The following is a 1,122,406-nucleotide window of genomic DNA, read 5'->3' as shown; positions in this document are numbered from 1 at the left end:
ATTAGATGAGTGGTAGTCTTTCAACCTCTTTAGAATCAGTGTAGTGACACGGCGTCCTCTCCTTGCCGCGTTTTGGGAAAACAGCCGAAGAAGACATATGGGAGCAATTAACTAAGCTGAAGTTTTGGTGGATGCCTGATGGTGAATTTTGTGGCTTTCTTGAATTTTCTCTCCTTCAACATACGCATACACACTCGACCACTCACTTTCTGGGGCAAGAATGAGGTAAGGGAGATGGAAGGTGTAAGAGGCATCTCCCTGCTGTCTTTTTTCTTCCCAAAAGCGAAATAGGGACGTTCAGGAACTGGTGATTGCCCGGGGGCGGGGAGGGGGGGTCGGCGGGGATTCCCCAGGGCCCAGTTCTGCAGCCTCATCCTACCGCTCGGTGCTGATCGTGTGTTGTCTATGCTACACCCACGGAGGGCGTGTGTCTGTCGGTGGGAGGAGGGAGGTATGGGGAGGGGGGAGAGACAAAGATGTTGTTATTGTTGCAGTTGGTAGCAGTAAATTAAATTCCTGAGTTCCCAAAATGTTTTTTTATTTCCCAGCAGAGCGAAAGCCAGGATAGGGCCTACGGATTCTGGAGTCCTGCGTTCCCCAGCGCCCCGCAGGAATCCCAGGCAGTCGATTCAAGCCAGGGGAGAGCTCAGCCCACTCCACACCGGAAGCCTTTTGGACCAGCCGTGGTCACAGAAAGAGCAACTAGGACTGCTGCTGCCTTGTGTGGCCTGCGGAAATTGTGCACGGGTCACCCCAATGGTGTGTCTGGAGCTGGGAATACAGAAGTTGCTATAAATGGATTTATTGGCAACCCCTAACCTTGCTGTGGCAAACCCTCCTTTAACTGTTTTAAACATGTTCCCCATAAAAATTTCAACCTCATGCAGAGCTTCCCAATATAAAGGTAGCCCCAGAGAGGGGTGTCCATATTTAGAGTTCTTATGAAAAGGGACAGGAAGCAAAATGCCACACAATCTTCCTACATAAATGAGAAACGACTGAAATTCGCTGGATTTTTCACCTATAGTTTCAAAGGCCTGATTATTATTGTGCTGATATTTGAGCAGTAAACATATCAGCAGCCAGAAGTCTTCCTCAAACAAAGCAGGATATGAATATTTACAATAAAACATAAACTTATTAAACTGAAAAGTATTGACCTATTTCTTCACTCTGAAATGTCTCATTGCTGAAAAATATGATATGTTTTATTTAATTTCTCTCAAAATGAAATGCACCAATCTTTCAACAACAGATGAAAAGGCAGACAGCAACCTTAAAAATAAAAGAATGACAGAAACAAAGGGAAAAAAAACTCCACAGTAGTCTAATCTGAAATATTAAGATATAAAAGAAACAATCCTAGGGAAACACTGGTACAATTCCCTGTCTCAGACCTCTTTATAATGGGTGAAATGTATAATGGATGAAATTTATAATTTGTATCACATTCTTCTGTCTTTGGCTCCTTTAAGCTATATTCTCCAAGCTTTTGATGAAATTGCTTAATTAAACTGGACTCTGAAGACAATGAAATTCATTTTTCCCCTTTCACCCTCAAAGCTTCCAAAGTAGCAAGTAGAAAATCACATAAAGTAAATATGTTCGTTATCGGCATTATCTTTAAATTATTTTTAGTTGAAAAATTTTTGTCTTTATCATTCCAGAAGTCACAGTCACCAAAGAAGTAACTTCATCACTGCCTAGTTAGGAGTGTTTAACATTCTAAACAGACATACAGCTAGCAATCTGAAATTTGTACACAGAAGGGGCCTGTCTCCCCTTCTTCTGTAGTGTTTACATAATCCAAACTACAAATGTTATTATGCACAATCTGATCTCCAGCTTGAAACAGCTAACATTACATATAGTATGTCATACTAAGAACATCAAAGCTGTCTTAAGCTGTGAGTGAAAATGGTACATTTTATAGAAGACAAGGCCAAAAACACAGAGTGATCAGAATTCATGGGTGAGGGGGGAAAAAGTGGCGGGGGGGGGGAATCCATTAAGATTAAGTCTGTAAGAGAAAACTTTGAACATTTTCTAAGAATCTAAAAATATGAAGTATTAGCTGAGCACAAGTTCAAAAAACAAATTTCAATGCTGCTTAAATATCTGCTTTTCCCTTTTAAAAAAAAAAGATATTTTTAGTTAGTTGTTAGGTGATTGTTCTTACTTTTAGGGGGACAGGAGAGCAAGAATCACCTCTTGCATTCCTTAGAGCATTTCTGATCATCCCATTGAATTTAAAAAACTCACTCATTTGATTCCAGCTGAAAAAAATAATTGAAAGACAAATATAGATCACATTAATGTTATATGCTGAACACATTTACCAAACATGTATGCAATACATTGTATTCCATTTTAAAATTTTCTGTTGGTTTGCCTGCATGGTAGCTTTTCTCAGCAGAGCGAAAGAAAACAGCAAATAATAAACTGGTTATTTTACTATACAATTTACTGCCCAGGGCAATAGGCTGAAGAAGGCGTGAGAAAAGAATGTGTCTCATGAGTGTTAGTATGCTTTTTTCCCCTTGCTCAGATTCTTAAGTACTTCTATTTTAAATCAAGCCTAAGTTAGGATCAGAGCCAGTGTTTATTATGGTATGTGTAGTATAGAATACATAGTGAGAAGTGAAATGTTTAAAACAGTGTAGGAATTAAATACAAAAACTGAGATGGGACTAAAAAAAAAAAAAATTAAGGCAAGGTAGGAAATCCAGACTCAAAATAATTCAGCCCACAAACACTTTTTGCCTATTTTGGAGTGTCTTTTTAAAGTTTACATAATGCATTCTCCTTTGGTCCATTCATTCTTCCTTTCCCTTTTAACACTTTGGGGAGGAAAAGCATTTTTAAAGACATGGGGAATACTGAAATAAATTGGGCAATAGTTAGAAATCTGTTGGGAAAAGCAATGAAATTGCATATCCTACACAGTTCCTGGGTATAGAACAATTCATGGTCACACACGTGTATCAACACCATGGAGAGGTGGGCTAACGGCAGACATTTGTCTTGGGATATCAAAAGCCATATTTGTAGACAGCCAGGCAGTCAAATTAAGAGTCATCTAATGGGACATATAAACCCCTCTGCAGGTCTAGCACATGGCCTCCCAATATTGTAGAAACTTATCCAAAAGGGGCTAGGCAGTGAATTATTTAAACCTATCAGGAATCCACTGAGGGAAGAAAATAGGGAAATAGATGCAGGGGTTCACATTTCCTTTTAAGAATATAGGAGTAACTAAAATCCCAGGAGAATTTTGTTTAAGATGGCATGCCATTGATTAACATTTTAAACGTAGATTTAGTTCAATCTTCTGACGGTGAAATGGTCTATAGGGAGAAATAGAAATTTCCCATGTTTAGGAAGGGCGAGGTAATGCAATCAGGTAGTAATCCTTCCAATAAATGTCTGGTTAAGAGCGCTTACAAAGAAATGTGCTGTTAACTTTGAGTATAAGAAATGCATTTTAATATTCACCACCTTGGGAGTGGTGCTTTCGCTCTTCTCAACAAGTTGTATAAAAGACACTGACACTAGAGTTATAAAATCTAGATCCCGGTTCTGACTTTGGCAGTTACTGTTTGTGATTCCTGGCAATTCGTTTAGTCTTTTCAAGTCTCTGGCCTCTCATCTATGAAATAAGAAGGAGAGCATAGAATCTCTGCCTCACGGGTTTGTTGGGAAGATTAAACGATATAAGGTGAATAGTGCTTCAGAAATTAGAAAGTGCTCTACAAAAGCTAACTTTTATTTAGTCGACAATAAGCTGTGCTTTTCCCTCCCCATTACCCAGGGCCGCTTTGGTTGGAATAACAACCTAAAGTCTTGATCAGAGGAGTCCAGAATGCCCACATTTGCCAAATGTGAAAGGAAGAGTGCCTTAAAGATGATTTAGTAGTAGATAATAACTCCAATTAAGCTCTCAGAGGCTCATCTGGGGGTAAATTGACAGTTCTCTCAAACAGAAGCAGTCAGGAGCCATTTACAGAGTTACATATTTCTCCTGTGTTAAAGAGGAAAAATCGCAGTATATATAAAATATAAGTGTACCTCATGTTATGCAAATCAATATATGGAAATTCTTAATTACACAATGTATTGATTTAAAGGAAAGGTCTCCTTTAAAAAATTCTTGCTCAGATTCTTTGCTAGTGCCACTACAATTTTACTTACATTACTAATAACTAACCATCCTTTCAATTCTGTGAAATAGTGCTGACCAACACTAATGAGATTGGGAGCTTGAACCCATATAAATATTTTCTGTAAGACCAAGCACTAGTCAAACCTCCATTGCAGTTGCGTATTTATTTGAAGAAATATAAATCAGGGAGTAACACCTACCAAAAGATGCGGTTTAAGCCAGGTGGTGGGGGTGGGGAGCATAAATATGGACAGCCTAGCCAAAATGGAAACTTTGGTTTTATTTCAAAATCAGTTTGCTGTTTTCCCTTTGATGATCAGACAACATAATCCAGAAACAGATGAGGAATATTGATGGTGATGATGATGATGATGATAATCAATTTCCTAGAACTGAGAGAGGTTTCTCCCCTAAGAGGCGATGCAGAATAGACAGACATAGTTTCCAAGACAAAATGTACATAAAGCAGGATTCCTGCATTTAGAAAACTAATTTCTAAACTAGTCTTGGAATTTTAATGCAATAATTAGAAGCTCTATCTAAAACAGTCTATTAAGGATCTGAACATTTTCAATTTAGGGCAGAAATGTTTAAATATAAACTTTTGCTCTATCTTCTGTGTGTGTCATGTCTCAATGTTTCAGTAGCTTTAACAGGAGTCATGTCTGCCTGAGAGAAAATAGGGCACAATGTAATTATCACGAGAAATTAAACCACTGGGCTTCATTAGAGAAGTCACCTCTTACCTAGAGCATTTGCTCTAAAAACCGGCTACTTAGTAAAGATTGATTTGACTACCTAGTGAGCTGCAGCTAAAGCCCTGCTACCTTTCAGTGGATTCAAAGCTCTTCCTAAGCCTTTTTTTGCTTTTACAGCTCCTCTTTGCCTCTCTTCAAGGTTTTCAGTGCCTTTGAAAAGACCTCCTGAAGGGAAAGAGATTACTGATACAATTACAATAGAAACAGGTTAAAACAAGACATCAGGAACCCAAAATAAGACAGCAGTCACTGGGGGTTAAAATTAGATGGTGTCCTCATCGGTCTTCATCTTCTTTCTAATTCTTCACTCCCTCATCCTACCCCTAAGAGCCAATCAGAATGTTAGAGGCCTAAAGCTTGTTGACAAAGAATTGCTACCTGCAAAGGGGGAAAAAAATGTCCTAATATTTATCTGGGAAACTATATTTAACTTACCATTCAAAATCTGGTGGCATGTGGAGAAACTGAATCACTCATACATTGCCGATGGAAATATAAAATGAAACAGCACCCTTGAAAACTGTTGGGCAATTTCTTTTTAAAAAAACATGCAACCACCATATGACCCAACAATCGCACTCCTGGACATTTACCCCAAATAAATGAAGACTTGTGTTTATGCAAAAACCTATACACAAGTGTTCATAGCAGCTTCTTTTGTAATAGCCAAAAGTAGAAATAATCCAGACATCCTTCCACCAAGGGATGGTCAGACACTGTGGAACATCCATGGAATACTAGTCAGCAATAAAAAGGAATGGACATTGGAGTGCCTGGGTGGCTCAGTCGTTAAGTGTCTGCCTTTGGCTCAGATCGTGATCCCACGGTCCTGGGATCGAGCCCCACATTGGGCTCCCTCTCCACAGGAAGGCTGCTTCTCCCTCTCCCACTCCCCCTGCTTGTGTTCCCTCTCTAGCTGTCTCTTTCTCTGTCAAATAAATAAATAAATAAAATCTTAAAAAAAAAAAAAAAGGAATGGACATTGATGCACACAACCTGGATGAATTTCCAGGGAATTATACTGAATGAGAGAAGCCAATTCTAAAAGGTTACATAATGAAAGATCCATTTACATAACATTCTTGAAATGACAAAACTATAAAAATGGAGGACAGGTTAGTGGTTGCCAGGAGTCAGGGATGATGTGAAGGGGAGGGAGCTATAAAAGGACATCAGAAGAGATCCTTGTAGTGATGGGAATGTTCTGTTTCTTGACTGTCAACATCAATACCCCGATGGCAGTACACTATAGCTTTGCAAGATACTACTGTTTGGAATAAACTAGGTAAAGGGTTCAGGAGAGCTTTGTTTTTTGTTTGTTTGTTTGTTTTTACAAGAGAGCTTTGAATTATTTCTTACAACTGCATGTGTTATTAACAATGACTTCAAAACAAAAAAGTTTAATTTTTTAAAAAATCAGATGGGGAAAAATACTCAGGAAGTTGAAAACCAAAATAATACTTTTTTAAAAAAGCCATTAAAAAAGGGTCCTGGGTATCATCATTTAGAATGACGAATGTACCAAAAACAAAGACGGGCTCCAGATGTTGATTGAAACATAACTTCCAGAGGCCCTTGACGAGAGCAATCTGTACAATAAATAATGCCCATAGCTAAATGGCAGAGTGGCTTAAAAGTTGACAGCTTTTTCTGCTAGAATGTGAACTCTATAAGGACAAGGAACATGTTGCATGATTGAGTGAATATAAATTCTGCATTTTTTCCAAGTCATCTATTGCTGTGTGAAGAACCACTGCAAACTTAATGTCTTTGTACAATAATGATCCACAGTCTGGGCTCAGCCAGGGAGTTCTCACTCAGGATGCCTCATGAGCTACATTCAGAATATAGCTTAGTGCAGTCTGGTACCTAGAAGAGCTAGGGCCTCTTAGGCATCTCTCCATCTGGCTATATGGTTTCTCCATGTGGTGGCCTCAGCATAGCCAAACGTCTTACATGGCAGCTAAAGGCTTACAGAGTGAGTTCCCAAGAGCCACAGCAGAAGCTGTATGCCCTTGTCTAACCTAGACTCAGAAGTCACACCTTTAACGTTCTCATTGAGAGTTGCCACGGCTTAATAAAAAGGCCTTAGGCTTTCGAGACAGGCAGACCTGCAGTCACATCCCAGTTCTGCCCCTTTTAGCTATGAGCTGTTGGCAAAGTGATTTAACCTCATTGCACCCCAAGGTGAAACTGTTATCTTAATAACTGGCATCAGAATTCCCCTGTAGCAGATCTTTACTGGGAAAACATTTATTGGGTCAGGAAGTGAGACCTTTGGTCCCGAGTATGAGTTAACTAGCAAGATATCACAGATAAGGGCCAGACTGCTCTGAGTGTGACAAGGAGAGGAATTTGTGTTTGCTTCTAAGGAGAAGAGGTAAAAGGAAACTGTAAGATAGCAAAAGGATGAAGCAATGTGTATAAAGGATTCCCCCCCCCACCCCCCACCAAGAAGTTTCCTGCAATGAGTGCACTAAGGAACATTTTTATTTTATTTTATTTTTTTAGGGGCACCTGGGTGGCTCAGCTGGTTAAGCATGTGCCTTCGGCTCAGGTCATGATCCCAGGGTCCTGGGATTGAGCCCTGCATCAGGGTCCCTACTCATCAGGGAGCCTGCTTCTCCTTCTCCTCACCCCCCACCCCTGCCAACCCCCACCCCTGCTTCTCTCTCTCTTGCTCTGCTCTCTCTCTCTCTCTCAAATAAATTTTTTATTTTTTTTATGTAATCTCTAACCCCAGTGAGGGGCTTGAACTCATGATCTCAAGATCAAGAGCCAGCCAGGCACCCCTCAAAAAACATTTTAAGAATGAGAGAGTGCCTATTATTAAATTTAAAGTTGGGGCGCCTGGGTGGCTCAGTTGGTTGATCGTCTAACTCTTGATTTCGGCTCAGATCATGATCTCAGGGTCCTGGGATTGAGCCCTGTTTTGGGCTCTGCTCTCAGCATGGAGCCTGCCTGAGGATTCTCTCTCCCTCTGCACCACCACCCCCGCAACGGGCACATGCGCTCTCTCTCTCAAATAAATAAATAAATCTTAAAAAATAAAATAAGGGGCACCTGGGTGGCTCAGATGGTTAAGCGTCTGCCTTCAGCTCAGGTCATGATCCCAGGGTCCTGGGATCAAGCCCCGCATCGGGCTCCCTGCTCGGCGGGGAGTCTGCTTCTCCCCCTCCCTCTGCTTTTCCCCCTGCCCTTGCGCTCTCTCTCTCTCTCTGTACCTCTGTGTCTCGAATGAATACATAAAAATATATTTAAAAAAATAAAATAAAATAAAGGATTGCTTCTGTGTGTCCTTTTGTGCCCTTCTACTCCTCTCTGCAGCTCACATAAGAGTTATATTTTTAATGACTGTGATTGTAAGTACTTTTCTTTTTGTTGTTGTCTTTATTTTAATTCCAGTTAGTTAACATACCATGTAATATTAGTTGCAGGTGTACAATATAGTGATTCAACATTTCCATACATTACCCAGTGCTCATCACAACAAGTGCACTTCTTAATCCCCATCCCCTATTTCACCCATCTCCCCTAGCCACCTCCCCTCTGGTAACCATCAGTGTGTTCTCTACAGTTAAGAGTCTGTGTCTTGGTTTGCCTGTCTCTTTTCTTCCCCTTTTTGCCTATTTGTTTTGTTTCTTTTTTTTTTTTTTAAGATTTTTATTTATTTATTTTACAGAAATAGATAAAGAGAGAGCCAGAGAGCACAAGTGGGGGGGGGGGCTGGGGAGAGAGAGAGGGAGAAGAAGGCTCCCTGTTGAGCAGGGAGTCTGATGCTGGGCTCCATTCTAGCCCTAGGATCATGATCTGAGCTGAAGGCAGACACTTAATGACTGAGCCACCCAGGTGCCCCCATTTGTTTTGTTTCTTAAATTCCACATATGAGTGAAATCATATGGTATTTTTCTTTCTCTGACTGACTTATTTCACTTAGCATTATACTCTCTAGCTCTATCCACGTTGTTGCAAATGGCAAGATTTCATTCTTTTTTATGGCTAAATAATAGTACCTCCTTTTCAATGTAATGACACATAGCAGATAAATGGTAACAGGTGTTACAATTATGGATCAAAGACTCAAATTTACATGTCTTAATAAAAATAATTATATCTTGATATACCAGTTAAGGCTAGAATCAGAAAAAACTCAGCTTAAAAGGACTTAACCAATAACAGTGTTACTGGCTCACTTAAGTGCCAAGGCCACAGGTAAAGCAAACTTCAAAATTAGATGATCCAGAAACTCACCAAGGTAATCAAAGATCCATTTTCTTTTCCTCCTCTGCTCAGCTATGTACAAGTAAGCTTCATCCCTCATCTTAACATCAATTCCCCTTAGTAAGGTAACTACCAACCTCGGCTGGGCTGTATGCTTCCTTGTTTATATCCAGTAGGAGAGAATGCACATTCCTGTCCCAACATTCCAAGCAAGAGCCCTGAAATTGACCTTGATTGGACCATGTGGTCCAATGCCCTCTTCTATCTAAATCAATGTCAGTGGACAGAGCTGGAATGTGCTGATTACCTAAGTCAATCATGGCCTAGCTCTGGTGTTAGAGGAGATGGTTAGTTTGCCTTGAAGCATGTGGGCTACACCAAGAAAGGGTAAGTTCCCAAATGAATATCTGATTAGGGAGAAGCAAACCAACAAATATCCACCACCTGTGGCAAATATAGGTTAAAGACAGAAATCCTCCAAATTATGAACTATATGGGGGGAAATAATCAAGGGGCTCTTTGGTGATTAAAAAATAAGCATGTGTGCTTTACCACAATTTTTTAAAAGATTTTATTTGTTTTAGAGAGAGAGAGAGCACAAGCAGGGGGAAGAGCAGAGGGAGAGGGACAAGCAGACTCTGCACTGAGTGCTGAGCACGAAGACCCACGTGGGGCTCAAGTCCATGACCCTGGAATCATGACCTGAGCCGAAAGCAAGAGTCAGAGGCTTAGCCAAGTGAGCCACCCAGGAGCTCCTTACCATTAAAAAAAAACAAAAACAAAAACAAAAAAACAGGTTGGGAATCATATGTCTAAGAAGAAGCAAAAGAAAGGGAAAAGAACAGGAAAATAGATTATTGAAAATGAAAAAAAACGATTGAAAGGAAAAACCATACATCTGGTGCCTGTCTTATGGTTCGTTTACGATTTCTCGACTTTACGATGGCAGAAAAGTGATACACATCCCATAGACACTGTACTTCAAATTTTGAATTTTGATCTTTTCCCAGGTGAGTACTATGTGGCATGATCCTCTCTGATGGCGCTGGGCAGTGGTGGTGGGCCACAGCTCCCCGGTCAGCCACGGGATCTCAGGGGTGAACAACTACCTCAGGGGTACAATTACCACCATCCTGTACCCACACAACCATTCTGTGTTTCACTTTCAGTACCATATTCAATACGTTACATGAGATTTTCCACACTCTTTAAAAAGTGGCGGGGGGGGCGGGGGGGGCGGGGGGGGCTTTGTGTTTGATGATTTTGCCCAACCGTAGGCTAATGGAAGTGCTCTGAGCATGTTTAAGGCAGGCTAGGCTAAGTTACGCTGTTTGGTAGGTTAAGGGTATTAAATGCATTTTTGAGTCATGGTATTTTCAATTGATAATGGGTTTTTGAGATGTGGCTCCCTGTAAGTCAAGGAGCATCTGATAGACAAAGACAAATTATTTGTAATAGTCTTGGCTCAATGAAAAGCTATTAGGTTTTTTTTTTTTCCCTTGAACATGAATGACACAGAGGCCTAATTATCGGGTTTATTTGAGTCATCAGCAAAATGGAACAGAAAAGAACAGAACAACCTGTAATAAATCTCACCTAAAAAAGGTGGGAACAAATACTAAATAAGAGATGGATACAAGTAAAGAAGCATCTGAAACCCAATTATCTAATGGCAATATTTATGTGCTCTTTTTCCCTTTTAACGTGTAAATACTTTGAATACTACAAATGGAATAAAGAAAAAATAGTTTTCAACACTAGATATTGAAATTATATAATATTTGTATGAGTTTCCTATAGTTGCTGTGGCAAATCACAAACTCTCAGTGGCTTAAAGCAACAAGGGATTTCCTTTCTCATAATTCTGGAAGCTGGAAGTCTAAACTAAGAGTGTCGGCAGTGTCTCCACTCCCTCCAGAGGCTGTGGGGGAGAATCCTTCCTTACTCTTCCAGCTTCTGAGGCTTCCAGCATTTCTTGGTTGTAGCCACATAACGCCAGTTTCTGCCTCCAACTACACACAGCCTTCTCCTTCTGTGTGTCTGTGCTTTCTTCTCCTATTCTGTCTGGCTCAAATCTCTCTCTGCCCTTTTTTCAAAATATATTTTATTTATTTATTTGCAAGAAAGAGAGAGAGAGAACACGAGCGGGAGTGAGGGGTAAGGGGCAGAGGGAGAGGGAGAAGCAGACTCCCCGCCGAGCAGTCCCCCAAAATCATGACCTGAGCTGAAGGCAAACACTTAACTGACTGAGCCACCAGGCACCCCTCTCTGCCTTTCTTCTATAAGGACACTTGTAATTGGATTTTGGGGACCTACCCAGATAATCCAGGATGATCTAATACCCAAATCCTTAATTTAATTACATCAACAGACCCTTTTTCCAATAAGTTAGCATTCACATGTTCCAGGTATTTGGACATAGACATATCTTTTGGGGGCCACCACTCAATCCACTACAGCATTTGTTAAAACAGAAAAATAAGCTAACAAAAGTGAATAAAGATTCTAAGACTAGATTTAAATCTACAATTTAATTTGCTAATGAAATGTGTACAGTTTTATTTTTATTTTTTCAGTTAAATGCAAGTGATTTACTGTTTTAAATAATGCACATATATGTAGCCATCTAGAGATTTTTATCGTTGTAGAGACTTGTAGAACAATTAGGTTGATGACAAATGGGTCAAATGTTTACAGGTTTAAGAAAATCCATTTCCACTCGTAATTTTTACAAATGAAAAATAAGACTTTGGGTAGCCATCAAACACATACTGCCTTAATAAAATATATGTTAGAATTATAAGATCCAGTTTATATATCAGGGTCCAGTCAGGAAAATAGAAACCAAACTAGATATTTCAAAGAGACAGCATTTAATATAGGAAATTATATTGTTGGGAGAGCTGAAAGGTCAAAAATGGAAACGTCAGTAACCCTGAGATTAGTAAAGACAGAAAGACAGCAGTTGAGGGAACAAAAAGGAGGAGGTTATACTATAATAAAATAGGATTGCACTTTATACTTTGTCACTGGAAGTGCTAAACAGGATGCTGGGAACACCAGGGAGAGGGCATCCAGAAATGAAGTCACTTCTAGAGATACTGCCAGAAACAGAAGGAGAGAGAACTCTGACTTCTCCCCTCTTTCTCTCGAATGCCTCCTAATTTTCTGCTGGAAACTTCTATTGGCAGAACCTAACAGAAAGCCAGCTAGAAACGAAGCCTGGGAAATGAGGTTTGCAGGCTCCTCTCCCTAGCATTCTGAAGCAGATTGTGTGGAAGGGCAGATGCGGAATCAAGGGACAACACGCAAATAAATAGCACATCTGGTGATGTGGAAAAGCAGGTGGGTTTCTACATTGCTGATGACACTGTTAAGTCAGAGCACTGAGACAAGTAACTCTTCATACCTATTGACTAAATAATACCATATTGGGGAACATAACCAAAAGGAATAAAGAAATAACCTCAAGGAAAAAAAGGAAATAAAGAATTTGTACAAAGATGTTGGAAGTGGCATCATTTATAACAGCAAAACCATGAAAACAGCCTATATGCTCAACAATAGGGAGATGATTAAGCAAACCATGGCAGATCTATGTAATAAAATACTCAAGCTTAAAAAAAGAAATATATATTTCAAATAAGTATGAAAATGTTCATATAAAATAAATTTAAGTGGAAAAATACAACCCAGAATTGTATTTCTACCCTAACAATTATAATTGTATAAAACTCTGTGAAAGTATCTGAACAAAGATCAGGAGAGAACTGGAATGATATAAACAGTTTAGAGTTAATGTTTCTTAGGCTTCTTTTCTCCTATAAAGTTGCTTAAGTCCTTAATTAAAAAAGAAAAATAACGAGCCTTTTTATTTTTAGATTTCAAACCAGCTAAAAATTATTTTTCATGTTAAGCTGCTTTAAAGAAAAAAACCAACCAACACACACACACACACACACACACACACACACTACAGCCTGGCTAACCATTCCCACCATAGCACTTTGTACAACTCTGGCATTAATCACCGCCATGGCCCGAGGCCAGTGTCCGATTGGTCTAGAGATTTTATTTTACAACCTGAGAACACTGGCTGGCTCCCAGTGCCTCTGCTCTCCTGCCCTGAGCTGAGCCTTTTTTCTTGTTGCTATACTTCATGTATTTTACTACAGGCCAGGAGCTGTTAAAGTTAACTAAAACAGTGAATAAAGATAACAGGGCAGTACAAACAGCTCCCCCTCCCCACCGCCGGCATTTTAATGACGATTTAAATTTTTGTCAATATTTGTTCCTTCAAAATGATTTGTTCTCTCCCTGAGCCCAAAGTGCCTATACCCTTCCTAAAACAAAGCTCCCTAAACCCAGAGGGCAGAAGACCACACCTTCGAAGTCACCCCTCCCCCAACCCATGTTGCTTCCCAGAATCATGATGTGCCAAGAAGTTTTTTGCACTCATGAACTCTGCCTCATTAGCAGGCTCATACTGATGCTTGTCACAGCTGCCTCAAGACTATTTGGAGTCTGAGAGTATGTGGTTACATCAAGGAAAGTATGACGGCATAACTGCCTCCCATAGGGACCTGCTGGCAAATGGCCCAAGAGACCTTGGCCATGCCCCCAGCTGGCTCTCTGTGATTGATTAAGCAGTGAGAGGACTCACAGGAGAACCAAGCTCCAAACTCGATCAGCTTGCCATTTTTGCCTTTTGTGAGTACTTGAGAATCATCTTCCATAGGGTGCCTAGCCTCGTCCTGTGTTGCCACCTACCATCTGTGTAACCTTTGGTAGGTGATTTCAGCCCTCTGTGCCTCGATTTCCTAATGTATGAAATGGGGAAATAATGGTAGCTTCTTCATAGGTTTGTTGAAAGCTCTGGGATAATGCCCTTGAGGCTTAATGGACAATATTGCTAGTTGTTTATCCAAGATCCATTCTACCTTTCTTTTTTTTATTATCAGAAACACGATTTCATTTGGGGTAGCAATATGCCCAGCTAAAATACTCCCTCCACAGACTCCCTTACAGCTATGGTGACCATATGTTTCTCTTCTATAGGGAAGGGTTTCCAGAAAAGCAATAGTTTGATATAAAAAAAGGGGGCAGGGAGGAAAGAGCCAGCCAGGATGTGTATTTTGCTGTTTGCTCTTCCTTTTTCACTCCATATAACATGAGAACACCTAGAAGAAAAGCAGCCATCTTGTAACCAAGAGAACAAAAGCTAAGGATGATAGATCAGGAAGCTAGGAGGAATCTGGGTCCTTGAGGATTTTCTCAAGCAGCTGTGCCAGAAATGAACTACCTACTTCTGAACTTCTTGTACATGGAAAAACGAACTCCACTTGGCTAAGCCACTGTGGTTGGAGTTCTGTTATATGAAGCTGAATGCAATCCTGCTCAGAACACTCAGCATACTGCCTGCCAACAGTAATACCTTACTATAAAGTTTACCTTTTATTTTTCTATAAAGTATCATGATTATGAATCAGCTGTCATTACAACGAGCACTAAGAGAGGTTCACCATTATTATTCTGGAATTCAGTTAACAGTAAATAATGCATAAAATCCCCCATTATCAACTTGGGCTGGTAAACATTCTCATTATTCAGAGACACTGGATGTAATAACGTTTGTTAAAATAAAATTTGCCATCCTATTGCATTTTTTTTTATTGCTACTAGGCCATATTCAACTAGCCCTCTGAGAAGATGATTTTATTGATAAATCTAGTAATTCAATGAAGGGGAAGGGACTAGGGCATTTAAATATTCTGACTAACATTTATTTTTTTCAAAATTAAATTTTATTCAGTGAAAAGAAATGTTCCTTTCCAAGAGATACTGTCTTTATTTTTATTTATAAATATAATAGATTTGTTTCTTTGGAACTCAACAATGCTTTCTAAGTAAAACTGCCAGTAGGGGATAGGGAGAGGACAATATTGTTGATTCACCCAAGAGTAAATCTGAAATACATGAAAGCCCTAGGGGATTTCCCCAAGTGTCCGTTATGACACCGTAAATAGCTTGCCCTCATATCTCTGCGTCCCCAAGCTCTTCTACTTGGGCTGAAACATAGATCCATCTCTACCACCAGAAAAGCTGTTTCTAGATTCAGTCTGGAAATACAACTTTACCGTAAGACTAGGGAGAAATCAGAATATCTGTCAGATGTCTCCATAATCCACTAATTAAACTGTGTTCCTCTTCTCTCTCTCTTTTTTTTTTCTTCTCTCCGTTTTTATACTTTGTTGTCCAAATAAAGGAAAGCAACAGGATAGGTTGGATTATGCTGTAATAGTAATACCAAAATCTCAGTGTCTGAAAATGCCAAAATGTATTTCTTGTTTATTCTACTCACCCTAGGTGGGTCCGCAGGAACATTCTCCTCAGTAGCCACTGAGCCCAAGCTGAGAGAACAGCCACCACCTTGAATGTCGCCTATCACCATGTCAAAAGGAAAGGGCCTTACACAGGCAGTTTCAAACAGACATCACTTTTGCTCACAATTCATTAGCTAGAACCAGTTTCAGGGCCCCATTCAACCAAAAGTGGGCCATGAAGTTCAACCCTACCATGTGCTGGAAGGGGAGCACTAGTAACAGTAGGGAGTTAGCATTACTGAGAGGACCACCTCCCTACAGCTGTGTGTCATACCACTCATGTTACCTAATTCTCATAACAAACCTTGATATTGTTTAACTTTAATTTTCAGATGAGAAATCTGAGGCTTAGACAGGTCAAGTAATTTATCCAAGAATCCCATCTAACGAGTACACCTGATTTCAGTTTCATCTGATTCCAAAATCAGTGCTTTTTCCATTATTTCCCTAAGCCTCCCGTATGGGCTCACAATCTCCTAGCCTTGGGGGGTTGGGCGAGATAGGGAAACAGAAAGTGAAGGAAAGGTTTACTGTTAAGAGAGAATTCTCTCCACAAAGCCAAAGTACATACTTCTGTGGCCTCATTAGTACAATGAGGTGACCAACTGAACTAACCTAACCTAGGATCTGAAACTAAATCCCGTAAGACCAGAGGCAAAAACAACTAAAATGAGATTGTGGAGAAAGAGATATTAGGGATGCCAAGGTGATCATACAGACATTGCCATAAAATTGAGAGGCAGCATTATGCTATTTCTGTTCCTCAAAAACCTTCAAGTGATCACTTCAGAATGCTTCCTATTACCCAGCGTGATACCCAATTGCTTTCAAGAGCTCCATTTGCTACTACATAAATCTCACCTTTAATCCCTAGAGAGTGCGGGTCATTTCGTTAAGTTCATTAAAAGCATTATACACACATTTTTGTTACTGCTCCGAATATACTAATTTGGGGAGGGATTCACATTTTGAAGGGAAGTATGCACTCAAGCATGCCAGGGAGGCTGATCTAACCTAGACGTCTCAAGTAGAACATGGTTGCATTCCATTGAACTGCTTTTTCGAGGGATGTAATTTTTCAGCAAAGGGGGTGATGATCCTTTAAGGTTTTAAAATAGTTTTTACATTGTGTCTCATTTCTACTATACAGCTAACTGTAAGACCTTAAGTATTCAACCCTAGTTGAAGCTGTTGATATAATATAGCTAGATTTTGACTTTTCTAAGTACACTCTAAAAAAATGACAAACCTGAAGGAACAGAATTCCTTCTCTTATGAAGACTCTACTCGAAAATGCTTGTGATAAAATGTTATATGTAAAAGGCAGTCTGTACACTTGTACAGCCCCTTGGTTCTAGGGCTTTTAAGAGTTGGTGGGGCGCCTGCGTGGCTCAGTCGGTTAAGCGACCGCCTTCGGCTCAGGTCATGATCCTGGAGTCTCTGGATCGAGTCCCGCATCGGGCTCCCTGCTCAGCAGGGAGTCTGCTTCTCCCTCTGGCCCTCCCCCTCTCATGCTCTCTCTATCTCATTCTCTCTCTCAAATAAATAAATAAAATCTTTAAAAAAAAAAAAAAGAGTTGGTATGTACCAGTTTCAATATACCAACCTGGATGTGCTTGGCTGGGTCAATGTCCCACCTCACCTCTGTGTAGGTCTATTTTAGCAGCACTTGTATTTGAGTCATAGTTTACAGGTGATTTTCCCCTCTGCTTTCCAATTTTTCTTTAGTGTTACTTTTCTGATAAAAAAATTTTTTCAACTTGAAGAGCATTTACAATATGAGTTCAAATACTTCAGATTAGGCACTTTTATATTCCTAATAGTTTTTTTTTTTTTTAAGATTTTATTTATTTGACAGAGAGAGACACAGCAAGAGAGGGAACACAAGCAGGGGAGTGGGAGAAGGAGAAGCAGGCGTCCCGCGGAGCAGGGAGTCTGATGGCGGGGCTCGATCCCAGGACTCTGGGATCATGACCTGAGCTGAAGGCAGATGCTTAACGACTGAGCCACCCAGGCGCCCCTAGATTTTTTTTTTAATGGGAAACACGGTGAAGATAGAGTATCAAAGACTCAGATAGTACTCTTAAAATAATCAGTAAGGCATGAAAGTTAAAACTCAATTTTAAAAAGAATGTCCTAGAGTTGAGGGTCAACTCCTCCTTATAACAGCCAAAATTTAAGTCACCTGAATAAATAGACGAGAAGGAAAGGGCACTCTGAACTCTACAACCTCTCATATTTAAAAGAGGAAACAGAAGAGGTAATTCCAATTGACACTTTGTGCTTTATGGGTTTTGCATCTCTGGGAAGGTTAAGATGACAGTCCATTCTAAACACATGTCCATTTACATTAGCAGCCTTTTCTATGGGTGACTTAAGTGCATATTTGAAACATTCCAACAGAGAAACAAAAAAGACATCAAAGGACCAAATAAATCCATACAAGTATGGGGATTTAAGAGCCAGTTTATTTGGACTTTATTTCACTCTTATTTACCCACCACAATCCAAATGAGACCATAACACACTCAGTATCCAAAAAGACCTGCTTTCCATAGTCAAAACAGTATAGATCTCCACTGTCTTTCGGGAATATTATAGTGGATGCTTTGACTATGTTAGCAAAGGGGACTACTGGAGGATATTGGGACGATTATTTTACTAACATATTTTAAGTGCGCCAAATAGGTGTCAAGTTCCTGTCTGAATGCTAATTAAGCCTGGATACTAAAAATGAATAAGAACAGGTTGAGAGCAGTTTTTATACTACTTGGGTGGTTAGCTGGAACAGCCATGACTGGAATGCCCTGAGCACCCCAACTTGGGTGATGATGTAATTCAAGTTGAACAATTACTTTAACTTTTCAGACAGTCAGGCTAGGTCTAGATTTCTTTGAAATAGCCAGCCTAACATTCTCTTTTTAATGACTTTTCCCCTTCTTCTCTTACACGCCTTTCTCCCTTGATGGTATCATTACATATGGAAAATTGCAGATGTTTAGTTTATACAACAGGAAAGATTAATATTTACTTTTTAAAAAAATCTGGTACATGAATAAAAATCCCTATAACAGTATATGCAATACTCACATAAAGAACTCTGGGGCCCTTAACTTTAGTAAGAGCTAAAGAATGTTTTTAAGTGGAGAGGAAGAAATGATGGGAATATTTGCTAGAGTATGCAGACATCAGTCCCCTGGTGCCATTAGCTCAACAGGAATTAAATGTAACTATGAAGAGGGGAAGTCATTAAGTCAATGTTTTTTTTTAGGAAGGCCTTGCGTTGCAACCTGGCTGGACTGATTTGCTGGGTTTGCCCAAGGAGTACAGAGATACAATAATTGGGTAGAAGAGAAGAAATAATGTGAACAAAAGACAAATACTGAAGTTCAAATGGGTACAACCCAGAGGAAGGCTATGGAGTGATGAGAAAGAAGCAGATGTTAAATACTTACTTACCTTCTTCAGCTGGTGTCTTAACTAGGGCATTACCATTAATCAAAACTGTAAGTTTAAGTACTGGTTCTGGAAGGAAAAAAATCAGAAAGGGGCTCTTTGTCCTTTGTTAACACAAACACAAACATTTGTACAACAGAGAGAAATGCCCTTCTGTGGTTTTCTCCTTTGCAAGGTCGGGGATGACTGGGTAATATACAGGCAGAAAAACATAATAAAGATCGATGACTGACAAAATCTTATGTTTTATATCACTAGCAGCAGATGTTTTATATATTCTTGGCCTGTTTCTCTATATATGCAGTCACTTCTGCTAGTCATTGGAAGAGTTTCTTACATGTTTTTTGAAATATGTATGATTCTTTCTAGGTCCAGCAAATGATGAGCCTTAAAGGTTGCCCTCTTTAACTTAAAGTTTTTTTATTTAAAAATTACAAATGTTAATTATAAAAATAGTAAACAATGAAGAGGAATATAAAAAAAATTTAAAGTAGTGCTCTCCCCTACCCTTCTCTTCATACTCATTTTAATTATCTATTATTGCATAACAAATTACCCCCAAAACTTAAAAGCCTAAAGCAATAAACATCTATTATCGTACTGGCTTCTGTGGATCAGAAATCCAGAATGGCTCGGCTGGGTGGTTCTCGGCTCAGAGTTTCTCACAAATTGCTGCAGGGATGCCAGCAGGGATGATAGTCATCTGAAGGCCTGACTGGGGCCGAAGGGTCCACTACCAAGGTAGGATCTACTCACACACCCAGCAAGTTAGAGTGCTGCTTGGTGGCAGGCTTCAGTTCTTTAACACATGGACCTCACCTTACAGCTGCTAGGTGTTCTCTCAAGGTAAGAGCTAGCTGTGCCAAGGTTGAATGATCCAAAAGACAGAGTAAAGAGGCATCCAAATGTCTTTTATAACCTCATCTCTGGAATCACACACACACATTAAATCCAGCCACACTCAAGGGGATAGAAATTGGGCCTCACCTTTGCAAAGAGGAATACAGAAGTACTTGTGGACATAGTTTAAAACTATCACAGTGCTCCTAATCTTCAAAGATAATCACTACTAATATATTGGTATATAACTTTCTAGACCATTTTCTATGTACATATAAATATGTATAATGTACATATGAATTTTACATATTAGATATATATTAGATTATATATTTATATATATAGTTGTTTTACAAAACCCAGAAAATGTTATGAATATTATTTGCAGATTTTTATTCATTAATTTATAAATGACATCATTTATCCTCATGCCACAGAGCTGCTTCTTTTAAATAACTGCATAGCATTTCATTGGATACTTATAATTTATTTAAGCATTTCCCTAAAGAGGTACCTTTGGTTTATCTTCAGTTTTTTGTTACTGTGAATAATGTTGCAGTGGACATCCTGGTACATAAAACCTTACCTGCTTATTTAAGTATTTCTGTATAGTATATTCTCTTTTTTTTTTTTTTACTTTTTTTAAATTTTATTTTATTATGTTATGTTAATCACCATACATTACATCATTAGTTTCTGATGTAGTATTCCATGATTCATTGTTTGCATATAACACCCAGTGCTCCATTCTATACGTACCCTCTTTAATACCCATCACCAAGCTAACTCATCCCCCCACCCTCCTCCCCTCTAGAACCCTCAGTTTGTTTCTCAGAGTCCATAGTCTCTCATGGTTCGTCTCCCCCTCAGATTTCCCCCCCATTTTTCCCTTCACTGTAATCATCAAGACAGTATGGTTATCTACATGGTTCTTCCGGGGTCCAGGATTATAGTGTCCCTGTCATTTTTTATGATATTCTAAGGTGACTCTGGTTGTCACCATCATCATTCTAAGAACTGAGGGAGGGGAGAGCACAAAGGGATAAGCCTAGAAATTTTTACTGGCCAGGCCTAGAAGTGACATTCATTGCTTCGGCGGGCATTTCATTGAAGAGAACTGCAGAGGATACTGTGAAGTATAGTAAGGTTGGGCAGCTATATGCCCAGCTACCATTCTCTGCCACAGGGATTTTAAAATATTTAAAATTGGTATGTCATAGAGTCACAGATGTCAAGTAATCAAAATGGCTGCTAATTAGAAACAACTAGAAGAACCAAGCAGTACATACCAGCTAAATATTAACCCTACTATACTTTATAATTTAGAATAAAAATCCCAATAATATTTTTCATGGACTCAAAAGTGTATATTGTTTTGCAATTTAAATGTTTAGCTTATCCAAAAGAGCAACTTTTGAAAAGGAAAAATAATGAGGACGTTCTTGTGTTACTAGATATCAAAGCATAATATGAATATAGTAATTAAAATAATAAAGTACAAAGGAATAGATCAATGAGAATTTATAAAGCTATAAATTCTGTCAAAGTCTCAAGTATATTAATAATCATTTTCCTGGAGACCACCCTCTCCAAATCTGCCATCATCCTGCTTCACTGTGAAGTGATTGCTCTCTAGGTGTCCTGCATGCTTGTGGCTTCCCTTTGTGGCTTTTTTCTTTTTTTTAAGATTTTATTTATTTATTTGGGAGAGAGAGAGAGAGAGCATGAAGGGGGGGCGTGGTAAGGGAGAAGCAGACTCCCTGCTTAGCAGAGAGCCTGACAACACGGGGCTCCATCCCCAGCACCCTGGGATCATGACCTGAGCCCAACTCAGAGGCTCAACTGACTGAGCCACCCAGGTGCCCCTGTGGCTTTTGTTTCCTTTGTTCCATGCTATCTTTCTTCTTCGTTTACAGACTCATTTTGCTGGAGTCCAACCATTAATGGCTTCCTGAGACAGGGAACCTGGAAGGTGAATCTTCCAAGGCCTTGAATGACTAAAGATACTTTTATTCTTCCTTCAAACTTGACTGACAGTTTAGCTGGGTATTAACTGGTAAGTATTCCACCCCCCGCCCCCCCTACCCCCGCTCAGAATTGTCTTCTGGCGTCCAATGTTGCTATTAAGATGTCTAGTGTCATCTCCTACCTATTCCTGTGTGTCACCTGTTTTTTTCTTTCTAGACTCTTCTCTTTTTCCTTGGTGTTCTTGGCCTATGTGCAGATACGCCCTGGCTTTTTGTTTGCTTATTTGTCTCATTTGTTTCACTGAGCACTCAATGGGACCTTAGCCTCTGAAGATTCACATCATCTAGTTGGGGGGATGTTTCTTCCATTATTTCTTTGATAATTTCCTCCACTCCATTTTTTTCTGTTCACTTTTTAAAAAATCCCTCTTTCCTGTTAATCAGATGATAGATTCCTAGATTAATTCTCTAACTTTCTTATTTTCTATCTCTTACTTTTCCATTGGTACTTTGGAAAAAAGGCTTTACTCTTGTCATCCAATAAGATATAATATTAATTGCCTCTAGGCTCAGGCTTCCTTGATCATTGTTCTCATAGCTTGGTTATCTGCCTTAAACTTTTTTTTTTTTTCAGGGTTTTGTTTATTTGAGTAGTTTGTAGCCATCACTGAGAGGCAAGTGAGGGAGAGAAAATTCTTGGGTCCATTTTAGAGTCTGAGACGTTGAGGCCAAAGTGGGCTCGTGGCAGGGTAAAAGTCCCAGCTAGTAGAGAAGACAGCTCTGGAGCTGCCGGAGGCTGTGTCCCAGGCAACAGCAGGCCCCAAACCTGCCCTAATAGCCATGCACAGAGAAGTGTGTCCTAGCTTGGGAGGGGACAAGATAGACTCCTCCCACCCAACCTGGCCCGCACTTTCTTAGCTGCACCATTCCTAGGCCACCCGCCAACAGCCGAGATGGTGGCCCCCTGTGCACACTCACAGAGACACACCCACCCTCCATGCACACAGCTCCAGGACAGGCAGCCTGGGCCAAGGCACACAGCTGTCTCCCAGGGCGCACAGCACACCCACACTCAAGCCCCATGTAGAGCTCAGGTCCAAGCAGAAACACCTGTGTCCTTACCCATTATGGGCACAGTGGCATGGCAGGGGAAGTGGAAGGGGGTGGTGCCTGGGTAGGCCAGGCAGGTGGCCATGGCCACTGTGGCAGCCTCACCAGCTGGCCTTCGCTGCCTTGATGTCACTCACAAGGCTCTGGGCCACACAGATACCAACGATCTGGAGGAGGGCGATGGCCACAAAGACCCCAGCCACAGGAATCAGGTTGTCCTGCAGCCACTTGTCAAACTGGCCCACGCAGCAGCCTTCGGTGCAGATGGAGCCCTGCTGCTGCAGCTCCAGTTTGAGCCGGACGACCTAGCCACACCGGGTGTTGGGGACACCTTCCGCAGGGTCCCTGAGGCAGCTGGAGAAGGGCACCCTGCAGCGCTCCCAGCTGGGGTTCAAGTCAGTGTAGTTGAAATAAATACTGAGGTTCCAGTCTTTAGGCCCTCGGGCTCCGCAGCAAGACGGATATTCCTGAGCAAAGTCAATGAGCTTCTGGAGGTCAATGTTGTCCCGAAAGGCCTTGATGTTGTCGTTGAGGAAGAAACTGAGCCAGTCTCAAATCCAGTCCATGAATACGAAGGCCGAGATCCCTGTTGCCAGCTCCAGGAAGCCGATGAGACCGAAGACGGCTGAGAAAAACCTGAGCAGGAAGGTATCTCCCGGAGGGCCCGGATGCAGCCGGCAAAGCCCAGCACCAACATGATGCCTCTGATCACTACGAACTGCCTGGCGGGGTGGAAGCCTCCGGGATCTGTCAGCCCCGAGCTGCCGCAGAGAACGCCCTTCTCACCCCAGGCCCAGAAGCCGATGGCCAGAAACAGGGCTCCCGGCACCCAGAAGACAATGTTGCAGCCAAACGGGAACTCTTCCCCACAGCAGCCCACCCCGGGTTGCTGGGAGGGCTCGTGCTTGCCGCGCACGGTGAGCGGCCTCCTGCGGCCCGGGGCAACGGAGCAGGGGAGAGCAGGAGCTGCGCCCGGCCCTCCACCGCCTGCCCGGGTCAGAGCCCCCGGGAGCCGAGCCTCGCGGCCGTGGCTTCCCCGCCACCACCAGACAGAGCGCTGGTGGGCCGCCCTTCCTGCAGGGACCACGGCCTCCCGCGCCCCTGCTCACACTTTTCAAAAACAACACAAACGAACAGTCGAGAGGGAACCGAACAACAGAAGCCAACAGAGATGGGACTGAGCCCACTCAGCAATAGGGGTGCTGCTCCCCCATCATTATGGGAACTTGGTCCCCTGAAATCTTTGCTTCCAGGGCTCCCGCCAGCGTCATTTAAATAACTCACCTCCTGTTGGTATCAGCAGATACATGCTCTCTGTTCACAGTCAACCTTACTCTTACTCATACTCCCTGGTTATTGATGATTTCTACCTCCTTATGTACCTGTGCACAACTTCTTCATCTCTGGGGTCTTTTATAAAGCTTTTCCTATTGTAACAACAGCTTCCCTGTATTTTGCACAAACGTTTCCAAGATGATTGAATTCTCTCCCCAGTCACCATCATTCCTGTGTGGGCAGATCTTTCCTGCGGCCACTCCATCTATCTCTGTCTTATAGCTTGGCTGCCCTTGAGTCAGGTCACCTCTTCTGGCCACATCAACTGTGGATGGGGAGTGGGGGTGGGTCCGGCGGTAACACCAAACAAAACCCTGCCTGAGAAACCACGCAGGGTTACTTTTCTGCAGAGAGGTTTTGGGTATGGTAGGTATTCAGAGGTATGGCTAGCCCTTTACAGTGACTTTAGGTAAGATACTCAAACCTTAGGAGCCTCAATGGCCTCTTTGAAAAGGGGAAATAATTAGATATCGCCCATCTATTTCATAGAATTGTTATGAAGATGAAATAAACTGTTGTAAATTATAAAGCATTGCACCATGTAAACAGCTAGTGAAATGCCTGGCATATAATAGATGTTCCGGGGCGCCTGGGTGGTTCAGTCGTTAAGCGTCTGCCTTCGGCTCAGGTCATGATCCCAGGGTCCTGGGATCGAGCCCCGCATCGGGCTCCCTGCTCAGCGGGAAGCCTGCTTCTCCCTCTCCCGCTCCCCCTGCTTGTGTTCCTTCTCTCGCTGTGTCTTTCTCTGTCAAATAAATAAATAAATAAAATCTTAAAAAAAAAAAAATAGATGTTCCATCAACAGCATACCAGGATGCCGTAAAGTGCCTGGTCCCAAAATGGGCTCTTCGGGCCCACTGCTGAGAACTGCAAGCTAAGTGCCACACGGCTCTTAGTCCAGGGCACTCCCAGGCCCTGGGGCTGCCTGCGGGGCCTGCTGACAATGCCTGTCAGCAGGTCTGCCCTCATTCCTGCCCAGAAGGCCTGGGATGGGGAAGTGGGGAGGTTTGGGGGGGCGGTCTTTGGGAAACTGCAGAGTTGGTGAGGAGAGGCTATTCCCTCTCCTCGCCAACCTGGGAAGAGGCGCAAAGGTGCCCTCTTGAAGCACCGGGAGGGAAGCCTCGTGCGTGTGTGCGCACACAACCATTCTTCCACTCCTGTCCCACTGAATCAGGGATGTGTGCGAGTCTCTCGTGTGAGGCTGCCGGCGCTGAGACTAACAGAGATCCTACTGACACCCCGTGCGGAGAAAGGGGTGGGAGAGGGATAATGGAGCCGAGAAAGAACAGATGGTCTTTTTTTAAAAAAGTTTCCCCTAAAGCTAAAATTTTCAATTAAAAAGACTAATTTTTTCCCTTTTAAAACCCCCTTTTTATGGTAAAATATAGCATACAGACAGAAAAAAACATAAAATGTGCAGCTGAATGAGTTAGCAAGGCAATATCTGTGTAACCATCACTGAGGTCAAGAAACATTGCCAGCATCTCAACAGTCTACCTGTGTCTCTCCCAAATCAGAAAACCCTCCCTCCCCACAAATGTAACCATAGTTTTATCCTTTTTTTTTAAAGATTTTATTTATTTATTTGACAGAGAAAGAGAGAGCACAAGCAGGGGAGCAGCAGAGGGAGAGGGAGAAGCAGATTCCCCGCTGAGCAAGGAGCCCCATGCAGGACTCGATCCCAGGACGCTGGGAGCATGACCTGAGCCAAAGGCACACACTTAACCAACTGAGCCACCCAGGTGCCCCTTGATCTTTATCACAATCACACTCTAATTCTATTTTTTTCTTTCACTTTTTTCATATAAGTATGCACCCTAAAGCACTGTACTTTAGTATTGCTTGTTGGGGGACTTAATGTAAGTGGAAGCATACAGTACGAATATACATCAGTTTGTCTTTCTAGCCACTGTTGATGGCATTTGGTTTATTTCCAGTGCGGGGCTATTGTTAACATACCGGCACGAACACTTTTATGCATGGTTCCTGGTGTGTGCATGTATACATTTCACTGGGGCGTACAGCTGGGAGCAGAACTGTGGGATGATAGAGCATGTGACTTCTCCACTTGACCACAGAATGTTTCCGAAGTGGATTCTCACTGTACATTTGTGGAGCAGTTCTCCTTGCTCCACATCAAAACTGATAATTCTTCACTCTGAGATAATGTACTTCTATAAAAAAAAAAAAGGCCTTTTAAAAAAATGAAAAAATAATGATGGTAGAATTATCAGGTTACTCTTTTTGAGTGACTTTACATGGCAAAATAAAGATCTAGTAGTTCTACTTAGGCCTACTTTCCCCCCTGAAATTCTCCTGGACCATGCCATCTCAAATGCTGGAAACCATTGTTCCACACAGCATGCTATAGATTGTTCCTACTTATCTTTTTTAACATCAAAAACCACTTGATACGTGTAGCCTCCAGCTTCCAAGGTGACCAACCCCCAGTGAACCTCCACTCTTGGCATTTATGCCTTTGTGTAGACTTCCCACCCTGAATAAGGACTGATTTTGTGACCAGTTGAAGTGTCAGCATGTGAATTCACAAGCTAGGTAATAAAAGACATTGCTGTTTCAACATTGGTCTTTTGGATCAATCACTGTGGGGGAAGTCCACTACCATGTTGTGAGGATGCTCAAGCAGCCCTATGGACAGGCCCACATAGAAAAAGACCCCTTTTACTAACTGCAACTTGCTAACCAAGTGAGTGAACCAGCTTGAACAAGGCATCTTCAGCCTCAGTCAAGCCTTCGGTGATTTCAGTCCAGCCTCTGAGTTTTTCAGCTTGGCCCCAGAAATCATAAGGCAGACAAGCCATCCCCCTGTGCCCTGTCTGAATCCCTGATGCACAGAAGCCATGAGATAATACATGATGACAGTTGTTTTAAGCCACCAAGTTGGGGGATGATTTGTTACACAGCAAGAGATAACTAATGACACACCTGACCACCTAGAAGTATCCTTGCCAAAAATTTGAACCTGAGTCTAAATATGCATATATGTTTAATGATAGATTTAGAAGAAATAGAAGAACAAAGGAATGTGTTAAACAAGTACACCACAGGGATGCAATTAGCAAAATCCAGAATACAGGAAATTCTACAGCACAAATTACCCAATTTCTTCAACTAGTAAGTTGGGGGGAAAAAGGATGAGGAGAGAAATCTACCATTAAAAGAGACTTAGAAGGTATGACAGATTGCATTATTCCCAATATATGTGGCCCTCCTTTTTGGGAGAATTATGCTTCCTTTTTCCACACCAACATCAGCTTTGGCCATGTGATTTTCTTTGATCAATGAAATGTGAGCAGACGTGTTATTTGCTACTTCTGAGCAGAAATTTTAAAAGTCATTGTGTTTTAACCATTTCTCATTCCATCTGCCAGGAAGTGGGTGTATCCCGAACGGGGACTGTTTCTTCAGCCCATGGCCAGGAGTGAAGAGTATGTGAAGCTGATTCACAATGGAAATTCATGTGAGCAGGAAATAAACCTGAGTTGTTATTAACTGCTATGATTTGGGGGCTGTCTGCTACCACAGCATAACCTCATGTAATCTGCCTCTTGTAAGAAATGTTTCAGGGGCGCCTGGGTGGCTCAGTTGGTTAAGCGACTGCCTTCGGCTCAGGTCATGGTCCTGGAGTCCCTGGATCGAGTCCCTGGATCAAGTCCCGCATCGGGCTCCCTGCTCAGCAGGGAGTCTGCTTCTCCCTCTGACCCTCCCCCCTCTCATGTGCTTGCTCTCTCTCATTCTCTCTCTCTCAAATAAATAAATAAAATCTTAAAAAAAAAAAAAAGAAATGTTTCAATCAAATAAAACAGATAAACCTTATTAGGATCTCAATTTATGAAACCATTGTAGAAATTTGATTACTACGATTTAGAAATTTCGCATAATAAAAAGTTTAAAAAAAAAATAGTCTAGGGGGCGCCTGGGTGGCTCAGATGGTTGAGCGTCTGCCTGTGGCTCAGATGGTTGAGCATCTGCCTTTGGCTCAGGTCATGATCCCAGGGTCCTGGGATCCAGCCCCACATCAGGGAGTCCGCTTCTCCCTCTCCCTTTGCCTCTGCCTGCCACTCCCCCGGCTTGTGCTCTCTCTCTCTCTCTCAGTCAAATAAAAAAAAAAAGTCTAGGTGTGCCTGGGTGGCTCAGTTGGTTAAGCATCTGCTTTCGGCTCAGGTCATGATCCCAGGGTCCTGGGTCAGTCTCCCTGCTCAGCGGGAATCTGCTTCTCCCTCTCCCTCTGCTGTTCCCCCTGCTTATATACACACGTGCTTTCTCTCTCTCTCTCTTTCTCTCTCAAATAAATAAATAAAGTCTTTTTAAAAATATCTATTCACTTGAGCCCCAGAGTTGTCCCTGGACACCCAAAGAGGTACAGAAAATATGGGAGCTGGGGTGATGGAGCGGAACAATTAAGTTTAGCGAGTTGGTACACAAAGGAGGGGTTTGAATCAGGCCTCAGGAAGAAGACATCAAAACCTAATCATTTCCAGGGTGCCTGAGTGGCTCAGTTGGTTAAGCGTCTGCCTTCGGCTCAGGTCATGACCCTGGGGTCCTGGGATCGAGTCCCACATCGGGCTCCCTGCTCAGCGGGGGGTCTGCTTCTCCCTCTGCCCCTCCCCCCACCCGCCACCCCGCGCGCTCATGCTCTCTCTCTCAAATAAATAAAATCTTTAAGAAAACCTAATTATTTCCAGTAAGAAAGATTTTTCTTCAGGAGCATTTTAACAGTTCAAAGCAATATCAGGGCAAGATTCAGAGCACTGAAGAGGTGTGGGGAGCTCTGGAGGCGCTAGCTTCCACCTCAAATGTGAAAGGGAAAGGTGTGGCTTAAGTAGAACCATTATCTCTTCTCTGCCTGTTAGCTAAAATCAAATGCAGTATCTGCTTTCACCGATTAAAGCATCTGGTGTGTTCTCTGTCCGTGTGCTGGGCATTAAGTTACTGCTTGGAATTAGGAGATGGGTTGAGAGTTTGCTCTATCCACTCCCTGCCCCAGCCTGGAATTGCATTCCTTCTAGGAATGATGCATTCCTTTGAGTTAATGAAAGATGGTTTTCTATTGTTCTCCTTGTCTCTTACAAAGTGCTCTAATTCCCTCTTCCTGAGGCTCCAGACTGCGTTTCCACCCTTTGCACTGCAAGGATAGAATTTCATCTAAGCAGAGTAGACAAGCAACAGAGGCTGAGCCACCCGGCCAGTGCCACCTCCAAAGGAATGTTGTGTAAGAGGGCCGCGTGGGTAGGGGGAGGCCTGAGCCGAGAGAAAGAAAAAGAGGCTGATCCTGAGCCAGACCTCATATCAAGAGACTATGTGGCAGGACATGTGCCCCCACAGAGGGCGAAGATGGGCAGCTAGAGTGGGGAAGAAAATCAACATATTTTTTAACAAGAGTGAGAGAGGCAACAGCAAGCTAGGTCGTGGCACCTCCTGCCCTCCTGCCCTCCTGCCCAAAGGAGTCAAGTGAGGAGATCCCGCCTCTCATTCCCTCCCCGCAAACCTCAGGTGGTCCTCTCTAGGAAAGAAGAAGAAGATGGGTGTGTGAAGGCAGACACATCTCCCACCCCCACTCCCGCTAGATTGACATTGAAGTTTTGTGTTGTTTTGTTCTTGAGATTGAAGTTGAGAGATGAGGAGGACTGAGTGTTAGAAATAGGACCGGGAAGTTACGGAATTGGGTGGGACTATCAGTCAGGTATAAAGGGAGCCCACTGCCCAGGGATTCCACCGGAGGGCAGTGGGAGCAGTTGAACAGCTTCATGCTTACACCCCAGTGAATTGCTTTGCCTCCATAATTGTAGGGTTCCTTCATTTCCCCTAACAACACAATAACGAGAAACAAAAACAAAAAACTTTGGTTTGAGTTTTTAGTGATACACCATCCACTTCAGATTTTATTTATTTATTTATTTTTAAGTAATCTCTACACCCAACATGGGGCTTGAACTCACAACCCCAAGATCAAGAGTTGTATGCTCTAGGGACTGAGCCAGCCAGGCGTCCCTATACCACCCACTTCACACTAGACAAACCCTGTCCTTGGCAAATGCCCTTCTTAATTTTTCCTGCCTTCTGCCTTCTCTCTCTTATCCTGCAGAAAAGCTATGCCCCCTGCTGCCCTCTGTGCAATTAACTAGAGCCAAACTTATGTACCATCCAGGACACTAAAAATAAATATCTATATTTTCTTTTAATATTTTGCCTACTGTGACCTACTTTTAGCTCAGTTTCATAAGCAAGGGGGTGAGGTGTGTCCTAAATAAACACGGCATTGAATTCTGTTCTACTGTTTTGGCTGCATGGCTTTTTACCATAAACCAAAGTTGTTTCCTATAGACAGTAAGAATTTAAAAGATCTTCTGTGTCAATATATTGATATTTAAGCTTCATCAGGAATCTATTTCTTTGGGGACTGTTTCCCACTGATAATTCTGGTATTAAAGAGCTCTAGTTAGTGTCACCTCTAAAGTGCCTGAGTCACATGTAGAATCACTTACAACCCACCCACGTGTCTGAAAACACATTTTTCAGCGATTATAAAATCAAGAGCTGTGAAGATTTCTTGCAAAGAGAGTATTTCATCAGCTGATGTTATTTTAAGTATTCGCCTTTAATGAGGAATCTACGAATGTCTTCAAAAAATCAGACTTAATAGGTAGAGTGTCACCTAAAAAAAGAAAATCAAGTTACAGTCTGAGGGTTTCATAGGCATTGGGTGATTATTGTTATAATTTAAATACTTCAGTTTAGACAGCAAGATATATGTGAGTGCTTTAAAAATTTGTCTTAATATTCACCCTAGGAGTTGTTAATGAATACTTTAAAGTTCTAATGGGGAATACAAACTCCGGGGGGTGGTTTGTGAGCACTGAAGGGCTCTAATCAGAACTTGGCCTTGGGAGGGGCGCCTGGGTGGCTCAGTCGTTATTAAGCATCTGCCTGCGGCTCAGGTCAGGATCCCAGATCCTGGGATGGAGCCCCACATCGGGCTCCCTGCTCGGCGGGAAGGCTGCTTCTCCCTCTCCCACTCCCCCTGCTTGTGTTCCCTCTCTCGCTGTCTCTCTCTCTGTCAAATAAATAAAATCTTAAAAAAAAAAAAAAAGAACTTGGCTTTGGGATCTGTGGCTACTACAGCTCCTTGAACAATTCATTTCTGAATCTACACTAGAGGATTTATTCTTTAGCATAAGAGATGCTAGAAAGAACTTTGTATTAGTGAAATGCATGATTTTTGAGGTACGTGTACTAAACAGGAATCTCACCGTTAAAGGAATGGGGCATAAGTTTTGGATGAGTCCAGAACGGGGCTCTCGACTTGGGTGATCGTTTAGTCCTATGCTTGCCACTTAATGCAGGATTCTGTCACCTGAGTCAATAAGAAGTGTGGCTGGACCCTGCTTTAGGACAACATGGTATCTGGTACAAGCAAACATTTCTTGCAAGGTTCTGGTCGGGAGCCTTGAGCTCAGGGAGCATACAAGGACTCTCATGCTTGATCGCTAATCAGTGTTTGCAGATGGAATTTGGTCAGACACTGACTTTCATGGACCTCACCACCCAGTAGTCCTATGGAGGGCCAGAAGCCCCAAGCTCTATGGATGTAAATTGGCAGAGACCCCACCAAGATACTGACAATGATGTACCACCAAACTGGCTTAAGCCAGTGAACCAACATTTGGTCCATGAGATGTACTTAATGAAAAAGAAAAAAAAAAAAAAAAAAAAAGAGGACCGAAAAGAAAAAAGAAAATGTACTTACAATGACAAAGATTCAGGAAGACTCATAGAGAAAAATGGGGGTTTTGTCTGCATAACACTAATAATGTAAATGAATTATATAAGGCTTACTACATGTCCTAAATTCTCTCTAAACATAAACATATACATGTATTCATTTAATACTTGCCCTAGATCTTTGAAGAAATACTACTATCATATTCTTTTTTTTTTTTTTTAAAGTTGTTTATTTATTTTACAGAGAGGGAGAGAGTAAGCGGGGGAGGAGCAGAAGGAGAGGGAGAATCCTGAAGCAGACTCCCTGCTAAGCGTGGAGGCTGATGGCGGGTCTCTATCCCAAGACCCTGGGATCATGACCTGAGCCAAAACTAAGAGTCGGTGGCTCAACCGAATGCGCCACCCAGGTGCCCCCTATTATCATATGCTTAACTGAGGTTTACTCTCCAGGAAAAGGGCACAAAGTATGACTTGTCCTACATCATACAGAGTAAGTGGACAAGCAGTGATTTCAACACAGGCAGTCTGACTCTAGAATCCAGGCTCTCATTGTTTTAGAAATGAGTCTCCTTTCTGAAACATAGCCATCACTATGTGATCAGGAGCCACAGGAGTTTATAGAGTTAAAGAAAACTGGACTTGCTATAAGAGTCCAAGGGGAAAACTAAGGAATTCTGAGGTTTTCCTTGGCTTGAGAAAAGGCCCTTGCCAACAAGAGATCTTTCTGTCAGGCATCATTTGGGCAGCAGGGCTTCTGTGATGAATTAAAAATAAAGACCTGTCACTTGGTCCATGATGTGTATAACAGTTCTCCTAGACGCAACAAAGCTGCCGAGTGTTAGAAGACTTTGAAGAAAAAGGCAGGCAGCAGACAAGCTGTTTTTCTCTCTTCCACATTTTACTTCCTTCCTTTTCTATCTCCCTATATCATCCCATACTAGATCAACTGTTCACACATGTGAGGTTACCAATGTAAGTCACAGCAAAATATCCCTGGATGAAGCCATATTTTTATCTGTTCCTTTTGATCCTTTCAATCCCTCAGCCAGGGCAAGAGTTGGATAATCTTTTTTTTTTTTTTAAGATTTTATTTATTTACTTGAAAAAGAGAGCGAGAGTGAGAGAGAGAGATCACAAGCAGGGGGAAGGGTAGAGGGAGAAGTAGACTCCCCACTGAGCAGGGAGCCCAATGCAGGATGCGATCCCAGGACCCTGGTTTCATGACCTGAACCGAAGGCAGATGCTTAACTGACTGAGCCACTCAGGTGCCCAAGAGTTGGATAATCTGATCACTGGCACAGTTATTTGGTGAACTCTTTACCTGCAGCTATAAATCTGATCTTGTGCCTTGCTTTTTGCAAGTTCCTCCCTGGGCAGAGTTCTTCAAGGGGACAGAAACCACTGGCCCACAGCCGGCATTTTATGGATGTCCTTTACCATTTACTTGCTTTAATTCCTGCAACATAATTTTACCCACATCTCACAGAAGTGAGTGTTTGGAGGTCCACTCAGGGCCTTTTTCCATTTCCCTGTCATGGAGGGAATATGGTGTGTATCTCCTCTTATTCCCCTTTTCAGCCTAGTTCTGTGTACACTCAGGATCCTGGCAAACCACTCACTCAGCCACATCACAGAACTACAGGAAACTAACCATGAGCTCAGCAGACTAACATCATGGCTCTGGGGGCTGCCAGATCCACAAGCATTTCAAGGTTCTAGGACTTTTAGGGTTCTTACAACTGTTACTTGGTAAGTTGCAAATTCTTTTTAAAACATCCCCAATATTTGCATATATCAGGTTGATTTTATATAAAAATATAATAATTAATTTATTTATTCATCAAATTTGAATTGAGACCAGGAATTGAACCCAATGCTGGAAACGCAAGAGAAATAAGATATGGATCCTGCTGGTTTGTTGGGAATCATTTTGCTTGTAGGGAGTAGGAATCCAACTTAAAGTAGCTTAACCAAAAAATGAGATGTATTGATTCATATAACTCAAAAGTCTGAGCATAAATTTCAGGCATGGATGGATCAAGGGAGCTCAAATTATTCCATCAGGACTCCCTTCTCTCTTTTCAACTCTGCTCATCTTTGTCTCTCTTTGTGTGCTGGCCTCATTTTCCCTTACTAAAGATAGCCTTCTCCAGTATAACCTGAACCAATGGCTATAAGAAGCTTCAGCTTAAGTCATTCTTAGGGATCAAAATAGTAGAGGAATAGAGACCCCCTCTCCCTCAGAATCCATCTAGCAAAAATCAAGGAAGATTCTGATTGGCTGCAGTTGATGGCACACCCATTTGATTGACCACTCTGACCAGGAGAATAGAATATTCAGAATGGCCACACATAGGTTACCTGCTTCCCCCTCAGATGAGGAAGGTTCAACTCCAGTTGTACAACATGAAATGCATTTCCTACACCGAGAAAGGGGTGATGGATAGAGAAAAAGAATAGATATTCACTGTGGTAGTCAGCCTCAAAGAAGACTCCAAATGAATTTCACCTCCTGGTGTTTATCCTTGCATAATCTTCCATACTGTATCATGGCTAGCCTGTGTGACTAACAGAATCCTGCAGACATGATGGTGTGTGACCTTCAAGGCTAAGTCATAAAAGATATCACAGGCTTTACCTTGCTCTCTCTTGGATTACCTGCTCTGAAGGAAGCCAGCCATCATGTTGTGAGGATGCACATGCCACCCCTGAGGAGATCCCTGGGGAGGGGAACTGAGGCCTTCTGCCAACAGCTAGTTCCAACTTGGTATCCACTTGAGTGTGCCATCTGGAAAGTAGATTTTCCAGCCCCAGTTAAGCCTTCAGATGACTGCAGCTGTGGCCTACACCTTGACCGAAACTTTGGGAGAGACTACCCAGCTAAGTTGCTTCTGAATTCTTGAACTGCAGATGCTGTGAGATCTGTGAGATCTGTGAGATCATAAATGTTTATTATCCTTTCAAGCCATTAAGTCTTGGAGTAATTTGTTCCTCAGAAATGGGAACTCATACATCCAGGCAGCTCATTGCCCAGCCTAAAGACGCAGACATCAAATGACTAACTTTAATTTGCGAGTGGGAAAGGAAGGTGGAGGAGATGTGCATTTTTATAGGAGAGACCACCTTTGAACTAGGCTCAAGGAAGAATGTGACGAAGAATTGAATTCAGGCCAAGTGAAGAGCTAAAGGCTCTGAGACTTGAAAGTGAGCTCTATGTTCAGGGAAATGCAAATAGAATAGTGTGGTTGTAGTTAAGGCAGGGGTTCATCAGAATCACAAGAAGGATGTAAAAAATATACAGATACTCAAATCCTAGCCCTAGAGAATCTGATGATTAGGAAACAGTGGTTTGGGTTCGCAAGGTTGTTTTGGGGTTTGGGGTTGCTTGGTTAGCTGTTTGCTGTGAAGATGTGAGTCCAATGCAGTGTTTTTCGGTATGGTCTTTGGACCACATGCTACAGAAAGCGAAAAACATAGACTCTTGGAGCCAAAGCAATCCTAATAAAATAGGATATGAATGAGCAGGTAGAGTGAAGTCCAGGGATCTTCATTTTAACAAACACTTTGGAAAATTTTACGCATACTAGTGCATTAGTGTGTAAGCTTGAGAGATGGGCGACTTGTGGAAAACCCAGGAAAGAATTGTTTTGTGGAAATAAGGACAGTTTCAAGGAGGTGGCAGATTCAAAATTGGATAGACATTTATGCCATAGTGGTGTAAAAATATGCTTAAGTAAAAAGACTAGCAGGAAATACACCAAAATGGCCATGGTTGTATTATGGTGGTGGCTATTGTAGATCCCGGGTTTTGGTTTTTGTTTTTATTTTCTGTAGTATAGGTACATTACCACTATAACTTAATGATTTTTCAGAAAGTTTAAGGAGCTGTGTTAGTGATGTGGAGAAGTCAAGTTGGACAAGGGTTGAAAAGAGGTCATTGGCCTTGGCAAGTGGGAGGCCATTGGAGACCTTTGGATGAGGGGTGGAAGCCAGATTACAATGGTTGGATTCAGTGAACGGGGAGGAAGTAGAGGGAGCCAGTATAGACCACTAGCTCAAGAAGTTTGGCAGCAAAGGCAAAATTTAAAATAAAATTCTTCTTTTTTTTACAGACTATAAAAGTAATACTTGTTCATTATATAAAATTGGGTGATTCAGAATATTAAGAACAGAATAATAGTCACCCATAATCCCACCACCAATGCCAAACCATGTTAACAATTTGGTATATTTGTTGAACGTTTCCCCTTCACAACAGTGCTCTGAGGTAGAGAACTGCTCAAAATCATCCCCATTACTTTCAGTTGAGGAAACCAAGGCTCAGAAAGAGATTTTTTTTCCGGAGGCACTAGAACAGTCCATAATAAAAAGTGTTGCGTTTCCGTAGTGCTTTCACTTGCATTTCCTGGTTGCTCTGCCCCCCCCGCCCCCCCCCCCCAGCGGAATTGGCCAGTCTAGCCCTTTCCTTGTGCCCTCCGGCATCCTGAACAGATGTTTCAGCCGCAGTGCCTCTAACATTCCACGGCACCTATGGATTTACGTTCTTCAATCACCCATAAGGCCTGTTCTTTCTGAGAATAGGACCTGGGTCTCATTCATCTTGGTATTCCCAGATCCTCGCATAGCATTTAACACAGAATCATTGCACAATACTTTTCTGGAATGACAGGTAATGGGCGATGTTTGGTACAGTCACTGATGCAGTTTTCATTCTCAGTATTACCTGTTTCTTTGTAAAGCTCCCCATTCTGGCAGCAGCTAGGGTGTTCTGCCCACAGACTGCCTGGGGGTAAAAATAACACAGTAGAACCAGAGTCAAATGATTGGCTTTTGACCTTCAAAAGCTCAGGTGGGGTATACACAACACATTTAGAAGAGTGGCTGAAGGGCTGTATTACCCTTGACTACATATGGTCGAATTGGGAAGAGGGAGGAAAGTTGACGAAAAAGGAAACAAGTGAGATAGTGGTGTCATTCCCCTCTCAGGAAAGAGGCCTGGTGAATCCTTGGTGAATCCCACCCTGCTGAATCCCATTCCAGAATAGAGCTTGCCCAGTTAATAAAACATCCGAACTCTTCCTGCTTCGGTGTGGCATTAGAAGAATAGGGAAGGAATGGCCATGTGGAGAGTCTAGACCAACACACTGTCCAACAGAAATATAATTTGAGCCACATATGGAATTTTCAGTGTTTCTGGTAAGTAGCCACTTTAAAGAAAGTAAAAAGAAACTGGTGAAATGAGTTTTAATAAAATATTTTATCTAACCCGATATATTCAAATATTATTATTTCCACATGTAATCAATACAGAAATCGTGAATGAGCTATTTTGTATTCTTGGCACGAAGTCTTTGAAATCTAGGACGTATTTACAGTCCTAGCACATCCCAATCTGGAGGAGCTATATTTCAGTTTCGTGTTCGGCAGCCACCTGTAGCTGGAGGCCATATTACAGAGCACAAGTCTGGACAGTTAGACGTAAGATGGCCCCATGGAATGCCTAATCTCCCCGCTGAAAATTGGAGCTATCGAATATTTATTATGTGCTCAAGAATACATTGACAAGGCCCCAAGAGCCAGGTGACCTAAGGACAGCATGTTCCAGGTTGAGGGGAGCCTGATCTAGCACCGATCGCCATGCGCTGAATGGACAGAGGGCCATCTGCATGTCTCAGTGGGTGCTGTGGAGATGGTAATCCAGAGACCCAAGACCCTCCTCCCACACGTGTTTACACTCTATAAACCCCCAGGAGCTTGGACACCACCCTGGGGAAAGGTGAAAGCCCATCCTAATCATGATTAAGTATCCACCATGTAGTAGAATTGGGCAGGGTGCAAAGGAAGTTCTATATAGAAAAAGAAAGGTACACTTATTTTGTGGACTGAACTTCAAACTCACTACAAAAACAATGAATGAACATAACTAGAATTGAGGCTATTGGAAGCCCTATCTGCTATTTTCTTATAGGCTGCCAGATGGTGATTTATTTTTTTTTAAAGATTTATTTATTTATTTATTTGAGAGAGGGCATGGAGGGAGGGGCAGAGGGAGAGGGAGAATCCTGAAGCTGACTCCCCAGTGAGCACCAAGCCTGACTCTGGGCTTGATCCCATGGGCTCAATCCCAGGACCCTGAGATCATGACCTGAGCTGAAATCAACAGTCAGATGCTTGACTGAGCCACCCAGGCGCCCCAACCAGAGGGTGATTTAAAGGAGGTTGTGGCTGTTCATCAAGCCTATGTCAGGAAAAAAGGCAGGTGGGATGGCACTCTTCTATTAAAAGATACTCAAGAGACATAACAACCATATGTTAATATATTGAAGTGTTGTATTGACTGGATCCTGATTTGAACAAGTAAACTTAAAAGATTTTGAGGAAATCGAAGAAACTTGTATTTTAATTGGGTTATTAGATGATTGCTAATTTGGATGCTATTGTGTAGTTATGTAGAGAAATGTCCTTATCCCTTTGAGATGAATATAAAAAAATTAGGGGTAAGATGTCATGTTGCTTGTAGACTACTGTTCATAGCAGCCTTATTCATAGTAGTCCCAAAGTAGAAAAAAACCCAAATATCCATCAGCTGATGAATAAATAAAATGTGGTATATCTAAACAATGGGATATTATTCAGCCATAAAGTATTGACTCATGCTACAACATGGGTAAAGCTTGAAAATATTATGTTAAATGAAAGTAAGTAGCCAGTAACAAAAGACCATATGTTATGATTTCACTTATATGAAATGTCTAGGGCAGGCAAAATGTATAATAGAGACGGAAAGTAGATTAGTAGTTGACTAGGACTAGGGAAGTGGTGGGAAGTGGGGTTAACAACTAGAGGATTTAAAGTTTCCTTTTGGGGTGATGACAATGTTTTCAAATTGATATTGGTAATGGTTGGACACATCTGTAAATACACTAAGAACATTAAACTGTGCTCTTTAAATGGGTGAATGGTATGTTATGTGAAGTATACCTCAATAAAGCTATTTTTAAAAAAGCAAAGAAGGGAGTCATGCTCTGTAATTTTGTTTAAAACAAGGAGCAAATAGGGACGCCTGGGTGGTTCAGTTGGTTAAGCATCTGCCTTCACCTCAGGTCATGATCCCGGGGTCCTGGGATAGAGCCCCACGTCCGGCTCTCTGCTCAGTGGGGAGCCTGCTTCTCCCTCTCCCTCTGTCCCTCCCCCGCTCCCCCCCCACTTGCTCTCTCGCTCTCAAATAAATAAGTAAAATATTTAAAAAGATACCTAAAAAAATAAACAAGTAAAACAAGGAGCAAATATAGCAAAGTTAACATTGTTAAATCTAGCTGTTGGATATATGGGGGCTCATTATGCTATTCTCTCTAACTCTTTGTATATTTGAACAATTTTTTTAATGAAGAAAGGAGGGTAGTGGTTCCATTTAACATCCATGCCCTTGGGCATACATTTGAGAAGGCATTCCCTTGCCTTTACTAATTGCACAATAAAGTGGAGGAAGACATTCCTCTCTTTTGCAGGTGACTGCAATGCAGGGGATTGCCTGAGGGACAGTAAATAGTATTTCATTTCCTTTACTACTGATAAACTCTCTGGGGAGCAGTCAGGTGCTATCTGGAGAACCAGGCTCTGGGGGCTAACTGATAGAAATGACCCCTCACGCTTCCCGACCACCCCAGATCTAAAGCAGAGCAGCATCATGGAAGAGAAATGCAAAGAAGGGAGACGGAGGGAGGAAGGAGCATTAGAGTTGGGTCTAACTGTAAGAAAATGTTATTTATAAAAAGAAAATGCCAACTGAGAGATTATAAGACAATTATTTGCTTTACAGAAATATTTCTAATGCTCTATAAAAACATAACATTATTTTCAGTAATATGTGCAAATACATGTAATGATAAAAGCCAATAGTTGTATGTAGTACTATGTTCATTGTTCCACTTTCCGTAGAGTTCACTCGTTTAATCCTCATTATAATCCCCATTTCACAGCTGAGACCACTGCAGGCTGAAAACCCGCACAATGAAAGGACAGACCGCAGCTTCCAGGGTCATGCTCTTAACTGCTACACTTGACCGCCCCCTTCAATAAGACACAAAAGGGCTGTTCCCCTCCCCAGAAGCCACTACTGCTCCCAGCTTCCTGGGGATCCTTCCAGAAGACAGATGATTCTTTTGCAGGCTCATTCAGGCCCATTTTTCAATCTGCAGTTTGGAAAATGGATTCAAATGCTCCTTTCCATCCACACGGTTAGTTCTGACCCATAAACATTAAGTCCCACAGGAGAGGCGCGGCCTGTTAGGTTGCCACCTGTAGGCCCACAGACCACGAACAAGGGGCCTCTGATTTACTAGGCTTCTCCCTGCTGGTCCACAGAGCCGTTAATCTTCTGCCCGGGGGCAGCATTTGACAGCTCCCAAAGGTCCCGTGAAGTACTCTTTTCAAAGTGAAATTCTCAATCAAATAAACTTGAAACAGACTTGGTCTGGATCCAGGTACAGACCTGGCCCCCCCTATCCCCCCAGGCAGCCGTTGGCTACACTTCACTTCCTGGGTTTTTTGAATCCTCTGGTGCAGACTCCGTTTTTTTCCTTCAATAAAACAGTGATTTAAAACCTTCATTCTTCCTGTTTTAAAATTGTGCCAAGGCATAATCATTCTGTCTTCACCAAGGAGAACACGAAAATCAGCCAGGGCCCTGCAGCCGCTCCCGTGGTGGATTGTCAGGTACTTTCTTAAACCCACCCCGCTGTTTTCTGAAAAATCTCTTACTTTTATCCAATCAGGACTATTTTTTCATTCCTCCTTTTTTCCCCCTCACTTGAAATTTTATTTTGATTCTTTCTAAGCGTTCAGTTTCCCTTTAGACATTCAGATTATTCCCACTTTTTGGTAAGTGCCTACAGGTTCTCCTCACCTTTACCAGGGACTTCAGTGGTTTTGATAGTGACCATAAAAATAAAAGTTTTCCTTTTTTTTCTGTGAACTCTAACTAAAAAGAAAACAATGCAAAAGATGATTTCTTGTGGCATAGTGGTGGGGGAAAGGATTTGTGAGGGGCAAAGGTGTACAGTAAATTTCTAATATCTCCACAGTTTAGATTCATAATATTTCAGATAACGTTCAGAACAACCATAAATAAGTAATGAAGAGCATTGCAGATCTTGGCCTCAGCCCATGAGTACAAAAGTTAAGGGCTGTCTTTCCACCTGATAAAGGGACCTCACATGAAATACCAATTCTATTGATTCACTCAGCAAATATTTATTAAGGACCTCCTCTGTTCAAATACTAATAAGGGTAACAAAAAACTTTATTTGGTTAGCAGGACAATTTATTTCTAAGACACTAAAATTCCAGATAATTAAGACTAGCCAAAAGGACTTAGTATATAAGATGCTGTGCAGAGTGACTTTATTACAATTTCACATTGTCTTTCAGCATTTTCCAGCTATAAAATTGTTAAAGGATAGATTTCTGAAAATGGTAAAATCATGACTCTCGAGCAGATATAAAATGAACCCATGTTAAAGATTTTACTTAATTCATTATTTAGTGAAGAAACTGGAAATACAGTGTAACTGGTTCAAAGGAAAAATCAAAAGAACCACCATTTTATATGGAGTAAAGAAATGTTGAAATGAATTTACATAGGGACACAAAACTGGCATTTTTCACTTGGGTGGGGGTTCAGGGGTGTGGGGGAAGTCAATTTAAACTACCACACCACAATTCTACCACAGAATTTATTTGCATGACACCAGATAATTACTTTGCATTGCTATCACATATCTACAAGTTGAGTTACAAAATAGCTCAGTGAAAAGGTTGAATCAGATAAAGCAAAGGCTGTGCTCTAAGAAATACAATTTTTCATGAGAAAGATCCAGTTATCTCCTCTGCTTATTCTAAATTTCCTTACAGAATGAATTCCCAAAATAAAAAGTAAATAAAAATAAGTAATGCTATTCAATCAGTGCTTTCCCAGTGCTAGGTAACATGCTAAGGCCTTTACATACATTATCATTAGATGGATATTCATATTACCATTTTACAGATAAGATAACTGAGACTAACGTGCCCAGTAACCCGATATTTACTTATTTATTTATTGAAGTATAATTGACATACAGTATCCATTAGTTTCAGGTGTACATCATAGTGATTTGATATTTTCATGTATTATGAAATGATCCCCATGATAAGATACCATCTGTCACCATACAAAGTTATTACAATATTATTGACTATATTCCCTATGTTGTACATTATATCCTGGTGACTTATTTATTTTATAACTAGAAGTTTGTACCTCTTAATCCCCTTCACCCCCAACCCCTCCCCCTTCTGGTAACCAACAGATTGTTTCCTGAATCTACTATGAGTCTGTTTTTTTTTTTTTTTTTAGATTCCTCATATAAGTGAGATCAATATCCAATATTGAAGTGAAAGTGACTGATTCCAAAGCTTTCAACAGTTTTCAAAAAATATTTAAGATGATGACAAAATTTTTAAAAATTAACATACAGTAAAATTGACATTTTGTTGGTATACAATTCTATGAATTTTAACACATGTATAGACTCATGTAACCACAACCACCATCAGGATACAGGACTGTTCCATCACCCCCCAAATCTCTCAGTGCTACTCCTTTGTAGTCTTATCCTTTTCCTACTCCTGGCAACCACCCTCTCTTCTCTGTTGCCATACTTCTGTCTTTCTGAGAATATTTAAAAAATGGAATCACACAGTATGTAACCTTTAAAAGAATTTTTAAATTTTTGAAATAATCATAGATTCACAGAAAGTTGTAAAAAATAGTATACAGAGATCCTGATACTCTTCACCCAGTTATCCCAATGCTGCAATCTTTTTTTTTTTTTTTTAAAGATTTTATTTATTTATTTGAGAGAGAGAGAATGAGAGAAAGCACATGAGAGGGGGGAGGGTCAGAGGGAGAAGCAGACTCCCCACCAAGCAGGGAGCCCGATGCGGGACTCGATCCCGGGACTCCAGGATCATGACCCGAGCCGAAGGCAGTCGCTTAACCAACTGAGCCACCCAGGCGCCCCCCGATGCTGCAATCTTAACCTAACTAAAGTGCAGTATCAAAACCAGGACATTGAACTTGGTGCAATCCAGAGCCCTCATTCCGTGTTCATGTTTTGTGTGCACTCATTTGTGGGTTTGTATACAGGTCTTGTACAATTTTATCCCATGTGGGTTTGTGTCACCACCACCACAATCGAGACACAGAATTGTTCCATCACTGCAAAGACCCTTGTGTTACCCCCTTGTAGTCACAATTTTTGGAAGCCTTTCTTTGTATGTTTCTGCTTCTTTTAAAAAAGACCTACTATAATGTAATTAAACAATCCAATCCTTTTTTTGCTATAGTGTTTGTTTTTTTAATGACATGATTATTTTTAGAAATAAATCATATGAGGGGCACCTGGGTGGCTCAGTCGGTTAAGTGTCTACCTTCGGCTCAGGTCATGATCCTGGGGTCCTGGGATCGAGCCCCACGTCAGGCTCCCCGCTGAGCAGGGAGCCTGCTTCTCCCTCTCCCTCTGCCTGCCGCTCCCCCTGCTCATGCTCTCTCTCACTGACTCTCTCTCAAATAAATAAATAAAACCTTTAAAAGTTATTTTTTTTACATAGAGAGGGTGTGTTAAAAAGTGATCCGTCCCAGGTAGATCACTAGGCTATGTGGGTCATTATTTGGAAACCAGAATCTTGGACTTGCCCAGGCCTCAAGGTATGCAGTAGTTCATCACTAAAAATGAGTTCAAACTCTCTTACAGCTGTTGGGCCAAATGGCAGAATCTTAAAATAATTTTTCCTCCTCAGTACTTTTTCAAAAAACAAATTTTATAATAAAAAGTATAACATGTTAAACCTATAAAAAATGTCATATTTTGGCAGTAAATAGATGAACTATGGCAATGGAATAAATAGACTCTGTCCTTAAAAAAGACTTAAGGGGAAAAATAGTTTCCAAACCTATAAAATCTTAGTGCTTCCTTGGGGCTCTTTTTCTCCCCCCGATCTAATCAGATCTATTATTATTATTATTTTTAAAGATTTATATATTTACTTTTAGAGAGAAAGAGAGAGAGCATGCAATGGGGAGGGGTAGGGGGAAAGGGAGAGAGTCCTAAGCAGACTCTGCGATGAGCAAGATGCCCAAAGTGGGGCTCGATCCACGACCTTGCGATCAGGACCTGAGCTGAAACCAAGAGTCACACACCCAACCAACTGCGCTACCCAGGTGCCCCTCAGATTTATTATTTTAAGGTAAGAATGACTGCAGACACTCCGTCTCTATTTTTTTTTCTATTTGCTTATAAATTAAAATCAGTTTTTTAAAAAGATTTTATTTATTTATTTGACAGAGAGAGAGACAGCGAGAGAGGGAACACAAGCAGGGGGAGTGGGAGAGGGAGAAGCAGGCTTCCCGCCGAGCAGGGATCCCAATGCGGGGCTTCATCTCAGGACCCCGAGATCATGACCTGAGCCAAAGGCAGTCGCTTAACCAACTGAGCCACCCAGGCACCCCATTAAAATCAATTTTATTCATAAAGAATAAAATTGCTGCTTAGGAATTACCAGACTACTATTCAATCATACTGATTTGTGAGAGACTCTGCTTTCCTATTGGCCCCATCCATATTCTTCTTTGTTGTTTCTGTCACAAATTGATGTTTATTATAAATGTAAGGTTGGTTCCCACGCTTTGCTCAAGTTATCCCTCTTGCATCCTCTGGTCTGTTTAGCCTCTCTTCGTGATGGCATTTTTCTCCTAACGCCTGGACAGAGACATTCCATTCAGCTACTGATGCCATATCTTATTTGCAGATCCATGGGCTGGAATAATAAAGAAACCAAATACTAATGAGAGGGGACAACAAGGGGATGTTTTCACTTTTTCATTTTTATTGACTCTTTTTATATGTAGTCTCTTTTCTATATAATTGGAATTATAAGCCAAGATGTGGGCAACTTTCAGAGCTGACTTAATGAACTCATTATCATGACTGGATAAATACATTGTCTGTGGTTCTTGGCATCTGTCTGGCTTTGCCCCAAGGTCCACAGACACGGCTACAAAATGAGCACAGTACAACACTGCTCAGGTAAGAGGAGGATTCTCTATCTGCCCCTCCAGATTGACTCTTCACTCTTCCCCCCCTGGGGTTGCCAGATTGAGCAGAACTACAGGATGAAGAGTGAGGTCAGATGTTCCCCCCAGCTCCTCCTCCTCTGGCTGCTGAAGGTCGGGTGGGTCCCTCCACGAAGCCATAGCTCCTGCAGGGGCCCGTCTTACAGCCAGACTTATTGTCTGCGCCCAGTAACTTGTCTCTTGACCCTCGGGCACGGGAGTGGCAAAGGCTCTCTCTGTTGTAGCCCCAAAGTGCTTCACCGTCCCATTCTGGTTTCCTTGAACCCTGAAACACCACTGAAAATAGTCCCTTCCTTAAATTCTCCTCAGTTCCCCATTGGAAAATGCCATCTGTTTCCTGTCAGGACTCTGACTGACATAAAATCTGATTAGTGGAGAATACATTACCTGTTCTGTAAAAATATAAATAGTAAATTGTATCCTGGTTTGTCATTTACATAAATCTACATCTATGGGCTTACAGAGTTTCAAGGACGGTTGGCGCTTAATTTATGATGTATCTTCAGCTGAAGGGGAATTCTAACATCTCTGATTTTGGAGGCAGTGGAGATGGTTCTAGTCATTCACTAGTAGACATAAGTCAATAGTGAAGATGTCTATGTATATGATATTGGATATTCTTTAGACCCCTTCCTTGCATAAATATGATTATTTGATATTAATGCAATTTTAGTCACTTAATTTACTTACCTTCTAAGACAATATGAATGCATGCATGTATAGATATGTGTTTATGTGCGTGCATAAAATGTAAAAAGAGTGGGGAAATGGTTAAATAAATCGTGATAAATTCATACCATTGAATACTATGCAGTCATTAAAAAGAATGAGATAGGCCTGTAAGTACTAATATGGAAGTAGCTCCGAGACATTTTGTTAAGTAACAAAACCAAGATCTGGACACAAAATATAGAATCAAATGTTTTGTGTATATGTAATCGTGAAGAGGAGGCTGGGGAGGCTGAACGTGCCAGCCCACAGTCAGCGCCTTCACAGAACGGAGAACGGTGCTCAGCTCTCTCTGCTTACAGATGGCAAAGGACTCTTGTGTATCTTTTGGAATGTGTGTTTTGTGTTCATTTATGCTTTATCCTAAAACCTCCCCAAAATGACAGTGAAGATGTAAAGATGCAATACAGGGCCAGTAGAACAGAGACCTTGATAGAGACAACAACATTTTAGAAGGTTAAAAGTGAAGGCTAGGTAGTAACTGAAGTGTTAGAACAGGGAGAACTGAAGCTTACGTTTCTGCAGAGCGGATTGCTGGTGAAGAGCACACTGATTCATGGCCTGGAGCCCCTGAAAGACTCAGAAGCTACACACCTTCAAAGGAGGAGCAAGATGTGAGATAAACCTAGGAAAATTAGTTGAGAGTTTGCATAAGGAGCAGTTAGACCCCTTGAACTTCTACTCTACCCCCTGAAGTCCAGTGATTACATCCCCAACCCAAGAAGGAAATGGGAGGTTTGTTGATGAAGAGATTATGCCAAAGAGACTCTGGACTCAGGGATGATGCCAGGCACAGCTGAATGTGGGGATGAGGCACGGGACAGAAGACCGTGGGATTGAGTGAAAGGCTGCATACCACAGGGTGATGCCCAGTCCTGCTCCCCTCCTCAGTCCCCAGAATGCTGGCAGGGAAGCCTATAGCTCTCACTCAGCAGACTGGATAACACTTCTTTGGAGAAGACCCAAGAAAAAGACCCAATGGCTTTTAGGGTTGCCCAGTAAAACATCCAAGCTCCACCTGATTACCCTACAGTGAAACTCACCATTGGACAAGCCCTGTTTGCATCATCAAAGCTTCCAGTCAGGCTTTGAGCACCTCAGTTTTAATATGAACTGGAAGACTTTTGAGGAAAACTTCTTACATAAAGAAAAGTAATGAAGCAACAGAAAAAAAGCAAACTCAGGAGAATCAAAGGCCGTGCAAGGAGCAGAAGAAAACTGGGGGGCGTCCAGGTCCGGTGGAGGCCGGTGGCACGGACCATGAAGAATTCACCAGAGGCAGAACAACGGACATCGAAGTTTATCGAACACACAGCAAGGGAGTAAAAGTGGGCAGCACAGCAAAGCAGAGACTGATGGGGCGGTGGTGAGGGGCTCTAGTTAGAGGGCAGAGTGAGGGAGTATGGGGGCTGTATGGGATTTCTCCCCTTTTCTGGTCACCTTGGGAACTGTGCCAGGTTCTAAGTAGCCGATTGGTCAGTTAGGGTTTATGGCTATTTCAAGGTGGGTTGTTTAATGAGCCTGTTTGCCTTCAGACCACCATTCGGCGGTCGGTGGTCGCTGTGGGCCCTGTTACCTTGAGCAAGTTTCCATTGCTCAAGCCTGTTGTTGCCTGAAAGCAGCCTCTACGAAAACTTCAAACAAACTATTACTACCCTCTGAAAGATAAGTGATGCTATTGCATTCTTGGGATAAAAATAGTGTGCTAACGGGGCGCCTGGGTGGCTCAGTCGTTGGGCGTCTGCCTTCAGCTCAGGTCGTGATCCCAGGTTCCTGGGATCGAGCCCCGCATCGGGCTCCCTGCTCCGTGGGAAGCCTGCTTCTCCCTCTCCCACTCCCCCCGCTTGTGTTTCCTCTCTCACTGTCTCTCTCTGTCAAATGAATAAATAAAATCTTAAAAATAAATAAATAAATAAAAATAGTGTGCTAAGACAAGGGAATGATTAAAGAACAAGAAAGAGCTTTAGAAATTAAAAATATGTTGATTTAAATAAAAAATGGAATAGAGCAGTTGAAAGATAAAGTTGAAGAATCTTTCAAAAGTAGGACAAAAAAGGAAAGGGAAGAAAAGAAGGGCAATTCAAGAGGTTCAGTATCTGCTTAATAGGGATTTCAAGAAGAGGACAAAGAGAGAGGCAGAAATTGTCAGATACTGTATGAGTTTGGGTTCTCCAGAAAAACAGAACCGATAGTATAGATACATACAAATGTAATATATTTATTATAAAGAATCAGCCTACTTGAATATGGAGACCAGTTAGTCCCAAGATCCGCAATCCACGAGCTAGAAAACCAGGAGAGCCAACGGTAGAGCTCCAGTTCGAGTCTGAGTCCAAAGACAGGAGAACACCAACAGCCCAGGTGGTAGGCAGTCAGGCAGAGAAAATGAATTCTTCTAATATAACATTTTCTTCTGTCCCTAGAGTTCCAGTGGAATTGAACAAGGCCTACCGACACTGCTGAGGGCAATCTGCTTTACTCAGTCCACTGATTCAAATGTTAATCTCACCCCGAAACACTCACAGACACACCCAGAATAATGTTTAACCACGTATGTGGGCACCTGTGGCCCAGCCAAGCTGACACATAGAATGAAGCATCAATAGATAGAGGAAAAAAAAAAAAAAATTAGATAGAGGAACACAGCCCAGAATAAAGGATGGGAAGGGTCCCATTAAGATGGAGAAATGAAAATGACCCATACCCAGGCACAGCATGGTAAAATCCCCAGTAAGGATAAAAAAAATTTTAAAGCTTCCAGAAAGAAAAAGAAAGGTCATGAGGAAATAGAGTAGCACTGAACTCTCAAGACGGGAAGCTGAAAGCTAATGAAGCAATGCCTTCAAAATTCTGAAGGAATATCTTTCCAATCCAATTCTCTGCTCAGCTAAACGATCAAATATGAAGATAGGAAAAAAGATGTTTTCAAACAGGCAAATCTCAAAAACTTTGCTTTCTTTTTTTTTTTTTTTTAAAGATTTTTATTTATTTGACAGAGAAAGACACAGTGAGAGAGGGAACACAAACGGGGAGTGGGAGAGGGAGAAGCAGACTCCCTGCCGAGCAGGGAGCCCGATGCGGGACTCAATCCAGGGACTCCAGGATCATGACCTGAGCCGAAGGCAGTCGCTTAACCAACTGAGCCACCCAGGCGCCCAAAAACTTCGCTTTCTTTACATCTTTTTTTTCCCCCCAGAAATCTTTTGGAACATGTATTCTACCACAGGACAAGAATAAGCCAAGAAAGAGAAAGATGTGAGTAAGGAAACAAGAATCCCAACACAGGAAAGAGGCAAATTGAATTTCTAGAGTCATGATGAAGAAAATATGAGGCTGACAAAATTTAGCAGTTCTAGAGATCAACCAGTCCTGATAGAAACAGAAGGATGGAAGGATCTAAGAGAGATGTCTCCATTAAAAGCAAAAAACCCCAAAAACAAAACCTACAAGAAAACTTGAGGTGTTTGACAATGTTGCTGGGAAGAGAATTGGAGAAATATAAAAAAAATTATACACACACGCACACACAATCTCCATTCACACATACAAAAACAAAACAAAATGATTAAATAAGCAATATTAGCTCCTGGAAAAATAAAAAATATATATAAAAAAGAAATGTATACAAAGCATTGCTTACTTGTAATCAATATTTGCATTATTCTGTTATAAAAACTGAATATTCATTTAAGACAAAATTATGATTAAAATACACGGGGGTGAGGGGAGAAGAGCATGCGTGTGTGTGTGGGTATGTGTGTGTGTAGGAGTGGTAAAAGGATATTGTCCTTATCTTCCGTAGTGTGAAGTGAGTACATAATGTCTAAAATTGTTTAATAGTATATAGCAGCATAAGGTTATTATTAAAACTAAGGAGTAAAGTATAAGAGGAGAAACAGGTATTGAATTAAATGTTGCCTCTGCCTTTGGGGGAATCTAATTCTGGGGACAACTACGTTTTTTTGTTGTTGCTGTTTGTTATTATAAATTTGGTGGTATTAGTTGATCTTCCAAAACACATCTGGGTATCTTTTGTTGCCCGAAATATTTTTATAACCAAAAGAAATTGTGTACAAGGTGATACAAAGCATATTTGTGTTAAAGCTTTTCTTAAGCTTTCTGGAATAGGTCGAGTCTAGACAAACAAGACAACTTGATACTAATTATCTACTAGTTATTAATCACTATTTTCCTAATTCAAATAGCTAAATACATTAGGATATATACTTTATTGTATTATTTAGAAAACATTTCTATCAAAGTAAAAATTTTCTATTGTAGGGTAGGAAAAAAAATCCTTTTCTTCAACCCTAAAACACAGATTAGCAAGAGAAAAGCATACACATTTATTTAATCTTAATATTATGTAATGCAGGAGCCTTCATAAGGAAATGAGGATCCCAAGAAATCACTAAACCTGAGTGGTTTTATTCTGAGTTTGAGGAAGAGTGGAAAGTCTGGGAAAATGTGGGAGGGTGAAAGTGTACAAGCTGAGTGTACTAAACTGGGGGAAACTTAGCAATACCTGTTTGGATTCCTCTCAGAGTCCCTTTGTCTTTTTTTTTTAGACTGGAGTGGGGGCAGGAGGAGCAGAGGGAGAGAGAGAATCTTAAGCAGGCTCCACACCCAGCGCAGAGCCCAATGCTGGCTTTAATCTCACAGCCCTGAGATCATGACTGAGCTGAAATCAAGAGTCAGACATTTGACTGAGCCACCCAGGTGCCTCTTCCTCTGTCTTTGAAGGAAAGGATGCTCCTTTTCTGTGGGTATAGGGCTTCTCATATGAGGGTCTTTCGTTTTTGTTTTTTTTAAAGATTATTTATTTGAGAGAGCAAGAGCGTGAACACGAGCAGGGGGGAGGGGCAGAGGGAGAGGGAGACATAGACTCCGCACTGAGCAGGGAGCCTGACATGGGGCTCCATCCCAGGACCCTGGGATCATGACCTGAGCTGAAGGCAGACGCTTACCCGACTAACCCACCTAGGTGCCCTCATATGAGGGTTTTATGACCTAATGCAGGGCAGAGGGAAGATCATAGCACCTGCCATTTCCCAAATTCCTTTAGCTTAAAATATATGCCAAGGTGCCATATTTGGGAGTAGTGTATTCTGAACCCTGTCACCATCATGAGTTAAATGTATTAACTCTCTTTAAATTATTGTTGCTAAGAAGCTTTATATAGAATCAGATAATTCTGTAATTTTATTTTACTCTTTTACATGAATTTTCTATCATGTTCTCTTAATAACCATCAAAGGAAACAACCCTAGATTAATACTTTAAAAGTTAATGAATTATTTAGACATATCCTTTAGAGATATTTAGATATATCCTCTCATTTAATTTCCTTCCTCTAATCAGTGTAGAAGTATTAATATCCAGTATCAAAGTCTTGGCTTGAATGTCTTTAAATTATCTTTGTATAAGTAATACTCTTAAAATAAATGTAGTTGTGCAGAAAACAATCCGGAGGAATATATAACAAAAAGCTAACAGTGAATATCTGGTAAGTGACATTGGGGGAGGTTTTCTAAAATGTTTGATAGCCTTTGTGTGTTATCTTTACAATCAGAATATATCTGTGTATAAGTCTGTGTATAAGTATATATATATATATACACACATACATATGTAAAATAAAACAAGAGGTGGTACATAGTAGGTTTGGGCTCTATTATTGCTGTTCTTTATGGTCTTCACCTTTATCACAAAAGTGTTTCATGAGCACAAACCTGGAAGGATTTCCTGTTGAACTTCACATGGCATTCTAAGATATGATTTAGCTATTTTGACCAAATGACTCTGAACTGAGGTGACCAAAGGCAACTTCCCTGCTCTGAATTGTTAGATCCAAATTGGGGTCAGCATGTTAATGGTGTGGCGAGGAACGTCCAAGCGAGGCTAATGGGCAGTCACTTGTCAGTCCACAGCCACAGCAAATACCTGTGCAAGCCCAGGAAATGAACTTTACACACTAAAAAAAACAAAACAAAACAAAACAAAACACACACACACACACAAATAAATTATTATTAAGAAACAAAATCTATTTCAGCCAATTATTTTTCTCTTCTTTTCTTGTCAGGCCATTTTATGTTGACCAGAAAATAGAAGTGACAGAGTTTCATCTTTTTGTTTTCGCCCTCCTGGAGGGGGAGCATGTTCTTCCACAGTCACCCTTTTTTTTTTTTTAAACTTTACTTATTTTTTTTTTTTTTAAGATTTATTTATTTATTTTTATTTGAGAGAGAGAGAATGAGAGAGAGCGAGTACATGAGAAGTGGGAGGGTCAGAGGGAGAAGCAGACTCCCTGCCGAGCAGGGAGCCTGATGCGGGACTCGATCCCGGGACTCCAGGATCATGACCTGAGCCGAAGGCAGTCGCTTAACCAACTGAGCCACCCAGGCGCCCCTAAACTTTACTTATTTTTTTTAAGTCATCTCTATACCCAATGTGGGCTCAAACCCATGACCCTGAGATCAAGAGTCCAAGTTCTTCCCATTGAGCCAGCCAGGCACCCCCATAGTAGCCCTTCTTAGCTGAGAAGACCTGGACTTGGTTCTTTTCTCTGTCATTTCTAGGACAAACAACTAAAGGATTCTCGGTCTCATGTTCTCAGTTTTCATATTATTATTCCAGTCCTTAGCATACATTTTAGAGACTCTACCAGAGGTTCTGCAAGTAATTCATGGTGGCATTGGGACTAGAACTGTGTGATAATCTTTGCTCTAAGCCCGTCTCATGGGGCATAGTGCTACAGACTGAATGTGTGTATGTTCTCTACTTCATATGTTGAAACCTAACCCCAGTGTGGTGGTATTTGGAAGTGGGGCCTTTGGGAGATCATTAGGTTGTGAGAGTGGAGCCTTCACAAATGGGATTAGTGCCCTTATAAAAGAGAACCCAGGGAGCTCCCTGGCCCCTTCTGCCATGTGAAGACACAGTTGGGAGATGGCCAGCTATGTCCTCACCAGACATCAAATCTTCCAGCGCCTTGATTTTGGACTTTCCAGCCTCCAGAAATGTGAGAAATAAATATTTGTTGCTTCAGCCATCCGGTTGTTGGTATTTTTGTTAAAGCAGCCCGAATGGACGAAGACACACGGGAAATAAAAGAATCTTTGGAGTCCCCTTTGACAACTCTAGGTCTCTCCTGACCCACAGCTGGTCCATTAGCAAATCTTCCCAACGCTTCTAACGGGCCTGCCTCTGTGCAGTCTCACCACCATCTTGGTCCTGGCTCTCAGGGGAGTCGTCCCACAGAACTGTTGTAACATGTGCAATTTTATTCCTGCTTACTCCGGGGTTTTTACCACATAGCAACCAGAGTGACCTTTCCAAGGCACAAGTCTGATTATGTCTCCCTCGTATTTACCATTAAAAATGTTTAAAGTCAGGTTTGTTGAGGTATACTTTACATAACAGTAAAATTCATCCCTTTAAGGTATACAATTTCATGAAGTTTAACAAATGTACACCACATCCACAATATAGAAAAATTCCACTGCCCCCCCGCCCCAAATTCCCTTGAGCCTCTCTGTATCAAACCTTCCTCAACCTACAGCCCCTGGCCACTGATCTGTTTTCTGTCTTTAGACTAGTACCTTTTCCACAACTTACAGAAATGGAATCACACTATATGTAGCCTTTTGAGTCTGGTTTCTTTCACTTAGCAGAAAGCATTTGAAATTCATTCATTAGCTGCATGTGTCAGGTCTTTTTTTTTTATTGCTAACTGGTATTCCAGCAATATAACTGGTTATCCATCATCAGTTGGTAGACATTTGGGTTATTGCCAGGTTTGGGGGACTATAATGAAAGCTACTACAAACGTTTGTGTTCAACTATGTTGGATTTTTTGGGTGGAGAAACTTAATGGATCCATTTCTCTTGGTTAAATACATAGGAGTAGGATTTCTGGGCAGTATGGTAAATGCATGTTAAATGTTATGAAACTGATACTCTGCTTTCCAAAGTGGCCATACCATTTTGCATTCCCACCAGCAGTGTATGAATTCCAGTGTCTCCCCATCCTCCCGAGCACTTGGAATTGTCAGGTTTGTTCATTTGAGCCATTCTGGTTTTAATCTGCATTTCCTTAATGACTAATGATGTTGAGCATCTTTTCATGTGCTTAGTTGCTCCCCACGTATTTTCTTTGGTGAAGTGTCCAAATTTGCCGCTTATCTAAAAAAGAAAATTGGGTTGTTTTGTTATTTAGTTGTATTATTATTATTTTAAATAAAAAATCCCAAATAGATAATACATTCACAGAGTCAAAAAACCCAAAAATGTTCAAAAAAGTCATTCATGGGGAAGTGCCCAACTCTGTCCCCTTTTAACCTCTGACTATGCAGCTTTAGAAAACATTCTCATTAATTTGTTTCCTTCCAGAGTTTCTTTATGTAAATACAAATATGTATTCCTATCTCCTCTCCAGTCTTACACCGGAAATAACATACTGTGTAGACCATTCAGCATCAGTATACTCTGGAAAACATTCTCAGAAAGTGTGTTTTTATAATTACATGTGATTTCTACTGTGGGGAGAAGGCTTATTTAGCTAGGCCTCAATTGATGGATGTTTGTTTCCAATTACTTCTTTACAAATAGCACTACATACAGTGAATAACCTTCTACACAGGTTCTTTGGTATGCACGCAGTTATATCCGTAGGCTATATTCCAAAAGTAATTTTCAGACTCCTGTTTCTTCAAGCATGGCTATCTTCACGTCTACGTAAGTTTCCTCTGTTCATTTCAACTCAGCTCAAGGGTCTTGTGTAAACTCTATTTATAAAAAAGAAAACTGGTGTGTGTGTGGGAATGGGGTGGCCATAAGGAGGTTATAGACTGTCAGCTCCTCATAATTCAGACTCTACTTGCCAAGAAATGTGTAGGAAGAGGAAGTGCCCGGCCCCACAAAGTTCTTCTGTGATAGAGTGATATTCTTAAACCCTGCTCCAGACCTGTGTCTGTGTTCTATTTATTCTATAGCAGATATCTCATGCTTCTATCTGTGTCTTTTGCTTCTGATCTCTTGACTAAAGAAAGATTTTTTTCTGATGCGTATTTCAGTCTCACTAGCGATTTACGGAGTTTGCTCTTCATAAGTTTTTCTTTTGATCATCGTTCACCCTCAGTTAATTTGCTCAAGTGAAGAGCAAAATCTCGGGAGGCGATTAGCAAGAAGGATAGCATTTAGGTTTATCAAATGAGTGTTTCTGAATTTGATCATTCACTTCTCACTCAAGGGGAAATTTAAGCTGTAGTAGTAACCTCTTTGATACCTAACAATCTCATTGATGGTCTCAGTTATTTATGTCTTAAAGGACCACACCAACTTTAAATGCCCATTATTCTTTTAAACCTTATTCACATGCTAAAAACAGAAGCTGAAGGCAAAACACAATCACTAACCACACTGCCTTCTCGTTAGCCCTAAATCTAACTTGAATCTTACCGTGAGTATTAAAGAGAACTTTTAATTCTGTCTTTCCTCTGTACGCTGGGTATTGTGGTAACTGGGTGCTGGTTGTTCATGAGGAGGAGACGACTGTGCAGTGAAGCCAGAAAGCTTTGCCTGAGCACATGCCACTGATTCACCTCTCCTGTCCAAGTTATTTTCAGAACAAAATGCTGCAAATAGAGACCATAATATTTTTCTTCCTACATTGTTTATTTCAAGAGACATGGGAACCATCACGAAGAAGATTCATAGGCTTAAAATGTAAACCCTGCAAGTCTGCTTTGTGAGTTTATGAAGATGTGATTGTGGGGTCTCTCCTTCCCTGGGTCTCACCTCTGCCCTGAGAAAATGGCAGGCCTTGAAATTTATGGGAATTCTGACCTCAGAGGCCAGGAAGTGCCTGAGACTGGAGAAGGTGGGAAGCGTGGAGACTGGCCCCGGATGGGGTGCATCTCCCAGAAGAGAAAATAGTATTACCTGAAGCTCTAATTTCCACAGCACTGTTTTTAAACACTCTGGAGATTTGCTATTCTTGAAATAGCCCCAGGCATATGGAAGACACTAGATTTAAGTAACTTCCCTTCCTTTCCAAGTCCGAAGGCTGGAAGCTTGTCATTTTATCGGGGGTAGGGGGGTAGGGGGTGGGGTGGAGGTGTGAACAATCCTTGAAGCAATTAGAAAATCCCTCATCTTAAAATTGTAGACACAAACTGCCCATGCATTGTCCAAACAAAGTTTTAGGGAAAAATGATTGCTTTTAGGTTGAAATTTACTGGGAACAATTTTATTTCAAAAGATCAATTTTTGCCATTTCTATTAAGCAGACAAGGACAGGGCTGAAAGAAGCCTTAGAGAAGTCATGAAAGCTCCAGATTAAAAAATACTTTTTAAATGGTCTCATTGAGAAATTTTTCAAATGAGAGTCACACTTAAATGAATGAATGCTGTATCAAATTATCCCGAGACAAAGAAGAGAAGCCATTCTACCAGAACAAATGCAGCCTGCTTTGTTTAGAGGACAAATCATTCTTGCAGCCGGTTTGGAAATGTCACTTTTAAGTCAATGAGAGTTGTGTTCAAATAAGAGGGGGAAGCAAGACCCCATTATATTCACTAGGATGTGATGTTTTGCCTCTGAATGGTTTCTACAGTGCATGAAAATTCCTTTTTTTTGGAAGGGGGTGCGTCTTTTTAATGTCTTAAACTGTTTTCAGGTTTTACAAAGTGCTTCAGTTTTTCCATTGAAAGGGCAGACGTGATCACACTGGAACACCAGTTGTCCAACCATAGAAGCTCTGGACTTTTTGGATAAGACTTTTGAACTCTTGGTAAAAACAGATTCATTGGCTCCCATGGGGAAGCTCTCTTCTGGAAATGATCCACGGCTTATGGTGGTCCGACCCAGCCATTTTCTCCATCTTTCCGTGATACCACCACTGGAGCTCTGGCCATACTGGGGTTGATCCGAGCAACAATGGTGTCCAGTAGAATAGGAAGTTTGGAGGTGAGACTGAGCAGAGCTGACAGGGAAGTCAATCCGTTGCTGAGTGTTGACCAGACTGGCTAGCAGCTATGGGGTTTATAAGCAATTGGCCCTCTTGGTTCATTTTGGCAAATTCTAAATCCCCCAACACTATCGGTCAGGTCATGAAAGCAATTCATTTTTGTTGCCAGCATTAAAAATAATTTTTTTATTACTAAAAGAGACTACAATGCTAAGCAACAGTCCAAAACCGTCAAATTATTATATCTTCTGGCAGTTATAATAAAACACTCAGAATGACTGATGATGTTTTTATATCATTTTGAAGTCTGATTTTTTTTTTTTTTTTAAAGGAAAGCTTCTCCATGGAGATAGGAGGATGTAAGCTGGGCTGCAAAAGCCACCATCCTTGCTCCATGACAAGGAAGGCTGAGCTGACACGTGCTGAGGGAGAAAGCAGGCACTCACTGGGATCTGTAAAGGTCTATCGAGAAAGAAACAAGGGATGACACCTGGTGCAAGTCTTACAGCAGAAACTCAAAAGTTTTTGAATGATCCAAATAAAAGATCTCCTTCCAAAAAGAAAGCAAGTTTTAAAGGGGCACAAATTCCACACATTGTCTGTGGACAAAAATAAAATTCTCCACTTAATGGCATGACTTTCCATTTGGTTTTCCGGTACAGAGAAAGCTATAGAATAGCGGGGAGCTGTCTGCGGACAGGGGACTGTCTAGCTTTGGGAAGAATCAGAAAATGTACTTCGGGCTGCTATTTCTCAAATGTGCCTTAAGGCAAACAATAAATGGCACAAATACCTGTGGCAAGTTTTTCATTCCAAGTATAATAATAATATCATTAGTAATTATAAAAGGATATTAAAAATAATGCCAATGATAAGCATATATTACATTTTACTATGTTCTAGGCTCTGTGTTAGGTGCTGATGTACATTTAATCTTTAAGCAGTCATCATCGGGTTGGCATTAGTAGCCCCATTTTACAGACGAGAACAGCAAGGTTAAGAAAAGTATGTCCATAGTTACTAAGCTATTTATTTAGCTTAGTCGAACCAGTATTTGAAGCTAGGCAGTGTAACTGCAGAGCCTCAGTTCTTGAAGCTTTATTGAGAGCTACACTTACGGAGCATGTGTGTACTGTTATTACACTTTTCAGGTAAGGAAACAGGTAGAAAAACTTTCCCAAGGTCACACTGCTATTAAGGGTGGAGGTGAGATATAAACCCAGTCATTGTGACCCTAGACTCTGAACACTACACGTCTAAGGTTGTCGAACCAGTTAAAATATTCATATTTCTCATGAGAGTTAGTAAAGGTATTTTCATTCTGTGTTAAGGAAAAATGGGACCTGCATGGTTTTGCCTAAGTTGGCCATTCTGATGAAGCGGCTGTTTACCACCACTCGGTCGTTCTCAGGACTAGGCGGCTGCTGACAGGATGGCTGGGCTTTTTGCTGGTGTATACTGCCCTCTAGTGGTTGGCAGGAAATTCTGATGCTACGCCTATTTGATGACAAAGGAATGTTCGTTAAGAAGACTCCTTTAACCATAAAGTTATGAACCTGTATTGATAGTATTTGTGCTTTTAGTATCTTTTGACTGAGAAAAATATATAAAGTCAAGGAGCTACTATGAATTTAGTATCTCTTTTATGAGAATGCATTTTTATTCATCTCAATAGTATGCATATAGATTGAAAACAAGATGACATGTATGTATTATCTTGTTCTCAATGTATATGTAAATGTACACATACATACACACATACATGTATATCTATATAGATGCACAAATACATAGGTAGGTGTGTGTTTGTGTGTGTGTATGATTTATTTATAAGTCTTAGCTCTAAACTATGCTGGGGTGCATTGATGGATTTGAAAGCCCTCACAAAAGACTTTCCTTCAAGGCTCTTTGGCTGGAACTTCAACAAATACCCATACCAAAACCAATCACAGACAAGGGGAATTGAATGAACACATCTTAGAATAATCAGTATGTTCTCCTGAATTGAGCATAGGGTCCCCTTCCCTGAGAGGCAGAGACCTAAAGAAAATTGATTTTCTGTTTACCAGGAAGAAGTCCTACTACAGGATACATAGCACTCTTTCTTAAGTCTCTCTTGCCCCCTAGTCTGCATCCCTGGCTGACTTGAGGAGTTGGAGGCCTGGAGCTGAGAGGGTGGTAGGAACAATCCTCAGGCAGGCAGTGTGGAGTGCATTGTCTAAAGGGAATTTAAAAACAACAATAAAACCAACTAAAAGTGGCCTGCTTTTTATTATCACCATCAGCATGCAATTCTAAAAAAAAAAATGACAGTGACAAAATAATTCTCCCTGAAATTTTTTTTTCTGGTTTAAATTCTAAACAAGTACTGTGGTTTCTATTTAGTTTTTATAAATATATATATGTTTCCAATTAACACATTTTTATTATTCATCCTTTCATAAACATTGTGTTCTTTGTCATGAAATTCACTGGGAGAATGTCTAGTTATCAGTTGGCCTAGGACATGTGCAGACTCAGCTACAAGCATTTGTTTTAGGAACAAGTTCATGATCAGTTGGAATCATTTAGACCTCAATTTGGGCACAGTTGATCATATACTCCTCAGTCTAAACTGTAGATCTGAACTAATCAATGATAACCCAGTGATTGTAAAGACCAAGAAACAGAACTGGAGCAACTTTAATTCTGCCCATATGTGACCATGCAAACATATTGGCAAACCATCAGAATCAACCTAGAACGATGTACAGGGAAATGATAAGCTTTATTTATTTTTAAAAAATATTTTATGTATTTATTTGAGAGAGAGAAAACACAAGTGGGGGAGAGGCAGAGGGAGAAGCAGACTCCCCACGGAGCAAAGAGCCCAACACTGGGCTAGATCTCAGGACTCCTGGATCATGACCTGAGCTGAAGGCAGATGTCCAACCAACTGAGCCACCCAGGTGCCCCAAAATGACAAGCTTTAAATTGTTCATTTAAGACTGGCACAGAGAAACTGTGGTGAACACCACCAGCTCTGCAAAAACAAAGCATAAGGAAATGGATATTTCAAAGAAGAATGACAAGAATGTCTTGTCAACAAAAGATACTGGTCTTGCACATTGACAGAAGAAATCAAAAGGACAATATTTGCATGCTTCAATCATTTTCACCATGAACTAGCCCTCCCTCTAAAGTAAAGGATCAAATACAATCAATGTTTACTATCAACCACTTTCTGACTTATGTAAAAGAAAAATTGGGGAAATTTTAACAAAATACATTAGAAATTTATGATAAATTTTTTTGTGAAGATGTTTTTGGGGATTTTTTTGACTGCAAAGACTTTTGAAAACTGCTATAATTCATCTAGAAGAAACAAAGACATGGACAGTATTACAATCTCTGGGATTTATTAAATGGGATTATTATGAACCTGCCAATCTCATCCTATGGTTAAGTTTTTTTTCTTAACTATTTGTATATTTATTGCTTCATTTGAAATATTTTAAAAATTAAAATAATTCAAAGTGCCCTTTGTTTAATATGAGTGGAGAGAGCTATGCTGTCTATTAAACATGTGGAGGTTGGTTTTGACAATCATTGGCAAATTTGAAAAAGTAAAAGCTTGAAAATAGAAACTGTGGTACTAACTCATTACTGCAATAGACCAAATGTAGGTATAAGTTTTTGCCCCCCTTAAAAAAATTACATATTTTAGGGGTGCCTGGCTGGCTCAGTTAGCAGAGCATGCAACTCTAGATCTTGGGGTTGTGAGTTCAAGCCCCACGTTGGGCCTAAACAAGTTATTTATTTTAATTTTAAAAATTAAGAAAATTATTTTTATTTTAAAAAGTAAAAAAAGTGTTTTGAAAAACTAACGTATTTTTATATTTTTTTATTATTTTTTTTAAGATTTATTTATTTATTTTAGAGAGAGCATGTGTACACGGTGGGAAGTGGCAGAGAGAGAAACCTAAGTAGACTCTCTGCTGAGTGTGGAGCCCAACACAGGGTTCGACCTCACGACTGTGAGATCATGACCTAAGCCAAAACCAAAAGTCGGATGCTTAACTGACTGTACCACCAGGCGCCCCCAAAGTAATGTGTTTTTAAAGCATTGCACATTCCCATTTGCGTCCTGTAGTATTTATTTTGATTTGTTGTATTAAAATGTTTTTACTGATGATTATACTGATGACTGCCGATGCCCTGTGGGGGTAACTACTTTGACCAAGTCTTAGTAGTGTCTCTGAAGAGGGAGATCAAAGGAGGGATTACTTGCGAGGTTTCTGGGGTCTGATTTAAGGTGGGTCTTTCCATGTCAGGCCTGATGGGGACTGGACAAAGTTGATGATATAATGGTTAAGAATTGGTTAAGACAGTTAAGTTAGGATTTTGAAGTGAGCCTTTAAAAAGTAAGTAATCATTTGTTAAGGACAGTTGAACTAACTATGGCTTTGAGAAGGAGAAATTTACCCAAAGTTTTGGATTGAATGTTTGTGTTTCCCCCAAATTCACGTTCGAGTCCTAATCCCCAGTGTGATGGTATTTGGAGGTGGGGTTTTGGGAGGTAATTCTGTTTAAGTGAGGTCATGAGAGTAGGGCCCCCCAAATGGGATTAGTGTCTTTATGAGAAGAGGATGAGACACCAGAGTTCCCTTTGTCCACACATGTGTACTGAGGGCAAGGTCCTGTGAGAAGCAGCTGTCTACACACCAGGAAGAGGACCCTCACCAAGGACCTGGTGTCACCTGTATCTTGAACTGAGAAGTCAATGTCTGTGGTTCAAACCACACAGTATAGAGTATTTTGTTATAGCAGCCTGAACTAAGACACTCCACTAAGGGCAGCTTGGTAGACTATTGTTTGGATTAATCGATTTCTCAGGAAATTCAACTTTATCTTCCTCATCAAGAATTTTCTGGAAAAGGAAAATCATACTCCTGCAGACAGTAAGTTGTGTGATTGCAGACTGTCAGTTCTCAATGTGTGCAATAAATGCAATAAAGAAGTTCAATAAAATAAATTTCATACTGTTTGCATTTCTTTTTTTTTTTAAGATTTTATTTATTTGACAGAGAGAGACACAGCGAGAGAGGGAACACAAGCAGGGGGAGTGGGAGAGGGAGAAGCAGGCTTCCCGCAGAGCAGGGAGCCGGATGCGGGGCTCGATCCCAGGACCCTGAGACCATGACCTGAGCTGAAGGTAGACGCCCAACGACTGAGCCACCCAGGCACCCCTGTTTGCATTTCTTTTCTGGCTATCATTATTGCTCCTTTCATTTCATGATTATATCTGAAATTTGGTTGTTTAGGGGAGGGGTATTAAAAATGATCTATTCTGGTTGCCAGTTATGCAAGGGAGGTCTGCTAGAGGGGATTATGTAAAAAGAGCCTATAGCAATGTGGCATGGGAGCAGTAGGGTCCTGGCCTAATACCCATGAACGGAAATAGTTTATACAAGTAATCCCCGAGGTACTCCAAAAGGCCCAAAGGAGTTACTCATGCAACTTTTTTTGGTGTGTTTAAAACATTAAATTGGACATGGAGAAAGGGGAACCCTCTTACACTGCTGGTGGGAATGCAAGCTGGTGCAGTTACTCTGGAAAACAGTATGGAGGGTCCTCAAAAAGTTGAAAATAGAGCTACCCTACAACCCAGCAATTGCACTACTAGGTATTTACCCAAAAGATAGAAATGTAGTGACCCAAAGGGGCACCTGCACCCCAATGTTTATAGCAGCAATGTCCACAATAGCCAAACTGTGGAAAGAGCCAAGATGTCCATCGACTGATGAATGGATAAAGAAGATGTGGTATATGTATATATATATATATACACACACATGCACACACACACAATGGAGTATTACTCAGTCATTAAAAACAATAAAATCTTGCCATTTACAATGACGTGAATGGAACTAAAAGGTATTATGCTAAGCGAAATAAGTCAGAGAATGCCAATTATCATATGATCTCACTGATATGTGGAATTTAAGAAGCAAAATGGGATCATAGGGGAAGGAAGGGAAAGACAAAATCAAAGAGGGAGACAAACCATAAGAGACTCTTAATCATAGGAAACAAACTGAGGGTTGCTGGAGGGGAGGGGTGTGGGAGGATGGGGTAACTGGATGATGGGCATTAAGGAGGGCATGTGATGTGATGAGCACTGGGTGTTATATGCAACTGATAAATCACTGAACTCTACCTCTGAAACTAATAATACACTATATGTTAATTAATTGAATTTAAATAAAATGAAATTAAAAAAAAAATAAAACATTAATTCATACATCATGTTCATACCAGTATTATTCACACTAGCCAAAAAGTAAAAACAACCCAGTCTGTGAACAGACGAAAGTTAAACAAAATGTGGTACACAATACAATGGAATATGATTCAGCCTTAAAAAGGAAGAAGTTCTGTCACATGCTGCAACGTGGATGAACCCTGAGGACATGACAGTAAGTGAAATAAGTCACAGAAAGACAAATACTATATGATTCCAGTTATATGAGGTAACTAGAGTAGCCTGATTCGTAGGGACAGGAAGTAGAAGGGTGATTGCCAGAGGCTCGGGGAGGGAGACGTGAGGATTTTTGATGGGTATCGAATTTCAGTTTTGCAAGAAGAAAAGAGTTCTGGAGATTGCTTGCACAACAATGTGAATGTATTTGACATTATTGACTTACACACTTCAAAACGGTAAAGATGGTAAATTTTACGTTCTATATATTTTATTGCAATTAAAACAGTATTAATTTGTTACATGGAAACATGGATGAGCCACCAAGATTTGAATAACCTTATTTTAGCAAAGCTTTTTTTTTTTTTAAAGGGGGAGGGCACCACAGCAGCCAACCCTCGGAGTTCCTCTGTACGAGTCAGAAAAGAAAGCTTTTCCTTTCAACTTGCTGCCATCTGCCAGGAGATTATTCTAATGCATGTACAATTCTATGGTGATCTCAGTGTGAAGGGTGCCCCCTAGAGTTGTGCAATGTGCTGCCTGCACCAGTTAGAGTCCCTGACAGACAGCTTCTCAAAATGCAGGGGCCCAGAACTCTCCACCTCTGAGAATGGTCCAGGGTGTGAGTGGTGGCTTTTGTCACCTTCAGGAGATGAGAAACAAATGTTTGGTAGGAAGAGTTTGGACTATTCAAGTTGTAGCAGTTGAAAACTCTGTTGCGTCAAAGTAAATAAGCCAAACATGAAGTTTCCCCAAGTGTCCAGCTGGCAACGCGGGAGGCAGCTCTGAGAAGTGGCGGGAGGTGATGAGCCACGAAAGGAAGAAGCAGTCACAAGGGTTGGCCTCACTCGCAGACAAAGTGACATTACCTGGAAACACGGAAAGGCCCTCCGCACAGAAATAATTTTGCTATTATTTGGGAATGCATAAAATTCCAGTTACTTGCTTTAGGACTTACAGGTTGTTAGAACAACAAATAACCTTACACATCACCTGGTTCAAATCTCTCATTTCACAGATGCAGTCTTGAATGTTAGAGGACTCACCCAGGCTTGCACACGAATTGTGCTATTTGGCTTTGCTCTCCCTCTGGGCATCTGGAGGAGGAGAGGGCTCTCAAAGGGGGAAGAGGGCATCAGAGAAGAGCAGGTAGAATATTCCAGAGACAGGGTTGCCCCACTTCACAGTCATAATAATTTCCCTTTTCCTATAACCCTAAGCCCCAGGAAGACTAAATGGGGAGGGAAGGGGGGGGCACAAGAATATCCATACTATTGGAAGCATATTACAGCTCAAGAAGAAACGATAAGCAATGTGTATTAGACTTTTCATTAACTTATTCACTAAATATATTAAACATCAGCTTATGAGAGAGATTATGTACTTGAGGATCTTATAGCCCAGTGGGGGAGATATGCAAATAGATGAATTATAATAAACCTGGAACACGCGGTGTTAGATGTATGAGTCCAGTGCTAAGGGGATCTTGAGGAGGGAGCCACTGTCTTCCCAGAGGCTTTGGAAAGTTTTCCAGAGGAAGGGATATTGGAGAAGGGTCTTGAAGGGTGAACAGGAGTTTGGCAGGTGGGAAGGTCCTAGGAATTCTGGTGGGAAGGAATAACCTGGGTCCCCAGGCAGTCTGGAGAGCGTGGTGACATGGATAATCACTTTGGGAACAACTGAAGGGTCATGTGACAGGAGCATTTTGTGATTAGCAGAACATGGGAGGTGACCCAAGCCAAGCTAAGGAGCTGGCATTTTATTTTACTTAAAGATTTTATTTATTCATTTGAGACAGAGAGATACAGAGAGAGAGCATGAACAGGGGGGAGAGGCAGAGGGAGAGGGAGAAGTAGACTCCCCGCTGAGCCAGGAGCCCGATGCGGGGCTCGATCCTGGACCTCTGGGATCATGACCTGAGCTGAAGCTTAACCATCTGAGCTACCCAGGCGCCCCAGGCGTTTTATCCTGTAGCCCACGAAGTCAACAAAGGCTGTTGAGCAGAATGTGACCAGATTCCTTGTTGAAGAAGAGAACACTGCCTTCAGTGGAGGACGAATGGCAGTGGGAGACCGCAGAGCTGGGGAGGCTAGGGAGGTGGTTCTTGCAATACCCAGGCTGTGCTATGTCCGTGAACTTGCCAGACAGGGCGGGCGGGGCAGTGGAGAGCGGCTCGGCCTCCACACCCCTGCAGCCATCTCTTCCCTCACATGCAAACTGTGCCCCCTCCCACTCTTGAGCCCATAGAACTTCCGCCATTGACATTCAGAACAGTGGGGAAGGCTCAGGAAAAGGGAGGTGTGTGGTGAGTACCGCCCCCACCCCAACTCCCACCCTGAGGGAGGGTCTGGATGTGCGGGATGATGTTTATGGCTTCACATGCAATGCACACCTCTAGCATAAGTAGACAGAGAAGGAACGTCTCCTTATCCCTTCTGGGGAAACAAGCTGCCTTGGATTCCAAGAAATTCAGGAGAAACCGGGCATCCGGGTTCAAAGCCGGGGAAGGGAAAAGCTTTAATTTGACAGCAGCTGGATACGGGGAGAACCCATGTTAGAGTCAGCCCTGAGGTTGCTGCCAGTTTCTGCAGGAATAGGCAGGGGCCTGTGGCCTCGGATTCGGCTGAGCTCCAGAGGATGAGAGGACCTGCTGGACCCTCAGCTGTTGGGCTCCCATAGCCTCCCCAGCCGAGGACACCTTTTAGCTGAGGATTTGAGAAGAGTTCCTTGTTTGGTGACCCCCAGCTCAGCATAATGCCGTTTTCAGTTAAATGATTCTTAAATGGAATCAAACTCAAGTGATTAACCTACTGAGATTCTTATAACTGTGTATACCTGAATATAGCCCCAGGGCAGCTTGTAGCAACTTTGTTCTTTTTTCTTTTTTTAAAAATTTCGTTTATTTTTTAACAGAGAGAGACAGCGAGAGAACACAGGCAGGGGGAGTGCGAGAGGGAGAAGCAGGCTTCCGGCTGAGCAGGGAGCCCGATGCGGGGCTCGATCCCAGGACCCTGGGATCACGACCTGAGCCGAAGGCAGCTGCTTAACCGACGAGCCACCCAGGCGCCCCTTAATTATTTCTTAAAAATGATTTATTTTAGAGAGAGTGAGTGTGCACGTGCAAAGAGGGGCAGAGGGAGAGGGAAAGAGAGAATCTCAAGCAGATTCCCTGCTGAGCGCGGAGCCCAACGCCTGGCTCGATCCCACGACCCTGAGATTGTAACCTGAGCCAAAATCAAGAGTGGGACGGTTAACCGACTCAGCCACCCAAGCGCCCTGGAAATTCTCAATATTTTTAATAGCTGTGGCCATCCAGGTGCCCCTGGTTACAGAGGGGGTGTGGTAAGCAGGCAGAAGACTTGGGACAGGTGCTATAGATATGCTCATGGCATAACAGATTGCTGCAGAATCCAAGCTGGAGAAGAGGAAACAATACTAAAAATCGTTTTCAAGTTCTTCACATGTATGTAACCCATTTAAACCTCACAACAATTCCACGAAGTAGACACGTTCGTTCTCCCTATTTTGTAAATGAGGAAATGGAGGAGTGCCTTGGATCATACACTTAATAAGATGAAAACAACGGATGCAATATGAGAAGTATCTGACTGTCTCAGAAGGATTTAAGAAACAACAGCCACCCTATGACAGCCTGCTCTGGTTGCCCAAGGTCTCCAGCAGCTGTAACGGTGTTTTGTGATTAATGGATGGGAAGGCAGGAGATTAGAGTAGAATACGCGAGGAATTGCCTTTGTATTGAATGGAGCACTGGGTGTTATACGCAAACAATGAATCATGGAACACTACATCAAAAACTAATGATGTGATGTATGGTGATAAACATAACATAATAAAACAAAATTTAAAAAAATTATAAGTAAATTGATGAGAACTGAAAAACAGAATTCTCTGTTCTTGTGTTAACCGATGCTGGGGTAAAGCAAAAATAAGTTAGCTGCCTGCTCCAGGACGTTCCTACGCCTGGAAGATAAAAGGAGGAGCCACTGAACAGCTTCCCGATCAAGAATAACAGCTTGTGCATCCAGAATGCTCCTCAAGACCCTTGCCTCACTGAGCCCATGTATGCAAAGCCATTGAGTCATAAACTCTGCTGAATTCCAACCGGCTCCTCACCTTGCAAGTCCTGCCTAAAAAAATCATTCCACCCAGGTCCCGAAAACCTGAAAATATTTTGCCCTACAAGGTAATGAATATCCATAGGCTTTTCTGGGATTAACAGATTTATTTAACTATATATTTAACTATATTTATTTAACTATATCGATGTGGTAACATTGTGACCTTACCAGGAAGATGACCCCAGCTTAGAGCAGTCTTGTGGGTGTAAAACACAGGCCTGCAGAGCCTCCAGCTGCCATGATCTGTGCTCCCAAACTACAGCCTTAGTCCTATGACCTGGGGAGCCCAGGGGGACTGCTTCCCTGTGGTAGAACACGGTCATTCCAACTTCTGGCTCAGGGACCTCCAAGTGCTCAACCATCCACAGCCCCTTGAGTTCCTGCCTTGCTCCCAGGTTACCTCGAAGTATGTCATGAGACCTATCAACCCGGCCATTCAGACTGAACCAGAAATAGGGTTCTGACCAAGGCAACTCTATATGTCCCAAGTCAGGAGAGCAGAGGTTTCTGAAGTAGCTGAAGATGAGCAATTAGACCAGAAAAAATGCCCAAATAGAATGCTAACTCACCCAGTCTTATTCCTTCTGGGGGCGAGAGAGGAAATTACAGTAGAAACCAAGAGAAGTAAAGAGAGCCGCAGTAGGAATGACGGGGTTGTTGAGAGAGACTCTTGAGTCACGAGAGTGCAGAGGTCCGAGGGACCCCCAGCTGCTCCGTGCTGATGGGACCGCCAGAGTCACAGAGTTGCTGGTGTATCCTGGATAGCTGCAAATCATGTGCCCGTTCTCCACCAGGCCTGTGGTGTGGCTGCCGAGATGTTCTGTTGTAACAACATCATAATAGTAATATTCTTTTATTCTATTTTCTGCTGATACACAATTGAACACGATAATGTGCACAGATCTTAAACGTTTAGTTCTACGAACCTTGGAAATTGTATATACGCATGTCACCACCAACCAAAACATGATAGAACATTTTCATCACCCCAGAAAGTTCTCTTGTGCTCTTGTCCAGTCAATCCATTTTATACCAGAAGTTCAATAGATTGATGTTCCTATTCTTGTGCTTCACATACAACGTCCTTTCTATGTCTCACTTCTTTTGCTTAACGTAAGAGCATGAAGAGTATTCCATGTTGCTGCAAATATCAAGAGTTGGTTTTTTTAATGACTAAGTAGTATTCCATCAGAGGGATATGCTATAATTTATCTTTTCTCCTGTTGATGGGCATTTGGCTTATTTCCAGTTTGAGGCCATTAAGTTTAAGGCTGCTGCAAACATTCATGTTCAAGTCTTTTTGGGGATATATGTTTTAATTTTATTGGATAAGTACCAAGAAGTGTAATTTTGGGGTCATAGGGTTGATGCATGCTTACATTTATGAAAAACTGCCAGACTGTTTTCCAAAATGATTGTACAATTTTGCGCCCCTACTAGCCACCTACAAGAGTGCCGATTTCTCCGCATCATTGCCAACATTTCGTGTCGTCAGTCTTTTTGATTTTAGCTCCTCTATTGGATGTAAAATGGCATCTCATTGTGGCTTTAGTATGCATTTCTCGGGGCACCTGGCTGGCTCAGTTGGTAGAGCATGTGACTCTTGATCTTGGGGTCATGAGTTTGAGCCCCATGTTGGGTGTAGGCATTACTTAAATAAATAAAACTTAAGAAAATATGCATTTCTCTGAGGATCAATGAGGTTGAGCACATTTTCATGTGCTGATATCCATCTTCTTTCGTGAAGTATCTGTCCAAGTTTTTTGCCCATTTTAAAAAATATGGGTTGCTCATCTATTCCTTGTTGATTTATAGTTCTTTATATATTCTGGATATGAACACTTTTTCAGATAAATTATTCTGTACATATTTTTTCCAGTCTGTGGCTTACCTATTAATTGTCTTGCATTTTTTGATGAAAGGACTAACATTGAGTACCAGCCACTGTCTTAAATGCTTTACTAGCATTGTTTTACTAAGTCTCAAAATTTTTCTAAGTTAGATAATAATCTTCCCATTTTACAGATGAAAAAAAAAATGAAGACTGAATGAGGGTAATTTCCACCCAATTTAGGGATGGGAGAGTCAATATTTGAATCAGCCCAATTCCAGAGCCTGAGGTTTTAGCTTCATACCAGCCTTTGGGTTTTTACCCTTTTGTGTTCATCATAAGCTCCCATCATTGAAGGCAGCGCACCTGAGCCCTTTTTTTCCTGACAAGCTGAAAGAGCCTCCCCCAGGCAGCGTGAACCCCATCCCCACTCAGTGCAAACTCAAAATTGCTGCTTTCTCCACTTAGATGGTAAGCAGTCTCTGAGGATGAGTTCTTACCATGATCACAGAGTGCTTTACTCCATCAGTTATTCAACAGACAAGAAGTTCATTGTGGCCATACTGATCATAATTATTGGCACCATAAAACTGAAGTGAGGTTACAGAGTGTATAGAAGAGAGGTTTCTTTCTGGGGAGTCACTCAGGTTTGAGGTTTGCCTTGTCCCTTTCTTAATTCTCCTTCATTATTTACACATGTTATTTACATCTAGCAACCACCTCTTAGATTGGTCCCTCAAACCTTGCTGGTCAGTCTCTCTCACTTTGGGTGGTATTGTGTGGATAGCCCCATCACCACTGTTAAGTATTTACGTTCTTTGTTATCTGAAGAATCACCTGCATCCAGTAAAACATCATTATCTGAACTTGCATGACACAGCTCTTTGCTACAACGCAACGACTTCAAGAGGCTGGGTCACAGTAATCCTTGAGTGTAATAACGACAACAAGGAATCCCGAGCGCTGCGCTGCAAGTGGTGGGAGAGGGAGAGGAATTGACAAGAGCCGTAAGTCCTCAGGGGACAAGGGGCTTGGGAAGGCCTGTGTCCTCCGGGCAGCAAAAACCTGCAACAAAGGGAACAGACGGGGCTTTCCTACAATGACAGGTAAAGAGTAAAATCAAGGGTGGAGGCTCTGCGTGGTGGGAGGCCTGCAAGGAAGGGGCCCCCTGCGCTCAAGAAGCTGTTCAAGGTGCAGTTGACAAAGGACAAAGGAGGTCCTGGACATGTTGTGGGAGGGCTCCAGAGTTTAACCCTCCACCACCAGTCTCCTAGGTGTTGTGCTCTGGGATCCTCAGGAGTGATGTACAGATGGGATTGGGTTGCTCTCCCCTAAAATGATTCGGTGTTCATCTTGGCTTGATTTGTCTCAAAGTAATGGCTTTACAAAGATGTGCAATGCCTGGTCTTGCTATTTCCTCAAATTTATGTTCCTTTTTGCTCACTCTTACATGCCCAAATTGGGAACCATAAAAGGCTACTCTTTTTGGCTATCTGACTTTCTGCTGGCCTTAAAGTCCAATCACATAAACCAGACAAAAACACCCCTAAACCTTTTTTCCTAGTATCCATTGAATGTCAAAGCATTTTCTGGGTAACTGAACAAGTTCGAGTTCAAGAGAGGAGACTAAATGTACGGTACAGCAAAAAGGCATCCTTCTTGGCTGTGTGACTTCGGGTAAATTACTTAATCTTCCTGAGCCTCAGTCTCTTGGGATGATAATAATACCTGTCTTCTATATTTATTATGGACATTAAATGAAGTGACGAATATATAAAAAGCCACCCAGCATATAATAGCACTTATTAAATGTTAGTTCTCCTTCCTTTCTGTCTGGGCTTCACTTACTTCACCTATAAAATAGGACTTGCCTCATAAGGATCAAAGGAGAAAATCTATGTGCAGATGCTTTGTAAGCTGTGAAGGGCCACACGTGGTAGTTATTGTGAAACAGGTCATTATGTTTTCATCGTATTTGAGTCAATCACTCCTCTGGCTTCAAGATAGTCCTTAAAGTCAAAGCAGAACATGCATGAGAAGTTATCTGTAGGTCCCCAAACCTCCATTTTGAAGGGACTAAAATAGAAACTATCAGTGTTAAGAGCTTTAAGAGTTAAGAGCTTTAAGAGTTAGTAGAAAAAAGAAGAACAGCATTTTAATGGGAGGGGGAAAAATGCCCAAACATCCTTCCAGACAAAAGGACATTTCGAGTACTATCTTCAAAATACAGCTTGACAAGGTATTGGGTTATGAAAATAAATTGTATGTACTTAACCATGTTGTAGAATCTCAGCCTCAAGAGGTTCTCAGGCATTGAGGAATTGGCTCTAAGTCATTTGTTTTTAAATTATCCTCTTAATTCCTGATCACAATAAAATGTTGAAATGGAAATTTCAACTAGATACTAAAATGCCATAGATGTGACACTCCAGGGGAGGCCCTTTAACCATAAATAGAATGAAGAAGCAGTTTGAAGACTCTTGCCCTGTTACCCCAGAAGGAGGTGAGCCCCAGGGTCTCTTACCAGGGCAGGGATGGGGGGGTGGCCTTGAGAATGGAATGCATTCCATACTTCCTGAGAGTTGTTCAAGCGATTCCTGGATGGGAATCTTTGAAAAACCCACAAAAGCCCCCCAAAAGGAAAAGTCAGTTGTGATTAAGCCTTCATCAAGAAACCTGGAAACTTTCCCACTCACGTCAGCAAGCTGGGGCCCGGAGTGCAATACGGGGGAAGTTGACCACAATCCCTTCCCCTACTGGAGATTTTCCCTGTTAGCAGCCCTAAGTCCATCAGAGTTTTGGTTTTTACATTGATCAGGCATCCTAATCACTGAATAGAAACTGTATATGTGACCTAAAGGGACCACAAAAAAATTAGTCCCTGAAGACCCGAGAGTGAATCAGTAAGCCACCGGCCTGCCTGAGTTTTGGGCAGGCCCACCTCCTAAAGGATCACTAGGATGCGCGTGGGAGTGTGTTTGGATTGTCACAATAATTAGGGAAGAGAGTGCTACTGGCAGTTAGAGGGCTAGAGCCTGGGATGCTAAAAATCCTGAAAATTGTCCTCCTTGTAATGCTGACAGTGTCCCCACTGAGACACTCACAGAAGCTAGGACAGGAGCACCCCTTCCCTGAGCAAATTTTTAAAAAGACAGTGGAAGACAAAAATTAAAGCATATTTTGATTATATCATAAGTCATAATTCATGCTCCTTCGCCATATCCATTTCACTTGGGTTGAAATGATTTTATGGGCTCTTTGCAGTGACCCGAGAGCTCTTCTCCATGGCTGCTCAGCTCTGTGCTGGCTGCTTGGCTGCAGATCATGGAGTAGGTGAAGGATCCCCAGCCCAGATCAAACCTGCTGTGGTAACTGAAGACTAGGGTTAGTCCTGGGTTTGAGGACGTGCGGCCAGCCCTGGTGTGGTAGGCGGAACAAAGTCCACGACCTAATCCCCGAGACCTGTGAATATGCTACCCGGCAAGGCAAAGGGGACGTTGCTGAGGCAATTATTGTGAGATCTTGAGACGTGGAGGTTAACCCAGATTATTGGGTGGGGACAGCGTATTCACAAAGGTTCTTATAAAAGGGAGGCAAGGAGATCAGCATCAGAGAAAGGCGATGTGACAACAGAAGGAAAAGATGGAGGGTTGCAGGTGGCCTCTCAAAACTGGAAGAGGCAAGGAGATGAATTTTAATCTGGAGCCTCCAGAAAGGAGCACAGCCATGACAACACCTTGATTTTGACCCATGAGACCCATTTTGAACTGATCTCCAGGACTGTAAGATAGTTGACCTGTGGGGTTTTGGTTGTTGTTGTTTTTTTAAAGATTTATTTATTTATTTGAGAGAGAGAGAGCATGAGCAGGAAGGGCAGAGGGGGAGGGAGAGAGAATCCCAAGCAGACTCTCTGCTGAGTGCAGAGCCCAACGTGAGGCTCAGTCCCAGAACCCCAAGACCACAACCCAAGCCGAAACCAAGAGTGGGACGCTCAACCAACTGGGCCTCCCAGGTGCCCTATGTTGTTGTTTTTAAAGCCACTAAATTTGTGGTAATTTGTTACAGCTGTGGTAGGAAAACCATGCAGCTGGTTTAAAGTGTAGTAGAAATCTTCCTACTCAGGAGACCTGTAGATCTGAGTTTTTCCTGAAGAGTCTCCACCCCACGACATACCTCTCCCTACGATTTTCGAAGATCCCAAGGAGATACAAAAGCCGGTCGGTATCTCCCGCCGGACCCTGTGGACATTTGCAGTCATGTCACATTGCCAATGTGATAGAAATGTGTGTGCATTGGGACAAGTGTCCAAAGTAAATAAAAAGGATTTCCATATATTTTTTTAAGATTTTATTTATTTGACAGAGACACAGCGAGAGAGGGAACACAAGCAGGGGGAGTGGGAGAGGGAGAAGCAGGCTTCCTGCCGAGCAGGGAGCCCGATGCGGGGCTCGATCCCAGGACCCTGGGATCATGACCTGAGCCGAAGGCAGACGCCTAACGACTGAGCCACCCAGGCACGCCAGGATTTCCATATTATCTGCAGTTTTCGTCACTAAAATTTCTCACTCTCTATATGGATAGTTGAAAATGTAGCCCATTGCATCGGGGATATCACACTGCGTTGATTTTCACAAGGACTTCCCTCACCGATTCCTGGACTAGATCCAGTGCAGCCTCAGGTCTTGTGGAAATCTCAATTAGCAAGGTGAAATAAAAGAGAAAATAAAGGTCACCTGGATGGTGCAGTCAGTTAAGTGTCGGACTCTTGATTTCGGCTCAGGTCATGATCTCAGGGTCATGAGATTGAGCCCCGCATGGGGCTCTGCATTCAGAGCCGAGTCTGCTTAAGACTGTCTCTCCCTCTCCCTCTGCCCCTTCCCCCATGTGCATGCTCTCTCTCTCTCTCAAATAAATAGATCTTTAAAAAAATTAGAGAAAATTAGGAGGACATTGTTGCAAAAACAAAAAGAACCTCCTTTACTCAGCAGAGCGGAGCACATTATGACTATACTTTCAGGGATCATTTCTGTAGTTTGTTACTAAAATGGCAGTCATTACATCACCATTTCCAACATTCTACTACAACCAACTTGAATTTTCCTTCTTTCTTTAGACCATAGGCAAATCTTTAGCTGTAAACTTGAAGATAGAATACAGCCAGACTTTTAGCTTATTTGACAAGGAAAGCTTAGCATCAGATATTTGAATCATTAAGGAGAAAAGACCAGGCTAATGTGTCGTAAAACTAAAGATTAACCAGGAGTCAACACAGATTTGCCTTATGGTCTGCGTTTCACTCATTTCGGTAGGAAAAATATTAATTCACTCAGAACTGGATATCATGCACTGAGTATGGATTCCCTGAGTAGGTCTGTTTTCTCTCAGGAATACTTAGTCTGGCACAGGGAAAATGAAAAGTCTTAAAGAAATCTTTCCTGGGTAGTAATTTTCTCTGGAGACTTAAAAAAGAAAAGAGGCATTAATGCGAACTAAAAACTGTCTCTGCAACTTCACTGTGGATGTCAAAGGAAAATGCACAGACCGGCGCCCCGGAGAGCTCAGGTCCACCTTTAACTGCCTAAAAACAAAACTTTCAAATGATAATATGTTTCCTTTTGTCAACTGAAATCTTGGAAAGGACAAGTTTATATGTGTGTTTAATAAAAAAAAAAAGGAAGCACAGTAGAGTTAATATTGCACATATGGATCCTAATTTTGCTAAAGTCTGACAAACATGAGAAAAATAATCAATGTTATTAATCAGTGTGTAATTATGTTAGTATCCCATGTAAACTTACTACTCGGTATAACACGCCTATGGGCTACATCAGATGAAGGTCCAATTATGGAAACCGGGGGCATCTGGCATCTGTTTAGCGTTAGGAGATTCTCTGGCTTTCACTGAAGTCCGGCACCTGACTCCTCCATCCCACCACCTCTTTATCCTGGGGACCTTGTCAGCAACCTGGCCCCTTCTCTAGCTCCATTTAGTCACCCACCTTCATGGCCACAGCCCAAGGCCTGCATGCAGGGGCTCTGACCACACCCTTACAGCCTCTCCCCTACCTCACCAGCTCTCTGACCTTAGGGAGACCTCTTTAACCTAAGACCTCCTTGTTCTTCTCGTTGTGAGCACCTTCCGTAGTTAGCTCATCCAGATAAGATCGCTCAGGTACTCCCCTGAAAATCAGAGCCACGTTAGTGCCCTAGGCACTGAAAAAGTTATGGTGCCCTTGTCCTAGATGTAATTCAAAAGCAGAAGGAAGTCCAATTTCTGATTTGTTTCTCATAGTGACTGCTTTAGTGTTTGTTTGTTTTGAAGAGGTAGAAAGGGAGGGGAGTATTTTTTTTTTGAAGATTTTATGTATGTATGTATGTATGTATTTGAGAGAGAGAGAGAGAGTCCGTGCATGAGTGGGGGGGGAGGCAGGGGGCAGAGGGAGAGGGAGAGAGAATTTCAAGCAGACTCTGCAATGAGCATGGAGCCTGACATAGGGCTCAAGCTTACGACCCTGAGATCATGACCTGAGCTGAAACCAAGAGTTGGATGCTTAACTGAATGAGCCACCGAGGTGCCCCAAGAGGAGAATATTCTTAGAAAAAAAAATTTTTTTTTTCATTTCTGGGTGTCCCTGCATTGTCACTACTTCAAGAATGATTTTAGTCTGCTCACTGGGTAATTAGAATCATTTCCCAAGTATTCTCATCCATTCTGCACACTGCCCCCCCACTACCCAGCCAGGCAACAGCCAAGGCTAGCTCCCTGTGCTCTCACTTGAGCATGCCTTAGAATCTCCTGAGATGCATACTCTTACTGCTTGCTGCCCACCTCAGCTCCCACTGGCCGTGCCGACCTCCCGGAGGTCTGTTCTGACCAGGACAGCTCACCCCGAAGCCCTTAGCTACAGGGTCGGCTCATCCCTCACCTCGGTGACTCCGTGGCTTGCAGGCAGCCCTCTCTGCTCATTTCTCCATCTCCTCTGAGGCCTGAGGGAAATTCTGGTACCATCCCAGCCTCTTAGAGTCAGGGGGGCTTGTCAAAGGAGAGACTAACTTGGTCCCTCTGTCTGTCTCAACTTGTCCTACTAAAGTTGCTACCCGAATACAGCTGCCCAATGCTGGCTTGGAAGACACCTCCTCCCAGGGGTTCCAGAGGGAAGCGGGACATGAGTGACTGCTGCCCACACCCCCACTTCAGACCTATCTGGGCATTTAGGACTCATTCTCCGATCTGATACTCTTTCTCTCCTCCCTGCTCCTGCCAACCAAATGATCAAACTCTTTCCTTGAGGGAAACAGCTCCTGTGTCTCATAATTCTTTCTCCTATGGGCTCTGTGAAAGCCAGGCTCCCGCTCTAGATACCTAAGAGGGAGTTTTTAAAATACAGAAACACTTCTCTCTCTCAAAAGGGTATCAGCTCTTGGCTCTGAAAGCTTGAATTTCAAAACTATTGTTTCTGCTGGGTTCTTTTAAAAGGCATGTACTGAACATCTCAACTGAGCAATGATTTCGTTGTTATTCTGAACTGGATCTCACCTCCCACTGAAACTAGCTTCAGCGAGTTAAATGGTGTTGGGCTGTAAAGAAATAGGGGGAAAAAAAATACTTCGGGTAATATTAGGACAAAATAAATGCACACATACACCCCCCACAGCCATGGGCTGTTACATTTTGTTTTGGCCTGGACAGCGTTTGAAACATTTAACTACTTGTCAGTATTTTCAGTTGGATGATTTCATCTAAAAAGCTGTATTTTGGGGCACCCGGGTGGCTCAGTCGGTTAAGCATCTGCCTTCGGCTCAGGTCATGATCCCAGGGTTCTGGGATTGAGTCCCGCATGGGGCTCCCTGCTCAGTGGGGAGCCTGCTTCTTCCTCTGCCTGCTGCTCCCTGCTGCTTATGCTCTGTCAAATAGATAAATACCTTAAAAATAAATAAATAAATAAAAAAGCTCTATTTCTGCCTTCTCTTGGAGTCATGGCAACACTGGGCTGTAGCAGTCACCAGGACTGGGCTGCCCCAGGGGATAACCCTGCCTGCCCCAGTTTGCTGAAGACCCCATCACCCCCCAGGGCTTGACGAGTTTCAGGGTTTGCTGAGCCCAGGGCCCCAGCTCTAGAGGGCATTTGTAACCTCTGCCCTCAGCAGCGCTTTTCAGTTAGCCTCAAACCTTCTTGTCGTACCTCTTACGTTATTCCAGACCTTTGTACCTTCCTCAAACTCCTTACTCTCTCCCAAACCCATTCCCCTGCACTCTCACCGGATGACATATTCTATTGAGAAAATTGAGGCCAAAATTACTGACTTTTCTATCTACTGTCCAACCTGCAAATTTTTCTACATTCGTCCTGGTCTTGCCTCCACCCTCAGGATGGACAGTCCTTCTCTTGGTCAAAGCAACCTCTCCAGTGACGCTATTTATTTATTTATTATTTTTTTTTTTTTAAGATTTTTTATTCATTTATTTGACACAGAGAGCCAGAGGGAGAGAGACAGAGAGCAAGCACAAGCAGGGGGAATGGCAGGCAGAGGGAGAGGCAGGCTCCCCGCTGAGCAAGGAGCCCGATGCGGGGCTCGATCCCAGGACCCTGGGATCGTGACCTGAGCTGAAGGCAGCCGCTTAACGACTGAGCCACCCAGGCGCCCCCAGTGACGCTATTTAAAAACCATAATGTTGAGGGGTCCTAGGTGGCTCAGTTGGTTGAGTGTCTGGCTCTTGACTTCCACTTAGGTCATGATCTCAGGGTCATGAGATTGAGCCCCGAGTCAGGCTCCGCACTCTGCATGGAGTTTGCTTGAGATGCTCTCTCTCTCCCTCTACCCCTCTCCCTGCTCGCATGCTCTTTCTCTCAAAATAAATAAATAAAATCTTTCAAAACCATAATGTTGGGGTGCCTGGCTGACTCATTTGGTAGAACATGCAACTCTTAATCTTGGGGTTGTGAGTTCAAGCCCCATGTTGGAAGTGGAGACTGCTTAAAATAAAAAAAAGTCCCCCCTGCAAAAAAAGCTGGAGGGGTGCTTGGGTGGCACAGTGGGTTAAGTGTCCAACTCTTGGTTTCTGCACAGGTCCTGATCTCAGGGTATTGGGATTGTGCCCAGCATTAGGCTCCACACTCAACATGGAGTCTGCTTGAGATTCTCTCTCCTTCTCCCTCTGCCCCTCCTGCTCATGTTCTCTTTCGCTCAAATAAATAAATAAATCTTTAAAAAAAAAAAAAACAGGCAAAAAAACCCCAAATAAAAACCATAATGTTTCTTATAATTATAGAAATGACATACCCTAGTAACTATTCAACCAAAGTTAAAAATAAAAGTAATCCCCTCCACAAACCCACGATACTATGCCCCCAAAGTAAATATTGTTAAATTAGTTTTAAATATATGGCAGGTATCCTTCCGATATGCACATACTCATACACACACACAGATACAACCACATATAAAGCTAAACATACATGTACACACATAATTCTATTGCGTTTTTCCAACCCTGTGATTGTGTATTGTCATACAATTTGTTTTTTTCTACTTAACAGTGATTGTGAATGGCTTTATGTGTTAGTGCATGTAACACAAACTCTAGGGCTGCATAATGTTCCATTGTTTGAGCATGCCATATTTATTAAAACCTTTTCAAAAATTACAGAAGCAGTGCATGCTTACTAAAAATGATCCAAATTATACAGACATGTAAAAAGTGCAAGATTCTTCCCGTCCCATACTCCTCCATACCCATTCTCCCAGAGGTAATTATTATTAGCAGTTTACTGGGAATCTTTACAGACTTTTTTTTTTTTAAAGTCAGCTGTATTGAAGTGTAATTCATATGCAGTAAAGTTTACCCTCTGTAGTGTATAAATGCGCGTGGTTGTAGAACCAATACCACAACTGAGTTATGGAACGTTTCCATCACAACAAATATTTCTCTTCTGTCCCTTTACAGTGACCTCCTTCCCCACCTCCAGCCCTGGCAACCACTGGTCTGTTTTCTCTTCCTACAGTTTTGTTTTTTCAAGAGGGCCATATAAATGGAATTACGCTGCATGCAGCCTTTTGAGTGTGGCTTCTTTCGCTTAGCATAATGCATCTGAGATTCACCCATGTTGATGTGTTCTCGAACCCTTATTTTGTCTAGTACGTAGAAACAGTTTTTGTTTCCAAAAATGGATCATGCTATACCTAGAACTTAGATATATACATATACATATATAAACATAAATGTATATATATATATTTTGTTTGTTTTACTTAAATGTTATAACCCAACCTCACATAATTTATTAAACCTAGAACTAACTCTTCCTTTCTCATAGCTTCCCAGTACTCCATCATATATTTGCTACGTAATGTATTTCCCTGTTCTTCTCTCAACGGACAATCAGGTCACGTCCAGATTTTCACCATTTCAGGCAAGTATAAAAATATGTACCAGTAAAATGCATACTTACTCATAATTTCTTGTGTATGTATAGAGGTATTTCTGTAAGATAGATTTTTAGAAGTGGAACTGTTAAGTCAAAAGTCAGGTACATTTAAAATTTTAATAGATACTTCCAAATTGCTCTCTCAAACTATTGTATATATTTAAATTCCATCAGCCCTGTTTGGGAGTATCTTTTTCCCCATAACCTCATCAACAACAGATATTAACCCTTCTAATTTTTGTTGCTCATATTGGCAAAATGATGGTATTACTGCCTATCTCTCATCCTTAAGATGAGATAGATCATTAAATATACATTTATTAACTATTTGACTTTGTCTTCTATGAAATGCCAGTTTATCACTTTTGTCCATTTTTCTATTAGGTTGTCATTTTTATTTTATTTATTTATTAAAAAGATTTATTTATTTTTTTAGAGACAGAGCCAGTGGGGGAGGGACAGAGGGGGACAGAGAGAGGGAGAGAGAGAGAATCTCAAGCAGACTCCCTGCTGAGTGTGGAGCCCAACCCAAGGCTCCATCTCACAATCCTGAGATCATGACCTGAGTCAAAACCAAGAGTCCGATGCCTAACTGAAATGGGGTGCCTGGGTGGCTCAATCAGTTAAGTGTCTGACTCTTGATTTCAGCTCATGTCATGATTTCAGGATTGTGAGATCAAGCCCTGTGTAGGGCTCTGCACTGGGCATGGAGCCTATGTAAGATTCTCTGTCTCCCTCTCTCTCTGCCCTCCCTACCCCCTCCTCGCTCACTCGCTCTGTCTCTCTAAAAAAAAAAAAAAGAGAGAGAGAGAGAATTTGAAGGAATTCTTTATATATTAGGCAGACTAGAAATGTTTTTTCTAATCTACTTGTTTATGGGGTTTATAGAAGCTGTTTATTTTGTTATCAATTATGTAACACCTTTCTTTATGATGTCTGGATCATATTATATATAGGGAAATCTTTCCACCCCAGGATTTTAAAGCTATTCTCAACTCCAGAGCTTACTAATTCTTTCCTGATAGACATGTAAATTGTTTCAAATTCCCTATTATAAGCAACACTGTCTTGAACACCGTTGTACATATATCTTTGCCTTTGAAGAATCTTGTGATCTTGTATATTTTTTCCTCCTATGTGAGCATGTTTATAAATTTTTTGGTAAGATTTCTTTTTGTAAGATAAATTTCTAGAAGCTGGATCAAAGGTTAGGTTTATTTCAAATTATATTTACCTGTGCTCTTGGAATCCACATCCATCAGACTATTTTGGGACCTTGTTCCATCCCAGGTATTCTGTGTTTTACATAAATCTTTAGCGTCCCTCAATCTATGGGCTCCTTCCTTTCAACCTACAAGTATGCTCTGGACTCACACTTTCCTAGAAACAAAGCAAAATAAAATAACTTCTTTTGAGTTTGTGGAGTTTTTTTTTTCTAGTGGCCATCATATCTCTTTTCTTCTTTTTCTAAAATATTTTATTTTATTTGACAGAAAGACACAGGGAAAGGGGGAACACAAGCAAGGGGAGTGGGAGAGGGAGAAGCAGGCTTCCCGCCGAGCAGGGAGCCCGATGTGGGACCCTGGGATCATGACCTGAGCCGAAGGACCAGGATCCCAGGACCCTGGGATCATGACCTGAGCCGAAGGCAGACGCTTAACGACTGAGCCACCCAGGCGCCCTATATCTCTTTTCTTCTAAGCCAACTTGTTGACAGGGTGGTCCACCTTTCCTCATCGTCCGTTCGTACTGCCCACTGCCATCTGTTTTCCACCCCTTGTACTCCACTGACACTGCCGTAGAAAAGAGACCCAGGGACCTCCAGGTGGTTTTCCCAATTTCACTCCCTCCTCCCTGTTACTCGCCAATTTCTGTCTCCATGACACCAGCTCTTTCCTGCTACTCACCCTCTTGGTCAGACTTCTTTCTCCATCTCCTTTGAGTTCCTTCTACCAAGGCTCACTCTCTTAACTTTGGTGTTCCCACTGTTCTGTTCTTGATCCAATGCTCTTCTTTCCATACACAGGTCTACCCCATGGATTGTATGTATGTACTCTCATTAACTTAATGCCAACCACACACGTAGGCTGAATAATGTCCCCTGACTATATCCAGGTCCTGATCTTTGGAGACTGTGAATGTTACCTTATTTGACAAAAGGGGTTTTGTAGATGTGAGTAAGTTAAGGCTCTTAAGATGGGGAGACTGTAATCACAAGTGTCCTTATAAAAGGGACACAGAGGGAGACTTGACTATAGAAGAAGCAAGCAAGATTCTACAATGCTGGCTTTGAGGATGAAAGAAGGGCCACAAGCTAAGGAATGTAGTTGGCTTCTATAAGCAGGAAAAGGTAGGGAAAATTCTCTCCTAGAGCCTCCAGAAGGAACTAGCCTTGCTGACACCTTTCGAGTGGTGGAACTAGCCCAGTGAGATGGATTTTAGACCTTCCACATTTAGAACGGTAAGAGAATAAATCCATATTGTTTTAAGACACTAAGTTTTTGGTAATTTGTTACAGCAACCTCAGGAAAAGAACACAACGCTCCAATCTATATCTCTACTACCTGAACTCTCTTCTGATCATAGAGACGTAGCTGCATCTGCCTGCTATCCTCAAATTTAACCAGACCTAACCAGAACTTATCATCGCCTCCCTCCTCCACCTAGCTTTCCCTGTTTCATTTAATGGAACCACTGCTCCCGGAGTCACACAAGCCAGAACCAAAGGGTCTTCCTGGCCTCCTTCAGTCATCAAGCCCTGTAGGGTTTTTTCAAATATGCCCCCTCTTCTCCATCCCTATAAATTGGATTGATCCCCTCCTCAAACCCATTCTCCATGCCAAAGCCAAGACAAGCCTTCTAAAGGCAAACCTGCCCAAGCTCCATCCTTTAACAACTGCCCAGAGTCAAGCCCCAGCTCCCGGGCAGACCGTACAAGACCCTCCCCTTTCTAGCCACATCTGTTAAGACCTTGAACTCCAGTGACACTGAGCCGTTTGCCATTTCCCCATTGGTACTGGGTACTCTGGTGTCTTCATGAAGCTTTATGACCTGCCCCTCTGCTGTCCCAGCCTTCTCTCTCTGGTCAGCGTTTACTTGTCTTTATAACTGAGCTCATTTTCCCCAAATGAGGCAGGGCTGAGTGTCCTTCCCTTGTTCTCCTGTAGCATTTTGTGTGTGCCTGCCACAGCACAGCAGTTTCCACGTGAAAGGGACGTTCTTTGTATGCATCTTGAAGCCAGGACCAATGTCTTATCCATCTTTTAAATAAAGCTCAGTAGTTTGTACGAGGCCTAGTAAATGTCTGTTGAACTGAGTTGAACTGACTACAGGCAGGGGAAAAAAAGTATCTCATTTGCTCATAATATTTCAAAAATTTAGAAAGTTTTATTTTATAAACTTAATCTCTTCTGACAGTTCTGGGCTACAGCCACGTAGAGCAAAAAGCAAAAACACAAAACAAACATTGTCTGAAAATTCCCAGAGTGAGGCATTTAAAAAAGGAACAATGAAAATGTAAGTGCACTCTGTGATCAGCCCATCTTTTCAGTGTTCTTTCAAGAAACATATTTGAAATTTTATTGTTCCTTGATGTTCAAAACTGGTCAGAACACTTAAGAAAATGTCTAGGTATTTTGGATTTGACCTTTGACAAGCCTAGAAGTTGACTTTTCTAGTCACCTGTGAAATGTAAATGCAAAGCACATATAATTTAACCCACAGGCATGTATTAGGGGTGGGCACACATTCTGTGTAAATAAAGGAAGCAGCTATTACAGCTCTTTCTTTATAAACAAAGAGAATGTCCTAAAGTGATAGAATGGAGAGATCTACATGATCTACTGCTAGGGGATGAAAGCAAAGCACGGAATGGTGTGTACAGCACAGCCCATTTTCTGTAAGGAAGGGGGAATAACATATTCTACCATAAATAATCACTGGAAAGATAAATCAGAAACTAATAAATGTAGTTATCTGCAGATGTGAGGTAGCTAAGTGGATGGGGATGGGGCGGGAGTGACATTTCGCAGGATCTACCTTTTCATAGTGTTCAGATTTTTTAAAAAAGATCTTATTTATTTGAGAGAGAGCACGAGTGTGGGGAGAGGGGCAGAGAGAAGCAGGCTTCTCACTGGGCAGGGAGCTGATGTGGGGCTCAATCCCAGGACCCCAAGACCATGACCTGAGCCAAAGGCAGACACCCAATCAACTGAGCTACCTGGGCACCCCAGTGTGCAGATTTTTCAATCATATAAATGTAAAATCTGTTTAAAATAATTGTAAAAAAAATACAGTAATATTAGACATAGGCCAGTAACATTCCCAGTATGATATGTTACCATTTGAGAAGCAATAGTGTATTCTTAGTTTCTAGCCTAGAGTCTTCTTTTATTTTTAACACTTGATTTAGACATAATTTCAAATTTTTAAAAAAATTATAAAATAAAAATAGCACAAAGAAGATCTGTGTGTCCTTTACCAGATTAACCTATCATTAGCATTTAATCCCATATGAGTGCACTCTATTATCTACTTCTAATTTTGTGTCCGAACCATCTGAAGTTCATGATCCTCTACCTCTAAATATTTCAGCATGTATTTCTATAGAGTATAACCACCGTACAGTTATCAGCTTCATGAATTGGCAGTGATATGATGTGAACCAGAGAGTCTTCTTGTGGAAACAGATGTCTCCTAAACATAAGACCCATCTTAACTTTATATTGTACAAAATGGACTTTGGGCAATCTACTGTTGTAGGTGAGGAGCTCATCAAATACTTCAAATAGTGTCCCAGTCAGTCTCAGATCTGCCTTTCCTTCTCTTGTTTGTGTGAATCAAGCCATTCATTTCCCTGCAGCTTCCCCAGTGTCCCAATATAAAAATTCTGCATTCTCCCATTATAGCTCAGTAATGGGCTTGGAATAGGATTCCTCAATTTTACATTGTTTAAAAGGAATTTTAGAAGTATAAATATCACCTGTTTAAAATCCAATTGTTTGCTTCTATCTCCAACAGTGGTAAATGTGGTCAGGTTCTGGACTTGCCTTTTTTGTCTCTGACTTTGTTGCTGAGCTTGCCCCTGTTGGAAAAAGGAGAAATTTGGATGAGCAGGTAAGCCCAAGAGGTCCACAGATGGAAGGGAGGCTGGCCTTGCCCCCTAGGACTAAGTTGAAGACCTAGAGTCCCATACAGCTATTTAAGTCTACATAGGAATAATATTTTGCAACCCAAGATCTAGGTTTTATTTGTTTGTTTTTTTAATTTCAGAAGCATTCCATAAACATCTTAATGTTAGATGTCATGTTTCAGGTAAATGATATTGAAGAATTATTCTGTCATTAATACAATCCTTGTGAAGACATGGAAAGTGGTAAGGAGGTGACCTTCCTGGGTGGGACACATGTCAGCCTAGGCTGGGGTTTGTGACTTGGTTTTGGAGAGGCTTCTTCCCTCCTACTCCCCTATTGCTTCACCACCTCTGTGCTCCCCGGTTGCTATCCACAGAACCCCACCTTCCTGGGCCACTGGGGCAGAGGGACATGTTATGCTATAATGTAATCAATCTTTTGTAGATGGAAACATGGATTTTTTCTTAAAAAAATTTTTTTTTGGCCTATTACTATGTTTACAACAACTTGAAAATCCTTCTGTTAGTATATAGCTTTGTTCACTTGTTTGATAGTTTCTGTAGAATAAATTTCTGAAAGTGCGGTTGCTGGATCAAAAAGTGTGCTTCTATTTTTGACTTTTTTTTTTTTTTTTTTAAGATTTTACTTATTTATTTGACAGAGAGAGACACAGCGAGAGAGGGAACACAAGCAGGGGGAGTGGGAGAGGGAGAAGCAGGCTTCCCGCGGAGCAGGGAGCCCGATGCGGGGCTCGATCCCAGGACCCTGGGATCATGACCTGAGCCGAAGGCAGACGCCCAACGACTGAGCCACCCAGGCGCCCCTATTTTTGACTTTTGATACCTCCTGCCAAATTGTTCCCCAGAAATTGTGCCACAATTTACAGTCCTACTAACAGTGTATGAAAATGTGGTGTCTTACTCTTAGGATCCACCTGGTCTCTGGAAGCTTGCAGTTAAAAGTCTCTGCTGAGACATCATCAGACTGTCTGGGTTCACACCCTACTTCTGCAACATACTAGCTTTGCTCTTTCATAAATGATACAATCTTGCTAAATATTTGCTTTTCCCTTCAAGGGGGAATGATAATAATACCCTTCTCACAGGGCTGTCCTGGAAATAAGTGAGATACTGGCCCTGGTTACTTCTAGCTCCAGTCCAAGCCCCAAGAACAGCCTTTCAGCTGCCTTGTCTGGTCTGAGGCCGGGGGCAGAGCCAGGCACCAATACGGAGCCTGAGGATGGGCCGCGGGAGGGAGCTAGAATACTAAAACAGGGCCACCCTTTATTACCTTATGTGTGTGATGACACATGACTGCAGTTTCAAAACCAGGTTTTCTGTTATTTATTTGTTTTTTGGTAATAGTTGTTTTTTTTTTTTTTTAAGATTTATTTATTTATTTTAGAGAGAGAGAGCGCAAGTGGGAGGGGCAGAGGGAGAGAGAATCTTAAGCAGACTCCATGCTGAGTGAGGAGCCCCACATGGGGCTTGATCTCATGACCTGGAGATCCTGACCTGAGCTGAAACCAAGAGGCAGGTGCTTAACTGGCGCCGCCACCCAGGCGCCCCAATAACAGTTTTTTTGAGGTAATGTATATATCCTATAATTCACCTACTTTAAGTGTATAATTCAGTGGTGTTTAGTATTTCCAGAGGTGTACAGCATTAAGTGCAATCAATTTTAGAATATCTTCATTACTCCAAAAAGAAACCCCATAACCTTTAGCTGCCACCACCAAACTTCTGCATCCCCCCCTTCCCCCAGCCCGAGGCAACCCCTAATCTACTTTTTGTGTCTATAGATTTGCCTGTTCTGGACATTTCATATAAATGGAATTCTACAATATGTGGTCCTCTGTGACTGGCTTCTTTCACTTAGCACAACGTTTTCGGGATTCATCCACGCTACAGCAGGTACCTATACTTCATTTGACAAATACTATCCCGGGGTATGGATATACTACAGCTTGTGTACTCAGCCATCTGTTGATGGACATTTGGGTTCTTTTCAGTTTTTTGCAATTACAAATAATGCTGCTCTGAACATTTGTATGCAACTTTTTGTGTGGACGTGTTTATTTCTTGGGTATATACCTAGAAGTGGAATTACTTGGACATTTGTTGTTTTTTAATATGAATAATGTTGTAATGCATATTTTGGAAAAAGACTAGGGAGAAATGTCCACGTCAAAGGAAAAGAATATAGATCCAGGGGTGTTTGGGGCTTAACCTCTCTGAACAACGCATTTGGCATCTGTAAAATGGGTTGTTGTAAAAATTAGAGGTTGGGGGGCGCCTGGGTGGCTCAGTCGGTTAAGCGACTGCCTTCGGCTCAGGTCATGATCCTGGAGTCCCGGGATCGAGTCCCGCATCGGGCTCCCTGCTCAGCAGGGAGTCTGCTTCTCCCGCTGACCCTCCCCACTCTCATGCTCTCTCTATCTCATTCTCTCTCTCAAATAAATAAATAAAATCTTTAAAAAATAAAAATAAAAAAAATAAAAATAAAAAAAATAAAAATTAGAGGTTGGGTGTAACAGAAGGTCCTTGGGACACAGTAAATCCTCAAAACATGATAGCTACTATTCCACATCCGCCAAACCTGGAGGTAAAAATCCTCATGGGCCTAGCCTCTTCATCAGTCCATCCTGTCAATAGTATCAGATTTCCTTGGTTTTTCATTTTTATGACCTCGTATTTTATTTTGTCAGTCCCAGCATAAGCCTTTGGTAACTGCCAGACTGATACTGCCTGCAGAAGGAAGCCGGGCTCTGCCCAGAGTAAGCTGTTCCTTTTCATCCTCGCATCGAGCTCCAGCTGACTTCTCCTGCTTGCTGACTCCTGTCTGCACCCCCACTGCAGGCCCTGTTCTCACATCCCTCGCATCTGGGAGGCACAGCAAAGACCACCATCTGCCAGTGTCTTCTGTGACCCCGGCACCATCTCTTCTCTCCCGCTTCTTCCCCATTGTCATTTATCCCCTCTAAGCCCCCTGGCATGTTTTGTGATTTCACACCAGTCTAGGCTTTCTTTTTCCACTTTGTTGAGCATCCTGTTATGGGGTGGAAAATTTCCTACCAAAGTCTCCTGCTCCGCGCTTCGAAAGATAGTGGCATCTTGTCCTCAACGTCTACCCTCTTTCCTCTGTAAAGTACCACGAGCTCCTTGTCTCCCTGGTGGATTCACTTCCCCTTCCCCTTAAGTGTCTGCCATTGAAACCAGCAGTTTGCTCAGTTTTTAAAAGCCTGGCGGAGCTGGACCACATGTCTGCCCGAGCTGGGAGGGCTTTCTTGCTTCCAGATCTGGCTCACTTAGAACCACTTGACCCATCATGCCCACTGTTGGGCCACTCATTTCTTCGGCAGCCATGGCCAAGTGTGTGGATCAGTCTTTCCTTGCACTTGATCCATCTGGTTGAACCCTTCCATTATTTCCAGGCTCTCTTTGGGTACCATATTCTGGCCATTTTCATCTTGCAACAATCCTCTCTCTTCTCATAGACCTTTGATTTTTGAAGGGAGTGTTTTTGTTCTTGTATGACCTGCTTCTGCTCTTAATACCCCCATTCTGCTTCATCTGTTCTTTGATTTCACTGTTTCGGCCCTGGTGTCTTCACCTTGGTTTTATCTGTCTGTGTTCTTCCTTAAATGCTTCTGTGGCAAGATCTATTTTATTCTTGGAGGCCTTTGGCTATATTCCTTTAGAAAGCCCTCTCTGTGTTAGTGAAAAAAAAGTTCCATCATTCTGAAATCTTTAAAGGAGAGCATGACTTTGGTTCCTCACCCCTTTACCTAATTCTCTGCATTTTAAGAAATTAATTTCAATCTCTGCCATCGCATGAATAGAAATAATAAAATCTTTCACTCTGCATTTTATGATCTCTGACATTTTTCTTACGATACTCTCAATCCTACTATATTCAAATGGCTAGCATTGGCAGCAAATATCCTTCTCTCCAATGTAATGACATTTAAATTTGAGTAATTGATGGACCTTTAAAAAAAAGAAAAAAGTCTTCTGGACCCATACCAGTGACCTAATAATTTTATTTATAATAAATTGTTATTTTATTTTATTTTATTTTATTTTATTTTATTTGCCAGAAAGACACAGCCAGAGAGGGAACACAAGCAGCGGGAGTAGGAGAGGGAGAAGCAGGCTTCCCACAGAGCAGGGAGCCCGATGCAGGGCTCGATCCCAGGAACCTGGGATCATGACCTGAGCCGAAGGCGGATGCTTAACGACTGAGCCACCCAGGCGCCCATAATTGTTGTTTTAATACAGATATGGTTCTGGCTAATTTGGACAGTGTATTGATTTTAGCAAGCCTATGGTGACTCAATTCTCTTGCACTTTTTCTCCAAACTACCCTGAAACTTTTGTTCATGAGGAACATTTATGTGCCATCTTCCTCTTTTCTTTTCTCACAGGTCTTTGATAATTATAGCAGTGGTATGACTGACACCAGTGGGGTTGAAAACTACCAGAGCAAACATGGGCCCGAAGCCTGTGGTATGCCTGCTCATGAGGTGGGCCTACAGGTCGTTCAAAACATGCTTTTGTTTTTCTTTCTTCTTTCTTTTTCTTTCTTCTTCCTTCCTTCCTTCCCCCTTCTTTCTCTTTCTCTTTCTTCTTTCTTTCTTTCTTTCTTTCTTTCTTTCTTTCTTTCTTTCTTTCTTTCTTTCTTTCTTTCCTTTCTTTCCTTTCTTTCTTTCTTTCTTTCTCTCCCTTTCTTTCTTTCTCCTTTTCTTCTTTCCCTCTGAACTTTTTATTGGCTTCCTGCTCCCCAAAGCGTACCCTGCTTCTGCTGCCTCAAGGCCTCAGAACTATGGTGTCATTGGTCTCAGACACCACGCTGCCATCCTCAATCCTGCAGGTGGTGGTCTTCTGGATGGTTTGCAAGGAGTTGCTGCTATCCAGAGCGTCACCAAGGCAGAAGTGTTCCCTGTTTGCCAGCAGGCAATGGTAGGGGCGATCTCAGCCTGACCTTGAGCAAGGCCTGGTGCTCCTGGATCTGGCACTGCACCTCTTTCCGGGTCTGGGACAGCTCCGACTCCACGTGCAGCAGGACCCGTTGAGCTGCTCCATCTGCTTCGTGTAGCAGGCCTCCACCTCCCTCAGGCTGTTCTCCAAGTTGGCCTTCAGGTTTCTCATCAAGTCCCGGTTGATCTCCAAGGATTGGGCCGCATGTCTCAGCTCTGTGAGAGTTAACTCAGCTGCTCCTATCTCAGCGGTCTGCAAGGTGACCACTCTGGTGCTCTCCTCAATCTGCTGGGACCAGTACTTGTCCAGCTTTTCTTGGTTCTTCTGAGCCAGCTCGTCATACTGGGCCAGGATGTCTGCCATGATCTTGAGGTCCTGAGGTTTTGGGGCATCCAACTCCATGGTCAACCCAGAGGTGGCACTTTGGTTTTGTAGACCCTTTACTTCCTCCTTGTGGTTCTTCATGAAAAGTGGCTCCTCCTTGAGAGCCTCGATCTCTGTCTCCACCTGCAGCCAAGTGACATTGCTATCATCAATGACCTTGCAGAGCTGATGGATGTCATTCACAGACTGGCACATGGCCAGTTCTGTCTCATACTTGACTCTGAAGTCATCGTTGTCGGCAGCAAGCTGGGTATTGGCCACAGAATTTGTGAAGATCTGAGCCCTTAGCTCTTGATTGTCTTGAAGTAATGCCCCAGTCTCTGACCTTCTCTAAGTGTTCTTGGATTTTGATCTCCTGTCTCTGGTTATCAGTCTCCAGGCTCCTCACTCTCTCCAAATAGGAGGCCAGAGAGTCATTCAGGTCTTGCATGGTCTCATTCTCACCCTGGATGCCCCCTATACCTGCCAGACTCCCAACTATCCTGGTGGCCAGGCCCCCAGAAGCTGGTGGAGCGGGATATGGAGACATCTGGGAGCTTGAGCCTTTGGCGCCTGCCTAGATGCTGACCAGCCAGACCCAGTGGCTGGGCGACTGCATGGAGCCCAGGGACCGATAGTTGGAGGAGAAGGGGGAGTGGGTGGTGAAGCTCATGCTGTTCGGGGAGTAAGATGAGAGGCCAGGACTCAGGCTCAGGCCACTGCTTTCACAATTATTTAGTTTGATTTGGAAAGCCCTTGTAGAAAACATTCACATCTCTGTTACTGTGTCTCACAGGCTAATAATAAATACTTCATACAGAGGTCACCTTTTGTTTGTCCACTGCCCTAGCACCTTTCCCAAGTTGCATGTGGCATTTCCCCTAGCCTCATGCCTTTGCTGTGCCCTGGGGAGGTGTCCTGTGCACATTTTCCTTTTTTGGCTTTCTTTTTTCTTTTGGGGGTTCATATCTGTAAATTATTTATTTTCTCCCAACCAGTTCACTTCCATGATCTTTCAAATTTCCATATTGTGTCTTTTAAACAAAAACCTGAAAATCTGAACTCAAATGGCTCTTCCCCTGTTGAGGGATTTGATTGGTCCTAAATCAGTCCTTTCACACAGATTTCTCTCTTCAAATGCAGCTCTATTTTTTAAGTCAAAATTACATCCAGATCCTCTCTGTTTGGAGACTTCTAGGCTTCAGCTCCAGCCTGTGTTCTCATGGGGTCACGGAGACAGCTCTAGATTTGGGATTAAGAGATTCCCAGAGAAATTCCTCCACTTAAACTACAAAAACTTGGAATCTCTTAACTTCCCTGAGGCTCATGTTTGTCATCTGCAAAGTGGGATAATGATAGCTACCATGTCATGATTCTTGTGATTTCATGAAATACCGTATGTAAAAGCAGGTTCAAAATTCTATCTGTATTCTATATTTTTAGTTGAAGCTCTGCTCACCCTAATTTCATGTGTTTTTCTTTCTGTCCTTCAACATCTCCTTTGGAAGTTCTCCACTTTTTCCTTTGGCTCATTTTTCTTGGCTCAACTTCTCAGTCACTTCAGTCTTCCTGATTAATTAATTAATCAATTGATTACTCATCCATTCTTTCGTATTTGGATGAAAATGTTGACATCCTGACAGTTGATGTCAGATTTGCTGGGAGCAGGGAGATTATTTGGGGGTAAGGTGACTCCCAGAGGACATGTTTTCCAGGAGTCAAGACAACACGAAAAACACTAATTGCCGATGTGGAACTGAACAGAAATCAGGAGGAAGGGAAGAGTAGGAAAGTGAGGAAAGGGGGGGCAGGTGGGAGAGGGGAAGCCATCAGCAAGATGGTGGGAGGAATAGGAGCCTGCCAGGGCTACACTGAGCAGTGAACAAAATCGTGGGTTGGAGGGAGTGGGAGGTAGTAGAAGGTCATACACATAAAATCTGGGGTATCTAATAATCTATTGCAGCTTGTCTGGTTGCTGTGATATAGACTCTGCTAAATCTTTGGTAAGCTAATCACCCGCCGGAGTAGGCTTTCGGGGGAAATCGTGGAAAAGGGCTGAGTGCCAAGATGAGATCAAGATGGTGGGATTCAGGGACAGCAAATCCATTGGAAGTCAGAGGTGACCACAATAACCCCCCGGAGATTCACAGTGTGGAAGGACTTTGAACACCCACTAGGGAAGGATGGGGGTTTGAGCTCGTCTGATCTCTGTGAAGGGGATGGCGACTCCAGTGACATGCAGACATTCACTCGAAAACATAATATGTACCCAAAGCCAGCTATATCCTCCTCAGACTTCGGTTCCATCTAAAGAAAGCCTATCACCCCATTATTCCTCTGAGTAATCTCAGAACTAGCTATTTTTAAGTGTTTTCTATATTCTTTTACTCATGAGAACTAATTTTGCCTCGTGGTTTCTTCCCATACCTCTTGTTTACTCATTTACTCCCACCGACTTTATGTTTACCTGTTTCTTTTCTTCAACCTGAAAACCATCTTCATTTTCGACCTCCCTTTCTCAAGTTCCTCCTCTCTCCGACTTCCCAGATTTCTGTGGACGCTACCTGCTCAGCTGTGTGTGCATATTTGTGTGTGTGCGTGTGTGTGAATACTTGCCTCCTGCTCTTGTGGTTCGCATAGCAATGTCAGCCTTGCTTTTGTTGTGAAAGATTCTTGGATTGTTTATTTAATACTCCCTTTTGCTTCACGATATTTGCAAAATCTAGTTTACAGAGAGAGAGAGAAGGTGTGTGTACACATGAGTGTTTATCTATTGGCAATAACATACTGAAGTATTTCTAGATGAAATTATGCTTGGGATTTGCTCTAAAGGAATCCAGAAGGAGAGAGGCAAAGGGAGAAGTTGAGGGCTGGATGCTATAGGCTCAACAAGATTGACCATATTGTTGAAGCTCTGTGATGAGTACCTGAGAGTTCAGTATAATATTCACTCAACTTTTGCATATATTTGGCAATCTCCATAATAAAAACCTTAACTAAAGACTGTTTTTTTTTAAAGAGGTTTTTTTTTTTTTTAAGATTTTATTTATTTATTTGTGTGAGAGAGAATGAGAGAGAGCACATGAGAGGGGGAGGGTCAGAGGGAGAAGCAGACTCCCTGATGAGCAGGGAGCCCGATGTGGGACTCGATCCAGGGACTCCAGGATCATGACCTGAGCCGAAGGCAGTCGCTCAACCAACTGAGCCACCCAGGCGCCCAACTGAAGACTGTTTATTAAAGATCTGCATGTGGGTTAGTGAGCTCCATAGCCAACACATTTTTTGTTTCACTGTACATGACCTCCTCCCCAGCATGCCCCCCATTCTCAGCAAGCCATTTCTAAGCTCTCTTTTCATGTGGATTTGCTAGCAGGCTTATTTCCCTTCAGTTTAGGATCTTGTGGAAGGCAGGGGTAACTTCTTACTCATCTCTGTGTCCCCGGGCCTAACAAAGAGTGTGCTGAACTGAACTGAACTGAGCTGAAGAAAAGTGTCCGCCCGCGAATCCCCAGCCTTGCACATCCTGACACAGCCCCTCATCACTGTCACGGTTTTTGCTGGGCCTGTGAATGTATCACAGGGGCTTCCAACTGAGTGGAACCACAGCACATCCATGCAGGGCTTACTCCTCGGCAGATGATGGAACAGCCCTTTTGGCTTTCTACATAAGCAGCCATATCACCACCAAGCGCTTTTACTGGCCGGTCGTTTTTCTCTTACACATTCCCTGGGATAATTCCAATTCCTTTCGGATCTGAAGTTCACATGAAACTTCTTACTTTGAGTGACTGCAATTGTGAGCCTAAATTCACGCTGGGCTCCTGGCTACAGGGTCCCACTTTGAGCAGCTTCTCTTCCCTTGCAATACATCTTCCAACCTAGAGAAGAGAATGGCGTCCTTCTCTTCTTCCATCCTTTGGGTTATTGGCCCTCCTATTACCCCCACAAGAGGTAAATCTAGCAGTGCCACCATCCTAGCTTCCCAATTCCCTTATCACCCTCCCCCGTTTACTCTCCGCTGCCATCTGGCCCCAATCTTCAGCTTTCCTCTTAATTCCTATTCTAGGCTCATTTTATACCATCTCTTATAGTTTTCCTGCTACTATAGTTCTGGCAGCTTCTAGAACAGTCATCCTGGTACTACCAGTGCTCTCACTACTCTTGAAATGGCTTAGTACAAATCTCAGTGTCTCTTTTGCCTTCTTCCTAGTGTGCCACTGGGAAGGTTAAACTGGGGGTGGGTGGGTCAGGTGTTATTATGCCCATTTGACAAGAATCAGAAGGCTGAGTGGCTTGTTTAAGGTTTAAGAACTAGTAAAAGTCAGGGGCGCCTGAGTGGCTCAGTCAGTTAAGCGTCTGCCTTTGGTTTTAGGTCATGATCCCAGGTCCTGGGATCCAGCTCTGTGTCGGGCTCCCTGCTCAGCAGGCAGTCTGTTTCTCCTTCTCCCTCTGCCACTATCCCCACTCTTGCTCTCTCTCAGGTAAATAAATAAAATCTTTAAAAAAAGAACTAGTAAAGGTCAGAAGTAGAAACTTAGTCTCCTAATCTCAGTCCAGTGTCCCAGCTAGTATCCACCATCCTCTTTGTATTTTGCTATTGTTCCCTGGGGAGTCGTGGCTGACATTGAACTTCTGTGCATTGACAAGAACAAGTGTGCCTTGCAACACTTACCTTTCTGGAATATTTCTGACAATGGTCCAGAGGACTGGAACTGAGCTAAGCCAAAGTGGTGTGGTTAGGACTCACTGTCTTATTGATTCATGCTGGCACTGACTGAAGTCTCAATATTGTCTCCAACAATTTTCTTATTTCTGAAAAAGAGCCAAACAGTGCAGGGGAGGAGGCAAGATGCATCAGCATGACCACTGGACTTTAGCCAAGCACTTTTGGAGTTCCAGGAACCAGAGACAGGCATGGCACCAGGTCACACTCCAAGGGTTATCAACCTGTAACTTGATGGCCTAGAGGACTGACCACTTTTTTTGGGTCAAGACAAGTGCTGATTGTTGGATAACATTATTAATGAGAGGTGCAGATGGTGGAGCTATAAGTGACAGCTAAGCTTTGTAGAAAAATGATGTGGTTGTCCCCTACTATCACCTGAAGATCCCCTTGGCTATTCACGTGTGAGTATACGGAGAGAGAGAGAGAGAGAGAGAGAGAGTGTGTGTGTGTGTGTGTGTGTATGGTGGAGGGTAGGAGAGCTAAAGCAGGTTCAGCTTGGCAACACTTTCCCTCCTATCCCCACCTCCAATTAAAATCAACATCTAGGGACGCCTGGGTGGCTCAGTCGTTGAGCGTCTGCCTTCAGCTCAGGTCATGATCCCAGGGTCCTGGGATCGAGCCCTGCATCGGGCTCCCTGCTCTGCGGGAAGCCTGCTTCTCCCTCTGTCAGCCACTCCCCCTGCTTCTGCTCTCTCTCTCTGACAAATAAATAAAAATTTTTATTAAAAAAATAAAATCAACATCTATACCCTAACCACAATGCCCTACAGCATCATGACCTCCCTAGGTTCTTGAGCACGAACTTTGTGGGAGGCCCTGAGCCAATCTCCTGCTGCAACTATAATTCTACCTTTCATCCTCGATTGCTTTAAAGAAGAGAATATGTATGTAACAAATACAAGTTTTTCATTTTCCCTCACCAAACTTTCAAAACAAACTTATGTATTTATGTGGGGAGCCAGAAATGACCTTTCACCTCAAGTGAAAGCTGGAGCATCTGAGGACAAACATACCAAGAAGAATCACTCCTCACGTTTGCATAGAGTATTGACCCTTGCACAGCTCAGAGTATTCCTCTCCCAACTCTGTCCTTCTGAAAGAACTCACTGTGGGTGGAACAGCTCAGGGTCAGCATCAAGGAGAGGGCTTATCCTGGGAGGTGGAGTGGAATACTCAAGTATTCTGGATTCTTCCACACCATCCACTTCTTCCACAGGATTACCTATGTAAATATCAGTGGGATCCTGACCTGGACCAAAATAAGGCCCAAGAAGGCACTGGATTTATAAATTTGGATGCTTTATTATCTAAAGTCAAAAGAGAAGATACAAAAGCTGTTTTATTTACCAAGCAAGTGCACTGGGCCTATGGAAAATTTGGGTCCTTTTTGCTAAGCTGTCCGATGTTTGTGGCAGTTGGCCAGATGGCTGTGTTTTACATTCCAGCTTAACATTTTCGAGGCTGCTGAATAATGTAGATCCTTTTCAGCGGAGTGACCTTCTCCAGGGCAGGTCTGGGTTTTTGATGTGCCATGTGCATTACTGCTGGAAATTTATGGCTGAGCTAAAGGTGAGAAAGAAAGAAAAAATAAGCGTATTGGAACTTTTTGGTCATGCAGTATTACAGCAGCAGAAAGCAACACAGCTGGTCGGGAGAACTTCACAGTTCCGGTTACTTCTTTCATATGTCTTTTTCCCATACCATCTCCAACTCTGGACTCACATGTGTATGCATTCATCCAGGTTTCTCTCATTAGCTTGCTTCCGATTTTGAAAACCATAAACTATATTATACACAAGATAATATGCAGAATATACATATGCATTTATATGTACGATTTGAAGGGACATTTTTAAAGATAGAAATGCTTAATTATATCTCATCAGTCTTCCAAGATTAACAAGTATTCTGGTGCATATATGCATATGGTGCATATATTCTAAGGAGGCTGTAGGGGACACCAGAGAAGATCCCACAGGGGAGGAACACCTCCATTGTCAAAAGATCAGAAATAAAGAACCTCTGAAAGATGTTGGGGAGAGTTAGGGTCAGTTAGTATGTTGAAGCGTGTGAAATGGTTGTTTTTGTAGGTAAACAATGGTCCAGTATTGGCGATTTCATATGGTTCAGTCTCAACAGCCCGGTAAAAAGAAAGCTGAGGAGTGATTCGTAGCTTCAGGTAACAAGAGATCTTATTAGTCATCCCATGGAAGATATCTGTGAGGAAAACAGCTCAAGTGGCTTTCAATGAACACAGACTGAGATTTTGACAATAAGAGGAATTTCATAAGGAATCGAGAGATCTTATGGAATTTACACTAAGGATAGCTTCAGATGGAAAAGATGCTCAATGCTGTAAGCAATTCAGATGTAGTATTCCTAGGAGAAGAATTTGGACCCAGTGACCTTTTGGGTCCATTCCAGTTCTTGGTTTCTAAGCCGATCGATACAAATACCTAAGGACACCTATCTTAGCCAGCAAGGAAGGGATGCCTCAGCTCACGAGGAATTTAACTTATCACTGTAGAACTTAGATGCCCTTGCCCTGACACTCAAGTTAAATAAAGGGGGAGATAAACTGCTCATGACCCCAAGCATCACATTGTTCATGATTTGTTTGGGCTCTTCTAAGCCAGGGAAAACATATGTGCCTTATATCTCTTCTCAAATGCCCCTGAGCTCTGGGCACACAGCGTTCCCTTTCATGTGAAACTTGACTCCAGAAAGCCTTTCTTCTTGGTCTTAAACAATTAAACACACTAGAAGAGTATACACTGAAGTTTTAACAGTGGTTATCTCTGAGGGATTATGGCAATTCCCCATCTTCTTCTTTACTTTGCCTGTCAGTATTTTTCTAAAAATTTTTCTTTTACAATGAGCAGGCAGAAGTCATATCACAATGAAACCCAAGGATGGTCTCTGCTGGTGTTCTAGGAGGAAGGGAGAAACACAATTGAGGTATTGGTCATAAATGTTGCTTTAGAATCTAAAAAAAGAGCCAGTGACTTTTTTTTTTGTCAAATCAATTATCATTGGGCCACAGGACATTTTAGAGTGTGGTAAGGGCAGAGTGTTATGTTTTTCTTTTAACATTAGAACTAAAAGGAAACTTAAGAGGCCACTAACTTCAGTAGTTTTCTTCCAGACTGCTGTCTTTACTGTCAACTAGAACAGATGGATTCTTTCAGGTTGGCTCTAAACCACATACAAGAGATTACAGGTGGGAGGGATGCCTGCCAGTTTACTTCAAGTCAAGCACAAGGTGAAGGGAGTGAGAAAGGAAACAAGTAATTTGGACATAACAGAATGTGGGCAAGTAGCCGAGGTGAGACGGGGCAAGATGACAAGTCGTCACTGAGGAGACAAAGCCACAGAGTGGCTGTGAGAGTGACCACGGTGGGGGTGGGAGGGGAGGGGCGGAGGCACTGACTCATGACCTGACCATCTCTAGGCTTATCTCCGCACTTCAGAGGCTACGATTTTTTTTTTTTTTGATCTCTTAAAAAATTGTGATAAAATCCACAGGACAAAATTTACCATTTCAACCATTTTTAAGTGTACAGTTTGGTGGCATTAAATGCATTTACACTGTTTTGCCACCATCTCTACCATTCATCTCCAGAACTTCTTCATCACGTCAAACTGAAGCTCTGTACCCTTTAAACAATAACTCCTCACTCCCCTCTCCCACCTTCCAGCCTCTGGCAACCACATTCTACCTTCTATCTCTATGAATGCTGACTACTCCAGGTATTGCATATAAACTCCAGTGGGATTTGTCCTTATGTGTCTGGCTTCTTTCGTTTAGCATCATGTCTTCAAGGCTTACCCATGTTGTAGTATGTGTGAGAATTCCCTTCCTTTTTAAGGCTGAATAATATCCCCCTGACTGTGTATATACTGCATTTTGTTATCCATTCATATGGATGATATGATGATGGACATTTGGGTTGCTTCCACCTTTTGACTATTGTGAATAATGCTGCTATAAACACTGGTGTATAAACATCTGTTCAAATCCCTGCTTTCAGTTCTTTTGGGTATACATCCAAAAGTAGAATTGCTGGATCATAGAATTCTATGTTTAATTTTTTGAGGAACTGCTATATTTTTTTTAATTTTATTTATTTATTTGACAGAGAGAGACACAGCGAGAGAGGGAACACAAGCAGGGGGAGTGGGAGAGGGAGAAGCAGGCTTCCCGCGGAGCAAGGAGCCCGATGCGGGGCTCGATCCCAGGACCCTGGGACCCTTTGGACCTGAGCCAAAGGCAGACGCTTAACGACTGAACCACCCAGGCGCCCCGCTATGTTGTTTTTTATAGTGGCTGTACCATTTTACATTCCCACCAGTAATGCACAAGGGTTAGGCGCTACATTTTTACACATTTAACAGAGGCATTTAACAGAGGTCCTAAAAGTTCTGCTCAACTGCTTTTCAGGAGGGGACTGTTGGAGATCAGAAGGAATGGGAGGCTGTCTGTAGGGCCTGTTGGCCATCTGTGAACTGAACTGGGAAAGTTTAAGGGGGAAAAAAATCAACACAAGTGAGAAGGAAGTAGAAATAATTCTGGCAAAGATAACAGCCTTAGGGAAACAGCCCATAATTATTAAATTACAAATGTACAGGTTTTAGGGAGCCCATAGCAGGGCTGTCCAGCAACTCTTGAATATACAAAAGAATCAAGTCCTCGTTCTCATATGCTCCAATCCCTCAATGGGGAACACCTGAATGTAGAACTTGGGGGTTGTGGGTGGAGAGTCTATAAAGAGTCTTCCATCAGAATTGAAACTGTCAGTAGGGGCTCCTGAGTGGCTCAGTCGTTAAGCATCTGCCTTCGGCTCAGGTCATGATCTCAGGGTCCTGGGATTGAGCCCCACATCAGGTTCCCTGCTTGGCGGGAAGCCTGCTTCTCCCTCTCCCTCTCCCCCTGCTTGTGTTCCCTCTCTCACTGTGTTTCTCTCTGTCAAATAAATAAATAAAATCTTAAAAAAAAAGAAACTATCAGTAAAATGGTCAACCTCGAAATGCCCTAATTCTTTGCTGTAGACTTTGTATCAATGGTGACAGGAAGATTGTATTTTCAAGCTGGAACCAGAAATAAGTAGGAATTGCTTTCCAGAGTACAACCTCCAACCAGGCTTCAGGCCGGCATCTGAGCTTTGGTGAAGCTTTGGATTTTTCATCATTAGTCTTTATAAAATGACCAGGTTTGTAAAAAAGAAAGGTGTTTCTTGTCTGATTCATTAGGATAAGAGAATCTCAGGTAACCCCATAAGAGAAAGAATTCAAGGCCAGTGTGTGTATAAGGATTTCTGTCTTGCTGTGACTCCATCACATAAGGGGCCACATATTGAACTTGAAAAGCAGATCAACAGAAACTCCCACGTGGAGAATCTACCTTCATCTTGGGTAGCTGTGACCGCAGAACCTATAGTTTTCGTTTCAGAGAAAAAAGCAAAAGAAGTATAATAAAACTCGTTATGATTGGAGCTGGGAAAGAAATTCTAGATGCAAGAAAATCAGTGGCAGGTTTTGGTTTAGAGCCCGAAGTGAGGTAGTATTCGCAGACTGGGAGCTCTTCCATTCATCTTTCCAGGGTGTTAACTTCCAACTTGAATGTTGGCACTTAGGTTTCCACACCCCGTTAAACAAAATGCTTAAAACAAAACATTCAGCTTGAGTCCATGAAATTCAAGGATACTCCTACAGTGATGTTCTTCAACAGAACAAGAGAAACCTTTTTAGATGTGCAGATGCCTTTGAGAGTTTCCGCTCCCTCAGGATCCCATTTCCCATACATCTCACTAACTCTGCAGTGGTGACACATTTGGCAACTTGAAAAGTGCCCCAACTTTAACTAGGCTTCAACGGTCCACCCCCCTCCACACCATAACCCAACCTTGTTACTAATGCTTCAATTGGATACTTTCATGTTCAGAGTGGCTTCACAATTATTGCCAAATTTAACTTCCATAACTGTCTAAAGAATTATATTTGGCAGTATTATCCTCTCTCACTCCCTGCCTTTAAAAAAAAAAAAAAGATTAAATGAATGACCGTAAATCTCAGAGGAGCTACGTGACTTCTAAAAGGTCAAACAGCCTTGAAGGAGTTGGTGGAACTTGGTCTGAGACCGGTTCTCCCAGATTTTCAGCCGAGGGAATTTTGGGGTTACATAAGCCTTTTTCTGCAGGAATACCAGGTTTTATGGCCTGTCACCAGGCAACATGACTTCTCTCATTAAGCAGGGCTGGGAGAGGCAGGAAGGGCTGACTGGAGAGGTAAGGAGGGAAGGAGAAAGGTAGTGGGAGAGAGTTCTTTGTGCAGGGAGGAGTTGGGGGAAATAGTGGGAAGGGAAAATTTCAGGCTGCTTCCCACTTAGACTCATACAATTACAAGCTTTGGGAGGTTGTTTTTCAATCTCCCAAATCTCAAACCCTAGGTTGATTTTAAAGTAGGGTATCCAGGGGTGCCTGTGTGGCTCAGTCAGTTAAGCGGCTGCCTTAGGCTCAGGTCATGATCCCAGGGTTCTAGGATCAAGCCCCGCATCGGGCTCCCTGCTCAGCGGGGAGCGTGCTTCTCCCTCTGCCTGCCACTCCCCCTGCTTGTGCTCTCTCTCTCTGACAAATAAATAAAATCTTTTACAAAAAAATAAAGTAAGGTATCCAGAGAGGAGTAACATATGGATAGAAATGTCTTGCCATGTTTAAGTGGTTGATGAGATCCTATGAATAGGACTGTCCTCTTACTGCCTTAGACTTTTTTTTTTTTTTAGAGAGAGAGACAGAGAGTGCACACATATGCGTGGAGTGGGGGGCAGAGGGAGAAGGAGAGAGAGAATCCCAAGCAGGCTCCATGCTCAGCGCAGAGGTGATACAGGTTTCGATCTCACAACCCTGAGATCATGACCTGAGCTGAAATCAAGAGTTGGACGCTTAACTCACTGAGCCACCCAGGCACCCCACTGCCTTAGACTCTTAAGTTCTTGCATTGGTATGAGAATTAACATGGGTTCTTGGAACCAGACATAATTCTAGCTGAGGGCATCAATGAATGTTACTAAATGCAGAGGATATAAACCTCATTTCTGCTACTGTATTTCTTCTGGCCAATTGTATATTGTTAGGTCTTCATGACAATATATATTGTGGGGGCAATGGTTATGCTGGTGAAAATCCATCAGCAGATATCTATATTTACATTTCTCTATCTTTTATATATCTTAATTTTTTTGTATGAGGCAGTATAGTTTATGTATTTTTTCACTTAAAAAATTATGGTATAATTTATCTAGAGCAAAACATACCCTTTTTAGTGTACAGTTCCATGAGTTTTCACAAATACATACAGTTTGTGACCAAAATCAAAAGACAGAACCCTCAACCCCCCAAATTCCCTCCTGTCCCTTTGTGGTTAACCCCTCCTCTCACCCCCAGCTCCTGACAACCACTGATCTCAACAGATCTATTTTTTTAAAGGCATTGGTCTTTCCACCCCAAGTTGACCTTTACTATAAAATCTTAGAGGCTCCTGGGTGGCTCAGTGGGTTAAGCGTCCGACTCTTGATTTCAGGGTTGAGAGATCAAGCCCTAGTTTAGCACGGAATCTGCTTAAGATTCTTTCTCCTTCTGTACCTCCCTCCTTCCCTCCCACACTGTGCGCTCTCTCTCTCTCTCTCTCTCTTAAAAAAAAATCTTATTATGCTTCAGGTTGAACTATGAATTCAGGGACGATTTTTCTTAGTGGTAAGAAAACACATGGATTCCCACTAATTACCATATTCAAGAGAGTCATACATGGTGATCTTGGGACTTGATTTTGTTGCTGGCCTCTTATCCTTTGCCTGGGATTCTGAGTGTTGTCCTATAGGATACCCACCTGGGAATAGAAGCTAACACTCATGAGGGCTAATTGTACCTGGCTCAGCTAAGTACTTTGTGTATATTATATAACTTTGTTTTATTCTCACATTTTTGTGAAGTGAATACTGTTAACCACATTCCCATTTACAGATGAGGAAACAGAGGCAGAGAAAAGGGAAGAGATCTCAGTGGCAGAGCCAGCAGGAGGCACAACTGATGTCTGATACCAGCCCTGTTCTACCCAGTAAACTGCGCACTCTTAGCCACAGTCCTACTGCAGTACGCTCTGAGCTAAGTGTTAAAGTTGTTTGTTTTTTTAAATAGGTACAGCTGCTGTTAAAAATATTTGTAACAACACACCATCTCAATGTTGTCTTACGGTTTACGAATACAATTTGTTGTTATTGTTGTTGGTTTTTCTTTTAATCTGTGAAATAAGGAAGTGATATTTTTAACTGAACGGAAAAGAACTCTATGTCAAGACATAAGCATAAATGTCTATAAAAAACAATGTAGACTCTGGCACGGTAACTAATGGATAGCATAATTGACCTCTACTGACCACTTTCTTTAAACATCTTATTTGGGGCCAGCATATATCCTAGAGGAATGTGTCTAATCCCTCCAGTTCCATTTACAACTGTGCACAGTCTGTGGCCCCCGCAGAAGTGGCGTTTTGTGGGCAGGTGTGAGAGGACGTGGGCTGCAGAAGCCGGCAGGCTGTGTTGCTCTGGCACATTCATCCCAGCCCTTCTTCTAAAGCCAGGAAGGCAAAGAGTTGTTTATGACCTCAGCTCAAATCCATTTGTGGGAGAACCAAGCCCCCCCCATTAGAAGGCTTTGTAGCTGTAGCCTATAATCAAGATCTTGCCTTGTACTGGGGCACCTGGCTGGCTCAGTCAACAAGGCATGCGACTCTTGATCTCGAGGTGGCAAGTTTCAGCTGCATGTTGCACAGGGAGATGACTTAAAAAAAAAAAAAAAAAGATCTGCCTAGTACCATCTGCCTGGTTACATCCCATGGACTTTGGACACGCCTGCTTATTTCACTGCTACCAACCAGAGTGCAAACAGGTTACTCTGTGCCAGGCACTGTTCTACGAGCTTCATATGTACAAACTCACTCATCCCACACAACAACCCTAAAAGTATATACTCTTCCTTAGCTCCTTTTTTTTTTTTTTTTAAAGTAGGCTCCATGGGGGCGCCTGGGTGGCTCAGTCATTAAGCGTCTGCCTTCGGCTCCAGTCATGATCCCAGGGTCCTGGGATTGAGCTCCACATCGGGCTCCCTGCTCCGCGGAAAGCCTGCTTCTCCCTCTCCCACTCCCCCTGCTTGTGTTCCCTCTCTTGCTGTATCTCTCTGTGTCAAATAAATAATAAAATTTAAAAAAATAAAATAAAGTAGGCTCTATGCTGGACATGCAGCCCAACACAGGGCTTGAACTCATGACCCTGAGATCAAGACCTGAGCTTAGATCAAAAGTCAGACACTTAACCGACTAAGCCACCCAGGCGCCCTTCCTTACCTCCATTTTACAAATAACTTATCTAAGGCACAATAGAAGTAATTTGCTCAGGGTCATACCAATAGTAAGTGGAGAAGCCACTACCACATGAAGGCCCCTAGAGGTCTAGCTGCTCAGTTTCTGCTCCCATCTTTTCCAGACCCCTGATTTTGGCAGTGACAGCTAGTCTTCCTTCCATAAATTATGCACAGTCCTGTCCCTTCAATTAACGTGAGAGCAGCAGAAAGAGTGGTTATTCGTTGCTTTCAATGCAAATTATCTGCCCCCTAGAAATAGAATAAGGACCCTCACTTAGTTTACCTACAAAATTTGACAACAAACTAGTAAATCCAAAACCGAACCACTGTCGATCTGGTAAGAGTTTTCTGAGTTTCTGGAGCTACTCAGAAGAAATACAAGATATAGAAATAAAAATAGCAACGGCCAGCCACCCTCATAAACAGATTTTCCTGGATAAACTCAGCCAGTGCCTAGAGCTCCTCCAGCCCTAACCTGTGCAACCCTCCACCCCCCACCTTCACCTCAAATCAAATATTGCCTTGTGGGTACGCAGTGGTGGCGAGAGAGGCCCCACACTGCCGAATTCCCAATACACAGGCTGCTTTTTTTTTTTATAAAAAACATGCCAGTGTTTCTGAGGAATATTTGGGATGGCAAAGTACAACTCTGCCAGTTTGGTGTCAGGATTCTTGCCTTGTTTTCTATCTTATTTTTGAAATGACTTATTAAATAGACACTAGGAATTTGGGAGAAACAGCTCTTCTCACCAAAATCTCTTTGTGTCCTTGGACTGAGAGCAGAGCCTTTCACAGGATGGCAAATCTCTGAGTTGGGTAAAAGCTCAGTGCTCAGTGCTCCTTCACCCATGCAGCCTGACTCGTTGGATAAATGCTGACTGGGAGCGTCCCGTGAGGGGCCTCACCCACACCCCCGCTCACCTTCTCCAGTGTGTCATTCAGAGCATCCATAGCCTGGAGTTTGGCGACACCTGCAATTGAACTGTAAAGATGAAACAAAATTTCAAAGGAGGCTAAATGATTGATACAACGGACTATCTACTTGGCCTTTAAGCTTTTACTCTGCTTGGCAGTATCCAGAAGAAAAAAACATTCTGCTTCTGTGTGCCCATGTGCTACAAAAATCTTTGTAGGCCAAATTATTATTACTGGTGTATTTTCTTTTTTTTTCTTTTTTTTTTTTTTTTTAAAGATTTTATTTATTTATTTGACAGAGAGAGACACAGCGAGAGAGGGAACACAAGCAGGGGGGGTGGGAGAGGGAGAAGCAGGCTCCCCACAGAGCAGGGAGCCCGATGCGGGACTCGATCCCAGGACCCTGGGATCATGACCTGAGCTGAAGGCAGTCGCTTAACCAACTGAGCCACCCAGGCGCCCTACTGGTGTATTTTCATTTCATCTTTTCATTGGAGTATATAGCTTGGTGACTCTTCATAACTAGTCAAATCAGCCGCCCCCAAGGATAACCACTACCCTGACTTAGAGCCCCGCAGATTAGTTTTGATTGTTTCTGTACTTCATAAAATGAATCACGAAGCATGGACTTTTTTGTGTCTGGCTTCTTTTTCTCAGGTCAATGTATTTTGTAGGAGAGCATCAATCAGGGCTGAGCCTGCTTGTACAATTTCTTGATGGAAACTTTGCTCTTGGCATTTTTTTTTTTTTCTGGATGGTTGGCGTTGGCGAGTAGAAGTTATTAGGAAATGAACATAGACTGATGATACTTAGAAATTTATTTTCTCTGATACATTTTGCAAAAGCCATTCTCCAAGAAGATGTCAGGAGGGATGTTTGTCCATGAAAATGAGGCCCTCATATCTGCATATCTGCATTCCTCAAGCAGAGGAGTGTCAACAGCTGAGGTGAATTGAGGGTGGAGCGAATGAAGTTTCAGCTTCAGGGCCCTCCCCCTGCACCAGCTCCTTCCCAGTCAGGCCAGTGCCCAGACCTTTCATATCTGTAATGTTTTACTATTTTTCTTTAAAGTGGCCCCCATGGGGCACCTGGGTGGCTCAGTTGTTAAGCGTCTGCCTTCGGCTCAGGTCATGATCCCAGGGTGCTGGGATCGAGCCCCGCATCGGGCTCCCTGCTCAGTGGGAAGCCTGCTTCTCCCTCTCCCACTCCCCCTGCTTGTGTTCCTGCTCTTGCGCGCGCTCTCTCTATCAAGTAAATAAAATCTTAAAAAAAAAAAAAGTGGCCCCCAAATCCTACACACATCAGGCCCCCAAAACCTATAACTGTTGCTGGTGAATAGGGCAAGAGAGAGAGGGAGTTATTTCTTGCTGTTTATGTTCCTCAGTGGTCCCATTCTCATTTAAGATTTTATCTATTTATTTGAGAGAGAGAGAGCATGAGAGGGGAGAGGGTCAGAGGGAGAAGCAGACTCCCCGCTGAGCAGGGAGCCCGATGCGGGACTCAAATCCTGGGACTCAAGTATCATGACCTGAGCCGAAGACAGTAGCTTAACCAACTGAGCCACCCAGGGACCCCCTTCTCATTTTCTAATAACTATTAGAAAACAATTGAGTTTTTAAAGAGGGTTCCAATCTCCACTTTATTACTCTCTGGTCAACTCTTCCTACAGGGTTCGGCTGACATCAGAATTCATAGTTAAGTCCCCGTTTCCTGAGGTGCAGAGCAATGAATGCCGTGTCCACTGGCTGCCAACTGGATGTCATTTCCAAGCCAAGACTTTTTAGTTCCTAAGCCCCTATTAACCAGGGTCACCATAAACAGGGCTTAGGCTTGGTCAGGTTTTAGTAACAGCATAAAACCAGCCTGCAATTCAACAACAGTCTGGTGTCATTTCAAATGCTTTCTCTATTCTAAGAACTGTCCTAGAGGCTGGGTCAGAAGATAAATGATATGTGACCCCTGCCGTTGAGGATTTAAAGACTTAGCTTTCATTATGTGACAGTTATTTTCTGATATCAGAAGAAACAAAAACGTACTGGTAATGGGGCAAATGAGCATTTCATTTTAAAGTGGAAGAAACTGGGAAGAAAACTTTAAAAGAGATTTTGATATAATTTCATGTGAAAGGAGCCAGAGAAATTCCGTAGTCTATTTCCCTCTGCATTCCATTTCTGAGACTACTCTTTTTTTAAAAATTTTTTTATTGTTATGTTAATCACCATACATTACATCATTAGTTTTTGATGTAGTGTTCTGTGATTCATTGTTTGTGCATAACACCCAGTGCTCCATGCAGAATGTGCCCTCTTTAATACCCAACCCCAGGCTAACCCATCCTCCCACCCCCCTCCCCTCTAGAACCCTCAGTTTGATTATCAGAGTCCATCGTCTCTCATGGTTCGTCTCCCCCCTCCGATTTCCCCCCCTTCATTCTTCCCCTCCTGCTATCTTCTTCTTCTTCTTCTTTTTTCTTAACATATATTGCATTATTTGTTTCAGAGGTACAGATCTATGGTTCAACAGTCTTGCACAATTCACAGCACTTACCAGAGCACATATCCTCCCCAGGGTCTATCACCCAGTCACCCCATCCCTCCCACCCACCCCCCACTCCAGCAACCCTCAGTTTGTTTCCTGAGATTAAGAATTCCTCATATCAGTGAGGTCATATGATACATGTCTTTCTCTGTTTGACTTATTTCGCTCAGCATAATACCCTCCAGTTCCATCCACGTCATTGCAAATGGCAAGATCTCATTCCTTTTGATGGCTGCATAATATTCCATTGTGTGTGTGTGTGTGTGTGTGTGTGTGTGTGTGTGTGTACCACATCTTCTTTATCCATTCATCTGTCGGTGGACATCTTGGCTCTTTCCACAGTTTGGCTATTGTGGACATTGCTGCTATAAACATCGGGGTGCACGTACCCCTTCGGATCCCTACTTTTGTATCTTTGGGGTAAATACCCAGTAGTGCAATTACTGGGTCATACGGTAGCTCTATTTTCAACTTTTTGAGGAAGCTCCATACTGTTTTCCAGAGTGGCTGCACCAGCTTGCATTCCCACCAACAGGGTAGGAGGGTTCCCCTTTCTCCGCATCCCCGCCAACATCTGTTCTGAGACTGCTCTTATACCTCTTAAGGATGCATCCCTGAACGTCCTCTAATTGACTCCGTTTGAATCTCTCTTCATCTGTGGAAACCATGTTGAAAATGGTCTCTGAAGCGCCCCCATTACCTCCTTGGAGGAGCCAGTTTTGCATGTTTCTTTCTTTTTGAACACAGTCGTTTTCCTTAACCACAGTCCAGTGGTTGGGCCATTTGTGCACCTGCCCAGCCCACAGTTCTCTGCTGAGCTTGGGGAATGGTGCGTTTTGTCAAGGTTATAGTGGAAGGAGCAGGGAGAAACGAACTTCAGTATCTCTATGCCTTCTGGCTATGCCAAATATAGTGGCCATTATTTTCTAAATAATTGAGTGATGGATTTAAAATAACCCCCCCCAAAAAAAACATTTATTTTTAATAAGAGGATTTGTGATAGCAGAAAGCATATTATGAAAACAGGGCCAGCCTAGGGACATTATTTTAAAGGCTAATGTGAAAATAGGATCAAGGAACATGAGTCAGGTTTGAATGCACTCAGGATTGTGCTTTTTAAGTACAAGGCAGCTGGGCTGGCTGCAGAGAAGAGGAGGATGTGGGCAGTGAGGGGGCCCAGAGAGAGTCTTCTAGAAGGTAGCCACCTTTCACCTGAATGTGTCTTTCATCTTTAGCCCCTGTCACCACTCCTCAGCTGGCTGCCTCTAACCCTGCTCAGCAAAGGCCTAGGGAGCCTTGGTTTGTCCTAAAATGCAGGGAGGCCTCTGACTTCCGGGAGCAGAGTCACTCAAAACTCCTTGAGGTGATGAAGGAGAAGAAATTAAGTATTTCTTACCTTGTTTTCTCTAATCCTGTTTTTTTGGTATGTCTCTCCAGGACACCAATTTCTTGTTTTTTGGAAATCCGCATTCCTCCAGCCTTTACTATAAACAAATAAGCATCAACACAGGAGTAGTGGTTAGAATAAAAAGAGTAGGTTTGCTTTTGTTATTCAAGGTATGAATTTAGATTTGATAAGAATTTTAGAACTTACTTTTTGAAGACCTAAACTTTTATCTAAAACAACACAATAAAACGTTACCTTGAACTGAATAGAAGAAAAAAAATACTGTCTCATGCAGACAAGGTGGGAAAGGGGAGAAGGGCTGAGGTCTGCTTGTTTATGTTCAGAGAGCAGGAACTGAGGCTAAAAAAAGCAGCAGAGGTTTATACCTTTGGTTTGGGAGGAGAATAGCAACATACTCCCTTAGACATTTCACTGAAAAACATTTTTTCTTGTTATCAAACCAATTATGCTCTTTATGATAGCAACAGACAATCACAATGTGACCCTCTTGTTTTCCCACAAGATTAAAGTTTGTGCAAGGCTTGCATTTTTTTTTTTCTTTTCAACTAAAGCATTCAAAAGCAGATTCCAAGAGATGAGCCAAAAGTCAGGGCATGCAGTGGTAACAAGCATTTAATTCAAGAGCGATGCCTCTGATCCCACCAGAACCCCACCTTCCATCCCAGACCCCAAACCTCCGGACGTTGGCCAAGCTCAGATGTTCTAATGAGTAATTAAACTACATTAATAATCCTGCCATTCAGGAGATCAATTAGTGTTAATTAGGCTACAGATGACCTAACAGCAATTCAAGTGTTTAACAGTGTCAGATGAAATCAACTTTTGAAAAGGAACAACCCATTTCAGATTGCAAGTCAAAGCAAATACTTCTTTCTGTTCCCAGGAAATCTGCACATCTAAAATCTGACAAGGTCAAATGAGAAAAAGCTAAATGGACATTGATTTGTTTGAACCTGTTAATTCTTTTTATGGAAATGTCAAATTGGCAAATTCTAAAACTAGCTCCAATAAAATGAAAAGTAAGGAAAACCTATTTCTTGATGCGCTTAGGAATTTGACTTTATCATTGTTCTTTAAAAATTATTATGTAGTTTGTTGATTTTGTGAAACATGCATAAGGCACATAATTCAAAAAAGCATGAAAGGGTCTGCAGCCATTATTTCCTCCCACCATTATTTCCAGTCCCTAGTTCACCTCCCTAGATACTGCTAATGTTAGATGTGTCCTATGTGTTCGTCCACAGATACTCTACATATTACTCTTGTTTAAATGGCAGCATAAGATACACATTGTTCTACATCTTGCTTGTTTATATTTTTCATTCAATCATAAATTTTGGAGTAAATTCCTTATCTATCTATAAACAGAGAAATGTGTTGTTCTTTTTCACATCTGCTTTAAAATTTCATTATGTTAACGTTCTGTATTTACTTAACCAATTCCCAAATGTTGGACATTTCAGATGTTTCTAATTCATTGATGTCACAAACAATGCTGCAACAAATATCCTTTTATATGCATAATTTTGCACAAGTGCAAGTATACCCGTGGGATAAATTCCTACAAGTGATCTTGTTAGTTCTTAAGGGTATGCGCATTTGGAATTTTGTTACATCTTGCCAAATTGCCTTTCCCAGAGGCTGTACCAGTTACAACCTCACAAATAATGATGACAGTGATTGTTTCCCCCTACTTTTGGCAACAGTGGGAGCTGGAAAATGTTTGGTTTTCTCGACCAGTAAGTTAAAAAAGAAATATAACTTGTTTTAATTTGCACATCTTCTATTTTACTAAAGGTTGAGCTTGTTTGTGTTTTAGAAGCCATTTCTATTTTCTTTTTATGAACTGCTCAGTTTTTTTGTCCATTTTTTTTTCTATTTGACTTCTACTCTGTTCTATTAATCTCTCTGTCCATTTACATGCTCTAGCAACTCTATTTTAATGAATGTAGCAGTATGTACATATATATGTATATATATTTATTAAAGAATAGTTAACACACAATGTAGCATTACATTTCAATGTTTGATAGAGTTAGTCCTTTTTTGCTATGTTTCCTTTGCAGAATTTTACTAGCTATTCTAATTTATTTTTCCATATGAACTTTAAAATCGGTTTGTCAATTCTTTCACAAAAAGTCCTGCTAGTATTTTTTGAATGGCCTTGCTTTAAATTTATAGATTTTTATTTAAAGGGAAAATTCATGTTTATATTCCTGGTTACTCTCTATTCAAGAACATGGTATGTTTTCCATTGCTTACATCTTCTTTTGGGTCCCTCAGTAACTAGTTCGCATAAATCTTACACATTTATTGTTAGGTTTATTCCTGAAGCATTTTATCTTGCTTGTTGCTGTTGCTATTGTAAATGGGGTCAATTCTTCAATTATAACTCTGACAGATTGTTGTTCTTATATCACTGATTTTATAACCAGACCTTATTGAGTTCTTATTGTTTGTAGTAGTTTTTGGTTGATTCGTTTAGGTTTTTCAGGTAAAAAAATTATATAACCTTTAAAAAATAATAGTACTACTTCCTGTAGAATAATGTTAAGTAGTTGTGATGGTTGACATCTTCATTATACTAATTTTTAAGAGATTGCTTTTAGTATTTTCCCATTAAGCATGATGTGTACTTAGATGGATACACACATACAAATATATATGCAAATATTATATATATTTATATATTTTTTCATATTAAGGAAATGTTCTTCTATTACTATTTCATTGGTCTTCAAAATTACAAATGCCTTTTTAGCATTCATGGATATGATCCATGCTTTTTGTCCTTCATGTGGTTACTTGTATTAACAGATATTAATCTATAAAGATAGATTAATGGATATCTTTTTTTTTTTTTAAAGATTTTATTTATTTGTTTGAGAGAGAGAATGAGAGAGAGAGAGCATGAGAGGGGGGAGGGTCAGAGGCAGAAGCAGACTCCCTGCCGAGCAGGGAGCCCGATGCAGGACTCGATCCTGGGACTCCAGGATCATGACCTGAGCCGAAGGCAGTCGCTTAACCAACTGAGCCACCCAGGCGCCCTGATTAATGGATATCTTACTATCAAACCATTCTTGCATTCATGGCATAAACTCCACTTGGTCATTTTGAATCACCAAGTTGTTTTTTCATTGACTATAAAAGCTTCTCATTAGAATTTTGTATTATTAGATGCAGTCTAGGAAAAAAATGCTATTTTTACACATGGTCTGCTTTAAATTCATGCACACACAGAGAGAGACACACATTATACGAGAAAAAGGCATACAAAGTAATCAGCAACAGAAATCAAATGATGAGAAAACATCTTCTGAACAGCCATGGAATATAGATGTGAAATAAACCAAGGGACGGCTTTCCCAGGAAGACTGAGGAGGGTGTGCCTCTGTGTGAGGGGATTGGTGTTCACAGCACTGCTATCTCTCTAGTGCTGAGAGGAGCCAAACAGGAGGTCTAGAGCTTGGGCCTTCAGTACTCCTCCCAACTGTGTTTTTCTTTCTCCTTGTGACAAGTGCTTTTGAAATACGGAGTTCTGTGATTATTTTCTTATTAATATTCCTTGTGTTATCCCTGATGCTATTGTTTCTACATATTTTCTTCTACCTGGACTGATTATTATCACCAACTATAGAAGCAAACTTGTTAATAGTTAAAGTAAGCAATAGTTAAAAATGAGATGCCTTTGGGATGTTGAGTTCTATGCTGCTGGTTTGCAAAGATCTTGACGACCTAGAGAAGTCAAGAGGAGAGGGACCAGTGTGAGGAAGGAAGCCATGTCACAGGAGGAACGAGGGAGTCTGGAAAGATCACTTCTGAAGAAGATGACTCAAGAGAATATCGGTGCCATCTTCAAAGATCTGAGGGGCTATCATGTGGAGGAGGAATGATTTTCTAGTGAGGAAATTTTTTTTTTTAAGTAGGCTCCAGGTGTGGGGCCCAATGTGGGGCTCAAACTCCCCACCCTGAGATCAAGACCCTGAGATCAAGACCTGAGCTGAGATCAAGCATCAAATGCTTAACTGACTGAGTCCCCCAGGTGCCCCTCCTGGTGAGGAAATTTTATGTGGGGTCAGATAGCTCTACCCCCACTGAGCTCTGGGACCTGGAGCGGGTTACTTAAACCCCTCTAAGACTCAGTTTCTGCATCCTTCAATAATGCTAAATGTTCAGGTTGCTCTAGACAATAGAGGTGACACAGCACCTGGTTCACAGTAATTGTTGTTACTCATATTTATTTGATGTTGTTCCAGAGGAGAGACTGCAAAGGATGAATGTTCCAGAAAGGCAGAGCCTGGCTACTAGCCTGGCTAGATTGTATTATTCAAAGGGAAGTAGGTTGCCTAACACAATAGTAAGTCCCTTGGCTCTCAGTGTGTTAAAGAAAAGGAGTCCACCTGCCATGAACATCTCAGAAGGATTTGGGGGAATTTGCCGGAAGTTGAACTAGGTGATTTTTATCGTTAAGTCTTTGCCTCCAAAATGAAATCACTTTCCTCCCTTTGGAAAGAATATAAGGCACTAAAAGAGAAGTAAATGCCAAAAGAAATTTAAGAACGCATTCTTAGGAATGTTCTTAAGAACAATAAAACAGAGACACTTGAAGGGAAATTAAAAATCCTCCTAGAAGATTCCGACTTCCATCCAGGAGTCTTTGAATCCTCTCTGTGATGGGGCTCTGTGCTCTAACTCAGTGATTTAGGAAGCATAAGTAAACCACACACACCTTGGATTTCCAGAGCACAGTTCTTGTATCAAACTTCTGTTCTGGTGGGTAATGTGCTTGGTCAGCCATGTACAGTAGAAAGACACAGAAGAGAATATCCCCATACTCTACATGGATATACTAAGATATAGATTAAGGCTCTCATTACTTGGAGTGACTGAACTAGATGGAACCAGTTTGTGGAGGGTCATCTTCAAAGCTCTGCTGGGAACACTAGTCACACTTGTCTCCCAGAATCGAGATAAACCATTGTAAATAAATACTTACAATCCAACACAATCAGATACTTGCCCATGTTCGATAGATCAGAGAGGTCCAACTCATGAGAACTCTTCGAAGTTTCACTGTATCTAACTTAGCTTACTTAAAGTTGTAATAATTTACACAATTCCATGTTTGGGACTATATTGCCTTTTGAACTTCTGTAGAAGGACCAATTGGAATTGGGCAAGGTAAAATATGAACTGACTTAACATTTTAACAGTTCTTTGAGTACAAATACATAAGGATAAGACTTTAAGCAAAATGAACTAGAGATAAAAAATGTAAAAGAGAGAGATGCCCTTCTGGATAGTTTCATTAGAAAATCTAAATTTATGTGGGGAAAATGAACCTTTGCTTTCCTATCTCTGAGTAATCATTACACTCTTGTGGCTGCTTTTGTAGTTTATAACTTTGCAAAAATAGGCCCTTGAGTTAAGGATGCTATATGATAATTTTCCAGTTAAGATTTTCCAGACAACAGTTTTTGGTAGAGGATAGTCAAGATAAAGAAAGACACATCTCCCCGCAAAATTAGCTTTTTTCCTTCACTAATCAGTTGAAAATGGAGGGAAAAAGCTGAATAATACAAAGGTTTTCTGCCTTGTGACTGAGCTGTTATATTTGAAGATTTTAGCTAAAAGGTTAGATGTTTGCAAAACATTCACTTTGCACTTATAGTCAGTTTGTCAGCCCATTTTAAGATGTCAGTCAAGACCCAAAAGGGAAGTCAGGAAAAGGTGGTGAAGTAAAGAGAGAGGGCTCTAGAGCAGGAGAGCTTTGGCATGGGGCCCACTTTATTTTCAGATCTCAGCCCCACGGCCCCCACTAGCTGTGTGGCTTTGGGCAAGTCCCTCAACCTTGCTGACTTTTAGTTTGCTCTTCTGTGAAACAAGGATGATGGCGCATTGCTGTCTATAGGGCTGCTATTGTGTCTAGGAAAGCAGCTGGTCTTGCAGTCATCCAAACCCCTGTCCCCGTGATATGTGGGGGAGTGGGTCTCACAACCTCTTCTCGAGCCTCACAGATCAACCCCCATACGTTGACTTGAGCAGAGTGGAGTTGAGAGACGGAAGCCTTCGGTATTTGTTCTATTTTAAATGATCCTGGCCCTTAGGTAGCTATGGTTTCCCTCTCATTTTCTGTATTAGATTCACACTAGGGCATGTCTCCAAACTTCCCTCTCTCATTAGTGAGGCAGAAAACTGATTCTCTCTGGGGGTTCCATGGTGACCCCTCTGATGGCTCTGATTCATTTGACTTAAACCCAATTACAACCTGCAAGAAATACAGAAAAACAAAAACAAAAACAAACAAAAAAGAAATACAGAAAAACTCAGGAACTCCTGCCCTTTCTAGTTCCTCATGTACTTGGCTTCCTCCTATCACCTTCTGCTCACACATTTTTGGCCGTTCATATAGTGGGGTTCTTCTAAAACTGAGAGCGAGGCAAATCAAAAAAGCAGAAAATCCAAAGCTAAGCTGACTAGTGCCTTGACCACCTCATGTTTAATATAGTCTTTTTTCCCAGCACAAATTATAACCAGGGCTAACCAAATTGAGATGTATACTGTATTAACATACATGAAAGAAACATGGCTAAGCACTCCACACGTAGGTGGGACAGAGTTACAGCTGGTTGGTTTCTGAGAGGTTTCATTTTTAACCATGATGAGGCAGGCACATGTATCTTCTCCATTTCCTTCCGTTCCCTTCTGTTCTGACTGCCTAGGTCGGGCCTCATGCAGCCCTCGAACATCAGGACGTCCTGCGATCGATCGGGGAGGATCATTCCTTCTGCCAGCCGTGTGTTTCACTAGACCTGCATTTTAAGGGGACTAACATTCATGCGCCAGGTGCTTTACATGGGTTTTCTCCTTTGTCATAACAACCATATAATATCGATGCTATTTATTAGCCGCTGCTTTAAAGATGAGGATTCTGAGGCCAGAGGTGTGGAATGAAGGCAGAGGTTAAGCAGAGGCTCTGCCCGATTCCAAAGGCAGTGTCAGACCCTTCCCGCCATATCACACCTGCTGCCCACTTTCAGGGATCTCTATATTGCTTATAAAAATCAGGTGAAGGATTTAGTGGTGTTTTGGCAATGAATTATTTTTGTTCCATAAATAAAATTTTGCACCATAGCAAACTGGTTCAGGCTTAAAATATGTAGCAAGACAAGCTGAAGGATGAGGTTTCTTTGTTCCTTTGCTCTCAGTGGGGAGGCAAAAGTCTGCCTTCATCTCCATTCTAATTATCCCAAACCTCTTATCTGTAGTGTCACAGTTCATAACAATTAATTGTCATGCCAGGGGCATTGTGACATGCTTGATGGAGTCATGGTGTGCTACGTACACAGAGTAATTAGCAATCATTAGTGGTGGGACAGAAAGTTCCTGGTGGTTTCATTCAAACTTTCATTTGGTTAAGCTTATCTCTGTGTTCTTTGTGCATAAATGTAATTTAGCAAATCAGGTTTTAGCTTACCCGTTTCATGAAGGATTGGGGTGGAAGTGGCGGGAAGACAATGTGTTCTTTTTTCTTTTTTTCTCTCTTTTATGAACGTCTCTTCTGATAATTTGCATGTATATTTCCTGACCATTAGTTAGCATCATTAACTTTTTAAAATTTATTTTATTTTATTTATTAATTTTTTAGAGAGGTGGGTAGGGGCAGAGGGAGAGAGAATCCCAAGCACACTCCACACCCAGTGCAGAGCCTGATGTGGGGCTGGATCTCACAACCCTGAGATCATGACCTGAGCCGAAATCAAGAATGTGACGCTCAAGTGACAGAGCCACCCAGGTGCCCCCAGCATCATTAACCTTAGATACACATAATGTTAACCATTGCTAAATCCAATTATAAGTATAAAATGTCAGGAGTCTGCCGCAAGAAACCAGGGCATGGTGCCTAGAACTTGGAGCTCAGAATTAGTAGCAAAATTCGGATTCTTTTCGGGTGGGCAGTCCACCAGAAAGCCATCGAAACTCTGTGTCAGTTTTTGAAGCTTTCTGAAGGTTATAGCTACCAGCATCTTCTGCAGCAAAGATGAGTGAAATAACCTCGGCTTAGAGGTGCCAAAGCATTATGCCAATAAGTAAATTTTGTCGGGGCACCTGGGGGGCTCAGTTGGTTAAGCGACTGCCTTCGGCTCAGGTCATGATCCTGGAGTCCCGGGATCGAGTCCCTCATCGGGCTCCCGGCTCAGCGGGGAGTCTGCTTCTCCCTCTGATCCTCCCCCTCTCATGCTCTCTGTCTCCCATTCTCTCTCTCAGATAAATAAATAAAAAAATCTTTTAAATAAATAAATAAATAAATTTTGTCAATGGAGAAAGGAAAGGACAAAGTGGTCGAGATTTTGAGATGTTTCTTAAGGAAAAAAAGAAGGAAGGCAGTTGCAAGAACATAAAACTGACTAAAAATAGTCCTGCACGCCTCAGCCAATATATATGAACATATGCTTAAATACAATAAAGCTAATTTCCATATTTCAGAGAGCATAAGTTAAAAAAAAAGAGTGAGAGAAAACTGTGGATACTTTGCAAAACACCTTGATTGCTACCTTTCCCAGTCAGCCCCCTCCAGGGCTTGGGTCCGTATTAGAAAGTGCCCCTTCGCTTGATGACAAGGCAAACTACATTCTGGATTAACCCCGCCCAACCCCAAAGCCCGAGAAGAAAGAGAAAAATAAAATTGCTGTCCTCTGTGCGGAAGCGGGTTTGCCTGGGTCCAAAGTCAGAGGATGCACAGTCAACTTGGGGTGACTGGGTCTTCGAGCTGGCACCTCTTGGGGAGAAGGTTGCCATGGCAGTAAATCTTCTTCCTGTGGGGGTGTCGCTGCTCACCTACAGCCCGGGAGGGAAGGTCCAACCTTAGCTATCCCTTTTCACAAGCTCTGAATCCCTTATACCTTCCTCTGTAATGAGGCTTTAATTCAAATGGGGCTTGACAAATCCTCAGGGGGTTTATTCACAAGCCCAGAGAGTTCTAAGATGTAGGAGACCATCAGGCGGTGGGAAGTTAAAGCAACAGGGGACGTTGAGAACCCCGGCTCTGCTGGGGCGCCCCCGTTGCAGGCATTGATGGAAAGAGGAGCAGTGGCTGCAGGGAGACCAGGGCGCTCTGCAGGATGGCAGAGGGCAGGTGGGTAGCCTACCTGCAGGAGGATGCCCCCCTTTCAGCGGGGAGAGCAGGACTTGCACTTCATTTGCCATAGCGCATGCCAGCGCCGGTGCCAAGGCCAGGACGATGCTCTGGAGGCTGAGTACCAGCCCCTGCTGCCCCCGTGCAGCCTGGCTTTATATGCGCAGGGGGCGGGGCCCCCTAAGGGCATTGCTGAGCAGCAACAGGGCTTGTCACCGAGGTTTCTGGGAACCCACCTCTCCTTGGCAAGCTTTCTCTTAGGAGAAAACTTTCTTCTTGATCCCTTTATCTCAGAAAGCAAGATAGACAGCTGAGGGACACTCCTATTTTCTTTTGCCAGAGGAAGGGGAGAGGATGAAGTTCAGTGGAATCCTTTTTCTTCTTAACTATTCATCCATCAAGTACATATGGGGCACCTACAATGCGACAGGCACCACAAGGAGGTCAAGATTTTTGTTTCAAGACATCTGTAGTCTTGCTGAAGAGACAACTAGAAAACAAAGCACGATGTCTTTGCCCCAGCCTTTGGAACTGTAAGCATTCATACTAAGAAAAGAATCGGGGACATGCACAGAGACTTCTGTTCAAGGATGGCAATCATGCATTTCTCTCTTTTCTTTATTTTTTAGGATTGATTGGTATCAATATCAACATCCCATAATAGACTGGATAGTTAAGATATAGCCATGGGAATACTATGCACACATTACTATTATATTCTCAGATAATATTTAATGATGTGGAACCTTTCATGATCAGATAGTGAAAAAGTAGGCTAGAAGCCAATGGATGCCAATTTTGTTAAAAAGAAAAGTCCAGATTTAAGCTTTATCATATCTCCAGTGCTGATCAAAGTTGAGCATATGGCAGTTACTAAGAAATATTTCTTTGTTCTTCAATACAATGAAAAACTTCTGCTCTTCAAAAAAACAACAACAAACCCCGCGCCCAAAACAAAACCTTCTGCTCTTCAGAAGGTATTGTTAAGGAAATGAAGACCAGCCACAAACTGAGGGGAAAATAAAAAAATGTCTAGAACACATTTCTGGTAAGTACTGGCATCTAGAATACTTAAAGAAACAACTCAGTAATGAGAAAACAACCCAATTTAAAAAAAATGGGCAAAAGATTAAAATAAAAACTTCACAAAGTAGAGATATTGACAATAAATAAGCACATAAAAAGATGTTCAATATCATTATCATTAGGAAAATGCAAATTAAAACCATAATGAAATATACTACATATGTATCAGAATGGCTCAACCAGAAAGAAAAAAAAAAGGATAATACAGCATCCTGATGAAGAGTGGGGCAACTGAAACCCTCATCCATGGCTGGTGGGAATGCAAATTGGTAACTTTGGAAGTTGGTATGACAGTTTTTTGTAAAATTTCTTATAACGTTAATCACACGCTTACTGTATGACTAACAATCCAATTTCTAGGAATTTTCCCAAGAGAAATGAAAACACATGTATGCACAAAAATCTATGTATGAATGTTTTAACAGCTCTATTCATAATGGACAAAAATTAGAAACAATCCAAGAGTCCATAAGATGTAGAATAGATAGACAGATTGCGGCATATCCATACAATAGAACATTACTCAGCAAGGGGTGCCTGGGTGGCTCAGTGGGTTAAGCGTCTGACTCCTGATTTCAGCTCAGGTCATGATCTCAGGGTCATGAGATCGAGCCCCATGTTGGGCTCCACACTGAGCATGGAGCCTACTTAAGATTCTCTCTCTCCCTCTCTCTCTCTGCCCCACCCCACACCCCGTGCTCTCTCTCTCAAAAAAAAAAAAATTACTCAGCAATAATAAAAAATAGATATTTACATCCAACAACATGGATGACTGTCAAAATCATGCTAAATGAAAGAAGCAAGACTTAAAAAGCCACTTACTGTACAACTCCATTTGTATGACGTTTGTGAAAAGTCAAAACTACAGGACAAGAAATCAGATTTGATTGCCAGAGGAGGGGGTGGAGAGAGTGTTTAACCACAAAGGGACAGGAGGGGATTTTGAGGCTGTTAGAAATGTGGTGGTGGTTACATTCATCATACATCATACACATATCATATAAAAGTGGTGAATTTTACTGTATGCAAATTATACCTCAGTAAACAACAAAAATATCTACTTGTTAAATAAATGAATGAAAATATCCCAAAATGTTAAGAGTTGTTGTCTATAGGTGGGACTATTATGTGTTGATTTTTTACTATCTTCTGTATTACATTTATTTATTTATTTCTTAGGATTTTATTTTATTTTATTTAAAGATTTTATTTATTTATTTGACAGAGAGGGCAAGAGTGCACAAGCAGGGGGAGCAAGAGAAGGAGAGGGAGAAGCAGGTGCCCTGCTGAGCAGGGAGCCCGATGCAGGGCTCGATCCCAGGACCCTGGGATCACGACCTGAGCCGAAGGCAAACGCTTTATGACTGAGCCACCCAGGCGCCCCAGGATTTTATTTTATTTTTAAGTAGGCTCCACACCCAGTGTGGAGCTCAGCGCAGGGATTGAACTCACGACCCTGAGATCAAGACCTGAACTGAGATCAAGAGTCAGATGCTTAGCTGACTGAGCCACTCAGGTGCCCCGTTTCTGTATTACTTATAAAATTAGTAAAAATCAATAAAAACTTTTTTGGTTGAAAAGGGTGTTAAAGTGTTGTGACCAAGGTAGGTGCATGTCGTGGGAGCCAAGAGAAGAGATTATCCAGATCATCTAGCAAACATTTTTTGAGTGCCTTCCCTGCAGAGCCCTGGACTAGGAGCCAGGGTTTAGAGGTGACAAAACCCCACCCCGGCTTTCAGAGACTCTCACAGTCTCATGGGGGATGGTGATGGGTATAAAGGAGGGCACGTATTGAATGGAGCACTGGGTGTTATACACAAACAATGAATCATGGAACACTACATCAAAAAGCAGTGATGTAATGTATGGTGATTAACATAACATAATAAAATACAATTAAAAAAAAAGAAGATGAGATGAGAAGAAGGTTAAGAGGATTCCTTCTGTGGCTGACAACAGAAATGTCTGCGATGATGGAAATGTTCTGGATCTGCTCTGACCAATATGGGAGCCACAAGCCACATTTGATTTGGGCACTTGAAATGTGGCTGGTGCAATGGAGAAATCAAATTTTCAATTTGATGAAAATTAAATAATTACATGATTTTAATAAAAATTTAAATATTAATATAAATAGCTACATGTGGCTTATGGCTATTGTATTGAATAACACGGGTCTGGAGCATAAAACCTAGATGTGTGATTGTTGCCCAGAACTCATTGATTGGCCTCGATTTCTGCAAGGTCCAGAAGATCAGGAAGGCATCCAAGGGCAGCCACCCCTCAGGAGAGGCCGCACGGAGGGCAGCCTGACTGGACCAGAATATAACGCGTGTCCAGGCAAGGAAGGCTTCTTCTGAACAAATGCTTATTTTACCATGAAGTTATGTTAGGCAGAATTCCTTTCACCTCATTCACGAGCAAGGCTTTCGACAGTGGATGTGTGCCGTGACCTTCTGGAGGGTGAGTTTGTAGGCAATATTTTCATTATGCAAACCACTGTTCTCACAGCCCTGAATAAAAACTCTTAGACTCTGTGCTCTTGAAATCCAAGGAGGACCACTGTGATCTGAGATGACAGGAGTGATGGTGTCCAGGAGCTGGTGGCAAAGGAGGGAGAACCAAGGAGATATGAAGGGTGTAAGTCATCTGGTTCCACAGGGCCTCCCCTCTCTCTTCTATCCTTCCCAACCTGACATATGTCACATACGCCTCACAGGCAAATATGTAGTGTGTTAACTTTTGTTTTGTTTCCTTCTACCCCAAGTGGAAAATATCCACAAGTTATTAACAGGACTGTAAATGGGGTTTTGTAAAGGAGTGGCATAACCTACAAAGAGACAACCGAACTGTTTTACTGTGGAAACAGAAGAAGAGGGGAAAAGCGAAAATGAGGCCCATGTGTTTTTCCCTCCGGGCCTCTTCCAGCATGTTCCTCCCCACTCTGCCACCATCTCTGCTTCCACAGGAACAGGAGGTCTGGAGTCCCAAATCTGACTCCCTCGGTGCAGGCGCACCCCTGTGGGGCAGCCCCCTCGGGGTGGTGGGGTCCTTCCTTGCTTGATCTTATGGAAGTCATTAAAAGCCCACGCCTATTTTGCAGGCTGTGAGGTGAGGATAGCCTGGATTCTTTACTTTGAGGATGGACTAGAGCCTCCAGCAGGATGAAAGTCTCATCCAAAAAAAGGCAGCATGTTATTACCCATTAAATAGGCTTACAAACCTCATTTTAAGAGGGATATTGGTCTAGTTAACCGTAATGGGAGAGAAGTTCTGCTAGCACCAAAGTATTTGAAACTGTGCTTAGTAACGCTAACCGCCTAGTAAAATGGCTTCTCATGATGGTGAAGTTGCCAGACAGCTTTTTGTCTTTTAAGTGAAAGGACAATATAACATTAAAGACATTAATGATGTTTTAAAATCATACCACACTTTCATCGCAGTACTTTCTTCTTTTAATCTGTGTGTGTGGAGCCATTATTAACTTCTTCATATGATCACAGGCTTGCGGTGTGCATTTCATTTTTATATTTTGCTTTCTCTCTCTCTCTCTCTTTTTTTTTAGAGATTTTATTTGTTTATTTGAGAGAGAGTGAGTGAGAGAGAGCATGAGCAGGAGCAGGAGCAGGGGGAGTGGGAGAGGGAGAAGCAGGCTTCCCGCCGAGCAGGGAGCCCGATGCGGGGCTCGATCCCAGGACCCTGGGATCACGACCTGAGCCAAAGGCAGATGCTTAACGACTGAGCCACCCAGGCGCCCCTTGCTTTTTTTTCTCTTAACATTAGTTATATACAGTATTTAATGCCCAGTTTTGAAAGTATGAGAAATATATGTCACGCTGTCATCGGCAAGAAAGCTAACCAGGCTCACTCTCGTGTGGGGGTGGTTTTGAGGGAAGCCCCCTTCAAGGGGCCCTGTCCCCTGTTTTCTCCAAAACACTAGATTTTCCTTTCTTCCAGGACTTTTTTTTTTTTTTTTGAGAGAAAATGTGAGAGAGAGAATGTGCCGGAGGCAGGGGGAGGGGCAGAGAGAGAGAGAATCTTAAGCAGACTCCATGCTAAGCATGGAGCCCCATTCGGGGCTCGAACTCGTGACTCTCAGCAGAAATCAAGAGTTGGATGCTGACTGAACCACCCAGGTGCCCCTAAATTCCTAGTATTCTTTAGCAGCAAACTTTGTGCTGTCTTCTCTATTTGCCAGACCTGAAACAAAGAATCCATTACTAATTCAGAGGTGTATGTAGGGATCTTTCCTCTGGGTTATCATGCGGGCAGACACCTTTGCAGATAGGGGACTACCCCAGCAACAAAACAAGTATGGAGTCTTTGTGTAGGATGGCATATAAGCATAGCTTTGATATTAGTTGATCTTTTTTTTTTTTTTTTTAAAGACTTTATTTGTCAGAGAGAGACAGAGCACAAGCAGGGAGAGAGGCAGGCAGAGGGAGAAGCAGGCTCCCCGCCGAGCAAGGAGCCCGATGCGGGACTCGATCCCAGCACTCTGGGATCATGACCTGAGCCGAAGGCAGATGCCCAACCAACTGAGCCACCCAGGCGTCCCGATATTAGTTGATCTTGATAACAAGGTAAACCCTGAAGAGTATACTTTCTCTTGCCTTGGGCCTTGGAGGCTTAGTGGTGGGTTTTAGGGCGAAGAGACAGAATCTTCATTAGAAGACAGTAATAGTCACTTGTTTATAGAAGTACTTGAGAAGATTAGTGAAAACACTAATTTCTGCAAACCCCTATCTTCCCCACCTCCTACAAAGTGAAAATGTATTGACCCCATTTTACAGGTGGGAAAAGGCCATAAAAGGGGATAAAGAGAGGCAAATGAGTTGTTACACATTGTAAAATGGCAGAGAGATGATTGGAAGTGGCTACTGAGCAACTTTGGCCCAATCTTTATTCAATCATCCAGGAGCTTGACTCATGAGGTGTCTGAGAAGTCACACTGGGGATCTGTATCACTTGCTAACAAGAAAACAGCCCAAGAGCAGCCCACTGTGGGCAGCAGATGCTCATCCTAGTTCATATGTCACAGGCAGGGACGTCTTTTCTGTGTGCTAGGAAGGTTCAAGTACCAAAGGTTCCGAAAGGAGTTCCAGCTGTAGCCAGACTGGCCATGGGAAAGAGAGGCCTTGCCAGGTTACCAGCCACCAGCCTTTTGTGGGTCAGTGTTTGACCGGATCCGCTCTGCTGATGGTTTCCCACCCCTCCCGCCCAAGGCCCTCCCTTGCCTTTCCTGTCAGAGGAGAAACTAGAGCTGGAAATTCATAGCAGGCATTTTTGCTGTAATTTTTTCTTTAGTCTATATCAGTTTATTTTAGTGCTTTGTTTTTCCCTTTGATTTCATTATTTTCTCTCCTGTTTCCCTATTATATGTGCTCTAGGTGGGTGTGGGGCATGGGGTACGTTTACAAAGAAAATGATCATTTGGCCTTTAAAGGGCGAAGACATATTTGCCTGTCAGGGGGCCTCCTTGCAGTGCCATGCGGTGTAGGGGAGTGGATTTTTTTGAGCCTGAGAATCTTTTTGTGTGGATCCTGAGCCCTGTAGTCATGTGATGGCCCCTTTTCCTCTGTAAGTTCCATCCTTCTATTGGGAAAACCCTCTCATTTAAGGACTTACTGTGTATTTCTGTACCGACAACACCCTGTCCTAAGTCTCCTACAAATTAGTCAATTTAACATCTCCGAAGATTGTTACATTTTTAATTTATTCAACAGTTAATATATTCATGTAATTCAAAACTCAAAAGATACGAAAGGGTATATAGTGAATCTATGTGCCCTTCTTCCTCTGATTGCTTCCCCAGCAACTTCTAGGTTCCCTTTCCAGGGCAACTGAAGTAATCAGTTTCCTAAGGCATTTTAGATATTAAGAAGAAATTCATACATATATGTTTTTTCCTATTTATAACACATACGGTAATACGTACATACATTATTATGTACCTAATGTTTTCCAGTTACAGTATATCTTGAAGATAGTTTCCTAATCAGACATAACAACTTTACTATTATTTAGTGATTTCTCTTTTATGGATGGATCAGAATTTATTTTACCATTACCTCTCTATAAAGATTTAAGTTGTTTCTAACCATTTACTATTTCAAAAAATGTTGCAGTGAATAATCTTGTACAAAGGCAACTTTGCCTGTGTGTGCCAGTTTATCTATAAGATAAATTCCTTGAAGTACATTGGTGTGTCAACACGTAGGTGCATTTGTAAGGCTGACTCTGCCAAGTTGCCTTCCATAAATTTGGAGGGCAATTCCCACCAGAAATATATGAATGCCTTTTCCCCCATTGTCTTGCTGATATGCCAACTTTTGATCTTTGTCAAGCTGATCGGTGAAAAAATAGTATTTATTTTTACTTTACATTTCTCTTAGTATGAAGAGGAGTTGAAAAATTTTTAATGTTTAAGACACATATTTTTTTTGTTGTGAATTGTTCATAAATTATGTTGATTCTTCTATGGATTTGTTGGTGTTTTGTTTACTTTATTATTGCTTTTTTGAAACTCTTTACATACTGTTAGCATAACAAGCAATGCTTTGATAATTTTTTTGTGTAAATTAGAAAATATGTATAAATTATTGATGTATATATCAAAAGTCTCCTCTAGAGGAAATATTGTTATTTTTAATGCTATTACATATTCATTAAACAAAAACCTTTCTTTTTAAAAAAATTAAAAAAAATTTTTTAAGATTTTATTTACTAGAGAGAGAGCAAGAGCATGGCAGGGAGGGGAGGGGCAGAGGGAGAGGGAGAAGCAGACTCCACGCTGAGCACAGAGCCCGATGTGGGGCTTGATTCCAGGACCCCAAGATCATGACCTGAGCTAAAGGCAGGGGCTTAACTGACTGAGCCACCCAGGCGTCCCAAACTAAAACCTTTCATTATTGATATTTTCAAACATACACAGAAGTAGAGAGAACAGCATAACAAATTTCCACGCACCTAGTACCCAGCTCCAGCAATCATCAGCACGTGGCCAGTCTTATTTCATCCATAACCTCCTCCTGCTACCCCCACCCTCCCACAAAACTTGCCCTGTCTCTTGAACTGTTCAGATACAAAATCCCTGCCATTCTATAATTTTGCCATAATGATTGCTATCATTTTAAAATATCACTTTTACGTCTTCTAAGCGAAATTCACTGTCATTCTTTAGTATCATCAAATATTTAGTCAGTATTCAAATTTGCCTGATTGTCTCCTAAGTTTTTTGTTGTAGATGGTTTGTTCACACCAGAATCTGAACCAATGTACACTTTACATTGGGTTGATGCATCTGTTAAATATTTTATTTATTTAATTAAAATTAACATATAATGTATTATTTGTTTCAGGGGTACAGATCTGTGATTCAACAGTCTTACACAACACCCAGCACTCACCACAACACATACCCTCCCCAGTGTCCATCACCCAGCCACCCCATCCCCCACACGCCTCCCCTCCAGCAACCCTCAGTTTGTTTCCTGAGATTAAGAGTCTCTTACAGTTTGTCTCCCTCTCTGGTTTTGTCTTGTTTCATTTTTTCCTCTCTTCCCCTATGATCCTCTGCCTTGTTTCTCAAATTCCTCATATCAGTGAGATTATATGATAATTGTCTTTCTCTGATTGACTTATTTTGCTTAGCATAATACCCTCTAGTTCCATCCCTGTCTTTGCAAATGGCAAGATTTCATTTTTTTTTTGATGGCTGCATAATGTTAAATCTTTTAAATCTATAAGTTCCCCTCCCTTATTTTTTTTTCTTGCAATTGTTTAAGGTGGGTCTGTAGTCCTGTAGAACTTGCCACATTCTAGATTTTGTTAGATTTGTCATATTGCTTTTTAACATGTTTTCCTGTTCTCTTGTATTTTCTGCAAATTGGTGTTTAGAACTAGAGGCTTGATCTGATTCAAGTTTGATTTTTTTTTTTTTTTGGCAAGTATACTTCAGGGGTGTTAGTGTGCACTTCCTGTTGAATTATGTCAAGAGACACATCAAATCTGGTTGTCTCTCTGGGTATTCTGTTGAGTTTGATTGGGGAGTTTAGCTGACATTCCGTTTTTGAAGTACACTATGAGATACAGAAAACAAAACTTGTCTCTACAGAAAATGAAGTGCCAGAGAAGAGACCCCCCCCAACTTCATTTTGGGAGAAGAGAATATGCAATGTGGGGAGCTGGCTTTCATATTTAACACAGTAAAAGGCTCAGAATAACACTGTGTTCTTTTGGTTCAGGTTCCTGTTAGTCTTCTTCTTCTTCTTCTTTTTTTTTTTTAAGATTTTATTTATTTATATGACAGAGACACAGCGAGAGAGGGAACACAAGCAGGGGGAGTGGGAAAGGAAGAGGGAGAAGCAGGCTTCCTGCCGAGCAGGGAGCCCGATGTGGGGCTCGATCCCAGGACCTTGGGATCATGACCTGAGCCTAAGGCAGATGCTTAACTGACTGAGCGCCCCAGGCAGACCCAGGTTCCTTTTCGTCTTAACAGTCAGGTATTTGTGGGACATATATGCTGGCTTATTGTATCGAAATGTATTTGTATTTCAGACATTTTTCTACCTTGTCCCTTTCATTTGTCCTTTTCATTGACTTCTTCATCTTGCTTATTACATCTCGCTTTTTAAAATGCTTCTCCCAGCTGCCTCTAAAATGTCAGTGGAAGTCTCAGAGCTCGGAACATGGCTTTCCAGGAGCTCCTGCTACCTGCCGTCTCGACTGTGACCGTGCTGGCTCTCAGTTTCTATGTGTCTTTGGGTCTCCGAGCTTTCCCTTCCCTCTCTCTCTGCGCCATCTGCTCTGGCTGAAACCCAGCCTTTCGTGACCCCACCATCTATGAGATGCTCCTGCTATCACCCCCATCTCCCCAGTTATAATGCTTTGTACATCAATAAATGAAGTTTCATGGTATCCCGGATTTGGACCAACCCATGGATCCTCAAGAAGTACGTGTGGAAAGGGAATCAAGTGTCTTTGCTTTGTACTACATTAAAACTGTATTTCTTCAAAGACAAGTAGCCCACATGGTTTCTCAATGGAAAATGACTTTCTCTAAAGGCTTTCTGCACTGTCTGCAATGTTTCTAGTGCTTACACATTTAAATGAAGTGACTTCATGGTCATCTTGGGTAAGAGATCATTCCCTATTATTCACATAAATAGAAATACAACTGTGAAGAACCTTATTTTCTGAATGGTTTTAAAATTCTCTCAATCCTATTAGTTAATCCTACTTTAACCATAAAGAATGACTTTCCTAAACATAACTCATGATAATCCTGTTATGAAACATGAAGTGATAAACTGGTGCAATTGCAAGCAAAGTCTCTTCTTTGAAAGGTTTCCACCAAAGCCCCTACTCTGGGCCTTCTCTTCCCTGTGGGTCTGAAAGAAACGACAATAACCTGTCTTCAAGTTGAAGATGTGTATTGTGGGTTGGGGAGTGGACGCACTTGGAAAGGAGGCACATGTGTTCTGTTCTCTTGGAGACTGTGCTGTGGGTGTGTGTGGTGATTAAGGCACTTTAGAAATTGAGAAATTAATGACAATCTGAAGACACTGATAGGTCTTGTAGAATCTGATTTCAACTGTGGTTGAAGAGAAGTAGTGAGAAAATGCCCACTGTCCAAAAATAATATGCTCTTTAATAGCATTGGTTGGTGATTAAAACAATAAGATACACATACATATGTTAACATTTTATATTATGTCATTAATAAATTTTGGGGATTACGTCACTCAATAGTCTGATTTCTGAATGAAAAACCTTTTCAAGGTAGATAATGATAAAACAATTCCTTCTTTCCTATAAGACCACAACTAAATATGGATTTTAAAAAATAGTCCTGGGGAGGGGTGGGGATTGGAGGGAAAGATGAACCATGAGAGACTATGGACTCTGAGAAACAAACAGGGTTTTAGAGGGGAGGGGGGCGGGGGGATTGGTTAGGCCGGTGACGGGTATTAAGGAGGGCACGTACTGCATGGAGCACTGGGTGTTATACGAAAACAATGGATCGTGGATCACCACATCAAAAACCAATGATGTATTGTATGGTGACTAACATAACATAATAAAATTTAAAAAATAAAATAAAATAAATAAAAAATAGTCCCTTCATTCTATTTGCTTTGCTTGAATTACATGCTATTTGAAATCCTGCGTCTGCGTGCGGGTGTGGAGAAAGTCACAGATTTTAAGATGTAGGAAGTCAGGACAAGAACCTTGACTCTGGATTCTGGGTCTCTTTGGCTCTTGGATGGATATTAACACAGGCTAATTTGCAACATCTGCCTTTTTATCTTTGCGTGTGCTTATGGGGGATGGGGATTAGGAGAGTGGAATTTGCTTGTTATTCAGATCCCATGGCATGTGGTTGGCACAAAATAAATGCATGTTATTGGTGCTGAGAATACTAGGAAGGACAGTGGTGAGAGGTGTTTTGATCTCAATTGTGTGTTATCAGGAACAGTCACCCAGCAAGTTGGCTTTTCCAACTTCCAGAATTCCACCTCAGAAAGGGAGGGCCTTTCTAATCCAGGTCACTTACACATCTTACTGATGCACTCGGAAGACAAAATGCCAATCCCTTGGGATAAACAGTAATTTTAACGTTTCTCCTCTGTGGTCAGTGTGTATCCCATGAAAACAGAAGTGACAAGACCGATGAATCACAGACCTGTACCTCTGAAACAAATAATATATTATATGTTAAAAAAAAAAAAAAAGAAGATAGTAGGAAGGGAAAAATGGGGGGGGGAGGAATCAGAGGGGGAGACGAACCATGAGAGACTCTGGACTCTGAGAAACAAACTGAGGGTTCTAGAGGGGAGGGGGGTGGGAGGATGGGTTAGCCTGGTGATGGGTATTAAGGAGGGCACGTACTGCATGGAGCACTGGGTGTTATACACAAACAATGAATCATGGAACACTATATCAAAAACTAATGATGTAATGTATGGTGATTAACATAACATAATAAAATTAAATTAAAAAGAAAGAAAAGCATCTTAAGCCTGTGAACTACGGAAAAGGTCAGAAAATAGCCATGGTAGCAGGCGATGAAAAGAAATGTTAAAAATTGGGCAGAAGAGGGAGAAGAAAGTAAGAAAGAAGATGCAAAGAATACCTTGCATAGGATGAAAGTTGGGTGGAGTGGAGGAGTCAGAGGGGGAGGGGAGCTGATGTCATGAGCTATCTGGGTAATGGGCCCTACTGAAATGCCAGTGGGTCTTTTTGAAGCAAAAAGCAGCAATATCTTTTGCTGAAGCCCATTCAGTTTCCAAGTAGAAATGTCAATAAGGCTGGTGTGCCTGTCCTTCCCAAGCCAGGCGCATCTTCATGCTTTATGGTGGGGAGTAGAACATGGAACCCTCAGAAGAGTATTTCTTCTAAAATAAGCTTACTGAAAATCAACTTTCATTAAATTTTCTTGCAAATGCACTCTGGTTCTTTTCCTAGCGTGCCAGATCCCAATTCATTTGGAGAGAAAAACAGCTCTATTCTAAACACCCCTTTCATTGTTTTCTATCCCATGGACTCCATGTTCTGAAAGATTTTTGTCAGTCAAATGGCATTTGATAAGCAAGTCATAGTTCTTCTGTTCTTCATCAAAGCTTTGGTTGGGCATTTCTTCAGTGCTGCTAAAGTCTCAGCAAACTGGCTGAGCTAGCCTGGGAGGCAAGGGGGGCCGTTTGGCCCCCTGACTGTCCGGATTAGCTCCGAGTCTATTTAGACAGTTTTGTTTAAATTGAATTTGAATATTTTTAGGTGGGGATGAGTGCTCTCTAGTTTGCCGAAATTTACACCATCCCCTACAGTATTTCTTCTGCTTCATGCACTGGATGGATGGTCTGGCTCTTGGAGGCTCCTGCTGGGAGAGTGGATAATTTTGCCACACTGAAAATAGTTCTGGGTCATGAGTGCTCACATCTTTATAGTCCCTGAGCAGCCTGGCAATCCAAGAATGGGGACTGTAATTGTTTTTACAAGGGAATCCATGTGGTTGGGGGTGATGCAATCATGTCCTGAGGGTCTCTTAATTGCCACCTACCTCTTTGAAGGATGGGTTATTTTTTATCAACTTGTTCATATTTTGCTTAACTTTTGTGCCCCCATGTGGTCACAATGTCCTTATAGCAAATGATCACTAAGGCAATAGAGAAACTCTCTTATCACCGGTCCTTTGTTCTCTGTTTGCTTATTTGGTTCTTCTTTTCATCTTTTCATTGTTCTTTGATCTTTAAAGAGCAATAGAGAGAAAAACCAGCTCTATGCAGAAAGGAATTCAAAATAACCTTTTAAAACATACAGTAATATCCTCCCCTGCCAGAGCCTTGGGTTAAACAAAAAGAAAAAGGAAACTTGATCTCAATATTAGAGAAAAAATATGCTTTAAACTTTGCCTAAAAAGTCAGACCTATTTGATGCTGTGGTTACCATTGTACAATTAAGTAAGATTTGTCAAAAAAAAAAAAAAGAAAGAAAGAAGGAAAAAGAAAAAAAAAGGTGAGGGGCATCTGGCTGGCTCAGTCCATAGAGCATAGAGTTTGTGAGTTCAAGCCCCACGCTGGGTGTAGAGTTTACTTAAAAAAAGAAAAAGTGAGGGGCGCCTGGGTGGCTCAGTCGGTTAAGCGGCTGCCTTCGGCTCAGGTCATGATCCTGGAGTCCCGGGATCGAGTCCCGCATCGGGCTCCCTGCTCAGCTGGGAGTCTGCTTCTCCCTCTGACCCTCCCCCCTCTCATGTGCTCTCTGTCTCTCTCATTCTCTCTCTCAAATAAATAAAAAAAAATAAAATCTTAAAAAAAAAAAAGAAAAAGTGAGTTTCTTTGCTATAATCTTAGTTTTCTTTTTATAATGTAATTTGTTTTTAAATTACACTGGTATCAAAATACATACCCCAGCTTTGCTGCTGAAATTCTGCCTGGATTCAAAATGAGGCAGAAGAATATAACTTTGTGGAAGACATTTATCAAAACAAGAGGAAAAGAAATAGCAGGTGGTAATAATGTGGATGGAGAATGCCAGGTTCTCAGGGCAGAAAGAGCCCTTAGAAATCAGCTTAACAGACTCCTTGTACTTTATTTTGGATTACAGTATCATTTCTGCAATACGTCCAAATTTCTATTCCATAAGTTCATTCAAGATGGAAAATACCATATGTTTTTTTTTAATATGACTAAAAATTCAAAGCTTCAGCTAAAAGAAAAGCTCACCCTCTTTTGACCTTAACTCTGTAAATCTGAGAAGAATGATTTAAGAGACAGGATAGCACAGGGATTTCAACATCTGAAGAATCTGGATTTGAATACTATTCTCACCACTTATCAGCTATGAAAGTTGGGAGATAGCTCTCTCTGAGTCTCTCACATTTCTGCACTTGCGATAGCTTTTGTATCAGATAATCTTTTCAAGGGTGTTTGTATAGTGAACAGCCTTAGAAGATAAAGTGTCTCCCTCCAGGGCACTGGGCACATTTGTTGTTACCCAAGATAATATAAATATTGTCTCTTTTGGGGGCAAAACACAGGCAAGTTTACTAACAGCTATCTTACAAGATTGGGGGTTCCTGAGCTTGGGGTTCCTCAGTTGCAAGTGTGCGAGTATCACACCTGGGCTGCTTCCCATTGTCTTTGTAGGATTTGGGAGGCAGGGGGAACTGGAATGATCTTCTGTCCTGGTTTGCCTGGGTCTTTTTTTTTTAAGATTTTAATCTTTTTATTTTATTTTATTTTATTTTAAGATTTTATTTATTTATTTGAGAGAGAGAGAGAGAGAGAAACAGCATGAGAGGGGATAGGGTCAGAGGGAGAAGCAGGCTCCCCGCTGAGCCGGGAGCCCGATGTGGGACTCGATCCCAGGACTCCAGGATCATGACCTGAGCCGAAGGCAGTCGCTTAACCAACTGAGCCACCGAGGCACCCAAGATTTTAATTTTTTTAAAAAAATTATTTATTTGAGAGAGAGAGTGAGAGAGCAAGCCCAAGGAGGGTAGGGGCAAAGGGAGAAGGAGAAGCAGCCTCCCCCAGCAAGGAGCCCAACATGGGGCTCGATCCCAGGACCCTGAGATCATGACCTCAGCCAAAGGCAGACACTTAACTGACTGAGCCACCCAGGCGCCCTGCCTGGGACTTTCAGTGCAGAAACTGAAACAGTCCCGGGGAAACTGGAATCGATGGTCACTCTAAGTAGGAAACTGATGTGTACATAAAGCTCAGGGTGTCTGCTGTGCCACGAAAATAATTTTTTAAAAAGATTAATTTATTTAATTATTTAATTCAGGGGGGAGGGGCAGAGGGAAGAGAGAATCTCAAGCAGACTCCCCGTTGAGTGTGGAGCTCAATACGGGGTTCAATCTCATGACCCTGAGATCATGACATGAGCTGGAATCAAGAGTTGGATGTTTAACCAACTGAGTCACCCAGGCACCCTAGGAAAATAATTTTTTGGGGTCTCTGACCCAGGAATTTTATGTCTTCTGCCAGTATGCATGAAATTGGCAGACTAGCTCATTAATTTACAAGGAGGGTAAAATCTCAGACCCTTCAGTTCTTGACAGTGAGATGTTTGGCAAGTACCTCCCTAAACCTTAGTTTTCTTAACTGTAAAATGGAGATAATAATATCTGCCTCAAAGAGTTGGGAGGATAAAGGAAATGGTGCGCCTAAAGCCTGAGCACCACACCCAGGATATAACAGGTCCTCAACAGACAGTTGCCACTTTATTACTGTAATTCTTGTTGGGTAGAAGTGTCCTAATCTAATCCCTTCTTTCATTGGGTTGTGTGTATCTTCCTCTCCGGGTCTTCACACAATAGAACACAGCAGATTGAAAAATGCTCAATTAAATATTTTGGATCATTTCTGTTACCAAGATTAAACTGATTCATGGTGGAATCTAGTTACTAATTAAAATGTCCCCCAACTGGATGATTCTGTGGCCCTATTTAGTTATTGCACGTTTTGTAAAGGTCTTTTTAACCCTGCCAAACAGTGTCTACTAGTATTTAACAAATCAACTTTGACCTCTTCCCTTAAGGATCTCTAGGAGATAATAAGATTAAAGTTCCAGGTAACAATCTTCAGAGATTATTTACTTGGCACCATGTGGAAGCAATTTGCTTCTATCACACAAGGTAAATGTCACAGATACACCTGTTAATCTCAGTGGCTATGGTAAACAAAGCTAAAAAAAAAAAAAAAAAAGGCATTTCCATCATTATTTGTATTTCCAAAGATTTTATAGATATTTTTTGTTGTGAATATATATTTATGGTACTTCCTTGTAAGAGTCAGAGCCAGTTTTCTTTACAAGAAAAAAGATTCCTGTTTTGTTGTGTGTGTGTGTGTGTGTTATTGTTGTTGTTGTTTTTTCTTTTTTCTGGAGGATTCAGAATAACAAACATCTGGGCAGTCTTGTGCTTGTTTGGAAATGTGGATACTGTTCATATTTTGTGTGGCAGAGGAATGTAACATTCCTTTCACGGGTTACAAGGAAAGCATATTGCAACTGAATGTGGTTATGGGATTTGAAACTGTCTAGGAAAATGGATCCATTTGGGGCACTATGATTATACATCAGTTAGCTAGCTCATTTTTGTGTGGGTAAGACAAGAATGACAAACAGAAATGAAAACCCAGTGCCTCCGCCTCTGCTCAGATGTGATCAAGAGCGGATAGAGTTCATGCATTATTCTGTTTTTGTTCTGAAACACTGATTTCCATTTCACTTGCAGGCTCAGTTCTGTTCTGGTTGTTTTGCAAATGTAACATGAGACTCAGTAAATTCACTCCTAGGCCATCAGACTTTATCTTTTCTGAACTGACAACTGCCTTGGTATTTCCCTTGGATCAAAAATGCGATTTATGGCTTGATGTTTATCTGCAGGAAATAGAAAACATTCGGACATCTTGCCAAAAGGAGCCAATTAAATTCTTAGTGTGATGTAATCATGCAGACGTGGGGTATCCCTCTCTGGCCAGAGTTGAAAATCCTCCAACAGCTTCAAATGTTCTGTTGGTTTCTGTACATAGTAAAGAAACTAGAACCACCAGTAATGAGCACTAATATACATTTTTGGGGTTTTTTACATTTTTGTTTTTTACCTTGTTTATTTTTATGAGGGTAAAACGGACATATTGTGAACACAATCTTATTTTTGAAGAACTGTTTCTTCCTGTTTGCCTCCAGCTCAGTTACTTTGATTTGAGTCAGGAACACCTTTCTCTGTCTTTGAATGGGTCAAGGCTCTTGGCTCTGCATGTGCTTTCCTTAACCCCAACGCCTCGCCTTTAGACCTTGTCCCCTTTGTTCTGCAGGACCAAGGCCCTACACTTTGTCTTACACTTGTGCTGTTGGCAAGGTCTGCTGACAGCTCTCTCCCCAGGCCGAGAGACGGTAGCCCCATGAAGTCTGATCAGGCCTCTGCATACCTTCTGCCTTCTTCCAGAGCTCGCCTCCATCCCTCCCCCACAGGTTTGCAGCTTTCAATCCTTCCCTGGGCATCACTTTTTGCTTCTGTTATGTGGTTTCTATAGCACTGAGAGAGAAGTTTGGGTGAGTTGTGGCTTCTGTGGAATCGTGACCTCCTGGTCCTGGTCTTGCTCCCAGGCTTTGCCTTCTGGTACAACCCTACTGTTTTTCCTTGTATTAGTTTGCTAGTGCTGCCATAATAAAGTACCAAATATATAGGTTAAACAACAGAAATGTATCGTCTCACAATTCTGCTGGCCAGAAATTCAAAGTCAATGTCGGTAGGACCATGCTCTCTCTGAAGGTGAGAATGATCTGCTCCAGGCCTCCCTCCTAGCTTCTGGTGGCCTCAGACATTCTTGGCTTGCAGATGACCATCTTTTCCGTGTCTTCACATTGGCTTCTCTCTCTGTGTGTCTGTCTCCATGTCCAAATTCTGCCTTTTTGTGAGGATGGTCATATTGGATTAGGGCTCACTCTCATGACCTCATATTAACTTGATTTTTGGCAAAGACCCCCCCTTTTTTTTTCCAAATAAGGTCACATTCACAGGTACTGGGGGTACTTCTTCATCTTTTGGGGGGACATAATTCAATTCATTTAGTCCCATTGCCTTTATATCTCCACTCTCTGCTTTTAGTGCAGGCCATGGGATGAACCCAGCAGCCAGCTCAGGGGTGGTGAGCACTAAAGTCCAACCAGGACCCTCACCCTGGGTCATGCTTTTTTGTTTTGCCACAATGCACAGCCCTGTTCCCCAAGGGTTCAGCCACCCAAAACGGCCTGGCTTTTTCTAACCTGTACAAGTTTCCCTATAAGCCAGCTAAAGTCTCCTGAGGTCAGTTTCTGATTTATTCATGGACATTAGCTATACTAAACAGATTTTCCCACAATTCATTTTGCACTTGCATTCATATATAAACTAGGTAGTCTGTTCTGCTCTTTAAAATGGACTTAGGGACACCTGGGTGGCTCAGTCGTTAAGCGTCTGCCTTCGGCTCAGGTCATGATCTCAGGGTCCTGGGATCGAGCCCCGCGTCCGGGCTCCCTGCTTAGTGGGGAGCCTGCTTCTCCCTCTGCCTGCCGCTCCCCCTGCTTGTGCAATTTCTCTCTCTGACAAATACATAAATAAATAAATAAATAAATAAATAAATAAATAAATAAATAAATAAATAAATAAAATGGGCTTTTAGCAGAAACAGCCTCACTGTCATCATTTTTATAATCAATGCAAAATATATTTTCTGTAAAATTTCAAGGTTCAGAGGCAGGAAGCCCAACAAACCTATACTACGTATCAGATGAAATAAAATCCAGATCGGAGACTTTGCCTGGCTTCCTGCTTCCCCTTCCATTCTGGTTTCACAAGCGTCTCACAGGCTCAACATACGAAAATCTGGAAGGAACAATTATTACCACTTTTTTTTTTTTCACAGCATCCACTTGTGGAATGAAAATTGAGATCTGGACTTGCTTATTATTTGCAAAACTTCAAATATAGTTCACTAGTGATTCGTAAGGAACAGAGAAAATTCCATCTACCACAGTGAGAACCTTCTCTCCCAAGAACATGATCGAGTGCTGAGCACATTTGAATCACCTTCAAATCTTGTCATTGTCCATTAAATTCATTGGACAACAGTAGCCCAGGCTTAGCTTTCTAATTCGGGAGTTTGGCAAGCACTGATGGTATCTTGGTTGCTCACTGGGGATGGGAATGCCAGCTTTGGGGAGACCAGCCTGAGTAGCATCTGCCTACCATTTAATGCTGACTCTGTGCTGGGTCCTGTCATGGATTCATCTGCCCGGGCATCTCTGCCAAACCAGTAGGGTAAATCTGAATGGGTCCAGAGACTGTTTCCCCTGCCCATGACTTCTCCAGAGATCTCTAAGGCACAGGACTCAGATAACCACCCACTGATTAGCAAGGTCAGTGGCTCGTGTGTAAATTCCTGGTTGTGCATTATTCTGAGGAGCTGGGCAAGGTCTATAAAAAATTGCTCAATATAAGGCATAAAAAAGCCAAGGTATATCAGAGTCCACTGTGGAGGATATATTTAGGAGTAGATTAATGATTTTTTGTCAGCATGTGCTGCTTTTTTTTTTTCTTTAAGATTTTATTTATTTATTTGAGAGAGAATGAGAGAGAGCACATGAGAGGGGGGAGGGTCAGAGGGAGAAGCAGACTCCCTGCCGAGCAGGGAGCCCGACGCGGGACTCGATCCAGGGACTCCAGGATCATGACCTGAGCCGAAGGCAGTCGCTTAACCAACTGAGCCACCCAGGCGCCCGCATGTGCTGCTTTTTAAAATAAAGTCTGAACACATCCTTCTAATGTTTTTAGATTAAACAGGATTTTTACATTGCCTTTTTCTTCTTTATCTGTAGTGATGGTTTCGAGCCTCACCAAAGAGCCTGTTTTGTGCTCATTAACTTGTATGTTTATACAAATACTGGAATAGAGTATTGCTGGGTGGTGAAATCAGGGACCCAGGAGCTCCCATGTGGATGGTAGAAGAGGCTTCCAAGAAGCACTGTAAGAGTGAAAAATGTTAAGAGATGTGAGAAAATGCCCTGGCGAAAGGGTCAGCCCAGAGCTCTACTTTGTAGCTTTCCTGCAATGGAAAGAAGCAGGGGCCACGGAGAGCGCGCTGGGGCCAGCACTGGCTGCAGCAGGGTCCGGTCCTAGGCCTGCAGGGTTGCTGTGCAGGGGCTGGGCGGGGGGAGGCACCGTAGCCCTCAAGGGCACAGCGGTCGCTTCCATCAGCAGACCACTTCTGCAATGTGATTTTTGGATAGTGCCCCGAAATGTCTCACCTCCGAGCACGGTTCTCCAGCCTTCCTGGCAATTTCTGGAGGAGCCACGCCCCTCCTTTTCATAAATTCCTTTTCTGCTTAAATCAGCCAGAGGCAGTTTCTGTCACTTGTAGCTGAGGACCCGAACTGATTTGGGCACTCTGGAGGGGAAACCAGAATTTGAATCCAGACAGGTGGACCAGAGAGCCCGTATTCTTGGGCCCTACCCGCATCGCCTCTACCTACAGTCCAGTCGTGTTAGAGCCAGACCTCGAAGGCCTCACCCCGGTGACCATACACAGTATTGCCCAAAATGGGACATTTCTGAGAATGGAAAGAACTTTTTTTTTTTTTTAAAGATTTTATTTATTTGTCAGAGAGAGAGAGAGCGAGAGAGAGCGAGCACATAAGCAGGGGGAGAGGCAGGTAGAGGGAGAAGTAGGTTCCCCGCTGAGCAAGGAGCCCGATGTGGGGCTCGATCCCAGAACCCTGGGATCATGACCCGAGCCGAAGGCAGACGCTTAACTGACTGAGCCACCCAGGCATCCTGAGAATGGAAAGAATTTCTATTTATAATTATGCTAGAACTGTCCTGGGCAAAGAAATGGTCTTCCAACCTACATGCCCTACTAAAAAAAAGATTATGTCTTTTTCCTTATGCTATAGAGGATAATGGGATCGGCTGGAAATGATAGGTATAATTTAAGGCCAGGAGCTAAGGAGTCAGACTCACTTGATTCTATTTTCAATTTCCCAAGATAAAGTCTGTAATGTCCATTCTGCTAAATGTCCCTTTAGTTTCTTTACCAGCAAATATTAAAACCCAAGAGGAAGTACTTCCCTAGAGGGACAATGCCAACCTGTCCTTAGGTATAAATGCAGAAACATTCTAGATCAGGCTCATCACAAACACTAATTTTAAGAAAACAAAAAAGCAAAAGGATAAGCACATTTTTTTCCTATGAACCCATGAAATTAACAAGCCAGGAAATGAACAGGTAATTGAAAATATACTTGAGAGAAGGTTAGTGGTTACAGGGAAATCCATAAGGCAGAAGCAAACAGACATTTTATTCTCTTAGCTGCTGGTAGATTTCTTCTTGAGAAGGGAATTGTTTTTGTCTGGAAGTAATACGTATGATAAACTGGGAGGGAAGGGTGAGGCCCCAAGGGGCAAAGTCAGGCAACAAGAGAGAATGGATACACTGGCTTCCAAACAAGGTTTCTGTCAATTGCTAGGCCTTTGGTTGAGCACCCTGGAGAATTTGAATCTGCAGAGATGGGCTATGTAAAAATGGGCTCAAAGCTGAGCAAAGCTTAAATGATCTGCATAGAAAAAGGCGTAGGAAGTAGGGAGGGAGAATGAAGGAGGGGAGGCAGAAGGGCTGGGAGCCATCTGAGGACCTCTTGAAAAGAAAACTGCCCTGATAATGTTACAGGGGGCAAGGCCAGAGAGGGCCTCTGGAAGAACAGGAGTATCTAATGTGCGGCTTCATTTGACCTCTCTGTGTGAACCACAGAGCGTCAGGAAAGACCAGAGAAACAAAGTCAAAGTGCTTGGAGTAATGGGGTTCCTGTGATAATCAGTGAAGGATCTGCATTCTGCCTCTCAGTTGACCTGGGATCAAGATGAAGTTAATACACTTGAAGAGATGACTGACCAGTGGGTGTTCCCCTGATAAAATGTGCTTATTTTGCATCTTCAAGAGAGCCAGGATTGATGGGAGAAAGGAGACCTTCACTTGGGGAGAGCTGAAATTGGTGAAATGAGGACAAACAGAAGGGAAGACAAAAAAGGACCAATATTCTAGAGAGAACCTGGGCAGAGAGCGCTGTCAAGGTTTTAGCTCATGTGCAGACATAGAGTGACAAAGGATGGTGAGGAAAGGGACATGTAAAACATATAACCCTGCATCACTGAAGACTTGAATAGCTCACACCATGAGTCCTAGAGAAACGTTGTTAAGAGGCCCAGCTAAGCAAACAGCTTGGGACACCTGCAGACAGATCTCAGCAATGTTGTTGATGCTGAGCTTTGGTGGAGCCTTAGGCTATTTTCCTACATCTGCTTTTAGTATTCTTTCTCCCATCATGCCAAGAGATAAACCAGGTGGATATGTGAAGTGGAAAAAGGCAAGCTTGTGACTTATTTTTACTCCTTTCTTTCTTTCTTTTTTTTTTTTTTAAAGATTTATTTATTTGAGAGAGCGAGAATGAGAGAGAGAGAGAGTACATGAGAGGGGGGAGGGTCAGAGGGAGAAGCAGGCTCCTCGCTGAGCAGGGAGCCTGACGCGGGACTCCATCCCAGGACTCTGGGATCATGACCTGAGCCGAAGGCAGTCGCTTAACCAACTGAGCCACCCAGGCGCCCTACTCTTGCTTTCTACTTTCCTCCATTCACTTCAACTTCTGCCCAACTCCCAGAGTGTCCCAATATTTTTAGAATAAAGATTTACTTATTTTTTATTTATTTTTAAAGATTTTATTTACTTATTTGACAGAGAGAGAGAGCACAAGCAGGGGGAGCTGCAGAGGGAGAGGGAGAAGCAGGCTCCCCACAGACCAGAGAGCCCCATGTGGGGGCTCCATGCCAGGACCCCGGATCATGACCTGAGCTGAAGGCAGATGCTTAACCAACCGAGCCACCCAGGCTCCCCTTGAATAAAGATTTTTTTTTTTAAGATTTTTTTTAAATAAAAAATCTCCAGAAAAGTTGCAATAGCAGTTGTTTCAACTGAATAAAAAATATTGTCAAAGTATTGCTAATGTAATAACCTTTCAATTGGACATTTATCTTGTTAATTTTAGTGCCATCTAAATACAATTGAAAAAACAGCAACATTGTATTTGTTAGGATTAGATGTAACTGTAACTGAGATCTGAAAAACAGGCACTTAAACAATAGAGATATTTTTCTATAACATAAAAGTCTAGTGTGGGGGCTCCTCAGTCATTGACAACCCAGGGTACCTTTAGCTTTCAACTTCACAGTCACTAGGGTGTGGCTCTTGACGTCATGGCCCAACACAGGATTCTATAGGGGGAAAAGCAAAGGGCACATGTCTTTGTTGTCTTTTTTTTTTTTTTTTTTTTTTTTAAGATTTTATTTAATGGGACTCCTGGGTGGCTCAGTCGGTTAAGCGTCTGCCTTCAGCTCAGGTCATGACCCCAGGGTCTTGGGATGGAGTCCCAGATCAGGCTCCCTGCTCAGCAGGGAGCCCGCTTCTCCTTCTCCTCCCTGGGACTGGATCCCAGCATGAGATCATGACCTGAGCTGAAGGCAGACGCTTAACCGACTGAGCCACCCAGGCGTACCTCTGTTGTCTTGTAAGGAAATTTCCGGAAACTTCCGTGGAGTCTTGCCTCATATGCCATTGGCCAGAACTTAGTCACAGGGTTACATCTAGCTGCAAAGAAGGCTGGGAAATGCAGTCTTTATTCCTGGCTGTCACGTGCTCAGATACATTGCCATTGCCAATTATATGCAATAACAAATGTATATTGGGGTAATTAGTACTTTTTGCCCCAACAGATGTGTGTGATTTGCCCACAGCCATCCAGCAAGGGACTGCAGAGTCAGGACTACATAAAACCCAGTTCTCCCAGATTTCCTGTTGCTTGTTGACTGGTATCATTTTTATTCTAGCTCTTTATCTTGTCCACTGAACAGCACACATAGCTCTACCGTGGGCAGATGCCTCTCTGGTGACTTACCAGGTTTCCTTTGTTTGCCATTTTCCTTTGTGTGTGTGACATCCTGGTAATGTATGTGATGTTGTGTGTGAGTCCTCTTGCCACACTTAATACCACATGGTAGAATATTCTCAAGTTACAACAGATGAGGGATTTGAGGCTTCGGATTGTCTCTTGGGCCCCTAAGAAAGTGCAGAGAAAGCAAGGAGGCAGACAAGAGTGGCTAGCACTTCATGGAGGAATTCACGAGATAATCAGGAGAAGCTGCATTTGGCAGAGGCGGAGATGAGACCCTTGGGGGCATGTAAAAGGGTGAAATATGTGAATAATAAAGGAAGTCTTAGTGTTTGGGAGATCTCTTGTGTAATATACTTTCAGAAGGTGGAAAAATATTTATGATGACTGTGTTGTTGCTGTGCACAGCTCAAGACGAAAGATGGGACTCTTACCATTTAAACAGAGCATAATCACCATGGCTTCCAGTTTCCTTTTTCTTTGTGCACTGCTGAGAACTAGCAGGTAAAATTGGGGCATCAGCATTTGCCGGAAACTGATACCCATTCTATTTAACTATCTTTGAAATCCAAAAGGACAATTAAAGACTAATAACTTCTGGGGGCACCTGGGGGACTCCGTCAGTTAAGTGGCTGCCTTTGGCTCAGGTCATGATCCTGGGGTCCTGGGACTGAGTCCCTCATGGAGCCTGGCATTGGGCTCCCTGCTCAGTAGGGAGTCTGCTTCTCTTTCTGCCCCTCCCCCCACTCGTGCTCTTGCTGGTGCGCGCGCTCTCTCTAATAAATAAATAAATAAATAAATAAATAAATAAATAAATAAATAAATAAATAAATAAATAAATAAATAAAAATCTTTTAAAAACCAATAACTTCTTAGCCCTTTTACAAAGCCAGGCTCTCGTTTTAGAGCTCAAGAAAGGTTTACATAGAATATTGCCTCATATGGTTCATCTTTATATCTAGTGAATAGATATATTGAGTTTAGCATTGTACATCCTTCTGCAGGAAAGAGGAGCATGGAGCCAACTCTTCACTCTGGTGTGAAATCGCTTTGGTTGGTTGACTGCTTCCAACATGGTGAGGCAAGGGACTTGGTGTGGGTTTAATCAGGGAGGCAGAATAATGTAGGAAGGGATTCAGTGTACCATGGTGGGAGACACTGGTGAAGTAAGATCCTGAAAGGAGGGGTTGGAGGATCAGAGAAGTCACTTATCTGCGCCCTTGAAGGGCTGGCGTGATCGGCAAATTGCAGGGGCATCTATGTGGGAAACTGGATACATTCAGTTGCTAGAGTAGGACCATGAAAGAGGTAATTTCTGTGCAACCATGGCTTCTGAAGGTCTGCAGCCAAGCTCCTAGTGGGGACCCTGGGGCAAGGGTGGTCAGTAGTGTTAGTGGTGGGAAGAGCAGGACACAGAGCAGGAGAGAGTGAGGATAGGCTGGAACTTGTCTATACCGCTGTGTCTGTCTTTTACCTTCAGAGAATAATGGATACTGCTTTACTCCTGCCTTCCAGACCTCACCCAAATGCCTCTTTTGGCCAACTCCATCTCAGAACCATAAGGGGGTTCTGGGAAACACAGTTCCAGCTAAACCCCACTGAGACAGTATATATCCCCATAATAAAATAGCCAGAAAAGGGGAAAATCATAGTTTGTACATTTCAAGAAACATTCAAACGAGTCCCAGTCCACCCGTTTCTTATATTTACAAGTATAAAAATGAGAAAATCATAAAAAAATTAAACAGCTACAAAATGTCACATTTTACATTTTATAAGTTTGGAACAGCTATAGAATTTTGCCCTTAAAACTCCCATTATAGTTATGGTTTTGATTTCCAGTAGTTACAGGGGGAAAATGTCCAGGAGAGTTGAAATGCTAAATGCTCTCCTGGGTTTGATAGAGTATCAAGAACAGAGGGCTGTACTCTGTGGACCACAAAGTATCTCACACCATTTAAAACAGCGATTTATCCCAATAACAATCCCACTAATAGTTTCACACTTAGTGCTTATTAATGCTCATTACAGATTATTTCCCTTAGCTCCATTAAGCTTTAATCTCCACTGTTTTCTGGCACATTAACAATATGGCAGACCACCAGAGGAAGGCTGGTCACAGACCTAATGTTATGCACAAAATAATTTGGCCAGTGGATTGGATGGATTGGAAAACTAGAGCAGGATCCCATTCTACTCAGAAGATTCCAAGGGGCTATGACTCTCAAATGTGACAGCCTTGTCCTCTTTACAGAATAAAGGCCTAAGAGGAACATTAGGCTGAAAGCCTCCAAAGAAGAGGCCCGCAGTCGTTTTGGGAATTCACACAGAATGGAGAGCATGCTAGCATTTCAGTGTTGGCACTCTGTTCTCTTCCAGGCTAAGGCTAGGTTGGGAGGCACCAAGAGGCGGTCTCCCTTTTTCCAAAGGCTTCCATTAGCTATGCTCGGGGCTGGCTCAGGGCCAAACCATGGAGACTGCCGCTCCCTGTCTGGTACCTCTCCTTCTACTCTCTTTTTCCTTTTATATACCTCCTCCCCTGAGGATCTCCATTAAACCTTTGGTTGCCCAAGGTCACTGAAAATTGTTTGCTCCTTAGGCCAGCTCTCGTTGGTCAATGCTTTATGCTTTGGACTTCCCATTTTCTCTGCCCCATGTACCCTTCGGGTGTCCCTCTGAGACCTTCCCTCAGCTAGTATCACAATACTGTTAATGGGTCCAGAAATACTGAGTCAACAAGAGTCTTTTTATTGGTAGCAACTGGGTGTGTCTGGCTTTCAGATTTCCCTGCAAGTTCCAAACTGGGCAGTCTGACAGAAAGATAACTTGAGTGAGCCTTTGGCAGTTTCCACTGGCCACCTACTCCACTTACAATAGGGTAAATCACAGACACAAATGTCTGTTTAGTTGGTTCTTAATGTGACTGATGGTTACTGATTGCTCAAACTCAAGGTCATGAGTGTTTTGCACCTACTAAGTGCTTAATAAATTCTTATTGGATAACATAGTCTTTGAATTATCTTTGTCCAAGGATTTTACTCCCCGAAATATCAGGGACAGGTGGGGCACTATTATTCCAGGAAAGAGGGAGCAATAGCTCCAGAGGAAGAGGAGCAATCAAGGATGGCAGGCTGGGCACGTGGCCCAGTGGGTAGAATCCATAGCAAGGATGTCTGTGGCTCTCGGCCAGGTTTGTAAGCCCACCTGAGCTTGTGGCAAGATGTGGAAAAGGAGGTGAGTCACTGTTGGGGTCTATCACAGAAAAGGGTAGAGAAGGCCCAAGTGCAGCTGTACCGGACAAAACAGACTGAGACCAATTCAGTCAGTGCCTAGAAGTAAGAAGGAGTTCAGACCACTCCTAGGAGCTCATCTTTTCTAGAGGGTTTGGTCTTTCAAACTCTTTTCACCGGTCTTGCCAGGGTGTTAGTCCTACACCGTGTAGGTCCTGCCTGCTTCCGTGCCAGGAGTTGTAGGATACTTTGCAGCATTTATTGCCTATAGGAGTATTTGGTGATTGGTATTAGCCACTTCCTATTAAAAAATTCTTCTTTTCTCACTGAACCATCTGTTGAGGGCAGGGACTAAGTTTTGGTACTCTAGGGTCAGCTCCAGATCTCGCACACAGTAGAAAGCCAGAAATGGTGGTTACTGGTGGTGTTTGGCTAAGTGCTTTGATCCACACAATGTAGTAGAGCAAGAAATAGACTTGAAGGTGTTTTGGAGTAAATCTTTTCTTGATTGATCACTTATAATTTTGGGCCACACACAACCTCTCTGGGCCTCAATTTTCTCATTTATTACATGGTGCCTTGATGAGCCTACCTACCTCCCAAGGTTCTTGGCAAGATCAAATCTGATCATGCTCATAAAAGTGCATGGTCAACCGTAAAAACTAAAATGTAGGAGGCATATATACATATGTATAGCTAGATCAAAATTCCTTTATTTGCCAAAATATATTTAGAGTGAGTACTTGTTTGAAAAGAACTTTTTTTTTTTTAAGATTTTATTTATTTATTTGACAGAGAAAGACACAGTGAGAGAGGGAACACAAGCAGGGGGAGTGGGAGAGGGAGAAGCAGGCTTCCTGCTGAGCAGGGAGCCCAATGCGGGGCTCGATCCCAGAACCCTGGGATCATGACCTGAGCCGAAGGCAGACGCTTAACGACTGAGCCACCCAGGTGCCCCATGAAAAGAACTTTCTGATAAGCTTTCTTGAAGAAGCAGTTGAAATTCCAAAGATTCTAATGTTTCAGAGAAAGGAGTGAAAAAACTCCACCTGAGTTGTGTTTTGTTTGTTTTGTTTTGTTTGTGTGTGTGTGTGTGTCTGTATGTGTGTGTGTTTAGAGGAAGAGAAGAAATAGAGTGAAGAGAGAGAGTAGAGATACAATGACAAGAAATTATCATCTCTAGGCTATATGGGCCAGATTCCCTTCATTAAGATTTTTTTTTTTTTTTGAGAGAGAGACCAAGCAAGTGAGCGGTGGGAGCGGCAGAGAGAGAGGGAGAGAGAGAATCCCAAGCAGGCTCCATGCTCAGACATGGAGCTCAATCCCACGACCCTGAGATCACAACCTGAGCCAAAATCAAGAGTTGGACACCCAACCGACTGAGCCACCCAGGCACCCCTTCCACTGAGAATTTTTAAAAGCACAACTTGGGGAATAAATTCTGCCCCCTTAAGCTCATTGCCATCCTTAGAATACTATCTGCCAGGACACAGGAAATGTGCCTTTCATTTGTTCTGTACAGAGCATGTAGGTACACTGAAAGGGTTTTAGATGATGATAGTGGTGGGTGTTGGTAGAACCAGAATTCGGGATCGACCTGTAGGGTTAAAACTGTAGGGACAGGGTCAGCCAAAAATGGCTGTGCTTGGGCTAATTAAGCAGAAGCTGCCATAGGTGCTGGTTGTGGCTGAGGGAGACCAGGGAGGTACCAGCTGCTGAGAGGAGAGTGTAATGCTCAGGATGGAAAACTGTGAGCCAGATGATGCCATCAGGTTGATGATACCAACAACATTTGAAATCATAACCAGAAAGATCAACCAACTTCCAGAAGTAGAAAAGGATCCACTTGAACATGGATCAACATATACCGGACTTAATGCAACTCTCTGTGGTCTAGGGTCAGCCTTTAAAAAATTATTGTGGTAAAATATACATAACATAAAATTTATGTTAGCCATTTTTGAATGTACATTAAGTGGCATTAAGTGCTTTCTAACTATATGAATGTCACCACCATCCATCTCCAGCACTTGTTCATCTTCTCAAATGAAAACGCTATACCCATTTAACACTAACTCCCCCTCCCCTCCTCCCCTAGGCCCTGGTAACCACAATTCTTCGTTCTGCCTATGTGACTTTGACTACCTTAGGTAGCTAAGCGGAATCATACAATATCTGACCTTTCGTGACTGACTTGTTTCACTTAGCATGTCTTCAGGGCTCATCCATATCATAGCATGGCTCAGAATTCTCTTCCTTTTTAAAGGCTGGATAATATTCCATTGTGTGTGTGTGTGTGTGTGTTGTATTACATTTTGTTTACTCATTCAACCACTGATGGACAACTTAGGTCGTTTCCACCTTTTGGCTATTACAAATCACGCTGCTATGAACTTGGGTGTACAAATATCTGAATCCCCAAGTGACATGAGTTAGTATAGCCAGCCGCTGGCTTACCAAGGGCAGTGATCTTATTTTTGATGACACACCTATCTTACAAAGGTTTTGTAAATTTATCTCAGTCCAGGTGATTTGAATTGTGATATCTGTACTGTGACACGGGGTGGATTGGTTGGTCTTATTTTTGGTAGTTTTTCCGTCTTTTCTTGGCAATAGCCTGTGACTAGTGGCCTCGACTCAGGCCTGTTCTCTGAATCAAGATGCACTGGATTAGAATTTCTAAGCTCTCTTCAGGAAAATGTTATTTTTCACTTTGCTCCGGACTGTGTTTGCAGCAGACCTAGGGTCTAGACAACATAAACTATTTATAAAGCCCTTCTGTTACCTAAACCTGGCCTAGGAATTTACTGATTTTAAGCAAATATGAACACAAAAATGAGATGGTTCCCAAAAAGTGAGGATGAAGACCCTGTAGGGTGTCAGGGGGAGCGGTCAGACTTGTCCTTTGTTGGGGGTGGTGGAGGGCGGAGGTGATGGGGTTGTGGGTGGGCAGACGGGAAGCTCTGCAGGCTTCCTCCCTACCAGTCTCCTCTTACCGAGGGCAGGTGGGGTGCCTGCAGAGGACTTGTTGGCAATGTCACAGGATGTTAAGAAACCACCTTTCCTGTTTGGGCTGCTGATCATTAATGTTGGCGTTTTCAATTTCCTGATATTTAAACAGTGTCAAAAATGTAATCGAGGGTCTATCGTTTTCCAAGTTGATCTTTATCTTTAACTTCTTAATTAAATTCCCCAGATGGGAATTCTTCATCTCTGCCCTCATGAAATGTTTTCTGAGCCAGTTAATCCTAATTCTTCATGGTTTCTTCTAATTATTCTGAGGAGGTTCTTATGATTTATGCTCCTTATGGCCTTTCCCTAGGGTGGCAGGGAAGAAGGGAACCTCAACCAGTCCTCAATCCAGCTCTTGCTGAGGGAAAGAAGTCAGCTCAGAACATGCTTCCACCTGCCTTCAACCCAGGGACAAGCCAGCTTTAGACTTGACCATTGACCTCATATGAATTTCATGTTACCTTAGATTGAGGATGATAAACTTGGGTTAGTCTGGGCAAAGAGTCTCAAGTTCCCCATGAATTTGTAGTATGTGATCCAGTGCCTGGTCTTGTTTCACGGTGTCTTTGTAGAGAGTGACTCCCCTGTTTACCATCATGGTAACTCCCTTCTCCTACACACAGTCTCCAGACAAGTTCTTACCTGACCTGGGAGGGATGCAAGGGAGGAGCGGGGGATTTTAGAGACAGGAGGCCACCTTCTTGTTCAGGCAGTCGTCAGAGACTTGTACTGACTTGGTTAAGAACATCTGCTCGAAACCACGATGTTCAGTGATGCGTGTTCCTGCACAGACCTGGGAAATCTATTACATTTTGGTTGTCCTTCTGTGATTGATTAAAATGTTCACTGATTTTTGAAAAAAGTTTTATTTGAAAATTAATAAGGTGTTGTGTTTGTTTTTAAGCAAATTATACAGAAGGGTAAAAAGTAAGAGCTCCCCATTCCCCCTTCCTCATCCTAGCTTCCCAGTGTTGGGTGTGATCCTCTTGGGTATATTCTAAACACACACACACACACACACACACGCATGTGCTTTAAAAAAACACTCAAGGGCGCCTGGGTGGCTCAGTTGGTTAAGCGACTGCCTTCGGCTCAGGTCATGATCCTGGAGTCCCAGGATCGAGTCCCGCGTCGGGCTCCCTGCTCAGCGGGGAGTCTGCTTCTCCCTCTGACCCTCCTCCCTCTCATGCTCTCTGTCTCTCATTGTCTCTCTCTCAAATAAATAAATAAAATCTTTAAAAAAAAAAACCACTCAAAAGGTCATACTATAATACTGCTATGTGATGTGCTTTTTAGAGCAGAAATATTTATGTTAATTTGCATTTCTTTCGTTTTTAAAGAAAAAAGTGTAATAAGAGAAGTAATCAGCTTTCTGATAGGTTCAGAAACGTTAGCTAAACCAGAGCACTTAGCTGAGAATTGCAGTACAACAGGCCCCGGGCTGTTGGCTCCCCGGCCACGATCGCCTGTCCCCATCACTCATGTGGGTGCCCACAAGGACCCTGGCATCTTGTTAGGTGCCTATGGAGGTGCAGGCAGGGACTCCTGGCGAGGGAGAGTGAGCACAGGGCCAGTCTGGCAGGAAAATGAAAAGACTGGGAGGACTCCTGGTTCCATGGTTTTCCTGGGGTTGGCGAAGTGCTTTAAACATTGTCTGGTTCAGTGGATGCTGATGCCATTTCTCCTTACGAATTGTCCAACATCAGCTGCCAGCCAGAATCTCCAGAAGCTTATGGACGGTTAATGGTCCAGACACGCCAAGGGAGTCAAATTGCGAGAGTCCTGGTTGTTTTATCCCTACTTGTACTGAGGAGGAATTTGGGAGTGTGGGGGTGTGGGGGAGCTTTGTCGTTGCATGCGACAATTATGAAAGAACTTGAGTATGACACATTCCTTTGGAGAGTCATAATTTACGTGATTTCTGGTATTTCAGAGGTTAATATCTCAACAACACCCTCTCTTCTGAACCGCATCTCTGTGATGATGACTTCCAGGCCCTTCTGTCCTTTGTTCTGACCTCTTCCTTGAGCTCCTAGTTTGTTAGGCCATCTTCCTTCCAGAAAGTTCACTCTGGATTCCCAGGCCACTCACATCTAATATGCTCAAATTGAGGTTATTATCTTTACCTGGAAACCTATCCCTATTTCTTATTTCTACCCATCTGGTCACCCAAGAGAGAAACTGCTAAATCATTTTTAATTCGTTCCTAAGTGTTTGATAAGTCCTATAGATTCTAGCTCAACATCTCTCAACATTGCTCCCCTTTTCCTAGTCCCACTGTTACTGCATCCACTGAGACCATCATTGTCTCCCAGTTCAATAAGTACTATTAAATATTACCACGTACCATGATGTTTCTGCCAGCCAGGGGTTCCTAGTTGAATGATCCCATTTAACCTCCAGAGAGATCTTTCTAAATTACAAATCTGCTCATAACTCTTCTCTGTTCAAAACCCCACATTTGCTCCTTGCTGCCTACAGATTAAACCCAACTCCTCGGCTGGACAAGGTCTTCCGCAACATAGATCCCGTAGCCTCACCCGTTACCTTACCCCCCTCAACCACACCCTCTGTGGGCTCATCTCAGCACCCACCCACCCCACATCATATGTTCCACAGATCCTTGTTTCTGCACATGCCAATTCCTCAGCTTGGAACATCATTCACCATACCAAACTCCTGGGAAATTTCCACTTTACGATTCTGCTCAAATGTTAACTCCTTTGTCAAGCCATTGCCTGTTCCCTGTCCTCTCAAGATTCTCCCTCCCTCCTCTATCTTCCCATGAGACTTTGCTCATAGCTCTGTGACAGCACTTATCTTTACTGCAAGCTTTGCCCCATTGTTGACACTCCACTAGCCCCAGGTCCCAGCCTGTCAGCAACTTGAAGGCAGGGGCTACAGCTTCTTCATGTTGGTATCCCTGGCACTCGGCTTGATGCCTGGCACGTAATACTAAAATTTGTGGGTACCAGGTTGGTTAACCTCTGGACTGAATATTGCTTTCTAGCAAACAAGATTTGTGAGAAGTGTACTAATACCTAAATACATTGGTTGTATGTGACAGAAATCCGTCTCTATGTAAGCATAAATTGGCTTATAGAACTGGTTAAGCCAAGGGTCTGGCTGGATTTGGGGAGCCCACACCATGCTGTCAGGGCTCTCTCTCACCAACTCTCATCTCTGGTTTTCTTTGCAGGTTGGTTTTATTTTTTTTCCTGCTGAAGCCTATGCCCTTACATAGTTTATGATCCAAAAGAAAGACACCTTCTCTCTCGCAGTATCCACACACCAAATCTCAAGGAAATCTGCTTGGACCTATTTGGTTATATCCCTGTGGGAACTACATGGGATAGACAAATTCTCCAACAGGAAGAGGAGTGCTAGGCAGACAAAGGCATCAGATGTCCACTCCAGTTGCATGTTTTTGTCATTAAAAAAAAAAAAGGTTTCTGGGCGCCTGGGTGGCTCAGTCGTTAAGCGCCTGCCTTCGGCTCAGGTCATGATCCCAGGGTCCTGGGATCGAGTCCCACATCGGGCTCCCTGCTCGGCGGGAGGCCTGCTTCTCCCTCTCCCACTCCCCCTGCTTGTGTTCCTGCTCTCGCTGTCTCTCTCTCTGTCAAATAAATAAATAAAATCTTTTAAAAAAAAAAAAAGTTTCATCTAATTTATTTGTCTGTTCGCTCTCAGTACAGCTGAGGTTCCCGAATGGCCCATTATATCAAAAGCAGAAGAGAGCTTTAAGACAGTAGGTGTTCTAAGACAGTGCGGCTCAAACTGCAACAATGTGAGCAGGAACGAACCTTTTCAAAACCCAGGTTCTCATTAGTCAGTCTGGGGTGGGACCTGGGATTCTGCATTTCTTACAAGCATGTATTAGTCTGCTTGGGCTGCCGTAAAATACCATAGACTGAGTGACATAAACAACGGAAATTTATTTTCTTATGGTTCTGGAGCCTAGGAATCCAAGAGGACTTCTTTCCTGGCTTGTAGACGGGGGCCTTCTCCCTGTGTTCTCCCATGGCCTTTCTTCTGTGCGTACATGGAAGAAGCAAGAGCTCTGGTGTCTCTTCCCCCCCCCCCTTTTTTTTTAAATAAGGCTACCAGTCCTATTGGATTAGGACTCCACCCTTATAACCTCACTTAACCTTAATTACCTCTTTAAAGGCTTTATCTCCAAATATAGTTGGGGGGAGGATGGGAAGGTGGATTAGGACTTCAACATTTGAGTTTTTTTGTTGGGGGACATGATTCAGTCCAAACAAAATGTACAGTTGAGGGGCGCCTAGGTGGCTCAGTCAGTTGGGCGTCTGCATTCGGCTCAGGTCATGATCCCAGGGTCCTGGGTTCCCTGCTCAGCAGGGGGCCTGCTTCTCCCTCTCCTCCCTGCTCATGCTCTCTCCCCCTATCTCTGTCTCTCTCTTTCAAATAAATAAATAAAATCTTTAAAACAACAACAACAACGACAAAAACCCAAATGCGGAGTTGACTCTGTCCTGCAGCTTGAACAGCATCTGCCTGACCAGTGGCACTGAGGAAGTCAGCCGGAGGGGACCAGGAGCTGCAAGACAGCTCAGAGCACAGAAGCCACATTCTGGGGACCTGCAAGGACCAAACCCTGTGGTTGATTCTCTAAGATTCTTTGGGCATTGCTCTCTGAGGAGGTCTCCAGGAAATGCTAAGACAAAAGTGTCTCTAATTTCGTGATCGTTAGTTGTTCTGTTATTTTGAAATTGATGCAAAAGTTTTATAAGAGCCTTTCTTCAATTTTGAGAAAGTGTGACTACGGAATGTTTTCTAAGTACCTCTTTAGCTCCAGCCCTGCTTGGGAGAAGTTTGCTAAGGAAGCTGCTACTCTAGAAAAAGGGCCTGTGCCCATGTGTGCTCAGTCTCAATTCGCCAGGCTTTATATTCATTATGATATTTAAATGGCAGCATAGGAAGAAGAGGCAGCAGAGGGGGTGCAAACCCATTCATTGCCTCAGGGCACCATCCACCCTGCTTCCAGACGGCTAATTGGCTGAATTGTGTCTCCCCTCAGAATGTGACTGTATTTGGAGGAAAGATCTTTAGAATGTGATTAAGTAAAATGAGGCTGTTAGCGTGAGGCCCTAACCCATTAGGACTGGTGTCTTTATAAGAAGAGGAAGGAGGGCACCTGGGTGGCTCAGTGGGTAAGTGTCTGACTTTTGATTTTGGCTCAGGTCACGGTCTCAGGGTCATGAGATCGAGCCCTGTGTCGGGCTCCACGCTGGGTGTGGAGCTTAAGATTCTCCCCCCACACCCCCCCGCCCCGCCAAAAAAAAAAAAAGAGGAAGCGATATCAGGGTTAGGCATAGGCCATGTGAGGACCCCGTGGGAGGCCAGGAAGAGAGGCCTCTGGAGAAACCAAACAAGCTGACACCTTGATCTTGGACTTTTTGTCTCCAGAATTGAGAGAAAATAATTTTCTGTTTGTTGAAGTCACAGAGTCTATGACATTTTGTTATAGCGAGCTGAACAGACTGATGTAAGACCTAAAGCTACATTCTACGGTATGTGGTGAGTATTAATTTGACACTCAGATGTTAACTTACTCAACAACTGTGCACTGGCTCTCGCCAGTGCTGAGGCTGCTATAGAAACAAGGCGTGGTCCCCGTCCTCACCTGCTGTTGGAGACAGACCCATAAGTGGCCAGAGTAGTGGAGAAGGGTCTGGAGGTGAGGGGGCCTGGCCCATCAGGGAAACTGAGAAGTGGGTGGCCCAGTTCTGCTGGGTGTCAAGTGAGGGTGGCGGAAATGACTAATGAAGAGGCTGTGGGGGGCGGTCATTGGAGGTAGCTCATGTTGGGCCTTGGGGGCCAAGCTGAAGAGGGGCGGCATTTTGGCACAGAGTGTGGAAGGGTTAGAGGGGAGAACAGAGGACAGGTGGTGTACACACATTTAATGGCCATTCCATCCAGGCACCCCTCATGATCACTACAGGGAATGAGGCTTTTTAAAATAGGGGGTGGGTTTGCATTATGGTTTGCATTATTAAGCATCCTGCACTGAGTTGGGTTTTATCCTTGTTCTATGATGTGTTGGTAAGAGCAATTTCTGGGTTTTTTTTTTTTTTTCTATATATGTCCCATTCCTACACACACAGTTGCTTGAGCAAAAATGTCATTCCTAACACTCTGCTTAGTCGGTGGTTCACAAACCTTATTGAGCAGGACTTGCTTGACCAGTTCTCCAGAGAGAAAACTGCAGATGCCATCACATTCCCAGCCAGCTAAGCGGGTAGGAAACCCAAGTGCCACCTAGATGTCTCCCTCCTTCTGACTGTGCCCTTTACAGTTTCCCTGTCCCCTGGGGCCCCATCACTGCTCTCCTTCAGCTCGTCCCATCTGTGTTCGCCTGCTGTCTCCAGCCCAACTGAGAGGAGACCTCAGCCAATTTGGCCATGCACAGTTTGTCAGTTCTTTTTGTTAAGATACCAGTGACAACCAATCGGTTCGAGGAGTGAGAGTTTTAATTTCTGCCTCCTACCTTCTGGGTTGTCACTTGGGGGTTCGTAAGCTTTATTTTCATTAGCTTCTAACTGAAATTTAGTATTCCCTTCAATCGTGAATAGAAGCAACAACCATAGTGTTAGCATAGTGACTCCTTCAACAGGAGAAATCATGGATATTTTTATATCACATTAGACTTGTTGCAGATATCTCAGAATGCCATTTATGCTCATTATGACAGTGTAATTATCAGAGTCATCAGTAGATTATGTTCTCAGTTTCTGTTAACAAAGAAGCACAGAGGGGTCCATGGCACAATAAAGGTTAAGAGCCTCTGCCCTAGAGGGTAACTAGGGGTCTGAGAAAGCCCCAGCAAAGAGGACTATGGTATGGAGTACACGTCAAGGGTGTTGATCATGCATTTGTTCAAGTGGTGGTTGGAGACAGACCTAGAACTGATAGGTTCTGGGACAAATCTTGGCCTTGGCCTCAGGTGAGGTCTAGTCTGCTCTGTCTGGTGCTGTGATGGCCCCTGGTTGGCCCAGCAACTACCTCAGCTGGTCAGTTGTCTAAGTATTTGGAAATATAACAGGACGTTATGACAGGACACAGAGACTTAATGAAATCTATCTGTGAACTATTTGCTGTCTAATTCTCTGCTCCCTGGTGAAGCCCTCTTCAAGACCAACTCCTCCTGTGTACCTCCATTCAGTGTGGGGAATTACTCCAACAGCTCCAGATACAGTGCTGCTTTGTGCTTTCCTCTTACACACGATGCTCCACGTGACTCTCATGCCCTCCTCCAGGCCATCTGTCAGGATCCCACTGTCCTCCCATTCCCAGTCACCTCTTGGCTCAAGATTTACTTTTTTTTTTTTTTAAGATTTTATTTATTTACTTGAGAGAGAGCGAGAGTGGGAGGGGGAGAGAGAGAGAGAGAGAGCACAAGAGAGAACAGAGGGAGAGGAAGCACAGAAGCAGAGGGAGAAGCAGACTCACTGCTGAGCAGAGTCTGATGCGGGGCTCAATCCCAGGACCCTGAGATCATGACCTGGGCCGAAGGCAGATGCTCAACCGACTGAGCCACCCAGGTGCCCCTCAAGATTTACTTTTTAAAAACAAATTTATTGGGGTACCTGGGTGGCTTAGATGGTTGAGCATCTGCCTTCGGCTCGGGTCATGATCTCCAGGTCCTGGGATGGAGTCCCATGTCAGGCTCCCTGCTCAGCGGGGATTCTTTTTCTCCCTCTCCCTCTGCCCCTCCCCCTGCTTATGCACTCTCTCCCTCCCTCTCTCTCTCAAATGAATAAAATCTTTTAAAAAATTAAAATAAAAATAAAAACAAATTTATTGAGGTGAAATTTAGATAACATACAACAAGCCATTATAAATAATTTCATGGCACCTAGTACACTCATGGTATTATGCAACCACCATCTCTGTCTAGCTCCAAACATTTCTATCATTCCAAAATAAGACATATTCATTAAGCAGTCACTCCCCATTCAAAACTCTCCTCAGCCCTGGACAACGACCCATCTGCATTCTGTCTGTATGGATTAGCATATCCTGGATATTTTGTATAAATGGAATTATATAGTATATTACCTTTTGAGTGTAGCTTTTAGCTTAGCATAATGTTTTCCAGGCACATCTAAATCGTATTAGGTATCAGTACTTCAGTCCTTTTTATGGCTGAATAATATTTCACTGTATGGATATACCACAATTCGTGTATCAATTCATCCACTGACAGATATTTGGGCTATTTCCACCTTTTGGCTATTGTGAACAGTGCAATGAACATGTGTGTACAGGATTTGAATATTTGTTTCAGTTTTTTTGGATACAAACCTAAGAGTAGATTTGCTGGGTCATATGGTAATTCTATGCTAACTTTTTGAGGACCTGCCAGACTGTTTTCTACAACAGCTGAACCATTTTACTTTCAAACCAGATATGCACAAGTGTTCCAACTCCTCCACATCCTCGCTAACACTTGTTATTTCAAGCTTTACTTCTTGTTAGGGGGTATATTTTTTCTATTTATTTTGTGATTATTAAGGGAGATGTACCTTAGTCCTTTCAGCCAAATTTGTCAATCAAGCATAGAAAACATATAAGGTAGAGTCATTTTGGTGAATGGAAATTCTGATTTAATTAATTTAATTAAAAAGAATTTAATACTGTCTTTTCAGTTATTTCACTTACAAACTTTACTTTTTATTTTATTTTTTAAAAAGATTTTATTCATTCACTTGAGAGAGAGAGAGAGAGGCGGGTAGGGAAGGGGAGAGGGAGAAGCAGACTCCCCGATGAGCAGGGAGCCCGATGTGGGACTCGATCCCAGGACCCCGAGATCATGACCTGAGCCAAAGGCAGATGCCCAACCAACTGAGCCACCCAGGCACCCCTACAAACTTTACTTTTTAAACCCTTCAATAAATCCCTCCCTTTTGTGCCCATCCCAGACTCCCCACACGCATACCTAATCCATCCCTGCAGCCTTGCTCTTATCACACTATATCCTAATTCTATTTTGCAATTCTGCCTTTGCTTGTTTCTCTCCATTGCTAGCCTTGGCAGGCTGGGATTGCTTGTGGGTGGAGATCTTCTGGTGCCCACAGCACAGTGCGGGCCACCAAAGTAGGCAAGAGGAGTCTCCTGCAAGAAATGTGTGACTAGGGGGCTCATGGGCGCCCCCTTGTGGTGAGCAGGAATGAGCCTACATACTGTCTCACCTGCCCTGGTCCTACCTAACACCAGCATCACACCCTTTGTTGATTTTCCCAAGGATGAAACGAAGACAAATTGAGACACCAGATGGGCAAGCATGCTGAGCTCTTGGAGAAGAGAGGCTGTGTAAATCCAAGTCTTTCTTTTATTGGGGCAACAAAGCAAATGACTCCAAATTGTCTTCACTTTATCCTGCCTGCACAAGTCAGTCCAGGGGACGGAAATTGCATTTGGAGGCATTTGAATGAATCATTATGCAATTAACATAAGACTTTGGGGAAACTCTGACTCTGACCTGCAGTGCTCTAGACTAATGATGAGGTGAATGTGTGCGCCAGCCTGACTTAACCCTTCCTTTTCATTTGTTGTCTCCTACCGAAGAATTGGAGGAGCATGCTTCTTCTTCCTGCTGCCCACATCGGAGCATTTGTCCACTTTCCATTTACCAAAAGGTGCCCAAAAGGTGCTAGGCCCCGGGAAGCAAAGATGAATAAGATCTCACCCTGCTCTCAATGTGTCCATGTGTAAGATGGTGTATGTTAAGAAGTCACATCCCTCGATTATTTTGGAGGAAAGAAATCTCAGTGGAAAGGAATCTAAAATTTGTTTCCAGTACACATGAAAGATTTGGGGAAGAGCAGTTACATATGCTTTATTTGGGTTTTATGTGGTCAGTTGGGTCCCATCCTCAGACAAAGGGCTAAATATTTCTCACACGTGTTGGCAGTTCTAGGGCTGTTATAACACTGATTTTCTAGCACCAAAAGAAAGCAGTAGATTAGGTCAGAGAGAAGGATTTGACCTATGTGCTTGTCTCAACTGAAGTTATTTCACCATAAAAAAAAAACAATAAAAATGGACTTTCTGTGTGCAAGAGGCAATATAGGATATGAGAAGAACGTAGGATTTGCAATTAAAGACTTGGGTTTGAGTGCTAGATCTGCTACTCATGTGTCATGGTCCAACAAACATGTGCCTGGGGGACCTTGAGTTGCTCATCTGGGTTTGTATTGTCATCCCCCAGCCACCTTGGCAACAAAAAACTAAAGCCAAAGAAATTTCAGCAGCTTATTACGTTAAGATCACAGGCTTTGTTCCTGAACCACACTGTCACATTTGTCATTTCTGAGTTGGCAAGGACCATTATGACGGTGTCTTACTGTTGTTCTTATTATGTACATTTTGGCATTGGGACTGAAGTTGCAGCGAAGTTTGGTGGTTGTCTCTGAAAACCGAAGCCTAAACATCTACTTTCACTAAGTTTATGCCTGTCCAACTTAACCAGGTAGGGTTCCCCTTCTCGCTCAGAGATCTCGTTAAATTTAGATAATTATGGTCCAATCCCTTCCCCTGACACCTGTGAATTCCTGGGGCTTATTTCCTTGTGCTTCTCTAGCCCCCCTTCCCCTCCCTCCCCCCCTCCCGCCCCGCACATCTGCCCCACCTCCTGTGCTCTCTTGCTGTTTTGCCTTTTGCCCCAACTCCGATGCAGCGCTCAGCTGCCCTTTGAGATACCCCCCAAGCCCCCCTCACACATTAGTGGGAGCAGAACCCCATCGCAAAGCTTGGTGGGAGTTGTGGTGGGGCGGGCCCTGGGAGAGCTCACCCCTCGAGGGGCGGGCAGCCTTCCCTCATCTGGGCTTTCTCGCTTTTCCATTTGTCCTTTTCATCTGCCTTTCTTCAGGCTGCAATTAAAAAAAAAAAAAAAGCCAATCCTCCCAGGTCTCCTCAGAACCATTCATTCTGTCCACACAGGTCTCAGCTTCTTAGCAAATATTTCCCACTAGAAACAGCCTTCCCTTCCCAGGAGGAATTCCGGTGAGTGGATTTCTTCCAGCTCAGCAGCCCTGCTTTGGGAAGCCATCCAAGCCCATGGGGGTTCAGTGCTAGGAGGCCAATGCCAGGGCAGCTTCCATAGGACCTGCCAGGACTTGTGCACAGCTTGGATGTCCATTTTAACACCCATGACTTGTACTCGGTATTTTAAGTAAAATTCTAAAGCAAGGGGCTCTCCACCATTGAAGTTGATTATTTAAGTGTTCAGAGGCACTCTTTTTGCCTCGCACACTCCCTGCTGCTTTTCTGCGGAAACGACCATCTGGCGGAGACTTCCTACAGATGACCACTAGAGGGCGCATGGTTTCCGGCTCACGCGGACTCTCCACAGCCAATTCCCGCGGCTTTGCCGCAGAAAGGACAGTTTTTGTTTGTTTGTTTGTATGTTTGTTTTCCCTCAAAAACAGGAGGAAAGCACTTGGAATTCCCTGGATGCAGCTAAGGCATTTTCTACGGCATTCATCTGTGAAATGCTGGCTGCAAGCAGCACACATTCTGGTGGGTGGAGGAAAGAATGCATCCTATGTTCCTGTCACTCATTCCCACCAAGGGGACGAGAAGAGGGCTGCAGAGAGCTGAACGAATGAGTTTTGTTGTTTCTAAGATTCCTAGGAGAATCTACCTGTAGGCTACATGTGTCTACGCAGGCCTCTCGGGCTAGTGAAAATAATGCATTTTGGAATTCCACATATATGGGATCCATTTCCCACACCTGGGCTTCCTGCCAAGATGGCAAACTAGCGTGGGCTGCTGGTGACCCTGGAGAAACTGCAATACTAACTTGATGGGAGGTAGGAGAGGAATTAAGGAGACCACGTGACATGGGAGTGTCCCTTGGAAAGCCCCTTGGACTTGTCTCGCAGAGGAGGGGTGATGCACCCTACTTGCTGGGGGTGAGACAGAGGTAGTGTTGGGCTTGAGAAGTTAGTAGGAGTAAATAACAACACGAGTTTGAGTCAAAAGTTAGGAGTGACCAGGATAAGGTCAAAATTAGAATACTTGTTTTTAAAGATTTATTCATTATTGTTTTTGTGAGAGAGAGATAGAGTGCAAATGGGGGGAAGGGGAGAGGGAGAGGAAGAGAGGAAATCTCAAGACTGCAGGCTGAGTGAGGAGTCCGAGGCGGAGCTTGATCTCAAGACCCCAAGATCATGACCTGAGCTGAAATCAAGAGTTGATGTTTAACTGACTGAGTCGTCACCCAGGCACCCCTGGAATCCTTAACTTGTAAACTAGCAGGCAAAAATTCAATGGAAGTGGAAATGGGAAAAAAAAAAAAAAAGGAATTTAAGAAGTCCTGTATTATAAATGAAAAGTCTCAATTAAGATGCTGAACTAAGTCCTCGGAAAACAGTAATTAATTCCCAGCTCCAGCACTTACTGTGACCTTGGGTAGGACACACGTTTTTTTTCTCAGCTCAGTTTCTTGTCTCCAACATGAGTAAGGCTACTGTGGTTATGGTCTGCTGGGAAGATGAAGTAATGTAGCATATGTAAGAGAGACCTCTCCTGCCTGCTATTGCTGGATGGGCCACTTCCTAGTTGTTTTCTCTCTTCTCCCTCTTTAGCATGTGTAGCTTGTAATCATTTATTCATTCAAGAATACTTACTGAGTACCTGTATCTGTCAGGTTGCTTTCAGCAACAAGTGACAGAAAACCTCACCTAAATGGCAGTAAACAATGAGGAAAAGGTATAATCTCATTTCAGGAAGTCCAGAGATAGAATGGTTTGTGCAGAGTCTTAGCAAAATCACCAAGGACTCAGATGGATTCCATCCACCGTTGGGCTCTGCCATCCTCAGCAGATTCACATTTGTCCTGTTGCCTCTCTTGCCATGGCTGTGGGACGGCTGTCACTCCAGTCACCTAGAGACAGGCATGGGCTCCTTCTTCTCACACAGCTTTTCAGAATCTTCCTGGACCTGTTTCCCAGAAGTCATCCCAGCAGACCTGCCCTCATGTCTCATGGACCAGAAGTAGGTGCCTTTGCCCATCTCTAAATCAGTTCCTGGCAGGACGGATGGGTTTCCCTCACTGGGACAGATCAGTCATGATTCATGCTAAGAGTTCCCTTAGTCTTTTGGAGTCGTTGATATCAGAATAAAATAAGGTTCAGTTAGGTTTAAAAAAAAAAAGGAGGGAGGTAAGAAATGACTACTGGGGGACACTTGGGTGGCTTAGTTGGTTAAACACCTGCCTTTGGCTCGGGTCATGATCCCAGGGTCCTGGGATGGAGCCCGCATCGGGCTCCCTGCTTGGCAGGGAGTCTGCTTCTCCCTCTGCCTGATGCTCCCCCTGCTTGTGCTCTCTCTCTCTCTCTGACAAATAAATAAATAATCTTAAAAAAAAAAAAAAGAAATGACTATTGGTAGGCCATCAAGAGTGTTTTCCAGGCACTGTAGTTAATGTTGAGCGTATAGTAGTAATAAGTCAGATGCCATTCCTGGGGAGCTTGTTAGCTCAGGTAAACTGGCATTGACAATATAATTTGTAAGTGCTGTGCAGGGAGAACTGTGAGGCAGTCCCATAATTGGTGGTCAGGGCAGACTTCCAAGAGAAGGTGCTCTTTGAGAGCTGAGAGATAAAGCAGAAGTTTTCCAGATGATTAGGGGTAGGAGTAGAATGAGAGCTTGCACGAAGTCCTGGGAGCAAGAGTAGTTATGATATGCTCAGGTAACTGAAAGAAGTTCACCATGGGAAGGGAGCCTCGGATGGAGGAAGCTAAGTGGTTAGCAGGGGCCCATCATGAAGGTCTTGGAAGCCATGTATTTGTGTGGGGTGGTGCGGGGGGAGTTGAAATTCTATTCTTTTTTTTTTTTTTTAAGATTTTATTTATTTATTTGAGAGAGAATGAGAGAGAGAGAGAGAGAGCACATGAGAGGGGGGAGGGTCAGAGGGAGAAGCAGACTCCCTGCTGAGCAAGGAGCCCGATGCGGGACTCGATCCTGGGACTCCAGGATCATGACCTGAGCCGAAGGCAGTCGCTTAACCACCTGAGCCACCCAGGCGCCCTGAAATTCTATTCTGACAGCAATGGATCTGATACATTTACAGCAACGATCTTCAAAATGTGGTTATGAAATCAATAGAGTGGTTTATAATGAGTGTATAAAATAAAATAATAATGGTAAATTCTTAAATGGTAATTATGATATTCAAGGCATTGTTCTGAGAGTTTGTGTATTCACTATTAACTGAATGATAGGTTGAGGACGGTACTGCTGTTTTTCCCATTTTGCGGATGCGGAACCTGAAGCACTTGCCTAAGCTCTGTTTTATATTGAATTGTGTTCCTCCAAAAACAAACATGCTGAAGTGCTAACCCTCACTACCTCAGAATGTATCCTTATTTGGAAGTAGGGTAGTCGCAGATGTCATTAGTTAAGATGAAGGTCGTACTGGAGTAGGGTGTTCCCCTCCTCCAATACAGCTGGTATCCTTATAAGAAGATGGCCATGTGAAGACAGAGCCCCAGGAAGAACACCATGGGAAGATGGAGGCAGAGATCGGAGAAAGATATCCACAAGCCCAGGAATGCTGGGGACTGCAGGCTGTCATTGGAAGCTGGGACGGAGGCACAGAACAGAGTCTCCCTCACAACTCTCAGAAGGAAGCCACCCTGGCCACAAATTGATTCTGGACTTCTAGCCTTCAGAACTATAATAGAAGACATTTCAGTTGTTCTAAGCCACCTAGTTGGTGGTGCTTTGTTATGGTAGCCAGAGCAACCTGATACGGTCACATGGCTAGTAAGTACGGAATTGGAATGGAAACCTGGAGTCTGGCTCCACAGTCGTACTCTCATCCACCGTACTTTCCTCAGTAGAAAAGAGAAGGCAGTGTTAAGTAGTGCAGGGGAAGGTTTTAGTTATATGTTTGTGTATATGTGTGTATGTGGGCTGGGTTATAACGTAAGATATATTTCTCTAAAATTTGGAAGTCCCTGCCTTAAAGGGGGTTGAAGGAGGTAATAAGACCAGTTTGCATTTTAGAAAAAACTATGAGACAGGTCAGGATTTCAGGACCGGAAGTCAAGAAGGTAGACTCTTTTGTGGATGAGTTCAAAGGCTTCATTCTTTGGCAGGGTGTGGTGGTGGGATATCTGCATTAGGTAGATGGTGGTTGTGCAAGTCCAGGGGGACCTGTTGTAATCTAAGTGTATAGTGCCCTAGGACATTGTGCAGTGTACAACCTGTACAGCTGTCCTTGGTGGCTCTAGGATTGGCTCAGAGACACTCATTGAGGAAGAAGTATAGGTAGGAGGGAAATAACCATACCAGTCCCTCTTCTTAAGCACATTCTTCAAAAATGGTTCTGTTTCGGGCGCCTGGGTGGCTCAGTTGGTTGAGCGACTGCCTTCGGCTCAGGTCATGATCCTGGAGTCCCGGGATAGAGTCCCGCATCGGGCTCCCTGCTCGGCGGGGAGTCTGCTTCTCCCTCTGACCCTCCTCCCTTTCATGCTCTCTGTCTCTCATTCTCTCTGTCTCAAATAAATAAATAAAATCTTAAAAAAAAAATGGTTCTGTTTCAACAGATCCTTAAAGGTTGATATTCTGCAACATGAAGTCTATGATGAACAGGCACTAAAAGCAGCTAGACTGAGACCCAGGCATTAGAATGTAGGCTCCTCCAGGTTACTTTCCCACCGGAATGTAACTCCATGGGGACACAGACTTTGTCTATGATACTACTGATCCGCAATGCCGAGAGTAAATACTCAGCAAGTGCTTCATGAATATTTGTTGAAGGAATACTGAAGGAAATATAGTAAGGAATGTGAATGAAACTAAGTCACAAGGTGGTCATTTTTAACGTCCACGCCCCGCCCCCCGCCTGCCCCCACCACCCACTGAGCACCACCTCCCTCCCCACAGGCTGCGGGCCACACATCTCTTCCGTGTCCTCCCTTCTACCTCCGAGACTCTACAATTCCACGTCTGCCTCTCCTGACCAGAGGAAAAGGATGCTGGTGGCGAGTCGTGTGGCCTCTCTGACTCACATCCTCTCTGACAATAAGCCGAACACTATCAACAACCCCAAATCAGCGGCACAGGCGCTTGAGCCACTTGTGGGTGCCCTGAGCCCCAGTCCACGGCAGGGATTATAGCAGTTGCACGAATCCTTGTCTGCTAGGGCCCCGCTGCTGCCTCAGAGTGACTGACAGAACTAATCGTGCTCTAGACTGACGGCGAGTCCAAGGGGGGATTTACGGCCCAATATAAAGAGATGTAAATTTTGTTCTCATCCGAACATTTCCTATGCTATCCTCGATATATTTTTTTTCTCTAGCTGTCAGGATTCATTCAGCCTTCTCTAATGGGAAGTTGACTCAATCCCGGGCAGCCCCTTGCCTGGCCAGGCTCTGAGTGCTCCAATCTCTCTGGTTTCTCCGTGTGCTCCCTGCTGGGAGTCTGTGGCTCACAGATAGATCACAATGCCCCAGCTATCACCTGAGCTTTGTTCTGAGGGAGACTGTCCCTGCATGATCTGAATGCAGGGGCCCATTTAGCTTGACCGACTCTCCCAGTGTGCCTGAAACTTTCCCAGTTTTAGCATCAAAATTCCTGTACGTAAAGAAACCTCTTAGCCCTGGGCACCCCGGGACGGGCGGTCACTACAGCATGTCACACTCAGAAGGAAATAGGAACTTGTGCCTACTCATCGGCGCAGCCAAACTGGCTCAAGCCAACTGTTGAGGGGCCTGCCAGCATGAGGACTGTCTTCCCTCTCTGGCAAGACCATATTTTATTAATGAAAGAGAAATGCAAGATATCCAGAGATAGAGAGTAGCCATAATGGTTTTGCTCCCCACCCTTCCCACTGCCCCCAAGTAGGTGGTAAGAAAAATTCAGAGTGCCTACATTTGAATTCTGACCTGGGCACTTATAACTAGAAGTTCCTCAACCTCTATGCCTCGGTTTCCTCATCTATGAGAAGGGGATAATCAAAGTATTGGTCTCAGGGGGTTGCTCTAAGGACTAGGAGAGAAAATATATATATCAGTCTTTCAACTGTAATAGTTGGAGTAGGTGCTCCGGAAACATGAGCAATCATTACATCTCTCTGCGGAAGTAGGGTTCTTCCATTTTCTGGGGCTGGCACTGCTCCCTAAGCAATGGGGGGAGATAATCCCACAGCTATCTACAGAGGAACACGGCTAGGAATAGTTCCAGTGGGAAGGTGTGACCTGTCCTCCCTCCCCCTTTTTAATCTTTTATGTTAAATTTAACACAAATACAGAAAATCACATAAAACAAATGTGTAGCTTCACAGATTACAATGTGGTGAAAACTCATAATGAGCACTTTCACTGGGAAGGGGGATGTTGCCAGCCATCCAGGAGGCCTCCACTGCTCTGTCCAAACCCTACCCCTTCCCTGTCTCCCCTGCTAAAGCATCCTAATATTTATTGGATCAAGAAATGATCCATTTTTTTGTTTTCTTCCAATGATCCATTGGTTGTGTTTACTTCGGGGCAAAAAAAAAAAAAAAAAAAAAGTGGCATTGTGGTGCTAGAAAAAGAAGGGCTAGGTCTCCTCTTTTTTTTTTTATATGGAGGAAATAAAAAAGCAAAGCAGCATGATTTCTAAAGGAAAAGTTTTAAGTAGGAATTTGCAAATGTTACCTTCCTTTTTTGGTGACTATGCATGCTATCTCCTGGAAGGGGCGCATAGATCTCGGTGTATGTTGCTTAAAGAAAATAGACAACCGTCACAGCCCATTAAAATCCCATCTGCTTCCCATAAAGTGGAAAAGTCATTACTGGCTGAGTCAGGGGGTCTCAGCTCATGTTGAGGAAGAGATCACCTACTGGTTCTCTCCTTACAACCTTGCAGCTTGCAAAGGGCAGAGTCACCCCCTTAGTTTTCTACCAGGTCAGTGCTTTTTACACCAAACCCTGCTTCTCCCCAAACAGTTGTTAGTATAAAACATTCCTAATACTATTTTCAGTGGTGCTGAAAAGAATATAAGGCCCAGAAGTGTGATTACAGTATTAATTGCTAGATTTAGAAAGGGAGAGGCTGGGTGGATATGGAAAAGGTCACTGGGACTTGGAACTTGAGTCAGACAGGGAGGGAACATGCTTCTCTGGGGAGTGGGGTGTGGAAGGGAAACGTGGCTTAATGGAGGAAACTGTTCATTGATGGGGCAGGCAGTTAGAAATTAAGACCAGGAAGCCCAATTTGAAATACAGTTTGCTGTATCTGTCAGGATTAGTTTCATCTTCAAAGAACAGAAAACCCAGATAAGAGTGGTTTAAATACAATAGGGGCTAATGTATTTATGCAGCTCATAGTGGGTGTGTTGGTTCCATGATGGGTAGGAACTTCTGCCTTCCTGCCTTTTCATCCTTAGCAAGTGAGTCCATCCTTGGGAACCTCCCGGTCCAAGATGGCTGTCCTGACTCCACCTACCACCGCCATGTTTTAGGCAAGAGGAAGCAGCAAGAGCAGAACAGGGTATGTCTTGCAACAGTGTAGCCTTTTAAGTAGCCTTCCCAGAAGCCACACCATACAACCTCTGCTTACATCTCATCAAACATAACAGGTTGAAAGGAAGGCTAGGACATGTAGTCTTGGACTTCTACAATAAAACAGATTCTTCTGGAAAGGGAGACACGGAGAATGAATAGGAGGGTGGAGCAATGAGCAATCTTATCTACATATGAGGAGGCAGTAAAACTTTATGGTTACGCATGGAGCCTTGAGGTTACCTGGGTTAACATCTGGGCTCTATAACCTATTGGCTGTATGATCAACGAGACACCCAACATTTCTAAAACACAGTTTCCTCATCTGTGAAATAAAGAAAGTAACCAAACCTCTCCCAGAGGATTTTTGTGAGCGCCAGGTAAAAACTTTGATGGAGAATGAAAGCTCAGTGCAGTGTTTGACACATGGAAAGCACCCCAAGTGGCAAATGTTATTATGACTCTGATTTAAGAGACCGGGAAAGCAAAATTTCAACCACCTCTATGTTTATGTGCAATCAAAATTAAACTCCACGCAAATACATGTGTCATCCAAAAAGCATGGTTGAGGGGCTTCCAAGCCTGTGTTGATGGCTCCTTTTGAGTGCAGTCCCCACAGGAGTAAATGTTGTGAGGTGTCCCTGAATTCCCACGTGAAGGGGTTGGACCAGTGTGAGGGACTCCTCATGAACTTGAGGGGATGTGGGCTTTCCCTCATCCCATTGCCGCCAACCTGGTGGGGATGGAAGGGCAGATGCTGCATGGCCACACTCAAATGGGGGGCCAGACTACCATGGGAAGTTCTACAGACATTCTACCTTCACACCTGATCTGTCCTCACTCCAGGAGTAAGCCCCCTCCCATTCTTTTCTCCTTCTCTGGGCTTCAGACCATTCTGCTTAGATCTTCAGCCTCCTTCACCTCTCTGGAAAACACTTTGTTTCTACATTTTGCTGGTCCTAGTCTCACCGTGCGCCCAGGGATCCAACCTCTCTAGTCTGTATTTCCTAAATCGTACCCTAAGGAACATTAGTCTCAAACCATGAAAACTATTCCATTATCAAATTCACGTGAGAAACATTATATACCTTAGCCCTCCTTTGGGAGGTCACATGCACGTAATATAAAGGCTCTGAGAAGTCCTGCAAAGAACTAAATTAGTGTTATTTAACTCAACATTTCCCACTTCTTGACTAAAAAACCTTGACTTAGAGGTCAGCTTTAGGAGCCTGTATCCTACACATCTCAAATTTGCTAAAATTCCTAGTCAAACATGCGTTTTTCTGATGTCCAGTTATCTTATTCCTGAGGGGAATCTCCTACGCAGTCTCTGTTTTCAGCCAAGGAGATATCTTAGGTTTGAAGCTCATTTACAGAGCTGAGATGATCACCATTTTCTTGAAACCAAGACATGAGGCATCCCTTCCTGGTGCCACTTATAAACTCTCCCTACCTTCTTATGTTCTTGAGATGAGGAATGAGCTCATGTCTGTGAAAAGTGCTTTATAAACCATTAAATGTTATATAAATGTTAGTTACCATTATGATGACTCACTCTGGTGCTGCGATCCCCCTCTCCCCGGGAAGTGACATTTTCGGAATCGCAGTTTCATAATAAAAAAATAACTGAAACCTATACATACAGCAATAGCCATTTCTGTAAGAGGGCCCACTCTGTTCGTGCAATAAGAAGGTGAGTGTCAAGCACACAATCAGCGCTCTATCCCCTCTGAATCCTCAGATTATCCCCGGACACACAACCCCGGAAACCACCCCTCACACATGTGTGGACACTCAGGGCTGCCTCTTGCCTGTCAGGCCCAAACCTCCAGGGTCAGATCCTCTGCAGTGGCAGCCCCTCTTGTCGGAGTTCACGGTGACAGCCTGCTCAGGATCCCTTTCAAACCAGGCCAGGAAATGCCAGCCAAGGCCCTATTCGTCTAAGCCCCCAAACAATGGCCCCTTCCTTGTTTGTTTGGAGAACTCTGAACCGTGGCTCCTCCTTTCCTCAATTCCACAGTGATTTGCAGGGGCACACCCAGCCAGAGAGCACAGCCAGGGCTGGTTACGGCTCAAGGGCAAGGTTTAAGTTCATTTTGCTGACTTCTTTCCCATCTCTACTCCAGAGAAAACAGAAAAGCAAGCCAGGCCTCTATAGCCCAAGTCAAAAGGCCACAGCTAAAAATATTTGGCTCAGCCAGACACAAAAGGACAGACATTATATGATTCCATGACCGAGAATAGGCAAATTGTCATAGAGACAGAGTAGGATAGAGGTGACCAGGGGCTGGAGGCAGGAATGGGGAGTTATTGTTTAATGGGGATGGAGTTTTTTGTTGGCAATGACAAAAAAGCTCTGGAAATAAATCGCGGTGATGTGCAGAGCATTGTGCACATACATCATGCACTGTATACTTCAACGTGGTTAAAATGGCAAATCTTGAGTCATGCGTATTTTAACACAAGAAAACAAAACAAACCGCAATGGCACCAGTAAAATATTTGGTATCCCGGTTCCCCTAACATGGTGTCCATCCCTGGGGATACCCACGTGAGGTTGTGCGGTACAGAGGCAGTCATGGGAGGAACCCGACAAGATGGACTGGGTCTTCAGTCCTGGCCATTGCCCGCCCCCCGCCCCGAAGAACCCAGCCAGACCACAGCACCGAGAGAGCTCCCTGTGTGTTTGGAACGTAGGCCAGAAGTCTTCTCTGGTCTCTGTCAAGCATCTTCCTTAAGTCTTAAGACAGCCTGAAAAGTTCTATTCCTTCGACAGAGGCTAGAAAGTATTGGAAAGGATCCTTGGTTGTGTGGGCCTCCCTCAGGCCGAGAGCTCTGTGAGGGGAGGGTTTGGGATCACAGAAAGCCAATTTTGAGGAGGTGGGAGCGGAATGGGGTCTACTCAGCAGAGACAGGGGTTCTGAGGTCTTTGGTTCCATGTGAAAAAATGAGAGAAAAAGGAAAAAGACGCAACAGGTTGGTGGCCGCGTGAGGCTGAATTTAAGACAGTGGCCTCTAGGTGGCGCACACGCCGTAATAACGACCCCGAGAAGGGCTTTCATGTGCAAATGAAGCTTCAAGGCTCAGAGCAGAAGCGGGGGAGTTTTATTTTTTTTTTTTTAAGATTTTATTTATTTATTTTGACAGAGAGAGACACAGCGAGAGAGGGAACACAAGCAGGCGGAGTGGGAGAGGGAGAAGCAGGCTTCCCGCAGAGCAGGGAGCCCGACGCGGGACTCGATCCCAGGACCCGGGGATCATGACCCGAGCCGAAGGCAGACGCTTAACCGATGAGCCACCCAGGCGCCCCTTAATTATTTCTTAAAAATGTATTTATTTTAGAGAGAGTGAGTGTGCACGTGCAAAGAGGGGCAGAGGGAGAGGGAAAGAGAATCTCAAGCAGATTCCCTGCTGAGCGTGGAGCCCAACGCCTGGCTCGATCCCACGACCCTGAGATTGTAACCTGAGCCAAAATCAAGAGTGGGACGGTTAACCGACTCAGCCACCCAAGCGCCCTGGAAGTTCTCAATATTTTTTTTTTTTAAAGATTTTATTTATTTGACAGAGAGAGCACAAGCAGAAGGAGAGAGAGGGAGAAGCAGGCTCCCTGCTGAGCAAGGAGCCCGATGTGGGACTCGATCCCAGGACCCTGGGATCATGACCCGGGCCGAAGGCAGACGCTTAACGACTGAGCCACCCAGGCGCCCCGCGGGGGAGTTTTATAAATAAGCGACCCCACCCCAGCTGAAAGATAACCCCCAAATCTAAACATTCGGGTCCAATTTAAAGGTGGTAGAGCTTTGATCGTCTTGAAGACAATAAGAAGAAAGGCATGGCATCTACTTGAGGCCCACGCAGTCCTCAGCCGCGGCTGTTCCTAGAGGAGAGAGGTAATGTGCACCCATGGAAACGTTCAGATCTGAGGAAAAAGGGCCTCATTCACTGGGGCTATTGTTATTCCCGAGAGAGTGTCAATGGTGGTGTTTCCTGAACACAATGGTAGAGGGGGTGATTCTCTCAGCTGTCAAGCGAGAATGTATTCAGTCTGCTCAGTTCCTCTAGTGGGTTTCTCCCCCCTCCCCTTTTCAAGCCCGCTTGCTCTCAGCAGGTGCCCAAGTGAGCAGGAGACCAGGACAAGAGAGACGCAGAAGGCAGGGCCAGGAGCCGGGAAGATGAGGACGGGCAGCTCCTTCACCCTTCCAGGGCCACTCTTATTTACACAAACAATTAACAGGCACACATGCAAACCCAGGCAGGGACAGACTTGATAATGACCTGGATAATGAAGCAATCCATTGCTGCAGAGAATGGAGCGAGCAGCACTTCACTCTCGGTGCCCAGATTAATTCTATTTTTCTCCATTATACCGCACAGCAGTGAGGGGTCAGTTATGTCACCTTTGCTGAACGGGTCTCTTCATGATTCTGTGCAAACTGGCATCACTCAGTCACTTGGTCAGGCTCATTTATGAAGGGCCTGCCAAGGGCCCCACGCTTGACTCCAGGCTGTGGCAAGATGAGGAGGAAGCAGAAACTTCTGTCTTGGCCTTTATGAAGCTACAGTGCAGGACTACATTATCTATCACGGTAGCCACTAGCCACGTGTGGCCGTTTACGTTAAAATTAGAAGTAACTAAAATGGAAAATTCGACTCTGAAGTGGTACCAGCCACATTTCAAGTGCTCAATAGTCACATGTGACCGGTGGCTACTGTTCTAGACAGCACACAAAAAACCACACTTCTATCACTGCAGAAAGTTCCACTGTGGCATTTGGGGCACCTAGAGGTGCAGTATGAGGCCACTTACAAGGTGGCCATTAACTAAGAGCAAATTAATGGGAGGAAACGGAGGCTCAGACATGTCACATCTCCCAGGCTGTGGGTGGTCTTCTGATTCCTACTCCAGGCTATAGGAACATCCCAAGGGTGCTTCCATTTGAGATGGGGGGGGGGGGTCCTCAGAAATGTTGCCTTCCACTTTTCTCTTTCATCTTCTTCCTCAATAAATGCCAGTTCAGGAGTGTGTTTGCCCCCGAGGGCTAGTCCCCATGGATTCACAGTTAAAGCCACAGGGTTGTATGGACTATGGCTCTGTCCAGTCCAGCACACAGCTCTTTCTTGGAGTTCTGTCCCTAAGTTATGGATTCCTTGCTCAGTTGATCAAGGCCACCTATTTCTATCTCAAGTTCTTCTTGCCCTGGTTCCCAAGAAGTTCCTCTTCTCCTACCTCCATTCTGCAGCACCCCACGGGCCAGGCTGCCCTCTTACCAACTGCCCCGTAACCACTAAGGAAGCAGCAGGCTCCCCAGCCGCTCAGCCTCTGCCCCCATTCTGGACAATCTTTGAACTCTGTCTCCCTGCTCTTCTGCTTCTAGCTATCCTCTGCTCCACCCACAAGCCTTTGCTCTTTTGTTCTAGCAGAACCATTCAGCATCTCCCACTCATCCAGTGGATACAGCAGGAGTGGGGACTCCTAACAATGCATTCAGCTAATTCCCCTCACTAAGGTTGCAGGGGAGGGATCGCACAGGAAGAGAAGGTAGATGGCTTATGAATTACACACAGACAATGCCAGCCACAGCTGTAAGAGGCAGGCTCGGTTTGGTTTCTCCTCTGTGGTTCCAATGCCTGGCTGAGGGGCGGATGGAGGGAGCCATGGATCCTCTAGGACCACAGTAGCTGCCTTGGACAGGCTCTGAAGCAAGTGGACCAAGGCATGCTCTTTGGAGTGTGGTTCTGATTTTTCTCTGCTGATATTGGAACTTGTGTCTGGGGAAAGCAGAAGCTGGGGTTCCCCCAGTCCTTTAGGGGTCCGTGGCTGGGGTCTGGTGCTCCATCTTTGCTTCACCAGCCACACCTGTCTGGAACACTCTGATGGTGTTTTATGTCACCCAATCACTTCTCTGTGACGTTAGTTATAAAAATCTTGATCCTGAGTGCTCAGACTATACCAACTCCAATCACCCTATTGGGCAGATGGTGCCTTTGTGACCACTTCCCTCTGAATCGGATAGGTCCCTGAATGTTGACCTGACAGAACTGCAGACCCACCCGGTACCCATTTTCACACCCAAACAATGGGGAACTCTGAAGTTCAGAACACCTGGGTTCACTTCCTAGCTCCTCCACCCATTTGCCACGTGATGTCAGACAAGTTACTCGACCTGTGCTTCAGTTATCTATAAAGTGGGATGATTTTAGTACCCACCTGACAAAGTGATAATGGGGATTAATAAATTAATAACATAATATATTCAGAACAGTACTTAGAAAGCGCTGTTCTTGTTGATGGTAGACACACATTATGGAAACACACGTCCTAGTACTGCTGCAGACAATGTGTTGCACAAACACAAACCACCTTCTAGAGTGGAGACGGCCACAGCTTGCTTAGAGACCAGCTAAGCCAACAGTGAAATGTGATCTTTGCTATGAATCAACGCATGGCTTGCTTCCTGCTGAACTATGGCCAGCCTATTCCCAAAGACATCCACTCTGCCCCTGTCCCCATCAGGACCAGGAGAAGCAACCCTTTGGGAGAGTTGAGCCCCTCTGGCTTTGGGGTGGCTGCTACTTGTCATGTCTCTGCTGAGGTCCTGGCCTGGGCCTGATGCCTGGCTTCCCAGCCGTGAGTTGTACCCGATGGATAGCAGGCGTTACCTTCGTTCCCCAGATGGCAAGAACCTGACTGTCCCAGAGACAAGTTAGGAGGAATTCAAGTCTAGTGATTCCTGATGTCTAGTGATGTCTCTCCAGTGAAGGAGAGAATAAAGAAGGTGGGAGAGGTGCCAGTCCCTTGCTCCATTTGGCGCTGAGCTTGTGACATCTGCTGATCTTTAGCTAAAACCCGCTCGCTGATGGTCCACTGCCAGGTGAGACTGTCCTCCTTTACGCACTGAGATCACCTCTCAAGTCTCCGTCTATCCTTTCTTTAGGACTCTGAAACTTAAGGCTTTGGGGTGTGGGGGTGGGGAAACGTGTAATGATCCTGTCCTAGACTTCTTGAACCCAAATCTCTGAGGATAGAGCTCGAGCCCTTCCCTGATTCCTGTGCACTTCTCTGCTGGAAAACTAAGGATTTATGGGAATCATCGGACCCTGAGGGGCCTGGAGGCAGATGGTCATTTAGTATAAGCTTAGCAGGTTTTGTCCAAAGGCAGACAAAAACTGGCATTTCTCTGTCCTGATTCTAGTTTTCTGAGAACTGACTCAGGAAGTCAACAGTTGGGTCCAGATGAAAATGGTCTTATTTTTACTAGCTGAATTTGGACTCCATGCTGCATAGTTTCCCAGCCTTCCTTCTGCAGGATCATACACTGAGATGGGTGCCAACACCTAGGTGGGGGTCCCTTGAATATCTGGGTTGAGGTGTGCCCTGGTCTGAGTGGCAGAGCAGGCTGGCCATGGGAAGGAACACGCTGGCCTCAATGGAAGGGAAAGAGGGAGCCATAGTAGGTCATTAACCCCGGCTGAAGAGAGGTTCCTGGCGGGTGATGAACAGGCTGCTATGGATGAATGGAAACATCTCCCATGGGTCCCACCCCTCACTAAGAGCCTGGGGGCTTGGCAGGGGCACCAGGCACCATCTCCAGCACGCACACCTCACTGGACACTGTTTGGCAGCCTTTGGCGTACATGAGAACACACGGCTGAGATATTTCCCGGCAGGCTCCTTCCTAAGGACCGCCATTCTGGCAGTCAGCAGGCAGCTGCGGGACAGACCCGAGGCCTAGGAAGGTAGGTGGGCTCGGGATTCACATAGTGTGAGCCCGGCTCTGAGAAATGAAGCTCTCGCTGGGGCCGGGCCAGCCAGGTGTTGGGGACCGTGAGAACAGCCCAGCAAGGCTCTCCTCAGTGGATTTCATGAGAGGGGAGCCCGCAAGGGCTGAGGGCCACACGTTTGCCCCTCCTTAACATAAAGAGTTTTGTAACCTCATGCGCTGTTGGTGGGGCTGATAGATCATGAGGATTAAACATCTGTGAGGTGCTGTGTTACTTCACCAGACAAACCACAGAGGCCTGTGCTGTCAAAATCCTGTACCCTGTCAGCAGATAAGGGGGGGCACTCATTGGTTTCTAAGCCTGGAGAACCTCGGCTGCCATTGGTTGACTTGTCTCCTCTAGACCTGCTGCAGAAAAGCTTTGTTATAGTTATTTGCAAAAGCAGGCGGAGCGCTTTGAAGAAAAGCCCCGCACAAACAGAACGCGTGCAACAGCAGGATGTTCCACTCTGAGGCTAATCCCACCCTATCCCTGGCTAGGCTCTGTCATGTCAGTCGGGGGTGCCTTCCCTGGAGAAGGGCCCCCTGAGGCAAAGGGGAGAGCACCCAACATGATATCGTGGTCAGCAGATCTGAAGCTGAGCCCTAATCTGACTGTGTGTCTTTGGCTAAGTCACTCAGCTTTTTTCCCGATTTTGTCAGCTACTTTGGTGGTGTGTGAGGATTAACTACACGCTGCCTGAGAAATGTCTTGGCCGATGGCTAGAAAGTCCATAGAAAGTCCTGGTTTCAGGCAGCTTCCTTCAGAGCTCTAAGGCTGCCACCAGCTTTGCCCCTTGGTCTTTCTTCCCCTGGGTAGAGCCCGTTTCCGGATACACCTGGCGGCTCTGGCCGCAGCCTCTCACCATGGCAACACTTAGGGCACCAGAGAAAAATGTGTGCCTCTGGCTTGGCATCCTGGCATCCACTCGGAGATTCAGTCTGCCCAGGCCAGGTTAAGTCACCTGCCCATCCCTGAACCAACCAGTGGGGCGGGGACGCTGAGTGCAAGGAGCAGCTTCACCCGCTCTCTCACCTGGTCACCAGGTGTTGCTAGAGCTGCTCCCACGGGCCAGTGCTATTGTATGTTCTGGAGACACGGCAGGGATGAGACAGATCAGACCCTACCTCGTTGGGACTGTCTTCCCAGTAAGAGAGACAGAAAACAAACAAATACATTGTATAAAAGGCTACAAAATTGGGCAACGATGAGAGCTATTAAACAACAACAACAACCAACCAAAGCAGATTGAGAGGGTAGAGAGTGATGTGGGGTGATGCTGGGGTGCTGCTCTAGATAAGATGGTCAGGGAATGCCTCTCTTAGGAGGCGACATCTGAATAGGGATCTGAATGAAATGAGAAGAGAGGCTGTGGGAAGAAGAGCTGGGTATAGGACATGCTGGGCAGAGGGAGGAGGTGCAAAGGCTCTCAGGCAGAGTAAGCCAGGAGATTAAGGAAGAGCCATAACAGCCAGAGCATTGGACTGAGCAGGGCACAGTGGGAGGGGAGGGGAGACGGGGGCAGAGCCATGCTATACTGGGCTCTGCAGGCTGAGGGAAAGAGACAGGATTTTACTCTGACCAAAGGGAAGAGACCCAGCATGAGTTATATTAGAAAAATACGTCCACCTACAAATGGCCAACAGGTATATGAAAAGATGCGCAACATCACTGAGCATCAGAGAAATGCAAACCAAATCCACACCTGTCGGGATGATGATCATCAAAGAGAGATAATATTGTTGGCGAAGATAAGGAGGAAAGGGAACACTTGGGCATGGTCAGCGGGAATGTAAACGTTGGTCGCAGCCATGGTGGAAAAGAGTTGGGAGGTTCTTCAGAAAGTTAAAAATTGAACTGCCATATGATCCAGCAACCCCACTTCTGGGTGTGTATCCAAAGGAAATAAAAACAGTATCTTTTTTTTTTTAATTTTTTTTTTGAAGATTTTATTTATTTATTTGAGAGAGAGAATGAGAGAGAGCACATGAGAGGGGTTAGGGTCAGAGGGAGAAGCAGACCCCCTGCTGAGCAGGGAGCCCGATGCGGGACTCGATCCCGGGACTCCAGGATCATGACCTGAGCCGAAGGCAGTCGCCCAACCAAATGAGCCACCCAGGCGCCCTAAAAACAGTATCTTGAAGAGATTCGTATACCCCTGTGTTCATTGCAGTATTATTCATGATAGCCAAGACATGGAAACAATCTGAAGGCCTGTCAATGGATGAATGAGTAAAGAAAACATGGTATGTTTTCTTTACACGCACAATATACAACGGAATATTACTCAGCTATGAGAAAGAAGGAAATGCTGCCATTTGCAATAACATGGATGGACCTTGAAGGCATTATGCTAAGTGAGATAAGTCAGACAGAGAAAGACATACTGTATGATCTCATAGGTGAGATTTTTAAAAATCTGCACTTGTAAAAAAGGACCAGAATGGTGATTACAAGGGACTGGGGGATGGGGGAATTAGAGAGATGTTCTCTAAGGGTCCAAATATACAACTAGTAGGTAAATATGTTCCGGAGATCTGATGTACAACCTCGTGATTATGGTCAATGAGACTGATTATTAACTTCAAAGTGACTAAGAGCCTAGATCTGAACTGCTCCCCGCACAAAAATGAAATAATAAATGTGTGACATGACGAAGGTGTTCACTAATGCAACTGTGCTAACGAATCGCAATAGGTAAATGTATCAAACCAGAGTGCTGTAATTCTATCACAACTTTAAAAAGACACACCTATTAAACAGGTAATAACAACAAAAGAGGTCTTTGCTGCTGTGTGGGGAGGGCTGGGGGAAGCAGGGACAGACAAGAGTGGCTGGGACAAGGGGGTGGTGTGGAACCCAAAAGAAGCAGCTAGACTTAAGAGTATTTTAGGTTATGGGTTCCATCCCTGGAAGCGGAACCTGGTGATCTTCCCACATGGAAATTAGGGGCTGTCACCTGAAGTAGTGAGATTAGATGCTGGTGGATGAGAAGCATGAACTCTCTATGGTTTGACCAGTTGTGGTTTCATGCAGTTTTGTCTTTGGAGGTATTTTCTCACTCACCATCATTAGCTTTTTCTGGGTTGAGGACTGTGTCTCCAGTCTTGCTTCCTTCCTCCAAGGCCTAGAATAACTGTGAAGGGTTTTAGAGAAGAAGCGGTCTAGCCCCAAACTCTTTACAGAGGAGAATCCGTGGGATGGTGCAAAGTCCCTCCACTGATTAGAGCTGGACCCGGCATGCGGCTCTCCTGATTCCCAGTGCTGGCTTCATTCACAAACACAGGCTTGATGTGGGGTGCTGCCAAGGACGGTGAGGATGATAGAAGAGGGTTTAACCCTCCTGAAGGCTCCATCAGCACCTCCCAAGTAACCAGTGTGCTCACTAAACAGGGCCCCGTTGACCTCAGGGCCCTAAGGCCCCTCCTACAGAAATCCTCGAGACACCCCGGTGCTCTGTCAGCAGCTGTTCATCAGCAACTCCAATGAGAGTCAAGAGTCGAGGCCATAAAAGGCAGGCACACAGATGGGAAACACCGGGGTAGTGCCTTATTTGCAGCACTATTATTTTTCTGTAGAGGAAACTTCATCTGAGACACAGGCTTTCCATTCCTGCTGGGAGAGCTGACAGCGGACAGTTCATTGCTCTGGAGCCAGAGGGATATACTTCAGCTTCTGAGCAGAGCTGCGGTTCTACGGTCTATAAAGCAAGATGCATGGACAGCTCTGCAGGAGGGAACAGCCGGCGAGGGACTGCCTGGAGTCCTCCCCCAGACGCTCAGCGCTGGCCAGCCTCCTCGGGGACGCCTGGCTTTGGCGCTCAGGACCCAGCACAGCGCCTGGTGCGCAGGAGGAATTGCTACCTGCCTGGTGAGAGCAGGGCCAGAGATAGGCACGCTTCCTGGGTGGTAGCACGTGCCCTCTGGGTGGCGTCCGGGGTGCCTGGGGGTACTGGGTGTCACGAGAGTAGAGATGGACTGGGTAATCTGTGGTTCTCCCCAAGGGCGTTGCAGCCAAGGGCTCTCTCTCTCTCACTTTCTCTCCCCACCACCCGCCCCCTGGCTTTAATTCTCTTCTAAGATAAATAATCCAGCTTCTCTTTAATCAGTAACCACTGTGGTCAGGAGAAGCCATCACAGAGGTCGGGAGGAGTGCGTAGTGGGTTTACTCATGAAAATGGCCGGGCTGTCCTCCCGGGGAGGGAGGGGAAGTGATGCTGTGGGTGGTTGTCTTTCCTCACCGTGCTATGGGGTGGGGGAGGCTGTCTCCCCATGTCTGTGCGGTGCTGAGGGCACAGACAGCATGCATGAGTAGTCAGCAATGAGCTCCCTGAGAGTGCAGGAAGTCTTGATGGAAGACACGGGCAAGAAGAGCAGCATCTCTGGTGGGAAGCAGGGAAGTAGGGAGAGGAGCCCGAGGTACACGAGGGAGGGAGGCCTGACCCCAGGACACGCTGCTGGCCTTGGGCACTGATCAAAGATTCTTATGGGCCATCGGATGGCAGCGAGCCACACAAGGAGTGTGGCTGGAGCAGGGGTGCGGCAGGGGAGAAGGGTGAAGGGAGGCTGGCATCATGTGATTTGGTCCTACAGTCCCGACTCCTTAGTTCTGACTTTAACAAGGAAGGTGGGGGGCAACACACACACACACACACACACACACAGCTTCCTGCTCCTGACCTTAAACAGGGGGTGTGGGGGCTAGCCTGTGCATGGGTGCAGGCAGCGGGCTTCGGGATAACGCTCTCCATGGCTGCCGGCAACCGGGAGAGTGCCCTCGCCAACAGGGAGTCGGAGTCGCTGAAAGTGCCCCCGGGGAGGGGGGCCCTTCAGCCAACGCAGCCTCCAAAGGTGGCCACGGGGAAGGGGCGCAGTCCTGCTCTGAGCTCTTCCTGTCGTTCTGCCCAATAGCCCAGCCCCCTCCCTGCCCAGCAAGCAACAGCCTGGCTCCTGGGCCGCCTCCTCTCAGCCCTCAGGCCACTACTGTGTGGAGGTGAGGACACCCTCCCGGGTGGCTTGTGTGTGTAGGAACACGCACGTTTCCATCTCGAACATTTCCTCGCCGCTTCTCTAGGCGGCACACAACCAGGTGGGGGGCTAGCTCCTGCGTCCTTACTTTCCCTCCAGTCCCCCGTGCCCAGGGAACACTGAAGCAACGCACCTCTCGCTCTTTGAACCCCTGTGTCCTAGAAGAGGCTGCCCATCTGTCCTTCTTACACACAAAATGCACACACATGCAGACAACAGACCTATTTTTCTAGCCATGCTGTATTCAGCTTCCCCTTTACTCAAAATTTCATGTCCCAGTATGTGTGTGCATATGCATGTGTGTGCATGAGTGTGCATGCGCGTGTGTGCATGGGTGTGCACATGCGTGTGTACATACACATGTTGGCCAACCTCTGCCCACCTTAAAAACAAATCATCTCTAATATCTCTGCTTGCCTCACGAAGCCCAGCGGGCCCCGAAGTAAAGTCATCCTATAAGGTAAATTCACCAAAGACCGTTTTTCCAGAAAGCCCACAGAAGTGTCTGGAGGCAATGGCACCCAGACCCGGAACCCGAAGGCACAAAAGGCATCTCTCCTGAAGGAAAGCAGTTGCTATTATTTTGGTCCCACGTGAGCAACAAAGAAACGCCAGTTGTCTTTCTCTGGCAGCTGCTCACATCCGAGGTCCTCCTCACAGATCAATTTAATTACAGGCACGAATGCCCGCTCAGTGCAGGGTACAAACTGGGAGCCTTGGATTTCAATAATGTCCAAACTGCTTAGAAATCCAAATACAGCCAACCCTCAATTATCCACACTGAGGAAAGGGAGCGTGGATAATCCTGAACAGCGATGATTAAAAAATCATTTCTTTTGGCTTTTGGGAGGTACCATATGTTATTTGCAACAGAACAGCAAAATTTCCTCTCTAGTTATGTTTTGCTGAGATTACTATTGCAATGAGCTTGCGTTTCTCCTCATGCACCGGCTGACGGCCGTGGGAGTAAGACCAAGGAGTGTGTGCAGGGGTCAGAAGAGTGGCAGGGGAAGCCAGCATGAAGGGAAGGAGCAACATGGCCTGAAGCACCGATGAAAGAAAAAAGAAATCAAGGCTCTGGGTCTCTTCTCTCTTGAAAAGAGAGAGTAGAATGGGGGAGAAAGAGGAAGAAGAAAAAGAAGAGTAAACCATTTTCAAACCCTAACTGGAGAGACCAGCTTTAAGAGAGCAAGTTCTCCTGGGGCGTGGCCTTACTTCTGTCAAGCTCTCTGAACATGTATGATTCTGTGACATGGTCCATCTCCTTAGAACACCCAGTCTACTCTTTGTGGAGCGTGACTAGCGCCCTCCTGCCTCCTTGCTTTTGCTTATGCTGAACCACCTGCCTGCAATGCCCTCCTCTCCTGTCCTATCCAAAATTCATCCATCTTTCAAGATCCAGCACATTTCCCGCCTTTCCAGAAAGTTCTTTTCTTCTTGTATCCACTGGAAGCAACTTTCTTCCTCCTCTCCCACTCCCCTCCTAAATGCCCAGAGCACAGTGTTCTCTCTGCTAACTTATTTGGAGTGTAGGCTCCGGGAGCACAGGGAGAGATGCTGTGCCAGACCACTCAGTGTTTCTCGTTTTGGTACATGGGAGGTGCCCCCTACCTGGAGACTGAGAGGCTAAATCCTGCAGCAAGGAGTGAACACACTAAACCAATAGTTCTCAAGCTTGAGTGATGTTAGGCTCTCGTGGGGGACTTGGTGACAGAGTTTCGCCAGGATCAGCCCCCCAGAGATGCTGCTTCAGTAGGTTGGGGGGACTCAGAGTTAGGCATTTTTCAACAAGCACCCAGGAGACTGAGCCCTGAGAAGTCAGCTTTAAACACACATATCACCAAGGCTCACACACTGAACTTCTCTCCTGGCATTCCACTTACATAGGTGAAGCCAAAAGGTTAAGAACAGAGACACTGAGAAACACAATGGGGTTATTACTGTTCTCTGTCATACTTCCTAAAGCTGAGGTCAGCATTTTCTTAAGTAAAAAAACAAACAAAACTGCAAAAAACAGCGGTGAAAATAGTACAGAGATTTGCAACAGATTCTCCATATTTCCTTCAGCTGAAGCGGCACGTTTTTGCACTTTTTAGCATCTCTGATATTGGGGTGCCCCTTACCATCCACATTTGGGGCACAGCCCTGGCTATGTGTACTAACTTATTCTTAGCTCCTCACTCTGCCGTCATGTATATCAATGAATTATGTGCATTCCTGGGGCTATTCACTGCCATTAAATAATTTTTAAAAGATTATACTATAAATATATTATACTATAAATAATTTTTAAAAGATTATACTATAATATGGTGTTGAAATGAAGCACTGTGTATACAGAAGGGCATGAAAACAGAGCAGCAGGGCATACATTTGGTATTAGTGAAGTGAGCATCTACTGGAGGAATAACCATACCGCCATCCTTTCTTGCAAAGCTGCAGCCAATTGAACCAATGTCGTGATAGCTCTGTTACTCGAACTGTAGTACCAGCTGGGTGGCCTCACCTGGGGGTGTGTGAGATTAGAGAATTGCAAGCTCTAGCCCACACCTATTTTATATCCACTTTTAAACAGGATCCTCAGATGATTTGTATGAACATGAAAGTTTGAGAAGTATAGCTTTATAGGACTCAAGAAAGGAATATATCCACCAGTAGATAAAGCTGTTATGTTTGTTACCAAGATAAGTACAGAAGGATTGCTTATCACAGGCTAGGCAAAAAAGCTTACAAAAAGAGATGTCAGTGACTCAGAAAAAAAAATACGGGCGATAATAAGGAAACATATCACCAATTCACTTGCAAGCCTGGAGGACATTATTGTAGGAAAAACTGTGGCCGTAGATGACTTAAAAGTGACTGGGAAAAGTTCAACTGAACGTGAACAAATTTTGCAGAACAACAACCAATTTATTTCACTGTCTTCCTTTTTAGATATGTATGAGAGTGATTTGTGGTAACAACAGATGTTTAAATTAATCCAAAAGAGCTCTTTCAATAAGAGAAAAAATCATGAGGAAAGAAATCATGTCATAGTTTAATTAGGAACATTCTTTGTTCTTAATGATACAAAAAGTGACGGGGAATCTTACAACCGAAGGCATCTCAGATTTAAAGAAATGCAAGTAAAAGTCCCACACATTCCACCGCATTGCCTTTTTTTCTTAGAGTTTAAATTTCAATAATCATTGTTTCAACTCTGATAATTCCTAACATCAAGTTATTTTACATAAAAAAATGAAATTTTGAGATTGACTCTGCTTTTTCAATTTTTGCTTTTTTTTTTTTTTTTTAGGTCTACCAACTCTGTGCCATTAATCTCTTACTAAGAAAAAACCAGTTTGTCTTCTCTAGCCACCATATTTTAGAAGCTAGAGAGTTGGAGAACATGACAGATGGAAATGAGGCGGAAAGATGTTGGTCCAGACTGACCTTAAGAGCTATGTGCCCCCTTTTCCTCTTTCAAACAATGGCAATCACAAAACATGTAAAAAACCTATTAGCTGCTTTCATAATGTTATTGTATTTAATCCTGAGAAACTTATCAAACAGGTACCATTATCCCCCTTTCCACCAGTGAAGAGAGCGAGGTCAGAAGCGCGAAGGAACTCACCCGAGAAGACAAGGCCCGGCATCAGGGGGACCAGGATTGGAAGGATGGGATCACAGCAGCCCCTCTGAGCCCACGGCTCCGGAAGTGCAGCCCCACCAAGTGCATTGTCGGCTATCGCTTGGGCTGCACCTGGACCACTGCCAGCCTCCACTGGCGGACTCTTTGAAACTCATTCCTCAGAGTTAGCGAGGAATCCAGACACTGTCTTCTGCAGCCATGAAGGTCTGCAGCTGAGTTGCTGGCCTGACAGTGCTCGTGGCTGAACAGCAACAGCTTAGAACACAAAAGCCCTTGCCTCTGATGCAGAAGCTGTTACCTGTTCTTCACTGCACCGAGGCCTCCAGGACCTCAGATTTTCTTTCCATATAATAGGACCCCATGTCTTGCAGAGTTTCTTGCAACTTTCTTTTAGATGGAGCTCAGCTCACTTCACACCTGGTGGTCGTGTGAGAGCGCACCGTGTGACTGACCCCATGCCTGACCCTGGGGGCGCTGTCTCATTGCTAACCTTTGACCCTGCTTCATGGGTTCACCGCAAGAACCTTCTCCCTGAGATTCTTGCTCCTCTCTAATGAACTCAAAATGCTATTCTGAAAAGTGATCTCTCTTACCTCTCATTAATTATGTTAGTGGGTCTCCCTCTTTGCTGCCGTTAGAATCACCTGAAGAGCATGAAAAAAAATCTCTAGCGCTCAGGCCACACCTCCTGCCAATTAAACCAGACTCTCTGGAGGAATCTCTGGAGGGATCCAGGATCAGTGTTTTTTTCTTTTAAGCTTTGCTGGTGATTGCGATAGGCAACCAAGTTTATGAGGCAGCAAATCACCTGACTTGTCTCCTTCAGCCTGTCCACCAGCTACTGTTGTTACCCCTTCCAATTAAGTTCTTCACTTTAAGAAAAAAATCCCTCTAATAGTCTTCCCTCACCTACATAGCCACTTTTCAAAAATAGCTTTTGTTTTTATTCCGAAAAAGCGCCACATTTATTGTACAACCATTATCCTTGCAAATATAGCCAAGCGGAGGGAAAGAAATACTAATCACCAGTCGTCTCACTAGGAGGCAGTAACTATTACTAGTGTGTTCATGAAGATACACCAGCATCTTTTCCTTGTATCTATTCTGTGCGCGTGTGTTTTATTGTATAGACTGTTTTTGTAGCCTGCTTTTCTCACCTAAACATCCTTTCACTTGAACTTCTCAACCTCTTGCCTTTTCCTCTGTCCTGACCTCCATAGCTTTCGTAAATCCGTCTTTGTTGGGCTTTTCAACCTGGCCTTCTGCTGTGAATTCTGAAGCCTCTTTTTATCCTAATTGGAGATTCAGTTCAGAAGCACTAAACATGCTCCTTCTGGAGCCACTGTCTTTCCAAATGGCTCTACCATCTGGCTGCCCAACTGCTTAGCCAGACGTACCTGAGGTCATCATAGATTCCTTGGCCAGCTCACATTTCATTTCTAACCAATTATCAAAGCACACCCATTGTGCCTCTTCATTTTTCTTTTTTTTTGAATCTGTACACATCTCTGTATCTCACGGCTGCAACTTTCTTCCATCGAGACCACTCTCATCTTTGCCATGGCCTCCTAAATGGTCTCCTTCCCCTGCTTCTCCCTAGTCCACTCCCCACACAATCTGAGTGATTTCAGAAAGTCATTCCCATTACCTTTAAGGTAGAGTCTACACTCCTTACTAAGGCTTTCAAAACCTATGGGATTGCACCTGTTTAACTCCTGTCTCCCCAAACCTCCTCCTACAACCCCACACATTCCTGGGTCAGGAACACGGAGCTGCATCCCTCTTTGTTCTGCCTAAAACATGCTTCCCATTCCTTTTTTCTGATGGATGCCTACTCATCTTGCAGGTCTCAGATGGTTTCTCACTTCCCCGGAGTCTCCTCTGACTCCCTAAATCTGGATTAGAGGCCCTCTTTGTGCCCCCCTAATGTCCCATACCCCTGCTACCAAAGGCCATAATCACACTGAGTTGCAATCATCTCTGTGCTTGTCCATATTCCCCTCCAGACTGGGATGAGGGACCACATCTGTTTTGTACATCACTATGTCCCCAGCATCTAGTAACAAATACTTAAAACATTTGTTGAACGGACAATGAATGATTGCATCCCTTCATGCTATATCCTGTAATCAATCTTTAAGCACAGGAGGGGATCTCTTCCGGATTGTGATCTCAGTTGCTACTTAGAACATAAGCAGAGGCTGGGTGATGCTCTTCTCTGTGCTGCCAGGGGAACCCTGGCAAAGGGGACGGCTTTTTCCTGTCCTCTTGACCGGTCTCCCAGTCTTTCTCTGCCTCATACCCTTTCCGATTTTCTTTTATCTCCTCTTCCTGGCTTCCTCCTGCTTTGCAACCTCAAACAACCTTTGCGATTTCAAGTCAAATTAGCCGAGTTGAATTTTGTATGAGCTTAGTTTTATTTTTCACAGCAGAAGCTCCTTACTTCCTCATTAATAAGAGACACCATTGTGACCCAAAGCTCTGTAGCTTTTCAAGTAAAATCATGAATATCTGATGAGTATCTGATGTTAGCTTGTTGCTGACACCAGCATCTTCAACACTTCAGCCATGGGAAAAACAAAAGGAACTGGCAAAAGTAGAGATAAAATTGTATGATTTCTAGTCTTTCAAGGAGTTTGGGTTCCTTCTTCAAAATGTTGTGCATCTTTAGTGCCTCTGAATTAGCTGTATGACACCATCTGGGGATGAGTGAGGTTTTACAGAATATTAGGCATGTGTAATTTGGGGCCCCTTTAAAAAAAGAATACATTATAAATATACTACTTCTAAGCCTTGAAAAGTGCTTGTGCATGTTGGAGGCCCCTGAAAATCATCCTTCAGTAGGTAAGCCTGCTCTCTGTCTTCTGTGTTAATTTTTATAACTGGAGAAACTGAGGCCCAGAGTAATAGGTTCATCTGTGAGTTGGCTTGAGGACTGACGGCTGACATCCCTGTCCCCACTGGAGGACCTGCTACTCGCTATGGAGCTAGACAGACTTTAAAAATTAGCTAAATCGGGGTGCCTGGGTGGCTCAGTCGTTAAGTGTCTGCCTTCGGCTCAGGTCATGATCCCAGAATCCTGGGATCGAGCCCCTCATCGGGCTCTCTGCTCAGCGGGGAGCCTGCGTCTCCCTCTCCCACTCCGCCTGCTTGTGTTCCCTCTCTCACTGTCTCTCTCTGTCAAATAAATAAATAAAATCTTTAAAAAAAAATTAGCTAAATCTTTAGTTCCTTATTCCATTCACACAGGCCATGCCAGAAAGATGAAAATATGGGCAGGTAAAAAATATTTTTTTTTTTCAGCAAATTCAGGGTCTGCATGAGCAATAGGCTTCTTGGTCTGGTGGGAAGAGCTCTGGGCTGGGAGGTGGGAGAGGTGGTTCTGTGGGATCTTGTTCATACTGGTATCTACCCCAAAAATGGACCTGCTTATGCTGATTCTGAAACTGATTAATCTTGAGTTGGTTAATAAGCTTCTATTCCATGTTAATAGGAAAATCAGCAGATTTGGAACTTGGTAGGGTTGAGCAATGTAGACACCCAGTCAGTTTTATAAGAACAGGGGAAGCAAGAGCCAAGTACCACTTGACCATCCAGGGACTGTGGGGCTGTGCAGGGGTGGGGAGGACTCCTCAGAAACCCCCTCCCAGCCCGGAAGCCATCCCGAGGCTTCCGAGGTCAAGTGCCCGGATTCCTTATGTTTGCCTCAACTTCCCAAAGATACCTTCATCAGTCTGTGTCTGTTAGTAACTTCAGTTTTGCCTCCCGACTCTCTCATGGATCCCTCTTGCCCATTCAGGGCCCCTGAGTCTGCCCTGTAAGCTCCCACTTGTCCAGGACTATGGTTCAGGATCCTCATTTGGGGAGAGTACTGGTGGGACTCCAGTTTCCAACTGTGTCATCCAGGTTGTCATCCTGCCAGCAGAAATACTAATGTATTAGGAGGTAGGGGGGTGGTCACACAATTTAAAACTCCAGTCCCAGCTGTGTGCTTTGGACGGCATCCTTGCTCCAGGTTCCTAGTTTATAAAACTAAGGGCTGAATGTCATACTCTTGAAGGCCCTTTGCAACTCCATAGTCTGCAGATGCTAAGTTAAATTTGTCATAAAAATGAGCCTGGGTGGCTCAGTCAGTTAAGCGTCTGCCTTCAGCTCAGGTCATGATCCCAGGGTCCTGGGATGGAGTCCCGCGTTGGGCTCCCTGCTCAGCGGGAAGCCTGCTTCTCCCTCTGACCCTCCTCCTTCTCGTGCTCTCTTTCTCTCAAATAAATAAATAAAATCTTTAGAAAAAACTGAAGGACATTTGCTCTTCACCTCTTAGGAGTGCTTTTATCTTTTTGGTTAATGAGGGCAGAGATAAGCACAGTCGGTCCATATGCTATACCTGCGGCACTTTTTATTTTGAAGGATGAAATTTGAGACCTGTCAAATTTCACTGAAAAGGGAGAGGGCATGCTGCCACGAGGGCTGGGCCTGAGCCCTGGAACCAGCAGGCACTGGCTGTTTACATTTGGGTGAGACTCATGACAAATAGGGATGTGCTTGGCAACAAACAGGCAAGGTGCTGAGCAAGCTCGGCGGGGAGCGGATTTGTCGCACCGCCTTCTCCGAGGGGCTGGGGTATAGGCCAGTTCTGGGGATTCAGGGCAGGAACTAGAGATACCAAGGAGGAGCAGGTCGGTCTAGAACTGAGGGCAGGAGCTTCATTTGGGAAAAACTCACTGAGGCCTTGGGGCAGAGCCATGGGGCATTTTTAGAGGGCACTGGCCTCTCACCTATGATGGGGAGGCCAGGGGTGGCATACAGTGGTGCTCAATAAAGGGCAGATTCCCTTCTTTCTGAGGGAATCTGCATCCCGCTGCCCACCTACTGCTGGGCCTTAGGTGCCTGGGATCACTCGGGTGGTGCCACAGTGGTCTCCCGGTGGGCGCCCTGGGCTTGGTGACCTCCAGAGGCAATGCTGGTCAGGCTATTGGTGGGCCAGTTGTGTTTGCTAAAGCTCTTTAAAACAATTCATACAATCGCAGGCTTGTCGCACATTGGATTCATGGCTCTGAAAGGGGTTCTTGTGCAGGCAAACCCCCCAGAAGGCCCAGGGCAGGGGTTGGGGTCACTCCCTGCTTTTCCCCATCTGGCTGCCAGCCCTGTGGCTACAGCTGGTACCAGAACGAGGCTAGGCCTGCTGAGCTGAACAACACTGTCCCTGAAGCCCACCGGGGTCCATGTTGGCTTTGGTAGTGGAGAACAAATGGGGAATTGTCTTGAGGCTTCCTTGTGCTCTGCTGAGGGTTAATAAGGGACTCCTTGGGGAGGCAGAAAGGCAGGAACCAGAAGGGCTCAGTTGCTGCAAACCCAGGTGCTCCTCTGTATTGAAACCCTCTTCCTAAGTAGGCCAGCTCAGCCGGCTGCATGCCTGCCACGAGCTCTCCGGCTGGGCAGGGGAGGGAGGAGCCCAGGCTGGGCTCTGCTCTCTGCACCTGGGCACAGCTGGGAATAGCAGTATTGGTTATCTGGGCATTTTTGTGCCAAATGCCATGCCCAGCACCATGCTTATCTTCATAGCAATCGACCCCAGGAGCCAGATGCTTCCTGCAGCAGTGCTCCCAAGGTTAGAGATGAGGGAGCTGGTGCAGACAGGCTGTGTCCAATGCTACATGGCCAATAAGTACAGGACCAGGATGTGAACCCAGGTCTGTCCAACTTAAATTGGAGCTCTTCACCTTGATGGGACTCAGTAGATGGACATGCTGTGTCCCTGTGAGCAAAAACTGCTTCTCTGAGCTGCAAGTGGCTTATCTGTAAAGGGGGGGCTTATATACCCCCCACCTGGGAATTAGATGAGTATGAACAGAACCCAGCTCTGTGCTTGGCACACAGTAGGAGCTAAATTTGATTCTTTGTCCTTCATTTAGACATGGGTTACTCTCATTGGAGTTCGAGATGGGCATAGAGAGGTTGTGGTCACTTCCTGCTTCCCTTTCAGCCCTAGAGCATGTGTCCGTGGGAGTGCTGGGGTGCCCATCAGGTCAGCCACGGAGGATCTGTGAGGTGGCACAGTGATCTTGGCCCCTGGCTGCCTCCTGGCCACTCTTCCCTGACAAGTGGACATCTTCTTCTTCTTTTTTTTAAAGATTTTATTTATTTATTTGAGAGAGAGAATGAGATAGAGAGAGCATGAGAAGGGGGAGGGTCAGAGGGAGAAGCAGACTCCCCGCTGAGCAGGGAGCCCGATGCGGGACTCGATCCCGGGACTCCAGGATCATGACCTGAGCCGAAGGCAGTCATTTAACCAACTGAGCCACCCAGGCGCCCCACAAGTGGACATCTTAAGCCAGCCCTTCCTGCTGGGTTGGAACAGTGCCCCCAACACTGGGAAGCTACAGAGCAGTTCTCCCACCTGCCCAAGATGCCTGTCCTTTCCCTGGACTTGCTCTTCCTCTGGCCAAAATCCTGACTCTTGAGCCCCTTTTTCTTCCCTTCCCCCCACCCTGGCCCCATTCCCTAGAGTCATGACAGATTGTGTAGTAGGCTAAAAAATGGTCCCCCAAAGCTATCCACATACTAATCCTGAAACATGTGAATGTTATCTTGTATGGCAAAAAAAGGACATTACAGATGTGATTCAGGATTTGGAGATGGAGAGATTATCTGGAGTAGGTCTTAAATACAATCACAAGAGTCCTTATAAGAGAGACGCAGAGGGAGATCTCACACACAGAAGGAAGAGAAGGCAGGATGAAGATGGAGGCAGAAATTGAAGCGATGTGGCCACAAGCCAACAATGCTGGCAGCTGGAAGAATCAAGGAACGGATTCTTCCCAGAGACTCTGGGAAGAGTGTGGCCTGGCTGACACCCTGAGTGAGACCCAGTGATACTGATTTTCAAATCCAGCCTCCAGATTTGTGAAAGAATAAATGTCTAGGTCTTATTTTTTTTAGTTTCTTAAAATTCTGTTAAAATATACATAACATGAAATTTATTATTTTAACCACTTCTAAGTGTACAGTCTGGCTTTAAGGACATTCACATATTGTTTATCCATTTATCCATCAATGGCCACTTGGGTTGTCTCTACCTTTTGACAATTGTAAATAATGCTGCAAATTTCTCTTGTTTTAAGCCACCAAGTCTGCAGTAATTTGTTATAGCAGCCATATGAAACTAGTACATTGGTAATTTGATCCCTGGCATTCCCATTTTCCTCTCTATAGGTCAAACAGTAAAGCAGTGTTTCTTAAGGTGCAGACAGCTGATCCCCTGCATCAGAATCACCTGGAGGAAGGGTAGAGATGAGACACTTTTTTTTAAACATACGGATTCCTAGGTTCTACCTCATATCTTCAGAATCAGATTCTGACAGGATAGGACCAGGGAAGCTGTATTTTTAATCTGAGGGAGATTATGCCTCAGATTCTGATGCCCTGCACCAGAAGATTTATTTTTTATTTTTTTTTAGAGAGAGAGAGTGTGTGTGCAAGGGAGGGGTGGGTGGGGAGGGTCAGAGGGAGAGGAAGAGAAAGAGAATCCCAAGCAGGCTCCACGCCTTGCACAGAGTCGGATGCAGGGCTCAATCTTATGACCCTGAGATCATGACCTGAGCCAAAATCAAGAGTGCTTGATTTTGCACTCTTGCTTAACTGACTGAGCCACCCAGGTGCCCCCAAAGTTTTTTATATACACTAATGTTTGAGAACTAGCTTAGTGGGTCACTTCCTCCAAATACAATGTTTGACTATATGTGTCTTCTGGATATAATCCCTTAACCTGAAGGAATGACCTTTCCGGAGGGGGTGTCAGGCATAGAGGTGAGACACACCTCCTTCAAGTGTCAAATCACATGGCAGGTAGAGTGGACAGATGACAGAAAACACCTGTTATGTCAGAAGTTGAATGCAAATTTTCTTTTTTTGGTCTGGGAGGAAGAATTGTTCTTGGTGAGAAGAACCGCGCTTCTGTTGATTCTCGCAGCTACAGGAGCCTCCCTGGCGCCAAGAGATGAGATTGCTGGACCTGAGCTGGATGGGTAAGGATGAAACTAAAGAAGGCTAAAAAGCTCTTGGAAATCAAGAAATGTTGAAGTTTTGTTAGCACCCAGGAGGGGGAAGAGATGAGATGATAGAAGAACAGACTAGCAGGAGATGGCCTAGTGGCCTAGAGGGAGCTCATAGGAAAGCATGGGGCACAGCGTCATGGCACAAAGCTGTGGCACATGAAAGACAGAACCAGAGAGGAAAGCCCTGCTGGTGAGCAGAAGCCACCAAAATTAGGAATAGTGATGTCTATCTGAGAGTGAATTTACTTCCTACCTTGTGCTATAATTACCCTCTTTGGCCACAAAACCTTCAGTAAAATCTGTTGCATGAAGCTGTGTACAAAGAACTTTTCAGGAAAGGAGGACAAGAGGTTTTGAGCCATGCCAGGACATCTTAAGAAAGGAGAGAGTGGGCACAGCAGGAATTGGGGTAACAGTGAGGAAGTAGCTGGTAGCAAGGAATGGCCAGAAGAATGTGAGCCCTGCTCCTGGAAATTCACACACAGTTTAGGGGATGCCAAGCTTTCTGCAGTAGGTGGGACTGAGCCTCTCCTAATACATTTAATTTGGTATTGGTGAGTCTATCTGATAGAAGCTGTGTGTGTGTGTGTAAAACAACAGATTCATCAAATTATTGGAAGGCTGATAAAAGATATTCTGAAGATAGAGATTAATACAAATACAAACTTCTCTTTTGATATTTTTCCTTTGTTCTTCTAGGCCAAATGCTCAAGTATGTGGAATTTAAATAATTGTTTTTAAGTCGAATCAATTTTGGAATGCAGAGAGTTACAGGTTTACAGACTCCCTTGGTCGTCAGTGATTGCTGATTAATGATGCTGGAGTCTGTAATTATACTGCTGTCAGGAGGCTGAGTGTCCTCGATAAATCCAGGCTCATCTGCCTTCCCAAGACACTGGCAGAGGAGTGTCTTGATTTATCCCCCAATTGGCACATATTCTCTTTACTGTACCTTAGAGAATGTTCAACTACTTAATGGTTTGAGAGGTCAATTTTCATCTTCCTTGTATTGAGCAACCTAGAATTTAAGTGTCCTTGCCCACAACCGTGAGGACATAAATTGGACTTTTCTTCTTATTGCCTTTTTGGTTCATTTTTCTCTCCCTAACTAACCCCTTTCATTCAAACACTGGGTGTGGTAAATTGCAAAAATGGTGATAACTTGCCACTCCTCTCTGAATCCATGCCTTTGAAAATGTGACTTTGCCACCCTTCCCCTTAAGAGCTGGAATGATGGAGTCTGTCATGCTTCCCTTTGAGTCTGAGCTGGCTTTGTGACTTGCTTTGGCTGACACAATGTGGTAGAAGGGACACTGTGCCAGTCTCAAGGGTGGACCTCAAGAGGACTTTCGCTCTTCCACTATGAGAACCCTTCCAGCTGCCATGTGAACAGACTCAGGCTCAGCTGCTTGATGAAAGACACATGTCCATCACGCTGTCCCACTGTCCCCTGTCCTTAGGTCAGAGCCTATATGTCCTGCAGCTAGCCCCAGCACATGCCAGAAAAACCACACAACTGAGCCTAGTTTTAAAAGCCTAACAGCTGAATCATGTACTAAATAATGATTGTTTTAAGTTTGGTTTGCTATGCAGCATTATTATGGCAATGAATAGCCAATACACTGGGTACCTGCTGTACTCTAGGAGTCTGGAGTCTGGAGCCACACAGAAGGAGAGATATAGAGATGAGTAAGACAGAGTTCTTACCCTTGAGGGGCTCACAGCCTAGTGGGGCAGATAGGCTGACATATATTTGCAATAGGAAATGACAAGGGGACAAATATATGTATTGAGTACCATCTATATGCTAGGCATTTTACTACATTATCATCTCACTAGTCTTTGCTGCAAGTCTATGAAGGTGACACTATTATTATTTTTTTTAAAGATTTTATTTATTTATTTGACAGAGAAAGATAGCAAGAGCAGGAACACAAGCAGCGGAAGTGGGAGAGGGAGAAGCAGGCTTCCTGCAGAGCAGGGACCCCGATGCAGGGCTCAATCCCAGGACCCTGGGATTATGACCTGAGCCGAAGGCAGATGCTTAACAACTGAGTCACCCAGGCACCCCGAAGCTGACACTATTATTAACCCACTATAGAGATAAGAATACTGGACTTACAGAAGTTAAGTCAGGCCCTGACTCCAAAGCCCATGTTTTTCTTGACAGCTCTGGATACCCCTCTACAACATGGATAAATCTTAAAGAATCAGACAAAGGGGCAGCTGGTGTTGGTGGAAGGAGGCAAAATCTCACTGGGACCTGGCTATTGGAGGAGACTGGGATCCCGAGGTCACAGGCCATTGAATCAGCCTTGGAGTGAGCTGTTGTGATGATGACCTGGAGAAGCCTGATAGCATGCATTTGGGCTAGGGGCCTGCTGGGGAGCCTGGAAATGTCTTCAGCTCATTTCCATAGGCTAAGAAGGCAGGACATAACGTGGGCAAGGCAGGGTGCATGGGGACAGGAGAGATTTTGTTTGCTCTCTTCATTAGAAAGCATTTCTGCATTCCTCCACTGCAGAGTATTCAACGCCAGACAATGCCTGATTGGGAATTTCTGCATGAAATGGATTTTTAAAAAACACATCATTATTGATAGGAAAGTCAGTTTTTCCCTCTGTTGCCTTTTCTGCAATGCTATTTTCAGATGCTTGTTTTTAAATGGATTGTCCAGCTTCCTTTTGAGGACTCCTTTGGCTGAAGGGATTGCACACTTGTCACTGTGTATGATGTGCCAGTCCTGGGAGGCTCCTTATCTACTCTCTGCTCTAACTAACAATTCCTTCTTTCTGTAAAGTATCCATACAGAGGGGCAAGGAACAGACACACAGTGGGTCCTGGGTGGACTCCTCGCAGGTAGCACCCAGGTCTGCTTTATTTATTGTTCCCTTACTATAAGTGGAGGTTGCCACAGTAAAAACAGCTAATATGTATTGAACACTATGTACCAGGCATTGTTGTGTTAATTCATAGGAACAAAAATACTATTCTGGTCCTAGTTATACAGTAGAGGAAAGAAGCAGGGGAAAACAGCTGTGTTCAAGGCCCTGGAGCTGGGAAGGAGCAGGAAATGGATTTGAACCAGGCCATGTTGTTCTTAAGCCTATGGTCTTAAACTCTGCTCCAATTGTGTAGAAATGAAATACCAGGGGCAATGGTCTGGGAAAAGTGGGTCTGGGGAGGTGGGTGGGGACCTTTCATTTTTACTTTATGCACTTCTGTAATTGGTTGAGGTGAATATGTAATAAAAATGCAAATTCAAGGAAAAAAGAAGAAAATAAAAAATACCCCAAAATATTTTTGGAAAATCATGCCATGTTAGAGCTGAAAGTGACCTTGGAGATGATCTAGCCCCAAGAGGGAATTGTCCTTTTTTTTTTTTTTTTAAAGATTTTATTTATTTATTTGAGAGAGAGAGAGAGCACAAGCTCACACACGTGGGTGGGGGGGACAGAGTAAGAGGTGGAAAGAGTCTTAAACAGACTCCCCGCTGAGGACCCTGAGATCATGACCTGAGTCAAAACCAAGAGTCTGACAGTTAACCAACTGTGCCACCCAGGGGCCCCCCAAGAAGAAATTGTCTTGAAGGTGAAGCAATTGCCCAGGCCACACAGTTAGGTGCTGACGACAGAATCTGGAGGAGAACCTGGCTGTCTTACTGTGTTTCTTCCTGTCAGCTCCACCTACAGGACCGTATTTAGGCCAGGGTCCCCTGAGGGTGGAGCTGTGGTGTGAGGTGAACTTGCCCTGCTCTTTCACTTCACCTTCTTCACTTAGCATAATATCCTCAAGGTCCATCCATGTTGTTGCAGATGGCAGGATTTCCTTCTTTCTGGTGGCAGAATGATATTCCATTGTATGCATATGCCACATCTTCATTATTCATGTTGATGAACCCTTAGGTTTCTTCCATGTCTTGGCTACTATGAATAATGCAGCAATGGACATGGGGGTACAGATACCTCTTTGATATTCCGTTTTCATTCCCTTTGGATATATACGCAGAAGTAGGATTGCTGGATCACAGAGTAGTTCTATTTTTAGTTTTTTGAGGACCCTCCATACTGTTTTCCATGGTACCTGAACCAATTTACATTCCCACAACAGTGCACAAGGGTTCCCTTTTCTCCACATTCTTGCCAATGCTTGTTATCTCTTATCTTCTCAATTATAGCCATTCTAACAAGTGTAAGTCAGAGAAAGACAAATACTGTATGATATCACTTATATGTGGCACCTGAAAAAGCCAAACTTGTAAACACAGAGAAGAAAATAGTGGTTATCAAAGTCTGGGAGGTGGCGAATAGGAGAGAAGTTGTTTAAAGGTACAGACTGGCAACTAATAGACAAATACATCCTGGAGATCTAGTGCAGAGTATAGTGAATATAAATTATCATATATTAGAATCATCAAACTCACTAAGGCACTAGGTATTAATTATTCCCACTACAAAAAAGAAGTAATTATGTGATATGATAGAGGTGCTCATCATTACAATGACAATCATATTATATAAATGTAGCAAATCAACATGTTGTACACCCTAAACTTATACAATGTTTTATATTAGACATATTTCAATAAAAAAAATAAATAAAGTATACCCCTCCCTCACTCTTATCATCTCCTCCCAGCCTGCCTTAGTACCTGGGGCTCTCAGGCTAGCTCCAGGCTGACCACAGTGGCTGTTCTGGGCCCTGCTTGGGCCTACTGTTCAGACATGTTCCATATTTTTCTGATGTCCCTCCCAGTCAAATCTGCCTCGTGTCCACATCTGCTTCCCTGAGCCTCTCTGGTCAAGCTGAAGAAACGGATTCAAGTTAAAGAGTTAACGACTGACACAATTCCCCCCCCCCCTTCACATTTTATAGCTGGGTTTTAACAGCAGACATCAATGACTGGAAGCAAAGGACTGTTAGGGCCAATTCAGCTCCAGGCCTGGTGAGTGAAGAATCTATTTAAGAATGTAATGCCCCAGTTAATGTCCCCAGCAGCAAGAAGAATTGCAAAGTAGAAAGGGAGAACTAATTGCGGGCAACAGTAAATTCCATTCTCTGGCAAGGCTAGTCAGAGACAAGCGATGTCAACCCCAAATTCCCTTGTTCTCTCTCATCTCTTCCCCCTCTGAAGAACTGCTCTCCTTTCTGACCATTTGCAGAGAAAAAGGGGGCTGTGACATCACCACAGAGAAAAGCAAGTATCAAGGCCTTCAGACAGGAGCTCTTTTCTGGGACAAATGTTTAGTTTTTATAGCATCATCCAGTGTCTCACTTTATTCGATGATTTTGCCCTTGTGCTGAACCTTCTTCAAAATAAGAGAGTGGTCATTTCCTCCTCCTGATTCCCTGAAGGCAATGTGGCAGACAAATCACTATTGTGTTGTTCTGGGATCACGGGGCATACTGCTTGGATGTTTACTGGGAACATTTCTTCTCTGTAAATGCCTTCTGAAGCCTGGGCCACTTCCTGTCTTGAGTTGCACGGTAGGCTGTGGTGGCCAAAGAGGAAGATAGGGTCAGGGAGCAGTTTTGATCCTCATCCTGTATTTAGGATTCTAGCTTCCCCTCCCCTCCCCAGAGGTTTTGTTCTGGAAAACAGCACTTGTTTTCCATGGAACAAAGGTTTCTGGAAAGCAGGAAGGCCATCCTGGCAGAGCCCTGTGTGGAGCAAGAGCAGGGAGCAAGGTTCTAGATGCTGCATGGGTGTGCTTCTGCTGGGGGGCCTGAGGGAGGCCCAGCTAGGATTCAGGGCATAGGATGCCAAAGGGCAGCCCCAGAAGGTCAGACTGCACCCATGTCTGGCAGGATAGGGCTCAAGTCAGGAATTGCAGGGACTCAGTAATTATGAAGGACCTTTGTAATCCAAAGGCTACAGATCTAGATCTGGTTCTTCTAGGAATACACATTTCTTTGGGTCTCTGTCACCTAAGAAATAGGGATAGTAACACTTTCCCCTCTTACCTTGCAGAGGTAGTATACAGATAAAAATAAATAAATAGGTAAATAGAAGAGAGTAAAACAAGGGTTGCTAGTGTTGGGAAAATGCAGAAGATTACTATGCTCCCTCTACTGTACGTATTCTATCAAGACAGAATGTCCACCCTTCCAGAGACAAGGGAGGACAGCTTGCAAAGTAAGATGCATGTCCCTCCCTTGTAGAGCCTGGGTCCTGAGATAACTCCCTGGATTGTATGTGGGGCTCAGTATTTCCAAAGTGGATGCTATTAGAAGATATTATTAGATATTCTGGGAAAACATGTTTTATGCTCAAATTAATTTGGGAAACACTGGATTTAAAAATTAAGCGTATTTGTTACTGCAGATTTTCTCAGAGCCTTTAGTGTGCTAATTGCATTGAGAGTCCCAAAGGGAGGGACATAAAATGAAGACTTTCCCAGATGTTTTTGATCATAAAGGAATATGATTCTCATGGCACAACTATTAATGGGTCTCAGAACAGAATGGTAAATGCTGATTTTTGTTCATTCTTATGCCTTTGGCTATACAAAATTTCTGTGGTCTTTATTGATTTTGACTAAATAAGATTATGCTGTTCTTGATATCAACTTCATTTACAAATATGTCTAAAATTCATCCTCTCAAACTTCTACTTCTGGGGAGATGGACACATTCTTCCCCGTTCCTTCTGCTAACTACAACTGAAAACATGGATATTACATAAAAACCAAACATTTTATGAAAACTTTGAAAGGTGGAGAAAAGAAGGTAGATAGGCTAGAGAACTTAGGACTCGAGGAAAGACACAATGATGAGTTCTCTGAGTTTTCTTTTTGCCTCAAATATCCAAGATTTGGCGCTGAAGAAATTCAAAACAGCAACAAGCCCAGGCAAAAAAAGTTCCTGCACAAGTCTGTTTTCTCTAGCCAAAGGACCAGGAAAGGGGCCTTCTAAGCCAGAAAATTTTATTTATTATTTATTTTTAAAATATTTATTTATTTATTTGAGAGAGAGAGAAAGAGAGAGCAGAGGGAGGGGCAGAGGAGAGGGAGAGAGAGAATCTTCAAGCAGACTCACACATGATCCAGGACCCTGGGATCATGACCTGAGCCAAAACCAAGAGTTGGACGTTCAATCAACTGAGCCACCCAGGTGCCCCTAAGACAGAAAACTTTTAGACAAGAACAACTCCACTCCAGACAGATACCACAGAAACAGATTGTGTCCCCTCTTCCACCTTTAGTAGTAAAGGCCAAGTGGGGAGCCTAGATTTCCACCCTCATGAGGCTATAATGAGGAGCCCCAACACCCCCACCAAAGTGATATTGGAGAAAGCCAAGTAGGGAGCCAGGACTTTTACCCCTGCTGGTTGGTAATGTTGCATCCTTCTCTCCCACAGTGTTAGTGGAAACCATGCAGGGAGCCTGGAGTTCCAGCCTGACCCAAGAATAATAATGCATCTCCTGCTCCCCCATCCCCGGCTGGGTAGTGTCACAGGAGACCTATTGGAGAGTCAGGATTTTCACCATTGTCCAGTGGCAAAAAGACTATCCCCAACAATGATGTCAATGGCGATCATGTTGGGGGCCAGAACACCCACCTGGTAATAATAAGGAGACCCATCACTCCCGGATATCAAGGGAGGCTGAATGGGAAACCTGGAATTGTACCTCCACATGGCAATAATGATGAACATGAGTCCCCCCTTCCTCTGCTTGTGAAGTGTCAAAGAAAACAAGCTAAAGCAGAAAATAATATAAAAATGTCCAAGTTTCAATTAGAAATCACTCATCATACCAAAAACCAAGAAGCTCTCACACTGAATGCAAAAGATAATTGACAAACGCCAACACTGAAATAACAGAGATGTTGGAATTATCTGATGATGATTTTATTTTATTTTATTTTTAAATAATCTCTACACCCAACGTGGGGTTCAAACTCATGACCCTGATATCAAGAGTCACTGAGCCAGCTAAGTGCCCCGATGATGATTTTAATGCAATCATGATCAAAATGCTTCACTAAGACATTATGAACATGCTTGAAACAAATGAAAGAATAGAAAGTCCCAGCAAAGAAACAAAAAATATCAGCAATGCAATATAAGAATAATATAATTAATTAATAATATAATACAATATAAACAAAAAATCAAATGGAAATTCAGAACTGAAAAAAAAATCACCAAAATAAAAAACCTCAATATATGGGCTCAATAGCAGAACAAAAGCAACAGAAGAAAGAGCAAGAAATATTAAACTACAGATTCCGGAAGCTGAGGGAAATACAAATAAGATAAACTCAAATAAATCCACCTCAAGACACATAATAATCAAATTTCTAAAAACCAAAGACAAATTAAAAAAGTCTTGAAAGCAACAAGAGAAAAACAATACCATACTTATAGGAAAAAATTTATTTGAATTACAGTGGATTTCTCATCAGAAACAATGGAGGCCAGAAGGAATCAGCATGATTATTTTAAAGTTCTGAAAGAAGGGGAGCCTGGGTGGCTCAGTCATTAAGCGTCTGCCTTTGGCTCAGGTCATGATCCTGGAGTCTCAGGATCGAGCCCCACATCGAGCCCCACATCGGGCTCCCTGCTCGGTGGGAAGCCTGCTTCTTCCTCTCCCGCTCCCCCTGCTTGTGTTTCCTTTCTTGCTGTCTCTCTCTCTGTCAAATAAATAAATAAAATCTTAAAAAAAATAAAGTTCTGAAAGAAAAGAATTAGCATTAAGGTTAGTGTTCTATAGCCAGTAAAAATATTCTTCAGAAATGAAGGGGAAATCAAGATATTCTGAGGTGAAGGGAAACCAGCAGAATTTGTTGCGAGCAGACCTACCCTAAAAGAATGGCTAAAGAAAGTTCTCTAAACCAAAAAGAAAGGAAAAAGAAGGAATTTTGGAATATCAGAAAAGGAGAAAGAATATGGTAAGCAAAAATGTAGGTAATTACAATAGTCCTTACATCTCCTCTTGAGTTTTCAAAATTACAATATGCAAAAATTACAATATGCAAAAATTACAATATGGCTAACGTGGTTCTAAATGTATGTAGAGGAAATATTTAAGGCAGTTATTGTAAACAAAGGAAAATAAAGGGATACAAAAAGGAGGTAAAGTTTCTATACTTGCCTCAAGCTGGTAAAATGACACCACCAGTAGACTGTTATAAATTATGTATGTATAACGTAATGCCTAGAGCAACCACTAAAAAGCTATCCAAAAAGACACACTAAAAAATTATAGGTAAATCCAAGTGGAATTCTACATAATGTTTAAGCAAGCCACTGGAAGTCAGAAAAAAGAGAAAGATAAATTAAAAACAGAGAGAATAAACATAAAACAAAAATAAAATGGCAGGCTTTAGCCTTAACATGTCAATAATTTCTTCAACTATATAGAGCCTAAAAACATACATTAAAAGACAAGAGATTGGCAAAGTGGGTCAAAAAACCATGACCCAATTCTATACTGTCTATAAGAAACTCACTTCAAATATGATGATGAAGGCAGGTCAAAAGTAAAAGGATAGGGGCGCCTGGGTGGCTCAGTTGGTTAAGCCACTGCCTTCGGCTCAGGTCATGATCCTGGAGTCCCGGGATCGAGTCCTGCATCGGACTCCCTGCTCAGAGGGGAGCCTGCTTCGCCCTCTGACCCTACCCCCCCTTCATGCTCTCTCTCTCTCTATCTCATTCTCTCTCAAATAAATAAATAAAAAATCTTAAAAAAAAAAGTAAAAGGATAGAATCCCTTCACATCCATTAGTATGGCTTTTAAAACCAGCAAGAAAAGAACAAGTGTTGGCGAGGGTATGCAGGAACTGGAACATTTGTGCGCTGCTGATGAGAATGTAAAGTGCTGCAGCCACTATGGAAAATGGTATGGTGGTTCCTCAAAAAATTTAACAAAGAATTACTATTCAATCCAGCAATTCCACTTCTGGGTATGTACCTAAAGGAAATGAAAGTGGGGATTGGAACAGCTAGTCGGACATCCATGTTTATAGCAGGACTCTTTACAAGAGCCAAAAGGTGGAAGCAACCCAAGGTGTCCATTGAAGGATGAAGGGATAAATAAAATGTGGTATATATACATATAATGGGATGTTATTCAGCCTTGAAAAGGAAGGACATTCTGACACATGCTAACACATGGATGAACCTTGAAAACATTACACTAAGCGAAAGAAGCCAGTCACTAAAGGACATGTAAAGTGTGATTCTACTTATATGAGGTATATAGAGTAGTCAGATTCAAAGAGGCAGAAAGTAGAATGGTGGTTTTTAGGGACTGGTGGGGAGGGGGGAATGGGGAGCTGTGGTTTAATCAGTAGTGAATTTCAGTTTGGGAACATAAAAATGTTCTGGATGTGGTGCTGGCTGCACAACAAACAATGTGAATGCACTTAATGCTACTGAATTGTACTCTTACAAATGGTTAAAATTGTAAAAGAAAAAAAAGTCAAAGCACAGAAAAGGATACAGCTTCGTGTTTCCTACCCCAGTAAAGGTTCCCATAGAAGTTTACTTAACTGTAAGCATTAATCAAAAGAAAGCAGAAGTGGCTATATTAATGTTAGATAAAGTACATGTCAGAACAACAACAACAACAAATGACCAGAGACAGAGAGGGACATTATGTCCTGATAAAAGGAGCAATTCACCAAGAAAAATTTAGCAATACTCAATGTGCACCCACCAAAGAGAGCTGCAAAATATGTGGAGCAAAAATGAACAGAATAGAAAGGAGAAAGACAAATCTATGATTATCGTAGGAGACCTCACAACCCCTCTCTCAACACCTGATACAAACAACATCCCTGGCATATCTGAGTCTGATTCTGGTACTTGCTCTGTCTCTTCAAATTGTATTTTCTGGCTTTTAGTATGCCTTGTAGTTTTTTTTTTGTTGAAAGCCAGACATGGTGCACTGGGTAAAAGGAACGGAGGTAAATAGGCCATTAGTGTTGTAGGGGTGAGGTATGGAGGGAGGGGAGGGGGGTATTTTATAGTCTTATGATTCTAACTCAGTCTTTCAGTGATCCTGTGCCCCTGGGCTGCGACCTTCACAAGTGCTTCTCAGTTTCCCCCCACTTTAGGGGGACAGGAAGTCAAGGGGTGTGGAGTGAAGTATTTGTCCTCTCTCAGGCTGGTTGGGCTCTGTTAGGACCTTGGTACGTAAGGCTCTGGTAAAATAGTTTCCATTGAGGGCAGGCTTGTTAAGAACAGAATATTCTTGTGTGTTTTAAAATGACACCCTTTCCTCTCTTCCTGGAAGCACGAGGGGATCTTCACTGTGAGAACCTGGGAGGGCTCACAGAAATGTGTCCCCCCTCCTCCACTAAGATTGGAGCTCCCTGGAGTTTTCAACTGTTAGAGTTGAAATTGATGAATTATTGAGTCTCCACCAACTCATTGGTTACAGTTTAGGTTTTCCTAGCCCAGTAAAGGTTCCCATAGAAGTTTTGCTCTGAGGGCAGCAGTTTATCCTGTGACCTCCCTTTTCTGGTGGGTCTAAGAAGAGTTGCTGATTTTCAGTTTGTTCAGCTTTGTACTATGGTAAGGATGGAGTGATGACTTCCTTTCATACTGGACCAGAAACTGGAAGTCTAAAGGGTTATTTAAGACAAATTAATATGAAATTGTTTCTTCAATTTCTATTTTACAAGTCACATGTTAAACAAGCTACTTTTCTTTTACTTTTGGACAGACTGATCTCAAGGGATCTGAAGAGAAAACCCCAGGGCCTAGACTTAGAAAACAGGACTCTGTCCTTTGCAAGGTCTCTCACTGTCAAGAAGAATATTTGCTGTGAGCGTAAAAGAAAACATCTACACAAGGGAGCCAAATGAATACTGGTTGCGCTATCTTGGGGAAAAACATGCCCGGGGATGTTCTGATTTGATTAAGTCTTCCTGAGATGCTATGCCCCTTTCAACGGTGCCCTAATTTAGTTTTCTCATAAACACAAACTTCCAGAAAATTTAATTTACCCGAAGAGTGTGTCGGTAACCATTCCAGATACGCTGTGGTTCAAGGCAAGATGGTGTAGAGGCTAGGAGTAAGTGCCATAGACTCAGACTGGACTGGCTCCCAGGCCGGGCCTCTGCTACCTGCGCTGTTTAATTTTTCACCTACTCTATTAGGTGAAGCAGACACAGGCTCACCCAGATTCAAGGGAAGGGGACTGCTATGGACAGAATGTTTGTGTTTGCCCAAAACTCATATGTTGAAACCTCATCCTCAATGTGAGGGTAGTTGGAGGTGGGCCCTTTGGGAGGTGATTAGGTCATGAGGGTGGAGCGTTCACGAAAGCAATGGGGTTAGTGCCCTCATGAAAGAGACCCCAGGGACCTCCCTCAGCTCTTCTGCTATGTTAACATGCAGTGAAAAGAGTGTCTTCTATCAACTACGAGGCAGGCCCTCATCAGTCACCAAATCTGCTGGCGACCTCGTCTTGGACTTCTCAGCCTCCAGAACTGTGAGAAGTAAGTTTCTTTTGTTTATAAGGCACCCAGTCTGTGGTATTTTGTTGTAGCAGCCCAAATGGACTAAGACAGGAACACAAGCTCCACCTTTCAACAGGAGCAGTCCCACAGAATTTGTTACCATGCTTTAAAACTGCCACTGAGGGGCGCCTGGGTGGCTCAGTTGTTAAGCGTCTGCCTTCAGCTCAGATCATGATCCCAGGGTTCTGGGATCGAGCCCCGCATTGGGCTCCCTGCTCAGCAGGAAGCCTGCTTCTCCCTCTCCCACTCCCCGTGCTTGTGTTCCCCCTCTCGCTGTGTCTGTCTCTGTCAAATAAATAAATAAATAAAATCTTTAAATAAATAAATAAATAAAACTGCCACTGAGACCACAGACTCCATGTAGGTCCTGATGTTCCTCTGAAGTTCATTTTTCTATGCCATTATTCTATGGGGGAGGAAAAAAAGGCTTTGAGCAGGAGGAACACACAGAAGGGGATGGACTTACTTTTTTGGCATCTAAAATTGGTAGGGGAGCGCTGGATATTGCCAGATTTACTTGCTTTATTTACTTATATTTATTTTTTATATTTTTTAAAGATTTTATTTATTTATTTGATAGAGAGAGTGAGCACAAGCAGGGGGAGAGGCAGAGGGAGAGGGAGAAGCAGATTCTCCACTGAGCAGGGAACCCAATGTGGGGCTCGATCCCAGGACCCTGAGATCGTGACCTGAGCCAAAGTCAGATGCTATGTCGACTGAGCCACCCAGGCACCCCATTACCTGTTTTATTTTTGCTTCTCTGCAGCCTGGATACTTAAGAAGTAAGGGTAGGCACCTATGGCTTTTTGTTTTTTAAACCAACTTCCACCACTCTTAGCTAAAAGGTCACTCCTTTCTAGGGTATATTGAGTTAAATAGTGTCCCCCCCCCATTCATGTCTAGATAGAACCTCAGAATGTGATCTTATTTGTAAATTCGCTTTTTGTGGATGTAATTATTAAGGATCTGGAGATAAAGCCATCTTAGATTTGGGATCATCTTAAATTCAGTGACTAAGGTCCTTATAAGAAGAGGAGAGAACAAAGAGAGACATCTGGAGAAGGCAGAGACTGAGTTGTGCTGGTAGAAGCCAAGGAACGCTTGGGGCCATGAGACACTGGAAAAGGTGTCTTCTTCTAGAGCCTTTCGAGGGAGCATGACCCTGCTGACACCTTGATTTCGGACTTCTAGCCTCTAAAACAATGAGAGAATAAATTTCTGTTGTTTTAAGCCACCCCATTTGTGGTCCTCTGTGATGGCAGCCCTAGGAAACTAATATATATGGTAAATAAAGAAAACTTTGAACTCAGAAAAATTAAAGCAAGGTTTATAACCTCAGCAGTATTGAAATGTTTGGATAGATAATTCTTCGTTGCTGGTGGTGGGGGCTGACCTATGCATTATGGGATGTTTAGCAGCATCCCTGGCCTCTACCCAGCAGAGGCCAGCAGCACCCCCATTTAAGGTGTCACAACCAAAAATTTGTATAGATTTGCCAAATGTCCCCTGGAGGCAAAACAGCTCCCTGGTTGAGAACCACTGCAGGAGACAGAGAAGCATGTGACCATGGAGATAACTGCCCTGAAGAATCAGGAACAAACACTTAGCTTTTTACCTTTTGGGTTGTCCTATCGGCTGGTAAGAGACAGGTAATAAAACTGATTTGATGATGCTCTTGGTTGTCTCTTCTGATGATTTCTCTCTCTTTCTGCTGTGGAACATTCTATAGCTCATTTCCTCCAAAGCCTGTCTGGTCAGTGAGAGAGAGAGAGAGAGAGAACAGGTGTTTGCAGAATCCAACATGGCCTTACCTGGCCTTGGCTGGAGCCCTCCTAGGAGGCCATATTAGAAATCAGTCCCCCCTGGGGGCCATAGTTTCTGTGGAGGGAAGAGGAGTCACACACCTGGAACTAATTTGGCTTTTGGGGGAATAACAATGAGGGACAGGGGAGAGGAATGCTGAATGTAGGTATAGCTCAATGCTTTGGAGGCCCAATTCCCCTTCAGAAGAAGACATCTGGTTAAAACCAGACTTACACATCCATTGATTTTTTTTTCCCCTTTAATCTTGACATTGTTTGTTTTCATTGCTAAAGAGTCAGCTCAGTAATTGTTGAGGTGTAGCTGCTTTTTTTTGTTTGTAGTGACAGGAGTCCCGCTGTGTAGCTAGTGGGAACCACAGATGATCCCTGCCTTCACTGGAGTCCCTCACCATGGCTTTAACATTTCAGTGGGAGCCAGGGAGAGGAGAAATGCCCAAAGACAAACTACAAGGAGGGGAAGCAAGACACCTGAGTGATTCACAAGAATAACCTGAAAACAGCTATTTGTCTTAGTTTCTTGATTTTTTTTTTCTGCCTTGGTTCTTTTGAGTGGGAAAGCGCATGCATAAAACTGAGTCAGCAGTCAGCATACCACCTGGTTCCTGGCAATATTTGGGGCATCTCTGCCCTTTCTCAGGGTTCTGGTGTCTAGGAGACAATAAGACACTAACTGTCCCATATTTGGTAGGAGAACTCACCAAGGCCCTCTGAGGCTGTGCCCTTACACCTGGGCAAAAAGCGTTTCTGCTCTACGCTCTGTCCATTACACACACATACCCCTCGGTCACTCAGGACCTGGTGCTTTGCTGGGAAGCCTAGACCCCACTAGGTCTCTTTAACAACTGCTATCCACATCAATACTGTTCAGGCCCCACGGAGAAGCTTCTCCACACCTCTTGCACTATGCACTTAAAACCTAACACTGTTACAGAAGGCCAGGAAAGTATAGGTAAACCATGGCCTAGACCAGAGACAGATCTTGTTTCAGAGTGCAGGGAGAACGTCAGTAGTGAAAATCCTCAGGAAAAAGAAAGTGTGTCAAATCTTCATCCTCAGGTAGTGTGAATGCAGTAGATTGTCCTATCACAAAGTATCATATCCCACTTGTGGCAGGCACCCATTTATTGTTTCTCTTCAAGTTCTCCCCCTTCCCCTCTGGGGGCTGCACTTTGTTCTGGAATGATCATTAGAGTCTAGCACAAGTGTGATTCTGAAAAGTAGTAATGAAGGGAAATCGTTTCAGGGGCAGAAGTTCAGTCTGCAAATCTGGTTGTACACATTTTATGGAAGGAGAGATGGCCTGAAATCTAGATCCAGCCCTCCTGTAATCTGTTTGGGTTGCTATAACAAAATACCCTAGACTGGCTGCCTAATAAACAAACTTATTCCTCACAGTTCTGAGGCTGGGAAGTCCAAGATTAAGGTGTTGGCAGATTCAGTGACTGGTGAGGACCCATTTCCTGGTTCTTAGATGGCCATCTTTCTGTATGTTTATACGGCAGAAGGGGTAAGGGAGTTCTCTGGTGTCTCTTTCATAAGGCAGTAATCCCATTCCTGAGGACTCAACACTCATGACCTAACCACCTCCCAAATCCCCCTCCTGAAACCTTCACATTGGGGATTAGGTTCCAAAATTTTTGAGGAAACACAAATATTCAGTCTATGGTACACCCTATGCTCAACTTTCTTCTGAATTATTGTCTAGTCTCTTGAACTATTCATTTATATTTTTCCTCCTTTTTGCTTCTCTGGGCTGCATTTTGGGTAATTTGTTTAGAACTACTGTCCAGTTCAGTAATTCATACCTCAGCTACAGTAAGCTACTTAACCTTTCAATTGACATTGTTTATTTAAATTATATTACTTTTAATTTCTAGGAAATCTACTTGGGTCTTTAAAAAATATAAGCTGTAATTTTTTTTTTTAAAGATTTTATTTATTTATTCAACAGAGAGAGACACAGCGAGAGAGGGAACACAAGCAGGGGGAGTGGCAGAGGGAGAAGCAGGCTTCCCGCTGAGCAGGGAGCCCAATGCGGGGCTCGATCCCAGGACCCTGGGATCATGACCTGAGCCGAAGGCAGACACTTAATGACTGAGCCACCCAGGCGCCCCTAAGCCGTCATTTTTTAAAGCATCTTGCTCTGTGGACATTTCAACATTATTTTATTTCTTTAATGATATTAAATATCTATTTGGCATTTTTTCTCTGATGATTCCAACATTTGATGCAATTTTACACCTGTTTTTCTTATTTGTAGTTTCTGCTGACTCTTATTCAGGGTGGCTTATTTCCTTGTGCATTATATAATCCAGTAATAATACATAATCCATTTTGAGTTAATTCTTGTGAAGAGTGTAAATTCTGTGTCTAGATTCATTTTTTTGCATATGGATGCTCTGACATCCAGCACCATTTGTTGAAAGACTATCCTTTCTCCATTGTATTGCCCTTCCTCCTTTGTCAAAGATCAGTTGACTGCATTTATGTGGGTTTATTTCTGGGAAAGCTCTCTGTTCTGTTCCATGAATCTATTTGTTCGTTTCTTCTTGAATATCACACTGTCTTGATTACTGGAGCTTTACAGTAAGTCTTGAAGTTGGGTAGTGTCAGTCTTCTGACTTTATTCTTCTCTTTCAATATTAAGTTGGCTGGGATGCCTGAGTGGCTCAGTCAGTTGAGTGTCTGACTCTTGATTTCAGCTCAAGTCATGATCTCAGGGTCATGGGATTGAGCCCCTTGTCAGGCTCCACACCTGGCGGGGAGTCTGCTTGGGATTCTCTCTCTCCCTTTCCCTCTGCCCCTACTCTCCTCCCACCACCACTCCTCCCACCCCACCACCCACCACCACCACCCCATGCTCTCTGTCTCAAATAAATAAATAAATACATCTTTTAAAAAATACTAGTTGGCTATTCTGGTTCTTTTGCCTCTCCATAAAAACTTTCGTTTGCTGGTATCCACAAAATGACTGGCTGGGATTTTGAATAGGATTGCACTGAATTTGTAGATCAAGTTGGGAAGAACTGGCATTTGACAATATTGAGTATTCCTAACCATGTACATGGAATTTCCCTCCATTTATTTAGTTCTTCTTTGATGTCTTTCAACAGAGTTTTGTAGTTTTCCTCATAAAGATATTTTACATATTTTGTTCAATTTACACTTAAGTGTTTCATTTTTTTGAGGTCCCAATGTAAATGCCAATGTGTTTTTAATTTCAAATTCCACTTGCTTGTTTCTGGTATAAAGGAAAACAAATGCTTTTCTTTATTAACTTTGTATCTTGCAAAATTGCTATAATCATTTATAAGTTCCAGACTTATAAATGTTGTTGTTCATTCAGATTTTCTACATAGACAAAATGTCATCTTAAAACAGAGTTTTATTTCTTCCTTTCCAGTCTGCCTACATTTTTATTTCCATTTCTTGTCTTATTTCATTAGCTAGCACTTCCAGTATGATGTTAAAAAGCAGTGGTGAAAGGGGACATCCATTGTTCCTGATGTTAGTGGGAAATCTTCAGGTTTCTCACTATTAAGTTAGCTATAGGTTTTTTTGTAGATTTCCTTTATCAGTTTGAGGAAGTTCTCCTCTATTCCTAGTTTGTTGAGATAATTTTATTTTTACAATTCTCAGCATGTCTCTCTTTGGCCAGATAAACAGTGTTTATTCCAAATCTCAAAGGGCTGACTACTCATTGATCATGAATATTTAGATGAAATTATACACACACATACTTTTTTTTTTACTGTGGTAAAAAACCATACCTTGAAATTTACTATCTTAACCATTTTTAAGTGTATCGTTCAATATATTATTAGCATATTATTAATATATATAAACATCATATATGTAGCTAACATATTGTTACAGTGTTAAATATATTCACATTTTTGTGAATCAGAATTCCAGAGTTTTTTCATCTTGTAAATCTGAAACTCTATACTTATTAAATAACAACTTTTCCTTTCTGCCTCCCTTTAGCCCCTGGTAACCACCATTCTACTTTCCATTTCCATATATTTGACTACTTTAGCTACATCATATAAGTGGGTTCACACAGTATTTGCTTTTTTGTGACTGGCTTATTTCACTTAGCATAAAGTCCTTTAGGTTCATCCATTTTGTAGCATATGACAGGATTTCTTTTTTTCAAAGGCTCAATAATATTCCATCATATGTATAGACCACGTTTTGTTTACCAATTCATCCATCAATGGACATTTGGATTGTTTCCATCTCTTGGCTAATGTAAATAGTGCTGTTATGTACATGAGTGTGCAAATATCTCTTCAAGAGCATGCTTTCAATTCTCTTGGATTTATACCCAGAAGTGTGGTTGCTGGGTCATCTGGCAGTTTTATTTTTATTTTTTGAGGATCCTCCATGCTGTTTCCCATAGCAGCTGCACCAATTTACAATCCCACAAATAGTGTACAAGGGTTCCAATTTCTCTACACCCTTGCCAACATTTGTCTTTTTAATTTATTTTTTATTTTTTTAAAGATTTTATTTTTAAGGTATCTCTACACCTAACATGGGGCTTGAATTCACAACCCTGAGATCAAGGGTCACATGCCTTACTGACTGAGCCAGCCAGGCACCCTTTGTTTTTTGATAGTAACCATCCTAATGGGTGTGAGCTGACATCTCATTGTGGTTTTGATTTGCATTTCTCTGATGAGCATCTTTACATATGCTTATTGGCCATTTGTTTTTTGTTGTTTTTTTTTTAAAGATTTTATTTATTTATTTATTAGAGAGCGGGCGAGCGAGAAACAGCATGAGAGAGGAGAGGGTCAGAGGGAGAAGCAGGCTCCCTGCTGAGCCGGGAGCCCGATGTGGGACTCCATCCCAGGACCCTGGGATCATGACCTGAGCCGAAGGCAGTCGCTTAACCAACTGAGCCACCCAGGCGCCCGCTTATTGGCCATTTGTATGTCATCTTTGGAGAAGTGTTTCTTCAAGCCTTTTGCTCATTTTTTAAGTGGGTTATTTGATTTGTTGTTGTTGTCTCTTTAAGTTCTGGTATGTGGTTCTTACAATAGTCAGTAGGGAGCAGTGTATTCACAACAGTTGCCCATGGTAACTGGGGAACTTTTGCAGTATTGATTTATGTTACTTTAAATTTGTACATATGATGGTCTACAGTTAACATGCATAAAGCATGAAAATGATTATTTTGGTAACTAGGTGAACATGCATCTAGAATTGTAAAGTTTCATTTTTATTTAAATAGGTAGTAAGGTTTAATCAAATTTCAAAAGTGAAATTGATGTCCGCTTTATTTAAATTCTTAGATTTAAAATTTTATATTTATTAATTAGAGTTTATATTTTGCCTTTTATAATTTTGAATATATTAGGAGGAAGATATTCTGGAAACATGAAAAGTAATTTATATTTTTGATTTTTACATGCACTTTAGTTTACATTTTGGTAAAAATGTATTCCTACACTTTAAATATACTACACTTTAAAGACAATTACATTTTATTAAACAATTTTTAATATGACTAGAACACACATTATGTAAAAGTACTGATCATAACCACATCATTAATGGTTTTGCCAAAATGAAGGCAAGAAAGTATTATATGAAAAAATATTTACAATAATGAATTATGTTTGTGTTTATTATTCATCCAAATACTGCTGGCCTCCAGATATGTTCAATAATTAAAATCAGTCATATCTGATATTTTATAAACTTGTAGTCATATAAAAACGGTACCTGTAGGCATGGTTTAAAATTTTTGTTGTTATGAAGAATATCTCTCGTTGAGATAAATATACAAAACATTTTATACAACAATATTAGCAGATTTAGATCTTTGAAATGTCTATATATTTAAATGATATGTGGGCCTCCATTTGTATCTCCCAATGCACCGCAAATGCTAGGGGTAGCCCTGCACTTTCGTGCCTCTAGTCATGGTAGAAGGAGAGCAAACTAATAGCAAGTACTTACTGAGTGCTAATTGTAGGCCTGGCACTATGCGAAGTGCTTACATGCACTATCTCAGCAAATCCTACACTAACTCATTCTACAGGTGATGAAACTGACACTCAGTGGGCCATGTGCTTTGCCCAAGGTCACCCTGCTAGTTAGTGGGTGAGTGTGGACTGTGTCCTTTACACCCAACTCCAAAATCAGAACTTCTACTGTGAGCCTCATAAACACAAGCTCTTGCAGAGCAAGCAGGTAGTAGCTATTGCCATGGTACAGAGCAAGATCCTCAGGGTTTCATTTTCTCTCATTTTAGCCCAAGGCAGAAAAGTTGTTAGCTATGCCTGATTGTTCACCTGGGGACTCTACAGAACAAGGACCCACCCGGGTCCTACTCATCTAGACTCATCTCTTGCTCGGTCTTAGGAGATTGGCCCAAGGGAGCATCTCTGGCACAAGGACAGCATGTCACCTTTTTGCTCAGATCTACCAGAGCTGGTGTCTGTCTTTCCCTCTGTTCTCCTTTGTGTCTGGGCTTCAAACCTCCCCAGGGCCAAGATAAAAGACCGTTTCATCCTCCTCCCATGTGTAAAGAAAAATTAAAAAAATAGCTCTTCTTGGCTCATTCATATCATGGACCCACTCAAACCCTGCAGGAGAACAGGACATGGATTATAGATAAAGCTTAAATCCATTTTTGCAGGAATTAGGCGGCTTACAAATGAAGGCAATATCTGTGTTTGCACAATGGCTACCTCGGGGCCCTTACGGCTTTAATGAAATTCTATACATCAAAGCTCTTTATAAATTTCTGAGTCGAGAACATGCAAACTGACCTCTACTCCCCTGGGCTCCAGTAACCACAGTGAGAAGTGATAGGCAGTGGGGAGGAATGGGTATCGGCCAGGCCAGAGGACTAGGGCTCCCTGAGACGTGGATCCTCCTGATCATAGACATGTTACTCCCAGGAGCAGGGAGACCCATCCAGCCCTCCAGCCCTCTCAGGTATATACAGAGTAAGAAGGAACTGGGCTGATTATCTGAAGTAGCAGTTCTCCAAATGTGTTACAGGGACCCTGGGGCCCTAAAGACCTTCTCAGGGGCTCCACAAGGTCAAAGCTGTTATCTTCATAATACTAATGTCATTTTCCTTTTTCACTCTTAATTCTCTCACCAGGGTACAGTGGCACATTTTACGCTGTGATGCACAGTGGTACGTGCCGTGTGATGTCAGAACGGACCGACTCTAGAAGTAGGTATGAGAATATAGCTATATTCTATTAAGCCAGACATTAAAGAGATTTCAAAAATGTAGGGCAATGCCATTCTTTTCTTTTCTTTTTTTTTTTAAAGATTTTATTTATTTATTTGACAGAGAGAGACACAGCGAGAGAGGGAACACAAGCAGGGGGAGTGAGAGAGGGAGAAGCAGGCCTTCCGCCGAGCAGGGAGCCCGATGCGGGGCTCGATCCCAGGACCCTGGGATCATGACCTGAGCCGAAGGCAGACGCTTAACCATCTGAGCCACCCAGGTGCCCCTGCCATTCTTCTTACTGATTTATTTTGTTTTGGAAAATGATTGTTACTTTTCCTAAAATGTGTAATTTATGTTAGCATGCAATGAGTTTGTTTTTAAATAAATTATTAAATATTTAAAAGTTTTCTGAGTTTTTAATTTCTAATATCATAAATATCAATAGATATAACCCACATATACAAGAATACTCTGGGTTTCTCAATATGTTTTAAGAACATAAAGGGGTCCTGAGACCAAAAAGTTTGAGAACTACTGAAGCTATTGAGTATACAGAACACCCCTACATCATTTAGAATCAGTACCTATGGTCATATTATATGCCTATTCCCTACAGCTACAGAATAAATAAATGGGTCTAGATTTTAATTAGGCCATCTTATTTTAAGGGGACCTTAGAGTCTAAGAAGGTATATTTTAATTATAAATGTACAGATATGTAAGTAAAAGAGAAGCCCCACCTGTGAGTGAGGAAAAATAACTTTTACCTACTTTCACATTGCCGAGTTCTGCTGAATACAGTTTCTAAAATAGGTACCCACTCCCCCAAAGAGAAGGTTCTGTGGTCTAGTAAACTTGAGAACTACTGGACTTCTGAATCCAGTGTTTATTACAAAGTTCTTAAAGCCTTCAATACAAGCGTTAAAGATACTGTGAATCTCTAAGACACACTATGCTGCATTTTCCAGACGCATCTGACCATAAAACTCTTCTTAGGGACAATTTGTAGAACTAATCTCCCAAGGAACACGGGAAACTTCTCCATTTGGCAAAAGGATGAAGTGGTCTCCTGAGTGCTGAGAGCTGCTTAGTACGGGGAAATCCACCTGTTTGCTTCAGAAGTTAGGGAAGGCTGCACCCTCACTCCCAGGTGCGCAGGAGTGAGTTTGGCCAGGGGTGGTACAGGCTGGAAAGTGTACACCCAAATCAAAGTGAATAATGAGTCAGGGGGACAGAGAGGTGATTTGGAAGCCCAGGGCAGACCTTGGGGAACAGCAGAAATGGAGGCTTTCTAGAGCTAGTGGAGAACAGCTAGTGGAGGGGAGAGCAGAACTCCCCAGAATGGAAATAGTGACCGAGTGAGAGAAACCTATGGCAGGTCTGACCTGCCCTACCCACCCAGCCACAGGGCAGGAAGCTGGAATGGAATTTCCATCTTGGTCCATGCCCACTCCCCAGAGTGCCATGGCTGCTCAGAGGAGCTCCTGCCCCTTCTTCCCTGCTCTCCCCAGCAGAGGGGCAGTTGTTAATCTGATAGGTGAGAGACTGATACTCATTTAGGGAGGTGGCTCTGGACGCAGACACTCTGCCATTGTCACCTGGGGTGAGTTTCTTAATCTCCCTCTACGGGGCTTAATCCGTAAAATGGAGTCAACAGTGGCATTTGCCTCATAACCGCTGAGTAAAATAATCCATGTTAAGGGCTTTGCTCAGTGCTTGATCCTCAGCATGAGTATTGCGGTGTTCTTTCTTGTGCCCCATTTCACCCTGGGGGGTGCGGGGAACACTGGGCTAAAGATCATCTGCTCAGATGATCTCTCCCTGCCGGGACGCGGGCAATGCAGCCTTTCTCTAGTTTACCTTGCGGCCTCTGACGGGTGGGAAGTTCCGCTCAGATCTGCACTGCGGACTTGACTGTCAATGTGGGGATGCCAAGAGAGAAGAGGGAAATGTGGCTGCCACATCAGGTGCAGCCATGTGCGGCCAAAGGGCTCACCGGAAACTGGTTCCTGGGTTCCAGGTGCTGTCCGGGCTGGTGAGGCGGGACTTCCGCCCGGAAGACACTCTCTTATCTTTTCCCAGGGAGGTGCTTGTCTTACAGCTTGAGAGCCCGTGTGGTGCTGCGTCCTGGGGAGGCAGTCTGCGGGTTCAGGTGTGCCAGATCTAGTCCTCTTCTCTCTGAGGAGTACGCACGGAGTTAAGTGGTTAAAACGCCAGATGAGCGTTTTCATTTGCCAAGTGGGACTGATCTGTAGACACCTGGATGAACTGAACTCACCCCGAACTCCCCAAAGCAGGATTTCAGGCCTCCCCGAGGGCAGAGCGGGCCTGGCGATCCCACCGTGCGGATCCCACCGTGCGGGAGGCTCTGGGCCTCACCTGGAACCGCGGAGTGCCCTGAGCTGACCTTCCTCGTCCTCTCATCACATGGCCCCTCCTCTGCCCTTGAAGAGGAGTGAGGAGTAAAAAGTGAGTGGAGCGCGAAGGGAAACAAAAAGTTTCTTTCAGTGTTTTCCAGAATGTGCATAGAGCTTCCTTTTTAGACTTGCAGGGCTGTGAGTGACCTCTGTTCAGGAAGGGCTTTCTCCACAGAAGCTAGGGCAGGGAGGAGGGTCCTTCTCTCCCTTTGAGCCTCCTAAACTTCTCCCAGGCGGAACTGCCGGCCTGGCCCCCACCTCCAGCCCAGGCCTCAGCTCCTGCTGAGTTGCCTGTTCAGGCTGAGCTGGGGGCAGTGGGCTGGCCCAGGTGGGGAAGAGCTCGGGGTGGGTGGGTCGGTGGGATACTCTCTTTGGGTTCCTTTGATCTGTGAGGTCTTTCTTTTGCTGCGGATCTGCTGAGACTCAGAGCGTAGTTTGTGAACAGGCCACTTGGTAGTTTTCTGTGGTTTTAAAAACATCAACTTTGATTTGAGCAAATAAAGTATTTTCCTAGCTATGTTTGCCAAGGCAAACATTAAAACTAGTTTGCGTTCTTTGAGCCTAATTTGGCCCAGGAGCTAGTAGGAAGGGAAAGGGGGTTCCTGACTGGTAGAGGGCTTGTCACATTGGTTGACTTAGGATAAACATAGAGTATGTGAAGGCTGGAGGCTTCTGGTCTCCTCTGAGACCCAAAGGGTTAATGGGGGCTCCAGAACCCAACAGATCTAAGTTACAATCATCCATTGATGTGAGCTTGGGACACTTACTCTCCGTTTTTTTTTTTTTAAGATTTTATTTATTTATTCATGAGAGACAGAGGCAGAGGTAGAAGCAGGCTTCCCGCTGAGCAGGGAGCCCGATGCGGGACTCGATCCCAGGACCCTGGGATCATGACCTGAGCCGAAGGCAGATGCTTAACTGACTGAGCCACCCAGGCGTCCCTTACTCTCCGTTTTTGAGGACAGTTTTTTCTCTAGTAGGCTGTCTTAGGACTGTCGTGAAGAGTCCCTCTTGCTCTCTGAGGCTTTCCATGACAACTCAACTCAGACTTGATGGGTTCAGTGGGGCTCAAGTTCTTGAGGTGATGGCAGCCTCATAAGCTTCCAGGTTTTCCCAAGATGCCTAGGAGCTCATAGTGAGTTAAAGTGACTCATCTGAACAAGGCTGCTGCTGCTGTGAGTCTACCAGGCTTCAGTCAGGAGCACACAGAGCTCTAGGTCTCCAGCCCGCGGCCTAAGGTCAGTCATGGACCATACAATGGCTGTCACTACTTTGCTTGGGTTTAGCTGTGGAAACTTTGTTAATATAATCTTACATGGACATATGATATAGAAGCTGCTCATGGTGGGCTGCTATTGGTACAGTGGGGAGATGGGTCCAGAGTCCCTCCCATTGACTCCTGAGGTGTTTTGTGGATGCCCACGGCTTTGCGCCTTGGAGACTGGAAGTCATAATGACTGATGGTAACTGGCTTTTGATGGTTAATTTCTAAGCTATGAGATGGAACAGTAAATTGAACCTGAACTTGAGAAATTTCACCCAGTTTTGGTTATCTTTCAAGTCTAGGGAGGGATGGGTACTATGGCTTCTCTCCAAGCATGGAATTAATACAACATGGGGTCTATGGCATGGGGCCTATATTCATAGGAGCCAAAGTAATGGAAGTGTAGGGATCACTTCATAGAATCATCTGCATCCTACACAGAGACTGATTGTGACTTTCCCTTATCTATCTCATTTTCCTTATCAACAGAACCCCTACATGAGTAGGGATGGCAATGGGCCCAGGTAAAAATAAGATGTATGCGTGAGGAAAGGTCTTTTAAGAGAATGATTCATTTGGCAGGTTCTACTTTCCCACTCCTTTCTCCTTGTTGAAGAATGAAATGTGATGGCTGGAGCTTCAGCAGTCAGGCTGGGAAACCATGAAGACGAGGCCCATGCCCAGAGATTATGATGGAGCCTGGGTCCATGAGGACATTATAGAGCCACCATACTAGTATTGATCTGTTTTTCTATATTCATTTCAATATGTGAAGGAGAGAAAATCCAAAACCTTCTAGAACTCATCTTGTTGAAGGCACAGCTTTGGGAAACTTTGTTATTACCAGTCAAGTATAATTCCTTAGTGATGATACATCACTACTATGACTCAGTGATGTGGCCTTGGAGGACAGTATTAGTAAGTTTCAAGTGGTGTTGGACCAGCTTTTTCTCCAATTAAGATGTTCTATAATTACAGGCTTGAAGAGTTTTGATACCACCTCACATTTCCTTTGATAGTTTTTTTTTCATAGAAGAGTTAATTATCAAAGAAACAATTAAAAAGTAGGGCACATGAGAGAAAAATGAAAAAGGAGGCACCTAATTATTTGCAAACTGAATAAACACATCATTATCTTTTGACCACAGTTTACAGGCAAGAATGAGCCTTCTGGTCACTAAGGCCAGACATGATTGCAGTGATGTTGGTGGACGTGTAAATATTTTAATCACGTAGCTATAGAATGTGCTTCCTGGTTTGTCTTCAGAAAATATTTTTGTGAAGGCTTGAAATAAATTCCTCACAGCACAACCATCTCTATAATGGCCAGATCTCCTATGATGGTATTTCCAACCTGGAGCCCATCTGGATTGAATTCTTTCCTCTAGTCCCCAGGAAGCTGGGCATACCTCATTTTACCCATTCTCATAGCTGGGAAGGAAAGAGAGCTCCCTGGGATTGGGCTAGGATAGCCACTGATTCTGAAGAACCCTGAAGAGAGATGCTAGAGGGATGTCATCCTCCCTGAAGTCATTTTATTAAATTAGTATTTAGTGGATGGCAGCTCATCAAGGCCAAAGCTCAACATGTTACATTTTATTGCCAGCAAATGAAGGCAAATTTCAGAGGTGTTTCCTTTGGGGGAGCGAATGAACAATTATAGGGGATTTCTAAAGGAAGAATTGGATATTTTCCCACTGATCTCAGAATTACACCTTTGACCCAGTGCAAGTTGTGTTTAGTTGTATTTTACAAGACAGTGCATTGGTCAGCTCTGGAATCTCTGGGCCGTGAATGGAGGGTGAAATAGTCCATTGTATCATGAAGTCTTTATCAAAATTCCCCCAACCACTGGATGGGCTTTAATAATGAAAGAGTTCATGCAAACGATTATGACAGCACAAAATGCTTTTTAGTGATTTTGAGTTAGAATTAGGCAACAGCAATAGGCACAGCCACTTATGGGACATGCCAGTTGCTTCCAGCGAAGCTGCTGACATAAAAACAGGGAATGGCACTAAAACAGTTACAAGTCAAGTCATAATTTGCTTGCTAATAGTTTCCTTTTTGTGTGTGCAACCTTGAAGGATTGTCCTGAATAAGTGCATTCATAAAGACAGCAAGTCAAGTCAAGCAAACGGCTATCGCAAAAGTGAGTGAGGCTGGAGACAAAAGTCACGGTCTTCTAAAGTGAGGCCGAATTGACAAGTATCAGCTGAGAAGTCTTACTCTGTATGGATGGCGGCTCATGGCCGCACATAGGTCTCTTGAGGCTTGAGTCCATTCCTTGGCACAGGCCAGCAAAGGGCAGTTGTCCATCAGGGTGGAAACTGCCTAGAGAATTCCAAACATGGTTTGCATCCTTTGCTCTCTTCCAGCTTCCTCCCCAGATGCATCCTAATTAAGAGTAAGACTGTTCTCTTCTTCTTAGCAAGGATTTCCTTGACCTACAGCAAAGATCCTCTTTGAGTTCAAAGTCTGATCTGCATTTGTAGAGTTAAATGTCCCATTAGCTGCTCTGATTTCACTGACTTGTTTGTTTTGCTGCTAACACCTCTCTAGTATCTCGCTGAAAGGATTTCCTTTCCACACTTGTTCCCTGTGGCTTGGGTAGCACTGAGGTGGGTGAGGTATTTATTTACACATCTCTGGTTCATTAGGTAAAAGGGGTGACACATCTCTCTCTCAGCAACATGTTTAAATATGAGCCTGTTTTACTTCTCAACTTACTTTCTTGTCAACACACATGCAAATCTGTACAAGCGTAACTCATTCAAAAGACACTCCCATATAGTGCTTTTCAAATATGTATTTTCTAGAATTCTGTTTAAATTTAACTTTGGTAAGCTGTCAGCTTTTAAATAGACTTTATGTATATAACTACAAAGAATTTTGTACTAAAATCTTTTGTTTGAGAAACCACTTGGTCTGCAAATGGGCCCCTGTAGATGGAGGGCCAGGAGAGACAGGAGAAGAGGTGGATAATCGAGATTTGTAGGTGGCAGATTTAATAAGCAAGAGAATTTATGAGGCTTGTCTTGGGTGGCCGCAAGATGAGTAGATCTCTGCACCTGCCCACCAGAATCTTAGAAGTTTATATAGAAGCCTTAACTGAGTTTAGTAACATATGCCATCCAGATGGCCTCAACGCCACATTACCATCTCAAGGCTCTGTCCTTGTGGCAGCTTCTAGGGTCGTGAAGGCAAGCAGAATGCTTATTCTAAGGACGGGGAAGGGGATCGGGAGCCTCTGAGTGCCTAGGTCCAGCTCTCAAGTCAACTGGTGGTCACATCCTCTCCATGACCACCTCTAGCACCACTCTTTTTTTTTTTTTTTTTTAAAGATTTTATTTATTTATTTGACACAGAGAGACACAGCAAGAGAGGGAACACAAGCAGGGGGAGTGGGAGAGGGAGAAGCAGGCTTCCCACTGAGCAGGGAGCCCGATGCGGGGTGCAATCCCAGGACCCTGGGACCATGACCTGAGCCGAAGGCAGATGCTTAACGACTGAGCCACCCAGGTGCCCCTCTGACACCACTCTTTTTTTTTTTTTTTTAAAGATTTTATTTATTTATTTGAGAGAGAGAGAATGAGAGACAGAGAGCATGAGAGGGAAGAGGGTCAGAGGGAGAAGCAGACTCCCTGCCGAGCAGGGAGCCCGATGCGGGACTCGATCCCGGGACTCCAGGATCATGACCTGAGCCGAAGGCAGTCGCTTAACCAACTGAACCACCCAGGCACCCAACACCACTCTTAAATAGATGTTTTGGAAGGTTTAAAATATATAAATCGGATTATGATTCTAAGTCATAAAACTAAGTCTCAGACAATGTCATCACATATTTTAGTGCCTTTTAAAACAAATGTTAATAACTTTTTAAATTGGAATAAACCTCACATGTGATGAAATGCACAGATCTTATGTGAACATTTTGATGACTTTTGATAAATGCACACACCCATGTAAGGGCCACCCCAATCAAGATATAGAACATTTCCATCATCTCCAGAAGTTCCTTAGCTAATACCCACCCTCAGGCAACAATGGTTCTGACTTCTATCACCACAGGGAAGTTTTACCTGGTCTTTTTTTTTTTTTTAAATATTTTATTTATTTTTCAACACAGAGAGAGAGACAGTGAGAGAGGGAACACAAGCAGGGGGAGGGGGAGGGGAAGAAGCAGGCTTCCCGCGGAGCAGGCAGCCCGATGCGGGGCTCGATCCCAGGACCCTGGGATCATGACCTGAGCCGAAGGCAGACGCTTAACGACTGAGCCACCCAGGCGCCCCTAGTGGTGTAGTATTCTATTACATAAATGTATCAGTTTGTTTATCCATTCTCCTGTTGGAGATTTGGGTTGTTTCCAGTTTTTGCCTGTTATGAATAATGCTGTTATAAACAACTTTTAAAAAACCTAATGAAGTGAACAGCAGTGGCCAAGTTTACAAATAGTTTTTCCCTTATAATCTGATTTAATCATAGAAATAACACCACCATCCACTGGCTTTAGATCTGTGTGTTCCTCTAAAGGTATTACTGAGGCCCCCAGACAAGAGGGTTGCCTCATGGCAGATTTTGTTTCAATGGGCCTGTATTCGGAGGCATGACTCAGAACATCCTAAGGGGAGTTCTCAGCCCACCTAAACTGTCATACATACCAGACTGATCAGGACCCAAGTTTTCCAAAACGAGGTGCATATAACACGTGGTGGTGGAGTGCTGAATTCTGGTGGTCCCTGGAAATTTGTATGTTTAGTAGTTAAATGTTTATTTTTATGGTGACTTTTTATTTATGGCAGGTGATGGTTTTTCCTTCAGGGATAGAGTTTCCTTTGGAAAATTAAAGACAAATATGAACATTTTTCATTAAATAATAGCTCAGTTGGAACTCAAATGACTGAATTTTAACACTGGCGTCATAGTTAAGATAGACCATAGTACTAACTGGCCTTGGCCACTTACCAACTGTGTTATCTTCAACAAGCTGCTCCACATTTGCTTTAGGATCTGTAAAGTGGGATATTAGCACAGATTTCATACATTCACTATGAGGGATAAATGATAATATATGTGATACTCATAGCATACAGTGAGTGCTCCAGAAAGTGAATTATTGGTATTTTACTGGAATAATCAGCAGTCATGTGGACAACCAAATATTGGCCAGGGATTAATTATTGGATTAATTAATGGGTCTGTGAGGTCATCATTTCTGACCTCTGACATTCTGACGTTTCATGAAACGTCCTTGGGCTTGAAAAGACATAACTTTAAACAGTGCATAAGCAAAAGATACATACTCTGGCAAGAAGGAAAACCCTACCTCTCACATTTCAATTTTAAAATCTCAGTTATGATACTCCAAATCTCTCACTCTTCCAGGCAAACTCCACACCTCAAACTCCAACCACCAAAATGTCAGGTGACCGGGCAGGAAGGTAGAGGGTAATGGTGTGTGGGCCAAGTGGTTTTTACCTTGAGTGCACATCACAGTCACCCACGGAGCTTTTCAAGAATAGTGGTGCCTGGACCCCATTTCTTGTGCTTTTGACTGGTCAGGATAAGGCCCTCCTAGTTGTGAAAGCTGCGCAGGTGGTTCTAATGTGCAGTCAGGGTACACAACTGGTCTAGCTTACCAACACTGGCTCAGTTCAGCTCTGACCTGTGGTATGCAGTGAAACTCACTGAGCAGAGCCACAGACCTCTTCCTGGGGGCTGAATTTTGCATGCTGTCTTGTGACGTAAGGGCAGCAAAACAAAGTCAACTTTGGCATCTGCCTTCGGCTCGGGTCATGGTCTCAGAGTCTGGGATCAAGCCCCATGTCGGGCTTCCTGCTCAGTGGCGAGTCTGCTTCTCCCTCTCCCTTACCTCCCTTCCCCCCTCCTTGCTCATGCTTATGATCTGTCTCTCTTTGTAAAATAAGGGTGGCTCAGTTCGTTGGGCGTCTGCCTGCGGCTCGGGTTGTGATCCCACGGTCCTGGGATCAAGTCCTGTATCGGGCTCCTTGCTCAGCAGGGAGCCTGCTTCTTTCTCTGCCTGCCACTCCCCCTGCTTGTGCTCTCTCTCTGACAAATAAGTAAAATCTTTAAAATAAATAAAATCTTAAAAAAAAGTCAATTTGGTTATAGTACAGCTTGTTTATTCTTACACTTTGGGAGTGGGATTAGCTTTTTGATCAGTGATACAGTTTTGTATCTTTCAGGCTCTGTGCATAGCTTCTTATCTCTGGTCACAAGGAAGAAGCCTTATAGGGCATCTGATCTTCTGCCCAATCCTCACCCACTGGCCTCTTTCTGACCCCATTAGGAGGTCCGGGTGGATACCCAAGTGAGGAGTTCTTTGTAACCCAAATTTGGATCTGTTTTTGAAATGCTGCCTGTCAGAGTTGGAGACCTGGGGACCTGGGTCCACTAAGTTAAGTCAGTTACTGCACTCAGCTCAGGCCATCTACAGATTCTTTTGTATTCCTGACTCCTCGAGTGAGGGCCTTCAACCCAGACATGGAAATGTCAGGTTCAAGGAAGTCAGTGATTCAAAGCTCAAATGGCTACCAGACATCTCAAAAGTCTTAATGCCAGTTCCTCGGGGAAATCTGGCAGTGTCTGCCACCTAGAGGGCTGTTTGCTGAGATCTCCCAGGGCATGTGAGGCCAGGGGCAGCTGGGCAGTCTTACTGTGGGTCATTTCAGGAAGGCTGCATGTCAGAAAGTCCTCCCATTGACAAACTTTAGTGATATTCCTGTTTGTATTTGGATTTCCATTTCACTTTGGATTCTAATCTTGCCCTGCAGTCCATTCAACAAGAGAAAGCATTTTTCTCCTAGAGCTCTTTCCATATACTCACAAATATAAACTCATGTTCTAATTTATGATTCGTACCTCATTTGCAGGATATACTGAGCTCAGTCAACAACTCTGGGTCTGACTTGCCATATGGGTTGTTTCCCATGTAAGATCCAGGGTGGAAACCATAAGACTTAGGAAGGCCTGTCTTTGGGCCTCCAGGGGCTGGTGCCTCTCATCTCAACAAATGGAGAAAAAGCTTACAAGTTACGCTGCTTGGTATTATTGGAACCCCTATCATGTATATGGGGCTTCCTCCACTCTGTCTCTAATCCAGGGATTATTGTCTCATGGGATCATTCAGCAAAATAATTATTTAGAATTTGTTTTGGTTTCCTGCATTGGTGTCAACCAATAAGTGCCCAACCATTGTTTTTGCCTAGTTCCTGAGTTCTTAAAAAAATTGCCAAAAGGAGTCGTTGTCAACTTAGTTAGGGCTGGTCTTGTGAGATGTAATTTCATTCAGGTGAAAAGCAGTGTTAAATACATACAGCAGTCTGAAGACAAAAAAAAAAAAAAAGACAATGTACATTAGATTCAAACAAATCCCCCCAAATAAAAATACTAAGGTAGATAAAGAGGAGGAAATGTCATAGTTTCATTCTTTGGTACGGTCCATCTCATAAAGTGTATAGAACTAGAAAAGTCCATAATACTTGGATATATTTACAACATGCAGTTAGATTCACATTTATAGCACGTGCTTTTCTGTTATTACACACAGAAAATAAAAAAAGAACAGGGAACACATTTCCAAGGATGAAATTTCCACATTTATTTTTCTTTCATGTGCATAGAAAATGGCAGTGAAGTGTCCTATGAAAGAGGCAGGGAATGGGCATGGCGTTTCTATACCAGACTGGACTTTGTGCTTCAAAGGTACACTATTCATGTTGAAAACAAGGATGTTATCGTTTGTTTTTAATTGCTAACAGTTCCTTGGGTTCCCCATTTGTTTTCTAAGCTGCCAGTTTTCTTCAAATCTCTTTTCAAATGACACACTGCATTACAAATGATGGCACTTAACCAATGTGGCATTTCCATATTTACACCAACAAAAGAAATTTACAAGACATAATAGCATACAATCTTGACATTTAGTAATAGCAATAAAACATGAAGGGCATCCATTTTATTATTTTTTTTCTGTACAAACTATCAGAACATAACTTTATTCACATTAAAAAAATCACCTTTAATTTGATTTGACCTACACATCCCTCAGCTCATTTCACCCGTCTCAAACCTCTCATCACATCGCCCACACCTTCACCAGACTATAGAATCTACAAGTAATTAGATCTAACACCTAAATAGAGCTTAGAAAGTCCTCTCTCCCAAAGGTTTCCTTACTTCCCTGATAATTCCTCAAAAAAGAAAAAAAATATGCTCTTCACTCGGTCCTTTCATTTCACTTTCACATTTCATCAGCAAATCAGCAAGATGGATTTTTCATCTCAACCCAAACAAGGTTAGAAAGAAGAGTTCCTCCACGGAGCATCTTGATGCTACACCCACGAGTCCGGGGACCCTGGGTACTGTTCTGCTCTGTAAGAAGGTCGTTTTGTGGAATAAAAGTCTACATAATTTGTGGTCGATTTCAGTCCATACTGTGTTGAATAATCAGTAGAAGCTGGAAAGTGAACTCGGTCATCAAAATAAGGATCTTCATAGCTATGAGGAGACTGCAAATACAATCTGTATGCATCAAAGTTCTTTCTGTTGGAGTCATCTTGACTATAATACAGCTGTTGATGCTGTTGACAAAATGAAAAAGCAAATAAATCAAAGCAATTTTTGGAAATACGTGTTTAAGGGAAATTAATGTGGGTTTCCTGCTTCGTATTTTTAAAGCAGTATTCAGTATTTGTGAACATATGGTTCAAAGTTCTTTCTGGTACACGCTGTATATTTACTAGTAGATTGTAAGGACTTTAAACTATGTTTATAAGTGGGCTGGCAGAGTTTGCTCAAGTCCTGTTTTAAGGCCTGTAGAAGTTGTTGTCTCCAGAGAGCCCAAGATGGCCTCTGGCTACCTCCTTCCCCCGCTAGAGGTCCGGTTCTGTGCTCTGCTGTGGAGGGGCCTGTTACCTGGGCATGCCCAATGAAAGGATGGCCTTGATTTTTGCTTTGACACAGGGGAACCATGAGTAGTACATCATGAATTTGGTTGGAGGTTGGATTTTCATGCTTCAGATAGTTGTGTATGTACAGAACCATCCTTTAAAACATTTACCTCAGAGATGAAGATTGAGTCCATCCCTCAGTTTTAAAAGAAATGTGAGGTACTGTTAAAGGAGTAAGCAATCCCTGGGCAGCAGAATAATAAAATTGGAAGAGACACGTGAACAAATAGGAAAGATTTCCCCAAGCCAGGACTAATCAGATTGGTAAAGAAGCAAGGTGAAACCCATGTGGGCATCCACCTCAAGGCACCCTGCCCCCATTTCCTTTTGTGTTATCTTATCTCATCTCTGACCTCACATTAATGTCTTCAAATATGTTTGAAGAAAAACTGTCATGGCTCTTATGTCTGTTTCCCCTCTTGACCATGCCCAAATCCCCGCACTTAGTAAGATGTAACAAATTTACCATGTACATATCAATATCATGTTCTGGAACTAAGTTCATTCTAACATTATAAGCATTTCAGAGCTAAATTCTTTTTAAGTTAGAGTTATGATTTTAAGGTTTTTTTCCCTCCTGACTTAAAAACTGTGGCATAAATTATGAATAACTTGCGAAGTTCTTTTTTCTTCCATCAACAGAGAAAAGATGATGAAATGGAGGGCGGTCTTAGAGTATCCTTATCTGAAGTTCAGGATACAGGCTTGTTTGGAAAACCCCAGTTGCTCATGTATTATTGGAAGGTAAGAGGAGAGATCAGATGACCTAATGTGGGCATGGCATCAGGAAGGACCGTTATAAATTTTAGGCCCCCCGTGAAAGCAGATTGGATGCCACCACCATTAGTCCCCACTCTGATGGAGAGTGGGGTCCACCCCGGTAGGGCTGAGTCCACTTTGATTTCTGAAACTAATGGAGACCTGGCCACAGACTCAAGTGTTTTCAAACCACAGATGCTTGGATGTGGAGGGAGCCAAGAAGATGGGACATGAGGTTTACAAAAAAGAACAATGAGATGAGAGAATGGAGTATGCTTACCACCTTTCCCCACCCAGAGGATGGAAGAGAATTTAGAGATTAACAGAAAAAAGGAGTGGGAAACAGAGATTGTTGGGCAAAGAATATGAGTTAAAGACTTCTCAGGTGCTTCCCATCAGTGGCATGGTGGTCTCAGCAGCACCGATTTGAATATTCAAGCACATGAGGCTACTGTGGAAGTGCTTTGCTTAAACCACAGATGAGCTTCTGAGGAGCAGAGATCCCTAGAGAAAGCTCCTCGGCCCCTGCTGTGTTGGCCCAGCTCTGGTAGGTCAACTGGCGTGGACCCCTTACTGTGTCGATCCCTGCTAATCGGCCTTCTGTAAAAATGATATTGCAAATTCACCTGTAGCCGTCTATTTTGTTCTCTTGCTGGTGAGGAATAGGAACTGATGTAAATTGGTGAAGGTTTGCTGGAGCCTGTAAGAAAATATTTTATGAAATTAAAACTAGTGCTCATCACTCCGGTCCATTAGGCTGTGTGGGCTCCCTGCACTAGGGCTGGTACGGTCCCTGATGGGGACTGCCTTTCCCAGTGCCAGCGGGGATCGGGAGAGGCAGTGGTCTGGGATCCCTGGATCTAGCTGTTAGCTGATAATGGGTATGGCAAAGGTAAGTCATGTGTGTGTTTCACCGAAAAGCAATACCAATCCAAAAAGGTTTCCTTCTCAACCTCTGGTCACTGTGGGGAGCTGTGTATACCTGTAAAGGTCTCCCTGGCTGGCTCTGAACAGCAGCCTGGCTCCCTGAGCCGAGGGACATCACTCTTCCAGGGCTCTGAGCTAGAGCACTGGGTCGGATGGGGGAAGGGAAACATTACAAGTTCCATGCCTTCAGAATCAGAGCTCTGATTCAAAGTCCAGGTCCTGGAACAAGCAGGCACGGGCGTGTTCTAAGCAGTCTGGCCACATGGAGGCACCGTCTTGTATCTGCTATCTTTAAGTACATTTTGAAACAAAAAGAATCTGATAATCAGATGGTTGTCTTCAAGAGTCCACAGCAGACTCCGATGATGTCATTGGCTACCCTTCTCTTATTGTTAGGCTAGCAAAGATTTTTTTTTTTTAATGAGGAAAATGAAACATACTTGAGGCAAATTAGTTTATTGAAGCAAGCAAAGAAGATACAGAAGGGCATGCATGCTAAAGAGGCGATCTTTAAAATAAAGCAGGCTGCTGCAAATCTGAAGCAACAATGCACTTCAGTTGGTGCAGTTCCTTTGCAAAGAGCTCGGTGTTTGAAATGTAGCATCTGCAATTTTCTGAGCTATTAATTGCCATAGTAACAATAGACGACTAGTAAACAGTCCTGTGAAATCACATTTTCAAAGACAACAGCACAACTGAGACGGCTCCCCCAGCAGTTGTTAAATTGCCACCAGCTTTTATTTCTTTTTAATAAATAGGTTTTTTTGAGGAAAGAGTACTCTTTTGTGGTAGCTCAGTCACACCCTTATTTGAAACCTCTCGAGCAGTTATAATTTGCCAGAGAGTTGAGAATGGGGACAATATGAGATCTTGGTAACTCTTCGGGCTGGCATCCTTCACGTGAATTAGATGCCCAGGTTTCTGAATGACATAAAAATATGAATAGTATGCAACATCATTTTTGTTCTTAAAATATAATCACTCCGGGAAGAATCACATTATACATTTTGTTATTCATTCAAATTCTTTTCCATGAAAATGTAAATGAAATTGATCTCCATTCTCAGGTTTGAATTTAAGAGATGAGCCAGTCTAGGAGATGTGGCCTTGCAAAGCATCCCAGAACTCAGTTCTGACACAGGGGAAACACAGGGAGACACTGCATGGACGGGAAGGGAGCAGAGCAAAGGGACTGCACTGGGGGAAAGCCAGAAACCACCTCTCTTGGATACCGTGCTCTTTTTATTTGTGGTCACTAGGCCACTACCTTAGCTTGTTTTGCTTAAAACAAGCGGAAAAGGCAACAGCCCCGGAAGCAGGAAATGGACAGACTGGACCGTGGTCGGCTGCTGGGGGACCGTCTCAATACAGGCATGGGCTACTTCCCAGGCCGCTGGCGGGGTGCCTGGAAACGAGTGGCTTTTCGAGATACTCTATCACATACCCAGCTGGCGTCTTACCAGGGTACAGGCCTTTATGTGTGGCATCCCCTTGGCTATTGTAATACTGCATAGGTGGCTGGGTCCTATCGTATTCAGAGCGAGGGTCTCTGATTCCTAACAGTGCTGGTGAGGAGGAGGTGCTGCCGACTGAAGGGAGAGGCAGAGGAGGGAGAGAGAAAGGAGAAGAAAGAGAAAGCAGACTGTCAGTGTCTCTGCAAAATCCTCTCTGGAAAAATAAAGGTCAGCAATTAGAAATGCCACGCAGCTGGTGCTAAAAATCAGCTCTCAGAGATACTGTGAGTTGAAGAGCAGCCAGTGCTGAGGACCAGGAAGGTGACCCTCAGACCCGCTGCTGCGAGAACCCGAGCCAGCGTGGCCCGCCCTCCCAGAGCTTCCCCTGTGGGCCGCCTGGTTAGAGAGGGGCGCAAGGCAGAAACCACGCAGCTTCCTCAGTGGTGGGCCTCCAGGACTCCCAACAGGTCTTTACAATTGAGTGAGAATAACTTATTAGCCACCTAAGAGTTACAGTTGCTATTTTATGATCTCAGTTCTGTTGCGTATAAAACACCCATCTTTTATCCTTTATGTACAGCTCTTTAGTAAATAGGTGTTTTATGGCATATTTTGATTTTTAATTATTTCAAAAATATCTCCATCTCTAAATGTGTTTGAATAACAGTGCCCAGCCCATAAAATTTGTAATTCTTTTTATGGTGATCAGCTGTCAGGGAAATTTTGTAAACCCAGTAAGCCTTGCTTCTCAAGAAGTTCACAATGCTAACAAGCCGAGCCTCACAAAACCCCAATTTTTTTTATCCCAGTTTGAGCCAAATATTTAATAATAACGTCTCTATCCATAGGTCTCCTTTTGAGCATTTCTGCACAGAAGGAAAGCATGACACATCTTTTTTCTCATTAAAAAGTCATCTTGCTTGCACTAAAGTTAATTATAAATAAAAGTGGTCACTTATTCACTTGATCCACTTGAAAGCAGCGGCCCCCAAACCTTGCCACCAGTGGTTCGGCATACCTTGATGCTTTCGGATGCAGACCGACGCTGAAATATTTTTCCCTAAAAGGTCACTTTACTGACATAGGGTTGCAGTGTGTTCCACAAAGGTGAGCGTGCATGGGCAGTGTCTGTGTGCTACTCACCTTGTTTACTTTCTAGAAGGCAGGAGGACAAAGAACGTGCCCACCCACCTCCCACAAGGACATTAGCAAGGCATCAGAAGTGCCAGTAAGCTGATACTACATTAATGCTGAGAGATGGAGGATTAGCCCTTAGGATAACTGGAGCAACAAGTATGAATTCTATCTTACCTCTGAAACAGAATCCGGGAACTTGGATGGGCTCATCAACCTTGTCCAGTGTGTATATATGAGGTCCTCAAAATAAGTTCATTGCTTAGTAACTACGCCCTCATCTGTCTGAAATTATTCTTTTGCCTGTACTACATATGCCTTTTGTTGAGCAGCCAAATCTCTTGTTTCCCCTGACACCCCTATTTCTGAGTCCCTGAAGGATTCTGAGCATTTTTATAAAAGAAGACAGCCTCAGGCTACACCTGGGAGCTCAGCAAGGATGTCAAAAACCAACCACAAGTCTCTTTGAAGAAAACAACTCATAATTTAAAAACTAAGATAAAAATATACACCATACGCAGTAGGCACAGATAATTTTAAAAAATCCTAGTGGAGACATCCAATTATGTGGCAAGAACGGCCAGTCCTATATTTGTCTTTCTGGCCACATTTGTCCACATGAGAAATAAGACTGCCAGCAGTGGGACAGTTGAATACAACAGATAATATTTCTATGTCAGAATGGGGGGGTTTAAAGCCGAATAAAAAAAGATATTACTTTTCCTATTTCATTTAGCTAAGAATTAAATTTATAGGACTAACTTGACTTGGTAGTAATATTCTGCCCTTACATATAAAAAACAGTCTGGGGGCACATGGGTGGTTAAGTGTCTGCCTTCGGCTCAAGTCATGATCTTGGAGTTCCGGGGATGGGAGTCCTAGGATCGCGTCCTGATCAGACTCCTGGCTCAGCGGGGAGTCTGCTTCTCCTTCTGACCCTTCCCCTTCTCGTGCTTTCTCTCTCTTGCACTCTTTCTCTCAAATAAATAAAGTCTTAAGAAAAAACAAAATAATCCCTCCCAGTCTGAGTCTCAGAACATTCTTTCTACCAAATTAGACACTAGTAAGTAGGTAGTGTGGTTGCCAAGATTCCCAACTTACAAATCAAAGGGAATCCCTGCAAACCCACCTGTAGGGCCTGTTCCCATGGGTCATGGATGTGGGGGTGGGGGATGGGGTGGAAGGTTCTGGAATACAGCCCGGGGATGGAGGTTTAACTGGGAAGGAGGAAGGTGCAGAAGATTGTAGCTCCCCCAGAACGCAGGTAATAAGATGATGTCTAAAGGACCCTGCTTCTAAGAGTTCTCACCAAGAAAACTAAAAAATCACTTTGGAGGAGATTCCAAACTTATGGCCAGTAGGCAGGCAGGGCAGCTGTTTTCAAGCGTAACTGGTGGTTCTCAAAGTGTGCGCCTCCACTCCTGCATCCACATTGCCTGGCCAGTCTGTCAAACACAGAGTCCCAAGCCCCTTCTCAAACCTAGTGAAGCAGAATCTTGGGGGAGATGGGATGGAGGGCCCTGGGATACATTTATGTGTAAACTTGCATAAACTTTTAAAATGGAAGGAGGAACGTGGGTCTGTGGTTTACAATGGCATGTAATTCCCAAAGAAGGCTCTTGGCTCGAAGAGCAAATACACCTCCTAAGTGTTTGGAGGTGACAGGCTTAATCGTCTATGTTCAGTCTTTTCTGGCTGGAAAAATAACGTCTGTCACACAAATGTTCTCACGAAGGAGTGCAGTTTGCCCACTGACCTGACTGAATGATGGGTGACATCTGTTGGTTGGTGGTAGACAAGGAAGGATGTGATTTGAATCGGTCTCGCTCTAACGTCGACACAGGTGTAATAAAATGGTTCTGATTCCACCCATCCTGTGGAGTTAAAAGAGAAAAAGAAACCTCTCAAAATGAATAATGACATTTCATTACAATAAATGATTACGAATGTGTGCTCTGATGAATGCTAATTATGCCAGAGCTATTCTTGTAAGTTACCTTTTTATAAATGCTCCGGAGGTCCCGATATTGCCATAATGTATTCAAGACCTGGGCTGCTGCCTTCACCACTTTCAGAGATGATCTAGGGAGACAGCGAAGATGTTAATGAATGTGGGCGGCGCAGCCTCAGGCCCCACTCGCAGAGATTCAGGCTGCAAACCGGCGGCCAAGAGGCCCTCTCTCCAAGGACCAGAGGGCACAGGCGCCGCTGCTGGAAAACACAACTGAGGAAATCAGGTGTACCTGGGAGTTGGCCAAGTTCAGGGCTGGCCAGGGTGGCAAGGACCAAAGTGAGGCTCTCAGGAAGTCAAGTCTGTGGTGAGAGGCTGTGACTGGGACGAGCAGTAACTCTCTGAACTGGGGGCCTCTTTCAGCTGTCAGCCCCTAGCCTCCCCTGCCCCCCCATATCTACCAAGGGGCTGACCTTGCTGGGGCTTTGGGATTAATGCAACTGTGGCCGTGCATCCTGAGTGTCAGAGGACCCTCCCAAGTTAATTTGTTTCCCCCCCATTAGTAGGTCTTCATATAAACACCTGCACTGCCTTCTCATCATTTACGCCTCTCCGTAAACAAATGTACATCTGGGCCCTAACGTTCAATGTGGGAAGTACGGTTGGTTGTCAGTTCTCCTCTCTGAAGACATCTGCTGAATACTGGCGTTCTGTTCAAGCACTGCTGACCATGAGTCACTGCTTTTCACCTCGGGAGCTGCTCCGCTCACTCAGTGGCCTTGGCGTAAGTTAAGAGAGAAGGGTAGCTTCGTGCCTCAGCACAGGCCCCCAGATCACCACATCAGGGGTGCATCAGCGCTTGGGAGTCAGCCGTAGGATAATGGAATACCTCTGCAGCACTGAAAATTTGACTTCAAATGTGTATCACAGGGTCTAAAATCTGATTTCCTCTTCTTATCTCCCCAGTTAAACTCTCATGAAAGGGAGAAGCAGCAAGGCGAGCAGACGGGAAGTGCTCTCTCTTTGCCCCAAACAACAGGATATGGGGTGCAGTGATTCCAAGGGCTTCAGCAAGGACGGAGTACAGGGCAAGTTTGGGGCGGCACAGTCTGTTCCTAGAGGTCGGGCATTTCTGCATCCGTCTGCACCACCACCTCCCACCCAAGACCCCCTCTTAGTGTTCCTCATGAGTCAAGGGTAGAACCGCGTCAGACCAACGCACTCAAAGCGCTTCTAAATTTTATATTTTCAAAATGGACCACAGAGCAAGGAGATACCTCAAAAAAAAAAAAAAAAAAAAAAAAAAAGAACAGAGATGAAATTTCTGACACCCAGGATGGCCTTGCAGGGCCTTCACACCTCACAACCACGCCGTTCTCAGCCGGGTCCCGAGCGCGCTGCTGGTGTTCATATCCCCCGCCTGTCAGTGCCAGGCGGCCAGGAGGCAGGGAAGGACACTGGCTCCAGGGACTACGACACGACACTCGACAAGCAGGACTGTGCCAGCGATACATACACCTTGATACAAACAGCTAGGCTAGGTGTCTGCAGAGACGGATCCTGTCAGTAGGAAGCTAACGCTGAGAAAAGCAAAGATGTTTCTGTGCTCCCCTCTGCAGCACAAGTCCTCAGAAGAGTTACCTATTCTCCTAACTCTGATTCTCATCCTCGATTTCTCATCTTCTCTGCAATGTGTGACATCGGTAGTGTGCAACAGGACAAGTCTCAGTCCTCATCCTGCCTGGCCGAGCAGAAGCATGTGACATGTTCTCACCCTTAACGCTTCCTCCCTTGGCTTCCAATACGTCCTTTTCTGAACGCTCTGGCTACTTTTCTCGCGCTCTTTTGCTGGCTCCTCATTTCCTTGGCCTCTAGCCATAAGCCCTGAAGCTCTTTTCTTCTCCATCTACATTTTCTTCCTTATTCATCTCAGCCTATTTCACTTTTCTAAATATGCCATTTATACATTAATGACTCCCAAATTTATATTTCTAGTTTGGACCTCTATCCTGAACTCAAGTGTATTCTACTGCTGACCATACACTGCACGTGGATGTCTAACAGACGTCTCAAATGTCATAGGTCCAAAATAAACACCTGGTCTTCCCTAAAAAACCTGCTCCCGCAGGCTTCCCCATGTTGGTGAGTGCAATTCATCCTGTGGTCTCTTTTGCCAAAGACCCTGGGGTCATCCTTGACATTTTCCTCTTCTCCTGCTGCTCACCTGATCCCTCAGCAAATTCCACTGCCTCTTTCAGCCATGTCGGAATCGACCACTTCTTCACTGCTACAATTGTTGCCACCTAATTAGTCTCTACCTGGTGGAAGGGAAGGTTTGTCAAGTCACGATGACCCCTTTAAGGGAAGTCAGACCGTGTCCCCCCACTGCTGAACAATCTCCAGTGGCTTTCGGTTCTCCTCTGAGTAAATCAAAGTCCTTACACGGACTCACAGGGTCCTACATGTCTGGTTATGCGCCCCCCCCCCCCCCAGCTCTTCCTGACGTGCTCTACACCTGCTGAGCCCCCACAGTCCACTACACACGGCCCTCCGCTTCCTCCTTACCACCTTTCCCAGTTTTAGTATTTGCTCCGTCTGTGTCTGACGGGCGGCGTTTCTTACTCACTGGTACCTCATCTACCTCACCCGGGAATGTGAGCTACTGGGGGGCAGGGGTTGCCGTGTGGCCCACTTGCCGCTGTAGCACACCGCGGGTGGGCCGGAGACTTGGTGAATGACTCCGAGGGGAAGGCCGGCGTGTGTTCAGAGGCCAACCTGAGTTGATCCAGGACTTTCCGAGTCTCTTGTTTTGAAAAAAGATTACAGTGGATGAGAACTTTTTTTTTTTTTTAAATATACAAAGAGAAGTTCTGGCACTGGTTCAGAATGTCTCTTAGCTTCTTCTTATGCCTTTCACAAATGAAGGCCCTTTAATGAAATTTCAAGAGCACAAGAAGTGATTATGGTTACCTTAGCTTTATCTGTAACATTTCATTTCCTCTGAAATAAAAAGGTGTGTGTGCATTTATTACTAATGAGATTAAAAAGATACAGAAGAAAAAAGGACTGAAAGGAAATATGGTTAATGTTGATAGGTGAGACTTCTGGGGGATGAGAATATGCTTTGCTACATTATTCTTCTATTTTAGAAATTCCTACAAAATGGGGTTTTTAGAATGTCTAATTCCTGTAAAAGATTAGACAAGAAATAATGTGAGTTCTAGCACTGTCACTCAGCCAAGTAATAAATACCATCTGAGCATCTCTTATAGGTCAGGTTTTGTTCTCTATGTAGAGGGTACAGCAGTGAAGAAAAGACAAAGTCTCTGCTACTGGGGGAGCCAGAGACCAGAGAAAACACTAAATAACATGTTAGGGGTTAATCAGTGCTGTGAAGGAGAACAGAGCAGGGAAAGGGGGTGGAGAGTGGGGAGACAGGTGCCATTTTATGGATTAGGTGGCTGCTATCCTGTGTATTGAAAAGGCTCCAAACAGCCCTACTTCCCACTTCCTTGAAGGATCCTTTGATCTGATACTAAGGCAAATTTATAGTCAACTGCTATAGCTCTGTGACAAACAAAACAAAACAAAACAAAAAACCCTTTTATTTTTGCCACCAATTCTCTAATCCCTACTTCTTCTTTTTTTTTTTTTTTAAGATTTTATTTATTTATTTGACAGAGACACAGCGAGAGAGGGAACACAAGCAGGGAGAGGGAGAAGCAGGCTTCCCACGGAGCAGGGAGCCCGATGCGGGGCTTGATCCCAGGATCCTGGGATCATGACCTGAGCCGAAGGCAGACGCCCAATGACTGAGCCACCCAGGCGCCCCTCTAATCCCTACTTCTGCTGCTTCATCACTTAGGTGTCACCCAGAAGCAAAGGAAGATGTATAATCCCAGCCCAGGGCACATCCTGAGGCCACACAGCAGGCCCTGCTCAGAGCAGTGATTTTAATACTTTTTGGGCAACTGGCAGAGGAATCAGTCCCAGAACTGAGGATTCAATAAGATGTTCTTGCAGAACAGGCCCTAGAGTTTGGAGTAGAGTCAAAGGTGAAAGGGAAGGTGCCCGCAGATGTTCCTCATCATAGTATTTCTAATTCTTCCCAGGGTCAGCACAAGCAAACATGGCTTTAGAGACAAAAATGAATGTAGGGATGTTAGAACCAAGTAAATATCCAAAAAGGGGCCACATGACTGCAAATGCCCCTTCTCAATAAAACAGGTTTTAATTGGTGGAGACTCTTTAGCTTATTGGTGTGTAAGAAATGCAGGAATAAATCCTTTCCAGTAGGAAATATCCTTCTCAAAGGCCCTTATCACAGGACAATCCTAATAAGAGCCTCGCGCTCCATCTCCTTGCACTTGCCTGTCTCCTCTGCCCTTGGTTATGTTCACCAGCTTCTCTATCCCCCCTGAGTCGGCCAGAGCTTTGGCGTTCTCCATGTTTTTGCTGGTGACCTCGTGCAGAGCACAGCAGATGGCCGCCATGGTCTCATCAGACAGCACACTGGGGCCGGTGCCGCCGGGAAGCCGGTTGACCAGGTCTCGCATGGCATATTTACCTGCCAAATGCAAAAGATTTCATTCCACTTTCAGTTTTTGTTATTGTTGCTGTTGAAAGATGCTGACAGTGAGTTCTCTCTTAAAAACATAACCTCAGAAGACAATAACGTGGCAAAATAGAAAGTGACAAATATTATAACTGTAGGGGGAAAGTTAATGTTTATTACAATGCCACTTGAAGAAATGATTGGTCTATAAAACAAGCCACTGAAAGAAAATGCAAGTCAGTGTATAAAACTGGGTATACCAATCAAGTTGCTATAGTTGAACTATTTTCATTAACAGTGAGAAATAAAGAAATGGTAACAGTTTTATTCTCAATTGAATTCCTATGTATCAAAAATACCTGAACACCTCTTAAAGCTTTTAAAGACTTATCTTTGAATAAGTTTTAAAGATGGACCAAGTAAAGCTGCTACACAATTCTTTTCATTAAATCTCTCTGGGTCTTAAATTGTGAACTGGGTACCATTACCCATTTTTATCAAGTTAAAGGTAAATACCAGCTGATCCGACATCAATAGTGATAACATGTTAGTTTCTTTTAACCAGACACAAGTGACATTTGGAATTAAAATGATGGCTACGTTATCAGGTAGGAATGATGCAATGATAATAGAGTTCTTGACAGGCCAAGGCTGGGGAGCCCCCTAGCTATTGAAGCATTTCTTTACAGATACTCAGTTTCTCTTACTTCTCTCTAAAACCAAAATATCTCTAGCTTGTTCAATGTTAATTACCAACTGACAAACTAGAATAATTGCACAACACACAGAAGAAATGAACTAAAGCTCAAGTAAATATTTTCTTATTTTTTTTTTTCTATGCTAATAATTGAGTGGATACAAAATGGGGTTTTTATTGAAGTCCTATTTATATACAATGGTAAGCAGTAGAATACAGGCCTTGACTACACGCTGCATAATTTACAGCATTTCAAAGGGAAGGCTTTGGCTTACTCACAGTGAACACTGTTGCGAATAGTAGAAAAACAATGTTGACATTATAAGCCAGAAGATAAATGTGGTTTTTAGAACAGATGGAATTTAGCACTGGTGATTTTGAATACTCACGGAAAACCAAAATGTCCATGACACACAGTTCGTCATTTTGCTAAGGCACAACTTTAAATTGCCCCCTGAGATTGGGATAAGGCAGCTCACTGTGTCTGCGAGTGAACCTGATGGTCCCCTCAGATCCTGCAGCTCTAGACAGCTGGGCTGGTCCAACTCAGCTGAGTATCTGTAGTAACTTTTGTAAAGTGACAAAACTTTGTTTCCTTGTAAAAAATGGCTCTGAAGAGGAAGTCCATTGCTAGTGCTGGTGATGGACATGAGCAGAGTTAAGGGGTCCAAGAAGGGGGATGGTTCTTTGGAACAGAGGTGCTGAGTGAATTAGGGTCGAATACTGAATCTGGGAGGGGCTTAGCCCTCAGGAAAGAAAGGAACTTTATAGAAAAATAAGAAAGTGATTTATGAAACCATTTAAGAGTGCTCCAGCTGGGTACAAATATGCTCACAGGTGGAGAGAGAAAATGCTCGTGAAAGTTTACAAGTGGGTCAGGACCCTCACAGAAAACACAGGGACGCACTGAGAGAAGGCCAGGACTCTCATACACGTTCCTCCTGCCCAGAGGTCTTGGCACTCAGTGCCACCAGCCCCACACCTTTGCACCTGTGTCCCCTCCCCGCTGTGGCATGATAGGCCTTATGTCATCATATGCTGTCAACCCTTTATTTTTTAGCATTAAGAATTCCCAAACTATATGTGCTTCTTACAAGAAATTCAAACACTATGGATGTAACAAAAATAACTTAAAAAATCTCTTTAGGGACCTAAAGGATTTCTCTCAAGGACGTGTGGGAACTAAGAGTTATAAAGCATACTGGCATCAGGCACCAGCTGGACTGTATGAACAGGGTGTGGAAGAAGCTCCTCTTCTCTCCATGGGGGACAATTTGGCTCAAAGGAATGGTGTGTTAAGAGCAGGTTAAGCTGGGTGATAATTTAAAATAGCAATTCTGCCAGGCACTGTGTAGGAGCTTTCATGTAAGATGCCACAGTGAATCCTCACAGCAACTCTTTAAGGTAAATACTATTGCCCTGTTCTTTGTCTCCCCCGCCGACCCTGCCCCAGGGTAGGCATATTTTAAGGAGTTCAATACTTATTCACTAATCCACATAAGATCCTGTCAAATCTCCCCCCTCCCTCTCTCCTGGCCTGTCATCAGCCATGGGGCTGGCGTGGAGCTCGGCGCTGCTTCATCCTCTTATTTGATATGCACGGCAAACCCGTGGTAAGGACAGCAAGGTGGTCGGCTCCCTTTCAGAGATAGGGTTGAGGAAGAGTTTTCAAATTTAGATGAAAGACCCGAAGCTGGGTGGGCTCACCACAGGACACCCCAGGTTACCCAGCCAGTGAGAAGCAGATCCAGGGTTTAACTTGAGGTCAACTGGAGAGTCTCTGATCTTTCCTCTACCCTATACTCTGCTTGAGTGTGGCAACTGCCTTGGGGGCAAGCAAACTAAGCTGCCGAGGGTGTCAAACTTGAAGAGGTGCTCAGTGTCAGGTTCCTGCAAATGCCAACCTTACATTGGGACAGCCCTGTGGGTGGGTGCCTCCTACCATTTTATACCCTATGTGCCTCACTTGCTTTGGTCTAGTTCTGACCCTGCCCTGGGGGGGAAATGGGCCTTGTGACAGTGGTTCTGCCTGAGCATGAACACTAGGGAAAAGTAACAAACCATTTATGTAATTTCTTTTTTTATTTAGATCATGGTAGTGTTGGTAAATTAGCAGATATCAGTCTCAAAAATCAGAAAGTGAGAATTAACTTCTTTTGTTGCTCAGGAAATGAACCTCTCTTGGGAAACAGACACACCAAATCTATCAAGCAGTGTTGTAATGTATAACTGAAATTGCTACCTTTTTTGAAAATTTTCCTTCCCTGATCAATGTTTAATTAATGAGCTTGCCTCTTGCTGAAAAGGAATAGTCACAAAGGACAGACAGCACGAAGGGTACACAAATATGCCAAGAAACCAGAGAGCAGAACTCAGTTGCTGATCATTTTAAATGTCATATTTTTATAAATCAAGAGTTTTTTTTTTTTTTTTTTTAAAGTAGGCTCCACACCCAGTGTGGAGTCCAACACAGGGCTTGAACTCACGACCCTGAGATCAAGACCTGAGCTGAGATCAAGAGTCAGATGCTTAGCTGACTGAGCCACCCAGGCACCCCTAGTTTTATAAATGTAGTTACTTTTTCTTTATAACTTACCTTACCTTGTCACCAGAACATACCTATGAGCTCCTTGTTGCGAACATCTAGCGCCATATTCCTCAAGGCAGTTGCCACCGAAGAAACAACTCTATCATTATCCATTCTCAGAAGTTCTACAAGGATGGGCAGACCTTTTTCTTTGCGGACAGCCGCCCGGATGTATGCTGCAAACTAGTGAGTAAAACAAACCAATAGTAGTTCAACTCTCAGAAGTTACTGCCACCTAAAAAAGATGTGTTTCCAGAAGATAAACTAATAAGATTAAAAATGTTTTCTTTTCAATCAGAAATTAAATCTGTGGTGTCAGTAAAGAAAAAACTATAGTTAGGGATAAAGACAGGCTAGGATGACTGATTTAAAAAGAAATCCTAAAGCCTAAAAATCTCAAACCACCATCTGCCATATATTTTTGTGCAGAAAAGAGAAGGCAGTGATTGCTTTCTATCTCAGATACGTAAACATGATTAAGGAAGGATCTTGGGTCTTCTCTGCAATTGGCCCCATGCCAGGTCCAGAGGCTATAAATAGGATGGCAGAAATGGTAACTGATCAGTGTACATTATAGGAGAACCTGTCTCCATCAGTACATTCTTTTCCTGTATTCTCTGCAACAATATTTAGAGTTCAGTAACCTTTCAAAGAGATTGACTGAAAAAAAGCCTTTGCCTCAGAAGAAAAGGAATTCTCCAGAAACATTGAGCATCTATAATTCATACAGACTGGTGAAAAAGTATATTTGTGTGCAAAATGCTTTCTTATGCAAGATTAGTTTGCTGCTTCTTTTTTAAATTCATAGTCAAGAAATTCTTTTATGGCTATGAGGCAAGTCTGTTCAGCGAGTCAGCGTGTGTACTATTTGAATTGGAAATGAACGCTAGCTAAGTCATCAGGGAAATAACCAAAAAAAAAAAAAAAGGAGCATTTGAAAATTGGGTCTTTAATTATGTTTTGAGTTTTTATTGACATTTTTTACCAATGCAAACTGTTTTTCAAAATTTAGGATAATTGAAAAATGTTGCTCATAAAGTATCTAATACTTTCCTGCTGTGGTCAAGACGTGAGGACAAAGATCAGCCAAGCCTTTTGTATTATTCTGAACATTAAAATATATGATTGACCACTCAGTTTCTTGAATACCAACAGAATAGATTACTTTAATAATGCAAGTAAGAGGAAGAGATGCATTTCAAAGATCCTATTAACATTCTTCATATGAACCAAATACTCCTATTTTCTTTCTTTTTTTTTTTAAAGATTTTATTTATTTATTTGAGAGAGAGAATGAGAGAGAGAGCACATGAGAGGGGGGAGGGTCAGAGGGAGAAGCAGACTCCCTGCCGAGCAGGGAGCCCGATGCAGGACTCCAGGATCATGACCTGAGCCGAAGGCAGTCGCTTAACCAACTGAGCCACCCAGGCGCCCAAATACTCCTATTTTCTAAATCAAATGAAATCTATGGGGGGGGGGTGCAAGGAAATGGAATATATGACTTTCTACAGAGTAAAGCACCCAGGCAGCTTTCTCAACTTCTCTCTGAAATCTGCAAGGACAGAGCCAACACCTGTCTCACCTGGAGACCACCTGGCCTGGCCCAGCCCAGCCCAGCCCAGCCCAGCCCAGAGTGTTTCCCTTCGGGGGCACTATAGTCATCACCACTCCCAAAATAGCTCCTGACTTGACAACATCTGTATCTTGTTTTCTTAATAAGGATCTAATATTTTGATTTATTATTTTAGATACTTTTGAAATGATTTTAATATAGTATTTATATTTTAAATGAGCTTGCCATCTAACTTTCATTCACTAAATGACTCCAGAGGTGAAATTAAACACAACTCAAATCACATCTATTTCAATTACTGTCTTTTTTATTGTCATCAAATGTATCTCTTGGGTCACAAGAAACTGGATGCGAACACTGGGTCACCAACATAAATATTTATGAATAATTATGTGCCACACACTGTCCTAGGTCCTTCATTTTCTTTTTTTTAATTTTTAAAAATTTATTATCTCATTTAGCTCTTACAACCACCTCATGAGATAGGATGGAAAGATCCAAGACCCCTAGCTAATAAGTGGAAGGGCCAGGATTCAAAACCAAGGGGTCTGGCTCCAGAGCCAGCACTTAGATGCTGAGCTATTAGCATGTTAATTAAGAACAACAATAACAAAATAACCGTGCTGGCTTAGCACTAGGCCATAAATATCTGTATACATTCATTATAGCAGTTGACTGCACGAAACAAACCACACCTAGCCTGACCGATGCTTTTCACTCTCATGGATAATACAGTGGCCAGAAGATCCTCCTTTTGGGAGGTGGTGGTGGAGGAAGTAGCCAAAAACAAGCATTATAATAACTCTACTAAAATACCCTTGTCAGAAAACTCAAAGGCAACCTACGGAATGGGAGAAGATATTTGTAAATGATGTATCTGATAAAGGGTCAGTATCTAAAATCTATAAAGAACTTATCGAACTCAACACCCAAAAAACAAATAATCCAGTTAAGAATGGGCAGAGGACATGAAAAGATATTTTTCCAAATAGGACATACAAATGGCCAACAGATGCTCAACCTCACTCATCATCAGGGAAATACAAATCAAAACCACGATGAGATACCACCTCACACCTGTCAGAATGGCTAAAATTAACACCACAGGAAACAACAGATGTTGGGGAGGATGCAGAGAAAGGGGAACCCTCTGTGTACACTGTTGGTGGGAATGCAAACTGGTGCAGCCACTCTGGAAAACATTATGGAGGGTCCTCAAAAAGTTAAAAATAGAACTACCCTATGACCCAGCAACCACCCTACTAGGTATATACCCAAAGGACACAAAAATAGTGATTCAAAGGGGCACAGGCACCCCGATGTTTACAGCAGCTTTATCAACATAGCCAAACTATAGAAAGAGCCCAAATGTCCATCGACTGATGAATGGATAAAAAAGTTGTGGTATATATATATATATATGTATACACACACACATACACACCACAATGGGATATTACTCAGTCATAAGAAGGAATGAAATCTTACCATTTGCAATGACATGGATGGAGCTAGAGTGTATTATGCTAAGTGAAATAAGTCAGTCAGAGAAAGATAAATACCATATGATTTCAGTCATATGTGGAATTTAAGAAACAAAACAGATGAACATAGGGGAAGGATAAAAAAAGGGAGGCAAAACATAAGAGACTCTTAGCTATAGAGAACAAACTGAGGGTTGCTGGAGGGGAGGCGGGGATAGGCTAAATGGGTGATGGGCATTAAGGAGGACACCTGCTGGGATGAGCATTGGGTGTTACATGTCAGTGATGAATCACTACATTCTACTCCTGAAACCAGTATTACACTATGTGTTAAAACTAACTAGAATTTAAATAAAATCTTGAAACAAAAAAAATATACTTGTCAGGAAATATTTAGAGGTTGAAAATATTTCAGAAAATGATTGTCTGGGAAGGTGGCAGATGATGTTTAAGTTTTGAGAACCTCTTACAGTGGTAACAGTAGGAAACCACTTTCAATTTTCATAAAGAAGTCATACACCTTTAAGGAGATGTGGTAACTTTTGCCATAGGTATGTTCTGTAAGCGTCCGAGAGAGGACCAGCGGCCCCTCTCCCCGGCAAGCGCTGCCCTAGCTCAGCACTAACTCAGGCCCCTGGCATGTTCAGCACAGAATCCCAGTCTCTACTCTCCTCTTCTGTGAATTCATCTTCTGCACCGCAGCACAAGTATCCACATCTGTGTCACCTATCTGCTTAACCCCTTTTAGTGGCCCTTCTGGTCTGCAGGTCATATCCCAGCTCCTGATGCTTGGCCGTCAGGCCTATCTACAATGCCTGGTCCAACCCGGGCCATGCTCGCGCTGCCCTTGATGCCCAGCACCCATCCTGTGGTCTCCACCACACTGTCCTTTTCTTACCTCAAGGCATTTCTTCTCTTGTCCCTTTCTCTGGATCACTCCCTCTACACCTCTAACCTCAAACGCTGCTGCCTTACTTCGGCTCATTGAAAGATTCCATTTGGGCAGCACCATCTCTCCAGGAAACCTTCCCTACTTGGCTCCCCTCTTTGCCTTTCTCAAAACTGCCAGGCTGGGTTAGATGTCCTCTTTTAAGATCCCACAGTACACATATCCCGTGTGTACCACATATCCTACACTGTATCTTCTTGATCTGTATATTTTTCTTGCTAGCCTTCAGTTTGTACAGGAAGGGCTGTGTCACATTCATCTCTGAGCCTAGAGCCAACTGCTATCGCCCCCCGCTTTTGTCCTAACAACTGGGTCCCTTTCACCATCATTGCTGGTCTGGCTGCACAGATGGAAAGAAGTGTGGACCCCCGGAGGACATCATACCTTCCAGTTTCCAGCAGAGAGGTTCTGGAGAGATCCGGCAGAGCCTTCCAAGGTGGCTGGGTTGGAACTTTCTGCTAGAAGAGTCAGATATGGTTTTACCACTGACGGATGCCACAGCATCTCAACCCCTTTGGGGGACTTTGACAATCCTGGGATAGGACCAACTCCATCCCACTGAAAGACAAAGAGCACACGTGAAATGGAAGCAAATGAACACAATCTCCAATACTTGAAAACATCCCTCTCTGCTGGATTCAGCTAGAGTTAGGTAGAAAAACTGTATAATGAGAAATTTTCTTTTCTTGCCAAATATGTGATTTCTTACTCCTAGAAAAATGAAACCTTAGAGTTTCATGTCAAATAAAATGCTAACTTGATCCTCTTGTGGTGTTCTCTTTTTCTTTTTCTTTTTCTTCCCCCAGCAGCTTGGCTCTGAGTCCTTGCTGGGAGACTCTTTTCCTAGTAAGTCATCCAGCTCACTCAGCCCCAGCAGCCGGGCCTGTGGGACCTCCAGTTCCAGCCGATAGGACAGGTTCCTCAGGGTGCACACGCAGTTCTCCACAGTCTGCAAACCAACACAGCGTATAATTAAAACCATCGTAGCACATTATTGCAAAATGCTTCTGTACTGAGCAGCAGTGAGCTTAAGTAAATGTAGAATACGAGAGAACTGCTTTTTTACTTATGGGAACCTGAAACAAGCTAGGGAAAGAATTACGATTCTAGAATTTTTGTGGGATACCCAAATGACAGAGTGCAGAGCCATCCAAACTACATCTGCGGATCTGATTTCGTGCTGATTAAAATGTGCAAGACTCTGGCAGAGAAAACGCCCAGTGTTTCTGCTTCAGAGTTGCTGCAGAGGCAGAGAGGCACCCAAGTTGCCAGAACTTCACTCCTTCTTGCCATTAAACGTCTTCACCATGACAAGAGGTACGAGTAACCCCATCTCCGGGGAAGGCCCTCCCCCCAAGTCGCATCTTTGGCCTTTCCAGCCATCTCCAAACTCCCTTCCCTCTGCGGAAAGTCCCATGATCTCTTTGTGACATTTTGCCTTCTGTACATGGTCTTTTGCTTCTTAAAGTCTGTATCACACCTCTGATTGGGAGGCTAACTGTGACTTCATGGAGAGCACCTAAAGCCAAGCTCAGCTCTTTCCCAGGAAGCTCTCCTTCCAACTTGCTTACTCCTCTCAATTTCATCTACAGATCTTTTGGTTCAACGAGGTTCAAATAAAAACTTGTACATCACTTTGAACTTTTCCCCTGCCTTCTCCCTGAGCCTACCACTCATCATCCTTTTCTCTCTCAGACCCATGTTTATGACACAAAGGCTTACTTAAGGCCTCTCCTCATCTAGCCCATCCTGAAAAGCAAATACCTGGCATACCTTGGAACTCCTGGCACTTTTAGTCCCTCCTTCCTATTTCTTGCCACCTTCCTCAGTCCCTGCTCCTGCGGCAGATCCTAGATGGTTGTCACAGCTAAAAAATGATGAGTAGAATGCCCTGTGCTAGGATGGGGAAAACAGGAGGGGAGCAGAAGGGGCTCCTACTGGGAACAGACTAACCAGCAGGACAACAGAGGGAGGGGTGAAAGGGCAAGACTGGGGATGTAGAGAAGTGGGTCTGGGGTGGGGGCTATGGCCTGCAGTGGGGCTAGAAAGGCAGAGGGGTTGGTGGGTTATGGCGCCTCGACCCGGAATGTTTATTCACTAGATACTCAAATACAGATGGACTGGATTCTAGCCACAGGGGACATGGCTGGAGACAACAGTAGCAGGGACAATCACAGTGACAGCCCAAGAGAACCACAAAGTCGGGACCCTGCCACCCTGTGCTTAGTCCTCGGCCACACGGAGTCACTTGGTTTTCATGGTTTTAAGGCTATTTTCTTAAACTGTCATGTCCCTGTTAATTTGTCATTTTTAGAGAGACTCTCCTTAATCTGGAGTGTAGTGTAATGAGTAGGAAAGGCTCAAGAATTCCAGGAAGAATGAGTGGCACGCCAAACGCAGAGTCTGGCAGCTGTTGTCACCTGCCATCATGGCCCTCGTGGCCAGCCAGCACTGACCTTGCTGTCGTAATCGGATGTGTTCACACACGTGTGGATCACATACAGCAGCGAGTCCACCAGCCCCTCACAGGATCGCATTTGCTTCCTGGCTTCCTCCCCTGCGGAGCTGAGGTTCCTGAACGGGCAGAGAGACACACGGGAGCCGCTGAGATGAGCAGCTCGCTCCTTAGCCAGGGAGCCTCACCTTACCATCTGACAGGTCGGACAAGACAGCAGCCATGTAGATCCCGTGTGAGGAGACACTTTAACATCGTGAGAACTCTCCGTAACCAGTTCCCCATTATCCACCCACACAGAAGGGAGCAGGGCCATCTGAACTCTGTCTCCCTCCTATGACACACCACTTTCTAACCTCCTAAAGACTGTTTTGGGGTCTAGCCTCCTCAGTTGCCTCATATGTAAAAAGGGGAGAATAATACTGATCACCTCATAGGGTCCGTGTGTGGAAGCGACGCTCCATATAAAGGCAATTAGAAAAGTGCCTGCAATGTCTGTTAGCCATGGTTGTTATTTCTAGACATGCTCTGCTTCCTGTTGGGCCACCATGGCTGGCAGGCCCCTGCACCTATTACAATGTTTTGCCTATAGTTGGTGGTCATAAATGCTTCCTGAATGAACAGAAGAAATGTCATTTCTTGTATAACCATTCACGTTAAATATGGACATTTGCTTATGCTATAATTTTTCTCATTTTTTCAAATATAAAAAACCCTGAGGTTTAGGTCTCATCCATATTGAAACTTTTTTCTTTTTAAAGATTTTATTTTTAAATAATCTCTACACCCAATGTAGGAATTGAACTCCCAATCCTGAGATCCAGAGTCACGTGCTGTACCGACTGAGCCAGCCAGGTGCCCCCATATCGAAACTTTTGATATCAGTTTACCTTCATGAATTGATACCAAATTTTAAGGATCTATTTTATGTCTTATTAACAAGGGTTCTAGGCTAACTCTGAGATTTTGTAAAAACTTAGGCCAAATAATGGGGATTTGGAAATGATTTTTCTTTTTGTCTTTATTTTTCTGGGGCCAGAGAGACAGTGTCATCCATGGTCCCTCCTCTGCTCTTTATCTTGTGTCACTTCTCAGCAGCACTCAACAACTGCCATCTTCCATTCCTTTACAAGCCTCCAGGACCCTTCACTTCTTTGTTTTCCTCCCATCTTGCTGCCTTTCCTTCTCAGTCTCTTTTGTTGGTGGGTGCCTCTGGAGTGCCAGACTACTTTGGTCCCTTTTTACCTTTATCTTTACATTCTCATAGGTGGTCTCCTTCTCTCCCTTGGCTTTAATACAACCTATGGGCCCATCCACGACTCCCAAGCATCTACCTTTAGGCTGACCCCTCCCTAAAACTCCAGGGTCCTTTATCCAACTGCTTTCTTGGTATTACTCCACGGGTAGCTAATTAGACATCTCAAATGGACATGGTCAAAACTCTCATCTGCTCATCCCTCCACCCTTTCTTCTTCCTGTGCTCCCAACTGATTCAGCCAAAGATTTAGGTATTAGCTCTCCCTCCACAAAAATATCCCCTATCTCCTACCTCGCTCCAGCACCTGGTCTAGGCCACTGTCATGGTCTGCCTGGATTGCTGCAGCAGCCTCAGCCTCCTATCTCTACTGCTGCCCTTGTTCAGTCTTCACACTGAAGCCAGGATCCAGTCCCACTACTCCCGAGATTAAAGCCCTCTGACAGTCTCCCGAGGCACTTGGAATAGACTGTAAACTCCTTCCTCTGACTTCAGCAGTCCTACGTAATCTGGTGCCACTCTGTGCCTCGCCCAGTAAGCTCCAGCCGAGAGCCCACCTTTGCGCCAGAGCCATTAGACTACTTCCCTTTGCTAGGAATCCGCGTCCTCCTGACCCCACCCCGCCCTCAAACGAGCAGCTCCTGGTGGTATTTCAGATCTAGACTTCAATTTCCCCTCCTGCGAGGGGCCACCTGATCATCAAAACCATCTCCTAATAACTCTTGCATCACCATGGCATCTATCGTTATTTTCTTGTTTTCCTCAATAGAATATGGTTCTCTCAGAGCAGGGACCTGTCTTGGTCATCACTGATTGCACACAGAGGGCATGCACCAAAACTGTCTATAGCCCTGAACCACTGGGGGAGCCGGACTGGTGTGTCCTGTCTCTGGGAGGCCTGGCAGGCTGGCTAAGGAGCCCTCACAGCTGCCCTGGATCCAGGAGCAGAGAAAGGATGAGATGCTCCTTCCACAGATCATCAGTAGGTGATATAATCTGCCCTCTGATGCACCCCTCTGAGGTAGGGAGCTGGCCTGTTTCCCAGGATCCTGACTCTTGTCATCCACCCACAGCAAGGTGGCCGACAGTCACTTGTCACAATAGTGCTGCCTCAGAGCAACAGCCCAGGCTCCCTCCCCGTCTTTCAAGCTGTTACAGAAATGCCTGGATGTACGGCTTAAACGTTAGCACCCACTGCGCATCAGATGCTACACTAAGCACTTTCTATGAGCTGATTCTTCACGAGTGTGAGATGGTGCTGTTATCCCTACTCTAAAGATGAGGAGAGGGCACCTGGGTGGCTCAGTCATTAGGCGTCTGCCTTCAGCTCAGGTCATGATCCCAGGGTCCTGGGATCAAGCCCCGCATCAGGCTCCCTGCTCTGTGGGAAGCCTGCTTCTCCCTCTCCCACTCCCCCTGCTTGTGTTCCCTCTCTCGCTGTGTCTCTCTCTGTCAAATATTAAAAAATCTTAAAAAAAAAAAAAAAAAAAAAAAGATGAGGAGACTGAGGCTCAGACTGGGGCAGGAAGCCAGGCTGCCTCTCAGTGTCACCAGGCCACGCGGCCCCAAGGCTTCCGCTTCAAGTTCCCAGAGCACTGTACACTTAGGACACCAGGTAGAAACTGAGCTGATGAGTATTAATGGCAAATAATAAGCACTCCTGTCCACACTTAAAGGAGCCTTTATGAATTTCACATCTAAAGATAATGACTTAAAACAGAATTTGGGCTCATTTTCATTTATTTATAAAACTCAAACCCAATAATTGTTTAATTACACCTTTTTTGCACCTTTTAAAAGCAAGAAGGTTTTAACCATCACATTTTGAATTTAAACCAAAACCAGGCTGCAGACACATTAGCAGTCAGGATGTGATAACCAGAAAAATGCTGTTAAAGTAGAAACCACTGGAATTTTGGCAGTAATTTCAGACTGAAAGGGCCCTTTCTACTAATCCACAGAAGAGTCATTTATCAGATAATGTCTTTCAGGCCACTAGTCTGTGCTCATGATATTTTCCTCACAGGATAACAGTCCAGTGGCCTAAATTTTGAAACAAACTTAGAAATGTAGGTAAATGTTTAAAAAATGAAGTAAATCCTTCTAAATCAACTTACCCATGACACATGTTATTTAATCAAAGAATTAATTGGAAAGAATAAAGAATTTACCTCAGGCAACCTGTTGTATTACGTAGAACGAGTGATGTCTGAAATTTAATTTTATGATCATCATCAAAAGAAGAGTTATTCCATCCAGAATGTGGAACGATCACAGTGTTTGTTAAGGTTGAGAGAGCATCTCGAATGATTGTCATCTTTACAGCATCACATGAAGATAAATTCCAAAGAACTCCTAATAAATGAGATTTAAAAAAATCCAACCATCAGTTAGAGATCCTGCAGGCTTAGGAATAAAACAAACGTATCAGCCCTAAGTGATGTGAACTCGTCTGTTCCAAATCTAATCTACGGCCTGAATTTGCAACCAGGCAGGGGATGGACCTCTAATAAATGTTGAGTGAACATATGTGAGCTTCTGGCAGTGTATTCCAAAGCTCTACCAGTCCTTCTCTTAAGTTTTAGGGCCTATGTATCTATCAGACAAGATGACTGCGGCTTCTGCAAAGCAAATTAGACCTACTCTTCATGGGGGAGGGGCACAATGCAATCAAGGGTCATGAATATAACGGGCCTGTGATTGTTGTAAAGCTGTCATGCATCGCATCATCCCTTAAATTCAATGTTCTGTGTGACAAACCATTTTTAGAATTAATACTTGGAAACAATTTCTCTTTCTCAAAAGGCTGACACGTTTCTCTGTATCATGCTTCCTTTTTCTACTTTTGCTACTGGGAAGCTCAAGCTTAAATATGCTTGCGGTAACATACATAAGAGGGCGGTTACATTTGCTTCGTCTCCCTCATTTGGATAAGGCTTAAACATTTTTATTTCCACATTAAGAGTTTTATTACCACATGCAAGTTACATTGAGTCCCTCATACTGTAATTCATATCAGGAGTACTGGGACAACAGACTTTAAACATAGCTTATTAGAGGGGTATTTAAATTGTATGCATATTAGAGTGTCTTCATTTCTGTGTCAACTATGAGGTGGGTTCAATTATTGTTACAGCACACATATTTTCTAAGAATTATTCTTTTAGAAATTAGAGCAAATTCAAGATTATACCTACTCCATGCCATTTCCCATCAATGCATTTTCCAAAGTCAGAGAAAAGGAGGGTGAGGAGAGGTGGCGCAGCTGGTACTGAGGTTCCCTCCTGATGTGTCCTTGACAAGACGCTCAAAAGCCGGTACAGTGCTTTCAGAATTATCAACACACAAAAATGCTTGAGGCCCTGTGGAGGGGAAGGAGTTGGCAAAATCCCCATTTCCGTGGGAGCACGTATTGCTTGTGAACATGACTAACAGTGTGGGGAGAACTGCGGCTCCGGTGCCCGGTAACAGCAAACTGCTCAGCCTTCTTGGGGCCTGGAGAAACGCAGGGACCTCTACAAAGGAGGGAGGTGTGAGAGAGCTGACAGGATCTCTTCCTTTTGGAGGAAGAAGTACAAGCATCGGGCTAGAACTGCAGATAGTAAACTGAAACTCTGATGGAGCCGAGAGCGTACCGCCCCTTCCCTGCACATCACCCTGACCTATCCATGCTGCACAGGGAGTGGTCGGTGATGGAGGCTGATGCTTGGGCTCTGGCCCTGGCTGGATGGGCTTACCCTTGTTTCCCAAGGACTTTCGCCCTTTCTCTTGCTCCTACCTTTGGGGTGGGTTAGCTCACCATCACACCAAAGGACTTCAGCCTTGGCAGTGATTCATCTAGTTAGGCCCCAAATGGGAGGGAGGTTTAGACAGTTTGGAATCAGGGAAAGTAAAGACCTTGATTTGTCTCTGAAAGCTTGTTCTGTCTACCATTACAGACCTTTGCTTATATAATTATCATGTGGCAAACAAGAGATGGGTTCTAGTCAAGAGGGCAGCATACACTGGGGGTGCTTATGAAATGAATTTCAGTTCCTCAGGTGGAGCTATTTCTCCATCAATTCTGATAGAATTGGCCAGAAGTTTCTATATAAAATGGTTTTAATCCAGGAAGGTTTTGATCTAGGGAGGTTGTGCTACCTGTTTTCTGGAGGTTTTGCTGGACTCTCTCAGGGGCAGCCATGTGAGGTGTGGGGGGAGGAGGATTGGCAGCAGGCTGCCAGATCCCCACCCCAATTCACCCAGAGTGGTTCCGTACTTATCTGTTCTCAGTACTGGGCTACGCTGTATGTTTCTCTTTCAAACAAGGGTTTCATGTCTAAAAGACATTTGAAAAGCACTGTTTCACAGGAGAGGTATCAGAAGACTGATGACCAAGGGAGGAACCTGGGAGCTAAGGATGAAAAACAAGTCCCTGGGGGTTTACCCTCACCCAAAGACCGGGGAAGGGAGAGAAGATGGAAGAAAGAGTGGGTTGAGGCATAGAAGGGTGGGTGATAAAGGCTGCCTTGAATGGGGCTTTAGCATTTATTGCTAATGAGGACAGCCATACCTGACCCAGGGTCCTGCCAGGACCTGCCGGGGCCCGAGCCAGCCACAGGGCAGCACGTAGCCCAGACACTGTTGGTGGGGGGGGGGGTCATCTCCTAACCTCCCCTGACAATTTTATAACATATTTTCAAATTCCTCACTCCACAGAATTCAACACATGGGGGAGGGCTGCATTTTCTAATATGCTACGTCGTACTTCACAGAATACATGTATAAAGGTTAACTGAAGGCAAGGCTTATCTTATGGACAGGAAAGCCTATTACATTATAGGCTATAGGTATAAAATTAGATATACAGCTACAGAAAATGGAACAGTGTTAGTCACAGACTTCAGGGGAAAACATGACTAAGAAGAAGGATCTAGGAGTTGATGCCTAGAAGTTCTCTAATCATTGGCAGAAAATCTTGTTTTTCATGGTCCCTGCCTCCACTCCTGGCTCCTGCTACGACCTACTTCTGGGAAGAGGATATTTCGCAGATTTGTGGATTTCCCTGATGTTCTGTGCAGGTACCAGAATTCTGTCCTGCTCTTTCTTTATCAGGCATTTAGAATGACCAGTGGAATTATACGTCATTCTATAGTTTACTATTAGCCCTTAACTACTTTGGACCGAACAGCATAAATGTCCCTAAATCAATATAAACTACAGTAACGTGACCATTTACTGTGATTTTACTCTGTGCCAGGCCTTATGTGCTTTACATACAGAGTCAAGCTGCGCAAAATGAATTAACTTTCCCATTTCATTATTTTATATGATTGAAATACCACGTTGACTTTTTTTAAAGGATGAGCATTTGTATTTCTAAATTTAATTTTAATTTCATTAGGCAAGTATAATGAGGAACAAAGACTCTACCATGATCCATTCTTTTACATGTCTCGTTACACATATGCGGAGCACATAATAGGTGCTCACAAATATTTGTTGGTGGATCCAAATTAAAGGCATGTATTTATTTTTTGATTTCCCTTTTATTTCCTTTCTGTCAGATTTAGCCAGCATGGTTTTGCTTGCCTTTCATATGAAGATTAAAAGAGATGGTTACTGAAACCACCATCTTAGCTGTGAGGATAGGAGAATCCCATTTCTGTTACATCTCTAAAACCAGAAGTTAAGAGTTACAGCAGCGTGCCAGAATCCTAACCCCTCAAAACTGCAAAATAGAAAAGATCAGTGTTGCCCAATTATAAACTATTAAATGTCTGAAAATATGTAACCCTTCAGTACACAAGGTGACTGTGTTATCTTTTGGTCAGTTGAGATGACTTATTGATCATAAAACCAGTCTACTATATAAAAGTCTACTACAGGCTTTCTGTAACCTCAAAAAATGTTCAAAATTATTCTTGACCAGAAAAAAGGTACAGGTTCTATTTTTGCTAAGTCTGTAGCATTCAGGGGACCCATACAAGGCAGGTTGATCATCTTGCACTGAGTTATATTATCCCTCTAATCCTGCACTTTACATTGTAACACAAAGAACTACAGCACTGGGTGTGGATTTAAACTAGCCACTTCAAATATCAGAGACACTGATTTTTTTCTTCCCCACCTTCTATTTCAAAAACAAGGTTATGGAAAGCCTAAACAATCAGTTCTGATCAACGAATACTGGATGAAGAAGGTTCAATTAAACTTAAAAGCCTTAGTATGGAATGTTTAATTTGGCTTATCTATTCAAAGGAAAAAGCACCATTCTTAAGATCAGCTAATGATACCTGTGGGTACCCCACCTCACTAAAGTAGTAATAAAACAATGTTCTCCCCACTTAGTCTGTCTAGGCCTTCATTTAATGGGTCAGGAAGAATGTTGCTAGAGCAGTGAATAATGAATAGTAAATACACCAACGCCCAGATGTGGCAAGACTGTTGAGAAAATAGAGAGCCACAGAATTAGCATCCTCATCAACATAATAAACCTCCAGCTCCTACATCCTCATGCAAAGTTTGCTTCAAAAATATTTAGCAGCATACTCCATTATCCCCTGGTTTCTAAAGAAAAAGTTAAAAATAAACTATAATTTCATTTAGGAAGCTTGAGGTTTTTATTTAATTTAAGGCAATTAGCTATTTGTTGTGAGAACTAAGAATATACACATACAAACTAATTTAGAAAATATTAGAGAATTTCATGCATATTATTGTAGAAAAAGCTGCTTCTTCTCTACCGCAGGAAAAAGTACACGCAATTATGAGTAACCAATAATCACAAATGAAATACTCCCATGAAAGATGAAAGTTCATTTTCCCCACAAAGAATGAATAAAGTAATTAAAATATTATTTCACATAAATCCTACACTGTAGAACTTTGAAAGACCTCAAATTTAAAAGTAGCTTTATAGCTATTCTAACAACCAACTGATAATTTTATGGTCAAATTAGAAACCGATTTTACTGATTAATTAAAACAATAGCACTATTTGAAAAAATGTATTTCTTAATGGACATTAAAAACCAACCAAACAACATTTGGAAAATATTATTTCTCTGGTAGCAGAAATATGTAACACCTTACACAGTTGTTTCTCTTTCTGATATGAAAGAAGTCTAGAAACATTAATTTTTACATAGCATTCAATTTATGTCCAGTTTCCTTGTTATAAAACCCCCCACAAATGCTTGTGGACATTGCAAAAAGAAAAATAAAATAGCCAAAAGAACTTTAAACAGCACTACCAGACATGTTCCTGCATTTTCTTCCCCAAGTTAGCCTTATTCTGTGTCTGTTGTTGATGTGCTTCTGTCACTCTTGCTCTTTCACAAGATGTCCATGAGGTAAAGAGAATTACCCAAGACTAAGGGGGCGTGGAGGGTATTACGTCAGAGACAGAGGATGAGGCATTCCGGCACAAAGCGAGCGTCATGACAGGTCACTCTCATGCCTCTGCTTCAGCTCTGATATATGCGCTCACTCCCCCACCTTCTCCAGCTGTGTGCTCCTTGGAACATGCTTGTGTTGGGATACCCACCCTGCAAACATTCTTGATAAGTCAGCATACAAATATTAGGCTAATAGTGAAAATATAAAACATCAAGGCTTCAGATTGCATATGAAGGTCCGAGTGTGTGTGCATCTTGCAAACTCGGTCTGTGGACAACAAGGCAGGAATGTGGGCTTCTGAAATTAGGGCCACTGCCTGCTCCTAGCGCATGCCTCCATTATTATCCCCCTAGACAATCTTTGGCTCAAACACTCACGATCTAGCAGATACACCTCTCCGTTTCTTCTCATTGAAGCTGCCCCTGAAGCTCTCCCCTAACCCCTGTAAGGTTTTTATAAACCTAAGGCTTTCTGTTGGGAAGTCAGTAATGTCATGACTCTATGGCTATTACCTCTGGTCCCAATATGGCCTCCTAGGTCCCTGTCCATGCAAGCAGTGCAGCTCAGGCCTTTCAGATACATGTTACTTGTACCCAAGTGTGGTATAGATCTGTGCTGCCCAACAGAGGAGCTATCAGCCAGATGTGGCCAGTCCAAATTGAGACATGCTGGAAATGTAAAATATATAGCGTAGTACGAAGAGTTGGTATGAAAGAAATGAATGTAAAACCTCATATTAATAATCTTTATATTGCTTATAAATTATTTTAGAAGAATTGGGTTAAATAAACTACATTTTAAAAATAAATAATACCTGTTCCCTTTCCTTTTTCATGTGGCTACTAGGAAATTCAGAATTAAATGTGCCCGACATTAAGCGCCTACTGGGAAGTGCCAGGGGAGGTACTTGTTCATGTCATGCCAGCATCTAAGGGAGACATGGAGGTGAGCCCTCTGCTCTCAGAGGCCTTGCCACAAACAGCTACAACAGAAGGCAGCCATCACAAGGCATCCCAGAGTGGGAAGAGCAAGAAGCACAGCTCGCATGTCATTTGTGCTAGGCTTTCCACACCCACCGACACGCCAAGCAACAGGTACTGGGTTTATCACTGGGGAAGCTGGTACTGGGAGGGGTGATTTGCCAGGGGCCACAGAGCTGGAAGGAAACAAGTCAATCTCACCCCAAAGCTCAGTCACTCCCAACAACATGCTGCTTCTCCTTGGATGTTTTTCTGTGCATAGGAACCTGTCCGGTAGGGCTCTGAGCTGGAGCGTGAAGGGCAGAAGCTGGGGAGAAGCACTGGGGTGGGGGAAACCCTTCCAGGTGGGCTACAGCCTTGGGGAAGGGGCAGGACTAGGGGAGCCTTGAGGCTTGGGCTGGCCTAGAAGGGAAGGACAGGGGCTGCAGACGTGAACGGCCAAGTGGGGAAATGTGGAAGGCAGGGACAGGTGTGATGCCAGGAATGACAGGGGTGCTCAGGGATCAGGAGAGGCAGAGCCTATGTCCCAGGAAGCAGTTCAGAGGGAATGTGATGAACATGAGATGGGAAGGCAAAGAGGAAGGGCGAGTGCTTATGCGGACAGTTTGCAGCCGGATGCAAGGTGAGGGAGCCTCCAAGCTGAGCTCCAGCTCGGCATCTATGTGAGGATCTGGAGCTGTAACAGGGAGAAATCAGGGGGCAGCAGGAAGAGAGTACAGTGACAAATGCCTACCGTTTGTGGCTTCAGGCAAATCACTCAAGCTTTCCACCAGGACTGGAATGCTGTGAACAAATTATGAAACGAATGGAACTGAAATAATGGGAAAGCACTTATTACGAGTGGGACAGAAGTACTGTCTTTAATCATAGAAAAGCCTTTCTTCCTCTGGCTAAATGCTGAGGAAACAACACTCATGGTGGTGTGTGAGTGCTCCCAGGGTTCCTCAGATGCCGCCATCTCAGCAGGGGTTGGCTGAACCGTGTGCGGTGACTCCTGGTAGAACGTGCTGCCATGGATTCTCATGGCCTCCTTCTTCCTGCCCTGCTGCCAGGCTAGACCTGCTTGCTGCCCTCCCTGCTGGGTCCCACAGGGAGGCGGCCTGGCCCAGACAGCTGGGGGTGGGGTGGGGGAGCTGGCCTTGCTCACCTGCATGCTCCCTGCGGTTTCCTGCACACAGCTAATGCATACTCCATGTCAGGCAAGGAAAAGTTCCTTCGGGCCCAGCTATGAGTATGGTGGTCACCACCTCTGGTTTCAGCAGCAGGAGTGAGAAGGTGCTTAGGCGATGGAGAAGGAAACTTCCCTGGAGGGGGCAGTGTGGAGCCGATGGTCTGGGCCAGCCGCAGAGGCTGCCCATAGTGGGGCTCCAGCCTACATACTCAATTTGAAGGAGACTGCACCTGCTATTTAAGTCTTCCCTGCCAAAGGACACGAGTGATAGATCTTTAGAGTCTTTAAAAGAACAGAAGGGTTAGCATGCGTTTCTGTGATTTTTTTCAGGTGCAAAGGTGGCTCATAGCATCTTTGAAAAGATCTATCAATTTCTAGAGATCCGTTTACAGACTCACATTTACATTTCAACATACTCTTCTCTATTTCAGGTAATTTTGCAACTTCGTGGGTAGGTCGAGAGGACTGATGACATAATATAGTCATGGAGTCCTCCATACCCTGGAAAGGCATTTCTGCTGAAAGTTAATCAGCAATTCAGAAATGCTGACTGAGAATTGCCGTAAAAGATGGCTCTTGCTGTCAGGGGGGGTTTGTAAAAGTGAACAGGTCACACAAAGGGAAATCCTCCTGAAAGAATCACAGTGATGCCGAAGTGGCAGGGAGGGCAGTGACCCGGCCACCCTGGTTGTTCTTCAGGTTACTTCAGCCTCTGGCAGAGAATTAGGTCATTTATGCTATCCTAGAGATGTGCCTGAGAAAAAGCCACTGAGGTTACGTGTTCCACAGCTGACTATGAAGGGTTCCAGGAATGTGCTTCTTCATGTGCACGAAATCTTCAACCTAGCTGTCTGGCACCAGCAGGGGCCTAGAGACAAAAGTTCCTCTGGTACTAAGCCGCGGGAGGTCCTACAGACTCAGAAACTGTGAAGAACTCGAGGGACCTGGGGGGGCGTCTCTTGGGCATCTTCTTTTTAGATTTTTGTCATATGCCTTCATCTTTCTCAAAAATACTGGCTGTCAAATCTCCTGAGGAAGTGTGTCACTATGGGGCCTCTCTTGTGCTGGGAAATTCCATTTTCTCAACTGACCACCTGAGTTCTGTAGGGACCTGAGACTCCCCACTTGACTGTCTCATTTTGCTTGGTATTTAGAAGCCTACACATAAAATAGAAGGTCACATTCTACTTACAAGGTTGAATCTTTTCATACTTGGGACTATAAATCTTGAAATATTCACAAGATAAAATCACATTTCACGTTTTCTAAGCAACCCGACACTTTGATTATACCCAATCAGTAGTTTGATATGACCGTGCTAGTGGCCACATTCAAACATATTTCTCTATATTCTCAGTGAAATTCAGAGAGTAAAGGAGATACTGTGTCTTCATTTTTCTTTTTCCTTTTCGGTAGTAATTTGGAAGAATTAAAGAAGATGACATTGAAAATGGGCAGGTACACCCCCAGATTTTGCACCTGCTCAGCACTTTTCAGTGGCCCGGGGACTGGCCAGGGAGGAGGCAGAAATAGAGGCAGGGAAGGAAGTGCGCTGGCCTACATGCCTGGAACCCAATCAGGACTCAATCTCTCATCTCAGTTTCTCATCTGCAATATGGGGGCGGGAAGGGAGGCAGAATAGAATAGAAGTTTTGTTTTTTTTTTTTTTAAAGATTTTATTTATTTATTTGACAGAGAGAGACATAGCGAGAGGGAACACAAGCAGGGGGAGAAGGAGGGGAGAAGCAGGCTTCCCCGTGGCAGGGAGCCCGATATGGGGCTCAATCCCAGGACCCTGGGATCACAACCTGAGCCGAAGGCAGACGCTTAACGACTGAGCCACCCAGGCGCCCCTAGAATAGAAGATTTCTTTAAGGCCCTTTCCAGTTCAAAGTTCTGTGACTCTGAATTAGGAGCTGTCCCATTTATAATACACCATTTTGTCTTATTACCAATTAAACCTTTTTGTCATTTTATTTCTTATTACCAATTTTTATGGTTTGAAATGTTCAGTAAATAAGATAGCACACGATTCTGTGTTCCTGTTTTATAAAGTGGGGCAAGTGATAAGGATCCCACTGACGTTGGCTGGGAATTGGGAAGAGATGTTGCAAGATTTCTGAAAATTCCCCATGCAACACCCGATGGCTCCAGTGGTCCACAAAAAGGACAGAAACAGGTCAACTCCTCTCTGGACCAAAGAACAAATGACTTTTTCGAAGGCATAATAATTAAACCAAGGGGACATATTTGGTAAATTATTTCATCCTGTCATGGCACTTAAGAGTCCAAATGGCTGAATGCATGTCCACTAAGCTCCTGCTCTTTATAGAACATCCTACTGTTTGTTAAACTTTAGTCTGGCCCATCTACCCTTCCTTAGTGCAGGACTATCATTTTTCTTATTACCTAATCAGAAACATGGCGCTAATGATCAGTAAGGGAGTAAACCTAATTTCATGTTCTGCATAGTGTCTGAAATCCACTGCTAGCATCCAAAAAATTTTAAATAAACAGTGTGGAAATATTTTACTTAGCCATATGGATGAATAATCACTTGCTAAATTGGAAAGAATGTGAATATAGCAGTCATTTAAACAAAGTCTATTATTATTCAAGAACAAAGGCTACTTTTTGATATTTAACACTAGTGTTAATAGGGATAATAGAAGTGTGCTAGTTTTGGGACATCTGGTACATTAAAAGGTAGGCCTCCGGATTTTGTGAAATATCAATTTCGAAAGCTTTTAAAAAATGATGCTTTCAGGATGCTCAATAACTCGAAACTCATATTTTCTGGCTTAGAAACACTATTTAATTATCTTGAGGAAATGAGTTTTACATATCTTTTCTAGTGACAAGATGTTCCCACTTTCCACCCATAGAGTGTGGCCTAGAAGACATTCATTTTATAACCTAACCGGGAACAACCATACTTCATGCAGCTTTCAAGTTTAAGCACAATAAAGGCAGAAAGTGTCTCTGTGATTATAAAAAACAACCACCACAAAAAACCACACAAAAAACCAACACAACAAAACTCACCCTAAGCACCCATATAGATCAGCAATTACTAAAGGAAAAGCTCATTAGGTTTCAACCCAGAAAATGTTCAACACAATGAACAAAACACAAGAATCCTGTTACATTATTAGAGGACCATTTTTTTTTTTTTTTTAAAGATTTTATTTATTTATTTGAGACAGAGAATGAGAGATAGAGAGCATGAGAGGGAGGAGGGTCAGAGGGAGAAGCAGACTCCCTGCTGAGCAGGGAGCCCGATGCGGGACTCGATCCCGGGACTCCAGGATCATGACCTGAGCTGAAGGCAGTCGCTTAACCAACTGAGCCACCCAGGCGCCCCCTTAGAGGACCATTTTAATTAACAATGACAGCCATACTATCTTGAGAAAATACACCTGACAAAAAGCATTTTTCCTTGCAAATAAAGATGTGGCCCCAAACACAGGTGCTGGGCAATTACTCTATTTCAAGCAAAGGTGAGACACCTTTTAAAAAGAATAGCTAAAATTTCTTCATGTATGTACATGAAAATGCCAAACTGATACAAAGGGGACTAGAAAAAATGTAAGTCTCTGGATTAATAACTAGGGTGAATTACTTACTGTTAATAATAAAATACCTAGTTTCAAAGGGGATAGATAGTATTTTTTTCAGATAATACAATATTCTGAACATAGCAGTTCACTGTGCTTTAACATTTCATGATCCTAAGCTGACTATAATCCCCACTGAGGAACTCTTACACCACACCTGCAAAGGGCAAGCATTGTGCAAGGCTGGCCAGGGCTGGAGTGATTTGTGGAGACACTGGCAGAACAGTGAAGTTGGGAAGAATAACGTTCCGTTTTCAAAGAGGTTTTTACAGCAGATGGGAAGCTCATAGGGCATGCCGAGTGATGTGGTCACATAGCACCCAGCTGCCCATGTTTGGAGCAGACATGCTTTAATGAGAATGGTTCAGACCGGGACACACTTTCCTGGTTAGGAGAGGTCTGGGATGCTGGATTTAGGGCCGACTTGTCTTCTCTAGGGCTATTCCTAGCCCAAATGAGCTCCTGAGGGCCCATCTTTCTTGCCTTCTCAAGCCATACTTAATGTCTTCTTGTTGCTCTCTGGATAACACTGCTGCTCAGTCTTAACCCCACAAAGCAATGGGTTCCCTGTCCCTGTGGGTCCGAGCACATCACGGGCGGCTACTTTACATGGAAGCTGTACAGGGGATACATGCATTGGATAGCTGATGGGACAGAATTTATTTTGAGGTCCCCTCCAACTCTGTGATTCTATGGTTCAAAGACGGCTTATGAGTATTTGACTTGAGGAAAGAGTTAATGAAAGAGTGTAAGGATGTCTTGATACTGTCATGCTTTAAAACACATCAGGGACTAGTTATTTTAAAAAAATTACTGAACAGCATTTAAAGGTGGTACCAATAATTCTGGAACTGAAAAATGTGAACATATAATTTTTCTTGTCTTCATAAATCTTGGTCTATAAATACATGCGTACATGCAACACACACACATAACTACGCTAGATTTATATTATGACTTTGTAGTTTCATATTAGCTGGATAATGTTTATATACAAATCAAACTCAGGCTGACACTTAGCATTTTGGAGCTGGAAATTTACTTCTTAAGTCCCCTGGTCCAACTCCTTTATATAATAGTCAACTGAGTGAAGTGTTCACAAACTGACCACTCCCATTCCAAAGCAAAGACAACTTTTGAAGAGAACGTTTCGTAAGCAATCAGCTCTTCTATCAGTATAAATTATTAGGAGCAAAAGTACAGAGTTATAAAGCAATTCTTAATTTCCCCTTTCCTACAAGTATGGACAAAAAATGCTTCTTACACCTAAAAGCTACTGGCAGTTGCTTAAAAAAAAACAAAAAACAAAAAACAGAGGTTGTTGTTAGTTTTACATTGGAAGCAATACAATCTATTGGAGGAACAGGCCTTTCTGAATTAATAAACACTCATATCCTCCTTTCAAGGCTAGGGCCCATGTCTGAAAACATCTTGTGTTCTCAGCAGCTAATACTGCACCCACACAGAAATAGTGGAATATGGAGGGAAGTCTCTAAATTAGCACTTAGAGCTAGATTATGCACCAGGTGAATTAGTACATAAAAGCTCTTAGTAGTAAAGTCTGGCTTTACTTCAAATAAATCAGATTTATTCTCAAATGAAAAAGAAATCACCAAACTTTCATGTACTTGCTTCTTGTTTATCACTAAATCTTACAAATGCCTTGAGCTGAGCTGAGGACAGGCACTGTAACCATTTCACCCAAGGATAAAGCCTCAGAAACAAAAATCCAGCAAAGACTTATTCCTCCTGTGAGAAATTATGACAGAAGAGAAAAAAACCCCGCACATTTATTGTGACTAGTTAATCAAAAGAGAACCAAATCTGAGTAGAAGCTGTGCTTCTAGTATCAGGATACCCGAGGATCACCACTGATCTCGCAGGGAGCCCAGTCTGCAGGCTCACAGGCTGCCCAGGTGTTACTGGCAGAGGTATCTAGACAATTACACAGGAAGGTCACAGTGGTGGGAAGAAATGCCAGACAAGGACAGAAAGCACTCATGCTGCAAATATGCTGTCTCCTCTAAGCCTCCCTAACAGAGAGCTTAATGCTAATTTTGGGGCATAATTACAGTGATTGTGTTGACTTCTAGAATGGCTATGTCTATATTCTTCCTTCTTCCTTAATTCTGTGTAGCTTCTCCTAATTTTCATTTTATACACATATGCCATACATATGTAAGTGTACGTAATTTATTTTTTGGTATGAGAGGGCTTGATGCCTCCAAAGCATTTGAAAAAGAGAATATACTAATAAATCAGCATGTAATTTAGATGTGTTAAAACATTAATATTCAAACTACGTTAAGGCAGGCAGTCCATTCCAGAGTTTAGGATTATACACAAAGCATATTCTCCTTTTATGATGTAAATTTCATACCAATATTATTTGGAGTACAGGGTACCGTATTTTGAACATATTAATACCTTATAAGAAAGTTGATTACCCTTAAATATTACATTCATGATGGTTTGCTACAGTCCCAAGTGTTACTGAATTATATCTGACAGAACCTACAGCTCTAATTTCATAGTGGAAGCAAGTGGAGAATGGGATTCATTTTTTTAAAAAAGTTAGAAAATTTTAAATTAAATGTCTTGAGCATGAAAAATAGCATAGCAAATATAAAACACCCAGGTAACTACTATCTAGTTTTGTTAAATATTAATATTTTGTCTTATTTGTTTCAGGTTTCTTTTTCTTTTTAAAGAAACAGAGATGGGTGATACCCCCCAATCCCATTCTCTCTACCTGCATCCCCTAGAGGTAACTACTATCCTTAACCTAGCTTCTGTCATTCCAGTGAAAAATTTTAACTTTTTTGCATGTGCATATATCAAAAAAGAATGTATAGACTCAACCTGCATATTAGAAACTTTATACCAATAGTATCATGCTATGCTTATCATTCTACCAGTGTTTCTGGATATTTATCTATGTTACCATAGATAGCTCTAATGCACTTGTTTTAACCCTTGTATGTGGTTTTGCTCCGTGAAGGTACTTTATTTAACCATTTTCCTACCAGTGAATACTCAGTATTTCCCCCCAGTCTCTATTATGAATAATGCCATCATTAATTTGCCCTGCTGCAGAATTGTTCTTCCGTCTGGACTTCAAAAACCCTTGAACCCAGCTGACAGTGCTGCAACGTCCAGTCTCCCAAGACAAAGCATTACTCACTTCCTCCTGTTCTCTCACTCCCCACACTGGACCACTGTGCCCTCGCCGTGAAATGTCTCTCTCACTGTTCCCTCTTTTCAACTGCCCAGCCCTTCTTTCTACCACTGATGCAGCTCAAGCTATTACCTCTAGGTTACAGGCCTCCCAGATGCCAGGTGCATCTACTTCAAATCAATCCCGCACCGTGTGTCTGCTGGAAGAATGCACTGTAGCCCAAACTGGCCACCCCATGCCCTATAGTCACCTCCACTGTGTATGGGACACAAGTTCCTCATAAACGTTCTCCAAACCAGGCCTGCATTTCTCTTTGGCCTTGTCTTCCTTCAGCATGCCTCTCCTGCTGGAAGCTCCGACCCCCTATTCCATGCTGGCTCTGAGCCTCTGCCTCCCCCATCCTGTAGGACTATTTTGGTTTCACACCGACCAGGGAACCTCCCTGGCCATCCTCTGTGCTCCCTGTGCAGGCTCCACTGCGTCCTGGCACTTGCCACATTTCCCTGACATTCCGAGAACCACCTGTGTTCCTCCTGAGTTGGAGTGCTGCTTGCGGGCAGGGACTGAGTTCTATTCACCTGCACACCTCCGGTACCTAGGAAAGCATCTGAGGCACTAACGGGCATTTAGACCCTGGCTGAATTGAAGTGGAAGGTAGTTAATCCATTAAGTATATTTTTCTTTCATAATAAAGGAGAGCCAGTCTGTTGAAAACAGTGGATTTACTACGGAATACATAATAAAAAAAAGATGTATTCAGTCCTCTATGTACAAGACATCTGTTAGCTGATACCTATGCATTTAAGTACAATAACTAATATGAGCCAAGATGAGCCTATAAGACTGCAAGTGCTTTCTGAATCATTAGATTTGATTCAGCCTTTGTCACAGTCGTGAGCCATGGTACCATGATCTCCTGCCTAGAACCTCCAACTTCTTCCCAGTGCCATCATGCAAAGACATCGTCTAGATGGTTTTCAGCATTTCGTCCAGGACAAGATCACATTGTTCACCCACCTGTAACAAGCTCCCGTACTTCTGCATCAACAGATTTTCTCAACAGTCGCAACAAGGCAGGTATCCCACCAACATTCTTCATTGCTATTTTATTTTCATCTGTAGACTTGCCAAAAACAAGGTTTCGGAGGGCACCACAAGCATTCTTCTGAACTTCCAAAACTCTGTGGTCCAAAAGGTCAACCAGATGCTTGATTCCCCCTAATCTACACACCTAGAATGAAAAATATTAGGAACCAGGCCTAAGTGACATATGACTAATCAGTGATCAAACAAAAGTCTGTTATGGAAAGATCACGGGAAATGGACAACTCCAGATCATTTGAAAAGGTTGCTTTTTATTCTAAATAACACATCTTTTATAAACATTAGGGACACTCTCCAAGATTAAGCTCCTCTCCTGGGTTTGGCTTAAAAAAAGGAAGGGAGAACTAGGTGTACTAATGGCCATGTGTAGCTAGCACATCCTACTCCAACCTCCCAAACACACAGACGGATTATGCTTACACTTCTGAGGGCAATGAGCAAATACACAAACACAACAAAGCTGTAAGCAGGATCACAGGTAACATATAGGAACGGATTTTTGACTGAAGTCACTTGGTTTACACAACTGTTTCTCTAGACTACCTTCCCTAATCTTTCATTTGTCAAGTAATTAGTATATTACATAAATATTTCTGGGCTTTATGTCCTTCATCCACCTTTAGCTCAGTAACTGGTATGTTGTTTTGCATAGTAGGTTGATGAAAAACACTTAGGTTCCATATGCCATTGCAGGGGAGACAATGCTAAGATATTAAAAGAATCTGTATGTCATAGGACACTAGTCGATAACCAATGACTCACTGTATTTCTATAAATGCCAAAAAACTTTAAAATGTCAAATAAAATACTCACATAGGTTCAGTATTAGTAACAGTTATAAATTCTCTGTAACTTTACTTAATTGTATGTTGGCACCGATCTTGACCAGAACCTCGTCAAGTACATGAGCTCACTAGTTTCATACATGATTTTTATCTAATAGATTTTTAGAAATCACTTCAAAAATTCAGGTTAAATTGATTTTTGCTTCATGTTTTGTAACTAAGCTAACAGCGGACACATGATTTGAAAATGCCAGCAGCCCTCCAAGAGGTACGCTCATCCTGGTTTCTCCTGAGAAATACTGAAATGCATGGTTAAGAAGTAAAGGGGTAACCCTTTGAAAGGGCCCCTGAATTGCATCTGGTAGTTTCTAAAGCACACACGCGTGTGACTGCTGGACGGAAAGGCACTGACTGCATCCCGGGGGCCTGCCCGGCGCCGGGGGCTGTACCTCCATTTTCACTTTGTTGTCGCCGAAGCACAGGTGCTGCAGGTAGGCGGCCGCGTTCGCCTGGACCGATGGGAACTGGTGCTGCAGCATGTGGATGACTTCAGGCAACTCAGGGTCGCGCCAGGCAAACTCCCTGTGCGAGAAAAACACAGCTTCAAAAAAGAAAGAACCGTGTTTTAACAATGCACTGAATGAAGCACTTGTCAGAAGAAAAGAGGCTTGGCTGAGGCCAGAACCGGCAGTTACAAGACTCCTAGAAGAGATAAATGTAAGTAACCTTCCCCCTCCGCGATCCACATATGCAGAGGCCTGGATGCTTCTGATCTTAAAGAAATCACAATAAAACAGATGCACAAGAAGAGATTCAAGAGAACAAAGGAAGTTCTTAATATGAAAAACTTTTCCATTTTCATTTTCTTCTTCGATTCTAATTTTATGGCTTTCTACCTATGTCAGAAATTTGCAGGTGCGAGGCTCAGGTGAACAAGTGCGCTTTAGTCAGGTGAGAAGTCATGCCTGAGCGGAGAGAAAGAAAGGCTGGTCTGGTGTCAGCCTGGAATGTGCAAATAGCGTGGGCCCGAAGATTTTTAAGAAACTTAATATGTATGGTTGCTCTTGATGATAAGATAGAAACACAGAAAATTATAAAAAAAATATTTAATCAATAAGCCTCTATACCCAGAAAAAAACCACTGTTGACATTTCCTGCTGGTCTTTTTTTTTTTCTATTATGTGTGCAAATGTGCATGTGGGTATACAGAACATTTTTTCAAAGAAGTGAATCATATTAAATAGCACTTAATATTTCATGAGTACTTATTCTGGGTACTTTATGTGTATTAATTCATTTATTCTTATTGCAACCACATAGATATGGAGGTTGAGACAGAGAGGCTAAGCAACTTGCCTAAAGTCACTCAGCTAGTCAACAGCAGAGCAATCTGCTTTCAGAGTTTGTATCATCAACCCCTATGCTATCCCAACTTCTTGTATAAGGAGTATACAATCATATTAAGCTCATACACTTTTATACTCTGCCTTTTCAGGTAACATCACATTGTTAGAATTTTCTGATGTCAATTGATTGGCTCACTTTTTGGGATCCTTGTTAAATGTGAATATATGCTTATATCATATGAAGACCAGCTTCTTAGAAATGATTCACAAAACAACAAATTTGCAGACTTTGACTACAGAATGAACTATTACAAAAAATGAATTAATACTGAATAAACCTTAAAAAACCCTTTACATTAGTAACCTACTGATACTTCTATTGTCCAGTTTATAAAGGCCTAGAGTCTCTCTTAGTCTGGGAAGGCTCCATGTGTTAACTTGCTTATCCAATACAAAGGGGTAATCTACACCTGCACACACATACATACCCATTCAAATGAACAGTGAATCCTTCCTATGCTGCAGGTACCATAGCAAGTGCTAGAGAGATAAAAGCATTGGTTTCATGTACAGAGTCTTGTACGCCCAACTAAAAAGTTTAGTCTCAATAATCAGCAACGGGAGTTACTATTTATTGAGTTTATCTGCTTCAGGCACTATGTCACAAGCTTTATATGCATTACCTCATTTACCTTGACTTGCCCCATTAGGCAGGCACCATTAAATAACATTTAAAAGAGTAAAGGAACTGAGATTAGTAATTAAATGACCAGAGGTGGGTGAAACCCAGGTAGTCTATATGTTGCCCCGACACAGAAGGAACAGATGGCAGAGGTTTTGAGGCAGAAAAGTGAGAGAATGCAACATTTATAAGGTTAGATTTATAAGGAAGATAACTCTGGTGGCCAAGTAGAGAATGTACTAGAGTCAGAAAAGACTGGTGACAAGAAGACTCCACTATTTGCTCAAAACAAAATAGAGCCATCCTTGACTTCTCCCTTTCCTAAATCCTTCTTAGCCTACCTATCAGCAAGCTTTGTTGACTATTTCTAAAATATTTCATATAAACCCAACCCATCCATTCTCTCTATCTTGCCTGGCCAATCTAACAGCCTCCTATAGGCTCTCTCTGCTTCAAATATCACCCCCTCACCCCATCCACTCTGCACAGCAGCCAGATCATTTTCGGAAAACTGAAGCCAAGGGTAAGATGGAGATTTCTGGCTTGGGGGACAGACTGGATGAGATTATCATTAGTAAACATGAAGAATATCACAAATGCCAAGAGAGGCAGGCTAATACAGCAGAAAAGACACAGAATTTGGAGTTGGATTGCCCATGTGGAAATTCTAGGTCCTTTATTTACTATGTGATTTTGAAAACTACTTAATTATTTGGAGTGTTACTTTCCCCAAGTTTTATTGTTAATAGGAACAATAAAACTATCATCTCTACCTCCTTCTTAGGTTGGCTGTGATGATTAAATTGTGATAATGTATATTAGAATATTTTATATACTTTGAAATAATATTGATATGGATGTTTTATTAATATTCGCCAGCCCTAAGAAAGAAACTATTCTAAATAGGGTCACTCTCTATAATAAATAAATCCCCTTCTATGTATTATTAACTATGTTAACTATTTCTGGTCAAAATCTGTCTAAAGCCTGTGCTGTAATTAACAGAATGCAAGGAGTGTGACTTCATCTTTCTTTGATGACTCACAATCATTACAAATACACATTTTCCTCCTCTTTAAATGGAACAGATATGGTCAAGACTTCCTGGTATGAGGGCCAGACAATACAAAGGGTGGGCTCCAGCTAGAGATGGGCGGTTAGGCTTGGTTGGCATCAATTCCAACCCTGATTTTCAGCAGAAATTTACCCTGAAAAGACTGCTATCAATTCATGGGCTGGCTGGATGGCATCAATGCCTGCCAGGATTTGCATCATCCAAACCTAAGCCCAGCACCTGTGGTGATGAGCACTGGGTGTTATACACAACTAATGAACTGTTGAACACTACATCAAAAACTAATGATGTACTGTATATTGGCTAACTGAACATAAAAAAACAAAAACAAAAAACCCCAAACATCTAAGCCCAGAATTCTGTTTTCAGCCATGATAGAGTAACTGGTACTAGACTTTGCCCTTCCACAAAACACAACTCTACAACCAGACTAAATGTAGGAAGGAACTGTTTTTAGGTGCCGGACATTGGGTAAGACAAAAATGTAATCCCTGAGAGATGGGAATCATCACAGGAGCCCCATATACCCTGGCTTTCTGCCTGAGGGCATTTTTTGAATCATGACACAGGAAGCTGAGTCCAGGAAATAGAGCAATGGACTTAGTGAACTGAGGCGGAGAGACTAGGACTTGGGGATGCCAAAGTGGTTTGAATTTGTGGAGAGGAGGGAACTATGAAGAGGAGATTTTATAAGTCTACAGGAGGATTACTCACAAGTCCTTAGTTGAGTGCTGGGCTGTATATGTTCCTGACACATGTACAGGGCGGTGGAGTAGCTGTTGGGAGGACAGAACTGAGCAAATGCTGCGTGATGCTGGACCTCCAGCCCAGAGAACAAACTTCATTGAGCACTCCAGGATTTAGTCTCCACAAAGAACTATGCCAGAGAGTAGAAGAATACACTAGGAGTAAAACAAACCTAAAACAGACCCATCCTAGAAGAACAAAACCAATCTTGACAGGACCAAAAGCATCTGTCAGTAATACTTAATCTGCCGAAACAAAACTCAGAACCCTAATAGGAGACAACATAATCCAGAGTCCCTACAATGAATGTATCATCCACAATAGTTAGCATATGATTTAAAACTGCTACGCATAAAAGGAAATAGGAAAATGTGACCTACAAAGATGTAAAAACAAAACAAACCAAAACCAAAACACCCAAATAATAGAAACAGACCCAGAGAAAACCCAGATGTTGGAATTATCAGAGGAGGACTCTAAAAGGTCATTATAGATGTGCTCAAAAAAATAAAGGAAAAGATGCATGTAGGGAATGAATAGATGAAGAATGTCTTCTGACACATGGAAACTATAAAAAAACCCCCACCAAATTCAAGTACCTGAAATAAAAAAATTCACTGGATGGGCTTACCACAGATTGTGGAGACTATAGAAGAAAAGACAGTAAATTACAAAGACAGAACAATAAAAAATACCAATATGAAGAATATAGAGAAAAAAGATTTTAAAATGTAAACAGAGCCTTAGTAACCTGTAGGATAATGTCAACTTATTCCAGGGGAGAATGACTCTGGGACAGAAAAAAATATTTAAAGCAATAATGGTTAAAAATGTCCCAGTTTTGGTAAAAATCATCAACTAACATTCAAAGAATCTCAGTGAGTCCCAAGCAGGTTAAATGTTAAAAAAACAAAACAAAACAAAACAAAAAACCTAAGCCTGTCACAGTAAAATAGCAAGAGAAAAACCTGAAAGGTAGCCAAGAGAAGGTATATTACATAATGAGAATGATGATTTCTCATCAGAAACAATGGAAGTCTGAAGACAATGAATGACATTTTTTAAAGAACTAAAAGGGAAAACCCATACCTGTCAATCCTGAATTTTGTATCTGGCAAAAATATCCTTTAAAAATCAATTAAATAAAAACATTTTCAGATAAATTAAAGCTGGCAGACATGCAACACAAGAAAGGATAAAGGGTTAGGTTGAAGGGAAATGGGTTGAGATGGAAACCTGAATTTATACTAAGAATATATAGGAAGAGAACTGTATGTGGTAAACATGAAGTGAAGATAAAGATCATTGTTTCTTACTTCTCTTAATTTCTTTAAAAGATAACGAATATTTACAGTAAAAATAATGACTATATTATGAATTTTATTATGGATGTAGACGTAAAATATTTGACAATATAAAGGTCAAAGGGATAGTAAATGGAATTATTTTGCACAGATTAGGCCCTGCTCAAAAGGAACACCATGAATGCTATTATTCTTTATGTCACTGTCACTTTCCATAGGAGGTACTTCTGTCACTCCTTCTAGATGTGTCACTTATACTACTAATACATTTTGCTTCCACACTAGGCAACACAGATTTCCATTTATATAGAAAACATCAGTAACTGCTTCAGTCTTACAAGAAATTTTTCAGGCTAATTATAATGCAGCAGTAATGGTAAAGAACATGGGCTTAGAAGTGAATAAAAATATTACTTCAAGTTTGCTATTTTCAAAACTAAAAATTAAAAGCTGTCATGAGCTTTTTATTTTGGTTTGAATATTTAAACTTCAGATTCACCTGGATTCCAGTTTCGTCTAGAATAAATGCACTTATTATTATAATCACTTATTCACCTTACAAAATGCATTATCAGTAAAGTTTCACATAATCAAAGCTAGCCATAACAGTTTTATTTAGACTACAAAATTATCATACTATGAATAGCTGAAGTATATTATCATACATGAAATCCTTATTTATAGTGAATCAACTCATATCAGAGGTCAAAATTGAAGTCTTTAGGGACACATATTACACTCAAAGCTCTAATCACACTTCACTGTCTTTCTGGATAGCTATTCTTTTCTCTGCAGGTTCAGCCGAGGTATAGTCTAAATTGCCTATAATTTAAAACCCTTTTGGGAATTTCTGCATCTACTAGGGTGCCTTAGTATTTTGTCATTTTGAGATTTTAAAAAATGAAATCATGTAAAAGTATTTTTGACTTAATTATATTGGAGGTACTATAAGACAAATTATTTAAAAACCCTTAAAATGGCAAGAACATGGACTAGCAGAACCACACTAATGTATGAACGAGAAAGAACTTTAAGAGTGACTAGGTGGAATGGCCCTAGTGAAGCAGTGGGCTTCCCATTCAACTCAAAAGTACTTTTATTTTGTTTTAATGAGCAAAATCTCACTCATGTCCTTAATTCACATTCATTAGAATAAGTTGGTAGGTTGCTAAAGATGAATTGATAATTATAACAATTTTCCAGTAAAACAACAATTTGTAGGCAAAGAGTGAATGAAATCTTGCTAATATATGCCTTCATATAATACTCAAGCTGCTTAAAATTTAGCAATAATTTCACTCTTTCAGAAATTAAAATTCTCGTTCAGTTTCTATCTTTTTTATTTCCTGAATATTTTAAATGGCTTTCATTACAGATGAGGCTCTTTTTCAAAATCAATCAAGTACTAAATGACTCATACTTATCTTAATAAAACATGCTTTCTACATGGCCAAATAAAATTAAAAGGAGGAAACATGTATTATTGGCCAAATATTTTTTGCTTATGAAATATGAGAATTTCTTGTCAACTATTTTCTCCTAAATGGCAGAAGTTAATAGTTAATAAAAGCACAACACAGCACTGACCAGTAGGATTCAAAATGTACACGACACCAGTCTTTTCCAGTTTAAAACACCACACATTATTTCTGAAGCCTTCATCTATAGAGTCAGTCAGGATAAAGGAAAAGGGGTAAAATGATCCTTAAAAATCTTTCATATAATTCAGACTAAGAGGCTATCCCAGGGAGTTGTCTTGCTGAAGTATGTCACTGATGAATGCTGCAGATATTCACACAGACCTGCGCATTCTCTAACTTATTATTAAAGCATTGAAAGAAGGAATCTATCTTTAAAACAAAATTAAACTCAATGACCAACAGTGCTAAAATACAAGTGGAAATACTAGAGATAAGGAGTTAACTGATACTATAAGAGACTTGGCAACCTGAAAAAAAGCCAGAATGAAGGAACTGTCGATGCCCGGGATACTGTAGCATTCTGGAGACTCATAACCAGTACTTGCCTGGGGTCTTTCTGAATGCTGTCTATTGACGGGGATCTCGTGGTGCCATCATCAGCTGGCGCTGCGTGCTGAAGCCTGTTATAATTGCACTCTTGCACTCGGTATTGTATTGGCCTGTAGGGCTCCGCGTAGGTAGCTGTTGTGTTCAAAGCATAATTATTTCTTTGGTATGTAAGGGTGCTTCGTTGGCTGGATGTCCTTTGCAGATTTCCAACACCTAGAAAGTCAACATTTTTTAAAATGACAAGGTGATACTTTTCAAAGTAAAACTATTTTTAAGAAGGATTATAGTTTTTAACAATTACATAAATTGCTTTATAGATTTTATCAATATTACCAATTTAGATTTTACCTATCTAGCTCATTAGTGCTAAAAAAGGCACTCAGGTTTTTAATATACACCAACAATACGTCAATTTTATTAGCAGAAAAGAGCAAAAATAAAACTATAAATCTGCTTACATGATTGATCTTACTATGTTTATTAAGATTTAGTATGAAAGTGCAAGGGAAATGTGGGGAAAGAATTTGAGAAATAAATGACACAATGGCATAATTTCATTTTAGCAATAAAAAACAATTATTCAAGTCTGTAAATAATCGAGGTCAAACTTCGAACATGAAGCATACACAAGTTACTTATTTTGATATACGTTTTATTTATAGACCTTTGGATTTTGATAATACTGGAAAATTTACTTCGTAAGAAGGAAGACTGATGTATCAAAATCTTCTATAGCTACTCCCCTAAATTTTTGCATGATGCTATATATAAAGATACTGTACACTGTATGTTCTTTCTTAATTATTGCAGAAGGTATCTCTCCAATGATTGCAGACATATTCTTCCCACAATAATTTTAATAACATTATTTATTTCTTAATCCTATGAAAGAAATTCCTTGGGAGTTCCCTTCTACTTGCTTGATAGGATGCTGAATCACCAATCATTTAATAAAGCCAATTAGATCTTTAAAAAAATTCCTCAATTTACAGAACATAACAAGTGCAATATTTCTTCACTAATATCTATTAAAAATTGGTACATTTTATTAGAAGAAAAATCCTGCAGCAGACCAAATTATCAGTGTTCGGCAAAGAATCAATTCAGATACAGTCTCCTCCCTCCTGGTGTTCTGGGAGGTATGCCTCCTAGAGCTATGCCTTTATGGGGTTATCGTTGTGGGCATGTTAATAAATCTATCCTATCTGTTCTGCTTTTTTTTTTTTTTAAAGATTTTATTTCTTTATTTGAGAGAGAGAGAATGAGAGAGAGCACATGAGAGGGGTTAGGGTCAGAGGGAGAAGCAGACTCCCTGTCAAGCAGGGAGCCCGATGCGGGACTCGATCCAGGGACTCCAGGATCATGACCTGAGCCGAAGGCAGTCGCTTAACCAACTGAGCCACCCAGGCGCCCTCTCTTTTGCTTTTTAACAATTTTATTTATTTATTTTAGAGAACAGAGAGAGAGAGAGAGAGAGAGAGAGAGAGAGATTGTGAACAGGGCAAGGAGCAGAGGGAGATAATCTCCAGCCAATTCTGCGCTGAGTGTGGAGCCTGACGCGGGGCTCGATCCCAAAACCCTGAGATCATGACCTGAGCTGAAACCAAGAGTGGGATGCTCAACCAACTGAGCCACCCAGGCGCCCCTGTACTAGCTCTTTTTAAAAAAGAAAAGAAAAAAAAAAAAAAAAAAGAAAGAAGGGGCTTCTTGGGATTCCATGAGCCAGACCTGCAGCACAGTCTGGCAGTTCACGTGGCCACGGGGTATTGCTTCTGCTCTATCAGCCACTATGGTGTGGCATAAATGTGAGAGTGGTGGTGCAAGCGTGTGATGCACTAGCTCCCTGTTTTTATAAATGCAGTTATTGTATTCTGTTCCAGACTGGGTCCATAATAAGGAATATTTATTTCACATTCTACACTTAGACATTCGGAGGAAATCTAGTTATCTAAAAAGGAGTAATACGAAATACACTTGGGCTGGATACATGCTAAATCAAAGATAGGCAAATAACTCATAAAGGGATCTTCTCTAAATACACGTTTCAGGCAACAAAAATCACAAAGGAATATTCCAAACAAAGGTTTCCCTTTCTAGATCTGATATGTTTTAAACCCAAGGAGAGTCAGATTTATAGCTCTACAAACTTACTTGTGAATTAACAATATAATCACTAGGTTCGTTGATTAGATTAAACTAAGGTTAAAAAAAACATATCGCCTATAAAGAGGTACAACACGAACTTCTGTGTTACTGTTTGTTTATTGATCAGCTGTCACAGCTGCTTATCTGACAACCAAATGGGCAACATGATTTCATACTAACAGGGCACCCAATCTCAATAAAAATCTGCTCTTGGGCCCGTGCATTTGGGAAACGAGCTGACAGTGCTGAGGCCCACCTGAGCCTGTGCGGTACAGTGCCGTCTGTGACCCTTGGAGCTCCACGGTGCCGTGGTTTGGGCTGCGGTACACTGGGCTGTAATAGGTCCTCCCCTCATATATAGGAGTGATGTGCAAGTCAGGAGACACAGCTGAACGAATGTCTTGCCCAAGCTGGCTGTGCTGGCTAGCATAGGAACTCCGTAAGCCTAGAGGCAGGAAAATTACATCATCAAGAAATTGAGAAAACTGTGATGAGGTTAAAAAGCCTTAATTAATCGGACCTTACCAATAGGACCAAATGTTAAGTCTAAACACCAAACCTGTTGAGTTCTACAAAAGGAGGATGCCAGATATGAAAAGGACACCATATACATTTTCAGAGGCAAACCTTCTCTGGCAGCCAGATATAGGTAAATTTTGTAAGAAAAAATAAATTATGAGATGGTTTGGTACTCAGAAATTCGTTCCCCAGCTGTAAGCTGTTTTATTGTGGTGACCAAAGAGAGCATGCCCTCTTCTACTGTTAGACCATTTTCATTGTTAAAATGTAAGAACAATGGTTCATGCCATTCTCTTGGCTGCTCCACAGAACTGGACAAGCAGCTCTCTGGGGGCAGGGCCCACCATGCCCCACACTTCTTAAACCTCAACGTTAGGACAATGTCTATATAATAGTGCTTAGTAAAGGCTGATGTTCAAGAACACTTTTGAAATATGTCTCTCAATTCACCCATGATTTTTACAGGAAAATATGAAATTTTATGTTACAAAATTTAGAATACTATCAGTGAACTAATAGCATTCATTAAGTATTATGAGGTATTATATTACTATTTGTTGTTACTGTATTTTTCCTTTTTTTTTTTTTTAAACAAACATAGTTGTTTTTGCAGGAACCCACATGCCAGCTTCTTGTTTACCTTCTTTCTAGTGCAAAGGAAAAGTACAAAGTTAGTACATTAGTATTAAATCATTTGAAATATTCTTTCATTCAAATTGCTAACTAGAAAGTCAACATTTTTTAGTGGGACTTGTGATAAAAAAGTACATTTCAAACCCAAACATTTTATTTTCTTAAAGAAAGTGAATTAGTACATTTCAATATTATGATGCTCCAAAGTTTGTGATTTGTCATTATTAGTAAGTAAAATCCGTCACTTGTTAAGAATACTAAGGTTACATTCCAAATTTGAACAAGAGAAAGCACAAATGTATCTGAAGTCAGCACTTACTTGCTTTTTAAAAGACTGCAAATAATTAACACAATAACTAATTACAAAAAGATAGGATCACTCACCTCCTATTAGCTCAGTTAGTCATATCAGAACTAAAAGCAAATTGGCCTGAATGTGAGTGATACTGTTGCTTATTGAGGAGTGGCAAGAAAGTTTAATATGTAGAGCTTTCAAGATGAATGATTATTACTCACCCTGGACAGCAATGTGACATGGAAAGAAACTAAATGAACCAATGTGGATTTTAGCCACTGGCTCTCCACTTGCTAAAATGAAGATCGTAGGCTTAAACAATCATACAATTGGGAGATTATCCGGCCAAACCTCATTTCGAAACCAAGGAAACTGAGAGCCCAAAAAGAAATGTGATTCGTCCCCTTCAGAGAACTGCTTCCTGGTAGGGCTGAGAGGAAGCACCCAACACTGGACACAGCTAACCCTCAAGGTTCAAGGAGACATGGTGTGAAAAATCTTGAATTTGGCAGAGCCCTCCATGAATTAAAGGGCCAGGTCAGCCCACCAGGGGGACATGGAAGCCAATATAACTCTAAAGATGATACTATGATCGTTACTGTAAAGTTCTCATTTGGGGATTTCGGCTTTTTATTCACTTGCAGATTTCTCATTCCTCTTAGCAGAGGAAAACTCCATTTCTTTATGGAACTCATGAGTATTTTGAATAAAGGTGCAGGCATTGTATTTATTAATGGTGATATAAAGTGGGCAGGTAAACAGACCTGGTCCTTGGTAATCTCTTCAACAAAGGTGCTATTTTAACACTCAGTAGAGCCACAAATGCTTGTGATTTACCGTGGGATTTTGTAGATCACTTAACACTTGGGCACCGCAAGCTGAGCACTGGATGCTCCTGAAGTCGGCTGAGCCGCCATGCCCCGCGCCCCCCACTCCACGTCATGAAGTAAGACCAAAGCATTCTGCAGCATTCTCAGAATGTTATAGTCTCCCTGTGCAAGGATCCAGCTAGATTCTTCACTGGAAACCATGTGGTATGATATGATTTATAAATATTTGTACATATTTACTATAATTTCATGGGAAAGGTAACAAAATGAGCTTGCTGATAACTCTAAAAAGCATCCAGCAAATACTCACTTGTTATAAGATTATTAGTGAGATTAAATTACTATATGTGACAGACTATAATGGGAAATAAAAGCCTTAGAATGAAATATAGTACTTTTTGATTTTTAGAAATCTTTGTGAATAACATAACAGTGGTGGTTACTATTTTTGTTCACCTACTCATGCACGCAAACAAATAAAACACACAGTCCTATAGATTTACATTTTTAAAAAAATTACATAGCCTCTATAGAATAAGTAAAGTGATTATATATAGGAAGTCCACCAAAACTTAGTATCTTTTAAATTGGAAGACAAGTAATTACCTTCTATAATTGTTATTAGAAATAATTTTTCCAGAAGTATTCACAGAATTAATTTTTAATAGTCTTATCTCCCTCTTCAAATAATGGAAAACACTGATCTTCCACAATATTATTTACCTATACAATAGTTTCTATTTGCAATTCCACAAAGACATACTAGTTTACCTATTACAATGACATATTCCCTGTGATTTAAAATCTTTATATTTAAGACACTTAAATAAATATGAATTTATCTCCCAAATAGTATTCTTTGTATTCTCAAAACTTTTCTTGACATGCTATGATTTTACTGAAATGAGTATTTTAGGGCAGGCATATTTTTCTGTTGTAGGAAGTAATTTATACACATATTGTATCATCACTTAAATTATGATCACCAAATATCTAAGTGTCTGAATCTATTACAAAATATTGCTTCAGGTTTATCAATTAGAAGGTTATTAACCCTTTAAAGTCAAGAACCATAGTAAATATCATGACAAGTACAACACTTTCTGAAGTAAGAATAAAAGAAAGGAATTCACAAAATAGGATCCACATTCAGAATGAGCAGGCAGGTAGATGATGAGAAGCAAAACTTCCCTGGACCCTTTATATAAGGAAACCCTTTGCTTCTCTTGAAGACTGTAGTACACTAGGGGAAAAAAAATCTGTGATAGGCTAGGTCTGCTTTTTTTCCCCTGAAACAAAGTCTAATTTCACCTGCAATGTCAGAAGGCACGCTTTTTAAACCAAAGGAGATCATCCGTCTCAGGGTTAAACATAGACAGTAATTTATGTGCTCACTTTCTTTCCTGGGCTTCTACTTCACTCTATTGCAAACATAGATTTCTGCATAGCTATTCTATACATACACGGGGGCGGGGGGGAATACAGAAATCCTCAGAACTATTTATCTTTGAAGGTTTCCTTAAGAGACAGAATTTCATAAATGATTTCCACCTCACTTTGCTGCAGACTTTCAGAGGCAAGAAAATATCTGAGCCAAGTACTCTCCTCTGATGACTGAATGAAAAAGAGGTAGTTTCTCCACTAGGCCCTTCTCTGAGCTCAAATTCTAGTTCAGTATTAATTCTTCATGCAAAATTATTCAATTAGAAAAATCTCAAAAAGGCTTTACACCTTTCTCAGATGCCATAAGGAAAAGATACTGATTTTACTACAGAAAATACTAAAAATTTGTATAAGTAAGAAATATCAGAAATAAAGTCAAAAAGACAGGTTACAAAATGGAAAAACTAATTGCAAAGTATATTACAAGAAACTAATTTACTTCAAGTATAAAAAAAGTTTTTACAAGTTATACAAATAGACAAAAATCCTAAACTTGTGGTTTGCAGAAAAGAAATAAAATGGCTGATAAACATGTATGATCTTCAATCTCAGTCATAGCTCAATAAAAGGCATTTAAAACAATGAGATGCAGCTTTTAACCTACTCCACTGGCCAAGATGCAGCCCTGACAATATGCAGTGCTTAGTGAAGGTGTAGGAGGACAGATAAGCTCAAAACTATTGGTGGAAATAGAAATCTATGCAACTTTTCTGGCAGGCAGGAGGTATGACAGTATTTCTTTAAGAACAAATAAGCATATATTTTGACTTAGCAATTTTACTTTAAGAAATGGATCCTGTAGTTTCTTAGTATCTATATGTAAAATATACAAGAAAAAAATATATTATTGCATTGTCTCTAATATCTAAAAGTGAAAAAACTACCTAAATGTCCATTAATAAGGAAGAGATTAAATGAATTATAATACATCTTTAAAAATGGGGTCCTCGGCATCCATTGACAGAATGGAGCTTTCAGACATACTAAAAAAAGAAAAAATATATATTACACATATTTATATATGTATAAGGTATATAAACATATAATAAAATTCCCATCAGTATAAAACACAATGTGTGCACATTTGTATGTAATATATATACTTATATATGCAAATACATATATACATACACTGGTGAGTGGGACTGGGTGAGGGTAGAGGAGCTTGAGATTTTCACTTCGTATTTCATATTTTCTTATATAGTTTTAATTTTTTTCCCATTGTGTATATGTTACTTTAAAAATGTAATTTAAAACACTAACTAAAGATAAATTTCAATTTGAGAAAAAGAACAATGTCTATACATTATGTGGGAAACCCTCCATGAAAATACCCAGAAGGAAATGGCTATAATATCAGGCACCTTGCTGGTGTCTTTCTGATTTAATCCGAGTGGCATTTGAAGGTAATCATAAGAGCTTTGTGAATTTCCCACTGGGAAGCTAAAATCAAGGCAGTGGGTTAGAAAAATCCATATTCTACACCATTAAAGCATTTCTTTTTTAAAAAAAGCTATTTAAAGAGATACTCTAATATCATCTTTTAACATAACTTTGGGGTTTGGATATAGGTAAGCTTAGCTGGTGAAAAAATCTTTCATTAAAAAACAAAAACAAAACCCAACAAACAGCCTAGAATTCCAACCAGTGCTTCTAAAATGCAAAAGCATACTTTTCATATCCTAATATTGGGAGGAGGAAGAATGTACTCCTTGTGAAAAATTTCTGATTGATAGAAATGTATATAGTTTCCTACATTAAGAATTATAGCGCCTGAAAGACAAGTCAGCCTGACTTCAGCAATATAAGCTTTGAGATAAAAATATGAGCTTTTCCCACTTTCTCATGCTTTGTTTCAGCACTGATCGCATGGAAGGCTTCCTCCTCGGGCTTTCTGTAGTGCTGTCACCTTGCACTCACCTGTGAGGCTGTCTGGCCGAGGTGGAACCATTCTTTCATAAATTTCATACTGCTGCTGTCCAAATTGTTCCATGTCATGAACAGTCCTTTGCAGTGAAGGTCCCAGATGTTGTGGTACGGCAGTCATCCCTGAGCGTTTGGGGGACGACGACCCCATCTGGCCTTGGGACGGGGAAGCTACTCGAGTCTGTGCATCCATCAGTGTCAGTGGGGACCCTACTCTGGCGGTAGTTTGGTACTGAGGGGTTGGTCCGTTGGGATTGGAGGTCTGCCGGGAGGTGACTGACCCAATCCGTCGTACAGCTGTTGGGGAGGCGGGTCTCTGTGCGGAGTACGGAGAGGCTGCCCGCTGAGCAGGTAATGTGGTGGAGGAATATGCACTGGGGTTCAGTGGTCGGGAGTCGGTCACTGACGGAGAGCCAAATCCACTACCCAGAGAAGTTCTCAGTGACCCCCTTGAAGGAGACACGCCTGTGCTGATAACATAAGAAGGAGACTGTGCTCTAGATGGAACTGAACTAACTCTTCTCATGGCCCGATTGGCTACTGACGGCTGATGAAAGGGGGGGAGAAAAGAGAATGGGTTTATCCAGGGTTTTGCGTCCACTGTCATTACAGAAAAAAAAATGCACATAGCTCACTAAAGAACATGAATTCACTGTTTTTTCCTTTTTATGCTTTAGAGCTGGATATTTGTCCTTATCGTGCTTTACTTGTTCTACCTTTTTTTGGTAGTTTAACCTCTATCTTTTCCCCTTCAGAGTACTAAAATCAACCAGTAAAGAGAGATCTGAAGAATGCTTAATATTCCTTTTTCTTTTGTCTTTATATTTTTTTATCCTCTTGCACAGATAAAATGTTGTATTGCCATTTGCAACAACATGGATGGATCTAGAGGATATAATGCTAAGTGAAATAAGACAGAAAGACAAATACCGTATGATTTCACTCATATGTGGAAATGAAGAAACAAAACAAATGAAGAAACAAAGAAAAAAAGAGACAAAGGAAGAAAAAACAGACTTCTACATAGAGAGAACAAACTGGTGGTTGCCAGAGGGGAGGTGGGTGGGGGATTGGTAAAATAGATAAAGGGAATTAAGAAAAATAAAATAAAATCTTAAAAAAAAGAAAAGAAAACACAGTGATGAGCACGGAGTAATACACAGAACTGTTGAATTGCTATATGGTACATCTAAAACTAATATAACACTGTATGTTAATTATACTACAATAAAAAAGTGCTGTATTGCAAGTGTAAAGGGTCACTGGAACAATCTACTTATTTTGTGCCCTGTGAGTCAAACTTTGGCCAAGTTAATGCATTTATGTAAGACAAAACAAAACAAAACAAAATTTGAATGCATCAATCTAAATGTAGCTAGAGGAGTGTCTATAATTTATTCATCTTTATGGACTGGCCCCATTAACAAAAGGAATGTGTTCTCTCAATGTGGAATAAATGAATGCTTGCATAGGGTCTGGGGTCCAAAGCTCTCCTCTGTGAAGCTACTCTCAAGGGACAGCTTGGCTGCACAGGTGCTCCAGCCGAATTTCTCTTCTTTTAGCTCAAGCGTGGCTCCCTAGTGATTTTGGCCATTTCTTTCTACCTCCTTTGATCTATGAGCTCTTATCTTTAGCTGGTGGATTTAAAGAGATGCAAAAAAGTACCCCAAAGTCTGCTGCAACAGGAGGAATGCTCAAAGGCTCTGGTGGGTTCAGGGCTAGCCAGCTGGAAAAGACCAGAATGGGAAATGAAGAGCATTTCTGCCATGGCTGGTCCTTCTATGACTCTATAGACCCCTGCAAACACTAGGTCTCAGATGCCTTTCTTGATGCAGCCACAATGAGGGACGGTGGCTGGCCCGGGGCACTGGCCTGACAGGAACAGGCATAGGACTGAGAGTAGGGCACTGAGCTACAAGCCCAGGACCAGGCTGCTGGAGTACAGTTCCCACCAACCCCCTTTCACTTTTAGTCGGGGCACGAAGCGGACAAACTGGAATAAGGCAAGGACTTTGTACACTCTTAGGTGTCATTAAGAGGAAGAATGCTTTGTCTCCACGTATCACAAGCAAGTGGACTAGCTGAAACACCTGCCCTGAGACCTACATGTGCTCAAACTCAACAATTCTGGGAAGGCAACAGCCATGGAGAGATCTGGGGTGGGCAAGCGATTGTAAATAAAACAACAAGGCAAGAAAGAGGGAGTTTGCAAATTAGTAGACAGTTGGAAAATTAAAATCTGTGCTCAGGGTTTAGAAATAGTGTTAAAAATAAGTAAAGAAGATCTCACATATGAGTGTTTTACTACCAAAATGGGATACTTGGTCCAAGAACTAGAAATGTGTTGCCCAGACTACATGCAAATCAAGAGATTTTAGAGACCTCCTTGCAACCTAATTCTTCAGCTGTAGGAACAAAATCAACTTACTGTAAGCTGAGAAAAAAAAAAAAAAAAGAGATAACCTATCCACTTTTAAGGGGAAAAAACAATTTTTGTAGTTAAGATAATTATTATTCTAAAGTGTAACTTCAAACCAGCTGACATAAAAATTCACCTAAGCAGATAAACTCCTGTAAGCACTTAGTCCAAAGCTTCTCAAACTTTCCCATCAAAGCATCCCTACCAGCAAAGGAATAAAGTATACTCTAAGGACTGGGGTTACAGCTTGGCTTAAAAATTCATGCACTAGGAACATGATGACTGGACAAGAAAAAAAATTCATGCACTATATGATTTTGTTTCTTTTCATATAGGAATATTTCTCATTACTTAAACATTTCTTCTAAATTGTTGAGCCAAAGCCCTCTTGTGTTCCTCCTTTGGCTCGCAAAACCTGGCCCACTGTGGTGTTGGCCTTCCTCTAGCACATTATGGAAGGATTAGCGTCTGCCTAACTTCTTGGATGATCTTGCCATTTTTCAGCTCCAGAGAACTCACTGGGGTACTTGGACAGATCGTTATCCTCACTGGTTACTGCCACTCAGGATCCTACTGCTTTCATTAACTCGGGCCACGCTAGTGGACTGATGTGAATAAAGTGGCAGTGAGTGAGGAGCTAAGGAGTTTTTGTACATCCATACATAGGCCTTCTTATTTTTTTGACCAACTTATATCTGATAACTTTCTATAGGCAAGAATATCTACATTCTAACAAAAAATTGTGATTTCAGGGAACAATTCCAAAGGTGAATTCCAAAGGCAAAAAACTGGTTAGAACAGGCCAGTCCCATTTTATTCAGGTGTGGGCCTAGTGCTTTGCCCTCTACGCCTCTCTAGAACATATTGTAGCTCTAGTATTTTTAGGAACGCACAACCCCTAGAGGGACTACAACATTCCACCCAGTTTTCTCATACTCCTGCCCTGGACTGTTCCTCTCATGACAAACTTGCTTCTCCTAAAAGAACTACTCTCCTGTATCTGGAATTTATCAGAATTCATTAATGTGAGTTTATAAATAATTCTAAGGTTTTTTTTTTTTTTTTAATATTACAGACCTGAATAATGTTAAAATGATTTTGCTACTTTGTCCATTCTATAAGATCAAAATTGTATGTACTGATTTTACATCTAATAAAGAATACTTATAACAGATATTCAGTTAGGAGGGTATTTCTTTACAAGGATCTTGATGTGCTTGGCTTACCTGAACCAGTGTTTGTCCTTCAGCTCTTGAATTCCTCACCAAATGGTTATTGGTTGATCCTATGAATGAATGCTGCGGTCTGTTTTCTGCTTTAGTCAAATTCTGGCTGTTGTGGAAACTCCCTGCTTCCTGGTATCCACTGTCAGAGTAAGAATTCATTTGTGTTGAACTTCTTGAGTTACCCAATGATCCTGCAGGAATGAAACCAGCAGGAAATATCTTTATTTTACACTTCTGATACTCATTTTCAAATAGCACACATTAAAAGCAAATCTGATACTTAAAAGATAATACAACAGACCCTCACTTTCATGGAGAGATGTCTGTTCTGGTGAATAGAGAGTCCCCTGTTCTGGCTCTGTCCTGATGAGATAGTTGTTGGGGTGGACAGCGTCAGAAACTCTAGGTTTGTTTACACCAGTATTTGGCACATCTGTAAGAAGATAAGTTTAATCAGCTAAATCTAATGACAGTATTACATAAAAACTTGCTACAAAGGTTCAGGTATTTGTGACATCTTATAATCTACATGTAATACAATACCATTCTCATTGTAAACTGCACAATCATTTAGACTCTTTTCTATATGAAAGTGTTCCATATACTCATTTTATTAATATATTTTTCTAAATTTTATGACAATTTTTCATCCTGATTACCACCCTAAGTTAACTTATATATTACATGAAATTAAAATCTGAAAATTGACCTTGTTTCCCCTTGGAAAACTCACCTCTCAGGTGACTTCCTCCAAGAGGAAGACTCTGGGTAAGAGTGGTGGCCAAGTGTTTAATAAAAGATCCTCCAGACCTCCAAACATTTGAAATAAAAAACTTGCATGGTGTTTATATTATTGAGCTTAGTAATGAAACCTCTGAAGGCAGAGCTAGGTTTTTATGTTTTATTTCATGTTATCTAAAATCAACGGAACTCTGTACAGTGTTTTCAGAGTTACAAATGATGGAAATTTTAATTTTTTATCCATTTGCTTACCTTACTCTCTTAGTCCTTTTCTGTATCCATACAGACAAATCTAAACATGATCCTTCCTTCCTCATGCCAAATCCGTCTCTCCCAATTATCTTCTTTTACTTTCAACTGTATCATTTTGCCATCTTGATCTTAGAAACAAAACTATTTATCCCCTTCCCTATCTCCTACGTCTGTTTTGTATGCTGTAAATTGAAGTGGTGTAAATCACACTGCCTTTGCCCATTTCCATTCAAATGTGACCTCTTTTCTCTATTTCTTCAAAATATATTTGCCCATGTTCTGATTATCTTCAGAAGTCTCTTTCCACAAATTTAACCCTCAGGTTGCTAACAAACATTTTTTTCAGGAATGCTGCTTCACTATCTCTTCAAAGATTTACACCGAGTCTGTAACACATTCTGAGTCCAAGATATAATCCTAAGGATTTCAATGTTTTCATTTGTCTTTCCTTTCTGACTTTCTTCCTTTAACTTTTTATTAGAGCCCTAAGAATGCAGCTATGGGAAAAGAGAGGTGTGTGTGTGCGAGACACAGGGAGCGTGTGGTTGGGAAAGGAGCTTAGGAAAAATTTCCTATAGGAAGTAAAGCTTGCCCCTTCTTTACCACACTTAAATTTTCTCACCATTAGAGTGTAAGTTCAGTGAGAGCAGGGACTTTTGTCTGGTCTGTTTACTGTTATTTCCTCAGTGCCTAGATAGGTACATCGTACTCAGTAGGTGACCAGTAAGTATTTGTTGAACAAACAAATTCCCAGTAAGAAGAGCAGCTTCTCTTTATTGAGTGCTGATTCACGCCTGGCACTGTGCTGTGGCTTTATTATGGTCAATAAAGTTTATCTACGTAAAGCAAAGTAAAACTTGTAGGCATTGCTGATCAAGCTAGTTTGAAAAGTGAATACAAGTTTTATAGGAGTGCCGGGAGCCCCCACTGCATTCTAAACCTTTAGCCTGACGCTGAATTCAATCCAAGGTTTTGTTTCCTAGCCTCCAGAAAGATTTGCTGACATTCTTAATATAGGTTTTTAATGACCTGTCTCCTGATTTATTATTTGACAGTACACTTCTAGGTGGTAGAGTTCTGTGACAGTTCTGAATTCTTCAGTTTGGAATTTCAATAAAGATTACAGATTGTATATGGTTTCCCTGGTATACACTGAAACCCGATCTGAGGCTCTGTCAGGCTGATAATCCTGGGGAGTGATCGGCTTCATTTGTAAGTCTTCTGTTAACGAGTTTCTAGGGTTCTACACATTCTTATGCATCACTTCTGGATGGAATTTTATTAAGGACTAAGGAAAATACGTAGTTTGCTAGGCTCGAAGTTTTACACAGAATTGGTGTGCCAGGGAATAGTGACACAAGGGCCGGCCTGACAGCAGGGCTGTGCCCCAGTCCATTGTGGCTTCATCCAAAATGGAGCTCTGACACATCAAATATGAAACGGCAACCATCTGTAGATACGGAAGCACCCCTGTGGGAGCTCCAAGACTTCTCATATGTGGAAAATGTACCATTTTTTAAAAGAAAAAGAGGTTTAGACAGTTCTTAGCTTCAGCTTTAGTACAAGATAAAACGTGGGACACCAATACATCAAAGCTTTTGGCCTGGAAACACTAGGTGGTATGCTGTGTCAGGAGCTGAAAACTTATCACCATGGAAACCAAAACCTATCAGAGTTCCCATGTATGCTTCTTTTTTTTTTTTTTTTTTAACTATTAGGGCCTGGTATTTAAATAGGAAAAGAGAAAGTGGCACCCTAAAAATCTGTACCTCAGCAATTCTGTCTCCTCATTCAGTAGAATATTTTTTTACAAATCATGTGACAAACAATTGTGCTCATTTAAACTCTTTGAAAGAAGCTGTTTAAAATAAATAATCTTAAACAGAGCAAGCACAAATTGTGAGATACAGGATTCCATACTGGTCACCTTAATTAAAAGAATTAGTATCTCAAAAAAATACAAAAACAAACGAAATAAACAAAATTACCCTGAAAGTAATACAACCAAGGACCCTCTCTAAATATTAGCACCTGTTTCTTATACTTTTAAAGATTTATTTATTTGAGAGACAGAGCGAGAGAGAGAGGAGCAGAGGGAGAGAGAGAATCTCAAGCAGACTCCCTGCTGGATGCACAGTCCTATGTGGGGCTCAATCCCACAACTCTGAGATCATGACCTGAGCCACAATCAAGAGTTGGATGCTTAACTGAGACACCCAGGCACCCATTTCTTATACTTTTAAATGCAACACCTCAAAAAAATAGAATGTGGAAGAGTATTTGAAGATTTAAATAATTGAGTTATTTAGAGAACAGGGTCTGAATTTCATTTTTTAAAAAGATTTTTTAATTTTTAAGTAATCTCTACACCCAACATGGGGCTCAAGCCTACCACCTCAAGATCACTCCACTGACCAAGCCACCCAGGTGCCCCTATTTTTTAGCTTTAAATAAATACTGAAAGTTTTAAAAAGTTGATAAATACATGTATTTACCATATTATAACTATTATGATAATATATTATCCTATTAGTGAGCTATAAAGCAATCAATTCTAAACTATCAAGTAGATCTTCATTTTTCTACTTCTATAATGAAGCCCAATGTAATGCATATCTGCAAAGACAGAAAGATATTGATATTTCTTCTCAATCATTAAGACAGTTAAATTATTTTCACACTGTTTTACTACTATTTACTGCTTCCTTGAAAACCTGTAATTCTTAAATTACACACACGTAAATGTATATACATATAGTCACTATTCCTGTAGTAAGAAGACCCAGTTCCCAATCACTATAGAAGGTATTCTTATTGTAGTAGGGTAAGGCTCAAAATTATTAACTACGTATTATCTATGTAGTCTTACTTTAAAATGAATGTCTTTTAAAAACATGTGCTATGAGGAATGAAAGAAGACACTAGTCAAATTTACCAGAGAAACCACAGAGTCTTACAGGATGGGATCGTTTCATGATCACTGCTATAAACTAGAGTTAAATAGTTGACATGTTGTGAGTTAGTGCAATGAGAACATGAAATTGAGAGACGTTTTGATGAGCAAAAATGGCAAACAGAATGTCAATGCTACTTCTTTCATCTGTGTACTGAAGAACATGTGTTATTTTTTCACAAACATGTTTTGTGGAACATCAGAAATATTTTATGGGGCATTTTCAAACATCAAATTAGCATCTTCTATGAAAATGCATGTCTAAGAATATGGAACTTGAACAAGCTTCAAGGTAGAATGAAATAATCTCCATTTGTGTTTATGAATGAGAGATTATTGGAAACATGGTCCATCCTGCCTGTTACATTTCATCTGAGTGCCCCAGTATCACCTAAACAAGGGCAATTAATTAGAAAAAGTAGAAGGCTGCAGCTAAGAAAATACTAGTGGGTAAGGGACAGTAATGCTGTAGGGCTACATAAATCTCATGTATTATCCACCATTAAGCTCACAGTGAAAGATAAAATACAAAGTGTATTATGATTTATCTCCCAAATACACACCAAGTGTGCATAAAAATATGCTCAGGAAAAGGCTAAGGTCTCTCTAAAGAACTTGAAATTACTGAAATTCCTCTGTTTTGTTAATCTATGTGTCTTACTGTTTTTGGTATACGAAACGGAGGTCTGTACAATGTGTAAAATCACCATGGAAACAGGAACCTAGAGATCAGTAAGGAGATTTTTAGTATATACAACTCTGTAACTAGTCTTTCACAGTCCAGCATATTATAACTTTTTGCTAGATTCTCCTTGTTTGTGCCTGTTCTGAGTTGCTATGGTGTTTAAAGGTTTGCCCTTACATAAAAATTAGTGTAATGTGAGTTTTGGCAGGACTCCTGGGATGGTAATAGAATGCAGTGTTAAGGCAGATGATGCGGTCTTTGACAATTAAGGAAATGGAGTAGCTCACTTTTCTTCCAACTTTGGCCTGTGAGGTGAGGTTAGGCTTTCATACTCTTCATGAAAATATGAGTAGAAAATTTTGTCTTACGGGGACTCAACTTCCTGTTTGGCTATGGTACTCTGGCTTCCTATAAGGCGACAGGTTCAGGAAGGAGTCTACATTCCACAGAGCTACAGCAATATTCCAGTGCCTTCTATGGCTAAGAAGTAAAGCTCTAGGCCAAATTCTGGAAGAGGACACGGATGATGGCCTTGAAAGGACTTCTCCTCTTCAGTAACTTCTTTGATGTACACGATTCACTTCTACAGCAGGTAACCTTATTATCAGAGGAAATGAGATCATCGGGAAATATTGTTGCTGAGTGGAAATGTGAATAGGGTGATGGAAACCATGAATCATAAAAACATTCTTTGATGCACAGACACAGATAGACATTGACTGATATCTTAAGATTATAGATACCTGGACTTTGTTGACTCAAATATAAATTACTATACACATATGATATCCTTTAAAAGCTGGGCTTTAATGAAAGCAAAAACTTGCGAGAATGGGCAGATCTTGTTTACTGAAACTATTTCTAGTCTGGTTCTCTTGAATGTATCTAGATTCTTGGGTCTTATGCATACTTATGCTATCTTTTAAATATTAAGATAGTGGCTCTAAAAATTTTACTCATCTAGAAAATGTTGAGTGAAAAGTCTTGGAAAATGGAAACCATTAATGAAGTGTCTTCTAGTTCACTTTAAACTTTGCTCTAAACATCAATTAGCTTGCCTTGAAATCCACTGTAAAAGCTCATCAGCCTGGATTCAATTTTGTGGCTTAAGCAAACTTAGTTTCTGCATAAGCTGGTATAAAGCATTTTATTTACTTTCTATAATGCAAATCTAAAAAGTATTTTACAGTTTTAAATGTCACCAGAGAGATCTCTTCTTCATAAGTATTTTAAAATTCCTGAATTCTGTTCAGGAATACAAAATGATTAAAAAATAATTATTAGGGAAAAAAAAAGGTCTTTCTGCAAATAGTCATATTAAAATGGGTATTTATCAAGTATTTTTAGTCTAGGGATGAATTAAAATACAGGTGTCACACTTACCATAAAGAATTTATATATGTAAGAGGAAAACTAGAAAAATAAGGAATTTAGAATTATAAAGATGAAAAGAAATGGATCACACATGTCAAGTTTCTAACACTGAGTTTACAAGTAGGTGCTCATAAAAGGCCATGGGCCTCTTGCTTCCTACAGAGAAAGCTAAAAAAAGAATAAAGGATTTTCTGTGATGTAAAAAAATCAGTGATCTATGGAACATAAGTGCTCAAAAATCATTCAAATATTTTTTCAAAGACATACTTTATTCCTTTTAGGGAAAAAAATGTTACCAAATATAGAAAAGGGTATATTTGATAGTACGAGATATAAGATAGATTCCCTCTGTTAAAACAAAACAAAAACCCCCAAAACAAAAAACCAAGAAAACTTCCTTTAAAAAAAAAAAAGATTTTATTTATTTATCTGAGAGAGAGCATGGTGGGGGGAGAGGTGTCGGGGGGCAGGGTGGTGCAGAGGGAGAGGGACAAGCATACTCCCAGCTGAGCTGGGAGCCCGACTTGGGCTGGATCCCAGGGGATCCTGACCTGAGCCCAAGGCAGATGCTTAACTGACTGAGCCACCCAGGTGCCCCAAGAAAACTTCTTAAAAAAAAAAACCCATAGAAATCTGTAAGGGTAGGATGATATTCCTATCAAAAAGAAATGAATAGGTCTTCTGAAACTAGGTTTTACTGTAAATTTTCTATTGAGTTATCTTTTTTGGTAAAGATTATCAGGATAGAGCTAAATGCAGACTAACTCTGGCTTACGAATGAAATGTGGGGTTACAGATGGTAGCCTTTCTGACATTTCCCAAAGCAACAACTGTAAACTGAGAAAGTGTGGCTCTGTGCGTTGAGGAGGTGGTAATGGAAAAACGAGCTTTTAAACTTGATACTTTTTTTTTTTTAAGGATTTTATTTATTTATTTGAGAGAGAGAATGAGATAGAGAGAGAGAGCATGAGAGGGGGGAGGGTCAGAGGGAGAAGCAGACTCCCCGATGAGCAGGGAGCCCGATGCGGGACTCGATCCCCGGACTCCAGGATCACGATCTGAGCCGAAGGCAGTCGCTTAACCAACTGAGCCACCCAGGCGGCCCTAAACTTGGTACTTTTCTATTTTATTTTAGGTAGTTAATAGAATATTTGTTCACATATCATTAAGAGCATGAGAACACTTAAATGTTTATTTAACATGTTTATATTAAACATAAAATGTTAGAGGCTAAAACTGGATATGTGATTTTAATACAAAGTCCTACCTTACTGAGCGCTTCAGTGGCTCAGTTGGTTAAGCATTGGACTCTTGATTTTGGCTCAGGTCACAATCTCAGGGTCGTTGAGATTGAGCCCCGTGTTGGGCTCTGCGCTGAGTGTGGGGTGTGCTTAAGATTCTCTCCCTCCCTCTCCCTCTGTCCCTCACCCCGCGCGTGTGCTCTCTCTCTCTAAAAAAAAGTTCTAATTCAGTGTATTTAAGTCTTATGGGGGTGTGTTACATACATCCCCATACAGTATGTGTAAATGGTGTAAGAACATTCGAATATTCGAATGCGAATATTCTTATTTGGTGGTTGCGACTCATCCACAAACCTTGTCCAGTCTTTTCACTATAAGCATCTTTGCTATAGATTACTTTACCATAAGCAATTTCAACACAAACACAATATGCCAAGAACAAACAACAGTGTAGAAGGCTTATCACAGCACAATACAAAATTCAGTTTCAGAGATGAATCCTAGTATTTGAAATCTGATGCCCCTCTTTTTTTTTTTTTAAAGATTTTATTTATTTATTTGACAGAGAGAGACACAGCAAGAGAGGGAACACAAGCAGGGGGAGTGGGAGAGGGAGAAGCAGGCTTCCCGCGGAGCAGAGAGCCCGATGTGGGGCTCGATCCCAGGACCTTGGGATCATGACCTGAGCCGAAGGCAGACGCTTAACGACTGAGCCACCCAGGCGCCCCTGATGCCCCTCTTAATGAAGAAAAAAATGAAAGTGTGATGCCAACAAGGAGACACAGCAACAAGCAAAAGTGTATAATGCTATCAACCAAAGACTTTGAAGATAAATGCGTAGGTACAATCCGCAAAATAAAAGCAGTATTGACATGACTCTACATTACACAATTTGCATGTATTCAAATATTTTGCCTTTTGCCATAGTCCTCTACATTCTGCTATTCATTTTTCTTATTTCATTATTTCCTTTGAATGAATATCTCTATTTTTTTTCATGATTTTATCTTTTATAGCGCAACTGCCTTATGGCTAATTAGTTAGGCTGTGAAAGTGTCTGTAGCTAAGATGTGTACAGTGAAGCTACCTAGAACCTGCACAAAGCAGCGATAAATGCAGAGTTCTAAACTAGCAGAAAGGCTGATGTCCGCACATTATAGGTAATTCAGCTGAAATTAGGATTCATTTAACAAAATCCCACTATGTGGAAATAAACATTAAGTAACGTCTACTGGCTGGAAACTGTCATTCATCTCAGAGTGGATCATTTGTGTCATGGCTCACACTGGCAGCATGGCCAACAGCTGGCTGGCTTTAACATGTGTCACTCTGATGTACTAGTTTCATCCCCAATATGCTGAACCTTTTGTTTAAAGAATTTGTATTTCAGTTTTTTAAAATTAAAAGTTTTCAAACATAAAGGTAGAGAGAGAAGGGGCGCCTGGGTGGCTCATTTGGATAAGCGCTCGACTCATGATTTTGGCTCAGGTCATGATCTCAGAGTCCTGGGATCAAGTCCCACATCAGGCTCCACGCTCAGCGTGGAGTCTGCTTGGGACTCTCTTTCTCTTCCCTCTAAAATAAATAAATAAATCTTAAAAAAAAGAAAACAGAAGTGTAATTAACAACCTTCCCAATTTAATAATTAACAACGCCATACTTTTTATGCTCCATTTATCTTTTTCCTTTCTTCTGTTATAGAATTTTAAAACGGATCCCTCACATCAGATCATTTTGACTCTAAATACTTCCATATGTAGCTCTGTAAAATAAGGACTTCAAAAAACTACATTTATTCCATCATACCATATAATGAGTTCACAGTCAAATTTTCCTGATGTCTCAAAAATTTTTCTTCAGTTGGCTTGTATTAGTCAGGTTGAAATAAGATTTACTGATGGTGTTGGACTATGATTGTTACTTAGTACCTTAAATCTAAAAAGGGGCTCCCATACCCTCATTTTCATTTTCTTGGCTCACTGAGGGAATCACAGCAATAAACTCAGGACACGCCACATTCTGAATTAGCGTGTGGGTTTCTCATGGTGACATTTATATATCTTTTAACCTCTGTGTGTCTTTTAAGCAGAAAGTTAGAGCTAAAAGCTTTCAGGTCAAACTTTTGAGGTTAGAATACTTTATGGTGTTGTGTACTTTACATCGTGTCATATTGTAACTTTTACAGTTGTTACAATGAGTCAGCCAATTCAAGTGATGGCAGTCTGGTCTTTCCATATTTTCAAGTTCACTATCAACCTCTCTCCTAATGCACACTGTAATCGCCTGGGATGGGGGTGGTTGTAGAGCTTAGAAACTATTGCTGACTGAGTCCCACGCCCAGGAATTCCAATTCAATCAGCCTAAGCTGTGGTCTGAATATTAGGAATTTAAAAACTCCCAAGGTGGTTCTAATGTGCAACCAGGATCGAAAATACAGAGGTTTCTGCATACACTGACAATTTTTGCTTGAATCATTTATTTCATTAGAGGATGCAAATTGGTGATTTTTCTAATTTTATTGTTCTTCCTACATTTATCAGCAGAAATTCCTTTGGTATATTTTAGTTATCTTAAAATAGCTATTAATGGCCAGGATTATTTGGTTATCCTAAAATATAATCTGTACAGGACTGGCAGGATAAACTTTTAATTCTTTTCTTTAATTACCACTAATTAAATTAATTTACTTATGAGTAGGTAGTATTCTCAGACTGCAGTGTGGGATCACGTGGAATCTTCAAAGACCGCTGATGCCTGGTTCAGGCCCCAGACTTGAACAGCTCCACAGGTGATTTGAATGTACAGCAAAGATGGGAACCTCTGGAATGAGGTATTGGTACTTGAATTACCTCCAATGGCAAAAAAAAGTTTGTTTTTTGCTTGTTCTGGTAGTGGTTGTTGAATTTTTGTTGACAGAAAAATGTATGTGATCATTTTGATCCAGATATGAAAAGAAAAGAAAGACAGGAATTTTATTAAATTCTAAGATCAGGTTGATCCCCAACTTCCATAAGAACTAATCAAATGAAAGAATCGTCAGTGGTATGCTGGTCCCCGCGTAATGTTCTGATTTAACAAATATTTAAGAAGCCTTCATGGAGTATCCTTTATTTCACCAAAAGCAGAAACTTCTGGGAGTGAGGCTGCCATGGATTTCCCCTGGGGGAGATATATGGCATGAAGGAAAAAATGGGAGGACCACTTGCACCTGCATAAACAAACATTTTCACAAGATTTCTTATACCCATTTGTTCCCCTAGAAACCCATTTCTTTTTCCCCACAGAAGCCTTTTCTGCCCACTTCCTCTACTCCATTAAGTTAGGTAGTAACTCCTAACTTTAGCCATTTAGGTAAACTACTTTTGTGAACTCCTGTGTGTATATGAATACTTTGGGATTACTTTTCTATTAATTTAACTGTTGTCAGTTAAATTCACTGCCCCGCCGCCCCAGTCATTTAACCTAAGAAGGCGGAGGAAAAGTCTCACCCCCTCCTACAAATTATTATGCATTTTTGATGGGCAATTTGACAATATTTGCTCAAAAAGCCCCCATATATACCCTTGCCCAGGCAGTTCCACTTAAAAAAATGTAATCGACAAAGACACTCAGACAGATGTACAGAGAAAACTTTTACCATGGTTTGTCAAAGAAAAAATTGGGGAAAAATCAAATATTTACCAGTTAGGGACTGCTTACATAAATTTTCTAAACCATGGGTACTTAGCCATTTAAAAAGAGGCAGATCTTCATATACTGATACAGAAACACATGCTTGGTTTTTACTATGCTGTTAAGGAAAAAACCCAAGTCATAGGATAATGTATAATATACCCTCATTGAATTAAAAACAAAACAAACCCAAAGGGGTGTGTGTGTGTGGGGGGGGCTTAGTCATGAAACATTAAAAAGTTAAGAGAACCTTTATAGTGGTGATTCAGGAAGCTACCTCACTGTAGCTGTGGTAAGAAGATTATCATGACTGTGTGGCTCAGAAGGCCTAAAATAATAAGGGAGGAAAAACTTGGCCGGTTTTCACAGAAAGTCGTATCCTCCTGTTATTTAGAAGAGAAATAGGAAGGAATGAATGTATGATGAAATTTGTCATTTATACAATTTATAGCCACAATAAATTGTAACATCCAAAATCCTCAATAAAATAATGGTCCTTTATACATGATTGCTAATCTAATATCCTATTTATGAACATGTATAATATAGATTCCTCTTCTATCGCCTTTATAAATCTGGTACATTTCTACTGAGGCATAAAGTGTTCCCATTTAAGTTTGCATCTTATCTCATGATATGCTGATGCTTTTTTGTGTTGTAAATTACTTGCTCCAGATGGAGGAAAAAAGAAAGATAAATTGACTTAGGGCTAGTCTCTCATTTATCTTTTATCTTCTATCTTCAGTATTTATGTTTTTTTTTTTTTTTTTTTTTTAACCCACCATAGTGGAAGAAAGTTGTGTCCATTCATTTTAGGAACAAAATGCAAAACCTAATCCCTATAAAGTCTTAAATTTTGTAGTATACACAAACTACTACTCTCAGTACATACCACACGATAATGATTTAAATGGACAGTAGGTGAAAACTGTGGCACTCCAGTACATATTCCACAGTAAACGGATGTGGGACTGTGAAGTTAAATCATCTTCTCAGTTTAAAATTTCTGTTTTATCATAATCTTTTTCATTCCCTTTCATATTTATTACCAAATATCAACTACCTCAACTGTATGAAGTCATTAATATTTTCTCTCCTACTCATTACTTATTGTAAAAGACTGATTCAAGTCTCTTTACCCTTTAATGCCTTCTAGGTCAACCAGAAATTCCCCTTACTTTCATTCTCCTGTGTCCTTTGCTAAACTTGTTGCTTTCGGAAAGACTAATCTTTTGGCTTCTTTACTTTCTTAGGAGTAGTAATTCCCAATCAGTTATTTAACATACACTAATATCTGCTCTTATGACTATTTCTCAAGTGCAAGTGAACCTGATTCTTTGGCCTGTTGGAACAGACGGTGCACTGGGGTTCAGAAGAAGTCTCCTTCTCTTAATCTGCAGGGAAGGGGGGGTCGGGGAGACGGTGAGGAGGGAAGGATAGGCTTCCCCTGCTGATGCCATGCTGCTCCCCGCTCCTCATTTTACACATAAGTACTAAAACTGGAAGCTGCCTAGACTATAGTAATTTTTTTTCCTGGAACAGAAAAACTGTGAAATTGCGACGTGTGGCACAATTCACTTTGCAGGATGTGGCTGGAGGATTTAAGTAACAACCAATGAACACTTTGACAAAAGGACTCAATTTATGGTTTCAACAGCTTCTGTCTGGTAGGTAACACACACTATGTATGGTGGTGTGTTTTGTTTTGTTTTGTTTTTGTGTGTGAGTAAATTGGTGTGCTTTTTTAAAAACGAGAAGCCAGGGGTTTTTTTTTCTTTTCTTTAAAAGTTACTCTGCATAATATTTTCCATCATGAAGAATTATAATTACATGTGCATATATTTGCATGTCACTTTCTTCAGGCCTTTACCTATTATTCTATTATACAGTTTCATGATTATAGTGTTTATCTTCTATTTTACTGTCTGTGTCCTCAAATGCTACCTCAAATTTTGGCAGAACATAAGAGATTGTACAAATACATAAATTTTTAAGAGGTACAAAGATGTGAATGATGGAAAAATGGAACACTAATAAAAGAGAAAACAGGAAGGAACACTAAGACAACACTCCTTCCTCACTCTTTTTTTAGCAGAACATACATAAAAAAACACAAAAATGCAAGGTTATAAGAGATGAAAGACTAGGGAAGAAACTAAGCCAAAACAGAAAATGATAAACTCTCTTTTCAAAAGACAAAAGGATGTGCATTTTATGTTTTTAGAGATTAGATATGTAATGCTGGTAAGCTAGAAAATACAGAACAATGAAGAGAGGGAGAACAGTAAAGCAAGATAACAATAAAGTATAAATGCTTCTGGGGAAGCTTCTCCTCAAGATTCCTTCTCAACCAGCCTGAGGACACAGAAATGTTTTGTAGAGTGGACGGTTCTTCCTCATGCTTTGGGAAGTCATCTCTTTGAGCACCAAACTTAAAAAGCTTTGGCTTTTTTTACTTTCCAATAGCCTACTAACCCGAATACAAAAACCAACCAAACGACTGAGGGACCTAAACAACCAACCAACCAACTCAAGCAAATGCGCAAACGGATTCTGCTGAACTGAATCATAAAGCAATGGAAATCTTTTCTGCCTAGGGCATCCTGAGCTCTTCCTTAGAAAATGACTCTGCTCTGAGTTAGCTATTTAAAACAAAATTCAGCAGCTGGTCTCTGTTTCTGGCATTTCAACAGAATGTACCATCCTGAAAATACCTGAGTAGGCAAGGATCTCTCCCAGGTAGTGATCAAACCACTGCCCTGCTAACAATTCACATGACTGCTCAAAAACTTTTGAAGTGCCAAGCTTTTCAAGTCAAATTTGTAATATATATATAAAGGTAGAGAAATTGTCTGCAGGAAAACTTCAAAATATTAAAGAAAATGAGGAACAATAAGAGACTTTCAATCCTAAATCTTTTCATGTAATCCTTTATTTAAGAAACCAAGAAAATTGAAAAGATGTTACTTTTGTCAAGATGTAGCTAAACACGGAGGAGACGGAAGACCTTTTAAATATATATATTTTACTTTTAAGCCACCCCTGCCCCTTATTCTGGGCAGGACTGCCAAATTCTAAAAATGAGATGATTTTTATATACTATGTTTAGTATCTCTGCATGCAATGTGGTAAAGAGAAGATAACAGTTAAAACTTTACAGAAAAGTAGGAGCAAAACTGCCATTTTATGCCATTATTTATTTACAATCAAACCTCTAAAGACATCTATAACTACTTAGAAAAAGAAACATGAAACAAATCAGATTTTACTCTTTTATGCAAACAATCAAATTTCAATTTTCTACCTTTATCTTTGTAGCTTATTGTCATAGTTACAACTTAAATGTCCTAAGTATGGCTTGAAAGTAGGCAAATTTAAGAAAGCACACAAGTAACATGAATACAGTTAAAATAATAGAAAGTTGAGTAAACAGTAGTTGTGATTGCAGTGGTTGAAGATTAATGCACTCCTCTTCCCTCAAAAGAAAAATAGGGTAAGTAAATGTAACACCTGCCAGGTTTGAACAGGAGTTTGGGTTAAGAGTGTATTCCAACAAAAGTAAGGGATGAAACAGTTATATTAGGTGTGATTTACAAATGTAGCTGTGGTGAAGACAGATGAATTACTGGAGTTGTATTAAGTTGTATTGTAAATACCTAACACTAAGGTATTTAGGGAGCTACTTGGACAATATACACAGACACACATACATAATATTTTATCTATATTTAACTCATTAGTAAATCATGAAGGTGGTGGTCAAATGACTGAAGCTTATGAGTAAAAGTACCAGAGGGGAGGGAAGGGAAGGGGAGGTAGAAAGGACATCAAGGGCCCAGAGATCTCATTCTCTATTATGTGTCCTTCCTGATCTAAGTTCATTTTCTCTATATGCAAATCAACACAATTATACCCTGTGCCTGGCTGGCTTTAGGTAGTGAGAAACCACCACTTGCCTGTTTCAGCTCAGCTCAGCCAGATGTTCTCCAGCTCGGCTCTAGGCAGCACTTCTGGCTTGGCTTTATCTTCTTCCTGGTTCCAGCTAATGCTGGAAATCTCCCCCTGCCCCACCTCCCATCAGTGCTCCAGTTTAAAAACTAAACCACCTAACCCATTGTCCCCTCAGTCCTAGAAATGGTAGCAGCTGTGGGTATGATCAGTCTCTTGTGTGTTTCAGATGCTGTTAATTCTCCCAAACCTTGCAATCTGCACCTGAACCATAACCTCCCATATCAAATCCCTCATATGGAATTACCTGGCATGGGCTGGGTGTTCCCCACTTGACTGATACAGCTATCAGGCTTGGGCTTAAAGAGTTCTCACCTATCAAACACAACCACTCCAACAGAAAAGGGCAATATATAGGAGATTTTAATATTTTGTAGGTAGAAAGAAATATAAATGATGATGTCAAATGAGGAAATATAAGAGGATCAACATTACATACTTAAAGGGAGGGAGAAATAATATAGTCTTTTCAGGAAAGCAACTTGGTTACACATAACAAGAGTCTTAAAAATGTTCATATACTCTAAATAATACTTTATTTCCTAAAAGTCTAGCCTAAGGTAAGTCTAAAGTACAGATATAATTTTATATATAGGGATATTTACCACAATGTTATTTATAATAGTAAAAAATTAGAAACAACCCGAATGTCCAGAAATAGGGACTATCAGTAAATATGGTATATACCTGTAGTTTTCCTTTATAGGAAATTTTGAGCGTATAGAGTTACATACCTCCACTAGACTTGAAGCACTTAAGAGGACAAGGATATTGTTTTAAACTTTGACAACTATGTGCTAGAGAACCATTTAAGGCTCTCAAGAAATATTTCTGGAATAAATTAATGATGCACTATTAAAGATAAACTTAGAGAATAATTTTATATAAGTGGTAAATTTTTGCCACAACCAAGTACCAAATGCACTACTGTGTGTTTTGCATTTTTCTTTAAATTTTTCAAATCACTTTTTAATTAGTTTATAGTTCTGGTATTTCTCCTGAGGAATATTTCAATCAGGTGACTTTTTGTTCAGAGGATTTTCAGTGGTTCCCCATGACCTGCAGGAGAGTTCAATTTAGAGTTGTATTTACAGATCTCTATAATTTGACCCAATGTGGCTATCTAGACTTGGCGCATTTTACCATCTTTCAAACCAGTTTTAAATGTTCGGATGTGACATTTCTGTCTCTTTTGCTGTGCAGTAACTAAGCGCTCTCCAGAGCCTGGCCGCCCGTCAGTCTCTAGGCTCCAGTACCATTTTCTCTGCAAAGCTATCTCAGAAGGAGGTTGTCCATTTACAACAGAGTTTTCCACATAATATATTTCTGGCATCTAACCGCATATTATTTCATGACATGACTTTCCTTATATTAAACTATTGCTATGAGACTTATTGCTAAGTTGCTCCTCATATGTCTTTGGTCTGAATAAACACTACAATTCTTGGGAACAGCTTCTTTATAAAAGAGCAGAGTGCCTTGTATGCACTACGAATAACACCAAGATCCTGGTAACAGGTTCTGGTAAACTCAGATAACAGGCATTTGGTGATTTTTGAGTTTTAATCAAGTTCAAAGCTCATTTAAAAATTGCCAAAGTATTTAGATTTCAAGGCCCATTCTACCATTTATATATTGATGACATCGTCCTTTACATTATAAGCGCCATGGGAAGCTCAGGATCGTGTATGTTGTGCCCATCACTGTGTGACCAGTGATGTGTACAGGACTGGGTCCATGGTGTAGGTGCTCAACAAACACTAATGAATGAACATCTACTATGAAGACATCAAATATTTGTGAAAGGGGCTTTACACCTTCCTTAATGTAATTCGTCCTTTATATGAAATGAATTTGGGCAAAAAGATAAGGAGATTACATCAGAAGCTTTTGGACTATATTAGAAGCTACCATATACATTTTACATCTGGGTACATAAAGAATATGAACGCTTAAGGCAACTCTTCCCTTGAGTGTGGGAAACACTATGAAAGGAAAGACCTTGATTTATATAAATGATTAGCCAACTTTCCCAGGTGATGCAGTAACTCTTGTGAGGGCATTGCTGTACTTTCTTATGATAGAAAAGAAAATACTTAGATAATATATGCTGATATCAAAAGTGTCCAGTGATTATAACACTGATATGTTGATGTCCAATGCTTTAATTTTCTTTATAGCTGACATACACAAACCTACTTCACAATGTTCAAAACAATCAAGTAAATTAAGAACTACTTCAAAGCAAAGCAGTTCAGTATTGTCACTAGTAAAGGCTCTGCTTGGCTTATTTCACCAAGAGGCAGTAAATCGAGAAAGCAGGCTATGAAACTGTTCTTGTTGTGTGTGTAAGACATAATAAAGATTTTTTTATATGATAAAAACTCATACCTGTTGATCTCCAAGGAAATGACTTCTCAGTTGAGCTAGAGAAAAGGGGGAAAAAAAGAGGAACATTTACTTCCTTTGTCATAAAATTTAACTGTGGGCCCATTTTGCACATAAACATTTAATTTTCACATTTCATTACATAAAATTATAAAAATCTCAGAATTTAAAGCTACTCTTCTAAGTGAATTTTTAGACACTATTTAACCTTCCATATCAATTTGAGACAAAACTGTATTTCTACTAGAAAATTAAGGCAAATTATAAAGTGACATAAGATTCCCTTTGCATAAGACAAAGAAAATAGCATAACTATATATGATATTCATGGTACTTATGATGTATTATGTTGCTTTTTGTGATAATATGAAAACTACATACACATTAAAAAGAACATCTACATTATACACAAAGTACTTATATATGTATACACTGAACACAACACATTAAAAAGGACCCAAAAGGCTGTTAAGAACTTCATTCATTTTAGCTATTTTCAAAAGAAGCCCTGGAAACTATTAATAGACACAAAAGTTAATGGGGTTAGTTTGAACTGAATTTACCTTATAAAACTTAAGTCATATAAACCTTTGAATAAAAAATATAAGGTTTGAAAATTCAGGAGAATATTTTAGCTTTACATGTCTCTAACAGAGTTTAATAAATTTAAATTTTAAGAAATTTGTGCATAAAAACATTATCTGTGCCTCCCTGTCCCCCGCCTCACACTCCCCACCCTCCAACTACAGGAAAGCAGGGTGCTAAGGGGACAGTGTGGTAGAACATAGGAACAAGAGAACAAGAGGCTAGATTATCAAACATTTGCTTAATGAAGTACTTCACATAAGTTATCTCCTTTATATTATCCACAACCTTATGAATAGATACATTATCATCCTTATTTTACAGGGAAAGAAACTGGCCAAAGTCTTTGCTGTTAACCAGAACTGCTGAGATCTAAACCCAGGATGGCCTGATTCCAAAGTCAGGGCTTCTCACTACTATATATGGCAGAATGGCTTATGATCCCATTTTTGCATTAAACACGTACACATACACATATACAGTATGCCTAGAAAGAAGTCTGGAAAAATAAAAACCAAAGTGTTAACAGTTATTTCTGTGGGGTATAACTAAAAGTTTTTTTCTTTTCCTTCTTAAACATTTGTACTTTTTTGAAATCAGAATAAAAGTACATATTGGCAGATTTTTAGAGTGTTTTAAATTTAAGTAAAAGGTGTATGACTTTGGGCTTAAGGAAACACTATAAAATAAAGGACTTGGAACAGAGAAGGGAAAATGTTTTGAGTGCTATAGTTCTATGATTTTAAGTTCTTGTTACCCCCTGATATTTCCCCAGTTCATTAAGTGGTTAATGAAACTCCAGATTCTGTAAGAACTCCCTAAACTTCAGCTTTGTGCCTGAGTGAACTGCCTTTACTTTGTCAGAGGCAAAGCAGTTTACATTCCAGGACCTTGAACTAGCTGCAAGCAGGGGGGCAGGCTCCTGGTGAATGGAGTCAATCAGTTAATGCAAATTTTTGGCACTCTGCTGATGTTCCTTTATCTGAGGCACTCCTGATTTCAGAAGGGACTGATGGGACAGGAAAAGATGCCAACTTGGTCAAATATCAGTAAGGGCACATTTGTCGTCTTGCTCTTGAGGGTGGGTTATCATATTCTGCAACTCCAAAACTGGTTCCCTACACTGAATCAACTTCTCTTGAATCTGTTTTTATTTCATTCTATCATCTAAATTAGTTTTCTAAATACTGAGGTTGATATTACCCAACTGTGATCCTATCAAAATGTTCATCTGGTCTGCCAATATTAAAATATGTGATAAATTAAACTGCCATCTAGAAATGTTTAATATACCTCAAGTTTCGTGGGAATATCATGAAAATTATCTTCTGAGTTTGAAACTTACATAAACTTTAATGAAATACCTTTACAAGATTTTTTGTTCTCATAATTATAGATCACAGGATATAATTCATGTTAATTGCTCAAACTGGGCAAAGGTTGTGGCTATTTTGCTCATCTTTTTATGTCAAGTGCCTGCCATACTGCCTCACACATAGCAGATGCTTAATATATGTTGTGGCAGCAAACTGTAGGAAGTAATAGAGTTGTTTTTTTTTTTACATTTTTAAAAAAGATTTTTTAAACTTATTATTTATTTATTTGAGAGACAGAGAGGAAGAGCAAGAGCGGGATAGAGGGGCAGAGGAAGAGGGACAAGCAGACTCCCTGCTAAGCAGGGCTCCATCCCAGGACCCTGAGATCAAGACCTGAGCTGCAGGCAGACACTTGACTGACTGAGCGACCCAGGCACCATAATAGAGTTTTTGATTGTTCTGAATGGTCAGGTATATATAAAATACCAGTTATTACTTTGCTCAAGCAGGTCAACTTATTCTCCTCCATTCCAGGTAGGAAATTCCAGTAGCCTCAATTAGGTTGCATTTTTATTGCCGATAAGGCCTTTAAGGTCATCAAAATACATGATCTCACTGATATGTGGAATTTAAGAAACGAAACAGAGGATCATAGGGGAAGAGAGGAGAAAACAAAACAAGACAAAATCAGAGAGGGAGACAAACCATAAGAGACTCTTAATCATAGGAAATGAACTGAGGGTTGTGGAGGGGAGGGGGTGAGGGGAAGGGGTAGTTGGGTGATGGACATCAAGGAGGGCACGTGATGTAATGAGCACTGGGCATTATACAAGACTGATGAATCATGACTTCTACCTCTGAAACTAATATTATATGTTAATTATTTGAATTTAAATAAAAAAACAAGCCATTCCTAGATGAAGGCAATGGAAACCTCAGTTAATATTTTTCGCTACTCTATTTTAGGTAAAAGATAAAAAATCATCAGGAAAATAAGCTAATATTAGGATTAAAAATAAGCAAAAAGTTCCACGGTATTTTTTGAAGACTATATATATATTCAGCCCAATTACTTCACACTAATCTTATAAGTTCTGTGTTATAACTGGTCAAGACATGTTATTCAGAACAGTCTATTTTCTTTTGAAGCACTCATTTTAAATGATTCTTAAATTGTTCACTACTCTGGGATTTGGGGGATTAGACAATAAATATGTGCAATTTTGAAATGCTGTTATGTCACTGAATGTAACCTGCTTTTATCAGAACAATTAGAGGCAGCTCCATACTAGAAACAGGCTTATACTCGCCTTCTTCCCTTCCTCTCTCCAACCCTCTAATCCTAGAAACATTTCCCCAACTTTTATTGACTGTCTACAATGTGTCTATAGGCGCTGTGCCCACAAATGATTCCATCCCATTCCCTTTCACTTCTTATCTGAAGATGCCAAGTAGCTTGTGTTCTAGGAGCTTTCGCTGGAATGTAAAACACATTTTAAAATACGAGAACTGAATCACCCACGGTAACTTCGTTTCAGTAGAAAGATGCATTCACAATTTCTAATGACTTAATTATCAACAACCTTCTAGAATGAAATCCATTCATAAGTTTGGGACTGTCGAGTCACACAGTGAACAACAATTAAAAGCAAGTTCATCAGCAAATTAATATATTAATGCGAACAATATTAGTTTTAAAGAAGACACCATACCTTCATCACAATGTTACATAAATATTTGTAGTAAACCACTGTAAAATTCTACACACTTCTGAAATTAAATGTTTTATTTTTCATCTCACACATAAGTGGAGGCAAAAATATGTTTGCTAGACACGTATGGCTGTGCAGTGTCTTCAAAACCCTTATTTTGGGACTGTCCCACAAGGCAGAGAATGCGCCTGCTCATACTGCTCTACGGGGAGGGCGGGCCAGCGAGTGAGGGTCTGTAGGAAGCCACGCGAGGGGGTGGCAGTGGTATAGCGGGGGGCATCTACAGCGGACCCAGCAGTGGCAGTGGGCACTGTTCCTGGACACGCTCACTCAGAATCAGGTTCTCTGGCCTTCCTAGAGATTCCACCAAGATGATACCAAAAAGCTTTTAGTAAGTTCCTGTGGTGCCTACACAAGCCAGAGAGGATTCCATTTGCAACCAAAAGCCCTGACTGATGTTATCATCAAACCAAGTGTTATGACTGAAAACACATACAAACAGGCCCTCTGAAAAGAGCCCAAACCTCAGTCTTTAACTCTAGAGCTGTACTTCCAAGTGCAGACTGGATATAACACACTTTGTATTCAACATAATGAGACTCTTTCCCCCGCAAGCCAACTCCCAGGTAATCATGACCACCTAGTCACTCAAACTGAAGATCATGGAATCATTTTATTGTTTTCCACCCACCAGTGTGGCAAGCTCCATGAGGGCAGCAAAGTCGGCCTCATTCACAGCTGTACCTCCAGAAACTAAGGCAGTACCCGGCCCACGGCAGTCACTTAAAACATACACCGTTTGAATTCATCCCTACTACCACACAGTTCAGGCCTTCATCTTCTCAGTGTCTTTTTGGCTGGATCATCCTTTTAGACTCTCCTAACTTGTTTCCCTGGCTTTGATTTCTCACCCTTTCAGGCTCTTTCCTGCTGCCGCTACCGTGATTTTTCAAACCTCTGGATCTGACATCATTCTCGTGAGGCTAATGCGTAAGAGATCCACAGAGGATACAATTCAAACATCTTAGTATGCCCAGGCAGCCCTCTGCCAGCCGGTTCCTTCTAGTCTGCCCTTTTCCACACAAACCTACACTCTAGGCACTTCTAATTACTTGCAGTTCCCTCACATGCCATGTTGCTTCAGGCTGCCAATGTTATTTGGGGACAGAATCTGTAGAAACGGTCTGGAAACTCTTTCCGAATTACACAAATTCTGGAATGGCATATGCAGGTACCCTGTTACAATATTTATGTTATATACCCATGAAATTGAACACTCCAATATTACGTTCACTCTGTATCACTTGGGAATAATTTTGAAAAATGGTCTGCTTAAGTCTGTCCCCAATTTCCTTCCGATTTACTGTGTCTGATGTGGGCTAGCTTGCGTTAGTGGGCACTACAGGTAAGCGGTAGCGTAGGGGGCAGTGGAGAGTTTGATGAAGCCACGTGGTAATGTTACTCTCTCCTTTCCCTCTTTCTCCTAGACCTAGGTGGGGTTCTTTCTATTAGTAGTAGGTGCAGGCTACTACCATTACTCTCCTACAAGACAAACTGAATTGAACAGAACCCAAGAGTTATTTCTCTGTTGAAAAGAAAACCAGGCCACAGCCTGAGACTAGAACATAGTCAAATTGTAAAACTTAACTGCTTTGTTTTATTGAAAAAAAAAAAAAAATCTCTGTATTAACAGTGAAGGGAACCATCAAAAAAACAAAACGGCAGCCTACTGAAAAGAAGGAGATATCTGCAAGTGATATCTATCTGCTAAGAGGTTAATATGCAAAATATAGAGAGAACATACACAACTCAACTCCAAAAACCTCCCAAATAATCTGATTAAAAATGGGCAGAGAACCTGAATAGACATTTTTCCAAAGAAGACATACAGATGGCCAACAGACATGTGAAAAGATGTTCAACATCACTAGTCATCAGGGAAATGCAAAATAAAACCACAATCAGATATCACCCTCCATCTACCAGAATGGCTAGAATAAAAAAAAAGACAAGAAATGACAAGTGTTGGTGAAGATGTGGAGAAGTAACCCTCATGAACTGTTGGTGGGAATGTAAACTGGTATAGCCATTGTGGAAAACAGGATGGAAGTTCCTCAAAAAATTAATAGAACATACATATGATTCAGTAATTCCACTCCTGGATATTTACCCAAAGAAAATGAAAACACTAATTTGAAAACATATATGTATCCCTATATTTACTGCAGCATTATTTACAATAGTCAAATTATGAAAGTAGCCCAAGTACCCATCGAGAGATGAATGGATAAAGAAAATGTGGTATATATATATATATATATATATATATATATATATATACAAAAAGGAATATTACTCAGCCATAAGAAAAAAAGGAGAGAGAGAGCTTAACATTTGTGACAACATGGATGGGCCTAGAGAGTATTATGCTAAGTGAAATAAGTCTGAGAAAGACAAATACCATATGATTTCACTTATATGTGGAATCTAAAAAAACAAAACAGAAACAAACAAAAAGCAGAAACAGACCCATAAATTTGAAGAACAAACTGATGGTTGCCAGAGGGGATGGTGGTGGCGGATTAGCAAAATGGGAGAAGGGATATAGAGAAAAAAAAAAAATCACTGCATTAAGAAATTTTATATGCACACGTACATATATGTGTATATAGAGAACCCTCATTAACAGTTCAAAAATTAAGCACAGTCACCAAACTATGACCAACTTCTTGAGGGTAAAGATTGTGTCTTAATTCTGTGTTTATCAACTAGCTTTGAGTAGGATGGTAAATAATTGATAGCTGATCTTAATCTTAACTCTTTGTTCTTTTCAAGGTAATTCTTATGTAAATTTTAGAAACTGTTTCATTCTATGGAGTCAGATTCCCCCTCCACCCGCTTGATTTGGCTCTTTCTGTATCTTAAAGAGGTTTATTGTACATATAACATGAATCCAATTAATAAAATATTTGCTGATTATCTACTGAGTGCCAGACATTATTAGAGGCTTGGTTGTAATAGTGAGAAGACACAAAGTCCATGTCTTCCAGTGCTTCCAACTGTTTTATAAATACTCATTACAGTACTTGTGTGACACCCCCATTGGATCACATGCCCAAAGGCAAGAAGGTGTTAGGAGACTTTTGGGAGGCTGTTCTTAAAGCCAGAAACCTTAAGAGAGGACTCTGATGAGCCCAGCAGTGTTTGATGGAAGAAACATTCACATATCTATAACAACCCAAAGTGTGAAACATTTGTCTTAAAACAAAAAAGAAGATCTAGCTCTCCTTCTACTCACCTATCAAGAGGCAGTAAGTTAGTATTGGGACCACTCAGGTAGAAATTTGAACACGAAGGCTCCAGTGGGAGAGATACGCAGCAGTGGGAAATGTATTGCCATATTCTAGAGTTCGCTTCAATTCCCACAGCTCAAAAATTGTGAGGGCTGGGAATCAGCCAGTTTGGGAGACCACCAACATAATATTCGACATATCCAAGTAAAACGAACATCTTTCCCCTCTGTGTTATGACAATGTCTTCAAATGGTTGCTTAAACCATCCCAATTTAGGAGCATTACATGATCTATTTATATCACTATTACAACATATTCTTTCACAATGTTTTTAAAATGATTCTTAGGTGATCTTCCTTTGCTGAAAAGAGGTAATTAACAGATGAACACTCATTAATCATATGTTCATTAACTATTTTTACTATTAGTTTTACTATTTTGAGTTCTGACAGGAAGTTCTGAGTTCCATACAAAAGTTCTGTATTTCTTCTGCACATCTTAACTCCTCAAGAACTACCATATGTTTACAGATAAAATCTCAGTAGCTCAAATAAATTTCAAACTGCATTTCTCTTTTTCTACCAACTCCTTACTGTCTTATTTCCAATTTGTGATTTGCTTAGTTTAAAAAGTACCTTTCAACTCTTTCACTTATTAGGTAGGCTTTATTATTCTATTAATTGGAGTTATTCTATTAGAAAGTGTGTAAGTCTTTTGGATTCTAAATCCATTGTGAAAACTTCTGGTGACTCTCTATTAGTTTGCTACAATTTCCTTTATAATCCATTGCTCTAATATTTATAAGTCTACTTGTTAACTGATTCTAAGGTCCATTTCTCAGTTAAAAAGAAAAATGGTTTATCTGGGTTTTTATTTTTTGGCAATGAATTCATATTGCAATTACTTAGCACCTTGTTATCCTCTAGGCATCATAGATTGCTTTTTAATGAAATGCATCATAATCTTCTTAGATATGGACTCTGGGCTCCAGAATTCCCAGGTCACTCCATATTTCCTATTATGCACTTAAGTTTTTCTACCCCAGGATTTCTACCCCAGGAATCTGGCAAAATAACTACTAATGATTGCTAAGTTTTAGTCTCTACTTGGAAGTGTTACAAGATAAATTTAAAACAAACTCCCTTAAATGAGTAACCATTCTGTTGAACACAAATTTCTATATCTTCATTAATTTTAATTAAATCTTCAATTATGATATGGAGATAATACCATAGCATACTTTTAAAAAAGATTTATTTGAGAGAGAGAGGGAGGGCATGTGTGTGCACATGAGAGTATGTGCGTGGTGGGGGAGGGGCAGAGAGAGGGAGAGAGAATCTCATGCAGACTCCCTGCTGAGTGCAGAGCCCACCACAGGGCTCATCTTAGGATTCTGAGAGCATGACCTGAGCCAAAATCAAGAGTTAGCTACTTAACTGACTGAGCCACCCAGGCACCCTAAATATCATAACATACTTTAAATCTTTTTTGTTTCTATTTAGTATTGCTTTGACAACCCTTTTAATTAGTACATTTAAAATTTTGCTCTGTTTCTCTTAATGCATTTACAAAATATTCTACTAGTGTCTTGTGAGTTCTTAGCTAGGTAGAGCTCATTCTGTGCTTTAGCTGTCTTGAGTGCTCTTGAATGCTTGAGAATGCTACTTCTTGAATATCATGTCTGTGGAAGTTTCAAGTCCTTTTTTTTTTTTAACATTTTATTTGGGGCGACTGGGTGGCTTAGTCGTTAAGCATCTGCCTTTGGCTCAGGTCATGATCCCAGGGTCCTGGGATCGAGCCCCGCATCGGGCTCCCTGCATTGGGCTCCCTGCATCGGTCTCCCTGCTTGGTGGGAAGCCTGCTTCTCCCTCTCCCACTCCCCCTGCCTGTGTTCCCTCTCTCGCTGTGTCTCTGTCAAATAAATAAATACAATCTTTATGTTATTTAGTTATTTGAGAGAAAGAGAGAGAGCAAAAGAGAGAGAGCACGAGCAGGGGGAGTGACAAAGGGAGAGGCAGACTCCCTGCTGAGCAAGGAGCCTGACACAGGACCCTGGGATCATGACCTGAGCTGAAGGCAGATGCTTAACCAACTAAGCCACCCAGGCACCTGGAAGTCCCAAATCTTAAAAACATTCACCATGCAAATGGGTCAAATTTCTCCTCATGCTGACCCTCAACAAGAATGTCCTTGAGTTTATTTTATACTCATAATTAGCAGGGTGAAAAGTGGGGTCTAGAAGACTGAGATGGAATCAAGAACTCTCTAATGCTATAAGCCAGCTTCTGATGTTCCAAGAACTCATACCACCTACTAACAGGTAACTGATAGTTTATAACTAGTTTCATTTTTCCTATGTTTGGAAACAAGGACCTCATGTCTTTCAGTTAGATAATAATTAACTAGGAAATAGGGGCGCCTGGGTGGCTCAGTAGGTTAAATGTCCCACTCCTGATTTTGGTTCAGGTCATGATCTCGGGGCTGGGCATGGAGCCTGCTTAAGATTCTCTCTCTTATCTGTAGTAAGATACACTGGCTGGCATCCAAACCCCTTAAAATTTGTCTAAACAAACAAACAAACAAAAGCAAAGGAAACAGATCCTTTACATTAGAGAGACTTACTCTCTCACCACCAGAAAAACTAGAGCAGTTAGACAAAATTAAACAATATATTGATTATTCTGCCCAAGACAGGTGTGGATAGCTCTTCATTCTTCCACTAGTCTATTTCAGTAAGTCAAAGGTAGGAAGGCCAATATGTAGAACAGATAATGAAGGTGAACTGCTTTGCCTGGCTGAAGCAGAGGTGGGGAGTCAGAAGGAAAACAGCTATTCCCATCTACTACATTATTGTCCTTAAGGTGCTCTGAGGAACCTAGTTTGAGAAATCACTAGCCTATAGACAAGGATATCTGAGCAATAATAGAAAGCAATCCTTCTTGGTATCTAACTACTTTTTAAGAGCCTCTTCCAAATTTATTTATTGTCTGTTCACAATCAATCTCAAGAAAAACAAAAACTCTTCTTTTAAATTTATGATTTTTTCTAGGACCGAGGTTCCTTTCTGTGTTTTTATCATGGTATCAGACCCTGGCCAATTCTCTATTGGATGGAAACCGATTCCTTCTTCCTAAGAGAGGACCACTTGATCTCAGGAGTCAGGAAAAGGGAAACCATGACAACATGCTCGTAATGGTAGTTTATTACTGTTTTTGTGGTTATGGCTCTGAAATGCCCCTGAAATGGTATACACCCATAATTTGGACTAAGCAAGGCATAACAAGTCAAGACAGGCCAAAGGCTCTCTCTTCATAATTGTTTATATGATCTGAGGGTGATACTGAGGTTAGAGAAAAGAAAGGGCACTTGATTGAAAAATGATGTCCTTCATGTAGGATGCAGTTGCTCCTGACCCATCAGTACCAGGACACGAGCCCTGAGTCACCTTTCTTGAGAGTGAATGGATTTGGGCTGACCCATCCACAATCAACACCCAGTCACCTGTATGACCAACAGAAGGTGCAAATAAGATGGCCACAGAAAGGCAGGACTGGTACCTCATGGAATGCGGGAAAGATCTAAGGCTTACGGTCTGACCCATACATTCCCTCTGTGACATTTTACCTGAAAAAAATAGCCATACTCTCAGAATGTGCTTTACGATTTTAGTTTTTAAAATATCATGAGTAATAAGGACAGCAAAGTCTTGGTTTCCATTAGCAGTTAGCAAGTTTATAGTAAAATGTATAAACAGCCACTGTCACGAATATTTTTGGTCTCATTACGGGCTCTATTCATTCTCACCCTTATTTTCTTAATTCTTCATTCCACTTTTCCCCATGCTATTCTATCATATTTTTGGACTCCGATAATGGCTGTATAAATGAATTCCAGGAAAAGGTAAGATATAAATAAATAATACTCCGACCAGTTTCCTAAAGAGAAAATTATGTATTTAATGCAGAGCAAAAACATTAAAGGAACAAGAAATACTAGTCCTTTTCAGAATTCAAGTAACTTTCATAGGGACTGGAGGTAAACGCATTTTAGAAGATGTTAAATATTCTTTGACAAAAGCATTTTGTGTTAGTGCTTTGAATCTATGAATAAAAGATCCAGAAGACCATATGGGAAGGGGAAGTTCAAAAAGGTAGTACTAGAAAAAATGAAACAAACAGTTCCCTCTGGTATCCCCATAAATTATACAGGAAGCATGATTTCTGTTTAAGCCCAGCCCACAACAGGTGTTCTGACCAGTGAAAGTAGAAATCAGAATAGAGGGGTTTTCTAACATTTCAGTTGACATTTGAAAGAGTGAAAGCAAGTGAGATGAAAACAGCGAAATACAAGATCAGGCTCTCTTTCCTAAGTATTTTGCCATAACTTAGGGTGCTAGTTAGTTAGGCAAAGGGTCAGCCTTGGAATAGATGGGCTACTGCAAACTGTTTGCATCCATGGTCTAATAACTGCTATTGTCTCCCTCACTTCTATTCTTCCAAAAGCCCTCTGAAGGTAAAAACAAAACAAAACAAATGAAAAACATTTTCAAAGATTTAAAATAAGAAAAAGAGCACACACAAATATACTCTTTCTAGAAATGTGTAAAACAATTTAAATCATATATATACATATATTTATTTATTTATTTATTTATTTATTTATTTATTTATTTAGAGAGAGAGCATGTACACAGAGTGAGCAAGAACATGAGCTGGGGGGAGAGGCAGAAGGAGAGGGAGAAGCAGGCTCCCTGCTCAGCAGGGAGCCCAATGTGGGGCTTGATCACAGGACCCTGGGATAATGACACGAGCCAAAGGCAGATGCTTAACTGACTGAGCCACCCAGCCACCCATAAATCTTATATATTTTTTAAAAGAGCTGGCACTGGTAGGGGGTAGGGAAAGGGTCCTGTTTTTCTACTTGCTCTGCATGAGATTGAGCAGAGTGAACATGGGACTAAACTGCAGAGATCTGTAGTAAGATACACTGGCTGGCATCCAAACCCCTTAAAATTTGTCATTATAAATAGCTTTGTTTATGATGCATACAATTTCATTTTTTTACTTTAAAAGATTTAATATGTTTTGAAAAGCCTATGTAAAAATTTACTTAAAAGCAATTTTATCATAAACCCCAATTTTTTTATTAAACATATACTCCCTTGATTATTTATCCTATTTAGACATTCAAAAGCAAATGATTTATTCACATACAATTCTTTATACTCATATAAAGACACTATCAAATTTGGCATATGTCTGAAGAATGCTATTCACTTTCTTTCCATTGATCACCCAATGTAAAGATTTATTTAAAAAATTTTTATAAACAGTAAAGTTTCTTTAATTTCTGAAAAAAAATTTGTTTTCATTGTGTGAGAAGAACAAACATGTTTCTTAAGTTTCTGCTTTGCTTTTTGAAAAAAAATGATGTTTCTCACTGTAACAGCATTTTCAGTTCTTAATTCACAGACAAGCACCATAAATAGCTGTTTTAGTGCTGAAGGAGGAATGAATTCACACGTGAGATAGAGTACAGAGCCAGGATCATCAATAACTGTTCTGGAAAAAAAAATGGACACAAGGATACAGTCAACATTTGGCATAACATATGTTATGTGTCTATGTAGTAAAACTTAGGAAAGTGGTTCTAGAACGCTTTAAAATCTTCTGAAAGCTCTCGTGGATCCCTAATTTGTCACACATCCCCTACCCTAACCTTTTTCCTTCTCTTCTCTGTTTATCCCCCACACACAAGTGCGAAGGGTTTCCAAACTACCAAATGGGGGAATGAAAAAAAAAAAAAGCCTATTAGAACAAATGAAAAGGAATGACAATCATGATAATGGACGGTCAGGGTAAAGTCTCTTAAAACAGCATTCTGGATACAGAATGGGTGATCCATAAACACTGTTCAGTGGTTGAACAGGTACCTTCCACGGCAAACAGACAGGGCAAGTATTTGGGCAAGACTGTGTTAATTCTTAGCTTTAATGGCCACCATTTTTCTTTTGAGAGATATGAATGAAAAGAACAAAAATTGGGTTGCAACCCCACGAAGAAGGGGTTGATCAGCTTTATCTCCCTTTTACTTCCTCCTCCCATTCATGGCCATAACGAGCCAACATCATTGATGGAAAAGGCAGCATGAAGTGTGTGGAGCACTCCATATAGATTCACAGTCTATGCAATTTAAATAGTCTTTATTTAAACTATTGAAGAGAACATCCACCACTCAGATTTTAAGAAATAGAACCATCCTAATTTTATAAAAATGAAACAAATTTTAACCATAATTTCAGTCAGAAAATAAAGAGCTGAATCACTTAGCACTTAATAAACATTTTGTTATACAATATTTAAAACACACACGTATATAGTAAAAAAGAAAACCGTATAATAAATCCCTTATGTATTCATTACCCAGCTTCAAAAAAAGGAACATGCAGTCACATTTCATCTATACCTTCACCTACTATTTTCTCCGAATTACTAGATTATTTTGAAGTCTCAGACATCTTATCACTTCAGTAATAAATACCTGAGATGTACCTATAAATAGATACTTTAAAAAGACCACATTCACAATAACATTATCACACCTAAAATATTAAAAGTAAAATTCTTTTTTAAAAAAAAGATTTTATTTATTTATTTGAGAGAGGGAGAGAGAGAGAGAGAGAGAGAGAGAAGCAGGCTTCCTGCTGAGCAGGGAGCCTGACGTGGGCTCGATCCCAGTACCGTGGGATCATGACCTGAGCCAAAGACAGATGCTTAACCGAATGGGACACCCAGGCTCTCCTAAAAGTAAAATTCTTAATATCAACAAATATCTAGTCAGTATTCAAATTCCCTGTTTTGATTTCAAAAACAGTTGGTTTGTTTGAATCTAACCAAATCAAGGTCCACTCGTTATATTTGGTTGCTAGGTCTCTAAACATCTCTTCCTAATGCCTAGTTTCATTCTCCCTCTCTCTTAATTTTTTTTCTCCTGTTTGAAATTATTTCATTTGCCCAACAGATTGGATCTGACTGACGGCATCAGCACACTGTCCTTTAACATGTTCCCTTGGCTTCGTTATTTCCTAAGACTAGGTATTTATATTTAGATGACTAGCAATTCTGGGGCAAGAATACATCACAAGTGACATCATGTACTCCCACTGCGTCACATCAGGATAATATAATTTCTGACTGTCTCCCATTTTGTAATATTAACATAAGATAGATCAATGGGTTCAGATGCTGTTGATGATTACTGATCTAGATATATTAATTATTTCGTTAGCGGGTGCAAAGTTCACCGAAGTTTTAACTTCTAGATTTATGTACTACTTCTGTCAGTCATATAATTTCTACCTTTGTATTTATGTTCATAGAAATACAATACTGTTTCACTCACTATTTTCAAATAAGTTTTTACTGGGAAGTATTTTATTAATGCCACTGAGAAAACAGATCTAGATCTGTCCTTTGTCCTTCCTAAGCACCTAGGTTCTTGTATCATGGTTGATAATTTCACTTGAATTTTCTCTGTGGCTCAAATAGCCCCACTGATACTGTAACTAAAGGTGGGGGTAGGTCAACCGTTAACTGACTTGCTCTGAAGCAGAGACGACACATCACAGGACACTAGAATAACTGGCTGTTATTTGTTCTTTTCCAATAAAAAAAAAAAGCTAAAAGAAACACACACATATACCCTAAAGACATTCCTCCTTGGATTATAAGAGTCTATTAATGCAAACCAAATGTTATATCTAAACTATGTAACAGTGGTTAAAATGTATAATTATTTAATATAAAAATTTTTTAGCTGTGAAAATCTGTAGCCTACAGGCTTTTCTCCTCCTCAGCTTTAGAGTGTTTTTCCCCCTATTTAATAGTGGAGTAACACGACAGGAGAATAGAAAAATCCATGCACCAAACAGATTAGACTGATTTGTTATTAAATAGATTGTGAAGCCTCAGGGAGGACAGCCATAATAACAATTCAGTCACTACAAGTCTGGCAAACTCGTCGGCTGCCTCCCCTCCCCACCCTGGCAGACATGCCATGTTCAGTTTTAGGACAAGCTGATTAACTGCTGAAATGCACTAATGGATGGCACTCACTTTTCTATTTCCTTTTCCATACATCATTGGTTTAGACCTAGATATAGTAGTAGTTCTCCGAAGGGTTAAAGAAACATCTCATTACTTTCATCAGTCTTTCTGCTCCATGGTCCTTAACCTGCCAAATGGTAATGAGAATGTGAACTTAATACTAACCTCCTTTTATTTCATCATGGAGATTAAAATGAAGATGGAGATTAGATGAAGAAATGGTAAACTTTCCCACCTGAAATAATCAACTTCAGAAAGTACATTAGTGGGAATATGTTTTTCAAGATTGTTTTCTAGAATCTTTAGATTAATATCTACATGACTTCTTTTAATGTGTCTGTGATCAACCAAGAATATAAATGGTAACTACAGCAGTTTCCATAAGGAGAGACAAAACAGTAGTAGTAGAGATGGGGCTGGCGGCTAGGGGTTTTATAATTGTCCTTGTATGTTAAGCACAATTTTATATAGGCTGTGTCTATTTGGAGTGGTAGAGTGGATGTGAGTGGGATGCTTAAGTCTTCTCAAACCATTTATTGACACCCCAGTGGAAAAACCAATAGAATAACACTATCTTTAGGGGGCAATATCATCCTAATAATAAATTCAGGTGTACAGTAATAATTAAAACCAAAGCAAACTAAAACACAAAACACCAGAAAGGAAACACTGTGAACAGTAAAGAAGATAATGGGTATAAAACATCTATTAGCACAGGTGTAGCCCAATGCGGGACTCGATCCAGGGACTCCAGGATCATGACCTGAGCCGAAGGCAGTCGCTTAACCAACTGAGCCACCCAGGCACCCTAATATAAAGTATTTTAACCTAAGGAACTGAGAATCAAAGACACCCAGGTAGAGCCTCCTGGGATAGAGCTAGGACAATGTAATCTGATCAACATGGAGCTCTTCACAAAATTAAAAATAATAAAATATAAACATACATTTTATGCTGTTACTAAGCATATTTGTCATATTGTTAGTTATACAAAATGGTCCCTTCTGCTAGACTGGAAATTTCCAGGCTTTTACATCTTTGTATCTCTACAATAAAGTAAAGGTATACATATTTACTGAGTGAGTTTAGAGAAGACATCATAAATATTTGCAAAAAAATATGTGTGTAAATGCAAAGTCATGAAATGGTATCTGGAAATAGAAAGTAATGTTAGTATCATCTGGGCTCTTACCCTCCCTCAACTGCAGATGTGGATAATGAGGTATCTATTATTATATATCATATAGAGGTTGTATCTTCTATGTACTTGTAATGACACTAAAGGACTTGTATTCTAAAAATAGATTAATATAGTGTACTTTCAGTGCTATGATATACTAAGACCTGTACTATTTTTACATATACATCCCAGAGTTATTTCAGTGCAAAAAAAACTAATGATAGAACCAAAGACAATAAGCCAAATCACTCATTAGAAAAGCGGGCTAAGAGGGGGGAGCCTGGGGGTCTCGGCTGGTTAAGTGTCTAACTCTTGATTTCGACCCAGGTCATGATCTCAGAGTTGTGGGATCGAGCCCCCACTGGGCTGCACGCTCAGCGTGGAGTCTGCTTGTCCCTCTCCCTCTGCTCCTCTCCCTGCTCTCGCTCTCAAATAAAGAAATAAAATCTTAAAAAAAAAAAGAAAAGTGGGCAAAGAATATGAATAGGAAACTCAAATGGATCATAAAGACATGAAAATACTCAATCCCATTAGTCATCAAGAAAATGCAAAGTAAAATGAGATAACATCAGATTGATACAATTTAAAGAGCCTACCTAATCTTAAATGTTGTCCAAAAAAAAAAAAGAGTGAGAGAGAGAGAAAGAAAGACAAAGAGGAGAGACAGACACACATACACCCTGGAACTTTAACACATACTGCTTGAGAGTGTACAAGTGTTGAGATACCTCAGAAAGCAATTCAGGAAGATCTAGAAAAATTGAAAATGTACATTTATTATGACCCAAATATTCTACTTATAATGATGTATTTTCCATAATCTTATATGTGTAAACCAAGAGATAGGTTCAAAAATGTTCAGTGTTGCATTATTTATAGTGGAAAAGTGGAAGGAAAATGTTCTTCAATAAGGAAATGGCCATACAGTTGATCATTCCATGAAATATCTATATAACAGCAGTTAAAAACATAAACTAGATCTACACATACCAACATGGATAGATTCTAAATACTGAGTAGAAAAATACTTAGTGCACAATGATACACACACTATACCATATTGTGTAAGTTAAAAAAGAAACACAAAATATTGGTCAAGGATGTATAATGATATAAAAGCACACAAAGTAAACTGGAAGACTATATACTTGTGGTTAGCTATCAGGAAGAGAGAATGGGGGCAAAGAGGGCTTGAATTGTAAAGAAATTTTAAATAAAACGCCAATATGATGAATTATCAACAATTTTCAGTTCTGGGATGTGAGTACTTGAGTTTTTGTTGTACTATTCTCTGTGCTTCTTAGTACTTCTAACATTTCTTAAGATGAAGATTTAAAAGAATGCAGATAAAACCCAAAGGACAGTAAATACAAGATACATGATTAAAGTAATTGTTAATTCCCATGAAGCAGTAAAGGTAAACTTTTTTTCAGAAAGCATCTTGAAATATACTATGTGGCCTATTTAAATTACTTTATAATCTATCAATACATACACATAGTTCAAAAAGCCTAATGACTAAGAGCGGGGGCTGGTAATGTAATTCCTGTACTGACTGAATAATTTATCACAGCTTCATATTTTGAGAATAGTAATTATAGAATGTGAACTATGAAAAATTACAGAAAATGAAATAATGTTATTTTAATTAAAATGGTGCTTTAAAAGACAATTAAATAATAGCACGATACATATATTTTAGAAGCATGGGCCTCTGAATTTTAAAAAGTATTTTCCTCTTCATTAATTAGAAAATTAATATAGTTGGGCTGCCTCCATATTAAACCAAATACATTAAAATAGTCTCAAGATAATGTGAAACTTTGATGCAAACTATAAACTTGATCTCTTTTTGTGGTTCCTTCTAACCTTATCACCCGCTTAACATTTTTAAATATTCAATTTAAAAACAGGTAATTCATTTTGAAATATTTATTTACTATGATTAAAACATTTTGTTGTATAGTGTTCTGGGTCCATAAAAGACTACTGCTTATGAAAACTACTTGGCTTAAAATCCACATTCTAGGGCGCCTGGGTGGCTCAGTTGGTTAAGCGACTGCCTTCAGCTCAGGTCATGATCCCAGGGTCCTGGGATCGAGTCCCGCATCGGGCTCCCTGCTCTGCGGGGAGCCTGCTTCTCCCTCTCCCACTCCCCCTGCTTGTGTTCCCTCTCTCGCTGTGTCTCTCTCTGTCAAATAAATAAATAAAATCTTTAAAAAAAAAAAATCCACATTCTACATCGTAACATTCTTAGGTTAAAATAGGTTAGCTTAATGGAATTTTGGTTGAATTACCTTGGGCTCACATGCCCTGCAGAAGACCTAGCTTATACAAGTTTAATTCAGATCAGCAGAGATAGTTGCCACGTGGATTTGTATATCCCAGATGAAATTGGCTTGTGACTGGAATGGCAATGAGAAGCGGTAATTAAAATGCCTTCTGGAAGAACTGTGCTTAAGTAAACTGTTCGAGATAAATGACTTCTTTAGAGCTGCAGGTCAGCCACAGACTCATTTATGTATCTTTCAGATGCTGTACTCTTTACTGGGTTTACAATAGGAGTTGCATCATAAAAATTCAGTGTTATGAAATTTGCTCATAAGAGCATCCATTTAATAAATATTCACTGCACAGATCCCCAAGAGAGTTTCTGATAGTTAGATTCAAATATCAAATAGTTTATTCTTCATTTGGTCTGAATTAGAAATGAAATCAGAGCACTTTTATTTGTTTGACCATTAAGACAGACACTAGTGACTGAAGACAATACTTAGGAATGGAAATTGGGTGAACTATATTCTGATGAATATTATAGGACTCCCAAATAGCTTTACCTACTACGCACTAAAGTAACTTAACACAGACAACTAGCTCAGCAGTAGACAGGGATTTACCATAACAGAAAGCAGAGGAGAAAGGAAGAAGGCAAGTTCTTGTGAGGGAGTAGGAGGGTAGGTGGAGAGGCTAAGGAAAACTTCTATCACTCCCTGTGCCTCCCTCTGACACCCAAACTAAGAATGCCTAAAGCAAACCCCTTGGGATCTTCCCTTTTAACACCTAGAGACATAGTAGTATTATTTACAATAGTTAAAAAGTAGAAACAACCCTAATGTCTATTAGCTGGCAAATGAATAAACAAAATGTGGTATATCCATACAATGGAATAATTATTTGGAAACAAAAAGGGATTTAGTACTGATACAACATGGGTGTTACAAACATGGGTGAACCTTGAAAATCATCATGCTCAGTGAAAGAAACCAAGTCACAAAAGGCCATATATTGCCTGATATCATATATAGAAAATGTCCAATGGGCAAATCCACAGAGACAGAAAGTAGATGAACAGTTCTCAGGGGTAATGCGGAGGGGAGAATTGGAAAGGGGTGCTAATAGGTAGAAGGCTTCTTTATAGGGTGATAAAAATGCTCTAAAATGGAACAGTAGTAAGGGTTGAACAAACTCTGTGAATACACTAAAAATATGAATTGTACATTTTAAAAGTATGCATTTTATGGTATGTGAAATATATCTCAATAAAACTATTACTTTAAAAACTCAGGTTTTGCTGGTGAGAGCTCTGGAGGCCAAAGGGACAGAACTTTATATCAAGCATCTTCCTAGTGGTACATTAAATAAGCAATAAACTGTCAAGGCATAAACATTCAATCTTTTCAAAGACTCTTCATTTTTAAAGAATGTATCATTTGAGGAGGTTTACTTCACAATGAGTTAAAAATATTCGCTGAAGAAAAGACTTGAACCATGAAAAAGCCTTTTCTGCTACTGTCAGCCTAAAACACTTTTAGAATTTTTAATAATATCAATGGAAGCCTGATGGGCACTAGCAGATGACCCCATAAAGTGTAAAAAAATATCTGAATGGCAGTGGAGAATCAAATCTTTTCATTAAAAAATAACAGTTCTTTTCTTAAGTGTCGATAAGAAGACTATTTGTCAAGATTGTATGACCTTTTTGAAACCATAAAGAATTCTATTTTAGCAGGGCTTTAAACTAACTGAAAGGGAGAGAGAATCTTGGGAAGAGTTTGAAGTTATTTAATTTCAATATTGCCACCCATTCTCCCCCTCATTCAGTTGATATGGACAGGATTTTTCTCAGTCTAGAGTAACTTCCTAACATCAGTAGTAGTCAAAGGACAGACAATGTGAAGGGACCAACTGTTTCCAAATGGGGTCATCAAAGTTTAAGACAATGTATAAAAATCAAAATGAAAACTTAAATCTGTACTTTGATTCCAAAAGTTGCCATTAATGTTTCCTACAATTATTAAAAGGTCCATTTTTTAAGAACCTTTTTTTTTTTTGACTTCAATATAAATGAAAACTTAAGTGTTCCATTTTAATAAGTGGACAAACTATGATTTACAAGATAAAATTCGTGGAACCAACTTATGTACCCTAAAGAAAGAAACTTTTTCTTTCACCGTCTACAACTTGTCGAGAAGTAACTTTGTTTCTGGACAATGAATGGCAAGATTCCAAGTCTGCAATCAGGGATAGTTTTGGAATTCTGTACAGTAAAATCTCAGAAATAGTTTCTTGAAGTCAAAGCTGATCATATTTTCATTTACTGACTTTTCAATTCCAACTCCATTTTCTTCTCCTTGCACAGTTTTATTACCCAACAAGTTGAACCACTTGTGCAATTTCTCTGCTTACATGAAACACGAAGCATAGGCCACACCTTGGATACTTGAAGGCTGAATCTGCCTTAGACTATTTCCTCCCCTGGCCAAGTCTTCCTCCCACGCTGTGCCGCCTGCCACTGGAAGGCTGTAATGATCTCTAACCGCTGCTGAATTAGCAGCCCTAGGTCACTGGTTCAGCCTCAAGGCTTTTTTTTTTTTTTTTAAAGATTTTATTTATTTATTGGAGAGAGAGAGAGAGAAAGCACAGAGGGAGAGTGTGAGGCAGAAGCAGGCTCCCCGCTGAGCACAGAGCCCCATGCAGGGCTCAATCCCAGGACCCTGGGATCATGACCTGAGCTGAAGGCAGACGCTTAACTGAGTCACCCAGGCGCCCCTCAGCCTCAAGTTTTTTGTCCCACTGGGAATTCCTCAGGCAAGTGGGAGCCATTAAAAGTTAGGCCTGACATGTCAAAGTGGGATTTTAGGAACAAGACACAAGGTTAGCCAGGGGGAATGACCTCAAACTTAAAAAAAATAAATTGAAGAGAATGAAATGCAGCAAACACTTAAAAGTGGTTGACTCTTTTTTGGGGTTAGTGGCAATGTTCTTTGTGGTGGTGGTTATACAACCACATATCAAAAATCTCAAAAATCATAAAACTGTATGTTACAAAGGGTGAATTTTACTCTAAGTAAATTACACTTCAATAAGCGTGACTTGAAAATAAAATGGTTGTCTCTGAATGGTAGAATTATGGGTTTTACTCTATACTTTTTTGAATTTTACAAGTTGTCTGAAATGAGCATTATTTAACTCCACAGTCAGTAAAAAAACAAAATAAAACCAAAACCCCAAAACAGAGGAAGAATACTGCTCTGGCCACCCCTGCCCCTTCCTTTGCCCTTGGGAGCGGAGGTGGGCAGGGGAAATCCTGGGGTGAGGAGCTGGGCCCCTCACTGTGGGCTACCGGGACCTTTTACTGTCATCTTATCCAGTGAAATCTAACCTAGACTAATGTCAGAAAGAAACCCCATTGATGATGCTGCGAGGAGAAAAAGAATAAATTCCATGCTCATCAAAATTTGAATTTGAAGGTTGTTGCTTAGCCCATGGGAGGCAAGAGGTTGAAAGAGCAAACTTCCCTCTGAGTTAACTGTGCTGAGATTCTCCTGAGATGAGCTGTACACACCTCAGCATCCCATGAGGGCCATGTCCCTTGTTAGGGCACACACACCAGGTAGCTGCACAGTGACCTGTAACACAGGACACCCGTTGTTACCCGTGACTATAAAAAGCGTGGCAGATAGAAATAGTCATCGTGGCATGCTGCCTGATTGGAGGACCTGAAATTAACCCATCCATCTGATGATATGCTAAATATCATCTTTGAGTCAAACTAGACTGTCAGATTTAGCCTCCTGAAGAATTACTTCCAGGTAAGGTGCTATTCTATCTATTTATAGCGCATTTAGCAGTATAAGAAAGAAACCTATGAGCCTGATTTCATATAGAGAGAGACGACCAAGGATGCTGTTTGCCACATCACAAAGTGGTCTCTCAGTGGCGACTCACAGGAGAAAGCACTCAAGTCTTGGCCCCAGGAATGGCAGATTATCCTGAGCAACCTGGTTTGGTTTTATCCAACAGACATTTTGAATATAATTCATTCGTGTTTCTCTCTTTAGGATGGGTACTAGGTCACTCAGAGCCAAAGTGGCTCCCTACTTTTAGCAAATGCAGGGAATGTTAGCAACATACACGTTTATACTATTTCACCTCGGTTTCATTTTATTTTTCTAATCATTATCTTCCATGTGCTCTCATTTCCTCATTCCATTTTTGAGTTTTGTATTTTTAAAAGATGTTTCAAAAACTTTTGGAATGAGGCAAAATATTAAATATATACATATTAAAAATATTAAATATATAGTATACTCAAAACAAATGAAGAAAAGTGGTGTCTTCTCTATCAACTGATCCCATAGCCCACTTTAAATGAAGTGAATATTAAATATATAAAGAACTATACTGTGGTCATTATAAATGGAGAAAAGTTGTGGTTTCCTTATTAAGTATTTCCATAGCCTACCTTCAATGAGGGGAAATATTAAATACATAGGTAACTACAGTATATTTGGCACAAAGCAGACAGGCTGTAACTTCTCTATTAACTAATCTCATAACTCACTTTCAGGCTTTTTGAAGTCACAATGATTATTTTTGGCTTAACATTATCATCTTAGGATATAAGCACCATCAATTCCAGATTAAGGATCATTATATGTTGATATTGCTTGGGTTATTACTGCTCTTTTGGAGTAAATAAAGCAAATGAGAAATTGTATCAGAAATGGGGTTATTAACCTTGTTTAGAACTAAATTTCCAAGGAGGCATTAATAAAGAAACTAAGCAATTAATCATTAAGATTTTAAAATGATTTTTAATGATTTCTGTTTTTTAAGTTCTCAACAAGGCATACCACAAATAAACTGCCAATGGCAGTTCACTTTTCAGGGCACTGTTCCTAAATAAAAATAAGGAGAGGCTCAGTTTCTCCACCTAGAAAATGAGAACATCTCATGGCATGGGTTAAAAACTCATCATTGGTACTACAAGTGTGAGGGAACCCAACTGCTCAGTTTTAGAGCCACTCCTTTGGGAGAGGGCTCCATGGTATATTATTCAGCACAATAAAAGAATACTAAATAAGACCTCATGCCACTGCCTCCTTCTTCTTACTCACAGGGTAAGGCCAATAACAGCAAATGCTTTGAACAACAGAAAAAGTAAAGAAAAATATACTTTTCATTTCCCTTTGCGTTATTATAACACCATCTTTGGACTAGGAAACCTAAGAAAATCTTACAGGTCCCCTTACCAACTCTGGTGCAGGATCTAAATAAAACAATATGAAAGATAACTAGTTATCAAATCCCCTTTTTTGCTGGTTAAACTCAATTCATGTAAGAACGACCTGAATCCAAAGGAAGCTTCATGGCCATAAACAGTGGTCCCACTTTTAATTTCCTTTGAGCACATCAGCAATGGCTGACAAGAAAGAGGCCTTGGGTCTGATAGCTAATTTCTGTTCTTCTTTATCTTTATATTCTTTTTCTGAGAGTGACAGTTGGTGGAGACTGGAAGACACAGAGGGGTCTCTCAAGTGACAAAAACCTATGCTCCCTTCACTGACATTGCTTTCTAACGGGCTCCTTGCTAGTGTGGAAAGCGGGTGGTCACAAGAGCACAGTAAGTGTGTCAATGGTCTTCTTGCGGCCCACCGAAAAGCACACTGAAAGAGGGTAGATATGAGAAAGGACGGGCAGCAACCCACAGGTGCCAAGTAGATAACCTCATGGTGGAGCACCCTTACTTGATAAGCTTAAAACACATGAGGCTTTGCTGAGGTTCATGATTCGTCCAATGAACATGCATCTGGATGCCTGCCTGCTGAGCACCAGGCACTGTGCCAGGGCTGTGGGGGTGGGGTGGGCCTTACCACCTCATAGAGAGTTGACAAAGGCACAAACAGCTATGAGCTCAGATGAAGAGAGATCACCTTCACAGAGAAACTTGGGGAAGGCTGTAAGGAAGGGTTAGCATTATGTTGGGGGCATCAAGAATACATGAGAATCCAATGTGAGATGTGAGTAGGACAATCAAAATGGATCATTTATGATTCTAATCAGTGTTCACTGAATGTCAAAACCAGCCTTTCTCATAACCCTAAGATTCCAAAATAGATTTCCTGGCCTGCTGCCTGGTCTCTTTTCATTCTGACCTATGCACTACACTACCAGGACAACTACCTCCAAAAACAACTTTCCTTTTTTTTTAAAGATTTTATTTATTTATTTGACAGAGAGAGACACAGCGAGAGAGGGAACACAAGCAGGGGGAGTGGGAGCAGGAGAAGCAGGCTTCCCGCAGAGCAGGGAGCCCGATGTGGGGCTCAATCCCAGGACCCCGGGATCATGACCCAAGCCGAAGGCAGATGCTTAACGACTGAGCCACCCAGGTGCCCCAAAAACAACTTTCAACAGGTCTCCTTTAAGACCTAATGAAGGTTACTTATCATCACCTTGGTTCCCAGTTCTCAATCAGATGCCAGCTTTACCCTTCCAACCTCATAAGTCATTAGGCCCTTTTAGGACACATCCTTGCTGCTCCAATACAAACACAGTGGGGAATCCTATATACCTCTGTGCATGCTTTCCCCCTTTCTCTGGTCAACCCAACTTCTCCTTCTGCAGAATCCATTCATTCACCCAAAAGTCACTGACGGAGCCCAGTGACATGCCACACACCACACTAGGCACTGAGATCAAGAGACAAAACACCAAAATCACTCAGAGTAAATATTATAACATGTATTTTTACTAACATTTTAAACAAACCTATGGAATTAGCTAATTCAACTATGTAACCTTGAAATTATTTAATATTTTAAAACTTACAGTGCAGAAAATAATCTAAGAGCCATGCACATATCAACCACCCTCCTCATTTAGACAAATGTTAATATCGTGTCATGTTTGCTCTAGATGTCAAATTTTAAATAACATAGATTTGGCTAAGGTCTAATTTCTGATAGCTTCCTCCTCCCTTCCTTCCTAGAGGTACCACTATCTTAAACTGGTGTCATTCCAAAATATTTTTTATACTTTTACTACACATACATACATTCATGAACAATATAGAACACTGCTTAAATATTATATAGTGCTGCTGCATATACTTTTAATATGTTCATAGTGATATCCTCCTACATCTATTCTTCTACAATTTGTGGTTTTCACTCAGAAGTCTGTTTTGCAAAGATGTTCATGTTCATATATGTAAAGTAATTACTTCATTTTAACTGTTCTTGAGTCCACTTATCCACAGTTTCTCATTTCCATCCTGATAATTATGTTCTTTCTCATATCTTACTTTTGCAAATAATGCTATAATGAACATCCTCGTACCTGCCATATTGTGCACACCTGTCATACTTTCTCCAAGGACAGCATGTTCTTCAAGTTCTAAATCGTACCCTTCTTCCAGTTGATTCTCACTCATTGTTGAGTGTTTCTGACTCAAGTTTTAAAATATCTGATTGTGAGCTCATCTTTAGTGATGCCAGTTTCTCAGCTGGTGATTCTGAACAACGTGAAGAATTACATTTGGGCTCCAAATCCACATGTGGTACAAGCTTGGGAAGTTACCATGGGTGCAGCCCTTTGAGGGTCATAGCTTAATACAGCAATCTTAAGCACACATGTACCATCTTGAACATATACAAGGCCTCATTCTTGGGTCCCTGTATGGGTATTAATTCTAAGACTCTAGTGCGTTTGGAGGGGATGGGTTGACTGTCCCTAGATCTCCTGCAGAGGCAGCTCAAATGCTTCTGGCTCTGGCTTTCAGTTTCTTTCCTATTTCTACTACCTTGGGATTTTCCTTTCTATTTTGCCATTTTCTCACTGTATTGACTTGCTTTATTGATACATCAAGTATTTCTACAGGTTTATCAAGAGAATTTCTATGTTAGTTTAATTAGCTAAATTGCCAGAATAAAAGTCCTAACTGAATTCGTTAAATGTTGAATTAAATTTTCTATGTATAAAATTATGTATTTTTAAATCTGTGGGTCTATGTCTTTGGAAATATATACAATACCATATTATTGAGTTTGTGAATTGTTCTTTTTGGTGCTAAAGGTACAGATAACTTTTTAAAAATATTGAATAATTCTACTGAATAGAATTAAAATTATTTTTAACAATTTTAACTTCCTTTATAAATTATTTCATTGACTAACTACAAAACCAGAGTTAGAAATATTTGATTTACAATTTTACTCCTTGCGTATAATTTCCCTTCCTAAAAAAAAAAAAACCCAAAACCGCCTGGATAACTAAAAAATGATCACATAATTTAATATTTATGTTTTAAAAGTTTTATTAATCTTATTTGTATACTTTATGCCTTACTAAACATACCAATATGCACAACTCTTAAGGGTCAGAGATGAAAAAATTCACGAGAACACAGCTTATCAGCCTAATATTCTTAAATCCATAGCAACAATTAGCCAGAACGGAGGAACTACAGACAGCACTGTATTCACTAAGAAGGCTTTCTTGGCTAAGAGTAATAGATGATACTGACAAGTGGAACAATAACTATGTTAGAAATAACTAAAGAGACAAGTTACTGTTGGTACATACGTACATAGGAGTAAAGAAACCAAGCTTCAAATTGCAAGCAATAGAAGTTATTTTATGGTAGGCTTTATTAGAATATGTAATTAACAAGAAAGAAATCCACAAATAGGGTAAGTAGTGATTTCACCATTTGGTGCTTATGGCACTAATTTTTTATAATAATGATATTTTTAAATAGCTTAAGAGGCTATTTAAACACAAAACAATAATTCTGATTAAACATGGCTTTTTTTCAGTAATATATTGGTTTTCAACTTATTATGTGAATACACTAAATTATTTCATCTAGTAATTATTTTGTATGGTAGTTTTACAGAGTTCTAGAAAAACTCAAGGTCAACTGAAGACATGTTTAAAAGCTACTTAAATGTTATCATTTAGAAATATTTCTTAGTTAAAAAAAATCAATATCAGGTTTTCAAAGTCAATTAGCTTTGCCAAATAATTAGTAATTAACTGTGAAAAACATCCATTAACTGTGTCTACATATGAGAAATCAAACTTTTAAAGGTAGCGTACAGAAACTTACCAATGCCATATAAAACACTTCAAGCACAGGACTGAAGGATAATCAATATTGCAAGAGGCTTCCCAAATTAGAATAAATTGACAGTTTTGGTGTCCAATTCAGAAAGGCAAGTTAATAATGACAACACTAAGAGAATCATTTGCTGCATCCAGGACAACTTAATAAGGCATGGAACTTGAAGGCATGTAAAAAGAGAGCCGTTGGCCCTGTACCTGGTGCTGGCGATACTTGGGGATTCTGCTCCAAGCCTACATCTCTCTAGCTGACTGGCAACAATCTGCCTTTCCACTTCCAGTTCTCGGGTGAGTCGTTGAAACTGAAGCTCCTGTGATTCAAGGAAATAAAAGGCATATAAGGTGCCAAGACAGATATATATGTGAATGCATGTCACAGGAAACACAGGAACATACCCACAACATAGCACTGTATCTAGTGTGGCTTTGTGAAATTAAAAAGTTTTGGGTGGAATTGTGGGCCTAGAGAACCTACTGATTTGTACTTTTTTCAAACCGAAAGGCACCAGAATATTAGCTTTGTTTGGAATGGGAAACGTAGATATTTATTTGCTTTTCTGTCTGTTCTTCTAATTGAGGTTTGCAAACAGTACTTCTGCTACAGTGCTCTATTAAATATAAGGTCTGCAGAGTCCTTGATGTGTCTACATCAGGTGCCCACCAACCCATGTAAGCTCTACAGCCTTAAGAGCTAATTTTTTTTATCCTTCATACTGTATTGAAAAAATGTAAATTCCCATGATGAGCATCACTTTATCATGTTTGATAGAGCCTTTAATTGTTAAGGAAAAATAAATCATTCCAACTCTACAGAAAAAGTCTTGCTATGTTTATCTACAATATAAGCAATAAAATTTTTTCTATTGTTATGAAATAACATGTTCATTGTTCATGTGTCACTGTGTGAAGGGAAGAAAAAAATAAAAGTCTGAGCCATAACATAGAATTTAAAATTGTATTTAAAAGCTGGGAATATTGTTTAAAGAAATGATCTTATTCATTGTATGTCGCATTATGAAAGCAAGGAAGTTCTATCAAAGGAGAAGATGCTTTAACTTCATTTGTACTTATCTCATTGTTACCTTGACAAGATTCTAATTAATAGGAAGGATGCTATGCTATAAACCATCTATAGATCAAATCAAGTATACTCCAAAGGCTTTAAGCCACAAATAACACCTCAAGCTCCCCTGTGCCATATTATCTCCTTGCAAGTCTACTCAAAGCAAATGCCGAACTGTAAGTAGTTTAACTGGACAATGACCGCTAGCTCAAAATACTAGTCTATGAACCCTAAACCTAGAAACTAATCAGAAATAAAACTACCTTAAAAATTATTTATGACAATACATACATATTTGTTTGCCATGCAAAAACTTAGAACAATTTAATTGAAGTGTATTAGCTCCCTGTGGAATCAGGCAAACATGCTATTACTGACAGCGCAGGCTTTGTAAATTCTCCAAACTATTCTCAGAATAATTTTTAAGATACAGTCCCTGAACTCCTTACTGCTTTCTGATACTGAGAATACTTTTCTAATGAGTCCAGCTTGTGTGGGTATATAGGGCATGGCCTGAATGAATAATACTTGGCTCAAAAATGTTGTACAATAGGATCAAAGTGGGATGCTTCCTACCTCTGCTGAACATTTCCTAGACCTCTGTTCTTAATAAATGTTTAGCAACAAAAGACCAGAGAGATAATAACTGTACAACATTCAGTATCAGGCTAAGATAATTGATTTTAAGGGCAAATAGTCTTATGCTTATCTCACATTTGGTCTTACTTTGCCCTTAAACAACATCCAATTTCTTGTGACACACTTCCATTCTTTCAATTTTACTCAACTGTTTGTTATACACTCTTATCCCAGAAGACTGGCTGCTTGTATCAAGTTGGGCCAGAAAAGGACCATCTGTGAATACAAAAATATTCTCAGAGCCATCACACTACCTTTGTGTTCTGAGTTCAGTGAGTACTAGGGATGGAGCGCTGCTGTGTTTTCTTCACTTGGGATGGCCAAACGTTACCACGGTAGGATTAAAGTATGTTTCAAATTAGAACAGAAAAAAATTTTCATTCATACAAAAAAATTCCATTTCAGTGGATTTTTATCATGTTGGTGGCTGCCTATGACATTTTGAGCATTCTTTCAAGGGAATGGTTGGGAAATTTCCCACTTGAAGGCAGAAGTTGGAACTTACTGTCCCATAATTCCTTCCCTCAGAGGCAGAGATACGGTGACTGGCTCTGCCAAGAAGATGTCAGACTGTGACTCAGGTGCTAAAACTAAGACTCTGACATCAGAAAACACGAAGCTTATTTTCTTTCACCTTCTTGCTGCAATCCCTGCAACAGGCATCAGGGTTAAATTCCTAATACAGAAATGACCTCCACACAAACTGCTATGTTGACGCTTAGTGGCAGCATTGGTGGTTTCTTTATCTACCCAATTTTGTGGTGTTTCTGGAAGTTGAACCTCAAATCTTGTTCTCCAGCCCTTGCTACAAACATGGGAATTCACAAATACTTGCTTAATAATGCCTTTTTCTACATAACTAGCCATGTCAGTCTCTGTTTCTTACAACTAGAAATTTTGACTGAAGCACCTATAGAAACCATTGATAGCAGTCGAGTTGCTAGGAGAATCAATGTACCCATGATGTAGCTACATTTTTCATTTAAAAATTGGGTAATTACTTCAACATTCATACAGACTGATAAAGTCCGCATTATATCACTACTGGCCATGGACCTAAAATACTGAACATCACCAGCTACTTTTATCAAAATAATTCTGCCCATTATTTGCTCACACTTCTCATAAGCAGGATGTCATTAAAGCACTGAAAGCAGAATATCAGGAAGATATAAAGCAGGGAATTTGTAAAGGTTACCTAATACCTGTGAATATTTATAAGGAAAACATATGTATACTTTGTTGCAAAATCATAAATATTATACCTACAAAACATAACTGGAACACCCATATGGGACTAGCACCAAGATGGGTGAGCAGGATATAAATATTTGACAAATCTGTCTCTACCAGCTTCTTAGACTGCCTGATGAGGAAGACAGTATTACATGGTCATATAAAAACACACCTAATCGTTTCTAAAATAACGCTCATTAAGATGATTACACAGAGATACCACCTATAAATTTAAAATTTGTATTTTACCACACACTCTGGTTTAACCTTACATTGTAAAGGCGAATCCTTAAATCAGCATCCAAAACTGGTCATCTAAATTATAAGGGGACCCTATATTTGTTCTCCTTTGCGAAAACATGGAAAATAATGTTAAAAGATTTGCCAATAATTTAGCATATGACAATTTCCTCTTAAATTCTGGCATACAAGACCATAAACAAGCTTAGAGAGAAAGTCAAGGCTACTAATATGCTATAAAATGGAGTCTGTTCACGTGTGTTTGAAAGCTTTTTTTTATGTTTACCTCATCTCTCTCAGGTAAATACACTGATAAATATTCTCTGACAGTGAGCCAAAGGAACAGAAGAAAAAAAACTTCATTTTCATGCTTTGTATGGTGGACAGAGCTGGGCAGGAAGCCCAAGGAAGGACTTGCTGCCCACTTATCAGCCACCTCAGGGGCGCCTCAGCTGCAGAGAACCGCCTGGCTCAAGGGCATGCCCTCTGGGCAGGTTGCAGCCAGCCACTGATTGAGGTAGGTGTACAAAGGCAGGGCCCAGATTTGCTCCAGAGCTCCCTGTGGGCTGGGCCAGCCTGCAGAGTGTTTGAACTTCTCCTCTACTCAATCCTGCTTTTCCTTCCCCTCTCCTCCACAAGTGTCTATCTGTAATAAATACTCTGCACCCAAAATTCCACCTCACCCAACCTAAGTACTGTTTTTTGGCCTCCTTTTATATAAAGAGAGAAATTTTCTCTCTTGATTTTTAAATACCATGAGATACTTCGAATGCACAGAAAAAGTATGGACAATAACACAATGAGCTTTGGAGAAACTGACCCAGATACAGCAAATCTTAATGTTTTGCTACATTTGCTTCAGGTTTTTTGAGAAATAAAGTATTACAGATATATTGAAACACCCTAGTTTCTCTCTCATGGATCCTATTTCTCTCGCTCCCTCTTTAGAAGAAACCATTAACCTGAATTTGGTGTTTAATATTCATGTGAATATTTTATAATTACTACTCCATATTTCCAGATCCATAGATGACTTATAGTATTGTCTTGCATGTTCACATAACCTACATCAGTGGTAATACTGTGCAGACTTGTGCAGATTGCTTTATGATTTTGAGATATATCAATATCAGTAGAACAGAACTCATTTATTTTCCTTTCTCAGCAGTATTCTACTGCACAGCTAGAGCGCAATGTATTTATATGTTCTCAACATGATGAATCCTTGGGTTGTTTCCAATTGTGTGCAATTATAAGCCTGCTGCCACATAAGCATCCTTGTACTTGTGCACGTGTGCCTGACTTTTCCACAGCAGAGACCTAGAAATGGAATTGCTGGGCTGAAGGTAATGCACATCTTTACTGGATAATGACTGTCACAATTATTTTCCCAAGCAGTTGTACCAACTTATATTCCAGTCAGCAGTATATAACAGAGTTCCAGTTTCTCCACGTTCTCATGGACATCAATTTGCATTTGGGGGCTTAAATCCCCACTTCCTTTTTTGGTAATCTGATAAATATGGGAAGCTATCATGCATTTGTTTTAATTTGTATTTCCCTGATAACCGACATCTTTTCATATGTTTACTGGTCATTTAGATTTTTGAAAATCATAGATATCCTAAATTCTCACACGTGTGAGAATGTTTCCCTATTTCCAGCACCCAGGCTTGTCCTCTTCTGTGGGGCAAGTTTCTTATTACCCTTACACTAATGTAGTTTTGTAAAATTTAAGCTTTGGGCAAGGGATCTCCTGTTAGACTCCCCACCTTGGGCAGCCCTCAAATGGCAGGTAGCAGGTCGCTGCCACATGGCATGCTCAAGATCACCTAGGTTTGGCAGGTACCTTCAAGGTGAAAGCCAGGTTTACTTACTGCTTACTTAGTTTAAGATTCCCACTTTCATTTCAGTTTTGGTTTCTGTGAATTCTTTACTTTCCAGCTTAGCCCTGCTTTAAAAAACAAAAAACAAAAAACAATGCAAAACATTTTACTCAGCATATTTAGTTTCCTTCAGGGAAAGGAATGGCTAGGGTATGTCAGAAATTAGAGTCTTAATAGATTTTTCATATTTTCTCTTAGCTACTCTGAAGTACATTCAGGGGGAAGTTTCTCAGTATTATTTTCAACTCACTATTTCTCTATGTGCCCTGAGATTTTACTTGTTTTCCAATGACAATATTTTCCGTTTCTGAGACTTCTAGTTAGTTCTTTATCATACATATCCACCTGTTCCTGCTGCTCACTGACAATGAAATCTCTGTCTTATTCCCTTCTTATTTAGGTTTACCTTTCTTTACCTAAACTTCCAGGCACCTCAGTCCTCAATGAGGCCTTGAATTGGTGATTCAGTGTTCCTTTCAAACACTGTGGATCCTGCACATTTAGTCACGAGGCTATTGTCTACTTCTTCTGGTTTCCAGAAGCCCCAGGAAGCTTTTAGCATTAGGTACTTCCACTCTCATCTTCTTTAATAAGCAGGAAGAGCTCCACCTTAGCTTCAAGGACACGGCTGTTGGCACTGAAAACAGGGCATAGCTTATTCTCCTGTGGCTTCCTAGTCTCTCTCAAACCCTTCTTAAGTCCTCACTGATGGCCAGCAGTGACATTATCTCCTGACCCTTTTCAACTGTGCCCTATGGAAGCCTCACTCCAGTTTGCAAATTCTCTCCTTATAAACTCTTCATTGTTTACTCAGAATATTCTCCACCGCTGGGTTACTAAGAAGACTCAAAAGGTTTTAAGTGAAATGTAGTTTCCTGAAAATATTGCTTTTTCTGCCCCTTTCTCTCTGGTAAAGACTATACATTCTTCACAGCCCATACCTGAAGTACCAAAAAGTCCTGCCTCCTCACTCTCTCTACTTATTCGCTTAAAATTGTTTATAATATTCCTCATTGTCGTCATGCCAGGTAGGATGTGGAATCACATTCCCTCTTACATTCCTGATGTAAGTATGTCGTGTTCTTTTTTCCTTAACTGATAAAAACCATTATTCTTCTAAATATGTGCAAAAGCTCATTGTGCTTTGCGGCCCATGCAGTCCAACTACAGTTGCCCACTTGCATCACTCTTATCTATTTTCTTCTAGTTATTCTGATTTACTGCTTCAGGAGCAGCTACCATAGTTATTACTGCTGTGATGATGACAATTAAGAAAGAGCAGTGGGCATCATAGCAGGCCAACTTCCTTCCTGTCCCCACACTCAACTAATCTTCAGTTCTCTTCCAGACTTAGTGGAGGGAGTGGCCCCTTCCTGTCTACGGCTAGCCTCTCCACACCCTCTGGCCTCCTCCAGGATTTTGCTTCTTTTTCCTGACTCTTCAGTGTTTCCTCTCAGTTTAAGGCTCAAATGTTTCTCATCAGAAAGCATCTTCTTGATCTCAGGACTCCTCAATCTCTGCTTCCTTCCCCTTTGACCTATACTATCTTTTGCCAAATATTTTTCTTTAAATTGACTCGTTTTGAAAACACAGTGTCTTGGATATTAAAATAATTAAAATCCTGGTTTCTAAAGCTTTTTATAATTTTCTTAATATAAATTAAAATACACAAAAATTTTTAAAGAGGTGAATCTGTGTACTAAAAATCATTTTACATCAGCAGAACATGTACAACACACCACGGGTCAACATGCCTTTCCATGCCTATAAATCTCAGCAGGAAGTACTGAGTACTGGTTATACTGAAAGAAGAAAACGGACATGGTCATTATGTGGTGCAATCAGTGGTGAAGCAAGAAAGCATTTTTATTTCAATCATTTTTGCTTAAAAATCTTCCAAAAAATAATTTACTTTTCTGCCTTGGTATGCTGAAAGAAAATTTTATATCACTAAGAGATTAATTATCACCAAATAGCATGTTAGATTTTTAAAGTACATAGGTTTGTGCTGGATAGGTCCTGCTCTCAGGATATACTAGAGCATTTTTTTCCTCTTTCTCATCTTCAAAATATGAGCAAATTATGGTCATGATCAGACCTTTGAGGATCTTGAGCTAGGCCTAGGGAACTATTTTTTTTTTTTTAAAGATTTTATTTATTTATTCATGAGAGAGAGAGAGAGAGAGAGAGGCAGAGGCAGAGGGAGAAGCAGGCTCCCCGTGGAGCAGGGAGCCCAATGCGGGACTCGATCCCAGGACCCTGGGATCATGACCTGAGCCGAAGGTAGCCGCTTAACCGGCTGAGCCACCCAGGCGTCCCCCTAGGGAACTATTTTAAAAATGATTATTTAAGAATAAGAAATCCTCAGAAACATCCTAAATGCTGTACTATAATCTAGGCTGGTACTAAAAGCAAAGGAGCCACATTTTCAAAGGATCCTTGAACTTCTCAGCCTCCAAATAACTAGTCAGGAAGGTAGAGGAGATTAAATGTCCTGACTTTCTTTCACAGTTTAATAACTGACAAATCATTAGAAGGTCTACTTGGCAGTCCCTAATTCGTGCATAATTAATTATTATTAACAAAGGGAATTAGTCAGTACAAGGGAGATGGACATGATATCCCTTGTACTGGCTAATTCCCTTTGTTAAAAGGAAATTAAAATTAAAAAGACTTAAACAACAAACACTGGCTTTCTCAAACTGTGTTATGAGAACATCAGTGTCTCATAAAATATGCCCTGAAAGGAAGGGGTTCCAGGTCAACAAGGTTTGGGAAATGCTGCCCAGAAGATTCCAAATCTTGGAGATTCATGGCAACACTAGCATATTAAAAGTTCTGAGAAGTTTACCAATAGGAAATCAGCTTACCTTTGTATAACATAGTGATTCTTTGATTTACTGAGACTAAGCACACTTTTTCTTTTTCAAGGAACAACTATTAACGTCTCAAGAAAACAATACCATCTTGCAGAACACAACTTAGGCAATACTGAAAAATAAAGCTCTTTTATTGTAATAAATTTTATCTTGAAGTAATGAATTTTATACACTGGAACACAAAATTTTAATTACTTTTGTCCAGACAGAATATTTACAAAAGGCAGGGCACCACAAAGGGTTAACCTTCAAATGGAAACTGCTGACCTCATCCCACTCTGAAGATATGAAGGGTACATCTGATTAGGACACCTCTGCTGGACTATGCCCTCTACTATGCCCATTGCTTCTTACATTATAGATCTTGTTTAAGATAAAAGAAAAATACAAGATATAAATTACCCGTCTGATTTTTTGTTATACTAGCTAACATTCCAACAAGGATGAGCAACAGTAAGATCTTTATTGTTTTATCTTACCAAATCACACAAGATTATACCAGGTTCTAGCTTCGATATCTCATCCTTCAGTTTTAATGAAGCAGAGAGAAAACAGCGAAGTTTACCTCTAAATTTTTATTCTAAAGCTCAGGGTCATATCTGTAACACTGTCACCAAAGCTCCTTTACTAGAAATCAAAATAAAGGAAGGGAAGTTTACATTAAAACACACAAGGAAAGCTTTTTGCCTAGAACCAGGTGCAGATGAGAACATCAAGGTAAACAGGTAAAAGTCCAAGCATTTTTTATAGCACCACTGATGGCTTTTAAAAAAACTGTCGCCTTAATGCTAACTCACTGTCATGGTCTTCAAACTCTCACCTGGCAATCTGACCATCATACAGGTCCATACACACTGGTGATATACAAATTCACTATCTCTAGTCAGATTCAATGTTTGGCTAAGTGGCGGTACCTGAAGATGTGTCCTCCATTCTGCTATACCTCCCCTGCCTCCTGTGTTTTTTTCTCTACTGCAGTGGTTCTCAAAGTGTGTACCCTGAACCAGCAGCATTAGCATCAATACTACCTGGAAACTTCTTTGAATCAGAAGGGGTAGGGCCCAGCCACCTGTGCTTGAACAAGTCCTCCAGGAGATTCTCATGCACGCAGAACTTCAAGGACCAGTGTCCTACACCCTTCTCCTCTCACACAGGCTCAAACCATAAGTGTTTTTACCATTTCCTTCCTTTCTCTTACTCCTCATACTTCTCATGGTAAACACTTTCCTAAATGCTGTCACTCCACCTTTCTAACATGGGTTGTGTCCATTCCCTTCCCCACCATTCCTGCCATTCCCCCTAATTCAGGCTCATATTAACTTTGGACTAATGCAGTAACCCCTCTCTCAGTCTTCCCCCCACCATGGTGGTCAAAGGCCTTGCCTCTGCTTTTCACATTTTTCCTAGCTATATCTGTTGAAAGCACAATTCTAATCATCAATAATCTCTATCTTATACTGAGAGCTGTCTGGACTCCAGGCTCTCTGCTAAGTGCTTTAAATGCACTACTTGGTTAACTCCCCATTCAGCCAGCAAAGTAGTCAGGTTACCCTCATTCCATAGAGGGCTGACTTGCCTCAGGTCATTCAAAACCAGGATCTGAAATCAAATGAGCCTGACTCTTAATTCCATAGTGTTAACCATTGTGCACCATAACCTTCCTACCCCACCCATAATGGAACTTATGAAGTCAACTCAGCTGTATTTTAAGACCCAAGGTAGTGTGCCCTCCTGCTCCCGACCTCAGCCAAATACAAAACAAAAATGTTTTGCTGTCACTCTCTCTCATGCACCTAGACTGAACTATTTATGTTTTTTTTTACACATACCACTCAAAGCTTTTTCTCATGTTCCATAACCCTGAAATATTACCCTGCCATGAATGCCCACAAACCTTTATCTAGCCCTTGGGCAAAGTGCTTGGCCCATTACATGTACTCAATACCAAGCTGGATTCTTCTTGAAGAAGAGTGGAATCTATTTCATTAATCTCAGTATCCCTCTAGCTCCCTGCAAAAGCAAAACAAGAAAACCCTAATTCATTCAGGGTGAATTGTATACAGCACATTTGATTTGTATTTATAACTGATCGCATAAATTTTTAAACTAACTGATTCCTGAGTATTTGTACCAGAGACAGCCATAATATATTATGGTTGATCCTTTTTTAGGCTCTTAAAGCATTTCGGATATGATAATGATCATATCCTTACAATGTAGGTAATCAATGGTACAAAATAATGTTCTACTTTTATTTAAAGTCATAGGGATATGTGAGGGCAGAGCGGGGACTAGAACCCGGGTTTCCCATAATTTTGTTGACTGCTCTTTTAACAAACCAGTTTTTTTTTTTTTAAGATTTTATTTACTTATTTGCGAGAGAGAGAGTGAGAGCGAGCACAAGTAGGTGGGAGCAGCAGGCAGAGAGAGAAGCAGGCTCCCCGATGGGTAAGGAGTCCGATGCGGGACTCGATCCCAGGACCCTGGGGACATGACCTGAGCCAAAGGCAGATGCTTAACTGATTGAGCCACCCAGGTGTCCCAACAAATTAGCTCTATCAGAAATTTCCTATTATTCATGGTGACATGGGCAAATTAAGGTTTTATTTTTTAAAATAACTAATATGCGCATTTCAGTGACACTGTGATTTATTGCCATTAATATGCTTATCTTATGCCATGCTTACTTCTCCCCATCCCACAATTGCTTATATCTACTACCTTCTGAATTCTCTGATCTCTCAGGCTTCATACCCTGGCTTTCAGAAAATGAGGAGTTTCCCAGGGGCGGCACACCATTTTTAAAAACCTGCCCACCAAGTGACAGACATTTTAAGTTGCTGAACTAGGAATGCCTTCTTTTATTTCCATTTATTTTCTCTCCTAAAAAGCAGAATATATATGTGTGTGTGTACTTGTAAATATAAATAATTCTAGTTGTCTTCTATTAGTTGAGGTTTTACTACGGCTTAAAATTATGTATACTTAGAGAAATCCTAGTAGTAAAATGCATATTGAGGAAGGGTGACCACATGGGAAACGGATACCTGGAGCCAGTGTCCGTTGCATGGGACAATAACTGTTGTCATTTTTCCAACAAGGTAAGTTATTTGGTAGAATTAATGTCAAAAACACAAGGAAATTTTTCCTTAAAATGTAATACCTTGAAAATTTTATTAGCCATTACTTTAAAGTTCATTAAGAAATTATGAAAAATAATAATTTAACAATTTATCTGGTTTTCTAGTACATAAATATTTCAAAATTAGTAAGATCAATGATGTGTATCACATAATGTTAGATGCTTATTTGAGAGTTAATTGACTGCACAGTAGATGATAATAACGCAAATAAATCATTTATGGAAATAGAAAACTGAGAAAAATAAATGACCAATCTTCCACTTTCTCCATGTGGACTGGTTATAGCAAGCATAGCAAAACCCATAAAAACGGTAAAAGAAACAAAGGCTAAATTTAATCTTCCTTTCTTCAATAGGTCTAATAAGTAGCACTAGGGAATAAGGTTAATTTAAAAAATGATTAATTTAAGATTTGGTTAGTAACTTAATGAAATGTAATGGGAAAAGGAAACAAATACCAACCAGCACAGGTAGATCTTTTCTTATGATGATATTTTTTTAATTACTAAGCTTATTTTATAGTTGTTCTTTCTGTTTTGCAGATATTTTATGGCTAAAGTGTGTGGGCAATTAGTAGAATTAGAATGTACATTTAATGGCTGGGCCCTAGCCAATTAAATGGTTCCTTGTGAAGGCTTGTTATCCGGCTCAAGAGGTATAAGGCATTCAACTTTTTTTGTCTTCTGAACTTTTTATTTTTACATTTTATCTGTATGGCTCCGCTAACATCATCTTTCCTTTCTAAACCTCCATAACTTGTCCTGGGATTCTTGAGATATAAGGTTAAGAAAATCAATGTATTATTGATAACCATAGGATATATCTAACCTACAAAGAACACTAAAGCCTCAGGTCAGAACTGGGGCATGTCTAGCTATAGGCTGAGTCCCACCTCAATATGGCTGTGTCCAGACTCATGCCCACTGCAGTCTTCAGTGTGCCTCCTTGTCTTTCTACATGCCAGATCTCTCTTTCTCTGCCTCTCCTGCTTTGTCCTCTGACACACTGCTTCTTCCACTGGTTAGTTATATAAAAAGCAATTTTCATTTACTCTTTGTTACCCTTATTTAATAGCTGTATTTCCCCCACTTACCTAAAAAAGCAAAGTTACATGCTGTTGCTTTTTACTTGTGTTAAGTCTATGGCTCTCATTAGAAAAAAAGATAAAAAAGAGACATGTTTTTAGGAAAAAAGTACCAGATTTGAATGTTATTTTTATTGTTCAGATTAATATATTTATCTGAAAGAATCATTAAGTTACCACATTTAGAATTCTTTTTCTCTTGTATATAATATATACTCATGAAGAAATAAACCTGCTTAGGTTTTGAACAGTACAATTTGATATTAAACATCTTACTTCCTTATTTCTTGTTAAATCATAACACTAATAATACTAGGTATTGCTGAATGAACGCCAACTATGGGTCAGGCACTCTACATCTATTTTCTCTAATCCTTATAAAAGTACAGGCCACTACTGAGTTGAGCAATCTTATGGTGGGAGAGGCAAAATAAATGACTTGCTCAAGGTCACATAATTAATAAGTAAAGAACAGGAGTGGAATTCTATATTCTTGCTCCTTCCATTACAGGTAGCTGAAAAAATTGAGGTTGTCTCATTTTCTATTCCCGAAGGTTATATTTAGAACTGTAATAGATTTTCCTGTTTCAAAACTTTCTTCCCAAATCAAATAAAGCCCTGCAATGTAATAAGAATTAAAGAGCCAGATGCTAGTATATATGGCAACTTCCTAATTATGACAAAGGTAGAATTTCATTCAATGAGAAAAGAACTGCTGGTATAATTAGAGAAAACAAAGCTAGATTACTACCTCAAACTGCACGTGTGTGCACACGCAGCCACCCCCCCATCCTATAATCAATGTAGAAAAACCCCCAGTTATGTAAAGATAAACTAGGAGAATATTGTTTATAATCTTAGGATGATAGAGACCTCCATAAGAAGACAAGCAACCCCAAAATCATAAGGAATAAGATAGGAATATTTAACTACATAAAAATAAAACTTCATATGCCAAAATATCATGCAAACAAAGTCAAATGACCAGAAACAAGAGAAATGATATTTCTAATATATAACAGGTATTTAAAATCTCATATAAACAAATTTTACAAAAACATAGTATAATTAGGCAAAGGGTATCAAACAAAACAAGTGGCCGAAGATGAAATGTAAATGTTAATTAAAATATTGGAAAAAAACTGCTCAATTTCATTCACTAGGAGAAAGAAAATCAAGTAACAATGAGATGTCATTTTCATCATATTAGCAAACATTTTAAAAAAAGATTTATATATTTATTTGAGAAAGTGCATGCACAAGTGAGGTGAGGGGGCAGAGGGAGAGAATCTTTAAGCACACTCCACACTGAGCACAGAGCCCTACGGGGGGCTCGATCCCACCACCCATGAGATCATGACCCGAGCCAAAACCAAGAGTTGGAGGCTAACCCACTGAGCCACCCAGGTGCCCCATATAAGTAAACATTTTAAAAGTGGGAACATCCAGAGCTGGGGAGAAGCCAGGTAAAAAGGTACTTGCACCTACTACTCATGTTAGCGTGATTTGCTACAACCCTTTTGGAAAACAACCAGATAACACCTATTAAAATGAAAAATACATGTTCCCCATGACCTTGCAATTCTACTTCTGGATATCTACTCTACAGAAATAAAAACAACCACATATATGAAATATTAAATGCAGCACTGTTAGAAACAATTTGAATGTATATCTACATGGCAATATTTTAACAAACTATGGAATCTCCACATTACATACATGTAATGACTAAAATTAGTTATTAAAAAGAATAAGCTGAAACTTTATCTGCTGCCTCAGAAAAACCACTATACATGATTAAGTGAGAAAATCAGTTGGAGAACTGATGAAAACACACAAAAGTAATACAATAAAAAATACTCCATGAGTTGGTCTGAGCATGGAGAAAATTGTGATAGAAATGTAGCAGGTCAGTAAAATTGGTAACTTCAGGAGGGTAGGACTGAGAAAGGGATGGAGATACTATTTACATTTTTATCTTTATATTTATACTGTTTCACTTTTTACAACTGGCATGGGACTTCTTGAATTAAAATCTAATTCAGAAAATTAAGAAAGAAAAGAAGGCTAAAGAAATGAAGTATTATTGGGGCTACTGGGTGGCTCAGTTGGTTGAGCGTCCTGCTCTTAATTTTGGCTCAGGTCATGATCTCAGGGTTGTGGAATCAAGTCCTGCGTCAGGCTCCTCGCTCGGCATAGAGTGTGCTTAAGATTCACTCTCTCCCTTTCCCCTTGCCCCACCCACTCTCTCTTTCTAAAATAAATAAATAAATCTTAAAAAAAAAAAAAAGCAGCAGCAAGAAAGAAATGAAGTATTGTTTGAATACTACCAGGACAGATCCTGTTTAAGGAATAGTCTAATTCCTGGAAAACAGTATTCTGACTGAGAGGAGAACTGTTATTTTTGCTTTTTTTGAAGATTAAAGTACTCTACGGGGTTCAATAATATTCTAATGACCTATAAAGGTCCATTCTAACGATGAGTAATAGGACTTAGCACACTTAGAGTGTGCAGCACTGGTAAGGGTACAGAGAAAAGGTGCTGTGAGAATGTGAATGGGTGCAAACTCTTGGAGGGTAATTTAACAATATCTAAAAAAATAAAAAATGTAGCTACCCATTGGCCCACCAGTTCAAAGGCTGAAACTCTGGCTATACTTGGAAAAGTACACAAAACCAACCAAATAAAACTGGAAACAATCTAACAGCCATCAATGAGGAATTGATTAAATATGTTACATACATCTATATTAATAGGACTGCATGCAATCCTAGAAAGGATTTAAGTAAATCCACATGCATTAATGTGGGGAATAATCTCCAAGAAAGATTATTCAGGAAAGGAGAGCCAGGCAGTTGTTTTTCTTTTTTCTTTTTTTTTTTTTAAATTATTTATTTATTTATTTGACAGAGAGAGACAGCCAGTGAAGGAACACAAGCAGGGGGAGTGGGAGAGGGAGAAGCAGGCCTCCCGCCAAGCAGGGAGCCTGATGCGGGGCTCAATCCCAGGACCCTGGGATCATGACCTGAGCTGAAGGCAGACGCTTAACGACTGAGCCACCCAGGCGCCCCCAGGCAGTTGTTTTTCTAAAGACTTACTTTTTGCTAGAGTATGCAGAAAATTTTTTTCTTGACATACACTCAAGAAACTTAATTTTGGGGAAAGTGTTAATGGTTGGGAAAGGGAACCCTACATTTGCAGGATGGCTTACTTTCAATTTTATACTTTTCTGAATATTTAATTTCTCTTAGCTTGGGGTTTCACTTGGTATTACTTGTATAAATAAAATAGAATTAGAGTTGTCTATTCATGTAAAACCACACCAAGATGTTAATTTTCACGATTAATTAAATGTTCCCATTTTGACCTATTAAAGAAGGCAATGTTTTAAGAATTAGTTTTCATGAAGGGCGTGAAATACATGACAATAGTATTATCTTATTTGAAAATATATGATGTATAATGAATTGCCTGATCTAATGGATTCCACTATATATATTTCTCTTGAAACTCTGCAGGACTCTTTAATAAAGAATTGGTACCTTTAGAGGGGCGCCTGGGAGAAAGGTGCTTCTCAGCTTGCTCTATGGTTTTAATTAATTTTCTTCCATAAATTGCTAATAAGGAAGAAAAGAGCAACTTATGGTCAGTGTAACCATAAAATTAAATTTATACAATTTTTCTTATAAATTGTATATGTCAACATAAATTTTGGAAATAAAACATGAAAGAGGATGCTACACTTAACTTTACATCTTAAATAATTTTAGGGCCAAATCACTTAGGTACTATATACCAAGTGGTAAATTTTTCATTTGATAAACTAAAAATATTAATAGTTTGAAATAGTCATTTTATGGTATTATATAATTGATAGGTATTCTAAGTAAAATGTTTTTTAAAAACAGTTATTAATTACATATACATTTATAGTCTTTTTTATTGTGATAAAATCTAGATAGTATAAAACTACCATTTCAACAATTTTTAGGTGTGTATTTCAGTGGCAGTAAGTACAGTCACACTGCTGGACAACTATCACCTCCATCCATATCCAGAACTTTTTTGTCTTCCCAAACTGAAACTCTGTGCCTATTAAATAATAATTCCTAATTCTTCCCTCCAACCAGCCCGTCAACCAACATTCATTTTCTGTCTCTATGAATTGGACTACTCTAGGTATCTCACTTAAGTGGAATCACACAATATTTGTCCTTTTGTGACTGGCTTATATCATTTAATATAATGTTTTCAAGTTTCATCTGTTGCAGCATTCATCAGAATTTCCTTTCTATTTAAGGCTGAAAATGTTCTATTGTATGTTTATACCAATACCTTTTGTTTATACATTCATTGTTGATGGATACTTGGATTACTTCCATATATTTTTAAAAACCCAAAATTCTACATCAATTAAAGCCAAATTCTTCAACAAAAAGTATCTTGAAATTCACATTTCTATTTTTTTTTTTACTAGTTTCTTCTGTCCAAGATTCTATTAACTTTCACAAAATTCAGTAGTGAAAGGCTTTATCTACAAGGATAAAACCAGTATTATGGCTTTTTCTTCTGTAATTAGAAGACTGATTTGGTTAAATATTCATTTGTTTAAACTCTGAGTGCCTACTAAGTGACAGGCACTATGGTGGGCAGAAAGGAAGTGAGAGGAAGAAGAGGGAAGAAGAGGCAGAGAGTATGAGTGCCTGAATTTCACAATCGACCCCAGGAGGTCTGTGTGGGAGCCCCAGGAGCAGAGTGGACGAACTCTGACATGAAGTTTCTCTTCATGACAATGAGAAATTAGATTATAACATTCAAGCTGAAATGTCAAAATAACCCCCCACTTTAAGATGCCAAATAAAATTATGTACCTAGAAAGCTAGTGAACATGAAAAGCTGTGTGGTGCTGATGAGACCATGTGGTTTGGCATCCATTTCCTGGTTGCCTGGTACAAGAAGGCGAACACCATCTGCCTCACTAGCTGTTGGGACCATCAAAAGACCTAAGGTGTGTGAAAGCTTTCATGAATTTTCATGTCCCAAAAAAACCTTCTAATCACAGATTTTGGTACTGATATCCTAGAGCAGGAGTTGGCAAATGTTTTCTATAAAGGGCCAGATAGGGGTGCATGGGTGGCTCAGTGGCTTGAGCATCTGACTCTTGGTTTCGGCTCAGGTCATGATCTCACGGTTCTGGGATGGAGCCCTGCGCTGGGCTCTGCACTCAGCGGGGAATGTGTTTCAAGATTCTCTCGCTCTCTCTCTCTGCCCCCCCCCCCGCCCCACTCTCTTGCTCTCTCTCAAATAACTCTTTAATAAAAAAGGGGCCAGAGAGTAATATTCGAGGCTTTGCTGACAGTGAGCGATGTTTCTGTCACAACTAGCCACCACTGTCCTGGTAGTATGACAGCAGCCAGAGAAAGTAACATAAAATGAGTGTGGTTGTTCTTACTTATGGACACTGAAATCTGAATTTCATCTAATTTTCAAATGTCATGAAATATTCTTCTGATTATTTTTAAACTGCTAAAAAATGTAAAAAACCCTCTTTGCTTGTAGGCTATACAAAAAACAAAACAAACAAACGAAAAACCAAAAACAGGTAGAGGGCCAGATTTGGCCATCCCAGACCCTAGAATTTAAAACAAAGAAGCAAGGATTATAGGGTTGGGAGTCCAACCTAGATCTGAATCTAGGCTCTATCACTTACCAGCTGTATAATAGTAGACAAATCACTTTAACATTTATAATCCCCAGTTTAATCATCTGTTAAATGGGGATAACACCCACATCACATAGAAGCTGATGTGAGTATATGAACAAGATGCTAAAGGCTGTGTAAACTGTCAAACTGTTTTTAAAGAATTAGGCGTTGTATAAAGTAAAAATATACATTACAAAAATGTACCATATTCTCCTCTGAGGAATATTTGCCAAAAAATTGGGAATATATTTTCAATTCCTAAGAAGAGGAAAAAATGAAGTAATTTGGACCAAAGACAGATGTCTTGGATTCCATTTTTACTAAGCTGTTGGCATTGTACAATGTTATTACAACACTCAGTTAATAATTTATCTTTCTTTCATCATCTGATCGTATTCTGTTCTCAATAGTTCTGCTTTGTCATTTTTTTGTTCTCTCCTTTTAATCTTCATTTAAGAGGATCCAATATTATATATATAAAATCATAAGAGGAAAGCAGTGGCTGAAGCACCTTTCATAACAAATGACTGAGAGAAGAGAGGTTGCTTCTTGCTACTATCCTATGCTCTACTTTCGATTTCTTAAGTTTCAGAACAAGCAATCTTAGCAAATTTAGGGGCTCTCACAAGTCTCACAAAATTAAAATGCATAATTTCTTTATATAGCCAGCTTAAAGATATCAAAATATCAATGCCAAAAAACAGTATGCAGATGGTGGGTAAACATATTAAGTTGTTCTTTAATATTCAGATAGTGAGTTAAGGCACAGAGCCTTTATTCAGTATCTTCTATCATCTTACCCCATTAAGAAATTCCTTAACTACACTTACTATGGTGATCATTTAACAATATGTACATATACTGAATCATTATGTTGTACACCTGAAACTAATATAATGTTTTATGTCAATTAAATCTCAAACTTTTTAAAAAGGAACTCCTTCCTTATGTCTATTTTAGGAACATTAAAAACAGGACTCTGAGAAACAAACTGAGGGTTCTAGAGGGGAGGGGGGTGGGGGGATGGTTTAGCCCGGTGATGGGTATTAAAGAGGGCATGTATTGAATGCAGCACTGGGTGTCATACACAAACAATGAATCATGGAACACTACATCAAAAACTGATGATGTAATGTATGGTGACTAACATAACGTAATAAAATAAAATTAAGGGGTGCCTGGGTGGCTCAGTTATTAAGCGTCTGTCTTCCGTTTGGGTCATGATACCAGGGTCCTGGGATCAAGCCCCACGAGCCCCACATCCGGCTCCCTGCTCAGCGGGAAGCCTGATTCTCCCTCTCCCACTCCCCCTACTTGTGTTCCCTCTCTCGCTGTCTCTGTCAAATAAATAAAAAAAATCTTTAAAAAAAAGTTCAAACAAACAGTAGTTTTCCTCTTTTCTAAGGATATCTTGGCCAGTAATTTCCTTCCTTCCTTCCTTCCTTCCTTCCTCCCTTCCAAAGATTCATTTATTTATTTATTTATTTTAAAGATTTTATTTATTTATTTGACAGAGAGAGACACAGCGAGAGAGGGAATAGAAGCAGGGGGAGTAGGAGAGGGAGAAGCAGGCTTCCAGTCGAGCAGGGAGCCCGATGCGGGGCTCGATCCCAGGACCCTGGGATCATGACCTGAGCCGAAGGCAGACGCTTAACGACTGAGCCACCCAGGCGCCCCTCATTTATTTATTTTAGAGAGAGAGTGCCGAGCAAGAGCTTGAGCTGGGGGAGGGACAGAGGGAGAGGGAAACAGCCTCCCTACCGAGTGCGGAGCCAGCCCCGGAGCCACCCAGGTGCCCCTCGGCCAGTACTTTTCATGCCAAAAGCTCATACCTCTGATGGACAGACATGAAAATATCACGCTGAATTCTTTAGCTGTCTTCTCTCCTTCTAAAAGCAAGAAGTTGATATGGCAAGAGGATGCTTCCTCTGAACTGAATGCTTAGTGCAAACGGTCAGCAGACTGTTAGGTTCAGTCAATGCTCCTACCCAGGGCCTTAGGCTCAGGTAAGCAGAGGCCAGCAGGCTGGTCTGCACCTGCCTCAGAGGGGCGTGCCATCAACCTCAGGTGCTAGGACCATGCCTACCTGCACATATCTGAGTAAGGATATGGAGACTGGGTCCCACTGGACAGACAGGATAACACAATTTGCTTCAGGAAACCTGAATCTACCAGCAGAGTGAATAAAAGGGCTATGGAGAGGACCACTACAGGCTATGGCTATTCCTCGCTCTCCTTGAATCTAAACCTAAATAATCAACTTAAATCAACATCTGTGACATTTTTTTAAAATAATGTATGTATAATTAAAATGGAACATTATAACAGCACTAGGTAATGAACGTAAAGAATATCAAACAGTAGGTAAAAATACATGATTTGGCAAATCAGCATTTTCTCAGTAGTACACACAAGTTAATTTGAACAGTGTCTCAGAACAGAACATACTTAGCTGGATGGATTTAACTTAAGAACCATGACATTTTCATTGCAAGCTGCAGGGCTGATGACTCCAGACCCAGCAGCCTTGCAACTCTAGGACAGTATACAGATGGGCTTGGATTTTTTCTGGCTCTCTATCCCATCTCATTCATATGACTAAAATTTTTTATGACAGAATTATATCAAATTTTAACCATTCCCTTATATTTTGGCCTATGTTTTTAATAAGACTGTATCTGGCACAGATTCATTTTAAAGAGTTATAATGACACTAGGATAATTGTCTATTATTTATAAGGTATTTACCATGAACTAGACACTATACTAATGCTTTCTCTGCATATTATAAACGGTGAGTACAACCAATACCCAATGAATGGTCTCTATGTGCTGCTAAGCACCTTATTTAATAATTTCTACAAGCACCCCATGAGCCCATGAGGTATGTATTATTATTCTCATTTTTGAATTGCAGGTCATAAGTGTCTAAGGTCACACACCTGGTAGGTGGCAGAGAAGGGATATGAAGTTAAGAGGTGTGACTCTAGAGTTGGTGCTCTTTATCACTGTCTTTCAGCCTCACACCATGACCTACAGAGTGTGGCAATGAAATTGATTTCAAGGTGGAGAGGGGAAGATAATAATCTCTGAAAAACAATACAAGTCTAGGTAATCCATCAAAGGTCTCACTGCCCAGTTTGTTACTTAACTCTGATGTGATCATCTCCTTCAATTTAATAACTGCAACTCATAAGCTCTTCTTTGGCATTATCTAAAGAAGATGGCACTACTAAATAGTCTGAATAGTTTGATGGTCTCAAACAACGAACACAGTTTCTCAAGTTTCAGGGAAGCTGCTGTGGATGGAGAAAATCTAGTTAGCAGTTCTCAGGGATGATCTTCTCCTGGTTTCCATCTGACAAACAGTGCCTTCTATGACATCCAGCTCACTTTACAGTGAGACAGTAAGGCCTTCAGTGGATCTTAAGACTCTTGGGATCATAAATAAAAACTCTTAAGTGCAAGTAGAATAAGAAGGGAGAGCCACCTTGCTTCATTTATCTATCTGGATTTCTCCATTCTGAGTTTTCTATGAGGATTTTTGTTTTTTAGCTCATTATTGTCAATATATCTGATTGAGAAAGAAGCTAAACAAGTCCCAGGTGAGAATGCACCATAGCAACAGGCTTGCTAAGAATTCTTCGGGGAGAATTTCACAGAAGTATTTGATTGCCTATTCACACTTCTTGATTACAACACACCGAGCTGTTAAACTAAATTGTATGTCGTTAGTGTATTGAAGGAACTTTAAAAAATAAACTACCCCGTGTGAAGATATTTTTCACACATACATTCACATTGATATGTGTTTAATTGCACGCAGCCTACTTCCCTTTTATTCGGAAAACAAGAGAGACATCTTTAAACTATTTCAGAACTTGCCAATGTCACAGTGTAGTAATGTGATAAATAAGGCATTACCCTCTATCACAGGTAAATATTGAATTCTTATTCTGGTTCATAAATATTTGTTAAATCTTTCACTGTTATTATGACAGAATATAAATGTACTTTCCTTAGAATTTGATCAGGAGTATTAAAGTACCTTGAGTTAGGTAAACAGTGGCCAAAATAATTATAGAAAAAACAATCTGACATTAAAACAACCTCAGTCTCACAGATTTTACTGAGCCTATGGCTTAGCTGGAATAATATACTGATAACAACAACAACAACAAAAAAAGGCTGCAAAGAAAAAAAGTAGTTTATGCCTGTGTATTATCACAGAATGTCAGCAACCCCACAAATAATGTCATGATCCAAAGCAAGACCAGGTGAAGATACAGATGGCATGGGCAAGACCCATCATAACCATCAGAAAAAGCAAATCCAGATGAGTGTGAATTATTACCATCCATCTTCATGTCTAAATAGAACACATTTACTAACTTTTCCCACAGTTAACTGTAAAAAGGGTCCTAGAGACAGAGTAAAACATTTTACAAACATTCAAATCAAAGGACTGAAGCGCATTCATGATGAGTTATTTTTACAACCAATTCTGTTACTTATGCTATTAGAAACACCCAATGGTGTGGGTCTAATCCAAATTATTTACATTTGGTTTTGCAATGCATGGTATAATGTTTCTGTGACAGACTTGCCTTTCTAATTACATTTTGCTCTATCATTAAAATCAGTTTACATGTCCTTAATATACACCTGCTGTTTGGGAAAGGTGGTGTCCCCGAAGCCTGCTGGGCAGAGGACAGCCAGCTCACAATTACAAATACACCAGACAGGCTCTAGAGAAGAAAGAAGTGGCCAATCTCAAACCTTAATTACTTTATGAGCACTCAAAGTTTACTAAGATTGATATAAGTTACTTGTTTCTTCCATTTTTGCTGATGTTTCATTTGACCTTCTTCTTGGAAGACTGGGAAGTACCTTAAACACCTAGAGCACAACTAGAAATTATCATTTCACTAAATAAACATGTACTGATATTTAAGTGATTAGACATGGTTTTTTTTTAAAGATTTTATTTATTTATTTGAGAGAGAGAATGAGATAGAGAGAGCATGAGAGGGAGGAGGGTCAGAGGGAGAAGCAGACTCCCCGCTGAGCAGGGAGCCCGATGCGGGACTCGATCCAGGGACTCCAGGATCATGACCTGAGCCGAAGGCAGTCGCTTAAACAACTGAGCCACCCAGTCGCCCAAGACATGGTTTTGAAGAGACTATTTCCTTAGAATCTACTCGTTAATTAGAATATTCAGGATTATTTATCTCAAGCAAGATAAAAAATAAACCAAAATACAATGGAAACATGCAATGTTGCAAGTATTACATAGTGGATGCCTATTGATTTGCCACTTAGCGTCTTTTTACCATTCTTATAGATATGGCATTCTGACTTTTCCTACCTTCCCTATGCTTGGACCATGTGAGTTTGGTATGTCAAGAGTAGGGTTGGTTAAGGCAAGACCAATAAATAGGAACTTTTAATGAAGATGAAGAATTATTTCTGGAAGTGAGCTAAAGGACAGTGGTTTTTGGTCTAAGAATACAAAATTTAAAGGAAAAGGCCACTCAAGATGAGGATGCCAAGGGACTGCTCTACCAGAGATTGGATGGGCTGTCTGGGTGGATACTGAAGTCACCTAGAGATGCACGGCAGAGGCGAGCTGGAGAAGTACCTATGAACTGAGAGTTGAGTCTTCACTGAATGAGGCTGAAAACCAGAAGGCTGTTGAATGACAGTAATGAGAAGGAAAGGGTGATACAGCCAGGTGTGGAAGTCTCAAAGGAGCAGGGACTTGTGCAGGGTGCACATATGTAAATGATTGGGGATTGAGGACAAAAATGATCCTATGTCCTGAATTCGAGAAACTCAGAGGTTAACAGAATAATCAGATGTCCCTAGAGTGAATTTTAGGGTATATGGAGTCCCCTTCAGGGGACAGCTAGGCTGCTTATTAAAGGCAAAAAGTGGGAAAGGAAGGATTTGAGGAGGTTGAGAATTTGGGGTTAACGGCTGACCACAGAGCAGAGGTTCCAGAGAATATAGGAGTTTGGGAGGAAGCATGGGGAAGATGGGGGTTAGACTGGGCAAGAGAATAAACAGAAAGATGGGGATGAGAGATTGGCAACTGACAGGATAACCAGACAGCGGTGGACTTCTGGTGATGAATGAAATAAAGACAAAGTGAGGTGTGAGAGATGACGTCCTTAATGCCTCTAGAAGTATAGGGCAGGAACTTGTGGATTGTTGGGAGAAAGGGCTGTAAACAGCTGACTACAGCTGTCCTACTGAGCTTCAGGTACAGGTATGGTAGGTGCTCTAGGTTTTAGAGGGTGATAGGCCCCAGGGGGTGAATTGGCAGTCACCTCTTCCTGGTGTGACAGATCTTATACCCAGTGTGCAGGCAGTCATAGCCTGAGAGTTAAGGAGGCCATGATCCACAGCACGATCAGGCCATGTCTGCAGATTACTGGACTTTGGAGCCAAAAGAAGACCCTACTCTAAATATTCTTACATGGCAGCCCCAGCCAGCAACTCCTTTCTATTTCCAAGTTTTGCTGAAGTACCTAGTCACTATCCTGCAGAGATTACCAAATGTATCACAATTAGAAGTGAAGAAAATCAAGGCAGGCAGAAATGAAAGAACAGTATTCCAAGCAGAGGGAAGGACAAGTGCAAAGGCCATGAAATGCACTTGGCGTGGGTTCACTGAGGAAACCTGTGTATCTGAAGCAGCAAGTGAGAAAGAGGAGAAACCACGGGTCTGATCATGGAGGTCTTTGAAGGACCTTGTAAAGACATTGGCTTCTACGCTGAGAATAGGAAACTGCTGGAAAAAATTTGGGCAGAAGGGTGACAGAATCCCTTTTAATATCATCCATCTGTTGAAACTAGACTATACGGAAAGGGCAGAAACAGGAGGTCGAGTCAGGAGGCTTCCCCAAGTCTAGGCTGCAATTTGACAAGGGTGGTATGTGGACCATGGAGTGGACAGTGGAGATAGAGAATAGCTGGATTCTGAATATATTTTGATGATAGAAGCCCGTGGGTCTTCTTCTAATTAAAGGAACTTTCCTAACTAGCATGGAGGAAGCAGTGGGAAACATGAGGAAAAGAATATTCATTCTTCATGTTTTAGCTTCAACACCACCTCTTTGAAAAAGGCCTTATCTGAACATCCATTTAAAGTAGGTCCCTCAAGATATTCTCCTGTAATATCTGTTCTTTTCATTTACAGCACTTCTCAAAATCAATTCACATATATACTTTTTTTGAGTTTGTTTAATGTGTGACTTCCCTTGTGAGATTATAATCCCAATATGATCAAACACTATGAAAAGAGAAGTGGGAAGGGAACCATTGTTAAATAACAGGATAGATTCTAATGATTAGAATTGCTGAATCTGAGTTACAAGTATATGTAAGCTCCATTAGGTAGGGACCATGCATTTAAAATTTTTCTTCATCACTGTATTCTAACCAGTATTCATTCTACCAAGTATATGTCAAAAGAATAAATGTATAATTATTTGTCAATATATTTTTTTAACTGCGAACTATTGCCTAACACCGCCATTTAACTACAATCATGTTAAGTTTTAATAACTGAAGTCCACCTCTAATTAAAACAGCTAATATAATTTCAATGTCTTTTAGAGCTCTTTTGTCATATATATCTGGAATACTCATAAAATAAATATAAATCAAGGTAGCATTGTTAAAAATTACTTCTACCCAAGATATAAGAAGAGTAACAGGAAGAATTCCTACAAAAAGGAATAAAGATTCTCAGATAAAGCAATACATATATATCAAAATCAAACATCACAATTTTAAAAATCAAGGGTCAAGAAATTACTAAATTCTATTTTGACAAAAAGGAAAAAAATATCTAAAAGTACAATCAAGTATTTCCTCAAGGGGTGTCCAGTGGCTCAGTCGGGTAGGTGGGATTGAGCCCTGAGTCGGGCTCTGTGTTCAGCAAGGAGTCTGCTTGAGATTCTCTCTCTCCCTCTCCCTCTGCCCCTGCCCCACTAAGTAGATAAAATCTTAAAAAAAAAGTATTTACCCAAAATGTTACATGACTCTTAGTAATAACCTGGGATAGATCAAATTGAAATGGAAAATAAAGCAAACATTTACTAAGGGCTAAATGTTTAAGGGTCATTGTATTAGTTTCTTCTGTCTGCTTTAACAAATTGCCATAAACCTGATGCCTTAAAACAACAACACTTTTTATCACAGTTCTAAAGGACAGAATTTAAAGATCAATTTCAGTAGGCCAAAATCAAGGTGCCCACAGGGCCATGCTACCTGTGGAGGTCTCCAGAGGAGAATCTGTTCCTTTCCTCTCATAGCTTCTGGTTGCTGCAACGTTCCTTGGTCTGTGGTCTCATCACTCCACTATCTGCCTTCACCTTCCAACTGCCTTCTCTCTGTGTGTTAACTCTCCCTCTGCCTCTCTAACAAGGACACTTGTGATGGTATTAGGCCTCACCTGGGTAATCTAGGATAATTTCCCCATCTCAAGACCCTTAATCACATCTGTAAAGACATTTTCTGGGACGCATGGGTGGCTCAGTCGGTTAAGCGTCTGCCTTTGGCTCAGGTCATGATTCCAGGGTCCTGGGATTGAGTCCCACATCGGGCTCCCTGCTGAGCAGGGAGCCTGCTTCTCCCTCTCCCTCTGCCTGCCGCTCCCCCCTGTTTGTGTTCTCTATCTCTGTGTGTCACATAAATAAATAAAATTTTTTTTTTAAAAAGACATTTTCCAAATAAAGTAACATTTATAGGTCCAGGAATAGGGACCTGATATCTTCAGAGTTGGGGGCTGGGAGTTGGTGGGAGATAGGACATAGCATTATTATGCCTACCATAGTTCATCCTTGGGCAGTCAAAGATTTGTGTTTGTCCTATGTGCAAAATATGTGGACCCCATCCCAACATAATCCTGAATCGCAACCCATTATAAAGAACATCACCAGAAGAACCAAATCTCACGTAAACCTCATTGGCTCAAAGTCCCAAATCTCATCATCTAAACATCTAAATCAGGTATGGGTGAGATTCTGGGAATGATCCATCCTGGGGCACAATTCCTCTCTATCTGTTGATCTGTGAAACTAGAAGGCAAGTTATCTGCTTCCAAAATAAGATGGTGAGGCAGGCATAGGATAATAGCTATGACATCCCCCACTCTACAAGGCAGAAAACAGAAGTCATGCAGCCCAAGTAATTTCAAAATCCAGTGGGGTAAGGTTTCAAGGCCTGTAAGTGATACTCCATGGCTTGAGACTCTACCCTTGGAGTCATTTTTCCTTTTTCTTTAAAGGGTAGCGCATATTTGCACCTGAGTAGTTTTATAAGGCCGTTTTCTGCCTATAGAATTTTGGGAAGCCCAACAGCCGTCTTACATTCCATCCTGTCTCTGTGCCTTTCAAAAGTCAAGTCAGCATTGCTTCTGCTGATTTAATAGTCTAAAAAACCATGTGGGTCTCCTGTGTATTCATGCCATTAAACAAGAGGGTCCTCCACAGATCTTTCCTGGAAAATCCCATCTCTATTCCTGTTTCCTGTTGAGATGGTTGAGGGGATCCATGAGTCACACACCTAATTCTGTCAGCACTAAAGACTGTCTAGCTTCTCCTTTGGCCTTCTCTCCAGAGCATACTTTCTGAACAATAAATTTCCTAATTTTAGTGTCTTTTGCAATCTGGATAGACTGGAAATTTTCCAAATCATCAAGCTGTAGCTCATTTTTCCCTGAGAGTTTTCCCCTCAATTTCTATCTTTCCTCTCACAATTTACCATGAGCAGCAAGAAGAAACCAGGCTGTACCAGCATTTTGGCTGGAAGTCTTTTCAGCTAAATATCCAAGTTCATTGCTTACATGCTTTCCACACAACTGTGGTAGCCAATTTAGCTAAGTTTTCTCCCACTATATAACAAGGATCACTTTTCCTCTAGTCTCCAACTATATCTTCCTCATTTCCTTCTCCGCTGTCACCAGAAGCAACTTCAAAGTCCCTCTTTCTACCAAGAGTGTGTTTAAGGCAGTCTAGGCCTTTTCTAGGATATGCCTCCAATTTCTTCCAGCCTTTACCCATGTCCAATTCCAAAGCCACTTCCACATTGTTAGGTATTTGTTACATCATCATCCCACCTCCTAGTATCAAAACCTGTATTAGTGTCCTAGGCCTGCTCTAACAAATCATCTCAGATCAGGTAGATTATAACACAGAAATTTATACTGTCACAGTTCCGGAGACTGGAAACTTGAAATTAATTTCATTTGGGGTGCCTGGGTGGCTCAGTTGGTTAGGCGACTGCCTTCGGCTCAGGTCATGATCCTGGAGTCCCTGGATCGAGTCCCGCATCGGGCTCTCTGCTCGGCAGGGAGCCTGCTTCTCCCTCTGACCCTCCCCCCTCTCATGTGCTCTCTCTCATTCTCTCTGTCTCAAATAAATAAATAAAATCTTAAAAAAAAAAAAAAGAAATTAGTTTCATTTGGCTTTGGCTGAAATCAAGGTTGTAAACGAGGATATACTCATTCCAGAAGTTGAAGGGAAGAATATGTTCTTTGCCCCTTACAGCTTCTGGTGGTTGGTGGCATACCAGGCTTGTGGCCACACCATGGCAAATCTGTTTCTGCCTTCACATTGCCTTCTCCTCTGTACGTGTCAAATCACCCTCTGTCTCTCTCTTCCATGGACAGTTTGAAGGCATTTAGAGCTGACCCAGATAATCCAGGATAATCTCCTACCCTCAAGGCCCTTAATTACATCCATAAAGATCTCTTTCCAAATAAAGTAATACTTACCGGCTACAGATTTTAGGACCTCATATCTTTGGAGAGGGGAGTATTATTTTGCCTACCATACTCACAGTATAGAGGCACAGCATATTAATTTACCATAACTCTATCATGTCTATAAAAAAGTGTTAAAATTGAATTTGGCTCTTTCAAAGTGACCATTTGTTACTTAATATTGCAATAAAAAGCTGCAACAATTATTTTTCTAATGCTATTACATTAATGGGAAATACTTATTCTGATTTTTCCATTTACTGATAAGTATAATTAACTTTGCAAACATAATTTTAAAATGAGGTTGATAGTACAGCTAAATACAGTAAGCACTGGCAAATTAGCAAATACAAATAGTTGCAAAGATAAAAAAAAATTCTGCAGAAAGTCAAAAGACTTTAGGAACAGATATGCTTTTATTTCAGGAAATTACTCTTTTCCTTTTTTTTTTTAAGATTTTATTTATTTGACAGACAGACACAAGCAGGGGGAGCAGCAGAGGGAGAGGGACAAGCAGACTCCCTGCTGAGCAGGGAGCCCGATGTAGGGCTCGATCCCAGGACCCTGGGATCATGACCTGAGCCAAAGGCAGACGCTTAATAACTGAGCCATCCAGGCGCCCCTCAGGAAACTACTCTTTAGGAAAATACTTTTTTCCCTTAGGAGTGGCTAAATAAGTGGCTGGCATCTCTCATTTAAAACTTATTCAGGTTATACGCTGACTGGGAGAAGGAGGGCCAAGGGTGACCAAATACCAGATGGGAGAATCCTGGCTGGGATGGTTTTGGTGGAGCAGCTAGTCCTCCGCCAGTTTGATCAGTTATCGTAGGAGTGGCTTCCCAGCCAAGAAACTGGTTCCCCAACTGTATTTGCTGTGATCGGAAAGAAGGGAAGACTCAGAGAAGCACTGGTGGTGCTAAACAAATTAATGCCTTTTCTCTAACCTAGAAGCAAACGGTGATTTTCCATCTAGAGTTATGAACTGCCAAATGAAAACTGTGTCCTTATTAATAGTTTTAATTGCTTTGGTAAAGTTAACCCAAAGGTCACAAGCCTGGTGAAATCTGAACACTAAGAAAGGATATTGTTCTTTTCCATTTAAGCCTAGGAGGCAAACCAGAGTTACGTTAGAGAATGACCATTAATAATTAGTGAAAGGAATTATGTTCACCAAGTAACTACATTTGTAAAATGTTATTCTATAAAACATGTAAAATCACTCTGAGTATAGAGTTGTATTTTTGATGTAAAGAAGCATAAATAAGCAGCATAGCAGCTTAATCTGTTTTCTCGGCTATTCCTGTGTTTAAAAGGCCAGGTTGCTTAGCCCATGAGTTCCCCTGTAGGGCGTGCCATTTGTTACCCAGAAGTTTATACGCTTTCTCTTAAAGTACTTACTTTGCAAACCTAAACTAACAAAACAACAATAAATGTTGAATACTTAAAATATAAATGCCCAGTCCTGCATAAACTTAAAAATCCACAGCTGGAAAACGTTAGTGGTAGGAGCAGTTTCAAAGGCTGTTTTTCACTGGAACAGAGTGCCAGAAATTTTCCACTGGGTCTCCATGAGCCTAACTGCAAAGGTGTTACCGGGAAAGGGTCCCAAGGTGCCCCCCTTGCAGACAGGGTGAAGAGAAGGACCGGAGATCAGCCCATCAGCGTCACAGCAGCAGTGGCAAGTGCTTGTTGGGTCACACTGTGTCTGTCCAAAGACTCCAACCACCTCTTGGAAAACCTTCTACAGAACATCTTCTGGGCTGATGGCCATGTTCTATATTTTGATTGTGGTTCCATGGCTGTTTTATTTGTCAAAACTCATAGAACTACTCACTGAAAGGGTACATTTCATTGCATGTAAATAATACCTCAACAAACTTGCCTTAAAAACATGAACACACACCTCTCTATTTTCTTTCTTTCTTTTTTTTTTTTTTAAAGATTTTATTTATTTATTTGAGACAGAGAGAATGAGATACAGAAAGCATGAGAGGGAGGAGGGTCAGAGGGAGAAGGAGACTCCCTGTCGAGCAGGGAGCCCGATGCGGGACTCGATCCCGGGACTCCAGGATCATGACCTGAGCCGAAGGCAGTCGCTTAACCAACTGAGCCACCCAGGTGCCCTCTCTATTTTCTTTTTATGAAGGTACGACATTTTAACGTACAGGTGCCTTTCTTATGTTTCTGGCAATATTGCTGTATATCCACCTTGATGCACGTTATGTTTTAGGCAACATTTCCCCTCATTAATAGATTGTCCAATTTAACTTCTCCTGGGAAATAGAATAATTTTTTCCTGAGAGATCTATAAATATAACTTTGGAACAGAGCCACAGAAAGGTGCCTCCGGAGAGTGAGATTTTGGTCCTCTATGTGTGCCTGACCCTTCTGGTGTCTCCTCCTCCAACACATTGGGATGATACTAATTACCATTAGCTATGCTGCTCTGAAGTAAAATATCACTTACATTAGGTTGAATCATTTTAGAACCCTTTAAAAACCATAACCGCTTATATTAGGCATACCCATAAGTATTTTTTTTTACAACTTAGGTGTTCTGTTTCTGTAAGTTCATATAATTTTTTAAAGCAATGATTGAAAAAAAAAGTTTTATCAAAATAAACTATTAGATTTTCAATAAAATAGTTGTAAAATTGAGAAAACTTTCTAATTTTAAATTTTGTTAATAAATGCAAATATAGGCATTGTAATATTAACAACTCCTTCCAAACTGGTTAACACGGAAGATTAAAATACTGGGCTATAAAGCGAGTATCATTCTCAATGGGGAAAAACAGAGCTTTTCCCTTAAGGTCAAGAACACAACAGGGATGCCCACTCTCACCACTGTTGTTCAACATAGTGCTAGAAGTCCTAGCCTCAGCAATCAGACAACAAAAAGAAATAAAAGGCATTCAAATTGGCAAAGAAGAAATCAAACTCTCACTCTTTGCAGACATGATACTTTATGTGGAAAACCCAAAAGACTCCACCCCAAAATTGCTAGAACTCATACAGCAATTCAGCAACATGGCAGGATATAAAATCAGTGCACAGAAATCAGTTGCATTTCTATACACTAACAATGAGACTGAAGGAAGAGAAATTAAGGATTTGATCCCATTTACAACTGCACCAAAAACCATAACTAAGAATAAATCTAATCAAAGAGGAAAAGGATCTGTACTCTAAAAACTACAGAACACTTATGAAAGAAATTGAGGAAGACACAAAGAAATGGAAAAACATTCCATGCTCATGGATTGGAAGAATAAATATTGTTAAAATGTCTATGCTACCAGAGCAATCTACACATTCAATGCAATCCCTATCAAAATATCACTGACCTTTCCCACAGAGCTGGAACAAATAATCCTAAAATTTGTACGGAACCAGAAAAGACCCCCGAATAGCCAAAGGAATGTTGAAAAAGAAAACCAAAGCTGGGGGCATCATAGTGCCCGACTTCAAGCTGTATGATGAATCTGTGATCATCAAGACAGCATGGTACTGGCACAAAAACAGACACATAGATCAATGGAACAGAACAGAGAATTCAGAAATGGACCCTCAATTCTATGGTCAACTAATCTTCAACAAAGCAGGAAAGAACATCCAGTGGAAAAAGAACAGTCTCGTCAATAAATGGTGCCAGGAAAATTGGACAGCCACATGCAGAATGAAACTGGACCATTCTCTTACACCATACACAAAGATAAACTCAAAATGAAAGACCTAAATGTGAGATAGGAATGCATCAAAATCCTAGAGAAGAACACAGGCAACAACCTTTTTGACCTCGGCCACAGCAACTTCTTGCTAGACACATCTCCAAATGTGAGAGACAAAAGCAAAAATGAACTTTTGGGATTTCATCAAGATAAAAAGCTTCTGCACAGCAAAGGAAACAGTCAATAAAACTAAAAGGCAACCTACAGAATAGGAGAAGGTATCTGCAAATGACATACCAGATAGAGGGCCAGTATCCAAAATCTATAAAGAACTTAATCAAAGTCATACCCCAAAATAAAATAATCCAGTCAAGAAATGAGCAGACGACACGAACAGACTTTTTTCCAAAGAAGACATACAGATGGCCAACAGTCACATGAAAAAAATGCTCCACATCACCTGACAACAGGGAAATACAAATCAAAACCACAATGAGATACCACCTTACACCAGTTAGAATGGCTAAAATTAACAAGTCAGGAAACAACAAATGTTGGCAAGGATGTGGAGAAAGGGGTTACACTGTTGGTGGGAATGCAAGCTGGTGCAGCCACTCTGGAAAACAGTATGGAGGTTCCTCAAGAAGTTAAAAGTAGGGCTACCCTATGACTCAGCAATTGCACTACTAGTTATTTATCCCAAAGATACAGATGTAGTGAAAAGAAGGGTCACATGCACCCCAATGTTCATAGCAGCAATGTCCACAATAGCCAAACTGTGGAAGGAGCTGAGATGTCCTTCAACAGATGAATGGATAAAGAAGGGTATATATAGGGTGCCTGGGTGGCTCAGTTGTTAAGCGTCTGCCTTCGGCTCAGGTCATCCTGGGATCGAGCCCCACACTGGGCTCCCTGCTCTGTGGGGGGGGCCTGCTTCTCCCTCCCCCACTCCGCCTGCTTGTGTTCCCTCTCTCGCTGTGTCTCTCTCTGTCAAATAAATAAATAGAATCTTTAAAAAAAAAAAAAGAAGGGTGCATGTATACACACACACACACACACACACAATGGAATATTACTCAGCCATCAGAAAGGATGAATACTTACCATTTGCATCGACGTGGATGGAACTGGAGGGTATTATGCTAAGTGAGATAAGTCAATCAGAGAACGACAATTATCATATGGTTTCACTCATATATGGAATATAAAAATCAGTGCAGAGGACCATTAGGGAAGGGAGGGAATACTGAATGGGAAGAAATCAGAGGGAGACAAACCATGAGAGACTCTTAACTATGGGAAACAAACAGGGTTGCTGAAGGTGAGGTGGGTGGGAGGGATGAGTAACTTGGTAATGGGCATTAAGGAGGGCATGTGATGTGATGAGCACTGGGTGTTATAAGCAACTGATGAATTGTTGAACACTACCATCTGAAACTAATGGTGTACTCTGCGTTGGCTAACTGAATTTAAATAAAAACAAAACAAAATAAAATACTGGGCTATGTAGTTCAATCAATCTCTACCTTCTTCCTCTGCTTAGTAATACATTAAAAGGAGGAAAAAAGTTGCTTGTATTCAATTCCCAATTTGTCTGTGTAAAACAAATTTTATAGGAGGATAAAAGATGTTTTCCACCTGTAAAAAGCTAAAAGGTGTTTGAGCTAGTATCTGATGATTCTGTCAAAATCTTATATGCAAGGCCAGAGGGGAGAGGACACTGGCCTCCACCCTTCTACAAACAGAGAGCTAACAAATGGTGACTGCAGAATCTCACACTGAGCACTAGACCAATGAAAGCACTGATGTTAGCAGAGTAAATTCATCAAGGAAATGAATCCAGTGCTGGTGATGAATAATATATCCTGGGAGACATGGAGGTGTTATAGTGATACAGGAATATACTGCCAATGAGCCTTAACAAATCCAATATAGGTCTCTATGGTATCTTTGGACTGTGTTCCTTCCAAGAGCTCCATCTGGGAACCAAAAAGTAATACTGTTCAAAATTTTAGAACAGGTATTTGTACAGAGAGGCAAACAGCTAAGCAAATCACCTAGGTAGATAAGATCAAAGGTATCTGTATGCTTTCAAGCTGCAAAAAACACACCAGAGTGTTGAAATATTATGGCATATAGCATAGTCTGAAGGGTAACCAAAGTTTTTGCTCCATCTTGGAAATCATGGTCCAGAGATACTGGCTAGGACATTTTATACACAGAAAGTATCAGAGGGAAGAAAAGTAGACCTAAATTTTAGCTTATTCAAATTCATCTATGTATGTTAAACTAAGGGGGAGGGGAAAGTAGGATAAGTCACATACTGATTTGTCCCATTAATGTTAGTCTGGACTTAGATCACTTGGTTTAGATGGTCTATGCCAGGTTTTTCCACTATTCAGCTCTTATTTTCCCTTGGTAATTAATAATATTTTGTGGAGAGATAATTTGAGACTATGTAAATAGATCATGTAAATAATACCCTGCTTCTCATACTTACCTCCCAGTTTTAGCAGCCACTGGTGATCCTTGCCTGAAACAACTACTACTGTGGTGACTGCCAATGGTGCACCCCCACCCCCATTCAATCATTTTACGATTAATTTTTCACAAGCAGACATACTGGATGATTCTGAGGAAGACAGTCTATCAACCACACTCCATGAAATCCAGATCTGGTTTTTACTACCTCAAAGTAAGGCTGCCAGCCAGAGGAAGGCTGGACCAACCCCACTAAGAACCTCCACCAGAAGGAAACAGTCCCATCTGTCAAAATACCAGGTCTGGTATGTATTAAGTGCCCAGTGACTGCAAACATGTCATAGGAAAATTATAGGTAAATGAATGGGGTTGGGGTGGGGTTAATTTTCTTCTCTTTCCAAGGACACATCTACGTGCAGTTACAAGAGGTGTGTAAGTAGAACACGATGCATTCCTTGGATTAACCACATTTGTTGATCCAAACAAGCCCACAAAACCAAATATATCAACTCTTCATAATAGGCAAAGATGAGCCAATGAATTATTATGGTAAAAAAAAATATAAAAGGCTAAAATATGGATGACTTCCAACCAAAGCACTCATCCCTGACAAGGATGCAGGTGTGGGGCCACTGAGAATTTTCCCTAAAACTCTGAAAAGTACTGCAATAAAACTTTAAAGGACTAAAAAGCAGAATACACTGCTCAAGTTTACTTTTCCGATGTGAAATAAAACATGATCATCCCCTGTAAAAGTACCTTTCTGGTAATACTGGACATGTAACATTTATGGAGTTGTATAACCTAAAGCAATTTCTTCAGCGTTAACACAGAGAAGCCAAATTCAAATATTAAATTTTTCCGCAGGGTTAGTTTTACTTATCCACCAATTTTGTTTCTTCCTAAGTAAATATGAATATAACTGTTTCAATCTTAAAATACTCCTGAAGCATAAGATGTTATTTCCATAATCTTGGCCCTCAAATAGACGAATCAGGCTTGATTTTATTAAAACTACCAACACAGGCTTCTTTACGTTATTTCAGTAAAATTGTTTCCTATATAAAGTACTCCACAGTTAATCGTCTGAATCTCTGTCTGCCATCCAAAAGACTTTATCTGTAATTCCATCCGTGGCGGATTACATTGCACACATTCCTCTCCAAAAGAAAAATACATGTTAGGATGAAAAAATCTAAAACAAAAACTTTATAACCAACAGCTTCACCCAGCCTCTGCTAGACTTGAATTCTGGCCCTGGAGCCTTGCTGGCTGACCTCTCCAGGGAACTCTGTTCTTCTACTCCTAGCCTATTAGGTCACCTTGCTCCTGTCTTTCACTCAAGCATTTGGTCAAAACTATTTATTGGGTGTCTGGTACCAAGCTGCATGCTGGAGGTTAAAAAAAAAAAAGGTCTACCAAAGGATCTGTGCTTTGCTGAAGTTCAGTGTCTAGTTTAAGCTAAGTCATATGGGATTTTAAAAGAAAGTTAATATTTTTTACCTTTAAAGCCAACTCTGTTGAAATATAACTTACATACAATAAAACACACCCATTTTAAAGGTGTAGTTTGATGGGTTTTACTAAATGTACACAACAATGAACCACAACTCAAATCACATTTAATTCAGTCACACTCTGAACACTGCCTTAACTCCTTTGTAGGGCTGCCCCTCCTCCTGCTCCTTGGCAATCGTGATTTGCTGTCATTATAGATGAATTTCATCTGTTATAAAATTTTATGTAAATGGAATAAATGCACTGTGTACTTTTTTACGCTGACTTCTTTAACTCAAGTTTATTTTTGAGACTTTACCCATGTTATATCAGTGATTTCTTTTTTGTTGTTGTTGAGCAGTATGAACATAAGATACTTTGCTTATTCATTCACCCACTGATAAAATTTTAATTTGGAGGTAGTGTAAATAATGGTGCCATGAACATTCATATATAAGTATTTATGTGGACATATTTCAGTCATTCCCGGGTCACATCAAGGAGAATTGCTGGGTCATACGATAAGCATACAGGTAATTTCATAAGAAACTGTTAAGCTGTTTTCCAACATGGTTGTATCCATTTTACACCCGGTACCAGCAAAAAAAGTGTAATATCTGCTTTAGGCACAGGTCATGCAAAAATAGGTGACAGACCAAATTTGGCTATAGTTTGTTGACTCCCATTCTGGAGTGTGCCTCTGTGTGCCTCTTAATTCTTTTTCTTGCCTTACTACACTGGCTAAAATCTTAAAGTCGTTAGTGTTTCATCATTAAATTTATTAGCTTTAGGTTTTCCATAGATAGCCTTTATCTTAGTTTGTTGAAAGACTTCATTATAATTGGGTGTTGAAACTTACCAAATGTTCTTTCTTTATTGAGATAAAGGGGTTTTCTCCATCCTTCTATTAATGCGGTGAATTACATTGCTTAATTTTCAAATCCCAATCCAACCTTGCATTCTTGGGATAAACCACACTTGGTCATAATGAATGAACTTTTTATATATTGTTGGACAGGACTTATTAATATTTTGTAAAAGAGTTTTGCATTTATATTTATGCAAGATAGTGAGATTTGTAGTTTTCTTGTAATGCTTGCTGATTTTGCTCTAAGAGTAATGTTGCACATGCTATTTAAAAATTAAGATAATTTGGGGTTCTTAACTCTATTAATATGCTTTTCCTCTTTCAAATATGCAAAGAAATACAAATTTGCATTTTACAAGCCGTACTCTGGATCAAATTCTTGAAACATACTTGCTACATAGAAGTTACTACCTTAATTTAATACTTGATATTTTCCAAAGCATATTGTTTGTGCTCAATCACATGTAATATCTAGAATCCATCACATGAAATGAGTTCATAGTTCAAGACTGGCCAGACTCTAAAGGCTATTCTCTGAACTGCCATGCCATAGGTTACCTTGTCAGTAGGGAAGTTGGAATGTCAGGAAGTCACGTGTCTCTTCTAAAATCATTCACTGTACAGTGACAGAATGAGTAAATACATAAGTAAATAAATAAAAGCAGGCCATGGCTTACTCTAGCCTTGGGCTTTGTGATTCCAACTCATTTCTTACCTTTAACTACCAGAATTTTGATTTTTCAGCCATTATTACATTTTTCCATTTCTGCTCAGGCCTATTTTTTATACTGTCTATCCATAAATTATACCCCATTGGTTTTTTTTTTAATATTTTATTTATTTACTTATTTATTTATTTATTTATCTGACACAGAGAGACAGAGAGACAAAGAGACAGAGAGCAAGCGGGGGTAATGGCAGGCAGGGGAGAAGCAGGCTTCTCGCTGAGCAAGGAGCCCGATGTGGGGCTCGATCCCAGAACCATGGGATCATGACCTGAGCTGAACCGACTGAGCCACCCAGGCACCCCTATATCCCACTGCTTTTTATTTATAACTTGTATCCCCCTCAATGTTCCCCATGCCATTTTTCTATGTCTATCTTCTATCCACCAAACTGCATTGCCTGAGAGGAAATCTTTTTTTAAAAGTGAAATTAGGTTAAATTTGATACCTCATTTAGGCTGCCTAATGCTACATTTTTTGGCTCATGCCCTATCTAGGCAGCTATCTGTCCCAACAAAAATTTCACTTTCTTTTCCTGTATACTGAGGTCAACAAAATTCCAAATATTTTGTGACTCTATAATAAAGGAAGATTCCCAAAGTATCAGGTTTAAATATGCAGTGCCTACTGTTTGCATCTAACCAACTTTACCTAAGTATTTCCTATTTGCAGGTTTCTCTGAATACAGTAATAAGAGACAGTTCTTATAATCTTTCAAGGAGAGTAAAGCAAAAATCTGGAGGAAAATGACATTTGAACAAAACTATATCAAAATGTACTCTGGGGCTGGGAGGACGCCTTGGTGGCTCAGTCAGTTGAGTGTCTGAGTCTTGATTTTAGCTCAGGTCATGATCTCAGAGTCCTGAGATCGAGCTCCACATCAGGCTCTGTGCTGGGCATGGATCCTGCTTAAGATTCTCTTTCTCCCCCCACCCCCCGACCCAATCAAAAAACAAAACAAAAACAAAAACTGGGAAAGAACTTCATATAGCAAAGGAATCTAAAAAGACTGATATTTGAAATCTTATTATTCATTTTATTTAAGACCATTTAAAGTATCACAGAATTCTCTACTTAACCAAATTCAGTTCAAATAAATCCCAGAATAGTGGCACAAATTCAGTATACATTTAATAAATAATCTGACAGTTTAGTGCAGAGAGGTTGATGTGTAGTATCCAAATGTCAAAAGGTATTCCCGGTATAAATGACTAGAGATATCAATTTAATCTGAGTTTACAGTTCATTTTTTTCAAGATTAAAACCAGCAAGAATAATCCGGTATCTACCTCAACCAAAAATATGCTTCTAAGTTGAAATACTGTCAAAGGTATCACATATAAACCCTTCTTGATCATGTGAGAAACTATATGCAGGAGAAATTGAGTCCTGGGAATTACATGAAGAAAGCAATCATATTTCTTGGCATCTATGAAGAGATTTTACCTTCAAAGAATTTTTATAAACATTAATTAAATCATATAATGCAGCTATAAAATCTCATCAGCAGTTAAAGACAGGAAAAACTACAGTATCAGGTTTGAATCAAACATGATCCTAGGTAGTAAATTTGTGCATGCCACACACACATACATACACATAAATATATATAAATGAATAGCTATTAATTGTTCATGGATATGATGATGAACTATTGGAGGTGGGTTTAAAGAAATATGAAGACTATAAACTGAATGCAGGTATAATTAGGAAAATCTTCACTTCTGCATATGCTTAGACACCATAATAGTTGTGTTGTTACTATAAAAAGCATTTAAACTCATGAGATTTTATCAGTGCTCTGCAATGTGTAGCAAGGGCACTCGCCCACCATCAGCTTACAGCTTAAAAGAACAGACTCACCCATACCTTAAATTTTAAAAACTTTTCTCCACCTCCCTTTCTTTGAACAAACAATAGGAAACAATGCTGCTGGTAGGGTTGTAGGAAGAGCAAAAAGAACAAAACTAAGGAAGCAGGAAAAGGAAACAGCTGTTAAAGTAAGGGAATATAGAGGGAGAGTGAGGAGGCCCAGGTGTCTGGTGATGAAGCCAAGCCTCCAAAGGGAGAAGCTGATCAGAAGTAATTCTCAACTGTCTTGTACCCTGTGGCTCCCAAATAAATGTGGAAGCTAAGTCTGCTCTCTTTCATGCTCTGAACTGAAGACTACAAATGCTGGAACTCTGGGTGCCCAATAACACTGTGTATTTGTGTGCAGAGGAGAGAACTAGATCCTGGTCCTTTGAATGAAAAGCCTTGAGGGTAGAAGGCGCTGAGTGGGACAGCTGAGTTTCATTCATTAAGCTCCAGCTTCCTTAAATGCCGGAATGACTGTTACCATTCCGTTTCCACTGCAGGTAAAGAGGGCTTTCTCTTGACATGGTTGCTGCTGTCCTGAAGTGCCAACAGATGATGAATGTGAACTTGTCTGACATTTAGTTATATATGGAAAATAGATGTGTATATACTGACTTGGATGGATGACTGCATGTGAATACAGAACCTTTTGGCTTCTGGTGGCACGTTCAATTCAAACCACATTCACTAATCAGAGCAAAAGGAATCGCCAATCAAAACAAATTCTTCATTGCTGTCACTGTTTCCTTTATGCAGCCTACATATCAATGGAATGAAACAAACACAACATAACCAGGACTTTTTAAAATTAAGCTGGGGGTGGGTGGTGAGAGTTGAATAAGAGAATATTTATGGCAGAGAGAACCAAATTAAGATTTCCAACTTGAAAATATTTGAGGCCTAAATTAATCATTATTTCTTAGTCCACAATGCTATATTATACTACTTCCTAAATGGAAATAACTTTGTTATTTTGCTGACTATAACAATATCCTAACAATGTTTTAGAACAATAATTTTTACAACTTAAGACGATTTCTGCATACTTTTATTCTCATGAGTCTCATAAATGCCCTCATGCAGTAGGCAGACGAATTACTCTTACTCCATCATCCAACAGACAGACTGAGGCTTGGAAACACTACATGGCCTGGCTAGAGTCACACAACTACAAAGTGGTTTTGCTTCAACTAAGTGTGGCTCCCCTGAACCCTGGCCAAGAGCATAAGCTCAGAAACTGGTGGTGGAATGGGGGTGGAGGGACAAGGAGGAAGAGTCCTGCTAACTGCTTATGAATTGTGTGACCATGAGCAACAACTCAACCCATTTACACCTCAGTTCCCTCATATTTAAAATGAAATAATCCCTATAATGCGTAAATTATAGGGCCATGGGGAATTAAATCAGGCACTCACTTGCATAGTGCCTGACCCATAGTAAGTGCTTAGTAAGCAATAATTATATTTCTATCAATAAAATCCTACCCTGCCTATTGGTGAGGATAACTAGATGGGTAGAACTAATCTAGTCCCTCAGTGCTGTTTTCCCTAGTTACGGCCTTCTAATGCATTGTTCTGTAAAACTAGTTATTTGGATCCTTTGTACTAGGTAATCATTTTTCATTTCTCTGTCATCTTTGACTAAAAAGCTGTTGACAGGATTAAAACTTCTGGATATCCAAAGCTTATCCTTCAAATGCAATTTGTTTTCTAATTTCAAATATTCCTAAGGTATTATACTTCTTCCTAACTTGTTAAATAGAATACATAGAAGACACAATTTTCTTGATAACTGAGAGCATCGCTATGAACACTCACAACCAGATGAAGACATCATTAATCTCTGGACATACCTGTAAGCTGTTCTGTCTCCTTTCTTGACTTAGGAATGTCAGCCAGGGCTACCACTGTTCCCCTTCTAATTTTGATCTCCACTCTTTCTTGTTCCTGACAGTGGGTCCCTCTCCTCACCACTCCGTTCCCCAACCCTTAGCCAAATCTGCACATCTAAAACATATTCTACAAAAATACAAAGATAACCAAATTATATATTTTAAAATTAGAATGAATGAGGTTGAAGGTGAGGGCCTAAAGAGCAAAGTATAGGATGCATGTAGTTATTCAGAGACATTTTCATTGTAATTTTTAGTATGTTTCAAAGGGCTGAAGTTGCCAATAGCCTGACATCCAAACAAATGCATGGGTGTGTGCATAAGTGGTGGGTGTGTGCATGTGTATGTGTGCACGTGCAGTATGTGGATGTATTGGGTATTTGAGGATAGTTGCTATTCAAAATATTTTAAGTATTTTATTTTACAGTTTTGAGTATATAGATTAAAAATTGGAAATTTTTAATTAAAAAATGAAATATGATCTAGTCAACAAATGTTTGAGTATTGTACTTACCATGTGCTAGGCACTATTCTAGGTACTGGGAATAAAAAGTTGAATAAAATAATTTTCCTTTTCTTATGGATTAAAATGTTTGAATTAGACAACTTGTTTTCTTTTTTTTTAAGATTTTATTTGTCAGAGAGAGCGAGAGAGCACAAGCAGGGGGAGTGGCAGGCAGAGGGAGAAGCACGCTCCTCATTGAGCAAGGAGACCGATGCAGGACTCGATCCCAAGACTTTGGGATCATGACCTGAGCCAAAGGCAGACGCTCAACCGACTGAGCCATCCAGGGGTCCCGACTTCTGTTTTCTTAAAAGCAAATTGCTTTAGTTGAGATTATACTCTGAAATTTACTCATTTCCAATTATAAATTGTAAAGGAAAAAGTTTTCAAATAATGGGGGAATTACCAGAATTCAACATGCTTACAAATATAACTTGAGACTCTGAGTTCTCTGGAGAGAACTTCATAAAAAAATTTAAGGTGTTGGGGTAATACAATGATTTTTCCAAATATAAGGAATGAGAAGTAAAGAAATAGAAACAAAGGGGCGCCTGGGTGGCTCAGCTGGTTAAGCGACTGCCTTCGGCTCAGGTCATGATCCTGGAGTCCCAGGATCGAGTCCCACATCGGGATCCCTGCTCAGCAGGGAGTCTGCTTCTCCCTCTGACCCTCCCCCCTCTCGTGTTCTCTCTCTCATTCTCTCTCAAAAAATAAATAAAATCTTAAAAAAAAAAGAAATAGAAACAAAACATTTAGGATCTCACAGCAACATTAATTATCATACTGGGCATATTCAGCAATTTACATTACTATTATATTCAAGATGGTAATAGCATGTATAGGGGCCCAGGGCAGGCCACCCCAAAATGTGGCACAATGGCATATTGATCATTCTGAATTGAAGCTACTTGGGAAACAGTGTAAGGATACTCAGACTCTTCTCTGCCCCCTGGAAGCAGAAAACAAGTCTTCCATATGAAAAGTACCACCCCTATACTAAGAAGTAAAAGTTGTGAAAGCTGTAGAAATATACGTTGTTACGTTTTTTTACTAATCTACTACATCTCAGCCCAAATTCCACTTAGAATTCCTTACTAATTAAAGCTCCCAAGCATCTGCCTTCTTTATCCTGTCAGTTCCTCACTACTTAATATCTTTTTGTTTAAAATGTATAAAAACTGCCTGCCTTGGTTATTCCTTTGGGTCTCAATTTCATTATTGGGCCTCCATGCACATGTAATAAAACTGGGTTTTTCTCCTATTAATCTGTCTCATGTCAATTTAATTCCTAAGCCAGCTGGAAGAACCTTGATGAAAAAAAGGGAAAACTTTTTCCTCCCCTACATGTGAAAAGCTCAATATGAGAATGTTTTTTAAAAATTTAATTTCCATTATCATTTTACAAGATGGCAATATCCTGAAAAGTTCAGTATGAGGATTTTAAAAAATTTAAGCAGTATTTACAGGAGAGATGAACTTGAAGAAGAATTTTAAAATAAAAACTTACTGAGAACACAAGGGAACCAAATTTTATTCTAGTTTTCATAGCACCTCTTTGTTACAAATGTTAAATAGAAAAACAAAATCATCTTTCAAGAAATACATAAATCAGTGTAATGATTCTGATTCTGGTCCTTTATGGACCTACCATGAAGCATCCAGTATAGCACAGCCCAGTCTAATGCTAACCCAAAGGAGGGTACAGTAAGGCAGGTTGAAAAGAGCTGAGGAGCAACAAGGCCTAGGTACCAGGGCACCCACCCTCTTCCCAAGAAGACTGATGGTTGTTAATCATCATTTTTGACGATCTCATTGTTGCTCAACTGGAGCATGCATTCCCAGCTTTGGGGACTGCTTGCTGAAGAACAAGCCTCGTCTAGACTGTGTTCTCCAAAAGAAATGTGTGTATGTTCCCCTGGTTCTTTACCCCTACCTGTCAGCCAAGTCCTAAATGAGAACTGGCAGCTACCTTAGACCCAGAGAAGGCAACCGTGTGGCACTGTTGCCTTGGCTAACTCTGGACCGTTACTCTCTGGAATGTTTCATGAAAGAGATTCTATTCCATCTTGTTTAGGCCACACTATTATATTGTCTCATTACAGCAGCTAAACCGGAAGCCCAAGGAACACACATTTATGACAGAGCTGACTACCTGCCTCAACTCCGATTCTGAACACCTTTATTGGGTTGTAAGCCTCTTCACTGGATTGTGCATCTGGAGGGCTGGGATCATGTCCCCTATTTCAGTCTAATACAGGGCTCATTGAAGGAGGGGAGGGGCAGAAAAAATGAAGTAAGTTCAAGCTGTAGGCTTTAGGGTCAGTCTCCTGGAATTGAATCTTTTGTCAGTCTCTGGATTCTAACCAGATTGGTGAACGTGAGCAAGTTCAGTCATCAAGCAAGTATCAGTTGAGTACCTATTATGCAGCAGGTCCCATTCTAGGAACAAAGGATTCTGCTATGGATGATGGTGTTAACATTCTGGAGGACTTGTGTTCCACAAGCTCTCTTATGACTCAGCTTCCTCATCTGTAAACCAGGGATAATAATAGCAACAGACTTACCAGAGGACAGTTGTTGAGGATTACATGAGATGATATGTACAAAGTATTTAACATCATGCACATTAGCACTCAATAAATATTAACGATAATTAGGAACCGTCAGTAATTTGTGCTTGGTGTATAGATAACTAAATGCCACAGCATCAGAGCACGATATTTTTTTTTTTTTTTAGGAGAGCACTGTTCTTTAGCCCTCAGTAAGAAACACACTGCTGTGTCCAATCAGAGTTCGGTATTCATTTCATTTGTATTGTTTTACCTTTTCTTATTTCTGCCATCTGGTAGGAACTGCGGATTTATCTTACAAAGATTTATGAATATAATATGTCACAGTGCATGTGTGACTTAATATTAAAAACTGAAAATATTAAACACTTCCAAGAAATAATTCCTCTGGATTCTTTTCAATAGGATAGGTTGGGAGTCTTCTTCAAGGGGTTCAAAACAGAACATTACCCATCTCCCTGTGATGATGTTAATACCTGGGGCACACCAGATTGCTTGAGCACATCATCCTGCACTGTGAATCAGAACCTACTGCTTCTACCCAGTCACAGCTCATATTCTCCAAACAATTAATGGCTTCTCAGATCCAACAGAGAGCTCTTGTGGAATAACCGTATTGCATCATTTTAGATGACAAAATGTTCAAATGCGTATCAGGTAAGGAGGAGTCCTAAGGTAGGTTCTAACAGAGAAAAAATGGGGATTTTCTCAACTCATCAAACAAAACTGGAAGATTGGGAGTTAAAGACTTCTGGTAGATAAAGATGGAAAATAAATTTAATGCTCTATAGGAAATAAAGAGCAACAGAGTAAACAATACTCCACACTGGGTGGGTGGCTTCATTTTGTTATAACAATTTCAAGAGCAATTAGATTTGAATGTCAGCTTTATCACTAAAAGCCCCCCAGAAGAGAAAGCATCATTATTCATGAAACACCTAAACTAGCTCTGCTTCTAAAGAGGGACTTGACCAGCTATTAAGTACCAAGCATTATCAGCATTTTAAATACACATCCAACAAACTATACATTATTATTGTAATTTTACAGAGGAATAAACAGGCTATGAGAGGCTAAGGGGCCTGCCCAATACCATAAAGTTATCTGTGGGAGTCTGGACTTGAAGCCAGGTTGGTCGGACATCAATGCCTCCATTCTTCCCACCATACCAAAAGGAATTTTAAAACTTCTGAACTCTTTAGAAGAGTACAGTGAAATTCTATTAAGAGTTCACTGATGAGTTAGGATTATCAGATTATTACCATAAATAACAATGAAGGTAACCTCATACCATATTCACTATGGTACAGTGATGTCCTCAGGACAAAATGAAGCTCCCAGGGCTCTGTGTGCCTCTTCTAGAGGATCCTAGGAGTGGGCTGGCAGGCTGGCTAGCTGGGAGGATGCCCTGGCTGATGGGCTGATCATGATCAGCCTACCCAGGAGCACCTTCCAAAACATCCAACTGAAGGTAATGGGAGGGACCTGTGCTTTCTTAGCTCAGTTCTCCTTGCTGGTACCCCCTACCCAACTCCCTGGCCCAGGCTCTCAGGTGGCCGTTTGACATTTTTTGGAGTGATCAAGGTGCTTGTAGTAGTGAACGTGGTTTCCTCAAGACATTTAAAAACCTACTTAGGGCGTCAAAATGCTAGCTGAAACAGCCACAAAATAGCAAATGGATCTTGTGCTTTGCAATATTTTGTGGCCAATCTACTCATTTTTTTGTGCACTTCTATCTGCCTGGGATAAAGGACTCTGAAATTGGGTTGTTATTTTTCAGACACAAGAACTATATTGGATATGGCTCCATATTTTTTGCATAGTTCTAGTCATAAGACAGTCCCAATTACTACATTTACCTTTTTGTGTAGGAATATATCAGAAAGGAACATTTAGAGTACACCAATGTGACTTCTGCTAATCAAATAAATCAGTCCAGGTGATTACAAGTGGCTTTGGACTGCATTCAGGTTATGGAAGGTGAGAACAGACTAGGGGTATATACCATCAAGCAGTGACAAATTCTCAACTTCTTTGTAAAAGCACAGTGTTTCTTCAGGTTTAGACATGACTCACTAAAGCTACATTTTCAATGAAATATAGCTGGAAGCATTTAAAAGCTAGAAAATATAATCATGTCAGTACAGATGATCCCCACCCCCCACAAAAATGCATGACATCATTTCAAGATGTAGTCAGTCTGCTGTCACTAGGCTATTGGGTTGGACGGACTGATACCTATCTGTACACACAGAAGAACCCAAAGTGTAATGTGATTCTGGTTCAGATGCAAGGACCACCATTACACTTTAGAAAACAAACATCCATTTCTGAACAATCTCTTTTCACTACTGATTTCCTGCAGAATTTATTTTTCTAATAGCAAGGAAAAAATAATCAGGCACAATCTATCATAAACATGTCATGAAAAAACTATTTACTCTGGATATGCCCTTCCTACACTGTTTTTTGGGGAGGGGTTCTTACTTACTTCCTCACTTTTCCTATATAATTAATGTGAGTCTGATGTGCACTAGTGTATTTGTGTTTTGTTCCCTACTTCTTTTCCATAAACACTCAAACATTTTCAACAATATGTATTCTACAAGCACTGAGAGCTGATTAGTACCAGACACTATTCTAAGCTCTGGAATACAGTGGAAAGCATCCTTGGAATTTATATCCTGGAGGGGGGGAAGTCCAAAAAAATGGGTATTTATCACACTTCTCTACATCTTCCTTCTTTTACTTAATGATACTTGGTAGAATTCCCTCCAAGGCAACTGGTAAAGATTTATCAGAGGGATTTCTTAATGAGATTTCTAAATATACTCTAAAGATGGCTGCAAAGAGTTGAACTTGCAAAATTATTTTAAGATGACACAACCCATATCTCCATAGATCTAGACAGACACCGGCCCCTCCCATTAGCTTCATCAGAATGATGACATAAGGGCCCTTAGGCATGTAAGCTCTGCCTACTCCTTCGCTTGGAATCCTTTTCATGGGCTAAGTCTTAGCGTAGGCCCATCACTCTGAGTATTCCTCATTCTGGATCCAGGTCCCCCTAAGTGGCCCCTGGGTTGGAATATGTTGCTTCCACAACCATTCTATCATCTCAAGGATAACAACTGTAGTGGATGTTTATTGAGTACTTACTATTTTAATAAGATTGGAACCATTATGAGGACATAGGAGCCTTCACCCAAAGTTCAAAGTCACACAGCATAGCCAGGGGTAGAAGTGGGAGCGCCTATCTTAACCATTGCCATGATACCCTTCTGGATCTGAAGAATGATAGTCATACAAAATTTTCCATTTCAACCATGGTTCATCTGACAAGTTCTCTGTATCTTTCAACCTATATAAATGTCTGTTCTTTCCTTCTCTGTCAACCAAAGACTGTAGTAACATTTTATTGTAATTTTTATAAAGGCTTTCTACCTCTTAGGTCATATTATTTTGCAGCTTTAGAATTTTTACTAAGCACTACATGTGTTTTATAAGAAATTTAGAAAATACACAGGGAAAAGCATACCTCCGTAAGAGTATCTCCTGTACTACTAAGTGCACATGTATACATACATAAATATGTATTTCTACAGAAGACTCTACACATATAGTTAGATAACTTATGTTTTCATTTGTATTGTGAACACCCCCATGTCATTAAAAATCCTTTAAAAATGTGATTTTTAATGGCTGTGCAAAACCCATCAAATACATAATTTTTTCTGTAATCTTTCTCCTCATGTTGGGCAGTTAGGTTGTTGCCAAGTTTTAGATATTAGAAACATCACTATGATTAACATCTTTGTGTTAACAGTAAATATTTCTTTAGATTGGATCCCTAGAATTACAATTATTGAACCAAAGATGCAACCATTTTTAAGGCCTTTACTACAGATCATTAAAGTGCTTTCCAAAATGGTTGTGCCAATTTATTCTCACCAATACTACATGAAATTGCCAACATCACAACACTCACACTGTTTTATCTCTGATTTAATAGTTGCCAGTATAATGCAGATATATTACCATTAATTTAATTCATATTTCTGTGATTACTACTGAGTTAAGAATATTATTTCATGTGCATATTGGTCCTTTATATTCCTTCTTTTGCCAATTATCTGTTAATACCAAATACCCCTCTTTTCCTTACTCATTTGTAATTACACAGATTACATTCATTTTATTCATTCATTCAACAGGTATCTGCTAAACTCCTGCTGCTTACCTTGTCCGGTGCTAAGGATACAAATCCTATTCTTTGTAGTCCAGAACACCTTTGGGAATTTCCTTTAAGACCTTTACTAAGTGAGTATATATCCTAACATAAGATCACATTACCAATGTTGATATTTTAAGCACAATTAAAATAATACTCCAAGAAAGACGATAACATGAATAGAAATTTGTTCCCAGCTCAAACTGACTATTTCTCGTTTTGGTTTTTTTTTTGTCTTTACAAATTCAATAAGCCAACAAACCATGACTTAAGTCATTCAATATAAGTTTACAGGTTGCAAAACATCACATGTGCTGAGACAAATGAAAAATGCCACTGAATTCCTAAATCAAACTCTGTACTGACAGGGCATTCTCCCTGTGGAGTGTCTAAAACATGTAAGCAGTTTAGCTACTATTACCAAAAGTGAATCAGAATTTTAACAATGGCAAATTGTGGTGGTCACCAGAGTAACATATCCATCCATCCAAGGAGTATGTATGTAGCTTGTGGACCAGAGGAAGCAGGAGAGCACAGGAGAATTAACTGCAAAATTTAATTGATAACATGTAATAACCCTTGATCCTTAGTTTGGAGTCTTAATTGAGTAAAGAAGATGCACTAGTTATTTTATAACATGAATTTCTTATTCGTGAGTCTTAAATTTGGTTACTTCCTGAAGAAAACACATCTTCAATTATCAAAAAGGATACCAGGGTACAAGGGTGAATATATCTCATGAGATCCTGAATATCTGAGAATATCCTTTTAATTCTTCACACGCCTGCCCGGCTAGCTCAGTCGGTAGAGCATGGGACTCTTAATTCTTCACATATCAGACGATTTAGCTGGATGTAAAACTCTTGGATTACAAGCATTTTTCCTTCAACACTCTAAACACACTGTTCTATGTTCTTATATCTACTGTTTCAGCAAAGCTAGATCTGTCTGATTTTATCTTCTGCAGATAAATCATTTATCTGGATTCTTGTAGTTTTCTTCTCCTGTATCTTTGTAAATATAAAATTTTGTCAAGGTTATTCCTAGACCGGTCTCTTTTCCATAGGTGATGCCTGGAATGTTATGACCCCTTCAAATCTGTACACTCACAGCTTTACTTTCTGCTTAGAAAAAAATGTTTTAAAATTATATTTACATACTGCTTCTGTTCTAGCTACTATAAAATCTTTCTTGAGAACATTCACAATGCTTATGTTAGATTCATTTTCTGTAGCCTCCATGTCTAGTAACATTTATCATATCCCTTTTTTCTTTTCCTTTCCTTCATATTCCAAGATAACTTCTCAACTAATCTTGTGAATGGTTCATTTTTCTTCTGTATCCATTCTTCTCTTTATTGACTCCACTGCAGATATTAATTGTCTAGTAAGTATCTCTGTACCATAACTGCCTAGATATGAATACCAGATTCCCTCCTAATTCACTGGGTAAGTTTAGGCAAGTTAATCAACTTTCCCGAGTTTCAGTTTCCCTGTAAGTAGGGGCAATAATAACAACTATTTGAATAATTCAGGGTTTTAGGTTAAAAGCAACAGAAAATGCCGTGGCTAATTTAAGGATTAAAAACAATTTACTGAAACAATTTACCTGTATCATTTAAAACTATATATTTTCCCATCAAGTCTATTAAGGTGGGAAAATGCATGGAATAAAGAAATTTGGATCAGATGTTCCATGGCCAAAAAAATGGAGATCTTCAAAGCATTAACTCATAAAGTTGTGATAAGGAACACTGGAGATCATCCATGTAAAGCACCTAGCACAATGCCTGGCACATGATAATAATGTTAGCTATTAGTCTCCTAATAGATTTCTACTTCATAGAGTTCACTGATTCTTATATCCTATCCTTATGATAAAATCTTTTCCAAAGTCATCATTTGTTTCCAGTAGTAGTGGTGGTAGCAATGATGATGGTAGGGAGAGAAGAAAACAGCAGTCTGGCTGTACTAAAAAGCAGCAAACCCAGTAAAGCAATGGGGGGTCGGTCTTTGTGATCACAAAGGCAGACCTGGCATAGATAATCCACTGACCATTCTTCTCCATCCTTTCTACTGGCCTTACAATAGAACTCTCCAACTCTGACAATAGGGTGAATGTCTTCATAGTTTTTAATGGGGAATCAAAAGAAGTTTTATCAAGGGTTCATAAATTTAAAAAAATCCAACTAAATAAAATAGTTACACATCTGTAAAATGTTTTGCTTACTCTGTAGTGCAAATCAAATAAGCTACATGTAACAGCATTTGGTTCAGTACGCATAGTTATACAAATCTAAGTTTCCTATTCTTACCTACAGACCAGCAAATCTTCTCATCAGCAGCTTAAAATAATGCCAACAGCAGCAATTACTAAGATACATTTTTCTACAAAATAATTTAATAAGAATCCACTTTTTCATTATACTTTGCTAACTGAAATAAGAGAAAAATTAAGATCCTGCTGTGAAGCACTTACATTATGTAAAGAAAACAATATTCACCTTATTAAGCAACAAATGAGAAAATGGGACAACGGAAAAACTCCAGCAAGCTTCTCCCCTTACAACAGCTTTAAAGCAAGACACATATAAGGCAGCTAAGGTCATGAATGAAAAAAAGGAGGTGCCAATTTACTCTGCACTTGGGCAAAGCAGGTTTACTCTTTATTTTTTAAATAAAACAATTTATGAAAATACTTGCAAAGGGGAGAACTGTTTTTATGAACAGAACAACTTTATGATGGAAAGGAATTTCTAAAGGAAAAACAGAATGCAGAAATGCTAAGTATGAAGGAAATAGTAAGCCTTAATTCCCCTAGAATAGTGTAATAGAAGGCCCTATGCAGTGACTAAGGACCTCTATCCTGATTTAGGGTTTAGGAATGATTTGAGGAGAACTTGCAAATCAGATATATTTCCATCACGGAGGATGATACCACAGGATGAATATTTTCTGATGTCATGCTGCTCTATAGGAATTTTCATACGTAAAAGTCTGCAAATTAAAATACAAATTAAAGAGCCTATACATTGAAAAATGCCTTGAGCTCCAATTTTTAAAGAAAAACTACATTTTTTTTTTAAAGATTTATTTATTTATTTGAGAGAGCGAGAATGAGAGAGAGCACATGAGAGGGGGGAGGGTCAGAGGGAGAAGCAGACTCCCCGCTGAGCAGGGAGCCCGATGCGGGACTCGATCCCGGGACTCCAGGATCATGACCTGAGCCGAAGGCAGTCGCTTAACCAACTGAGCCACCCAGGCGCCCCGAAAAACTACATTTTCTTTCAAGAGCCAAGGATTTCAATTCTAACAAAACTATCTTTCAATTTATGATAGCCACATTCATATCTGAAATAGGATTTATATAGAATTTAACTGTAAAACATGCATTTATCTTCAAGTTTCAATAATGTGCTTGTTCAAAGTGTTTGCAGACTGTTTCTATTACAAGCAACCCCCGCATTAAGGTCTGAGTACATAAAAACTCGTAAGACTCTATAAGCTAAGACAGAGATTTGTCTTCAAACTACTTGAAAAAAAACAAGCCTTAGGAATATCTAAAATGAAATAATCATAACCTAAATTACTTTGCTGACATACAAGCAGATCCAATCACTTTGGAAACAATACATTCATAATATATAAACAGATACAGTAAGACCATATGGACCCATTTCTGCCAAAGTAACAAAAATGACAATTGAGAAATTGAAAGCACTTTCACATGAAGACCGACTGTTTTGCTATAGCTATGGAGTAAGCGCAGGGTTAGACCTTAGGGAAAAAGAATGTTTCTAAAATATTTTTCTCTACAGAAATGATTCTAAAAAGAAAAACGATCACACAGTGTAGGGAATTCAGTGCTGAATGATCCTGTCACCCATTTAATCTCACCAACTCAGCAGTCAGTCATTTCAACTTTAATAGCATAAAGTTTGCATGTACAGGGGAGAAATTATATCCTATATTCATAGTTTAACTCTGAACAGGAATTGTTATTCAACTGACAAGGAAATGATTATTTTAAACATACAAAGTCAGGCTTAACTTTAAGTGTTAATAAAGGAAAAATACTCTATTACTTTCAAATGTAAACAAAAGGTAATGCTAATTCAACGGCAAAAATTGAAGTTAAAAATGCCTAAGTTAGCAAATTTATATAAAACTGATACGATATAATACATATCTATAGCCTGCTTAAATAAAAAAAAGGGGCCAAAGTACACATTCTTGGATTTTGTGGTTCCATTAATGAATATTCATACTGTGCCAATTACTTCACATAAAAGTATACAATATGGTTTGTGCCTCTGCATTCTTCTGAGGGTGGAAACTATACGTAAGAGATCACCTTTGTAGGCCTCCTTACCATTCCTCCCCTCCCTTTCCTGGATACAGTGCTTTGTTCAAAGTAGGCTTTCAATCAGTATTTTTTATTTAGTTAAAAGCAAGCACTAAAGCTAAGTACAGCAGGATCGTAAGCATTTTTACATTCCCAGTTCATTAGCCCAATAAATATTTTTGGGCACCTACTATGTATTTCATATCTGCATATGTGATCTAGCTATGTGTGAAAAGCCAGATGGGAGTCTGTTCAAATTCCTGGAATTGAAGAGCTCTTCAAAACAAAACAAAACACACCAAAACAAAACAAATAAACAAAACCTAGAGTCTTAATAAACCTAAAAAGATGTCTCCAACTGAATCAAACAGAACAAATACGCAGCTATTTGGGATGTACTTCTGGGACCTGTACGACTGGGCAACTTTGCTAACAGGTCCAGCTGATCATTTATCAGGCTATCACAAAACATATATACACTTGTTGCTAGCTAAGTTGGCAGTCTAATTTTTTATGTTGCGAGGACAATTTTTTTGCATACACTCACATACTGAATAAACCTGTTGGTCATACTCTATTGTATTCCTTAACCACAGAGATACCTGAAATGGAGGATACCCTACACCATGAACACAGGGAACATTCTGAGCACAACACACACAACTGAAAAGGACCGATCTGAGAACGAGTGGCAGGATTCAAAATTTTTGAATCCAGGCCAAATAGTGTCACAAGAGCTCTGCCACTTGACCTCATGTTGAACCATGTTCCCATAATATTAAGGAGGTAAAGCTGTAAAATTTGATGATCCCACAGAAATCACTAAGAAAAGATCCAATCTTACCTCGTGTTTGATGATGCAGTTCAGGCATGGAAGACTTCATTATACGTTACATGGTAATTACAATTGCCAGGATAATTCAGTTACCAGTAGGAAAAATGACTAAGTTACTAATAGGAAAAAGTCGAAGTTTTAGGCATTATACTTATAGTGCTTTTAGCTAAGCACAAAACTATGCTTGTTTACGGTTGAAATAAAAATTCCATCTTCTGCATGTGGTTGAGGTGTTGTCAGAGAGAATGATTTCATTGTAAATAAACTTAGGGGCCAAATAAAAGGAAGCTGCAAAGGCAGGTGCACAACAGTTGAGTTGTTTCAGTTTCGGAGGAATAAAGTAAATAATTGCACTGGAATTTGTTCAGTTCTGGGCATTCTGCCATACAGGAAGGGTGTGTAATTACTGAAGCTAACATATCCATGCAAAAATGAAGTAATATCAATAGGGCACAGTTGGCTCCAAAGTTCCTTATTCTATCTTCAAAAATTAAGGATCTTTAATGAATCTCATTTCACTCTTTAATATTTAAGTTTCACTTAAGTTAATACGGCTACACTGAAGGTAGAATTGAAATTTTCACCGAAGTCAGAAAATACTATCTTGAGGCTTCTCTCTGACAGCCTTACAAGTAAAGAACATTGCAATTTTCACTCATCAAAGATAACAAAAGAAGTATATACAGTACCTAATTTAGGACTTCACCAGAGTAAGAAAAGTATATGTAAAATGATTTGGTTTTACCAAATCTATCCTGCGCTTATGATTTCATGCTATCTGAATTGGCCTCAACCTTAAATGTGGTTTCCAAACTTCTTAAATCAGAAGCCAAAAATGAGAGTGCAGTTTGTGAGGGAACAGCAGAATGTAAGTTAAAGTGCCTGCGTATGGCCAAGTTCATATAGAGATTTCAACTATGCAAGCAATTTTATAACAGAAGATAAGAGTATAATAAATATTACATGTGATTCTACAAAACGCAAATCAACTTGCATCCTATATAGACCCATGAAATATGCTTGTTAACCCTATGATTGGCCATATATGGTCTTTTAAAGAATTTCTATAGTCCAGATCACATCCTATCAGTTATAAAAACTACACTATGGGGTGCCTGGGTGGCTCAGTCGTTGAGCATCTGCCTTCGGCTTGGGTCGTGGTCCCGGGGTCCTGGGATCGAGTCCCGCATTGGGCTCCCTGCTCTGCGGGAGGCCTGCTTCTCCCTCTCCCGCTCCCCCTGCTTGTGCTCCCTCTCTTGCTGTCTCTCTCTGTCAAATAAAATCTTTAAAAAAACCCCCAAAAAACTACACTATATTCTCCCAGCTGATAGTAAGGGCCTACACATGGCCTTTGGCTGTTTCCTTTGTGCCTGTGAAGATAGCACACTGACACATCCAAGTTTCAGGGGGTGGCAGCAAAGCTCTGGATGAGCAGCCAGTGTCTTATCAAATTCCAATTCTTCTGCATCCAAATATTTACCAACCACTTCAAGGAGAAATCAATAATTTAAGGCTAAGGTTTTCACAAGAGGAGGCAGGGCCCTTTGAGGGTACCACATGTGGCCATATTTCTTTATCTTACAACATGTAAGATAATAAGTTAGGACCAGACCATTCTTAAATTTGCCAGATACTTGAAAACTATCAGGATACAAAAAAATTCTTTGTTTCCAATATCTGTATTCATCATGGACTCCTGGATCCTTATTAAGGAGTTGAGCTGAACAGTAAAACCTGTCCAATGCTGATCTTGATTACAGCCAACTGGTAGCTTCCATTTAACTGGCACTTCATGAAATTTTGGATTTGAGTTCAAGGATCACATTATTTTGTTCTCCCCATGGGATGACTTTTACTTCTCTTAAAGCATGATCCTTGAAGAGATTTCTTCAGGGGTTACCTCTATCACTTGGTATACATGATGCTGGTAGATATTCTGTGACATTTCCAAGATAAACCACATCCTCTTTCCCCTACATTTAATTTTCAGCTAAGCTGGACAGATGGGAAGTGAAATTCATAACACCTATGTCATTTTTTGACCACTAATAGGAAATAAAATTTTAGTTTGCTCCATGCAGAGGTCAGATTTAATTCCTACTTCAATATGGATACATTCAATTCAAATTGTTTTAAGGGTAAGAATATACCATTGAGTAGCTACATTTCTCAGTGCTGTCTGTGAGATTCTCTTGCTCAGTAATGCTCTATGAATGTGGCTACAGGTCCCATTATCTTCACAAAACAGTTAGTTGGTGACAAAGTAATCTGAGAGCCAGTATTATTCACCCACTCCCTTTCTGAGCAATCATTTATTGCAACTCTAATATCATTAAAGGCGCGGGCGGGGGGAGGGAGCCTGTAACGTGTGTGAAACAATTATAAAACATGGCTCTGTTGTTAGGTAGCTGATTACATAATGCAAGGGAGCATACAGTAAGAGTTAAAGCAGTGGTATAAAGTGCTAAAGAGGAGGAGAGAGATCTGACTTCAGCTGGGGTACAAATGGCGTCACAGAAGAGGCAGCACTTGAACAGAAGCAGCCTCCTTTCTATCTGCCAAAGAGCAAGGACTTTTTCTATAACTACACAGGTATGCACCTAAATGACTGACATCAATGTAAAAGGTTATCACTTTACAAAAGGGAGAGAATATGAATCTCAACATTTTGTCAAGGAATAAAGAACAGCTTCTGCTTTGGGATCCTAGGGAAAGTGTGGCCCAGTAGAGGAAGATTTAATTGTGGTTTTGACACCCAAAATCCAATTTCAGATATTAACAGACCAATGCTTTGTTAACAAGACTGCTTTGGTTGCTTGCGATTTCCTTCTCTACTACTTACTGTGAATTGCCCAGGGGGAGTACATGTGAGGTATTTTAGTGGCTTGGATGTACTCAAGCCACTGGTACTCAAGAAGAACCCAGACTTCTCCTCTCAAAATTCAGGTGTGTGTTAAAAGATATTACTTTCCAATTTTTTAACCAAGTGCCTTGACATTATGTTTGAGTTGCACTAAATCAGCATGTTGGTAAAATTTATTTTTACATGCTCTATTTCTTATAATACATACATAAGGCTGTTGTAATTTGTGAAACCAACATGGTGAAGTTTTGAAAGTTTAATGCCATGTAGAAGTAAAATACAGTCATAGCATAAACATAGCTCAATGTACACAAAGTTGTTCTATCTTCATATCACAATCCAAAGAAGGCTCAGTGAATGCCTATATATATACTTCAAAATAGAACCACCAGTTCCTCCTAAGAGGCGCCTTTTCTTCTTAGGTAGAAATGCTGATTAAAATAGTAATATTAGCCCTTACTACGAGGACTTAGTAAGTGCCAGACACCACTGTAAGCATTTTACAATGGTTAATTTAATGTCCTCAACAGCCATCACTGTCACCAATTTACAGAGGAGAAACTGAGACACAGAGAGGTTAAGAAATCTTCCTAAAATCACACAGAAAGTAGTGGGTGCAGGATAGGAACCCAGGCTATCTACTCAGTTGCACTGAAAGGGTCTCTTCCTTCTGTACCCAATGAAACATCCTTCCTGACACATGGCTGCCACCAAACAAGGTCTTTTCTTTGAGATCGGTGAAGCTCATGTTTTCACTCCATGGCTGTGAGCATTGCGTTGTAGTGAGATTAAAAAGAAAAAAAAATTATACATCCCACCCAAGAATATTATTCGTTTGATATAATACATAATCAAGGCCATTACCTATTCCATTTGGGCCTAACACAATTAAGAATGTCACATTCTGACTAGTTATTCTTCAAATCAAATATATAAGATGAATAGTAACTAGCTTTTTAATTCCTAACTTTTCTGTGCTCTGTCTCATTGGGCAGATGATAGGAAGTGACATTTCAGGAAAGTCCTAAGAAGTTTCTACCCCATCTATAAAAAAAATTAGAAGATCGTGCCTGGAAGCTTGAGTTGGCTATTTAAAATCAGGTGAATATCTTGGAACAAGAGATGGATATGGTCTTGGGTTGAATGAAATGCCGAGTACTAAGCACTGATAAACAATTTTAAAAGAAATTAAGCATGAAAATTGCAAACATGTATCAGTGGATTCAAATTCTTAGAACAGGAATAGAAGAGTAGAGTATGGCCTCCCACTAACTAAATAATCTGGGAGATAAATGGTAATTCTTCTCATAAATAGCAAATACCCGTATTCTTTTGGCTATCTTCAGGAACAGGAACCCTTCATGCTATCTCCCACAAAATATTCATTCAGAACACTATTTATCAATAAAAGAATGTTGAAGTCATCTGAGGCTGTCAAGGAATTCCGTGCCAAAATCATGACAGGTTTCCAATTTTCTTCAACATGCAAAGTATCATCTGGTCTCAAGGTACAAATGCAAAGTTCCTGTAGCTATGTTTTATTGAACACAGTTTCTAGCTTTAAGTCCGTTCTGGGCATTTTGATAAATTTACTGTCATGTTTCACCAAAATGCAGAATACACTAACAGCTCAAAATAAATCAGAGTCTTCTCATTTTACAGCTCCTTGGGTCAAACCTCGACAACTATGAAGTGCAGTAAGAAGAGTCCTTTTTTCCTCCCTAAAGGTGAGAGAAGCTTGGACAATCTATAGTTTAGTGGGAAATGAAAACAGTACTGACTACAATTTTTTTGTATCTTCTCAAATTCTTAGTTTGTGGAATGTTTTGAAAACTTCAAATTTCAGTGGGGGAATGGAAAATATTTTGAAATCTTGCTACTAGAATAAGCTATGAAATCATTTTTCTTGAAAGCACAGCTCTAATGTCAAATATTCTGGGGTATTCTTTCACTCTACACAGCTAGCTCTAAGTTACAGCAAACAGTAAAATAATGAGGTATTAAATATTCCTTTACTCTGTCATCATTAGTTATCTGAACTGCTGATACTGATTTTTGAAAGAATATTCCAGCAAATATACATTTAAGTTTATAACTCTTGAGAAGAAAAGAATCAGTGATTTAATCATAAGGCTTGAAAAAAATGTAATATTAAATTATTTCCAACAGAAAAATCCACACAGAAGGCATATACGTTTCTTTTGTTTTGGAGGGAGGGGGCAAAAAAAAAAAAAACCTATCCCTGGAGCTTTGAATTTACATTCACCTTATTAAGCTTTTAAATCTGAAGAAATTAAATTCAGGAATTCCAATTTCTCTAAGCACAACAGATAAGATCTAATTTAGAAGGCTACTTGTATGTGAAGAATAAATAGCATTAAATACCTTAAAAAAAAAGTCAACATAAACATGACATTGAAGCAAACTGGCACAGTTTGACAAGTTTTAGAACACTAGCTCACAAAATGAATATACTTTGATTCAGACAAACACAACAAATATAGCCTCTATCCAAAAATCACAGAGACAACCCTATATAATACCTATATTAAATTGTTAAAATGTTCAACACATCTAAGGATATTACAGGCCTCAAGTTGCCAGAGTCCTGATAGAAAAGTCAGCAGTGTAAAATATGCTTCACAAGGCTTGGCGTGCATGCACACACTCTGCAATGTGGGGGAGACAGAGACACCAATCACCATCGATATTGTCCTTACTTGCAGACGCACAAGTATCCTGCATGTTCCGATTCTGACTGGCACCTGGAGCGGCTCTACGTGCCAGTCATCCCAATGTACTCAGGGATGTAAACACCTTATAATTAAAAAACGTGAAGGCATCAAGGACGTTAGACAAATTTAAAACACATCCAAAGATTAATTTTTAAAGGCATTGAAGAAATAATTGATTGCAAATTCCAGTAAGAGGATGTACCTGCTCCTTCACAGAAGCTAGAATAGTGGTGGCTGTGGTCTCGGGTTCCATGCCTGGGCCAGTGGAGGCAGCTTCCCAGCGGGTCTGTGGTTGCCCCTCCTCCACCAATGAGGCCTGCTCAGGAGCGGGCATTCCTCCTGCAAACAAGCAGGCAAAGAGTTAACACTTGTTCATGGGCTCCTATGCAGGAACAGGCAGGGACTGAGGATCTGCAGATGGTTCCCAGGAAATACTATAGACTTCAACGCACAAAGATCACAACTCCTTACGGCTATTTGATTTTCAAAAGGCAACATCTAGGTCCAGAAGTACAGCTAGTATGACTAAATACTAAAATAATAACAACAGTAGCAGTAGCACTAATAATAATGCATACTAAGAAAATGTATAAACAACATCATAGCAAAAAAATGACATAAAAGTGTTGGGGAGGAGGGCTCTTAGTTAAAAATGTACTAAGGACAATAAAACTGTTAGAAGCTTGTTGAATTGTTGATTTTTCTAATCAGATAACCAATAAGTAAATATGACTATATCATGAAGCAAATAATAAATCTTCTAGACTGCTATAGGGGCCAGTTTGTAAAGTTCACATACAAGAAGACGTCTACAAATAAGCAAATGCTTTACCAGTTACAGAAAAGGCTTATGCAATAGAAAAAAAAAAAAAAAGGTTTAAAACTTGGGCCTGAAAATAAACAAGTCTCCTGTATTTAAAAGAAATGGAAGGCATTAATAATTAGAACAAGGATATCTTTGGTGTAGTATTATAGCTAACATGGTTTCCTTAGAAGAATCGGATTACCAAAAATGACAAAGGCAATGGAGTTGGTGTTTAAAAAGAGGGTCTATTTCTCGGGTGCGCAGCTTATGAAAGAATGAGTTCTAAAGCAAGAGACGGAGTGCCTCAATGCACCAAGAGGGATGTGTTTGCCAGACCACTGACCCAACAGGGCTTTTTCATAAATTTGGAAGATTGGGAAAAGATTCCCACCTAAAATGTTGTAAATATTTTAGTAACTTGTTTAAACGGCAGTGTGTCTGCTTAAGAGCACAGTCTCTCGTACCATGAGATGAGTCCAGCGCTTGGCGTATGTAACAGGTGTTCAATACATGTCTGCTGAATAAATGAGCATATAAATGAAGGACTGGCCATCTTTCCCATGTCTCTGGCAATCATCAGGCAAACCTCACCAAGGGTTATGATACACACGAGACCTTATTTGTTCAACATGTTACTCTGTAAGCTCATATATGGACATGTCAGACCATAAATACTGTTCTTGACAATCTTCATAGTTTTCTCCTAAGAATTACTCTATTGTTATATTTTGATTGTTTTTTTTTTTTTTTTTTTTAATCAACTTCCACAATGTTCAGTTCCATAGTATGATCTGGGGATTTTCCCATTCCCTCAAATTTCTGTATCAGCTTGCTTTTTCTAAAATCATCATCTGTAAGAGAAGGGAAGATATATGCATACCACCTGACCTCTCTCCATCTCTCATCCTCACTCTTTTGACTTTCACATTAGTGAAGGTGGGTTTGGGTTCCAGGCTTCTAACAGTAGTTGCTTTATTCTTGCCATATTAATAGGCAGAAATGGGCAGTGAATGTGATGAGTTAGTGCATTTTCCCTAATGCCAGCTTCATGAAGAGTCCGTATGCCTGCTCTAGCAGGTGAATTCTCTTTCATTTCTATGGTGTCCAAGTTTAGATGGAGCCTTACCTGCAAGGAGGAGGATCTCCTCGAGTATGAGTAGAGGAGGAACTTCATTTAGTCTTGGAGTAAGTGAATCTAGGATCAAAACCTAAGTGCCCTTGGACAAGTTACCATTGTTGAGCCCCACTTTCCTCCTTAAAAAAGGGCTTACTAATTCTTTCTACAGCATAATATAAGGATTTTATGGGAATCTTTATTTTTTATATATGTGGGCTTGAGATATAAAATACACTTAAAATATCATCAACTGAATAAAATAGCTCATTTCTGTATTTACCGGCTACTCACCATAAACAAGATATGAAGTCTATGAAGAAAAAAATGCCACACATAAAGATCTTAGATTAACATTTAAGCAAGTAAAGATATGAAAGTATTCTATGCCATTGAAAAACTACACACCTTAAAATAAGCAGATGGTTGCAAAGAACAAAAATGTTACTATGCAACAGTGGAGCAAATAATGCCAAGAATCAGAAATTTTAAATGTCAAGAGTATAATATCATGAAATACCAATGTGTAAGGAAAAGAGAAATAAATTCAGTGCACAAAGAAAATCTGAGAAAGGGAGAAAATAGAAACATCACTGGGGAAGTAATTATTAATTCTTTATATAAATAGGAAGAGCCTTACTGAAAGATATATTATTATATTACATCACTGTAAGTATACCACACTTATTTCATAATATTTACTTTGATAATTCTTACTGTCCAGGATCAATATCAGATGAGCATTTTCCGAATACCACTCTGCCCACATGTGTAGGGGGCTAGGGGGTTTGGGCATAAGGCAGGGTCACTGACCATTAGCGCCTCATCACCTAGCTGAGGCAGCAAAATATGAATCAGATCAAGGCCAAGTAGAGCAAGATGCAGTGATGGAATAACAATACCAAAGTTAATAGGTAGAGGCTGTGAAACACTTATGAATTTGTAAAAGAAACCAGTATCAGGCAGGAGAGGAGATTTTCATAGGCAGGGATGATACTTTTTGTTCTCTGATTCCTCAAAGACTGAAAGGTAGTGCCGGCAATAGCTAGTACTGCTGGGCTGAAGAATGACCACGGTGCCCCTGCATACCCGAGGGTGAGACACTTCACTGCCCCTCATTTCTGGAACAGTCCCCAAATAACATAACCTAACACTGGGCAGAGGAGGGATGCCACAGTACTGACAAGTTCTAAACCTAGTAAGGTCTTCTAACCACTTTCTTGTAGTTCTCATAACAATTTAAGGAATCATAGGAACCAAGGTACGACTACAGCCACAGGATAAGATTACTTCTTCCCATTAGCAAAGGAAAAAAAAAAGCCACCAAAAAATAATGAGTGCTTCTATAGCAAAGAGACCGTGAGAAATAAGGCTTCGTGCTTCCTTCAATGACCTCAACTTGCCTGATTTGGACAAGCACATTCTAGGGACCTGAGAATATCAAAGCATTCTGGGGACTCTGGAGAATCACAGGGAATGGTAGAGGTGCCAGAAAACTGGAAGCAGGAAAATGCCATTGCTGTTTTTGAAAAAAGAAAGTAGACTCTCTTCACATCATAAACTAGAGAGCTAGACATAGATCTTAGGTGAGATTCTTAAAAGGATTTTATCCAAGAGATGATCTGTGAGAACCAGAAAGGGGCACACCAAAGACAAGTCATGTTAAGCTGTTCTAATTTCTGTCTTTGGCAGCGTAACCATGGAAATGTAGTGTGTCTAAACTCCAGTGAGGCATGTATATTAGAAGTCCCCCACGATATTATAATCATCAGAGAACTGGCAGAGGGCTGGCAGAGGGCAACTGCTGACTCTCACAGCCTGAAAATGTCTGAAGGAAACATATCCTCCTACAAAGGTTTCTAATGTAATGCCGGAGAACTTTGTTCTTGACCCAATCCTAACCAAAAAGTTTAGCTATAATGTAAGTAATACACAGGCATGCTCAAATTCTTCAATGACTATGAATACTGAATTAATCCATATAGTAAAATTAAAATACAGAAAACATTGCTATACTGCAATAATGAGCTACCTCTATGAGATAAAAACAACGGGAATAAATGCGGGGTCTTATATTGAGGTTAGCTTAGCAGCACCCTGGGGAAAAGATCTAAGGACTTCAGGTCCAAGAGCAGAATGAGTGAACCATGCATGAGACAAAGCTGCTCCAAAGACAAGGTGATTTTATACTGTGTTGATATCAGTATTTAATGTGACAGGAAGAGGGGCACATGTTAGTGTACACCTCTCCTTCAGGCTCCTTGGGACATGTCCAGGTCCAGTTACAGATGGCACATTTGCAGAAAGAGACGCAAATGTATCCATTCAGGAGAGGATGAGTAGGATGGTAAAAGTATTCAGCCATTCTTACCAGGCACAGGAACAGGGACAAAATGAATGACAGCTCCTGCTCCGTAGGAGCTCAGACCTTAGTTGGGGGGGAGGAGGGCAGGCGTGCGGGAATGGCAGCTAATAGAACAAGAAGAGTAAGTCTGATCTCAAGAAGAGAAGGACTATGCAGACAAGCAGACGTCTATAAACCTCTGAAGGACTGCTATTGACAAACAAGGTTAGACATTTTAGGTTATGATCCTAAGAGCTGGATCAAAAACTAATGGGTTTTGTGACAAACTTGTATTTGCCTTTATTATTACTGTCTTTACACTTTTAATCAAATCTGGCTAATGGTTATATTATTTTTAATCAAAATGAAAAGTTGAGCCACGAGAGGAAGCTCAGGATGGGCTTTCCTTTTGGAGCAAATATTCAAGTGTCTGAGGCAGACACTAAGATAAGACAACTTCTACACTCTGAATTGATGTGAGTGTTCCTCAGTTTTCGGAATGTTGTCTATCATTTCACAGCTATCTGTTAAAAGGCACCTGCAGGGCAGGAAGCTGTGCTTTTCCTGAAGGCATGATGGACACTGGAAATCTTAGTGCTGTTTCTCTGTCTGGCTGTACAAACCTGAGATGAGTTTGTGACCAACTCTTACAAGTGTCTTCTCATTTTATCCCAGGCTTTACTTACTAAATTTCCTCTTGCCCAGGTCTATTTTTAACATTCTGTTGAACTGTATTCTTTTGTGCCTTGTAAAAACACTTTTTGGAAGGCAGACTCTGTACTTTCACTATAAACTTTATTGAAGACAAAGAAGCTTTTATGTGCAACTATTAGTATTTGTGTATGTGTGTATCTCAATCTTATAGTGAACTATCATTGAGTAATGGGAAATTTTTCTTCCCAAGGTTGCAGGCTAGATACATTCAAGAGTGAGTATTGAGGGGTGCCTGGGTGGCTCAGTCGTTAAGCGTCTGCCTTCGGCTCAGGTCATGATCCCAGGGTCCTGGGATCAAGCCCCACATCGGGCTCCCTGCTCGGCGGGAAGCCTGCTTCTCCTTCTCCCACTCCCCCTCTGCTTGTGTTCCCTCTCTTGCTGTGTCTCTGTCAAATAAATAAATAAAATCTTAAAAAAAAAAAAGAGTATTGAATCTTGAGAATGTAGATGTAATAAATGCAGGGTATGGATGTAACATACAGCTATGCATGTACTATATATGGGCAAAGCCTATGACTCAATATCTATAATCACTTTTACCACAGATACTAATCCACAAAATTGTCTCTGTGCTAAATCTTTCTGGGATAGATCAACTACATACTGTATTTTCCTCTATTTACTTATTTCTACTCTCCTTACTGACAATTTTTGGCCAAAGTATACTAAGTATACTTTGTTTCATCTTATCCAGTGATACAAACTGGAGTCTATATATTTTTCTCTCCTCTTTTGCATTAGTATTTTGGACTATAACATATCTCATGACTTTTTTCTTTTTTTTAAGATTTTACTTATTTGACAGAGAGAGACACAGCGAGAAAGGGATCACAAGCAGTGGGGAGTGGGAGAGGGAGAAGCAGGCTCCTGGCTGAGCAGGAAGCCCGACGTGGGACTCAATCCCAGGACCCTGGGATAATGACCTGAGCTGAAGGCAGACACTTAATGACTGAGCCACCCAGGTGCCCCTCTCATGACCTCATTTTGAACGCTCAGAAAATGCTACGATGATTGATGACAACCAATTCAAAACTGATAGGACAAATAATGATCCCTAAGAACAAATTAAGAAAAATAATAAAGGACAGAAAATAAGCACGATTATTTAAATTTTATTCAAACCAAGATATTAATAATACAGGATAATAAACATTTTGGAATAAGCATTAGATGAACAAAATACTGTAATAGTAAAAACAGAAAAAAAATCACTGAGTATCCTATGTAGTAAAGACAAGTTTCTTTGCTTTACTTATAATGAAACTGGAACTACAGAAGAATGAGGTACTGGGAAATCAGGAATATGCGTCAGAAGTTAAACACCTTCAGGACCATATGGAATCTATTCTAGAATTCTAAAAGGAGTACTAGATGAACTTTTCACAGTTAGAGTTTTAAAATATCCTAGAAGTAAGAACCATTTCTAAAATCTGCAACTCTTTAGGAAGCTTACAGATAGTTACATACTAAACTTCTAATCAGACAGTTCATCCAAAAAATTGAAACTTCTTGGCAAGAATTTGTTTAGAAGGGAGCTATATGCCAAACAGCACAGTAATTCTAGAGAATAAACTATATACAGCAGTTAAGTGTTTTGGCTTATGGATTTTACAATCAAAAGATCAGTGCAAGATAACCTGATATTTAAAAAAAGGCAAAAGTTACGTAAACAGACCTTTCAAAGAAGAGGAAATCTAGGTGGCCAAAAATAAGGTGCTCAAACTCATTAGTAACTAGAAAAATACAAATTCATACTACAGTGAGAAATCAATAAACAACCCCCAGAATGACAAAACATTTATCAGTACCAAATTCTGGTGAAGAGGTAGAACAATAGTAAGTATCGCAGGCTGCTGATCAGTATATAAAGGAGCCATCACTTGGGAATACATTTTGGCACCTATCTAGTCGGGCTGCTGATACATATATTCCATAGCCCAGTAATTCCATTCCTGATTATATAGAGATATTCTTGCACACAAACACTGGAGAGCCATGTAAGTCAGGTCATGGCAGCACTCTATGGAAGCTCTGAATTGTAAACAACCTGAATGACAATAGTGAAATGGGTAAATACATTGTGGTATAGTCATGCACTGTGTTTCATCTATAACAACAAGTGAACAACAGCACTATACAACAAGAATGACTCTCACAAGTACACTGTTGAATAAAAGAAGTCACAAAAGAATACAAACAGTAGAATTCCATTTAGGTAAAGTTTAAAAAATAGGCAAGATAAAACTGTTTATTAAGGATGCATTTGGGGGCGCCTGGGTGGCTCAGTTGGTTAAGCGACTGCCTTCGGCTCAGGTCATGATCCTGGAGTCCCTGGATCGAGTCCCGCATCGGGCTCCCTGCTCGGCAGGGAGTCTGCTTCTCCCTCTGACCCTCCCCCCTCTCATGTGCTCTCTCTCATTCTCTCTGTCAAATAAAATAAATAAAATCTTTAAAAAAAAAAAAAGGATGCATTTGTAGGAAATGACTATCAAAGTCAAAGGAGTGGTTACTTCTGCAAGGAAGATGCAGATTGTGATTTTAGAGGGGACATTAAGAACTTTTGGAGTGCTGGACTGGCATGGGCAATTACTAACGGACGTTTTAGCTTTTTAATGTTTTTTAGCTGTATATACATTTTATGAGCTTTTCTATAGTTTTTTTCATGAAAAAGGAAAAATACTAATATAGCAAAACAAACTTATACGTAAATTCTTATTAGATGTGATCTGTAAATAGAAAAATTTAGAGTATTTTTTTTTTTTAAAGATTTTATTTATTTACTTGACAGAGAGAGAGATAGTGAGAGCAGGAACACAAGCAGGGGGAGTGGGAGAGGGAGAAGCAGGCTTCCCGCTGAGCAGGGAGCCCGATGTGGGGCTCGATCCCAGGACCCTGGGATCATGACCTGAGCCGAAGGCAGACGCTTAACGACTGAGCCACCCAGGTGCCCAAAATTTAAGAGTATTTATAAATAGGATGCAATAGTGGGTAACAGCTCAAATACTAAAGACTATCCATTTTTAAGAGAACTGATCTACTTCTGGCTATGAAACTACACTAAAAAAAGACACTAAATTTTATAACTCATAAATGTCTTGAAGGTATTTATTTCAATAAAAAAAAGGGGCTTACACTACAAAATAAAATGTCTGCAACCCCATATACCATTCACTAATAATTTTTGAAAATAAAACACGTAGTTAATACATAACATCAGGTTCAACACTGCTCACACCTCCAGGCAGCAGTTCACATTGTGTTCTATATGAATGACGCTCCCTGGAGTGTGCAGAGTGTGGACACGGTTCCTGTAACACAGATAAACATTGAAAAACTGTTAATAAAACCAAGAAGTATCTTATTTGTTATGGACAGCTAAGAAGGAAAAATGGAAATTTCTTTTTGGAAAATCCTACAGGTTCACCTTGTAGGATTTGGGATCTGTTACACAGATGAGGAAAAAGAAGAAGCCTGGAATGTTAAGGGCTGATAAAAAGGCTGATAAAAAGATGGGGGTAATCAAAAGGCTAAGAATGTAATTAAAGCTGAGGGGTGATGACTGGATCAAAAGGCATGATGAGCATACATTTCCACTCTTTTCCAACTCAAAACACCATGAAATGACAGAAAAGGCCTTTTTCTTTTTTAAAATAAGAAAATTAGTCTAGAAATTTTAAAAATGACACCAGTGTGCTAAAAAGTCAGAAAAATAATGACTATAAACCTATGGCAAAATACCAGAGGGAACCATAGCACCAAACAGAGGAGGGACTGCTTTGGAGCAGGTTGGGGTGGGGGTGGTGGGCAGGTTGTACACTTAGGCTACTCAGATACCAGATCCTAGGTTCTTAGGTCAGGGTCAAGATCAGATGATCAAGGGTAGAGCTAGTGCAGCAGGGTGGTCTGCCCTTGTCCTGGACATGCTCAAACAGTTGCCAAGGTCAAAGGAGGAGTTGATCCAGACAGAGCAGGGCCTCAGTCAGCTACTGATGCCCAGAAGGGACCAATTCCCTAAAGAGGAAAAGCAAAGTGAAGTATGTAGAAATAACATTTAATGAAGCTTTACTTACTTACTTACTTACTTATTTATATAGGAGTAGGAGGCAGCAGAAGAGGGAGAGAGAGAGAATCTTAAGCAGGCTCCACACCCGGGCTTAATCTCACAATTCTGAGATCATGACCTGAGCTGAAATCAAGAGCGGGATGCTTACCTGAGCCACCCAGGCACGCCTGAATGAAGCTGTTTTTAAATTGAAAGCTGTGTACATGAAGGAGAAACAGCCAGAGACCTTGAAATAAAGTTATAGGATAAAAATAAAAATCTCAATCAATGGAATAAAGAGAACAATTTTTTTTTTCAAAATTTAGGGGCGCATAGGTGGCTCAGTCAGTTAGGTGTGGGACTCTTGGTTTCAGCTCAGGTTGTGATCTCAGGGTCATGAGATCAAGCCACGAGTGGAGTACGCTTGAGTTTCTCTCACCCTCTCCCCTCCTCCACCAAGCATGTGTAGGTGCGTGTGCACTCTTTCTCTCTCTCTAAAATAATCTCTCTCTCTCTCTTTTTTAAGAGTATTTCATAAGAAGGGCACCTGATTGGCTCAATCTGTAGAGCATGCGACTCTTGATCTTGGGATTGTGAATTGAGTCCCAAAGTGGATGTAAAGATTACTTAAAAACAAAATGTCTTGCATAAGAATGATCTAAATCATTCAGAAACTTAAAAAAAAAAAAAAAAGAGAGAAAGAAAGAAAAAAAGATGAAAAAGATAAAAGAAGTTTGGAGACTAGAGACTAGTTCAGGGTTATGCTTATTTACCAGTAATAGTACTAGGAAGAAAGAAAAAAAGAAGAGAAATACTAAAAGAAATAAAAATTTCTCAGAGCCCATTTAAAATGGGCTAATAAATGAACAAAATGAATGAAATGAACTATATCTAGACACAATCCACTGAAATATCTGGTTCCAAGGAAAAAGAAAAGATTGTACATGTTACCATGGAGGAAAAACAAACTGCTTACAAATGAATGAGAGTCCGTTTGGCATCAGAGCTCTTATCAACTACAGAGGAAGTAGCAATAGCTTCTGGTACTGACCAAAAACTATGATTCAAATATGAACGCAACATAAGAGCATGTTAAGACTCAGGAGAGTTTGGCTTCCACAGTCTTTAAAGGAAGTTCTGCAACCAAATAACATATACGACAGAAGAAGGATTAGGACACAATAAACAGTGCTAAGCAAATAATTCAGACAACTGAAAATTAAAGTCTAAATAAACTGCTCATGATATCAACATGAGAGGGGTGAGAAGCTGAAGAAAATAAAATTGTCCTGATGTTCTAATTTAACCTAGTGGGAAGAAATACATACAGAGTAACTACAGGTGAGCAGTGCCTTTGCTGGTCCCCTCAGGAAGAGGCAGAACCCACTGCTCACCCCTTGAATGTGGGGCTGGCCTCTTGGGACTCCCAAAACGTGGCCAATGTAGATCGTGTGCAACACTTGAGGCTAGGTTTAAGAGGCCTAGAGCTTCTTCTTCTGGAATCTTGAAATCACTATGCTGTGAAAGAGCTCAGGATTAAAAGATGCCATGAAGACAGAGGCTCAGTACTCCCAGCCACTCTGGCCAATACCTCAGATTATGTAAGACAGGCCATCTTAGAAAGTCCTGCCCTGACCAAGTATCCAGCTTACTGGAGCCACCTGAGTGAGCCCAGGCAAGACCAGCAGAAGAACCTCCTTACCAACCAAGATTTGTGTGAAATTTCAAAACCATTGTTTGAGTCACTGAGATTTAAGAGGACTTGCTACATGATAGGCAAGTGAAACTAATACAACCACTAATGAGGATAGGGAAAAAAAATTAACTTGTATTATTTTTAAGAATCATAAGATTAAAAAATTAAATTTTTCATGCTGAATTATAAAGATATAATTTATTTAAAGCATTATTGATCTTCCACTTGTTACATACTACACTATAAACTAGATGTTATCGAGAGTATAATGATGAATAAGACCTTGGCCTCCAAATCCAATTTACAGTCTAAAGGGACTATCTAAAGGGAAGACAAATAAAAAAGCAACTACAATAAAATGCAGCTTGAGATAAACAAGGCAGTAAGAGCTCAAACATGGAAGGCAGATGCTCAAAGAGGGGTTTCAAAAGATATGAATAAATGGGGATGCTATTCCAGGTGCAGCAGAAGGACCCAGGTGGAGGAAAGCCCACCTATAATGTATTAATTAATTTTATTAAGCTTTTACATTTAAAAATTTGCTTTAGGTTCAATAGATTACTCAAAAACCTCCCTAGACTATTGTTTCATATCATTTGCAATTAAGAATATCTAAGCCATATCAAATCTCAAGCTGTTTAAATAAAAGATTTGTTTTTATCATTAGTTTTTCATATCAAATGCTAGTGTTAACAAAGATTAAAAACTAATGAAATCACTAACACAGCACATATGGGGATTTTGAAATATGGTAATTTATAAGTGAATTACTAGAGGCAATAAAAATAATGTAAAATTGTTTAATTAAGGACTTGGGTATTTAATAATATTTATAAGGTCTATTAAAGATAAAAAGTATACAACCTAGTAACAAAGTAACCACCTTCTATCTTATGCAGTGGCTGTCTTTTTAGTTCACTATATTGATTTTTCTTTTTACATGGACTAGCTAAATGATTTTTCAGTGTCTTGGGATTTATACTCAACTGTCTAGCTGATAATAACCTAGATCTGTATTATATTTCTTAGAAGTTCTGCATTAGACTTCTATTTAAATTATACCTTCATTTGTCATTTGAAAAAGTCCATTTAAAATTTAAAATTCTCAAAGTATGCTCCATAAACGACTTCTAGTTCGTCAAAAACAAGGTTCCTGTGATTAGTACATCTGGGAAATACTACAGAGCCTGTTTCCTCTTGAAAATCCCTAAAAACCTTGTTTTCTTTTTTTAATTTTAATTAATTAATAATTTGTTTATTATTTTTTAAATTTTATTTTATTATGTAATGTATGGTTAATCACCATACATTACATCATTAGTTTTTGATGTAGCGTTCCATGATTCATTGTTTGCGTAGAACACCCAGTGCTCCATTCAATATGTGCCCTCTTTAATACCCATCTAATGGGTGTTCTGTGGACCAGTTACACTGGCAGCACTTTAGAACTTGTAAGAAATGCAGAATTTTCAGGCCCCACCCAAGACCTACTGGATCAGAATCTTCATGTGAATAAGATCCATATTGTACACACCTTCAAGTTTAAGAAGTAGCAGTTTAGAGCATTTTAAAAACTTTGCGAAATCTTAAAGTCAATGAACCTGTTTAATCACATCTTACTCAGTTTTGCACACTTATTTGACCCCTACGCTTTTTGAGGGTCACCTGGTACCATTTTGAGGAACGTACTTTGAGAACTTCCACAATATAATAATCATTATTATTAATGAGCAAATGTAGCTAGAAAGAGGAATTGCTCCATCCTTTATAATTAAAATTGGGCTCTCCCCAGCTTTTCCAGTGATGTCAGTTTATTAAAAGAAAAACATTAATTAAGTACTTTTAAGAAAATGGGAAAGAAAAATTTAAGCTTTTTTTAATAAAGATTCCTGCCAACAAAATTAAGCATGAAATTGTGTTTTGGCTGTAAGCTGGGTACCAATTTCTTGGAAAACTTAATTTCTAAATTAAGGAATAAATGATTTTCCAGAAAAAGAACCTGGCCTACTCCAGGCCAGGTGTGAGTTTTAATTATATTTTTCATGCTCGCCTCATGAACACTCATGTGGAAAAAGACTAGGTATATATAGTGCATACTGGTGCTTTGGTTGGAAAGATTAACTCTCCATCTGGGCTATAACAATTTGCTTAAAAGGTGTCTAGTTTGGGACAGATGTTAATCTATAAGATGTCTTACTGAAAGTACAGGTGAAAAAGAAAAGTTGACAGTTTTGAATTAGAGTATCATCAAAAATACTGATTTTATACATGTTTAAAGTCACTTTTAATAATGCTGATTTAGGGGCGCCTGGGTGGCTCAGTCTGTTAAACATCTGCCTTTGACTCAGCAGGGAGTCTGATTCTCCTTCTCTCTCTGCCCCACCCCTCGCTCGTGCCTTCTCTCTCTCACTCTCTCAAATAAAATCTTAAAAAAAAATAATAATGCTGATTTAAACAATGATGCATCTAACGATTTCCAATTTCATTACAGTTCTTTAGTGTAAAAGGGAAAATTTTAGGCACCAAAAATAAAGTACAGGAGATTAATAAATGTATTAAGAATCCTTTCTTTCTGTTCCCGTTTTCAGCAAGTTTAAGTTAGAGAACTGATAGCTGTCTTTCAGTCTCATTTATTCAGTTTAGATTCTGTATGTTTAATGCTATCTTCTGTTTCCAAGAAGACAAACATATTTTCACACTTAACATCTCCAAATAGCTTTTTGAAGAAAGCACAAGAAAAAATACCAACCATTACAAAGTTTCTAGAATTTGTTGATTACAGGTGGCCCATCAGTGTAATTTCCAATTCAGTGTTCTGTATCCCTCAACCATACACTCTAGGTTCAGTGAGAGCAGGGACTATTTTCATCTGTATCACCACTGTATCCTCAGCAGCAATAAAAGTGCCTGAAACATAGTAGATGTTCAACAGAGTTTGTTCAGTCAAATGAAACAAATGGAGGCAAAGAATGGCAGGATACTGTGTTCCCACTGAAGTAACATTTACACGGGAGGTAGTGTCAGGTTTCAGAACCATCAAGATGCTGAAGGAGCTCACAGTCTAGCAGGAAAGAAAGGAATAAAAACAGTGTGATGAATGCAACAGTAAAGACACATAAAACATACCACAGTAGGAGGGTCATCAGGGAAGAAGACAGTTACCGCAAAGACAGAGAAGTAGAAGAGAATGCTAATGGTCTAACCTTGGGGTGGGAGGGAGTAGGTGGAGAAAAAGAGGGAGAAAACTCTGGAGATTAGAAGATGAAGGAACCATGATGGCAGGGAAGAGATGAATTGCCTCACATGATGGTGAAAGTTGAGGAAACAGTTTGACTGAGTCTGAGGCCTCTGCCGCAGTGAAGGTGGGAATGTGACCTGGAGTTCAGTATTACGGATAAGGAGGAGTGGAAGAGAGTAAAAACTAGATGGTGTCAACTTGGGAGAACAGTAAAACATCTGAAAGGTTCAGTGAAGAGCTAGAGAGCAACTCTGGGGAACGGAGTAACTTCACTTAAGAAGAACATGCCAGGGAGAACCTGTAAGAAAAAAACATTCTTCCTTCCTCAAGGTGCCAAGTCCCTGGGGATACAATGATAAATATAATCCTAGGAAACCTTGTCTTTCATTGTCCAGGTGGTCTGTTTAAGGAGACTACAAGGAAGTCCTCAAGTATCGCCATATCCTCTTGGCTTCAATATCCTCATAGGGCACACTCAGATGCAACAGGGAGCTGCTCCTCAAGATCCAGAGAAAAAGAAGATAGGGCTGCTCCCAGGAGAAGAAATTTAGAAAAATCAATAAAATAAGGCTAAGACTGGATATGGGCAGAAATAAACTAAGAATCAGTAAATGTGTTTTTCTCAAGAACTTTATAAAGTAATCAAGGAAAATATCTTAACATCCAGCCCAGAATCAGAATGTGATTATGATCCAGCGTGTGTGATTACCGTCAGAACTGGAGAAGGGAACAGTCGGTATGAATCCCAGGAAAGGAAAACCAAGATTCTGGCTCTGTCTGGGGAAGTAAAAAATATGAGATCTTCTCCGAAAGGGATAGAAACAGTCCTGAAATGAATTCTCTCTGGTAACTCTCTCTTCACCTTTGACAGGACTCTAGGTTCATGACTCCAACAACTACCTTGATGGCCAGAAGGGAGAAAGAAGTCTGTCTGTCAAACATGGACATTTTGGTAATATGAATTAATAGATTAGCACTCTGGTTAATATATTAGTCCTCATTCTTAGAACCAAAACACTGGACAGGCTCAGGACTGCAGTGACTTCAAAGCTCCGTGGTGTGATTTTGGGGAAGCCTCATTTCTACCACTATTTGTCCTCCCCAAACAACAATCCAGTTGAGTGGTCACTCGTTCTGATTCAGAAATTTAAGAAATGTTAGTCACCATGAGTAACATACATCTGTTAGTCACTCTAGAACAGGATGAAAACAGCTACATGCTTAAAGAGCTGCCTAGGAACGTTTTCTGTGCCAACTGTTCCACAAATCTCTACCACTGCTGGGCATTTGCTATGTCTGTGCATTGCACTGCCAACACAGACATGTTAATTAAACTAGACTCTTCCAACATTCATTAGTTTAAATCAACTTTTGCAGAACCATACCTTAATTCTGAGATACCATTTATGTCTAATAATCCATTTTAAAATTTTGCTTTAAAAATAAAGTGCGGGCCGCCCGGTTGGCTTGGTCAGTTGGACGTCTGCCTTGGGCTCATGTCATGATCCCAGGGTCCTCGGATGGAGCCGCACATTGGGAGTCTGCTTCTTCCTCTCCCTCTGCCCCACCCCCTGCTCCTTCTCTCTCTCGCTCGCTCGCTCACTCTCTCTCAAATAAATAAAATCTTGAAAAAAAGTGCATTTCATCATTTGAAGGACAATTTTAAACCAAGAACAAGGATAACATGGTTCAGTACTCCAAACATGATATCCAGAAAGCACCTAGGCAATTACATCTATTCTATACATTTTTAAAATAAAGCCTATCATTAAAATTCACAGTGCTTTGTGTGTTAGAATTCATATCATGCCACTTCTTTTGGCTTTAATCCTACCCATTTTTATGACTAAATATGCTTTATTTAGGATTTTTTAAAACACCCAATGAGACTGATTCAGAGTGGGCATCTATTATACCTAGCTTGTGTTTACATATTCTCCTATTTCATGTGTAAAATTTAAATGGCGTGTCTCAGTCACAGGAAAGGTAAATAAGTGTTTTCTGTTTGAAAACTTTAACAAAAATAAAATTGCACAGTGGAAGTTTCACTTTGAAAATGTCTTCCTAACTGGTTTCAGTGTGTCTGTCTGTCTCCCTCATCTTACTCTCACATTTCCAGAAGGAAATTCAATCGGGTGACACACTTAACTCAGCAAATGTTATTCATCAAATAAATAATATATTAAATTGTTCAAAGTTACAGCAAATTCTCCAACTTGCTAATTTCTTCCAAACATTTGTCTGTTTGGAGGTACCGGTTAGTTTTAGCATTTAAATCAAATTGTGTATCTCAAATTAACTGAAAAGCATACTTTTGTTCAACCTATTACAATATGTATAAAAAAAATAAAGACCTTAAATTTAAAGGATTTGAGGAAAGGTTCTGTGGGTGGGTAACACAGTAGGACTCCAACATGGATTTTAAAGACCTCTGCATGTTCCTTCTCCCCTACATTTCTCTTAGGGCTCTCCTCCCTCAACTCACTGAGGCTCATAGGTCTTCCCTGACCCCGGGGTGCTCCTTAGGGACAACAGGAATTGAGCTGGACCTTGAAGAATAATGGGGCAGAAATATTTGGACAAATCACTACAAAATCAGGCCAAAGTTTGGTGGAAATTTGGAAGGGGCCCATCTGTGTCTGCTTGTCCCCAAACTGTGGGCATCCTTGCTAGCAGCAGCTCCTTCTCAGCACAGCCCCTCTGTGGGGTGCTATTTTCAGGCCTTCAACTCAGCCCTCCAGCCCCCACCCCACCTCCAGCAAAGCTCCAGCCCTGGGCTTCCTGCTGCTTCCAGAGCACAGCCCCTCCACCTCTGTCATTTCTAATTCCACAAGCAAGTGTAAACCACGCTCCCCGACTCCGCTTCACCAAACCATTTCTTCCTTCACACACATACTTTGTTAGTGCCTCACCCTTAAGAAGGCATTCCTCAATGTGTTCTGGAATTGCCTTTTTTTTTTTTTTTGATGACTCATCCCTCTAGTCCAACTAATCTAGTTAGAGTCTTAACAACACACAGTGTTCATTTTCACCCACTTGTATCTGTTCTTAAAATGCTCCCTTCACCTTTATTTAGAGTTAGTGTATTGGAACTAGGATCCTGTCTTATATGTATCTTCTCTGGTAAGTAATACATGTGCTGGGGCATTTCATACTATGCCTGCTGACGGAACTGGTTTTACTATGTGAGGAGCTAAAAAAACAGAAACTGGCGCTACACTGCTGCACTTGCTGGAAAATGTTCAATATATTGGATGGCTCCTATTCAAAGGCAAAGAACCCCTGAACAAAGAACTTGCTTAAAGAAGTTTTTTGTTCGGTAGTTGGCACCAAAAATGTCAAAAAGAATCAGATTTCATTTTCTCTCTTCCTGGTTAGGTAACTTGTTTCTTTTTAGGTGAGGGTTTTGACTTCCTTAAAGGAAGAATTTAGGAAAAACAACCACAACTCAAAGAAGCTACATTCCATTAGCAGGAGATAACCCACCCCAAGCCATGATGTGCTCACTCTGGTATTTCTAAATTCTCAGGGACAGATTTTAGTGTATAACTAAAGTGTATTTTTAATGAGACCCTATAAATCAGAGCTATGATTCCCACAATAATCCAGAAAGCTGTTATCAAAGTCTTGATTGTTTTTCAATATAGTGAAACATTACCTGTTCAGATTAAATGGGCATGAGAATGAAAGGACTGGATTATTCTGTATTGTAAAAACATGTTTTTTTATTGCTCCCGTTAAAAATATAGGTATCTGTGCCCTGATTTAATGAATGGATCCACAGCAGCATTTAGTGATTCTAAAACTGTGATAGAATACCTCAAAGATGAACTACATCTAAATCTCTTAAAATTTTACTTTTTTCTTTTTGCTTAATATTTCATTTATTCAGAATGTAAAGGTAACTTCAGTCTATCAAACTGATCACAAATTCAGAATCTAAATTAATGTGACATAACCAAGGCTCAAAAAGTAAGTATTTTGAGTTTAAAATATTGTGCCCTAGGGCACCTGGGTGGCTCAGTCGGTTAAGCGGCTGCCTTCGGCTCAGGTCATGATCCCAGGGTCCTGGGATTGAGTCCCGCATGGGGCTCCCTGCTCGGCGGAGAGCCTGCTTCTCCCTCTCCCTCTGCCTGCTGCTCATCTTGCTTGTGCTCTCTCTCTTTCACTATCTCTCTCTGTGTCAAATAAATAAATAAAATCTTTAAAAAAAATAAAATAAAATATTGTGCCCTAGATGCACGTTCCTGTCATTTTCATTTTGGGGGTAGGAGGAGACTTGCTTTTATTAATCTGAAGATCATAAACTGTGATTTGAAGTTTACTGACAGGTTGACAGGGATATGCTCATATTTCTTAGATACTGCAGAGAACCTACTTAATGACCTCTGAAAAGTGGAATATTCACCAATAAAGTATGGCATTACAGAGTATAAATAAGTAATGATTGATAAATATTTAGAACCTTGGCAGTGCAAGGAAGAACACGTTAGACGACTTTCCACAGCCACCCAAGAATCGCTCTACAATTAAGGTAACAGTGTGAATATAAAATTTTGATGTCCCATCAGCCTAGCAGGATTATAGTGGCTGTGTCAAAAATACCATCTGTCCAAATGGAAGTACGTACCCTCACAACTTGTAAGAATTACAGCAACATACGTAAGTTTGAACATCAGAGGTACTATGATAAATTAGACATTTAATTTAATGTTTGATGAAGATGGAGCAAGCTGGCACTTTGATGGAGTAGAAAAAGATACTGAAAAGGCAATCTGCTCATTTTATAGCTCAACAACTCTCTTCTTTCTGAGTCACTACTCCTACTATGAGAGCAGCTCGACCTCTCACTATCAATTTTCTACCTATATATCAACTGTAAACTATTACAAAACACATGCAAGAACTGTCAGTGGGAATTAGGAAGTGCCTAGGATTTGAAGTGGTTTCTAACTTTCCCTCACTGGCATCTTTATTTCTGTTTTCAATGTTTTAGATGGAATGTCTAAGGGATAGGTACTTTTTGGGTGGGGAAATGCACGTAGCTATGAAAGGAGAGAGGCGGCGGTCACCTGGTAGTAGAGCTACAGTAAGCAGAGGTGGAGAAAGTCTACTACTGGGGAGGGGTCCAGGAATTTTTCAGTCATGGACAAAAGCTCACCATGGAGAGCACTGGGCTCACATTACCCTGCATTCAATTGGCAATAAAGATGTAGAGCGCTTTGTCTAGGAGTGGTCCAAGAAATTCCATGGCCCTAAACATCACTTCCTTATCGACTGCTTAATACAATATATATTTCCTCTGCTCTTTTGATATCTGTGAAAGAAACAAAAGAAGTTTGAGCAAGACATCAACATTAACTTTAATAATCTGAAGGTCACAAAACAACTGAAAAACGGTAAACTCACCAAGAAGCCCAAAGTCTGTTCTACCAAGACCTGCAATTCATCCCTTGAAGAAAGTGGAGTTTTCCAAATGGAGTAAGGTAGGCAAGAGATGGAGCTGGGAAAGTGTCAGGGTTCTCAGAAACACATCTGAGAATCAGCTGGGACAGTCTCCTGTTGCCATAATTGAGTCCCAGTTTCACAGTACTCTGTTGATCTTCACCACTGTGATATCTGAACCAGCTGGCTTTCAATTTACTTTCGACTAACAGCTGCCATGAGCAGCTACTGAAATTACATCACAACAAAGCCACTACGTTAACAGCATAAAGTCGTCTTCGTACCTTCACAGTGGTCAGTCACACAGAAAGAAACATTGAGAAATATACAGGTCTCTTTCTAGACTTGAATTCATGTATTCTGATTCAGTATGTGACACCAATCATTTATAGATCAATATATCTGCACCACTGCAAAGTATATGTATCATGGTAAGTGTACAAAATATGAAAACATCCAAGTGACAGGCATGTCATCTCGGCCGTCAAAGCAAAAGAAGTACAAAACAGCCTAAGGCTGGACGGAACAGGCTTTGTGTTGACCAGGGGAATCACCTGACCATTTCTCACCCCTGACTTTCTCTAATTCCATATTGTCATTGAAGACAAAGTAGCAGCAACACCTGGCAAGACCATGTCTTCAAAAGTGAGTGCAACCACGAAGAATAACCATTAACTAAATATGGTACTTTTAGAAAATACTTAGCCATTCTTTTACTAACCACTTTTGATTTATCTTCCCTAGTCAAAATAATTTTTACCAGCAGTTGGCCGGCCATCCATCCTAAGACTATGGCGAAACTGTATCTACAGGAACTTCTTGGCAACAGTTCATAAAAGCATTTTAGTCAGAGGGAATAGGGAAAAGTTCCACTCTAATGTTTCTTTCCTATTCTCTTCAGAGAATTATAATATTCTAATTTATAAAATTTTACAAATAGGTGAAAAAATGTAAGTATAAATTTTGAAGAGATAATTGTGTCAATTCTTGTTCAGATTTCAAAAATAATCACAAAACAAATAGCATTAAACATAGTAGAGACTAACACTAAGGAAGCCCTTTAACCAAATACAAGATTAGTCAAGAAGCACTTCTGTCAGAAATGCCTGAGATCACCAACAGATACTAAACATTGTTATGGCTAAATTATGTGGTTGGCAACATACACTTGAGGACTAACAAAAACAGCTTCACAGAACTCTAAAACAGGAAGGACCTTGGAAGATCATCTACTTGGGTGGTTTTCCAAATTCCCTATTTTCTTAACCCCTTTCTCCAAATAAACTCAAGAGTAACACCAATAATAAAAAAATAAAAGCAGTAGCTACTCTTCCTGGGCCTTCTTCATCTCCTCAGCCACAGCTGGTCAGGCAGCTTCCCTGAAGAAGACCATTATCAAGGATGGCACTTCAGAGAGATGACTGGAGGCTCTGAGCCAAGAGACAACCTGCCCGAGGTCTGGCTAATGGATCTGCTGGTTCTCAAGGCAGGGTTCTTTCATTGCAGGGTGCAACCAAAGCAATGCAATCCAAAAAGGAACATGAGTGTGTTACCATCCAACAAACTCAAAAGTACTTTCTTAATGCTGCACAACCTTTTTAGATTTCAAAATTTACAGTACAGCTTTGAGGGGAGAAGCTGGGATTTACTGTTTTCCACATGTTTTACGACTTCAGAATGAGGACTGTTCAAACTCACAGCTGAAGGATGTGCCTCCCGAGTATTTCAGAGGTCTCCCCCGCAAGTTAAGGCTGGCAGCCTCATTTCATGCCCCTCTGCCCTGTACCTGTACTTCTGGGTCAGCAACATTCTACCCTTCAAACTGCTTCTGCCCTCTTGCTGTTCCAGGCCCTGGCACGCTCCCCCTTTCTAGCTCTCTGTCCCTTACTTCATACTGCTGAGTCATTTGCTTCGGCTGAGACCTTCCTGACCTTGACCCATCCCCTCCCAGTCATCCCATGGCCCTCACTTCTTCCCCCCTCACTCACCCTGCTTTTTCTTCGTAACACTTATTACCACCTGATCGGTCTCATCTTCCCTCACAAATATAAGCTACATGTGTATAGTGGAGACTTTGTTCATTAGTTTATCAAAAGCAACAGCTATCAGCAGGCAACATGGTGCAGGAGGAAGAACCAGGCTTTCCGGGAAGCCCTGGTCAAATGACTGTGGTTCAATTTTCTGATTCCTCCCAAGCTCTGACAGTTCCTAAGGGTTTGTCTGGTTTTCTTGGTAGATCTACTTCTGGGAGTGGGGTGGAATCCTAAGGCTCTGATGATCACTTCTAGGCTAATTACTAAAAATATAATTCTGGAGCCCTGAACTCAGTTTCAATTTTCATGTTTCTTGGCCATCAACAGGGTGTGTCCTTCCAGACACTCAAATTCAGCATGTCCACAGCTGAATTCATAGTTTTCCTAAATCTGTGTGGCTTATGGAGTACCTTTCTTACCAATATCTTCAGCCATTCAAAATAGCTATTTAACTCACTCTTGTAATATCCTCATGAACTAAGGAGGAGCAGTACAGAGATGTTTTATGAGGGGCACCTGGGTGGCTCAGTCAGTTAAGCGTCCAACTCTTTATTTCAGCTCAGGTTATGATCTCAGGCTCCTGGGATCAAGGCCCGCATCAGGTTCCATGCTCAGCACTGGGTCAGCTTGAGATTCTCTCTCTCCCTCTGCCCCTCCCAGACCCCTCAACACCTCCCCCCACCAGTCTGCGTGTGCATGTGCTCTCTCTTTCTAAAATAATAAATCAATAAATACATTTTTAAAAAAGGAAATGTTTCATGAACTAAAGTCTATGAAATTATGGCATCAGAGCCAGGACAAGAATGGAGCTTTCTCTTAATTTCCACCTGAAAACACTATTAAGCTCTCCTGCCCATTTTCTCATGTGAAAGAAGCATCTTTGTGAACACTGGTATGAGCAGGTAGTTTAGCAGTCTACAGTGACTCTTAATCTGTTATAATCAACAGAACAGCCATCAAAAAGCAAAGCTAAAACATCACTGTAATTGCACTGAAATTATTAGAAAATGTAACATTAGATATTCAATGCATTCAATATTTTGGGAACTATCATAATAAACTTGATTAGAATACAATAAAGAACTGAAGTTCCTGTGTACATGTAAGAAAGACAAAAATAGTATCTAACTTGCTGTCACTTATATTCCAGATTAGCCAATAAGGTTTTTAAAAATATATGTTTAAAAGAGCCTCAAGGCCAGCTTGAATAATGAAACCAAATCATCCCCAAAGGAATTTTAAGTTAATACCACCATTTCAGCGAATAAGTATTACTAACAAGAGAAAAGTGAGGGCTTAATTTTATGTTTAACTTGTCTCCCACTCTTGCGAGTAGAAAGGCTAAATTATCATTGAGATAATCATCCTTCAGGAATACAAACATAAGAAGCAAAGATGGCAAAAATGGTAAAGTCAATACACCAGATAACTCTCAGATATTCAAAGTTGGATCAGCCAAGTTTTCAAGGAGTAACTCTGTTATGGTGGAAGAAAATGGGCTGCTTGTACATTCGTTGCTCATTCCAACATTTACTGAGCATCCACTGCGTATCAGGTACTGGGCCATGTGCTTTGTAGAAACCTATTTATATTCACTTTCTAATACCGGTGCAAAGTTAACAGCATAAAAGTCACTGCAATGCTGCAACCTCTCAAAGAAAACTAGCAAATGTACATTTGGTGATTTACCAAGGAATAGCAGTCATACTGTCAGCACTATATACATTTAAATCCAAATAAGTGGAATGCAGTATCTTGGGAACAGCAAGAAAGGGAATATGGTTAAAAAGCAACTTAGGGACGCCTGGATGGCTCAGTCAGTCACTTAAGCAACTGACTCTTGATTTCAGCTCAGGTCATGATCTCAGGGTCGTGAGACTGAGTCCTGTGTTGGGCTCCACGCTAGGCGTGGAGCCTGCTTGAGATTTTCTTTCTCCACCACTCCCTGTCCCGCCCCTCAAAAAAAAAAAAAAAAAGCAACTTAAATATAACTTTACAAACCATGAAATCTATGCGACATCTTTCTTATCTTTTCTATATTCTCTTATGTTTCACATGCATTACATTTGAAAATCATAAAGATCACTATTTGCTAGAATTCTTAACCAGTGGATCTAAAAGAATAGTCCAGCAGGATCAGCAATGCCCCAGACCTACTGAATCAGACACTCTGGGAGGAGAGCACAGCACCCTGTTTTTGACAATCATTCCAGGTGATTCTGACACACCTCAAAGGTTGAGAATCACTGTGCCAAAAGAACAAATCAGAGGTAACATAATAAAACAGAGTGTTTTCATAATTCTGTATATAAACGTGAAAATACAGTTTGGGTTTATATTTACAGAAAATTTTACAATAAAAATATTAAGGAACACAATTTCTTAATTATAGGATCAATACTGAACTTTCAGATAGTCAATAATTAACTCAAAAAGTATTTATTGGGCTTGGAATTAAAAACTGTTCTAAGTAAATGAATGGTATAAACTTTGCCCAGCTGCTAAAATTTTCTTTCTTTTTTTAAGAGAGAGAGCATGCTCGTGAGTGGGAGGGGGAGAAGAAGAGGGACAGAAAATCTTAAGCAGGCTCCACTCCCACTACAGGGCACTTAATCTCATGACACTGAGATCATGACCTGAGCCAAAATTAAGGACGCTTTACCAACTGAGCCACCCAGGCACCCTAAGCTGCTAAAATTTTCAATTAAAAAATAGGTGTTTAAAAAAAAGAAGAAGAAGATAGCAGGAGGGGAAGAATGAAGGGGGGAAATCGGAGGGGGAGACAAACCATGAGAGACTATGGACTCTGAAAAACAAACTGAGGGTTCTAGAGGGGAGGGGGGCGGGAGGATGGGTTAGCCTGGTGATGGGTATTAAAGAGGGCACGTTCTGCATGGAGCACTGGGTGTTATATGCAAACAATGAATCATGGAACACTACATCAAAAACTAATGATGTAATGTATGGTGATTAACATAAAAAAAAGAAAAAGAAAATTATAACTAGATAAAAAAAAGATGTTTAGGGGGTGCCTGGGTGACTCAGTCAGTTAAGCATCCTTGATTTTGACTCAGGTGGTGATCCCAGGGTCCTGGAATGGAGCCCCACATCTGGCTCTCTGCTCAGCGGGGAGCCTGCTTCTCCCTCTCCCTCTCCCTGCCACTCCCCCTGCCTGTGTGCTCTCTCTCTCTCCTCTCTGTCAAATAAATAAATAAAATCTAAAAAAAAAAAAAAATAGGTGTTTAAAATGCTTGGTGTCCAAAATTTTAACATAAAATTTCAATAAGGTCTTAAAAGCACAATTTAAAAAACTTACGAGTGCATCCCCACTCAAAATGTTTGATAAAATGCTTATATATGAAAATATAATTTCATTTTACAAAAATACTTTATGAAATTACTTATGGAATTTATTTTTAGTAGCAAATCCTCTTAGTGAATCCACTGAATCATTTGTTTATAAGTTATCACAGTACTTTTGAATCACAGCAGGAGGAATTAGAGGTAAAAGGACAATCAAGAGCATCTGAAGCTGACGTGTTAGAGTTGGCTACCAATAAAACATGAAACAAATTAAAGATACAGCATCAATGAAAGTCCTCTCAACATATCTTCTACATGAGATGACATGCACCTATGAAATATCAGAAGCATAGCAAGTACAGTTAACAATTTGGAGATCGCTTATACCATCTGACAAGTGCCGCTTCCAGGAGCGTTTCCAATTCCTTCACATGTGTTATGGCTCAAAGTTTTAATTAGGCTAAAGAATTCCTATGAGGGGAGGGTCTAACTGGATTTATGCAAAACAGATGTGGATAGCAAAGCTAAGAGAGGTAGAAAATAGGCCTAAAATCTTTAACATTTCTTACCAAGAATTCCCACAGCATTCTTAAATATGTAAATAGCAGACCATGGAGCAGAAAGCCTCAAGGATTTGTGCCCAAAGTTTATTTTAAAACAGGGAGAGCTTACTATTCTTTGCTTTTATGAATGTCTACTTTTATTCTTACAAAAACTATTTCTAACACACCATAGACGCTGTACCACACAAACTTTCTGCATCACCATCAGCGCCTATTAGCATGTGACTTAACACAACATTGGGAACCACGTTATGTCTCCAACTTCACCAAGTGCATTCGAATACTTCTCTAAAGGGTAGTGGTGCCTTGGAAATGCTTTTTGTTTGCCCTGAGACTAGCTGGGCTGAGGGAGCAGAAAAAAGTCTGGTAGAAGCGACTGCAGTGATCCACATGGAAGGTGAGTGGGGAGAAAGGAGAGTGCTGCAGGTGAGGGGTAAACAGAAGGCACCTCAGCTGCAGAACAGATGGCACTTGGGGACAAGTAAGATGGCAGGCAAAACGCAGAAGGAGGAAGGGGAGGCATTCTGTCATAGAATTTTAAAGTTCAAAGGGACTTGAACTTTGACTTCTGAGATGTGTTATTAAAAACGCTAACATTCAAACTAAGGTTTCTAGCCCAGGGCACTAGTTTGGGCTCTAGCTTCTCTGAAAGCTTTCTGGGGAGCTCCCACACTAGGAATAGGAAGATATCAATCTCAGAAAAATAGAACCAGAGTTCGGATGGACCCTAAGCTACAAGGCAGGAATCTGGATTCTAATGGACCTGTGTCCTGTGCCTTATTTCCAGGAACCAACATCAAGATATCCTGTGGTCTTAAAGATACCAAGGACTGAAAAGTATGTGGGAAGATCAAGGTCACACCCTGTTTTAGGGGAGAAAATCTTACATCTGTATGGTGATACTGTGCATGTGCTAAGAAGCCAGTATGAAAATGAATCAAAACCACATATTCTAGGAGAGACTTAAATGATAATCATGCACCTTTCACAGAGCTATGAACTTAGTTCTGCCCTCACTCAGGTATTTAACTCTGCCTCTTTAACAAAACAATATCAGATGGCAAGACAGAGTGGCAAAGTCCTGGAGCACAGCCAGGTCACTAGCACTGAAGCCATGCTCACTCCAATTTAGCTCAGTTGGCTGGACATGAGCTGTGGATGGGTATCAGCAGGGTATGCAAGCAGCTGCTACATGAGAACCTCAAGCAGGGAGGCTGTGTAGGGCAGGGAGGGAGAAATCTGTGAGGATGCACTAAAGCACAGCTTTGAGTAATGTGGCATCTGTGGAATGCTGAGAAACAGAAGCACATAAACCAAACTGGCATGTAGCAATTAGAAATAAAATGGTTCATTTTAAGTGACATCAGTGGATACCGAGAAAGGCCAAAAAGGCAGAGTTTCAAGGCAACCATAAACACTGGGTTTGTTGTTTTGCTTTATTAAGTGAGACATTATCATTGGTAATGTTAGCTTTTTTAATAACACATCTCAGAAGTCAAATAGCCCACTTGAGGCCATACATAGCCCATGAGGCACTGGGGTCTGGTTGCAGCAGAGTAGGGAAGCCTGCCCCAGGGAGTACAATGTTTGCAGACTGCTCCTGAGCCTGGACCCTTCCTTAGGGAGTTTTGAAGGTGCTTGTTGTCTTCGCCAAGTTCAATCTAAAACCCATCTGTGCCCAGGTCTAGCAGCCATGCTACATTTTCCCAGGTTTCTGAGGTCTCAGACAGAGCAACAGTTCTACAAAATGGCTCCTAGTTAGAGGCAGCCTTAAGTAGCCCAGTAAAAGTGAGAAGGCTGGGCACTGCGATTTGGAATCTGTCAGAGCTCTCTGGTATCCATTCTGCCTGGACCAGAGCTGCTGACCAGATAGCTCCTAAAGACACAGTCGTCACCGTAGCTCAGGACAGAAATACCTTTACACTAGTGCATGTCCTCTCCCAGATATCTACATCCCTCTGAATTTCTTTCCCTCTAATATTGGAGAGTCTAAAAGGTTCTCTCTTATAGGAAACCTTTTCTAATTAACAGAAGAATGGAAGTCATTTCCCACAGTAGTCAACCCTTATGACTTCTTCACCAATACGCAAACTCCCATGGCCTATTAGAAATATTAAAAAACGCATTTAACATCTTACCAAATTGACTGATAGATTTTTACTTCAAAATATAAAAAGGTGGAGATGTCTCCATCCTCCTTCTATTATAAGTCTGTCTTTCCCTGCTTATAAATAGAGCATAATAAATGCTACCACAAAATCCTCACAAAATGGTTAAAAAACAAAGGAATGTTACTTTTTCTTATACATGATCAAGGATTAGTTTCCTTAACATTATTTCCTACACAATTTTATAAATATTACCAAATATCAAAGGCAATTTATAAATAACAAAACACAGATTAAGCAGGAATCTTAAAAATCAAGATCTGTGGATCCATTTATTGATGTGTATGGCACCATGCCCGGTACCATGGAGAACAGAACAGTGAATCAGAAACTAATTCTAACCTCAAAGAAATTAAGTTCAGAAGTAAATAATAAGACATATGGCTATAAACACATTGTCAAAAAGTATCTGAGGTAATTAAAAGAGGTATAAATAAAGGGGCAATGGTATGTATGCACACATGTAGGCAGGAGGAAGGAGGGTGCTAGCGATCAGGAACACCTTTGTGGAAGAAATACTTGAGCAGGGCCTTGAAGGGTGCAAAGCCCTTGGACAGTGAGTAAAAAATGGGAAGAAGAAAATTCAAGGGAGAGTGAAGTGCATGGTCAGAAAGAATGGGGGCAACCTACTGTAGGATGTGTACAGATGTGATGAACACTCTGGTTCAGCTGAATGACAGGGTCCCTGGAGGGAGGCAGTGATAAATCCTGGGAAAAACAAGGATGGCTGCTGGTCTTGCAGGTGAGGCTAAGAAGGCTGACTCTATGTGATGGGCAGCAGGGCTCCAATGGAAATATTTAAGCAGGAGAATAATAGCATCACCTTCATGTTTCAGGAAGACTACTTTAGCTACTAAGTTAGGCTGGCTGGGAAGAAGAGGGGACAGGAGGTCCTGCTGGGAGCTTATCCTAACAGTTCAGGTAGGAAGAAAAATAAAAGTGGGAATTGAGCTGAGACTACAGGTTTGAGAAATACTATACAAATAAGTCAATCAAACAAAAATAGCTGACTGGACATGGGGGCAGGGGTAAGAGACAACTAAAGGATGAGCTATGGTTTTGTCTGGTACTGTTACTGAAATTAGAGAAAATGAAAGGAGAAGCCAATGATAAGGGCTCTCAGTTTGGACACATCAGGTTTGTAACCTGGGGTCACTCTGAGGGAGAAGGCCAGCAGAGAAACAGAAGGGACCTAATCTGGAACCACAGCTTCGTCAGCTACAGGATGCTTTTGCTCAGCCAGGCTCAAGGCCCAAACTGGCCAACTCTACAAGAGTAGCTCCATAGCCTGGGGAGGACTCTAGGCCAATAACCTGGGAGAGCAGGCTGAATCTCACGCACACAATCATGGTCTCCACGGTTGAAGTAAGCCATAGATTATGACTTGGAGGTACATCTGTGGGAAAAAAATGGAGGCTATTACCACTTGCAGGCTTATATTTTTCCATGGCATCGCTGCTAAGTTAAATAAGGACTGCATTTTCTGTTGCTCAGGGAAACAAAATATCTATAAACAGGGAAGCCTTTTGTGCCTTTTCTTTATAAACGCAGGTTTAAGTCAGAAAGGGTCATCTTTATTTTTCGCTATTATGCATGTTTATCAAACAACAAAAACATATCTGCAAGGCAAAAATAAAAATTTCTGCATGCTTAATAATAGGCCTTGACTGATATAATCAACAAGGTTGTCATTCCTGGCAATTGTCAGGATGACTGCTTTCTCTACAGAAGCAAACGAGCTTACTAAGGCCTTCATGTTTGCCACTGCGCTATGGGTGTGTGCACCGCACTGTGGATAGGATGTTCCAACTTCTTGCAGTAGAAAGGGAAACGATGGGAGTGCCAGAAATGGAATAATTAGGAAACAAACATGCAAAAGTAGTCTGCCCTGATTATTCATGAATATAAAACATACTATATTACCTTACAACTATCCCTACCAGTGCCAACAACTTACTATGGAAGAGGACCTTCATGACTACTTTCTCTAGCATTAGGGCAATAATTTGTACTAACATTTCTGGAAGATTAGCATCTCACTTTCTGACACGTTACCGTGTATAATAATAGAATCATAAATTGCAAATTCAAGTCTGGAGAGGTGAGACTTTGATCAATTCATGCATCCTGCACTTTAAACTCTGAATCTCTATACTCTTTATGTTCAGATGTCCTTCATTTTATTCAAGAAAACTAGACAAATCTATGGGCAGGGGCATTTTTTAACTTGGCCCAAGTATTACCAAAATTTTTTCCAGAAATAATTGACCTCATTTCTAACTAAGTGGTTGAAGAACAAGTACTAAGACAATGGCATGATTTAGAACACAAAATCATGAAGTCGGGCCCCTGAGCTTTCAGACTATGTCAGTGATGCTCTGCTCTGCCACCTACACAAATAGAAATTTTCCTTTAGGCCAGTGGACACATGACCAATTATCCTTTAGAGTTATCAGAACACCGACCTCTGCTATTCTAACTTAAATGAAGACATGTGTTAAATATTATCCAAGCAGGGGTGCCTGGGTGACACAGTCAATTAAGCATCGGACTCTTGGTTTCAGCTCAGGTCATGATCTCAGCGTTGTCAGACGAGCCCCGCATCAAGCTCCAAGCTCTGTGGGGAGTCTGCTTAAATTTCTCTCTCCCTCTGCCTCTTTCTCTCAAATAAATAAATAAATCTTAAAAAAAAATCATCCAGCCAAAACTCAGTGGTGTTATGATTTCTCTAGAGCTAGCGACACAACTGGATCACAAAGAACTAACTTTTCCTAAGAACAAGGTCAGAAATTGAGCAAGGTGGGTCAACAGCATGTTTCACAGATAGGAGGTACGGGATGGGGCAGGTTGCTCAGCAGGAAGGCTGTTGGGCCTACTCTGTGTTCAGGGTGGCCCCCCACCCCTGGAACAATGCCTACTTGGGTTGGCAGTTATGCATCCTCAGGCAACATACACGTCTACAGTGCTGATGTAAAAGGGGCCCATTTTCTAATTAAAAAAAAAAAAAAAAAGCCCTCTGGGTCATTTGGGTCTTATGCACTTAAAACAAAGTTTCCAACAGCCTCTCTCTTAACCACCATTATTAACTGCTCAAACATGTAGGGAATCTAAAGTAATTATTATTTTGGACCCCTGAAGGCACCCTTACAGAGCATCTTTCATGTCAGGTATTTTACTGTTCTTATTGTCCATGCTTTCATACTTAGTTTGGATTCAGGAGCACTGAACTAATGCACTAGCCCCATGGGCTCAATCCCTGGGCAGGAAGCTCTGCTCTTTTCTGTAGCCACAGGCTATGATGTTACCATCACCAGCTGTGCTGTGGAAAGTCCTGTGGTCAGGAGAGGCAGAACAACTGGATCCCCCCCCTCCAACTCTCCTATCTCTGAAGAAAAATCCATTTACAACCCTCCCACTGCTGCCACAGGGGCAACAGCATTATCTGAACAAAAGCAGCAGGAGTAGATTTAAGAGCAAAGCAGAGCAGAGTAAGTTCTAGAACAGCCAACTTATTTCCATGGTTGAACACTACAGTATCCCCAGTTATTAAAGAAATATCCTGGAGAAGATGGGCTAAATGGTCAACATCAGCATAAGAAACTAGATTTCCAAGGATTTTTACCACTAAATGAATGCTGACAAGAAAAATGCAGCCCAAGAAACAAAATTACTTTTCACAACACAACATTTCTGGAACACTAGGTAAAACTCCTAACATTAACTAGTAAAACTCTGAAACAAAGTACCAAAATACAGAATCCATCATGAGAATGTAGTGAAGACTGTAAAAATGTTTTTTATATCTGAATAGGTTTTTTGATCCATTTCAAATCACCTACACCTTCTAATTTTACATTCACATTCATTTAAAACCGTGTGAAAAGCTGCACAATTTAGAATCTTCTCCCTCTCCCCTTTTTGCCCATCCTCACATTACCTCAAGGCAGTCATCCATTCATCAGCTTTTTTTTCCTCCTTCCCCATGACCCTTTCCTGACACACTCCATATCTAAGTTTATACAATATTTATATGTAAAACATCAGATGAACTTTTGCATTCTACCTCCCACTTTTGATTTGTTTTTTTTGGGTTTTTGACTACACACCGAATAGGTAATGTTTACTGGCATTTTAAACACTGACACTGCATTTGAAATAAGATGTCTGGCCTCCATCTCCGAAAAATTAATGTTATAATAGCAACATCAGCAACAATCTATTGAATACTTCCCATGAGTCAAATAGTACTGAGCACTTTACAAACACCATATCATTTAATCTTCAGGACAAAACTGAGTCACACATTATCCCTGGTTTTGACTGTTGAAAATACAGAAGCCAGAGTAATTAAATAACTTGCCTAAGGTCACACACCTAGCAAATGACAGTCTGGATTCAAGCCCAGGTCTACCTGTCTCCTAAGCTCTTTCTGTAAGTTTCCAGTAAAACTGAAAGACCATTTCTAAAGTCACACTTTAAAGAACTGGAATTTTTTTTTTTTAAGAGAAAGTAACTTCTCAACCAGCATTTATTTTCTCCATGTGATTTATATCTAGCACTGGATAAGCAAAAGCAAAGAAACTAAAGAGGAGCAGAAAAAGCAGGTAAGAGGGAAGGAAACTTGGAACTTTAAACTAGGCAAAGAGCCAAGGGAAAAAGGAAGGGCATTCAAAAATGCATAAATGCAAATGTAGCCCAACACAGAATAGCAAAAGTTGGCCAGCCCTGTAGTCATTTAAAAAATATGTTTAAACTGATATCCATTTACCATAATGAAAGGTTAAAAATACAAACATCTCTTTTTTTTTAAACACATGACTACCTTTAATGGCTACACAGAAGTCTATTATATGATGTATTAATAGATTTATAGTTTTTAATATTCTAAACAACTCAGCAGAAAACAATCTTTGTCCACTTGAGTGATAATTGCCTTTCACTACATTAGAAGTCATGGACCAAATGTACTTTTTGGATTTTTTAAGGCTATTGATGCCTAGTGCCAACTTCCTTTCCAGAAGAGTAGCAGCAACGTGAGCTCAACGCACTGAGCCTCATCTGTATAAGCTTCTATCATTCTTTCCAGTCTTTGTGAGTCTGAAAAAAAATGATACCATATTGTTTTGATAGTTACTACTAAAAGGAGAACTTAAAAAATATACAATAACGACCATTTATTTCATCTCCTTCAGTTAAAAAAAAACCCCACAAAAACCCTAAAGGTAGGAATTATTCTGACTTTATTGATAAAGAAACAAGTTCAAAGCGGTTAAAATATTTGCTCAAATTTAATGGACAAGCAAACAGCAAAACTAAAACTTCTACTGATTTTAAAAAATCGTAACTGTTTACTTAAAATTGAAAGAAATATTAAATGTATTTTATCTATAATGAGAATATTTAGTACCTCAAAAAAGTCTTTGCAGTTGGTTTAGAAAATTTCATATTAAAAAATCTAAATTAAAAAAATGGAGTAATGAAAGTAATCTATGATATTTTAAAGTGTTTTTACTATCTGTGATTGCCTAGTTTAAATATTTTATTCTAAAACAAATCATCCTTAATGTTATTAATCATCACTTCACACTTATCAGGTTCATAATTTCATCTGATTTCAAATAACTAAGGTATATATTTAAAAAAAATTTTTTTAATAAGATTTATTTATTTAGAGAGCAAGAGTGCGAGCGGGTGGAAGGGCAGAGGGAGAGAGAGAGAGAATCAATCCTCAAGCAGACTCCTCGCTGAGCACAGAGCCATACTCGGGGGTGCTTGATCCCAGGACCCTGAGATCATGACCTGAACTGAAATCCAGAGCTGGCCACTTAACCGGCTACCCAGGTGCTCCCTAAGGTATATTTTAAGTTACCTATTCAAACTATTGCAAGGAACTTTCTAGTTCACAGTATATTTTTGGAACAGTTGATATTTCAACTGAACTGTAGGTTAAGATTGTATAAAGGTTACAATTTTTGTTACTCAGAAGTCTTTTTTGTTTTAAACAGAACTCATTTCCCCCTCCACAATTTATAAAAACAATTTTAGCGCTGAGGTGAAATGATTTTCAGGATGCACATAATGAAAATATATAACCTCTTGTCCTAGAGTGCTGAAAACAGAGCAAATGCCTAAAGTAGTATAATAGATGAGCATCTTGAGTTGAAGTATAATGAGAAATATGCTGAGTGCAAACAGCTTTTCCCTCTTCATCAGTAATCATTTGAAGTTCCTAAATTTTAAAAAGAAAATGATCCATTTTTTATAATGGCAATAGTTTGCCTACTTCCTGAAGACTGAAAATGTCAGACTTATTTTAAATAAATCTTGCAACCCTGCATTCCATTCCCTTCTTCCCAAAAGACCAAAAAATGTTAGCAGTGCAGTCAGTAATCACATGGGAGAATAAAAGACTGAGAGAAGGGATCTCAATGGGGCAAAGAAAGGGGAAAGAGAAAGCGGAAATCAATGGTGAGACCCTGACTAGCATTCTTTGAAATATCAAGAAGTGTGCTGACAAATGAGCAGGCACACACAAATCATAAGACCAGGGTGAGCCATTGTTCACTGTCAGCATCAAGTGCTTGACATCTACAGGGACTAGAGACTTTGAGACCTCCTCAAATCACCACATTTGCTAACATCATTGTATTACTGAACTTATCCCCTGACATGCAGGAGTGTCAGGGATCCCTTCACTCTCTTGATGAGGGCTACTCAGGTGCAGTGACATTCAATTGTGAAGCAGGCCTAGACAGCAACCAACCCAGTCTGGAGCAGGAAGACAGGGCTGGCCCCCAGAGGGTGGGTCAAAAGAAAACAATGAGATTCACATAACTGCAAGAATGACTACCATAGGGAAAATGGTACTAAGAGGCTGAAGGAGGGTGTGGAAAGATTCAGCCATAATCAAAACAAAATTAAGGAAACGGAAAATGAGGGAAGCATTTCCACTGGAGGATAAATACTGGTACAGAAAGAAGGATGAAAGACTACATTGCTCATTGGTGAATGATATTTACATAGTGTAAAAAACGCAAACAATGAATAGTGATTTAATTTTTAAAAACTTGTCATTTATCAGTATTAGAAAAATGGAAAGAGGGGAAAGAGGTATAAGGCAGAAATTTTCACTTACATAAAAATAAGTAAATAGGGGCACCTGGGTGGCTCAGTCAGTTAAGTGTCTGCCTTCGGCTTAGGTCATGATCCTGGAATCCTGGGACAGAGCCCCACATCAGATTCCCTGCTCAGCAGGGAGTCTGCTTCTCTCTCTGCCCCTCACCCCGTTTGTACTCTCTCTCTCTCTCTCAAATGGATAAAAATAAAATCTTAAAAAAATAAAGTAAGTAAATAATGTCTAATATTAACGATTCAAGAAATAGTATAACATTATTTAGAAATTAAGAGATAAATATCAGGAAAAGTAGCTAAAATAATTGAAAGTATGCCTCTGGGGAAAAGAATAAGGCAAGAGGACTACTGTAACTTATTATATGCCTTTCAGTATTATTGAAATACATACATATTAATTTAAAAGAATTTTTAAAAGTTCAAACAGTGGGACATATGGGTGGCTCAGAGGGTTCAGCGTCTGCCTTCGGCTCGGGTCATGATCCCAGGGTCCTGGGATCGAGTCCTACATCGGGCTCCCTGCTCAGTGGGGAGCCTGCTTCTCCCTCTGCCTGCTGCTTCCCCTGCTTGTGCTTTCTCTCTCGCTTGCTCTGATAAATAAAATCTTAAAAAAAAAAAAATTCAAACTGTAACCAACATTAAAAACAAACAGGTTGGTAAATATATATTATTGGGTAGGGAGGAAATAAAGGTTATGTATAAAAACTGCATATGCAGCATGATCCCATTTTCATAAAGAATCAAAACCAAAAGGTTATTTTTAAGTGGTTAGATTTTTGATAGTCTATCTTTTAAGAATTTTCCATATTTTTTACTGTAAACATGTGGAACACTTTTTTAAAAAGGAAAAAAGGTAACAAGAAAGAAGTGGGAGGAAAGTGGTCAACAGGAAATGGAACCTAAGAAATAGGAGGGGCACCTGGGTGGTCCAGTTGGTTAAGCAGCAGACTCTTGATTTTGGCTCAGATCATGATCTCAGGCTCCTGGGATAGAGCCCTGAGTCAGGCTCAGCAGGGAGTCTGCTTAGGATTCTCTCTTCCTCTCCCTCTGTCCATCCCCACTCCCCCCTCACTCTCTCTCAAATAAAATAAATAAAATCTGGAAGGAAGGAAGGAAGGAAGGAAGGAAGGAAGGAAGGAAGGAAAGAAGAAAGAAAGAAAGAAAGAAAGAAAGAAAGAAAGAAAGAAAGAAAGAAAGAAAGAAAGAAAGAAAGAAAAGAAAGAAAGAAATAGGAGTTGGAAAGATAAAAGGAGACACAGGAAAAAAAAGGTGTCCTAACAGGCAAGAAAGGTAAGAAATGTCACCAGGGAATGGGAAGTCAATAGAACCAAATGCTGCTGGGGCAAGATGAAGCATAAAAAACTTCAGTTAGGAGATCAACAGAATCTTCTTGAGCAAAGCTGGAGCAAAGCTGGGGCGGAGATGTGGAAGCTGAGCAGAGAAAAGAGATGGAGGAAGAGGAAACAGCATCAGGCACTCGGCTGTGAAAAGTAACAGGAAGCCCAGGCCAGCTCTCAGGAAGTGAAGGCAGGTGTCTGGCTGTTAAAATCTGGGGAGAGATGTTTAAGGGAAGACAGTGGAATGGAAGTGACTGAGGATAAGAGAAAAGATGATATCCCAGGCAAAAAAAAAAAAAAAAGACTAACTTTGAGTAAATTTTTTTTTTGGCTTTTAATTTTTATAAACCTTAGTTCCTACTTAGTGCCTGATTATATTCTGACATTTGGCACAATAAAAACAAAGAACCCAAAAGGACTCTGGCCATCCATTATGGGTGTTGACAAACTGAATTCTAATGTAAAAGGGAAGAACTTCATACTATTACTACTACTGTGTAAGTCAAAAGTTACCATTATTCACAAGAATACTTAACCACTTTAAAATAATTATAATATTATTCAAGTTGATTAACAGGGCTGGCGTACTTGACAACATGTTCAAAATAAATAGTTTTTCATTATGGTTCAAATTTTAAACTGAAGGTAGGGTTTTAAAACTCACTTAGCAAGTTCTTCTGAAAATAAAAAGCAGGATGCTGAACAATATGTTTTGTATGACCCATTTTGGTTTTTTAAAGTGTTGTAAGAAGTGTCTCATGTCTAACACTGGCTACGTATTAGAGTCATCTTGGGATCTATTAAAAATGCCAACACCTGGGTCGCACCCCCAGCAGTTCTGGTTTATTTGGTCTGGAACATGGCCTGGGCATTAGAATTTTTGACATCCGTCCCTGGCCCTCTACCCTCATGACTGTGTATAAAGAGAAGAGTTTGAAAGGGTTGGTGTTCAGAATTTTTCATTTCCTACTCTGCACGATTCTATACTGTTAGACTCCTGAAATAATGAGAATGTACTACTTTTTATAATTTAAAAGTAAGTATTTGTTAAAAAATTAACAAAAGGGGGCACCTGGGAGGCTCAGTCGTTAAGCGTCTGCCTTAGGCTCAGGTCATGATCCCGGTGTCCTGGGATGAAGCCCCATATTGGGTTCCCTGCTCAGCGGGAAGCCTGCTTCTCCCTCTCCCACTCCCCCCTGCTTGTGTTCCCTCTCGCTGTGTCTCTGTCAAATAAATAAATAAAATCTTTAAAAAAAAATTAACAAAAGAAATACCCCCTTCTACAGCTTCAAAATGATTTTTTTAAAAGATTTTATTTGTTTATTTGAGACAGAGAGCGCACGCACGCAAAACTGCGCATGAGTGTGGGGAAGGGCAGGAGAGGGAGAAGCAGGCTCCCCACTGAGCGAGGAGCCCAATGTGGGGCTCCATCACAGGACCCTGAAATCATGACCTGAGCCTAAGGCAGACACTTAATCAACTGAGCCACCCAGGGGCCCCTAAAATGATTTAGAGAAAATACTTTTGAATTATGTCACAGTGCTCACTTTTCTGTTACAGGATATTTTAGGAAACATCAGATTTTGTGTACTTGTAGTACAAGGGTTAATAAGAGGGAGTGTGGGCACATCTGAATGGGAGAAAAGGAAGGAGACAAATGTTGAGGGGCTTCATATGCCCTTCGAGTGTTCTGGTTTTACTATATAGGCAACTTAGATCACTTGAAGGCTTTTAATCAGGGCCATGACATGATATGAACTCCAGATGGAGGAAAGCCAAATTGTGAAATGTAAAACAATAATAGAAGAAAATGCTGGAGAACATCTTCGAAACCTAGGAGTAGGGAAGGACTTAGTACCTACTTGACATAAGGCAAAAAAAGAAAACAAAAATGAGGACCCCTCCCCATTTTGATAGTATATTTTAAGTATTTCTTTTCAAAGGATAAAGTTTACAGGCAGGTGTGAGATTAGAAGATTTTTGCAATGCCCTGATAAGGAACTAATATCCAGAATATGGCAATGTCCCTCAAATCAACGTAAGAAGATAGGAACCCCAACAGAAAAGTGGGCAAAATCTATAAATAAAAAATTTGTAGAAGAGGATACCCAAAAAGACAAGCAGATGAACAGATGATGAAGTTCACAAGTAGTCAGAGAAATTCAAACTAAGAATGAGGTTATTTTATATCTGATAGACTGGCAAAAATTAAAAAGCTGTACCATACTAAGTGTTGTTAGGGTGTGGGGATATCTAGATGGATGCTGCCATCCTGGAGACCGTCAGGCACTGCCAATGCAGATTACAAGTACTTCTAGTCTATGACAGAGTGATCTGCATAGTTCCAAAAGAAACTGTCATACAGGTCCCAGGGGATATGGATCCCACTTTGTGATGATGGGGAGGTGGAAGCAGTCTACATCCCTATCACTGAAGGAGTAGAAAGGTAAAACTAGATGAATGTATATCATGAAATATTCAACTGTAGTCAGAACCAATAAGCTAATATTCACACAGGCCCAAGGACAGCTCTTTAAATTAAATTGCTGAGTGAAAATATTAACTAAATGAGAATAATACCATTTATGTAACAATTTACATAATATAAAATATACATTCTACAAGAGTACATACAAACAAAAAACTGCACACTAAACACATTAGAACAAGTGCCTATGGTAATGGAGTAGGGGGTATATGCAGGAGATAGATAACAGGGAATAAATAAAACATTGGCTTGACCCAGACCAATGATGACAAAGTGTCATCAATTGAAATGTATGAACAACTGAACCCTCACTTCAGTCCAATTTGTACAAAACAAAAATGAGCAATGCAAATGAAGTAGGGAGAACAAACAGAAGTGAGAAGAACAAATGAAGGCAGTTTCACTAGTCTTCTAGGGTGTCCACTACTGAAAACCGAGAAACTCACACCCTCTTCAAGACAGATTAGATAGATGTTGAAAACCATTCCCTGCATGTACTCCTAGGGAACACTGCTATTTGTACTTCTTCCTCCAGGAAAAATGCCTCAGTATTCCAAACTTGTTATTTCCCATTTCCAAATTTCAACCATCTAGGAAAACCAGCTATTATCATCATTTAAAGCCCAACAGCAATTTTTATAAATAGCCATTAAAAGCAGAAATTTGGGGGCACCTGACTGGCTCAGTGGGTAGAGCATGCAACTCTTGATCTCTGGGTCATGAGGTCAAGCTCCACATTGGGTATGGAGCCTACTTAAAAAAAGGCATAAATTTGTTATAGGCTTTTTGAATATCCACAAAAAATACACATACTTTTACTTACGTATGTTTTAACCCCCTCAAAAAATTCTAATAAATGTTTTCCCTTGTTTTTTTTTTTTAAGATTTTATTAATTTATTTGAGAGAGAGAGAGAGCTTGCACGGGAGGGAGGGGTAGAGAGAGAGGGAGAGGCAGACTCCCCGATGAGCAGGGAGCCCAATGCCCTCCATCCCAGGACCCTGGGATCATGACCTGCCCTTAATCAACTAAGCTACCCAGGCGCCCCATGTTTTTCCTTGTATTATCACATTTGCTTTCCCTCCAGAGTTTTTAAAATTTGATTTGGTAACCATGTCTGTTATCACAGAGGTACCAGATGCCTAGCAGGAAAGAAAGGCGAACAACTAATGTCTTAGATCCCCTCAAATATCCTAGGTAGATGCCATCTGGTATTAATGATTTGCATACCCTTAAACTGACTGACAATATTTTAAGAAATCCAACTGTTTGATCTAGTATATATATTTTTTAAGATTTTATTTATTTATTTGACAGAGAGAGACACAGCGAGAGAGGGAACACAAGCAGGGGGAGTGGGGGAGGGAGAAGCAGGCTTCCCGCTGAGCAGGGAGCCTGACCCAGGACCCTGGGATCATGACCTGAGCCAAAGGCAGACGCTTAAGCACTGAGCCACCCAGGCGCTCAGATCTAGTATCTCTTAACGTGTCCATTTAAAAACACAATTTGAGAATAAGATTTCCCCTGTTAATCCTTAATGACCAGCAGCTAAAGAAACAGGATTTATACTCCTAGGTGCTTTCTCAGAGGAGGTGGCGGGGCTGTGAGGAGGATTTTAGAGCTCACCAGCACAAGCTAGACCTGAGAAAGCCAGACTCCACTCACCTCAATGCCCTCCTATATCTTTTTAAAGTTTTGCTGGACACGATTATATTTTTAACATATATACTTCTGTCTGCTTCGATGGACATAGCTTTAAAAATTATTTCCACGGGCGCCTGGGTGGCTCAGTTGGTTAAGCGACTGCCTTCAGCTCAGGTCATGATCCTGGAGTCCCAGGATCGAGTCCCACATCGGGCTCCCCACTCAGTGGGGAGTCTGCTTCTCCCTCTGACCCTCTCCCCTCTCATGCTCTCTCTCACTCTTTCTCAAATAAATAAATAAAATCTTTAAAAAAAATTATTTCCACGTATTCCAACTGGCAAGAAAATTTTGTAAATTACATGAATAACATAGGGCTTAAATGCCATGAGTAGAATTTAAGTTTCTTATACTCTGGAAAGGGTTAATAAACCTTAGACCTGAGCGGAAAGGGACTATGAAAAGAGGGCTCTTGGCAAAAAACCATCTGCCAGCATTCAGCTACAGCAGGAAGCCAAAGGGTTAGGGAACCCCGTATCAGCATTTTGAGTGCTATCATTAGATACCAGAACATTTTAGAGGACAGAAGATGGTTTCAGGCATGCCATACCAACTCCATAAGAGGAATAAAATACATGCAGCATAGACAAAGGGACATATCATTTTCCCCTGGCAAGTAATTTTTAGCTTCAGAAACTTCTTAGGGACACAAACTCAAAAAGATTAAGAGAGTGCGACCTCATTAAAACTGCCTTTATAACTATAAAAGGTATAACTTTAAGTAGTTACAATAAATAGTAACTCAAAAAAGAGAAGCCCAAATATGCTAACATCCCATGAAATATCAGAAGTTTTAACAAATTTCATATGTACAACATAGTTTCTGAAGGAAAAAAATTCACTCTACCTGGATGGGACTTTTTGTTTGTTTTAAATGAAACTTCCTTATCAAAAAGAAGAATGTTAGACTTCTGGATGTACAGAATGTGAACTTAAGAGATTTATCAAAACCCTCAAGTTTAACTCCCTCCCACTGAAGAGAGGAAAAAATAGTGACTCAGAGAGATGTAATGCTTTCTCCCAGACCACTAACGTAGTCAACAGAAATGAAGACAAGCCGACTTGTGAAGGCCTACTGCCTTGTTCACTTGCTCCTATCTATTTCCAGATACCTCTTGGATAGCTCTTTTTAAGCAGTCACAGGCCCTGTACTTTCCCTGACTCAGGAGTGGATTGGAAGTTTTTTCACCAAATGTATGAAGAATCACAATATTGTTAACACTGCAGTTCTAAGATGTGACATTCCATCATGTTAAGGAATATTCTCTTCATAAGAACTGAATAATAAATTCAGGCCATGCTTGAGGGGGATTACACAAAGGCATGCATTCCATATCACTGGAGGCTATCTTAAGAACTGTCTACCATATATTACCATATACTGGATACCCGGATATAAGTGAGATAAGTGAGTACCAGAGTCAAGACAGGGTTGGCGATGACCCCTTTTTCTTTGTGAATGCTTCCTCACATTCTTTGTAAGTGGTAGGACAATATAAGTGATAAAGGAAAAAAAATAAGGAAAGAGCACACGGTATATTAAGTGTATTCAGCAAGGCACCATCTCTGGAAAAGCCTCAGTAGTCGGAGTAAGACCAAATGAAGATTCATCTCTGTGGGGAATGAAGAAAAAGCAAAGGAATTTTAGTAGGGATAGCACGTGCTAGTGAGTGTTAAGGAAGAGGATGCTTCTAGCACACAGCAGGGTCAACAAATATTTGTTAAATTTAGCTTTCATACATTTTTAAAGTTTATACCCTATCTGCATCTTACACCTCTCCCCCCCCCATTTTTATAATTTGGTTTCATTAGAATGTAAAATTTGATTTGGAGTGCATATGTACAGAAATCTGTAGGATCACCCAGACAATGGTTAGAATTAATTTAGTAGGTGGCAGTGATAAAGTTGTGGGTATACAGGGAAGAAACTGAAAAAAGTGGAGGGTCTAACCTAGAATATGGTCTGATCCTATGGAAGAATTCAGAATTGAATCATTCCATAACTGAAGAAACAAATTAACATTTCCTTTTAAGATTTAGGCACCTATTAGGAGTTCTCTAATTTATTTTGCATGTTATATTTCATTACCATATTTATTCCCAAAAGAGCTGCTCCTATAAGACACAAACATCTGCCAAAAAAGACTTCAGAAGATGTTGGAGCTAGGGCTGTGTGTGGCAGTGGTAGAATACAATGTCCTTATTCAGCAATCAAAATGATATAAAGAAAAAAGTGTGTGGGGTGCCAGGTTGGCTCAGTTAAGCGTCAGACTCTTGGTTTTGGCTCAGGTCATGATCTCATGGGTCCTGAGATGAACCCTGCATCAGGCTCAGTGCTTAGCAGGGACTTTGCCTGAAGATTCTCTCCCTCTGCCCCTCCCTCTCCCTCTCCCAATAAATAAATAAATCTTAAAAAATTTTTTTAAAGAAAAAAATTTTTTAAAGAAAAAAGTGTATAATAAAAAGAATAGTTGTAGAAACTATTCTTTTTAAAGATTTATTATTTATTTTACAGAGAGAGAGCATGAGCAACAGTGGGGGGAAGGGCAGAGGGTGAGGGAAAGAGAGAACCTCAAGCAGACTCCCCACTGAGCGCAGAGCCAGACAGAGGGCTCAATCCCAGGACCCTGAGATCATGACCGGAGCTGAAACCAAAAGCTGGTCACTCAACCGACTGAGCCACCCAGGTACCCCCTTAGAAACTATTCTAACATTTAAGTTCTTTCACCACAAGTCTATTAAAACTTAACTTGAACAATGGGTTCTTTCTATGTATGATATAGCCCACATTAACTCACAGCAATAGCATGGTTACAGAGGCTTTTTATTTTTATAACAGAAAACTAAGGTTTGTATTCTGAGTCTATTACTTACTAGTTGCAAGATCCTAGGCAAGTCAGAGATCTTTCTTAGTCTGTTTCCTGGTGTTTAAAACATGCATAATATTATTATTACGTATTTCCAAAGATTATAGTTAAGAAAACTGGTAAATTAGGAAATATACAGAAGCAGTGTATGGTTTATACAAATGCAATTTGTTTTTTTTAAAGATTTATTTATTTGAGAGAGAGAGAGCATGAACAAGCATGCAGGGGGAGGAGCAGAGGGAGAGAGAGAGAGAGAGAGGATCTGAAGCAGACTCCACACTGAATGTGGAGCCTGATGTGGGGCTCAATCCCACGGCCCTGAGATCATGACCTGAGCCAAAACCAAGAGTCAGAAGCTTAACCAACTGAGCCAACTAGGTGTGCCAAAAATGCAATTTTAAAAGGGCTTTGTGCCAGTTGAAAACGTCGTATTTACGTATGCTCTTAAGGCTCCACTATGTCACTTGCAATTGTTTTTAACTATCACACAAAGTTGATAGGCTAGTGCTGAAATCACCAAAGGGTGAATCATTTTGTTATAAACTCCATGCTCTGGCCACTTCTCTATCCCACCCTTGTTTATAGTTACACCTTCTATAAGGTATAATGTTGATTGAACATTCATAAAGAATACATCTCAGCACTGGAAACAAGTACATGAAGATGAAGTTATATATAAATTACAAGGAAAATACTTTTCCTTGTGTTTAAAATGTTAACCTTAATTCTGACAATAACCATCCTTCACATGTACAGCTATGGCTAAAATGACCAGTCCCCAAAGTCTTATTCAACCTACAAAGAATGTCATTGGAGTCACACATTTTACTGTCTATGATCCAGCCTTGAGTTGTTTGTGCTCAAGTTGTTCATGCCCAAGCAAAAAAGACTGACTTTCAATCACTGTTACTCTATACTTCATGACAAAGATGTGTTGCTGGTGATACTCGGGGTCTATCTTTCAAGTGTTTATGTAGACCACTTCCCAAATTCGGTTTGCCATGCAGCAGGTACTAGTTTATTACGCTTTACTTAATCAATTCTCTGCTTTATGGTTTAGCCAAGAAGAGCTGGATTTGGAATATGGGCCATTTAGTTCTAAATCCGACATTTTACTAGATCCTACACAACTCTTAGAAAACTGAAACACTGCTCAGAAAGCTGCAGGAAATCTGCAGGGCTTATGAATCTCACAGTCATTTAAAACTTTGTCCTTTAAGTCTTCCATTTCACCTAAAACTCAGTTCTACACTGCCATGGAAGTATTAGCTTTTCAAAAAACTGTTAGATTTAATACAATGGAAAAGGTTCAGCCATATTTTGCTTAAGTTTCTCAACTTCATCATTTATTACTTTAATAATAACCTCAAAGAAAAAAATTCTACTTTTTATGACACAATATTTTCTCCATACTTCATACAACTTAATAAAATTTTCTTCTTATATTATATCTACATATTCAAATAGGAAGAAACTAATTTAATTATAGCCTATCACAAAAGGAAGAATTGAGAAACTGAGCTGCCAAGGACCTCCAAAATAATTTTACTGTGATTATAAATTAAATGTTACAAAATACAATTTTCTTTATCAAATTCCATTTTTGTAATTCTTTTAGTTTGAACTCCACTATTAGTGATTAGATTCGATTAGAAATAAAAAATTTAATGAGACTCAAGTAAAAATGTGCATTTTTTCTGTAACAAAATATGAATGCTGTTAGGTTTTAAATAAATGAAATAATTTACTATAAACATAACCTTAGATTACATATGCCAATGTATTTTAATTATTGACATTACTGATGGATATAACTGAACATAAGCTAATACCTATTCTTATACTTGTGATCAAAACAAAACTACAGAGGCGCCTGGGTGGCTAAGTCAGTTAAGAAATCAAGAGTAGAAACTGAGTCAGATGCTCAACTGACTGTACATTTTCTTTTCTAGTTACTTAAAATTAAGACAGGAAACATTCAACAGAAATCAGTAAAACCTCTGAGCTGGCACTGACTTCTGAGTAGAAAAGGACAGGTGTACGCCCTTAACCTAGAGATACAGGGTAAGTCTTAATTAAGACTCGCACTGCGAAGCAGCAGCAGGTCTGAGCTAAAGTCTGAGAAGAAAGACTGAGTCCCCCTCTTTCTGACTTCCTCCTCAGCGGATAGAGGAGGGATCTGAGAGGTTAAGATTTAAGCCACATGGGCAAGCCCTGGAGTTCAACATTAAGCCAAGGAAACATAAAATATGGGCTGAAATTTCTCTCCTTGAAGATACAAAGAGAAATTGGGGTAAAGAATAAGGCAAATAAGAATAGAGAAGTACAAAATTTGCACAGATCCAAAAGAAAAAGCACAAATGCTTTAAAAATGCATTTTATTTCATAACTCGGAAGGACTGCTTGCCTGGGTCATATTAAGTCAGAGACTAAATAATAAATCACAGAGTAGTTAATACTTATAAACTCTTATTCAGCTGTCATCCTAAAGAACCAAATTACCACCTGTTATCGTTTAATAAAGTTTTTTCCTGTGAATACGGTTGCTATTAGTTGAATTCTTTTCCAAATTGATGGATATACAAAGATTCTCATTTTAAGTGCAAAAATGTCAAACTGCTTATAGAAGCTTAAAAATGAATATATCAAGAAAAAATTACATTTTAAAAATTATGCTGCATTTAAAAGTTAGCTAACAGTTAACATCTAAATTGCTGGAGAGCTGAAAATGTTGAAAAAAAAAATAATGCTGCTCAAGTAACTCCTACCAACAGAAAAAGAAAAATAACAGAAATCTCCTGGAGAGGGCTGGCTTGGTAGTCCAGCCTAGAAAAGGAATGTGAATACTTCCCTCGAAGTACTTAATAGGTTTAATTTACTAACGCTAATACCAGAGAAAAAGGGACAGGAAATCCTATAACCCCCATAACAAAGATTTTCAGCACCTAAAAAATCTGCCCGTATTTATAAAAATGTACACAGTAAAAATAAAAACATGATGAAAAGGACAAACACCAACTTCAGAAACCTTAAGCAAAATTGGCAGAACAAGATTTGTTAAGTTTGAATGATAGTTTCATGGGTGTTCATTCCATTATTCTCTGTACTTTTCTGTATTTGAAATATTCCATAAAAACCTTTAACAGGGCGCCTGGGTGGCTCAGTTGGTTAAGCGACTGCCTTCAGCTCAGGTCATGATCCTGGAGTCCCGGGATCGAGTCCCGCATAGGGCTCTCTGCTCGGCAGGGAGTCTGCTTCTCCCTCTGACCCTCCTCCCTCTCATGCTCTCTGTCTCTCATTCTCTCTGTCTCAAATAAATAAATAAAATCTTAAAATAACTAATTAATTAATTAATTAAAAAAAAAAAAAAACCTTTAACAAAAGTCTCATTATCATTAGTGATTGCCAGTTTCATTTACCCAAAAGCTCAAATTATGGAGTTTTCTTTTGAGGTACAACTGACATATAACATTATATTAGTTTCAGGTGTACAATGTAATAACCTGATATTTCTATATATTGGGAAATGATCACCACAGTAAGTCTAGTTAACACTCAAGACCACAGTCACAAAATTATTTTTCTTGTGATAAGAATTTTTAAGATCTACTCTCTCAGCAACTTTCAAATATGCAATATAGTATTATTGACTATAGTCAACATCCTGTACACGACATCCCCATGACTTATTTATAAATAACTGGAAAATTTGTACCTGTTGACCCCCTTCACCCATTGCACTTTATATTTTTGGACAACTACCAAAATATTATGTAGATAATTCATATTTTGCATTTCACCATGCTGATTGAGAAATTTAAGCCATTACTAATAGGTGATTCAATAAAAAGTATTACAAAGCTACTTTAAAAAAAAGATGAGATACTGCCAAGGAAGAGCAGTGGACAGCAGGCAAATGACACACGCTTGCTGATGATTCCACTTATCTTGATTAGTATGGTAGTTAGTACAATACTTCTAAAACATGTGACTATCTTTTAGTACAAAGAATTTAAAGATCACATTGTCAGCACGGTCCAAAGTGTTTATTAAACTTTGAAAGTCAAACTCATAGCAAGTTATCAGCTTGTGAGCATGTCATCTTACAATATTCTAACTCACTGAATGGAGAAACAAAGTATACAACATAATGTGATTACTTTTAAGGTACAGAATTGTTTTAATACTTCTCTAATTAAAAAAAACCCCAAAATACTCTAAATAATGATTGTCTTTATAATCTGGGATAAGGTTAAAATTCCTTTTTATTCAACGACCTCATACCTTGTAGCTAACATGAGTTAAATTTCAAACCACACCCTTTCAGAAACAAAACTGCAAATTTAAGATCTCTAACCTTTGCCAGTCTATTTTAGAACACTTGGAAATGTTTTTAGCCTGAACCAGAAATTTCATTCTAGAACACAAGAACTGAGAGAATAAACTTTGTCCCTGGCTTATCCATTACATATATGAAGCATTATTATAGTTATTAGACTATTTGCATACCTCAGAAGCTAGTCCCTATGGCTTAGCTGGCATGGAGTTTCGCCATTTTTTTAAATCAGGAAACTGTTACCAGGAAATTGAATCTCGTCTAATCCCATGTGAGCAATATGACAATAGAATTTTATGGACCCTTGCTATAAAACTTATACTTCACTTTTCTTTACAGTGTCTGTCCCCTGCTGCTTGGCCTCCAAAGAAATCAGGCCATAATTAATATTTCAATGCTGTAAGAGCTGATATTTCTGCTGCACTCAAGTAGTTCGTTCACTTTGGCATGATTTTCTTCCAATTCCTTATTTGTAAAAAGCACACCTCCAGCTGAGTTGGCCTAGATCATTTCCTGTTTTTAAATTTGGGGGGTGGGGTGGGGAGGGAGGAGATTCAAGTCCTGAATTTTCATCTAAATTAGCTAATAGGAAACATGGTACACCTTGCCCAGGATGCTGCTATGCAATCACACTGGACCAGCAGTTTTGAGAAAGTTTCCTGTGGCCTTGAAACAAGTGGGCCCACCATCTATTGCTGCCAACAAGTTCTCTTCCTCTCCTTAGTACACATAATGGAGGCAGACTAGATTAAAAGCTCATGGAGTGCTCTGTATGAGGTACAACGCTATGCATGTAGATGTCTAAAGGTTTGAGACAAGTGCTGGCCAAACCAAGAGATCAGGTTCATACTCTAGACCTAAATATTTGGCCATTGCCAGTGTTCCAAAATAAGAGATACCTAATCAAGCACTTATGATTTCTGTAATTACTGATACTGGTTTTACTGCTTTACTTGGATATGACCAGGAGATACCAAAGGGTCCCTATCCTGAATTTCTTTCTGGTCACTAACAAATGCAGGATAGGAACAAGTCTGGAACTTATGAAGGAAAGGCTTTATGTAATGAACAAGTTACAGCAAAATCTTATAAGTGCCTCACAACTACACTAATTAGGATAATATAAATTCACATATAAAAAATTTATATTATAACTGAATTGGCACTCAAACTCTTAGAATTTTTGCTTGGCTAGCTTCAGAGACAGACTTACTTTGTGACCTCATTAACCTTGTACTGATCCAATTCCACATTTCACAGGACTGAATTTTTTGTATCCCACTAATACTTTATGGCAGGGTTTGACTGTGCCACTTAAGAGATTATTTTTAAATTGGCTTGCTAAAGGGGTGCCTGGATGGCACAGTCGGTTAAGCGTCTGCCTTCGACTCCGGTTGTGATCCCAAGGTCCTGAGATCAAGCCCCACATGGGGCTCCCTGCTCAGTGGGGAGCCTGCTCTCCCTCTCCCTCTGCCTGCAGCTGCCCCTGCTTGTGCTCTCTCCTCTCTCTCAATCAATAAAATCTTAAAAAAATAAAATAAACTGGCTAGCTAGATAGCATGGATAGGCTTCCCTCCCACACTGGGCTTATTCTTAGATTTAAATAAAATGACCATAAGACATGATACTTGAAGCAACAAACTAATTGAACTACATGAATAGAAGACAAATCCTGATGCAAATTTCTTTAGCACTTCATTCACTGACACCTCACCAATTTCTTTTATGTAACTTCTAGGACCTAAGATTTAGTTCAATAGTATCTTATGAGCAAATAATAAATAGTATCATCACAATGTACCACTAGATCAAAGCCTGAAGTACCGCAGCTGGCTATTTAACATGAAGCAGAAAGATGTTCTTGGCTAGGCTACTTCATCAAGATAAGCCCAAGAACAGATAGAGAGGCCACTTGAATGTTTTGGTAACACAGTGAGAATGAGCAATCTAGGGATCAACTACTTGATTCATCTTACACTGAACATCTGAGTTATCCTGGAAACTGTGTACCTTGTATTTACTTTTTAGAAAAAAGCATATTTTGAATATGCATACTAGCTTGATTCCACTTTTTGAAAACATTTCAGTATCAAACCTGGGGCTACGTGTGGATTCCATACCACTTGCATGTATGTTTTTTTTTTCTTCAGTACTTCCTAAAATTTAACAGCATAATATAGTAATCACTATACAAAGCTAAAAGAGGAACTCCTACAAACTAAAACATAAAATTAAAATTAAACCATGAAATCAATCCATGAAATGACAGGAAGAGATGTTAACTCTCGGTAAGGTCAACGTATCTTTTATGACCTGGTTAATAATTTTGGGTTACTAACATGGTATCTGGTTTAAAGGCTTAGGTCTCATTGTTTTTCAACTTTATGATTTAGGACTGTCTGGGAGACTGGAGGACAAATACACTATCAGTAACAAAGATTCCAAAGATGCCGCACACCTGCCACTGTCCCCTGCAACTCAACCTGAAATCTAGTCTCCCAAATAACTCCTCCACAGTAACCTAAGGCAAGGTGACCACTGGAGCAGCAAACTGACTACCTGAAGAAGTAAAAGGGGGATGTGGCATGTGGAGAATAATCTGGCATCCATCACGGGAAGGACTCATCAGGAGCCTGGGAGGCCCAGCCTACAAAGACTATTCCTACAAAGGATGACCAGGCTGCAGATACACATAGACACAACTACTCGAGGACAGCACCTATGCTTCCTGATCCAGGCGCACATATGAACCTGAGTGACCACCTCTCCAGAACTCCAGTCATTTCCCTGGAGAAGAAAGGGACTGCATGTGGTGATTTCTAACTTTCCCTGGTAGGAAAGTCTTTGATTTGTAAGCATTAACCTTGACAACAGTTCTATCTATCCTCCAGTGAGTGTAGATCATGACACCTATGGCTTAACTTTAACATCACCATAAATTTAAAAACGAATTTGATTATTTACAACAAAATGGCAACAGTGGTCACTTCTGGGTGCAAGTAAATATAGGTGGATTTTACTTTCCTCTTTTGTGCTTCTCTGCATATAATGATTTTTCTACAAAAGTATGCATCACATTTATGATCAGAAAAACAGTATAATTTTCCTATATTTAAAATAGAAGTTCTCTATTCCAAGACTAACACTATTTTATTTCAGTTAAAACTTCAGAGGATGAACCCCAATTCAAAAGTGCAGGAAATAAATTGTAGAATGACACCACAGCACATTTCTGCTGTGCCATGTGGATGATAACCAGTAACATAAATGTAAAACTGAAATCATATCTTTATTTTTTTTAAAGATTTTATTTATTTGTCAGAAGAGAGAGGGAGAGCGAGAGCACAAGCAGGGGGAACACCAGGCAGGGGAGAAGCAGGCTCCCCACTGAGCAGGGAGCCCGATGTGGGACTCAATCCCAGGACTCTGGGATCATGACCTAAGCTGAAGGCAGACGCTTGACAGACTGAGCCACCCAGGCATCCCCGAAGTCATATCTTTAAAATCCAGTTACTGAGATCTGATCACACGTGTACCTAAAATGCCCCAACAATTTCCTCATCGCATCTAAACAGAATCAGTGTACTAGTCTTTTAAAAGGGAAAGTGTTACTCTAAATTCTTAAACTAGAGAAAAAAGGGGGATATTTCTTTTCATTTATTGCAATTTATCTTAACTCTTTGGGGAAAGGAGAGAAGCAAAGAACCATCTGAAAATCTGCTGAAAGCTGTAACTGCTCCCCCAAATAAATAAATAAATAAATAAAAGTTTGTATAAACTCAAGTCTCCTTGATTTTGTAGACTGTTCCTAATATATAGAACTACTTCAAGTGTCTAAATATTTATGTAAATTTTAAGTCTCCGCACTGAGTTGAACTTCCCCAGAATGAGACCCCAAGGATTTGAGTATAATTGACTTGGCAGCTGGACAAGTGAGACAGGCCAGGGAAGGACATCAGTACAGCATGCATTAATGAGCAGGTTAGTGCTGTGAGCAAGTAGAGCTCATGCTTTTTGGGGACTTCTGAAGTCTGCAGAGGACAGGCCTCAGAGATACGTCATGTAAGGGGTGAAGAGGCTACTGGTCCAGCTCCTGTTTGTTAATGTTTGAGGGCTGCTAGGGCTCCTACAGGTGACAACCTCCTGGCAGGTCTCACTTGAGCCAATGCTGGAGGCAGAGAAAGCCTTCAGGCTAAAAATCCCAGGGACCTGCAGTAGGAAGCTATTGGGTCAGAAGACAATGAGCTGATGGTGAGTGCCATGGGATTTGGACAGGACACAGAATATGCTGCCATCATTAGATACAATAAGAAAAATGCCCTTACTTAAGTTAAAATGCTACTACAATGTCTAGAAACACAGAGTACCTATTCTGTGCCAGGTACTCTGCTGGGTGCTAAAGATTAAAAAAAAGAATAAAGCCAGTTTCATGACATTTAGTCCACAACTTAGTGGGGACATGGACCATAGGCTATCAAAAAATAAAAAAGCTCCAATAAAAAGATTTAAAGAGTGGGGCCATGGGTTCTCGGCATTTCAAGTAGAAAGATTATCTTCTTCAAACCCGCTATAAAAGTACTTGTAACATTTCTTCCAGGAGAGAGGAAGGAAGAGCAGAGATCTCACCCTGATAGCACCAACAAAACACCACACAATCTGCTAATTCACAATTTTCTTCCAACCCACCAAAAAGCTGAAACCTCAGTATGACCAACTAACCTGGAATTAAAGGATGAGAGGCACCTCCAAGGACAGACTGGCTTACCTGAGCAGATGATGCTGAATGCCAGTAAGAAATGAGTTAGAATTTTTAGCAAATAGGTAAAGTCTGAATGTGGGAAAGCAAGAGAACACAGAATCCGGTAGCGCCACAGACAAGAGGTGACTTCACACTCAGGTTTCCCCTACATGGACCTCCCCAGGGGCCAACAATGAGAGTCCTCAGACAGCCTCCCACTAGGTGCAAGCCTGGTGCACAGACCAGCAGCTGCTGTGGGAAAGGCACAAAATCTTGCCTGGATCCCCCTCTCCTATCTCTACTATGGAACAAAGCCTCAAACTGCTGAGGGTAGGGCAAAAAGCCTGGCTGTCTTAGGACGCTGGTGAAAGCCCATTGCATCTGGGAACTTCTGGCAGTAGAGCTAGGTCACCCTATTTTATGAACAGTCTAACTTAAAAACACCATGCTTGTTATAAACACAGCTTCAAGACCCTGCTCCTACCCTAAGTCCCAGGCTGACAGTCGAAGCCCCTTTCAACAAACACTACTAGAGTCACCCAGGACAGAGGATCTTCCAAGGCCTTAAGGGTCAAGAAGAAATAATCATGGCCCAAGAGAGGGCTTAGTGGAAGAAAAGTTCTAAAGATGGTGTGAGCATGGCTATGGATGGGAGTGAGGAAGTCAAAGAATAGGATTAATAATAATTGGTGAGTAAAGATGGGTTATAAATCACTTAGCATGAATTTTCTTCTGAATGTTACATCAATGTTGTTGCTTAGACATGCAAGTTTAATTTCTGCTTAAAATAAGGGAAAAATCCTACATGAATAGATTCCTGGATTAAATTTAGAATCAGATTTAATTTTTACAGTCAAGAACAATTAAATTGTCTGCTCGTATTTTCTGGATCATGAGAGCTATTCACACTGAAATGTCTAACATTTTGCTTGTTGTCAAAAAAAAGCCTTCAAGTGCTGACACGAAGAACTGTGCTTTATTTCAAATTGTGCACATCACTGCAGTAACAGAAGCTCATCACACATATGAGGGGAGACATACTGGAAGTAAAAGTCATCTCTTCATCTAGTTGATTTGACATAAGCAGTAACATCCAACCTAAATATCAATGAATGCCTGTTTTACTATTTCTCCAATCTCATTCATAGTTACAAAATCAGGATAATTTCCTTCTTCTATTAACTGCCATTTATCGAACTAAGCATTATTTCAAAGAAAAGCAGTACTAGTCATTGAAAAGTAATTCCATTTAAGTTACCACATTAAACCTAACAAAAGCATTTAAACACTTCTGATTATTGAAAAATTAAACATGCTTATTCAGGCTCATTCTACAAGATAGCCAAAACTTAAATATAGCTTATCAAATGGTTTCTAAAAGATACAGAATAAAAATGCATTCTTCCTCAGCAATTTTCTCTGCTCCAAAAAGCTTTAAGAGGCTTAGTACAAAACTGAAAGTTAAAATGAATCCCAAAAAGGTAAATGAAAAACTATCTTCAGACAGACTCTATCAGTTCTCATGTCTTTACAACCAAACTGAGTCAGAGCAGGGGAGTGGCTTGCACACTAGTTAGAGCCTAGTATGCATGTGAGGTGGGTCAATCACCTCATTTCTTAAAAAGCAGTGAAAAATAAAACCATAGCCTATGTCACATAGATCTGTTACGTGTTAAATATTTAAAACGTGAAATGTTAAGATATATCAATTTAAAACAACTCAAATTGTATGTCAGCTTTTTTGCTTTGAAGTTAATTTATGGATGTTTAAAATCAGATGAAATGTCTGGGTCTTGGGGGTTGGGAGAATGGGGTAACTGGGTGATGGACATTATGGAGGGCACGTGATGTAATGAGCATGGAGTATTATATAAAACTGATGAAATCACTGAACTCTACCTCTGAAACTAATAATATACTATATGTTAATTAATTGAATTTAAGTAAAAAATTTTTTTTAAATTAAAAAATTTAAAAAAGAAATATCTGGGTCTTAAATCAGCATTAAAGGGAAAAACAAGAGAAGAGGGAGTACTCTGCTTTAACTTCCCTATGACTATGAAGCAAGGGGACAGTCTATATACTAAATGAATTATATTGTGCATGTGGGTTAACCTACTCCATATACCCAAATTTCTGTGTGTTCCAGGCAGTTTTTAATTTTAAAATTTTCTTTAAAAAAAATTTTTTTTTTAATTTATTTGACAGAGAGAGAGAAAGAGAGCGAGCGAGCGAGAGAGTGCACAAGCAGGGGGAGTGGTAGAGGGAGAGGGAGAAGCAGGCTCCTGCTGAGCAGGGAGTCCAATGCGGGGCTTGATCCCAGCACCCTGGGATCATGACCTGAGCCGAAGGCAGACGCTTGACTGAGCCACCCAGGTGCCCCTAATTTTAAAATTCTCAAAGCAAAATTACAAATGGAAGCTCTTCAGCACAACTGTTTTCCTTCTTTTATCCCCAGAATTATGGAAAAGTTTTAATACAAACTTCCTGAGTTCTTTGCCTTTTATACCTTTGCTGCCCCTATAGGTCTCAGCATGTAGATGGAATGAAGGAGAGTAAAAGGCTCTGGCAGACTTGAAGTTGCTACATACGTGAAGACAATCAAACTTTTCTGTAATCAGTAGTGACATTTCTGGGATCTGTGAGGCTCAACTGCTACTATAACATCACTTTTAAGAGCTAATATCCTTAGTGTAGGACATTAACAAAGCATTAGGCCCTTTTTGCATCACTTCCACATCCCTCCTCACGCCTAGCACAGGGCCTCAGAAAAAAATGGTTACTGACTAGAATTCACAGAGCTCTCTTGAAAATTTCAAAAGGAAACCAATTGAGATTTTTTTTTTAACTTGGTGGGATTTTAAATGAAAGCAAAAATAACATACATTCATGTACATCAAATGCTTTCCATAATTCATTAATCAAATATTTACTACTAAATAACTGTTTTCAGTATGAAGAACTGAACCACAAATTAAACTTACAGTATATTTTGATGCCCTTTAAGAGTTACTCTTTTTATTCCCCACTGTGATGCTCACAATTTCCTTGCATGTGAAATGAAGGCCACAGATCACCTATTTTAAAGTTATTAAAAAGATTAAATGAATATTAATATAAATATTTTGAAGACTATAAAGCTATGCTATTTTGCTTTGTTACTCTAAAAGCATCTACAATTTTATTCTTTATTTATATCTGGTCCCAGCTACTCTCTATACCAGCTGCAACAGAATTTTCTGCAATGACAGAACATCTGCCTATTATAATAGCTACTTGCCATATATAGTTATCCAGCAGTTAACATGTGCTCAGTGAGGATAAGAAACTAAATTTTTAATTAAAAAATTTAAATAGCCCATGTGGTCAGTAGCTACCATAATGGACATCACAGCTCTGTAGCTTCAGAAGCATATAGTCTTTTCATTGTTAAACAAAAATTTCAAAAGGTAAAAGTTTGTTTTCTCAGCCACAGGTTTCACTCTTTTCAATATGTGATGGAACTATATAAAAATAAAAGACAGTAACTTAGAGAAGCAAAATTCCACTTAATACAGCCTATTTCACAGATGGGGTCTTTTAAAGAACAAACTGAGGGCTGCTGGAGGGGAAAAGGGTGGAGGAATGGAGTAACTGGGTGACAGATATTAAGGAGGCCACGTGCTGTAATGAGCACTGGGTATTATATAAGACTGATGAATCATTGACCTCTACCTCTGAAACTAATACATTATATGTTAATTAACTGAATTTAAATAAAAAATTAAAATTAAAAAAAAATGAAAACTTCATTTTGGTGTAGCTTATTTGGCTACCGAGGTCATCAAAATATCTAAGTGACATATACTGAAGACTGCTACATGCTAGGTGCTATGCAAATAACTATTAATGAAAGGACAAATGAGACACTGCCTTTTCATGGACATTTCAGTATGCCTAAACTAGAGGTTAATCCTGCCTGCCAACATCACCAGCAGACACAACCTCTACTTCTTGAATGACTTCGACTTGAAAAGTGTCACTTGGAACAGCGAATGTGCAAGACAAGGACCCTTCCCTCAAGAGACTATAATCTACTTGGGAGAAAGAGACAAGAGAAATTAATAGGTAGAGATTTACAATCCAATACAACAAGAGAAAAACCATCATGGGGAGTTCATCATTAAAAGCCAGAGTACAAGTAAAAACATTTGGAGGAGAGAGGACAGTCAGCCAGGGTGATCTGAGAAAGTCACCCACACAAGGAAATATCTGAACTAGGTTTTGGAGGATTGTGAAAGATTTAAACGTAGGGTGCAGGAAGGCAACGAACAGTGAGTAGAAACTAGTTTTGCTCATGTGGAAGGTTCAGGAAGGAGAGTAACTAGGGTTTCATTGTAAAGGGACTTAAATGGTAGGCAGGGTATGGAGTTTGAAACTATCCTGCAGGGTAAACAACCAGGAGTCACTGAAGGTTAGGGGAGGCAGGGACAACGAATGTTATAAACAAAGTATTTAATTGTTCATTCACCCAAAGCAGGCACCTGGTGTGTAATATACGGTAGGCACATTGCTATGTGAGAGCTATAATGATGGCTGTGACACAGCTCTAACCTGACCAGGGTTTACAACACAGCCAGGAAAAGAGACACAGAAACAACTTGAAAACAATGTGACACATGTTCATAGCACAGTTACACCCAAAGTGTTAAGAAAAGAAGGGCTAAAGGAGGCTTTACTAAGAGAGGGTCACTAGTTAGACCTTGAAGAAGAAAAAAAACATGGGCTCACTAGGCAGCGAGGGCAGGCATACTAGTTACCTTTAGAAAAGCCTTCAGGAAATATACAAATTGTTGGGAAGATCATACTGCTGGGAAATTAAAGGGCACTGAGGTTGTATCATTCAAATATAGAAAGGATCAAATCTTTAAAAGCAGCGTTAAAAAAGAATGTTACTGTATAAGCTGTATTTTAGGGTTGCTCATGGTCATCAATTGTCTGCTCAGCTATGATTTCGGAAAACCATGAATGCTAAAAGCATTGATAAAAATATTAGACTAAAAATATAATACAGAACACGATATAAGACTAATTAAATGATCTGGTGGTATTTTAAACTATGGAGAGAAACATATTTGACATTCCAGGTAGAAAGGACATTAATTCAAAAAATCAAATTATCAATAGCAAAGACTTTATTTAGGTCTGACACAATTTCAACATTTTTCTATGGCAGAAACTGCATATAATCATGCAAAAAGCAGGCGCTGGGGAGAGAAGGGGAAAGAGTGAGAGAACTGTGCTTTAAAAAATACCTTCTTTTCTAGGAAAGAAGAAGAATCCTTGCCTTTAAAAATATCAGGTATGCTTGTTGTCTTCCACTTGACAACTGGATCAATTCCAATCACATACAAGGATACTGTTGTCTTCATTGTACTTCCCCACTTTGCCTGTTAGCATGGTACACAATAAACATCTTTTTTGGAAGACCATTACCTATGATTACTTACATCCTACATAGATGAAATTCAGAACAAAACCCAATGTTAAAAATTGCATTTAAAAATACAGAATTGTTACCAGAAATTGAATATACCTGCTGTCCAAAACAAAACAGAAAAACACAAACACTGAAATTGCTACAAAGCAACTTCATGATTTCCATTTAAAATGAATGATGGAGTTCTGCTAAAAATGAGGTAAACTCATAGTAGTATTTATAAATCAGTAACAAGAATAAGAAACTTTATATATATTTAATAGACAAGCTGTCTATATATTTTATAGACAGGTTTTTATAATTTACCTAACTTTTAAATTACTGATTAATGTGATTCAATGTATAATTACGGAAAGAAAGCTTCAAAAAAAAATTGTAATTCAGGGGAGCTTCACTGGCTCAGTTGGTGGAGCATGTGAGTTTGAGCCCCATGTTGGGTGTAGAGATTACTTAAAAATAAAATCTTTAAATATATATATGTATAATTCAATCCAGCAATTGCAGCTGAAATCTAAAACTTATGATAACACAGAAAGCTATATGCATTTATAGCAGTTATATTTATAAACTGAAAATTATTATAAATTAAAAATAACCCAGATATCCTCCACAGGTGAATGATTAAACAAACTGTGGTACATCCATATCGTGTATTACAAAGCAATAAAACAGAAGAGATACTTTTAATAACCTGAATAAATCTCTAACGAATTATGCTGAGTAAAAACAAAAAATAAGCAAAAAACTCCAAAGTTACATACTGTATAATTCTATTTATATAACATTCTTAAAATAACAAAATTATATGGAGGACAATTAGTTGCTAGACACTGAGGAGTGGGTGAGGGTGAAAGAGAAGTGAGGGCGTGGCTATAAAAGGGCAACATGGGGGATGCTTGTAGTGATGGAAATGTTCTTTATCTTGACTGTATCAAAGTCAATATCCTGCTTGTGACACTGTACTACAGTTCTGCAAAATGTTACTACTGGGGGAAACTAGGTAAAGGGTACCCAGGATCTCTGTACAGTTTCTTAAAACTGCATCTAAGTTCATAAAAATCTCACAAATAAAACTTAATTTTTAAAAAGTATTACTTATTCAAATTTCACCACTGTGATTACTTGAAGTTGGGGGAAGGACCACCAAAATGTATGAGTATTTCTAACTACACTATTAAAACAAAACAAAGGTTTGCTACACCCACTGGGCTAAAACGAGCTATGAAATTTCCTTGTTTTAATACTTCTAATGTTTATACAGTTTTAGAGTATGAATTATACCATTTTAGTAACATTTTTTCCTTTGAAAAACTTCACATTTTTAAAATTACATCTACTTTTGACCTCAATTCATCAGCTGAGTATATAAAAGTTATTACTAATTCACAAAAGACAAGGACACAGAAAGTTTCCTCAAAGTCATACTGCCAAAGCCTGACCAAGCTGGTCTTAGTACTTGATGGCTGCATATGAATAGTTTGAGAAAGAGTACTATGTAAATTCATGTCACCATAGTTATAATCCAGGCAATTAAAATTAATATGAACAGGAATCAATCTGTTTTAAATCTTCTAATTGAGGATTTTTAGTAAAGAATTTGATATAATGAATTACTTATCTGGAAAGTTGTATTATAAAGGTCAATTTCTTTTAAAAGGCAAATGCAGTTTTTCCACTGAAACATGCATGATAAACAGTTTTGAGGGTCTAAAACCAAACAGTTTACAAAAGTAGTTTATAGAAAGAAAGAGGGTTGCGACAGAAGTTCATCCAAGAGTAGTAGAAGGTATTCCAAAAATTGTAATTTACAAGTCATTCATTCATGGGAGAAGATATTTGCAGGAGATATATCTCATAAGGGGTTAATATCCAAAATATATAAACAACCTACACAACTCAACACCAAAAAAAACCATCTGACTAAAAAAAATGGGCAGAGGATCTGAACTGATCTTTTCCAAAGAAGACATCCAAAGAAACTGACTTTTCTGCTTATTCAGTCATTGACAAATTAACAGACATGTGAGAAAATGTTCAACATCACTGATCATCAGGGAAATGCACATGAAAACCACAATGAGTCATCACCTTACACCAGTTAGAATGGCTAACATCAAAATGACAAGAAATAAGAAGTGTTGGCGAGGATGTGGAAAATAAGGAACTCTCATGCATTGCTGGTGGTAATGTAAACTGGTACAGCTACTGTGGAAAACAGTATGGAAGTTCCTTAAAAAATTAAAAATAGGGGCACGTGGGTGGCTCAGTTGGTGAAGTATCTGCCTTTGGCTAGGGTCATGATCCCAGGGTCCTGGGATCGAGCCCCACATCAGGCTCCCTGCACAGCGGGGAACCTGCTTCTCCTTCTCCCTCTGCCTGCAACTCCCCTTGCTTGTTCTCTCTCTCTGTCAAATAAATAGTCTTTTAAAAAAAGTATATAAAAAATTAAAAATAAATTTAAAATAAAAATACCACGTGATCCAGGAATTCCACCACTGGGTATTTACATAAAGGAAATGAAAACACTAATTCACAAAAATACATGCACCTCTATGTTTATTGCAGCATTATTTACAAAAGCCAAGATATGGAAGCAACAAGTGTCTATCAATAGATGAATGGATAAAGCAGATGTGGCATATATACACAATGGAATATTATATAGTCATAAAAAAGGATGAGATCTTGCCGTCTGAGAAAGCATGGATGCATCTAGAGGGTATTACGCTAAGTGAAATAAGTCAGAGAAAGACAAAGACCATGATTGCACTTACATATGGAATCTAAAAAAAAAGTAAACAGAGCAGAATCAGACCTATAAACACAGAGAACAAACTGATGGTTGCCAGAAGGGAGGGGTGATGGGCAAAATGAGTGAAAGGGAGAGATACAAGTTCCCAGTTATGAAATGAATAAGTCATGGGAATAAAAGGCACAGCATAAGGAATACAGTCAGTGATACTGCAATACCGCAGGATGGTGACAGATAATAGCTACGCTTGGGGTGAGCATCACATAACATACAGACAAGTTGAATCACCATGTGGTACACCTGAAACTAATGTAATATTGTGTGTCAACTATACTAAAAAAAAAATGTTTTTTAAAAAACTAATTTATTGGGGTGCCTGAGTGGCTCAGATGGTTAAGCGTCTGCCTTCAGCTCAGGTGATCGGGCCCCACGTCGGGCTCCCTGCTCCGCGGGAAGCCTGCTTCTCCCTCTCCCGCTCCCCCTACTTGTGTTCTCTCTCTGGCTGTCTGTCTCTCTGTCAGATAAATAAAATCTTAAAAAAAAAAACCTAAACTAATTTATTCATACAAGGTATCTAGAAAGACTAAAGGCCAAGAGTAAGTCCCTACTGTTGAGCAGCTGGGAGGAGGAGGAGGAGAAAGATGGGAATCCTAGAACCAATACATTCCAGTTACATCTTAGGATGGTCAATTTCTGAATTTATGTCACTTCCATGGAAAACTGTGTTCAGAGCTCCAATCAAATGACCCACAAACAGTATTTTTGAAGACTGACACCTGCCAATATACTGTCCAAAGATTTCAGACCAACACATATTTTTCATCTGCCAACAGTCTGAATTAGACGTTTAACAGCTGAGCTGTTTGTCACAGGTCTCAAAATAATAACAGTTCTTGTGCAAGTCCAACCGGGTTTTCTGATTCCTTTCTCAATGCTTTAAAAAAACTGACTTTTCTGCTTATTCAGTCATTGACAAATTGACAATAAGTGGAAAATTCCCATCAGTGCATCAGTCTGAGATTCAAGGTAAGATTCAATGAGACTATTTATTCTAGCAGATGTCACAAGAGATTTTCAAAACATTCTTGTGTTTATTCATAACAATGGAAGGGAGTATTTTCAATAATAGATAATAAGTCTGGACTTATAAAGGCAAATTGCATAAAGAATCAAGAAAAGCACAAAACACAAAAACCAAAGTAGTGCTGTATGAAAAGAGAACTTCCTTAAAATGGCAAGTCTTAAAGAATAAATTATGGTTTTTCATAAATATTTCATTTTCACCACGATCAATTATTTCATATAGGCTGTGTGGTATTCTACGAAATATAACCAAAACAATCAAGTTTATGATTAAAACCTTTTCTGAAATCTCTATCTTATTATTGGTAAGGGAGCACTTTTTCGGATACAGGGTTTTTTTTCCAATGAAAGCCACTGACAGTGGTTAATGCAGCAGGTGTCTATCTAGATTCTGGTAATGTATCAAGTAACACATACCTAAAAAGTAGATTTAGCTAAAACCTAGTAAATACAAAATCATTTTACAGCTATTTTTAACAATTACAAAAAAAATTTTACACGTTTATTTATATACTAAAGTTTTCTAGGACATTTTTTTCCAGTTCATGTGTCTTATCTTTCCCAACTACATTGTAAAATTAATCACAGATTCCTTAAAGATGGAGACTCTCAATACTGAATCCAACACAGATGATAGAACTCCTGGGGGAAATCATTATTTGGCCATGAGGCCTACCACAGTCTGATACAGAGCAGGGGACTAATGAATGTTGCTTCGAAGGAGCTAAAATGAATCCTATATATTTTTAAATAAGAGGTATTCAAAAGAGAACACAATACTTCACACACAGTAGGGCTCCAGTAAATATATGAAGCACTAATTGTGTTTAGTCCCCTTGCTTGGATTCCTGTTGGTACTCAGGAATTAGAAGTTACTTCCAACTAGATCAGTCCTTTTTTCCCCATTCAATGCAGGGTACAGGTGTCAGAAAATATGATGCACTTCACTTCAAAGTGGTTATTACTGGTTTCTATTTTACATGAGTGTCTCTAATTCTTGTGACGGTATGGAAACTGGAAAGCCTATTCAAGTGTTTACTTTGATCATGACACTGAAAATTCATTTAATATTGCATACCTTAGTAGTGTAACTGATTCTCTTTCTGAAAGTAATGTACTTAATGCATTAGCAAAGGAAAAGTCAATCTCAGTATTTTTAAACTACTATTTATGGATGTATACATATATTAAGTTCTATAAGGATTTTTTTTCCCTTTTGTAGGGGAGCAGGATCTAGAAGCAGCTCTCTTCAATGGAGTTTTTGTTTAAAAACAAAAAAAAACAACCCCTCCCCCCAAAAAAACCCCAAAACAATACAAACTGAAGAGCACAAATTCAAGTACAATATCATTCTGTTGAAACCCATCAGTTTCTGAACACTGGTATGTTGTCTATATGCAAAGATTAGAACTAAATGAAAGATACCTATATTCCTTAATGAGATATGAATTAGTGAGTTCCTAGGCACATAAAGTATTCATGGAAAAGCAAGATGCTTTCAGAGAACAACTTCGTCTCAGTTAATTTCTTTGAGAACAAATCAAACCAAAGCAAATGGTAAGTGGGTTTTTCTCATTTTAACAAGACTAGTCCCCTCTAACCACTATCTAAATCCCCTTCTGTTTCTATCTAACTTCCAGAAAATTTAGGCTCAATTAGGGGTTAAGCCTCAAAAGTGCACAAGAGACTGACTTAACAAACAAATCCAAGAGGTTAGCTACTAACTCAGCCAGTATGGGGTCAAATATCTGCCTAGCTACAACACATATGTTTATGAGCTGAGCATTTCAGGTATACAACTTCAAGTTTCTCCCCTTACTACAAAGAGTAAATTATAATAATTCTTGAGAAGACAGTGTTCATTTTTGCTGAAGGAAAAATGAAATGAATGAGATGCGTAATGTTCTAAGAATAGTGAAATATAAGTACTAGAGCTCTAGAGAGCATCTAGTCCAACTCCCTCATTTTATACACAAGAAAACTAGAGCCCAGGAGTTAAATGACTCACCCGTGGGACACACACAGCTTAGTAGTACAGCCAGGTCTAGAACTGGACACTCTTCATATCTCTTAAACCACTGTCTGTCTGTTGTTTTTATTATATCAAGTGTCTTCCAAACTTCTCTTCTAGTCCTTCTTGCTTTGGCAGTTTCCTGCCAATTTCAAGTGTGACCAATTCTGGACAGAAAAGGCAGCTTAAAAAGTTAATTTACAAGCTGCAAGCTACATATAAGTCCATAAAACACTAGGACTTTCTTCACGAATTGACTAGCAAGGACATTGCATAAAATGACTACTACTTAGAATTATAAATGCAACAGTTATGTATTTATTTAAAAGGTATGTTTTACATTTTGCAAGGCTTCCACTCTGACCCCTGCAATATAATACAATCAGTCTTTACCTTTTAAACGTAACAGTTTATTAAGGAATGTTTAACCAAATCTCTTACATGTGGTGGTTTAGCAGTGTTTTACATGCCTCTATGTATTGCCTACCTAAAAAAAAAAAAAGTACTAACTTCCCTATTTTAAAAGGCCCTTCTTTGATTTATTTTGCTGGATTCTCTTCCTTATGGGCAATCTCTTACAAACTATCAAGCTCATAATTTCTCTTTAGTAGTTTATTTCTTTCCTGAAATATTGCATTCAGATTCATAATCCTGCTGACTAAGATCATAGAAAGCCAGCCAATAATTTGCCTGCTATATAGTAGAAGCTACAGAAAGTATCATTAAGGGGGTGCCTGGGTGGCTCAGCTGGTTTAGTGTTCAACTCTTCCTTTAGGCTCAGGTCATGATCTTAGGGTCCTGCGATTGAGCCCTGCTTTAGGCTCTGCACATAGTGGGGAGTCTGCTTGAGGTTCTCTCTCTCCCTCACCCCCCCTCGCCACTCTCTAAAAATAAATAAATAAAGCTTTAAAAAAAGAGAAGTATCATTAAGTACCACAATGTAAGAATAATGACTTAAATCTATTAAGAGCTGCCCCGGAGCTGGAAATGCTTTACATGTATTAACTCATTTAATCCTCACAACAACCATTTGAGGTGGATATTTTTACCATTCTGTTTCACAAATGAGTAAAATGAGATCCACAGAGATTATATAATTTACCAAGTCGCACACCTAGCAAATAAACAGCTACTAACCGGATACCTCACTCACTGCCTTAATGACACTTTTTATGGATTTCACTCAGTGTCAAGGTGAAAGCCTGAGGACTTTTTTGGCCTAAATTACCATGGTTAATCCTGGATGAGGGGTGGAGGTAGACAGCCAAGACCCTGAAAACATTATATGCTTTAATCCCTCCCCTCACTTCCCAAAATGACATTGCTAAAAAAGGAAAAACAAAACAGTAACAATTTAAGATGAGCGGAGATTCAAAAGTCTCAAAAGAGAACCCCAACTATCTTGTTGCTATGATTTGCAGTAGGAGGCGAAACAGGACTGATTATATAAGCGACTGCTTAGGAAACCGTTTCTTAAAAAACAAAAACCACTGAGGGACTTTGGAAACCTTGAGCTGAAATGCAATCCAAACTCTGCATTTTCAAAAGAAGGAAGCTATAAACCCAAATGTTTCAAATGGTTTGTCGCCATAGATTTAGATCTAATTTCTGGAGTAGCATGCTTCTCACCCCCTCCGCCCCCCACCCGGCCCATTGCTTGCAATTTAAGAGAGCTTACAATGGACCAGAATTTCAGACACCACTTACCCAGTGTTTTAAGTCTATTTGTAAGTCAGCTGTGGATGTCTATGAAAAACAGGATGCCAAATTCCAGGCCATGCCCCCAAAGCCTTCACAATACTCTGATAACTCCTCTTCAACTACACATTTTACCTAAGTTTCATATATAATGCCATTTTTATGATAAAAACTCACATCCACTCTAAATTCAACTTGGAACACTAAGCACCAACTTCTTTATTAAGTGGCACCTGAAAAGGGGCGTTCTCTGCCTCTCCAAGCAGAGAGATGCATTGGGTGGTGGTGTGTGTGTGTGTTGGGGGGTGGGGGGAGGTAAGGGAGGGGATCCAGATCAGGGAAGAACAGAATAAACTCCCTTGGATATTTACAATTTACTACATTTATATTTAACACAGACAATAATTATAGAAGTCAAACATGCCTTGGCTGTCGAAGAAAGAGGGTTATTGATTCACTTGCCCCCTCCCCTCCTCCCCACCCTTCATTTGGAAGTTCTGGACTTTATGAGGGCTATATGATATAATATCTGCCTACAGGGATTGGCATCTACCTGATAGGCAGGTATTATTCAGTTCAAGAAAAATGTTTCACAATGACATGACTTAAAATAATTCAGACACTTCCGTATTTTAATTTACATATTTTATAGTAGTAAAAATTTACAATCCAATCTCTAATGACATTTTATCATCTGCAGTGAATCATTATGTATTAGTCACAATAAACTATAATATTATCAAGACTGAATAATAAAATGATCAGGACTGTAGCTAACATTTATTAGTGTACCAAATAAAAGTAAATCTAAATTATAAAAAGAAAAAACTTAAACCAATGACAAAGGGAATGTCTGCAGCAAACTGAAGAGCAACATTATGTAACATCCTCAATTTAGTTATGATAACATAGCCCCAAAAGATGAAGATAATTCCACTGAATTATTAAAGTGATAATGTAAACAATATTTGAAAGTCATACAACTTCTCAAATGAAACCAGTAAGCACATGAATCATTGCTCTTTGTGACCTAGGGCCTCATCTCCTTATCCTAAAAGAAACCTGTTATTTCTTACAGATGGGCATGAAATTGACCTGCAGACTGATACCACCACATACTGGCAGTTTATGAAGCCTGACATCCAGTTATGCTTAAAGTTTTGCCTCCTCACACGCTCGTGCTCTCTCTCTCTCTCTGCAGCTATTTGTAGTTACAGTTTGGGCATGAAATAGTTACCTGGTTTCCCACACATAACCAGTCCACTGGTGTTCTGTATCAGATCCTTTTTCCCCCTTCTTGCGGGAAAGGCATACAAAGCCACTGAACACACTGCAGCAGTAATTATCTCCCCGTACACGGAAGGCGTGAAAGCAACTTCCCAAAGTGACATACAATTCCATGAACGTTTATGTCCTGGAATAACCCTAGAATAACCTCTATCTTATCTTCCAGTTAATAATGAAGATATGACTTCATTATTATGATTCCATTTTAGAATTAAGCAAATTAGGGATTCACCTCTCGATTGAAATAGGAAAAAAACATGAGAGCATTCTCAAAATATCTTAATATTTCGAAGCAGTCCGGTGAGACTGGACTTAAATGATTCACATCATCCAGGATACGAAAATTCTCTATTTAAATCAATTCTTGGCCAACAACAAGGAAATAATTCAATTTTAAAATTGGCAATAACTGGATTTTTTAATTAAATGAATGTAAAAGTTTTAAATTTATTTTCCCAATTTGTATAGAGAAGAAAAAAAACCTGCAATTCTGACCTAATATAGACTTAATTCAAATACTCAAGGTCAAACAATTACTAAAGTTTTTATTAAATTGAGTTGGAAAGTAGTTTTTTTAAGTCAAAATATATGAGAATTAGATTTGGCTTATTTAGCTTGTAAACGCAGCACTAACATCCCCCCCATGAATGCCGGCTGCTCCTACTTTCTGCTTGCCTTCTCTTATGTTTACCATCACTACTACTCTGCCCCACTACCTCCCTTCAAAACCAGCATAGGTAAGAATTAAGATAACTGGACACTTAGTTTCACAATTTAGAATCTTCAGTGTTAACATACAATACTCGAAATGCTGCACCTTCTCCTTATATAATAGTGGGGGTTGGTGAGGGGATATACTTTGGTCAAAACACAGTTTATGTTACTGGTTGTGAATGATTACCAGTTTTGAAACTTCTCTTCAAATATCTACAACTAGAATATATTTCTAACTGAAAGCCTACCTTTACTTGAAGCAGGTAAAACTATTTGCACAGACCATCATATATATACCTTATCTATACACTTGAACCAGTTATTTCAATTTCTAATGTAGCAGAGAAACAACGTGCTTTTCACATCAAATCAAATAAGCAGGTGCTAAACTCTGCTGTAATGTGATATTGTTACATAACAAGTTTCCTGTTGGCATCTATAAACACCTCGCAATATCCTATACAGTGTTACTAACTCTACAGTTAAATCTCTAAATTAGAAGATCTACAGATTAAGGATATACCTGAAAAACAATGTAGCAGGCAAAAGACACACAACCTTTCCCAGTGCAAAGTTTTTTGTTTTGTTTTTTTCTTCTATTTTTCCTTTCTGTTGAGTCTTTAACTAAAAGGTATCATCTTATACTTTTCAATGCATTTGATCCACACAAAGTAGGTATTGGAAGATAGCTGAGACAATCAACTTATTATTTTCCTGACTCTGATACAGAAATAACCAAGGGTGGAGAGGTTTATAGTAAACTCAACCTCCAAAACACACCGTGTCAAACAAAGGCACACATAGTATGCTTTTCAACACCCAGAAACCTTATGTTGGACATCAGTTGTTCTCATTTTCATGTTACCATTTCCATAACTGCTTCAGAGGCACCAGAAAATAAGATACTTCTATAACAATATACTACATTCAAAAAGAGAAGCAGTCTTCTACTTCCCCATTCTAGAAAAGCACCGTCTGTCAAAAATTTGCTTTTCTGCATTAAAGAAAATAAATTTGACCAAAAATGTATATGAATCATTACTGAATTTATACATAATTACCATTCTTTAAAAGTTGGAGGGCTGTATTTATTTTTTTTTCAGTCAAACTAAGTAACAAAAAGAACTGCGACCTCAACTAATAAATTGCGTCTTGAAATATACATGATTGTGTTGTCCCCGTGTTACTTCCAATGGTAACTGACACGCCCCGAATTTAACTGTACCAGACAGTTCTATCTGTCCCATCGCTGACCAAACACTGCTTCTCTGTTTCTATTCATTATGTATTATAAGAGGTCTAAACACAACCCAGCATGACGAGAAAAAAAATTACAATTCTTATGACAGCAAAGTGATGCATTCAAGTTCTCTCTTGCAGTACATCCCTATCTGTGAGCATTAACAGGCATTTTTGATAGAGCTAAAATGCGTTGGCTGCAAGCTCATTACTCTAAGAACCTTGGGCACCTTTCCTGCAGGTTTTCAGAAAACACTCGTAAAAACCAGGCACTATTCAAACCTTGCAAACCAAACTTGCCAAGAACCTTGTGCAATGATCAGTAACCTTGGCTACACCACCATCCGCCTCAAATTCACGGTCCTGGAGACCAATGCAGCAAAACCGAGGCTAGAGGCTAGCTAAAGCCCAACAGAACTGCCGCGCTTCTCCTCCGCCGCCCCTTCTGCCGCATGGAGAGAGGCAAGGGGAGAAGAGGAGTAGAGCTAAGCTCACCAGCTCTGAAGATGCTCCGGTGACCTCTGGCTGCGCGGCGAGAGCTGGGCCGGGAAGGCGCTAGTGCAGCCGCGGCGGGCCGTGTGGACTATGCCCCTGGTGCATTCCTCGCATTCCTGCACAATCTGTCGCCAGCCGAGGAGCCCGCGGCGCGCTTCCCCCCGCCCCCGGACACACACACCTGCCTATTTGCTGCGCCCCGAGCGGCCACGGCCGCCGCGGCGCCTCCACGGCTCGCGCTCCCTGTTTGTCGCACTCAGCCAACACGCAGCCAAATCCCGGCCCCGCCGCTCAACCCCTCGCTTCCCGGGTAGGGGGAAACGGGGAGAGAGCGAGGCAGCCCCAGCGGTGGGCAGGGACACCAGAACCGCCTGGGGGGGGGGGGGGTGCCGCAGCTCCGCTTCAACTCCTGGCAGGGTGAGAGGGAAGCCGCGGCTCAGGAGGGCTGCGGGGGAAGCTCCGGGCTGGGGAACCGGGAGGGGTGGAGCGCGAGGATACGCCGCGAAGAGCGAGGGGCGCACTGGCCAGAGGGGGGTGGGCAGGACCCGCAGGAGCGCGGGACTCTGGGGGCAAATGCGAGGCGGTCGCATGCAACAGGGGCGTGGGAGGAAGGAAGGGGGCCAGGATGCAGGAGCTGGAGGGACGGACAGACCGCCCCGAGGGCTGGGGACGGCGGGAGCCCCACGGTGTTGGGGGCGCGGGGCGGCGTGCCAGGCGGACGGGAGCGGGGGAGCCTCGGGGCAGACGTCCGGGAGGGCTCGGCGTGGCGCTGAAGTTCGGGGTTGGGGGCTCTGGATCCGAAAAAGCCAACGTGGGGGAGGGTCCTGCGCGGCGTGCAGGGAAGACCCGGGGAGAGAAATAGCCGGGAAAAGCAAATGGAGGGTGAAACTTGTGCGCCTGCCGGGGGGAGGGGAGCAGGCAGGCGAGTGCGGGCAGGAACACGAGGCGGGGCAGGAAAGCCGAGGCGGCCGCGAGGCGGTGGGGACGGAGTAACGGGAGGGAGGCGCCCGTCCCCCACGCGCCCCTCACGGGCAGGTCCGGGCTCGGGCGCGAGAGGGCGAGGGCCGGAGGTCTCGGGAGCAGGAGTCTTCGCGCCCTCCCGCGAGCTCGCACACTTACTTTCCAGGTTAGGCTGCGCCCGTCGTCGCTCGGGGGACCAGGGACATCTGCGCCGAGGGGTCGCCGCTGCGGCACCCGAAAAAATTAAAAAAGTGCCGCGGCCAAGCGGCTGCCCGCCCCTCCCTCCCCCACCCGCCCCCTCCCCCGAAGCGGCTCTCCCACCACCCCCGGCGGCGGCGGTGGCCAACTTGCCCCTCTACCCGGTGCCCATGGTGCCGCCCCCGCGGCCGGCGTCGACACGGAGTCAGCCCCGGAGCCCCCTCTACTGCCCAGAGGCCGGCGCCGCCGCCCGCCCAGCCGCCTGCCCGCCTGCCCAGCCAGCCCCGGGCTCCCGGGAACGTCAGCACGCCGCCGTCTCCGGACCTGCTCCCCGCCAACCCCATTGGTCGGAAGGAGAAGGCTGGCCCTCGCCATTGGCCCGGCCCTCATATTGAACCGGCCAATGCAAACTGCGGTTTCAGGTCGCCATAGAGACCGATGCTGTTAAGAGCGAGAGGGCCTGAAGAGGGTGGGGAGTGAGGCTGAAGGTGTCTCAGGCTTTGGGAGCGGGAGGGGGTGTAGGGAAGGGATACAGGGGGATTCCTGAGTGCTGGCTCTGAAACCTGAGGCAGCTTGTGCTTTGGCTTCCTGTCAGCCCCAGCTGTGCCTGGTCGGGTTTGTCCCTCACCTCACCTCGAATCCATGAGAGCCTAGGAGGAGGCATTTCGCTTTTCCTGCGTCTGGGAGCCCCTGAGACTTTGACCTTTGACCTTTGACATGTGTGCAGCTTCTGCTACTCCAGGTGAGTTTGCACCCTATCCCTTAATTCGCTGTTTCCTGACGTCACTGATCCACCTGAATTCTACTTGTTTTCGTCCAGCCACTCCCCTTTCCCTGGGGCCGATCTTGCCTCAAAATGTTGGGTCTAAAAACTTATAGCCGTCCGTAAAGGAGACTCAAAGAATATTTCCTTTGAATGATATTTTGGTAAGGAAACAGGCTGACGTATATTATGTGGGATGTCATTGAGTCATCGCATAAGATAATGTGTTCCCTGCTACTCCAAGCAAACCTCTAATCTCCCCATTGAAGGATATTTATTAAAGACCCACCTGTGTGTACATTCTGCACTGTGAGTTTGGCAGGTGCATGCTCTTTCCCCTAAGAGTTTACAGAGTGGGGAAAGACAGGTGACAAAGTCAATTCTTCATGCCTTCTGATGATCTCAGAGAGTAAAAGGAATAGATTACAGTTGACAGATGTTGTTTTTCTGGGTATTTTCCAGTTTACCTCAAATTTGATAAAGAAATGAACTGAGACATGTACACAGAAAAATCTTGAGTTTTAATAACAAGTTCTTTGCTTTCCTTTAGTCACCTTGTGCTAGTTTGTCAATAACAATTGTTTTTTGTAAATAACTTTCATATTTAGATACTGGCTATTCAAGTGGGTCTTCATGAAAATATTAGGCTCTTAAGCATTATATTGCTCTATCATGTAGTCACTGATATTCTTAGGTTTCTTCCTTTGGTGATTTTGCCATGTTAGTAAGATTTAAGAAGACAGTGTTTATGTTACCACCCTTCAAGTTGGAGGGACCATATTTTGTGAAAAAGCTGATAGGATTTTGGAAATTACAAATATTTATTGAGAGAAACAGATGAATGTGTGTGCAAGCTATATGTCTAACTACTGTCCAGAATTTTAAGTTGAATAATATGCTTTGCTATTAGTTTTTATCTTACTATAATTGCAAATTACAAAAATAGATAAGACTTGTTAATATGGTACCTTGATTGGAAAAACATCTCTTACAATTTGTAGTAAAATTTAAACTTAGTTGGTAATCCTATGCAGGGTTGAACTGTGGAACAAAACAGTTGAACATGTGAGTGTTCCCCCTAAATATTTCCAGAATTGGGAAGGAATCAGCAGGGACCATAGTGTGTGCTTGTCTCATGCCTTGCCATCACGGAAGTTTGCTCATCATGTTTTTCATTTCTGGCTTTTGTGTGTGTGTGTTTGTTTTTGGAGAATAGAAAAAGTAAAATGCAAATTTTATGACTCATTTTTAATGTACTAAGAAGATAACAATGATTTGGTTTTAAAAAATATCTAATAATACTGAATGAATAGAAGATGTATCTAATGTAAAGAATTACATTGATATTTCCTTTTTTCTTGCCTTAGGTTAGCATAGAAAGAAAACAAGAATTAATTTTTTTGACTCCAATAATCTTTTCTTTTTGTATTTTTCTCAGATCACGCATGACGAGTATTTTGATATTGTGTATTCCATGTTTGTAATGATTAGTGTCACTAAAATCTGTGAGTAAAGTCCCCTAAAATGTTGCTAATTGACATTATTATTATACTTATTAATTATTTTTTTGTAATTCTTATACACAGTTGAAAGATTTCTTTTGAACTTGGTCCTGTACTACCAAGCACTGCTGGATAAGGCTAAGAAATCACTTTGTTCCAGTGAAAGTCTATGCTATCCAGACTTGGCTGGGTCTTCACTGATTCTCTAAATTCCTTTCCTCATCAGGAGGGTGATTAAACAGGACACTTAACCAGGGACATTATCCAGGGCACTTCTCCCAAACCTGTCCTATTTCTGCTCTCCTCAAGCCCCCACTGTACTTTGTCTTCTTCCAGTTCTGTAAATGATCTTGCCTCATACTTAACTGAGGATCCATCATGAGGTTTCTCTCTTTAACACTCCTACCCCAGTCTCAATTTTTATACGGAATCACTTACTTCAATCCTGACTGAGAAGGGGTGCCACTCTTCTGTTCTAAACTCATACTCCCATTTCTATTCCTAAACATGGGCTATCTTACCTCCCCAGGAGTATCCTTTATTGATTATAATGTCTCTCTTAGATCATATGTTATTTTCTCATCCAAAAAAAATTATTCCTTACACCTTGCATATATATCTGACCCTTTGTGAAACCGCCCTTCTTCCAGCCCACCTCCCTCTCCATCTTATTGCCTTTTCTTCTCACCAAAAAACAGTCTGAAGGGAATTTCTTAAGGCTTTTATTTTTTTTAACCTTCAATATCCTGGCCCTTGAATACAACTGAAAAGATTCTGAAGGTTGTGCACTTTCTCCTCAAAATCCAATTCATTTTGCCAGTAAAGTTCTCTCTTACAAAAGGGCCTTTTACTTGCAAATTGCAATGCCTTAATTCCAGATTTCCAGTGAGGGGTAGAAACCATTGTCTCCCACTCTGAGGTTCCATATAAATGCAAATGAACAACTTGAGAAGAGGGAGCATTTAACCTGCTAGCCAAACCACCTAGGTAGGTGGGGTCTAATTGCTGGGAAGTAGAGGTGGGAAGAGGGAGCTCTACTGAGCCTGACTGTGGGATCCAGGGCAAAGTTCAAAAGACTGAAAATGTTTGGTGAGTACCACCTTCAAGAAAAAAAGTAAATTGCAGAAATCAAAGGGATTTTTTTCAGTTACCATCTCAGAAAGAAGTCAATCAGAACCTTTCATGATTATGAAAACTTTGTGACTTTCCAATGTTTGTTATTTTCATATTAGCTCATAATGATTAGTATTCCTGAAAAATAATAGCAGAGGCAGCAAGGAAAAGGGAGAGAGCATAAACACTGCCTCCTTTCTCATTCTTGGAAGCCTATGGAGAAGGTGGGAGCAATAAATATAAGAATTCCAAAAAACACACTAATTAATAGTTGCTTTTTTGGTTTGCCTTTAAAAGGAATGTTAAAACAGAGGCAGGTGGCAAATGAGGGAAAGAGAACAGTGGAATAAACTGGTCCTGAGAATGGCAGCTAAAGCTTAATAATAGTTCGGCTCAGGCTTTCAGGATTGACTGTGTCCCACCTCCAGACCATTCTCTGAATATGCAAATCCTCCCCTGCCCTTAGAGGCCCAGCCCAATAGTTACCTCTAAAGCCTTTCCTGAAAATTTCCCCACCTTACCCACACCTCTAGAGAGGGTGATTTCTGCCTTAGTATTTTATTGTAGCACTCTTTACCCCATGGTGTAGTTACTCCTGTGTGAGCCTTCTCTCCTAGATGATAGGATACATGTAATAGTCATGGTTGTATCCTCCCTAGTGCCTTGGACTACTAAAGTGTCTCCCACACTAAGAAAAGCCAACATCCATTAATCCTTATTTTAGTCCTTGGAAGAATTTGACTTCCAACAAAGAAAACATAGAATCAGTAATGTTGGGAGTTACTTACAAAAAGATGGGACTAGAGGTTCAGTGTAGAGAAGTGAGATAACATGTGGCAGAGCAGAGGAGAGGTTTCTGCCATGTAGTCTCCCAAGAGAGAAAAGCCTTAGATCTTATCTCTAAGAGGACCTGTCTCTGCCCCTCTGTGAGGGGGGACCAGTGTGAGAAGGACTGGCTGCATGTGTTTTGGGATGAAGTTATCATATTCAGAGCTAAAATTCTGTGTATTGGGAAAAGCAGTTGAAACTCAGCTTTGTCAAGCAGATTAAATAAGGGTTACCTACATTTTTTTCATCCGAAGTATCCAGGTTGCTCTGTTTTTTGGAACACAGTGGAGTCATGAGAATGTAACAACTTTATAAAATCATAAAGGCATCAAACACCTGGTAAGTGTAATAGACACGTTTCCAAGGACCTATATCCACAGCCATTGAAGTATGCAGCCCTGCAAGCTTCATGACCTAGCATCTGTCCATGGTATCAGCCCGGGGAGACCTGATTCAAATGTAACCAGTTCATTGCAGACCATTGGCCATAACCTATAACAGTACCAATCAGATTCATCTCCTGAAAATTTGGAATTTAGAGAACAAGTGAGCCAGAGAGAACTGCTGCCTTGGCCCTGATGTTTTCTGGGCTCCTATTCTCCCCACGAAGCCAGAATACACTTCATTTTTTAGTATTCCATGAGCTGTTTCTTATAGTCACCCCAATACATTCTTTTCTGGCTTTGCCTTTAGTGAGTCTCTGTTTCTTACAATAAAAAGATTTCATGACAATATTATGCAAATATTTGACAACAAAACAGAACCTGTATTATGACCATCTTACCGCACTACGAAGAGTAACAGTCTAAAACTGTCTAACAAACAAACTATAAAAAATGACCTGCCTAGTTCCAAATATTGCCAGTCTCAGTTGGGGAAAAGAGCTTTATTTAGTGTTGTGTCTATTCCCCAACCCCCCCACTCACCAAACTCAAAGCCTTATATTCTTCAACTCAATTCTCCTCCTGTGAAATTGGGAGCAAGAGAAGAACTTTGAGAAGATGAGCAATAGGATTGCTTTTTCAAGGTAGAATTATTTGCCATGCTACTGATGTAGGAAGGAAAAATTAGAATTTATATTTATTTTATACATGTACAGTAATTTTTTAGAAACTGGGCTAAAACATAAAAATGAGATAGGAAAATTACCGGAGATATCAGTGACCAAACAGCTCAGGGGAAACAGACTCTGAAGTCTAATTTCCAGCAATTTAAAGAAAACCTTTCAGGAGGAAAACCGGACTTAATACAATATTGCTATAATATTTAGCCAAAATAATCCAATTTTCAACAAAAAATTTCGAGACATGCAAAACAAAACAAAACAGGAAAGCACAACCCAAATTCAGAAAAATAGGTAACCAATGGACATGCTGAGTGGGCCTACTTGTTGGATTGTACAACTTATCCAAACCAGCTACTATAAGTACATTTAAAAACTTAAAGGTAGGGGAGCCTGGGTGGCTCAGATGGTTAAGTATCTACCTCTGGCTCAGGTCGTGATCCCGTGGTCCTGGGATCGAGCCCCGCATCAGGGCTCCCTGCTCTGCAGGAAGCCTTGCTTCTCCCTCTCCTGCTCTCCCTGCTTGTGTTCTCTCTCTGGCTATCTCTCTACCTGTCAAATAAATAAAATCTTAAAAAAAAACACACACAAAACTTAAAGGTAAAATGACTCAACAAATAGGGACTCTCAATAAAAATATAGAAAATATAAAAAAGAAATGGAAACTACCCACTCTGAGGAACAGAAAGAAAAAGAAGTTTGAAGAAAAGTGAACAGAGCCTCGGAAACTGTGGATAGCTGGGAGTACAAGAAAGAAAGGAGGGATAAAAGGGTATATAAAAAATATTTGAAGAAGCAGCAACCTAAAACTTCTCAAATTATATAAAAAATTTAATATACAGATCAATGAAACCCAGTAAATCCTGAGTAGAATAAACATAAGAATCAAAACTAGATATATCAGATTGCTAAAAGACCAAGACAAGAAAATTTTGAAGCAACAAGAGAGTAACGACTCATTATGTACAAGGAAACCACAGTAAATTAATAGCTACTTCTCATCAGAAACAAAAGAAGCCAGAGAACAATGGAAGAACAGATTTGAAGTGCTGAAAGAAAAAAAATCTATGGATAAAGAATTACATATCAAGCAAAAATGATCTGTCAAAAATTAAGGTGACAGTCCTCATAAATGACCTATGTTAGAAGTATACTAGTTACTGATGGAATCCATATAGTTGCCAGCTTAGAGTGAAGCCTAAAGCAACAGAAGGCCGTCAGACAGATGCAGGTACTTGGCAAGTCAACAGTTTCCATTTGTAAAGTAGCTCTAGACTCAGTGCCAACCCTGGGACATCAAATGATCACCACACCAAACTGTTGAATAAAGTACTAGAATTATTTTCCTTAAATAAATTTTGTGAAAATATGACTTCATTAGTTTCTTAACCCCAGAACTATCTGTCTGCTTCATAAAGGTGGCAATAAGCTGATTAGAACAGTAGGGGAGAGAACATAAATCACGTATAAGAGCTCTCCTTATATCCTATCCTCCATCCATGGCACCTGGCCCTTCCCATTCCTGGACCCCTGTTTCCTTTACACACCTGGTCAGTTAATTCTCATCACAGGGCTTCCACACAGCTGGTTACAACTTCTGTGCATCTCAGGTTGAACTAGGGGGCTAAGTCAACAGCACCTGCTAGTACATTATCTTGTTAGGAACCACAAGTCAAGAAATGCCATATTTTTCTGTCATTTAATAGCTTTTAAAAATAAGGAAAAAATGATGAAAATAGATGAAGAAAAGTCAATTGACAAGATACAGCACCCGTTCATGATACAAATGTCCAAGAAACTAGCAACAGAAGGGCACTTCCTTGATGTGATAGAGTGCATCTATGAAAAACCTGTAGCTGTCATCACATTTGTGGTAAAAGACTGAATATTTTCCCTTAAGATTGAGAATAAAATGATATCTACTCTTACCTCTTTTATTCAACATTGTTCTGAAGGCTTTGACCATTGTATTAAGGAAAGAAAAATAAAGGCATGTAAGTTGGAAAGGGGAGTTTAAAGCTATCTTTATTTACAGATGACATGATCGTATACATAGAAAATTCTAAATATACAACAAAAGTAACACTAGAAGTAATAAATGAATTTAACAAGGTCACAAGATACAAGATCAGTACATAAAAATCAGTTGTATTTTTATATACTAGGAATTAACAATTTGAAAATAAACTTGAGAAAACAATTCCCTGCATAATAACATGAAAAAGAAAAAGAACATGAATTTTATAAATGTATAAGATCTCTGACCTATAGATTCAATGTGATCCCTATCAAAATCCCAGCAAACACTTTATGTAGAAATTGATAAGCCAGTCTTAAAATGCACACACAGGGGTGCCTGGGTGGCTCAGTGGGTTAAGTGTCTGCCTTCTGCTCAGGTCATGATCCTGGGGTCCTGGGATCCAGCTCCACATCGGGCTCCCTGCTTAGTGGGTAGTCTGCTTCTTTCTCTCCCTCTGCTGCTCCCCCTGCTTGTGTTCTCTCTCTGTCAAATAAATAAATAAAATCCTTTAAAAATGCACATACATATAAACAAGAATAACAAACAAAAAAACCTCAACAGAATAGGAAGAATTGCAATATCCAATTTCAAAATTTATTAAAAAGTTACAGTAATAGAATATAGTATTGGCATAATGATAGCCATGTAGATCAATGAAATAGAATAGAGGGTAGAGAAATAATTCATTATATTTATGGTCAATTGATTTCCAACAACGATGCCAAGGTAGTTCAGTGGGGAAAGGGGTGTCTCTTCAAGAAATGCATTGGATATCCATATGCAAAATAATGAACTTATATTCTTACCTTACAACACACAGAAAAATTAACTCAGTTTGCATCATAGACCTAAGAATTAAACATATAAGACTTCTGGGGCACCTGGCTAGCTCAGTTGGAAGGGCTGCAACTCTTGATCTCTGAGTCATGGGTTCAAGCCCCCATGTTGGGTGTAGAGATTATTTAAAAATAAAATCTTAAAAAAAAATTATAAGACTTCTGGAAGAAAACATAGTACAAGATTTCTGTGACTTTGCTTTAGGCAAAGATATCTTGAATATGATACTACGTCATGATCCATAAAAGAAGAAATTGCTAAATTGGACTTAATAAAAATAAAAGTTTTTTTTTTTTAATAAAAATTTTGTCTTTCAAAACACATTAGTAAGAAAATGAGAAGATAACCCATAGACTGGGAAAGAATATTTTCTTTTTTCTTTTTTTTTAAAGTTTATTTATTTATTTTTAGTAATCTCTGTGCCCAGTGTGGGCCTCAAACTCTTGACCTTGAGAACAGGAGTCACATATCTTCCAAATGAGCCAGCCAGGTGCCTGGGGAAAGAATATTTTCTAATCATAATCTGATAAAGGACTTATATCTAGGATATATATTGAATTTCTAAACATCTAAAGTAAGAAGGCAAGCAACTCAATTTAAAAATGTACAAAACATTTCACCAAAATGTTATACAAATGGTTAATCATCACAGGAGAAGATACTCAACATGATTAATCATAAAGGAAATGGACATTAAAACCATAATACAACTATACAACCACTAAAGTGGGTATAAGGCAAAAGATTAATAATACCAAGTGATGAAAAGGTTGTGGAAAACTGGAACTATCATAAATTGCTGATTGGTATACCCACTCTGGAAAACCATTTGACAGTTTCTTTAAAATATAAATATAAATTTACCATATGACTCAGCAATTCTACTTCTAGATGTCTACTCAAGAAATAAAAACACATGTCCACACAAAGATGTTTACATCAATAATATCAGTATTATTCATAGTTGGAAAAAAACTAAATAATCAAAATGGCTATCAACTAATGATTAGATAAAATGTGGCACAATGGAATACTATTCAACAATAAAAATAATGAACTATCGACACTTGCTACAACATTAATAAACCTGCAATATGTTATGCCGAGAGGAAAAAAGTCACAAAAGGCCACTTTTTTTTAAAGGTTTTATTTATTTATTTATTTACTTATTTTAGAGACAGAGCTTGAGTGGAGGGAGGGAGGAGGGAGAGGGAAGAGCTTGAGTTGAGGAGGAGGGAGCGGGAAGAAGCGAAAGAATCTCAAGCAGAGCTCCCATGCTGAGTAGCCAGCTTGATGAGGGGCTCGATCTCACGACCATGAGATCATGACCTGAGCCAAAACCAGGAGTGGGACGCTTAATTAATTGAGCCACCCAGGCACCCCAAGGCCACATGTTATACCATTTGTATGACACTTCCAAAAAAAAAAAAAAAATAGAGAGACAAAAAGCAAATTAGTGATTACCTTGAGCTAGGCTGGGAAGATTGAATGCAAGTGGCTATGACAGAACATTTTCAGGTGATGGAAATATTCCAGAACTAAATGGTGGTGACGATTGCACAATTATACATTCATTAAAAGTAATCACACTGTATGCTTATAATGGATATATTTTCATGGAATATAAATTATGCCTCAATAAAGCTATTACAAACAAAAACTTTTAAAAAATGACATAAGCACATCATGTTAAAATCTCATTTATGAAAACTTAGTAAATTTGGAAACAATTTTCTAACATGATTGAAAATCTTCAAAATAGCATTTCAGTGGATTGAGATGCCATTGTTAAACATTAAAGAAAAAAAACTTGCAGGGAAAACTGATTGATAGGGTTTAAGTGTCATAATTGAGTACATGAAGCCAATTTTGTATTTCTTCCATATCTTTTTGTGGTATCTATTTTAGCTTTTATAGCCCTTATAGCCAAGTTATGGGAGTAAACTGATCTTAAACTTGAATCCTTCTATGACCAGGTATTAAACCATGATTTTCAAGGTGATGCAACATTTTCTATCACAAAACTCTCACTAAAATTTATTTAAATTATCAATACTATAGGGGCACCTGGGTGGCCCAGTCGGTTGAGCATCCGACTCTTGGTTTCAGTAGGGGTCATGATCTCAGAGTCATGAGATCAAGCCCCAAGTTAGGCTCTGTGCTCAGTAAGGAGTCTGCTTGAGATTCCCTCTCTCCTTCTGCCCCTCCCTCAAATAAATAAATCTTTTAAAAAAATTACCAATACTATATATTTCAATACATCTTTTTTCATACTTATGGATTGTCCTATATTTGTGTTTTATAATTTATATAATGTTAGTACGATATTACATTTAAATAATTTGTTTAGTAATAGAATATATGATTGAATGTTTGCAGACCTCATTTTTAATAGAACATCTTTAGATAAAATGTACATTCTTTCCCTCTGGTTTGTTTCTGTGGGTTTTTTAGTTTTTCCTCTTCTGTCTACCCCAGGTGGTAGAAATAAGTCTTTGGAAAACTGCATTCTAATTTTTTGATGTTTTCTTTGTCTTGAAGATCAGTTAGATCATTTACCTCTAACAAGTCACATTTGAATTCCTAACATCATTAGAGTCACTCATCATAACCGTGATCCATCTTGAGAGAGAGAAGTGAAGTCTCAAGTGGTATTGAGAAGATTATTCTTCTTTTGACACAGCCAAATGATGTGAAAGTGAGACATAAATAACAAAAATACAGTAGAAAGAAGGCCAAGGAAATTGCCATAAAGTAGAGAATTTGAGAAAAGAAATAATTCCACCCACACAGAATTAATTCATTTCTATGGGCAATAGAAAACCCGATTTCAAAACTCTAGGCTTTCAATGATTTACTATTTGGCTTTGGAAAACTCATTTATTTTTCCACTGCTGCCCCCACATTAATGAAAATGAGGCATAATATACTTCTCCTTTCTCACAAACACTACTCATTAACTTTTAACTTTAAAAATATGAAATACGTAAACTTCTAAACTTTTAGTGTGAGTATACTACTCTACCTATATCTAAACATAAATACAGGGGTCTTTGGTATCTAAGAGATTATATATGAAAAGGTCTCCTCATTTCTACTTTACTTCAACTTTCGTTTTTGCTTTCTTCCTTCTATTTCTCAACAGGTAAAAAAAAATTTAATCAATTATCATAGTCTAAAATGCCATAGATAACAAACATTAGCATTTTATTAACTTATTAATTTCCCCTTTTTGAAGCCACTGTAAATAATTTTCTCATAGACTTAGGTGGTGTATCATAATCTCATTGGGTCAAATACACCTAAATTATATTTTCATCTAATGTTTATTTCAATTATCGGTTTTCTAAGATTATAGAGTTTTCGAGCTAGAAAGAAAATTAGAGATTACAAACCAGCATTAAAACTGGCCATATAACTCTCACCTAAGATTCCTTTTTCATCCAACCTTTTTAATCTCTCTAGTAAAGAAGAAATTAATGTGATTTAGACATTTCACTCTTTGCCATATATACATGTGTGACTAAATTTTTCAAAGCTAAAATAATTTCAATTTAAAAATTTGTATAGGAATAAAACAGTAGAGGTTAAAAAATATGCATTTATGCCAAGAACTCTCTTCCTTGCATTTATAAGTGACTACTTTATCTACACTGCTCTCCTACAATACTATTTGCCTATTGAGAAGATGATAGGTAAGGTATTTTGTGTTTAATCTTCAACATGTATGCTCTGTAATTATTTTTTATGGTCCTGAAATTGAGTCAAAACCTATTGACTACCACTTCTATGTTTTAAAAGCTGACAAAGTATGTTTGATATAGTTGGTGGAAGAGCACTGAGCTCAAAGTCAGGAGATCTGGTTGGGTTCTAGCCTTGCCTATGCTACCTGCTTCTTCATGTCTTAGACAAGTCGTTTAATCTCTCTGGCCCTGTGTTTACTGATTTGTAAAATATTTCAGTCACACTCAAATCTTTTCTGGGCTTAGGTTAATTTGTGTATAAAATGAAATGCTGCATGATCTCATTCTAAACCTTGGCTTTGTTTTCTTTATTTTCTTGAAGGAAATTTACCACAAATGTTTATCACTTTGCTGTACCCCTTAAGTCTATTTCCACCACCCTCTTTGTTCTCATGTTCTCATAAACTGCCTTTAAATACACTGCTTTCTTTTTCTTGGTTCAGTATCTGTCTCTCCCCTTAACTCCCACTTGTATCTTGCCTTCTTTTCTCTCCTTCTAGGACCTTCCCCTTCCCCCTAGGGAGCAGCTCTCTACTAAAAAAAAGCATGACAGAGGTCCACTTCTCTGCATGTTGAGGAACACTGCCTATGAGTTGTCTCCCTTCGCTGACAGGGAGAATAGAGAGGAGAATAGAGAGCATGGGCTCTCCAGCCTGGGTATGTATCTGGTCTCTACCACCCACTAGTTGTAAGATCTTTACCTCAGTTTCCTATTCTGCAAAATAGGAACAACAGTGTTACCAAAATATCACTGTGAGTCTTAACTCAATCAAAATAGGTAAAGCTTTTAGAATAGCGCCTGTCTTGTAAGAACTTGCTCAATAAATGTTCACGATTATTTTTTTTTAAGATTTTATTTATTTGACAGAGAGAGACACAGCGAGAGAGGGAACACAAGCGGGGGGTAGTGGGAGAGGACGAAGCAGGCTTCCCGCCGAGCAGGGAGCCCGATGCGGGGCTCGATCCCAGAACCCTGGGATCATGACGTGAGCTGAAGGCAGGCGCTTAACGACTAAGCCACCCAGGCGCCCCTAAACGTTCATGATTATTGCATCCACTCTATGGACCCTCATAAAGTGGTAATCACTTTAGCACTTCTTTTCCTAGAAGAGGAAAAGATAAAGCTGAGGCGAGGGAATAGCTCTGGGGGAATTGAATGGTGTGTTCATACAGATGGGGGCCGTTTGTGACAACATTCTGTATTTCCTAGGCCTTGCCCTTTACTTTTCATCCTACTGAGATGTAAATGTTGGGCAAAAGCACAATGAAGAGAAAGACAGGCACAATTTGTAGGTGATGTACCTTTTATTTAATTTGCAGGAATGGCTACCTAATGGCAGCTTTTTCCTCCAAGTAAATTATCTGTTTGAAACGTGTTTTTTTTGTTGTTGTTGTTGTTTTCTGCCAGCATTTTGAACTGGCATGCCATAATTATTATACTCTAAAACATTAAAGAAAAAAGCCCAAGAATTGTTCTTTGGGCAGCTCTATTTATGTAAGGCTCCATTTGAGAAATAGCACTGGAAAAAACTGTTCTTAGCAAAGAATGTTAATTGATGAAAACATTTCTTTGCTAGCAATCTAAGGGAAGCAATCTGTTCTTAGCTCTTTAAACCGCAAAATAGATTTAGCCATTCATGAACAAAAGCCAATTATTTATTTTCAATACTACCTTTAACAAGTCTTTGTTTTTGATAATGGAGCTCTCTTTCTATTCTCTATCAAAACAGGTTTTAAAAATATAACTGCTCTTTTAATAAGAAAAAGGCAGCCGAATCTAATACCAAGATTCTCATTTGGGTACAAAGCATATTTTCCACTTCAATATTCAACTACATGAGCTTTTTAAATGGGGAGAGGCTTATCCATTTTGATTAAGGAGTCCATATACCTAGTATTCTATAAAGCTAGCATAACAAATATGTCATATGAAAAAAATAATTTTTTATTCATATAAAAAAAGATAATTTTGCTGCTGAGAAGCCAAAATTTTATAGTGTTTAGAAAATTATAATACTGTACATACCTGATGAACATGGAAGATATTGAATCTGGATCAACCAATGAGTATTTTACTTTTCCTCATGCTTTTCTAGGAAAGAAGGAAAATGTTAGTACATCTACTTTGTCAGGTCATAAATACTATTTTTGAAGCTCAAAAAGAAATATATCAACAAAAGTAGAAATTAGAATTCCCAAGACATAAGATGTCACTTGACAAAAAATATGCCTTTTAATAGAACATCTTCAGCATATTTTTTTTTCAAATACTAAAATAAGAGAAAAAGTCACATATCACATGATCGTGGAGGAAACTGATATACAACTGATATACAACTCAGTAACAACAAAAAAATGGATTAAAAAATGAGCAGAGGAACTAAATAGACATTTTCCAAAGACAATATACAAATGGCCAGCACATACATAAAAAGGTGTTCAATATCACTAATCATCAGTGAAATATAAATCAAAACCACAATGAGGTATCACCTCACACCTGTCAGAATGGCTATCATCATGAAGACAAGAGATAAGAATTGGCTAGAATGTGAAGAAAAGAGAACCCTTGTGCATTGGGTGGGAATGTAAACTGGTGCAGCCATTATGGAAAACACACACACACAAAGACACACATGCTGAACTATTATTTAGCCGTAAAAAAGAAGAAAATCCTGCCATTTGAGACAATATGGATGGACCTTGAGGGCATTAATGTTGAGTGAAATAAGACAGGCAGTAAAAGATAAATACTGTATGATTCTCATTTATATGTGGAATCTAAAGAGCCAGAATGCACAGATACAGAGAACAGACTGGTGGTTGCCAGAAGCAAGGAAGGAGAGTGAAATGGGTGAAGGGTTCAAAAGGTACAAACTTTCAGTTATAACTAAGTCCAGGATGTAAACAAAATGGTGACAGAAGTTTAAAACACTGTATTACGTATTTGAAAGTTGCTAAGAGAGTAGATCTTGAAAATTGTCATACAAACACAAAATTTCTAACTATGTGAAGTAATAGATGTTAACTAAACTAATAGTGGTAATTATTTCACAATATATACATACATCAAATCATCATGTCATAAACCTAAAACTAATACAATGTCGTATGTCAATTATATTTCAGTAAATGGAAAAATGGTTAAATGGTAAATTTTATATTTTTTATCACAATAAAAAATTTATATTGTTATCACTCCTACTAGTAAAAAGAAGCTACAATTACATAAAAAATAAGGAAATCGGTAGATGGTCCAGGATATATAAGGTAACTAAATTCTGTGCTTATTTTGCAACCTTCTAATCAGATATTTCTGATTTATTTTAGATTTTTTTTGTGTGATACTTAATTTAGAAATGTTATGGTTAATATAATTAGTTCTGTGAATCTCTTCATTTTGCTTCTCATTTATTGTACATTTAGATTTTTCACAGTTCAATTTGGCCAGTTGATAGCTCTAGAAATCAAAATCCCTTTTTTTATTAGGACCCATGTAAGAGATGTTTAACATCTCCTTAATTTGTCCAAACTTGGGGATATATGCTAATCCACTCACCTCAGGATTATAATAGTACTTCAGATTTTGTTCCAAGTTTTCTTTCCATGAAATCTTTGGACAGTCTGCTTATATAGCACCTAGGAGGTGGTTCTCATTGTTGAGCATATTACATTTACTTTTTATTAGACTACTGAACAGCCATCAGATAAAAACCATTCAGGTATGAGCAATGTGAAGTAGATTTGTTAGTCATTTTTATTTGCACCATAATATCTAACATTTACATAGCATTTACTGTATGCCTGACACAGTTCTAAGCACTTCATATATATTTCATTTAGTCTCTATGAGAACTGTATGAGGTAGGTATACTATTATTATCTTCATTTTATAGTAAATTATGGCACAGATAAGTTACTTCATTTGTCCAAAATTACTCACCTTCTAAATGGCATAGGCTGGAATTTGAACCATCTTGAGTTTAGTTCTGGAGTCTGGCCTTCTATGCCCTGTATTACTTGGAAAAGTTAGAGTTGAGTTTCTAATTTCCAAATCATCCAATTTCCTGATACATCTTTATTTTTTTCCTGTTTCATATTTCTCCTATCAATATTGAACATTAGGATCGAGATGAGTCATATTATTTTTAAATCAACTTTATTAAGGTATAATTTACATAAAACAAAATGTACTTATTTTAAGAGCATGGTTTGATGAGTATTGACAAACCATTCATCCACATAAGCACCAATAGAATCATTTCTATCACTGTGAAAATTTTCCTTATGCCCCTTGCCAGGCAACAATTGGTCCGCTTTTTGTCATTATACATTAGATTTATTTCATTTAAATGGAATCATACAACATGTACTCTTTTGTGTCTGACTTCTTTCACTCAGCATAGCAATTTGAGATGCAGCTATATTGTGTGTATCATTAGTTCATTCCTTTTTATTGCTGAGTAGTATTGTATTATATGTATATACTACAATTTGTTTATTCATCTACCAGTTTATGGACATTTGAATTGTTTCAGTGGTTATTATAAATAAGCTGCTATGAACATTTGTGTACAAGTCTTTGTGTAGGCATATATTTATATTTCTCTTGGATTGCTGGGTCTTATGGTAAGTTTATTTTAACTAAGAAACTGCCAACGTTTTCCAAAGTAGCTATACCATTTTATACACCCATCAGCAATGTATGAAGTTCCACTTGCTTTATATTCTTGTCAATACTTGGTACTGTCAATATTTTAAATTTTAGCTATTCTAATGTGTGTAGTGGTATCTTACTGTGATTTAAATTTGCATTTCCCTGATGACTAAAGATGTTGAACATCCTTTCATGTGCTTATTGGGCATGTGTAGATCTTCTATTGTGAAGCATCTGTTCAAATAATTTGCCTTTTTTAATTGGTTTGTCTTACAATTATAAGTTATAAGGTCTTTATATATTCTGGATTCAGGTTCTTTGTCAGATATATATATCACAGATACATATACATATATCATATATAGATATGTATATCAGATACCTCTATCTCCTTGTGTTTTGTTTGCAATTTGAGTTCCTGAACAGTGTCTTTGAAGAGCAAAAGTTTTAATTTTGATTAAGTCCACTGTTTCAATTTTTTCATTTATAGTTTGGGCTTTGCTGTCTTATCCGAGAATTCATTGTCTACTCCAAAATGATGAAGGTTTATGTGTTTTTTTCTAGAAGTTTTATAATTTACCTGTTATGTTAATTTTTAACGTATGGTATAAAGCAAGGTTTGACTTTCATTTTTTTTCAGTAGATATCCAGCACCATTTGTTAAAAAGACCATCCTGTTGTCATTGAATTTATCAGTATGTTTGTCAAAATCAACTGAGCATAAAACTACAGTGAGCTATTACTTTATATCCATTAGGATGGCCATTATTAAAAAAGATAAAAAATAAACCCCCAAGTAACAAGTGTTAGCAATGATATGGAGAAATTGAAGCCCTGTGTACTGCTGGTAGGAAAGTAAAATCGTACAGCTGCTGTGGAAAACAGTATGTCCGTTTCTCAAAAAATTAAATATAGAATTACCATATGGCCCAGCAATTTTACTTCTAGGTATATATCCAGACGAGTTGAAAGCAGGGACTCAAACAGATATTTGAACACCATGTTCACAGCAGCATTATTCACAATAGCCAAAGGTGGAAGCAACCTAAGTGGCCATGGATGGATGAATGGATAAACAAAATGTCTTATGTACATATAATGGAATATTATTATTCATCTTGAAAAGGAAGGAAATTCTGACACACACTACAACATGGATGAATCTTGAAGACATTACATTAAGTGAAATAAACTAGTCACAAAAGGACAAATATTGTATGACCCCGAAGTAGTCAAATTTATAGAGACAGGAAGTAGAATGGTGATTTCTAGGGGCTAGAGAGGAGGACAATGGGGAGTCAATGTTAAATGGATATGGAGTTACAGTTTGGAAGGTGAGAAAATTATGGAGATGGATGATGGTGATAGTTGCACAACAATGGGAAGGTACTAAGTGCCACTGAACTGTACACTCAAAAATAGTAAATTTTATATTATATATATCTTACCACAATTTAAAAAATCAACTGACCATATTTGTTGATTTTATTTCTAGACTTTCTTCTGTTTCATTGTTCTATATGTCTATCCTTATACCATAACCACAATGTCTTGATATTTGTACTTTTTATATAGTCTTAAGATGAGAGAGTGTAAGTTCTTCAACTTTGTTTTTCCTTTCAAAATTATTTTGGCTGTTCTAAGACTGGCTTTTCTGGATAAATTTTAAAATCAGATTATCAAGTTCTATTTTTTAAAGAAGCCAACTGGGCAGTTTATTGGGGTGGCATTACTTTTTATATTACTAGGGGGAGAACTGACAATAACATCAGTTTTTGATCCATGAATATAGTACATTTCTTTTTTTATTTAGATTTTCTTTAATGTCTCTTGGGAATATTTTACAGTTTTTAAGGTAGAGGTCTTTTTTTTTTTTTTTTAGATTTTATTTATTTATTTGACGGAGAGATACACAGCAAGAGAGGGAACACAAGCAGGGGGAGTGGGAGAGGTAGAGACAGGCTTCCTGCTGAGCAGGAAGCCCAATGTGGGGCTCCATCCCAGGACCCCAGGATCATGACCTGAGCCGAAGGCAGAGGCTTAACGACTGAGCCACCCAGGTGCCCCAAGGTAGAGGTCTTGAATATATATTGCTATATATTCCTAAGTAGTTCATAGTTTTGATGCTATTTTAAATGGTATTTTTAATTTCATTTTCCAACTGTTCATCACCAACATGTAGAAATACAATTGAATATTGTATATTGTTATATCCTGTGATGTAGCTAAACTCACATTAGTTTCGGTAGGTGTTTGGTTTTTTGTTGTTGTTTTTTGTTTTTGTATGTTACTTGGTATTTTCTATAGGCACAGTATGCTATCTTTGAATAAAGATGGTGTTAGTTCCTCTTTCCAAAGCCTCGGTATTTTATGTCATTTTTCTTTCTTCATGTGTACTTGTTTAGACCAGAACAATGTTGACTAGGAGTTGTCAAAGTATACATCATTGCCTTGTTTCTGATTGAGAATGAAAAGCACTCTATCTTTACAGTACAGTATTACTGGAATTGTAAATTTCTTACAAATACCCTTATCAAGTTAAAGATGTTTCTTTGTGTCAAAGTTTGTTGAAAGTTTCAGTCATGAGGTAATGTTAAATGTAATCAAATATATCTGCATCTGAAGATGATCAAATGGTTTTTCTGCTTTATTTTGTTAATATCCTTAATTTAATTGACTGATATTCAAATGTTAAGCCAATACTACATTCCTAGGATAAACACCACTGGGTCAAGTGTACTATTCTTTATATATATTTTTGGATTCAATATTCTCCTTTATAAAGGAGTTTTCTGTTTTTTTTCCTGAGGGGTATTGGTCTTTAGTTTTCTTTTCCTGTAATTTCATTTTTGGTTCTGGTATTAGGGTAATGCCAACCTTTTAAAAAATGTAGCCTAAGTTCCCTTCTCCTTTAATGTCTGAAGGAGTTTGGTTATGATTAGCATTATTTATTCCAAAAAAGAAAGATTAATAGAATTTATAAGTAGAATGGTCTGGCCCTGGAATTTAGTCTTTCAAGCCATTTTGGGTTTTTTTAAAAACAATTAATGTAATTAATTTAATAGATGTAAGGCTATTCAGGTTTTTAATTCTCTAGTAACCTTTGATAATGTACTTCCTTCAGGAATTGGTACATTCCATGTTGTTGAATTTCTTGGCATAAAGTTGTTTATAATATATTCCCTTATTATGCTTTCAAGGTATCTATGGTCTGTAGTGATGGCCCTTCTTTCATTTCTGATATTGATAACTTGTATCTTTCTGTTTTTTGATCAGTCTGTCTTATGATCTTCTCATCTGCCCTGCCCCCTGCCCCCAAACCTGACCCATTTCCAATGTTTCATATTTCAGCGCATTATACCTCCACCCTATCCAGTTGTGCTGGTCAGAAACCAGGGAGAGATCTTAGACATCTTCCTTTCCCTTATTCTTCTGCCATCCCCAGCTGTGCCTCTGTAGTCTCTTCATCAACAATCTTATGTTTTACCTCTTAAATTGTTTTGACTCCATCCATTTCTAACCATTGCCACTGAATTAGCACAGCTAAATATTGCCTTTAACCTTAACTACTGTAACAGTCCCTTAACTGGCCTCTGTATATCCCCTCTAACTATTCATCCAATATCTCAGGCTAAAGTGATCTTCCAAAATGCAGATCTACACATGTCACCTTCCACCTTAAATCTCCTCAATGGATTCTCATTGATTTTAGATAAAGACCCAAATCTTAAACAAGGCCTAAAAGGCCCTTGCCTACCTCTCTTTCTCACCATAAGACCCCTCCCTCTGTTTTCCAGCCATATTGGCTTTCTTTCCGTTCTCAGGAGATGTCACATTCCTTGTTGCCATAAGATCTCAACATTTGCAATTATCTTTCACCTTCAAATCATAAACTTCTCCGGGTTAATTCTTATTTATCTATAGATAAATAGAAAGCCTTCCTTTACCTTTAAACATGCACTTTGTGTATAATTGTATAAAACTAATTATGTCACTGCCACTTTGTCCCCAGTGGAAATAAGCTTCATGTCTTTAGCACTAAGCACTACATAAATATTTGTTTGAATGAACAAGTCAATGATTGCCTTTATAGAATTATGAGCATGATAGATCCTAAATGAAAATTTGTTGACCACTTTTATGAATTATTGCCTAATATGCATCATTTCATATATTCTGAATGACAGTTTATTTATAGCCTCTAAAAATTGAGGTTCATATTTCATTGAAAATAATAGCATAGAAGAATTTAATTTCAAGTAAACTTTCATTATGAGGGCAAATTTTTTTTTTTTCTTTTTAAAAGTATGGTTGAAATGTTCACCTCCTGGTTGCTGTTTGCCATTTGTATTTCTGGGGGGAGGGACAAGGCCTACTTTCAAAATACTTCAGTCAGTTTTCAACTGTACATATTATGTATTTTCACAAAGGAGGCAATGGTATCTAGTTTCTAGTGAGGGAAATGGGCTTGAGGAGGTAGTTCTGACATCTCTCCCCTCTCACACACACATACTCTTGAGCACCATGGACTCACGTTAGCAATGCATTTTCATTGTTCAGCTTAGCTACCATTTATTATCTCATATGTTCCTAATCCCATGCTCAGTATCACGAATCTTCAAAACAAGTACTACTAATAATGCAACATGCATTAGTTGTACTGTTTTACAAATTAAAAATTAAGTGAATTACTGAAAGCCGTAATTAGTAAGTGCCAGGACCAGGGTTTACAAAGCTCCAAAACCTGTACTGTTTCTCCCACTTCTTCATGAGCCAATGCTTGATTATATCATGGAAAATTGAGAATTGACTTCAAATTTTTTTGCTCCTTGTACTTTATGATATCAAATTCATTTAAAGGATTATCTTGTAAAAATGTTTTCAAGTTTCTATGACTCATTCTTAATATGACCTATAATTAAATTTTCATAGAGCTATTTCATGACTTTAATATTAGGCATTGTGATTTTCAATTCTTTGGAAATCAGTAAAGTTATTTTTATACTTGCTTGTTTCCAAATATTAGAAGCTAAGTAATTTAAGCCTTTTTGCTCAATTAGAACATGATCTTGATTTTTTTTTTTTTTAAAGATTTTATTTATTTGACAGAGAGAGAGACAGCGAGAGAGGGAACACAAGCAGGGGGAGTGGGAGAGGGAGAAGCAGGCTTCCCGCGGAGCAGGGAGCCCGATGCGGGGCTTGATCCCGGGACCCTGGGATTATAACCTGAGCCGAAGGCAGACGCTTAACGACTGAGCCACCCAGGCGCCCCCATGATCTTGATATTAATCGCATATAATTCTATTGACTTTCCGCAGAAAAACCTAGCTGAAAGCTAACACTAATGCTACTTCTGGCTCACATTTGGAGTATTATCTTCTCTAGTTGTGAAAAACAACATACAGAGCCAAGTTTATATTCTACTTTTATATGACCCTGGAAAAAATGGAATGAGCTATGATTTTTATAACTCCTTTCATTCTCTTAAAAGTTAAAATGTATGTTTTCTCTTAGGGTGCATCTATTCATTGATGTGACATTTATTGAGTGCTTCTTATGTGCCAGGCATCATTCTAGGAGATGTAATGATAAACAAGACAGACAAAATGTTTTCCCCATAGAGGTTCTGTTCTAGTGGAGAGAAATGGACAGTCAAACAACAAGTAACGATAACTGCTGCTAAGAAAATATACAGGCTATTCTGATAATGAGGCTTGGGGAAGGAAGGTATGGGAGGTTTACTTTGGACAGCATGGTCATATAAAGCCTTTTGGGGGGAGGTAACACTTGAACCAAGGCCTGAATTAACTATAAGAAGGAGCCACCCATTTGAAAAGCTGCAAGAACTACTTTCCAAACAGATGCAAGAGACCTAGGAGCAGGAATGACGTTGGGAGGTACCAGGAACAGAAAGGTGTTGCTAGAACACAGTTTATAATGCTGGAAAAAGAGTCAGGAACCAGATCATGGGGATTTCAAATAAACCTGAAGTTACCATAAGTTTCTTCAGAAATAACATTTTTGATATTATTATATTTGCCTTAAAATTAACTGGTGATGGGTATTAAAGAGGGCACGTATTGAATGGAGCACTGGGTGTTATACGCAAACAATGAATCATGGGACACTACATCAAAAACTAATGATGTAATGTATGGTGATATAAAATAAAATTAAAAAAAGATACATACTAAAAAAATTAGCTTTATCTCTCTGGAACAATTCATCAATTAAAACGTACATTATCATAATATTTTAAGTTGACAAGTTCTTTAGGAATTATGTAGTCCAACCTCTTCATTTTAGAGATAAGGCAATGTTAGCCTAGAAAAGTTGACTTACAGGAGAAAACTCAGCAAACCCAGGCAGGCTAGAATTTGAGCTCAGGATTCAGTATTGCAGAGTCCAGTGCGCTTTCCAGAAACCAGTTTTTAAGAAAACATTCAAACAAAACGTCCAAAGTTTTTCAAATTTATGGCATTTCTATGGCTCTTCTGTTTTCCACTAGATTTTTTTTAAAAAAAATAGTTACCATAATTTAACCTGTGTATAGGAACCTATTTGATTTAGGATTGTACATGGCTTTTAAAAATCATTGGCCATATTCTTATTTTTTTTCTGTTTTTTTTTTTTTTTTAAGATTTTATTTATTTATTTGACAGAGAGAGAGAGAGCGAACACAAGCAGGGTGAGTGGCAGAGGGAAAGGGGGAAGCAGGCTCCCCACTGAGCAGAGAGCCCCATTCAGGGCTCCATCGCAGGACCCTGGGATCATGACCTGAGCTGAAGGTAGATGTTTAACTGACTGAGCCACCCAGGCACCCTGGTCACATTCTTACAAGAACAGAATAATTCAGATGTTGAATTAGTAGCTATATTTCATTTGACTTTCATTGTATCATCTGTAGAGGTCTTTAACCTGGTGTTCTTATACTCCAGGGGATGCACAAATGGGCTTCAAGTTTCTATTAACCTTCTGGAAAGTTGCACATCCTACATGCTTGTGAGTATCATTTTGGCTCCTCCAAGAAACAGACATCAGGAAAAGTTTAGACAATTTATAGGAAAATGCCTACGGAGGATAAAGGAGAGGGAGCAGGAATAGGTAGCAATGAGACCACAAGATAGGTCTGACATCTGTGAAGGGAAAAAGGGAAGAAAGAATTGGGTAGAAAGTCTCAAACGTCAGTACAGTTCCAAGAAAGCATCAACCAGGCCGATGGGGAACCCCCATGGAAAAGCTGCTAATTTGAGGTATCTTGTGTCCAGCAGAAAGGCACTGGCACTAGTGTCCTGCCATGCTCAGTTACTGGCTCCAAGCAGCCCCAGGGGAAGTGTGGTTTTGCTGTAAACACTATCGTGGATCCAAGGGGGCAACAGCTGGGGCTGTCTATCAACTCTGCTTCCGGCAGCAGTTCTCGGGAAGAAATTGAGTGGCGAATTTCCAGCACCATCACACTATGCTTATGTGTGTTCCTTTGGGGAAAGCATCTCTGGCTTTTGTCATATTTGCCAAGAGGGTGGGTCCCCCCCACCACCCCTCCAGAACCACTGACTGTTCTGACACCTATCTGATTAAATTGTGGCCCTTAAAGAATGCAAACTGGTGTAGCCACTGTGGAGAACAGTATGGAGGTTTCCCTAAAAATTAAAAATAGAACTACTATATGATCAAGTAATCTTACTACTGGGTATTTACCCAAAGAATATGAAAAAACGGATTCAAAAGAATACATGCACCCCTATACTTATTGCAGCATCATTTACAATAGCCAAATTATGGAAGCAGCCTGTGTCTATCGATAAATGAATGGATAAAGAAGATGTGGTATATAAGCAGCAGAATATTACTCAGCCATAAAAAAGGAATGGAATTTTGCCATTTGCAACAATGTGGATGCACATAGAGAGTATAAAGCTAAATGAAATAAGCCAGTCATAGAAAGACAAATACCATATGATTTCACTCATGTAGAATTTAAAAAGCAAAACAAAAAAACAAAGGGGGAAAAAGAGACAAACCAAAAAAACCAGACTCTTAACTATAGAGAACTGATGGTTACCAGAGGAGAGGTGGGTAGGGAGATGGGTGAAACAGGTAATGGGGATTAAGAGTACAGTTATCTTGATGAGTGCTGAGTAACATATGCAATTATTGAATCATATTGTATACCTAAAACTAATATAACACTATATATTAATTACACTGGAATTAAAAATAAAAAATAGTAACTTGTGGCCCTCAGCAACCAAAGTATGGACTCAAATTTAATACTAAAAGTCAATAAAGAGGAGTTATCAAACCACTGAAAATTGTGGCATTGTTCCCACTATTTCTTCATGAGTGACGGAGACATTCACGCTTTTCATATACATGTTTATCACAATCAAGGCAACTAGTGTCAGAATATGGATGGCAGGGCTATATGATACGGTGTGTACGTACTTATTTTTTTCCTTAGGGGAAGCACTAAAGATTTAGAGCATGGATGTTGGAGGCAAAATTCCAGGGTTCATAATGTGGTTCTGCCACTAATTAGCTACTTGACCATGAGTAAATTACTTCTCTGTGCTTCAGATTGCTCGTTTCTAACATGGACATAATAACAGTGCCTGCCTCCTTGGATTGTGGGGAGGATTCAGTGAGTTGGTCTCCAGAAAGTTCCTCATACGATGCCTGGCACACACTATTGCTCTGGTGGTGGGCTCTTTAGGGCTGAGCACTGTAGTATGCCCACTTGAGCAAATTTAGCAATCTCCAGAATGCGAACTTAGGGAGTAAATGAGTACATGAAGCACTGATTCTTCAAGCTGGATCTTCAAGCTGATTCTTCAGAAGGATCCTTTGAAGAGTGAGCTCTTTTAACACATTTGAAAATTATTCAGTTGAAAAGTAGTATCTCTGGGTTGGTAGTATTTGAGGAGAGACTATATTTCTTGTGTGTGCTTATTCATATTTTGAATTTAGAGAATGAATATGCATTACATTTTTAATTTTATGCCCAATTCTGTAACACATCTGCACTTTAAAGCAAGTTAGAGCTATTAAGGTGATTTTGCATAGAAGTGGATTATTCTATAGTATAATATTATTACTGCCATTATTGCACAGATGTTTTCAAAGTTTTCATACTTGCACTATAGATCTTTACCTTTCTTGATGAATCATTTTCTATTTAGGTGACACTGCCTGTCCTGCTTTAACAACCTCCTTGATTTCTCTAAGCCTATTTTTTCTGTAATTCTTTAATTACCTATCTCCTTGGTATACCTGCTTTTCACTATTCCTGGCATAAGCATTTTTAGTAAAGTGGATATGATAAAAGGTTAAATAGGCATTTGAAAGGTTAAATAAGTATTCACAAATTATTTAGTCTAGTGGTTGACAAACAAAAGCCCAAGGGCCAAATCTGGCCAGCCTCCTGTTTGTGTTCATAAAGTTTTGTTTTTTTTTTTTTTTTTTTAGATTTTATTTATTTATTTGTGAGAGAGAATGAGAGACAGAGAGCACGAGAGGGAGGAGGGTCAGAGGGAGAAGCAGACTCCCTGCTGAGCAGGAAGCCCGATGTAGGACTCGATCCCGGGACTCCAGGATCATGACCTGAGCCGAAGGCAGTCGCTTAACTGACTGAGCCACCCAGGCGCCCTGTGTAAATAAAGTTTTATTGGAATGATGCTTTTTAGATTACATATTGGCTGCTTTCATGCCACTCAATGGAATTGAATAGTTAGATACTGTATGGACCACAAAGCATAAAATATTTATTATCTGACCTCTTACAGAAAAAGTTTGCCAACCTCTGATTTAGTTTACCTAATTTTAAAAATTTTAAAAAGTAGAATAAAAATAAAAAATATATCTAGAACAGGTTAGCTTCTTGAGGGTAGGAATGGTGCCTTATTCATCATTTTATCCTTAGTAGCTAGCCTAGAGCCAGGCTTATAGTTGATACTAAGCAAATATTTGTGAAATTGAATTGATTACATTAATTTTAAAAATTAAATACTTGAAATTAAAAAGAAATTTCCAGGGCACCTGGGTGGCTCAATCGTTAAGCGTCTGCCTTCAGCTCAGGTCATGATCCCGGGGTCCTGGGATCGAGTCCCGCATTTGGCCCCACATCTGGCCCCACATCGGGCCCCGCATGGGGCTCCCTGCTCTGCAGGAAGCCTGCTTCTCCCTCTCCCACTCCCCCTGCTTGTGTTCCCTCTCTCGCTGTCTCTCTCTCTGTCAAATAAATAAATAAAATCTTTAAAAAAAAAAAGAAATTTCCACACAGTATGTTTTTTATTAAAGCTGGCACTGTAGAATAAACTAGCTGGGCTAGCCCATTAGAGTGACCATTATAAATAATCTTCCTAGGGGATTTGTAATACGTTAGAAAAACATTCCTTTTGTGAATAAACTATTAGTTTAATGAAATAATATGTTTGAGAGAGAATACTTGACCCCCTGCTGCTTCTTTTAACTTTTGGTCTTTATACTAAGATTCCTTTCATAATTTCTTAGTACTTTAGGCATGATAATTCATCAAATTCCTAGACTCACATGCATGAAGCTCTCTAAATATTTCAGTAAGTATACTATAGTACCTGGTTTGGAAAAATTGCGTATAAAAGCCTTTGTATCTGGTTACAGATGAATTACAAAATTAATACTTGTTATATTACTATAAAGGTAAAAATGTTTTAAACTATTATAATTTATTAATCATTTGTATTCTAAATTTCACCAAGAAAGTAATCTAAATAGATGATACTTTTTAAAACTAGGGTATAGGCTTGTAGGATTTTATTTTGTCAGTCCATTTGGTGTAATTAAGAAGGATATTAATTAATAGCAGCTTTGGAAAATTTCCATAAAATGCTTCCTGTTGATAAGAATCATCAGAGGCACTTTAAAAAAATTTCCAGGGGAAAGGGATGAATAGGCAGAGCACAGAGGATTTTGGAGAGCAGTGAAACTGTCATATATTTGTGCAAACCCATAGAATGTACAACACCAAGAGTGAACTTAAAACTATGGACTTTGGATGATAATGATGTATCATATCAACGTAGGTTCATCGATTATAAAAATGCACCACTCTGGTTGGGGATATTGATAATGGTGGATATTGATAATGGCTTGTTTGCATGTTTGGGGGCAGGGAGTGTATGGGAAATCTCTGTTCCTTTCTTTTAATTTTGCTGTGAACCTAATACTACTCTTTTTTTTCTTTAATTTTTTTATTCTTATATTATCCCCATACATTACATCATTAGTTTTAGATGTAGTGTTCCATGATTCATTGTTTGTGCATAACACCCAGTGCTCCATGCAGAATGTGCCCTCCTCAATACCCATCCATCACCAGGCTAACCCATCCTCCCACCCCCCTCCCTTCTAGAACCCTCAGTTTGTTTTTCAGAGTCCATCGTCTCTCATGGTTCGTCTACCCCTCCGATTTCCCCCCCTTCATTCTTCCCCTCCTGCTACCTTCTTCTTCTTCTTTTTTTTTTCTTAACATATATTGCATTATTTGTTTCAGAGGTACAGATCTGAGATTCAACAGTCTTGCACAATTCACAGCGCTTACCAGAGCACATACCCTCCCCAGTGTCTATCACCCAGTCACCCCATCCCTCCCACCCCACCCCCCACTCCAGCAACCCTCAGTTTGTTTCCTGTGATTAAGAATTCCTCATATCAGTGAGGTCATATGATACATGTCTTTCTCTGTTTGACTTATTTCGCTCAACAAAATACCCTCCAGTTCCATCCACGTCGTTGCAAATGGCAAGATCTCATTCCTTTTGATGGCTGCATAATACTACTCTTAAAAAAATAAAATCTTAAGAGGAAGTAATAAAAAATTCCTAAGCCTCTCCCCTCTAAATTCTGATTCAGTATTTGTGATGTGGAGCCCAAGACTTCTTTTTTTTTTTTTTTTAAAGATTTTATTTATTTATTCATGAGAGACAGAGAGAGAGAGAGAGGCAGAGGGAGAAGCAGGCTCCCAAAGAGCAGGGAGCCTGATACGGGACTCGATCCCAGGACCCTGGGATCATGACCTGAGCCGAAGGCAGACGCTTAACCATCTGAGCCACCAGGCGCCCGACTTCTTGTTTTTTTAATTATAAGCACCCCAAGTGATTCACATAATCACAGAATTTTGCAGAAATGCTACTTTAAAGAATACCTTCACATTTTCTTGATCATGTATGAAGTAATTTGAATGGGCTTGAAATGCTTACCTGAACCTATAATATACTCCTACCAATGATGAGACCATTTTAATATTTATACATAGAATTTAATATTTGCACTTAAAATAGGCTAAATATTAGTTAATTTCATCAATTACTTTAAATGAGGTTCTTTTGATATTTCAGTCACTGACTCTCCTTCAATATTTTAAGCTTATTTGGGTCACAGATTCCCTCTGAGAAGTTGATGAAATCTGTGTAATCTCTCCCCAGGAAAATTAACACAAAAAAATTTTGCATCTAATTACAAGGTTTTTACTAACCCCGACATATAATAATGGACTCCATCCATGGACCAATTTAAGGTCTGTTCTTTAGTTGGACCCCCTTTATTTTAAATTTTGCCCTACATCCAGAAGTCTTTAACCTTAATTTTTTTTCCTATCAGATGCCATACAGCCAAAACTTTAATAACTGTGTTGGTATCCTGATTGTATATACCCCTCTTTCCAGTTAAATAGGACATATATTGTCATTGTACTTCATTTGCTTACCATGTCCTTTCAAAAAAAATTCATATATTTTGATACAGCTGTGGATTTGGGGGATGCTATTTATGTAAAGCACAAGAAGTCGACAGTTTGATGATGGAATAATAGAGGGATAGATACCTTGAGACTGGGTGACTCCTGATAGATCATGTGATCAAAAAGAAGATGCCTGGGGGAAAAGCTGAGGTAAGCAGAAACCAGCAATGAAAACCATAAGGCAGACTGGAGTCAAAGGGGTGAATTCAGAGGAAGCTGGCAGCATAGGCCCTTGATTCCTCCCTAGTTTTAGAAATGAGAATTCACTGAGGGATGCAAACAGCTTGGGTGGCAGATGGCTTCAGAGAGAAATGTTTCAACCCAAATTTGAGCATTGTATCAAAAACTCAGGCAGAAAGAATCTTGTTTTCTTCAAGGTCTTAGGGATGATGTTTAGGGGGAGAAAGAGAGAGAAATACTGAGGGGGGAAGAGAGAGGAGGGGAAGGGAGAGAGAGAGGGAAGTGGGACAGAGAGAAAAGCAGACAGAAAGAAGTTCATGAAAGAAGCCACACTTATATTAAACTAGACAAAACCAGGCTCAATGATATACTGGAAATATAATCTGCCTACCTGGCTGTAACCTCAAGTGTGTACTTTAAAATGACTTTCTGAAAGTGTACATTGTAGTGTTTTATGCCTCACTGTGAGAGGAAGAGTATCAAAAAATACAAAAGGGCCAATCTCTCACCTTTATGTCAAGTTATGACTTTGGGCTCACACTAGCCCACGGGACACTTTTATGTAAATTAGAAACAGACAGATGCAGCCCCACACCACGGCATGTGGCTTAGTAAGCAAGCACAGTCAAGACTTCAGCCACCATTTCTCTTCATTGCCAGAACCACTTGTGTAGGGAGCTCCCTGCCCAACCCTATGTGTCAGCCCTGTTACAAAGAATTGAATTTCTCCTTAGGCTTCGGGCAGTTGAGAGGATAAGGAGAGCCTTCATAACTGTGTAAAGACATTTCAGGTCTCAGCCGGAGCTTCTACAGCATTGTGATTTGTTTCTAGGATTCAAACTGTCTGAGGAAATGTGAATCAGGATAGCAAGGTCACAGATCAGGCTGGTTTGGGAGAGATTACACTGAGAAATCAAGGAAGAAGTGCTGGTCCACCTAACCACATCACACAGAACCCCTGGCAATCAATAAAGAGGCAGATGTTTCAGCTAGATTGCTCTCACATTCATAAAATAGGTATAATTTTCATGTTTTTACAAATAATCATTGAAATAGTTTCAGAAGTCATCACATATATGTTATAAAATAAGCACATACACATATTCATACACATGATTCATATACATGCTTCATATATACATATATTTATGAATCCTAGCCATTCTTCCATATGATTTGCTTTAAACTATTACAATATCCAAAAATATACTAGCCAATAAATGCAATTATTGTAAATAATTCCTATTGTGTCTACTACAACAAAATATGAAATATGTAAATAAGGAAGTCATTAACTTGCCTGGGGAATTTTAAAAAACACGATTCAATCTTATTGAACTGTTAATTTAATGTTTAATGCTAATTAACTAAACATCTAACACATTTTATTCATGTAAATGATTAAGTTTAAAATATTTTGGGGCGCCTGGGTGGCTCAGTTGGTTGAGCGACTGCCTTCGGCTCAGGTCATGATCCTGGAGTCCCGGGATCGAGTCCCACATCGGGCTCCCTGCTCAGCGGGGAGTCTGCTTCTCCCTCTGACCCTCCTCCCTCTCATGCTCTCTGTCTCTCATTCTCTCTCTCTCAAATAAATAAATAAAATCTTAAAAAAAAATAAAATATTTTGCACTTATTTCCAATATTTTCTTCAGTTTTTCCTCTGCTTCTATCTCCTTTTGCAAGTTCACTGAAAATATGGGTAATAAGAGATTGCTGATCAAATGTGAATTGTGTCTGTGTGTTTATTGTCTTTATATGGATTGTCCTTATAAGGTTGGCCCATTTTCTTCATTTAGACTTACTAATCATTATCTGTCATAACCAGTAAAGTTTATGGTTGTGAGAGGTAGGGAGGTACTTTTTCTTCCTCTATGTTTAAATTCTGTTTCATTGTTTGTAGATTCAAAACAGTCTCTTTAAGACTTTTTACTTTAAAAAAAAAAAAAAGACTTTTTACTTTTTAAAATCAACAATTTTAAAATTCTTTTAATTTTTTAAAAGACTTTTTATTTATTTATTTGAGAGAGAGTGAGCAAGAGAGAGAGAGAACATGAGTGGGCTGGGGGGAAGAGCAGAGGGAGAGGGTGAAGCAGGCTCCCCGCTGACCAGGGACCCCTGAAGTGGGGATTGATCCCGGGACTCCGGGATCATGACCTGAGCTGAAGGCAGCTGCCTAACCAACTGAGCCACCCAGGTCCCCCAAAATTCTTTTAATTTTTTTTAATATTGAGTAGTTGATATGGTTCAAAAATTAAAATGATGCAGGGAGAAATCCATCCATTATTACTTTTCTGGCTCCTCTCTTCCTCCTGCCTCATACATAATCATTTTTAGTAGTCTCTTAATCTTTTCTGTGTTCCTTAATGAATACACAAGAAAACAAATGTTCATTCTTGTTTTTCTCCTATTCTTTCAAAAACAGGCAAAATTTAAAAACTCTCTCCATAATGACCCTTTTCTCAATTTTTAAAAAATGTGTTCATTTATTTTCGCTAAAAAGGAAAATTACATTTATATATTGCTTACTCAGAATATTGATATATTTAAATTTTTTTTAATCTTATTTATTGTTTTAAGTAAATTCTACCCCCATCATGGGGCTTTGACTCATGACCCTGAGATCAAGAGTCTCATGCTCTACTGACTGAGCCATCCAAGTGTCTCCAAAATACTGATATATCTTATACTACTAGCTTGTCAAATCAAATTATTAAATTTGAAAACCCCTCACACATTTTCTTTTCTTTTTTCTTTTTTTATTGAAGTATAGTTGACACACAATGTTACATTAGTTTCAGCATACAGCATAGTGACTCGACAGGTCTATATGTTATGCTATGCTCATTATAAGTATAGCTACCATCTATCACATCTAACACTATTACAAAACCAGACTATATTCTCTATGCTATGCCTTTTATTCCCATGACTTACTCATTCCATAACTGGAAGCCTGTGTCTCCTGCTCCACTTCACCCATTTTGCCCCTTCCCACCCTCCAGCAGCCATCATGTATTTATGGGTCTATTTCTGCTTTAGGTTTGTTTATTCGTTTTTTAAAAGATTGTATTTTCCTTTTTTAAGTAATATCTACATCCAATGTGGGGCTCAAACACACAACCCTGAGATCAAGAGTTGAACACTCTACTAACTAAGCCAGCCAGGTGTCCCTGTTTTGTTTTTTAGATACCACATATAAGTGAAATTATATGGTATTTGTCTTTCTCAGCCTGACTTATTTCACTTAGCATAATACCCTCCAGGTCCATCCATGTTGTTGCAAACGGCTAGATCTCATCCTTTTATATGGCTATGTGTGTTTGTGTGTGTATATATATCCATTTATCTGCTTTATCCATTCATCTATTGATACTCAGGTTGCTTCCATATCTTGGCTATTGTAAATAATGCTGCAATAAGCATAGAGGTGCTTATATCTTTATGAACTAGTGTTTTCATTTCCTTTGTGTAAATACTCAGCAGTAGAGTTCCTGGATCATGTGGTATTTCTATCTTTAATTTTTTGAGGAACCTCCATACTGTTTTCCACAGTAGCTGTTCCAGTTTACATTCCCACCAACAATGCATGAGAGTTCTTTTTTCTCCACATCCTCACCAACTCTTGTTATTTCTTGTCATTTTGATGTTAGCCATTCTAACTGGTATAAGGTGATATTTCATTGTGGTTTTGATTTGCATTTCCCTGATGATGAGTGATGTTGAGCATCTTTTCACATGTCTGTTGGCCATTTGGATGTTTTCTTTGGAAAAATGTCTATTCAGGTTCTCTGCCCATTTTTAAAAATTGGATTGTTATTTCTTTTGGTGCTGAGTCATAAAAGTTCTCTATACATTTGGCATATTAACCTCTTATTGGATATATCATTTGCAATTATCTTCTCCTATTCAGTAGATCACTGATGGTTTCTTTGCTGTGCAAAAGCCTTTTATTTTAGGGTAGTCCCAATAGTTTATTTTTCCTTTTGTTTCCCTTGGTTCAGGAGACATCTAGAAAAATGTTGGTAAGGCTGATATCAAAGAAATTACTGCCAGTGTTCTTTTCTAGGAGTTTTATGGTTTCAAGTCTCACATTTATGTCTTTAATCTGTTTTGAGTTTATTTTTGTGCATGGTGTAAGAAAGTGGTCCAGTTTCATTCTTTTGTATGTAGTTGTTTTCCAGTTTTACCAACACCATTTATTGAAAAGACTGTCTTTCCCCCATAATATATTATTGCCTCCTTTGTCATAAATTAAATGACTATATAAGCATGGGTTTACCTCTGGGCTCTCTATTCTGTTCCATTGATCTATGTGTCTATTTTTGTGCCAGTGCCATACTGTTCTGATTACTACAGCTTTGTAGTATATCTTGAAATCTGGGATTGTGATACCTCCAGTTCTGTTCTTCTTTCTCAAGATTGCTTTGGCTATTCAGGGTCTTTTGGTAGTTCCATACAAATTCCCATAATGTCCTTTTAATATTGCTACTAATTCATTTGTCAGTTGGCAATTTATCTTTTCTTTGCAAAGAGGGCTAATGAAATCATCTATATACACATTCACAAGATTTCCATAAAGTTATCAAAATTAACAAGGTGATTTTAAGTAAACATTTATTGATTGCACTCCCATAAATTTCTGAATGGATTGGCTAATTTGCTAGAAGAACAATGCTTGAGTTAAGGATGTCAGAGAGGAAGCTGGTCCTCTCTAGTGACTGGAACATTTTGGTGCACTATCCAGATTACTGCCTTCCTGGTTTGATTATTTGGATAATTGCTGTGCTATTTCTTCCATAATTTAAACATTAGTTTAATTTTTAGCATAAAAGCTATGCTAAAAACACCACATGGAAGATATATATAGACCTAAGAAGTGGTTAAGGATGTTTTATGATAAATGCAATTGTTAAAAACCCTTAATTTCAAAGTGTTGTGTAAAGTGATGTTGCAAAAGATTTTGACCTGTTTAAATTTAGAGTGCTGAAAAAAAAATTTGATACTGACAGTTGTCTCTGGTGTGATCATATCATCAGCTGATTACAAAACTGGAAATTTTTATTTCTTTTTTATTAAGTTTTTCATTTTAATTTCAGTATTGTTAACATACAGTGTTATATTCGTTTCAGGCATTCAATATAGTGATTCTATAGTTCCATATGTCACCTGATGCTCATCACAACAAGTGCACTCCTTAATCCCCATCACCTATTTCACCCATCTCTCCACCTACCTCCCCTCTGATTACCACCAGTTTGTCCTCTATAGTTGAGTCTGTTTCTTGGTTTCTCTCTCTCTCTCTCTTTTTTTCCCCTTTGCTTGTTTGTTTTGTTTCTTAAATTCGACATAAGTGAAATCGTATGGTGTTTGTCTTTCTCTGACTTATTTTGCTTAGTATTATACTCTCTAGCTTCATCCATTTTGTTGCACAAAACTGGAAATTTTTAATTAACTTGAGTCTTTCCTTCTTATAGCTAGTTAGCTAGGCATTCTCCTTTGCTAATGCAATTTTGTATTTCATGTTGCTCATCCCTAAAACCTTGCTCCTAGTCTATAGTATTCCATGCTACCAGACTGTGCTGCACAATGATTAGATTGACTTTCCACCCCTGCCACCGTATTGCTAATGGAGCTCCCTTTCAACCTCAAAAGTGTCTTGGATTGGATGAGAAATTATATGATCACTCCATGAGATTTCTCAATTGTAATAATGGCTAACCTTTATTGGGCATCTGCTCTATACCAGGCACTGTGCTAAACTCTTCACATATGATTTCATTTATAACTGCATATAGTATAACTTCCAATAGGCAACTAGTATTATGATACTTATGTTACAAAAGACAATGGAAGCTAAGAGGTTAAGTAATTTACCCAAGGTCATGCAACTAGTAACCCAGGAATTAGGACTTGAATTCATCCACCCAATAACAATTTATTATTAAGAGTGTTATTGGGATCAGCCTGTGGCCACCAGTGCTCAAGTTAGTTTGGCAGCTTGAATTGCTGGGGCTTAAATTTATTCAGGCCATTCATCTGATAAATAAATAAATTAGTTCTTTTTCTTTTTTAAATAAATGCCAGAGCAAAACAATGTGGGTTTTTTTTTTTTTTTTTGAGACAGGACCAATAATCTTGGCAGTGTTTTGTTACAATGGCTTTTTAAATTTTGTGCTAGATGCCATTTAATTGTTTAGTTTGATTAGGGACAGTGGTTCACTGTTTTACTTTGGAGAAGCTGCTCTCTGTCAGGTTTGTGAACAGCTTATTGTTTAGTTCACATAAAGGTCAGTAGCTCTAAAAATATACACTTTAATGGGTGATGTAATAGATATTTCATATGTGTTGCAGGTGCTTTCCCTCAGTGGTTGAAATGAGTACCTTTGTACCTTCTGAAGAGAAGGTGTATGCATGTGTGGCATGTGAATATGTGTGTGTGTCTGTATGCACATGCACACCTTGTGTGAAAGCCCCATCTTACAAACTTACACACTGGATTCTTCAATCCCTATCTTATGAAATACCAACATCTGCCAATCTATTGTGTATCATTGGATTTCATAGGCATTTTGCCTAATTTTGAAAGGCAGACTTTGGGTCAGAAAAAATGAAAAATAGATTTGTGTTGAGTTTTGTTTGATTAAAAAAATTGAATCAATTGATCCAGTTTAGTCTGGCAGCCTTACAGGTAACTTCAGCTTCTGCATCTTCAAACCGATCTCAGGTTTTCCTGGCCTAAGAGACTATTTCTTTCCTTTTGTTTCTTTTCTTAGCTTAATGAAGTGTTAAGATTTGTTCATTTCAAAACAGACCATTTAAAAGTGAGGAAACCACATTGGTTAGTTCACTGGACTGGGAGCCTTAGAGACACGTTCTATTCTCAGCTCTGGAAAAAATCTTTTAAGGCAAAATCACATGACCTGCAAAAAAAAATATTACTCCAGTTTGAGATACTACATTTTACTTTCTAATCATTGTTGAAAGCATAGTATTAACTGGAAAGTCCTTGGCAAACTTATACTTTCTAAACAGGCAAATTCCAAATCCTGGCAGAGAATATTCCTTTGAGTTACATTTTCCTACAACTTTTTAAAGTCTCTCCTTGACTATAATCCTTCATTCCGACTAGAATAATACAAGATTAACCTATCCATTGGGAGGATAAAGATATTTTGGATGAAGATACTATAAATCCTGTATGGAGATGTTATTACATTGTAATATCCAACTCCATTGATCTGGGCTGGGTGGTGGTAGGCAAATTGGGTTACTTTGATCTGTAGCTGGAATTGTTGGTGACCCCATGTCTGACACCCTAGAGAAATTGATCTCTTTAGCTATGCTGGTCCAGGCTTTGAAATATCTTTTTCTTGACCTTTTTCTTCTGTATTCAACCAAGGCATATCTATCTGCATTCAAACAAACTAACTAACAAACAAATAGTAACACAAACTTCCTTAGGCAAATTAGGAAAATTATAAAGGAAAAAACAAACCTGGAAACCACTTGGTGCTCAAAATGCAATTTCTGAGGACCGTGCAGCGAGCAGTACAAAGTAATTGGTTTCAGAAGAACTAAGCTCTAGCAATCTTCACCATTTACTGGTTTCGTGCCTTTAAGCAATTGACTTAATCTCTTCTTCACTCTTCATCTGTAAAATAAGAGGATACTCTGTCATATAGCTAGTCTGGGATCAAATGATAAATATGAAAGTACTTTGTACAAGATGGATGTTAGTTGTTGTGTTGATGATGAAAGTCCTGCCTTGGGGCTGTTAGGTACATTTGGTACACAGCCTAGTTGTTTTTCTCTACTTTGTGGAAACCCTAAGGAGAAGTAATTTCAGATTGTGTGCGGTCACACGTGGTGGGATTTGCACCATCTACGTGATCTCCCTTCTCTTCTAGTCTTATCTTTGGTTCTCTAGCTGCACTCTCTCCCTCTCCTCCATTGTTCTGCCTCAGTACCTCCTCCCCAGAGAGAGAGACTTGTCTTCCATGGGTCGGTATCAGCTTGTGGGTACCTCCCTTGCCCCTCTGGAGCTTTCTAGCTCTGTGTCTTTAGAGTTCCTACCTTCTCCCCATTCTGGTTCTGTCTGCTGGATTGGCTTGTCTAAAACATATTTCTTACTGGGATTTTGTGACAGATTCTTGCCTTTCTTCACCTGGGCCTGATCATGAGTCTAGCTTGCTGGTAGTCTCACTGCCTTTGAGATTAGACGCTCTCTTACTTCATCCCGAAGCCCATTTCATTGTGCTCATACACAGTGGCAGATAGAAACTGCTCTTTCCCACTTTTGAAAGGCTTCATGTTCCCTAGGGCTTTCCAAACGGTTTCAGTTTCCAGCCTGTGAAAACAGAAGTGTGCGTGAAGAAAGCCCAGAAGTGTGTTTATCCTTCTCAACAAACACTAGTAGTAATTGTAGTGGTCCTGCTGCTAGCAGTAATGGTGAGCGTTGCATGGCTGCTGTCATCAGCATTGTCCTCATCCCTGTTGTCACCGTGGTAGTTAACACTTTGCCCCTTTTCTTTTTTTTTTAATTTTTTTTTTTAAGATTTTATTTATTTATTTGACAGAGAGACACAATGAGAGAGGGAACACAAGCAGGGTGAGTGGGAGAGGGAGAAGCAGGCTTCCTGTGGAGCAGGGAGCCCGATGCGGGGCTCGATCCCAGGACCCTGGGATCACGACCTGAGCCGAAGGCAGACGCTTAACGACTGAGCCACCCAGGTGCCCCCACTTTGCCCCTTTTTACAGCCAGGTCCGAGGAAGAGTTCTTCATATGCATTACATTACTTAAACCTCACAGCCATCCTGTGAGATGAGCCAGTTACTCTTTCTCTTGCAGAGCTGAAGAAGCGGAGGCTCTGAGAGGTAAAGTAACTGGCCCAAGGTCACAAAACTAGTAGTGTGGAGAATCAGTATTCAACCCAGATGATCTGGTTTCAGAACCTGAATACACGGCTGTGTATTGTGGAATATGCTCATTAGCTCTTGTGGCAGAGGTCACTAACTCAAATGTCCATAGTAACGAGGCCAGAAATGAAAATTAGTGGGGAAAACCTCAAGTTAACAGGGCAACAGTACAAGCCAGATGATAAATGGCAATTGCTATTCTTCCACCATGTTGGGGCGCTGAAAGGCATGACGAAGACTGTGGCTACCTGGAGAACATATGTTCTACCTAAAAGAGCTGGCTGCTACTTATTCCAGCAGTTGTTTTCATTAGGGAATAAACTTTGAAACATGAATTTTTTTAAAGATTTATTTATTTATTTGAGAGAGAGAACACGCCAGTGGAGGGAGGGGCAGAGGAAGAGAGTCTCAAGCAGACTCCCCACTGAGCGGGGAGCCCAATGTGGGGCTCGATCCCATGACCCTGAGATCAGGACCTGAGCCGAAACCAAGAGTCAGACGCTCAACTGACTGAGCCACCCAGGCCTCCCAAAAACATGAATTTTTTTAAAAAAATGATGGAAATATAGATTTTATGTCATATTTCCCGATTATTAAATGCTGGCAACTAACTCAGATAAAAAACCTAAACACAGCACTGTGAAGTTTAACGTAATTATGTCTGGGGACCAAATTTGGCCTGGTTTGTAACCTCTCTCAGGAGAAAAGTTTTGCAACATTCTAACCATTTCAATGAGCTATAACATAGTACAATAAGAGATGTATTGTTCCCCCTCGGCTAGTAGTTAGACCTTCCTTGGCCACTCCATCAGCTATCGCTTAACAGAAGACTGGGAAAACCCCAGTTTATCACATGTTGTATAGACACCAAAAGAAACAGCACAAAGGACAATAACTCCTATTCTTGCATACCTACTATGTTCCAAACACTTTATATATGCTCTTTTATTCCTTTTAATCCCCAAAGCAATCCTGCTTCACAGGTGACGAAAGAGGTCTGGAAAGCTCAACAGTGATAGCAACAACATCGTGCCTAAGGCATTCCTCCAGCTAGGAGCAGTGTGGGTTTGAATCCACATGTACCTTTGTCCAAAGCCCTTCATCTTGCTGCTCAGCTCTCCTGCCTTTCTAGTGTAATATCCCAACAAGATGAGCATTATGCTGGAACTCAAGCATGCGGGACAGTGTTTCCATGTGATTTTTCTGTTTCAGTGGGGCATACATAGTTCCTCGAATCAAAATTATCTTTGCACGCTACCAGAAATTCTTCTATTTCACTTTATCATGCACCTTGAAATTCTAGCCTTTAGAGACTCTTTGTGTTAATAAGCATGCTTCTGAGAAGGTCCCCGCTTAAGCAACCTTTCTTTCATTCATATGCTAACATGAAATTAATCAGGCAATATTCTTCAAACAACTAGCTGAGATCGTGGGATTTTCCTAAGACAACAGGAGAGATAAAGGGGCCATTCTCAGGTATGGGTCACTGTTCAGGTGGAGGGACTGCTTGGTGTGACTTGGGATAGGCCCTAGTGTCAGGGCTAGGCTTCTGGCTGCCTCAGAAGCAGGAAAGCAGGGCGCCTGGGTGGCTCAGATGGTTGAGCATCTGCCTTCGGCTCAGGTCGTGATCCCAGGGTCCTGGGATCCAGTCCCGCATCGGGCTCCCTGCTCCTTGGGAGCCTGCTTCTCCCTCTGCCTCTCTCTCTGTCTGTCTCTCATGAATAGATAAATAAATAAATCTTTGAAAAAAAAAAAAAAAAGAAGAAGCAGGAAAGCAGACATGCAAGTTTGTTAGCTACTTCACTTTTTGCCTAGAGCTATCCCTTCAAGTAGATGAGGCCATGTTATTGCTTGGTGCTTTTTATCCCATTACATTTATGCTATAAGAATGCAGCATTTTTATACTCAAGGTGCGCACAGCATAATGTATAGAGAGGTTGAATCACTCTGTTATATGCCTGAAACTAATGTAATATTCTGTGTCAATTATACTCAACTATTTTTTTTTAAAAAAAAGAATGCAGCATTTTTGCTTTGAATAAATTTCGAACATCTTTTATACTTCTAAAATAAAAATACAATCTTTAAAAAATTGGGCTTTTTTTTGTTATTGTTCAGATTAAGGAACCCAATGAATAATGAAAGAGAAAACAAAGCTGAAGAAATAATCACAAAATGGCTGTTTCTAAGGGACAGGATTACGATGGACGTTTTATGTAGTGTTTGAATTTTTTATAATAAGATAACTCATTTTAGAAGAACAAACAACAGAGTTATGTTACTGAAGCACAGTCGATGAAAAAATTCTTAGTTGTCAAGGTGTGGTAAGAATAAGGTGGTCAGGTTTTACTGCTTATGAGCTAAGTCTGGAATTACCTTAAATGAGAGGGGCCCTGGTGAGGGTGTAGGACGCATGAAAGGGGGCAGCGGAGCAGCTGGCTTTCAAGTGTTTCTCTCTTTCTCCCCACTCCTAGAGCCTTATGGAGTGGGGGGGGGGTTTCCCCAGATTCCTTTTTTCCTTCTGCAAGCAAGAGTGAGAAGAGTTGGAAGAATTCAGGGTGATTCGATGTGAAGAGTTCCCTGACATCTGCTAAGCCTTAGAACTATTAATTATTAGACAGCTTTGCCCAAAACACCCCCTTAATGTGTGCCATCCTTGTAGGATTTGCTCATGCTTCCTTGCCACATGAATCCTCTTTCTCCTTTCTGGCAATCCCAGAATAGTTCTATTTTCTTCCCCTTTTCTTTCATTTGAGAAACCAGTTATGAAACATTCTTTTATTGTGGTTCAAATGCAACCTGGGATTTGTTAGTGGCAATTATTGCTTTGCCTTAAGTACAGCATATTGTCTTTCTGCATAAGTTTGCATTTTCCAGATAAAGAATAGTAATATTTTTTCCAGCTTTGTTGAGGCATAATTGACAAAATTGTAAGATATTTAAGGTATATAATGTGATAAATTCATGTAAGAGTGGTGTCTGAATGTATGCATATATTAATGTAGAATTGCTAAGCTTTACTTTTCGTAAATAAATTCAAAAGTGGTAGACGCTGATTGTAAGTAGGATACAGTTCAATGATAAGGACTCACTAGGCTATTTGAACCAACACATCTCTCTTTGGTTAATCCCCAGAATCCCTTAGAGGTTTTGAAGAGTAACAAGGCTACAAAGAGGAGTATCAGGGGCTAAGAATTCAGAAAGCTCTTTGGCAATTAAAGGCAAAATGATCATTATATCTTTTAAAATCAAATTTATTATGTAATTATTTCATTTGTCTAACCCACAAATATCTGGTACTAGGAAAGGCTTTTATGGATAACTGCTCTACTCTCTGTGATATTCCAGGAGATAAGAGCCATTTATTTAGTTACCAAGAAAGCTGCTCTACAGCTGTGTCTTTTAATATGACATGTTCCTCAATGATTTCTCTTTAAAAATCTATCCACCTCTGTGATCCGCTCTCTCATCAGCTCATCTATTTAATTTTGGCTGCCCTTTTCTAAATTGAAGCCATCAGTGTTCTTGGCACCAGCAGATTTCTGTCAATCCTCTTCTCATCCATTATTTCTGTCTATATCTAAGGCTGCCCACTTGGCCCCCTCACCTATCTGCCTGCAGAATTGCTTGCTGGTACTCCTCCAAACACGTCCTGCTCTTGTGCTCCCTGATTTTAATAGCTGTGTCTTCTAAGGCCTTCTCTCTTCCGATACATGGTGAAACCACCTTACTTCTTTAGGACTCACCTTACACGTCACCAGCCCTACTTTTGTCTACCTTGGCCTTCCACCTCAAGCAAAATGAGGCTGTCTGCCCTTTGTGCTTCAGTATCTTGGATGTCAGGATCCTTGTCTCACTCTGCAGGCCAGTGTTCTCCCTGGTGGAGGGCAGGTTGACCCCATGCTGGAAAGTGCAGGAAGGCAATGTTAGATCTTCTTTTTATATTTATTTCAAATCTAAGGAAATAAAGTAAGCTTTTCTTATCTTTAATGCATGGATGCATCCTGGTACTTTCACTCAGTTCCCCCATTATACCAAGTTTCCTCTCACTCATTTTCTCATATTCAGCGTATTCTGAAATGTTATAAATTACTTTCATATGGTTTTAAGTGAACTTACAGATTATGTTAACTTGTTTTTTTTAAAAAATAAAACTAACCTTTATAAAATGGGCAAATGCCTTAAATACATTCCTACAAAATCCCTGGATTCTTAATGATACTTATAATGTAGGTACAACAAGATGTCAGAGCTGACTCCTCTGTCCCTCTCTGAGGACTTCCTGAGCAGCAGTAGGGCATGTGGCTGTATGCAGCAATGTGCAGTGGCCCTGCCATCAGACCCGTTAGAAGTAAAAACAGTAACAGTAGCAACCTGATTGTATTTTGAAAAAGATTTAAATTATGAAGATCATTTAAAATATAGATTTACATCGGGGTGCCTGGGTGGCTCAGTTGGTTAAGTGGCCGACTCTTGATTTTGGCTCAGGTGATGAGCTCAGGGTCCTGGGATTGAGCCTGGCATCCTGGCTTTGCACTCAGAGCAGAGTCTGCTTGAGGATTCTCTTTCCCTCTCCCTCTGCCCCTCCTCCCGCTTGTGTTCTCTCTCTCTCTCAAATAAATAAATCTTAATAAATAAATAAATAAATAAATAGAGGGCGCCTGGGTGGCTCCGTCGGTTAAGCATCTGCCTTGGGCTCAGGTCATGATCCCAGGGCCCTGGGATTGAGTCCCCCATCAGGATCCCTGCTCAGCGGGGAGCCTTCTTCTCCCTCTCCCTCTACCTCCCCGCCCCCCACTCTCTCTCTGGCACATTCTCTCTCTCTCAAATAAATAAATAACATCTTTAAAAAGAAAAAAATTTTTAAAAATTAAAAAAATCAATAGATTTACATCAACTATTGCTATCCAGGAACATTATCCTAAGGGTTTATTTTGCCCTGAGATATTAGATGAGAGGAATACAATAATAATAATAATAACCTATAATAGTTGTAATAATTTAGAAATAGTAAATATCTATTATTGACAGAACATAATACAAATTTTATTAAGAGTATGGATTAGAAAAGTTTAGAGAGCACTATCATGAGTTTAGAGACCATATGCTCAAAGCTGGTAGAGGATAGAGACTGTGTCTTCCTCATCTTTGTAGCTCCAGCACCTAGCACAGTGACTGGAACATAGTATATGCTCAGAAAATATTGAGTGAGGGAATAAATCAATGCTAGAATCAATACAGGAAAGTGGATGCTGTGCAGAGAAACCCAAATCATTTCTTCTATTTTAAACTGGTACTGGTACAGCCTCAATCTAGAGGTGAGAAACCCAGATGAAAAAATTAGATGACTCAGATGCAGGAAGTAGATTTATGTCTGAGTACATGCAGCGAAATTATGACCCTGCAATGTGAATATGTCTGGTGAGGTCAGCACTTCCTGTCTCATGGGGAAAGAGAGACTGCCAGTTAAAGGAAAGAGTTTGGGATCATTCTCCTTGTGATTTATCTTAAAACTGAGCCCCATTGCTCAGATTCTCATCCAGGTCTTGTCCTCTCACACCTTCCACTTGTGCCTCTGTTACTGTGGAAACTTTGTGGAACTTTGAAACACTCACCTGCATTCCTGAATGATTTTATTTCTCTCTAGTGTGGTCACAGTCCCAAAAGTATCTTCTGATAAATGATTACAACTATACTTATGTAACCCCGCAAGCCCAGGCTTGTCCTTCAGTACTGTGACAAAAACCTTTCAAATTCATGTCATGGTATTACACCAAAAATCTCACCTTGGGACTTAATTGTTTTACTATTTAAGGATTAGTTATCCTTAGAAGATCTTGGTTTGTAATGGAGGGATTCTTTAATCATTGCTATGCATAAGTAATAATATTAAGTGCTAAGGAAAGCAATATGGGCTGGCAATTAACATGTTTTCAGAAGTAAAGAAAGATATTTTCTCAATATTTTAAAAGAGCAAAACAGTTTCAATAACTAGTATAAAATAAAAACTCATTACTTTGTGGCAATGTTTAATTCATCTTTGTCACCTTGATTAAATGTTCTATGAGATTTTATGGTAGTTATAAGCTGAGCTAGTATGTCTTAGGACTAGTAATATAGGCATTTCACAAATAATATTGATCTTTTAATTAAGTGTTCATGATAAATATAGAATATTCATTTGAGCACTAATATTTTTCATTGCATTATTATGAAAGAGTAGCAACTGTCAAGAGCACGGAGAGCTTGCCTTCTGTGATTCATTGCCCATGAGCACACCAGGCCATTAATAAGTACCATGAAAGCAGGGAGCATGTCTCTTTTGTCTACTGTAGCAGACCAGATGAACAGTACAGTGCCCAGCACTTAACAGGAATCCAGTAAATATGTGTTGAATGAATGAATGAAGTATATGTAGGTTCATCCCTGACACCAACCACACATTATACCTATTTCTGTCTAGAAAAACAAGTCTCAAATAATAGCTACTAGGGCAGTGACTTTCAGTTTCTGATCTGAAGAACCTTGGTGCTCTGTGGAGATGCTGAGGGGTTCTGCAATCAATAAATTACTTTCTGCCAAACCTTTACATGGCCTGAGCATATTTGTCAGGATTCTTAGTTACAAAGGAATATAGCTTAAGCAAACAAAAACATTTGCTCAGGAATACCAACAAAGGTAGAATAAATGAAGCCAAGGAAAGGCAAATTCAATGTTTGCCTCAGAAAAACTCACCACCTCCATCTCTCAGGATGTTGGCTTCATACATGCTCACTGCAGACTGATTTCTGTTAGTGGGAAATGTGGTTTGTGACAGCTGTTAAGCTTTATGTTTTAGAACTTCAATCATGGATAAAGACTGACTTCAGGCTTTCTTTGGCTTTAAGTTTAAAATATTGGAAAAGGAATTTTGTTTACAAAAGAGTTTGGCTATTGAAAAGGGTCTGAAAAAATTTTGCTCTAAGCAATTAATTTGCAATTCCACTACTCTTTTCTTATTGTCCTGGTTTCATCCCCATCTGCTTTTCCTCAGCATCATTTTCCTCATTGTGAACTTGGATGTCCCTGCCTTGTCTTTCCCCTTTCTTAACTCTCCCCCTGGCATGTTTGACTTTGAGATTTTCTGTTCCTCAGGTTTGATATGCCTTGGAGTCCTTCTATCCTCTTGTCTTGAGTGAAGACTCCCTGCCCAGGGAATCCCTTTCCAGCTTTCTGTCTGGGAGGAACTGAGTCATATAATGTGGAAGTTTCAAGAGTACACACACCATAGCTGTATTAAATCTTCCTGCTGCTTTTAAAAGGTTTTCATTTAAGGACAAAAGGCAGTTATTTTATATCCACTGTACTCCCAAGCAGCATGTAAATAGGGTAAAAGGTCTTAAAATAACTTCTTTTGTAAAGTGGGACACCTTCAATCCTCAGACAACTAGAATTTTTCTCTAAAAAGTGCTCAGAAATGACCTTGATTAGTAAAGAAGTACATGCATATTGAAGCATGAGAATGAACAATACAGTCTTTCCTTTCTGTTCCTGGACAATTAAGGTTCCTTTTTTTGTGAGCCACAGCAGAGCCTAACCTAAGTCAAAGTTTGACAATGACATTGACTATGACCAAGGAGGTGCCAGCCCAATTTTAGAGCAGAGTATTTAATCTTCACTATTCCACTTAAACTTTTGCACTGAATTTAGAAAATGTGAGAAACTTGTCCTGGAAAAGCATTTTAAATCTTGAGAAAATAATTACTAACAGAGTCAGAGAGCAGAATGAATCTAAATAGGTAAGATAGTAGTCTTACAGAGCATTCTACACTGATCTCTCTGGTGAGATTATTTTTAAATGAAGAAAAATGAAGTTTTACATTAATAAGTTTATGAGGATGTAGATAAGTGCTTTTGAAAGAGTAATGATCTCGCCCATAAGAGAATGTGGGTTGAAAATTGGAGTTGATCTAGGACCAGCTCAATTAAGTGCATCATAATCTTCTCATGTTCTGCAGTTGATTAGCATGAATTCCATCATATGTAAACTTTCTTCTCTCTCTTTTTTTGTTTGTTTCAGGTGATTCTTATTTAGAATAGTTGAAAGAAGCCCTGCCAATTTAAACTAAAATAAAATTCGTTAAAGGGCTATTTAATCTTTGTTTATATTACCTCAAATTATAGAGAGAATGAAAATGTATTATTATGTTCTAAGGAGTTATTGTCACACTAGAGATCACCAATATATGCTAGGAGATTTAGAAGGTCCCCATGAGAATTTAAATATTTCATGTTTTTATTTCAAACACAGTCTTTAAGAGCAGAAGATAAATATATAGTCTTAAATCCATTCATACAATTTTGGTGACTATCTTTGTGCTCATGGATTTATGATACATAGCACCAAGTGATCACCTAAGTGTCAGAGTCTACATTTTAATATATTGTTCAAATCAGGGTCTAAGAATTACAGTCTATGGACACATTTTCAAGTATTTGGGAGGACTCTTGTAATAGCATTTATAAGTGATATTTTTGACACCAGATGCTCTTCTGAGAAATTTTTGTATATTATCTGCCATAGTCCTCATGACTCTAAAAAGTACCACTGCTATTTTCTTTTTACTGATGGGAAAACTGAGGCACAAAAAAGTTAAGGAACTTGCCAAAGGCCTCGGAGTTGAGTTTTGAATCTAATATTCTAGAGCTCACATTCTTGAGTAGTATGATATTTTTCCCTCCCTGGAAGGAAAAATCGGTACTATTCCCTTTCTTTGTCATTGGTTACCTATAATTATGATCACTAAAAAGTAATTACTTTTGTTAATTTAATGATTGTAGATTTTAATTTCTTAGAATAAAAAGACTTCAGAAAATGTTGACTGGTCCCTATTTTTTTTTTTTAAGATTTTATTCATTTATTTATTTGAGAGAGAGCGAGAGCAAGTGGGAGGAGGAGCAGAGAGAGAGTGGGACAAGTAGACTCCATACTGAGTGCTGAGTGTGGAGCCCGAAGCAGGGCTCAGTCTCACAACCCTGAGATCATGACCTGATCCAAAATCAAGAATCAGATGCTTAATCAACTAAACCACCCAGGTGCCCCACTCATTGGTCCTTATTTTAAGAGTATGACTGCTTATTGGATAAGTCAATTTATATAGCAGATATTTTTAGAGTTGTCAATAGCAAACAGTTAAATTATAGTAGGAATAAAGTAGAGAATTTCTGTTGAGGTACATTACCTATTTAGGAAAGCAGCAATGTTTTCTCTACCCAATTTCCTCTTCTTTCTCTTCCCTTCCTGAACAATCAGTCCTGAAGCCATTAGAAGGGGCAGAACAAGACTGGTCTCTGCACTAGAGGATGAGGGAAATGCAGTGGCTCAGGGCATGGCATTGGAGCCCAAAAGAGGGGAGGAGGGGATTAATTTAGGAGGGCTGACCTGTGCTGATGTCAGAGACCAACCAAGATAAGGACTACATCCATGTGAAGGGGCAGCCTCATGTGGGTGTCAGAACTCACGTGAAGCAGGCTAGAGAACCTATGAATGGGGGTGATCCAGTGTAGTGTGTTAGAGCTCAAGTAGGGTAAGTAGAGTGTGAATATATAAATATGGAGGAGCAGTCTGACATGAGGTTTTGAAACTCAACCAGGCAGGGAGCCATGTCCATGCAGTGGGCTACAGGCCAGATAGGGAGTCAGAGTGAGGAAGAAGTCTATTTGGAAGGGTTTAGTCTAGTCTGCCATGGAATATTGGAGCTTATATGGTAGTAGTGGGGTACCTGCTGTGGATTGTTGGAACCCAGATGGGTTGAAGAGGGAGTTGGTGTAGAGGAGGAATGGAATCAGAGATGACAGATTGGTTATATATAGGATGTTGATGAAATAAAAATATATAAAGGGTAATGGGGGCCAGGTTTCTCACTATTAGAATGAGTTACAAAAGTAGAAAGGGACAAAATGAGAATGAACGTCATACTGTTGTATTGCAGTTGGACATATCACTGTGCATGGTATGGTGTCTCTCTTTATCTATCATCTACCTACCTACCTACCTAATTTTTAAGGACAAATAGAGATAGAAGTAAATATAGAGGTGTGTGTGTGTGTGTGTGTGTGTGTGTGTGTGTGTGTCTAGCTTTGCCCCTAGGGAGGGTCAAGGAGCAGTGACATCCCAATAGCCACAAGCACAACTAATGTCCAGATCTTGACTTCTAAATACCATCCTCCAAGAAACCAGAGCTCCTTGGAAAAAATAGCTGATTCCAGGACTGTGACAAGCAAGGCACAAAATGAGACTGGAAAAATATGTTATTCCAGAAGACAAGGAAGTGCTCAAAGAAAATCCTCAAAAGGACACAGAACTTAACCATATATTTATTCTTACATTCTTTTTTGTTCCCTGCAAGGATACTTGTTATATAGCTCAGATATAACAATGGGTTTGAGTAGATTACCAGAGATATATTGGCAAAAACTAGAACGGGATTAGGGCAGATTGTTAGGGTTAAAGATTGATGCAAATTAAAAGTAAATGAAGGTGAATGCAGAGTGAACAGTCCTGAGAACATGAGGGAAAATAGAATATGTGGGAAGGAATCTGAGAAGGGTGGGGTTGGGGGAGTCCGTGAAGAAGAAATGGACAATTGGTGACTTTAGGGACCTGGGCATTGACTTTTTATCAAGAATTGTGTCATAGAGATAGTCCAAGTTGGGGGAGGAGTATGAGACCTTAGTTTTATCTGGTCCCATGAATTCAACTAGATAGCTATCAAATCATTCTGAACACCTGCAAACTCAATTGGAGATCTAAGAAAATAGCTGCAACTCTACAATTAGAAAAGCGACCACTTCCTGCAAGAATGACAAGACAACAAAACTCACCTCAAAAAGAGAACAAAAGGCAGTACTGACTGCCAGGGACCTAATCAGTATGGATCTATGTAGGATGTTGGAACTAAAATTCAGAATAAGGATTATAAAGATACTAGCTGGGCTTGAAAAAAGCATAGAAGGCACTAGAGAATCCCTTTCTGGATAAATAAAAGACTAAAATCTAATCAAGTCAAAATCAAAAAGGCTATTAATGAGATGCAATAAAAAATGGAGGCTCTAACTGCTAGAATAAATGAGGCAGAAGAGAGAATTCGTGATATAGAAGACAAAATGATAGAGAATAAAGAAGCTGAGAAAAAGAAAGATAAACAACTACTGGATTACAAGGGGAAAATTCAAGCGATAAGTGATACCATAAAGCAAAAAATTATTAGAATAATTGGGATCCCAGAAGAAGAGAGAGAGAGAGAGAGAGGCAGAAGGAATATAGCGGAGAACTTCCCTAATCTGGGAAGGAAATAGGCATTTAAGTCCAGGAGGCACAGAGAACCCCCTAAAAATCAATAAAAATAGGTCAACACCTCGACATATAATAGTGAAACTTGCAAATCTCAGAGACAAAAAGAAAATCCTGAAAGCATCTCAGGATAAGAGGTCCATAACCTACAAGGGTAGAAACATTAGGCAGACCTATCCACAGAGATCTGGCAGGCCAGAAAGGACTGGCATGATATATCAGGGTGCTAACTGAGAAAAATATGCAGCCAAGAGTACTTTATCCAGCAGGGATGTCATTCAGAATAGAAGGAGAGATTAGCTTCCAGGACAAACAAAAACTAAAAGAATTTGTGATCACTAAACCAGCCCTGCAAGAAATAGTAAAGGGGATCCTTTAAGTGAAGAGAGAGCCCAAAAATAACATAGACCAGACAGGAACAGAGACAATATACAAAAATAATGACTTTACAGGTAATACAATGGCACTAAATTCATATCTTTCAATAGTTACTCTGAATGTAAATGGGCTAAATGCCCCAATCAAAAGACACAGGGTATCAGATTGGATAAAAAATCAAGACCCATCGATATGGCTGTCTTCAAGAGACTCATTTTAGACCCAAAGACACCTCCAGGTTAAAAGTGAGGGGGTGGAAAACCATCTATCATGCTAATGGACATCAAAAGAAAGCTGGGGTGGCAATCCTTATATCAGACAAATTAGATTTTAAACCAAAAACTGTAATAAGAGATGAGGAAGGACACTCTATCATAATTAAAGGGTCTATCCAGCAAGAAGATCTAACAATTGTAAATATTTATGCCCCTAACGTGGGAGCAGCCAATTATATAAGCCAATTAATAACAAAATCAAAGAAACACATTGACAATAATGCAATAATAGTAGGGGACTTTAACTCCCCCTCACTGCAATGGGCAGATTATCTAAGCAGAAGATCAGCAAGGAAATAAGGGCTTTGAATTACACACTGGACCAGATGGACTTCACAGATATATTCAGAACATTCCATCCCAAAGCAACAGAATACACATTCTTCTCAAGTACACATGGAACATTCTCCAGAATAGATCACATCCTGGGTCACAAATCAGGCCTCAACTGGTACCAAAAGATTGAGATCATTCCCTGCATATTTTCAGACCATAATGCTTTGAAACTGGAACTCAATCATAAGAGGAAAGTTGGAAAGAACTCAAACATGGAGGTTAAAGAGCATCCTACTAAAGAATGAATGGGTCAACCAGGAAATTAAAGGAGAATTTTTAAAAAATCATGGAAACAAATGAAAATGAAAACACAACTGTTTGGGATGCAGCAAAGGCTGTCCTAAGAGGGAAGCAATACAAGCCTTTCTCAAGAAACAAGAAATGTCTCAAATATACAACCTAACCTTACACCTAAAGGAGCTGGAGAAAGAACAGCAAATAAAGCCTAAACCCACTAGAAGAGAATTAATAAAGATTAGAGCAGAAATCAATGAAATAGAAACCAAAAGAACAGTAGAACAGATCAATGAAACTAGGAGCTGGTTCTTTGCAAGAATTAATAAGATTGATAAACCCCTGGCCAGACTTATCAAAAAGAGAAAGGACCCAAATAAAATCATGAATGAAAGAGGAGAGATCACAACCAACACCAAAGAAATACAACAATTATAAGAACATATTATGAGGAACTATATGCCAACAAATTAGAAATCTGGAAGAAATGGGTGCATTCCTAGAAATGTTTAAACTGCCAAAACTGAAACAGGAAGAAATAGAAAACCTGAGCAGACCCATAATCAGCAAGGAAATTGAAGCATTGATCAAAAATCTCCCAACAAACTAGAGTCCAGGGCTGAATGTCTTTCCAAGGGAATTCTACAAAACATTTAAAGAAGAATTAATACCTATTCTTCTGAAGCTGTTTCAAAAAATAGAAATGGAAGGAAAACTTCCACATTCTTTCTATGAGGCCAACATTACTTTGATCCCCAAACCAGACAAAGACCCCACCCAAAAGAATTACAGACCAATATCCCTATGAACACAGATGCAAAAATTCTCACCAAAATACTAGCTAATATCCAACAGTACATTAAAAGAATTATCCACCACAACTAAGTGGGATTTATTCCTGGGATGCAAGGTTAGTTCAAGATCTGCAAATCAATCAACATGATACAGTACATTAATAAAAGAAAGGACAAGAACCATATGATCCTCTCAATAAATGCAGAAAAAGCATTTGACAAAGTACAGTATCCTTTCTTGGTTAAAACTCTTACCATTGTAGGGATAGAGGGAACATACCTCAATATCATAAAAGCCATATACAAAAAGCCCACAGTGAATATCATTCTCAATGGGAAAAAACTGAGAGCTTTTCCCCTAAGGTCAGGAACATGGCAGGGATGCCCCCCATCACCACTGTTGTTCACCATAGTACTGGAAGTCCTAGCCTAAGAAATCAGACAACAAAAAGAAATAAAAGGCATCTGAATTGGCAAAGAAGAAGTCAAACTTTCAATCTTCACAGATGACATGATACTCTATGTGGAAAACCCAAAAGACACCACCCCAAACTTGTTAGAACTCATACAAGAATTCCATGAAGTGGCAGGATATAATATCAATGCACAGAAATCAGTTGCATTTCTATACACTAACAATGAGACAGAGGAAAGAGAAATTAAGGAGTTGACCCCATTTACAATTGCACCAAAAACCCTAAGTTAATTAGGAATAAACCTAACCAAAAAGGCAAAGGATCTGTCCTCAGAAAACTTATGGAAGAAGTTGAGGAAGTCACAAAGAAATGAAAAAACATTCCATGCTCATGGATTGGAAGAACAAATATTGTTAAAATGTCTATGCTACCTAGAGCAATCTATACATTCAATGCAATCTCTATCAAAATACCATTATCTTGGGGCGCCTGGGTGGCTCAGTCGTTAAGCGTCTGCCTTCAGCTCAGGTCATGATCCCAGGGTCCTGGGATTGAGCCCCGCATCGGGCTCCCTGCTCGGCGGGAAGCCTGCTTCTCCCTCTCCCACTCCCCCTGCCTGTGTTCCCTCTCTCGCTGTGTATCTCTCTGTCAAATAAATAAATAAAATCTTAAAAAAAAAAATACCATTATCTTTTTTTCACAGAGCTGGAACAAATAATCCTAAAATTTGTATGGAGGCAGAAAGACCCCGGATAGCCAAAGGAATAATGGAAAAAAAAAAAAAAGGAAAAAGAAAAAACAAAGCTGGTGGCATCACAATTCCGGACTAAAAGATGTATTACAAAGGTGATAATCATCAACACAGTATGGTACTGGCACAACAACAGACACATAGATCAATGGAACGGAACAGAGAACCCAGAAATGGACCCTCAACTCTATGGTCAACTAATCTTCGACAAGGCAGGAAAGAACATCCAATGGAAAAAAGACAGTCCCTTCAACAAATGGTGTTGGGAAAACTGGACAGCCACATGCAGAAGAATGAAACTGGACCATTTCCTTACACCACACATAAAAATAGACTCAAAATGGATGAAAGATCTAAATGTGAGACAGGAATCCACTAAAATCCTAGAGGAGAACACGGGCAGCAACCTCTATGACCTCGGCTGCAGCAACTTCTTGCTAGACACATCTTCAAAGGCAAGGGAAACAGAGGCAAAAATGAACTATTGGAACTTCATCAAGATAAAAACCTTTTGCACAGCAAAGGAAACAGTTGACAAAACCAAAAGACAACCGACAGAATGGGAGAAGATACTTGCAAATGACATATCAGATAAAGGCTAGTATCCAAAATCTATAAAGAACTTATCAAACTCAACACCCAAAGAACAAATAATCCAATCCAAATCATGAACAGAGATTTCTCCAAAGAAGACATACAAATGACCAATATACACATGAAAAAATGCTCAACATCACTTGGCATCAGGGAAATACAAATCAAAACCATAATGAGATACCACCTCACACTTGTCAGAATGGCTAAAATTAACCACTCAGGAAATAATAGATGTTGGCGAGGATGCAGAGAAAGGGGAACCCTTTTACACTGTTGGTAGGAATGCAAGCTGATGGAGCCACTCTGAAAAACAGCATGGAGGTTCCTCAAAAAGTTGAAAATAGAGCTACCCTATGACCCAGCAACTGCACTACTATGGATTTACCCCAAAGATACAAATGTAGTGATCTGAAGGGGCACCTGCACCCCAATGTTTATAGCAGCAATGTCCACATAGCCAAACTATGGAAAGAGCCCAGATGTCCATTGACAGATGAATGGATAGAGAAGTGGTATATATATATATATACAATGAAATACTACTCAGCCTTCAAAAAAAAAAAAAAAAGAGAAAAGAAATCTTGCCATTTACAATGACGTGGATGCAACTGGAGGGTATTATGCTAAGCAAAGTAAGTCAATCAGAGAAAGACAATTATCATATGATCTCACTTATGTGGAATTTAAGAAACAAAACAGAAGATCATAGGGGAAGAGAGGAAAAAATAAAACAAGACAAAATCAGAGAGGGAGACAGACCATAAGAAACTCTTAATCATAGGAAACAAACTGAGGGTTGCTGGAGGGGAGGGGGGTGGGGGAATAGGGTAACTGGGTGATAGCCATTAAGGAGGGCACTTGATGGAATGAGCACTGGGTATTATATAAGACTGATGAATCATTGACCTCTACCTCTGAAACTAATAATATACTATATGTTAATTAATTGAATTAAACCATAGACTCCTACATATTTATTAACTTAAAAGTATTTATAAATACTTATTCACTGTAATTTTGATTAATGGAGAATACATTTCATCATTTGAGAGTACAGAAAGGCAACATTTGTATATAAATAAATAACCCTATTTAAAAAATAAAAGCTATTTCAAAGCAAAAAAAAAAATTGTGTCCTAGAAAGAGGTAGAAGAAACTATCCTTGGTTTTTGGGTCTATGGAAGGATGCTAGTTCTAAACATGGAGTTTGGAGTATCTGTCTTTGAGGCTGAGAGAGCAAGGGGAAAAATTGTTTCAATCTGAATTTGTGGTGATATCTGAATGCCCCAGTTAAAAGTGTATCTAGTAATTTGAGAGTAAAAGTCTGAGAGGCTGTAGCTGAGAAAAGCTTAGGAGAAAAAAATTAATCTGCACTGTAATCACATTGCATATGGCTAATTTGCTTTAGGGAAGCAGCAATGTGTACTATAGTAGGTCTTAACCTCAGCTAATCGTTGACATTTCCTAGGGAGCTTTTAAAATTATATATATATATAGTCTCAGAAATCACCAGGAATCACCGGAGTGATAAAAGGGAGAAGCCAGTGGCTTCAAAACCTATTTTTACCATTTCCTAAAAGTATGTCCTTGAACAAGTTATTTAACCCCTCTGAGCCTCAGTTTCTAACCTGTAAAATGGGACTAATAGTAGCTATTTTATAGTGTTATAGGTGCTCTCTCAATAAATGGAAACTTCTGTTCCCCTTTCACCCCATTAATACATATTTCTTACTCTCGGATGCCCCAAACAAAAAGTATGCTCTAGGATCTAAGCTGGGAGTGTAATTTAACCAATTTAGTATTAAAGGGGGCTATACATTAGAAATAAGAGGCAAGACCACACTTTTTGCAATTTAAGGCCTTGGGTAGGGCAGCAGTACAGTAAAGCAGGGGAGAAGATGCAGAGCCTTGCTTTTCAGGATGCATGTGTTGCTTTGGCAAACGGGCATGACCAGAGAAGTAGTGTCAGGGAATGTTCTCTCCCTTTTCAAGTGACCCTGTATTGCCCAAGGACCACCTCACACTCCGGGAAACATGCTGGGGCTCCCTAAGAAGTTGCCAGAAACCTTGTTTAACCTACAGCAATGTGAGGAGGCTAGTACCTATCTTTCCGTGCCATAGGTGTTTGTTTATTTTATTTTATTTTTTTAAGTTTCTTCTGGTCACTGCTTTCTTTTTTTTATTATGTTATGTTAGTCACCATACAGTAAGAAATATTGGGGGGTTCTATAAAAGGAGAAAGACCCCAAGAGTGATATAGAATATACATAGGCGTTTAACTGTAACACAGCTCAAGAGAGATAAAGAAAAGCAGGAATTCATTTGGTGTTTGACTAAAATTGGGTAAGACTACAAAGAGCAATTTTGTAACCTATAATTCCTTTACTTCTAACATGAGTATGTTCCTTCCTCATTCAATATTTTCATGCCATGTATTTTTGTTTGTTTGTTTTTTAAGGCTTCATAGTATTCCATTGAATAATTATGCTGTATTATTTAACCAAACCCCTAAAAAAAGATATTTTTTTCATTTCTTTTAAAGTATTTATTATCATAAACATACTATAATTAAAATCTTCTTTCCTCTATCTTTGTGTGTACCTCTGTTCTAGGATGGATTCCTAGAAGTGGAAATATTAGGCTTTCAATACACATTGCCAAATGATCACCAGAAACTTCTAACAATCTGTATTTCTTTGATGTCACATTGAAGTGTCATTTTACTACACCTTTGTCATTAGTGTGTCATTGCTATTTTTAAAATTTCTGTGAATTTGTGAGATAATCAATAATAATAATAGCTAATGCATGTATAGTGCTTACAATGTGCCAGGCATTGTTCTAGCACTTTACATAGTAAGCAGTAGGAGACAGAATTCTAAGATGGCCCCCAAGACTTCCTGTCCCGTAGTGTGCATGCTTTATATAATCCCCAGGAGTATGAATATACTGTGTTAGACTCACTCCTGTGATTTTTTTTTTTTTTTTTGACTGGAGGTTTTTTTGTTTTTGTTTTTTTTAAATTTTATTTTATTATGTTATGTTAGTCACCATACAATGCATCATTAGTTTTTGATGTAGTGATCCACAATTCATTGTTTTCATATAACACCCAGTGCTCCATGCAGTACGTGCCCTCCTTAATACCCATCACCAGGCTAGCCCATCCCCCCACCCCCTCCCCTCTAAAACCCTCAATTTATTCCTGTGATTTTGTTATTTTATATTGCAAAAGGATTTTGCAGAGGTAATTAAGGTCCCAGATCGGTTGACCTTATGATAGGTTATCGAGTGGGCTGCTTTTATCACATGAGTTCTTTAAATCAAGGTTTAATGGTCAGAGACGGAGGAGGTCAGAGGTTCAAAGCATGAGAAGGATTTAACATGAGAGTGATTATCCCTGGTGGTCTTGAAGATGGAAGGAGCCACTTGGCAAGGAATGGAAGCAATCTCTAGTTGTAGAAAGTGGCCACTGTCTGAAAACAAGTAAGGAAAAGTTGCCCTCAGTCCTATCACTGCAAGTCACTGAATTCAGCCAACAATAAGAATAAGATTGCAAATGGTTTTGTCCAGAGCACCCACAGAAAAACTGAGCCTGGTTGGTACCTTGCTTTCACCCTTGTCATATCCTGAGCAAAGAACCCAGCCATGCCATACCAGACGTTTGACCTACAGAGCTATGAGCTAATAAATGCCTATTGTTTTTAAAACACATAGGACAGGGGCGCCTGGGTGGCTCAGTTGCTTAAGCAACTGCCTTCGGCTCAGGTCATGATCCTGGAGTCCCGGGATCGAGTCCCACATCGGGCTCCCTGCTCAGCAGGGAGTCTGCTTCTCCCTCTGACCCTCCCCCCCCTCATGTGCTCTCTCTCTCTCTCAAATAAATAAATAAAATCTTTAAAAACAAACAAACAAACAAAAAAAAACACATAGGACACAGAAGCCAACTTGAAGAGCTTTCTCCTGACTAACCTGAGGGTAATTTGAGCATCACAATAAATAATTACAGTAACAGGGCACCTGACTAGTTCAGTCAGCAGAACATGCAACTCTTGATCTCAGGGTTGTAAGTTTGAGCTCCATGTTGGGTATAGAGATTACTTAAAAATAAAATCTTCTTTTTAAGATTTTATTTATTTAAGAGCGAGAGAGAGAGCAGGAGCAGGGACAGAAGGAGAGGGAGAAGCAGGCTCCCTGCTGAGCGGGGAGTTGGATGTTTAATCGATTGAGCCACCTGGACACCCCTTAAAAATAAAATCTTAAGAAAAAATAATTACAGTAACAGATGATAATCCACTGAATAAAATGAATCTATACAGATACAGGCAAATAAATACACAAATTAAATGTTTAATTTGGGATATTTATAGCATTTCAAAGTAAGTCTTTACAAAATACTTATTAATTACAAGTGGAAAAAGTGGCAGATGCTACCTTAAGTGTTCAAAATGAATATCATCAGGGGGTGCCTGGGTGGCTCAGTCGTTAAGCGTCTGCCTTCGGCTCAGGTCATGATCCCAGGGTCCTGGGATCGAGTCCCACATCGGGCTCCTTGCTCAGTGGGGAGCCTGCTTCTCCCTCTGCCGCTCCCTGACACTCTGCCTACTTGTGATTCCTCTCTCTCTCTGTGTCAAATAAATAAATAAAATCTTCAAAATGAACATCATCAGTAATGGACAAATGGAAATCAGGTGATAGGATGCAGTGAGAAGCATGCAAATCACTTCTGTGACATTCCTGTCAAAGATGTATAACCTGAGTCTAACTGTGAAGAAACATCAGAGAAACCCAAACTGAGGAGCATTCTACAAAATAACTGTTCTATGATCTTCAAAATTATGAGGATCATGAAAGTCAAAGACTGAATAGCAATTTCAGACTGAAGAGACATGACAACTACCTGCAATGCTTAATTCTGAACTCAAGTTTTTTACTATAAAGAACATTATTGAAACAATTGGCAAAACTTGAATGGGGTCTGAGGATTAGTTGATAGTAGTGTTTATCAGTGTTAATTTCTTGTTAATAATTATCTTGTGGTTATGCAGGAGAATGTTCTTGTTAGTAGGAAAGACACCCTCAAGTGTCTTTAGGAGTGATGGGGAATCAGGGCAGCAGCTTCCTCTGAAATGGAGACTTCCTTCAGAAAAATAAATTTATGCTGTTCTTGCAAATTTTCTGTAAGTCTGTGATTGTTTGAGATTTTTAATAAATTATTAAGTATTTTAAAAAGAAAATGTTTTTCTTTCTTTAATCACTTGCAAATTTACAAAATAGAGAGCAAAAAATTAAAAATCTATTCACATTTTTTTCTGTTGCACTGTGGTATACAGCTTTTAATCATTTATTAAATATTCATGTATGTACATATATATACACACTTTATAAAATTAAAATTCTTCCTATTTTGTATCTTGCTTTAAGATTTTTATATTTATATGTAATCTATATCTCATTAAATAGTCTTCTACAATATTAATTTTTTAAAATATTTTATTTATTTGAGAGAGAGAATGAGAGAGAGAGTGGGAGGGAGAGGGAGAGAGAATCTGAGGCAGACTCTGCACTGAGCATAGAGCCCTGCTTGGGGCTCAGCCCCATGACCTCAAGATTATGACCTGAGCTGAAACCAAGAGTCAGCTGCTTAACTGACTGAGCCACCCAGGCGCCCCTACAATATTAATTTTTATGGTGACTTTTTTTTGCATGTGAAATACATTATGATACTGTTTGAAACGTTCAGATTTGGTTTTATAATTAGTTGAGTGCCTCTCATCAAGTTTGTCAGCTCTGTCACCATGGCAAATTAATGTCAACTAGCAATTATAAAGAAAAAAGACATCTTGAACAAGTAAATTATGCAAACTTTAAAGAAGAATAATGTCTGCTGTTAATGTATCCTTTTTCTTATAAATACCTCCCCTTGGACAGAGCCAGAAGTATCATTTTCTTGACCCAAGAAGACACTAGTATTGATGAATATTTTACTACCCACTTCACCTCATAGCCTCATTCCCAATGACCAAAGTCAAATAGTAAATTTGTGAATTTACCACAATTTATTGATTCAACCACTGATAGATATTTGAGTAGTTTATGATTTGGGGCTACTAGGAATAGTGCTGCTATGAACATTCTTATACATATCTTCTGGTGAATGTATGTACACATTTCTGTTGGGTACATGTAGGAGTAGATTGACTGGATCATAGTAGCTGAATTGCCAGTGAGTTTTCTAAAGCAGTTGTACCAACTTACACTCCCACCAGCAATGTATGAATGTTCTGTTTGCTCTACCTTCTTACCAACATTTGATATTTCCTATCTTTTTCATTTTAGCTACTCTAGTATGTTTATAGATGTACTACATTTTGGTTTTAAATTGATTTTCCTGGGGCACCTGGGTGACTCAGTTCATTGTCTGACTCTTGATTTCGGCTCAGGTCATGATCTTAGGGTTGTGGGATTGAGCCCTGTGAGGGTCTCACACTCAGCATGGAGTCTACTTGTCCCTCTCCCTCTGCTCCTCCCCTACTCCCATGTTCTCTCTCTCTCAAAAAAATAAAATCCTTTATGGGCGCCTGGGTGGCTCAGTTGGTTAAGCGACTGCCTTCGGCTCAGGTCATGATCCTGGAGTCCTGGGATCGAGTCCCGCATCGGGCTCCCTGCTCAGCACGGGGTCTGCTTCTCCCTCTGACCCTCTTCCCTCTTGTGCTGTCTCTCATTCTCTCTCTCAAATAAATAAAATCTTAAAAAAAAAAATCCTTTAAACAATAAATTGTATTTTCCTAATGAATAAAGTTGAACCCTTTTAATATGTTTATTGGCCATTTGGATATCCTTTTTTTGTGGAGTGTTTATTCAGGTGTTCTGCCTCATTTCTATTGGGTTCTCTGACTTTTCCTTATTAATTTGTAGGCATTTAAATATATCTATATTCTGGATACAAGCCTTTTGTTGAATATGTGTATTACAGATATATTTTCCCACTATTTCCATTGCCTTTTTACTATATTAATGGTGTATTTGGATGAACAAAAGTTCTTAATTTTAGGATTTCCCAACTTATTACATTTTCCATTTATGATTAGCTTTTTTTGTGAACTGTTTAAGAAATCTTTGCCAACTCCAAGGTCATGAATATGTTCTCCTATGTAATCTTCTAAAAGCTTCATTTTTTTTATCTTTCACATTTAGATCTTCAATACATCTGGAATTGATTTTGGTGAATGTTGGGAAGTAGGGGGTCAAGATTCATTTTTTCCATATGGATATCCAGCTATCCCAGGACCATTTATTGAAGACTGTTCTTTGCACACTACAGTGTGACTGACTTCTGTCATAAATCAGGTGACCATATATTTATGGATCTGTTTCTTGCCTCTCTATACTGTTCACTGGCCTATTTGTCCATCCTTATGCCAATAACACATTGTCTTAATTACTACAGTTTCATAATGGATCTTGATATATGGTACTATAAATCCTCCAGCTTTGTTCTCTTCTTCAAGATTTCCTTGGCTATCCTTTGTCCTTCATATTTCTATACACATTTTAAATCAGCTTGCCAATTTTTACCAAAAATCTTCTAGGATTTCAACTGAGGTATATAAATTAATTTTGAAGAATTGACATGTTTATAATATTGCCTTTTCTATCATTTAAGTAATTTGCCAAGAGTTCCATAATTTAAAAGTGGTGAGTTGGAATTCACTGTTCTGCAGCCTTATTCCAAAGCCCAACACTCCTCTAGAGTTAAAGGGTATCTTAGTTTTGAGAATGTGCTGTTTTCATATCAATTAAATTTTAAACAAACCCATGTTGTTGGCAATGTTTTCTACAGGAGCAGGTTTTTAAAATCTCCCATTGCATGGATGTCTCATGCATCTGATGTCTTCAATTGCCACTGACAAGTAGTAGTGGTCATATGTTAGTGATTATTTTATGTATTATTGACCATTGTATTTTGGACCAAATTATTTCAATGGTGTTTTTAAAGCCAAGTGGAAAATCCCATGCAGGCAAATTCTGTTTGTCCTTGGGTTACATGACATTTGGCCCTCTCATCACCCTCCCCCTTACTCTCCTCGTGCACCACTGCAGGCAGAAAGAACTCATCTTTCACTCTTTTGTTAAGGGAGAGAAATTTATTTTTCTTCTACCTCCCCCAGCTTTCAAAAGATATTATTGAGATTTTCCATGCAAGGACTTCCAACTTTATTCAGAGAATTTGGATCCCTGTGGAAAGAGAACATGAAATAGAGGATAGCAGAGGATTTCTTTCTCCTTTTCTGTGTGAAGAATTAGGTTGAAACAAAAATTGAAGCAGGAAAAGACTGACATCTCTCATTACATCTTCTGCATTCAGCCCATCTGCTCACATCAGATAGATGTTCCCTCTCTTTTCTCCAGAGTGGAGTTGCTCATCCTGAGTTAGTTGCCTCCTGCCAATGAAAATCCCACCACACCTGCCTTAGTTAGGGCCCACTTTTGTGTTTGAAAATTACCTGCTCTACCTCCTCTACAGTAAAACTTCTAATCACTTCAGTGAAGCTGATGTAAACTGTGAGTTTGTCTTTATAGGGAGGAGGATGCCTTCTTTTTTGACCAAACTTAAGGGAACTAGAAAGTAGAAATAGGAAATGAACACAATCTTTTTCTTTCTTTGTTCTTTTAAATTTTCTTTTTCTTCACACTTTCTTTCCCTCCTCTAAACTATCTTAATTCCTTCAACCTTTTCCTTTCATTTCTTCATGCCTTCACCTTGAAGATCTTTCCCTTACACAAAAATGAATTACTAGGGCGCCTGGGTGGCTCAGTTGGTTAAGCGACTGCCTTCGGCTCAGGTCATGATCCTGGAGTCCCGGAATCGAGTCCCGCATCGGGCTCCCTGCTCAGTGGAGAGCCTGCTTCTGCCTCTCTCTCTGCCTGCCTCTCTGCCTACTTGTGCTTTCTCTCTGTGTGTCAAATAAATAAATAAAAAAAATCTTTAAAAAAAATGAATTACTATTTCCTACCCATTATAATTATTTCATTCATTCAAAATGTGTTAGTGCTACTGTGTTCCAAGCAGTGTCATTTAACAGAGTCTTATAGTTTTTATTGTTAAAGAGTGGTCGATTGCCATTTTTTATTAAAAATTTAAAAAATGTATTATTTTAAGAGAAAATTTCTCTTCACATAGTTGATACTTTGTGGAAAAACTATTTATCCTGGAGTATTGAAAACCCACAGATACATTCTTCTGTGTTATTTTTTTGATAGGGAAATTAAGTTTCTGAAGATTTTTCTTTTTTCCCCTTCCAGAACTACCTACACTCTTTACCTACTCTCTTTCAGCTATGTTGAACTGCAAATGAAACTCTATTGGAGTTTTCAAATAGGAATTTTTCTAGCTGTGATTTTCTCATGCTACTATTGAAAAGCAACCACAGTAATATTTTCTAGTATTTTATCCTATGCTGTATTGATGGGTACTTTTCTAGAAGAATTTTTATACTGTTTTATATGGAAAGGCATCAATACTTCCTGGGTGCTTCATATTTTCCCATTCTGTATCAGTTGGGAATTTTGTTTGGCTGAAAGTTACAGAACCTGCATGCAGAAGCTTGGGATTTATTTCTCTCATAACAAGTCCAGAGAGTAGTAGTCTATAGCTGGTGTAGCAGATTCTTGATATCATCAGTGTCCCGAGCTCCCTTTGGCTTTCTTCTCTGGGATACTTAGTATATATCTTTAATCCCAATACTCACTACATAGTCACAGATGGCCTCTCCATGTCATTTCACATCCATATTTCCAGGCAAGAAGAAAGGAGGAAGGACAGGGAGGGGGCAATGCTCATATGAAGAAACAAATCTTGTGCCCCAATTCCCAGCAGACCTCTGCTTATATCTCATTGGCTGGAACTGTGTCACATGGTCAGTTAGAATCTCGGGGATATCAAGGAAGGCCAATCTTTTAATCCTGGACAAAACTGGGTTCTGCTAAGAAGGAAAAAAGGGAGAATGGATATTGACACCTAGCTATGTCTGCCACAGTTTTAAAATTAAGATGATGTAATTTCTTCAGCAATAATAGTGGAGTAGTGGAAAATTCCATTTAATTGTTGAACTCTATAACCTTGCTGGTGGCCTTGATGTTAATAGTTTTCTTTTAATGAATAAACTTGTGATCAAAAGAATGAGCAGTGCATTTGTGACCATTAAGTAAAATTTAAAAATACTGTGTTTTGAATTATTTGTTAAAGAAGATGTCAGAAGAAATTTCTTGTATAAGGCACATCAAATTTGTATAAAAATTATTTGATTAGGGGCACCTGGGTGGCTCAGTCAGTTAGGCATTCAACTCTTGGTTTCAGCTCAGATCATGATCTCAGTCAGGGTCCCGAGATTGAGCCTGGCCTCAGGCTCTACGCTGGAATTGGAGCCTGCTTAAGAGTCTCCCTTTCCCTCTCCCTCTACCCCTACCTGCCCCCTGCTAACACATGTGCACTCTCTCTCTCTCTCCCCTCCTCAAAAAAATTTGATTATATTCAAAATTAAAGATAAAGTTAACTGGATATTTCAGATTGGGCTTTACAGGGTTGTCACAACCTGGGAGGGTCAAGGTCCTTTAGAGGTAGTCCAAGTTTAGCAGGTTCAGAAATGGGTGCAGTTGGGTTATTAGGCCCTGGGGCTCTCACTGGTAGAGCCCACCAGATAATCACTTATAAACTCAAATGTAATCATATTAACTCTACAATAGATAATATAATTATTTAGAAATAAGACCTTTGGGGGTAATGTTTATTACTCTTAGTTATATAAATATACATGTATACATTTTCTTTGTAAAAAAGCAAAGATTTGATTACAGATAGTTAGATTCCCCTTTGAAACTAACTTCCAGTTGCAGTATCCTCTCTAGTTTGGTCTATTTGTATATCTTTTAGACTTTTGTCCTTGGTAGAATGCATGTGTGGGGGAGTGTGTGTATAATATGCATAACATTTTTTGGTGTCTTTCCATGTTTATGTAATGGTATCATATGGTATGTATCATGGTGCAACTTGTTTTTTTCATTGAACAATACATGTTGGAGATAAAACCAGATAATCTGTGTGTACTATGCAAAGAATGTTCTTCTTACCTTCAAACCCTTGAAGAGGTAAGATGACACAGATGTGTTATATGCTCAAGGGACACCTTCAACTGTCATTAACATGAATTTATAGTCAGAGCTGAAACTCACCAAGATAAAGTAGGGGTATTTCTCCTTTCTTACTTCTTGACATAGACCTTAGTGCACTGCCCATTTTGATTTGGAGTTTGTTTTTATAATGATTTTCATCTCATACGAGTGAGCCTAGATCTTAAACATTGGAAAAGAGGAAGGGAAACTATGTGTTTGCCTCTAATAGTACCATGCCTTAGGGACAGGGCCATGATCTGTAATGCAATCACTTGATGCTTTTTTAGCAAATATATGTTGAGTGTCTAGTATATGACATACACTATTTTAGGCACTCTGGAGAAATAGAGATAATCAGCAAAAGGCCTTGCTTTTTGCCCAGGGCAGGTCTCTCTGCAGAGCCTGAATAAATATATATCCCTCAGTCTAGTCTATGATAGATGTTCAATAAGCACCAAATAAATGAATAACTGCATTAGCAGGGATATGCAAAAGTATAATAGTAGCACAAGAGAGGAGATAAATAATCTATATCTGGATTAAGAGAAGCTCCAGTAGGATGCTTAAAATGAGACTGAAAAGTAGGTAGTCATTGGCCAGAGAGGCAGGGGTTGAGAAAGGCATTCCAAGCACAGGTAACAGCATATGCAAAAGTAGGGAGGTATGAAAGAGCACTGTCAATTTCCTATTGCTACTGCAGAAATCTACACAAAAGATTTGGAGGGAGTGAATTATATGATGCTCCTCTACTGATGGAGAGGTTAGAAGTAAAAAGAACCAGGGGGAAGCAGAAAAGCCTCTAACTTCAAGTCCAGGTAAATAGGATGAGGAACTGCATTCCCAGATTGTGTCAGAAGGTTGACAAAATCTCTAGTTTAAGCATGTCCAAAATGGCAAGTCAAGAAGAACAAGTGGTGAGTCTTTTCACAATAGAGGATCACTTTCAATACTCTTCTTTTATGTGTTGCACATTTAGGGAAAAAATTAGGGACAAAGTAATATTTCATCATAAATAATTATTTACTTTTCCCAAGTTGTTTTGCTAGAGCTTAAAATTGCCAGTCATGGCTTCTGGTTGGAATTTGTGAGGCTATCGATGTGTTTCTCAGGGAGAAGAGGGAATAGATATATTCAATTTCCCTCCTCCCCCCACCCTTTGTTTTTACTATGTACTACTTTAAACTAGGTACATATGCAATTTCTCTTGTGTTTTTGAAATGATTAAAACAGCTTTGAGGATGTAGCAGGCATAAGGGCATGGGAGGCTCTACAGAAGTTACTTCCACTCTCTGTGGAACTCTGAAGTCCCTCAGAAACTTCTAGGTTCCTTGCCTTGATTAATTCTGTTCTCTCTACTTGATTTTGCTCCCCAGACTTTTATTGGAAAAGCATATGAGATAAGTAGATTTTTATTTGAATCATTTTCATTATTGAGGTTGATTTAGATTCTCCTCTTTGTGCTATTATAGACGTAAAAAAAGAGATATTCATAAAAGGTGACTATATGTAGAATTTGCTTCATAAGCAAATTTATATGAATCATGAAAAGGGCAGAGATTTTATAGATTTCCTTTGTCTGGCTTATGCATTTTATTTTGCAGTAAGAGGGTAAAATATTTTTTGAAAAATTTCATTCTTGGATTCTTGTACTGGTTAATAAATGGTGATATATATGTGAATTAGTTATTTAGCAGCCATTAAAGATATGTCTATACATGCATGGACACACAAATAGAATGGTGTGGAAAGATGAGTTATTAAATGAAAAGCAACTTGTAGAACTGTACATATATCATGATTGCATTTGTGTAAAAATTGGATATGCATGTGTACGTTTATGTGCATAGAAAATCTTTGAAAGAATATACAATAAAACATTGAAGATGACTGCCAGGGCCAACTGAATTTGGAGATTAGGGCTAAGTAAGGCTGGAAGTTTTAATTTTTACCTTATATCTTTCTATACAGTTTCATATTATTTAACTAATACTTTTATAATTCAAAGGATAGTTTAATATATTTATTCTTCACACAGCATTAAAAAGTGACCTTGTGAATATTTTAATGCTAACATTTTCAAGTTCTAGAAAATTCTACAAATGTATTTAACATATCCTGTTTTTTAAAAGAGGAGGACTAGTGAGAAATATGTCAATTCAATATTAGTGTGGAAAATTACATTGTATATACAAGTTCTCATCTTAAAGGATTCTTGGTGTCATGAAATCTAGTTTCTTTTCTGGCTGGTAAAATATGGAAACTGTGGTATCATTTCCCCTAATTTATAGTGAAATAACTATTGCCCCAGCTTAGTATTTTTTAAAATGTATTTTTCTTCTTCCTGTAAAAAAATATTTTTGAAATTCTGCTCAAACAAAAAGAAGAAATCAAAATCAACTATAATCCTACTATCCCCAAATTGCCACTATTAAGTATTTGTTCAACAGAACCAGAATTGGTTTTCTCTATTTAAGTTTTGTTTCCTTTAATAAACTTTTGTGGCTTTTTAGGACATGAGTCCTACACATTTCTTGTACAGTTTATTCCTAGATATTTTGTTTTTGTTTGTTCTGTTGTAGTTGCTCTTTTGAGTGAGAACTTTCCCCATTATGTTTGAAATAATTATGAGATATTTATTATGTAACTGAACACTTTAACTATTTTTGTTAACTTTAATAATTTTGCTTTGGTTCCATTCATTTTTCCAGAACAATATTTTTATCTTATGTTGACTACAATGTATAATGTTTCATAATGGAAGTAATATGCGCCATTCTGCTTAGGATTTAAAAGAGAATTTTGCATGTTAGAAAAATATTGCTTAAACCAGACTTTGGCCATAGTATTTGAACTCACATTTGAAATGAGATCTTTCATATGAAAAAAGATTATAATATGATGCTACATCCAAGATATTTTTTCATATTGGTATTATTCTCACACTGTTTGACCTGGCAGAATCCCTATCACTTTTGAAAACTTACCTTCATGGGGTGATTGGCTAATATACATATCTACACAGTTAGGCAGTTTAGAGTTAACAAACTATCCATGCGTTGTACAATTTTAAGCCTAAGTACAATTGAGATTTTCTTCCTTGATGTATTAAAAGAGATTTTCTTAGGAAAGAGAATACAAATTTTAACACTGTAAAAAGATTGCCTTGTTATATAAATGATCTCTTTGCTATTTTTTTCTCATCTCTAGAGAAGTCCTTCTTGCTTACCTACCCCATAGAGACCAGTTGAGGTCATGTAGTTTTTAAAGTTTAGATTCTCTATCAAATCTGTAAAAATTAACTTTATATTAAAATCTGTATTCAATCCTCTAGCTACTGCGAAGCTATCATTATATTATAAATCAAAATGTTCTTCCTACACTATAAGAAACTTCTCATAAAAATATATTATTTTAAAATATTTTCAGTAATTGAGTAGATCTAAAAGGTTTAACATTTTGGTAATACTCATAAGTGATTTCTAAAATGTCACATAATGTGAACATGGAATTAATTTCTAAAACTAAGTGCTTTAAAATTATTTAACATGGAAAATTCTGTTCAAGTAGCCGTTACTCTGTCAAAAACATTTTAACTGCAGGCTGAAGTAGCCACTTTGAATTTCACTAGTAGCATAAAATTGAAATGGCCTAGATGACATATGCTTGTTTGGGAATCAAGGACTGTTTGTTTTAGTACAGATTCATAATCTCTTATCTGAAGTCTGTGGTGCCAGATGTAGTTTTGATTTTTCAGATTTTTAGAAATGTAATATAGAGCATATGCCCTATATTATTTAAAACTGATGGTATCTGGGTAGCACCCCATAATGAAACACATTAACACTTTCGGACAAATGTATGAATGTCCACATTAAATAAAATAAACTTTGGTTTGGGTCAAGTTTGCCACCAAATGATTTCAGCTCAGGTTGGATTTGGACATATTGATTATGATATATACCTTCATTTTCAGAGATTTTTGTATTATGAATATGAGATTTTAGAGTTGAAGTTCTCTGTGATCTTGGTCATTTTTCTGGGCCGCAATCATCTCATATGCTAAAATGAGAAGTTAGACTAAGTGAATTATATGTGAACTTTTCAGATTCTAAATCTAATGTCTATTTAATTCTCTGATATAAGAAACACTACAACTGTCAGTCTTATATCATTCCAGTTTAACAATTACTTAGTTCAGAGATCCTCAACATCCCTGAAAGGTAAGTAGTAATTATTTGTGCTTTATATATAAATATTAAAGAATGTAGGTCTCTAACATAATAAAATAAAATAAAAAGATGTAATTAAAAAAAGAATGTAGGTCAAGAAGTGTTTTTGCTTGGTCTGCTCTATAGTCGCAGCCAAACTAGATTTCAAATTCATGAAGACAGAGTAGTTTTTGTCTGCAATTTTGATTTCCAGAATGTATTCCACTGTAAGTTTCTTACAGTTGTAATTAATACTTGAACCATGTAGAAATGGTGAGAAATGTTGTGTGGACTTCATGACTTTCCTCTGAAAATCTGAAAATCTAGCAGTGTTAGACCAAGGTAACCTAAAGGGAGTCTGCAATACCCTACTTTATTTCAGGGCCTCAATCTTGCAATCTAAATGCCCCCAAAATGAGTCCTAAATCTGAAGGGGCTGGGCTCCCCACTGAGGAAAAACCTAAAGCTAATCAATGAGAGAACTGGCAAGGTCTCTCCAAGATGGAGATAGCAAGCTCACAGTCAAGTTCTGGGTGGGAGACGGAGATGAAAACTAGAGGTGAGACTTGGTTGGCCAGAACTCACAGACTAGCTGCTAAATGCAGCATCCATTTGTTTTGGATACTTGCTTTATTTGTGGCGTACTTTTGTTAATAAAAAGAAAAAAAATGTATTTGATTATCTTTGGGCATGGAATGCTCTTTAGTTTTCCATATTTTCTGCACTCCCTGTGATTGTGTACCTTGTCACTCTCTCATTAACGTGATGGCCTTTGAAGCCATGTAAATGTGCCATTTCTGCCTGTGCGCTACACTATTTAGGCAGACTTTTGAAAAGTGAAAATTTATTGTTGGAGAGGAGGCTATAGTATGGACTAAGGAATTGGTATTGCAGCCCTTCCAGGGCCTACAAGACATTGAGCTGCTGCCAGCTACCTTTTATTCATTTTCTCAAATAATACTTACTGAGCATTTACTACATGTGCTGGGCACTGGAGATGCAATCAGAAGACACACATAGGCCACAAGTCTATGGAGGAAGATGGACATTGAATCAGTAAACATGGAGATGTGAAGACTGATATAAATTACAATGGAAAGGAAAGAATGGGATGAGAGAGAAAAACAAAGAGTTCTCCCTTATTTAGATGGAAAAGTCTGGTTAAGTCTCTGAGGTTTAGCTGAAAGCTGAGTAGGAACCAGCCAGGTAAAAAGAGGAAGGAAATATCTTTAAGGTAGAGAGGACAGCAAGTGGGAAGGCCTTAAGGCAAAATGAACTTGGTATATTTGAGAAACAGAAAGACCAGTGTGGTTGGAATGTGTGAATGAGATGAGAATGGGGAGATGAACAAGGGCAAGATCATGCAGGACCTTATAGGCCAATTAGGGCACTATTTTAAAGGATAATGGAAGCCGTTGAAGGGATTCAGCAAGGTCATACTAGAGTTTTTAAAGAGGTTGCTTGGGCTACTGTGTGAAGAATGGACTCTAAGGGTACAAAGTAGAACTGCTGCTGTCATCTGGCAGGAGGTGATAGTGGCTTGAGGCAGTGCAGACTGACAGGTGAAAATCTTCCCCCCCAAAAGAAGAATCCTAATGGATACGATGTAGATGTGAGTAGAAACCAGACTATAGGGAGGATTGCCAGTGTTATTGAAGGCTTAAAACAAGAATTCCCTGACCAGAGACTCTATAGGAGTTACACACTGGATTTTATCGCTATATTCTGAAAGCTGTTGGGCAATCACCGTGATTCTTTTTTTTTTTTTTTAAAGATTTTTTATTTATTTATTTGACAGCGCGAGAGGGAACACAAGCAGGGGGAGTGGGAGAGGGAGAAGCAGGCTTCCCGTTGAGCAGGGAGACCGATGCGGGGCTCGACCCCAGGACCCTGGGATCATGACCTGAGCCGAAGGCAGACACTTAACAACTGAGCCACCCAGGCGCCCCAATCACTGTGATTCTTGGTAACTTGGAAGAGTTTCCAAAAGTGAAGTACTTGTGCTACTTTCTTTTCCATTTAAGAAGACTTAGGTTACAGCAAAAGCCACTAGACATGACTAGTTGAACCTAGTGGATATGGAACAAAAATTTATGAAAAATGGTACTGTTACTTAAAGCACCATTTGACTAGTCTGTTGCCCTGTAGGTGCCCTAAAAAGATGTCAGTTTAGTTTGATGCTACTGCAGGTTGGGTTCTCAGGAAGGAGATGCTAAGGCAGAGCTTGGGTGCTAAATATTCATTAGGGATCCATACCTGTAAAGGAAGAAGGAGGAAGCAGGATTGGGCAGATGAAAACATCAGTTTCAATGCAGGTCCAACAAAGTCCGGGTCAACACTGCAGGGAGCTCTGGATGAAATATTGCCCATCAGGGTGATCCACGTTGGGTCCAAACTGGTCAGACTTTAAAATCCTGTCTTGCTCAGTCGCTGGGTATAGGCTGCCCCAGCAGTGGTATGCCTTTGGACGAGTTTACTCTTTGAAACTGAGTCCAATTCTGAAAGAAGGGACAGCTGGGCATCGAGTGCTTTGTAGAAGTGGATGGCACATCTGAGCATCAGCCACAAAGGCTGATTTTCTTAACAGTAGTAGTGAGTCACTTGGCCCGCTGCTTTATTTTTTAATTTATGTAGTTTTTTTCCTCCTAGGAACTCAGGATAAAACGTACACAATTTTTTAATCACAAAATATTTATCAGTCACTGAGACAATCCAAGAGAGGAGGATTAAAATGTCAGAGGTTGGAAAAAGACACCAAGAACAGGAAAGGAAGAGAGGGAAAAAACTAGTGGAAAGAAGCTTCTAGAACTTGGAGAAGCAAATTTTAGTAAATACAGAGTTATAGCACCTAGGTCTTGTTTTAAAAAACACTATGATTAACACATCTTTAAAAATGTTTGGAAAATAACATTGTGAAATTTTAGCTGTCTCTTGTTTCTTTGATAGATATGGAGGACTTGAATAAAAGAGACCAACCATTCAAGACAATTCAGAAAAACGATAGCTCAGGTATTTTTTTTCTACTTCCAAATCTGTTCTATGATTTATAGTGAATTATGCATGATGTAAAGTTGGAATGTTGATTTTCAAAATTTTAATGGAAAGCTCATTGTTTGGTCATACTGAAGGTTTCTCCAATTCCCTTACAATGCATGCTTAAATCTTCAACAGTGGTCAAGATAACCATATTTTCCTTTACTGTGCTGTCTTTAAATCACTTGGAGTCTACTTAAAGTCATGTGATTCATGATATACTTAATCTCAATCACCTTATATGGTACAGATTAATTATTCATATAATTGGGGTAAAAATGCTTTTTTTTTTTTGCTTGAATTACTCAGATTATTATACTTTATGCTACTTGGCCTTTGAGTACCTTCTACTTATGTTTTACTTTATCAGAACAGCAAATATCATACTAAACTAGGACATTTTATGTATTTGGATGGAGAATACCTACCTGAAAATTTTATATCATTTTATTCTTATTTGGCCCATTACATTTTTTAGCTTTCAGTTTCAACCTTTTTTCAAAGGTTGAATTTCAAAGGTTGAATTTCAAAAGTTGAAATTATTTTATTTCAACTTTTTCTGTTAGAAATGCAGCTATGACTTAAAAAATCTGATTAATTTGATTCATAATAAGATGATACTTAAATATTCACAGTTGATGCCTAAAACTTTTTAAATAAAAAGAATGGCCACACTTTGTATCTTGACATTAATTTTCTAAAATTCTCAATATACTTACTTAAATGGAAATATTTCCTTTATGTTCTTTTAGAAGTAATTTTATGCAAGGTATATAGTGGTAATTATTTTTAAAGTTTCTAAAGATAGAGGTTCAAATATACTATGAATGTTGTAATATTTTTTCTTGTTTTTGCTTAAAAATATTTAAAAATAAGACCTGCAGTCAACATGTTGCCATAGCTATATTTAGACTTCCAATAATATGATACTATTTCTTTGTCATTTTCTGTTTTTAATGAAAAACAGATAATCTGGTGTTCCGTATGAAAAATGGAATGAGAAGCACCAAGTATAAACCAGTAGACTATCAACAGTTGCAGGCATTAACGGAAGCAAAAAAATTAGCTTCTGCCTCTATAGAGCTAAAGGTTAGAAGTGTGTATGTGTGCATGTGTGTTTTCTAGTTTTGGAAAATTGAGTTTCCAGGAAGTAAAATTATATTTATAATGTAAATGTGAAAATAAATGACATTCTAAATAGTTTTTAGAATCTTCCAACTATTAATAATAGTGAATAGCAGCTAACGTTTATTGAATGTTCTCCAACACTGTGCTATATAGTTTACATGCATTCCTCAGTTAATGTTCATAACAATCCTGAAGTCTCTACTTTTAGAAAGCTAGCTATTTTATTAGTTTGCAACAATTTCTAACTTACTCTGAAAAGTAAGAATTGCAAATTAAGGGCCAGCCATGGATTATCATCTGATTTAAGGCTCCTTTTGCAACACGATACAAATATGCCCTCAGGTGCCTCTCTTTTCTACAATTCCCTTTTTTGCCCTAATCTCAGAAAAGGTGAACCTGGACTAGATTTGAAAGGGGTTTATGTGCAAGTGATTGTGCACAGTATTTTAGGGCCTTGTATGGTTTAGGATTATTCATGCAGTATGTTTCTCTCTTATGCAAATAATAAGGTACATTATAAACAACATTTTCATTGCTTGGTTGCATTAAAAATCCGATTTGGCAAAGTGACATATTAAGTAATTTACAAGTTTTCATTTGAATTTAATATTTTTGTGCTACATTAGTTTTGCATGGCTTTTTTTTAAATGTCTTTTCAAAAAGGCAAATATTATGATTCCAAAGCACATTTCGTACTTATTCTAAAGACGTGACTACCTATCCATGAGATATATCCCCTCAAACTAAGGAGACTTCTTAAAAAGGGCCTTATTTGTTAAGTTCAGATATAACTTTAAAAGAATTTGATGTTCTCAGGACATTGAAAGAAATTTTAGGGGAAAATCACTTATATAACTATCATCCTAATAAAACTATTTTCATATTTCTGACTTCTATTCTGACCCATTGAATATACATCACATTATGCATACATATATAGACATAAACATATACATACATATTTTATTTTTCCCATGATAAATATAGACATGAAATCCTGTATACTTCCCCCTAACACTTTGCCACATAATCTTTATAATATTTATTATATAATATTTAATTACTCTCATAAATAAATATTTATTATGTGGCTCGATAATACAATAACGAGCAAAATACATCCCCTACCCTCATGGCGTGTACTGTTTGCAGGAGAAGAGGAGGAAAGTCAGTGTTAATCAAATAACAAAAACATGCTGTCTGGTCTTTTTTTTTTTTTTTTTAAAGATTTTATTTATTTATTTGACAGAGAAAGACACGAGAGAGGGAACACAAACGGGGAGTGGGAGAGGGAGAAGCAGACTCCCTGCCGAGCAGGGAGCCCGATGCGGGACTCGATCCCGGGACTCCAGGATCATGACCTGAGCCGAAGGCAGTCGCTTAACCAACTGAGCCACCCAGGCGCCCTGCTGTCTGGTCTTGATCCTAGTTGAGTGGGAAGGTTTTTTTGAGGCAATGACATTGAAATTGGGATCTCACGGCCAAGAAAAATTAAACCAAAACAGGAGTGATGAGTACTTCAAATAGAAAAAGACACATGCCTTATCACATTCTGATTTTGGGGTATTTGGATTGTATCCAGTTTTATAATATTGGGAATCATACTTTGGTAAGTATCTTCATGCAGAGACACTTTTCATGTTTTAGAATCCTTCACCCTCATAGGATAAATCCCCATGATTGGATTGTTTGGCCAAAAAAATATGTATGTTTTTTAAAAAGTTCTTTCCCAAAGTGTTGTTCTAATAAAGATACCACCACAGATACTTCCTCTACACCCTGTCAGTATTGGAATATGTACATATATATTCATATATATACACATACATCTTAAATATTACCTATATATCTGTTTGTCCATCCATCGTGTACCAAAAAAATTTTTTTTTTGCCTCACTGTAGAATGGTTGAGTGTCAAAACTCAGTGCTTGGTCACAGTGAATTTCTCTGTGGTTAAAGAATCACTCTCAAAGAATAAACATATTTAAAATTTTTAATTATTGATGTGGCTTTCAATTTTTGATATTAAGTGCAAGGGCAATAATTTCTCATCCCTGTCAGCTGCTAGATTGCTTCTCTGGTCACTGTGTTACATATTGTGAGACTAAACAGATGATCACTTTCAACTGACATTTTAAATAACATCAATAACCTTTTTGTTCATAGGATATAATTCAGGAAGAAGCTTTTTAGTTACATATTTTCTGGAAATAACTGTGCCTGGGATTTATAGCTTGGCAAACCTCAAAAATCCCTTGTCTTCAACTACTGAAAATGGCTCACAGTCTGTAGCAATCATTTCGATAAGCTTTTTGCTTCCATTTTTAGTCTCCATAGATTCATAATGATAAGGAATTGTCCTGTTAAGGCATTTTTATAGTGTCTGTTGTTTTGAATTTCAGTTAGTGAGACCAAAATGTGTTCTGGATACCTTACCATTTTCTAATACTTTCTTCTTTCCTTTTACAGTTTTCATTTTTTAGTATAGCTGGATTAAGAAAGATATATTGAGAATGTTGTTTCATGTGATTTTTGGTCTTTCCTACTCATTTAATTTAGAGATAGAAAGTTGACATTTTGCTTTTAATTGATTATTATAAAATGTGAACAATTCCCAAATAGGACTTTTCCTTGAAAGATTCATGGCTTAAATGGAATTAGATAACTGGAAATTAAGTATAATTCTTAAAGTTTATTTTGTTTAATGTTATGAATGCTAATATATATACCAACTAGCCTACACCAACTAAGATTATGATTATAATATCATCTCTGTTACTCTTTCTTATATATATATATATGAAGTATATTATATATACTTTCTTATATCTGTTACTATTTCTTATATTTACATTTTTATAAAATATGCATTGGCTCAAGAAGAGTATTTTTTCTTCCTAATGTTACAGAGTTAACACATTCTTTCATTATTTGTATTAAATATCAGTTCATCTACTTTTTAAACTAATTAAATGTGTTCTTTTCTTGCACATGAAATTAACAGCTTTAATAATCACTGTTAATTATTACAGCAGTATACTCTGGCAATATTAAATGTAAACATACTTAAACTGAAGGATAGAATGTTAACATTTAAAGCACATAAAGAAGGTGTTTGCTTCAAGTTGGATCTAGAGTACTTAGTTATTGAAGAGAAATTAACAATAATTATTTTCTTATAATAATTATTGTTAATTACTAGTAAATTCAGAAGACTTGCCTAGTTTCTATTCCTGGTATTGGTATATTGATCAGATGTGTCTATGTCATTGATCATGCAACAAGTTGTGGGCTGCCAGATAAAGACACTGATGTTAACATAGAGTGATCTAGTCTTTCACAGGCTGAGATTGAACCTGAAGTCAAAGAGTAGATTTGGGCTGGAAACTGAGACCAATTTTTGGTACATTATATGTTAACTATTCATTTCTAATTTAGGTTAAGTATAAAAGAGATCTTTACATTTATTTTTATTTGAATTGCTTTGCTTAGCAAGCATGAATATTTCTTGTTGTCCAGCTAAGTTTGTCTACTAATCCTTTTTAAAAAATATTATCAGAAATTGTAAGCACATGCAAATTTAGAGTGAATGATTGATCTCTATGTAATATATCCAGCTTCATTTATGATCAACTCTTGTCTATTGTTTTCTCTATACTCCTTACCACAACTTTCCCCTGTGCCAGGTTATTTTGAAGTAAACCTCAGGAATCATAATATTTAACCATAAATATTTCAGCATGTATCTCTAAAAGATGAAGGCTAAACAGCCCCACCCCAAACCCTATAACATCATTACCATTATAATACTTACAATTTCTTAATTTCAAATATCCAGTGTTAAATTTTCATGATTGTCTTCAATTTTTTTACTTAAAGTTTGTTCAAATCACTATCTAAGTAAGATCCATATATTACAGTTGATTTTTATTTTTTAGTTTTCCTCCTCTATCCTCTTATATTTTTGTAATTTATTTTTTGAAGAAATTGTATTGTTTGTCTTTTATATTTTCTTACAGCCTGGATTTTGCTGATTACATCCTGGTGGTGTCATTTAACATGTTTTTCTGTCTCTTGTATTTCCAGTAAATTGGTAGTTATATCCGGAGATTTGATGAGATTCAGGTTCAATTTATTTTGACAGGATCACTTATTGATGGAATTTTTGTACTGCAGTCTTTTTCCATCACAAATAGTGCTACAGTGAATAGTTTTGTTCATTTGTCTTTTTATACTTTTGTCAGTATAGTCTTCAGATAGATTTCTATAAGTAAAGTTGCTAGGTCAGAGGGTAAATCCATATGAAATTTCACTATACACCTCCAGATTCCCTTCTGTGGGAGGCTGCACCATTTTGCATTCCCACCAGCAACAAGAAAGAGTATGTCTCCCTATAGCCTCACATGTTTTGTGACACATCTGAAGTTTTGCTAGCCTGATAGATGAGGAATTGCATCTTAGTGTAATCGTTTTTTTTTTCTTTTTATTTATGTTAACAGTTCTTTATACACTTAACTGTTCTTTTACCTTTGTTTAGGTACAACTCACACATAGTTAAGTGCACAGATTTTAAGTGTACATCTCAATGAATTTTGACAAATGTATATACATATGTAACCAACATTTAAGTTGTCCACTAGTTATTGTTGCTTACATTTAAAGATAGGTCATCTGGCCCAAACGGTTTTCATGGCATTTCAAGGTGCCTATTTAGAGTCTTACTATCTTGGGTCATCACAATAAACCACATAGGAAACCTCTAGTTTCTTATTCCTTAATGAATTTATTATTTTTGCTATTTTTAATTCATCAGCATTCTGCATAAATCATCATCCACCTTAAATATTGATTTCATATGGCTTATTGCCCAGCAAAATACATTGGAACCACCTAGAAATCTCTCTATTGATAAAGATACAACTTTAAATCTTTTTGTTCTTTTAAGACTTTATTTTTCTTCATTTTTGGCCTGAGGATAGAAGTGGAGTCAATGAGTGAACTTACAAAAAATCAGGATGTTCTTTAAAATATTGGAAGTGTCTATTGAAAAATAGTAGCTTTATTTTCACTTTTATAGTCTACCTAATTGGTCTTACCCTAGGCTCAAAGGCAACAACATTGATTTTTTTAAGCTATAAAAATGTGTCTACATCTTTCACCAATGTGTTTTAATTTTTTTGTACATCATGGACCAAATATGTCAAGGAAATCTAATTTTAAAAGTGGTTGCCTGCTGCAACAAACTTTAGAGGCTATAGGTGGTAAGTAGCTGGAATGGGTTTCAGGCATTCTTAAAGCAAATACTAGAAGTGTCAGATTTTAGAACCACTATGTACTATTATGTTTTCAGTAGGTAGAAAAAGGATTGCTGAATGTTTTTCTGCAGTGTCCTGTTCTTATTTATTTTTTAAAAAGATTTTATTTATTTATTTGAGAGAGAGAGAGCACAAGCCAGGGGGAGGGTCAGAGGGAGAATCAGACTCCCCACTGAGCAGGGAGCCTGATGTGGGCCCATCCCCGGACCCTAGGATCATGACCTGAGCCAAAGGCAGAAGCTTAACTGACTGAGCCATCCAGGCGCCCCTCCTGTTCTTATTTAAACATGCTTTTCATAATTGTAGCACTCTTAAGACCTCCTGAGGAAAAGATTTGACTTTGACTCCATGCTTTTGTTTTCTTATACCCCTAATTTTGAATCAGTAACCAGAACAGTGGAAAGATAAACTCAAGGTTAAAGCAATCAGTGAATGACAGCGAGAAACAGCATGCATTATAAAGAGTCTTTTTAGGACTTGTCTTCTGAAGTTTTTCTTTCTTTTTTTTTTAAAGATTTTATTTATTTATTTGAGAGAGAATGAGATAGAGAGAGAGCATGAGAGGGGGGAGGGTCAGAGGGAGAAGCAGACTCCCTGCTGAGCAGGGAGCCCGATGCGGGACTCTATCCCAGGACCCTGGAATCATGACCTGAGCCGAAGGCAGTCGCTTAACCAACTGAGCCACCCAGGCGCCCTTGTCTTCTGAAGTTTTTATATCTTCAGCATTGATCTGTTAAAGCTTTCAGGGTACTAAGTATTCTAGTAGCAGAGAAAACATAAAATATGTATGTTTCATCAAATTTCTGATTTGAGAGTAGCACTTTTGTAGATGTTTAGAAGTACTAATATGGAATATGTGAATTCAGCGAACACATAAGTATCAGTCTAACCAGGAAACAGATACTGAGGATTTAGAGTAGAGGGGTCTTTAATGCAGGAAATGGTTACACAGGTGTAGAGCTGAGAAGCCAGACAGGGGACCATGAGGCAATACAGCGGTTAACAACAGTAGAAGTGCCTGCCATGCTTGGTCAGAGGGACATTAGAAAAAGCAAGGCTGTACCACATTCTGTGGGCTGTTTACCCAGAAATTGTTGGAACCATAGTAGAACTGTCAAGAAAAGTTAGAGCAATGGAGAAGATGCAGATGCTCCTGGAGACCACTCTTAGAGTAGAAAAGGCAGGCAGAGTAATCCTTTGGCTTCTCCTTTCCTCCCTCCTTCAGTCTCCTACAACCAGTGTCTCCCTTTGGCCGAAACCAGCTGGAAGCCTGCTAATAGGGTTGTCCAGGAAACAGGCTGCTCTGTGATATGGAGCAGATCAGGGAGATGGCCAAGAATGGATGTTAAGGCAAAGAGATCCAGGCCTGATTCAACTTGTCCACAAACCCCAAAGCACTAATTATGGGCTACATTTTTTTAAAAAAGATTTTTATTTATTTTATTTAAATAAATAGGATCCCCAGGATCCCCTATGTGCTACATTTTTAAAAAGCCATAAAATTTGGGGAAATTTTAAATTTAATTAAAAATGTGGGGGCACCTGGGTGGCTCAGTCGTTAAGCGTCTGCCTTCGGCTCAGGTCGTGATCCCAGGGTCCTGGGATCGAGCCCCGCATCGGGCTCCCTGCTCCACAGGAAGCCTGCTTCTCCCTCTCCCACTCCCCCTGCTTGTGTTCCCTCTCTTGCTGTGTCTCTCTCCATCAAATAAATAAATAAATAAAATCTTAAAAAAAAAATATGGGCTTCAATGTTACATGATTTTTCATAATTTCTTTAAGTTCCTTCAAATAAATATGTGCCTAATTTTTAAAATATTTGCCTAAATTTTTTAAAACTTTATTTATGAAGTCATGGAGTTGAAAAATTAAAATTGCATGTTCAACGTCATATTTCTAGTAGGTGCTGAAGCTCAAACTAAAGCCAAGCTTTCTTTCTTTTTTTTTTTTTTTTGAGATTTTATTTATTTATTTGACAGAGAGAGACACAGTGAGAGAGGGAACACAAGCAGGGGGAGTGGGAGAGGGAGAAGCAGGCTTCCCATTGATCAGGTAGCCCAATGCGGGGCTCGATCCCAGGGCCCTGGGATCATGACCTGAGCTGAAGGCAGACGCTTAACGACTGAGCCACCCAGGCGCCCATAAAGCCAGGCTTTCTAACAACTTATCCAATGACTTTTCCCCATCCTCTGTTGAAGGTTCATATAAAAGCCAATCTGAACACCAAGCTTCTATGTGTTTCTGATGTTTATGAGCTTTATGATCTTGACCAGTTTTTTTAATCTCTCTGAACTTCAGTGTCCTCATAAGTCAAATGGGAATAATGATGCCCAAAATGCCTGGCAGGGAAGATGTATCAAAAAGATGAGAAAATATATGGAAAGCTCTTAAAAATTTTTCTGAGACTGTGTGAATTAGGTGTTTTTAATTGCATTTAAGGAAAGTAGAATTACTTCACCTTTCTTTTCATAAATACTTTAAATACAATTCTTAAATTGGACAGTATTCCAAACCATTTTCTCTTCCACCTTTACTTTTCCTGCTTTTTGCTTAATGAATTACTTATTTTAAGGTAGATTTTGTGTTAGAAGATGTACTAATAGGATTGAGAAAGGATAAATATTTAACTTAGAAATTACAAATTTAACAATTTCATTGTGGAAAACACATTTAGAAAACATTGGAATTGCTCCTCTTTTGTTCCTCTAAATCTAGATCAGGAAAGCAGAGCAGACTTCAAAGATATCTAAGGAACAAACACTAATAAAACAACACAAGCAAGTGTGGTGGCAGGAACACCAACGGCTAACTGATGTCAGGTAAGAACTGAGGAAAATCTCTACAAGAACATGTGAGACTTGCTAAGAGTTGCACTTAGTTAGATGCTCTATAACTTTCCGTGTTAATTAAACCATTAAAAAATTAAAGTTACAGTTTGCGACTCAAATTAAAATTCCTTCATTTCCTCAATGTAATTTGAAATCCAGCGAATACACTAATATGGCTTTTGCTTTCCTTAGGAAGAAAAAAGATAATCTTCTATATCTGCTGATCATTTACTCTTCTATACTCCCTCTCATACTTGTAATTATTCGTATTGCCCTTAGCACATTGAATTATAATGTCTTGTTTACATGTTTGTTTTCCCTATAAAGTGGCAAACAAGGGCAAACGTCCCATCAGTTTTATCTTTTCATTGTAGGATTCATAGGAGGAGATATAGAAATGCTTTCAATAAATGAATGAACGAATGAACTAAGGGGTTCAGGTTGTTCACGGATTACTAGATGTAGCTGCATCATGACTAACTTAGTCAATTTGCATTTTTGACTTTTGTTATTATTTCCAGCACTTGTCAAGAGACGAAGCAACAAAATAATGGTTCTATCCTTGTTCTTAATTGTAATCTTTGAAAAATACATTTCTTTCAAAGGTCAGGGCAAAAAGAGAAGGCAGATGTGTTTCCCCTCCATGTGAAGCATATATGCTAGTTTTAATGATGGTGGTATTTGTAAAATATGCTTTTAAAAATGTATGTTTTTAATTGTATATTTTATATCAAAGTAGATCATTTTGTGGTCTTATTCTAAGTCAAATTTCCAAAGGTCATTAACTTTACTTTTGATGTAGGGACTTTCCAAATTAGTAGGAGTTTCTTATTCTGGCAAGAGGTTCCTAACTATGAACTAAAAGGCTCATGATTGGATATGGTTTTACATCATTATATAACTTAAGACATAGAAAAACAAAATTATATGCACTTCGTCACCATGCTGCTGACATAAAAACAAATCAGACCCATTATATCTCTCAAAAAAATCACCTTTTATGGAGAGAATGAATGAGCCCATTAGAATTTTTTTTTTCTTCAAAATTTGCATGACTTGGTAGAAAGGAAAGCCATTAGAAAGTTTTTATTATGGCGCTCCCTGATGAAAGCTCAGATGTAAAGGAAGACACTGGCGAAAGTTCTTACCTTGGCTGTTCCACACGCTTCTAACCGTGTGCATTAGCTGTTCTAGAGCTAGATAGAAGAGGCATATCCATATCATTGTGGAAAATAGTTATTTTGGTTGACCTGGAATGACACAAAGGCAATGGAAGGGAGGAGCTTTCAAGTAATAGCCTTAATGTCTTGAAATGTGTAAGTGCTGAAAATTGGACAAAAAGAAGAAGTCTAAGGTAATTTTCTGTGTTACTCTAGAAAGCAGACTAATTTCAGTATGTTTTCAGTGAAATTAAAAACTCATAATGAAAGGAGGAAAGTTAGAGAAGTGGCTAGATTTGTGGAGAATTTAGGGACCACCAGAAAATCAGGAGTGTGAACTCTAACCTTTAAAAACCTAATAAAAGGGACGCCTTGGTGGCTCAGTTGGTTAAGCGACTGCCTTTGCCTCGGGTCATGATCTCAGGGTCCTGGGATCAAGCCCCGCATTGGGCTCCCTGCTCCGCGGGAAGCCTGCTTCTTCCTCTCCCACTTCCCCTTCTTGTGTTCCCTCTCTCGCTGTCTCTCTCTGTGTCAAATAAATAAATAAAATCTTAAAAAAAAAATAAAAACCTAATAAAAGATTAAAAGTAAAATATTTTTATGCCTCACCATAAGAGAGTCCAACTGAGAATCTCAGGCCCACAGAAGGTAGGGGACTACAATGACATTGAACTTTTGTTGGGTTATTTAGTATGTGGCAGGTAATATGGCAAATAATTTATATGCTTTATTTCATTAAGTCCTTATGATGACCCTACAGAGTAGGTATCATTGCTATTCCCACTTTACAGGTGACAATCTTCAGTTTCAGAGGATCAAAGGTATTCACGGAAGGTAAATCAGCTAGTTTATGTGAAGATGGCACTGGAGCACTTGCCTTTAACTCCTGTGCTCCATGAACCTGGAGTTCAGAAGCTTATTTCCCCCACAGGGTTCCATTCATATCACCCGAAGATCTAACTGGTCTAATCCTGCTAGAAAATTTTTTTTTTTTTGCCAAACTTTAATTCTTTGAAATCTGTCCTCAGGAAAGTAAACACATAAAATTTCCAGATATATAATACTTAAATATAATATTTAAAATATATAATATTTAAATTTTAAAAATTTCATATTAAACTTATAAAATTACATTTAGTATTTAATATGCTTTCTCAAACTATACCCTTGGAGACCTTGATATACTCTCTCAGGGGTATATCCCTTGTTTCAGAATGACTGGTTTAGAGGTTAAGGAGGGAGTTATTTATATTGACCATGTGGTAAAGAATTACAATTTTTATTTTAATCAGAACTGGTTGAATCATAAAATTTGGAAGGTTTATTTGTACACTTTACTACTTGTATGATAATTCCTACAAGGGATGTTTTATAACCAAATCTCTGTTAGAAATACATGTAGTCTCTTGCTCACAGTTTTATTTTTATTTATTTTTATTTTTTTGTAGTTTTAGTTTTAAAACATTATTTTGAAAATATCTCCTTTTTACAGAGGATATCATGGGGTTTTAACAACAACAATTAAATGTCTATAAATGCATCTTTAAAGATAAAATTGACACCAGTATTCATTCTGTGCAACTCAGAGCCTCAAAGAACTCTCTAAGCCCGGCTCCTGAGTGCCTTCCCTGGCCATTGGTTGTGGGACTCCCTTCTCTGTCTCTGTGGTATGCTCGCTTGGGATAGACTCTTTCAAGTGAGAAGTGGATCAAATAGCTGAATGTAAGGAACCAAGCTGTCTGACCTGCTGAGTTCCTTCCCTGTGGAAGGGACAGAGCTTTGACCTTCAGCCTGCTCTGGTACCCTAATTTTCTGCAGGTCTCCTCGCTGTTAGTTCCATTAATGGAACTTTAACATACTTTCTTGCTCTGCCTTTCATGATCCATGTCCCTTTGCTTATTGTTTGCTTATGGCTTCTGCCTCTACCATTCTTGTACCCCATGTTTTGTTTGCTCTACCCAAAGTGGTAACTAAGTGGTTACCCTAGAAATCTCAGGAAGCTCTGGCAATGTTTGATGTTCTGAGGAGACTGATTCTACATCGAGAACTTTGGCACCATCCTGGAAGGATGAGGACCTATATGGCAGTAGACTCCTGAGAGTTCAATAACACCCATCACCAGGCTGGCTTACATTGCGGGTGATTGCATTGCAATTAGGCAGATCTAGGAAGTAGATTAACATATCATCTAGCAAATGGTCACACAAAAACTCAGGAGACTTTTTTGTAGTACCATCAGATTCACTGGTAACAGAGGATAGGCCAAATAGCATTAGGAGGTACTTAAATTGGCAGATTTGGGCAGGGAAAGCCGCCTTACATTTGTTCACTCTTCAGACGGGGAAGATGTTGTATGTGCTGCAGAGTTCCAACTTGGAGAACACCCGGGACCTGGTCTGGCATGTCAGTGATGAACAGGGTAGGGTTCTATTCTCCAGAGTTACCATTGTTAATGCTCTTGAGTCCACCAGAATTTTTTTAAAAGATTGATTGATTAATTGATTGATTTTAGTGGGGAGGGGAGGGACAGAGGTAGAGGAGGAGAGGTCTTAAGCAGACTCCACGCTGAGCATCGAGCCCTATGCAGGGCTCGATCCCACAACCTTGAGATTATTACCTGAGCCTAAAGAGTCAGATGCTTAATCAACTGAGCCACCCAGGAGCCGCCCAGCCACAATTTTTATATTTCCTATATCATATTCTACAAAACAGAAATATTCTTCAAAATACTCCATTGAGAGTAATGAATTTCGTATTCCTATAAATTAGAAAATATATTTCCTACCCTTTTTGGATAACCTCAATGCACTTTAGCATAATCAAGTTTTTGAGAAATCCTATACCATAGAAACATACCTGATTTTGTTTAGTTTACTATTTCCCATTCCCCCCAACCCCAGCTTCTCATTGACATTATTGTTTTATAGAACACAGTTCAGGAAATGTTAGCCTATATTTACAAGCTAGTTTCAGAGTCTCGTAGTTCTTGAGGGCATAAAAAAATGCCTTTGGATTTTGTTGGACAATCAGGACAATCAGAAAAAAGCCCTGGTCTTGGCAGATGGGTTAGGTTGTTAATCTAACAGGATGGAACTTACTAGAATTATTACATATAAGTAGCGGGTTGGTCTCCTGTATGAACAAAGCCAGTTCTCCTGTTGGCTTATATGTTTTACTGTGATTTTCTGGATGCTGAAAATTTAAAGGCACTGAGCTGGACAATTGATAAGTGCTATGTTTTTGTTTAAACAAATCCACCATGAAATAATTTCTGGTTTTATTTCACTATTATGCACTCATCCTCCATGTAATAGTTTCAAATATATTTCTGGCAGAAATTTTTCTGGCAAAAACTACATATTAAAAAAGTAGACAGTGAAGTGTCATCTACAATAGCACTCCTCCTTTATAGATACGAATAAAACCTCTGTCCCATGTAAGTGAGTTGGCTTAGAAGATGGTGGCACATATATAAAATAGAATATGATGTGGCCATTAAAGTAAATGGTAATTGTGAGAATTATTAGAAATATCTTAAAATGTTATTGAAAAACCCCAATATAAAATGGTAAATATGTCATAATTATATTTAAAATATATATGCATGTAAACAAAGACTAGAAACATATGCAAAAATTAAAATAATCATTGTATTAAAGTATTGTAATTGATGCTATTTTCTTATTTTATACCATTTCTAGTATTATATTTTAGCAATCATGATAAATCAAAACTCTTTTCTATGATTTCATTAAATCTGCCATAAGCAAGGGATAGACTACAATGTTTTTGGATGTCCATTTAGAGCTGGTTATGGTTTCATTCTAAAAATGACTATATCTACATAATATGATAAGAAGTCATTAAGATGTATTACTTTTATTAGTGTATAAAAATAAAACATACTTGTACTCCCATTTCCCTATTTCAGGACCTCATCATCTCTTAACTTTTGAAATAACCTCCTTGTTGGTCCAGGTTTAGCTGATCCCCTCCATCTTCATTTTCTGTTTTTATTGACCACCCCTCCTTTCAGCCCATCCTCCATTTTGCTGCCTTGGGAATCTTTGTGAAACACAGCTCTGCTTGGCAGGTGAGGTCGGCTTAATTATCCTCAGTGGCTTCCTACTGTCCTAAGCTCTTTGCACACGAAGCAGTGCTAGGATGTGCCATGTGTTTGCCTTTGCTCATGCTGTTACATCTGCCTGGAGTGTTCACTTATGCTTCTTTCTATCTCAGTGTCTGGCAAGTGTCCAACCCACGTTAGGAATTTAGTGTATGGTCTGAATAAGTGAACAGCTGAATGGGACCACATTAGATTAAATTTCTAGTAGTTTTTTAAATCTATATATGTTCACGATTATTTAAAAAAATTGATGGAGATAATGTCTATTTCAGGTGTAAAATGGAATCTGAAATTAAATCCTTTCTCAGTGAAGAGAACATTGGAAATGAATGTCTTTCTGACCTTACAAATTTTGGTGAGTTGTTTTCCTTTTTGATCCTACATTTAAAGGGGAATTTTGTTTTGAAGATGAAAGTGGGCCTCTCACTTTAAGTTCTCTTACTATTAACTGCTTGTTTTTTTCCTGAAGGAATCCAAAGCAAAATCTGCCCTCTAAGACCTGTTCTTGAAGAAACTTAAAATAATAATGTGTTACCTGGATCTAATTTTGTTTCTCTATAGAACAAGAGTTATCAGAACAATGGTACACATATCTTAAAAATGTGATAAATCCTATTCAGCAGTTGAGAGCAGATCTAAAATACAGACAGCATCACACTTCACAGCATTCATACTCACATATTGTGCTTAACTCAGTGAAAGTACTGGAAGAGGTCAGTATATTACCTTTACTTCTAATAATGTAGTATTTCATTTTTGTTCCAACTAGAACAGTTTGACATAAGAAACAAATGTGTGCCTTGTATTTAAATAGAAGGTATAGCAAATTCTGTCTCTTCAGTATCTTAAACATATCCCTGAATCTGTCCAAGCATACTTATTTCTCTCCTGAAAAGTTACAAGGGCCTCATGACTAGTCTCCCTGCACTCATTCTTGCCACTCTTCACAGTACATTTTGGTATTCTACCTTCGGCGCAGGGAGATCAAGTCATCCCCCTGGTAGATCCCCTCAAGGCTCCTGCTGGCCCACAGTTCCTCCCTATACATCCTGCTGTCTCTCTTCTTAAACCTCATCTCTTGCCTGACACTCCCCCTTTCTCCTAGACCTTGTCACACTGAGATTGGCCTCCCATCTATTCCTTATATGTGCCAGACTGCTTCTCATCTCAAGGCCTTTGCATCACCTGTTTTCTCTGTCCCACTGATGGCACTTTTTGTCACTTAGGTCTTAGCTTAAGTGTCCTGTCCCCTGAGAGGCCCGTCCTGATCATCCACGCAAGAGAAGCTACAGTCATTCTCTATTACGTTACCCTGTTTTTATGTCATTTACCTCCTCTTGATAATTGTCTTATCTTTTTTTTTTTTTTAAAGATTTTACTTACTCATTTGAGAGAGAGAGCATGAGTGGGGCAGGGAGGAGCAGAGGGAGAGGGAGAAGCAGACTTTCCACTGAGCAAGGAGCCCAATGCAGGACTCAATCCCATGAACTGAGCCGAAGGCAGACACTTAACTGACTGAGCCACCCAGGCATCCCTGGGCATGGGATTTTTAATGCCTGTTAGAAAATATATTATTTATGAAACCAATATAACAACATTACGGAATAACTGAAAAATAGTAAGAAAAATCACCTAAAAGCATACATCTAATGCCATTATGACTGTGGAGCTTACGCTGTAGTCAGGGGAGGTAGTCAATAAACTAATAAAAAAATAGATAAGGGGCGCCTGGGTGGCTCAGTTGGTTAAGTGTCTGCCTTTGCCTCGGGTCATGTTTATGCTCTCTCTCTCTCTGACAAATAAATAAGTAAGTAAGTAAGTAAATAAATAAAATCTTAAAAAATTAACCCCATGCCCAGCTGGGGATTGGAGGCAAGGATGCAAAGGGAGAAGGGGCGATTGAACCAGAGACAATCTGGTAAGCTCTCTGCTTTAACACAAACAAAATCCAAATAAGGGTGCAGAGTGGCTATGACCCCACTGTACTTCCTAGGCCCATTTTTAGGATATGTTCTGGAAGCCCCCTCTGATAAGCACTGCCTGGCTATGGCATCTCTTGAACCCTTTTCCACAGGTCCTCAAAGAAACCTCTTATCTATATCCTCTAGATTGACTTTGTGAAAAAACAATTGACTGCTGTCTTTGAAAGACTTAGTCTGGAGCAACAGAAAATAGAAAATTATCTTTCAGACTGGAGTATGAAGGTAAGTGTGATGTGTTTAGTAATTTGTTTACCAATTTGTCATTTATATTAAATAAAACCATCATATATTTTTTTTTTCAGATACTAGATTATTCTTCAGAAGAAAGAAGTAACCTGCTTAGTGAACTGCCCATGGAATTAGAAACTTTGGAATGCCCATATCCTGATTTGAAATCTTCAATCCTTCATGAGTTCTGTAACTTTACAGAGAAATATAAAAAAAAACTTCAAGACTTTGATCTGCAGTTAGAAGACATATCCAGGTGATAAGATAAAACTACTTGAATTATGTAGGTTTTTGCCACTACATTTTAATATTTATTATTTTAATTTCATTTATTGTTTTCATAGTTACTATGTGGTTGGAACATAGTCAATCAATAAATGTTTAGATTGACTATTTGTTGAATGAGGGTTCTCTTTCCTCCAAAATAATTTTCCTGAACAATGACTTTAAAGATTTTTACAAGGTTGAAATGTGATGAAAATAACTCCTCACTGAGCTCTTTACTGCATAATTAAGAAGCAGTTTCAAGCATGAACTTTCAGTAACTATGAATTTTGATTTTAAGGTGTGAAGCTCTTCTTCAGTGGGAAATTATAAATCAGTACTAATAATAATTGATTGCAATGGAAAATGTGCCCATGGAATTATGTTACTTGTAATCCACTATGACTTTGTCCTACAGTAAACACAAAGTATGTTTTATAAATTTTTAAAAACATGTTAAATTTTTTTTAGAAAATGGACTTTTGGATGTATCCTGAGAATGACAAATGCTCTTCTGAATGACAAATACAATATTAGGGGATTTAAAATTCAGTTTTGGCAGGGTCATATTCTGTAGTATAAATTCTGTATTAAAATTAAGCTAATGGGGCGCCTGGGTGGCTCAGTTGGTTAAGCGACTGCCTTCGGCTCAGGTCATGATCCCGGAGTCCCGGGATCGAGTCCCGCATCGGGCTCCCTGCTCGGCGGGGAGCCTGCTTCTCCCTCTGACCCTCCCCCATCTTGTGCTCTCTCTCTCTGTCTCATTCTCTCTCTCAAAAAAAAAAAAAAAATTAAGTTAATGAACAAAGCCAGAAATGCCACCATAGTTTAGATCATTAGCTAACCTCATATGTGTTTTGTACATGAAGTTTCTGAGGAATATTTTATAGGAAAATAGACCTTTTATTTGATTATATTGACCTGAAAATTTTCTTCAAAGAATATGTATTTTGAAAAAAGGAAAACTATTGAAGGGACACATTTATACTAAATTAAAGCAAGTTTTTACTAAATTTCTTACATTTCTTAATGAATTGCCTATAAATGAAGCTCCTTTATATGAAATTGCTAGTGTTAAGAAATAAGTAACAACAAGGAAAACCTTAAATCCTACCAAGTAGAGTTCTTTGCTTTAATAGCTTCTTGATCCAACTCTGGTTACAGCTTCTACTTGTCTTCACATACTTGGAGAGGCAATCCTAGGTGAAGTCTGCATCTTTCCTGACCCATGCTTTTTCTTACATCTCTTTGGGGGTGGTCATGTGTTCCTCCTAGGCATACACTTTTTGGTCTTCTAAGAGCCCCTTCTCTCCCCACCTCTTTGCCTTCCTTTTTTCCATCCCACCTTGCAATAAAGCTGGGGGAAAAATTAATAATATATCATTTATATGTGCTGATTGATTAATTAATTACACTTTAATTGAAACTCAGTCACAATGAAATGTTAACTCAACCATGCACTTAGGTGAAGTCTCTAATTGTAAAATAAACATCCTCTCTCCCTTCCCCATCCCAATCTTGTTAAAGAGATTTTAGAACTCATCAAGTAGGGAGAAGGGTTTCTGTTTTTGTTCTTTTGTTTTTCTAGGGGATGCATTATAATCAGGCTGCTTGTGGCTATGAAGAAGGCAAATTTGACTCCTTCCTTTTAAAGCATGTTGACTGCCCTATTTATTACCTTTCCTCTCAGATGTATCTTGTCCCCCTAGGAAATCTGGTTGAGATTGTGGTTTTTCTAGGTTAGTAGCTCCTAAGCATAGAAGAGTTTGCCTTAGCAGCGTATATTGGATCCTTTCCACTAAGACCTATTCTTCACAGCCCATTTTCCTACTTTCCTTTTCATGAGAACTCAGTTTCTGCTCTTCCTTTGTACAATGCTGTACCACTCAGAAAAAGTTGAGATTCACAGTTCCATTGCCAATACTGAGATTTAGGTAGAGAATAAGATGAATATATATCACATGCTAAGATTTCTGCATTGGGAAGGCACACTGAGGGAAAAATAGCTTAGGAAAGCTTAGTGGAGGAGGTGAAGTTTACTATGGAGTTTAAAGATTGAGTAGAATTAGAATAAGGCAGAAAGGAGGTAGGGAGGACATTCTAAGAAGGGATATTAAATGATTAGACTGTAAAGCCCTTGAAGACAAAATCATTTATTAGCAATATTTGCTAATATCCTTAGCACCTAGCACATCCTGGCACATAGCAGCTTTCAAATAAACGATTGTTCAGTTGATTTGAATTAAAGGTGAAAACATTGAAGGTGAGAGGGGCAAGGCCTGTTATAGGAGCAGTAGGAATCCACTTTGGAGGAATATAGGTTCATAAATTCTAGCTTAAGAGTCTGCTTGCCACAAATAATTATCCAAAATAAATTTTATATAATTACTGATATGTTTTACTAGATGAATATTTATTGGGTAATCCTTAACATATAGTGGTTTCTGCTGAGCTCCTTGGTAGGGGGGTAAACAGACAAACTAGACTAGAATATGGCCTTGCCTTTTAGAAGGCTTAGAATGTTTAGGGGAAGCAACATATACACATGTATCCTGCCCAAATAAAAACTATGCAAACAACAACCGAAGAGATGATTTTATAAATAATGCTGGCACTGAATGATGAAGCATCAATAAAACTGAATGAGTTTTCAGGAGTAGTCTGTTTGAGGAGAAAGAGAGTAAATGGGCTATTTTCAATAAATACGGAGGTCGTTGGCCTCAGCAATCTGTGGCTGGTGGGCAGTAAGTCATATAAATGTACTGTTCTAATTTGCATAATGAATTATATGTTTAGCTACAATACTCATTGGATTTAGAGTTTGCCAGTACCTGCCACTATTTTGATATGGCCATTTCCCATTTTGGTTCTAGTTATTAGGCCTTGTGAGAATTCATATAGATTGTGTACATATATGTACACACCTATACAAGTGAGTGGATGCTTATTTTAAACATGTGTAATGCTGTGACATAAGAAGGTTGAAATATCTGGGGGACATTTTTAAATTATAAAATTTTCATTGGGCTAAAGGCAGTTGACCATGCTTAATCCCAACATTTATTTTAATTCCTTCTATTTTGTCGCAACTCACTGGTTTGGGTTGGAATGACTCTATCCCCATATCCAAAGGTAGGCTCTGGTGTTAGGAGTGTATACCAGTCAGTAACCTCATTTCCCCAAGGTACAGCAACTCAATTTTACTCTGAGTGACATAGGAAGCTATTGGAAGCAGAAGTGTGAGAGCAGTGTGAAGTAACAAGACCTAACTTAGGCTTTAGCAGGATCACTTTGGGAGTTGCTGTGTTTAAGATGGAGGTAGAGAGGGGCAAGAAAAGATTGAACACTTAGGAGGTTATTTAAGTAACCCAGGTGGGGAGCGCCTGGGTGGCTCAGTTGTTAAGTGTCTGCCTTCGGCTCAGGTCATGATCCCAGCTTCCTGGGATTAAGCCCCACATCGGGCTCCCTGTTCAGTGAGGAGCCTGCTTCTCCCTCTCCCACTCCCCTGTTTGTGTTCCCTCTCTAGCTGTCTCTCACTCTGTCAAATAAATAAAGATTAAAAAAAAAAAAGTAACCCAGGTGGGAGATAATGGTGGCCTGGATCAGGAAGTGGAGATGGTATGAAATAGCCAGCTTTTGGACATATTTTAAAGGTAGAGCCCACAACATCTGCTGACAGAGTTCATAAGGTATGTGAAAAAGAGCAACAAAAGAATAATCCAACTTTTTTGGGTTGAGCAACTGGAAAGATGGAGTTACCATCAATTGAGATGGGGAAGACTAAAAAAAAACAGGGTTGGACTTTGTGGAAGACCAGGTGTTCAGGTTTGGACATACTGAGTTTGAGATGCTGTCAGATATCCAAGTATAGATTTTGTGAAGGCAGTCAGTAATATGACTGTGGAGTCCAGGAGAGAGATCTGAGCTGGAGATTCATATTTGTGAGTCATCGCCATGAAATCAGGTGTGATCACCAAAATAGTGAGTGAAGAGACAAAGGAGAGAACAAAGATCCCTAGGATCTGGTGGCATTAAATCATCAGCAAGGAGAGGGATACCAACACTGGATGCTGAGAAAAGGTCTATGAGATGTGAAGAAAACCAAGAAACTGTGTGTCCAGGAAGGCAGGTGGAGAGGGAGTGGTCAGCAGTGTGAGCTGAGGAGGGATGATCACTGAATAAATGCTGCTAAGTCAAATAAAATATGACTGATAATTGAAGATTTGCTCTAGATGGTAAACAACTGTTGAGTCATTGGTAACCACTTTCATTGAAGAAGTGGGAACAAATGCCTAATTGGGTTGGATTTAAGTGGGAGTGGGAGAAGAGGATTCAAGACAATGAGTACAGACAACTTTTCTGAGAAGTTCTATGTAAAGGAGAGCAAGAAAGTAGGGCCAGATTTTCCTGTTGTTGATTTGTCTTTTGTTTTGCTTAAAATGGGGGGGAATATTACTATGTTTGATGCTGCTGAGAATAATCCAGTGTTGGGATTTGGTACACAAGTAGAAGAACAAACAGATAGTTCATTGACTACAGTAACAGGTGGGGATGCACAGTATATGGTGCAGGTACTAAGAAGTGAATAGATGTCAGAGTGGCAGTCCGTGGAACTCTGGGTAGTAATTCTAAATACAAATGATAAAGAAATTTATGAAAACCTCTCTACTCATCAAAGCAATAAAATTTTTTTTAAATGCTTAGATTTTTACCTATACAATGGTAAAATATAAAAAAATTATCCAAGGTTGAAATATGGAAGAAATGGGCATTTTTATACATGAATGGTATATAAATTCTTTTGGAAGGCAATCTGGCACTATGTCATCAAAAATCTTTATAAATGTGAGTAATCATTGTTTAGAAATAATCTTAAAGGAAATAATCATAGAAGTGAAATAAATAGTTGGCTTCAAGAATATTCAACGTTGTTTTTTTCCTTTCTTTAGTGATAGCAAAATCCTCAAAATGACGAAATAGCCAACAACTTGAGGATTACCTTCATCAATTATGATATATCCACGTAATAGAATACCACAGTCATTAATAATTATATTAAACAACTTTTAATGATACAAATAATTGCAATAAGTTGTTATGCAATTAGAAATTAGTCCACAAAGTAGTGGATTCTCTCTTTTTTTTTTCTTTCTTTTCCCTCTGAAAGTGTTACATTTATAAAGCTGCAGAAAAAAGACTGGAAGTTTATCCAAACAATAACAGTAGTTATCCCCAAGAGGTAAAATTATAAATTAAGTTTGGCATACATGCTTTTTTCTATTTGTAAAGCAAAAACACAAACTTTTAAAAATCTAAGCTAAAGAGTGAAGGGGATACTATTGATATTTAATGAGTACCCATTATATGACATGACAGGTACATGCCATTTTAATCCTCAATACAGCCCATTTAAAAAATGACTTTACAGATGAAAAAACTGCAGCTAAGTGGAAAGTGAACAATATAAAGTCTTTTTTCATACAAAGTCTTTGAAATCTGGTCTGCATATTACATTTGCAGCATACCATAATTGGAACTAGCCACATGTTACGTCCTGAATAGCCACGTGTGGCTTGCGGCTACTGTCTTGGACAGCACGGCTTTAAAGGATATTGTCTTTTACTCTAACATATTTTTTTCTTTAAATCTGACTGCAGTTGAACCTATTTCTTTATTCAATATGTGTGAAGCTATTTAGATTCTATTTAGGCTGTATTTCATTAGTAACATGAAGACAAGTTTAATTGCTTGTTTTAGACTCAGATGAGATTGTGGCTTTAATTTCCTAATATTTGGATGAATTAATCATATAGATGAGGCATAATTGTCTGATGCTCCATTTAGCTATGTCAGATCTGAAGCCAATATGCAGCAAAAGCTATAGAGTGATAACGAGTAATTTCTGCTTTATTGTTTGGTAGGCATATTAAATTTTAAATATTGATTCATAATTATTATCCTTTTATTTTATAAGATCAGAATCTGAATACTATTTAAAATCTATGATGATTGTAACAATTTTGTCCCTCTGTGTGTACATTGTCAAGGCCTGTAGTTTCATGTTTTTTCAACTAAAGTATTTCAATTTACTCTACTTGTTACTTGAAAGTTACTTACTAGTAACTTTCAAGATAACTATTTAGTAGCCTTATATATGTTTCCTTATATATATTTTTTCTCTTAATACAGAAATAATTACATTTATTACAGAAAAATTTTTTTAAAGATTTTATTTATTTATTTGACAGAGAGAGAGGCAGCGAGAGAGGGAACACAAGCAGGGGGAACAGCAGAGGGAGAGGGAGAAGCAGGATCCCCACTGAGCAGGGAGCCCGATGTAGGGCTCGATCCCAGGACCCCGGGACCATGACCCGAGCCGAAGGCAGACGCTTAGCGACTGAGCCACCCAGGCGCCCCTATTACAGAAAATTTTTTAAAAAATCAAGGCAAGCAAAGAGAAGGAAGTAAAAATTAGTCTTAAGTTCCCAACACCAAGAGATATTCTCTGGTAACATTTTATATATTTAAGTTATATGTATGTTGTTTATAAAAATGAAAACATACTCTACACAAACTCATTGTTTTTCCTGTTTATGAATCAAATCTGGTATTATTCATTTTTCCAATCAATATTTCCTAACCTAGGTCTTAGGTCACTGTATTAAATATTGCTTTACAACAGATTTTTTATTATACACATGATATTACAATATGTGGTTGTACCAGATAAATTCAACCCATTCCTGGTTTTGGACAATTATTTAATACACATTTTGGTATTTGTTTAAAAACCTTGGAGCAAACAACTCTGTTGCTATATTTTGAGCCATGATTATTCCCTTAACATGAATTTCTAGAAATGGACTTGCTGAGTCAAAGGGATTGGAAAATTCTAATGCATATGAGAGTATGGCTACAGTGCTCTCCAGAAAAGTAGAAACACTTTATACGCTGACCAACAGACTTTCCATTGTTTGGTTCATCTTTTGGATTTCACTGGATTTTGCAATCATGTGTGAATATCACCAGTGTCTTGTTCATATTCTCTTTCTCTCTCTTTTTCAATACTTATTTACATAGCATAACTCTGTCACTGTCTTTATGTGAAAGTTTTGCCAACAGAATTGGCAAAAAGATGAAAAAGATAAAAGCCATCATCAGAAACCAGCACTCAAGAAACAGTGAGTGCCCTCATGTAATTTTCTTTAAAATATTTTTCATAAACAAATATTTACATGTGAGGATATTGCTTGATGAATACAAGATAGAAGATAGAGAGGGAAAGGAACAGAATAACTGATATTTGCTTACTTGGTGAAGTTACAAGTTAAAAAATGGGGCCTTAATTACCAGGTGGGATTCTTTTCTGAGGATAGAGTCTCAGAAATTTTGGAAAATTTCAGTGCCTGGGGATGTCCAGTCTCAGGTTCTACATTGCTGTTCTGGGCTGGTTGTATGTCAAGGGTGGTTAGTAAGGCGAGAAGTGCTCAGAATTAGGAACATGATTATTCAAACACTGGCATGTTCACTTAGTCACATTGGTTACATGACCCACTCGAGCAACACCCCTGGGTTACTGCAACTCTCATTTTCTCTTGACATATTCCAACATGGTTTGTCCAACCTGACTTTGCAATTTATATTTGTTAGAGAGAGGTCATAGTTGTAGACTATGATTTATTTTTTGTCTTATATATTTAATAATTTTCTCTTAAAATAAATACATCATTGAAAATACTTAATTACTTTATGACTCTTGAACTAAAAGCCATATTTGACAGTTGTTCAACCTACTTTGTGTTTGTTGTGGGAATAAAGTATATTTTAAGTTCTTTTGGCTATAGTGAAATGCATTTTATCAAGGGAGAAAAATGGATGTATTTTCTGTAGGATACCCTAAAAGCTAGTCTTAGAGTTTGCCTTGCTTGATTAATAATTCAGTTTGTATATTTACTTGGATATTGTTTGTTTAAATGTATCTGTGAAGATATATTTAAAAATAGTGGCTATAAGTTTCTTTTTTTTTTTTTTAAGATTTTATTTATTTATTTGAGAGAGAGAATGAGAGAGAGAGAGCACATGAGAGGGGGGAGGGTCAGAAGGAGAAGCAGACTCCCCGCTGAGCAGGGAGCCCGATGCGGGACTCGATCCCGGGACTCCAGGATCATGACCTGAGCCGAAGGCAGTCGCCTAACCAACTGAGCAACCCAAGCGCCCAGTGGCCATAAGTTTCTAAGTGCAACCATCTTATTGTTAGTATCACTGCAGTCCACACCTGCCTTCTTGACATAATTGTTTCAGCTAGAAACTATGCAGTGTAGAGGTGTTTGAGGCTACATTTTTTAATGCTTTTGGAGACTGAAAAATCTGGGTGTTATAGGATGAAGGAGTAAGAGTCATTTATGAGAGGTTTCTGTTCTTTGCTGGGTGTGAAATCAAATTAATCTTGAGTAAATCAGATTGGAGAAAATGGAAACATAGCAGCTTGACAGATTTGTGTCCAGGACAATTGACATATGTTATTTTTAACCTGGATAATACAGGTATAGTTTATTATTAAAAGAATAAAATATGTGTAGCTATAAGCAAAGACAAGATTAAAATTACTATGGACAGGGTTGCCAAATTTTGACAAGAGAGGAATTATAATGCCTATTTTATATATCAAATCAATTGCTCATAACAAAGTTTTCCTACTCCTTGTACCTTGAGGTCCAATCCTTTGAGGAAACCATATCATTAGAACTGAGACTATGGAGAACCAGTAACGTAAGAAATTATAATCACCACGCTCAGTCTTTTTTTTTTTTTTCAAAGATTTATTTATTTATTTGAGAGAGCGAGAATGAGAGAGAGTACACGAGAGGGGGGAGGGTCAGAGGGAGAAGCAGGCTCCTCGCTGAGCAGGGAGCCCGATGCGGGACTCGATCCCGGGACTCCAGGATCATGACCTGAGCCGAAGGCAGTTGCTTTAACCAACTGAGCCACCCAGGCGCCCATCACCACGCTCAGTCTTATGTCTATCTGCCATATTAGTGCCTATACAAGAACATAAAGCTGAATATTGATAATGTCTAAAAACTAATAAACTGAGAAAGAGAACCATCAGTCTTCTAATCCATTCTTATAATTTCTTAATGACTACTGATAGTTGGTTTGAGGTGATATTATAGCATTTTTATGTGGCATTTAAAATTTCAAAAGCCTGAGGCACCTGCCTGGCTCTTGAGCATGAGACTGTTGATCTTAGGGTTGTGAGTTTAAGCCCCACTTTGGGTGTGGAGCGTACTAAATAAATAAATAAATAAATAAAATGTTGAGCGCCTGGGTGGCTCTGTCCTTAAGCGTCTGCCTTCCGCTCGGGTCATGATCCCAGAGTCCTGGGATGGAGTCCCACATCAGGCTCCCTGCTCAGCAGGGAGTGTGCTTCTCCCTCTGCCCTTCGTCCTGCTTGTGCTCTCTCTCGCTTGCTCTCTCTCTTTCAAATAAATAAATAAAATATTAAAAAAAAAATAAAATCTCAAAAGCCCTCAATGGTTAATTAAATTTTTCCTCATGCCATCCCAAAGAAGTAGGCCAGTTTTATTATTCTTGTTTTTGAACCTGGAAAACTGAATCATAATGTCTATATAAGTAACTTTATTCACTTTAACTTTATTGCACTTAAAAATGTTCTTGTTTCTCCAAAATGAAAAATAAAATGGTACATGGGGGCAAGTTCTGGCTCAATAGGATTTAAAAAATAGAGCATACAGTGTGTTTGTAGATGATCTTGTCTTTATTGATTCTATACATTTTTAGTTTGAGCTGGTTTTGCTTAGTTCTGGGTCTTTGTCTTAAAAATGGCCCTTGATGTTGAACACTTGTCAGTTGCCAATCATGTGAGGAATGTTAGTGTAGATGGTGGTCTCTGGACACATTGTATCTGCATCTCTGTAATCTCTACATCCTTCATAGCACTTTCCTTCCAAAGCAATATTAGGATGCCATATTTTAAAAAGTCATTTTTCTTTCCTTCAGTTAACTATCAAATACGGTATCTTTGGCTGTAAGTAAGAAAATCCCAACCCAAGTCAATGTCACTTGAACAATAGGTGATTTCTTTTCTTATTTCCCATAAAGTGCAGAAGTAGAGAAGTCTAAGCACAGTGAAGTCTGGTTTTCTGCATTCTCTTGCCCTGCCTTCCTGCAAGGTAGATGACTTCCTACAGCAGTTCCCACCATAAAACTCAGGGGCAGAAAAGGACCTTTTCTTCCTTGTAAGCTAGAAAACCTTTGCCTTAGAAGACTTCTTCTCACATTTCATTGGCCAGAATTGAGTCTTTTGTCTGTGCTTATTCCAAACATTGGCCAGAAGAACAGGAAGCTTGTGAATGGATGTTTGTAAAGGGCTTAAAATCAATCAAGATTCTCTCTCAGGGCTGGGAATGATGCTCACCTTCCCTGGAGTGGAGGTCCTATGAAGGAAGGTAGATCTTGAATAAAATTAGAATTCTGATGGGCAGAAGCAGGAGTAGGGGCAATGTTTGTTACAATTACCTTTCCCTTACACTTCTTATGATGAATATAATTATTTAAAAGCTAGCAAAATGAGTGGTTGAGCCATTATGTTTTACTTTTAACAGGCTGTTTTATCTTGATCGTATGATTTCAAAACTTCCACTAGGAATTATATTGCCTCTTAAAACTGTGTAGATAGATGTAGGGACAAAGGATGGTTTAGGAGTCTTGCCATTATGCCAGCTACTCCACTTCTAAAAAATACACATCCTAAGTAAAAAATTGAGCTTTCTATGACAACTACTCCTCCTCAAAAAAATCTAAGAAAAAACAGTGTACTTTCTATGTCAACAGCAATTGCAGCTTCCAGATAAATCACTTAACCTCCTCTTCTGGCCAGATTTATGCCCCTAAACCATTCTATAAGAAATTCTGGGGTTGTCAATTTTAGAACCCTACCACATTTTCACTTTCTTGTCACTTCTCTGTGGCTTTGGATGCTGATGCAAGTTCTGGCTTTTCCCTACAGGCAATTTTGTTGTTGATTCTTTAATTCAGTGGATTTTGGCCATACTTCTACACTTGATCTTAGCCAAAAGGCTGAAAAGCGATGGCCATACTTCTGAGAGCTTACCTTATTCTAGCCGTCAGCTCCCACCTAAGTAGGCAGACTGGGCAGAGCCTAGGGAACCTGGAGGTGAGAACTGCTGAGTGAGAATGGATCTCCTGGAAAGACAATGTACTTACCCAAACAAAATCCAAGGAGAAGATTCTGTTGGTCAGAAGTAAGTCTAAGGCTAGGAAGCCCCCTGTAAACCAGGCTGAAAATCAAAGATAGATTTATATTTGGATAATGGGAGTGGGGTGGTGTGGTAGTTGGGTGGGGAGACAGTTTCAGGAACCAGGCTGATTAGATTCAGTGTTTGGATCTGATTTGGAAAGATCACATTAAAAAGTAGAGTCAAGTTGTATTTGCTAGAGGGTCAGACCCAATGCAGCCAAACAAGCCAATTACATCAGAGCTATCTTTTATTCATATTAATCCACCAGTGGTTCATTGGAATCCTGCTTCTTACTGGAGAGAAGCACTAGGTGTCTCCTGCCACTGTTACAGTAGAAGAGTTAAAAGAGTTTTTCTTTAGGCCAGATTCACTATGGCCAGTTGCCAATCTCGAGCTCACTGTTAGATGTATCAGGCAACTTCAGAAGGTACTACCTTTTTGCTGGAAATCTCCCTTTGCTCTGAGAAAATTATAAAACAACTTTCAGCCATTTGTGAACACAACGTTTAGTTTCATAGACTTGTCTCTGCTGTTAAAGTACTTGTCACCCTTAGGTACCTTGTTTGCCACAGTTGCCTGCCTCTCTGCTTCTCCCCCACCACAAATGTATATTGAGGTCATGGAGCCAGAACCTAAAGGAAGTGACTTAAGGATGACTAAGAAGAAAATTGGTGGCTAAGTTAATTGTGAGTCAGTTTAGGATTTTTGGAATGATTCAAACAGGTAGAATTAGGGAGACAATCAGCCTTAGTGTAGCTAGATTCTCACAGCTGTTGTCCTCCTTTTCTGAATTACCTATTTTGTCTCATCCTGGGATATCATGATAAAATTATATCATGCGACTTCATTATGGGGTGGGGATGGTAGGTGGAGACTGAATGGTAGATATCTCACACTTCTGCAGTCTGGAATTTCCTGAAGTGTTAGAAGTGCCCAATAAACCTGGAAACTGTAAAATCTTGGTGTGCTATTATAAAGATGAAAATTATGAAACATTTTAAATTAGAAAATTTGGGTGGGCAAAAAGAATAGAAATTGCACAGACCTGCCAAAGATTTTTTTTCTCTAAAGATAATTTAAAAGTTGCAAAAGTTTAGGATAATTTTAAAGCCTTCTTTAAATTTTTTAAAATTATGGAGTCACTTTTCAAATTCAGAAAGTAGGTACGTGATCAGAAGAGTTTTCAATAGCTGTATAATTTAGCTACTTCTGTCATTGGAATCACCAGCAAAGCAATTAAATTAAGCAGGAAATTTGGAAGGTAAAAGCTAACCTTAGGGGTGCCTGGGTGGCTCGGTTTGTTAAGCGACTGCCTTTGGCTCAGGTCATGATCCCAGGGTCCTGAGATCAAGCCCCACGTCGGGCTGCCTGCTCAGCAGGGAGCCTGCTTCTCCCTCTCCCTCTTCCTGCCGCTCCCCCTGCTTGTTCTCTCTCTATCTCTCTGTCAAATAAATAAATAAAATCTTTTTAAAAATTAAGAAATAAAATAAAAGCTAACCTTAGTTATTTTATATAGCTTAGCTATTTCACATAGGTTTTTCTGTACAATGAAAAGACATTTGATTAGGAAAGATAAATGTCCAGATTGGAATTTAGAAATGCAGATTCATTAAATTTTATTTTATTTTAGAGGCTAAGTAGGAAACAGCTACTTTGTTATTGTGAAGAGGCTATTATGTTTAAATATTCCTCTTAGATTTTTACTATCCAGAAGATATATATATATATACACTGGTGGGAGCTTTCTCCCTCACAAAGAGCATCCTAATGGAGATGTATGACTGTGCCATTACTATTGCTGACGTGAATATTTGCCTCAAAATTTAAGCCTGTGGCTCTAAAAGCTGCTATAAATACTCTAAAATAATAATATTGTGAGTATTTATATATCATTTTAAGGTATTTTTTTTTGTTTTTATTCTATGTATACTAGAAAAATGACTTACAATTTGCATAATTGTGGGAATTGGCTAAAGCTGTTGAAATGTGAGGTTTCTAAAGTCAGTAAGAAGAGCAAAATGGATGTGATCATTTGTGGCATTCTTGGTTTGAAATAGTTTTGATGTTATATTATCATTTCATATGTTTAAGTGGTTTTAATGTTGTCACTATAATGGCACCTAATTAATACATTCACACAATATGTAAAAATGCACTCAGTGCCACAAATTCTCCTGCTGCTACATTTATTTATAGCAATGTACACTGCTTAATGTGTGCTTTTATTTGAAAAGCATTTTTGTACATGTTTGCCATTTGCACTTTCTCTTTGAGTGTAGCTGACATTTTGCACCACCATTCAGTATGAGAGATCATCAAAGCAATTAGCTTAGAAGTACTCCATTTACCAAAGGATTAAAACTATTTTTGAAAATTATGGGTAAGATGGCTTAGAGATTATCTTAGGTCAGGTTCTGTAGAAGCAAAGCTGAGACAGGAATTGTAAGAACAAGTGATTTGTTGGGCAATGCTCTCAGGAGAAGGATGTTAAGGGAAGAAAGAAAGATGAGGGGAAAATGGCTCTGCATGGAGGTGATCTCGGTGGATATGGGTTGCCGTTTGCCCCCACAGTGAAACTCTAGAGCATGAATGGTATCGCAGAGTTGGTTCCGTCGTGAGGCAAGTGGGTTGGCCTTCTGTTCCCCCATGTCAGCCAAACTGGTTGCAGCTGCCCTCAAAAACGGGTAGGAGAGAAGCCTCCTGGGTGAGGCAGTTCCCATTTGGTCCGGGGCAATTCTCCAGAGAAGGGAGGTGCATCTGTGTATTATCAGCATCTTGGTGATGGGACTTCTAGCTAATAAGGGAGATCTGGCATGGTACCAACAACATCCACTGAATAGATGAATGGCAACTTAAAAAAACGGACAATTTACTGGACCTCAATTCTGTTACTTTCCCCTCCTCAGCACACACCCGGCCACATATATCCACATTTGTAATCAAATAAAGGTGGAAAGTCAAACCATGTTCAAGTTCCTTCGATTAGAGAAACAGTTTAAAAGCATAAATGAAGACATGAACCTCAGGTCTATTCTTTTTTGTTACTTGTGGTGTAGTAATAGAGAATTTAAGTGGCTAACTCTGCTATTAAAATGCATTTTTGTTATCGTGAACAAAAATGAGTTCGAGAGAGGACATTAGGTATTATACATGAAGACTTGAGGGTGTTTTTAATGCCAAGTACACTCAGGCAAGTGTTTGCACGGGCTTAATACCTCTATATGAAATACTTTGTTTGCAGAAGCCTTTGACTGTCTATACATTCATAACTGATTCAGACAGAAGCAATACACTCATTGTGTTCAATGAATGAATTCATCTCAAATTATTTCTCTGCAATAGATTATTATGTCATACAGAAGAACTGTGGAGTATGCTTCTTCCTGGTAGAACGCCTTCAACCCTCTTTTTCTTCCCATTACAGAGCTGTTAGTGAAGATTATCTTCTTTGAAAGATAATTTTTTCTTTCTTGCTACTTACCAGAATAATGAAATGCTTTACAAAAACTAGGTAACCTTGTATGAGGACAGTGGAATTCCCATTAGTATAACTGATTTAGAGAGGCTTTTATTCTATTTTAAATTGTCAAATATTTTTCAAGGGCATAGAAGACATATTATGAAAAATTCTTTGAATTGCACAATTAACTTTAAAGTAAAAGATCATTGATATAGTAGAAATAAACAATAGCAACTCTCCATCTTGGATCAAAAAAATACTTGTTGCTAATAATATTCTCTCTGATTGCATCTGTATTTGATTATTCCAATTTATTAAACAAGAATAACAATATGCAGATAAACCCAGAATAATAAAGAGACATTAATTCAGTTTAGAGTTCAAGCTGATATTGCAACTTTCCACTCTGCATAGGGCTTTGCTAATACCTTACGTAGAACACAAACTAGGCCAGTGCCTAGGAGTGTCCTGAAATGAAAAAGACATTTTGGAGCAGGGTGGACATGTTATTAGGTAGGGCCTTGAAGAGAGCTCCTATTTACAAATGATTTCTTCAGTGATCTGAAATTTAATGCCATTGATAATCTTCTCACTAACATTATCTAGTCTAAATCCCACAAAGCGAGAAGTTGAGAGGGTAAAGTAAATGATAATTTTAGACTTGTTTTAAAGTGAAACCTTAAGTAAGTGCTTTCCTCAGGCCTTAATTTCCTCTGTGTAATTGTTCATTTAACTGTCTACATTTGTGTTTTCCTCCAGGAATAAAAATTCCTTTTTAGTCTGTATGTCTTAATGATTTATTTCCCAGTTTTTGTTTATTTCACTCATTGGTCATGATTTTTTAAATATTCTTATAGAGAAGATAGAATAAATATTTAAAAAATATTATGTCACTTGGCAAACTTTTTGAAATTATGCCTGGAACTCCTGGCAAGACCAATAAAGGATTGAAGAACCCATTGTATTAGAATTTAGAACCTTTTCTATAGCAGACATATAATTTGGCTAATGTATTTTAAAAAACCAACCCCAGACTTCATTTTATGTAATCAGTACCATTTGCTAATAGCTTGAGCAGTTTGAGTTCCCTCAAACTCCCTGATTGCTTAACAATGTGTTGTTACATTTTTATTGCTTCCAGAAACTTCCAATTAAGTGAAGAAGACCACTGGATTTACCAGGCTGTTTTGGATCAGTATCCTGGAGATCTCTGCGGCAGAAGAACTCTGTATCTGAACATGTTACAAAGATATTTTCCTCACAAATCCAGGCATGATTTGGTGAGTGCTGGACCCTATATAACAGCACGTTAAATTGCTTTAGTGGTCAATAATTACTAGGCAAAATTTATATTTTTAGGATGGTGCTCTAAAAATTATTTTTTTCCTATACTCTAGCAAATAATAGGATCATAGGTTGAAAGTCTCTCATTTTTCAAGTCTTATGGTCCATAAGAAGGTGGAGAACCACTCAAGCAATATTTATTCTTCTATGCTTACTTGCCCCAGAGATCTTTACTGTGACTTCCTGGGTTGCTCTGCCAGTATTTGACCTCTGGGTGTCTGGGCATTCACCTGCCCGCCCTCAGAGGTCCTGCAATCTCTAGCTCTTGCCTGAAAGTGGGGTGCCTGTTCATCTATCTGCAGAGCCTGCCACACCCAGCCCTTCTAGTCATGGGGAAGCCAGCACTTGCCTTGGGGGCTGGTGCCTACCTATGTCATCCCCACAACAACTCCACTTGATCCCCCTAGATGGGTATGAAATACAAATGCCCCAAATTAGAACTCAGAGTCATGACTGAAATTTCCCTGAGAAGGACGTGGGAAACTATTGTTTCACTCTTTAGTTCGTAAGGCCACAAAGACAAGAAAACAGAAGTTACCATGTCACCAATTAACTTTACAATAACTCACCTTAAAACATATATGTAAACAAACACATGTGAACTCTTAACTTTAAATGGGCCAGGCTATAAAATATCATCACATACTCTGCATTTTTGTAATTATTTTAAATTAAGCAAGTAACAACAATACCAACATGTGTATAGAATTTACCTTATGTCAGTCATATGTAAACTCCTATAACATGCGTAACAGTGGATGAAAGAGTACTATTTTTATTCTGTTTTACAGATAAAGAAACTGAAGCAAAGGTCACACCTCTAGTATGACCATCCTCTCTTATGCCCCAGTCCCCCACCCAACAATTACTTGTTTTAATTTGATCTTTATTTTATAGCAGATACCTGTTATGTAAAAAACATGCTATATAATAAATAATTTGCTCTAGATTTTTTAAGTTTTAATTTATTAAGTTAGATCTTTCTTTTTATTCCCTGTTGATTCTCTTTGTTTCTGTGACCAGCTATCAATTTTAATTTTGTAATTTTTTGTATTTACCTATTAACGTGATAAAGATTTTTATACTCACTTCTTATATTGGGTTGATTAGTATGCATTTCTGCATGGCGTATGCTTCCTTTCTTAGTGTTTGACAGATTCTAAGTATATTTTTGGCTTTTGGGAACAAAGCTCAGAAGTTTCCAGAACATATTTTAGTAGCTGATATTTGGTTTCATTGAATCCATAGCCTGTTTCATCATGTAACTAATTAACCATACCTAGACTATTATTTTAGGACAACCTTATCCTCCTTGCTAGATTCTTTTCTTACACCACTTAGGGGTTAAATAATGTATCAGATTCAGAGATGTGGTCTATACTGGCAAGATAAAGAATTATGTAGGCCACTGGCTCTCAATTTCAGGAGACACAACTTTATATAAGGAGCATTTCAGAATCACCTACAAAGATTTTTCAAACGACTCAGGCAATCTCCATTCCTGTTCTTCCCCTCAAGACTCTGAGATCTCCTGTGGTTGGGATTCACTGCCAACAGGAATTACCAGTACCCATGTGAGAATGTCATGTCCATCAGGACAATAGGATGGGAAGAACTAATATCACCGCTGTAATTCCTTCAAGTTTAGACATCCTAAAACCTGAATATTTCAGTAACCAAGGACAAACTGAGTTTTGGGGATTATGATAGTGATTTATGTTTATTAGCATGTATCTAAGTGAAGCACTTGAAGTAATTGTTAAAATACCCAAACTAATTAAAAGATGGAGTATCTTTGAAATTATATACAGGGGTAGTAATTCTTTCTGTGAATAGATTCACTGCCATGTAGACATGGAAAATGTTTTAGGGCCACCTAATCAGACTCCATCCCTTACGAGGAAACTAAGGACTTAGAAATATTAAACAACTGGTCCTTAGTCACTGGTTAGCCACAGGCTCAGAACTCTGGGACTGGCACCTGGTCCTGGTTGCTGCATTCATTATTAAGCTGTTTGTCCCCAATTTTTCAAAATTATTGGTTATAATTCATTTTATTCATTTTTGTAACAATGACATAAAGTATAGGCTCAGTTTCATAGTAAGTGTTTGCCATCTGTTATCTTTTCAGGTGGAACATGAGAAATATTGTGATCAATATCACTTTGCCAGGGAGCAGCGAAGGATCCTGATATCAAATTGGAATGAGAACAGGAGAGACTTTATCCAGAAGGCTGTGCTGACCCTTGCCGAGGCCTGTGCAGCACACGCAATGGAGGACACATTGGCTAAGGACAGGAGAAAGCAACAGGAACTGTGTGCTCATCTGAAAGCCAAGGTGAGATGCTCTGCTGGCGGTGTTTCAGGATTTTCCCTGTCATTCATTTAAGAACTCAAACCCAACCTAAAGTTCAGTTTCTCTAAAAATTTTATTTTGGATAAAATTGTTAGTTTGAACCATATGAGATCGCAACTGTTTTAGATCAACAGTAGTCAACAATCAACAATTTCATATGGTTCAAGTTGATGTCTGTTTAAGACAGGTCAGTGTTTAAGTCTGGATTGAGCGGTATCCAACACGAACTACAAATACTGCACACCAGAGAGAGGTGCCAGATGAAAATGCAGAATGTAATGATAGAGTAAAATCTGATTCTGGCTCAAACACTCTTGGACCTCTCATTCACATTAAAGATGTAAAAAAAGGTAAAATTGTGAAGAGGAGAGAGGATTTGTGAAGAGACACGTTGGGGAGAGCTTGATGGGCAAAGCGAAAGGTGGAGTGGATGGCGTGTTCCTCTTCCTCAGACCCAGTGTAGGGGCCCCCATAACCTCGGAGGGGTTAGTGGGGAACCCCTGCAGTTGGAGCTTGAGGATTGGTGTCTGATGGTCACAGGGAACTAGAGGAGCTGCCTCCATGGCAGAATTGAAAACAGAGATGGCTGCTGTGTTGGGAATAATTGCATTCCCCAGACTGGTCACTGGTGCATGAGTCCTGGAGGCCCCATGTGGATATAGCCTCCCTTGGAGTGTTGGCTGGACCATTAAACAAACTGTATTGAGTACAGCATAACTACAGTAAAGTATACAAACTTTATTTATTTTTATTATTTTTTTAAAGATTTTATTTATTTATTTGACAGAAAGAGAGAGAGTCAGAGCACAAGCAGGGAGAGCGGCAGGCAGAGGGAGAAGCAGGCTCCCCGCTGAGCAGGGAGCCTGATTTGGGGCTCGATCCCAGGACCCTGAGATCTTGACCTGAGCTGAAGGCAGATGCTTAACTGACTGAGCCACCCAGGCGCCCCCACAGATCTTTACTTATTGATAAATGACATGGTAGGAGAATGATGGCACAACAAGTTTTATTCTATGGGTAGAAAAAAAAATAATCTGCAATTAATAGTTATACCACAGCAATTAACAGCATGTAAAAAGAAATGTCTCTTTTAAAACATTAGAGGAAAAATGCCTGCTCTGCATATTTTTAAACAAAAAGATATTATATTGGGCATTGCATAAGCTTGGGACCTAGAAGGAATAGAAGCTACATCAAGCCTGAACTACCTATGGTGGGCTACAGAGCTAATGCACATTTCATGAATTTCAAGCAGACTCCCCACTGAGTACGGAGCCCGGATGGGGTGAGGGGCTCCAACTCATGACCTTGAGATCACGACCTGAGCCAAAACCAAGAGCTGGCCACTCATGTAGGGCTTTTTTTCTTATTTCTTAGACCTGTGTAACATAAGAATATTCCTCTGCTCACCTCCCCTGACCCTGATCTTTTTTATGAGCTTTCTGTGGAGAAAAGCCTGTAAGGGGGTGTAAATTCCCCTCTGTCTGTAACTTTCACGGGTTCTATACTCTCTGCTCTATGACAACAGCAAATTATAAAAATTTAACTATTGACTTATTACAGAATATTAGCTACAATCTTCTTACCCACTTACATGGTGGCCTTGTCTTTTCCAGGTGCTCTGTCTCAAGTAAGCTAGTTCCCGTATTGCCTCTCTCCTTGGAAACATCTGCCTTTCTTTAAATCTCAGGCTTATTTGCCCTGTGGCCTCAGTCCTCTGATGGGTTCGAGAAAAGTTCTGATATAGCTTTTCCTTGTGCTTAAATTGGGAGGCAACATTCTTTCCAGCTTCTTACATTCTAAATGGAACCTGGAAGGTCCTCATGAAATACTATTTATCAATCTTGTATGTGCCCTGCTTAAGAAATCATTGCCTAGTAGCACAGGGTCATATTCAAAGGCAGCCTGTCTGAGCTTTTTCTTCCCAATAGGACTCCTGCTAATGGGGAGGGGATCCCCCCAAAAGTGGGGTGGCATAGCACTAATTGAGAACCTGATAGGTGGAAGAGAAGCAGTTAGACAAAGGAAAATGTAAATGACCCACATCAGGGGAATGTTTCCAGGAATGTTTCCCAGCTGGCAATCAAGGCAACAAAACTGGTAGGAGGGCAAGAATCAGCATTAACCACCTGCAAGGTTTACTTGGGGACAGCATCAGTCATCAGGCTAATGACAACTCTGCTGGCCTCTCCTATACATCTTGTCCCCTTTTCCCTCCTACCCATGGACTCTGATGGTCTAAGCATCTAGGGAATGAAAGGAGAGGTCATCATCTGAATAAAGAAGGAAGAGTTGATTAATCTCTTGGAACTGGGCAATTTGATTTTGAATCAAGACTGTATTTTGTGACTTAAAGTGACTGTAGGACCCTGTGAAACCCAAGGGTGAGCCATGGGTTCTGCTTAGTTTTCATCTAGTGGCAGGAGAAATATCTAAATGGGGGACAAGAATAATGCTGTGTTTTGATTATTTGCCATGTATCATGCTGTTCAGTGTATTGGGTATACTCTATGAAGTGTTCCCACATCTCAGGCATTCTAATAGATACTCTATAGGCATTTTATCATATTATCCTCAGTGATAAACCTGAGATGTGCAGGGGTTGCTGCAGAGTACCCACCCGCGGAAATCAGGGACTTGGTTTCTGAAAGCAATATAATATGGCATCTCCTCAGAGACCCATGGTCACAAGATGGTGAACAAATATCTCTGAACTTTTGGAGATGAAGCCTCCAAAGAGTAAATATGAAACAGAGAGTGGTGGAACATAAAGTAAATTGTGATGCAAAATGGATTCTATTTCCCATAGAGATGGTGTTATCATTGGATTTTGCGTTCCTGATCAAGGACTGAGGCTCAATAAATTATGGCTAGCAACAAAAGTATATCATAAAGGAAAAGGAGTAATCCTATCAATTCTATAGGAATTTAAAATATTAAATTATGCTCAATTTTTTTTACCTGGAAGGAAACTTGGAGATTTATCCCCATCCTTCATTTTACGAGTCTAAAAGCTGAAGTCCTGAAAGATAAAGTGACTTCCCTAAGGTTCATGCCAGCTCATTTGATTTGAAATTCAGTATTATCTCAGGCCTACACAGCTTTGCATACAAGAATCTTACAAAATAATAGAAGATATTTATTATACTGTGAGCCCCAGTGCACTATAAAATAGACCCACAGAATGTGAAAAATATTACTTCATTGTATCATAAATGTGACCTTTCTAAAACTAACATCCTAGCTATAATAAACATTAATTAAACGTTTAACCGTAATTTTGTTCTTAGTCTTGGAATTTAAGAAGGCTTTGGGGGGATGATTTACATGATTCATGCCTTTTAAGAAAAGTGTTAAAGGAATTTTGAAATAATGAGTTTCCTCACTCTCTTTCTCTCCTTCTCTATTTAATTTTGGTTTTCTATCAGTAATGCATGCTGTAGCAAGTAGAGGACTCTCACCAGAGTGGAGAGAGGAAAGCAGGGAAGTAGAACTCTCATTCTGCTACCACAAAGCTCGCTCTTTGATCCCCGAAAATCTCTCGGACTACCAGACCTTCCCAAGCATCCAGCCTAAACCACTCTGTTAGCTGTGCACTTGATTTTTTGGCATGCTAGTCTATACCATGGCTGGGGAGCTTCATTCCCAGATCTGTCTTACAGTTGTCTTTCTCTGCATCCATGCTCAATGGCCAAGTGCTACTAAGGAAAAGTCAGCTTTACCTGGACTCGCAATGCCACATGAGAGGCCTTAGTCCTATCCTTAGTTCACCAATTCTCCCCATTCCTCTTATGATTGTTTCAAAAGGTCACCAGTTCTTTCAATACCCTTAACCTAATGCCATACACCATCCCCCTCCAGCCCCCAGGAGACAACCCACCTCTATTTTATCAATAAAATGAAGTCATGGAGTTGTGAGATAGATCCCTAATTCCTGCCCCACCCTATGTCTTTATGTCTCCTGCTAGTCCTCCCACTTCCTTCCTGATGCAAGATGCAATGCCTTCTATGTGCTCATATCCAGTCCTTCCCCCAATGTTTGGGACTCTAACCCATTTAACCACTTTAGGAATTTGGTTCTGATTATCTCCTTTTATTACTATTTTTCTTTCTTATCCCAGGATTTCTCCCAGCCTATAAATATGGTTAAGTCTTTCTTATTCAAATCAAACCTTCTCTTAGGGTGCTGGGGTGGCTCAGTCAGTTAAGCGTCTGCCTTTGGCTCAGGTCATGATCCCAGGGTCCTGGGATCAAGTCCTGCATCAGGCTCCCTGCTCAGCAGGGAGTCTGCTTCTCCCTCTCCTATACCCCTCCTCCCTGCTTGTGTTCTCTCTCTCTCATGCTCTCTCTCTCAAATAAATAAAGTATTAAAAAAAAACAACAACCCTTCTCTTGACTCTAGCTCTTGGGCAGTCCCTAATCTCTATCCTTTTCTTTGAAATCAACCATTTGAAAGAATAATCTGTATTTTCTCAGGACTTCTGACCTCTCTACTCTACCAAGATCCTTTCCTCTCTCCAAGGTCACCAGTGACCTCTCAATTACCTAATCCAGTCAGTGCTCTTCCATCCTTATGCTAGTAGACCTCTCTGCTTCATTTCTCATTGTTGACCATGTATTCTTTGTTCTAAAATATTATTTCAGCTTCTAAAATACTATTCTGTTTGCCATATCTTAGTCTGCCTGTGTATTTGTCATCGTCTGCACAATCCTAAAACCCTGGTATCCTCAAGTTTTCTGTCCTTGCTCTTTGCTCTTCTCTCATTACTTCACTGACCCCTAACCCCACTTATGTTTTTACCTATCTTTATACACTAATTACTCTCAAATCTTTTTTCCCATCTCTGAGTAGCTCTCTCTTTTCTCTCTTAAGTTTCTACCCTATCCTTTCTATCACTGGGCCTGTCCATTGTTCCTGGACTATTGCAGTGGGCATATTATGGTTATGCTTCACATCCTGCCCTTCTGAATTTTTCCCCCTAAATGGCAAGCAGAATGCTATATCTAAAATGCAATTTGGGTTATGCCCCCCTTGAAGATAACTCCTTGATGGCACCCTTTGCTTATAATAATAGCCAAACTTCCTGGCATGGCTTTCCAAGTCCTCAATAACATGGACCCCAGCTCCCTTTCCAGCCTCCTTTCTTGACACACTCCACTTCACACTTTACAATTTAGAAATGTCCAACTCCTTGTAATCCACTCCCACTCGACCTCGGCCATTGCACTGTATGTACATTTTGTTTCCTGACTGTACCTTTGCTCCTGCTGTTGTTGATATTGCCCAGAATGCCTCTCTTACCTTCCTTTGTCTGGCTAATCTCACTCATTTTCAAGATTCTTGGTCAGATTCAATCCACTCTTGGTTCTCCCTCACCCTTTGTACATAACCCTGACTTGACAGTGATTGTGGCACACTGGAAAATCTATGTCCCCTCACAAATACAAGTAGGAACCCCATCTTATTCCTCCTGGTGTAACATACACCCCTTCCAACTCTGCTATCCCTTCACCTCCCATCCCAATCCACCACTCCCTGCAACTGTCACAGATTTTTTAGTGCTTGGAACATAGTAGGTACTCAGTAATTTTTGTTGAAGTGAAGTGTATAATAAACCTTAGGCATTTTTTTCCCTCTTCTTCTCAATACCTCCTGATACAGTACTATTTTCACTATCTTCTTTCTACCTGAGAAAGCTAGCTGTAGAAACAAGTATGTGGATGTACGAAGTCATTAAGAAGTAAAGTATGTCTTAATTGTCAATATTGAATATGCTGAAATCTCAAATGTGGTTTTATTTTATTTATTTTATTTTATTTAAGTTTCACTTAGTTAACATACAGTGTAATATTGGTTTCTGGAGTAGAATTCAGTGATTCATCACTTACAGGCAACACCCAGTGCTTATCTCAAAAAGTGCCTCCTTAATATCCTTCAGCCATCTATCCCATCACCCCACCCATCCTCCTCCATCAACCCTCAGTTTGTTCTCTATCATTAAGAGTCTCTTATAGTTTATTTCCCTCTCTCCCTTGCCCCCCTCCCATATGTTCATCTGTTTTTCTTCCTTAAATTCCACTTATGAATGAGATCATATGATATTTATCTTTGACTGACTTATTTCACTTAGCATAATACACTCTAACTCCATCCACATCATTGCAAATGGCAAGATGTCATTCTTTTTGATTGGCTGAGTATTATTGCATTTTGTGTGTGTATATATATGTGTGTGTATATATATACATATATATATATGTATATATATACCATATCTTCTTTATCCATTCCTCAGTTGATGGACATTTGGGCTCTCTCCATAGTTTGGCTATTGTTGATAATACTACTGTAAACATCAGGGTGCATGTACTCGAATGTGGTTTTAAAAATAACACCTGGTAACCTATAAAACTGAGGTACATTTTAGGCACGAACAAAGCTACCAGACACTTTTCCACTCTTCTCCACTTTATCTTACTTTTGTGCTTCTTGCCCCATAGGCTGATTGGCTCACCTAATCAAGAAGCCATAGTAGTTAAAGAATCAGATTGTGATGGCATAGAAGATACTTTTTTGAATAAATACTATTTAGACACCCTTTTCACATTTTGATAGTTTCTCATAGCATCAACTCCTTTCATAATCTCCCTTCTCCACAGATTGCAGGCTCCTTTACTGATGGAGAACAGACTTGGACTTAGGTTTCACAAATCTGATAGTAAATGGTAATTTAATTTAAAATAGAGAGCTCTTTGAGGTCTAATCTCAGTGATAATGAATAGTTGATATGGTAAACAACTATAAAAACTGAGCAAAATACTTTTTAAAAACCTGTTTGCAGGCATTGGACAAAAAGTGCATAGATAAAATTCTTGAAATAAAAAAAGCTTTGAAGTTGAGCCCTGTATTCACACAATAAAAATGGTCAAATATTCAAAGAAACAGGAAAAAGTAACTGATAGATAATCAAGGAATAAAACAGACTCAGAAATGATGTAGCTATTGTAGTTAAAAGACCCCAAAAAAGACATTCTAGAAATGAATGCAAAATATAATACCTGAAATTAAGAACTCATTGGATGGCTTTAAGAGGAGATTAGACATAGCAGAAGGCAGAATTAGTGAACTTGAAGACAGGTTAATAGAAAATATTCAAACTGAAGCATATAAAGAGAAAATAATAAAGTGAAGAGCAGAATAGAGAACATAAGAGAAATATGGAACATAGCAAACAGTTTTAATATATATGTAATTAAAGCCCCGGAAAGAAGAGCAAGAGAATGAAATAGAGGCAATACTGAAGAAATCACATCCAAGAACTTCACAATTTGACAAACAACATCCATGTGTATTTTCAAGAAGCTTAGCAAACCTCAAGATGGATAAATACAAAGAAAATAATACTGAGGCACATGATAATCAAACTACTGAAACAAAAGGTAAAGAGAAAGAGTTATGTGAAGAGACAGATATGGCACAGAGATCCATCCTGTTGGTGTGATCAAGAGCAAAAGCAGCATGTCCTGGCATCAGTGGTGATGGCAGTAACTTCCCAATTGTGCCAGAGTCAGTATGACCTGACCAAGTCTGTGATATGTGGTTCTGGATATTATTCCTAGAGGCTTAGTTTAGAGCTTGCTTTTCTGACCCTTCCAAAGACTTTGTGAACTTTCTAAAAAACCTGCAATTAATGTTTTCCTTCTTAAACTAAATAGGGTGGATTCTGATATGTGCAACTAATAACTCCAACCCAGATGATGTCTGCATTCTGCTATGCTATTCTAACTTGCCAGCTTGCTGACTGCAAGTTAAGATGAGCAGGAGTCACAATCAATAATGACCCATCACTTACCTGGTTCAAGCTGGAATTGATCCCATAGAGGACCATCTTAAAGGGAGAAGTGGCCACAAAAAAGCTTACCCATAAGTCACATGGCTTGAGTGACTAGATGCCAAAGGGAAAGAATATTTTCACCACATGATAACAATCTATCAATGTCCATAGTTGTAATTCATTTCTATTTATATATCTGATATCATCTCAGGGGGTTTTTCCTTCGTAATGGGAGATATAGGAAGTTTCTTCTTGGGCATTAACGATGTTCATATTACGTGCTTCCTTGATCAGAAAAGGAAAAAAAAAACAATGTAATTGGAAAAACTTAGATGTCTAGTTTATCACAGGAACTGGCAAGGATTCAGTAGTTTCTGCCAATTTAGGGTATTTTTTTATGAATATCTTGGTGTGGTCAACTGTGCCATGCACCATCAGCATAATCAGTGTTATCGGTGAATCTCTTGCATTACTGGCTTCCCTATAGTCTCTGCAGCTGGGGACATTCACAGAGAAGTTCACTGTGGCTAACCATGGGTATAATATTGGCAGAATCGAGAGAGCTCTGAGGAACCATAGGCATCAATACTAGAGTGATTTTTGTTCAGAGAGGCAGATGGTATTTCCTCTATACAGCTATATTATGCTATCTGTGGCTCTTGGCAGGTAGCTAATTGAAATTCCACAGGGCTTGGGGACTTGATGAATCTATGTATTAGTTCCAAGTAAAATAGTCAGACTAACCCTACTCTTTTTTTTAATTTTATTATGTTATGTTAATCACCATACATTACATCATTAGTTTTTGATGTATTGTTCCATGATTCATTGTTTGCGTATAACACCCAGTGCTCCATTCAATACATGCCCTCTTTAATACCCATCACCAGGCTAACCCATCCCCCCACCCCCCTCCCCTCTAGAACCCTCAGTTTGTTTCTCAGAGTCCATAATCTCTCATGGTTCATCTCCCCCTCCGATTTCCCCCCCTTCATTTTTCCCTTCCTACTATCTTCTTCTTCTTCTTTTTTTTTTTAACATAAAATGTATTATTTGTTTCAGAAGTACAGGCCTGTGATTCAATAGTCTTACACAATTCATAGTGCTAGCCCTACTCTTAAAATGTCTTAGTTTTAAAAAGCATATTTGTCTGCACTGAGGTCTATTTAGTAAAGTCTAAAAGAGGCTGTACTTTTTAATGTTCTTTAAAATGAATGCCTTATATTTTAGTGGCAAGTCATAAAAACATCTAATAAGATGTTTTACAAGTGAGGATACTTGTTGTGACATATATGTTTACATTTTAGAATGAGTTTATGCAATATAACTTTAGGCAAACATAATCACAAGGACTGGGTAATTTAAGAGAAGAAGCCACAACTTGGGGTTGGAAAGCCAGCAATTTTTAAATTCCTATTAAAAATAAATACATATTTACTAGAAAAAATTTTAAGTGTGTCTCATTTAACAGAATGGAGAATCCAGAAATAGACCCACACATCTATGCTCAGTTGATTTTCAACAAAGATACAAAGTCAATTCAATGGAGAAAGAGTAGTCTTATGAACAAATGGTGTGGGAGCCATTGAATATCCAGATGCGAAAAGAAATGAACCTTGATACATACCTGTGCTCTGTGCAAAAATTAACTCAAAATGGATCATTGATCTAAATGTAAAACTGAAAACTATAAAACACAGGAAAAGACAATAAAAGAGAAAAATCTTTATGACCTTGGATTGGGCAAAGATTTCTTAAATACAACACCAAATGCACTATCCCTAGAAGAAAAAGTTGATAAGCTGGACTTTCTCAAAATTAGGAATTCTGGGGTGCCTGTGTGGCTCAGTGGGTTGGGCATCTGACTCTTGATTTCAGCTCAGGTCATGATCTCAGGGTGGTGAGATCAGCCCCATGTGGGGCTCCGTGCTCAAAGGGGCTCTGCTTCTATCTCCCTCTCCCTTTGCCCCTTCCTCTGCTAGCACATTCTCTCTCTTTAAAATAAGTAAATAAATCTTAAAAAAAATTAAGAACTTCTGCTCATTGAAAGACATTGTGAAGACAATAAAAAGACAGGCCTCCCACTAGGAGAAAATATTTGCAAATCACATATCTGATAAAGGGCTCATATCAGAGTTAATGAAGAATTTTCAAAACTTAATAATAAGTAAACAAACAACTCAATAAAAAAGAACAGTCACTTCACAAAAAAAGCTATTTGGCAAAAATGACATGAAAAGAAGCTCAATATCATTAGTCACTAGACAGATGCAAATTAAAACAACAATGGGATATTACTATGTATCTATTAAAAAGTCTAAATGACCATGCCAAATATCGACAAAGATGTGGAACAACTTGAACAACTTGAATCTCATACATTGCTGCAAATGTATGCAATGATGCATATATGATGCAATGAGATGCAAAATGATACAATCACTTTGTAAAACATTTGTGCAGTTCCTCATGCTAACATACACTTACCACATTCCCCAGCAGTCCTACTCCTAGATGTTTACCTATTTAAAATGAAAACCTATGTTCACACAGAAACCTGTAAGTGACCATGTGCAGCAACTTTGTCATTGCTAAAACTAGAAGCAACCCCATTACCCCAATGCCCTCAACTGGGGGAGGGATAACAAACTATGATACTTCCATACAATGGACTATTACTTAGCAATAGAAGTAATGAATACGGAAACATGCAACAACATGGACAAATCTCAAAGATATTATAAGTGAAAAATGCCAGATGCAAAAGGTTGCATACTATGTGATTTCATTTATATGATCTTCTTGCAAAGAAAAGACTATAGGAACTGGGGAATGAGGGATTTCCCTAATCAGCAGGAAGAGGAGAAGGAGAAGGCCACTTCCCTTCAAGTTAACTTTCCAGAAATTGCACTCTGATTCCACTTAGCTTCTCATGAACCAGCACTTACTCACACCTGCCATACATGACTGCAAGGTGAACAAGGTGGTCTGTTTTAGGTGGTTGATGTCCCACCCAAGTTAGGAGGTAACTACTATGAAAAAAGGGGAGAATAAATAAGAGGGATAACCAGCAAACTCTTGCTATGAGTTATCAGTAAGGGATTTGGGGTCCCTGCCTCCCTAAGACTCTACTTCTGCTTCAGGCATTCTCATAAAAGCTTATTATCTGTAAGGACAAACACAGGGTCCTTAGAGATGTACCGTTCTCTTGGAGGGCTGAGTCTCTGATATTTTTTAAGGGAAACCTCAGGAAAAAAATAAATTTGGTTAAAGGGTAACAATAGTCTTTAGCTTCTCTTGTCCCCTTTGGTACCATCTACTCTTCTCCTCTCCATGCCTCTTACACCTGCCCTTGCTATGTGATGACCAAATATTTGTAGAATAAATAAATGAAACTTTGTTTTGGAACTCACAGGATAAACCATGTCAAATTGCTGTTTTTGTAGGTCAGGAATGGCTAAATATTAGTACTATCCTATGGCAGGCACATCCTAATATATAGATAAGTATAAAGAGTGCTGGCTCCTTTTACATTATATATAATGGTATATTAACTGTGCAACGTTCTCTGGAGATCTAATTTTTATATGTATTGCAATAGATAAATGTGTTCTTCCTCCTCCACTCCACATTGTTTTCCCTGTGTTCACCTCCCACATTACATTTATTACATCTGATGCTAATGTTTGTATGTCTCTTGCTGGACTCTAAACATATGAGAGGAAGATACATTTTTTATTTATCTTTATATAGCTAATGCCTAACGCCAGTTATAATCCATAATAGGTACTCAAAAAGCTCAGTATTGATTTCATGTACCCTTGAATAGGTTGTATTTGTGTAAAATCGACTTTAATTTTTAAAAAGTGCTATGGGAAGAATCTTGTATACCCATTTCTGTTCTCTGACAATCTGCTTGTGTCTCATATTGTTCATATCTGGCTTTTATGTTTTTTCAATATTGAAAACTTTTTTGCATTTTAAAATCAAATGGTATGGTATGGTATTATGGTATTAACTCATCCAAGGCTTTTTGAGACAATCCCCATAGTTTTCACAACACCAGAGCTCATTCTGGTTTCTGTATATACTTTTCTCCAACTAGAAACTCAGAGGGCAGATCTGTCTGGTTTAATAGTTTGCCCCTTTACCCTGGCATTGTTTGATTGGGGAAACTTTAGGCAGTGAATGAGAGGATAATTGGGTAGAAAAACCTAGTCCTGATTCCTTGCTCTTAGCTCCAGATGGAACAGGAACTCTTTTATCAAAAGAATTTCAAGTTTAGGATTAATGGTTAGTAAATGAACAGATGAGGGCATCTTTTTATATGTCATATATCTTCATAGACCTCTCTAATAATGGAGAAATTAAATATGTTAGTTATTAAAAGGAAATCTCTATGGTATATAAGTATCTTTCTACCTAGTGGGGCACTTAGTTCTCTGAACACAATGACTACTTGTCTCTTGTTACCAGGCTGATTCTTACCCAGTAAATTCCCATTAGCCTATTTTCACTGCAGACTACTTGAGAAAATCCCCATTTTGCAAATGTCTAAAATAATGTATATCAAGTTTCTCCTATATTGTCTCATTATAACAAATGTTACATTTGTTTATGGTGGTTCACTGGAAGTTCTTTTTGTGTCATCCACAAAGTAGTGAAGGAATAAAGTTGAACAAAAAATGAGAAAATGATCTGTTGGTGCCTGAGGCATTTATAAGAAAAAGAATCAAATTTCTGGGAATGAAAGAACCATAAGAGATGTTAAGAGTGATTCTTCTGGGCTCTGTGCCTATTTCTTTACTTTCACAAAAGATGGAATTTGTAAAAGACATATGTTGAATGCCTGAGTATTTGAAAGTGACACAAGTTGCTTGTTACCAATTTCCTTAGTAATTATTACAAAAATTACTTTTCTTTGTGTATAGCCTAACTCTCTCATTTACTCAGGCACCAAATATTTTTTGAGCACCTGCTTGTGCCAGGCACTGATATAGGCACCAGGCATACAGAGATGACTAAGATGCACAGAAAGATCTTAGATTCCAATAGAAGAGAATGGTGTACAAATATAGTTACAATGGAGTGTGGTAAGTGTCACAGGAGAGTATGTATGAAAATTATGGGAGCATGGAGGAGGGTACATAGCAAACGGGGGAGGCAGCAATAGTAAACCCTGGGAGAGGCAAGCATTTGAACTAAATCCTAAAGAATGGTATATACTAGCATGGTAAAATGAGAAGTGGAAAGACATTCTAAACACAGGACAGATGAGTCAGTCTCCTACAGATCAGAAGCATGTTAGCATACAAAAGCATTTTGGTGTTTCCTGATCATAGATTGTGGTCCGGAGTAATGAAAGGAGGGCTAGAGAGGTAAGTGTGTGGTAGATCTTGCAGAGATGTGCAATGTCAAGGAGCTGGAGTTGTAATCTCCATGTGGGATGAGAAGCCATTGAAGGGTTTTAGTAGGAGACCAACATGTTTTAAGATCAATCTGATAGTTTCAGGGAGGATTGATTTTGTGGGGCTTGAACTAGAGGAGGGGAGGGAAGTTAGGTATCTATTGTCATAGTCTGGGTGAAAGATGATAGTGGTCTGAACTAGAATGATGGGAATAGAGATGAAGAGGAAGGGGTAGAGGGATATTTAGAAAATTAAATGGATAGAACTGGGTGATGGAGAAAAAAGAGCAAAAGGTGCCCAGGTTTCTAGCTTTCATTATTGGATGGAGGGGTTTGTTGATTCCTTCAACAAATATTAAGTGAATGCTGAGTGTATACTGGCATTCTTTTAAGTATTAGGGAGTCAAACATGAAAAAGACCCCTAAATCCCAACCCTTGTATGTATATCAGTACTTACATTCTAATAGAAGTTAGGATACTTAACAAGATAAATAAGTAAAATATATAGTGCAAGAGAGTAGTATTAGTGAGAAAAATATTAAGCAAAGGAAAGGATACAAACTGGGGCGTATGCTGTTGAATATTTAGTAGACTATCATTGAAAGGCCTTAGAGAGAAGACAACAGTTGAGTAAAAACTTGAAAGAGATGAGAGAGCAAGCTATGTATCTAGGGGAAATGTAACAAGGCAAACCTAGGCAAAGGGAATAGCAAGTGCAAAGACCCTGCCTACTGTACTTGAGGAACAGAAATGAGGATAGTGTGGCTGAAGGGAGCAAGGAATGGCATGATCTGACATAAACAGTTTAAGAGGATCCCTCTGACTGTTGGTTTGAGAATAGGCTAGAGGGGCAAGGAAAGAAGCTGGCTGACCCATTTGGAGGCTTTTGCAGTTAGCCAGGCTAGAGATGATAGTATGAAATGTTAGTATATAACAACAACCTACACTGCCTGGCAGAGTATCCCCTGTGCCCAGTTCTTGCCAGCTGGTAGCCTCCTTCTTCCCTAGCTTGTTGTGGTGACCCCACCTCCTCAGCCTGCTGCTGTGCCTCAGCTCCCTTTCCTGTGTGACTCACCTCAACTTCCATATCTGCATCTTACTTGTCCCTCCAGGTCTGTCACACACCATGTAGTTCTTCTTCACCCCCTCCTCTCCAAGACTTCTGCCCCACCCCAGCCCCTGGCTGTGTGCTTCTCTTAGTCCCTTTCTTTCAGCCTCCACCCACAGTTTCCCTCTCAGGCTCTACCCTAACACCAACCCTCAGCCTCTGAATAGTATAAGCAAATTTTTTGTGATGATCATTTCTCTGCTTTTACCACTGGATATGCATCCCTGAATAGTACAAATTAGTTTTGCCTGTGTTTGAACTTTTGTGAATAGAATCCAATAGTATGTTACTGCATTGTGCCTGGCATCTTTTCCTCTATGTTTCGTTGTTGTGTGTGACTGTAGTATACTGCCACTTATTGACCCATTTTGCTAATGACGATATTTGGGCCATTTGCATGTTTAGAGGTTTTTTTTAGGGACTATGTTGCTACTAACATTTTTACACAGATTCCCTGGTACCACATTTCTGTGGAGAATACCTAAGAGTCGAATGCTGGGTCATAGCATATATGTGTTAACAACTTTGCAAGGTACTACCGCACTTTTTTCCCAAAGGGGTTGTACCAGTTGACCCTCACAGCACAATGCATACAAGTTCCCACTGTTCCACATTCTTGCCAATGCTTGTATTCTCAGATGTTTTCATTTTAACCAATCTGGTGGGTGTGAGCTGGTATTTTTTTGTGATTTTCACTTGCAGTGCTCTAATTTCTAATGATGTTGAGGGTCTTTTAGCATGTTTAATGGCTATTTGGATTTCTTTTTTTTTTTTAAAGATTTTATTTATTTATTTGAGAGAGAGAGAGCACATGAGAGGGGGGAGGGTCAGAGGGAGAAGCAGACTCCCTGCCGAGCAGGGAGCCCGACGCAGGACTCGATCCTGGGACTCCAGGATCATGACCTGAGCCAAAGGCAGTCGCTTAGCCAACTGAGCCACCCAGGCGCCCGCTATTTGGATTTCTTTGTAGAATTGCCTATTCAAATCTTTGGCTCATTTTTTCCCCTATTGGACAGTCTTTATTATCAGTTTATACTTGTTCACTAAGTATTTGGGGTATAAACTCTTTGTGGGTTATATGTGCTTCAGATATGTTTTCCTACTGTGTATCTCTCATTTTCATTGTCTGAGTACTAACTTTCCACATAGGGGAGTTTTTAATTTTCAAGTAATGAACTTATCAGCCTTTCTCTTTTGTGGTTAATGCTCTTATATTTGTGTAAAATATCTTTCTCTACCTCCAGGGCTGAAACTAGAATTCAAAAAAATTCTCTTAAAAATAAAAAATTGTTAGGACTAATTGCAACAGATACCTTAAATCCAATTATGGATCGCAAATAAATATTGTGAATGTGTTAAGACTATATCATTACTGAAAACTATTCCCAGGGCTACTACATGTTAGTTGTGCAAAGTAAATATAGAGCACAATTCAAGCACATTTGCAGAAATTAAAGTTGGGCAGTGCACAGCCTAAATGACTAGTCACAGCAGGATCGAGTATTTCATACAAAAAATCCTTTTGAGGAGTTGGAGGGCTACTCTAACGCACCATACACTTTTTTGAGGTGATGATGGTTATTCTTGATACTTAACAATTCACACCTACCAAATATTCCAAATTAGGCTAATGTTAATCATTTTTCTCTCTGACTCACAAACAAGAAAAATAATAGCTAACATTTATGAAATGTTTACTACATTTTAGGGACTATGCCATGTGATTTACATACATGGCCTCATTTAATACTTGATATAACACAGTAAGTTAGGTCTTTAATTTTCTCTATTTTATAAACAAGGAAACAGGAGCTTAGGGGAGGTAAGTAACTTGTCCAAGTTTAACAAGCTCATAAGTAATCTGGAGAAGATATGATCTAATATTTTCAGGCTTCCATTTCTTTGTCTGTCAAAGACAAGAGTTGGACTAAATTATCTCCAGTTCTAAAACTCTAGGATTTGCATGTAATATGCAATTTTAGTATCTCTGCTGTGAATTTGCATCTTTGAGCGAATTTCTAGTAATAGCTGCATAGGTTGGAATTTCTGTTTATAGGCTGATAATTAGTATGAAGCATCATACTTTTTCCACTAGTCATTAACAGAGCATCTATTTTCCAGAACAAATGTGTGGCATTTAAAATAATGAGGTTTAGTCTGATCCGAGAGACCATTTCAAAGTCTCTTCCGGAACCATGATTATCGTGTATAAATGACCATTTTGGATGCCTACTTAGTTCACAGTATTTCATATCGCTGAAAAAACTCCTAATCAGTGATAATGGAAATGCCATTTTGTGTGCGTGAATGGAGTTGCAGCTCACCTAATGTAATACTTCATACTTAAAGTTGGTACAATTAGGTAATTTTGAACACAAACCCAGTAAACTTCCAATGCCTCATCCTGGCTGATAACACTCTTGAAAAAATTCAAGTTATATAAATAATTTATAACTAAATATCCCCATTTTATAGTTAATTAAAAATAAATTTAATTTTTTGGAGAAATTAGGCATCTTTCTCTTTCTCTAAAAAAAGAAAACTTGTCGGGAATTTATAGCTATAATAGTAATACTTTGATTTTAAAGTGAATATTTGCTCAAGCCATAAACTTCTTTGGATACTAACAAGTACTGCTGATGATGTGCATGGGTGATTCTGTCTGGAACTTACATTGCAGGGAAAAAGCTCACCATATATGTACCTTTTCAAAGTCATCATGACTACTTATACTTTTCCAAAGTAATAATAATTTCTCCAGAGACTTTTTTCAATTTAAAATTTCCCCATCAAGAATCTTTTACAAAATACTTTGAATAAATATAACGAACTGCAACTCTAACTTCCAGCTGTCACCAAAGTTCTCCAAAGAATGTACTTTGATTATAAAACTAGATTGACAGGGATTTGAAAAAAAAAAAGGGAGACTCCAAAAAGTCACAGAACTGTTAGGCCCCTTTGTTCACATAAATTCCCTAGTATGAAGCCATAGAGAAGTGTTAATATCAGAAAGTTCTTTCTTTCTTTTTGAGAAAGGAAAAACCTAATTACTACCTAGAAGTGAGTGGCGTGGCTCCCACTCATGCATACGATGCTCTGAATGGAAACCTATTATATTGTCGAAATCTAAACAATGTAACAATCACAATTTAGTTATCTTCCTTAATTTTTCAAAATACTTTGACATATATATTTCTGTCATCAAAGCTATCTTAAGACAGAAGACAAATTATTACCCCTAAGCCCCAGATAAGGACATTGAGTCGAAGAAAATGGGCCTATCAGAAGTGACATATTTGGCATTTGATTTGGGACTAGAATTCATTCCGCAGAGTCTTACCACTGCCTTTTTCTAAAGACTACAGGATCACTTGCTGGGATATAGGAATAAATGGGAAAATGCTGCTCTGAGAAAAGCAAGGAAGTGTTCCGTCCTCTTTCTCCTTTTCTGTGTCCTTTTCCCTCAGTACTCATGCCACGGCAAAGTGAGTTGGCTTTGTTATTCCCAGCTGTATGAACATTTTGTTGCCACCTAGCTACCGATTTAAATAAATTCATATAAATCCATTTGATTCTATTGACTTGCCTCTTTCTTCTTGAATTTTCTCATCCTTGCTTCTGAGAATCCTCCTTGTCCAAGTTTTTCTTCTAGTCTGTGGCCACTCCTGACTCTCTTGGACTGCAGTAATAGTATCCTGCATTGGTTCCTCCAACACCAGCCTTATGGACCTAAATCTATCCTCCGAACAACCAACGGAATAGTCTACCTGAAACAAAATATCTAGCCATGTTACTTCCCTGCTTAAAACTTGTGAATGGCTTCCCATGGGCCTTGGCAGTGCTTTTCAATGCTCTCAGACCCAATGCCCTCTATTTGCAACAAGTGTTCTATAAAAATCACTTACTCTCCTAAAATGAAAAATATAGAAAATACAATCAGCCTACACACATAACTTGAAAATGAAATCAATAAAATGCCCTAACAATAATGTAAAAGGGAAGTAAAATAAAATAAGATAGTATAAAATAATATGTATTTCAGTATGTAAAAGTGTGGGTGTGACACCACCAGAAGACACAATGGTCAGATACTTGCACCTCTATGCAGGATCACAGAGACTGAAGGCTGCAGATACAGATGGATACAGATGTATGTATTCATGACTCAAATCCATAAGCAGTGTTGGTGTCAGTGATGTAATTTTCTAAAATGGTAAAATTTACAGGGCGCCTGGGTGCCTCAGTCAGGTAAGTGTCTGCCTTTGGCTCAGGTCATGATCCCAGAATCCTGGGATCGAGTCCCACATGGGGCTCCCTGCTCAGTGGGGAACCTGCTTCTTTGCCCCTCCCCTGGCTCATGCTCTTTCTCTCGCTCACTCTCTCTCTGTCAAATAAATAAATAAAATCTTAAAAATAAATAAATAAAATGGCAAAATTTAGTGATATAGTGTGTACCACCATCTTTTCAAACTTGAGTGTAAACATGAATCACCTGGAGATCTCCTCAAACTGTACATTCTAGGATGGAGTTTGAAATTATGCTTTTCTAATGAGCCCCAGGTGATGCCTATGCTGTAGTTTCATGGATAACATGTTGAATAGCCAGAGCCTAGACTTAGGGGGATTTCATTTGTATGCAGAGGCTAATAACATCTAGGGATATTCCAGTAAAATTTTGAAGTTCCATGCAAGACTTTATGAATTCTAGTATGGGGGTCATCTGTATATTGGAGTAACTGCTATCCTGGAACATAGCCATGGAGGTCAGGAAGCTACAGAGGAAGCACTATCCCCTTCTCTGAGAAAGAGTCAGTGGCTAAGGCTGGAGTCCTCCCCAAAGGATTGTAGTATTTTGCAGGGAGTACAGTGGAGCAAGATAGATCCTGCCAAACCTAAACTGATTCTATAATCTCATGCCATGTATCTATTCAGGTATTCAGGTGCCTGAGACAAATGGATGAGAAATTATGATGGGGGGATGGCATGGCATCTGAATCCTTTGAAACAGGGAGTAATGAACATGATGCATTACTGTAAGGAACCTAGAATCACTATGGTACAGAAAGACTGGAGGGAATGCAGGGCTTGCTAGCACCTGTAGGGTGTGATGGCTTTACCAGCACCAGGACTTAGTGGATCAAAGGAAGGAGAGATGGCAGATCCTCCCCTGTTATCTAAGAAAGAGGCAAATGCCCAACAGACACATACTTGTTAGTATACCTTCTGTTAATTTCTAGATATACTTTGGGAGCACTTTACATGGGCTGAAAATCCATGAGAGGAGGTAAGCCTAAGGAGGCAGTAAAATTTTTCCACAAATGCTAATTTGACTTTATTTGTAGTCACAAGTTGAAGAAGTCTGGGGACATTGTTATTTACTACTGGGGACAGGATATATTGTTATTTACTATTGATAATCATCAAACACCTTCTTTACTATTGTTCTCTATATATCATGCCTGTTACCACCATAATGTATACTTTTTACCCATCTTCATCTCCTTTTAGTTTGACATCTTCTGTATCAGGTCTGTATGACTCCTGCCTATATTTTCTTCCTGATCTTTATAAAATGCTCACGTAGGGGTTTGCTGATCCAGAATCCCACTTGGTGGTGTAGAAGGCAAATCTTTTCTCGACTCTCTGTTCAGAGCCACCCATTTACTTCTCACATTCTCTAGCCTCTTCCAAATACATAATCTCCAATTAGAAGAAAAATTAATCTACTTCTTATGTCTCCAAATCTTCAATTTGTGAGACAAGTTTTTCAGGCCCCAGGGATAGATATATTCTGGGTTTCATTATTTCATTCTTTCCCAGTGAATAAGCAGAGATGTGGGGGTTGGTATGTTTGTTTCTAGGCAAGCTCTTCTTGAACCTTGACTGAGTACCCCAGGAAGATTGATTCCCCACATTAGACTTGCATTCAGTGTCCTGTCCTCTGCAGTAAGCCCCACACATCCAGGCCCACACAGTACTGGTGTCCTATTCTCTGGGCAAGGCTTCTGCAGCTACATCAGAAGGTCTGAGTCTACTCTGCTTGGGGAGAGTTTCATACCTCTGGAGAGTTAAGGCATTATAGAGTTTCTTCTTTACTTTCTCTGTGTCAAAGATAAGAATTGCCAAAGCATTGAAGTAGTTGTGCTCTTTTTCTTCTTGACTTTTGTTCAAGGATATTTTATTCTGTTCATCCAAGAACTGTACTTCACCTTCCAGAAACCAGAGATGTAGAAGGACTTATGAAAGCCTCCTCCTCCATCAAGGGGACTAACTTGGATTTAGGACACATTATGTTTGTCTCCACCTCTAGCACATGCTCTACTTGTCCCTGAGACTTGTTCCATGATCATTCATAAGTCTGAAGTTGAGCTACAGCTCTTTGTGCTTTCCCACCATAAAAATTCCCACTATAAATCTTATGAAAACCTCTTGGAATGCTGTATTTAAGCTTGTCAGGTAATTTTCAGGTCTTCTCAGAGCTCACTTATAATTGGTCCTGATGGTAATAAACAGGGCATCGGCCTAGTCTTTTGGACTTGGATAGGAGGAGAGGGAACAGAAACAAAAAAATAATTGAATAAAACAAAGGATGAATTAATATAACTTAATTTACTATAGGGAGACAAAGAGGATGTAAGAGGCCTGAAATTTCTAATCTGAAGTGTCTAGAATAACAGAGGAAAGAGAAGAGCAATTTACTTTTGTGACAAAATCACTAAGTTTGGTTATAAGGCATATTGTTTAAATGATAGTTGTACTCCTAAATAAAAATAATCAGCAGTCAACATTTTCTCTGATTTCAGTTTAATAAGATATGTTGCAAGCTACTCATATACTGGTGAATTATTGTCTGAAAAGTTTAGAAGAGTACACATAAAACCTTCAAAGTAGCTCATTAGCTGTAAAAATCTGCACCACTAATTCCAGTAGTTGGTGAAAGAGAAGGTGATGATGATTATGGTGAGACAGGATAGGGCAGTTTCACAAAGACAATATGTTGTAAATATTTACAAGGTTGGTTACTGTAAATGCTAAGCAGTTATTTGTATAATTTTCTCTTACGCATTTTTAAATTTTTTTTCCATTTTTGTATATATTATTATTATTTTTAAAGATTTTATTTGTCAGAGAGAGAGAGCGAGTGGGCACAAGCAGGGAGAGTGGCAGGCAGAGGGAGAAGCAGCCTCCCCACTGAGCAGGGAGCCCAATGTGGGACTCAATCCCAGGATCCTGGGACCATGACCTGAGCTGAAGGCAGATGCTTAACTGAGTGAGCCACCCAGGCATCCCTCTCTTATGCATTTTTTTTTAATCAGAATTACATCACACCTAAATTGCTCATTTTTCCTAGGAGCTTTTCTCCCATGATTCATCTATGAAGCCTAAAAACTGTGAATGAAATTCAGGAGCTATCTTCTAATAGAATACACATATGTGGCATCTGTCTATCACTATATAGCTTCTACCTCTTATGAAGATACTAAGAATGCTTTCTACAATAGGAAAAGAACCCCCACACAAAGAGTGCCTGTAGATATAAACAACACACGTGTATATAAATAATGCATATGTGCCAGAAAGAGCCAGAAAGCATTAAGTTATACTTGTATTGTCATCAAGAAAATTTAGAGATCTAGCCCTATGAATAGACTAGCTTTCTCTTGCTTTCTAACAAAAGCTACTTTTGTATGGACAACCAGAAAAGTAGTATCTGTTGTTAAAAGCAATGATCATAATACAAACCTTTGTAAGATCCCAAGTTTACCTATAAATTATTTCCCATATGGACACTTCTAAGCATAAGATTTATCTGAACCACTTGAGTATGGTTTTAGTGGCTGGACTTATCAGGATCAAAGACTGTGTTCCTCATACAAAATAAAGTAAACCTTTCCTTTGCTATTTGCTTCTGTCCTAAATGACACAAGGGTCACTGTCACTCATGTCCTCTCTCCAGACCTGATGTGATCCCCTGTACCCAGTAACACCGCCTTCCATAAGAAACCACATCTAAGTAAGCCACCTCCATTGTTTTTCATTATTCCCTTGAGGCTCTGTCACAAAATGTGCAAATAATAAAACAATGCAAATTTACAAATTAGTGAAGAATAAAAGTTAAATATTAATGTTTAGCAAGTTGACATTAATATTTTATTGTTTTCAATAAATCTAAAATACTATCTTCACATATCTCATTGAGATGCTAATCCAAGAGACATATTTAAGTATTAAAAATCCAACAATTTAGTCATATAACTTAACAATCTTATGCTTGATTTAGGCTTGAAGGCATACCTAAAAATAGTACCTACCAAAGAGAAAAAAAAAATGTAGTTCTTGTGCTTCTTACAGAGAGTATCAGTATAGGTATTGCTTTGTTCTGTTATTTACTTCCTCTTCGAGCTGAAGTACTTTCCAAAGGTGACTTAGTCTGGATATCACCTAAAGCAGAGCCCAAGACAAGGGCTTGTGTACAGAGAATTTATTTTGGAAAGTAACCTCAAGGAAGAAAAATAAGGGCTTTGAAAGAGTTAAACAAAGAAGGAGGGAAAGCCATTGCTAAGATATATTATTGTGCTGATCACCACTGTGGGCTACACAATGTTCAGTCTGTGTTCATTCTCACTCGGGATCCTCTGAGGGGCTATCAAGAAAATGCCTTAGGGGCGCCTGGGTGGCTCAGTTGTCAAGCGTCTGCCTTCGGCTCGGGTCATGATCTCAGGGTCCTGGGATCGAGTCCCATGTCGGGCTCCCTGTTCAGCGGGAAGCTGGCTTCTCCCTCTCCCACTCCCCTGCTTGTGTTCCCTCTCTCACTGTGTCTCTCTCTGTCAGATAAATAAATAGAAAATCTTTAAAAAAAAAAAAAGAAAAAAAAGAAAATGCCTTAGAACTATTCTTCCAAGGGATGGAACCATTCTTCCAAGGGAAGGAGTATGTATTCACCAGCTTCCATCTACCATTGGTCAAAAGTTGCCCAATAGAGTATAAATTTTCTTGCATTTCTAGGTTTACACATGCATTAGAATGGGAAGGTTTTTGCACATATTTCTTGTGGGGTGTGGGGACAGAGAAGCTGTGGAGCAGAAAGGAGAGATATGTGGTGCAAGTGAGGTGAAGTTGAGTTGCTTTCAGGTCATACCTGTGAGCAGCTGGTTGCCACAACAACAGCTGCAGTTAAAACATTGGCCAAGAGGATGTGAGGTGGTACATGGAGATGTCTGATATATAAGGATGTCAGCTAGTAACGAAGAATAAAGATAAAATAATTTATAAGAGGTCAGGTGAATTGAAACCACAATGAGATACCACTATGCTTCTGTTGGAATAGTTCTAATCATTCCTCCCCTCAAAAAATTCACCATTCCAAAATCTGACAACATCAAGACCTGGAGAGGTTGTGAAGCAACTGGAACTCTTTTACTGCATATGGAAATGCAGATGGGTACAGCCAGTTTGGAAAAACAGTTTGGCAATTTCTGATAAAGTTAAACATACACTTACCATATGACTCACTGATCCTACTGGGTATTTACCCAAGTGAAATGAAACTTATGTTTATACAAAAACCTGCAGCAAATGTTTATAGCAGCTTAATTATAACTACCAAAAACTGGAAGCAATCCAAATGTCCTGCATCTAGTGAGTGGATAAAGAATCTGTGGTACATCCATACAATGGAATACTCAGCAATACTAAGGAATCGGCTTCTGATACATGCACCAACACGGAGGAATCTCAAATGCATTATGCTAAGTGAAAGAAGCCAAACCCCAAAGCTACATGCTGTGTAATTCCTTTTTAAAAACATTCTGGAAAAGGCAAAATTATAGTCAGAAAACAGGGCTGAAGCCACTGCATATGAGTGAAGGACTGACCAGCCTGGGAGAAGAGACAGATTGTCAGCATTTTTCAATTAAAGCTAAAGTTGTTTTATTTATATGAAAGCAAAGTTAAATTCCTTCAGACATGAGTGAAGGTCTCTATCTGTTTTCGTACTGTTAATAGTTTATCATAAACTGGCGAAAATGGCATAGTCACTTATGTCTTATTTCTTTCCAGTAGTATTATATATTCAATAACAGTCTGTGGGCTGTGAATAGATGTAAAAACTGAATAAGTCCTTGCCTTAAAAGAGCTCCATTATCTGATAGGAGAGACAAGCTTAAAATAAATAATTTCAAACTGTGATTAATTCTGTAATAAGTGTATGTTTTAGAATGGTGGTGACGCCAAGGACAAAGTAATTGTCTTACTGTGGCTGGATCTGGGAAGGCTTTATAGAGGAAGAGATGCTTGATCTGAGTCTGGAAGAGTAAATAACAGCTTTCTATTAAAATAAGAGGTGAGTAGGGGTAGCAGGGTGTTCCCAAAGTAGAAAAGCTCTTCAAAGCCATGGGGGCCTAAAGGAGCATGGCATGTAGTTTGTTATGAATGGAACATGGAGGGTGAAGAAAGGAACATTCTTTGACAGATGACAAGGTATCTGGTATGTCATGCTAAGAGTTGAATTTTATCTAGTAAATGAGAGGTTGAAAATGATAGCCTAAATATTAAATTAGATCTTCATATGTTTGTTTTTAAGAATGTAGGTGTATTTTCAACATTATAATATTGGAAAATGTCCATAAAAACCCAGGCTTCCAGCTTCTCTTGAAAAATTGGAACATCTGGTGACCCAGGACTTACATTTCTATGTGACAACAACTAGCTAGTCAAAAGCAACTGCCTCCCTTAGGTGCCTTTAGGTAGAGCATGTGCCTATCCATCTGGGTACAGCCCCAGCCACCACCTGTTACCTTATGCTCAGCCCCCTTTACTAACTTGATACTCACCTGGCCTCAACAGATGTTTGAACTTGTGCCTCTGCTAGAGACAGTAGGGAACCATTGAAAGCCTTGAGGCAGTGGAGTAATATGATCAGATTTTTCATTATAAAAGGATTAGTCAGACATGATGTGGAGGGTGGATTGACATGGGATAAATCTGAAAGTGGGGAGCCCACTTAAGAAATAATTCTCATGATGTAGGAAAAAGATGATGAAAATTTGACTGGACATGGTAGTTTTGGTGCTGGAGATCAGATAAAAGAGTCTAGACATATTAAGGAGGATTTGGTGACAGGATGTGAGGGGTTGGGAGAAAAAGGAGTCTGGAGTGGCTCTTGGCTTAGACAACTGGATTATCTATGATGCCATCAACCTAGATAGCGAATGTAGGTTCTGAGGGAAGAATAGTGATTCTTTTTTTGAATGCACAACTTTTAGAGGTCTATGGGTTAACCTTCAGGCAGTTGTGTATATGGATCTGGAGCTGTGAGCACATTAATGGTACTGGAGTTCCATTGGGTTGAGTCAAAAGGAAAGAAGCAAAGGAGACCCTGGGAACAGAGGGAACATACAGGAGGTGGGTTCAGCTAGCCAATGAAGATGGACAATTGGCATTATTAATTTGGACATGTTACTAGCTCTTTAAAATATGCTTTTATTCAGTTATAAGTTAGAGACATTTTCTTGTTAATGTCATAGAATATATCTTAGTTTAAATGCTAATGATAACATTATTCAAGGATTAGAGCTTCTTTCTGTGTGATTCATAGAATGTGCATGATATAGAGGAATCACACATATGAGAAACCTGGATTGCCATAACTCATCTTACTCCTATGAAAAGACAAATTTGTTTTAAATGTAAAAAATCCCCAAGACATTTGCAAATAATGATGTACAGAATTATTGGTCAGTAGCATCAGCTCTGTTGAGAAGATAGGATCTTTTTTTTTTTCTAGCTGGGGGCAACTATCTATAAGCAGGAAACGTGCAATAGAACGTAGACTTGAAAGACCAAATTCAAATGTCTAAATCTCATAGCTTAAGTGCCAATTAGATTCACACCATCATGCTTTATATGTTCTGTTTTATATGTTTTTATGGATTAAGACAGACTTGTCTCCTTGGCTGAGTAGTATAGAATTTTATATAAGGGGTCATAGCTATTCCTCTGAGAAACATATGCAGAATAAGTAATTAGAAGTTTGGGGCAGATAGAGGAATATATAAATGAGCTTCAGTGGAGTTGTCATTTAGAAGTAAAACTGGTTAAATCTTGAACATAAAATAAATGAATTCAAAATAATGCACATTGTTCTAGTGTTTATCTGCTCAGAACATTCATTTCAGAGGTTTTCTAAGACTTTATGGAAAGAAGTAAGATTTACCATTTCCATGAAGGTATTGTAGTATCAGTATAGCATCCTGTTTCTTCCTTAGTATCTATTTGGAAAAAGTTCAAGACGACAGGATTTATCATCCTGTGAATGCTTGAGGAATTATTGTGTGTAACTTCCATTAGCATTTTGGAGGATAATCTGGGTGAGGTCCCTGTGCGTAGATATAATGGCACCTTAATTTTATTTTAACTTTTGTCTTCCTCAGCTCCCCTTTTTCCTTTTGCTTTTTTTCCCCATAAGAAGATATGGCTTTTTTCCCCCTCATATGTTCTGACTGTACTTTCTGCAGGAAGGCATTTAGGCAATACGCATATATCAACATGCATTATATCTAGTTTGAAATACTTATTGCCGAATAACATCCCAAGTGAAGGGGGTTCTGCTGATGATAGTGGAAGTCACTTTCCTTTATAATTTTTCCCAGTTAATCTTTTTGTGATCTCTGCTTGACTTCTCTTCTTGGCCCCCATATAGGTAAGATATAATGAGTTTGTGTGAAGAGATTAAAAGTACTGCCAAGTTCTGTAAATTATTTGTTGTTGATTTTGTGCTATATCTAAAAAGAACTGAGCTGATGGGGGAAAACAGTGTTCTTATTGTAGGCGTCCTGTTTGGGTCCTAAGAGTTAGAAAATCCATAAACTGTAATCACTTTTATCACACTCTATAATCATTTTCCTTAATTTTTGTTCTCAGCAGTGGTCTCCATATCATAGCTCCAAAATTATCTTATTCTCATAAAAAAAGGCTGTTTTAGTGATTACTGATCTATGAGCATTTCTCTTGAGGTTCTCTTCATTAAAATAATGACTCTAAGGGAAATATCAGAGCTGTGAGGTATATGGCTATGGTAGCGTAAACTTGTGCATTTAAGAATAGTTTACTAATGCTTATTTACATTATGTACTACACTTCTTCCACTTTCTCCCTCTAGACATCAACCATCCTGAATACAGGAAAGGATTCTAGATAACTCCTCTTCTCAGTAATCCCTTTCACTTGCATTAATTAAGCAAATGCCTTGCTAGACAAATTTTATTTGTATTTTATTTTTAATCATAGCCCAAGGTAAGAAAGCTCAGAATTGCAAAATAAAAAGTGAAGTCATTCTGGGGTTGGTGTCTTCATGGAAAATCTCTGATACAACACTACAATTACTGCTCAGAGGAGAGTCGTCTCAACCTTTTATAAGATGTTTGTAAGATCACAGATATCTTTTGGGCACCTGGGTGGCTCAGTGGGTTAAGCGTCTGACTCTTGGTTTTGGCTCAGGTCATGATCTCATGGATCCTGGGATTAAGCTATGTCAGCCTCTGCGCTCAGTGGGAAGTCTGCTTGAAAATTCTCTCCTTCTGCCCCTCCCCCCCTTTATGCATGTGAGTGCTCTCTCTCACTCCCTCTAAAATAAATAAATAAATAAATAAATAAATAAATCTTTAAAAAAGAGATCACAGATATCTTTATAACATTTCATAGAGTACCTTCTATGAGTTTGCATTGTAGTGGATTTTATGGATTACAAGAACTGCATAAACCTTGATCTCAGAATATAAGAGGTATATAATCTAGTTGGAAAGTGGGATATGCATGTGAAATGGTTAATAAACAAAACCTTTTCTTTCTTTTTAAAAAATGAGATAAATTGACATATAACATTGTAGTAGTTTTAGGTGTACAACAAAATGATTTGAAATATGTATATATTGCATGAAATGATTACCACAATAAGTTTAGTTAACATCTATCACCACACATAATTATTATTCATTTTTTCTTGTAGTGAGAACTTTTAAGATTTACTCTCTCAGCAACTTTTAAATATCCAATACATTATTGTCAACCATAGTCACCATTCTGCCTATTACATACCCAGGACTTACTTATTTTATTGTGGGAACTTTGTACCTTGTGACCCTCTTCATCTATTTTACCTCAACCTCTCCACCTCTGGCAACCACCAGTCTATTCTTTGTATCTATGAGTTCATTTTGTTTGTTTTAGATTCCATATATAAGTGAGACCATACAGTATATGTCTTTCTCTGACTTATTTTACTTAGCATAATGCCCTCAAGGTCTTTTCTTCTTTTTTTATGGATGAATAATATATATATTATATACATATATGTGTATGAGACACATTTTCTTTATCCATTCATCCACTGATGGACAATTAGATTTTTCCCAAGTCTTGGCTATTGTAAATAATGCTACAATGAACATGGTTGCAGATCCACTATTTTCAAAATAGTGATTTCATTTCTGTCAAATAAATACCCAGAAATGGAATTGCAGGATCATATGGTATTTCTATTCTTAACATTTTATACTGTTTTCATAGTGGCTGCACCAATTTACATTCCCATCAATAGTACACAAGGATTCCCCTTTTCTCTATATCCTTGCCAACACTTGTTATTTCTTGTCTTTTTGATGATAACCATTTTAACAGGTGTGAGTGAGATCTCATTGTGGTTTTGATTTGCATTTCCCTGATGATTAGTGATGCTGAGCATTTTTTCATGTACCTATTTGCCATTTGTAGGTCTTTTTCGAAAAATGTCTATTCAGATCCTCTGCCCATTTTTGAATTGTTTTTTTTTTTTTCTATTGAGTTGTATGAGTTCTTTATATATTTTGGATATTGACCTCTTATCAGATACATAATTTACAAATATTTTTTCCCATTTGGTAGATTGTCTTTTTGTTTTGTTGATGGTTTCCTTTGCTGTGCAGAAACTTTTTAGTTTGATGTAGTCCCATTTGTTTATTTTTGCCTTTTTTTTTTTTTGGCCTTTGCTTTTGTGAGGCTTACTGCCTAAGCAAGTACACAGTTTATAATCTGAGTTTTGGATACTCATTCATCTTCCCAAGAAATATTCATAGAGAACCTACTTTGGGTAAGGCTGTTCCAGGAGTGGGGTTAGAGCAGTAAATAAAACCAAGTCCTTGTTATCATGGAGCTTAAAGTTTAGTGAGAAACACAGACAAGAAAATAAATCAATTGATTAATAACATTATTTTTTTCAGTTTTATTGAGAAATAATTAGTATATAACTATGTAAGTTTAAGGCATACAGCATGATGATTTGATTTACATATATTGTGAAATGATAACCACAATAGGTTTAATCAATATCCATCATCTCATGATCTACAGTGTATCTAAAAGAAAAAAAAAAAAAAGGAAAAAAATTTCTCCTTGTGATGAAAACTCTTAGGATAATATACTTTTATATAGTGATAAGTGAAATGAAAATAAATCAAGACAGGCTTGAGAGTGATTGGATAGTGTCTATTTTGGACACTATTCATGAATACAGACCAGAGATGGGATAGCAAATGTTGGGTGAAATCATTAGGAAGAGGCCCTGAATGACCCTGAAGGACAGGTGAACAGGAGTGAAGGCTTTCTAGGCAAAGGCCTGGGACAGAGAAAAGCATGAGTGTGTAGGAGTAGGGAGAAGAGAAAGAGGCAAAGGAGGAAGAGGAAGGTCTAGCCTCTATGCTCTGGCGAGTAATAGGAAATAAGCTCATATGTATGGGTTCAAGTCCAAATATGCCTTTAAAGATTGAATACTCCTTTTGAATAAGATGGTGTCCAAATAAATAGTTATAAAAGTCACTTGAATGACAGCCATTGCAAAGCCTCTACTATTAGAATCTTGAGCAAGGGAGCAAAAAATATGTAAGAAATAATCCAATAGACAAATGTATACAGAATGGGTTGAATCAAAGTGACACTGAAGGCAGGAAAGTCAACTGGAAAGCAGTTAACATTTGTGTAGCACTTATACTTTCCTACCTCATTTATTCGTCCATTCAAACTTATTTATTGAGCATCTATTAAGTGTCAGGTGGTGTGTAAGGCACTTAGGATGTAATGATGAGCCAATCAAATATGATCCCTATCCTTGTGGAGATCACAGTCTGGTGGGGAAGCAGACACTGTTCATGTAATCACAAGACTGAATATCTCATTTTAAACTATGAGAAGTATCTTGAAGGCAAAGTAAAATGTTATGGGAGCATGCAACTAGGGGTCTTAACCTCATGCAGGGCAGGAGGATAAGTCTTCACTGACAGCATTGGAGGTGAAATTTGTAACTGAGTAAGTATTGATTAGGAAAAGGTGTGGGGGAGGCAAGGAGGAAGGGAAGAATATTCCAAGCAAAGGAAATAGCATGTATAATATCTACGTAGCTAGAAGAAATGTGGCCTATTCAGGGATTTGTAAGATGGTCAAGTACACCTGGAGCACAGAGGGTAAGTCTATGAGTGGTATGGGGTTATAAGTTGGGGCTGCAGACATAGGCAGGGCCAAACCCTGGAAGCATTATGGTCCATAGTTGGAAGCAGTGGAAACCATTGAAGGTGTAGGCAGTAAGATGGGGATGTGGGTGTGGAGTGAAATAAGAGTGGATGCCAGATGCCTCCTCATAGCATTAGGATGGGGGCTGTGAAGATGGAGATGAGTGAATGGGCTCTAAGAGATAGTAATAGGTACAGTCAGCAGGACTTAGCAATTGATTATAAATGGAATGTCAGGGACAAGCAGAATAATTCTTGAGTTTCTGGCTTGTACAAATTGATGGTGTTTACACAGAAATCCTATAAGGCATGCATCACTGTTATCCCATTTTATGTTAGTCTGTAGTTCTAGGTGGTTAAGCAATGTATCACAGAGAATACCATTAATAAGTTACAGAGGGAGGACTCAAGCTCTGGTTTATGATTTCAAAACCTGGGTTCTCTCATCTATATTATGCTTCTGGGTTGATGGCAGAAGGCATAAGGACTGTGGCTTAATGATGGCAACACAATAGCTTTGGTCTTTGTATTACAGAGTCATAGAATTTTAGCATTGCAAGGGATTATAGAGAACTTGCTACTGTATTCTTCAAGCTTCTTTGACCACGGCCTACAATGAGAAATGTATTTTACATCACACACACACACACACACAAATGGAAACAAAAATTTATTGAAACAGCATGTCTATAATGACATGAGATATGCTCTGATATTTTCTGTTCTGTTTTCTTTGTAAGAAAACCCTAGTTCCCTTCCACAAAATCAATTTCACTATCTACTAATGAGTTGTGGCCCTCGTTTGAAAAAGTGAACTAGCCGTCTTCATTTTTTCAGTGAGAATCTGAGGCCCAGAAATAGGAAGTGATTTCCCTGGATCTCATAGCCAGCAGGCAAGTGATTTCCTGTTAGCCCCATTTTCTGACAATATTATACAACTTGTCAGCTTTGTCAGCTTCCTACATAAAACTGACTGATAGGTTTCTAGATTTCATCCTTTATGAAAAAATACCTGTTGATAGTTTTCTGCTTATTGACATTTAGTTTTTTTTCTTTCTCCACAAGTTTTGTTTTACACTAAAGTTAAGACCCTGTAGGACCCAATTAAATGAAACTTCTCAAGACTTTATTTGAAAAGTAAAGGACATGAAACAGTCAAGATAATAGTGAATCATCTTTGAGATTCTGAGAAAGACTAATAAAACAAACCACAGAAAATGGAAAGTGGTTATCAAAGTGAGGTGATAAAAAATGCACTTACGAAGTGCACTTACAAAGTAACCCAAGAAACCAAGGGACAGTTGTGAAACCAGAAGAAAAAACCAAGTCTTTCTGCTAAGTAAAAATGACAAGGAAAGAATAGAAAGCTTTAATAACGTATGCAAAATCACAGGTACTGTATGTCATGAGTGAAGTTTAAACACAAATGGAACGCATGAGATTAAAAAGCTTAGGTAATATTGAAAAATAGTGGGACAATTGGAAAGAATTTAATAGAACTAACAGACTGTTTAAAATTTAATAAAATGAAAATTTGAAGTTTACTCAGCTGAACTGAATCTAGAAACTTATAGGAATATTGAAGGAGAAGACAGAGAGCTTGCCACTTTTTTGCACATGTCCTCTAATATTGCTAGAAACATGAATTAGTTGTTGAAAATCCTGACAATGTTTTCTGGATATTTTCCCTGTCAGGCAAACAGAGATGGAGCTTAGGAGGCATGCAAACAACTAGGACTGGGGAAATCAAGAATTGAAAGTCCCCTGTGGGGGAGTCAGAAAATGGTAGCATGTGTGGTGGGTGGGGGTGGGTTGGGGACAGACTTAACTTTTCTTTCTAAAGACGAGTCCAGTGTGGGGAAGGGGAAATGTTGTCAATCTAACTGCCAAGCATAGCCTCAGAGCCTTATCTGTGCATATCCCAAGTATTTCTGGAACCCTTTTTAAGTACCAGATGACATGGTAAGCTCTGTAGACAGGTTATGGATAAGACAAATTTGTTCCCTGCCCTTAAGAAGTTTGTAGCCAAGTGGGAAGTTACAGGTAAATGGTTTAACACATGTTGTAATAGAAGAGAGGGACAATGTGCTAGGGGCATGAACATGGTGAGTTAGGGAAAGCTTCCTGGAGCAAATGATCTCTAAGCTTAGATGTGAATAAGGGTAAGTAGAAGTTAGCCAGAAGAAGTGTGAAGAAGATAACTTGCTTGTTTCAAAGATTACATCATACCATGAGTTAAATGCCTTTATAAAGCATGGGCCTAGCACACAATAAGCCCTCATAAATGGCAGTTTTTAATATTTTATTGTTGCCAGTTATAGGTAGTGGTCAGACAGAACTTTTCCTGTATAAGACAACACACATGACACAATGTTTCCATAAATATGAATGATAGAATTCCATATTAATATTTAATTGTCTATTATTATCTAACAGGCCTATAAGATACTGATGTTTCTCATTGCAATTCGTTTTGCTTGCAGAAGAAAACTGTAGAACATGTCATATATTGCAATCTCTCCATATAGGAAAATATAAAATAGAATCAGGATAATATAACTTAAAGAAATCATAGAAGTCATCTGATCCAGTCCTCCCCTTTAACACACAAGAAAACTGGGTTAACCATTTGCTCAAAGTAACAATATTATTGGTTAGTGGCAGAGATAGGACAAAAAAAGCAGGTGTTCTGACCAACAGTTCAATATTCGTTTCCTTTATACCACATTGCCACTTACAGAATTTTTTAAGGCATTTGACTTTGTTGTAAAATTGTGTTAATATTGTTACCTTGATGTTAATTTCCATTATTATCTTTGAAGTTTTGATGGGCTTTTTTGTTTTTCTAGTACTTTACTCTGAGAATATGTGTATTTATTAATTTCATTTGAACCATATTACTTTTACATTAAGAGCAAGGAATACATGTAATGCTACTAACCATTTTCATTTTAAAACCTTAATTTATTATTTGCAGTAGATGAACATATTTTAAACTCCATTTGTTCTTTGTTGGGTTAAGGTTTCATTCAGACTTTACCTTTGGCAGGAATATTAAAGTATTAGCTAAAGACCTGGAAAAATGTCCTGTAGTTAATAATCTAAATAACGCTCTCCTTCTAACATGCTCCTGACTGCCACTGTGGTAATGTTCTTTCGTGGTTGTTATTGTTGCACAGTTATGCTCACATGCTCTGTTTAAAGCTATATAATTAACAAACCCTTTAAAATAAAACCACTAAAATGTTCTTCTGGGCTATTCTTCCTTTTGCTCGCTGTTCGCTCAAGAGTCTTCTAAATTTTAGCCCATTGTGATAATATTGATTCCTTTGCCCACCTGCCAGCTTTCTTATTCTGGGGCTCTCAAAAATACCATAATTGGTTGTCATTCTCTCCACATGGGAGCCATCCAAATCCCTTGACTGCCTCTGGGGATCCATTGGATAAGGATTTTTTTTTTTCAATGGCACCCGTTTCCCACCAGATTCTTCACTGTGTCCATTGTGCATTCTGAAAAGCCCTGTTTACCTTACTGCCTGGAAACCGATCACTGCAGAGCGTGTTTCTTGTCAAGATTTCACAGCTCTAGCTAACTTAGGATACAATGCTACCTTCAACAACCTTCTCTCCTTGACTCTTTACCTTTTTTTTGAGTATGGTTATAATTACAGATGATATTGTGAGTTACTGATTTCAAGCAAACTTTTAAGGGTCCCTGACCATTCTCGTGATTCCAATATTAAGTGGAGCAATTTAGTTTCTAAAGGTTGATGCTGACTTGATCGAGAGTCTTTTCCCCAGAATTTTGTATATACGTGTGTTGCTTGACATCTTAACCTATTGGCTTTTGATTGCTGAACTTCCATTTGTTTCATGATTCTTCAGTTTGTTTGTCCCATTTAAAAACCTACCAGAGCCTCTCATGACAGTTCTTACTTATGTGGATTTAATATAAACTTAACCAGCTAAAAAAAAACTTAAAAAATAAAAAACTACCATAATCTTTTCTCTGGAGAACAGGAGAAACATCATTTAGACTTGCAAATACAAGGAGGGGTAAATTGGCTAAATTGGTGGATAAAATGGGTTGCCTCAGTTTCATTGGTCTGATTATTGTTGTTATTATTATTATTTTGCTATACTTGTCTTTGGAAACAGAAATCTTCTCCAATTACAGATATTTGCTTATGCGTTGGCTTCTTTAAATCCTATGACATCACATATGTAATGGTTGTTCAATAATTCCCGTAAGTTAGTCTTAAATCAAAAGGTGAGAAGAGTAGTTCTAAAACCCAAACTTCTTTCTACTGAAATTTATAAAACTAGTCTCAGTACTCAGAAAGGCTAAATGTATGCTACTTTTCTTTTCATTGGTTCAGTGTGCCTCAGATCTCCCTTTCTACTATCTGAGAACCTTGAGACTACAGTATTTTATTACATAAAACTCTTTGGACATACATTATATTTTATGGTTTATTTATTTTTACAGAGTTTTTAGTGTGGAAGAATTTAAACATATACAAGTCTATTATCACTCAATGTCAACTATTATCAACTCATTAGTCAATCTGTACTGTTATCTATGACCATTGGGTAATAGTGAGCAAATCCCCAGACATCATACCATTTGATCTGTTAGTATTTCAGTATATATCTCTAAAATTAAAAAGACTCTTTAAAAAAGCATAACGAGGGGTGCTTGGGTGGCTCAGTCAGTTGAGTGTCTGACTTGATTTCAGCTTAGGTCATGATCTCGGAGTCATGGGGTTGGGCCCGCATCAGAATCTTCACTCAGCAATGAGTCTTCTTCTTTCCTTCTCCCTCTCCCTTTGCCACTCCCCCCTTTCTCTCTAAAATAAATGGATAAATCTTTTAAAAAATAATAAATACATAAAAATTAAAAAGCATAACTATAATCATACCTAAAAACTTCAACAATATTTCCTTAATAGTATCAACTAATCAATATCAAAATATTTTTGCTTTGTAATTTTTACATTTAGTTTATTCAAATCAAAACCAAATATAATCTACATATTGCATTTGATTGATATGTTTCTTAAATCTCTTTATCCATAATTCTCCTTCTTTTTCTTGTAATTTGTTAAAGTCCTTTAAAGTTTTTCAAATTTCAGTTTTGTTGATTGCATCCCCATACAGTTGTTTAATATATTTCTCCATTAGCTGAATTTCCTGTAACCTGATAGATAGGTCTAGAGATCTGATGATATCATTTTTATTTTTTGGCAAGAATACTTAATAGGAATGCTGTATATTTCCATCAGGAGGCCAAAATGTCTTTTTGTTTCTCTGTGATGTTAACATTGTTCAGTGTGTTCAGTTGTTGCCAGCCTGATTCTTCCATTATAAAGTTTCCCATCTGCTATTAACATGAAGTGCTTAGTAGCCATTGATGATCATAAACAAGGACTTATTATTTCATTAGATGTTACAAAATGGTATATTCTAATACTTTATTTCTTCATTTATTAGGTTTTGTTTAAAAAGGTTTGTTTTGGTAAATTAAATTAAATAGAAGGCGTCTATGATGTGCTGGTACTCTGCTAAATGGTGTAAGAGGAAGACAAAATACATATGATGGACCCTCCTGTAAATAAAAATTAAACACTATGCTCAAAATGATTAGAGAATAGCTATGGTATGGTAAGTGAAATAAGAAAAGAGAAATGATCATGGACTGAAGAATGTTTCATGAAAGAAGTAGGACATATACTGGTCCAAAGAGCCTTCTATGAAATAGGGGGAAATGGAAGGTGTCACAGGTGGGAGAACAGTTTGGACCAAACCATGAGGCTAAGAACAAGAATGGCCACGTACGGAAAGGCACATGAAGAAAAATCTATGTAGAGATTATATGTTAGTTAAGTTAAAATGGGGCATTGATTGTGAGTAAGAAAACTAAGTTACTTAGGTCCTATTGGAATAAATTGGCATCACCCCATGAACGCTGGCATTTTTCTCAATACATTTGGCAGATAGACTGGGTGAACTAGGAAACTACAGTGAAGTGGCCTAGGGAAATCCAGTACTTTAGAAATTGATTTGTCATAAGTAAAACTCATCTGATCTTAAGAAATATAAGATTGCCCAAGTCAAATGTAAAATGTAAAGAATTAGTCGTTTTGATAGGTGCATGCAATAATAAAAATGCCAACTACAGAGATATTCCACAGAATAAATCAGGATGTTTGAAAAAAGAGGCAGGTGCACAGGGCTTGTGAAGCTGTGGCAAAGTTAAAAATGTTGAGTTTAATTTTGAAAATATTGTATTTTGGGTACACATACAAATAGTAAAGACCTTAAGGAAGGAAAAAGTTTTAATCGGAAAGAGATGGTCAACAAGGTCAACATGATGTACCACCATCACTAGCAACACTTGACAGGACACTTGATTTTAACACAGTATGTTACAGATGGAAGATGGTTTACAGGAAGGAATGGTTTGGGAGTAGGAGATCAGGATGGAAGGCATGTGATCTTATTCTAGGAATGGGCTTCCAAAAAGGAAAGTAAATATAATGGCCAGGACAAGCAGCAGGTGGGGAAACCTAGGTGTGTCTGAAAACCAAGAGTCTGAATTTCCTTGGTATTTTTTTTAAGATTTATTTATTTATTTGAGAGAGAGAGAGAGAGCACATGTGAGTAGGGGGAGGGGCTTAGGGTGGGGAGAAAAACAGACTCCTTGCTGAGCATGGAGCCCCACTCAGGGCTCCATCTCACAACCCTGAGACCATGACCTGAGCTGAAATCAAGAGTTGGGCACTTAACCAACTGAGCCACCCAGGTGCCCCTCCTTAGTTATTTTGATAACTAGGAGAAAGTATATTTTTAGAAAACAAACTTTTAATAAGACTGATGGATCACAGACCTGTACCTCTGACACAAATAATACATTATATGTTAAAAAAAAAAAAAAAAAGAAGATAGTAGGAAGGGAAAAATGAAGGGGGGGGATTCGGAGGGGGAGATGAACCATGAGAGACTATGGACTCTGAGAAACAAACTGAGGTTTCTAGAGGGGAGGGGGTGGGGGGATGGATTAGCCTGGTGATGGGTATTAAAGAGGGCACGTATTGAATGGAGCACTGGGTGTTATACGCAAACAGTGAATCATGGAACATTACATCAAAAACTAATGATGTGATGTATGGGATTACCATAACATAATAATAATAATAAAAGTAGAAACTTTAAGAAAATTAAAAAATAAATAAATAAATAAAACACTGTGATACAGAAAAAAAAAGAAAGTGCAAAAAGAGCTTAATTATTTAGTCACTTTAATTCATTATATTTTAGGACATTTTATTTATTCTATTCTCATTTTATGTATTACCATAATGAGTCATGCTTATATCAAACATGTGAGATACAAGGTATTAAATTGGAAATGCTAGTTTACCATAATGAGTCATGCTTATATCAAACATAAGATATGAGGTATTAAATTGGAAATGCTAGTTCCTTCCTTTTCTGAAAAGAATTCTGCACACTTCTCCACCTTCCTTCTTTCGCTTTCTTAGTTTTCTTAGTGTATGTGGAACATGTAAATGTTTGTTTCTATTTTGTTAGTTTCATTGGTTTGCTGCCTACAAAGATAACACATATTTATTGTAAAAATGTCACTCAGCACAGAAAGGCTTAAAGAAAAAATTTTTTGAATTTCATGAAATGATGTTATTCAGAGATAACCAGTATTATCATTTTGGTAAAACTCCTTCTAAGTCTTTTTCTATGTATAGATACATAGATGATATTTTATGTTAAGGAGACCATACTATTAATGTAGTTTTGCACCTGCTTTTTTGCATCTAATAATATGTTGTGGACATTTTTTATGTCAATGAATATAGGTATAGACCATTCTTTTTCAATGGCAGTCACTGCATGAACGTACCATAATTAATTTAAGCTATCTCCTGTTGCCAGACATTTAGACTCTTTCTAACTTTTCTGTTTAAGCAGCACTACAGTGAACACTCCTGTGGATACATTTTTGCGCACTTATCCAATTGATTGTCTTCTTTGAATAACTTCCCCAAAATGCAGTTGTGGGTCAAAGGCTATGCATATTTTATATTGATACATATTTATTTACATATTGTCCAGTGTCCTTTAGAAGTGCAGTACCAGTTATGCTTCTACCAATAATACTGATCAGTATCCAGAAAGTTCTTTTAAATGTCTTAAATTTTTTTTTCATCTTCATTCAGGCTCATTTTCCTCACTTATAAAATAAGAAGGATGAAATCTATCAGTGGTTCTTAAACTTTTTAGGATCTTAGGATCATCTGAGAATTTTTGAAAACTGTTGACCAGAAACTGGAACAGTTGTTTCAGAAAAACACACCTGTGCAAAAACAGAGAAATTTTTACATTATATTTATGAGAATTCATAGATTCTTTGAAGTCAATTCACAGACTCTAGGATCTCAGTCCATGAATCTAAGTGAAGAATCCCTGAATGAGATGATTTTAAAGTTGCTTTCTCTTTTTAACACTAATACACACACACACACACACACACACAGCACACACACACATCTTACATACATATCATGCACATGTCACACACCCATGTGCACTCAGAATTTTAATGTGTATTTGGAAAAACTTTGACACCTGCTTGATATAGAACCTAGTCTTATTGTGGTCTGTAAAATCACTTGATTGGGTATAGTTATTGGAATGAATTTCCATTTATTTCAGGTTCTTCAATGGCGAGCCCACCAGGAAGAGGTAGCAAGACTGGAAATGGAAATTTCTGCCAAGAGAAGAGAAAAGGAGAAGGAGAAAGAGAAGCTATGGAAGGAGAAGGAATTGTTACAAAGAGCAGAGAAGAAAAAGAAAGTATGAATTCTGCTATTACTGTGAATGTTTGAATGAATGCTTAGTTGTCTGGCTGAGCTTTGATCGATCTTGGTGTTTGGCATGGAATCATCATAGGCAGTTCTTAGAAAGATTCGTAAGGTTCTAGTGGAGTCTTGCTTGAATTCATTTAAGCTTCAAAGATTGGACATGGAGGAGAATCCACTTTATTGACCTGCATGAGCACAGGTACTTGTGATTAGAAGGAATGCTGTAGGGAAAGAAAAGTTAGGGTTTATGACTTGTTAAGTCTTGTTCTAAGTAGGAACATGCAAGGACAAGAGGATACCAGGGTAACATTTTGGTTGACTGCAGTGTAGCAATTGAGTGTCAAAAGAGGTGTTTGCTGGTAAAATACTTTGTACCAAGGTCAGAGCAACTCATGCAATACCAGAAGGCCCTTTAAAGAATTTACTTCTTGGCTTATTATTTGTTAGATTGTTTTTCATTTGCTGACACAAATTCATCACTCTACTTTTGAGCAAACATTTGCTTCCCAGTTTTCAAAAAATTAATCACAACACTTATTAACAGCTTCAAAATGATTGCTGATATTCTGTGGAAGGAAAAAACCGAATTTGAGATGGGATTTTAAAAATATATCTGGCATCTTTATTTAGATATTTTTGTTTATTTTATCAGTTTTTGTGGTGTAAACAAACACATTAGTATTCATCACCTAGCATTGAAACTGTTAATGTTTTTTTTATTCTTTCACAGATTTATTTTATTTTACACATAAAGTTGAAGCCCTCTCTTGAAGATGTACTCAGAACCATTTTCCTTCTTACCTCCTCAAAGTCAGTCTTGATCATAAATTTTATTCCTATCTTTACAGGCCATCAATTGCTTTTAAGATTTTATTTATTGACTTGACAGAGAGAGTGAGAGAGCACAAGCAGGGGGAGTGACAGAGGGAGAGGGAGAAGCAGGCTCCCCGCTGAACAGGAAGCCTGATGTGGGGCTCCATCCCAGGACTCTGAGAGCAAAGCCGGGGAGAGAGGCAGAGAGTGAGGGAGAAGCAGACTCACTGCTGAGCGGGGAGTCCATCAAGGGGCTCGATCCAAGGACCCCGGGATCATGACCTGAGCCAAAGGCAGATGCTTAACCGACTGAGCCACCCAGGCGCCCTGCTTTTAACATCTTTTAATATGTAGTTCGTGACTTTTAAATTTTTTCATGAATACTTTCAGACTGTATCATTCTGCAGCATGTACTTCAGCATTTAACCTTAAACTTTTGAGATATAGCTATATTAATAAACAGAGATGGAGCCCGCCCCTTTGCACTGCTGTACACTCTTTCACTGGAGGCTGCCACGCATCCCTTCTCTTAGTGGTTGACATTTACGTTTCTGAGGTTCTGTTCTTGCAACTGTGCTGGTGCGGCCGCCTTGTACGTGCCGACTGGGCGTGTGTGCCCAGCTCTCTCCACAGTACACAAGGAGCAGAATTACAGTCTAGTAGAGTTTGTATGCTCTCAATTTCATAAGGTTTTTTGTTTTTAGTTTATAAGATATTATAAATCTTCTTTTTGACTTTTGCCAATCTGGTGAACGTGAACAGTATCTCGGTGTTTCAAATTGGATTCTCCTGATCACTTGGGAGATTGAAAAATCCCCTCATGTTTATTTGGGCCATTTTCTTCCTCTGTGAATTGCTTATTAGTACTTTTGTTTGTCTATTTTTCTTTATTAATCTGTAAAAGTTCTTTATAAATTCTGGATACTATTTCTTTTTGTCAGTTATTTTTTCTTTCATTGGTCATCTGCCTTTAAATTTGGTCTGTAGTGTCTACGGTTTCATGGAAATTTAAAATGATCAAGTAATGAAAGTTATTAAACTCTTTTCCTTTGTGAACTGTACTTTCCTTTATGAACCATGACCTGACAGTGAGAGCATCTTTACAGAGAGTTTTTGTTCACTTCTGCTTAGGGGCCTATACATTTTACTGGCCCAGGACCAGTGTGTGTATTGACTGTGAGATTTGGGACCTGTTCTGTGAGCTTGCAGAGGGTGCTGGCTTAGCACTCATGCACAGCACCTGCCTGGGTTCTGCTGGTGACCCCTTTTCTCCTCTGGTCCCAAGCAGAAAGTTATCTCCCTTATCACTTTTCTGGGAGTGGTCCTGGTGTGTCTCATTCCCATTTTGTGTATGGACAAGTCCTATAGGACTTCTTACTCTTTTTAAGTGGCATGATTCCAGCTCCCATATACACAAGTCTCACAGCTAATCTTAAAGACCCAACCACCAGCTCCTTAGACCTGCCTCAGGCCCAGTTCTGTCCAAGAGCCCTTTGGCTTTGGCTCCATTTTACTGCTCTGACTTTGAGTTCCATCTTTATCTTCAACACTGGGACATTGTGTGTGTTTGTGTGCTGTTGTGTTATAGTTTGTCCAAAATTTCTATGTGTTTAAAGTAAGAAAGGAGATTTCTATGTCAACTCAGACAAACTGATCAAAGTTCTGCCTACCTTTATACATATACTACGAATCCAGACTCTCTTTGTTCTAACTATTTTCTATGCTGGAGACAAATTTTAGTTCTTTAGTGTTTAACAGGAGTTTCACAAAACCCTCCTATAGTTACTCAGGTCAGAAGCTCCCTCTGACTTGAGACTGATTGCTTTGTTAGCCAGTGCTCTGTTTTTCCTCATCTACTGTTTCACCTGCCTGGATTTCTCTTCTCATGAGCTAGCAGCCATAGAGATAGAGAAACTATTCCGTGTATAAAACCCCACCTGAGTATTTCTGAATAACAGATCATCTTTCTCCTAATTCTTCTTCTCAGCAGTTTGTCTTTTAGGGAATGACACTGTCTTTTTGCTGGAATAACATTTTAATTTGTATCCCAAAGTTTACCCTGGTAGGTGCCCAACTCTTTTCAAATTGACCTTTAAATTATTAGATCACTTTTTCTTCTGTGCTTTAAAACTTGAGTTGAACATAATATTCAGTTTTCATAGTTTCATATCAAGACTCAAGGTAAGTTTTGATTCATAGGCTGTTAGGTGCTAATGGTAATATTTCAGAAGCATCTCTCCACTTTTGATATTATTGTCATGATAAAATCAAAGAATAATGTCTTTCCATAAACTATCCCTAGGAGCTATTGTAAGAAACAAAATTACTGTGCTAGGTGAACCTTAAAATGCCTGATACGTAATATTGGTCCCAGTACCACCCTTTCACTAGATGTAGCATTTTGGGTGGCTTGAATAACATAAAAACTACTCTGCATCATGGCGTTTTAGGAGGTTTTTTGCTGCTTGATGCCTGGAGTTCTATGGGATCAAAGCAAGGATAGTTTCAGCCTCACTCCCAAAATAGAGATTTCAAGCAAGGCTCACATTAAAAGCAGACATATTCCTTACTTGCTCTAGCATATACATTTCTCTCCCAATTTTACAAGTTCCTAATCTAGCATTGAAGCCCCCACACTGTACACCTGAGGGACAGGAAGCATCATCAGGAAAGTCAGAATAACTCCACCAGCCATGGCCCACCATCCATGTGACCTTCAGTCTTACCTCTGAGATGTTTCTGGGGAGAAATCTATCGTTTTGTGATCTCTTAGCCTCAAGTGACATTTTATCAGTAAATATCAATAGACCCAGGCATCAGTAGAACCTTGGCACTTATGTTGTCCCCCTTGACCTCAGGTGATGTGGCAAATACTCAGAATTACATTCATCCTACAGATAACCAGGGGCAGCAGAAACAGTCTAAAATAAAAGAGGGTAGGCTATTATAAAAGAATGCAGGCTAGAGGGCTAGACCAGTACTGTTTCCCAGAAGATTCAAGAAGCTCTGTGCTTAGGAGGGAACCCAGAGTATCTTCGCAATTCAGATCAAAGCTATTTTCTCAGTGTGGGAATCTGTGGGTTCTTATGAGAGCAATTTACCATGAAATTCCTTCCCCAGTGTTTCTTAATCTAATAATATACTGATCTAAAGAGCTAAGAATTGCGGGGGGGGGGTAGGTAGATACTGAAGAATGATAAAAAATAAATCCCCAGACTATAAACTCTACTTCTTCAGTATTGTTGGGACTTAAAGGGGACAATGAATCACACCTGTGATAGGCAGGCTTCTAAGATGGGCCCCAAGATTTCCTGCCCTCCTGGGATACATACCCAATATAATCACCAGGATCGTAACTACCGTGGGTTAGATTTTATTATATGGCACAGACAACCTTGAGAAAGAGAGATTACCTGGAAGGACTTGACCTAATCCCATGAGCCCTTTAAAAATACAGAGTTTTCTTTGGCTTGTCACAAGAGGGGTCATCAGAGATTTAAAGCATGAAAAGGACATGACTGAATATTTTAGCTTGGAGATTGAGGAGGTCACATGGCAAGGGATGTGGGTGGACTCTAGCAGCTGAGAGTGGCCCTGGCTGACAGCCAGAAGAGAAATGGGAACCTGTAACCTGTAGTCCTACAACTGTAAGGAACTGAATTCTGCCAAAACAAGAATGAGCTTGGAAGCATATTTTCCTCTAAAGCTTCCAGGTGAGAACTCAGTTTTCTCGGCACCTTGACTTCATTCTTGTGGTGTCGTGGGCAGAGAGTCCAGGGACACCATGCTGGACTTCTGATTTATAGGAGTCTGAGCTCATAAGTAAGTGTTGTTTTAAGCTGCTAAATTTGTGGTAATTTGTCACACAGCAATTAAAAAACTAGTACAGTTTTTGGTATTTAGAAGTGAATTGTTGCTGTAACAAATACCTGAAAATGTGGAAGTGGCTTTGGAATTGGGAAGTGGGAAGAAGCAAGAAGAATTTTAGGAACATGATAGAAAAAAGACTAGAATGCCTTGAACTGATTTAGTAGAGGATGTTGAAGATGTGGCTGCTGAGTCTCAAAAGGAAGTGATGAACATATTCTTCAAAACTGGAGAAAGGGTCACTGTTAAGTGGTGACAGGAAGCCTAAGGAATTAATTCTGTGCTGCAGTTCGGTGGAAAACATTCCTGAGTAATGAACTTCATATGTGATGAGCTAAGAAGATTTCTGAAGTGTTGAACATGTCACTAGGGTTTTTTGCTACTTACAGCAAAAAGGAGAGATTTGATGCTTTGGGAAATTCTCAACCTATCTAAATGGCAAAAGACTCCAGAGTTAAGAGATTATTGCCGCCATCATGCCATAGAGAAAAGGCTGAAAGTGTGACTATACAGTCCTTTGTTATAGCCTTGAAAAGATCACAGGGTCAGAGTATTCAGTCATATAAAAGACCCTTCCAAGAGATTAAGGGTGTTTCTCATAGATCTCAAGCTAGAAAGCCCCTGGGAAGTTTAAGGGCAATTTTGCTCAGCCACCTCAATAGAAAACTAAGAGACAGAGAAAGGATTATCTCAAAAAGACCTGTGGGTGTGTGGCTTTTGTCTAATGGAGTGAATCCCCATAAAATCTGCAAAGGCTCACTTGGTTCTTGAGAAAATTTTATCAGAAACACTGCCAGCTTAGACTGAAAGGGAAAGAGTGAATATGAAGTGAAAGGAGGCTCATGGACCCCCCAAAATTCTCTTGGCAGGAAGCAGGCTGATAAAACTACTTAGGAACTTGGCATTCCTAATACTTCCACCACTGGACCAAACCCACCCATTTAGGCTCAGGAAAATCTCCTCTTTACTTCTCACCACCATAGAATAGTTGTATCAGCTCCCAGTAAGATATATTGACAGTAAGATTGTATATAAACCCAAAGGGATCACTAAAGGTCCTATTTAGGATGATTATTCATCCATGTATGTATTCATTTATTCAGTAAGTATGTACTAAGTGTCTTTAATGTGACACACATTATACCCAGTCCTTCATGCAATTGTAAGAGGTCACCCTACTCAAACAGCCCCTTTTCGATATCTATCTATCAATCATCTATCTATTTTAAGTAGGCTCCACACCCAGCGTGGAGCCCAATGCCAGGTTTGAACTCATGACCCTAAGATCAAGGTCTGAGCTGAGATCAAGAGTTGGACACTTAACCAACTTAGCCACCCGGGTGCCACTCTGGGTATCTTTTTAAAGGGATGTGTTTACCTGCTCCACCACAAAGATAATATGCAATTCTTAGTTAGGTTAGTAGAACTTCTTACGAAAAAGAAGGGTTTCTTTTAGCTTCAAACTTTATGAGTAGAACAAAAGGGTTAATAGAGAAAAATTAAAAATACAAAATGGAGTGAACTATATAGAGTTTGCAATTAGTTAAATTAATCATGACTACATATAGTAAATTAAATATATATGCATATATATGCAGTATTTACAAATGGATATATTTGCGTAGGTACATACACACACACATAATTACAGTGTGACTTTCCTGCCTTTCTCAGTGGGTACTGATCACTTAGAGAGTTTAGGTTAGTGCCTTTGCCTTCATACATGCCTAGACCTCCTCTTCTCTTATTTCCTGGTCCTGTATCAGCAAACCATAGTTTGGGTATCTATCCTCACATGATGGCCCATGCTAGTCTGATTGCTTCCTAGTGTGACTCCTCTTATGTCAATAAAGGTTATTAGTTTTGCTACAGTTGATCAAAGTTCAGGCCTTAGTATATGAACCTTTTGCCCTGATTGACTCCAATAAGGTTCATCAACTCTCTATTAATTTTTTTCTTTTTTTTTTAGGCTTTTAATTGCTACTGTATGCATTTGTGCACTGCAGGAACTGCAGGATATAGAACTGTCCTGTGCAATTTCCTTCAAATGCCTGTGACTGATTGCCTTTTATTTCCAGTGAATGCTTTGCTATTGCAGAGGGTGGGGGATATAGATTTGAGGACTTAAGTAGTGGGAAAAAGGACCTTTAAGATCAGAGCTGCCTGGAAAACCTCCCCTGACTGCTTAAAGGAGTGGTGTGTGTGTGTGTGTGTGTGTGTGTAAAAGAGAGATAGTGATCTAACTGGATCCCACTTAGACTAAAATGACTTAAGATATAAATACTGTAAATTTATGTAATGTATCACTGGGGACCAACTGAATTGTGAACTTACAAAAATGCTATGGCAGCACTCAGCAACACAGTAATGCAATGACATTCAGGTTATCTAAAATAGGCTTAAGGCACTTTTTTACATTTTCATAAAATGGAGAATATGGAATATAAAAACTCTGATGCCTTGGACCTTGAAAATATGTCTTTGAAACTCTCTGAACTCCAGTTTGATCTCTGCTCTAACATACACTCACCTAAACCTCTCACTTGCAAACATCCTCTTTTTAAAGGAACCACCTGCTACTAAAGCCAAAGTATCCCCATCTGGCTGAGGTCCAATCTGTTAAACTACTTCCCACACGCAGTTTTGTGGTTCTCTCAATTACTAATTCCTAGAAGTGTGAAGTTGCAGTAAACATTTGAGGAGGTGTTTGTCCTTTAATTATTGGTCTTTTTTTGGGGAATCTGACACAATATCCCAACTAGTGAGTAAAGTAACTATCAGGATATTATAATCATCAGAAGGAGAAGATAGTTAAAGTATATTTTATGTAAAAATGACTCCAAATTACCTGGGGTTCAGAGTTTGTTTTCTGAATTTTTAATTTTAGTCCTCTGAATAATATTATTTAAGAAATTAATGTAATATGGGAGGTTTAATTATCCAAAAGAAATCAAAGATCATATCATTTAAAAATATTCATAATGTTCCTTATTTTGTTATTAAAATTTAGAAATGGACATTAACATAAGCTTATTAACTGATTTTAACATTCTAATATGAGACTGAATGTAGAGTTAACTTTCAGTATATTAATCAGCAGGTGACATAAAGGTAGGATGGTAGTCCAAGAAGCTCATTTTTCTAGTTTCAACTGTCTTTTAAAAGTAAAAATTTCTAGGTGATGTCACCAGGATGGTAACATAGATCATACTGACTTCATCTAAACAACTAACATCTATTCAAGAACAAGACACCACTGGGAGAATCCTAGAATGTGGGGTGAGGTTGAAGCTGCTCCCTGCACCAGAGACTACAACAGACTGCATGAGAAGGGTAAGAAAAGGGGCTAGACATTGACAATGCATTGCTCCTCCAGGACAGTGCAGCATCACACAGAGAGGTCTCCCTTGAGTCTCCAGTTCCTCTAGTGGAAAAAGGCCAGAGGGGATGACCAGCCTCCTCTAGCATTGTGGGTCACGTTGTGGGAGCCCCTCCTCTGATCTCATACATCAGGGAGTGCAGAAGAATCTGCAGGGGCCCAGCTACTTAGGGATCTGTGATGGAGAAGGTTAGGGGTGGGGCTTGCAACAACCAGCACACAGATCTTGGCAAACTGAGTTCATACCCACAGTGTCCAAAGAGTAATCACAATAGCAGTTTTGCTCATCAGCAGTACCAAGTTGTGGGTACAGATCTGCCTAATTTGGATCCTCAAATAGTTTTGCCCACCTTAGAGCCTGGTTTACCCACGTCCAGTCAAGGTGCTGAGTCACAGCCCCACCCACTATGGAAAGTACCTTAGAGCCGCATTTAACCAAAAGGGATTGTAACAATTTCTGGAAGCTGTGTGGTCCAGTGACACTTGAACTGAGAGGTGGGTAGACAGAGCGGATAGCCCCAGAACAAAGCCAGTACGGAGCATGGAAGCTTCCTGTGCTATGCACAGGCAGGAGGATTCATTCATAGACAAGTGAGAGGGTAGCTCCTGGACCTTCCCAACTAGAGAGCCTGTTTGGGCATTTGAGTGCAGCCAGGAGCATCCCCTCCTTCACATTCAGGCAAGGGAGCTAAGACACACCCGATCTACTGTGGAAAGTGTCTTCCAGCCTCATCTGACCAGAAGGGCTGGTGAAAACACCTGAAAGCTGTGTGGCCTACTGGTATTCGAGTTGAGAGAAGGGCAGCAGAGCTGATGGTTTGCAGAGCAAAGGCAGTAGCCAGGGAACTTGTGGTGGGGGTTGACTTTAGTTAAGATAAGACACAGTTTTAGAGCTGCTTCTCCCACTGTGTCAGGGAAGGGGATTTAATTCATAGCCCTGATTATTGTTATATATAACCTTTAGCCTGTCCAACCAGGGAACCTAACCAGAGCACATGAGAAGTTGCATAGATGATTCAACAGCCCTGCATATAGTGGCACTTGAACATCCTGTGGCTTCCCTCATCTGCAAAGTAAACTGGTGGCCTCATTTGACCAGGGAATTCAGTGCATAGTCAGGACAGATTTGGTTCTCCAGGCAAGGAGCTGTACAGGGCCCTGTCCTGCTGCCCTGACAGTGCAGGGAAGCTAATTCATAGCTCCATCTATTACTGAATAATGTATCCAGTCCCAACCATCTGGTAAGCCTGACCAGAGAATTCAAATAACTGTGGAGCCCATCCTACAGCCTCACTTGTATAGGGAACCAAGCCAGAAGTCCTATTTAAATGTTCTCAGTCAACAGCACACCCCCATCCCTGTCCTCAGAGCTTGAATAGTTCTCTCACCCCAAAATAGGCCATAATAGTAAGCCCCACCTGCCCAAAGACATTACCAGTAGACACACTCAGAAACCCAAACTGAGCTGACTGGTGAAGAACTGTCTCTGCCAAAGCAAATCTATAAAGTCTGCAAGAGAAGCTCCATTACAAAAATGCACAGAAACCAACATAAGGAATCACATAAATAAGACACCACCAAAAGAAACTAATAAAACTCTAATAACTGGCCCTAAAGATAGGGAGATCTATGAACTCTCGAAGAAGAAATTCAGAATAATCCTCTTAAGGGAGTTTAGTGAAGTACAAGAAAATACAGACAACTAAACAAAATTAGGAAAACAGTGCATAAGCAAAATGAGAAGCTCAACAAGGATATGGCAACCATCAAAAAAACAAAACAAAACAAAACACAACAAAAAAAACCCCCAAAAACAGAGGTGCCTGGGTGGCTCAGTTGTTAAGCATCACCTTCAGGTCAGGTCATGATCCCAGGGTCCTGGGATCAAGCCCCGCATTGGGCTCCCTGCTTTGCAGGAAGCCTGCTTCTCCCTCCCCCCCGCCCCCGCTTGTGTTCCTTCTCTTGCTGTGTCTCTCTCTGTCAAATAAATAAATAAAATCTTAAAAAATAAATAAATAAATAAAAACAACAAACAAACCAAAAAAACCCAAACCAAAACAAACAGGAATTCTCAAGTTAAAAACACAGCAACTGAACTGAAGAACTCAACAGAATGTTTCAGAAGTAGACTCCACCATGCAAAAGAAAGATTCAGCAACAGAGAGGATAGGACGTTAGAAACCACCTAGTTAGAGGAGAAAAAGGAAAAGATGAAAAAGAATAAAGAAAGCCTATGGAAGTTATGGGATATGATGAAAAGAAATAATACTCACATTATGGGAATTCCAAAATGAAAACAGAAGAAGAAAGGGACAGAAAATATATTTAAAGCAATAATGGCTAAAAACTTCTCAAACCTGGGAAGAGAGATGAACATCCAGATCCATGAGTCCCAAAAGACCCCAAATAGGTTGAACCAAAATAGGGCTACACTGAGACACATGATAAATAAATTGTCAAAAGTCAAAGACAATGAATTTTAAGAGCATCAAGAAAAAAGAGAGAAATTACATATAAGGGAACTGATAAGACTATAGGTGGATTTCTCAATACAAACATTTCAGGCCAGGAGACAATGGGATGACATTCAAAAAAATGGAAAGCAAATAACTGTCAATTAAGAGTTTTGTACCCAGTGATGCTGTCCTTCAGAAATGGAGGAATAAAGACTCCCAAACAACAAAAGCTGAGGGAGTTCATTACTACCAGACTTGCCTTACAAGAAATACTAAAGAGAATTCTTGAGTGGAAGAAAAGAATGCTAATTAACATCATAAAAACACAAAAAAAGTAGCATAAATTTCACTGGCAATGGTAAATATATAGTCATTGTTAGATTCTACAATATGGTAATAGTGGTTCATAACTCACAATTCTAGTTTAAAAGTTAAAAAAATATGGAAAAAATCAATACAATTATCTGTTATTAGTTACACAATGCAAAGAAAATACATGTAAATTGTAACAGCAATAACCTAAAGTATGAGGGAGAAAAGAAGTAAATGTGTAAAATATATTAGTTCTATTGAAGTTAAGTCATTTTCAGTTTAAAATAGGTTTAATATAAATTTAATAGGGACACCTTGGGGGCTCAGTCGGTTAAGCGTCTGCCTTTGGCTCAGGTCATAATCCCAGCGTCCCACATCAGGCTCTCTACTCAGCAGGGAGCCTGCTTCTCTCTCTGCCTGCCGCTTCCCCTGCTTGTGCTTGTTCTCTCTCTCTCCCTGACAAATAAATAAATAAAATCTTTAAAAAAATAAAATAATAAATTTAATATATTTTATGTAAGCCTCATGATAACCACAAAGGAAAATCTTGTAGTAATTACACAAAAGAACATGATAAAGAAGTCAAAGCATATCAATACCAAGACATCGAAACTCAAAAAAAATGAGAAAGATAAGAAACAAGGAACAATGGCTCTACAAAATAACCAGAAAACAATTAACAAAATGACAATAGTAAGTTCTTACCTATCAAAAATTACTTTAAATGTAAACAGATTAAATTCCCCAATCAAAAGACATATAATGGCTGAATGGATTTAATAAAAAAATAAAAAAACCAGACCCAACAATATGCTGCCTATAAGAGACTCTTTTTAGCCTTAAGGATACATATAGACTGAGAGTGAAGGGATGGATAGAGAAATTTCAAGCAAATGATAACCAAAGCCAACCAACCAAACAATAAAAAACTAAACAAACAAATAAAACTCCCAAAGTAGCTGTACTTACTTTAGGTAAAATAGACTTTAAACTTAGAATGGTAAAAATAGGCAAAGAAAGTCATTATATAATGATAAAGGGTTTAGGACATCAAGATGATATAACTGTAAATATTTATGCACCCAACATTGGAGCACCTAATATGTAAAGCAAAAACTAACAAAGCTAAAAGAGGAAATAAACAGTAATACAATAATAGTTGGACATTTTAATAGTCTACTTTAAACAATGGATAGATTTCCAAACAGAGAATCAATAAGGAAACAGCGGATCTGAACAATACTGTAGATCAAATGGAACTAAAAGACATATACAAAACACTCTACCCAACAATAGAATACACATTCTTCTTAAGTGCACATGGAACATTTTCTAGGATAGACCATATGTTAGGCCACAGAACAATCTTAGCAAATATAAGAAGGTTAAAATTGTACCAAGTATCTTCTCTGACCACAATGGCATGAAATTAGAAATCAATAACAAGAGGAAAACTGGAAAATTCACAAAGACATGGAAATTAAACAATACTCTCTTGAATAACCAATGAATCAAAGAAGAAATTAAAGAGGAAATAAAGTTTCTTAGACAAATGAAAATAGAAATTTACCATACCAGAACTTACGGGACATAGCAAAAGCAGTTCTTAGAGGGAAGTTAATACCAATAAGTGCCTACATTAAGGAGCAAGAAATATCCCAAGTAAACAACCTAACTCTACACCTTAAGGAACTAGAAAAAGAAAAACAAAATGAGCCTAAATTAGCAGAAGAAAGGAAATAATAAAGATTAGAACAGAAATAGAGAACAGAAAAACAATTGAAAAATTAACCAAACTAAGAGTTGGTTCTTGAAAAGAGAAACAAAATTGACAAACCCTTAGGTGGACTAACTAAGGAAAAAAGAGAGAAGACCCAAACGAACAAAATTATAAATGAGTAAGGAGACATTACAACTGATACCACAGACAAGAAAAGGATCATCAGAGGCTACTATGAACATTTATATGCCAGAAAACTGGACAACCTAGGAGAAATGGGAAAATTCTTAGAAACATACAAATTACCAAGACTGAATCAGGAAGAAATAGTAAATCTGAATAGACCAATTACCAATAAGAAGATTACATCAGGAATAAAGTATCTCCCAATGAAGAAAAGCCTAGGACCAGGTGGCTTCACTGTTGAATTTAAGTAAACATTTAAGGAACAATTAACACCAATCTTTATCAAACTCTTCCCAAAAATTTGAAGAGGAGAGAACATTCCCAAACTCATTTTTTGAGGCCATTATTATCCTGATACCAAAATCAGAAAAGGACACTAGTAGAAAAGAAAACCATAGGTCAATATCCCTCATGAATGTAGATGCCAAAATTCTCAATAAAATGCTAGCAAACTAAATTTAACAGTACATTAAAAGTATCATTCACCATGATCAAGTGGGATTTATCTCTGGGATGCAAAAATGTTTCAACATATGCATATCAACCAATGTGATACATCACAGTAATAGAATGAAAGAAAAGGATTATATGATCATCTCAATAGATGCACAAAAAGTATTCAGCAAAATTCAACATCCATTCATGATAAATACTCTTAATCAGGCATAGAGAGAACATATCTCAACATAATAAAGGCCATATAAGACAAGCCCATAGCTGACATCATACTCAATGGTGAAAGGATGAAAATTTTTCCTCTAATACAGGAAAAACAGAGGATTCTCATTCTTATACTTTTATTCAACATAGTACTGGAGGTCCTGGTTAGAGCAATCAGGCAATGAAAGAAGGAAGGGAGAGAGGGAGGGAAGGAGGGAAGGGCATCAGGATTGGAAAAGAAGTAAAATTGTCTCTATTTGCAGACAACATAATTTTATATATAGAAAATCCTAGAGACTTAGCCAAAAACTGATAGATCTAATCAGTAAATTTAGTAAAGTTGCAGGATACAAAATCAACATACAAAAATCAATAGCATTTCTATACAGTAAAAATGAAATTTTTAAAAACAAAGAAATCGATCCCATTTACAGTAGCATCAAAAGCATGAAAAACAATAAAATACTTAACAAATTTAACGAATGAGGTGAAATGTCTTCATGCTAAAAACTACAAGACACTGATGAAAGAAATTGAAGAAGATACAAATAAATGGAAAGTATCTTGTGTTCATGGATTGGAAGAAGTAGTATTGTTAATACGTCAATACTACTGAAAGCCATCTATAAATTCAGTGCAATCACTATCAAAAGTCTAATGGCATTTTTTGCAGGAGTAGAAAAATTCTCCTGAAACCACAAAAGACCCTGAATAGCCAAGGAAATCTGAGAAAGAACAAAGCGGGAGGTGTATCATACTTCTTGATTTCAAGCTATGCTATAAAGCTATAGTCATCAAAACATTAATGGTACTGGCATAAAAATAAGCAAATAGACTAATGGAACAAAATAGAAAGCCCAGAAATAAACCCAACCCTATATGGTCAGCTAATACTTGATAAAAGCCAAGAATACTCACTGGAGAAAAGATAGTCTCTTCAATAAATGTAGCTGGGATAATTGGATATTCACATGTAAAAGAATGAAACTGGAACCATATATTATACCACTCACAAAAATTAACTCAAAATGGATTAAAGACTTAAATATAAGATCTGAAAATGTGAAACTCCTAGAAGGAAACAGGAACAAAGCTCCTTGCCATGGGCCTTAGTAATGATTTTTCAGTATGATACCGAAGCACAAGCAACAAAAGATAAACAAGTGGTACTACATCAAATTAAAAAGCTTCTACAGTCAAAAGAAACCACCAACAAAGTGAGAAGACAACCTATGGGATGGGAAAAAGTATTTGCAAACTGTATATCTGATAAAAAGTTAATATCCAGAATATATAAAGAACTCATACAAATTAACAGCAAAAACAAAACAACCCAATTTAAAAATTAGGCATTTTTAAAGGATCTGAATAGACATTTCTACAAAGAAGACATATAAAAGGCCAGAGGTACATGAAAAGATGCTCAACATCACTAGTCATTAGGGAAATGCAAATTAAAATCACAATGAGATATCGCCTAATGCTCTTTAGAATGGCCACCATCAAAAAGACAAGAGGTAACAAACATTGGTGTGGATGTGGAGAAAAGGGAACCCTTGTGCACTGTTGGTGATATTATGAATTGGTACAGCCACTATGGAAAACAATATGGAAGATCCTCAAAAAATTAAAAATAGAGCTATCATATAATCCAGAAATTCCACTTTTGGGGCTATATCCAAAGGTATCAAAAACACTAACTCAGGGGCACCTGGGTGGCTCAGATGGTTAAGCGTCTGCCTTCAGGTCAGGTCATGATCCCAGCGTCCTGGGATCGAGCCCCGCATCGGGCTCCCTGCTCGGCGGGGAGCCTGCTTCTCCCTCTCCCTCTGCCTCTCTCCCTGCTCATGCTCTCTCTCTCTCTCTCTCTGTGTGTCTCTGTGTCTCAAATGAATAGATAAAATCCTAAAAAAAAAAAAAAAACACTAACTCAAAAAGATATCTGCACCCCCATGTTCAAAGCAGCATTATTTACAATAGTCAAGACATGGAAACAACCTAAGTATCCATCAATGGATGAATGAATAAAGAAGTCATGGTATATATATATAATGGAACATTATTCAGCCATTAAGAATGAGGAAATATAACAAACAATGAATCATGGAACACTACATCAAAAACTAATGATGTAATGTATGGTGATGAACATAACAATAAAAATTTTTTTTAAAAAATGAGGAAATATACCATTTACAACAACATGGATGGACCTTGAATGCATTATGCTAAGTGAAGTAAGACAGAGAAAGTGAAATCATAATGCTAAGTGTAGTCAGAGAAAGTAATTATGCTAAATGAATTCAGAGAAAGGCAAATACTGTATGATCTCACTTATGTGTGGAATATTAAAAAAAACAACTCTGATAGAGAGGTCAGACTTATGATCACAAGAGGGGGTGGTGGGAGGGGAAATTAGAGGAAGATTGTCAAAAGGTACAAACTTCCAGTTGTAAGATAACTTTCTTTCTTCTTTCTTTTCTTTTTATTCTATCTATATGAGAAATTGAATGTTAGTTGAACCTATTATGGTAATCATCTTACAATATATGTAAATCAAACCATCATACTGTATGCCTTAAACTTGTACAAGGATGTATGCCAATTATTTCTCAATAAAACTGGGGAAAAAAGTGAAATTTTCTACTAGAACTTCTCTTTAAAAAGTAAAACAAAAACAAAAACTTGATGATAGAATCTTCCTACTCTTTGTCAGGACACGGTTTTAGGAAAAAGTCAGATGGAGAGGGGAAAAAAAAAAAAAGCAGCCTGGATCATCAAGAGCCAGCTGTATATTTCTCTGGAAGAGATTTTTCAATAGGCAGTTTTAAAAATATTTTTAAATTAACTCCAGGTATCAATTTTTGGCTATATTTTCTGTCTAGGTCTTGGTTATTCACGGTGATTTGACTTATTTAATAGACATCTATGTAGTGCTTGCTTCATGCAAAGCACTGTTCTATGTTCATTTAATCTTCTTGACAACGCTAAGGGCAAGGTACTAATATGATCTTAATTTTATAAAAGAAAAACTGAGACCCTAGAAGGTACATAATTTCCCCCAAAGTCATACAGCCATAAAGAGGTTCAGAGTTTGAACCCAGGAGGGCTAACTCCATAGTTCATGATTCTAAACACTGTGCTATGCTGTGCACCATTGTGATTGCTGTTTGCTGTTAATTTTGTGATTAATAAATTTTGAGAAAACTCAGTTTTAAACTACTTGCTTTAGGGTCATTTTCATTGCTTTGGTCCTGTCCTAGTTTACTCAGAATTCCTAAATAGACAGGAAACTGATAATTTTAAAACTCTTTAGTAGTCTGCTTACTAGGAGTATTTGTTGCTGTTCTATATGTGCAAACAGTTTCACTGTGTCAGTCTCCTTACTCGTCTTAATATTCCCTCAGGATTTCTCTCCTTGGGTTAATGAACCACTATGGCTAAACAATTTATAACAAACCACACAATTTTAGATTTTTTCCCCAAGTTTTTATTTAAACTCCAGCTAGCTAACATACAGTACAATATTAATTTCAGGTGTAGAATTTGGTGATTCATCACTTACATACACCATTATAGTTTGATCACAATTGAAGTGTCAAGTGGGTGTTATGAATGGATTAAAAAACCACCTTCATTGCTTCCTTGGTGCTGTTCTTTTGTTAAGTAGACTAAAGAACATAATGATTTTGATGTGATTTTTTTTTTACCTATCAGTATCTTATTTAACAAGAAGAGAATCTCCACAGGCTTCCAGAATCACATCTACCAACTGATCAGAATTCATACCTGTTACCCACCTTCCCTTTTACAATGCATGATGTATCTGTGCTCCTAAAGCCAGCCCATTCATTTATGCACTACACCCTATCCCCTCTCTCCTATTCAAGGTCATCCCAATCTCTCTGCCACCACCATTGTTCTCTTCTCTTTTAGATCTTTCCTATTAACCTACAAATATGCCATTATGACTTCTATTTTTTTAAAAAAAATACTCTCCCTTGACCCCAAACCCCCTCCCTTAGAAATTGTACCATTCTATAGTCTACACACTGTCTCCAATTTCTTTCCATTCATTCTCTCATGGGCTATTTTGTCCCTCCATCCCAGCAAAGCTGTGCTTACCAAGGTCATAATTGATCTCCATGTTGCTCATTCCAGGAGTCAGTTCTCAGTCCTCACTTTACTTGAACTATTAAGACAGAAGTGATCACCACCTCCTCCTTGGAAAACTTGATACTTGGCTCCCAAGAAGCCAGTCTCTCTGCTTTTATCTCACTTTGCTCATTTTACCTCACTGATTTCTCCTTCTCAGTAAACTTTGATGGATCCTCCACATCATTCTAACTTCTGGGCCTTGGAGTGCCCTGAAGGCTCAGTCCTCTAAGTATATATACTTCCTAGGTGATCTCAATCAATGCAATATTATTTAGATGTCATTTATATGCTGACAAAAAGCAATTAACATCTCTGGTCTAGGCTTCGCTCCTGAACTCCAAATTCATACATCCCATTGCCTCAAATCTAGTATACCCAAAATGTGTTCTTGTTTTTCCCTGCAGACCTGCTCCTTCCCCAGTTTTCTTTTTCTCAACAAATGGAAACCTCTTCTCCCAGCGCTCTGGCCAAAAGCCTTGATATTATCTTTGACTCTTACTTTTCCCCTGCACACCTCCTACTGATACCCTCACCTATTGTCACAAATAAAGGTTCTACCTTTTAAATCGAAGCTATTATAATAACTTCTTAATCTCTTAATTTCTCTGCCTCCTCCTTTTGCATTCCTACTCCCTTCTCCAGGCTATTTTCCACACAGCAGTCAGAGATGTCACTTCTTACACTACATTCTATATCTCTTGGATCTTATATCCTGCCACTTTTCCCCTAACTCATCCTGTGCCAGCCGTACCAATCTACCTCCTCTTCCAACACCCTGGCCCATGTCCTCTTAGGCTTCTGCATTGGCTGTTCCCGTTGCCTGGAAGACTACTCTTCCAGATGTCTGCATAACTCACTCTCACTTCATTCAAGGTGCCACTCCAATATCATGTTATCAAAGAGAAAGTTCATCCTCAATTACCAAACTTAAAATAGCATCCTCTTTTTCTGTCATTTTATCCATTTGCCCTACTTTTATTTTTTTCTTAGCACTTATAATCCCACCTGGCACCCATCTATTTATTTATTGGCTGTTTTCTCTTTCTCTTCTAGAATGTAAGGTCCATAAAAGAGAGGGGTTTGTCTATTTTCATCGTTGTATCTCCAGTGCCTGGCAGAAGGCACTCAACAAATATTGGTTGAATGAATGAATATAATGAACGAGCAGTATACAACTGTACTTTAATGCTGAGGTATAGAGGAAAATATGCCAAACTAGGAGGCCCTAACAAGGTGGGTGACCTTGGGCAAGTTATGCAGGCTCTGTGGGATTTTGCCTCCTCAATTGTGAAATGAGGTGTTTGGATTAAATGATTGCTAAAATCACCTCAGCTCTAAGAAGTTATGATTGAATGACTCTGAGGTTTGATTACTTTTCACTTTTCACTCTCTGTGACACCTCAGGCTGTGAAATACAACATCCTCAGTATATATACTCCCTTCCTAATGCATAGTGAAAAGAGAGAAATTAAACAAGATTACAGACAAATTCATTTTAGCAATATCAACATATGACATGATCATTATGTAATATTTCAATGCCCATACTGAAAATAAACCTTACGTCTAAAGAAGACATGACAGTTATTTTTTAATCCACCTGGCATTTCAATTAAGAGGAAGATAACTAATGTGTTTACCTCAGAACACTTTCTTGGCTCATCACTGTTCTAAGGATATAAGACTACATCACAGCAGAAAACAGCTATTGCCAATTCAAGTAGACAGCTCTACTGCTGAAAAATGCTCTCATAAGTGACCAAAGTGAACACCACCTAATAGAGATTCATGTTATTTTTTTATGCATATAGATATCACCTACTTCCAAGCAAATTAATAATAAGAGGCATTAATACTATTGTGCTGAACAGCCTCCCTTTGTGTCATACTCTCCATTCTTTTCAGTTGTTTTGTACAACTCCCTTGCCCTCTGGCTTCTGGTTGGATTCAGTCAGAATGGAACACTAGAGATGGGGATGAGAAAGGAGACTGATGTTGGGAGAGTTGTTTCCCCAGCTCCTAGCCCTGCAGAGTTGTGATGACCAGCTGTGTCCTCCACCAAAGTTCTCAGCTCCTCCCTTGAGGTGGCCCTCCTCACACAGCTTTCTCTGACTCTAGTCAATGGGTGGTAAAGCAGCTCAGCTATTGCATGATGTCTTATGATTTCCCTGAATTGCAACCCTCCTTTGTCAATTGTCCCCTTATTATATTCTTCTTGATTTATTCTAATTTTAAGCATGCCATCTGTTTCCTATTAAGAATCATTAAAATAGAAAATTAGTAAGAGAATGTAACACAAAAAATTAAGAGGATGGGAATATAGTTATGTCAGCAAACCAAGACTAAAAAGGGGCGCTGTAATTGAACATGGTTAAAGTTAAAAGGAAGCATTTAGCTCTTATTTGCTAATAATAGACAACATCCTAGCACATCAGGAGCTGACAGCATGTACTGGGGGAGAGGGAAGCAAACCACCCTGGATAGCATTTTTAGTAGAACTGCTTTACAGAAGAATCTAAATCAATCCTCATATGATATTGCATCAACCTTTATAAGGCCTATGATATAAAATTAAACCATAGTCCTGTGCAACTTTCTCTAGAAAGTGAAAGTGATGCTGCATGCAAGGTGATAAGAAGTGAAAATGTTATATACAGGGATATACAATGTTCCTGTCATCTGACTTGGTATAGAAATAGAGTTTGGAAACTTCAGGAATGAATAATAGTCATGTCCTTTAGATGTTCCTTCTAAATATTGATTTTTCTTGGCCAGATTTTCAAAAAACATACTTTTGTAATTGTGAAGTATTTATGTCCATTGTAGATAGTTTGGAAAATACAAACAAGCACACAGAATACAATAAAAGTCACTCCAATTCCTAAACCAGTACCAAAAGAAAATTATTAGCAGCATCCTTATATTCTTTTTTTTAACATACATGGGGAATTTAACTTAACTAGAATCATACTGCATATATTATTTTTAACCTATTTTTAAAATTTTATCAGTAAATCTTGTATATTTTCCCCTGTTTTCCTATCACATAATTTTTAGTGTTTACTAGTGTCTCATTATGTGAAATATTGCATTTAACCACTTTCTTATTTTGGAGTGTTAAATTATTTCCAACCTTTCACCATTTTAAGGCTGTAATGAACATACTGATACCTAAATCTTTGCATATGTCCCTGCTTATTAATTCTTAAACTTTGTTTCTTATTCCCTGAGGCCTTTTGCTAGTGATTTTCTTATTTATTCTTCAGAAAGAGTATGACAATCTACCCTCTTACCAGTGGTGGATGTACTTGTTTATCAGGTTGGAGATTGGTGGCAAAAGTGTTCAAGTTTAGGATACTGATAAGTAGCTAGATACAAATAGTCTGAACTGTGGACTGAAAGGAGATCTATTCAGATAACCAGGCAGGATGTTTGCAAATTTGACTTTCTATTTTGGTTTCTTACCCATATAGAGTGTTCAAATATTTGCATAAAGAATGTCATGCAAACTAATTCTTTTAGGGCCAAATTTTTATTCAGAAGCTTCACCAGGTCCTGGGTTGAAGCCCACAGAGCTCTCTATACCTTAAAGTATAGAAGAGATAATTTTGGCTGAAAGGTTTTGAGGATAGAGGTGACAAAGTGTTCATCTTTAAAAGAAGAAAAAATCTTTAATCTGACTGTCATAGACAATCTAACTTGAGAAATACCATACCCCAGGGCTCTTTTGAGATTAAATGCACTTCCACCCCACACATGACTTAGTGGAATGGACCACTGATTGTTTATCGTCTATTGTTATTGTTTAATTGGTTTCTTTATTAGTAGTTTTGGATTTATATAAGTTGAAATAAGAAAAGTATTGACAAAACCAGAGAAGGAGACAAACTATAAGAGACTCTTAATCTCCAGAAACAAACTGAGGGTTGCCGGAGTGGAGGGGGGTGGGAGTGATGGGGTGGCTGGGTGATGGATATTGGGAAGGGTACGCGCTATGGTGAGCACTGTGAATTGTGTAAGACTGATGAATCACAGACCTGTATCCCTGAAACAAATAATACATTATATGTTAATTAAAAAGAAAAAAGAAAAAAAAGAAAAGTATTATGTGCAATGTTGCTTTTCCATATTGTGTTTCACTGGATTCATTTAGCAGAGGTATATCATGTATTTCTCATTTGCAAGATGCAATACTAGATACAAATAAATATTACAGTGTAAGGCATGTTCCTTACCTTTCAGAAATTCACACAAATGTGTGAAAGATTATGTGATGAGATATAGATGCTTATCAAATTGATTGTAGGGAAAGAATAGTCATACTTTGATTGGTGGCAATTTTATGGGATACAGGCTGATCTAAATGGAGCAAATGGAAAAAAGTAAAGTAAAAAAAAAAAAACTTTTAAGAGGTCCTGCTGCTTTTACATGTAATAATATCACTATTTTGTGAGGGTGCGTATTCCAGACCAAAAGTAGAAAGATCTGTAAGATGCAAAGAATTAGCTAAGTAAATTAGAATCTAGAAAATGGACTAAAAGTCCCTTATCTCAATGGCTTATGAGTAATGGAACTGGATATTTTGAACTTCCTATTTCATATATTTTATGTATCTAGTTAAGAATTGTGACCTCCTTCTGAATAAGTCACTAAGGCCTTTGAAATAATGACCTGGGAGCAAGGTATAGAAGTTTATTTGTTCAAAGATTCAACGTCACACAGATTGCTTGAAATCAGAAACTAAACTGTCTTCCTTCTATAATGCTTTAGTCCTAACTTTTTGCTTTCTACATGTAAACAAGAAATTCTTATTTCATGCTGAATTATAATAATTATTGGACTGAAGGAGTGAAAAAATATAATTTAATGGTTGTGTAGTATTAGTCCAAGTTTTTTAAAATTAAACTTTGAGGTACTCTAATGCTATAAACATTGTTTCCTAGTGGAGTTTTTAATAGGAAACATATTGTTTGGAAGATTAGAAAGGTAAGATGGGATATAAAAATGATCTCAAACTTTTTGAAGAGTTAGCATAGCATTATTTTACAGAATAGTTTCTTTGGTTTATTTACACTTCTACTGGCTTAACTTCACCAAAATGAGCAAACTGTAGGACTATGAAAGGGAAACATCCAATATGAATCTGAGATAATAAGAGGAGATGGGGGGAATTAAGTCCTGTTTTGTTTTTCAGAAGAGCAAGCTTTTTCTAGAAACCTCATCTGTGAAAGTCAAGGAACAAACTTTGAATTCAACTCTTATCACTTGAACTTACTTTCTGATTTCCCTATCATTGGAATGTTCTAAGAATCACTCAAAAAGTAAAAAACAGGATGTTTGAAATCTGTGTCTCGACAAATGTCCCAAAGGGCTAACTAAATATCCTTAGCTTTAACTTTAGTTTGAGGTTTTCAAAGCAAATAATTCTAGACACAAACTTCCTGCTCCTAATGTCAAAAAGTGAATAGAACTGTCCTTAGGGAAGTGCTTAGTTCAGACTTTACCATCCTGCAAATAAAACTGCTGGCCTTGTTCCCATCCACAGCTTTGTTATTCTCGGGCCAGAGACCAGAAGAAGCTTCCACTCACCTAATGATGATCAACTAAGCCCTGTGTCAGACATGATACAAGGTACTACAATACAAAGAAGAATAATGCTGACCAATATGGAAAATGCTATGCTAAGGATACATAAATAGTGCCTTAGAAGGTACATTTATGTCTGGAGGAGAGGGAGAAGGAGGAAAGCTGAGAAAGCAATGCTAAAACTGAGTCTTAAAGAATGGGTAGGAGGGATTTAGCAGACTACAGGCAGGGCAGACCACGCCGGGCATGTAATAAATGCCTAAATAGATCAGTAACAATCCAGTGGGAGAACCTCATGAAAAAGAATCAAGGAACTCAAGGCAGAACAAAATGGAGAGTAATAAACTTTCACCAAGTGTCATTGGTGTGCCAAGGATGGAGCTAAGATTTTTTCCTGGAGGGTTCAGATGATGATTCAAGTAGGAGATGGCCTTTGTTCTGAGAATAAGGGTAGAGTAAAACTGACAGGTAGAAGAGGGAAAGGATGTCATTCTAGTTAAGAAACTTTGCAAAAGGAAGATAGGAATGAAAGTACATGGCCATTTTCTTCTATTTATGCTCTCACCCTAGAAATCTCATCTAGTCCTGTGGCATCAAATACCATTTTAAGTGGATATTTCCTTAATTTAGATCTCCAGCCCTGAATCAACCCTTGAGTCTCCCATCTGTACCCTCCATATGTTTATTTGGAATCTTCACTTCAAGATCTTATAGTCATGTCAACTGTTTAATGTTCACTGCTGAGCCCCTGATTGTCTTTCTTTCCCAAACCTGTTATTCTTCCAATCTTCCATCTCAGTTATTGGTACCATCATTCAACTGGTTGCTCTAGCAAAAATCTAGGAATCATCCTTGATTCCCATTTTCTTCAAACTTCATATCTAATCCCTTAGTGAGCAGTCTGGCTCCACTCAAAAGCCATCTCAAATCTGAACACTTCCCTTCATTTCCTGGTCCAAGTGATCATTTTTGCCTTATTCTTCTATCTGGTCTCTTTGTTTCTCCTTTGCGCCTCTACTATCCATTCTTCACCCAATATCCAGAACTACCTCTTAAAAATGTAAGTCAGATCATGTCATTCCCTGCTTTAAATTCTTCAATAGCTTTTCCTTGTTTCTAGAACTTAAATCCTCGTCTAATCACATAGCCCCCAGCTAGCTTCTTAATCTCACCTCCATTCTTAACTCACACCACATGCTGAGCTGCACTGGCTTCTTCCCAGTCCTGAAAATGCACAAGGTCTTTCCCACTCAATGCTGTTGCACCTAGAGCTCCCATTTCTGCAGTGATCACCCTCATTGTCTCACAGTGATTGTCTCACAATCATCTTTCAAGTTTTGATTCAAATGTCATTACAAAAATATGCCTTCTAATAAAAATTCTACCCAAATTTTTCTAAATCATTACTATAATTATTTCCTTCTTAGAACTTCACATGTAATATTCTGTTCATTCATTTACGTGTTTATTCTCTTTCTCTCTCTCTTTCTAGAAGTCCCAGCTCTATGAAGCAGAGGTCTTATTTCTCTTTAAGCATCATATCCCAAGTACACAGCACAGTATCTGGCTTAAAGCATGTGTTCAATAAATATTTGTTGAACAAATGAGTGCCAAAGTCAGTAATATCTTAAGACTATAGATAAGGGTTGACAGAATTAAATGCACAGAGACATTATATAAAATAAAGATTGAAAAGGATCATTTAGTTTGCTCATTTATATGTCACTGGTGAGAGTAGTGAATTTGGAAGGAAGGAAGAGGTAGGAATGTCATGGATGAGGAATAAATTAGGAGATGTGAAATTGAAGAAGAGTGAGTATTCTAAGATGTTTGACTGAAAAGGGAACAATGAAGGGACAGTCTTGGGAATCTAAAGAAAGTTATTTTAAATTTTGTAAATGTGTGAGATTTGTACATATTTCCATGTAAGGAGAAGGAAGCAGCATAGACCAAGAGATTGAAGGTACAAGAGATAGAGAGGTAGATGATGGAGTAAGGTTATGGAGAAGATGGAATTGGGGAGTAGGATCTGGAGCCCGAGAGGGATAAATCTTGTACAAAGGAAAGACATCTCTTCTTCTGAGGGGCAAGGCATCAAGGAAGGTATCATTTAGAGCTTCCATTTTTTCCTGATAAAAGTGAAGAAGGAAAGGCAGTTACGGAGCTTAACATAGTGAACAGGCTTTGGAATATAGCCATGAGAAATTAAGAGGCATTAACCAGGAATTCATAAAAGGAATGCTGGTTGTCAATGAAGATTCAGTTGAAACCATAAATTTGGTGCAAGTTTCTATAATTGTGTAATTCATTCATCAATCAAATGTTTATTAGCTATATACTATGGTCTAGACCCTTTAGTTGATGTTGGAAGTGCCAAAATAAACAAATCACGTTTCTGAAGTCTAGTGGGGGAGAGAAAGAAGCATATTAATTAGCAAAGCCTTGTGATGAAGGCTCTACTAGAAGAATAAAAGTATACAATCAGAACACAGGATGATAGAAAAGAAGTGGGTAGTTTCTGGTCATAGAACTGATGGCTATAATTGAAGATTTCAGATTGGAACTGAAATGTCCTTGATGATAATAGAATCCTGGGGGAAGAAGTAGCTCCCTGGAATGGAGGAAGTCATAAAACTGTGAAATTAGTAGGTTGGAGGGGCATTCAGGCAGATGCTGAAGCTGTGTAGGAAAGTAGAAAGGGTTGTTTTGGACAACAAATCCTGTGTGGCTATCACCCGCCTATCTGAATTCTTGATGAATATTTGGGAATGACCTGGAAATCCATACATGCCAGTCATAAGGACTAGAAAGTGATACAGATACAGTTAACATCAAAGGAAGAAGACATTGTACATGAGAGGATTATCATTGTGGTGTAAAAGTAGCTGTTAACAAGGAGGAAAATGCCCAAACCATTCCCCAGCTTCCTGGCACATGGGGCATCGAAGATAATCATCCTTTACTCAAGAGAATTCCAGTCAAAACAATGATACAGTGGTCTGAAGGTTGAAGATGTAGAGGATTTTATGTGTGATGACACAGGGGTTTCAGAGAGTCCAGTAGAAAGCACTGAAAAAGAATAAATCATGCTCACCTAAGAGAATGAGGGCGGGAGAGAAGGAGAGAGAGGCTCACACTGTAGTAATGTCTGAGGATACCAGAGTGTTGGGAATGGAAATAATTGATCCCGAGATGCCAAAAGCCTCAGGTGTGACTTAATTCTAGAGCCTGCAGAGGCTAGTGCACCAAATAGTGTCTGCAATCCAAGGACACCAGCAACCTGGGGTTGGTCTGCTTGTAGTCAAGGGATTGTCGACAAAAGAACCACTGACTTCCCTCCAAGGCCAACAGTGAGCATAAGCGAACATTGGTCTGTTGGAGCCCAGGGGAAAATGCTCTTTAATCCAATATGTGTTCTTTTTTAAAATTTAGTTTTGAAGTAGCTTTATTTTCTCTGATCATGAAAGAAATACATATTCATTGCAAAACATAAGGTAACAAAGAAAAGTATAAAGCATAAAATAAAGACCACTTAAACCCCAGAGGGAGAGGATATAATCATTGTTAACATTGTCATATCTGGCACTGAGAGAATGCCCTGGAATTTCTCAGTTAAGACTCTGAAACACACCTTGTCAGTGTTTTCTTTCTCTGCCTCTCCTACCCTCTCTTTCACTCTCCATCTTTGGTGCTGCTACCTTTCTAACTTCATCTCTGTTCTCCCCAAATTCAAATCTCAATGATCTCTAGAGTGAAATCGTTATGCCTTGAGCTCATCCAGTTATTCACTACTCATTGAGTGGACATCTCCCTTGTGGCTGCTGGTGTTGTAGGCTCTGCAGCAGAGTTGCTATGGCTGTGGCCATGTTGCTTGGGATGCTCCTTTTAGTTCTCCCAGGGGTCAGAGACTATGTTTGCTAGGGGAAGTCTGGAAACCATTTAGCTTTTCATATTCACTTCTCAAAAGAGGGGTGTGGCTAACCTGTCTTCCACAACAGACCTTCTGCTGGCAGTCACTCACTATCATTCACCACTGAGGTACTCTACTTTTTCCAGCAAGATCCAGTCTCTTGAGTCACACACAACATGGCAAGCCAGAGTGGCTGAAGGGGCCTCTGTCAAATAAACATTAACTTCAATTGCCCCACCTGGGGAGCTAGGAGAACCCTGAATAATGGTTTCATCCCTCTGAAAATCCATATGAGTACTTTCAGTTTTCTCAGTCTGGCTCCATTTCCAGAGAAGGGAAGTAAAACAGGCTTACTAAGAATGCTCTCACCTTTTCGAGCTTGATAAATTTGTCCTTTATTTTACCACATAAGTCAGAACTACTATATATCAGAACCCTTCTAATTTTTTCTTCTCCTCCTTCCTCCCACCTATCTCCTGCCACTTCCCCAGAAGCATAAAGCTTTCAACATCCTGCTGTCCATTAGCATAAATAAACTCATGCTGTTAAAGTAAAAATAGGTTTAATGATATTTGTTAAAGACTGCATTATCATAAGGGGATAAAAATATTCTTGAGTAACAGAGAGATCATATACTTTAGAGACAATAACATGCTTCTATTGTGGTTCCCTGAAAGTCGATTATTTTAGCCATAGATTTAAACTTTAGATCTCAGCATAAGTTACATTTCCACTTCAGCATTGTTAAACCATGCAGTTTCTTAGGACTTGTACCTTCATGTTTTCATTTATTTTTTTTTTTTCTGTTGTCAATATACTGTAGGCAGATCTAAGAAATGAAAAAGATAAAGTACCATTTAAATTTAAACATATGAACCAGTGGATATGTTGTTATAACTTTTCTCCTCATTTTGACATATCTGTTGTTAATTTAAATTTTATGTATCATTTATACTGTAGATAAGAAAATACTGGGCTAAAAAAGAGCAGAAGTGGCAAGAAATGGAAATGAGAGATCTTCAGCGTCTGGAAGAACTGAAGAAATTAATGGCTGAACAATCAGTGAAAGACAGAGAAAGGTAAAAGAAAAATCCTAAATTGCATAGTAATGGAGGTGGTTAGAGTAAACAGTATCAGAGGGAGCATTTTTCTATACTTAATGTGTTCTTACAGTATTTATATTCACAAACAGATAAAATGATACTTATAATGTATTTCCGTCTCTCCTATTCATACACAAATCTCTAGTTTGCCATTTAGTTCCTTAGATAGTTTCCTAGTTAAAACCCTCACAGATGATTTCATAGTATTTGATTGCCCACTGTATGCATGAAATGATCCTGGCTGCTGCTGTGACTTAATATGTTGACATAGAAGGAGGAAACCATTATTCCGATAAGAAGGGAGACCCATTTGCTATGATTGTGGCTGGGGAAGACAATGCACAATTATACAGCGTATGTGATTCATTTTAGTATACTTAGAATGCACCCTATGTAGGAAAACGCAGAGGATTTCTTGGAATGGTGTAATTTTAGAGCTGAAAAGGACATTTGAGATCAACTAACCCAGTGTTCTCATTTTATGAATGAGTATCCTGAGAAATTAAAATTACTTTTCCAAGTTTACCATATCAATCAGTGTCAGTGAGGAGACAGAGACAACACAGTAATTTGAATAGGGAAAGGTTAAGATAAAGCATTATTAATTCTAATAGAAAACCTCTGTTATATAAAGAGATAAAGAGAACTTTAAAGAAAACCCCAGGGCTGAAGGAAGTTTCCCATAGAAGAAACAAATATGGAAGCCCCCCCCCGCCCCCAGCTCCAAGTTTAGGACTCAGACCTTACTGTAGAAGGCATGGTTGTGGCCGACTGCATGGTGGAGAAGTTCTTAGATGGGCTCAACCAGAACTAGTTCACAGTCACTGGGCAAGCAGGAAACGCCCTGCGTGAGTGTAGGAGGCCAAAGCTGGAAGTCAACCATTGGGATGCTTGCAAAACTCAGTGAGAATCTGACCATGGGAGTGCCTCTGAAATTTGATGGGAAACTGACCATTGGGTGCCATTGGAACTCCATGCGCACAGGTGCCACTGGGAGTTCCCCACACATGCAGCAGGCAGCCATATGGTTGGAGCAAGAAGGGGTAAACACTGGAACCAGGAAAGAAAGCCCCTTCCTCCTTCAGCATCTTTCCAGAACCCCTTTCTGACATAGCTTAACATTGTGTCAGACAACAAATTGGTAACTGGCATAGTTATCTAGTTTAGCTAGCTTCTGAGTGGATTTTCACAAGATAAATTAAGAATAGCTCTTTTGTTTCATAACAGAAGTCACAATAAGTTTACTGGTAGTCAATTTAAAAAAATAAACTTGCCTGGAACTCTGTACTTTCTGCTCAGTTTTGCTGTGAACATAAAACTGCTTTAAAAATTAAGTCTATTTAAAAATTACCTCTTAGGGGTGCCTGAGTGACTCAGTCAGTTGAACCTCCAACTCTTGGTTTTGGCTCAGGTCCTGATCTCATGGTTTGTGAGATTGAGCCCTGAGCTGGGATCCACATTCAGCAGGAATCTGCTTGGATATTCTCTCTCCCTCTGACCCTTCCCCACCCTCTCTTTCTCTCCCTCTCTAAATAAATAAATCTTAAAAAAAATAAATACAAAATAAAAATTACCCCTTAGACTTATATATAACCTTGGAAGATATAACCATTTTATACAACGAGGTTCACTTTTATCTAGGAAGCTTCCTTTGTAAGGGTGGGACAGTTATTTCAAACTCCAGTCACCAAGGTTTCAGAGTAAATCTGGAGTTCCACATAAATGCCAGGCAATTCCTAAGGATTTTCTGGATGAAATTTACATCATTTTCTAGGTATCTCAGGATTTTAGAGTTCACTTTAATCTATTATGGAGAAAACTGAGAATACAGCAAAGCCAAGGCTCTAGGCTAAGAGGTGAAACAGCCAGTGAGAAACCAGCCAAATAAGCACAAACCAAGATAAAGTGGGAACCAGCAGATAGGTCATGCCATGGGTCAGAGACAAAAATCCCACTAAAGAGCAAGACAATGGTGGAGGTCAAAGGCTGCTTGGAAAGTCTGAAACTATGCTGGGGAAACAAGAGAGAGCCACAGGAATTAAAGGGGGTGGGAAAAACAGAACAGATGTGAGGTCCCAGCATATAGCAGACATGCTTCTAATAGAATCTCCCCTCATAGCCAGGGAGTTTCTTTGATTACAGAGCCATTTTGGTCTTTAGCTTCCTGTTCCAATAATTATCAAGATTAGCTGACTCAGAACTCCAGTTGAAAAGAAGAAAAGGAAAACCAGATTAATCTACATTACATAACAGGAAAAAATAGGCATATCACACATAGCAAAAAGAGTACTAAGGACTAGGAACCAGGGGACCAAGGTTTTAGCCTTAAATCTTCTTGGAATAGTGTATGAATTGGCCAAAACCATTCATTTAACCTCTATGAGGCTCTGCTTTGTTCTTTGTAAAATTGAACTGGACAGCTTCTGAGGGCTAAGTGAGCTATCAACTTTTAGGGGTCTATGATCTGTATGTTAAACTCATGTGAAATGTTGTAGATTTGGATAATTATGAGTCCAGTACTTGCATGCCAATGGGAAATCAGTGAGGAAGGTCATTAAAATATCAGGATAATATAATATATCAAGAAATAGTTCCCAGAAAATTTCAGATAATGTTGTAGATGAAAGCATTGTCCTCATTCTGTGACTTAGGGAGATGGAGTTCAACATGTAAAAACTGCTGGTAGCTTTTGCTTCTGGCAAGAACCAGAAGTTGTGTTCTCTTATAACCACCCTGACACTAAGAAATTTGGCTAATTGCTTTTTCTCTACTACTGAAATACAGTTCACAAATCTCATATTTAATTTTTTAACTGGAGGCACATTTTTTAAATATAAAAATAAAAGCTTGAAACAGCCTCCAGATCTGTTAAAAACACACACACGTGGCCTTGAGGGTTTAAATTTTTCTCTTGTTTATTTTCTTCTATTTTTTAATTCTAAGTTTCTTGAAAACAATATTCATAAATTAGCAGATATATTAGGTCAAACCATAAGAAAATTCCATTTCTGCAGGTCAGAAATAGTTAAGTATTGACAGTTTCATGTGGTTCAACATAAAAAGATATAGCGATTCATCTTATTTATGTTTTCCTTCTCAGTTATAATCTGTATTTCACCCTCATTTTAAAAATTTTTTACCTAAATTAAATTTAATTAACATATAGTGTATTATTGGTTTCAGAGGTAGAATTTAGTGATTCATCCATTGCATATAACACCCAGTGCTCATTCCATCAAGTGCCTTCCTTAATGTCCATCACCCAGTTACCCCATCCTCCCACCCACTTCCCCTCTAGCAACCCTCAGTTTGTTTCATATAGTTAAGAGTGATTTTATTTTATTGAGATTGTTTCTGCCAAAGTTTCCACTAACCTCCTAATTTCCTAAGCCCTATTCTCTTTTTGAACATGCTAGAGAAGTTAAGAGGGAAGGTTCTTTAATCAGGTTGTTGACATTAGAATCCTGGCTCTATTCTTTATAGCTTTGTGACTTTTGGGTACGTTATTCAACTTCCCTGTGCTTAAATTTCTTTGTACAATAAAGACATATCTAGTGTCTACTTCATAAGAGTGTTGTAAGGATTAAAGAAGTATTGAATGTAGCACACATTAAATACAAGTGATTACTATTAATTGAATTTTTAAAACATAAGATACCTTCTAACAATATTGTATCAAAATATTTAAGCATTTAATATTTTAGATAAAACATGTAATAATGAGGACATTTTTATTAAAAACAAAACATGAGGTTAAAGCAAAAGTGTTCCTTGATCACTACTCTCATACAATGTCTTCTCTAGAAGTCCTTTCTGTTATCAGTTGTCTATTGATACAAATGCATACATACTCTTTCTATGTACCTATACAAAAAATGAGTTTAGGAACAAAAACCAAAAAAAAAAAAAAAAAAAAAACCCAATACATTTTATAACACAATACTATTGTATTAGCTCTAGCTGCCATAACAAACGAAGTACCATAGACTGGTGGCTTAAACAACAGAAATTTATTTTCTCACAGTTCTGGAGACTGGAAGTCCAAAATCAAGGTGCCAGCATGGTGAGTTTCTGGGGAGAACTCTTTCTGGCTTATAGACAAGTGCTTTCGTGCTCTGTGCCCATAGGTGGGGAGAGAGACAGTAGCTCTCTGGTGTCTCTTCTTATAAGGACACTAATCCCATCCTGAGGACCCACCTGCATGACCTCATCTAAACTTAATTATTTCCCAAAGGCCTCATCTCCAAACACCATCACATTGGGGGTTAGGACTTCAACATATGAATTTTAGAGGGACACGTTCAGTTTATAGCAAACATTTGTGTTTAAAAAAGCATTTATGTATCTACAAATTACCTATTTACTATTAACTACTATTTATTGGTTACTGCTAGAAGATAAGGTTTTTGTGCCAATTAGAAAAGGTGCTCTATTCTGGTGGCAAAGTACATAGATTCCCTACCTGAAGAGACAAATTAGGAAAAGACCCCCTTCTGAACCATGGCAGTCAGCTTGACAAGCAGTGACAAAGCTGGATGTCATTCCCTATTTATACTCCTGGGCCAGCATCGCCTTTGCAAAGCACAAACTTAAAAATGATACATGGCACCCCTGCAAATAGATGTACCTAATTCTTTTTAAATAGTATATATTATCCACATTTCTTCTAAAATTTAGCCATCTGGAATTTATTTCCAGGAATGGTATGAGCTAAGTGTCTTTCATTTTTTGGTCTAAATTGATAGCCAACTCTCTCAACACCAATTATTTAATGATTCATCCTAACCCACTGAGTTGAAATGCCACCTTTATTGTATATTATACTTCTAATTATACTTTCATATCCATATGGACTCTTGATTAGATTAAATAAAAACTGATCTATTTATATTTCTACATCGATACTGTGCTGTTTTAATTAATCTGTTTTGCTATCTGATAGAGCAAGTGTTCACTCATTATTCTTTTCAAAAATCTTATTCTTATGTCAAATTTCACTTTGAAAAAATCCTGTTGATTGTTTGCATTGAAGTTTTGTTACAGAATGCTGACATACACACCAAATTTAATTTCCAATCTAGGATCATCCTTCTGGAATAGCTCTCCAGTTCAAGTCTTCTTTCAGCTTCTGTAAAAGATTTCATAGTTGTTGTTTTTTTCTTCTGGTGAAGGCTTGGAAATTATTTTGGAATAAATAGAAATTGACGTTCAAGAAGCTGATTCTAAATTTTCTTTAGTATGCTAAGTGAAATAAGTCAAACAGAGAAAGACAATTATCATATGGTTTCACTTATTTGTGGAACATAAGGAATAGCATGGAGGACATTAGGAGAAGCAAGTGAAAAATGAAGGGGGGAAAATCAGAGGGGGAGATGGACCCTGAAAGACTATGGACTCCAGGAATCAGACTGAGGGTTTTAGAGGGGAGGGAGTGGGGGGATGGGTGATCCCAGTGATGGGTATTAAGAGGGGCATGTATTGCATGGAGCACTGGGTGTTATACGCAAACAATGAATCATGGAACACTACATCAAAAACTAATGATGTACTGTATGGTGACTAACATAACATAATAAAAAATTATAAAAAAAATAAATTTTCTTTAGTAGCTGTGTGAGGAAAAGTGTATGAACTAGGAAGTGGCATTGGGGATGCAGAGGTGATAAATGTTCATCAAGTATTTAGATTAGGTGAAACATGATGACTTGTTTCATTGGGAGTGGAGTTTGAGGGAAGACCGAGAAAGAAGCATGGTCCTGAATATTATTGAGCTATTTCTATCCTCTTAGGTTAAAAGCTTTAGTTTGTTTTCAAGCTCTTTTATTTTCTAATAAATTTATTTGGCTATAGGTTCCTTTTTTTTCTGTGTATCTTTGGCTGCATTCTACAAGTTTTGAGATCAGGTTTCATTATCTAAATAGTTTACATTTCATTTTTGATGTCCTAACAATAAATTGGTCGATATTAGGGTATTTGCCAAAGGCAAGGTTACTTATAGTTTCCAATTTTTTTCTACTTGTATATGTTCCACATCTTTCCATAACAATATGCAAAAATTTAGAATGCTTTATGGGAAGCTACTGACCCTGCTACTTTAAACATTAAAAAAAACCCTCTTTATTGAAGAACAACTTATATATTATGAACTCTCTTGTTTTCAATGTACAATTAAATGATTTTTAGTAAATTTATAGTTGTACAACCATTGCTACAGTCCAGTTTTACATCATGATGTAAATGTTATATCATCTCAGAAAGATCTCTCATGCCCATTTCCATTAATTCCCGATCTTACTCCCAGCTCCAAATGACAACTAATCTCTTTCTGTCTCAATAGATTTGCCTTTTCTGGACATTTTATATAAATGTAATGCATCTGGGTTCTTAGCATAATGTTTTGAGGCTCATCCACGTTATAGCATGTATTGTTTTTTTTCTTTTTTATTGCCAAATAGTATTCTATTTCAGCATTACTTTTTCAATCTGTTTTGCTAGGGCAATATATATTTTTTCCTGTTGGTGAGAGGTTAATGTATGCAGGATGATTAATCAAGCAGGGTTCAAAATTTATATAAAAGTGTGATATCAATTCTGTTAAGGACTTTGTACTGAGGTCAAATATTTACTCACACCACTCCCAAATGTGTGAAGAATAATAACTGATGTCAGCTTCTTTATGAGACCTCTTCCTGCAAGATAATAAAGAAAGATGAAAACTTTTCAAATTAAAAGTATCTCAAGCACTTGCATTTCAAAACGATCTCATCTTGGATTATCTCTATCTGTTTAGGGGGGTAAAGTACCAACTCCAGTCTCTGCTGGAGGTCAGGAAACCTCCTTCAATGGAAGGATGGAATGACTGGTGAGCCTACAGGCTCTGACATCCTTCAGTGTCCTCATTTCCCTATGCAATTTCATCTCATCCTTCTACCTCCCCAGGGTACAAGGCAGTACTATCCAATAGAAATAATATGCAAATCACACATATAATTTAAAATTTTCTCATAGCCACACTTAAAGATGTAAAAAGTGACAGGTGGAATTGGCTTTTTTTTAAAGATGTATTTATTTATTTTAGAGAGAGAGAGAGAAAGAGAGTGCGTTGAGTGAGCATGGGGAGAGGCAGAGGAAGAGGGAGAACCTTAAGCAGGTTCCACACTTAGAAGCACACTTAGAAGCGCAGCGGGGTGTGATCTTACCACCCGAGATCATGACCTGAGCCGAAATCAAGAGCCAGACACTTAACTGACTGAGCAACCCAGGCAGCCCTAAGACACTGTTTTTTTAAGTAATCTCTACACCCAAGGTGGGGCTCAAACTCAAAACCCCGAGATCAAGACTTGTATGCTCTTCTGACTGAGCCAGCCAGGTGCCCCTTTACGGAGCATTCTTTATGTTAGATACGTACAAGGAGGAGTAGAAAGCATCATTGCTTCCCATTACTGTTGAAAGTTGCAGAGTAAATAAGCAGAAATTAAATCATCTTTCCATGAACGGGGTTCTCTCTCCTCTTGCCATTATGGCATTTTGTAAATGCTTGTTAAAATGTTCAGTCTCTAACTTCTCTGAAGTTCATCTCTATGAAGTGCAGCTAACGTATACTCTCCTTTTTCTGTATTTGCCAATTATTATTTTTACAAGGACGGATGTAAATGTGACATTTCACTTATTTATATTCATTGTTTTTCCTTGTAATTTAATAAAAAGCCTCCCTTTCCCACTTACCTCCTTTGTAATAACTTTAACATATTTAAATTTTTAACTGTATGCTCTGGAGGATAATATAAAGATTTCTAAAGCAGACGTCCTTGGCTAAGTAGCTCCTCTGGATAACATTTCTTAACCAGAAGGCTGAATGAAGCTGGCATGACCAACGGATGGAAGGTAAAGATATAAGACCTTCATTGGTCAACGCTAGTGTAATACTAGAGCACCTGTTGCATTCTTTGCTACAACAGAATCACCTGGAGAGTATTTGAAAGTCCTGATGCCTAGGCCAGGCCCCAAACCAATTAAATCAGAATCTGTGGCAATGGGATTTTGTCCCAACAGTTTTTGAAAATCTTCAGGGGATTCTAAAGTGCAATGAAGTTTGAGGACTAGTGTACTAGACTTCTTTTTGTACTTTCTGAAGTATGGACCCAAATCTTTCATTGGGGTCTTGAGAAGATCCCACTTTTTGTAGAAGTGCCTCTGAATTTTTTTCTTCCAATGCTATTCCCTCATATTGAAATAGGGAAGTCATGGAGGTGAAACTTTATATTCATGGAGGAGTTTATCAATTCAAGAATCCTCTGCAAGCAAAAATCTTGCATGTTTCTCTCTAAGCAGGTGTGTATGTGTGTGCATACATGTACATGGGTATGTGTTTAATGGAGAAAGCAATGCCTTGTGTAGTAACAAACACTAGTTTTTAGTTATTGTTTCTGAAAGAAGGGAGTTTTTCTATGTTGCAAAACAGTACACATTTGAAGTTTAAGATGGTGATGACCATTTGGGAAGGAAGAAACTAGAGCCAGCTGCCTTCCTAACACTAAATTGGCTTTGTAAATCTAGTGTATGTTTTGGGGTGCTTGCCAACAGCAGGGAATTGACAATTATTGCATTTTCTAAGTAGTAAAACCAGATGTTTCTCTCTATTTTCCATGTCTTTTCTTAACAATATGCAAAATTCAACATGTTGTATTGGAAGACATTAAGGGCATTTAAAGTGGGTTCACAGTCTAATCTGTGATTTTTAAAGACTTTGTTTATTAGGGTGACTTCAACAGAAACTTTACAAACATTTGTTATGTTTTTGCTTCTCAGCAAGAGATTTCCCAAAATTAGTGGAATGCTCTTGTTCATTAAATCTCTGTCAACCAAATCCCCATTCCAAGTGGATGTGCCAAATGATGTCGACCAAGGATCACTGTGAGGCATTGAACAAATATAGTTCTTAGTAAGACTGTTTTGTCTTTTAAAGGATATTAGAAATGTTTCACAAATTAGAATTTAAAAGACTGAAATAGACCCCACTGGTAGCCAACATGCCATTTTCCAACCCATAGAGGTAATTTTGTCTAAAAATAATAATACTGAGAACCTGCTCATCAGTATAACATAACTATGACATGTATATACATGTGTATTTGTGTGTGTGTGTATTTTCATACTTTGGGGCATGAATACACAGATTATTTGGACTTAATTGTAATAGTCCTTGAATGAATCTTAGCTGAGCAAGCATAGTTGACAGAGGGAGGCTAAGAAGTTTATGAACAAAGCAATGTACAGTAATTTTAATGTGAAAATAAACAAGCAAGCTTGTGCCAGTGGGCAGACGGAGCACCAGCTGGGCAGAGATGGCTCAGCTAAGGGTCATTGTAGAGGTCTTGGATGACGATTTATCTCCTGATAGTCAAGCCCAGCTTCAGATGTATGATCCTTACCAAACCACAGCAATCAGAGAGTGCCTTTTGTTTAGTACTTTGGGTTGCTTTAATTTGTTGTTTACAACTTTGATTTTTGATTTTAGAAATCTTTGCTCATTAAAAAGCTCCTGGATTTCTACCATATGCCATATTGATCAGTCTGTTAGAGTTACATGTTTAGGACGTAAAATGGAATGTCAACAGGTATGTGTTTGGGAGAGGGCAATATTCAGAACCCCTTTATAATATATTTTTTATACAAAATATGCATAATTGCTTCCCTTTAGTACCCAGCATTATTTGTCCTTCATATGTATGTGTCAGTGAAGTGACCACAGATGCTACCATTTCAAATAGAATAATAGCTAGATGCTGTGGTCTTCTCAAGAATCACTTATCTCAGGGACGCCTGGGTGGCTCAGTTGGTTAAGCGTCTGCCTTTGGCTCAGGTCCTGGGATCGAGGCCCTCATGGGGCTCTGCTCGGCGGGAAGCCTACTTCTCCCTCTCTCACTCCCCCTGCTTGTGTTTCCTTTCTTGCTGTGTCAAATAAATAAATAAATAAAATATTTTAAAAAAAAAAGGATCACTTATCTCATATTCTCTCCCCCCAGGAACAGAGACTTTTATCTTGGTCCATAATTAATGCTACAGATATTCAAAAGTTTCTTACTGGGCATTGGGTTGTTTTGAAACAGTATTGCCTTTCTCCCATTCAACATTTGTACCAATATGTAGAGGCAAGTGATTTGCTGTGTCCTTTCTGCAGCAAAGAGATGCTGGGTCCTCCAATGCCCCACACAATATTTGTGAGTGAAGTGGGGGCAACCACTCTTTAGGTTACTGAGGTTTTTATCACTAACTCCTTAGCTAGGGAGTTTTACTAAGCACTTTCAGGTAATGAAATACTGACCTATTAGGCATAAACTCTAGGAGGATTTTCTAAAGCTGCAGGACTAGGTAGGTGGAAACTTAGCAAGCATGGTTAAATGAAGGATGTATAAAGCCATGGGCTGGGAGAAATGTAATGGTAACTTTCACAAAATACCACCACTGTGGTGGGTACAGTATAGCTTCAAGCACTTGTTTATCCTTTCTTCCTTTGCTTGGAACTACTCCTGTAAGGCACACACACACACACACACAGAGCTATCAGATGATATTAAATAGTAATTACTTAGTGAAAGAAACATGTTTACAATCTAGGTTATTTTCTTACTTTATGTATTTTAATATGAGTTTTATAGAGTAATGTAATTTTAGAGCTGGGCGGAATCTTGGAAAGCATCTAGCCCAGCCTCCTTGTATTAACTAGGATTCTAGTTTGCAAACAACAGAAATCATTTCTGCTTGAATTTTGCAATAAAAAATATTTTACATTAGGGTAGCTTTTGGAATCCTTTGCAGAAACTGGGCTTAGAAAATGGTTGGGAATAACAAAGGCTGAGAAGATAAGAAGAGTCAAGGCTGTACTCCAACTCCCTGCACAGAATCATCCCAGCAAATCCAGCCACTGACCATTAGATGCCACAGCTTGCACCTTCTCTTCTGCCATCTCTGGAGTCCGGACATCCCAGTCGGCAGTTCTGCCTTTATTCATACCCATGCCTCGCTGCTCTGCCGGTAGCCTTCACAGTGTCTCCACAGGCCCTGCTTCTTTGTATCACTGGCTTCCAAGGGAAGCACCCGCTGGGCTGACGTCAGGTCAAATGCTCATGAGTTAGCTGCAAAGGTGGGAAAGCAGGTATCTGACATCACTTTATAGGGGAGATTTCTTCAAAAGAAGGAAGGAGGCTCAGAAGCTGAGAAAACAAAAGGAAAGAACAGTAAAAAAGAATGTCTCTTACTGTCCGCAAGTGTAGTTGGCAAAATCAATAGACTCTTCAGTCTACACTGCCAAAAAATTTCCTTCTACCTAACACTCAAAGTGGTTAATAGATACAACTCTAACTGATATCTTTTTGCCTTATTGTCCTCTGGTTCTGTTATGATCCATCCCAATATTCCATGACCTACGGACCAAGTTTTAGTTTACTACCAATAAACATGTCTTATGTAAAATTGTAAGGAAGAGAGAGATGAAGAAAGCAGACATAAAATTAGTATATATCTGTAAAATGAATTTTAGATTTGGGATCTTTTCCTGGGCTAGTGATCTGCAGTGTGATCCTCTCTCCTGATGCTGGCAGTGGTGGTGAGCTGCAGCTTCCAGGCAGCCGCACGAGGGTACAGAACAGGTACACTTATTCCCATTCCTTTTTTTTCTCTCTTAGTGCAATATTTAATAAATTACATGAGCTATTCCTACACCTTATTATAAAATAGGCTTTGCGTTAGATAATTTTGCTCAACTGTAGTCTAATGCAAGTGTTTTGAGCACATTTAAGGTAGACGAGGCGAAGCTATGATGTTTGGTAGGTTAGGTGTATTAGATACATTTTCAAATGATAGTATTTTCAACTTATGATGGGTTTATTGAGATGTAACCCCATCATAAGTCGAGGAAGATCTATATTTATACATATTATATGTATGTATATATGTGTGTGTGTGTGGCAGATGATGAACACCTTCAGTAAACGGTCAAGATCACAATTCAAATTTATGATTTTTCTTTTCTACTATGCATTACATTTACTCTTTGCTTTTAGCCAGCATCTTAGCTGGATGAGGTTCTTTACCCAATGGGGTGACTTACATTGGCTTGTATATGATGACTTTTACCATTGGCCATGCAATACTGGAAGTTATCCTAGGTGTTCCTTGGATTCCGTCTCCTTCTTCCTGCCTCTGTTAAGTAACAGCAGTCCTATTTCCCCCTGATGTCAACTGTTCCACCACTGTAACCTCCTTTTCTACCTGTTTACTTAGTGGTATGGTAAACCCCAAAAGGCAAATATTTGCATCAGCTCCCAATTCAGTGTAACCATTGTTATCCTCCTGGTGGCAGTATTAGAGGTTAAAACCAGCAGAGATTAGTCTCAGGATGGGAAAAAGATTTTGCAAATGGGTCTTTAGGGTTAATAGTGAAAAGCGCCATTCCCACTGTACATGATCTGGCCGTGTTGAGAAACAGCACAGTATATTGGCCACTACTTCAGAGCAAAACCACCTCCTGTAAAATAGCACCAACCTCACAAAATACTATCTCACAGCTCATGATGTATCTGAGTCTTCAATGGGCCATTTCTTTGTTTTATAAGGACAGCAGCATATGGACTTTGGCCCATTGCCTTACTTCTTACACAGTTAAGGGAGTTCCTTAAGAAGAAGCATCATCTTGTGGAATGTACTAGGAGGGCACAAATGGTGCACACATGGTATATAGGGAAAGAAAATCCAAATTCTCTTTGCCTTTCCCACGATAGAATGAGTGTGACAGGATGTTGTAACCATCTAACACTGTCTAATTTCCCTGGTGTATTTTACCCTGTCAAGGACTCACACTGACAGCAGCCAGATCAGCCTTGATAAGGGTAAATTCATGTAACTGAGCAATGTATAACTTTTGTTCCCACCACTGGGAGAATTTTATCATGAGCCCATTGAACAAGTACCCATTTGCTGGAGAAGACTGACACACATATAGCAGATCATCTCTTCTCTCCAATTCTTTAAAACCACCTGTAAATTATCCCCACAATCTGAGCCAGTTCCATTAGGTCCATCCACATAATCTCTGAATCTTCCTGTCACAAATCCTCCAATCATATTCTTTCAATGTCCCTAACCAGCTGACCAAGCCATTAACTACTGTCTACAAATTGTTATTAATCCATTATATATTCATTTACCTAAAAATATTTGAGTACCTAATGTGTGGCAGTCACTAATCTTTTACCTCAGGTAAAGTGAACATTGAGATATTCCTCTTGAAATTATACCCACATGGAAAATTTCCCTTTTATTACCATGTTTTAGGGAGATTTCAGAGCAGAGCCACCCACCATAGCTGTCTACTTTTGTTTGGGGCCAGTGTGTGTGTAGACCTGGCTATAAATCTGGCTCATTTTTTCCTTCTTCAGTCAACTAGTTATTGGGAATGCCCTTTGGGCCATATGTGTGGGTTGAGGGAGGGATGTCAGTGTGGACGATGAGCCACCTGTTCAGACAAATTACCTGTGTCTTCCAGTCATGCTCATTCTCAAGCTCAGTCTACTTTCATTTCATTAGTCTGTGCTGATAGTCACTCCCAGCTTTATGGCCAGGTGGCTCAGATAACAACATCCAGCTCATTATGAGTAGCTAGATTCTCATTGTCACCTGCTGCCTTAAAGTCAAAAGTCCAGTTGATACCACCCTCGTCTATAAAAGGTAGATTAAAAAATAATACCTATCTCATATGGATTTTTATGAGAAATAAATAAGTTAAAACATGGAAACACTTAACCACAATGCCTACCACATTGTGGCTGCTTGACAAATGATAGTTATAATAATTATCAGGGTCCCTTATTAAACTAAGAGCTAGTTCTTAAAAGAAAAACCACAACTTTCAAAGAAGGCCTGAGTGTGCTGTTGAATCCTGAAGGTCTCTACTAGACAAGCTCTATGGAACACTCTGATCATCCAGAATACATTAGTGAATCCATGGTGTCATAGGGCCAAGTGGCATTGCTGTCTGCACTGTGGATCAGCTGGACAGCTGGACAGCTTTCTTTTTCTCTGGCCCCTTTTGAAAACTAGCTTTTCAGGTCACCCACTAAACTGACTAGAGAGGCATTCTCAAATGCTGATTTTGCTGCTTTCCAAATCCAAAGAGTATCACCCAGCATTGTGATTTTTTTTTTTAAGTGGAAAATAGTACCACATGTCTTTTGCTTTGACCTAGAATAAGAAGGTCTATATTGAAATTTCTACCCTACACTTCCTGTCTCTCTGATCTTAAGCAGGTTACTTACCTCTCTGAACACTCCCACATGGTTGTTATCAGAATCAAGGGAAATAACAATACCTGGATTAAAATACTCACTTGGTAATATTAGTTCCTCTCCATATTCTCCTCCTTACCTATAGTGTTTAACCAACTGTCTCCTGGCTTTGCCACATGGATGTCTCTCTGGCACTTCAAATTCTCCATGCCCCAGATCGACCTATTCATCACCCCTTCTAATCTGTTCTTCCTCCACGGTTTCCTTTTGGGTAAATGACACCACTACTCACTCCACTGCCCAGTCAGGTGACTCCTCCCTCTCTCACTTCCTATTCCCAGAGTCAAAGGCTTAGTAAATCCCATGAATTTACCTTTTGAATATTGATCCCTGTTGCTATCCTGATCAGCCTACTATTATCTCTCACCAGAATTAAGGCTATAACTTCTATTTCATCCTTGCCTGCAATGCAAACACATCCGGTCATGTGATTCTGATACCAAAAACCCTTCAGTGGTTTATCTTCACACTTCTGATCAAGTTCAGATGCCATAATATTGCTTATGAGATGACCATGGTCAGACTCTACTTTATCTTTTACTTCCCACCTGACTCCTGTGCATCCCACTCCTCTTTGGACTACTACACTCTACAAGTTCCTAAAGGGCCCCAGTATTTCTCTTGCCTCCACTGGCTCTTCAAACAGACTGTTTCTTCTGAGAACACTCTTGTAGCTAATTCTTACTCCTTCATGTCTCTGCTCAAATGTGACTTCCTCAGAGGCCTTCTCTGGCCCCTAAACAAGGTTAGGTCTTCTTAATACATGTTCTCATGGGCCTGTTGTGATGAACTCTTGTTATAAACCACCCCATAACTTGTTGGCATGGGATAACAATGATGTTATTATTATACTTATGGATTCATTGGGTCATGAGTTTGGATAGGTCCCAGAAAGGATGGCTTGTCTCTGCTCCATGATGTCTGGGCTATCAGCCTGGAAGACATGAATGGCTGGGAGTGACTTGAGTGTCTGGAGCTGGAATACTCTGATGACTTCCTCTTTCATTTGGACTGGGATGACTAGAAAGCTGGGAGTAGCAGGAAACTATCAACTGGAGCTCTGCATGGTCTCTCTCTGAAGCTTGACTTCTTCAAAGCACAGTGGGCTCAGAGTAGCTGGACTTCCTACAGGTTACCTCAGGGCTCCAGAAACTCATCTTCCAACAAACAAGGCAGAAGCCACATGACCTAGAAATCACATAGTGTTACTTCTATTTTATCTATTGGTCAAAGTAGTTATAAGCCCAACCAGATTCAAGTGAAGGGAATTTAGCCCCAAACTCTCAATAGGGGGAGTATCAAATAATTTGACATCATGTTTATTCTTTAAATGATTTTATTTATTTGTGAGAGAGAACATACAGTGGGGGGAGGGGCAAAGGAAGAGGGAAAAGCAGACTCCCTGCTGAGCAGGGAGCCCACAGGGATATGGGGCTGGATCCCAGGACCCTAAGATCATGACCTGAGCTGAAGGCAGACACTTAACTGAGTCACCCAGGCACCCCTGTCATCATGTTTAAAGACCATTACAATGCCTGCACAATCTCAACACCCATATTTTAATTATAATTACTCATTAGATTTTTATCTTTTCCAATAAATTGTAAATTCTATGTGAACAGAATCTGTGTCTACACCACAACATCCTCATATATGGCATATTGTAGATAACACACAACCTCAATAAATAGTCATTAAATGGGAGAATGCATATAACTAGAATAAAGCACTATCAGGCGAATGGTAGGGCCTCAATTTGTTGTAGGTGAATGAGCCACACTTGTCTTTGTTGTGGTTAAATAGAGGAATAAGGACTTGCCTCACTCTTATGGTTATTTATCTTTGCCCCTTTTTTTCTTAGGAAAAGAATGCCATCTCAAAAGTGTCAGGCCTGTGTTAAATGTCATAAATCTTAAAAGTTACCTAGTTCAATGGTTTCAGTTTTTTAATCTTTTGTCCACTAAGTGGTCATACATCCTAGGTATGTGTGTATCTCTGGATGCTAAACTTGCTATCTTCCAAGGCAGTCCATTTCATCTTTGGACAGCTATTGAATTTTTTTCTTTTCCTCTTGTTACTTCTTTATTTTTTGGTAATAAGCCCAGCTCTCTCATCAGCTTCCACACATTAATTTTCCTTCTATTGCTTGAGAGCAAGTTAAACAAGTCTGAAGCTTCTTTCCCTTGACAACCATTTAAATACTGAGGATAGTTATGTATTTCTCCTTCCCCATCTCCATCTCCATCCCTATAAGCCCTTCCTTTTCATAAGCACTTTTTGGAGAGGTATGTTTTCAACTCATTTATCATTTGCCGTGAAGGAGGGGCATAGGGGAAAACCCTGACTGGCCAAAGGGGCCCATCATGATTCAGTACATATCATAGCTCAGGGTCACTATGGAAATATTATCAAAGGATAGAAATTATTGTAAATAAAAGTTATTCCTTAGGAAGTTATTTGTGTCAGTATCTGACATACATTTATTTAAATAAGGCAAGTTTACATCTACAAGCAGACAACTGGATTGCACAGAGGTGTTAATGCGAGATCAGTCTGTCATGGCAAGTCTCCAGAGTAAAAAGACAGTGGATGAGGTGCCTTCACTTGTAGAAGGAAGAAAATGAGAAACCTCTCTAGTTCCAGGATCCTGGGCTGATAGACCAAGAGTCTAGCTGTTATTACCTACATCGTGACTCCTCCCAATTACACTGATTCCTAACTTAGAACAGGCCTTCCTATTTAGAACAGCTGATGGACTTCTTGAATCTTAGAGGTCTGGGGAGAGATTTACTATCTGCTCTATGGCTTAAAAGCACAGAGCTGCTTAGCCACGTCATGCCATTCAAGGGAGCCCCTTTCCTTTACCAGAGCCAAGTGAGGCAGCTAAAAGGCTGCCAGCACAAAGGCGCAATTATAAGTTTTTCCCTTTTGTTTTCTGGGTGGAGCCACATCTACCCTTCTATTTTTTGTATTGTCTGTAAGCTAAGAATATTTTTTACATTTTTAAATGGCTGGAAAAAAAAAAGAAATCATGTTATGTGAAAACTATATGAAATTTCAATTTCTGTGTCCATAAGCAATGTTTTATTTGAACACAACCATGTTCATTCATTTGTCTGTGGATGCTTAGCGTGACACATACAGCAACTGTATGGCCCACAGTGACAGTGTGACATACAGTGACTCTATGAGCAACAGGCCTGAGATATTTATTATCTCACCCTCTAGAGAAAAAGTTTGCTGACCCCAGGTCTACTGGGATGGTAGAAGGGAAGAGCATTAATGCTGTTGCTTTTTGCAGAATATGCTTATGTATTTGGGTTCTATCCTTAACTAGCCTCTAGATAAATTGAACTGGAATGAAGGAAAGCTAGAAAAAGCTGACATTCTACTCAATTGAATGCATCATTCTCTCCTCTGATTGCATTCTTTTTTGTCTGTCTACTCCCTTTCACATTAAACACTTAGAGCTCTAGGTACACTCTAACCCTCTGCCAAAGCAGAGCACAATTAAAGCTTCTTCCCCAGGACATACATCTTAATCTTGCCCAAGGTGACAAAGCATTTATGCATGTGTATATGGATCACTTTTAAAAATCTATATTGAACTCATCATCATCTTTTTCTTTTTTCTCCACCTCCAACTTTTTGATAAAATTTCCAAGTTTAAGGAAGAGTTGCAAAAATGGTACAAAGAACTTCTACCCAGATTTATTAACTTTTAGTATTTTGCCCTATTTGCTTTATCATTTGTACTCTTGCTCTCTCTCTCCCTCCACCCCACCCCCACACACTGTGGTCTGCCACACTATTTTGAAGAAAGTTGTCGGCAAACAGCTGGAGTTGCTGTGCTTCAGTTCTCTCCCCAGGACTGTGTCTCCGCACTCCCTGCTGCAATGAGCTTCCTCAAAAATTTCCTGCTGCCAGGTGCAGCTGAGGGGCTCTGTACTGAATGGCAAGGGCCTCGGCATCCCGGCATCTAACCAAGACAGATGGCTGAGAGCCATCTGTCTTGGTTAGGTAGCTCTGGATTAGAATTCTCACTAGGGTACCCTACCAGTAGAGTGCATGCAGTGCCCAGGGACCTAAATGCCTATCCATGAGAGTATTTGTATGTTATGGTGAATGCCAATTTTGGGGAAGAATCAAAAGAATCTGTTGCTGAAGAAGACTGATGATAATGTTGAACCTATTGCTGAATTTAGGTTTGTGCCTAGTGATGAATCAGCAATGTTCACTGCAATGTGTGAATGCCAGGCTTTGCATCCAGATCCTGAGGATGAAGAGTCAGATGATTGTGATGGAGAAGAATAGGATGAGGAGACACATGAACAAGAGCAGGGAGACATCCCTACATTTTACACCTATGAAGAAGGATTATCCCATTTAACAGCAGAAGGCCAAGCCACACTGAAGAGATTAGAACAAATGCTTTCTCAGTCTGTGTGCAAAGTATAACATGGCTGGAGTCTGGAGAAGATTCAATAAGAGATTATGAAGATGGCATGGAGGTAGATACTATACCAACAGTTGCTGGACAGTTCGAAGATGCAGATGGTGATCACTGAGAATGATATATGCTGCTGTGGGATTCTACTTCTCACTGTAGGAAAGAACTTGGTGCCTCTTCTGTGGAGTAGGTGTTGATGAAAGAAAGTCTTTTTCCTTCTCCAAAATTTATCTGAGCCAGTTCTTTTTTGAGACAGACTATACTGAGACAAAAAGTTGTCACCAGCAGAAGAAACTGATCTTTATTAACAAAGGCGAATTAACCAAAAGGGTATTTGTAGTTTATGATCTACCTCAAAACTTTCTGTGTATAGGTCCCCTCTGAGTAGGCCTATAGTTCCTGCCTTCACTCTATGCATCTTCTGTAACCTGGCAGGCCCACACATGAGAATGTGCAGGCGCTTGAAGGTGTAGGTAGACTGCATGGGAAGAAGGGATGCTGAGTCTAAGATACACCCCTTTAGAGCCTAAGTATTCCCTCACCCCTTAAAAAGAAAGACAAAAAGATCTCAGAAATCCTGGCCTCTGCTCATTCTCCACAGGAGTAAGGGTCTTTTAATTAACTGGGGACCCAGATTATTTCACTCAGGCATCTTTAGGGAGCCTCTTGGGAAACATCCTAGCCACATACACTACCACTAACACAAGTGCTTCTGACTAGCTTTTACTCTTTTCACCATGTGTCACCTGTCTGTTTTGTTATAATTTCTTAGGTTATATCCTTTAATTTCTAACCTCTTAGGTTGGTTTCCATAACAACCAGTGAAATTGGGATGATGTCCTCAGAGTACTTCAGATGATAATTGTCTTGTCTTTGTAATAGTTTAACAAATAAATCTAGGTTTTCTAAAAAAATGAAAAATAAAAAAAAGAAAGTTGCAAACATCATGAAATCTCACCACTAAATATTTTGGCATGATTTAGCTAAGAATAAGGACAATCACCTATTTAACCACAATACCATTATGATAAGAAAATGAACAAAAATTCTATAATATCCTCTAGTATCTAGTCCATATTCCAATTTCCCTAATTATCATTTAAATGTTTTTATAGCCTTCCCAACTAAGATAATATAATCACATGAAAAAATATATTATTTCAACTAACTTTTAAAACCAGTACTCTGTACATCCTCAGTTGGATGAATTCTAAGGGGAAAAATACAGGGAAGAAATACCAAATTTCACTCAGTAGGTTTAATATTAGTGGTAACAGTGGTATTGTGACCTTGAAATATTTTACATTCGTGGTAGGACAAAACACTTAAAGGAAGTTTTAACGTTAACAGGACTAGGGCACAGTATACAAGAAAAGATACCAATATTAAATTAAAAAATTTTTGAACTTTAATATTAAATATAAAATAAAAATATCAATACGAATTTGTGATTTTTTTTCTTGCTTTAAACAAATTTTTCTCCCTCTGGAAAGGGTCACTGAAATGGCCTAGAAACAATGACACTTCAATGGCAATGAGCATACCTAGTAGCATTTAAATATGTAATGACTCTCCCTTCTGTTATCCCCCTAATACCTGGAATCAGTACACTTTTTCTGTAAAGGGCTATATAATAAATGTTTCAGCCTGTGGGCCATACACTCCAGGTACTAAATCATACAGGTTACCATCTATACCAATTTCGATATTGATTTCTAAATATCATTTTCACCTAAAAGAACCAGGATTAATTGAGAAGAAAATGGCTGATTCTAGGTCTGGAAGAGAGAAATTATAAGTGGAGCTTAGGCTGTTTTATTTTGTCATCTCATAAATGTTGAAGACATAATAGATTTAGAAACTGGCACTTTTCAATCTCCAATGTAGTAATTATTTCAGATGAAGACCATCAATAGATAGTAAAATCTTTAGTTGGAAGATTTTTAGATGGTAAATAGGATATTTACACAGAGCCCAAGTATCACTCCTTGAATTACTTACTAAATGAAAAGAAGGGGAAAAAGCATGCCTGTACAATAGGGAGATCTGGCTATTGCCACTTTAATTAAGTGTACAAACAACATCACTACTAGTGGACTAATAGCCTGACATTGTTCCTCCTGAAATGATGCAATATGAAATACATCACCTTTGTGCCAAAAATACTTTATCTCAGTCTAACCAATTTTCTAGTATAGGAATTGGCAAAATTTTTTAGAAAGAGACAGACTATAATTATTTTAGGCTTTGTGGGCCATATGGTCTCTTGTCACCACTGCTCAACCCTGCCCCAGGAAAGCAGCTATGGACAATATGTAAACTAATGGGTATGGCTCTGTTCCAATAAACCGTTATTAACAAAAATAAAGTGCGGGATTGGATTTGGCCTGTGAGTAATTATATAGTTGGTCAACCCTTGTTTGAGACGTAACTTAGAGGAGAGTCATGGGGAAGAGGAATGACAGGAAAGGATTAGATACCAAGAGGAAATAATCAGACAAATCCAAAATGATGGATGTGCTACAAAACAACTTTAAATGCTTCAAAAAAGTCAGTGTCATGAGTAAAAAAGTGATGGGACTGTTGACTGTTCAGATTAAAATAAACTAGTGAGACATAAAAACCAGTTTGAGGGCGCCTGGGTGGCTCAGATGGTTAAGCGACTGCCTTCGGCTCAGGTCATGATCCCAGGGTCCTGGGATCGAGTCCCACATCGGGCTCCCTGCTCCTTGGGAGCCTGCTTCTCCCTCTGCCTCTCTCTCTCTCTCTATCTCTCATGAATAAATAATTAAAATCTAAAAAAAAAACAAAAACAGTTTGAGTATGTGGATCTAGATAACAATCATCCTTTTTATACACAGTGCCACTAAAACCCGTCTCCACACCCCTGTTCTTGTGCAGATGATTTTTTGGACCAATGTGAAGAATCTTTTGGTTATCCTCCCTCCTCCATCTGAATGATTTGCAATCACTACCAGATGACTTGTTTGAGAGTGTCTCAACCCTTCTGGGTTGCTTTTCAAAGTCTCATGACATAAAATCAATCCTATTTTTCTCTGAACTTTTGATTAAAATCATTAAGAAAGCAAGTTTATGAAGAGTGAGGGAGGCAAAAAAAAAAAGCACGCCTGTGCTTTAATCACCAATCTTTAATTATTATCAGTCACAAGCAGGAGATTTGTATCATTTGACCCTTTTATTCCCAAAGGGAAAGAAAAATTTGCTTGTTCCTAATAACAGTCTAAGCGGATAACTATATTTTTACTAATAATTATAATAAGGTGACCTTCCTTATTCACCTGCAATTTTCCTATGAGACATGACTTGGAATTAAAATCTCAGTTTATTTCAGAAAATGCCATTTAAAACTTCTAAGTTCTGTTATAGAGAAACAACTTAAAAATAACTTATCAGCTGAGGGCGCCTGGGTGGCTCAGTCGTTAAGCGTCTGCCTTCGGCTCAGGTCATGATCCCGGGGTCCTGGGATTGAGCCCCGCATCGGGCTCCCTGCTCAACGGGAAGCCTGCTTCTCCCTCTCCCACTCCCCCTGCTTGTATTCCCTTGCTCGCTGTGTCTCATCTTTAAAAAAAATAAAACTATAAAAAAAAAACCTTATCAGCTGAAAACTGGTTTTAAATTAACATCAACATCTTTTTAATTGAAACTATTTAAAACAAAGTTATTTTCCAAGCTTAAAGTATCATACGCTTTTGAGCAAACTAATGAAGCCAAGTAAGATTTCTTATAGACCAGGATTTTTTTTTCCCCAATTCACACCTCACTGCCATGACAGTCTTATATTCTCCCCGGTAAAGCCTATACGTGACTTTAGAGCAGACTTCTTTACTTTCAACTAATCTTTACTAATCTGATCATCCCTGCCTTTATTTTTCCACTCTTGTTTTGGTTTCCTGTCTTAATAAGTCACCTTTGTGAGGACAAAGCTGTTTCAAAATCAAGGCTTAATTTCGCTCATCACAATGAATGTTTCTCCTGCTTTTGTTCCTTAGGGGAGGAGATGTTTTTGAACTTCACAGTAGCTTTTCAGTTTTGTTTAACAAAGGGCTGAAGCATGTGCTACCAATAACATACAAAATCAAACAAGACAAATTTAAACGCAGTTCACTGTTTCTGCCTTTTTTATCCTACAAACCATTCTTATAGGATGATAGTTTTACCTCCTGCTATCTTCTTCTTCTTCTTCTTTTAACATATAATGTATTATTTGTTTTAGAGGTACAGGTCTGTGATTCAACAGTCTTGCACAATTAGGGGAAGAATGAAGGGGGGGAAATCGGAGGGGGAGACGAACCACGAGAGACTATGGACTCTGAGAAACAAACTGAGGGTTCTAGAGGGGAGGGGGGTGGGAGGATGGGTTAGCCTGGGGATGGGTATTAAAGAGGCCACGTTCTGCATGGAGCACTGGGTGTTACACGCAAACAATGATTCACAGAACACTACATCAAAAACTAGTGATGTAATGTATGGTGTTTAACATAATAATAAAAAATAAAAAAAATCTTTTCCAACCTATAAAATAGATCTTGAGGCCACTACAAGTATTGCCTGAAGATATTAGCCGAAAAGTTCAGTGAAATTCCAGACACCACTAGGAAAAGAAGCAAAAACATGACTTGATATGTGTATAAAATCATTATAAATTTGCATTTGGGAGACTGCATGATTCCTAATGTGATTCAGAAAACGATGACTATAATGACCATGAAATCAGGTAGAGGGCCAGAGTTGAAGGACTGAGCCTCGAGTATGGAACACAGTGGTGATATTATTTTAAAGCTGTTAACCTATTTAATTTATAAGTTTAATAATTATAACTGAATGCCTACTACGTTGGCATAGAGTGATAAACAAAAAGGACGTCCCTGTTTTCAAGGACCTAGCAGTCTAATGGGGAATTGAATTCAGATGTTCTTGGTGAAGGCAAGCACAAAGTACAATGGGAACATATGGGAGCAGCACCTAAACCAGATAGGAGGTGGCAGGGGGAGTCAGGAAGTCTTCATGGTAGAAGGAAACATCTTCCAGAAATGGGAAATATCTTTCTGCCAAATACCCATGGCAATTTAAAGGAACTGACAATGATTTGGGATAGTTGAAGCATATGATTTGGAAGGGCTAGGGAAAGGTTGTGGTGAGAGAAAAGTTTAAATAGAAAAGTAGAGGCCAAATTATAGCAAGTCCTTAGAAGCCTTACATCTTATAGGGTTTGAGTAGGGTAAATTCTGACTTTTAATTTATTAATTATAATTAATTGAGTTAAACAATACATTTAGTGTTTTATACCTTTTCTATTTCCAAAAGGATTTTAATATATGCATAGAGATTTAACAAATTCCAGAATACTAGAAGAAAAAAAAATTAGGGAAGTAATTACCTTGGGAGGTTATACTTATTAATGCATAAATGGGTTCAAAATGTGATTAGACACACAAATGGTAAGTTATTAGGGGAACTTGTTTATTTAAGGCCCTCTCACACCTTCCCACAAAGGGACCTCATTGACATGATCAGAAACTGAATCTCAGACAGAATGTGTTTTTGGTCTGATTTGGCATTATGTGTCTTAGGTATTTATATCCTTATCCCTTATGTATACATACCCATCTATTTGAGTTAGCCTCAGTAAATATGATCTTCAGGTGAGCTTGGAACATCAGAGAATATTTAGAAAGCTAAAGTCCCTATCTACCTTTGGAGAAAATCCAGACATCCCATCTTCCGTTGACTGCATTTTTGAGTGACTTTTTAGCAATAAGACTCTCTACCTCCAAATTAAGCTTCTATGAAATCATTGATTAAAATGGCTGATTAAAAACAACTTTAAGGGAAAAAAACCCTTAAGATGATTTTCTCTTACTGAATTCTTCTCAAGTTCTTTCTATGAAGTGCCGTAAGTTGAATCTCTCTTAACTCATCCTAAGTGGAAACAGAACAATGACTCCTCTGTATAAAATTCCCAGTCATTCTCCAAGATCACTTTCAGTTTCCCATTAGCCTTATCATTACCATGTAAGGAGTCTTACTTTTTAAATATTTTCTTGAGTCAGTTCCTGATCCTTTAATAACATTTGTTGACCTCCTCCTGAATTCCCTCTTAAGAATTCAAGTATTGATTCTAAGACATTTAATGATCTCCCTTTCTAGTGTCTTAGTAGATGCAAGTTGGGCTTAAATTATAGTTATTTGAGGTTCAAGTTAGCTAATAAGAAGTATACAGCTACTATACAGAGCACGTGGGTATGTACAAACACTGGCACAAACAGGTGCAAACACACATGTGCAGAATAGGGTCTAGGGGACAATGTACATAAAGGAGCAGGGATTTTGAACAGAAAAAGGAGTTATAAAATTTATATAAAGGAATTTCTGACTTCACCTTAGGGGAGCCAGTTAATAAAGTGACAACTCAATATGAACATTATTCAGGTCAGTTGTTTGATATATGTTATGCTTCCACATGTTTTGATTTGGGAGAGGTCAGACCGCCTTGAAAGGAAAGCAGGTTGGAGGAAATGGGAAAGTGTGAATTAAAGTTGGGAAATTTCACATAACTGTACTGTACCTTTGTGTTTTTCCATTTTATTACTAAGTGGATTCACAGCAATAATGTACTAGTAAATATTTAACAACTTGCTTGGGGATGGGGGAGGGGATGGGATAAGCCCTGGTTTGTAGTATTTGCTGATTTCTGTGGTATACATACTTTCACCATGGCTTACTTCAAACAACCAACTTGATGTTACTTAACACAGAATTGGGAGGAAATGTGTATGCCATTATATTTTATTTCTACTGTACAGACACAATAGATATAAATAACCTCAAGAGTTTAGATAATAGTAAAATAATTAGGAACTGATGAATTTTGATTGTTACCTTTGTTTTTATTTTTTTTAGTGTTGTATTAGGTTTTAACTTTAATTCCAGTGTAGTTAACAGCGTTATATCCGTTTCAGGTGTACAATATAGTGATTCAACAATTCTGTGCATTATTCAGTGTTCATCACGGCAAGTGCCCTCCTTAATCCCGTCCACCTATTTCACCCATCCCCCCCCCACCTTCCCTCTGGTAGCCATCAGTTTGTTCTCTGTAGTTAAGAGTCTGTTTCAAAAAAAAACAAAGAGTCTGTTTCTTGGTTTGCCTCTCTTTTTCCTTTGCCCATTTGTTTTGTTTCTTAAATTCCACATATGAGTGAATTCATATGGTATTTGTCTTTCTCTGACTTATTTCACTTAGCGTTATGCTTTCTAGCTCTATGTTGATGCAAATGGCAAGATTTCATTCTTTTTCATGGCTGAATAATATTCCATTGCATATATACCACATCTTCCTTATCCATTCATCTATTGATAGATACTTGGGCTACTTCCACAATTTGCCTATTGTAAATAATGCTGCAATAAACACAGGGTGGATGTATCCCTTTGAATTAGTGTTTTTGTATTTTTTTTTTGGGTAACTACCCAGTAGTGCAATTACTGGAATTTGGGGTAGTTCTATTTTTAACTTTTTTTGAGGAACCTCCATATTGTTTTCTACAGTAGCTGCATCAGTTTGCATTCCCACCAACAGTGCATAAGGGTTCCCCTTCATGTTCTGCATATCCTCACCAATACTTGTTTCTCGTGTTTTTGATTTCAGCCATTCTGACAGGTGTGAGGTGATCTCATTATTGTTTTGACTTGCATTTCTCTAAGTGATGTTGAGCTTCTTTTCACGTGTCAATTAGCCATGTTACCTTTGTTTTTAAATACAATTTGTTTCATTGTAAGTTAATATAATTTAATGTTCATTAATGATCGTGTTAAAGAACTAGCTTGCAAAGGTCCTAAACATTTAGCAGTTGGCTCTCTCCAGCTGGTATGAGACAGCTTTGGCACTTGACTAAGGTTCACAGTCACTCCAGCAGATGAAAGCAATCATAGGACTTAAGTCCCATGAAGAGATAATTGTGATTCCCTGGGGATTGCTGTGGAATTGCCCGTTTGCATACCTGCTGTGCCATATTAGCTGTCCTGCCCCCCTGTGAATTCTCCCAAAAATGCAGAAGTGAGATCCTAAACCTCATGCACCTACTGGACACTCTGCACTTGTTCTGGCTTGTCTGGTCAGTTTGAAGAAAAGTAGAAGGTTTTCCAGAAACTTGGAAGTCTTGAGTGGAAGACTGAAGGAGCTGGGTATGTAAGGAGTGTTTTCATCTGGTGTTCTTATTAACACTGGTAGCTTAGGAAGCAGAGCCAAACATAGGTAACTCTCAGGATGTGCTGTACATGATCTTTCAAAAATAGTTTCCTGGGTGGTCTATGACCAGAAAGAGAGGCTCTGAGCTAGGGACAAAGATACTTTTTAAAAATGGAGCAAATATTTTTGACAGGAGTCTTAACAATCCTAATAAATGTCAGGGGTGGGGGCAGAGGATTACCCTAAATTTTAAGAGAAAAAGCAAAAATTCACAGGGAACAAGAGCAGCAAAACCTTGGGGCTAAATGGGTGTTGAATGATGATGAATTCCCAAACATATGACTGGAGGATTGATAATTATAGTGCAGAAATTAGGACCATAAACTGTAAATTTAATCAGGATGTTGGATAGGCCTTCATGTGAATGGTCAAACACAGGAGGCACACCAGGAATGACAGTATAAGCCAATGAATATATTGAGGAAAGTAGAAAATAACAAGAGCCGTAGACTCTGTCTGAGAGCATTTGGAGAGTGGGAAAAGTGTAAGATATGTACCTCAAATATAGAGAATAATCCACTAAGGCTCATTAACTGGAAATAACATTAAGGAGCAGAGAACAGATAATTCCTCCTACATAGGTCCATATTTGGGCATCGAAGGCCAGAAGCCAGGGAGGGAGCATCTCACATGTTCCCGTAAACAGCAGTGGAGTAAATTAACCCCAAACAAGACAAGTAGAAATTACAGCATGTGCAGAGCTATAAAAGTGAGCCTGGAGTTACCAACAGGTGATAAACATACAAAAATACTAGGAGCCTGTGGCAGGGGTCAGAAAAAAGCTGATGAGCAGGAAGGGGATGGGATGCTAGAAGAATACTACAGTCAGAAGAGGCCAAGCGTATGGGAACATCCAAAGTAAAACATTAAGCAGTCAATGGACAAGGCATTTGGAAGTATTATGAGCACAGGACAGAAATAGGGAGGCAAAAAGCAGCATCCAAGAGACTGATTACGAGAACAATTTTCTACCTTTTTTTTTTCTCTTTAAAAAAGAGAGGGAGAGAGAGTCAGAATGGGGCAGAGGAAGAGGAAGAGAGAGAATCCCAAGCAGGCTCTGTGCTTAGCATGGAGCCTGGGGCGGGGGGACTCTATCTCACAACCCAGAGATGATGACCTGAGCCAAAATCAAGAGTTGGACACTTATCCCACTGAGCCACCCAGGCACCCCTTATTTTCTACCTTCTTGGTGGTGGGTTTTCTATTGTTCCCATGCAGAAGGTACTAATCCCAGAAAAGCAGTGATTTCTAAATTTACAGAGCAAAAATATAACCTAGCAGGTACGTGAAAATATAATTCCAGAATCCAACACCAGTGATCTTAGGTTAAGCCCAGGAATCTGCATTCTAAAAACAAGCACCACTGAAAATCCCATTTCAGTTGGTTCACCAACCACTCTCTGAGAAATACAGGGGTATCATTAATCCAGGGGCCCTGATGGTGAGATGGTTCTGGAAATAGTGTTAAATAGCCCAGAGTTTCCGCATTCCCACATAGTGAGCAAATGCTAACTCCTGTGAGAGGCAAGCTCAGGGCCCAGCTGTCACAACTTGCTGCTGTTGCTTGGAAACATCTACTCCTTTTACTTGGTTTTGTATCTTCTTTGATTTTTAATGTTGCCATTTTACCTTGGGTTTAATATGCATCATTTCAAATCTTGTTTAGAAACAGGTAGGATATAAATCTTAATTAAATTTAAAAAGTAATTGGGGTGCCTGGGTGGCTCAGTCGTCAAGCGTCTGCCTTCGGCTCAGGTCATGATCCCAGCGTCCTGGAATCGAGCCCCGCATCGGGCTCCTTGCTCAGCGGAAAGCCTGTTTTTCTCTCTCCCAATCCCCCTGCTTGTGTTCCTTCTCTCGCTGTCTCTCTCTCTGTCAAATAAATAAATAAATAAAATCTTTAAAAAAATTTAAAAACTAATTGCTGATGGCCTCTCATGTAATCAGAAGTGGAAAAAGTGAGTAATTCTGTTTAGATATTAGTTGAATAATAAAATGTTCTATATGGAATCTTTCATGATAATGTATGTGATAGTACCTTGAAAACTGGAGTTTTATAGAACTAGGTGATTTTTAAAATATTAATACTTTCTATATACCAAATAAGTATGTGTATTTATTGTATTCCTAGAAAGTCTTTATATCCTCAAAACTTCTTGTACTTGATATTTTATTAATTGAAGGGGGAAAGTCCAAGTTTTCCATCAGATATACCTAAAGAGAATACATCACTTTGTCAAAATATTGTGGCTCTTTATTCTTTGTAGCTCTTCCAAATCCTACAAACACAGGATTATCAGTACTATCTGAGTGTGTGTGGGCTTGAAAACTCTAAATGTTTCTTAAAAGAGCAAGGCTTTTGATGCCTTTTTTTTTTTTAATACCGGGAGCTTTTGGTGCAAGTTAATCCTTATGATGTCTCAGACTATTGCTCCACAAACTATACCTTCCTAAGGCTTCCATGTAGTGGACATAACTGATTTTATGTTAGACCAGGTTCAGATAGGGTCTTCCTGTGGTGTTTGGCAATTGGCCTATTTGCAGAAAGACTCATCTCCATCTGCAATTATGCCAAGGTCTACATATAAATGTTTTTATGCATTCAAATGGAGCAGTCCAAGCAAGACATTTCTGCTTGGATTGAAGAATACATATAAGAGAGAAGTGTTGGCTGTGCCTGGCTAAGGTGATAAAATTATTTTCAAAACCGAGGATCTAGGCAGAAGATAGATTTATTGATGGGACAGTCTTCAGGGAAACCAGAAACATGATCTCGGAAAGATGTATATTCAAAAGGAGGCCTTAGGGAATATTCTTGTCTCTTGAAATAATGGGGAATCTGGCAGGAGGAGTTGTGACATCTGGGAGAGGACAATAAAGATGAAAATTTAGAGTTACTTGGAGAGAAAATGTGAGTTGCCTTTCATATATGTGACAAGGTTGGCTATATCTCTAAGAAATTAGAACTATATGTAAATACAGAGAACCAAATAATGGTTACCAGAGGGGAGAGGGGTGGGGGAATGGGCAAAATGGGTGAAGGGTTATGGGAGATACAGGCCTCCGTTTATAGAATAAGCCACAGGGATAGAAGGTACAGCACAGGGAATAGAGTCAATGGTATGGTGATAGTGTTGTGTGGTGACCGATGGTAGCTACACTTGTGGTGAGCACAGCATAACATATGGACTTGTCAAATCCCTATGTTGCACACCTAAAATGAATGTAACATTGTGTGTCAATTACACTTCAATTAAAAAAAGTAAGGATGAAGGATGTGTACATGTAGTGTTAATATTGGAAGAGAGAATTTATTGCCCATTGTGTTAGTCATTTGGGACAGCCATATTTAATTTTTATTTAAAGAGTATTTTTCCAGTTTTATCAATTTTGATTGCTTTAATCAGGTAATTCCTTATGTAAAAAAAAGAAATTAGAATTGTGTGGACCTTCAACTTATAGCTCATAGAGAAAATAAAATCACTTTCTTTTGCTATCCAGGCCATTGGATTACCCAGTAACTTTGAGTTAGGGTAAATAATCTACCCCTTTTGTTAGTTTAACTTGGAGTAAGTGGATTTTCCTGTGGGGTTTACTGTTTGGGGGTCATGATTAGGCCTCTGGGAGAGCCGGGCCTGTTTCTTTTCTGAGGTTGATAACTAAGAAGGACTTATGACTGGAGAGAGCTCTTCTTCTAAGGGACCTCTCATGCTGTTGCTTTACACGCTGTGCAAAATGTGAACAGAGACAACCCATCTCCTGGCGTCCATTGTTAGCTGTGTCTAGAGAGGCCAACACTTGGCCATTGTAACTTTTATTAAAGTAAAATTCCATAAAAGTTAATTACCTGTTTTTTTACACCAGCAATTTACTTAGGAAACTCTGCCCTACTTCTCTTCTAGCCTGTCCACCCTTTCCCCTGCTGCTCCCCAAACTTAGAATTTGACCATAATTCTAATATTAAACTGTACAAATTGTGTGTTGTTGTTCACCTACTTTACTGTACTTCTCTGATCCATGACTCTCCTCTAGGAATTTCTCCATTCAAAGAGAGGTCCCAAGGAACGTGGGTGTGGATATCTCTAGCTTAATGTAGGAAAGGAAAATACAGGGTTTTTTCGAGATTTATTTCTGCCTATACCTAAACAATGCTGCTGAGAAAAAATATATAGCCTTTAAAAGGGGGGCTGAGGGTCAGTGATGTAGGTATTATTATTTTTAAAGAGTTTATTTATTTAAGAGAGAGAGAGAGTACAAGTGGGGCAGGAGGAGCAGAGAGAGGGAGAAAGGGAAGCAGGCTTCCCGCTGAGCAGAGAGCCCAACATGTGACTCTAACCCAGGACCCTGGGATATGACCTGAGCCGAAGGCAGATGCTTACCTGACTGAGCCATCCAGGTGCCCCTGTAGGTATCATTTGTAAATTTATCTGGATCTCTGCCCAGTTTATTATTTTATCTTTTCCGGTAAAGTTGGTTTCCTATCACTTCAGTCTATAGTACTAATTCCAGTTTTGTTTATCTGCTTGAGCTCTGGAAAAAGCCACACATCTCTCTCTTGGCCGTAAGTAATAGACTTTCTAGAACATCGGCTTCAGCCTCTCACCTGGAAAAACTGCAGTGCAGACATCAGAGCTCATGGAGCCAGCACTGGGGATGGGCCCTCTCCCCCAAGATCCTATCAGCGTTCACTTGGCTGGAATGTAGGATGCACTGCTTTGTGGAAGTGTCTGCCTCTAAAGAAAGAAAACGTACAGTGATTTCAGGGTTCGGTCCCTAAGGCTGAATTCTGAGACCAAAAGGAGACTGCTAAGAGAGGCGTGACTGGGCGGGAAGTCACTGGAGAAGCGAGCTGAAACTTGGAGGCAGAAACTCCAGGGGCGATGAGAGTCTATCAGCATTTATGGGAGCCAAGGAAAAAAGCACGAGGAAAGTCATGCCCAAAACGAAATATATTTTATCTTTTGTTTTTTAGAAAGCATATTTAAAATGCCTAACCAAAAAGTCATGGTAAAGAAAATATTCTATAATGTTTGTAGAGGGGGGATTAGCAGGTTTACTTGAAAAAAAAGAAAGGAGAGAAAAAAAATTAAAGCCCCTAAAGGTGTTTATGAAAGTAACCATTTTGCTACACTGATTTTTTTTTAAACTTCAAATGTTAAAGAGGCTGTTTGTGAAGCCTCTTTGCTGATCATTTCCTAGGCTGAAAGAAAATCAGGGTTTACTTCATTGCTGTGGGCGGCTGAATCACTATAAAAATCTTTGGTCCTTTTGATGTTTGCTGTCTAGAGAAGTTCTGAGAGACCTGGGAAGGAAGAAAGAGAATGTAAGGGGGATTTTGAAACAATATTAGAGAAGGCAAGGTTTATTAATCCTATTTACTTAAATCATTTGTTTGAGGGAGAGGACTGTGGTTTCTTTTGTTCTCAATGCCATCCCATCAGGATTCCTGAGGAAGAGAAACCAGTTCCATCAAAATGACACAAGTGTCTGTCTCTGGACATATAGGACCAGTTAAAGTCAGAAGTTGAAAATAGAAAAAAAACAAACTGAAATATTATAATTTGAAAACCCAGTGGTGTATGTTATTAGTATGGCTTTTTAAAATTTCATTCTAACACAATGCTTCTTTCAGTTTTGTTTATTCTGAAAACACTCTTCTTGAAATTAGGGTCATCAGAAATTACAGGTATCTTATAAGAATTCTTCAGGAAAAAAAGTCCAATAAAACTAAACACCCATACTTGTCACCTTCTTACCTTTAAATTATTTCTTTTTCTTTACAAACCAAAGTGGGAAAATTTAAAGAAAGCTAATATTGTGAGGTAAACCCTCAACATGAGTTCCCTTCTTATATAACTGATAAAATGATTAGATAGATTCTTGAAGATTTTTTTTAAGATTTTATTTATTTTTTTGACAGAGAGAGACACAGCGAGAGAGGGAACACAAGAAGGGGAAATGGGAGAGGGAGAAGCAGGCCTCCCGCCAAGCAGGGAGCCCGATGTGGGGCTCAATCCCAGGACCCTGGGATCATGACCTGAGCCGAAGGCAGACGCTTAACGACTGAGCCACCCAGGCGCCCCGATTCTTGAAGATTTTTTAAAATGCAATACATATTAGCTGTAACATTAAACTTTATCTACCACGAACCATTTGTGAGTTCAAGAGTCACTGTGCAAATTACCCAATTAGTGTCGAATGACAGATGTCTCTTCTTAGTGAACTCCTATGATGGCAAGTGGCGAACTTCTGAATGGATTAAAAAATGTGTTTATTTACTTGATAGGTGTTTCTAATTGCTCTGGGCTTTTCTTATGTGATTTGATAGGATTATGATTTTTATATATTCATATATGTGGCACTTAATGAAAATATGTTGAATAAATGAATGTATGAAGGCAATTAGGCAAATAAATGCTGATCTGCTTGGGTAGCCTATTAAATTCCAGATCATCATAAATCATTCCTGAAAGCCAAAAAGTCATTCCTGCTTCTGCTGCCCCTCCAAAATCACAGGACTAGCAAATCTGTGTCATGGATGTCATTGTTTTTAGCATCTGCCTTTTAGCATCCGCCTTTTAGCATCCATGATTCCTGATTGTCCAAAGGAACTAAACACCTTATTTGTTCTCCAGTGTTTCAACTTCTCTTACTTCTCTGTCAACTCCTCAAATGATTACATATCTTACAAAGGGAATACCCACTGATTAGACAGGCTTAACAGAAGTGTGTGTATTCAATTTATTCTGTATTTTTATTTTGTCAACTCTTGTTATTTACCTACAATTTAGAAAATTTAATTGAATGTTTGCCATTACTTTTAAAATTTTGTTCATCATTTATCCTGTCTTTCATTTTTTGGTGAATAATGAATATTGCCTTCTGTTTAGGCACTATGCTAGTTGTTAGGCAATTAAGACAGAGCCAATGTACTCAGGAAATGTGGTCTAACACAAACAACACATGGAAACAAATAACTAGTACAAATGAATAAGTATATGTGTTAATGCCTATTAGTTTGCTTACTTGAATATCTCTGCTTGTTCAATGGAAAGGCAAGTAATATTTCCCAAACTGGATTCTATTGGAAAAACCTTCTATTATTAGATAATTTGGCGAAATTAGCACACTAGTCTTCTTTCTGAAAAATGATAATGTATACCACCATATTCTAATAAATATTCTGAGAGATCCTACTATAAAGAAACCTATTTTACTTTGTTTATCTTTCTCAAGCTTACTTGAATACCTAAACACATTATCTATGGCACACATCTTAACATTCTGTGGGATATTAACATTCCATGGGCCATCAATTTGGGAAATGAACTGATTATCCTTTGGAACAGCTTGGTACATGCCCTCCTGTTATAGATGATGAAAAGATAAGTATTCCCTTATACATAGATGATATGTTTATTGGTCAGGACTCCTCAGAAGCAACTGAGAGAAACCTAACTCAAACTAGCTTAGGCAGAAAGGAGAATAGATTGAGTCAAACGAATGGGAATCCAGGAGTGGGTCTTGCCTCAGGGACTCAAATGGCATCTTTAGGTTCCTCTCACTCTCTTTCTACTTCTTTACTCTTACCTGTTTGTGCATTGGTATGGACTTTCTCATATGTCTGGGCTGGGGAGACTGGGGAGAAAGGAGACTATTCTTGAACAGCTCCAGGCTTAATTACATTTTTTTTTTTAAGATTTTTTTTTTATTCTTATGTTAATCCCCATACATTACATCATTAGTTTTAGATGAAGTGTTCCATGATTCATTGTTCGTGCATAACACCCAGTGCTCCATGCAGAATGTGCCCTCCTCAATACCCACCACCAGGCTAACCCATCCTCGCACCCCCCTCCCCTCTAGAACCCTCAGTTTGTTTTTCAGAGTCCATCGTCTCTCATGGTTCGTCTACCCCTCTGATTTCCCCCGCTTCATTCTTCCCCTCCCTCTACCTTCTTCTTCTTTTCTTTTCTTAACATATATTGCATTATTTGTTTCAGAGGTACAGATCTGAGATTCATCAGTCTTGCACAATTCACAGCGCTTCCCAGAGCACATACCCTCCCCAGTGTCTATCACCCAGTCACCCCATCCCTCCCACCCCACCCCCCACTCCAGCAACCCTCAGTTTGTTTCCTGCAATTAAGAATTCCTCATATCAGTGAGATCATATGATACATGTCTTTCTCTGTTTGACTTATTTCACTCAACATAATACCCTCCAGTTCCATCCACGTCATTGCAAATGGCAAGATCTCATTCCTTTTGATGGCTGCATAATATTCCATTGTATATATATACCACATCTTCTTTATCCATTCATCTGTCGATGGACATCTTGGCTCTTTCCACAGTTTGGCTATTGTGGACATTGCTGCTATAAACATCGGGGTGCACGTACCCCTTCGAATCCCTACTTTTGTATCTTTGGGGTAAATACCCAGTAGTGCAATTGCTGGATTGTATGGTAGCTCTATTTTCAACTTTTTGAGGAACCTCCATACAGTTTTCCAGAGTGGCTGCACCAGCTTGCATTCCCACCAACAGTGTAGGAGGGTTCCCCTTTCTCCGCATCCCCGCCAACATCTGTCATTTCCTGACTTGTTAATTTTAGCCATTCTGACTGGTGTGAGGTGGTATCTCATTGAGGTTTTGATTTGGATTTCCCTGATGCCGAGCGATATTGAGCATTTTTTCATGTGTCTGTTGGCCATTTGGATGTCTTCTTTGGAAAAATGTCTGTTCATGTCTTCTGCCCATTTCTTGAATGGATTCTTTCTTCTTTGGGTGTTGAGTTTGATGAGTTCTTTATAGATTTTGGATACTAGCCCTTTATCTGATATGTCATTTGCAAATATCTTCTCCCATTCTGTTGGTTGTCTTTTGGTTTTGTTGACTGTTTCCTTTGCTTTGCAAAAGTTTCTTATCTTGATGAAGTCCCAATAGTTCATTTTTGCCCTTGCTTCCCTTGCCTTTGGCGATGTTTCTAGGAAGAAGTTGCTTCGGCTGAGGTCAAAGAGGTTGCTGCCTGTGTTCTCCTTTAGGATTTTGACGGACTCCTGTCTCACATTGAGGTCTTTCAACCATTTGGAGTCTATTTTTGTGTGTGGTGTAAGGAAATGGTCCAGTTTCATTCTTCTGCATGTGGCTATCCAATTTTCCCAACACCATTTGTTGAAGAGACTGTCTTTGTTCCATTGGACATTCTTTCCTGCTTTGTCAAAGATGAGTTGACCATAGAGTTGAGGGTCCATTTCTGGGCTCTCTATTCTGTTCCACTGATCTATGTGTCTGTTTTTGTGCCAGTACCATGCTGTCTTGATGATGACAGCTTTGTAATAGAGCTGGAAGTCTGGAACTGTGATGCCGCCGGCTTTGTTTTTCTTTTTCAACATTCCTCTGGCTATGCGGGGTCTTTTCTGGTTCCATACAAATTTTAGGATTCTTTGTTCCATTTCTTTGAAAAAAGTGGATGGTATTTTGATGGGGATTGCATTGAATGTGTACATTGCTCTAGGTAGCATTGACATCTTCACAATATTTGTTCTTCCAATCCGTGAGCATGGAACATTTTTCCATTTCTTTGTGTCTTCCTCAATTTCTTTCATGAGTATTTTATAGTTTTCTGAGTACAGATCCTTTGTCTCTTTGGTTAGATTTATTCCTAGGTATCTTATGGTTTTGGGTGCAATTGTAAATGGGATCGACTCCTTAATTTCTCTTTCTTCTGTCTTGTTGTTGGTGTATAGGAATGCCACTGACTTCTGTGCATTGATTTTATATCCTGCCACTTTACTGAATTCCTGTATGAGTTCTAGCAGTTTTGGGGTGGAGTCTTTTGGGTTTTCCACATAAAGTATCATATCATCTGCAAAGAGTGAGAGTTTGACTTCTTCTTTGCCAATTTGGATCCCTTTGATTTCTTTTTGTTGTCTGATTGCTGTGGCTAGGAATTCCAATACTATGTTGAATAGCAGTGGTGATAGTGGACATCCCTGCCGCATTCCTGACCTTAGGGGGAAAGCTCTCAGTTTTTCCCCATTGAGAATGATATTCGCTGTAGGTTTTTCATAGATGGCTTTTATGATATTGAGGTATGTACCCTCTATGCCTATACTCTGAAGAGTTTTGATCAAGAAAGGATGCTGTACTTTGTCAAAAGCTTTTTCTGCATCTATTGAGAGGATCATATGATTCTTGTTCTTTCTTTTGTTAATGTATTGTATCACATTGATTTGCGGATGTTGAACCAACCTTGCAGCGCAGGGATTAATCCCACTTGGTCGTGGTGAATAATCCTTTTAATGTACTGTTGGATCCTATTGGCTAGTATTTTGGTGAGAATTTTTGCATCCATGTTCATCAGGGATATTGGTCTATAAGTCTCCTTTTTGATGGGGTCTTTATCTGGTTTGAGGATCAAGGTAATGCTGGCCTCATAAAATGAATTTGGAAGTTTTCCTTCCATTTCTATTTTTTGGAACAGTTTCAGAAGAATAGGTATTAATTCTTCTTGAAATGTTTGGTAGAATTCCCCTGGGAAGCCATCTGGCCCTGGGCTTTTGTTTTTTGGGAGATTTTTGATGACTGCTTCAATTTCCTTAGTGGTTATGGGTCTGTTCAGGTTTTCTATTTCATCCTGGTTCAGTTTTGGTAGTTGCTACATCTCTAGGAATGCATCCATTTCTTCCAGGTTATCTAATTTGCTGGCATAGAGTTGCTCATAATATGTTCTTATAATTGTTTGTATTTCTTTGGTGTTGGTTGTGATCTCTCCTCTTTCATTCATGATTTTGTTGATTTGGGTCATTTCTCTTTTTGATAAGTCTGGCCAGGGGTTTATCAATCTTGTTAATTCTTTCAAAGAACCAGCTCCTAGTTTCATTGATCTGTTCTACTGTTCTTTTAGTTTCTATTTCATTGATTTCCACATAAAGTATCATATCATGCTCTGATCTTTATTATTTCTCTTCTCCTGCTGGGTTTAGGCTTTATTTGCTGTTCTTTTTCCAGCTCCTTTAGGCGTAGGGTTAGGTTGTGTACTTGAGACCTTTCTTGTTTCTTGAGAAAGGCTTGTATTGCTATATACTTTCCTCTTAGGACTGCCTTTGCTGCATCCCAAAGATTTTGAATAGTTGTGTTTTCATTTTCATTGGTTTCCATGTATTTTTTTAATTCTTCTTTAATTTCCTGGTGGACCCATTCATTCTTCAGTAGGATGCTCTTTAGCCTCCATGTATTTGAGTTCTTTCCGACTTTCCTCTTGTGACTGAGTTCTAGTTTCAAAGCATTGTGGTCTGAAAATAGGCAGGGAATGATCCCAATCTTTTGGTACTGGTTGAGACCTGATTTATGACCTAGGATGTGATCTATTCTGGAGAATGTTCCATGGGCACTAGAGAAGAATGTGTATTCCGTTGCTTTGGGGTGGAATGTTCTGAATAGGCCTGTGAAGTCCATTTGGTCCAGTGTGTCATTTAAAGTCTTTATTTCCTTGTTGATCTTTTGCTTAGACGATCTGTCCATTTCAGTGAGGGGGGTGTTAAAGTCCCCCACTATTATTGTATTGTTGTCGATGTGTTTCTTTGCTTTTGTTATTAATTGCCTTATATAATTGGCTGCTCCCATGTTAGGGGCATAGATATTTACAATTGTTAGATCTTCTTGTTGGATAGACCCTTTAAGAAGGATATAGTGTCCTTCCTCATCTCTTATTACAGTCTTTGGTTTAAAATCTAATTTGTCTGATATAAGGAGTGCCACCCCAGCTTTCTTTTGGTGTCCATTAGCATGGTAAATGGTTTTCCACCCCCTCACTTTCAATCTGGGGGTGTCTTTGGTTCTGAGTCTCTTGCAGACAGCATATCGATGGGTCTTGTTTTTTAATCCAGTCTGATAGCCTGTGTCTTTTGATTGGGGCATTTAGCCCATTTACATTCAGGGTAACTATTGAAAGATAGGAATTTAGTGCCATTGTATTGCCTGTAAGGTGACTGTTACTGTATATTGTCTGTGTTCCTTTCTGGTCTATGTTGCTTTTAGGCTCTATCTTTGCTTAGAGGACCCCTTTCAAGATTTCCTGGTTTTGTGTTTGCAAATTCCTTTAGTTTTTGTTTGTCCTGGAAGCTTTTTATCTCTCCTTCAATTTTCAATGACAGCCTAGCTGGATATAGTATTCTTGGCTGCATATTTTTCTCATTTAGTGTTCTGAATATATCCTGCCAGTCCTTTCTGGCCTGCCAGGTCTCTGTGGATAGGTCTGTTGCCAATCTAATGTTTCTACCCTTGTAGGTTACATCTCTCTTCTCCCGAGCTGCTTTCAGGATTTTCTCTTTGTCTATGAGGCTCGTAAGTTTTACTATTAGATGTCGGGGTGTTGACTTATTTTTATTGATTTTGAGAGGGGTTCTCTGTGCTTCCTGGATTTTCATGCCTATTTCCTTCCCCAAATTAGGGAAGTTCTCTGCTATAATTTGCTCCATTATACCTTCTGCCCCTCTCTCTCTTTCTTCTTCTTCTGGGATCCCAATTATTCTAATGTTATTTCGTCTTAGGGTATCGCTTATCTCTTGAATTCTGCCCTCGTGATCCAGTAGTTGTTTATCTCTCTTTTTCTCAGATTCTTTATTTTCCATCATTTCATCTTCTATATTACTGATTCTCTCTTCTGCCTCATTTATTCTAGCAGTTAGCGCCCCCATTTTTGATTGCACCTCATTAATAGCCTTTTTGATTTCTACTTGATTGGATTTTAGTTCTTTTACTTCTCCAGAAAGGGTTTCTCTAATAACTTCCATATTTTTTTCAAGCCCAGCTAGTATCTTTAGTGATGATTCTGAACTCTAGATCTGACATCGTACTAATGTCCGTATTGAGTAGGTCCCTGGCAGTCGGTACTACCTCTTGTTCTTTTTGTTGAGGTGATTTTTTCCATCTTGTCATTTTGTGCAGAGAATAGATTAATGAGAGAACAAAATGCTACCAGAGTAACAACGTCCCCAGAAAATATACTCTAAACAAATCAAAAAAGACCTGAAGCAGTGGGAAAAGAAAGGGAAAGAGAGAAAAAAGAAAAAGAAAAAAAAGAAAAAGATAAAGATAAAAACAAAAACAAACAAAACAAGACAACAACAAAAAAACCCAGAATGTGATCAAATATGATCAGGCTGGTATATAGATCAGTGCCACACACTAGATTTAGGGTGTATTTTGGTCTTTTAGAAGAACGTGCCTCCCAAAATTTTAAAGAAAGAAAAACTTATATATGTACAAAAATAAGGGTTGATATGATGAAGGGATGGAATATGACTGTAAAGATGGAAATTATAAAAAATTTTATAAAAGGAATTGATAAGAAGTTGTTTGAAAAAAGAAAGGATTTAAAAAAAGAAAAAAGAAAAAAAGGGGAGAGAATGTGATCAGGCAGGGGAATAGAAAACACCATATACTAGAGATTTAGGGTATATTTTAATCTGTTAGAAGAAACTATCTCAAAATTTTAAAGAGAGAACAACTTTTATATATAAGCCAAAAATACGGGTAACTACTATGAAGGGATAGAATATGACTCTAAAAATGAAAAATAAAAATGTTTTTTTTTTTAAAAAGGGATTGATAAGATGTTGGTTGAAAAAGGGAAAAAGAAAAATTCAAAAAAAAAAGAAAAAAGAAAAAAAGTTAAAAAAAATTAACTTTGAAAGACTAAAGAATCATGGTAAAAAAGCAATGAATTCTATGTGCAGTATTCCCCTAGCGCTGGAGTTCTGCCGTTCTCATTGATCGGTAGACTTGGCCTTGGCTGGCTGTGCTCGCTGATCTTCTGGGGAGGGGCCTGTTGCCGTGGTTTCCAAATGTCTGTGCCGGAGGCGGAATTGCCCCGCCCTTGCCCCCTCCCGGCTAAGTAATCTGCTCGGGTTTGCTCTCCGGGGCTTTTGTTCCCTGCGAGCTTTCCGTACAGCTTTGGAGGCGGAGAGTGAAAATGGCGGCCTCCCAATCTCCGCCCCGGAGGAGCCGAGAACTTGGGCCCGCTCCTCAGTGAGCCCCCAGAGAAAAGCCGTCAGTCACTCCCGTCTCCCCGGTCTCTGGCCGCACTTCGTGCTCACCCGGCCTGTGACCGCGCGTTTCTATCTCTGGCACCCGACCCCGTGTGGAATCTCCAAACCCCGCAGATCCCTGCGGTGCACTCCCCCGCGGCTCCCCCCGGGGGAGGAAGGTGAGTCTCCCTGGATCTGCCGCTTGTTGGGTCCCTGCTGGAGGAGCAGGGGCCCGACTGTGCCGCGGATCACGGTTTATGGCCACCCCGAGCTGAGAGCCCGCGCCTGGGCTCCGCCTCTGCAGCCGGCTTCCCCGCTCTGTTACCTGGGAGCTCTGCCACACTCAGGCAGCCCCAGTCTTTCTGTGTCCCCAAGGGTCCTGAGACCACACTGTCCCGGAGGGTTCCACCCCCCGCTTAGCCACCAGAGTGACGTCCCTCAGGGCAGCAGACTTTTAAAAGTTCCGATTTTGTGCTCCGTGGCTCTATCACTTCCAGAAGCGGCCGACGGAGGCCCCTCCCCCGCCGTCTATCCTCCCGAATATCGCCTCGGATTCACTTCTCCGCACGTCCTACCTTCCAGAAAGTGGTCGCTCTTCTGTTCAGAGAGTTGTTGCTATTCTTTTCTTCGATCTGTTGAGTTTGTAGGTGTTCAGAATGGTTTGATCCCTATCCAGCTGAATTCCTGAGAGGAGACGAAATCCAGGTCTCCTACTCCTCCACCATCTTGCTCCGCCCCCTTAATTACATTATTTTATCTTAGTGACCTCAGAGAGAAAAGAAAGCTTTTCTTCTTCAAAAGCCATATCAATCCCCAGGGAAGATTCTGATTGGCTCAGCTGAAGCTCACTGAGGGCCAATCACTGTGATCATAATTGTAGTGTACTATTATTAACCATATCTGGTCACCAGGAAAGTGTGTGTGTGGGGGGAATTCTCTGATTAAAGGTTTCAACAGACCTGGAAGGAATGAGGAAAGGCAGTTTGAAAGGGATTGATGTTACTAGGTTGATGTTAGAGGACAAAAAACCAGACAGATGTCTACCACAATGTGGTCTAAATATTAAAATCTAGATTTGGCCATAATAGGCAGTTAGCCTAGTATCCAATTATTGCCAAAAAATCAGGGATAAAATTAAAATAAACTCTTCTAATATTAAAGTCATTATTTTTGGAATACCTCTTCTAATTTATAAAATGGTTTATAGCTAATTATCCCAAATGTTGTGACCTCAGACAGGTTTAATTATATAAAAGATTTTCTTGGCTCCAAGAAGTTGTATTGTTCGAAGTTATACATTCTATGGTTTTTTTTAAGTAGTTGAAATTATTAACCTTGCTATAATTATTTCAGGTTAAAATTGTTGCAGCCGTATTATAAGGTATTAAGCAATGGGAACTTAATTCTCTGCCTTTGGATTAGAGCAAACCTAAAATAATAGACTAGGTAGAGGAGAACCTGCATGGCTCAGTTAGTTGAGCATCTGCCTTCAGCTGGAGTCATGATCCCATGGTCCTGGAATCGAGCCCCACCTCGGGCTCCCTGCTCAGTGGGGAGCCTGCTTCTCCCTCTCCCCCTGCTTGTGCTCTTCCACTGTCAAGTAGACAAATAAAATCATTTTTTTTAAAAAACCAGACTAGGTGGAATCTTGGCCCTCTCAGCTCTAAGAGGATGTGGGGAGGTATTCCAGACTTCCCATAGGTATGTATCATTAGGTTTGTTCCTAAGATTGTTTTTATGAGAAAACTATGCCAAGCTCAGATGCCCATTAAAGCAGATGCTCTGTATTTAACTATCCATATGATGTATTTACACTTGAGAGATTTGTCTGAAACCAATTTTGATATTACATAGAGAAAAAATAAAAGATCAGAGTATCTGGCGGTTTGAAGGAGGTAGAGACTATGGATACTGATGCCTGGATTGTGGCAGGAGTCAGATTTCCCAGAAGATGTTTTTAAATTAAGAAGACTCATGTTGGAACCTTGGGTGGACAGATGAAGAGGAGCCTGTAAAAGAGGAGGAAAAGCAGAGGGGTAGCATGTGCATTTCAAGGAGAGGGTCATTAGTAGCAGGCATTGTGGACAGATTAAGTCGGAGGAGCTCTAAAAGAAGCTTGGTTTACAATTTGGAGTCCCTGGTGATATTGGGAAGAATGGTTTCCAGAGAGTGGAGGAGGCAGACTGCATGGGTTTTGGATTAAATGAGAAATGAAGAACTGGTAACAGAAAGAATGGCTTTTTCATTTAAAAAATTTTGCAGTGAAGGGAAAATGAAAAAGAGGATGGCAGCTGAAAAGAGATTCAGAGCTGGGAGACACATTTTTCCCCATTTGAAGAAGTTTGCTTATAGAGGAAAAAGATCCAAGAAAGGGGATCGAGAAAGACTGAATAGGAAAGGAAGAAATTCATTTCTGGAGCAAGGTCCTAGAAACAACTAGGCTTGAGACAAAAGCCCAGGCTTAAGAAGCAAAGGACAAATAAGAACGAATCTTAACAAAATTGGAAGTGGGCAAAGCATGTTGGGGAAATGAATGCCTGTGGCCTTTCCAGTAAAGTAGGAGGGGAGGTTCTCTGCTAAGAGGGAGAATATTAAGCAGCTGGTGTAAATACAATTAATCTGGAGGAGTGTGGAGTGCCCAGGTAGAGTTTGACCTCATAGATACATAATAAATTCAGCAAAGAATCGGGGCTGGGAATTGGCAGGGCATATGTGGAAAGAAAAGAAGACAAGTATAGGATCTTAGTGATAATACCCTTACAAACATAGACCCAGGGACCCACAGCTGGAAAGAGAATGAAGTAAATAAAGTCCGCTGTGTCTCATAACCTGGAGGGAAAGGGAAGAAGTAGAACAGTAAATTTCATGAGGGCAGATCTAGCCCCATGTCTGGCACATAGAACACAGTTAAAATAGATCATTGAAAAATGGAGAGCCTGATGTGCTAAAGTAGCAGGTTGAATCAGGGTAAATGATGAGAACATAAGAAACATTGGCAGTTAGCAGGCAATCCATCCCTAGAGTTGTGCAGTCTTTATCAGCATATATGGTGGCCCTAGATATCAGAACCAGAGCAGAATTCCTCAGTCTAAGATTTTGGCAGGAAATAGTTCTAGGTATTGCCAAGCTCTAAGTTTGGTCAAAGGAATGAGCTGTTGAGGCTCAAGGGACTGGAAGGGTGGAGTTTTGAATAACCCTCAGTAAATGTTGGGCAGCAACCTGCGCGGCTAGTGGTTGATTCCAAGAACCCTATCAGAAAGAGGATGGTGTAACCCCAATGTCAATGGATAAAGCTTTTCTAGAATCGGTGCCAGAGAGTCAGGAAAATGCCAGCCTTCTCCTTCCACGATTTTAAAGGGGAGCAATGGGAGTAGTATCACCTGGGAAGCACTGGTTTTCAATTAAGAAAAACTATTAAAAGGGGCAACCAAGAGTGAAGTGGGATGGGGCTATATGCTCCAATGAAGGGAATATTTCATCACTAACTTTGTTTAGACTTGCTAGTGCGTGATCATAAGAAAGACTTTTATTCTTGTTTTTAATTCTTTATAGAAGGTACACCTCTTGAAATGCTAGTAGAAAGGGGTGTTCTCGGCAAATTTTAAGGGTATAAAAGAATCACTGAAATCTAGAAGGAAAGGGTTAGGAAAGGGTCAACAAGAGGAGAGTAAATAAATTGGGGTAAAAAATGTCTCTGCGCTTCTAGGGGGAAAGAGCTAATATGATATTTGCAACATTCTTTCAGTAACCCTCACCCACCTCTTATCCTGTATTCAACTCTGGATTGCCAGGCTTAAGTCCTTGTTTCCCCGCTGTTTGTACGTCTGTACTTCTAACTCAAGTGAAGTCAGACAGCTAGGTTGAAATTGATCACAAAGAACAGGAAAACGTACTTCACTCTCTTGTGGGTTTTCGCTTCCAGTATGAAAAATATCCACCCCCTTGGAGCTACAAGAGTTATTCCCAAAGGAAGTGGCTCATACCTCCTTTTTAAGGCTCAAATACTTTCAGTTATTTCTTCCTTCTTTGATTTTACTGAGTATACCCTTTAAATATCTCCAGTAGCCTGATGTTTTCAACTGTCATCAGGATACACCAGCGCTTTGTCCATTGGAGAGAAAGGAAGTGGTTCAGTAGCAGCCATTCTTGCAACTGCTCATCACTGACACTGACCCAAGACTGAGAGGGCACCTGTCATTTGTGTGTGTTAGGGTCATGGAGGGGGAGGTGAGGTTGAAGGATTCTGCTCTTAAAAGTCCGTAGCACCAAAGCAGGAATTTCTAGTTTGGATCAGTCCTGAGGCATTTCACTGTGCTGTTTGGCACATGCAAACAGAAATCAGCCCTGTCTGGGTAGTAATTTGTACCTGCTTTTGTCTTGATAACAGTACTAAGGCAGAATCCCTCTAATCTGAATATTTATACTCTAATTCTCAAAATGTAGTCCTCAGACCAGCAGAATCAGCGTCCCCTGGAAACATCTTATAAATGTAAATTTTCAGACGCCACTTCATTACTACTGAATCAGAAACTCTGGAGGTGGTCAAATGGTCTGGGCTTTAATAAGCCCTCCAAATGATTCTGATGTTAGCTCAAGTTAGGGAACCAACAGGCCAGGTGGTGTTAGCTCTCAGGCCTGGCTGCACAATAGAATCATCTGGGGGGAACTTTTTACAAAATACCAATGCTTGAGCCCCCACCAGCACAACACCAGATTCTGATGTAATTAGTTTGGCGTGGGACTTGGCATCAGAACTTTTTATGTTTCAGTGATTCTAATGACTGTCATAGTTGAAAACCATCATTCTGTAGCAATGTAAGAAGGGGCTAATCTAAGACTTTGTGACAATTTATTAAGAACAATCTTACATATTTTATTAGAATGATAATTTAGGCATGCTTATAAAAAACCACAAATACTGTAACACTTAAGAGGGCAGGGATCTTTTTTATCTAGTTTTAATTTTTCCCTATTGTATCCTAAGCTCTGGGGACAGTGCTTGGCACATAGTAGGTGCTCAAATAACTGTATGTTGACTAACTGAATCGATCAATTAAAGAATAGGGTTCCAATAAGAACTTGCCTTTACACCTCACAAAGGAACCAGTAAGTGTTCTGAGCTGGAAGAATAGTCTCTGTTTGGGGCTGGCATGGGATTGTCTCTTGGGTCTATGGCTACGCTATGAATCCTCTTTGTTCTTGCCCCACACCTCTCTGCACCAGGATGTCACTGCCTTGTATCAGGATTCACATCCTATTTGCAGAAATTGGTCTCTGCTTACGCCCTTAGCCAGAATCCTCCACAAGTCGTCTCATTGCCCATATCATTAGAAACATCCAGTGAGCGTCCGATGAGCATCCAGTTATGTTATTTTCCTTCTTTTCTCTGGGCTGGCTTCTCCTCCTTCTCCCCCAAACCCCCATCATCATCCACCTTTTGACAGATGCTGCCACCTGGCCTGCCTGTGTTTCAATCCACGGATTCTTCCCTGTTGGGGTACGCTATAGCTAATAGAGGGGTTTCTCTCCACTTGGTGGGCAGAACGACTTTCTGAGTGGGTTTGAGCCAAAAATGGATTTCCCAACAGGCAGGAACAGGTTCACCACACCGTTGCTCCAGTGCCTCTGGCAGCAGCACCTCCGGCAGGTGTCTGTCTCAAGAGTTCTTGTTCAGGAGGGAGTGAGCCACGTGACCTCAACACTAAGTAGCAAGTTCGCATATAAACTGCCTTTAATTCAGGAGGGCAATTTACTTCCCTGAAACATTTTCAGGGGGAGTTCAATACTGGTTACAGTACCCTAATCAAGACATGTCTTTATGTTGTTGTATTTACTGTCTAAGCTTTTTTTTTTTTTTTTTTTTGACTGTAGATCCTACCACTATCAGCTATCAACCCCCTTGGTCGCTGTAGGTTTGTTAAGACTGAAATTACCTGGGGCTCCAGACAGGAAGGAGGTCAAGGTTTAGTACTTAATATTTTGCCCAGTTTTTACTGAAGTTTTACTGAAGTAAAGGGATGCTGCTACTAAAGTTCAAGGTGTTTCCAAGCCACTTGCATTTGTCCATTCATCTCTTAGAGTGCAGTACACACATAAAGAGTCTCCTAGGGGCGCCTGGGTGGCTCAGTCGTTAAGCATCTGCCTTCGACTCAGGTCATGATCCCAGGGTCCTGGGATCGAGCCCCGCATCGGGCTCCCTGCTTCGGGAGAAGCCTGCTTCTCTCTCTCCCACTCCCCCTGCTTGTGTTCCCTCTCTCGCTGTGTCTGTCAAATAAATAAATAAAATCTTTTGGAAAAAAAAAAGAATCTCCTAAACCTACATCAACTCTCCATTTCTACATGAAAGCTTTCTGTCCCTTCAACTACTCAGGTCTGGAGGCTTAAACAAAATCCTTTCCAGATTATTGTTAATGCGGGGCCTGATTCAGTAGCAGCTGTTGTTTTGAACAATATGATGCCTCTCCTCCCCCCGAGAAGTTGCAAGTGCCCATTTTGCAACACTTCCAACCTCTGCAGACTCAGAGGGCATAAAACGGACTGAGGGATGGACCTATGACTCCTGTTTGGGAATTCTGGGCACAACTTGAAGACCATTGAGTTTAGCCACTTCCTGACATTGACTTTCATAGCAGGAGTTTAATTTGGAGAAAATCTGCTACCTCAAATAGCTAAAGGTATTTATGTGGAAAATTTTCCAAATGATTGACTTCACTGTATTGCTATTTTCTTTCCCCATGAATATGTGAGTATTTGGCTTTCTCCCAGGAGTTTTTCTGCATCACTTCTCTTGAGGCAAAGACAAGTTTCTATCCAGATTGGGGGAAGAAAGAGGCACCAAGAATTTCCCCTTTTAAAGGGAATTATTATTTGAGTTAAAACCACAGCATCTGTGTAAATGAAGAATTTGAGTGTGTTGCCTGTTTGCTTCAATTTTCTGTGGTAAATCCTCAAGGTGGCCAGATTAATCTTGATCATCACTTTGGAGCCAACATAAGTGTGATGGGCTGCGTGCTCCCTGCAGCACCCCTGTCTCCCTCCTCCCCACGGCGGTACCAGTCTTGCTGAAGGGGTTGTCCCCATTCCCCCGCCCACCTCCACCTCGTGGGCTCCACTAATTCTTCAGCCACCTCTCTTTTGACTGCTCTTGCCAAGATCACCCATGACTCCCTCCTATTTAGCCCAGCGACCATTTGGTGTTACATCAGATCTTGCTGTAGCTTTGACATTGTTAATGCCACTTTCCTTCGCTGCTTTGGCACCATTTCTCCTCAGTCTCCTAGATAGGTTCCTCTTCTGTCCCTTTCCTAAATGTTTCCTTGGCAATCACTCCTAGACCTACTTTTCTTATTGCTCCACACTCTCTTCCTGATTGATTCCATCTGTTCCATGGCTTTGATTCCATGATGTTGATAAAGATTCCCCCATCTGCGTCTTCAGCCCAGATCTGTGAAGGCTGGTCTATGTTCAAACTGAGCCTAATTTCCTTCTTTTCCCTATTTTTCTAAGTGCCCAGTTGCAGTGAGGGACACCGTCGCTCATTGTGCAAGAAAGAAACCTTAACTCCTTTCTTTATCTCTTTTGCTCTCCCATAAAATAAACAATTCCAATTTATTCTATTTCCCACATAAATTTTAAGTCCATGTCTTCTCCTTCAGTATCTCCTCAATATCTACCTCCTACCAGTTCCCTACATTAGGAAACCATCAACTTGCCTGTGGACACCCCTCCCTGGTCTTGATTCTTTACAATCCATGTCCATACTATTACAGGAGAGGTTTTTCTGATCACCACATTTCCCTGATCAAAGCCCTCATGCTTGCAAAGCCCCAGTCTGGCCTCTCCTGCGTCTCCAGCCTCAGCTCTTGGCACTCCTCACTTTGCATCATTCACTTTTGGTCATCCCGAATATTTTTCAGTTCTTCAAAAATATTGTGCTTTCTCACCTCTGGGCCTTCGTATGTGATTTTTCTCTGCCTGGAACATTCTTTCTATTCTCTCCCCCTCTGCTCCTTTTTCAGGTCTAAAATTCAGAACACTTCCTCTTGGATCCTCCCTTGAATGCCCCAAGTCTGCAAAGGTGCCTCTCCCAAGGCCTATATCACATGGCCTCGTCAGAGCAAGGGCCCCCCTTTGTCAAAATTGCCTGGGTCTTTGTATCCCCGCTAGACTGCCAGTTCTGTGAGGACAGAAGCCTGCCTCCCATGTTGAAATTGTAAATGCAGTACCTGACACAGTGGTTGATGCAGAACAGGTGCTCAGTAAACATTTGTTGAATGAGCAAGTGAGCCTCAGAGTAAACCGTGAGCCAGGCTTCTTCAGACACAGGTTCAAATGCCTGACTCTCGTTTGCAACTTCTTCCTCACTAGTCAAGCTCCCCTAACTGGAACTACTATTACTTTTCCACAGCAGACAAAACTTTGTTGCAGACAAAGCAACCTATATATCCCAAAGGAAGAGAAACTTTTCAAAGGTTCTGAGAATTAGCATATGGTAATTATCAAATCCCAGGGTATCTTTTAATTGAACCTTCACAGTAGTTCACTTAGCTTGTACTCCGTACATAAATTGAGTAGAACCTCATTAGGGAGGTTGTGTCATGCCTTAGTGAAATGGAGAGAATGAGCAATGGAGAAAGGGAGCAATCTGGTCCGTGGCCTCTTTAATTTGTGTACCTGACCACCGACTCCTGATATGGGAGATGAGGAGGACAGCCACGGCCATCAGAGGAGTTCAGGATCTGCCTTCTAAGTCCTGTTGTGGGTTTTGTACTCTGCAAGAGTCTACTGCGTGCTTCCCTCCTTTCCTCTCCTGTACTGCTGCTTTAATGTCAGCCTCAGGAGAAGCCTGGTTTTAAAGATTTTTTCCTCCTCTGAAGGAACCAGGTGACTGCCAGGCTCAGCCTGCCAGTACTTCCCTGGGCTTCTTTTTCATTCACTCACTCTGCTCAAACGACACAGCTTCAAATGCCTTACTCTGTTCTAGCCATCTTGGACTCTTCCTTTCTCAGGACTGTGACCAGGGGGCAAAACTTAAAAGTTGCCCACTCTCAGATCCCAACCCTATGTTTACATGGGCCTGAGCATGAATGCCTTTCTTGACTCACCCTTGCCCTGGCTTGCTCTCTCTCTCTCGCTCTCTGCCAGGAAGGCCAGCCTCCCCTCCACCACCATGTCTCTCCAAATGCTAATCCTTGAGACCCAGCTCAGATGCTGCCTCCTCCCTAAAACTCTTGCTGAAGCCTCCCAGTCTTTCCCACAGTCCGGCAAATCCCCGTGGCCCTTTTTTATTCCTCTCTGAAGGCACTGCATACCTTGACTCGTTCTCAGGCCTCTCTTTTTGTCTCTATATTAAACTACAAACTTCTGGGGCACCTGGGTGGCTCAGTCGTTAAGCGTCTGCCTTCGGCTCAGGTCATGATCTCAGGGTCCTGGGATCAAGCCCCACATCGGGCTCCCTGCTCGGCGGGAAGCCTGCTTCTCCCTCTCCCACTCCCCCTGCTTGTGTTCCCTCTCTCGCTGTGCCTCTCTCTGTCAAATAAACAAATAAAATCTTTAAAAAAAATTAAAAAATAAACTACAAACTTCTAAGGGCTGTCTTTTTCTCAATGTGCTCATAATACCCAGCACAGGGGAAGCACACAGCAGGTATTCATGTCAGTGAGGCGAGTGGAGTAATCAAGGGGAGAAGAGAGAAGAGCATAGTGGCTAGTAGCAGGGGGGTGGGAGGGTCAGGGTCGGCGGGAGATCTGGGGCCAGTCTGCCTGGGTTTAATCTCTGGCTCCGCCACTTTCTGGGTGTGAGAACATGGGCAAGTTACATCACCAGTCCATACCTCCATTTCTTTGTCTTTAAAATGGGATCAACACTGGTACCCCAACATCAGGTTGTGGTGAAGTCTAAATGAGCTAAAACACATAAAGCACTCAGCAACAGACTTGATACATAGTGAACAGCTACATCAGTAAACCTCAACATCCAGAATTAAACAGGTCTAGTGAGGGTACATCTATGGAAAATGCAGGTATACACACTAAGGACAAAGCACATTTGTGACTGATGTCTTAAAGTTAAATCTAAACCATCAATGATGGAAGACCGAGGCAATGGCCTCATACTCCCCTGAGAACCCAAGTGTCTACTTTTTTAGAAAAGATAAATCTCATCCCTATAATTCAATAGAAGAGTGGCTTGGGCAAGAAGATGGGAAGGGAGGCTGTCTAAAAAAGGCAGCAAAGGAGGGTCAAATGAGCTTGAAGGTATTGAAATGTGTTCTGGTTTAGTATCTGCTGATTTTAAGGAGAATGGAAACATAATGCTAAGGGAAAATCATGTTTTTGCTGCCATCTACAGTCAAAGTGCAATTTTTAAACTTATACACACACACACACACACACAGGGCATTCTTGACAAAATGAGTGACAATATAAAGTTTGGTTTAAGTTCCAATAACTGGACATATTATTGTAACATTTACTATTCTTTCTAAAAGTATGTATGTTTAACTAGTAACGTCGCCTTTTTAACATCTCAAATTGTGTAAAACTCTTCAGAAAACTGCTGGACTAATCACTCAGGAGTGAGACTGTCATCTGTTGGGTCAGATTAGCTGCAGCTGTGACAGGCTACAGACAGTTTGTCAATACAATGATTTCAGTGAAGAAAGAGATGGATTGGATTTTACCCTACCTTTTCCTGCCCCCTGATCTGCAGTTCTCTGGTTCTTAGAATTATTGTAGCTTGCATTTTATACCAGTGTATTTTGTTGTGTGGCTGTGAGAAATCAACCAAAAACAAGTAAAAACAAATTATGACCGTCATGTCACCTCTGACATGCCTCCTGCCCCATCTGTATAATTTCCATAATTATTATATTTTCCCAACGTCCTTGTGCTTTATTTTTAAAGGGTTAAATATAGACAAGAATTACTGGAAAAGCGTTTGATGGAGAAAAAAGAAGTGGCCCTTCAAGAAGCTCATGAAGAAGAAGAGCGAGAGAGCCGGCTAGAAGCCCTTAGGAAACAGGTGTTTTTAATTTGGAGATTTTCATGGGTAGTTTCTAAGTGTCCTTCATAACATTATTAGTAGGCTTAGTTCACAACCTCTGTGATATAAAATGTAATTTTTCCAAATTGGGACACTGATCTTCATTCCTGGGAGCAATTAGATTTATGTTGAACAATTTCCAGTTTCTTAGTATATTAAAATAACTTTATCAGCACCTTTCAAAAAGCTCTCCCAAGATTTAAATGCATCCATGTTACCTCTAGTTTATTAGCTGAAGAGTATCCACTTAAAGGAGTGAAACTGCATCTACCATAAGGATTTTATGCTCTCAAAAGACCTGGTGGAGCTAGAGCAAGGTAATCCTCTTTGGGGTAGGAACCTCTGGAAATACCCTACAGTCAGCAAACATGTGAAAAAATGCTTTTTAAAACTACTATTTTTTTGTGAGAATTAAAGCCTCCCATTGCTTTGCCTAGTAAAAGTAGGCAAAAGTTTTTAACGTAGACAGCAGATGGCAAAAGCAGGAATTTAAGAATTTGAGAAATGTGATAAAATAGTTTTACTTGATAATTTTTCAGAGGTTTTGATCTGGAAGTAATTAGTTCAACTGATAAGCTCCAAAGTCCATTGACACCATTTCCCTGCTGATTGGAAATGACTATCTGATTTCCCTTCCATGTTGGTGGAGGCAACTTGGAATCTTGGATAAGAACTTGGTCTCTGGTGTCCTTCAAACCTGGTACAACCTGGTTCGCTCCTTATTGGCAGAGGAAACTTAGATCTTTTACTTAACTTCCCTGAGCTTCGTTTCCTCCTCTGAAAGATGGGACTAATAATAGTACCTGCCTCAGAGGTTTGTAGTGATGTGTGTTCACATTTTAAAAATAATACTAAGTACAGGGCGCCTGGGTGGCTCAGTTGGTTAAGCAACTGTCTTCGGCTCAGGTCATGATCCTGGAGTCCCAGGATCGAGTCCCACATTGGGCTCCCTGCTCAGCAGGGAGTCTGCTGCTCCCTCTGACCCTCCCCGCTCTTGTGCTCTCTCTCTTTCATTCTCTCTCTCAAATAAATAAAATCTTTAAAAAAATTAAAAAAAATAAAAATAATAAAAATAATACTAAGTATAAAGCCCTCTTCTAAATGTTCTTAGGTTTTATCCCATTTAATCTCTACAACAACCCCATGATGTATGTATTATTTCTATTTTATAGCAGTATTCCTATTTTATAGGAGAGGAAACTGAGGATGCACAGGGGTTCCCCAAAGTCACACAGCTAGTAACTGTCAGACTGGATTCAAACCGAGGAGGTCTAGTTAAACGGCATAGTTTAGAGGAAGTGTAAATACATGCAACTATTATATCATCTTTGATAAAATAGATGACAGAAATAAATTCAAAGCATAGGAATGTAAGTCCTGGTCATCCTAGATTCAACAAAAGTTAAATTATTCAATCATTAGCAAATAATTACATACCATGGCCTTCTGGGGACAAAACTTTAATGTCATTATTACTAAACACATTCTTGTTCACAATATAACTTTGATAACTACAGAGTCCATATGACTAGAATTCTTTCCATCTGTGAACTCTTTGAAAGAGGAACTATCTGTGCCCATTACCTGTAATCAGTGTTTAGAACTATAGTATAAGACATTTTGGCTAGGAAACCTATAATAATTAAAGTACGTTCAAACCCCAGTTATGTCATTATGGTTTCTAAATGGCATTAAAAATGCCTTTCATTTCTTTTTTTTTTTAAAAAGATTTTATTTATTTGACAGAGACACAGCAAGAGAGGGAACACAAGCAGGGGGAGTGGGAGAGGGAGAAGCAGGCCTCCTGCTTAGCAGGGAGCCGGATACAGGGCTCAGGACCCTGAGATCACAACCTAAGCCGAAGGCAGACGCTTAACAACTGAGCCACCTAGGCGCCCCCCAAAATGCCATTTTCTTAATGCTAATTCTTGACTTTAGGAATTAACAGGCAGGTGTTACTAATGGTGCATATAATTTACAAAATTAGTGGCTTCTTTTCATTAGGATACAGGTTTGAATGATTTCAATTATCATAAAGGACAAGGGCATTTAGGTTAAAATGACTACAGTTTTTCAGTAGAAGGGGAAACAGTGGTTTACAACAATTCCTGGAAATCTAGTTGCTTAACACAATGGGATTCACCCATCTTGACCAAAATGCCAACACAACTCAACTTTACCCGTGAGTAATATTCTCTAGATTGAGCTTGAACAGATTAAACTTCCTAGAAATCTTCGTGGGGTTGTTACCATGGCCATATGTTGCTAGTGGATAAAAGTTGATGTTTTTTACTTTTGGTAACTTTTAAGGTAGTTCAATATGTAGGTTTTCTAGATCAGATTTCCTATGACTTAGTACCAGAAAGATAAATTTTTATCTAAATTTAATCCTAACTGTAGTTATTCAATCAGTAGCAAACAATATATATCATGGCCTTTTAACATGTTTTGTTTTAAAACCATTAACTCCTTTGTGGATCTCTAGGACTGGCCTGGCTTAATATTCTGTCTGCCCTTCCTTCTTTGGTTTTATCTTCATTGAAGTTAGGAAATTTTACTAGACATTAAACATTAATAGTGTTCCCCAGGGGTGCCTGGGTGGCTCAGCCGTTAAGCGTCTGCCTTCGGCTCAGGTCATGATCTCAGGGTCCTGGGATCAAGCCCCACGTCGGGCTCCCTGCTTGGCGGGAAGCCTGCTTCTCCCTCTCCCACTCCCCCTGCTTGTGTTCCCTCTCTCGCTGTGCCTCTCTCTGTCAAATAAATAAATAAAATCTTTAAAAAAAAAAAAGTGTTCCTCAGAAGTAGTTAGCTTGTATCTTAATCCAAGTAGCCATGCTTTTTCTTCTTTTAGGTTGCTATTGTTGCTCAGTTTGATCCTGTTAGAATGATGTCAGATACAACGGCATCAAAAGCAAGGATGGGTATTGGAATTGAAGAAGAATTTATTCTTCAAAAACCACTCTTTACATTGAATACATACAATGAATACCAGGTAATTATGGGAATTAGCATGATTGATGCAAAAGCCATGATGATAAGATTTATGGAAGTGTGTGTTTTGGGTTTCAGATTATTTTCCGTATTTACATTTGAATGCCACATGGATTAGCATAATTTTTACTGCTAAATGATAGCACACAATTACTGCCCAATTCTTAATGTTATAAAATAGTTGATAGGTAATCCTGGAACAGTTTATCTGAACATATTATGAATCTATCACTGAAAATTATTTTTTAAATTTACATTTTTATGTTAAAAATTATTTTTAAAACTTATAAATTTTTAAAGTTGTGTTAATATTGTATTTTGTTTAAATGTTTCTCTATCAATTTGGAATTTGTTTAAATTCATAATGTAAGTCCTATTAAAGCAACAATTGATACTGATAAGACACAGCAGAGGGAAGCTTTCAGAAATTAAAATGAATTGAAGATAATACATCTGAGCTAATGATAAAAGAAAACATTTTCTGTGGAAAAGTATTAAGGTGTTATTTAACCATTTCCAGGAATTTCTGACTCCTTTTAGTCTGTTACTGAGAAGGGATTTTATTTATTTTATTTATTTTTTATTTATTTTTTTTAAAGATTGAGAAGGATTTTAAAAAGTCTTTTTGAATGGTTAGATGGATGGATGGATAGATGGAAGGCAGGAGGGAGGACAGATGAACGAATGGATGTCACTGAAATTGAGAAAGTAGTTCCCCCTAGTTTGTTAATTTTACAAATCTGAGAGCTCAATATTTAATTATTTAAAAAGTAAGAAACTCCATTCACCCACTGACAAATCGAGTGTGCCTCTTTGTGAACGGTTCACTTATTAATTGGACAAATATTTATGGAACATACACTGTATTTGGCACTGTGGGGTTGCCAGGGCTACATCCTAAACAGGATGGACTTGTTCTCTTGGAGGAAGTGAGCAGGGCAGCTGGGTTGGGAGGGAAAGTAGCCTGTATGGCAATAATGCTCTGGGGTGAGACTACACCTCCATAGTGGAAGTCTAAGGGCTGCAGTGGTAAGGAGAAGGGAACCCATGGAAACGCTGACTAGGGAAGTCAAAGTGTCAAAGAGGAAACAGCTACATCTTAGTCGAGGATTCTTAGCAGCAGTAACAAAATTTATTCCAGGTGATTTAAACCAAATACAAAAAAATAGGTTGGGAGAAGGGGTGGGGTGAAAGGAGAGGGATTCATTATAAGGATGTAAGTGTGTCTCCAGAAGCCAAAGCAGGAAGAGCAGCTGGGGTTGGAAAAGAATTGGTCAGAAACTGGAAAACTCTCGGGTACCTGGGCTGAGGCAATAAAGGGTTTCACCAAGCCGAAGAGGGTGGAAAGTGTAAAGTCCGTGGCAAGGGTGGGTGCTGGGGCATGAGATTGGAAACATAGGTTAGGGTCAGACTGAAAAGTATAGTAGCACTTGCTTGCTAAGACCTTATCCTGTGAGCACAGGCGAGACTCAGAAGCAGGTGAATTATATAATCAGATATGTTTTAGCAATGTGTCCTGGATGGGAAATTGGTGGGTTTGGGGGGGGGTCAGATCCTTGTCAGATGGCAGAGCCCTCATAAACATGGGAGAGAGGGGCATGAATGGCTCTGAGAGGAGGGAGTAATGACTCTAAGCTAGGCAGCAAGTGACACTGAGGAGAGCCTGCAATTTGGATTCAAATCCACATCCGCTATATACTGGCTATGTGAACTTGTGTAAGCTATTAACATCTTTGTGTCTTGTTTATTTCATCTGTAAAATAATTTGTAAGGTTCTTATGAGGATTAGGATAATAAATGTCAATTGCCTAGGATATTGCCTGGCACCTAGAAGTAATTCAGTAAATTATAATCATTAGCTGTGGCTGCCATTAACCATATAAGAATACAGAAGTAAAAACAGACTTAGGGAGGGAGAGAACTTGTTTTGTTCTTTTCGTGTTTAGGGCGAAGATGTCTAGAACACATTTACAAGAAACTGATTGGCTGCTTCTGGGGAGGTGAATTGGGGAAATGGAGGTCAGCTTTCGAGAGAGATCTCCATTTCACTTGATATCTATTTTAAAAATAGGATAATGAGACATTAAAAATTTTTTTTATTAACATACAATGTATTATTTGTTTCAGGGGTTGCACTCACCATAGCACATACCCTCCCCAATGTCCATCACCCAGCCACCCCATCCCTCCCACCCCCCTCCACTCCAGCAACCCTCAGTTTATTTCCTGAGATTAAGAGTCTCTATGGTTTGTCTCTCTGTCTGGTTTCGTCTTGTTTCATTTTTCCCCTCCCTTCCCCTATGATCCTATCTTGTTTCTCAAATTCCTCATATCCATGAGATCATATGATACTTGTCTTTCTCTGATTGACTTATTTCACTTAACATAATACCCTCTAGTTCCATTCACATCATTGCAAATGGCAAGATTTCATTTTTTCTGATGGCTGCATAATATTCCATTGTATATACGTATATATACACCACATCTTCTGTATCCATTCATCTGTTGATGGACATCTAGGCTCTTTCCACAGTTTGGCTGTTGAGGACATTGCTGCTATAAACATTGGCGTGCACATACCCCTTTGGATCACTACATTTGTATCTTTAGGGTAAATACCCAGTAGTGCAATTGCTGGGTCGTAGAGTAGCTCTATTTTCAACTTTTTGAGGAACCTCCACACTGTTTTCCAGAGTGGCTGCACCAGCTCACATTCCCACCAACAGTGTAGGAGGGCTCCCCTTTCAGGATAATGAGACATTTTAAACCTCACAAACCACAAATTGAGAAGACAGGTGATTCCAGGAGATAATTAAGGAGCACACAGGTGGAGCATGAATCCTTGGAAGTGGATGAGGGGGACCACAGAGACTATATCCAGAAGAGGAGAAACTAGATCTAAGCCTCAACTACGTTGCTTCTCAGACACAAATCTCTGTATTTTCAACTTGTATACATCATTGCCTCTCATTTCTGTACCTCATCAGTTGCCAGAGTCTCTTGATTCTTCCTTTCATAATGTTTGACAGTTCTCTCTTCCTTGCTACCAGCCAAGTTTAGGCATTTATTACTTCATGTGTAAGACCACTGTAGTAGACTGCTACTCCAGTGTTCTACCGAAACTGCCCTGGTCCCAAATTGACCTATTTCACCTCTGAATTTGCATGTGCCTTCCTTTCCTGCTCTCTCTCTTTTCCTCCCTGCTCTGCTTCGTAGAAAAACAGGGTGAACATTACAGTTAGCTCAAGTGCTGCTGCTTACCTGAGGTCATCCTAGTCTCATCTGCACTGGGAGATGTACCTCTGTGTTCTACTGTTCTTGGAACATCATTCACATGTGCCATGAGCTGTAGTTATCTGTATACATTCTTATTACCCCTATTAGCTTAAGAGCTTCTTGAAGGAGGGGCTGCTTTCAACAGCTTATTATCCCATCCTCTAGGGGGACTTCAAGTCCATGTAAAATGCCTCATTAACTAAAATCTGTATGTGGCTACCTTATCATAGCAAACAGCGTCTGTTGACATTTAATATTCATAGAAGGAGGGGAAGAGGAAAAAGGCCCAATCAGCTATAAATGAAAATAGAAATTGAGCTACTCATATTTCAATTCCCACTTAGAATCACATTGGTGGAAACATTTTCTAATTCTGCTTGAAATAGAAATCCAGCCTTGGAAGGAGAGTTCAAGTGATTTTTTTGTTGTTGTTTTTTAAAGTAGGGGCCATGTGTTTAAACACAATTTACATATTGCTGAATGACGGAGAAATTGAATATTCATTTAAAGACCAATGCACAAGGTTGTGGTTTAGGTTTATTTTAAACAATGATTGTCTATACTTTCTAATTCTAGCTATCAATAATGAATCAATGAAAGTACTGAAAGTAAGTTTCCCCCCATCTTTTAATAATTTCAATGTGTTATATTTTGACTAGTAAGATATTCTCTACACCTTGTGTTGGAAACCACAGATATACTGGAAAATGATAATGTCAAGAATATTTGGACATTTTCAGGGCACCTGGGTGGCTCAGTCGTTAAGTGTCTGCCTTTGGCTCAGGTCATGATCTGAGGGTCCTGGGATAGAGCCCCGCGTCGGGCTCCCTGCTCAGCAGGAAGCCTGCTTCTCCCTCTCCCACTCCCCCTGCTTGTGTTCCCTCTCTTGATGTGTCTCTCTCTGTCAAATAAATAAATAAAATCTTAAAAAAAAATATTTAGACATTTTCTTTTTTTTAAAGATTTATTATTTATTTGAGAGAGAGAGCGAGCGAGCATGAATGAGCCCAAGCAGGGGGAGGGGCAGAGGCAGAGGGAGAGAGAGAATCCACAAGCAGACTCCCTGGCTGAGTGTGGAGCCCCACTTGGGGCTCCATCCCAAGACCCTGAGATCATGACCTGAGCTAAAATCAAGAGTTAGCTGCTTAACCAACTGAGCCACCCAGGTGCCCCTGGACATTTCCAGTTAAAAAAACCCCCAAAAACAAAAACCTCAACACAATATAGTCACTATATATATCAAGTTTATAGTCATCTACCCAGAATAAACAAGTTAAACAGCTTGAGGAAATATGGAACTAAATGATAAAATGTAATTTAGTTCAATGAATTGCTACTTATTTAAATGTATTTTATTTCTACAGATAATTTCTGACCCTAGACTCCGTTTTGAGTTAGCGCTTCGAGAAGCTGGACTTCATAAAACATTTTATGCCAAAGAGATATTACCAAAAATCAGTCCTCGAAAACCTCCAAGAAAGGACATGGAGTCTACTGTATTTAAAATCTAGAGTTCATTTGCAAATCCTATTATATGTAAATAAGTTTTTTCTTTGAAAACAAACATTTATATGGATAACAATTACTTTCTAAAAATTTTTAAAATATCAGATATAGAAATCAAAGCATTCATTAAAACATCTTTCTTTTATGACTCATAATTTCATAATTTCATGCACTATTTCCCATATCTTTGTTACGACTAATAGTACTACATTCAACAAGACTATGAGACATAATTATGACATATATGATACATGTATTATCATTTAGTAAATTGCATATTGGAGGTTGCCTTATCCCATGAAAAGAGCTCAAAATAACCATTTGCAAGAATTATAATGTTGCTAGTACCTGCTAAAGTTCATTTCTGCTTGTTATTTCAGAATTTGACTTTTTAATTATGGAAGCTCCATTATCATTAATACTTCTATTATTTCTTGATTATTATAAGAGGAGACTCAACCTTTCTCTAAATTTAGAAACCAATTTGGTATACCATGTTTACTGCAAACCAATCATCCAATTTCATTTTGCAAATTAGCCTATAAAAATAAATTAGAAATTAGAAACAGCATTTCAAGCATGGGACTATCTGTTTTGGCTTGGAAAAAAATGTATTTGTGTGGTGGTTTAGAAGAAATATTTTAAAATTTATGATTTAAATGCTATCAAAATTCCAAATTATCTATTTAATATCTAGATGGTATTATAGATAAGGAGCGTTTTTTAAAAAAAGATTTATTTATTTTTAGAGAGAGAGAATCTCAGGCAGACTCCCCAATGAGCGCAGAGCCTACTGCAGGGCTTGATCCCACAACCCTGAGATCATAACGTGAGCTGAACTCAAGAGTCAGCTGCTCGACTGAGCCACCCAGCTGCCCCACATAAGGAGCACTTCAAATAAAACTCAAGCATAGGGGTGACTGGGTGGCTCACTTGGTTAGCGTCTGCCTTCAGCTCAGATCATGATCTTGAGGTCCTCGAATTGAGCCCCACGTTGGGCTCCCTACTCAGTGGGGAGTCTGTTTCTCCCTTTCCCTCTGCCCCGCCTAACTCCCCCCACTTGTGTGCTCTCTCTCTCTCTCAAACAAAATCTAAAAAAAAAAAATAAAACCATCAAGCATATATTTCTTGCTATTTAAAAAAAAATCGATTAATCAGAATATCAAGTCATTGTTGTTGGAAGTTGCCATTATTACTGTTAGGAAGACTACCTCCACCCCTTCAAGCTCTTTTTCTCTCCATTGCAATTCCCTGCCATTTCCTAGGCATCTCTAGCCCAGGGGTTGTAGTTACTGCAATAATGTAAAAAAAGACAAAAACCAGTCTGACTGGTAGAATATTTGGCTTCATGATTATTTCCAGCATGATGGGAATAAATAATGTAGCAAACACAGCTCATTAGAATAAACCTTCACTAAAAAGTCTATGGGCAAAACCCCTTATCTGTGCCCACAAGTCATTATAATGACCTCCCAGTTCAGCCTTTTGCATCATCACATCTCATAATAATAAGAAGAAAAGGAATCCTTAACAAGACTCAGGGCAGTGAGCATTGGCAACTATCTTGAGGATGTCTCCCACAGTCACAATTTCCTTTATGGACCCTCGATTTACTTGATGCAAAGCTTCAGACCGTAAGCCATGAAAGCCCCGCTCTGTCAGAGCACATCCTCTCTCTGCGGCGAGACATATTGTGGTAATGTCTCTCTAGTGTTCCTTCCTTATCTGTAGGGATGTTATTCTTCCTCCTAATCTGTTTTTTTTTTTTTCACATTAACGTTAAGATCTGATTCTTCCTTTGTTCATTTATACTTAAAATTTGTTTTCCTTAACTTTTAGAAATAATTGTAGCTCCAGATAATCCTCCTAACTTCACAGATCTTTAGTTCTCTCTTTTGTTCTATTTGTCCAGTGTTCGAAAAATTTTGCAGCTTACTTTCTGGAGCTATGTCCTCCCCTAATTTTATCTGGACCTGCTATTTCCTTTGACTCTGCTATTCCTCTGGTGCTCAATTTGCATTCTCCTTGCAACATTTTCTTATCTTGATGGAACTTTGTCCTAGAAGTAAGTTTTGACTACTTAGTCTGGGACTTCATGGGACCCAGACTTCTGTGGCCCCTTCAGAATTCACTGCAAACTCTTTATGCTCATTAATTATTAGAGTATAAAACCCCTCTCAGCTTTCTGAAGTTTCTAGTGAGTAGTTCTTGGCTCTTTAGGGTTCTCCAGTCCTTCTGATGTCCCTTGCTTCCCTCTGTCCTGCAAAGGTGTTGGTATAAGCAGGTCTTAACAGCTGTCAGTGGTTACTCCTTACCCATTCATATTTTGTAGTATATGGGAATTCCTTGTCACCTACTGTTGAAGACTATCACCATGGGTGTTTGGCTTTATTGTGCTATTTTTTTTTTCTTTTTATAGGCTACTTTGAGGAGATTAAAAAATTATGCCACTTCTGCTGTCATCTTCCCAGAATCCCCCCAACTGAATTCTTAATCCCAATGGCCTTTCTTGCACTAAACAAGCCCACCCCATTTCAGTAATGGCACCACCATCCACCACAGATGCAAACATGAAATCTGAGGGTCACTCAGGCTGCCCCCTCTCCCTCACTAGTAATATCGAATCTATCAAGGCAAATAAGTCAAACAGAGAAAGACATGTATCATATGACCTCACTGATATGAGGAATTCTTAATCTCAGGAAACAAACTGAGGGTTGCTGGAGTGGGGGGTGGGGTGGGAGGGATGGGGTGACTGGGTGATAGACACTGGGGAGGGTATGTGCTCTGGTAAGCGCTGTGAATTGTGCAAGACTTGAATCTCAGATCTGTACCTCTGAAACAAATAATGCAATATATGTTAAGAAAAAAAAAAAAAGATAGCAGGAGGGGAAGAATGAAGGGGGGAAATCGGAGGGGGAGACGAACCATGAGAGACGATGGACTCTGAGAAACAAACTGAGGGTTCTAGAGGGGAGGGGCGTGGGTGGATGGGTTAGCCTGGTGATGGGTATTGAGGAGGGCACGTTCTGCATGGAGCCCTGGATGTTATGCACAAACAATGAATCATGGAACACTACATCTAAAACTAATGATGTAATGTATGGGGATTAACATAACAATAAAAAAGAATAAAAAAAAAAGAAAAGAAATGAATCTATCAAGGCCTACTGACTTTCTGGCTTCTACACTGGAGCCATTCTTCCAATGGAAGATATGCACCATGCTTTGTGGCCATTCTCACATTTGGGGATTATCTCACATTATGAACCCATCTGCCAGAGTAGAAGCTAGCTACTTCATTTTCCCGGTTCTCATGGTCTATATTCTATGCAATTGAATGCACCTATTCGAGATTGCATTATTAGAGAGCTACGTGAGAACCAAGAATCCATTTTCTGGCAAGGCAAGTAGTGGAGGCTTTCAAGCTTTGGGGGGGTAATGGTTGCAGAGCTGGTAGTCTTTAGCAGTCAGGGTAGGTGATGACCGTAGAGGTGCGTGGGACTACCAGAGCAGCAGTGGGTCTCCATGAAGCAGTTTCCTGGTGAGGGCTGAGCATCTTCCCAGTAGGATAACCTCAAACACAGACTCTCTGGTCTCCCAGAAATACCTAACACTCCTTAGTAAATTGCTTTTCTATTTAAACTAGCTTACGTCAGTTTGCTACTGTGGTGGCAGGAATACACTGATCTTTCTGTAGTTCCTGTTATGCACCAAGCACAGTCTCATGCCCTCCACTGATCTGTCTTTGTAATATGTCCTCTCGATTACCATCTCCCCTGTCTTCAGAAAGTAGGAAGAAAACAGTTCAGGCTTTTTTTTTTTTTGGTCACCTTAATTGTTGAGTACTGTTTTTCACAGCAATGATTTTCACTCTAAGGAGAGGCCAACTAGAAATTACTTTCTCTCTCCTCAAAGAGTTCAGCGCATTTCCCCATATCCAAAGTCCCATATGGCATTTTTAAAAAGCATGAAGAGCCTGGAGCTTCCTATATCTGGTATATATTTGCTTATTTTCTATGGAGCCTGTATTTTCTTGGGTTTTCTTTTGCCCTCATTAAAACAACTCCATCTCCTTAGCTGTGATAGATTTTAAGTTCAGGACACAGAGGTAAAGTATAAAGTCATTTTGAAGGTAAAAGACATTTTTAAGGAAATTTGGGGAAATGAGAAACTTTTTAAGATCAAGACTGTGTTTGGCTGGAGAATTGAAGGTACAGAATTTTTCAGATCTCAATCAAATCCTAGGAATGATGAAGTTTGACCTAAGGAGGGAAAAAGATCTGAGAATTCTACTGTTTCTGACATCTGATCAGTTTGTTTTGGAAAAATGGTACATGCTTCCTGATGCATCTGAAGATGAGCACTTGCTAGATTACTGCTGAGTACCAGAGCAGTCCTGAGGGGGAAAGTTCTCCGGAACTTAGACATGAAGCATTTAGGAAGGGTGAATACTGCACTTTGAGCCTCAGTGTGGGACTGGATTATAATAGAATCCATGAGCTGTGTGACCTCATGGAATCAAGTCTCAATCTTGAGAGAGGAATGTGGCATCAAATCTGTCCTGTTCTTGTCATGTTGTTAAAATCTCCAGAAAGGTGTTTTCCAACCTCCACAGCAATTCCTCTTTTTACACGAACAAGTGCCCGTGTTCTTTTTCTTTCCTGTTTTCAATAGCATTTGAGTCTACATTTTTCACTGCTTAGCCTGATTCAGGTTTGTATTTAAGTACATGTTTTAATGTCACTGTAGGCCTTACTAATTTCCCAAGTGCCTTTTTTTCCCCTCAGAGAATGTATTATTTTGTATGTGGGAATGTAAGTGTGGGGAAAGAGTAGTTGCATTATTTCCCTCTGTTTTGTACATTTTCCCAGACATGTCAATATTACTTAGCACCACATATGCTTAAAGTTCCTAATATTTATAAATAATTTCAAAAACAATTTGCTTACATTTCTTTAGACATTTTATAAATATTGTATTAATCTGAAATGCTTACCTTCACAGTATATTTAAAACTAATGCTGCAAAAATTGTCCTGTTACTGTTGAAATATTATAAATTAACTTAATTTGGGAAGATTATTAAAAGTGGTATTCTTTCTCTCTCTCACTCTCTCTCTCAAATAAATAAATAAAATCTTAAAAAAAATAAATAAATTAAAAAAAAGTCCCGCATCGGGCTCCCTGCTCAACAGGGAGTCTGCTTCTCCCTCTCCCCCCTCTTGTGCTCTTTCTCTCTCTCACTCTCTCTCTCAAATAAATAAATAAAATCTTAAAAAAAAAAATTAAAAAAAAATTAAAAAAAACAAACAAAACAAAACAAACAACAAAAAAAGTGGTATTTATTTTTAAACTTACCAAAATGAAATAAAACGTTCCTTGAAAGCAAAAATAATTGACTTGCTAAAGGAAATCCAGCACAATGCAACATGAATTTATGTCCACATGGATTAGGACTCTGCTATCTGGAAAGAAAAGATCTAGATAAAGTGAAGATATTTTTTCATCCATGTTATTATATCAATATAACATAGTTGCTTAAAACTGGCTTAAAGGACCAGCAGAAGTCTCGGAGCTTTTTTATTTTTATGTCTCTGAACAATTTTCTTTTTTTCCCGCTTTCTCAATCCAAATCTATAGTTTGAATCAATTCAACAAATATTTACTGAGATTGTGGCGTAAGATAAAGCAAAATCTCTGCTACATTAAAAAGAATGAATGAGGATTGTAGTGGTGGCTGCACAGCTCTGAATATTCTAAAAACCATTGAATGATACACTATTTTTTTAAAAAAGACTTATTTATTTTAGAGAGAGAGGGCAAGTGAGTGGCGGAAGGGCAGAGGGAGGGAGACAATCCTCAAGCAGATTCACTGATGAGCCTGGAGTCCGCAAGGGCTCGGGTTGGGGCTCCATCCCAGGACCCCAAGATCATGACCTGAGCCAAAATCAAGAGTCCAATGCTTAACCGACTGAGTTACCCAGGCACCCCTGAATGATATACTTTGAATAAGTGATTGCATATGTGAATTATATCTCAATAAACCTGTGGGTTGTTTTTTTTTTTTTTTTTTGAGAGAGAGAGCATGCACAAGTGGGGGAAGAGGGGGAGGGGGAAAGAGAAAATCTTAAGCAGGCTCCTCACCTAGTACAGAGCCCAATGACACAGACTTGATTGCATGACCCTGAGATCATGACCTGAGTTGAAATCAAGAGTTGGATGCTTAACTGACTGAGCTACCCAGGTGCCCCTCAATAAAACTGTTGTTTTTTTTTTAAGATCTTATTTATTTATTTGAGAGAGAGAGAGAGAGAGAGCCTGAGTGGGGGGGAGGGGCAGAGGGAGAGGGACAAGCAGATTCCATGCTGAGCAGGGAGCCTGATGCAGGGATTGATCCCAGGACCTTGAGATCATGACCTGAGCCAAAGTCAGATGCTTAATCAATTGAGCCACCCAGGTGCCCCTCCTCAATAAAACTGTTGTTTAAAAAAAAAAAACCAAGGAGAGTTACATGGCCTTATATAGAAAGAGAACTAAGATATATTGTATAGATGAGAGGTGGGGGCAACAACAGAAAAATACATATAGAGTGATATTTTTGTAAAAAAAAAAAAGTACAAATTTCTGAAGGATAGATAAGAAACCTTCAACTGTTACTTTTGGGCTATTGGAATGGGAAGTTTGTGTGGAGTGGCAACCAGGAAGTCTTACTTTTCCTTTTGTACCCTTCTTTGCTGTTTTGATGTTTACCATGAGCTTGTATTATTTTCATAATTTTATCTCTTTGTTTTTATAATTTTAAAAGCTAAATATTTTATCTGGGGCTATGTATGAGATCCCGAGGAATCTAAGAGTTCCAGAACCTGCATAAACTTCCCTGTGATAGGACTGCCAGCAAAGGGTAGAGATGGATAGGAGTCAGTAAATGATTACTGTCTCAATAACAAAATGGATTGATGGATGGACAGGTGAACTGTAGGAGTTTTGTCTTTATATGGGATAATCAACTAATAAGTAATTATCTACTGTTGCTCTGAATAAGTATAAATATATAGAGTAGAAAGACACAGTTTAAAATAAATCCCTTCTTAGGGCACCTGGGTGGCCAGTTGGTTAAGCATCTGACTCTTGATTTCAGCTCAGGTCATGATCTCAGGGTCGTGGGGCTGAGCACATGTCAGTTTCCACGTTCAGTGGGGAGTCTGTTTAAGATTCTCTCTCTGCCCTCTCCCTTTTCCCCCTCCCCCCTCTAAAATAAATAAATAAATCTTTTTAAAAAATAAATAAGTCCCTTTTCTCAAAGCATGCCCAGCATTTGGCTGAGAAGATAAAACATCTCATATTTAAGAAAAATACAAGTAAAAGGCAGTAGATAGGAGAAGACTACAGAACAAGGTGTTCTTGTCCTTCTTGCTACCCTCCTGGCTTGTGTTCCAACTCCTCAGCTTCTTGGGACATTGGAACAGCTTGTGTCTTCTCCTTTCCTTCCCTGCCATCTCTTCCCTGTCTTATGCAGAGAGATGAGAAAGGACTAGGAAGTGAGGGAACAGAGAGGGTAGACCAGCATGAATGGGTGCAAAGATTTGTGTCAAGGGGTAAAAGGGAGTGTTATAGTAAACATTGTGCAGCACACAGTTAGGTCTGGAGTTAAAACATGAAATTGGGATACCATTGCAGAGGACTTCTGTGGTTGAACGTGACCCAAACTGCCCTCCTGGAGAAATGGAAATTCCCCTAATCTCCTACACAGGTATAAATAAAGGCAACTGCATAACCTGTAAGTGCAGGCACAGGAAAATAGGTAATAGAATATTATGCAGCAAGAATATCAGGACCCAGAACTCAGACATTGGGCATAGATGATTGTCCTAAGTGATGTGGCTTGTTGAGTGGCTTTACAAGGTAGCGGAAGTTATCTTCTGGGTGATAATGGAACCCTTCCAGTAGGAAAGAATGCATTTCTGGGTGCCCCTTTGTTCAAATCTGGCAGTTTTTTTCATCCCTGAAGGCTGCTGACCATCGTCACCTCTCTTGTCTGTTCCCATGTGAAAAAAAAATCATACATCATTCAGATGTTTCCTTTGTGCTGTTTGTGAGTTTCACTTCTGTCATTCTCCAACCTAACCCCCTTTTCTAAGACACAAGCACATGGACCCTTGAATAACAGCCTAAGGTGTTCAAACTTTATCATATAGACAGTACCAAAAAATAGTTAAGCTTTCTTGGACATAGAAACGAAGACAGTCTTTCTGGAAGGCTAACATGAGAGTTGGTACAAGTTGGATGAAAGTGGGGAGAAGACTGGGACTGGGGGGAGCCCTTTACGATTAGTTAGAATAAATCAGGTGTGAGATGATGTGAAAGTGGGGAAGAGTGTAGTCTGATCCTTATCAAATGAGGGGGAAAAGCCAACTCTGAACTCATTCACTCCTTTCCGTTTTACAAAGTTCTTTAGACCATACCCAGTGAACCATGCATCCTAGTAGCCATGCCATTCTACAGTCCTATCTCTCCACACTGAATCTGGATGACCTTGTGACTTCTTTATCCAATATAATGGGCAGAAGTGATGCTGTGCCGGCTCTGGACCTGAGCGTTAGGAAAGGCCCGGCGGCTTCTGCTTTTGTGTTCTGAGAAGAAAGTTACCATGTGAAAAGTCTGACCACCCTGCGGGAAGATAAGCCACACAGAGAGCCCTAGAGGATGAGAAGCTCTGTGGAGAGAGACGCCATGGGGTGAAGCACTGAAGCACCAGACACTGGAGGGAAGAAGTCATCTGGGACATTCCAGTAGATTCAGGTCTCCACATGACTCCAGCCCCAGCCACTGTATGACTATGACTGTGGCCATACAAGAAACCCCAGGGAGAGCAGCAGAAAAACCACTCATCTGAGCCCGCTCATCCCATGGAATTATGAGAAATGGCAGTACATTATTGTTTTAAGGTGGTTTATTGTGCAGAAATTGAATCTAAATCTTGAACAACAGATCCTGGACTTGACTATGTTCAGTCCTTTGCCTGAACTCCTGGTAGGAGCAGCCAACACCTATTGAGCACTCACTATACACTAGTCACTGTTCTAGATGCTTTATGTATGACGTAATTTGATCTACAACAACTCTATGAGCTACGCACTAACATTAGCCATTTTATTTAATGGGGAAACAGGCACAGTAAGGTGACTTGCCTTGCCCAATCTTACACAGCTCATCAGAACCTAGATTTAAAGCCAGGTAACCTGCCTTCTGAGCCCTGAACTCCACTGCCTCCTAGTCTCAGGATTTGCCAATCTGGCCATCCTTCTGTTGTCCCAAATATCTAGAACTATGTTGGGTCTCAATTGAAAATGATGGGACTTAGCCACAAGTCACGTAGTGGTGACTCTTCTTTGGGTTTTTACCTGGATACGGAATCAAATGTATCATAATAATGTGATTTAAGAAGTGCTGAGAAAGTCCCCCAGCAATCCCCCTACCCTTAAATGATCTCCCATTATCAGCAATAGATGCTAAATTCCTTTCAGTAGGGAAGCATTTATGAAAATGTGAATTCTCTAGGAGGGCTACTACCTTGAGCCATTGTTTCCAAGGTCTATCCTACAAAACTTTCTTTCCTAAGAGCTATTCAAGCACCAAATCACTTCCCAACTAGTGACTATAAAGTTTCACTTCCTTTTTATATATCAGTATTTTTGCCATTTTGTAGGTTAAGACCCTATATCAGCTTGTATTTTTACCTACTCCTTTCCACGTTTCTGGAAATGCCTACATGTCCTACAAAAGTGTCCTGGTTGCAGCCTGTCATCTTAGTCAACCCTGTGGCTCCAACCATAGCCCTATGCTCTGAAGACCATCTTTTGCCATCTTTTATTTGGCCTCACATAGGCAGTTTCCATTCTCTCTCTAAGCTGGGCTCCGAGCATGAAATTTCCTTAATTCTACACGCTAATAGCTATGATCAGCCTGTAGCAATTCACAAGATTTATTGAAGGCTTAGAGACTAAAAGGGGATTATGATCAGAGAAGTAAAGGACTAATATTTGAGATGTGATCACAGGCCCACTCTTCCACAAGAAGTCTCCCACCAGCCACCATTCTCCTTGGCATGGCTTGCCAGGATGTAGTAGTGCCATGATGTCATAGTGGCCTGCATCTAGGAGAAAACCCAAGTGTCTCTTCTGCCTTCAGGCAGGCTCCAACTCTGTCAGGCCCCAAGGGATGAAACTATTCCCTTGAGATTATTTAGTCTTCCATGGTGAATAAAAAAATGCACAGAAATAACAGAGAGGAAATGCTAGCAATACGTCCTTTAGAATACAGCTGGCAGATGCAGAGAAAATACCTGTGGAAATGGACCTCTGAGGTGGTGGGCTGCTTGTGTGGTGGGCATATGAGCAGTGTTGAGTCTAAGCAATGGCTGCCAATTTCAGAGACTCCCATCTAGAGCCAGGTCACCAGCTGACAGGTTTCCTTACCTGCACCCTTTGCAAACAGATATTCCCTCAACTCATCCTTTTACAGAGAGGAGATTCATTTCCATCGTCTGACTCTTTTGGAGGAGTCTCTATGTAATCTTCCTCATGGTGCACAGACTGAATTGATCACACTTCAATTTTCTATTTTAATGTTACCTAGTACTGTTTTTTAATCTCCCAAATTGATTTTTCAGTCAGTGTTTGCCAGTGTCTTTGCTTGCATTGCTTCTTACATTCTACACATTCTTCTGAGTTTGTTTTTTCCCCTGAACTATGTCCTTCAATTAGCTATTCTTTCAGCAAGAATCTAAGTGTAGGATTTTTATTTTGTCCTTGTGCCTGAATAATATCCTTTCTGGGTATAAAACTCCAGGTTTATAATATTTTTCCTCAGGACTCTGAAGATATTATCTTCTAGATAATCTAGAATCTTCTAGAATTTATGGCTGCTATTGAGATATGTGCTATTAATCGAATTGTTCATTTATAGGGAATCCTGTTCATTTTTTGTATGCTTTTGATATTTTCTCTTAGTTTTCTTAGTTTCACCACAAAATTTCCATGTGTGATTTAACTTTACTTATACTGTGCTTCTTGAATATTTATGTCTTTCACCAACTCTGGAAATTTCTGCCACTACATTTTTAAATATTTCCTCTTTATTGTTCTTCCTGTTCTCTCCTGCTATAAACTTCTGTTAGAAATATGTTGGATCTTTTCATTTTATTCTCTACATTTCTTACTCTTGCTTTTATATTTTCCATCTCTTTTTCTTTCTGTTCTATATTTCCAGATTTTTTTCAGTTCTATTTTACACTTATTCTTTCTTTAGCTGTGCCTAATCTGCTATTTAATTAATTCATTCACTGAGTTTCCCTTACAATTACAAGTTTGTTTGTTTTTTTTGTAATTTTTAAATCTTGAAAGGTTTTGAAATTTGGAATTTCATTTGGAAATAAAATTTGCTCTTTGGTGTAGTTGTTAAGACCCTATATTCTGGTATATAGACCGAAAGTGTGCCTACCCCTGCCCCCACCTCTGCCGCAAAATCGTGTATTAAAATCCTAACCCCCAATGTTGGTATTAGGACAAGGGGCTTCTGGGAGGTGATGTGGTCATGAAGGTAGAGCCAGCCTTAATGGACTGAGGTGTTTGTATAAATAATGTCCTTGTACAAATTTGAACTCTACCACTTATTAAATTTATGACCTAGAGCAAGTTATTTAACCTTTTTGCCCCAGTTTTCTTTTGTATAAAATGGAAAAATACTAATGCCTCATAATACAATAATAATAGTGTTGCTGTGAGGATTAAATGAGTTAATATTTTTTAAAAGATTTTATTGATTTGAGAGGGAGAGAGAGACAGTGCAAGTGAGAGCTCAAGAACAGGGGGAGGGAGAAGCAGACTCCCGTTGAGCAGGGAGCCTGATGCAGGGCTCAATCCCAGCCAAAGAAAGCTGCTTAACCAACTGAGCCACCCAGGTGCCCCAAAATGAATTAATATTTGCAAAACATTTAGAAAAGGGCGGAGCAAGTGGCCAGTGCTGTACTATTATCATCAGCAGCATCAACATTATTCAAAGTGGCCTGTCTTTTTGCATTTCTCATTCCTGCATTTAATTACCTCTGTTATAGCTTTAATAATTTTAAAGATGTTTCCAGTGTTTTGGGGTTATGTTAGCTCTCCATCTTGCAGAACCCCAGTAGACTTCTTCCTTCACATAACATGATTTCACAACTGCCTTCTTTCCTTGCTAGTCTTCCTGCCCTCTCAATATTTCCTTTCATTTTTTTCTTATCAGTTTCTTCCACTTCACATTAGTTTCTTTCCTTCTTTGGTAGTGTATTTCAATCCTACACAGTCCTGTATGTACTATGTCAACCTGCAAAGATAAATAGACTTATTAATTGGTCTTCTACTGTCATTGAAACACCAAAGCATTTATACCAAGAGCAGTGCATATTGGCTTGATGCAGGAAAATATCACTTTAAAATCAGACTTTGATCCTTTAGAAATATTCCCGGGTGTCGCTCTTCTTCTCTTCTCTCTAGTGAGTATTCTAGATTTAATCATTCTTTCTGATAGCTATTGATGTGTTCATCATATTCTCTCACTGCATTCATGACTATAATGAACTGTGCTTTGAAAAATAACCTTGGTTGGCTACACTATCTTGAGGAAGAGTACCCAGACAGGCTAATGCAAAGATTCAGACCTCCTTGGCAGATATATTCCTACACTGAAGACAAGAACATTAGGCCAAACAATCTCTCTACTGGTAACCGTTACCATACCCAATTCCTTTGCTCTGATTCCTAACTCCCCATGTAAACTTCTTAGAGACCATGATTCCTCCTATAGAACAGAGGCCCGTGTAGAAAGGCCAACCTGCAGGCATGATCCTATCAGGTCACATAGTATGAACTTTCTCTCTAAAAATCAGTAAATTAGAATTTGGCATCATAAAAACCACAATATAGACTGAGCCTTTGCTTTTAAAAAATTGTAGTAAAATATGCATGCCATAACATTTACCATTGTAACCTTTCTCGAATATCCAATTCAGTGGCATTATGTACATTCATATTATTGTGCAACCATCATCACCATCCATCTCTAGAACTTTATCATCATCCCAAACTGAAACTACCCATTAAACCATAACTCCCCTGTCTTCTTTCCCTCAGCCCCTGGTAACCACTATTCTACTTTCTTTCTCTATAAATTTGACTACTCTAGGTACCTCAGATAAGGAGAATCATGCAATATTTGTCTTTTTGTGTCTGGCTTATACCACTTAGCATAATGTTTTCAAGATATATCCATGTGTACTATGTGTCAGAATTTCACTGACCCTTTTTTAACATACTGAATTTTACACATTTTTCCTTTCTGGGAAAGCTAAGTTTTATTAGTCACAAAGCCAGAAAGCGTTTTATCTCCACAGATACTGAGACCATGGCCGATATTTCTCCCTCATCAGCCCTTTAGATGCCATTCTCTTCCATAGCTGCTGCTCTGGCTCTGTCATGCTTGAACTTTCTTTTGCCTTTTAGCAAAAGAAAGACTTTGGAAACACATCATCTTCACATGAAAAGGGAATTTTTATTCTGAAATATGTAAGCTGCTTAACTTATTAGGTGAAAATGTGAAGGCACTGACCTTCACAAGTAGGGGAGCTGACTAGTCTAACGAGAAAATGATGTTTTTGGTGGCCTCAGCTTGTCTTTAATCCATCTCTGCCCTCCCCACAACCTTGGGATATTGTGGAAGGTAGCGGTCAAGTCTTGGTCATCCACATCCAGACACAGTTACTTGTTACGGGTACTTGTCTCTACCTTACTCCCCCTCCTCCCACTTACCTCCAACAGACTCCTCATTGGTTCTGCTCCATGCCTCTCAGCCACTTCCCCAGTGTTTCATGATGGTAATGATTAAGCTACTGTAGAGAGTAACAGATTTTCTAAGAAATTTTAGAAATTCAGAAAAAATTGACACAATCCTAAATTACTGCCTTTTGTAGCTAATTCCTGACTAATCCTCTATAAAATGTTATATTGGTTTCTAGGTTCTTTGCTTGATGATTTTAAAATAAAAAAAATAAAATTATTTTATACTTATAAAAATAATATTTAAATCAAGTTTAAAGTTTCAGGGAAAGAAGTGGTTTAATGGTGGGCTTTTGTTCTCTAGTGAAAACTGTCACACTCAGTGTTTAGAAAAACAAATTATAAATATCAATTCTGGATTGAGTGATACCTATCTGGGGGGAGTAAAAAAGCAAATTGGAAATGGGGAAAACAGTTGATGAGTTAATAATGAAGCAGGTTGCAAATTATAAGTCTTTCAGTTATTCATCTTAGGAGACACTGGATGGCAGAGCCACTGGCTATTATTTTAGGATTTTTTGAAGATAGAAAAAGTCCTGAAGGACTGAGGAAAGAAACATTTATATAGTTCACTTATTTTTTAAAAGGGACAAAGACCCTGATAACTAAATATTAATTTACTTAGCTCTAATTCTGAAATGAAGATTGTAGATCAAATCCTCAAAAAAACCAAGTACTTGTGGTATTGAGTTCTACAGGCACATGATCCTGTAGAAGAACAGTGTGGCTTTATGAAACTCAGTATGTGTCAGACAATTTTAATTTCCTTCCATGACAGGATGACAGGACATGTAGCTTGGAGGCAAGCAACAAAAGCCATTTATCTGTCTTTTACTCAAGCTTTCAATTCTTTCATACACGTGATGCCCAGCAGCCAGCTAGGAAAATAAGTCAAGCACCATGTTTCTCAAGCTTCAAGCCCTGGAGAATTCCATGAGAACTTTCACATGTAAGAATAAACATTCTTGTATTAGAAGATTATCTTTTTAAAAGTATTCTACCAGTTAAAAAGAAAAATACCAACTTCTGTTTTGCAGTAAAAAATTGTAATCGAAAGATCTTCACGTGGAATGGAGTTTCTTAAGTCAGTGTTTTTCAAAACGGTTTTGGGTCCCCAGATGTATTTTGGAGGCTGTATTACAGGGTCGCAGCAGGAATCAGATGGCACAATTAAAGCGAGGTACTGAGAGAGTTACTGAAGGGACTATTTACAAAGTGGGGGTCAGAAGGTAGGGAATAAAGGATGGTGCAGCTGGGAACAGCTGTTACCAGGCCTGATCTGAGGGCATAGGGGGAGCAATTACCAGAACCCAGAGAGGACAGCAATATGGCAAGGGCCACCAGCAGGAGGTCTGGACATTGGTAGGGGACACAAGTTATCCTGCCATGAACAGCCTGAGGCAGGTGTTCTGGACTCATGAAGTTTTATGCAAATTTGGGGACATAGGTGTTAATGTGCTTCCTCCTGCAGAGTGGGCCCATAGATTTTATCAACAGTCTCCAAAATGAGTCCCAAATGTTAAGAGCTATATTTTTAAGTGATGGAAATAAAATTCAAACTGACTTTGTTATATTCCTGAACTTTATTATTTATAGCCCTTGTTAAGGATCTACAGGGTACAAAGCATTAAATAACATTCTGTAACTAGATACAAATAAGCCAGGAGAAGTTATTTAATGTATTTTGGACCAAAGATTCAGTTTTACTGAGCAATTGTTAAGTGTGTCAGTTATTTAGTTTGTTGGTGCTTAGAGTGAAACATGGAACTAAAGAGCTGGTCGTGGTGGTTAATGAGTTCACATAGCAAATTACATTGAATAATATACACATATTACTCTGAAAGTGGTTAAGAATAACATTTGGGCAAATTAAGTTGACAGGCAGTTAGCTATATATTTACTTTTATCTATCTGTCTATCATTTTCGGTGGTTTTGTTTGTTGTTTTTTGTTTATTTTCGTATATAAATCATTATATACTACACACACACACACACACACACACACACACACTTGCACTGGTGCCTGGTACATTGTAAGTGAATGAATGAGCACTGGGTGTTACGCACAAACAATGAATCATGGAACACTACATCAAAAACTAATGATGTAATGTATGGTGATGAACATAACATAATAAAAAAAAGTGAGTTATACACATAAATTCATTACATGTATACACACATATAAAATATATGTCTTAATCAGCTCAAGCTGACAAAATATCATGTGGCTTAAGCAACAGAAATTTATTTTCTCACAATGCTGGAGGCTAGAAGTACCAGATCAAGATTCCAGCCTGTTCCATATCTGGTGAGCAGATGGCCACCTTCACAGTGTGCCCTCACATGGTCCTTCCTTGGTGAGTGTGGACACAGAGAGAAAGAGAAGGAGCTCTCTGGTGTCCCTCCTTTAAGGACACTGATCCTATCCAGCCAGGGCCCTACACTATGCTCTCCTTTACCTTAATAATTTCTTACCAGCCCCATCTCCAAATACAGCCCCCCTGGGAATCAGAAATTCAACATAGACATTTCGGAGGGGATACAAAAATTCCTTTTTTAAAAAATTTATTCTGTGGTGAGGACATTTGAAATTTGCTATAAGAGTAAGCCTTAAGTATACAATCACCATGCTGTGATCCCCAGAATGTATTCATCTTGTAACTAAAAGTTTGTATCCTTTAACTGATTTAACCAGCATCTCCCCGTTTCCTTCACCTCCCCCCACCCCCCACCCCACCCCCGCCGCCGCTCCTGGTAATCACCATTCTATTCTCTGTGTCTAGGAGTTTGACTTCTTTTTGTTTAAGTATTCCACATATAAGTATTACTATGCAGTATTTATCTCTCTTTGTCTGGTTTATTTTACTTAGCATAATGCCCTTCAGTTTCATCCCTGTTGTCACAAATGGCAGGATTTCCTCCTTCTTATGCCTAAATAATAGTCTATTGTGTGCACAGGCCACATTCTCTTTATTCATTCATTGATCAACACTTAGTGCTTTTTTTCCATATCTTGACTACTGTAAAAAAGGTAACTATGTGAGGTAGTGGATGGTGTCAATTCACTTGATTGTGGTAATCATTTCACAATGTATTTGTATATCAAATTATCACATTGTACACTTTAAATACATACAATTGTATTTGTCAGTTATGTCTCAATTATATATGTGTGTGTGTGTGTATGCACACACATTGAGGAATAAGAGTCAAGTGAAAGAGCTTGATCTTTATATAACCATTCCAGGGGAGACACCATCTAAGAACTTGGAGAAGTTCACCTAGAGGAATGCCCTGCCATATTCACAGACTATCCATTCTTCTAAATCATTGGCAGCAAATCACCAGGGGAAGCCTTTTAAGTAGGGCTTCCCAGTCCCATTCCCAGAGATTCTTCTTTAGTTGGCCTGAGGAAGGGCTCCAAATGGTGTTTTTTTTAAAGGCTTCCCTGGTGATCGTAATGTGTACCAGTGTTGAGAACCACCTGGAGTAGGTGCATTGACCACCGCCCAACCCACCTTCATACCCAGGCCATCTGCACCAGGGCCCACGCTCCTCACTACATTACACTGTGACTTCTTAGAACTGGGATTAGTTATTCTTCTCCTAATTATTAGCTCACATTTTATCTTAGAGACACTAAAATTTCTCTTTATGAAGCGATGCTAGCCAGCCCAAAGCCAATTTAGGACCTGCCATCTGCCAATGAATAGACTGTATGGAATGCATCTATGCATCTTGGTATCAGCTCCAGGCTCTGGGCCAGGGATGCCCCTTCCCCTCATGTTTCCCTTTTCTTCCCCACTTACTCTAATTTATGCTATTTTGATGTGCTTTTATTATCCTTGTAAACTGTTTCTAATTATTTTAGGGAAGAAGAAGGGATATATATTTATAATGAATGAATGAACAAAGGAACAAACAACCATACATAGGAATAACCAGAAGAGAGTGTTTGCAAGCCTATCTATCTGTTTCTTGAAGAGTGTTCAAAGAGGCAAGATGAAATGGGTGGAGAATATGGAATTAGGAGTGAAGTGAAAAGCCAGTGAGCAGACACAAGGCAGGCACAGGGGAGCAGTCGGAGAATACCTACAGAGGACTTCTCTGTGGCAGTCTAAGGGGAGAAGGGAGACATGGGCCTTTCAAATGAGGACAAGCTGTGTGGTCAGAAGCCAAGTTCATGGAAAGGATGAATGTTCTCAACACAATATAGGAATGAGAACAAATCAGTATCTTCCTAGTGTAACCCTAGTTCGAAGGGAACAAGAAGGGAAGTTATGTTGGGCTGAGGGGGAATTAAGCTTGGAGACCTTCCTGAAAGTGATGAATCTGGATTTGGTTGTGACAGTGGGGAAAGCCATATGCTATAGGAGAAAACAAGAGGTTCTAGACATCGCCACAACTCTACACTGATGGTACAGAGGATTTTCCTCCCCCAAAAAGTGAGATGGGAGGGACAGTCAGGGGAACCCGGCTGACAAGGGACTGACTAAGGGAAGGATGAATCTTGTGGAGATTGGGCATTTTGTAAGAGTTTATACAGGACATGCTAACAAGAGGATTCCTTCTTCATTTAATGAATATTTATTGAGCACCTAGTATGTGACAGGTACTGTTTTAGGTTCTTGGGATACATCAGTAAATAAAATAGGTACAGACTTTGCCCTCGTGAACCGTATAGTCTAGGCAGTAGACATTAATCAAATAATGACCCAAATCACAACATAATTGCAAGCTGTGGTGAGTACTTTGAGGAGGCCGTAGAGGGGCTGTGGGAAGCTATGGGTGAGACTGGCTGGGAGGACTCTGGTTTGAGGACCAGGAAGGTGGTGGACAGATTGGAGAAATATTTAGGAGAATCAAATAGGATTTAGCGATTGACTGGAAGGAGACAGAATCATCAGAGGTCTCCCAGGGTCCTGGCTTGTTCAGCTGATACTATTTTCTGAGATTGGAAATAACTAGTGGGGAAAACACACATACACAAACTTATGTAGGTGGGCACACATACCCACACACTCCTAGTCAGGAGCTGAGAGGATGATTAACTGTAATTCTTCTCTCTCTTTCATAACCTCCTCTTCTCCCAATAAAAAGGAAAATAAAGGCAATTTTCCAGGACCTGACAGGTAAAAATTCAATCTGAAGGCTTATGGAGAACACTACGAAGTATTCCACGTGGTCTACAAAGATATGAAACAAAATGAAAAGCTCGCTAGTGACTGCAGTGTTATTCTACATTACTTTCAGCTCTGATCTTTGTATCTGATGGTCGATTATTGGGGTACCTTAAAAATCACACTCCAAGCCTATCGATTGCCAAAAGAAGTCCTCAAACTGATGCACCTATCAGGGGGGTTGTTTATTGTCAGTGATTAAAAGAAAATCCTTTTTTGGGGTGCCTGGCTGACTCAGTCGTTAAGCATCTGTCTTCTGCTCCTATGGTCCCGGAGTCCTGGGATCGAGCTCCACATTGGGCTCCCTGCTCAGCGGGAAGCCTGCTTCTCCTTCTCCCACTCCCCCTGCTTGTGTTCCCTCTCTCACTGTGTCTCTCTCTGTCAAATAAATAAATGAAAATCTTTAATAAAAAAAGAAAAAGAAAGAAAATCCTTTTTTTTCTGAGCAGGAGCAGGCTCCTGGAGACTCCACCAGCCTAGACCATGTTGACCACCAACAGGGAAACCCACCCTGCACCTCCACTCTGTCACCCATGTGGCAAATAATCTTTATTATGATTGGAATTAAGCTTTATTTGAGCCATGACCATATAAATCTGTACACAACACTACACACTATACAAGCATGTCAGCCATCCTCCACCCATCCCCCATCCATGCTTTAGAAACCCCTCCAGGGGGCAGCAACTCATACAGAACGCAGTCACACAAAAGTACGACTTTCACATCCTGAACTCAAGTCTAAACTCGGTTGTTATTAATTCCTCAGCCTATTAGGTTAGTATTGAAATGAGATTTAAAAATACAGCCTCCTTGAAACATTTCCTCGAGAGACAAGAAAACGGCTAGAAGGTAATTTAGTCATTTGTGAGTTCTGAAAAAAATCAAGATCATTCTTTGCATTACCTAGGGTTTTCATCTGAATATATATTGTGGCCTAGAATTCTTATATTCCATGCTAAAAATCACAAACATAGGCAAACATAAGCCTCTAATCCTATTCCGTGGCGCACTGAAATCACGCAGGGTGTAGAAAAGAAGAATGGTCAAATTTCCTGAAGGGTGACCTTCTCATATAGACCTACATTACACTGACACTTTTTTAATGTAGATATTCTAAGTGTGCATCATCAATTTCTGTCACTTGTCCAACACCTAGTAAGTGCCTGACAATGTTCCAACATTTCTGGACTGGTTTCAGAAACAGAGTGACTGGAAACTGTATCTACAAGTGGCTAGTCTATTTCGATGTGAGCTTAATTAATGCTGCATATGAAACTCCAAATGTTACAATCCAGGAGTTTTAAATTTTTAACTATACACTAACAGTTATTTTAAGATGAAATTTTAATTTAATTTAATGTTAAGCATTAAATTCCTTTACAATAAATTCATTTTTTCAAGAGAAAGGGGTTTTATAAAACCACTCTATTATGATTTTAGCACATGGATAAGAACTATGTAAAAACATCACAAATAATATATGACTTCAGCATTACAATTTGAACTACAAAGTTGCAGGGAAGGATTGCGCTGCACAGTTATGACATCTGGTCATGAAATCCAAGCTGCTGTTTAATGAAGTTGGAGATTAGGGGCTGAGGCTATTGCTCGTGGAGCAAACGGAGCTGGTCATATTTAAGTCTGTCAGGATGTGTCACATGGACCACAGGAGCTAGAAGAGCAGGTAACATGATTACTGAACAAATGGGTTTATCTTTGTATAGAAACCAGACAAATATCCCAATCTCCCTAGCATATGTGCTTTGTATTATTTTCTGTTACATAGATGCAACCTGCTGAACCCTCTAGCTTTCCACATAATTCATATTTCTGTGGACTCCATCAAACACTCCATCTAAATAAACTTGGATAATTTTAGGCACTCTCCTTTCTCCTTTTTAAGGCTCAGGGAAGCTTTGTGTTCAGGACAAGAATAAGGAGAGATCTTTGCCATCCTAGACACACAAAGCTCCCAGCTTTCTCTCCTATTGCCAGTTCTTAAAGAAGGATCTTCTTACTTGAGGGTATTATTGGAGAGCTAGCCATTACTCCTGAGATGACATTTTACTCTGTGGTGCAATGTTTGAGTTTGCCTGCTTCAGCCCTTGCTGAAGAGTAAAGTAAATAGAGAAGAGGTATGAACACAGAACCCAGGAAATACCAATAAATGTGATCCCTGACCCTTATGAAATTTGAGAAGGAAAATACGAAATGAAATGCATAAACCTAAGTGCCAACACCATGAAGGAGCAAATTTTTTAGAATTTAGTTTCTAAAGAACAGGAATAAAATTTTTAAGATAGATATAAAACCAGGGGAGAACAACAAACATCTTTTTCTAAAAAGAAGAAGAAGAAAGAAGAAGAAGAAGAGAAGAAGAAGAAGAAGAAGAAGAAGAAGAAGAAGAAGAAGAAGAAGAAGAAGAAGAAGAAGGAGAAGAAGAAGAAAGAAACTCTCAGTTTTGAAAAGTCACCATGAAGGTAGTGTCTTTAGTTTTTTCCATCTAGAAGAACCAGAGAGAAAAATCAGGTCCCCTACAAATTCTTTATTGTCAATGTCACATGAAATCTTTGATTTCAAGTTACGTGGTTAAAAACATTGAAATCAGTGTTAACTACTTTAAATAGATAGCAATGTAGTAATTTCTATCTTCATCTGTATTATTTTATTTTATTTTAAAGTAAGCTCTACGCCCAACGTTGGGCTTGAACTCATGACCCCAAGATCAAGAGTCACATGCTCACCAACTAACCAGGTGCCCCTCATCTGCATTATTTTAGATAGTTATACATTTTGGTGTACATGGGATTAGATATGCCTACATTAACAAGCTTGTAAGGCATGGAGCTCAAGTTGGGTGTGGATATAATATTTATTTTTTTGACCTCCCCACTAATTTAGACTTCTTAATAAGATCTGGAATTGGGAAGGAGAAATGGACAGTAATGATAAAAGATGTTATCATTTTGTTTGGTTGAGTTCTTATTATATGCCGGGTATTTATGAGATCATTTAGTCCTTATGGCCGGCTGTACCATGAGCTAGCTATTATTTTTATCCCCTTTGACAGATGATGAAATGAGGGCTTAAGGAGGTCAAACAAGTGGCCCAGAATGACACAGTTAGTAAACAGCCAGTCAATTCCCAGCCTCCTAAAGTGCTGAGAAGTGTTCTCTGCCTTCCATCCACTGTTCCCCTGAGCAGGCACATGGTGAACCATTACCCAGACCTGTCCTGACCTACTGGTCAACCTGACCCTCCTGTTCAGTGAAGTGAAAAGCAATGAAAATATTTGACTTGAGCGGAGTCAAATATTTTATCACCTAGGACCCTATTTATTCAAAACTCACTCGCTTGTAAAGCAACTTGGTTGAACAGGTAAATAAGCAAAGGGAAAGGCTAGAAACTTCCTCAGTTCTTCGAGTTAATGATCAGCAAGTTTCTGAAGCCTGACATGGGCTGGCAGTAGCAGGGAAAAGTTGAAAGTCCTTCTCTAATCCTTCACTTGGCAAAAGGATAAAAGGAAACTTGTGCTCTGTACTTTCCACAGAGTGGGAGCTGACTTTACTAAACATCTTTTCTGGCGATTTCAAGGGGAATGCCAAAGATGGAAAAGAACAGGTCATAGTAACCCCAGTGGTGTTGTCTTGACCCTGAAGGACCCATTAACAAGCAGCATATAATAATCTTGTCACCTAAAATTACTATTTCCACGAGCAATTAAAAGGGACTAATTACCCAAAATAATTTGTCAAAATTAAGCCTGACAGCTTTGCTACCATAATCCTCAGATTGGGCAGGGAGAGTGGCTCCTATGGAGAGATACTTAGTGACCTAGCTGTCACCAAGGAGGTTGTCAGCTAACTGACCTTAGGCTGCCGTGTGATGGAACACACCAACATGAACATGGAGCTTGATGCACCTTCAGCCGCACCAGGAATTCCCGGTGATTCTGCATTCTTTGGGATCGTTTATGGTTCCTTTAAGCATCTGATGAGAGTTTTCACTGGAACCTCTTTTCACAGAAATATACATATGCAAATACTCACAAAATATTCATGTATAATTTCAGGGAGTTCAGGGCCCCTGAAATCCACCATGAATCCTTAGGAATCCACAGACTCCAACGGACCCCCACTTTAGGCCTCCCTCTCTGATTCAGAACGGACTTCCAGGAAGGTTTTTGCATAAACTGTAGGCAAAGACAGCAAGGTGAGGCACAAATTGCCCTGTGCACTGCAGGCCCAAACAGGGCTGGGCCTTGGGAAATGGCAAAGCAACACAGGTAAGCTTTGGAGTTTCCAGGCTGGCCCTCGTGACTGCTCCTCTTCCACTTATCCCCAGCCTTTTTCATGGCCGCCTTCACCCCTCAAGACCTGAGTTTATTAAACAACCCCATCTTTACTTCGTATCTGCCTAGAATATAAAGCATTGGAATCTCAACAACCTAGAGCCTACGCATTTTCTCTGTCTTCCCTGAAACATCAGCTTCAGGCTATTGGCTGCTAATCGAAACCAAGTGGAGAAAATTTATATTCAAAGAGGCAGATCAAAGCTAAGGAGCATAGGAATAATTTGTTCTTCTAGACTGGTATTTCTTCAAATGTGCCCCGCTGGTCACCTTGGTCAGAACCAGAGCTTGTATTTTGTGGGTTTTTTAAAAGATTTTATTTTTTATTTGAGAGAGAGAAAGGGAGCAGGAGGAGGGGCAAAGGGAGAGGGAGAGGCAGAGAATCCCAAGCACACTCCGTGCTGAGTTGTAGAACCTGATGCAGGGCTCGATCTCATGGCCCTGAGATCATGACCTGAGCTGAAACCAAGAGTCAGAGGCTTAACCAACTGAGCTACACAGGTGCCCCCAGAAATTAATAATGCAGATTCTTAGGCTCTATCCTGGACCTATAGAACGAGGGATGAGTGTAAGGGAAGACAGTGAACCTACATTAGAAAAGTAAACCTTACCAGTAAATTATTTTCACATTAATATTTGAGAACAATTGCTTTAAAGACTTTAAACTTTATCTTGAATCAAATCAAGTTACAACAACATACTTGAACCCTAGTGCTTTAGGTTCCCAAAGAAATGCTGACTTGTAGACAGAACCAAGATTTAGCATGAACTCTATCAAGAATTGCCCCAAATCTTTTATAAAAGTATTATTGAAGACACTATCCATTATAATATAGCTGACAATTTCACTCAAGTTTAACATTTGGATGAAGTTTTTATGATAAACCTTGAATGCTTTCTTTTATTAGATAATGAGAATTAAGTAACTCAAAGTGTTTCCATTTTCAGCTTGGCGTCCAGGAAACTCAGAACTAAATCTAAGTGTTTAGATTTAGTACTGTACTCCCAGGTTGCCTCTTTCATATTGAGAACTCGCCACCCATTCCCTTAAATATATGCCTCTATTCTCTTTACCTCTGCTTAAATTATATTAAACATTCATCCTTTATTGAAAGCTGCTGCTAATGCCTATTCAACAAAATAGAGAATACAAGTAATCTGTCAATAGATAAATATGTTACTCTCTTACACATTATGGAATAGTGGAGAGAGTGGAGATCAAGAGACAGGAAATCTCAGTCCTCATCCATCTGTCTTTCTCTGTCTAGCTGGGTTTCCTTAGGCAGGTTGTCTCATTTCACCATCTGAGACAGGGGCAAGTTGGATCTCAGAGGTCTCTCCCAAATCCACACCCTCAGCTTATGTGCTTCCCATCATTGTGTTGGTATGAGGACCATGCTGTCATCTCCAAGAGGTCCAGCTGTAGCCTTCGGTACTTGAGCGTCTGCTGGAGGCTGGACCCCCAAACAGAGATGCGTCAGGATGGGCAGAGGATGGAACCTGATGTGCTGGGGGTGGGAGACTCCAGCAGGGGCACCCAGAAAGCCTCACCAGGGGAATGGTGAGGGCGAAAAGGGTCACAAACAATGCCAACCAGACAAAGGGTTGAGTCAGTGGCCCTAAATGATCCTCTAATATGGGAGTGTGTTGGTATGGTGGGAGGGAGGAGTTGGATAGACGGTAGGAGAGGGGAACTAGAATAAATCAAATAAAACTACAGAGGCTCACCTTGATAAAAAATATGTAAAAACCAACAAAGAAGAAAGAATTTTTAAAACTTTGTTTTTGTAAAAGTAATAAATGAATTACCTACCATTTATGCCTGATTTTCTGGATACACTGACTGATTTTCTTGGCAAAATAATGACTATGCATACTACTGCCTAAGTGTCAAATTAATGCTTTATTTGATTCCAACACTAACCATCTTGGTATATGCTGAGTCCTTAGGGTTTACTGGCTGAAGTAGAACAACTATCTGCTCACAACTTTTACAATAGAGAAATCTGCATTTTTGTTGTTGTTGCTGTTCTGAACAGACTGTGAACCTTGTGTATCCATGGGGAGCTGCTGGGATGACAGGGCAGAGCATGGTGCAAAGAGGCCTCAAATCAGAGCTGGGTTCCAATCCCAGCTCAGCTGCATGTTAACTGGGGGATTTGGGGGGAAGTTATTGAACCTCTGTGAGCCACAGTTTGTCTCTTGGGAGGGTAAAGAGAGCTGCAGTTGGTTGCCTCATACCCTTGTGTAATAATATTTCAAAACCCTGATTTTTCTCCATTTTGCAGTTAAGAAATGCTCCAGCTCCAGACCAAATGTAGGCTTTAATCCTTGTTGTAATATCTTCTTTATCAGTGATCACCGTGCAGTTCCCAGAGTCCACTATCGTTCATTACTGGGACCAGCAGAAGAATATATAATTGAGTTAAAATCAAGATTCTGCTCCCTTTCACTGAATTGTAATGAAGTAATATTATAAAGACTGACTACATCCCCAAAGTTACCAGTATCTGTCAAAAGAAATAATACTGGAATCTTCCTTTACCCTAAAGAACAAAACAAATCAAAACAAACAAACAAACAAAAAAAAACACTCTGAGTGCTACAAACAGCTAAAGACAAAGAAGAGGATTTAAGGAGAGCCTAATCTTAGATAAATATTAGGCTTCACATACTGCCACGCAAGCAAGAGTGTGTCAAAATGCAGCACTGTCCTTTAAAAATGGTACAAATTGAACATACTTATCACAAGTTCACAGTGCAAAAGGATTATCATCTTTAATCAGAGTGTTAAGGGTTTAATTAAAATAGATTTTGCTTTAAGGGAGGGACAGATGTATGCATATTACCGAATCATAGATGAATTCGTTTATGCAGCATTGTACAGTGGATTTACGTTATTCTGAAGGTTTAGCCTTTCAGTGGAGGATAACTCTGTGAATGCCACTATTGCCCTTCACCCTAATCTTTGTTAAAGCAACATTGGATTTCCACTGTTCTTTTTCAGGATAATGAGATCAGGATAACAACAGTGACTTATGGGTGTCCGTGGCCACCTTTCAAGCAGTTTGTACGCCTATCAGACATCAAAGGATCCAGGAGCTAGAGATCCAGCAGAGGTAGTGTATGAATCTTACAGCAAAGGAAGGCTTAACTCTAAAGCTTTGCCTCTTCCTATTTGGACAGTTCGGAGATGCTCTAGGGTCCGTTAGCAATTCCAAGCCATTAGTGTGACCAGGGAATGAAGGAACCAGATGAATTTGCCATAGCCATTTTTCATGGTAAATAGGAGTTAGTAGCCATTCTTTTCATTCATTTGTTCACTCATGTAGCAAATACTTATTGAATGCCCAGATGGCAGATATTATTCTAAGTGCTGTTGATATAGCAAGAAAACTACAAAGTCCCTGGTCTCATGGTGCTTATATTTCTAATGGAGAGAGATGCTAAGTATATACCTTCACTCATTAATGTATGTAAAATAATATATAGGTTAATATGTAAAGAAACCAGAAATATAATTTATAGTGATAAATGTGATACAGAGAAATGAAGTACAATGGGTAAGTGAGTTGAGTTGAGGTCGTCATACAAGGAAGGCTTGCTGATGAAGTGAGGTTTGTGGTGAGAGCTGATATTAATTATAAAGATAAGAAGTGGTAATCCATGTGGACACAAGACCTCTTTGTCCCAGGGGGGATGCAGAAAAATCTGATTTTGCATGAATCCATATTCAACAAGTGACTCCTCTGAGTTAGAACAATGGCTTCTAGAAGACCCTTGTTTAAATAAAAAGTTATTTATAAGTTGAAGCCATTAGCCATCATCACCTTTACATGAAGTCAGAGTGGTTATCTAGTCATCTGGTAATATTAAAAGGACAGAAAAGGCCATTAGAGAAGGTGGTCTGGATGGACAGGGTGGTCTGGACGGACAGGGTGGCATTGGCCATTACTAACAGTAGGAACAGAATGGAGGGGGGCAGGGGAATAGGCCTGGGAGGCCAGCCATAGCCCGTGGGCCCTGAGCCATTGGTGGCAGGTGAAATACATTGTCTCGTGGTGCTTACCACTGGTATCTTCTCCCTAACTTACTCCATGTTAAAGCAGCTGCTTGTGAAGGCTCTCTCAACGTTCCCCACAGCAAACTTTTCTAGCTCACACAGAGGTTTTCTGAGCTTCACGGCTGTGAGGGAAGGGTGTTATGAAGTGGTGATTAAAGATGGGAACATGGTGGCATTGTATGCATGGAGATTTGGTTTGTGGCCTGCTCGATTTTCCAGGGGGCACTGTACCAGGAATTCACCTTGAAAACAGTGGTGTCTGAAGGAGATGAGTCCCCATCACCGCAAAGAAATTCAGACAGAAATACTCCCGAGAACTACAGGATTAGAGTTACAGATGCAACCTTTAGTGTGAATGTTGGCAGTCCAGAAGAGGTCAGCTCAGGGCAAGAGCTGCAGGAGTGGCTTGGAAGCCAGGTGCGGGCAGGCTGGAATCAGCTACCTAGAGTTCCACAGCCACAGGGAAAGGAAGCAAGAGAGGAAAGAGTCCAGGAGGGCGCAGCAAGGGGCGGAGAGAGCAAGGTCACAAGGAATTGCAGCAAGGACAGAAAGTTCCCTCATATCCCTCATAACACAGTCCTTTCTCTGGGGTTTTGGCAACATCCTTAAAGAGAGAAAGATCAGGGTCCAGCGTTCACAAGCCTAGCGCTCTTCCTGGTTGCCAATCAATGCCTCTTAGGAAAAACTGATGGTCATCCCCAAACTTACAACCAGGGCAGCACCGTTTGGAAGGAGGCAGTTTTTGTCTAACCAAACTTGTTATCTGATTATCCATTTGCATATTATGTGGGGCCGTGGCTCAAGTGACCACTTGTTGTTTCTATACTAAAGAAATGTGAGGAGGCGTTTCCTGGAGCAGAAATGTCTAAATCCAGGTGTTCCTACAGGCTGTGTGCTGATTGGACTGTTGCTCAGGTCAAGGTCAAGCTGCCACCACCTGCAGCTCTGACTCTCACTAACTTGTGGAGAGAAAAGGGTGTTAATGATGACCTTCTAAAGACGGTAAGGATGCATTTGCATTCTTCACCCATATATTACAAGGATCTGCATGTATGTGTATTCTGAGAGCTGGGAGTAGTTAAGCATAGTAGTCCTGCATTTAATCTCTTCTTATGAACTGTAACTTCTTTCTAAAATGTATTTTTAGAAATGTTACCATATATATTTTGTTTGTAGTTTTATGTATTAAAATTGATCGACTCTAAGGACAAATATTGGAATTAATATTCCACCTGTGATCAAAAGACACAGTAACATGTTATAATTCTTGACTTCTTCTTTGGAGGTTTCTTCTCTGGGGGCCGGGACACTAGACTCTCCAGGTATACTGCCAATTCCACTGGCCACTCCTCCTTGGTCTTTGCTGGATCTCCCTCACCTCCCCTAACTTTTCACATCTAGCCAAAGACCTGTTTCTAGACTCATTTGCTTTGTTGTCTCATCTACTGTGTGGCTTTAAATGCCATCTCTGTGCTGTCAACTTACATTTTACTTCTCCAGCCCAAACTCTTCATCTAAACTCCAGATTCATAAATCCACCTGCTTACTCAGCCTCCATTTGATGTCTACTGCATCCAATTTTCTCCAATCCAATTATGTTAACTTCATCCTTCTTGTTGTTCAGGACCCAAACCTAAAAGCTGTTCTTAACTTTTGTCTTTCTCTCAAAATCCACATCAAATTGTCAACAAATCTTGTTGGATATGCCTTCAAAATGTACCTTGAATCTATTTCTCACTACATCCACTACTATTACCCTGGTCCATCATCTCCCCCTGGACCACCATACTACCCTCTTACTTCTCTCCCTGCCTCTGACTTTGACCCCCCAGTAGGCTCTTCCCAACTCAGTAGCCAGTGTGCTCCTGTTGAAATGCAACTCAGATCTGGTCACTTTTCTATTCAGAGCCCTCCGATGGCTTCCCATTTCCCTCAGAGTGAAAGACACAGTTCTCACAGTGACCACACAGTCTGCACCCCATATCTCCTCCCGCTCTGCACTGCTCTCTCTCCTCCAGTCACACTGGTCTCATTGTTCCTACAACACACCTTGCATGCTGCTGCCTGGCAGCCTTTGATTTGCATGTCCCAGGCTCTTCCCCAGATACCCATGTGCCATTTTCCTGAATAGTACCTTCTCCATGCACCCTTCCCTCACCATGTGATTTAAAATTGTGGTTTTCCTTCCTACCTTGTTTGTCCCTATTCCCTTTCCCTGTCCTAATTTTTGCCATAGCCCTCTTCAGCAGCTAACATATTACAGTTACTCTACATCACTCTTTGCTATTGTTTGTCTCCCTCTAGATGCCACAGGGGCAGAGAGTGTCTGTGTTGTCCTCTGCTAAATCCCCAGTGCCTGGGCACTCAGTCCACTGGGTTGATGGACAGAAGAAAGTCTTTCTTGGGGTGCCTGGGTGGCTCAGTCAGTTGAGTGTCTGACTCTTGACTTTGGCTCAGGTCATGATCTCAGGGTTCTAGGACTGAGCCCAGCATTGGGCTCCACGCTCAGCCAGGAGTCTGGTTGGGGATTCTCTCTCTCTCTCTCCTCTGCTCCTCTGCCCTCTCATGGGTGTGCTCTCTCTCTCTCTAAAATTAATTAATTAAAAATAAAAAGAAAGTCCTTATTTAAGAAGATAATAATTGAGATAAATCTTACTAACAAAAGATCTGATTAAAAACCAGGTTTCTCAAACTGAGGGTTGCTGGAGTGGTGGGGGGTGGGAGGGATGGGGTGGCTGGGTGATGGACATTGGGGAGGGTATGTGCTATGGTGAGCACTGTGAATTATGTAAGACTGATGAATCACAGACCTGTACCTCTGAAACAAATAATACATTATATGTTAAAAAAAAAAAAAAAAGAAGAAGGTAGTAGGAAGGGAAAAATGAAGGGGGTGGAAATCAGAGGGGGAGACAAACCATGAGAGACTATGGACTCTGAGAAACAAACTGAGGGTTCTAGAGGGGAGGGGGTGGGGGGATGGGTTAGCCTGGTGATGGGTATTAAAGAGGGCATGTACTGAATGGAGCACTGGGTGTTACACGCAAACAGTGAATCATGGAACACTACATCAAAAACTAATGGTTAATGTATGGTGATTAACATAACATAGTAAAATTAAAAAAAATCCAAAAAAAAGAAGAAGATAGTAGGAAGGGAAAAATGAAGGGGGGGAAATCAGAGGAGGAGACGAACCATGAAAGACTATGGACTCTGAGAAACAAACTGAGGGTTCTAGAGGGGAGGGGGGTGGGAGGATGGGTTAGCCTGGTGATGGGTATTAAGGAGGGCACTTATTGCATGGAGCATTGGGTGTTATATGTAAACAATGAATCATGGAACACTACATCAAAAACTAATGATGTAATGTATGGTGACTAACATAATAAAATAAAATTAATTAAAAAAAAAAAGAATTGGGACACACACACACAAACACAAAAAAAAACCACACCAGATTTCTTAGTATTGTACCATGTACTCAGTAGGCACGCTATAAAACACATTTGAGATGATGAGATATTTTATGGCCTGTTTTTCTTTCTTTTTTTGGGGGGGGGGGGAAAAGACAATTGCCGTGTGAAATGCAAAAGCATGGATCCAAAAAAAACTGCTCCAACATTTTCTTGTATATCACTGTCAATATTTGGAGACTGATTTCCACTAAAAACATTATTTTAGATGGTGTTATTCTTCTTCAGATCTGAGGCTTTCTTAATCAACTTAATGAAGAATATTTTATTCAAAACTGATTTTATTCACTTTATAGCTTTATTTTCTTCCATCAGTAAAATTTACAATTTTTGAAATCTAGAGGGTAACTATGAAAGTAATTGAAAGTCACAAAAAATAGTTATTCTGATGAGTGCTCATGGAAATTATATTTTACTTCATCAGGGTTTTTTTGGTGCTAGCTAAAGGTTAGAATAATTTCACCAAAAATTAAAATGCACGGCACACTCATATTTGGTTTCTTATTACCATTTCCACCAAAAGGAACCCGAACTTCTTAGAGAAATGGCTCGTTCCAGACCTGAGGCAAGGAAAATGCAAGTTGTGCCTGAGAATCCTGTTGTGTTTGAAAGCAAGAAAATTCTCAAGAGCTAAGAGGATTATGTCAAAAGGATAAAAGAGTATGCTAGAAGGGGCTCTTCCTGGCCAAATTTGGGATAATTTGATTATCAAAAACAATGACAGAAACCATTTACAACACATTGATTTGAACTAAATTCACAAAGCAATAATAACTATCCCCTCACTACCAGAGAGAGAGAGAGAGAGAAAGGGGTGTGAGGAAGAAGAAACTTTTCTTAAAGCAGAATGTCAGCTATTAAATGGAGGGGGAACAATAGAACTAAAGATCGCCATTTTGTAGTCCCTGCTAAAAATCATTGGTAAAAGATGGTTGGGTTACAGAGTGTTCCTGTAGAGATTACTTGTTCTGCACAAAGAGAAAACTTTCACTTTTCAGTGGAAAGTGATAGCAGTTACCCCTTGAACTAAATGACCCAATTTGAAATTACTAGTAGTGGGACATCTTCACATTACATCTCCCTGAGGTGGTACAATCGGAAGTTTACATTGCCATAGAATGTTCTTGCGATAAAGCTGAATCTAGTGAGGCCACTAGATTCCACTTCCACTTACAGGAAATCCACAGTATAGATGAACAAGTGAAACTCTATGATGAAACACACAGACAAATCTAGAACATGGTATATTCAACAAGATAACTTGACTCTTTAAAAAAAAAATCCAAATAAATAAATAAATAGATAATAAATAATAAAAAATCCATTGTCATAGGAAAAAAAAGAAGAGTAGGGGGACTATTCTAGATGTAAAAAGTACAGAGATACAACAACCAAGTAATGTATGAAGTTATTTTGATGTTAAGAAAAAAAATCTATAAAAAATATAGGAAAACTAGGGAAATTTAAATATGGAATGGATATTAAGTGATGTTATGAAGCTATTTTTACTTTCCTTAGGTTTTTGGGTTGGTTTTTTTTTTTTTTTTTTGGTTTGATAATGGTATTTTGGCTATTAGGAGAATATCTTTATTCTCAGGAAATGATGCTGAGGTACAAGAGTTAAGTGGCATGATGTTTGCAATTCATTTACAAATGAATCAGGGAAAAAAGCAAATAGATGTATGTATACTTATATTTACACACACTTACATGCATACATATATGTATATATGTATATATAAATATTTAGAGAGCATTCATAAATGTGGCAAAATATTAAAAATTAATCTTGGTAAAGCATACATAGGTATTTATTATACTATTTTTAAAATTTTTCTGAATCATGAAAAATTTTCAAAATAAAAAGTTGGGAAAAGTAAAAATGCATGTAAATTAACTTTAAAAACCTACTACTGCAATGATGTTTTGTCCTTTGATGAACTGTTTTAGGAATATTTCATTTGTATCATGTCTTGATAAATTTAATTTTAACAGAAAATAGCAGCCACTACCAGGATCAAGAAAGTGGAACTTGCTGTCAAGTCCTGGCTACATAACCTTCATGACTTTGGGCAACTCACTTTTGCCCCCTGAGGCTTGGTTTGCTCAATTGCATAGTGAGAATAATATCCTGCCCTCCCACAAGACATGATGATGATATTATAAGCAATTACAAGGCATGCCTTCAACCCCAAGTAATATATTGGTGGATTCCTTTTTCTTCTCCTGTGAAGTGAAAATAATTTCATGAAAAAGGAGAATTGGACTGGAGGCTTTCATGAATAGCTTACCTTTCAGACCACAAAATCTACATGCAGCCACAAACACTGCCGATTCCATTTCAGTATTTTGCCCTCTGGCTTTATATGCTCTCTTCAAGAAATGTAGCTTTTCTTCTCTGGAAAAGGGCCCCAATGCTCCGTCTAGCTGACCTGGCCTAAAAGAGAGTGGAGAACTCTTAGCAACTTGATGTCCTACCAGCGTGGCAACAGCATCACTAAGGGGCTTGCTGGGGACCCAAGTGCTCGATGGCTAACTCTAATGCTTGGGTCTGCACTCCTGGTAGGACAAATCCAGCCATCTGAACCATCCTATCAAGGAACCTGGAGCAAGGCTGTGCCCGGCTCGGGTATCTTGTTGAAAGGAGTCTCCATGATGTTGAGCACTCCAGCTCTGGGGCAGGTAATCATTGAGTGACCACTGCAGCTAGGACTGTACTGGGACAGCAGGACCCAGAGGGCTGCTAGGAGATCTGCCCTTTGAGGAAAACCTCAGGTTGCTTCCATGACTGGGGGATGGCTCAGGGACAGGTGCTGGCGGAGAAGAAGCAGCTTCAAGCCTCCTGAAGCTATTGAGGATCAGGAGGGTGGTTTGGACGGTGCAGTTCTCCATCTCTGTGAGGACAGTGCTAGCTGTATATAGGCAATTGACTTGTCCCCTCTCTCCCCTGCCACACATGTCTCAGGCTGCATGCCACCCTTTTGTGATCGCTTTTTCCCTGCTAGGCTGCTCTCAGGGTTCATTTATCACTTAATTTCACCTGTGTAGCTAGTGAAGCCGGAAGGAAGTGGAGAAAAGCCTGATGCTATCTTGCCCGTGCCGCTCCCGATTGAGGGGGGAGGGTTGAGGCAGGGAGGCTGATACACTCTGTCACCATCCATTATTTGCACAGTCCCCACTTTGGCTCCCTTCCTGCTCTTTTCCTCCCTTTCCTCTTACACACTACTTCCACCCTGGCTGTCTGCTTCTCCTTGTTCCCTCCTCCTCAGTGCTGCCTGCCAGCACCTCTAATGCAGTGTTATTTAAGCCAATTCAAACTCCGATGTCCCAGAAGGCCAGCAAGTAACATCCATGAGGTCTGCCTGGTCTGAAGAGAAGGAACAGCCTTGCCTCACCTTTAGCAAACGTAGCCTGGACGTGGGCGGGGTCTTGCCAGGGCTGCCATGCATATATTAGTTTATATTTTTTATGTTCTGTTATCTCCAGAAGCCGAAAATCTGGACTTTCATGAGAAACCTCCAGAAATGTTCAATGTTGGCAAAATAATTCACATTTTACAAAATACTGTGCAGGCCAAAGAAAACATTGACTCCAACAGGCTGCCATTTGCAAGCTCTGGCTGAAACCTATCAATGACCCTCCCAGTGAAGGAGCCGTGGCCTATCACAGAGTCTCAACCCTATCAGACCCAACATGCCTCCTATTTTATAACACATATGTACTGACACCCCTTTGACTAACCTGAAGTAACATTTGTAGATAACATAACCTGTCTCCATACATAATTTTTTTAAAATTCAGTATAATACCCTAAGTTTGATCCAAGGGAAAAGAAAAGAAACATAATTGAAGATGAGATAATAATTTGATGAACATACACAAACACAAAAACACTACAGGATTTCTAGAAGGCCCTTCAAGGAATGGTAACAATCCTGCTTAGGTTCTTTCTTCTGGAATGAGCAGAGTCTGCCCTTGAGGGTCTTTTCTCCTGGCCCCTCCCCCACCCCTTGTAGCAAGAGCTACTACATGGCAAATCACCTGATTTCGGGACCCCTCATGGTTGAGAGATAAAAGTACCATTCTGAGACTACCCATCCCTTTAGACTCCCTCCCCCAAATATTTTTCCCCGTTTTCTGGTCCCTACTCTCCCCTGGGTACCAGATCCCTTCTGAAGTATGGGTGAATGTACCTTAAAATGGCAGAAACATAGAATCAGCATTTCCCCTTTTCCCAGAGTCACCAGTTTAAATGAAAGGCATAAACAGAGATAAGATTTTGCTAACATCGCTAATTGTATTTTAGTATTTGATTTGTTCTTGGAGGGTTAAACCCACTCTTAATATAAATTCATTATGGATGTTTCTCTGCTGCTTATTATGTCCTTACATTCCTATGCTCTAGTAAGCCAAAAAGGCTGTTTCAGTTCTTTTATTTAATCCCCAACTATTTAATTTTCTAAAGCAGAGTTTTTAATGTAAATAATGGCCTTGAATAACAAAGAGTTGCAACAATTTTCTGTTGCTTTCCCAGTTTGTAACTTCTTGTCACCTTCATAAAAATCCTAGGTACACATCACATGTCTGATGAGGACTGGGAAGAGGGGATTCCCTTGCTGTAGCTGAGGAGCTCTTGGGCCAGTTCGTGTCAAGTTTAGCACTTCAGGTGGTGATGTTGTCCAAGATTACCTATTCGAACCAGGGATCAAGGAAGGAGTCTGTGGCCGCATCTGCTATTACAACAGACCCCAGGGCAGTATTGCAATGTGAGATTAAAAGAGTGGTTACAGAAGAATGTCACTTAGAATTTACTTTTGACATGTAGTATGTAATCCATTCTGCCAACATTAATTAATGCTTGTTGCTAATGATTCTCCCTATTTTCATCTTTTAAATTATTTTCTTTTCCAAATGCAATTAAATAATAATATTCAGAACAGGCATTTACATTTGCTGTCTTTCCAGATTCACATTTACAACGTGATCCGGTTTAGATTTCAAGACAAACATGACTCTTGGACATGCAAATTAGTACCGGCCTTCAGGCTCAAATTTGAGTAAATTAGGTCAGGAATAAACTAAATGAGCCTGCCAGCAAGTAGCTTTCATAAAGTGATGTGACTACTTGATATTTAATCTTCTCTGCAACTCCTTGATTACTATAATTTCTTTGCATCTCTATCCTCTCTTCCTTCTGATTCTTGTCACATCCACCCTCCCCCCCCCCCATGTAAATTAGGCTTCTTGGCTGACCTTCCATTGCTGCAAAACCTGGCTTGCTCATGGGACTCAGGAACTCAAGTCTCAGGGACCTGAGAAACCATTTTCTGCCAACTCCTATTGTCCCTGCCTGCAGTGCTGTCCTGTCCTCCCCCACACTCTTTTTTTTTTTTTTTCATCAGACTACCTACAACTCATTCTTCAGGTATGAACATAAGTCACTTCTTTCAAAACTGAATCATGGAGGGAGAAAAGATAAAAAGCAATAATATGGATAGGTTACATTAAATTTCCCCAGCCCAGCTTTTTTTTTTTTTAATTAACCATTTTATTTATAAGATAACGGGGGCCATGCCTATTTGTAACCCACGGATAACCTCGAACATTATTTGACAACAGCTTTAGTTTGTCCTTTTCCCCATTTGTTTTTTTTATTTTTATTGTTATGTTAATCACCATATATTACATCATTAGTTTTAGATGAAGGGTTCCATGATTCATTGTTTGTGCATAACACCCAGTGCTCCATGCAGAATGTGCCCTCTTTAATACCCATCACCAGGCTAACCCATCCCCCCACCCCCTCCCCTCTAGAACCCTCAGTTTGTTTTTCAGAGTCCATCGTCTCTCATGGTTCTTCTCCCCCTCTAATTTCCCCCCCTTCATTCTCCCCTCCTGCTATCTTCTTCTTCTTTTTTTTTTTCTTAACACATACTGCATTATTTGTTTCAGAGGTACAGATCTGTGATTCAACAGTCTTGCACAATTCACAGTGCTCACCATGGCACATACCTTCCCCAGTGTCTATCACCCAGCTACCCCATCCCTCCCACCCCACCCCCCACTCCAGCAACCCTCAGTTTGTTTCCTGAGATTAAGAATTCCTCATATCAGTGAGGTCATATGATACATGTCTTTCTCTGATTGACTTATTTCGCTCAGCATAACACCCTCCAGTTCCATCCACGTCGTTGCAAATGGCAAGATCTCATTCCTTTTGATGCCCAGCCCAGCTTTTGATCTAGTTTTTGATCCATTCTGATTTCTGTGTATAGCCTGGATAAGGGGACATATATTGATAGTGCCCTAGACTCTCTGTGTCTTAACATTTATTATACTTTGTAATTACTCACTGTTTGTCTATTGCTGAGATAACACATGAGCTCTATAAAGGTAAGAGCAATGTCTGTTTACTCTTTTCCCTGCAAGCCTAGCATTATGCCTATTATAGGTACTCAATAAAAATTTGTTGAATGAGTGAATGCTTCCATAGAGATGCCATAGAGCAGAGATCTGCAAACTACCATCCATGGGCCAAATTCAGTCTGTCTTTATAAATAAAGTTTTATTGCAACACAGCTACATCCATTCATTTACATATCTCTGGTTGCTTATACACTACAATGGCAGAGTTGAGAAGTTGCAACAGAAATCATATGATCTGTAAAGCCTAAAATATTTACTATCTGGCCTTTTACAGAAGAAGTTTATCAACCCCTGACACAGAACACAGCCATATCCCTCTGGATTTTTATAAATTCCAATATTGATCAACATGGGATTAATTTAGAAGACCCAGGGAGACACCCATGATAAAAGAGCGTTGGTGGGCCAGAAACTTTTAAACTAAGTCAAAAATAACTCAAACAAGTGGCTCCTTGAATTATTTACAATGTTCTAAGAACAGGAAAGTGATTGAGAAGGAATTTGAAAATGTGGGCATCAAAAGTGATATTATTCACCTACCATCCTAATATTTAGATATGTTAGAACATTCATATCTTGGTTAAAGTCTCTCAAAGGTCAAAATACCATTTAATCTGGTATTTTATCCTCATCAAGGTTTGTTGGCTCATCTAAGGAGTGGGAACATCAGCAAAGGAATGAATTTTATCTTCTTTGTCTCTGAATGCAATGCTGCTTAAAAGAAACAAACATTCGCATCCTATCAATAAGCTAAGAGTTCTTAATGAGGACAAAACTTCAAAATGAAGGTATCCACAACAGCACAGTGGTTTCATTTCCCACCATTCATAGACTTTCACTGTGATACTGGTACAGCCTATGGGCTGGATGCATTGTGTTGCCATAAAATGAAAGAACTAAGACCCATGACCATGAGCTGGATGGTCAGCAGAGTGCCTTGCACGTGGCTCATATCAAGTGGCAGCCACAGCAGCAAGGACGGTACATTGCATGGGCATGGGCTATGCACACAGATCCTTGTAGCCCACAACCCCAAATTATAAACAATCTTAATAACACTATTACCCATTTCACCCCCAAATGCACTGGTACCTACTACTGATTATTTGGGGTAACATTGGATGAAAAACAATCCAAAAGGATGCCTGATTTAAAAGTGATTGCTAACATTCTCCTTCTCTTTCTGGATGGGCATCCACAGATGTTCTTTATCCCACCTGTGAGGGCCATGGCTGGACTTGACCCTGTACAAGGTCAAGTGGTAGAAAGGGCGTAATCTTTGTGAATATGACTGTTTCTAGTGAAGCATGGCTCAGCCACCTGTGCTCTGTGCTATTGGACAAGTCACTTCTCTAATTTCTTGTCCAAGGTCTTCTAAGGTCCACACTTATTCCAAAACTGTGTAATTCTGAGAGCAAAATCACAGCCCTTGCCATCCTGTCACTCTGCCAACCAAACCTTCTCAGTTACAGTGTCCTGTCTGTATTTGCATTTGGTGACATAGTAAAATCGCCTCCTCCCAAGGTCTGCTCCTGGAGAAAAGATTGGAAAAGAAGGAGGTTTCCTCAGAACTTGGCATCAGCCCCAGTGTGGAAGCAGAGACACAGCCCCTGACCAGCCAAGGAAGAAGGGAGTTGGGGGGCAGGGGCTGGCCAAACCTTAGGAAGCATCACCTGGCCCTTCCCTAAAAACCCAGCCTGATCTCTTCTGGTGTGTTGATGAGGAAAAGACCCAACCAAGTAAAGGGGTGTAGCCACTGACATGAGCTAAAACAAAGTTTTCCTTAGAACTCTGAAGTCTGTGTCCTTAGCTGACAAATGAGGCAAATCTTAGTGATTAATTTCTCCCTCCAAGCACTTATTTCTGTCACTTATAAAATTCCTCAGCCTCAAAATTTGCTCATACTTATACTCAAAACTTATACTTATCCTCATACATATTCGTCAGCAATTCTTCCAGTCTTCCCCTTGAGAATACCTAAGTCCATCTGGGCAATAGGCAGTGTGATCTCTCATGCTATGTTTCCATGGAGGAAAAAAAGAGGAAGATAAAAAGGAAATATTTCTTTAGATTTCTTTAATTTTCTTTAAATTTAAATTTCTTTAAATTTCTTCAAGCCCAGCCTCCTAACACTTTCTAGCCCATCTGGGTATCTGCTGGGCTCCGAGGATGTTGCCGTATTTTGGCAGCTACCCTGTATGGAGCAATCACTTGGATTTAATAATAGAAATCAAGCCATCTCACCTATTCTCCCTGATGTACCAATTCTGGTAATAGTAACATTACAGCACCAGGCATGGTGCAGTAATGTGATAAGTTCATGAAGCATAAGCATAATAGAAATAGAGGGAATGCCAATGCCATGCTGTTGAGAGAAAAGAGAAAGTCATTATACATCTTGCAAACTGGTACATGCACAGGACATATTTTCTTCCTTCATTACAAGTTAACAGCCCTCAGATAAATTTACATAATCATTATGACTTTGCCAAAGCTGAGGAAAACGTAAGTCAGCTCTAACTGACGCCTACCTGACATGCTGATAGATGTGTCCATCTGTGAGGATCAGACAGAGACATCTCCCTGCCAGTTACATGGAGTTCAGCCCTCATTGTCAAGAGCAGAAGGTGGGGATGGCATGGTGTACTGGTGTGTCAGGGCATGGCCATTTCTCATCGCCCTGCTGGGCTCTTTACAGTGAGCCTTTGAAAAAGAGCTTTTTGCAAGATTGACTTGTTTCTGAGGAGATATAAATTTGGCTGCCATGCAATTAGTCCTCTTCCACCATACTAAATGAAATAATAAATCCATTTCATTGTGCTCATGTGGCCTTGTTCATTCGCTAATTCAGTGTGAGCTCTGAAAGGTATGAGGTAGAGGTGTGGGCTACATCCACATCTGACCATTCAGAGCATAGGTGAGGCTATGTTGCTATACTTTATGACTATAACCCCTATTTTCCTCAGCATTTGCTACAATAAAATCAATATCACCAGAATAGGGGTCAATATAGTTTAGAAGATTTAGTAACTCCTGGGAGTTACAATATGTTCTAATAACTCTCCAGAAAGATCCTCTGTGCTGGAATTTGTAGGAGCTGAAACTGAGTTTTGAATCAGTGGCTATTTCATTCCTAACATAACTTTAGAGGGTCAAATGTGTTCTTCAATGTGTTCTCCTCTTGGACAAAGGACTTTGCATGACGAAAAGTACCGGGGGCATCTTGGCAATTAGGTGATGTCTGCCACTAATTGTCTCACTAACAAATCTGGAAAACCTTTGTAACCATGACCGTGATGTGCTCAGCTGAGTTCTCTCCCTTTCACCATCAAGAATATTAAACTATGGAAAGTTTGAAGCTCTGGGTTCCCCATTTTGGTTCCCATTGAACATGTCCTGACTTCCAAATGCATTGTAAGCCTCCTGGAGACATGAATCAAACCTGTATTAATTTGTATGTCCAAGACTAACAAGTCTGGGCTTTGGCACTGGCTCTGTCACTAATGAGTAGACTCTCTAAATCTCATTTTCCTCAACTATAAATTAAGAGAATGAACTATTATTTGATCTATTACGTTCCTTCTAAATCAGATATTTGATAGGTTTATGATTATCACTTATTATGCAACATGATGATAAAATGACAAATGGGCTTATATATTCCTGCAAAATCTCTCTCTCTTTCTCACACACACACACACACACACACACACACACACACACACTCAGCAGCTGCTGGAGAGAAAGAATTTTTAAAGAAGGGGTCCCAACTGGAAATCTCTGTTTGCCTAGTGAGGGCTGCTCTTAATTAGCTGACCCCTGGACATGATACGTATTTCAGGCCTTTTCCCTGACAGGACAGCAGGGTCAGCCTAGTGCTATTTTTATTTCTTACTCTGAAGTCTTACTGCTTGTTTATGATAGTTTCGTATTTATATAAACGTTACCTTTTTTGTCCTTACCCATTTACTGTGCAAAAAAGAACAGTTGTAGTCTAAAAGTCAAGTGAAGATTAGTAAAACAAAATTTGCCAAGATTGGAGAATACTCAGCTTCCTTCCAATGTAGACATTCTATAATAGTTGAATGAACAGATGACTAAATAAATGGATTCCCCCATCTGAGCCCCAAAAGCAGGTGTGAGGCCTTCTTGGCCCAGAGGGGAGATAACTTAGGTGCCCAGCTGGTGATACATAATCTTCCCTTCTTTACCCCAGGCTTCCAGCCACGTTCATCCATCCTTCCATCACCAGGTACTATCAGGTGATTGACGGATGAGGGCTATTCTCTGGTGTAGGAGCCACAGGTAGGTCCGCTCCTTAGAAGTGTTACACATCTGCAGTGGACTCTTCCCCGGTCCTCTGGCATGCCTGGCTGTGCCCTTTAGGAGGACTGCAGCGTCCAGACACATGACAGATATAGAGCTATTGTTTCGGAATACAGCCCTGTGGCAGAGAGACTTAGAAAGGCCAGCTGGGTGCTCACACGTATACACTCTCCTTACGGGGATGCTCCCCTGCGTCCAGGAGGGAAATGGTCTCTGTGTTCCCTAAAATTGCAAATCATTCCGCTTTTATTTTGTCTTAGGACACCATGTGTGTCCAGAGCTGTTAACATAGTCCGAATACAGAGAGCAGTTCATAAGAGCTTGTGGAAATGCATTAGCAGCTTTTCAGCGAGCTGAGTATAGTGTTAAACAGCATGCTTTGACAATTCTGAAAATTGGCCCATGTGTACGAAAAGCTCAACATTCCCAAAGCTGGATAAGGGGTAGAGGAGAGAAAATTGTTGGTGGCTTAATCAGTTATAATCTAAAGAGAGGAGGTGTGCTTTGAAGGCTTTCCCCCCCTAACTTGAATAGCTAAGTGGTAGCTAATAAACTAAAGTGACACCAAATGCCATGTTCTGCCCCTAGGGCTTTTTCCAACAGCGAATGCCACACCTAGGCACTTAATTTAATTGTGTGAAAATGCAAAGCAGGTGAGGAGAAAGAACTCCTGTATTCAGAATCTCCCACCTTCTTCTGCCAGCTTGTGATGAGTACCTGAAGGGCAACCATTGAGTACTTAGACCAATGGAGGACACAAGATCAGTTTTGTGCATGCAATATCTGTCTGTCCCAGCTCAGACATCCTTCATGTCCTCTCTACTGTCCTCCAATCCCAGCTCCTTGTGTATAAACACTGCAAACTCTTTCATTGTGTTGGGGCTCCCACCAACGCAGACAAATTGTTAATAAAAATAAACAATTGCCTGCCTTATAACTGGGATAAGAACCAAGGGTCAGCTTTCAACTTTAATGTTTTTATTTTATTTTTTCTGTACTTTGAGTATGTATAGATGCTATGGGTTATGTTCATGAGTTAGCTAATTTGCATCATTGACCTGTAAATAAGGCAACCAGAAGCAAAGTTTGATGTACTTAATTAGTAAAGAAAAAGATAATCACAAAATCAAAGTAGGTGTTGATTTTGTTCAAGTAGGTGTTTCCCGGCATTTCTGTTTACAGTGAACATCAGCCAGCCTCTTGGGTTGGTACAGACAGCTCATTTGGGCACATTAGCAGGCCATATGCTTACCATGGACATGGAATATAAGTAACATAAGGAAAAAAGTACTCTGAGTTTTAGATATGTCTTCTCATTCCACAATCCCAAACATTAGTTTTCATTGTAAAATGTGCTACGTTAACTTAAAGCTTTAAAGAAATCACATCAAGACTCCAACTTCTCTTTCAGAAGAAATTCTCGTGGAATAAGCCTTATCGTATAGCCTGGAAATTTCACCATGCTATTTCATCAATTCCAATGATTTCTTTTTGTTTTGTTCCCATTTTAACATCTCTGAAATTATCATAGGTGTTGCAGTCAAGGGTGTCAAATCTAATAAAATGTGGTAATAAAACTGTCTATAGTTGGTTGTGTAACAGCCTATCAGGGGCACACCCGCCTCGGGGATGGGTGAGGTGGAGACCAGAGGGAGGATGGCAACAGCCTAACAGCATGGGTAGCCTGGTGAGCACCAGGAGGCAGGAGCAATGTCAGAGACCCAAGGAAGTGCAGCCCATAGAAGAGCACCAGGAGCAAAGTCATTTGGAAATCTAAGCTAATCCCTGCTCAGCGGGAAGCCTGCTTCTCCCTCTCCCATTCCCTCTGCTTGTGTTCCCTCTCTCACTGTGTCTCTCTCTGTCAAATAAATAAATAAAATCTTAAGAAAAAAAAAAGCCTTAAAAAAAAAAAAAAGGAAATCTAAGCTAAGCAGTGAGGAGCACAGAGTCTGAAGAAGGTCCAAGAGAGAGATAAGGCAACAAATGTAGTGTTTAAGGGCCTGCCCAACCCTATGTCTTGATTAAGTGACTTGCTTAGTGTTACACACATAATCTCTATGTGCCTCAGATCATCGCCTCCAAGATAGAAAAAATGCAGAACCCTTCAGAGGGTTTGGTAAGGATAAAATGGGATCAAATATGGAGGAGGACATTGTACAAACAGGTGACTTCTGAGTGTTCAACAAATGACAACTACTATTTTTCATATCATGTAGCAATTTTCTGGCCTTGCTTTTGAGCTTGCTTATTGTTTCTGTATTTGCAGAACTTAGTACAAATGAACCTGGTTCAAATCCAGTAAGGAAAAGGCAGTTGGTGGTGCTTAACTGATGTGGGCAACGTTAGGCAGAGGATCAGAAGGATTGATGGCGAGCTTCCTTCAAGCAATGAAGAATATCTGTCCAGGGAAATACCCAACTGAGGTTATGGAGTAGGCACCCCCATTCACAAATGATTTACTAGGACTATTGGGTGGTCTGATTACACGATGCATTCTGTTTCCATTTAACAGTAATTCCTGTTCCACACTCATTTTCAACTATAGGATGTAATTATCCTTTTATCCAGGGTCTCTGCTTCTCTTCTACCCTCATTATTGTCTTTTCTGTGCTCTCTTATGGGTTTCTCTGATGGGCCTAAAGTTGGTAATGAACTGCAATGCAAGTTAGCCATAAAGGCTGGGTAGCGAAGAGGGTAAGACTGTGGTCTAAGGTGAGTTCTTAAGTTATTACTGGTAATTCATGACATTTTTCCCTCGGTTGGTATGGATAGTTAGGACTTGGCTCAACATCTAAGTACAAAGAGGTCATTTTTGTTGTTGTTTTCTTTTTACAAAATACAGTAGTTTGAAAATAACCTCATTGTGTGGTGCCAGTGAATGTAAATTACAACTATTCAGATTGACCATAAAACCAAAACAGATGTTAGAATAGCTTGCAGTTTGAATTCTTCTTTGAACTATAGATACTGCTGTAATCAACAAGAATTTCTGAATGTTTCTGGAGACACAAAGATAATATGTATAGACAGAAACATTTTCATTCTTGAGGACTTACTCCTAACTCAGACTTACTAAATATCACCTCTAGACACAATTTTCAGTCTGGCTGCTTTAATGAGAAGTAAAATATGACTGAAGACCACCAACCAACATTGACCTTAAGTGGCACTTTCTGTGATTTATGTCCCAAACAAAATTCTCATTTTCCCTGGTTTTATCAAAGAAGATAGAAATGCATTGGGAAGGAGTCTTTCTAAAGAATTAGAAAAATATGCTATGGACTTTGAGTAATGACTGCCAGAATGAACTCATTTTCAAATATATCCAGTGTCTTAAAGGACTTAACTTTGCCATGTTGTCCATGTTGCATTAATCTGGTCCTATTTCTAGTCAGTTTGATAAAAACTGATTAGCTGTTCACCACAGCTGTTTTCCTTCTTTGCAGGCACACAACTCAATTCAACTTTCTAGGCTCCTTTCCAGATGGATGAAGCCATATGCCTGAATTTCAGCAACTCGAATGTGAACAAATTTGATGGGTGCCACTTCCAGTCCTAGCCTATAGAAATCTCCCATTGGTGCTCCAATAAAATGCCTTCTTCTATCTGCTGGATGGGCATTGACATCCAGAGAAACTTCATAAGCCACTCCTTAAAGGTGATAGAACAACAAGATGGAAGGAGCCTGGGTCCCTGAATCACCGGTTGGAGGAAAGCCACCAGGAACATTCACTTTGTACTCAATGTAAGTAAGAAATAAACTTATACTGTATTAAGCAACTAATATTTTTCAGCAGCAGCTAGCAACTAGTAAGCAAGGAAATGAAGGAAATAAGAATGATTATCAGAATCTTTAAGGTTTAAATTTTACACACCCAGAGTTCTCCTTTCCTTTGTAGATAATACTATTAATAATGATTTTCATCTCTATGAAGACAGGCTGAATTTTCAGGTACTGATGGATTTTATCCTCTCTTCTTAGCTAGAATTGTGCCCTGGGGTGTGAGGGAGTCAAGACATGACTAGCATGCTCTCATTCAAAGGTAAAAATGTGGCTGGAAGAAGGCAAGTTTCTGAGAAAAGCTTCTATATGTGTAAAACAGACTTTGCCAGCTATCTCTAAAGAATCCTGCTCTAGGCTAGACCGCCAGTTCTGATCATGTGGAACTACATTACCTGCTCCCCAATTCACACACCACATGTGCACACATGCACACATGCACACGCACACGCGCATACACTTCTGCCTCCTCTCCATCAAAATGGCCCAATCAATAAGAGTTGTTCTCTGGTGAAAAGACCTAGGTTCTAAACCAGAGCATGTTTTTATTTTTGTTTTTGTTTTATCCAAAAGAGAATCTACAGAAGAGGTCCATAACCAAGTAGGCGTGAGTTTATAAGGTTGGATAGTGGTTATGACAGACAGAGTGTGAGAATAAGTGCTAATGAAAATCTATTTGCGTAGAAAGGTAAAGGCCTGATTCCTGGAATTGTAACATAGATGAGACAACTGTGTGTGTGTGTGTGTGTGTGTGTGTGTGTGTGAGAGAGAGAGAGAGAGAGAGAGAGGTGTGAATATCATAATTTTCATGTCTAAGAAAAAACTTTCTATCCCAATGATTTCCCAGAAACCAACCTTTAGAATACCAAAGTGTAGTACTTTTTTCTTTCAAATAGAGAAAGAGCCATTACTTTTTTCATCAGAGAAACTTAAGATTTAATCCCACCTTTCCCCTTACCAGTTGTGTTATGCCTATTACAGGTGCCCTTGGAGAGATGGGAGGAGAGGAAGCAATTTAGCACCTACCAGTAATGAACATCGCAGATTTATTTCTTCTTCCTCCCTCCCTTCCTTCTTTACTTCTTCCTTCATCTTCTTTTCTTCTCCTTCTTTTTGTTCCTCTAGCTAACCTCTTCCTCTTCTTCCTCCCTTTCTTCAATACCTGCTCCCATTTATGGACTATTCTCAGTTACTATGACTCAAAGAGTGCACCTAGTGTAGTGGGCAAGAAGCCTGGAAATGGAACTTGGAGGAACTTGGTCCAAGTCCTAGCTTTGCCCCTATATGGTGTAACTTATTTACCTCCTTTAACCTTTCAGAACAATTACTTTTTTTATGGAGGAAATTAATGTCTGCTAAATCCACCTACAAGACCTCATGTGAAGATTTAGCAAGGTAGTGAATGTAAGAGCATTGACTTTTGCTCCTTTCACTGCTAAAGAAGTGAATACAAATCAGATGAATACTGCACAATTCTCACAGTTCTCACACAATCCTCATGTGTGTGAGCACAGCATAACCCATAGACTTGTTGAAACCTGATGTTGTACTACACTTGAAACTAATGTACACTGTGTGTCAACTACACTTCAAACAACAAAAAATAAATAAAAATAATAGCAATAAGAGAAAAGAGAAAAAAAGAAAACCATATAACTTGCAGGACTATGAACAGGGGCAGACCTTTTGGAAAACAGAAGTTCTTTAAAAAGTTTATTCTCTTGACCATTTCCGTGAATCATCCTAAGTAATGTGAAAAATCTTTAGGTACAAAAATATTCATCTAAGCACTGCTTATAATAGAAAATACTTCAACATAAAAGTCAACAATGGACTAGAGAATGGATGGCACAGCCACTTGACATCCATATGCAACGTGTTTCAAAGAAAATGTCATAATATGGGGAAATGTTAATGACAGAAAATTAAGTGAAAAATGCAGAATACAAAGTTATATAATTCCAACTATTTTAAAGTCTATTTATTAAAAAGGATTGGAAGAAAAGAAAATAAATTGATGGTGTCTGTGTTTAGATAGTAGGGGTTTTTTTTAGGTGTATTTTGTTCTTTTTTGTATTTTCTCAATTTTAAATAATGAACATGAGTTGCTTTTATAATTAAAATATATATATATATATATGATCAAATGAATACAGAAGTGCAATGTTCCTAACAGTATTCCATAAACAGTTTTCTCATAATAGTTCTAATGAAAGAACACATTTTAATAATATGAAATATTGGATAATGGTTACTTTCAAGAAATGGAATAAGATAGTATTGTTAGTTTTGTTGAGTTAATTTTATGATTTAATAAAAGGAGAATTAGTGAGGTTCAGCTCTGAATGTAGATGTTCAACAGTGAACTGAATCATAATGAATTCCAAACACCCAGCAGTATTGTCAATAAAACTGTATTTATCTCTAGGGACCAGAGCAACCAAATAATCATGTTTGCATTCAGTTTAGTTTGGGACACTTTATGTCTTGTTGGGGTGGAAACGATTGTTCATGATGTGGACATTCTAAGTGGTTTCAGAGTATGAACATAGCTTGGGTTCCTATTAGGATCTCTGACATTTCTCTAGCTGAAGGTATAAACTTTGTTAGGAAAATAAGAAACAGCAGCAGAGGAAACTCAATTGTTTTTCCTAAAGTTAGAAATAGTTTTACCTTTATATCCCTAAACATTGCTGGTAGGTTTTAATCTTATATCTGTCCTATTAAGTAATACTAATGATCCAATTTACAAACAAGGCCAAGGCTTACAGAAGTTGAGAAACTCGTGCAAGATTATACAACCAGTAGATTACAGAACAGTCATTTCTCCAGTTCTGTCTGGCCCTAGTGGTCATTTTCTTTTTTTGCTTGGGGACTGTGCAATATAAGCTACTGGGCTCTGGAGTCAGACTGCCTGGGTTCTGGGGTAAGTTACTTTATCTTGGTTCTTTGGTTTCCTCATCTATAAAATGGGTAGAGTGAAAATAATAACTGCTTTGCAAGATTGCCCTAAGGCCTGAGATAATGTTTGTGACATACCTGATATACAGGAAACAGAGACTAATGAGCTCTCATTTTTACACCTCCCAACATGGAGAATCTGAAAGATACCAGCTTTAGAGAGACTGATATGAAAAAGTAGGGTGTGGCAAAGTGTGTTCATTAAACCCTAATTCTTTTTCCTCTTGGGGGCATTGCTAGACCATATTCCCAACTCCCTTGCAGTAAGTTGAGGTCATCTGACTGAGTTCTGGCCAATGGAATGTGGGTGGAAATGACACACCTAATTCTAGGCCTGGCTCCTAAAAACCAGTATCTCACTCAATCTCTTGCCTTCTGGCCAAATGTAGGGGATGGAAGGCCTTGGATCTCAAATGGCTGCAGAGTAGACACCTCCCTTTACTTCATCACTGTTTTAGATTCGAGCGAGAAGCTACTGATATACTTTTTTTAAATTTACTTGAGAGAGAGAGAGAGAGAGAGCCAGTGAGCAGGGGGAGGGGCAGAGGGAGAGAGAATCTCAAGCAGATTCCGTGTTGAGTGCAGAGCCCAACATGGGACTCTATCCCACGACCCAGAAATCACAACCTGAGCCAAAATCAAGAGTCAGATGCCTAACAAACTGAGCCACCAGGACACCCCTGAAGCCACTGATATTTTAAACAGCATTAGCCTATCTGACCAATAAGAGGTTTTTTGTTTTGTCAACATACTTGGAAATGAACGTTGTCCCATTAGATTTAAATGACAAATAAATGAAATGGATGATGGGGTGGAAGCACAGAGTTGAGTTGGAACCTGAGAGACTGGATTTAGTTGTAATAGGGACAAAGAAAGAATGAATGGGCATATAGTTCAGGAGAAACAGGATTTAGAGCTTATCAAGAAAAGGAATGCTCAAGAAAATCATGCAGAAGACATGAGGCTAAAGAGCTTGGAGAAGGCGGAGTGAGACGTTCAAAAACCTCATTTTAGCAAACACGTGACAGCATAATACAAAATTATTGTAATAAGGTAAGTGAAACTGAAAAACAGAAGGTAAGAGAAGAAGGGGGACATTTTAGTGTAGAAACTATTTGTCCAACAGCATTCCTCCACCAGATTCCCAGGAGAGAATGTGGAAAAATTGCTAAGGAGCCAAAGGAAGACAGGCTTGCCAGAAAGAAAGGACCACAGCCAGAAGGCTTTGTAGCCATTCATGGTGCCAGCCCATCACTCCATCACCCAGTGTGATTCCATGGTTACCTGTTCACTACCACTCATCCTGGGTATGACATCCCAGCACACCCTGGCCACACGATCCATCCCAGCCCTTCCATGGCTGCCAGTCCTCTAGTCCCTTCCCCCATTACATGAGCATTGCATCCTGAACCGGCAGCCTGATGCTCCCATGGCAGTCTTCCCATATGCCCTGCTCTCCTGTCTCTCCATCTCAGCACACTTCTTTGCCTCCTTCTTGGCTTTCCATGGGGTTCTGTGTATGTCTGTGTCTGAGTGTATGTGTGCATGTAATCTATGAGTCCTGCAGCCTCTTTCAGCTCTGTAGACCAGTGCTTCTCAAAGTTTAGCTGACATAAGAATCACTAGACTCTTCATGGGTTCCTCTTCCAGAAATTCAGATTCAACAGGTTGGTGGTGTATGTGTCAGAATTTGCATTTCTGATAAACTCCTCCTTGGTGCTGATTTTGCTGGTCCAAGCTTCATGCTTTGAGGAGCACTGCCATTGAGGACTCACTCCATCCCTGTGCTGAATCTATCTCCTTTCCTTCCTGGCGGCCACTGCCCCATCCTAGGCCTCCAGCACAGCAGTGCTAGCTGGACAGTAAAACAATGCCAGCCATGTATGCAAGACAGTGAGCCGACTGCTACTATAGGAATGACCTTAATTCAATCTAATCCATATTTATGAAGCATATCATCCACAGCCTTCGGTTATTTTGGTAATAATTATATACGACTTTAATTATTAGTGATAATGAGTTTTCTTCCCCACACCACAGTGGTCAAGCTGTCTTTGCCAAGAACCATCTGGGATTTCTTCACTCTGCATTCCTCCCATTTCCCTCCAAATACCTCAAACAATCTTAACAAAAACCTGGTGTCTTTATATATCTCCAGTGATCCTCAACTTAATTGCCCATTAAAATTACCAGGAAGATTTTCAAAAAATACTGGTTCCCAGGCCCCAACTAATTTAGACTCTGAAAGTACTTTTTAAATCTTCCCAGATGGTCTGACGTGCAGCCAAAGTTAGGAACCCCTGCTTTAGGCCTTTGTTCCTCAAGCATCCTTCCCCTTCCCTTCCATTTTTCATGTATTGGAATCCTAGTTGTTCTTCAACTTCATATTCAAGTATCATCTCCTCCATGAAGGCTTTTCCAAGAATCTTTCCTCCCTGGTCAATATGGATTCCCCACACTGTGCTCTAGAGCACTGATTTAGCATTTTACATGTTAATTTTCTGTTTCCCCAGAAAGATTGTGAATTCCCTCATGCAAGCTGTCTCATATATCTTTTTTTAATCCCTAAGGCCTAACAAATTCTATTTGTTGAATTAAATTTAACTGTTCAGGAAGTGGAACAGAAGTACTATTAACTTCCTCCTCAAAAACATTTAGGGTAACAGATTCTTAATTAGTTAGTAGATCATAGCTGGTTTCAAAAATAAAGCATTCCATGATGTTAGTACACTCTCCTACTTCAGAACAAGCCTCAAAGCCTCAAGGCAAAAGGACACCTCCTTTCTTCTCTTGGTGAAGGGCAAGAGGACATTTACCCATAGTCCCTTGTTAGACAAAGTGTGGTCAGTGAACCAGCAGCAGCAACCGCATTGCCTGGGAAGCTTGTCAGAAACATAAAATCTCAGTCCCCACCCTAGACCTCCAGAGTCAAAATCTGATTTTTAACCAACTCTAATGCCATTCCTGTGCACATTAAAGTTTGAGAAACACTGCCATCCACTTTCTCTTCCAACTTCTTTTGCACTTTGTTTTACTCTGCAAAACTGCTCTCACTATTCCCAGTGGAATCTATAAATCATTATTCTATAAAAGAGTGCCATTCATCTTCTCCAGTGATTCTGGACTCCATCAACATTTCAGAGTCACCCAGGGTGCTTTAAAAGATATTGATACCTGGGTCCTCACCCCTAGAAATTCTGATTCAGTTGGTCAAGGAGATATGGACCTTGGCACTTTTAAAATCACTGATCTACTCCATATTTCCTCTTTCAAGAAGAAATTCTCAAGCCAGCACAACCATTAATTTTATTCTTTAGTCTTCCTTGATGTCTGCCCCAATGTCTGATAATCCCTTGGTCAAGAAATTGGAGGGCATGTCCATAGAAGATGTATAACCCATTGAGCTTATCAAGAAGCACTTCTAAGATGATCACTTTATCAGTGACCAAAAGAAAGACTAGTTTGGTCATCACACCAAATTCAACCCAGTATGAATCTGGTAATTGCAATACTTTGATCTTCCTAAAATATATTTTTACTGACTAGAACATCTTTTATTGTTTCCTCCTCAACCTTGTTTTGTATTTTCTTTTCTTTTCCTAAACATGGGTCAAAGTTGGGATTAAGAATAAAGTCTTTCAGCAATACTGACAGAATGGTCAGTATTACATATTGGTAACCAAAGGAAAGTGTTTGTTGAGAAGTCTTTCATTTTACCCTTACCTTCATCTTCATAATTTTTCCTTACCCTCTCCTTGGCTTCCCTGATGAAATTAACACATAGGAAGCTACCTCTGTTTGGGATGGGTAAGCGGAGCATTTTCTGAAATGCTGACATGATAAAGGCTCTAAGCAATAGGTTTCACATAACTCTCAGCGAATCAGAAGGAACTCACAAGAATTCCTTAAGCCTCATGAAGATTAATGTTCTATTATGTTCTGTGAACCTGGGGCAAGAATTGGAGCTAAATTTGCAGACAGCTTTGGCAGATTTATGTCTACCCCTGAGATGAATAACATACGCGGTATTTTAGAACTGAATTCTATGTAAAGTCCATCACAAAGCACATGAAATCACTTCATAATAGGCTGCAACACAGTTAAATCTCCCTTAGGCACTGGGAAGCTCCTTTAATTATTTCTTAGCTATAGCCCATGGTCCTGAAATTAAAGGCTGAATCCCAGGCTGAACTTTGAGTTTGTTCACTCTTGCAGGTTGGTTAACCTTTTGCATGTTTTTTGGTGACATTTTTTTTGGCCCCATTTTCTTTTCTTTTTTTTTTTCAATTGAGATATAATTGATACATTCCTCCACTTTCTTAGATGAGCCAAATGCCACCAAGAACCAAGAAATGAAAATGTCATCAGGAAGAAAATGTGCATTTTTAAAATTTTGTTTTGTATTATGAGCTGTGTTCCAACTGTATTGTCTCTAAACTTAACATAACCGCAGAGGCCTATCTTATGAACATTTAATATAAAATCCAAAGAATATCCATCTCATCAGAACAAATAAAAAGTCGAAATTACTCACCCAACATATGTATTCCTGTCAGATCTTGGGGATTTATTGGGAGCAGGTAAATTTGAAGGCATACTTTTACTATATGGATAGTCATTCTTAAGTTGATGTCAGAAAAGAAATATTGTGATTTGCTATTAAATTATAGATCAAATCACAGTAGCTCAGCTCCAAGTTAGAATGATACCCTCCTTTAAAACCTATGTTTTCTTCTAAAATTGCCAGTGGAACTTTTCTCTGAGCATTCTAAAGTCCCTTATTTATTCAAAAATAGCCTCCTTGACATGGCCTTTTATACTCCAACCCAGCTCTCAGAATAGCACTTCCCCAAGAAGATAGTCTCTCTTTGAAGGTGTGGCATCCTGGCATCCTGTCTTTTTGGCCAGGTTGGTTAGCTTGTTAACTGTTGACCAGTGAGCCTTTCTCTCACATTTGGCCTTGGTCCCAGTGTGGGTCTGGTGTAGCACACTGACTTATTTATTTTGAGACAACTGTACATGAATGTGAGTCTTGCATTGATTTCCATAACAACTCCACTGGGCTATCTCAAAAATGTGTCCCCAAAATGTCCCACTTTCCAAACATTTCATTTTCTTACCCCATCCCTACCTCTCACCAACTTGGTCTTGTTCTTTGTGATCAGAAGTGAGGAAAACATCCAAAGTCAGGACCTCAGAACATTCCTTCATCTGAACTTTGTCCATTCAAAATCACACAGAAGTTCTGTTTCTCAGGGGCTCTTCATTTAGCTAAACCCTAGTTAAAGTCCAATTGTCAGAGGCCAATCCAGGTAGAAAAATGAACTACAGTCCAATATTTTTAGAAAACAGTGCCTGTTAAGAAATCCATGAATTCCTGGGGCGCCTGGGTGGCTTAATGGGTTAAGTGTCTGACTCTTGATTTCAGCTCAGGTCATGATCTCAGGGAGATGGAGCCCTGCATCAGACTCCACGCTGGGGGTGGAGCCTGCTTAAGATTCTCTCTCTCCCTCTCCCTCACCCTCTCCCTCTCCCACCCACCCCCAGCTTGCATGCTTGCTCTCTCTCAAAAAAAATAAATAAATAAATAAAAAGAAAAGAAAAGAAATCCATGAATTCACTACTCTGCTGCTGCTTTTCACTTTATATGTTTCAGATGGAAAATCTAAAAGACTTTAGAGGAACTTCATCTTGATCCTTTTTTGCCTCAGCTCTCATGGCAATCAGCGAAAGTCCTATGCAAGTATGAGCTTCAAAAAACATTAGTCTCATCACTTTCAAACAAATCAGAGCTCAAAATGTTCATAAGCACCCAAACAACAGCAAATACAAGGCTTTGCATAATGTGAATGGATTTCTCTGTAAGAATGTGCATGACAGGGGCGCCTGGGTGGCTCAGTCATTAAGCGTCTGCCTTCGGCTCAGGTCATGATCCCAGGGTCCTGGGATCGAGCCCAGCATCAGGCTCCCTGCTCAACAGGGAAGTCTACTTCTCCCTCTCCCACTCCCCCTGCTTGTGTTCCTGCTCTCACTGTCTCTCTGTCAAATAAATAAATAAAACCTTAAAAAAAACAAAAAAGAATGTGCATGACAGTCAACAATCAAGTGTCCATATCCCACGTAGGATCTCCATGTTAGAAGATACTCCTCTTTGTGGTGATAGTCAGTCTGGACAAACTCCTCAAATTCCATGCCGGCCTCCTTTGGTCCATCTTGGCCAGCAAACAAAGCTTACAGAATGAGATGGAAAGAGGCTAGAGAACCAACGTAGCAGCCTAAATCTTGCTGTGCCACCACCAAGTAGATGTTTGTAACTTTGCCCAAAGTATTCAAAAATTCCGGAAGAAACTGATCTTAGTACAGGTAATGACAGCTTGGAGGCAAAATAGGCCCGACCATGTGTGTTGCTTCTGTGACTTGGGACGGCAGTAGCTGTTTGTAGTTTACAATGACGTGCGTCTCTTACCTCCTGACCCACCTCCAACGGCTCCACCTGCAGCTCCTTCCAACCACCACTGACAGTTCCGAGCCACAGCGTGCCCACTTCTCACCATGGAGTCTCCACACTTGTATTTGGTATTCTGTGCTGCATGTCTCCATTTATTTTTAGGGTATAATGAAGAGGACCACCGAATTCCAGTCTGGCATTTACCTCTGGCTCTGACAGGTGAAACTGTTAGCTAATTAGATAAGTGTTAGATAATTAATGACTCCTGTGGATTCATTAGACTAATTAACAAGTCTGTTTCCAGTGCAGATTCTGTCAGCCAATGGTCTCGATCACGAATAGTGTCAGGGAATGCCAGCAAAGATTGATGGACCCCATATAAAAGTCCCTGGGACATTAAGGCAAGTGGTCATCATTTGGGTGAATTGCAGAATAGTTTTGTAGAATCTATGAGAGCAGAGTACTGATTAATGTCTTCTGGCTCATCTTCAATTCTTTCCCCTAGTTTTCAATCTTTTCAGACTTGATCCTACTCTTATGGTAGGTTGTTCCTGGATTTTTTTTTTCTTCTTCTTAAACTGTATTGCAAAAGGCCAATCACCTGAATGGCAAAGGATAAAGTTCTCATTTTTAGAAAGCATGTATACAGACGGCCTGAGGCAAACGCAATCCATCCCTGGGCATTGTGCAAACAAAGGTGTGTGCCAGGCAGCGCGCTGACTCAGCCCAGCCTTGAGGTCAGTAGGCCTGCCTCGGCTCTGCCAGATCCGTGCTCAGACAAAGCCCTTTGCTTCCCACCGTCTTTTTCCATAGTGCCAGCATTTTCATATTCTCACTCCCACGACCGTGCTCTCTCTGGCTTAATTTTGCCCCTGCACCTTTAATGCTGGAGAAAAAAAATCAGAGTCCTGGTGTACAACGGGATGACATTTGGGTCTCTCTGCATTTGGCACGCTTTCCACTTAACCTGTAAGATGCATCCATGTAGACATAGAACCATACCCACCCCCGAAAATAGCACTCCTCTCACTCTGGGGAGGGGCAGGGCTAGGAATTGGGGCTCCCAGAACCTTGCTGTAAGGGCTAGGCATCTGCCTCATGCCAGGCCCTGTGCTAAATTCTGAGAACACAAAGAGGATGAGATGGATGGCATCTACCCTAAAGGCATTTACACTCTAGTGGGGAAGAGAGATGAGCAGTAAAGAATATGACAGGTGCTATGAAAACTCACTGAGGCCCTGAGCTTAGCGGTGCAGAGGGGATGGGGGAAGAGAATGCAGGGGCCTCTGGGAGGCTGTGATGCCTGGCCTGTGTCTTGAGGAAAGATAGGAAAGATGTAGTCTCCAAAAATACCCCTGGGGGGGGGTGAATATGAGAGGCCTGTGCTTCTGGCCCAGGGAACAGTGTGTAAAATGCCGAGAGGTGATAGAGAAAGGGTCTCATTCAGGGAACGATTAGTAGTAGTATGTGCTTTTACTTCCATGTACGTGCACCAGAACATCTCAGACAGGGCTGTGGTGGCTTTCAGATTTTAAAATTCTGGCATTTTTAAAAAAAATCAAGAAAGGTCAAAATGGGGTTATCCTAGTCCTACTTTAAAAGTTTACACTTAATGGGGGTGCCTGGGTGGCTCAGTCGGTTAAGCGTCTGCCTTTGGCTCAGGTCAGGGTCCTGGGATCGAGCCCCATGTTGGGAGCTTGCTTCTCCCTCTCCCCCCTGCTCATGCTCTCTCTCACTATCTCTCTCTCTCTCTCTCTCAAATAAATAAATAAAATCTTTCAAAAAAACGTTTACACTTAACAAATTGGCATCTTAACTCTTAATAAAGAATACAGTCAAATTGTGCCACAAGACACGCAGGGCTTATACAAATATTTCTTAATTCATCATACACTGTAAATTTAATAGAACACGTGTTTAAAAGTAGCATATGCCAATCTAATTTTAGACCAAACACTCTCCCACCTTCAGGCCACCAGGCCATCCCTGCCTCCCTGAGGCCATGCTTGGTGCTCTTTGCCTTTCTCCCAGACCAACCCCTTCTGCCCCGGGCCCAGAGTCCATGCTCTGAGAGGGTCTCTCCATGAGGAACCTACAGAAGGTCCTATAGTGCTAAAGGCTGCAATGAGCACTCTTGCCCAGGAAACAATCACACACAGGCAAACACACACACACACACACACACACCTGCGAGAGAGAGAGATGGCAATGCACAGCAAAGTCCCCACCTCCACTCTTTTCTTTTGTCCCCTTTTTCTGAAGCAGGTCTCTCATGGCCAGGATGGGGTAACTCTTTGGGGCAACTCCTACCTCTTGCCACCCCAGTCCCCCCTGCTCTGCTATTTGGCCCATCAATGGCTTGAAAGAGCTCAAAAATGTCTTAAGTTATCCATCCTGATGCTAAGCAGTTTATTTTTTCATTTATTCATTGAACAAATATTTCCTGAGCACACACCGCACTCCAGTAAGTGTAGAAGACACAGGTATGACAAAGACAGCTCTGGGCTCTTGGCTTTCTTCCACAAAAATATTGACATTCCATTAACAGAAAAGATGCAACTTACCGCATTTCTCATGCTAACCTTCTAGATGTCAAATCACATGTATTAAATGTATCTTCATCATTCTATTTTTCTATTTTTATTTAATTCCCGTATAGTTAACATATGGTGTTCTATTCTTCATACCTACTAACTAAAACTCATTGAATCTTTGGATCTTTCCTTAAGTGTTTACTTTCCAATACATAGGTTGTAGCTGCCTCAAATCCTTTTTGGAAGAATGGAGGTATTAAAAAACACACAATTGTTTCCTTTATGGTATAAATATGTTGCAGCTTAACATTTTTACACATATGTTCAAAGAAAATGTACCTTATTTTCTATTAGCCATCTGCTCTTTCCCACTATGCCCACCATCCTGGAAGTTAGGGCAAAGGGTGGTGACTTTAAACTTGCCCATCAAGAGCATCTTCATGTCTTTGCTTTAGACAGTCTCATCTAGATGGCTTGTTCTCTTCCAAGTCCCTCTGCCCACTGCTCCCATGTGAGATGACACGCACCACGTGGGATGGGTGGGGAGAAGCTTACTTGGTTTCTTGACAGTAAGGAAGAGGAGGGCTCTGGGATCCATGTGCTTAGGTTCCCTTCCTTTGGCTCCACTGGGAGGTGGCAGGTCAGGTGCTGTCCACTGTGTTCTTGTGAGGAACCTGTAGCTACTTGGGTTGGTCTATGGGTCTCTGAATGGGGTGACTGAGACACAGCTGGGCCCATCCAGCACTAATGGGACATGATGCTGGTACCCACCTCTGAAGTCTCTTGCCTATTTGTTTCTTTGTCTCCAGCCTCAAAACCGCTTCTCTTGTGGCCTCTTTGTTCAGTCCTCAGGCTTCTGACAGCCCACTGGCATCTGAGAACTTCTGTTCCCCTTGTGAGAACACTCTGCCAGACATAGGCTTTGGTGTTGTCCTGAGCTCTCTCTCCCAATTCTTCTCTGCTTACCATTGGCGCACTAATGCCCCACACCATACTAGATGGTGATTCTCCTACTGACTTGCACACTCCCCTGGGCTACATGGAAGGATGCACACTTCTGGCTCCAGTGTCCTCAGGTTGACCTATGTCTAGTTGGATAATGTGGCACTCTCGCCCTTGAATTTCATCCCCAGGGGTAGATGGTGACCAGGTACCCTGTCTGAACTATTTGCCTTACTTCTCCCTGCTCCCACAACTCTCATCACAGGAAGGTGAGGTCCTCTTTGTACCTTTTCTACCTGACCAAAGTGAAATACCCTTATATACTGAATTCTCCCTGGTATCTGGCAGTCACTGTGTTCAAGTTCACTGGACCTAGCTTCTAATATGTTAATGAAAACAAACATTTTTAAAAATCTTATTGTTCCTCACACTGCCTCCCTAGGGACTCAGACTTCCTGTTCAAAGAGTCCCAATTCCCTACTTGATTTCCCATTCTCCAGCAGGTAGATAGGAATACGGACTATGAAAATGGTCATGTACACAGAAAGGAAAGAAGAGCTTGGCAACAGGTTTCAAAACTACGATCTCCATTAACACTTTGAAGCAATTAGAATCGAAGCTCTAGCACAAAGGCCAGGAATACCAGTGTTTATATTGTGCTTTGGAGTACTTATCCCTCCACAGTTCTGTTAGAATTCTTTTTTTTTTTTCTTACATTGATGCTATATTTGAAACAGTTCTGAGTTTGAGAGTTCTTTCTTGCATCAAATGAGTGAAGACTCAAAGCAGGGAGGAAAAAAAAGGTACCTGTCAGCTTGAAAGTCACAGTTTATCTTTCTATAATTAGATTAGGAGGGAAAAACCACGAAGAACCCATGGGTAGCAGGAAGATCTGTTAGAATTCTGCCCTTGAATTATATGACACTCTTCTAGGCAAAGGCATGCAGAGGGGCAGTGGATGAAGCCTGTGCCATGAGCGGGGTCACTTGAAGGGGACTCTAGTGGAGGCTGAACCAGGCTGAGACTGTGGAGAGGATGCCAGCATCCCCCAATCCTTGCAGAGGACTGAAGCCTCCTGTGTTCAGGGCCACGGGATGCTAGAGTTACTCTGGTTAGGTTTCAAAAGGTCAGTAATTTTGTATGAGATTAAAAATACCCCCCAAATGACATATTTTCCAGGACCCACAGAGCATTGACATCTGGAATCTCTATAAAGTTGAAATTTGCTTTAAGAAAATAACTGCTCCTTGAAACACAAGAGAGCCTAGAAATAAACCCACGACTATATGGTCAATTAATCTTCAACAAAGAAGACAAGAACATGCAATGGGAAGAAGAGAGTCTCTTCAACAAATGGTGTTGGGAAACTGGACAGACACATGCAAAAGATTGAAACTGGACTACTTTTTTACACCATACACAAAAGGAAACTCAAAATGGATTAGGGACCTAAATGTGAGACATGAAAGCATAAAAATCCTAGAAGAGAGCATAGGCAGTAACTTCTCTGACCTTGGCCATAACAACATCTTTCTGGATACGTCTCCTGAGGCAAGGGAAACAAAAGCAAAAATAAACTATTGGGACTACATCCAAATAAAAAGCTTCTGCACAACAAAGGAAACAATTAACAAAACTAAAAGACAATCTCCTGAATGGGAGAAGATATTTGCAAATAATATGTCTGATAAAGAGTTAGTATCCAAAATATATAAAGAATTGATTGATATAACTCAACATCAACCCCCACCAAATAATCCAATTAAAAATGGACAGAAAGACATGAACAGACATTTCTCCAAAAAAGGCCTACAGATGGCCAACAAACACATGAAATGATGCTCAACATCACTCATCATCAGGGAAAGGCAAATCAAAACCATAAGGGGATATCCCCTCACACCTGTCAGAATGGCTAAAATCAGAAACTTAAGAAACCACAAGCATTGCAAGGATGTGGAGAAAAAGGAACCCTCTTGCACTGTTGGTGGGAATGCAAACTGGTGCAACCACTATGGAAAAGAGGATGGAGGTTCCTCAAAAGATTAAAAATAGAATTACCCTGTGACCCAGTAATCACACCACTGGGTATTTAGCCCAAAACAGAAAAACACAAATTTGAAAGGATACATGCACCCCTATGTTTACTGCAGCCTCATTTACAATAACCAAATTATGGAAGCGACCCTAGTGTCCACCAACAGATGAATGGATAAGGAAGATGTGGTGTATATGCAATGGAATATTATTCAGCCATAAAAAAGAATGAAATCTTGCCATTTCTACCAACATGGATGGAGCTAGAGAGTATAAAGCTATGTGAAATAAGTCAGTCAGAGAAAGACAAATACCATATGATTTCACTCAAATGTAGAATTTAGGAAACAAAAAAATGAACAAAGGGGAAAAAAGAGAAAGACAAATAAAAAAACAACAACAGAGTTTTAACTATGGAGAACAAACTGAGGGTTACCAGAGGGGAAGGATGTGGATAGGGGGGTGGGTGAAATACGTGGATGGGACCAAGAGCACAATTATGGTGGTGGGCACTGAGTAATACATGGAATTGTTGAATCACTATATTGTACACCTGAAATGAATGTAACACTGTATGCTTTTTAAAATTTGTATTATTGTCTTTTTTTTATTATGTTAATCACCATGCATTACATCATTAGTTTTTGATGTAGTGTTCCATGATTCATTGTTTGCATATAACACTGTATGTTAATTACACTGGAATTAAGGTTTTTTAAAAATGTTTAAAGAAAACAACTCCTCTTGATTTATAAAGTTTCATTGATCGTCTTTCCTTTCAGAATTATATTGCCTAATATTTAAAGTATTAAAAACCCAGAAATTTCTCTTTGGACAATGATTTAAAATAATAAGTAAAAGAACATATTTCAACTGTGCAAACATTTATTTATGGGGCTTTGTTGAGGTATGAGAAGGACTTGATTGTTGTCAACCATTCTATATAGATAGGACCTGCTTAGTCTGTTCAGGCTGCTATAACAAAATACCACAGACTGACTGGCTTAAACTATAAACATTTATTTCTCACAGTTCTAGGGGCTGGGAAATCCAAGGTCAAGGTGCCATCAGATCAGGTATCCAGCAAGAGACTGCTTCCTGGCTCACAGGCCACTATCTTCTCCCTCTGTCCTCACGTAGCAGAAAAGGAGCAAGAAAGCTCTCTGGGGTCTCTTTTATAAGAGCACTAAGCCCCTTCATGAGGGTTCTACCCTCATGATCTAGTCACTCCTCACAGCCCCCTACTTCCTAATACCATCACCTTGGAGGTTAGGATTTCAACATATGAATTTGGGGGAGACACATTGAGCCCGTGACATTCTGTTTTGAGGTGAATCTGTACAGGAGGTGTCATACATACACCTCAGTGATTATTAAGCACCTACTATGTGCTAAGTTTGTTCTTGCTTAAAGTTGTATAAGAGACATAAAAGAATGTTCTTGTTCTCAGAATCATTCTTCTGGCAACCTCCAGATGAAAAGGACTTAACTTACAACTGCCCTGGCTGCTTTGGTGGCCTTTCCTATTGGGAACATGACTCCCTCAGTGTGACCAAAGCTTAAATTTCCTGTTCCCCAATGGCTGACCTTAAATACTAACACCAGGGCCTCAGTCAGCAGAGGACGCTGAGACGCCAGCAAAGGTGAGCAGTGCCTCAGCTGGCTTGGTCAGTAGAGACACTTAAGACTGAAACCACTTGGCTTCCGAACACATTTGACTTCAATCTTTAAAACGTTTCTGTTCTTAATAATGTTTGAGAAAAGGAAATGTGAGGCAAAATATCAAACAAAAATTCAAGAAAACCTATTTTATTGGGGATAAAGCATGATATTTTACATCAGTAGCAGTCAGGAATAAAATTTAAAAGTTCTTCTCTAAATTCAAAATAATCACCCTCAACTCAGAATGGAAATCTGAAGAACAAGGGGAAAGTGATTGAAAGACCAGTAATAAAGAGTAAAGGCAGTGACAGTTGTGACGAGTTCAAGCATGACACCAGGCCAGACTCTGGACTATCTCAGTCAGTCTTCACATCAACCCTCTGAAATAGGTGTTAGTATTTCCCCAACTTTCAGATGAGGAAACAGAAGTCCAGGGAGGTTAAGTGAGATGTCTGAGATCCTGCAATGAGTAATCTGAGGCTGGGATTCAGACCTAGGTCTGCCCAGCTACAAAGCCATGGGGACTCTATTTCACAACTGTTTTTACACATTAGAGTCCTTTAAGGAAGACAAGAGTCCAAGGAGAATGGCATCAACAAGAGAAAGGAATTTGATGTGGGTCTTAAAGTAGGATTGGGATGGGAGGAGCATCTCTCTGCAACACATTGCCCTGCTGGTGTTAAGCACTGTTGACTTCACTGTGGGTGGGAAAGCATGGCCAAGCCATGGTGGGTGTGTGTTAATGCGGGTGCTGCTGAAGAAAATAGCCCCTTAAAATGAGTCTGATACTGATGCTGATTTTAAAATCATCTCATTGTCAAAATTGAAATCGACCTTTAAAACAGGCCTCAAGCACACTTTAATTTCCACTGTCATTATCTCAGGCTTACCGTTTCCCTAAGATTTTACCCCAAAAGTTTGGTCCAAATTACCACCCGGCCTGTAGCCAGTTCTGTCTGCTCCTGAGCGGCTTCTATAAAGGGAACTAAAAAGCACTGGGCTGAGAGGTTCTTCACTCCCTGTGGCTGGCCCATTGTGGAGATGTGAGGCCTTGGAGATTAAAGCCCCGTGTTTGTTTTTCAGCATCGGGTAAAAATGTGCCACCTGGGGGATGTCTGGCTGGCTCAGATGGTAGAGCAAGTGACTCTTGATCTCAGAGTCGTGAGTTCGAGCCCCATATTGGGTGTAGAGTTTACTTTAAGAAAAAGAAAATGCCCCACCTGGAAAGGGAAGTACATCAGGAAATCAGACTCTCCGTTGGAAAGAAGCTCCGTGAGTTTGACAGATGTCACCCCGAAATGAGAGAGGGTGCTATTTTCCTTGGAACTCAAGGAAGGTGCAGTCCTAACCTCTAACAAAAACCGAGGTTATTACTGCTTCTGCCCAAGAAGGCTCAGATGGGAAAATAATGCTAATACATCATGGAGGTGATGAATTCCAGGCCCAGAAAGTAATGAAATTTCAAAGCTGACTGATTCTAATTTGGGTTTAGCCTAGTGACAGAGAACAGCGCGCTCTATGACATATTCTCCTAACCTACTAAGTGCAATACATTGAGTTAAACTTAAATTTTTTCTAAAGCAGTAGAAAACCTTGAGTACATCATCATGGTCACATTCCCATTTCTATTAATGCCGTCCTTAGGCATGTCATGACTTCTCTAAAGTGATTATTTTGAATGCTTCTCCTTGGCTTTGCATTTCATTCTCTACTGTGATGATTGTGGTTTTTCTCTCAGTATTTTCTGTTAGTCAATATTCTTTGAATTTTTAATTATGAAATATTTTGAACACGTAAAAACGTGCAGCTCTAACAGATGCCTGTGTAGTTGCCAGACACATTTACTAATTGCTAATATTTTGCCATATTTAATACCATTTTTTTTAAAGAATCCATCGAAGCAATTTCCTTCCTTACCTTTACATTACTTTTGCTTTCTTTCCAGAGGCAGCCACTCTCCTGAAGTTGGTGGACATCCTTCCAAGGCACATTTTAAAACTTTTACTTAAAAGTATGTACTTACAACTACATGAGCAAGTTATAGGTCTATCTGTACCTTAAACCTGACCATCTGTTCTTAATAATGTTTGAGAAAAGGAAACGTGAGGCAATACTACTGGGGGGCAAGGAGAGAAAATGTGACAGAGTGTATGTACTATATAAATATTCTTTGCAACTTACTTTTTTTAAGGTTGCTTCCAATTTTTCTCTGTGAATATCCTTATAAATATCTGCTTGTGTATGCACATGAGAGTTTCTCTAATATCTGGTCATACATTTGCACATATTCAATTTTACCAGCTATTATCACACGGTCCTACAAAGTAGTTTTATCAAGTTATACTTAGGCCAACAGTGTATAATGTGCCCCATTTCCCAATATCCTTGGCAATAAATCGAGTGTTATTAACCATATAATTCTTTTAATAATGTGGTGGTCATAAAATGTATTTCTTTGCTTCATTTTACATTTCCCTGATTATTAGTGAGGTTAAGCATTTTCTATCTGAGTTTAATACATTTCCAAATACTGGGCGCCTGGGTGGCTCAGTTGGTTAAGCGACTGCCTTCGGCTCAGGTCATGATCCTGGAGTCCCGGGATCGAGTCCCGCATCGGGCTCCCTGCTCGGCAGGGAGTCTGCTTCTCCCTCTGACCCTCCTCCCTCTCATGCTCTCTGTCTCTCTCTCTGTCTCAAATAAATAAATAAATAAAATCTTTAAAAAAAAAATACATTTCCAAATACTGTGATTGCTGATATATTTTAATTCATTTCTTCTGTCTTATGTTTCAAAGTGTGTGTGTGTGTTTATGGAGAGAGAGAGAGACAGAGACCGAGAGAAAGCACTTCTTTTCACTTGTTCCTGCCTTCTATAGAATGATTAGGTTCCCTGTAGACTCCATTTCCCTGTATTGTTTTTGAAGTCATATATTCTATTTCTGTTCTGTTAATAGTTATCCTTACATTTTAACAAGCATACTTGACTTAACAAAATTTATGGTTAACTAATACCTCTACTCTTCTCCTGAAAACACAAGGACTTGGAACTCTTTACTCCTAGTTCCTACTTCATGTTTTCCATGTGAAGTAACTTAATCTATCCTGTTTTCATGTCTCTTCACCCGCATTAGTCATTATTATGGTTACTGTTTTATTTGCAGTTAATAATACTTTAAATTATCCATGCCTGCTGATGTCTTTGATTCCTGTTGCTTCTCATTTCTAGTCCTTCCATCTGAGCTTAACTTCTTTCTTTTTAAAACACATTACATAATAGTTCTTCGGCATGGATTTTGTCTGAAAAATGTCTTTATTTTTGCCCTCATTTTTGAGTGACTAGTATGGTAGAAAGTTCTGGATGGGTGGTTATTTTCCCTTAGCACTCAGAGGGTATTAGATCATTGTTTTCTGATACCTATTGCTGCTAATGAAAATTTTGCTTTCATTTACTTGTTTTATCTTAGTAAGTTACCTGTCTATTCTATCTGTTGTTTTTTAAATTTTCTCTTTATAGTCTCAAGTTTTCTAAAGTATGTTTTAGGTGTCACTTAAAAAAAATAAAGTTCTTCTCAGGACTCATTGTGCTTCCAAATTATGAGAAAGCAGATCTGTTATAAATTCTGGAAAATTTCTCACTATTTCTTCCTTGAATACACCATCTTCCCTGGCACTCCAATTAGATATATGTTGGGCCATCTCAGTCTGTCTGAATGTCTTACATGTTCTATCTCTTTGCTTCTCTGCTATGAACTGAGAAATTTCCTCAGGTCTCTCCTCAGTCATTCTCTCTGTAGTTGTGCTTAAACCAGCTTTTTTACTCAATCGCTATCTACTGTAGCAACGTCCTCCACTCCTCCTGTCTCCCGAATCCGCACCCTCTTCCATGACTGCACAGTCCCACGCCCTCTCACCACCAATGGAGTGACCTGCTCTGCCTCTTGACTGGGCTTGGCTGTGTCACTATTTTGATCAAGAAAATGAGGCAGTGTGCTAGTTGTTCCTGCCCTTGCGCCTCTATCATTGTCATAAGAACATGCCCAGGCGGGTCTGCTGGAGGATGAGAAGCACGTATATCAGAGACCAGTCACCCCAGGAACCCCAGCTGAGGCCAGCCTTGATCAGCCAACACTCAGCTGATGCCTCAAAAGTGAGCAAACCAAGGATAGTAGAGCCACCTCACCAGCCCCAGCTGGCCCCAGGCACATGAGCAATATCTAGTTGTTGTGCATCGCTCAAGTCCTAGGCTATGACGTTATGGTGGCAATGGATAACTGCTACGCCATCCTCTGAGGTCTCTCTTCCCATGAACAGTTCTCTCATGTGTAGATACTGTAACTGGAATTCTTCAACTTTGCCTATTCTTTTTAAATTGTGTCCTGTTGTTTCCATATATTTCTATTCCACCTTTTGTCTACTTGACAATTTTAAACAGAACTATTTCATAGCTTCTTTCCGATTGTTTAACTCTTTCAAGTTCTTGGGGGTATTGATCTTCCTGTTTTTTGTGTCTGTTGATTTCTCTTATAACTGACTGGTTCCAAGTTTTACATATAAATTTTATTTTTGAACCCATTTTCTATGAGTGTCCACAGACATTGGTTTATGAAAGTGTCACTAGGCAGTGGTGTTGTATTTGCTCCTGCCGGGAACTCCATGGGTATCCCTAGGCTAGGACCAGGTTTATATAAATTTCCTATCCAAGGATTTCAGCACCGCTTAGCTGGCATAAATCGTCATTTTGCAACCACATGTCATACTCTGTTTCAGTTTCTCACTAAAAACTGTGTTTCTATCCACATTGGCAACAAAAAAATTCCTTCACATTTCAATACTGGTCATATTTAATTCCTTCGCATTTCAATACTGGTCATATTTAATTCTCTTTTACTCATATTTAAAAGTTTCTTTTACTGAAGGTACAGAATTTCCAAGGTCCCAGCTTAATGCAGGGGTTTCAGGCCCAAGGCCCACCTCTGGCAGGCCAGGACGATGTATGTGCATCCTGCAAAACCCCTGTACCTTGGCAGGAGGGTCTCTTCCAGGATTGATCCTCACTGTGCCATGATAGCATCAGCTCATGAGCTGATGGTTCTCATTTCTGCAATTTATGGTTAGCCCTTTCATTCCTTAAAGTTCACCCATTAACATTTATACTGTACTCCTCTTGTTTACTTTAAGAGACATGTCCATGTGGCTCAGTTTCCTATGTTCCTTGCACATGCTTTGTTCAATAGCAAAGATAATAGTGTAAAAACTGGAGATTTTTTTTAAAGATTTTATTTATTTATTTGACAGAGACACAGAGAGAGAGCACAGATAGGCACAGTGGCAGGCAGAGGGAGAGGGAGAAGCAGGCTTCCCGCTGAGCAGGGAGCCCAACGCAGGGCTCAATCTCAGGACCCAGGGATCATGACCTGAGCCGAAGGCAGCTGCTTAACTGACTGAGCCACCCAGGCACCCCAAAAACTGGAGATTTTTTAAACTGACTCAGTACTCAGTGAAAGAAAAACATGGCTCAGTACAGACTCTATAGTTTAGGGCACAGGTTTTTCTTAAAATAGGCTTGATTTTTGTTAAGCTAAAAATGGCCCTCTCTCTGTTAAGCACTAAAGAATTGACATGAGCAGTTTTTGGACTTATGTTCTTTTTTCCCCCAATATCAGCATTTCACACAGTTCTGCTATATTCTATGATTTACTTTATGAAAATGTATCTATTCCTTTATTTTCCTGGTAACAGTTGATTCTTATGTCTCTAATTCCTTTAAGGTGTAACAACACTGCAAATAAACATTTAGAATAGGACACAGGAATGGCTCACTATTTTTAATACTAAATTTTACTTGAAAAAAATTTAAATACGTGCCTCTAAGTGAATACTTTCAAAATGCTACAACACAGGGTTTCCTAACAAATAACTCACATTCATGGACATCTTCCTTCTCTTCTTGTCTGAGCCTGGCCTTTTTTCCATTCTTAGGGTGAGAGAAGGGGCAAGGGAACAGAACCAGAGAGATGTTCCACCCTGATTCAAATCCCCCACTTCTTTGCCTTAATCCCTTCTTCATTCACATACTAATGAGGACATAGTCTGGGAAACAAAATGCAAAGGCTGGGATTTTGGTAAAGGTGTCACAATTCTTTCTCAAAGCAGGAAAAAAAAAGCATTTGCAAAGTTTGGCAAGTTTTGACTTGAGTCAAACTAGCTAGGAAAGAGAACTACGGCTTTAATAAGCCTGAAGAGAGTAGAACACCAAGATTTATAAAAATAGACCAACAACATACTAAATGATGCATTGTCCTTGGGTATAATCAGTGTGTGGATAAATGGAAAGTCATTGTATTCAGAGAAAAGCCATATTCTTGGCTCTGGAAGCAGGAGGAAAAAGTAAGCACAATTCTATCACAGTATATGAATGCTGTTTTGTTTCATAATGGTAGACTAACAAATTGCACCTACCAAGGCAATATGGTGTACTGAAAAGATTATTCTTTTTATGCCAAGTGGATCCATGTATTGTTGGGCAAGATCATCATCTTTTCAAACTTCAATTTGTTTGTTTCCTATAAAGTGGAAATAATAGTAATTACCACGCAGGAGTGTTGAGAAGATAAAATGAGAAAATATATATTAAATACCTGGTTTATAATAAACACATAATAAAGGATGGCAATTACTACCTTAATACTCTCTATTATCTTATTATCTTAAGGTACCCTTTTTTAAAAATTGTGGAACATTCAAATAGAGAAATGTGAAATGATGTGTGGTTCATGGAATCCGAATCTCTTTGTCAAATAAGAATGCCCCAAAAGGGAGATTCTGGGACAGCCATGAGGCTGAGGTCAGGCATGTTGATGTGGCTATATTGTACTTAAGCAGGACTCTGCCCCCAAAGAATCAGACTTCAAACACAGATGGTAATGACACTGAACAGCCCAGATGTCTCTGTGCAAATAGTGCCTAACAGACAGGAAAATGATTCCTGTGATACATTTGTCCGAATGCAGTTAACCTCACACTTACCTGCCTTGATTCCGTGAAGGAGCAATGAATCAGCGAGCATGTAGCTCACACCCCTCTCCCAATGACTGTGACTCATTCTAACTCATTCGACCTTTCTTTGCTAGATGCACACTCACCATGTGAGGGCAGAAATAGTTGCAAGTAAAGGAGAAAAAAAATGGAAAAGCCTTTTGGAAAAAACGATTTTTCTTAAAATATGCATGAAATTCTGGGTATATATCCAGAGGAAATACAATCAGGACCTGGAAGAGGTATTCGCATTCCCATGTTCATGGCAGCATTATTCACAATAGCCAAGAAATAGAAACAGCCTCAGTCTCTGTCAACAGATGAATGCATGAGGAAAACGTGGTAGATTATATACACTGGAACATTATTAAGCCTTAAAAATGAAGTAATCCTGCTACTTGTGTCACCATGGATGAACCTGAAGGACATTATGCTGAGTGAGGTAAGCCAGGCATAGAAAGATAAATATGACAGGATCTCACTTATATGTGGAATTTAAAATAGTCAGATTCATAGATGCAGAGAGTAGAACGGTAGTTGCCAGGGGCCGGAGAGAGAGGGAAATGAGAGAGGTTGGTCTGGTCAAGGGGTACAAAGTCTTAATTATGCCAGATGAGTAAGTTCTGAAGATCAATGCACAGCAATGTCATTCTAGTTAACAATACTCTATTGTATACTTGACATTTGCTAAGAAGGTAAATCTTATGTACTTTCACCATACCAACAAAAAGAACAGAAGAAAGTGATAATTCTGTGAGGCAATAAACGTGTTAATTAATTTGATCATGGTGATTTTCCACAATGGATACTTATATCAGAACATCACGTTGTACACCATGAATATACACAATTTTCATTTGTCAGTTTTACCTCAATAAAGCTGGGGTGAAGGGGGAGAATGAAGCTTCGTAACACACCTGTACCAAAAAGCACCCTCTTTCTTGAAGACATGTTTGGTATCTCTAGTTTTATCTTAGTGTAAAAATCATATACTTGTGTCAGTATAAGTGAAATCATGCCCTTTCATAATCTTTAAAAAAATAAAGTAAAATATACATGAAAGAAATGAGCAAGCAGGAAAAATACTTGTGTGAAACGAAGTGGATTCAGCATGATTTAAGTGCTTTTTCAGTTGTCTGGTTTCCCTAAATGTGTCTAATGATGACAAGTGATTCATGTATATGATCTTGTTTCTTCTTCACAACAAACCTGTAATGTAGATATTTTCTTTTTACAACAATGTTCATCCATCTGCCCTACTTCCCTCAAGTGGTAAATAGCCCCGGTCTCTCTGATCCTAAATTCCACACTTCCCCCAACCCCTTCTACCTAAGAAGCATATCTTAGATCAATTTTTCAAATTTTAATTTAAACTTATAAATTTGGCCATATGCAAATAGTGGCTTAATTAATATTTTTGGTGAATAATGTCACTGTGGCAGAGAGGAAGGAGCACCAGATTGTGAGTCAGGCTACTAGGGTTCTGGTCCCAGCTCCATAATTAACTGGTTTCATGATCATAAGGAAATCATGTAGCTTTTCTTGTTCTCAGGGATCTTATCAATAAAATGAGGTTGGAGTCTTCACTCAAGGCAAGAGACTTAAGCATACATTTTAAGGCATGTCTAATTTCTAGGTAGAGATAGGTAGAGATGTCTTACCTGGAATGGGTAGGGATGCCCTATCTGAATGACACCAACATAAATGGGAGAGCTACTGAGACCTCCCGGGTAGTTCAATTTGGGTCCACTCATGAGAAAGAAACCACACAGTAATTTAAACAGGGGACAATTTACTATAAAGAATTGTTAAATCTAAGAATAGATGAGAGTAACAAGAGATCAGCTACTGAGAAATGAAGAGAACTCTAACGAATATAGAAATAGCAGCTATAAGGATCAGGCGCTATACTTAGGACTGAGATAGAGCACCCAAGAAAGAGCCCTTCCACCTAAGGCTAAGATCCAGATCTTGTTGGAGGGCATGACTGTGGCTCACAGATTGCCAGAAAAGTCACTATAGTGCCAAACCAGTGGAACTTGCTGGAAATCCTCCCGCTAGGGTGTCGGAAAAAGCTGTTTACAGGGAAGTGTCTTGCCAGAAGTATTCTGCTGCAAAATTGCCTAAAGGCTTCCAGGAGCCAGGCACTAGAGAAGTTATATGCACTACAATAGACAGATGCTTAAGAAGTCACCCACACCGTAGAAGCTGGGTGCTGGAGATGCTTCGCACCTTGTAGAAACTGGACACTGGGGAAATTGCCATGGTGCAGCATCCAGATGCTTGAGAAATCACTCTCAATGCAAAAGTGGGCACTGAAGAAGTCACTGCACCAGCACTAGGGTATCTGCATGCAGTGCGGAGTCCAGTGCTTGAGGAGTCACCCGCGCTGCAAGAGCCAGGTGCTAGAGAAGCTGTGCACCTGCAGAAGCCGGACCCTGGCGAAGTTGCCTACACAGAGGGGGCCCACCAAGAGAGCTCACTAGAACCGGGAAGTAAACTTCTTTATCTTGCAGTCTTTCTCCAGCACCACCTAGCAACAGAGCTTAACCCTGTGCCACCTGACAGAAGAAAACTTTCTAAAGGCGCACCTTAGGGGCACCTGGGTGGCTCAGTCGGTTGAGCGTCAGACTCTTGGTTTTGGCCTGGGTGCTGATCTCAGGGTCGTAAATTGAGCCCTGCATCGGGCTCTGCACTCAGTGGGGAGTCCGCTTGAGATTTTCTCTCTCCCCCTCCCTTTGTCTCTCTTCTTCCTCACGCTCTCTCTCTAAAATAAATAAATGAATCTTAAAAAAAAAAAATGAGAAAATAAAGGGCCATCTTCATTTTCACAGAGCAAGCAAAAAGGGCACATTTAAACCTGAGATGCAATAACAACTTGCACAGGTGGACATCAAAAGCAGTTTCCTAGAAGAAAAGATATGGGTTGGTGCAATGTGACTTCTTGTACCTTAACAATCATTCATTCACTCCAGAGGCAGCCAGCCAGAGGCCTGCTCACCAAGCCAGGACAGGAAAGAATTTAAAAAATTTGAATGTGAAAGCTTTAAAGAAGGCCTTCTGGTTTACCAAATTCTCAATAACTACCTAGTATCTTAGCTGCAGCAGGCAGGCTTCACCCAAATACACCCAGATCCCTGCGATCATCTGTGATCCTTGACCATCTATCTGCTTCATTTAATAGATGAGAAAACCAAGGCTCAGAGAAATGAAACAACCTGCTTACACTAGCTATTCCTTCCTGTACTCCCACTCTCCCAGGCACAGTGGAAGTAATAAATAAACCTATCTTAAATATCGACTTGTCTCAAACATTTGCACTAGATTTGGGCTGTTTGAGTTGCATAGATTTTGCTCATTTACATCAAATCAGGAGATTGTTGGAAGAAATGTGTTCAGGTAATCCTCTATGGCAAGAAAATACCCTGGAGCTTATTAAGACTTGGTTTTTGGGGGGTTAACTACCCTGATATTAAGTGTCCCTCATGTAAAACCTCATTTACAATCTCTGACAACCAGATCAGCACTTCACAATCTATAATGACTACTCAAAAACAATTCCCCTGATTCTCCTTTTTTCTCTTTTCCTGTGTTTTCAAAGCTATCACTTTCCATGTGATGAGATTGTACAGATTCCTATCACTTCACCAGAATGGGAAATCTATGCTATTTCCATTAAGTAACTAAGCGTTAGGTGATTTCCAAATCTTAAATAATTTCACACTCTCGGCAAGGTGAGAAAGAAAACTGTATTACAAAGGTTTCCTGGGATTGCTGATAACGACAGTAGCAGCAATGCTTTACTATTGCAGAATACTTCATGGTTGATGATACGCTTTTACACACATTATTTAATTTAAAATAAATCTTCAGAAATTTTATTTGCTACCACCCTTTTATATTCTAAGAAAGAAACCTAATTTAAGATACACTGAAGCTTAAAGATGCTAGGTGAAACATAATTAAGAAAACATTCTAGCTAATTCCAAATAGAAACTAAAGTAATATCCACAACCTAATTATTTTATTATAAAAGAAAACACCTCCAGAAGTTGGTAATTATTGAAATTTTAGGTAAGTATATGAACTTCAGAAGTTAATCTGGGTTGCAGTATTTATTATCAAGTAAAGAACGATGGATGAAAAATTAGAATTTTGGAAGCAGGGCATGTGGGTTTATACATCTTCTCTGTCAGCAATGGGTTATCATTTAACTTGTCAAAGTTTTGTTTTTTTAATCCATGATGTGAGTGGGATTCCATGTTCTTTTACAATTTTTGCTCCTCCAGTAAAGAAAGATCTCTGTAGCCTTCATCTCCTTTGGCCTTTTCTATCTTCACCCCCAGAAGGGAAGGAGTTTTGCTCATTTTAAAACACCAAGGTCATACTATGAGGTATAATACCAGGTTTTTATTTATTCAAAATTAATCAAGGCACAGAATAGACACATAGGTCAATGGAACAGAATAGAGAGCCCAGAAATAAACTTACAATTACATGGTCAATTAATCTTTGACAATGGAGACAAGAATATGCAATGAGAAAAAGACAATCTCTTCAACAAATGGTGTTGGGAAAATGGGGCAGCTACATGCAAAAGAATCAAACTGGACCACTTTCTCACACCAAACACAAAAATAAACTCAAAATGGACTGAGGACCTAAATGTGAGACCTGAAACCATAAAAATCCTAGAAGAGAGCACAGGCGGTAATGTGTTTTTTGGTTTGTCTCTGACATCGGCTATAGCAACATATTTCTAGTTATGTCTCCTGAGGCAAGGGAAACAAAAGCAAAAGTAAACTATTGGGAGTACATCAAAATAAAAAGCTTCTGCATAGCAAAAGAAATAATTAACAAAACTAAAAGACAACCTACTGAATGGGAGAAGATATTTGCAAATGATATATCTGATAAAGGGCTAGTATCCAAAATACATAAAGACCTTATACAACTCAAAACCAAGAAAATAAGTAATCCAGTTAAGAAATGGGCAGAAGATATGAACAGACAATTTTCCGAAGAAGACATCCAGATGGCCAACAGACTCATGAAAAGATGCTCAGCATCACTCATCAACAGGGAAATGCAAGTCAAAACCCCAATGAGATATTACCTCACACCTGTCAGAATGGCTAAAATCAAAAATTTAAGAAACAAGTTTCACAAGTGTTGGTGAGGATGTAGAGAAAAAGGAACACTCAAGCACTGTTGGTGGGAATGCAAACTGGTGCAGACACCATGGGAAACAGTATGGAGATTCCTCAAAAGTTAAAAATAGAACACCCTACATTCCAGTAATCGCTCTACTGGGTATTTACCCAAAAAATACAAAAATACTAATTCGAAGGGATACATGAAGCCCTATGTTTATTGCAGCATTATTTATAATAGCCAAATTATGGAAGTAGCCCACATGTCCATCAGTAGATGAATGGGTAAAGAAGATGTGGTGTATATACACACACACACACATATATACATATACACATACACATACACAATAGAATATTATTCAACCATAAAAAGGAATGAAATCTTGCCTTTTGCAACAACATGAGTGGAGCTAGAGAGCATAATGCTAAGCAAAATAAGTCAGTCAGAGAAAGACAAATACCATATGATTTCACTCATGTAGAATTTAAGAAACAAATGAACAAAGAGAAAAAGAGACAAACCAAAAAACAGATTCTTAACTAGAAGAACACCCCGATGGTTGCCAAAGGGGAGGTGGGTGGAGCGATGAGTGAAATAGGTGGAGGGGATTAAGGAGGGCACTTGTCCTGATGAGCACCGAGTAATGTACAGAATTGTTGAATCACTATAGTGCACACCAGAAATAAATATAACACTGTATGTTAACTATACTGGAATGAAAATTTAAACAAATATTTGAGTACCTACCTTCTCCCAGGCAGAATTCTGTGTTCTAGGAATACAGTTGTGAACCAGAGAATGTAGCCGTAGGCTAAGGGTGGAGGACAGGAAGTTAGTGAAGCAGGTAGTCATGGAGTTTGGCAGGTGCTGATGAGCGCTGTGGAGAATAACAAAGCAGGGAAAGGATGGGGGCGCTGCCACAGGTGGGCGCGTGGATGAGGCCCTCAGGGACAGGGTCAGGAAAGGCCTTCCAGGAAAGGTAATAGTTCAAAAACTGTCAATTATTCAAGGAAAGACTATGCTTGTATTGCAAGTATTTCCCCTTAAACTGTTGAAGCAGATTCAAAGGGATGATGGTGAAACTGTATTTGTCAGTTTAGGAGTGTGGAAGAGGAAAAGACAAGGGAGAAAAGCAGACAGGGTTTTTTTTTCTAGCAATGGGTTGAAGGCTTGAAACATTAGGTACTCAACAAATGTGAGTTGGATCTGAGCTCAGTCAAGCTTCTAACCTTACATAAATCAAGTTAATGTAGCAGTCCTTTAAGAACAGTATTTTCACATGCCAGCATGATGACCCTCCATTACAGTTAAGCTGGTTTCTTTCTCTGTACCTCATCCATCTGATGGCCATGGGAGGGGAGGAGGACAAATGTGATCTCAGCTGAGGAAGATAGAACAGTAAAGGAAGTCTCAGCTACAGGAGAAAGGAGGAAACACCTGCCCTCCCAGACCCAGAGGGCCATGGAAAGTTAGTTTGTCCTTTGCAGCCTTTCTCTGGGGCTAAACCAGAACACAGGTGGGTGGTACTAGATAGTGAATATCTGATAGACGTGGAAGAATCTGGAACATCAGGGACAAATAGCCTGTTCCTCCTCACTCCCTGAGAAAATCTGCATACCCCTGGTTAAAAACCTTGCGTGTGAACACATGTCCCAGGAGCGATAATGCAGAAGCCAAGGGAAGTGGCCAGGGAAGATCCTGAGGCAAAACTCCTGGCTCCCCAAGGCCTGTTCAGGGTGTCTACAGCTGCATTGTCCAATATAGTAACCACTAGACACATAAGGCTATTTAAATTAAAATTTTAAGTTATCAAAAGGGGCGCCTGGGTGGCTCAGTTGGTTAAGCATTTGCCTTTGGCTCAGGTCATGATCTCGGGGTCCTGGGATCAAGCCCCGCATCAGGTTCCCCAACTCGGTGGGAAGTCTGCTTGTCCCTCTGCCCCTCCCCCTACTCGTGCTCCCCCTCCCTCCCTGTATCGCTCTCTCTCCCTCAAATAAATAAAAATCTTTTTAAAAAAATTTTAAGTTCTCAAAATTAAATAAAATTTGAATATGATTTCTTGGTTGTACTAGCCACACTTCAAGTGTTCAATAACTATACATAGCTGTTGACCACTGCATTGAAAAGCACAGATAAGAAACATTTCCAACATTGCAGAAAGTTCTGTTGGACAGCATTTGTCTAGACCAGTGGTCAGCAAACTTCTTCCTCTAAAGAGCCAGATAGTAACATTTTTGGCATTGCAAACCATACAGTGTTATTCACAACTACTCATGGAAGCAGCCATAGTCCATGTGTAAATGAGTATGATCATGTTCCAATAAAAGTTTATTTACAAAAACAGGCTTTGGCCAGAGAGCCACAGCATGCCCATCCCTGGTCTAGAGGATCCAAATCTCCCATGTGCTTCAGGGAAAGGACGGGAGCCACAGAAAGAATTGGCAGACTTGTGGAGCCCTGGGATAGGGCCAAATTACCTGTTCTTGCACCCAAAGGTGATGCAGGTCCAGGTGCAGCTCAGCAGACACCAGCCAGGGACCACACTTAGTGTTGCAAAACAGCACACAAACTTGCACACACTGACTCAAGGCATGTTCCATTTTTTTTTAACGATTTTATTTATTTATTTGACAGAGAGAGCCACAGCGAGAGAGGGAACACAAGCAGGGGGAGCGGGAGAGGGAGAAGCAGGCTTCCCGCTGAGCAGGGAGCCCAATGTGGGACTCAATCAAAGGACACAGGGATCATGACCTGAGCCGAAGGCAGACGCCTAACGACTGAGCCACCCAGGCGCCCCAGGTGTGTTCCATTTTGAGAAGGAGCAGGGGGAGTGGGAAGAAACCTGGAATAATAAACCCAGATAAGCCAAATGATCTAAAAGAGATTAAGTGGAAGAGACAGGATGATGTTTGATGGCAAATATATGTGTCACCACCCACTGTCCCAAATGCACTACTCCCTGTCCACTCACTGAGGGGCTGGGGTGGGGCTCAGGAGGAAGTTTAGACCCATTACAGAAAACAAGCCCCAGTCTCCTTGCATCTCTGAGTTAGAGTGCAGATAAAAGGTTAATACTACTGCCCAGTGTTTTCTCAGGGGCACGGGGAGAGCAGGAAAGGAAATCTTTGCACTCCCTAGGAACTCTGATTTGAGCTAATTCATCTCTACAGCCTCAGCGGGGCCTCCCTGTGACTGATGATGTGCATGCCTTGTGTGGGGAGAACACTGGCCTCAGAAAGAGAGAACTGGACTCCAGCTGTGTGGCTTCTGTTAAAGTTCTTAACCACCTCTAGGTCTCGGTGACCTCATCTGCCACACGAGAAGGTAAATCAATGCCTCCTAAATTCTTATCCAGCTCAGACAACAATTTTGCGATTCATCTAAAAGACATCTGACTGGAGTTTTAGCCTGTGACTATAATTAACGTAGTGAACCAGATCACATGTCAATGAATAAAGTCTTAGCTTTATTAGTAAGTTTTTACCAGGTCACTGAAAAGTTCTGACATTTTATACTTTGATGGTTATAAGATCATCTTATCACTCAAAGTGTATTAGTCTGCTTGAGCTGCCATAACAAAATACCACAGACTGGGTGGCTTCTACAACGGACATTTATCTTCTTAGAGTTCTGGAGACTGGAAGTCTGATATCAGGGTGCCAGCATGGCAAGTTCCATGTGAGGAACCTCCTCCTGGCTGCAGATGGCACCTTTTTGCCATGTCCTAACATAGCAGAAAGGGAAAGAGAGTGCGCCTTCTGGTGTCTCTTCTTATAAGGGCATTTAACATCATGAGGACTCCACTCTCATGACCTCATCTAAACCCAATTACCCCCAAAGGCTCCATGTCCAAATACCATCACAGTTGAGGTTAGGTCTTCTATATATGAATTGGGGAAGAAGGATACACAATTCAGTCCACAGCACAAACCTTAAAATTACTTTATGCCTAGATGCCGAGTTCCTGGAATTTTGCTCTCTGGTCATGGACAAATCAAAAGGAGATGCTCTTCTCATCACTAGGAAACTTTTGAGAAAGAAGTATCAGATTGAGTCCCACCTTCTCTGAGATTCAGAGCAGAGGTGGGATGATGGGGGGGGGTGTGACTGCCCTGATGATCAACTATCAGGATAGCTAACATTTACTGGGAAACTTACTGTGCACCAGGCACTCTTCAAGTATAGTGTATGAATCTTTCATTTCACTCTACAATTTTATTAGACCTATGTAGAGATGAAGAGGCTGATATGTGGAAAGCCTAAGTAACTTGCATAAGGTCACATATCTAATATGAGACTGAGTCTGGATGTGATTCATTAGCAGACTAATGCTAGCACCTGCTCTCCTAATCACCTATCCTCTACAGCCTTAGGTTGGACACAAGTCACGGGGAGAGTCCCTACACCCACCCACACCCACCCACACACCCCAGAGATGTGTTTGAACAAAATAACATATATTAATGACATGTACTAATTAATTAATGGATTAATGCCTGTAAGCTATTTACACTTTATAATGGACTACTTTAACCAACTAATCAAAGTGCTTTTTCTTAACATCTGGCTGAGATCAGAATTTCAGGAAATGGGAGCTTTGATGAGTTGTGACAAGCAAGAAGCTATTTCAATGTGGGGCATTTAAGGGATGAGAGGCCTGGATAGAAGGCTGAATTTAGGAGCCAGGAACAACTAGGGTATCAGACAAAGGCATAAATGTGTGAGGGGAGGAGAAAGGATGGAGGAGAAAGAGGAAGCACATTGTATGTCAACTATACTCAAATAAAAAAGAAGTTAAGAAATCATTAGCCCAACCCATGTTCATAGCAGCATTATTCACAATAGCCAAAAGACAGAAGCCACCCATATGTACCTTGACAGATAAATGGATAAGCAAAAGGTGGTCTATGTATACAATGGACTATTATTCAGTCTTAAAAAGGAACGACATTCTGACACATGCTACAACATGGATGAACCTTGAGGACAAGAGGCTAAATAAAATAAGCCAGACACAAGAAGACAACTACTATATAATTCCACTTACATGAGGTACTTGGAGTAGTCACATGCATAGAAAGAGAAAGTAGAATGGTGGTTGCCAGGTTGAGAGGAGGTGGGAATGGGGAGTTGTTCAATAAGAACAGAGTTCCAATTTTGCAAGATGAAAAATGTTCTAGAGGTGGGTAGCGGAGATAGTTGTACAACATTGGGAATGTTAATGACACTGAACCATACACTTAAAAATTATGAAGGTGGGGGGTGCCTGGGTAGCTCAGTTGTTTAAGCATCCAGCTCTTGGTTTCAGCTCCTGTCATGATCTCAGGGTTGTGAGATTGAACCCGGCATCGGACTCCAAGCTCAGTGTGGAGTTTACTTGGGATTCTTTCCTTCTCTTCCTCCCCTCTGCCCCTCCCCCGACTCATGCTCTCTGTCTTTGTCTCTGTTTCTCTCTCTCTAAAATAAAAAAAAAATTATCAGATGGTAAAATTTATGTTATATGCATTTTACCACCATTAAAATAATTCTTAGCCCACTCTAATGTGAAATTCATTGTCTGCTTATGGGGATGAAAAGAGGCAATGGAAATACGAGTGATGATGTTTCTGGAGAAGGCTGTGATACAGCTGCAGAGCCTGTCCCCAAAGCACCTGTCCCCAAAGAGCCTGTCCCCCAGCATACACTAGACTCCCATGAGTCACTGGGTTTGGGATGGTTTTCACATTTTTGATTGCCTCACTCTTTTGCATGTCCCAATACAGCAATTTCAGCACAATCTCATGTTATTAGGGAGAAATGACCTTCAATAGGCAAAACCCATGACTCTCCAAAGGACAGAGAGAAATACAACACTGAGTTTCCTTTCCATACATTGTAAGGATTTCCTTCTTCAAGAAAACAAACAAAACCATGAAAAAGTAAAGTAGGGCCTTATTAATCATTTGCAAACCTGCATTTATCCCTTTTGTTAGTTTCCTACATGTACAGATCAACACAGCTACTGATATTTTGCTGTAAGTCACAGTGAAATTTTGCAAATCCTTACAGCAGATACACTGTCCCATCAAACCTAGTAAACAAACACCTTCTTTGGAATAACACTCTATTATTTTCTTCACTACTCATTTCTACCTCCAGTTAAGAAGACCTTAGTCTGTGTATGCCTAGCTCTCCAATTTGATTTATAGGAGGTAAATCCCTCAGCCTTCAAAGATAATGGCAATGAGTTCAAGAACTTGTGGGTACAATGCTTAAAATTCCCTGAAAGAATGTGATCTAGGGTGCCTGGGTGGCTCAGTTGGTTGAGCGACTGCCTTCGGCTCAGGTCATGATCCTGGAGTCCCGGGATCGAGTCCCGCATCGGGCTCCCTGCTCGGCAGGGGGTCTGCTTCTCCCTCTGCCCTCTTCGCTCTCTGTCTCTCATTCTCTCTCTCTCAAATAAATAAATAAAATCTTTAAAAAAAAATAAAAAAGAATGTGATCTATAGCTTCATACATCCATTCACTCATTTGCTCTTTCTACAAATGATTACAGAATGGTACTGAACCCAGTATGAGGCGCTAGTAATATGGTATGGGAGTCAAGCACTCAGACACTGGAGTCTGACTGCTTGAATTTGAACGCTGGCTGACTGTGTGAGCATGAGAATCTTTCCAAATCTCCGTTTCTTCATCTGCAAAGCAGAGATAGTTATACTATCTGTTCCTTTTAGAGTTGAGCTGTACTAAATAAGATAATGTATATAAAATGCTAATCACAGTTTCCAGTGCATGTTACATATTATTACAAAAGTACATAAAATTCAACTTCTTCCTTCAGAGTTTTGACAGAGAGCCTACATGTTTCTTATTTATTCCTCTAGGGCTTCTCAAAAGGCAGGGGTACTAGGAATAAATATTTGCAAAAGACATATCTAATAAAGGACTGTTATTCAAAATATCAAAGAAACTTAATATTCAACAATAACAATCCTATTAAGAAATGAGCCAAAAACCTGGATACCTCACCAAAGAAGATATATAGATGGCAAATAAGCATATGTAAAGATGTTCCACATCATATGTTATCAGGGAAATGCAAATTAAAACAATGATGAGATTCTCTACACACTGATTAGAATGGCCAAAATCCAGAGTACTGACAACTCCAAATGCTGTGAAGATATGAAGCAACAAGAACTCTCATTCATTGCTGGTGGGAATGCAAAAAAAAAAAAAAAAAAGGTACAGCCTCCTTAGAAGACAATTGGGCAGTTCCTTACAAAACTAAACATACTCTTACTATACGATCTGGCAATCATACTCCTTGGTGTTTACCCGAAGGAGATGAAAACTTATGTCCACACAAAAACCTGCAAATGGATGTTTATAGTAGCTTCATTCATAATTGTCAAAATTTGGAAGCAACCAAAGATCCTTCAGTAGGTGAATGGATAAATTAATTGTGGTACATCCAAACAATGAAATATTATTTAGTACTAAAAATAAATGAGCTATCAAGGCATGGAAAGACATAGAGAAACCTTAAATACATATTACTAAGCAAAAGAAGCCAATCTGAAAAGGCTACATATACTATATGATTCTAACTACATGACATTCTGGAAAAGGCAAAACTACAGAGAGAGTAAAAAGATCAGTAGTTTTCAGGGATTGGGTGTGTGGGGTAGGATGAACACGTAGAGCACAGAGACTTTTTAGCGTAGTGAAATACTCTGTATGATACCATAATGATGGATACATGTCATTATACACTTGTCCAAACCCATAGAATGTACAACACCAAGAGTGAACCCTAATGCAAACTATGAACTTTGGGTTATTATGATATTACACTGAGATAGTAGGTTCATCAGTTACAACAAATGTGTCACTCTGGTGGGGGATGCTGGTAAGGGGGAGGTTATGCATGTGTGGATATAGGGAGTATATGGGAAATTTCTGTACCTTCCCCTCATTTTTGCTGTGAACCTAAAATGGCTGTAAAAAAATAATCATATCTACGTATAAGTATATACATAAAGCAGTTGCCATTCACCACACACAGCTGATGCCTTGACAGAGACAAATTCCTACTTATCCAGCAGTCCCTGAACCACCTCTTTCCTTCCTTCGCCATGATAATGAGATTTGGGAGGAAACTGAGGATCCCTGCTTTAAATCAGGAATTGGCATACTATAGCCCACAGGCTAAATCTGACCCAATACCTGTTTTTGTAAGTGAAGTTTCATTGGAACACAGTCACAGCCCTCCATGTGTGTATTGTTTGCAGCTGCTTTCTCACTACGATAGCAGAGATGAGTAAATGACAGGGACATTATGACCCATCAAACCTAAAATATTTACATTGGAGGCTTTATAGAAAATGTTTACCAATTCCCAGTCTAGATGATGATGGTGATGATGATGATGATGGTGATGAAGAAAAGCCACTTCTGCCATTCATCGAGTGAAAATACCTCTTAAAGAGAGTAATATCAACTCTATTACACAAATAAAGACATTGAAGCCCACAGTCATCATGTAACCTGATCAAAGAGACACAGATAATACATGGCAGCTAGTATCCCTCCAAAGTTTGTGCTCTTAACTTAGACGCTCCATACCTATACAATGAGTGGGTACTATTGGTATCCAAAGCACTAGCCATTAGGGATATTATGGTATATCTTATTCTAGATAATAAACTGAGTCCATTCTAGGTGAGAGCAGCCCTTAATTCTGTCACTGTTCATTGAATATTTACCACAAGTACACTTTTTCCAAGTTTACCCACATTCTGGTGTCTCTATCATCATACTTTCTCCCATAGCTTCATGTGCAGATGGACTAAGTAAAGGGCATCTTTTTTTTCCTTAGGAAGATTCCTTGCTGTTCATGGGACTCTAGGCTCATTGTTGGGTTCCAGTTTCTTGCCTGCTTTTTCCTTTAGGTTCCTCCCTTTCACTAAATGCTCATGATCCCCCACATGGGATCACCAGATAAAATATAGGACATCAGTTATATTTGAATTTCAGATAAACAACAAATGATTTTTTAGTATGGTAAATTTTATGTGACATGTATTTTACCTCAATCAAAGTCATTTTTAATGGAAAAAATTGTCCCATACAATATCTGGGACATACCCAGGATGTCCTATGTTCGTATTTGCTCAATCTGGCGACCTTAACCCTATCCCTATATTTTTGTAGCTAGAAGATGAATTATCCACTGCAGAGTGGCAGGACATTTACATGGAAGAGCTTATGGGATAGAAAAAAAACACATGATATCTTGTTAGAAGAAGTGTGGGCCAGGACAGCTGGGCAACATACTTACATTTCAGTGTACCTATATTTCTCACCCATGAAATGGGAATAACAGTGTCCTACGAGCAGGGTTTTGTGAAGACTCAGTAAAATGGATGTGAATAGCACTGTGGTAAAGAGTAATTGTTTTCTCTCCAAGTACCATTTGTTAATTCATCTTAGTCATTCCCTCTGACAGTTTACATTCAGTTCATATTCCTCAATATGCCTTCAGCACAACCCAATTGGATTCTGTCCCCAAGCTCCTTCCTTTCCAGCATCTAACTGAGGAATTTCACTGATCATTAAAGTTGATTTAAATATTAAGTATACAAAATCCTCCCTGGTGTATAAATCCCATAGGAAAAAATTCAATTAACCAACTTAGGTTGCTATAAAATAAAGGATATTCCATGCATATAGTCCCTTAGAGTATCCCACAATGAATTTTCATAGCTTATGACCAGTACTATGATCTGCTGACTGCCATCCTTTTCCAAATTACATAGTCACATTTGATAGCAGCGAATAAAAACTCAGTTTTAAAAATTTCTTGAATAATAGAATTTTTGCCCACTTTCTTCATTCAGTAAATCCCAGATCCTTTTTATTCTAAGATCTCTTTTAGAGACTGGAATTTTATAGTTGGAGTCAATGCAGTGTTCATCTGTTACCTTATCAGAAAACAAGGACAAGGGCGCCTGGGTGGCTCAGTTGGTTAAGCGACTGCCTTCGGCTCAGGTCATGATCCTGGAGTCCCTGGATCGAGTCCCGCATCGGGCTCCCTGCTCGGCGGGGAGTCTGCTTCTCCCTCTGACCCTCCCCCCTCTCATGTACTCTCTCTCTCTCATTCTCACTCTCTCAAATAAATAAATAAATCTTTAAAAAAAAAAAAAAGAAAGAAGAAAAAAAAGAAAACAAGGACAAGACAAAGTAGCATGAAGAGGGGGAAAAAAAAAACTTAGCTTTAAGTAATCCATGTAAACAAAATGGAGCAAAACTGTGCACTTCCTAGTCTTCACTTACAGTCTTTGCCTCTAGGCTTTTAGCAAATAGTTTTTAACAGTTCTCACAAGTTCTTCAAAATGCAGACTATAGAAAATAATACATTCCCTCTCTGCAAGAGATGGTCTATGTCAGAATATGCTCACGGAGAGCCTCAGCACAAAAAGGTTTTTATTCCTCACGAAACTTTTCAGCTACATCTCTTCGCTACATTTCTTTGTCAGGCTTAAAACCCTCTACTCTCCATTATTGCCTATCATTAATATTGCCACTTTCCACTCAGGAAAAAAAAGAAAAGAAAAAGAAAATTGAGGAAATCAAGGTTATTGACTATTAGGAAAAAAGAAAGAAAGAAATCACTACTGTGAAGGAAGAACTCTAGAGCCAAGGGGATTTTTGTTTCAAATTGCAATGGGGCTTGTTTGTCCAAATAAATAATATCACATAAGAGTCATTTTGCTCAAGCCTCTTCCAAGTGAAAACTGTCCACAGGATTTAGGCCTTAAACAAATACATTTGAATTCTAATATACAATCATAAGAAACTAATGAAAACATTTACAAACTTCTTCTTTCCAGGTAATACTCCCCAGTTCACTTTAGAATTCCAAATGAAAGCTGACGACTGTTCTAGTACAGACTGATTTTTGAAATGGTTTTAGATCCCAAATCCATGAATCGGTTAAAGTGCTCGGTGCTCCTATTTCCTGCAGAGTCTGATCGCTCCAGGCCGTTCTCTCCAACTACAATTTCCATGCATCTGTTGTTCCCAGTAGGATAAATACTCACTACTGTGTCACACCTTAAAATGAAAAGTGGCTGAAAAACCATTCTCTGCTCCTAAGAAATGCTGGGCCACAAACAGATGAGGAAATTTAGAAAGGAAAATGGGGAAAAGGAATAGTAAGACCTCGTGTCCTCTGGTTTGCATGGCACCTGAAAACAACTTGGCACTTGCCTGATGAGGGTAAGAGAGCAGGGGCATGGCATGGATGGGGAAGGTTCCAGCCCCCAGGAGCTGTGGTTTTCAGGGTAGGCTGTCAGGAGGCACAAGGCTCTAAATGACTCTCTATCTGTCCCATAGCCTGCCATGCGGGATGCCTTCCTCTGAAATAACTATCTATCTCTCATGCTTTACTTTTAACCTCTATGGCTTCTTCTGGAGAAGATGTCTGACATGGAGCCATAATTAACTATTGTTTTAGAATATGATACGTTGGTAAAAGTCACTAGTTGCTTAGAAGTCACTTAGAAGCTCTAAGGGCGCCAAACCTGTAACAATGAAGTTGTGATGGGGGTGGGCAAGCAGAATGTCTGGAGCCACATGGGGGAGACCTAAATCGTCAGGGCTCACTCCAACATCACCGGTGCCCAAAGAGGGGAGGTGCTAGAGTGGAAAAAAAGTGATAGTCGAAGACATATTCACTCACATCACATCTTTAAAGAGCCCGCTCTGCTTAGCTGGGAGAGGGGCAGGGGTTGAAATTTGGTGGGGGTTCACCTCTATTTCCAAATACCCTTCAGGTCCTCATGCTGCTTTCCGATGTCCTTTTCAAGCCACTCAAATGGTTTAGGTCCTAGACAAACTAGAAGAATATGGTTATACATGGTCAGGATGATCAGCTGTTCCCTACCTGCAAGTATAATTGAAGGTACTTTCATTTATAATTTGGCTCTAACTTAACCTATTTTTCAACAATTACAGCTGATATTGAAGTGAATGTTATTTCCACATGTGACACTAAGGAGTGGCACTGAACTAAAAACATTAAAGAGACTTTCTGTGTTTTCCCCTTTCCACTGGTCTCATGCCTTTGAGTGGGTGATAATACCCAGGTTTAAAACTGATGTCAGGGGGCGCCTGGGTGGCTCAGTTGGTTAAAACTGATGTCAGCGACCAAATCCTCATATTGGCATGTTGCTCTTGCCACAACATTCAAATGTGAGAAAAGGACCGATGTTAGGCGAATGAATAAACCAACAGCCGTCTATATATCCAAAGCCCCCTCAGGTCACCACGTGGCCTTCCCATAGGTTCACCAGCCCCGGGTTCATGCTGAAGTGTGGATCACCTGCAATGGGCTTTATGATTGGCTCTCCTTAAATGATCCTCAACATCCCTGCTGTGTGAACGTGTGCGTTTCCTGACAAAGATGTCCACGAGGGAGGAAATACACTGCAGGACACCTCAAACCTGCTTTTGGATAGAATGAAATTTGGAACAAATGCCAACATGAGATAGAATTATAAACTGACCTAGACTGTGAGCTGAAACTCTCTCAGATGCACATGTAAAGAACAATGATAACTGATTTTCATAATTATGACCCAGAGATACTAAATTATCTTCAGACTCTTTAAACAAGAATAGTGTGAGATAAGTGATTTCAGTTTACCTGTTCCAATATATTTGAATCTTTAAAAAATCATATTCTAATTCTATTAACTGTAATATCTGAGTAACTGGAATATATAAATAAAATCCTGTGTAAAAAGAATTGACTGATCCCTGGTTCCCCATACGGGAGAAGAAGGTGAAATTCACAGGATACCCTAAGCTTATTTCTGGTAGGGGAGAAACTCAATCACAATCACAATTGCTACTTGGCAAGACACAGAGGAAGGAACGTGTCTTTGAGATAGAGCAGTTTTACGACTTTACAGGGTACTTTTCCAAGTTTTCCTTTAGTCATGACTTGAAACACAGGTGAAATAGTAAGGAATTGACTATGCTATTACTTTATCTACCTCAGATGCCTTCCTGGAAACTTCCCGTATGTATGGCTTTGGCTCTCGTTTCCTGACGCAAAGGGTCAGATCTCAGTGCACAACCTGGCTCAAAGAGATGATCCGGTCCAAAGCAGATTCTCTGACTGGGGAGTCCTTAAACTAACAAATAGTGGGCAGATGAGACACTTAGTGAGAAATAAAATTGTAGATCATGATTTAGAGAGCAATCGGAAAGTTGACTGGGAAGTCATGATGGACCATATTCATGTGGAAACTATGACCCAGCAGACACACTCGTGGTAGGGTTATAAATTTATTTAAACTCTAATTCCACAGCATGGAGAAAATGTAGCTTCCTCATTTGATTTACAGCTCCTTTAATCTTCTTCATGAGCCCCCACTGACTGGGTAACAAAAGGGAAAAAGCAAAATAAAACAAAACACCTTAGCCCAATTCTTGGCTTGAAGTAATCATTTTGACATTTCTTTAGGTATTACTCAGTGTGCTAGAATTTTATTTCCTTCCTTGCTCTATTTCATTGTGGCATCTGGGTCTATGGGGCAAATGGGGATTAAGTGACCTTATTGCTGTGAAGGGAAAGAGCCCTAAAAGCCATGCGATACCTGTTACCTCCCCTCATCCCCACGGCCACGATCCTGACCCCCTGGCCCCAGCAGGCCCTGCTAACACGCACAGCTGCCACTGGCAGGTGGTGTTACCCGTGATCCTGTCTCTTGCAGCTGGGACTGTGGCTGGTGGCCCTGCCTCTCACGCGGCCTCCCTCTGCTCCTGCCGATGGGAAAGGCCTGTGACTCTCATTCATCTGCCACAGCATCAAAGCACTCTTGCTCAGAAATGGAGCTCCCCAAAGTCTCAGTTTGAATCCTCTGTGTTGAATCCACACCACGGGAGCACCAACAGCAGAGCAAAAACACCGAAGCAACAGGAAGTCCTTCTCTCCCACCACATGGCACCACGGGCTTGACTTTGATGAAGCTGTCCCACAGGCGACATGGCAAGTGATTGCCTTCTGGAGTCCTGGGTGGGAGTGGAGCAGAATCCTCATGCTATTGAATACTCCAAGTTACCCAGAGGTCCCTAAAGCTGCATGCTGCCCTTCAGGTGTGGCCTGGAGGCAATGGGGGATAGATAAGAGGAAGGACAAAACAGGCGTCCGGAATCTCCTTTCCTCCACCTTTGCCTCTCTCCCTTCTCCCCCCGGTCTTGTGGGCCAGGAAGGGTGGGGTTTTCCTTCACTTCACCTGCACCCTGTCATCCTCCCACCAGTTCTAGTCAAGCCTTGGGACCTGGCTAGGTTAGGTGGAAAAGGTATCTCCTCCATTCCCTGCGAGGAGTTCTGTGATCTGACCCAACCAGGTGAGTTCCTGAAATTCTGAAGGCATTTAGAAAATTTTTCTCATCCAAGCCCAGTTTTCAAAACTACTATGTTCTCATAGGACAAAAGATTTCATGGCTGAGCCTCAGAGGTGGGGAGCTACAAAGAATATGATTTAAGAGGGGAAATAAAACATATTAGTTCAAGGTTTTGCAAATAGTATCCCCGTTACACTATAGAGACTACAAAATATAATTATAAGGGGTGAGGGAGGTGGTCAGAAGTGAGAGACTGAGATGCACACGCTTGGAGCAAGATTAAGTCTGTTACTGGTAGAGCACTAAGATGAAACCCACAAACATTTTACTAGAGCCATTTAGGTTATAGAAGACTCTCTACTTACCATCTCCCGGAGGCCTCTTTTTGTTAGTTTGTTTGTTTAGCTTTTGTGCTTGTGTACAAATTTTTAATTACTTCATTTAACTTGAGTGCATTTCTGTGCCTTAAAGCCAAAATATCTGAATGAACAAAAGCTTTCCGTTAAGGCTTTCATATTCCACTATGTGTACACTGTGCAGGTGAGTGTCCCCAAGTCTCATTTCATGTTTCCTGGAAAGTTCTCTCTAATCCATCCCTCCCCCCAGCCCCAGATCCCAGTCATCACACGCCCAGATCACCGCCACGTCACCCTAACTGGCCAGCCTGGCTCCAGGCTCTCTGCTCTTTGTTATCCTGCAATTCTTGTCCCTTCAGTCATCCTGAAACTCCACCTTCACCACATCCACTGCTGTTCAGAGGTGTTAGACTTCTTCTTCCTCTGTCATATCGAGTTGGATTTGCCCCAGTCCAGTTGTTGTCTCTGCCCTTGTAAACTAATTCAAATGCTTTCTTTGCTCATCATTTCTCCAGTCCAGTCTGGTGCATGAATGGGAACACTGCTGTCTGGGCCTCCTCTCATGTTTTTTGCATGTCCTGAACTGATTTCTGCCCCTCTCCATGAGCATTTAAATCTAACCCATTTATCCAAGCCCACATCAAAGCAACTAATTTTCTGTTTCGCTGAACTGTGGGTTCCACTCTGCCATACCACACTACTTTAGAGCTTAGTTATATTCCATCTTTGAATAATGGATAATATCAACAGCTAATATTTATTGAGCACCTTTTATGGGCTAAGTGCTTCACAGGGATAGGTCATTTGACATGCACACCATCCCTGTGAGGTGGGCGCTAAGATAAGTGTGTCTGAAGATGACGAAACAGAGCCATTCTCAGCAATGCAGAAGCTTGCCTAAAGTTATACAGGAGGTGAGTTGATGCAGGTGGGATTCGTGCCAAGAAACTGGACTCCAGAGGCTAACCTTTCAGTTGGTATGGCATATCACCCCCAGAGAATTACTTCTTCTGACTTCGGCCGTCTTCATCTATCTCCCCAACTAGACCATAAGCATCTGTATGGCCAGATCGGGACTTCTGTGCTCTCTGGGTCCTCCTACACAAACACATAATAGCCCTTTGAGTGACACTTCTTATCTCCCCCTAACTGTCCTTTCCTGTTGCATCATCATCTTTCAAATACAAGCAACATGACCTTTATGTTAGAGGGTTTACTCAGACCCCACTGAGGTTAGGTGACACATTTCTCCTTTCTTCCCACGAAAGTTCTGTGAGCCCCTGCACAGCTAAGGTGTCCATCACCAAAGATAGGAGGCATCTGATGCCCTCGTGGAGGCCTCCACTTTCCCTCTGCCCATCTTCCAGTCCTGGTGCTGATGTCCCAGGACCTTGGCCACCACCTGACGCCCTTTCACGTCAGCGTTGCACAATGTTCTGTTCCTAAACCCACCTTCTAGGCTCCGGTCCCAAAGGATTTTATAAACAGGATTGTAGCCTGTAGGTGGTGGTCTCGGGCCAACCACCCTGCAGCTGGGCCTTTTGAGCAATGTTTAAAGGAGACCCCAGAGATCTCACATCAGAATGCTCAGCAGCCCTGTGCTTTATTTGGAGAGAAACCAGCTGCCCCAGAGAGAGTGGAGAAATGTGTGGTTTGCTAACAGATTTTAAACATTAGAGCTTGGGACTTCAAAGGGAGCTTTCCCAAGGAAATTTCTCTTCCCCCTCCTAAATGAGAAGCTACAAGCATTTAGGACTGCCTTAAGATGTAGTCAAGTGAGGCTTTGAGACTGTCAACATTTGGCTTGGGTCTTTGTGGATGGTGTGTGGGAGCTTCACAGACCTAGGCCTGGCAGGAGAAATTTCAGCTGCTGCCACTTTGTTATACGAGAACTCAGCAGGGCTGGGGGTGGGGGGTGGAAATAGCTCGTACCCTCGCAAGGCTTCCTCCCAACAAGGAGTATGGCGCCTCCCTCTTCTGATAACATAGCATTCTCTCCAGAACCTCTGCCTCACCCCCGCCTTCCAACTTCTCTCTTGTCTCTCTCTTTCTCCTTCCTCTACCCACCCATTGTCCTCCTTGGGAGGAAGAAAAGAACAAAGCACATTCAAAAGGGTCTCCCCAGTTCTTCAGAGTACAAGCTTCTCATCATACTAAGGTCAGACTGAAGCCCGGGAGCAACACAGTCAGCAAAGACAAGAGCATTTCAAGATCCCCTTAAAAGGCCTGTTGTTTGTTTAAATTTTTGCCCACAGCTGCCTGGTTTAGGAAATCTAACAAAAGCACCATGAAATCCTGTTTGATCTCAGCAATATTCATTGCTTATCCCACGGGATAGGAGAGTGCCGTTTGGTTTAAGATGCGGGGAGGGTGGATTTTGTGATCATGACAAACATCAGACACTTCCCCTTCCAGACATGTCCAGGGATGTTACAGGATCGGGAGGTATGCAGGAAAGATGGGGCCATGCTTCCCTGGCCTGCTTATGTCTTTAATCATCAACTCTTCTTGCCTGCAGAGGACTGAGAGGAGCTCTTGCCTCACCAGCCTCTATTGGTTGGGCAGCAGGGAAGGGGAGAGGTGCTCCACATAGGAATTCACTCTTGCCCTGCAAGTGGGAAATTTACTTCTATACATGGCTCTCCTGCACCTACTTCAAAATGGTCTTGGGCCTGGCCCCTTCCCTGCAGAGAGAAAAGTGAGGCACCATCACTTGACCCCCAAATCACTGAAGCAATGTGGATGCACTCTGCTCTAAGAAAATGTGATTCCTGGAAATCCAGATTTGTGAAAAGTAAGATTAAGTCAGGGATTAGGTAGGTTTTTCGTTTTATTTGAGAAACATCAAAGAAGGCCTTAAAATAGTATCTCCCATCTGAGGGCATTTGAAATACAGTCTGATTCTTAAGAATTTGATCCCAAATAAAATTCTTGGGAAATGGATCATATACAGTCTTAATGGGAGCAGGGAGAATTATTAACTATATCTATGCAGTGCCAAGATTTGGAGAGGAAGCAAAGTTCTCAGGACGGAAAAAGACTCACTAATTAACTGACCACGTTTACAATTAGCTCTCATTTAATCATAACTTCCCATTATGCTGGTGTCTACTCTCACATATGGTATCAAGATCTTTGTTGGACACTCCCATGTGGTCAATAATACAATGCAAATCAAATGCAAATTGATTGCAACAAAGTGAAATTGCATATCCTGCAAAAGATGTGGGCTTTCATCTGACTTGGATGAGGACACAATTTGAGCTTCAAAAGAGAGTCATTTAAATATCAGAGAATTAAAAGAGACCCTTGGGAGCATGAGTGAAGTCCTTTAATATTTTTGCAAAAAATGACCCTTTCAATAAGTGTGTAGCAAAAGTCAAATGTGAAGAAAAGGAAGTCTTAACATTTTGTCTGTCAAGTTAAGCCACAAAAATTAACACTTCATTTTTGTGATTCTAAAAATTAACAAATAATTACAATTATAAAATTCTGTAAAGTATAAGATAAGCTAACTTGTTTTTATACGTTTCATTTTTTTTAAAGATTTATTTGAGAGAGGGAGAGAGCTTGGGGGCGAGGGGCAGAAGCAGAGGGAAAGAAAATCTTAAGCAGACTCCACACTGAACAGGGAGCCTACCCTGAGCCTTGATCCCACGACCCTGAGATCTGACCTGAGCAGAAAACAAGAGTAGGTCGCTTAACCAACTGTGCCACCCAGGCGTCCCTATATGTTTCATTTTTAACAATAAAATTCAATCAGTGCTTTAAAAATACCATTTATGGTAAAATTTTGTTTCCTGTTTTAAGTGATTTCCCCTTTATTTTTTAATTTTATTTATTTATTTATTTGAGAAAGAGCACAAGCAGGGGAAGTGGTAGGCAGAGGGAGAGGGGGAGGGAGAAGCAGGCTCCCCACTGCTGAGCAGAGAGCCCGACGTGGGGCTCATCCCAGGACCCCAGGATCATGACCTGAGCTGAAGGTGGACGCTTAACTGAGCCACCCAGGCGCCCCGATTTCCCCTTTATTTTTTTTTAAATCTCGATTATCCTCAAGAAATGAGTACCACACATGATTCTTTATCAGTTCATGTACATGATTTAATACAGCCACCTGGTCGGCTAGACTGAGTAGCTATATTATTAGCACCATTGTACAGGGAAGAAAATTGAGGCCCTGTTAGGATGATTTGAACAGCAACACAAAGTTAGTACACATTGGCTTCAATTATGTAGGCAATGCAAGTATTCTCATCTTAGTGACTAGCTGTTGGCCACATGGCTCGTAATATTAGCTATATTCCAACTCAGACCTTCTGACTCCCAGGTCTGGGATTTCTTCACAGATAAAAATAGCGAATTATGCTGTAAGCAACATTTTGAGCACTTACAGTCTACTAGGTACCATCCTAAGTGTCTTATGTGTTACTCTCATCTCATCTTTCCAGTAATCCTATGTGCTTTATCCCTATTTTGCAAGAGAGGAAACTAAGGCTAAGAGAGGTTGAGGAAATTGCCCAATGTCCCAGCTAGAATTAGAATCCACATGCTCATCTGTCTTGGTGCTCTTAATTGACACACTACTGGGCCCCTTTTCGGGAGTAGATCTAGTCCACAGAGGGAAGCTCAGGATCTTTGCCCTTAACAGTTATAGGACAACCGTGCATTGTATAATACATTACATTTTCTGAGGAAAATTGCCTGGAACTCTCCTCAGCTGGTTTACTGGAAAGGAGAAGTGAAAAGCATGGGGCACAGGATAGTTAAATTTTACAAAGTTGTTCAAGAGCAGGGATGGCAAACAGCCTTCCTCCATGGAAGATGGCAATCGTCTTCCATCAGCTGGCAATCCCACTTAATGAGCAGAGGCTGCTAGAATGCAGCCAGAGTCTTAATCTGGGCTTCGTGGCAAAGAGTGGCATGAGCTTTGAGCAAGCCTGGAAGGCCCACACATGGGCCATGTGTTTCCTACTTACCCTATGGGAGAATGCCAAGGTATGGCACTTTACGATTCCATGCATTCATAAAGATTATATTCCTTAATATTTCATACCACAGTGAGTACACAGGCTGCCTGAGGTGGCAGGTGGGGACAGGAGGTGAACATAAAGAGTGTCCATATTCCAAATTCAAGAAGGAAAGACTGAATGCTCTCTGATCATAGCAACAAGTAACCACCAGATTCAGTTTTAAACCCCTCCCAATCAATTAATGACAGCGCTGAATTAGTAAGCGGGCTTCTGAAAGCCAACCAGTCAGCAGCAGCCATCCTTGAGTACTGCTTTCCATGGCCAATCCCTGACCACCGCTGCTTCTGAGAGGCCACCAATCTCTGAGCGCCCAGCTTCCCAGACCCCATATAAGAGCAACCATCTGCTTTCTTCGGAAAGATCATGTTTTACGATCATCGTTGTTTTTGGCTTAGGGAATAATACATTCTTCTTTGTTTCATTTATTGAGTGGCAGCCTCTTCCTTGTCCAGGGGAAAGAACAGAGAAGAAAAAACACGGGGAAAAGGCCTTGTTTCTGGGGCGCCTGGGTGGCTCAGTTGGTTAAGCATCTGCCTTCGGTTCAGGTTGTGATCCCAGAGTCCTGGGATCGAGCCCCCCATCAGGCTCCCTGCTCAGCGGGGAGCCTGCTTCCCCCTCTCCAGCTCCCCCTGCTAGTGCTCTCTCTCTCTGTCACATAAATAAAATCTTTTTAAAAAGGCCATTTTTCATATATTTCTAAAAGTGAAAAAGAAATCTCTATCCAACATACATAATGAAAACACGGAAATCCCTAGAAATATGTGCACGTGCGCACACACACACCTGCATTCTACTTTTGCCTTAAAGATGTCAGAGGGAAACCTCTGCGATATTCAGGAAACCGGGTTCTGTTGTAACCCCTATGCTGAGGGACGGATAAGCAGTGTTAAAGTATATGTTTAATTCATTTTAGATTGAGTTAAATTGGCTCTTCAGCAGTGACTATAGCAGGCTATATTCTTCCTTGACCAGTTTGCCAGAAGTTCCACGGTGATTAAACACTAAGCAAATCCATACATAGGTAAGATAAAAATAGTGCTCAGATGTTGAAAATCTAAACTCACCCAGCAAATTTAAACCTAGTGCAGCAAGGTATCTGGTATCTGTTTTTATTAATGGATTTCTATTTCTGGCTTCTTTTTCTTTCCTACTTTGGCAGGAAAAGAAAATGCTAGATATATGTACAAAAATCTACAAATTTATTCAGAAATTGGTACTTTACTACTGATGAGTTGATACAAGCAATATAACTAGGGCCATTATAATGTTAAGTGAGTTTTGAACAAATAGAGTTAGAAATCCAATTATCTTTCCATAGAAAGCTTTTGTGTAGAGTCATTGTAAAATAAAGAAGGGAAGCCAGTGGGAAAGTGAGAACAGCAATTTCTCCTGCCTGCAAAAGGACATTGGAGAATTTAATCCTGAACATACATTAATCTGTTCACGATGGCCTCCCCACTGGTCAGCCCACAAAGATACAAAGGTCTTTTCTGGCTATGGGAAGCTCTTTCTAGAAGTGGAACTGAGGGTCAGGAGCATATGATTCGGGTAAGAAATCCAAGAACAAACATAGATCCTTGCACTGGGCAAACGGCTTAGAACTGCAGGAAGGAAGGCACCACACCCCTCTCCTGGCCGCTCAGTCTACCGCCTTCAACACTTACCACAAGGGACAGAAAACAGAAATCCCTTGCAGCCGTTCCAGTTCGGCCTTTGGTCAGCCTTAGATAAGCGCCCCCTCAAGTTTTAATAGGCATAGGATTCACCTTGTTATCTGGTTTAAAATGCAAGTTCTGATTCATAAATTTGGAGTAGGATCTGAGATTCCAAATTTCCAAAAAGATCGCAGGTGATGCCTATGTGACTGGCTGGCAGACTTTGAGGAGCAAGAATCTTGAGTTAACCTAAGCCTTAGTTGGGACACAGGTCTTCCGCTTGACTTTCACAGTAATAGCCATTAAAATTATAGTCAGAAAGGAGCTTGGAGAGCCTCTGGTCTTTGAAAATTACTAGCTGTGTGATGCTGGGCAAGTTACTTACCCTCTCTGTGTCTTGTTTCTCATAAAAGTTTGGTTACAAGGATTAAATGAAAGAATGCTTACCACCGTGCCTGATAATCAGCCTTTGCTCTGTAAAGACTAACTGAAACCATCTGGCTTCATTCCTTCATTTTGCAGATGGAAAGGTAAGTCATTCTGAGGTGAAGAAGCTTGCTTAATGTGCCAGAGATGGGGCACGAACAATATCTCCTGACTTCTAGGCAGAAGCCCTTTCTGCTGTTTAGTCAGAGCCCAGCGATAATTGAGAAAGCTGGCCCCAGCGTGCACTCAACCCACTTTCCTGCCCCAGACTCAGACACCCACAGAACAACTGTGGCTTAACCCACATGCCCAAATATTTTTGCTACAGCCAGTCCTGACAGCTCAAGTCTTCTGCCATTAATTATGAAGATTACCCAGATAATTGATTTAATTGGGAACAGGGAGTATCTCAGTGCAACCAGCCAAAATGGATTAGACCTCCTTAGTGCGGTAGGCAGAACCCTGCGGCTTTCAAGGGGAGGCATTTTCTCCCTGGAGAAAATTACGGATGCCCCAGTGGTACCTACGGTGTAGAACACGCATACACTAGTCTTGCTGACCTGTTCCCCAGGGAGAAAGTTAAATCCAGTCCAAGTGTTGGACGCATACAGCCCTCTCTTTATCCCTATTATCTTTATGAAAACTCTCAATAGAGTTTTTAATGTCCACACTTGACAGTGATGACTTTAAGGAGGTCAGAAAGCAGAGAGTGAAAAATTCTCTCCCGGTGTGGTTTTGCATTAGCCACAGGCTGTTCCAACTCAATGGTGAAGAGTGGCATGAACTCCTTTTTCTGCAGTGAAAGGAATAAGATGACTTCTTTCAATAGCAGTGCTGAGATATGAATAACTGAACTGGAAAAAAATATTAGCTGTCTGTCTAGTGTTGCTGCATAATACAAAATATATCATTCCAGCATCTGTCCAGTGAGAAGTTATAAACAACTAGCAAATGCATGCTACAAAGTATAATTACTTTGGTTGTCCTCATTATTGGTGCAATCAAAAGGGGCTTATCAATCTAGTTCTTTGAAATCAACTATTCAAGTATCCACTTACCCTAAAGACACAACCTTTTTTAAAAAATCGGGCCCATTTACTTTAGCCTCTATAGGATAGTTTTTCTGTTTCTACATGTATTGAAGCCAGGTAGAAAACTCTGGGGAGAGAAGCCACCCGAACAAATACAGGGCGCTCTTATTATTGATACAAATACCGAAAAATGTGTTCCTCACATCTTCAAATTTGGGAAACTAAAAATAAGATGAATCTGAAAATTGGTGATGGGATATAGAAGTTTCTCTTTTAGGTGACAGTTGACATTCTAATCAGAGCTGAGATGGAAAAACAATGAAAGAGAAACACTTCTATCCATTGGGGATACATTATTGGATGTCTTAGTTTCAAAGGCCCCATGGACCTGCCACCACAAATCAAGCCTATCTAAGATTTACCTTATATACTTTGGCAACATTCGTTATTGAACAGGGTCAGATAATTCCTCATTCCCTATTATGGGTTGGATTGTTTCCCCTCCATCCCCCACAAAAATCTCTCTCTCTTTCTCTCTCTCTCTCTATATATATCAAAGCCCTAACCTGTAGTACATCAGAATGTGACCCTATTTGGAAACAGGGTTGTTGCAGATATAATTAATTAAGATGAGGTCATCCTGGAGTAGGGCAAGCCCCTAATCCAATATTCCTGGTGTCTTTATAAGGAGATGGCCATGTGAAGACAGAGAACGAACACCAATGTGAAGATGGATGTGAGGATTGGAGAGATGTATCTACAAGTTAAGGAATGCCAGGGATTGCCAGTCATTAATCCCTGGATGTCACTAGAGGCTGGGAGAAAGGCAGTGGACAAATGGTTTCTCAAGGCCCTCAGAAGGAACTACCCCTGCTGACACACTGATTCTGAAATTCTAGCCTTCAGAACTGTAAGAGAATGAATTTTTATTGCCTTAAGCCACCTAGTTTGTAGTACTTTAGTACAATAGCTCTAGGAAACTCATATATCCCCTTTATGGGGATTGTTACATTTCCCCATTCTCTATGTCAGGTTAAAGACTGATTGACTCTCTGAGGTGAGAATGAATCTGAGATCTTAGGAAACAAATGAGCTTGAAGATAAGAAACTTTCCCAACCCAGTACAGGCTTGAAATTGACAAGTGTTTTGTTGAAGAGGTGTCACTTTTTTTATTTAAGCACATACAGATGACCTTGGGTCTCCTTGACTGTCTGGGACCTGTCAGCGTGAGGCAAAACAGTTCTGGAGATGTGAAACTTTGACTGCACCTCTTTCAACTGATGGCCATTCTTTGCTTCGTTCAATGAATATTTATCTTCTCCCTACAGGGACAGGAAACTGACGTGTTGAGTACTTAGAAGTAACTGGTCTTATCTTCATTTGCCTTTCCATAAACATTTATATTCACAGCATCACTGTCACAATCTATAGTTGATTGATTTTGAAGTTGTGTCTTTCTCTGAGCCTTACACCAGCTTATGAACAGATAAGAGCTAGCAAAATTTCTGCTCAGGGTCTCATAAACATGTATCACTGGTTACAGTTCATGCTGGAAAGTAGCTTTCATCTTGTGGGGCATACATAGGCCAACACTAATGGATTGGTAATGAATGCCAAGGTGGAGAGCTTTGTACTAAGGTCAATTATAAGACCACCCCTGGACTTGGCAGGAAACGTGATGTCACTGCTTAGCTCATGGGGCTATAACAGTGGTGAATGGACTCTTTGCCACCCCTCTCCCTTTCAGGCTCAAGTGGAAAGACTTTAGGTTAGACTTTGACAAAGAAAACTGTAAAACACAAACTATCACTTTAATAACGGAATGTATGACACTATGAATCTTGGAGAATGGCTTAGGAAACTCAGCGAGCACTTTCCCTGGCCATTCTCTGATGGTAATGTATCCAATATCTTAGAATAAAGAAGCAAAGCTGTTATTTTGCCTTTTTAAAATGGGCACTTTTACTTTTCAAACTTGTGAGCCTGGTTTCTTTCAAGGTCCAAGGTCAGGATCCTTCTCCTACTGGCCAAGTGACTCACATGTCAGAACATCTCCAAGGGCTCAAAAACCATTGGCCAACTATTTGACACAATCCTTGTCCTTCAGAACTCATTAATCTAAGTTTAATGAGAAAATCAACTTCCTAGACATCCCCTGTCCCAGTTGTTTATAATCCTAGTAGCTGATTATCAGAGGAAAACCAATTTCAATATCCGTGTACTTGAACAACTGCATCCCACATAAAACAGGAACATCTCTGGATCAATCAGTCCTTTCTCTGGGAAACTTCACGCTGGTGTTCATACAGTGTTAAACAGTTTGGCAGATCAAATATTGTCAATCTATGGATTAGTTCCACTTCCTTTAGCTTTAAGAAACAGAGAACAACCATATAGTGATGTCAGCAGACTGATCAGCCAGGTTCAGTCACAATCCCACCCCGTGGTCGTAGGGTATGATGCCTGTTTGATCACTCTGTTAAGATCCTATAAACTGGGGGAGGAGCTCCTCTAATTGGAAGCAGCACAATAAGGACAGGATAGGAGCTGATCGACAATGACCATGAACCCCGGAGTCCACTTTAAGATCCTGATCCTCTTAAACTCAGGCACCCGACATTCTCTCTCTCTGTATCCTCCACAGTTTCTAGCACTACCCCTGAAAATAGCAGTCTTTCAATACATGCTGATCAAGCAAAGAGGACGCAGAGAGGTAAAGACTCGTCTCCACGCCTCTGCCTCATCTCTCCTGGAACCTGGTCTGAGGCTAAGCCAGAAACAGGCCCTAAGCTGAGCTATGGTGGCTTTAGCGCTTGCAATTTGCACAGTTTTATGTGGTGGAGAGTCACCTAGTGTAGAATGGAGTCGGCTGGGCTGGACTCTTCACAGTTACCTCAGGCCAGGCCTCATTCATGTTGAGAAACCTGAGACTGGTTTGAACAGGCTGCCTGTAGGTAAGGCCAGACCGGACTGTGCCCCGAGGCCATGAGAAAGACAGAATGCTTGCTCTCTCTGCCTTGTCAAGCTCCGTGCATTTCTCAGCCTGGGCTCTAGAGCGCAGACTTCCTAGAATCCTCAGACACACGACAAATGCCAGTTCTCTGCAAGGAAAGGGACTTCTATTTCCCCTCCTTGTTCTCCTCCTTGGGAACTCCACCACTCATGGTCCTTCGGTCAGTCTCACCCCCACCTAGGAAGTCCTTGAAAGCCAAGCCGGTTTGGAAAAGAGCACACTTGATTGTCAAGCCAGACTCCCTGCACATCTTAGAACTTACTGACACCTGCTGGACAGTTCTCTCTGGACAGCATCTGAGCAGAAGTTTTTGCCCTACATGTGATGGTCCCAGGACATTGGCTTCTGTACTGGGATAGGAATGGAGAACTTTCCATGCCCTAATGAGTGCTGCGTCTGCTCAGTGAAAATGAGCCTCCTTCCTACAGAAAACAGACTTGAGAATCTCCAGCCAACTTCAGAGACAAGCACCTGATGCTAAAACTTGAATGCAAGAACACCAGACAGAGAAGGTCAAGGTTGGAAGGGTGGAATTGGTGATCATGGTTAAACTCTGGTTTACTATGTGTTTTGCTGCTGGAGAAAGTGAATATAAAACAGAGCTTCAGAAGCATCCATTTTAGAGCATAGAGCCTTACTCTGGGCTCTGGGACCCCAGAGCCAGGAGACGCTGCTTGACTGGGTCTGTGTTGGCCCATGGCAAATCTTAAAGGAAGTAAATGTGGCCCTCGGTACGCTCTGCTCTCTCGATTCAAAATATTTAGCTGTCTTTGGCTACCTTCTCCAACTCCTGATGCTTCCAGGGCAATGCGCTCCTCTTACGAGAGAGGAATGACCCAATAGACTAATTTATTGTATCAGGTGAAGTTGCATTGTTAAAGAGAACCATGGAGTGAGATTTATAGTAAAATCCACTGAATCCATCCTAATGGTAGCATTTTAAACCTCAGAGTAGGCCAGTGTGGAAGCTGTTGAGGGGCTCCTGGACCCCTCAGTGAGAACATGTGGGGCAGTTATCTGTATACACCTCCTCTACAGAGCATCTTGGCTGCCATCTTGGCTGAGCAATCCCCCTGCATGCAGACCGACTCCTGCTTTGCCCACTTCCCAGCTTCTCCTTCTCTCAGGAAGTCACAGAAGCACTGGCTAGCTGGGTGGCTGCCCATAGACTCACTGGAAGATCCCTTCTGGAACAGCTGCCTTTCAGCACTCCCTGTCTGGAGCACCCCTCCCATCTGGGGTAGCAGGTCACAAGAGCAGCCCTGAGACTCCTCTGAGCTTCCCACCCTAGGAGTTCAGCTAAATGCAGGAAGAGGGAGAACAGGCAAGTATGTGCCTCTGAGGAAGCAGAGGGGCCCCAAGTAAGGCCTACAGCCAGTGCTGAGGAGAGAGAGCCTCCCTGGGAGAGGAGCTGCACCCCTCCCTAAAGGAACCCAGCCTACCCATGCCAACCTCAGAAACCACACGCCTTCATTGCAGGCAGGAAATAGCAACCTCGAAGTCTCCCCACCTTTGGGGCCCCCTGCCATCTCCAAAGTGCTTCAGGCCAGAATTTAGGGAGAGCTCTGAAATTTGAGTCCTAATAGCTGGGTGTTGCCTACACTTGCTGTTCTCAATGACCTCTGGCCTGCTAGGGGTAATCATACAGTGGGCTTTGAGGGTTTGGGGGGGTAGGCTAATACTGGCAAATGCCAAAAGAATGTACTATTTCCCTTAAAAGCCTGTTAAAGCTAGAGACTCCACTGATGAAAGAGGTCAGGAAAATACCATGATGTTATTTACTTTCTACCCTACCATTTGTTCTTTCTGAGGCACTGCTCAAGGAAGCCAACACTGCCTGTCAAGGATGAAAGACATCGCTAGTTAGTGACTCAGGCACCAGCAGAGGATTCACTCCAACAACCTAGAGTTCAAGGATTTCCAGACTGTGGCCTTTCCAGCTATCTCCAATCCCTATGAGCCCTCCCCTCACAGACCCTCCTCCCTGCTCTATGCCTCCTCATGGTGCCAACACAGCCCTTTGTTTCCAGTCTTCCCTGTCACCCCAGCTGCACCCCGAGAATCTCCCCAACCACTTATCTGAGTCTCAGCCACATTTCAACGCTCATCCCGTATCCCACTCCCTAATGAAGCCTTCTGCCTCTGCCCATTTCCAGCCGGCCCGTAGCTCTCAGTATGTCCCCTAGCATGCACTTCCTACACTGTTAACTTATATTCTTATTTACCCGTCGTTTCTTCTGGAAGATAATAGGCACTTTGTCATACATCGATTTGCATCCCCAGAGCCTTTCACTGCAAGCTACCTGGGAGGCATCCGGATATGGCATCCCTGAAAGAGGCCCACCTCATCTCTCCAAGGACATCTCTCATGACTTCATGACTTCATCCCAGCCCATTCCAAAGCTGGCGAGCCCTAAGTTTTATAAAGTTCCTCCTTTTACAAAGCCAAAATGAGCAATATCTGGTCCTACTTCTACATTAACGGGCAGCCACCTGCTCTCAATTTTTGGGTTAGGGTTCGCTTCTCTAGACTAGAGATCCTCAGTTCTTATGTCTGGTCTTCCTTTATTATAGTTTCCAGATACTATACCATCCCTCTCTCCTGGGAACTTTCTGGTTTCCAATATCCCTCATGAAATGTGCTGCCCAGAACAAAACACAGTATTCAGCTATTGAAGATGTACATTCTGAGTGATGAGCCTAAAACATAGGGAAGGAGGCACTTGAGGGAGGTTTTTTTTTAATTTTTTTTAAAAAATATTCATTTACTCATTTTAAAGAGTCGAGGGAGAGGAGCAGAGGAAGAGAGAGTCTCAAGCAGACTCCACACTGAGTGCAGAGCCCAATGAGAGGCTCAGTCCCATGACCCTGAGATCACAACTTGAGCAGAAACCAAGCGTCAGACACGCAACCCACTGCACCACCCAGGCACCCCATTGAGGGGGGTTTTTTGATGTTAATTGTTATCATGAACAGGACTGGATGGCAATGATTTTGGTTAAAACAAGAAAAAAATGCTTTTGTAAAGAAAGCCAGCAAGTGTTTTACCCAACCGAGGGATTCCAGTTTTAAGGAAAACCAGAAGTGGTACAAATTAGAACCACCTGGACAGACATGGAATCTATTTTCTTAATTTTATCTCACAGACTTTTGATGGCATAGTTGTGGTTTGTGTGAGTTCTACAAAGAAGTTCATGTACCTGGTTATCCAGCAATGGGTTGCCAACCAAAAATGTAACGAGAGCAAGTTGGAAAATGAAGAGCATCAAAGCTGTAAGCATCCTAAACCGACATTGGCCGACTCTCCAGATCTTCCTTAGAAAACAGCCAGATCAGGCACCTGGGTGGTTCAGTCAGTTAAGGGTCTGCCTTTGGCTCAGGTCATGATCCCAGGGTCCTGGGATCGAGTTCCGCATTGGGCTCCCTGCTCAGTGGGGAGTCTGCTTCCCCCTCTACCCCTCCCTCCTGCCCGTGATCTCTCTCTCATACTCTCTCTCTCAAATAAATAAATAAAATCCTTAAAACTGCCAGACCAACCAAGTACCCTAGCAGTCCTGGAGGTGCTCCAGCACCCCGGCTCCCCATCTCTATACTCCTCTCCCATCCCTAAGCCTGCTCTTAGCACCTCAAAATCTCTGAAGTTCCTTTAATGGGCCAAATCAAGAGAACGGAGTCATCAAATTTAAGGGGAAGGCCACCAGGATCACATGATTTCCTTTTCCCCAAGGCACTCCACATACCAAATAATACCTTACTTTAGGGTTTGGGAGGCTAGACCATTTTCTCTGGTTCTTAAGGACCTTTTATGTATCTGTATAGGCCTAACTAAGTGAATTCTCCTCCCTGACCCTCAGTGTACTTCTACTCCCAAATCCATAAAACTAAGGGAAAACCTAATTTCTTTTTATCACGAAAGCCTAAGAAACCAGAGGATTTCCCCAATCACTACAGCACACTGATCTCATTTCTTTTTACTTCTGAGGTGTTCATTTTCTGTACCATTTATGTTAACATTTCACTACCCTTTTGCTTCTATTTTCATAGATAAAAGAAATAGTCAGCTCTGGAAGAAAACTCCTCTAATTTCCGCAGAAAGTTTAAGAGATTTGCCTGAAGTTGCAGAGGTGGTTAGTCCAAGAGTGCATCTTATCCACCCCCCAGCTAGACTCTAAGCTCCAAGGAGGCCAGAAGAGACCAGGACGACACATTCTTCTTTCCAGATCCATACAGTGGCTGGTCTTTGATAAATGTACCCCAGGCCACCTTAATACCAATTGAAGTTAGGGCTCGGGTCCATGATAGAGATTTCTTAGAGCCTGGGATGGAAAGGAACAGCCCTTGAGCCGTTCAGTGTAGTCGTGAGAGACTTTGCTTGCAGAGACCCTGCTGGTCATCTATTAATCTTTAGGACCAGCTCATAATCCCTTCCCCGCTGCATGGTGGTATTTTGAAAGACAGCAGCTGGACTTAGGACAAAAACAGACATAGCTCACAGGCTCAGTGTTTTGCTCTATCACCTGGAGTCCTGATGAATTTTCCACCCAGGCGGAAGGTCAGGGGGACACCTTATCCACCCTGCCTGAATCCCAGGAGCCCGTTGCTATCAACCTACACAGAACAGAAACCCATGTGGTGATGACAATATATGCCTGGATATAAGCTGACCCCAGATACAAGGTGATTCCACACAAAAAGGTCCAAAGGAAAGTTTCTGGCCAATTTGAATACATAAACTTTTGGGAATATGAATAAAATGTTCAAGCGTCTAATCATAATCTTTAATTTGTTAATTCAATTACATATTGATGTTAAAAATCAGGTATTACATAAAATAATGCTTAATTGAGCATTTTTCCCACTCTTGCTTTCAGCGTCCACACACATGTTCTGTCTTCCTTGTCTCCTTCATCACGACGGCCAATTTGTTTATCTTTTGCTGTGTCATCCAGAGTGCACATCTTCATGCTTCAGTTGTTTGACGTATAATACTTCTAATAATCAGGCACAGTGCTGTCGCTGAAAAATTTCTTCTAAACCATACACTTTCATAAAAAGAGGAATTTCCATTTATCCTATCGGTTGACAGCACATCCACTTTATCCTTTTGCTTTTATAACTGCAAAATCCAGCAACTGAAATGTTGAGAGACAACCCCCAGGAATAATTACTAAATCTGTGTCAGATTTCTATCCCTCCTTTTTAAATCTGCTTTCCATTAGTTGACCTCTACAAAAAATGCAAAACTAACAGTGGTTGAATCATTTCAGGATGTCTTGCCTAAAGAGTATTTTCTAGGTAACAAAAGACAAAAACCAAGCAAACAAAAAAGGAGCTTGACCTGGAATATGGGTAACTTAATGAGAACTTGAATAACATTTATAACTGTATCTGCATCTTCCATCTTTCTGTGAAATAACTTTGAAGGAAAAACCTTGCCTTATAGGCAAGGAAGTCCCAGTTTATAACTGTTTTCCTGGAGTGATTATTAATTGTTCCTCCTTTTATTCTCAAAAGTATCACAGTTTGGACAATAAATTACACAGTCTTCCACTTACAGCAAAGAGCATACTATATATTGTAATTCTGTGGCCTTGCCAAGACATTCAACATATTGGCCATTCAGCAAGTTTCCTGTGAGACTAATACCCACATGGCTGCCAGACAGAACTCAACGGCACAGTAGTTAGAAACTAAAGCAAAGCAGCTAATTATCTAAAGTGATATTAAAATGTCTAAGATTCTGGTAATTTGACTACCAGTCAACACAGCATCTGCTTCCAAAGGAAACATTATTTTTAAAAATCAATCTTTAAAAGAAATCTAATTACAAGAAACTCTCTCAATTAGTTAAAAAGGGTTGCTTTGATCTGAGAACAGTACATTTAGTTATTATTATTTGTCTAATATTTCTAAATCTCTGGAGGGAAATTGTCTTTATTTCTTATTTTATGATGTAACCATTCATACTTGCAAAGATGTCTCGATTAAGACAAAATTCAGGGGTGCCTGGGTGGCTCAGTTGGTTAAGCATCTGCCTTCAGCTCAGGTCATGATCCCAGGGTCCTGGGATTGAGCCCCACGTTGGGCTCTCTGCTCAGTGGGGAGCCTGCTTCTCCTTCTCACTCTGCCTGCCACTCTCCCGGCTTGTGCTCTCTCTATCTCTCTGAAAAATAAATAAATAAAATCTTAGAAAAGGGGCGCCTGGGTGGCTCAGTCGTTAAGCATCTGCCTTCAGCTCGGGTCATGATCCCAGGGTCCTGGGATCCAGCCCCACATCGGGCTCCCTGCTCGGTGGGAAGCCTGCTTCTCCCTCTCCCACTCCCCCTGCTTGTGTTTTCTCTCTCACTGTGTCTCTCTCTGTCAAATAAATAAATAAAATCTTTTTTAAAATCTTAAAAAAAAAAAGACAAAATTCATTTCCAGTTGACCGTCTTGCAGGTGATTGTGTTACATGTAGTGAGGGGTATGGAAGCAGGTGGAGCAGCTTTCCCAAGCTCTGGGGCCATGCGACTCACACCAGAAGTCCAGCCCCTGTGCAAGCCCTAGAGCTTTCCTCACTTTCTGTGGGTGGGCTGACTGCCTGCACAAGCTGACGGTTATGCAAAGACTGAAGAGGACAAATCTGTGCAAATCCACTCCCATTCATCGGAAAATCACTCTGAGCACTAATGCCCCTCATTGTAGATCAGAAACTTCATCTTCGAACATGAAATCTGCCATGCAAGGAAAGCCCCAACAAACAAAAACTCCAAAACTTGTTTCTTAAAATGAATTTCTATGTTTCTCCATTCCTGCCTCTAAGAGTTGATTGCCTGAGTATAAGTAAATCAACCCAGATCAGCGAGTCATGTACCCCAAAGTTAAGGCACTTTTCACACTGGATGGGGCATATGGTTTCATTTGGAGGGTCATTAAATAAAACTGCTTATCCTTAAATCACCTTCTGTATTTGACATTACTCATGGCCCAGGGTCTCATGACAGTTGACAAGATTTGAGCTCTTTCTGTGAGTCCAGCTTTGGGCAGCCCATCTCCCTAGATCCACAGATAATGCAGTAGAAAAACAGTCTTGCCAAGGGGAATGTCTCTCAACTATCCCCTCTCCTCAGCTACATAAGAATCTCCCTTGGCTACCTAGCAGCACAGGGAAGGTTCTCATGGGACACTGTCCTGCAGACACACTGGCTTTGGAGAGAACGTCTAACCTCTTTGCCAAAGCTCTCATCTGATTTTTCCCTGCAGTGAGTGGGCCTGAACAGAGAACAGCCAGAGGATGTCTGTCCTTTAAAACAACCAGGACCTTAAGGCCTTTGCCCCAGCCCACGCTGTAAAGAAAAGAGAAAAGAGAGGGACACCTGGCTCAGTTGGTTAGGCGTCTGCCTTCGGCTCAGGTCATGATCCCAGGATCCTGGGATTGGCCCTGCGTCGGGCTCCCTGCTTAGCGGGAAGCCTGCTTCTCCCTCTGTCCTTCACCCCTCTGTTGCTCACTCTCTCTCTCTCTCCCCCAAATAAATAAATAAAATCTTAAAAAAAAAAAAAAAAAGAAAAGTGAAAAGAAACATCTCAGGTATCTCTCCTGCACTCTCGAAATTTCTAAGAAAATGGTCCCTTCGGCCTTTCTTCTTCACAAGAGTTTTCCCCTTCCAACCATTTCCTATCCTGACCAAGAGCACAATGGGAGAAACAAGGAAAAGTGAGAGCAAGGAAGGCCCAGCTATGGAGGCCTGCTCTATCTCCCTGCCCACTTTTAGTCCTGATGGCCCTTTGTACCTCCTTCAGTGATGTCCTTCTGCCATCCAGGGTTTCTTCTTCCAGGGGAAGCTGATATGAGAGGGTAGGATATGACGTCAACTTTCCCACATGCTCTTGAAAACTGAGGATTGATTTTTATCCCTCCACACCCTCTTCCTACTGAGCTTCCTAGACACATTTTTCCTACATTCGTTGTGTCGGGGACATCCTCACTGTGAGGCTGTGGCCAAGGGCTGCTCCCTGCTAAGTGTGCACAGACGTGGACACATATGACTCAAAGCCCACTAGGTGACCAACAACCCTGTCCCCTGAGGCCCTTCTGTCTTTTGCAGCCCATCCTTGTGGGATGTTGTCTTGGTCTCCCTGTAAACCCAACCATGGGCCTCTTTGTGCCCGAGGTCCCAGACCCACAGTGACCTTGCCAAGGGCTCGGCCTTCCAGTAGTCTGAGGCTGTGCTGCTTGGCTTGCACCCTGGTGAGCCCTCACAGCCTCGTCTCTCTGTTCTTGGCCCACTGGCTTCCTCACCTTCTGCTGCACCTCCCAGGAGGCCCAGCGGTGTTGTTGGGAGAAACTCAGGTCCACACCAGCCAGGCGGCTCCGCTGTCACTTTTGGTTCAGAACTGTCCTGGTATTATGTTTATCCAGAGCATTTTTCTCTTTCTCTCTCTCTTTTTCATTTTCTGATCCTGACTACAGACCAATAAAAAGGAAATTTTACCACGTGATACTTTTTTTATTTTTTAATGACTGGATTGTACCTGCTAGTTCTCAAAAAAAAAAAACAACTTCTCAGAAAGCTTTTAAGACACTCTCTTTGAGTGACATTTTTCATTTTGCAAAAACTACAGCCTTTTCTCAAACAGATTCTTATCTTTTTTCTGAGGTTTGATGTGGAAATCTCACTAAATTCTTCCATCTAGAGAATGTCAGTATTTGATTGAAATGCGAGTTTGAAGGCTTGCCCGTTAAACCATTTCTCCTTGCATCCTTTTAAAATTAATGCATACTTCTAAAACTAATGATGTATTTAATATTGAAAATACGCTAAACCTCATGAGAACTCGCAGAGCGTTTCAAATAGATGCAGAAGATCGCCACCTCGTGGCCACTGTGGGATCTGTTACTTAGACTCGTGCTGCTTTGTCCTGGGGTTTGGGGCCCCACCGCTAATTACATTAAAGGACTTCTATGCAGTTCACATCCCAATCCTGCTTTTCTTCCATGCAGTTCACATCCCAGTCCTGCTTCTTTGCTAGTCAACTTGTGGAGATTTCTTGGCAATTTGGGGAAAGGAGGCTATTCTAAGTAGCCTCAGTGGTTTAGTAGAAGGAAGCTGTTTTGGTCCTTTAATTTCGTTTCAGTCAAGAGACTAAATAACTTCTGGGGAGCCCAGCTCTCCGTTTTCTTCAAACCCCATATGCTCTTACTCCTGTATTTTTTTTCTAAATGTGCCTTAAGGGGATACATGTATCAACATCCTGAAGGGGGTATTTATTTTATTTATTTATTTTTTAAGATTTTATTTATTTATTTGACAAAGAGAGACACAGCGAGAGAGGGATCACAAGCAGGGGGAAAGGGAACACAAGCAGGGGAAGAGGGGACACAAGGAGGGGGAGTGGGAGAGGGAGAAGCGGGCTCCTTGCTGAGCAGGGAGCCCGATGCGGGGCTCTATCCCAGGACCCTGGGATCATGACCTGAGTCGAAGGCAGATGCTTAAGGACTGAGCCACCCAGGTGCCCCCTGAAGGAGATATTTAAAAGGCAGGTTTCTGGGCTCACCTACACCAAGACCTAAGAATTGGAATGGCTGGGGATAGGTTCTGGGATTAGCATTTTTAACAAGTTCCTTAGGTGATTTTTATACACATTAAATGTTAACAATGCTGCATTTCATCTATGCAAAGAAGAAATTAGACAGAGGCCTAACAAATTAAATGGGTTTAACCGAGAGGAGCCTCCCTAAGGCACCAAGAGGGAGGGAATTTGGAGCTGAAGAGATCTCAAGACACCAATGAGGTAAGTTTCCAAAGCTCCTGCCAGCCTGGATGTTTGCTGTTCGAACAAAGAAGACTCCGTTAAAGACTGCAATGACCTGTCACTTCAGCTGGACCCTCTAAACAAGAAGCCATCATCTATCAAAAGAGTGGCCCACCTGTGTAAGTGCCTCCCTGGACTTGAATGGGAAGCAGCAAAAGGCAATGAGACCAAAGAGTGGCTACCATGCTCCCCTGTGTCCAAGCCTCTAGGCCTGATCTTCCCACTGACTAGCTGTGTGGACTTGGGCAGGTCACTGGCTTCAGTTGTCCTCCTCTATAAAGTGGAAGTGGTTGGAGCACTGTTACTGAATTTTTTTCCAGCTCTAGGTGGATCTTGTAATTTTGAACTTTCAGAGGAAGAAGGGGCTCTTCATGAGGAGTGATCTTGAGAGTTCTTACTCATTCCAAGCTCAGGACTAGTCTTTGGCTGTTTGCAGGAATCAATTCTTAGGGAGTGTCACAGTGAAAGATGAGATCCTTTGTCAACGTGAAAATAACACTTTTGCAATGTCAACACTCTGTGGGAGAAAAACTTAGCACCAGATTGGGAGACCTCCAAATTTTTCCACAACCGTATGACCTCATCACTTCCTCTCCCCTCCCCCACTATAAGCCAAAGACTTCAGCTCACCCTGTCATCACAGATTCCCTTCCCATGCCCACCCCAACCCCCCAAGCCTCAGGTGTATGGACTCACTTCCTACCCGACAGCTTATTTTAAAGGTCACTGAGATGCCTGCAAGAGATCGTCTTGTCAAACATCCAGCCCATCCCTATTCTTTCAAACTCACCACACCAGGTGCCACTTCTCTGTGATTCCATCACTACCTGGGCATACCTGGCTTGATTCTTAATACACGACATTATAATCAATTTACATGCCTGTTGCCCTAGATGTAAGACCTGTCTCTACAACACAGCATTTTCTTGAAATATTTTCTTGAATAAATGAAACTAAGAATGAAAAAAATGAGTAAATGAATACATTAAAGAATTAAGAGAATAGAAGGTGATTGTTATACAGAACCCACACACCTAGCCTTCAACAAGCATGGATGAAGAAAGAAGGCCTGGGTCCAGACTCAAAGGGCCCTGGAATATTCTGGGGGAGAATCTGGGAATGAGGGACTGTGCTAGGGCCAAAGAAACATGGTGACTTATCGTAACATTGTTTCTCAAAGTGCAAGTCACAGACCACTAGAGGGTTGTGAAATCAATTCAGTGGGTTCAGACCAACATTTTAAAATGAAATAGAACAGAATGGAATTAGAAAACATGTCTCTTGGCAAGAGCAAGTATTGTTTCATGGAACTTTTGTTTTTATAACTACATGTATATGTATATAGGTAATCACACACATATAATGATGTAAAATATACTTCTTTTCTACATATGGTGGCCAAAAAAATCAGAAGCCACTGATTTAGGAAAGGTCATCCCTACATACGTCATCGACTCCATTTGAAAAAAAGAACTTACTGGCCTTATGGTATGGCTTCCATTTATTGGCATGTGGGGACCCATTTATAAGCAAATGTATATGGATTCCATAACTCTTTTGAGAGATCAATATATTTTCTAATTATATGAAAATATAATGACCTGATCTTACCCAATTTCAGTTAAGTTCAGAACAAGTAAAACTCCTTCCTAGATATTATTATAAGAAATTTTCATTGAAATAAGGACCTTCCCCTCTGTTTTTCCTTTAGTGTCTACCCCTGTATTACCTTTCTATGCTGACAGCATGACACTAACTCTCCCCTTTCCCATCAGGGTAAAAAAAAAAACAAAACACATTTTCTAAGAGTTAGTGGAAAGAAGTGATGAAAGCAAATTAAAAACCTTAAATTCCAAAACCCAACTTAAAATCTGTCTAAGTATCTCAGTGGGAAATCACAGTGGAAGGTGGGATGCTAAAATTAAAACCACAAAGGAAGGATAATAATGACTGACCTTGTTATGAACTTGAATCTAAGCACATAGGACACATACATCTTATCTGCCATATTTTGTACTCCTCCATCGCACAAATGGCCAAGTGTTAGGCTTTCCCCGGTTTGGCTATGATACTGATCCCAGTCTTTTCTGTTGACATCATGTGGGATTGTCACCATTCCTTTTGTACAAAGAGTCTCCTACAACATCTAACACGGAGTTTTCGAAATGGTGGCCAGCAGCCAACCCAACTCAGACATGTTGCTGAGGTAGACTAGTTTAGTGTTTGAAAAATGTCATGTTGACACTTAAAACTCAGAAAGCTTCATTTAAAAACTTGGCGCTTGGCTTCTCTTAAAAAGTCAAAATATTTGGCATTACACCACCCATATCTCTACACAGGTACAATTGCTTTTAACCTTGACCTATGGGATCCCTGTATTTTGAAATAATCGTTTCCTTTGTACTCTTACGTATTTTATTTCATTTAGAAACCTCATCCTGAGAAGGGATCTAGAGATTTCACCAGACTGCCAAAGGGGCCCACGGCCCAATAAAGGTTAAGAACCCCTAGTCTAGCCAACGAGCAGCTGTCCCTTTAACCCATGATTGGCCACAGGTCTCATCAGTCTCTACTTGCTCTGAGGCCATGCATCCATTTCCACTTTCCACTGCACTGATGCTTTTCCCAGTGTCTGAAATATTTCCTGTATTCATGTCTCTTTCAAAAATTGGGGAAAAAATCGAACCAAGAAGGCCTTAAAATTCTTACACTAAGCTGCCACACTTGTTTATGCTGCCTCAGTGGTCTCTGCCCTCGGGCTTACGTTCAACATCAGTGAACATCGGTGGAGCACGGCCACTGACCAATCAGGATGGCTGCCAATTGGAAACAGACAATTCAGGTGCATGTCATCTGGACTTCAGCCCTGTGCCTGCAGTCTTTTTCATCACTACCTTGATGGGCTTCTCCAGCTCCCTGGACATTATTCCCTGCTGTATCCTCCCTTCTCCCTGGAATATTGGGGCATGGGGGGGTGCTGACTAGCACACGCTTGGGAGTGTCACCATTTAGAGTATCCTGGGGAACAGGGAAAACCAATGCCTTTTCTGTTTCTCCTTTTCAGCAAAGGAGCAGAGAGGCTACCTTGACCCTGCTGGCCAGGCTTTGGACGTGGGTGTCCATGCAGCTGGTCCTATTAATGCCCAGACTTGTGCTGCACAGGGCAGTTTGCACAGCTCTCCTCCTGGATTCACTTCCTCACACCAACCTTCCTGAGGAAAGGAAAGGAATCAAGCCTACTTTGCAGAGGAGGACCAGTCAAGTTCAAGAAAAGTTTGATGCAAAGTCAGAAGGCGAGCACGGACTTCCTGAATTTTAGTCTATTTGAACATCTGCGGGGGGTGGGGGCAGGTGGGGTGGTGGTGGGAAACAAAACACCTGTTCCTCAAGGAAAGTGCCTTTTTGGGAATTCCACAGCAAGTGTTTAATAAGTGTTGTTCAATTGGATGCATTTATGTTTGTATAGAGCAAGTCTGGACCTTTCAAGTAAATCTAGTCTCTTCTGAACAGCCACATTAGCCTTTATGCTAATTTAAGAAAGATAGACCGGCAGACGGAGAACTTGGCCTCTTCTCTACCTTCTTGCCACTCCTCTACTCTTCCTATCCCTGGCTCCTCGTCCTGACAAGTATGATAGGAATGGAGGAGCCTATTGACAAAAGGGAAAGGAGTTCCTTTTCCCCTCCCACTAAAACGTCCCCCAGGACAGACTTACTGCCCACCGAACCTTACCTGAAATAAAGGACATCTGTCCATCTGTCCATCTGCCCACACTGCCCACCGGCTCTCCAGCCAGCCAGGCTAAGTGGCACACTTCCCCCCCAAACACAGGGGGCAACAGCCAGACCCGAGCCTCCCGGCCTTGCTGAGTCTCTCTTTGGCTCCCTCCCCTCGAAACCGAGACTGGAAGCGGAGGCAGAGCAAAGAGAGGTACCACTGAGTACTGGTAAAAAGGCAGCTAATTCTCACACAGTGGATTCCTATGGAGAAAAAAAACCTAGCGCCCCATTCCCCGCCCACTATAAATACTGAAACAGACAGGATTCGTGTCATCCAAATGGTCTTCACAAGACTCCTGAATTCCGTAAATAATTGCCTCCCGGCAAATATTTTTGGAAGTGGATATTTTATGGAGTTTGCCGAAAGCAGAACTTTCTTTCAGTGACTAAAGCTAGTGTCTTTTGAATAATGCTTACTAGGGCACCGCATAAATGAAACTATTTGCTAAATGTTTTTTCTCGGTTATGATGCAAGCTAGTTATTGGATGTGAGTCAGTGAAAAAGAGAATAAATAAATAGATGAACCATTGCTGTCTCATGTTTGGTACACCATTGCTCTCTCCACATGGGGCTGAACATACTGTGTTAGCCTGGAGACCGTCCTGTGTGTATGTGTATAAATACATACACACATAATATATATACTTAATGGGCAGCAACTATTTTCAAAGAATGTAAGTTTAAAAGAAAAAAAAGAAAGGTAGAAAATGAGTGATTTGTTCTTTACAGAGAAATGTACAGGAGCTTGATGTAATCGGGGAGTTGCCACCCAGTGATGAAACTGGCAGTAAATAAAAAGCTCTCAAGTATCTTAATTAGTTTTTGGACTTAAAATTAGTTCTCCATATATGGGAATGAACTCATCCCACAGGCCCAAGCCAGTTTTTGAAAGTCCAAAAACAACAACTCTAAACCAGGTGTGGGGGGTATGAACTTTTGGCAATTTCAACACTCAGGTATACAAATATTTGACTTTCTTTGGGTTTCTATAATAAGTGGTCTTAGCTTTTGAATCCTCTTTTCAAGTTGGTGGCAGGAGTTTGAAGTTTGCCCATTTGAGGTCCAACTCTGTCACTTCTGGAGTTAAAATCGGTGTGTTTGGGGTAAATTGTTAGTTCAAGATTCTCCCCTCTTCTCACTTCCTTCCAGGAGAGATAGAAATACCACAAAGCTTATATATTGTCTAGAGAGGTGAATTTAATAGCTTAAATATGTTGTTCTATAATTCACAAAGTACTTCTGGGTCACCTTTACTATAAAAGTGGAGAATATTTTTTAAATAAAGTTAGGCACACTCCATAAAAGTTTTACAACTCACTTAAAATCATAGACAAGCTGTGTATTTCAAGATGAAGATTTAAACTCTGGTTATTTAGCAGGGTCTTGGGAGGCAGGAATTGCTGTGTCAACTAATGTTGTGCTCTATATTTCATTACTGTCTTTATGTTTTTTTAAATACCTCAAGAACAAAGTTTATTTAAAATGTCACACTTTGCCAGCAGCACATTACATCCATAGAATAGACTGGTACCATGGCCATTACTCTTATTTATTACAGTAGACTAGTTATGGACCCTCTGCCATCATATCTTGGCTTATTAACATACCGCATACTAAAAAGTGTAATGAATGGCCCCATCATGAGCAGTTGCAAAGTCTAGTCACTCATTCCTCTTTGGCTCTCCTTTTTGTGCAGAGGGAAAAATTGAAGAGGATTGGACTCATGCCTGAACGATCACCCACCTGATTCAGCTTGTGAGGTGAGGATGGAGGGGGTCCCTCTCAATACTTAATAATTGAGAAATCCTTGGGCTCCCTCCAGGGTTAGAGATGAGGACCAGCCATCATCAAAGTTCAAATGCCACAGGAAAAAGGGATGGGCTTGGGTCATCCAGACCTAGACCTACAGCATGTTTGTCGAACTTAGTTTTTAAAAACAAAATGGCAGAAACACACCAAAGGTGTAGAACTCATAGCACTATCTGGTTCACAAGAATTTTTTTGCTAACATAAATTGCCCATCAACTTCTGCACAAGGTGAAGCCTTTAAGAGAAAACTTGATCCCTCCAAGGTACCAATAAATGGCAAAAACACTCAAAGAAGGTCTTCATGGAAGGGGCTGATTAAAAATCTTTTCTCAACTAACATGAAAAGAAAAGAGATCTGTCATCTAAATTTTTTTCCATTTTTTTTTAAATGACCATAATCCGGATGAATTAAACGATGCTCAGTATAAGAATGCAGGTACTTTTATTATCCATTGTGTTGCTAGCCCAAGTTTTCTGCCTCCTACAAATCAAGTTTCATTCTGAAGCCGTATCACCATAGAGCCTAAGGATCCTTTTGGACCTAAGCATTATTCTCCAAAGAATCTGTGACCCACCAGTTAGTTGGCAATCAAATTTCCCTGGGAAACTCAATAGTTTGGGTATTTGAGGATAGAAGATGTGGTGGAATCTGGTGCTATTCTTTTTGGGGAGCTGCCTTTGTGTTTTTGATGATAGAGAATAGCCGGACCCATCCAGAACAAATGATACAAGGTGCACGAGTTAGCTGCATTGCTCGGTTTGATGCTGTGTAGCAAAAGGAACGTTTATTATCAGAAACACATTTCTTGGGACACCTGGGTGGCTCGGTCGGTTAAGTGACTGCTTTCGGCTCAGGTCACGATCCCGGGGTCTTGGAATCGAGTTCCGCATCGGGCTCCCTACTCAGCGGGGAGTCTGCATCTCCCTCTGCTTCTGCCCCTCCCCTGCTTGTGTTCTCTCTCTCTGACAAATAAATAAATAAATAAAATCTTCAAAAAAAAAAAAACACACACACAACACATTTCTTTTCTGACTTTAAGGGGGGAAAAGTCCCGACTAACTGTAATTCTACTAAGAGATGGAGTGCAACTGGAACACTGTTAAGGAAACCATGGCTTTAGCGTGGATTCTGGGAAGCCCAGGACAAAACTTCATTACCTTGCAGCTTCATGCCACAGCAAGGCCCATTCTCCAGGGCCCACCACTGCTTGCAGAACCCTAGGGAGTAGTGTTGGATGGGGTTGTTCTAGGAGAGGCAATCATCCACTGCGGGCTCCCCTGCTTAATTCTCCTAACGGATTCTGCCAGACTGTCGTAGCAGACGAGCCGCTATCCTCACCCATCCCAATGGTAGCCTGGCTCCTAATGTGGCAAGGCCTTCAGAGGCCACTTGCCGGTGCCGGGGTGGGCCTCAGAGCTGCGGTTCCAGGATTGTCGAGCAGATGAGTGGTGAAGGCTGCAGCCAAGTGCACAGCGCGTTTTCCTAAGTGGGAGGACTGTTTTCGAGACAGAACATTACTTAACAACAGGTGGGCAGTTCATTGCTAACCAGCTCAGTGGCTCCCCATCAGGGACCCTGCAGAAGCAGGCTTCTGCCTTCTGCCGGCTGTCGGAGTGAGGGGCTGCCCTCGGAACTGTCAGGAGCAGGCAGTGGTTCCACAAGACAGTCTCTCCAGAAGCCCCTGTCTGAGATTCTCCTACGTAAACAATATAAAGCAAATCCCGTGGGCTTATCTCTCACACAAACAAGAAGTACAAAACTTCCTTCACATTCACATGCTGGTTTGCTGTTCTCCCTTTAGGTTTATGGCTGTGTAAGGGTGTTTTTGTCCAGATATGTAAAGATACCTAGAAGTTTCGAGGATAAGGACCCTCTCCTTCTCAGGTAAAAGAACGAATATTATCGAGTGCCTCTTGCCTTCCTAGGACTCTGTACCCATAATCTCATCTCTTCCTCACCAAACACATCTGTTCCAAGTGCTTGGCCCAAAATCACACCATTGGCCATCCAACGCATGCTTATGCTTCTGTGTTCATTCTACCGAAATGAGAGAGAGAAAGTGAAAAACGGTGTCCTGGGGCGCCTGGGTGGCTCAGTCGTTAAGCGTCTGCCTTCGGCTCAGGTCATGATCCCAGGGTCCTGGGATCGAGCCCCAAATCGGGCTCCCTGCTCTGTGGGAAGCCTGCTTCTCCCTCTCCCCCTCTGCCTGCTTGTGTTCCCTCTCTCACTGTCTCTCTCTGTCAAATAAATAAATAAAATCTTAAAAAAAAAAAAAGAAAAGAAAAAGAAAAACGGTGTCCTGCCTTCTCCCCTTACTAACCCCCTCTGCTCCGGGCCTTTCCATATCTGGAACTAAATATCTGACTCTTGTCACCCAGACCAACCCCTATTATCTGTGGGGCCCAGGCAAGAGTGCAACGGGACACCTAGGTACCATAGGTCTAAATATTTAAAAATTACAACATATCTAAATAGGGACACCTCATGCTTGCATCAGATACAGTCACTAAGATATATGTATAAGAATTAAAGTAGCATAGGGGCGCCTGGGTGGCTCAGTCGTTAAGCGTCTGCCTTTATTAGGCTCAGGTCATAATCCCAGGGTCCTGGGATCAAGCCCCGCATTGGGCTCCCTGCTCAGTGGGGAGCCTGCTTCTCCCTCTCCCACTCCCCCTGCTTGTGTTCCCTCTCTTGATGTCTCTCTCTCTCTCTCTGTCAAATTAAAAAAAAAAATCTTTAAGAATTAAAGTAGCATAAACTGGAAAGAATACAAATGTTCAACAATGGGGCATTTTGATTGATTACAGTATCCATTCATATAATAGAATAACAATGGGCTAATAATATAAAAAATGTGAATTACCATTAAGTGACTAAATATTATTAAAGTATCTTTATAATTACTCTTGTTTAAGGTAAGTGAATACATGAAAAAATATATATCCTATAAAATTATAATAGTTGCTATCTGAGCAGTGAGCTTATTAAGAATGATACTTATTTTCTTGTACGTATTTTTAGCGTTTTTCAAAAATGTTATAACAAAGGAAAAATGAAATACATTTTTTTTTTAAAGATTTTATTTATTTATTTGACAGAGAGACACAGCGAGAGAGGAAACACAAGCAGGGGGAGTGGGAGAGGGAGAAGCAGGCTTCCCGCCGAGCAGGGAGCCCGATGTGGGGCTCGATCCCAGGACCCCAGGATCATGACCTGAGCCGAAGGCAGACGCTTAACGACTGAGCCACCCAGGCGCCCCTGAAATACATTTTTAATAAAAATATTCATATACCTTAATAATCCCATTTTCAGGAAACTCTTTTAAGGAAAATCAAACATGTGGTTAAAGATCGCAAGGGAGGGGCGCCTGGGTGGCTCAGTCGGTTAAGCCTCTGCCTTCCACTCAGGTCATGATCTCAGGGTCCTAGGATTGAGCCCTGCATCGGGCCTGCTTCTCCCTCTCCCTCTGCTGCTCCCCCTACTTGTGCTCTCTCATGCTCTCTGTCAAATAAGTAAAAATAAAATCTTAAAAAAAAAAAAAAGCTCACCAGGGAATTCATCACAGTGCTATTTATAATGATAAAAACTGCAATTAACTAAAATTCTAAGAACAAGGTAATAGTTACACAGTTATGGAAAAAAAAATACAATAAAATATTTTAAAGACCCAAAGAAAACAAAACACCCAAAGAAAAATGTTACAGAAAAAGCAAAAGTGAACTTAAATTATTTTAGCAACCTAACTTGCTTCAGTATTTAAGCAAAACCAAACCATCATCATGGGGGAAAAGTTCCTTTTGATTGTGAACAGCTTTCAAATATTTTAAAAGGGGAAACAATTTGGTATGATTATTGAAGCTTTGAAACTTCCTCATGTTTGTTATTTTTTATTCTATGTGGCGAGGAATACAGGGGAGCTCAGGAAAGTGAAGGTGACCCCAAAGTCAGAAATAAGGAGAAAGAAGGCATTCGCTGAGTCGAGTGGAGGAAAAAAACAGGATTCTTGGTTTAAGCTCTGCCAAGAAAGAACATACATGACCATAGCCCGCGATGGTGGAAAGGCTGCAAGGTTTAATAAGGGAAGGAAGCATATGGTTTCTCCAGCTCCAGAAAATAGCCACCTCTAACCCTACCCCTGTATCACTTATGCCTACCCTGGGATCTTCTACGCATCTAGAAAATCTGTCATTCATGGAGCAAATATTTATTGGGTAAGCTGATAGACATAAACAGGACAGGAAAGGATGGAATCTGTTGCAAGAAGCGTGTTGAGCTACCTGTTCCCCTCCTTCTTTAGAGAAACTGCTCCCTCTCTCCCTCCCTCGGGATAGGTGTTCTGTCATTTCCCATGACCCTACATCCTTTCCCACAGTGATTGGCTGAAAGGTGACCAATTACCCAAGCTCAGCCAATCAATGTATCTCACTCCCTTGGCCATTGCAATTGGCCAAAGTGTGGTCATGTGGCCCAAAACAGGCCAATCAGACTTCTTTCTTGTCTTTTTCCAAAACCCATCTGGGAGAAGGGAGCGTCTTCCCTCCATCTAGAGAGCGTGAAGATGTGAGCCTGGAAGCTGCAAAGAGCCAGTTGAGGAGCAGAGTAGAAAATGGGGCAATAAGCAGAGATACCCAGAGACATGAGTTAGAGAAAGAGTATTGCTGGCATTCAAATCCCTGTTTCAGATCTCCCTAGTTAACCACTTCCTCTGTTCCTCTGGCTGTTTACATGAGCCATTACCTTCCTGTTCTTCTGAAGCTAGATCCAGCTGTGTTTTTGCCATGTGAAACCAGAGTCCTCCCCAATGCAGGCTCCTAGCATTGCAAAGCTCTGTGTTAAGTGGTAGGGGTAGAGAGATGGATAAGCGAACCTCCTAGGGCTAGTGAAAAAGGTAGGTACAAGGTCAAATGATTTAGCAAGATAATGAGGGAGTTGAAGGTGCTCCCCCTGGAGGGGACCTTATTGCATTTCCTCTTAGCTTTTAGCACCACTCTCCCTTCATTCTGCATTAATTCAACCAGTATTTACTGAACGCTGACCATGTATTCTCCTCTCCGGTTTGTGCACATTTAAACTGAATTGATGTTTGCTAGTTCTTCTTTCCTGCTTAATTTCACCCAGTCTCCAGGGAACATTAAAAAGAGAGGATTCCACTTATGCCGGTAACTGTGAAAATGCAACATATATTTAATGGACAGTTTAGAAATAACCACAAGATGGGGCTGTTATGCAATGAAAGTAAAATTTTAGGGGACCGGAGGAGAGGAAGCAATAGTCTCCAACATCCAGAACAGAATATTTAAATCTTTCATCACTAAAAAAGAAGAAATAAAATATTTTGTGAATGTATACACCTCTAAACTTTCTATAAAATCAAAGCGCTGCTTGTAACAAATTGAGGGAGTACTCCTTAAAAAAAAAAAAAAAAGACCTACCGATTCCTTTGTGGGGAGAAAGTACACGATTATGACATCACATATTTTCCTTTCAGAGGTTCTGCCTACAACAAGGTTGTTCGGTGGTCTTTCCCCTGGTCCTTTCATCTTCATTCCTCCTTCTCTTTCAGTGAAAGGCCATAATATAAAACAGAATCGTATTGATTTGTTGTTGTTGTTGTTGTTGTTACAGACTTGTCTAGGTCCTTGTATTCAATTATGAAAACAAATGAATGGCATTTGACATTTTCTATCAACATGCTCTTGTTTCCCGCTTTCTTCCACCTCCATCTAAATGAAATCCCTTTGACCTCACTGCTTCTGTTCCCTTCAGCTTTACAGTTCAAAGATCTAGACAGCTCTTGGTTAATAATGATAACGTCAGGTCGCCACTCTCAGAAAATCCAAAAGAGCCACAAGAGGGAGAGCCCCAAGTATGCCGTTGCTTTTTCAGAGATGACACGGATCAGTGGGGCCAGGCGGCCGTAGGTGCGACGAGCTGGAGATGCCAGTCCACCCGGGACGTGGGAGATGCACGAAGCTGGAGTCCCTGGACAGAAGCCTCGGAACCGCAGAGACCAGGCCTCGACCCCTCCCCCCCGCCCCTCCAGCACCATGCATCTGTGTTTTGCATGAACTCAAAACTGGGAACGTCCCGTTGAGAAATGGAAAACCTAAAAATAGGCCCTCAGAAAGTACTTTTGACCTTGGCTTGAAAGTCAGCCCAGTGCTATGACAAGAAAGACCTTTTCCATGAAGATTATGTTCTTAAAAGCTATATTTCATCTGCAAACAGCCTCTCAGTGAAACCACACTCAGAAAATGTGCATCTTGGCTATCCTTCCACTGTAAAATCAGGATATTTGGCTTTGGTTATTCTGGACATTAGATGTCTATGCAAGGGTTTCTTTCCAAAATTCTTCATACAAAATGTTGGAGGTTATAAACTGGATTAATAGTGACATTTAAGCAAATCTGCTATTGCTGTATGTATCCAATACTTAATGATTTTTGGAAAGAATTCAAGGACAAGGCAGGAAAAAATCTTGCAGTCAAGTAACACAGAATGTACACGTTTTAGAATTAACCACAATAAACTACTAACTTGTCTTGAAGAAAGCTATCCAGGGTACCAAGAGAATATTTGTTTTTTAAGTTTTGGTAATTAAATCCAAAATTAAAGGGTACTGTCTTATAATTTCTTGCATATGTTGGAATTAATATCTGAAAATTTCAATATCAAAGAACTCCAGGGGACCTTCATATGTATTCCATATATATTTCAAGGATAACTTAAACCCTGATTAAAAAAAAAAAAAAACTATTAGACAGAGGGGAAAAACACACTTCTATATACTTGGGTAACTTTCTAAGGGACATCTGCCCCCAGTTAAACAACACATACTTTTTAAAGACTCCTGGGGGCTTCAATGCCCCTTCAGTGGACTGAAAATTCTGGAGAAATGGACTTCATTGGCCGTTACAAAATTATTGAAAGGATATTTGAAATGGCATTTAATACCTGCAAAGACAGGAACAATCAGTGGTTTAAAGTTTCACTGTAAAGATTGGTAAATAACACTGATTACAGGTCTTATTCAAACAGAAAATAATGAATATGTGATGAAAGGAGAATAATGATCCAAATTGCTCTTAATCTTGGAATTGTGCCTATTGATTGGCCTAGAAATAATGGTGCTGAGCATATGGTAAGAAAGCCAAATGCTTGAGAAAGTCATTAACTTTGGAGGAACAGGGTACCCATTTCATTGTACTCATATGGTATGTTATTGAATAAGCTCTCCAAACAATTGTGTAGTAGGGGAAAATTTTAGTGTTAACCCAAGTTAAGTAACATTCTTCTCCACTCCTCTGTAACTTATAAAAGCTATTTAGATACTCTTTATAATTCATGAAACATTTGCTGAACCCCCACTGCATACCTGGCACACAACAGGATCAAGCAAGCAATATAGTGTTCCAAGAGATCATTACAATCTCCCACGAGCTTGTTTCTAATCAGCTGAAGAAACAATGACCTCAAACCAGTAAATTTACACTTTCGACTGGCATTCCCCAAACACTCCAGCAAATTTCATGAACAAATATATTTATAAGCAAGAAATCATGTTAAAGAGACATAGTGGGTTTTTTTTTTAATTATAATTTCTCATTTCTAGGAAAAGCCTTAAAGAATTTTGAATTTGAAATGTCCTTATTTCCCATTAACTTTTTTTGAGGACCCGTGTATCCAATTAAAGTTAAATTTGCATTCTTTTTAATCCATTTTTGAGACCTTAAATGTATTCTTAGATCCTAATCTTGACAATTGACTTTGATTTAAACGGTAACACAGACGCATCTGATTAATGAAAATAGAAGTATCTAAGAAAGTCCTGCTCCTTATCAAAAATGTGTTGCCCAAGGCACGCGAGTCAGTGTGAAGGCTTGCCAGGTGGGGGCGGCAGAGAGCACTTTGCAAAGACACTGGTAAGCCGAGGACCTCAAGACCTGGTGGTTGCCAGGGAACCCTCAGGACACCCGGCCACTGGGCAAGATCAATCTGTTGTGAGGAAGTTTGCTGAATAGAGAGGCTGGTAACAGGAAGCACGAGCCAGGAGAAACAAGGAATGGGAACAAGAAAGGGCTGAATGCAAAGAGGAAAGAGCTTGGGCTTTGAAGTCACAAAAACCTGACTTCTGACACTTTACCAATGGTGTCACCTCAGGCAAAGGACTAAATCTCTCAGTCTTGGTGCTTTTCATGTGTAAAATGAGCATAATAATATGATATTACCACCTTGCAGAATTGTTACAAGGTTGTAAGGTGATGCATGTAAAGTGCTTGGCACATTGCCTAACAGTATACAGAAAGGGCTTAACAAATGTTGTGCCCTATTATAATTTACTGCTGCCGTGCCAGGAGGCTGGCGCAGTGGAACCGAGTGCCAGTCTCAGAGAAGGAATTGAATGGGTGCCTCAGAGAAGTCCAAGTCTGGGGGGTGAAGGAAGCAAGGCGAAGGGAGCCGGGAGGGTGAGGACTCTCCTCACTACTCTTTTGAGTTGAGCTGATGATTTTTTTGCCACAAAAAACTTGTACACTTAGATCTTCCCACTAGGGATGTCCACCTATCCCCATTTGTAGTAGCTGGAAACAAAACAAAACCTAGTGTCATGTCTGATCAAGACCCAGTTATCTTACAAGCGCATTTATTAAATAAAAATGGAAATGGGGGCCCCGGGTGGCTCAGTCGGTTAAGCGACCGACTCTTGGTTTTGGCTCAAGGTCACGAGATTGAGCCCTGCATCAGCTCTGCCCTCAGTGCGGAGTCTGCTTGTCCCTCTTCCTCTGCTCCTCTTCCTTCTCTCTCTCTCTCTCTCAAATAAATAAATAAAATCTTTGAAAAAAAAAAGAATGGAAATGAGAAAGGGTCTCTTAGGTACACATGGTAAGGCTTCCACTGGAGATTGCTTTTCAGCTTGCTTGCCAAAACAACTGATTCTTGGAAATTGTTAATATTTTTTATTTATGTGAATGGCCCCCTTGTTTCCAAAACTGTAAAGCAAGCACCTCTCTCTCTTGTTCTTGGAGAAGATGGTGAGGTTTCCAGACATCTGAGACAGATGCTACAGACCACAAGGTGTGAAGTGTTGTACTTCATAATGGGAGGTATGGACATTTTTAACTAGATTGTGCTCTCAAAGAACTCAATAGATCTTTTTCTGGCCATAGAGTTTTGTAAACTGGACTCTCCCCCCACTTACTGTACTTACTGAAGAGCCCAGACTTTGGAAAATGTACTGTGGGGTGTTTTGCTGATCGCCTTGGCTGGCTGGTGAAGCTGAAAACATTTCCCGTCCTTAATTATCCTGAAGTAGAAGATAGAAATGCGGCAGAACAGAAGAGGAGAGAAAGTGCTTAGCTCTGAAGGGATTGATGGGTTAGGCATGGGACTGAGGCTTGCAGAGGCCTGGACATTTTGCAGGTGGGGTTTGGGCTGGTCCTGGCCATGCAATGGCCTCCAGGGGCTAGGCTGGGACCCTGAGGTTTATTTCAGGCCAGCTGTGAAGCCCAAGTGTACCCATTGGTCCCTGCCGTGTCAAGCACTACACTTGAGATTCTTTTGACACTTGGGAGAGTTTTTATTAAATGCCATGGGTTTTCCCCATTTTTAATGAATAGCACAGTCATATAAATGTACCTAAATGTTTTGGGGCACCTGGGTGGCTTAGGAGGTTAAATGTCTGACTCTTGATTTCGACTCAGGTCATGATCTCAGGGTCATGAGATCAAGGCCCGCGAAGATGGACGCCATGCTCAGTGGGGAGTCTGCCTGAGATTCTCTCTTTCCCTCTCCGTCTAACTCTCCCCCCTTGCACATATGTGTGTGCGTGCACACGCACTCGCTCCCTCTCTCTCAAATAAATAAAAATGAAAATAAAAAATAAATTTACCCAAATGTTTAATCTACAAACTTCCCTACTCCTTCCCACTCCTACATAAAATCCATCAGCAAGTACTGTCAGTCCTGGCTCCAGATAGACCAAATGCCAAGCCCATGCTGTTTCCCTGCCCTTGTTCCTACCCAATCCAGCTTCCACATTTTCCACCCGGGTTACAACACAGCCCCACCGTCCCTGCTTCTTCTCCTGACTCTTCTGCTCTATTCTTTCCTGGGCAACCTGGGGATTCTTCTTAAAACACAGGTGGGGTCAAGTCATTCTCTTCCTAAAACCTTTCCGTTATCTCAGTGTTCTTGGGGTATAGACCCATGTATTCAGCATATTCTGCAAGGCCAAATCTAAACTTGATGTGCTTTGGAGACTTTATTGCAAACCCTGGCCTCTGGGAAGAGAGGCCTGGAAAACCTAATTATAGGACAGTGCCAAAGTGACTGTTCAAAGTGTGGACTCCTGGGTAAGTGACAAGAAACCATGACGGATTTCTTGGGATTCCTTCTGGAAGGTAACCCAATAGAACTATGGACTTCCTGTCCCTGTGGGGGAGAAGTGTGAAAAGCCAGTAAAGGAAATGTGACTGACCTGTAGGAACAGGTCGGTAAGGTCTGGGCCTATATGCGTGACACACCCAACCCAGGGAAGGAAACAGCTTCCCCATAAAGCAAAGCAACCCTCTTTATCTTTGTCACAAAAGCAAGAACCCAAAATTGTATAACTTACATATAATAATGATTTCTGTTGATCAAGTACCTCTAGGGGGCTGGCCTTATAAGATAATTATCATTATCTTTATTTTTGACGTATGGAAACGGAAGCTCCAAAGGTTACTAAAAGTCAAATGGTTAGTAAGGCATAAACTTTTAAAAATTACCAAATTACCTTTCTTCATGAAGGAAAGGGACTGATACAAGGTTTAATTTATCACCGACTGATGTATCACGTAAGACTGGGTGTTTGTTCATTATCTGTTTCCCCACCTCTAGAATAAGAGAGCCCCATGGGGGCGGGGGCTCTGTGGTTCATTGCTGCCTCCCTAGCACGGCAAATGGTACCTGGTCAAAGCAATTTGAAAGTGGGGACTTGTCCATACATTGAAAAAATGAATAAAGAAGTGAATTTTGACAGCTGCTTTAATCATCCAAAGCTTTTGATTCAGAGCTGTGCGAAAGTTGGAAAAATTAGTGTAAATATCCATGTGCTCATAGATTTGGTGTTGGATATGTTTTTCTTATTCTTTCCACTAAAGAACTGCTATTAAAATACAACTATGCCTTGTTCAACCAGAGGTTTCCATTAGCAACAAGAATTAATTAAATTATGAGTCATCGGCAGATGACATACTAAGGCAGATTATCTCCCACGATTATTGGGGTTTTTTTTCTAATTATAAAACTAATATAGTAAAGAACACAAGTTAGATTTATGAATTTTAAAAAACAGGTATGTTCTGTTATGAAAAGATTTCCAAGATATATTTTTAGTGAAAACAAAAACGAGATGCAGAACAGTGTTCGTGACATGCTTTTATCCCAGGGATTATAATAATAGTTACTGAGAGCTCACTATGTGCCAGGCACTATCTTATACCCACTACATGAATTATATCACTTGATTCGTTTGACAGTCAAATCTTGTTAGCATTATATCCCTATTTTAAATAGTACTACTCTCCTATATTAACAGTTTTTTAGTTTTTATTTTGAAACAATCTCAAATTAGGGAAAAGGCTGCAACATGCAAAGCACACTCATACATGTATATCTTACAGCTATATTTATTTCTGTATCTCTGTACATTGAAAACCACGAGATCATATGAACATCTATAGTTTAATTCTTATATCACAGAGTTTAATTTTTCTCTCTTTTTAAAAAAGTTTATTTATTTATTAATTTTTAGAAATCGCTACACCCAACACAGGGCTCTAACTCACGACCCTGAGATCAAGAGTCACATGTTCTTCCGACCGAGTCAGCCGGGCACCCCTATTTTTCTCTTTTTGTATGTATTTCTCTTCTCTAATAATAATAAGCCTGACTCCAATTGTCCTCAGTATATTTTTTATTGACTCCATCCCCCTGCGTGTGACCAGTCTCCTGTTGCCTCCACCGTCCCCACCCCTGGCAGGGGTGTCTTTCTCACCCCATCAGTCTCGCACGTCACAGCAGCCACTCCCGCACCCCCACCCACCCCGTCAGGGAACAATCTCTGCTCCCACTCAGGCTCTGGCCCCCATGGCAGCGCAGAGCAGACACTCTCCTTCCTCCTCTACCCCCACAGCTCCTCCCAACCTGGCAGGGACAGCTCCTTGGCCCGCGTAAGGCACGGCCATGGGAGAGTGACGTCGAGGGGTCGAATGTTTTGAAATTGGGTCAAGCCTCACATGTTAGCCTCTTTGGTTGTCAATTCTTGAAAACCCTGGAAGCATGGATGGCCATTCAGCCACTCATTTGCATGAAAATGAAACATGCAAGGTGAAAGAAGAAAAAAAAAAGGAAAGGAGAAAGAAAAATAATTGCACCAGGGAGGAAAATATTTCATGAGCTGAATCTCAAGCAGGAAAGTCACCACTGATGTCACAACAGTGTTACCAGCTAATAATGGGCTGCTTCCTAACTGTCGGGAAATGCAAACAGCACAACATTAAAATGGTTCTATTTTTTCCATCCTTACAATAGCAACACAGCAACAGAGTGCTGATCTCTGAAAGACAAAGGCTGTGAAAATAAACATGCACTTAAGCCAGGGGGTACTTGGGTTGTGAGTTTTCTTTTGAGATAATTAGGTAATATATCCAGAATATTCAAACCACCACTGGGACCATCTCTTCAGCTACCAGCTTGAAATCACCCACCCGTCGCAAACGGCTCAGCCAAGCTCTTGTCTGGTGCAAGCCCGCCAGACAGCCAGGCTTTCTCGTTTCCTCACTTGCCTTGGTGGACTTGCTTCCAAGGTGTTTTAGAAAGCAGAAGGGCAGATTCAAATAAAGAGCAGACTCCCGGGCCAGACGTGCATTTTCCCCTAACTGCGTTAATCGGCGGCTGCTTGGCCTCTGGTTCCTCTATCACAGCCAAAGCTGGAGTAGGGCCTGCTTTTCTGTCTGCTTGCAGGATAGCCTGTGGGTCCCAAGCTGCAAGTCTACCGTTGGTACTTCTCGTTTTCTATCTTGTTATTACTTCCCCTGGCCCCTTGACTTCACTTTTGTCTGTATATTTTCCAGCAACTTCTTTTGACCTCATCGCCCTCTCTTTTATTATTATTATCATGAATTTGTATTCCCTGTGCCCTACACTGGTGACTTCCTCTCTAAAGACATTAAAAAAGGGAGTGAGTTTTGTGTCGATGGAAGATGCTGAGGTGGCTCTTCAAGGCCACCCTCGGTGAGTCCACATAAGGTAACAGCACTCTTTTCTTGATGCAAAGTCTCTCCAGTCAACCAGTAAAACTGCCCCTTTCAAGGGGCGCCTGGGTGGCTCAGTCGTTAAGCGTCTGCCTTCGGCTCAGGTCATGATCCCAGGGTCCTGGGATCGAGCCCCACATTGGGCTCCCTGCTCGGCGGGGAGCCTGCTTCTCCCTCTCCCACTCCCCCTGCTTGTGTTCCCTCTCTCGCTGTGTCTCTCTCTGTCAAATAAATAAATAAAATCTTAAAAAAAACAAACAAACAAAAAAAAACTGCCCCTTTCACAAAATGGCCTGATTCTGTTCACAGCTGAAGAACAAAACCTCCCCTTATGAGGCGCATATGTCAGGCACTTGCCGCTGGCATTTCGCCTTCTTAAATACCAGACTGTGGCTTGCGATCTCGTTCCCCATTCCAGGTTAGAGAAGTTCAGGTTTCCCTACCTCAGGGCCAGAGAAATCCCGAACGTACAAAGGTTTTGTGAATATGATCAGGAATAGATTGTTCTGAGAAGGGGGACGAAACTCTGAATCCAAATAGGCTGGGAAATCAACCAACAGGACGAAGATGGGTGTGAGGCACATAGGGGAAAACACCCAAACTAGGTCCGAGATCTAGGACACGCTGCATGTGGGTCGGCTCCATAGCTCAGGGGGTAGTGCACCGGCCTTGCGGGATGTGCTGCACGTTTCTAGTCCACTCTTCACCTTTTGCCACCCTTCCCTGTGCCGTAGGCAGTAGGCTGGCTCCCTGGACCATAACAACAGTCTCCTTGTCCTCTGTCTTCCTGGTGGTAGATGTCAGGTGATTTATTCAGCGACTCCCTCTCCATAGGGTCACCATGGGCTGTCTGAATATCCCAACCCTGACAGGTGCGCTCTCTCTCTCTGGTTCTATTACCATTGTGTCCTTTGTCCCTTCCGGCCTTGAAGGAAAGAGTACCCTTTGCCTAGCCCAGGTTCCTGCACTACCCCTCCTGATTTCCCAATAACCTGCCAACACCTTTGTCAATAATCTCTTTATTAAACTCTCTTCAAATTATCCAACTCGAGGGGCATCGGGGTGGCTCAGTCAGTTAAGCATCTGCCTTCAACTCAGGTCACGATCCCAGGGTCCTGGGATCAAGGCCTGTGTTGGGCTCCCTGCTCAGGGGGAGCCTGCTTCTCCCTCTCCCACTCCCCCTGCTTGTGTGATCTCTCTCTCTCTCTTTCTCTCTCTCTGTCAAATAAATAAAAAATAAAATCTTTTTTAAAAAATTACCCAATTTGAGTGGACTGTCTGCTTCCTGCTGCTAATTTGACACTTACACACAAGATCTTTTCATAACAAGGCAGAAACAAGTGTATTTGAGAAATTACAATGGATCAGGAACCCAGTTACCTGGAAAGCGAGGCCCACAGGTAGGAATTTAAGTCACTTTTGACCCAGAGAGACAAAGGAGAAACTTCTTTACTGAGAATTAGTGATGCAGAGAAGCAAATAAATTTACTGACATCTGGAGATACCAAGCTCCGATTAGTGATAGTAAGATGTACTGTGCCTTTATTACAGGCCCCACACTGTGCTAAACTCTTAATACATTATCACATTTTAGATGATTTTACAGATGAGGAAACTGGATGCTGGGGATCACTGTTGTTTTGTCTACCCAATATCCCTCCCTCAATATCTTCTAGTAACAAAACTGTTCTTTCCTGCAAGGACCTCATTTTACATGTTTTCGGTAGGGCTAACTCTGGCTTTGTCAGTCAGAACAATCTACCTCCCATGCACAATATATGGTTCAGTGATAGGCATGTTACCCAAATAGGCCAATAAGTCTTCCTTGAGATTTGATACATGGACTTAGGGAAAGAATTAGTAGGATGATTATGTAAGCTGCTACTGCCTGGGGCCATCTTTCCATCTGCTTGGAAGAAGCTCTCTCTGGTAAGAAACCATACAATATTGTGCAAAGAGAACCAGAGGCAAGAGATAGCTGGACAAAGAGTAAAAGTGAGCACAAGATAGAAGACCTCATTTGCTCCTGCATCCACTGATAAAAGTGGGTTTTATCCCTAGATTTTTCTTATGAGTCAACAAATGGTTTTTTTTGCTGAATCTAAGTTGAGTTATCTTAATCTTTTTAACTTAATCTAAACTGAGTTTCTGTTACATATCATTAAAAAACCCTATAAATATAATGTTTATATAATGATGTAAATATAATAATATCCTATAAATATAATTTCTAAGTAAGAAATTCTTCACTAGATCAGTGATCAACACATGCAAGTAAGGAAACCATCCAAGGTTGGGGAAAGACACTCAGAGGAAGCAGGTGAAACAATTTTCAGAGCTCACATATATCCAGAAACAGTTGGTGATCCCACAGGCCAGAATGAAAAAAATCTTGTAATACATGGACACCAGGTAGAATACTCAGAAATAAATTACATGATTTATAAGGGGAAAGCATCAGTTTTATACTTTGCAAACCTTGAAAATATCAAACTGTTTCCAAGTAAATTAACTATATCTTAGAGCTAAGCTCAATAGTACATATAGAAATACAAAAACATACAGCATCTAAAAATGTGAAGTTCACAGTTAACTAGCATCCAATCAAAAATTACCAAGCATACAAAAAAATAAAAAAATATAACCCATAATGATAAAGAAAAATCAATTAAAACTGGCCCAGAATATCCCTATCAAAACACCAACACCTTTTTTTCACAGAACCAGAAAAAACAATCCAAAAATTTGTATGGAATCACAAAAGACCCTGAATAGCCAAAGCAATTGTGAAAAGTAAAGCAAAATTGGAGGGATCACAAATCCGGACTTCAAGCTATATTATAAAGCTGTAATAATCAAAACAGTACGGTACTGGCACAAAAATAGACACATAGATCAAAAGAACAGAATTGAGAGCCCAGAAATAAACCCACAATTATATGGTCAATTAATCTTTGATAAAGGAGGCAAGAATAGGCAATGGGAAAAAGACCGTCTTTTCAACAAATGGTGTTGGGACAACTACATGCAAAAGAATGAAACTGGACCACTTTCTTATACCACACACAAAAATAAACTCAAAATAAATTAAGGACCTAAATGTAACTCTGTGTGTGTGTCTGTGTGTGTGTGCACATATGAAAAAATATGGAAGGACTTAGAATAATTTTTCTAGAGTCTTTCTTTTTGTATTTTCTTATTTTTCTCTAATTTTATTTTATTTTAATTAAGTTACTTATTTTAAAGATTTTATTTTATTTATTTGACAGAGAGAGACAGCAAGAGAGGGAACACAAGCAGGGAGAGGGAGAAGCAGGCTTCCCACTGAGCAGGGAGCCCGATGTGGGGCTTGATCCCAGGACCCTGGGATCATGACCTGAACCAAAGGCAGACACTTAACGACTGGGCCACGCAGGGGCCCCTTTCTCTAATTTTAAAAAAAGTTCTTTCTTAAGATCTTAAAAGTAGCCAACTACCTCAAAGAGTATTATGAATTCATGATTAAATAAGGTGATTGAAAATAAGGCACCCTGGGGCGCCTGGGTGGCTCAGTCGGTTAAGCGTCTGCCTTTGGCTCAGGTCATGATCCCGGAGTCCTGGGATCAAGCCCCACCATCCCCACCCTTGGGCTCCCAGCTTAGCAGAGAGACGGCTTCTCCCTCTCCCTCTGCACCACCCCACCTCTGCTTGTGCTCTCTTTCTCGCTTGCTCAGTCTCTCAAATTAATCAATAAATAAAAATCTTAAAAAAAAAAGAAAAAAGAAAAGAGGGCACCCATATAGTGCTGCTCACATAGCACGCTCTTCTAAAATCTCCTTCTCCATTTTCGGTAATAGCTGCCTGCCCTTCAGTGGACCTATAACTTCAAAAAAGTTGCGAAACTGGGCCGGTATGTGTTCCATCATCTTTAATTTATTTTTGCCAACCGATGGGAGCTGAAATATGGAAAACATCAAAAAGATAATCCTAAATTAACTTGGACTTGGACTTGGAATTTGACCAGACACATGCGCTTAGACATGAATGTATTTACCCCCCACTAAACCTCAGGCCTTGTCCTCACCACTTCTTCATCTGGCTCCCACTTGCAGCACTGAGGAGGTGCTCAGGAACCAAAGAAATTCTGGGAGAGGATTGTTTGGGGATGGAGATGTGGCTCTGAATTGTGGATATTCATATGTATAAATGCTAAAACATCCATATATAATCATCCACATATTTATAGTTATTAATTTTCCATGTTTCTTTGATTAAAAGAGGAGTTTTATTTGTATAGACTCCTCCAGATTTGATGAAAGTGGTGACTGGGGTAGTGGAAAGTAAGAGGTCTTGGCAGGAATGGCTACGTAATTTAAGGGACCCAGGGCCAAATGAAAATGTGAAGCCTGTCATTCTGAAATTATTAAGAATTTCGAGATGATGACAGCAGAGCATTAAAGCAAGAATGGGACCTTCTAAGCACGGAGCCTGGTGTGAATGTACATGAGAGCTGAGTCTTGGAGTCAGGTAGACATGAGATCAAATTCTAGGTTTTTCATTTACAAGCTGAGTGCATCTCTTGAGGGAGTTATTTAAACTTTTAAAGCTTTTGCTTTCTCATCTGTAAAATCAGAGTAATGAGAGTACAGCATCATTCTCAAGATTGTTGTGACAATTAAGAGAGGTCATTACATATATATAACATTGTTCCTATGCTGAGTGCATAGCATAGTGCCCGGCTCATGGGGATTCTGTCTTCTCCATCCTGTATAGTGCAGTGAGAATTCATATGCTAGAATGTAAGCTTGAGGGTCTCTCCCCAACTTAAAATTATTTTTGGTTACCCACTGACTACAAAACAAAATAAAAATGCACATGATGGCATACGAAGATCTTTCCTATCAGATTTTCTCCACTTCTCTAGATATGCCACCTATCACTTTCTTACATGTATCAAGATCTAAAGTATAATTTGTATTTTCACTTTTCCTTAAGGATCAATAATTATAATGGGCATAAATGACATATGTTAAAAAAAGACACCGGTCCCAAAAGGCATATGCTAAACCTTACGTCACCAAGCTGAGACTTAATTAGGCTCACCTTTCCCAGAAATGGAATCTTGAACCAGTCAATCAGGATTCACCTGATCAGCACTAGTTAGGTCATCCGCCTGATAGACCCTGCCATCCCTTAACGGAAAGTGACCTTACAATAACCAACCCGCTTTTTTTGCCTCGTATAACTTCCTTGTTCCCGCTCCCTTCTGCCAATAAGTCTTTCATTTTGTACAGTTCCTCGGATCTCCTTTTTATCTGCTAGCCAGGATGCTGTTGGATGTAAATCAGTTTTTGCTCAAATAAACTCTTAAAATTTTTAATATGCCTCAGTTTATCTTATAACACATAGAATAAATGTTTCTTTGCGCCAGATGCTGTGTTAAACATTTGGTTGCCGGGAACACTAATTCTCCACTCCTGATGTTTCTTCCCATGAGAGGGAGCTTCATGAGCTGTAACACACCTGGATACCTTCCATCTCCCCCCAGGGGAGGAGTGATTTATCTCATTAGGGAGCTTGGAAGAAACTGGGTATTTATAATCCAGCCTCTTCCTCTCTCTGTAGCAAAGCTCCTCACAGGGAGCATGTGTTCTCAGTTGATCTCAGGCATGCTTTAAGCCTAGTAGCAAATACCTTTTCCCAGTGGGAGACGTATTGTATAGGACTGCTGGTGACCAGGTGGTAAGTCTGTTTATTTCTGGTGTTCTGTGTCAGGAAGCCCATGTTTCCCAATGTCAGCTTTTTCCATGACAGTATCTCCTGTTTGCCCTACTCTTGTCTATTTCTTAATTGGTTCAGAACTTGGGTGGGGAGAATGAGTATTATTTATTAAAGCTATGTAAATGCCCCAGTACAATCTACATCCATTAGCTCCTTTAAACTTCATAATTACCATATGAGATCAGCATTTTTGTCACCCAATTTTTACAGATAAAGTGAGGATTAGCAATCTTGGCACTGTCAAGATCTGGACTAAGTCTATCTGATGCCAAAGATTTTGCCCTTAAAATTTCCCTTTTTTCTTTTTGCATGAAAGTTTAATAATGAACAATAAGAACATTCAGATTTGGGGTTGATGTTGAAAAGAAAGCTAACGTAGTATTGTATCCGGTATACTTATATTCTGTTTGGCAGAGAAGTAAGCCAAGCTAAACTTAAATTCAGCAAATGCTGAGTTTTATTTTAGGAAGAGCAAGCTGTAACCATAATAAAGAACTGTATTTACAGCTAACAGCAATACCCGTGTTACTCTATAGGTCTTACACTACAATTTGAAACTACATTTCATGATTTATAAGGTCTGAAACATAAACAGTAAAAAGTATGTTTTTGGACATTTCTCATTAACAACCATAAAGCTAGCGATTTTGTGTGGAATTGTTTTGTCTATTCGTTCTCAAAACATGTGCAAGACATCTCTGATAGTGAACCCATTCTTTTTTTTTAAGATTTATTGATTTATTTGAGAGAGAGAGAGAGAGAGAGCATGCACATACACGCTCGCACATGCGTGCACGTGCACACTGGCAGGGGAGGGGCAAAGGGAGAGGGAGAGAATCTTCAGCAGACTCCTGCTGAGTGAGGAGTCCAATGTGGGGCTCGATCTCATGAACCTGAGATTAAGACCAGAGCCGAAGAAATCAAGAGTCAGACGCTCAACCAATGGAGCCACCCAGGAGCCTCTGATGGTGAACCCATTCTGATTTGAACACCTGACTATTTTCAACATTTGGGGAATTCCTTCACACCCCACCCATCTCTGGGAAGGCTTGATTTCCTACTCACTTGGTAAGAAGGAGGAAATTAGAACATCTGAAGTAGCAGATTGCCAATTTAGGAGCACCTGAAGAATGAGCTTTGCCTATCCCAGATCTTTTGTGCTGGGACACAAATGAGTCATCAAAAATTCTCTAATATTTCAATTATGTATGCTGATGGCAGTTGTGCTAATAAGAGAAACGACAAAAGTGGGCAGTGCCACGAAGTACTAGATCTGGCAGATGTAATGTATTCATTTATATTCATAACCCAACCCCGTCTCCATATGTTCCTAGTTATTATGTTCCATAAGAATTCCTACCAAGACCCCACCCAAGCGTCCCCTCTCTCTTGTGGTCCTAAGAATGTCAACACTGGGCAGTATTTTCTTCTTTATATGTCTGTGTCTCTCCATAGGTTGCTCATCAAGATGTATTTTTCCCTTTGTCATAGTTGTCTAATCCTATTGATTCAACACATTATATTTCTACCAAGAAAGGAATACATATTAAAGACTCCCAAGCATTTAACTACTTTTTAAATGTAAATCTTGCTACATTTCCCATATTCCCTGACCTGACATTTCTCCCTTTCTAAATACAATGCTTGCCACTCTTGATTGTGTCTTTAACATTTTACCCCAAATTGCAACTGGAAAGGCAAAGAAAACAGAAGATGAAAGAATGTAATTTGTATTCTTTGTAACCTTCATTATTTATCAAATATACTTCTTTTATAACCATTTTTATAGCAGTTCAAGACATGCCTAACAGCCAATGTTCACTCTTTTACAGGCCCAGTGAATAATGGAAAGCCTAGAGAATCCTGGCTTGGAAAAAGCAATCGATAAGGTTAGTTTGACACTACTTACTATTGGAGAAATTTTCTTTTCTTTGAGAGAGGTTGGCTGATGGCAACCCAGAAGAGCTTCTAGAGAACAGTTGTAGACTCAAAACGTGCGTTAGTCTGCATAGATGCACCACCTTGTTTACAAAAAGGCTTCACTTTTATTGCCTCGCTGATATTCATACAACCTGGTGACAGAGAGTGTTTTGCACATTTAAAAAAAAAAAAAAAAGATAACTTGAGGCACAGAGAGGTAAATGACTGGCTCAGGAATAGGTAACGTGTGATTACGTAAGTTTCAGGTTGTAAACTTTGAATCCAAACTCCCCTCAGGAACCTGATGGTGAAAAGGACTTCCAGGCCCCGAATTTCCTGAACTGTATGATGTCAAGAATTTGGGAGCGTAGTACCAACCTGATTTGTCTCGTTGCATAGAAGGATATCCAACTTGGGGCTGAGAATTCCACATCAGGGTCTTACAGGCCTTTTCCTTCCTCCCTTTTCTGTCTTTCCTGCCCACTAGTCTTTAGTTGCCTACCTTCAATCTTCTGCCAACAGCAACCCTTACCTCTCTGGCTTAGGCAGGCAGTTCTAAAGAGTTGTTGTTGGTTACCATGGTAACAGACACTTAAGTTTCAGCTTCAAATGCCCCTTTTAATGAGGCAATTTTAAGAATATTCATGATAAATTACCAGACTACAAACTTAACTGTGGGAAGTTTTGCTTTGGAAAATCTAATAAGAAGAAAGCAGAAAGAATGAGCAGTGAGTGAAGTAGAGGAAATGGGGCCAGATTTGGAGGGGCAAATGGAAGGAATGCCAGCTCTGACTACCAAAAGCCAAATCAGAATCCATTCAAACCAGTGCTTTAAATTATAGACGGTCGTTGAAGGGCTACAAGCAGATGGAGCCAAGATTCCTGGGGAGGAAGAATGAGAGAGTGAGGGGCAGAGAGGACAAGAGTTGAGCGTGTCCTACAGAAGGCTGTGCATTTTAAAGAGCTTCCATTTTCTATTTTATTGCTGACTGGGGTGGCTAAATGTAAGCAACAATCTTCCTTTTGTTTCTCCATTTCTCCATTTATGAAACCAAGAGAGACTGCAATCTGGAGAGAACACAATGAACTAGAATGTGGAATTTGGCATAACTGAATTTTCATAGCAACCTAGGTTATCCCCAAACCCCAAAGATAGAGCAGTCCTGATAATGTTCCAGGATTCTGTTCTCAATCTCTTATCTATTCTACCCACTACAGATTTCACTGAAAAATAAAAAGACTTTAATACATGGCTACACTATTACATGGAAAGAAACCTACCATAATTACCCAAAGGAAACCATGTCAGTAATCCTTCTTATGCTTTACTAGAAAAGCATGCCTCATCTGTATAGGATAGCTTAATTTTGTACCTGGTCAAACGAAGGCAAGAGGGTAGCCTAAAAGAGCTTTCATAGACACATTAAGTCTCTGGCCGGGCTCCTTAGGTCCCTACAGGAACATCTTACTCTTGCTGCTCACAGAAAGCACCAGGGAACAGATGCATTACAGTTTGTGACAGGAGAACAGCCTGTGGATTCCGCCTACTCCCTCCAGTCCATCTGGGAGGTGGGTGAGACAGGGAGCCCACAGAGAGGGGGGCTCTCCTGGGAATCCCTTGGGGTATCGTGGCTATTGGTGCTTTATTTTCAGTAGATGGCACTGTGTCTATTGAGATAAGCAAAAGGAGAGTCTAGATGGGAAATCTAATTGTTTCTAGAGAAAGCACACTGCATGTAAGAATGCTTTTTTTTTTTTTTTTACTTAGTAACATGATAACACGAATACTATTCAGTATTCATGTTAGCACCTTCTTTGGAGCCTAAGGAACTTCATGATTTATTATTCTGGCTCAGATGCAGGGCTGTGGTCAAGCCCAGGGCCAAGCTATGAGGGATAGAGTTGGGATAAGAATAAATCATGCTGCATGTTCACACACTTTATCACCCAAACACATATATCAGAACCTGTACTCCATATGTGCTCTGGATCCCCACCCTTTACCCCCAAAAGGAAATTCTGACATCTCAGTTTCTACCCAGCACATGGGAATTCCCACACCCCCCACAACCCCCCCCACCCCCGAGTCAAAGTAACCAGAACAATGTCTTGTACATTGGTAGTCTTGTGTGGCAGATACTATTATTTGCCCACCAGCCATTTTCCTTTCTAATCCACACGCAATTAATTTTTTCTTTCTTCTGAGTGCTTTTGGAAAAGTAGACCCCAGCACCACCAGAAGACAAATCAAGTTTATTATGGTCTTTTAAATGGGAAGAGAATCTCAAGTTTGCTTCTTAGAAAATAAACTCTAAACACAGTATGGAGGGTGGAATAGAAGAAAAGAGGCTTTGTGAGCCAAGTAATGTGCTATGCACTTAGTAGAATACTCTCTTTTATTCCTTACGATAATTTTAAGATAGGTACTATGCTACCCATTTTACAGCTGTGAAAACTAAAGCTCAGAAAGTATAAATAGCCTACCTAAAATCACCCTTGCAATTGATTGGGCATATTATGAGATTCTAACCATTAGAAGAGAAATCTGCTATGTGCCTTATGGGAAAGGAACATGCAAGGAGAAACCTCCTATTTCTGTCCCATGACATTACTTTCTGAATATAACCCCTGAAACTACAGCAGTCATCTTGAGACAATTACAGGAGCCAACCTAAGAGAATGAGACAAAAGTGTGAGGATGACAGAGCAAAATGATGGAAAGAACCTGAGACCTTGATGATGCTGTTGAGCTGCTGAATTAACCAACCTTCAAACTTCAGATTTATATTTCAGCCACTTTGAAATATATGTTCTGTTACTTGTGGCCCCAAACATAATATCCTAACTGATGCAACCTAAGGACTAACAATGAATGATTAGAAAACAATCAGTGCTTGAGCTAAAAGCAGCTATGCAAACAGTGAATGCCAAGGAGTCAGGATACGAGAGTCCACATATTAGGGACTCTATAATGGATCATGTCTAAGGAGACTAATAAGATCCTTTCTGGGGGAGTCTGAAAAAGATAACATTTTCTCTCATCTCCTCAAGAACCTTTCTCCATCAGTTAACCCATCTCTCTTCTGTATCTTCAGTGTTTTCTGTATCTTCAATGTTAACCCATCTCTCTTCTGGATCTTTAATGTTTTCTTGTAGGGTCACTGGGGAACCATAGTTATAAGTATTTTCTTTTGTCTTATATGCATATTAATATTGCTGCTGTGGCACAGGGATGCACCTTCTTAAATACCATTTAAGTTTTTCACATTAAAGGGGCACCTGGGTGGCTCAGTAGGGTTAAGTGTCAGGCTCTTGATTTTGGCTCAAGCCATGATCTCAGTGCAGTGAGATCAAGCCCTGCATCAGGCTCTGCACTCAGCAGGGAGTCTGCTGGAGATCCTCTCTCTCTCCCTCTCCTCTCCCCTCCCCACCCAACTCACATGTGTGTGTGCATGCATATGCACTCTCTCTTTCAAAAAAATAAAATAAAAAATAAAAAATAAATTTCTCATATTAAAAGCTAACAATACCTTTGTCAAAATCAGACTTTCTTATATATACCACTCTAAATAGCTTTTCTCTTTCATAATCATCTACTAAAATAGCTGTCTTCAGTTCCTATCCTTCAAGTCACTCTTCAACCCATGGCAATTTATATCTGCAATACCTCAACAGGACATTGTCTCTTATAAATGTTACAAAATAGTAATAAAATAGGTTATCAATTGCTAAGTAACAAGCTGCCCCCCAGACATGGTCATTTAAAACAGCAGTCACCATTTAGTAACTTTCATGATTCTGTGGGTTCACTAGGCTTAAGTGGATAATTTTTTTCTGCATGGCATTGGCTGGAGCTGTGGTCATCTGGAGGCTTGACTGGACTAGAACATCCACAAAGGCTCATTCACATTGCTCACATGTGGGGTTGGCTCTTGGTTGGGAGCTCAGCTGGAAGTGAGTCCTTCTTCTCATGGCTCCTCCATATGTGGGCTTCCACAGCATGAAAGCTGAGTTTTAAGAGGGAATATTCTACGTTTGTGAAAGTAGAAGCTGTCCAGTCTCAGAAATGAAACAATCCGACTTCTGCCACATTTTATTGGTCAATACAAGCCCAATAGGGTTTCAAGAGGAGGGATCCAAGAGGAGGGAAATCAATTTTATTTCTTGATGAGAGGAATAGCAAAGAATCCGCAGCTATCTTTAATATACTGCTGTAATTAATGGTTTTCCTTATTGCTAAATCCAATGAAAACAATACATTCCTTATTTTATGTGACATCTCAATTCTTAAAATATTCTATTCTTTCAACTTCCATGACAACACACTCTTCTGGTTTTCTTGATACTTCTAGAATTATTCTCACTTTCTTGTGATGAATCATCTTCATTTCCTCAAACTCAAAATATTACTCTTCCTTAAGATTCCATCCTTGGTCCTCTTCTATTATGACTTCATACATTCTTATCAGATATTCTAATAAACTCTCAAGACTTTCATTACTATCTACATATTAATCACTCTCAAATCTTTATTCACAGCTCATATTGCTCACTTAAGTTTCAAACCTAGATATCCCATCTTTACTGAACATCTCCTATTTTTATTTAAATATCCTACAAGCATCATAAATTTAAAAAGTCTAAAATTGAGCTCATTGTATTTTTTCCCAAAGCTTCTATTTCAATGTTATCTTTCTCTGTGAATAGTACCATAATTCTCTCATTGCATGATACAGAGAATTTGTCATTTTGACTCTTTCCTTTTGCTCAACTATACATCCAGTTGCCAAGGCTAGTTAATATTATCTTCTTAATATCTTTCAAATGTGTTGTCTACATCTCTTCTCCAGTAGTCTAATACTGAACTCTAGGTCAGACCACTATCATCTTCTACCTGATATATTTCAGCATTTCTATCTAGTCTTCTCACCTCCAGACTGGCCTCCTCTTTAATTCATTTTTCACACTGAAGCCAGAGTAGTTTTTAATGCCAATATTAGGTCATGTTGTGCTCAATTTGGCAGCATATATACTAAAATTGGAACAATACAAAAAAGATTAGCATGGCCCCTGTGCAAGAATAACTTATAAACGTAAAGCATTCTTTATATTTTCTGTGTTGATGGGCATGCAATCTATAAAGATGTAATATACATGATAATAACAGCACAAATCAGAGGAGAGGAGTCATAGAGGAACAAAGTGTTTTTTGGCATATTATTACAATTAAATTGATATTAATCTGAACTAGATTATGAACAAAGGTGTTAATTGAACCCTCATAGCGACCACTAAGAAAATGACTCAAAAAATTTGGTAAGAGAGGCGCCTGGGTGGCAGTTAAAGAGCTGACTCTTGGTTTTGGGTCAGGTCATGATCTCATGGGTGGTGAGATCGAGCCCTGAGTTGGGCTCCATGCTCAGTGGGAGGTCTGCTTGAAGATTCTCTCCCTCTGTCCCTTCCCCCTCTAAAAACATAAATAAATCTTCAAAAATATATACTGAGAGAAATAATAAGGATATTAAAATGGTTCACTAGAAAATAACCTTTTAAAACAAAAGTAGTAATAGAGAAAGTATCAAAAAAAAAAAAAGACATGTAGGAAACAAATAGAAAAATAGCAAATGTAAACATGACCTTATCAGTAATTTCATTATATGAAAAGGGATTGAATTGAAGGGCAGAAATCTGCAGGATAGATTAAAACAAAACAAAGCAAAACAAAAAACTCCAAACCTAACTATATGCTGTCTATAAGAGACACACTTTATATTCAAAGGTACAAAGAAGTCGAGAGTAAAAGTATGGGAAAAGGGCGCCTGGGTGGCTCAGTTGGTTAAGCGACTGCCTTCGGCTCAGGTCATGATCCTGGAGTCCCGGGATCGAGTCCCGCATCGGGCTCCCTGCTCAGCAGGGAGTCTGCTTCTCCCTCTGACCTTCCTCCTTCTCATGCTCTCTGTCTCTCATTCTCTCTCTCTCAAATAAATAAATAAAATCTTTAAAAAAAAAAAAAGTATGGGAAAAGATATAATAGGTAAACAATAACCAGAAGAGACATAGAATGACTACTCTAATACCAGACAAAGTAGATCTTAGGACAAAATTTATTACTAGAGACTAAGAAGGACATTTGATAATAATAGAGTTAATTCATCAAGAAGATATAACTATAAACATATATACATACCAAATTCATGAAGCAAAAAGTATCAAAATTAAAGGGAAAATGGTAAATTCAACAATAACAGTTGGAGATTTCAATATCTCACTTTCCATAATGATAGAACTAGACAAAAAGTCATCAAGCAGATAGAAAGCTTGAACACTATAATTCAACTAACAAGGACCTACAGAACCCTCCATTCAACAACTACAGAGTACACTTCTTCTCAAGTACGTGTGAAACATTTACCAGGATAGAACATACGTTAGGTCATAAAACAAGTGTCAATAAATTTCAAAAGACTGAAATCATGTGCAGTATGCTCTCCAACCACAGTGAATGAAATTAGGAATTAATAATGGAAGGAAATGAGACAAATTTACAAAGGGAAATTAAACATAATCATAAATAATCACAGGGTCAAAAAAGAAATCACAAAGAAAATTAGAAAATACTTGAGATGAATGAATATGAAAACACAATATGCCAAATCTTAGGGATACCATGAAAATAGTGCCTAGAAGGAACTTCATAGCTGTAATTGCCCATATTAAAAAAGAAGAAAAAAAATCTCAAATCAATAACCTAACATTCCACCTTAAGGAATGAGAAAAAGAGCAAACTAAATTCAAAGCAAGCAGAAGGAGGGAAATAAATGAAATAGAGAATAGAGAAACAATAGAGAAAAATCAACAAAATCAAAAGTCGCTTCACTGAAAAGATTAACAAAATTGATAAATCTTTAGCTATCCTAATCAAGCAAAAAACGAGAGAAGACTAAAATTAATAAAATCACCAACAAAAAGACATAACTACCAACCTTACAGGGGTAAAAAAAACGATTATAAGGTGTTGTGGACTGAATATGTCCCTTAAAATTCATATACTGAAGTCCTAACACCCAATGGGATGGTGTTTAAAAATGGAGCCTTGGGGAGGTAAATCAGGCTAGGTTAAATCATGAGGGTGTGGCTCTCATAATGAGATTAGTGAAGTTAGAAGAAGAGAAAGATTCTCCTCTCTTCCCCCTAACCTTCTTCCCCACCCCACCCCATCCCAGGTGCATACACTAAGAAATGACCAAGTGAGAACAATGAGAAAGTGGCTCTCTGTAAACCAGAAAGAGGGCTCTCACCAGGAGCCAAATTAGCTGGCACTTTGATTTGGACTTCCCAACCTCTAGAACTATGAAAAATAAATTTCTATTGTTTAAGCCACTCAGTCTACAGCATTTTATTATGGCAGCCTGAGCTAACTAAAACAGATTTTGGTAAGTACTGCTATAACAAATACCTAAACCTGTGAAGTGCCTTTGGAACTAGATAATGGATAGAGGCTGAAAGAGTTTGGAGGTGCATGCCAGACATACGGATATTAAGGGAGATTCTGGTAAGGGCTCAGAAAGAAGAGGAGTGCTGAAGAGAGAGCTCCATCTCCTTAAAAAAGACCTAAAGAATCATGAATAGAATATTGGTAGGAATATGGACATTAAAGGCCATTTGTGAAATCTCAGATGGAAATGAGGAACATGTTATAGGAAACTGGAGGAAAAGAGGTCCTTGCTATAAAATGGCAAAGAACTTGGCTGAATTGTTTGTGTCCTAGTGTTTTGTGGAAAGTAGAATTTGTGAGTTGTGTAATTAGATATTTAGTTTAAAAGATTTTTTATATATTTTATTTTTCTTCAAAATAAAATTTTGATATACAATGTTATGTTAGGTGTACAGCATAGTGATTTGACAAGTCTATATGTTACACAGTGCTCTCCACAAATGTAGCTACCCTCTGTCAACATACAATGCAATTACAATATTATTGACTATAGTCCCTATGTGTGCCTTTCACCCTCATGACTTATTCATCCCATAAGTGGGAGCCTGTACTCCCACTCCCCTTCATTCATTTTGCCCATCACCCACCCCTCTCCCCTCTGGCAACCATCAGTTTGTTCTCTGTATTTATGGTTGCATTTCTGCTTTTTGTTTGTTTGTTTATTCATTTGTTTTGCTTTTTAGTGAAGTCATATGGTATTTAGTGAAGTCATATGGTATTTGTCTTTCTCTGACTTATTTCAGTTAGCATAATAATCTCTAGATCCAGCCATTTTGTTTCAAATGGCAAGATCTCATTCTTTTTTATGGCTGAATAATATTCCATTGTTTATGGATACCACATTTTCTTTATCCATTCATCTATTGATGGACACCTGGGTTGCTTCCATGTTTTGGCTATTGTAAAGAATGCTGCAATAAACATAGGGGTGCATATATCTTTTTGAATTGGTGTTTTCATTTTCTTTGGGTAAATACCTAGTGTGGAGTTACTGGATCAAATGGTATTTCCATTTTTTAATTTTTGAGGAAACTCCATACTGTTTTCCATGGTGGCTGCAGCAGTTTGCATTCCCACCAACAATGCAAGAGTGTCCCTTTTTCCCCACATCCTTGCCAACACTTGTTATTTCTTGTCTTTTTGGTTTTAGGCATTCTGACAGGTGTCAGATGGTGATATCTCATCGTGGTTTTGATTTGCATTTCCCTGTTGGCCATCTGATGTTCTCTGGAAAAAATGTCTACTCATGTCCTCTGCCTATTTTAAATGGATTATTTGGGATTTTTTTGGTGTTGTGTTATATATGTTCTTTATACATTTTGGATAATAACCCTTTATCAGATATATCATTTACAAATATCTTCTCTATTTGGTAGGTAGCCTTTTTGTTTTGTTGATGGTTTTCTTTGCCATATAAAAGCTTTTTATTTTGGTGTAGTCTCAACAGTTAATTTTTGTTTTTGTTTCTCTTGCCTGAGGAGACATGTCTAGAAAAATGTTGATGAGGCCAATGTCAAAGAAATTACTGCCCACGTTTCCTTCTAAGATTTTTATAGTTTCATGTCTCACATGTAGGTCTTTGATCCATTTTGAGTTTATTTTTGTGTATGATGTGAGGAAGTGGTCCAGTTTCATTCTTGTACATGTAGCTCTCAAGTTTTCCCAACACCATTTATGGAAGAGACTGTCTTTTCCCCGTGGTATATTCTTACCTCCTTTGTTACAGATTAATTGGCCATATAATTGTGGGTTTATTTCTGAGCTCTCTATTCTGTTTCATTGATCTATGTGTCTATTTTTGTGCTAGTACCACACTGTTTTGATTACTACAACTTCGTAGTATATCTTGAAGTCTGGGATTAGCTGAAAAGATTTCTAAGTTTTGAAGTTTTGAAGGAGTGTCATGGTTCCTCCTGACTGTTCATATTAAAATACAAGAGAGAAATTAATTGAAGAAGGAATTGTTAAGCAAAAAGGAACCTGAATTTGGAGATTTGAAAAATTCTCCACCTATCCATATTACAAAAAATTAGAACACATGTATTAAAGAGAACACCATGGGTATGGCTGGACTATCTCTTGATAATGGGTTTGTGGGATTATATAAGCAGAAGTACTGCCAGTTTGAACTGGAAAGAATGGAGGTGAGACAAAATGAAGAAAGGCTGTGGGGCTTTATGAAATTAACAGGACTGGATGATAGTGCTATTCAGCTAGAACATGTGCTATTCTTTAAGGAAAAGGAAAAATGACCGAAAGGTGATTCAGAGATCATCAGAACCACCACGTTGGTTTCAACAGACCAGATGGCCTCTGACAAAGGCCTTGGGACTGGAACCATCATGCAGAGCTCTGGGCCAAGGCTACCCTGCCATGCCTTGGGGGTGAGACCTCTAACTGGCCATCTTTGGGGCATAACCCCAGTACAAGAAAGGCTCAGAGGCAAGATCTCTGCTCAATGGTCCTTAAGGATGAGCATCAAACCAAAGACAGTCATCTCAAGCCTTAATAGAACTCACCTCTAGGTTTTAGACTTGCTTGGGACCCATTAGCCTTTCCTTATTTCCTATTTATCCCTTTTGGAATAGGGATGTCTCTCCTGTGCCTGTCACACCGTTGTACTTTGGAAGCACATAATTTGTCTGGTTTCACAGGTTTACAGCTGGAGAGGAATTTGTCTCAGGATGAATCATACCTCGAGTTTCACTATATCTGATTTAGATATTTAAATGAGACTTTGGACTTTAGAGTTGACGCTGGAGCAAGTTAAGATGTTTAGGTTTGTTGGGATAGATAGAATATATTTTGCATGTGAGAAAAACATGAATTTGAGGGAGCCCAGAGTGGAATATTATGGAATAAATGTTTGTGTTCCCCTCCTCCCAAAATTCCTATGTTGAAGCCCCATCCCCCAGTGTGATAGTATGTGGAGATGGGGCCTTTGGAAGGTAATCAGGATTAGATTAAGGTTAGGACTCTGATGAAGGGACTAATGACCATAGAAGAAGAGGAAGAGAGGTAGATCTCTCTCTCTCTCTCTTTCTCTCTCTCAACATGTGCATGCACTGAAGAAAGACCATGTGACAACATAATGGGAAGGTGGCTGTCTTTAAGCCAGGAAGAGAGCTCTTATCAGGATCCAAATCAACCAGCACCTTGGACTTTACAGCTTCCAGAACTGTGAAATAAATTTCTGTTGTTTAAACCACCCAGCATGCAGTATTTTGTTATGGCCGCCTGAGATGACTAAGACATAAGGCATACGGTGAACAACTATAGGCCAACAAAGTAGATAACCTAAATGAAATGCACAAATTCCTAGAAACATAGAAACAAAGTTGACTGATGAAGAAATAGAGAATTTGAAAAGACATGTAGCAAGTGAATAGCTTAAGTTAGTAATCAACAAACTTCCAGCCAAGAAAAGCCCAGGACATTATGGCCTCACTGGTAAATTCTACCAAACATTTAGAGAATTAATACCATTCTTAATAAACTTTTGCAGATAATAAAAGAGGAGGGAAGACTTCCTAATTTATATTTTGAGGCCAGTATTTCCCTGATATTAAAGCAAGACAAAGACATCACAAGAAAACTTCAGATCAATATCCTTACAAATATAGAATCAAACTCCACAACCAAATAGTGGTAAACTAAACTTGGCAAAACATATAAAAAGATTTTGTACCTTACCAAGTGAGATTTATTGTGGGAGTACAACATTATTTCAACATATGAAAATCAATTTGTATAATATAACATATTATAGAATAATAAGAATAGAATAAAGGGAAAAAATCTTATGTGATCACCTCAATAGATGCAGAAGAAGCATTTTATAAAATCCAACACCTTTTCATGATAAAACACACTTAGCAAATGAGGAATGGAATGGAACTTCCTCAATCTGATAAAAGGCATCCACAAAAACTCCACACAGCTAACATCATACTCAAGGATGAAAGAGTGGAAGTTTCCCCGGCAAAGAGCCAGGAAGAAAACAATCACCCTCAAGTCTGACATTACTTTATAATTTTAAAATTTAAAATTATGTGTTGTAGTTAAAAATACCTTTTGCGTGGTATAACCCAGTTTTTATTCTTTTTGTTGTTGTTGTTGTTAAGATTTTATTTATTATTTATTTGAGAGAGAGAAAGAGAGCGAGAGAGAGCATGAGCAGGCAGCAGGGAGAGAGAAGCAGACTCCCTGCTGAGCAGGGAGCCCCATGCGGGGCTTGATCCCAGGACCCTGGGACACCATGACCTGAGCCAAAGGCAGATGCCCAACTAACTGAGCCACCCAGCTGCCCCAATTTTTATTCTTTAAAAAAGTACATATGATGCACAGAAATGAGTTTGGAAGTCTATGCACCAAGATGATGGCAGTGGTAATCTTGGGATGGTGGCAATGCCAGTGACCTGTATCCATATTTTGTTTGTTTTTGTTTTTTTATAACATCATTGAATATAACTCACATACCATACACTCCACCAATTTAAAGTGTACAGTTCAATGGTTTTTAGTATACTTGTTTAGGCATCACCACTATCCAATTCCAGAACATTTTCATCATTCCGAAAAGAAACCTAATACCTATTGAAAGTCACCTCACTTTTCCCTCTCCCAGCCCCTGACAACCATTAATCTACTTTCTGTTCATATGGATTTGCTTATCCTGGACATACACCATGTAACAGTATCAAACAATATGTGGCTTTTGTGTCTGGCTTCTTTTCACCTAGCATAATTTTTTCAAAGTTCATCCACATTGTAGCATGTAGCAGCACCTTTTTCATGGCTGAATAATATTCTACCATATGGATATACCACCTCTTGTGGTATATCATTCATCAATTGATGGGCATTTGAGTTGTTTCTGCATCTTGGCTATTATTAATAATGTGGCTATGAACATTCAAGTGCAAGTTTTTAAAAAGATTTATTTATTTATTTTAGAGAGAGAGGGAGAGAGGATGGGGGGAGGGGTAGAGGAAGAAAGAGTCCTAAGCAGAGTCCACACTCAGTGACACAGGGCTTGATCTCACAACCCTGAGATCATGATCTGAGTTGAAACCAAGAGTTGATCGCTTAACAACTGTTCTACCCAGGTTTCCCACAAGTACAAGCTTTTGTACAGATATGTGTTTTCATTTCTCTTCGATATATATTGTGTGTGTTTAAGATTGTAAGACACTGCCAGTTTCCAAAGTATTTGTATATTTTACATTCCAATCAGCAATGTATGAAAGTTCTATTTGCTCTATATTCTCACCAACATTTGGTTTGGTTAATTTTTAAAAATATTTACTCTTCTAATGGATATGTAATAGTATCTCATGGTTTAAATTTGCTTTTCTCTGATGACTAATGATGTCGAGTGCCTTTATATGTGCTTACTGGCTACAAGTGTATCGTCTTTTCTAAAGGGTCTTTTCAAGACCTTTGTCCATTTAAAAAATTAAATTATTTTTCTTTTTGATGATGATTTGTAGTTTTTATATATTCTGAATACGAAGTTTTATAAATATTTTCTACCAGTCTGTGGCTTGCCTTTTCATTTTCCAACTTTGAGTCCGACTCTATTAGACTTCATACATTGGGCAGGCCTTAAAGGTTATCATCTGTCCCCAACCTCCACTTCCTGTGAAACCATTAAAACTGAAATTATCAAGACCACCAGGGGTTGGCACATATGTCCAAGGAAAAGCCATGCCCAGTATTTCCTTACCTCCTAGGAGTTCTATGTTCACTTCTCTTTTTAGCTTCTTAGAATCTTTACTTCTTGGCAGCTCAGTGATGTATCTATCTGGAAGGTTTTGTTTCTCCCATTCTTTGGGTTTTACCTTTTACATGACAGTATTATTACTTTCAGTGGGAGGCTCATAGCTTCCCTTGCAACCAGCTCTAGCCATGTGACACAGTTCTGGCCGATAGGATAGAAAAGGAAATCTACTAGCAATGATCCTTTCCTCCTCCTTCCCCTTTTCTGCTTTGAATACACATATAAGACCCAGAGGTACTGTGGTGATCTTTAATTCATGAAGTGATTAAAAAAAGAACAAAAACAGATTTGCCAAATGACAAAATGGAAGGAAAATAGGAACCATAGATAATGACAACATTATGAGCCGTGGCACCAAACCTAGGTGGCCTAACTCTAAACTTCTTAGTTAAAAAAACCAGTTTGTCTAAACCAGAGTTTAGCTGCGCCTTTTGTTACTTGCCATCAAAAGTTAAAGTTATTTTTAGAAATATAACATTATACATTCATTCATCAATAAACAGGAATTAAACACATACTGAATGCCAGATAGTGCTTATAGCAGAATTTCTCAATAAGCATGATATTACTATTTGAGAGCATTATAAACATTGGTTGCAAGGTTTTTATAATATCAAAATAACTGGGAGCTACTAGTATTTAGTGGGTTGGTACTGGGAATATAACATTTCTTAAAGTGCCTGGGGCCGTCCCATGGAGTAAGGGTTGTCTCATATCCTGGGTAATTTTTAACATCCACCAAGACATATATTTAGGTGAAAGTGGGTTCTTAATGATCTGAACTTAGAACCTAACTCCATTCTACAAATAAATACCAAATATTTCCTGCACATGTTTAATAACTTCAACTTTCTAGGAATATTTTGTTAGAAATTTACCATAAATTATTCAACATTTAGGACAATCATATCATAAGTAGCAAAGCTGGACATAGTTTCTGAGTCTCTAGTAGAGTACATTTCTATCAGTCTATATTTCTAGTGGTCTCATTTACAACCATTCTAAATATAGATGCAAACCTCTGCCTATGTTATTATGTCTACTAGTCATACCTAGACATTTGCATATTGCAGTACATACTATTTTATTATAAACAACTTTGCTTTTATTATCCTTTTATATTTACAATTAGGCACTGTGTTGCTTTTTTTTTTGAAATTGTATACACATGTAGGTTATGTTTATGTAAATATTTATTTAACCTATGTATTTAATGACAGATTTATAAGTAGGTCATAAAATATCTATCATAAAAAAGGGAGTTGGGCTTTGATAGAATTAAGTTACTGGTTTCCTTCCTGATTCAATTTTTGAAGGTTATTTGTTTCTAGGAATTTATCCATTTCTTCTCCTTCATATTTCTGTGAGTTATTTTTTCTCCATTTCTGATTTTATTTGAGTCTTCTCTCTCCCTCTCCCTCTCTCTCTCTCTCTTTGATAACTCTGGCTAAAGGTTCATCAATTTTGTTGATCTTTTCAAAGAGCCAGCTCCTAGTTTCATTGATCTGTTCTATTATGTTTTTTAGTTTCTATTTCATTTACCGCTGCCCTCATCTTTACTATTTCATTCCTTCCATTGGCTTTGGGCTTTGTTTGTTCTTTTTCCAGCTCCTTTGGGCGTAAGGCTAGGTTGTTTATTTGTGATTTTTTTTTTTTTTTGCTTCTTGAGGCAGGCCTGTTTTGTATTAATCTTCCCTCTTGGAACAGCTTTTGCTGCATCCCAAAGATTTTGAACCATTGTGTTTTCATTTTCATTTGTCTCCATGTATTTTTTTTTTTATTTCCTCTATGACTTCTTGGTTGACTCATTCATTGTGTAGTAGCATGTTATTTAGCCTCCACGTATTTGTGTTCTTTCCAGATTTTTTCTTGTGATTGATTTCTAGTTTCATACAGTTGTGATCAGAAAAGATGCATGATATGATTTCAATCTTTTTGAATTTGTTGAGATTTGTTTCATGGCCTAACATGTGATCTATTCTGGAGAATGTTCCATATGCACTTGAAAAGAATGTGTATTCCACTGTTTTTGGATGGAATTTTCTGAATATATCTGTTAGATCCATCTAGTCCAATGTGTCATTCAAAGCCACTGTTTCTGGGAGCCTGGGTGGCTCAGTCAGTTAAACATCTGACTCTGAATTTCGGCTCAGGTCATGATCTCAGGATCGTGAGATTAAGCCCCGAGTCAAGCTCTGTGCTGAGCATGGAGCCTGCTTGAGATTCTGTTTCCCTTTCTGCCCCTCCCCACCCCCAGCTTGCACTCTCTCTCTCTCTCTCAAAAAATTAAATTAAATTAAATTAAATTAAATTAACTAAAAAAAAAGATGAAGTCACTGTTTCCTTGTTGATTTTCTGCCTGGATTATCTATCCATCGATGTATGTGGGATGTTAAAATCCCCTACTATTATTATATTACTATTAATTTCTTCCTTTATATCTGTTAATGGTTGCTTTATGTATTTGGGCACTCCCATGTTGGGTGCATAAATACTTATAATTGTTAGGTTGTTATTATATGGTTATATTCCTTTTTTTAAATTTATTTTTATGTTTTTATTTTTAAAATTTTAATTCCAGTATAGTTAACATACAGTGTTATATTAGTTTCAGGTGTATATTATAGTGATTCAACACTTCCATACATCGCCCTGTGCTCATCACCTGTTTCACCCATGCCCCCATCCACCTTCCCTCTGGTAACCCTCAGTTTGTTCTCTTATAGTTAAGAGTCTGCTTCTTGGTCTCTCTCTCTTTCTTTTTTTTTTCCTTTGTTCATTTGTTTTGTTTCTTAAAAGCCACAAAAGCATGAAATCATATGGTATTTATCTTTCTCTGACTGACTTAATGTTGCTTAGCATTATACTCTCAAGCTCCTTCCATGCTGTTGCAAATGGCAAGATTTCATTCTTTTTTATGGCTCAATAATATTCCATTGTGTATATATACCACATCTTTATTCATTCATCTATGGACGGACACTTGGGCTGCTTCCATAATTTGGCTTTTGTAAATAATGCTGCAATAAACATAGGGGTGCATGTATCCCTTTGAATTAGTGTTTTTGTATTTTGGGGGTAAATACACAATAGTGTGATTACTAGATGGTAGAGTAGTTCTATTTTTTTAAAGATTTATTTATTGATTTTAGAGAGAGAGAGAAAGAGTTGGGAGGGGCAGAGGGAGAGAGAGAAACTCCAGCAGACCCCTCACTGAGCTTGGAGCCAAGCGCTGGGCTCAATCTCAAGACCCTGATACCATGACCTGAGCCAAAACCAAGAATCAGATGCTTAACCGATGTGCCACCCAGAGACTCTGGATAGTTCTATTTTTAACTTTTTGAGGAACCTCTGACAGTTTTCCACAGTGGCTGCACCAGTTTGCATTCCTACCAATAGTGCAAGAGGATTCCTTTTTTCTCTACATCCTTACCAATACTTGTTGTTTCTTGTGTTTTTTATTTTAGTCATTCTGACAGGTGTTAGGTGATACCTCATTGTGGTTTTGATTTGCATTTCCCTAATGATAAGTGATGGTGAGCATCTTTTCATGTATCTATTGGCCATCTGGATGTCTTCTTTGGAGAAATGTCTGTTCATATATGGTTATATTCCTGAATCAAGAAGAAATAGAAAATTTGAACAGACTGATTACTAGCAATGATATTTAATCAGTAATCAAAAAAACCCAAACAAACATAAGTCCAAGCTCAGATGGCTGCATAGGTGAATTCTACCAGACATTTAAAGAAGAGTTAATACCTTTTTTCTCAAACTTTTCTAAAAAATAGAAGGAAAGATTCCAAATTCATTCTACAAGACCAGCATTACTGATACTAAAACCAGATAAAAATACTAAAAAAAGAGTTTTCTCTGGCAAGTGAAACAACAGCAAAATTAAACTACTGGGACTACACCAAAGTGAAAAGCTTTTGCACAACAAAGGAAACCATCAGCAAAATGAAAAAGAAACCTACTCAATAGAAGATATTTGCAAATAATATATCCAATAAGGGGCTAATATCCAAAATATATAAAGAACTTATGCAACTTAATACCAAAAAAATAAATAATCCAATTTAAAAATGGGCAGAGGACAGGAATAGACATTTTTTCAAAAAAGACATACAGATAGCTAATTAAAAATGGAAATACCATATGATCCAGTAACTCCATCACTCGGTATTTACCCAAAGAAAATGAAAACACCAATTCAAAAAGGTATATGCATACCCAATATGTTTATTGTAGCATTATTTATAATAGCCAAGATATAGAAGCAACCCAGGTGTTCATCAGTAGATGAATGGATAAAGAATATGTAATATATATTATATATATGATGGAATAATATTCAGCCATAAACTAGGATGAGATCATGCCATTTGAGACAACATGAATGGATCTAGAGAATATAATGCTGAGTGAAATAAGTGAGAGAAAGACAAATACTATATGATTTCAATTATATGTGGAATTTAAGGGGAAAAAAACAAAGAAAAAAAACAAAATTACACTCAAATATAGAGAACAAATTAGTGGTTGCTAGAGAGGAGGTGGGGGATAGGTGAAATAGGTGGAGGGGATAAAGAGTACGCTTAGAGTGATAAGCTCTAAGTAATGTATACAGTTATTGAATCATTGTATTGTACTCCTAAAAGAAATAATTACTGGTTTTAATAATCCCATATGTTTAAGAAATTGTTAAATGGTATTTAACATTTTTTACTAGGATGACAAGAAAATGTCTGAAGACAAAGAAAACTCTGGTTGTTTGGAAAACTTGACCCTCACCAAGGATTGTCTGCCAGTAGAGTTTAAGATTTATTTATTTATTTATTTTAGAGGAGGGGGAGGGGCATAAGGAGAGGGAGGGAGAATCTCAAGCAGACTCCCCACTGAACACGGAGCCCAACATGGGGCTCAACTCAGGGCACTCAGGGCTCAATCTCATGACCTTGAGATCATGACCTGAGCTGAAATCAAGAGTCAGATGCTTAACCAACTGAGCCACCCAGATGTTTCTCCCAATAGATTTTAAGGGTTTATGCCCTATGGCCATTTGACTCAGATCACTTAGAAGTTCCTGCCCTTCTACCAATTGGCCCCATTCCTGGTGTCTCCTGAGGAGGGTTGTGAAAGAATCTTTCCAAGAGTTTGGATTTATTTCTACTGAAGTGTGACATCTTTCCTTTGAAGGGAAGAGCACAAGTAAGGAGCATTTCCTGACTTACAGATAGCAAAAGATTGACAGAAATGTGACTTGTCTAAGATCATACAAAACTGATCAAGCATTAACAGCCAAAACGCAATCCAAATTTTCTGACTCCTTAGGCCAATTAAGTTTTAATCCACTCATGTATGTTTTATATGTTGGGGAAAAAGGGAGGGGAGATGAGAATATCTGCATGTAGTCAGAAAGATCTCTCTCCTTTGAGCTTAATAGCTTTAAAAAAAAAAGTGGCTTACACTTTCCACTGAATCTTCTTTTTCAAGTAATTTCACATGCATAATTTCCTTTGAGCCTCACAACAATCCCATTATCCCACTTTATAAGTGAGGAGAAGGAAGGAAGGAAAATTTCAAAGGTCACAAAAATATTAATTGACAAGGTAGGGACTCAGCTCCCTGAAGTTCTAGCCAAACTTCTTTAATATAGTAAAGTATTTATGAAGAGAGTCCATATTCACCTCTTATTATGACTCTAAAGATTTATTTATTTATTTTAGAGAGAGGGAGAGACAGAGAGCAAGCGGTGGGGAGGGACAGAGGGAGAGAGGGAGAGAGAGAATCTCAAGCAGACTCCCTGTTAAACACAGAGCCTGATGCAGGGCTCGATCTCAGGACCCTGAGGTCATGACCTGAGCCAAAACCAAGAGTCTTAACTGAGTCTTAACTTAACTGACTGAGCCATCTGGGCACCCCCACCTCTTATTATGACTTTAAAATATCCTCATTAGCCAATCGTATATGGTCTCCTATGACTCTGTCATCAACCCCACTCATTCACCCCCCATCTCTCATACTTGGTATGTGAAGGTTTCTTCCCTCATACTGAGATCTTTCCTTCTGGCACTACCAGATAAATTTTATTTAAGCAAATTATCAGAATCAGATGAGAGATTTCAAATACAATGTGACTCTTGGACTAGCCTAAGTCTTGGGCAAATGTCTGAAAGTCACCATACTTCAAGTTCATCATAGCTTACTATCTCTGATTATTTGTGCTTTATAAATATCCACAAGAGGGTTATAAAATCCCAGGTATTAATTGAACCCATAAAGCTATCTGAAATTTTAGGTGGAGGGTAAAGGGAAACAGAGACAGGTTTGGTTTTATTGGGAATCCAACAGGGCTTTGGCAAGGTGGACTCTTTCCTGTTTTGCTTGGAGAGGTGGTTGAAAGCTAAAGTACAAAAACTTGTGGAGGATGTAGGGGTGAAACACAAGGCAAAAAGGTAGGAAATTAAAGAGAACAAGAATATATGTATTATACATTTTGTAATTAAGAATGCAAAGGGGAATGCTCAAGTGGTATCGCTGTGAAATAATAATAGCACACAGCAAATGGAATAGTTTGGGCTGTAAAGGACAGAAAACTCAACCAATAATGACAACCATTAGGACAGTCCTTCCTCGATTGAGAGCAATATGGAAGTAGGTGGTCCCCAGCTGGTCTGGAAGCCCATGGTGAAGTCAAGGGTCTAGGCTTTTCCCATCTTTCTTCTGGGCCATCCTCAGCATGTCAATCAAGTCTCCCATTGTGGTCCTAGAGTGGCTGTTGGAACTTCAAGCATACAAGTCTCACACATCAGCTTTGAGCAATACCTAAACAGGAAGGGAGTCGGAGTGGGTAAAAGACTTTCTTTTCACATGCCTTTCTCTTATCTAAGAGGATAGTCTTTTCCCAAAGTTCTCAACAGAGCCGAACTTGGTGACATGCCTCTGGCCAATTACAATTAAAGAGAAATGGGATTGTCATGATGGTTTAAACCAATCATATATAACTCATGCCCTGGGATTAGACATATCACTGCAAGAAAGAAGGTAGAAAGGCCAACGGGTGGGCAAACATCAGAGTCTGCCACATAAATGCATAAACACACTCACGTTTACATATGCCCACATAAGTATACACATGCACACTTGCAAATATTGGTAACGAGTAATACTCATTTTATATATTACCCTCAATCTCAATGTTCTTTTAAAAAATCTTAATATATTTTGTAGATTTTTGTTTCTGTTTCAGTACATACTTAGCCATCTTTTTTTTTTTAATTACTGTGGACTATTCCATAGTATGAATGTGTCATTGTTTATGTAGTTATTCCCTACCTGGTGGGCATTTATGTTACCATTCCCTTCTTAAATCTCCCCAATGAGGACACCACCTGTCCCTGGTCATGATAACTGGTTGAGCCAGGCCATTCAAGTTGGTACCAACTGTGATTCCTTTATTGGTTCAGTTCAATTCAAATGCAAGCACTCAAAAAACATGGAATGAGTAATTACTATGTTGCAGGTATTGGACTTTGTGTTAACAAGGTATATAAAGATTAGTAAAATACAATCTCTGAAATCAAATAGCTTGCAGTCTAACAGGAATGTGTATCTCTAAATAACTAAGTACTAAGATAGAAGCAATTACACCATGTGATGGGCAGTTGGAAGAGGAGCATTTAGGCCAAACCGGGGATTTAGAGCAGGCTTCCTACAAAAAAAAAAAAAAAAAGACATCTGAGCTGAGTCTTGAAGGTGAGTCCATATTAGTCAAATCAAGACAAGTGGAAAGGAATTCTAGACAGCATACAGGTTCCCTAAGCTCGGGGCTTCTCAGCTGTGACAGACTCCTGCATGTGCAACATCCACCTCTGTGTCCACTCCACAGGGGCTGAGAGACAAGAGAACTGACAGGGACATGAAGCTCCTGCTGCTTGCAATGCCAGAACTAACACACTTCTTTATACCCGACCCAGGAGTTTCCTGGCTTCTGCGCGCCTTGGGGAAACTATGGCAGGCTAATGTCTTCATTTGCAAATAGCATAAACTCTCTGATCCTTCACAACTGGTAATCAAAGCGCTCTCTAGAACAACACGATGTTTTATGATCATGTTGTTCTTTTCCTCCTCCAGCTCTGGAAGCAGCCGCTTCTTCAATGAGCCCTAGTTCCCAGAGTGGAAAATGGTATTTAAAAACCACATCTGAGTGCTAAATGTGCTCCTTAGTATTAGCATGTCGCTGGTCCCAGTCCTTCTCAGTAGACACAGCTAGACACACACACACACACACACACACACACAGTTGCATCTATTTTTTATTTCTGTATCTATATATTAAAAACCAAGAGTTCACATCGATGTCTCCCCTAATCCAAGATCAAGCATGGATTCTGATTTTCTCCTTTTCTGTGTTTATACTTACCTTTTCCAACAGTGAGAAAACTGGCTTCCACTCTCTTTTAAATATTGGCTTGTTCGGTATCCCCTTGACCCTTGCCGGCCCCGAGCTCCACTGCTCTCGGCGGCCAGGACAGAGGGATAGAGCAGCCCTCCCCGGTCTGAGGCCAGGCAGCAAGCGGGTCCGGGGCCATGGGAGACACAGACGCCGCCAGGAGCCACCCCAAGGCTTCCCCGCTGGCAGACCCGGGCTCCGGAGCAACCTGGCACTTTGCTCCCCTAGGGCACAGACATGGCTACTTTGTAGCCAGTTCGGGCCCTTCCTGCCCAAGCCCAGCCCCGGAATTTGTCTCCAAAGTGTGCAGAGCTGCAGCAGCCTGAGTTCTACGGGCAGGAGATGCAGCATATGTCAAAGCTTTTAAGAAGAAAACATGCATCATCACCTCACAGGGAGAGGATTAGGAAGTACTGCTAACCATCTACACTGTGCCCAAAATAAAACTCTTCTTGGATTTACATGAGGCACCCCAAGCTAGATCTAGGTCATTACCTCTACGACAATTAGAAGGCCATCCCTATGAGTGACCTCAAATTGAGGATTTCCAGCAGGCTCCAGAAGCAGATGACACCATGAAGTGGGCCGCTTTGTCCAAGATCTTGAATCAAGAATGTTCTTCATTTATCTTCCTCTGAAACCTCTTTCCCTGACCTGGAAAATTCTCTGACCTAGAAATATTTTTAAAAACCATTCCTCTTTTATTTACATTAATGAATTAATATGTACTTGCTTGATTAATTCCCCTGTGTAGTGAATCTCTGAATCGTGCTGTCATTCTCGCTTCCACATATACGCTTTCCTCACCCTGATCAGTTCTTACGTCCCATTCCACAGTGGTACGGCTTTGAGGATACCCTCCTAACATCTTCAGAATAGGGGTTAAGGATGGCATTATAGGTAGAGCTCCAGAAGCAAAATCGGAGGTCAAGTTTAATGAGAAGGATTGCTGTTAAAAATCAGCATTCATGGAAAGAAGGGGAAGGAAGTATGATTGAGCAGAGGGAGAAGCTCAACTACAGTGTGGTTCTAGTAAAGTCTAAACTAACTGCACTGGTGTCTTCTGATGGCACGTTGGGCATTTAATGACAGCAACAATGAAATCCACCTTGGTAAGTGGGAAGCCATGCTGTTGGACCCATGTATAGCATCCATCTCTCCCTCATGGCCACTACATTCATGGACCCATTGAGCCAGCACCGAAGTAGTTGGTGATAGAAACTGATGGAGTCATCGTGTCTACTTGGCTGTTTAGATCTTCCTCCAAGGTTGGTGCTCTCTGGTGGGCATTAACATATAATACAAAGATTTTCTTGCTTTGTTCCCACTGCCATTATGCTCATCCACCTCCTTGTTCCATTCTTTAAATCTTACTCCTTCATGTGTGCCTGCCCATGAATCTGGATATATTGTAACCTCAGGCCACTTCTTTCAGGATAAACAGGTGCATCAGCCCGACCTCTGCCCATTAGGAGGATTCTCCCTCGCTAGTGTCTTTCAAAGCCACTTCCGAATGAGGCTGCAGTGCAGCTGCTTCCATTTTTAAGCACCGGCATACTAAGCTGTTCTATTTGTAAACCAAGCTTGTAGATTTTGCTCTTCCGTCAGCTGAGGATAAGAGATTCCCAATATGATCATAGTGCCGTGAGGGAGAGGTGCTGGTGCACAGTGGTGAAGGTCATGGGCTACTGGCTTATGCAGCTTGTTTTTGCTCTCTATCCTTCCCATGCTTGAGCTCGTGCTCCTCCTACAACAAACAGCTACAGGATTCAAGCAATCTTTTGCAAACCCCGCTCTTGACGGGCAGTTCTGGAAGCACGGTCATTTAGGGTCTCTTGGGCAGGCATTCCATCTGCACCAATGTCCATTAGCATGGCAGAAGTGTTTGTTTGTTTGTTTGTTTGTTTGTTTGTTTGTTTGTTTGTTTGTTTTAGGTATAAAATGCTCCTTGCGCCAGAATTTCAGGAGTCTGAGCTGTCATTCTCCCAGTGGGCTTTGCCATAAGCCATGTGGCTACATTGCATCTTTTCCTGCCGCCTAGCTCTAAGACCATAGGACCTGCAGGGCCCGTATGGTTCAGGCAGCCAGGCTGCTTGCTCTGCAGCTTGGATTTGCTGAAGAACTTTTCTTTTTGCTGGCGCCTACTGAAAGCTGGCATCATCTCTTGTCACCTGGCATATGAGCTAGATAAGTTTTCTCTGGTGTGGAATACGTTGTCTCTAGAACTGAGAGCAACCTATCAGGGGTAGGAGTTCCCGCTTTGTAGTGGGAAGTCAAGACAATGATTTGTCTTTTACTTTGGAAAGTATGCCCTGGCACACCACTGGCTACAAAACTACAAAATTTTATTTATGTGTCAGGATTCTTATTCTTCATAGGGTTTATCTCACATGGAATGTATGTGTCTTACTGAGTCTTCCAGTGTGTTAACCATTCTTATTCATTAGCCCCGATTAGCATAATATCATTGATGTAATGGATCAATGTGAAGTTCTGTGAGACATCCAGATGGTCCAGATCATTTTGGCCTATATTCTTATAGAAAGCATAGAATTAACATAGCTTTGGGGAAAACTGTAACTATGTATTATTATCTACTCTATGTAAATGCAAACTGTTCCTGATGCTATTTTTTAATCAGAATATAAAAGAATACATTTGCCAAGTCAATCACCATGTATCATGTACCTGAAACCATCTTAATTTGCTCTAGCAAATATGTTAATCATATCTAGTACTGTGGCTGCAATTAGGCAGACAGTCCGTTTACGTTTGCAGTAAACTATCAATTTCCAAGACCCATCTTCTTCTTCTGAGGGATAGATTGGCAAATTAAATGGAGATATGGTGGAGTCCCCCATTCCTACATCTTTTATATTCTTAACTTTTGCCATCCCCTGACCTGGGGTTGTGATATTGGTTTTGGTTCTTGGATGGAACTGGGGGAATGATAAAGTATTTTCAGAGGTTTCTACTTGGGCTTCCCCACTATAAGAGCTCATACCCCAAAGGCCAAGAACCCAAAGTTGGAGTTGTACCAACTACTACATAGGTCAATCTCAATTATACACTCAGAGATCATGAAAATGACTGCTAGGTAGACCAATAGATCTAGTAAGCAGGACCTTTGTCAAGACTCCATAAGCCTCCATTCTAACAGGAAGACCATGATGATAACTTGGGTCTCTGCATATCTACATTAACTCAGACCTTTGTTTCCCACAGTCTCCAAAATGTTTGGGATACCTAACCATAAGTGACTATTCAGTCAAGGGGTCTGTATCCGAAAACCAATTCAGGTCCAGGAGCAGAGCAAGAAATCAAAGCATTTAATTGCCCTCAATCTAGCAGTCATTCATCTTTTTTTTTCTTCCTATGGAACAAGCTGAGTTGTACCCTTATTGGGTGCCCATCTCTTTTGCCCCTAGGCATACTGTGTTCCATTAACCATCTCTATTACTGTCTGCAGATCAGGCCCCCTTAGCTACCTTATGACTCTGCCACTCGTTAAGAAAATTACATCCATCTTCCTTCTGGCAGTTAAGTGACACTACCCACTCTCTCTTGTTTTGGAGTCCTAACATCCCCATTGCTATTATTGAGCCTAATTCTGTAATGGCCTTTTCTACTGTTAACCCTGTCTTATAAAAGAGCTTCCTCACTGAACTTTTTAGTAATGTTATTACCGCTCTCATGAGTGCATTACTTAATGAACTTGGCAATGGCGCATCCAATAGTCCTTTCCAGGGTATATAATCATCTGGTGTCTCTTTCAGCCTTACATTTGAGCAAGCCCATTTCCCTGGGCATTTCATCCCTTTCTCCACTGTCTATGATAGCAATTTTGGCATTTCACCTTCATTTAGCATGAGCCATCATTTTTCCTGTGCTTCTAGGATCCATACTAGTAGAGTTCACATTGTCTGCTCAGATCCTTGACAGACTCTTAAATCTTATATTTGGGGAAGTGTCCACAAGTCAATAAACTCTCCCCTCTCTAGTACGTTGTTCTAGCCTGCTTGATAGAGCAGCCTCAGAATCCAGTCCCTATAATGTCCCCCCAGCTACTGCCAATACATTCTAATTAGGTCTTGTAACTCTTTTAGGTAAGAGTCTCTTTCCTTCCTTATCAGGCCCACCATGTCCCCAGATATGTTATGTTGGAACCTAACCCTAGTGATAGGCTTAATGACCAGATAGAAAAATGGGGGGCAGATCATGAGGAAGGCACATTCTGCCCTACAGGGAAAAACCTCTGCATTGTCTTCAAGCAAGGAAAGAGTGCTAGCTTTTAATGGAGATGGGTGGTCACTTCTGTAAGCCAGGAGGATTCAAAGAAGTCAAGGGTCAAAATCTTAAATCTACCCAAATGTCCCCAGTTTCAGTGTCAGTGTTCTATTTTTTCTTTTTTAACTATGGCCCTGATCTTGGCATAACGGAATTACTTTGATTTAGCATTTAACCTTTTCCCATTATTGATACAATTTAAAACAAACAAAAAAAACCTCCCAAATCCTCTGTGTCTATATGTGTACAAGTGCACACACATGGCAATGGAGCACACAAACATTTAAAGAAATTTCTGGAAGAAAACATCAAACTTTTTTTTTTTAAAGATTTTATTCATTTATTTCAGAGAGAGCACAAGCAGGGGAGCAGCAGAGGGAGAGGGAGAAGCAGGCTCCCCATTGAATAGGGAGCCTGATATGGGTCTCGATCCCAGGACCCCAAGACCATGACCCAAGCTGAAGGCAGCCGCCCAACAGACTGAGACACTCAGGCACCCCAGAAACATCAAACTCTTAACAGTGGTTACATATATGGAAGGGAGTAAAATGGGAAGATGTGGAGAGAGGAACTTGAACTATTTGCTATACATTCTTCCATGTTGTCTGAATTTTTTCTACAAACATTTGTAGAAAATATTGAAATATTGAAAGCGACCAATTATAAATATTGCAAACAATATTTTAAAGTACTAGGAAAATTAAAATGATCATTGCCATATAGGGAGAGAAATGAAAGAAGTCTTTAGCGATGTTCTTGGTTTTGCCCAAGAGGTTTGACCTCACTTGACCCCACCCCACCGGGAGAGAATGGATGTGGGAAGGTCATTGTGCAATGAACCAGTCTCTTGCTCCTGGAGAAGTGAGGGAAAGGGCTTCTTATCTGTGGTCAGCCCTACTCTCATTCCTCCTCAGAAGGGGCTGAAGGGCTTTGCACCTGACATCCAGGGCCGGTGGAAACTGCCTCAGAAGCAGAGCAACCTGTGGGCCTATTAAAGTTGGAGGCGGTCTGTACATGATACCACAGGAGAAGTTGAATCTTGGCATTAACAACTTTTCTCGGGGGCAGAAGTTGGTAGTGCATGCGACTCTCGATCTTGGGGTTGTGGGTTTGAGCCCCACATTGGGTGCGGAGCTTACTTAAAAAAAAAAAAAAAAAGAATGAGGTTTCTCAGCTTTGTGCAAGTTAACAGGATAGAAAGGGCCAAATAGTATATATAAATAGAATAAAGTTTCTGTCTTTTACAGCTTTTGGTTAGACAGATTTTCAATACATTTGACAAATGTATTTAGGATGGTGCATTCGTTTCCTGCAGCTGCTGTAACAAATTATCACAAATTTCATGGCTTCAAACAACAGAAGTGTATTCTCTCACAGTTCTGCAGGCCAGAAACCCCAAATCAGTTTCACTAAGCAGAAATCAAGGCAGCAGCAGCCCCATACTCCCTCTGAAGGCTCCCGGCAGAATCCCTTCCTTGACTCTCCCAGTTTCTGGTGGCTGTCAGCATGTCTTGGCCTGTGGCCACATCACTCCAATTCTGCCTGTCTTCACATCACCCTTTCCTCTGTGTGTGCGTATAATCTCCCTCAGCCTCTCTCATAAGGACATTGTGGCAGCATGTAAGGCCCACCCAGATAATCCAGAATAATCTCTCCATCTCAAGATCCTTAACTAAGCCACATTTGCAAAGACCCTTTTTTCCTTATAAGTTAACATTTATAGGTTCCAGGAATTAAGACCTGGCATCTTTGAGGCCTATCATTCAGCCTACTACAGAGAGACTGATGTAACACATGTAATATGTATGGAATCAATTTGGGGGGCTCCATCTTTTCAAAGACCAATCTGCTTCTAGATCCGATACTGAGAAACAATGGGAGTTTCATGTATCTGCCAATCAGAAGAAAACCACCATGTGGCTCAAGACGCCTTGGATAGAGAAAATAATTGGTCGCTTTCAACTTGACTTTCCCACCACTGAGCTACTGAATCAGAATCTTGCCATTTGATTCTTACCCTCACTGAAGGTGTAAGAGTAGATACTGGTGTAGAGGCTCCAGTTCACACTCAAACTGCTTCTCACATGGGAAACTCCACGTAGCTGACTTCTGGGTAATAAACAGGGATTTACTTGTTTCACCATGTAGGATTCACCAATCAGGAATTCAAATTGGAGTTCTGGTTAACATTTATTAAGCATTTATTATATCCCCAGTACTGAGCAAATTATCTCACATGTAGTATGTTGAGCTAACTTTTGAGGTGGATTCATTTACTAAGACTCTTTGGTTGTATCCTACATAACCAAAAAGGATTTATTAGAAGACCTCTGGACTGGCTCATGAATCAGAAGAGCTGCACAAACCAGGTTAGGAAAGACGGAAAGGACAGCAGCTCTGAGGAACTCTGTCACAGCTCTTGGTTCTCTTCTCAGTCTATGGCACTATCATCTTCAGATGACCCTACCTAAATTGCCTCCCCTCTCTGTGGATTTTCACTCACAATTTGAATTCCAAGCACAGTTTAATTTGACTCTGCTGAAATAAAGGCACTATTAAATTTGGCCCTGCCTGTGACAAATGCCCATCTTGGGCCAGAGGAGCATGTTCAGTTATGGGGGAGAAAAAGAGTGAACAAGAAGAATGAAGCAGACCAAAGTGATAGTTGCTTTGTAAACAATGTTACTTCATTTTACAAATGGGAGAATATTGAACCTCAGAGAGTTTACAGCTTTGTAGCAAGTTGTAAAGCCATATATGAACGCAATTCTGCCCAACCCAAACCCTGGATCTTTTTTTTTTTTTTTAAGATTTATTTATTTATTTTAGAGGGAGAAAGAAGAACACAGGGAAGGGGGGAGGAAGAGAGGGAGAGGGAGAGAGAGAATCCCAAGCAGACTCCACACTCAGCCTGGAGCCCAAAGCAGGACACAGTCTCACAACTCCGACATCACGACCTGAGCTGAAATCAAGAGTTGGTCTCTTAACCGACTGTGCCACCCAGGCACCCCCAAACCCTGGATTTTTAACCACTTTTCCCACCCCAGTATCTACTGCAGTCCAGGAATCTAAGACAGATTCTAAAGCAGCTTCTATATGAAGTTCCAGCTAGAGTTGTGGTATTTCAGCCAATTTTGAGACCCAGGAAATAAATGTACAGTGAGAACTCTCTCTGTTCATTCATTTGGTGCATATTTTGTGAGCGAGTATTGATTGCAGTTTTGGACAAGATGGACACATTTTATAGCTTAAGTGTGGTTGTAAGAAGCAAAAACTCAACTCTAATAAGCTTATACCAAACAGTATTTATTGACTCAAGGGAATGGGCAACCTAAGGGAGAAACAGCCTTCAGCAAATCTAGATGCAGTGTCATGGGGACTGATTCCTCTCTGCTCTTCATCTTCAGGCTCTCCTTCCCTCTGTGGTCATTTCATTACCAGGAAGACTCCCTCCACGTGAAGACAAATATGGCTGCCAGCATCACCAACAGGCAGCAACAGCAAGGAAAAGAACTCTTTTTCTCCCTGCATCCATGGCAATTCTGTAAAAGGATTCTGACTGGCCCTTCATGGATCAGCTGCTGAGTGACAAGTTGGACCAACCACTGTGTCCAGAGAAATGGTGTACAATGCTGTTCTGCCTCCTGTGTCCATTCCTATGGTGGAATACATGGGACCACATGACTGGCAGACCCACCAGAATCACTCAGAGTGGGCTAAAAACATTTCCTAAAAATGAAAGAGAAATGCTGTTGCAGAAAAAGGGGGAAAGGAGAGCAGGTAGAAAAACAATAAACCCATTATAGATAAACCATGGTGCACATCCTTGGGCCTCACCTCACATAGCGAATCAGAATATTTCTGTATGGTTCTTACACATGCTAAAGTTTGGTCCATGCTACAGTTCATAAAATGAAAGGAATTCCAGGAAAGACACTGAGGAAAAATAAGATTATGAGGTGAAAGGAGTAAACCAGAGCTAGGATGAAGAGTAGATAATAGAAGGATGAAATAAAGGGGGAAAGGGAGAGATAGAAAAGCAAAAACAAGCATAACCTAAGCAGCATTTGGATGGACAAGGCATGTTCTCAGGAGTGAGTCAACCTTACATATCCAAGGGGTTTTTGTGTGGAAGAGGTGATGGGCTTAGAAGGCAGAAATGCTTGAGTATGAATTTTCATTTTGTCGCTTGTCAGCTTTATGAATTTAGGCAGATGACTCATCCTCTCTCGTATCAGTGTTCTGATCTGTAAATTGGGGATAATGATATCCTGCTCACAGTATTCTCCTGAAACTCCAGAGAATATAATGCTTGCAAAATAGTTGTTCTTGTGTTAGTTGCCTCCCATTTCTCTTAACCCTTTCTGCAGAATTAAGACCCAAGAGGTAGGAAGAATTTAGGAAGAGAAAGGCTTGGGCTTAATATGAAGAGCTCTCTAACAACTTAAGTCACCCTATCACCCGATGAGCTGTGACTTCATTGATAGGGACTGAATATGTCCCCCCTCAAAATTCATATGTTGAAACCTCACACCCCAATGTGACTGTATTTGCAGATAGGGCCTTTATTGAAGAAATTAAGGTTAAGTGAGGTTATAAGGGTGGAGCCATGATCCAATAGGATTAGTATACTTATAAGAAGAGGCACCAGAGAGCTTGCTCCCACTTCTTCATGGAAGGGACACAGTGAAGAGGCAGCCATCTGAAAGTCAGAAAGAGAGCTCTCACCAGGAACTGATCCCGGCTAGAACTTTGATCGTGGACTTCCCAGTTCCCAGAACTGTGAGAAAATAAATTTCTGTTAAGCCACCTAGCCTAGAGTGTTCTGTTATCACAGCCTGAGCAGACCAAGATACTCCCCTCACTGGAATCATTAAAACAAGCTGACAGTCCCCTTTCAAAGATACAGAGGGACTCTCCATAGGAGGACAGTGGAATGAGAGCAAACTATCTCTGTAAGTCTATCCCAGGGCTTCTCAAGCTTGGCTGCATATTAGAATGACCTGGGGAAATTTTTATTTATTTATTTATTTTGGAGAGAGAGAGTGTGTGTGTGAATGGGGAGGGGCAGAGAGGGAGAGAGAATCTTAAGCAGGCTCCAGGCCCAGCCCAACATGGAGCCGGATGCAGGGCTCAATCTCAGGACCCTGAGGTCATGACCTGAGCTGAAATCAAGAGTCTGCTGCTTAAGCAACTGAGCCAGGCAGGCACTCCACCTGGAGAGCTTTTTAAATATACTGATGCCAAGAAAAAAAAAGGTATTGATGCCCAAACTTTCTGTCCCAAATCAATTAAATCAGGATCTCTGGGTATGTGCATTTAAAAATAGTGTCCCAGGTGATGTTAAGCAGCCACGACAAGATTGAGAATCACTCCCTTAGGACATCTGAGACCCTTTCCAGCTCGGGGTTATTATTAATTTATTGAGACTTAAATTTGGTGACATAAGAAAGGAGTGTGTGTCATGAACCCCACTTGGCCAGTACAAAAGAGAGAATTGTGAGGCTATGCTCCCCAAGTCACTAAACAAGCTGATGATGAAGTTATCTTTCGATCTGTGACCTTTGGAATTCCTAATTAGATGCTAACTACATTTAACAGTAGAGTAGACATTTGTTGTTTTTGCTAGGCCAGAATCCTTACCCTTGGATTGGAAGCAGCTTGTCTTTGGGGGGGACAACGCCTTCCCAATTCTATGCTTCTTAAAAGGACTGTTGATCACAAGACACCCCATATGACCCAAACTAATCCAGGCAGACTCTTTCTTCAGGGATAATGACAGAGGGACTCTAGGTAGGCGGAGCTGTACTCTTCCCGTGACGTGACTAAAGAGATATATTCCTTAGTACAATCCTGTAGCTTCCTCCTTTCCTTTCTTCCCAAGACCTGGCCTGAAGTATTTCCTTTAATTCTGTGACCTACAATGTATGCTTCTGCTGACTTCCTTCTTCCACCTCAGTGAGTCAGAGCTTCTTTCAGCTGCTTGCAGAACTGGTTCAAAAACTGGTACCTGGAAGGGAGCCCTGCAAGCAACAGAGATCTCAGCTGTGGCAACAGCAGCTGTAGGTAGGTACAAGGCAGTGAAAATTCCCCAATTCAGTTGAAAAAGTTGAAGCCAGGTCTTTCTCTGGGAATTCCTAATTTTCACATGCGCCAGTAAATGTCTTGTTTTGTTCAAGCTAGTTCTGATTAAGTAAGCTATGTATGCAAAATGCAAGGATTCACAAGAGCAAGGTATTCCCCTCTCTGTGGTTATTTGGCACGTTGGTAGGTTGGGGCTGCCCTGAGTGTGCCTTATGGCACTTTGGCTTTGTTTTTTGTTTTTTTGTTTTTTTAACCCATTAGAGTAGCCTTCATGCACATCAAGACTTGGCCCAAACCAAGTCTTTTGCTGTTATGACCCTCAAACCCATAAATGGGAATTGGAAATTAAGGTCCAGAGAGTCGTACCCAGCCAAATTCCCCAACTTTCTAAGATTGATCTAATAGAAAGAGCCTATGGAAAACAAAAAGGCAGAGCACAGCAAGTGGGCATAATAATAATGATGATGACCGCCATTTGTTAAGCCCTTACTATGAGCCACTGAGCTATTATGTCACTTAATCCTAGAAGAGTGATACTATTATGTTTTGTTTTATTTTGTTTCTAATGTTGAACTGCAGATGCACAGAACTGAATTGATTCAGTCAGTCATTCTTTCCCGTGACTGGCATGATATAATCATCTGTCTAGACATGACCCCTATTTTTTCTTATCTTCTTTATCCTTCATTCCCGAGTGTATCTAATGTATGTGGTTGCAGTCTATTCTCCATAGACTTACAGATCCACAAAAATATGTAGTGTAGTGTCTGCTTTTAAAATATATATAAATGGATCATACTGCATGTCTAACTCTGCAATTTGCTTTTTTTATTCAGCATTATGTTTCTGAGATCCATCCATGTTGATATATATAGAGAGAGCTAGTTCATCTGTTAAACTGCTCCATGGTATACGATCATATCGATATACTATAGTTTACCTATGTATTTCCCCTTGATGGATATCTAGACTGTTGTTAATTCTTTCCTACTACAAAAAGGGCCTCAAATGAATAATCCTGTGTATGTCTCTCAATGCATTGGGCAAGAATCTCTCTAAGATTTACCTAGAAGTAGAATGGCTGGGCCTTAGTCCTCATGCATTTTCAGTTTTAGTAAATCCTGCCAAATTACAAAGTAGTTTTGCTAATTTGCACTCCCACCAACAGTATAGGAGAGTTCTTTAGGGAGATTCCATTATTGTCTCCACTTTGCAGATGAGGAAACACACAAAATGTCCAAAGTGAAACGCTGTATCTATCTGAACCATGTCTATCTAACTCCCTGTCTACACTACACGACATAACACTAATTAACGGCTGAAGATACGTTTAGCTGCAAGTGACAGAATGTCCTAACTGGGGCTTAAGCAGTATGAGTATTTATCATCTCACTTAACAAAAACAGCGGAAGGAGGTGGCTCCAGAGTAGCTAAGCAGCTCAGCTGTGTTATCTGCAACATGGATGCTTTTTCGTTTTTAATTCTGCTATCCTTAGCTGTTGAGTTATCACCCTCATTTCATCTCCTCTCAGCCCTAGGATGCCTGACGCTGTTCTGACACCATGTCTGAGTTCACAGCAGAGAAGGGGGGTGGGGGCTGGGGAGGGATGAGTAGTGGCACCATGCAACTCTTCTCCTTCTCTGTCCTTTTTAATAGGAAAGCAAAATGCCTTCCTCAAATTCCCCACTCACTCCCCCCCACACGCCCTTTTTGTTCATTGGTCAGAGCCCACTACTGGTCCAATCTTCAGGCAGAGTAGAATGAGATGTCAGGTTTAGGTCAACCACGACTCAGCTGCTGGGGCTACGGAGAGGGTTTACCTTTGTAATCTCAAGCCATCCCCACGTCTCAAAGCTGTTCTATCAGCAAAAAAGAATTCCCCAAGTTGTTGGATAACAGTTTGGTTTTGCTTTTATCTTTGACATTTTCTTCTCAGATTGCTTTGCTGGCTTCTCCTCCCCACTCAGTCGTTAAATACTTGCTTCACCTTGGGCCCCTTCTCTTCCCAAGATACTTAAGAGAAGACTAACAGATGGACGGCAGGTCAAATTTAAGTTTGTGCCACCTGCTGTATTCCCTCTCCCTATGCCGATAGCATCCATTTTCATAGCTTCATTTGCCATTTACATATTGATAACTCCTAAATTTGTATCTCCAGCTTCCTCTTCTTTCTTGAGCTTCAGATTCACATGTAACATAGCCTCCTTAGAGATTCCTAAGACATTAAACTCAACAGGTCCAGAATCGAGCTTTTCACCTGCCACCCAAACTTGTTCTTTCTTTTCTGGTGCATCCTGTCTCCGTGAATGCAACTCCCACTAGAGTTGCCCAAGTCAGAGACCTGTGAGACTTCCCACACAATACCTCTCAAATGTGTCTGCTTGTCATCTGCATTACAGGCACCTTAAACTAAAACTCCCAGTAGAACATTTGTGGTATAGACCAGCACCTGGGTTATAGATGCAGTCTCGGGCCCTACCCCAGACCTTCTGGATCTGAACCTGCATTTTAACAGGATCCCCAGGCAATTCATTAAAATTTGAGAACTTCTTATCTTGACTTTTGATATAGCTTATTAATTGGTCTCCCTGAATCAGTCTCTTGCCCCCTAAAACTCTTTCTGACACTACAAACCTCATAAGTCCCTTCCCTTATCAAAGCCTGTAACTAGTTCCCCCCACCCCCTCCCCCCTTGCTTTGGAGATAGAAGGCAAAAAGCCTACAGAATACAAAGCCTGATGGAAGTTCCCCTCCTGCCAAATCTCCAGCCCCATTCTGGCTTGCCCTCTGGCCTCCAGCCACATTTAGTCTTCCAATTCCTGTGCCTGGCCAGATGTTTCCCAAGTCAGGGACTTTTTGCCTGCAATACCCAGCATGATCTCAACTGCCCTGGCACGTAGCTGACCCCTCCTCTCACTTCCTCAAAGAAGCCCCCTGCTCTGACAGCCCACGGGAGGTCAGCCACTCTGGTGTTAACCTCCCTTTGCACACTGTGCTCCTTCAGACATTTATCACAGTTGTACTTAAAAAATGGCGTGCGTGCTTCTTTGTGTAATGTCAAGCTTCCCCCACTGAATGGCAGCTCTAAGACAAGTGCATCAGCTCTCGCATGGCCGCATCCTTCTGGTACCTAGCACGGTGCTGGATACACGTTACGTACCCAATGAATCGCTGTTGACTCCATGACTATGAATGAATAACCATCCCCAGGGAGTTGTCCTGGCCCAGGGTGGCCTTGCCTCCTTAGTTTAACTGGAATTCAGAATCTGAAAAAGACTGAGGAGAGCCAAGGAAGTATAATCTGACCACCAGCAAGCTAACTGGGGATGAAAATGTCCAATTCCGACAGATGTACCCCGCGCACGTGCTGAAAGAAAAACAGAAGCAGCCCCCGGAGAGTGATGGTAAACATTTCGTTCCCCGGCCAGTGCCCTCCTCAATACACTCCCAAACTGACCTTTAGAAGGACTTTTGTATAGTGGGAGGTCTCTTTTAACCTTGGATGAATAAGAGTGTGAAGTGGTGTTTGCTTTTTTCCCTTTGTTCTCTGGCTGAGAAAAGTCTGGAGGCGGTAGAGTGAGCCTTAGGAATACAATTGCCTTCCCTTTCAAATGCTAAAGAGGGGTTTTGCTACTGGTTTAGTATAATCTGAGAGTTGGAGAGGTCTGGAAGAGATCCATTCCCCTTCCTTTTGGCATCTCATTTCCTGCAGGCTAGGGGCAACTTAGCAATTAATAGAAAAACCAAAGCTGCGAAAATAGAGTCAACATGGTCTCTGCATGGTAAACCAGTGGAGGAGAGTTAGATGCTTCTCCTAGAGGGCCCCCAGGAGAACTACAGGATGCATCAAGTCCACAATACTGGAGCAGGCCAGACAACGTGGGGTTTGCCGCTCTCTCCTCACCTGCGAGGGGGCTAGAGTCGGAGGGTACCCTGCTCAAGATAGCTGTTAGCACAGCCTTTTGACTCCCCTACAGCATGCATCTATGTTTTGGGGGAGTCTGATGTTTAAACAGTTTGGGGGGCTGTCTTTAAGAAAAAGAACATAAAACTATGAATAAAATCAGATTCAGGGCTTTGGTAAAAACTGAGGGTCTTCATCAGCTTCATGATAGGTAACATATCCACCCTCTGACCCCAGCAAGTGTACTGGAAAAGCTGAGGCTTCAAAAGCCTTGGGCAAGTTAATATTCACACCCTAGAGCCTTAATTGGGTCATCTGTAAAATAGGACCCTCTAGTCCTCCTTAGAAATGGTATAAGGTAAAGATGCATGAAACAAAAGAAAGTACCTGCTATTTGATAGGAAGTACTCAATAAAAATGTCATTTTGGAGACCTCCTCTTTGGAAATTATAGATCCACTCTGGGTTACCCTCTCCACCACTTCAGTATGTCCTTTAGCTTTACTGAGGTTTTGCAAGTGTTGTTACAATCCATCCGGAATAGATATCGTTACTTGCAGACTTAATGGACGTTCCCATACCGGTAGCTGAAATCAACACATTTTCTTTGACACACCAAGATCCCTAGTAAATTTAATTTGTATGAGTTTTTAAGAAGTTGGTCCAAGGTTGTTTTGTTTTATTTTATTTTCAGTTTCATTTGATGTGTTGCTTCATTTGCGTGTGTGTGTGCAAAGGATAATCCAAAAGTCAACGTGGTATGCGGTGTGTGTGTTACGTGTGCACACACGCAGGCTGAGAATCATACTGTTTACCATCCCTGACGTTTACCATCCGTCTCCAGTTCTATGTTTATCATCCTGAAGGCATCTGAGTTTATAATAAATCAAGATCAGCTAGTTTAAACCTGTGGGTGAATGGAATAGGAAGAAAGAAGATAAAAGGACAATGATGTGAGTTCACAGCTAGCAAGTAGGTCAATAGTATTGGGGTTAGTGGGGGAGCCTCTGGCCTCGTACTACCTTGCTCAACTCCCAGCTCTGCCACGTACCAGTTTTAACCTATAGCTATGTTCATTTGAACTTTCGAAATCTCACTTTGCTCATCTCTAAAACTGGGATATTTATAGGACTTTCCTAAGAGGTTTGCTATGCGGATTAAATGAGAAAATCCTCTCACTGTGCTAAAACAGTAACTGGAATAGGGTAAACCCTCCGCAAATGCTAGTTATTATTAAAAGCAACTCCTGTGTAGCCTGTAGTGAGCTGTATGTATGTCACCTCTTGTTCACAACACTGCGGAGTTAAATGACCTTCCCCAAATGGGGAAGTACCAGAATTTCGTCAAGAATCTAGTTTCAGTGAGTCCCCATTTAGTGCTCTTGACCAAATCGAAGATCTATGGATTTGTAAGATGAATGCCTCTTTCTAAGTACTAAGATGTGGGGGGAACAAACATTTCTCAGAAACGAAATACAGTAGTGGTCTTTCCTCTACACTACCTCTTGCCTTTCTCCCCCAAACTTCCCTTCACTGGGACTGCTAAGAGATCAACTTAGGCATATGAAAAATTTTAAGAGTTTATTTGGGCAAAAATAAATTCAAATCAGGCAGCATCCGATCTAGCAGACAGAATGAAGCTCCAAGGAGCTGCACAAAATGATAGCCTTTTACAGGCTGAGGGAAGCAGGTCTTTTTTGTCTTATTGCAAGGTTACTTTTCTTTAGGGGAATGGGCTCTATCAGGCAGAATACCCTAACTAGTGCTGATCAGGCGATTCCTGATTGGTTTAAGATACCATTTCTGGAACAGCTGAAACTAGAATTAAATCTCAGTTTGGTAATGTGGAACTTAGCACAAGTGACTCCATTTTGGGCCTGTTGTTCTGTTTTTGACAGCACATTGTTCAGTAGTGGGTGTGCATTGCCAGACATACTTATGGAAAAAGCTGGATTACATACAGAAACATCAGTGCAGGGTCCTACTGAGTTTTCCTGGTACCCGCCCCCCCCCCCCCCTCGCCACTGGCATCACTTCAAGATGTAATCCAGATACTTGGTAGATCAAACTTGGAATGCCACTCTTTTCCTATCTAAAGAAAACTACTAGGCAACTACATGGCGATGTTCAAAATTATATCTAATCCAAGTTTTGCACTGACATACTCTGTAGGACACTTTAGCTGAGGCTGGGAAGACTTGGATGTGGAAATCCCACTGTGGGGAACAGTGTGATGTAGGAAAGAAACATGTTGTTTGGTATGGAGGACCCAAGGCCAGTTACAACTTCTTCAGCACAAGTAGCTTTGAGATTTTGCATAAATGACATTGCCTATAAAATGACACAAATAATCCGCCCCCCCCCTGCCTATTTTTGCCCATCAGAGTAAGGATCAGAATATAACACATGTGAAATGTAATGTGTGTGTGTGTACTGTAGAAATGTAACCTTTATTAATGTAATTGTTAATTGCTATAGCTTGTTACTTTAGGGGAAGTGAGATGGTGGAAGTTGGGCAAGTCACATGCAGAAAAAGGTACATGTGTATATGATTGCATATGTATTCTGTAAAGTCTATAAGGGTATAGGCCAGCTTGCTTATTATGACAGGGCTTTCATATTTACTTCTAGATTGATGGATTGTTTGGATTAGTTTTACAACAAGCATGTATTTTTTTAAGGTTTTATTTATTTATTTGCCAGGGAGAGAGAGAGAGACAGAGAGAGAGAGCACGGCAGGGGGACCAGCAGGAAGAGGGAGAAGCAGGCTCCCCACTGAGCAAGGAGCCCGGTGTGGGACTTGTTCCCAGGACCCTGGGATCATGACCTAAGCCAAAGGCAGATGCTTAACTGACTGAGCCACCCAGGTGTCCCACATGTATGCATTTTTACAATATTTTTATTTCAATAAATTCCTCTAAAAAGAACAAAGAATGGCTGTGCTAAAGAGAAGTTCTTTCAAAAGCTATAATTTGGTCAAATTGAATCCATTTTAACACATCTTATTCCAGCCCCTCATCCCACCCCCAATATATTAATTGATCATGTGAAAACTGACCTTACAACCCACTTCACTTTAAATTCTATGGCCTGATATTTGGTTGTTGTTTTTGGTTAGATACCCTCATATAAGAATGGAATACCTCTTTTGAAAGAAAAATGACTAAAATTTCAAAACTTAGAATCAAAAGGGACCCAATTGAGCAGTTTCCTCAAATCACAAGTATGACATCTCAGAAATTGGAAGTTTCCCATAAAAGGGTAAAGACCAAAAAAAATAATCTTTTTGGAAAACTAAGATATGTAAGTTCACCTCAGTGGCCAGTCTTTTTCTGGCTCTTTTGCAACTTAGAATTCCTCCTCTCATCTTAGAAACAAATAATGTGGGATGTGGTGGCTCAGTCGGTTAAATGTCTGCCTTTGGCTCAGGTCATGATCCCAGGGTCCTGGGATCGAGGCCCTCATTGGGCTCCTTGCTCAGCGGGGAGCCTTCTCCCTCTGCCTGCCGCTCCCCCTGCTTGTGCTCTCTCTCTCTCTCTCTCTGACAAATAAATAAGATCTTTAAAAAATATATAAGAAACGAGTAGTGTGTGTGTGTGTTTTAACGTTCATAGCAGTTTCTTTGTCATAGCGCAAAACTGGAAACCGTTAACATGTCCATCAATAGGTGAATGGGTTAACATAAATATATAGTCACACAATGGAATACAACTCAACAATAAAAATGGACGAACTATTTACAAACACTAGAGCGTGCATAAATCTCAAAATAATATGCTGAGTGAAAGAAGTCAGACAAAAACAAGAGTACATACATACTGTATATATGTACATTTATAAAAAATTCCGGAAAATGCAAGCTAATCTACAATGACCAAAGCAGAGTCAGCAGTCACCTGGAACCAAGTAGAGGGTGAAGAGGGATGGGTCACAAGGGGCATGAAGAAATATTTGAGGGTGACAACCATGTTTATTATTTTTCCTTTTTCCTCATAAACATTCTCTTTAATAGATAAGCTTACAATTGGTGGCAACTTTTTGTAGAGTAGAAAGCTTTTGCAATATATTGTCTATATTTAAAGCTTGTTTATCTTTCTGAAGAGAGAATTTCTAAGACTAATGTGTACTGAGGCTAAGAAATTTAAGAAACTAGATAAGCTACTAGTTACTAAAATTGTTTAACTTGCTAGTTGTAGCTTGTTAAGTTAAAGTTATATTTTTGGTTTGAGAAGGATCAGTAGTGATAAAGATTATCCAAAATAATGAGTCATGCGATATTTGGGCTTTAAAATGATACCATACTCCTAAAAATACCAACTTTTATCTCTGAGGAATTGGTCAAGTGTAAATACATGTTTTACATTATGTGTTTGCCTATCTAGTTTATTTCTTTTTTTCTTTTTTTTTTTAAAGATTTTATTTATTTATTTGACAGAGAGAGACATAGCGAGAGAGGGAACACAAGCAGGGGGAGTGGGAGAGGGAGAAGCAGTCTCCCCGCAGAGCAGGGAGCCCGATGCGGGACTCGATCCCAGGACCTGGGATCATGACCTGAGCTGAAGGCAGTCGCTTAACCAACTGAGCCACCCAGGCGCCCTATCTAGTTTATTTCTTACAATAGTCTTTGAAACCTATCACCATAACAGGGTTTAGTTTACAGAGGGACTTATGTCATGGACCACAGCCATCAAGCACCCATTCACATGAGACATCTCAGTCACCAGTACCTTCTTTCTGTCATCCTATCTGATAGCCACACTCTCCACCCTCAAGAAGACAGTCGTTTTCATAACCAATTCCCAGACTATCAGGTCTGTCAAACTTCAGCACTCTTTGTGCTCCATCCATCACTCCCCACCCCCACCATACAGATACACATTTCATTATATATTGGTACACACATTAAGCAAACTTAAGGAATTTAAAATGTCATTCTAATATCAACTAGCTCTTTAGAAACTTAAGTAAGCATAAGGTCACACCGAGGGCTTGTTGCTTAATGCAGATTTTGACGCCTACTCCCAGAACTTTTAATTTTATAGTTCTAGGTGAGGAATTGGCATTTTTATTTTGAATCTTTGACATTTTAATTATTATGTGTCATGGTGTGGACCCCCTTGGGTTCATCTTGTTTGGAACTCTCTGTGCTTCCTGAATCTGGATGTCTACTTCCTTCCTCAGGGAAATTTTCAGGTATTATTTCTTCAAATAAGTTTTCTTCCCCCTTACTCTCTTCTCCTTTGTAGGGATTATGGGATCCTTATAATGCAAGTATTTGTTCACTTGATGTTGTCCAAGACATCCCTTAATCTATCCTCATTTTTTTAAAAAAGATTTTTATTTACTTATTTATCTGACAGAGAGAACAAGAGAGCACAAGCAGGGGGCAGAGCAGAGGGAGAGGGAGAGGCTCAGTCCCAGGGCCCTGAGATCATGACCTGAGCCGAAGGCAGACACTTAACCATCTGAACCACCCAGGTACCCCCTTATCCTCATTTTTTAAATTATTTTTTCTTTTTGCTGTTCAGCTTGGGGGCTTTCCATTACCCTATCTTCCAGATTGTTGGTCTGTTCCTCTGCATCCTCTCATCTACTGTTGATTCCCTCTAGTGTATTTTTCATTTCAGTTACTATATTCTTCAACTCTGATTTGTTCTTTCTTATACTTTCTATCTCTCTGTTGAAGTTCTCACTGAGTTCATCCACTTTTCTCTCTAGTCTAATGAACATCTTCATGACCATTAGTTTGAACTCTTTATCAGATAGATTGCTTATTACTGTCCCATTTAGTTCTCGTTCTGAGGTTCTGTCTTGTTCTTTCATTTGGGGAATATTCCTCTGTCTCCTCATCTTGCTCGACTTTCTGTTTGTTTCTATGAATGGAACAGCTACTTCTCCTAAACTTGAAGAAATGATCTTGTGTATGATCATCCCCTCTCTAAACTATGTGTGCCAGGTGACTTTGGCTGGCTGGAGTTGTGGCTGGCATGGCTCGGGGTCCTGGGATACTCTGTGCTGGGGCTGCCTTGGTGGTATGGCTTGAGCTCAAGTGGGCACAGGCCAGGGCTCTCTGTGTTGAGGGCACCCTGTGATGACAGCTGAAGCTGAAGTGGGTGCAAATGGGGATATCCCAGGGTGCTTCATGCAGGGGTGACCTGGCAGGGCAGCTGAATCTGAGGCATGTGTGGGCCAAGGTAGGATGTGGGCCAAGGGATCCTGAGGCACTCTCTGCAGGGGTTGCCCTGACAGGGCAGCTAGAGCTGAGGCAAGCATGGGCCATGAGATCCTGGGGTGCTCTGTTTTGGGGGTACCCCAGCAAGTCATCTAGAGTTGAAGTGGTGTTGGCCTGGAGTATTCTGGGTATACTTTGCATATGTGTCACCTTGGCGAGATGGCTAGAGCTGTGGTGAGGGCTGACCAAGGATGTCCCAATAAGCTGGGGCTGCCTTGGTGGGACAGCTGGGACTGGTGTGGACTAGGGGCCTGGGTGTCACTGATATGGTAGCCTGGCTATGAGACCCAGAACTCTGCTCCCATCTCAAAGTGGAGGGGTAATGTAACCCATGATGCCTGCCAGCCCCTCTAACCCAGAGAGAGTCCCAGCAGCTCCCTTACCATTTGGCAAGGCTCTAGGGTTGGTTCTTCTATGTTCTAGTTGTTCTTTTAAAGCACACCTGTTTTTCCTATGCCCTATAGCATTTGTGGCTGGCATGGGCCAGGGGCCTGGGGCCCGCTGAGGTGGCAGGCTGGCTATGCCACCTGGACCCCTGCTCCTGTCTGCACTATCAAGGTAGAGGACAAATATAAACTGTGGCACTAACTCCTCTGACCTGGAAAGAGTTCCAGCAGTTTTCCTGCTGTTTGGCAGGTTTCTAGCAATGGGTCCTTTATATTCCAGTTGCCCTTTTAAACCAAGGGGTTTTTTTGTTGTTGTTTTTGTTTATTTTTCTGAGCCCCAGCACAGATGAATCTGCTCACAATCCCTCAGTACTATCCCTCCTGACTACAGTTCACCATGAGGGCAGGGTTTCCTTTTTTTTACCCTGTCTCTGTCTCTCTTGCCATTCATTCTCTATTTGTTCTCTTTTCTGTCTATCTTCTTCTTTGGGAGGAATACTCTATAAACAGGTATAGATTTGGTGTGTCCATGGAGGAAGTGAGTTCAGGGTCTTCCTAAGTCGCCATCTTGGGCTGGAACTCTGGTAACATGTTTATTAGCTCTGTCCTTAGATCAACATTTTCCCTAACAGACTCTTCTCTTCTATTCCTTTATTGCCACACATCTGGTATCATCTCTTTGCATATAAATTCCAAATAGTTTTCTCTAGCCTCAACCACCCTTTTCATTTCTGTAAGGCTTTTCAATTATCAGCTTGACTTGGGTTCAGTGCCAGTCATTTTGAACTTTTCCCTTCTCTGTGCCCATCAATCCTTTGTTTAGACTTTTATTACATCCTTTGCTTCTTCCCATGTCTACTTTCACCTCCCTGGCTCAGGCTCTTGCTTTCAAAAAAAGCAACATGAGTGAAGAGAGACAAGCAATGGGAGATCAGAGAAACCTTCACAATGGGACTAGCATGGAACTCAGAACTTGAAAGATATTCTCCTTAAGCAGAAAAAATTATTCCAAAATAATGGAACATCATCAATAAAGGTACACCAGGCATAGAAATGCCTGGCATCATTAAAGAAAGGCAAGGAATCTGATGGGGCTTTCAGGTTGGGTATGTATAGCTATCCTCAGTGATTAGGCTGGACAAGTATGTTCATTCCTGGAAGACTTTGAATTTCATTCTGTAGCCAGTGGAAAAATACAGACTCATGTGGCAAGAAAACCTGTTACAAACTATGTGATAGTTGAGAAACAAATCATGTGAGCATTAACTATGGCACTAGGAATTGATATACAACATATTTTTTTCTTAGAATCAATTGCTTTTGTGGCTAGTTGCTTGTGGGAGTGGGAGGGATAGGAGACGAAGGTACCAGAGATGACTCTGAGTTTGGTACCCTGGATATTTAAAAGCATGATTAACCTAGAGGAGAAACACAAATTAAATTTTGTGTTTGTGAATGACAGTAGAGTTTAGTCTTAGGCATGCAGAGTGTGATGTGTCAGTGGGATATACAGGTGGAGGTGTCCAAAACACATTATTACCTCTGTGAGGATGATCTTCTTTTTTTTGTAGTTATAATTTTTTTTAAGATTTTATTTATTTATTTGACAGAGAGAGAGATAGCGAGAGCAGGAATACAAGCAGGGGGAGTGGGAGAGGGAGAAGCAGGCTTCTCGCTGAGCAGGGAGCCCACTGTGGGGCTCGATCCCAGGACCCTGGGATCATGACCAGAGCCGAAGGCAGATGCTTAACGACTGAGCCACCCAGGCGCCCCTGAGGATGATCTTATAGAAAATCCATTCCTAGCTCCCTGTTGGATATATGGTTTTTATTTATATGTTCCATCAACACAAAGACAACCTGTCTGGCCCCGAGCCCATCATGATTACCTTGCCACAACCATCTTCACCTTCCCACTGCCTCATTTTGGTACATTTTCATTTCCCAAACTCCTTATCTACTATCTAGGAGTTGTTTTCAAATCGTCTCCCTCCCTTGATGCTCATATTTACTTAGGCATCAAATTTTTAATGATTTTTCTTTTATAGTGTCTCTCATGTCCACATATCTTCTGTCTCTTTTAACTCTATTGTCTAATTCTGGTCATTTTTTATTCCTTAATAATCACCTCCTAACAAGACCCCTCCTCCAGCCTGTCCCCTTACAACCCATTCTGTCTACCACAATAAGGTTACTCTTCCTAAAAACCCCAGTTGATCTTGTCACTCCCTTTCTCACAAACTTTCATTGACTTTCTGTCATCAGTAAGAGAAAATTCAAATTCCTTAATATTATAAGATTCATAATATATCTACTCTAGCATTCTCTCCAGCCAAACTGATCTATTTGCATCCAGGAACCTACTTTTCTCTCTCCCAGCCTTGCTTCATCGCCTGCAATTGTATTGGAAGTGTGTGGAGGATGAAAGATACATTTATAGAAATATTTTGAAATGTAAGACAAGAAGGGCTTAGTATCCTGGCCAAGTCTCAGATGGGACCCTATTGAATATACCTAGCTAACCTGCCATGCTAGTGGGCTCCAATCACAGATCTAACATCTAGGGAAGAGAAGGAAAAAAGAAAAGAAGAGGAAATGAGGGAAGAAAGAGGAAATAAAAGAAAAAGATGCATAGGAGTTAGCCAGGAGTGATGCAAATATCAGAGTTCTAAATAACAGTCTTTATAAACTTAAAAGCGATTATCCTCTTGTCTCTGAGCTTTTCAAGGGTAGAAACCAGATCTTGATTCTCTCTGTCTCCCAGCACTGAGCAAAGCCTGGGACATAGATGCTGCTCAGTAAGCAATTTTTAAATCACTTGTCAGCAATTGACTTGTCTTCTTCAACTAAAAGATCTCAATTCCTTCACTATTCCCTCAGGTTGTGTTTTGTAATTGTAAAAATTTCTTTTGCTTTTCAGATACTTTTTCCAAGATGTCCAGAACAATATTGAAGGAAAAAACATAGAACTCGAAAGAGTGTTTAAAATATGGTATATAATGGGGAAAATTGATTTACTCCACCATAGTCTTATTTTTTAGTACATTTTCAGAACCGTACTTGACTTTCTGTCTCATTTCCAGCTTATGAGCAACTTTAACCATTAACTCATTCCAGCAACAATTATTCACTGCTAGTCACTGCCCTTGCTATGCCGATATAATGTTTTCCCTCTTAATAAATGTATTACTCTGTGCTAGTTGCTAATGAAGTTCATTCTTTTTGCCTCCACCTCTTCTCCATCTTGCCAGACCATTTGGAATTCTAATCCTGTCCTGGATGCTAGCCCTCCTAACTGACGATGGGTGTCATCTGCTAACAGCATGTATCATCTGTCAGCTTTAGGAGCTTATTTTCTGTTCTATCCATGTAAATCATTGATGAAATATTAAAGAATCAGCCCCAGAATGGAATCCTGTGGGACATGATTTCTAATATCTCTGAGTTTGACATGAATGCCATTGATAATGAACTTGTTGTAAGACTACCTACCACAGAGCTGCATTTCTCCAGTGTGTTCGTTGAATGCATTCTTGGAGAAGATAATCAAAAGTCTTTCTGGGGCCAAATAGCTATGGAAAAGTTTAGGGAGAAACTTAGCACACTGACTGCCTGTTTTTCTGCTAGGCACTTTATCTATGTTAATTTAATTAATCCTTCCATAACTCTACAAGGCGGTATAGTATAGTAGTTAACACCATGGTTCCTAAGGTTAGACTGCCTGAGGTTGAATTTGTACTCCATCACTTAGAGCTATCCGATCTTGGCAAGCTATGGAAATTCTCTGTGCTTTAGTTTTACCATCTGAAAAATAAGGAGAATAAAATTCACCTCGGAGGATTTTATTGAAGATTCCATTGCATGTAAAGCACTTAATCAGTGTCTGGCACATAGAGAATCTTCTACAAATCTTAGCTGTTATTATTATTATCCCATATTCAAGTTGAGGAAACTAAGGCTGGTTTGTAGTGGAGCCAAGATTTGAGACCCAGTGGTGTCTGATTCCAATTCGTAAGCTCTTTCTACTCTATTAGGCAGACTTTTACATTTATATCCCATGTATTTTCAAGAGACTGTGAAAATGACCAGAGCAATCAGAAATACACTTGATTTTACCAAAAACTTTATAATTTAAGCCAACCTTTTTTTGGTGGGAGGGTTTATATTTGATTAAAACCTTTTTAAAAGATAAGTTATTTTATGAGAAAAACAATCAACCTAAGTTTAAAATAAAAATCATAAAATCTTAGGTTTGAAAAACTATAGGGATCATCTAATTGAAGCTACTAGCTAATAAGAGACTCCTGGGAGTTTTTTTTCTTCTTACTTTTTTTTCCTAGTTACATAAGTGGTAAGTGCTCAGCATAGAAAACTTGGAAAACCCTGAGAAGCCCAGAGGAGGAAAATCACCCATAATTCAAACACTAATGGTAATCACTATTAATGTTTTCACATATGTACGTTTTAGTGTTATTCTTCCATAAACAAATTTTTTTTTTTTTTTTACAAAATGGCATCACAATATATATGCTACAGGTTTTTTCCACTTAGTAACAGATTATAAGCATTTCCCATGTCATCATTTTATTGATTTTTTAACATCTGTAAACAATGTAAAAAAAATAAGTCATATGAGAGTACCATAATAATCTAATCCCCTATTGTTGGACATTTAGGTTGATTCTATTTTTTTTCCTACTATTATAAATAAAACTGTCATGAAGAGCCTTGTATTATGTTGTTGCATAATTCTCTCATTATGTACAAATCCTTTTTATCCTTAACAGATGGTTAGCCAGCCTCTGTTTGATCACTTCCAGTAACAGGGAGCTCACTTCTTTGCCAGACAGCTCATTCCATTTATGGACAACTCTAATTGTTAGAAAGTTCTTTATTTTTAACCAAAATCTGTTCCCTTTAACTTACACTCATTGATTCTAGTTTTGTGGTTTGGAATTACCCAAAGCAATCTTTCCTTTTTGTACTTGGCAGCCCATCAAATACTTGAAAGAGGCCGTAGTGAAACTCCCTAAGTATTCTCTTCCTGAAGATAATTATCCATGCTTATGAATCTTATGATAAAAAAGGATGAGGAACTGGTAGCAGTAGGGGGTTCCTCATGAAAGCTATACATTTGGTAACATAATATTTCCCTTTCTGCTTTGGCCTACTGGAAGCTCAGAGCCTAATTGGTTGCCCCATCTTTGTAACCGTATAACCTTACCATACACATATATTAGCACTATCTTTGCCCTTAGGTCCGGTAGGTCTATATTTTTCTGGCTATTATATTTCCTTTAAAAAAAGTACTGAAGTGGATTTCTCTAAGCTCTGTACCTCCATGGTACAAGGTATATTAGGATGAAAAAAGTTTCTCTATTTCTTTTAGCCATTCTGTGTATGAAATTAGTTGACATTTGGGTCCCCTCCCACCCTTTAGTATACACACATGTCTTTTACTCCCCAAAGCTACCAGAACAATGGAAGAGTTTTAATTCCCTGCCCCTTCTCTCTGTTGGAGAAGCTTAATGAAATGGGAGAATAGAAGGTCATCTCAATCCTCCTGAATCATTAGTTCCTATCACATTGTCAATATCTCTTCTGTTGTCCAGCAACACCATTTTCTGCTCTTGAAAGAAATTAGAGAATATGTCTTGCTAGCCCTCAGATCACTGATGAACATACGTGTGACACTGCGGAATGGGTAATCCTCCCCACAGTACCTCTGAGAGGACAGTATCGTTATCCTCATTTACCCTAAGAGAGCAGAGGCCCAAGAGGCGAGACTTGAACCCAGGTCCCTCTAACTCTGAATCTGAGAGCCCATCCCGGTCCCTAAAAGGCACGGACTTCAGACGAGCTCCGGACTGAGTCAGGCCACAAGGATTCCACTACCATTGGACAGGAGGCAGGCGACTCTGCATGTTCCTCCTTTCATTCAGGAATCCAGCTCTGATTATCCTCTTCCCACAGAGAGAAGTGTGGTGGCTGCCAGTTGCATATGGCTTGACGAAGATAGGAGAGGACATAAAGGCGGCCCCCCTCCTCTCAGTGCTCCTGGATGAGAATCAAGCAGATTGTTTCCTATTTGGAGGAAGTAGATGTGAGAAACCTAAGGCAGCAGGCAAACCTCAAATGGGTGAGAATAAAAAATACTCCCCCGACCCCCTTGGGAGGTTCTGCCTAGAGGAGCCAGGTGTGAAGGCACCGGGGCTGTCTGCGGGCCAGAGAGCTAGAATGCTTCTGCCCCAGGAGCTTCCTTCCTGAATATCCCCTCCTGAAGGGAGGCTGCGATTGCCTTCGGCCTCCCAGGAAGCCCTCTGCTGCTGGCAGGCTGGCCTGTGTAACAGCTCAGAGTTGAAACCCTCTTAAAAATAGCTCTGTTCCCTTCTGGGTTGAGCAACTCACACTTGAAAAGCTCTTTATTCTTTATAATGAATAGAGAGCAGGGACGTTTCATTGAAAAAGAAGAGCTATAATGCAAAATCAAGGCAGACTGAGGGTAGTTGTTCTTTTGAAGTGGTGGACAGAGAGGCCTTCTGCACTCACGGCTTTCACAGGTATCAACCCTTTCCTTGGATTATTCCTGGAATAGAGGCATGGAGAGGCTTTTGAGCGGCTCTTGCTGTCAAAAGCGTGTGTGTGGCGGGCTGTATTTCAGGTGATGGTGTGAACTAGAGACCAGCAGAGCAGCCTCGAGTTGAAATGTTGATCTAATTAATTGACTGAAGAAGCCCAAGACCTGAAAGGAAGGCGTAACTCTTTGCCATCCAGACCTCTAAGGTTCACGCCCATACCCTGGAAGGAGCGAGAAGGGCTGAAAATAAAAGGATGGGGTGCGAGGCCAAAGAGCTGATGCCTACCTTGGCAGGGAGCATCACCTTTGGATGTGTGCTGGGGAATCTTGTCTGTTGGAGAGGACAGATTCCTCAATGTACACCTTTCCCAGAAAGAAAAAGGAGAAAGAAGTTCAGAGGGAGAAATGAGATAAAACTCTTAGTCTAAAACGTCAAGTTTTATTTCAAAGTAATGTATTATCTTTAAAGCAAACGAAATGTAGCTCTCAGGATCCCACTGAGCCAGCGAACAGCTCTATCTCAGCTATTACTTGGGTCTCCCACTCTATATTCCAGGGTAAACATCTGGGAGGCGTGTGTTGCATTGGAAAGAGGGGCTGGACACCTGAATTAGGGTAATTAAAGCTAGTTATTGGGTAAAAAACTCCAGATCACAGGGTCTTAAGAAGTTCGTCTCTTCCTCACATGAAGTCCAACGTGGATAGTCCCAGTCAGGAAGCCATGCTGGACAGCTTGTGTCAAGTGGTAGCTCAGGGATCCTTCCATAATGGGATCTTCCAATCACCCTCCCGGCTTTGCAATCCTTTGCTTCCTGCCACTCAGACCAGAACGTGATTTAAGGTGATAATGGAGAGCCATGAGGACATCTTTAAAGGCCAGGCCTAAAAGTGGTGCCCATTACTTCAGCCAGACTCAGGCACTTGGCTCTGCTCAAATGCAAGGGGACTGGCAGAGAAGTAGAATTGACCTGTATACCCAGGAAGGACAGGTGAAATCGATATTGATGAAATTTAGCAATCTCTACCAAAATATCCAATATTCAGGCCACGTGATTTTGTTCTGTTGTTCTCTCTGTTCACTGCACAAGGTCCACAGAATCCAGGTGCTCTCTTTCCCTCTTGTGGTCTTGTTACTTCTCCTGGTAAAGGGCATTACAGACACATCAAATCCTAACCCTTCTCTGTCTGGGGAAAATCTCTTTCTCTTTCCTCTCTGATCTTTCTCTCAAACTCCTAGTGTAACCTTCTCAACATGCTCAGCTTTTCCCAGAAGATAGGAAACTAAGTTATACTGAAACAGCTTCAGATTCAGCCAACCAATGGCCCACTATCTTCTTCAAATGAAGGGAGAAGAAAAATAGAGAGAGCACAATACAAATCAATATTTCAATAAACCATCATGCCACCAAATTGCATGAGTTCACTGGCATTCATGAGACATTTGACTCAAGGCCTCTATAAACTTTTAAACTCAAGAACGCCATCTTTTCTTTAGACCTCTTTTACTCCCATCATAACAACAAGAAATCACTTTTTTTTCAGCATCTTTTTCATAAACACGGAACTGGTGTAATCACCATGAGGAGATAAAGAGTACATACAGAACACACATTTGAGATGAGGATGTTGGGCAGATGATTAGGCGGTCACCAGCTGGGCAAACTAATGCCACTTACCATTATGAGAGTGGGCCAGAGCCAGATGGCCAGCAAAGTAGCAAATTGTTACCGACCATGGATCTCTGAATCTCTCATAGACAGTTGACAACTTGGAGTGCCAATTGCTATGGTTTGTTTTAATTTTCTCAAGAGACAAGATCTGGTAGGAGTTCATCTGTTTGGTTTTTATGAATTCGAGTCTCTGGACCTTGGGAATTACATTCCATGGGATTGAAGGAAATCCAAGTGCCATTTGACAGCCTCAGAAATCTTAAAGAATTCGTGGTTCATAGGAGTGGCTACAAAAGAGAAGATATAGAGAAGTAGTTTGATTATCAGAAAGGGGAAAAGTGGGAATCATGGAAAATACAAATGTTTGCCTTGAAGGCTGCTTCATTTTAATACTCATCTAGATTTTACTAAATGGCAGATAATTCATGGTTTTTAAAAGAACATAATAATTGCTACGGACTGAGTGTACCCTCCAAAATTCCTATGTTGAAACTCTAATCCCCAGTGTGATAGTATTAAACTATGGGGCCTTTGGGTGGTAATTAGGTCATGAGGGTACAGCCATCATGATGGAATTAGTGTCCTTGAACAATCAAATGTGGAATGTTGTCTAAAATTGAGCTTTGGGCGCCTGGGTGGCTCAGTCGTTGAGCGTCTGCCTTTGGCTCAGGTCATGATCTCAGGGTCCTGGGATCGAGTCCCATGTCAGGCTCCCTGCTCCGCGGGGGGTCTGCTTCTCCCTCTATCTCTGCCTGCCACTCTGTCTACTTGTGCTCTCTCTATCTCTGTCAAATAAATAAATAAAATCTTTTAAAAGAATAAAAAATAAAATAAATAAAATAAAATTGAGCTTTGTTTGGGGCACCTGGCTGGCTTAGTCGGTAGAGCATGAAACTCTTGATCTCGGGGTCGTGAGTTTGAGCCCCACATTGGGTGTAGAGATTACTTAAAAAGTAAAAACAAACAAACAAAAAAAACCATTTAATTGAGCTTTGTTTGGGAACAGACAGTTCTTAACAAATTGTTCCTACTTATCTAGATTCGGAAGCAATGGATAAATACATGTAGGTATCAACCAAACAGAGAAAAAACCCTAAGTCCCAGTTTTGGGTAAAACTGACAGAAGAACACCACTGTCCCCTAACAATTCCTAATATTTCAACCCTATCTGGTCATGGCATGGGCCACTGCAGGCCTCCCCAGAGGAGACAGCTCAGTGTTTGGTGGAGGAGAAGAGTTTTCTAGAGCAGAGGCAACTTCAAAGAACTCAGAGAGGACTCAGGTAGGCATTTTCAGCGACTTCTCCACAATTCACTAATCACTGATCATGAGTGGAGGTAGAGGAAGTGGATTAGAAGTGGCAGAAGTTATGAACCGGCCTTTTCTGGAAAGGCAAGAGTTCCTAACTGAGCCGCCAAGTCAGGACTGCTCAGAGAGGGCTACTCCTGGCAAACACTCTAGCGAACCGTCTTCTCTTATTGCTGCTGTTTCAGTCAATGCTTTGCCGTTTGGTTCATATGAAGATAGAGAAGGAATGTCTATCTTTTTTGAAGTTGATACCAAAATAGGAAGAAGAGTTGACATGACAAATGATGAAACCACAATTAAAAATTACCTCAACTGAGCTGCAATCAACTAAGCTGGAGTCTCCTAGATATAACTGAATAGCAATAAATATCAAGGCCTTTTGGTAAAAATGCTAAAAAGCAAACTCCATACGCATGCAACTGCTCAGATACAGGGTGGAGACAGGCAGCTTTGACATCAATTTATATAAAAAATGTTCTAGGGGTTTTAATTTATCTGAACTTAATATGACAACTCTTATGTGTCCGCTGAAAATGTTAATGCAGTCTCCATCTGCATTTGTTCAATAAATGATTGCTTAGAGTGTATGCTGTGGAAGGTACTGTGGTGAGTTCTGGGAGTTGGCAGTAACACAGTGTCTGGAGTAATCTGTCCAGTGAAGGGCACATACTTTAAGAGCAGAACTAATGAATTAAAATAGAGCATTGTTGGGTAGAGACTTAGTCCTATTTCTTTAGGTTTCCATGAGGCAAATTTTACTAACCCATGGGAACAATATTTGAGTATTTTATTGGTAAGAATCATTTTACCTGGAAATGACAGAAACACTGATATACCTAGCTTAAACAATAAGGAAATTTAGTTTCTTTTATAATTAAAAACAAAACAAAAAACCAAAGAGAGAGCCAACATGTTACCATTGGAGCTGGAGATCTATTTTTCTGCTCTTCTTTGAACTCTTCCAGCCTCTGTTTTCTTCAGACTGACTCTTCTTGTGGTTAGAAGGTGGCTCCCATCAGTCCTAGAACAAAATGCTTCCTCATTAGAAAATCTCTTTTCCAGGGCACCTGGGTGGCTCAGTCGTTGGGCATCTGCCTTCAGCTCAGGTCATGACCCCAGGGCCCTGGGATGGAGCCCACATCTGGCTCCCTGCTGAGCAGGAAGCCTGCTTCTCCCTCTCCCACTCCCCCTGCTTGTATTCCCTCTCTCGCTGTCTCTCTCTCTGTCAAATAAAAAATTAAAATCTTTAAAAAAGAAAGAAAGGAAGGAAGGAAGGAAGGAAAAGGAAGAAAAAGAAAGAAAGAAAAAAAGAAAGAGAAAGAAAGAAGGAAGAAAGAAAGAAAGAGAAAGAAAGAAAGAAAGAAAAAGAAGGAAGAAAGAAAAGAAGGAAGGAAGAAAGAAAATCTCTTTTCCAACCCTTTGACAAAAGTTCTTATTCAGTCTGATTAGACTAGTTTGGGTTATGTGCCCATCTCTGGTCCAACAGCAGGCTCTAGGATCATACCATGCACTGATTGGCTGAAGCCTAAACTCTGGAGCCAATCACTTACAAGGGGATTACAGGTACTGTGATTGGCTTGAGTTGAGAATAGGGTCAACTTCCTGAGACATTTAGGCAACGTGGGAGGGGGGGGGCTTTTATAAATAACATTGCGTTTATGTTTGAGAGGGAGAAAGTAGTGAGAGTGGGTGGTAGATTGGTAACTGGAGGAGAAGGCTGTCTTACTAGATAGATGGGTTTGTGAGAAGAGAAGCGAGGTAGTTTTCCTTTCTCTTTTAGGAAAACCTCTCTTCTTCTAGTGGTGGAGCTTTTCTTTATGTGGTAATAGCTGTAACTCTTACCCTCAAAACCTTGCACAGTGGTCTAGATTCAATTGTCCTGCTTCTCTGCCTCTGACTATGTCAGATATGTCCAACTAGGTGGGGGTTATGAGGAAGGCTGATTGTAGTCAAGGTCCAAGTTCTACTCTCCATTTTATGTTTACTGGAAATAAAGCTGACCTTTTGATCTTCATCTGTTGGATTCCAGTGTTATTCTCTTTCTAATTTATAATCAGTGGGAGGTGTGATTATCACCCCTATGAACCTTAACAAGTGAGCCTTCAGGAGCAAGCCAGAATCTTGAGGATTCTGAGAATTCTGTCACACAGAGGAAATGTAGATAGAGTACAATATTGAGACATTCAGCTGCCATCAGATATCTAGATATATCTAGATATATCAGATATTTAGAAAGTTCAAAGGGTGTGAATTTTCACAGGAAGAGCTGTGGAGAAGACCGCTCTGCTGGTAATGAGAGCCCTGTCATTGGAAAGATTCACTCACAGACTGGATGACAATCTTTCAAGTATGCTTTAAAATAGAATTCTTGAACACAGTGATTTCTATAGTATAATCCAACTTTTAGTTCTATGTAGTCCTATTTTGTAGATATTGTAGACCTCTGGTCTTCAAAGTGTGATCCTCAGAGCAGCATCAGCATCACCTGGGAAGTTGTGACAAATGCAGATTATCAGGTCCCACCTAGAACTCCTGTTATGGATTGAATTTTGTACCCCCCCCCCTCAAAAAAAAAAGATATGTTGAAGTTTTAACCCCTCGTACACCAGAATGTGAATCAAGGTCATTACAGGTGCAACTAGCTAACTTAGAAATGAAGTTATACTAGAGTAGAGTGGACCCTTAATGCAATATGACTGGTATCCTTTTAAGAAGATGAGACAGACCCAGAGACACAGATACAAGAGGTGAACGCCATATGATAATGGAGGCAGAGGTTGGAGCTATGCAGCTTCAAGCCAAGAATCACCAAAGACTGCCAGTAAACCAGAAACTAGGAGGAGGCAAGGAAGGATTCTTCTTCACCTAAGGAAGTTTCCAGAGGGAGCATGGCCTTGCCAACACCTTGATTTCCAACTTCTAGCTTCCAGAATTGAGAGAAAGAATAGTTTCCTTTTGTCTTAAGTCACCCAGCTTGTGGTAATTTGTTATGGTAGCCCTAGGAAACTAGTATACCTACTGAATCAGAAACTCTCATATTGATGCCCAGCGATCTGTGTTTAATAATTCCCCCAGAGGATTCTGATGCATGCTACAATCTGAGAACCACTGATTTCTATTTTAGCTCTAGACCAGTGCCTCTCACTCTGATACACATGTGAATGAATTGAGGATTTTGTTAAAATGCAGATTCCAACATCGTGGATCTGGGTTAGGGCCTGAGATTCTGCATTTCCAATAAGCTCCCATATGATGCCATATCGCCGGCCCTGGTCTTTGGGTAGCAGAGCCTAGATCAGCACAGTCCAATACAACTTTCTATGATAATAGAAATATTCTATATCTGGGTTGCCCAACAAGAAAATCACCAGCCACATGTAGCTGTCAGACACTTGGAATGTGGCTATTCTGAAAACTGAATTTTTCAGTTTCATTTAATTTTAATTAACTTGAATTTATATAACCACGTGTAGTAGACTGTACAGGTCATCATTTCCTTGTTCCTAGATTTAAATGCCATGTTTTACAAACAGGGCTCTCAACTTTGGTTCATCTGAATTATCCATAATTTAGTAGTTTGGGGCTGGTGGTGGTATGCCCTGTGCAGGACTGTGTGTACTCAACAGTATATTAGGAGCCACCAGAGAGCATAAGGTAGATTAGAGGGTCTTTGCCCTTAAGGAACTTCCTGTTTATAACCAACTCTCATTGTATTTCTACCAGTTTCTGCCAAGCCTGAAAGTGTTAGTTCAGTGCTAAGGGGGTTGCGGGGGGGAGGAGAATTAAGAAATAATTAGAAGAGATGATGCTTGGCAGGGGCTTTTTTATCTCAAGGCTACCAGATTTTGTTCATGGAATTTGAGAACATGAGTGATTTGCATATGTTGCATAAATTTGCATCTTGTATTCAAGAGCCCTGACTCCAAGTCTATGAAGTACAATTTAATTAATTAGTGGAACCTACTAGCGTTGTATTCAGAACAGGATTCAGGGCATAACACACATGGAATAACTAGCAGTTGACAACAATTCTGGAGATTTCAGACCAGCAAAGAGGGTCACAGCTGAAGGGAAGGAAGAGGTACCAGGAGCTTTGTCATCCCTGACCCTGCCTCTTACGCACCTCAAGCCTTTGTGTATTTTCTGGTTTATTTTTCACCAACTGCACAAAGTCAGCTGAAGTTCCACAAATGAATGGAATCATGCCTTTTGTACCAGCTAGTGTCTGTTTCCTTGTTTTTGGTATACCCCACCTCTCTTGCCTTGCTTCTCTGCCTTCAACTGAATTCTGTCTGGGTGTCAACAGATCATTTTAAAAGAGAAAAGAGAGGATGCTAGGCCCTGGGGGTAGAAAGTTAAATAACATGGGGTCCTTGCCAGGAAGGAGCTCCACACTGCAGCAGGGGAGGTGGATATATGAGCAGTAACTACCATACTGTGTGTAAAGAGAAATGATGAAGCCATGTTTTAGGAGGAGGAGGGTGCACAGGAGACAGAGATAAACTCTGCTCCTGTGAAGGGTGGGAGGAAAGTCTTCACACAGGAGGAGCTTAAAGAGAAGGACTGTGGGTGGGGTAGTGGATTCCAGGCAGAGAGAACAGCACCGTTGTGTTTAGCAAACTGTAATTATCGCTACATGTGAAGGAGAGGAGGGAGGTCGGGGAGAGGTACAGAATCCAGACCGGCCTATAAGTGCTTTATTAACTTGCTTTCAAGAGGAAGGGGGATGTAGGTAAAATAGAGCATGTTAGTCCACCTCACCTAGGAATGAAAACATACCAGAAATCCAAACAGAAAGGCTACAAGGTCTTTCCCCTAGGAACAACGTCATCCCCTCCTAGCATCTCCTGACCCATGTTTGCTGTAAATCTGCCCTAACATTTCCTGCATATGCCCCTTTCTAGGAGAATCTGAGTTCCTTTATGACCCAAGTTCACTAGGAATAAGCACCCATGCAAAATAAGCTCTGTTTGCTGCACATAATCTAAAAACACTGCCCTGTGTGCCGGGTGGCTTGTGGGGGTCGGTTAGACGGAGTTGAAGTGAAGGGTCATCTGGGAATGATCATGCTAACCTGCTAACCACCTGAAGATTTCCCTCAGATTATCTCACCTCTTCCTTGGGTTGGTATTTATTCCCTCTTTGTCTTGGAACTTCAGAATCAAATGTGGCACCTGTGTGCAGCCTCAGAGATACTACAGATTCATCTGGACCCTCCCCACCCCCACCCCCACCCCCACCCCCACCCACCCCAGTGGCCAAATCTGAAGGCCACAGATCTCCCGTCGCTGCTGAACCAGCAAAATGGCACAAGGAGAGAGACTAAGGCTGGTGCCTCCCTATCTCGCCAATGTAAGGCTGCTCTATGAGAAGACTGGCTTCCGTATCTCATTGATTTACTAAATGTTTCCGAAAAACACAAAGTATAAAATATAAATTAACTAACAGTAGTATACCTGCCCCCCTGTTTAAGAAATAAAACATTTTAAGATCAGCTGAAGCCTTTGTGTATCACTCCCCACAACACATTCTGACCCTTCTTCTCGAGAAGTAATCACTATCCTGAATGTGGTGTTTATCATACCCAATACTGTCTTTATATGGTTATCCTGGTACATTGTGTTGTTTTAAGTATTTTGCTATTTATAAAAATGTTATTTCAATGGTATCCTGGTAAATTTTTTTTTTCATTTTTTTAAGATTTTTATTTATTTATTTGACAGAGAGAAACACAGCGAGAGAGGGAACACAAGCAGGGGGAGCAGGAGAGGGAGAAGCAGGCCTCCCGCCGAGCACGGAGCCCAACGTGGGGCTTGATCCCAGGACCCTGGGATCATGACCTGAGCCGAAGGCAGACGCTTAACGACTGAGCCACCCAGGTGCCCCTATCCTGGTAAATGTTTAACAGACAACTGGATCGCCAAGGAGGCGGGAAAAAAATTTAAAATAAAAGACCTGATTTAAAGCAGCTGCCGATTACAACGGTGTAAATATTCCCACCATAGCCAATTTCAAGCTGCACCTGATGTCATTTGGGAACAAGGAATTGGGAAGAGATGAGCCCAATAGGTATGAGCCAGCTCCAGCACGCCACTGATTTGTTACACTGCTCTGTATGTCCAGCAACTTGATTCTTTCCCCTCATCATTATTATATTTGAGGTTTACTCTTGTCGATACATGTATTTCTAGGATTTTTCACCTCTAGTGCCATATAGGATTGATGTTTGTATAAATGCACTAAAATTGATTGTCCCTTTTGATGGACATTTAGGTTGCTCCCATTTTTGACCTTTAAAAACAATGCTGTAAGAATCATTTCTGAATGTATTTCGTGGTGCATTGTACAAAAGACTCCAAATCTCAGAAATAGAATTTCTTGGTCTTGGTTATGCATGTTTCAACATGACTAGATTTTACCTGATTTTTCTCCTTGGATTTACTCTGCCACGACAGTGTATCAGAGTCTCATTACCCTCATCCTCTCCTACTCTTAGTTTTGACAGATGTTATGGGCTGAATTGGATCCCCCTAAAAGCCATATGTCAAGCCCCAACCCCCAGTGTCACAGTATTTGGAGAAGGAAATTAAGGTCAAATGAGATCATGAGGGTGAGGCCCTAATCTGATAAAACTGATGTTCTTATATGAAGAGGAAGAGACACCAGAGTGCTCTCTCTCCACCCATGCACAGAGGAAAAGCCCTGCGGAAACACAGCAAGAAGATGGCCATCTACAAGGCCAGAGAGCACTCACCAGAAACCAGATTCACTGACACCTTGATCATGGACGTTTAGCTGACACAACTGTGAGAAAGTAAATGTCCGTAGTGTAAATCACCCAGTCTGTGGTATTTTGTTATGGCAGCCCAAGCAGACTAATACAGAAGACTTTAATTTTTGCCTTAAAACAGATGCAGTTTTTCTTTGTTTTATTTATTTTTTATTTTTTAAAGATTTTATTTATTTATTTGAGAGAGAGAGAGTGAGCGAGAGAGAGGGAACAAGCCAGGGGAGGGGCAGAGGGAGAGAGAGAAGCAGGCTCCCCACTGAGCAGGGAGCCTGACCTGGGGCTCGATCCCAGGACCCTGGGATCATGATCCTGAGATCATGACCTGAGCTGAAGGCAGACGCTTAACCGACTGAGCCACCCAGGCGCCCCTTTGTTTTATTTTTAGAAACCGTTTCCTCCTAATCAAACCTCAACTCTTACCTAATTTGAAAAAACTCACAAACTGGCCTCTCCCTTAATAATCTACCTATTTACTTCATCCCCACTTGCTCCCTTTGCTCCCTTTGCTCCACCTAGGCTGATTTTCTCAGATTCCTCAAACATACCATGCTCATTCTCATCTCTGGACCTTGTCCAGAATACTCTGCCTTCTTCCCAGAGGATATCCAAATCCTACCCAATTTTAAATACATAATTCAAATCCCACTCTTTAGGAGTTAGGACTCTTGGTTCAAATGGAAGAAAATCCAAACCAGCTTCAGAAGAATGGAAGAACCTGTCTCAGGGATGCCAGGGACCCAAACAGCGCTATTAAGTCTCTCTTGTGGTGCCCAGTCTCCACTTCACTCTGCCTTGGACTTAGTCTCTCCTTCTATACGTGTCCATCTAGACTGAATGGGCTGACACAGGGCCACGGAAAACTCCAAAGTTACATCATCCCCTCTTATGCATAACCCACAAGAAAGAACTTTTCTATCTCTCATTTATAATATCTTGGGAGGGGGCGGGGCATAGATTTTTTCATTGGCCTGATTTGGATCAAGTGCCGTTCCCTTGTTCAATCATTCTGGCTAGAAGGATGGGATAGTGCAGTAGCCAAGCCAGGGGCATATGCCCATAGATCGCCATAAAGTTGCTCCAGAGGAGGTTTGCCTTGTATTATAATCACGTGGTATTGTGACTGGCAAACCCAGTATAACCACATGGAGGGTGAAAGATCAGATCCCCTGAAGAAGGGATCTTGATAAACAAACAATAGGACCTAACACATCACGTGGTCCATGAAACCACCTCTATTTCTCTAGCTGTCATGCTTCTCTCCACTTCTAAACTGATACTATATCTAAAGTATTTATCACTTAGTTATCAAATATTTTGTTTCATGCTAAATTATGTTCTTCTTAAAGTTAAGAATCATGTCTTCTCTTTCTGTGTATCCTTTGTAACCCCTAACAGAGAACTGAGCATATAGGAGATATCTGATTAATACATATTCATGCTTAGAACCTGTGGCCTGCTGGGGTGCCTGGGTGGCTCAGTCAGTTGGGCTGCCTTCAGCTCAGGTCATGATCCCAGGGTCCTGGGATCAAGCCCTGCTTTGGGCTCCCTGCTCAGCAGGGGAGTCTGTTTTTCCCTCCTCTTCCCCCTCCCTGCGCTCCCAGCCCCCACTCCCCGCTCATGCTCTCTCTCACTCGCTCTTTCTCAGATAAATATATAAAATCTTAAAAAAGAAAAAAAAAGAACCTGTGGATTGCTACTTCTTTCTTTCCTTTTTTTTTTTAAGATTTTATTTTCAAGTGATCTCTACACCCAACGTGGGGCTCGAACCCACAACCCCAAGATCAAGAGTTGGATGCTCCAGGCACCCCTGTGGCCTGCTATTTCTAATAGGAGCAGATCTTTTAAATCCATTCCTATTGGCTTCAACCATAGCTTTAGCTCAGATTAGAATTCCGCAGCTATAATGAGATTCTGGAGATAATAACACTGCCAAAAATGTGTATAGTGCATTGCAATTTAGGAAACACTCTCTCATTCTATGATCCTTACAAGTGGATAGAAGGCAGGTCCTGTCCCCATTTTATAGATGAAGGAACTGAGGCTCAGTGTAGGTGAGTGTCTTGCCCAATGTAGACTGGCCGATAAGTGGCAGAAACAGATTAGCCACATTCTGACCGGGCTTTTGGGAACACAGCTCTCTCTCAGCCCCTAGAGAGGGCCGAGGGCTGCACGAAGGGTGATGAGGACCCTTCTAGAAACAGCACTCTGTGGGGCTGCCCTCAAGAAGCTCTGATCACCTCTCATCATCTGAAGTGTCCATGAATGGACTGGCCTATAGAAACTCTACCTACCTTTGGGCACTCCCCGCCTGGAACATGTGTTTGAAGCCTGCAACTGAAGCATCTTTGTGGCCCTGGACGTTACTGAGGAGAGATGCAGCCCACATTTAAATGCCAGATGATAGAAGCAAGTGGCCAAGCAGTGCAGGCATTTTTGCCAACTTGGAATGGGAGCAAGTGTGACTAAGCCAATGGGACTAGAGGTGGCAAACAATTCGTGTCTGGTTGGAACCAAGCACTGTGTTGGTGATAACACTTCCAGAACAAGCAAGGGTGACCATAAACCCGTGTTCCAAGGAGCCCTGTAAAGGAATGAGCTGCACACACTTCTGTTCTTTAACAGAAATTCACGGACGGGACCCATCTTTTAACCTCAGCAGAACAGAAATGTCGGCAATGTCATCACCAGCCTCCCCTGCTTCCTGCTGGCCCAGCAGAAGCTTGTAAAGGCAGAACTTCAGGGCCCAGACATCTTGTTTCTGTTGCTTTTGCCAAAGACTTGCTCCAGAGGAGGTTTGCATTGTGTTATAATCACATGGTTTGCAAAATGATAGTTAAGAGTCTGTTAGCATTTCCACCCCAAACCTCGTATTTTCAGCTGCTCACAGTGACTCAAATATAAGAATTCTCTTTAGGCTGAAATTTGGCACACAGGGTCTCAGGCCCAGCTGGGGAGCAATTTCAACCTTTTTTGGGACCGGATTTCAATAACATCCATTTGGCTGTTTTTGAATAACAGCAGAAGCACAACAGAAGAGAAGTTAGCATTTTTATAGCAAAATGTTGCCATTATGTGACTCAAAAACTGGCATTGGGGGTTGGGGGGGGGGAACCACCCTAGCAACTTTCAATACACCCTGGCAAGTGATTAGCCTTTGAGTGGACTAAACATGTATACTATTTTCTTAAATCTATATTAAAAAACCCAACCACTAGTCTGTTGTTCAGAGTGGAGGAAAGATTTTGTTTAATAATATATTGTGTTTTTGAAAAGCAAAGTTGACTCAGGAACAATGACACATAGCGGTAGATACTGAATTTCTACTACACCCACTCCTTGGTACAATTGGGGCAGTGGCGAATCTTAGGATGCAACTGAGTTCCCAAATGCAAAGGGAAAAATTGCAAGGGGGCAGGGGACTGGGAGGGGAAGGCAACACCGTGACTTGCAAAGATATGAGGAATATTGCTAATGATCTAAAATCAGGAACCCAAGGTCTTGTCCTTTCTGGAAGGAAGACGACTTCAGAACTCAGATTCTTTTCTCCACCCCTCTCACTAATGACAACTCATGAAATCAGAAATGACAGATTCCAAAATAAAGCAAAACGATACTAAGCTTATTTTTTAATGAAATATTTCAGAAAAAGAAGGAAAGCATTAAAGAATAATATAACATGTATCTGTGTACCCACCTCTCAGTATATAAAATAAAACATTGCCAATACAATTGAACTCCCCTCTGTGTATTAATCAGCATTTCTGACGATTTCCTTGTCTCTTAGTATGAAGGTTTATTATTGTTTTCTTTATATAGGATGTTATGTCTCCAGTTTGTATTTCATAGAAGTAATTATCTATGATTCCCCTTCCTCTTCCTTCTACATTATTAAAGTTTATCTGTTTAAATGTATGCTTCCCCCACCCCCTAGAATTTCCTAGTTCCCACCACTGAATAGTAGTCACCTACACCCACATTGGGAACTTGAGATGCAAAAGCACCTTTCTTGGTTAAAGTCAGGTGATGGCAATTTTCATCAGCCTCTGCCAAAAATGATGGCCAACACACCTTAAGAACTTTCTGACCATTCCATTGCAGAGACTAATGTCCAGAGCCTCTATATTCCAGCCTTTGTACGCTTTCTGCCTGTCAAACTGCCTACTCTGCAATTGAGGAAAACTGCTTGTTGACCAACCCCATCCTTTCTGTGCTGATCACTGCCTTTGCAAATAAGAAACCTTGACCTATGGGCACCTTGATTCAGCATGAGCTACCTCAGGTTCTCTCTCAATCTGCTAACCATGACCTTGAAAGAGCTTCTAACCAGACTAAAAGTAAAGTGGTTAATCCTGAGACTTAGAGATGCATTTGACCTAAGAAGTCTCAATGCAGCAGGCTATAGAAATCACCATAGCTCCCTCTACAGAAGCCATCCCCCATCTATTCCTGGATCTTAGACCCCAATTTTGTATAAGGGTCAGGTAGACCTGTGCTTCAGGGAGGCTGGGCTCCTCTCCGGCCCCCAGGCAAGAAGCAGCACTACAGAGGGGTAAGAATCTGGGCTCATTATTCCTTCCTTTAGCAGTTGTGTGACTTTAAGTAAATTACAAAAACTTTGTGTGTCTCAGTTTGATTCTTCTCGTCAGAAATGTTTATAGCTGACATGCTGGGTTTGGCAGAGTGTAAAAAAACAAGAACCCCTGGAAACTTGTTAATGCTATTGAGTCACTGAACTAGCCAACCATAGAACATAAACTCCCTGAAGACAGAGATTTTTGTCTGCTTTATTCAGTCAAATATCTCCAGCACCTAAAACAGTGCCTGGCACATAGTAAGTGCTCAATAAATATTAGTTGACTTGAATTCTCTTGAATCTCAGATTCAACAAATTTTAAACAAGACTTTTTGTTGTATGAGAAAAGAAATAGCCTCCTACTTATAGCCAAAAGCATCTTGATGCTCAGATCCCTTGTGTCCACACAGTACTATCCTTTTCTAGGAACTGTCTCCTCCCACCTAAACAAACATGGATATGATAGGAGTGAAGTAATACATAATAATACCCTATGGCCACAGTTATTCAGAAATAACTACCTGACCCAACCTTAGCCTTTATTCAGGAATTTGGGATTAGACTAAGAGAGTCAAGCTTCATCTTGCTGCGTTTTGAAATGGATGAAATGTGAACTCACGGCCTTTTGGCAGTGTATTTCCTGTGTGTATTCATGAGCACCACAAACAGGTTAGCAGACAGCAAGAGGAGGGAATGAAGCAGATGGATGGAGAAACAAAGACAGAAGATAGGGAATGATCATGGTATTTAAATGTGGTTCCAGTTGTTAATGAGACCCACCTGGATTCCAGTTCTCGGATCTGGGAAACAGATTAATTTTCCTGTAATGAAGTCTCCTTTGTCCTTAGGCTATGTTGAGTTGGGCTTCTGCTCATTGCAGAGAAAAGATCTTAAGGGTTTTTTTTGGTTTGATTATAGCTACGAATTCTGAGCAAACTGTCCCTTCTTATAACTTATATGCACCCATGAAAAGTAAAAATTTTATGTAAAGTAGAAACACTGAGGGAAAATTATAATTCAAAACATAATCGCAAACCTTTGGAAACTTACACCAAGAACAAGCTATGGGAGGCCAGTTGTCTCAAGTCTATTTTTAAGCCATCGTTTACAGCCCTTCCAATTCAATCCTCTTTGTCCATACAGACATGGTGATCCATGTCAGAGTTTCTTCAAGGTTTATAAGGCCATGCTTCCATACCACCCCCTGGTTGTTCCATATGGCCCACTCCATGACTAGAAACCCTTTCTGTTCTAGCTGTTTAGTGCTTCAACTGCAGGTCTCTCTTCTTTTATTAGCTTCAACTAACTTCATGGTTTTGCTTTTATTTTTCTTTGAGGTTTGAATGTACAATTCCAAGAACTATCTCTACCAACTTGAAGCCGTTGCTGGGTTCCATGTCGATAATTTTTTTTTTTTTTTTACTGGACCATAAGGACCATCTGGTCTAAGGCCATGTCTCTGCTTGCCATTTGTGCAGCTGCCTGTACATCTGTATGTCCTGATGCACCCTTTTATTATTGTCTGCTTTCCGTTGCATGTTGTCAGAGACCTGGGTACTGCATCTGTTTGAATTTTGTTTGTAGGTTCTGAGCACAGAGGAGTGTGTGGCTGGGAACATAGAAAACTTTACTCTAAGCAAACTGGATTCATGGAGTCATGATGAATGGAAATAATGAGGGAGATCTGAGCCCAGGAATAGGGACTGGATTCATATTCAACTCCTAGGTTAGAATGCTTATTTTAAATGTTCCCACACTGAGCTACCTTTTCAAAGCATTGAGCTGAGACCTATTCATGGGGTTATTTCCTTGTAAGTGCTTGTTATTTAGTTGAGTTTGCTCTCTAAGCATTAAGAGTTTTTATATTGGGTTTTTAGAATTGTTCTCCATACATTCTTACTCTTTAACATGAATTCCCCATCCTCTCGCTCCTTCTCCCTCTCGCGCTCTCTCTCCCTCTCTCTCTCTACACACACACACACACACACACACACGTGTTCATTTGAAAAATCAGGCCTTAGGGCTGGATCTATACTTGGCCAACATCTTCAAGGTCACTGATGTTACTTCTTGCTTCTGCTGTGTGGGAGCCAATGAGAGTGAGTCATCAGGGTGAATAATGCCTCTGTAATACTACCAGATTGTGTTTGTCTCCACTTCAAAGCTCTCAGTTTTAACAGAATAGTATTTCTCCATCCCGCCCACCCAAACAGCAGTCTGGATGGCTGCAAGGCAACAATTAGATGAACAGTAGCATCATTTCCATAGGCTGGACTATGCCCCCCAAACCCCCCCCCCCCCCAAAAAAAACCTAGCAGCACTTCTTATGGAATTTCTCAGGTCAAATTCTACTCAGGTTTTCCTGGGTAGAGATCATATCCCACCACCTCTGTTTTTCTTTCTTTCCTTATCTTCCTTCCTTCCTTCCTTCTTTCTTTCCTTCCCTCTTTCCTTCCTTTCTTTCTCACCTGGAATTATAATTATGCTTCTCTTGATCCATCTTCAGTCACTTCTTGTCTAATTAGCCTTTTAATTTTTTTTTTTTAAGATGTATGTATTCTAGAGAGAGAGAGCACACGAGTGGAGGGAGGGGCAGAGGGAGAAGGAGAGAGAATCCCAAGCAGACTCCCCATTGAGCATGCAGGCTGACATGGGGCTCCATGCAGGGCTTGATCCCACGACCCTGAGATCATGACTGGGGATGAAATCACGAGTTGGTCACTTAACCAACTGGACCACCCAGGCTTCCCTAGCCTTTTACTTTTTTTTCCATCCAAAAGAGTGTGACTTTGAGTTTGTCACAAAAAAGAAAGAAAAATAGAAAGAAAGAAGAAAGAAAAAGTTTTAATACTCTAGAATCTATACCCATTTCTACAGCACCCTCTTGACTCCTCTTGAAAGGACTCATTATTTTAAAAGTCATGTTTCTTCGGTGGAACTGCCATGCAGTGGCCCTGATGGAAAGAATAATGGCGGAACCACCACTATGGAGCACCTAACCATGGTACCAGGTGCTTTATACACGTGTTTTCTTAAATCCTCACAACTAAATAAGCTTTGTTATCTTTTTTAGACATGCGTAAAGCAAGGTTCAGGGATACTCAATAACTTGCCCAAGGTCACAGCCAGTAAACAGAAAGGTAGAAAATGTCTAACTCTATGGTGCCAAGATCCATTCCTTGCTCAGCCACTTGGGTGAGAGGGAAGATATTAACAAGTCTAGAATTCCTAGTTGTTGCATACCCTTCCTTTCTTGATGCCAACTTATGGAATAACTTGAAAAAGTACTATTTTCTTTAACCCTTCCTTCAGCCCATTGTACCTCCTCATTGTTGCTGATGGTATTTAGGTGTATCTCTCCTATGCCAGTGAATTACATGTGTTACACATTTTGCCAGCCCTCATTCATGTCCTACATGTGCTAATCAAAGTTCCTCTAAACCTCAGGTAATGAATGATATAATTAATCATACAAACTGGGACACTTTTGATAATGAAAAGGAAAGCTATTAATAACTATGCTGGGCCACTGAGGGCTGCCCTGGGCAAACTGGGTTGCATGGCCACCCTCTTAGGACAAACTCTAACCAAGCTAATGTTTCCTATGGACTAAAAGGGTATGAATAGACCTGCCTTAACTAAACACTATACAAAACAAGAGAACAGAAGCTAGAACTACCAGACCCAAACCTCTGTCTCACGAATAGTTGCCGCATTTCTGGGCCTGGCTGTGTGTGGTGGGAGAGGGAAGGCAGCTGGAAATGACTCACAATTAGAATGATCGTTGTCCCCATTTCTTCAAGAAGTGGCTCTCAAACTTCGGTGCACTTAAGGGTCCCCATCGTTTTTCTTCAAAATGAGGATCCCTGAACTCCATACCTTACAGATGCTGAAAGTATAGTATGGGGTAGGCTCAAAAAACTGCATTTGACCACCCTACCATAGATATTTTCACCTATGTAACTTATGAACTGCCCTGGGAAAGAAAAGCGTGTTCTATTGCATAAAGTCCTTGCATAGTTATTTACTCTGCAAAGACAGGCATGATTTGGAAAAGTCCCTGCAGGACATAACACAACTGTTTGCAACATGAAGATTTGTTCACAGATACCATCTGTATGACCTGAATCACCAAATGAATAAAATAATGTAAACCATGTTTCCCTGATAATTACTTTCAACATGGGTTCTCAGGGATATACATTTTCTCTGCTTTCTTTTTTTTTTTTTTTTTTTGAGACAGAGAGAATGAGAGAGAGAGAGCATGAGAGGGGGGAGGGTCAGAGGCAGAAGCAGGCTCCTTGCTGAGCAGGGACCCGATGCGGGACTCGATCCAGGGACTCCAGGATCATGACCTGAGCCGAAGGCAGTCGCTTAACCAACTGAGCCACCCAGGCGCCCTCTGCTTTCTGATAATTACAGCAATAATAGTTGCTATAGATTGAACAAACCAGAAATTTATAGACATTACTTCAAATACAGAAACCCTCAAAAGTAAGTGATGTTACCTCTGTTCTATAGATGATGGACCTCAGGCTCAGAGAAGTTAGGTGACTTGCTGGACGTCTCACAGCTAGTCACTGGCAGCCCTGCCGTTTGAAACCAGATCAGCTGCCTCGCCCTTGAAATATTTAGTGAACTCATAAGCACTGCGTGAGGACTGAAAAATATTCGTTGGAAGCCACATCATGCATGTAAGCTCGTATGACCTTTCCAGAAGAGTAATTCCTAGACAGAGAGAAGACCTGAATGGTGACTTTGAGAAATGCTGAGGCAACTCTTTGCTATGAAAAGGCAGGGATAGAGCCAATTATCAGTGAACATTTGGCAAACTTGGGGGTCTAGCGAACCATTTTCCAGGCTGGCCTTTGGATCGAGTTCTCTTTCGCTGGCTGTGCCGTTGCTATGCTCTTTATTCATATTTTCAAGGAAACACAAGTAAAGCGACTGTCCCCTAATTGCGCTCCCTTCCTGCAGTCAGCCTGCGCCTTCTGAGCACCACGGGCTGGTTCCATACGCGGTGCATCGTGGGGAAGGACTGGTGGCAGCTGCCAGTTGGTGTGTGACACATTGAGTAGTCATATTTCCCTTCTCGGTGGCCCTCCAAAGCCCTTTCCAACATAACTTTTCCCCATCTGTTCTCGTTTGCACTGCATAATAGGGGACAGGTTTTGGAACTTGGGATTCAAAAAACAACATTAAGAGAAATAAAAATGAGATGGAATTTCAGCAGAAAGAAACTCACTGACTTTTCCCCCACCTCCTCGGTTACTGGGATCATAACCAGAGCATTAAATCAAGCAAGTGTGTACTCTCGCCTAGTTGGTCCTCTTCACGTGGTAGTGAAGAAATGTAAGAGCATTTAAAAATCCCTTTAAACTGTCTGCATAGCAATAAGGTAGACAGCGTGGCCAAGTCATTAGCAGATACAGTATTGCCCAGGACCTGACTTCAAGTTTTTCCACATTTTGCTTAGAATCTCTAATAAGTTACGTTAATTGCCTCATGCCTCAGGGTCCTTCTCTATAAAGTGGAATATGTGTTGTGAATCTTAGAATACTTAGAGACAGGGCTTTCCAAAATGCCACAAGCCCACCTCTGTGCATGCAGTGAATGATTTTGGAAATGATACAAACATCTTTACATTTTAAACATAATTGATTTCCTCTAATATACATTAGGGAAAAAACTGCAAATGGCACAAGATACCCCTGATTTTCCAGATATTTTTTTTTCCAAAGGATGAACCTAAACTAGGCATTCAAGTTTAAAAAGTGAACACGTTTAAAGAAGACTATTCAGTAAGTTATAATAAAAGTGAATATGGCAAAACAAAAGCAGAAGTACAAGAATGATGGCTTAGAAAGCAACAAGAGCAGGGTAGTGGCTCTTTTATTCTTTAAGGCTCTTTGGAAAAGTCATATTATATGAGCCTCAGGTCCCCCGTGTTGGATGAATCATACTCCTTGGGTCACAGCTCACTGTCATCATCTGTCTAGTGGGGGCTTGTCATCATTTTGAGATCACAGCCCTCTTTGAGAATGTGGGGACAGTTACGGGTTTCCCCCCAAAATGTATATTCTCATATACAAACAAACTCCTTCTTATAATTTGTGGGTTTTCAGGACCACTTGGAGTTTATCCATGGACTCTTGGAGATTTCAAGTTCCTAAACTCAAGGTTGTGTCCCTTTGCTTGGCAACCTCCTTCGTTGCTTTCTTAACTTCACAGGTCAGCACTTGAGCCTCTAAGCCACACCTGTATTTCTGCAAGGAACACCATCTTCCTTCACTGCCCTGCCCAGGGCAAAACCACCCAGGCTGCGACCTACACTCATGTAGGTAGTACAGAAAATATCCAGTCTCTTCCCTCTCCCCACCACCCCTACCCCCGCAGCTTTAAAATCAGAAATACTACAAAAACATCTGCAGTTGAGATCTCTTGTTTCTTGTCTAGCTCCCTTCCTCTTCCCTTGGGATCTGGCCCTCCCCAGTCCAACAGTGTGGTACCTGTGAGTGCTGACATTTTTGGTGAGGCCATCAGAGGCCCAGAGAGAGGCTGCCCCAAGGCAGACAAATAAGTTTCTGATGGAACTTGGAAAGAGATGTACATGGTAGGAAACTCAGGAGAGGGCCCTTATTGGTTAGTTGTGCAGAGAAGAATGCCAAAAACAGAGAGGTGGTCTACACATGGTTTTGATGATATTGATTCCTACAACAGACCCCTTTGGAGCTGAAAATGTTCTGTTTTCGTAATCATTTCCATAACTCTCATTGTCATTTTCCACCCTTTTGCCCAAATACCCAGTGATTTATGAGAAAGGTGGTGGCGATATTAATAAGACTGATGGAAACACTTATTGAACATACCCCGGGCACCGGACCACCCCCACTTTGTGTGTACCCGTTTACTATCTTCAGCTCCCTCAGGAGACAGGTAGCATTATCTTCTCTACTTTGCCGATAAGGACCCCAAGTTTACAGAGTCAGAAAGGGCTCGAACTGGTCTGCAGAACTAGGCCTGCCTCACTCCAGACCTAGCAAGTTTTTCATCTGAACTTTGAACTTTTTCCTGTTCAAAGTAGTGAAACATCTTACCCCCTGCCTTTCTGTTGTTTCGACTCCCACTCACCCCTCACTGTCTCTGAGAATTTTTGTCCAATTATACTAGCCAATATAGATGTATATCTCTCCTTTTTAACTCAAATGATAGCATATAACTAAATTTCCTGAACTTGGCTTTTTTCCCCCCACTTAACCACTACATTGAGGAGTGCAATCATATCAATATATTAAGAACTTCATTATGTTGTTAAAAAAAGCTTCTTAGTGTTCCATTGTAAGGGAATAATTTAGGGATTCAGTATCCTATCGATGACATTTAGGTTGTTTACAACTTCTTATTTTTGCAGTTAGCGCTGCAATGAAAACTTTGTACATACATCATTTCACAGTTGGGTGAGGATATGTGCAGGAAATATTCCTAGAATGGAATTGCAAGGTCATAGGGTGCCTGCATTTGTAATTTTGCAATATAATGTCAAACTGCCCTCCACACATCTTGTAGCAACTTCCAATTTGACCATAACGTGTGAGAGTAACTTGCAGCGTTCTCCATATTTCAAGTTTTTTTTCTATTCCCACACCTGCAAGTTTCATCTTCTCTAAAACGTCTCAAATTGTTTTATTAAAAAGAAAAACATAAAATTTACACTCAGTTTCTGCAACCTGGTCACATACACACACATATAGTTTTCTGCTGTATATGTTCACCTACTTTGCTTAGAGCTCCCCCTAACTTCCAACGGAAGCTCAGAGGATGCACAGTTTAAAAGCTGGGATACTCTCAATAAGTCAGTCCTACATAACAACTCCACCAGCAGATGGTTGATCTCCAGGCCATTCACCACTAAGGCTTTACATAAGGTTTCCAAGAACATCTTCCTCTTCCCTCTCCCCAATCCTCCCTCCCCTCAGTTGGCTGTCAGGCGTGCCCCCCCACAGAGCCCCCTGCCTCCGACCTTCCTAAGAGTTTGTGCCCATTACATCTTTGTGGCCATCCCATTCTATTTATTCTTCGCATTCTTTGGGAGGTTAATGACTTTGTGGAAATCTAAAACAGCCCCTCCTCAGGAAGTGGTAAAAATCTCTTGGAATAACAGGAACAAATCTTGAAAGAGCCCTTGAATTCATCAGCATGTGCGATTAATTAAAAACCCCAAAGAAGTAATGATATGCACAAAAATTCAAGAGGCTATGATGAGCAGTGACCAAAACTTGATAATGTGGATACTGTTACTTAAGTATGAGCAACTCAGAATATCTAAAGGGGGAACAGAAGCACCTTCCTCCAACTCTCTTTTTCCCAACTTCACGCCCCTTCTCCTTTAAGTCATCTTTGGATATCCATTATTTATCAAAGAAGATGAACCAGAAGCAGGATAACCTCTTTGTAGTAATAAGGCTTTGTCTTCATGGGAACACAAGTTCAGTTCAGAAACTTTCAGACATGGTTTTAAAGGCTTTTGTGAGTCAACTGTTAGTGAATCACACAAAAGGGCCTTTATTAATAAGCATATTCTGTTCATTATAGAGAAATGAAAGCCTCAGAATAATTCACCAAATGTTTAAAGAGAAAACAAAAAACAATGTGGTAAACATATCAGGACTTGATGAGCTGTCTAGGTAATTGGTTGTTTCTGTGCACCTGGTTCCAAAGACAATATTTAATGTGTAATCTGTTTCATTTTGCTTGGGGAAGTAAGTGTAACTCTACCCCCTGGATCACATCTGCATTAAAATTAGGGGAGGCAGAGTCTTGTTTCAGTGAGTGGAAATTTATGCACATGAGTTGTCTTTTACATGGAGACAGCAATTATACCCCTAGAAATGCAGTCTGTGGGAGAAAATGACATATTCAACGCTGGGGAACAAAAGCCTAATGCTAAGGGGACATTAACAAGGTTGGGAACCCCCTCCCAACAATTAACATGATCATTTACAAAATCTGCAATCTATAAAATTATTTTAAAAACATGTTTTTTCAAAACAATGTGGTTTTTTCTCCTTCTTTCTAAAAAAAAAAAAAAGACTCAGCAGCAACCATGCAGAATCCATTCCACTGTAACAAGTAATATTTTAAAATCTCTTCAGTTGTATTTAAGGGCTGAAATAAACAAATTCCAGAAAGTGGTAGGTGACCCCTGTTTTAGCAGGCTAATAAGGACTGAGGAGAAAATGAAGCCACGAATTTTTCATTTTTATGTGAGGAAGTTGTGGTGTTTGAAAGCAAAAATTCCTAATCAGAATTCTAGAACACAGGAAGAATGCATGGAGCATACGCAAATTAAAGTCTCTAATAGCTAAAACTGATTTTAAAGAAACGATTTGTTGGTTGACTTGTTAAAAAAGACAAAGCCAGAGCCACTGAAATGGATTTAAGTTTTTGTTTCTTCTCTCCATCTTCTCTGGAGGCTATAAGAAATGGATGAGGAAAGAGGTGTTCTCAGCCCTCAATTCCCCAGCATCCTCTCCACATTCATGCTTCCTGGGAACATATAAATTACCAACGATTACACTTTATTTCATATACTAATTGCATCACAGAAAAATATAAGCCCTGCTTAACTAAAAGAGCTATGGTAAGTCAATTTGTCTTTGAGGTTTTCTAAGTTTTTAATGCCTGCTTCTAATTTTTGGCATATGTGTCTACGCAATTTTGTTGGAGTAGTTTTGCTACCCACTCTCAGTGAAAGCAGTAGCTCTCTTTACTGGTCTGCTATGAGAGTTTTTGTTTTGTTTTGTTTTCTTTTTGGAAAACATGAGTTTCTGAATTAGTTTTGGCATATTTTCAGAAAATAACATTTATGAAGTAACTTCAACAGGCCAGATATTGGGGAAAAGCCAACTGCAAATTCTAAATCCTAACTAACTTTTAGAGGATAACTAGGAATTTTAAATATAAACAAACATGGAAGAAGTTGAGTTTAAAATGTTCCTAATGTTTTCTGAATCACCAGAATGCTAACATCAGAGATGTTGTAAAACTATGGCATGGCAACATGGTATATGGGAAAGGTGTGATAGAATGGGATCAGGAGATTCTACTCTGTATCGATTAACCACCTCTTTTGGGGGAATTCACTCAAGTTATCCAAGCCTGTATTCTTCAACAGTTAGAAAGTAAAATGGAGGTGAAGCCCATTGAGCTGGTTTCAACAAATCAATGGCATCATCACCACCACCACCACCACCACCAACAAAACTGAGTGGAGTTTGGGGAAGTGGGAGAGGACTAATTGATCTCAAAATTAAAGGAGACTTCATAAAATGCCAAAGAATCAAATGATATATATAGTCATTGTCTGGGTTCAGATTTGATAAAAGACTTCTTGAGAAAAATCTATGCAATTAGAATCTGAACTGTGAATTGAATATACTGAGTAATCATTAATTTTGTTAGGTTTGATAATGGCATTATGGCTGGGTAAGAAAATGTCCTTATGTTTTAGAGATGCTTGCTGAAATACATAGGAATGGAATGACATGATGGCTCAAGTTTACTTTTAAATAATTTCCAAAAGCCGGGGGGTGGGGGGTGGGGGAGCATGTCCAGGCTAATCTTGATCATTGCTCAACCAGCTCATAGGTATATGGGGTCCATTATTCTATTTTTTTCGCTTTTTGCTGATGTTTGAAACTTTGCATTAAAAAAGAAACACTAATATGTGGTGTCTGGGTGGCTCAGTGGGTTAAGTGTCTGACTCTTGGATTCCATTCAGGTCATGATCTCAGGGTTGTGAGACTGGGCCTCAAGTTGGGCTCTGTACTCAGCACAGAGTCTGCTTGGGATTCTTTCCCTCTTCCTCTCTCTCTCCCTTTGCCCCTCTACTGACTGGAGCACTCGAGAGAGAGCTTCTCTCTCTCCTTAAAATAAATAAATAAAATCTTAAAAAAAAAAGTACTAATACCATGAAATCAAAAAAAAAAAAAAAGGGAAAAAGAAAAAGTGGAAGCTGTATTAAATTATTTCTAAATTTTCTTCAAAAAAGAAAATCCCATCATTCTATTTCAAGGGCTGGATAGTGATAGCTGTAAAAATATAAAGCCATTTTTGTTTTGATTTTTAAAATCAAATAATATCAAATTAAAGCTGTGTTCTGGTTATCAAATTTTACCGATGTCTAACACATAACTGCAAATCAAGTAGAGGCAGACAACTCACAGTGGAAGAACTTGTGATGAACAGAGCAGATTTGTCAACAAATCTACACTTGATTTGTCAACAGGGAACCCCAACCTTTAGCAGCAATAGAGTAAGCCTGTCTAAATCAAAAGCTCATCTCAGCTCTATATGAGGTTGCTCTATGTTCACCCAGATCAATAAATTGTCTTTTTCCTCTTTTTTTTTTTTAATCAAATACATTACGTGGCCATTTTCTATCCAGGAATAATAACTGTCATCAACACCTTTTCCTTGCTGTTTGTGAATTTCTTTTATTTTCCAAGGTTCTTTTCATTATGAAGGGATTCAGATGTTTTCATAGTTCACATTTTAAAACTCCAGTTTCTTAGATGTGATCAGTAGAACATCTTTAGCTGTTTAGAGAATGATACGATTACTTCTTTTATTCCAGATGGGATCTCCGTTAGAAACTGGAGGGTCTGACAACCTTTAGTGCTCTGTGTTGTAACACTAGGAGGAACGGAGTCAGAGTTAGACTTCTGACTGTTCATTGGTGTAAACACTCATGCTTGTCAGATAGAAAAGTGAAGTGATGGGGCGCCTGGGTGGCTCAATCGTTGGGCGTCTGCCTTCGGCTCGGGTCGTGATCCTGGGGTCCTGGGATCGGGCCCTGCGTCGGGCTCCTTGCTCAGCGGGAGGCCTGCTTCTCCCTCTCCTGCTCCCCCTGCTTGTGTTCCCTCTCTCGGTGTGTCTCTCTCTGTCAAGTGAATAAATAAAATCTTAAAAAAAAAAAAAAAGTGAAGTGAGACTTGGGTGCATCTTATACACCCTGATGCTGTTTGACCCAGCATTGATGTTATCCTTTATAGGAATGGATGAATTTGGTTGAACACAACCTATCTGGCTACTTGGGAAAATCAAAGCTTATTAAGGCAGTTTTTATATTATTGGTGGTAAATATATTTTTGGAAACTTTATTTTTTTATTTTTATTTTTTAAAGATTTTACTTATCCATATGAGAGAGAGAAAGAGAGAGAGAGAGAGTGTGTGAGTGAGCACAAGCAAGGGGAGGGGCAGAGGGAACAGGAGAAGCGGCCCTTGCTGAGTGGAGCCCGATGGGGGGGCTCCATCCCAGGACCCCAATATCATGACCCAGCTGAAGTCAGACACCCAACCCACTTGAGTCACCCAGGTGCCCCTATTTTGGGGAGCTTTAGAATGAAATTGGCAAGCAACCATTTTATCAAAATATTAGGAACTTCACAGACTGGTCCCTACTTCATCCCCATCAGTTTCTTCAGTACAGTAGAAATGAAGAGTCCCCCTAAAGAAAGGCAGCCAGTTCCACTACAAAGATGTGAGAAACAATGACTGGAAACCAAGTTAGTCTTTAAGAGTTGTTTATAGACTGGAATTTCTACCTGCTCAGTGCTCAACAGGAAAGAAAAAAAGAAGGCTCTTTATATTCTTATCAATAAATATAACACTAACATTCCAATGGAACAATAGGCAAAGGGCATTAACTAAAAAGAAGATTAGAAAACTACACACAGTTGATATACTTATGAGCAAGGTACTAACTTATTAGCAATCAAGTAAGTGTAAATTAAAACAGAATTTTTTAAATTTCCAAATTGGCAAGGATGATAGGGAGGGTGCTAACAGAGATGGTAAAATGGTGTTGGGGGTTGGACAGTTCAAACCACCTAGCAGTTGGAAATATGACCTAGATTCTTACCTGTAGGAATCAATCCTAAGGAAACAATGAGATGCTGTCAAAAGTGGTGGTATATTCAGGGGTTTAAATCAGTCAAAAATCATACTCTCAGAGAATATCTAATGACCTAGGAAAATGCTCATAATAGAACTAAGAAGAGTAAGAGAAAATGATGTGTATTTCTATAAAATATGTGAATATGCACAGAAAAGACCAAGAGAAAATTATCTAAAATATTGTATCTATTTATATTGGAAATGGCAAAATTAAGTGACTTTACCTTCTTTGAAATACTTTTCTGTATTTCTTCTGTAGGTTTTTACAATGAATATTGCATTATTTTATTTTATTTTTTTCTAATAGATTTGTTTGTTTAATTATAAAAGTAACAAGCACTGCAGAATGTTTTGGAAATATAAACAAGAATAAAAAGTATAAATATGGTGATGTGTATAGGGTTTCTTTTGGGGATGAGGAAAATGTTTTAAAATTGATTGTAGTGATGTTTGCACAGCTCTGTGACTATACTAAAAACCACTGAATTGTACACTTTAAATGGGCGAATTGTATTGTATGTGAATTATATCTCAATAAAGTTGCTATAAAAACCAAGAAGATTACCTGCATTGCTACCATCCCACGATTTCCACTGCCAGTATCTTGGTCCATAGCCTTACAAACTCATTTCTGTACATCATACATACTTGCTTAAAGAATAAAAATCAGATCACACCATGTGTGCCATTTGAAAAGTATTTGTTTATTTTGTTTTTAGAGAGGGAGAGAGAGGGGATGGGAGAGGCAGAGGGAGAGAGAGAATCTTAAGCAGGCCCAGCACAGAGTCTGATATGGGGCTCAATCTTACACCCCTGAGATCACGACCTGAGCCAAACTCAAGAGTCAGACACTTAACTGATTGAGTCACCCAGGTGCCGCAAAATTAATTAATTAACTAGCTAATTAATTAATTAAGTAGGCTCCATGCCCAGCATGGAGCCCAATGCAGGGCTTGAACTCATGACCATGAGATCAAGACCTGAGCCAAGATCAAGAGTTGGAGGCTTAGCCGACTGGGCCACCCAGGTGTCCCCATTTGAAAAGTATTTTTTTTTTAAAGATTTTATTTATTTATTTGAGAGAGAGAGAATGAGAGAGAGAGAGCACATGAGGGGGGGGGGGATGGTCAGAGGGAGAAGCAGACTCCCTGCCAAGCAGGGAGCCCAATGCGGGACTCTATCCAGAGACTCCAGGATCATGACCTGAGCTGAACGCAGTCGCTTAACCAACTGAGCCACCCAGGCGCCCGAAAAATATTTTTAATTACAACATGTATAACCTTATAATCAGAAAGTATAATCAGGGGCACCAGGGTGACTCAGTCGGTTAAGGCAAAAGGGAATACAGGTATGGTTTCATATGTCTACTCCATTTCTGTAAGGATATAGAGAAGCTGACATTAAGGAGAGAGAAGTGGGTGGCTGGGAAGCTGGTAGTTCTGGAATTTACTTGTCACTATACAATATATCCATTTGCACTTGCATATTTTGTATCTCTTTTCTAAACAAAATAATCATGGGGGAAATCTTGTTGATGAAGGGATATAGATATCTTGGTGTAATGATAAGTGATATTAAGCAAGCTTGTCACTCACTCCCTTGTTAAGCTCTTTTAATCACTTCCTTGCACAGTTCTGAGACCTGCATGATCGGACCAGGCCATCTCAGTCCTCTCTATGGCCATTTCTCTACATGGTCCTTCTATTCCCATCACCCTGGCCATCAGTTCCTAGAAGTCTTAAGCTCCCCACCCCCAGGAGTGTCAAATGCAGCATCGGCAACTCCAGATAATAAGCTTCTTTAGGAATTCCAACTCAAGTCGCAGAATTTCAAAACGAAGAGACCTCCAAGATGCAAGCAACCCACCCCTTACTTTATTACACCTGAGGAGAAGCTAGGCTCTACAATCTGAAGTTACCTGCCTAAGGTCACACAGCTAGTTCTCTGCTATATGTAATTAACCTTAGCAGCTGATCTCTGGAGTTTCATTAAACAAAAGTAGGTTAATAAAAAGGAAGCCTTTAGATTTTAGATATTGATAGAGTGGGGCTACACTAGGACTTGGAAAATTAATTTGATTTCATATCCATGAAAATGTCTTAATGATGCCAGTGCTCTGAGGGACCAATCAGGCAAAAGAATGTTCCCTAAAAAGGAAAAGCCTCTGCGATGTTGGATTCTACCAAGAACCACACAATTATATTTGAAATATATTTGTTTAATTTGAGGAAGAAATTAATTTGATAGTCCTGAGGGCATTCATCCACAGGACTAGCTTTTTAAATCCACATCTCCACAATGAAGCTAAATTAACCACAGTTAAGTAAATTAGAAACTCAAGCAGTTTTAGAATGTGAGCAAGAGCATGGACAGTCCTGATGAGCATCTAACCCTCAAGGTTTTAAGGAAATGGGTCACAGACTGAGATGCAGGCAAAAAGATAAGGCTGTGAGCCCTCCAGGAAATGATTATCTGAAAGAAATGGACCTACCTGCAAGAGCACAAAAATGCTAAATCTGAATTCCTTTTTCTACGCCCTACCACCCACTTCACAAGTATAAATTCACATGCAATCTTCACCAGCTAGGTTTTGTTTCATGATTGTCAGACCCTTTTAAATATGTGCATTTCTACTTTTATATTAATTAATTAATTAAATAATTTTTAAGAGTTGCCTACTCTGCCGTCTGAGCCAGCCAGGCACCCTGCCTTTCTACTTTTATAATGTTTTTTATTTCTGCTTATAAAAGTAATATGTTACAGATAAGTTGGAACACACAGACCTGTGTAAAAAAGAAAATAAAAGTCAACCATATCCATGATCCAAAGATAATTGCTGTACATCCTGGAATATTTTCTTCTAGTTTTTCATCTTAGTGTATATGTGAACGTGTGGAATTCACGTGTTTATAAGGGTTATTGAATTAGAATATTACCTTTATATTCTATTTTTTTCAGCTTATGCTTTATTGCTGGCATTTCCAAAATTACTAGATGATTATCAATTTATACAAATCTTTGAGTAATTGATGATTATTTTCATAGCATAAATTCCTGAAATGGGATTAAAGTGTCAAAGGGTATACATATTTTTAAGGGGTTTGATATATTGTCACCTAATTATCTTCAAGAAATTGTTTTCCCATTTACACTCTCCACAACAACTGAGTGTCCTTTATAAAGTCAATCTTAATAAGAGAGGATATGTTCATTTGCTGACACATTGTCAGAAATATTTTATCTGAGTTTTGTTTGCATTCCCTCTTCTTGAATTTTAAATTTTTTTCCTAATGTTCATATGTAATAATTTAGTCTATTCAAAACATCTGATCAACTTTCTATTAAAGGGTGCATTTTGTTGATTCATAAAGGTTTTTTGATATGTTAAAGATTTTTAACCCTTTGAGTATAGGCTATGGGTAGCTTCACTACTTGGCTTTTCCCCTCCTTATATTTATTTCCTAAAAGAAAAAAAAAATTAGGGAAAATTTTTTACATGGTCAAGTCAACCAATCGTATTTATTTTTTCCATAGCTTTTACTTACAAAGTCCTTGTCCCATCTAAAGATAGGTATCTACCTATATTTGCTTTGAGTTAATTTATAATTAAAAAATATTTAACTCTTTTTCCTTCTGGAAATATTTTCAGGAATTGTGTGAAAGGGAGCACTAACAGGATTTTTTCCAAGTGCCTCAACACTGTTTAATGAATAATCTTTGCTTTCTGCAATAGTTTTGTAATGCCTCTTTTATCACATGGCTGGCCGAGAGAGTTGCATACTGGTTTGCATGTAACCTGCTGTGCTAAGAGTGTCTGGATTAACTTTCCCAGTGGGGAGTAACTGTAGGCAGTTTGAGGACTCCCTGAGCAGCTCCCACAGTTCCCTGAATATGGTGGATGGCCAATAAGGTCTTGTATGAAATGAACAATTAATGAGTCATTCGTACACCTGGGAAAGTTTAACTGGAAGATAAACAAATGTCTGTCCTGACTGGTTAAATGTTTACCTTTTGGGGCAAGGGTGCCAGGCATGATAGGATTTTTAGCGACCCTTAAGATTATGATTTTTCTCTTCCACCCCCTACTACTACTCTGATCCAGTCACTCCCGTCTTTGGAATATAATAATGGTTTCTTATGGCCTCAGGATTAGGAATAAATTCCAGGTTATTATCATTCAATAAATTCACCATTCTCCAAGAATAGTTATGATGCAGCCGGGTCAGTATTTCTCACACTTGAGGAATGTATAGACACCTTTAAAAGGAAAACAATTCTCACAGACCTTCAGTGATGCCTTATTTTTATTAAAATACCATTTAAATAAACTGCATATTCTTATAGGTCCAGAGCAAGAAAGGGTAGTGGGATCATGGCTACATGATATTCATATGATCCAGCATATGCATATTAATTTAACATGATATTAATTTCTTTTAAATATATTGTAATGGAAGCAAAAACACAAATTTCATGGATTTCATAGAGAACTTGGGGATCCCTGGAATATGTGTCCTATTTCCAGTCTAACAGAACAGAAATTGCTTTCCCATAAACCACATCCAACCCTCAAACTTTGCCCTTTTTCTAAGCAGTTTGGATGCCTGCCTCGTCTTCAACGCTCAACTTAAGCGTGAATAATCACTAAACTAGATGTAAACTAATCTCCATATGCTTGTAACCATTACACAACTGTAAAACCCAAACGAAATATGAACAAAACTATAAAAGCGATGTTTCAAATAACTTTATTTAAAGAGACAGAGGACATTGTCTTGCTGAACAAAAATGTCTGCTCACCTTGTAAACACAGTGCTGTCACCTGCCAGGAGCAGGGTTTTTGGTTGGTTCTACATGCCCAGACTGAGTGAACAGACTTATCAGAATTAGTTCATTCCTTCAACCATTAATCTTTTTCTTCAAGAAACCTTTAGTAATTGAACTGCAGCACATCAATCCATCAGGATTTTCATCAACACCAGCTCTAAAACATCCTAATATTCTCCTAAAGAACTTGCTTCTGGAAGCTGGTATGTATAACTAAGCTGATTTTTGCTCTATAGGTTTTAATAAGCTATGTCTCTATATCACTAAGAAAGGGAAACTCTTTCTAGAACCAAAAAGAGATGGCTTCAAGATGAAAGAAAATCACTCAAAGTAGCTCCTTAAATATTTTAAATGCAGTAATTTCTAAAAAGCACAATTTATATTCTGTATTACTTACAATCTGAGTGCAGAGAGGCAGTGGTAAGTCTAAGGGCTTAATTATAAGAGCGAAGCTTTCTGCAAAATTTTATGGAATGAATTCTCCATATTTTATAGGAGAATATTATACAGGACTCTTAGGTTGCTCAAGACTCTGTTTCCTAATAGTTGTTGAAAGCTGTTGACTTTTAGAAATGAACATGTTGATCTGGGTGTAAAGGAGGAGGATACGCAGAAAACAGAAGAGATGCCAATTCACAATGCAGCAGGCAATTAATTAACAAGAGTCGTGCTCCTAGAAACATATGATGGAAAAGATCTAAGAATCTTGGAATAACAGAAGATGTATTTCTTTCAAGTTACTTTACTTGTGTGACTTCTCCACCATAGTTAAATCAGTGGATGAGATGTTGGGGTAAGGCGCTGGTTCTCAACAGGGGGCAATTTTGCCCCCCAGGGACATTTAGCCATGTCTGGAGGCATTTTTAAACGTAGCAACTGTGGAGAGAAGGCATCCTATTTGCATCTAATGGATAGAGGTCAAGGATGCTGCAAAACATCTTACAATGCAGAGGACACATCTTACGGCAATTATCCGGCCAAAGATGTCAATAGTACCGAGGTTGAACAATCCTGGATTAAAGTGTCCAAGCCAAAGGACTGTATCTGGGCTGTATGCTTGTGCGGACAGGGCTTGTGTGACAGGCTGTATCCTTGTGTATCCTCCTGCTGTACACAGATACGCATGCATGTGCAATCATCAATTTATATTACAAGGCCACAAGAACTACCTAGAATCCTCCCAGAGACTCTCCTGGAATACAAGTTAGTCCCAGGAAGGCTGAGTTAGAGGGCTCTGCATTGAGCCAGTCATATGAGACCACTACTGAAGGAACAGATAAAATGAACAGTTAAAAGCATAACAGGATACATTAGTTCATTTATTCACTTATTCAGCAAACCTTTATTGGGCACCCACATGTGCCACTCTGCTAGGCATGATGATGGTACACAGTGAACACAACCAAACCTGGTCCCTGCCCTCATGGAGCTTACAGCCTAGGGAAGACTAGAAAGGTTACCAAGAAGAGGCTGGTAAAATGAGGACTCCACAAATGTACCAGATTGAGGAACATTCACACAGCAGCTCAAGAAGCTTTCATGTAAGTGTAATCTCACTTGAACCACACAACAAACCTGGAGACAGGCTTTATTGCCTTCACAGAGGTAAAAACATGCCCAAGGTCACACAGTTTATAAGTGGCAGAGCTTCAGCCAAGTGACACTGAGGTCCCTGTTCTAAACCTGTTTTACAGAGCAAGGATACACATAGGCACTCTGGCTTGATTGACCTGGAATTTCCTCTCCTGATCCTCACCAAGCAAGCATGCAGGTACAGAAATCTCTCCCCTTACAAAAAAAAAAAAAAATGCCCCCAGCCTTCACTGTCCTCTTGCTTATGTAATACCCGGGGATTATTTTCTATCTGTTTCATGTGTATTTGCCTTATATTCCTAATTAGATTGTAAACTCCTGACCTGCAGGGACCAGATCTTCCATTTCCTTTGCAACCTTTTGCAGTACTGCAGTCACGTAATAAATGCCTGCTGCATGAATGAACCTGTAGAGATAAAAATACTTTATGGTATCCCCATTTATTGGTTTCATGCTCTTACTTTGCTTTGTGATAGGACTGCACATTATAAGCTTCTAGAGGGCAGAGGAAATGGCTTGGTGCTTTCCTTACACTCAGCAGGCACCATGCAAAATTTGATCCCCGCATGCCTTTTTGATGCTCTGTATAATATTAGCACACTGGAGTGTTTTTGTGTATCTAAGGACCGAGGTTGTCAGCCTCTCTGCGGCGGGGAATGTTCCTTCCTTTCCACAGTAAGCTCCCCTGGCGCCTAGGACAGGGCTAGATTACTGCAGAAGCCCCCTCCCCCGCTCTCCTCCTCCCCCACCTCCCCGCTTATTTTTATTGCCAAGGAGGCCGACTGCGAAAATGGCAAGCTCTTGCATAACCCCAGACCTTGCAAGGAAATGAGCAAAGTGGAAGGGGATTTGAAGGCAGGTCAGAAATGGCCTGGATGAGAACACTGAGGCTTCTCGCCGACCTGCAGGACCCCAGCGGCGCGCCGCACGCAGTCGCGGGGCCCTGGAGGCAGCCCGCCCGCCCCGCGCGCCCCCGGGAGCTGTCCAGACGGCCCCGCCCGCGCCTACCTGGGCACTCACCCGCGCCGCGCGGCCTCTCCTCCTCCCACCCCGGCCGCGGGAGCCCGGCTCGGGCCTGCCCCGCCGCCGCCCCGCCTCTGAGCAGCCCCGCGGGCGGCGCACTCGCAGCCTCCTCCGGGCCCGCCAGACCGCGCCGGGCGCGCCGGGGGCGGCACGGCCAGGCTCGGCGGGGCTCGGCGGACTCGCCCCCGGCCGGGCGCCTGCAGGGGGCGCGGGGACGGCCCCGCCCCGCCGCCTTCCCTCTCCCTCCCGGCTCCCTGGATCCGCGCCGGGAGGAAATGATGTGTTGCTGCCTGGTTAATCACAGCTCCAGACACTCATTGGCCGAGCGCTCCGCAGCCACTTCCTTCTCCTCCTCCCGCTCCTCCCGCTCCGGCTCCTGCTCTTTGCAGCCGCCGCCGCCGCCGCAGCCTCCCCCTCCGCGCCGGGGGAACTTTTCTACTCTCTGTGACCGTCTCCCCCGCCGCCCCTCGGGCGAGCCTCCCCTAGGGCGAGCCTCCCCCCGGGCCGCCCGCCCCGCCCGCGGCCGCCCTCCCAGCCCGTGCCGCTGCGCCTCGGGAAGTTTATTCCGCCCGCCCTCCTCCCCTTCCTCCTCCTCCTCTTCACCCCGCCTCCCCTCCCTCCCCCGGCTCTTTCCCCCCGGGTGGCTGCCGCCGCCGCCGCCGCCGCCGCCGCCGCCGCCGCTGCCAGGCTGCCCCTCAGCCAGCCGCGCCGGCCCTAGGGCTGGAGAGCCCCTGGCCGTCCGCACCGCCCGGCTGCAGCCGCCGCGGCCCCGCAGAGTTCCGGGCTCTCTCGCCGGCTGCACCGCCCCGCCCCGCCCCGCGGCGCGCCGCGCCGCGCCGCGCCGACCTGCAGCGCCCGGCTGGCTCGCACTCCGCCTCCCCCGGCTCAGCCCCGGCCGCGGCGGGACCAGAGGTGAGGGCAGGTCGCCGGCCACGCCGCGGGAGCTGGGAGGACCGAGGGAGGAGGGGGCCTGGCGGGAGGAGAGGCTGGGATTGGGGGTGGGAGGGTGGGCGTCTGCGGTGTCTCCCCCTCGCTTTCATTCCTTTCTCCCCCAGGCTTCATCCACTCTCGATGGGGGAAGCAGCCGCGGAACAAAACTGTCTTGCTTTGGGCCTGAACTGCTGGTGGGATATGGGAGAGGACAGAGGCATGGGGGGCGGGGGGTGTCTCTGGCTTGCAGCGTGTGTGTTGTGTGTGTGTGTGTGTGTGTGTGTGTGTAGTGAACTCCTTCAGGGTGTGCGCCGCACTTGTAAATCGATCTGGTCGCCCGGCCACGGGCTCACCTTCCCAGCTGAGCTTGGTACAGAGTAAAGGGATGGGCTAATCACCCCCACCCTCAAAATATCCGTCTCTTCCAAGAGGAATTTTCTGCTGGAGAGACAGCCAATAAACTCTGCTCAACTCCCTCCCGCCCTCCGTTCTTCCTAGCTGCAGTTTCAAAAAGCTTCAAAGCCAGGAATGTGGGATTCATCTCCCGATCCCCAGAAGGCAAATGTGGTTACAGATGTTGCACTGTACTTTGCCAAGTTTAAAACCCTTCCTTCAACACTGTAACCAAAACAGTGAGGCTAGAACCTGGGGCGCGCTGGGGAGAGATGTGGGCCTCTGGGGCCGCTGGATTCACTAACTTCCTTCGGATTCTAGGCTGGCTTAGGTCTGTCCAGTTTGCGCCAGATACGTCCCCCCAATCCCCCCTCCTTTCCCTGGAGTTTTGAACGCTCTTTGCATGGGAGAAAAGCTGTAGAGGAAGATACTTAGGGAATAAAACATTCCACTTAGCAGCAGAAGAAAAGTCTTGGTTAAAAGTTGTGCTTAATTTGGCTTTTGGAGAGAGGTAGCAAAGTAATCAATGGATTTGTTAATTTTATTGGGCTTTCCTTTTTGAGGGTTGTGTGTGTGTGAGAGAGTGAGTGATGGGAGTTAGGTGGTGAGAAAAAAGACTGATCTCATACATAGTTTGTATATTTTTGAAAAGAGGCCCTCTAATTGAGACTTAGATATAACCCAGTGGTTTTAAAGAATCCTGTCCCAGAGATGCAGACTGCTCTGACAGCCCAAGGGAAGGCGGTGGCAAAAAATAGACACCACCTCCCTTTTCCCCCAAAAAAATTCTTCCTGGAAAGGTGGTGTTAAGAAATTTCAGAGATGGGCTGATCCAAGTGGCAGGCCTTAAATGGAAACACTATAGTATGTCTTGGCACTTGTGTCTGGAGGTGGGTGGCTGGCTGGGGGCCCGGGCTTGGGCAGCCAGCAGACACTAGACTTGTGCTGACCTCAGACACTGGCCTCGCCATCCAGCTTTACAGTATGCTTAGGTATGAAATATGGGCCGCACCAGTTTCACTGGTGGGGACGCAGGGGTCAGGAGGTTGTCCCAGGCCTGCACAGGACTTGGATCACCTGGCTTCTAAGACCAAATCACTTTTTTGTGTGCGGCAGTCGTTTTTGTTTTCTGGCCTGGAACTAAAGACACAAAACGAAAAACCAAAACGGAAGTCTTTTGAAGCTGAAATGTGTAGGTCTTCAATAGATGGAATTGTGTGGTGGATAATAGCATTTCTACTGTCACCCCTCACGCAAATACTCAAAAGGTGGTGAATGATGTTGCAGTAAATTCTGGAGAGATGGCAAAAATCAGGGGCTGGGATGGGGAGAGACTGGGTTCATACTCTCCTTTTCCGGCGGTTTGGTGAATTTTTCTTGAAATGGAGAGAGTGGGTTTTAAATAAAGACTTGATTTAGGTAGTAGTTTTACAACTTTTGTACCTTGAAAGAGAGTGATCATTTGAATCTGGGTAAGTTTCTTGTTATCTCTAAGTAATTTAAAAGAATATTAAAGATGCCAAGTAGAGGTGGGGGAGTCTGCCTTATTCAGGAATGTAATTAATTTCAGCAGTGGGAACTTAATGCCATTAATAGCATTGTAATGATTTTTTTTTTCAGAGTAATGATTTACCAAATTTTCTGCATCTGTCCACCGAACAGCTAACAGTGATTGAATCAGTAAATAGAGACTATGCCTCTATCTTACCCTAGATTGCACTGAACTAATATTGTGATGATCATGATAGACTTCTAGGTAAGGTTAGATCAAGTAGTCCAGCCTTCTGAGGGAGGAAGGAACAGGGCAGAAATGCATTTGAAAAATGATCCTGTTATTCAAGGTCATGAGGTGAAGATGGAATCAATGTGTGTGTGTGTGTGTGTGTGTGTGTGTGTGTCCGCGTGCAAAAAGTACATTAGACAAAGAGGAGCTGGGACTGGGAACTGTCTTCTGTGCTTGTTCTGCTGTTGGATCCCAGCATCTTGATTGATTGATTGATTGATTTTTTAAAAAGATTTTATTTATTTATTTGACAGAGAGACACACGAGAGAGGGAACACAAGCAGGGGGAGTGGGAGAAGCAGGCTTCCTGCCGAGCAGGGAGCCCGATGCGGGGCTTGATGCGGGGCTTGATGCGGGGCTTCATCCCAGGACCCTGAGATCATGACCCGAGCCAAAGGCGCTTAACGACTGAGCCAACCAGGCGCCCCTTGATTTATTTTTTTTTAAAGATTTTATTTATTTATTTGAGAGAGAGAATGAGAAAGAGAGAGCACATGAGAGGGGGGAGGGTCAGAAGGAGAAGCAGACTCCCTGCCGAGCAGGGAGCCCGATGCGGGACTCGATCCCGGGACTCCAGGATCATGACCTGAGCCGAAGGCAGTCGCTTAACCAACTGAGCCACCCAGGCGCCCTTGATTTATTTTTATTTGAAGGGATCTAATGCACAACTTGTGAGAAACTGGGGAGAAGTAAACTATTAATGGTAGCAAAACCCTTTGATGTGTTTTGAATGAATTTGGTGACCGTTATGATGGGGGAGCACTGGATATGTGCTAGGCACAGTGCTCAGCTCTTTACATACATTTTTCATGATATTTTCACAGCAACCATATGTTTTATTATTTCACTCTTTTATGATGAGAAATTCAGGCTTTCCGAAATTGAGCGAGTTGCCCTAGTTGTAGAGCTAGTCAGTAGTGGAGTGGGGATTTGAACCAGGAGTTTGTGAGACTCTGGAACCCATGTTCTCAGCCGCTTTTGCCAGTGTTTGCCAAATTTCATTCACTCATACCGTCTTCATGAGTTTACCACGGCTAAGTGTCAGTCTATTAATTATGTAGTATTTTTCTTTAAAGCAGTGATTGACCTTAGAAAAACTAAAAGGATGTCATCTTTTAAGAGGAAACAATATATCATTGCTATATTTGGAAAGCCAACTTACTTGTTAGTAATGGGAGGTAATCATAAAGATGCATAATATACTCATAATATAATAATATACTCATAATAAAACCCCAGATTCAGGACAATGATTACCTGGGGTGAGTGTGTGTTTTGCAGGGACCTGGGGATCAGGGTGGTGGAGGTAGGTAGATCATACAGCATTGGTGATGTTCTGGGTTTTTGGGTTGAGTGGTGGGTTCAGAGGTACTGATTTTATTTTTAGACTTTATAACCTACACACCCGATAACATTTTTTTTTTGTAAAAAGATAAAATTAAACACATGACTATTAACATAATGACTACTCGGGGAATATTTCACTGCACTCTTAAGACCATAGGCAGCTTGGTTCCCGTGCAAAGTAGGCACGCAAATGCTGTTGGCTGATTGATAAGACCCCAGGTGGTAATTTTAAAGCAAGCTGATTGTTGTCATACCTGAATGAGATTGAGGTATATCCCCTCTTCTATATTCTCCTACTTCCCCTCTCATTTCAGTATTGTGACCCAAATAATAGCAAGGGCTGCAGTGAGGTTTCTCCTGACTGGTTACGGGAGACTGGGGCTGAGCTGAAGATGGCACTTCTCAATAGCACCTTGTCGCATACATCTAGTGCTCAGGATGGGACAAAAGGTGCTGTCATGAAGTGTTACAACGCTTTCATTTTTACCCAGTGGGTAAGCGTGACCGTTCAGACTGGGAAGCTGGTATTTAAGTTAAAGCAAAGCCTGGGCAAAATGTTGACAGCGTTAAACTGGCAAGGCTGGGAAATGAAGCCATCAGAGATTTTAGTGGGAGTCCACATAGTCTCCTGTTTTATTTTCCCAAGCAAGTGTCGGGCACTGTGGCTTTATTCCTGGAAATGAGAATTTGAATTCGGTTTCCTGGTACAAAATGCCTTCTTTGATCTCTTGGAGTGAGAACTTTGTGTTTCTTTCTGTGGCCAGTTCCAGCTCTCAGAAGAACCAAGTGGAAGGTTTACCTCTTCTTTTTTAGCAGTTGGCCATAGACTGTTCTTGCTTGCTCTGCTAGTTTAAGAATCAGAAGTTCCAAAGCAGGATTTGTCGGTTGGAAGGGGCATTCATTTAAAGGACTTCTTTTGAAAGAGCTTCATGAAGATGATGTGGTTGGCAAATCATGGCCTTTGGTTCAGATGGGAGGTAGTTTTGTTTGAACTTACGCTCCCAAAATTAACGAGACCCAGCAGCTTCCTTTTTGAAGTTAAAACAGATACTTTCCTGCCCCCAACATTCAAACCAGCTGCCCCGTCGAATAGTATTCCTGTGCTCTTATATGCATTTTGGGAAATCTGAGCTTGTTTCTATGTCTAAAGACTCTTCTGTGATCCATGAGCCACCACTACTCATTTGTTTGATTTTTGGGTTTCAGTCTCTGACCAACATTCCACTTTGCCCATTTGGGTTGCTTCATTGTTTGCTCTGGGTACTTGGCCTTTATTTCTGTGACCAGGAAAGAGACTCTGAGTTTTAGTTTTTCCAGATTTTGTCGAGGTTCTTGCAGGAGGTGGAGTTTGTTTTTTGGACGATGGGGCAAGTTCAGGGGGTCCCCTTTAGCATAGGTGTCCTGATGGTTCAGCTCTTTATCATCATGAGGCCAAGCCTTGGAGTCGGTCCCTTTGCATTGCCCTCCCCCCCCCCCCCCACTCTTGGGGAGAGCCAAATCCTCAGGGCTCAAAGTAATCTCAGTGCAGGAATGCTTCCTGGATTTTGCCTTTTGACATTTTTCCTAGCGTTTTATCTTTACTACTCATTCTGGGGCTTGATTGATCTTTTTTGAGGGCAAGGACTTCAGGTTATTCACTCCATTTATTTGTTCGACACCATTCATTCTCCTTCACCGATTTAAAACCTTTCAAAATTCCCTCACAGGGCTCTTTGAGGGCAAGGACTGTGTCTTATTCATCTTTTGTATATGTTTTGCACCTAACACAATGCCCGGCCCAGACCACACAGTCAGTAAATGGTTTTTTAATTGTTGAGAGAATGAATGGATGATTGCATATTAGAGAAGCAGACAAGCCCAGTACTCTAGGGAATCAGGGAGGCAGCCTGAGAGCCGATGATACCAGACACAGAGGTTCTTAAGGATGAGTTTGGGAAGAAGGGGTGAAAAGACTCTAGGTGGACGGAACTTTTTTTGATACCCCTTTAATGCTTGATATTGTAACATAGTGGATTCAACAAACATTTATTGTATTCTTTTCAGTTTATGCTTCCTGTTGTTTTTGGGTTTAAGGGCAAAACCTTTTTTGGGAAGAATATCTCAATGCATATTTAATATCCTACAGAGCATCGAATCCTGTGATACTGAGGGCATGGCTGGGACTCGTTTAGTTGGTGAATTGACTCCTTCACACTGACTTTGTCCTGTTGCATATGTTCACAGATAGTTGACAGCGAAAACAGTGTGGTAGGCAGTGCTCATGTGGAGAGGTGGAATGTGGATGACCTCTTTGGAAAATGGATGGAATCCAGAGTGAACTTCTCTTTTGATAGGTTTTAAGGACTGATTTGAGTGGGCATGCCATGTAGACCTTTTCTGCTTGAATACCTGATGGCTGGGTGCCTTGCTCATCTGTGAAAGTGGTGGGTCTTCGCTAGCCTCTGTGCTGCATGGATGACGTTGAAAATGAGATCACTCTGGGGTGCCTGGCTGGCTGAGTTGGTAGGGAATGGTACTCTTGATCCTCGGGGTCATGAGTTCATGGGTGTAGAGCTTACTTTAAAATATATATATATATAACACAAAATAAGATTGCTCTAGTTTTTTATTTTTCTTTTTTAGGTAATTATGGAAGAATTATCAATTGAACTTCTAAAAATAACCTTGAGTTTGATGGGAAATGTACAGAGAGGCTAAAGGAACATAGGAGTGGTCTTAGACAAAGCTGGGTATTAGATGTGGGATGGTACTGGGAATTTGAAGAGAGTGGATACTGAGAAAGAACTTGAGAAAAAGCATTCTGGTGTAGACAGGATGAGTTGAGATATTTTAAGCCAAGTTCGGAACTTTCCACTATTGTAGCTATTGATGAGTGTGGTGGTGTACTCTCTGTGAAAACATAGTGTGCCCGATGGATTACTCTCCTTAAGTTATAGGTTAATACTTATAAGTAAATACCACTAAGAGAGCTGGAGCTTTAGGACTTGTAACTTGATGTCAGGGACTTACACAAGATAGAAATATACATAGGAACAACCAGTAGGAGGAAAAAGCGTAGGTGGTTATCTAGAGTGACCTTTATCTTCCTTTCGAGAATAAGGAAAATGGTAAGGGACGAGTGTGCCAAGTGATATTTTTTTTAAATGTTTTTTGAACTTGAATAACTGAACTGTTGTGCACAACAGGTGGCAAGAACAAATATTCTCTTACTTTATGAGTATGGACTAGTAAAAAATGGAAAATCTCAGTCCCTGGAGATTATATAAACATAAATGTTCTATTTCAGTGTTTTAAAAACATTTTTTACTCGCAGCAATACATTTTACATCATGACTGAATACACACGCATACACACATGCATATTAAAAATAAAGCTGAATTACAATTTTTACAAAGCAGTGCGTCCTAATTTCTAGTCAATTTTTTTTTTATTCTGGTCTCTATTTACTACATTGATTTCACAACTTGCTAATGGATTCTAACCAGCAGTATGAAAAAAAAAAACTATTCTAGATATTGTGGAAATCAGCCTTAATTTGTTTATTGGACATTTGCTAATCTGGATGAGAATTTTTTCTTTTTATATGAGTCTCAATTATTCTACAGATGGTCCGTGCCCTTCTGCTCTCCCCTCTTTCCCCCACCCATTGTTCTTTTCTCTGTGTAGATGTCTTTGCTTGTTTCTCCACATCGGATTAAAGTGACTAATATGTGCTTTGGACCAGCTCCAAAAGTGTAGCATCATTTTGATCCTAGTCAGCATCAAAGGTGGGGCTAATTAATTTAAACTGATGGCAGGAGCCACTTAGCTCCCTGTTTGTTTAGATTATATTTGAAATGGGATGGTGACTCTCAGTAATAAGGGGACAGCAGGAGTCCCTTTTTAGGTCACCCGCACCAAAAGCATAGGAGAGAGGTAGGGAAGGTGACCCGATACAGTTACTGTTCCGGAACACAAAACAAGGTTGGTAGGGGCCAGCTCTTCGCATTCAAAGATGTAAGGAAGAGCCTAATGGCTGGCTGCAGTCATCCTTGCTGTCGTTGTCCTTATCATTAAAATCTTCCTACCTTGCTGCTGCTCCTTCATCGTTTCCCCTCTTCTTTCGTCATTTGTTGAGCATTTATCAAGGCCTCCTGTACCTGGAGCTGGGCATGGAAAGGACAGTAATATTAAGTTGAGCTCAAGGTGCACTTGAGTAAGGGACTGAAGAATTGCACATCTAACTATAAATGGCAGAAGGCCAAGTATCTTGGTCACGAGATACAGGGAGATAAGGATCAAACAACACTTTTGAGGAAGTGTCTGTTTGGCTGGCGTTGGAAGAAGGTACCATTTTGATGTTATCATTTTCAGAGATCTCTATATATGTATAGGTTGTAAAGGAGGCAACCTGCCAAAACCAGGGGATGGGGCAAGTAAATATGAGGTAGCTGGCTTTTGTTTAAGAGCCAAGTTGTATAAAAACATAGTTGCACCGATTTGTCATCACTGGAATCAGACTCGGTGCCTTGAGGTGCAGCTTCTCAGAGAGTCATCGTGACCTGAGACAACTGGAAGGAAGAGCAGATTCACGTCTCTGGTTTTGCACTAATACCGGAGCCAAAGTTGAGCAGAGTGGCCAGGACTATGGTGGTGGTTCTGTTGCCCGCACCCCCCAATGTTTTTTTTTACCAAGCATATATGGTAACTCCTGGAAGTTAAAAGCCTTGTGATGTGACGTGACTGTGTAGAGTACATTAGAGTGAGCGTGGTAGAAGAAAGCTGAGAAAGGGAGATTTAGAGCCAAAGTATGGTTTACTTTGAATGCCAGGCTAAAGATTTTAGACTCGATTCTAAAACAGCAACAGTAAGATAACATCTGTAAGGGAGGCCCAGGGCAGGCCCCTTACTTTCATTCTCGCATTTAACTCTCACACCCAGGCAGTGAGGTACCCCCGAGTATTATCCCCATTTTACAGAAGGAGAAACTGAGACTCAGAGGGGTGATGGAAAATATCTGAGGTCACACATCTGAACTTTAACCCAGGCTGTACATTCCAAAGTCACTTGCTCTAAAGCAGAGTTTGAAAACTGGTGGCCCCCGGGTTGAATACACCTCAGACTTACGTCCTATTTGATACTGTATGTAAAACATTTTTTTTTCTTTTTGAAATAGTTGCCATCGTTTAAATATGAGGATATTTCCCAGAAAAAGTTCAGCTTTCCACGTTCTTCGGCAAGACTGCAAGCCCTGGCAGCCCAAGGCTCACATTCCTGCAGAAACCTGCCAGAGCTCCTTGTTACTATGTCTCTCTGAGTAGAGGTGTGTGCTTGGTTTGCCACAGTCCCAGCTCAGCCTATTTTCTCCCAGACACTGAGGCCCAGCATCACTTGCTCTTTACTCTTTGTTCTCCTAGCCTGCTCACTCTGACGTGCTAACTACGTTGTCCCTATGGCATATGAGTTTGAGACCCCTGATCTATAGCCTTCTGTATAGCCACAGATTAGTAATTAGGGTAGATACCCAGTAGCCAGGGGAAATGAGAGTAGGTAGAATTAGGGTTTTGGCCTTGGGCTGGAGAAGCCATAGGTGCACAAATCATTTTTGTGAAGAAAGGAAGGGGTGAATGGAGGCAGAAGGATCTGACTTAGGGAACATGGATGACTGAGAGAAGGGTGTTGATCCTAAAAGAAAACGAAAGGTTAAGAGGAGCTGGTTGGGAGCAGGGCATGGTATTGGGGTTCAGGTTCTGGTGGAAAAAGCGCATAGAAGAGGGCTTGCTCGAGTTTCGTGAGGAAATACAGCACTGGAACCAGCAGATATGGGCTTGGAGCTGTGGGGATTAGATCTGTGTGACAGGATGCCATCCTGGGGCATTTGGATCTGGGGGAGAAAGGTCCCTTTGGAAATAGGGAGAAATGGGCTAAGGTCTGAATGATAAAATGAACCAGCTACAAACAGCTCAAAGTCTCTTATTGACTTTTTTGGGTCAAGTGCCTTATCTTGCAAATAAATAAAATGTTTATCCTAATAAAGGAATACCGAAACAGTCTTCAACTTTTGAACATGGGACCTGATAAACATCTGCTCATAGAATTAAAGGCAGATATACTGTTTGATGGGTGACACCTGTAATTTATGATTATGCCTATTGCACTGAGCCTAATTTAGGTGAAAGAAATTCTAACAATGATTTTTTTTTTTTTTTTTTTTTTGGTATCATAGGTGACAGAAAAAGGGGTTGCTCTAGCCCTGAGATGGGGAAAACAGTGCCAGAAGTGAATGACTTGCTTTGAGATTTATTCTTTTAGCCAGTTTAGGATGGAATGTCCTTTTTAAATTACAGATGAGTTGTTTTTCTTCTTCTTCTTATCTTTTCTTGTTTGTTTAGGATTTCCTCCAACTCATTGTTACTTAATCAGCTAGCTCGTTCTCCCACTTGGCTCTCTTTTGATCCCTGAAGGTCTTATTGTTTTAGGACATTCTAAGTACAGGTGAAATGAATCTTTCCCAGATGTGGCTATTGAGCATGAAAATCTAACAGGAGGGCATTTCTTTTGTTCTCATACTTTTTGTAAATTAAGTTTTTAATTTTAATTCCGGTATAGTTAATATACAGTGTTCTGTTGTTCTCATACTTTTGTCTCAGACATTACAGTCTCCTTTTTGGGCCACATGATTCTAAAAAAAATCAAATTGGTGTTTTTATTTCTAATTCATAGCTTTATTTCATTACATGAGTACATTAATATGGGTTCCCATAATTTTTTTCTTAACCAAATATTTTAATGTTTTTTATGATAGTTTATGTTTTCAAGATGATATTTATGTGATATTACATGTGCTCAGTATAAGCTTTGAAGTATAGGAAGGGTATATAGGAAAGGTAACTTTTGTCCTCTGGCTTCTACTCTCCCTTCCTAGAGAAAAACCATCATTAAAACTAATTGCAGGGCGCCTGGGTGGCTCAGGTGGTTAAGCGGCTGCCTTCGGCTCAGGTCATGATCCTGGAGTCTCTGGATCGAGTCCCGCATCGGGCTCCCTGCTTGGCAGGGAGTCTGCTTCTCCCTCTGACCCTCCCCCCTCTCATGTACTTGCTCTCTCTCATTCTCTCTCTCTCAAATAAATAAATAAAATCTTAAAAAAAAAAAAAAGAATTGCATATCCTTCCAGTGATCATTTTTACATTTACAAACATAAACCAATGTTTTTCTTACAAATATAGTATATTGCACATACTTCAGTTCTGTACTTGGGTTTTTTCACTTAGTTTATCCTGGAAATCTTTTCATATTAGGATATAAACAGTTTCCTTATTCTTTTGAAAAGTAATTCCATAGTATAGATGTATCATAATTTATTTAGTCTTTTACTTATTTTAGGTAACATGTGTTATAATGTTGCAGTGCCTGACTTCATATATGCTAACTACTATGTATCTACATACTGATTTATATGTAGATGTATATGGAGATCTATCTATCTGTCTCCTGTATATGGGGGGGGGGTAAATATCAAGGACTGGAATTACTGAATCTAAGGGTATTTACATTTTAAATTACAGTAGAGGTTGTACCAAGAATTTGATTTTTGAGTTGTGTTAGTGAAGCAATTGCAGCGTCATGGTGGAAATGACGAAGCAACCCATAAGGCTCAAGCAGGAGTCTGTTCTCTGGTATAAACCAATTTTGTGGCCCAAGAAGGTCACTTTCTTAACTTTTTTCTTCATGGTACTTTTCTTTCCTCATCTGTTTGGAAGAGCAGAGACCCAGCTATTTCTGAAGTTTAATAATTTGTTGATTCTCTTTCAGTCTCCCTCCTTTTGGGTACTTCCAGTAAATGGAGCTTGATGATTTTTTTTTTCCCCCTTCCTTGTGTAAGTTTGAGTCTGAAGAACCCTGGGCTTTGGAAGCCTTGCTAACCACAGCTTTACTTTGATTGTTTTAAAGCACTGTGTCTGGTTTGTGCTTTATGTTAAAAGCAGAGCTTATATGGCTGATTATCTTTAAAAAAAATATGGTGAGTGGTAAGTAGGCATTTAGTGACCAAGAAACTCATATAGTCAGCTTTTTATTATTGATCAAGAGTGGAGGCAATGGATTTTTAGACTAAGGGAAAAAGTTTTATTTTTGTAATAGCTTTAAAAAAAGCAATAAGCATATGATAGACAGTTTTTAAGAAACGGCAAAATTTTATTTATGATTCTGGAGCATACCAGAGTGGACTGCTTTTGATCTTTCAAGGTTTTTATAATATGAAGAAGATACAATAGGGGATTATTGGAAATTTTGAGGTATTTAGCTGGTATAGCTTAATAAAATGGTTGGGTTGCCTGGCAGTTACCAAATTAGATGTATTTAAACATTCAAACCCAAGTAAATAAAATTTAATATAAAATTCATGGTTTTTTTTTTTCCCCATGCTCCATTTTCTTCTTTAGAAGTTGGCTCCCCCAGAATTAAGCAACATGCTTAGATTTTTCATTTCAAAGACTTAAACATTTTGGGCTGCTAGTATAAATGTAATTTTCCTGGAAAAGATTTTGAGCCCTTGGTTACTCATTAAAAAAAAAAAAATTACTTACTAAAGCTCTCTAAGTATACGAATTTGTTCGTCTAGCTATAGAGCAGCAAAAAAAAAAAAAAACCCAAAAAACCCACAAATGTTCTATAATAAACTACATATATAACCTTTATCTATCTATATACACACACACTGTCATTCATAAAATGGAAAATTATATAGTCACCAAAAATATTACCAGATGAATTTTCAGGGACAGACCTCACCTTCAAGGTAACCTTCTCAAAAGAGGGTTTTGTTGCCTATGCCATCTAGTTAGGTCCTTTCTTCTTTTCTGTATCTTTCTTTTTTTAAGATTTTATTTATTTATTTGAGAGAAGGAGAGAGCACACGCATGAGTAGGGGGAGGGGCAGAGACAGAGGGAGAAGCAGATTCCCTCCTGAATGACCTGAGCCACATAGGTGCCTCTCTTCTTTTCTGTATCTTACATATGCTACCATATATATATACACACACACTACCCATATCTCTGGGGTAAATACCAAGAACAGAGGCTATGTTTGTTTGGTACTCTGAGAGTGCTTGTGTATCCTATGCTTAGTATATTGCTTTATCCATAGTAGGCATGCAGAAATTTTTGGAATGGATAGATTAGGCCATGAAGATTATACAAACAACATTAAGTGGAAAAAGTAGGACACAAAAACCATGCAATTCCATACCCATAAATTATATACAGTTCTGTAAATGTAAGTAAACATAAAACGTAGTGCAATTCCAGACTTGTAGTTATATACATATGGACATAGAAATAAAAAAGACTGGTAGGATATAAACAGGAGTATTAACAGTTACCGTCTTTGAGCTGTGTGGGTCGTGCATAATTTTGAAGAGAAAAATCTTTAAATACAAACGGGTGAAGTAAATATTGGAAGATTATGTCACCTCAATAATGTATTTTACCCTTTCAGCATTAGAGGTGGTCACCTTACCTAAAATGATGTATTACAATACCATGGCCTTTTCTCCTCTTGAGGAAAATGTACTGTGTCTCTGTAGTGTGACAGGTTTTATATCTGCTTTAGAATTAAATTATGATCTGAGAGTTGCACTTTTAAGAAACTGGTTTTAATTTTACATCAGTTGAAGTTAAAGGGTAGTGAAAGTATATTAGATCTGGTACAAGTGTCTAATTATAATTATTGACACATTTTCAAATGCTTTCTTAAGTATGATACATTGCCCATGATTTTGACAGCTGTGACTACATTAAACCTGCTGGAGCACTCTGCACAAAGGTTTGTTTAAACTTAGAATTGTCAGAAGGATTCTTTGAAGAGTAGATGAACAAAGATTTAGAGGTCAAATGGTGTTTTATTTCCCACTGTGCCTGATGATTTTAGTCTGTTAAATGTTAATCAGAAGATTATCTGGATTTAGTTTTCCCTTTCAAGGAAACTGGGAATTTAATTTTTTTGTGTAGTATAAAAAATAGGTGATGATATTCATTTATCATTGATTCTCTGCCATGTTAGCTAAGCTTCTACTTATTTCTCTTGCTGAAGGTCTCCAACCACGAAACACCAAACCGACACATTTGATTCTGCATAACAACCTTATTTTCAAAAGGTCTCCCTAGACCAAGTTCATATATTATCTCCTTTGTGCAGCTACTCCTTCCTTTTATATAGATTTGTTGAGTAGCTACTACATGCCAGGCACTGAGCATATAAAGACAGAAAGGCTGTCGGAGAGCTCAGCTTGGGAGAAGGAAAAAAATGAATAGCCAAGCCACAGCAGAGCAAAGCACCAGAATGGAACTTGAAACATAAAGATGGGATGTGCAGTTTTGTTCGAGAAGGCATCTGAGGTCATCTTTTCAGAGGAGTGATATTCTTGAGCATCTTGAAGGCTGAGGAGGAAGGTAGCAGGTGGGAAAAGGGCCTTTGAGGTGCAGAGGCTTATAGGAAAGACAGCATCCTTCAGAACCGAATGTGACCAGTGCTCTGCTACTCAGAAAGGTGGTGCTTGGTTCAGCAGGAAGCACACCATTTGGGGCACTAGCCTCACTGGCAATGTGGAGTCTCAGGATCACCCAATTCTGCTGAATTAGAATCAGTGTTTCAACAGTATCCCCAGTTGATTTGAATACTTCTAGAAGTTTGAGAAACATTGGACTAGAACATGAGGAGGAGGTAAAGGATAGGAGAGCTGGGGAAGTAGACCACCTGCTAAGGAGTCTGGACTCTTGTTTTCAAACATGGGCTTCATAATGAAGAAGTAACATTATCAGATTTATATTTCCCCAAATCATCTAGAAGTGAAGTGAGGCAGCATGTTACAAGATGTTTCTTGAAACTGGAACCAAAAAGTACACCACAAAAGAAGTCCTCAATTAAGTGAGAAATGCAGAACATTACACTCCTCTCAGACGGTGTAAATTTTCATAGTACATTGAAAATTCTGAGAAGCTGGCATTGAGAAACACCTTATCTGAATCACTTACCCTGGGATATTCCCGGATAGCCCTGGTCTTTCAGGTTGGTTACTCCTCAGTGGAACCCTTTGTAGTTGCCCAGCTGTTAACACCCCAGGGAGAGGAGAGAGCATTTTGCAGAACACATTTTGGGAGATGCCAGCACTCATTCCCACACTTGACACCTTGCCTTATCTTAGTAGGGTGACCAACTGTTTGGGATTGCCTGGGACTGAGGGCCATCCCAGGGTGCTGGACTTTCTTTTTTTTTTAAAGATTTTATTTATTTATTTGAGAGAGAGAGAATGAGAGACAGAGAGCATGAGAGGGAGGAGGGTCAGAGGGAGAAGCAGACTCCCTGCCGAGCAGGGAGCCGGATGCGGGACTCGATCCTGTGACCCCAGGATCATGACCTGAGCCGAAGGCAGTCGCTTAACCAACTGAGCCACCCAGGCGCCTGGGTGCTGGACTTTCAGTGCTAAAGTCATGGACGGACAAGGTGAGTTGGGTACCCTTCCTATCTGTTTACCGTGCTTTTGACTAATGACCTCATTTTGTTTAGATGGGTTCAACCTTTGACCTTAAATACCTGTTTCAGGCTCATTCTAATGGAGTAATTCCCAAATTTGTTCGCATGTTGGAAGCACCCGGAGGGGTTTCCAAACCCAGTGCCCGTTCGCACCCACAAGGTTGTGATTTAGTTGGTTTGGAGGTACCCTGGCAGTGGGATTTTTTTATAGGCCCCCAGATGAGGGGTATGAAAGCTCGTTCCAAACAACTATAACTGTGAAAATGCAGTATTGATGCAACCTTAAGAATTTATTTTAATTTCATATAATTAATTTCTATTCTATAATGGAAGCACTAATCATTATAAAGAAAAAGTTTAAGAACTTGATCCAGCATCATGCTGGGGGATCAGTGGTAGCCCATGTTCCACACTTTGGGAAACACTTGTGTGGAGGCGGGGGGAGCAGTAGACTGGCCAAGACGTGGTGACAGACGTGGTAACAAACGTGGCAGGAGAAGATGGTGGAGGTTTCAGAGCCGATGAGGGGGCTGAGCCGATGAGATGTCGTGGCAGGAGAAGATGGTGGAGGTTTCAGAGCCGATGAGGGGGCTGAGCCGATGAGATGTGGAAACTGATCTCATCTGTATGGTTTGGTAGAAGGAGGAGAATCTCCGGCTACAGGGGTTAAAGATGGTGATCCCATAACAGAATAGGGAGGAGTGGAGAATGCAGGAAGGTGAAGGGCTGAATTTATGAGTCCTGTTTGAGAGGCCTTGGGACATCCAGGGGGAGGTGACCAATGGACTATTTCAAAGAAAAGAGTTCGTGGTGAAAAGGGCTGGGCTGCAAACAGATGAGAGCCTCTCCAGGTCCAGAGGGCAGTGAAGTTCCAGGTGGGGAATCAGCTTGCCGGGGAGCAGGGTTGAGGGTGCCCTGCACCCGGGGCTCACGATGAGTGTGGGGAGAAGGACCCTGAGGGGAGAGTCTGGGAACAGCCCAACGAGTAGGAGTGATGCTAAGGAGAGTGTGTCTTCCTCCACTCACCCCAAGGAAGGTAGTCCTGTGCACCAGATAGATAAGAGCTCCAGAGGGCAGTTTGTTTTGGTAATTTAGGACGTCATTAGTCATGTTTGTGTAAATTTAGCACGAGGGAGGAAACAGAGGGAGGAAACAAGATGATAGCGGGTCCAGAGGGAAGAGACTTGCTAGAGCTAGTTTTAACTGAAGAAAAAGCCTGGGATAGGATGGGACCTTAGGGAATAAATCTGGGTTTGTTTGGCAAGTAGTCATCCTCTGGTTACTCAGAGAAGTTATTTCAACAAGGAACAAAGATTATAACGAATATTCAGATATTCACAGATACATTGCCAGAGCTCTCTGGGGCTCCATAAAATTGCTTTACTTTCAAATCATCCACTCACCTTTTCTCTCCTTCTCTTACTATTCCCTGGACACAACAATGTCAGGTTGTGAATTTATATGTTTATAAGTGTCATTAAACGCCTTTTTTAATGCTGACGATAAGGCGACATGTGATTCAGTATGCCACCTTTGTTCCTATGTAGTTCACATTTGTGGAGGGCTTTGCAGTTTACTGACCATCTTATGTGAGCCACTAAATAACCTTTGTACAGAAGGCAGGGCAGGAAACAGTATTCTTCCATTTCATAGGGAAAAAAGAATAAAAGCTCTGAGGTTTAAGATATTGAGGAGGACTTGCCCATGATTAATGACTTAGTGATGGGTCCAGGATGGAATCCTGGTGTCCTGGCACAGTATTTCTTCCATCATATTCAGGAATGGGTGGGGGTGGAGAGTGTCCCCTGCCCTCCCTCCCTTTTTTCCCAATTAGTTTGTAAGTTCTTTGAGGGCGGAAACCGTGTGTTCACTTTGCATTGACTCCTTCACTCATTGCTGTGAGGAGGCCTTAGGGGAGGTGGTAGCGGGCAGGAGGCCTGTTGGCCGAGGCTGCCTACTCACAAGGTGTCTCACATTGGTCTTGACATTACTTTTGAATGACAGGGCCTCGGAACAATAACAACAGGATTGAAAGAAGGCATCGTGGGCCGCACAACTTTGAACTTGTGTCTCATTACTGAACCATGTAATTATCTTGAGACCAGCCCAATAATATCGTCTGGCATGTTTTGTAAATATTTAGTACATACACAGTTTTTGTCGCTCTGTTTTGGCATTGCTTATTTTCATGCCAGAAGTCATCTATAGTGGTAGAGGCCCAAACTTCTCTGGACTTCAGCGGGGCTCTCCTTTATGTATGAGATACCCCGATGGGCTGTGTGGAGTGGTGTGAAGGTACATAAGCCTCTCTGACAAAGCTCCCGATTCAGGAAAGCTGATCCTGTTTTGTAATCCCTATAGGGCACATAGTGAGCCCTTGATAAATACTTGTTATTTTGAATAAGGGAGGTGCTGTTTTGTATTGCACATTCTCCATTTTATCACAATGGACCATTATCAGTTTTTTTTTTTTTAATGACTTGTTTTCCCCCTGTGAATCGTTAAAGATATGATGTTAGGATTTGGGGAAAGGGAATGATGAAAGAGAATGAAGAAATGGATTCAGCAAGTTTTAGGTTTTGAGTGAGCCGTGAAAAGTTGAAAGCAGGGAGTCGCTTAGGGGGGAACTGGAAGGATGTCAGGGTCTTTTAAAGGAGCCCAAGGAGGAGAGGGGAGGATGAGACAGGAGTATTCTAATCTGGTGATGTCTTAGAGGAGAAAACTGAAGGTCTTTTTCAACCTTAATTATAGCCGCAGGACAAAAGCACATTATAGCACTTTTTTTCCCCTACTTCTACTAAGGGATGGTAGTGTATAATCTTTTTTGTAGAGTCCTGTCTAAGAAGCTGTACTTCAGACTACATTAAAATACATTATTTTTCAGAGTGCTACGGATTGAGGAAAAGGAATAAAATTTTGAGTCCCTTTTTTGTATTTACGTTAAAATTTCAAGCTACTGGTTCAGTATGAAGGGAGGAACTTTTTAGTCACTGAGGCAAATTTAGGCAGATGAGTTAATGTTTGGTCATCAGAAAATTGCCATCAGGAGCTTGTTTCTCTTGAGAGGAGTAAAAGGCAAAATATGAGTCAGACTGTAAAGTCATTTCCCCGCACTTAATTCAGCTTCCCTCCTGCCAAAGGATCGTTGACCCACAAGGCTAATTCAGACTTGCATGGAGTCTACCTTTGTAAAGCCTGTCCCCCAGGACCACCTGCAGAGCAGGTTTGCTCCGACTCCTGTATATCAAGTCGGCCCTTCTGATGAGTGGGGTGCAGGTGGGCTGTTCCTTTAGGCACAGGGCTTTAATCAGTTTGCAACCTAAAAGTGCCATCTTCAAGTCTGAATGGGACAGAGTTTTCTTTTGTGAGGGTCCCATCCGTTGTTCATCGGCTTTCACAAGAAACGTGAAAAGGCAGTCACCTCATTGGAGGGGTGTGAAGTGTGTTTTATGGATACACGCTGCTGCGCAGCTTGTATGTACTAGTGTTCTGTGGCCAAGCGCCATCCTTCTTTCCCTCTATCTTTGCTCTTGATCTTCTAGTGGTTTCTATCTTGTGTTCTGTTTTGCTGGTGATTGAGATAATCTCTAAAACCTTGTGCAAATTTCTGACGAGGAATATATCTATGGAAGGTGGATGTGAATTGTTAGGAATAAAAAAAAAAGTCTTCTTATCTTTCTTTATTCAAACTTGTATGGTCTGTGGTCTCTTTTGATTCATGCTTTTATCTGTTCGTTTCTTTTTTTTATTCAGTACAGGTGAGACTGTAGGCCCCCTGCTGGTAGCAAAGGTGCCACTTCTGGCCTCAGGAGAATTCACAGCTTAGTAAGCGAGACACATACATCCGCGGTTGCGGTGCAAATGGACAAGGGCTGTCCATCACAGAAGTGTGCAGAAGCTGCAACAGCGGGTCCAGAGCAGGAGCACCTAACCCACCTTGGGCGGAAGGATGCAGGGAAGCTTCTGGCCCAGGGAGGTATTAAGGGGCACACGTTATTTTTAAAATTTTTAAATTTATTTTAATTTTTAGAAAAGATTTTACTTATTTATTTGAGAGAGAGAGACAGAGCATGAGCGGGGGGCAGAGGGGGAGGGAGAGGGAGAAGCAGACTCCCTGCTGATGAGGGAGCCCGACGTGGGACTCTATCCCAGGACCCTGGGATCATGACCTGAGCCGAAGGCAGACGCTTAACCGACTGAGCCACCCAGGTGCCCCTAATTTTTACTTATTTTTAAAGTGTGCATTTAAGGGATACTTGTACACTCTCTGTCAAATAAATAAATAAAATCTTAAAAAAAAATAAATAGGGGGCGCCTGGATGGCTCAGTCGTTAGGCGTCTGCCTTCAGCTCAGGTCGTGATCCCAGGGTCCTGGGATCCGAGCCCCGCATCGGGCTCCCTGCTCCGCGGGAAGCCTGCTTCTCTCTCTCCCACTCCCCCTGCTTGTATTCCCTCTCTCGCTGTGTCTCTCTCTGTCAAATAAATAAAATCTTTAAAAAAATAAAAAATAAAAATAAATAAATAAATAAATAAATAAAAATAAGTAAAAATTAGCCTGGCAGTGTAGGGCAGGGTATTCTAACATGCTGAACATTCAGAGAAAAGGTAGAAGGCATAAGAAAGAGTGTGGTGCATGCTGGGAACCACAGGGAGTTTAGTTTATAGCTTATGGTATGTGTGGGGATTGATGTGGCATAAGGTTGGAGAGATGGGTGAAGGCTACATTATGAGGACTCCTTATTCTGTGCTTAACAATTCAGATCTCACTCCCAAACTGTGTTAGCTATTAGGGAATTTTAGGTAGGAAAGGGGTCTGATTTGATTTGGATTTTGGAACATTCACTGGCAGCAGTTTTGAAGATAATCTTTAATAATTTTATTTGTTCATCTATGCAATGGACTGAATTGTGTGTGTCCCCTAAAATTCGTATGTTGAAACTCTAAACCCCCCCCCGCTCCCGTATGATAGTACAGACCTTTCTCAACTTAGGATAGGGTTAACATACTGATTAGCTCATCGTAAGTTGAAAATACCCTAAATCAAAAAGTATTTAATACACCTAATGTACTAAACATTACAGCTTAGCCTGGCCTGCCTTAAACATGCTCACAACACTTAAATTAGCCTACAGCTGGGCAATATCACTTAACACAAAGCCTATTTTATAATAAATTGTTGAATACGGTACTGAAAGTGAGACAGAGAATGGCTGTTTGGGTACAGCGTGGTGGTCAGGGTATCAGTTGTTTACCCTCGTGATCACGTGACTGACTGGGAGCTGCACTGCCCAGCATCACGAGAGAGTCATTCTCTATATCACTAGCCTGGGAAAAGATCAAAATTCAGAATTTGAAGTTTGGCTTCTATTGAACATGTATTGCTTTTACACTGCCGTAAAGCCAGCAACTCATAAGTTGAGGCATTGTAAGTGGGAGACCATCTGTATTTGAAGATGGCGTCTCTGGAAGATAAATAGATTTAGATAAGGTCATGGGGGTGAGGCCCTCAGGATAGGATTGGTGTCCTCATAAGGAGATACCAGAGAGGCTAGCCGTCTGCCACTTGAGGACACCGTGAGAAGGCAGTTGTCTGTAAAGTCCTCCTCAGGAACACAGTTGGCTGGTACCTTGATCTTGGACTTCCCAGGCTCTAGAACTGTGAGAAAATACATTTCTGTTGTTTAAGCCACCCAACGTGTGGTATTTTGTTACGGCATTCTGAGTGGACTAACATAGTCTATTTTATGTATTTGGGTAATTAGGAAACTAGGCTTACTGGGAATTAATATCATTTAGAGGATCATGATACCCATGGCACCTATCATGTGTGTGTTTGCATCGCTGTGTAAAACAATGATTTTAAGTACTTTTGTTTGTACATGTGAAAAAGTGTCTTAAGCATGTTCTCCGGCACTTACTTTGCCCCAGATACTTTCAGGTTGAGTCTGATCTCCTTTCCCACGGTCTTGTTCTATATTTTCTGTCTGTCTTTTTCTCCCAGCCTCCTCTAGTTTATCCTCTTTTGTTGGCTTTTGCCTTGAGCTTAGAAATAGGCTTATGTCTTCCCTATCATGAAACAAAATGTTTTGAACCCTGTAACTTTCATAAGCTGCTTCCTGAGGAAGCATCTCAAAAAAAAAAAAAAAAAAGTCTGCATTCATGGCTGCTGCTGGCTCCTAAGCCCCTTGTCATTGTCTTTGAGACGTAACATTCTGTCTTTCTTTCCCCTTATTCCTCTGAAGTTGCTCCTATTCATTAATTGTTTCAGAAGTGCCAGGTTGGGATCAGATGCTAGTGCCTCAGGGGCGTTTATGGCTTCCTCAGTGGCCTCTTTGTCGTGGTAGAGTCATGAGGTTGGGAGGATCTCGTCCAGTCACCCAGGCCCTGCAGTTGCCCTGCATTGTACCCTGTGCATGAGCCCCTGGGCCTCACAGAATTTCTGCAGAGTTAGGGGACACAGTGTCTATTGTGACCCCACTCTGTCTTTAGACGGTGTTGATTGTCAGGGCTTGTTTGTTTGTTTTTGTCTATAATAAGTGAAGCTTTTGTTTATCCTTTGGTCATAGTTTTTTTTTTTCCAGCTATAAGAAAGAGTACTGTATTTACATGGTTAGAACTGTCATTCACCCCTGATACTATTTTATCTGAGTAGAACCTCTCTGGAGCTTCTGGTGGTCTTGCCCACCTTGTTGCTCATGTCTCTGTTTGATTGAAAGTCTTTAAAAATCGTATGTAGAGTGGATTGCAATACATCTGACTGGATTTTCTTCATTCTAATTTTTTTGACTTCCGTGCTTGTAGTGTTCAGCCACCCTGCTGTAATTCAGAGAGCCACATAGTCCTACTTAAGTGAGCTGACTCCCAACAGAAATCTCACAATGTCCCCTATTATATCATGTCTGTCTCCTATCATAGGTGCTCCTGCTAGATCCTGTTTCCCTTGAATTCTGTGTGTCTGCTTGTGCTGCTGTTTTTTTATTCCCTTCACTAAATATAAGACCTTACCTTTACCTTGATTAATTTTCAGTTTCTTAGTTCCTATTCATGGCAATAACCTTGAACATTTTAGAGTCCATTTCTTCCTAATGCACTCTTTGAATGCAGTAACCTACAGATACATCTGCTTATCTTTTTGTCCATCCTGACCACAGGTATTTCATAAGAGCCTTTGTCAGATGCCTTGCTAAAATCTAGATGTGTGTGTTTCCTTGAACTCACAGTTTCAGGATCTTATTGAAAAAGGAAATTAGGTTAATCTTGTATGACCTGCTCTTAGAAATGGGGTTCCCAGGGATTATCACTTGCTAAGTGTTTAAAATCCATTCTCAAATCTTGCCTGGGACTTTGGTCTGTGTCTAGTCTTAACATTTCCCCCTTGTTTAAATTTTTTTCAAAGGTTTTATTGATTACTTAATCTTTTCTGACTTGGCTCTTTACTGGCTTCTTTGTACCTTTTCCTCCAGATTTTGGAATTTTCTGAGATGGATTGTTTCTGTTTTTTTTTTTTTTTTTTTTTTTAAAGATTTTATTTATTTATTTATTTATTAGAGAGCGAGCGAGAGAAACAGCATGAGAGAGGAGAGGGTCAGAGGGAGAAGCAGGCTCCCCGCTGAGCCGGGAGCCCGATGTGGGACTCGATCCCAGGACCCTGGGATCATGACCTGAGCCGAAGGCAGTCGCTTAACCAACTGAGCCACCCAGGCGCCCGGATTGTTTCTGTTTTAATCTCCATCCTCTAAGATTCTTTTTGCTCTTTTTAAAGTTTTTTTATTTTAATTCCAGTTAGTTAACATACAGTGTTACAGTAGTTTCAGGTGTTCAGCCCTTCTGTACATTCCCTCGTGCTCATCACAACAAGTGCACTCCTTAATCCCCATCACCTTTTTCACCCATCCCTCCACCCACCTCCCCTCTGGTAACCATGAGTGTGTCCTCTATAGTTAAGAGTCTGTTTCGTGGTTTGTCTCTCTCTCTCTTTTTTTCCCTTTGCTCATTTGTCGTCTAAGATTCTTGATACTTGCATTGTCCAATAAGGTGGCCATTAGCCACAATTTACATAGAGAAGTTATTGGCTCTACGGGATCTCCTGACTTCAAGTTGAGAGCCAGAGCAGGAAACACTGACACATGGAGTAGAAGGTTAAGGTTGACTATTCTGGGAATCAAAAGAAGAGCACCAAGGAGAGAAGAGGCCAAGATCTAACCAGTCAGACTTGCCTGTTGCTATTGCCAGGTTATCCATGTATGATATATTTGTGGCCCTGTCTGTTGCTAACAATGAGTCATTTTGCAAATAAATAGTAATAAATTTTTGTATAGAGTATTTTTTTTTTTTTTTTAAGTAAAACCCTGTGGGTAGTGATAATAAGTTTTGGAAGCAAAATAAATCCTCAAATTGTTAATTTTGACATACGATTCTGCATAATGCTACTAACCTATTCAAATACTATATATTTGTTGTCATTTCCCAGTGTTTGAATATTCTTATATGCTTCAGTTTTTGTAAATACTCCTAAACTTAACATTACTTATTAAACAATTTTTAAAATATATTCATAATAGTAAAGAGTGAAGAATATTGGAAATGTTTTATTTTTATTTTTTATTTTTTTATTATTATTATTTTTTAAGATTTTATTTATTCATTTGAGACACAGAGATACAGAGAGAGAGAGAGAGAGCATGAGCAGTGAGAGAGGCAGGGGGAGAGGGAGAAGCAGACTCCCGGCCGAGCCAGGAGCCCGATGTGGGGCTCGATCCCAGGACCCCGGGATCATGACCTGAGCCGAAGGCAGACGCTTAACCGTCTGAGCCACCCAGGCGCCCCTATTTTTATTTTTTTAAAGATTATTTGTCAGAGAGAGGGAGAGAGTACAAGCAGGGGGAACGGCAGGCAGAGGGAGAAGCAGGCTCCCTGCTGAGCAAGGAGTCCAATGTGGGACTCGATCCCAGGACCCTGGGATCATGACCTAAGCTGAAGGCAGACGCTTAACTGACTGAGCCACCCAGGAGTGCCTGGAAATGTTTTAAAAATAATCTGTGATTTCAGGAATTCCAGGAATCCCAATTTCTTGTTCTCAGATCCCAAAGATTGATGTCTGTAGGGAATTTGGACTCAGTAATCCATAGTGCTTGTTCCTAAAACTACTTGTTCCTGATCTGTACTGTGCTAGGTTCAGAAATTATGTTAAGTGTTTAGAAACTGTTAAGGCAGTTTGATGCTGTGACTGACGTGTGATCAGTGGACCCAACTCACTGGACAGGATGTTTTACATCAGTGTTCATCCATTCCAGGTGTAAATTCAGTTGGATCGGCACTGGTCTAAATGAGAGAGAGTGATGGCTTGCTTGGACCAGGCTTGGAAGTGTGGGAAGAGGTTGATTGGAATCAGGATATGCTTTGAAGATACAGCCAGTGGGATTCGCTACTGGATTAGATGTCAGAGTGTTCTAGATTATCTTTCCCTCAAGTACTTCATTTGTAAAATGGGGATACTTAAGAGACCTACACTCAGGATTGTTCTAACTACCTCAAGGGTTTCTCTGAGCTTGCTGGAAATCCCTTCTATGAGCTGCTGCCTATGTAATCTTCCTAATCCAGTCATTTAATTTCCTTGATCTTTAACTGGTCAACTACTCACCAGTGCATATAGAAGAAATTTTAAGCTGCTTAGGTTGACCTTTAAGATATGTGGCGTCTTCCTTCAGACTCTTTCCCATGGTTATCTTCTACCATGTCTTCTTAGACTCTTAACTGTACTATTCCAGTCTGTCTATATTGCTGCATGAGAAACCATCCCAAAAGTAGTGGCATAAAATTACAACCGTTTTTTTATGATCATAGTTTAGTGAGTCAGTATTTGAAAAGTGCACAGCAAGGACAGCTTGGCTCTGTTTTATGGTGTCTGGGGCCTTAGTTGAGAATATCTGACGGTTGGGGGGCTGTAATCACCTGAAGTTTCATTCACTCACATGCTGGTGGATGATGCTGTCTGTCAGCTAAAACACCTACATGTGGTCTCTGAGCTTCCGCAGAGCATGGCGGCTGAGGTCCAAGAGCAAGTGTCACAGGAAACAGGAAATGGAAGCTTCTAGTTTCTTGAGGCTTGTTCCTGGAAAATGTTACAGTGTCACTTCTACCATATTCTGTTGGTCAAAGGGTCACATAGCCCAGATTCAAGGGGAGGGGATATAGATCCCGTGCCTTGATGGGAAGAGAGCCAATGAATTTTGGGGCCACGTTTTAAATTGACCATAGCCTACTATTAGCCAGCTTCCTCTATCCTGTGTGTAATTCTGTCAGCTGCTCTCCCCCCCCCCCCCCCGCCCAAGTCTCTTCCTCCCCTCTCCACTCTCTCTTCCCTCCCCAAAGGCCATTTCTTTTACCGTGCAGCCTTTGCCATATCCCATTCTCTGGCTAAAATCAGTTTCTCCTTCCCTCCCTTAGTGCTTTATTTTTTTTCCTTATTGGTAGATTATAAACTCTTTTAAGGTAAGGACCATATCTTGTTAACCTTTGCATATCTTCTAGCAGATACATTCCTTGAATTGAACATTCAGTATCAAACTGAGTCTCAAATTTGGGACCCAGATGGGTTGGGACTTGGCAGTGGTTAAGTAGAAAATTTTAATGAGAAAATTTAAAACTTTCCTTGTAATACAGATTGTTTTCAAGATTTTTTTTTTCTTTTTTTTTTTTTACTGGCTTTCTGTTGAAAAATAAAACTAATGAACTTTTCTCCCCTAAGCATAACATTAGAGGACAGTAGTTTTTTGATAATATCTTCTTCCTGTCCAGTTCCGTCCCTGCTACCCATGCCTTACTGTTTTTGCAAACTGTGGGTTGTGATCTATTACTGGATCAATTTAGTGAGTCATACCCAGCATTAGAAATAAAAAGGAAATAAAAGTTTGAATAAAAACTCATGTATTGGGCGGCTGGGTGGCTCAGTTGTTAAGCGTCTGCCTTCGGCTCAGGTCATGATCCCAGGGTCCTGGGATCGAGCCCCGCATCGGGCTCCCTGCTCAGCGGGAGGCCTGCTTCTCCCTCTCCCACTCCCCCTGCTTGTGTTCCCTCTCTCGCTGTGTCTCTCTCTGTCAAATAAATAAATAAAATCTTTAAAACAAAACAAAACAAATAAACTCATGTATTGCAAGAGTAAGAATTGCCTCATGAAATTTTTGTTTCAGTTTTACATATGTATATGTGTAATGAGTTGAAATGTAAGATATTTTTTATTACAGTTTGGGGTCAAAAAGCTTGGAAGACAATCTCCTATTCAGCTGCCTTCTAAACTCTTGGTATTCTAGTTTCCTGCCCTACTTCCTTCCATCGTTTCTCTTCCCTCCCTTCCTTCCTTCTTTCCTTCCTTCCTTTTTAAAGTTTATTGCTTTTGATATTTTTTAATAATCTTTTTTTTAGAAAGATTGATTTATTTGAGAGAGAGCGAGCGAGAACACATGCATGAGCGCATAAGCTGGAGGGGGGGGGAGCAGAGGGAGAGAGAATCTCAAGCAGACTCCCCGCTGGGCACGGAGCCTGAGGCGGGGCTCTATCTCAGGACCCTGAGATCATGACCTGAGCTGAAATCAAGAGTCGCTTAACTGACTGAGCCACCCAGGTACCCCTGATGATTTTTTTTCTTAAGGGCTTATCTGCAGATCTCTTCTGAGGACCATATACACACCATCCTTTATGCTCAAGCTTTTCTTCACTCATCCAGCCTCTTTTTATAATAAACCTGTCTCAGTGTGACATGTTGCTTTCTCGCTTCTCTTTTGGAGACTGTGAGCCTACTCTCTTGTCCTCAAGAGGAGAAGAGGTGAAATCAGATACTTCTTTTTCCTCTTTTACGTTTTTGTTGAGGTATAGCACACATACAGTAAAATGCACACAATCCTAAGCAAACAGCTCAATGAGTTTTGACATCTGATTTCATCCATGTAAGGCATCACACAGATGAAGATATAAAACATTTTCATCATCCCAGAAGGAAAGAGCTTTTTTTTTAGATTTATTTATTTATTCCAGAGAGAGAGAGCACGCATGCGCACCTGTGTGTGTGCGTGCATGAGGGGTCGAGGAGGGGCAGAGGGAGAGATTGAGAGTCTCAAGTGTACTTTGTGCTGAGCACGGAGCCCAACGCGGGGCTTGATCCCATGACCGGGGATCATGATCTGAGCCAAAATCAAGAGTCAGTCGCCCAACTGACTCTGCCACCCAGGCACCCCGGAAAGAGCTTGTTCTTAAATCCTTTCTGGAACAACGTGGGTGGGTGAGTAAATTTGTAGATTCTCTCCAACTTCTGCATTATACAGCATATCTAGGTAATAATGTTGAATTTTGAAGTGCACAAAGGTCTAAAGCAACTGAGTTAGGAAGTGTTAAAATAGAGGATGTTGAATGTGAATTTTGGAAGAATGAAACAGGACCAGCATAGGTGAGCCAAGGAGAGGAACAAGAAAGAATCATTTCTGGAGGAGTTCAGGGTAAGAGAGATTTATCTGAATTTCAGAGGCGAAAACATAAAACTTAGTTTGCTGTTGCCACTGTAACAAATCATGACAAACGTAGTATCCTGAGACAACACGAATGTATTCTCTTAAGGTTCTGGAAGCTCTGAGAGGAGAGTCTATTTCCTTTGGCTTGTGGCTCCTTTCCTCTGTCTTCAGGGCACATCCCTTCATTCTGTTTCCATTGTCGCACTGCTCTCTCTCTCTAGTTGAGCCTCCCCTGCCTTCCTCTTAAAAGGACACTTGTGATTACATTTAAGTCCGGCCGGATAATCCAGGATAATCTCCCCATCTCAAGATCTTTAGTTTAATCACATCTGCAGAGTTCCTTTGTCATATAAGGTAACGTTCACAGATTCTGGGGATTAGGACTTGGATACTTGGTTTCTGTTCGTCAAAGAATCTTTCTTCACAACAGGAAGGTCTGTTGGATGTTTGCTTTTAGTTCATTCTCCTTTTTCACGTTACATTAATTTTCCTTGAACACTACATTGCACATTCGATTCCCTCGCTCAGACATCTTTGGTGTCTCCCCTATTAACCAGTACAATTAACCTGACCTAGATTGACACCGCGGTTGCCGTGTCTCGCATGTTTTGCGTTCAGGCTTCGCTCTCTGGTCTCCAGGGCAGCAGCGTGCGTCTCTTATAAGGACACTTGGCATTGGAGTTAGGACCCGCCCGAGTAATCCAGGACAATCTCCTCTCAAGATGCTTAATTTAGTTATGTCTGCAAAGACCCTTTTCCAAATAAAGTCGCCTTCACAAGTTCTAGGAATTAGGATGTGGCTATATCTTTTGGGGGGGCCACCATTCAACCCACTACACAGCTCACAGTCGTGGTTTATTTCTTTGACCTCTTACATTAGTGGCATAACTATAGACTCAGAACTCCTCCTCTCTGTCCTGTTATTTTGTGTTTAATGGATACTTCCTGCCCTTGAAGGCAAGAAGGATTCTTTTGCTATGCAACCCTTCGCTCCTGGCAGGGAGCTCAAGAAATGATAAAGATTTTTTTTTTAAAATAAAACAGAAGGTGGCATGTAAAAACCCTGGCATGGTGATTATCAGGGTGCTCTTTTGAAATACAGCAAGTGATCTTTCTCAGTACAAGTTTTTTGTTTAATTTCTGTTGTTCTTTTTAGGGGGAGCTTTTTATTTCTCAGAAACCTTTAGTGAGTAGTCGGGAGGGGGCAGCTCTGAAACAGAGCGCAGAAGCCTCTGCAAGGCAGGGCACAACTGGCGGGCACCATGGCTCTGGGACTCTGCCAGGTAAAGCTCGGAGGCCGCTTGGCAGATCCACCCGTCACCATCTGGAATTTGTCTTACCTGGTCTCTTGGAAGTCTTCGGTGTCACCGGAATCCTTTCCAGGGGATTCTCCAAAGTTAGAAGACCGTTCTCGTAGGCACCAATGCTCAATCTCCCTCAGCACAGTGGAGCGCCCTGCCCAGGGTAGCCCCCAGCCGCGCTTTCCATGCGGAGCCAGCTTCACCGTGCCCTCTGCCCTACGGGCTCACTCTCCTTGGCTTGCCCTGTAAGCACAGCTGCCTTCCCAACTGTTTTCTTTTCTTCATCTGGCTTAATTTCAAGGTTATCTGATAATACCTTCTTTTCTTCAGTCTCAGTCTTACTTTGAATGGATGCTGGCAGTCTAACCCTGTTCAAGTTTAAGTGTTACCCTGGTGTTTTTTTGTACTAAGCATGTGAAGGTGACTGATTTTCAGCCTTTTTGGTATTTTCAAGGTTGTGATATCTTCATCTGGAGTTTTATTATATCCATGAATCCTCATATATAACTGGTCGAGTCTGTGACATGTAACCATTGCTTGCGGTGACAGCAGTGTGGGGCAAGGTTGCTCCCTAAGGTACATGCTAATCCTCTCCCGTGATGCAGAGACTTTTTCTGAAAAGATTTTATTTATTTATTTATTTGAGAGAGAGACAGAATGCAGGCATGCGTGGGGGTGGGGGTGGGGGGTGAGGGGTAGAGGGAGAGGAACAAGCAGACTTGGCGCTGAGCACGGAGCCTGGCCAGGGTTCGATCTTCTGACCCTGAGATCATGACCTGAGCTGAAATCAAGAGTCGGTTGCTTAACTGACTTAGCCACCCAGGCGCCCCCCATGACACGGAGACTTTAATGGAATGGGTAAGAATGGCTGATGGTTTCAGGCAAGTGTGGGTTTGAATTTCATTCTGCCACTTGGCAGCTTTGTGACATTAGGGAAGTTACTTAGCCTCTTTGAGCTTCAGTTTTGTCATCTGTAAAATGGAGATCATCATTCCTATTGCATCATTTTCCATGTTGGAGAGATCAAGTGTGGTAATGTACATGCAAATCTCAAGCCCTATTTGGTACCTGAGAAATGTTCAAAAAGTTGTGGCTGCTGTTCTTATTCCCTTTGCAGGGAAAACTGGGATTCTAGTGATATTAAGGAATGTTTCCAAGTTACCCACGGTAAGATCCTAACTTGCAGGATTTAGGAAACGGACCAGTGTGTGTGGGTAATGCTGTGTTGAATATGTCAGTCCTTATAATCTGTCTGTATGGTTATTTATTTGGTTTGTTTGTAGAAAGACAGAAAAATGGCAGGAATAAAAATACACTTACTGTTACTGAGTGGAGGCAGGTATTGTGCTAGCTTTGTAAAGCTATACTTCTCATTAATTCAAGGCTTCTGCCTCCAAAGTCAATGGGAGGGTAGACTGTAGGGTATGGTTCAATGAGTGTTAAATTCATATTTTTAAGAGTAATTTTGTGACTGTTAAAGTCTGAGAGTTTTATTCTGTATCACTTGGCTTATATAATAGAGATGTGATTAAATACGTTGTTCTTTGTACTAGGGAAGCTTCGATTCATACACTGCCTCACTGGTTTTCAGGTTGAAAAAAGAAACCATAGTAGATAAGCCTTGGAACAGACCCTTGCCCAGAGGCAACATTTTGGATTAAAATGTCTTTCCTTAAGCCCCTCTGTGTATCAGATCATTTCAGAGGAAAAAGAAGGAAGGGGCACAGAGTGGTAGAAATTGAGTAAATTGGGCCATCATCTGATGCTGAACTTTGGTTTTGTGACTGGATACGGAAGACTTTTTCCAGAGTTAATTGGTTCATGAGTTGAAGAATTCCTTATATATAGGGCCATGTGGTTTTTTTTTTTTTTTAATGTTTTATTTATTTATTCATGAGAGTCAGAGAGAGAGAGAGAGAGAGAGGCAGAGGCAGAGGCAGAGGGAGAAGCAGGCTCCCCACCTAGCAGGGAGCCTGATGCGGGACTCGATCCCAGGACCCTAGGATCATGACCTGAGCCGAAGGCAGACGCTCAACCATCTGAGCCACCCAGGCGCCCCTAGGGCCATGTGTTCATATAATGGAGGGACTCTTCTCAGATATAGGTCCTTATAGCAGAAGACATGTGGTTAGATGCATGAAAGAACTTCTACATGGAGTTTTCTGCCTGAATGTAACCTGCACGAGGGTGGGAACTTGGTCACATTTGCTCGTATACCTCCAGAGTTTAAAACAGTGCCTGGCTCCTTGTGGGTGCTCAGGACAGATTGGTCAAGTGCATGAGTGACCAGGGGGAGGAAAGGCAATGAACTTGGTAGGGTTCAGAATACCCTCTACTCTCTGCTTTTTTTTTTTTTTTTTTTTGGACTGGCCTTTCCTAAGGGTCAGGAAGTTGTTTGGAAGGGAGATCCATTCATGCTGGGGCATGGCATGTGGAAATGCCAACTCCCTGTTGTGCCAGGTGCTGGATATGAAATGGTACAAAAGATATTATCCAGGGTCTTCCTCAGTGTTTCGATTGTTGTGGTTTCTATGTTTCCACAGTGGCTGTAACAAAAGATATTTCCCTAGAATGACCGTTCCTAAAGTACGAGGGAGAACTCTGATTCAGGTTTTGGGTGGCTCTTCAGCCATTGAGCCTAAGTCAGTCTTAAGAATTTTTTTTTTTTTTAATTGTCCTTGAGAAGCAGCTAGACAAGTGCGTCATTCATTTACATAATTTCCCTGTCTAAGCAGTTTTAGTGGGCTTCCTGTGCTGCTTTTTGCTCCCTGCGGGTGAGGAGTCAGGGCACCCTGCTCCCTCATTTTTTCCAATAAAAGAATGACTCTCAGGGTCTGGGATCCAAACCTAATAATGATCGTCATGATGCAGAGGGGTTGAGAGTGGGTTGATCTTGTTCCCTTCCTCCCTCTCTCCCTTCTTTCGAAATGTTGACCCTGTGTCCTCCAGTGTATCGTAAGCACCAAACTGAGATCTTATTCATAAGTCTCCTCATTTTGATCTTTGGGGCTCAGAAGCCAGGTACGGATGAGAAGAGGGTGGGAAACGAGGCTTGCCAGGGGATTGAGTAAGCTCATGTGCACATTTCATAATTTTTGCCATTCCTGGTTGTGTTGGATTTCTTGGGGGGAGAAGGCGTGCAGTTCTATTACCAACAAGGGAGCAGGAATTGTGGTTGCTGTTGGGCCGGCAGCCAGGAGCATATTTATAGTTGGAGTGAGTGGCTCTGAGCCCACCATGGTTCTGGATATGCCTCCTGCCTTAAAGTTCCTGGTGTTCTTGAACCGAACCCTGCCCTTGTTGGCCAGACGGTAGTTAATGATAAAGCAGGCGGCTGCAGGATGTGGCGCGCGTGATGGCCTTGGCGGCTTGCAGCCTGCAGGTGCTTGTGCTTTGGCTGACCTGAACCCCTAGCAGAAGAGCAGGTGTCCCCCTCCCTCCCCTGGTCAGGGTTACAATGATGTCCTGGCCTTTCTCTGAGTTGGCTTCATTGACACAGTGCTGTTGGACCCCTTGCTAACCAGAGTCCACTTTCTCTGCGCCACACGGGCCGGGGGTCATGTTAAGATCTCTGACACCAAAAGAAAATGCAGGTCATGAATTTAGCTTCCTCATCTCTCTTTGAATTCAGGTTGGAGATTTAGGCTCACCCTGCAGAAGGGGCAAAATCAGGTGATGCTTTGCATATTTTAGCTCCCGTTAGGGTATAAGAACTAGAAGGGAAAAGTGAAAGAGTAAGTTCTCACAGGAAACAACCAAAAATACAAAAACTTTTTCTTGCTGACGTGGTAAGGTATAACATATGTGTTTGTGTTAACCGGTGGGTGTTCTTAGGATGGAATGATGGTTCTTCTGTTAATTTGCATTTGCAAGTGACAGAAAACCCAGACTGGCCTCAGTACGATGAGAATGCGATCGTTGCTATACTGGGGAGTCTAGAGTAGGGCAGGTTTTAGATCTGGGTTAATTCAGCACTCAAGCAGGTGTCCCTGCATAGTCCCAACCCAAGTCAGGGGTTGTTGCTGGGAGTGGGGGTAGTGTTGGGGAGGCAAACAGTTCCTACAAAATAATTCTATAAATCACTTATCAGGAGCCTTGGTTACCATGAAAGAGTACTGTTTTGGGACTCCCTGGATTGTTGCTTGATGGTTACCACCTTGGTTTTCAGGAAGCGGTAAGTTCTTGGTGTGTTTTCTAGGTAAGTCTGGCATCCTGTAGAACCAGAGGGCCAGTGATTTTGCTGATGCCCCAGGGATGCTCACTGCAGGGTATCAAATTACAGTAGGTCTTAATGGATGCCATGCAAGGTAGCTCTGTGGTGTGACATTAGCTCAATTAGCTTGCACCGTATGCCATTACATCAAAGATTGTAGCTGGACAGCTATTCTTGACCTATGTTTTGTTTGTCCCTGAAAGCACGTGTTCTGTTTCTCTCTGGCCATTCAGATTCATTTTGAGTGACTGTCTCGTCAGCCAGGGGCTGGGGAGAGGGAGGGAAAGGCTGCGTTTTGGCAGCACTTCAAGCCTGGAGGAGCGTCCTGCAGCCAGCACCATAAGCTGTATAATTTGTCCACAGAGGCCTATGCATTATAGAAATGAAAATTCCTTCTCTGATAGCATTCATTGCTTAGCACGCAGCAGTTTGGCTGTCAAAAACAGCTGGCCCTGTGGGGTGGGACAATGGAAAGGCGAGAGCAGAGAGAGGCCAGTGCTTACTCAAGTCTCCCACTGTGGGAGGATCAGGTTACTGAGACCGTCATTAACAACAGACTGCGAGGGGGGCTCTAAGGCAAAGCTTCCAGTGAGCAGGAGTCTGTGGTGCAGACAGTTAGTGATTTCCCCTCATTTTTGCTGAATGGAACAAAACGATAAATTAAAAATAAACTATTACCCGTTGCTGACTCTCAAATTTTGGCTTTTCCTAAATGTTCAGTTCTAATTGTGTTTTCTGTTTGGCGATGAGCATTTCTGGGGAAGTAAATCCCTTCTAATCTAAGTACCTAAGTATAATTGTTACCGGTGCATTCTAGAAAACTCGGGGAGGACAGGGGTGCAGAGCATGAGGGATTGCTTGACAACTGCATATGGGAGGTCTGTAACTTTTAGTTTCTACTGACATAGAAGAAATTTGATGAAAAGACCAGCATTGAGGACCCCGTGAGGCACGTTCAAGCATGAAGTCGAAAGCGGGTGTACATTTCCCCCCAGTGCATGGGCAGGAGACAGGAATGGGACAGAGGAGCTGTGTGGCTAGAACCTGCTCTGCCGTGGGAATCAGCAGGGAGGCTGGCTCTGTGCATTTTCCTGTATTGATTCCATGACTCACGGAGTGATCTAAGCAAAAAGCACATTTAAACTACAGAGGAGACAGCTGTCTGTTACAGGAGGACATATTTTCTGGGTTTAATGGCGCCAGTTTTTTCCTATTAGTTTGTACACTGGAGATGTACTTGCTTGTGAGGTGTCATGAAGGGTCTTTATTTTTTTTCCTTTTTGAAAAAGAAAATTACATTCTTCTAAAAATCACCTCTTAAATATTATTCTTGACTTTGATTTCACAACGGAACTTGCTACCCAAGAAAACAGTAGTAAATTTTTTCCTTTTTTTTTTTTCTTTTAAAAAGCTATATGTCAGAATGGTATTACTTTCATATAGCCAAAGTCTAGAGGAGGTTTAAAGCAATGTGGTGGGAAATAACCTTGCCTTTTTGAAGTGAACAGCATGTTAGAGATACTGAGTGGCTCTAGATAAGTTTGGCTGTTGGAATTTGGTTGTTGTTCAGTGTGGATGGAACTGTTGCCTCCCCCTCCGCCCCCCAACCTCTAAATCTGTTTCCCTTTCATATGATAGAGGCTGAAGTTCCCAGATGTTGTTTGGATTAAAGATGTGTGTGGGGAGGGGGTAGAAAAAAAGCTTACTTAATGATAATAACAGAGTCAGACTGGCTGGTTCTGTACTGACAGGAAAATGGAGAGATAAAAACTCCATTAATGGTGTGTGCACTGTCTAAGTAGCCAATAAAACAATGCTGTCCTCACTGGAAACCGGTCCCAGACTGGCAGTGCTTCGTACCAACTGCAAGAGACAACAGCTGCAAAGAGGGGCAGAAGTATTCAGTCAGGAGTCTGTTACATGACTGGCTTTGTCGGGGAGCGGGGGGCGGTTCTTTTGTTCTCCTCCTCCTCCCCCCACTCCTCCTGCCCCCGCTTTTGCCCATTTTCCTTGATGAGCCCTTCTTAATGCTCGCTGTTCCAGAAATTGAACCACATCTGATTAAAACTTAATGGTTACTCACAGAATGAAGTTGGCTGGTAGTTTCCAAGCCTATTTGTCTGGGTTAGTTTGAGTTTTTGACAATAGAAATTGTTAATTTATATAAAGTGTATCCAAGGGTTACGAGCCTTAAAGTTTGATAGTTCTGCTGAAGGACCAGGAGAATAGTCACTTGTCACTAAGGTAATGCGGTAGTTGCCCCCCAGACGTCTTTGAATTTCCATGCTCAAAATTAGTAGCCTATATCTCATTTTGGAGAGCGGCAAAGGCTCGGTTTAGTCACATTCATTCTCTGTGTGCTTTCTGAGCCCATTCTCTGAGTAAAGCCTCCCCTCCGACCCTGGGCCAGCCAGGCAGGCAAGGCTGCATTCAGGAGACCTCACTTTAGGAACTTACTGTCTCAGGGCTCAAGGTGAGGTAAGCCCGGACTGTCGCCAGAGAAGGGAAAGAAAGAAATGCTATTTGAGTGGTGTAGAAAAGCAGTTCTGAAAATTCAAAAGAGAGGTGATCCAATGACCTAGTATGGTCTCTGTTTCCTGTGACTTTATAATCTAAGTTACTTTGACTTTTTGATTTCTGGTGTGTGACGGGGAAGGAATAGATATTTGAGTGTGGGGAGTTCTCTGTCTAGACCGTCCAGAATGCTGGTGGTGGTGGTGGTGGTGGGGGGGCGATGAGGGCACCCAGAAGGCTCTGTGGCAGAGGAGAGACATTCGTACTCCCTTGAGTGCAAGCCCTGTGTCAGGCATTATGCCAGGGTCAGGAGAGGCAGATCTGATTTTAGGCGCAACCTATGTTTCCCTTTTGGAAACTCCATGTGGATTGTAGGTCTCAAGGATCCTGGCTGCAGACCTCTCCCTCCCAGGCTACTTCCAGGCCACACCAAGGGGCTGGTGGTCATGCTATCGCAAGCATGGTCTCTTCTCTCTTATGACTCAAGATGGCAAAGTAAGGTTCGTGGGCAAACTGTTTTCTTTATATAGAAACGGTATGTGGCCTTTCCTAGTATAATTTTTATTTAGATGGCAAACTAGAGATACTGTTCTGAGGAAATAGGATTCTTCAGTGATTAATATTAGGTATTGAATGGCCTTTAATGTGGCATGTTTACACTATTTTGGCACATTGTCTTTTTCTAAATGTCAGATCAGCACTGTGTTAATTTTACATCTTTAAAGGACTTGGGTGAGTTCCAGATGTGACTCTTCAGTTTTCATTTTTAGAGTTTATAGTATAAATGGCTCCATGGTATTTTTGATAGGTGTTCATATATGCATCCATATTGACAAAGAATAGCACTGTATATTAAATTAAAGGTGTCGTGGACTGGTTGGTTGGTGGTGATTGCATTCAGTTTTCTCCTCCCTAGATAACCCTTGAAGGATGGAGTCTGTGTAGTTGGTATCCGTGTGAAGTTTTCTCTTGAGTCTATCAATAAATCCTACTGGTTAAGGGATCCTTGCTTTTACCATTGGTTTTCAGTTCTGCCATGGGACAGAGCGAGATGGCAGCCCGTTGTGAATATCACAAGTTATTTATTGTGTATTATTGAGGTAAGGAAGTTCTGACATACTTTAGAGCTGATTCAGCACCACACTCCCCTGTGCCCTCTATTATGTCTTCCAGAGTGAGAACAGAATGGAATTCAAAGACAAGCCAAAGTAACTAGTTTTTAGTTGTTACAACGTAAGAACCATTAAGAAACTAGGAAGGAGGGCCTGGGTGGCTCAGTTGGTTAAGCGACTGCCTTTGGCTCAGGTCATGATCCTGGAGTCCTGGGATCGAGTCCCGCATCGGGCTCCCTGCTCAGCGGGGGGTCTGCTTCTCCCTCTGCCCCTCCCCCCTCTCATGCTCTCTCTATCTCATTCTCTCTCAAATAAATAAATAAATAAAATCTTAAAAAAAAAAAAAGGGGTGCCTGGGTGGCTCAGTTGGTTGAGCGACTGCCTTCGGCTCAGGTCATGATCCTGGAGTCCCGGGATCGAGTCCCGCATCAGGCTCCCTGCTCAGCAAGGGGTCTGCTTCTCCCTCTGACCCTCTTCCCTCTCATGTGCGCTCTCTCTCTCATTCTCTGTGTCTCAAATAAATAAAATCTTAAAAAAAAAAAAAGAAAAGAAACTAGGAAGGAAATGAGTATCAAGAAAGTTAAGATAATGGTGGTAATAGTAACACCAGCATCAGCAGTAATGGCTTACCCTTCCATGGTGCTTTTATGTCAGATTCTGTTCTGAGTGCTTTACATATATTCGCTCTTTTTTAAATTATTTATTTATTTATTTGAGAGAGAGAGAGCGAGCAGGGAGCCCGATGTGGATGCAGGACTCGATCCCAGGAACTCGGGATCATGACCTGAGCTGAAGGCAGATGCTTAACTGAGCCACCCAGGTGCCCACGTATGTTCACTCTTAATCCTTATGATAACTCTGTGAGGCAGGCACAACTTTTTTTTTTTTTTTAAATCTTAATTTTGCAGCTCAGGGAAATGAGGCCCATTAAGTTATGCCCCCAAGGCTGTAGAGATAGTGAATTGCAGGGCCTGGATTCTAACGTAGGCCGTCTGGACTCAGTTCTGAGTTTTAGCTACAGTTAGGGGAGAAGGAAGATATGGCGGGGGGGGGGGGGGTAGGGTGTGCAGTGCTGGTCATTTCCTAGAAAACATAATTAGGGCCTGGTTAAAGGTTATAGTTGCGTTTTTAATATATGTGGATTAAATATATAATCATACAATATGTATCCATAAATCAAACTGTATTTGAGAAATCACAGATGTGGGTATGAGATTCTTAGTTTCCTTACTATTCTTGATGTTTGATGTACAAAAAACCCCTATAGTTGGGAACCACTCTCTCCCTTGAGAGAGAGCATATTCATATAGAGAAGTTTTGGAAGCTTTTCCCAAAACTGGCATACTACTTCCGTGGAATATTCATATTTATTTGCCTTTTTTTCCCTTAATTTCCTTACATATTGGATCTTGTCTTTGCCAAAGGCATTAGGAGTTGAGTATAACTCTGAAGTAGAAGTGAAAGCATTTTGTGTGTGTGTGTGTGTGCACGCATGTGCATGCTAGGAAGGGTCATACAAAATCATATTTAAAATAGCTTCTAAACATGTATTTGACCTGCTCTTCATATGTCCAAAGTGAAATATGATAGGAGGACACCTTGTGGTTATGTTAAATCAGTCTAAATTTGGTTGTAAGTTCCGGGAGACTCCGTTGAATTTATGCTAGAGTGTGTTGTCTTAAAATAAACCTGACTACACCGATGCTGGTAGAAACAACAAAAATGCTGCTCATGAAACAACTAACACTTTATTAAAAAAAATTATTACCTAAGAGTTCTCCCTCAATACTTAATGCTTTCAAAATTAGAGCTAGCAGAAGCTAGCCTTTTCCTCCCTGCCAATTTTAGAAAATAAGCCATCCTAAAACTTAGAGAACATTATCATTTCCCTCTGGGATCTAAAAAAGTAAGAAGGCAAAATGAGGGAGACAAATATTTATAAAATGGACGAGGGTTTAGTGACCTGAAACTTAGCAGAATTTTTCTCAGAATTGTTGACAGTGTGAATGGTAAACAGAGGCAGTTGCTCATGTTTTACTTCTTTTTAATCCTGTATTGTGCTTTCGTGGTCCTGTCGTCTTATTGAAAGAATCCCAGCTCAGTGATATTCAGCTCACTTTCCAGTTCCACCAGAGAGCAATCCTCAGGCGCTTTCATGTGCAGCTGAAGAATACTACTTTGTTAACCCGTTGGTCTCTCAAGGATATTTGAGTGTGAGAATGTACTTGGCTCTAGTGTAGCTTCTACCTGGGGGAGGGGAGAGCTGACAACTCGCTAGTCTTTTCAGCTCTTCTTGAATTGTTTTTCCAGGGTAGAAACCTGTGTGGCATAAAGTTGGTAAGTTTTTAAATGTGTGTATGGGTGTGTGTAGATACACACATACACAAATACACACATACACAGTATATATATTGAAGGGGTCAGTTACTTCATCAAATAGAACACATTTTAAGTGAGAATGGTGTTATTAAAACCACTGTGAAGAATTAATTTCACATTAGAAATTCTGGCCCAGTTGGGAATTTGGGTTATTGATGGTAAATATAGGTTGTTCGGATTCATTGTCAGGTAGGTGGTTTCTTAAGAGTTGCAATATCACAAATGATCGAAAAGCTGATGTTTCAACTTGTGCTGATGTAAATTAAATCACAGGTGTGGAATCTCGAGGCTTGCGATGAAAAGTCTGCTAACACAATCAACTTCGGGCATGTTTTATTATATAGAATTAATCTATAAAAAATGAATCCTGATGCAAAACCATGTGTTCTAATTAATAGCAGTCCAAATCAAGAGGCTGTAATTCCATTAGCGGACTGAATGCGTAATGACTTTTGAGGTGATTAAAACTATAGAAAATGTCTCTGTTTTGTGGTTACTCATAGAAAATTACTTGGGTAAGGAATCCAGAAATTTAGGTGTTGTAGATAATGTAGTCTAATAATAGCACATGCTTCTGGGAGCAGGCCTACCCGCCCGCCCCCCCCGCCCACCTCACATCACTCTGACCTCAAAGCACCATTGGAACCCAAAAGAGGATTCCAGAGGGGTTTGCCCTGATTCTAGGTAGGCTGGCCTCGGTCCCTACTCTTTGCTTGCCCCATCTTTCATGCTTCTGCGTCTTCACTTTAGTTTTCTCCCACCAGCTGACATGTCCTTTCTGAGAGCCCCTTCCGGTTTAATTTTTTTGCCATTTACCATCAGTCTGAGCAGACTTGTTCTGCCCATCTGATAGGTAGGTGGGGACTGGGGCTCAGAGAGTAGCATGCTCAAGATTCCAGAGCCTAGGAAATGACAGACTAGGTTCAGTTCCCAAACTGAACGGTGTGATTCCAAGCTTTGGCTCTTTCCATAAAAATGAAGTGGGAGACATGGTACGTCTATGTAGTTAAGAGCCCAGCATACACTCAGGGTCTGAAGCTGTACAGGAAAAGGACTGCAGAGCTTTCAGACTGATTTTTTTTCCACAAACTGTTTTATTGAGTTAGTTCATATACTGTAACATCCCCCCTTTCACGGTGTGGAATTCAGTGGCTTTGAGTAAATCCACAGTGTTGTGCAACTGTCACCTCCCCAATGTTAGGCCATTTCATCACCCCCAAAAGAAATCATCAGCATGTAAGACTGATTTTAGAGCTAAGAGCATTGAAATAGAAGCTGAAGGTCGGGCTCCCCATCATCCTGTGCACTGGGTGAGGGTAGAAGCCGAGCTCCTGGACCAGTCCCCCAGTGGGCACCAGTGTTTGTTGACTGTGTCACAGAAGCGTTCAGAACAGTAATTCTAAACCTGTTTTTTTTTTTTAAACCCATGTCCAATTTTGATAAATTATCTCACATTCTTCTGCCCATTTGTAATAAGAAAATGACAGAATTTAAATTTTTTTCCAGGGACGCCTGTGTGGCTCAGTTAGTTAAGCGTCTGCCTTCGTGTCAGGTCATGACCCTGGGGTCCTGGGATCAAGCCCTGCATGGGGCTCCCTGCTCAGGGAGAGTCCGCTTCTCCGTCTGCCTCTGACCCTCCCCCATGCTCCTGCTTTCCCTCGAGCATGTGCTGTCCCTCTCTCTCAAATGAATAAAAAAAAAAAAAAAAAATCTTAAAAAAATTTTTTTTCCAAACACATACTTATTTTTTATGTCTTTGATTTTTCTTAAATATATCTGCCACCCCCATTGTTTTTTTTTTTTTTTTAAAGATTTATTTATTTGACAGAGAGAGACAGCGAGAGCAGGAACACAAGCAGGGGGAGTGGGAGAGGGAGAAGCAGGCTTCCCACGGAGCAGGGAGCCTGATGCGGGGCTCGATCCCAGGGATCATGACCTGAGCCGAAGGCAGACGCTTAACGACTGAGCCACCCAGGCGCCCCTCACCCCCATTGTTTTGATTGGAGAATCATCTGCATCTCCAGACTTCTAGGTCATCTTCATTGCAGGTTTGCTTGAACATATTCAATGAATCAATACAGTCATGATTTAAAATGACTCATGCATTAAGCAATTTCATGTGTAAACTTAAAGTGATCCCAGCCAGTGAGTACTACTGACAGGCACGTTTATTCCTTGGATCTTCCTTCTCTTTTCCTTAATATTCAGCTTTGGCCATTTCCTCCTTTCTGTTACCTTCTTTATGCTTATTAAATTAAGCTCACTTACATTTTATAGCAGTTTATGTATGTGTTCATTTCTTTCTGCTGTGTGGTATAGAAAGGTTGGGGCTGGGAAAATGGGTAGTGGGGTAGGGAATAACCATTAAGAAGATAGCCTTGTCATGGTAAGAAGAACTCATCTTTTGCCCACTCTGGCCCCCAGCACCTTGACCTAAGTAAGACATCTGGAAGGAGGCCAGGGAGTGAGAGCCTAGCCTTGAAAACTGTACAGGGCCTGGCTCTAAGGGATCATCTTGGGAATAATTTTCTGGGGAAAAAAATGCATGTTTTTCTTATAAGATGAAGCATCTTCCTTCTTACATTTTACTGACAGCATCTTAGTTTCCAGTAATATTACAGTGTTAGCGTGGTATTCAACTGCTGTTCTCAAGTTACTCCTCTCTATATATAATTTAGAAAAAGATTATGTTCTAAAGTATTAGAGTAGGGAATACTTCCCTGTATATATATGTAAGTCAGTAGAAACTAAGGTTTAGTGTATACATTTAGTTTACACATTGTCTTTTTGTATGAAATAAGAAACACTTTAGTTTTTTCTTAGTTTCTATAATTTAGAATTTGGGGATTTTTTTTCTTTTTTTTGCCTTGAATTAAAAACCATGACAACACTAAAAGTGGATCCTGGTAGGCCTACCTCTTTTTTTTTTTTTTTTCCATTAGCATAATTATTTCTCAATTTTTATTGTTCATATTTCCTTTGGAGAATCCCTCTTATGCTCTGAATCCATTATCAGGGTTCACCCATTCATCCATCAACATTTATTAAGGATCTTTTATTTATAAGAGTGTCCCTGATGTTTCAGAGATGAAAAAATATTCCTTCTCTTCTAGGAATCACAGACTCACTGGGCAGTGAAATTAAAAAAAAAAAAAAAGAAAGAAAAAAAAGAAATGTACTTTTTAGATGCCATGATAATTAAGTTTGGGAACAACAGATGAGGATGCATGTACCTCAGACAGGGTGTAGGCATGGGGGCAGGGAAGGCTTCCATCAGGAGGTGATTTGTGAGCTGATCTTGAAGCATAGGGATTTGACAGATGGAAAAAGACATTTTGCGGGGACAAGGGTGAAGGCAGGAGGTGAATAAGATTGTGGCGTCTTCAGGGTGCTGTATGGTGCAATTAGGGTCGGAGTACCTGTAGGGTGATAACTGGATGAGGTTGGAGAGGTCTCAGGGCAGGACATGGAAATCAGGAATTTGCACATGCTGAGGAGAGCCATTGGTGGTTAAGCAGAGGAGAGGCAGTTCAGTGGGTGTTGACTGCCCTATCCGCAGGTACCCGGAGGAGATCACCAAGGAGGCAGTTGGAAATATTGCTGGTGGGAGACCATAAGAGCTGGAACAAAGGCAGTGGTGGGGTTTGTAAGGTGAACCCCTTGGTTTCCAACTTTGTCATCAAGGTTCATTGGTGGTTCCATTGCATGAGATAGGACATAAAGGAAGACTGGCAAATTTGGGGTGGTGGGTGAGGTGGACATGCTGACTTTAGTTTTGTTAATCTAGATTCCTTGTCTTGGGAACTTGGCATATTCTCATGCCCCTTGAGAGACTGTTCTTGAACAGTGCCCCCCCCCCCAAACACTGTTCTACTTCTTTTTGTGCATTTTCTTACTCAATTATCCTTAAGTTGGCAAACAAATTATTGGTAAGCAAATTAAAAGCAAACCTCTATGAGTTAAGAACCCAATGGCTAAATTAAATGAAAAGTGTTATTTTTATCTTTTTTTTTTAGATGAGTGGGTTGTATGCCATCTCAGTACAGGAGTAGATTGGAAAACCATTTTTAATTAAAGATGTAGCCTTTCTTGTTGGCATAATTCTTGAGGAATCCTGCTAACAATTGTAAAAGAAATATCTAAACAGAATTTTTGAGCTGGAGGGAAACTTAGCAACTTGGGCCACCACTCTGAATTTATAATTAGGGAAAATGGATGCCAGAGAGGATAAGTGACTTCCAGTGTCACACAACTATGGTGCAGGGACATGTCTAGTGCCTCAGTTCAGTGTTTTCTTCACCATACCTTGATGACTCCCTACAGTCATCCCATCAAGATGATGGAGCAGAGTTGGAAGAACTGTAATGTTCAAGGCTGCTCAATCTCTGGTAGACCCAGAGTCACCTGTGTTCTTGACTTTAATCTTAAATTAATCTCACTGTTCATCAGTCAGCAAGCTTGTCTAACATAATTATGTTATTATATAGAATATACACTATTATATATATATATACACTAAATATATATTATATAATATATATATATATTATATAGAATATACACACATGCAGACAAAGAGTAAAAACAAGAAAAGAAAGCCATAAAAATATTGTTCAGTGTTAATTTCTTTTTTTAACTTTACTGGGTCTTTGTTTGTTACCTTGTTCTCTCCACACGGGGGTGGGGGTTTGGGGGGGCAAGCAGTTTTCCTGCCTAGCCTTGGAAATGCCTATATGCCTGTGGGCAAATAATATATTAAACCAAACAATTAGAAAAAGAATGTTGATTGCCTTTTATTCAGTTTATTCTTAGTGAACCTTAATTAGGGAGAGGGATCTGGTGAAAGTTTATTTAGGTTGCTAGTTGACATAATATTTTCAAGAGGGCATTGGAAGAATGGTTTTTAAAAGCTTTAGTTCTGTCTTCTTTTGTTTTGCAGTAGCCCTATCAGTGTTTCTGGAAATTTCTGTAATGCAGTTTTGAAAAACTTAACCTTATTTTGGAGATGTTTAGTTAATAAATGTATTAAGAAAACTTAATACCATTCTGAAGTGAGGACTACTTTTATGAAGTAGTATTTTTTCTACAGTTTTTTTATATGTTTCTTTATGTTTCTTTGTGTTAGCCTGTTCCACTCAAATAAGAGGTTTTAGTACATTTTGCACTGTTTTAAATTTAAGCTTAGGGTAGAAGCTTAGTCATTTAGTGATAGAGAAGTTTTAGGTTACCAAGTTTATGAGGTTGAAATAATTAATGCTTGGGATGTTTCTATAATTTTAAGCTTCATTCATTCCATGAATATTTAAATAGTTCTGGTGTGATGCTAGACCAGGTTGTGGAGGTTATAGCGGGATATTGGATACACAGAGCCCCTACTTCCAAGAAGCTTCCCTGTTGAAGCTTTGCTAATGTCTATCTAGTGAGGATATAAACACAGGAACTCCAGAGTAAAGCTTAGGAGAAACAAAATGCCAGACTGCTCATTAGAAAACCAGAAAGTCTGGTTCTGGCCCACGTGGGAGGCATCCCTGCGAACTCTTCTAAAAGTGCTTTGAGATCATCAGCTGATGAAAGCCTCCATAGTTTTATGTGTGAGGGTAATTACCAAGGATTGCCACATTACTTTGAGACAACAGATGAAACACAGTAATGGGGATTGCTGCAGTGCTGCAGGAATTGGATTTACATTCGTGAAAGCTGACCCAACAGACTGAGAAAGGCAATCTAATTACCAGGGAAGTCTAACTCTGTTTCGAGAGCATGGATTGGGAGGATGGAAGAAATGCCATGTTCCTCCATTCTTACCTCTATCTGTTATTCATCCCTCTGTTCACAAGGTGTTCTGATTTCTCACTTAGAACCTTTTTGAGATTTAGAGATAGTTGGAATAGAGCTAGTGGGGTTTCTTGAAACTCAGATCTCATCTAGGAACTGCCATGACACCATGGATCAACCACAGACCCATTAGCTGGGGGAGGGCTAACGGGACTTGAAAAAATGAACACCTATAGTATGAAGGGAAGACAGAAAAATAACAGGGAAAATGCAGTGGATTCACTGGATTTCTTTTCTTTTTTCTTTCCTTCTTTTTTTTTTTTAAGATTTTATTTATTTATTAGAGAGAGAATGAGAGACAGAGAGCACGAGAGGGAAGAGGGCAGAGGGAGAAGAAGACCCCCTGCTGAGCAGGGAGCCCGATGTGGGACTCGATCCCGGGACTCCAGGATCATGACCTAAGCTGAAGGCAGTCGCTTAACCAACTGAGCCACCCAGGCGCCCCTTCTTTCTTTTTTTTTTTAAAGAGGGCTCCATGCCCAGCACGGGGCTTGATCTTGCGACTGTGAGATCAAGACCTGAGCCAAGATCAAGAGTCGGACATTTAATCGACTGAGCCAACCAGGCAACCCCAGATCCCTTGGATTTCTTTATCAAGCTACCAGCTGTGCTACAAGGCCTACCAAAGGCTTGCTGTGCAGTTGGTAACATCAGCTGAACAGAAATGCTATTTCCTTCCCAAACTAGTTAACAAGACACCATTGGGCTTTACCTAGAGACAGGAATAACGAACGGAAAGGACAGGGCAGGAATGGAAAAGGAAAGAGAGAAGGAGCGAGTTACGTGGGCTACCTAGGAGTGAGGTGTGTGTGTTTGTCTGTCTTTTGTTGAATCTTCTCTTCCCTGAAGTCACACCTCCTCTCTAGTGAGGAGTTGACTAAGGGGTATTCTATTTTAGTCTGCAGCCTTCCCATCTGGTGTCTGGATTTCTTCTAAGCTGCCACCAGTTGGGGAATGAGGATGGGGCATTAGTCTTTCATGCTGTCTCCTTTCAGGCTTCCCTACAGAACCCTTTATAATACTTATTTAAAAATGGCTATTTTTATGAGTCAAAATGGTCAAATTATAGCATTTTCAAATGATTCAATGTAATGTCAACCTTGTGATTCTCTGTCTTTATCACTGTCTCCTCTTCTTATACCTGCCCCTGCCCCTTAAATATTGCATTTATAATGATAGCTACCATTTATTAGCACCCACCATATGCTGTGGACTTCACATGGACTCTGCAAGGAAGTCATGGTGCCCATTTTGCCTGTGAGAGACTGAGGCTCAGATAGTTGGCCCAAGATTACATGATTAGCAAGGCTCTTTGATTCAAGCTTGGAACCCTTTTGGTGCTACTATATCCCAATGCCTTTGTTTCCTTGAGTTTCACCCTTGGTCCTTACGCTTTGTATTCTGGCACAAATAAATGAATCTTTGGCTGGACAGATGGGTAAATGGGATTTTGAAGGGCCACACAGCCACTTCAGATGAGGGTGTTGGTGATTATAAACTATAAGCAGGTTATCTTCAGGAATAGTTTGGTGCTTAATGACACTCATTCCTGTCAGAATTCACAGTGAATATCTCTCATCTCAGCCAAATTATAACTTAAATTCTGGAAGGAGAAAGGTGCTCTAATATTCGGGTCTTAAATCTATCACAAGGGCCATAGCACTAGGAAATTTCATCTTCATCTTATCTCCATTTAGGTTGCTCTTCTCTCTAGGCTTTGAGACAGACCTTAGTCTTTTCCTTCAAACATCCCGAAGACTTTGTTTTTCTTCCTTTTGCCTCTTGTCCTCAACTCTTTTTCTTCTATCCCTTACAAGTCCAGGGGGTTTGATCTCTACTCATTCTCCATACACCTGAAGAGAATAGTTATTTCCATGCAGAGTTCCTTCCCAGGATCTCTTGGGAAATTTATGTCATTCCAGATCCCCAAAACAATCAGTTAAGAAATCAGGTAAATGGGAAAAAGTATTGCAATTCTTCTGTGAGAATTAAACAATTAACAGAGACAATGGTAGATCGAAGGAATCCGCTGATGTCAAGTTGAATGCTAGCCTGTGGAGTGAAGGATAAGATTGACTTTTCCCAGAGCCAGGACCAGGGTAGGAGCACAGAGGAGAGAATGGGTCGTGATTGCGTGTAGCTGTTGCTATGTTATAAATATGTGTTTGTGGCCCCGTCTGCTGCTACTGGTGAGTCATCCTTGCAAATAAAATAAGTTTATATACATAGCATATTGTATACAAATCCTGTGCGTGGTATTCCAGGAACTGCGTTTCTGAAGCAGAAGTCTTTAAAATGGCAATTTCAACATGTGATTCTGTGCAGTGCTGTTAACCTTCCTCATAGATTCAAATTGCAGGTTATTGCAGGGGTCAACCAACTTTTTCTCTGAACGGCCAGATAGTAAATATTTTAGGCTTTGCCAAGGCATATGGACTCTGTCAGAACTATCAGCTCTGCTGTTTTAGCGTGAAAGCAGCCATGGGCTATACGTCAAATGAACAAGTGGGGCTGTGTTCCAGTAAAACATTTATTTACCAAAACAGACTGCGGGCTGGATTTGGCCAGCTCTTGGAATACTACCCAATAATGTTCACTGGCATTTTCTAGCATCTGAATATTTGTTATAGGCTACAGTTCTTTGTAAATAACATTATTTCTTACTTATGTGACATTTTTAAAGAAGATATCCGTAATAGTGACTGAAGAATATTTGGAAGTATTTTAAGAAGAACTATAATTGGGAGAATAATTCTGGAGAAATTCCTGGAAATTCACATTTCTCATTCCTAATTCCTAAAGATGAAAATCTTTTGAGAATTTGGAAACCCCCGGAGAAGGGGATCTGCTGTATCTCCATGCTCCTCCCTACTTCCGGATTCAGTCACCATTTATCTTTTTCTCAGCTTTGTATGGCTTTCCCTGTTCTTTCTGTTTCATGGTGTCCCCCGAGTTTATCAGTTGTCTCAGGCATGTGGCCTAGTTTTGTTCCACTGGGAGACTGGATATCTTGGGAACCAGCTGATATCCCCATTGCCTTTCTCCAGAATTACTAAGCGATCATACCTGTCTTTCCCACGTATTCAAATGTCTGGAATAGGTAATTCTTCAAGGATACTTGACATTCATATGCTTGGTCGTAGCGATATTATTTTAGAGCCAGAACAAGAGGACATTTGTAGTGTGATTTGTAGATGATTTGTGTTATTGTTTGGGATTGGTGTGCTTTATGCTTTTCCTACCACTGTGCTTTCATGCTTCTATTATTCTAAGGAGTAGAAAACAGGAAAGGGGACTAAGTATTTACTATGAGCATTGAGCACAGTTCTTACAAACTGTCAAGATGTAATTTCGCTTATTGGCAATTAAGAACATAGATTTTGGAGTCAGCAAAACTTGAATTGATTCTTGGGTTTTCCACTTACTAAAAAAATGTGATGGGGTGCCTGGGTGGCTCAGTCTGTTAAGCGTCTGCCTTCAGCTCAGGTCATGATCTCAGGGTCCTGGGATTGAGCCCCAGCATCACATCGGGCTCCCTGCTCAGCAGGGAGTCTGCTTCTCCCTTTCCCTCCCCCTGCTTGTGCGCTCTCTCTCTCTCTCTCTCATAAATAAATAAATTAATTAATTAAAAAAAATCTTTTTTAAAAAAGTGTGATCTTGGGCAGTTTTACTTAACCTCTCTAACATTGTTTTCTTATCTTTCAAATGGGAATAATAATACCTTCGTCTCAATTTTTGTGCTGTTAGGATTAAATCATATGATGCAAGTGTGTGGTTAGCACAGTTCTGGAACTAAGAGCTCACTAAATGATAGCTGGCGTTATTAGTAAATGTCAAAGATGGAAGGCATTTACCTTGTTTCATGGGAAAGGAAACAAATTCACAGAGGTTTAGTGATTTGGGGAAGATCACATTAAGTAGGTTGGAAAACCGGGTTTGGCTCTTTCCTAAGTCCATGTTCTTGCAACCATATGCTGCTTCTTAAAGTAATTGCAGTTAAGAGTAATTTGACAGCAAGATCCACCATGGCTTATTTGGGTTATGTGGCTGGGTGGATAAACAGGGAAGGTATCGGATGATGTCTTTTTTTTTTAAATTTTTTTATTGAAGTATAATTGGCTTATAACAATATCTTAGTTTCAGGTATACAACACAATTCGATATCTGTGTATATTGTAAAATGATTGCTACAATAAGTGTAATTAACATCCATCCCCATTTGAGGGGTACTGTCTTGAAATCTGCATTATTTGGAAGCTACAATTTGTAGAGGCCACGGATGCAGTTATAATTAAATAGTTGAGAAAACCTGCCCTGAATTTTTTTTTTCTTCCTGTTGCTTAGCTGCTTTGTTGACTGCCAAGAACTTGTTTGATTTTAAGTACCTTTTATGCTTGCCTATTCCTCAGGTCCCATCATAATACAATAACTTTTAAGAAACTATTGTATGTTCTTTTAAATTGGATTAAAGAAAAATATACTGCTATGTTAAATCCACACTTGGAGTAAGAACTTTTCTTTTTTTCTCTTTCCCCCCCTTCCTTACCCTTACTCTTCACCACTGGAGAGGAATGTGCCTCTAACCTTTATAAAGGGTCAGATTTTCGTACAGCACGATTAGCTGCCAATAATTAAACCCCAGTAAGCCAAACAAAGGAGTTGGCTACGGTTTTAGAAAAAAACTCAGCTCAATGAAAGTTTTGTGACAAGTTGCTGGAGTTTGCTACATCGATAGTTATTTTATAGCACTGATTTTAATTGGTGCACATCTCTTTTGTTTTATTTGTTTTTGTTTTTTTAGCCATTCTTGGGGTTTTGAACATAACTGCTTTCCACTGCCTTTCAGGATCTGCCAAGCTTGCTTATCGGCTTGAAGTGTATTTGTGTGGAGATGGGTCATGTGTAGAACATTTAAGAGTTAAGTATCTGGAATTTGCTACAGATACTTTGGCTCCTTTTTAACCAACCTGTTCTTCCTTGTAGTACACCACAGCTTTGACTTCAATCCATGGGTTATAAGAGAACCTGATGAACTCTAAAACAAATATTAAATTATGTTTAATTTGAAGACTTGAGTTTTATCCAGTAACTCTTGAGCACCAGCTCATGTTAGGTACTGGGAAGAAATGATATAGTAGAAGGATAATATGTGATTCTTTCCTAGTTTTAAATTGGTTTTGAGACAAACCTAGTTCAAGGCAGAGGATTAAGTGCCAGGTTGAGTCATATAGAATATAAATGCCAGAGGAGTCAGAATGGAAAGATCTGGAAAATACAAGAATCACTAAAGAAGGCTGAACAGAGGCGGGAGAGCATGGTCTTGAAGGAATTCCATGCAGTGAAGGTAATAGGTAGGGCTGGAAGTTGGAAAGGAAATAGAAGCACCTTTGTAATTAAAAAGTCAAACTCTGACAGTTTTTCTGATGATTCTTTTTTTGAAAGAATCAGAAATATGCACCAGTGTTCCTTATTTTCTTGCTATCTAAAGCTCCCTCTGAGAGAGTACCTATAACTTGGTAAGCCCTCGGCAGGGCAGCTTAGCACAATGGCCCCCAACTAAAACATAGATTTAGCAAAGGGGAAAGCAACTTCAGTGTCAATCTGCCAAATTTCTCTGGCCCCCACCTCTCAGGAAACATCAGGGTTTTAGCAGTTTGTTCTGAAACTCAAGGTTGTGGATGCTGCTTTGTTAATGAGTTTATTTTTAAGGATGTCCACTCTAGAAATGGATTTTTATTCTCTAACTTCACTAAATGATTGCTACAAATGTGAAATTTCTGGTTGACCTTTCTTTGGAGGGGATATTGTTGTCCTATTTTTAGTGTGCGTTTTACTTGTCTAGACTGTCTTTTCAAATTGATTAAGAGCCTTGATTTAAACTGAAGCAAGAAAAGGTTTGATAATATTTGTAATGCATTTCCCTTGAATTTCAGGGTTGTGATTTTCCTTCCAAATAATTATTTAGGAATGTAGTATTTTGGGTTTGTTTTCTGTTTAAATTTATTTACATGAACATTTTCTTGGCAAAATGTACCTCAAGGTTAAAAAAAAAGTGCTGTTTTTTGAAAGGACTAAATTCTTCAGTGTTTTGTGTGACTTCATTTGAATGGAAAAGTTTGGTTCTAATAAAAATTTCCTCTTCCTTTGGCAAATGTTGATGTTTTTAAAGTCTTCCTAGAGGAAAGGGGAGCTTGGGTGGCTTTTTGTTTTTTTGTTAGTTATCTAGAGCCCCTTCCCTTCCGCTTGGTGCTCCTTCCCTACCATTGTTTTATGAGCCTTTGAACTAGTACTATCTACAACTGAGAATGGTAGTTGAAAGTGGACCTAAACCAGATCATTTCTGGGTGGGACACATAAGAAACTGGTTCCTCTGGTGCAGTGGGGTGTCTCTAGGAGGAGCAGGGGGTCTGGAGAGAGACTTTCATTCTATACTTGTATGCTGTTTGAATGTTTTTTGTTTTTAAACAAGTATATGTAATAAATATATGCAAAGCCATTGTTTTTGGTTTGTTTTTGTAATTGGCTGGAGTCCATGGTATATAGCTTTAAAGGAACTTGATTTTGAAATTTACCAACTGCAGATCTTACTGAGTTTTGTGTCACTTAGAAAAATATTTAAAGACCAGCATGGATCTGTGACCTCAACATACCGCGCTTCATTGTTTTTCAACCCCTTCCATAATTGCCTCACTTGTAAATTGGCCTTAAGTTTCGTGGTCCCCATGGAAAGGCTTGTCAAGTGTGCACTTCCTTTAGCCAGCACAGTCACAACTGCAGAATTTTCTTCTGCTTAGCTGGTTTTCCTTCTTCTTCCCCTCTGCAGCCCTGAGCAGCTTGCGGGTGTCACATTGCTGGAGCAGAACTGCTGGAGAACTTCTCATGACTCCCGGAGCTCCTCCCGCTGCCTTAGTCTCCAGTGAACGGTGAACGAGGGAGCAGAGCTGTGAACCAGAGCACACTGCCTGAGGGACTGTGGGAAGACATGACGGGGTGCCGGCTTTAAGGTAGCTGAGTCAGCTTACCCAGGCGCTCTGCGAGCAGCGTTGCCAGAGCCAGCCCTCGAGCCATTTCAACAAATCACCTCTTTTAATGCTCTTTGGCAGAGATCGAATCTACACGGTAAATTCTTAGCCACAGTTTTTATTTTGTTGATTTATATGAATCCGGTATAAAAAGGGTAGGACTCTAGCCTAATTGTTCTTCGTTCTTTTTTTTTTTTTTTAAGATTTTATTTATTTGTTTATTTTTTGACAGAGAGAGAGAGAGAGAGAGAGCGCACAAGCAGGGGGAAAGGCAGAGGGAGAGGGAGAAGCAGGCTCCCCGCCGAGCAGGGAGCCCGGTGTGGAACTCAATCCCAGGACCCTGGGATCATGACCTGAGCCGAAGGCAGACGCCCAACAACTGAGCCACCCAGGCGTCCCCCTAATTGTTCTTAGTTCTTGCATTGCCTTGAAGGTGGGCTTCTCTCTCTCTCTTTTTTTTGGGGTGGAACTGCTTATTCTTTACCGTTGGCCAGTTTATTCAAATACTGTCAATATTTTCCTAAATATAAAATACTTCTGCCATTCTTTTCCCCTTATAGGGCCACTTTTCTTTTTTCTTCCTTCAAAGATTTTATTTATTTGAGAGAGAGAGAGAGAGAGAGTGTGTGTGTGCAGGAGCAGGGGAGGGGGAGAGGGAGAAGCAGGCTCCTTACTGAGCAGGGAGCCCCATGTGGCTCAATCCCAGGACCCCGAGATCATGAACTGAGGCAAAGTCCACTGCTTAACCGAATGAACCACCCAGGCGCCCCTTGATTATTTAATTTCAAAATAGTACAAAACAGTATAAAATACAGACCTATAAACAGGTAAAATTTCCTCCCTGCCTTTCCTCTTTTACCCAAAGCTAGTAATTTGGAACACATACTTTTCCATACACAAATCTTACCGTATTACAAATAAAATCTGCATATTAATTATGTTTAAAAATTGATGAACATGACTACACATTTTGTTTTACAACTTGCTTTTTCCTTGCACTTGATAAGTTGTGGACATTTTCCCTTTGAAGCAGAATCTCAGTCTAAATAATGACTGCTTAGTGTTCCTTATAAGGCTGTAACATAATGACCAGTCCTCAAGTGAGGGGTTAGCCTATAATTTAAAGGGGGATGCGGGGGGAGACCTTTCACATGAGGGAGAAAACAAAAGCCACGGCTGTTGACATTGGACTTTTTAGTCTTAATGATGTGAGTTTTTATTTTCCAAGGCAGATGATGCACAGCTTTGTGCTGTTGCCGAGGTGTCAGTTACGTCAAATTTTCATCTTCTGGGTGCCTGGAAGGAACTTCTTTGGCACTAGGCTGTGTTAATATATTAGTATAGTTGTTGGTTCTGGCTACTGTCCTTGAAGCATGTTGAGCGATTTTCATGCCCATTTAAGGTGGTATGGGGTTGAATTAGTTTTAAGAGGAAGTAATGAATAACTGGGATGGAATTAAGAGGCTGACTTTATTTCGCATATGTATTTATTTGATGGAGGAAGGAAGAGATGGTGGTGTTTGTTAATTGCTAACCCTGTGATTCTTAATTATGAAACAGGGTTAAAGTTGTTCCGCGCAGTAATTCCCTACTGTGTTTGACAGTGAGAATCACCAGAGAAGTTTTCAGATAACTGGGGATTGGGGATGAATATTTGTATTGTTGTTTCTTTATAAAATATTTATTTTTAGGAAGGTGATATAATCACTGTTTGTAAGGTTAAAAAGGCACAAGAGAGTGAAAAAATAAGTTTCACTCCTCCCCATCTCCCAGGTGCCCAGTGTTCTTGCTAGAGGCAGCCATTGTTAACCAATTTTTTGTGTATTCTTTCAGAGATTTCAAGGCATATATAATATACCAGCACATAACCTATAGATTATTGCAGTTTCTTGTGTGTGTATGTGTTTAAAGATTTTATTTATTTATTTGACAGAGAGAGAGAGTGTGAGAGAATACAAACAGGGGGAGGGGTGGAGGGAGAGGGAGAAGCAGACTCCCCTCTGAGCAGCGAGCCTGAAGAGGAGCTCGATCTCAGGACCCTGGGATCATGACCTGAACTGAAAGCAGACGCTTAACCAGCTGAGCCACCCAGGCGCCCCTGTGTGTGTGTGTGTGTGTGTTTTTTTAAACCCCGATGGTAACAGTATACACTGTTTTGTGCCTTTTTTCATTGCGATAATATTTCTTGGAAGATCTTCCTTATTAATACTGCATTCTTTTTAAATGGATGCCTAGTATTCCACTGTGGACATGTGCTATAATTTATTTAACCAGTGCGATGTTGATGGCTACCTAGATGAGTTCTAGTCTATTGTTTATTATTATGAACAGGGCTCTAGGGACTATAACCTTGTACAGATAGCATTTCAAACATGTTCATGAGCATTTCTGTAGGACCCATTTCTAGTAGTAGAATTGCTGTGTCAAAGGGTACACACACATTTTAAATACGGTAGAAATTTATTGCCAGGTTACTCTGCTCATTGGGCTTGCGAAGTTTTAGATTTTTTTTTTTTTTTTTAAGATTTTATTTATCTGTTTGAGAGAAGGAGAGAGAGATAGCAAGACAGAGAGCACCAGCAGAGGGGAGAGGGAGAAGCAACCTCCCTGCTGAGCAGGGAGCCTGATGTGGGGCTTGATCCCAGGACCCTGAGATCATGACCTGAGCTGAAGGCAGATGCTTAACCGACTGAGCCACCCAGGCGCCCCAAAGTTTTAGATTTCAACAGCACTGGATGAGAACACTCTTCCTCATACCCTTGCTGATCACAGTACGATTGTCAGAGGTGTTTTTCTTTGCCAAATGGATAGGTGAAAAATGATAGTTTAATGTAGCTTTAATTTGCATTTGTATTTTCATTGACCTTGACCATCTTTTCATAATTTTAAAGACCATTTGTATTTCCCGTTGTGTTCCCCCTATGTTTGTGTCCTTCGTCCGTTTTCCCATTGGGTTATTGATCTTTCTGTTATCAGTTCAAAGGAGCTCCTGTGCATTAACAAAATTAAGTGTGATAAGTGATATTTATATGTTGTCATTTGTACAAAAATAAAAATTGTTTTGCTGTGCAGATTATTTAAAAATCAGTATACTTAAATTTACCACTTTATTCGTTCAACAGCTACTTATGGAATACCTCTTAGGCATTAGGCACTTGTTCTAGGCAGCAGTGTATATAATAGTGGAGAAAACCGATCCCAATTCTTGTTCCATGGAGCTTACATTGTAGGGGAAGAGACAGTCAATAACAGATGTTCACAAGGATTTGTAGAGCTAACTTTCTGTGGCTAAAAACCTATCTCATGGTTCCTTGGATGTCGTGTGGTTCAGTTTTCAGGTTTAAATCTTTGATCCATCTGGAATGTTAGGTATGAATCCAACTTAATTTTTCTCTAGATGCTCTGTTAATTAGAATAAGGCTGAGTTGCTGTAACCAAGGGATATGCTATGGTTCAAAGAACATAGAAGTTGATTTTTTCCTCACCTAACAGTCCCCGTGTGAGCAAACCAGGTCAGCAGAACCTCTGATGTCCACTAGTCGTTGAGACTCTTGTTCCTTCTGTTCAGTTGTCACTGTAGTTGTCTTCATGGCCATAGATGGCTTCCGCATATCTGGGCTCCCTCTGTGCGAAGGACAAAGGAGAAAGTCCAAGGCAAGTGATCACTTCTACTTCCATTGGTGAGAACTTAGTCTTGGGGCTTATCTAGCTACAAGGGAGAGTGGGGAGTGCAATTTCTGCAGGTCAACATGCACCCAAGAAGCAGCCAAGAAGGAATTTTAGTGGAAAATTAGTGGTCTTTGTCCCATTGGCTAGTCGTTCCAATTTTACTGAATACTCCCAGCTTTTCTCCTTTGATTTCTTTTGTATTATACATACCTGTATACACTTTGGTCTATTTCGGGCATATCCATTTAGTTTCATTGATCTCTCTGCCCATACATGTACCAGGATCAGTTTTTTAACTCTTGGAGCTTATGTGTGTGGTGCTACCCCTTGTGATGGGGGTAGTTCCGTTTTACAAAATTTTTGTATTTAGGTTTCCTTTGACAGAATTTTAAAGTTCCGTTTTATAGAATATTCACGTCTATTTTCATGTGTGAGGTTTTTAAAAAATATATGAACTTTAAAATAATCGTATCTTCACTACTCCCTCCTCTCTAAGAAGAAAACTTGCTCATATTATGATTGGGGTTGTGATATATGTATAGATACTTTGCGAGGGCTCACCTCTTTATGATGTTAATTTTTCTTGTTGGATGATAATGTTGCACAGTGTTTGGGAAACATTGATCTGGACTCTACAATCTTTCTGTATCCTTGACCCATGAAACTTATATGACTGAAGGAAGAGAGGGGAAGGACCAACTTATAAGCTATTATGTTAATTTTATTTAATAATTTATTTCTGATTATGACTGGATAACCGATGCCTATTTCTCTATTAAAAATGAATAAACTTGGAAGTTGAAAAAACAGTTTTCCTATTTGAAGATAAAAAGCAGTTGATATTTCATGGGACGCCTGGGTGGCTCAGTTGGTTAAACGTCTGCCTTCAGCTCAGGTCATGATCCCAGGATCCTGGGATCGAGCCCTGAATTGGGCTCCCTGCTCAGCGGGAAGCCTGCTTCTCCCTCTCCGTCTGCTGCTCTCCCTACTTGCACTCTCTCTCTGACAAATAAATAATGAAAATCTTTAAAAAAATAGTTGATATTTTAGAAGTTTATTACAAAAACTTATTTGTGGCACAAATCTGGGCAGATTTTTGCGTATACATGATACGCAGTGCTGTTACTTCCTCAGTGTGTGTGCGTGTGTGTGTGTGTATGTCTGTTAGTCTGCACCTCTTTTTTTAACAGCACACATTCTGTTTTTGTCTCCTTTTTTTTTTTATTGTAAAATAAGACACAGATGCAGATATCCGTACAAAGCATACATAACTTAATTATTATAAGGTGAATATTTTTTGTGACCACCACACAGATGAGGAGACAGAGTATTAGCAGTCTCCCTCGAGCCCCTGGTGTGTCCCATGCCAGACACAGCCCCTCTCCCCGTCCAGAGGTCAGTCGCTGCTTTCTTGACTTCCAGAGTAATTGCTCTGTTGCCTTTCTTTATGGTTTTGTCACCCGTGTGTGCATACCTAGCCACTGTACTTTAGTCTTGCACATCTTTTTATGTCTAAGTCTCTTAAACCTCAGGTTCCCCCTGCAACCCTTTCCCTTCCTTATAGTTTATCCGTTGAAGAACCTATCCATTTGACCTCTAACTTCCTACTGGCTGGGTTTGGTGATTGCAACCTCATAGTTCAATTCAGCTTGTTCTTTTCCTTTTAGTGGGAAGTACTGTTTTACCGCCACTTTCTGAGCACCAGTCATACTTACTGCTGCTGGGTAGGTCATTATCTCTAGGCCTTTCAGGGGACAGAGGACAACTACATATAAAATATTTCATGAGTTCATACTGATACTTCCAATTCAAAATCAGGTGATAAGGTTCTTACTTAACCTTCTGTGTATTGCCTTTATTTCATGTGGAGAATTGTGGTTCTTCCAACACAGCAGGAGATGATAGAATTCGAATGTACCACAGTAACTCGTCAGCTTTCTGCCACATTATAAACAGAGTATTCTCAATACTGCCACAATCCTAACACTGAGCCACTCGTTACAATAACTGAAAAGCAATGAAAATTTCTTATTGGTATGCTGTTCCCATTCTCCCTGCAATTTTTTTTGGCGGGTCGGGGTGGGGGCGGTAAGTGCAGGGGATGTTTATAGTTGAAAATTGGGCAAATTTAAACACTGATTAGCTTTTAGATGATATTTGGAGGAGGAATACTTTTAATTTTGTTAGGTGAAATGTTGATTTTATAGTTGTATTTAGAAAAAGTCCTTATTTGTGAGAGAATTTGTGGGTGAAATGATGTGACATCTGGGATTCTCATTAAAATACCTCAGGAAGAAAATGGGCAGAATAGAGGAAGTAAGATGGCTTATTTTTGAAACTGGGTGGTAGGGTGGTGCTTTATAATTAAAACTGGGAGGTCAAAATGGGGTTTTTTTAATAAATTTTTTAAAGATTTTATTTATTTATTTTCAGAGAGAGAGAGGGAACACAAGCAGAGGGAGTGGGAGAGGGAGAAGCAGGCTCCCCACTGAGCAGGGAGCCCGACGTGGAACTCAATCCCAGGACCCTGGGATCATGACCTGAACCGAAGGCAGATGCTTAACCATCAGAGCCACCCAGGTGCCCCCAAATAGGGTTTTTTTTATACTTTTCAGTTTCTATAATTTGAAATATCTGTAGTACAGTTTTTTAAAATTAATTTTATAAACAAGGACAAGGACATATGGAAGGAGAAGAAGGTAATAAGGGTTCGATGGGGTGGGGGAGGGGTGGATATGAGTAAAGAACTGGTGATTCCATTCTCTGCCTGGTTCAGGCTCAGCTCAGTGGCCTTGAAGCTAAGGAATTAGGTGCCATCTTGAGTGAGAAGAGGGAGCTGAGATGTGAGGCTCTGTGGGAAACTAAGATTTAAGGGATGAGTGGCAGAAGAGGAAAACTCCATCCAAGGAAACTGAGAAGGTTCAAACCCAAAAGTAAAGATCCAGAGAGAGTGGAACCTCTGAATCCCAACCAGGGAGGAACCCGGGGGCAGAAGGGGGTCATCAGCACCGCCATGCTGCAGAATGGGCAAGTGAGCCCACCCTCAGCATTCTCAGAACCATCTGAATTGCTGTGGGTTTGGGGGTTCCTAGGCCCCATCTTAGGTCAATCGAATAAACATCTCTGGAGTTGAAGCTTGAGAATCCACATTTTGAGGAAGCTCCCTTATAGATCCAAAGAGCTATTTTGGTGATGGACTGGATAGAGGAGAGGGAGGATGTGGAAGGAGCTGTGTAGATTTCTCTTTCTAGAAAGTTCTCTATGAAGGATGAAGAGGGTAGATGTGGGAGGACTAGGGGCTGAGGCCGGTGGTAGTTGTTGAAATAGCTGTCGCTTATAGTAATACAAGAGAGGTTTGCCTGTAAATATGGAGAACATGAATGGTTTCCCGGCAAGATGACTGAGTAGTCAGGCTAAGTGTGAGTGCCCCCCCCCACTCCCCCCACCGGAGAGATGATTTTTTTGGCAAGAACTTGATTTTGATAGTTCAGGGAAAGCTTAGAAATCATCATCATGGATTAGATATTCATTTTATTTGTTATTATTTTGAATTACATATTAAAAGAGGAGACGCTCCCATGTCTTTTCAGTGCCTTTGCTTCTCAAGTTTTGAGGGGTCTCCGGGCCCATCCCTGAGGAACAAGGAAGGAAGGGGGTCTGCGGGGCTGACTAGGCACTTTTTTCTCTTATTCAGTGCTCCCTTGGCCCCTCTTCACATTGTCTGTTTTCCTTTTCTTGGTTTCCTTTCCGTCATGTTCAGGTGGCACCCATCTCATGTACCTAGAGCCTCGAACAAATGTTGCCTGGTGTGGGGTGGTAGTTTTCCGTGATTTGCTTTGGGACCATTGGAGGGATTCCTACATTTCATGATTTCATAATCAGTCTTCGAAGGTTGTGGAGAGAGGACGGAGGCGAGAATCCTGTTCCTCCTGTTTTCCTCTGCCTTAGGGTCTTTGTTTTGTTTTTAATAACAGATTGGGTTCCTCATTCCTGCCCTATAGGCTTTCCACCTCAGAGTACTTGGGCATCAGCCATTTCCTAGATTTCGCTTCTCTCTCCCCACATAGTAGAGCGCATTTATTTTTACTTTTAACTTGCCATTAATTTCTTATTTAGGCCAGTGAGTGTTTGGGTTGGGTGGGTGGTTTTTCAGTTACATTGGTTTTCTGGTCTTTTTCTAGCCGGTATGCAGAATCTTTCCCAGCCCCATCTCCCCTTCTCCTTGTTTTCTGTTGTGGTTACTTCAGTGCTAACCCGTTCAACTTGTACACTGACCCTGTGTACACGGTTCATTTTCTTTCTCATGATTGTATTTATACTTTTGATGGATATATTTAAATGAACAGCTGTGCATTTGTTGAGTCATACCACAATTATCTGATTCTGCTTTAGCTGCTCGACTGGCAAAAGCATATTTCAAGCTAAGTTGTGCGAGAATTCCATTAATCACATGCTAGTCCAGGGAGGGGAGAGGAGAAAGACCGACCACTAAGAAAAGTCTTTTGAAAGATTGTTAATTCGTTATTCCATTATTTTAGAGTAGATTGAGTTAGTTGCTCTTTGAGGTGTCACCTGAAGAAACTGTTTATACAATTAATTTTAAAAAACTGTACTACAGATATTTCAAATTATAGAAATGATTAGATGTAAATAACTATAAAGGTTTAATGATATCAGCCTTGTACGCAAAATTCCCTGGGGTCATTGATGTGTAGATAAAGTTAATATCTGGTGCTGGTCTATTTTAAATAAAGGGGTTTTTTAAAAGTGTTCCTCTCTGTGAAGACCAGTATTCTTGATTGACATTTCTTGAATTCATTGGCGAAGTATTTTGTTTTAACCCTCCTGGACAGATAACATATGATACAGAAGATGTTACAACTTTCTTTTTGTTCAAATATATTAATTACTAATTGTAACTCTGATTGAGTCTTTGACTTCCACCAGCCAGATCTGTTTTTCTCTTGACACTTCCTTGGGGTTCTTTCTGAAGGTTATTAATAGGCATGGAAGCATGGCTTTTCAAATAGCATCAATAACTGTTAAAAGACTGGGGTGGGAGGAGAAGATAATATGTCAATTTCTGACTTGTAGAAGATGTATTTTCAAGCTACAGAAGCTGTCTCAGAGGTCACTGGGGATGGCTCTGGGCAGATCAGCTGGTGTCTGCAACTAGAGATCCATGCAGTCCTTTCCAAATGGGATATCGTCCACCAGGGAGTTGTCTGGTATACCCAGAGTCTGCCAGCCGTCTTTTGGTTTGGCTGCTTCTCTTGGATGACACCCTTGAAAACTGAAATCTAAGTTACAAATGATATCTTTTAATTTATCTCAAATACCTGGTTGCTACTATATTAAATTGATGATGAGGAGCACTCCCCTCCCCGCCGTCATTTCCTTGCCAGCCTGTATACAATTCCTTAAACCTTACCTCCCTCTTCCCACCTAAACCCAAGTGTAGCATAGACTAAGAAGTTAAAGTTAATGTGTTTTAATTTATATGGAGTGCCTGGTATGTGCCAGGCATGGTGATGTAGCCATGAGCTAGGTAGAATTTTTGCTCTCATGCTACTTATATTTTGATGTGTGGGGAAGGAGGAGTGGGAGAGGGGGAAACATAATAAAAATCAATGAACTAATAAATCAGCAACAGATTTCACAGTGTTAAGTGCTATCAAGAAGATATGGCAGGGTAATATAATGTAGGGGTGGGGGTGGGAAGGTCTGAGGCAGGAATGGGCTTGAGCGTGTAGGTAGCGTGGATGAGAAGGAAGGCTTTGGTCAAGCTAGTGTATAAAGTTTTTTTTTTTTTTTAAATACCTCCACAGAAATATGCTCTGGTGTCTCCCATTTAAAAAAAAAAAAGAGGAGAGAGAGATACCTCCCTGATGCTGACATTTTTTATTTCACCCCCCTCCCCGCCTCACCCGCCTTTAAATTATTATAGGTTAACCGTATTAGTCTTAGAATTGGGACAGTTGTGTCAGATGGTAGGTGCCTGAAACACCATTTGTCTGGTAATTGGAGGGGTAGAAAGGTCTGCACTATTAGGTGAAAGGGGAAACTTCAGGCATAGTTAGAAATGAGAAGACGGGGCCGAGGCAGCACCTGACTGAAGACTTAGGGAGGAAGTGGGATTTTAGGTGGACTCCATAGTTACGGAATAAATTCCACGAGTTACGGGGGTGGGGAATAACAGGGTCCTTCCTACCACTAGGTAAAAAAAAAAAATAAATAAAAATGAATTTATGAGTGAATTTTATGAAAAAATATTTGTGAACCAGAGGGAGAGGCATGAGCCCTGAGCTGCCTAGGAGAATATACCAAAACAGCTGGGAGATGATGGCGTCCTATGAGTTGAGACAAAGCAGGAGAGCCACAGCTATTTGATACAGAGGGAATGAAGTGGAAAATGAGGGACAGTTTCCATCTAGTCAAGCGTGTCGAAATAAAACCTCGTCTTTCGATACCGGTAAGGCATGCAGTGGGTGATCACAACATCAGAATCTCAGAAGATTTGCTCAGTCATCATCTGTAGATCAGGTAGGGGTGCGGCAAAGTCAGTTTTGTCCTGTATACAACAATTAAAATAAATGTACTGGGGATTCTCTTTGGTTCCTACATGCGAGCCTAATTTAAACCTTTCACTTGTTTTCATTCAATTAAGCCTCATCTCCCCCCCACCCCCACCCCTTGCAGATTATATTGTTCTTTTCCCCTCCTTTCCGAGCCTTATCTTGGGTCCATCTGTCACAGCTGGAATGTTTGTAGTGTAACTCTTTCAGTCAAAACCCTTTCTTTCCCGAAATAATCTGTAATTATTTCCTCTAACTACAGGATGAACTGATCCAGGGGCTGGGTTTCAGTTCTATAGGACTTGTCCAAGAAGCTATTTGTATTCATCTATCGCAGAAGATCAAATTACATGCTAATATTCTGAAAGTAACACCCCACCAGAAACCTTCCAGCGGCAGTGAAGTCTATATAAAACCAAGCCCTGGCAACTTACACATTGCCAGTTCAGACACAGCGTGGTGTTTAAAAATATTTCACAGGTCATTTGTGAACTGGAGAAAAGACCCTGACTTATATGGTATGATGGCTTTGGTTTAGCCTTTTTTTTTTTTTTCAGCTGTAACTGACAGCTCATGTCTCTTTTCACCCCTTCCACGGGCCCAGGTAGTTTGGTGCAAGCTGCCCTTGGGTTATCTCTGCCTGTTGAGCATAGAAGAGACAGAACTGTTGGTACATTATGGACGATTTTTGTCCTGCTTGGAGGTGGTTGTCTTAAGTATATCTTCCCTCAAAGTTTTATGTCTAGAATTTGTCTTACTAGATCTAACTTTGTCCCAGATGTGCCTGACTGACACTAATTTCTGTTTTTATTTCGAGATGCGAGCTACAAGACCAGAGAGTGGGATGGGGGGGGGATGGGAAGTAGAAACCACTTGATGAATAATATCAGAGTGGCTTGGTTTTCCTTTCACATCAAGATCTTTTTTTCAGGGATCGGGGAGATAATCTGAGGTTGCAGAGCATATGAAATTAATTTTGAGGTTAGAGAGATGGGATGAGGGCATGATTGAAAGGTGGCCAAATAACCATGAGTAAAAGATTATTTTCTAAGAGGAAAATCAAGATGGTTAAGGCACAGAATGCGTCGAAGCTTGGATAAAATGTTAAGGGTGACAAAAGCAGGTTGCTAAACTGTGGCTGGCTGGTTCAACGAAGGTTGTGAGTGGTGGTTGAGTAAGACCTGAACTCAGGTCAGATGGTCTTGAGCTTCACCTTGTGTCCTTGAGCAGTAAGTTACTTCTACCCACCCATTTTCTTATGTGTAAAATGGGATTAATGCGAGTATTATTTTAGAGTGTTTTGGGGAGAGATTGAATGAGATACCGCATATGATCTCTAAGCACAGTGTCTGGCTTGTTAGTATGTGCCGCTACTGTTGGATGATAATGATGTAATGTTGACAGATAACTAAGAGAAAACGGAATTACTCTTAATCCTTTTCCTTGCTTTGCCTTTACCTTTTGTATTAAAGAGAATATATTTGTTTTCCTTATGGAAGGAATAGCATAGACCATATAGAGATATAAAGAAGAAAACTGTGGAAAAGTAGTGACAACCCAAGTCATTTAAAATTGGGAGGGGCAGCTGTACAGTCTGGTCTTTTTTTTTTTTTTTAAGATTTATTTATTTATTTTAGAGAGTGTGCATGAGCAGGGGGAGGGGCAGAGGGAGAGAGAGAGAGAGAGAATCCTCAAACAGACTCCCCACTGAGCATGAAGCCCGTTGCAGGGCTCGATCTTAGGGCCCCGAGATCATGACCTGAGATGAAATCAAGAGCTGGATGCCCAACCGACTGAGCCACCCAGGTGCTTCCAACCTGGTCTTTTAAGATTCTTTCTAACTTGGAGATTATTAGAAGTTGAATTGAGGAGAGAAAATCCCTACTGAATAAGTACTCAGTAAATTATGTGTTGAACAAATGGACAAACCAAATGAGTTTAGGCTGTCTAGACAATGAACATTTTGTAGACTTTTCTGATGGTGAAGAATCTTAATTTATCTTACAACTTTTCCTTTATCCCCAACATTATAGATAACAAGTTGTCATCTGTTCTTAAGTCTAGGTTTTAGAAATATCCTTTATTCTAATAGTGGATTATTGACTAAATTGTTTAATATGAGTTCCAAAAATTGAATATAGAAGTGTATTATACTCTTGATTATTCTGTGACCAATATCAAAATGTTTTCTGATTTTTTTGGGGGGGGGTAATGTATTGCAATATATCTATGGTTTTTATCCAGCTATAAAATTGTGATGAGCAAAAGAAGTGCCAAACTTGGTCTCAAGCCCACACATGTTAGAAGCTGAGCTAAACAGTAGCTCTTTAACTGGAAATCAGTCTAGTCTATAAGTGGAGTTTAAAAAATACCATGGGATTTGGAAAGCAGTTCTCTTCTGCCCTGGTGATATACCTTTTTGTAGTAGACTATCATGGGACTGTTCTATCTCCCAAGAGAGTAGTCCTGAGACATTGTAAGAGATGGTGCTGATTTAAAGAGGGTGCCTTAGTTAAGATGGGAAGTCCCTAACCCTTTTTCTGAATAGCTATTTTCTTTGTGTCTGAAGGAAAGACAGATCAATTACTAGAGATGGAAGGCCTTATTCAAGAACAGAAAGGAGATGGTATAACTAGAGGCAAGAATTTATACTCTGAATCCTTTAAGTAATAGATGTAATCCCCAGTAACCTATGATTTTTCAGTTAGGCATTTTGACCTTAGGACATTGCATAAGGATTTTGGTTCAACCTAAAGTAGATAAACAGTTGAGAACCTTTTTATCATAGGTTTATGTCTCATTTAAGAAGTATTTAGTTGTGTACATAAAGTATTATTCCTGCATTAAAAAAAATCTAATGCCTTCTTCCTTGACCATTAGACTTGCTGACTTCTTTGATGTTAGAGAAATTGAGATTTCTATACCTGTAGAACAGTAACATTTTTGTCATGTATCAGGTAAATGTGCATCCTAAACTATCAGGTGCCATCTGGTTATCTGGTATGGCATGGTAGAAGGAATGATCAATCAAAGGGTAAGGCAGTGGTTTTCAAAATGTCCAGAATCCCGTGGACTCTCCATGACTTTCTCAGCAGTTCCACGAGGTCCTTATATATATCTGTGTGAGGCTGTATTTTCTTTTTTTTTTTTTTAAAGATTTTATTTATTTATTTGAGATAGAGAATGAGAGAGAGAGAGCATGAGAGGGGGGAGGGTCAGAGGGAGAAGCAGACTCCCTGCTGAGCAGGGAGCCCGATGCGGGACTCGATCCCGGGACTCCAGGATCATGACCTGAGCTGAAGGCAGTCGCTTAACCAACTGAGCCACCCAGGTGCCCGAGGCTGTATTTTCTATACGTACTTTAACCAGTGCAATATGGCGTGACAGACTTAGTGCAGAATCATGCATGAGAATCCAGTGGCTTTCTACTAAGCTAAACATATAGAGATTTACAAAAATGGGAAATAATGCCACTTTTCTTACTACCTTTTTTGGAGAAAATATTTTTTTTTTAATTTATAAAACATGGGGTAGTGTGTTTATTGTTGTTTTAAAACAAACGCAATATTAAAAAAGTTCTCCAGTTTTAATTTCTAGTAGAGGAAATATTGATAGATATGGCTCACAATGACAAGCTGCTTAGAGTCCTCAGTACTTTTTAAGACTATACAGTTATCCTGAGACCAAAAAGTGTGAAAACCACTGGAGTAAGGCATCCCTGAACTATTGATTTTTTTGCTACTCCCTTTTCCCACTACCAGTCCCTCTTTTTTTGCCAACTTATATCTGAAACTTCTTAGCCAAAAATACTTGAGAGCAGGATAGTTGAAAATTTACCTTTAAAAACAGTATTTTCTTTTTAGCGTATTTTAAAATTGGGAATAGATCCTTAGGGCTTCAAATTGGGACTTTAGCATGCTGATTTTTTTAAAATTAAAATATGACCAAGAGGGGCGCCTGAGTGGCTCAGTTGTTAAGCGTCTGCCTTAGCTTGGTTCGTGATCCCAGGGTCCTAGGATCTAGCCCCATGTCGGGCTCCCTGCTCAGCAGGGAGTCTGCTTCTCCCTCTCCCACTCTCGCTGTCTGTCAAATAAATAAATAAAATCTTAGAAAAAAAATATGACCAGGAGTTTTATTCCAGAACATTCTCCTTTCTACATTCTTTTTCCCCTTTCCTTCTGGAGGTACCATTTTTAATAGCTGAATTAACTGGTCTGCTTCTCCCTTTCCCTCTGCCCCTCCCCCCACTTGTGCTCTCTTATTCTCTCTCTCTCAAATAAATAAATAAAATCTTAAAAAAAAAGAAAAACCAAAAATGATAAAGATACAACAAACACAGTCCTTACTATCATGGACCTTAGAAGATCTGTGGTGGTAATCAAATAATCATCCAAATGATTATATAATTAAAAATCAAATTAAGTGTCAGTTATAAAGAAACATGGTTAAATAAGACCGCTAACAAAGTAACTTGAGATTTTCTGGAGGGTAGAAGAGCTTCCCAGGAAGGTTATATCTATATAGGAAGCAAAAAGATGAGTAGAAGGTACCAGAAAAAGGATGATAGTGTGTGAGTGAACATGCATGTTTGTGTGTGTTGGGGTACGTAGCACCCTGTGCTGGAGGGTAGCATTTAAGGAAAAAGGCACAGCTTCTCAGCTTCCACAGAAGTCCTGTGGCTAGGGGAAGCATGGTGTCCCGCGGATTGATGACTAGTCAAAGGTTTAATTTGTAAAAATTATTTCTTGTAATAAAGAATTTGTATAACCAAACTCATCATATTCCCAAAATTTTGCAGGAATTACTTAAATGGAAACGTTCTTTGTTGTAGTCCTTTGACTTAGAAGAAAAATTGAGCTTTTGCTAATGTAGTTTCAGGGCAGTATCAACCTTAAATTTATATCAGGTAACTATGTTCTCTCATTTGTATAGTTTGATATACTACAAACTTACATGATTTCTTGCTGTCTTGGTTGTATGTATCCTTTGTTAAATTTGAGGTTTGTGTAAGAATGCATTGCTTTGCCATAGATGAGGGATAAGTTGTAGGTATTTATTTTTTTGTTTAAGGATTTTATTTGTTTTATTTGACAGAGAGAGACACAGCGAGAGAGGGAACACAAGCAGGGGGAGTGGGAGAGGGAGAAGCAGGCTTCCTGCTGAGCAGGGAGCCGACACAGCTCGATCCCAGGACTCCCGGGATCATAACCTGAGCCGAAGGCAGATGCTCAGTGACTGAGCCGCCAGGCACCCCTGGTTTTTTGTTGTTGTTGTTGGTCCCCTCTTGGGCTGTGTGATAATGCTCCACTTTTAATTTCTTTTAAAGGAGAAGTAAGGTTCAAACACAGTAATTTGTCTTGAATTATTCAGTCACTTAATCTTTAACATCATGTTACAACAGTTTATTCATGCCTCTCAGTTTTTAAATTTAGTGCCAATTTTGCATTTCATAGGCTAAGATAAAATTCGAACTTAAAATTCTCCGAGAATGCTTAGTCTTATAGCTGAGAATTTTTCATGTCCCTATTGAGTTCTCTGTAAGAGGGTAGTCACCTTAGAGTGGCCACTAGTAGGAAGTAAATCTGATTAACTCCTTAAGATGATTTGTTTAGATCTGTGTAAAGGGTATATGTTTAAATTTAGCAAGAAATAAGGCGACATATGTGAGGGGGATTTGTAAGAAAGGCCTTGAATGGCAGTTTGAAGATAGTATGCTTAATTTAATTTGTCATCCTACAGTTAAAATTTTTTGTTTTACTTTTATCTCTTATTTTTCCTCCACAGTTGTACAATGGTAGATGGAGTGATGATTCTTCCTGTGCTGATGATGATTGCTTTCCCTTCCCCTAGTATGGAAGGTAAGTGGCTCACTGGGTATTGTTTGGCTCTCTGTAAACCAGTTTATTCTTAATACTATCATACTTAATACTCCTCCGTTCTCCCCCTTTGACAAGACTTTATTTTTTTAAAGTTATGTTTTCGGTTCACAGCAAAATTGAGAGGAAGGTATAGAGAGTTTTCATACCCCTAGCCCCCACACATGCAGAACCTCCTCCATTGCCAACATCCCCCACCAAAGTGGTACATTTGTTATGATTGATGGACCTACACTGACACATCATTATCACCCAAGTCCATAGTTTGCATCTCTTGGTGTTATGCATTCTGTCGGTTTGGACAGATGTATAATGACATGTATCCAACATTATAGTATCATACAGAGTATCTCATTGTCCTAAACATCCTCTGTGCTCCACCTGTTTATCCCTTCCCTCCATCCTCCTTGAAACTAGCAACCACTGATCTTTTTGCTGCCTCCATAGTTTTGTGTTTCCTAGAAAGATATAGTTGGAATCATGCATTATGTAGTCTTTTTGGATTGGCTTCTTTCATTTATTAATAGGCACTCAAGGTTTCTCCGTGTCTTTTCATGGGTCGATGGCTCATTTCTTTTAGCAAAAAAAATAGAAATATTTTAAATCTTTTTAATATTTTTAAAAATATTTTTAATTATGGATGTACCATAATTTATCTATTGACCTGAAGGGACATACCGGATGCTTCCAGGTTTTGGCAATTATGAATAAAGTTGCTGTAAACATCCATGCGCAGGTTGTGTGTGGACATGTTTTCAGCTCCTTTGGGTAAACAGTAAGGCTTGTGATTACTGGGTTTTATGGTAGAGTATGTTTAGTTTTTTAAGAAACCTCCATTGTCTTCCAAAGTGGCTGTACCATTTGCATTTCCACCAACAATGAATTAGAGTTCCTGTTGCTCCACATCCTCACCAGCATGTGCTGTTGTCAGTGTTCTGGGTGTTGGCCACTCTCATAGGTGTGTAGTGGTGTCTCCTTGTTGTTTTATTTTGCATTTTCCTGATGACATCTGATGCGGAACATCTTTTCATATGCTTATTTGCCATCTGTATATCTTCTTTGGTGAAGTGTGTCTGTTAAGATCTTTGGCCGATTTTTTAATCAGGTTGTTGCATTTGCTTATTTTTAAGTTTTAAGAGTTCTTTGTATATTTTGAAGAACAGTCCTTTATCACATGAGTCTTTTGCACATACTTTCTCCCGTTCTGTGACTTGCCTTTTCATTCTCTTTTGTTGTCTTTCACAGAGCAGAAGTTTTTAATTTTAATGAAGTCCAGCTTATTAATTATTTCTTTCATGAATTGTGCCTCTAAAAAGTTATTGCTGTCCCCAAGGTCATCTGGGTTTTCTCCTATGCTATCTAATATTATATGACATAATATTATGTAATGGGCTTTACATTAAATTTCTAGTGGACAGTGATGTTGTAACCAATTTAGGTATCCACAGTCTAGATTCTGCTCTACGCTGTATTGTTAAAAACATTTCAATAATGCTGCAGGTTTTTCATGCCAAGAAGATATAAAATAAGGATCCTATGCTAGGTAAGTTTAAAAGAATTGGAGGTGTTTAAACCAGAGGAGGGGTTGAGTCCTAAGTTGTAGGAATTAATAAGAATTTAATCGTTGGAAAAAATTGATGGGTTAATATTTCTCACCTGGGGGCTATTTTCCTCCCCAAGGAATACTTGACAATATCTGGAGACATAACAGGCAAGTTTCCAGGATTTTTTCTCCGCTGTGTAATTGCTAAACACTATGATAACTAGAAAAAAAAAACTACAGAATGTGGTGGAATAAAGTCCCTCCAAATTTCCTTCCCTTCCCTAGGTATAGTATCAGTTCTCTATGGTATGAAGCAGTTCCTTTTGGTTTCATTTGATATCATGGGTGGAACTGTGGTTGTGAGCATGACTGAAAAGAAAGAGAGTGGAAGACCAATTGAGGTGGAAATATGGTATGATTAGAGATGGAGAAGTCGAGAAAGAATGGAGAAGAGAGAAGGGGAAAAGGGCATTTATGAATCAGTATTAGCAACTGTGCCATTGGTTGTTTTTTCCTGCTTTTAGCTCTTAAGCTGCCCAAAGAATCCAGCAAATGACCCTCTAATGTCACAGCGAAGATAGGTAATGAAACAAGTCCGTCTGGCTGAAGTGGAAATGGATTGCCACTAAAGTTTTGCTATTTAATATACCACCACCACTAGGATGTTTACAAGGAAGGAAAAGGACACATCATCCTTTAGTTGGAATAGCTTTTTTTTTTCTCTTCAACCAGAATATCCAGTGAGTGCTACAGCCTAGAGTGCTCTAATCATAATAACAGTTGCCTTAGTCCTGTCTTCCCTCCATGACTCAACTCCTTGTTAACTGTCAACAGCATATTCTATGAAAAGACTCTTTGTTTTTGTATATTTACTAGGAATTAAAAAAACACACTGAGAACCCCTAATTGTAATGCACTCTAATATATTCAACATTAGTCATAAAGCAAATGTTAAGTACAAAATACTTCACCAAAAGAGGTAAATAATAGGGTAGTTAACTAAAATCTTTATACTAGCCCCATACATTGTCTAGTGCAGACCTTTAGACCCAAGTTTAAAAGGAAAAGACCCATGTTTGATGTTTGCAGAATAGCTGTGGCACCTTATTGATTGTGCTTCAGTGAAGCTAGATGGCATTACTGGGGCATAAATAAGAAAGCTATAGAGATTTAGTTCTAATATATTTTGTTGGGTAGTGTACTCTTTTTAGCTCACTGGGGAAAAAAGAAGAAAAAACAAGCAAAACTTCTTCCCCTTTGTCTCCCACATTATTCCCAAGTGTCTTCTTAAATATTGATTAGAAATAGTGTTAACACTTCAAATAATAGGTCCCAAACATTGATTTTGATAGGGTTTGGTTAGTATGAGTGTGCTTTAGAACATCTCTCAAGTTGTATGGAATCCTAAATACTCCAGGGGAAAAAAGACCAAATAAGTTTGGAAAATATTGCCTACTGTAAGTACCTCTGATGATTATAGGTAATATTTATTGAGTGGCTAATATGTGCCAAATGTTGAGCTGTTTTTTATGTTATTTCCCATAATCCTCATGATTACGCTCATGAGATAGGTTTTTGGGGGATGTGCCTTTGAATTGTTTAAAACTCTTGCTTAAGGCTACACAGCCAACAAAAGGTGTAATGTACTTTAAGGAATGGTGTTCAAGAGTTTCAGTCATTATCAGTCTTCTTCAGAATTTGACTTTTTTTTTTTTTTTGGTCCCTTAAATTAGCTACATCCACATTCACATTGTATCTGGTGCATGCTAGAATCCAGCTCAGTCCAGTGTGTTTGAGAGCTGAGATGAGAGCTTGTAATAGCAAATGATCAGGCTCCTTCACCTGGGTTTGTGTTTTTTTATTTCTCATCTCTCATACCAATATTCATTTCTCATGTTCATTATACGTACAACTCTAGCTGCAGGAAGAGTTTTATTTGCTCTTACCGAGAAGAGCACTTGAGTCCTAATTATCCATATATCCTTCCTTTCCCTTCCCATTAATAAAACTAATCATGCTCTAATACTACGATTATGCCACTGGGGAAAAGTCCATTTTTGTTCCAGAACCTCCATGTTTGGCTTTCCCTTTATCCCAGAGAGCATTTGCAGGTGACATCCATGACACAAATACTTAAAATGGAATATTGCTTCAGAAATATTTCTAAGCTAAGATGACCCACATTTTATCAAATTTGCGAGCCATAGTTTTGATTTTATTATAGCAACAAGGGCTGGACTTTTGCAGAGTTTTGTTGTGAGAGGTTTTGGCCTGTCCTAGAGAAGATTGCAAAGTTCTAAATTATTTTGTGGGCTGACTTGATTTTACTGTTTCCGAAGCCATTGCCACTCAGACTTTCCAGCCCAATTACCCAATGAAGGGGATAACGTCAATAGACTTTTTGTTAGGGTCCACAAAGGTGCCCCTCTTTGCCACTGTGGGAGAAGAATAGAATAAGCCTTTCTTTGAATTTCTCATTATTGAAGATTCAGGAAGTTCTTGAAGGGGTGAATGAATGTACAAGAAATGTCTGTATTAAGTTGGTTGCTCTCGTTTCTCATTACTATAATTTATCCCTTTTGTTCAGAATAAAATCTTTTTCACGGATACATCATCAAATGAGAGACTTTGGGGAGAGAGATGAGATATAGTGAGCTATTTGCCACTCACTCCTAGGACCTAAACTGTAAATATCTGATGGAGCGACATACTTTTAAGATACTGCTTCTTTGTTGTTAGATTTTCTTATCTAACAGAATCATGGTGTATTAGTTGATGAAAGGTGAACTATGACAAAGCTGCCTTTGAGCTTTTGCTTCTTGGGAAATGTTTGTTTCGGCTGTGGGTAGTTAAACTAAAGCCACATCCAATATTCAGTGTATTTATATGAGAGGAGAGTAGTAGCAGTAGGGTGTGGAGAAGACTCTAAAAATTCAATCTAAGTCAAATATTGAACAGATGTGAAAACAAATCCAAGATCCAAGCTCGTTAAATGATTTCCTTGTGGTCAACAGTGAGAGGGCAGTGCTGTAGCTTCTGGGCTTCTCTTTTATGAAGACAGGTCTCAAGAATGAGAAGATGAATGCCATTGCCTCTTTATGGAAAAGCTAGTGAAGCAGGAGATTTGTAGGTGTGTCACATATGTGACTTTTGCTCTCAGAAAGAAACACTAAGGAAAACAAGACACAATAAAGAATTACTTTGTAACTCCCTGAACACTATTACCCGGCGTCCTCGGAACTTCCTTCTGCAGCCCAGCATGACCTCAGGCCAGCTTCCACAGATAATGATTATATGGCGCAGTCATAATTACTCAGAACTCATGTCAATTCTAGGATCCTGTAAGACACAGGGTGGAGTGACTTCCAAACTTTTCACTGTGACTCACAGTAAGAAACATTTTACAGTTGGACCCAGTGCATCTACATTTAGAAACATTTTAGAGTAGGACCCACACACATCTGAAACAAAAAAAAACTCATGAAGAAAACAGCAGTTACTCTTACTATGTTTAATGTACCCCCATCTCTTTCTCTCTCTCTTTTCTTTTGTTCCCTTCTATTTGGCTCTATTTTATTTAAAAAGAAAGAAAGAGATCTTGTCTTGAACCACTACATCGATCTCCCTACCCAGGAATGGGTCGTGACCCATGGTTTAAAAAAGGTGACTCCAGTCTGCTCCCGGGAGCTCACTGCCCGGAAATCCCTGCTGCCCCCAGGTCAAAACTCTGACAACTGCCCTGTGTATTCTGCAGCAGAGCTGGCCCCGAGCCTTGTATTTTTTCACAAGTTCGTGAAGCCTGACCATCCTCTCTCGCTCTGAGCCAGTGGTTTGACAGGAATAGGGAAGTTTACATTTGTGCCTCCTCAGCCTTGGTCATAACACTGGAACAGCTGCTGCCTGATTCTAATCAGCTGAATCTGAGCTCTGCAGACTGGGGCGGGGAGGTGGGGGGGGTTACTAGATCCACGGTAATGCGGCATCTAATTCTTTGTTATGGGTTAGAGCAGAGCACAGACTTTCTGAGGATAGGACACTGGGGGGATGTGGGAAGGAGAGGAGGAATAGGGGGAAGAATTAAATCTGTCTTGGGAAGGCAGTGGTGAAAATCACCTGAAACAGAACAAAACAAAATCCCCACCTCTGCCTGGAACCGAATGGTGATTTGGAATGGGAGTAGCCTTTTTTGTTTGTTTGTTTTGTTTATTTTGCTGCATTTATTTCCTCTTCTAAATGCCGGTACCTGCCCCAAGCCAGTTTGGATGTATCCATTCAGGAAAGTTGTAAAGAATAGAGTGGAAAAAAAAAAAAAAAAAAGATGCCCACAGTCCGGCTGGGAATCAGACTCCTCTGCTGTGTATATCATACTGCCCATTGCCATGCTGAGTCACATAGTCACGGCTTCTCTTTAACACCATGTCCTAGTTCATAGGCTTCACGGTGTCAGTTTTGCAAAGCATTGGGGTGAATTTTTGGTAGGTAAATGTCCCTTCGGAGTGTCTTCTGAAGGGAACCTCTGGGCCGTGCATTGGAATCAGGCCTTTCTCAGCAGAGAGACAAAAGCAAACACTGTCATGAGCCATCTTCACCCGCTTTCCTGTGTGTCCGTGTGCATGTGTTACCTCACCTGTCGGGCTGTTCCCACAGCGGCACGTGGAGACAGCGATAGGGTGGCTGTGAGGAGTTTGTGGGGAAAACGTGCAAAGTGAGGCCCAGAGTGGAGGAGGAGGCCCAAACTTGGCGGTGTTCATTGTATCCCCAGTGTCTACGACAGCGCCTGGCATGTAGTTGGTGCTCAATGAGTATTTGACAAATGAATGAATAAATAATGTTGGCTACAATTATAGTTATTATAATATAAAAAAGATACTTACATAAGAGGGACTGATCTGGGCTGAGGAGATAAGAGCACATCTTTCATCTTTCAAAGAATTTATTCTGACTTTGGGAAAAGAGAGTCCGTTACACCACAATCTTACAATCTTTGATAGGTTCGCGCAAGTACGCCGGTAGGCACGGCTGATGTCACCGTAACTAGAAGTGGTCCCTGCTGCCAAGGAGTCACAGTCTGGTTGCAGAAGGCAAAGGTTATAGCCCAGCACTGGGGATATGAACAGGAAGGGCCTCCATATCACACTGGGCTGGGATTGGAGACAGCAGTCCAGGGAGCCGGGGTTTGGCAGGATCGACAGGCACTAGGGCAGCAAAGGAAGGACTGAGAAGGGCTTCTTGCCCAGGGAGGGGGCTCACCCAGAGAAGTTGTGGGGGCGGGGGACAGACGACACCACCTGGGCAGTCCCAACATGGCCAGGGCAGTCTTGAGAAGGGATCTGGGTTGGGATAGAGGTCCTACTGGCCTGGCAGGACCTGGGGTCCTGAGCCAGTTGTCTCCTATCCAGAGGGCAGTGAGAGCTATTGAAAGGTTACGGAGGGGCAGTTTGTTTTCAAAGAGTTGTACGCTGGAAGCAGATCACAGGGTATGGCGACGTGAGAGGTAAACGGATGAGGAAAACCAGTCCTACGGTGTTGGTGTTGTGGGGGGCAGGCCCGCATGCTGTATTTTGGGAGGTATCCCAACTATAGCAACTTCATGGTGGCGAGCAAAACAAAAAAAGAACCTTTGTTCAAAGAGGAGAGCTTTGTTATTATTACTCACATATAACAGCCACTGGAGGGGCACATGATAAGCTAATAATAAAGCCACTGCTACTTTTATTAGGAAAACAGAAGCCTGAGCTGCTGACTTTTCTAGCAACTTTTGCAGGACATTTAAGTCCCTCTCGCCGGCCCTTTGTTCCTGTGTTGCCATGGAGTGTCAGTAACCCGGCTCAGAATAACCCGGGCAGTGACATGCGAGGTGCAGCTTGCTTGCTGGCCTGGTGGCTGGCCAGGTTATACTGTTTTCATTGCTCCCGTCTTGGGAGGAGCACTGAGCAGCTGGTTGCCCTGGCAGCTATGAAAGGTGGATGTCTCTTGGCTGCCTGGAGTTGGAAATGCAACCCAGACTTGCCTGCCTACTGAGCATGTGCGGCTCCTGATGCAGCTGATAGCAACTGAAAATAGCCCACGGAGCACCTGTCCCTTGTACACCAGCCCCTGGCCGACTGCCATTTAGGACAGTGGGGACTCAACTTGGTGGATAGGTGAGGGGCTGCTTCATTTTAACGGTTCTTAGGAAGATCTTGGGAACCTTTGGCCCTGGCTTAAAGGGACAGTAAGAAAGTAGCAGCCATTAGTGGGTGCTCACAGTGGCTGCATACATAGAGCATGTGCCGAAGACGCCATACAGTTCCCTTTGCTTGGCCAGACTGTGGTCCAGTAGACCGAGGGTCTACGTTTTCTCCTGGAGAAAAACCTTTCCTGAAAAACTCCTGGAAGGTAGCCACCCATGGTTTACATTGCCTCAGTTTTAGGATGGGGAGGCATTGGCTTAAACTATTTTGTTTGACTTTCTACCTGTTCTTTAATCCCCGTGATTGTCAGTAGATCACCTCTACAAGGTGTCTCATTGCTAGATTCTTCTTTCTCAGCAGTCCAAATGAGGGCATAGAATAGAATCACAGCAGGGTATGGGGCTGTCTGTTCCCCTTTGGGACTCCTTCCATTGCCTTCTGGGCTTTCATCTCTTCAGCGGGCTTGCCATTGTTGGGCACGGTTGGCATGTCAGTGTGGATGGAAGCGGGCTCTGGAAGGAAATGCTTCTGAAATGACTGGTGGTATTAAAGCTACTATTTAAAAGTGGCCCTTCGTAGATACTTGGGTTATCTTTAGGCTGTCAGTGCCCTGCAGCTACAGGAGCCAGTGGGAATCTGTGGAAACTCTGGCCTGGTGCTTTCGCCTTAGTTTCTGTTTAGATATTCTTGCTCCCCAGCCAGTGGCCTCGTGACACATCTCAGATTTAGCTGCCTTTCTTCTGCCAAGGTCCAAGATGATTGTGGAAGCTGGAAATGGTGTGCTGTGACATAGAGATTGGTGGGGGTGGAGGGTGGGGGAGGGAACGAGTGTTTGCAAAGCCAGTTCTGGTTCACAGCAATCTCAAAAAAATGCTTTTTGGTTTCTACTTTTGAGTGTAGGCACCCGGAGCGTTTCTGTGAGCTCAGGGGTGAAAAAGAATAAGCTCAAAATGACCCAGACTCACCTATGTCATGGTGACTCTAGGACCCTTTAGTCTATGACTAATAAACCAGTCTTCTTAAGTTGAATTTGGGAATTAGTGAATTCTTGTGGACCATATTAATTAGACTGATAGTGGAAAGAATACATACAAAGCAAAGATCAAGTTAAAGGCCGGCATACAGATGCACAAGGCATGTATTCATGGGATTGGAGGCATGGGATGCTTCTGGTAATTAACCTTGCATGGTGTTCTGGGCCTGGTAGGGCCTTAGGATGTGAGTTGGGAAATTAGGGGATAGGGAAGTAGCAGTATCAGAGGTTTGATCGGTGCCCTTGTTTTTCACTCTTGGATATCTTAATCTCTTGGGCTTCATCCAGGTTGGGAGCAAATAGTCTAGCAAGCACCTTATTCCTTCTGTGCTTTTTTTCTGGGGTGGGGTAGAGTAGGGAGCTAGAGAGGAGGAATTTAACTAATTCTGGACATTTTTACCTTTGGCTTTGGGTGCTGCAATGCCTAGAGGCGGACATCCTAAGACTGTTGTCCAACAAATTGTAGCCCTGCCCATCTTCTGAAAGATTTATCTCTGTGGTTTGAAAGCTTCCAGAAAGGGTGTGAGGGTGTGGTGGTGATTTGCTGCTGGTAAGTAGAGCAAAGATTGGCGACCCTGAAGGCCCGATTACTGGTAGGGCACAGAAGGGCAGGTAGAGGGGGGGAGCCTTGCGCTGAAGCCGCCCTGTAGTTCCTTCTCCACTGTCCTATCCCATGTGGAGCCCTTGGTTAAGGTTTCCTAACACCAGAATTTTCCATACAGAGCCTGGCTAGGAAACCCTCACTGGAGCAAGGCATGCACTCCCTCGTTAGCCGGTGGATCGCTGAGAGACAACCCACATGAGTCAGGCACACCTCTTCCCACACTTACGAACAGAGCTTCCAGCCTCAACATTGGATAGATGGGACTACATCGCTGGTTCTCTTCAAAGCTCAAACAGGAATGGCTTCCCTGAAATGTTTATTATAATTCACCGGGTCTTTTTCTCTTCACCCTCGGGCTGTGGTACTCTCTCTTACTCTTCCTGTAAGTGGAGCTTCGCTCAGACCTGGGCATTGTCAATATATGGGGTGGGGATATTTCCTGGTCTTTAAAGGAATTCCTTAGTAGGTAATTTCCATTAGGCCTTGTAGCCATTTATTCCTCTGAAGCAGAGAGTCACGAAGTTTGAAGACACAATGAAGAAATGGGTCATTATTTTCCCCCTGTTAAAGAGTTGCTTCATAGACATGGTGCAAGTGTTAAAGCCATGTCTTTGCTACATTCTGGGAACCATAAAAAGCACGGAAAAGACAGACCAATATTGTCTTAGGTCAGTACCCCACAATGTTCTTTAACTTGTTAGTCACTTAAACACAGGCCAGGTTTTTGGCTTTGAAATCGAAGGTGCGGCTGCTGCATTAGGGCTTAATTTACAGGGATTATTTCAGAGACAAGGAGTCAGCCCAGACACAAAATAAACAGATGGCACTTTTTTCACCCCCCCTCTCAGCTTCAGCAGTTCAAATGCAGGATGACTTGGGAATCCTTATCACCTTCAGCAAAGCAAGAAGGGGAAAATGATGTAATTCACTCTTCCTCACTCCCTGCTGAAAACGCCATTACTTTCACCTAGAGGAGGAAAATGGCAGCAAATACCAGGGGGCATCTTTCTCACTGCCAAGCAGGCAAGTCCTGCATGACTCCCCTCATGTGGTAGAAGTCAGGGCACTTATGACGTGTCAATCGTTCTGGTCACCTTCGCATTGTAGTAGCCCAAAGTCCTCACATCAGCCATCCAAGGAAGGACCATCCAGAAAAGCCCTGCTGTTCTATTAATGTATTAAGTAATTCCTTGTTTTAGGGACGCTTGTATTTTACCTCTTTCTTCTAACAGACAAACAGGCAAACAGAACACCTACTGCACCACAACAAGTATTAATTTTCTACACTTGTAAGCCGGAGTAGGTGAACAGATGTGACTCTATGGCGAGCTCCTCTAGGAAGAAGTGGTTTGCACAGACATGCTGGCTCAGTGACTAAGCCTTGCCTTAAGATCTCTGCTGACATTTAAAGACTTTATAGGCTCAGTCTGCTCTGAAAACCAGCATCATGTCTCTTCCCACCTCTAAATCCTTTCTGTGAGGAGAAAATTCATTCTGAAGCAAATACTCATCAGGCTTGTACTCCTGTCAATTGCTGAGGCAGGTGGGGTATGTAACAGTGAGCAGAATAGGCTCAGTTCTTACCCTCATGGTGCTCCTATTCTGGAGGAAAGACTTGGACATTCAGTAGCCAGATAGACACATGCATGGGGGTGTATGCAGGTGGTTCCTACTTTAGATCTGATGGTATGAACAAAGGCTTCTCCGAAGGGAAGGCAGATGCTAACTAGGTAAATGGGGTGTTGGCAGGGAGGGAGTGAAGCCTTACCTGTGGAGGAAATTCCATACTTAAAGGGCCTGACATCCTAGAGCAAGAGAGGCCTTCCAAAAATGGAGGGGTGATGAGGGGAGCCTAAAGTGGTAGAGATCAGCTCCACTAGGACTTCTGGCCACATGAACCACCCCATCTGTATTTCAAGAATCATGGCAGGCAGAGAGAACTACATTTGAATGGGGATGCCGTTTGCTCAGTTCCAGAACGCTGGAGGAAGGGCACATTTGTAGCCATCATCAGTTCAAAATCTTGGGAATCCTGCAATCATTTTTTGTTGTTGTTATTCTAATTTATATGTGATCCTGTTTTGTCTTTCTTAACTCCTGGAATATGTTTTCTTCTTGGCTTTACAACTTTGCCAAGTATTGGTTTCTCTGATCAGGGAAAAAAAAAAAAAGTGATTTGGGTTCCCTAAATGGGTGTTTTATAATGAGAGTATTTAGGCTCCTGGTGTACTGTATTCCCGAGCATATAGCTTGCCTTCTTGCCAAACCATCAAATGCCCTTCACGAGGCGTTCCAGACTGACCTTTGTGTTTCTGTCTTAGGAGCAGGCTTCTGGCAGTGATACCTGGCATTGCAAAATCCATCACTGAGCCTTTGTTTAATGCCAGAGATCTGAAATGCTTTCCGATTCTGGAGAAGTGCCAAGCTGCGCTCTTGGATTAGGAGGCCATGGAAGGACTCCCATATCTATAAGCCTAATATAAGCTGTCATTTCAAATGAATGAATCATTTATGCTGTTGGAAAGAGTCCAGGGATGTTTGGGGTTCGTTTTTTTTAGCCTGTAAAATTCTGAACTATATGACTTTTATAAGAATAGTCTAATCACCACATTGTTATTTGTGCTGCTTTGAGGTGAGTTCTAAGAAATTCAGTCTGTTTCTTTTGCCGACCTCTGGGGTCATAGCTGCAGGCTGGTTTACTTGTAGCGTTTTCTCATTTGTCTTTCGTGTCAGACTTTAGTGGGAAATATGAGGTTTTGTGTACCATTTGGAATGATAATCAGTTTAAATGCTTTAAAGTATTATGGAGTGCATGACAGAACGTTGAGGATAAGCCCATAGTGTTGTGCTTTGATTTGTCAAGTCCCACTTAAAACATAAATGCGAAGGGCACCTGGGTGGCTCAGTCAGTGAAGCGTCTGCCTTCGGCTCAGGTTGTGATCCCAGGATCCTGGGATCGAGCCCCATGGCGGGCTCCCTGCTGAGCAGGGAGTCGGCTTCTCCTGCTCCCCCTGCTTGTGTGCTCTCTCTCTCTGTCAAATAAATAAATAAAATCTTAAAAATAAATAAATAAAATAAAACATAAGTGTAAATACTTTTACTCTGAGGTATAAGATTATCCCAAACTGTGAACATTCTTAAAAAAAAGTCCACAATGCTCTTTGCTGGGCCTCTTCCTGTGACAGTCTACGGTTAGGCTACCAGAGTAGCTGTGTCCAGATGATGAGCTGAGTATCGCCCAGAACAAGAAGGATCTTTGAAAAGATTTGGGATCCTGAGCCTGGGCCTCTGGTTGTGGAGCCCGCCCCTAATCCTCCCAGACTGGCTGGGAGTCGAGGACTCCCTGCTGCTTCCAGTCAGACCCGGGCTGCGAGTGTGTTCACAAGGACCCGGTTCTGGTGATACAAAGGGCACACAGTGCCAGCCATAACACTGAGTAATGCTGGGAGGTGCCTTTTAGAACAAACAATGTGGGTGAGCTTTGCAGACAGGGAATACCTCTGGCTTGACATTTAAATTACTGAATTATTTAAATGAATGTCAATTAGGTGGCGTAGACTGGCTGCCTTCTGCCAGGGCACTTCCTAGTTATTTGCACAGGCAAAGTGTAAAGTACTTCATATCAGATGTGGCGCTTCCTGTCTGTCCTGTTGAAAATCAGTCACTGAAGGTGACTATCCACGTCTTGGTACGTCTCGATGTGTACGGTATGCCTATCACTGTCTGAGAGATTAGAGGTCCAGACTCTTACCTGTGGCCCTACAAGGGATTTTGTGATCACTCTTGGATCCTGTGCGCCACCCCCGCCCCCCTCCAACGCGCTCCAAATAAAATATCACAAGCTCACACATGTTACGGTTATTCCTAAATTTTGACGAGGCTAAAACAGTGAGTCATGGGCATTTTGGGGCCTGCTGCGTGCTTAGAATTGTGGATGTTAAGATATGAAAATGCTCCTACCTTGCTTTTAACCTTCTTTGTTGAATCAGTAATCCTAGCTCAGAAATCTTTTTGGCATCTCTTCCACTAATCCACTCTGTTGGATGAAGCTGCCAAAGTGGCATTTAACTAATGTGTGCGTGCGTGCAGGCATGTGCGTGGGACATGTGGTCATTCTTATAGACTTATGAATTCAGGGTCTTCATTTATACTTGGTGGTATATAAAGAAGAGATTCATGAAGGGCCTCTGCTAATTAGTTACATGGAAATATACAAATTAAGAAGATTAAATGTTGGTGAGAAGCACAACTGGAAATGAAACTGGTGAAGGCTTTGTACTTTTCCCATTAGCTAACTGCTGGACTGAGCTCATGGTTCTTCATAGCAGAAATTAAGTTAATTACCATGTATCATTAACAACCATCTTTCTTCCCCTTTTTTCTTTTTCTGGATTGTGGAGGTGAGGCTATGAAAACTCTAGTTTTTGACACCTTAAGAAGAATGACCTGTTTAAAGGTAGTCAACCCCAGGCCACTCGTGTACAACTAGTGAAGGGATACAAAGATTCAGGGAGAGTGTTTAGTAAATGAATGAATCCCTTGGACTTAGTTTATGATCCCCACAGGATAAGATCTGATTACAGTTTATAACCTGTGATGCCTGTGTGCACTGCAGAATTGGGTATAGTGAGTTGACTTTTACTGAAGATGGTATTTACTTGAGGCTGCTCAGTTCTGGCAAAATTCTTTAGGTTACATTCCAGACATCTGTCAGACCATCCCCACATCCTGTCAAACGATAGGAACCTTGGAAGGGCAGTCCACATCTTATGTCTATGGAGCTAGAGTTCAGTTCGGGCTCTAATTTTATTTATTTATTAATTAATTATTTATTTTTTCAGTAGGCTCTACCCCCAACTTGGGGCTTGAACTCACGATCCTGAGATCAAGAGCTGTATGCTCCACCGACTCAGCCAGCCGGGGACCCTTAGGGCTCTGATTTTAAAAGCAGAGTTCAGTCTGAGAGCACAGGAAAGGAATTATTATTGTTGTTATCTTATTTTTTTTTTTAATTTTACATTTTTTATTATAAACACACGATGTCATTAATTGTTTTGTACCTGGACCATCCATTTCCATAGGCTCGATGGTGAGCAAGGCCTCTGTTGTCTAGCGTTACCTGTCTGTGGTTGCGCCTAATGGACCACAGGTGCAGCGAGTTGAGTAATCCGTACTCCTCAGTCCATTATCAGTCCATGAACAGCTACTCTCTTACATGGCTTTCATTTTACCCCTTCATCCTATCCCCTGACCCCTCAGCCCCAACCCAGCGTCAACAGACGCAACCTCTTCAATGTGGTAGTGTGTATCTTTGGATATCTATGACCTTTGAAAATATTTAGGATTTTATTTTTTATTTATTTATTTATTTATTTATTTATTTTGAAAATATTTAGGATTTTAAAAATATATGTTTGTGTTTCAGATTTTCATAAAGGCATTATTGCATGGTTTTAAAATACAGTATTATAAATTCCCTGCTGTAGGTCACAAACAGATCAATGTGACACCATTAACTCTCCCCCTTACCCTGCCTATCCATTTCCCTCCAAAGAGTCATCACCTGTTGGACAGCATCGTTGGCAACCCTCAGCCCAGCTCTGTGCCATTCAAGAGTGGCAAGCATGTCTAGACTCCCTAGAAATATTATCTTTCAACTCACTTTTGGCAAGTGTAAACTTTCGCTGGATTATGTCAACAGATATATATGTTTCTCATCCTCATAGAAATAGATTGGTGCTGGAATTTCTCTAGGCAGGGAAAAGAAAGACTATCTTCTGGCTCATTAAAATTTTTGCTCATTAAAAATGTCTGAGGCTCTTGATTCTCGGGGGTGAGACTGTCAGCGTTTTGGATTTTCTGCTTTCAGGCATGTCTTTGCTCTTGGATGAGCCCCTTGTGGTTTTCAAAAGAACTAGCAAGTCAATTATAAATAGAAGGCTTGTGTCTGTGTGTCTGCATGCACTTACTCTGTGGGATGAGGCACCCACATTACAGTGGGTAGTGAACTATTTTTCACTTCTTTGAAGAGGGAAGAAGAAAGATTAAGAACACTTCTCTCTTTCTGAGATAACCCACGTCTCTACACACACCCACACAAACCTGTGTAAATGAACTTGACATTTTCAAAGACCTTACCTTAAGGTCTCCTCTTGAAAGCACAGCCACCCGACCTGTTATTTTAAGAAAGAAGCAGTTACCTCACAGACCTGCCACAGAGGGTTCGAGAATGGGAAGGCAGTCAGTCTGTGCCATAGGCCTTCGGAGCAAGCTTCTGAAAGCTGAATTTCTTTATATGAACGCTGCTTCAGCACCTCTAGGGCTTGGCTGTTTACATTCTGTCTTCACTTTTCTTCCCGACTAGTGCAAACTGTTGGGACCAGCAAGTCTGAACTGATCATTCTAACAAGGGAAGGGAAAAGAAAGAGTGGTTTGAAAAATGAGATTGCAAATGAGTGTTTCCTGAAGAAGATAATTAGGAGGTCCAATTAGGTGTGCTTCACTATGGATAGTACGTTTCTGCCTCTTTCCATTGCACCTTGGACCTAGTGGGTGTGGACAGCTCCTGGGGTCCTACCTGTTACCTCACTGTTAAAACATTGTTCTGTTCCCTCTGTCTCCTGGTACGCTCATCTTCAATAATCGGTGCCAGTTTTTTTCTGCCAGTCAAAAATGCGGAAGCAGATATGAATTTCCTTTGTAATCGACATGAAAACTTGAGTGTTACTACCACTGAAAAATTAGTCTAGGCATCTAGCTGCAAATATTGGTAAGAGGTATTTGTAATTATAGGCTGCGTCCTTGGAAACTCGATTATACTGGTAAATTACAGATAACGGCAGGAACACCAGCATTCCTTGTATTACAAGTTGATGGATTAGTATGGAGTTGCCAGGACCTGATATTAACAATTGCCATATATTTAGGAGCCTTTTTTTTTTTTTAAACATAAAATAAAGCTGATGAGCATTATGTCCTGGAAAAACATTTTATTTTGATGCAAGAAAATTGGGATGTGAGAGCCCATTTGGCCAAAGATAACGTGAAAACCGCAGTGGGGGAAGTTCATTGTCAGAAGCATGTGGGTATATGATAACCATTCGTTGGCGTGGTATGATCTAAAAGAGTACACAGCTCGTATAAATGCACTCATATATTGACAGGTGATGATTATTTGGTGGTTGGTCAAGTGAGAGATATAACAAAATGTGGACATTACGGCCAGTGATGATTCTTGGCCTGACTTTCTGTTTGGTAAATGTGTTGTAATGGTCTTGGAGAAGCTGTCTTGTTCCCCTGATGGGAATAAAACCCATGTAGTGATTTTTTTTCCCCTTCCTCTTGCTCTTTTGCAGATGAGAAGCCCAAGGTGAACCCCAAACTTTACATGTGTGTGTGTGAAGGCCTCTCCTGTGGGAGCGAGGACCATTGTGAAGGCCAGCAGTGCTTTTCCTCACTGAGCATAAATGACGGCTTCCATGTCTACCAGAAAGGCTGCTTCCAGGTCTATGAGCAGGGGAAGATGACCTGTAAGACCCCACCATCACCTGGCCAAGCTGTGGAGTGCTGCCAAGGGGACTGGTGTAACAGGAACATCACGGCCCAGCTGCCCACTAAAGGTTCCCATGGACTTTTCTATTTCTAGATCAAGGGTTTCTGTTGGTGGTGTTCTGATTCTGTGTGGGTTAAAGATGGAAATAGCCACGAGGCTTTCCTCCTACTCTTTGAACTAGAGGCCATGAGTGACAAGAAAGGTAGCTCTAGGTGAGGAAGGGAAAGGCATGGCCTTTTGGAGTCTAAAGGGAGGATAGATATCTTTGCGTAAGTGAGCAAGGTAATGGCTATCTTGGGGATGGCTTGGCTGGCTAGATCTCTCTTGGTAGTCATGTGCAGGTGAACAGCTCCTCTTTCTCTTCAGGAGCCATGATTTCATAATTTCTGAAACAGTTGTGCTTGGTGAATATTCATCTCGATGTTGAGTGTGTAGGAAGGAAAACGAAACATAAGCCTCTGGTGGCTGAGTGGAATAGGTTTCCTTCTTTATGAGGAAGGAGACAAAGCCTCACTAACCTTTGCTCCCACATCTGATTTCCCAGTGAACCATCACAGAATCTTGAAGCTGGGTCCAAGTTCACATGAACCTTGTAGTTTGTGTGGAATCTTCTCTGTGTCGTATGTGTATGGATTCCAAATCCAGTGGAAATCAGTCTTCCTCTGAAACTGTTACCCCATAAAATGAGCCCTAATTTGCTATCTCAGAGTCCCTACAAACATTTATGTTCCTTAGTCTTTGTCGGCTCATTCCAAGCCAGTTGATTCTCTTAACCTATAGGACATTTTTAATTGGCGTAATTACTTAATTTTGCACTCACCAAGGAAGAAACAAACCAAAAAAGTGGAGTGGGAGAGGCTACTAGGATCGCCCACTGCCAGAAATGTCAGCTAGCAGGGGAAGAGAGAGAAAAAGGAAAAAAAGAAAAAGGAAAAAAAACGGATACAGGATTCTGCTGTGCAGTATTTCAGTTATGGTGATGACCTGAAGGCATATAGGAAGTGTTAATTCTGATACGCAAATGGGGTTGAATAATAAAAGAAGATTTTTAAAAGAGAGATTAAGTATTTAAATAGCTAAAACTAAAAGGGTACCTGATGGAGTAAACTTTACTCTTAACCTTTTTGAATTAAATTGTAATTAATGGAGTGGATGGCCGTGAAGAAGTATCTGCACTCACAGAGAAGTTACACCTACAGTACGGAAAGTTCCTAATCTGCAGAACACTTCGCAAGACTCCAAGTTGTAATAGAAAATTTATTTTCTTTACTTAAGGAATTTCTAATTCAATTAGGGAGGCACCATATTTATAATTTAATGTTGTATATAATTAGTTTTACACTTTATCGTACAAATGACATGTACTATCGGGTATTATGTGCCAAGTCGTTGATTAATTTGGATTTGGAAAGTTAAAAGACATGTATAAAGGCTGTCAGGCTTGCGGAAGGATTGTGGATTGTGGAAGGAGGCAGAGACGTGGAAGAGGCCTATGTGAGGAAGAACAGGGCTTTTGGTGACACCATGTCCTAAGGGGTCTGTCATTCAGAGATGATTATTGGTTGGGGACCTTTTAATTATGGACCATCGCTATCCAACCAAGAAATTTTTTTATTTAACTCACTAGGCAAGTAGAAAGTCTTTGTGTGTTATTTGCCCAAGTGGTAATGCACGGATGTTTGAATGGGTAATGTGATAATGCCAAGCGAGGGGGTGAATGAGTGATTAGGCGAGTGAGTGAATCAGTGAATGAATGTTTTGAGTGAGTGGATATTGAATAAGTGAGTAAAAGAACAGATGAATGAATCGGTTCCTAGGCAGAAATCGTGATGTGGAAAGATCAATGAGAATTCAGTGGTAGACATCCAAGATACACTGAGGAGAGAGACCACAGATTGGGTAATTTGTTTTTAACTCAGATAGCACTTTCTCATAGGAATATTTCATCATAATCTCTGTCTGTGAGGGCTAAGGATAAAACATTTGTACAGATCAAATCTGCCTTAATAAGAGTAGTACCAGAGTACTACTTCATATCATAAATGTACTTCCACATATGTGCATCAATATGGTTGGTTCTCGGTGGATTTTTTCAAACTCCAGTTGTACCTAAATGAATAATGGTTCAGACGACCAGGCCGTTGTTCAGGTGTTAGGAAGTATTGAAGTATTTTAGTTTATAACAGTTGTGACTTGGGAGACCAGGTGGTCAGGCTCAGGAGCTACTCGTTAGGTATCGGTTGTGCTAAATAATAAGTAAACCGTGAGCCTTACAGCCAATTGCATTCCTTTTCTCCCCCATCTCCAGGGAAATCCTTTCCTGGAGCACAGAATTTCCACTTGGAGGTCGGCCTCATTATTCTGTCCGTAGTATTTGCAGTATGCCTTCTAGCTTGCCTACTGGGAGTGGCTCTCCGAAAATTTAAAAGGCGCAACCAAGAACGCCTCAATCCCAGAGATGTGGAGTACGGCACCATCGAAGGGCTCATCACCACCAATGTTGGAGACAGCACTTTAGCAGTGAGTTTGAGACCCCAGGGAAGCCCAAGCATACCAAAGATGGCTAAACATGCATTCTTAATTTCACCGCGAGATGCTGACCAGTAGCTGGGGACTGGACAGTGCGCAAACGTACCACTGGTCACTTGAGTCCTAGGCAAGCCTGTGTTGGCACCTGTTTGGTCTCCCCTATGTGAGAACATTTATTTTAGACAGACATTTATTTTCAGCGAGGGAGGGGATTTATTTTAGTGGATTCTTGGTAGGTATTTTTCTTTTGGGAATAAGGGAAAAGGTGCAGGGAACGGTTGCCTATAATTTTGGGCGGGGGGCTTTGGAGTAACTCAGTTACTCTATCTTTAGCAATAAAAGTGCTTTCAAAAAAAGCACCTTTGCTTAATATTAAAATCAGTTTCCCTTCTAGATTATTTTAACACCCTGTAATTTAAGACTTTAAACTTGACATCCAAAAAAAGCAGCTATTAAACTTTTCACGCTCCTGTGCTGCCCCCTTGTGGAGCGTAGTCTTTTGGTTAAATCAGTGCTATCCAATAGGAATAGGTGTGCCACATCTGTAATTTTAAATTTTCTAGTGGCCACTTAAAAAAAAGTTTAAAACCCCCCCACCATAGGTGATATTAATTTTAACAACATATTTGACCTAACGTATATCGTTACTACCATTTCAACATATAATCATTAATCAGAAAGAATTATAAACGTGCTATTTTACATTCTTTCTTTTTTTTTGAACTACGTTTTAAAAATACGGTGCATATGTTACACTCACAGCATATATCAGTTCAGACTAACCACATTTCACTTGCTAAAAGTTAATATGTGGCTAGTAGCTACCCTCATGGATGGCTCAGGGTCAGACACCATTGTGTTTATATGTTTTAAAGTTATTCTTTGCATATTTTTCAATGATGAAATCACATGAAAAAGTGTCTTTCTTTTTTTACTTTTAAAAATTGTCAAGTGTCAATTTGAAAGGAACTTTAAACTTTAAGTGAGAAAAGGGAACCACTTGCTATAAATAGGTTACCATAAAATGCAAAAGAGAACTGATAACATTCTGAAGCGATCCTATGCTGAGTCTGATGCCTCTTCTGAAAAAGGTGAAGATTTGTGAGTGTTAGGTATTAAAGACAGGCTGATACCCAGTCGAGACTCTCCTTGTCATATTTGATGGAAGGCCATCAAGGTAGTAACTTTCTAATGTGATCCAGTGTTATTTAATGTCATGGCCATGCGTCAGCTAAGATCATCTCGTATTAAGTCTTGTTCTGCTAGACGACAAGCTTACGAGTGTATGGTAGGTCTGCAGGTAAGCTTGCTCTCCAGCTTCCTCTCTGCTGGAGAAGACCCACCCTCACCAGTCTCTGTAACTCAGGTATTATTCTTGGACCAACCTTGGCGAGTTGTTAAAACGTCTGGTGGTGGCTGATACAGGCTGAGAAATATCCCATCCTCCCGCCTTCCCCATCCTTGGGCCACCAGTCAAGTGTACATTTGTGTATGTGAAGCGGGAAGGAACCTCGTTTTCTTTCTTTTACCTACCTGTTTAGATTGTGGTATGGCGGAACTGGAGAAGAGAGGAGATGAGGATGTTCTGTTTCCCAAAGTAGAGAAATACAGTTTTTCATTAGAAATGTACTTAGAAGTTTGTTTCCCATATTAAGGAAAATTCAGTGAGTTTATTGAGTTAGTAGCAAGATATGAAGCTGAATCCTGGCAAAGCTTTAGCAAAGCAAGATTCTAAAGGAGATTAGTCGAATTCCATTCCCCAGAACTGCTAACCACCATGGCTGATGATAGGGATATCTGGTGTAAATCACTGTTTAAGTAGCTTCTCCAAGTTTGGAAGAGGAATGGGAGTGGAAGCTAAAATAGTGTTCTCAACTCAACTATGTTAGGGGACAGTATATCGCGATGACAACACAGCAAAGAACACTGTTTAAAACAAGCTGTCGTTATTGGCCTATATACTTTCTTATTTAAGTGATAAGCTCATTTATGTAATTCAACAAAGCCTATCTCACTGAACAGCCTCCTATATTGAAAAAGAAGCCTTGGGGTCCAGAAGTTGAAGTAGATGTTTGTTAGTCTTCGGCTGAAGCCACCCCCTGCCTTAAGTCTATGAACTAGATTTAAAATCACGATTATACATTATGAAAAAAAACATTTGTTTAATTTTCAGAATTATTCTCTCAAAAAAAGTGAATGAATAACGAGAAAAAAGAACAGCAAAAGAGATGGTTAGGGAGATGTGAAACTACTTCATCTACATTCAATTTCTTGTTGATTATCCATTTTGTGGTTTTTAAGGATTCTAAATATCTTCCTTTGGATGTTCAGATTTTGGTAATTTTGCTGATCAACAGTACTTCACAGTGGTGCTCAGAGTAAGTAAAAAAAAGATGAAATTCACACAAATCAATGTATTGCTTTAACAGGCCAGCTAAAATGTTTGGGAAAGAATGAGCTTTGGGGAATGTTAGCTCAACGCTACCGCAACCTTACAACCATCACCATGGGCACAATACCGTGTATTCCAAATAATCCATTCCTGTTACAAAGAGACATCTACTCCTTGGCTTGCACTGAGAATCAAAAGGAAGAACTTAGCGAATGAACTAATTGGGAATTTTTTTCACAATATGTTCATTTTTAGAAGTAGGTTTGGGGCATGGTTTTATGTTGTTGTTGTTTTTTGTTTTTTTCCCCCCTCTCTGATTTGTAGATAATTCACACCTAGAAATGACACTGAGGGTTAGGTTTTGTGATGCTTTTGTTCCTCACCTACCTAAAGGGTGACCCGTCCAGGTGGCCCCTCTGCTTGAGTGTACCAGCTAGATGACCCACGTGGCCACTGGAGCCTTTGCAATAGAAACAACATTAGAGTTGTTTGTTCCTTATTCCTGATTTGTTTGTTCCTTGTTAGAGTTCCTTAGTTGGCATGTCAACTAAAGTGAATCTTTTCATAGATACTTATGAGAAGAGCAGAACATGGTTAGTTATGCCCAGGCCTTGGACTTGAAGGCCCTTCCCCTCTTTCTGCTCTGTTTGCTCCTCTTTCTACTGTTTCCCCTTACGCTCAGCCCTGCTTCTTGGACTTTCTGACTTGCATCTTTGACCTTGTCCACCCAGCTTTTTTTTTTTTTTTTAATATTTTTTTTTTATTCTAAAACTCTGGATGCAAGAAAAGACTACTTATCCCTCAGGAAAACCTATCATAAAAAGGGCCAGCTTCTGGTTTTCCTAAGAAAACCCATTCTTTCTCCAGTGGTCCACGCACACTAACGGGCCCCATATCCAGGATTGGCTTCTCCGTGCGAGTTACAGTGATATGCATGCTTGTACTCTAAACTGGGAACTGTTTCTCAGTAGTTTCTTTTTCTCCTTGTCTTGAACCACAGGATTTATTGGATCATTCATGTACGTCAGGAAGCGGCTCTGGTCTCCCTTTTCTGGTACAAAGAACAGTGGCTCGTCAGATCACACTGTTGGAGTGTGTCGGTAATCTTTTTTCTCTTCTTTGTGGGTTGTATGCAATGTTAACAGTGGCTGTAGAAGCAGGATGGAACTTGTGTTACCTGTTGCTCGTGAAATGACAGGAGACGGTGTGGCTCCGTATCTGGTCTCCGTGACTTGCGTCGGAGCACCTCCTATTGTTGGAATTCTTGTCCAAGGAATGTGTGGCTAGTTGCAAGTAGACCCTTTGGGATGACAGGAAGGCCTGAGAAATGAATTAGCATTGCTGCTTCTGACTGCTGCAGGCATTGAGCGATCTGAGGGGAGTAGGCGTTTGGACAATACACTTGCCTATGGCAATTCTCCAAGCCCTCTCACTCTCCCACTGCCTTTAAAAATACTGAGATAAATTTACCAAAGCTACCTTTATAATTGCTTTGTTTAAACAAGAGCAATATCCATTTCTCTATGGCCTCTCATATTTTCCCTATCTAGGAACATGTTTATATATAGATGCATTCATAATGTGTATACAGTTTATGTCCCTTCTTTCAGTTTTAAGCTCATAGACATTTCCATATATCTGTACACATCACAAATATTTTAAAAGATTGTGTAACAATGGTCTTCTGAATGATCACTGAATCGTAACAGTACTACTTGAGAAAGCTTTTGCATGCATTGCACCTTTCGAGTACTCAAAATAAATTCCCAGGAGTTGGGGTTCCTGGGTCAAAATTTGTGACCTTTTTATGGCTTGTTTATAAATTGCTGGTTGCCCTCTGGGAAGATGGTACAAATGCCTTTTTTGGAGGGCAAGTCCTGAGTTTTATTAGTTTCACTTGTATTTGGCAGGTATTTGCAAGTCACGTGGTAGTTGTCATTAATTTCTTTTTGGGCAGCATGTAGGGATGCCCAGGGGGTGGTGATGGTTGGCCGTGTCTCCACACTCTCTTCCTAGTTCTCCTGGTTTCTTTTCACGGCAGCTCCGGTCGTCCCATCCTTGGCTTTTGGGAGGTAGCTGGACGTCGTAAGCTGCCTTTACCGCTGGTGGAAGAGAAGCATGATGTGTGGCTCAGACACAGTCCCAGTGGTCGCAGACCCAGAGCAAAGGCAAGAGGCTCCCGCTGGTCACTTGTGTGCCTGCAGGTGACACTTGAGCTCAAACTACGCTTCTCTTCCACCGTGGACTGTGAGCAGAGAAAACACAAATGGAAACACCCCAAATGTGCCCACTGTGTGCAACCGGGGTTGTCCTCGTGTACTGCCTGACATCCAGTTTGCTTAGGAACAGGGGTATTGGGGTAGGAGTGAGAAGGCAGTGACAGGGGCTGCTTGCCTGTCTTGCTTACTCCTGCCCTCCTGTCCCGTGGCCACTCACCATTCAAAGAGCCGCCGATGTCCGTATCAGTTTGCAGAGCCCAACCCCAGAGTCCAAAGGGCAAAACAGTATTGTACCTTTACAAACACATACTGTTTCTGGTAGTGTAGATATGCTTGAGCATTTTTGGAAATCGTGTAAATTCAATTATAGCATTTTGTTGGTTCAGTGCTAAAGACTTTCATAAAAGCAATGCCATTTCAGTAGCTTATAGTTAGTGTTCATGTGGTACAGCCTTGAATAAAAATGTATGTGATGAACTGCTTGGATAGTATGTTACCATTTTGGGTTCAAAGTTGGACATGATCAGTTGTTACCAGATAGTGATTCGTGAACCCCCCAAATTTCAGATACTTTATGGATTCCCATGGGGGCTCCGTGCCCTGTATGTTTGGGCAGTTCTGCTTCTGTTTTTAGGAACTTCTGAATAAGGTTGCATTTCTAAAAAGCATTTGACAACTTAAAAGCATTTGAAAACCATTGAAGTAGGTTTCTATTTTAAATCTGTCTACTTACTTATCCTGACATCCATCTCTGTTTCCTTAAAAAAAAAAAAAAAAAGATTTAAGGCAACTTTATTGTAATGTATACAATTCTCCAGGATATTTTTTTCTCTCCTTCCTAATGAGACTGTATGAGGACAAAGGGCAAATAAAGATACAAAATGTAACCAAAGGCAGGAAAAGCTCAGCATACTGTTTCCCAGCAGCCTGTTTGTAGTGTCTTAGCACTGGCCTTCATCTTGAACTCCAAATGCTGGGCAATTGCTATGACTGTATTAAAATTAGTCCTGCTCTAAATACTATTTTTGCGACCTGACAGCAGCCTACAATGATGACTTAGTGGCCACATTTAACATCCTTTTGGATTAGTCATTGGTATTTCATAGGGACATTGTTTGTCAGGAGGGAGTCTAGATTGAGTGGTTTTGATTTTGTGTCAGGACCTAATCCCCTGGATAGGGGATTTCTTTCTCCATGTTTGGGTTCTCGTGGCTTAGTCTGTGAGCAAAGAGCGGTATTCACGGGTGTGCAGGTGGTGCTGCAGCTGCTGATTACGAGCCGTGACTCCCAGCAGCCCCTTGCCTGGGAGAACGCCCTGCTGCCCTGCGAGGTGTATCTCCCGCTGCATCGTTATCTAGGCGCCGCGTGCGTCTTCACCCTGATTATACCCCGTGTTGATCCCCGTAGTCTTGTGGTAATTACCTGCTCCTCCCAGCCTCCCTGATCCCCCCTACCTGTAGTGAAGGAGAAGAACGGAGGAGGGAGCATGTCACTGACAGGCTGACAGTGGTGTTGCTGCTGCAGGAGGGGACATGCACCCCACAGAGCTGATCACAAACTAGAGTCGCCGAGATCTGGGAAATGCTTTCTCCAAGGGGCCCTTTCAGTGTGGCCCACTTCTGGCATCCCAGGGGCTGTCTGACAAGCAAATACCCATGACCAGTGTCAGGAATCAGAACTGTTCTGGGATTATGTGTTTTAAGACTCTGCAAATCCTCTTTTGAAATAGATCCGCTGCCAAGAAATCCTTTAGGGAAGGTAGTGGCTGCTTGTCGGTCTCCTCCACAGCATTGTTTTGTGTGTGTGTGTGTGTGGTGTGTGTATTTTTTTGGATCCTTCAGAACACAGATCTCAAACTTAATCGTCTCCCTTATGAAAAACATAAATGCATATGTAAGTTCACAAATTTGGACTCCCATGAAAATGTCCGCGTTGACCTCGTATGAGGGGAAGGAAATCCAGTCAGCTATTCAGTTTAGCCACATGTGCTTTTTTTTTTTTTTTGGCTTTTAGCACATTGGAATCGAATACTCTGTACCATTTTGTTAGTTTTAATAACTTCCGTGTGCTTTTAAAAACCATATATGTTTCATACCTTTTGATAGAGGAATTTAACTGTAAACCTTGTAATTAGCAGCTAATTGTACAATGTTGATACTGAGGGTGTTGGATTTGCTATGGCAGTGGGTGGCTGGAGGGGCAGGTTCCATCTTACTTTTGTATGGCTTCACAGGCGAAAGGTTGTGGTATTTAGATCCCCAGATTAAGTTTTTTCAGGTACACAAAGGGAGGGGGTAAGAGTTGCAGGCAAGAAATGTATTGGCTCCCTCCCATGTCACCTCTGTGTTGCTCTCCCCAGGGAAAGGCAGGTATGGTGAGGTGTGGAGGGGCAGTTGGCAAGGGGAGAACGTCGCTGTGAAGATCTTCTCCTCCCGGGATGAGAAGTCATGGTTCAGGGAAACAGAATTGTACAACACTGTGATGCTGAGGCATGAAAATATTTTGGGTAAGTACAAAGATAATCACCTCATTAATTTTATCTAGAAAGAAATAATTGCCTACCTTTGCCCTCTCCGATTTGGTGTATGTGAATTTGCAAGTCTCCCCTGAAAAGTGATAATAGGAATCATCGGCATTTATGTCATGTTTAATTTTCTTTTAACACTAATTTCTTGTTGAAATCTGCAAAGAAGCTGAGTTTGAAGATTCTCTGGATGATGAAAATGAAATCATTATTGCTAATTCTTATTCTGTAGGTTGTTATTTAAGCAACAAGAATTTACCCCATATTGTTCACTTCAAGGCTTCATCCGTTGTTCTACTTACCGCACCCTTTTTGAATATTTATTGAATCAAACTAAGAAAGCTCTTTGGACGATTTCCTAGAGATTCACAGCTCCCAGGGACATCGTAATTAAATGCACGTTCCCTCAAACTAGGCATGGTTTTTAAAGCCCAGATTTACAGAGGGATTTAGCATCCATTTTAATTTGGGAACTAAAGCTTAGAACCATTTGTGAAATCTGTGAAGAGTCCATTGAAATACTGCTGTGGAGGTATAAGGGATGAGAATGTCCTTGTTCCCTTTGACTTGTGTGGTTTTGGAAAGTTTCTCTCTATGTGTTTATACTAATACATGTATGATGAATGCTGCCCAGAGTGCCTCTTAAATAGTGGATATAAAGTTTATAGAGAAATTGACTCTACAGGATAGTGTTGGCCACTTCATGGCTATTGGAGGAGATTTGGCTCATCAGAAGGTCATTGCCAGAATTTATTTCTATTCTGTTACTGCCAATTTAGTATTACACCTGAGTTAGGTTGTCTGCCAAGAACAGTTCGACAGTTGTCTAAAGCACGGCGGTGTGTTCCATCTTAGAGTTGTGTGTTTCTGCGGTTGTCTTCTCCCCTTGCCTTACCTGTGGGGCCCTTGCTGTCACCCAGTCCTCCTTGCTCATATCGTTGCTGGTGGTCTCCCATCTCCAGTCCATCTTGCCACCCTGAGTTATCTTTCATTGGGTAGCTGAGATCCTCCTCCAAGTGTTTCTGACGACTCCTCCACTGCCTAACATTTGTGCCTTCTGGGCCTGGCATTCCAGACTCCTTATTTGTTGGGGTCCCAAGGAGTCTCAGATTTTCTCTACGAATATCCCCAGATGGCAGCCACTTTGGATATTTGCCACTTTTTGGGATCGCCATGAACATTCAAGTGTCTGTGCCGTTGTTTGTGGTCTTGATCACGCATGATCCCCACCCCACACTCCAACCACCCCTCCTTCTATCACAGTGTCTCAGTTCCCTTCCAGTTTCTCCCAGTGGATTTATGCACCCCCTCACTTTGCAGCTGTGCTGTAACTGATCGCACACAAGCTTGTGGCACAGTTAGATGCGTATGTGTAACAGCGACGATCGTTACTGTGCAGGAATCACTGCTTGAAGTACGTCATGTGCATTTTCTCCTTTCAGCTTCCCCACAGTCATAAGGGGGTAGGTACTCTTGTTTTTCTAGTTTTAACTGATGAGGTGACCAAGGTGGGAGGTTAGCATCACTCATCAGGTCAAATCGTGGAGCTGAGAGTCACACTGGGCAGTGTGTCTCTTAACCACAGTTCTGTACTTTATGTGGTAGTTAACTAGTGGAATTGTGATTCGATAATGAGAGTATGAGGTGAAGATTCATCCACAGTCAAAATTACCTTCAAATGTCCCACTTTTCCCTCTGATACTGGGACAGACAGGTTGAGCCACAGATAAAGAGTCAGTTGCGTTAGAAGCTGGGATGTGCAGGAAGTACATTTTTTTAACAGTGGAATGACTCTTAATGGGCGGGTGCACATACTCTAAGAAGTATGTGGGATCTGAGATTCATTAAAGGAAGGGCATGTTCAGGCACCCCTTCTCGTTCCCATGGGCTCACAGGTTCATTGAGCAAAATGCCCTAGATATTGCTGGGCTATGCAAATAGTCACTTTATCAGTGCCCTTGAGTTAAATGAACTGTGATACCATTCCACTATACACTGAGGACAAGGATCACTTCCATTGTTTTTGCCTTCACATGCAGTACTCAGGACAGTACTTGCACATGCTATGTGCTCGGTAAATACTTATTAAATTGGATTTAATCATAAGAGAAATTTGAAAGTCACCTTCGCAATATGATTCATGTGAGAGGTGAGGTTCCCTTAGTGTGACCACATAGGGCAAAACATTGTTCATTTCTTATTACCTGATGAGCCAGGGAAATTCTCTACTGATGAGGTCTTTCTGCGTAGCCTCATCATACTTAAAGCTGTATGGACTGATTTTACTGTGTAGTTCTTTTGGCTTGAAGAAAGCTCATAGAAATGAACTGGTTTGTTTTTGTTTCTGTTTTTTTGAGGGCGGGGTCTCAACTTGGTTGAAGTTCTTTCCTTGCTTTACCAGTTTTCTGGATATAGAGGCTTTAAGGTTTTCTGTGATCTTTTCCTTTTCTGTCAAAGGAGCATCTTGTATCAAATTTTGGATCATGATTTCCCTCCCCCCCTGGAGTATTGCTAACTCTAGCCCCTCAAAATAGATACATCACACACACACATTTACACATATATGCATACATATAAAACTCTGGGCCCTCATTGTTTATCCCCCTATAACAGTATCTTTCAAATGACTAGATTTGGCTTTCAACTCTTCCTTCTGCTCTGTCTGGTATAGAAGTCCACAGACAAGGGGGTAGCGGGAGGGTGTGCTGGGTGATGGCAGGAACAGTGGTCGGGGGGCTGGAGATGCTGGTTTCTACTCTCAGCACCTCCAACAGGCCCACTGTGTGACTTTGGGCCAAGGTTATATGTTTCTTGGCATCCTTTCCCTCATTACTAAGACCAAGAGAGTTGAATTAATGTGAGAATTTTACTCCAAAGTCTCGTCTCACATGCTTTTTAAAAAAATGATAGTAAAATATGAAGCTTACCGTTATAGTCCTATTAAGGGGAGAGTTCGGTAACATGGGTACATTCACATTGTGCAGCTGTTAACCGCCCGCCGTCTCTAGAACCGCTCCGCACTCTGAAGAGGCACCGCCTCACCAGTTAATCAGACTTTCCTTAGAGCAAGTGGAAGTAAAGGAAAGTTACCCACAGAAGATACTACGTTGCAGAATTGCTGCGGCTTTAATTGAACCCTGAGCTATTCTGAAATGTAATAGTAACCAGCTATTCTTGATACTTCCTGTGTTAGGTATCCTATGAAACGCTGCACCTATAATTAACTCTTCTATTCTCACAGTACCCCTGTGAGGTTGCTGATGTCGTTGTCCTTATCTTATGAATGAGGAAACCGAGGTGGAGATTTTAAATGACTTGTGTGAGTCACGCAGCTTGGGAATGGTGGAGCCAGTCTTGGGGCCCAGCGCTCTGCAGCCCCCGTGCCCCACTGTGTGGTGGCCTCAGTCCTCAGCTGTCATAGCTGCCCGGTGCCTGGCTCCTGGGAGAGTCGCCAGGGCGAGGCTCACAAGGGCCATGGATGACCTCACTTAAGATTTTGGGTTTTATTTTCCTTCCTGGGGAGCCTGGGAGGATGACTTGGGCTGTTAAATAAGAGGCTTTTGCTCTAATCACTTTCTCTCCCCGTTATGAACACGTCCAGTGGCTGCGTCCAGTGTTCCAACTTATAAGGACCTGTTCAGCCTTCACTAACAGTAGAGTGCTCTGACGGAAAATGCAAAAATTCCATAAAAATGCTCTTGCATTTTGAAACAAATGTAGTTCAGTGATTCACCCTTGGGAGATAAACAGTTAAAAAAAAAAAAAAAAAAGTCCTGCCTATTAAAAAGTCATTTTTCCAGAAGGTCTGGAGCATAATTAACGGGACAGACAAAAATCCTTCTCTAAGACCTAAGGGACTTAGGGCAGGTGAGAGAATAAGTATTTATTTGTTATTTATGTATGTATGTATGTAATCAGAGGCTGCTCTCCCTTGGGCAGAAAAATCAGTAGAGGCTACGTAAATACACAACAGTAATTTGATTTCTTTTGAGGGGTACTTACAGTTTAGGATTTTTATTTTTGAAAGTCATTAACGATTAATATCATTTGGTTTAGAATGATAAAGTAGAAACATTTTCTTTTCTTTTCTTTTTTTTTTTATAAAGATTTTATTTATTTATTCATGAGAGACAGAGAGAGAGAGAGAGACAGAGGCAGAGGGAGAAGCAGGCTCCCTGCGGAGCAGGGAGCCCGATGCGGGACTCGATCCCAGGACCCTGGGATCATGACCTGAGCCGAAGGCAGACGCCCAACCGACCGAGCCACCCAGGCGTCCCTAGAAACATTTTCTTTAGTGAGAATAACTAATGTCTGAGTACACATTTTGACTATTCGTATTACGGCCGGTGTAGGGCTCTAAGAGAAATCGCTGTGGGGCCACAGACACAGACGGGACGGAGGGAAAGAATGAGAGTCTGAGGCTGCCCGTGGGAACTGGCTCGGAGGGCAGGGGAGAGAGAGGTAGGGGATCAAGTGTGGAGACGTTACTTTGTTCACGTCACAGATGCGCATGGGTACACGTGTCACGTTGTCTCTCTCTGAGTAGAAGTCCGCCTGTTTGGGGGCAGTATGGCGTAGTGGGTAAGAGTACAAGTTCTAGAGCCAGGCTGTCGGAGAGCATTACTAGCCTTAATGTCAGTGCTCCCCTCTGCCTCTTTCCTGTATGAGTATTGGAGGATTACGTGCAGAGTGTGTAGAAGTATTGAGCCTGGCTCCTTGTTCGTCCCAGTAGCTACTTAGCTGCTTCTGTTCTTGATGATGGTGACGGTCAAATAGGGGACCTTTCTTTGTTCCCAGAGTTTCTTGTACAAGCTGTGGTGTGCCCAGATGGCTAGCACCAAACTTGGGGTCCGCGACAACTTAATAGATGCGTAATTTGGCATCTCCTAGCAGCAGTTTCATTATTTATAAACTGAGTATAATGATATCTGTGTTCCTGGTGTATTGAGAAAAATCCAATGAGAAAATATATATGAAAGCAGCATAAACTTTATATCACGCTCTGTGTAAGTGTGAGGCATGTTCTGCGTGTGTCCATTTTCCCGCATCCTTTTACAAGTCCTTTAATCCTGCCTCAAGCCACATCTGTCTTTTTTTTAATATTCTTCTTAAAATTCTTTTATTTATAAGTCCCAGATGTCAGTGCTTGTAAGTGTGTCCATTAGGGGTGTGTGTGTGTGTGTGTGTATAGTTTACATATATGGAGAGAGAATGCGCTAGTGAGTGGGTGGAAAGCATGTCTGTAGCAGGAAAGGCAAGACATACATCACAATTTATTTCATAGAGTTTATTCAGTTTGCTCAAGGGTCCCCTCACAATGTCTAGAAAATTCTCTTCCTACCTCCTTATTGGCATGTCAAATCTCACTTCTTTTCAAGACCGCTTCAGTTATCACTTCTCGATGGAAGCCTGTTGTAACATCTCGTCTGAATTACTAGGATTCCCTATTCTGGACTCATGTTGCCCTTTGCAGATCTAACAGTACTTTTCATTATATTCCTTACATGATATTGTAATTTTTCTTTCCTATATCTGTCTTCTTTTCTAGCCAACAAACACTATCATCTTGGTTTTCCTATGTGACTGACAAAGAGCATCATAGATGCTTATTATATTTGCTTTCTTTTTTATTTGATGAGTAGTCAATCATTTAATATAAACTTACCCCTTTATCTTACATCTGAACAGAGATAATCCAGAGAACCTAAATGAGTTGCCCAGTATTATACAGCAAATCACAGGCAGAGTCAATACTAGAACTAGATTCTATGTTTTAGATTCTAGTTTCTTTTTATGTTTAGATTCTATGTTTAGATTCTGTGTTTTTTATTCTTTTTGGGTGGCTGATGAATAATCTGCGCTTGGAATATGAACATGATAAAGAGTTTAATACTATCATTACGGATAAATGCAAAGATACTATTCCTATCTGAATCGTAACATAATGTAAAATCTTTTTAAAGGATTATTTATAATGAAAATGAATATGGACATTTCCTATTCACTAGAAGTACCTTTTTATGGTAGTATTAAGAGTACTATGTTTTTCTGTTGATGCCTCTGTAAACCTCCTTTCATGGTAGTTGGTTAGTTTAATTATTTTTTGTTACAGGTGGTATCTATTATATGGGTTACTGTTTCTGTATACTAAAAGTTATAATGTGAAATTCTTACATGTCTGCTAATTTTGTTCTTGCTCCCTCCAGGTTTTATTGCTTCAGACATGACATCAAGACACTCCAGTACCCAGTTGTGGTTAATCACACATTATCATGAAATGGGATCGTTGTACGACTATCTTCAGCTCACTACTCTGGATACTGTTAGCTGCCTGCGAATAGTGCTATCCATAGCTAGTGGTCTTGCACATTTGCACATAGAGATATTTGGGACCCAAGGGAAGCCAGCCATTGCTCATCGAGATTTAAAGAGCAAAAACATCCTGGTTAAGAAGAATGGACAGTGTTGCATAGCAGATTTGGGTAAAGTTTTAAAAATATTTTTTAATTACAGTTTTTACTTTTGTTGTATTCCATCGTTTAGCTAGGTCGCATCCATGCCCCCTCCCCTAACATCTTGTTATGAAGACTTTCAAGCATGCAGGCAAATCAAAAGAACGTCCCAGTGAACAGCTGTATACCCACTACCTAGATTCCTCCATCAACATTTTACTGTTGTCACATATCCATGCCTCCCCACTCATCAGTCCATCTTTAATTATTGATACATTCCCAAGTGAACTGCAGACAAAAGAGCCCTTTCTTCTAAAGACTTCAGCATGTATACCACTGTGTCGTGCACCGGAGTCTATTATTTGTTGACTTTTTTCTCTCCGGGTAAACAAATCTTAAGTAATACATTCTCAGAGTTTGGACGAATGCTATAAAATCCAAATCTCTATTGAAATTCAGACCTTTGCGTTACCTTGGAAGGTGACTTCAGGTAAAATGCTCGTTCAGTCAATTCCTGACCAGCCCACCCTCAGAGGCAACCAATAGTCTGTAGCATTCTGATTTCTCAAACCTTTACACAAAGTAGGTATACAGTTAAATAACCTATGGAATGAGGGGCACCTAAGTGGCTCAGTTGGTTAAGTGTCTGACTCTTGGTTTTGGCTCAGGTCATGATCACAGGGTCGTGAGATTGAGCTCTGCGCCAGGCTCCACGTGCAGTGTGGAGTCTGCTTGCGATTCTTTCTCCCTCTCCCTTCCGCTCACTCTCTCTCTCTCTCTCTCTCCCCCAAATAAATAAATAAATAAATCTTAAAAAAAAAAAGAACCAACCTATGGAATGAGTTCATCTTAAAAATGGCTTCTAAAGTTGTTTTTCTGTAACCATGGCAAAATTATCAGTCAAGAAAGAGGAAAAAAATTCCTGAACCAATTCACAATTTGCCCTGCTGGGATATCTCATTCCTATGGTGTTAGGGTAATGCTCAGTGTAGCTTTAATTGCATTATAAATAAGATTATTTTCATTTATAGTGACACTGTATATAAAACCATATTCAACTTGGGTACTGGCTGAATAATTACGCTAATGAGAACTGAATTGTATTCAGTTGTATTGGTTATCCATTTCAGTGGACTACGGAGAGTTCTCACTCTATTTGATTAAAAAATGGTTTATATTATATTCATATCATTGTAGTTATTGTGAGGCTGATAAAGGTTTGGACAGTATTAACTCTTGTATATAAATGATAATTTTTTTTTCTTTTTTAAGATTTTATTTGACAGAGAGCACAAGTAGGCAGAGTGGCAGGCAGAGGGTGGTTTATATTATATTCATATCATTGTAGTTATTGTGAGGCTGATAAAGGTTTGGACAGTATTAACTCTTGTATATAAATGATAATATTCTTTTTTTTCTTTTTTAAGATTTTATTTATTTATTTGACACAGAGAGAGAGAGAGAGAGCACAAGTAGGCAGAGTGGCAGGCAGAAGGAGAGGGAGAAGCAGGCTTCCCGCAGAGCAGGGAGCCCGACGTGGGGCTCGATCCCAGGACCCCAGGATCATGACCCGAGCCGAAGGCAGACGCTTAACCGACTGAGCCACCCAGGCGCCCCTATTCTTATTTTTAAACATAAAGATGTTACATGTCCGGAAAATGTATTTCTTTTGAATTTCTTTAAAGTCTTTGCATTCATGCTGAGAATTATTTTACAGTGTTTTGCAAGTGTGAGAAGAAAAATATTTAGGATAGCATTGAAAGGGTATGGCTCTGAAGTTTTTTGTGGGCAGTTTTAGTTGTGGTGTAGAGGACTTTTATGGCCATGCCCTGGCTTTTGGAGCAGGGTGATTTGGACTTGAATCCTGACTTTCCCAGTTATCACCCCATATATCTATGCAGATATTTTAGTCTATCGATTTACCTGCCCAAAGTGCAGGACTGGCTTATACTCGACTGGGGGGCAAGGAGCACTTTAGTGTTTGACACTGTGCACTGTACCTTCGGTATTGTTTCAAATGTTCATAACGTTGTTTCCAAGTATTATTCATGTCACTCAAAATCAATTATTATGTACCTCACATGGTTCTTTTTTTTTTTTTTTAAGATTTTATTTATTTGCGAGAGAGAGAATGAGAGACAGAGAGCATGAGAGGGAGGAGGGTCAGAGGGAGAAGCAGACTCCCTGCTGAGCAGGGAGCCCGTTGTGGGACTCGATCCCGGGACTCCAGGATCATGACCTGAGCCGAAGGCAGTCGCTTAACCAACTGAGCCACCCAGGCGCCCCTACCTCACATGGTTCTTAATAAAATTCAGAAATTATTATACTTGCTTGGCAAATAATAAGCATTCAGATGGTTGCTGCTATTATAGTCCAGTGGTCTAGGGGAGATGGGAAATGTTGGCTTTGGTTGTGGGACTTGATAGGGAGTCAGAGTTGTTTTTCAGTAAGTCCCAACTAATTAGTTACTCGTTTTTCTTTCTTTTGGCCTGTAGCCTTCCAATTAGATACATGGATTTGTACAAAAATCTGTGTTAAGGTGTTAACCATTCAGGGAGTAGTTCCTTGGTACAGAAGACCGCTCCCATGAGATTATCATTTGTGTGTAATTTTTCACTTTATACCCACAAATTAAGGATCACTCATTAGAAATCATGTTCCATTATTGATACTGCAAAAATACCAGTGTTCTATTTATTTTTCTAACTTTTTATTATAAAAAATTCAAACATACAGAAAGGCTGAAAGAAGAGTAAGTATAATGATCATATGCACAACACCTAGATTCAACAATTGTTAGTTTTGCCATATTTGCTTTATATGTAGCTGTACCTATGTCTTTACTCGTACACTTGAAAATAAGTTACAGACATCACAACACTCTATTCCTAAATACTTCAGTATATATCTCCTGCATAATCAGTTCATCGCATCTAAAGTTACTGATAATTCTTTAATATCATTTAATGTCCATTTTCAGATTTTTTTAGTTTTCTCCAACAAGAATTCAGCCAAGGTTTACACATTGCATTTGGTTGTTTTGTCTCTTTAGGTAGCATGATAATTACCTATTACTGGGTAACACATTGCCTCTAAAACTTAGCAGCTTAAAATAACACAAATTGTTATCTCCCACAGTCATCTGAGAGTCAGCAGTCTTGGGATGACTTAGCTGTCTGGTTCTGGCTCAGGATCTTGTAGGGCTTACACAGTCAAGCTGTCGATGAGGGCTGCAAGTGCCTGAAGGCTTCGTGGGGGCTGGAGGAACTCCCAGGATGGCTCTAGTCATGTGGCTGTTGGCAGGAGGCTTCGGTCCCTGGTCTGGGGGACCTCTCCACGGGGCTGCGTGAGTGAGTGTCCTCAAAACACGAGAGAACTGAGAGCGGAGAGGAAGCCATGTTGCCGTTTATGTCCTAATTTTGAAGATCTTCACTCGCTTCTGCCATGTTCTGTGTGACTGTCCAGGCCACGGTCAAGGCATGGGGAATTGAGCTTCGCCTCCTGAAGGGAGACGTTTCAAAGAACTTGCAGACATATTTTTAAACCACCACTGCTAGCATTGCCGTGATCTATTTAAACTGCACCTTTTCATGTTCTGTTATTTTTAACTCTTTGGTTCTGGAAATGGTAGAGAAGTGTATATGTTTCGGGAGATGTTCACCGTGGCTATAGAATCTTGGGGTTGATTAGAAGAATCAGGGAAAGAGGAACCAGTCTGGTGTAGTGAATGCAGTTGCTGATTTCTCTGCTAATTATTAAGGGTGCGCTACCAGATGCCATCTCCCTGGCATGAGAAAGAGTCATCATCCCACACATTCAAAGCCATGGAGTGGGAGGAGAAGCATTCTCCACAGAAGGCTTGAGGGATCCCCAAGGGATCATTGGGTTGCAGAGGTTTACAGAGGCCTCTTGTTCCAATTTGGCACTTTTCATTATTTTGAGTGTTAAAGGAATCATTGTGAGTTGGTCAGCATATATATCAAAAAGTAATTTCATTCTCAAATGAATCATGCATGTATCTGTTTAACCCTCCTGGTTGGCGAGGAATGCCAGGGCTCTCTAATTGAGGAATTCTGAAATGAGTCATGGTTTAAGAAAGTGCTTGAAAGCCATTTAGCGTGAGAGTTGTGCTTTGAATCGAGGTCTAGCTGAGTGCTGTCTGCATGCATGACGATAGAGAAAGGCCTGTGGGTTTGGTCAGCGTCACTACGTCTCAGATGAGCAGCTCTTCCTAAAGGGATGGAGCAGTGCCTATGGAAGCCCGCCCTTTAGGTAGTGATACATTACCTCAAGTTCTCTGCCTCACACCGTCGGAAATTTGTGCTTGCACACTGCTGGGAGCTGTGGTGGAACATGAGAGCTTTACTTTTAAGGCCCTTGGAGGCTCCCACTTAACCTGTGAGCCTATTTTCCTGTGGACTTGAAAATATTGACCTCTTGGTGGTTTGGTGCATTGGTTTATTATTCATCCAGATCTTTTTGTTTCAGAGGTTCAGGTGTTAACCTCAGAACTTCTGACTCTTTCCGGTCTTCGTTCTTTTTTCTCTTGTCTCACAGAAGTCCTCTCTCCACAGTATTCCAGAGATTAATTACTCTGGGTATAGTGCAGCAGTGACCAGAAATACCACGAGAGGGCGCTTCTGATTGGGGTCAGTTCGAAAATGCTTCAGCAACCCTCTGTGAAAAGGAAGTAAACTGACCCACCCTGTTGTCTTCTTCCTTTCAGGCCTGGCAGTCATGCATTCCCAGAGTACTAATCAGCTGGATGTGGGGAACAACCCCCGTGTGGGCACCAAACGCTACATGGCCCCTGAAGTTCTAGATGAAACCATCCAGGTGGATTGTTTCGATTCTTACAAGAGAGTTGACATTTGGGCCTTTGGACTTGTCTTGTGGGAAGTGGCCAGGCGTATGGTGAGCAATGGTAAGTATTTGATCTAATGTAGCAATGTCCTTCCTGAGTCCTCTTGATTCTACTGTCTTTAAAAGGGCAAAGGAAATATTTAAGTCCACATTGTCCCATGAATCATACTTATTCCTTGAATCATACATCAAGCTATCAGCATCTATATTTGATTTATGGCTAGTAGGTGGAATGCAGTGTCATTATATTTTAGCTACACAAGAGGAAATGAGGGTTGAAAAGAAGAATATTTCGGGCTGAGACATCTGGTCCTGGCACTGCCCCCCTGGTGCTTGAGTATAAGCCCCCAATAAACGCTGCCTAACTCTAAAAAAAATAAAAAAGAAAAGAATATTTCTGGAAGAGACTAGTTATTTTTTGGCTCTTCTTTTGATTGGTCCATATTTCATTCCTTCCTTTCTCCATCTTCCTATTCTGCCTTTCTTCCCACCCTCTCTCCTCCTTTGTTCTTCTCACAAGTGGGATTTAGCATGAGAAGAATGCTCCAGTAAATCTGAGGGTGAATCCTGCTATTTTAGATATTTTTACTTCTGAAATTTGGGTTATTGAGAAAAGGCTCAGGTTGTACACTCAGAATTCACCTCTTTGTAAGAAGTAAGGCTGTACCTTCTGAATTAGTGAAATTCAGATTCAGGAAGCCCTGAGTAGGAGGCTAATGCTCGTCCTCTTTCGAGTAAGTTGTATGAAATGGTCTTGTCTTCGTAGTTACAGGAGCATATGTCGGTCATTTTTAACCTGTGACCCCTACAATAAACTCTTAACTTATTCTTGTCTTTCATGTATCCAGATTAGCCACAAATACATTGTTGAACTTTACTGGAAGTACATTGTATTCTGAAAGCCCTATGTGTGCTCTTTTAAATTGCATATGCCCCATCTCCCCACAAAGTGGATTTTATGGTTGACTCTTGAATCACCTAAATAAACTTCTGTCTTCTCAACTGGAAGTCTTCTTTCAGAGGACATGTCTGAAATTGTTCCAGAAAAACAGGAAAGTGCCGTATATTTAGATTAATATTTATTTTCAAAGGATCCTTTCCCCTCCTAAAACTCCTTGGAATCCTGGATTTGAAGTATGAAAGACATAATGTGTGAATTCTCAAGGATTGAGATTCTTGGGGCAATCATAATTTTCCTGAACAACATAACCAGAAAATAGGAAGTTCTTTGAGGAAAGTGGCATCAGGGTAATTTACCCTAGTTTTCATGTGCAGTAATTCGAATTGGCACGTCTTCATGGTAGCTGCTGCTTTTCCTTTCCTTTTTTTTTTTTTTTCCTCTAACAGCACCGTGCGTCTGGCTTTGAGACCCTTAGCGGGTCTGTGAAAAGCAATGTTTCAGATTAAGCATAAACATAACATGCATTGCTACCTGACCGTTCTTTTAATTTTCTTTTTCTTTTCGTTCTTCTGATGGAGTCATGAACATTTTCTTGGTAATTGTTTCTCAATCGCTGGGAGCTTACCGACTGGCATTTTGTGCCATCAAGTGCCTTGAAAATTATCTGCAACAGAGAGATTGTTTTGCTGATTTATGAAGTTCTGAACTTTGCCTGGAATTGCACATCGACTTCATTTGCTCACCCCCTCCCCAATAATCCTTGAGCATCTTGGATCTGAAAATCTAATTTTAATTTGTTTATTTTAGCAAACAATTTAGAGAAGGATTGGCATCATACTAAACCATGCACTGGGGAACTTGCCCCCAGTGAAGAGAGTACTACTATCTCAGGGCCAGGATGGTAGCCAGCCAGCGGCGGCTGGGCTGGAGCAGCTCCCAGCAGGCCTGCATGATGAAAGCTGAGCTTGGCAGAAATGTGGGATTTGGGCTTTGTAAGAATTCATGTTGCAAACGCGTTCCCTGTGTCACAGGCATAAACCCAAGTGGCTCTTAAAGATCACTTGTGCTTAATAGGCGTCCATTTGAAATTAGAGTCATCGGTTTAAAATTGAGCTCAGCAAATGGTAGTTTGCATCATCTGTTCCGTGTTTAATGTTCTTTTGCTGAAAAAATCATGAAGAGTAGAGGAAGAGAGACTATTTTGGTTGTTTGATTGATTGACTTCCTGTTATGTCATCATTTAGGTGGCTCTCTGGTTCCTAAAATTCTGTGGGTTGAACTTCTCTTCTGTGGTGTGGTTGGATTGTTAGTGGGAGGTAAGGGTATGTTGTGTCTCCTTTTAAATCAGTTACTGTCCCTTGGCAGTGACTAATTTGATATTTTCCCCTTCTCTTTTTAGTCCCCCCTCCTCCCATGACTGTTCACAGGCGCGCGCACGCGCACAGATGGAAATCACTTTATCTGGACTCAAAATAGGTTTGCACGTGGGATTGAACACTTCTAGGTTTATTATTAATATTTTAGTTATTACTACACCAAAACGAAAATGAGTAGAAAGAAAAATAAGAGAAAATTTGCTCTTACGTTCTAACATCGTGTGCCTTTCCACTTCTTCTCTATGCACCCCGTATGTTTTTGACTTTGTTATCATCATAGTATAGATACAGTTCTGTATCATCTTTTTTGTTCGAGTATGTCTTTTTAACATTAGTCTGTTTTTATTTTAAGTGGTCATGTGATATTTTATGAGCCATTTTCATGTTTAAGACATCCCGTCTCCTCCATTTGGGGCCTGTATTAGGTACCTTTGTTCATATAACTTTTTCATTTGGGGAATTAACTCTTAATCTGAAAACAAGTAGACCTAATAGGTCAAAGAGTATGGAGGTTTTTATGGCTTGACACATATTGCCAAATTGCTTTTCATAAGAGTTGTGCTAATTTACAATATCCCGCTCACCCCAGGGTGTGATGTACCTATTTCACTTTCTTACCAGCTTTAGGAACTGTCATTAAAAGGATATATATTTTTGAAATTATTGCATATAAAATGTACCTCATTTAAATGTATGAATATCTTATCTTAGGAAGGTCATTATAATTATGAATCCTTTGAGTTTCTGAGTCCATGATAAAAATTGATGACCAGATAGTTCTCCTGGAGCCGTATGATCCTCAAGTGAACCATGAGTATAAAAATATGTTGCATTTTGTATTTTCATTGGAATGTTACATTTATTTGCTGCTAATAATAAACTTCATGCTGTTTCTGTACAGGAAATGAGAATTAAGTCCATTTGCACATCTGAAAACTTCTCAGTAGTGTCTTTTGGAATTTACTTATTATGTTTAGCTTGACATTGAATTTGGAATTGGTAGGAAGGAAAATGGTTTTCTTACCTTTTCTGGGTGAATTTTGGGTGTCAGCTTAAGGCAGGGGTTTGCCTGGATCGATGGTTCTTAAACTGTGTGTCAGATTCATCTAGAAACAGAATGCTGGGCCCGCTGCCCCAGAGTTTCTGATTTAGGAGGTCTGGACAGAGAACCTCCCTTTCTAACAGGGCCGCAGGTGATCCCCACATGACCGCTGGGTCAGGGACCTTACTCTTGAGATCTCATGTTAAAGTGGGGTCTGTCAGTCTTCCCAGGCTGGAAAGTAGACTGCCGCCAGGGTGTTGACAGTCTGGCCTAGCAGGATGCCTGTGATTTGTTTCTCATGCTTTAGGTGGCACCTACTTTCTCTTGCAAGCTTAAGAGGGGTTTGTTTCTTCTTTAAGAGTCTTTGTCTAGGCCCTGGCCTTTCTTTCTAGATTTTTGCTACTTCTCTGACCGTATTCTTCTTTTCCTCCTTTGATAGTTCTGTGGATATATTTGTGTCTGGCTACCTGAGTTCAGTGTGGTGTGAGGACAGAACCTTACATGGGGATTGCATAGGTAAATAGATATATTATCACTGTGGACTTGTGCCATTTAGCTTTGGTCTGATAGAAGACCTTGAGTCACCCCTTCCAAGCATCCCCCAGTAGTACGTTCCTCCTCGGGAGCCTCAGCTTGCAGTGTCATACCTTGCTTGGATCTCTGCATGCAGGAACTCGATAGGTGTGTTGTTCTAATACTGTGGTCATCTGCTCAAGGATTTAAAAACCAAGTAAGATAATCTTCATCCTCCATCCTCCAGCACATCTTTCACCATAGCATCATCTGAGCAGCATGAGCCTCTGTTCGCCTCCATGCAGCTCACAGTCTACTGTAGATTTCATTGCAATTTCATGTCATATACCTTTGTCATTTATGTGACAGGTACACTTCACGATCATCCATACACTAGAAGTTTTGGAAAGGCAGTGTGTCTGGATTGGACAGACAAGCACATTGAGATGATGGGATAGATCCTGTTCGTTCATTGTGTTTGCTTGCTAAGTACTTTGTTGTGCCATGTTTCTCTCTTTCCTTGCGAGGGCTTTCCTCAGGCCCAGAGCGCTGCACGAGGAAGCCGCTGGGAAGGGTGCCCTCTGTGCAGCTGTGTGTTGCTCCCCTCTGGCCCTGCCGAGGCGGTACCGTGTGAGCCTTAACATTTCAGGCTCTGCAGTCGTTACTGTCTGCCTCCATCACCTACATCAGTTTCATTGCCCAAAAATTATTGCTCGAAATAGTATTTACTTTAACAAGTTCTGATGATGAACTGAGCTAATGTGGGTAAAGCACCTCGTGTGTGTCTGGCCTGTGGTCCATGTTCAGTAACCCAGCCATGGGTATTTGCTGTTCACTGGAAATGAGTGATGGAGGCCATGCGTGTGATTCTCTGGTGGCCTTCCTTCACGTCTCCTTATGCCAATCCTTCACTCAGACATTACATTCACTCCCCTCTTCACTTCCCACTAGAGGACTGCATGGACACACTCGTGTTTCACTGTTACTGGCTTTGTTTATTTTGGGATGGATTCCAGTGTTGAAATGTATCTCAGAAAAATCCTTGCTGGCCAGGCTGCATCCTTTATGGGGTGAGGACTAGGAAATATTTGTTAGAATAGGTTTTCCAAAGCATGTGTGTCAAACATGAACTTATTCTCAGTAATCCCGGGCTTGCCAGGGAACTGCATGTGCTTCTGTTCCTAAGCACAGTGGGCTTGTGTCTGGAAACCATGACAACTTTTATTTTCTTTAGCAACTTAATATCCACCATGTTTCACGATTTTATTCCACTAATGTATATTAAAGTTTGAACAACGAGAAGAATCATCTTATTAGGGAATTTTTTTTTTCATATTCATTCGAGTAATTTCTTTCAGGTGTTTTGTTTTGTTTTGTTGAGCCTTTCGTTGAGCGGCTGGGGACAGGAATAAGGAGGTGGAGGGGAAAAGATGGATATTTTCCCACTGATTCCCAGGATTTCATGTCCCTGATTTAGAGCTCCAGACCAGAGGAGGGCAGTCAACTGACCTCATGACAAAATAACCTGAACCTGGCAGAGCTTTATTGGGTTCCGTTCAGGTATCAGGGTCTTAAACCTTGTAACAGCCCAGCATTCAGTGAAACATTCTTCCTCTCCTATGAGACCCCTGAACCTGCCAACTGTTTGGGACTCTTGTGGAATCTCTCTCTCTCTCTCTCTCTGGGTGTTGGCACTATGCCCAATCTGAGACATCTTGTTCATAGCTCAACTCAGAGCATGGCTGTGTACCTCTCCTAGGCTTTTTGTCCTCTCCTCTGACAACTGTGATATTAATATATACTTTTAGGAGGGCCCGACTACACAGTGATCTGTAAACCATTTGCTATGTTACATTGATGAGAATCTTGATAATAGAAATTACTTGTATAATTTTAACACAGATCTCTGAGAACAGAGTCGGTCTTGGCTTGAGTGATGTGCATGGTTCCATATGCCCATGGATTGCTATAGGGGTAGAGGGATGAGGACATGCCACACACGTTCTCTACCTAGCAGGGAACAGACAGAGCTGTTCTTCCAACTCCCTTCCTACTGCAGGAAGGACTACTTGCCATGGGGTAAGGCAGGGCTTCTCTACAAGTATGTGGTGTTAGATTACAGAAATGCCTTGAGATTCTCTTAAACCTCCAGCAGTGAGACAGGACCCAGGGGGCCAGAACCTCCTGCATTGAGCAGCCTCATCCATTTAGCTATTAGTGATATTTGATGTGGGCCACGGCACAAAAAAACGTTTGAAGTCTTCCTGTTAGGACTGTTAGTGAAATAATACAAATATTGGAAATACCTTTTTGAATCTTGGAGAACAGAGTTCACAGGCATTCTTTCTGGTGAGACTAACTTCATTTATACACATATTACCTTTGTGATTTTTTCCATATCCAAACAGTACTTGTACTGTTACTAATCTTTTTCTTTAACTTGGCTTTTTTCAAACTTAGTTTTTCAAGGCCTAGTTGACATACGATGTTACACTAGTTTCAGGTGTACGACATAGTGATTCAACAAATCTATACATTATTCTGTGCTCACACAACTGTAGCGACTGTCACCACACAACACTATTACAACACCACTGACTATATTCCCTATGCTGTGCCTTTCATTCCTGTGACTTACTCATCCCATGACTGGAAGCTTGTACCTCTCCTTTATCCATTTTACCCATCTCCCCACCTCCTCCCTTTGGTAACCGTCAGTTTGTTGTTTGCATTTATGGGTCCATTTCTGCTTTTTGCTTGTTCATTTGTTTTGTTTTTTAGATTCAATAGTAAGTAAATTCATATGGTATTTGGCTTTTTCTCTCTGACTTATTTCACTTAGGATGATACCCTCTAGATCCATCCATGTTATTGCAAATGGTGAAATCTCATTCTTTTTTATGGCTGAGTAATATTCCATAGTGTGTGTATGTATGTATGTATGTGCGTTAATGTGTGTACATACACATTATCTTTATCCATTCATCTATCGATGGGCATGTGGATTGCTTCTATATCTTGACTATTGTAAATAATGCTGCAATAATTATAGGTGTGCCTATATCTTTTTGTATTAGTATTTTCATTGTCTTTCAGGTAAATACCCAGTAGTGGAATCACTGTATTGGATGGTATTTCTCTTTTAAATTTTTTGAGGACCACCCATACTGTTTTCCACAGTGGTTGTACCAGTTTATATTCCTGCACGAGGGTTTTTCTCTACATCCTCATCAGCACTGGTTATTTCTTGTCTTTTTTATATTAGTCGTTCTGACAAGTGTCAGGGGATACCTTGTTGTGGATTTGATTTGCATTTCCCTGATGATGAGTGATGTTGAGCATCTTGTCATGTGTCTGTTGGCCATTTGTTTATCTTTTTTGGAAAAATGTCTATTCATGTCTTCTGCCCATTTTTAATCAGATTATTTTTTGCTGTTGTCTAAGTCCTATATATTTTGGATATTAACCCCTTATTGGATATATCATTTGCAGATATCTTCCCCCTTTCACTGGGTTCCCTTTTCATTTTGTTGATGGTTTCCTTCACTCTGCAAAGCTTTTTATTTTGGAATAGTCCCAACGGTTCATTTTTCCTTTTTGTTGCCTGATGACATATCTAGAAAAATGTTGTTATGGCTGATGTCCAGGAGATTACTGCCGATGTTACCTTCTAGGAGCTCTATGGTTTTGGGTCTCGCATTAGATCTTGAATCCATTTTGAGTTAATTTGTCTATGGTGTGAGAAAGTGGTCCAGTTTTCCCAACACCATTTATTGAAGAGAATGTCTTTTCCCCATGGTATATTCTTGACTCCTCTGTCATTGATGAATTAACCATATAATTGTGTGTTTTCTTTCTGGCTCTCTGTTCTGTTTCATTTATCTATGTGTCTGCTCTTATGCCAGTATCATACTGTTTTGATTATTACAACTTTTTTTTTTTTTTAAAGATTTTATTCATTTATTTGAGAAAGAGAGCTCACAAGCAGAGGGAGAGAGAGAAGCAGACTCCCCGCTGAGCAGGGAGCCCGATGCGGGGCTCGATCCCAGGACCCTGGGATCATGACCTGAGCTGAAGGCAGACGCTTAACCGACTGAGCCACCCAGGCGCCCCGATGATTACAGCTTTGTAGTATGTCTTGAAATCTGGGATTGTGATACCTCCAGCTTTTTCTTTCTCAAGATTGCTTTGGCTCTTCAGAGTCTTTTGTGGTTCCACACAAATTTTAGGATTATTTGTTCTAGTTCTGTGAAAAATGCCACTTATTTTGATGAGGATTGTATGGAATCTGTAGATCACTTTGGGTAATGTGGACGTTTCCACAGAATTAATTCTTCCAATCTATGGTATAGCTTTCCATTTGTTTGTGTCGTCTTCAATTCCTTTCATCCGTGTTTTATAGTTTTCAGAGGACAAGTCTTTTACCTCCTTGGGTAAGTTTATCCCTAGATATTTTATTCATTTTGATGCAATTGTAAATGGGATTGTTTTCTTAATTTCTCTCATTATTAGTGCATAGAAATGCAACAGATTTCTGTATATTAATTCTGTATCCTGCAACTGTACTGAATTCCTTTATTCTAATAGTTTTTTGGTGGAGCCTAGGGCTTTCTATGTATAGTGGTAGGTCATCTGAAAATAGTGACAGTTTTACTACTTTCTTACTAATTTGGATGCCTTTTATTTCTTTTCTCGTGTTTTTGTCTGATTGCTGTGGCTAGAAACCTTCAGTGCTATGCCGAATAGAAGTGGTGAGAGTGCACAGCCTGGTCTTATTTCAGATCTTGGAGGAAGAGCTCTCAGCATTTCCCCATTGAGTCTGACATTGGCTGTGAAGATGAAACGGTTTTGTCCATGAACCACTTCAAATTTTCTCACCTGCCACTCTGGAAGGAAACACTGTATTATCTTATAGTTCTCTCAGAAGGCAAACATAAACCATTCTAATTCGTACTAAAATGGCTTTCGTTGTAAAGTTCTAGTCTCTGGAAGATTTCAGAATTTCTACAGGAGTTAACTGGTAGCAGTAGCTCTCAGTGTGGATGTAGGTGTGAGGGACTACGTTCTCCTCACCTGTTAGTTACCTGGGTATCATGGTGACTGCCCACGTTGGAGGACAGCGGAGAGAGACTGTGAAGTGAGCAGCTTGCGCATGAGATTAATGCAGAGAGGAGCATATTTCATTATGTCACTGTTGGCTTGTTGGGAAGAATTCTAGAATATAAACAGGGCATTGGATGCTCGTTTAGCTTTGCTGTTAATTACCTGTGACCTTGGACAAAGTAAGTTTTCCTGTGTGGTCCTCAGTTTTTTTCTTGTGAAGGAAAAAAGGGCTGTGATGTAATCGGCACGATTCTAAGATCCCATCATGTCTCTTCACCTTACCTTCAGATTATTCAGGGTATAGCCAGGTCCATAATTCCTTATCTGTGATTGAGAAATTCCCAAACTTTAGAATCCAAACCTTCCATAACTTATTTGGCAGAACACCTGAACTCATTTAGCAGTCAGACTTGACCTGAATTGACATGAATCTATTTATAGCTTTTATTTATCCCATTTAGTGGCACTATTGATATATTTACAGAAATGTGTTTGGTTGTGGGGTATCCCTCAGACTCTGCTAGGGTGTCACATAAATAGGGTGTGTGCCTCTTATTACCTTTGTAAAGTATAAAAAAACCTCCAAATTCCTCAAACGCATCTAACCTCAAGGGTTTGGAATAAAGGATTGTGGACATATAATCAACATTCACTCAAGTAATATGTATGCATATACTAGGTATTCCTTTAGGCTCTGGGAAGCAGTTGAGCAAAAAAATTACAATTTATATCTTCAACATTTAACAGATTAAGTGACTATGGTTGAGGTGTGCGGGGAGATGACAGAATATAGGGAGGACACTGAACTTTGTCCAGGGGCCTGGAACTGTGGGAGCGAGGTGGGAGGATCTTCTCAGAAGACAGAAAGCATGAACTGAGTCTTAAGTGAGATGAAAGGAGCCAGTCAGGTGGACTAGCCTGGGCGGACGTGTAGGTGGGAACGGGAAATACAGTCTGATGATGATGACAGTTGGTATCCTGGGCAAAAGGAAGCACTGTGGGAATTATACAGGTGCCCTACAGCTAGAACCTCAAGCCACGCTAGTATGGCTGATGCCCAGGTAATGTGGAGCAGTGTGCTGGGGGAATGAGCCTGAGCCCATGGAGACATAATGAGCTTTTCCCTCGGTTTTTCCCCTAAAGATTTTTTGCAGGGGGCAGTGGGATATGGTGGATGGCTAGCAGGGGGGCAGTATTTGAAGCAGACATTCCTGTCGGTCCCAGATACAGCGGTCAAAGAGGGGAGAAGATGGTACCCCGGTCTAAGGCTTTGGTGGGGGAGGATTGCGAAGACGACTTTCTTTCCAGAGAATGGTCTAAGATGCAACTCTGGCATTTCGTGTTCTTGGGGCAGTCGCTAGGGCTCTCTCTTTTTGATCTGTGCTTCAGCTTTGTGATGTGTACCTAAAGGTGTTGGAACTGAGGCCTGGCAATTAAGGGGTTCACTCAGGACCATGCAGCAAATGCAGGGGAGGGATATTGGTTGGTTAAGATATATTTGCACCAGAGAATAGAAAAGTTCCAAACAGACATATGCCCAGGAAAAAAATTATTGTAGAAATCAGATGCATATGCCAAGAGTTGTGGGGGAGTAGGTTATGAATAATTTCTGATTCCTTTCTTGTGGCCTTTTGAGTCACGCCAGCCACCTTCCATGGAAAAGCAGGGCCTGGCTCACTCGGTCCTTCCCTAACTACTGTGTAAGGGCTCCGCTTCCCGCATCCTTTGCTCTGTTGCACCCCTCATCTGGCACTCCAAGTACTTTGCATTTTTAGTCACTTTTCCTGCTGGCTCATAATTTGGCAGTTGTTCATTGAGTGCTGTCTTCAAAGGACATAAGAGTTCGCTTTTTTGCCTGACTCCCCCGATTTCTGGAAGAAATGAGGAACAGTTAGAAGTAACTTCTTACCCTGACAACACACCATGTTAGTCATCCTTGACCTCTCGCTCTCCCTGCCCTCATGTGCACCCGATTTCAGCCACAGGGAATTCTCACCCCTTTTTGCAACAAGAGAGGGTCATTTGTAACCCCTTGTCTTTGTCCTCATCCCCACCACCCTGCAAATGTGCCCTCTTGGTGGTGTTTCTCATCTCTTCTCTGCCTTGCAGGCTCCAGATCTTTCTATGTCTGCCCAAGCCCTAGCTCCTGGAAAGCTTACTTATGCTTCCATGACACCCAGTTATGTCTGGTACTTAAACCACACAGCTGGTTTTTTCTCGAAGACTTGCTGAGTATCATATCCCTGCACCTTCTCCCTGCTTTTACCTCTAATGCCTAGTTTGTAATTTGTCATATTTCCCTTTCCTCTTATTCTGGGCCTTATTACCAGCACTGCATCTTTTTAAATTTTTGTGTCCCCAGTGCGAAGCACAACCTCTGACTCAATAGCCATTCTGATCCCTTAAACTGGGTGTGCCAATTTAGCAACTAGCACTTCAAAATATATTTTGAAAGGCAAAGATAGATAGTAGCGGGGTAAAAAGCATTTTTTAGTTGTTTTTTTTTTTAACAAGATTTCCATTATCTAAAGAAAGAAGGGCTTGTCCTCATCTTCCACAGATTTTGAGTTCCTTAACAAACGAGCATGCCTTACACTTTTATCATCCTTAATGTTTAATATGGTGCTCCACACCTAGTAAGAACGTAATGTACTTTATATTGATTGAAATAAAATAATTACTTTCTTTGGCCAGAGGGAGTTCCACATGACTGCTAGAGTTTAATCCCAGATTTATGTGGCACTGGTCATGCTTCTCCAGAGTAAGATGAAGACAATCAGTGACTTACTTGACCAGTAGTTGAAGAAAGAGAGGCGTGACTAAATCCCAGGCATAATCAATTAAATGGTCTTTCTTTTTAAATTTGATTCCTTTTGTCAAAACATGGGGCGGATAATGAGATTAAAGTATGGGAAATATAAACACGAAGGAAAATTTCAGCTTTGTATAGTGAAATTTGTCGTTGGGGAATCACTAGATCTTGTGTTTAAAAAAATCCACCCGTGCCCTTTTCTTTTGCATTTATAGAGAAAGCCCACTTAGCCCTTCCCAAGCTAGCCAGGCAGATAATCCCAAATAGTTGGTTACGTGAGTGTGAACAGGTAATGCTATTATGCTAAATTAAAAAAAAATTAAAGTAGGCTATTAAATGTATTCCCTTTTGGGGGGAATTAAGACACAGTGAAGGGCACATCTCTGTTTCCTATAAATTCATGTGGCCCTTAAAAAAGGTATAAATGACCTTATACGTCCATGTCTAGTTGTATTTTGTGGGGTATGTCTTAGTACTAGAAAGAAATCTTTTTGTTTAACATGGGCTTCTCACGAGAGGAGATGAGGCCCTTGAGATGAGGTGTCACAAATCTTCTGAAAGTAGTGGTTTATGTTTTGCCAGGAAAGTTTTAATCCATTGACTAATATACTTTATGATTACAGTTATGCAATGTGGATAAGTTATTTAGACAAACAGTCTCAACTAGAAATTTACTTTTATAGTACTGAAAACATGGAATGTAGTATCAATTAACTTAGATCAATGAAGTTAAAGAAATTGCATAGATCTTCTTAAACACATTCCTTATCATGACTAATCTTTTGCATAAATGATGTGTATTTATATGGGATTTGTGAAATGGATTCTTGCAGTTAAGTAACTTAATTTCTTTGATCAATGACAAAGGAGATGGAAGCTTTTCAGGCGACCTGTAGGAATTAGAAGGCTGTGAGAGAAGTTATAATGCAATTTTTCTTTTCCCCAAGCAACCTGTTAGGTATTTAGGAATAGAAGAAAGTTACATGGAGTAAGGAAGAGGGCAGTAAACCAAGTAGTCCCCTGGCCTCATTGTTGAAGCATTTGATGGTAGGAGAAAAATGGATTTCTTGGTTTCTTCTCTTTAAGGGGAAGAATCAATTTTCTAATTTTAAGTGATGAAGTTTAAAATTTCTCTATTTGTAAAATTACATCAATTTCTTTCACAAAGAAGAGTAATTTTTCTAGGGAAAAAGTTTCTAAGGCATTGGAAGCCATGCTAAGCTGAAATTAATCTCTTTCATATTTGCTTGGGGTAAGGAGAGAGTTCATGCTTTTCAGCCATTTTTCTGTCTTCCCAAATGACTGTCTTTCTATGCATTTTATCTTGTGCCTTCAATCTGAGAGTAAATAATAGAGCCATCAAGCGGGCAACTGTGTCTGGCAGTCTGAGGTTGCTCATTGCCCATAGAAAGAAGAAATGAATATTTCATATTATTTGCATTCTACCAATGGGAGGGATTATTTCTCTGTACTGTTTTTACTTCTCTTATTTCACTTCTGATTTTATTTATTTGGGCCCTCTCTTTTTCTTGATGAGTCTGGCTAAAGGGTTATTACTTCTCTTGATATTTCAAAGAACCAGCTCTTGGTTTCATTGATCTTTTCTGTTTTTCTTTTCTTTTCTCTGTGTTTTTAATTTTCTATTTCTGTCTTGATTGTCGCTGTTTCCTTCCTTCTACTAACTTTGGCCTTATTCTTTATCTAGTTCTTTTAGGTGTTTGGTTAGATTGAGATTTTTCTTGTTTCTTGAGGTAGCCCTGTATTGCCATAAACTTCCCTCTAGAACGGCTTTTGCTGTGTCCCAGTGATTTGGGATCATGGTGTTTTCATTTTCATTTGTCTCCCTGTGTTTCTGTATTTCCTCTTTGATGTCTTTGTTGGTCTGTTCATTCTTCAGTAGTATGCTGTTCAGCCTCCACGTGTTTTTGTTTTTTTCCCGGTTTTTAGTTTTATACTGTTGTGTTCTCAAAAGATGCTTGGTAGGATTTCAGTCTACTTACATTTGTTGAGATTTGTGGGCTGACATTTGATCTATCCTGGGGAATATTCCATGTGCACTTGAAAAGAATGTATATTCTGTTGTGTTTGGATGGAATAGTCTCTATATGTATCTGTTAAGTGCCTCTGGTCTAATGTGTCATTCAAAGCCACTCTTCCCTTGTTGATTTTTGCCTGGGTGATCTATCCATTGATGTAAATGGGATGTTAAATCCTGTACTGTTAGTGTATTACTGTCAATTTCTCCCTTCTGTTAATTAGTTAATATTTGCTTTATGTATTTAGATGCTCCAATGTTGGGTGTATAGATATTTATGATTGTTATATGCTCTTGTTGGATTGAACCCTCTATCATTATGTAATGTTCTTTGTTGTGACAGTCTTTGTTTTAATCCATTTAGTCTGATAGAAGTATTGCTTCCCCAGCTTTTTTTTTTCTTTCTTTTTGGCTTCCATTTATATGGACTGTCTCTTTAAATCCCTTCACTTTCAGTCTGTCTGTGTCTTTGGGTCAGAAGTGAGTCTCGGGGCGCCTGGGTGGCTCAGTTGGTTAAGCGACTGCCTTCGGCTCAGGTCATGATCCTGGAGTCCCGGAATCGAGTCCCGCATCGGGCTCTCTGCTCAGCGGGGAGTCTGCTTCTCCCTCTGACCCTCCTCCCTCTCATGCTCTCTGTCTCAAATAAATAAATAAAATCTTAAAAAAAAAAAAAAAAGAAGTGAGTCTTTTGGGATACCTCGGTGGCTCAGTCAGTTAAGCGTCTGCCTAAGCTCAGGTCCTAGGATCGAGTCCCACATCAGGCTCCTTGCTCAGAGGCGAATCTGCTTCTCTTTCTCCCTGCCTCTCCCCCTGCTCTGTCAAATAAAATCTTTAAAAAGAAGTGAGTCTCCCGTAGGCAGCATATAGATGGGACTTACTGTTTTGATATATTCAGTCACCCTATGTTGTTTGACTGGAGCATTTAGACCATTTACATTTAAAGTGATTGCTGATAGGTGTGTACTCCCTTGTCATTTTTTTATTGTTATGTTAATCACCATCCATTACATCATTAGTTTTTGATGTAGTGTCCCATGATTCATTGTTTGCGTATAACACCCAGTGCTCCAGTCAGTATGTGCCCTCTTTAATATCTGTCACCAGGCTAACCCATCCCCCCATGCCCTTCCCCTCTAGAACCCTCAGTTTGTTTCTCAGTCCATAGTCCCTCATGGTTCTTCTCCCCCTCCGATTTCCCCCCCCTCTTCATTCTTCCCCTCCTGCTATCTTCTTTTTCTTTTTTTAACATATAATGTATTTGTTTCAGAGGTACAGTCTTATACAATTCCCTTGTCATTTTATTCATTGCTTTCTGGTTGTTTTGTAGTTCTTCTCTGTTCCTTTCTTTTTCTCTTGCTCTTTCCTTGTGATTGATGACTTTTAGTGTTCTACTTGGCTTTTTATTTCATATGTGTCTATTACAGGTTTTTGGTTTGCAGTTACCATGAGGTTCATCTATAGCATCCTAAGTATACAGCAGTCTGTATTAAGTTGATGGTCACTTAAGTTCAAACATATTCTAAAAGAACTTCGTAAAGAGTAAAATTCTCCTCCTCCACATTTTCTATGTAGGTTGTCACATTTTACATCTTTATTTTGTGAGCCCCTATCACCCATCTTTTAGATATAATTGATTTTACTATTTTTGTCTATTTATCTTCATACTAGCTTAATAAGTGATTATTCTACTACCTTTACTGTGTGCTTGCTTTTCCTCATGATTTTTTTTTCCTTTCATAATTTTCTTGCTTGTAATTATGGCTTTTTTTTTTTTCCCCATTAAAGAAGACCCTTTAACATTTTTTGGAAGGTCAGTAGAGTGTCGATGAACTCTTTTAACTTTCCTTTGTCTGGGGAATTATTTATTTCTCCTTCAATTCTGAATGACAACCTTGCCGGGTAGAGCATTCTTGCTTGTAGAATTTTTTTGGTTCAGCACTTTGAATATATCATGTCACATCTTTTTGCCCTGCAAAATTTCCATTAAAAAATCATTTGATAGCTTTTCCCTTGTATGTTATTTTCTCTTATTGCTTATTAAATTCTGTCTATATGCTTAAAGATTGACATTGTTATCATGACATGGCTTGGTGTGTTCTCTTTTGGGCTCATCGTGTTATGGGCTTTCTTTTCTTTCTCTTCCTGAATGTCTTTTTTCTCTGCAGATTTTGGAAGTTTTAAGTTTTCTGTCTTTTTATTTTTCTCTTCTTTTTTTAGGAATCCCTATAATGCAAATGTTGTTAGGGTTGTTGATGTTGCTGAGTTCTTTCAACCTGTTCTTATCTTTTTATTATTCTTTTTTCATTATGCTTGTTCAGCTTGGTTGCTTTTTATCAACCTGTCTTCTAGGTCACTGTTTTTTTTTCTGAATCCTCTAATATGCTGGGGTAGTTTTTCTCTACTGTATTCTTTCAGTTACTATATTTATTACCTCTTACCACTTCTTTTGCATATGTTTTGAGTTATCTATTCTTTTCTCAAGTCTAGCATATGTCTTTATGACCATTACTTTGAATTCTTATCATTTATATTTATCTCCTTTTCATTTCGCTCTTTTGCTCTGATATTTTCTTGGTCATTCATTTGGACATAGTTCTTTGTTTCTTCACATGTCTAGTTCTTTGCTTTTGTCTCTAAGTATTTTAGAGATCAATTATACAGGAGAGTGTTAATTTCCATGATTTCTTTTAGTTTAACTGCTACTGTTGATTTCAGGTTTTATACCATGTGGTTAATGAAGGTACCTGGTATGATTAACCTGTTTGTATTTGCTAACCCTTGCCATTTTGTTCATTGCTTTCTGGTTGTTTTTGTAGTTCTTCTCTTGCTGTCTTTCCTTGTGACTGATGACTTTCTTTAGTATTAGACTTGGCTTTCTCTTTTTTGTGTGTGTTTATAGGTTTTTGTTTTGTGTTTACCATGAGATTTATACATAACATCCTAAGTATACAGCAGTCTATATTAAGTCGAGGGTCATTTAAATTTGAACACATTCTAAGAGAACTTTATTTTTATTCTCATTTTATACATTGTCATATTTTACATTTTTATTTTGTGAAGCCCTGTAACCTAGTTTTTAGATACAATTGATTTTACTACTTTTGTGTTTTAATCTTCATATTAACTCTACAAGTGATTGCTTTACTACCTTTACTGTGTTGGCTTTTAATTCATGAATTTTTTTTTCATAATTTTCTTCTTTTGGCCTTTTCCTTTTCCACTTGAAGTCCTGTTAACATTTCTCATAAAATCTATTTAGTGATGATGAACTCCTTTAACTTTTGTTTATTTGGGGAACTCTTCACCCAGAAAGGTTATCATCCAGAATTTAAGGAGATATTTTCTTGGTTTTAGTTTTTTTTTTTCCTTTCAGCATTTTGCAGGCCAGAATGAGTAACATGATATATTCAAAGTTTCTGCTGATTAATCAGCTGATAGCCTTTTGGGGTTTCCCTTGTATGTGACTATTTGCTTCTGTCCTTTATTCTTTGACGTTTTAATTATGTGTCATGGTGTAGACTTCCTTGGTTTCCATCTTATTCAGGACTTTTGGGTGCTTCTGGACCTAGAAGTCTGTTTTTTCCCCTAGATTAGGAAAGTTTTCAGCTATTATTTCTTCAAGTATGTTTTCTGACCCCTTTCTGTTTTCCGTGTGAGATCCATATAATGCGTTTTTTTGGCTTGATGTTGTCAAAGAGATCCCTTAGCTTATCCTAATTAAAAAAAAATTTTTTTTTTCCTGTTCAGCTTGGATTGCTTTCTAATAGATCATTGATCCATTCTTCTGCATCCTCTAATCTACAGTTGATTCCCTCTAGTCTATATTTCATTCAGTTATTTAGTGTCTTCAACTCTGATTGGTTGTTTTTTAATTTCTTTTTTGAAATTCTTCCTGAGTTATCCACTGTCTTCTCCAGTCTGGTAGCATCCCTTTGAACTCTTCCTCAAGAGGTATAGATTTGGTATATCCATGAAGGAGAGACGTTCAGGGTCTATCCTATGTCACCGTCTTGTACCAGAATGTTGCCACTTTTTAATCACCAAAGGAATTTTGTCCTCAGTTACATTTTGGGTTATCACAGAACATTTTGTCAATAAATGTAATTACATGAGTAGTAGCCACATTTTCTTCTAATGTAATTCCTGCAGAGATTTGGAGGAAGAATAATTACTACCTTGTTCACCACTTATTTTGTAGCTTTCAGAATCACCTTGAAGTGAGGAAGATGTTCAGTTCTTCTATCACATTATAACCTGCGATAGCAATTAATAAAGCCCTGGGGGCAATCTCTGTTCTCTTGCTAATTGACACAATTCTTGTCCACGTGTGCAGGTATTGTGGAGGATTACAAGCCACCGTTTTACGACGTGGTTCCCAATGACCCAAGTTTTGAAGATATGAGAAAGGTGGTCTGTGTGGATCAACAGAGGCCAAACATACCCAATAGATGGTTCTCAGACCCGGTAAGAGTGCCAGTTTCTTAGTTTTAGAGGTATCTTCACCTTTTTACTAGGTGAAACTCAAGAGCAAGCAAATAGCATAGTTCCTGCATGATCTGCCCTGTCTATTGCTTTCTAGCTAATGTAGAAGGGCCTTGGACGTAGTTAAGTAGGTTCACAAAATGGTATTGAAAGAGCGAAATTCTCTGATCTTGCTAATAAATGACAATATTCACAAGAATTTCTATTACTGACTAGCTCTAGGAGTTAGGAGACTCATTACTCTGCCACTAGCCCTAGGACTGCAGTTTCGCAAGTCAAACAAGAGACCACCCTCTTTCCTTCTCTGCATATCTGAAATTCCAAACGGAAGCTATTCTGCTGAAGATTCGTATTGCTTCTCTTTTGTAGCAGCAAGTCTGAAACACCAAGATACGACACCATTTGCACATTTCATTATTAACTCTGGGGTAGCATTATCTCTTTTAGCACCCATAAAACATCAGGGGGTCGAGCCCGTCCTAATGTAATTTACCTCATAAAGTCAGCTGGTAGCATTAGGAGTCCAAAGGCCAGAGTTCACGAAACTCAAGAGGAACTCCTTGATCAGTGGTCAAGGCCTTGATTATTTGATAAAGAAGACGGCAGTAACAGCCCCATCCCTTCCCAAGACCTGCAGAGTTCTGCAAAATCTGTTGAGACAACATCTGCCAAGTTTCTGGGGCCACTGAAAAGCCACTTTTTCACTGTGGTATTTGTTCTTCTCTCCTCAGACATTAACCTCTCTGGCTAAGCTGATGAAAGAATGCTGGTATCAAAATCCATCCGCAAGACTCACAGCTCTGCGTATCAAAAAGACTTTGACCAAAATTGATAATTCCCTAGACAAATTGAAAACTGACTGTTGACATTTTCATGGTGTCAAGAAGGAAGATTTGACGTCGTCATTGTCCAGCTGGGACCTAAGGCTGGCCTGACGGGTTGTCAGAACAGAATCCATCTGTCTCCCTCGGCACATGGCTGCTTTGACAAGGCAGACGGTCTACCCAGCCATGCGTTGGGGAGACACCAAAACCACCCTAACCTCGCTCAATGACTGTGAACTGGGCATTTCACAAACTGTTCACACTGCAGAGACTCACGTTGGACAGACACTGTTGTCAAGGTAGGGGAACTGAAGGAACACAGAGAAATCCTAAGAGATCTGGGCATTAAGACAGCAGCTTTGCATATCTTTCACAGGTCTCCTAGACTCTCCCCATGGGAAACTCAAGGAGGTGGGGAATTTTTATCAGCAATATTGCCTGTGCTTCTCTTCTTTATTGCACTAGGAATTCTTTGCATTCCTTACTTGCACTGTTACTCTTAATTTTAAAGACCCAACGTGCCAAAACGTTGGCTGCGTACTCCACTGGTCTGTCTTCGGATAATAGGAATTCAATTTGGCAAAACAAAATGTAATGTCAGACTTTGCTGCATTTTACACATGTGCTGATGTTTACAATGATGCTGAAACATTAGGAATTGTTTATACACAACTTTGCAAATTATTTATTACTTGTGCATGAAGCAGTTTTTACAAAACTGCCTCATGCATCTGTTAAAGCTTATTTTTATGTGGTCTTATGATTTTATTACTTAAATGTTTTTAACACTATACTCTGAAATGGACATTTTCTTTTATTATCAGTTAAATTCACATTTTAAGTGCTTCACATTTGTATGTGTGTAGACTGTAACTTTTTTCAGTTCATATGCAGAAATGTATTTAGCCATTACCCATGTGACACCACCGAATATATTACTGATTTAGAAGCAAAGATTTCAGTAGAATTTTAGTCCTGAACGCTGTGGGGAAAATGCATTTTCTTCGGAATTATCCATTATGTGCATTTAAACTCTGCCAGAAAAAAAATAACTATTTTGTTTTAATCTACTTTTTGTATTTAGTAGTTATTTGTATAAATTAAATAAAAGGTTTTCAAGTCAAAAAGTCAATTTTTTTTTTTTAACCATTTAAGAAAGATCTATGTTCTAGAATGCATTTTATTATGGGAACAATAGAAGCACAAAATGAATTTGTAAATCTAATTTGGTTTTCAAGTCTAGTAACAATCTTGAGGGTCTTATGAGGATGACGTCCAGCTTGAATGTGATAACAGAAAATTTGAATTTTGTTCCTTTTTTGGGTTGTGATTATTTTTTCTTGGTCCATGTCCCCAACTGTGAAGTGAGGGTGATAGACTTGTGAGTATAAATAGGAGGGATGATGTCCAAGCACTTTTTTAGTATGAGGGCCTTTGTGAGTGACATCTCACCTTACTGCTTGGGGAGAGTCCACTGCTGGTTTTCTTCACTTCTTGTGTTCAACAGGATTGAAAAGGTAAGGTTTCAAATAGCCCAAATAAGAGAAGAGGAGTGAATTTTGGGGATGTTCACCAGAGGTAAGTTGATAACATCATTAAGATACATTTACTTAGAGGGTATATATTACCTTAAAAAAATAGTGGTAAAGGACACATACTTGTTTACCATCTTAATACCACTGGACTGTCCATTTATAAGTGGTTAAGTACATTCACACTGTTGTGCTGACTACTCGTATGAGTGGAATTCTACAGTGTTTGTGAGACTCACTTATTTCACTTAACCTAACGTCTTTAAGGTTCATCCTTGTTCTAGCATGTACCAGAATTTCCTTCTTTTCATGGCTGATGATATTCCAGTGTTACATATATACAGTATTTTGTTTATCTGTTGATGGAGAATTGGGTTGCTGCCATCAACATGGGTGTATATCTGATTTCTTGCCCTCATCTCACTTGGCTATATACCCTAAAGTAGAATAGAATCACATTTAACTTTTATTGAAGTACTGCATATATATATATATATATATATATATATACAGCTTGATGCATGTTTAAATTTTTTGTTGTTGTTTATAAATTTTTATAAATTGGTTCCTTTCATGGAAACAGCACCCAGATCAAGAGGCACAACAACTTCTCTAGAGTAAAGTCAGCATCGTGGTGGCATGAATCCTTTTCCCTCTTACCTTTGGTTATTGATGCCCAATTAGTTGTAAATCAAACAAGGTGCCTTTGCACATTACACCAGGACACCTAAGCAATTTCTATGCACCTATGCATCTGAAAGTGGGTAGATAAGACCTTGGAAGAGACTGTGGACCCAAGGGAGTCAGTGAGCCTACTTCACCTCCCCTTCTATGACTGGGGAAACGGTTAACCTGGAGAGTACAAAACTGGGTAGACACACACAGCAGACATATTTTTAGGGGTCTAAGCCAACCTGACTGAAGATCCCAGCATGTCATCCCAGTGGGATAGGGAGGAGTTTGGAGCAGAGAGGGAGGAACTGCATGATATGTGCTGGATGTTTGGTTTATACAAGCACACCCTGAATGTCCCTGTTAATCACTATCTTGAGAATATACAGATCCCATCCTCCTTTTATATTCCCATCAAGCAGAAGATACAGAAGAACGTGTTGTTTAGCATTCAAGGTAGGGGCTCTGGGAATGGCCAACCTGGAGCACCTCCTCTGTAACAGAATATCTGGGTGGCAGACCTTGATCTCCTTAGAACACTGGCCATGCCAGGAGAGGAATGGCTAGTTGTTAAACCATAAAAACTTGCTTCATGCAGATTCCAGCAGTGGATGCTTTGTCTAGTCAGCCTCTCCTGGACTCCCTGTAAGTTCCCCCCATAAACCTATGTCTCACTCACTATCTCCTGGTCATTTCTTTGCTCTTACAGGACCATCATCCATCCTTGGCTTAGAGTCTGCTGGGGTGCAGTTACATAGGAACCCACCGGGATGCCCCTCTCTGGGCAATGTGGCAATATACTGGGTTTTTGTTGGCAGCAGTGGCTACCTCTCTGCTAGAGGAAATGGAAAGAGAAAGTGGTCGCCCACCTGCAGGGGTTGTGGCTGAAGTGATCCATTTCTATCCAGTAGGACCCTGAACTTCTGAGGAGGGATCTCCATGACTGAGATGAAAGAAAGAAAAGGAAAAGAGGTCAAGAAGAATACCAAAGCATATTGAAGAAATATGTTTCCTTCTATCTGCTTCTGGATTTTGGCAGGGGGTCCACCTATGGGCCTCGTGGAGCCCCACACTGGAGAATCCCCCTATTGGTCATGGGAACCCCTGAAGGCCCAGATGCTAAGCCCATGTCTCCCCTGACCCTTCTGCCAGCTCTTTTTGTGTGTTGCTGAGAGCAGTCTCTAGCCACCCATAGGAGAAACTAAAAACTTGAGCTATAGCACCACCTCTGGGACACAAAAGAACGGTTTCTAATTGTCAGCATCTTGAACTATAACAGCCAAAGTGAACAAATTCTTCACTAAAGAAAGGATAAGCACATCTTTTGCATTTGAAGTACCAAACACAACAACAAAAATCAAGGAAATATGGTATTACCAAAATGATTAATTCTTCAGCAACCAAATTCAAAGGCACAGAATATTGTGATCTGATAAAGAATTCATTACAGCCATTATGAAGAAATTCAACAAGCTACAAGAAAACTCAGGCAACTCAATGAACTCAGGAATAAATTTAATAAATCTTTACCAAAGAAATTTATTCTTTTTTAAAAATTTCATACAAATTCTGGAGCTGAAGAAGTCAATGAATGAGATGAAGACTGCATTAGAGAGCATAGGTAACAGGATAGACCAGATGAAAAGAACAAGTGACTTGAAAGAGAACTAAGATTTTTTTAAAAGTGAAGAAACCCATGAGAGCTATCAGATTCAATCAGCAAAATCAAATGGACTTAACATATTTTTTGAATGTTTCACCCTAAAACAGCAGAATACACATTCTTTTCAAGTGCACATGGAACACTCTTCAGAATAGATCATACAGTAGGTCACAAAAACAGGCCTCAACAAATAAAAAAAAATTTTGAAATCATACCATGCACCTTTTCTGACCACAATGCTATGAAACTAGAAGTCAACCACAAGAAAAATTTGGAAAGACCACGAATACATGGAGGTTAAACAACATGTTGCTAAATAATGGATAGGTCAACCAGGAAATCAAATTACAAAAATACATGGAAACAAATGAAAACACAATGGTCAAAAACTTTTGGGATGCAGCAAAAGTGGTCCTAAGAGGGAGGTATATAGCAATACAGGTCTACCTCAAGAAGCAAAATTCTCAAATAAATGAACAAACAAAGCCTAAAGCCAGCAGAAGGACGGAAATAAAGATTAGAGCAGAAATAAATGATATAGAAACTTCTAAAAAAAGAAATAAAATAGATCAATGAAACCAAGAGCTGGTTCTTTGAAAAATATTAGTAAAATTGATATACCTCTAGTCAGACTTATCAAAAAGAAAAGAGAAAGGACCCAAATAAAATCACAAATGAGAAAAGAGAAATAACAACCAACACTACAAAAGTACAGTTAGAATATTATGAAAAACTATATGCCAAAAAAATTGGACATCCTGGAAGAAATGGATAAATTCCTAGAAACATACAATCATCTAAAACAAACAGGAAGGGATGCCTGGGTGGCTCAGTCGGTTAAGCGCCTGCCTTTGGCTCAGGTCATGATTCCAGGATCCTGGGATCAAGCCCCGCATCTGGCTCCTAGCTCTGCGGGGAGCCTGCTTCTTCCTCTGCCTGCCACTCCCCCTGCTTGTGTGCTCTCTCTCTCTGACAAATAAATAAAATCTTAAAAAAAAAAAAATAAAACAGGAAGAAATAGAAAACTTGAACAGACCAATAACCAGCAAGGAAATTGAATAAGTAATGATAAAACTCCCAGCAAACAAAAGTCACAAAAGTGAATTCAATCAAACATTTAAAGAAGAGTTAATACCTATTTTTCTGAAATTATTCCAAAACATAGAAAAGGAAGACTTTGAAATGCATTCTATGAGGCCAGCATTACCCTGATACCAAAACCAGATAAAGACCACTAAAAAAGACAACTACATGCCAATACCCTAATGAACATGGATGCAAAAATTCTCAATAAACTAGCAATTATACTTTAAAAGAATCATTCACCACAATCAAGAGGGATTTATTCCTAGGTTGCCAGGGTGGTTCAATATTCACGAATCAATCAATGTGATACACCACATTAATAAAAGGATAAGAACCATATGATCATTTCGATAGATGCAGAAAAAGCATCTGACAAAGGATAACACCCATTTATGACAAAAACCCTTAACAAAATAGGTTTAGAGGGAACATATCTCAACATAATAAAGGCCATGATAAACCCATGGCTAATGTCATACTCAATGGGGAAAAATGTAGAGCTTTTGCTTTTCCCCTAAAGTCAGAAACAACACAGTGGTGAGAGTGGACATCCCTGTTATTTAACATAGTACTGGAAGTCCTAGCCACAGCAATCAGACAACGAAAGGAAATAAAAGGCATCCAAATCAGCAAGGAAGAAGTCAAACTTTCACTATTTGCAGATGACATGATACTCTATATAGAAAACCCAAAAGACTCCACCAAAAAACTAGAACTGATACATGAATTCAGTGAAGTTGCAGGATATAAAATCAACATACAGAAATCTGTTGCATTTCTATACACCAATAATGAAGCAGCAGAAAGAGAATTAAGGACTCAGTCCCATTTACAGTTGCACCAGAAGCAAGATCCTTCGGAATAAACCTAACCAAAGAGGTGAAAGATCTGTACTATGAAAACTATAAAGCACTGATGAAAGAAATTGAAGTTCATACAAAGGAATGCAAAAACATTCCATGTTCATGGATTGGAAGAACAGATATCACTAAAATGTTTATACTACCCAAAGCAATCTATACATTTAATGCAATCCCTATCAAAATATCAATAGCACTTTTCACGGAGCTAGAACAAATAATCCTAAAATTTGTATGGAACCACAAAAGCCCCTGACTAGCCAAAGCAAACTTGAAAAAGAAAAACAAAGCTGGAGACATCACAATTCCAGACTTCAAGTTATATTACAAAGCTGTAGTGGTCAAAACAGTATAGTATTGGCACAAAAATATAGATGAATAAATATAGATGAATGGAGAATAGAAAACCCAGAAATAAACTCACAGATATAGGGTCAATTAATCTTTGACAAAGCAGGAAAGAATATTCAATGGGATAAAGACAGTCTCTTCAACAAATGATGTTGGGAAAACTGGACAGCAACGTGCAAAAGAATGAAACTGGACCATTTTTTACACCAAAGACAAATATAAATTCAAAATGGATTAAAGACCTAAATGTGAGACCTGAAACAATAAAAATTCTAGAAGAGAGCACAGGCAGTAATTTCTCTGACATTGCCCATGGCAACATCTTTCTAGATGCTCCTGAGGCAAAGGAAACAAAAGCAAAAATAAATTATTGGAACTTCATCAGAATAAAAAGCATCTGCACAGTGAAGGAAAGAATAAAACTAAAAGGCAACCTATCAAATGGGAGAACAACTTTCAACATACTTGAAAATGACATATCTGATAATGGGTTAGTATCCAAAATATATAAAGGACTTATAAAAGTCAACACCCCCCAAAATGAATAATCCAATTAAAAACGGGCAGAATACCAGAATAGACATTTTTCCAAAAAAGACATACAGAAGGCCAACAGACCCATGAAAAGATACTCAACATCATGCATCATCAGGGATATACAAATCAAACCTACGGAGATATCCCTTCACACCTGTCAGAATGGCTAAAATCAACAACATAAGGAACAACACATGTTGGCAAAGATGTGGAGAAAGGGGAACCCTCTTGCACTATTGGTGGGAATGCAAACTGGTGCAGCTACTCTGGAAAACAGTACGGGGGTTCCTCAAAAAGTTAAAAAGAACTACCTACAATCCAGCAATTGTACTACTAGGTATTTATACAAAGAATACAAAAGTACTAATTCAGAGGGATCCCCCACCCCCCTGAGGTTTATAGCAGCATTATCTACAACAGCCAAATGATGGAAACAGCCCAAGTGTCCATCAACTGATGAATGGATAAAGATGTGGTGTGTGTGTGTATATATATATATACATATACATACACACACAAACATATATACACATACATACATAATGGCATATTAGGCATAAAAAAATGCAATCTTGCCATTTGCAACAACATGGATGGAGCTAGAGATTATACTAAGCAAAATATGTCAGAGAAAAATACCATATGATTTCACTCATTTGTGAATTTAAGAAACAACAAATGAGTAAAGGGGGAAAAAAAAAAGAGAAGGAAGCAAACCAAGAAACAGATGCCTAAATGTAGAAAACAAATTACTGGTTATCAGAGGGGAGTGTGGTGGGGGATAGGTGAAATAGGTGATGATGACTAAGGAGTTCACTTTTTGTGATGAGCACAGGGTGATGTATCGAAGTGTTAAATTACTATATTGTATACATATAACCAATATAACACTGTATATTAACCAACTAGAATTAAAATAAAAACTTAAAAGATATGAAAAATTACAATACTAAAGGATTTCAATCAACCTGTTAAAAGAAAGACTGAATTATCATTCCTAGAGTCTATAGGGAAAATATTGTAAAATTGTTATCATATGACAAGATGGTCAGAGAATTCACAGCCAAAAATTATAGGGAAATAAAACTGTTGTAGAAGTTCAGATGGTTAACTAAACTAAATAGAGTTGTAAATAAAAAATGCTATTTTTCAAAAAAGAAGAGGAAGAGGAAGAAGAGGAGGAACTGGAGTACCATAAGGAGAACAGAAGGAGAAGGGGGGATAGAGTTTATTTAAGGGAATAATAGCTGAGAACTTCCTAAACCTGGAGAAGGAATTGGACATACAGGTTCACAACACTAGCAGAACACTCTATTATCTCAATGCAAAAAGATCTCCTGAGGGGAAAAAAGAAGTAGACTAATGAGGGTTCCTTCTTAGGTTATCCACAGGTTTTTCAGCAGAAACTCTACAGGCCAGGAGAGAGTAGAATGAAATATTCAAAGTGTTGAAAGATATAAAATGCCAGCAAAGAACACTTTGGGAAAGCCTCCTTCATATCTCAAGAATAACTTTGCCAGATAAATAAAAGCTGGGGGAGTTCAGCACCACTAGACTTGCCTTGCAAGAAAAAATGAAAAGATGCTAACTAGTGACACAAAAAATGAAATACGTAATATTCTGGTAAAGGTAAAAATTAGAATTAGAAAACTATATTAATATATTAACCACTTAATTTACTTCTTTTTATGCTGTGAATTTGTTAATTAATCCTCCTTATTTTAAACTTTATATAACTGTGACATCAAAAATATAAAAGGGGAGAAATAAAAGTGGAAAATTCATAGGTGAATGAAGATAAGTTGCTATCAGCTTAAAATGAGCTATTTTTATGTGCAAGATGCTATATGTAAGCCTCATGGTAACCACAAAGCAAAAATCTATAAGAGAATCACAAATCATAATGGAGAAATTGTAAATTGGTGGATTTCCCTGTGATGTGCTCAAAGGCGGGCAGATACAGAAGGGGAAAAAAAAAAAAAAAAAAAAAAGAGCTACAAAACAACCAGAAGGCAAACAATAAGATGACAGTATTAACTCCTTACATATCTATAATCACTTCAAATGTAAATGGATTAAGTTCACCAATCAAAAGGCACAAAGTCACTGGAAGGATTTTTTTTTTTTTTTAAAGGCCTAACTATATGCTGACTACAGGGTAACTGATTTCATCTCTAAAGACACATATAGGCTCAAAGTGAAGGGATGGAAGAGGATATTCCATCAAGTGAAAACACCAAAAAGAAAGCAGGAATAGCCATACTTCTATCAGACAAACTTCAAGCCAAAAAAACAGTTACAAGAGACAGTCATTGTAAAATGATAAAAGGGTCAATACATGAAGAATATATAGTAATCATAAATATATACACACTCAATACTGGAATACCAAAATATATTAAGCAAATTCAGATCTAAAAGGAGAAATAGACAACAATACAATAGTATAGGGGACTCAAGTTCATTTGTTCTAAAGTATGGTTCAATACCCCACTTTTGGGAATAGATAGGTCACCCAGACAAAAAATCAATAAGGTAATGTTGGAACTTAACAGACATTTATAGAACATTCTGTTCATTAGCAGCCAAATATACTTTCTTCTCAAATGTGCACAGAACATTTTCCATAGTGAATCATATAATAAAACACAAATCTAACAAATTTAAGATTGTGGTTAGAAAAGATAGTTGGTATGATTTCGATGGTATAAACTAGCAATAATAAAGAAGAAAGCTAGAAAATCTACAAATATGTGGGAAATATATTTGTAAACAACACACTACTGAACAACCAATGGGTCAAAAAGAAATAAAGGAGGAGATAAAAATTATTCAAAACAAATGAAAATGGAAATACAACATATCAAAACTTATGTGATGCAGCAAAAACAGTTCTGGGCAGGAAGTTTATAGTGACAAGAGCATATATGAAGAAATTAGAAATATCTCAAACAACCTAACTTTATACTTCAAGCAACTAGGAAAAAAAAGAACAAATTAGGCCCAAAGTTATAAAGAAGAAAATAATAAGGATCAGAGCAGAAATAAATGAAATAGAGACCAGAAAAACAATAAAAAATGAAACAGAGCTGGTTCTTCAAAAGGATAAAATTGACTAAGAAAAAGATAAGATGAATAAAATTAGAAATGAAAGAGGAGACATTACAACAGATACCACAGAAATATATAGGATCACAAGAGACATTTGAAAAATATGCCAACAACCTAGAAGAAATGGATAAATATCTAGAAACACACAATCTAACCTTCATGAACCATGAAGAAATAGAAAATCTGAACAGATCATTAACAAGTAAAGAGATTGAATCAGTAATCAAAAAGCTCCCAACAGAGAAAAGCCCAGACCTTGCTGGTGAATTCTACCAGACATTTAAAGAAGAATTAACACCAATCCTCCTTAGACTCCTCCAAAAATTTGAGGAGAAGGGAATACTTCTAAACTCATTCTACAAGGCCAGTGTTACCCTGATACCCAAGCCAAATAAAGACACCACAAGAAAACCATAGACCAATATCCCTTACAGATATAGATGCAAAATTCTCAACAAAATGTTAGCAAACCAAATTCAAGAACACATTAAAAGGATTATACATCATGACCAAGTGGGATTTATCCCTCAGACACAAGGATGGTTCAACATATACAAATCAATAAATGTAATACATCACTTAAATGAAAGGTAAAAATTACATGATCATCTGAATAGGGGCAGAAAAAGCATACAACAGAATACAACATACTCTCATGATAAAAACTTTCAACAGAATGGAACATATCTCACCATAATAAAGGCCTCATACAACAAGCCCACAGGTAACATTATACTCAATGGAGAAAAACCAAAAGTTTTTCCTTTCAAGGGTGCCCACTCTCAGCACTTTTATTCAATATAGCACTGGAAATCTTTGTTACAGCAATTAGGCAAGACCAAGAAATAAAAGGAATTCAAATCAGAAGGAAAAAGTTAAACTGATGCTATTTCCAGATGATGTAATTTTAAATACAGAAAATCTGAAGACTCAACTAAAAGACTGTTGGAACTAATTAACAATTTCAGTAAGGCTGCAGGAAAATAAATCCAGATACAGAAATCAGTTGCATAGCTATACACTATTCCTTTTTCAGATGTTTCCTCGTTAAAGAAAATGATCCCATTTACAATAGCATCAAAAACAATAAAGTATTTAGGAATAGACTTAACCAAAAAAGTATAAGATATGTACAATAAAAACTACAAGGCTTTGCTGAAAGGAATCAAAGATGACACAAATGGAAAGTCATCCCATGTTTAGGGACTGGAAGAATTATTATTGTTAAAGTGTCCATAATACCAAAAGCCATCTATAGATTTAACAATCCCCACCAAATAACAATGGCATTCTTCACAGAAATAAAAAATTCTAAAATTTGTAAGGAACCACAAAAGACCCTGATAAAATTAATTCTGAGGAGAAAGAGTAAAGGTGGAAGTTTCACACTTAATCACTTCAAACATACTACAAAGCTATATTCATAAAAACAGTATGATACTGGCACAAAAGTAGACACATAGACCAACAGAACAAAGTAGCTCAGAATTAAACCTCTGCATATCCAGTCAACTTATATTAGACAAGAATCGAGCCAAGAATATTCAGTGGGGAATGGATAGTGTATTCAACAAACGGTGCTGGGAAAACATACAGGACAAGGACATTGGACCCCTATATTACACTGTGCACTAAAATTAACTCAAATGGATTAAAGACTTAATCATAAGACCTGATCCTATAAAATTTCTATAAGAAAACATAGAGAAGAAACTCCTTGACATTAGTCTTGGCAATGATTTTTGGATATGACACAAAAAGCAGAAATAACAAAAGCATAAATCAAGTAGGACTACCATCAAACTTAAAAAGTTTCTGCACATGTTGAACAGTTAACAAAATGAAAAGACAATATACAGAATGAGAAAACATTTTTGCAAGTCATATACTGGACAAGTGGTTAATACTGATCCAAAATATATTAAAAAAATCATACAAATTAATATCAACAAAAAGTCCAATTATAAAATGGGCAGAACTAAATAGACATTTTTTTTCCCAAAGAACACAGCCAAATGGCCAACAGGTACATGAAAAGATGCTCAACATCTCTAATCATCAGGGAAATGTAAATCAAAAGCACAATGAGATACTCACACCTCTTAGAATGGCTACTATCTAGAAGACAAGTGATAACAAGTGCTGGCCAGGATGTGGAGAAAAGGGAACCCTGTAACAACTATGGAAAGCAATATGGGGCTTCCTCAAAAATTTAAAGACAGATCTACCATATGAGATAGCAGTTTCACTTCCAGGTAAATATTTAAAGCAAATGAAAACAGGATTTTGAAGAGATAGTCCCATGTTTCTTACAGCATTATGCACAATAGCCAAGATATAGAAACAACCTAAGTTTCCATCAAGACATGAATGAATAAATTATGTATATAAATTCCTGAATACACATATGAATATTATTCAGCCATGAGAAAGGAGGACATTTTGCCACTTGTGACAGGACTTATCCTTGAGCAAAATATGCTAAGTGAGATAAGTCAGAGAATAACAAGTATTGTTTTGTATCTCTTATATGATGAATCCAAAAAACCAAACTTGTAAACACAGAGTAAAATGGTGGTTACCAGGGAATGGGGAGTGGAGGGATAAGACAGATGTTTAAGAGTGAAAACTCAGTAGTTGTAAATAAGGCCTAGAGATGTAATGCACAGTATAATGAATATAGACAACAATATTGCATTATAAGCAACAAACTTGCTAAGACACTAGAATTTTATTCCAGCCACTAAAAAGATAATTATGCAATGTAATAGAGGTGGCAATCATATTACAGTATACAAATGTAACAAAACATGTTGTACACAATTTATGCAATGTGTATGTCAAATATATTTCAATTAAAAAAAGGAAAACATTAGCAGCACCCTAGAAGTCTCCCTTCTGCTCTTGTCTCCCTCATCAACCCCACAGAGTAACTAATATCCTGACTCCTAACAGCAAAGATTATATTCACTTATTGAACTTCTTTTAAAATTATTCAGTATGAATGCTGGTAGGTGTGTATGCAAGAGGGAATCACTAGATTATAAGGTTTGGCACAGGTTTAGGTTTAGTAAACATTACCAAACCATTTTCAAAAAGGGATTGTTCAATTTAAGTTCCTACCAGCCATGTATGAGTGTTCTGGTTGTCCTATAACTTCAGTAGTACTTAATTATTTTTTCATTTTAGTCATTCTGGGGGTTGTGGTACACATATTTAAAAAAAACAACAAAGGGTGGAGTAAATGTTACTGTTTAAATAGCTCTTGCCATTCTCAGTGACTATAGAACACATGTGAGAATGAGTTCTAAGATGTATATATAGATTTCAATTCCCATGTGCTGGCTGAGTTGGAGTCTAGCATTTTGTGATCCATGTTATTTTTTACACAACATGAGCCTTTAACAGTCTAACAACTTCATCTGGTACTTATCTCTGAAAAAGTTGTTCCAACTCTGGAGGATAATCTGTCTGTGTAGATGATAGGTTATATGTAGGTTTCAAGATGGCATATTTTTAAAAAGATTTTATTAATTTTTTGAGAGAGACAGAAAGAGTGGGGGAAGGGGAAGAGGGAGAGGGAGAAGCAGACTTCCCTGTTGAGCAGGGAGCCAAATGCGGGGCTCGATCCCAGGATCCTGGGATCATGACCTGAGCTGAAGGCAGATGCTTAACCGACTGAGCCACCAGGTGTCCCCAAATGGCATATTTCTGAGCAAGTTTGACCACATTTGACCTCACCCCCTTATTTGCTGGTCTTGAAACCTAATCACAATTTAAGATTTATGTATGTGAAGAGGTCAGGGAATGGGTGAGGTAAGAAGACCATAAAACATACTAGCCCCTCTAAAAAGCCAGGTTTACACAGAATCATACTATCTTCATATCCAGTAAGGAAACTGAGGTCCGAAGAGTTTTGCTGGTGGGTCAGGAGTAGACCTTTTGACTCCAAGACCACCATAAACTTTCACAGGCTACACTGTAGTCCTCCAAAGTAAACTTTCCTACCTTCATTTGCATGGAGTCACATTCTCCAAGCTGCACAGCCACCATTGAAAGCTCTGGGTAAGGGCATATCTGGCTTGCTCACTTCCTTAAACTACCCCTACCCAGTTGTCTTCTAATATAATGGAGATGTCCTATTTCAAAGGACCTATAAGAAAAGACAGGCAGGCAGGCTGCTTTCTGTCTCTTATGGACATTGTACTGGATGTGAAGCTGTTACCTCCCAGCTGAACACCTATCCTGTTATATAGCACCTTGTTATGGTGGGGCTATGAGCACACCAGCTTGGCTCTGCCCTGGGAGAGAGAGGCATTAGAGGGAGACTGAAAAGGCAGGAGGCCAAAGAGGGGACTTGCCCCTTCCAGCGTGCTTCTTACTCTGTCAGCATCGCTCCAGCAGGGGTAGGGCCTTCTAGTAGTAAGCAGATGAATCCAGTTTGCAGTTGTTCTAATATTTGCAGAAGTAGCTTTATTGTGCCCCCACCTCAAGATATGAGCACTAACCCTCAAGCATTCACTTCTCAGAGGTAGAGTCCCAGCTGCATGGGGGCCCACCTCTGAATATAATGCCACCAGCATCAGCTCAGTAGCACCAACTCTTCTGAGATCTGAGGGTCAGTTCTGTGGTTCTCCCTCTTAACCCTCTAAAATCTACTAATTTTGCCCTCTTCCCTTTGTTGCTCTACCCTTTTGGGGTGTAGCTGCTCTGATAGTTATTTTCTTGGCCACACTTTAATGGTTCTTTCTAGCCTTTTCAGTTACCCTATTAATAATTTGTTATACCTGAGGGGGAGGAGCAAGATGGCAGAGGAGTGGAGACCTAAATTTCATCTGGTCCCAAGAATTCAGCTAGATAGGGATCAAACCATTCTGAACACCTACAAACTCAACAGGAGAGCGAAGAAAAGAATAGCAACAACTCTCTGAACAGAAAAGCGACCACCTTCTGGAAGGTAGGATGTGTGGAGAAGTGAATCCGAGGTGATATTTGGGAGGATAGACGGTAGGGGAGGGGGCCTCTGTCACCCGCTACTGGCAAGTGATAGAGCCGTGGAGCACAAAATCAGGACTTTTAGAAGTCTGCTCCGCTGAGGGATGTTGCTCCAGTGGCTAAGCTGGGGGTGGAACCCTCGCGGGACAGTGTGGTCTCAGGACCCTCAGGGTCACAGGAAGACCGGGGGTGCCTGAGTGCGGCAGAGCTCCCAGGGATCGGAGCGGGGAAGCCGGCTGCAGAGACGGAGCTGGGGCGCGGGCTCTCAGCTCGGGGTTGTCATAAACTGTGATCCGTGGCAGAGTCGGGCCACTGCTCCTCCAGCAGGGACCCAACAAGCGGCAGCTCCAGGGAGACTCCCCTTCCTCCCCAGGGAGGAGCTGCACAGGAGTGCACCGCAGGGATCTGCTGGGTTTGGAGACTCCACACGGGGTCGGGTGCCAGAGATTGAAACGCTCGGTCACAGGCCGGGTGAGCACGGAGTGTGGCCAGAGATCGGGGAGATGGGAGTGACTGACTGCTTTTCTCTGGGGGCTCACTGAGGAGCAGGGCCCCGAGTTCTCGGCTCCTTTGGGGCAGAGATTGGGAGGCCGCCATCTTCATTCCCGTCCTCCAAATCTGTGAGGAAAGCTTGCAGGGAACAAAAGCTCCTGAGAGCAAACCCAAGCAGATTACTTAGCCCAGACCCAGCAAGGGTGGGGCAATTCTGCCTCCGGCAAAGACATTAGGGAACCATGGCAACAGGCCCCTCCTCCGGAAGATCAGCAAGAACAACCAGCCAAGACCAAGTTTACCGATCAATGAGAACGGCAGAACTCCAGCACTGGGGGAATACAGCACATAGAATTCATGGCTTTTTTCTCATGATTCTTTAGTCTTTCAAAGTTAATTTTTAAAATTTTATTTTTTCTTTTTCTATTTTTTTAGTTGAATTTTTCTTCCTCCCTTTTTCAACCAACATCTTATCAATTCCTTTTTAAAAATCTTTTTTAATTTTCATTTTTACAGTCATATTTTATCCCTTCATTGTATTTAACCTTATTTTTTGTATATATATATAAGTTTTTCTTTCTTTAAAATTTTGGGATACAGTTTCTTCTAACCAAAATATACCCTAAATCTAGTGTATGACATTGTCCTAGTCTCCCACCTGATCACATTCTTTTTTTAAAATTTTTTTCATTTGTTTTTTGACCAACTTATCAATTCCTTTTTAAAAATCTTTTTTAATTTTCATTTTTACAGTCATATTCCATCCGGTCATTGTATTTACCCTTATTTTTGTAATATATCTAAGTTTTTCATTCTTTAAAATTGTGGGAGGCAATTTCTTCTAACAGACCAAAATACACCCAAAATCTCATGTGTGGCTCTGTTCTATTCACCAGCCTGATCATATACTTTTTTTTTCCCCCCTTTCTTTACCCCCTGGTTTTGGGTCTCTTCTGATTTGTTTAGTGCATATTTTTCTGGGGTCGTTGTTATCCTGTTAGCATTTTGTTCTCTCATTCATCTGTTCTCCTCTGGACAAAATGACAAGATGGAAAAACTCACCTCAAAAGAAAGAACAAGAGGCAGTACCGACTGCCAGGGACCTAATCAATACAGACATTAGTAAGATGTCAGAACTAGTGTTCAGAATGAGGATTATAAAGATACTAGCTGTGCTTGAAAAAAGCATAGAAGATACTAGAGAATGCCTTTCTGGAGAAATAAAACAACTAAAATCTAACCAAGTCAAAATCAAAAAGGATATTAATGAGGTGCAATCAAAAATGGAGGCTCTAACGGATAGGATTAATGAGACAGAAGAGGGAATTAGTGATATTAGAAGACCAAATGATGGAAAATAAAGAAGCTGAGAAAAAGAGAGATAAACAACTACTGGATCACGAGGGCAGAATTTGAGAGATAAGTGATACCATAAAGCAAAACAACATTAGAATAATTGGGATCCCAGAAGATGAAGAAAGAGAGAGAGGGGCAGAAGGTATATTGGAACAAATTATAGCAGAGAACTTCCCTAATTTGGGGAAGGAAACAGGAATCAAAATGCAGGAGGCCCAGAGAACTCCCCCCCCTCAAAATCAATAAAAATAGGTCAACACCCTGACATCTAATAGTAAAACTCACAAGTCTCAGAGACAAAGAGAAAATCCTGAAAGCAGCTTGGGACAAGAGGCCTGTAACCTATAATGGTAGAAACATTAGATTGGCAGCAGACCTATCCACAGAGACCTGGCAGGCCAGAAAGGACTGGCATGATATATCCAGAGTACTAAATGAGAAAAATATGCCGCCAAGAATACTATATCCAGCTAGGCTGTCACTGAAACAGGAGAGATAAAAAGCTTCCAGGACAAACAAAAACTAAAGGAATTTGCAAACACAAAACCAGCCCAGCCCTACAAGAAATATTGAAAGGGGTCCTCTAAGCAAAGACAGAGCCTAAAAGTAACATAGACCAGAAAGAAACAGAGACAATATACAGTAACAGTCACCTTACAGACAGTACAATGGCACTAAAGTCATATCTTTCAATAGTTACCCTGAATGTAAATGGGCTAAATGCCCCAATCAAAAGACACAGGTATCAGATTGGATTAAAAAAAACAAGACCTATCCATATGCTGTCTGCAAGAGACTCATTTTAGACCCACAGACACCTCCAGATTGAAACTGAGGGGGTGGAAAACCATTTACCATGCTAATGGGCATCAAAAGAAAGCTGGGGTGGCAATCCTTACATCAGACAAATTAGATTTTAAACCAAAGACTATAATAAGAGATGAGGAAGGACACTATATCATACTTAAAGGGTCTATCCAACAAGAAGATCTAACAATTGTAAATATTTTTGCCCCTAACATGGGAGCAGCCAATTATATAAGCCAATTAATAACAAAAGCAAAGAAACACATCAACAATAATACAATAATAGTAGGGGACTTTAACACCCTCTTCATTGAAATAGACAGATCATCTAAGCAAAAGATCAACAAGGAAATGAAGGCTTTAAATGACACACCGGACCAGATGAACTTCAAAGATATATTCAGAAGATTCCATCCCAAAGCAACAGAATACACATTCTTCTCTAGTGCCCATGGAATATTCTCCAGAATAGATCACATCCTAGGTCACAATTCAGGTCTCAACTGGTACCAAAAGACTGGGATCTTTCCCTCCATATTTTTGGACCACAATGCTTTGAAACTAGAACCCAATCACAAGAGGAAAGGTGGAAAGAACTCTAATACATGGAGGCTAAAGAGCATCCTACTAAGGAATGAATGGGTCAACCAGGAAATTAAAGAAGAATTAAAAAAATTCATGGAAACCAATGAAAATGAAAACACAACTCTTCAAAATCTTTGGGATGCAGCAAAGGCAGTCCTAAGAGGAAAGTGTATAGCAATACAAGCCTTTCTCAAGAAACAAGAAAGGTCTCAAATACACAACCTAACCCTACACCTAAAGGAGCTGGAGAAAGAACAGCAAATAAAGCCTAAACCCAGCAGGAGAAGAGAAATAATAAAGATCAGAGCAGAAATCAAAGAAATAGAAACCAAAACAACAGTAGAACAGATCAACGAAACTAGGAGCTGGTTCTTTGAAAGAATTAATAAAGATTGATAAACCCCTGGCCAGATTTATCCAAAAGAAAAGAGAAAGGACCCAAGTAAATAAAATCATGAATGAAAGAGGAGAGATCACAACCAACACCAAAGAAATACAAACAATTATAAGAACATATTATGAGCAACTCTAAGCCAGCAAATTAGATAACCTGGAAGAAATGGATGCATTCCTAGAGATGTATCAACTACCAAAACTGAACCAGGAAGAAATAGAAAACCTGAACAGACCCATAACCACTAAGGAAATTGAAGTAGTAATCAAAAATCTCCCAACAAACAAGAGCCCAGGGCCAGATGGCTTCCCAAGGGAATTCTACCAAACATTTCAAGAAGAATTAATACCTATTCTTCTGAAACTGTTCCAAAAATTAGAAATGGAAGGAAAACTTCCAAACTCATTTTATGAGGCCACCATTACCTTGATCCCCAAACCAGACAAAGACCCCATCAAAAAGGAGACTTACAGACCAATATCCCTGATGAACATGGATGCAAAAATTCTCACCAAAATACTAGCCAATGGGATCCAACAGTACATTAAAAGGATTATTCACCCCAACCAAGTGGGATTTATCCCTGGGCTGCAAGATTGGTTCAACATCTGCAAATCAATCAATGTGATACACTACATTAATAAAAGAAAGGACAAGAACCATATGATCCTCTCAGTAGATGCAGAAAAAGCATTTGATAAAATACAGCATCCTTTCTTGATTAAAACTCTTCACAATGTAGGAACAGAAGGTACATACGTCAATATTTTAAAAGCCATCTATGAATAACCCACAGCAAATATCATTCTCAATGGGGAAAAACTGAGAGCTTTTCCCCTAAGGTCAGGACCACGGCAGGGATGTCCACTATCACCACTGCTATTCAACATAGTACTAGAAGTCCTAGCCTCAGCAATCAGACAACAAAAAGAAATACAAGGCATCCGAATTGGCAAAGAAGAAGTCAAGCTCTCCCTCTTTGCAGATGATAGGATACTTTATGTGGAAAACCCAAAAGACTCCACCCCAAAACTGCTAGAACTCATACAGGAATTCAGTAAACTGGCAGGATATAAAATCAATCCACAGAAATCAGCGGCATTCCTATACACCAACAAGACAGAAGAAAGAGAAATTAAGGAGTTGATCCCATGTACAATTGCATCCAAAACCATTAGATACCTAGGAATAAATCTAACCAAGGAGGCAAAGGATCTGTACTCAGAAAACTATACAATACTCATGAAAGAAATTGAGGAAGACACACACAAAAAAGAAAAAAATGTTCCATGCTCATGGATTGGAAGAACAAATATTGTGAAAATATCTGTGCTACCTAGAGCAATCTGCACATTTAATGCAATCCCTATCAAAATACCATCAACTTTTTTTTTAAAGAAATGGAATCCTAAAATTTATATGGAACCAGAAAAGACCCCGAATAGCCAGAGGAATGTTGAAAAAGAAAAGCAAAGCTGGTGGCATTACAATTCCGGACTTCAAGCTCTATTACAAAGCTGTAATCACCAAGACAGTATGGTACTGACACAAAAACAGATGCATAGATCAATGGAACAGAATAGGGAGCCCAGAAATCAACCCTCAAGTCTATGGTCAACAAATCTTTGACAAAGCAGGAAAGAATGTCCACTGAAAAAAAGACAGTCTCTTCAACAGATGGTGTTGGGAAAATTGGACAGCCACATGAAGAATGAAACTGGACCATTTTTTACACCACACACAAAATAGACTCAAAATGGGTGAAAGACCTAAATGTGAGACAGGAATCCATCAAAATCCTTGAGAACACAGGCAGCCACCTCTTCGACCTCAGTCCCCGCAGCAACTTCTTCTTGGAAACATCTCCAAAGACAAGGGAAACAAGGGCAAAAATGAACTACTGGGACTTCATCAAGATAAAAAGCTTTTGCACAGCAAAGGAAACAGTCAACAAAACCAAAGACAACTGACAGAATGGGAGAAGATATTTGCAAATGACATCAGATAAAGGGCTAGTATCCAAAATCTATAAAGAACTTATCAAACTCAACACCCAGAGAACAAATAAGCCAATCAAGAAATGGGCAGAAGACATGAACAGACATTTCTGAAAAGAAGACATCCAAATGGCCAACAGACACATGAAAAAATGCTTAACATCACTCCTTGGCATCAGGGAAATCCAAATCAAAACCTCAGTGAGATACCACCTCACTTGTCAGAATGGCTAAAATTAACAAGTCAGGAAACAACAGATGTTGACGAGGATGTGGAGAAAGGGGAACCCTCCTACACTGTTGGTGGGAATGCAAGCTAGTGCAGCCAGTCAGGAAAACAGTATGGAGGTTCCTCAAAAAGTTAAATATAGAGCTACCCTATCACCCAGCAATTGCACTACTGGGTATTTACCCCAAAGATACAAATGTAGTGATCTGAAGGCGCACATGCACCCCAATGTTTATAGCAGCAATGGCCACAATAGCCTAACCATGGAAAAGAGCCTAGATGTCCATCAATAGATGGATGGATAAAGAAGACGTGGTATATATATATATATATATATATACATACATACAATGGAGTATTATGCAGCCATCAAAAAAATGGAATCTTGCCATTTGCAACAACGGGTATAGAACTAGAGGGTATTATGCTAAGTGAAATAAGTCATTCAGAGAAAGGTAAGTATCATATGATCTCACTGATATGAGGATTTTGAGAAATAAGACAGTGGATCATAGGGGAAGGGAGGGAAAAATGATACAAGACGAAACCAGAGAGGGAGACAAACCATAAGAGACTCTTAATCTCAGGAAACAAACTGAGGGTTGCTGGAGGGGAGGGGGGTGAGAGAGATGGGGTGGCTGGGTGATGGACATTGGGGAGGGTATGTACTATGGGGAGCGCTGTGAATTGTGTAAGACTGACGAATCACAGACCTGTACCCCTGAAACAAATATTATATGTTAATAAAAATTTTTTTAAAAAATAAAAGATCTTTTTGAGACACCATAACCAAGTTAGAATACACAAAGTACCCCACTGCTTTTCAGGGGATGCTGATGAGGGGATGCTAACTCAAGGGCTAAACATTGTTACTAGGCATGCAGAGAAATAAAGGCAATGTCTTCCTTATAAAAACACAAAAACAAAAAGACCCTGGGGGGTAGGAAGTTCAAGTGATACCACAGATGTTCTTGTCCATTTTATTTTAGTTCTGCAAATTAAAAATTGAGTAGAAAAAAAAAATTTGTTATCCTAGTTAACTATTCTCTCTACTGAAAAACAGAAATCTGGTCTAGTCTCTGTCCCCTGACTAAACTGATACTTTCTGAGGTAGAGAAGATGTTACAACCCCAATTTACAGATCAGAAAACTGAGGCAATAGTAAAGTGTGACTCTTCAGCTAATTAGTAGCAGAACTAAAATTGGATTATTAAATTTTGAGGCTAGAGTTCTGTTACCTTGTGACTCCTTCAAGCCTATCCCCACCCTCGCCCCCCAGTTTATATTTCTCCCTAGGAGAAAGACTGAGAAAAGGAAGGTCATTAGGCCTTGTGTTTGCAGTTTTATTTCTTACTGTGTTTGTATTCTACAGGAAGATCAAATGACACATGTCTTGAACTAATCTTTTTCCCCTAGAATATTCCCTTCTGTACTGAGGAGCTGTTCTGGTTTCCTTCCTCCCCTATTCCTAAATAAATGACAATATCTCCACTTAAATTGGAATGCTCTCAAGGATTCTCTCAATTACTAGAGATCTGTATTATCATTGAAAATTTCTATGGCTCCCAAGCTTTCATTCCAAAGCTTCCTGCCTTATCTTCTCCCTCTGTCAGACACCCAGTACACAGTTTTTCAAAACCAAATTAATTCACATATTTCAGGAGATGTGTTGCCATGCAGGACTTATACTCTGAGTTTACTCCTGCACTCTGATTTTGATAGTTTCCACCAGATGACTCACCCTCAATAGCAGTTATCTTCCCCAGACAATCATTTCTTAATCCCAAGGGCCTAATATTGTCAAGTCACTCCAGAGGTGCTAAGATTTGCCTTTAAAGTGTGTCCACGAGGGACACCTGGGTGGCTCAGTTGGTTAAGTGTCTACCTTTGGCTCAGGTCAGAATCCCAGGGTCCTGGGATCGAGCCCACATAGGGCTCCTTGCTCAGCAGGGAGCCTGCTGCTCCATCTGCCTGCCACTACCCTGCTAGTGCTCTTTCTCTCTCTCCCTCTCTCTCTCTGCCAATAAATGAAATCTTTAAAAAAAAAAAAAGTGTGTCCATGATTCACTTATTTAACAAATAAACATTGAATGTCTACTAAGCTTCCCCAGAGAGCAGAGGCTTCCCTCCTGCCCTTCCTCCCACACTGATAACCTGTTCTGTGTGGTTTTGTAACAGCCCTTTTTTTTATCCTGCCTGGAGTATTATTATTATTTATTTTATTTTTTTTGCAGTGTGAGATTCACCCTCTAGATGGTTATTAATCATAATAACTTCAATAATAATAGTTAACATTTACTGAGCATTCACTACTGGGTGCTTGGTGCTGTGCTGTTTTATAGGTACTCATAGCAAGAGTAGCAGGTAGGCATTATCCTATTTTATTTTATTAACTGAGGCTCAGGGCAGTTGTGACTGTGTCTATCCCACAACCAGAAACAAGTAAAGCAGGATTTAAACCCAGGCAAACTGATTCCAGCACTTGTGCTCTTAAGATACTATGTACTGCTGCTTGTTAAAAGAAATTACTCATTTTTTCTGCTTTCTTTTTTGCGTGAAAATGATGTCATTGATTTTCTTTTCAGTTGAATATACATACTGAATTTTCATATTATGAGTAGTGAGAGGTTGACATATTTTTTCTCCCCAAATGATTTTTTCCTCTTGTTTAGTTTTAATGGTTTTACAAATGACTATGGGATACAAATTTACATGGCAGGTATGAACTAAGTTCTTGAAAAGTACCTAGAAAAAAGTCAGATTATACAAAAATATTTAATGCTTTTACCTTTGAGTAATGCTACTCTATGTTTATTTCTTCATTATTTTAGTATTTTCCATCTTTCTATAATGAGAATATATTATGGAATGTTAAAGGAATGGTAATTTTGTGTTGATTTGAGAAGTCTGGTTTGTCTCCTAATTAATGAGACTTAGTGGGTAACTAATAATTATTTTAGTGAACTTATAATTTTATTTTTTTCCTAAGCTATGCATGTCATTATATAAAAAGGTTGATGGTTCTACAAGGTTATAGTAAAATGTAGCAATTGGGAATGACATCACCAAGATGATGACATAGATGTTCCTGATGTTCTCCCTCATAAAAACAACTAAAAGCTATTCATGGACTGGACACCACCCAGAGAATTCTAGAACACAAAGGTGAGGCTGCAGTACTTCCTGCACCACAGATACCAAGACAGAGTGCACTAGGAGAGTAAGAGGAATGGCTACATGATGACTACACTGCCCCACCCCCAGGTTGGCACAGCACAACACAGAAAGGTCTTCTCTGAACCTGTGGTTCCTTTGGGGGAAAAGACGGCTCAGGGTGGGCATCCAGCTCTCTCAGCATTATAGATCACTTTTCTCTGGAGTCTCCACTTTGGTTCACCCCATGGGGATTGCAGGAGGATCTATGGGCTGACCATTAGGAATCTGAATGTGACAACGAGGTAGGGAAGGTCTCACAACAATCAGCACTCAGATCTTGGCAGACTGCTTTCCTTCATGCAATGCCCAATGTCCTTACCAGTGTTTCCATTATCTGTAGAATGAAGCTGGTGACACAGTCTAACCAGAGAATGTGGTGGTGTACAGGTCTGCCTGATTCAGGTATTCAAACAAAGAGTAGCTGGCAGGTAGCTGGAGCCTAATCTGACTCAATCAGGCAGGAGAGTGGAGTCATAACCCAGTCCATTGCTGAATGTAGCTTTTGGTCCTGCCTGACCTGAAAGGCTGGCTAGAACACCTGGAAATTGCATAGCCCATATTTTCAAGCAGAGAGTATGCAGGCAGAGCTAATAGTTTAAAGAGCAATGCAAGGGGGCCTGTTTCCCAGGAGCTTGGGTGCAGGGAGAGTGTAGTCTTGAATCAAAACCACAAATAAAGAGCTTTACTGGCCTTGGAGCTGGTTCTCCCACTATACCCAAGTATGGAAACTTATTCATAGCTCTGACCATTTCTGAATACATCTTTCAGCCTACCCAACCAGGGAACCTAAACAGAGACACAGAAAGCTGATATCCCATCCAACAGTCCTGCTTACAGTGGCACTTGAACAGAACACAGCCTGTACAGCATCTGTACAGCAAATTAGTGGCCCTGTCTGGTCAGGAATTCAGTCAGTTTCCCTGCTCAGCGGGGAGTTTTCTTCTCCCTCTCTCTCTGTTCCTCCCCCCTGTTCATGCTCTCTCTCAAATAAATAAAGTCTTTAAAAAATGGTGAAAAGGAGACAAAATAGGTCATTTATATGATAAGGGGTCAATCCATCAAAAAGATATAACTATTATAAATACTTATATACACCCAACATCAGAGCACCCAAATATCTAGAGCAAAAACTAGCAAAGATAAAGAGAGAAGTAAACAGAAATACTATAATAGTGGGGATGTTAAATCCTACTCACAACAATGCATACAACAATCAACAAGAAAATAGCAGATTTGATCAACACTATAGACCAGACTTAACAGACATATACAGAACATAAATCTAATAATATCCAACAATAACATATCCATACAACAATAGCAAAATATACATTCTTCTCAGGTGCACATGAAACATATTCTAGAATGGGTCATATGTTAGGCCACAAGACAAGACTTAGCAAATACAAACAGGTTAATCATACCAGGTATCTTCATTAACCACATGGTATAAATCCAGAAATGAACAGTAGTAGTTAAACTAAAAGAAATCATGGAAATTAACACTTTCTTGTATAATTGATCTCTAAAATACTTAGAGACAAAAGCAAAGAACTAGACATGTGAAGAAACAAAGAAATATATCCAAATGAATGACCAAGAAAAAAATCAGAGCAAAAGAGCAAAATGAAAAGGAGATAAATATGATTGATAAGAATTCGAAGTAATGGTCATAAAGACACATACTAGACTTGAGAAAAGAATGGATAACTCAGTGAGATCTTCAAAAGAGAAAACATATGCAAAAGAAGTGGTAAGAGGTAATAAATATAATAACTGAAAGAATACAGTAGAGGAAAAAAAAACAGCATATTAGGAGGATTCAGAAAAAAAAAAAAAAGTGACCTAGAAGACAGGGTGATGAAAAGCAACCAAGCTGAACAGCATAATGAAAAAAGAATAATTAAAAGATAAGAACAGGTTAAAAGAACTCAGCAACATCAACAACCGTAACAACATTTGCATTATAGGGATTCCTAAAAAAGAAGAGAAAGAGAAAGGGACAGAAAGCTTAAATGAAGAAGTTATAGATGAAAACTTCCATAATCTGCAGGGAAAAAAAGACATTCAGGAAGAGAAAGAACAGAAAGCCCATAATAACATGAGCCCAAAAGAGAACACACCAAGCCATGTCATGATAACAATGTCAATCTTTAAGCATATAGACAGAATTTAATAAGCAATAAGAGAAAATAACATACAAGGGAAAAGCTATCAAATGATTTTTTAATGGAAATTTTACAGGGCAAGAAGATGTGACATGATATATTCAAAGTGCTGAACCAAAAAAATTCTACAAGCAAGAATGCTCTACCCGGTAAGGTTGTCATTCAGAATTGAAGGAGAAATAAATCATTCCCCAGACAAAGAAAAGTTAAAAGAGTTCACTGACACTCTACTGACCTTCCAAAGAATGTTAAAGGGTCTTCTTTAATGGAAAAAAAGAGGTATAATTACAAGAAAATTATGAAAGGAAAAAAAAATCATGAGGAAAAGCAAGCACACAGTAAAGGTAGTAGAACAATCATTTACAAAGCTAGTATGAAGATAAATAGAAAAAAATAGTAAAATCAATTATATCTAAAAGATGGGTGGTGGGGTCTCATGAAATAAAGATGTAAAATATGACAACCTACACAGAAAATGTGGAGGAGGAGAGTTTTACTCTTTATGAAGTTCTTTTAGAATATGTTTGAACTTAAGTGACCATCAACTTAATATAGGCTGCTGTATACTTAGGATGCTGTAGATGAACCTCATGGTAACTGCAAACCAAAAACCTGTAATAGACACATATGAAATAAAAAGGAAGCCAAGTAGAACACTAAAAGTCATCAATACAAGGAAAGAGAGCAAGAGAAAAAGAAAGGAACAGAGAAGAACTACAAAACAATCAGAAAGCAATGAATAAAATGACAAGGGAGTACACATCTATCAACAATCACTTTAAGTGTAAATGGTCTAAATGCTTCAGTCAAAAAACACTGGATGACCAAATGGATGAAAATACAAGTCCCGTTTATGTGCTGTCTACAGGAGACTCACTTCCACTCTAAAGACACACATAGAAAGTGAAGGGGTGGGAAAAGATATTCCATGCAAACGGAAGCAGAAAAAGAGCTGGGGTAGCAATACTTCTATCACACAAAACAGAGTTTAAAACAAAGACAGTAACAGGAGACAAAGAAGGGTGCTACATAATATAATGAGAAAGGGATCAATCCAACAAGGGGATGTAACAATTGTAAATATCTATGCACCCAACACTGGAGCATCTAAACACATAAAGCAAGTATTAACAGACATAAGGGGAGAAATTGACAGTAATACAATTCTGTCAGGTGACTTTAGCACCCCACTTACAATTGAAGATAGATCATCCAGGTAGAAAATCAACATGGAAATAAGGTCTTTGAGCAATATGTTAGATCAGATGGACCTAACCTATATGCCAACCATTCCAGCCCAAAACAACAGAATACACGTTCTTTTTCAAATGCTCCCAGAACATTCTCCAGGACAGGTCATGTGTTAGGCCATGAAACAAGTCTCAATAATGTTAAGGAGACTGAAATTTTATCAAGCATCTTTTGTTCAAGCACAATGGTATGAAATTGGAAATCAATTGCAAGAATAGATATGGTAAGAACACAAATACTTGAGGCTAAAAAACATGCTCCCAGAGAACAAATGGGCCAACAAAGAAATCAAAGTGGAAATACATGGAAAATGAAATCAAAGTGGAAATACAAGTGAAAATGAAAACACAATGGCCCCCAATATTTGGGAAGCAGCAAAAGCAGTTATAAGAGGGAAGTTTATAGCAATACAGGCCTACCTCAAAAACAAGAAAAATCTCAAATATACATCCCAACCTTACATAAAGGAGCTAGAAAAAGAAGAACAAGCAAAGCCCAAGCCAGAAGAAGGAAAAAAATAATAAAGATTAGAGCAGAAACAAATGAAACAGGGACTAAAAATACAATAGAACAAATCAATGAAACCAAGAGCTGGTTCTTTGAAAGGATAACCCAAATCAATAAAACTTTAGCCAGATTCATCAAAGAAAAAAGGAAAAGAAAAGGAAAGGAAAGAGGGGTGGGGGGAGAGAGGGAGTGCACCCAGATAAATAAAATCAGAGAAACAGAAGAAATAACTATGGATGTCACAGAAACACAAAGGTTATCAAAGAACATTATGAAATGTTATATGCCAACCAATTGAACAACCTAGAAGAAATGAATATATTCCTAGAAACATGCAATCTTCTAAAACTGAATCAGGTAGAAATAGAAAATCTGAAGAGAGCGGTTACTAACAATGAAATAGAATCAGTAATCAAAAAATTTCCAGCAAACCAAAGTCCAGGACCAGATGGCTTCACAGGTGAATTCTACCAATCATTTAAAAAAGATTTAATACCTATTCTTCTCAAATGATTCCAAAAAAAACAAAAGAAGGAAATCTTCCAAATTAATTCTATGAGGCCAGAGTTAGCCTGATACCAAAACCAGACAAAGACAGTACAAAAAGGAGAACTATAGGCCAATATCTCTGATGAACATAGATCTAAAAATCCCCAATTAAATATTAGCAAACTGAATTCATAATATTTGTAAAAATCATTCATGGTAATCAAGTGAAATTTATTCCAGGGATGCAAGAATGATCCAATATTTGCAAATCAATCAATGTGATACATCATATTAATAAGGGAAAGGATAAAAACCATATGGTTATCTCAACAGATGCAGAGGTATTTGATAAAATACAACATCCATTCATGATAAAAATTACTCTCAAAAAAAAAATTACTCTAAACAATGTGGGTTTAGAGGGAACATACCTGAAGATAATGAAGGCCATATATGAAAAGTCCACAGCTACCATCATATTTACTGGTGAAAAACTGACAGCTACTCCTCTAAGATCAGGAACAAGACAAGGATGCCCACTTTCAGCACTGTCACTATTTGCAGATAGCATGATATACCTAGGAAATCCTAAAGACACCACAAAACAGTGATTAGAATGGATAGATGAATTCAGTAAAGTTGCAGGATACAAAATTAATATACAGAAACCGTTGCATCTGTATACACTAATAATGAAGTAGTAGACAGAGAAGTTAAGAAAACTCCATTTACAATGGTACCAAAAAAGAATAAAGTATCTAGGAATAAACTTAACCAAGGAAGTGAAAGAGCTATATTCTGAAAACTATAAAACATTGATGAGAGATATTGAAGATGACCAAAAGCAAATGGAAAAGTATGCCATGCTCATGGATTGGAAGAATTAATATCATTAAGATGTCTACTACCCAAAGCAATCTACAGAATCAATGCAATCCCTATCAAAATACCAATAGCATTTTTCACAAAACTAGATCATATCATTCTCAAATTTGAATGGAATCACAGAAGACCACAAATAACCAAAGCAATCTTCAGAAAGAACAAAGCTGGAGGTATTGTAATCCCAAATTTCATGATATACTACAAAGCTGTCATAATCAAACAGTATGCTACTGGCATAAAATTAGACATATAGATCAGTGGAACAGAATAGAGAGCCCAGAAATCAACCTACTTCTACATGGTTAATTAATCTATGACAAAAAAGGCAAGAATATACAATGGCAAAAAGACTCCCCCCACCAATAAATGCTGCTGGGAAAACTGGTCAGCTACATGCAAAAGAAATAAAACTGGACCCCTTTGTTACACCATACCTAAAAATAAACTCAAGGTGGATTAAAGAACTTAATGTGATACCTGAAACCATAAAACTCCTAAAAGGAATAGAGGCAGTAATCTCTCGGCCATCATCCTTAGCAGCATATTTATGGATATGGCCCTTTAGGAAAGGGAATCAGGAGCAAAAATAAACTATGTGGCTACACCAAAATTGAAAGTTTTTGCATGGTAAAGGCAACCATCAACCAAACACAACACCAACCCAGTGAATGGGGGACGTTATTTGCAAATGAAATATCTGCACTTGATCTTAGCCAAAAGGCCGAGAAGCGACTGCAAATGAAATATCTGATAAAGGGTTAGTATCTAAAACATGTAAAGAACTTGTACAACTCAATGCTAAAAGAACAATCCGGTTAAAAAGTAGGCAGGGGACCAGAAGAGAATTTTTTTCCCAAAAAAGACATACAGAAGGTTATCAGACACATGAAAAGATGCTCAACCTCACTAATCCTCAGGAATATGCAAATCAAAACCACAATGAGTTATCACTTCACACCAGTCAGAAGGGCTAGTAGCAAAAAAGGCAAGAAACAACAAGTGTTGGCAAGGATGTGGAGAAAAGCGAACCCTCCCGTACTATTGGGAATATATATTGGTGCAACCACAGTAGAAAACAGTATGCAGTTTCTTTAAAAAAATTAAAAATAGAAATAACATATGATCCTGTAATTTCACTACTGGGTAATACCCAAAGAAAACAAATATACAAAATCCAAAAAATATATAAATGACATCTCATGCTTATTGCAACATTATTTATAAGAGCCAAGGTATGGAAGGAACCCAAGTATCCATCAATAGATGAATGGATAAGAAAAGGTGATACACACACAAATGGATTACTTCTCAGCCATAAAATGAAGAATGAAATCTTGCCATTTGCAAGAAAATGGATAAATAGGGTATTATGCTAAGCGAAATGAGTTAGAAGGAAAATGTCCAGTATCGTATGATTTTATTTATATGTAAAATTTCACAATCAAATGAACAAACTAAAAAACAAAAAGCTGCACAGATCCATAAATACAGAGAACAAGTTGATATTTGCCAGCATTGAGAGTCTAGAGGATGGGCATAATGAGTGATGGAGAGTGAGAGATAGAGGCTTTCAGTTATGGAATGAATATGTCATGGGGATGAAAGTTACAACATAGGTAATATAGTCAATGGTATTTAAATAGTTTTGTATTGTGTCAGATTGTAGCTACACTTTAGGTGAGCATAACTTGCAGTTTCAACTCACTATGCAATACACCTAAAAGTAATGTAGGAACATATATATATATTAACCAATTGTAGTTTCATTTTAAAGTTATCCATAAGACTTGAATATATACTTTTATAAAGGAGATATATGAATGGCTAATAGGTGCGTGAAATGATGCTCAACATTACTAATCATTAGGGGCATGCAAATCAAAACTACAATGAAATATAACCTCATACCTGTTAAAATTGCAAGTGTTATTAAAGAGAGAAGAGATAACAAATACAGTGCAGCTGTGGAAAAAGGGGATCCTTTACAGTGTTGGTGGAAACAAAGTTGTACAGCCACTTTAAAAAGCAGTATTGAGGTTTCTCCGAAAATGAAGAGTAGAACTACCATATAATTTTTCAGTTCCACTTGTGTGAATATCTCTGCATATCAGCATTGTCAGAGAGCTAGTTGCTCTGCCATTTTCATAGCAGCACTGTTTATAACAGCCAAGAGAGATAAACCACCTACATGTCCCTTAACAGAAAGTTATATACGTAAATATATATATGTATACCTCTACATATATATGTATATATGTACACATACATACACACAATCGAATACTATGCAGTCACTAAAAGGAAATTCTTCCATTTGTGACAACCTAGATGGATCTTTATGACCCTATGCTAAATAAAACATGTAAGGTGGAGAAAAACAAAGTTTTATCTCACTTATATGTGCAATCTTACACACATGCAAAGCAACCTCATAGGAAAAGATTTGTGATTACCATAGGCTGGGTTTGGGGGAGGGAAAATTGGATGAAGGTTGTTAAAAGGGACAAACTTCCAGTTATAAGATAGAGTACTCCCATAACAAAGAACATGATGACTATATTAACACTTCTGTATGGTATATATAAAAGTGGTTAAGAGACTAAATGCTAGTTCTCACCACAAGGATTTTTTTTCTTTTGTTTTTTGTTTTTTTTCTTTTGTATCTATTTGAGATGTTGACTTATGTGGTAATCACTGTTCAGTATATATAATTCAATCACTTTGCTGTACAACTTAAACTTCTCCGGTGCTGTCTTCTAATTCTGTCTCAATAAAGCTGGAATAGTAGCAATCTTTTGTTATTTCCCATTTCCATTCCTCCATTCCACAACAGCAACCATTACTTCTAAAACTGTCTCTTCTGATTTTTGCCTTTTTCTAAATATAACTTTCCTCCCATTTATTATTTTTTAAGTTGTATATACTATCAACTTCTATGGAAGATGAGCATTTATCTCTTACCAGCTTTTCCTTCACCCTCATCCTACCTCTGATTGCCAAGGAAAAACAACAACAACAACAAAAAAACAGTGATGAACAAAACAGACAAAAATCTTTCCCTCTGATTTTTACAGCATATAATTTTGGGTCAGGTCAATGTCCACTGTTTATTTTGTCATCAACTAAATATTATTGACCAATGAATAAGTTTCCATTCCTATAAGTTTTTGGTTTGAGGTGATTTTCTTTTCACATCTGCTTAGTTTACAACACACTATAAATCGTGACTAAACATGCTACCACTGTGTTAATATCCTCTCAGTTCATGCACATAAAATAATATTTTCTCCCAAAGATAACCCCTCTGGAGTCCTCTGTGCCAGTCTGAATTGGTTGCTGTCTAAACCTGCTACAGCTGTCCTCCTGGGATCTCCCAGCACAATCACCTTATAAATTTCCCTTGGCTCATTCTTGTGTAGGTATCTTCATTCTTAGTATCTTTATCACTTATTCTTTTGTTCTGTTGAAGTGCATCTTTCAATAAATTTGTATGTTTAGTAAACGTTTTGAGAGGTTGCAGGTCTGAAAGTGTCTGTTCTACTGTATCACCTAATTAAGAGTTTGCCTGGATATAGAATTCAATGTTATATATTTTTCTTAAAGTTTTAAGGGTATTATGACATCATCCAGTTTTTTCCTGTTGATGTTGCAAGTCTCACATATTGATTACCAGTCTTTGTGGTAATCAGACTTTTTTTCTCAGAATTTCTAGAATCTTATTTTTGTCCCCACATTTCTATCTGAAGCTATTTGAATGTTGGACTTTCTTAGCTAATCTTCTCATTAAAAAAACACTTTTCTGTTTTTCAGATTGTTGTACTTGCTTTAGCATGAAAAAATATGAAAACTGACACTACACAAATCTGCCTCAATCTTAATCCTACTTAGTCCTATTATTTAGTAGCTGTCTAGTTTTGACCAAATCACTTTACTTCTTGGTGCTTTAGTTTCTTCCTCTATAAATTGGAGATAGTAGTATCCATCTTACAGGCTTGTTGTGAGGATTAAGTTAATACCTAGATTAAGAGTTGGTACTTAGAACAGTACTTAGAAATAGTACTTAGAAATAGTACTTAGAAATAGTACTTAGAAAGTACTTAGAACAGTGCCTGGCATATGGTAAACTCTCAAATAATAGCTATTAATATTTAATATTTCAGCACTATCAGTTTTATCTTCTAATATTTATTGCAGTTTTCCTTTCTCAATATTTTTATTATAGATTTTATAAGATATACTTCATATTTCATTTGTTCACAATATTTTAATTTCCAAAAGCTGTGGAAGCACCTTTTTAAAGACTCTTCTTCATTCAGGAGGTTCTCCTATCTTTTGGAGAATATTATAGATTAAGTTTTCTTTAACTCCTTCATTTCTCTTTCTTCCTAATTCTTATTCAAGTTTCTGTGTTTTCCATTAGAGCAATTCCTTAATTGTCTGAAGATCCTTGGCTGTCTATTCATATTTAAGAGTAAGACACTAGAGGGGCGCCTGGGTGGCTCAGTCGGTTAAGCATCTGCCTTCGGCTCAGGTCACGATCTCAGAGTCCTGGGATCAAGCCCCGCATTGGGTTCCCTGCTCCGCAGGAAGCCTGCTTCTCCCTCTCCCACTCCCCCTACTTGTGTTCCCTCTCTCGCGTGTCTCTCTCTGTCAAATAAATAAATAAAATCTTAAAAAAAAAAAAAAGAGTAAGACACTAGAAAGCCAATTAAGAAAGTTTATTATTTTAATTTTATAAATTTTTGTAATTATTATTTTTCATTATTAACAATAGTATGTGTGAATCCATATCTGAGTCTTAAGATTAAACAAGTTAGCCAAAGCATTATTTGATAATCATGCTTTTACCTGATGGTATGAGTTATGCACCAGCTACATTAAGAATCAGATAACAGTTATCTTTGCATTTTTTTTTGTTTGCTTTTGGTTTCATTATAACATTTAACCCAAAGTTTCCTTGTATGATTCCCTTTAAATAGTCATTTTCTAGGAGTTAGTTTGGCTTGAAGTAGATACATAATTCACAAACTCACTTAAACTTAAGAATCCTTTCAAAGACAGTCTCTTCAACAAATGGTGTTGGGAAAACTGGACCACTTTCTTACACCATACACAAAAATAAATTCAAAATGCAAGAAAGACCGAAATGTAAAACAGGAAACCATCAAAATCCTAGAGGAGAACACTGGCAGCAACCTCTTTGACCTGGGTCACAGCAACTTCTTACTAGGCACATCTCCAGAGGCAAGGGAAACAAAAGCAAACATGAACGATTGGGACCTCATCAAGATAAAATTCTTCTGCACAGCCAAAGAAACAATCAACAGAACTAAAAGGCAACCAATGGGAGAAGGTATTTGCAAACGACGTATTGGATAAAGGGCTACTATCCAGAATCTATAAAGAACTCATCAAAATCAACACCCCCAAAATAAATAATCCAGTTAAGAAATGGGCAGAAGACATGAACAGACATTTCTCCAAAGAAGATATGCAAATGGCTAACAGACGCATGAAAAAATGCTCAACATCACTCATCATCAGGGAAATACAAATCAAAACCACAATGAGACACCACCTCACACCTCTCAGAATGGCTATAATTAACAGCTCAGTAAACAACAGATGCTGGCAAGGATATGGAGAAAGGGAAACACTTTCGCATGGTTGGTGGGAATGCAAACTGGTACAGCCACTCTGGAAAACAATATGGTGGTTCCTCAAAAAGTTAAAAATAGAACTACCTACAATCAAGCAATTACACTACTAGGAATTTATCAAAGAATACAAAAGTGTTGATTCGAAGGGGCACATGCACCCCAATGTTTATAGCAGCATTATCAGCAATAGCCAGATTATGGTAAGAGCTCAAATGCCCATCGACTGATGAATGGATAAAGAAGTGGTGGTATATACATACAATGGAATATTACTTGGCCATCAAAAAGAATGAAATCTTGCCATTTGCAACAACATGGATGAAACTGGAGTGTATTATGCTAAGCAAAATAAGTCAGAGGAAAGACAAATACCATATGATTTCACTCATGTGGAATTTAAGAAACAAAACAGATGAACATAAGGGAAGGGAAGGAAAAATAAAATAAGATGAAAACAGAGAGGAAGACAAACCATAAGAGACTCTATAGTTAAGAGAACAAACTGAGGGTTGCTGGAGGGGAGGTGGGTAGGGGGATGCGCTAAGTGGGTGATGGGTATTAAAGAGGGCACTTGTTGGGATGAGCACTGGGTATTATATGTAAGTGATGAATCACTAAATTATACTCCTGAAATCAATGCTACACTATATGTTAACTAACTAGAATTAAAAAAAAAAAAAAAAAAAAAAAAAAAGAACAATTCATTGCAATACATTGAAAGCAAACAAATGCTTGGGAGAGGGGCACTCTGTTGGCTCATCTACATTGGGCCTTTTTCACTCTTCTAATCTGTAACACAAGTAATGCTGCCAGTGCCCACCCTTGGATTATTATTCATAATGCTTAAAATCTTTTCTCCGAGGTCACGTGAGTATCTATACACATAGAAATTTCTTCCCACACCCCAGTGTATCATGTTAGACACCTCTGTGATGTATGGAGCCTGGAGTCTCTTCTTTTGGAGATTCATTTTCTCATTATCATCACTGGGTAAATTAACTCAGATCCCAGGCAGCTAGGAGGAGGCAGTAATGGAAACTTAGCTTCATGGCAGGATTCTTTGGTGGTAAGGAGCTAAAAAATATGGATCCTTTGATTGTAAAAACAGAGAGGTCATTCTGAATAGAGCCCAGTGGTTTGTAATTTTTCACATTACCTTAGTGATTCAGAGACAGTTGCCATTCATGTTCATTTTGGAATGACTGATAGGAAAATAGTACTGGACAATGAGTCAGGAGATCCAAGTTCAAGTATCTCATTGCCAGACTAGTTTTCTGGCTAAGGCACTTCACTTCTCTTCATGTCTCTGTTCAGTAAAATGAAAAGGTGGATGAGAAATGATCTCCTTTAAAGTCTTTCTCAGTGTTAACATTTCATTAATCACCCACATGGCAGGAAGTGTCTTCCCCCCCCCCAAATGGGTTGAAAATTCTTCAGAAATTGACATTAACATTTCCATACTTTAAGATGTTTGAAGCAGGTGATCGCTCTCCTTATAGAAACTTAAAATTGAGGTTCAGAGGAAATAATCTTTAGGGGTTAACAAATGTGTCTATTTAGTTAGGAATTGAACCCAAACTGAAATTACTGACATCAAACTTTCATCACCCAATGGAAGATTTAAAAAAAAATCTCCGTCAACAAATGTTTTATTTACCTCAGTACAACAACATACATTGACAACGACAGGACAAGAAGTGCCATTTGAGCAGTACCCTGAACGAACTACCTCATGGAACAACCTAAAGAACAGAAGTAAAAACAAATACATGTAGAGGTATTTTATTAGAGGCTTATTAGAGGAACAGACACAGGAGGATAGCTACAGTGAGTTTAAAATGCAGATGAGGTGGAGTTAGCAAGAACTCCGTCGTCAGTGGCAGGGCGCTCATGCTTAATGACTGGAAATAAGTTCCAGAACTTCAGGGAAAAATCATACATAACTGGATATTGATACAGTTTGGGGCCTGATGCAGCAGAAGTGGCAGCTAGACTCCACAGAAACCATTTTGAGCCTTCATGTGTAGGAGGGAGCCCATAAAATACAGAAGTCTGACATATGGACATATTTTTTTCTGACATATGGACATTTTAAGTCCAAGGAACCCTTAACTATTGTCATGCCTCTCAATCATAGATTAGGAAAAATCAAACCATCATGAAATGAGATCTAACCTATCTTTATAACCAATCTATTTGGTCTGATTAGATGTTCTTTATTAGCCACTGTAAAGAGAAAAATGTACTCTTTGAGGACCATTAGGACTCATGAAATCACCTGCTTTGCACTTTTCCTTATTAATATAGCAATTTTCAGAGTTTTTTTTTAAATTTTTTTCTTATAAGAACTATGACTGCAGTTAGAGCTATGAAGGACTCAGTAATACTTGGTTTGGTTGTCAGGATTATGAGACATCCAGAAGCTCTTTGTGCAGGCAACTGTCTTGAGGAGAGCAATTGCTTTCTTGGGGTTTGCTAATCATCTTTATCATTAAATTTTTTTTTCTCAGGCTTCAACTTCCAGCTGTTATAACCCCAGAGGACAAATATATCATTAAGAGGAAAGGAGTAAACTTTGTTCTCATATTCTTACTCAAACTTCAATGGAAAGTACTTGTACTCTAAAGCTTTGGTTAGCAAAGCATCTTCTTGTATCCTTGGTTCCTTCTTATGGTGTTCTTCTGCCATGGTATCTATCTATAACCACTGTAGCAAAAACCACTTTCTTTTTAGTGATGTTGAGCATATGATCTTAAACTAATCATATGCAAAGGTAGACACACTTTAGGAAAAAGCCCCAAATGTAATTTTTGGCCTGCAATTAGAAAACGAGGAAATGCTATTAGGTGCAACTTATTATTGACCTCCCTAAGGAGGACAAAATTGGCACTAGGCTAAAAATTTAATAAATTTAAAATATGAGTCCTGTGTACAAATCAACATATGAAATTAAGAATCAGTATAAAATATGTAACACTTAAATGTTTTCTATTATAAGCATCATTTTCATTAAAAAATGGGAGAAAGATCACATGCTTTTCTTTTTATTGTGATACAATGTATACAACATAAAACATTTTTACTCTTAAAATGTATAGTTCAGTGGCATAAAGTACATTCACAATGCTGGGCAGCTACCACTATCCATTTCTAGAATTATTCCAAACTCTGTACCCATTAAATAATAATAATTCTCATTCTATCCTCTTTCCAGTCCCTAGTAACCACTAGCTGTTATTCTTTCTATATGAGTTTGACTATTCCCCGAACTTCATAGGAGCGGGATTATGTAATATTTGGCCTAGCAGGGCTGGCTAATTTCATTTAACATGTTCTCAAGATTCATTCCTGTTGTCCCATGTATCAGAATTTCGTTCTTTTTTAAAAATTGTAGCAAAATGTACATAACATAAAATTTACCCTCTTAATCACATTTAAGTGTAAAGTTCAATAGTGTTAAGTATATCCACATTGTTGTACAACCAATTTCTAGGACTCTTTTTGTCTTGTAAAACTGAAACCATACCTATTAGACAACTTCCCACTCCCTTGCCTTTCCTGTAGTTCCTGGCCACCACCATTCTACTATCGGTTTCTATGAATCTGACTATTCTAGGTACATCCTACCTGGAATCATCCAGTATGTTTTTTTCTTTTTTTTTTTCTTTTAAAGATTTTATTTTTTTTTATTTATTTGACAGAGAGAGACACAGCAAGAGAGGGAACACAAGCAAGGGGAGTGGGAGAGGGAGAAGCAGGCTTCCCGCCGAGCAGGGAGCCCGATGTGAGGCTCGATCCCAGGACCCTGGGATCATGACCTGAGCTGAAGTCAGACGCTTAACGACTGAGCCACCCAGGCGCCCCCAGTATGTTTTCTTCTAACTAGCATATTTAAATTAGCACAATATCCTTAAGGTTAATCTGTGCTGTAGCATATGAAGAATTTCCTTCATTTTCTTTTTGCATTGCAATTTTTATTTCTGTTTACATTTATTATGCTATTTTTAATTGTGATAACACATTAAAAATTTATTGGATATATTTGACATATAACATTGTTTAAATTTAAGGTGTACAATGTGTTACTTTGATATATTTATATATTGTAATAGGATTGTTGCTATAGTACTATTTACATTATATAATTATAGTATAATATTGTCATTATACTGGGGCGCCTGGGTGGCTCAGTTGGTTAAGCGACTGCCTTCGGCTCAGGTCATGATCCTGGAGTCCCTGGGTCAAGTCCCGCATCGGGCTCCCTGCTCGGCAGGGAGTCTGCTTCTCCCTCTGACCTTCCCCCCTCTCATGCGCTCTCTCTCTCTCTCTCAAATAAAATCTTTTTAAAAAAAATATTATCATTATACTGCACATTAGATCACTATGGCTTATTTGCTCCTTGCAAGTTTCTCCTCTGAAACAACATCAATTTTATTACCACACCCCCCATCTTTTAATAACCACCATTTTATTGAGTTTGTTTTTGAGTTTGACTCTCTTAAATTCCATGTTAAGTGATATCCTACAGTACTTGTCTTTCTTGGACTTGTCTCACTTAGGATAATGTGCTCAAGATTCATCCATGTTGTCACATATGGCAGGATATCCTTTCTTTTGGCTGAATAATATTCCATTGTGTATATATAAATTTTTTTTAAAGAGTTTATTTATTTGACAGAGAGAGAGAGCGTGAGAGCAGGAACACAAGCAGGGCCAGTGGGAGAGGGAGAAGGAGGCTTCCCGCTGAGCATGGAGCCCGATGCGGGGCTAGATGCGGGGCTCGATCCCAGGACCCTGGGATCATGACCTGAACCGAAGGCAGACGCTTAACGACCGAGCCACCCAGGCGCCCCTATATACCATATCTTTTATCCATTTATCTGTTGGTGGGCATTTAGGTTGTTTCCATATCTTAGCTATTGTAAATAATGCTGTGATAAAGACAGGAGTGCTTATATCTCAAAATCCTGTTTTCATTTCCTTTGGGTATATAATTGAAGTGGAATTGCTTTCTTGTGTGATAGGTCTATTTTTAATTATTTGAGGGAACTTCACATTGTTTTCCATAGTGGTTAGAGCAATTTATATTTCCACTGACAGTATATAAGGGTTTCCTTTTCACCACATTCTCATGAGTACCTGTTGTCTATCTTCTTGATAATAGCCATTCTACCATGTGTGAGGTGATAGCTCGTTGCAGTTTTGATCTGCATTTCCCTGATGATTAGTGATGTTGAGCATCCTTTCAGGTGTCTATTGGCCATTTTGATGTCCTCCTGAAAATATGCAAACATTTGTCTATATACAGGAGACATTTTTCCAGATTTGTTTGATTTTTAAATACATTCTGTGTATTAACCCCATATCCAAAATTTATGGTTTGCAAAGATTTATTATTCTTTCAGTTTTTTTATTTTGTCAATTGTTTCATTTACTGTGCAGGAGCTTTTGAGTTTGATGTAGTCACAGCTGTTGAATTTTGCTTATGATGTCTGTGCTTTTCGTGTCATGTCAAGACCAATGTTGAGGAGCTTGATTCTTATGTTTTCTTTTAGGAGTTTTATGGCACAGGTCATATTTGATCTATGGATCTATTTCACATTAATTTTTGTAAGTGGTGTGAGATAGGAGTCCAATTTCATTGTTCCCCATGAGTTTCTCCAGTTTTCCCAGCACCATTTATTTGTTGAAGAGCCTAACCTTTTCCCATTTAGTGTTTTTAGCTCCCTTGTCAAATATGGATTAACCATATATGCTGACAGTTAATTCTGGAATCCTAGACACATAGACCAATAGGACCTTCCCCCCCCCCCAGTACCATACTGTTTTTATTATTATGGTTTTGTAGTATAGTTTAAAACCAGGACGTATGATACCCCTGACTTTTTTTCCCCCTAGATGGATAAAAACAAGACCCAACTATATGTTGCTTAGAGAAGACACATTTCAGTTCTAAAGACACCTGAAGGCAAAAGTGAAGGGATGAAGTAGAAACCAAGAGTAGTATAACATAACCAAACTTCTCACAAATCTACTTGAATATAGACTTCAAGCCAAAATGGTAAAAAGAGACAAAGAAGGACATTATACAATGATTAAGGGGTCAAATCAACAAGATCATCTAACAAATGTAAAATATATATGCTCTCAACACACGAGTATTGAAATATATTAAGTATTAATATCCTAAAGGAGAAATAGACAGCAATGCAATAGATCATTCAGACAGAAAACTAAACAAGGGAATATTGAAATTGAACCATACCTTAGAACAAATGGATTTAATAGACATATACAGGACATCTAACAGCAGCAGAATATACATTCTTCAAGTGCACATGGAACATTCTGCAGAATAGGTCATATGATAGGACAAAAACACAAATCTTAGAAAATTTAAGAACACTGAAATCATACCAACTACCTTTTTTGACCACAATGATATGAAGCTAGAAATCAACAAGTGAGAAAATCTATAAGTATGTGGAAACAGTATATCTCTAAACGTATTAGGCAAAGAAGAAATCAAAACAAATAACATTACCTCAAAACAAACAAATATGAAAACACAACATACCAAATCTTATGGGTTACAGCAAAAGCAGTTTTAAGAAAGATTGTATCAATAAATGTATGTGAGATCTAATTTAACAAATTTCCTTCCTTTTTAAGACCATATGTAATGCACAACACATTTAAACATTTTTAAAAATGTTTTTAAGATTTTAATTCTGGTGTAGTAACATACAGTGCTATATTAGTTTTAGGTGTACAATATAGTGATCCAACAGTTCCATACATTACTCAGTGCTCAGCAACACAAGTGCATTCCTTAATCCCCTTCACCTATTGCAGCCATCCTCCCACCAACCTTCTCTCTGGTGACTGTTTTCTATAGTTAAAAGTCCGTTTCTTGGTGTATATTTTTTTCCCTTTGTTCATTTGTTTCTTAAGTTCCACATGTGCATGAAGTCATATGGTATTTGTTTTTTTGGACTATTTTGCATAGCATTATACTCTCTAGATCCATCCTTATTGTTGCAAATGGCAAGATTTCATTCTTTTTTATGGCTGGATAATAGTCCATTATGTACACACACACACACCCCCCAATATCATCTTTATCTATTCTTCTATTGATGGATACTTGGGCTGCTTCCATAGTGTGGTTATTGTAAATAATGCTGCAATAAACATAAGGGTGCATATATCCCTTTGAATTTGTGTTTTCATATTGTTTGGGTAAATACCTAGTAGTACAACTACTGGATCGTAGGGTAGTTCTATTTTTAATTTTTCGAGGGCCCTCCATGCTGTTTTCCACAGTGGCTGCTCCAGTTTATATTCCCACCAACAGTGCAAGAGGGTCTTCCTTTCTCCATAGCCTCACCAACACCTTTTGTTTCTTGTGTTGATTTTAGCCATTCTTACAGGTGTGAAGCGATAGCTCATTGTAGTTTTGATTTGCAGCTTCCTGAGAAGTGATGTTGAGCATCTTTTCATGAATTTGTTGGTCATGTGCATGTCTTTGGAGAAATATCTGTTTTTTAATTGGATTATTTAATTTTTTTGGTATTTAGTTGTTATCGGTTCTTTATTTATTTTGGATACTAACCCTTTTTTGGATATGTTATTTGCAAATATCTTCTCCCATTCAGTACATTGTCTTAGTTTTGTTGGTCGTTCCCTTTGCTGTGCAGAAGCTTTTTATTTTGATGTAGTCCCAATAGTTTATTTTTGCTTTTGTTTCCTTTGCCTCAAGAGACATATCTAGAAGGATGTTGCTATAACCACTGTCAGAGAAATTGCTGCCTGTGCTTTGTAGGATACTTATGGTTTCAGGTATAACATTTAGGTCTTTACTCCATTTTGAACTTATGTTTGTGTATGTGTAAGAAAGTGGTCCAATTTCATTCTTTTGCATGTTGTTGTCCAGTTTTCCCAACACAATTTGTTGAAGAGACGGTCTTCTTCCCATTGCATATTCTTGTCTCCTTTGTTGAAGATTGACTATATAATTGTGGGTTTATTTCTGGACTTTCTGTTCTGTTCCACTCATCTATGTGTCTATTTTCGGCCAGTATGAAAAACTTCCAACAAACAAAAATCCAGGATGAGAAGGCTTCAAAGGTGAATTCTACCAAACATTTAAAGAAGAGTTAAAACCTATTCTTCTCAAACTTTTCCAAAAAATAGAAGAGGAAGGAAAACTTCCAAATTCATTGTATGAGGACAGCATTATCCTGATACCAAGACCAGATAAAGACACCACACAAAAGAGAACTACAGGCCATTATTGCTGATCAACATAGCTGCAAAAATCGTCAACAAAATATTAACAAACCAAATTCAACAATAAATTATAAAAATCATTCACAGCAATCAAGGGGGATTTATTCCCAGGATGCAAGGGTGGTTCAATATTTGCATATCAACATGATACATCATATCAGTGAGGGAAAGGATAAAACCCATATGATCATTTCAATAGATGCAAAAAAAAAAAAAAGCATTTGACAAAGTACAACATCTATTCATGATAAAAATTCTCAACAAAGTAGGTTTGGAGGGAACATACCTCAATAAAATAAAGGCCTTATATGAAAAATAGCATAGTTAACATCATACTCAATGGGGAAAAACAGAATTTTTCCCAAAGGTCAGGAATAAGACAAGGATGTCCTCTCTCACCACTTTTATTCAACATGGTACTAGAAGTCCTATCCACAGCAATCAGACAACAAAAGAAATAAAAGGCATCCAAATTGGTAAGGAAGAAATAAAACTCTCTTTATTTGTAGATGACATGATACTATATAAAGAAACCCTAAAGACTCTACCAAAAAATTATTAGAACTGAAATAAATTCAGTAAAGTTGGAGGATACAAAAACCAATGTACAGAAATCTGTCACATTTCTACACATTAATAATGAAGCAGCAGAAAGAGAAATTAAGAAAATAATCCCATTTACAACTGCACCAAAAATAAAACACATAGGATTAAATTTACCAAGGAGGTTAAAGACCTGTACTCTTTAAACTATAAAACACTGATGGAAGAAATTGAAGATATCACAAAGAAATAGAAAGACATTCCATACTCATGGATTGGAAGAACGAATATTGTTAAAATGTCTCTGCTACCCAAAGCAATCTATACATTTAATGCAATCCCTAACAAAATACCAACAACATTTTTCACAGAACTAGGACAAATAATCCTAAATTTGTATGGAACCACAAAAGACCCCAAATAGTCAAAGTAATCTTGAAAAAGAAAAACAAAACTTGAAGTATCACAATTCCTGACTTCAAGTTATATTACAAAGCTGTCGTAATCAATACACCATATTCATCAATACATCTGTTGATGTATACTTGGGTTGCTTCTACAATTTGGCATTATAAAAAATGCTTACTCTGTATTTTTAGAATATACATATTATTTAGCTCACTCTACTTTTTTTTCTGAAGTTGCTTTCTCAATGGTGCATATTATCAGTGTCACTTATGATGTATAATTTTTTATTTGACAGAGAGAGACACAGCAAGAGAGGGAACACAAGCAGGGGGAGTGGAAGAGGGAGAAGCAGGCTTTCCGCTGAGCAGGGAGCCCGATGCTGGGCTTGATCCCAGGACGCTGGGATCACAACCTGAGCAGAAGGCAGATGCTTAACAACTGAGCCACCCAGGCACCCCTTATTTTATTTTAAAGATTTATGATATATAATATAGAAGTATTTAAATTCTGACTTGCCAGATATGATCAAGTATGGCCCTGGTTAGGCCCAAAATAAAGAATGCATATACTAAAATTTGGAGGTTGGTTATTGTTTGGCTGGAGAACAGTCATAGTGACTACTTGGATCAGTTTGACCTCAAAGCTTGTGTTCTTAAAAAATTGTACTTCAGGGGCACCTGGGTGGCTCAGTCAGTTAAGCTTCTGCCTTCGGCTCAGGTCATGATCCCAGAGTCCTGGGATCAAGTCCTGCATCAGGTTCGTTGCTCAGTGGGGAGGCTGCTTCTCCTTCTGCCTGTCACTCCCCCTTGCTTGTGCTGTCTCTCTGACAAAATCTTTTTAAAAATGCACTTTACTCTCTATCAAAGGATGATTCTTTTAGTCATTTTGTAACATGTAGAACTCAGGATAGGGTGGGCAAGTCTGAAGGGAGCTATAAAGAATTTGGGAAGGGGATACCCAAAGAAATCCTCAGGAATCCTCATGAATGGATTTTCCTTTGGCTTTGCTTTTCCATGAAAACACCCTTCATTTAAGAATTTCAGGTTTTCTGTAGCTTGTTGTTTGACAAGAGGCTAATAATTTTTGTTCATAAAAGTAGATTTGGGTGTGGACGATGGAGAGAACAGCTTTTTGAAATATGAATGCCTAAGGATGATATGATAATAAACCTAAGATAAGAAGCTGAGCAGGAAGAAAAATTAATTTCCCCAGATGAGTAACAAAGCAACCTGAAGTCTTCTTGAAAGTGGGTAGCTTCTTAACACTTGTTAAAAACTGACCATATGACTGATCTATTTCATTAAACATAAGCCTTGTTTATCAAGTTAATTAAGACTCTATTCTAAAATTTTTCCTGTTTCGTTTTGAAGACTAGGGCATGCTGCCTTCATGTTCTCCATGAATCTTCCCCAGGCTCTTGTTTCTCACTTTTATTTTCTTCTGGGTTGGTGGGAGAAGCTGAGGAAAAACAACTTATCTAGACAATTCCTAGTTACCCAGATAAACCTGGCTGGTACATTCAACAATTTAAACAACAATTGAAAAACCTTTTATAGTTCTCCATGTAGTTACTGTTTACATGGTTTTTATTGTGCAGAGCCACACATTCTTCTGGTATCATTTTCCTTCTGCCTTTAACATTTATAAAGTGGGGTTTTTTTTTTTTTTGCCCTTCTGATTGCTTTTAATAGGTCTTTAATCATTGTTTTTAAGAATTTGATTATGATGTGCTTTGGTGTTTTTTTTTTTCTTCTTCTTCTTGGCATTTGTTGAGCTCCTTGAATCTTGAATATATCATTTATTAAGTTTGGAAAGTATAGCTCTTCAAATAATATTTTTTTTAGTTCCCCATCCTCTTCTTCCCTTTGGAGATTTTAATTATGTATTAGGCCACCTAAAGTTGTTCCATAGTTCACTGATACTATTTTTTAATAGTTTTCTTTCTAGGTTTTATTTTAGAGTTTCTCTTATTCTGTCTTTAAGTTCACCAGTCTTTTCTTCTGCATTATCCAATTTGACATTATCTAAATATTTTTTATCTCTTTTGTAGTTTTTTACTTCTAGAATTCTAGTTCAATCTGAGTGGTTTTTTTTTTTTTTCCAATCTGGATGTTTTAAAAATATTTTCATGTCACTAAAGTTTTGCCTATATGGGATACAGTTCTAATAACTGCTTCATGTGCATGTCTTCTAATTTTAACATCCATATCAATCCTGGGACAGTTTCAATTCCTTAATTTTTCTTCTCATTATAGATCATACTTTGTTGCTTCTTTACAACCCTGTTAGTCTTTTATTGGATGCCAGACATTGTGAATTTTACCTTACTGGGTGCCAGATATTTTTCCATTCTTTTAAATATTTCTAAATTTTGTTCTTGGTTCAAGTTACTTAAAAGTAGTTTAGTCATTTTGGTTCTTGCTTTTAAGATTTTTTAGGTGAGCCTGAGCTGTGCTCAGACTAGGGACAGTTATTCCCTCTACTGAGGCAAGATTCTTCTATGTACTTTGCCCAATGCCCCATAAATCATGAGTTTTTCAACCTTAGTAGAAATAAGCATTATTTAAAAAAAAAAAAAATAGGCACTATTCCTGGTCATGTGTGAAAAACAAGGACAGTTGCCTCTAATCCTTTCAGGTTACTCTTTTTCTCCAGCTTTGGGTTGTTTCCTTACACATCGTCAGTACCCAGCTGAATATTCTTCATACAATATAGGCCTTTACCTCCAGAAGACCTCATCTGAAATCTTTTTACTCTTTTACACATATAATACATAGCATATATTTTCTCTAGTGCTTAAAAATTAAGTTTGGATTTTGAGTTGATACCTTAGGACACTGGCTCTCTAAGTGTGTTTCTTAAATCAATGTTATTAGCATCACCTGGCAGCTTATTAGAACTGCAACTTAGGCTGTCCCTCAGACCCACAGAATTGGAAACTGGATGGGGAGGCATTGGGTAGGGCCAGCAATCTGTGTTTTAACAAGCCCCGTGGATAATTCCGATAGATGCTAAAGTTTGGGAAAAAAAAGTTCTTAGAATTCAGTTTAAGTAGGGAAGGAGTCCTAGGGATCATTTCCAGTGCCCTTGAGTCCTCAGAATCAGGCAGCTGCCCATCTCATTTGCATACAGGTTGGTTCTAATCAGGCAGAGAATTGAGTATGACAGGGGTTACTCAAACTGTAGAGAATACAGGAAGTAGAAAACAGTCTTTCTTCTTGGAAAGTTTCTTGATGAGGAATACTCTTTCCAAATTTTCTCTTCCCTTATAGCAGAGGGAGTTTGGGAAATGAGAGGGTTGTACAGAGTTGAGAACTGGTCGTTACTAATCCTATTATGCACATAAGGCTTTCAAGGGAAATGAGCTAAGGGAGGATGCTCAGGGACCATAGCCCCCAGCTTTTGGGATTTCTTGATCCCTAATGCCATGTTGGGTAAACAGGCTATTGGCTCCAGAGAGGAAGTTGGCAGCATTTAAAAAAAGGGGAGAGTTCATGCCACAGGGCAGCGTGCATTGAAAAAGAGTTGCAACAATGTTGGGCAAAAGCATTTATCTTGAGAAAAAATAAGCTTTCAACAGCAGTGGGCCGGATTCCCAGACAGGCAGATTTGTTGGTCCTGAAGGCCTCACTCTAGCCTCTTATTGTCTCTCAGCCACATAATGGCCCCGCCTCTCCTCTCTCTGCCAGTCAAGAATGGGACAAGAAGGACAAAAGAGGAGACAAATTGGCTGTTCTCTTGGTTTCTGTAAGTGGTTTATCTTTTCCTTGCCAAAGGGAAAATTTATTCATATTTAAATAATCAGTCTCTTCCTAAGTAGACCCTAATTTGAGAAAAGATTGTTAGCCTGAGGAACACACTGGGTAGTATGAAAAAGCGATTATATATATATTAAAAGAAATTGATTTTGCTAATTGCAGGACAATATATACAGTTGATATAATCACAAATTTCGAGTACTCAGGAATTGTTTAAATTGCTATCACATTCTTTGCCCATAGAGGTGTTCAGTTCCCCAGATGGGGCTCCTTTACTCTCACATCTAGCCTCAGCCCTGCCATTCCTAAAGCTCTGATAACAATTGAGGACTTGAAATTGGATTTATAGTATACTTCTTTCATACACTTGTTTTGATAAACTTTTATTGATGACCTACTAAGAGGCAAGCTTGTAGCAGGTGCTAGGAAACAAACAAGAAGTTCCATCTTGCTTTCAAAGAAGAAAGGTGTGCAAAAATGCAATGTGTACTCTCATGGTAACAGGAATCTTGAGCCAGGAGCTTTTTATTGCTTCAAGGTCTTTATATAGTCTCTTTTGCTTAGGTTTTGTCTCTGAGCTCTCCACATGTTCCCTATAATCAAGTCTGTCCTGGTTTCCTGTCCCGAAACTCCTTCACCTCACCACTGTCACCAAAATCAAGTTCCTACCTTAGAACCCTGTCTTTATGGACTCTGAGAAACAAACTGAGGGTTCCAGAGGGGAGGGGGTGGGGGGATGGGTTAGCCTGGTGATGGGTATTAAAGAGGGCACGTATTGAATGGAGCACTGGCTATTATATGCAAACAATGAATCATGGAACACTACATCAAAAACTAATGATGTAATGTATGGTGATTAACAGAACATAATAAAATTTAAAAAACCCTGTCTTAAAAGTTATTATAAAAGTTTTATTAAAATTAATATTTATAAATTAATTTGTTCCAAGGCACTCTAAGGGCTTAACATTAGCTCATCTATTATATCAACTCAATTAATTCTCACAATCTAATGAGAGGCTATTATCTCCATTTAGAGAAGAGGAAATTGATGTATGGATAATTTAAATAATCCTCATTCCTGCCTTGCATTGACAGTCTCCTTTAGTTTTTGGAGTTCTGTCCTAAATGCAGTTTATAGTTGCTGCTGGAATTACTCTGTCACTGCCTGCCTAGAGGAATGCTGATCACAAACAAGAAAGAAGCTGTTTCTTACCTGGGTCTTAGTATGTGTCTTATTGTACCTGGGATGTTTATTTGGTTTTCTCTCCTAATAAAATGTAACCTATTGAATAGCCAGGATCACTTGGCACATACTTGATACATAAGATTTTTTTCTTCCCTTTATTGTAGATGCTGGAGGTGTCATAGATGTGACTGTACCTTCCTGCAGTGCCTGTCTTACTTGGCAATTCTGTCTAGTCTAGGGCTCTTACATTTAAAAAATTCAGATGGGCTAAGGGTAATAGAAGAGGGAGTGGTAGGGACTGAGACATACTAGAAAGTATGGGTTTAATCAATGGAGGCAAGGGTTATTTACTTTTAGCCAATTTCTACCATACAAGAATGATAACCCCATGTTGCCAGCTTTCCCAGTTTTTCAAGATAAGTCAGAAATTTGTGTTGTTATATAAAATCTGCCATTAAAGAACAAAACTGCCACACCAAGAAAATCTGATGTTCAAATTTTTTAAGTGAGTTCTATATGTTTTACTTTTATAAAAGAGCTGAATTTTTTAAGATGATTTTGTTGGCATGCAGAGACACAGACACACATATAAACACCCCAAAATTATAGTTTATGATGATATCCAAAACAGAGCCAGACTAGATGAAGCCATCATTAAGCTAGTAGAGGAGACAAGGATTTCAAAAGGAGAGAGAACAAAGGTGAAGAAAAATAGAGACCAATCAGAACAACTCTAGGATAAAGGGGAAGGGTAGAAAAGCTAATCACTGGACTAAATAGAGCTTTCACTAAATTTGTTTTCTCAGGGAAGTGGCAGTTCATAGGATATAGCTAAGAAGTTGTGATACTTTATCATTGTGGCATCAGTGTGACAGGTTGGAACCTGATTTCTTTTTTGGAGTTCAGGGGAATGTTTTTGCTGGTTGCTTGTTTGGGAACCTGCCCATTTGTGGAAGTGCTTTCTAGAAACTCCCTTCACCTGCAATCATACTCATAATCATTGTTTGTTTTGAGCAAGACCCATAACACAAACAAGGCCTGAAAGGATATTTTTTTTCACAAAAAAATGTGATTTTGAGAATACCATAAGTTCATATGGAATGTGTTAAGAATTTCCTGGAAGATGGCACCATCTTCAGGAGAGTGAGAAGCATTTGCTAATTTCTATGAATGTTTCTTCAACACCTATTGTACGCCAGGTGTGGTTGTGAGCAACATTCACTGAGGAAAAATAGGTAACATGAAATAAAAGCTGTCATGTCTATATTTTCAGAAAAGTATCATTGGCCTGGGAAGAAAACTGATCCAGCCACAGAGGAGTATGTATGAGGAAGTTGCAAAATATGAAGAAGGAGGGGAGAGAAATCAGAGAAGGGAAAAAGCATTCTGACTTTTGACTGAGAATTTCTCTGCCAATATCTCCTCACACAGAAAGGCTTATTATTTTCTTTCATACTCTTGCAATCTAATATTGCAAAAACAAAGTCAGTTTTTTTTTCTTCTTTAAAAGAAAAGCTCAACAAGGCCTAGGCCTTATTAGCTTTTGCCAATTACTGAGAAACTTAATATGGCCTTTAAAGAATGTAAACCTCAGAATGTGTTCTGAACTGTGAATATTGTGCCAAAGATCAGAAAATTAGAAGTTGATATACATAAAAAATGAATTATTATAAATAACCAAATAAAAGCTAGGGTGACATCAGCAAGATGGTGACATAGTTCATTCCTGTCTTTGCTCCCCCTCATGATAAGAACAACTAACAACTATTCCTGCACAAGACACCACTGAGAAAATCCTAGAACACAGGGTGAGGCTGAAGCACCCCTTTGTTCTACAGAGACCAAGATAGGCGAAGAAAAATGGCTACATGCTGATTGCATTGCCCCTCTTCCAGGCAAGGGTAGGACCACAGCTAGAGGTCTCCCTTGAGCCCATGGTTTCTCCAGTGGGAAAGAGAGCATAGGGTGAACACCCAGCTCCCAGAGCACTGTGGGTTACTTCTTGGGAACCCCACTCTGATCTCACCTCACAGGAATTACATGGAAATCTATGGGCTCTATTACTGGGAATCTGACTGTGTTGCTGAAGGGGGGAGACTTGCAATAACCAGCACTCAAATTTTGGCAGACCAAATTTCTATTTGCAATGACCAAGTATTAGTCCCAGCCAGTGGCTTTGCTCACATGCAGAACCAAACTGATGGTACAGTCTGATCAGGAATTTGGTAGGATGTAGGTCTGTCTGATTTGGGTCTTCAAACAAAGTCTTGCCATCCCTGGAGGCTACTCTGCCCCTACTAAGGCAGGGGATCTTAGTTATAAGCCCATCACATTGCTGGGTGTAGCTCTTTGCCCTACCTAATCAGAAAGTCTGGCCAGAATACCTGGAAACTGCATAGCCCAGCAATGCTTGAGCTGAATATAGCAGGTAGAACTGATCATTCACAGAGAAAAGACAGTTGGCCCTTTTTATCCTTTTAACCTTTATTGGTTAGCTCAAGTCAGAACCACAAATAAGAAAAAAAACCTTGTCAGGCTTGCAGCTGATTCTCCTGCTCCAATTGAGCAAGGAGATGAATTCATAGCCCCATTCATTACTGAATACCACCTTCAGCTTGTCTGTCTAGGGAACCTAATGAAAAGGACCATCTGATGGCCCTGCTTATAGTGGCTACTGAACAGAAAGCATAGGTTGTGATTTTCCCCATTTGTAAAGCAAAAACTTGTAGCTTGTCTGGCCAGGGAATTCAGTGCACAGTCTTGCTTAAATTCAGGTCCCCAAAAGGTAAGCCAGGCAGGCCTTGGGGCCTGTTTTGCTGTCCCACCAGGGCAGGGAAGCTAATTCATAACGCACCTACTACTGAGTATAGCACCTGGTCCTGACCATCTAGCCTGAGTAGAGAGCCCAGGAAACCATGAAGCTCATCCTACAGCCTCACTTGGGCAGGAAACGGAACCAATCCAATTCTCCCAAGATCAGAGCTTAGGCAGTGGCTTTGCCCAAAATAGAGCCTAATAGTAAACCCCATCCACCCTGGGATGTTACCAATAGACATGTTTACAAGCCCAACCTGAACTGACTGGTAAAGAACAGTCTCTGAGAAGTAAAACTAAGTACTGGAAAAGGAGATCATGCAATCAAATGTGTAAATACCAGTGTAAGAAATCAAGGATCATGAAAAAAAAAATCAGGTAAACATGACACCAAAGGAAATGAATAAACCTTCAATAACTAAAGAAATGGAGATCTATGAGCTCCAAAGAGTTCAGAATAATTCTCTTAAGTTTAGTGAACAAGAACACACAGACAATTAAAGTAGGAGAACAATGTATGAAAAAAAAATACAAAGAGGAGTTCAAAGAAATAGAAGCCATCAAAAAATAAATGGAACTCCTAGAGCTGAAAAATATAACCAAGTTGAAGAATATTGGAGAGCTTCAAAAGTGAGTTGACCAAGCAAGAAAGGGTGGGGTAAGGTAGGGCTAGGAGGGGTGGAAACAATATCTGTATTATGGAAATTCCAGAAGAAGAAGAAAATACCAGAGATAGAAAGTATATTTTAAGCAATAATGGATAAACCTCCCAAACCTGGAAAAAGGGATATCTAGATCCATAAGGCCCCAAAGGACTCCAAATAGATTGAAACAAAATAGGGCTACACAGACTCATTACATTGTCAACAAGGACCAAAAAAAAAAAAAAAAAAGAATATATCAAGAAAGCGGAAAGAAGTTATATATAAGAAGCCCTCCATAAAACTATCAGAATATTTCTCAACAAACATTTCAGGCCAGGAGAGAATGGGAGGCTATATTCAAAATATGGGAAGAAAAGATTGTCAACCAAGAAAACTATACCAGGAAAAGTTGTCCTTCAGAATTGAAGAAATAAACCCTTTCCTGAACAAATGCTGAGAGAGTTCATCACCTTTAGACTTGCCTTACAAAAAATGCTAAAGGAAGTTGAGTGGGAATAAAAGGATGTGAATTATCATAAAACATAATTAGAATAAAACTCACTGACAATGGTAAATATATAGTCAGAGATTCTGTGATATGATAATAGTGTTAATTCATTTACAACTCTAGTACAAAAGTTAAAACATGGCAAAAATAACTGTAATAAACTGTTATTGAATAAACAATACAAAACATATAAACTGTAACCTCAATAAGCTAAAATGTGAAGGGGAGAAGTACAAGTGTAAGGTTTAGAAATACTACTGAAGTTAAGTTGTTATCAGCTGAAAACAGGGTGTTAGAAATTACCATGTAAGCCTCATGGTAACCATAAAGAAAAAAACCTGTAGAAATTGTATAAAAATTTTAAAGAGTTAAAAAAAAGAAATTACACAAAAAAGACATGATAAACTCATAGCACACTGATACCAACTGATATCAAAACATAACAAAAGACTACAGGATAAGAAATAAGGAAAAATGTAGCTACAAACAGCCAGAGAACAACGAACAAAGTGGTAGGAGTAAGTCATTACCAATCAATAATTACTTTAAGTGTTAATGAACTAAATTCTCCAATCAAAGGCATGGTATGGCTGAATAGATTAACAACAACAATAAAATAAAACAGGATTCCATGAAGTGCTGCCTATAAGAAACTCACTTTAGCCTTAAAGACACACATAGACTGAGGATGAAGGGATAGGAAAAGATATTTCAATCAAATTCTAATCAAAATAAAGCAGAGGTAGCTATATTTATATAGACAAAATAGAATTTAAACTAAAAATAATAAAAACAAATTCTTAATGATGAAGTTGTCAATCCATCAGAAGATTGAACAATTTCAAATATTTATGCACAAAATGTCAGAGCACCCAAATAAAGGAAAAATAAACAATACAATAATAATAAGGGGCTTTAATACCCCACTCTCAAGAACAGATAGATCATCCAGACATAATGAATAGGGAAACACCAATTTGAACATTATAGACCAAATAGATCTAACAGATATATACAGAACATTCTCTTTGACAACAGAATATACATTCTTAAGCACACATGGAATATTTTCTATGCTAGACCATATATTAGGCCACAAAACAAGTCCTAGCAAATTAAAGAAGATTGGTCATGCCAAGTATCTTCTTTGGCCACAGTGATATGGAACTAGAAATCAATAGCAGAAGATAAACTGAAAAGCTCATGAAAACATGGAAACTGCACAACACTCTTCTGAGTAGTCAGTGAAAAAAAGAAATTAAACAGGAAATTAAAAATTATCTGAAACAAATGAACATGAAAATACAACATAAAGCTTATGGGACAGAGCAAAAGTAGTTCTAAGGGAGAAGTTTATGGCATTAAAGATCTAAATGATAGATCTCAAACAACCTTGGAGCAAGGAACTAGAAAAAGAACAAACTAAGCCCAAAGTTAGCTGAAGGAAGGAAATAAAAATTGAGGCAGAAATAAATAAAAGAACAAGAAAACAAGAGAAAAGATTAACCAAACTAAGAGTTTTCTCTTTGAAAAGGCAGATACAAAACTGAAAATCTTCTGCTATGCTAATCAAGGAAAAAGAGGACCCATAACATTATGTATCAAAAAAGTGATATTAAAACTGATACTCCAGAAATATGAAGATCATAGGAGAATACTATGAACTATATGCCAACAAACTGGAAGACACAGAAAAAAGGAAAAATTCTTAGTACAAATTGCTAAGATGAAATCAGAAAGAAAATCTGGACAGACAAATCACTAGTAAGGAGACAGAATCAGTAATGAAATAACTCCCAAAAAAGAAAGGCCCAGTACAAGATGGCTTCACTGATCAATTTTACCCAACATTTAAAGGAGAATTAGCACTAACCCTTCCTAAACTCTTCCTCCTTGCCTACCACCCAAAAATACAAAAAGGGAACAGTACTAAACTCATTTTACAAGGTCAGCATTATCTTGATTCCAAAGCCCAGAAAAGGACATGAGAAACTCACAGGTCATTATCCTGATGAATATAGATACAACAATTCTCAATACTAGCAAACTGAACTCAACAACACGTTAGTAGGATCCATACACCATGATCAGGTTGGCTTTGTCCTTGGGATGTAAGGATGTTTCAACATACACAAATAATACATCACATTACTAGAATGAGATAAAAAACATATGGCAATCTTAATAGGTGCAGAAAAAGTATTTGACAAAATTCAACATCTGTTCATAAGAAAAACTCTCAGATGAGGTATAGGAGTAACATACCTCAACATGATAAAGGCCATATATGACAAGTCCACAGCTAACATCATAGTCAGTGTTGAAAAATGAAAGTTTTCCTCTAAGTTCAGGAACAAGACAAGGATGCCCACTTTCATTTCTGTTCAAATTGGTACTGGAAGTCTCAGCCAGAGCAATCAGGCAAGAAAAAGTAATAAAAGCATCAGAATTGGAAAGGAAGAAGTAAAAATTTCTTTATCTGCAGATGAAATAATTTTATATGTAGAAAATCCTAAAGACCCTACCAAAAAATTGTTAGATGAAGTAAATGATTTTTGTGAAGTTGCAGGACACAAAACTAACATAAAAATCAGTAGCGTTACCATAAGATACCTAGGAATAAACCTAACCAAAGAGGTAAAGGATCCATATGCTGAAAACTATAGAACATTTATGAAAGAAATTGAGGAAGACACAAAGAAATAGAAAAACATTCCAGGCTCAGAGACTGGAAGAACAAATATTGTTAAAATATCTATACTACCTAAGGCAATCTACACATTCAATGCAATCCCTATCAAAATACCATCAGCATTTTTCACAGAGCTGGAACAAACAATCCTAAAATTTGTATGGAATCAGAAAAGACCCTAAATAGCCAAAGTAATTTTTTTTAAGATTCTATTTATTTGACACAGAGAGAGAGAGAGAGAGAGAGAGAGACAGCGAGAGAGGGAACACAAGCAGGGGGAGTGGAAGGAGAAGAAGGCTCCCCACTGAGCAGGGAGCCCGACATGGGACTCAATCCCAGGACCCGGGATTAGGACTTGAGCCGAAGGCAGACACTTTAACGACTGAGTCACCCAAGCACCTCTAGCCACAGTAATGTTGAAAAAGAAAACCAAAGCTGGAAGCATCACAATTCCAGACTTCAAGCTGTGTTACAAAGCTGTAATCATCAAGGCAGTATGGTATTGGCACAAAAACAGACACATAGATCAATGGAACAGGATAGAGAACCCAGACATGGACCCTCAACTCTATGGCCAACTAATCTTTGACAAAGCAGGAAAGAATACCCAATGGAAAAAAGAGTCTCTTCAACAAATGGTGTTGGGAAAACTGAGCAGCCACATGCAGAAGAATAAAACTGGACCACTTTCTTACACCACACACAAATATAAATTCAAAATGGATGAAAGACCTAAATGTGAGACAGGAATCCATCACAATCCTAGAGGAAAACACAGGCAGCAACCTCTGCGACCTTGGCCCTAGCAACTTCTTACCAGACATGTCTCCAAACACAAGGGAAACAAAAGCCAAAATAAACTATTGGGACTTCATCAGAATAAAAAACTTTTGCACAGCAAAGGAAACAATCAACAAAACTAAAAGGCAGCCTACAGAATGGCAGAAGATATTCGCAAATGACCTATCAGATAAAGGGCTAGTATCCAAAATCTATAAAGAACTTATCAAACTCAACCCCCCCAGAACCCCCCAAAAATTCCAGTCAGGAAATGGGCAGAAGACATGAACAGACATTTCTCCAAAGAAGACATACAAATGGCTAACAGACATGAAATAATGCACAATATCACTCGGCATCAGGGAAATACAAATCAAAACCACAATGAGATACCACCTCACACCTGTCAGAATGGCTAAAATTAACAATTTAGGAAACAACAGATATTGGTGAGGATGTGGAGAAAAGGGAACATCACTCTGTTGATGTGAATGCAAACTGGCACAGCCACTCTGGAAAACACTATGGAAGTTCCTCACAAAGTTAAAAATGAAACTACCTTATGACCCAGCAATTACACTCTAGGTTCTTATCCAAAGGATGCAAAAATAGTGATTTGAAGGGACACATGCACCCCCCAATGTTTATAGCAGCAATATCCACAATTGCCAAAATATGGAAAGAGCTCAAATGTCCATCAATGGATGAATGGATAAAGATGTGGTGTATATATATGCAATGGAATATTACTCAGCCGCCAAAAAGAATGGTATTTTGCCATTTGCAAGGACATGGATGGAACTGGAGGGTATTATGTTAAGCAAAATAAGCCAGTCAGAAGAAGACAAATACCATATGATTTCACTCATATATGGAATTTAAGAAACAAAACAGATGACATAAGGGAAGGGAAGGAAAAATAAGATAAAAACAGAGAGAGGCAAACCATAAAAGACTCTTAACTATGGGAATAAAGTGAGGGTTGCTGGAGGGGAGGTGGGTGGGGGAATGGGTAACTGGGTGATGGGCATTACGGTAGGCACTTGACGTAATGAGCATTGAGTGTTATATGCAACTGATGAATCACTAAACTCTACCCTGAACCTAATTATACACCATTTGTTATCTAACTTGAATTTAAATTAAAAAAAAAAAAAAAAACAAGACAAACCAAAATCAATGGCATTTCTGTACACTAACAATGAATTATCTGAAATAAGAACAAAGAAAGTAGTCCCATTTACAAAAGCATCAACAATAAAACACTTCGGGATTAATTTAACCAAGGAGATAAAAGAGCTCTATACTGATAACTACAAGATATTGATGAAAGACAATGAAGAGGACACAAATAAAAGGGGAAATACCCTGTATTCATAGACCCTGTATTATAAACTACAATGATATCTCATTCTCATGCCTGTTGGAATGGTTGTCATAAAAAAAGAAAAACGTAGGGCGCCTGGGTGGCTCAGTCAGTTAAATGTCAGACTCTTGATTTTGGCTCAGGTCATGATCTCAGGGCCGTGAGATCAAGCCCCACGCTGGGCTCCATGCTGGGCATGGGGTCTGCTTAAGATTCTCTCTCTCCCTCTGCCTCTCCCCTTTGCTCTCTAGAATGAATGAATGAGTGAAATGAAAAAAATGTGCTGCTGAAAATGTGGAGAAAATGGAACCCTTGAGCACTGTTGATAGAAATGCAATGCAAATTGGGACAGCTATTATGGAAAAAAGTATGAGGTTTTTCAAAAAATTAAAAGTAGAATTGTCATATGATCTAGTAATTCCACTTTTGGGAATGTATCTGAAGGAAACAAGATTACCATGTCAAAGAGATTATCTGCACCCCCATGTTCTTAGCAACATCATTTACAATAGCCAAGACATGGAAACTAAGTAGGTTTCCATATACAGAAAATGAATAAAGAAGTGGGTGTGTGCATGTGCACATGCATATGGGTGAATATGTATGCAAACCACAAATACACCATATATACATGTTATAGGTACATACATGTTGCATGTGTGTATATATGTATATATAATGGAATATTATTCCATCATTAAGAAGGAAATTCTGCCAGGGTGCCTGGGTGGCTCAGATGGTTAAGTGTCTACCTTCGGCTCAGGTCATGATCCCAGGATCCTGGGATCGAGTCCCACATCGGGCTCCCTGCTCTTTGGGAGCCTGCCTCTCCCTCTGCTTCTCTGTCTGTCTGTCTCTCATGAATAAATAAATAAAATCTTTAAAAAAAAAAAAAAGGAAGGAAATTCTGCCATTTGTGACAATATGGATGGAACTTGAGGGCATCATACTAGGTAAAGTAAGTCAGACAAGAAAGACAAATGTGGTGTGATCTCACATGTGGAATCTAAAAACAAAAAACAAGACCATCACCACCCTCCCAAACTTATAGTAAAAGAGCAGATTTGTGGTTGCCAGAGCTGCAGTGGTGAAGGGGGAATTAGTGTGTAAGTAGAGAATATAAAATTAAGGTGGTTAAAAAGGTACAAACTGCCATTATTTATTAAGATAAATAAGTACTAGGGATATGATGTACAACATGAGGACTATAGTTGACACTGCTCTTTGGTTGCTTTAAAAGTTGTTAAGAGACCAAAGCCCAAGAGTTCTCATCACAAGGTAAAAAGAAAAATTCTTCTTTCTTTTTGTATCTATAGGAGTTGGTGGATGTTAACAAACTTATTTTGGTAATCATTTCACAGAAGTCAAATCATTAAGTCCTATCACCTTAAACTTATAAGCACTGTATATCAGTTGTATTTGAATATAACTGGAGAAGAAAACCTCAAAGATCCCTCACCTTAGAAAAGGAGCTGTTTATTCATATAAGCACATGGCTTTATAGTTAAATTTGCAACTACTATAAATGAGATGTACCTTAGTAACTCCATATCTACATCTATTTATACTTGTGCAAGTTAAGACTTACAAGAAAAAAGTAACTATTTAGAAATCTATAAATCAGAATTTTTCTCATTTACATTCTAGTTTACAAATATATAAATGGAAATTAACTTTATGCTTTTGAAAGCCTGTTGCCAATGGTATTCTTAAGACTGTAAACAGTCGGGGGGGGCTTGGGTGGCTCAGTCGTTAAGCGTCTGCCTTCAGCTCAGGTCATGATCCCAGTGTCCTGGGATCGAGCCCCGCATCGGGCTCCCTGCTCAGTGGGAAGCCTGCTTCTCTCTCTCCCTCTCCCACTCCCCCTGCTTGTGTTCCCTCTCTCGCTGTGTCTCTGTCAAAAAAAAAAAAAATCTTAAAAAAAAATAAAAAAAAAATAAAAAAAAAGACTAAACAGTAGGGTTTAATGTTATATAAGAAATTACATTTTTAGGTTTAGGTCTTAAGCCAAATCCAGTATCAAAATTGGAAGATGCTATGATGGATTGTGTATTTGTCCTTTGTTGTAGGTAGATTAACAGTACTATAAGGATGTTCTCCTAATCCCCAGAACTATAAATAGGTTACATAGAAAAGGGAATTGAGGGTATAGATGGAATTAAGGTTACTAACCACCTGAACTTAAAAGAGGGAGATTGTTCTGGATTATTCAGGTGAACCCAGTGTAATCACAGAGGTATTTAAAAGTAGAAGAGGTTGGAAAAAGAGAGGAGTTAGAGGGAGATGTGACTGGAAAAACGTGTAACAGCCGCAATGCTGCTGGCTTTGAATATGGAGAAAGGGGGCCACTAGACACTAGATGCTATAAAGACAAGAAAACATCTTCCAGGAAGGATTGCAACCCTACCAAAAGCTATTTCTTGCTCAATGAGACCAGTCTCGGTCTTCTGACTTACAGAACTGTAAGATAATACATTTGTGTTGTTTTGAGCCAATAAATTTGCAATAATTTATTATGGCACAAAGCAGGAAACTAATACACCTTAAAATGAGTGAGTTATAAGCTTAAAATTATAGATTTAAAATTATTAAATTAAAAAAATTTACTTAAGTAATCTCTACACCCAATGTGGGGCTCAAACTCATGACCCCGAGATCAAGTTGCATGCTCTTCCAACTGAGCCAGCCAGGTACCCTGGTCTTTAAATGCTTTAAATATTTAAATAAAATTTACTTAAAACATAATTCAGACTTCCACTTGTGACCCTGAGTAAGAAAGTACAGTATTACCTTCTTACCATAATTAGAAAACTGGATGAAACATAGGAGACATTTTCATGAAGCAACACACTGGACTGTGATACCCAGAAGAAGGGAGACAAATGAGGTAAGCTTTATAATGATACCTGCTTTCTGCTGTAAAGTGCTGAAAGTCAAATGAGGTAAGTCTTAAAAATGAGGTAGAGAGGATGTAGAGATGGGGGACAACAGCAACAAATAATCCTTGCAATCTTGCCAGGTTGAGCAGATTGGAGAAACCGATGCAGCTGGAATTTGCATAATTCCCTCTTCTCCACTACTCTGTCCCACAGAGAAAGAACATTAAGAATATTTATGGGGGCATGCTCAAATCTCTGGTTGAATAACAATTTGCACATGCTTAGAAGTTTTTATCATCTAGCTTCATGATCTACCCTAAGGAATAAATAATCATAGGAGAGCCTTAGAGTTAAAAATTCCCCAAGCTCATACTGGGATAGAAATTGTTCACAACAGCCAGAGTAAAGAATCCTTATTGAATACAGAAAATATTCTGTAGAGGCTTCAGAAGGGCTATGCCTTAGTAGCAGGGTTAAATTAACCTTAGAATAAAGTCTCTCACAGGCCTATTCTAAAAACACAACAAAACAAAAAACAAACAAAACTCAAATGAACAAAAATCCTCCACCAATTATAATTTTCAAACTCTTTCACAAATAATTTAAATACTCTCCAGATCAAGTCCAAAACTCCTTAAAGAAATCTAACAAAACCGGTTGTTCAACAATAAAAATGCACATCTAGCATACAATAAAATTTTTGCACATACAAAGAGGCAGGAAAATGTAATACACAACCAACCAAACCAAAACAACAAAAGACAATGCAGATCTAGGTGACAGAAATGGAGGCAAAGATACTAAAACAGCTAAATATGGTTCATATGGTCATAGACTTAAAATATGAACCCACCAAGTTGAACTACTAGAGGTGAAAAGGACAATATACAAAATGAAAATGTTACTTGCTAGGATACCAGCAGATTAGACAAAAAAGATTAAAAGATCAGTAAACTTGTAATGAGCACAGGGTGTTATATGCTAGTGTTGAATCATTAAATTCTATCCCTGAAACTAATACTACACTATATGTTAACTAACTTGAATTTAAATACAATCTTGAAAAAAAAAAAAAAAGGAAACTTGGAAGACATAGCAATAGAAATTAACAAGGGGAAAAAGGAAAAAATATAAAAAAAGAGTGCTTTAGTTATTTGGGGACAACATCAAGGGGTCTAACATATGTGTAGTTGAAGTCCCAGAAAGTGAGGGGAAAGAAGAAAATATCTGAAGGAATGATGTCTAAAAATTTACCAAATATTGATGAATGCTCTCTATACACAGATCCAAGGAGATGAGTGAAATCCTACAAAACATAAGAAACCAAAGAAACACAAAACTCAGTAAAAACTAAGAAAAATCACACCAAGGTGTGGCAGAGTCAAATTGCTAAAAATCAGTGAAAAATATAGTAATGTGGATTTTAAGAAAGCCCACAATATGTACAGAGGAACAACTTGCAAACTTTTCATTAAAAGCCATGCAAGTTGGAAGTCATTGGAATGACACTTTCGAAGTGTTGAAAGAAAATTTATGTTAATCTAAAATCAGATAGCCAGTGAAAATGTCCTTCAAAAATGAAGTGAATAAAGCTTTTTAAGAATAAAAACCAAAGTTTTTTTTTTTAATAATTCAGGAAATATTTTTTAGTACTTTATTTAAATTCAATTTAGTTAACATATAGTGTATTATTCATTTCAGGGGTAGAATTTAGTGATTCTTCAGTTGCATATAACACCCAGTGCTAATTACATAAATTGCCTTCCTTAGTGCATCACCCAATTACCCCAGCCCCCCTTCCACCTCCCTACCAGGTACCCTCAATTTGTTTCCTATAGTTAAGAGACTCATGGTTTGCCTCCCTCTATGTTCTCATTTTATTTTTCCTTCCCTTCCCATATGTTCATCTATTTTGTTTCTTAAATTCCATATCTGAGTGAAATCATATAGTATTTGTTTTTTTCTGACTGACTTATTTTGCTTAATGTAATACCCTCTAGTTCCATCCATTTGTAGGTCTCCTTTGGAGAAATGTCTGTTCATGTCTTCTGCCCATTTCTTGACTGGAATTTTTGGGGGTTTCTTGGGGGGGGGTTGAGTTTGATAAGTTCTTTATAGATTTTGGATACTAGCCCTTTATCTGATAGGTCATTTGCGAATATCTTCTGCCATTCTGTAGGCTGCCTTTTAGTTTTATTGATTGTTTCCTTTGCTGTGCAAAAGCTTTTTATTCTGATGAAGTCCCAATAGTTTATTTTGGCTTTGTTTCCCTTGCGTTTGGAGACATGTCTGGTAAGAAGTTGCTAGGGCCAAGGTTGCAGAGGTTGCTGCCTGTTTTCTCCTCTAGGATTGTGATGGATTCCTGTCTCACGTTAGGTCTTTCATCCATTTTGAATTTATATTTGTGTGTGGTGTAAGAAAGTGGTCCAATTTTATTCTTCTGCATGTGGCTGCCCAGTTTTCCCAACACCATTTGTTGAAGAGACTCTCTTTTTTCCATTGGGTATTCTTTCCTGCTTTTCTTTCTTTTTGTTATCTGATTGCTGAGGTCAGGACTTCTAGTACTATGTTGAACAACAGTGGTGAGAGTGGACATCCCTGTCATGTTCCTAACCTTAGGGGGAAAGCTCTCAGTTTTTCCCCATTGAGGATGATATTTGCTGTGGGTCTTTCATAAATGGCTTTTATGACATTGAGACATGTTCTCTCTGTCCCTACATGGTGGGGGATTTTTACCAGGAAAGGACGCTGTATTTTGTCAAATGCTTTTTCTGCATCTATTGAGAGAACTATATGGTTCTTGTCCTTTCTTTTATTCATGTGGTATATCACATTGATTGATTTGTGGATGTTGAACCACCCCTGCACCGCAGGAATAAATCCCACTTCGTCGCAGTAAATAATCCTTTTAATGTACTGTTGGATTTGATTAGCTAGTACCTTACTGAGAATTTTTTTGCATCTATGTTCATCAGGGATATTGGTAATTCTCCTTTTTAGTGGGGTCTTTGTCTGATTTTGGGATCAAGGTAATGGTGGCCTCATAGAATGAGTTTGGAAGTTTTAGTCCATTTCTATTTTTTGGAACAGCTTCAGAAGAATATGTATTAATTCTTCTTTAAATGTTTGGTAGAATTCCCCTGAGAAGCCATCCAGCTCTGGACTCTCATTTGTTGGGAGATTTTTAAATACTGATTCAATTTCTTTGCTGGTTATGGGTCTGTTCAGTTTTCTCTTTCTTCTTCTTCTTTGTAATTTATATGTTTCTAGGAATTTATCCACTTCTTCCAGATTGCCTAATTTGTTGGCATATAATTGCTCATAATATTCTCTTATGATTGTATTTCTGTGGTATTGGTTGTGATCTCTCCTGTCTCATTCATGATTTTATTTATTTGGGTCCTTTTTCTTTTCTTTTTGATAAGTCTGGCTAGGGGTTTATCAATCTTAGTAATTCTTTCAAAGAACTGCTCCTAGTTTTGTTAATCTATTTTTTTTATTTCTATATCATTGATTGCTGTTCTAATCTTTATTACCCAATTCTGTGCTGCTTATAAGAAACCCACTTTAAATATAAAAATCAGATTAAATAAAAATAAAAGCTAGAAATTATCCAAATCCCAATTAGAAGATATCTGGTGTAGTATTATCAATATCAAAGTGATCAGGAGGACTGTATCCAAAGTTAAAGAGGAACGGGAGATCAATTTATCAAGATAAAAAATATTTAAAAAAGGAAAATATTTATATGTATGGACCTAATAACAGAGGTTGAAAAACTCTAACATGACAAATTTATGATTACAGTTGGAGAGCTCAATATCCTTAGTAATTGCAAAAATAAGTGGAGATTTACATGATTTAAATAATTTTAATCAAGAAACTTGACTCAACTTTCTCATATAGAACTCTTCACTCATCAGCAAAATATGCATTCCTTTGAAATGCACATGAAACATTCATCAAAAGAGACTATATGCTGGGTCACAAAAGAAGTCTCAGCAGATACAAAAATAATTGAAGGAATATAAATTATGGTTTTTGTTTGTCCATCCACAAATTAAAAAGAAAATTAGAGTCTTTCCCAAATTAGGAATGAGACACTGAAGTAATCAATGGATCAAAGAAAAAAAAAATCACAAGATAATTAGAAAATATTTTGAAGAGAACACAAAGTATCAAGATTTGTGAGATGCAGCAAAATAGTGGATAGAGAAAAATTCATAGCATTAAAAGCTTATTAGGAAAAATAGCTCAAATGATCTAAGCTTCCTTGAGAAGTTAGGATAAGAAAAGCAGTTAAATCCAAAATAAAAAGACAGGAAATATAAAAGCAGAAATATATACAATTAAAAGTGAACAAAAAAGTGAAAATCTGTCTTTTTAAAAGCTCAATAAAATGTATAAAAACTGGTCAAAAGATCAAAACATAAAAGACACAAATTATCAGTATCAGGAACATAAAAGGAGAAACACTAGAGATTCTCTAAACATTCGAAGGATAAGAAAGATGAACACATTTATGCCAGCAATTTGGACAACCAAGGTAAACAAATTTCTTGAAACACAAATTATGAACTGATTTAATATAAAACTTAATCAACCTTATACGAATTAAATAAAGTGAATGTAGGTTTTGAATCATTACTCTGAAGAAAATTCAGGCCCATATGTTATCACTGGTGAATTTATCAAATATTTAAAGAAATAATACCAATTATTATGCAAACTCTTTCAAAAATAAAGGCTGTCCATATAGTTTATGATGCTAAATTATTCTGATACCATAATCAAAAACATTAGCTACAGACCAAAATTTCTCATGGAAATAGATGCAAGAATTCTTAAAAAGATAATAGCAATTAAATCTCACAATATAGAATTTGAATCCAGCCATATATAAAAAGTGGGGTGCTATCTGGGAATGCAAGTTTGGGTTATGGTTGACATCCAAACTGGAGAGGAAGAAGTAAAATGGTCACTATTTACAAATGATAGGATATTACATATAAGGAACCTTAAAGACTCCACAAACACAAAACAGAACTAATCAATGAATTCAGTTAAGATGAGGAATACAAAAAAAAAAGAAAAAAAATCAATGTAGGGGTGCCTGGGTGGCTCAGTCGTTAAGCGTCTGCCTTCAGCTCAGGTCATGATCCCAGGGTCCTGGGATCAAGCCCCACATCAGGTTCCCTGCTCAGCAGAAAGCCTGCTTCTCCCTCTCCCACTCCTCCTGCTTGTGTTCCCTCTCTCGCTGTCTCGCTCTGTCAAATAAATAAATAAAATCTTAAAAAAAAAAAATCAATGTACAAAAAAATAAGTTACAGTTTTATACACTCACAATGAAACTATCAGAAATTAAGGAAACAATCCCATTTACAATTACATCAAAGAATACTTAATAAATTTAACAAAGGAGACAAATCCATGGATTGAAAGAACATTATTAAAGTGTCCATACTGCACAAAGCAATCTACAGTTTTAACACAATCCCATCAGAATATCAATGGCATTTCTCACAGAAATAGAACAAAGAATTTTAAAATTTGTACTGAACTATAGAAGATCCTGAATAGCCAAAGATGTCTTGTAAAAGAAAAAAGCTGGAGGCATTATACTTCTTGATTTCAAACTGTATTACAAAGCTATAGTAATTAGAACTGTATTCTTAGCATAAAAACAGACACAGAGCAATGGAACACAGTAGAGAATCCAGAAATAAACCCATGCATCGATATTCAATTAATTTACAACAAAGATTCCAAGAATATACAATTGGGAAAGGTAGTCTCTTCAATAAATGATGTTGGCAAAACTGGTTAGCCTCATGCAAAAGAGAGACTGGACCCTTATTTTACACTATACACAAAAATCAACTCAAAATGGATTCAAGACTTGCGTGTAAGAATGAAACAATAAAACTCCTAGAAGAAAACACAGGCAGTAAGTTTCTTGGTGTGGGCCTTGACAATGATTTTTTTAGATTTGACACCAAAAGCAAAAATAAACAAATGAGACTACTTCAAACTAAAAAGTCACTGCACAGCAAAGGAAACTATCAATAAAATGAAAAGGCACTCTACCTAATTGGAAAAAGTATTTGTAAATCACATACTTGTTAAGGGGTTAATATCCAAAATATTCAAGAAACCTAAAGCTCAATAGAAAAAAATGATTACAGAATGGTCAGAGGAACTGAATAGACATTTTACAAAGACAAATGGCTCAGTGATCCATGAAAAGGTGCTCAACATAATTCATCATGAGAAATACAAATCAAAACCACAGTGAGATAGCCCCTCACATTTGTCAGGATGGCTGTCATTGAAAAGACAAGATATAAGTGTTGGTGATGTGGAGAAAAGAGAACCCTTGTGCACTGTTGGGGGAAAAGATCAAAAGGTCAATAAATTGTAATGAGCACAGGGTGTTATATGCTAGTGTTGAATCACTAAATTCTACCCTTGAAACTAATACTACACTATAAATTAACTAACTTGAATTTAAATACAATCTTGAAAGAATAGAAAGTCATTAAACTTGGAAGACATAGCAATAAAAATTAACAAAAGTTAAAAAGGAAAAAAAATATGAAGAGTGTTTCAGTTATTTGGGGACGACATCAAGAGGTCTAATATATATGTAGTTCAAGTTCCAGAAAGTGAGGGGAAAGAAGGAAGTACTTGAAGGAATGAGGTCTAAAAATTTACCAAATATGATGAGTGCTCCCTACACACAGATCCAAGTTGATGAGTGAAATCCTACAAAACATAAGAAACCAAATAAACACAAAATCCAATAAAAAGAAATCACACCAAGGTGTGGCAGAATCAAAATGCTAAAAAACAGTAACACACACACACAGGAATAGTATTCAGCTGTTAAAAAAAAAAAAAAGGGAATCTTGCCACTTAAGACAACATGAATGGACCTTGAGGGCATTGTGTTAAGTGAAATATGTCAAAGAATAACAGATACTCCTATATGATCTCACTTATATATGAAATTAAATATAAGTAAACTCATAGAAACAGATTTTAAATTTGTGTTTGTCATAGGTGAGGGTGGAGAAGTTGGGTGAAGGTGCTAAAAAGGTACAACCAATTACTAAGTTCTAGGAATATAACATACAGCATGATCACTACAGTTAATACTATATTGTATATTTGATAGTTACTAAAAGTAGATCTTGAAAATTCTCAACACAAGAGAAAAAATCTGTAAGAATAGGAGGTGATGGATGTTAACTACATTTATTGTGGTAATCATTTCATGATACATACATGTATCAAATAATTATCTCATATACTGTTATCATTATATGTCAATAATATCTAAATAAAATAGAGGGGAGAAGAAAATACTAAATTAATCCAGCAATATGTATTTTGAATCCAGTCATATATCAAAAGTGGAGTACATTCCAGGAATGCAAGTTTGGCTTATCATTACAAAATCAATCAATTTCAGGTCTAGATAAAGATGACAGAATAGGAGAATCCTGAGCCAACCACCTTCCACAGACACACCAAGGCTGCAACTATAGTTGACCACTGAACATCATGGGGGTTATGGGTACCATAACCCACTATGTAGTCAAAAATCTGTGTATAACTTTTGACTCCCCCCAAATTTTACTAATAGCCTACTATTGACCAGAAGCCTTACCGATGACAGTTGATTAATACATTTTGTATACATATTTATACTATATTCTTATAATAAAGTAAGCTAAAGAAATGTTACTAAGAAAATAAGAAAAAATATATTTATAAGTACTGTATTTATTGAAAAAAATCTTATAAGTGAACCTATGCAGTTCAAACCCATGTTATTCAAAAGGTCAACTGTACATAGAGAGCCCCTCTGAGAATGACCTGGAGACTAGCATAACAGCTATTCCACAGGTAAAGATATGAATAAAAAGCCACATTGAGAATGCTAGCAGGGTGTAGTTTGGACTCACACCCCCAATGTAGTGACCCACAAGTGGGAGGGATATCATAGGCAAGAGGTTCTTCCTGAGGAGCAAGAAGTTTAAACTCCACGTTGGGCATTCCCTGCCCTGGGGACATGTACTGAAATTAGCTCCCATGTCTGACTTTGAAAAATCAGTGAGGCTTAACTCCAGGAAAGCTGGAGGACAGAGGAAACAGAATGACTCTTGAAGGGCACATGCAAAACTCACTCACTAGGGAACCCTAGGTGATCAGGGATCTAGAAGACAGGGTAGTAGAAATCATCCAAGTTGAACAGCAAAAGGAAGGATTTTAAAAATGAGGAAAGTTTAAGGGAACTCTGGAACAATAAACATACTAATATCTACCTTATAGGGGTCCTAGAAGGAAAAGAGTGAAGGGGAAGAAAATACATTTGAAGAAACAGCTGAGAACTTCCCTCACTTGGGGAAGAAAATAGACATCTGGGTCCAGGAAGCACAGAGAGACCCAAACAAGATAAACCCAAAGTATACACTAAGATACATAATAATTAAAATGTCAAGGATTAAAAATAATTAGAATTTTAAAATAACAAGAGAAAAGCAGCTAGATACATACAATAGAACACCTATAAGGCTAAAAAAAAAAAAAAAGAACACTGATAAGGCTAACAGCTGATTTTTCAGCAGAAAATTTGAATATATCATGCCATCTCTCTGGCCTGCAAAGTGTTAAAAGGAAAAGAAACCTTATAATCAAGAATACTCTACCCAGCAAGGTTATCATTCAAAATTAAAGGAGAGACAGTTTCCCCAGAAAAAAGTTAAAGGAACTCATCACAACTAAACTGATCTCACAAATGTTAAATGGACTTCTTTAATTGGGAATAAAGGGCCATAATTAGAAGATTATTATTAAAGAAAATTTCACTGGCAAAAGAATATATACTGAAGTAGTGTATCAGCCACTTATAAAGCTAGCATAAAAGTTAAGAGTAGTAAAATTATGTCTACAATAAATAGCTGAGGGATACAGACACAAAAAAGATGCAAAATAGGACATAAAATACACAAAATGTGTGTGTGTGAAGTAAAACAGTGCTCTTAGAAGGTGTTAAACTTAAGTGGCCATCAACTTAAGAGTGCTATATCCCTAGGATGTTATATGTATAAACCTCATGATATAACTACAAATGAAAAATGTATAATAGATCTGCAAAAAGAACAAAGGAATCCAAACATGACACAAAGAAAGTTGTTGAATCACAAGGGAAGAGAGCAAAGAAAGGAACAGGGAAGAACTACAAAAAACAATCAGAAAGCAATTAACAAAATGGCAATAAGTACATGCCTATCAATTACTTTGAATGTAAATTGTCTAAATGCTCCAATCAAAAGATACAGGGTGACTGGATGGATAAAAAACTAACACCCATCTATATGCTGCCTACCAGAGACTCACTGTTGGCCTAAAACCACACTGAAAGTAAAGGGACGGGATAAAATGTTCCATGCAAATGGAAATAAGAAAGCTAAAGTGCAGTACTTGGATAAAAAAAAAAAAAAAAAAAAAAAAAAAAAAAAGATGTTAAAACAAAGACCATAACAAGAGACAAAGAGGGGCATTACATAATGATAAAGGGATTAATCCAACAAGATATAGCAATAATAGGTAGTGTATACCCAACAAAGGAGCACCTAAATATATAAGGCAAATGATAACCAATATAAAGGAGAAATTGACAATACAATAGAAGGGGATTATAACCCCTACTTACTTCAATGGATAGACCATCCAGAGAGCCGGGGGGGTGGGGGGTGGGGGTTGGGAAATCAGTAGGCCTTAAACATTAGACCGGATGAACTTGGCAGATATATATAGAACATTCCATCCAAAACAGCAGAATACACGTTATTTAAGTGCACATGGAACATTCTTCAGGATGAATCACATGTTAGGCCACAAAACAAGTCTCAATAAATTTAAGAAAATTGAAAGCATATCAAGCATTATTTTCTAATGATAACAGTTTGAAACTAGAAATAAATTACAAGGAAAAAAAAACCAGATTCAGGCTAAACAACATGCAACTGAGCAACCACTGGGACAAACTTCATTTCAGTGGTTTTCCAATGAAATAAAGATCAGAGGGGAAATGAACGAAAAAGATATTAAAAAAGAAGATAGCAGGAGGGGAAGAATGAAGGGGGTGAAATCGGAGGGGGAGATGAACCATGAAAGACGATGGACTCTGAAAAACAAACAGGGTTCTAGAGGGGAAGGCGGTGGGAGGATGGGTTAGCCTGGTGATGGGTATTAAAGAGGGCACGTTCTGCATGGAGCTCTGGGTGTTATATGCAAACAATGAATCATGGAAGACTACATCAAAAACTAATGATGTAATGTATGGTGATTAACATAACATAATAATAATTAAAAAAAATGGAAAAAAAAATCAATGAAACTAAGGGCTGGTTCACTGAAGAGAAAGGAAATGGATAAGACTTTACCAGACTCATCAAGAAAAAGAGGCCTCAAAATCATAAATGAAAGAAATTACAACCAACACCAGAGAAATACAAACGATTATAAGAGACTACTATGAATAATTATATGCCACAAATTGGACAACCTACAATAAATGGATAAATTCTTAGAAACACACAATCTTCCAGGAGTGAATCAGGAGAAAAGTTTTGGAAATCTGAACAGACTAATTACTAGCGAAATTAACTCAATAAGAAAAATCCTCCCAAACTAAGTCCAGAACAAGGTGGCTTCACCAGTGAATTATACCAAACATTTAAGAAAAAATTAATACCTATTATTCTCAAGCTTTTCCCCAAAATTACAAGGAATAAACACTTTAAATTTGACTCTAGGAGGACAACATTATCCTGACACTAAAACAGACAAACCAGTCCAAGAAGAAAATTATATGCCAATATCCTTGATAAAGATATATATAAAAATCCTCAAAGTGTTAGTATGCAGAATTCAACAATATATTAAAAGGTATATAAGCTACCATAACATGGGATTTATTCCATGGGTGTAAGGATGATTCAATAACTATAATTAATCAATGTGGTATACTACATTAGCAAAATAAAAGAAAAATCATATCATCTCAATAGATACAGAAAAAGCATTGGAAAATTCAACATCCATTAATGATAAACATGCTCAACAAAGCAGATATAGAGGGAACATAACTCAACATAATAACAGCCATTTATGACAAGCCCACAGCTAACAGTTTACTCAATGGTGAAAACCTGAAAGCTCTCCTCTAAGATCAGGAACAAGAAAATATTCCTGATATCACCTCTCTTAGAATTACCAGACCCAATTCCAGTGTGGGGGAGAAGGGGTGCCCTCACTCACACCAAGCAATTCTCGGACACCAGCAAAGTGTCTGAGAATATCAACCAAATTCTGACACTATTTGCCCAAAGACCACAACAGATTCCACAGGCTAAGGGCTCAGTGCTACATAACTGTGTCCCATCCCTTACTTTAGACATCAGTCACAGGCTCCAAGTTGTAACCTGTGCTTAGATCAGAGATTCTCAAGACTTCCTCCTCAAGTTCTTTTGTTATAGTGGCTCAGAGAACTCAAGGAAACACATGCTTACTAAAGGATATGATGAAGTATATGACTCACCAGCCAGATGAAGAGATGCATAGGGCAAGGTATGAGGAAATGGCATGAAGCTTCCATGCCCTCTCCGTTTCTCTTACTCTTCCTGTACCTCCAGTGTGTTTGCCAACCCAAAAAGCTCTCTGAGCTTTGGGTTTTTAAAGGCGGCTTCATTGCATAGTCTTGATTGACTCAGTCAAGTACTGTTGGTTGATTCTACCTCCAGCCCCTCTCCCTTTCCTGGGGGTCAGGAGGAAGGGCTGAAAGTCCCAGTCTTCTAATTATGTGACTGGTTCTCCTGGCAGTCAGCTCCTACTCTAAGTGTGGTCCAAAAGCTACCTTCATTAATATTAAGACACCTATCACCTAAATGGTTCTGAAATGTTTTTAGGATTTGTAGATGAAAACAAAATATTTCTGAGAAATATATTTTGGTCATTGGAAAAACCAAACATGATTTTCTTATACATTTTTACATCACAGTCCAACCCCTGGTCTTCAAACACAGATCTTTTACAGGAATACAGTCATAAAATTAAATATTAGCACATGACTAAAATCTCACTGAGTCACTATTAACTATCCAGGCCAGTATTGTATCATATGAAAAGTTATCCCAGGGTGAGGCCCCTCAGGTTTGCAGGAAATTTGATCTTGTCAGGTTCCAAAAGCTTGAATGGTCTCAGCAATAGCTTAATTATACCGGATGCCTGAAAGGGAGTAGCCATCTAAAAGACAAGATCCTCTCTTGCTTCAAGCCTTCTTCAGGTGTTAATGCAATATTGGAACCCATATTTTCATTCCATTAGCCTCAGCTACTATTTTTCTTTCTTTCCATTTATATCCCCAATTTCCCATCTTTGGAAGGGACATTAGGTTGGCCACCATGCTGGTCTGGATTGCAAGGAGCAATACTAGTCTAGGAAGTGCTGCCCCCTCAGTCCACTCCTATTCCACAGAGTAAGGTTACACAAATATAGAACCAGTGTATTATCTGGTAATATAACCACATTCACTGTTAATCCCAATTTTGCCAGGTTGGGTGAAGGCACATCCTGCCCCCTCAGGCCCTTAGGAATTCTGACATAAAAGTTACAAAGTTTAGTTACAGTTTCTTGCTTAGGAATTATCCCTGTTTACAGCCCCTGTATTTGCAGTCCTGGTCTTATGACCACTGCGTCAAGTAGGTAGGGGAAAAGAAGTTGAGGTGATGTGGGGAAGGAAGAATACCAGCACCTACACCATAGCCATTTCTGCAGATCCACCAGAAAAAAGAAATTATCCAGTGGGACACTCCTTTAAGCCCACTCATGTTTCTGTTGAGTGTGATCGCACACTCATGAAGGCACACAAACCAGCCCTTCAGGCCTTCCCCTCCATTTTAGAAGACCAGTATTTTAATTGCCCTATCCATTTCTCTATAAAACTATTACTCTGAGGAGGATAACTCTCTTCCCATTGCTGGACATCACAGGCTATGAAGGGAGTTCCATGGTCTGAAGAAATAATGGTCCACTGTCCAAACTGGTACAATTATCTATTGTTCTGGTTCTTTTTTTTCCCTTTTGTAATTTTTAAATTTAAATTCAATTAGCCAATGTATAGTACATCGTTAGTTTTTTTATATAATGTTCAATGACTCATTAGTTGTGTGTAATACCCAGTGCTCATCACGTCACGTGCCTCATTAATGCCCATCACCAAGTTCCCCATCCCCCCCTCCCTTTCTGCAACACTCAGTTTGTTTCCCGGAGTCAAGAGTCTCATATGTTTCTTTCAAATACTCTGAGCATTTGCATCTACCATGGAGTGAGCAAAGACCAGTGTCTATTCCTATCAGGACTCATGTAGCCCTCTGAAGGCTACCAGCCTCAATTTGACTCACCAGCTATGTACAGGGCCTTCCCACCAGGGAATCTGCCACATTGCCATTTGCAATCTCTGCTTCACTGACTAGCAGATATAAAGTTCTTACTGAGGGCACCTGGGTGGCTCAGTTGGTTAAGAGTCTGCCTTCTGGAGGCACCTGGGTGGCTCAGTCATTAAGCATCTGCCTTCGGCTCAGATCAGGATCCCAGTGTCCTGGGATCGAGCCCTGCATTAGGCTCCCTGCTCAGCTGAGAGCCTGCTTCTCCCTCTCCAGCTACCCCATGCTTGTGTCCCCTCTCTTGCTATCTCTATCAAATAAATAAATAAAATCTTAAAAAAAAAAAAAAAAAAGTCTGCCTTCTGCTCAGGTCATGATCCCAGGGTCCTGGGATCAAGCCTCGCATAGGGCTCCCTGCTCAGTGGAGAGCCTGCTTCTCCCTCTCCCTCTCTCCATCAAATAAATAAAATCTTAAAAAAAAAAAAAAAGTTCTTACTGGCATTTTATTCCTCAGGGGGTACAAGAGGAATATGCCCACAATTAATCCATTTCTGCATTGCTGTAGTATCTCCATGTCTATTCATTTCATGGACCCATCTCAAGGAGGCCTCCAGGGATATCTATTTGTTTGTTCTATTCACCTTCCAAACCCAGAAGAGGTTCTAATGCATATCAACATATTCTTTAAATGCCCCCTAGGTTCCACAGAGTGTTTTCTTCAGGGCCATGCCCCAAAGGGGCATCCTCTTAACAGTCCAGTTTTCCACTGCACATCCATCTGACCATATGGCCAAGCCATTGGCCACATCCCATAAGCCAGTAAAAATCCAAATGTAGGGGCTTTTACCACAGTTCAATTCTCCAATAACTGCTAGAAAAACAGCATGCAGTTTGGCCCACTAAGCTTGTTTTCATCTTCTTCGGTTACAGTGGTGGCCTTCCAAATAGAATGTTGTCCATTCACCTTGGAACTACCATCCATAAACCAAGCAGCTCTTTGTTGTTCAGTGGAGAGCTGTTCATAGGGTTCTGTTCATGTGGCAGTCGGTTCTGACAGCTTCTCAGGGGGCTTCAAAACTGGTCCTAGAGAAAAAGAGGCTTCTTGCTTTTGGGTATCTCCTTCTTGCATTCTCCAAGCAGTACGGTTTTATATAAACCATTTCTATATTATGAAACTCTTCTGGGCACTGCCACCCTCGTTGGGTGTTCCATTAACACCATTTTAGATATTGTGGGTATTTTGTGTTTCAGGACCATTTTATGTCTTTAAGTAATAAGGGTAGCTTTGCTTAATGATGTTCAATAGCAAAGTGATAATGCTCCTCAAATGGAAATTCTCTCATCCAATGTCCCAATAGCCACTGTTGAGAGGCACTCACAGGTCACTGTCATAAGCTCCAGTCAGGGTTCCACATAGGGCTAGGACATAGATTTGTTCCCACCCAGTGTTCCAGCTTCTACTCTTCACTGTATGAGCTCAGGCAGTCTTATTGGTTCCCAGTTAGTATGTTCAATTAATATTGCTTGAAGGGTAGATTTACATGCCTTCTGTTTTTACAATACTTGGTAGGAGAAAGTTTTCCCAATGAAATACAATGTCTATCCCCATAATACAATCTGGTAAGAGACACAACCATTTCACATAGAGCCTTTTCAAAAGATACAGATTCTATAAGCTTTTAACTTAAGTCCATCAACTCTTACATTCCTAACTATAGCCTCTATTAAGACTTCACCTCCAAGACTTGGTTTTACAATACTATGTAGGGAAGGGTTTGCTGGCCAGACATAATACTTTTTCCAATTAACCATTCAGGTAGGGGAGATATTTATGTAATATTTGCTTAAACATTCCAACTCCATAATCATAGCAACCATTATATTTTTAATTTGTCTTAATCTAATTGTAGATCATGTCAGAACTTCATCGATGGGTTTTGGTACAACGGTCCATGGAATTCCCTTATCAAGGAGTCCTGGAAACTTTTTTTCTTCTCCATCCCCCACCCCCCCAACCCCTTGGCCATTTTATCTACTCATTTGTGAAGACTTTGTGTTCCCATTGAGGGGCTGAGCCAAGGGACTCTGGCCCTTTTGTCAACCTTTAACTTGATTAGCCTGCCCAAACACTGTCCCAAGAGGTTGCTGGTGAGGTATCTCATTGTAATCTTTGCCTTCTGGCCTTTTCAATTCCTCCAAACAGTGGATAATATAGCAGACTCTTTTGTGGCCCTTTAATGTTGGGGGAACCGCAGAGGGTTCCGCTTTCTATTCAGTCCCTATTAGTGTTCCATCAATGCCATTATTTTAACTCCATCATTGTCTGTTTTACTCATCCTATTTTTCAATAACCATCTGAAGACTTTCACCTTGCTAGCTCCAGCCCCTTAACTCTCCGCCTTAGTCCACCCCTGCTCCCACCAATTTTCTTACGTTAATGTTTATGAGGTTTGTGATAGCAGTAAAAACCATACAGGGAAGTGGAGATAGCAAATGTGATACCACTCAAACAGTTTACAGTTTTGTAGCAGAAAAGTGACATGCAACATGGGCCTCCTTAATCACACCATTTACCATAACCTTGGTAACAGATATAACCAACAGGTGAATATCCCAGTCATCATAAAGCCAAATCCCACATGGCTAGCATATGAAACAAAACTCCTTCATCTGGGGTGTTCCATTTGGTATTTACTGGGAGAGTTGAGCAGCCCCTCTTCTCAGGATGAACACACTTAACAGTGGCTTAACTGTTGAACAGCCACTTAACTGGCTGGCTGTTCCCTCCAGAACAACCTCTTCTGTGTCTGGATCACATACAGTCATCTGTGACTGCTCCATAGTGAGCTATGGGTCCTGTATCAACCTAAATATGTTCTTGTACTTGGCAGCATTCAAAACAAAAGACACAGCCCCCAAATTCGTTGCTCTCACAATTCATTTCAATAAAGGTTTCTCCGGAAGCTGATGATACCAATCTATAAAATGAAACCACTCCTTCACACTAAACATTCTGGTTTCAATAGTTTCTTGGTTTTGCCCTTCCTCCACATCAAATATCTTCTTGTTGACAAAAGGTCTTGATGTACTTTTGGTTGCCCCTGTACAATTTTTCATTTTTAGGTGGCTTTGATCCAAATGACCTAAGCTCAGACTCACTGAAATATGAACTTGGTTTAGCATCAAGGTCTGACCCAGCATTCTTCCATTTAGGTTAATTATAGATAACAATAATCATGGGGAAGAATATTTTGTCTTTTTCTTATTAGGTTGCATTTCCTTATACATCAAGTGAATCGACTCCCCAAGAGTTGGATCCACTTCTAAATTCCATTTACCAATGGAATGGTAATTTACCTTTAGTAACTGATTGTAGTACAGCTGCAATTCCAGACCATGAGGGACCACATGGTCATCCGGAATCAAAGGTTTCTTATCCCCGTCCTTCTGTCTTTTTTCTTCAAAAAGCCACCTGTTTCTGTGAGCCAGGCCTCTTCTAACAAATCCCACTTCACTGACACCAACTCCTCTAATAACTCTTTTTGGGATCCTGGGCCCAATTCCAGTAAGGGGGAGGGGATCCCTTCACACAAACAACACCAAGCAATTCTCAAGTACCAGCAGGGTGTTTGAGGATTCAACCCAATTCTGATACTACCTACCCAGAGATAGTATCAGATTCCACAGCACATATCATTGCTGTCCCTTACAAAACTGTCCTTCACCCCAAACATCAGATGCCAGTTGCAAGCTTCCAGTTATTTCCTGTGTTTCTGACATACTGACTACAGGTTGGAGTTTCCAGACTTCCTCCTCAGACTTCAGACACCAAGTCCAGGTTGTTACCTATACTTCTGACTGACTATAAGTCAGAGGGTTCTGGCATCTCCTCCTTGGGTTCTTTTAATTTGCTAGAGTGGCTCACAGAACTAAGGGAAGAACTTATGTTTACCACTTTATTAAAGGATAGGATAAAAGGATATGAATTGCCAGCCAGATGAAAAGAGATCTAGTGCAATGAATGATGGAACACTACATCAAAAACTAATGATGTAATATATAGTGATTAACAATAAAAAATTAAAAAAAAAAGATATTGGCAATAAATGAAACCAAAAACAAACAAACAAAAAAACCCCCCAAAACAAAAAAAACTAATGATGTACCGTATGGTGACTAACATAACATTAAAAAAAAAAAAAAAAAAGGATACCTAGCACAAGATACATGGATGGAGTGTAAAGCTTCCATGCCCTCCCCACCTGCCTCATTCTCCTCTTACTTCATGTTGGAAGTAAAGAGCAGCTCACTGAACCCAGTCCTTTTGGATTCTTATGGAGGCTTCATTGCATAGTCATGATTGACTCAGTCAATGGCTATTAGCTGATTTGACCTCCAGCCCCTCTCCCTTCCTTGGGGGTGGGAGGAAGGGGAGGACTGAAAGTTCTAACCTCCTTTTTTTTTTTTTTTAGTAAATTTGTCAACTTCCAGAAAAAAATTTGTGGTTTTGATTAAGATTGCATTTAACTTATAGAAGACAGTGGGTAGAATTACCATCTCTATAGTTTTCAGAATTCCTATCTAGGAATGTGGCAAATCTTTCCATATATATTCAAGTTATTTCTGCACTGCCCTTAAGTGTGATAATTTCATTTTATTTATTTTTTAAATTTTATTATGTTAGTCACCATACATCATTTCTTTTTGATGTAGTGATCCACAATTCATTGTTTTCGTATAACATCCAATGCTCCATGCAGTACATGCCCTCCTTAATACCCATCACCAGGCTAACCCATCTCGTGCCCCCCACCCCGTGCCAACACCCTCAGTTTGTTTCTCAGAGTCCATAGTTTCTCATGGTTCATGTCTCCCTCCAGTTCCCCCCCCCCTTCACTTTTCCTTTCCTTCTCCTGATGTCCTCCATGCTATTCCTTATGTTCCACAAATAAATGAAACCATCTGATAATTGACTTTCTCTGCTTGACTTATTTCACTTAGCATAATCTCCTCCAGTCCCATCCAGGTTGATGTAAAAGTTGGGTATTCATCCTTTCTGATGGCTGAGTAATATTCCATTGTCTATATGGACCACATCTTTATCCATTCATCTGTTGAAGGGTATCTTGGCTCTTTCCACAGTTTAGCTATTGCGGACATTGCTGCTATGAACATTGGGGTGCATATGGCCCTTCTTTTTGCTACATCTGTGTCTTTTGGGTAAATACCCAGTAGTGCAATTGCTGGGTCATAGGGTAGCTCTATTTTTAATTTTTTGAGGCACCTCCACACTGTTTTCCAAAGTGGCTGTACCAACTTGAATTTGCACAGACAGTGTAAGAGGGTTCCCCTTTCTCCCCAACCTCTCCACATTTGTTGTTTCTTGCCTTGTCCATTTTTGCTATTCTAACTGGTGTAAGGTGGTATCTCAATGTGGTTTTGATTTGAATTTCCCTGATGGCTAATGATGATGAACATTTTTTCATGTGTCTCTTAGATCTTGGATACCAGCCCTTTATCTGTAGTGTCATTTGCAAACATCTTCTCCCATTCTGTGGGTTGCCTCTCTGTTTGGTTCACTGTTTCCTTTGCTGTGCAGAAGCTTTTTATCTTAATGAAGTCCCAGAAGTTCATTTTTACTTTTTTTTCACTAACCTGTGGAGATGAATCTTGAAAGAAGTTGCTGTGGCCTATGTTAAAAAGGTTACTGCCTATGTTCTCCTCCAGGATTTTGATGGATTCCTGTCTCACATTGAGGTCTTTCATCCATTTTGAGTTTATCTTTGTGTATGATGTTAGAGAATGGTCAAGTTTCATTCTTCTGTATATAGCTGTCCAATTTTCCCAGCACCATTTATTGAAGAGACGGTCTTTTCTCCATTGCATATTTTTTCCTGCTTTGTTGAAGATTATTTGACCATAGAGTTGAGGGTCCATATCTGGGCTGTCTATTCTGTTCCATTGATCTATATGTCTGTTTTTGTGCCAGTACCATGCTCTATCTTGGTGATCACTGCTGTGTAATATAGCTTGAAATCGGGCAACGTGATACCCCCAGCTTTGTTTTTCATTTTCAACATTTCCTTGGCAATTTGGGGTCTTTTCTGATTCCATACAAATTTTAGGATTGTTTCTTCCAGCACTTTGAAAAATGTCATTGGAATTTTGATCGGGATGGCATTGAATGTATAGATTGCTCTGGGTAGCATAGACATTTTAACAATGTTTATTCTTCCAATCCATGAGCATGGAATGTTTTTCCATCTTTTTGTGTCTTCCTCAATTTCTTTCATGAGTGTTCTGTAGTTCCTAGAGTATAGATCCTTTACCTCTTTGGTTAGGTTTATTCTGAATTATCTTATGTTTTTTGGTGTTATTGTAAATGGAATCATTTCTCTAATTTCTCTTTCTACAGTTGCATTGTTGTTGTATAAGAAAGCAACTGATTTCTGTGCATTGATTTTGTATCCTACCACATTACTGAATTGCTGTATGAGTTCTAGTAATTTGGGGGTAGAATCTTTTGGATTTTCCACACAAAGTATCATGTCATCTGCAAAGAGTTTGACTTCTTCTTTGCCAATTTGAATACATTTTATTTCTTTTTGTTGTCTGATTGCTGTTGCTAGGACTTCTAGTACTATGTTGAACAATAGTGGCGAGAGTGGGCATCCTTGTCGTGTTCCTGATCTTAAGGGAAAGGCTCTCAGTTTTTCCCCATTGAGGAGGATATTTGCTGTGGGTTTTTCCATAGATGGATTTTATGAACTTGAGGAATATTCCCTTTATCCCTATACTCTGAAGAGTTTTAAGCAGGAAAGGAGGCTGTATTTTGTCAAATGCTTTTTCTGCATCAATTGAGAGGACCATATCATTCTCTCTCCTCTTATTAATGTGTTCTATCACATTGATAGATTTGTGAATGTTGAACCACCTTTGCATTCTGGGGATAAATCCCACTTGGTCGTGGTGGATGGTCCTTTTAATGGATTGTTGGATTCTATTAGCTAGGATTTTGTTGAGGATTTTGGAATCCATATTCATCAGGGATATTGGTCTGTAATTGATTTCTGGTGGAGGCAGTGGCCATCTTCTCATTGTGTCCTCATGTACTGCAGAAATATTAATGTTTCTCTCTCTTCCTCCCTCATCTTATAAAACCAGTAATACCACTTAGCAATCTCCTTCTCCTGAACTCATCTAACTCTAATAACCTGGTAAAAGCCAAATACTGTCAAATACTGTCATATTGTGGGCTAGGGCTTTAAAATATGAATTTTTCAGTCTGAAATTCTCCTTTTTGATGGGGTCTTTGCCTGGTTTGGGGATTAAGGTAATGCTGGCCTCATAGAATGAGTCTGGAAGTTTTCTTTCTGTTTCTATTTTCTGAAAGCCGCCAGGGGAAGCCACCAGGGAAAAAAAAACCCCAAAACCGGTTTCCACTGAGCCCATCCCCCACCACAGGGGGCAGGGCAATTCTGCACAAACAAGGTTGCCTGAGTAACAGCATGGCAGGCCCCTCCCCCAGAATACAGGCTGGGAAAACAAGAGGCCAGCAACCCTAAGGTCCCTATAAAACAGGTGCATCTTGCTTGGGTTGTGGTCAATAATTTGGA

The 1,122,406-nt window shown here is 40.0% G+C and overlaps 5 protein-coding genes, 2 long non-coding RNA genes, 2 other non-coding genes and 4 pseudogenes across 39 annotated transcripts; 6 read left to right on the top strand and 7 right to left on the bottom strand.

Annotated features, from left to right (window-relative positions):
* Positions 1-22,998: 22,998 nt before the first annotated feature.
* LOC123839120 (tetraspanin-17-like) lies at positions 22,999-24,398 on the bottom strand (annotated as a pseudogene).
* Positions 24,399-29,086: 4,688 nt separating this feature from the next.
* Positions 29,087-29,278, top strand: LOC123840123 (U2 spliceosomal RNA). The gene has a single exon (XR_006789930.1). It is a non-coding gene; the product is annotated as a U2 spliceosomal RNA (small nuclear RNA).
* Positions 29,279-74,285: 45,007 nt separating this feature from the next.
* LOC123840145 (small nucleolar RNA U3) lies at positions 74,286-74,359 on the top strand (annotated as a pseudogene).
* A 15,292-nt stretch (positions 74,360-89,651) lies between these two features.
* LOC123839122 (keratin, type I cytoskeletal 18-like) lies at positions 89,652-90,858 on the bottom strand (annotated as a pseudogene).
* A 5,347-nt stretch (positions 90,859-96,205) lies between these two features.
* DAPL1 (death associated protein like 1) lies at positions 96,206-118,412 on the bottom strand. Its single transcript, XM_045867433.1, has 4 exons — positions 118,332-118,412; positions 109,171-109,258; positions 105,243-105,303; positions 96,206-96,474 (listed from the first exon to the last, which is right to left on the bottom strand). Exons 1-4 carry the CDS (start codon positions 118,387-118,389, stop codon positions 96,358-96,360), a joined length of 324 nt encoding a protein of 107 aa, XP_045723389.1. The 5' UTR covers positions 118,390-118,412; the 3' UTR covers positions 96,206-96,357.
* A 105,989-nt stretch (positions 118,413-224,401) lies between these two features.
* On the bottom strand, positions 224,402-459,103 carry PKP4 (plakophilin 4). Of its 11 annotated transcripts, none has more exons than XM_064586573.1 (22): positions 458,970-459,103; positions 389,233-389,369; positions 329,505-329,617; positions 301,710-301,744; positions 284,700-284,825; positions 284,393-284,583; positions 280,742-281,294; positions 275,358-275,546; positions 272,949-273,169; positions 266,222-266,350; positions 264,901-265,114; positions 249,729-249,912; positions 246,304-246,421; positions 244,605-244,796; positions 244,232-244,405; positions 239,874-240,024; positions 236,374-236,569; positions 232,049-232,133; positions 231,808-231,925; positions 228,924-229,052; positions 227,163-227,236; positions 224,402-225,408 (listed from the first exon to the last, which is right to left on the bottom strand). In XM_064586573.1, exons 2-22 carry the CDS (start codon positions 389,362-389,364, stop codon positions 225,160-225,162), a joined length of 3,573 nt encoding a protein of 1,190 aa, XP_064442643.1. In that variant the 5' UTR covers positions 389,365-389,369; positions 458,970-459,103; the 3' UTR covers positions 224,402-225,159. The 11 variants fall into 11 exon arrangements, with proteins under 11 accessions (XP_064442643.1, XP_064442640.1, XP_064442642.1 ...); XM_064586570.1 differs by having other exon boundaries at positions 284,694-284,825; positions 458,970-459,035; XM_064586572.1 differs by lacking the exon at positions 458,970-459,103 and adding an exon at positions 457,851-458,020 and having other exon boundaries at positions 284,694-284,825.
* LOC135363882 (uncharacterized) lies at positions 312,544-328,267 on the bottom strand. The gene is made up of 2 exons (XR_010410159.1): positions 320,195-328,267; positions 312,544-314,173 (listed from the first exon to the last, which is right to left on the bottom strand). It is a non-coding gene; the product is annotated as an uncharacterized LOC135363882 (long non-coding RNA).
* On the top strand, positions 458,024-694,566 carry CCDC148 (coiled-coil domain containing 148). 6 transcript variants are annotated; one of them, XM_064586583.1, is made up of 16 exons: positions 458,024-458,160; positions 459,604-459,750; positions 530,845-530,907; positions 531,899-532,020; positions 540,087-540,190; positions 545,758-545,840; positions 546,047-546,198; positions 547,594-547,689; positions 547,770-547,951; positions 563,843-563,981; positions 566,177-566,383; positions 606,018-606,158; positions 634,174-634,292; positions 686,315-686,432; positions 689,305-689,445; positions 694,088-694,566. In XM_064586583.1, exons 2-16 carry the CDS (start codon positions 459,726-459,728, stop codon positions 694,232-694,234), a joined length of 1,839 nt encoding a protein of 612 aa, XP_064442653.1. In that variant the 5' UTR covers positions 458,024-458,160; positions 459,604-459,725; the 3' UTR covers positions 694,235-694,566. The 6 variants fall into 6 exon arrangements, with proteins under 6 accessions (XP_064442653.1, XP_064442654.1, XP_064442656.1 ...); XM_064586584.1 differs by lacking the exon at positions 458,024-458,160 and adding an exon at positions 519,716-519,868 and having other exon boundaries at positions 459,496-459,750; XM_064586585.1 differs by lacking the exons at positions 458,024-458,160; positions 531,899-532,020 and having other exon boundaries at positions 459,497-459,750.
* LOC123839382 (methylosome subunit pICln-like) lies at positions 652,555-653,888 on the top strand (annotated as a pseudogene).
* Positions 694,567-726,088: 31,522 nt separating the features above from the next.
* Positions 726,089-752,618, bottom strand: UPP2 (uridine phosphorylase 2). Its single transcript, XM_064585820.1, is given in 7 exon segments — positions 726,089-726,141; positions 727,465-727,610; positions 729,716-729,776; positions 729,779-729,820; positions 729,823-729,932; positions 733,843-733,964; positions 752,421-752,618. Coding segments are annotated over 7 exon segments (732 nt in total).
* An 83,137-nt stretch (positions 752,619-835,755) lies between these two features.
* On the top strand, positions 835,756-835,860 carry LOC123840014 (U6 spliceosomal RNA). The gene has a single exon (XR_006789844.1). It is a non-coding gene; the product is annotated as a U6 spliceosomal RNA (small nuclear RNA).
* Positions 835,861-880,372: 44,512 nt separating this feature from the next.
* LOC123839383 (uncharacterized) lies at positions 880,373-914,969 on the bottom strand. 11 transcript variants are annotated; one of them, XR_006789618.3, is made up of 7 exons: positions 914,675-914,969; positions 913,990-914,072; positions 898,797-899,016; positions 898,059-898,177; positions 885,251-885,410; positions 883,843-883,946; positions 880,373-881,904 (listed from the first exon to the last, which is right to left on the bottom strand). It is a non-coding gene; the product is annotated as an uncharacterized LOC123839383 (long non-coding RNA). The 11 variants fall into 11 exon arrangements; XR_006789620.3 differs by lacking the exon at positions 885,251-885,410; XR_010410157.1 differs by lacking the exon at positions 913,990-914,072.
* An 89-nt stretch (positions 914,970-915,058) lies between these two features.
* Positions 915,059-1,041,747, top strand: ACVR1 (activin A receptor type 1). Of its 6 annotated transcripts, XM_064586567.1 has the most exons (12): positions 915,059-915,601; positions 967,330-967,625; positions 967,761-967,961; positions 983,557-983,630; positions 1,000,357-1,000,620; positions 1,002,862-1,003,073; positions 1,006,475-1,006,574; positions 1,010,053-1,010,199; positions 1,016,424-1,016,699; positions 1,021,396-1,021,593; positions 1,039,648-1,039,778; positions 1,040,528-1,041,747. In XM_064586567.1, exons 4-12 carry the CDS (start codon positions 983,564-983,566, stop codon positions 1,040,660-1,040,662), a joined length of 1,530 nt encoding a protein of 509 aa, XP_064442637.1. In that variant the 5' UTR covers positions 915,059-915,601; positions 967,330-967,625; positions 967,761-967,961; positions 983,557-983,563; the 3' UTR covers positions 1,040,663-1,041,747. The 6 variants fall into 6 exon arrangements, with proteins under 6 accessions (XP_064442637.1, XP_054362183.1, XP_064442638.1 ...); XM_045868824.3 differs by lacking the exon at positions 967,761-967,961 and having other exon boundaries at positions 915,060-915,601; positions 967,330-967,510; XM_045868823.3 differs by lacking the exon at positions 967,761-967,961 and having other exon boundaries at positions 915,060-915,601.
* The last annotated feature ends 80,659 nt before the right edge of the window (positions 1,041,748-1,122,406 follow it).

This window comes from Mirounga angustirostris, unplaced genomic scaffold (genome assembly GCF_029215605.1).
Source record: "Mirounga angustirostris isolate CCGP_5_RB_7025 unplaced genomic scaffold, mMirAng1.0.hap1 SCAF_3, whole genome shotgun sequence".
In the NCBI taxonomy this organism is placed as follows: Eukaryota; Metazoa; Chordata; class Mammalia; order Carnivora; family Phocidae; genus Mirounga; species Mirounga angustirostris.
This window is presented reverse-complemented; position numbering and strand designations above follow the sequence as displayed.

Excerpts from the sequence above, each read along its gene's own strand:
- DAPL1 (XM_045867433.1), bottom strand. The coding sequence starts at position 118,389 with ATGGCAAATGAAGTGCAAGTCCTGCTCTCCCCGCTGAAAGGGGGGCAT. Across the intron at positions 109,259-118,331 it reads AGGGGGGCATCCTCCTGCAG|TAAAGGCTGGAGGAATGCGG; the intron begins GTAGGCTACCCA and ends ATTTGTTTATAG. Across the intron at positions 96,475-105,242 it reads TGAATGACACACTGGAGAAG|CTCAGCCATAAATTTCCAGC; the intron begins GTGAGCGGGGGT and ends TCTCACCTTTAG.
- PKP4 (XM_064586570.1), bottom strand. The coding sequence starts at position 389,364 with ATGCCCGCTCCTGAGCAGGCCTCATTGGTGGAGGAGGGGCAACCACAG. Across the intron at positions 301,745-329,504 it reads CCAAGTATCGCCAGCACCAG|CTCAACTGAGAAGTCATTTC; the intron begins GTACAGGGCCAA and ends CCTTTTCTCTAG. Across the intron at positions 266,351-272,948 it reads TTCAGAAAGACCCCAGGCAA|TTTGCCTGGCGCGACCCTGA; the intron begins GTACTGGTTATG and ends TCGCACAGGGAG.
- CCDC148 (XM_064586583.1), top strand. The coding sequence starts at position 459,726 with ATGTGTGCAGCTTCTGCTACTCCAG. Across the intron at positions 634,293-686,314 it reads TCAGTGAAAGACAGAGAAAG|GGTTAAATATAGACAAGAAT; the intron begins GTAAAAGAAAAA and ends TTATTTTTAAAG. Across the intron at positions 686,433-689,304 it reads TAGAAGCCCTTAGGAAACAG|GTTGCTATTGTTGCTCAGTT; the intron begins GTGTTTTTAATT and ends TTCTTCTTTTAG.
- ACVR1 (XM_054506208.2), top strand. The coding sequence starts at position 983,564 with ATGGTAGATGGAGTGATGATTCTTCCTGTGCTGATGATGATTGCTTTC. Across the intron at positions 1,010,200-1,016,423 it reads GAGGCATGAAAATATTTTGG|GTTTTATTGCTTCAGACATG; the intron begins GTAAGTACAAAG and ends TGCTCCCTCCAG. Across the intron at positions 1,039,779-1,040,527 it reads ATAGATGGTTCTCAGACCCG|ACATTAACCTCTCTGGCTAA; the intron begins GTAAGAGTGCCA and ends TTCTCTCCTCAG.